This window comes from Heterodontus francisci, chromosome 1 (assembly GCF_036365525.1).
Source record: "Heterodontus francisci isolate sHetFra1 chromosome 1, sHetFra1.hap1, whole genome shotgun sequence".
Taxonomy (NCBI): Eukaryota; Metazoa; Chordata; class Chondrichthyes; order Heterodontiformes; family Heterodontidae; genus Heterodontus; species Heterodontus francisci.
In genome coordinates, this window is record NC_090371.1 from 128,046,787 (window position 1) to 129,200,219 (window position 1,153,433).

At 43.7% G+C, this 1,153,433-nt stretch overlaps 4 protein-coding genes across 10 annotated transcripts in view; 2 read left to right on the top strand and 2 right to left on the bottom strand.

Moving 5' to 3' along the window:
• The first annotated feature begins 21,266 nt into the window (after positions 1–21,266).
• Positions 21,267–282,274, top strand: corin (corin, serine peptidase). 6 transcript variants are annotated; one of them, XM_068035959.1, is made up of 22 exons: positions 21,267–21,367; positions 24,090–24,237; positions 63,867–64,352; positions 107,915–108,122; positions 130,552–130,730; positions 189,429–189,542; positions 198,935–199,042; positions 201,308–201,418; positions 204,832–204,954; positions 205,847–205,954; positions 206,289–206,520; positions 208,419–208,564; positions 210,375–210,482; positions 233,425–233,538; positions 234,738–234,848; positions 241,797–241,926; positions 246,877–246,999; positions 248,309–248,358; positions 250,021–250,195; positions 270,436–270,707; positions 271,982–272,115; positions 277,306–282,274. In XM_068035959.1, the coding sequence occupies exons 1-22, from the start codon at positions 21,299–21,301 to the stop codon at positions 277,480–277,482; spliced, it is 3,426 nt and encodes a 1,141-aa protein (XP_067892060.1). In that variant the 5' UTR covers positions 21,267–21,298; the 3' UTR covers positions 277,483–282,274. The 6 variants fall into 6 exon arrangements, with proteins under 6 accessions (XP_067892060.1, XP_067892070.1, XP_067892107.1 ...); XM_068035969.1 differs by having other exon boundaries at positions 24,093–24,237; XM_068035978.1 differs by lacking the exon at positions 21,267–21,367 and adding an exon at positions 23,395–23,649.
• Positions 282,275–295,524: 13,250 nt separating this feature from the next.
• On the bottom strand, positions 295,525–603,232 carry LOC137372279 (phospholipid-transporting ATPase VD-like). Of its 2 annotated transcripts, none has more exons than XM_068036018.1 (23): positions 603,050–603,232; positions 475,781–476,115; positions 459,398–459,592; positions 403,959–404,163; positions 403,079–403,164; positions 401,735–401,841; positions 400,743–400,874; positions 397,457–397,584; positions 396,062–396,314; positions 389,203–389,444; positions 384,403–384,591; positions 371,625–372,258; positions 360,351–360,445; positions 356,109–356,235; positions 353,675–353,859; positions 335,719–336,022; positions 334,073–334,149; positions 332,621–332,746; positions 331,361–331,561; positions 321,522–321,602; positions 317,772–317,876; positions 312,802–312,989; positions 295,525–298,497 (listed from the first exon to the last, which is right to left on the bottom strand). In XM_068036018.1, exons 2-23 carry the CDS (start codon positions 476,062–476,064, stop codon positions 297,945–297,947), a joined length of 4,497 nt encoding a protein of 1,498 aa, XP_067892119.1. In that variant the 5' UTR covers positions 476,065–476,115; positions 603,050–603,232; the 3' UTR covers positions 295,525–297,944. The 2 variants fall into 2 exon arrangements, with proteins under 2 accessions (XP_067892119.1, XP_067892130.1); XM_068036029.1 differs by lacking the exon at positions 603,050–603,232 and adding an exon at positions 586,580–586,635.
• A 61,471-nt stretch (positions 603,233–664,703) lies between these two features.
• On the top strand, positions 664,704–688,812 carry commd8 (COMM domain containing 8). The gene is made up of 5 exons (XM_068036044.1): positions 664,704–664,952; positions 671,858–672,013; positions 674,476–674,628; positions 680,750–680,905; positions 688,503–688,812. Exons 1-5 carry the CDS (start codon positions 664,908–664,910, stop codon positions 688,521–688,523), a joined length of 531 nt encoding a protein of 176 aa, XP_067892145.1. The 5' UTR covers positions 664,704–664,907; the 3' UTR covers positions 688,524–688,812.
• Positions 688,813–817,393: 128,581 nt separating this feature from the next.
• The window catches only part of gabrb1 (gamma-aminobutyric acid type A receptor subunit beta1), a 458,334-nt gene continuing 122,294 nt past the window's right edge, over positions 817,394–1,153,433 (bottom strand). The window contains exons 4-9 of the mRNA XM_068058329.1: positions 989,348–989,568; positions 943,796–943,878; positions 874,508–874,645; positions 863,521–863,673; positions 860,818–861,065; positions 817,394–817,741 (exon numbers count right to left, since the gene is read on the bottom strand). Coding sequence (XP_067914430.1) covers positions 817,394–817,741; positions 860,818–861,065; positions 863,521–863,673; positions 874,508–874,645; positions 943,796–943,878; positions 989,348–989,568 — 1,191 coding nt within the window. The remainder of the gene's footprint in view (positions 817,742–860,817; positions 861,066–863,520; positions 863,674–874,507; positions 874,646–943,795; positions 943,879–989,347; positions 989,569–1,153,433) is intronic.

The following is a 1,153,433-nucleotide window of genomic DNA, read 5'->3' on the forward strand; positions in this document are numbered from 1 at the left end:
ATGCCTCCTCTTTGTCCTGACCAGACCCTCAATATCCTTCGTCAACCAAGGTTCCCTAAACTTGCCAGCCTTGCCCTTCCATCTAACAGGAACATGCTGGCCCCGAACTCTTCCTATCTCACTTTTAAAAGCCTCCCACTTGCCAGATGTCCCTTTACCTGTAAACAGCCTCTGCCATTCAACTTTTGAGAGTTCCTGTCTGATGCTACTGAAATTAGCCTTCCCCCAATTTAGGACTTCAACCTGAGGACCAGTCCTAACCTTTTCCATAACTATCTTGAAGCTAATAGAGTTATGGTCACTGGTCCCAAAGTGCTCCCCACTGACACATCAACCACCTGCCCAGCCTCATTTCCCAATAGGAGGTCGAGTTTAGCCCCTTCTCTAGTAGGGCCATCCACATACTGCTTCAGAAAACTATCCTGGACACACTTAAATTCTTCCCCATCTGATCCCTAAGCACTAAGGCAGTCCCAGTCAATATTAGGGAAGTTAAAATCACCTACTATTACAACCCTATAATTGCTGCACTTATCTGTGATTTCCCTACAAATATGCTCCTCCAATTCCCTCTGACTATTGGGGGCCTGTAGTATAATCCGATCAAAGTGATCACCCCTTTCTTATTTCTAAGTTCTACCCATATGGCCTTGCTGGACGTTCCCCCGCCACCCCCCCCCCCCCCCCCCCCCCCCCCCACCCCGGGATATCCTCTCTAAGTACTGCCGTGATGTCCTCCCTAATCAATAGTGCAACTCCCCCTCCTCTCTCACCTCCACCTCTGACACGCCAGAAGCATTGGTACCCCAGAACATTGAGCTGCCATTCCTGCCCATCCCTCAACCACGTTTCCGTAATTGCTATGATATCACAGTCCCATGTACCGATCCATGCTCTGAGTTTATCTGCCTTACCTGTAAGGCTTCTTGCATTAAAGTAAATGCAGTTTAGCCTAGCAGACCTTCCACGCTCCCTGTCCTGCCCCTGCCCAGCCTGCCTACTGGACTTGCTTGCTTTAACCTCTACATTTACCTCAACTATCTCAGCGGAGAGACTACTACTTTGGGTCCCATCCCCCTGCTAGACAAGTTTAAACACTCCCGAGTATTACAAGCAAACCTCCCTGCAAGGATATTGGTCCCCTTCCAGTTCAGATGCAACCCGTCCTCCTTGTACAGGTCACCTCTGCACCAGAAGAGATCCCAAAGATTCAAGTAGCTGAAGCCCTCCTGCCTACACCAGCTCTTCAGCCATGCATTCATTTGCCTTATTCTCCTATTCCTACCCTCACTAGCATGTGGCACAGGGAGTAATCCTGAGATTACAACCCAAGAGGTCCTGCTTTTTAACCTTCTGCCTAACTCCCTATATTCACTTTGCAGGACCTCATCTGTCTTCCTGCCTATGTCATTAGTACCAATACGGACCACGACCTCTGGCTGCTCACCCTCCCCTTTCAGAATGTCCTGCAGCCTCTCTGAGACATCCTTGACCCTAGCACCAGGGAGGCAACATACCATCCTGGAGTCTCGTTTGTGGCCACAGAAACGCCTATCTGCACCCATTACAATAGAATCCCCGATCACTATAGCTCTTCCACCCCTTTTCCTCCCCTGCTATGCAGCAGAGCCCTCCGTGGTGCCATGGACCTGGTTGTTGCTGCTTTCCCCTGGGAGGTCATTTCCACCCACCCCCCCAACAGTATCCAAAGAGGTATATCTGTTTGAGAGCGGGATGGCCACAGGGGACTCCTGTACTCCCTGCCTGCGCCTACTACTCTGCCTGGTGGTCACCCATCCCTTTTCTGCCTGTGCAGCCATTACCTGCAGTGTGACCACCTCACTAAATGTGCTATCCATGATGTCCTCAGCATCACGGATGCTCCACAGTAAATCCACCCACTGCTCCAGCTCCGTAATGCGGGTAGCCAGTCACTGCAGATGGATACACTTCCTGCACACATTGTCGTCAGGGACACTGGAAGCGTCCCTGATTTCCCACATAGCGCAGGAAGAGCAAATCACGGGGCTGAGCTCTCCTGCCATGACTTACCTTTAAATTAATTTAGTTACTTCCTTTAAAAAATACTAACTACACTAAGGGTCTTGTTGTACTCCAAATACTACCCAGTACAATCTAAAGTCCTTAATAAATTACTCTAATTTAAGTTGTACTACTCACCTTATCACTTGAGGTATTTTAAAAAAAAATTCCACTTTGTTAAGCAATTTAAATGCACTAACAGCTGTTATTTACCCAACCAATGCAGAATTGGTTGCAGAATTCTCATGATGTCACTAAGTTTTTTTTCTCTCTTTCTCGCGTCTCAGTGCGCGCTGAGAGACGGAGTCTGCCGCCGCTCTGGATTCGCTTCCACGCAGGTCCGCCAACCGCCGCTCCGCTCCCAGGTAAGTGAAAGTTAGTAGTGGGCGGCTCTATCCTGAACACTGAGTCATGCCAAGACTTTTGACTTCAGGGGATGGGTGGTTCCTTTTTTCTCTGACTGTGGGGAGGATTCTTTGTTAATCTCCCCTTTGTTCTCTGGGACACTCCTACCTGCAGGTAGTTGTGCAGACATGACTGCATTCTCCTGTGACACTTTGACTAGGTGAGACATCACTCTCACACATTTTGTGCCCCCGAGACGTCTCTCTTTGTCTCTGCAGGTTCCTGGTACATGCTGTTAGCAACTCTGGTGGGGTGCTTCTAGAGTCTGCATTTACATAGGAGGATGTGGGGTCTAACTTTTCATGTTTTTCCGGGTTGGTTGACTGAACAATAGGGGTTTTCACCCGGGATTTCTCCCAGACTTCCTTTAACCTGCCCTCTTGGTCATTTTTTTCCCTTCTCTTTCTAAAATGTTTCCAGCCGTGTACCTGCCTGTCCCCTTTTGTTCTTGGCGGGGGTCCCTTACAGTTCTCCAGCCCTCTGCTGGAGGGTTGTCCTAACACTGGTATAGGACTTAGGGGTGCAGGTTTCACTGTCGGTTGGGGGTTTCTCCTCAACCTGGCACATGTGGCAACTCCTGCAGCACTCCACCACATCTTTGTGGAGTTTTGGCCAGTCGAGCTGCTGTCTTATGCGGGCTTTGGCCTTTCGTATACTGGCATGTATGGCCACTATAGTCTCGTGGGCCCTTCTTAATATTTCTCCCCAGTGTCTCTGTGGCACCACTAACTGGTGAACTACTGTCCACTCCTTGCCCTCAGGACTGTGAGGAGAAATCCATTTCCTCATCAGTACTTCATTCTTTAAATAGTAGCATTCCCTCTGCTTCACTTTCAGACTGGGCAGCCTGTGCTAACTCTCCATACTGCATCGACTCGCTGAGCCTTAGCTAGAGAAAATCCATTTAATTCATTCCCTGGGTCTCCTACCTTTCCAAAGAAAGTCTCAGACAGGTAGACCTCATGGTCATTTGCCTGTAGTGCCAATTCAGTCTCCTCTGGGGGAGCTGGTTTGATCATGGCCTGATACACAACACATTCAGGGACCATATCCTGCCAATGCCCTGTTTCTCTGACCTCCTGCGGTCTTTCCTTCACTACTGGAGGGGCTACCACCTTCACCCCGGCCAGATCATTACCTAGGAGCAGGTCAGTCCCGTCCACAGGCAAACCAGGGACAATATCTGCAGTCACCATCCTGAAACTAGGTCACACTCCAGGTGCACTCGGTGTACAGGTACAGGCACACACTGCCCTCCAATACCATTCACCACCATTTTGGTGTTCACTGCACTTTCTGGGGGAAAGGTCAGGCCTTTTCCCAGTAAAAAGGATCTGGTGGCCCCTGTGTCCCTGAGAATTATTATGGATTTGCTTGCCCCACTTGAGGGGAATGGGGTTACTTTTCCTTCAGACACAAAACACTGCTAACCTTCAGAAATCCTATTAACATTTCCTGCGCTGGCCATAGTAAGCTTCCTGGGTTGTACTCTTACTGCAGTTAAAGCCTCTGCTTGCTCTGTGATTTCCATCAGGGTCCCATCTGCACTTAGCGGGTATGCCCTGATTAACCCTCTTTAGTTTCCAGCAGTCAGCTTTTAAATGCCCAGCCTTATTACAATGGAAGCACACAGGTCTCCGCATCTCACTCTTGCCCACAGCACCTTCCTTTTTGGCTGGAGGAGGGCCCCCTGTGTCTCCTTCCCTTTCTCTTCCAGGACTTGGGCTTCTATCACCTTCCCACCCTTTGTCCTTTTCAGATTTGTGGGGTGATGAGGAAAGGTTCTCCCCTGGGAAACCGACTTATAAAGTAAAACAAACTCATTGGCCAGAATGGCCGCTTGCCGGGTTCCCTGAACCCGCTGCTCCTCTATATGGGCCATTGTTGAGAATGGGAGAGAGTTTTTAAATTCCTCTAACAGAATTACTTCTCTGAGAGTCTCATAGCTGAGCTGTATTTTTAAAGCCCTCAGACAGTGATCAAAAGCCAGCTGCTTGCTTCTTTCAAACTCGAGATAAGTTTGATTGACTTGCTTTTTGAGGGTTCTAAACTTCTGGCAGTAGGCTTCAGGTACTAATTCATATGCCCGAGGAGAGCATTTTTGGTCAGTTCATAATTTGATGAACTCTCATCTGGCAACAAGGAATAAACTTCATGGGCTTTTCCGGTTCGTTTGCTTTGCAGAAAAAGAGACCAGGTCTCAGCTGGCCATTTTAGCTGCCTTGCCAGTTTCTCGAAAGACATGAAAAACACTCCCACATCTTCCTCATTGAATTTTGGAATTAGTTGAATGAGTTTTAGCAATCTTGTACCCAGTCCAGAATTCTGCTCCTTCATATTGGCCATGCTTTCACTAGGGTTACTCTGTCGCCCCCTAGTTAACTGAAGCCGCTTCAACTCTCTCTCTTCGCATTCTTTCCGGAATATTGTTTCTCTCTCTCTCCTCTCTCATTCCTTCTCCTGTCTTTCTTTCTCATCACGTTCCTTTTAGAATGCTCTCTCTTTCTCCCTCTCCTGCCTCTCTCTTTTTCTCTTCCCCTAATTAAAGTTTCCTCTGTTCCAATTATATCTTTGCTATCACTACCCTGTCGGATTCTGTTTCTAACACTGCTTCTGCTTCTTCAGATTCAAGGGAAAAATGGTGGGCCACTAGCCTTAGGAGCTCAGACTTCCTAGCCTTGCCAGGTACAGTGATTCCACACTGCTCAGCCATTTTCCTCAACTCCTCCATAGACAGTGCTTTTAACTTATCCCAAGTTACTTCACCCTGGCTTGGAGAACTACTAGCTTCAGTTGCAGACATGTTAGTTTTCAATCACACACAACCACAAGAAAACGTGTATTGAAATTTGCTGTTCTGATTGGGAGCAATTTGGCTTCACACTTCCAATTTCACTCGTTCATCTGTGAGTAAAATTCCGGCACTAGCGCCCAAATTTCTATTACGACTGGGGGAAAAGTGTCTTTGGGGTCTTTTACTATCTTCACCTGGTCTTATCATAACAGGGCTTAATTTTAAACACAGTGTTTTGAGTTCCCCCTTTGTGAATCCTTCAGAAAAGAGCAGAAGAAAAATAAAATGGAGAGGTTTGAGGCAGTCTCTAAAAGGGGATTGCAGACTGCTCTTTTCGTTGGGGCCCAGTATTCTCCTTAAACCTTGTTCACTGTAGGAGACTTTTTTCTCTTGGGGTTCATATGTCTTCAATGGTTTCCAAAGCTGGGGAGAGCGAGATGAGAGCAGACAGGAGTGAGGTGTTCTCAGTCCAGGAGCTAACAACCTTCTGAGTTTCCATTCCCTGTTGGAAGTTCAAATTCAAAAAACTCCAACAGTCAGCCAAACATGTGGCCAAACCAGTCCGACCACGTCTGTTTGTGTATTCAGCCATCTTAGCAGTTTACCTGGAATGCTAGTCTTTTCACCTTCGAGGTCTAGTAATCAAAAGCCCATTGTCGATTAAATTGGAGCAGGGAATAGCCCCTGTGTCCTTTGAAGTACTCTGTGTGGACATGCTAATATGTCTCTCCAGCCAAAGTCTCCAATAGTTTTTTAAAGCAAGTTCTTCAACAATATTTTAAAATCAATGTTCAAGTGGCGGAATTAATTTTCCTTATTCTTGGCAGGTGGCGAGGGGGCTTGCCTGACCGGAAGGTAAATTATTTGATTGACACCGCAGATCGCTGGAACAAGTGTCGACTGTTATATCAATATGTTCAAACTATATTCTCACCGGGAGGAGGATAAGTAAACACAGGTATGTCCAGTAGTAGGGACAGAGAAGGATGAAAGGGATAGTGAGGATGAGGCAGAAGGAGGCCTAGGCAATGCTCAAATTGTACCTCCTACTATGCGGTTAGCTGATACTGAATTGGTAGGAAGATTGGACACCATGCTTTCGTATTTAGATGCAGAACAACGAGAAGACCTAACAAGACTACTCACAGCATTTAAAAGAGTCTGCAGGGATAAGCTAAAATGTACAACCTTAGCCACACATGATATGGATGTAGGGGAATCCGTTCCTATAAAACAACATCCTTATTGCTTAAATCCAGCCAAACAGGCCCAGGTAAAAGCAGAAATCCGATACTTTCTGGAAAACAACTTAATTGAACGTAGTCAAAGCAGCTGGAGCTCACCAATAGTATTAATGCCTAAACCTGATGGGTCAGCCAGACTTTGCATAGACTACAGAAACGTTAATGCAGTAACAAAGGCAGACTCCTACCCAATTCCTCGCTTGGAAGACTGTATTGACAGAGTGGGCAGTGCCATGTTTCTTACAAAAATAGATTTGTTAAAGGGATATTGACAAGTTCCTTTAACACCCTGAGCTAAAGAAATATCACCTTGTGTCATACTGACGGGTTTTTCTAGTGTCAAGTGATACCATACAGGTGAGTGAGTACTTGAGAAACTTCTCAGAGACTAGTGAACCCAGTAGTGGCCAGTGTTCCTAACTCTGCAGTTTACCTTGCTGAGTTGCTGGTCTCTAGTGACACTTGGAAGGAATACTTGAAACAGCTGGAACCTCTGTTTAAAAAATTACAAACATGTGATTTACCGGTAAATCTGGCAAAAGGTGAATTTGCAAAAGCAAGAGAGACTAACCTTGGGAATATAGTGGGGCCAAGACAAGTGTTGCCAAGAACAGCACAAGTACAAGTCCTGGTTGAGTTCCCTACCCCTAAGACTAAGCGAGAAATCATGTGGGTTTTGGGGTATGTGGTTTCTACAGAAAGTTTGTACCAAATTTCAGTACTGTAGCTGCTCCACTAACAGACTTGCTGCAGAAAAAGAAAACCAAGGGTGGAGGTGTTACGAGAATTTCCATTCTTACATTAAAACCTGGGATTCTATATTTTTAAAAACGGAAAAGGATTTCGGTGGACATTGAAACATCGGGAAATAGCTGAAATTTATGGATGCTTTTTTAGCTCCCCTTAGTGAATCCTTGTTCACTGCTTTCCAATTGTAAGGCAAAGAAACCAGCTAAACATGTTTTCTTAGGTTTAAAGTGACGAACTCCTGCAGTGATGTCCTGGAGCTCAGATGATTGACCTCCAACAACCACAGCCATCTTCCTTTGCGCTAGGTATGACGCTAACCAGCAAGAGTTTTCCCCCTGATTCCCATTGACTCCAGTTTTGCTAGGGCTCCTTGATGCCATACTGTTCCTGATGGCTGGGGAGTCCAGAACCAGGGGTCACAGTCTCAGAATACGGGGTATGCCATTTAGAACCGAGATGAGGAGAAATTTCTTCACTCAGAGGGTGGTGAACCTGTGGAATTCTCTACCAAATCATTAAATATATTCAAGAAGGAGATAGATATATTAATGCCAAAGGGATCAAGGGATATGGGAAAAAAGCGGGAACAGGGTACTGAATTAGACAATCAGCCATGATCTTTTTTGAATGGCAGAGCAGGCCCAAAGGGCCAAATGGCCTACTCCTACTATTTTCTATGTTTCTATCTATGTAATTGGCTGTTTCGGTAAGTGGGAAAATTTATTGATATGCTGTGACCTGTGGAGCAGTGGGACTGAATTAACAGTGCACTCTTCCCGCCTTGGTCGTAATACTGGTCATTAAAAGGAACATGCTTATTCGCTGTATTATTAGTCTCAGACTTGGCTCAGTGATAGCATTCTTACCTTTGAGTCAGAGGTTTTGAGTTTTAAGTCCCAGTTCATGGATTTAAGTATGTAACATAAGCAGATACTTAAGTGTAGTATCAAGGGAGTGCTGCATTGTTGGCGGTACTATTTTTCAGTTGAAATGCTAAACCAAGGGTCTATCATTGTGTAAATGTAAAGATCCCATGGCACTATTTGAAAAAGACTAGGGAGGTCCTCTTAGTGTCCTGCGCAACAAATTTCCCCTCAACCAGCACCACAAAACAAATTAGTTGGTCATTTATCTCAAAGTTGTTTGTGGGACATTGCTGCATGCAAATTAACTGCTGTGTTTGTCTGCAAAACAGCATTAACTACACTTAAAGACCACTTTATTGGCTGTGAAATGCTTCATTCTGAGGACATGAAAGATGCTATGAGTGCAAATTTGCTTTCTCTTAGCATTTTTTTCAAAATATGTGTGATAGATTTGTCAATGACAAATTTCAGTTATGTTTTCCAAATTCATAATTGGTCTAAATCCTTTTACAAATTTCATACTACGTCCTCTGCCTCTATTGTTCTTAGTGTCTTCAACAAATATTATCATTTAATGTTGGTTTTGGTATCCAGGTTATTTATGTGAATTAGAATGAATAGGGATCCAGGCAGTGAGACTTGGAGGGACATCATTTAACATTTCCACCCAGTCTGGCGGTATCCTTCCCAGCAGCTGTTTTCTTTTTAGTAAGATACATGTTATATTTTCAGTTTAGTGACATCCACATGGGAGATGCTACTATCCAATCAAATGAAAATTAATTTAAGCGACTTTTATTTATTCTGACTTTTTAAAATTGTTCTTGCGATGTGAGCGTCGCTGGCATGGCCAGCACTTATTGCTCATCCCTAATTGCCTGAGAAGTGGTGGTGAGCTGTCTTCTTGAACCACTGCTGTCCATGTGGCATAAGTACGCCCACAATACTATTAGGGAGGGAGTTCCAGGATTTAGACCCAGTGACGGTGAATGAATGGCGATGTAGTTCCAAGTCAGAATGATGTGTGACTTGGAGGGGAACTTGCAGGTGATGATGATCCCATATGTCAGCTGCCCCCCTTGTTCTGCTATGTGGGTTTGGAAGGTGTGTCAAAGGAGCCTTGTCAAGTGCTGCAATGCGGCTTGTATATGGTACACACTGCTGCCACTGTGCTCAGTGATGGACGGAATTGTCACACCAACGTGCTTTGTTAAATGACAATTTTCTTTAATCCACTGACTGGAGACACAAATTTATATTTTTTAAAGAAATTTAAAAAGGAATGGATAAAAGATCAATTTGCGAGGAGCTTAAGATGGCCACATAATTGACAACACTGTATCCTACATTGCAAGGCTTGTGAGGTGGAGGCAAAATGTCTGCTTATCCCAGCAAGAACCAAGACCCAGGAAGTTTAAGGCAGCAAGGAGAAGCATCTGGATTCTGACGGGTGCAGACCCAAGTAGATACCCTCCTCTCTTTCTCTCCTTTTCAGCTTGCAAGTTTCAAACCCTGCCTGCTGACTGACCACCTCTGCATATTCTGGCTACAATCAGAAACTCCTTTGGAGGAAATCATCCACATCACTGTCTCCAAGAGACCCACCGAATTGGCCATCTATCTCTTCAAACTAAAAGCCTCAGGACCACTGAATGCAGCTAGAAGCCAGCCGAATCACCAAACATCACAGACTGTATACTCCTTTCTCCATGGACATTAACTCAACCAATCTACCCTTCCCCACTCTGTAACCTGTTTGTTTGTGTGTGTGTGTGCACGTGTGAAGGAATGTTGGCACGTAGTTTATTGTTTTACTTTGTTTGGTTTATGTACAATATAGTGAACCTGTTTCATTATTAAACTCGAGAAAAACTGTCCAATTTGTTCTTGTTAAGATTATAGCAAGTAATCAAACACCTACTGAATTGGCCAGTACATCCACTTGAAAAAGGAATTAAATCTGTTGAAGTCAAACAAGGAGAGGGAAAAGAGGGAAGCCATTCGATGACTCCTCACCTGACCGTAACAGAAATTTTGGGGCTCGTCCGAGATCAAACACAAAGACAAACTGGAATTGGAAGTGGGAAAGCAAATTGATCTCTAGCAATAATTTATAAACTTCAATACAGGTTTTCTTGTGGTTTTCAGTGCTAGAGTACTAAAAATGTCCACGTTCGAGGCCTGTACCTTCCTATAACAGAGTGAAGTAACTTGGAACAGTTTAAAAGCCCTATCTGTTGAAGAGTTAATGAGTATAGCTAGGCACTTAGAGATAAATATCCGTCCAAAAGCTAGGAAACCCAAAATCCTAAAACCTGCAGCCAACCATTTTAAAATAGACGCTGAAGCCCTAGAGACAGGCTTAGAATCGGAAATAGACAGAGTAACACTAGCTAAGATACAGCTAGAACAGAAAAGACTAGAATTAGAATTCCAGAAGAAAAAGGAGGAGAGAGAATTCCAGGAAATGGAGAAAGAAAGAGCTTTCCAAAAGGAGGAGAGAGAATTTGAAGAAAGGTAGAAAGAAAGAACTTTCCAGAAGGAGGAGGAGGAGAGCGAATTCCAGTAAAGTGAGAAAGAAAGAAAATTCCAGGAACGGAAGGAAGAGAGTGAATTCAAGTTAAGGCAGCTTGAACTGAATAGGGGAAGACCCAATGTACCCAATGAAGGCACCGTTAGTGAGGGAACTACCTCTAGCTCAGGACCAAGTGCTGAGCTTTTAAAATTTCTACCAATTGATGCCAAAGTTCAATGAGGGGGATGTGGAAGCATTTTTCATCTCATTTGAAATGCTTACAGACAGTTGAAATGGCCAGCAGAGCGCTGGACCTTGCTATTGCAAAGCAAATTAACAGGAAAAGCCCATGAGGTTTATTCCCTATTGTCTGACAAGAGTTCATCATACAATTAGAACATTACAGCGCAGTACAGGCCCTTCGGCCCTCGATGTTGTGCCGACCTGTGAAACCATCTGACCTACACTATTCCATTTTCATCCATATGTCTATCCAATGACCACTTAAATGCCCTTAAAGTTGGCGAGTCTACTACTGTTGCAGGCAGGGCGTTCCACGCCCCTACTACTCTCTGAGTAAAGAAACTACCTCTCACATCTGTCCTATATCTATCACCCCTCAACTTAAAGCTATGTCCCCTCGTGTTTGCCATCACCATCCGAGGAAAAAGACTCTCACTATCCACCCTATCTAACCCTCTGATTATCTTATATGTCTCTATTAAGTCACCTCTCCTCCTCCTTCTCTCCAACGAAAACAACCTCAGGTCCCTCAGCCTTTCCTCGTAAGACCTTCCCTCCATACCAGGCAACATCCTAGTAAATCTCCTCTGCACCCTTTCCAAAGCTTCCACATCCTTCCTATAATGCGGTGACCAGAACTGCACGCAATACTCCAGGTGCGGTCTCACCAGAGTTTTGTACAGCTGCAGCATAACCTCGTGGCTCCGAAACTCGATCCCCCTACTAATAAAAGCTAACACACCATATGCCTTCTTAACAGCCCTATTAACCTGGGTAGCAACTTTCAGGGAATTATGTACCTGGACACCAAGATCTCTCTGCTCATCTACACTACCAAGAATCTTCCCATTAGCCCAGTACTCTGCATTCCTGTTACTCCTTCCAAAGTGAATCACCTCACACTTTTCCGCATTAAACTCCATTTGCCATCTCTCAGCCCAGCTGTGCAGCCTATCTATGTCCCTCTGTAACCTACAACATCCTTTGGCACTATCCACAACTCCACCGACCTTCGTGTCATCCGCAAATTTACTAACCCACCCTTCTACACCCTCTTCCAGGTCATTTATAAAAATGACAAACAGCAGTGGCCCCAAAACAGATCCTTGCGGTACACCACTAGTAACTAAACTCCAGGATGAACATTTGCCATCAACCACTACCCTCTGTCTTCTTTCAGTTAGCCTATTTCTGATCCAAAGCTCTAAATCACCTTCAACCCCATACTTCCGTATTTTCTGCAATAGCCTACCGTGGGGAACCTTATCAAACGCCTTACTGAAATCCATATACACCACATCCACTGCTTTACCCTCATCCACCTGTTTGGTCACCTTCTCGAAAAACTCAATAAGGTTTGTGAGGCACGACCTACCCTTCACAAAACCGTGCTGACTATCGCTAATGAACTTATTCTTTTCAAGATGATTATAAATCCTGTCTCTTATAACCTTTTCCAACATTTTACCCACAACCGAAGTAAGGCTCACAGGTCTATAATTACCAGGGCTGTTTCTACTCCCCTTCTTGAACAAGGGGACAACATTTGCTATCCTCCAGTCTTCCGGCACTATTCCTGTCGACAATGACGACATAAAGATCAAGGACAAAGGCTCTGCAATCTCCTCCCTGGCTTCCCAGAGAATCCTAGGATAAATCCCACCTGGCCCAGGGGACTTATCTATTTTCACACTTTCCAAAATTGCTAACACCTCCTCCTTGTGAACCTCAATCCCATCTCGCCTAGTAGTCTGAATCTCAGTATTCTCCTCGACAACATTTTCTTTCTCTACTGTAAATACTGACGAAAAATATTCATTTAACGCTTCCCCTATCTCCTCTGATTCCACACACAACTTCCCACTACTATCCTTGATTGGCCCTAATCTAACTCTAGTCATTCTTTTATTCCTGATATACCTATCGAAAGCCTTAGGGTTTTCCTTGATCCTATCCGCCAATGACTTCTCGTGTCCTCTCCTTGCTCTTCTTAGCTCTCCCTTTAAATCCTTCCTGGCTAGCTTGTAACTCTCAAGCGCCCTAACTGAGCCTTCATGTCTCATCCTAACATAAGCCTTCTTCTTCCTTTTGACAAGCGCTTCAACTTCTTTAGTAAACCACGGCTCCCTCGCTCGACAACTTCCTCCCTGCCTGACAGGTACATACTTATCAAGGACACGCAGTAGCTGCTCCTTGAATAAGCTCCACATTTCGATTGTGCCCATCCCCTGCAGTTTCCTTCCCCATCCTACGCATCCTAAATCTTGCCTAATCGCATCATAATTTCCTTTCCCCCAGCTATAATTCTTGCCCTGCGGTATATACCTGTCCCTGCCCATCGCTAAGGTAAACCTAACCGAATTGTGATCACTATCACCAAAGTGCTCACCTACATCTAAATCTAACACCTGGCCGGGTTCATTACCCAGTACCAAATCCAATGTGGCATCGCCCCTGGTTGGCCTGTCTACATACTGTGTCAGAAAACCCTCCTGCACACACTGGACAAAAACTGACCCATCTAAAGTACTCGAACTATAGTATTTCCAGTCAATATTTGGAAAGTTAAAGTCCCCCATAACAACTACCCTGTTACTCTCGCCCCTGTCGAGAATCATCTTCGCTATCCTTTCCTCTACATCTCTGGAACTATTCGGAGGTCTATAGAAAACTCCCAACAGGGTGACCTCTCCTCTCCTGTTTCTAACCTCGGCCCATACTACCTCAGTAGACGAGTCCTCAAGCGTCCTTTCTGCCGCTGTAATACTCTCCTTGATTAACAATGAGATGACCAAATATGCTATCCTGAGAGCATATGAGCTCTTAGCGGAGGCCTACTGCAAACATTCCGAACTCTCCGAAAGCAGCCGGAACAAATTTTCATTGAGTTCGAAAGGGTTAGGCAATTCGCTTTCGACCAATGGATACAGGCCCTTAAGATAGAGTCCACCTATGAAAACCTAAGAGAGATGATACTGCTCGAGGAGTTCAAACACTCACTTCTCCTTTCCGTAAAAAACCATGTGAGGGGAACAAAAGGTTCCAAGAGCCAGGCAGGCAGCAATCCTGGCTGATGATTATACACTTGTTCATAAACCCTTTCCCCAAGGGAAGCCCTTCCCTAGTCACCTCAAAAACCGGAAAAGGATAGAAAGTGGGAGGGTGATAGGAGGATGAACAGCCATGAGCGAGAAGGGAGAGTTGAAAACACGGGTTCCTCCTCAGGCCAAAAAGGAAGGTGCTGAGAACAGGAGTGACGTCCAAATGCCTGTATGCTTCCATTGTAACAAGGCAGGTCACCTTTGAGTTGACTGCTGGAAGTTACGGGGAAAACCCATAGGTTTAGTCAGGATACACCAGACCAGTGCAGGAAAAGGGGCTCTGATGGAAAGCACAGCAGATCAGGTTGTGGCTTTAACTGCGGCAGTAAAACCCAGTAAACCTACCGCTGTGAATGCGGGAAAGCTTCACAAAATCCCTGAGAGTTACCAGGAATTTGTGTCCAGAGGAAAAGTGACCCCAAACCCCTCAGTGAGGTGAATAAACCCATAGTCATACTTAGGGATACAGGGGCCACCCAATCCCTTCTGCTGGGAAAAGGCATGACCTTTTCACCAGAGAGTGCATTGAATGCTAAAATGTTAGTAAACGGTGTCAGGGGAAGTTGTATGCTCATATAGGTGCACTTGGAGTGCGACCTTATTTCAGAACCGGTAACTGTGGGGATTGTCACTAGTTCACCTGTGGATGGGGTCGACCTGCTCCTTTGTAATGACCTGGCAGGGGCAAAGGTGGCAGCTTCCCCAGTGGTTTTCAAGAGACTAAATGAGGTCAAGGAGACAGAGCAGTTACAAGAAAAGGTCCCTGGCATTCCCTGACTGTGTGGTGACCCGGTCCGTGGCCAAATGAGCTTCAACAGAGGAAGCTGACGTGGCACTGCCGATGGATGACCCTGCTGACTGGTTATCTGAAACCTACTTCGGGAATTTAGGGGAATTCAGATCTTCCTTGGTTGAGATTCAGTAACCCAATTCAGGGTTTAAAAAGTTAGCACCGACAGCCCAAACTGAAGTGGAAACAGAGGGAGTTCCAGACTGCTACTATTTAAAGAATGAGGTGCTGATGAAGAAGTGGAGACCTCCTCTCAGACCTGCAGACAAGAGTGGACAGTGGTTCACCAGGTAGTGGTGCCGCCGAGGTACCACAGGTAAATATTGAGAATAGCCCACGAGATTTCAATGGTTGAACATGTTGGTATCAGAAAAACCCAAGACTGCATAAGACAGTATTTTCACTGGCCACAACTCCACAAGGATATGGTGGACTTCTGTAAGACTTGCCACACGTGCCAGGTTGTGGGGAAGTCGCAACCTGCAGTAAAACCTGCGCCCCGAATTCCCATGCCGGCTTTTGGGGAACCATTCAGCAGAGTGCTGGGGGATTGTGTGGGGCCCATGCCGAAAACAAAAGGGGGGCTATCAGTATCTTCTCACCATTACGGATGTGGCTACCCGATTTCCAGAGGCTATCCCTCTAAGAACTATCTCTGCCAAGGTAGTGGTGGAGGGGCTAACCCAATTCTTCACCTGATATGGCTGCCTACTGAGATCCAGTCAGATCAGGGCATGAATTTTAGGTCCAGTATTTTTCTAAAGGCCATGTATAATCTGGGTATAACCCAGCTAAAGTCCTCAGCCTACCGCCCACAATCACAAGGGACTTTGGAGTGATACCACCAGACTTTAAAGCCAATGCTCAGGACATACTGCTATGAGTACCCCCATAACTGGGATAAAGGGCTGGGATTTCTTCTGTTTGTCACCAGGGATTCACCCAATGAGTCCTTTGGCTTTAATCCCTTTGAATTAGTTTATGGACACTAGGTGAGAGGTCCTCTAAAACTAATCAAGGAGAAGCTTTTGCGACACAGGGACGAATCTTCCCTGTTAGACTACATCTCCATGCTCCGAGACTGGCTCACGAGAGCCTGTGCAGGTGGCTCAGGAACATTTAAAAACCTCCCAGACAGCTATGAAAAAGCAGGCAGATAAACATGCCACAGCCAGAATATTTCAGCAAAGAGACCATGTGTTAGTGCTACTACCAATACAGGATGAACCATTGAAAGCCCAGTTCAGTGGCCCATACAGAGTAGTAAAGAGAATTGTCAAGGTGAATTATATAATTGACACCCCAGATCGAAGGAAAAAGCAAAGGCTTTGCCACATCAATATGTTAAAATGATATCACAGCCAGTAATGGGACAAACACAGGTCTGTCAGGCAGTCAGGAAAGAGGAAGGTGAAAGGGACAGTGAGGATGAGTTAGAGGGAGGCCTGGAGGATTCCCAGAATGAACCCCTTGCTGTCTGGTTAGCTAACACTGAAATGTTAGGGAGATTAGACACCGTACTCTCCTATTTAAATGAAGAACAGAGAGGAGACCTAACAAGGCTGCTCACAGCGTTTAAAGGGACCTGCAGGGATAAGCCAGGGTGCAAAACCCTAACCCTACACGATGTGGATGTAGGAGAGACCCGTTCCATAAAACGAAATCTCTATCGCCATGTTACTGGAAACTGACCCAGGTTCGGGAGGAATTTCAGTATCTGCTGGAGCACAAGCTAGTTGGGCCCGGTCAGAGCAGTTGGAGTTCCACAGTTGTGCTGGAGCCCAAACCCGAAGGTTAAACAAGGCTCTGCATTGATTACAGAAAGATTAATGCAGTGACCAGAGCTGATTCCTACCCAATTCCCCACCTGGTAGAATGTATCGATAGAGTAGGAAACACCACCTACAGAACCAAAATAGATTTGTGAAAAGGGTACTGGCAATTTCCCTTAACCACCTGAGCTAAAGAGATCTCTGATTTTGTCACCCCAGGTGGCTTATTCCAGCGCTGGGTGATGCCGTTTGAATTAAGAAATGCCCCAGCCACCTTCCAAAGGCTGATGAACCAGGTCGTGTCTGGCCTGCCCAACTGTGTGGTGTATCTGGATGATCTGTTAGTGTACAGCGACACCTGGGGGGACCACCGAGACCAGTTAGAAGCCCTCTTCCGAAGGTTATAGTCGGCTGACCTTGTGGTATATCTTGCAAAGAGCAAGTTCGCTAAATCTCAAGTAACCTACTTAGGGCATATTGTAGGTCAAGGAGAGTGCTGCCCAGAGAAGCAAAGGTACAAGCACAGATAGATTTTCCTGTCCCCATAACCGCAAGTTCGTCCCAAACTTCAGCACTATAGCCACTCCACTGACAGACTTGTTATAGAAAAAAGTGAAGATAGTGTGGTTAGGGAGGTGCCATACATCTTTTGAGAGGCTGAAAGCCATCTTAACCAATGAACCAGTGCTGGCATCTTCAAATGTTAACAAACAATTTAAAGTGGTAGTTGATGCTAGTGACCTTGGGGTAGGTGTCAGCCTGCTCCAAGATGATGAGTTAGGCATTGAGAGACCAGTCGGATATTTCTCCAAGAAATTAAACAAGCATCGAAGGAGATACTCTACTGTGGAGAAGGAAGTCCTTGGACTGTTGTTGGCTCTCAAACACTTTGAAGTATATGTCCAAAATGGGTATAGAGAGACCGTAGCTTATACCGACCACAATACTTTGACCTTTGTGGAGAAATTCAAAATCCAGAATGCAAGGCTTTTTCAATGGAGTCTGCTTCTGCAACATTACCCCCTAAAGATTATCCACATTGCAAGGAAAAACAATGTGATAGCTGACATTTTATCTAGAGTCTAACGTGGCACAGAATCATCTCGGAAAAGAAAACTTACCCAGAGGCTAGCTATGACAGTGTGAGACGTATGAGTGAGTTTTTGAGGATAAGTGTGTCTGTACAGTTTCTTTTTAATTTGCGACCTCATAATGAAATGCTCCTGTTGTCACATTTCATCTTGTGTGGTGGGGAGGTGTCATGCCAACATGCTTTGTTGAATGATAATTTTCTTTAATCCACTGTCTGGAGATCTGAATTTATATTTTTAAAATAAATTTAAAAAGGAACAGATAAAAGATGACTTTGCTGGCAGCTTAAGATGGCCACCTAATTTGCAACAATGTATCCTACATTGCAAGGCCTGTGAGGTGGAGATGAAATGTCTGCTCATCCCAGCAAGAACCAAGACCCAGGAAGTTTAAGGGAATTCCCTGTTCTTTCTAGCAAGAAAGCTATCTGTTACATTGTATATGGGTCAGCAGCATTCTGTTTTTGCCAATATCACTTAGCCCCATTACACAGTACACTTGTATTCATGAGGAACTTATAGTGCTGACTTCTGGAGATTCCCTGGATTTTTTTGCCTGTTTTTCCCTCAATACAAGTTCTGGAACAACGGGATTCCAAATGGATCGTAGCGGATTTACGACATTTATATAGGAATCTGCTCAGTGGCAGGAAACAAAGGGTAATTGTTGAAGGATGTTTTTGCGACTGGAGGGTTGTTTCTACTGGCATTCTGCAGGGCTCAGTACAAGATCCCCTACTTTGTGGTATATATTAATGATTTGGACCTAAATGTGGGGGGCATGATCAAGAAGTTTGCAGACGACACAAAGATTGGCCGTGTGGTGGATAGCGAGGAGGATAGCTGTAGGCTGCAAGAAGATATTGATGGTCTGGTCAGATGGGCAGAAAAGTGGCAAATGGAATTCAACCCGGAGAAGTGGGGAGGTCAAACAAGGCAAAGGAATATACGATTAATGGGAAAATACTGAGGGACCTTGGAATAAATGTTCACAGATCCCTAAAGGTAGCAGGACAGGTCGATAAGGTGGTTAAGAAGGCATATGGAATCCTTCCCTTTATTAGCCGAGTAATAGAATATAAGAGCAGGGACATTATGCTGGAACTATATAAATCATTGGTTAGGTCACAGTTTGAGTGCTGTGTGCAGTTCTGGTCATTTCAGAAAGGATGTAATTGCACTAGAGAGGGTACAGAGGAGATTTATGAGGATGTTGCCGGGACTGGAAAACTGCAGCTGTGAGGAAAAATTGGATAGGCTGGGGTTGTTCTCCTTGGAACAGAGAAGGCTGAGGGGAGATCTGATTGAAATGTACAGAATTTTGAGGGGCCTGGATAGAGTGGATGTGAAGGGCCTATTTACCTTAGCAGGGAGGTCAGTGACCAGGGAGGCATAGATTTAAAATGATTAGTAGAATGATTAGAAGGGAGTTGAGGAAAAGTTTTTTTTCACCCAGAGAGTGATGGAGGTTTGGAACTCGCTGCCTGAAAGGGTAGTACAGACAGAAACCCTCAACTCATTTAAAAGCTGTCTGGATATGCACCTCAATTACAGCATGGCTACTCAACCCGAACCCAACAGGACCTGACGACATGTGTCGGGTTCGGGTCAGGTCTCTCTTCCGGGTCCAAAATTCGGGCCCAGGTTGGGTCGAGCTGGACGTGCACAGAGATCAGTACAAACAGAAATCAGAGGTGAGTGGAGGGGGGGCGGGGGTGGTGGAAGGAGGGGAAACAAACAGCTACAAGTTCCGACATAAAGCACCCAAGTGAAATTAACCCAATCTCTTACACTCTGAAATCTATCAAGTCCGGGAGAAACTGACAAGCCTGCGGAAGATACCAGTAACTGCACTAAGTACAGAAACATCAACTGAGCTCTTGCTTTAATCTATACTTAGCTCAAGGATTTAAAATTATCTGGAAATAGGGAGATTAAACTTCCCAAATAAAAACAAGAAATGCTGGAAATACTCAGCAGATCTGGCAGCATCTGTGGAGAGAGAAGCAGAGTTAACATTTCAGGTCCGTGACCCTTCTTCAGAACTGGCAGATATTAGAAATGTGAAAGGTTTTAAGCAAGTAAAGTGGGGGTGGGGCAAGAGATAACAAAGGAGAAGGTGTAGATAGGACAAGGTCACAGAACAGCTGACCAGAAGGTCGTGGAGCAAAGGCAAACAATATGTTAATGGTGTGTTGAAAGACAAAGCATTAGTATAGGCAGGGTGATAATGGATTGAAAATTGAACAGCCACAAGTACAAACATGAAAAAAAAAACAGTGGGTAAGCAAACTGAACAAACTAAGTTGAAATAAAATAAAATAAACACAAAAAAGGGCTACGGGTACATCAACAACTGACACCTGTACTCGATCACTGGTCTAAAGCCTGGCTACCCAACCAAAACCAAACACATGTTTAGTTTTTATTTAACAATACAGCACTGAAACAGGCCCTTCGACCCACCGCGTCTGTGCCGACCATCAACCACCCATTTATGCTAATCCCATATTCCTACCATATCCCCACCTTCCCCTAGCAACTACCTACACTAGGGGCAATTTATAATGGCCAATTTACCTATCAACCTGCAAGTCTTTGGCTGTGGGAGGAAACCGGAGCACCCGGCGAAAACCCACGCGGTCACAGGGAGAACTTGCAAATTCCACACAGGCAGTACCCAGAATTGAACCCGAGTCGCTGGAGCTGTGAGGCTGCAGTGCTAGCCACTGTGCTACTGTGCCGCCCAGTCTTAAAGCAACACTGCACTGGAAAAGGGTCGGGGTCGGGTCGGGCATTTAAAAAAATTAAAGGACTTGGGGTCGGGCCGGGCCTGGGTTGGGTTTTAATTTTATACCCCAGCCAGGCTTTAACCTCAAGTGCCATAATCTATAGAGCTATGGACCAAATGCTGGAAGGTGGGATTCGATTGGGTGGATCGTTTGTCGGCCGGCATAGACATGATGGACCAAGTGGCCTCTTTCTATGCAGTAAACGTTCCATGATTCTTTCTCATCTGAGAAACAACCTTTTTGACAGTGCAGTTCTGCCGCATTACTGCATTGCAGTGTCAGCCTCGATTATTTCCTCAAGTCTTTGGAATGGGACTTGAACCCACAAGATTCTGACTGAGGGAAGAGTGCTAGTACTGATTGCAAGCTGACACAAATAATCTAAATTACTGCAACCTTTCAGAATTAGTCTCAGTCAACACTTTTTTATTCTTCACTGCCAAGGAAAACGTGTGTGTACAAAGCGCATGAAGTCGTGTATTATATCGTTCTCAAACCAAGCAACCAGTCTCAGATACATTTGCAATTTATCATTGAACATCGGATTCCAGATATATTTCTCGTGTTACTTTGTCTTTTGTTATTTGTCAGAGTAAACCATTGAAAAATTAAGCTAAATTTAATTGTGAATGGCATTTCAACTTCGATTCACAGACGTGTTAACTCTGAAGTGCACCTGGATTGCATTGACTATTGTTCCGGCTTTTCCAGTGCAGTGTTGCTTTAAGGCGCTGTTAGTGCAAGGTTGCGGGAGGGGTTTATTTTTTACGTCCCGAAATGCCGAGTATTGTGAGCTCAGCGTGAGCCTATTGAAATCGAGTACAAGTGAGACTTCTCAAGCAGTCTAATGAGGAGAGGGAAACGGTGATCGCAGGATACAGCCAATCTTACAATGCTGTCAGCGCAACAATGCGCTGCTCTCAAGCCTGGGGAGCAGTACCGGCAAGTCAGCACTACTAGGGTAAGGGGCAAACCGAGGGGCACAGCAAATACCACGAACAGTTTCAGGCTGCTTTGCCCTAGAAGGTTTTTGTGTATCTGTTTTATTTCCCCAAAATACTAGTTGTTCCATCGCAATTCAACAGCCACTGGAAATTAGTAGGCTTGTTGAGTTGGCAGAGAACGAAGCGGCTTAACTTTCTTCAATTGCGTTTTAATGGTTTGTTAAAATAAGGTGAATTGTGCCAGCAGCCTTCGCTTTTCTTACTCGGGAGGCGCAACATTTATTAAATTCTGAGATTGTAAAGGAACTGCAATCGAAAATCAAATACAAATTGTGCATAGTGTCAGATAAATGATTTGCTGAAACTAAACTGTTAGATTCAGATCCAAATTTAGACTCTAAAATGTAACTTTTAGGTGTAAATACATCTGATCCAGAAAATCGTTAGGTGGAGAAAGTAAAAGTTAGATCGTTACGGAAGATAACGCAATTCGGTGTAAATGAGTGTGTTCCTCTAGTTTGGAATTGTTCAGTCCTGTTGCAGGTGGTGCTGCAGGTTTGCATTACTCTTCTTTCAGACCAACATCAACTGCTTTTGTGCGCTATGCTCGTTGGAAGGAATGTAAGTAAACCGAAATGTTATTTAAAATATGGCGAATAACTCGGCTTTATTTATTTCCTATGTTTGTGTGCCTGAATTTGCATCAGACAATGGAATGAAATAATGAACAGCAATAACTTGCATTTATAGTAACAAAGCAGAAAGACCCTCACTTACATTATTTTGTGTTATGTAAGGCTGGATGCAGTGTCTGAAGCCGGCAACTCCTAGTATAAGTTTGAGATTTAAGACCAGACCTGATGTGATGGTTTTGTTTCTCGGAAATCCCATTTTGCCCAGGTTGTCTTTATTGTTGTGTAAACTTTGCCCGATTTAAAATGTAAATGTAGTCCTGTCTCTATATTAAGTGTTACATAAGTTAACAATTTCTCTGATGCTTCTCTCTGTCCACTGTGTCGCATTCAACAGCAACATTCCGATCCTGTGCACTTTTTGTCGGAAGGAAATTGTTTTAATCAGAATTGTTTCTTCAATCAAAGTTTGAAATAAACTCTCTCAAGACTCTTTTTAATCAAACTCGCTGGGTTTTTTTCCTGTCCCGGCGTGTAATCTGTAAATTAAACACTATTGGTCTAGTGGTGCTAAATTTTCCATCCTGCCGGAGTTGTGTGTTGTGGGCTGGCAGACTGCTGCGCCAGCTCCCGCTGAAAGCTGCTCCCCGGCGATGAGGTGTCCCACTTGGACAGGAGAAACCAAGGCATGACTGTAAAAGATCTGCCCCATGATCCATCCCCCGTTACTCAAATAGACTCCGGCTAAAAATAACGCAACTTGCGCTTTGTCAAATTCCTGGCAATTTAAAGTCTGAAGGCAAAACGTACTGATTTAAAATAGGTAGCCAGAAACGGGACTTTTCTTATGCCTCCCTGGGAGGTGAGCATCGCTGGTAAGGCCAGCATTTGCCCTTGAGCACCCGCACCGCTGTTTGGGAGGGATTTCCAGGATTTTGACCCAGCAACAGCTTCAATATAGTTTCAAGTCAGGATGGTGTGTGGCTTGGAGGGAAACTTGCAGGTGGTGGAGAGTTAATGACAGGTTTCCGCAAAGCATGAGTGACCGATTCCATATTGTTCCTGATGAAAAGATAATGTGACAATGGTGAATATTTTTCTGATTGTACCTTAAGTGTGCACCGTAAAGATATAAATATTTAACAGCATTGCATTTGTAATCTCTGTGGGTAAATGTTAAAAAATGTAAATGCAATCGGGATCACACAATTTGGTGTGCAAATTTTGGATAGAAAGTGAACTAAACGAGCGCGTGGCTTTCTTTTTAATGGCGAAACCAGGTTTAATTTCTAAAACTGTGTCCCATCCTGCTTACAATAGGACTTGGATAGTTTTCTTCAAGAGTTGGTTAGTTTGCCTGTGGCATTAGGACCCTGCGGGAGCTCCAACTTGATGGTACGCTGGCGGCTGGCTGTGAGTGAGAGTCCTACATGGGAATTGAGGAGAAGCAGATTATTTTCACTGGGATTGAAACACAAACCATGCCCCTGTATTGCTTAATCAGATCGTCCGTTCGCGTAGGTCATTAGCAGTTCAATGTCTACTTTGCTTGAGGAGCGTTCTTAGCTTCAATGTGATCGCTTTATCTGTCGAGAGAATCGCGTCGAGAGAACTTCCTGGAGTGGATGGGCTGCGGTACCGGCAACCACGAAGAGGGACAGCGGAAGGTAGAGGAACATTAGGGCATAGTGCGATACCATTGGAATAGTGCAATAAAGGATTAGAAACTGGCCATTACATCTAGTAATCATTGACGCCGTGAAAATTTCCACATTCTGACTTTCAACCATTAATCTCAATTAGATTTTATGTTACACAGTACACAGGATATCGGCGCGTTTTCCCAGGTCCGCATACTTAATTTTAATTAATCAGTCAGTTGTTAGTTCAAATTATTAAAACCTAATCTGTTTCAATGTTGTTTACTTAACACTAATATTGACTGGAAAATCGTTCGATAATTTTGGATCACTGAAAATTTGTCCAAATAACTCGAAATATCTGAAGTACCTTACAGTTTTCCTGAGCTTGGTGCTTATGAACTACATCCCATTGTAGCTTTCCGGGTTGCTGAATTTACTGATGCATTTCTTCTTTCTAACTGAAGCAGGTGTTGGGGACAGATGAAGGCAACATGGGGGATTCTTGTCCTCAGAAGCTGGGATCAGTCAAGCACCTCCGCCTCCTGTTGTTAATACTTATTCCATGTGTCTGCGCTTTCATCTGTGTACTGGTAATCCTCTTGGCATTTGTAGGTAAGGTGTTTTCAACATTTGTCAATGACTGTGCATGTATAATATACGTGTGTATGCGAGAACGCAGGGTATTTAGCTGTCCTTAATGCACTTTCTAGTATTGCAGTACGTACCCAACGCGTTGTAGTTATGAAAAGCATTAACTAAAGTCGTCTGAGTAAACAGAATAAGTTATTTGTTTTAGTTTTGATGTTTAAAAATGTATTTGAATGTCCAGCAGTCCATAAATCCTAGTTAATGGTGGCTCCAGTGCTAGGGTTTTGTGTGGATCAGACAATACAGGGGAATTCCTATCCCAGGATTATATTATAGTTAGTGTGTTCGATCCAGGAAGGAAACGCAGACTTACTCGAAGTTTTGAGCCTTGTGGGTTTGTGTGAAATCGGTTTTAGTTCCTCGAGCCCCATAATGAGGCTTCCATGAACCAAAACTTGTACATGGGTGGAATGATAGGTCAGAGTGAACAAAATGAACTCGTGTGTTGGTTCTGAGCTGGTATGTGCTGAAGGAATAAATTCACCCTACCCACCTGCTATGTTGTATGAAAGGTATTTCTCCTTTGATTCTCAATGTTTTCATTGCTGAAAATGCCTGCTAGTGTATCTCAGAGCAGACTGTAAGGAGAACAGGTGATGATGAGTAACTTGCAGCATCATGAATGCAAGTACACAGTATCTAATGTTGGAGGTCAGAAATGTTCCTGTTCCGAGATGTAAATGTGTAGTTCACAGGAATATTTTCTAGAATAGGAAAATGGAGTATCTTGATGGGTAATACCATTTCTAAGCAACAAAAAGATACAGGAGTTGTGCCAATGACACAAGTTGATTACGTTTTGTGAAGCCACCAGCTCCCTATACTGAATTCTACTTCTGAAAATTAAATCATTCTGTTTGCATTGTTAAAATTCCTGGCCAAAATCTTTAAAAGAGACTTTACCTGTCTTTTACCTGTCTTCAGATGGAGCCACTGTAATTGTAATTAAAGTATAGTACAGAAACAAAGAAAATAAACAGATGATAGAATAGTTGTCAAATTATTTGTGATTTCAGCATTATCCTATATCTAAGTCTTCTTACCTTAACATGTTAAACATCTCCCACTTCTGAATAAAAGTTACAAGACGTTTGGTTGGACTATTCCAGAGTTAATATCTCACAACTGTGTACATGCATCATGTCCTGTTGATTTCAGTGTAACATTTTTTTGAACCTGGGTGAATGCAGGTTATAAATTCCTCAAATGGTGGACTTATGGGACTCTTAAAATGGCGACGGTGTGTGTCTCATGTCGTTGAAAATAAAATGCAATCATTTCAGTTGAATCAAGTGGCTAAAAGAATGACATAAAATGGTAGTAATTAACAATAAACTTAAGTTGTTTATAATCGTCTTGAACATAAAGGAACTTTATGCATTTTGTGATGGATGTACTAATTCAAAGCTATTATACTAAATTATTTAAATACAGTGAACATTTATCAAAATGGGATCTGTAAAGTGGCAGTAAAACATTGCAGCCTTGGCTTAAGAAAAAGCTTCTGATCACACGTCTTGTTCAGAAATTTGGTGATTGATGCTTTGAATAATCTTAAGTATGCAACTTGTGTAACAGATAATCTGAAGAGTAGAGTTTAGTTGCTTTCTTTGATCTGATCTGCTGGCTGTTTTCAGTGGACTGTCGATGCTTTCATTTATTGAAACCACGTGAATGTAATCAGATATGCGTCTGAGCTTGGACAGTGCTATGTACTGTCATGATGATTGCTTTGTTTGCTTTCTAATGTTTTGGATGGATTCTTTCTATAGACATGGGTATACCTCACTGAAATCATATCAAATTTACATTATCTCACAACTTACTGCCAGAAGTTCTTTCTGCTTGTCTCTGCATTGATGCAATTCTTTAAAGATTCACTGGTCTCAGAATTGTGTGATGTGATCTGTGGTCAAGAAGACAACCAGACTTGGTAACACTCTAGGAATAACTTTATGAATCTGCATTGCCAGTATGGATCTTCATCTGCTGGAAATACAAAATGGAACCCTTATCTTAATGATTGCAACATCATGCAACAGTGCAAGCCCAAATTTCTGACTGGTGCAACCAGAGGGCAAGGGTGGCCACCAACAGCTGAGACTCAGGAAATTAAGACCATGAATTAAATAATCTTTAGAGTCATTTAACAGTAAGAGACTGTTGCTGTGATGTATTTTTGTTGTATTTCCATTTATAATAAAGCCAGAACCAATCACTTATAGTCTTGTCTGTTTTGCGGAAGCAAACTTCATAGTGAAAACTTAAAAAATGTTTAAATCAAAAAATGTCATTTTCATAGTACACCATTCTGATGCCAGAATCACAGCAACAACTTATATTTATATAGCACCTTTTTAATGTAAAAATAATCCCAAGGCACTTCACCAGGAGCATTATAAAACAAAATATGACACCGAGCCACATAAGGAGATATTAAGTCAGATGACCAAAAAATTGGTCAAAGGTAAGTTTTAAGGGGTGTCTCAAAGGAGGAAAGTGAGGTGGGGAAGCAGAGAGGGAATTCCAGCGCTTAGGGCCTAGGTAACTGCAGGCGTGGCCAGAAATGGTAGAGCGATTAAAATTGGAGATGCACAAGAGGCCAGAATTCGAGGAGTACAGATATCTTGGGCGGGTTGTGGGGCTGGAGGAGATTACAGAGATAGGGAGGGGTGAGGCCACAGAGATTTGAAAACAAGGATGAGAATTTTAAAATCAAGACTTTGCTTGACCAGGAGCCAGTGTCGGTCAACAAGCACAGGTGTGATAGATGAAACAGAGAAACATAGAAAAATAGGAGCAGGAGTAGCTCATTCGGCCCTTCAAGCCTGCACTGCCATTCAATACGATCATGGCTGATCATCCAAACTCAGTACCCTGTTCCCGCTTTCTCCCTGTATCCCTTGATCCCTTTCGCCCTAAGAACTTGGTGTGAGTTAATGGGACTTGGTGTGTGTTAAGACATGGGTAGCAGAGTTTTGGATGACCTCAAGTTTACAGAGGGTAGAATGTGGGAAACCAGCCAGACATTCATTGGAACAGTCAAGTCTAGAGGCAATGAAGGCAGGAATGAGGGTTTCAGCAGCATTTGAGCTGAGATGGGGGGAAAGTCGGACGATGTTACGGAGGTGGAAATAGGCGACCTTAGTGATGGCAGGAATATGATATCGGAAGCTCATCTTGGCACAATGCTATACCAAGGTTGCAAACAGACTGGTTTAATCTCAGACTGTTACCAGGGAGAGGGATGGAGTCAGTAGCTAGGGAATGGAGTTTGTAGAAGGGACAAAACACATTGGCTTCAGTCTTCCCAATATTTAATTGGAGGAAATCACGAATTAAGATATTGTTATGACCAGGTGAGAAAGAGGTCTAGGGTTCCCGTTTGACCTTCACCAGCATTTACTGTAACGGTTTTATTTTTAAACACATTGTTTTTAGCTCCCCCTTGGTGAATCCTTGTTCACCGCTTTTCAATTATAAGGCAAAGAAACCAGCACAAACAGGTTTTCTTAGGTTTAAAGAAGAAAAGTTGAAATTTATTAAATTTAAACTCTAATTCGGTTAACGCCTTCGGTTAATACATGACACGCCCACGCTAGCATGCATAAGCGATTCACACATGCAAATAGAGAAAGAAAAGAGCAGAAGAAAAATGAAGTGGAAAAGTTTGAGGCAATATCTGAAGAGTTTTTGTTATGGTTCTTTGAACTCACTGTAAGAGTCCTTGATTGTAGGTAGATCTTGCTTTTCGTTGGGGCCTCGTATTCTTCTTAAACCTTGTTCGCTGTAGGAGACGTTTCTCTCTTGGGGTTCATGTGTCTTCAGTGGATTCAGAGGCTTGTGAGAAAGAGTTTGGAGCAGACAGGAGAGATCTTCTCAGTCCAGGAGCAAACAGACACTCTCTGTTCAAACTGTTTGTACAATTCAGAAAAACCCAGGTTGCCAAGCAGGTTAGTCATGTGACTAACTGGTCTGACCACGTCTTGGATTATATCACCTTAGCAGTCTCTGGAATGCTCCTCTTACACACATTACGAGGTGATCAAGGTCCATTGTGGGTTGAATGTGTCAGGGAATGGTCCTTTTGTCCTTCCAATCATCGTCTGTTAGTATGCAAATGTCTTTTCCAGCCACAGCTGATCTGTTTAACAAGTCCTTTCTTCACTCCAGTAACAGTTTAAAATCGATGTTCATGACAAAATTAATGTGCCTCATTCTTGGCAGGTGGGGGCCTAGCATGACAATATCTTCAACAGAAGAGTCTGCTTTACCAGTCCTGTAGATTTTGCATGGTATCTGTTTTTAGTTTGATTCTATTTGTTTGCTTAATTTTTGTTTGGCATAAAATGTTTGGAATCTTCCATAAGAATGATTTCCATTTCGATAAATGCTTATTGTTTAGGTAGAATCATGTACTGGACTTTCTCACATCATGATTCGTATTTACATGATCACCAGGTATCTATAGATGAGGAAGGTTATGTGGCATGTCTTAATTCAGGTATCCAGAAAGATTTTAAAGCCACCCTCCCACCTCTGCCATTTCAGTAACCAATTGTTTTTTAAACATTTCGGAATGTTCCATCTTGAAGTCTGTTTCACTCTCTGTGAAGAATTTCCTGATATCACTCTTAAATTTACCTTTTAGTAGTTTGAAACTCTGTACATTTGTCATATTATTGCAATTTAATTTGTAACAATATTCCAGATTTACATTTTCTATTCCCTTATCTACTTTTATGTCAGTATAAAATCACCTCTTGGATGCCTCCCTTCCAACATGAAAAGCCCAGGTTTCTTCAGTCTATCCTCATAACTCAGACCTTTGACACCAATCATTCTCATGGTTCTTCTCTGTATTTGCTCCAGTGCTTTGTGTCAGCTTTGACTCAATGATAACATTCTCATCACCAACAACAACAACTTGCATTTACATAATGCCTTTACTGTAATAAAGCATCCCAGGGTGCTTTTACAGGAGCTTGGCCAAAAAGGTAGGTTTTAAGGAGTCTCTTAAAGGAGGAGGAGAGATGGAGAGGATTAGGGAAGGAATTCCAGAACTTAAGGCCTTGACAGCTGAAGGCATAGCTGCCAATGATGAAGTGATTAAAATTGGGGGAGTGCAGAGATCAATGGGGGCTTGTAGGGTATGAAGGAGATTACAGAGATAGGTTAAAAAAAAGTCAATAGGTTGTCATTTCAAGTCCTGTTCCAGAGACTCAAACACATAATCTAGGCTGACATAATACCTCAGTGCTGCACTGTCAGAGGTGCCATCTTTCAGACAATATATTAAACTGAACCCCATCTGCCCCCTCAGGTGATTGTAAACAATCTGATGGCACTATTCTAAGATGATGAGGGGAATTCTCCCCAGTGTCCTGGTCAGTATTTATCCTTCAATCAACATAATTAAAACATAGTATCTGGCCATTTATCTTATTAGTGTTTTGGGAATCTTGCTGTACACAAGTTGGCTGCCACATTTTTCTACATTACAACAGTGACTACACTTCAAAAGTAAATGCTTTGGGACATCCTGAAAGGGACTTTATAAATCCATTTTTTTCTTTTCTCTTTGTAACCAGAATTGTATACTGTATTGAAGAGGTTGTTTTAATAGCACAATACAGTTTAGTCACGATTCCTTCTGTTTAATATTTTGCTGTTTTGGCTATGTAGTTCAGAATTCTATTAGCTTTATTCAATTGTAGTTAGATCAATATCAATTTCATATTTGAAAAACAGATGTAAAAATAAAGGCATGTGTAAGTCTAGGTTCAAATACTCTAAATCCAAACCTTAAATTGAGGATTTGTGCTGTCATAGTTACTTGCCTCCCCCTCTCCAAACTCTGCCAGATGCCTCCTCCAGGTCTGTATGCAACTCTTTCCATGTCTGATTCCTTCTCGACTGTTCCCAAGCAACAGCATTTTAGATTTCCTACTAAATAAGACAGAATACTTTTAATTGTCATTTACAATGGTGTTTGAAGTAACTGAAAGTGCAAAACAGGGGGCAACCAGTTGAACATCCTTGTTCCAGTTCCACTGATTGGGTGTATTATCTTAATGTTCTGTATGTCTATAAAGTCATTGTATGTATGGTAAAAGCTTTACAGTGTATAATTCCCTTTATTGCATGTGTCTTTTATCCAACCAACATTACACAAAGGTCGTGGTTAGGACCAAAAGTGGTGGAAAACAAAAATATTTCCTCAAAGTACCTTTCTTGTACACTCTCTTGAATACATTCATCAAGGTTCACTGACTATATTGACTCCATGCCTGGCAACACCTCAATTTAAAAATTCTCATCCTTGTTTTCGAATCCCTCTGTGCCTTTGCCTCATCCTATCTCTGTAACCTCCTCCAGGATCTCTGCACTCCTCCAATTTACTGGTCTTTGCGCACCCCCAATTTTCTTCCCTCCACCATTGGTGGCGATACATTGAGCAGAGAAGGCCCTAAGCTCTGGAATTTTACACTTAAACCTCTTTGCCTCTCTCTCCTCCTCAAATCCTACCTCTTTCACCAAGCTTTTGGTCACTTGTCCTAATATCTCCTTATGTGGTCGTATAAAATAATATATAAAATGGAGTACTGAGTACATTTCTTCAGACTTCACCGTTCCCAAGGTCTCAATCGCTGATAAGGCCATAATCTGACCACTTCCTAATATTCCTCAGCAACCACCAACTTCTTCCAACCTCATCTCCTTCTGCATGATTCCCGAGAAAAATCTCTTCTTCAAGTCACTTACAACTGAACATTCAAATTCTCAACTAACTAGCATTTGGCTTCCCTTCCTGGCCCACACCCTAGCTAACAGCCACTCTTATCAGCTTCTGTCTTTTTCCATTTCAAAATAAACACATCATTATTCACCTCCTCGAAAAACCACCTTGACTCCTCATTCCTTGAAAACTGCCACTTTCTATTTAATCTTGCCGACCTGTCACAAGTCCTTGATTGTTGTTGCCCTTTACATCCATTCACATCCTTCCCACAACTCCCTGCTTGAATCTCCCCAATTAGATTTTCACTCCACCACGTTACCAAAGTGACCCTAACCAAAGTCACAAAAAGTATTCTCTGTGACTGTGACATGGGTGCATTATTTTTCCATATCCTCCTTGACCTCTCTGCAGCCTTTGATATGGTCAACCACCCCATCTTCTTCCAATGTCCTCCACTGTGCAGCTTCTTGGTGTTGTCCTCGCTTCTTTCCATTCTTACGTATTCAATCCTATCCAAAGCATCGCTAGCAGTGGCTTCTCCTCCTTCCCCACCCCCCACCCCACCACTACTCAGTTCTCCAGAGTCCCTCAAGGACCTATCCTTACCCCCCCCTTCTTTTCCTCATCTACATTTTGACCCTTGGTGACATCATTTGCAGATATGGGGTCAGCTTTCACATGTATGCTGATTATTCCCAGCTCTACCTCTCTACCACCTCTCTGATCCTTCCACAGCCTCTGTTTTGTTAGACCTTTTTTCCAACATCAATTCTTGGATGAGGTGTAATTTTCTCCACATAAGACTTGGACAGAGCTATTGTCGTTGGCCCTCACCGCAAACACCGATGAGCTGAGACAGGGATGAAGTCAAGCGATGTTACAGATGTGGAAATAAGCGGTCTTAGCGATGGCACGAATATTAAGTTGGAAGCTCTTCTCAAGGTCAAATGTGACACTAAGGTTGCAAACAGATCGGCTTGATCTCAGACTGTTGCCAGGGAGAGGGATGGAGCCGGTCGCTAGGGAATAGAATTTGGAACAGGGACTAAAAACAATGACTTCAGTCTTCCCCATATTTAATTGGAGGCAATTTCTGCTCATCCAGTATTGGAAGTCAGATAAGCAGTCTGATAATTTAGCAACAATGGAGGAGTTGAGAGAAGTGGTAGTGAGGTAGAGCTGAGTGTTGTCAGTGTACATGTGAAAACTAATGCCATGCTTTCAGATGATGTTGCTAGGGGCAACATGTAGCTGAGAAATAGGAGGAACCAGGATAAATCCTTGAGGGACACCAGAGGTAACAGTGTGGGAGCAGCAAGAGAAGCCATTGCAAGTGATACTCTTGCTACAATTAGATAGATAACAATGGAACCAGGTGAGAGCAGTTCCACCCAGTTGGATGACAGTGGAGAGGCTTTGGAGGAGGATGGTGTGGTCAACTATGTCAAAGGCTGCAGACAGTTCGAGAAGGACGAGGAGGGAAAGATTACCTTTGTCACAGTCACATCGGATGTCATTTGTGACTTTGAGAGCTGTTTTGGTACTGCGGCGGGGTGAAAACCTGCTTGGAGAGATTCAAACATGGAGTTCCAGGAAAGATGGGAACAGGTTTGGGAGGCGATGACATGTTCAAGGACTTTGGAGAGGAAAGGGAGATTGGAGATGAATCGGTAGTTTACAAGGGTGGAGGCGTCAATGGTCGGGTTTTTGAGTAGAGGAGTGATGCCGGCAAATTGAAGGAGAGAGGGACAGCAACTGAAGAGCGAGAACCATTCACAACATCGGCTAACGTGGGGACCAGGAGGGAAATAAAAGCAAAATACTGCAGATGCTGGAAATCTGAAATAAAAACAGAAAGTGCTGGAAATATTCAGGTCAGGCAGCATCTGTGGAGAGAGAAGCAGAGTTAACCTTTCAGGTCTGTGTCCTTTAATCAGAACTAGTAAAGGTTAGAAAAGAATTAGGTTTTAAGCAAATGAAGTGGGTGGGGGGGGGTGGGGTTAGTGGGGAAGATAACAAAGGGAAGTCGTGTGACAGGGCAGAGGGCAGGAGAGATTAAATAACAAAGCTGTCCTGGGACAAAGGCAAAGAGCGTGTTAATGCTTGTGGTGAAAGACAAAGCATTAGGCCAGAGAGATTGTTCATCGCAGAATAATGAGTAGCTCTGTCTACATGAAGAACAGGCACATAGTTAGAAAATAAAATAAAATAAGTCATGCTCTGAAGTTATTGAACTCGATGTTCAGTCCGCAAGATCGTAGAGTGCCTAATTGAACGATCAGGTGTTGCTTTTCAAGCTTGCATTGATATTCACTGGAACACTGGAGCAGGCCAAAGACACAAATGTTGGCATGAGATCACGGGGGGTGTTGAAATGGCAAGCGACCGGAAGCTCGGGGTCATGCTATTAGACTGAGTGGAGGTGTTCTGCAAAGTGGTCACCCAATCTGCGTTTGGTCTCCCCAATATAGAAGCGAACACATTGTGAGCAATGAATACACTATACTAAATGGAAGGATGTACAAGTAAATCGCTGCTTCACCTGGAAGGAGTGTTTGGGGCCTTGGATGGTGAGGAGAGAAGAGTTGAAAGGACAGGTTTTACACCTCCTGCGATTGCATGGGAAGGTGCCTTGGGAAGGGGACGAGGTGTCAGAGGTGATGGAGGAGTGGACCAGGGTGTCACGGAATGAACGATCCCTTCGGAATGCTGACAGGGGAGGGGAAAGGAAGATGTGTTTGGTGGTGGCATCACGCTGGAGGTGGCAGAAATGGCAGAGGATCATGCATTGGATGTGGAGGCTGGTGGGGTGGAAAGTGAGGACAAGGGGAACCCTGTAGCGGTTCTGGGAGGGAGGGGAAGGGGTGAGGGCAGAAGTGCGGGAAATGGGCTGAACACAATTGAGGGCCCTGTCAACCACTGGGGGGGAATCCTCGGTTGAGGAAAAAGGAAGACATGTCAGAAGCGCTGTTGTGGAAGGTTGCATCATCAGAGCAGATGCGTCGGAGATGGAAAAACTGAGAGAATGGGATGGAGTCCTTACAGGAGACAGGGTGTGAGGAGGGTCAAGGTAGGCATGGGAGTCGGTGGGCTTATAATGAACACTAGTAGACAGCCTATCCCCAGAGATGGAGATAGAGAAGTCAAGGAAGGGAAGGGATGTGTTGGAAATAGACCATATAAAGGTGAGAGAAGGGTGGAAATTAGAAGCAAAGTTGATAAAGTTTTCCAGTTCGGGGCGAGAGCAGGAAGCGACACCACTAGAGTCATCATTGTACCGGAAAAAGAGGTGAGGGTGGGGGCCTGAGTAGGACTGGAACAAGGAATGTTCAACATATCCACAAAAAGACAGGCATAACTAGGATTCATGCGGGTATCCATCGCAACACCTTTTACTTGAAGGAAGTGAGTGAAGTTGAAGGAGAAGTTGTTCAATGTGAGAACAAGTTCAGCCAGGTGGAGGAGGGTGGTGGTGGATGGGGACTGGTTGGGTCTCTGCTCAAGGAAGAAGCAGAGAGCCCTCAAACCGTCCTGGTGGGGGATGGAGGTGTAGAGAGATTGGACGTCCAGGAGGGAAAGTTGGATGATCAGCAGAGAACAGCAGACAACCCTTTATACTGTCTGTCAGGAGTTATTCTAATAATTGGCTCACCACTGAAGTTAGGCTGACTGGCCTGTAATTACTCGGGTTATCCCTTCCTCCCTTTTTAAACAATGGTACAATGTTAGCAGTCCTCTGGCATCACGCCTGTAGCTAGAGATGGTTGGGGGGGTGGGGGGGGGGTGTTGTTGGAGGTGGGGGTCTAGATTTTGGAGTGTCACCCTATTTCTTTGAGGGAAGATATTTGTTGTGAACCGTCTGTATCTCCACTGCTCTGACACTGATTTACGTTCAAGTAGCTGCTTCCAGTCCACTTTTGCCAATCACAACTCAACTTAGTAAAATTGGCCTTTCCCCAATTTGAAATGTTTACTCTTGGTCTATCTTTATCCTTTTCCAAAACTACTCTCAATCTAACTGAATTATGATTACTATCAATAAAATCCTCTTCCACTGATACCCACTCCACCTGCCCAGCTTTGTTCCTTAAAACTAAGTCTAAAACTGCCCCTTGTTGGGCTTGCCACGTACCAGCTAAAAATGTTCTCGAGTGCATTTTAAGAATTCTGAACTCTCCATATCTTTTACACTTAATTTATGCCCGTCAATAGTACTGTCCTGTTTCTGCGCTTCTCAGCAATTTGCCGACATAGTTGCTCTGCTATCTCCCTCTGACAGTTTGTGGGTCTATAGTTATTCCCAGCAGTGTGGTTGCCCCTTTTTTCATTCCTCAGTTCAATCTATATGGCTGGATTTGATGCTCCTTCTAGCATATCATCCCTCCTTACAGCTGTGATTGTTACTTTAACCAACATTGCGATCTCCCCTCCTTTTTTATCCCCTCGCTATCCCTTCTGAAAACCCTGTGACCAGAAACATTGAGCTGCCATTCTGCCCTTCTTTAAGCCACATTTCAGTAAAAGCTATGATATCATACTTCCAAATGTCTATCTGTGCCCTCGACTCGCCTGCCTTTTTCACTATACTCCTTGCATTGAAGTATATATAATCACTGAACAACTAGCAGGAATTGTATGCTTGTTTGGAGTCAATTTTCCCATATTAATAGGATTGTCTGTAGAAAGTTTCATAATCTTAGGTATGAACTCAGTATACGCTTGCAGACAGGAAAGAGTTACTTGCTCTTCAGTAGCTCTTTACATCACACTATTCTTGGCAATGAGACAACAAACAACATTTGATTCTAGCCCACATATGTGACTGAACCAGCTTGACTTTTAAATGGAAAACTGGATATAGGCGCAAATGAGAGTAACACTTTGCATTCACGGCTATTTACCAGGACAAATGACCTTTTTAGGTATGAAATTTTCCCATAAATGCTCCAATTCGAAGATTGTGAAATGAAGCATCTTAAGTTATTCCTAGAACTTTCTGTTGGACAGACTTTGTATCGTTAATAAATTTTGTACAACCTTTATGCCCGCTTTTTTCCTCCCTTTCTGGAGCAACATAGAAGAAACACAGGTGATGTGCAGGGTAATTAAAAAACCAAATGAATTCCCATTTATCTGCATAATACTTAGATTTTAAGTCACCCTGCTGGGAGGGAACAGGATGGTAGCAGGCCGAAAACCACTGTACTGTACGTACTGCTCGATTCCCAGTCACCACCCTTTTCCTGGGTGCCTCTGTCTGGGCAACCCAGCTGTCTGTTGGTTTAGGTGGAAGCCTCATTCCAATGTGCAAGTTGAGGTCCAATAACATCATAGAACCAGAATGCAATTTTTAGAATGTGCACCATGCACATGCACCTCCCATTGGTGCCAAGCATTGAGTAGCCTAACTTAAAGGAACTCTTGCAGGCCACTCGGCAAAAGCTGAGTTTTTTCTTTTTCTTTGATTTTGCATTCATGCTCCTCTTGGCTCCATAGAATCTTCCAGCCCACTGCTGGCCCATCTGTGTATCTAAGTATCTTTGATGCTTGCCCCCAGCATAAAATTTCTGACTTGGTTCCACGTTGGAGCTGCCAGAATTCCTGCCCCTCGACTGGGAATCTGTCTGTGATTGCTAGAACAGTGCTTGCTGGTCTAATGTAAATGAGGACTGGCCCTCAAAATGACTGGCCTACCACCAATTATATTGATTGGGTGGTGTAATTACATCATCCACTGTCCTCTGGGTTTAGGCTGACTATCTACTCTGGCTATTTATGATAGGATACAGCATTGCAACTAACTATGTAATGTAAAGAAAGCTCTTTTTTCCCTTAACATTATATCTTAGTGGAACATATGAATTTGAAATGTGCTGTTTGGTATCACAAACCTGCCCCCTATATGAAAAGTATTATTGATGAAAAACATTAAAAGAGGGGTTAGATGGCACAGTGGGTTAATATACTGCCATTTCACCTCGAGGACTTGACAGGATGAAAGTCTTATCTGTTAGATGCCGGGGTCTTGGGTGAAATGAGTTTGGGCAGTATTTGTCATAAACGTGCCACTACGTTGACAATATTACTTAGAGAGACCTGGTGGGGGAATTGAAAATAATACAGTAGGACTCTTCTGAAGATTTAGAAGACTTAAAGCAAAGCAGGAGGAGCGTTCTCCTGTACGTGGCAATCTATATCTAACCTAGGAGTACAAAAGCAAAATACTGCAAATGTTGGAGATTTGAAATTTTAAAAATGCTGGAAATACTCGGCAGGTCTGGCAGCATCTGTGAAGAGAGTAACAGAGTTAACGTTTCAGGTCAGACACAAATAGAGATAAATGGTTTAGATCTAATCGCCATTACAGAGACGTGGTCACAAGGTGACCAAGGGAAATAAACATTCCAGGGTGCACAACATTTTGAAAAGACAGACAGATTGGTAAAGGAGGAGGAGTAGCCCTGAGAGTAAAGGATGACGTAAGGATAGTATTGAGAAAGGAGCTTGGGTCAGAAGATCAGGAAAAACAAAAACTCAGCAAGAAATTTCAATATGTGGTTTACTCGGGAAATTAAGGATATATTAGATTAAAAGAAGAGGCTTATAATGTTTCAAGAATAGTACCAAAAAGTTGATTTTTTTATTTAAAAAAGGAAAAAAAAATACAATGAGAATAGACTAGCTGGGAATATAAAAACAGATTTTAAGAGCTTTTACAAGTATATAAAAGGAGAGTAGCTAAAGTAAATGTTGGTCCCTTAGAGGCAGATAAAAGAAATTATCATGGGAAATGAAGAAATGGCACAGACATTGAAAAAATATTTTGTGCCTGTCTTCACAGTAGATGACACAAATTGCTTACCAGAAATAGAGGGTAACCAAGGGGCTAATAAGAGTGAGGAAATTAAGGTAATTAATATCAGCATAGAGAAAGTATTGGATAAACTTAAGAGACTAAAAGCCGACGAATCCCTGGGATCTGATGGCCTACGCCCTCGGATTCCAAAAGAGGTAGCTGCAGAGATAGTGTATGCATTGGTTACATTAGAACATTAGAACATTACAGCGCAGTAATTCGGCCCTCGATGTTGCGCCGACCTGTGAAACCATCTGACCTACACTATTCCATTTTCATCCATATGTCTATCCAATGACCACTTAAATGCCCTTAAAGTTGGCGAGTCTACTACTGTTGCAGGCAGGGCGTTCCACACCCCTACTACTCTCTGAGTAAAGAAACTACCTCTAACATCTGTCCTATATCTATCACCCCTCAACTTAAAGCTATGTCCCCTCGTGTTTGCCATCACCATCCGAGGAAAAAGACTCTCACTATCCACCCTATCTAACCCTCTGATTATCTTATATGTCTCTATTAAGTCACCTCTCCTCCTCCTTCTCTCCAACGAAAACAACCTCAAGTCCCTCAGCCTTTCCTCGTAAGACCTTCCCTCCATACCAGGCAACATCCTACGATTTACGGTTACGATTTTCCAAAATTCCCTAGATTCTAGAATGAATTGGAAGTTAGAAAATGTAACACCAGTATTCAAGAAAGGAGGGAGAGAGAAAACAGGAAACCACAGGCCAGTTAGCCTGACATCAGTTGTCGGGAAAATACTAGAATCTATTAAAGTTGTCTTAACAAGGCACTTCGAAAATCATAGTATGATCAAGCAATGTCAACATGGTTTTATGAAAGGGAAATTGTGTTTGACAAATTCATTAAAGTTTTTTCAGGATGTAATTAGTAGAGTAGTCAAAGAGGAGGTAGTAGGTGAGATATACTTGGATTTGCAAAAGGCATTTGATAAGGTGCCACACAAAAGTTTAATACGCAAGTTAAGGCTCATGGAGCTGGGGGTAATATATTAGCATGGATGGAGGGTTAGTTAACGGACAAGAAGCAGAGAGTAGGGATTTATGGAGCATTTTCAAGTTGGCAGGCTGTAACTAGTGGAGTGCTGCAAGGATCCGTGATGGCGCCTCAGCTGTTTAACATCTATATTAAAGACTTGGACAAAAAGACCCAGAGTAATGTGTCTAAGTTTGCTGATGATACAAAGTTAAGTAGGAATGTATGGTGTGAGGAGGACCCAAAGAGGCTGCAAAGTGTTACAGACAAGTTAAATTAGTGGGCAACAGTTCTTCTCAGGCAGTCCCTCGGGATCAAGGACTTGCTTCCACTCAGGTTCGATGGGTTCTAGGATGGCTGATAAGTCCAAAGTGTGATTTTTTTTTTTATTCGTTCGGGGGATGTGGGCGTCGTTGGCTTTGCCAGCATTTATTGCCCTTGAGAAGGTAGTGGTGAGCTGCCTTCTTGAACCACTGCAGGCCTTGTGGTGCAGGTACACCAACAGTGCTGTTAGGAAGGGAGTTCCAGGATTTTGACCCAGCGACAGTGAAGGAACGGCGATCTAGCTCCAAGTCAGGATTATGTGTGGCTTGGAGGGGATCTTGCTGCTGGTGGTGTTCACTTGCATCTGCTGCCCTTGTTCTTCTAGGTGGTAGAGGTCATGGGTTTGGAATGTGCTATCTCAGGAGCCTTGGTGAGTTGCTGCAGGGCATCTTGTAAATGGTACACACTGCTGCCACTGTGCATCAGTGGTGGAGCGAATGGATGTTGAAGGTGGTTGATGGGGTGCCAATCAAGCAGGCTTCTTTATCCTGGAGGGTGTCGAGCTTCTTGAGTGTTGTTGGAGCTGCACCCATCCAGGCAAGTGGAGAGTATTCCATCACACCCCTGACTTGTGCCTTGTAGATGGTGGACAGGGTTTGGGGAGTCAGGAGGTCAGTTACTCGCCACAGGATTCCCAACCTCTGACCTGCTCTTGTAGCCACAGCATTTATGTGGGTGGTCCAGTTCAGTTTCTGGTCAATGGTGACCCCCAGGATGTTGGTGGGGCTTCAGCAATGGTAATGCCATTGAACCTCAAAGGGAGATGGTTGGATTCTCTCTTGTTTGAAATGGTCATTGCCTGGCACTTGTGTGGTGCGAATGTTACTTGCCAGTTATCAGCCCAAGTCTGGATGTTGTCCAGGTCTTTCTGCATATGGACATGGGCTGCTTCACTATCCGAGGAGTTGCGAATGGTGCTGAACATTGTGCAATCATCAGCAAACATCCCCACCTCTGACCTTATGATTGAAGAAAGTCATTGATGAAGCAGCTGAAGATGGTTGGGCCTAGGACACTACCTTGAGGAACTCCTGCAGTGATGTCCTGGGACTGAGATGATTGACCTCCAAGCATTTTCCTTTGTGCTAGGTATGATTCCAACTAGCAGAGAGTTTTCCCCACTTCCCATTGACTCCAGTTTTGCTCGGGCTCCTTGATGCTATACTCGGTCAAATGCTGCCTTGATGTCAAGGGCAGTCACTGCCACCTCACCTCTGGAGTTCAGCTCTTTTGTCTATGTTTGGACCAAGGCTGTAATGAGGTCTGGAGCTGAGTGGCCCTGGCGGATTTCAAAATGAGCGTCTGTGCGCAGGTTAATGCTGAGCAAGTGCCACTTGATAGCACTGTCGACGACTCCTTCCATCAATTTGATGATCGAGAATAGACTGATAGGGCGGTAATTGGTCAGGTTGGATTTGTCCTGCTTTTTGTGTACAGGACAAACCTGGGCAATTTTCCACATTGCCGGGTAGATGCCAGTGTTGTAGCTATAACTGGAACAGCTTGGTTAGGGGCGCAGCTAGTTCTGGAGTACAAATCTTCAGTACTATTGCCGGATGGTTGTCAGGGCCCATTGCTTTGCGGTATCCAATGCCTTCAGCCGTTTCTTGATATCACGTGGAGTGAATCGGATTGGCTGAAGACTGGCATCTGTGAAGAGGTGGCCGAGATGGATCATCCACTCGTCACTTCTGGCTGAAGATGGATGCAAATGTTTCAGCCATATCTCTTGGACTGATGTGCTGGGCTCCCCCATCATTGAGGATGGGGATATTTGTGGAGCTGCCGCCTCCTGTCAGTTGTTTAATTGTCCACCACCATTCACAACTGGATGTGGCTGGACTGCAGAGCTTAGATCTGATCCATTGGTTGTGTGATCGTTTGGCTCTGTCTATTGCATGCTGCTTCCACTGTTTGGCTTGCAAGTAGTCCTGTGCTGTAGCTTTCTCACGCTGACACCTCATTTTTAGGTATACCTGGTGCTGCTCCTGGCATGCCCTATGCACTTTTCATTGAACCAGGGTTGGTCCCCCATCTTGACGGTAATGGTAGAGTGCGGGATATGCCAGCCATGAGGTTACAGATTGTGGTTAAATACAATTCTGCTGCTGATGGCCCACAGCGCCTCATGAGTTGCTAGATCTGTTTAAAATCTATCCCATTTAGCACGGTGGTAGTGCCACACAACATGATGGTAGGTACCCTCAATGAGAAGACGGGACTTGGTCTCCACAAGGACTGTGCAGTGGTCACTCCTGCGACAGGAAGATTGGTGAGGGCGAGGTCAAGTAGGTTTTTCCCTCTTGTTGGTTCCTTCACCACCTGCCGCTAGTCCTTCGCCACCTGCCACAGGCCCAGTCTAGCAGTTATGTCCTTTAGGACTCAGCCAGCTCGGTCAGTAATGGTGCTACCTGGCCACTCTCGGCGATGGACATTGAATTCCACCACCCAGACCACATTTTGTGCCCTTGCTACCTCAGTGCTTCTTCCAATTGGTGTTCAACATGGAGAAGCACTGATTCATCAACTGAGGGGGTTGGGTGGGGGTGGGGGGTAGGTGGTAATCAGTAGGAGGTTTCCTTGCCCATGTTTGCCTTGATGCCATGAGACTTCATGGGGTCTGGAGTCAATGTTGAGTACTCCCAGGACCACTCCCTCCCAACCACATACCACTATGCTGTCACCTCTGCTGGGTCTGTCCTGCCCGTGGGACAGGATATAGCCAGGAATGGTGATGGTGGCTTCTGGGACATGATTCCGTGAGTATGGCTATGTAGTCTGCTGCTTGACTAGTCTGTGGGACAGCTCTCCCAACTTTGGCACAAGCCCCAAGATGTTGATAAAGATAACTTTGCAGGGTCGACAGGCTGGGTTTGCTGTTGTATTTCCGGTGCCCAGGCTGATGCCAGTTGTCCTCCGGTTTCATTCCTTTCCTCAGACTTTGTTGCAGTTTAATACAACTGAGTGGCTTGCTAGGCCATTTCAGAGGGCATTTAAGAGTCAACCACATTGCTTTGTATGTGGAGTCACTTGTAGGGCAGACCAGATAAGGACAGCAGATTTTCTTCCCTAAAGATCATTAGTGAACCAGATTGGTTTTTACAACTATCGACAATGGTTTCATGAGCACCACTGGACTTGCTTTTTAATTCCAGATTTATTAATTGAATTCAAATTCCACCATCTGCTGTCATGGGATTCAAACCCATATCCCCAGAGCATTAGCCTGGGGCTCTGTGTTACTAGTTTCGTGACATTACCACTATGCCACTGCCTCCCCGATCTGCAGGCTCTACCACATGAGGGGCAGGTAGTGCTTGAAGGGTCAGGTGGATGAGTAGTTTGGATGTTTTTGTGCTCCCTCTGATGCCTCAACTTCGTCTCTGCAGGTTCCTGACGAAGTCTTTTGAGGTGTATGATGCCTTCCCAAATGAGCTTTCTCCATATAGGATGGTCACGAGCCAGGGACTCCCAAGAGTGAACAGGGATGTCTGATCTTTTCAGGGATGCTTTGAGGACATCTCTAAAGCATTTCCACTGTCCTTCTGGGAGTTTCCTGATGTGACCTTGTTCTGAATAGAACAGTTGCTTCGGGGGTCTGGTGTCAGGCATGTGAACAATATGTCCCGCCCAGTGGAGTTGGTTTTGGATGATTAGCGCCCTGATGCTGGGCAGGTTGGCTTGGGAGAGGTCACTGCTATTGGACTGTCTTTCTTGCCAAAGTATTTAGAGGATCTTGTGGAGGCACCGCCGCTGGTACTTCTCCAGTGCTTTGAGGTGCCTGCTGTAGTTTGCCCAAGGTTCCAAAGCATATAGGAGCGCAGGGATTACTGCAGCCTGGTAAACCATGATCTTTGTCTCGTGTTTGAGATTTTGATCCTCAAATACTCTCTTCCTCAGTTGGCCAAAGGCAGAGCTGGCATATCAGAGGTGATGATGAACCGCATTGTCTATGTTTGCCTTCACCGAGAGGAGGCTCTCAAGATATGGAAGATAGCCCACATTTTCCAGGATCTCACCATCGATCTTGATTGATGGTGGGGAGGTGCTGTGTTGTGGGAGCTGCTTGGAAGAGGACCTTCGTTTTCCAAGTGGTTAGTGAAAGATCCATTTTCTCATATCCTTTGGAGAAGGAGTAAACAATGATCTGGGTCTCAGTTTCCCAGTGAGCATACTGAAGCTCAGTGACAGAGGTTGGAATGATTTTGGTTTTGGATCTGTTCTGTAGATTACCTCCACACCTGCAGGTAGTTTGCTGGTGGTGAGGTGTAGCATTTCAGCGAGGAAAATGGAGAAGAGGTTTGGTGCGATGACAAAGCCTCACTTGACTTCAGTCTTGACTGAGATGTGGTGGTTCCATTGGTGAGGATCACGGCTTGCATGTCATCGTGGAGTAGACAGAGGATGGTGACCAACTTCTGAGGGCAGCCAAACTTGAGCAGGCGGTTCCATAATCCTTCACGGTTTACAGTCAAAGGCTTTTGTGAGGTCGAGAAAGGCCACGTACAGCAGTTGGCATTGTTCACTCCATTTTTCTTGGATTTGCTGCGCAGTGAAGATCATGTCTGTGGTGCCTCTTGATGGGCGAAAACTGCATTGTGACTCCAGAAGGAGCTCTTCAGCCACAGGGAGGAGACGATTGAGGAGGATCCTTGCAATGATCTTCCCTGTTGCAGACAGCAGGGAGATTGCTCTGCAGCTGCTGCTCTCAGTCTTGTCTCCCTTCTTGAATACAATCATGTTCAAAGTGTCCCTGAAGTCCTCTGGCAAGCACTCCTCATCCCAGATGAGGGATATGAGGTTGTGCAGTCAGGCCAGGAGTTACATTGGCTATTTTCCAATCTAACGGAACCTTCCCTGAATCTAGGGAATTTTGGAAAATTAAAACATACGCATCAACTATCTCACTAGCCACTTCTTTTAAGAAACTAGGATGAAGTCCATCAGGACCCTGAGTGTTGTCAGCCCACAGCTCCAACAATTTGCTCAGTAGCACTTCCCTGGTGATTGTCATTTTCTTGAGTTCCTCCCTTCCTTCCATTTCTTGATTTACAGCTATTTCTGGGATGTTACTTGGATCCTGTGTGGTGAAGACCGATGCAAAATACCTGTTCAGTTCATCTGCCATCTCCTTATTTTCCGATATTAATTCCCCAGTCTTACTTTCTATAGGACCAACGTTGACTTTGCGAACTTTTCTTTTTTAAATATCTATAGAAACTCTTACTACCTGTTTTTCATATTTCTAGCTAGCTTTCTCTCGTATTCTAATTTTTCCCTCCTTATTAATCTTTTAGTCATTGTTTGCTGTTTTTTATATTCTGTCCAGTCTTCTGACCTGCCAGCTACTTTGCGCAATTATATGCTTTTTTTAAAAGTTTGATACCATTGTCAGGCACCCCAGCTGCCAAGACTGAGGCACACATTATTTCACCACATTAACATTAAAACTTAAAATTGCAAACCCCTGACAGGAAAGACATTTGCATGGTACAAAGGACAAAGGACCATGCCCTGACCCATTCAACCAGCAATGGACTTTTGATTACCAGACGTTGAAGGTGGAGGGAACTAGCATTCCAGGTTGACTGCTAAAATAGCAGAATCCACAAACACAGAAGAAGTGGTCAGACCAGTTTTAGTCACATGACTAGCTGGCTGTTGGAATTTGAACTTCCAATAGAGTGTTTGAAATCAGAAAGCTCTGGGCTTCTGGTTTGAGAAGACCTCTCTCCTGTCTGCTCTCATCTCGTTTCTCACCAGCTTTGGAATCCATTGAAAACACGTGAACCTCAAAGAGAGAAAAGTCTCCTACATAAACAAGGTTTAAGAAGAACACTGGGCTCTGATGAATAGCAAGACTACCTACAATTAAGTGAGCTCGAAGCACAGTAAACAAGAAACTCTTCTGATATAGCCTCAAACCCCTTTCTACTGTATTTTCCTCTCTTTTCTGTCCCTATTTGCATGTGTATATCGCGTGTGCCTGCTAGCATGGGTGCGTGTATATCCATAGGCATTAACCGCATTAAAGTTTAAGTTTAAGTTTTAATAAAATGTCATCTTTCTTCTTTAAAGCTCAGAAAACCTGGTTTGTTGGTTTCTTTACCTTATAATTGGAAAGCTGTGAACAAGGATTCACAAAGGAGGAGCTCAAAACACAGTGTGTTTAAAATTAAAACCCTGTTACAATAACCCTGCCTCCAATTTTCACCTTCACATGGTCTATCTCCGACTCTACCCTTTCATTCCTTGACTTCTCTGTCTCTATTTCTGGGAATAGGCTATTAGCTAAATATAAGCCCATTGACTCCCACAGATACCTTGACTCCACTTGCTCACACCCCACTTCCTGTAAGGACCAGGGATAGGCACCAAAGTGTTGCGCCACGAATATTAGACATAATTATTGACTCAGCTACAGACATGGGGGCAATTAATCTGTATATAAAGTGTATAGCCAACCGAATGCCATCAAAACACACTCCAATTTCAAACACATTTCTCTGTATTTAGTGAGATACCTGGCATTGTTTTTGCTTGCGCAAATAGTTAATATCTGTCTGCACACTTGATGTAGTGATGCGGAGTATTCGGATAGATGTCCATCTGTCAGGAGTGATCTTGACCTGCCCTCTCTCTCCCTCTCTGTGTCCATCCCTCTCCCATCTTTGTGTCCATCTGTTCCCTCTCTTTCTCTCCCCTCTGTCCCCCCTCTTTCCCCTCCCTCTCCTCTCTCCGTGTCTAACTCTCTCTCTCCTCTCTGTGTCCATCCCTCAACCCTTTCTCTCCCATCTCTCTCCCCTCTCTCCCCCCACTCTGCGTCCCTTATTGTCTCCCCTCTCTCCACTCTGTGTTCCTTTCTCTCCCCCCCCCTCCCCTCCCCTCTTTCTGTGTCTGTCTCTTCCCCCTCCCCCCTCTCTCTCGCTCCCTTTTCTCCCTGGGCCAGTGCTTGTTTAAAGGGCTGCCTGACTCTTTCTCTCTATGTGCTCCCTCAGAGCTGTGCTGCGCCTCTGGCTGAGTGCTGGCCGCTTCCTGCTCTCTCCCCCTCTCCCCGTAGCAGCGATTTGCATTCACTCTCACTCCCTGAACCACCCGAAAATAGCAAGGGCAACCAATCCTAGCACGCCTGTGCTGCGAACCGCCAGTCAGAGCTCACTCCACCTGAGCAGCCCGCTGTGAGCCACAGACACTGAGCAATCACAGAAAAGCGTCCGCTGTCTGTCATATGCAGATCCTGCCCTCCCCCTGCGCCTTCTGTACACTTTAATAGGAAAGCCATCAATCAAAGCTGATCCACGGGCAGCCTGCAGTCAGGTACAGGGGATTGGCAGGCCAGATGGAAGCCTGTGACAGGCCAGATTCTGGTCACTAGGTCATTTTAAATCACAAGTTTAAAGGCTTGGCGCAAGACATTTAAAATTACCAGAGACCTCAAAATTTTTATCACAGTCACTGGTGTCCATGTCTGGACATGTTGCTGACCCCTGGTAAGGACTCTATTTCATTCTCCCAGTTTTTCACCTCCATTGCATCTGTTTGGACCATGCTTCCATATTCGTGCTTTGGATATATCTTCAATTTTCCTCAATGGACAATTCCCCTCCACTGTGGTTGACAGGGCCCTCGACCATGTCCGTTAGATTTCACGCACTTCTGCTCTCACCCCTTCTCTTCTCTCCCAGAACCATTTTAGGGTTCACCTGTCCTTACCTCCACTGCACCAGCCTCCCTATTCAACAGATCATCCTCCAGCATTTCTATCACCTCCAGCATGATGCCACCACTGCCAAACATGTTTTCCCCTCCCCTTTCAGCATTCTGAAGGGACTGTTCCCTCTGAAACACCCTGGTCCACTCCTCAGTCACCCCGAACATCCCTTCCCTTTACTGCAGCGCCTTTCTATGCAAGCGCAGGAGATGCAACACCTGCCCTTTTACTCTTCCCCTCGCACCGTCCAAAGCTCCAAACACTCCTTCCAAGTGAAACAGTGGTTTGCTTCTTGTACTTTCAATTTAGTGTACTGTATTCACTGCTCATGATGTGGTCTCCTCTACACTGGGGAGACCAAATGCAGACTTGATGACTGCTTTGCGCAGGGTTGTCCAACTTTTTTGCATGGGGTGAGGGGGCATATTACAATTTCTGTCTTACATAGGGGACTGAAGAGGCAATTTTGGAAAGGTAAAGGCATTAAAAATTGATCTTACTATGAATCAAAACAACAACAAATTTGCATTTTTGTGAAGATGATTTAAATGAGAAGATTAATTTATTGACTTACTTTCTCATCACTATGTTGGACACTGATTTAGTGAGATACCTGGCATTGTTTTGCTTGCACAAGTAATCAATATTTGCCCGGATATTTGTAACAATGCGGAGTAGTCCGGATAGATATCCATTGGTCAGGAGTGATCTTGATTATTCTCTCTCTGTCACCCTCTCTCTCTCATCCCTCCCTCCCTCTCTCTCTCTCTCTCGCACTCTCTCACTCTCTCTCTCTCTCTCTCCCCCCCCTCGCCCTCTCTCTCCCCCCCTCGCACTCTCTCTCTCTGTCCTGCCCTCTCTCTGTCCCGTCCTCTCTCTCTCTGTCCCGCCCTCTCTCTCTCTGTCCCGCCCTCCCTCGCTCCGTCCCGCCCTCCCCCCCCTCACTCTTTCCCCCTCACTCCTCCCCCTCTCTCTTCCCCCCTCTCTCTTTCCCCCCTCTCTCTTTCCCTCCCTCTCTCTTTCCCTCCCTCTCTCTTTCCCTCTCTCTCTTCCCCCCTCTCTCTTTCCTCCCTCTCTCTTCCCCCCTCTTCCTCCCTCTCTCTTCCCCCCCTTCCCCCTCTCTCTCTTCCGCCTCTCTCTTTTCCCCCACTCTCTTTCCCCCACTCTCTTTCCCCCTCTCTCTTTCCTACCTCTCTTTCCCCCTCTCTCTTTCCCCCTCTCTCTTTCCCCCTCTCTCTTTCCCCCCTCTCTCTTCCCCCCTCTCTCTTCCCCCCTCTCTCTTTTCCCCTCTCTCTCTTTCCCCTCTCTCTCTTTCCCCCCTCTTCTCCCCTCTTCCTCCCTCTCTCTTTCCTCCCTCTCTCTTTCCTCCCTCTCTCTTCCCTCCCTCTCTCTTCCTTCACTCTCTCTTCCCCCTCTCTCTCTTGTCCCACCCTCTCCCCTGGCCCCTGCTACCCGCCCCCGCTCCCGGCCATCTCTTTCTCTCCCCCTCCCCCCATCTCTGCCCCTCCCCCCCATCTCACCCCCACATCTCCCAATCCCCCTCTCACCCAACCCCCCCTCTCTCCCAACGCCACCCGCCCCCCCCCCCCCACCCCCCCCAGCGATTTCCGAACTTCAGACAGTTTCAGGGTTTGAAAGAAAAGTCGAAACCCACTGGAAGCTTTGAATCTGTCCGCTGTCTCCGCTCCCAGCACCTGTCAGCTGTGAAACTGACTGCAATTTTTTTTAAAAGCCTGTCTGAAAGAAGAAAACAATGGAAAGACTCTCATCCACAGGCCGGATGGAAACCTTTGGCAGGCCAGATCCTGGCCCGCGGGCCGTACGTTGGACAACCTTGGCTTTATGGAACACATCCATTCAGTCTGCAAGCGTGACTTTAAACTTTTAACTGCCTGTCATTTTAATTCTCCATCTTGCTCGCAGTTTGACCTTTGTGTCCTTGACCTGCTGCAGTGTTCCAATGAAGCTCAAGGAACAGCACCTCCTCTTTCAACTGGGCCCTTTACATCCTTCGGGACTCAACATTTTGAGTTCGGCAATTTTAGATTGTTAATCATCATCCCTAATTTGTTTTGTTTTCTTTGCTTTTTTTTTCTCATTTCTCTCTTATTTCCCTGACTTTGCTTTCAGACAGCAGCTATTCAGGATCCTGTCATTTACACCTCCTCTAGACCCATCTTTTGTTTCTTTGCTTATCCCCATACCATCCCCTTTTGTCTTGCACATCATCCCTAGTGTCGTTTAATCTCTACTGCCTTCCACCCTATCACAGACCTTCCCTTCTTTTCTTTCCCCTCCCCTCTTTCCTGTCTCTGCACGTTCTGAAAATCTGTCACATCCCTAACATTTCCCAGTTCTCTTGAAAGGCTGTCGACTTGAAGTGTTAACTTTGTTTCTCTCTCCAGAGATGCTGCCTGACCTGCTGAGTATTTTCAACATTTTCTGTTTTTATTTCAGATTCCAGCATGTACAGTATATTTTGCTTTTGTTTTGCCTGTCTTATGCTGTCAACTTATGCTCAGTAAGAAAAGTGGTTTGATACTGCCCAAACATATTTCATGTAGGAGCCTTATAGCCAGCAAAGAGAAGAAACTTGCAACTGAAAAGATTAATTTTAACAATTATCTGTGATTGTCGATTTTCCAGTCAAACATTTACCGATATGATGAAAAAAGCTGCAAAGCAGAAGGTTTGACTAAATATCAAACGATTCATTTACTCATGCTCATTTCTCTTGAAAAATAGAACAGTACAAAATTTAAAGAGCCATTGGAACATGCCAAACGTTATTATTTTATAATGTTGGGTTAGTTTGTCTAAACTGGCAGTAAAGAACTTTAGTACGTCATTCAACTCTTTGAGCCTGTTCCACCATTCAATCAGATCATGGCTAATGTTTCCCTCAATTCCATTTACCTGTGACTGATCCAAATCCCTTGAAATGCTTTCCTAACAAAAACAAAGCAATGAAATTGTGCATTGCATTTAGTGAGTACCTTCAGTCAGAATTTGATTTTGTGTAACCAGGTTCACACTGACATGTCAAGTTATCTCAGAGAAATCCCTGCTGTGCTCTAAGTGTATGTGAAAAATACAATTTCCGTTCAAACTTGTGGAGAGAATGTTAGGGTCAAATGAAGTGTAGGGTTGTAAAATGGAATTGCTATTCTATCTCTGGGAGGTGTAGTGAAGGTTCTAAATAAGTCCCTTTTTTAATTCACAGGTACATGTTGAATCAATTTATAATTATTCACTGTAGGCATGTGACGACCTTAAGATGTAAAATCTTGTTCTAACATTTTGTGACAGACATAAAAACTACCACACTGATTCTAATTACGTCTTTCCTTAGCTGCAGCTCTTTATTAAATAATAACTGTTGGAAATTGAGACAAAATTCAACACAGTGAAAGTGGCGATGTTGCATCCACTCCCATCCCCAGAAAGGGAATGTTGTAATATTAATGGCATACAAAGAAAGAATGACAAAATATGTGACTGTATACTTGGAGAATAGGAGAAATACAAAACACAGAGGAGTCAGACAGAAGATACAGAGAAAAAGGTGCAAAGATAACGATTACAAGAGAAAATGCGTGAATGGTATGCAGTCAAAAAGAGAAATTAGAGTGGAAGGTTAACAAAACAAATAATTATCAAGTCCGAGAGAAGAGACGGAACAGAGACACCCAGTGCAGTGTTTAACTAAACAGGCAATATCACAAAGAACCTAAGCCATTTACTGTGTCTGACCAGCAGAAAATTCTGCAGCTTAATTAGTTGACTTTGTATTTTTCAGCTGATCATATTATCTGGCAGTATTCATGGGTCCTGACGTTAGCCCATTTATTGTAGGCAGCCTAATGCCTCTGCTAAATGAAGGAGGGATGTAGACCAACATATTAAACTTTCACATGTTAGTACATGATTCAGCAACCTCAATAACAGGAAGAGCCATTTAAAAAAAATTTAGTCAAGAATGCAATATCTTAAGAGCCGCAATGCTGTTACTCAAATGCCAATAACAATGAAAAACAGGACAGACACATTTCAACCATTTAAAGGTTCTTACAAAAAGTTGTTAATTGAAACTTTTTCATGTTAGTACAACGTTAATAAAAGTTTTAAAAAAAGAGGCCATTTAATTACCATCAAAATGGGTTCAATTGATCAAGGTCAGGAGCGACACGAGACCTTAATTAGTCGCAAGTTGCAGACATCTGTGCTAGTTTCTCAGGAATAATTCCAGAGTGAGAGCTTTGCTTTATTAACATTGGTTTACATAGAAACATAGAAAATTTGCAGCACAGAATAAGGCCATTTGGCCCATCATGTCTGTGCCAGCCAAAAAAGAGCCATTCAGCTGAATCTCACTTTCCTGCTCTTGGTCTGTAGCCCTGTAGGTTACAGCACTTCAAGTGTATTTAAATGTGATGAGAGTTTCTGCTCTACCACTCTTTCAGGCAGTGAGTTCCAGACCCCCATCACCCACTGGATGAAAATATTTCTCCTTAACTCCCCTCTACCAATTACTTTAAATCTATGCGCCCCTGATTATTGACCTCTCTGCTAAGCGAAATAAATCCTTCCTAGCCACTCTACCTAGGCCCCTCATAATTTTATATGCCTCAATTAAATCTCTGCTCAGCCTCCTCTGTTCCAAAGAAAACAACCTCAGCGTATATAATTCTCCATTCCTCGCAACATCCTCATAAACCTCCTCTGTGCCCACACTTGTGCAATCACATCCTTCCTATAATATGGTGACCAGAACTATATGCAGTACTCTAGCTGTGGCCGAACTAGTGTTTTGTACAGTTCTAGCACCAGTTCTGTGTTGTCACAAAATGAAAACTTAAAATAGATCAGAATAAAGGTAATGCATAAGGTCAAAATATGAAGAATGTTTTTTCGAGTGGATCCAGGATCTCTTCCCAGATCAGTATGTTTCTAGTCCAACAAGAAAGAAGAAAGATGGACTTACATTTATTTCGTATCTTTGATGACCTCAGGACACCCCAAAGTGCTTTACAACCAATGAAGTACTTTTGAAATGTAGAAAAGCAAAATATTGCAGATGCTGGAAATCTGAAATAAAAACAGAAAATGCTGGAAATAGTCAGCAGGTCTGCCTGTGGAGAGAGAAACAGAGTTAACATTTCAGGTCAATAAACTTCCATCAGAACAGTTCTGAAGAAAGGTCATCGAGCTGTAACGTTAACTCTGTTTCTCTCTCCACAAATGCTGCCAGACCTGCTGACTATTTCCAGTATTTTCTTTTTTTAAATTTTGAAGTGTCATCATTGTTTTAATGTAGGAAATACAGCAGCCAATTTGCACATAGCAAGTGTTCTATTCCAGAAAGTCACTAGTGAAGGCAGCACCTCACTGTACAGTTTGATAGCTCCACTTCCGACAGTTTCAGAGTGAAGAATGGAGTGAAACAGGGTTGTGTCTGAGCCCCCACTCTGTTTGGCATTTTCTTCTGCATACTCCAGACCTTCCCCTTCCCTGTAGATATGGAAAGAGTCTACTAGGTCAGATGGTAAGTTCTACAATCTATCAAGGCTGAAAGTGAAGACAAAATCACATCACATCCTGATCAGAGAACTTCTCTACGCTGATGTTGCGCTAGTTGCTCACATGGAAACTCAGCTACAAAGGCTCATAGATTGTCTCTCCTGTGCCCGTAACTTGTTCTCCTTGACTATAAGTGTCAAGAAAACCAAGGTCATGGGACAAGATGTTGTATCTCCACCCCTGATCACACTAAATAACACCCCACTGGAAATTCTGCAACCTTGGGGTCCACGGTGACAAACTGAACCTTGATGTAGAGCTCAATACACGCATAGGGAAAGCACCTACCATCTTTGGCCAACTTGCAAAACATGCATGGGATAACACCAACCTGACCCTTAGGATCAAGCTGATAGTTTATAAGGCCTGTGTTCTCAGCACCTTGCTGTATAGCTGTGAAGTATGGGTGACTTACAGCTACCAGAAAAAGAAGCTCAATAATTTCCATCTTTGCTGGTTGTGGCGCAATATGGGTATATCCTGGCAGGACAAAATCATTAATGTGGCAGCCCTCTCAAAGGCAGAGCTCCCAAGTGTGTTGGCACTAATCAAACAGAGGCAGTTTCAGTGGATCAGACATGCTTGCAGGATGGAAAATGGTCATATACCCAAGGACCTTCAGTATGGTGAGGTGGCCGGGGCCAGACGGCCAGTGGGGTGCGCAAAGCTCCGCTTCAAGGGTGCGTGCAAGTGTGATATAGAGGCCCGAACTGTTGACTATTGCACCTGGGAGTCATTAGCTGGCGGAAGAGGGAAATGGCAATATATCCTGTGGGCTGGTGTGCACTGCCACGATGACCAGTGGTTACAGCAGCATGGCAACAGGCACCAACATCAAAAACAACAACTCACAGCGTCACTTGGCAGCTTCACATGTGGATCTTGTGGCAGAACCCACCTCTCAAGGATTGGCCTTCACAGCCAACAAGAAAGGTGCACCAAGAGAAGACACCCCACCTAAATGGATTGTCTGCTTCGTGGCCATCATCTTGTCAACCAAACAACCAATAGCGAAGGGTAGTACTGAAACCAATCTTTACTCAGTCTTACATTTATTTACAGAGTGAAACATTACAAACATACGCCTCCTTACTCAACCACCCCACAGTTTCAGTAAGTATCTCTTGAGAGGTGCTGAAATGAAACCCCAATTAATGCCCTCCACCTGCTTATAATTAAACACAATTGATATACAATTAACAGCAAGGTGCCACAAACGGCAATTTTATGATGCCTAGATAATCTATTTTTAGTAAAGAAATATTGCTTGATTTTGTTCTTGGAAATTAAGTGGCAAATAACCGATGTGAGAGTATTTACAAATGATGATGGATTTTAGTGTCCTGGAGCAGGATATGGAACAAATGATTCAAGATAATTATAGAAAAGGAATTGGTTCTGAAAAGATTAACAGAATTCAGGTTGGAGAAGTTACCAGGCCCTGATGATATTCACATTGGCCATTGAAAGGAGTCATAGAAGAAATGAAATGGCACTGACCACAATTTTTCAAAACGTCTAAAATTTGAAAATTGTGCCTTGGTGACTCTCCTGTCCAGATATAACAAAGAACAAAGAACAGTACAGCACAGGAACAGGCCATTCGGCCCTCCAAGCCTGCGCCGATCTTGATGCCTGCCTAAACTAAAACCTTCTGCACTTCCGGGGACCATATCCCTCTATTCCCATCCTATTCATGTATTTGTCAAGATGTCTCTTAAACGTCGCTATCGTACCTGCTTCCACCACCTCCCCCGGCAGCAAGTTCCAGGCACTCACCACCCTCTGTGTAAAGAACTTGCCTCGCACATCCCCTCTAAACTTTGCCCTTCTCACCTTAAACCTATGTCCCCTAGTAACTGACTCTTCCACCCTGGGAAAAAGCTTCTGACTATCCACTCTGTCCATGCCGCTCATAACTTTGTAAACCTCTATCATGTCGCCCCTCCACCTCCGTCGTTCCAGTGAAAACAATCCGAGTTTATCCAACCTCTCCTCATAGCTAATGCCCTCCAGACCAGGCAACATCCTGGTAAACCTCTTCTGTACCCTCTCCAAAGCCTCCGCGTCCTTCTGGTAGTGTGGCGACCAGAATTGCACGCAATATTCTAAGTGTGGCTTAACTAAAGTTCTGTACAACTGCAGCATGACTTGCCAATTTTTATACTCTATGCCCCAACCGATGAAGGCAAGCATGCCGTATGCCTTCTTGACTACCTTATCCACCTGCGTTGCCACTTTCAGTGACCTGTGGACCTGTACGCCCAGATCTCTCTGCCTGTCAATACTCCTAAGGGTTCTGCCATTTACTGCATACTTCCCACCTGCATTAGACCTTCCAAAATGCATTACCTCACATTTGTCCGGATTAAACTCCATCTGCCATTTCTCTGCCCAAGTCTCCAACCGATCTATATCCTGCTGTATCCTCTGACAATCCTCATCACTGTCCGCAACTCCACCAACCTTTGTGTCATTCGCAAACTTACTAATCAGACCAGCTACATTTTCCTCCAAATCATTTATATATACTACAAAGAGCAAAGGTCCCAGCACTGATCCCTGCGGAACACCACTAGTCACATCCCTCCATTCAGAAAAGCGCCCTTCCACTGCTACCCTCTGTCTTCTATGACTGAGCCAGTTCTGTATCCATCTTGCCAGCTCACCTCTGATCCCGTGTGACTTCACCTTTTGTACCAGTCTGCCATGAGGCAGCTTGTCAAAGGCTTTACTGAAGTCCATATAGATAACATCCACTGCCCTTCCTTCATCAATCATCTTTGTCACTTTCTCAAAAAACTCAATCAAATTAGTGAGGCACGACCTCCCCTTCACAAAACCATGCTGCCTGTCGCTAATAAGTTCATTTGTTTGGGAGTAAATCCTGTCCCGAAGTATCCTCTCTAATAATTTCCTTACCACTGACGTAAGGCTCACCGGCCTATAATTTCCTGGATTATCCTTGCTACCCTTTTTAAACAAAGGAACAACATTGGCTATTCTCCAGTCCTCTGGGACCTCACCTGTAGCCAATGAGGATGCAAAGATTTCTGTCAAGGCCCCAGCAATTTCTTCCCTTGCCTCCCTCAGTATTCTGGGGTAGATCCCATCAGGCCCTGGGGACTTATCTACCTTAATGCTTTGCAAGACACCCAACACCTCCTCCTTTTTGATAATGAGATGACTGAGACTATCGACACTCCCTTCCCTAGGCTCATCATTCACCAAGTCCTTCTCTTTGGTGAATACTGATGCAAAGTACTCATTTAGTACATCGCCCATTTCCTCCGGCTCCACATATAGATTCCCTTCTCTGTCCTTGAGTGGGCCAACCCTTTCCCTAGTTACCCTCTTGCTCTTTATATACATATAAAAAGCCTTGGGATTATCCTTAATCCTGTTTGCCAATGACTTTTCATGACCCCTTTTAGCTCTCCTGACTCCTTGCTTAAGTTCCTTCCTACTGTCTTTATATTCCTCAAGGGATTCGTCTGTTCCTAGCCTTCCAGCCCTTACGAATGAAAAACAAGCCAGGCAACTAGGGACAAGTTAGTCTTATGTCAGTTAGGAACATAGTTACAGGAGTAGCCTATTCAGCCCCTTGAGCCAGTTTTGCCGTTCTGTTAGATCATGGCTAATGGGTACCATAACTCCAATTGCCCATCTTTGCTTCGCATCCCTTGCTATCCTTATCGAACAAAAAGCTATCGATTTTAGTCTTGTAAATTTCAATTGACCTGGAATCTACATCCTTTTGGAAAAGTGTGTTCCAGATTTCCACTACCTTTTATGTGAAAAAGCTCTTCTTGCTGTCAGTCCTAAATGGCTTAGCTCTAATTATAAGAATGTGCTCCCTTATTCTGTATTCCTGTACTGCAGAAAATAATTCCTCTGGAACTACTCTTTTGAATCAACTTCCATTTAAAAGACCTCAATTGGATCAATTCGCAACCTTCTGAACTCGAGGGAATGCAAACCAAGTTTATACAACTTGTCCTCATAATTTAACCCCATCAGCCTTGTCTCATTCTGCTGAATCTAGATTTAATCATACCAAGGCCAACATATCTTTCATTAGGTACAGTGCTCAAAACTAAACACAGTATGCTAGATAAGATTTGACCAGGGCTCTGTACAACTGATGCATAACTTCTTCACTTTCGGATTTCAACACCCTTGAGATAAAGGCAAACATTCCATTAGGCATTTTGATTACATTTTGTACCTGTGTACTAGCTTTTAATGATTTGCGTACAAGGACACCCAAATCCCATTGCTTCTCCTTTCTTCTTTCATTTGGGCCTCCTTATCTCGAGAGACAATGGATACGCGCCTGGAGGTGGTCAGTGGTTTGTGAAGCAGCGCCTGGAGTGGCTATAAAGGCCAATTCTGGAGTGACAGGCTCTTCCACAGGTGCTGCAGAGAAATTTGTTTGTTGGGGCTGTTGCACAGTTGGCTCTCCCCTTGCGCCTCTGTCTTTTTTCCTGCCAACTACTAAGTCTCTTCGACTCGCCACAATTTAGCCCTGTCTTTATGGCTGCCCGCCAGCTCTGGCGAATGCTGGCAACTGACTCCCACGACTTGTGATCAATGTCACACGATTTCATGTCGCGTTTGCAGACGTCTTTATAACGGAGACATGGACGGCCGGTGGGTCTGATACCAGTGGCGAGCTCGCTGTACAATGTGTCTTTGGGGATCCTGCCATCTTCTATGCGGCTCACATGGCCAAGCCATCTCAAGCGCCGCTGACTCAGTAGTGTGTATAAGCTGGGGGTGTTGGCCGCTTCAAGGACTTCTGTGTTGGAGATATAGTCCTGCCACCTGATGCCAAGTATTCAGAGCTCTGCAATCTCTCACCATTTAGATAATATGCTTTTTTATTTTGCCTACCAAAATGGACAATTTCACATTTCCCACATTAGCTTTCGCACTTGCTGCAGTGACTGTATTCCCACAGGTGAAGGGAGTCATAGACTGCACACATGGCAATCAAGGCACCCTTAGATCACCCAGGAGCATTTGTCAATCGAAAGGAATTCCACTCAATAAGTGTGTGGCTGGTATGTGACCACAGGAAGGTTTTCATGCATGTCGGAGCAAGATATCCTGGAGGCTGCCATGATGCTTTCATTCTGCACCAGTCGCATCTCTCCAGGTCTTCACCCCTCCAAGCAGAGTGAGCGGGTGGCTCCTTGGCGATAAGAACTACCCTCTGAGAAGGTGGTTGATGACACTTCTGAGGAGCCCTACCACTGATGCAGAGGAAAAATGCAACTGGAGCCATATGAGCACAAAAGCTCCAATAGAGTAACCCATTGGGTTGCTGAAGATGCGAGTCAGGTGCCAAGACAGATCTGGAAGGACCCTACAGTATGTATTAGCAAATGTGTTAAGAATGGTGATGATGTGTTGTGCCTTTGTTATGTCCGAAGTGGGAGGAGTGCACTGTCTTTTCGAGTTCCACTTCTCCACAGGCCATAACATATATTTCAATGTTTACCCAGTTACCAATACGGTCAATCACAGACTACTCTTTATCCCAGAATAAAATACACCAACCAGGTTTCTTTAATAAACAACAAAATTATCAGTCTATTATAAAATAAGATTTAACCAGTAACAAAACAAAGCAGTAACACACAGATTGAAATATGCAAGTTCCCTTTTTACCGTAGCGCTCCACTCTCTCACTCACTCATACACACACACACACTTAACCGAAAATAGAGATTTTCCTTTTAGAGCTCTGTTACAAAAAAAAGACAAAAAAAGAATGCTTTGGCTAAATTCTTGCTAATTCTTGATGGAACAAAAGAGAAGATCTGGAAAGATGTCATTTGTCCCTTTTTTGGTTTGGCATCCCAAATATGCGTAGACGGCTGTCACTGGGATCTTTCTCTGGAGCAATTTTTTCAGGTGGCGTTGAGGATTTATCTGGCAGATATTTCCAGGAGAAATGCGGCAACCAGGGTTTCAGACAGGCCTTTCAGGAGGAATGCATCATCAATTTCTCTATTTCTTACACTCGCTTCTCAGAGCTTCTCAAAGAGATGGTAAAACTGGCAGGTTTTTCAAAGAGATGGAACTGGCTGAGCTGAGGTGGCTGTTTTTTAAAACTTCAACTGACTGTTCAAAGTGAAACCAAACAATATCTCGAGAGTCGAGCCTCCTGACCCCTATAAATCTTGACCTGTTACCTCTCTGTAAACATCTCCCCCAAGTCAAAAAACCATGCTGGGTATTTTTCTGAAGACAGGTGACTTCCAGTACATGCTGTTTGTAAACCAAGTCCAAAAGACCTTCCGATGACCTATTTAAAAAAAAACACCAAGTCCAGCATCTATGGAATCCTTTGTTCAGGTTTAAAACACAAGTCTTCAAAATTTAACAAAAAATGGAAGTACTTTCATAACACTTTGTATAACATTACAATGCAGAGCGGATTGCAGGAGGAAGAAGGTGCTGATTGTTTTGAATCCTAGGAAGGGAAGAAGGAGGAGGAGGAAGAGGAGGACGTGGTCAGGGTGCCTGCAGCCGCTGACATAGCTGCCAGAGACGTCTTCCACAGGCTCATTAGGACACAGTTCAGATAATCTGAGTGTGTAAAGCTATGTGACACCATATTAAACACACTGCTCCATCTCCCCACCTTGAATCATTTCCACAGTCAGTAGTCCAACCATTTCATTCACACCTTTTGCTCATCTTCCACTGTGGTCATACCATTCTCCTGAAGGTTAATGTCCATTTGGAATTTGGAAGGCAACAATGGAGATGATAGGACAATGGAGACTTGAAATAAAGTGCGAGATTCATTGAAATATTGATATACATGATGCTCAAGTGAAACTTAGTTGACCTTGTGCAACTTAGAAGTCTTCCTCTTCCACTTTCTCTTCCTTTTTGTCAGTCTCTTGGGATCGAGGATGACTTGCTTCCACTCCGGTTCGATGGGTTTTGAGATGGCTGATAAGTCCAATGCGTGATCTGCAGGCTCTGCCACAAGAGGGGCAGGTAGTGCTTGAAGGGTCAGGTATATGAATAGTTTAGAGGCTTGTGCGCTCCCTAAGATGCCTCAAATTCACCTCTGAATGTTCCCGACAAAGTCCCTCGAGGTGTACCATGCCTTTCCAACTAAGCTTTCTCTATCTAGGATGGTCACGAGCCAGGGACTCCCATGAGTTGATGAGAATGTTTTGAGGACATTTCTAAAGTGTTTCCACTGTGCTCCTGGGAGTTTCCTGCCGCGACCAAGTTCTGAGTAGAACAGCTGCTTCAGGAGTCTGCTCTCAGGCATGCGAAAAACGTGTCCGTCCAGCTGAATTGGGTTTGGGTGATTAGCACCCCAATGCTGGGCAGGTTGGCTTGGGAGAGGCTGCTGCTCTTGGACCGCCTTTCCTGCCATCGGATTTGGAGGATTTTGCAGAGGCATCTCTGGTGGTACTTCTCCAGTGCTTTGAGGTGCCTGCTGTAGGTTTTCCAAGTTTCCGAAGCATATAGGACTGCAAGGATCACTGCTGCCCAGTAAACCATGGTCTTAATCTCGGGTTTGAGATCCTGATCCTTAAATGCTTTCTTACTCAGTCTGCTAAAGGCTGAGCTGGCAATGATGAACCTCATTTTCCATGTCTACCTTCACTGACAGGAGGCTCCCAATATACAGAGAATGGTCCACATTTTCCAGGATCTCGCTATTGATCTTGATTGACAGGGTGCCTCTTACAACCTTCTCCCACTTTCTATTACTCCTAAGTCATGCTATCCCTCTGGCCTTCGAAGAGCTAAACACAGGCTGCTTATTTCCCTGCTCTAACAGTTGAGATAACAAAGAACAAAGAACAAAGATAATTACAGCACAGGAACAGGCCCTTCGGCCCTCCAAGCCTGCGCCGATCCAGATCCTCTCTCTAAACATGTCGCCTATTTTCTAAGGTTCTGTATCTCTTTTCTTCCTGCCCATTCATGTATCTGTCTAGATACATCTTAAAAGACTCCATCGTGCCCGCATCTACCACCTCCGCTGGCAATGCGTTCCAGGTGCCCACCACCCTCTGCGTAAAGAACTTTCCACGCATATCCCCCCTAAACTTTTCCCCTTTCACTTTGAACTCGTGTCCTCTAGTAATTGAAACCCCCACTCTGGGAAAAAGCCTCTTGCTATCCACCCTGTCTATACCTCTCATGATTTTGTACACCTCAATCAGGTCCCCCCTCAACCTCCGTCTTTCTAATGAAAATAATCCTAATCTGCTCAACCTCTCTTCATAGCTAGCGCCCTCCATACCAGGCAACATCCTGGTGAACCTCCTCTGCACCCTCTCCAAAGCATCCACATCCTTTTGATAATGTGGCGACCAGAACTGTACGCAGTATTCCAAATGTGGCCGAACCAAAGTCCTATACAACTGTAACATGACCTGCCAACTCTTGTACTCAATGCCCCGTCCGATGAAGGAAAGCATGCCGTATGCCTTCTTGACCACTCTATTTACCTGCGTTGCCACCTTCAGGGAACAGTGGACCTGAACACCCAAATCTCTCTGGACATCAATTTTCCCCAGGACTTTTCCATTTACTGTATAGTTCACTCTTGAATTGGATCTTCCAAAATGCATCACCTCGCATTTGCCCTGATTGAACTCCATCTGCCATTTCTCTGCCCAACTCTCCAATCTATCTATATTCTGCTGTATTCTCTGACAGTCCCCTTCACTATCTGCTACTCCACCAATCTTAGTGTCGTCTGCAAACTTGCTAATCAGTCCACCTATACTTTCCTCCAAATCATTAATGTATATCACAAACAACAGTGGTCCCAGCACGGATCCCTGTGGAACACCACTGGTCACACGTCTCCATTTTGAGAAACTCCCTTCTACTGCTACTCTCTGTCTCCTGTTGCCCAGCCAGTTCTTTATCCATCTAGCTAGTACACCTTGGACCCCAAGCGCCTTCACTTTCTCCATCAGCCTGCCATGGGGAACCTTATCAAACGCCTTACTGAAGTCCATGTATATGACATCGACAGCCCTTCCCTCATCAATCAACTTTGTCACTTCCTCAAAGAATTCTATTAAGTTGGTAAGACATGACCTTCCCTGCACAAAACCATGTTGCCTATCACTGATGAGCCCATTTTCTTCCAAATGGGAATAGATCCTATCCCTCAGTATCTTCTCCAGCAGCTTCCCTACCACTGACGTCAGGCTCACCGGTCTATAATTACCTGGATTATCCCTGCTACCCTTCTTAAACAAGGGGACAACATTAGCAATTCTCCAGTCCTCCGGGACCTCACCCGTGTTTAAGGATGCTGCAAAGATATCTGTTAAGGCCCCAGCTATTTCCTCTCTCGCTTCCCTCAGTAACCTGGGATAGATCCCATCCGGACCTGGGGACTTGTCCACCTTAATGCCCTTTAGAATACCCAACACTTCCTCCCTCCTTATGCCGACTTGACCTAGAGTAATCAAACATCTGTTCCTAACCTCAACATCCGTCATGTCCCTCTCCTCGGTGAATACCGATGCAAAGTACTCGTTTAGAATCTCACCCATTTTCTCTGAGTCCAAGCATAACATTCCTCCTTTGTCCTTTAGTGGGCCAATCCTTTCTCTAGTTACCCTCTTTCTCCTTATATATGAATAAAAGGCTTTGGGATTTTCCTTAACCCTGTTTGCTAAAGATATTTCATGACCCCTTTTAGCCCTCTTAATTCCTCGTTTCAGATTGGTCCTACATTCCCGATATTCTTTCAAAGCTTCGTCTTTCTTCAGCTGCCTAGACCTTATGTATGCTTCCTTTCTCCTCTTAGCTAGTCTCACAATTTCACCTGTCATCCATGGTTCCCTAATCTTGCCATTTCTATCCCTCATTTTCACAGGAACATGTCTCTCCTGCGCGCTAATCAACCTCTCTTTAAAAGCCTCCCACATATCACATGTGGATTTACCTTCAAACAGCTGCTCCCAATCTACATTTCCCAGCTCCTGCCGAATTTTGGTATAAAGATGCCCATGCCAGATGTCTTCTTGGTTTTGGAGCCCATGAGGCCCTACAAAAGATTGTGCCACCTACACCTCTGCAGGGGCAGACTCAGTCATTGGGGCAGGACGCAGCATGTGGTGCTCTGACTGGGATTGGGGGGGTTGCAAGTGTTGAGAAATGGAATGCCTTGAGAAGAGTCCCTGCTTCCATGTGCCTTTTCTCCAAGTTCCCTCTCATGGCTCACCTGCACTTCTCTGCCAGCCAAAAGCTGGACAACACTGCTGCACTTCAATTGGGCACTAAACCGCCAAGGCGAAGTTTTATGCCATCCTGTTTAAAGTGACAACTGTGTGCACAGGTCATTTGTGAGCGCAGGCATCCCTGCCTGCCACTCTGATGCCCCTTTCAGATGGCCACTCCTTCCATGGAGGTGGACATTAGTCCAAATGCCTGAGACACAGTGGCGCAGTGGTTAGCACCGCAGCCTCACAGCTCCAGCGACCTGGGTTCAATTCTGGGTACTGCCTGTGTGGAGTTTGCAAGTTCTCCCTGTGTCTGCGTGGGTTTCCTCCGGGTGCTCCGGTTTCCTCCCACAAGCCAAAGACCTGCAGGTTGATAGGTAAATTGGCCATTAGCAATTGCCCCTAGTATAGGTAGGTGGTAGGGAAATATAGGGACAGGTGGAGATGTGGTAGGAATATGGGATTAGTGTAGGATTAGTATAAATGGGTGGTTGATGGTCGGCACAGACTCGGTGGGCCGAAGGGCCTGTTTCAGTGCTGTATCTCTAAACTAAACTAAACTAAACATTCATGGTAGAGACGAAGTTTTTCAAAAGGTCACTGACCTGAAATGTTAACTCTGCTTCTCTCTCCACAGATGCTGCCTGACCTGATGAGTATTTCCAGCACTTACAGTTTTTATTTCAGATTTCCAACATCTGCAATATTTTGCTTTTGTAAAATAATAGATCCCTGCTTTTGCTTAGTAAATTAGTTGCATTTACATAAGGCTGAACAGATTAATGTCTGTGTTAAAAATAGCAAAGGGGAATGTCCTTCCCAACTCATTAAGCATTTGTCTGCTTTGTGAGTAGAAGTGATTTGTTGCCTCTTGTGCCTCATGACAAAACATAACAAAACATTTCACAGACTGGGGTAATTTTCATCTTTGCCACCTGGGTGATTACCTGGTAAAGCAGGTTGGTTGCTCATTGTAGAGCCTGCATGACTTTTGTTCTGAAATCAATACAACAAAAATCAGGCAGATTCCATAAAGGGTGGGCAATCTGCTCTACTCAGTTACTGTCCAAGTGCAAAGTTCAAAAATTACTCAATGAATTTTCTCAGAATGGTGTACTAACCTTTTCTTTTTATGTTTTTCATCAGGCGTTATAGGTGATGGTTTTTTTGATCAAAGGAGGAATGATGTACTTGCAACCAGTGGGACTGGACATCTCTCTGATACTCCTTATACAGACATCATTGGAAACACTTCAGGAATGCCACAACAAATAGATTTGGTGACACTTTCTCCTTTTGCAATAACAAATGTCTCAACTGCTGGTGGCCTAAATGGTGAAGACAGGTTGACTGATTTGAACAAAGAACAGTTGAACAGCACGGGTGTGCAGGAGGACAGTTTGCTGCCTTCTACACACAGCACATCACCCAGTTTTGATAGCAGTGTGGGCTCATTCCTGCATGTGGAGGACACAAGCTCATTTGCCCAGAAGACAGATGGAACATTTTATTCTCCCGAGCTACCTACAAATGTCTCACCTTTCAAGACTTCTTTTCCCAGCCTCAGCTCCAGTAGCATTGCTACAGATAATGATACAACACGTGAAGCTGTACATTTTGACACCAGCTTTGGTAAGAGTTTATTTAGTTTGTAGTCGATAGCCTGGACTTTGCTGTCAGCGATGAAAGAGTGACGCAAGCCGTTCATTGCACTTGCCCACAGACGTCAGTGGGCTTTTGCACTGAAAGTTGCGGTAATTAAAAATCGAAAACAGCACAGCTGCCTCTACAGGGCATTTGGGTCCTGTGTAGACAGGGCAAGGAGCTGTGTATGTCCTTAATCAGGTTGAAGAATCCGCACTGAGAAACGCTGGGCTCAAAATTCGTCTCAGGCGGCGATGCAAAGTGGATGATAATGGATCAGCTGCCTGTTCTACAAAGTTCCTGATATTCAGTTCTATTGCACCCAGTGGAATTGAATATCTGGCACTGCGTGGAACCTGTGGCCAATCTAATACTGCCACTTCGTATTACCGCCAGAGTCAAATTTCTAGCCTGCAGAGTCTAAACCAGAAAATGTAAGTTAGAATATTTAATTCAATGTAAAATATATAGAGAAAGTGAAATAAAGAGAGGGAAAGAACGATGGGATTGAGGGAGAGATAAAAAATAAAGAAAAAGTATAAAATACTTCTTATTTACATTTGTAATTTTTTTGATATCTCCAGCGATAATTAAAATCTAAAGAAATGAGACATCACACTTGTAAAAGTTAATTTTCAGTGTCAGAGAGGTTTCTTGGTAGTAAGTAGGACTTCTGCTGTTAAAAATTCACTTACAATTGAATGGACAAACCAAAAATTTTCCTGGTGCGTGTAGTGGGTATCTATCATGTAAGTGCTGCAACTTCAGCCATTCTATTTATTTAAATGCAAGGGGACACTGTTACAGTGATGTTCCTGAAAGAGCAGGGCAACTCAGACAGAAACTTACTAATTTCCAGATTTAATTGTGAATGTGCGGTCGCTTGAAGTTACAGTCTGATTTATTCTTTAATAACGGAACATGGTTAGCCTCTCTGTTATTTTTATCATAAAACCTGGGCCATTGCATCCAGGGCTTGATTTTATATTTATTATTTGTTCATGAGTTGTGAGTAGCATCTCAGGCAAGGGCAGCATTTATTGCCCATCCTTAGTTGCCCTTGAGAAGGTTGTGGTGAACTGCTTTCTTGAACTGCTGCAGTCCAAATGGTGCAGGTGCACCCATAGTGCTGTTAGGGAGGGAGTTCCAGGTTTTTGACCCAGCGACCGTGAAGGAACAGTGCATCTACACACTGCTGCCACTGTGCACTGGTGGTGGAGGGAATAAATGTTTAAGGTGGTGGATGGGGTGCCAATCAAGTGGGCTACTTTTCCTGGATGGTGTCGAGCTTCTTGAGTGTTGTTGGAGCTGCACCCATCCAGGCAAGTGGAGAGTATTCCATCACACTCTTGACTTGTTCCTTGTAGATGGTGGACAGGCATAGGGAAGTCAGGAGGTGAGTTACTCGCTGCAGAATTCCCAGCCTCTGATGCTCTTGTAGCCAAGGTATTTGTATGGCTTATCCTGTTAAGTTTCGGGTCAATGGTAACCCTCAGGATGTTGTTGGTGGGGCTTCAGTGACGACAGTGCCATTGAATGTCAAGGGGAGATGGTTGGATTCTCTCTTATTTGAGATGGTTATTGCCTGGCACTTGTGTGGCACGAATGTTACTTGCCACTTATCAGCCCATGCCTGGATATTGTCCAGGTCTTGTTGTATATGGACATGGATTGCTTCAGTATTGAGTAGTTGCAAATGGTACTGAAGAGTGTGCAATCATCAGTGAACATCACCACTTCTGACCTTATCATGGAGGGAAGGTCATTGATGAAGCAGCTGAAAATGGCTGGGTCTAGGACACTGCTCTGTGAAACTCGTGCAGCAATATCCTGGGGCTGAGATGAGCGGCCTCCAAAAACCACAACCATCTTACTTTGTACTAGGTATGACTCCAATTAGTAGAGCGTTTTCATCCTAATTTCCATTGACTCCAGTTTTGCTAGGGCTCCTTGATGTCACACTCGGTCAAATGCTGCCTTGATGTCAAGGGTAGTCACTCTCACCTCACCTCTGGAATTCAGCTCTTTTCTCCATGTTTGGACCAAGGCTGTATTGCGGTCTGGAGCTGAGTAGCCCTGCCGGCACCCAAACTGAGCATCAGTTGATAGGTTTTTGCTGAGTTAGTGCCACTTGATAGCACTGTCTTTGAGACCTTCCAAAACTTTGCTAATGATTGAAAGATGGGGCGGTAATTGGCCGGATTGGATTTGTCCTGCTTTTTGTGGACCGAACACACCTGGGCAATTTCCCACATTGTCGGGGTAGATGCCAGTGTTGTAGCTGTGCTGGAACAGCTTGGCTAGGGACATGGCGAGTTCTGGAGCACAAGTTTTCAGTACTACTGCCGGGATGTTGTCAGGGCCCATAGCCTTTGCAGTATCCAGTGCCTTCAGCCGTTTGTTGATATCGTGGAGTGAATCAAGTTGGTTGAAGACTGGCATCTTTGATGCTGAGCACTTAGGAGGAGGGCAAGCTGATTCAACCGCTCAGAACCTTTGGCTGAGGATGGTTGCAAATGCTTTAGCCTTATCTTTTGCATTAACGTGCTCGATTCCCCATCATTGAGGATGAGGTGTTTTTGGAACCTACTCCTCTGGTTAGTTGTTCAATTGTCCACCACGATTCGTGACTGGATTTGGCAGGACTGCAGAGCTTAGCTCTGATCTGTTGTTTGTGCGATGGCTTTGCTCTGCCTATTGCATGCTGCTTCTGCTGCTTAGACATGCATGTAGTCCTGTGCTTTTGCACTTCATTTTTAGGTATGCCCGGTGCTGCTCCTGCATTCCTCATTGAACCCCTTCCTTTGATGATAATGATCGAGTGAGGGATTTGCCAAGCCATGAGATCACAGATTGTGCTCGAATACAATTCTGCCACTGCTGATGGCCCACAGCACCTCATGGATACCCTATTTTGAACTGCTGGATCTGTTCTGAATCTATTACATTTAGCACGGTGGTAGTGGCACACAACACTCAGTGTTAAGATGGTCCTTTTTCTCCACAAGGACTGTGCGGTTGTCACTCGTACCATTACAGTCATGGACAGATGCATCTGAGACAGGTAGGTTGGTGAGGGTGAGGTCAAGTAGGTTTTTCCCACTTGTTGGTTTGTTCACCACCTGCCATAGACCCAATCCAGCAGATATGTCCTTCTGGACTCGCCCAGCTCAGTCAGTAGTGGTACTGCCAAGCCACTCTTGGTGAAGGGCATTGAAGTTCCTCCACCTCGTGTACATTCTGTGCCTCAGTGCTTCAGAGTACTAATTCATCAGCTGAAGGAGGGTGGTAGGTGGTAATCAGCAGGAGGTCTCCTTGCCATGAGACTTCATGGGGTCCAGAGTCAATGTTGAAGACTTCCAGGCCAACTCCATCCCGACTTTATTCCACTGTGCTGCCACCTCTGCTGGGTCTGTCCTTCGGGTGGAACAGTACATATCCAAGAATGGTGATGGAGGTGTCTGGGAAATAGGCTATAAGGTATGATTTGGGGATAATGACTATGGCAGGCTTTTGCTTGACTAGTCTGTTGGACAGTTCTCCCAATTTTGGCACAAGTCCTCAGATGTTAGTGAGGAGGACTTTGCAGGGTTGACTTGGCAGGGTGTGCCTTTGTCACTTCCGCTGCCCAGGTCGATGCCACTTGGTCTGTCTGGTTTTATTCTTTCAACTTTTCTGTAGCAATTTGATACAACTGAGTGGCTTGCTAGACCATTTCAGAGGGCAGGTAAGAGTCAACCACGTTGCTGTGGGTCTGGAGTCACATGTAGACCAGACTGGGTAAGGATGGAAGATTTCCTTCCTTAAAGGGCATTAGTGAACAAGATGGGTTTTTACATTAATCCAGTAGTATCAGATATATTAATTAATTGAATTTAAATTTCAACAGCTGCTGTGGTGGGATTTGAGCTCATTGCTCTGGAGTATTAGTTCAGGCCTCAGGATTACTAGTCCAGTAACATTGCCACGACACTACTGTTCCCAGTAACCTTTGGTACAATATATATTAATGAAAGTATTGAAATATATTCTCCCAGTTGATGTCAGTATTCATTATATATTAGCATGCACAAAGAAAGGTTGGCAGAGAACTAAGACTATGGCTGTTCCATAACCTGGCACCTCTTAACAAATCCATTTGTAATTTACAATATAAAACATAAAATATGGAACTAGAAATTTCATTCCCTTGACATACCTTACACTAGCTGCTGTAGCTCAAACTTTACCGAACTCATCTAATCTCCGGAAGAAAGGTCTACGCTTTCTCCCATAAATAGAAATCAAGTTTCTTTCTTTTCTTTCTTTTGGGCCTCCTTATCTCGAGAGACAATGGATACGCGCCTGGAGGTGGTCAGTGGTTTGTGAAGCAGCGCCTGGAGTGGCTATAAAGGCCAATTCTGGAGTAACAGGCTCTTCCACAGGTGCTGCAGAGAAATTTGTTTGTTGGGGCTGTTGCACAGTTGGCTCTCCCCTTGCGCCTCTGTCTTTTTTCCTGCCAACTACTAAGTCTCTTCGACTCGCCACAATTTAGCCCTGTCTTTATGGCTGCCCGCCAGCTCTGGCGAATGCTGGCAACTGACTCCCACGACTTGTGATCAATGTCACACGATTTCATGTCGCGTTTGCAGACGTCTTTATAACGGAGACATGGACGGCCGGTGGGTCTGATACCAGTGGCGAGCTCGCTGTACAATGTGTCTTTGGGGATCCTGCCATCTTCCATGCGGCTCACATGGCCAAGCCATCTCAAGCGCCGCTGACTCAGTAGTGTGTATAAGCTGGGGATGTTGGCCGCTTCAAGGACTTCTGTGTTGGAGATATAGTCCTGCCACCTGATGCCAAGTATTCTCCGAAGGCAGCGAAGATGGAATGAATTGAGACGTCGCTCTTGGCTGGCATACGTTGTCCAGGCCTCGCTGCCGTAGAGCAAGGTACTGAGGACACAGGCCTGATACACTCGGACTTTTGTGTTCCGTGTCAGTGCGCCATTTTCCCACACTCTCTTGGCCAGTCTGAACATAGCAGTGGAAGCCTTACCCATGCGCTTGTTGATTTCTGCATCTAGAGACAGGTTACTGGTGATAGTTGAGCCTAGGTAGGTGAACTCTTGAACCACTTCCAGAGCGTGGTCGCCAATATTGATGGATGGAGCATTTCTGACATCCTGCCCCATGATGTTCGTTTTCTTGAGGCTGATGGTTAGGCCAAATTCATTGCAGGCAGACGCAAACCTGTCGATGAGACTCTGCAGGCATTCTTCAGTGTGAGATGTTAAAGCAGCATCGTCAGCAAAGAGGAGTTCTCTGATGAGGACTTTCCGTACTTTGGACTTCGCTCTTAGACGGGCAAGGTTGAACAACCTGCCCCCTGATCTTGTGTGGAGGAAAATTCCTTCTTCAGAGGATTTGAACGCATGTGAAAGCAGCAGGGAGAAGAAAATCCCAAAAAGTGTGGGTGCGAGAACACAGCCCTGTTTCACACCACTCAGGATAGGAAAGGGCTCTGATGAGGAGCCACCATGTTGAATTGTGCCTTTCATATTGTCATGGAATGAGGTGATGATACTTAGTAGCTTTGGTGGACATCCGATCTTTTCTAGTAGTCTGAAGAGACCACGTCTGCTGACGAGGTCAAAGGCTTTGGTGAGATCAATGAAAGCAATGTAGAGGGGAATCTGCTGTTCACGGCATTTCTCCTGTATCTGACGAAGGGAGAACAGCATGTCAATAGTCGATCTCTCTGCACGAAAGCCACACTGTGCCTCAGGGTAGACGCGCTCGGCCAGCTTCTGGAGCCTGTTCAGAGCGACTCGAGCAAAGACTTTCCCCACTATGCTGAGCAGGGAGATTCCACGGTAGTTGTTGCAGTCACCGCGGTCACCTTTGTTTTTATAGAGGGTGATGATGTTGGCATCGCGCATGTCCTGGGGTACTGCTCCCTCGTCCCAGCACAGGCATAGCAGTTCATGTAGTGCTGAGAGTATAGCAGGCTTGGCACTCTTGATTATTTCAGGGGTAATGCTGTCCTTCCCAGGGGCTTTTCCGCTGGCTAGGGAATCAATGGCATCACTGAGTTCCGATTTGGTTGGCTGTATGTCCAGCTCATCCATGACTGGTAGAGGCTGGGCTGCATTGAGGGCAGTCTCAGTGACAGCATTCTCCCTGGAGTACAGTTCTAGGTAGTGCTCAACCCAGCGGTCCATCTGTTTGCGTTGGTCAGTGATTATGTCCCCCGATTTAGATTTGAGGGGGGTGATCTTCTTGATGGTTGGCCCAAGAGCTCTCTTCATGCCATCATACATTCCTCTGATGTTTCCGGTGTCTGAGGCCAGCTGAATATGACTGCATAGGTGTTGCCAGTAGTCGTTTGCGCAACGCCTAGCTGTTCTTTGTGCAGTACTTCTGGCTGCTTTAAGTGCTGCGGATGTTAAATCGCTGGGGGCTTTCTTGTAGTTCAAAAGTGCAATGCGCTTAGCGGCTATGACAGGTTCCAGCTCTTCATTATGAGATTGAAACCAGTCTGCATTTCTCTTCGCACTTTTGCCGTAGGTGGTCAAAGCTGACTCATAGATGGCGTCTCTGATGTGGGCCCACTTGGTCTCAGCATCCCCTGTGGGAGTGTTTTGAAGGGCTGTTACAAGTGAATTTAGAAATTTTTGTAACAGCTGTGGGTGAGAAATTCTGCTCGTGTTGATGCGCGGGTGGCCCTTCTGCTTGGAATGATGCAACTTCTTTGGTCTGAGTCTAACCTTGCTGCACACCAGGGAGTGGTCGGTGTCGCAGTCCGCACTGTGGAAGCTGCGTGTGATTTGAACACTGTTTAAGGCGGCTCGCCTTGTGACAATGAGGTCTAGCTGGTGCCAACGACGTGATCTTGGGTGCCTCCATGAAACCTGGTGACAGGGTTTAGTGTGAAAGAACGAGTTGGTGATGCAGAGGTTATGATAGGTACACAACTCAAGCAGTCTCTGCCCGTTCTCATTCATCCTTCCAACGCCATAGCGCCCAAGGCAGGAGGGCCATGAGTCATGGTCGGCCCCAACCCTGGCATTAAAGTCCCCCAGCAGGAATAGGTGTTCGGTGTTGGGGATGCTGCTAATGATGTTATGGAGTTGTTCATAGAACTGGTCTTTAGCTTCAGGTGCGGAACAGAGTGTTGGAGCATAGATGCTGAGTAGGTGTACTGGACCAGAGGTGGTGAGCAGTCGGATGGACAGTATGCGTTCCGAGCCATTTGAGGGAGGCTCTATCATGCTGAGCAAGGAGTTTCTGATGGCGAAGCCCACTCCATGCTGTCTTGGTTCTTCAGGATCCCTGCCCTGCCAGAAGAAGGTGTAGTCTTGCTCTGCTAGAGAGCCACTCGCGGGGAGGCGAGTCTCCTGAAGTGCTGCAATGTCCACATTGAGTCTACTGAGCTCGTTGTTAATGATGGCGGTCTTCCGAGAATCGTTGATTTGTGTAAGGTCTTCCGACAGGCCAGGACACATAGTTCTGACGTTCCAGCTTGCAAAGCGAAGGGCTGGTACCTTCTTTCCTTCAAGTGAAGAAATCAAGTGAAACTGGAAAATCTATCCAATTCTACGTCCTACTGTATTCATCCTTGTGAAATCAGCTTCGATAACTTGGTATTCCACACAACCATGGCAACTCTGTCATCTTTGTGTTGTATGAAGTATTTGATTGTGACTACATATTTTTATATCATTATAACCTTCAGCTATATTCCTAGTCAAATATTTACACAACTCTTTTTTTGAAGGATTTCATAAACACATCATTTACCGCTTTTCCTGGGAATCTGTTTTGCATGCCCACATTTGTGAAAAAACAAATTTTCTGTTTTTCGACATCTTTGAAGTTTACTAATTTTTACTCATGTCTTCTAGTTTTGTGCTCACATTCCAAGTTAAACACCTCACATCTGAGCTACCTTCTCAGCATTTTAAATGCCTGCATCATATATTCTTCTAGCCATCTTATTCCCAAACCAGAGATCGCAATTTTCATGGGGATTCTTTGTGTACTGTTAATTTGTAAAGACAATAGGATAGATTTTAGTCTATGGGTCCCAGTTGGGCACCAGACATGCACCCTGCAATTAGTGCGGATGTCCTGAGTCCCAGCGGAGGACCTGGAAATGTGTGCCATTCCCGCTAGTCACACGTGAGGGTGGCCCACCGTGATCAACCAGCGGGCGTCCAATTTGCATAATGGATGTGCAGAGGCAGGATGCAAGACGCCGAATACGGGTTTGGATATCTCTGGAGCAGGTGCTAGCGCCATATATAAAGCCCTGCCCCCAGAGATGGATCCTGCAGGATGGCAGAGGCACGACACAGGGTGGGGCCCTATGGTTTAGCGATGCCTCCCTTGCAATTCTCCACCTGCAAGGGAAAGGTGGGAGGTCCTCTTCCCCAGTGATGACAATAAGAGGTCCTCCCGCCTGACCAGGCAAGCCTGGATGGAGATCGCAGAGGAGGTCAGCAGCCCTGGTGTCACCCCCCCACACCGACCCCCCCCACCATCCCGGATGTGGGTACAGTGCTGCAAGAGGGTCAGCAACACCCTTCATTCTGCCAAGGTGAATGCTCCACAACTGGTTTTTTTTAAGGATTGAAGCATAGGAGCAGGAGTAGGCCATTCAGCCCATCAAGTTTGCTCCACTGTTCAATATGATCATGGCTGATCATCCACTTCAATGCCTTTTTCCCATACTATCCTTTTATCCCCTTATGTCATTTGTATTTAGAAATCTATCAATCTCTGCTTTAAACATACTCAATGACTGAGCTTCCACAGCCCTCTGGGGTAGAGAATTCCAAAGATTCACAACCCTCTGAGTCAAGAAATTTCCCCTCATCTCTGTCCTCAGGAGCTTCCCCCTTATTTTGAAATTGTGTCCCCTGGTTCTCGACTACCCAACCAGGGGAAACATCTTAATTGCATCTATCCTGTCTATCCCTTTAAGTATTTTTTAGGTTTCAATGAGATCACCTCTCATTCTTTGAAACTCTAGAGAATACAGGCCCACATTTCCCCAATCTCCCTTCATAGGACAGTCCTGCCATCCTGGGAACAAGTCTGGTGAACCTTCCTTGCACTCTACAGCAATAATATCCTTCCTAAGGGAAGGGGACCAAAGCTGCACCCAGTTCTCCAGGTGCGGTCTCACCAAGGCTCTACACATTTGAAGCAAGACTTCACTACTCCTGTACTCAAATCCTCTAGTGATAAAGGCTAACATACCATTAGCCTCCTTAATTGCTTGCTGCACCTTCATGTTAGCTTTCAGTGACTTATTGACAAGGACACCCAGGTCCCTTTGTACATCCACACTTTCTAATCTCTTACCATTTAAGAAATACTCTGCACATCTATTCCTCCTACCAAAGTGCATAACCTCACAATTTTTCACATTATATTCCATCTCCCATGTTCTTGCCCACTCACGAAGTCTTTCCAAATCCCCTTGAAGCCACTTTGCATCTTCCTCCCAACACACATTCCCACCTAATTTTGTGTCATTCGCAAACTTGGAAATACTACATTTGGTCCCCACATCCAAATCATTGATATATATTGTGAACAGCTGGGGCCCAAGCACTGATCCTTGCGGTACCCCACTAGTCACAGCCTGCCAACATGAGAATGACCCGTTTATTCCTACTCTCTGTTTTCTGCCTGTTAACCAATCCTTAATCCATGCCGGTATATTACCTCCTATCCCATGTGCTTTAATTTTGCTAACCAACCTCCTGTGAGGGACTTTATCAAAGGCCTTTTGAAAATCCAAGTATACCACATCCACCAACACCCCCTTATCAATTCTATTAATAACATCCTCAAAAAACTCCAGCAGGTTCATCAAACATGATTTCCCATTCATAAATCCATGTTGACTATGCCCTATCGGATCATTATTATCCAAGTGTCCATTTATTACATCCTTTAGAATAGCTTCAAGCATTTTTCCAATGACTGCTGTAAGGCTAACAGGTCTGTAGTTCACTGTTTTCTCTCTCCCTCCCTTAAATAGTGGGGGTAACATTTGTAACCTTCCAATCTGCAGGAACTGCTCCAGAATCTATAGAATTTTGGGTGATGATCATCAATGCATCCACTATCTCCATAGCTACCTCTTTCAATACTCTGGGATGTAGAATATCAGGTCCTGGGGACTTAGCAACCTTCAGCCCCATTAATTTTGCCAATACAACCTTACTATTACTAATTTCCTTCAATTCCTCATTCCCCCTAATCCCTTGGATCTCTAATTCTGGAAGATTTCTTGTATCTTCCTCAGTGAAGACAGACACAAAGTAATCATTTAGCTTCTCTGCCATTTCTCTATTCCTCATTTTAAATTCTCCTGACTCTGCCTATAATGGACCCACATTTGTCTTAGCCAAACGTTTCCTTTTTACGTACCGATAGAAGCTTTTACGGTCCATTTTTATATTTTTTGCTAGCTTACATTCATATTCTATTCTCCCTTTCTTTATCAATTTCTTTCCACTTCTTTGCTGTATTCTAAGATCCTCCGAATCCTCAGGTCGACTGCTATCTCTGGCAACTTTATAGGCCTTTTTAAAAAACTACTACAGTCCTTAACTTCATTTATTATCCACGGTTGACTGCCTTTACTTTTGGGGGTTTTGTGCCTTGAAGGTACAGTTGCTGTAAACTATGTAATATTTCTTTAAAGACGATCCATTGCCTATGTACTGTCATACCTTTTAATGTATTTTCCCAATCCATCTCAGCCAATTTGCCCCTCATACATTAATAATTTCCTTTGTTCAAATTTAGTACCTGGCTTCAGATTGAACGACCTCAGTTACAAACATAATGTAAAATTCTATCTTATTATGATCACTCATCCCTAAAGAGTCTTTTACAACAAGATTATTAATTAGCCCTTTCTCATTACATAATATTAGATCTAAAATAGCCTGTTCTGTAGTTAGTTCTTCAACATCCTGCTCTAGAAATCCATCCCTAACACACTCCAGAAACTCGTCCGCCATAGCATTAGTGCTCATTATGTTTACCCAGTCTATATGCAGATTGAATTCACCCATGATTACTGTGTTACCTATGCTACATGCTTCTCTAATATCCTGATTAATACCATGCCCCACACTACCACTACTGTTTGGTGGCCTATAAACAACTCACACCCATGTTGCTGCACAGGACGAAGTGAGACACGAGGAGGGAAACATGGCAGATGCACTGGCAGAGGGGTTTAGGCATCACCTGTTCCTTTTAAATGCATGGCTGCATCTCGGCCACAGGACACCTTCTTTCACAGCTCACCCCCATTAACTCCCCTGAGAGCGGATGGGAGCATGAGCTATATGTGGTACCCCAGTAGGGGCCTGGGGCTGCCACTAGCAGAACTGTCATGTTGAACTCTCTGTGAAGTATGACTATCTCCCTCTTTCCACTTGCTACAAGAGGGCCCATAACAGCAGGGAGACATCACGGACTGGCGGAGTAATCCCAGATCTTTGGCCTCTCTCCACAGCTGAGGCAGAGGCACTAGTATTAGCAGGGGCCCAGGGCGGCCGTTGGATAACTGTTGGAGAGACTGGAGTCTCCGCACAAGGGATTGAGGATTGTATTCCATCGATGTATAGTTCACTTCTGGAGACCCACATCACGCCTGGTTGGCATTTTGAGATCTGCACAACCTAAACCACGCATGTTTGTGTTCTCTCATGCAGGTCGGCGTCCGCAGGGGACCCAAGCAGAAGGGAGACAGCCATCAACCTCTGAGGAGGAATCCCAGTCAGAGGAAGCACCGCCCCATGACTCTGCTGCACCCTCCACCAGCACAGATACTTTCACCTCGATGGGTTTCTGACTCGGCTATAGAATCAGGGTCACAAGCTGGCGAGAGCACCGCACACACGCCCAAGCAGCTGGCTGAGGCTGAGACAGCCGAGGCCTCTGACAGTCAGAGGACAGTGGGTGGCCAGGACCATGCTAAGCCCCAGGCCGATGATGGGCCTCTGGCATCGACAGCACGGGACATGCTGGAGTTGCAGAGAGAGGTAAGGCAATATCTGGCCGACATGCCGGAGGCAGTTCGCAGCCATGAGCTGACAGTGGAGGAGTCCATTCATGTCATGTCTCAGGCATGTGAGCGCTTGACTTCCTCCATCGAGAGGTTGGCAACCCTCATGGAGAACTAGATCCCACAAATGCGCACAGAGCTGCCCACTATGGCCTTGGCCATGAGAATGCAGCAGTGGCTAGGCGAGAGAAGGAGACGAGGCACCTGGAATCTTCTCCAGGTCCTAGACCTCCTCTGGTCAGTAGGGAGATTCAAATGAGCCTTGAAAGGGAGGAGGAGAGGCTGCCCTCCACAGATGGGGGCTCCCCTCAGGGCACTCCCAAGTGTGGACAACGGATCTTCAGCCCCTTCCTCAGTGAGCCCAGCTCCAGTAGCCGCGACAGCTGAGGAGAGTCCTGCACCCATGCAGGAAACCCTCAAGCAGTTGGGGCCCTCCTACCTCAGGCAGCCAGAGAACAGGCCAAGGGACAGCATGATCAGCAGCCTGCCTCCAGCCCAGCTCCTCGCGCTGGGGTCACACCTCATAGAAGCACTTGTAAACGTATAAAGGAGACCACCTAGAGACACTTGGTGTTTCACAGGTATTTGTAGTTTGACATTTGTTTAATCATATAACGTTCTTTTGTTCTTGCAACTAACATTCATTGTGGAAAAGTGATTATTCTATCACACATTAATTGTGAGCTGCTGACTTCCCCCTTCCCCCTTAGTGGATGCCAATGTAGGCACAGCCCTCATTTGAATAGGGTCTCTCATGGGCCAAAGCACGTGGTTCTGCTGGGTGCAAGGCACGGAAGACAAATAGAAAGGAGGGGGCAGGCTGCATGCATGAGGTGAGTCTTTATTGATTTTACTCTGAGAGGCCATCATGGTGGCTGGAAGTGGGAATGTAGGAGATTGTTTCTTGCCTCCTTGGCCTCCAGTGCCTTCAAAGTTCAGTGCTACTTGCTCATCTCCCTCCTCTGCGTCCTCCTCATCGGTGGAGGCGTGCCATTCAATCATGTCCTCATCATGCAAGGCCTCCCCCCTCTGCAGTGCTAGCTTGTGCAGAACAGAGCAGAGCACCACAATACACAAAACCGTGGTTGGGGCATACTGCAGGGCTCCACCAGATCGATCTAGGCAATAGAATCTCATCTTCAGCGGCCCAATGGCCTTCTCGGTTGTCGCTCAGGTGGAGCCATGGCAATTATTGTACCTCTCCTCACTGCAGTACGAGGGTTCCTCACAGGCGTTGGTAGCCATGTCTTCAATGAGTAGCCTTTGTCATGAATCCATCCCTGAAGGCAGGTGGGGGGCCTGAAAAGCTGTGGCATCTCAGATGTTGAAGTATGTAGGTGTCGTGGCTACTTGAACAGGCCATCGGTCACGTCCTTGATGCAGCGCTGGGCTGCTGCTTGGGAGATCCCACACATGTTCCCAATGGATCCTTGGAATGATCCAGACACGTCAAAGTTTAGTGCAACTGTGATCTTCAAGGCCACTAGCATACGGTGACCACCAAATCCCAGAGGTCACAACTCATCTGGCAGCGTGGCGCATAAGTCAGTGACAACCTCCCTGGACAGCCATATTCTTCACTGACAATGCCACTCGGACATTTGGAGGTAGCTGAGTAAAATCTTGGTACACTCTCTGGTGCAGGTGAGCCCTTCTTTGCATGGCTGGCTACTGTCGCTCTTGTCATGGAGCGTCACGGGCAAGCACAGCTGCCTGCTGGTCCTCCCGCTGTCGGAGGTGCCGCATCACGCCGAGGGGTCCTAAAAGACAGGGTGTATGAGACCCATGCCAGGTGATCAGTGAGCCTCCAGAGCATTGTCAATGCAGAGATGACCCTGCCTTGGCAGCTGTACCATTGCTACTTCTCCCGCCAGACTCCCTGATGGCCCTCAGTTCCCACCCTTGCTGATAGCCGACCCTCTCATCCAGCAGTATGGGCACCCAATGCTCTTACACAACAGTTTGGACACCTGATACAGCCACCCAAACCCAAGACGCTCCCCTTGCAGACCACCCAACACCCTGCTCAGCCAGCACTCCCTCCCGAGACCCTGCTCAACCAGCCCTCCGACCCGAGACCCTGCTCAGTCGGCACTGCCACCCGTGACCCTGCTTGGTTGGCACTCCCATCCGCGTCCCCAACCCCCCTTGCAGAGTGCACAGCATTGCAGGCCGACAATGGCTCCACTCCCCGCTCTTCCCCTTTAAAGTGCTAGTCATCGCTGCCTACCCATCGCAGGACTAAGGCCTCACCTCGGTGCCGCCAGCATTCAATGGCCGGGAATCAAAGGAAAGTGAGGGCCGCCCGTCGTCCACTTAATTCCAAGCCTCCCCTCATTGAATTGCGATGAATTAGATGCTCATGTATTAAAACTAAGCGTTCAGCAATTTAAATTGCATTCCGTTGCGTCAGCTGCCTTGGTGATTTCCCACCACTGACTAAATCCAGAACTGGCATCGGATTTCCAAGCGAGCACATCCGATGAGATTCTCCGGCCCCCCAAGCCACCATTCCCACTCCAAACAGCTGCACTATATTCAGTCCAAGGTATGCTGAGCCTTTCCATGGTTGAACCTTTGCACTGCAAAGCAGGGAATTTCTGACTACTGCTGTGGGCCCTAAGACCTAGAGATCATCTTTTGTAGGGGGAGGAAAGCTTCATAAACTTGCTGTGCTGGCCTCTAATTCCATTTCCAGCTGCCCCTGTGACCCACAGACTGTAAGGGATCCATTGCGTGGCCTTCCACCGATTTCTTCATCGGGTCTTCACTAAGGCATCTAAACATGATAGATGAAAAAAGTGAGGCAGGATTGTGGTAACAGCTCCTTCAATCTCATTCAAGTGCTTATATATCAGCTATGTCAGTCAAGAAATCCTGGCACAGTACATGGGGGCAGAGAGTGTAAATAATAAGTTTCCACCTTTTTTTCCCTTTTCAGTATACCTGGAGAATGCTGATTACCCAAACATAGAGAAAAGGAAATCCACCCTAATTTTTAATGCTAAGATCAGCAGACATTTAAAAACATTTAGAAGATATCTAGAGTCCCTGAGAAACTGAGAAAGACGGGAAACTTTTTCATACTTTTAGGGGCTCTGTAAATGACGTAGCTGTATCTAAGGATGGGAATCTAGCCAGTTTTTGTCTTGATATTCAAAAAGGCAATGAAGAATGAAGCTGAATTATTGACGAATCAGCCTAATGTAGGTAGGAAAGAGGAAGTTGAGGAGCATTTTCAGGGTTGCCAACTATGTTCCTCTGAAGAATACAGTGGCCATAAGGAATAATCAACATATTGTTGCAACTGACCGCTCCTGTTAAAGCCGGGACCAAAGCACTGTTAATTCAATCCCATTGCTCCACAGATCGGCTAACATATCATTTAAAACTTTCCAAATTAAAGAAAGACCCAGCCAAATTGTACCATCTATTAACTCCTGAATGAGGCTAACCAAACCAGGTGTCTTTAAATCAACAAATTAACTCTTTAATTAGAAGAACTAAATTCTTGAACACTATGAAGATATAAACAACATTTAAAATACAAAAAATTAGAGTCCTTGCAAATTTACAGTCCAGTGTTGCTTGAAGTCCTCGCAGAATGTTGCTTGAAGTCCAGCGAATTTCAATAATTAATGACTTGCAAACACTTTCAATAGTATCAATCTGACTTTAGAATTTTTGAGGGATAAAAGATTGTCCCAGTCTAACTTTCCTTTCTTCAATTTAAATTACCAGAGATCTCTGTTTTGGCTTGATGTTTAGAATTTTGAGAGATAATTAAATGGACTAAATTCCTATTCCTTCAGTTTAAATGGTTCGGAGCTCTTTTTCCAGGTACTGTCATCACAGCTGTTCATGTCTGTTAGAACAAACTGTCTTCAACTAATAAGCCAGTTCAGAATTGAGTTGAAACAAATGTATCACATGAGACTCAATCCCAGTGGCTGTTTCTATGGTAACGAGAATGCACCCTTTGAATTGCAGTCTCCAAATGGCTGTTTCTAAGGCAACGAAACTGAACCTTCCTATAACTCCTAAGGCTTGCCGGTTCTTAAAGCAATACTGATCTCTTGCAAGCCTTAAAGGCAAACAGTGTATGAGCAAAAAAAAAACTACAGGACCATGACAATATGTCTGGATTTGGAAAAATGAAGTTATACCTCAATGGTTATTTGAGGAAGTAACTAAATTCATTAACACCATTGGATATAATTTACTTGGATTTTCAGAAAGCATTTGATAATGTATCAATTCAATTTGTAATGTTAAAATGTCCCAAACAATGCTTGGGCTAATAAACAGCACATGAATATAATATGGCAAACTGTAAATTTATGTCATTGGAACTTTTTTCTTTATTCATTCATGGGATGTGGGCGTCACTGGCTATGCCAGCATTTATTGCCCATCCCTTAATTGCCCTTGAGCAGGTGGTGGTGAGCTGCCTTCTTGAACCGCTGCAGTCCATTTGGGGTAGGTAGACCCACAGTGCTGTTAGGAAGGGAGTTCCAGGATTTTGACCCAGCAACAGTGAAGGAACGGCAGCGATATAGTTCCAAGTCAGGATGGTGTGTGACTTGGAGGGGAACTTGCAGGTGGTGGTGTTCCCATGTATTTGCTGCCCTTGTCCTTCTAGTTGGTAGAGGTAGCGGGTTTGGAAGGTGCTGTCTAAGAAGCCTTGGTGCATTGCTGCAGTGCATCTTGTAGATGGTACACACTGCTGCTACTGTGCGTCGGTGGTGGAGGGAGTGAATGTTCGTAGATGGGGTGCCAATCAAGCGGGCTGCTTTGTCCTGTATGGTGTCGAGCTTCATGAGTGTTGTTGGAGCTGCACCCATCCAGGCAAGTGGAGAGTATTCCATCACACTCCTGACTTGTGCCTTGTAGATGGTGGACAGGCTTCGGGGAGTCAGGAGGTGAGTTACTCGCCTCAGGATTCCTAGCCTCTGACCTGCTCTTGTAGCCATGGTATTTATATGGCTACTCCAGTTTAGTTTCTGGTCAATGGTAGCCCCTAGGATGTTGATAGTGGGGGATTCAGCGATGGTAATGCCGTTGAATGTCAAGGGGAGATGGTTAGATTCTCTCTTGTTGGAGATGGTCATTGCCTGGCACTTGTGTGGCACGAATGTTACTTGCCACTTATCAACCCAAGTCTGGATATTGTCCAGGTCTTGCTGCATTTCTACTTGCTGCAAACCATTAACTGAAAGTTTCCAATCAATGTCGAACTGTTCAGTATGGCCAATTTAGTATTGCGAGCCATCTTGAGGGCATTTGATTAATAAATAAAAATAAATTATTTTGACAATCTGGAAATCACATTTGGTCTACCGCGTGCATCTTTGGGGATACTACCTCCAAAATTATTTTGATGCCTTGAAAACATTTGGGAGGTTTGACTAAGAAGATTCTGGGATTTTGGGCATTAAATTATGATTGGAGAATCAGAAACAGATGGGGCTGCATTTATCTGGAAAAATGGCATGTTAACGATGCATTCCATAATAATTTGCAAATCAGCCAGCAAGTTAAGGGAATTAAGAGACACATCATGATTGCTCAGAAATCTCCAGACCTTCATAGAATCATAGAAGGTTTAAGGCACAGAAAGAGGCCACTTGGCCCATTGTGTCTGTGCCAGCTGAAAAATGATCCATCCATTCTAATTCCACCTTCCAGTATTTGGTCCATAGCCCTGCAGATTACAGTACCTGAGGTGCATATCCAGACTCCTTTTGAATGAGTTGAGGATTTCTGCGTCAACTACCCTTTCAGGCAGTGAGTTCCAGACCACCACCACCCTCTGGGTGAAAAAGATTTTCCTAATTTCCCCTCTAATTTTTCTACCAATCACTTTAAATCTATGCCCCCTCATCACTGACCTCTCTGCTAAGGTGAATAGGCCCTTCACCTCCACTCTATCCAGGCCCCTCAAAATTTTGTACATTTCAATCAGATCTCCCCTCAGCCTTCTCTGTTCCAAGGAGATCAACCCCATCCTATCCAATCTTTCCTCATAGCTGCATTTTTCCAGTCCTGGCAACATCCTCATAAATCTCCTCTGTACCCTCTCCAGTGCAATTACATCCTTCCTGTAATGAGGTGACCAGAACTCACAGTACTCAAGTTGTGGCCTAACCAAACTTGTTGGTCAACTTACGCCACTCCACTGTTTTGTTTGCGCAAATGGCATCTCACCCTTAGGTCTGAATCTAAACTCTCAAAACGGCTGGGTTGGTGTCGGGTCAGAGGTTAAAATTCAATCCGCCCACTTCCAGTTTTAATGGAGACAGGATGAGGGGCAGGTGACCAATCTGCTCACAAGAGGGACATAGATAGGCTGCAGAGCTGGGCTGAGAGATGGCAAATGGAGTTTAATGCGGAGAAGTGTGAGGTGATTCACTTTGGAAGGAGTAACAGCAATGCAGAGTACTGGGCTAATGGGAAGATTCTTGGTAGTGTAGATGAGCAGAGAGATCTTGGTGTCCAGGTACATAAATCCCTGAAAGTTGCTACCCAGGTTAATAGGGCTGTTAAGAAGGCATATGGTGTGTTAGCTTTTATTAGTAGGGGGATCGAGTTTCGGAGCCACGAAGTCATGATGCAGCTGTACAAAACTCTGGTGAGGCCGCACCTTGAGTATTGCGTGCAGTTCTGGAAGGATGTGGAAGCTTTGGAAAGGGTACAGAGGAGATTTACTAGGATGTTGCCTGGTATGGAGGGAAGGTCTTACGAGGAAAGGCTGAGGGACTTGGGGTTGTTTTCGTTAGAGAGAAGGAGGAGGAGAGGTGACTTAATAGAGACATACAAGATAATCAGAGGGTTAGATAGGGTGGATAGTGAGAGTCTTTTTCCTCGGATGATGATGGCAAACACGAGGGGACATAGCTTTAAGTTGAGGGGTGAAAGATATAGGACAGATGTCAGAGGTAGTTTCTTTACGCAGAGAGTAGTTGGGGCATGGAACGCCCTGCCTGCAACAGTAGTAGACTCGCCAACTTTAAGGGCATTTAAGTGGTCATTGGATAGACATATGGATGAAAATGGAATAGTGTAGGTCAGATGGTTTCACAGGTCGGCGCAACATCGAGGGCCGAAGGGCCTGAACTGCGCTGTAATGTTCTAATTCTAAAAAAAAAGAAATGGATTGGTCATTTAAATATTATAATGAGCCTGCCTGCTTTCATTTTAACAGTCATTCTATTTTTAAACTCACGTCAGCCGCATTTCCCAGGTCTCGGGGAAACCCAACCGCTGAAAGTAGGCAAGAAGGGCTGAATCAATGAAGTAAGTGCCTTTACAGCACTTCTTGTGGGCCAGGGAATCTTCCTCGAGGCCCGAAAAGCTACCCAGTAAACTACCGCAATCCCCACCCCCCCCCCCCCCAACCCCAGCTACCATTGGATTCCCCTCCTGCAACCGGGACACCCTTGTGACCCCACCATGAAACCTACCTGATCTCAGTTTTGGCCTTGTGTTGCAGGCTTCCTGCCCAAAAGGCCTTCAGCCTGTCACTGAGCCTGCCTGTAAGCAGGAACCCATCAGAAAAAAATTTAAAATGAGTATAAACAAAAAATGCTGGAAATACTCAGCAGGTCTCTCAGCATCTGTGGGAGAGAAACAGAGTTAATGGCCAGTATTGAATGTTGAGGTGTTGCCCCCGCCTGTGGGCTAAAAGGTCAGGGGAGAGCTTGCCTCCGCTCCTGGAAGCCCGCTGCTATTCTGCATGGTCCAGGTCCTCAATTGGCCTCGATTGGGGCTGCCGCCCCTCTGAGGCAGCAAGTCCCACCTCCAAGTGCTGCTGACCAGAGGACCGGCAGCTCTTCAGTCCCAGCAGTGGGAGCAGTGGCCACTGCTGGGACTGCACCCAGCAAGGAGGAACGATGGATGTTGCCCTTCAAAGAGGTAAGTGGGGGTTTGCTTCGGGGACAATTGGCTAGTCCCCGACGAGGGAGTGGGTGGGTCAGAGAGCAAGGCGGGGGGGGGGGGGGTAGTTTTAGCGGGGGGGGGGGGGGCCCTGCTACTGGAGGGACCCTCCATGGGGCACAGGTTGCCCGATCAGGAGGGCCCCCCTCCAGCCCACATGGAGGTTGCCAGGTATTAGCTCAGCTGCAGAAGTGCCCACCCATTGCTGGTAAAATAGCAGCAGCGGGAAGAGACCCTTAAGTGGCAATTAATTGGCCACTTAAGGGCCACAATTGGCCTGGGGCAGGCAGGCTCTTTGCCACCTCCCCCACTGCTAGTAAAATAGCAATGGGGGTGGGAAGCGACGGGCATGCCCCCTCCCCCGCCTCCCACATGATTTTATGTTTTCCTCCACCACCTCCTAGCCTGCTCCTGGGGTCAAGGAGAAGTGGGGGGGGGGGGGGTGGTGGGGGAGATATGGGGGTGGTGGGGGCGTTAAACTCCAGCCAGTGTTTAAGTTCTGACCTTTCATCAGTTCTGGATTTGCATATTAATTGCCCATTAAGCTTGTTGCAGAAAATTAGGGCTGCAGCTTAACAGCATAAGTAACTTTTTAACAACATGATAATTGTCAATGCAATGCCAATCAACCCCTCTCGCCCAGAAAGGGTACACTTTAAACTGTTCAATCTCAGATATTTTAAAAATGAAAAAGAAAATCTGACTTTCCTTTCCTTCTTTGTTATTTCTCTTCATCCCCCTTTTCCATCATTCCTCTATTTCTTTCTTAAATTGGTTAAGGAGGTTCACTGTTGATCCCACTGTTCACTAAGGCCCCAGATGCCCCGTTTCCCTCGCTGCACTGTTATCCATTCATACTTCCAGCAAGTTATGGCACAAAGATTTTCAAGCTGAAGGGTGCAGGAAAAAGTTTAACTAATAGCATGTGCTGCAACATGTCCCATTCCAGCAAGATTATTTCATAAGAGATGGGGGGTATGATCCAAGTCTTTAAAATGCTGAAAGGAATGGAATGCAATGGTTGCTTGAGCTCTTGAGGCATTGGAATTGTCAGCTGTGGAGAGTAACTGGCCATCTTTTAATCTGGATAATATAAAGTTAAGCTGAAATATCTGTGGGGGTTAGGAAGAATTTGTAGATGAGCTTTTCCTTCGATGATAAAATATGTGGTAGAGATCATGACAGGGTAGCCTGAAAAGGGGTGTGGAAGGAGCAGGCTTGGTGCTCAAATGACCTTTTCCAGTTCAAAACTTTATATGAGACCTTCTAACTTATACCAGCTAGCACAAATGATAATGAATATACTGCCTGTTAAGCACTTTACCAAAGACCAGTAAAGTACTGCTTTATGCTTACTTGTATTGATTTAAAATACGTTTAAGTTTATGAAACCATTGGGATTATAACATATGGCTATAACTTCAAAAGGATACTCATTCTACTGTGACTATTTGGGGGTAAAATAGTGCATCAAAGATCGTGGACTTATAGAAGCTTATCTGACAAAACATAAGTTAATTGAATTTTTTGAGGAAGTAACATGGAGGATTGATGAGGGTAGTGGAGTGGATGTGATCTACATGGATTTTAGTAAGGCATTTGACAAGTTCCCACATGGCAGGCTGGTCAGAAAAATAAAAGCCTATGGGATTCAGGGGAATGCGGCAAGTTGAATCCAAAATTGGCTCAGTGACAGGAAACAAAAGGTAGTAGTCGACAGATGTTTTTGTGAATGAAAAGCGGTTTCCAGTGGCGTTCCACAGGGCTCAGTGTTGGGTCCCTTGCTGTTTGTGGTATATATTAATGGTTTGGACTTAAATGTGGGAGACATGATTGGGAAATTTGCTGATGACACAAAAATTGGCCGTGTAGTTGATGGCGAAGCGGATAGCTGTAGACTTCAGAATGATATCAATGGTTTGGTTGAATGGGCGGAAAAATGGCAGATGGAATTCAATCCGGGGAAGTGTGAGGTGATGCATTTGAGGAGGGCAAATAAAGCAAGGGAATATGCAATAAATGGGAGGATATTGAGAGGGGTAGAAGAAGTGAGAGACCTTGGAGTGCATGTTCACAGGTCCCTGAAGGCAGCAGGACAGGTGGATAGAGTGGTGAAGAAGGCACATGGAATGCTTTCCTTTATTGGCCGAGATATAGAATACAAAAGCAGGGATGTAATGCTGGAACTGTATAAAACGCTGGTTAGGCCACAGCTGGAGTACTGTGTACATTCTGGTCACCGCATTACAGGAAGGACATAATTGCTTTGGAGAGAGTACAGAGGAGATTTATAAGACTGTTGCCAGGGCTCGAAAGTTGCAGCTATGAGGGAAGATTGGATAGGCTAGGGTTGTTTTCCTTAGAACAGAGGAGGCTGAGGGGTGACTTAATTGAGGTATACAAAATTATGAGGGGCCTAGATAGAGTAGACAGGAGGACCTGTCTCCCCTAGTGAAGAGGTCAGTTGCCAGGGGGCACAGAGTTAAGGTGATTGGTAGGATTAGAGGGGACATGAGGAAAAGCTTTTTCACCCAGAGGGTGGTGGGTGTTTGGAATTCACTGCCTGGATCCGTGGTGGAGGCAGAAACCCTCAACTCATTTAATAGGTACCTGGACATGCACCTGATGTGCTGTAACCTGCAAGGCTACGGACCAGGTGCTGGAATGTGAGATTAGATTGGGTGGCTAGTTTTTTCAGCTGGCGCAGGCATGATGGGCTGAATGGCCTTCTTCTGTGCTGTAACTTTTCTATGGTTCTAAAACCTCACAATTAGATTTGGGTATCTTCAATGATAACTAAGTACTGCATAAATGAAATCACTTTTTGAGTTTAACTGCACAAAATTGCACTACTGTGTGATATTTAGTTGTAAATAGACTCTCTAGACCAGCTAGTTCAATGGGTTTTTTTTTAACCAGAATTCATATTTGTGTACTTAATCCAATAAGATTGGCAAATGAACTATAGTCATAATAATGGAAAAGACTTGAGCATTTCACAATTGTAGTCATAAAACTGGTTTAATGCTTTTTAATGCCAGCATTCTTATAAATGCTGGAATTGGGCCCTTGCTGAATTGGAACAATCTGAATAGCTGATGCAATTTAAGGCCCCTAAACTGAATGTTTACTGATGATTCGAATCGGCCAAGGTCCACTTAAATTGACTTTACTTTGATCATATAAATTAAAAGCAGCTTCACTGAACTTCACAATCTTAACCTGAGATCATGACTCACAATATTTCTGGCAAAAGAAGTGTAAAATAAAATATTCCAAACTTAACTTGCAGCTAGTTTTAGTACATCTCAAACGTTGAGTGTAACTGCATGCAATTTAAAGCCAATGATTTTTTTTCCTTATTTTGATAGTCAGAAATTCTTTCATCTTTTGGAATTTTTTGCCACATTCAATTAACAAGGGAACTTTTATATTTGCGAATGATCATGAAGGGCAATGTGTCAGTCAATAATTCGAATTTTTAGTCTTTGTTAAAGGAGCATCTACTACATTTTTTTTAGGAGGGGTGAATTACTCTGCCTCCCATGTAGCAGCATGTGAAAGACATTTAAAATTACATATAGCAACCACAGAAATTCTCCCCCTGAATTATGAATTATGAACAACATCCTGGGGGCTATCATTGACCAGAAACTGAACTGGAGCAGCCACATAAATACTGTGGTTACGAGAGCTTGTCAGATGCTAGGTATTCTGTGGCGAGTAACCCACCTCCTGACTCCAAAAAGCCTGTCCACCACCTACAAGGCAGAAGTCAGGAGTGTGATGGAATACTCTCCACTTGCCTGGATCAGTGCGGCTCCAACAACACACACAAAGCTTGACACCATCCAGGACAAGGCAGCCCGCTTGATCGGCCCTCATCCACCACCTTCAACATTCACTCCCTCCACCACCAACGCACAGTGGCAACAGTCAGTACCATATATAAGGTGCACTGCAGCAACTCACCATGCTTCCTTCGATAGCACCTTCCAAACCTGTGACCTCTACCACCTAGAAGAACAGGGACATCAGATGCATGGGAAACCATCACCTGCAAGTTTCCTTCCAAGCCACACACCATCCTGACTTGGAACTATATTGCCGTTCCTTCACTGTGGCTGGATCAAAATCCTGGAACGCCCTCCCCAACAATACTGGGGGTGCACACGCACCAGATGGTCTGCAGTGGTTCAAGAAGGCAGCTCACCACCACCTTCTTGAGGGCAATTAGGGATGGGTGACAAATGCCAACAATGCTCACATCCTATGAAAGAAATTTAAAAAAATTTTTCCTTCATCTTGTTAATCCAAATCAGGTGGGAGAGCAGCAGAAATGGTGGGACAATGGGGTGGTTAGACCTCTTGCTGAACCCCTGCTCAAAGCTGGATTTTCCTTCCCCTCCCAACCTGTGTTGGCTCCCCCTTGTTGGCCACATGCACATGCCAGTGGGAAGGCAGAGCCAATGTTCTGACCCATTTTCCTCTCTCCTGCCTTTCTTATCCCTGCCTGGTTAAGGGAGCAGTGGTAATGACTTCAATGCCTCCTGATGGAGGAAGAGGGTCTACTTGAGGTTTCCTCTCATTCCTCTTTAGCCCCAAACCGTCACCATCTTAAACTTATATCTAGGATGAGCCCTACAAATCATTTTTCTCTATGCATCTTTGTGTTCTTCTGTCTGCTTAAATATCTGCCCACTTTTTCTGGTACTACAATAGTTCTGTTATGGCACTGCTGAAATTTTACCGGCTAGGGCTAGTGCATTCCTATTAGTGGGGAATCTGCCAGGAACTTGCCGGATCTGATAAATAACCCATATCCCAGGAAAATTGGCCAGGTTGCCGTAGGGTTTGGCTGGAAGATGGAAGTCCTGCCCCACTGTTACTCTGCCAACAAGAGGTTAAATCCAGCCAGCCAACTTACGTATCAAATCTTGGGAAACTGGGGAGAAATTATTTTCAACTTTTATTAAGTATCTAGTTTAATTAACTTCGTAGTCTATTTATAGCGTGGTTCTAATTTTAGATTAACTTACCTTTGCTGTGATTTTTCGCATCCCTTCTGTCCCCAAGTCGCAATTTGACCACATTAAGAGAGGCCTGTTGACCGCGGCAAGCCAACTGGGTGGTAGGGAGATGAGCATTTTTTAGGCCACCTTTTCCTGGCCCCTCTCCAATTCAGCAGAAAGCAGTGCTGTCCTTCAAAACGCCTGCTTGGTCGCTCAGGGTGCTACCGGGTGATGATGTTGTCTCCAGGTCATCATTAAAACAAGCAATATCCTGAGCCGCCTGCATGCAGGATTGGAACAGCGGCTGCCAGTGCCATCTTGCAGCTGTCATTTTTGCCCCTTTCCTGTCGCTACAGGACCGATCTGATGAACTATAGTTGGGGTGGATTTCCTTCCTGCCTGCGCATTGGTGCTTTAAGTTGGAGTACTGCGCTGACTGACCCCACCCTTTAAACCTGGAGCTCATCTGTCGTGGCCCAGTGAACTGGGACGGCGGCAGCGAGGTCTCAAAACTATAGGTTTGGATTCAGAATTTCCCTCTCCTAGGTGAGTTGCCGACCAAGGCTTGAAGGGACCCTCCTTCCCTTGCTATTGTATCCATAGCTGGTATACCAACAACTGTAGTCCACGCAATATGGTGTGGCACGCCTTTGGCCGAGAGCACGGTCACTTGAACTGCTTGGAATCCTTCCGCGCTGGCCGTTATCTTTATCAAGAAAGACATCCACCTAGGTGGTGTCATGTTCATCAGTTCTCCCCTCACTGCGTTTCACCTGTCAATTGAAATGGTGTACTGGGGTGTGGCATGTGGAGCCACAGTGAGAGCTGGTGTAGTTGAAGACCAGTGATCCCAGTCCATCCTACAAATAGGATGCAGCTGACTGAAAATACAAGGGTACTACCTCTAACTGAATACCCCATACACCCCTAATGAACTCTTAACCTTGTTTCAAAAGGTGGGAAAAGAAGAAAAATTCTGAAACTTGCCTGCTGGACCATGGGAAAAATGCTCGACTCTGGCGACAACAGCCGCCCCCAACGACACTCAGCCCTGGTGGCCCATGAGCTGGCCAGACTAGACATTGATATAAAAACAAGAAATGCTGGAACCACTCAGCAGGTCTGGCAGCATCTGTGAAAAGAGAAGCAGAGTTAACGTTTCGGGTCAGTGACCCTTCTTCGGAACTGACAAATATTAGAAAAGTCACAGGTTATAAGCAAGTGAGGTGGGGGTGGGGCAAGAGATAACAAAGGAGGTCTAGATTGGACCAGGCCACATAGCTGACCAAAAGGTCACGCTGCAAAGGCAAACAATATGTTAATGGTGTGTTAGACATTGATATAGCAGCTCTGAGTGAGGTCCTCGTCTCGGAGCAAGGCAACCCGACAGAATACAACACTGGCTACACCCTCTGTAGGTCAGGTAGACCTTAAGGTGAACGACGCCTCTTTGGTGTCGGCTTCATGCTGAAGAAGACTATCACCACTAAGCTTTCAAGCCTGCCTATCGGCCATTCTGAACGCATCATGTCCCTGCGCCTCTCCCTCCAAGACCAGCAGCATGCAACTCTGTTTATGCTCCAACCCTGAAGGCTAACCCAACTGACAAAGATAAGTTCTACACCGATCTCAGTGAAATCAATCCCAAGTGCAAAATTGTCATCCTTGGCGATTTCAACGCCAGAGTGGGCTCTGACAGCCTGTCATGGAAGGGAGGGCTCAAACTATGGAATTGGTAACTGTAATAAAAACAGATGTTTACTCTTGGAACTCTGCAGAAAAACAGCTGTCCATAACCAACACCTTCTTTCAACAAACAAATTGCATCAAGACCACATGGATGCATCCCCGCTCTAAACACAGGCACCTGATAGATTGCATCTTGGTATGCCAGTGTGACCTAAAAGACGTCCTGCATACTAGAGTCATGCCCAGTGCTGACTGACAGACCACTGGCTCGCTCACTCAAAGCTGAACTTCCATTTCAAACTTTGGAACTGTTTTGTAATGTATTTTTTTTTACAGATTTTTATGAATAAAGTATATTTTTGGAAAAAAGAGGCTCTACTTGCTGAAGGATGCACTAAAGCTTGGGGCATCTGCTGCAAAGACTCAGTGGGGAAAGGCCAGTGTATAAGGTCCTCCCGTCATAGTATACTGAGGGTCTGGAACTTGCGTAAAACCCCTTGGGTTGTATGCACCAAAATGTTTTTTGCTATATAATGCCAATGCACATTGCATATGAAACAGAATGGTAAGAATTGTGAGGCACCTCATGTTTCTGTATCGAAGAAATCTGATCTCTGTTGTAGTTCCTGAAGTGTGAAATTTGAACTGTTTTGAATTATGTTATGTATTTTCACAAATTTTTTCTGAATAAAGTATATTTCTGGGAAAAAGAAATTTCAAGCCAAAGCCCAAGAACAGGACTAGAGACAATCCATCAAAGTAATTTTGAGTCAGCAACCTGCAAACCTCATCTTGCAGAGATAGATATCAAGCAGCCTTACAGACTAGACTGGAACATCCTGATCTCACGGCTGATTCCACTCCAGAAGAACTCTGGGAACACATCAAAGCTGCAGCAGTGGATACCTCCAACGAGGTCATCGAACCCAGTACCAAGAAGAATAGGGATTGGTTTGATGAAGATGACAAGGAAATTCAAGATCTGCTAAAAAATTAAAAGATCAGCTCATCAGGCTCACCTGGCTCAGCTGGCCAGTCAAGAGAAAAAGACAGCCTATCGTCAAGCGTGCAGAACCCTTCAATGTACACTGAGGGACATCCAAAATGATTGGTGGAAATTGGTGGACTTGTGGAAAAAACTCAACTGTACACTGATACTGGCGACATAAGATGTTTCTGTGAAGCACTAAAATCTGTCTATGGACCAGCACATCAAACCCAAAACCCCTTGAGGAACGCCAATGGCAAGACCCTACACACCGACGAGTCTGTCCTGGATCGCTGGATATATATTGGGCAAATCAAATTAGTCACAATACGGTAGAGGAGGAATTCTTGGAGTGTATACGGGATGGTTTTCTGGACCAATACGTTGAGGAACCAACTAGAGAACAGGCCATCCTAGACTGGGTTAAAAACAAGAAATGCTGGAATCACTCAGCAGGTCTGGCAGCATCTGTGGAAAGAGAAGCAGATTTAACGTTTCGGGTCAGTGACCCTTCATCCTAGACTGGGTATTGTGTAATGAGAGAGGAATAATTGACAATCCAGTGGAGAGTGACATAGTTGATTTTGAGACAAGGGTCCTGAATCTTAGTAAAGGAAATTATGAAGGTATGAAGTGCGAGTTGGCCATGACGGACTGGGAAACGTTACTTAAAGGGATGACGATGGGTAGGCAATGGCAAACATTTAAAGAGCGCATGGATGAACTGCAACAATTGTTTATCTCCGAAGAAGGGTCACTGACCCGAAACGTTAACTCTGCTTCTCTTTCCACAGATGCTGCCAGACCTGCTGAGTGATTCCAGCATTTCTTGTTTTTGTTTCAGATTTCCAGCATCCGCAGTATTTTGCTTTTATTTTAATCGTTTATCTCTGTCTGGCGCAAAAGTAAAACGGGAAAGGTAGCCAAATGGTGGCTTACAAGGGAAATTAGAGATAGCATTAGATCCAAGGAAAAGGCATATAAATTTGCCAAGAAAAGCAACAGACCTGAGGATTGGGAGCAGTTTAGAATTCAACAAAGGAGGACCAAGGGATTGATTTAGAAGGGGAAAATAGAGTACGAGAGCAAACTTGCGGGGAACATAAAAACTGACTAAAAGTTTCTATAGGTATGTGAAGAGAAAAAGATTGGTAACAAATGTAGGTCCATTACAGTCAGATACAGGGGAATTTATTATGGGGAATAAAGTAATGGCTGACCAACTAAATGCATACTTTGGTTCTGTCTTCACAAAGGAGGACACAAATATCATCCCAGAAATGTTGGGGAACACAGGGCTTAGTGAGAGAGAGGAACTGAAAGAAATCAGTATTAGTAGAGAAATGGTGTTGGGGAAATTGATGGGATTGAAGGCCGATAAATCCCCAGGGCCTGATGGTATGCATCCCAGAGTACTTAAGAAGTGGCCATAGAAATAGTGGATGCATTGGCGGTCATCTTCCAAGATTCTACAGACTCTGGAACAGTTCTTACAGATTGGAGGGTAGCTAATGTAACCTCACTATTTAAAAAAGGGGGTAGAGAGAAAGCAGGGAATTATAGACCAGTCAGCCTGACGTCGGTAGTGGGGAAAATTCTGGAGTCCATTTTGGGCGGCACAGTGGCGCAGTGGTTAGCACCGCAGCCTCACAGCTCCAGGGACCCGAGTTCGATTCTGGGTACTGCCTGTGCGGAGTTTGCAAGTTCTCCCTGTGACTGAGTGGGTTTTCGCCGGGTGCTCCGGTTTCCTCCCACAGCCAAAGACTTGCAGGTGATAGGTAAATTGGCCGTTGTAAATTGCCCCTAGTATAGGTAGGTGGTAGGGAATATGGGAATACTGTAGGGTTAGTATAAATGGGTGGTTCTTGGTCGGCACAGACTCGGTGGGCCGAAGGGCTTGTTTCAGTGCTGTATCTCTAAATAAAATAAAATAAAATTATCAAAGATTTTACAGCAGAGCACTTGGAGAACAATGGTAGAATCGGACAGAGTCAGCATGGATTTACTAAAGGGAAATCATGCTTGACAAATCTACTAGAATTCTTCGAGGATATAACTAGTAGAGTTGACGAGGGGGAGCCAGTGGATGTGGTTTATTTGGACTTTCAGAAGGCTTTCGACATAGTCCCACATAAGAGATTAGCATGTAAAATTAAAGCGCATGGTATTGGGGGTAGTGTATTGCGATGGATAGAAAATTGGTTGGCAGACAGGAAACGAAGAGTAGGGATAAATGTTTTTTTTTCCGAATGGCAGGCAGTGACTAGTGGGGTACTGCAGGGATCGGTGCTAGGACCTCAGCTATTCACAATATACATTAATGATTTAGATGAGGGAACTAAATGTAATATCTCCAAATTTGTAGATGACACAAAATTGGGTGGGAGGGTAGGTTGTGAGGAGGATGCAGAGAGGCTTCAGGGTGATTTGGACAAGTTGAGTGAGTGGGCTAATGCATGGCAGATGCAGTATAATGTGGATAAATGTGAGGTTATCCACTTTGGTAGCAAAAAGAGGAAGGCAGATTATTATCTGAATGGCTATAAACTGAGAGAGGGGAATATGCAGCGAGACCTGGGTGTTCTCGTATACCAGTCGCTGAAGGTAAGCATGCAGGTGCAACAGGCGGTAAAAAAGGCAAAAGGTATGTTGGCCTTCATAGCGAGAGGATTCGAGTACAGAAGCAGGGATGTCTTGCTGCAATTATACAGGGCCTTGGTGAGGCCACATCTGGATATTGTGTGCAGTTTTGGTCTCCTTATCTGACGAAGGATGTTCTTGCTATAAAGGGAGTGCAGCGAAGGTTTACCAGACTGATCCTTGGGATGGCGGGACTGACATATGAGGAGAGATTGAGTCGGTTAGGATTATATTCACTGGAGTTCAGAAGAGTGAGGGGGGATCTCATAGAAACCTATAAAATTCTAACAGGACTTGACAGGGTAGATGCAGGCAGGATGTTCCCGATGGTGTGGGAGTCCAGAACCAGGGGTCATAGTCTAAGAATATGGGGTAAATCTTTCAGGACTCAGATGAGGAGAAATTTCTTCACCCAGAGAGTGGTGAGCCTGTGGTATTCGCTACCACAGAAAGCAGTTGAGGCCAAAACATTAAATGTTTTCAAGAAGGAGTTAGATATAGCTCTTGGGTCTAAAGGGATCAAAGGGTATGGGGCGAAAGCCGGAACAGGCTACTGAGTTGGATGATCAGCCATGATCATAATGAATGGCGGAGCAGGATCGAAGGGCCAAATAGCCCACTCCTCCTCCTAGTTTCTATGTTTGTACGTAAAACCTCCCAGAGAGCCAGTGTGGTTTCAGCGCAAACAGAGACACCACAGACATGGTATTTGCACTCAGACAATTACAAGAAAAGTGTCGTGAGTAAAACAAAGGCCTGTACATCACTTTCGTAGACCTCACCAAGGAATTTGGCACTATGAGCAGAAATGGACTTTAGAAAATCCTTGGAAAAGCTTGGACACCCACCCAGGTTCCTGGCCATGGTGACGCAGTTCATGAAAATCAATACAGACAAGTTAAGTAAAACAGCGACCTCTCGGGTCCCTTTCGAATCTCCAATGACATGAAGCAGGGATGTGTGCTGGCCCCGACCCTATTCACCATCTTCTTCAGCATGATGCTGCAGCAGGCAACGGAAGACCTTGAGGGAGTTTACGTACGCTTCCGGACTGATGGAGGCCTTTTCAACCTCAGACATCTTTAGGCTCACACAAAGACACAAGGAAAACTCATCCATGAACTTCTTTTCACTGATGACTGTGCTCTCCTGACCCACAGTCAGTCAGACCTGCAATGTATAACATGTTTTTCCAAGGCGGCACAACTCTTCAGATGAAAAATCAGTTTAAAGAAAACTGAAGTCCTGCATCAGCTTGCACCCCAAGAAGAATATAGACCATCAAGCATTGCTTTCGAGGGAACTAAGTTGAATGGCATCAAACAGTTTACCTATTTGGGGAGCGTCATCTTGTTTGATGCCACCACATAGATAAGGAAGTGGACAATAGGCTTTCAAAAGCAAACAGTACATTCGGCAGACTCTACAAATGAATGTGGAGCAACCAAAGTCTCAGCACAGACTAAACTCAAAGTGTACAAAGCCGTAGTCTTCACCACCCTTCTGTATAGCACCGAGTCAGGGGTCCTATACCACCGTCATGTACGCCTTCTAGAGTGCTTCCATCAGTGCTGCCTCCACAGCATCCTTAGGATCCACTGGCAGGACCGCATCACAAACATTGAAGTCCTGGAAACAGCCAACATCACCAGCATCAAGACCATCCTCCTGCAAAGCCAATTGCATCGGGTAGGTCACGTTGCCCAGATGGGTGACAGTCACCTGCCCAAGATCGTGTTGTATGGAGAGCTGACCACTGGTAAAAGGAACAGAAGGGCCCCATGCAAACGTTTCAAGGAATCCCTGAAGAAGTCCCTCTCTGTGTGCCACATCGACCATCACCAGTGGGAAGCGCAGCCCGTAGATCGTGATGCCTGGAGTTGCTACATTGAGACTGAGCAAAGAACCGACATGAAAGAGAAAAGGAGGGGAAAGATATATCCAATTGCCCCCAGCAGTGACTACATCTTCACTTGCACCTGCTATGGGAGAATCTGCAGGCCACGGACAGGCATGACTAGCCACCAGCGGGCCTGTAAACCAATAAGTACAACCTTCCCAAAATCTGCGTCTGTGAAGAAATGCCAAGTAGTTCTGTCCCCAATATGAAAATGTGGGACTCTGATGGAAATCTGCCTAATAGCTCAATACATTTAAATCTAGTTGCCTCTTACATTCAGTTTACAAATTCACCCATTATATTTCTACTTAATCTAAAATCTTTCCACACTCCAATTTTACTTTGTGGAGTGTCTTTGGCACTTCTGCACCAATCTTCTGCTTTGTTGCCAAAATAATCTTTTCTTCATCCATGCGCTTTGGCCCTACAATAGCCAACAGAATCATTGAATCTTACAGCACAGAAGGGGGCCATTTGGCTTGTCGTGCCTGTGCCGACTCTGAAAGATCTATCCAATTTAATCCCACATCCCAGTTTTCTCCCCTTCACCCTGTAAATTAGTCCACTTCAAGTACATGTGCAGATCCTGTAGAATCTGATTCCAATGTGATTTCAGGTAGTGCATTCCAGACCTTAACAGACTTAATAGTGTGATCCAGGACAAACATGTCTCCAGTAAGCGTTTGTGTCTCAAAGAGCTTCGGCTCAGAGTAATTGAACTGGAGTCCGAGCTGCAGACACTGCGCCACATCAGAGAGGGGGAAAGTTACCTGGACGTTTTGTACCAGGAGGCAGTCACACCCCTTAGAATAGGGTCTTCTGATTTGGTCAGTGGTCAGGGACGGGAGAGTGTGATTGCAGCTGAGGCAGGTAAGGGGACCCAGAGGGGAGGAGTGCAGGAGCCTCAGCCTTTGCGATTGTCCAACAGGTTTGAAATTCTTTCAGTTTGTTTGGATGAGAGTGGGGGCTGCAGTGTGTATGAGCAACCTGACCATGGCACCATGGTACAGGAAGCCATTCAAGTGGAGGGGAAAAAAGGAATGTGGTAGTAGGGGACAGTATAGTTAGGGGGATTGACACTGTTCTCTGCAGCAAAGAGCGAGAGTCCAGACGGCATGTTGCCTGCCCGGTGCCAGGGTTCGGGGCATCTGCTCTGGGCTGGAGAGGAACTTACAGTGAGGGGGGGTGGGATTCAGTTGTTGTGGCCCATGTAGGTGCCAATGACATAGACAGGACAAGGAAAGAGGTTCTGCAGAGTCAGTATGAGGAACTAGGCACCACATTAAGAAGCAGAACCTCAAAGGTAATAATCTGGATTATTACCTGAGTCACGTGCAAATTGGCATAGGGCAAATAAGATTAGAGAAATTAATGCGTGGCTCAAAGAGTGGTGTGGTAGAAGTGGGTTCCGGTTCGTGGGGCACTGGCACCAGAACTGGAGAAAGTGGTGGCTGTACTGTTGGGACAGTCTACACCTGAACCATGCTAGGCCGGTGTTCTAGCGAGCTGCATAACTAGGGAAGCAGAGAGGGTTTTAAACTGAATAGTGGGGGCAGGGGATCAAATTTGGGAAGATATGGTAAATCAAGCAGTAGAGACAAGGCAAGAGAGAAAGGTATTAATATGGGAAATGATAAACAGACAGTGACAGGAAGGGACAGAGTGTACAAATCTAAGAGTAAATTAACTGATAAGGCTAGAGGTTACAAAAATAATAAAAAGATACAACTAAAAGCTCTGTATCTGAATGCACGTAGCATTCGAAACAAAACAGATGAACTGAGAACGCAAATAGAAATAAATGTGATCTGATAGCCATTACAGAGAAATGGCTGCAGGACGACATAGATTGGGACCTGAATATTGAAGGGTACTTGGCATTCAGGAAGGACAGGAAGCTAGGAAAAGGTTGAGGGGTAACTCTGTTAATTAATGATGGTATTAGTACAATAGAGAGGGATGACCTAAGTTCAGTAGACCAGGATGTAGAAGCAGTTTGGATAGAGATGAGAAATGATAAAGGCAACAAGTCACTTGTGGGAGTGGTGTACCAGCCATTTAAGATTAACTGTACTGTAGGTCGGGTAATAAAGGAAGAAATAATGGCAGCTTGTCAGAAAGGTGCAATGATAATTATGGGGGATTTTAACCTACATATAGACTGGAAAAATCAGATGGGCAGAGGTAGCCTAGATGAGGGACGTTTCTCATCGCTGCTCCGCGTAAAATTGCAGCAGGGGGGCAGGAGTGGGTCGGGACTGGACCCCCCCCCCCCCCCACCTCTCACTCAATTTTACCCCACCCAATACCCCCCTCCCCCGCAACCCCCCCCCCCCGGCCACCAGCCTGCTCATTTGGGGGCTGTAAAATTCTGGCCGAAGAGTCATTACAGCACTACAAGGAGGCCATTCGGCCCATCGAAGAAGTTTAAAAAGTTGCCAAAAAAGGTAATAAGCCTGAGGATTGGGAGCATTTTAGAATTCAGCATTTAGAATTCAACAAAGGAGGACCAAGGAACCGAAGAAGAGAAAATATAATATGAAAGTAAACTAGCGAGAAACATAAAAACGGACTGTAAAAGCTCCCAGAGGTATGTAAAAAGGAAAAGATTAGCAAAGACAAATGTGGGCCAACTGCAAGCAGGGACTGGAGCATTTATAATGGGGCATAAGGAAATGGCTGAGAAACTAAACAATACTTTGGCCGGGATTTTACAAAGCTCCCGACGTTGGGCTCCATGAGGTTAGGGGACCAGAAGATAGTTCCAGCAGCAGCCCGCCATGGAGCCCGATGCCGGGAGGGCTGGGGCCTATCTTCCTGGTGACGGCGAGGGTCCGTAGTGGCCCCCACTGCTGGGTGACGGGACCTGAATTAAAATATTCAAATTAGCAAAATGCATACATTTAAATAAAATTGACACCAATCTTACCGTCGGGCAGCGATCTTCTGAGTGGCAGCTGGCACTCTCATGCCTTCACTTTCCTGTCTGGGGAAAGCAGGCGCCACAGTGGTGGGGAAGGGAGGAACTTAACATTTTTAGTGTGGGGTAGGAGGGATGGGGTCAAACTTACATCATTAGTGTAGGGGATGGTGGGAAGGGTGACCTGTGCACTTCGTTCACTTTGGAGGGTGGGGGGGGGGGGGGGAAAGGTCAAGTATGGAAGGTAAGTGCTTTGGTGGGGTTAAGAGGGCAAATAATGAATTTTATTGTTATTGAGGGGTGGGGGGGGGGGGATAACTTTAAAAATTTTAATTCGCCGGTCGGGCTTTAAAAATGGTGGTGGGGGGTGGTAGTGGGGGTGTGGGGAGACCAAACTGGCATATTTTTGTGGGCCGCCACGAGGCAGATCATGGCGGTGTGCGGGCTGCCATTTTTTGCCTGTTGCTGCTCCCGGTGGCGGGTGCATAAATTCCAGCCCTTTGTGTCTGTATTCCGGAAGAAGGTACAAAAACTACCCAGGAATACTGGAGAACTAAGGGAATAGCAAGAATTAGTATTAGTAAAAAAAGTAGTACTGGAGAAATTAATGGGACAGAAAGTTGATGAATCCCCTGGACCTGATGATCTACATCCCAGAGTGTTGAAAGAGGTGTCTGTAGAGATAGTGGATGCTTTGGTGATCATCTTGCAAAATTCTACAGATTCTAGAACGGTTCCTGCAGATTGGATGGTAGCAAATGTAATTCCACTATTTAAGAAAGGGGGGAGAGAAGAAACCGGGAACTACAGACCTGTTAACCTGACATCAGTAGTAGGGAAAATGCTAGAATCTATTATAAAGGATGTGATAACTGGACAGTTGGTAAATAATGGTAGGATTGGGCAGGGTCAACATGGATTTATGGAAAGGAAATCACGTTTGACAAACCTGTTGGAGTTTTTTGAGGATGTAGCCAGCAAAATAGATAAGGAGGAACCAGTGGATGTGATGTATTTGGATTTTCAGAAAGCTTTCGATAAGGTCCCACATAGGAGGATAGTAAGCAAAATTAGAGGACATGGGATTGGGAAGTAATATACTGGCATGGATTGAGAATTGGTTAATGGACAGAAAAAAGAGTAGGAATAAATGGGTCATTCTCAGGTTGACAGGCTATGACTAGTGGGGTACCACAAGGATAAGTGCTTGGGCCCCAGCTATTCAAAATCTATATCAATGATTTGGATGTGGGGACCAAATGTAATATTTCCAAGTTTGCTGATGACACAAAGTTAGGTGGGAATGTGAGTTGTAAGGAGGATGCAAAGAGGCTTCAAGGGGATTTAGACAGGTTACGTGCGTGGGTGAGAAGAGAGCAGATGGAATATAATGTGGAAAAATGTGAAGTTATCCACTTTGGTAGGAAAAACAGAAATACAGAGTATTTCTTAACTGGTGAGAAATTGAGAAGTGTTGCTGTCCAAAGGACCTGGGTGTCCTTGTTCACGAGTCACTGAAAGCTAACATGTAGGTGCAGCAAGCAGTTCGGAAGGTAAATGGTATGTTGGCCTTTATTGCAAGTGGATTTGAGTACAGGAGTAAAGAAGTCTTGCTATAATAGTATAGAGTCTTGGTGAGACCATACCTGGAGTATTGTGTACAGTTTTGGTCTCCTTACCTAAGGAAAGATATACTTGCCATAGAGGGAGGGCAACGAAGGTTTGCCAGACTAATCCCTGGGATGATGGGATTATCCTATGAGGAGAAATTGAGGAGAGTGGGCCTATATTCTCTAGAGTTTAGAAGAATAAGAAGTGATCTCAGTGAAGCAGACAAAATTCTTACAGGGGCCAACAGGGTAGATGCAGGAAGGCTGTTTTCCCGGCTGGGGTGTGTCGAGAACCAGGGGAAACACAGTCTCAGGGTCAGAGGTAGGACTGAGATGAGGAGGAATTTCTTAATTCAGAGGATGGTGAATCTGGAATTCTCTACCTGAGAGGGCGGTGGAGGCTCAGTTATTGAGTATATTCAAGAGCAAGATCGATTGATTTCTAGATACTGAAGATATCAAAGGATATGGGGATAGTACGGGAAAATGGCATTGAGTTAGAAGATCAACCGTGATCTGGTTGAATGGTGGAGCAGAGCTGAATGGCCCACTGCTGCTCCTATTTCCTATGTTCCTATGAATCCATGCTGGATCTCTTGTAGAATGATCCAGTCGGTCCTATTGGCCTGTTTTATTCCCATAGCCCTGCAAATTTATTTCCCTCAAGTGCTCATCCAATTTCCTTTTGAAATCCTGGATCGAGTCCTCTTCCACCACCCTCATGGGCAGAGAGCTCCAGGTCATTCCCACTCACTGTGTAAAAAAGTTCTTTCTCACATTACTCCCCTGCATCTCTTGCCCAAAACCTTAAATTTGTGTCCCCTAGTCCTTGTCGATCAGCTAATGGGAACAGCTTTTCACTGTCTACCTTATCTAAACGTTTCATAATCTTGTACACATCTATCAAACCTCCCCTCAATTTCCTTTGCTCCAAAAGCAACCACCCCAGCTTCTCTAGCCTAATCTTGTAACTAAAAACCCCATCCCTGGAACCATTCTGGTAAATCTCCTCTGCACCCTCTCAAGGACCCTCACATCCTTCTGAAAGTGTGTTTACCAGAACTGGGCACAATACTGTGGCCTAATCAGAGCTTTATATAGATTCAGCAAAACTTCCCTGCTTTTGTTCTTATGAAGCGCAAGACCCCATATGCTTTGCTAATAACACTCAATATGGGCTGGATTTTAAGACCGGTGACGAGCTCAAAAAATGGCGGCCTACCTGTGCGGGCCACACACCTAAGTGCTGCCGCAATCATAAGCGCGGTGTCTCATTTAAATAACCAGGGCAGCCCGCATTCCCCACCCCCTCCGATCACGTGGAGGGGGCGGGCTGTCTGTTCCCGGCAATGGCGTCAGCTGCCTATGTGCAGGCACTGACGCCATTTTTACAGGGCTGTCAGCCCTGCCGGCTTATTTAAATATTTAAAGACGTATTCAATATAATTAAATAAATACATTTCTTTCGCTCCTCTCCCATCCCCAATAGCAATTACACTAACTATTTGCCCTTCCTCCTCCCCAAATACTTACCCTTTAACATCTGACCTCCCCCGCCTCCCCCACCAAACTGCACAAAGTTTAAAGAAAACCCTTCCCAGCATCCCCAACACCAATGACGCTTATTTGACCCCGTTCCCCCCCCCCCCACCACACTGATAAACTTACCACCTCCCCCCCTCCCCCCCTCCCCACCAGTTTACCCAAACGGGGATCCGAAAGCATGGGAGTGCCAGCCGCCGCACTGAAGATCGCGGTAGGCCCTCTAAATCTGAGATAAGTATATGTAACTGCATTAATTTTATTAATTTGAATTTGGTGATTGTGGTCCCATCGCCAAGTGGCGTGGGGAGAACATAAGAAATAGGAGCGGGAGTAGGCCATTCAGCCCCTCAAGCCTGCCCCACCATTCAATAAGATCATGGCTGATCTGTCCCAGGCCTCAACTCCTCTTTCGGGCCTGCTCCGCCTAACCCTCGACTCCCCAAGATTTCAAAATTCTATCTGCCTCCTCCGTAAATACATTTAGTGACCTAGCCTCCACAACTCTCTGAGGCAGAGAATTCCAGAGATTCACCACCCTCTGAGAAGAGATTCCTTCGCATCTCAGTTTTAAATGTGTGCCCCCTTATTCTGTAATTATGTCCCCTAGTTCGAGATTCCCCCACTAGTGGAAACATCTTCTCAACATCTACCCTGTCAAGCCCCCTTAAAATCTGTTATTTTTCTATAAGATCACCTCTCGTTCTTCTCAACTCCAATGAATAAAGGCCTAACCTGTTTAGCCATTCTTGATAAGACAACCCCTTCATCCCAGGAATCAGCCTAGTGAACCTTTTCTGAACTGCCTCCAATGCTAGTATATCCTTCTTTAAATAAGGGGACCAAAACTGTACGCAGTACTCCAGGTGTGACCTCACCAACACACTGTACAGTTGTAACAGAACTTCCCTATTTCTAAACCCTAACCCCCTAGCAATAAAGGCCAAAATTCCATTTGCCTTCCTAATTACTTGCTGCACCTGCATGCTAACCTTTTGTGTTTCATGTACAAGAACACCCAGATCCCTCTGTACTGCAGTATTTTGTAGTCTTTCTCCAGCTAAATAATAATCTGCCTTTTTATTCTTCCTACCAAAGTGGATGACCTCACACTTTCCCACATTGAACACCATCTGCCAAGTTTTTGTCCACTCACTTAGCCTATCTATATCCCTTTGCAAATTCTTTGTGTCCTCATCACAACATGCCTTCCCACCTATTTTTGTATCATCAGCAAATTTGGATACACTACACTCTGTCCCATCCTCCATGTCATTAATATAGATCGTAAATAGTTGAGGCCCTAGGACTGATCCTTGTGGCACCCCACTAGTTACGGCTTTCCAAACTGAAAAAGACCCATTGATCCCGACTCTCTGCCTTCTGTGTGTTAGCTAATCCTCAATACATGCCAACTCCCTGTGTCTGCATGGGTTTCCTCCGGGTGCTCCAGTTTCCTCCCACATGCCAAAGACTTGCAGGTTGATAGGTAAATTGGCCATTAGTAATTGCCCCTAGTATAGGTAGGTGGTAGGGAAATATAGGGACAGGTGGGGATGTGGTAGGAATATGGAATTAGTGTAGGATTAGTATAAATGGGTGGTTGATGGTCGGCACAGACTCGGTGGGCCGAAGGGCCTGTTTCAGTGCTGTATCTCTAAACATTACCTCCAATACCCTGAGCTCTTATTTTGTGCATTAACCTTTTATGTGGCACCTTATCAAATGTCTTCTGAAAATCCAAATACACTACATCTACTGGTTCCCCTTTATCCACTCTGCTTGTTATATCCTCAAAGAACTCTAACAAATTTGTCGAAAATGATTTCCCTTTCATAAAACCATGTTGACTCTGATTGCATTATGTCTTTCTAAATGTCCTGCTATTTCTTTCTTTGATAATGGACTCTAACATTTTCCCAATGACTGATGTTAAGCTAACTGGTCTGTAGTTTCCTGCTTTTTGTCTCCCTCCTTTCTTGAATAGGGGTGTCACATTAACAGTTTTCCAATCCGCTGGTACCCTACCAGAATCCAGTGAGTTTTGGTATGTTATGACCAATCTCCACTATCTCTGCAGCCACTTCTTTTAAAACCCTTGGATGCAGGCCATCAGGTCCTGGTGACTTGTCTGCCTTTAGTCCCTTCAGTTTGTCCAGCACCTTTTCCCTCATGATGGAGATTGTTAGAAGTTCTTCCCTCTCATTTACACCTTGCTCATCTATTATTGTTGGGATGTTTATCGTGTCCTCCACCGTGAAGACCGATGCAAAATATTGGTTTAAATTATCTGCCATTTCCCTGTTCCCTGTTATTAATTCCCCAGTCTCATCCTCTAAGGGTCCCACACTTACTTTAGCTACTCTCTTCCCTTTAATATACCTGTGGAAGCTCTTACTGTTTGTTTTTATATTTCTTGCCAATTTACTCTCATCAATTTTCTCCCTCTTTATTAGCTTTTTAGTCATCTGCTGCCTGTTTCTAAAAAATTCCCAATTTTCTGGCCGACCACTCATTTTCGCCACATTGTACGCCTTTGTTTTTGATTTGATACTCTCCTTAACTTCCTTTGTTATCCACGGGTTGTTCATCGTTCTCTTCGAGTCCTTCCTTCTGACTGGAATAAATGTTTGCAGAGTGCAACGAAATACCTGCTTAAATGTCTGCGACTGTTCATTTACTGACTTCCCCTGTAGTCTATCTTCCCAGCCCTCTTTCTTCATACCTCTGTAATTGCCCTTGTTTAAGTTGAAGACACTGATTTGAGACCCGAGTTGCTCACCCTCAAACTGAATTTGAAATTCTACCACGTTATGATCGCTTCCCCTAAAGGATCCTTAACTATGAGATCGCTTATTAATCCTACCTCATTACACATTACCAAATCTAAAATAGCCTGTTCCCTGATAGGTTCTGTGACATATTGCTCTAAGTAACAATCCCTGAGGCACCCTACAAATTAGTTTTCCATGCTACCCTTGCCAATTTGACTTGTCCAGTCTATATGCAGATTAAAATCACCCATGATAATTGCAGTGCCCTTCTTACACGCCTCCATTATTTCCTGATTAATATCTTGTCCTACAGAGAGGCTACTCTTCGGGGGCCTATAGACCATTCCCACCCGTGATTTCTTTCCCTTACTATTCCTTATTTCCACCCAAACTGATTCTACATCACTATCTATTACACCTATATCATTACTCACAACTGCACTGCTGCCTTCCTTTAATAACAAAGCTACCCCACCTTTTTCCTTTCTGCCTATTCTTCCTGCCGATGTCAAGGTCTGTGGCAGGCCTCATCCAGAGTCATCTTCAGGCCCCACCCCACCATGGATCTCGACATCGAGGGCTGCTTAAAATCCAGCCCTATGTCTTGCCACCTTCAAAGATCTATGCACATGAACCCCCAGATCCCTCTGCCCCTGCACACTCATAGGAACATATGGATTAGGAGCAGAAGTATTTAGGACGACCCCTAATTTTAAAACAGTGCCCCCTAGTTCAGGACTCACCCACAAGAAGAAACATCCATTCCATATCCACCTTGTCAAGACTGTTCAGGACCTTATATACTTTAATCAAGTGTCCCCTCACTCTTCTAACCTCCAGTAAAAATAAGGCCAGTCTTTCCAACCTTTCCTCATAAGACAACTGCATCACCTCACATTTCTCTGTATTAAATTCCATCTGCCACTTTTCTGCCCATTCTGCTAGTCTATCTATGTCCTGTTGCAGTCGATTGGTATCATCCTCACTCTTTGCCACACTTCCAAGTTTGGTATCATTGGCAAATTTTTACATTTTACTCTGTATTCCAAGATCCAAGTAATTTACATATATCAAAAAAAAGCAGTGGTCCTAGCACTGACCTCTGGGGAGCACCACTGTCTACCATCCTCTAGTCTGAAAAACAACCATTTACTACAACTCAATGTTTTCTGTCCTTAAGCCAATTTTTAAATCCAAGTTGGCACTGACTCTCCTATTCCATGAGACCCAATTTTGTTAACCATTCTTTTATGTGGTACCTTGTCAAAAGATTTCTTTAAATCCATTTGGAAAACATCTATTGCATTCCCTTCATCAACCTTCACTGTTACTTCATCAAAAAATTCAATTAGATTAGGCAAGCACGATCTGCCTTTTACAAATCCATGCTGGCTGTCCTGAATTAATGCAAACCTCTACAAGTACTTGTTGATTTTTTTCGGCCTGATTATTGTTTCTCAAATTTACCCACCACTGATGTTAAACTAACCAGCCTACAGTTACTAGGAATGTCCTTGCATCCTTTCTTGAATAAGGGTGTCATATTTGCCATTCTCCAGTCCTCTGGTACCTCCCCCATACCTAGGGAAGATTGGATGATTATGGCAAGCCCTTTCGCTATCTCCAACCCCACTTCCTTTACTAGCCTGGGATACAAGCCACCCGGACCAGGCGACTGATCCGCTCTAAGCCTAGCCAGCCTGTACATCCTGTCTATCAATTTTCACCTCATCCATTACCTCTACCATCTTCGCTTCTATCGATATTTTTTCAGCATCCTCTTCCTTAGTAAACACTGAGACAAAGTACTCATTAAGTATTCTAGCCTCGCCCTGCACTTCCATGCATATATCACCCTTTTTGTCCCTAATAGGACACACCCCACCTCAGAACAATATTCAGAACAATTATTGGTGGAGTTCAGTTTGTTATGGTCAATCTAATCAATTGGGACCTTTTTTTTAGATATTTCTCTGTACATATCTTTGACATGTATACTTAGAGGATTTGTCCAAAGAAGTGCAGATTTTTGATAATTATCTTTGATATTGAAATTAGAATTTATAATCTATTTATAATTGTTAATTAGGTGTATTGTTAATCATTTGGTGAAATTAATTTAACTTGGAAAGTTTCTGAATCTTTACGACAAGGAGTGGTTAATGATTTTTATTGTCAAATTCACAAGAAACATATTAGAAGTGGCTGAGCACTTAGGACATACTTAAAATGTAAGTTTTGTATTTTGAGAATGTTAACTGTGCTCAAATAACTGGTTTTCTGTGCATGGCCTGTCATCTTTATTTAATTTGTTTGAAAATATAATTTTGCACATTTATGTTTTTTCCATCCAACTTCCAAAATTGAGTCTTCATTCTCAAATGTGATATCTGCACATGGTTTTTAAAAAGATGAAAATTTTAATTTTTGTTTATATTGTCTATCTATTCCTACAGGTGCCTGTAACAATGTAAGTTACAGCCTATGTGAAATGTTGCCTTATAATCAGACTACTGTACCATCCTATCTCTCAAACTTCAGCATCACGGATATGGAAATGCTCATCCGTTTCTTCAGTCAGCTTAATCTCTTGCGCTGCTATCAACATATCATGCTGTTCGGCTGCAGCATTGCTCTTCCAGAGTGTATTAACAGCACTAAGAGGTATGTGAGCAGGAAAACCACCAGCTTTGGATTTGTGCATAGTGAGTGGTGTCCTGCCTGTGTTTATTGCAACTGTTAGCTTGATAATTACACGATGTAATATTATTGTACAAATGCTTAATGCATTAGTATCAAAATTCTTTCCCTGCTCTTTTAATGGAGGTCAATGCCTTCATTAAAATAGTAAAGAGAGGAATTTGATATGAATGCATTAATTATTTGCATGAAAATACTGCATAATGTATGCAATAAGAAAAGGTCGATGCTTATTGAACCATTACCTGATCTGCACTTGGGTCACTGCTCACACTGCTGTGTGAGACTGCTGGTAGCGTGTCACCATTGGCAATTTTCCAATTTCTCCTTCACCTTCACCCTTTGCCCACTATGGGACAGGCACAGCTCAACTCAGCTTCCTCATCAACAAGACTAACTATGGTGTGTAAATTGAATTTAAGTGCAGTAGTGTTGTGTTGGTTTTCCAAAGTACTACTCAATCATTTAATATATCTGGCAAGGTTTTATCCCTTCATGCGAGCAAATCCTCTTAATTTGGATATGAGTTTTCTGTTTGGAGTTTTAACCACGTTATCAGTTATTTAGAAAATCTCCTGTAAACGTCATTTTAGTGACTGCACTTTGAACCTAACTCTCCTGTTCATTCTCTCTAAGCCCCAGAGAAGCTGTAAACAGCCGAGTGACGACCAGTTGTGTATTTTTAATTTTAAATTTATTAAAAATACAGTTACATTCCTCCTTAACTTTCATTGGATCTTTGTTCATGATATTATTTACCAGTGAATCAATCCCTTTTCTTTCATTTAGCTAATCTGCCTATATTTTTTTATAGATCCTTTGTCCTGTCTTGTAAAATACCTTGTTAATGTTTCACTCCTCCCGTATGCCGCTTCAAATTGTCGTTTATTGTAATGATTTGTTTAGCTGTAGGTCCGGAATTTCCTCAGAGCTATTCCCACTCCGCCACTCTAACTTTGGTGTAAGTAAAGCAGAAACTCCACATTTCCGTACATAATTTACGTAAACAGGGCTTCCATCGCACTGTCGGTAAAGTTACGGCAGAGCAGTAAAATCCTTGAACCACAACATTTCATAGTGCATACCCATCAGCCTTTTTCTGTAGTCTGCCCTATCAAAGTGCTCATCCAAGTCCTCTGCAGCAGAACTCATGCGTGACCTCACCCTCCGGCAAGCTGGCACCTGTGCTATCCTTAGCCACTGTCCTGGCTGCAGGCCACTCATGCCGGGTGTCCCACCACGTGCAGATCCCACCTCTATGCTATCTTCTTAAATTACACGCAGTGTCAATGTCTGACCTGATGATGTGAATGTGGAGTAATCAGTTCATCCATGAACTTATTGAATGTTGGAGCAGGCTTGAGGGGTCGAGTGGCCTACTGCTGCTCCTAACTTGTAAATCGAGTGAAGGTGTTTCTTCATTGTCAGTGTCATCTTGCTCTTCCACCTCTTGCTGTTTTGCTGTTCCACCACTGCCGGACAAGGTGGCAGTTCTTGGGTATCTGAAAGGAGAAAGGCACAAGAGTAGTATTGTGGTATGGGGTGGGGGAGAAAGCAAGAGGTGTATGCTCACACCATCTGCAGCTTGTAAATCAGAACAGATAATGGGATGAGAGGGAAGTGAGATGTGAGAAGGAGGATTAGCTATGAGGATACCATCACCACCTATGGTTTCAGCTCCACCACTGGACACAGCCTCAGAAATGGCTGCTCCAGTGATAGTGAGCACCATCCCTTCTGTGGGGGATAAGACATGCAGGTGCGTCTGTTCCTTGCTGGTTAGCTCCTGCTGCCTTCAGTTGTGCGCCACTTTGCAGGCAAGAGAGAGGGAAATGTGTGGTGTAATGTGTTTGGGTGATGTTGCCATCATGTTTGAATAGCTGACTTTGACACAGATTGTTGGTCGGTGAGAAATTCTTTCTCAGAGGGTTGTGCGACTTTGGAACTCCTAGCCTCAGAAGGTGGTGGAGGCAGGGTGGCTGAATATTTTTAAGACGGAGATAGATAGATTCTTGTTAGGCAAGGGAATCAAAGGTTATCGGGGGTAGATGAGAATGTGGAATTCGAAACGCAAATAGATCAACCACGATCTTATTGAATGGCGGAGCAGGCTCGAGGGGTTGAATGGGCTACTTCTCCTAATTCGTATGTGAGTGAAGGTTGTGTGCTGCATTGAGCAATGTGTGAGGCTAATGGTGCAGTTGGTAGGATATCACATTTGAGGATGAATTCATTGGCCTTGACCATTTTGTTGCAACACTGCATCCAGGTCATTGAGGCTTGACTTCTGACATTGACCACCACAGCAATCTGCAGACCTAGCTAAAGTGAACTGGCAAATCAGGTTAAGGGATAGCTCAATAAAGATGCAGTGGCAGACATTTAAGGTGATATTTCAGAATACACAGAATAGATGCATTTCAACGAGAAAGAAAAATTCCAAGGGTGGAATCCACCATCCATGGTTAACTAAAACAGTTAAAGATAGAATCAAACTTAAAGAAAAAGCTATAATTGTGCAAAGATGGGAGGCAGATCAGAAGATTGGACAGAATATAAAAAATAGCAAAGAATGACTAAAAGATTAATAAGGAAGGTAAAATTAGAGTACGAGAGAAAGCTAGCTAAAAATATAAAGACAGGTAGTAAGAGTTTCTATAGATATTTAAAAAAGAAAAGAGTTAACAATATTTATATATTCACAATATATATCAATGATTTAGATGAGGGAACTAAATGTAATATCTCCAAATTTGCAGATGACACAAAACTGGGTGGGAGGGTGAGTTTTGAGGAAGATGCAGAGAGGCTTCAACGTGATTTGGACAAGTTGAGTGAGTGGACAAATGCATGGCAGATGCAGTATAATGTGGATGAATGTGAAGTTATGCACTTTGGTAGCAAAAACAGGAAGGCAGATTATTATCTGAATAGCTATAAACTGAGAGAGGGGAATATGCAGCAAGCCCTGGGTGTTCTCGTACACCAGTCGCTGAAGGTAAGCATGCAGGTGCAACAGGAGGTAAAAAATGCAAATGGTATGTTGGCCTTCATAGCGAAAGGATTCGAGTATGGATGTCTTACTGCAATTATACAGGGCCTTGGTGAGGCCATACCTGGAATATTGTGTGCAGTTTTGGTCTCCTTATCTGAGGAAGGATGTTCTTGCTATAGAGGGAGTGCAGCGAAGGTTTACCAGACTGATTCCTGGGATGGCGGGACTGACGTATAAGGAAAGATTGAGTCAGTCAGGATTATATTCACTGGAGTTCAGAAGAGTGAGGGGGGATCTCATAGAAGCCTACAAAATTCTAACAGGACTTGACAGGGTAGATGCAGGAAGGATGTTCCCAATGGTGGGGGAGTCCAGAACCAGGGGTCATAGTCTAAGAATATGGGGTAAACCATTCAGGACTGAGATGAGGAGAAATTTCTTCACCCAGAGAGTGGTGAGCCTGTGGTATTTGCTACCACAGAAAGCAGTTGAGGCCAAAACATTGAATGTTTTCAAGAAGGAGTTAGATATAGCTCTTGGGTTTAAAAGGATCAAAGGGTATGGGGCGAAAGCGGGAGCAGGCTACTGAGTTGAATGATCAGCCATGATCATAATGAATGGCGGAGCAGGCTTGAAGGGCCGAATGGCCTACTTCTGCTCCTATTTTCTATGTTTCTATGTTAACAAAGTGAGCGTTGGTGCTATAGTAAGTAAGTCTGGGGAATTAATAGTGTATAATGAGGAGATGGCAGATGAATTGAACAGATATTTTGCATCGGTCTTCACTATTGAAGATACAAGTAACATCCCAGTATTAGCTGTAAGTCAGGAAATGGAAGGGAGGGAGGAACGCGAGAAAATTAGAATCAGCAGGGATGTGGTACTGAACAAATTGTTGGAGTTGCGGGCTGACAAGTCCCCGGGTCCTGATGGACTTCATCCTACGGTGTTAAAAGAAGAAACTACAGGCCAGTTAGCTTAACATCTGTCTTAGGGAAAATGTTAGAAGCTGTTATTAAAGACGATATAGCAGGGCATTTCTAAAAATTCAAGGTAATCAGGCAGAGTCAACATGGGTTTGTGAAAGGGAAATCATGCTTAACCAATTTATTGTATTTCTTTGAGGGAGTTACATGTGCTGTGGATAATGGGGAACCGGTGAATGTTTAGATTAGAGATACAGCACTGAAACAGGCCCTTCGGCCCACCGAGTCTGTGCCGAACATCAACCACCCATTTATACTAATCCTACACTAATCCCATATTCCTACCAAACATCCCCACCTGTCCCTATATTTCCCTACCACCTACCTATACTAGTGACAATTTATAATGGCCAATTTACCTATCAACCTGCAAGTCTTTTGGCTTGTGGGAGGAAACCGGAGCACCCGGAGAAAACCCACGCAGACACAGGGAGAACTTGCAAACTCCACACAGGCAGTACCCGGAATCGAACCCGGGTCCCTGGAGCTGTGAGGCTGCGGTGCTAACCACTGCGCCACTGTGCCGCCCCTTAGATTTCCAGAATGCATTTGATAAAGTGCCACATCAAAGGTGATTGCGGAAAATAAAAGCTCATGGTGTAGGGGGTACTACATATTGGCATGGATAAAAGAAAGACTAGCTAAAAGAAAACAGAGTAGGCATAAATGGGTCATTTTCTGGTTGGCAAGATGTAACGAGTGGTGTGCCACAGGGATCAGTGCTGGGACCTCAACTTTTTACAATTTATGTAAATGACGTAGTTGAAGAGACTGAAGGTATGGTTGCTAAATTTGCTGATGACACAAAGATAGGTAGGAAAGTAACTTGTGAAGAGGATATATAGGGGCTACAAAGGGATATAGATAGGTTAAGTGAGTGGGCAAAGACCTGGCAAATGGAGTATAATGTGGGGAAGTATGAAATTGTCCACTTTGGCAGGAAGAATAAAAAAGAAGCATATTATCTAAATGGTGAGAGATTGGAGAGCTCTGAGATGCAGGGGGATCTGGGTGTCCTAGTGCATGAATCACAAAAGGTTAGTATGCAGGTACAGTATGTAATTAGAAAAGCTAATAGAATGTTGTCGTTTGTTGTGAGGGGAATTGAATACAAAAGTAGGGAGGTTATGCTTCAGCTAGACAGGGCAGTGGTGAGACCACATCTGGCGTATTGTGTACAGTATTGGTCTCCTTATTTAAGGAAGGATGTAAATGCATTGGAAGCAGTACAGAGAAGGTTTACTAGATTAATACCTGGAATTGGCGGGCTGTCAACCTGAAAGATTGAACAGGCTAAGCTTGTATCCGCTGGAATTTGGAAGAGTAAGAGGCGACTTGATTGAAACATATAAGATCCTGAGGGGTCTTGATGGGGTGGATGTGGAAAGGATGTTTCCCCTTGTGGGAGAATCTAGAAGTAGGGGTCACTGTTTAAAAATAAGAGGTTGCCCATTCAAGACAGGAGATGAGAAATTTTTTCTCTCTGAGGGTCGTGAGTCTTTGCAATTCTGTTCCTCAAAAGGCAGTGCAAGCAAAGTCTTTGAATATTTTTAAGGCAGACGCAGATCGATTCTTGATAAGCGGGGGGGGGGGGGGTGAAAGGTTATTGGGGGTAGGTGGAAATGTGGAGTAATCAGTTCAGCCATGAACTTATTGAATGGCGGAGCAGGCTGGAAGGGCTGAGTGACATACTCCTGCTCCTAATTCGTATGTCTGTATGATCCCACTGCTTTCTGAACATTTGTCTGAAGGGCCATCTAGCCCCCTATGGACACAGCACTTCTCCTTTCCACCTCCTCCACCAAGGCCTTTAATGCATCATCTGAGAACTTTAGGCCCTGCTGCCTCCCATTTTGTGCCATTATTCAGTCTTTTTCCAAGTCAGAGTGACTTGTACAAGAACTTCAACACCTGCTCCAGTCACAATGCACCTTCCCGTTTAAGAGGTGCAGGCTAGCTTTAAGTGGTGCTACTCCCTCACAATCTTGGGGCCCCCTGCTGAGGTGTGCAGCCACTCAACAGTGGATTTAGCACTGGCTGCACGCAGCAATCGTGGTAATGTGCAGACAGCACAGCATTGGCATGCTAATTGTGTCACATCAAATGGGGGCACGATAATCGGGCAACGCGGTCTCACACATGTTTTTGAGGGCTGTCTAATTTAGTCCTCAATGAACCTTATGCACTCCACTGTGAACGGCTGCCAACCATGTAGCTGTTAACCAGATGCCTGCCCATGCACTAATGGCCTGCTACCCGACCCGATCCCGAACCCGACGACGTGGGTCGGGTCAGGCCCCTCTTCCAGGTCCGGCTTTCGTGCTTGGCTCGGGTCAGGTCGAGTCCGGGTCGGGCTGGACACAAATGGTAAGTGCTCTGCCAGTAAGTATTGAAATTAAAATAACGTACCTGAGCTGGGAGTCCGGGACGAAACTGAGTCTGCGCAGTGAGTGAGTGACGTTACAATGACATCATCACGCGTGCACAGCAGCTTCCTGCAGTTTCGGTGTCAGGAAGGTAAGTAAAGGGATGGTCGGGTCGTGTCGGAGTCGGGCTCGGGTCGGGTCGGACTCGGGGGGAAAATCGGTGGGACTTGGGCCAGTCGGGCTTGGGTCTGCTGTGGTTTAGTTGGGTTCGGGTCAGGTCTTTTTCCTGGCCTGAGCAGGCCTTTACCATGCACTGCCACTTGTTGTCTGTCAACCAACCATTTACCAATCTATTTTAATACATTTCCATGAATCAAATAGGGCTTGGACATTATGTAAAAGTCTATTATGTGGGACAGTGTCAAATACCTTCCTGAAATTCTAGTAGATCATATTTATTAAGTCTGTCATTTCCGCAAAGAAATCTAATAAATTAGTTAAGCACAATCACCCACTCCTAAAGCCATGCTGATTAGCTTGGATTAGCTCATGCTTCTCAAGATTCCTCCTTATCCCTTGTAATACTTGTAAACACTGGAAGTAAAGGTTGCAGGTCTATAATTGGATAGTTCATCCCATGCTCATTTTTTTGAAGATAGTTCATCCATTGACCAATTTTTGAATTTGCCTTTTTGCAATAGTCCAGATTTTGCCTGAGTGCAATGAACTCTGAAAATATCCGCAGGTTGCCTTGCGAATTCTCAAGGAAATTCCCCCCTGGTATGGTGAATAATTAAGACTCTGGTATACAATTATGACCCAGTTAGGACAGAAATTATTGTTAGTTTTGTTAAAGTACTCACAGTAAATTCCTCTCCTAGCTATTTTAACAGATATATTAATATTAAATTGATTAACATCTCTTTAAAATAGTGGAGAAAGGAATTTGGCCCAAGTGAATTAAACATTTTATAATTTCGCTGACAGTAATTTCTATTCTATTGATTCAAACATTATGACTTGAACTTAGGTTTTATAGCAAACATTTGTGGGTATATTTTTCTCTTCTCATGAATAATAATTTGCCCTTACATTGTAAAAATTAATGAACCCAAATCAAGATCGTGTATGTGCAGTATGCATTTTTGCTTGATGGGGGTGTGGAGGGGAGGGGGTGGAGCCCACCAACTTGTACTGCACTCAAACAGCACAGCTGTATGTGATTGATCAACCCAACTAAGAATGGATCATCGAATACCTCAGAAGAAGTAAGCAGAAAATGCGATGACTTAGAAGAAAGGTTTGGTAAGAATACCATCGTTTTGTAAGCAGGACTTTGCAGTGTCTTTTTAACAAAATCCATGAAAGAAATGAAATTATAAGATTGTGAAATGAATGAATATAATGACAAAGTACACTAAGCTGTTCTTTTATCTGCCATTGAAGGAATTGCTACGACCCAGTAAGAAAGGTGTCTGGGCGTCCCTCTCAGCCTTCACCTGGTTTTACCGTAACAAGGTTTAATTTTAAACACACTGTGTATTTAGCTTCCCCTTGGTGAATCCTTGTTCACTGCTTTCCAATTATAAGGCAAAGAAACCAGCACAAACAGGATTTCGTAGGTCTAAAGAGGAAAAGTTGAAATTTATTAAACTTGAACTTAAACTCTAATTCGGTTGACGCCTACGGATACACGACGTGCCCACGCTAGCATGTATACGTGATGCACACATGCAAATAGAGACAGGAAAGAGCCGAAGAAAAATAAAGTGGAAACATTTGAGGCAATATCTGAAGAGTTGTTAAGGTTCTTCAAGCTCACTATAGAGTCCTTGATTATAGGTAGATCTTGCTTTTCGTTGGGGCCTAGTATTCTTCTTAAACCTTGTTCGCAGTATGGGAGGCATTTCTCTCTTGGGGTTCATGTGTCTTCAGTGGATTCAGAGGCTAGTGAGAAAGAGATGGGAGCAGATAGGAGAGCTCTTCTCAGTCCAAGAGCAAACACTCTTTCTGAGTTCAAATTCTGTGGCCAGTTCAAAAGAAAACCCTGGAACAGCCAGTTAGTCCTATGACCAGCTGGTCTATCCAGTCCTGGCCCTTGTGGATTGTATTCTCCTTTGCAGACCCTGGAATGCGTTTCCTCACCTTCGATGTCTGTTAGTATGTAAATATTTTTCCCAGCCACGGCTGATCTGTTTAACAAGTCATTTCCTCACTCTGGCAACAGCTAAAAATCAATGTTCATGACAAAACCAATGTGCTTCATTCTTGGCAGGTGGGGGCCTGCACGGCAGAATATATGGTAACAAAGGGCAGATATAAGTAACACTTTTAACTTTGATTTGTTAACAAAATCAGTGAAAGGAAGGTGATGCACATAGTCAAATTAATCAATGCAGTGCTAGGATGTCTATTAAGAAAATAGGTCAAGAAATGGAACAGGCTGGGGTCATTACAAGAGAAGACTTTGACAGCATATGACTGGCCATGACAATTTATAGGGAGGGAAATAAAAGGTACTGGTCTTGAAGAGGTTGGAGTGGTGTATGGGCTACCTACTATGTATTGTGTTAATTCACATGATGTATGATTTGTAAAATGCAACAGGATTTAAGCCAGCTTTTCTCTTTTTCCGTTGTGTCTCCATTTATAATGGGAGCAAGAGATGTTCTATGACCCCAGGCATTCTTAACCTATGCTTGGTTGTTATTTTGCAATGATTACAGTATATTGTTAGTAATTTTAGAATTTCTTTTTGCATTATTATTATGTTTATTAATAGCTTTTAAAAATAAATTAGAGGTCCAATTATTTGTAACTCCTTAAGTAACAATTAAGTTTGTTATTAAAGCATCTTAAATACAATATTTTATGGTTTAGTTGGCACCAAATAAAAGGAGGGGAGGATTTCTCCAGACTCCAGGCCACTTCTGCAAATTTTTAAATGCCACCTGCCAATAACCAAGGACAGCAGCCTCCACTTACTGTAGGGCTTGCTTGCTGTAAAGGGCCTAGGCATCTCTCCCCAGTAGAGAGACAGTTGGTGATGTTTAGCTTGAGGGTCACCACTCCTCTAGCATGGGGCAAGGCAAGGAGGTAGGCCTCCATGAACTACCGCAGCCAGTACAGGGATTGAACCTGCGCTGTTGATATCTTTCTGTATCATGCACTAGCCGTCTAGCCAACTGAGCTAACCGACCTTCCTTGATGTAGGGCAGAGCTTTGCCATCTGCAGCAGTGGCACCTGCAGCAAATTTATAATCACTGCTAGTACTTGGCATGGCTGCCTTTGCCCTGAACTTTTAAACCCAGTTGACAATATTAAGCCTGGTGCTGATTCTTGCCGGGCATGATTCTCTGCCATTTTCTGGAGAGGGTGCCATGGAGTAACCTTCCTTACATTCCTTCATGCAAAAGCTGTAAAAGTGGAGTTTGGGTCAGCTGAGCTCTACCTCTGGTCGATTGACTGTATTTCATGCCTCTGTATTTTAGTCCTTCGGTTTTTGGCCGTCATTATTTTCTCACACTCCTCCCACCCTTCCCCCACCATACATCTTTGCAAAGGCTGAAAATGTCTATGAATTATTTTTGAGATTTCTGAAAAGGCTCCATCATTGTAATAAGTAGCCCCTTATCTTTGATGTAGCTGATTGTTTAAGTTTGAGCAGCAGCTTTTTAAGTGCTACTTGCTTTCAATATTCAGCATCTGACAGGCCAGCTGTTTACACTGCCAGTACAGAATTTGGGCCCTGTGGTGCGGTCTAGGTGGCTTTTGGCCAAGATCATTCAATCAGTCCTAATATCTCTTCCTATTTACATATGTTACTGGATTGTGAATCGGTACATAAAGCCTTATGAAATGCTAGATCCAAAGCTAGCTGCAAAATAATCAAAGCAGTGCAATGGGGTTCTGCTGAAAATGCCAGCATTCTGTGATCTTGTATAAATTTAGAATCTGTCCTACATTTTCCTCATGACAACAAAACCCTGCCTGTGCCTTCCAATGATCCATGGTTCTCCAAAAGCATCATCACACGAGTTAGCAAGTTGGAAATTTTCAGGCTCACTAGGATCTCCCATCTTGTGAAATGGAATCACACTGTGGTCTAGAATATGTATGCTGCATGCCTCAAACAGCTTATTCATCAGCCTCAGAAGGTAGAGGATGAACAGGGGAGGTTGGGGGGGTGGTGTGCGGGTGGCGGTTGGTGTGGGTTCTAAGGTTCCTAACCACTACACTTCAAGACCATTGCAATTTGCCCCCCTCACCTAAAGCAGCTTTTAGGAACTTACATGAATGCTTTCCACAACAGCTGCCTTATCGTGAGCTCGATGGTGCAGTGCAGATTTCTCTAACTCCAATTGAAGTAGTACAAGAAGGCCTTTGACCTGTGCCGCACACTCCAATACTTTTCCACAGCTCCAGGCAGGTGGTCTTTACTGCATTCTATTGACTCTAATTCAGTGCAGAGCTGATCACTTACATGGGCTAAGACCCTACGTTGAAGAGTTTCTTCTTTGAAATGGCTCCTGTTGCAGGTATTGTGGGGTGTTTAAGTTAAGAGTGCAGTAGCAGAATACTTTGTCTGGTCAGCTGGGCTGAACAGAAGGTAGTTAGTAGACATGGGATACACTGATTCAGTGGTCAGCTGGAGCTCTAGAGAGGGTGCAGAGGAGATTTATGAGGATGTTGCCTGGACTGGAGAATTTTAGTTATGAGGATTGGCAAGGGTTGTTTTCTTTGGAACAGAGGAGGCTGAGGGGAGACCTTACTCAAGTGCATAAAATTACAAGGGGTCTAGATAGAGTGGATAGGAAAGCCTTATTCCCCTCGGTTGAGGGGTCCATAACCAGGGGGCATAGATTTAGGGTAAGAGGTCGGAGATTTCTTGGGGATTTTGGGGGAATTTTTTCACCCAGAAGGTCTGGAACTCATTGAAAGGGTGGTAGATTAGTGTGCCATGCATAGGTCAGAAGTCCTGGGTAAGCTCATCCATGATCAGTGGAGTGCTGGTGGTTGTGAAACTGGGGAGTATATGAAAACAGCAAATATCGTCATTTGAAGGTTCCTACATTCTTTCATCAAAGTCATGTACTTAAAACAATATTTAGTTAACAGTGACAGAGAACATAATTATATCTTAACTGTCAGATTTTCCAATAAAAAAGCATTAAGTATGAGAATACGTGGCATGAATCGCAAATGTAAATATATTTACTTTGATAAATGGTCTAATAATGTTGGACCTTGAATAATTATGTGGAATGAGATTATCTTCTGCACCAAAGTCAGCAAGTTTAAACTTTAATCGGAAAGCAACAGTTCAGTTTAGCTCACTTTGAAGAAAACTTTTAATTATTGACTGTAGAAATCATTTTAAACACCAGAGAAAGGAAATATCTGATGGTAGATAAATGTGTTAGTAAGACTATAATGGCCAGCATATTTTGTTGTGTGCCTGAATATCCTAGTGTTGTTTTTGGGAACCTGATATCTTTCATTGATGTCTTCTACATAGATTGTAGATCTTTTCTATCAGATACATCTGATACCTCCTACTTTGTGAGCCTTTAGAAACTCCATTGAAAAAAATACACTTTGTTGCAAAACATAATTTTCTCCATTGGACGCAGATTTGCAGAAGATGTTATCATCCATTTTATTATTGATATAATTCATGCTTTCATGAACAATAGGTTGGACGAGCATCTAAAATTTATCTATAGTTTGGGGGGACTGGGTGAGACTGCTCTCACCTGTTTCCATTCTTATCTATCTAATCGTAGCTAGCGTATCACTTGCAATGGCTTCTCTTCCTGCTCCCACACTGTTACCTCTGGTAACCCCCAAGGATCTATCCTTAGTAGTTCCCTCCTATTTCTCATCTACATGCTGCCCCTCGGTGACATCTTCCAAAAGCACAGCATTAGTTTTCACATGTGCACTGATGATACCCAGGTCTACCTCATCACTAACCTCTCTTGACTCCTCCTCTGTTGCTAAATTATCAAACTGCTTATTCGACGTCCAGTACTGGATAAGCGTAAATTTCCACGAAATAAATATTGGGAGGACTGTTTTCGGTCCATGCTCCAAACTCTGTTCCCGAGCTACCAATTCCACCCCTCTCGCTGGCAACAGTCTGAGATTAAAACAGTCTGTTCAAAAACCTGGTGTCACATTTGGCCCTGAGATGAGCTTTCTACCATATATTTGCGCCATCACTAGGACCGCTTATTTCCATCTCCGTAAAATCGCCGGACTTCACCATGTCTCTGCTTATCTGCTGCTGAAACCTTCATTCATGTCTTTATTATCTCTAGATTTACTATTCCAATGCACTCCTGGCTGGTCTCCCACATTCTACCCTTCATAAACTTGAGGTCATTCAAAACTCTGCCCATTTCTTAACTTGCACCAAGTCCCGTTCGCCTGTCACCCCTTTGCTCGCTGACCTTCATTGGCTCCTGGTCAAGCAACACCTTGATTTTAAAATTCTCATCCTTGCTTTCAAATCCCTCCATGGCCTCTCTCATCCCTATCTCTGTAATCTCTTCCAGCCCCACAACCCTACAAGATATCTGTGCTCCTCTAATCTGGCTTCTTGAGCATCCCTGATTTTAATCGCGCCACCATTGGAGGCGGCACCTTCAGTTGCCTAGGCCTTAAGCTCTGGAATACCCTCCCGACACCTCTCTACCTTTTTTTCCTCCTTTAAGACACTCCTTAAAACCTACCACTTTGACCAAACGTTTGGTCATCTGACCTAATATTTCCTTATGCGGTTCAGTGTTATATTTTATTTTGTAATGCTCCTGTGAAGTGCTTTGGGTAATTTTATTACGGTAAAGGTGCTATGTAAATATGTGTTGGTTGGTCAATACTGTCAGAATTTATAAATGTGATTGAAGTCGTATTAGATAATATACATTATGGCTTACCGTGTGTTTACTTTTGTGTAAACATTCTTCCATAACATCGTCCGCTCACTGTACACCACCCCCCACCCCCCAAACCCCAATTGTTAGATTCTTGCTGGATCATGATTGCTGGTGGGTGGAACACTCCTGTGCCTCTGGGTTCCACAGGAACATTTGTCTTAAAATAAATTTACTTTTTGATGGCAGCTGCTGCTTAGGTCCAGTGACTACTGAAGAATCCTATCCAGAGCAGGACTACAGACTGCTCTGCTCATCACTCACCTGTTTAGTTCAGTGGATCTGAAACAGGTTTTTCTTTTCCATATGTAAGGGACCTACTGCCTGTTTCAAGTGGACACCTCGGCAGCCTCCTGTGCCAATATGGCAGTGCCCATACCTGTGGCATTGGTCGGATGCAGGATGTTGGTCACCAAAGTTAGGTCCAATTTCTACCCTATGATGTTCTTTGAATAAACAGGAATGTGAAAATGAATCATTAAGATTATATCATTGGAGAATGACCTCATCATTGTATTGCTTAATATAAATTTGCACTGGCCTTGCACCAGTGTACATGATGTAAAAAAAAAGTTTGAAACTGGCCAGGGCTTTCCAAAAAAATGACAACTCCATTCCTTCCGAAGCTAAACAACCAGTGATACAAGATAGGACTTGAGGGCACACAGCAAAAATAAAAGAAAAAGAAACATGGGGTCACTTTTCATCTTCACCACCTGAAAATCAGTTGGATCTACAACAGGCGGGCAATAGGCTGAGCCAGGTTATTGTCCATGCACTAGAGACAAAAATTTACCCCAAAGTTACATTTTTCCCTTGAAAAGTAATTAATGGATATTTGAACGTAGTCACTACAGTTATAAGAACTGTCTGTTAACCTGCACAACCTGATGCATTATTTTGAGAAAAGAATGAAATAAATCATTCCATAGAATGAGTATAATTTTCAGAGCTGGCACAGGAAGACATTTCTCACTTTGTTTTTGTTTTCAACTATAAAACAAAACCAAATGTATCTAGAAATAGAAAATTAAACTGGTGACTTTTCCGGTTCTCTCGTTTCATTTTCTCGAACGTAAATCTTATTTTTATTTTGCAGTAAAAGATATATATTTTCAAGTTTTTTTTATACTTGTCCTCCTCTCTTTTCTGCCAGCTTTCTCCCATATTTTTCTCTTTTGAATTTAGTGTCCCTCTGACACTTGGTCACTTTTACCTTCTAACCCCAGGGCAGTGAAACAATTCTAACAATTCCCCTCCAAGCCACACACCATCCTGACTTGGGACTAGATCAATGTTCTTTCACTGTTGGTGGGTCAAAATCCTGGAAATCCCTTCCTAACAGCATTGCGGGTGTACCTACACACCAAGAACTGCAGCGGTTCAAGAAGGCAGCTCACTACCACCTTCTCAAGGGCAATTAGGGATGGGCAATAAATGCTGGTCTAGCCAGCAACGCCCCCATCCCATGAATGAAAAAAAACACCTGTACTGTACCTACACTTAGATCAGCTAACCCAGCAACACAGGGAATCAAATCTGGGACATTACTGGTCTACATAACTCAGTTATTCAGTGGTTTAACTAGCTGAACTCTCGGGTGGGTGCATTTTTCTGTTTTAAAAAAAACTAGCATTTACGTAATTTGTGTACATTTGTGCATTATGTGTAACTTCAAAATTCAAGATAATGATGGACAAATATGTGAGAGAAACTAGCTAGTTGATTCCAGTTTTTCAATGCTCCTGTTGCTCAGTCATTCCTAGTCAGGTCAACCTCTCTTAACATACAGTGGAGCTCTAATGAATTGAGTGTTCAAGGTGATGACGCTGGCCTAACTCCAACAGAAACTACTTTTAATGTCATCACTGGATGAAACATGACTAGCAGTCAGATTGGAAGAATAAAGGGTGATGCTGCGTGATGTGGATCATTTCTAATCAGTCTGTAGAAAGAAATACAATGTGGTTTGCATGCTAAATTCTGCAAGCAAGTGTAATTTCCTACACTCATGTTATCCACTCCAAAGCCCCATATGTTTCTCAACATTAGAAAGCATTTACTGAAAAGACACAGGAGTTTACGAAACTACTGTTTGCAATATTAACTAATGGTCTTAATTAACAATTTATTATTCACTATTTAAGGTGTGAACCCATTTATTCTAAATCTAGGAGATAAACCATGGCAGTAGGGGCTGAATCATTTAAATGATACCATTCTTCTTAGCTGGGTTTGGTGATGAATTTGTATCACTGCTCTGAGCTAGTCTTCGAGGTGATGTATGCAGACTACTTCAAACTTGAAGCAGTGTAGTTCACTTTAGTTACTTCTGTCTCCCTTCCCACTTAATGAGTTAAATTGGTATATTCATTGCAGACAACAGACAGCTAGCAGATTGATGTGAGCAGCGCTGCTGCTTCTGCATATTATTAGCCCATCAAAATTATAAATGACACCTAGAAAATTACTATCTGACGGTTTTATGCTGAGTTATGGGTGTATTTGTGCTGCTGATATATACCCATTAGTAATTTGGTAAGGACTGCTCAATTTATTTCACTCATGATCATTACAGCCAGCGGGGAGTTCTGGAATTAAACACTCCTTACAAAGGTGGCTGAGTGATCCCTGTGGGACAAGTCCCTTTTTTAAAACTATTTTCATGTTATTTTCTGGAAAGGTAAATTTGCTGTGGGGCAGTAGACTTTTGTACATGCTTTTTATTTTCTTCAGAGAAAATTCTTGATCTAATCCTTGTCAAGTCCAATTTTAAAAAATAAAATGAGTAGCCATTGTAACTAGATGCAATCACGATTAAAGATTTTAAAGAAACATTTAACCTAAATTAGGTCCATTTTGTAATGGCTGTACATGGAATGAACAATGTAAATAGGTGAAATTATCCTGACAAATGGACCTTTGGGCTGCCTTGACATGCTGCCAAAAACCATGAAATATTGAAATGGCAGGTGAAATGGAAAATCCTGTCAAAGGTGCTTACATGGAAACATTTCTGGAAAAACAACCCAGATGCTAAGTCGGGTATTACTCATAGCAAAAGGATGCTTAGCACTAATGTAAATGCATATTTAGGAAATTACTTTTTAAGCATACCCAACTATAGTTACACAATTATCTATCATATTTGTACAGTAGCAAGAAATTAAGAAATCACCTTTTTAAGGCAGGCAAGACCACTATTTGGGTTATTAATTTTCCTCACCACACATGCAAGGGGCTAGAAATGTTTTTTCTAGCCCACCTGAGCAAGGAATAACTTCTACCTACTTCACTGAACTGCTCCTAATCCTGTCCCAAATCCTGGGGTCTGGGTCATCAGCATAACATGAGTGGATGCCTGTGTGAGTTTTGACACTACTGGGCATTCACATCAGCAGCAGGAGGGGGGCAATTTTCCTGCAGCATCTTGCCAAGTATAAGAGGGCTGGATGTACCAATCATATATCTTTAATAGATAGCTTTAATACCAAACTATTTCCGAGTAAAATATTACATTTGCAGTTTTCTTTTACAGGACTAGTTTTTTATGTTATACTGGGCTCCACTACCATTGGGATTAAACCTTAATATAGTAGGGCATACATTATGCTGGGCGCAAGTGAGACAGGATTGCCTAATTTTGGGACTGCCCTATCAAGCAAATGTAAACGATACCATGGCACTATTTTCAAGAGCAAGGGAGTTCTCCCTGATGTCCCGGCCTATATTTATCCATCAATAAACACCTTAAAATAGATTCTCTGGTCATTATTACATTGCTGTTTGTGAGACCTTGCTATGCACAAATTGGCTGCCACATTTCCTGTATTATAACACTTCAAAAGTACTTAATTAGCGGTAAAGTACTTTGGGACATCCTGAGGACTTGAAAGGTGTTATATAAATGCAAGTCTTTCTTTATAATGGGAATAGTTATATCAGGTGCAGTCAGATTAAAATCAATATCAACCTGTAACTTCTTTGTGACTGGCTGGAATTTTCATTTTAAAAGCAGCATTCTTTAAAAAAATATATGGCAAACCTTTCGCAGAACAGCATGTGTGATAGGGTTGTATTTTGTTTCATGTGTTTATAAATAACTATTAGTAAAGCTAAGCATTTTGCAACCTTTGCTCTCAAGTGATAATGTTGATCAGACATGAATGTACAATAAATCATGAAGTATAATGCACAAAAGAATTCCAAAAGTGGTGGAGGTGTTATATTATACAGGTGTTTCTACTCAAAGATTTTTGGTAGATGTACTTGTTTGTATGATGTAATTCCATCTCAGACTAAGTGCCATATCATGTTCCAGTGTGACATTTCTATTGCTTGAAAAATTCTCTGGCCTTTGAGTGTGAAGATGCTGAGCCATGCCAAGCAGTCCCAAATTTGAAACTGCTATGGACTCAAAGCCACAGTGAAATAAGTTGAAATATGTTTTTCCTTTATGTGTTTCGGCAAGAAAACCTTTATCCTTTTGGTCTAAATTGAAGTAAAACCCATTCCTGAAGTGTTGAAAAAAATTTCCATCTAAAGTTTTGTGCCAGATGATCCTTTTTCCCTGTTTATTAAAAATTTAGCCATTTTTATTAGCTGCCCTTATAGGTGTTGGGTTTCAAAATGTGTCTGTGTTACGCACAGACTTAAAATAGACCAAAGCCCAGGATTGATTTTTGTGGCCACTATCATACAGCAGGGTTATTTTTTTCCAGCAGCTGTTGTTGATTTTGTGTGAGTGTATAAATCTTGCATCCGATCACAGGTGCCAAGCCATTATAGTGTATAACCAGTACTGCTAACTGGAGCACATCTCTTTGACAAAAACTTCTGAGTTTGGATCTCTTTTATTTTAATCTTTTGGATAAAGCTGCATACACAGTAGTGTCTTTTGCCTCACAAGAATTATATCAACATAGTTGAAGTGGAATTACAGGAATTAGGACCATTGTACATTTCCCAAATTATTTCACAATTTTTTGATCCGTGGCTAATTGTTGTGCCCCATATTTGTGACTTTAGTATGTGCGTTTTTAATTATTTTTTGAAGAGTTGTCTAGTTTATATGGTATAGGATTACAGTATTTCAAAAGCCATAATGTTGAGGTATAGACTATAAATGAAGGATACTTGGATGTTTTTACTTTGCATTCCAGCCATGTACCCCTATTGATTTAGTCATTCAATGACCTGAACATGAGGAATGCAGAAAATAGGTTAATTAATGCCAAGTTAAGTGGCACCTTGGTCAAACAATGTGCAACAAGAACAAGCTTCTCTAAGATTGTACTAGTCAGTTTGTTTAAGAATGCATACTAATCCCAAGCATATTCTTTCTGACGTCATGAGTTCGATATAGTATCCATAATGGGTCACAAAGGAATTCTAAAGACAATCTTTATCAACAAGTCACAGTTCTGTTTAGAAAATAACATTCCAAAACCTAAATGTTTATAGAGAGAATGAAACCTGTTTAGTAATATCCCATATATAACTAAAAGTGCATAAGTTTTGATAAATATCCTTTAGGTGCAAGCCAGTGACAGGGATTGTGATGTAAATCAAAAATAATTTCCTTATATAATTGTCTATTCCCTTCCCCATATACACCATCTCTGCAAGAGTATTTCTTGTATTCCTTTTGGTATGAGGAAAAAAATAAACTTGTTGACTCCATCAGTTGCAATTTAAAGGGGATACTTTGAGGAAGGAAGATAAAAATGTCACGTGCTAGCAGCATGATTATTTTGCAACTCAACCTTTGTTGGTGTGAAGTTTATCATTCTGTTCGTGTTAATAAAAGGTTTCTATGCTATTTCATGGTAATAGCAATGTCTTTTTTGAACAGGTTTATCAGTAACTATAGAACATTACATAACTAATATTTCTTCTGTCATCCAACTTTGATAAACAGTCATTGGTTGAATATGATGGAAACATTATTGTTTATTTCAACATTATCATCATCCTCATCCATATCATAAAGCCATTTTCTCCCTTTGCCTTCTTCTCCCACCTAAAAAAGACTATTCTGGGATGTCTCATTCTTCTCTTAATTTGATTTGCTATTTTACTGAGAAGAATGGCTTCATTAAACATTATGAACAAACCTTGACATTACCTTGCTAGAATTGTTAGGTTTACATTATCCACAAAAAAGAAATGTGTACACTGATTTGTTTTCACCGGAACCACACTTGAAATGCTTTGCCTGGTCCTGTGGGAGATTTGAGTTGCTTGGATAATTATAGGAAAAGCTTTGCTCAGAGGAAGGACAGAATGTATCCCAGCAACTGCTCCAGGTAGCACTGCATCGTGTTAAATCCTTCTCCAATATTGGCACTAAGGATGGCATTGGGCTTTGCTGTGACCCTTGTCAACTGTCTCAGGTGACGATGATGCTCATCCAGTATCCTTTTTTTGTGCACGGCCAGAGTCTGCAGGATTTGGAGCCAGCAACTAAATTCTGCAGAGCCTCCTTTCCCCACTGTCAGATCCCACATTCACCTTTGATTGTCTCTTACCCAGTGCAAAACCTTGTTTAAAAGTACCTATGTCTCTCTGGGTGGATTTGTTTGGGCTGGTGACCAAGAGATAAAGGACTGGATTTTGTAGTCCCGCCACCGAGAGTGACAGCAGGCATGGAAAATGGCGGCTGTCCCCCATGGGACCTGCGCTGCCGCAATTCTGCAGCGGGTGGCTACTTTACATATTCACGGCGTCCGCCCCCCCAATTACGTGGTGGGAATGGCATTGATGATGCCATTCACGGTGTCACCAATGCGGAAGCAGGTGGTGGTGCCATATTTAAAAGGCTGCCAGCCCTGCAGACAGTTCAACAAAATGCAGAGTTGACCCCGTTCCCTGTACACAGTGCAGATTTGCCCCCTTCGCCCCTTCCCTATGCACAGTGCAGATTTGCCCCCTTCGCCCCTTCCCTATACATAGTGCAGATTTGCCCCCTTCACCCCTTCCCTATACACAGTGCAGTTTCCCCCCTTCCCCTTTCCCTATACACAGTACAGAGTTGCCCCCTTTCCCCATTCCCCTTTTCCTATACTCAGTGCAGAATTGCCCCTTCCCCTTCTTCCCTATACACAAAGTGCAGATGTGCCCCCTTCCCCCCTTTTCTATACACAGTGCAGAGTTGCCCCCTTCACCCCTTCCTTATACACAGTGCAGATTTGCCCCCTTCACCCCTTCCCTATACACAGTGCAGAGTTGCCCCCTTCCCCTTCTTCCCTATACACAAAGTGCAGATGTGCCCCCTTCCCCCCTTTTCTATACACAGTGCAGAGTTGCCCCCTTCACCCCTTCCTTATACATAGTGCAGATTTGCCCCTTTCCCCCTTTCCATACACAGTGCAGATTTGCCCCCTTCACCCCTTCCCTATATACAGTGCAGAGTTGTCCCCTTCACCCCTTCCCTATACACAGTGCAGAGTTGCCCCCTTCCCCTTTCCCTTATACACAGTGCAGAGTTGCCCCCTTCCCCTTCTTCCCTATACACAGTGCAGATGTGCCCCCTTCCCCCCTTTTCTATACACAGTGCAGAGTTGCCCCCTTCACCCCTTCCTTATACACAGTGCAGATTTGCCCCCTTTCCCCCTTCCCTATACACAGTGCAGAGTTGCCCCCTTCACCCCTTCCCTATACATAAAGTGTAGAGTGCACCCCTTCCCCACCTTGATTGCGCTAGCTTTCCCTGGATGGGAAAGTGAAGGCACGTGAGTGCCGCTCGTTGCGCTGAGGATCGGGAACTGAAGCTAAACTCGTTGTTGTTTATATTTTAATTCATGCAAATGTGTTATTTAAATATGCTAAATTGGGTCCTGTCGCAGAGCGGCGGAGGGGCCGCCACACAGCTTCCCTGCTGCTGGGAAGATTGGCACCGCCAATCCCTGCGTTGGGTTCCATGGCGGCCTCTGCTCCTCCGATTTTCTGCCCCCCCCCCCCCCACCATGCCACGGAACCTGACGTCTGGCTAGGAACAAAATCTAACCCAAAGAGTGAATTTCAGCGTGGGTGAAGATATAGCTTGTTGGACAAAGAAGGCCTTCTTCTTCCTCCTCCTCTATTGCATTTTGCTTTAAGTCATTGAGAGGAAAGGAAAATGAAGAGATGTGAAATGGTATGGAACTACACTGACAATTCCTTTGTAGTTTTTGATGGTGCCCTGTCATTGTCTCTTGCTATTGTGTCTGTGCTCCCAATATTGTAGATGGCCCAAACAAACATGCAGATGCCATGGGCCCTCTTAAACCTCTGTTCCCAAAGAGTCAGTTGCATGGCTTCCCTGACTCTTTTGATTCTTGCTGCCCACCTTCTCGCCTAGGTCGCTTGCTTTCTTCAGTGCTGCATTGTCCCTTTAGACAGCAGCAGATTTTAAACTGTACCACTACTCCAGGTATTATTCACCTCTCCTCCAGCCATCTATTCAGGGCATCCTTATGACCTAACACTCCACCTCTGCATGCTTTCTTGCTGCATCCTGTTATGTTTACGCCGGATTGCTGGATATATTGTGTATATCTGATTTATCTCAAAGCAAAACAGATATCACACTTGCATTAAATCACCAACTGGTTTATTTACAGCACTTTAATCTATCTCAGCTCTTGCAAGATCTCAGCACATGTCTTCTTCGGAACAGTCTCTGTTTAGCTGTAAAACATTCTAGCTATGTCTCTTTTGGTTTCAGTTTCAAACTAGTAAGCTCTACTCATAGGCTCAAGCAATCAAGCACACTAAAAACAGATAAGTGGACAGAATAATACAATTAAACCCAAATTAATCAAACACTACACATCCTTCACACCACACACCCCCAACCCCCACCGCACTGATGGCATTGCAGGGTGATTTACATAATCTACATTTCCTTCTACCAGCTACCATTACATGTGAAACTGTACCTTGAGGAGTCAAGGTAAATTTTTTTGACTGGTGTACATACGTTTTGAAGTATTTTGGTGTTTTCAAGTTTTAAAATCTACTATGAAAAGGCTGGAAATATTATGCTTTCTAAATTTTAATTAAAAGGAAAGTCCTCGTAATTCATATTTCTATTCATGTCAACACATGTTATCTTATTTATTTAGAGCAGTAATTCTACCATGCATGTCATTCTGTGAGGCTGCGAAGGAAGGCTGTGAACCATTATTGCAACAGGTGGAGGCTGGATGGCCAGAGTTCCTTAAATGCTCCAGGTTTGTCAATGATACAGGAATGGAAAACACCAGCAGGATATGCTTTTCACCACGGCAAGAGGAAGGAAAATGTAAGTTGAATATTAACTACCTATCACCACTCTAGGTTTCCATGTAGCCTCTTAATTTGTGTCACTCCCCTACATCATAAGATCAGCTTCTCAGTAGCCACTGATTCTTGTGACTATATTGTGCTGTTTGATTGCTAAGTTTGAAATGATAGCCTTTGAAATCACAAATATTAAAACACATTGTACCCAATTCTTCTTTGAGCATCCTATTCAAATAGATTTTCAAAATCTGGTTAGACATATCCCATCTAACTTTAACTCTCACCGGTAAGCACATTTTTCAGATTTCCCCTACTGCTTCCTTTGATGTCCTCTGATATTTTACTCAGAGTTCATTTTTATCTAAAAGGGGTGGCAAACCACCTGATTTAAAAATATATAAATGTAGTGGCCAAGTTCTGAATTATTGTAATTATTTTCTGCTTCCCAATTTCTCCCTTCCTTTTGTGAAGGAGTTGACTCATGCAATCATATGGTGCCATAGACAGCAGCCACCCTTTATTACCTCATCAAAGTAGTCATCATGTGTGAGCATAGAATTTGAGTGTTGGCACACTGTTCATCTATGAAGGCATCATATCTGAGCCCAATTCTCTCATCAGCCATTGTGCACAAACACACACACACACATAGGCACACATACATTCACACACACTCTCTCTCCCAAACCGAAGGGCATTAACTGTAGCCGCCTATAAAAATGCCTTGGCTGATATCCGCTACCTCAGCCTTTCCATTCATCTGTATGTCTCAATTACAGACTGCTTTACGAACTGTCACTAAGAGAACTTGCCCTCATTATTAACCTTTTCATTTCCTTCAAGAAAGGTGACAATTACACTGAATGGGAAATCTAGACTGGGCCGAAAAAGGATTAAATAATTACCCCGAATTGCCATGGCTATTCTCCTGATCTCCTGGCATAACTTTGGCCCTAGCAAAATGGTATCAACAAGCTGAAAATGGCCATTTATGCTTTCTCTCTTGGGTTCTGCTGATCTTACACTGAAGTTTAGCAGGAGCTCAGGAGAACAACCCCATGAAATTCAGAGCCAACACAGAAGAAATTCATTCATGTAGCACTGCTTCTAGCTTCCATTGATATCATTGAAGAGCTCAGCACGGGCTGCGCAGGTAGTGGACCGTGGCACTGCTTGCCCCAGTGAATTGACGTAGGTCTGCATAGCAACAGCGTTCCGCAAACAAATTTCTCTCCTAATATGTTTTGTTTCAAGGAAAAATGTTTAATATTGCCGAGTCTAATGGTGGGAAAAAATATTGTAAAAACTATGAGATACCGAGCACTTAAAAAAAAATCCAGTGCCCAAAACAGTTTTTCAGAAATATGTGGCAGACCACCTTCAAGGTTTCACATTCCTTCATCCCACATTACATTCTCAGCTCATCCATGCTTGGCTTGTTAATTTGACTTTATGCAGACAGCTTAGTCAGCCTATGCACAGGATAAATGTACTATGTTTCTGTTTAGTTTAGAAAATGTTTCTGTTGGATCATAAGTTAGCTTCTGCGCATCTAGATATAACTCTATTTTAAATATAATTTCAGGCCGTAGTGCACAGAAGACGTGACCATGTCTTAGCCTCAGTTCTAGTTTTCCTATAATTAAATAGTAGTATGTGAAGCATACATTAGGATTGGGAATAAAAACATAATGGGGAACATAGAGAATTTTTTTTCATGCATTCGGTTATCGAAGGAATTGAGGGAATAAAATAAACATAGGAAGAGAAAACAAGTCAAGACTTCAGGGAAGTGGAATGAGATGTGTTCCCCACATAGCAGGAAGTTAATGAATGCAATCCCACTGAGTTTCTTTAAAGTATATTTTTAATTTTATTAAATGTGAACAGTGCCGTTGGAGAATGGAATCTGTTTTCAAAGGTTTCTGGTAGAGTAGTGAAGTGTCCACTGATTGCAATCAGGTTCTTGTAAACAATGTCAGGCATATCATTCTAGTACAAGCATAGACATGATGCACCAAATGGCCTATTTTTGTGTGTAATATCTATAGCTGAGATAGAGAAAGAAAAATGTAAAAGTGGGGGCAATGTAATTGTTCCATGAGGATTCTTTTACCTACAGATTTTTGAAACAAATAATTCCTCACAGTAAGTATGATTGACATATTATAGTAAGAGCTGTGTAAGGAATCTGAATTGTGACGCACAGCTGCTACTTATGTTCTAGTAGAATAGTGACCAAAGCAGTTTAAAAATGCAACTCACTTCAACAGAGCTTTGCTGATGTATTGACTCATGAATAATGGAGGTCATTTTAGAGAATGTTGTTGGAAGAAGCTTCTGTATAACTTAATCCCACTAAGAAGGTTTTAATTAGAACTCCATATTAACAAGCTCTGTGTTCCCCACATAGCAGGAAGTTAATGAATGCAATCCCACTGAGTTTCTTTAAAGTATATTTTTATTTTTATTAAATGTGAACAGTGCCCTTGGAGAATAGAATCTGTTTTCAAAGGTTTATGGTAGAGTAGTGAAGTGTCCACTGATTGCAATCAGGTTCTTGTAAACAATGTCAGGCATATCATTCTAGTACAAGTCCAAAAACATATCCTCGTCAAAAAAAGGCATTCAAAAGGCATTAGCAATGTCGTGTTTAATACTTGGGTAATGCTACAGAGAATTTCAGGTAACCATTCTAATGGATATAAAAATGGCCATAAGATATACAGTAGCTCACAAAAGCTGCTACTGACGTGCTATGTTGTAGTGTGAGAAGGGCATGCATCCAAACCTTGCAATGATTTGCACAGGCTGGGCCAATTGTAGGATAGACACATTCCCATAACCTCATTTGAACCTGTATTAAGTAATTTTCTAAGTTAAGATAAAGAGGGAGGAAAAAAAGCACAAATACCAGAATCTGAAATCAAGATCAGAAATGCCTAGAAATACCTGGCAGCATCTGAAACAAGGAAAGTTAAGCTATGGTTTCAGATTGAGATGTTCTGATGGTCTGCCACGTATTTCCATAATTTTCTCTTCATATTTTGATGCTTACAGTTAGTTTTACTTTGAAAGAGGAGGAAACACTTATTTGTCCAGTGAGAAAATGAGTGAAAACATGGATCCTGAAATTCCACAGGGGTTCTACTAGTCTCCCATCATAACTCCAATGGGAGTCTGGTAGAACATTCAGGATTTGGCATAAACAGATGTTTTCTGATGTTTTCCTGAGGGTTCTACTGCTTTCCCTGCCAGAGTTACATTGGGAGACAGGTAGAATCCCCATGGAAAATCCCAAGTGGGGCCAAGACTCTGGGCATTCCCACTGTAACTTTGATGGAGACCTGCCCCAAACAAGGATAACATCATAGGAGGGGGACATAGCTAAGGGCAGGACTGCCAGGTGAAGAGTTCTTGTGTCCTAGGAACATAGGAAGATAGGAACAGTAATAGGCCATTCAGCCCCTCGAGCCTGACCCGCCATTCAATGAGATCATGGCTGATCCGCGGCCTAACTCCATATACCTGCCTTTGGCCCATATCTCTTAATATCTTTTCTTAACAAAAATCAATATATCTCAGATTTAAAATTAACAACTGTTCTAGCTTCTAGTTTGTGGGAGAGAGTTCCAAACCTCTACCACCCTTTGTGTGAAGAAGTGCTTCCTAACATCTCTCCTGAACTGTCTGGTCCTAATTTTGAGACTATGCCCCCTAGTTTTAGAATCTCCAACCAGTGGAAATAGTTTATCTTTATTTAGCCTATCTTTTCCTGTTAATATCTTAAAGACTTCAATCAGATCACCCCTTAACCTTCTAAATTCGAGCAAAAACAGGCCTAATTTGTATAATTTCTCCTCATAACTTAACCCCTGTAGTGCAGGTATCAATTTTGTAAATCTACGTTGCACTCCCTCCAAGGCCAGTATGTCCTTCCTAAGGTGTGGTGCCCAGAACTGCTCACAGTACTCCAAGTGGGATCTAACCAGGGTTTTGTACAGCTGCAGCATAACCTCTGTGTCTTTATATTCCAGTCCTCTAGATATAAAGGCTAGCATTCTATTAGCCTTTTTGATTATTTTCTGCACTTGCTCGTGGCATTTTAAAGATTTGTGCACCTGAACCCCAAGTCTCTTTGGACATCCACTGTACTTAACCTCTTCCCATTTAGAAAGTACCCTTTTTTGGTCCAAAATGGATAACCACACTCTTGCCCACATTGAAATCCATCTGCCACAGTTTAGCCCACTCACCTGGTCTATCAATATCTCTTTGCAATTTTATGCTATCATCTAGACTGTCTACAATGCCGCATAACTTTATATCATCAGAAAATTTGGATATATGACTTATTGTTCTCAGTCTGGTGAGGCATTGATGGCTTGGTATAAAGAGAGACTTTCATTTATATAGCACCTTTTGTATTCTTAAGGTTGCCCCATAATGCTTTACAGCCAATGAAGTACTTTTTAAATGTAGTAACTATTGTAAGGTATGCCAAATGAAAGTTCAGATTCAGGCCCGCCAAATGGTGAATCTGGGGCTTATCTGGGAGGTGCAGGTCGAGAGCGGGGCCTGATCCCCGAAGAGATAAGAAATTTAAAACCAATTTTTGTCTCCCTTATAAAGGGTGAAGATGGGGAAAATTCCAGCATTTTCTAAACCTTTGTAGCCACTGCCAATGTCATGTTATGTTGGGTTACAGTATGTGACATAACCCGTCGCTGGCTTCCTTTTGGGAGACACAGCCTCTGCAAGTACTGTTCTTTCTATGGTGCCTTGCATTGCTGGCTATGTGTTTTATATGGGTGTAATTATTATTGAGTTCTATTGATGTGGTAATGATAGAAAATAGGACCATGTCATTACAATTTCATTTAAATCTCCCAGCTTATTTCAAGGTGGCCGCTTCTGCCAGTTGCTGGATGTGACACTGGAAAACTGTGTGCATATTAAAGTAAGGATCCTGCATTACAGATCCTTGACCTATTTCCTCTCAACAACAAAAACAGCAACTTGCATTTATATAGCACCTTTCCGGTAATAAAACATCCCAAGGCTCTTCACAGAAGCATCATAAAACAAAATTTGACACCCAACCACATAAAGAGAAATTAGGGCAGATGATAAAAGCTTGGTCAAAGAGGTAGGTTTGAAGGAACGTCTTAAAAGAATAAAGAGGGGTAGCGAGGCAGAGGTTTCGGGAGGGAATTCCAGAGCTAGCGGCCCAGGCAGCTGAAGGCATGGCAACCAATGTGGAGCAATTAAAATCAGAGATGCTCAAGAGACCAGTACCCCCAATACCCCCTGAAAATTAGACAGTATTCATTGGAGAATCCAGGCTAATGTCCTAGTATGTGCTCTGTTGAACATGAAACTCTAGACTTTATATTGCATGTTCTCAGTGAGAGCTCTTTGTGTTTGTTTTTTTTGCAATATGCACTTTATATTATACTCATACACCCATTTTCTAAAACTGCCTGCTAGGGTTGTGCCATTTACCAAAAGTAGTACATGCTGATTACATCGTTTCTGGGACTTCCTTCCTCTTGAGCTGTTTCAGTGGCAGATCCATTGTTTGTTAATGCAACACTATTTCTAAAGCGGACAACGCAAGGAGCCCAATTGTTGAGTTTACTTTATGCAATGTTTACACTTAGGGAGATGAATTTCCACGTTGTCCTTCAGCTAATCAGCTGTAACTTCGGCAGACAATCTGTAGAAGACCTGTAGACATGATGTAAATGCTGTTTTTATTGGCAATGGTGAATGAACGAGGTACCCCTGCAGAAATTCAGTCCCTAGTAATTTTAACACATGGAAGGAGGAGGCTTCCTGGACAGCTCTACCCTTCATTCTTCATTCTAGCGATCTCAGCATATGTGTACAAGAGACAAAGCTGAAGTGTTTGTAAGACCATTGCACTCAGCAGCCCTCTCAAGGTCACCACCAGCATAGATGCCATGTCTAACCTATTTGGTTCACTCAATGTGACAGGAAGAGGGGCTGAGAGCACTGGACACTGCAAAAGCCATGAGTTATGAGAGCATCCCAGATGTAGTGTTGAAGATTTGTGCACTGGAACTAGCTACTCTCTAATCAATTTACTCTAATGTAGCTATGAAACTGGTAGCTATCTAACAAAGTAGAAAATTGTTGCAAGTATGTCCTAGAACCATAGAAAAATTACAGCATAGAAAGAGGCCATTCAGCCCATCATGGCCGGCCAAAAGAAAACGAGCTGCCCAATCTAATTCCACCTTCCAGCACCTGATCCATAGCCTTGCAGGTTACAGCACTTCAGGTGCATGTCCAGGTACCTTTTAAAAGAATTGAGGGTTTCTGTCTCCACCACCATTTCAGGCAGTGAATTCCAGACACCCACCACCCTCTGGGTGAAAAGGTTTTTCTTCATGTCCCCTCTAATCCTTCTACCAATCACCTGAAATCTGTGCCCCCTGGTAATTGACCTCTCCGCTAGGGGAAGCAAGTCCTTCCTGTCTACTCTATCTAGGCCCCTCATGATTTTGTCTACCCCAATTAAGTCACCCCTCAGTCTCCTCTGTTCTAAAGAAAACAACCATAGCCTATCCAATCTTTCCTCATAGCTGCAACTTACAAGCCCTGGCACCATTCTTGTAAATCTCCTCTGTATTCTCTCCAAAGCAATTATGTCGTTTCTGTAATATGGTGACCAGAACTGTACGCAATACTCCAGCTGTGGCCTAACCAGCGTTTTATACAGTTCCAGCATTACATCCCTGCTTTTGTATTCTATACATCGGCCAATAAAGGAAAGCATTCCATATGTCTTCTTCACCACTCTGTCTACCTGTCCTGCCACCTTCAGAGACCTGTGAACATGCACTCCAAGGTCTCTCACTTCTTCTACCGCTCTCAATATCCTCCCATTTATTGTATATTCCCTTGCTTTATTTGCCCTCCCCAAATGCATTACCTTACACTTCTCCGGGTTGAACTCCATCTGCCACTTTTCCGCCCACTCAACCAAACCATTGATATCTTTCTGGAGTCTATGGTTATCCTCTTCACTATCAACTACACGGCCAATTTTTGGGTCATCAGCAAATTTCCAATCATGCCTCCCACATTTAAGTCCAAATCATTAATATGTACCACAAATAGCAAGGGGCCCAACACTGAGCCCTGTGGAACACCACGGGAAACAGCTTTCCATTCACAAAAACATCCGTCGACTACTACCTTTTGTTTCCTGTCCCTAAGCCAATTCTGGATCCAACTTGTCACATTCCCCTGTATCCGATGGGCTTTCATTTTACTGACTAGCCTGTTATGCGGGACCTTGTCAACTGCCTTACTAAAATCCATGTAGACCATATCCACTGCACTACCCTCATCAATCCTCCTTGTTCCTTCCTCAAAAAATTCAATTACGTTCGTAAGACATGACCTTCCCCTAACAAATCCATGTTGACTATCCCTCATTAATCCTTGCCTTTCTAAGTGGCAGTTTATCCTGTCCCTCAGAATTGATTCTAATAATTTACCCACCAGCAAGGTCAGACTGACCAGCCTATAATTATTTGGCCTATCCCTCGCACCTTTTTAAACAATGGTACAATGTTCGCAGACCTCCAATCATCTGGTACCTATCCTGCATCTAGTGAGGTTTTGAAGATGATGCTCAGCGCATCCACTATTTCCTCCCTGGCTTCCTTTAACAACCTGGAATGCAGTCCATCTGGCCCTGGTGATTTATCCACTTTCAAGGATGTCAGACTCTCTAGTACTTACTCTCTCATTATGCTTATCATATCTAATATTTCACACTCCACTTAGCGACAATATCTACAATGTTTAATAACAATGTCTGAATCTAAATAAAGGAAACTAGGAAGGTCTGAGGCACGAGTTGGCTATGGTAGATTGCGGAACTTTACTAAAAGGGTTGACGGTGGATAATATTTAAAGAACGTGCGCATTAATTGCAACAATTATTCATTCCTGTCTGGCGCAAAAATAAAACCAGAAAGTGGCTTACAAAAGAAATTAGGGATAGTATTAGATCCAAGGAGGAGGCAGATAAAATTGCCAGAAAAAGCAGCAAGTCTGAGGATTGGGAGTGTTTAGAATTCAGCATTTTGGAAGGTCGAATTTGAATGCAGAATACAGGCTTAAAGACAGGATTCTTGGTAGTGTGGAGGAACAGAGGGATCTTGGGGTCCATGTCCATAGATCGCTCAAAGTTGCCACCCAAGTTGATAGGGTTGTTAAGAAGGCGTATGGTGTGTTGGCTTTCATTAACAGGGGGATTGAGTTTAAGAGCCGCGAGGTTATGCTGCAGCTCTATAAGGCCCTGGTTCGACCACACTTGGAATATTGTGTTCAGTTCTGGTCGCCTCATTATAGGAAGGATGGTGGAAGCTTTAGAGAGGGTGCCGAGGAGATTTACCAGGAGGCTGCCTGGACTGGAGGGCATGTCTTACGAAGAAAGATTGAGGGAGCTAGGGCTTTTCTCATTGGAGCGAAGAAGAATGAGAGGTGACTTGATAGAGGGGTACAAGATGATGAGAGGCATAGATAGAGTGGATAGCCAGAGACTTTTTCCCAGGGCGGAAAGGGCTATCACCAGGGGGCATAATTTTAAGGTGATTGGAAGAAGGTTTCGGGGAGATGTCAGAGGTAGGTTCTTTACACAGAGAGTGGTGGGTGCGTGGAATGCGCTGCCAGCGGTGGTGTTAGAAGCAGATACATTAGGGACATTTAAGCGACTCTTGGATAGGTACATGGATGATAGTAGAATGAAGGGTAGGTAGTTAGTTTGATCTTAGAGTAGGTTAAAGGTTCGGCACAACATCGTGGGCTGAAGGGCCTGTACTGTGCTATACTGTTCTATGTTCTATGTTCTAAAGGAGGACAAAGAGGTTGATTAAGTGGGGCAAAATAAAGTATTTGAGTAAACTTGCAGGGAACATAAAAACTGACTGTAAAAGCTTCTATAACTATGTGAAGAGAAAAAGATTAGTGAAGACAAATGTAGGTCCCTTACAGTCAGAAATGGGGGAAATTATAATGGGGAACAAAGAAATGGCAGAACAATTAAACACATACTTTGGTTTTGTCTTCACAAAGGAGGACACCGATAACCTCGCAGAAATGTTAGGGAACCAAAGGTCTCATGAGAGGGAGGAACTGAAGGAAATCGGTATTGGTAAAAAAAATGTACTAGGGAAATTAATGGGGTTAAAGGCTGACAAATGCCCAGGCCTGATAATCTACATCCCAGAGTACTAAAGGAAGTGGCCCTGGAAATAGTGGATGCATTGGTAGTCATCTTCCAAAACTCTATACCTACAGATTGGAGGGTGGCAAATGTAACCCCACTATTTAAAAAAGGAGGGAGAGAAAAAACAGCGAACTACAGACCAGTTAGCCTTACATCAGTAGTGGGGAAAATGCTAGAGTCTTATTATAAAGGATGTGACAGCAGAACACCTAGAAAGCATAAATGAGATTGGGCAAAGTAAGCATGGGTTTACGAAAGGGAAGTTATGCTTAACAAATCTACTGGAGTTTTTTGAGGATGTAACTAGTAGAATAGATAAGAGAGAACCAGTGGATGTGGTGTATTTGTATTTTCAGAAGGTTTTTGATAAGGTCCCACATAAGAGGCTAGTATGCAAAATTAAAGCATGTGGGATTGGGGATAATATACTGGCATGGATTGAGAATTGGTTGACAGACAGGAAACAGAGAGTAGGAATAAACGGGTCTTTTTCTGGGTGGCAGGCAGTGACTCGTGGGGTACTGCAGGGATCAGTGCTTGGGCTCCAGCTTTTCACAATATGTATTAATGACTTGGGTGAGGGAACTAAATGTAACATTTCCAGGTTTGCAGACAACACAAAACTAGGGGGTATATGAGCTGTGAGGAGAATGCAAAGAGGCTCCAATGTAATTTGGACAAGTTGGGTGAGTGGGCAAATGCATGGCAGATGCAGTATAATGTGTGAGGTTATCCACTTTGGTTGTAAAAACAGAAAGGAAGATTATTATCTGAATGGTGATAGATTGGGAAAGGGGGAGGGGCAACGAGACCTGGGTGTCCTTGTACACCAGTCACTGAAAGCAAGCATTCAGGTGCAGCAAGCAATTAGGAAGGCGAATGGTATGTTGGCCTTCATTGCAAAAGGATTTGATTATAGGAGCAAGGATATCTTACTGCAGTTATACAGGGCCTTGGTGAGACCACATCTGGAGTATTGTGTGCAGTTTTGGTCTCCTTATCTGAGGAAGGATGTTCTTGCCTTGGAGGGAGTGCAAAGAAGATTTACTAGGCTGATTCCTGGGATGGCAGGATTGATGTATGAGGAGAGATTGGGTCGACTAGGCCTATATTCACTAGAGTTTAGAAGAATGAGAGGGGATCTCAAGAAACCTATCAAATTCTAACAGGGCTAGGCAGGCTAGATGCAGGGAGGATGTTCCCGATGGCTGGTGAGTCCAGAATCAGGGATCACAGTCTCAGGATACAGGGTATGCCATTTAGAACTGAGATGAAGAGAAATTTCTTCACTCAGAGCGTGGTAAACCTGTGGAATTCTCTACTGTGGAGGCCAAGTCATTAAATATATTCAAGAAGAAGATAGATATATTTCTTAATGCCAAAGGGATCAAGGAATATGGGGAGAAAGCGGGAACAGGGTACTGAATTAGATGATCAGTCATGATCTTTTTTGAATGGCGGAGCAAGCCCAAAGGGCCAAATAGCCTACTCCTCCTATTTTCTATGCTTCTATAATCCCTCTCCTTTGTGAAGACAGAGACAAAAAACTCATTAAGAACCCTGCCCACATCTTCTGTATCCACGCACAAGTTCCCTTGTACTTCTCTGATAGGCCCTAGCCTTTCCTTAGTGATCCTCTTGCTCTTAATGATAAAACATCTTTGGGTTTTCTTTGATTTTACCTGCCAATAATTTTTCATGTCCTCTCTTTGCTTTTCCAATTTCCTTTTTTACTTAACCCCTGCACTTTCTATACTCCTCTAGGCTTTCTAAAGTATTAAGATTTTTGTGGTCCTATCAACAAAAAGCAGAAGAACCCTATTGTTACTGCCACACTTGACTATTGCAATGCTCTTCGGCTAACCTCTCATATTCCACTCTCCATAAACTTGAGCTCATGCAAACATCTGCTGCCTGTAACCGAACTCACACCAGGCCCCACTCACCCATCACTCATGTGCTTGCTGACCCACGTTGGCTCGCGGTCAACCAACACCTCAACATGACAATTCTCATCCTTGTGTTCAAATCTGTCCATGGCCTCTTCCCTCCCTATCCCTGTAACTCCTTGTGGCTCAGCAGCCATCAGAAACTCTGTATCCCTCACTCCCTTCACCCCACCATTGGTGGCTGTACCTTCGGCTATCTAGGCTTTAAGCTCTGGCAATCCTGGCCCCCACAAACCTCTCTGTCTCTCCACTTCTCTATCCTCCTATAGGATCCTCTTTCACTAAGCTTTTAATCATACTTCTGAATGTCCTTCTTTGGCTCAGTGCCAAATTTTGCCTAATTACACTTGTGAAGCACCTTGGGCTCTTTACCTGCATTCAAGGCACTATAGGTTATTGAGGAAACTGCTGTGGAATTTCAATTCCTTTGTTCTATGCTGCATTCTTTTTATACTGAGCTATGGTCAAAGGAAATCATACCTCCTACTGTGTGCTGGACCTTCCAAAAGAATTAAATAAACTTTCTGTGACCTTTGTTTGTTCCACTAAAAATGGGCACTGAAATGGCCTAAAATTTCCTCAAAATTAATTATGATTTAATTTTTTTTCACATCTGGCAGTGTCCAGTAGAGGAAGTTACATTTAAGTTTCCTGGGTCTGCTCATTTATATTCCCATTGGTGCAGTCACTGGCATAAAACCTGTGTAAATACCATCCGGAAACTTCTGTGTGGCCTTTAACAATGCAGTTCAGCTTGCCTTGTTCTTCAGCAGATTTAGAGGGCAAACAAGTCAGATAGCAACAGTGCTTGGCTTCTTCACTTTCAAGTAAGTTAACTGAATATCTCAGCAATCTTCCTCTTATACTTGCATAAAATGATGAATACACAGACACCACTTGGACTCAAAGGGCAGTAGAGCATCCTGAACTTCACTGATTCTGACTTCCAAGCCCCCTTTGAGGAAATTAAAGGCAGGTGGCACAGACTGCTGGGTGTGGATGCCACCAAGCCACCCAAAAATGTAATTCCTACTGCTCAGTGGTAAGGGACACTGGCACTGATTGCCAACTCCCTCATTTCCCAGGACTGCGGAATCGTGTTGCAAATAGTTTAAAGATCTCAACGGCGCAGGCAAGGCAACACACTGGGCACGCTCTCATTTTCTTCCATGCTCACCCTGAGAACCAGCACACTCTTCACCCTCTTAAAGTAACACTCCCACACTGTACTCTGGTTAAAGGCAGCTCTAAACACCTACCCAGTTTCCCTCACAGCAACTACTTATAAGCACAACCTTAAAACCCTTTCCTCCATTTTTAACAGCCTCATAGCACATCTCTTACTTCACCTCTCCAATATCACTTGGCACATGCTCCTTTCCTGCTGGCCTTATCCTCATTCACTCATTTTGAAGGACAAATTGTCACACAATGTCTGCCATTGTGACCTGTCCATCTTTAGACTCCTCACCCCCTTCAAAGACCATGGAACTAGCTGGAACTCACTTGGCTCTTGTCATTGGAGATGGCAAGGTCAGTGGCATCTTGTTGGAACCATGTTAGCTGAACACTGGCTGTGTTATCCTGACATCCCAGTGAAAAAGCACACAGACAGAACCTTCCATTCCATTTATCCATCTGCTTAATCCTGAGGGGGGTAATACTAACTCACTCTTACCTCCTTTCCTGCATACCCACCACAGCAACATTGGGCATTGAAGGAGGAGATGATGAAGATTAGAATCGTCATCTGCAGTAGATCCCCACCTAAAAAGTGGCCAAGGCCCAGTTAATGCCTCCATCGCCATGGAAGCACAGATTGCTATTGTGAAGGCTATAGGGAACAGAATGGAATGCAGCATGGAATACAGTACCCAGACCATGATGCCATCTGGCTGATCAAGGGGGCCATTGATCCAGGGTCCAGTGTGCTGGCGATCAGCTGAAGATCATCTGCCTGATACTGATATTTTCCAGCACCACAGTGTGCAATGGGTCTCCACCCTTCCTCCTCAAAGCTTTACAGCAGTGGCATGTAGGAGGCAAGGCCAGGCTCCCAGGAGCAAGCTGAAGACATGCAGTCAGCAGGAATTCCCTGGCAGCTGGCGTGACACGAGGCCTAGCTCAGTCCCAGAAGACTTTCACTGAGCATGAGCAGCTAAACTTCCATGATCCTGGCTCTCAGACAGAACATAGAAGCACGAGAATGGGTAAAGAACAGGCTCATATAGGCACGTGGGAGAAGTTATTAAGAAAGAGTAGGCTGATTGTGTGCAATTCACTTAATAAAATAGAATGTGCACTGACATGGTGTTTTGTTACTCGTGAAGGTTAGAATCATATCGGAAAGGGGACACTAATGTGTTGCTGACATCTTTACTTGGGTGGTGATAATTGGCATTTAGGGGCAATGAGGACAAATGTGTTACGTTGTAGAATGGGTAGTGGATTAAGGGACTAGCCCTTTATTTGAAAGCTGGGGAGAGGAGGTAAGGTTATGGTGTCAAAGATCGACTGAGAAACACAGAAGAGAATGTTTCTGTGATGACGTGCTGCGATGTCACTTGCAGTAAATACCCAATCTTGAGAACATGGGGTGAGGGATCCAAAGATCTACTAGTGGTCTGACCCCATGAGGAGCAAGTCCCAGCTGTCCGGAAGCATGATGACAATAGAATGCTGTGTAAATATGTATTATAAATGGCCAATGTCCTCTGTGTCAGGAACCTCTCCTTTTCCCTTGTATCAAGTGATCCTGGCAGTTGTTTTACGTCATAAATCCCAAAATACGTCAGCAGTGTAACCCAGGAAACTCACCTACTACACCACTGCCTCTTGCTCTAACATCTGCAAATGCGATGAGTGAAGACTCAGCGGGCGGATGACGGGAAAGCTCAAAAGGCAAGGAAACTCAGTTGAACCATTCTAAAGGTGTGGAAGCAACAGATTCTACTTGCACCTGAATGTCGTCACTGAAAAGAATTCCTACACTGTTTGTACATGCGCTAAAATGGAAGGAAATTCATCTCCAATCTCTTAAATGAAATGTTAATAATTGTTTATTGTCAGAATGATTGAGTTGTAAGTGGCAAAAGCTTTTGTCACTGCAGTTGCTGTGGAATTTCATGGTGAAGGTCAGAACAGCAGTGTTCAAATGTCACATTCCCACTTTGTTGTCTTGGGACTCAAGAATCTGCCGTTCAGCTCCAGATAATCAGCAGCTCTCTCTGCTCATGCTGTTTGACCTTGCGGCTGCCTATTGAAATTATTATTATTGGCTGCTCAGTATTCTGTATGCTGCATTGAATCGACCCTGATAACCTAGTACTCTTGATACTTTACTAATGTTGAGGATATGATGAATTAAAACAATTTCCTCTCCATATGTTAGAATAGCAACATCAATTTTTGAACATGCAGCTTATTTTATAAGAAGACCGAAGCCCCATCCAAACTTTGGAGACTGCCCATATAACATTCTTACGGCTTAATAATAGCAATAAAGCATTTCCAGAGAAAAACAAATAATAAAAAGTTACAGTGACGACGCACCTTAACAGTAAAGGGCAGTAGCTTGTAATGGAAGATATATAGCCAGGAGCCGTAACGAGTTTGACATTGCCAGGGAGGTAATATTTTTGACAATAAGGACATAGTGTGCCACAAAAAAGAGCAAGCTTACATGAAACACATAGATTTGAGCACTGTACTGAGACATCAGTCTTTACTAGGATCTCCTCGTTGCTGTTGGCTATTACTTTAGTTTACACCTTTAGGTTGGTTCTTACTAAATACAAATGCATCATATTGTATCTGAAAACTGTCTCTGGTGATATAAAAATCTGCAGTTTGTCCTTCTGCAGCCATGCATTTGCACATGGAGGCAAAGTCCTCTAACCTACCTCAATCAGCTACAGCGTACAATAAGAACATAAAGAAAGACCACAGGACATTCCAAAAATATCTTACAGCCAATTAAATACTTTTTTTGAACTATAGTCACTATTGTAATGTAGGAAACACGGCAGCTGATTTGCACACAGCAAACTCCCACAAACAGCATTGTGATAACCAAATAATCTGTTTTAGTTATGTTGATTGAGGGATAAATATTGGCCAGGACACCTGGGAGAAATTCCATGTTCTTTGAATAGTGTCATGGAATCTTTTATGTCCTCCTGAGAGGGCAGACAGAGCTTTGGTTTAATGTTTCAACCAAAAAATGGCACCTCTGACAGTGCAGGATACTCTCGAAATGGCATTGGAGTGTAAGTTAGTTTTCATGCTCATGTTTCTGGAGTCGGACTTGAACCCACGACTTTCTGACTGAGAGGCAAGAAGAAAAGGCTGTGTGCGTCCTTCAAGCCCACATCTTCCATAGCCTGTATACAATGTACTCTATCCCAGATGAAAAGTTCCACACAAAAACTGTCTATTTCCAAAAGGGAGTTAAGCAAAACTCCAGATTATTTATCAGGGGAGCTGAGAATTAATTTACTCATCAAGGTGTTATAATCTGGAATGCATTGCCTTTGAAAAACCAGTGGAAGCAGATTCAATAGTAACTATCAAGAGGGAATTGGATATATACTTTACATTGAAAAATCTGCAGGGCTATGGGGAAAGAGCAGGGGTGAGAGACTAATTGGTAGCTCTTTAAGAGAGCTGGCACAGGTTCAATGGGTCAAAAGGCCTCCTGTGCTATATGATTCTATGATTCATCCATCCCCACATCTGCACAATTCATCCCTGCCCTTCCTCCCAGCAGTAAATGAACCATCAACCTTTGTAGAATAATTGATCTTCTCAGTCCTTACCCTATAATCTTTAATCCTTTTCTAACCAGGTATTTCTCTGTTAGTTGATGCAGTATGAATCGCTTTTCCCGGATATCTATTTTACATGTCCACTTTTCAATAGGGGAAAATTGTTTTCATTTGACATTTGCTCCTTTTAAACTGGCATCCCCTAGTTCTGTGCTCAAGGTCCAAGTATGTGTTCTCCATATAGCTCAACAGTTCAATCTCCTGAAAGAAACACAGTTTATACAGTGCAATCTCATTCATTATTTGTTTTAGTCCCAGTGTAAAGATTTATTTTGGGTAGCGGGTTGAAATTATGCCTGGAAGTAAACCCCTGGAACTAATCTGCCATTCCCCCTCGGTGTATGGTATACTGCACTCTAATATTCATATAGCTGATCTTCATATATAATGCCAGTTTACCAAACCATAAACTTATTCAAGAATAAATTATGTTGAGCATTATAAATACAGTTAATCTATTAATATAATTTCATTGGCAGCTAACAATTCAGGAATCTGATTAGTTGTGTGCGAACTGTCTACATGGTAATATGATAACTACGCATTATTTTATTTGAAACGAAGGTAAACTCAGCATGCAACATTCCCCCATCTGTCCAATGTAGAATGAAAATGAGTTATATATCTCCTAATGAATGAAGTTATCTTTGTGAAAGTATTTCATCCTCTTGATTTTTAGTAGATCACCAGTGAATTGTGATCTGGGCTCACAATAAGGCCTTCAGGGATCTAATGCTGATGTTATTAACATTCACCCCTCCCCCGACCCCCCTCCCCTGTCCAATCAGCCAGGGTCTGATGATGATGTTTAATTACACTTACTGTACATTTTCATTACGGCTCTAGCCACTGATAAAAGCTGCTTGTAATGGAATGGCAAGAAATTGGCCCGGTAAGATTCTAACTTACACTGCTCCCCATCCACCCAAATCTGGCTCAGAATTAAAATCGCACCTCTTATTTCAGTCCAGTGCTCCCCACGAATGCTTTCTGTACCTTTTAAGAATCGGTGATGCATAAAACTTAACTGGGTTGAGCTGAATAACCCAATCTAATTCATCACCTTTTATAACTTTTCAAACCAACAAAATTTGGTCTAATCAAATTAATGAAAATAAAAAGCTAATCATAGTGCATTTTAATAATTCTGTGTTGATCTTGAATTTTTGGGCTGAACTTTAACCCCCCCCCCCCCCCCCCCACCCCCAACCCAAACCTGCCCACTCTTTAGGTTAAAGTCTGAAAAATCTGATTCTCGACCCAAACCCACCTTCAACCTGCCCATTTCTGGCTTTAACTGAGGTTACTATGAGGCCTCTGATCTCTCCCCTCCCATGAGGCCTCCTATTTCCCCCATTCCCACACAAGGCCTCTGATCTGCACCCTCCCCCACAATGACCAGGCCTCCAAAACCCCCCAAAATGAGGCCTCCGACCTCCCTGTCCCACCACCAGGCCCCCAATTCTTCCTCTCCTCATCCCCCAACCCTGGGATCTCCCAGCAGCCCGCCCTATCAATCAATCAGGCTGGCCTCTGAGCGGGGAACTGAAGAGTGATGTCCCTGAAATGCTGTGGAGTTAAAACTCCACCACATGTGGGAGAATCCCGAATTGTGGGTTGCCCACAACCTTCTGACTGTGGGTCAGGTAAGTAAATCCACCCCTACCACCCTCCCCTTTGCACTGAAACACAAGATAAAATTCAATTTTTTTACCAGCATCGATAAGTCTTTGGCTAAATTTAAATCTAACATTGGTGAATCACAGGCAATCCTTCTCAGACCTTTTTTAAAAATTCCTTCTTGGAATGTGAGTGTCGCTGACAAGGCCAGTATTTATTGCCCATCCCCAATTGCCCTTGAGAAGGTGGTGATGAGCCACCTTCTTGAACCGTTGTGGTGTAGGTACACCCACCGTGCTGTTCAAAAGGGAGTTCATGAATTTTGACCCAGTGACAGTGAAGGAACGGCAATATAGTTCCAAGTCAGGATGGTGAGTGACTTGGAAGGGAATTTGCATGTGGTGGTGTTCCCGTGTATCTGCTGCCCTTGTCCTTCTAGATGGTAGCGGTCGCCACTTTGGAATGTGCTGTTGAAGGAGCCTTGGTGAATTGCTGCAGTGCATCTTGTAGATGATGCACACTGCTCTACTGTGCATCAGTGGTGGAGGGAGTGAATGTTTAAGGTGATGAATGGGGTGCTGATTTTGCAAACAAAAACATTTTCAAAGAGCTATTTTAACATTATATAGAAACTCCAGTAGATGGTGTAGAGATTGTTTCATCATAAATAATGTGAGCTCCAGGTAGAACTGAGGATAAGGGATCTGTCTGCTTCATAGTTGATAACCACATGGGGTTCTAGCTTCACATTCACTAGAACATTTTGTATCTGACTTACAAATTAGTTTTGTATTTTGCTTTAAGGGTGTAAGAGAAGAAACCAAATCTATTTTGAGAAATATTATGCTCATTATTCCAAAGAAGCAGAACTAGCATTGATATAGAACCATTCATGTCCTCAGGACATCCCACAGCTCTGTACAGCCAGTGAATTACTTTCAGAGTAGTCAGTGTTGTTTTCTAGTCAGCAGCCACTTTGCACACAGCAAAGTTCAACAAACAGCAGTGAAATGAATAACCAGCATCTATTTTCATGATGCTGTTTGGGGGATGAGTATTGGTCAGGATGTGAGAGGGTGTCATTGGGCAGGCAAGGGTAGGGCTCAGAACATGCTCGGAAGCCTAAGTTTGAGGCCCAGGGTATTTTAACTCCCTGGCCACATCTTCATGCAGCTGTCAGTTTCCTGATTGGAACAAGTGGAAAATGGCAACTTGTCAGTGGAGGAGAGTGGAGGTTCAGACAGCTGGAGGCCATCGGCCGGCACCAAAGAAAAGCTTGCTGGCAAGCGGATAAGTCTTGGGGAAAGAGTTTTGGGTGGATCTCGTGGAAGGGAAGGGGCACTTCGGGGAAGCTAAAACTGTGATTTTCCTTATGGGGCTGGAAAGAGCACTGCTGCTCCTTCTGGCCCCACAAAGGAAAGATTTTCACTTAGCTTGGATATAGCCTCTTTACCCTTCCCATCAGGGCTGAGCTGCCTTCACCTAGCAGGAAAGCTATGGTGCTTTCCCAGCTCAAGCTTGGGTTACAATTCAATCAGGGTCCAACTGATGTAATAGGGCCCTGATTAACATTATTCATGAGACTTACTAAAGGCTGGCTCGGGTCTGCAAATGAAACCCGACCCGGCCCAAGTCTTTTCATTTTTTCCTGCGACCGACCCGACCCGACCCGACCATCAGTTAACCTAACTTCTGTTTCTCACTTTGTTATTTATCTGCACAAGCTTAAAAAAAACTGTAAGTAAACAACCTTTCTAGTCCAAAAAGTACATTAACATTGGAGCCACTTACCGGAGGTGGTGATAGGCTATGTCTGATCTGGCCTGACCCAATCCAAGACCGAATACCAGACCTGAAAGAGCGACCCGACCCGAACCCAACACATGTCGGGTCCCATCTCTAAGACTCGCACCTGCTTCTGACAGGTACCTCAGCCATCAAACTGCATGAGCAGTTAAAATGGTGGCCAGCAGCAGGTACAGAATTTTATAGGTCCCTGGTCCCATTGCCAATGAGTTGAAGGGATTCAAATCAACTTCTGGGGTCTTTAGTATCTATCTAAACAGGCAAACAAGCGTCTCAGTTTTAATGTTTCATCCAAAGGAAGGCACCTTTACCAATGCATTCTCGCAGGACTGTACTGAATTGGTCAGCTTAGAATTATGTATTCAAGTCATGCAATGGAGTTTGAACTCTTAACATTCTGATTCAATTGCAAGAGTGCTACTACTGAACCCAGCTGAAATTCAAAGCCCTTTCCTCCATCCTGTTAGAGTATGTAAGCTCATGATGGGTAAGGATCTATCTGACTCCTGGTTATCTTTGGCAGGGAAGAAACAATGAAAGAGAAAACTTTTGAAATAGCTCACTCCTAGCTATTGAATTGACTTTAGTGAATAACATGCTTGTAGTGCTGGAATAGGGGACAAAACTCATTTCTCTTCTGTTAAAATTGTTTCTGTCACCTATGCCTTAAGCTTTTATGCTGGAACAGTCACCATTGCATTTATAATAGTAACCTTCATTTGTCTGTCATGCCTCTGACAAGAAATGTCTCTTCTGCTTTGATTAAACACCATGGCCAAAGGTTGAGCTACTTTGAATCAGCACTGAGTAGTTTATTGTCTGTTACAACCCTGACAACTGGAAATGCTCAATGCAATTTCTCATACTGTCCTAGCTCTCTGCCAAGGGAAAATATATTGTGACCAAGAACTTCCCTGGTGCATGAATTGATAGTCCTACTGCCTGATAACATCTCCCCTTGACCTGATGTAATCTCATCAAGGACTCTTTCTGTAAAATATAAAAGAGGTTGATTTTAGCTTGTTTTGCTGGACTTAATGCGGCAGTAACAGGCTCAAAATGAGATCAGTAGCTTTACTACCCTGGTAACCCTGACTATATGGCTGGCGCCATTTTGATGGGGAAGTACCACTGGGCACCAAAAGAGCAGCCTTGTTTCATGTGATAAGCCTCCCTTAATATGCAAATCAGGTTCCTAGCACCTGAATTGCCTTTTAGGATGGAACTGGTCAGCAGGTGTGCCATGCAGGCTCGGATCAGTTCCATGAATGATGGAGCTGAAGAGCTGCAATGTTAAGTTTGGAATTACTTTTGCCGAGCATGGCAGAGCAGGAGGACTTCTCACAGCACCATAAAAATAATCTGAAATCTCCTTTTCCACGAGTGTGACTCTCTCCTGACCCTCCCCCACTCCTACCGAGTGGTCATCCAGGACGGCTCAATTTAGAGCAGCTTAGACCATCAAGCTGCAACAGGACACTCAATTGACATCCCGCAACTTCTTGTCCCAATGTAAATGAGGCTGAAGCATCAAAATTGCCCCTGTCTTTTTTTTTAATTCAGGGGATGTGGGCATCACTGGCCAGGCCAGCATTTATTGCCCATCCTTAATTGCCCCTGAGAAGGTGGTGGTGAGTTGCTTTCTTGAACTGCTGCAGTCCTTGGGGTGTAAGTACATCCACAGTGCTGTTAGGAAGGGGGTCCCAGGATTTTGACCAAGTGACAGTGAAGGAACGGCGATATAGTTCCAAGTGGCTTAGAAGGAACTTGCAGGTGGTGGTGTTCCCATGCATCTGTCGCTCTTGTCCTTCTAGGTGGTAGAGGTCGTGGGTTTGGAAGGTGCTGTCGAAGGAGCCTTGGTGAGTTCGCTTTCAATCAAGCGCAATCCACTGGGATTTTAGCGTCTGAACTTCTTCCCAGCCTCATTTGCATAGAGTGGTGCACATGCTGCACACACTGCAAAAGAGCAGGCTTAGGGGAGAGAAAATCTGAATCTTCTGAAGCCATAAAGGCAGCGGCAGCAGCACTAAAAAGACTGGACAGTCCAATTAGAAATTGAGAACTGCATTTCTGTAAATTTTGGGGTTTCTGAAACAGGAATTGTAATAATGTCAGCAATTCCTGCAGATTTCAAATAGTTAAAATCCATTATTGCCAGCCTGAAGCAAAAATTTGCATCTCTCATTCATTTTAATGTGCCTTTCCTTTGTCAAAATGTTTGTGCTGCTCTATGAGGCTCAGATGGCTACAGCATCTGAAGCTAGAAACTGGGCATCCCTGCAGCAGGTAGAAAGAGTGCATAAAAGGGAAGCATTGTAGCGGAAAGCAGTAGGCCCACAGACACTTGTTTTATGAAAGCAATGTTTGAATAGTATAATTTTGATATCAGTGCAGTTTGAAAGTGGAGGAACAGGGAAAACAGTTGTGGGGCTGAAGAATAGGAAGAAGGTGATCGTTTAACTGTGAGGCTTCTCTTTTCACTCAAAATGGAATGAAGTATTTGTATTTGCATTACAACAGTGACCACACTTCAACAGTTCATTGGCTGTAAAGCCCAAAGTCGTAAAAGGGCTAAAGAAATGCATGTCCTTGTTTTCTTTTTAATGATTGGCAGGAGGAGGAAATTCTTGCATCAGGAAGGTAAGGAAATAGTAGTTAGTGGTTTAGGAGGACAGGCAAATTTCATCAGCATCTGCCTAGGGAGCTTGTGCATGTCGCTCCTCGTCTGCCTCCAAGTAAGCCTCATTACTGAAAGGAGGGTGTCACATGAACTCTATTACTATGTTTAAAGGACTAGCAGCATCCAACCTGAAAGGGTGATAGAGGCAGGAACCCTCACAACATTTAAGAAGTATTTAGATGAGCACTTGAAACGCCATAGCATACAAGGCTATGGGCCAAGTGTTGGAAAATGGGATTAGAATAGATAGGTGCTTGATGGCCGGCATGGACACAATGGGCCGAAGAGCCTGTTTCTGTGCTGTATAACTGTATATAACTCTATAACAACAAATATTTAGGCAGCGAAGTAATTTTTAATGAAAAGTGCCAAGATATTAGTTGACTTTTTAAGATTGATGGTACCTTAATAGCAGGTCAGAAAGTAGTAATGCCAAGTTTTCATGAAGCAATCTGTCCCATAATTGTGACCCAGCATTATCAGAGGACATTTAGCTACAGTCCAAATTTGACATTGGTGTTTGCATGTAATTTGAATTACTGAATTATCTTCAGGTGCAGTCAGGCACGACACCAGAAAAGCCATGAAGGAAGAAAGCTCAGGGGCAGAGCTATTCTCATGCAGAACAGGGAAAAAGGATTTGTGCCAAGTTTTTGTTTGCATTATTGCCATAATTTTGGTGCTATTTGGGAATAAGAAAAGGCCATTACAAAAACAAGCCTGTCCCTTTTTTGATTGATTCCACCCCCATTTACTGGCTTTTCTGGCATATCCCTCAGTAATTTTGCACCTCAGAAGCATGTTCTTTTATTTCATTGGCCCTCCCTGTTTTCACAATCAAACCATTTTAATGCTTCCCCTTTTCCAAGAGGTACAAGCCCAATTTTATTTTATCTTTCCTTATAACTTAGAATCTCAATGGACAGAATCAACTGTGCTGCCTGTCCCTCTGTATCCTCTTGTGTGGACCAGGACGATATCCCTAATAACACTGCAGACAGGGACTGACTATCTCTCTATTTAGCAATGCGTGCGTCCATTTGTACTCTCTTCCTCTGCCTATGAAACACTGTACGTATTTAGATTTTTTTTTTGCTACAGCTAAACACTGGGCTAATGGTTTCATAGATTTATCCTCAATAACACTGAGATCACTGTTGAGCTCTGCAAACTGCATGATCTTTCCATTTAGTACACACTCTTTTTGGTCCCTTTGTTCCATATTAATTATTTTGCACTGCTTCTCATTGAACTGCATGTGTACCACTTTTTGCCTCAGTTCCCTAAAAGATTCAGGGGGTGAAACAGGCCTAGGGTGGTGACGCAAAACAGAGAGAATCGCTTTTGCCTTTGGTTAATTAATACGACTGAATACCTAAAGGGGTGTAAAACTGGCAACCAAAGCGATACCATCTGTTTTGTGACCCTGCCCTCACCCAATTTCAACCCCTTAAATCATCCTAAATCTGCGTGTGTTGTTCCTTATCATTTATTGTGCTTTCTATTTTGCTGTCATCTGCAAACTTGCTTATATTCTTGTCAAAATCAATAGGGGTAATGTTGACTTTGTGAGTTAGCATAAAACAGGGGGTTGGTGAATCACCAGCCCATTTTATATCTCTCACCATTTTTATTTCTATTGAAGTCCATGGCAGTACGAATTGGGAGAGATGTAAAATGGGCTGGTGATTCACTAGCAATCATTTTATGCTATTGCACAAAGTCAACACTACCCCGATTATTTAGAAATTAATTTGGATCCCAACACCAACATGCTTGCAATTTCTTCCTGACTTGAAAGGTCCCCATTGATGGCTCTCCTCTGTTTGCTTCTTTAAGTGCCACACTCTCCCTTTACAATATGATCCTTTACCTTTGACCTTGTAAATAGTTTCTGAATATCTGACATCAGCTGTATTACACTTGTTCGCATGACATTGGAAAAACACCAGTTGGTGCATATATTTTCGTTCAGATTGGTTATGATATAATTATCGCCACGTTAGTAGTTAAAATGCTTCAGTAAGTGAAAGACCAGTGCCCTAATTCGTAATCAAGGTGCGGTTACCATTTTTTTTCACATTTTAAGTAAACTTTAATGGAATTAAATAGTAGATTTAAAAAAACACCCAGCTGGAAACTGTACAAATCTCTTAGCCTGAAATATATATTTCAAAATTGAAAACTTTGGCTTGCAAGATGACAGATGGCTGAGCAAGTAATTAACCTAACGTAGCAATAACATGTACATTCTCCATGACAACAGCTAACGCGCAAATCTGAAATCCTGGTTACCATAACCCAATAAAATGGGTCCGTGCATCATTTTTCCAAATGGAAAATTTCAAAGTATAAAAAAAATTCTATTAGCTCAGTGAGCTCGAATGAATTGAGATCTTTTGCAATCTCATTTTGTTTACAGCCAGTGTCTGGCTACCTTGCGATTCAAAGCATTTGTTTTTCAAAGCATTTTTAGCTTTGAAAAGACTCAAGAAAGCATGGAAGTTTGAGAACTCAATTGAGAAAAAGCTGCATTTACATAAATGTTGCTAATGAGGAAGCAGGTTATGTTGAGGTCAAACCTTTATGGTGATTACAGGACACAGTGTCATGTTGCATACAGGAAAGAAAAATAAATCAAAGTACTGGGCCGATATTCAGATTTCTGGTTATCTGCATAATGCTTTCCACAAAAAAAAAGCTCCGTGACAAATCTAACAAAAAGCAAATTCAAGCTCCCATTTTTTTTCTCTGAATCCAGTTATCTCTTTCCTCCCATAAGCTGTTCATCTGCAGGGTACTGTTCTTTGTGTGGTTTGCCCAAATAACCATCCACCATCTGTGAGATAAACAGTGGGGAGACTTTACAGATTTTCACTCAGTGTGAAGCCTCACCCGCCAGAAAGCATTATAGTGAATTTGGGCACAAGGGCAATGGGTCCTACAGGATTTTCCATCCATTAGCGCTTTTGTAAAATTTAAGTGGACATCTAACACATTATTCAAAGTGGGATGGTGTCATGTTTCGGCAATATTGGTCATTTGGCCACAGAAGATGTTTGGTATAATTTGTGTTAAAATCATATCTTAATTTAGCTTGTAAATTCTCTACAAGGAGTCAAAGGAGAAGAGGAGGATGTGTATTAAAGCTACAACGACCAGTTTGTGAAATGTACTTCTCACAGATGGCTTCCACTTGAGACAATAATGGTTACTAAAGCCATCCAGACAGGAGACTGCTTCTTTCCTGTGAGCCATCCAGAGTTTGTCGCCCCTATTTAATTCCACATGCCAGTGGAATCAGTTGCAATGAAGTGGGAAACTTTCCCACTCCTTTCCCGGGCCATAAAGATCAGAGAGAGAGTCAGGTATCAGGCCTTTGACTTATTCTCCAGCTAAGAAGCAAGAGAACAGGGGAACACATGCACTAAAACTTTCAATGTCAGTGGGGACATATAATGGGTGCTAATGGACAAGCCATCCATTATATGCCCACCCAATTTTCCTTTCTGTTGAAGGCAAAGAATGAAAAGGCGAATGGGTGTCAGTTTTACGCCTCAACCAAAGTTCTACACGTGGCCTTTTGAAAACATTTGCTGAGACAGATAGGACCACAATGATCTTAAGATAAAGATGGTTAGATTCAGAGAAGGGGCTGACCAGAAAAAGTGAATATTCAGCCCATTAATAGGGATATCTTGGCATGTTACTTTCTTTGCTATGAGGTGGTTTACAGAATTAAGTTGAAGTAAAGAAAGAAATGAAGTAACATTTATTATAAATGTTACTCTGTATGTTTACTGAAGAATTGTAAAATCATCCAGTGTGTTGATTTGCATTTGGTCTCATTTCACTAAAGTGTCCTCCTATTGGAAGACTGAGGAAGAGCATGTGAAGGCATCTCTGAGAGCATGGTATTGAGATCATATAGCATGTGGTTGCATTGTTACAACTGTTTAGCCACGTTATTGTAAAGGTAAACTGCTGGTTGTAAGGGCCATGGAGTCAGCTCGCAGGAGAGACAGGTAAAGCTGAAGCCAAGAGAATACCTTGAGCAGACCTGCTGAGTCCTATCATATTCTCAGTCAGTATCAACATAAATGTAATCGAACAGAGCTGGCCAGAACTGAAGGAACCTCAAATTAGTATGCCATCTCAACCATCTGTTTAATTTTACCCTAACCAAAATATATCAACACAAATAAAATCATGCTTAAAAACACATTACCCATTATTTTATTACCCTATTTTCTCAAAAAAAGCATGCAAAACCATCCATGTTTATAAAAATCCATAATCTATTAATTAATAGGAACAGATGATTTTGAGAGTCAATCCGGCATTGCTACTAATGATCAATGTCCCTTTTTTTTTGCATTATGTGTGTCAGTTTTGCAGGATGTTTCCGCAGTCCTTGTTATTTCTGACCCTGGTGTGGAAAGTCCCTGGTGACTATTTCTAGGTAACAGAATGGGCAGGGAACCAGGTAAACTATTCACAATCCCATTGCACTTAACTTCAATATCGGGGAGATCAATGCAACGTGCATAGATTTGTAGGGAACTATCTTGTAGTTATTACACAGCTTTTAAAAAATTAAGTAAAATTATTAAGATCTTATAACAACAAGAAGCATTTGCATCCATGTTTTGGCAGAAGTACCGAGAGGATGATCCATCTTGGCCTCTCCTGAGGTCCCCAGCATCACAGATGCCAGTCTTCAGCCAATTCGATTCACTCCATGTGATATCAATATCCTGGGGGTTACCATTGACCAGAAACTGAACTGGAGTAGCCATATAAATACTGTGGCTGCAAGAGCAGGTCAGAGGCTAGGAATCCTGTGGCAAGTAACTCACCTGATTTCTCAAAGCCTGTCCACCGTCTACAAGGCACAAGTCAGGAGTGTGATGGAATACTCTCCACTTGCCTGGATGGGTGTAGCTCCAACAACACTCAAGAAGCTCGACACCATCCAGGACAAGTGGCCCATTTGATTGGCACCCCATCCACAAATATTCACTCCCTCCACCACTGACGCACAGTGGCAGCAGTGTGTGCCATCTACAAGATACACTGCAGCAACGTACCAAGGCTCCTTAGACAGCACCTTCCAAACCCGTGACCTCTACCACCTAGAAGGAGAAGGGCAGCAGATGCATGGGAACACCATCACCTGCAAGTTCCCCTCCAAGCCACCACCATCCTGACTTGGAACTATATCACTGTTCCTTCACTGTCGCTGGGTCAAAGTCCTGGAACTCCCTTCCTAACAGCACTGTGGGTGTACCTACCCCTCAGACTGCAGTGGTTCAAGAAGGCAGCTCACCGCCACCTTCTTGAGGGCAATTAGGGATGGGCAATAAATGCTGGTCTGGCCAGTGATGCCCACATCCCATGAATGAATTTTTAAAAATCAAGAAACGGCTGAATGCACTGGATACGGCAAAGGCTATGGGCCCTGACAATATTCCGGCAATAGTACTGAAGCCATGTGCTCCAGAACTAGCTGTGCCCCTAGCCAAGCTGTTCCAGTACAGCTACAACACTGGCATCTACCTGACAATGTGGAAAATAGTCCAGGTATGTCCTGTTCACAAAAAGCGGGACAAATCCAATCTGGCTAATTACCATCCTATCAGTCAGTGAAGTGATGGAAGATATCGTCAACAGTGCTATCTGGCGACACTTGTTCAGCAATAACCTGCTCACTGACATAAAAGCAAAATACTGCAGATGCTGGAAATCTGAAATAAAAACTGAAAATGCTGGAAATACTCAGCAGGTCATACAGTATCTATGAACAGAGAATCAGAGTTAACGTTTCAGGTCTGTGATCACAGACACCAGTAGCTGAGTGATTAAAATCAGGAATGCTCAGGAGGCCAAAATTTGAGGAGTGCAGCTATTTCGAAGGCTTGTAGAGCTGGAGGAGGCTGCACAGATAGGGAGGGTTGAGGCCATGGAGGAATTTAAAACAAGGATGTGGATTTTAAAAGTGAGGTGTTGTCAGACAGAACCACTGAAGGTCAACAAGCATATAGGTGATAGGTGAATGAAATTTGGAGCAGAGTTTTGGTTGAGCAGGAGTTTATGTAGGGTGGAAGATGGGAGGATGGCCAGGAAAGAATTGGAATAGTCAAGTTTCGAGGTAACAAAGGCATTGATGAGTATTTCATCAGCAGATGAGCTGGTGGAAGGTTGGAGTTGAGCGATGTTACGGAGGTAGAAGTAGGCAGATTTGGTGACGGTGCGGATATGTGATCAGAAATTCAACTTGGGGCCAAATACAATATCCAAGTTGCCAACGGTCTTGCTCAGCTTATGACAGTGGATAGAAACAGTGGACAGGGAACAGAGTTTCTGCTGGGGACCAAAGACGCTGGCTTCAGCCTCCCCAGTATATAGTTGAAGGAAACTTCTGTGCATTTAATAGTGGATGTTGGGCAAGCAGTATGACCAATCAGAGACACTGCAGTGGTCCAAGGAGATGGTGGTAAGATAGAGCTGACTGTTGTTTGCTGACGAAGGGGAAGGAGATTCAAAACTTTGATTTCTAAATCTGTTATGGTGAAACGATTTACATTAATTTATAAATTTTTTCATTACTGTAAAAATATTTTCAATAGTTTAACTTGAGGTCAGCAATTTGGACAATACTTTTCTTTGCTTATTGTTGAAGGACATTCTTTTTGACAGTAAATGTTGCAGATAATTTTAGCAGCTATGGAGTGTGTAAAGCTGTTCGCAGGAATCACGAGAGAGCAATCAGGAGCTGGAACCCAGGCTGTATTTTTTCCATTCCTAGTTAGAGATACCGTGGGCATTTAGTCATAGAGTCATAACACCACAAAAGGAGACCATTCGGCTCATCGAGTCCATGCCAGCTCTCTGCAGAACAATTCAATCTGTCCCATTCTCTGTCTCTATCTCTGTAACCATGTAAGTTTATTTCCCTAAAGTGCCCATCCAATTTCCTTTTGCAATCATTCAACGTCTCTGCTTCCATCACCCTCGTAGGCCTGAGTTCTAGGTCATTACCAATCGCTGCATAAAAAAAGTTCTTTCTCACATTCCCCCTGCATCGCTTGCCCAAAATCTTCAATCTGTGTCCCCTAGTCCTTGTACCATCAGCTAATGGGAATAATTTTTCATTGTCCACCTTATCTAAACCTGTCATAATCTTGTACACCTCAATGAAACCGCCCCTCAATCTCCTTTGCTACAAGGAGAACAACCCCAGCTCTCCAGCCTAATGTTTTAGCTAACATCCCTGGAACCATTCTGGTAAATCTCCATCCCCTCTCAAGGACCCTCACATTCTTCCTCAAGTATGGTGACCAGAACTGGACATAAGACTCTAATTGTGGCTGAACCAGAGCTTTATAAAGGTACAGCATAGCCTCCTTGCTTTTGTACTCTATGCCCCTATTTATGAAGCCCAAGATCCCATATGTCCTGTTGCAGTTGATTGGTATCATCCTCACTGTCTGCCACACCTCCAAATTTGGTATCAGGGGCACATTTTGAAATTTTACTCTGCATTCAAATAGCCAAGTCCTTTATGTATATCAAAAAAGCAGTGGTCCAGCACTGTCTACCATCCTCCAGTCTGAAAAACAACCATTTACCATGACTCGCTGTTTTCTGTTTTAAGCCAATTTTTTTATCCAAGCTGACACTGACCTTCCTATTCCATGAGCCTCAGTTTTGGTAACCAGCCTTTTGTGTGGTACTTTGTCAAAAGCTTTCTTAAAATCTATAGACACATCCATTGCTTTCCCTTCATCAAAAAAAAATCAATTAGTCAAGCACGATCTGTCTTTTACAAATCCATGCTGGCTCTCCTTGATTCATTCAAACCTCCAAGTGCCTGTTGATTTTTTTTCCTTGATTATTGTTTCTAAAACCTTACCCACCACAGATATTAAAATGACCAGTCTGTAGTTACTAGGAATGTCCTTACTCCTTTTCTTGAACAAGGGTGTCACATTTGCCACTCTCGAATCCTCTGGTACCTGCCCCATATCTAGGGAAGATTGGAAGATAATGGCAAGGCCTTCTGCTACTCCCATTCCCACTTTTAGCAACCTGGGATGCAAGCCATCTGGACCAGGTGACTTATCCAGTCTAAGCATAGCCAGTCTTTCCAGTACATCCTGCCTATCAGTTTTCACCTCATACATTACCTCTACCATCTCCACTTCTACTGATGTATCATCTTCCTAGGTAAACACCAATACAAAGTATTCATTAAGTATTCTAGCCTTGTCCTGTGCCTCTAAGCATATGTCACCCTCTTTGTCCCTAATTGGTCCCACCCTGCCTCTTATTACCTGCTTATTACTTACATGTGAATAGAAGATTTTTGAGTTCCCTTTTATGTTAACTGCCATTCTATTCTCATATTCCCTCTTTGCTGGTCGTATTTTCCTCTTCACTTCCCATCTCAACTTATTGTATTTGGGCTGGTTCTCACTTGAAGAATTCACCTGATATGCATCATACACAATCCCTTTTTGTTTCATCATATTATCTGTCTCCCTCGTCATCCAAGGAGGGCTTTCGTTCCCTTACCTTTCGCCCTTGTTGGAATGTACCTAGCCTATATCTGATACATCTTCTCCTTAAAGATCACCCATTGCTCTGTTGCAGTTTTTTCCTGTCAATCTTTGGTTCCATTTTACCCTGGTTAGATCCCCTCTCATCACATTGAAGTTAGCCTTCTTCCAAATTAGAAGCTCTACTTTAGATTGTTCCTTGTTTTTCTCCATTGCTAATCAAATCTCAATGATACGATGATCACTCTTACCCAAGTGTTCCCCAGAGACACTTGGTCCACTTGGCCCACCTCATTCCCGAGCACCAGATCCAGCAATGCCTCCTTCCTAGTTGGACCGAGAACGTACTGGTTAAGGAGGTTCTCCTGAACACATTTCAGAAATTCCACCCCCATCCTTTCCCTTTACTCTTAACATCATTCCAATCGATATTTAGGTAATTCAAATCCCCCACTATCACCACTCTGTAGTTCTTGCATATTTCTGTCATTTCCCTGCAGATTGCTCCTCTACCTCTCTCTCACTATTTGGACACCTATGGAATAGCGTGATCATCCCCTTTTTGCTTCTCAGCTCTAACCAAATGGATTCTGTCTTTGCCCCCTTAAGGACATCCTCTTTTTCCAATATTACAATGTCTTCCCTAATCAGTACAGCCACTCCACCTCCCTTTTCTCCTTCCCTATCTTTTCTGAACACTTTGTATCTGTGAATATTAAACACCCAGTCCTCACCATTTTAAAGCCACTACATCATATTCCCATAGGACTATTTGTGCTTGTAGTTCACCAATCTTATTCATCACATTTTGTGTATTTACATACATGGATTGTAAACCTGTCTTTGTATTCCTCAAAGTCCTTCTTTGTCTGCTGCTACCTAATGTGGTACTACTTCCTTCTCTAGTACTATCCAACACTCTCCTTCATGCACCTTATTCCTCTTTTATATTTCTATATGTTGGTGCCTATCCCCCTGCCAATTTATGTTTAAACACCCCACCCCCCCCCCCCCCCCCCCACAACTACAACAGTGAACCTCCCCATGAGGACATTGGTTCCAGGCCTGTTAAGGTATAACCTGTCCCTTTTGAACAGATGCCTCTTGCCCCAGAACTGGTCCCAGTGCCCCAAGAATCTGAAGCCCCCCCCCCACTCCTGCACCATGCCTCAAGCCACACATTGATCCTCCCTGTCTTCCTATTTTTACTCTCACTAGCATGTGGCACTGGGATTGCAATCTTCGAGGTGCTACTTTTTAACTTCCTCCCTAGCTCCTGAAAATCTGACCATAGGACCTCAATACCTGCTTTCTCTATGCCATTGGTACCAATGTGTACCACATTTTCTGATCACGCCCCCCTGCAGAATATCCTGTATTCTTTCTGTGATGTCCTCTACCCTGGTACTATGGAGGCAACAGACCATGCGGAACTCACAGTGACGGTGACGGAAATGCCTGTCTGCCCCTCTAACTATGGAATCTCCTATAACAACTGCATTGCTACTCTTTGCTATTCCCTCCTATGCATTCCTTTGCCTATTGGTGCCATGGTTTGGACTGCATTCCTTCAAGGTATCGTCGCTCCCAGCAGTCTCCAAAGCTGAGTACCGGTTTGAGAGTGGCACACACCCTGAAGACTCCTGCACTTCCTGCCTCTTCCTACTGTTCCGGAGATGGCCACCCATCTACTATCCTGAACTCTCACTGCCTGTGGGGTGACCACCTCCTGAACTGTATGATCCAGGAAACTCTCTTGCTCCCTGATGCTCCACAGGGACTGCAGCTGCCTCTCAAGCTCAGAAATGCTGAGCTCAAGCAACCAGAGACACTTCCTATACATGTGGTCCCCCAAGACACATGAAGTGTCCTGAAGTTCCCACGTGGTGCAGGAATTGCAAGCAACAGGTCTCAGCTGCACTTCCATGATCTAAGAAAATGATCTCCCTTCGCCGTTTTATAATCTAGTTAGTACGTTGTATAAACTATTCATTTTAATTAAAATGCCTCTGGATCACATGGGATCCAGGGTAAGCTAGCCAATTGGATACAAAATTGGCTTGGTGATCGGAGGCAGAGGGTGGTAGTGGAGCATTGTTTTTCAGATTGGAGGCCGGTGAAAGTGGTGTGCAGCAGGGATCGGTGCTGGGCCCTCTGTTGTTTGTCATATATATTAATGAGAATGTAAGGGGCATGATTAGTAAGTTTGCAGATGATACCAAAATTGGTGGTATAGTGGACAGTGAAGAAGGTTGTCTAAGGTTACAACAGATCAACTGGGAAAGTGGGCAAGGGATTGGCAAATGGAATTTAACGCAGACAAGTGTGAGGTGGTGCATTTTGGGAAGTTAAACCAGGGCAGGACATATATAGTGAATGGCAGGGCCCTGGGGAGTGTTGTTGAGCAGAGAGACCTTGGGGTGCAAGTACATAGTTCCCTGAAAATGGCAACACAGGTAGACAGGGTGGTGAAGAAGGCAAATGGCATGCTTGCCTTCATCGGCTGAGGCATTGAGTACAAGAGTTGGGACGTCATGTTACTGTTGTACATAATGTTGGTTAGGCCGCATTTGGAGTACTATGTGCAGTTCTGGTCGCAGCACTACAGGAAAGTTGTGATTAAGCTAGAGAGGGTGCAGAAAAGATTCACAAGGATGTTGCCTGGTTTGGATGGCTTGAGTTATAAAGAGAGATTGGATAGGCTGGGTCTGTTTTCCCTGGAGCGAAGGAGGCTGAGAGGGGACATGATAGAGGTATATAAAATTATGAGGCATAGATAGAGCAGATAGCCAGAGTCTGTTTCCCATGGCAGTGGTAACTAAAACTAGAGGGCATAGATTTAAGGTGAGAGGGAGGAGGTTTAAAGGGGATCAAAGAGGTAAATTTTTCACACAAAGAATAGTGGGTATCTGGAATGAGCTGCCTGAGGAGGTGGTGGAGGCAGGAACAGTAGCAACATTTAAGAGGCATCTGGACAGGCACTTGAATGAGCAAGGCATAGAGGGATATGGAATTAATGCAGGCAGGTGGGATTAGTATAGATAGGCATTATGGTCGGCATGGATGCGGTGGGCCGATGGACCCGTTTCTGTGCTGTACGACTCTATGACTATCTGCTCTGTGCTAATACTCTTATTAATTGAGTTACTGTTATACCTACGCTGATTGGAATTCTATTAATTATTCTAAGCTGTAAATTTAATACAACACTTAATTGTTTCCTGGTGCTAGTTTAAACAACTACCCTAGATCAAAGAGAAAGAAAAACTCTTAAACACTCACCAACCAATCACCTATTTCCTATTATCTGCTTTTTCTGAAAAACGCCATGCAAGGTTTACTCTTTCCCCGCTCTGATTCATCAGCCGCCACTTCTGCCAGGTCTCGCTGTCTCCCACTCCCTCACTTGGACAGCTCCTTGTTTTGTAAAAGAACAGAACAGCACCTCTTCCCTCACTGCGCTGAATTCCCTCATTGACAAATTCTCCGAGTTATATACCCTGTCGCAGCAGTACTCCGTTGTGCCGGACTTCCTGCTACTCACTCACTAACCTTGCTGTTGTTCCATCTCCACCCCACCTGCCTGAAATCAGCCAACTCCGGGTAGACCAGGGATTGAAGCTGGGACCTTCTTGGGCTGCGTGGCTCACAATCATACCATTTATATCTGCTCACAGACCTCCTTTGGTATTAACTCATAATGCTTGTTTTCTTGGATGTTATTTGAGGAGAGGATGCCAAGGTAGTATTTCGTATTTTCTTTGATTGTGTATTAAGTGTACAGTATTGGTGTACACTTTTTTAAAATGATTTTCTGACAAAGAAGCTGACTCACACAACTAAATTGATTTTGCAGTCGACCAATGATTTTTGTCGGCAAGCTAGTGATAATTGGCTACATTTGATTGGAATGCACATCCCTTTTCATCTACAATGGGGTGTTTGCAGTTCTGGTTGGCAAGATGTAACTAGTGGGGTGCCACAGGGTTCGGTCCTCGGGCCCCAACTATTTACAATCTATATTAATGACTTGGATGCAGGGATAGAAGGTACAATAGCCAAATTTGCAGATGATTCTAAAATAGGAGTGATAGTGAGTTGCAATAAAGAAATAAGAAATTTACAAATGGATTTGGATAGGTTAGGTGAATGGGCCAAAATATGGCAGATGGAGTTTGACATGGATAAATGTGAGGTTATCCATTTTGGTCAGAAGAATAGAAAGGCAAATTATTATCTAAATGGAGAGAAACTTCAGAATGCTTCAGTGCAGAGGGATCAGGGTGTCCTCGTGCATAAATTGCAGAAAACTAGTTTGCAGGTGCAGCAGGTAATAAGGAAGACAAATTGAATTTTGGCATTTATTGCTAAAGGAATAGAGTATAAAAGTAGGGAAATGTTGCTGCAACTGTACAAGGCATTAGTGAGACCGCATCTGGAGTATTGCGTACAGTTTTGGTCCCCTTACTTGAGGAGGGATGTAGTTGCATTGGAGGCAGTTCAGAGGAGGTTCACTAAATTGATTCCAGAGATGGGGGTTTTTTTTATGAAGAGAGATTGAGCAGTTTAGGCCTTTACTCACTAGAATTTAGAAGAATGAGAGGAGATCTAATTGAGGTACATAAGATGATTAAGGGGATTGACAAAGACATATAGAGGATGTTTCCTCTGGTGGGGCAATCTAGAACGAGAGGTCATGGTTTTAGGATAAGGGGGTAGCAGATTTAAAACAGAGATGAGGAGAAATTACTTCTCTCAAGGGGTTGTGAGTCTGTGGAATTCACTACCCCAGAGTGCGGTGGATACCGGGACATTGAGTAAATTTACGGAGGAGATAGACAGATTTTTAATTAGTAATGTGTTGAAGCGTTATGGAGAACGGGCAGGAAAGTGGAGTTGAGGCTGAGATGAGATCAGCCATGATCGTATTGAATGGTGGAGCAGGCTTGAGGGGCTGAATTGCCTACTCCTGCTCCTAGTTCTTATATATTAAAGGGATTCATGAGTGTTTGACTAGAAGCAAAAAAATAGGAAATTACCTTAGCTAATGAGATGAGGTAATGGACTGGAGATAGAATACTTTTTGATTCAACAGAAACAGAGGAAATGCTCAGCAAAGTTGCCGAGCAGCTAGAACCATTCTTTCTAAACTCATTCTTGGAAATTATAATCATATTTAGAGTCATAGAGTTTTACAGCACAGAAACAGGCCCCTCGGCCCAACGCGCCTGTGCCGACCATCAAGCACCCATACCAGCTAATCCCATTTTCCAGCACCTGGCCCGTAGCCTTGTATGTTATGGCGTTTCAAGTGCTCATCTAATTACTTCTTAAATGTTGTGAGGGTTCCTGCCTCTACCACCCCTCCAGGCAGTGTGTTCCAGATACCAACCACCCTCTGGGTGAAAACAGTTTTCCTCAACTCCCCTCTAAACCTCCTGCCCCTTACCTTACATCTATGCCCCCTGGTTATTGACCCCTCCGCGGAGGAAAAAGGTTCCTTCCTATCAATCCTATCAATGCCCCTCATAATTTTGTATACCTCAATCAGGACCCCCCTCAGCCTGCTCCGCTCCAAGGAAAACAACCCCAGCCTATCCAGTCTCTCTTTATAACTGAAATGCTCCAGCCCAGGCAACATCCTGGTGAATCTCCTCTGCACCCTCTCCAGTGCAATCACATCCTTCCTATAGTGTGGTGACCAGAACTGTACACAGAACTCCAGCTGTGACCTAACCAGCGTTTTATACAGCTCCAGCATAACATCCCTGCTCTTATATTCTATGCCTCGGTTAATAAAAGCAAGTATCCCGTATGCCTTCCAAACCACCTTATCAACCTGTGCTGCTGCCTTCAGTGATCTGTGGATAAACACCCCAAGGTCCCTCTGATCCTCTGTACTCCCTAGGTTCCTACCATCAATTGTATATTCCCTTGCCTTGTTAGTCCTACCAAAGTGCATCACCTCACACTTCTCAGGATTAAACTCCATCTGCCGCTGCTCCGCCCATTTTACCAGCCCATCTATATCGTCCTGTAATCTAGAGCTTTCCTCCTCACTATTTACGACACCACCAATTGTCATGTCTTCTGCGAACTTACTGATCATACCTACTATATTCATGTCTAAATCATTAGTGTACACTACAAACAGTAAGGGTCCCTGTGGTACCCCACTGGGCACAGTCCTCGATTCGCAAAAACAACCCTCGACGATCACCCTCTGCCTCCTTCCACCAAGCCAATTTTGGATCCAATTTGCCAAATTACCCTGGATCCAATTTGCCAAATTACCCTGGATCCCATGGGCTCTTACCTTCTTAACCAATCTCACATGCAGGACCTTATCAAAAGCCTTACTGAAGTCCATCAACTGTTTTACCCTCATCTACACATCTAGTCACCTCCTCGAAAAATGCAATCAAATTTGATACACCCGATCTCCCCCTGATAAAGCCATGCTGACTATCCATGATTAATCCCTGCTTCTCCAAGTGGAGATTAATCCTGTCTCTCAGAATTTTTTCCAATAATTTCCCTATCACTGACCTATAATTACCTGGTTTATCCCTGATACCCTTCTTGAATAATGGTACCACATTTGCTTTCCTCCAGTCCTCTGGTACCTCTCCTGTGGCCAGAGAGGATTTGAAAATTTGTGTCAGAGTCCCTGCTATCTCCTCCCTTGCCTCACATAGCAGCCTGGGATACATCTCATTTGGGCCTGGGGATTTATCCACTTTTAAACCCATTAATATAGCTAATACTTTCTCCTTTTCAATGCTAATTTGATCAAGTATATCACAATCCCCTCCCTGATCTCTACACCTACATCGTCCTTCTCCATAGTGAACACAGATGCAAAGTAATCATTCAAAACCTCACCTATATCCTCTGGCTCCACACACAGATTGCCTCTTTGATCACTAATGGGCCCCACTTTCTCCCTGGTTATCCTCTTTCCCTTATAAAACGCCTTGGGATTTTCCTTTATCTTGTCTGCCAGTGATTTTTCATGTCCCCGCTTCACTCTCCTAGTTATTTTTTTTAAGTACTCCCCTACACTTTCTATACTGCTCTGGGGCCTCTGCTGTTTTCATGGCTCTGAATCTGCCGTAAGCCACCTTTTTTCTCTTTATCCTTTTTTCTCTGTACTCGTCAGTCACACAAACTTTGGAATTATTCAATGGGGCTATTTTATACCTTAAATTGGGTAGCAGTAATTGAACCAGCATGGGAATTGAGTGTGGTTTCACAATGCTTTCAGTATTACTTTCTAGATTAAAACATTTTTAGTCTAATGAGGAAGAAACTGATGCTGGCTCTTGTTCTAGGAAATAAACTGGGGCAAGTAGGGCCATATCTCAGAAACAGTGAATGTAATTAGGTTTGATATGAAAATTGAAAGGCAGAGTAAACAATCAAAGATAAAGGTGCTTGTCTGGAAAAAAGCCAATTCCAGTGAGATAAAGTGTAGATAAACTGGAAATAAAAAGTGGCGGATTAGACAGTGGACAAACATTCAATGAGGAATAGTTTAAGATACAAGCTAGTATATTTTAGGGAGATGTAAAGAACATACAGTGAAAGTTTGAAGGTTTTTGGATGTGTAGAGACATTCAACTTAAAATGAGTCTCGGAAACAAGATTTATCATTAATAATACAAAGGAAATTCAAGCACAGTATAGAAAATGGAGGGGAAGTAAAAATGAATAGAAAAGCAATTGGGAGGGGGAAGGAAAGATTATGGATTTTATAAACACATGGGCCAGAATTTCCAACAGGAAATTGGACCATTGAGGCCTCACTGTCAAGATCAGAATTTCCCTATTCAGTACCGCCAGGATAACTACTGGTCATTTCTTCCCTGTCTGCCACATTCAAATAATGGTGAGGGCAGCATGGTCCTAGATCACCTGGTAGATTTTCCTTCTTTCCGTTCATGCCACTTTTGAGGGCTGTCATGGGAACAATGGTCTAAGCCCACCCGTTGAGTTGTGGATAGTGATGAGGATTGTCAGCGGATACAGCAGGATATAGATCGGTTGGAGACTTGGGCGGAGAAATGGCAGATGGAGTTTAATCCAGACAAATGTGAGGTAATGCATTTTGGAAGATCTAATACAGGTGGGAAGTGTACAGTAAATGGCAGAACCCTTAGGAGTATTGACAGGCAGAGAGATCTGGGCATACAGGTCCACAGGTCACTGAAAGTGGCAACGCAGGTGGATAAGTTAGTCAAGAAGGCATACGGCATGCTTGCCTTCATCGGTCGGGGCATAGAGTATAAAAATTGGCAAGTCATGCTGCAGTTGTACAGAACCTTAGTTAGGCCACACTTAGAATATTGCGTGCAATTCTGGTCGCCCACTACCAGAAGGACGTGGAGGCTTTGGAAAGGGTACAGAAGAGGTTTACCAGGATGTTGCCTGGTCTGGAGGGCATTAGCTATGAGGAGAGGTTGGATAAACTCAGATTGTTTTCACTGGAATGACGGAGGTGGAGGGGCGACATGATAGGGGTTTACAAAGTTATGAGTGGCATGGACAGAGTGGATAGTCAGAAGCTTTTTCCCAGGGTGGAAGAGTCAGTTACTAGGGGACATAGGTTTAACGTGCAAGGGGCAAAGTTTAGAGGGGATGTGCGAGGCAAGTTCTTTACACAGAGGTTGGTGAGTGCCTGGAACTTGCTGCCGGGGGAGGTGGTGGAAGCAGGTACGATAGTGACGTTTAAGAGGCATCTTGACAAATACATGAATAGGATGGGAATAGAGGGATACGGTCCCTGGAAGTGCAGAAGGTTTAGTTTAGACAAGCATCAAAATCGGCGCAGGCTTGGAGGGCCGGATGGCCTGTTCCTGTGCTGTACTGTTCTTTGTTCTTTTTCTTTGCAGTTCCGTTGGGATTCTGCTCCTTTGCATGAGCAGGCTCCTGCTTGATAGCGAGATCTACTGGGAGCCTGTTATGCATACCTAATGAGCCCTACCTGGGAAATTGGCTTGGGCTGGATAAAGAAGGCAGGCAGAAGACTCACCAAAACTTTGCCCTGAAGAAAAGAATTACCCCCAAGGTTTTAAATGAAATGTTGCATCATGGCTGGAAGTCGGACAAGCAACAGAAAACAGAATGGGAGAAATTCAGGTTAAAACCCACATTAGTTTTGGGTTGTGAACTGCCTTGCCTGAACTACGTTGGAATTGCAGCGGATGCCATATTAGCTCGAGTAATGTTTAGTTGTCGAGGGCAACAGGCCCTTAGGTATGCAAATTGGAGTCCTACACTAGTTGTAAAATCCTGAATGCGAAATGTAGGTACAAATGGGCAGAGGGGGCATCGTGCATGTTCCACTGAATTATACCAGGCAATGAATAGCCTAACCAGCAACGCTTCAAGGGGAAGACTGCTAAAAAAAAAACAGCCCAGGAAATTTTCAGTTCTTATTTTTGTGGGCCCAGGAGAAGCAAGAGTGCTTCCCCCACTTCCCCCACTACTGTCCCCCATCCAACCTACTGCTTGGCTCAGCATAGAAGCTGGTGATTTCTAATCCTCCCTGCCTGGCACGCTGCAACAGGGATCTGTGTAGTGCCCGCAGCTGGATGGCAGCACTTAAATGAAGGTCAAAGACAAAATTGGCTCAGGAATCAGGCTAATGTGGAACCTTCAACCCAAACTTTATGCCTGGTGTTGGTACAAGTCAAATTTCTTGAACAGAGTTTTAAATTTGTTCTCGGGATGTAGGCAATGCTGACATTTATTGCTCATCACTAGTCACTCTGAGAGGATGGTGTTGGGCCATCACCTTGAACAGCTGGAACCCTTATACTGATGGTGCTCCCATGTTAGTCTTTGTTATATATTGGGAGGAACTTGTAAAGAAAGTTGGCCAGTTCAGATGTTTAATGATGACAGCTCATAAAATAGGAATACATTACACTGCTTACCCCTTTCAGAGAATCTCAGAATCACAGAATTGTTACAGCGCAAAAGGCGACCATTTGGCCCATCATGTCTGCATCAGGTCTCTGAATGAGCAATTCACTGAATGCCATTTCCCCGCCTTCTCCCCGTAATCCTGTACATTCTTTGTTTTCAGATAATAGTTTAATTCCCTTTTGAATGCCTCGATTGAATCTGCTTCCAGCACACTCTCAGGCAGTGCATTCCAGATCCGAACCACTCGCTGTGTGAAGAAACTTTTCCTCATGTCACTTTTGCTTCTTTTGCCAATCACTTTAAATCTGTGCCCTCTCATTCTCAATCCTTTCATGAGTGGGAACAGTTTTCCCTATCCACTCTGTCCAGATGCTTCATGATTTTGAATACCTCTATTAAATCTCCTCTCAGCCTTCTTTTGTCCAAGGAAAAAGGTCCCAACTACTCCAATCTATCTTCAAAACAGAAGTTTCTCATCCCTGGAACCATTCTCATGTATCTTTTCTGTGCTCTATCCAATGCCTTCACATCGTTCCGAGAGTGCAGTGCCCAGAACTGGATGCAATACTCCAGCTGAGGCCAAACTAGTGTCTCATACAAGTTCAACATAACCTTCCTCTTGTACTCTATGCCCCTGTTAATAAAGCCTAGGATACTGTATGCTTTATTAACCACGCTCTCAATCTGTCCTGCCACCTTCAATGACTTTGGCACATATACACTCAGGTCCTGCACCCACTTTAGAATAGTACCCTTTATTTTATATTGTCGTTCCATGTTCTTCCTACCAAAATGAATCACTTCACATTTCTCTGCATTGAACTTCATCTGCCACCTGTCTGCCCATTCCACCTACTTGTCTATGTCCTTTTGAAGTTCTACACTATGCTCCTCACAGTTCACAATTGTTCCCAGTTTTGTATCATCCACAAATTTTGAAATTGTGCCCTGTGCACCAGCTCTAGGTCATTAATATGTATTGGGAAAAGCAAGGGTCCCAACACTGATCCCTGGGGAACGTCACTACAAATCTTCCTCCAGCCCGAAAAACATCCATTAACCACAACTCTCTGTTTCCTGTCACTCAGCCAATTTCATATCCATGTTGCTACTGTCCCTTTTGTTCCATGACTTATAACTTTGCTCACAAGTGTGTTGTGCAGCACTGTATCAAATGCCTTTTGGAAACCCATGTAAACTACATCAACCGCATTGCCTTCATCAACCCTGTCTGTTACCTCTTCAAAAAAACTCCAGCAAATTAGTTAAACATGATTTTCCCTTAACAAATCCCTACTGACTTTCCTTAATTAACCCGCATTTGTTCATGTGACTATTCATTTCATCCCGAATTATTGTTCCTAGATGTTTCCCCGCCACTGAAGTTAAACTGACTGGCCTGTAGTTGCTGGGCTCATCTTTATATGCTTTTTTGAACAAGAGTGTAACATGTGGGCATGTCTTACGAAGAAAGATTGAGGGAGCTAGGGCTTTTCTCATTGGAGCGAAGAAGGATGAGAGGTGACTTGATAGAGGGGTGCAAGATGATGAGAGGCATAGATAGAGTGGATAGCCAGAGACTTTTTCCCAGGGTGGAAAGGGTTATCACCAGGGGGCATAATTTTAAGGTGATTGGAGGAAGGTTTCGGGGAGATGTCAGAGGTAGGTTCTTTACACAGAGAGTGGTGGGTGCGTGGAATGCGCTGCCAGCGGTGGTAGTAGAAGCAGATACATTAGGGACATTTAAGCGACTCTTGGATAGGTACATGGATGATAGTAGAATGAAGGGTAGGTAGTTAGTTTGATCTTAGAGTAGGTTAAAGGTTCGGCACAACATCGTGGGCCGAAGGGCCTGTACTGTGCTGTACTGTTCTATGTTCTATGTCCAATTCTCCAGTCCTCCGGCACCACCCCTGAGTCTAAGGAAGACTGGAAAATTATGGCCAGTGCCTCCACAATTTCCACTCCCACTTCTCTCAGTCTCCTTGGATGCATCTCATCTGGTCCTGGTGTTTTATCAACTTTAAGTATAGACAGCCTATCTGATACCTCCTCCTTATCAATTTTAAATCCTTCTAGTGTATTTATTACTTCATCTTTCACTGTGGCCTGGGTAGCATCTTCTTGCTTGGTAAAAACAGATGCAAAGTATTCATTTAATACCTCAGCTATTCCCCCTGCCTCCATGCATAAATTCACCTTTTGGTTCCTAATCAGCCTCACTCCACCTTTTACCACCCTTTTACTATTTATATGCCTGTAGATGTGATTCCCTTTTATGTTAGTTGCCAGTCTCTTTTCATACTCTCTCTTTGATTCTCTTATTTATTTTTTCACTTCCCCTCTGAACCTTCTGTATTCAGCCTTGTTCTCCATTGTATTATCTACCTGACATCTGTCATGGCGCATTTTTTCTTCTTCATCTTCATCTCTATCTCTTTTGTCATCCAGGGAGCTCTGGATTTGTTTGCTCTACCTTTCCCCTTCAAGGGAATATTCCTTGACTGTGCCCAAACTATCTCTCCTTTGAAGGTAGCCCATTGTTCAGCTGCTGTTTTCCTGCCAACCTTTGATACCAATTTATTCAGCCCAGATCCATTCTACCCCATTAAAGTTGGCTTTCCCCCAGTTAATTATTCTTACTCTAGATTGTTCCTTGTCCTTTTCCATAACCAACCTAGACCTTATGATACAATGATCACTGCCCTTTAAATGTTCCCCTACTGATATTTGATCCACTTGGCTCACCTCATTTCCAAGAACCAGGTTCAGCAATGCCCCCCTCTCATTGGACTGGCAATATACTGCTGTAGAAAAATTTCCTGAAGACACTGGAGGAACTCTTGCCCCTCTCTGCCATTTACACTACTCCTATCCCAGTCTATATTTGGATAATTTAAATCCCCCATTATACATAACTACTGTATAATTCTTGCATCTCTCTGTAATTTCCTTGCAAATTTGTTCCTCTTCATCTTTTCCACTAGTGGTGGCCTATAGACTACACAGATCAATGCCATTGCACCTTTTTTGTTCCTTAGCTTTAGTCAAATAGATTCCGTTCTTGACCCCTCTGGGATATATTCTCTGTACTGCTCTCCTTAACCAATACCACCACTCTTCTCCCTTTTCTTCCTTTTCTATCTTTCCTGAACACCTTGTATCCAGAAATATTTAACACCCAATCCTGCCCTTCTTTGAGCCAGGTCTCTGTTATAGCCACAACATCATATTTCCACATGTCAGTCTGTGCCTGTACATCACCAATCCTATTAACCACACTCTGTGCATTCACATACATGCACATTGACACTGATTCAGTCTTTATTACTTTCTCCCTTACTCTGACCCCACCTAATAACTTATTATCTTCTGTTATGGTCAGGTGAGGAGGGGTCAAAAGGCTTCCCTCTTTTCCCTCTCCTTGTTTGACCACAACAGGTTTAATTCTTTTTTAAAGTGGATACAATTCAGTGAGTGTTTGATTATTTACGTGCTATGATCATAAAAAGAACCAATTGGACAGGTTTTCTTGAGTTTAACAAATAAAGAGGTTAGATTTATTGTACTTAAATCAATCTAAGTAAAATAATAAACTACGCTCCAACTTTCACACGTACACACACTCGAGATTTACACACACACAAATAGGTTACAGAGTGGGGAAGGGTAGATTGGTCAAGTTAGAGGCCATACATTCTGTGGAGTTTGGTGATTTGGCTGGCTTCTAGCTGAATTCAGTGGTCCTGAGGTTTCCAGTTTGAAGAGATAGATGACTGATTTGGTGGGTCTCTTGAAGACAGTGATGCAGATGATCTCCTTCAAGGGTCTCTGGTTGCAGCTGGAGTATGCAGAGGTGGTGAGTCAGCAGGCAGGATTCAAAACTTGCAAGTCTCCAAAACTTGGAGAGAGAGAGAGAGAGAGAAGGGAAGGACCCCCACTTGGGTCTGAACTTGTCAGAGTCCAATTGCTTGTTTGCCTGCTGCAGAGAAACACCAGCTTAAAACACACACATGTGGGGGACTTGTCACATGACAGTCACCCAGTGATCCAAGCATGGTAGCTAGCAGTGTATTTCTTCTTGCAACTAAACAGCCCATATCTAAGGATTCCTTTCTGACAACCAGGGTCCCATTGTTCAAGTATTGGTATTGATGCCTTGCTAATAGGAACAGGCAGTTCTCTTAAACTTCCCAGGTTTTGGTTCCTGCTGGGATGGGCAGACAATTCGTCTACACCTCGAAGGTCCTGGAATGTAGGATACAGTGTTGCAAATTAAGTGGCCATCTTAAGCTGCTAACAAAGTCACCTTTTATCTGTTCCTTTTTAATTTCTTAATAAAATAAATAAATTCAGGTCTCCAGCTGGTGGATTAAAAAAAAATTATCATTCAACATAGCATGTTGGCGTGACACTTTCTCTCGTGCTATCTATCCCTCCCAGTATTCTGTGCACTTTGGTATTCCTCTCTGATATTTCCTACTGCTTCATCACCCCTTCCAAGTTAGTTGAAAACCTCCCCAATAGCACTACCAAATCGCCCCGCAAGGTAATTTGTCCCAGCTCTGTTCAGGTGCAACCCGTCCGGCCTGTACAGGTCCCACCTTCTCCAGAACTGGTCCCAGTGTCCCAGGAATCTAAAGCCCTACCCCCTGCACCATCTTTCCAGCCACACATTCATCTGCGCTATCCTTCAATTTCTATACTCACTTGCACGTGTAATTGGGAGTAATCTGGAGGTTACCTCTTTTGAGGTTTTGATTGCTAATTCCTTACCTAGCTCACTAAATTCTTTCTGCAGGACCACATCCCTCTTCCTGCCTATGTTGTTGGTAGCTATATGGACCACGACTGCTTGCTGTTCACCCTCCTCCCTCGGTGCTCTGCAGCCATTCAGTGACATCCTTGACCCTAGCACCAGGGAAGCAACACACCATCCTGGATTCACGTCTGTGGCCACAGAAATGCCTGTCTGTTCCCCTGACTATCACTATCACTCTTCTAGTATTCTTTGTGCCCACCTGTGCAGCTGAGCTAGCCATGGTGCCATGGCCTTTGCTCTGGCTGCACTCCATAGATGAACCATCACTTTCCTCAATATTCAGAATGAGTTGGAGAGTGGGCGCACTCAGGAGTCTCCTGCGCTACCTGCCATTTTCTTCTTGACTGTTTGGCAGTCACCCATTTCCACTCTGCCTGCATACTCTTAAGCTGCAGGGTGACCACATCTATAAACGTGTTATCCTTGATGCTCTCAACCTCACGGATGCTTGGCAGTGATGCCAGGTGTTGCTCAAGTTCTGAAACCCGGAGCTCAAGCTGCTGCACATATGGTTATCCAGGAGTTCCCACATAGCATGGGATATGCACTCCAGAGGTCAGAGAAGCCCTGCCATTTCTCTATTAGATAATAAATCTTGGTACTACAAATAAACCCGGCTACTAATAAGCCCTGCTACTAATAAGCCCTGCTACTACTAATAGTAATAAACCTTACCAATAGTAATAATAACGTTACTACTGCTAAGAGTAAACTTAATCAATACTAATAACCTTACCACTATTAATACACCCTACCAATACTAAAAACATTATCAATGGTACCAATTTTAAAACAGATTTTTTAAAAATAAACTATTTTCAGGTACACTAACTATATAACTTCAAAAACAAATAAATCTTTGAGAATATGCACACTTGGCAAAAATAACAACTGACCCTTTTACTTTAAACGATATCTATTAATCCAGTCGAACAACTGGTTTATGATGTCTTCATGATCTTCTCAGGTTCTAAAACTGGTATTTCAGACACCAAGGTTTGAACTGGTTCACACTCTGGCAAAAGCTCGCTATCATGTAGATCATGCTCAAGTTTTGGGTCATCCCTCGCTGGGATCATGTGATCTACCTGGACTTGGAGTGACCATGATCACGACTGCAAAGGAGTTTGAAGTGGCTTATTTCTACAGTTTTGGCAGATAGTACATTTACTAACCAATGATTCTAGATTACTGTCTAGATCAATAAACAGAACTTCTGGCTATGGATTTCATGCTAACTATACCCATGTTTTCAGTATAAAGTTCTGCCAGAATCTTGTCTCTTAAAGAACCAACCTGTGACCCCACTTAATGCATGCTTGTTCACATGACAACTCATTATGTCAATTCTGGAACGGTTTCAGATCATCATCTGTACACTGGTCAAACTCTGTCCATCCATTCAAAGTGTGTTCATAGACCCTTTTTAAAACTAGGTCTTTCTGAGTTTCAGCTGCAGTTTCAGTTGCAGTGATTGGAAAGTCCTTATCCAGAGGTCCTATTGTGAAGATTGCACCTTCACAGTGTACTTTTGATTCTTCATGCGACAAAGGTGAAAGTGTGTCAGCCACAGCATTCTCCTTTGAATGATGATATTCAGTGTTGTAGTTTTAGCGTGAGAGAAGGACAGCCCACCACTGCATCCTCGATGCTGCCATTGTCGATATTGCAGACTTTGCACCCAGAATAACTACTCGGTGCTTATGATCTGTTACTAGCGTAAAGTTTCTACCCAACAAAAACTGGTGAAACTTTTTGATTCCGAAGATAATTCCAAGCGCTTCCTTTTCCATCTCTGCATAGTTTCATTCACTCCTGGTCAGTTTACATGATGCAAATGCCATGGGCTTCTCTTGACCATCATCTATGACATGACTGATCGCTGCTCCAACTCCATTGCTTGAAGCATCACATGCTAGCTTCACGTTACTATTTGTGTCAGAATGAATGTGTAGTACATCAGTGGTCAAGATTCTCTTATATGCATCATAAGCATTTTGTGCTTTAAATCATTCCCATTACACATTTTTCTTCAACAACTCATGTAGTGGAGCTCACACCAGTGTAAGCTCAGGCAGAAATCGCGAGTGTATTGGGCCATGCCCGAAAAAAAAAATCTCAGCTCAGACACATCTTTTGGTTTTTGGGCATTAACTAGCGCCTCTATCTTTTCTTTCACTGGCTGTAGTCCTTTTTCACTGATTTTCAGGCCAAGCTATACTACCTCAGATTGCGTGAAAGCACATTTGCTCTTTTTCAACTTCACATTGTACGAACATACATATGAACATATGAAATAGGAGCAGAAGTAGGCCATTTGGCCCCTCGAGCTTGCTCCGCCATTTGATAAGATTATGGTTGATCTGATTGTGGCCTCAACTCTACTTTCCTGTCTACTCCCTATACCCTTTGACTCCCTTGTTAATCAAGAGTCTATCTAACTCAGCCTTAAAAATATTCAATGACTCTGCCTCCGCTACTCTCTGGGGAAGAGAATTCTACAGACTAACAATCCTCTGAGAGAAAAAAATTCTCCTCATCTCTGCCTTAAATGGGAGAACCCTTATTTTTAAACTGTGTCCCTCAGTTTTCCTCTGTCTCATGAGGGGAAACATCCTCTCAGCATCCACCCTGTCAGGTCCAGGTTTAGATAGAGGATCTGGATCGGCGCAGGCTTGGAGGGCCGAAGGGCCTGTTCCTGTGCTGTAATTTTCTTTGTTCTTTGTTGTTCTTTGTCCCCTCAAGACCTTATGTGTTTCAATAAGATCACCTCTCATTCTTTTAAACTCCATTAGATATAGGCCCAACCTGTCCACCTTTCCTCAAAAGATAACCCCTTCATCCAAGGAATCAGTTCTCTGAACTGCTTATGCAATTATATCCTTTCTTAAGTAAGGAATCCAAAACTGTACACAGTACTCCAAATGTGGTCTCACCAATACTTCGTACTGCGAGCAAATCTTCCTTACTTTTATATTCCATTCCTCTTGCAATGAATGACAACATTTAATTTGCCTTCCTAATCACTTGCTGTACCTGCATACTCACTTTTGGTGAATCATGTACCAGGACACCCAGATTGTAAGAGCTTTTATAAGTATATAAAAAGGAGAGAAGCTTAGAAGCAGAGACAGAAGAAATTATCATGGGGAATAAGGAAATGGCAGAGACACTGAACTAATATTTTGTGTCATAAAAACAAGAAATGCTGGAACCACTCAGCAGGTCTGGCAGCATCTGTGGAAAGAGAAGCAGAGTTAACGTTTCGGGTCAGTGACCCTTCTTCGGAACTGACAAATATTAAAAATGTCACAGATTATAAGCAAGTGAGGTGGGGGTGGGGCAAGAGATAACAAAGGAGAAGGTGTAGATTGGACAAGGCCACATAGCTGACGAAAAGGTCATGGAGCAAAGGCAAACCATGTGTTAATGGTGTGTTGAAAGACAAAGCATTAGTACAGATAGGGTGTTAACGGACTGAATATTGAACAGCAGCAAGTGTAAACATGAAAAAAAAACAGTGGGTGAACAAACTAAGATGAAATAAAATAAATGCAAAAAAAGGTTGTAAAAAATGTAAAAAATGTAAAAAAGAAAAAAAGAAAAAAGAAAAAAACAACTAAAAATGAAAGTAAAATGGGGGGCTGTCATGCTCTGAAATTGTTGAACTCAATGTTCAGTCCGGCAGGCAGTAGTGTGCAAATATTTTGTGTCTGTCTTCACAGTAGAAGTCATAAGTTTTATACCAGAAATAGATGGTAACCGAGGAAATTAAGAAATTAATATCAGCAGAGAAAAAGTATTGAAGAAACCTAAGGGACTAAAATCTGACAAATCCCAGGACTTGATGGCCTACATCCTAGGGTTCTAAAAGAGATAGCTGCAGAGATAGTGGATGCGCTAGCTATGATTTTCCAAAATTCCTTAGATTGGGGAATGGTCCCATCAGATTAGATGTTGGCAAATGTTATATTGCTTTTCAGGAAAGGAGGGAGAGACAAAACAGTGAACTACAGGCCAATTAACCTAACATGAGTTGTTGGGAAAATGCTGGAAACTATTATGAAGGAAGTCTGAACAATGCACTTAGAAAAGCATAGTATGATTAGAACAAGTCAACATGGTTTTACTAAAGGGAAATCCTATTTGACAAATTTATTAGTTTTTTGAGGATGTAACTAGATAAAGGGGAACCAGTAAATGTGGTATACCTGGATTTTCAAAAGCCATTCAATAAGGTGCCACACACAAAAGGTTAATAGGCAACTTAAGGGCTCATGGAGTTGGGGGGTAATATATTAGCATGGATAGAGGATTGGTCAACAGACAGGAAGCAAAGAGTGGGGATAAGCAAATGATTTTCAAGTTGTCAGGCAGTAAATAGTGGAATGCCGCAAGGATCAGTGCTGGGCCTCAGCTATTTAAAATATCAATGAATTAGGTAAAGAGACAGAGAGTAATGTATCTAAGTTTTCTGGTGTACAAAGGTAGGTGGAAAGGTAAGCTGTGGGGAAGGCACAGAGGCTGCAAAGAGATATAGACAGGTTAAGTGAGTGGGCAACAAGGTGGCAGATGGAGTATAATGTAGGGAAGTGTGAAGTTATTCACTTTGGTCGTAACACTAGAAAAGCAGAATTTTTTTAAAAGGTGTGAAACTTTTAAGTGTTGCTGTTCAAAGAGACTTGGGTGTGCTTGTACAAGGAATGCAAAAAGTTTGCATGCAGGTACAGCATGCAATTAGGAAGGCAAATAGCATGTTGGCCTTTATTGTGAGGGGATTGGAGTACAGGAATAAAGATGTCTTGCGACAATTGTACAGCGTTTTGATGAGACCACATCTAGAGTACTGTGTGCAGTTTTGGTCACATTTAAGAAAGAATTTACTTGCATTGGAGGTGATACAGTGAAGGTTCACTAAATTGATCCCTGGGATGAGGGGTTGTCCTACGATGGGAGGCTGAGTAAATTGGGCCTGTATTCTCCGGAGTTTAGAAGAATGAGAGACAATCTCATTAAAACGTAAAAGATTCTGAAGGGGCTGGATAAGGTAGACACTGAGAGATTGTTTCTGCTGGTCTGGGAAGCTAAAACACGGAGGCACAGTCTCAGGATAAGGGGCCGATCATTTAGGACTGAGATGAGGAGAAATTACTTAAAAGGGTTGTGAATCTTTGGAATTCTCTACCTCAGAGGGTTGTGGATGCTCCACCGTTGAATACATTTAAGGCTGGGAAAGACAGATTTCTGGTGTCTCAGGGAATCAAGGGATTTGTTGAGCGGGCGGGTAAGTGGAGTCAAAGCCTAAGTTCAGCCAAGATTATACTGAATGGCGGAGCAGACTCAATGGGCTTTATGGTCTACTCCTGCTCCTATTTCTTGTGTTCCTGTGTATACCACTAAGGCATTCGACACCATCAGCAGAGCAGGGCTCTACAAGAAATTGGCTGTACACCAAAGCCCCTCAGTCTCATCCACTGCCTCCGTGACAACAAGCACTGCACTGTACAGTTTGATGGTTCCACTTCCGACATTTTCAGAGTGAAGAATGGAGTGAAACAGGGTTGTGTCCTAGCCCCCACTCTGTTTGGCATCATCATCTGCATGCTCCTGACCTTCGCCTTCCCTGCAGATATTGGAAGAATCTACTTGCACACTAAGTCAGATGGCACGTTCTACAACCTATCAAGGCTGAAAGTGGAAGACAAAAACACATTACGTCCTGATCAGAGAACTCCTCTACGCTGATGATGCTGTGCTAGTCGCTCACATGGAAACTCAGCTACAAAGACTCATGGATTGTCTCTCCCATGCCTGTAGCTTGTTCTCCTTGATTATAAGAATCAAGAAAACTGTTGTCATGGGACAAGGTGTTGCATCTCCGCCCCGATCACACTGAATAACACCCCGTTGGAAGTGATTAGCAAATTCTGCTACTGAGGATCCACAGTGACAGACAATCTGTCCCTTGATGAAGAGCTTGATACACACATAGGGAAAGCAGCTACCACTTTTGGTTGACTCGTGAAATGCGCATGGGATAACACCATGCTGACCCTTAGGACCAAGCTGATGGTGTATAAGGCCTGTGTTCTCAGCACCTTGCTGAATGGCTGTGAAGCATGGGTGACTTACAGCTACCAGGAAAAGAAGATCAATGTTTTCCACCTTCGCTGTCTGCAGCACATTATGGGAATATCCTGGCAGGACAAAATCACAAATGCGGCAGTTCCTTCAAAGGCAGAGCACCCATGCGTGTTGAAACTAATCTAACAGAGGCAGCTTCAGTGGATCGGACACATCCGCAGGATGGAAGATGGTTGCAAACCCAAGGACCTACTGTAGGGTGACGTAGCTGGGGTCAGATGACCAGTGAGGCGCCCAAAGCCCCACTTCAAGGGGGTGGCACAGTGGCGCAGCGGTTAGCACCGCAGCCTCACAGCTCTAGCGACCCAGTTTCGGTTCTGGGTACTGCCTGTGCATAGTTTGCAAGTTCTCCCTGTGACTGCGTGGGTTTCCGCTGGGTGCTCTGGTTTCCTCCCACAGCCAAAGACTTGCAGGTTGATAGGTTAATTGGCCATTGTAAATTGCCTCTAGTGTAGGTAAGTGGTAGAAGAATGGTGGGGATGTGGTAGGGAATATGGGATTAATGTCTTCTTCTTCTTTGGCCTCGTTGTCTCGAGAGACAATGGGTAAGCGCCTGGAGGTGGTCAGTGGTTTGTGCAGCAGCGCCTGGAGTGGCTATAAAGGCCAATTCTAGAGTGACAGACTCTTCCACAGGTGCTGCAGATAAAATTGGTTGTCGGGGCTGTTACACAGATGGCTCTCTCCTTGCGCTTCTGTCTTTTTTCCTGCCAATTGCTAAGTCTCTGCGACTCGCCACGCTTTAGCCCCGCCTTTATGGTTGCCCGCCAGCTCTGGCGATTGCTGGCAACTGACTCCCACGACTTGTGATCAATGTCACAGGGCTTCATGTCGTATTTGCAGACGTCTTTAAAGCGGAGACATGGACGGCTGGTGGGTCTGATACCAGTGACGAGCTCGCTGTACAATGTGTCTTTGGGGATTCTGCCATGTTTCATGCAGCTCACATGGCCAAGCCATCTCAGGCGCCGCTGGCTTAGTAGGGTGTATATGCTGGGGATGTTGGCCGCCTCGAGGACTTCTGTGTTGGAGATACGGTCCTGCCACCTGATGCCAAGGATTTTCCGGAGGCAGCGAAGATGGAATGAATTGAAACGTCGCTTTTGGCTGACGTACGTTGTCCAGGCCTCGCTGCCGTAGAGCAAGGTACTGAGGACACAGGCTTGATACACTTGGACTTTTGTGTTCTGTGTCAGTGCGCCATTTTCCCACACTCACTTGGCCAGTCTGGACATAGCAAAGGAAGCCTTTCCCATGCGCTTGTTGAATTCTTTATCGAGAGACAGGTTACTGGTGATAGTTTAGCCTAGGTAGGTGAACTCTTGAACCACTTCCAGAGTGTGGTCGCCAATATTGATAGATGGGGCATTTCTGGCGTCCTGTCCCATGATGTTCGTTTTCTTGAGGCTGATGGTTAGGCCAAATTCATTGCAGGCAGTCGCAAACCTGTAGATGAGTCTCTGCAGATCCTCTTCAGTGTGAGATGTTAATGCAGCATCGTCAGCAAAGAGGAGTTCCCTGATGAGGACTTTCCGTACTTTGGTCTTCGCTCTTAGACGGGCAAGGTTGAACAACCTGCCACCTGATCTTGTGTGGAGGAAAATGTCTCTGCCAGTCATGGATGAGCTGGACGTACAGCCAACAAAATCAGAACTCAGTGATGCCACTGATTCTCCAGCCAGCGGACAAGCCCCTGGGAAGGACGGCATTACCCCTGAAATCATCAAGAGTGCCAAGCCTGCTATACTTTCAGCTCTGCACGAACTGCTTTGCCTGTGCTGGGACGAGGGGGCAGTACCACAGGACATGCGCGATGCCAATATCATCACCCTCTATAAGAACAAGGGTGACCACGGTGACTGCAACAACTACCGTAGAATCTCCCTGCTCAGCATAGTGGGGAAAGTCTTCGCTCGAGTCGCTTTAAACAGGCTCCAGAAGCTGGCTGAGCGTGTCTACCCCGAGGCACAGTGTGGCTTTTGAGCAGAGAGATCCACCATTGACATGCTGTTCTCCCTTTGCCAGCTACAGGAGAAATGCCGTGAACAACAGATGCCCCTCTACGTTGCTTTCATTGATCTCACCAAAGCCTTTGACCTCGTCAGCAGAAGTGGTCTCTTCAGACTACTAGAAAAGATTGGATGCCCACCAAAGCTACTAAGTATCATCACCTCATTCCATGACAATATGAAAGGCACAATTCAGCATAGCGGCACCTCATCAGACCCCTTTCCAATCCTGAGTGGCGTGAAACAGGGCTGTGTTCTCACACCTACACTGTTTGGGATCTTCTTCTCCCTGCTGCTCTCACATGCATTCAAGTTCTCAGAAGAAGGAATTTTCCTCCACACAAGATCAGGGATTAATGTAGGATTAGTATAAATGGGTGGTTGTGGTCGGCACAGACTCGGTGGGCTGAAGGGCCTGTTTCAGTGCTGTATGACTCTATGTAAGGATGCTTGCAAGTGTGACATGAAGGCCCTAAATGTCAACCAGCTGGTGAAAGAGGGAAATGGCGACACATCCTGTGGACTCGCGTGTGCTACCACAATGACCAGTTGCTACAACAGGTGACGATGTCAAATACGACAACTTTCAGCTTCACGTGCAGCACATGTGGCAGAACCTGCCTCTCAAGGATTGGCCTTCACAATTATCAGCCAAGGTGCACCAAAAGAAGACACCCCACCTAAATGAATTGTTTGCTGCATGTCCATCAATCTTTCTTTGGCCATCATCGACCAATATTGTGGCTGACAGACATGGTGATAAAAGAGAAAGCTATGTTGGCTTTTACTGAGACTAACAAACTAGAAATGTTGGAAGTACAGTTAGCTGTCTAGCTTAAGTCAAGTCAGATGATCTGCTGATGTGGGGAAACCTGGTGTGTTCCTTATTTTGTTTAACTATGCAAGGATAGGGTGTACCAATTGAGTTAAATGAGTTTAATCACAGTTGCTGTTCTGCATGTTCCCCACATTGTGAAACAGTCTATCAATTTAAATCAAGCCTTTTCTCACCAAATGATTGCTCTGTTCAGGTTCAGAGAGATTGCAGACAAACTAATGGGACTAAAAGCAGACAAGTCGCCAGGACCTGATGGCCTACATCCAAGGGTTTTAAAGGAAGTGGCTGCAGAGATAGTGGAGGCATTAGTAGAAATATTCCAGAACTCACTGGATTCCGGGAGGGTCCCAGCGGATTGGAAAACCGCTAATGTGACGCCCCTGTTCAAGAAGGGAGGGAGACAAAAAGCAGGAAACTATAGGCCAGTCAGCCTAACATCAGTCTTTGGGAAAATGCTAGAGTCCATTATTAAGGAAGAAATAGCAGGACATTTAGAAAAGCATAACGCAATCAAACAGAGTCAACATAGCTTTGTGAAAGGGAAATCATGTTTGACAAATTTGCTACAGTTCTTTGAGGATATAACAAGCAGAGTTGATAAAGGGGAACTGGTAGATGTAGTGTATTTAGATTTCCAGAAGGCATTCGATAAGGTGCCACATAAAAGGTTATTGCACAAGATAGGAGCTCACAGTATTGGGGGTAATGTATTAGCATGGATTGAGAATTGGTTAACTCAAAGAAGAGAGAGAGTCGGGATTAATGGGTCTTTTTCATGTTGGAAAGCTGTAACTGGTGGAGTGCCACAAGGATCAGTCCTAGGACCTCAATTATTTACTATCTAAAAGACTTGGAGGAGGGGGGCAGAGAGTAATATATCCAGATTTGCTGACGATGTTGTGATGAGGTCGTAAGGAATCTGCAAGGGGTTATAGATAGGTTGAGTGAGTGGGCAAAAACTTGGCAGATGGAGTTTAATGAAGGAAAGTGGTGAGGTCATGCACTTTGGTAGGAAGAATCAAAAGGCAGACTATTATTTAAATGGAGAGAGACTCCAAAAAAGTGCAGCACAGAGGGATCTGTGTGTTCTTGTGCATGAAACACAAAAGGTTAGCATGCAGGTGCAGCAAGTAATTAAGAAGGCAAATGGCCTTTATTGCTAGGGGGTTGGAGTTTAAAAATAGGGAAATCTTGTTACAACTGTACAGGCTGTTGGTGAGGTCACACTTGGAGTACTGTGTACAGTTTTGGTCCCCGTATTGTAGAAAGGATATGCTGGCATTGGAGGCAGTTCAAAAGATATTCACTAGGCTGATTCCTGGGATGAAGGTGTTGACTTATCACGAACGGCTGAACAGGTCAGGTCTTTATTCATTAGTTTAGAAGAATGAGGGGTGATTTTATTGAAACATATAAGATTCTGAGGGGGCTTGACAGGGTAGACGTTGCCACTAGTGAGGGAATCTTGAACTAGGGGACATGGTTACAGAATAAGGGGACACTCACTTAAAATTGAGATGCGAAGGAATTTCTTCTCTCAGAGGGTAGTGAATATCTGGAATCCTGTACCCCAGAGAGTTGTGGAGGCTAGATCACTGAAAGTATTTAAAGAGGAGGTAGATTGATTTTTGAAATATCGGGGAGTTGAGGGTTATGAGGAGCTGGCACGAAAGAGGAGTTGAGGTCTAGGGCAGATCAGCCATGATCTGATTGAATGGCAGGGCAGGCTTAAGGGGCCGAATGGTCTACTCCTGCTCCTATTTCTTATGTTCTTATGTACACCTGCAAAAGACATGAATACTTGGGCCAAGTCACAAGGGGGTGCTATTGTTCCATGCCTAGGTTATATTATCATACAAATAGATACAGGGCACTGGGAAGTAATCTGCTCAAACCAATTATAGGAGTGACTGATCATATTAAATACATGAAGATATCTGTGGCAGATCCATTTTATAACCTTTGTTAGCAGCTATCCTGGATAATGGTGATAGAAGTTATTTAAAATGTTTAAAAGTCAAAGCGAACAAAGTAGAAAGAGTAATATCTAAAATTTTCAACCAGGTGAAAGATAGCAGAAATTGAAATTACACAACTTGCCTTGGACGAGAAAGCAAGAGAAAATTTCAGTTAAAAGGTTGAGTTTTGGTTAAGAAGGAGAGAACCTCAGGCAGAGAAATCACAAAAGCAATGTGTATAGCAGGAAGAGAGGGAATGATGTGAATATATTTCCAATAAGAAAGATAAACAATGCTAATTGTAGTATAAGAATGTAAAGGGTTAATACCGAAGATAGTGAGAGAGACCCCTCCCACTGTACAAGCGATGATGTAACAGCCACATAAGATAGGCTTGAGAAGAAGAAGGTATAGCAGCACGAAGGATGCTAGCTTAGGTAGCTTGCGGAGAGTGTATATAGTAACTGTAAATAATAAAGAGTTGTTAGTTAACCTTTATGGGAGTCTAAGACATTCTCTAGAATTCCCTACAATGCTACTAATACAAATACAACTAAACCCAACATCAATATCAGGGCAAGACCAAAGAGAAAAAGAATTGCTGTACTCTTGAACTGGCAGAGAAACATGCATCAGCAGTGAGATACATTAGGTTAGTGAGATTGAGGAAATCGGAGCCCACCATTTTACTAAATCAAACATCATTGAATTGTTAGCTGTTGATGGCTATAGCTGTTATCAAATATTGAACTTCAGAAAGCAGAGATGATAGTATATTTTAAAATAGCTGCAGATAAGGACTGAGTTCATTCTTGTGCACTCTTTATATTTTTTGTATCTGTGAATAGATAAAAATGGAGGGCATTTTAAGTCCACTGTCCTGAATTTTGAAGAAATGCTATCCTACCAACTAACAGCAGTTGTTATCTATTTTGTTTGATGTAGGGAAATTCCATTGTATATTTACACAGATGTTTAACCTAAATTAAGGAGCAAAAGCCCAGGAATCATTTAAGTAAAAGTTAGATGCTGTGATGGGGCCACTGTTGTGTCTTGCAAGGATGGGCCAGAGGGCCTCCCTCATTTACACCTATATTGTGACCATGGATCAAAATACTTACCGATTGGATTTTGAGATTGGAAAATGCAGAAATTGTTTGTGAGATTAAAACCACAGAACCCTCCCATTTTCCTTCACTTTCACAGGTTGGTCAAAGCATGCTATAAGATGAAGTGCAAGGGCAAACCTGCATTGTGTACCCCATACCTGTGTGTTAATGCTGTGCCACATTTTTGTGAAATTAATTTTGGAAATTTTCTAAAACAAAGAAGTAGAAACTGTATTTGGGTCTCCTTATTTCACTCATTGTTGTTCTATTCAGTTATTGCTGACCTCTCATTATTACCATTTTATACTACTGCCAATGTCAGCCTCATTAACCCTTAATTGGTACAGTACAATCAATTTCAATACAAGGAATAGGGGACAAAATTGTTGCCAGAGAGAAGTTTTGGGATTCCCTAGTTACAAGGTTCAATGATTCAGTTCCAGGATGAACGTGAAGGTGAAACATTCATTAAAGCATTTGAACATTAGCTATTGTTTTATTGGGTGGGATTCTTGACTTAGAAATACTACTGTTTGAATCATGACTTCTTCAAAGCCAGTTGGTTAAGTGCAGATGGCAGATGGTTGATTTGCATGTGAATCTAAATCTGAACAATGGGTACTATATGGACGTAAAATCGTGAGCTGTGTGCTTGCGATTCCCAGGATTATCTCCCTGTGACCACCGCTACCTACTGGGAGCACTGGATCCTGAATTTCCCCTGTGAACTTTGAAAACCGATGTATTTTGAGGTAAATTACAAACTGCTATTTTGAGAATCAGATTGATAAACTCGAAAAAAAAATTGAGCAGGTTAGTTTTTCCAACACAAATACAGCAAGCAAACTCCTAGTATACCTCTAACAAATTAGAATTTTACATAAACAATGTTTTCTCTGGGGGAATAAAATCTGCTTTGTTTGCATTTAGGCATAACAGGTAACAGAGTTTAAAAAGAAAATTATATTAAATTCAATAAGCACACTTGATGCCTGTAGGAAGGAAGTTGAACTGTATTCTGTCAATATGTTTCAGTTTCCTTCAAGATGCAGATGTTTAGGCCAAGGTTATCATGGCTCAAAAGGCATTAATAAATATATTTTCTGTGCAGTAGTTGTGAAATTCATCTGATACAATAACTCACATAAAGGATCCTGCAGCTTTTAAAGTATCTTTTTTTTCTTTTCCTCACAGCATCTTGCAAAGAACCGGACAACTTCTTATGTGGCAGTGGGTTCTGTATCAAAAGGAAACTGCTGTGCAATGGTTACAATGACTGTGATGACTGGAGCGATGAGGCAGACTGCAGTATGTCATTGATTTCTCTTTCTATAGTGACTGCAGATACTGATTTCACTCTAATAGGGTCATCAAGAAGTCGTGTTTTTCCGGGTTAGGCAAGATCTGTGCGTGTAAAACCTATTACATCTCCAATGGTGGCTTTTATTATAATAAGCTAAAATATATCATACTGTTGTGCACCTGATTTTGAGCACTTCTTTTTGCTTTGGGATAACACATATATGGTGTCAATATCAGATCATTTGCTAGTTTAGCAGTGCCAATTTTTTGTTGATCATCATTGTCAGGGCAATGACCTTAAACAGATGCCTTTCATGAAAAGCAAGTGTTACATTACCAGATCAGAATGGCAATAGCTGCTTTTATATTGACAATTTTTTAATTAGAACACCAGAACACCAACATCCATGAGCCAGTTCCCAGTGCTAACGCTTCTAAATCCAGCTTCACGTTCTGATGACAAATTTATTAATGAGAATCTGCTACATTCGCCCCCAGATTAAGGAAGTTGGATTTAATGATGTAAATGCTAGGAACTGGTTCATGGGTGCCCAACCCGTGAGCCCCATTATTTACTGGAATGTCTGGGGCAGGGGTGGAATTTTGGTCAGTCCAGGTTTCCCCAAACGCTGTGGAGTTAAAATGGCACAGGATACATGTTTTTTTAAACAGGCTCCCCACTCAGAAACCAGTCTGATTGACGGACTTGGCTTCCTGTTTGGGGAGAGGATGGGAAACACTGTGGAAGAGGCTGCAGCCTGGGCACAGAGTACGTTTCCTGCTGTTTGGGTAGAAATTGTGAGGGTGTTAGGATGAGTACAGCGTAGCTTGGAGGGCCACAGGCTAATGGCGGGGATCAGAAGAAAGATGGGAGCAGAGATGACGAGTTGGCGGGGTGGGTAGGGGATGAGAGGGAAGTAATTGGTGGTGGCAGGTGTCTGATGTGGAGGGATGGGAGGGAATTCGATTACATGGAGTGGGAAACAGGTAATCTTGGGGGAGCTGGTGGCAGGGGAAGTACTCCTGCTCTTCCTGGCCCACAGGCAGTGCTTGCAAAACATTTACATCTTCCATGAAGCAGTCCTCGCCTCTGTTTCGCCAGTTTTTCTTAGGCTTGGAAACCAGGAAGCCAATGCTATAAGAACATAAAAAATAGGTTGAGGAGTAGGCCATTCGGCACCTTGAGCCTGATCCGCCATTCAACTAGATCATGGCTGATCTAACTCGGCGCCATTTACCCGCACTATCCCCATATCCCTTGATATCTTCAATATCTAGAAATCTATCAATCTCTATCTTGAATATACTCAATGACTGAGCCTCCACAGCTCTCTGGGGTACAGAATTCCAAAGGTTCACCACCCTGTGAGTGAAGGAATTCCTCCTCAGCTCAGTCCTAAATGGCCTGCCTCTTATTCTGAGATTGTGTCCCCTGGTTCTAGACACCCCCCAGCCAGGGGAAACATCCTTCCTGCATCTACCCTGTCGAGCCCTGTAAGAATTTTGTATCTTCAATGAGATCACCTCTCATTCTTCTAAACTCTAAAGAATGCAGGCTCAGTCTCCTCAATCTCTCCTCATAGGACAATCCCGCCATCCCAGGAATTAGTCTGGTGGAGGCCTGAGTGATATACCTTTTCTCTGGAGTGTTTCCATCCTTCATTGTTATGACTTGTTCATCATTACTCATGTCGATTGTGGTTTCTTGTGAAACCAATTTCTGAGTACTGTGTGAAGGATTCGAAGTCAGTGATGCTGTTGTCAGTAGTTCCATTACCTCCGCTTCTGGTCTTGTGTTCCAGGCTGGGTCCTGGAAGACAGTGTACGACTGGACCTTGTATTGTCTGGTGAATGGCAAGTATATCCTTCCTTAGGGAAGGAGACCAAAACTGTACACAATACTCCAGGTGTGGTCTCACCAAGGCTCTATACAATTGCAGGAAGACTTCTTTACTCCTGTACTCAAATCCTCTTGCAATAAAGGCCAGCATATCATTTGCCTTCCTAATTGCTTGCTGCACATGCATATTAGCTTTCAGTGACTCATGAACAAGGGCACCCAGGTGCCTTTGGACATCAACACTTGCCAATCTCTCACCATTTGAGAAATACTCCGCATTTCTGTTTTTCCTACCAAAGTGGATAACTTCACATTTTTTCACATTATATTCCATCTGCTATGTTCTTGTTCCCTCACTTAACCTGTCTGAATCTCCTTGAAACCTCTTTTCATCCTGCTCACAACTCACATTCCCACCTAGTTTTGTGCAATCAACAAACTTGGAAATGTTACATTTGGTCCCCATATCCAAATCATTGATCTCGATTGTGAATAGCACTGAACCTTCTGGTACCCCTCTAGTCACAGCCTGCCGACCTGAGAATGATCCTGTTTTCTGTCCGTTAACCAATTCTCAATCCATGCCAGTATATTACCCCCAAATCTAATTTTGTTCTAATTTTGCTTACTAACCTCTTGTGTGGGACCTTATTGAAATCTGGAAGAGACATTAATTCTGAGGCATGCAGCCTTAATAAAATATTTAAATGAGTAACTCACCCTGCCCCACCTCCATTAAAGTCAGAAGTGGCAGGTTCAAGGCGGGTTGGGTTTAGGCTTGAGATTGTTCAGATTTTAACAGCCCAACCCACCTAAACCCACCCCCATTTTTGTTGGTTAAAATTTCCCCCATGGAGTCTGAAATAAAACAGCATCAAAAGAGGAGGGGTGGGACTGTTTAGGGACCCAAAAGGGGATTTACACATTGAGACAGAGGGCATGACTGAGGAAATTAATACTTTGCATTTGTCTTTACCAAGGAAAAAGATGCTGCTGAATGAGGAGGCAATTGAGATATTGGATGGGCTAAAAATTAATAAAGAGGAGGTATTAGAAAAGGTGGAAATTGTGGAATTACTGGCCCTAATCTTCCGATCCTCCTCAGATATGAGGGTGATGCCAGAGGACTGTAGAATTGCAAATGTTACACCCTTGTTCAAAAGAAAGGTGCAAGGGTCAGTCAGTTTAACCTCGGTGATGGGAAAGCTTTTTCGGACTGAAGGAAGATATACAGTAGGGTTCTCCATGGGTCAGTTCTAGGACCACTGCATTTTTGATGTATATTAATGATATATTAATCATCTATATTAATGAACTAGACCTGGGAAAACAGGGCATAATTTGAACATTTGCAGATGACACAGAACCTGGAAATATTGTGAACTGTGCGGAGGATAGTGGTAGGCTTCAAGAGGACACAGCAGGCTGGTGGAATGGACAGACATGTGGCAGATGAAATTTAATGCAGTTAAGTGTGAAATGATATGGTAGGAAGAATGAGGGGAGGCAATATAAACAAAAGAGTACAATTCTAAAGGGGGTGCAGGAAGACAGATATGGGGTATATGTGCACAAATTGTTGAAGGTGGCAGGTCAGTTTGAGAAAGTGATTAGTAAGGCATACAGGATCTTGGGCTTTATAAATTGGGGCATAGAGTACAAAAGCACAGAAGTTATGATAAACCTTTATAAAACTCTGGATCGGCCTCAAATGCAATATTGTGTCCAATTCTGGGCACTGCACTTTAGGGAGAATGTGAAGGCTGTAGAGAGGGTGCAGAAAAGATTTATGAGCATTGTTCCAGGGATGAAATTGGCAAAGTTGGGACTGTTCGCCTTAAAGAGAAGCTTGAGAGGAGATTTGATTGAGGTGTTTAAGATCATGAGGGGTCTAGACAGAGTAAGTAGAGAGAAATTGTTCCCATTGGTGAAAAGGTCAAGAACCAGAGGACATAGATATAAGCTGATTGGCAAAAGAACCAAAGGCAACATGAGGAAAACCTTAATGCAGTGAGTGGTTAGGATCTGAAATGCACTGGCTGAGAGGGTGGTGCAGGTTGATTCAATCGTGACTTTCAAAAGGGAATTTGATGAGTACCTGAAGAGAAAATTTTGCAGGGCTATGGGGATAGCCAACACAGACTCAATGGGCCAAATGACCTCCTTCTGTGCTGTAACCACTCTATGATTTTATGATATGAAAACACCTAATATTCATGGGTAAGGAGCAATCTGGAATTCATGATCATTCTCCTGTCCTGTCTGAAGGCAGTTATTTGGAGACATGTGAACCCTTGTGTGGCCTGTCTACATATAAAGATAAACATTTTTCTTGTCTTTAATGAGTGCAAGTGAAAAGTTGTAAATTATTTTAGCTAGGTTTAAGTTAAATCTAATGTACTGGATTCGACATTTGACAATTCAAAAGGGAACCAATCCAGGATAAAGACAATCTCCAGCATAAAATAGTGGTGTAGCTGTGGTGGCACCTGAGGGAGATGGATAATTACTGTGGATGGAACCTTATTCCAACCACTGTCTGATCCCTGCAGCTTAATCCACTGACATAATGAGCCTGATGGGCCAAATGGATTTTTATCATTCCTCAGATGATGATGTCAGCTGCTTCATTAATGGAGGAGCAAGGGTAATGTATGTCATTGATATGTATGATATATATATTTATTGATATGTATGTCATCGATGAAAACAATGCTGAAATATGTGACCTCCTGGAACAAAAACGAGCAGCCTTCATTGCCTGGCAGAACAATCCCAGATCGCAAGTCAAGAAGGCAGCATTCCAACAGCTCAAGGCTGACACCCAAAGACAAATCCGGAAGATAAAGAACAAGTGGTGGGAAGAGAAAGACCGAGAGATCCAACAATATGCCGGCCATCGTGGCATGCAAAACCTTTTTGAAGCCACCAGGACCGTCGTAGACCAAGATCAAATGGACAAAATGCCCTTCACTCACAGGATGGTGTCTCTCTTCTTAAGGATGATAATGCCATCCATCAACGCTGGAAAGAACATTTCCAACAACTCCTCAACTGTGAATCCACAGTGGCAGCTGATGCTCTTCAGGCTATCCCCCAGTATCCTGTGGTAGAATCCATGGATGAACCACCATCGATGGGGGAGCTGCAACAACCAATCAAATGGATGAAAAACAACATAGCCTGTGGCTGCGATGGTATTCCAGCTGAGGTCTTCAAAGCTGCTGGCCTTTTGCTCACTTCAAGACTCCACGCACTCAACCTATGGATTTGGGAGGAAGAAGAACTCCCCCCACACACAATCCCACCCCTCCCCCCACGACTTCAGGAATGCAACAAATGTAACTATCTTCAAGAAGGGAGATAAATCACACTGTGGAAACTATCGAGGTATTTCCCTCTTGTCCGTAGCAGGGAAAATCCTGACATGCATTCTCCTGAACCACCTACTTCCTGTGGCTGAGAAAATCCTCCCAGAGACAGATTGTGGCTTTAGACCTTCCAGAGGAACCTCCGACATGGTCTTCGTTGCCTGACAAATCCAGGAAAAATGTCGAGAATACCACCAGAACTCTTTATTGCATTCATCAAACTGACCAAAGCATGTGACTCAGTAAATTGCGAGGCTCTGTGGATTGTGCTTCAAAGATTTGAATGTCCAAGAAACTTCATCACAATCCTGCTCCATGATGATATGACTGCAACTGTCCAGAGTGGGAGATCTGAAACAGAGGTCTTCAAAATCCGGACTGGGGTCAAGCAAGGCTGTGTGATGGCCCCCATACTATTTACAATCTACCTGACAGTGGCTGTTCACCTCATGAGAGATCGGCTGCCCTCTGTTGTGAGTATTAGATACCGCCTAGATGGAAAACTCTTTAACCTCAGTCGCCTCCACGCCAAAACTAAACTGACAACCATAGACATACATGATCTGCAGTTTGCGGATGACTGCGGTGTCATTGCCCACTCTGCAGCAGATTTGCAAGCCGCTCTCGATCTCTCCAATTCTGCATACAAGAGACTCGGCCTGTCCTTGAATGTTGCCAAAACAAAACTCATCTATCAACCCACACCTGGTCAGCCAAATATTCCACCTCCCATTTATGTTGAGGGAGAGACTTTGGAATATATTGAGCACTTCCTATACCTCTCAAAAGGCCTCCATTGACACGGAGATCCAACACCAGATCAGCTGCGCCAGCTCAGCCTTCTACAAACTACAGCAGCAGGTGTTTGACCACAAGGACCTCCGCAAGTCACCACACTCTTGTACTGCAGTGAGACCTGGACTGTGTATCAGTGATGCATTAGAGCACAAGAGAAATTCCATCAGCAATGCCTCTGCCGCATCCTCCAGATTCAATGAGAGGACCATCAAATGAACACTAGTGTCCTTCTTGAAGCCAGTTCCACCACATTCAGGCAAAATTCTTGCAAGACCAATTTCAATGGACTGGACACTGTGTCCGGATGGCGGAACTGTCTCCCCTGCCCGGTCCTGTTTCCGCAACTCTCAAATGGCCAGCGTTCCAGGGAAGAACAAAGAAAACACTTCAAAGACACTCTGAAGCTCTCTTTGAAGTACAGCAGCATTGACATTGAAGACTGGGAGGACCTTGCTACCAATCGTTCAAAATTGCGACAACTGTCCATCAAGCTTCATCATGCTTTGAGTCCAAACACCTTAATGATGAGGCAGCGCGGTGGCAGAGAAGGAAAGGAAAGGAAGCAAATCCTGTACTCCAGAATCCACTACCTCGTGGGACGTCCTGCCCCCATGTGCCCAAAGATCCACGGGTCGAGAATCGGCCTGTTCCTGAAGATCCAGGGCAGAAACTAGCGACCTTGAGTACACGTCTCCTTGAATCGAGGAACAGCCGACGACGAATGAGCTGCATACATCACTGCAACAATCTGTTTCTGATGATACCATGCACTAGAAATTAAACGAGAAAGCTCTATGTCTGAGATTCATGAAATATTTCATGATAGCAGTCATACTGGATGAACCATAAAATAGCCACAAAGCTGTCAATTATGCTTTGTTATGATCAAAGAAAAATCTGATTTTGGGTTGTGTTAATTTATCTGACTTAGAAGTGGTATATTAGGTAGCTGCAGATTTTGCGAAACATCTTAGACAAAAACAACCTGGATTAACATTGTGCCTTTGATATAGAAAACATCCCAAAGTGCTTTACAGGGAGAGAAAACTATCTTAGATAAAAGGAGTAGCTGCCAAGCCATCGTGACAGATTTAGAGGGGTCACCAAAAAACTTTGTTTAAAAGAAGAGTTTAGAGAACTTTGTTAAAGGTGGAGAGAGAAATGAAGCAGTTTAGGAAAGGAATTCCAGATGCAGAGCTGAGGCTCTGTAACCAAGGGAATGTTGTGTGCAGAAGGCCAGAGTCAGAAGACTGAAGCGTGCAGGAGGAAATAACTTGATAAGATATAAGTCAAGAGGAGAGTTTGCAGAGGTAGGATGGGCTAAGGCTTTGCAGAGATTTGAAAATGAGGATGAGGATTTTAAATGTAATGCTTTGCGGTCAGGGCAAACAGGACGTGATGTGTGACAGGATATGTGCAGCTAAGTTATGGGGAAGTTTGAGTTCAGAGATGATGGATACGCAACAATAGGACATTGGAAAAGTCGAGTCTGGAGGTAACGAGCATGAATGAGGTCTTCATTGGGAGAGTTTAGAGGTGGAGTTGGACAATGTGGTGCAGGTAGAATTAAGTGATATTGTTAATGCTAAGGAGGTGAAGCTTGAAATCCAGTTTACAGTCAAACAGAATACTAAGATTTCACATGGTTTGGTTCAGTCTGAGAGAGAGGGTGGAGTAGGAAATGGAGATGGTTTTGTCTTATTCAAAATCTAGATCAAAGGATTGAATATTGATTAAATGGATAAAATCAATATTAAATATATTTGTTTAAAGAAAATGTTTACCAAATTCAGAAATACAGAAGTTATGATCAAGACAGTGAGGATAGGAAAACACACTTCAACTGGGAAAGCTATACTGTGTTTGTACCATGAACTGCTAATGTCAATACCCCAACACTTTTTAAAATAAAAAGCAAAATACTGCAGATGCTTGAAATCAGAAAATGCTGGAAACATTCAACAGGTTATGCGGAATCTGTGAAGAGAGAAATATCAACCCTATGACCTTCTGAGTGTTTCCATCATTTTCTGTTTTTATTTTACACTTTTTACAATCCTCATTTAACTATGATAACCCAAAGTTGCGCGCACTTAGTTTCTCATAAATATATATATTTTATTAGCTCTCTGACCTTGATTATCACATAAAACCCAGAGTAGGTGACTTAGTAGTGTTCAGTTTATTGGTTTTGTTTTAGTTCTAAACTATTCAAGATGTAGTAAGGTAACCGTTTAATGCTTAGAGATAAAGTTGGTGGCATTGAAATTTTGAATAAACATTCAGTGTTTTGAATGCCATTTGTGCCACTCACGTAGTACCTGAAAACTTGCCAATAACTAAGAGCCTCAGGCCCCAGACATTGAATAGAGTGGTTTAGGTCACGGGGCATGCTGGGTTAAATGATCACCATTAACACCCCCCACTATACAAACTGAGGCTTTGGGCATTCTCCAGGACCTCACTAAAGTGGTCATTATTCATACAGTCAATCATCAGTGTTTCAAGCTGACATTCAGGGCTTGAATTTAACTTCCAGCCAGCCAGGAACATGGCAAGACAAGTGGCTCCTCCATCCGAAGTTGCAATATGGTTTGACTGCTTTCGATGGCTGGGCCTCATTGAAATGCTGTTTGCCAACCTGCTGATCAAAATTGCCAGGAAGTTGGGGAGAAGCAGTTGCTCAGCCATTAAAATTGGGCAATAGGAGGCCACCAATGTAGACCCAGGGGAATAAGTCCCAGAACAAAGAAAGTGCTCTGGCAGGGGAATCTGGTCAGGGGAGAGGAAGCCCACTGTAGGGCCCAAGGTATACTCCTGGTCATCCTGACCCACAAGGAAACTAAAAACATACAATGTACTATGTTCCCTTTAGATTTTAATTGTTGCGTGTGGCCAGATTTTCAGTGTGTGGTCCACATGTAGTATCTAACATGGAATAAGGCCTGCATGGTACCTTCCAGGCCACACACACGCGCAGCTTAGCAGGAACATTGACTATGCATATTAGTGGGATTTCTTTTAGCATCTTGGGGCATTTGGCTGTTGTTAAAGGCATTCTATCAATGCAAGTTGTTGATGTAGACATATTGAGCCTGGTTTCTATGTACAGTGATGTGCAATTTCCACAGTTTTGCCTTGCCTTTCTACAAAATCATAATGTATTGGCCTTAAAAATGCTTCAAACAGGCAGGCAGGAGCTGGACCAATAGGGGGTGGATGGCGGTCTTCCACCTCAAAATGTGCACATGCCTGAGGCCTGCCATATTGGACATTTGTGGCCATTTTATGACTGGAAAACAGATTCAGCATCATCGAGTTTCTAAGCTGTTGTTTTCATTCATGTTTCCCATTTTATCCCTGGTTATATTTTTATTTTCCTGTTGTAGCCTGTGGTGAAGGACAATTTCAGTGTGGCACTGGCAAATGCATTCACTATAATAACTCATGTGATGGTTACGATGACTGTGGGGACCTGAGTGATGAACTGAGCTGTGGTAAGTAGAGCCTGGAATCTAAAGTTATATTTTGAAACAGAAATCTGCCATCAATAAATTTGACTCAACAGTCAGATTGCAGCAGGTTGTTAACAATGGTCATAGTAATTTGTAGTGAAATTACATAGAATTTCATGGTATTACATATCAGAAACGGGCATACATCCTGACCTTGTTTTAAGAACCATCTATTAGACCTGGTTTTCCTGAGTGCAGCTGTCACCTCGGAGCTGACTAGTTTTACATTGGGGATCTCAAGCAGGTGTTAGGCCCTTTGCATAGCAAATAAGGGGCCTAACACCTGTTTCAGGCATGAGCACTGCACACAGATTTTTTGGCTTTTATCAATATGGAGAGCACAATGAGTTTGTGCTTCCTGTCCACCATATCGGAATCCTGGGAGGCAACTTCGTGCTGGAAAATAGGTGTTGCATAGACAAATTTCTAGGCCTTCCTGTTTAAGCTGCTGTAGCCATTCCAATATACCTTATAATCAAATTCTAATGTAAGAGCTTGATAAAAATGTATATCAAAATACTGTCAGAAATGTGTTTATATGGACTGTAATCAGTGCATGAATTCAGCTACAGTCTGAAAATTATCAAATGCTCAGATATGCTAAAGTTGACACAGAAATATCTGAGAGCTAACAGACCTTTGCAAATTTCAAATAAGAGTCACTACTCTTTTCTAAAAATGAGGAACATCAGCATTTACAAATCAACAAAACCATTTAGCTAGATATTCTGAATCACTTGCTGTTCTGCTGTGGAGCAGTTCAACTTGTAATTAAATTTATTTTCACTACAGGGGATCCAAAGCAAACTCTGAACAAGTGTTTTGTTAAAAGTTTACCTAAAAGATTTCAGATATCTTTTTCCTCACGACTGAGTTCTCCCATTTGATGTTGTGCTACCAAACCAGTCAATATATATCAATATAGACCGAATCAGTAACAAAGGGTATCTGTGAACCATTTTGAAAAATGAAAAGGAGAATTTAGAAGCAGTTTCTCACACGGGGGTTATTAAAATATGGAATACTTTACCAAAAATGACTATTGGCGTAGAGACTATAACATCATTTAAAAGGTATTGGATAATATGTGACTCCAGATCCATAGCAATGTGGTTGACTCTTAACTGCCCTCGGAAATGGCCTAGCAAGCCACTCAGTTGTCGCGGACAATTGGGAATGGGCAACAAATACTGGCCTTGCCAGCGACACCCACATCCCATGAAAGAATAAAAAATATTTGAAAATATGCAAACTTAAGAAATAGAACCAGGATTGACCATATGGCCCCTCGGGCTTGCTCCACCATTCAATAAGATCATGGATGATCTCAACTCCACTTTGCTGGCTGTTCCCCCAAACCTTGACTACCCTATAGTTCAGGAATCTGTCTCTCTCAGCCTTGAATATATTCAATGACTCAGCCTCCACAGCTCTCTGGGGTAGAGTATTCTAAAGATTCATGACCCTCTGAAAGAAGAAATTCCTCCTCATCTCCATCTTAAATGGGCGAACCCTTATTCTGAAACTAGTTCTAGAAAAGGAAGAATATAAAAGGATATGGGAAAAGAGCAGGGAAATGGGAATGGGGCCGATAACTCCAGGTGAAACATTAGTACAGATACAATGGGTCAAATGACATTTCTATTCCTCCAAATGCATTTGCTGATCTAGGTCTTATTTAAGTTCATTAAATGTGGGACATGTGTTCCCTTGATGGCACAGTGGGTAAAAGTGGAAGTCTGACTTGCTTCCCTTTCTCTAGCTTAATAGTACTGGAGGCAAATATAGAATCTCTACTGCTGCCTAAGTAGAGATCAAATGGCTCAGCATAGAGCAAGGATAACCTTGGACCTTCTGAATTATACAGTTTATTGCCACCCTGATCTGATTACTATCCACCATTCCTGCTGGAAAGTGCAAGTTACATGGATGTCAGCACAAGGCTCTCCATGGTAAAATAGCTTGATGGCACTTACCATGGATTACATGTGAAGAATAGCCCCAGGTGACGTATAAGAATGTTGCTGGCATCAACGGAGCAGTAATATAGCAAGACTGAGTACTTCAGGTGAGGAAATGGAGGTAGTGCATATCATTTGGCAAATTGGCTATATAATTTAAACTCTGTTAAGATTTGATCCTAAACAAAATAGCTTTCATTAAGTAATCTGGCTTTTGCCCTAAGTTCGTTTGCAGTGACCTGTGTTACAATTTCTTGCCTTTCTTGAACTACTTGCTGCTTTACAGAGTGCAATCCAGAGCTCCATTTCAGATGTGGAGATGGCCGGTGTGTCCTTAAGTCCTGGGTTTGTGACGGGGACCAGGACTGCATGGATAAATCTGATGAGGTTAACTGCTGTAAGTCATCAATTCACCATAAACATTATAGCTTATCAGTAAGACGAGAATTTGGGAATAGATTGGGAAACATATCCGGAACCCTCATGGTACATAAGGAAGGATTGGTGTACTTGAACTGTTTCACAAGAAAATCTTAAATAAGGAACAAAATTTTATAACATTGTGTAGGCAATGCTTTAACCTCCTTTCTATGAGTGTAGTCATGCAGGACATTATTAATGTAAATTAAATATGCAATCATGTTCTATAAACACGTGTACAAAAATTATAAGATAGATACAACATGGTCTAGATCTAATGTACAATACATCTTATAATACGTGCGTGCACCGACTGATTAATTAGATACTGTATTATAAACAAAATGCTGAGCTGATTTATCTTCTGATTCCTGCTGGAAAGTGCAAGTATGTGGATGTCAATTCTAAATAAAATGCTGTGAACAGAAGTCAGATGCGTATTACTTAATTCAAACAAAAGTGATTGTTTATTACATTAAACCAAAACAATAAACCATCAATAAGATTAAAGAAGAATTACCAAGGTAGACTTTTTTCAGGGTATCAATAATCTATATTTTGTCTTAGTTTTCTCACCATCTCTCCCGAAGGCATTGATTCTGCATGGTAGCTGTTCTTCATGGGCAGACCTAATTAGTGAGCGGCAGTGGACTAAGGAGGGCACCAAAACTAAGCCAAGCCTGTTCTTGATAAATTTCTGGTGGATCATAGCACAACCAGAAGTATGGTGGGGAAGAACTTCAGCTTGCCAACAGTGTTCAACAGTTAGCCCTGTCTCTATATTTTAGGTTAGCGCCTGCATCATTTTTGTTGCAACATTGCTGTCAGTAAGGGTGAAGAATTTTATTCCATCAGCTTGCTGCAGCATCCCAGAACTGGCTGAGCTGGTTGAAGTTGAAATAATTTAATTTTGCTGCTTATCCAATGCCAGTCAGTTGCCACTTGCAAATTGACTTTTGAAGTCTGACTTCCACCAGATTTAGTTCTGATATGTAAAGTATGAATGAATATGTGAGTATGTGTCAGGGGCAACTCGGGTGAACTGGTGAGATCTAGGACCCCTGACCTTATCCTGCCACTACCACCTTTTCCAGTTATGTCACCCTGAGCAGGGTATGTGCAAGAATTGTCTTCCCCAACTTCCTGTGTAATTGTTGGTGGTTGTAAATTTGGGAGGAGACATAGCAGATCTGGGTCCCACTTCACATTCGTTAGCGCCTCACCTCCTCCTTCCTGTAAAAATCGCATTAAAAAAAGAATCAAAGGAGTTTCAGGGCTGCACTTTCCAGCAGGAGTTGCTGAATAGCGATCAACCAGCCTAACTGAACAGAACAGCAATTAAATCTGGACTTTCATTTCTAAATGACATAGAAATACATTGGCCATTGCTTTTACCCACAAGGCACTCAGAACTCTTATGTTCTGCATCTGCTGCAGAAGAGGATTTTTGATGAATCTTACAATGTTTCTATTCTACACAAGTAGAATTATTTGAGATGTGTTTAATTTGCCTACTTTATGGAAGTGTCAATATAACTGTTATAAATGTAAGCTTTTGTACCCAATGCTTAATTAAGAGTAATAATGCATTCTTTCATGATTTCACCACTTTTTCCTGTGTTAAGAACATAAAGGTATAAAATGTGAAACAGCCAATGAGACCTTATTTTCCAATAGACAATCCACAGGCAAAACTTCCAAAAAGAGAAAACTCAGTAAAATTTCTTCCTAACCAGTAAAAGTAAATGAAAAAATGCTCCAGAACACCAATCCAACATAACAGAAGTAAATGTTCAGAAAGGTAAAAGACAATCAAAGTAAATTTTATATAGTAACAATCTCCTTCATCCACTACACTAAAGTCAAAGACATTTCTATATACCCTAAAATGCCTACGGACTTCAAGAAATTTCTGCAAAATTATGGGATATTCAAAATGTGTTCCACCTTTTTGTGAAATCAAGCTCCTGGCACTGTCACAGTATGTTCTCACATTAGACAAGGCTCCCCATTGGGAGTCCCATTTCATAAAATCACTTTTTATGTAATTATGTCCTGGACTAGGGCTTGAACTGTCAACTTTCTGACTCAGGTGAGAATGCTTCCAAATCCCTAAAGTTCTTTGTTGCTCCACACACTGCAACATTTTTCCACCGAGTGTAACCTCCCATTCCTTGTTTTTCCTCCCAAAATGTATTACCTCACACTTTTCCACGTTAAATTGTATCTGCCACCTCTCTGCCCATTCTGCTAACCTGTCTGTCATCCTGAAGTCTTTTACAGTCTTCCTCATTCTTTACTGAACTGTCCACTTTTGTGTTGTCAGTAAATTTCAATGTTGTACTCCCTATGCACAAGTCACCTATATGTACTAGGAACAAATGTAGACCTAGCACTGACCCCCTGGGGTACATCACTTCTTCAATCCAAACAACATCCAGTAATCCTAACACTGTTTCCTGCCAGTCACCCAATTTTCTATCCAGCTGCTGCATTTCATCTTGCACCACATGCCTGAATTCTCTAATAAACCTCTTGTTGGACATCTTAATGAAAGTCTTCTGAAAATTCATTTGTAATACATCTACTGTATTCCCTTTATCTCTCCAATTAGTCACTTCTTCAAAAAACTCTATTAAATTTGTCAAGCACAACTTGCCTTTAACAAATCTAAGCTGGCTGCCCTTGATTAACCCATACATTTCTAAATGCTCACTAGTTTTATCTCCTGATTCTAAATTCTAAGAGTTTGTCCACAACTTAAGAATAAATGCTCTACGTTTACCCAGTTTATCACTGAGCAAAGATGTTACATTAACTACACCCTAGTCCTGTGGCATAATTTACATGTTTAAGAAGGATTGAAAAATTGTGGCCAGAGCCTCTGCTATCTCTGTCTGACTTATTTCGACATCCTAGGGCACATGTTGTCAGGGCTTGGTGGTTTAGACTCCTTGCATTGCACAAATTATTTTCAGTAGCATTTCCTATTCCTTGTAGTTCTTTATCTAGGGGCTCATTACTTCTTTAAGGAAATAGGTCAGAATTCCCTTTGAAATGATCCTACCAGGCAAGCTGCATATTTCAACTACGCCCACATCAAGAGCCATGATAGTTCCCTACAGTCATATCAGTTATATATCTTCAATACATCTTTTCTTCAGTAAAGCTATCAACAGTGTCTCTTATGTCCTTGGATTTTCTTCAGCACTGTATATATTTCGTGCTTCACAGTGAACACTTGTTCAATATTGCGAGACGTCATTCATATTCATGCAGGAGTTCCCTTCTCTATTTCACATTGGAACAAAGAGTCTTTAAATGTAGTTAAAATAGTTCCATTTTAACATTATTATATTAAAATGTTAAAATATTAAAGTTGTTTTCCAGCATGCAAAAGCCAGGGTCTGATGGAATGCAGTAATGGCCGATGTATTCCAAGCATTTTCCACTGTGATGGTGAAAATGACTGTGAGGACTGGAGTGATGAACTAAACTGTTCCAAAACTCATGGTTTGTAATTCTTCTTAATTCAGTACAAACAATTAATAAGGCTAGAATTCTCAAAACTTGAAAGTATGAATTCAATCATGCAGTAAACCAGAATTTAATCCTGATAAGTTAAATGATTCTGCAATGAAATGTAATTGATTCCAAAGCTGAGGAGAAGAGAATTTAGTGATTGTGGAAAGAGTCATTTTTGTTAACTTCAGGGGTTTAATTTGTCTTAGTGGTACATTGGTACATTTGTATCCTTACAAAGGAGATTAAACCCCCTAGATTTAACTAAAACAATTAATGTTGTTACCTTTACAATTTTTCCTAAATAAGCAAAAACATTTAAAATATTGCTCCTACTAATGTGCAAGAAATACTTTTTTCCAGTTGCTTTCTATGGAAGCCTGATTATGATATGATTTAGTATATTGCACTATTGGGAATATTAATCTGTTAATTTATCCTATCATTTGGACAGTGTAAATATCTTGTTTCCAAAGTTAGAACTTGCTATGAATTTTTGTGTTTATTAAGATTGTGGAAACCAGAGCAAGAGATGGAAAGTTTTAGTTTTTTTTGCACCAAATGTCTGCATCAAATATTCCCAGGCAAGGCTCCTGACTCACTTTTTATCAACATTTTCTGGCTGACAGCATTTCAGGCTATCTCGCAGGACAATCTAAAGCTGCCCAACCCTGAAAATCCACTTGAAGTGACGAGGGAAAAATAGGGATCCTTTCCTGAGCTAGTAAAAGTTGACTTGAGATTAGTTGACCAAAGAGCAACATGGACTATGGATGGGCTGGACCAGCTAGGCCTCCTGATATAAAGGATGCACAAGGATATACTTTGGGAAGGAGGGGAATTAGAAACAGCAATCACACGTGTTTTCTGTTCGCTCCAGCAGATCAGAGCCCTTGTAAGGAAGGGGATTTATCCTGTGCTGAAAATTCTTGTACCAACACGTGCAATGGAAGCTCAAGTTGTGCAGCTCCAAACAGTAGAATAAACTGCAGTAAGTTAGACAAGTGCTGTTGGATCACATTATTCTGAAAGATGTGTAGATCACTGTGGTACACGACACAACCAAAGTTTGCCTGCATTTGACCACAAGTACAAGTAAAAGTTTGCAAAAAGTGTACATTGCGCCAATGCATCACACAATGTAATAAAGCACTACAGAACTTAGTTCATTTTAGAGATGGCATGATTTTATTTTATTTTTATCTTACAAACAAAATCCAGTTAGTTTGTCTAACATTTAGCCTATATCCATTTTGCTAAAATCAACAATTTAAAAAGTGAGTATCTTGAAAGAACATCTATTTAAATGTTCTTCTCTCTTGCAGGTAAATGTGAGTCCATAACTCTTGAGCTCTGTATGAATCAGCCGTACAACTCCACTATCTACCCTAACTACCTGGGTCACCGAAACCAGAAGGAGGCATCTATCAGCTGGGAATTTTCACTTTTTCCAACCCTTGTTCAAACCAATTGTTACAAGTACCTCATGTTCTTTGCATGCACCATCCTTGTACCAAAGTGTGACTATGAGACTAATCAACGGGTCCCACCTTGCAGGTAATGCAGAGTGTCTTCTCTATTTGAAAAGTACTTATCGGAAAGTATGACTGATGGAAAGCACTATTTCAGTCAAGACTTTTAGCAAAAAAGTCTGTAATAATCCAAGAAGAACAGGTTGCAGTATAAGTGGGCTGAATTTTTCTATCAACACTGAAGTCCTGACTGCAGGGCCGAAAGCAGGAACTGACCCTGTGCCAGTGGGCAACATTTTAAGGGCAACAACCAATTAAGAGGCTGGTGCCAGGACTGCCATCCAATTAAGGTTGGCAATCCACCTCCCAGAGCCAATCAGAGGGCCAGCAGCTCGGCAGCACCACCACTAATGGTGGCCAGTGCTGAGGCTGCAGGACAAGGAAGAGGGTCCAAAGGCACCCTCGAAGGCCAGATATGTTCCAGCAGCAGACATTGCCACTGGGGGTCCTTCTTCAGGCCATGGAGTGGCCAATAAAGAGACCATCCCCCCACCCTGAAACGCCCTGGGAGTCCGCTAGGGTTTACCAAACGGTTTCCACATGTTGTGGCAGCCCCTCCTGACACCGGTAAAATGCTGGCAGGGGCAGGAGTTGGCCCCTGCCATATTATGAGTCCTCCCGCCTCCCAGCCCATCTCCAAAGGCCTGGTAAAATTCAGCCCAAATGTGTCAGATTTTGTACCTTTTCTGCTTTTGTAGGTTTCGCCAGATGGTTTTCTCACAATCATAATCTGAGACTGCCACATTAATGAACTGTGCAAAATTCTGGAGTGAATAAACAACTTGTAACAGATATGGATACATCCACTACTTATTGTATCAGCAAAATCCAATTTGCTTGATGGCAGAAGATTCCATAATAATACATTTCTATATACCTTTAATTTTCTACTTGGGAATTAAGAGTGTTAAAGGACTGAAGTAAGGAAGGGCTGTCATGACTCACAAAGTGGCAGAACAGAGTTGATTAACCAAATGATTTTCTATCAAAACTGTATCTAGATCAAGCTTTAAGTGAGCCACTGGGCTGAATTTTATGGGCCCCCCAAGACAGATTCGGAGGCGGGGGGACCATAGAATTGCAACAAGAGGCAGGGGGCGGAGGGCCTCCCCATCACAACGCAATTTTGTCGGGGGCGGGATAGGCTGACAATGGCCTTCCCGCCTAGAGGCCAGTTGAGGCCCATTAACAGCCACTTCAGGGTCTCTTCCCCCCACCCCCCCCCCCCCCGCCACTGGCATACTGCCAGCAGTGGCAGGGGGGGCATCTGCTATGTGGGGAGGTCACCCAGTAAACAAGACGACCGCCCTGTGGGCTCGGGAGTGGCCCTCCTTTGTGGGCAACCTGTGGCCCACAGAGGGCTCCCATCAGCAAACCTCCCTGGACCCCCCTTCCCCTCTACACAAAGTCAACCCTCCAAACCCCCCTGCCCCGCCCATCACCGGGGCCTTCCGGACTGGCCCCAGCGACACCGCCTCACTTATCTGAGGTCCGACGCTGGACCTGGATCTTAAGGCTGCAGTACCAGAAGTGAACACTTTTTCTGGTGGTACTGCCGAGACTATTGAGCTGCTGGCCCTGTGATTGGCCGGCAGCTCTTGGAGGTTGGATCCCTGTCTTTAAAAGGACGGTGATCCCAAGGCCGGGTGCCATAGAATTGCGCTGAGGGGGCTCCAGGTGGCCGAGGCGAGACTCTCCCCTGCCTTTTCGACCCGGCACCAGAGCCCTGTGTGGGCACAAAAATATATCCAACTAATACAAAGGAGAAAAAGACCCATGGCCTCATCTGGTATTAAATAAGTTTCTCCTCCATTATTTTTCATGGGAAAATCACTTTTATTTTATATGCAATCAGTTACCTATCCTCCCATTTTATAACATCCGAATTGAAGTTTAATATTTTTGTTTTATTATTGTAATAAGATCCCTGTGTGAAGAGTCCAAAGAACACTGTGAGACAGTACTGAGCATGGTTGGACTGCAGTGGCCAGAGGACACAGACTGCCGACAGTTCCCCAGGGAAACCTCTGACAACAAGACATGTCTGATGCCTGATGAGAATGTGGAGGGTTAGTGTTGCCCTTGTGGACTTTAAGAAGAATAATAAGTTGCAGCTATCCTACCATTCCATTTTTAGTCTCAATCTCAAACTATATATATTTTCTCTTCTGAAGAAGTTGGTTCTTACTGGGTGTAGTTCCTGGGTTGCCAGCTGACCTCAGTACCTCCCCAATTGGCTATTCTTTATCTGTAAGTTTAAACTTTGATGGGTAAATTTTCATCTTCACCGCACAGACAGTAATCTGACAGAGCGCATCATTGTCCTTCTCCCTGTCCCTCCTCACCCTGTTAGAGAACCCATTCGATTTTCATTCCTTTGATTTCAAATGGAATGAAAATCAGACAAGCTGCTCTGCCAGATTACCACACAAGTAGTGAAGGTGATATTGAGTGTCATCATCATCTACTCTTTCCAGTGGAGGTCATAGTGTGGGATCAAAAGTTTGAACCCTGGCTGATTTTCCTCTCTCTAACCCAGGCATACCTACACCAGCTGGGATTAATCAATTCAATACCAAATATTGATGAAGCTTGGGACTCTGCAGCAACAAAAATAAATTGCATTTCTAAAATACACAAAGAAGCTTCTGTTCATCTTGGACCCTTGTTTTTAACTCGGTTGTTGCATCTTTTGAACAAAAGAACAACTTGCATTTGTAAATCATACTAAAACATCCCAAGGCATTCACAGAAGTGTAACCAGACAAAAATTAATAGAGAGCCAAAGGAGGAGATATTAGGAGGAGTAACTAAAAACTTGGTTTAAAAAAGTAGGATTTAAGGAAGGTCTGAAAGGAGGAGAGAGCGGTGAAGAAGATTAGGAAGGAGTAATTCCAGAGCTTTTGGCCTAGATGGCTAATGGCACAGGTGGCAGTAGTGGGGTGAATGAAGTAGGGAATGCTCAAGAGGTCATGGTTAGAGGAACACAGAGCTCTGGGAGAATTGTAAGACTGGAGGAAGTCACAGAGGTAGAAAGGGGGCAAGGTAATGAAGGGATTTTAACAGGAGGATGAGAATTTTAAATTGTGGGGATTTGGGAGCCCATGTAGATCAGCGAGTGCAATGATGTTGGGTTAGCAGGACTTGGTGCAGGTTAGGATGCAGAAAGAAGAGTTTGGATGAGCTGAAGTTTTCAGAGGGTGGAGGATCTAAAACCAACCAGGAAAGTATAGCAGTAACTACATCTGGAAGTGACAATGGTATGAATGAGGGTTTCAGCAACAACTGGGCTGAGGCAGGGGTAGATGATGTTATGAAGGTAGAAGTAGCTAAACTTTCAGTATCCATTTAAACGTTCTAAAGACAAATTCCTGAATTTGGATTGGTTGTCAGAATGACTTCAAATAACATCTAGAAATCTATCTGGTTATTTTCTGCAACAAGTGGTCATATTTACATGTGAAGGAGTTCTGGCCCGATCTGAAAGCAATCCCAGTGCATTTTATATTGAGGTGGCTTTGATTCAGTGTAGGCAGCAGGAGGTCTTCAGTGAATATATGTAATGAATTGATTTAGGTATTCTGCTGTAAATGAAATCATTAAGTGAGATTCATATCTTGCAGCCTCAAACAAACCTGGGAGAGATGTAGGTCTTGCTCCATATTGTGATTTGCTGTAAATAATTCCTCACTGTTTATACTTCCCCATTTAACTCTAAATTCGTACTAAGTGTAAATTCCCAATAATTTAATAATAGAAGTGGTAAAATAATGGGTAGAAATAATTGGCCTGCCTGCATTGAAAGTCTGTCGGGTACAATCATACTCACCTGATGCAATGAAAGTGCATTTACAAAATGATTTAATATTCTGTTGACAGAGTGCTCCCCAAGTCATTTCAAGTGCAACTCGGGGCGATGTGTCTTGGCATCAAAAAGGTGTGATCGACGACCAGACTGTGACGATTTTAGTGATGAGGAAGAATGTGGTAGGTGTTACTTAAATCCCAACTGTGTAGGGCCTTTGTCACATTTGCCAGCAGACTACGATAACAATTTTGCAAGGGCTGTACATAAAATATGTTTTTTGTGGAAAAAAGAGTTCTGGGAGGAACTGGTTGCAGATGCTAGGCGTTCATCTCCAGGACCCAGGATGACATCCAATCCAGACTGATAAGATTAATATTTCCTCCGTATGCTGTCTGTAAGGGTTTCTTATGTGAATTGAATTTGGGCGGACATTCTAGTTCCTAATGGGCATGGACCTGCTGCACAAAAGTGTCCCTTATTTGGTTGTAATTGGCAATCTCACACAAGAGGCTACAGGATGGCTAGTGTAGGAAATGGAAAAATGTCACACTGCTGTTGTCGGGTCTCCTCCTCTGAGGGTGGAATTGAGGTGTATTGCTGGGGCAGAGTGAAATGAGCTTTATTTTGCATCTGCCTGTACTATACCTGACCTGGGAGTGCTTGATACTGACACTGGGGTGAATGAAGTGGGAAGATTTCTATTCCACAGCACTAACATCACTCACCTTGTTATTTAAAAAAAATCTATTCTCCATCTGACCTTTAAGAAGACTTTGAAAAGTTTATTGTAAATGGGGATGTTTCTGCAGAAGCAACTTATAAAAGGTTAATCTGTATTGCATTGGTGTCATTTAACTGATAACTTGACAGGTTGCTGTTGATAATGTAAGCACTAGAACAATCAACAAACAAGTAGCTCCTAGTAACAATCAGTACACAAGGTTGTCTGCTTTCTACTGCAGGCAGTATATTAGGAGTCTGACGCATGAAGCAGTCAGTTTTAGAAACTAGTTGAATCAACTTGACTCCACAGTTTTTTACATTGTCATTCTCCACAATCCATCATTTTCCAGCAAACGTATGATTGATATTTTTAACTTGGAGGGCTGAATGGCCTGTTCCTGTGCTGTACTGTTCTTTGATATTTTTAACAAAATAAACAAACACTGACAGACAGGAAAAGATCTTCTGGTCAACCCAGCTTGTCCCACACAATTGCGATACCTTGTGTATCACAATATATACAATCCCCATTGCACCCAAAACCATGTGATCTCCTGGGAGAGGTGAAAAACCAGGCCAATTTGGGGAAAATAATCAGACAAGTTCCTTTTCAACCTCCTAGCAATCAAAACTAGTCTAGAAGATCACATTGGCCCTGCTAATTCTATGCAGTTCTACTTACCTTTTGTATGAGGTGATTTCTGCCCCAGTTAAAAATAGGCACAGCTCTTGCTTGAAGGAATTCAGTGAATTGACGCCCACTGCATGAGCTGGCAGCCTGTTTCAGAGGTCCAATATTCTCTGTGTGAAGAGCCACCTCCTGACATCTAACTTAGAATTGGCCCTATACAACTTGAAATTTTAACCCCTCGGCCTCCCTAACCTGTTTAATTGGAACAAACTATCAACTCATACACAGTATATAACCTTTATAATACTATAAATCTTAGTCAGGTCGCCCCGAAGTCGATATTTCTGTAATGTGTAATGTCCCAACTCTTTTACTCTTTTCCAATAACTAGATGTTTTAAACTGTGTTAGTATATTGAACCTCCTTTGCACCTTTTCCATAGCCTCAATATCACCCACCATGTGAGGAGATCAAAACAGCGCACAGTATTCTAACTGAGGTCTGACAAGGGCGAAAGAATATGTTTTAAGAACATAAGAAATAGGAGCAGAGAAGGCCATTCAGCCCTTCAAGCTTGTTCCACCATTCAGTAAGAACATGGGTGATCATCTACCTCAACTCCACCTTCTTGCACTATCCCCACAACCTGTAATTCCCTTTGTACCCAAAAATCTGTCGATCTCAGTCTTGAATATAATCAATGACTGAGCAACCACAGCTCTCTGGGGTAGAGAATTCCAAAGATTTACTACTCTTTGAATGAAGAAATTTCTACTCATCTCAGTCCTAAATGGGCAAACCCTTATTCTGAGACTGTGATCCCAAGTTCTAGACCCATGAATCAGCATCCAACCTGTCAAGTCCCTTAAAACTTTTATATGTTTCAATGAGATCACCCTTCATTCTTCTAAATTCTAGGGAATATAGGCCTTGTGTACACACTCTCCCCTCAAAAACAATCCCCTCATCCCCAGAATCACTCTAATGAACCTTTGTTGCACTCCCTCTGAGGCAAGTATATCCTTCCTTAGGTAAGGAACTATACACAGTACTCCAGTGTGTTCTTACCAATGCCCTATACAACCATAGTAAGACATTTTTGATGTTATACTCCAATACGAGCATACAAACTAGGAGCAGGAGTAGGCCACTTGGCCCCTCGAGACTGCTCCGCCATTCAATAAGATCATGGCTGATCTGATTGTAACCTCGACTCCACATTCCTGTCTACCCCCAGATAACCTTTCACCCCCTTGCTTATCAAGAATCTATGTACCTCTGCCTTTTGAGGAAGAAAGTTCCAGAGACTCATGATCCTCTGAGAGAATAAATTTCTCCTCATCTCTGTCTTAAATGGGCAACCCCTTATTTTTAAACCGTGATCTCCTAGTTCTAGATTCTCCCACATGAGGAAACATCCTGTCCACATCCACTCTCACAAGTCTCCTCGGAATCTTATATTTTTCAATTCCTCTGTAATAAAGGCTAACGTAGCATTTGCTTTTCTAATTGCTCGCTGTGGCTGCATGTTAACTTTCTGTGATTCATGTACAAGGATGCCCAGGTCTCTCTGAACATCAGCATTTCCCAGTCTATCACCATTTAAAAAATATTTAGCTTTTTTATTTTTCCTTCCAAAGTGGATGGACCGGATCCTGTTCTCAATCCGACAGCGGGTTTCGTGGTGGTTGGGGGGGGGGGGGGTTGCCGGAGAACCAGAGCGGTATGGCCGCCATGGAACCCAACATCGGGATTCCCGGTTCTGATCTTCCCGGGAGCAGCGGAGCTCTGTGGCGGCACTTCTGCTGCTCTGCAATGGGACCCTACTTTAAATATAGTAAGTACCTTTCTGCATTGATTTGAATGCAATCTGCCATGTTCCTACCAGCCATTCCCAATCTTGAGCTCGACGTGCGGCACTCATGTGCCTTCACTTACATGCCTTCACTTTCCCATTCTTGAAAAGCTGGCACTACTGGGGTGAGAGTCCTCAGTGCCTGCAAAGATTAGGTAAGTAATGCCTTGCTATCCTTCGCTTTTGTTATGAACTAGGACACTTCCACTAAAGTTGAATCTCCAGAAGTGAGGGGGGGTTGGAACTCTGCATCTGTTTATTGATAAGGGAGGGGGAAGGGGTCAATTCTGCATTTGTGTACGGATAAAGGGTGGAACAGGGCCCACTCTGCATTCGTGCACCGTGGGTCAGGGAAGGGGGCAACTCTGCAACTGGTTACACTGTTTGCGGGGGAGGGCACAAATGGGAAACCGTATAGGTTGCTGTTGTTGGTGGTCCAGTGCAGGCAACTCAAATGATATAACGATGGTCGGGTTGGCTTGCACTTATTTAAAGTTTGTGCGGGCCTCATCATGCCATACCATAGAGCTCATGCTGAAACAGGAATTAACATAAATCTCTGCCCAGATAGGTGCAATTGACCTTTTGAAGGAACCTGAAGTTATGAGGAGCATAGAAATAGGTATGATCCACCCTGTCTTCCTGGATCCCCTTTCTGTGATGAGGCATCTCTGCCAGAGGTGGGCGCAAGAGGGCAGGTGCTCCCAGATTTGAATGCAATTCGCCGTGATTCTACCAGAGCAGTGGAGGTGCCACCACAAGAGCTTCGTTGCCCCTGGAAAGATTGGAACTGGGAATCCCGACTTCGGGTTCCATGATGGCCATACCCCTCCGATTCTCTGACCCCCCCACCACGAAACCCACCTTCGGGATGAGAACAAGATCCAGTCTATCCACTTTGGAAGGAAAATGCTTCCAGGAGGAAGCTCCCAGATGCAAGCAGCAGCAGTCACCAAGGCACAGAGTAGCCCAGATACACCAGTGAGTCTATAGCCCTCAAAGTTACCATGACCCTGTACTTCTATGCCTCTGGATCATTCCAGGTACCTACTGGCAACATGTGTGGGGTCTCTCAATTCGCAGTGCACTTCTGCATTAAGGAGGTTACTGATGCTTTGTTCAGGAGGGCTGGCGACTATGTCTGTTTCAGGACTAACCCTGAGAGTCAGGCCGAGAGGGCCATTGGATTTGGGGTTATTGCGGGATTCCCACAGGTGCAAGGAGCACACATGTGACCATCAGGGTTTCCCACGGACCAATCAGCTGCCTATATAAACAGAAAGGGCTTTCATTCCATCAATGTCCAACTATTGTGTTACCACAGAAAGTGCTTCCTGCAAGTGTGTGCCCACTTCCCAGGCAGCTGCCATGACTCGTTCATACTGCGCCAACCCTAGGTGCTGCTGCTTTTCACTCCCCCTGCTCAGCTTCAGGGACCTATTCTTGGGGATAACATGGCTTCTGACACCAGTGAGGAACACCAGCAACGATGCTGAAGAGCACTACAATGCCTGCCATGGTTCCACCTGAGTGCCCATTGAGCAGTCCATCGGTATGCTAAAGATGCACTTCCGCTGCCTTGATAGATCTGATGGAGCCCTACAGTATGCTCCAGACAGGTTGGGTGCATCATTGTAGTCTGCTGCATTCTGCACAACATTGTAGTGTAGAGGGGGGAAGCCTTGCAAGATGAAGAGGTACGGGAGCAGGACACATCCTCCGATGATGAGGACACAGAGGGAAACCGACAAAAAGCACACATGGGAGCACAGAGAGCAGTGATGGAGGACCGACCTGGCGAGCAGCGAGCAAGGGTGGCAAGGCAAAGACTGATAATTGAGTGCTTGCAGAATCCCTGAAATTCAATAAATATTTCTCAGAACACAACCCACCATCATGCATGTCGTCTGAAGTCTTTGGTCTCTGTAATATCCGTCACTCCAGCGTGACCGGCAGCAGCTAAATGAGCCATTGCTCATGTGACTTCTTCCATGCAGTGTCAAGTCATGCATATTGGCATGGCAATGATGTTATTGCTTAGATTGGCAACACTGTAAGGCTTATGATGTAATGGAAAGACACATGATCAATCCATGGTGGTATGAGTTATTCAGACAGTAAAGGCTGATGATTGGCAGGACAACGCATTTAATTAGAGTACACATGACATATTCATCTCACCCATGAATACCCATATGTATCAAGGTGTCTTTTTAATATGTTTATGGGTGCTCCTTCGCGGTGTTTCCTCTGCACTGGCAGCTGGACTGGAGGCAGGCTGCTGATCAGGACACCCCTTGGCCTGGGATAACTTCGGTGGTCATCCTCTGGGCGCCTGAGGCTTAGAAGGCCCTGGCTGCCCGGGGGCCTCCTGCACCAGTGCAGGGCTGTCCTCCGGTGTCGTGGCTGCTGAAGCTAGACTCCCTGGTGGAGGGGCTGAGGAGCCGATGTCAACACTCAGATCGCCCTGAGGGGAGACCCCTAATGCCGAGCGCAGCCTCTCTTCCTCCTTCTCAAGGCTCGTTGAAACCTCTGCTCTCTGGAGAAGGACCAGGAGCGGGAACACTCTCCATGCTCCTGGTCGTTCTCTCACCCTGTCACTGCTGAATTGAAGTCATGCCCGAAAAATGAGAGATGATCTCATTGAAACTTGCAAAATTCTTTCAGGGCTTGACGGGGTGGATGTAGTAAGGATATTTCCCCCGGCTGGTGAGTCAAGAAACAGGGGGCATAATCTCAGAATAAGGGGCAGGCCATTTAAGACTGAGGAGGAATTTCTTCACTCAGAGGGTGATGAATCTTTGGAATTCTCTACCCCAGAGGGCTGTGGAAGCTCAATCATTAAGCATGTTCAAGACAGAAAGCGATAGATATCTGGAGACAAATGACATCAAGGGATATGAAGATAGCGCGAGAAAGTGGCATTGAGGTAGATGATTAGCCATGATCTAATTGAATGGCAGAGCAGGCTCAATGGGCTGAATGGCCTACTCCTGCTCCTATGTTCCTATGTTCCGAGGTGAAGGTTTGCAGGTCATTTTGTAAGTTTCAATGAGATCATCTCTCATTTTTCAGGCATTACTTCAATTCAGCAGTGACAGGGCGAAAGAAGGACCAGGAGCATGGAGAGTGTTCCCACTCCTGGTCCTGCTCCTCCCTCTCAAGACTCGTTGGAACCTCCCTGCTCTCTGGAGGAGAGACTGCGCTCGGCATCAGGGGTCTCCCCTCAGGACACTCTGAGTGTCCTCAGCCCCTCTGCCAGGGAGTCTAGCTCCAGCAGCTGCAACGCATCTGGAGAATGTGGCTGTCCATGGGGGTCACCAACCTCTCACTGAATGAAGTTATGTGCTCACACGCCTGGGACATGGCAGCAGTCATGGCATGGATGGACTCTTCTACCATCCACTCAAAGCTGCACATGGCCTCTAGCATCTCCGCCAGATGTTGCCTAACCTTTCCCTGCAACTCGAGCACGTCCTGTGCTGCCTACACCAGTGACTCATCATCAGCCTGGGACTCAGCATGAGCCTGGACACAGACAGTCCTCCAACTGTCAGAGGCCTCGGCTATCTCAGCCTCAGCCATCTGCTTGGGTGCGTGTGTGGTGCTCTCACCAGTTCGTGACAACGAATCTAATGCCGATCGGATACCACCGAGGTGAGAGTATCTGCGCTAGTGGAAGGTGCAGGAGTGTGATGGGACAGTGCATCCTCTGAGTGTATCGCTTCCTCAGAGGTGCTTGTCATTCCCTTAGTCTCTGCCGGCATTGAAAATACCCCAGGATACAATGTGAAGAACAGACATTTAGGTGTTATGGTACATATGTCGCAATGACAGCATAGTGTCTGCATATGAGATGTAATTTTGTATCATTCTGTGTTTGACAATAATCACTCTCTTCAACTGGGACTCTGAGCTCTACGTCCGATATGGTACATGCTCCTTGGCTCAAGGCTAACTCTAGCGCCTCCTCTTTGGCTTGCAACAGAGGCCTCAAGTCAGGCATCCCGCCACCAGTCCTGGACGACTCCCTACTGTTATGGGCCCTCTTCTGAAAGAGCAAGGATACAGATATTGAACATTGCTGTACTAATGTGGGCCCTTCATCAACATCTGGGGGATGTTTTGTCTGGCATACGGACTCACCCTGTCATGGGACTGACGTGCTTTGAGGTACTAACGAGGGAGACTTGATTCACATATGTAGCCAGTCATGTGCCATGAATTCTCCTTGACTTCACTGTCTGAAATGGCAGTGGCACCCATGTGCCATACTATGTAGAGACAATCAGAGCACACCGAGCAATTTTGAAACATGCCATTTACCTTTGCTGAATGCAGGAAGTCATTGACCCTCTTCCGACAATGGACCCAATCTTGTAGGGTGACCCCATGGCTGCTAACCTTCTCTGCAATCTCCATCCAGGCTCGCTTAGTCAGGCGGGAGGACCCCTTCTTGCCATCTCTGGGGAAAAGGACCTACCGCCTTTCCCTTTCAGCCTGGAGGAGAATCAGCAGGGAGGCATCACTGAACTGTGGGGCCACCCTTGATGGTCCATCTACCATTGTTGTAATAATGCCCAGAGAGGCTGCTTGCAGATAAAGTAACAATTTGAAGAGCACAGACTTTTAGCCTCAGGAATCTGATGCTGAAAGAACGCAGAGAGTAAATGTAGGGCTGGCAGCCTTTTAAAGATGGCGCCAGCATCTGCTCCTGCATCAGGTGACGTCATTCATGGCATCGCCATTGCTGCCCCCACCACATGATTGGGGGGTGCGGTCGCTGCCATTATGTTAGGTGGCTGCCCACCGCATAATCACAACGGTGTGGCCGCGTGGGTCATGTGTGAGACGCCTGCCATGTTCCGCACCTGTCGCTGCTCCTGCAGCGAGACTACAAAATCCAGCCCAATAATTTTATACTTTGCCACATTAGATTCCATCTGTTAATTTATGCCCACTCACTTAGCCTGACTATGTCCCTTTGTAGCCTCTGTGCATTCTCCTCACCATTTACTTTCCCACTTACTTTGCAACGGCAGCAAACCTGGATACATTACACTCAGTTCGATCATCTAAGGCATTGATATTGCTGGGCCCCAGCAGTAAACATTGCGGTACCCTGCTAGTTATAGCCTGCTAACCTGAAAATGGCCCTTTGACTCTGTCCAATAACCAAGCCTCAGTCCATGCTAATATACTACTCCAATCTCACGAGTCCTAAATGTGTGTAATAACCTCTTGTGTGGCACCTTACTGAATACTTCTTGAAAATCCAAATACACTACATCTACTGGTTCCCCCTTATCTATGCTGCTAGTTACAACTTCAAAGAACACTAACAGATTTGTCAAATATGATTTCCCTTTCATAAATCTGTGTTGAATCTGCCCAATCATATTATGATTTTCCAAGTGCCCTGTTACCGTGTCCTGAATAATTAGACTCTAGCATTTTCCTGACAACTGATGTTAGGCTAACTGGACTATAGTTTCCTGTTTTCTGTCACCCTCCTTTCTTGAATAGTGGAATTTGATTTTCTGCCTTCAAATCTGTGGGTACTATTCTAGAATTTAGTGGTTTCTGGAAGATCAAAACCAATGCATCCACTATCTGTTGTTACGACCGAGACGGGAGGAGTGCACTGTTTATTCTAGTTCCACTTCTCCATGGGTGCAACATATATTTAAATTTTTTCCCACTTACCGATACGGTCAATCATAGACTCTATTTTTATCCCAAAATAAAACACACCAACCGGGTTTCTTTAATAAACAACAAAATTATCAGTTTAGTATAAAACAAGTCTTAACCAGTAATGAAGTAAAGCATAAACACACAGATTAAAATATTAAAGTTCCCTTTTTACCTTAGCCCTTCACACTCGCACACACACATACTCAGGGTAACCGGAAAAATGAAGAGATTTTTGTTTTTAGAGCTCTATTACAGACAAGAAACACTTATGCTGAATACTTGCTCATTCTTGAAGAAACAGCAGATGAGATATGTTGTGTTCCAAAACTGGCATACAGTCTGGCCTCCGAGTACATGTAGACGGGTCACTGGGATCTTTTAGAACATCTCTTTTCAGGCAGCATTGAGAATTAATTTAGCAGGCTTTTCTTCAAAGACAAGAGATGAGATGAGTTGACACAGTGGACTTCTCAGGGTCTTTTAGAGAGGTGCTGGAAAGCTGAGCTGGGTTGTGGTCTTCTCTCCTTCCTTGGGAATTCTCTTCTCTCCTTGGAAGTTCTATTCTCTCCTTGGAGGTTCTCTCCCTTTTTATACAGTTCAACCCTAACTCAAAACAATTCAAAAGCAAAACCTGTCATTTCTTTGTAAACACTTTCTCCAGGTGTCCAAAGTTCTCTCTTGTTATTGAGCTGGAAGTCAGGTGGTTTCCCAGAAAGGCTTGTTGTTGCTGGAAGTCAGGTGGTTTCCTGGAAAGGCTTGTTTTCCTCACAAGACCTCTCAGTGTCCCTTTTAAAAAATATTTCCGGGGCTGGTCTTTACGGGACCCCCTTTGAAAACCCCAAAGTTTAACACTTCTTCACTCTTTCAAAAATGAATCCTCAAAAAATATATTTAACAAAACACAGAGGCACTTTTGTAACACTACAACTTCTTTTAAAACCCTAGGATGCAGGTCATCAGGTCCAGGGGATTTGTTGACTTTTAGTCCCATTAATTTCTCCAGTACTATTTCTTTACTAATGCTAATTTCATTAAATTCCTCATTCTCATTAGAGCCTTGGTTCCCCACTATTTCTGGAATTTTTTTTGTATCTTCAACAAGGACAGATAAAAAGGGCTAGATTTTCAGGAACGGAGGCAGGCAGGAGCTAAAAATAGCCCAGCCAGCCGGTGTGCCAGTTCCCTGGCTCCATCCTGCCTCTGGGCCATTTTTGCAGAAGCTGGATCGGGGGCAGGCAGGGCTATATGCTCACATGCATCTTGTAGCCAATCAGGCTTATTAAGAACCACTCAAGGCCAATTAAAGGAGGCCAAATGGAATTTTCCAGTCAGCCTCCAGCTTCCTATAGGCTGTGGGGGCCAGTTTAGATGGCTGGAAATGACCTCCTGGTTGCAGACTGAGGATCAGTGCTCCAGGCAGGCCTAGTATCCCTCCCTGTCTGCCTGGGTGCAGGAGAAGCCACAGGCTGCCGGGTAAAGGGGTTCCCCGCCTTTCAGTGGAGACCTGGCTACAAAAGCCATTTTTTAATTTAAGATTTTGAGAAGTTGGAGAGAGAGTGCCTCCATCTTGAAGCACCTTTTCTCTTACTTACCTTCATTTGCAGCCTGCTACTTCTTCCGAGCTGGAAGAACTCTGATTGGCCGTCCAGCTTCGAGAGCCCACCCGCTATCCTGAATTGGACAGTGAACCAGTCTCCGGGCCAATTAACAGGGCACCCCGTGAAAATCACAATGAGTGACAGTTTGGCACCCGGAAACAGTCATGACCTCTGTTTTCCACACCCGGAGGGAAAATTCAGCCAAAGTATTAATTTAATGTCTCTGACATTTCCTGGTTCCCCATTATAATTTCTCCAGTCTCTGCCTCAAAGAAGTTTATGTTTACTTTTGCTAATCTGTTCCTTTTTACATACCTATAGAAGCTTCTGCAATCTGTTATTAGGTCTCTTGCTAATTTACTCTCACATTCTCTCTTCTCTTTCTTTATCAATTTCTTGATCATCCTTTGTGGAATTCTAAAATATGCCCATTCTTCAGGCTTGCTACACTTGTCGGCAAAATTATGAGCCTCTTTCTTTAATCTAATACTATTTTTAACTTCTCTTAGCCACGGTTGGTCCATTTTTTCTGAAGGGAATGTTTATTTGTTGCAAATTAGATGTTCTTTCAATATTTGCCATTGCTTATCTACTGTCATGTCTTTTAATCTAGTTTCCCAATCTACCTTAGCTAACTCACCCTTTATACCTACATAGATTACTTTGTTCAGATTTAAATAAATCACTCTCAAACTCAATACAAAATGCTATCATGTTATGATCGCTCTTCTCTACAGACTTCTTTACTACAAGGTTATTAATTAACCCTGTCTTATTGCATAGTACTGAATTTAAAGTAGCATCCTCCCTAGTTGGTCCTTGACATACTAATCTAGAAAACTATCTTGTATATATTCCTTGAACTTGTTCTCCACACTATTGACTGAATTTAAGGCAGGCCTGGAAATGGGTGCTGTTCCTGTCTGCGATGTGGATGGCCCCCCCACCGCGATCACTTGGCAGGCAGCCATTTTACATATTGGAGACACTGGCCACCCACCCCCCACCCTCCGATCATGTTGCGGGGGCGGGAGGCAGGTCGACAAGTACAGTGTCAGATGACTCTGGAGCAGGAACTGGCACCATATTTAAAAGCCTGATAGCCCTGCATTCATTCCTGCCCCAGAGTCATTGTCAGCTTTTGTGCACCTTAAAACGTTGCTTGACACAGCCCCTCCCCCACTGCCCCCATCCACAACCCCCCGAGGAGGACAGCACAGGATGGCTGAGGCAAGACAAAGGGTGGCCCCATGATTCAGTGATGCCTCCTTGCAGATTCTTCTCCAGGCTGCAAGGGAAAGGCGGGTGGTTCTCTTCCCCAGCGATGGCAAGAAAACGTCCTCCCGCCTGACCAAGCATACCTGGGTGGAGATCGCAGAGGAGGTCAGCAGCCGTGGGATCATCCACCAAAACTGGATGCAGTGCCGAAACAGGATCAACAACCTTCTGCGTTCAGCCAAGGTGAGAGTTCCATACCACTCTTTTTGGGCATTGCATGTGACTATGTGGGAGGGTGTGTGACATGGGGAGGGTAGCACTACCATGGCGATTGTAGAGGGGCCAGAGTATTACCTGATCCTGAGAGATGCATGGCTGCATCTTGGCCACATGCCACCTTCCATCATAGCTCACTCACATTGACTACCCTGACAGCGTGTATCAGCATGAGATATATCAAATCCCCCGGCAGCGGACGAGGGGCTGACAGTAGCAGAACTGTCATTTGATCTCTCTACCAATTTTCACTTACAAGAGGGCCCACAACAGGAGGGAGACGGCCCAGATTGCATTCTGGATCTGTGTCCTCTCACCACCGCAGAGGAAGGGACCTTGAAACTGGCGGGGACCCAGAGGGCCGCGCAATCTCGGACGGAGAGACTTGAGTCTCGGCACAAAAGAGTGAGGATTGGCTTCCATCGACATACACATCACTTTTCGAGACCCACATCATGTATGGTTGGTATGACGAGATCCGAACTACCTAAGTCACAGATGTTTGTGTTCTCTCATGCAGGTCGGCGTGCGCAGGAGATTGAAGCTATGGGGGAACAGCTGTAAACCTCTGAGGAGGACCGCTCACAGCTTGCACTGTCCCATGACTCCTGCACCTTCCACCAGCACAGACACTTTCACCTTGGTGGGTAACCGCTCAGCTCTAGAATCAGCATGACAAGCTGGTGAGAGCACCGCACATGCGCCCGAGCAGCTGGCTAAGGCTGAGTCAGCTGAGGCCTCCAACAGTCCGAGGACTGTGGGTGGCCAGACCCAGGCTGATGATGAGCTTCTGGTGTCGACATCACAGGGGATACTGGAGTTGCAGAGAGGTAAGGCAACATCTGGCGGAATTGCCAGAGTCCATGAGCGGGCGATGGAGGAGTCCATCCATGCCTTGAGTGCTGCCATGTCTCAGGCATGTGAGTGCATGACTTCCTCCATTGAGCGGTTGGTGACCCTCATAGAGAGCCCGATCCCACAGTTGCATGCAGACCTGCACACCATCGCCTTGGCCATGAGCTCGACGCAGCAATGACAAGGCGAGAGAAGGAACAGGAGCCTGGAGATTTCTCCCGCTCCTCGTCCTTCTCTGGTCAGTAGGGAGATTCAAGCAAGCCTTGAAAGGGAGGAGGAGAGGCTGACCTCCACAACTGAGGGTTCCCGTCAGAGCACTCTGTGGACACTGGCTCCTCAGCTCTTCTACCAGTGAACCCAGTTCCAGCAGCCATGATGCCTGAGGAGAGTCCAGCACTGGTGCTGGACGCCCTCAGACAGCCAGGACATTGGCAGCCAGAGGATGGCCACCGAAGTCATCACAGGCAAAGGGGCAGCCTGATCAGCAGCCTGCCTCCAGCTCAGTTGCTGTCTCAGGGATCACATCACGTAAAAGCTCGCACAAGTGTATTAAGAAGACCACCTAGCCACACTTGAGGACCCACAGATGTAGAAAATATGTAATGTAGTGAATCATTAAAAGCTGTTTTGTGCAACTCATTAGCCATTATTGTTTGAAAGCAGGTTCCATTATGCCTTAATTGTGAGCTGCTGACTTCCCCTTTCTCCTTACTGCAATGCCAATTTGACCATAGCCCTCATTAACTTGTGTTCTTCCACGGGCACTAAGCACATTGCAGCTGGTCGTAAGTCAGAACACAAATGGAAAGGAGGCGACAGAATTCATGCAATAAGGTGAGTCTTTATTGGTTTCTCTGTGAGTGGGCATTAGGGTGGCTGGAAATGAGTGATTATAAGGTTGTCTCTTGCCTCCTTGGCCGTCTCTCATTCTGCCTGGCCTCTGATGCAAGGTTTTCAACATACATTGCTGCTTGCCCCTCTCCCTTCTCTGTGTCCTTCTCGTCGGTGGATGTGTATCGCTCAGGCATCTCATCATTATATAAGGCCTCCCCCCTCTGCAGTGCTAGATTGTGCAGAGCACAGTAGACCACAGTGATGAGCAAACCCCTCACTGGGACATACTGCAGGGCTTCATCGGATTGATCAAGTCACTGGAATCTCATCTTCAGCAGCCCAATGGCCTGTTCGATGGTCGCTCAATGGAGCCGTGGCTCATATTGTTCCTTTCCTCTGCTGAAGTAGCCATGTCTTCAATGGGTCGCCCTTGACCCCATGAATCCATCCCTGATGGTGAGTGGGGGGCCTGAGAAACTGGCATCTGAGACTGTCGAAGTATGTAGGTGTCATGGCTGCTTCCAGGGAAGCAGGCACATACCTGCAGGAAACGCTTTCGATGGTCGCAGACCAGTTACACGTTGATTGAATGAAAGCCCTTCCCATTGATGAAGGCGGCTGGCTGGTCTGAGGGAGCCTTGTGTACCATCTATCACACCCGGCACCTGGGGAATCCAACGATGGCCCTTAACCTGATGGCCCACTCGGCCTGGTAGCGTACATAGTCTCTGGCCTTCTTAACTAGGGCATTGGTTACCTCCTTGATGCAGCAGTGAGATGCTGCCTGGGACACTCTACACATGTACCTGTGGATCCTTGGAATGATCCAGACGTGTAAACGTTTAGTGCCACTGTGATCTTCAGGACGACTGGCATAGAGTGACCGCCGAATCCCATGGGTCACAACTAATCCTGCAGCAGGATGCATAAGTTGGTTATGGCATGCCTGGAAAGCTGTAGTCTTCACTGACAATGACATTCAGACATTTGGAGGAAACTGATCTGTGTCCGGTGCACACACTGGCGAATGTGGGCCCTTCTTGGCATGGCCGGCTACTGTTTCTCTTGTCGTGGAGCTTCACAAACAGGCACAGCTGCCTCCTGGCCCTCCATCCATCGGAGGTGCCGAATCATGCCAAAGGGGTCCAAAAATACAGGGTGTATGAGACCCATGCCAAGTAACCTGTGGGCCTGCAGATCACTGTCGATGCAGAGACGACCTGACTTAGCAACTGAGCTTTTAATAATTCTCTCAGCGGAGTCCCTGATGGACCTCCGAGCCCAACCTTGATGATGGTCAACCCTCTCTTCCGGAATTATGAGCAACCAAACATACTACACAGCAGTTTGCTAACCCAATGCAGCCCACCCCCAATCTTACACAAGTCCTTGCGGAGGCACGAGACCCTGATCCCCCTTGCAGAGACGCCGACCCTCCCCCGCCCCCGCCCATTGCAGAGCACACGGCAACACAGCCCAACAATGGCCTCCTAACCCCCGTCCTATGCAGCAATGTTCAGGGCTGGCTCACTGTCGCGGCATTGAAGCCTCTTGCCTCGTTGCCGACAGGTTTTAAGGGTTGTGGTCCCGAAGGCACGTGAATGCCGCCTGCCGTCCACTGAATCTGGGGCCATTCGAGAATAATTAGATTTAAATGCATTTAGAAAAGCTGCTCATCAATTTCAAATAGCTTCCCATCGCATCAGGATGGCAATGCCGCCATGGCGCTTTCCTGCCACTGACAAAATCGGGAACCGATGTCATGACGCCAGATTTCCGGGCAGACAGTTACGATGCGATTCTCTATCCTCCACACCACCTTAAACCTTAAATCGCCTTAAACAGCCACATTAAATTCTGCCCTATTACTGAAAATTTAGTTTTCCCAGTCGATATGAAGATTAAAATCCTCCATAATTATTGTATTACCCTTGTTACCTGCACCTCTAATTTCCTGATTTATACTCTGGCGGACACTACAAAGACTGTTAGAAGGCTTATAAACTACTCCCACCAATGTTTTCTGCCCCTTGTGTTTCTTACCTCCAAGCTGTTCCCAGAAGGGCACTGGTGGAGCTATCAGGGACTACCCAGGAATACATTTCTGTTCTGATTTTCTCTCTCATGTTGCGAGATATAACAGCCTCTGCTTGGCACCTCCTTGTGCATCATAGTTAGGTTAGGAACTGAGTGGACTTGGGCTTGAATCTGCATCTGCCTCTTTATTAGTGGTCAGGACCACAGCACTGCCATCTGCTATTATGTGTTATCGCGTGAAGTGTGAAAATAGATATTTTTTAGCTTGGTTATTAAATATTATTATTTGGGATTTCCTTGATTTGTGTGTCAGACAGTTAAAGATAAAAGGAATAATATTTGCATGTAACAGTAAGGGCTGGATTTTCCTCAGGAGCAGAGTCTCTGGCAGAGAAGGGCCAGGGCAAGACCTCTGTCTACCACCTGACCCTGCAGTGACCCCAATCCAGTTTCCTCGTTCAGGGCTGATCAAGCATGCAGGGCAGGCTCCTAGTGGGACCCACACCACCAGAATGGAGCCCACCACTGTGAGAGAGGAAGATGTTGGCGGTGTTCCTGTATCTGAAGAAGCATTATTTTAGGGAGGTAGTAGAGCTCAGAAGATCTTCCAGCATGTTTCAATGTTTGGCCTCAGAGAGAGTGAGAACTAACAGAGAGAGGCGCCCGCTATGAAGTCTTCTCTTTCCAAAAGGGATGGTATAGTGGAAGAAAAATGAGATTGAAATATTTATGATCAGTACCATAAGTTTCCAGAAATGGGTTTAACTGGCTTGAAGATATTAATGAATTTACATTGGGATTGCCAGCAGGAGCTGGAAATTCATGTGCCACAAACCACCAGTGCAGGCGTTCCTCTGAGGTCAAAATGAAGGCAACGTTAAACTACCAGCAGCTTCAACTATCACTCTGGGTCGTGCAGTTACATCGAAAATAATACTACTCTTGTACAAACGATACTTAAGTAGAATTTCCACCTGGATTCTTGTGATCTCCGTCCATTACATCAATGGAAGATTGGTGGGAAACCCCATGCAAATTCCAACCGCTGAAAAGGCAGGAATAGTTTTATTAACACTGAGTGAAAAAGCAATATTAAAAACACAATTTTAACCAAATCGTCTCATTCAACCTTCTTCTCTAAAACATTGGGGTAAAAATTCTTTGACTGTGCTAGCCAGTCTGCAACTTGCTCTGCAACGGTGGTAAGAAAGGAGGGGGCAACTTTCAGGAAGTGCTAAAATTCAGGCCACTGCTTGTACTGGAAGTTATAAATTCTTGGAATTAATGACTATAGCTATGTTAAAGGGTAAATCCTCCTTCTCATAGTTTATTAGCCAATCTCTCTGACAAGGTTAGGCGGAGACTGGCATAGTGATAATATCACTGGACTAGTCATCTAGAGGCCCAGGCTAATGCCCTGGGGACATGGGTTCAAATCCCACCATGGCAGCTGGTGGAATTTAAATTAAATTAATTATTAACAAAATCTGGAATTGAAAGCTAGTCTCAGTAATAGTGCCATGAAACTATCATTGATTGTCACAAAAAAAAAACCCATCTGGTTCACTAATGCCCTTTTGGGAAGGAAATATGCCATCCTTACCTGGTCTGGCCTACTTGTGAGTCACAGCAATGTGGTTGACTGTTAACTGCCACTCAGTTGTCAAGAGCAGTTAGGGATGGGCAACAAATGCTGGCCTTGCCAGTGATGCTCACATCCCCCTGAAAGAATTTTTAAAAAAGCAAGCAGTGCTTATTTCATCCTAGGTTAGGATAAAAAATTTGAATTTGGCTGCATTGACATATATGGTAGAATTGGTGATTATGATGAAAATGGTGTCATGTCTGATTTATCAGAATACTTTTGAAGGAGAAGAGAATTCATTGTCATGCAATCTTTGTGCCAGCTGGTTCCATAAATCCTTTATATTAAATTGATTATTTGAATGTTGTTGTGGAGATTTTCTTGCATTTGCACCTAGACAGAGTTGGATTGTTTTAGCGCAGCTCACAGCAGACAATATGGCATGTTGCATGGCTGTCCCCATAAACCTTGGCTCCCTTGTCTATCAAAAATCTATCTAACTCAGCCTTGAATAAATTCATTGACCCTGCCTCCACTGCTTTCTGGAGAAGAACATTCCACAGACTAACGATCCTCTGAGACAAAAAACTTCTCCTCATCTCCGTCTTAAAATGGAGACCTCTTATTCTTAGACTGTATCCCCTTGTTCTAGTCTCCCCTGCAAGAGGAAACATCCTCCCTGTATCCACTCTATCAGGTCCCCTCAGGATCTTAAATGTTTCAATAAGATCACCTCTCATTCTTCTAAACTCCAATGGGTATAGTTCCAATCTGTTCAACTTTTCTTAAGATAAGCCCTTCATCCCCGGAATGAGTCAAGTGAACATTCTCTGAATTGCTTCGAATCCAATTATATCCATTTTCAGATATGGAGACCAAAACTGTACACAGTACTTCAGATGTGGTCTCACCAAGGCCTTTTACAGCTGCAGAAAAACTTCCCTACCTTTATACTTGATTCCCTTGCAATAAATGCCAACATTCCATTTGCCTTCCTAATCACTTGCTGTACCTGCATATTGAACTTTCGGTCACATGTACTGACTGCACTGGCCATCATTCTTCAAATTCTCTTAATTTCACTGATGTCCCACTTTTAGTGTGTCTATTTGTAATTAAGTTTAGTTAGATTTTATGGAGCTAGAAATTTCACCTTTTATCGGATTTTAGTTTAGTTTAGTTTAGAGATACAGCACTGAAACAGGCTCTTCGGCCCACTGAGTCTGTGCCGACCATCAACCACCCATTTATACTAATCCTACACTAATATCATATTCCTACCACATCCCCACCTGTCTCTCTATTTCCCTACCATCTACCTATACTATTGGCAATTTATAATGGCCAATTTACCTACCAACCTGCAAGTCTTTTGGATTGTGGGAGGAAACCGGAGCACCCAGAGAAAACCCACGCAGACACAGGGAGAACTTGCAAACTCCACTTGTTTTATAAATATGCAAAAAGCAAGCTTCTAAAATCATTAGTGCAATCTAGTATTCTCATGGCAGTTGGCCTTTTTATAGGAATCTAACATGGTTACAACAGATTGTACCACTCAGTAGTCCATTTTGACTTCCCTACAACAGATTAAAGTATCAATTCAAAATGATGTTTCCTTCCAAAGATTCAGGTAGTGCTTGTAGTTATTGCTACCTATAAAACAATGCTTAACCTTGTAGAAAATATATTCCAACAGAAGCAACTTCAAATAAAGTTTTAAAACTTTAAAGTTAATCTTGGACCCTTTCTTAAGCTTGGTAGTTGCATCTTTTGAGCAAAACAACAACAACTTGCATTTGTATAGCATCCTTAACATACTAAAACATACCAAGCCACCTCAAGGCAATGTAATCAGACAAAAATTAACGCTGAACCAAAGAACAAGACATTAGGAGGGGCAATCAAAAGCTTGGTCAAAGAGGTGAGTTTTAAAGAGGGTATTAAAGGAAGAGCAGGTGGAAAGACAGGGTTAGGGAGGGAAAGTGTAACTTAATGGTATTAGGCCAGCATATAGTGTGTATGCTTATCTCTAATACCATAGTTGCTTTGTTTCATGAATATAGTACAGTTTGAAAGGTAAGTTACTTTGAAAGCAAGGCTATAGAGCAGGTGCTGGAAGGTGGGATTAGATTGGGTGGCTAGTTTTTTCAGCCAGTGCAAACATGATGGGCTGAATGGCCTCCTCTATGCCGTAACTGTTTTATGGTTCTATGGAAGGGACTGAATGTATGGTTGCTAAATTTGCTGATGACACAAAGATGGGACCGAGATTAAGTTGTGAAGAGGACATAAGGGGTCTGCAAAGGGATACAGATAGGTTAAGTGAGTGGACAAAAATTTGGCAGTTGGAGTATATGAGGGAAAATATGAAGTTATCCACTTTGGCAGGACAAATAGTAAAGCAGCATATTTAAATGGAGAGAAAAAAAAGAAAGAAGCATTTTATGCTAAATTCTAATGCAGTAAGTGCAGTTATGAAAGGGAAATTTCTTCAGGATCAGGTATGACGTGAGATAGAATGTTTAACTTAGTTTTATAATTCATCACAAGGAAGTATATTTTACTCTATAAAGAAAGATGCTTTTATTAATCATAAGTCTAAATGTTTTCCACGTAGTGAATTAATTTTTCTGGAATCAGTATATTCATTCACTGATTTCAGTACTGCATTGAGCAGCGATGCTTCCACAATGGTCACTGTGGTTGACCGTGATGCAAACAGAAATTGCTCTGAAATTTTTAACTGATAAAATTGCCATGTGTTAAATTTTAGAAATACCAGTTTTTATAAGTGCCCTTCCCAGGGGCTTTTCCGCTGGCTAGAGAATCAATGGCATCACTGAGTTCCGATTTTGTTGGCTGTACGTCCAGCTCATCCATGACTGGTAGAGGCTGGGCTGCATTGAGGGCAGTCTCAGTGACAGCATTCTCCCTGGAGTACAGTTCTAGGTAGTGCTCAACCCAGTGGTCCATTTGTTTGCATTGGTCAGTGATTATGTCCCCTGATTTAGATTTGAGGGGGGCGATCTTCTTGATGGTTGGCCCAAAAGCTCTCTTAATGCCATCATACATTCCTCTGATGTTTCCGGTGTCTGAGGCCAGCTGAATATGACTGCATAGGTGTTGCCAGTAGTCATTTGCGCAGCGCCTGGCTGTTCTTTGTGCAGTGCTTCTGGCTGCTTTAAGTGCTACGGATGTTAACTCGCTGGGGGCTTTCTTGTAGTTCAACAGTGCAATGCACTTAGCGGCTATGACAGGTTCCAGCTCTTCATTATGAGTTTGAAACCAGTGACTGCGGTGACTGCAACAACTACCGTGGAATCTCCCTGCTCAGCATAGTAAGGAAAGTCTTTGCTTGAGTCGCTCTAAATAGGCTCCAGAAGCTGGCCGAGCACGTCTACCCGGAGGCACAGTGTGGCTTTCGTGCAGAGAGATCGACCGTTGACATGCTGTTCTCCCTTCGTCAGATACAGGAGAAATGCCGCGAACAACAGATGCCCCTCTAAATTGCTTTCATTGATCTCACCAAAGCCTTTGACCTCGTCAGCAGACGTGGTCTCTTCAGACTACTAGAAAAGATTGGATGTCCACCAAAGCTACTAAGTATCATTACCTCATTCCATGAAAATATGAAAGGCGTAATTCAACATGGCGGCACCTCATCAGACCCCTTTCCTATCCTGAGTGGCGTGAAACAGGGCTGTGTTCTCGCACCCACACTTTTTGGGATTTTCTTCTCCCTGCTGCTTTCACATGCGTTCAAGTCTTCTGAAGAAGGATTTTCCTCCACACAAGATCAGGTGGAAGGTTGTTCAACCTTGCCCGTCTAAGAGCGAAGTCCAAAGTACAGAAAGTCCTCATCAGGGAACTCCTCTTTGCTGACGATGCTGCTTTCACATCTCACACTGAAGAGTGCCTGCAGAGTCTCATCGACAGGTTCGCGGCTGCCTGCAATGAATTTGGCCTAACCATCAGCCTCAAGAAAACGAACATCATGGGACAGGACATCAGAAATGCTCCATCCATCAATATTGGCGTCCACGCTCTGGAAGTGGTTCAAGAGTTCACCTACCTAGGTTCAACTATCACCAGTAACCTGTCTCTCTATGCAGAAATCAACAAGCGCATGGGAAAGGCTTCCACTGCTATGTCCAGACTGGCCAAGAGAGTGTGGGAAAATGGCGCACTGACACGGAACACAAAGGTCCGAGTGTATCAAGCCTGTGTCCTCAGTACCTTGCTCTATGGCAGCGAGGCCTGGACAACGTATGTCAGCCAAGAGCGACGTCTCAATTCATTCCATCTTCGCTGCCTCCGGAGAATACTTGGCATCAGGTGGCAGGACCGTATCTCCAACACAGAAGTCCTCGAGGCGGCCAACATCCCCAGCTTATACACACTACTGAGTCAGCGGCGCTTGAGATGGCTTGGCCATGTGAGCCGCATGGAAGATGGCAGGATCCCCGAAGACACATTGTACAGCGAGCTCGCCATTGGTATCAGACCCACCGGCCGTCCATGTCTCCGCTTTAAAGACGTCTGCAAACGCGACATGAAGTCCTGTGACATTGATCGCAAGTCGTGGGAGTCAGTTGCCAGCGTTCACCAGAGCTGGCGGGCAGCCATAAAGGCGGGGCTAAAGTGTGGCGAGTCGAAGAGACTTAGCAGTTGGCAGGAAAAAAGACAAAAGCACAAGGGGAGAGCCAACTGTGTAACAGCCCCGATAAACAAATTTTTCTGCAGCACCTGTGGAAGAGCCTGTCACTCTAAAATTGGCCTTTATAGCCACTCCAGGCGCTGCTCCACACACCACTGACCACCTCCAGGTGCTTACCCATTGTCTCTCGAGATAACGAGGCCAAAGAAGAAGTGCCCAAGTTGAGTGATAAATGTGATCACCATAGATAGTTTTAGTGAAGGACCCTACAATTTTCTATTTTTGGAACATATACCATCTTCCAAGCAGGCAGTTTATATGACTGGAAGGGTTGCATAGGATGGAAAACAGCAGCAAAATACTGTGGATGCTAGAAATCCAAAAAAAACCCAGAAAAAGCTGGGAATATTCAGCAGGTCAGGCAGCATCTGTGGATAGAGAAACAGAATGAAAGGTCTGATGAAAGGTCATCGACCTGAAAAGTTAACTTTGTTTCTCCACAGATGCTGCCTGACCTGCTGAATGCTTCCAGCATTGTCTGTTTTTATTCCTTAGGATGCAATTGGGTTTCAGTAAGCAACACTATGGACTGTATTAGGATTTGGGTTAGTTAGGTTGTTTTCACACCTTGACTTCAGGTAGGGCTGAATAATGTTTTGTTCTGTTACGGCATTTGAATATTCATGTACCTGGGGTAAAATAGGACAGGTATCCCTGCTGCCATTCTCTAACTGGGGGAAAACAGTGAGTAGATATTGGACAACGATAGGAGGATATTCTGAGTCCAATACTAGGCCAACACATGAGCTATCTTATCCAGTCAGCCTGGCCTTGAGCTTTAGCAGATGCCTCGTTTGAAGAGATTCTGTGATCTAATAGGAGTGTTGCCATCAGATTACACCACTGAGTTCTTAGCCTGGGGCATTAAGTCTGACGTCTGAGTACCTTGGCTATGGAAAACAAATCTTAAGACATATTTCAAAAAGATAACAAATGGATTATTCAGTAAACATTATATAAATATTCTTTGTAAACAATAATAAGACAAACTAATTTATTTGTTGCTTTTGTTCATTATATATTAATTTTCGTGGGAAATTAATTTACTTATCCTTCTTTAGACCTCCTTGACTTCGTCTCCTTTGTTCTCAGGTTGTAGTGAGAGAGGCCTCTGGGAATGCCCAACTGACAAGACGTGTATCAAGCATACAATGATCTGTGATGGTTTCCAGGACTGTGCTGACAAAACAGATGAGAAGAATTGCTGTAATTCATCACTCGCTTTATGTATTTTTCTGTTACCAAATTGAATTGTTTTGCTTCAGAGCATGTCCTTGTTAAAGTGTCTAGTGATGCTTTGCTTTTGAAACCTTCTTTCTGTTCCAAACCTACACGGCTAGATCTACTGACTGGTAAATATTAATATAACTCTGTAGCTACTCAGTGCACTGAGCATACTTAGCATCATACATAATGGGAAAGTACTTCCTTCACAACAACAACATGACCTTTAAGACATGGTGTTCCATCTCACCCGAGGGATTTGGGAGTATGTGAACAACACAAAATCAGAAGTTTCCATTATATGAGTGTAGAGGCTATCCTTCTGGTTACTATGAATTACTGGGTTGTTTCAAGTGTGTAGTGAGCCCATTAATCATTCGTGACAAACAGAAGTGTGACTGAGCTCTTTTTCAGGAGTGATTGGGCTTCTATAATTCACCACTCAATGTGCAGCATCTGCTTATCGCATTTATATTATTGAGGATTTTTTTTAAAGTATATGTTTTAAAGATATATTTGTTAGTATTGAAGTTTTAACTGAATTGGCATGCCCAATGGTGATTTCTTTTTGGTGTCATATTTCCATAGTGATCAAATAATCCATCCAAGAACAAGAATATGATTTAGAACATATTTTTCAGAACTTCAGGTTATCTTCTGAATGGAGAAAGCAGCACAGCACTTGCGGACTGCAAGAGATAAACAAATTTCTCTATTTACTTTCAATGAATCAATTACCCTTAAATAACAGGCTGGAGTGCAAGACTGACTGTTGATCTCTCACCCAGCTCAGTCACTGAGAACACACCAGTACCTTATGGGAAATGGTCAGAATACTTTAAAGCAGAGTGTACCATCATATGTTTAAATGTATGCTTATGCTCTCTTCAAATTTTGTTTTGGATTAAAAACTGAAACTAGTAGAATTCAAAAGAGAACCAAGTTGATGCAACAAAAAGCATGATATGTTTAACTTTAAAATCTGTTCTTACACTTGGAATAATTTGTTTTCTTTCTGAGTCAATTATACTATGAAGCAATAGTCGAAGATGAATTTTCTTGTGAGTCAAGCTTAGTTTGTTTTAAATTTTTAATTGGTCTGTTCTGCTAAGAAGCAGGACTGAATATTGTGCATATTACTATAAGGATATTTCTGATTCCTTGTCTTTTCCTATTCCCAGCATCCTGTAAATATAATGAGGTGGTCTGCACTAACCATGCCTGTGTGTCCCGTCATGTTTGGTGTGATGGGAGGAGAGATTGTCCTGATGGCTCAGATGAATGGAGCTGTGGTGAGTGTTACACAGTAACCTCTGGCTGATTGGGACGGTAACCGTAACTCACGGGCTAGGCTCCGATTACTAATAATTGCTGGATTTTGGACAGGTGACTCTGTTATCAGTGCTTTATTTCAATCCTTTGATTATTAATGCCTCTATTTATTAACCTGGTGCATCATTACTGCTGAAACTGTGTAACTCGGAAGTTCTAAGAACTAAAAGTTTTCTCAACCCCATGCCAGCAAGTAGGACAGTAGATCAATGCCACTCTTGCAACCAGCTAGCTGATAGAAAATATTCGTTGCTGTAAAAAAGCACTAGCGGTCTGCTCAGTGCTACTAAACTTCTCTTCAAAAGCCATCTTACAGCATATTGAATCCAAGAATCTGTGTCAAGTTGATAGGATTTAATTGTTCTTAAAATGTACTATTCTATTACATTGCAAAGAATTAGTTCAACACTGTATACCATCTATTATTTAATGCAAAAGTAAAATTTCATGTGGTTAGGGATTATTTGCACTTACATAGTAAGCTAGATTCTTGTTCACTATATTTCCAGCCCATTAAAGTGGAAATGTAAGCATAGAATTGAAAATTTCAGTGCGATGTATTTGAATGTTTAAGGAGGCTGATCCTGTCAGCTAGAGTTACATATGATGAAGTATACCTGACAGGATAAGCCTCCTTAAAAATAAATTAGAGGAGTCTTTCCTGATAACTTGGTTGTTATGTCCAATGCCTTATGTGAAACTAGGCCACATAGAGTAGAAAGGTCTCAAGTTCAGTCGCCAGTCTGTGCATTATTAGCTGGCGTCAGCCAGTGTGATAATGTTGGTAGCTATAATTGGCCATGACAGTCCTACACTACAAAAAAAAATCATCCATGGCTTCCACTGTCCAGGGACTCCCGCTGAAGAGTGTGCTGGTCGGCTTTGACTTGGCTGTAAAATCATGATGGGCAAATCCCCTGAAAATACTGACTTTCAGGAGAAAAGGAAGATAACTTATGCTGTTGTAATTTAGTAAAATTTAAAGGGAACTTCATTGGCATTTAACAAATGTACAGTTAAGTACAGTAGATTAGAGAAACTGAGAATGTTTTCCGACCAGGGAAGGTTAAGGGGAGATTTAATGGTGGTGGTCAAGATTATGAAGGATTTTGATAGACTAAGTAAGGAGAAACTGTTTCCACTGGCATATGGGTCGGTAAGCAGAGGACACATATTTAAAATAATTAGCAAAAGAATCAGAAGGGAGATCAGACTAATTTTTACCCAGTAAGGAACATAGGAGCAGGAGTAGGCCATTCAGCCCATTGAGCCTGCTCTGCCATTCAATATGATCATGGCTGATCATCCACTTCAATGCCTTTTCCCCACACTATCCCTATATCCCCTTATGTCATTGGTATTTAGAAATCTGTCAATCACTACTTTAAACATACTCAATGACTGAGCTTCCACAGCCCTCTGGGGTAAAGAATTCCAAAGATTCACAACCCTCTGAGTTTTTTTTTAGTCATTCATGGAATGTGGGCATCACTGGCGAGGCCAGCATTTATTGCCCATCCCTAATTGCAAGCTTGAGAAGGTGGTGGTGAGCTGCCTTCTGGAACCGCTGCAGTCCTTGTGAGGTAGGTACACCCACAGTGCTGTTAAGAAGGGAGTTCCAGGATTTTGACCCAGCGACAGTGAAGGAACGGCGATATAGTTCCAAGTCAGGATGGTGTGTGACTTGGACAGGAACTTGCAGGTGGTGATGTTCCCATGCATCTGTTGCTCTTGTCCTTCGAGGTGGTAGAGGTCGCGGGTTTGGATGGTGCTGTCTAAGGTGCCTCAGAGCGTTGCTGCAGTGCATCTTGTAGATGGTACACACTGCTGCCACTGTGCGTCGGTGGTGGAGGGAGTGTATGTTAGTGGATGGTGTGCCAATCAAGCGGTCTGCTTTGTCCTGGATGGTGCCAAGCTTCTTGAGTGTTGTTGGAGCTGCACCCATCCAGGCAAGTGGAGAGTATTCCATCACACTCCTGACTTGTGCCTTGGACAGGTGGTGGACAGGCTCTGGGGAGTCAGGAGGTGAGTTACTCGCCGCAGGATTCCTAGCCTCTGACCTGCTCTTGTAGCCATGGTATTTATATGGCTACTCCAGTTCAGTTTCTGGTCAATGGTAGCCCCTAGGATGTTGATAGTGGGGGAATTCAGCGGTAGTAATGCCATTGAATGTCAAGGGGAGATGGTTAGATTCTCTCTTGTTGGAGATGGTCATTGTCTGGCACTTGTGTGGCGCAAATGATACTTGCCACTTATCAGCCCAAGCCTGGATATTGTCCAGGTCTTGCTGCATTTTTACCCTGACAGCTTAGTATGCGAGGAGTCGTGAATGGTGCTGAACATTGTGCAATCACAAGCGAACATCCCCACTTCTGACCTTATGATTGAAGGAAGGTCATTGATGAAGCAGCTGAAGATGGTTGGGCCCAGGACACTACCCTGAGGAACTCCTGCAGTGATGTCCTGGAGCTGAGATGATTAACCTCCAACAACCACAGTCATCTTTCTTTGCACTAGGTATGACTCCAACCAGCAGAGTGTTTTCCCCCGATTCCCATTGACTCCAGTTTTGCTAGGGCTCCTTGATGCCATACTCGGTCAAATGCTGCCTTGATGTCAAGAGCAGTCACTCTTACCTCACCTCTAGAGTTCAGCTCTTTTATCCATGTTGTCCATGTAAAGAAATTACTCCTCATCTCTGTCCTAAGTGGCTTCCCCCTTATTTTGAAATTGTGTCCCCTGGTTCTAGACTCCCCAACCAGGGGAAACATCTTAGCTGCATCTACCCTGACTATCCCTTTAAGTATTTTGTAGGTTTCAATGAGATCACCTCTCATTCTTCGAAACTCTAGAGAATACAGGCCCAGTTTCCCCAATCTCTCTTCATAGGACAGTCCCTCCATCCCGGGAACAAGTCTGGTGAACATTCGTTGCACTCCCTCTACAGCAATAATATCCTTCCTAAGGTAAGGGGACCAAAGCTGCACACACTACTCCAGATGCGGTCTAACCAAGGTTTTATACAATTGAAGCAAGACTTCGCGACTCCTGTACTCAAATCCTCTTGCGATAAAGGCTGACATACAATTAGCCTTCCTAATTGCTTGCTGCACCTGCATGTTAGCTTTCAGTGACTTATTTGTCGAGGACACCCAGGTCCCTTTGTACATCTACACTTTCTAATCACTTACCATTTAAGAAATACTCTGCACCTCTATTCCTCCTACCAAAATGGATAACCTCACATTTTTCCACATTATATTTCATCTCCCATGTTCTTGCCCACTCACTAAGTCTGTCCAAACCCCACTGAAACCGCTTTGCATCTTCCTCGCAACACACATTCCCACCTAGTTTTGTGTCATCTGCAAACTTAGAAATATTACATTTGGTCCCCACATCCAAATCATTGATATATATCGTGAACAGCTGGGACCCAAGTACTGATCCCTGCAGTACCCCACTAGTCACAGCCTGCAACGCAAGAATAACCAGTTGATTTCTACTCTCTGTTTTCTGCCTGTTAACTAATCCTTAATCCATGCCATTATATTACTTCCTATCCCATGTACTTTAATTTTGCTAACCTGTGGGGGATTTTATCAAAAGCCTTCTGAAAATCTGCATATACTACGTCCACTGACTCCCCTTTATCAATTCTGTTCATAACATCCTCGAAAAACTCCCAACAGGTTGGTCAAACATGATTTCCCATTCATAAATCCATGTTGACTATGCTCAATCAGATCGTTATTACCCAAGTGTCCTTTAGAATAGATTCTAACGTTTTCCCTACTACTGATATGAGGTTAACAGGCCCATAATTCCTTGTTTTCTCTCTCCCTCACTTCTTAAATAGTGGGATGATATTTGATACCTTCCAATCTGCAGGAACCATTCCAGAATCTATAGAATTTTGGAAGGTGATCACCAATGCATCCACTATCTCCATAGCTACTTCTTTCAACACTCTGTGATGTAGAATATCAGGTCCCAGGGACTTATCAACCTTCAGCCCCATTAATTTCTCCAATACAACCTTCTTACTGATACTAATTTCCTTCAATTCCTCATTCTCCCAAGTCCCTTGGATTTCTAATTCTGGGAGATTTCTTGCATCTTCCTCAGTGAAGACATACACAAAGTAATCATTTAGCTTCTCTCCCATTTCTCAATTCCCCATTTTAAATTTTCCTGACTCTGCAGAGAATGGACACACATTTGTCTTAGCCAAATATTTCCTTTTTATGTACCTATAGAAACTTTTACAGTCTGTTTTTATGCTTTTTGCTAGTTTATATTCATATTCTATTCTCCCTTTCTTTATCAGTTTCTAAGTCCTCCTTTGCTGTATTCTAAAATCCTCCCAATCCTCAGGTTTACTACTATTTCTGGCAACCTTATAGTACTTTTCTTTTAATTTTATACAATCGTTAACTTCCTTTGTTAGCCACGGTTAACTGCCTTCACTTTTGGGGTTTATTCCTTGAAGGAATGTATAGTTGCTGTAAACTATGTAATATTTCTTTGAAGACTATCCATTGTCAAGCACTGTCATACCTTTTAATGTATTTTCCCAATCCACCTCAGCCAATTTGCCCCTCATACCTTCATAATTTGTTCAAATGTAGCACCCTGGCTTCAGACATAATGTAAAATTCTATCATGTTATGGTCACTCATCCCTAAAGGTTCTTTTACAACAAGATTATTAATGAACCCTTTCTAATTACATAATACTAGATCTAAACTAGCCTGTTCTCGAGTCGGTTCCTCAACATACTGCTCCAGAAAACCATCCCTAACACACTCCAGAAACTCGTCCTCCACAGCATTAGTGCTCATTAGGTTTACCCAGTCTATATGTAGATTGAAAGCACCCACGATTACTGTACTACCCATGCTACATGCCTCTCTAATCTCCTGATTAATACCATGCTCCACACTACCACTACTTTTTGGTGGCCTATAAACAATGTTTGCTACCCCTTGCTATTTCTTAGCTCTACCCAAACAGATTCCACATTTTGTTCTTCCAATCTGAGGTCCTTCCTTACTAATGTACTGATCCCATCCCTCATTATCAGCGCAACACCACCTCCTTTTCCCTTTCTTCTGTCCTTCCTCAATGTTGAATATCCTTGAATATTCACTTGCTTGTCCTGGTCACCCTGTAGCCACGTTTCAATAATGGTAATTAGATCATACCCATTTACCTCTATTTGTGCCTTTAAATCACCTACCTAGTTGCAAATGCTACGTGCATTCAGGTAATGTGCCCTTAACCTTGTCTTTTTGACATTATTCTGCATTCTAAACCTAGATGATGCTTGCCTTTGTTTCGCCTGCCTTCTAATGTCGCTTGCCACTTTTCTACCTCCTGTTACCAGCTTTAATTCCTTCCAATTTGAGCTACCCCTCAGGTTCCCATCCCCCTGACAAGCTAGTTTAAACCCTCCCCAACAGCATTTGCAAATCTCCCTACGAGGATGTTAGTTTCAGTCCTGTTAAGGTGTAGCCTGTCTATCTTGTACAGGTCCTACCTGCCCCAGAACCGGACCCAGTGCATCAGAAATCTGATACCCTTCCTCCTACACCAATTCTCCAGGCACATGTTTAATCGATCAATCCTCCTATTCCTATGCTCACTAGCACGTGGCACTGGGAGTAATCCTGAGATTACTGCTGTGGAGGTCCTGTTCTTTAATTTCCTTCCTAACTCCCTAAAATCTGCTTTCAGGATCTCATCCCTCTTCCTACCTATGTCATTGGTACCAATGTGGACCATGACCTCTGGCTGTTCACCCTCTCCCAGAAGGATGTCCTGCAGCCACTCTGTGACATCCTTGACCCTGGGGAGGCAACATACCATCCTGGAGTCACGTTTACTGCCGCAGAAATGCTTGTCTGATTCCCTGACTATCAAATCCCCTATCACTATTGCTCTTCCACTCTTCTTCCTCCCCTCCTGTACAGTGGAGCCATCAGTAGCGCCCCAGACTTTGTTCTGGCTGCATTCCCCTGAGAAACCATCACCCTCACCAGTATCCAAAATAGAAAACCGATTAGCAAGCAAGATAGACTCAGGGACTCCTGCACTGTCTGCCTGGTTCTCCTAGACTGCCTGGTGATCACCCATTCCCTCTCTTCCTGCATGCTCCTAACCTGCGGTGTTACCACTTCCCTAAGCGTGCTATCCACATTGTCCTCTGCCTCGTGGATGCACAACAGCGACTCCAACTGCCGCTCGAGTTCTAAAACCCAGAGCTCAAGCTTCTGCGGCCAGTGACACTTCCTGCAGATGTGTTCATCTAGGACACGTGGTGCGTCCATAACTTCCCACATACTGCAGGATGTACATTCCACTTGGCCGAGCTGACCTGCCATACCGTAACTTTAAAAACTATTTATTACAATTAGAAGTAGAATAACTTACCAGTTACTCACCAATCAGCTTCTTCCCCTGTACCGAAGAGAGAGGCAGCTACTGGAGGCTTGGATAAGGTAGAAAAAGATAGAAAGGAGACCCTCCCTCACTGAATTCCCTCACGCACCAATTCCTACTTTACACTCTGTGTATTCAAAGTTGCTCTCAGTGCAGACAAATTTATTTTCTCTTTTAATTTATAGTTCCCCCTCCTTACCAAACTCCCTCACTTACCAAACTCCCTTCTTCACACACTGTGCCTGAAAGGGTGATGGAACCAGATTCAATCATTACTTTCAAAAAGGAAGTGGATAAATACTTGACAGGAATAAACGTTCAGGGCTGTGGGGAAGAGTGGGGGAGTAGGACTATTTGGATAGCTCTTTCAAAGAGCCTGTTTATGCATTAGTGGCTGAATGGCCTCCTTCTGTACTGCATAATTCTATGATAACAAAAAGATTGTGTCTGTGGTTTGTTTACAGTGTCACTTTCAGACAGTGCAGCTTCCTTGTCTGAGCTAGTTGTGCACAGGTCGACCTCGGACTATCACGTATGTGCCGATGATTGGCAGGAAGAACTCAGCCAGCTGGCCTGCAAGCAGATTGGTTTAGGGTAAGGTCAGTAGCTTGTAGTACTGTAGATTCTTGACTAAGGGGCACTTTCAACACTCAACTACATTTGCAATACATCTGCAGTATGTTGGCCTGCATAGCCAAGATTGCTGATTCACATAATAAGTGCTCCTTTAAGAAGGTTTTTTTTTATTGAATTTACTAAACATTGACCTGCTTTGTGGTAGCAGAATGGCCACTTTGGCAAAGTACTGAAAAGCTGGGTTTGTGGGACCATACTACAACTGTGCTTATTTTCCTTCAATGGATCCTACCTGGGAATAGCAAATAGTAACAACTGTATCAAAAGTAGAAATGAGAAACACTTTTTAAAAAGTTTGTTCTCGAGGTGTGGTGTCACTGGCATTTGTTGCCCATCTCTAATTGCCCTTGGGAAGGTGGTGGTGAACTGCCTTGAGTGCTGCTTGAAGAAGCATTGGAGAGGAACACCTTAGGATGAAAGTTCCTATTGAGCCCTGGCAGACATGTGCTCGGACTTGAATTTGACTTTCAATGATCATGTGTTGTAGCATGACCTGCCAAGCATGTTATCTAGTTGTAAACAGATTACCTTGCAGTTTATGATGGATTTGCAAACAATGAAAATATTCTGAAGTAGTAATGGGCAGGCTCCCAAGTTTTATAGGCATCCTGTAAATGTTTTAATGCTGATAGATAGGGCAATGCAGGCTCGAAGAATGTTTCTAGAATCTGAGCTGAATGTGCAAACATAGCATATTGTTTCCATTTAGTTGTGTGTGCATCCGAGTCCCCAAATCCCTCTCCCTGGTCCCCATCTTCTCTTTGTTTTCTCCTGTTCTGAGGGAGCTGAAGTTTGCTGGGGTATGGTTGCACAACTCAGCTTTCAGTATCTTGTCCAAATGACCATTCTTGTTGTGTGAATATCTGCCATCCAACACTGAAACCGATCATGTCATTCCTTATTTCTGCAACAAAGTAATTTTAACCATTGCTAAGAGTACCCTTTGATGTTGCAAATGACCTTTTCATTTTGACCTTTATATTTTTCACCAAAGTTGAAAGATCAGGTTGAGTTATGTATTTGATGACTTGTAGTTAGTATTGTTGACGGGATTCTAGATTGAGTCAGTACATGCTTAATATACAGGTATTCTTAACACTATGCCTACTATTAAAACTGTTTAAACCTGACCTTATTTTTTAAAAAATTGTTCATTCTCGCGGTGTTGGCATTGCAGTCAAGGCAGCATTTATTGTCCATCCCTAGCTGCCCTGAGAAAGTGGTGGTGAGCTGCCTTCTTGAACCACTGCTGTCCGTATGGAGTAGGTACAATGTTGTTGGATGGGGAGTTCTAGGATTTTGACCGAGCCACAATAAAGTTAGGACAGTGTGTGACTTGGTGGGGAACTTGGTGGTGTTCCCATGCACCTGCTGTCCTCCTGCATTTCAGTGATGGAGTTCTTGGGTTTGAGAGGTGTTGCAGGAAAAGCCTTGTTGTGATGCTGCACACTGCAGCTATGGTATACTGATAGTGGAGGGAGTGAAAATTTAAGGTGGTGGATAGGGTACCAATCAAACAAACTGCTTTATCCTGGATGGTGTTGAGTTCCTTGAGTGCTGTTGGAGTGTCATTCATTCTGGCAAATGGAGAGTAGTCCATCACACTCCTGACTTGTGCCATGTAGATGGCAGAAAGGCTTTGGGAGTTAGGAGGTGAATAATTGGTGTCATTTGGGCAGAGAAGGTCTGTTCATCAGTCTGCCATTCACACCTCTTCTAGACATATCTTTTGTTTCTTTACTTGTCCCATTACCACTCCCTTTGGCCTTGCACCACCAACTTTTTATCATTCGATCTCTCTTGTCTTCGACCCAATCACAACCTTCCCTTTGTTCTTTTTCTCCCCCCTCCCCCCACCCCCAGTCACTTGCCGAAACATTAATTCTCTTTCTCTCTCCAGATGCTGCCAGACTTGGTGAGCATTTCCAGCATATTCTGTTTTTATTTCAGTGAAGGGTAGGGCCAAGTTCTCCCAAATGTCCTCAGTTCAATATGAGGCACAGCAGTAGTCAAATGTGGATTTTTAAAAAGTTCATTTTGAGTAGTTTAATCAGTTTCTTTCCTAATCAACACCTGCCCAGGTACCAGAAAAGACATACTACACTCACTGTCAGAACTGGGGCAGGCAGGGTATGGCTTAACCTACAGCAAGGTGATCTATTAGACAAAGCTAAAACCCTTAGTAGGGATTTTATAATCTGTCAGGAGTCTCTTCAATCACGAGAGGATTTCTGTCCCCCACTGACTGCCTGAGCCAGTAAGACAGTTCCATTGCCATTGACTGAACTATTTCACTTGCAGCCTGTTTAAACCAGTACTCCCCTTCCTGCTTGGGCTGCCATTGTTGCACTGCCTGCAAACATTGTTTCAAAACAATCTGATCAGTAATAGGCTTACCGTATTGTTACTGTAATATTAGTGTAATACTACTAAAAAATGTATCCCTCCAAAGAAGAGCTTCTGCAGTAGAAGAGAGACGAACTATCTATCCTAGCCTTACACTTGTGCAAAGACTTTTTGTAATCGCTCTTCAAAAGTATTTTGATGTTCAATCTGCATTTTGCACTTCCTTTCAGATGCTGTTATCATTTAGTTCCATGGATAACCTTATCCTTCTCCTGTATGTGAAAAACCATGAAGGAAGCCCTACATAGTTTTGTTAAGTTTTTAAAAATTCATTCATGGGATGTGGGCGTCGCTGGCCAAGCCAGCATTTATTACCCATCCCTAATTGCCCTTGAGAAGGTGGTGGTGAGCTGCCTTCTTGAACCGCTGCAGTCCATGTGGGGTAGGTATACCCACAATGCTGTTAGGAAGCGAGTTCCAGGACTTTGACCCAGCGACAGTGAAGGAACGGCGATATAGTTCCAAGTCAGGATGGTGTGTGCCTTGGAGGGGAACTTGCAGGTGGTGGTGTTCCCATGCATTTGCTGCCCTTGTCCTTCTAGTTGATAGAGGTCGCGGGTTTGGAAGGTGCTGTCTAAAGAGCCTTGGTGCATTGTTGCAGTGCATCTTGTAAATGGTACACACTGCTGCCACTGTGCATTAGTGGTGGAGGGAGTGAATGTTTGTAGATGGGGTGCCAATCAAGCGGGCTGCTTTGTCCTGGATGGTATTGAGCTTCTTGAGTGTTGTTGGAGCTGCACCCATCCAGGCAAGTGGAGAGTATTCCATCACACTCCTGACTTGTGCCTTGTAGATGGTGGACAGGCTTTGGGGAGTCAGGAGGTGAGTTACTCGCCGCAGGATTCCTAGCCTCTGACCTGCTCTTGTAGCCACGGTATTTATATGGCTACTCCAGTTCAGTTTCTGGTCAATGGTAGCCCCTAGGATGTTGATAGTGGGGGATTCAACGATGGTAATGCCATTGAATGTCATGGGGAGATGGTTAGATTCTCTCTTGTTGGAGATGGTCATTGCCTGGCACTTGTGTGGCGCGAATGTTACTTGCCACTTATCAGCCCAAGCCGGATATTGTACGGGTCTTGCTGCATTTCTACCCTGACAGCTTCTGTACCTGAGGAGTCACGAATGGTGCTGAACATTGTGCAATTGAACATTGTACTGCATAGCGCAGTAGTTTGCAGGCCAACCTTCCACTGATAAATCCTCACCCCTTCCCCAGCCCACAGGATGCATCCTGACATTTACACATCACTTTGCAGTTAATGTTTAATTTTCACTATAGATTGGTCCAGCTCACAGACAGTGCTCATAGTCTTTACTACCTAAACCTGGGAGAGGGAGGTATCCTCATTTAAGTTTACCATTGTCCATTAATGTAAGCCTATGGTGGGGTTGGCAGTTTATGCTATTGATGCCACACATGATGCACATGAAAGTGTGAGATTGGTCATGCAAAGCTAATATCATGCCTGATGGTCATTGCTTGCTCCTTGGCACTGGTGAAACCTATCTGGCAAACCTCAGAAATCTCACTGTTACCAGTTTTGAAAAGTTGGCATCTCAATCAATACTAAATTGAAATAGTATCTTCTCACACTTCCAAAACCTGACTAGGCATCTCAAAAAGGAAATATGAAGGCAATGCTTTTCTTAGATCTGCCAAAAATTAAAAGTTTGTTTAATCCACAATTACAAGAAGATAAAAATGTTTCTTAAAACAGCTCTTTAAATAATCAAAATGTCCTTGGTAATTCTTGGAAGTTGTTTTTATTGATACAGCACAAACAGCTACTATTAGTGTAAGCACAAGAATGAAAATAAGTAAACAAAAACTAGGGAGATTCTGATGGTTGTGGGATTAGACTATACTTCCTTCTCTTGAAGCTGCTGGGAGTCGTTCTTTCAATTGGAATGTTTTCTTGTAAAAACTTCATTGTAAACAAAAAAAAATGAGTTCTTTTAAAAAAGGGTGATAAAAAGATATGCAAAAAGAGTCATTTGAAGTGCGTGTTATGTGCCTCAAGACTTTCCTGTTAATGGAAATTTAGTGATTCAACAAGGTCTCTCATTAGCCGAGTACTGTTAACAAGAACAGTCTCTTCCACCTTTTATGACAGATTATAATGTGATAATTGTTTAACTGCTTGGGAAAAATGACATTCTAGAGAAAAAAGAGGGGAAGCAGGTCAGGGCTTTGCATCTTTATTATGCCTCCTCTTTGCCATCCAATAATTTATTTGTTTTTTTTTTCAACGTGAGTTGTTGCTGCTAGGGAATGTCTCATCTGTAGAAAACAGGCAAATGCAAAATCTCATTCAGAGCTTGTTAATTAACAACGGTATGTTTTTTCTTATGTAAAAGGTTTTTTTATTCTTTAGTATATACCGTATAGGTTTAGAAAAACTAGACCAGGTTCAAAGACCAATAAATAAAATAGGAATTTTGTCACTGTCTTTTTATTCTCTCACCTGTTTTATGAATTCTCATATGTTTTGTTGATAGAGGCCCTCCAGTGACTCAAATATTGTCAGAATATAACCAAACGCAACGCAGAAAATGGTTACGCCTGAGTTCTGATTGGCAGAATAAGAATGTTTCCACTCTACAGGCCTTATTACTAAAGGGGTAAGAGGCAGGAAATATATGATGGGATTTGAGTGGAAAACCCAAAAATGCGAATATAAAGCCCTTCAATGATGCTGATGCAAGAAAACTAAATCAAGTGCAAAAGCATGCTGGGTTAATAGAAAATTCAAAATGAATGCATGCAATTGTATCCTGGATTTCTTGCAATGCTATTGTCTATGAACTGTTAATGCTACCTGAATTCAGAAACTGTTGCCTCATTTATTTTTCACCTCAGTATCTGTAAATTCGTCTCGGCTTCTAGCAATCAAAGCTAATTGAAAATGTCCTATCTTGTAAAGCTCCCTTTTTATATATAAATGTAGGCTGAGGACCTTAAATTCCTGCTAAATACTCTTCAGATGAATAATTATTAATTTTCAAGAAAATTATGTAAAGTCCTACAGTGTGCTTTAACACTTGGACCATCTAGAATGCTACAAGACACTTGAGTGTTTTATGAGCATGACATGTGATCCTTTGAGTAAAAACTGACAAGTATTGGTTTTCTTGCCAACTTTTGCAATGCATTCAGCGTTAGGAAGTTCCAGGAATAAACTTAATGGACATTCTTTGGTAGGGACAATCTTACTTGTTTATTTTTATCTTCTGTGAATGCTCCTTCCATGGCTATAACCCTCTGTAGCCAATAAGGTAGTTGGTCTTATACGGCAGGAGGATTTAATAGGCTTCCACATCCCATGTGATGATGGGGGCTCAATCACACCCAACAGACGCGAGTATTCCACTGGATTGCAATGCAGAATTCAGAGCTGGAGACTGTCTCGAACAGCACCTTTCATGACCTCAATGTGTCCCAAAGTGTGTTACAGTGAAGTACTTTTGAAATGTAGTCACTGTTGTAATGTAGGGAATACGACAGTCAAATTGCTCACAGCGAGCTTGCACAAACAACAATGTGATAGTGACTAGATAATCTGTTTTTAGGTGTTGATTTACAGATAAATATCGACCAGGGCACGAGGGATAACTCCCCTGCTCTTCTTCATAATAGTGTCATGGGATTTTTTACGACCACCTGAGAAAGCAGAGAGGGCCTTGGTTGAATGTGTCATCCGGAAGACGGCACATCCGGCAGTGCAGCACTCTCTTAGTGCAGCACTGGAGTGTCAACTTGGATTTTGTGCTCAGTCTCTGGAGTGGGACTTGAACCCACAACCTTCTGACTCAGAAGACACTGCAGTGAGGCAGAAATTGAGAGAGTATTTCCTTATAGACAAGAATGTTACGAGCTGCTGCAGTACAAATTATACCAATAAATGCTTCTTTATTCCCCATACTAATATAGGCAGGTGTGTCAAAGTAAAAGCAGGATATCCCTCCACTGCGCCAAAGAAAGTAAGTAAACGGTTCTTCATTTTTTACCAGCTGTCCAACATTTGTATAAAATTCTTTATGTGAAATTGGGATCAATTTATTATGTATCGGCATGTATTGTAACCATATCAAGCATTAAAAATGTTGTACAAAAACAAAATATTACACAACCTGGAAATCTGAAACAAAAACAGAAAATGCTGGAAATTCTCAGCAGGTTAATGATACAAAAGCAAAATACTGCAGATGCTGGAAATCTGAAGCACAAACAGATGCTGCCTGACCTCCTCTCGGGTCCTACTTCACATTTGACAATTCTCTTTTTACTGATTATATTTGTAAAATGCTTAATATTTTTTGGCATTCCCTCTTCATTTTCCGTCCTTGATTTACTTATCCCTATCTTAAGATTGTTCCTTATTTTCTTGTATTCTCCCTTATTTTTATGATTCCTATAGGCCTCTTATGATGCTCTTTTCAATTTTAATTTCTGTATATATTTATTTTGCAACCCTTCAATTTAATTTTTAATATCACCTTATTGATCTAAAGTCTCGATTGCTATTTTGCCCACCTCACCTCAGTAGGCTCACTCCTCGTTTTTTGAAAATATTCTTTATTCCAATATAATGCTCTTGTTTTTGTACAAACTTTTTTCAGTTTATGTTTGAGCCTTCCATCTTGTCATATGTTTACTACTCCTGAGATGCTCATCTATATCTAAATCATCTACCAGATTGAGAAAATCCCTTGAAGGGTTTCATCCAACTTTGGGATGTGCTACTATAGATTTTTTTTAATGAAGTAGTTAAAATCGTGCAAGTTAAGAACATATAAATGCTCAGATTTGAAAGCGCACATTCTAGCTACAAAGTGAATGGGGTAGATTCTCATTTATGCATAGTGGTAAGTACAAAGAAGTAGAATTTTGAAATAGAACCTGCCCAATTTTCATTCCATTGTAATCGGGCGGATTCTATAAAGGGCAGGTGATCCACTCTACCAGATTACTGTCCAGGTGATGAGAATGAAACTCTACTGCTTAGTACTTAATAAAGAGATGAATTCTAAGGGACCTGCAACATGTCAGACTGGCCTAGATGTGGATTGAAAGGATTCCCAGTTTGTGGGCAGGTAGTGTTGGTTGGATTCTGCTGATTATTCAGGTGATGTTGATTTTTCCAGCTGCAGTGTTATGGATTCTCCTCACTGGTCTGAAGTCATGACCTCTGTGTAAATGAATTTTAGTGTACCCAGAATAATAATGTTATTTAAACTGCTGCTGGTGCAAGTGAGATTTGAAAGGTTTATGCAAGAGTATGTTTAAGTACTTGCCCTATTTAAAAAAAAACACATATAGGAAAGGGAGTATTTAGTACTGAATGTACTCACCCTATTCCTACTCCTTTAATACTCCTTAAACAGAGAAAACTTTGAAACCTGCCTAGGCTGGTAACAGAGGTGAAAGGAATGGTATGAACTATTCTGCCGCATGACAAGGGGGTTGCTGAATGCTTATACTTTGTGGAGGGGTGGAACAGGTTATGGGAAAGAGTGGGATAGAAAGAAAATGGCTGAACTGAAGCAGTCGAAGAATGTAAAACAAGTAAGAACCTTTGCTCAAGGTGAGTTGTAGATTATGAAAACAATGAATCCAACTATAAACACATTTTAATTTTCTAGATTGTGGTCTGCGCCCAGCAACCCGACTGAATAAAAGAATTCTAGGAGGTAGAACAAGTCGTCCAGGCCGCTGGCCCTGGCAATGCTCATTGCAGAGTGAGCCTGGTGGACATATTTGTGGCTGTGTGCTGATTGGACGAAAATGGGTTTTGACAGTGGCACATTGCTTTGAAGGGTAAGTCACATGATATTAAACCTGAAGAGTGAAAATTCAGTCAATTAGTGAGATAAGTATTCATGTAGAGAGTGAACTCCTGTATGAAATGTAATGTATCTGATAGACTGTAAATTGTTACCAATTTTTTATTACTCCTTTCCTTCCTAAAATTATACTGTTACTGTCTGTAGTTCTTTGACAAAAATTATAGGCACATTAATGAAGCAGCTTTAAAACAATCAGAAATAGGACTCCTACTTACTGTTTTATGAAGTGATAGGATGTGGATCCGTTCCTATGATTTTCCCAAGTGGTGATTTTCTGAGTTTAACTGTGCTACCCCAAAGCAGTCAGGGGAAAGCAGGTCGTTCTCCAAGGGAAGAATAAGAAAACCTGAGGGACCAACATTCTGCGCTACTCTTGTTGAACCTCTTAGCCATTGGCTACAGAAGAATGTTGGCAATGATGTCTCCAGCATGTTTTCTCAGCTACAAAAGCAGAATAGTATAGGGAAACTATTGTTTGAGGATTAGGGGAGAAGTAGGAACTAAGCAGTCAGCAACTCACTGTTCATAGAGGATAAATACTAAACTAGGCTTGCAGCTAAAATCTGAATTAGCATTCTACTAAATTCCTTACAAATATTAGACAAGATGAACAATAGAGCAACTTCAAATATTTGCTTACTAAACATATCTTCCATCCATGCACCTAGTTATGCCCAAATGTTTTCTATTAATACACTACACCATATAGTAAAGCATGATTGGAATCACAAGTTCCTACATCATATGTATCCGATTTCAGTCCGGCAATCTGTAAATGAGCGTTTCCACACAGAAGTAAATGAACAAAGTCCTCAGTTCTTATATAAAAACAAAAAGTTCTGGAAATGCTCAGCAGGTCTGGCAGCATCTGTGGAGAGAGAAGCAGAGTTAATGTTTCAGGTCTGTGACTGGCAAAGGTTTGTTCTGATGAAAGGTCACAGACCTGAAACGTTAACCTTGCTTCTCTCTCCACAGATGATGCCAGACCTGCTGAGTTTTTCCAGCACTTTTTGTTTTTGTTTCAGATTTCCAGCGTCTGCTGTATTTTGCTTTCATTATCTCAGTTCTCATAGGTTGGCGTTTTCTGCTATATGCTTGTCAGCCTGCGATTTCACTGTCCATTGAAGTAAATAGGGAAACATCATGGGTTGCGAGCAAACAAGCTGGGACCTCCAGGCCTGGAGTGCTACTTGACCTTTGTTCGATACATGATATTCATACAGATGCACAGAGCTTGAGTGCCTCTAGCAAGAAGGCTTGAGGAAGGAAAAAGAAAAAGATCATGAATTTTCTCAGAGATTTGGCTGGATTTCCGCCATAATTCTGACATTATGTTGCATCCCAGCCATTTCTGGAATTTTCCGGGCAGCCTTGTAAAGGATCAAAGCTCAGCCCACCTCTCAGAAAGCAAAGGTGTCAGAAGACAGCTCCAGGAGCAGACATTCTCTGCACCAGGAGTTCTGCTGCCTGGCTCAGTTGGGATCTGGTGTTGGACTGGAGGATGGTTTGCTGAATACAAAAAGAAAGCAGCATGGATTCTCAAAGACTGGCCAGTATTTTTCAAAAAAGAAAATTAGGATTTTTTTCTATAAACAGAGGCCTGAAGGGACTCCATGGGGCCTGCAGTGAGTGCCTGGGCAGTTACCCACATTAAAGGAAGCCAGGCACTGGATTTGTTAGTTGCATGGATTGTATGCATGCCACAGTGGTCCATGCACCTGGTGACCCGATATACTCTTCTGGGGTCAGTATGTAAGGGCACTATGGGAGAATTTCCAGGGTAAGGCAGAAAGAGAGACGAGGTCCCGAAGGCAGAGTTTAGGGAGGAGAGAGATTGAAAAGTAGGACCTCAAAGGTAGTAATCTCCCCATGCTACTGAGTACAGAAATAGGAACATAGAGCTGATGAATACTTGACAGGACTGAGTGTTGCTGGAGCACAGAGAGTGACGAAGGGAGTTTGGTAAGTGAGTGAATTTTAAGGGTTAATCTCTGAAGTCTAGTTTTTGTTTTGTTTACATTTAGCAATTAATTGAAATTACTGTTTAAGTTAAGAGAAAAGTTAGGTTTCTTACAGTTTTAAACAAGGATATACAAGCTCTCTGAGAGTAGCTGTAGCTAGTTAATTAGGTAGCTAGCTTAAACTGGTTTCTGAGCTCTAGCAGAGCTGACACAGCATTGTTTACAGGGAGCACAAATTCAGGGGACTCTTAGTGCTGCTTGTCTGCACTAAATGTTGCTAGAGGCACAGTGTGTGAAGAACGGAGTTTCATAAGTGAGGGAGTTCAGGAAGGAGGGGAACTATAAATTAAGAGAGAAAATAAATTTGTCGGCACTGAGAGCTACTTTGAGTGCACAGAGTGTAAAGTGTGAGTTGGTGCGTGAGGGAATTAAGTGAGGGAGGGGCTCCTTCTTTCTTTTTCTACCTTTTTTCAGCCTCCAGTAGCTGCCCCTCTCTTCGGTGCAGGGGAAGAAGCTGATTGGTAACTGGTAAGTTATTCTAATTGTAATAAATAGTTTTTAAAGTTACGTTATGGCAGGTCAACTCGGCCAAGTGGAACGTACATCCTGCGGTATATGGGAGGTCATGGACACACCACATGCCCTAGACGAACATATCTGCAGGAAAAGTCAGCGGCTGCAGAAGCTTGAGCTCCGGGTTTCGGAACTTGAGCGGCGGCTGGAGTCACTGTTGTGTATCCACGAGGCAGAGGACTATGTGGTTAGCACATTTAGGGAGGTGGTCACACTGGCAGTTAGGAGCATGCAGACAGAGAGGGAATGGGTGACTGCCAGGCAGTTTAGGAGAACCAGGCAGGCGGTACAGGAGTCCCTGAGTCTATCTTGCTTGCTAATCGGTTTTCCATTTTGGATACTGGTGAGGGGAATGGTTCCTCAGGGGAATGCAGCCAGAGCAAAGTCCGTGGTACCAATGGTGGCTCAGCTGCACAGGAGAGGAGAAAAAAAAGAGTGGAAGAGCAATAGTGATAGGGGATTCAATAGGCTGGGGATCAGACAGGCGTTTCTGCGGCAGTAAAGGTGCTAAGAAACAGCAAGGGGCAGCAAACATTGGTAGAAGTTGTTTATAGGCCACCAAACAGTAGTTGCTGTGTGGTGCGTGGCATTAATCAGGAGAGTATGTAGAAGCATGTAGCCTGGGCAATATAGTAATTATGGTAGACTTCAATCTGTATGTAGACTGTAAACCTAATGAGCACTAATGCTGTGGAGAACGAGTTTCTGGAGTGTGTTAGGGATGGTTTTCTAGAGCAGTATATTGAGGAACCAACTTGAGAACAGCCTATTTTAGATATAGTATCATGTTATGAGAAAGGGCTAATTAATAATCTTGTTGTAAAAGAACCTTTAGGGATGAGTGACCATAATATGATAGAAATTAACATTATGTTTGTAAGTGAGGTAGTTCAATCTGAAGCCAGGGTGTTAAATTTGAACAAAGGAAATTATGAAGGTATGAGGGGCAAATTGGCTGAGGTGGATTGGGAAAATTCATTAAAAGGTATGACAATGCATAGACAATGGATAGTCATAGATAGTCATAGAGTCGTACAGCATAGAAACAGGCCCTGCGGCCCACCGCATCCATGCCAACCATAATGTCTATCTATACTAATCCCACCTGCCTGCATTAATTCCATATCCCTTGATGCCTTGCCCGTTCAAGTACCTGTCCAGATGCCTCTTAAATGTTGCTACTGTTCCTGCCTCCACCACCTCCTCAGAATTATTACATAGTTTACAGCCACTATACATTCCTTCAAGGAATAAACCCCAAAAGTGAAGGCAGTCAACCGTGGCTAACAAATGAAGTCAAGGATTGTATAAGATTAAAAGAAAAGGGCTATCAAGTTGCCAGAAATCGTAGTAAACCTGAGGATTGGGAGGATTTTAGAATACAGTAAAGGAGGACCAAGAAACTGATAAAGAAAGGGAGAATAGAATATGAATGTAAACCAGCAAAAAACATAAAAATGAAGTGTAAAGCCTCTATGGGTATGTAAAAAGGAAATGTTTGGCTAAGACAAATGTGTGTCCGTTCTCTGTAGAGTCACTATTTAAGAAGGGAGGGAGAGAGAAAGCAGGGAATTATAGACCTGTTAGCCTTACATCAGTAGTGTGGAAAATGTTAGAATCTATTCGAAAGGATGTGATAAATGGACACTTGAATAATAATGATCTGATTGGACACAGTCAACCTGGATTTATGAATGGGAAATCATGTTTGACAAACCTTTTGGAGTTTTTTGAGGATGTTACTAACAGAACCGATAAGGGGGAGTTGGTGGACATGGTATACTTGGATTTTCAGAAAGCTTTTGATAAAGTCCCTTACAGGAGGTTGGTTAGCAAAATTAAAGCACATGGGATAGGAGGTAATATACCAGCATGGATTAAAGATTGGTTAACAGGCAGAAAACAGAAAGTAGGAATAAATGGGTCATTCTCGTGTTGGCAGGCTGTGACTAGTGGGGTACCGCTAGGATCAGTACTTGAGCCCCAGCTGTTCACAATATACATAAATGATTTGGATGTGGGGACCAAATGTAATATTTCTAAGTTTGCGGATGACACAAAACTAGGTGGGAATGTGTGTCGTGAGGAAGATGCAAAGCGGTTTCAAGAGGATTTGGACAGACTTAGTGGGCAAGAGTGGGCAAGAACAGGGCAGATGGAATATAATGTGGAAAAATGTGAGGTTATCCTTTTTGTTAGGAGGAACAGAGGTTCAGAGTATTTCTTAAATGGTAAGAGCTTAGAAGGTGTAGATGAACAAATGGACCTGGGTTGTCCTCTTCAGTAAGTCACTGAAAGCTAGCATGCACGCGCAGCAAGCAATTAAGAAGGCTAATGTTATGTTAGCCTTTATCGCAAGAGAATTTGAGTACAGGAGTAGTGAAGTCTTGCTTCAATTGTATAGAACCTTAGTTAGACCGCACCTGAAGTACTGTGTGCAGTTTTGGTCGCCTTGCCTTAGGAAGGATATTATTGCCATAGAGGGAGTGCAATGAAGATTCACCAGACTTGTTCCCAGGATGGTGGGACTATCCTATGAAGAGAGATTGGGGAAATTGGGCCTGTAGTCTCTAGAGTTTCGACGAATGAGAGGTGATCTCATTGAAACCTACAAAATAGTTAAAGGGATAGACAGGGTAGATGCAGCTAAGATGTTTCCCCTTGTTGGGGAGTCTAGAACCAGGGGACACAATTTTAAAATAAGGCAGAAGCCGTTAAGGACAGAGATGAGGAGAAATTTCTTTACTTAGAGGGTTGTGAATCTTTGAAATTCTCTACCCACAGATGGCTGTGGAAACTCAGTGAGTGTGTTTAAAGCCGAGATTGACAAATTTCTAAATACAAATGACATGAAAGAATATAGGGATAGTGTGAGAAAAAGGCATTGAATTGGATGATCAGCGATGATCATATTGAATGGAGCAAGCTCGATGGGCTGAATGGCCTACTCCTACGTTCCTATGGAGAGGTGGTGCAGGAGGGAAGGCTTTAGAGTCCTGAGGCATTGGGACCATTTCTGGGAGAGGTGGGACTTGTGCATCTCAACAAGATCAGGACCAAAAACCTCAAAAGGGGGGCTTTGCTGGTGCTGTTGGGAAGGGTTTACACCAGCTTGGCAGGGGGTTGGAAACTGTAGAGTAGATTCAGAAGGGACAGAAGAAAAGTTGGAAATGGAAGGCAGAAAATTAGTTAGCATTTTTGGAAGGCAGAGGAAACAAAGGCTAAAAAATAGACCACAAGAGAGTTTGGTGGTGCGAAATGGTATATACTTCTGTACAAGAAGTCTAGGGAATAAGGCAGATGATCTGAGAATGGATTGACGTGGGTGTATGATATTATAGCTATTATTAAGACATAGCTGAAAGAAGGGCAGGGATGGCACCTCAACATTTCTGGTTGCAGGGTTTTCAGATGAGATGGCGAGGGGGATAAAAAAGCAGGGGAGTTCACAATTTTGATTAAAGAAACAATTATAGCTGTGAGGAGGGATGATATGGTAGAAGGATCATCAAATGAGGCCATATGGGTTGAACTCATACTACTGGAGTGTACTATAGACCCCACAGTCAGAGGAAGATAGAAGAGAAAATATGTAGGAATATCTCTGAGAAATGCAAAAATAATAGGGCAGTAATAGTGGGGGATTTCAACTACCCTTATAGTAATTGGGATCAAATTAGTTTGAAAGGCACAGAGGGAACAGAATTCTTAAAATGCAATCAGCAGAACTTTTTTTGCCAGTACATAGCAAACCCAACAAGAGAAGGGACAGTTCTGGACTTAGTTTTAGGAAATGAAGCTGGCCAGGTAGAAGGGGTGTTAGTTGGGTAGCTGTTTGGTGGAAGTGATCATAATTCAGTTAGATTTAGGGTAGTTATGGAAAAGGACAAAGACAGACTGGGATTAAAAGTTCTCAACTGGAGAAAAGCTAATTTTAGTAAGCTGAGAGTTGACTTAGCTAAAGTGGACTGGAAACAGCTACTTAAAGGTAAATCAGTACCAGATCAGTAGGAGGTATTCAAGGAAGAGATAGTGAGAGTTCAGAGCAGGTATGTACTCTTAAAGAAAAAGGATGGGACTAACAAATCCAGAGCCCCCTGGATGTCAAGGGGCTTAAAGGAGAGGATAAAGAAAAAAAGGGAAGCTTATGACAGACACCAAGTGCGCAAAACTACAGAAAGCCTAGAGGAGTATATGAAGTGTGGGGGTGAAATTAAAAAGGAAATTAGAAAAGCAAAGAGTAGGCATGAAAAAATATCGGCAAATAAAATCAAGGAAAACCCAAATGTGATGACCTCGGGACTTGAGCGAGGTCTAGCCGAGTTTAGTATAAGGTATGAGGCAAAGACAGATGGACAAAGACTGCAGCAGCTAAACATAAAGGCTTCTCCATTTATTCTGTCTTAGTTTTACTTTCTCTTTGCTAGCATGTGTGTGCTACTGCAGCCTCTAGAGTACAAAATGCACAATGCAATTGCAATTTCAAAACACTACATCCCTCCCCTTCTTAGTAAATGAGAGACATAGCATGTTTCAATGGTTTGTTTCTAAAAATGTAAACAATAAACTTAAATAGTCCATCTCGTAACATAAAAGCAAAATACTGCAGATGCTGGAAATCTGAAATAACAGAAAGTGCTGGAAATACTCAGCAGGTCTGGCAGCATCTGTGGAGAGAAAAACAGAGTTAATGTTTAAGGTCTGTGACCTGTCACATAACATAGTCACTTAAGTATGGTGGGTGTTTTCTCTCACGAGTAGGATATCATCTGACATCAGATTTAGTCTCATCTTACTTATGTTCTTCATCAGAAGTGTCGATGTTTAAATTGGAGTCAATGCTTGCAAATGGTGTTTTCAGTGCTTTGAAGAATGACGCATTTCTTGTTATGATTTGTGAATTGCACTTAAGTACTTTATCTGCTGGCTTAAGCAGTGTAGCTCCAAGTTTCATGTTTCACCCTGCATGTACATTCATTCGATCTTTCTGTTCTCGATCGCGTTCGCATATATGTTCATCTTTAGCTCTGCAGGGTAGCTCAGGTAGACGTGTGCGCATAGGGCATGTACTCGTAGCCAAGCTGTTCCAGTACAACTACAACACTGGCATCTACCTGGCAATGTGGAAAATTGCCCAGGTATGTCCTGTACACAAAAAGCAGGACAAATCCAACCTGGCCAATGACCACCCTATCATCAGTCTTCTATTGATCATCAGCAAAGTGATGGATAGTGTCATCGACAGTGCTATCAAGTGGCACTTGCTCAGCAATAACCTGCACACAGATGCTCAGTTTGGATTCCGCCAGGGCCACTCAGCTCCTGACCTCACTACAGCCTTGGTCCAAACATGGACAAAGAGCTGAACTCCAGAGGTGAGGTAAGAGTGATTGCCCTTGACATCCGGGCAGCATTTGACCGGGTCTGGTAGCAAGGAGCCCTAGCAAAACTGAAGTCAATGGGAATCGGGGAAAAGTCTCCGCTGGTTGGAGTCATACCTAGCACATAGGAAGATGGTGGTGGTTGTTAGAGGTCAATTATATCAGTCCCAGGACATCGCTGCCGGAGTTCCTCAGGGTAGTGTCCTCAACTGCTTCATCAATGACCATCCCACCGTCATAAGGTCAGAAGTGGGGATGTTTGCTGATGATTACACAATGTTCAGCACCATTCCTGACCCCTCAGATACTGAAGCAATCTGTGTCTGGATGCAGCAAGACCTGGACAACATCCAGGCTTGGGCTGATAAGTATCAAGTATCAATTTAGAGCAGAGGGGATGAATTTAGAGCAGAGGGGATGGAAGCTAGGGCAGTTGCATGCTCCTCTTGCAGGATGTGGGAGGTAAGGGTCACCACTTATGTCCCTGCTGACTTCACCTGCGAGAAGTGCACCCAACTCCAGCTCCTCACAGACCGCGTTAGGGAACTGGAACTCGAGCTGGATGAACTTCGGATCATTCAGGAGGCTGAGGGGGTGATAGAGAGCAGTTATAAGGAAGTAGTGACACCTAAGTTACAGGATAAAGGTAGCTGGGTGACCGTCAGGGGAGGGAAATCCCCTGTGGCCGTTCCCCTCAATAAGAAGTATACCGTTTTGGATACTGTTGGGGGGGGGGGGACCTACCAGGGGAAAGCCACAGCGGCCAGGTCTCTGGCACTGAGCCTGTCTCTGTGGCTCAGAAGGGAAGGGGGAAGAATAGGTGAGCGATAGTGATAGGAGATTCAATGGTTATAGGATCAGACAGGAGATTCTGTGGTCGCGAACGAGACTCCCGGATGGTATGTTGCCTCCTGGGTGCCAGGGTCAGGGATGTCTCGGATCGAGTCTACAGGATTCTTAAGGGGGAGGGGGAGCAGCCAGAAGTCGTGGTACACATCGGTATCAATGACATAGCTAGGAAAAGGGATGAGGACCTGAAAAGCGAATATAGGAAGTTAGGTTGGAAGCTAAAAGGCAGGACGAGCAGAGTAGTAATCTCAGGATTGATACCGGTGCCACGTGCTAGTGAGGCTAGACCCAAGGTTATTACGGGAAGCGAGGGAAGAGATTGCTGCGCCTTTGGCGATGATCTTTGTGTCCTCACTGTCCACTGGAGTAGTACCAGATGATTGGAGGGTGGCAAATGTTATTCCCTTGTTCAAGGGAATAGGGATAACCCTGGGAATTACAGACCAGTCAGTCTTACGTCGGTGGTGGGCAAATTATTGGAGAGGATTCTGAGAGACAGGATTTATGATTATTTGGAAAAGCATAGTTTGATTAGAGATAGCATGGCTTTGTCAGGGGCAGGTCATGCCTCACAAGCCTTATTGAATTCTTTGAGGATGTGACAAAACACATTGATGAAGGAAGAGCAGTGGATGTGGTGTATATGGATTTTAGCAAGGCGTTTGATAAGGTTCCCCATGGTAGGCTCATTCAGAAAGTAAGGAGGCATGGGATACAGGGAAATTTGGCTGTCTGGATACAGAATTGGCTGGCCCATAGAAGACAGAGGGTGGTAGTAGATGGAAAGTATTCAGCCTGGAGCTCGGTGACCAGTGGTGTTCCGCAGGGATCTGTTCTGATTTTGTGATTTTTATAAATGACTTGGATGAGGAACTGGAAGGCTGGGTTAGTAAGTTTGCCGATGACACAAAGGTTGCTGGAGTTGTGGATAGTGTGGAGGGCTGTTGTAGGTTGCAACGGGACATTGACAGGATGCAGAGCTGGGCTGAGAAGTGGCAGATGGAGTTCAACCTCGAAAAGCGTGAAGTGATTCATTTTGGAAGGTCGAATTTGAATGCAGAATAAAGGCTTAAAGACAGGATTCTTGGCAGTGTGGAGGAACAGAGGGATCTTGGGGTCCACGTCCATAGATCCCTCAAAGTTGCCACCCAAGTTGATAGGGTTGTTAAGAAGGCGTATGGTGTGTTGGCTTTCATTAACAGGGGGATTGGATTTAAGAGCCGTGAGGTTATGCTGCAGCTCTATAAAGCCCTGGTTAGACCACACTTGGAATATTATGTTCAGTTCTGGTCGCCTCATTATAGGAAGGATGTGGAAGCTTTAGAGAGGGTGCAGAGGAGATTTACCAGGATGCTGCCTGGACTGGAGGGCATGTCTTATGAAGAAAGGTTGAGGGAGCTAGGGCTTTTCTCATTTTAACGAAGAAGGATTCTTTACACAGAGAGTGGTGGGTGCGTGGAATGCACTGTCAGCGGTGGTAGTAGAAGCAGATACATTAGGGACATTTAAGCGACTCTTGGATAGGTACATGGATGATAGTAGAATGAAGGATATGTAGGTAGTTTGATCTTAGAGTAGGTTAAAGGGTCGGCACAACATCGTGGGCCGAAGGGTCTGTACTGTGCTGTACTGTTCTATGTTCTAAGTAACATTCGTGCCACATAAGCGCCAGGCAATGACCAACTCAAACAAGAGAGAGAATCTAATCATCTCCCCTTGATGTTCAATGGCATTACTATGACTGAATCCACCACTAACAACATCCTGGGGTTACCATTGACCAGAAACTGAACTGAGTAGCCACATAAATACTGTGGCTTCAAGAGCAGGTCAGAGGCTGGGAATTCTGCAGCAAGTAACTTACCTCCTGACTCCCCAATGCCTGTCCACCATCTATAAGGCGCAAGTCAGGAGTGTGATGGAATACTCTCCACTTGCCTCGATGGACACAGCTCCAACAACACCTAAGAAGCTCGACGCCATCCAGGACAAGGCAGCCCGCTTGATTGGCACCCCATCCACCACCTTCAACATTCACTCCGTTCACCACCAGCACACAGTGGCAGCAATGTGTACCATCTACAAGATGCACTGCAGCAATTCACCAAGGCTCCTTCGACAGCACCTTCCAAACCCGTGACCTCTAACAACTAGAAGGACAAGGGCAGCAGATGCATGGGAACACCATCACCTGCAAGTTCCCCTCCAAGCCACACACCATCCTGACTTGGAACTATATCACCGTTCCTTCACTGTCACTGGGTCAAAATCCTGGCACTCCCTCCTTAACAGCACTGTGGGTGTAACGACGTCCCAAGCGGTTCAAGAAGGCAGTTCGTCACCACTTTCTCAAGGGCAATTGGGAATGTGCAATAAATGCTGGCCTAGCCAGTGATGTGCACATCCCACAAACAAATAAAAAAAAAGATTAGTGTAGCTGAAGGTTTTCCAGTAGTTGCGAGGTGTTGTTCTGTAATTACGAAGAAAGTGATATAACTCTTGCTTCCATGACTTGTTCTCAGCTGTAGCTGCACGTATCACTTTTTCAAGGTTCACATAAATCTCTCGACTTCACCTTTAGCTTTTGGCCAAAAGGGTGTGATTTTCAGATGAGTGAACCCTAGGTAGTTCACAAATTTGCTTAACTCATCACTGTTGAATGGGGGTCCATTGCCACTGCTTGTCGTTTGAGGGATTCCAAACAAAGCAAAGATCGGTCAAGCTTTGGGATGACTGCTTTCGTTGAAGTTGACATAACTAATTCCATGATTGGGAATCTGCAGTAGTCGTCAGTGACCACAAGCAAGTGTTCCCCTGTGGAAAATCTGTGAAATCAACGCTGACCTCAGTCCATGGTCCTGGAGGTAGTTTGGACATCTTGAGAGCATCATGAAGGTTTGACATTGTGGTAGCTTGACATGGCAAACACTGATTGACTTTGTGCTCTCCATGGGGTCAATTCCTGTGAATCATGCTTTTTCCCTAAGGAGTTGTTTGGTTTTGACAATTCCCTGGTGTCCTTCATGTGCTATATCAACAACACTTTCCCTCAATGAGTGTGGAGTGATAATACAGTTGTTGTGTAATACGAGATCACATGTGGTTGTAACGGTGAGCTCATTTTGCACATTGTGAAGACCTTGTAGTGTGTGAGCGATTTTGTTTGTAGATGCTTTCTCGATCACGTCTTTCCAGTTTTGTGATTCAATAGCCTCCATACCTAGTTGCAAAGCCTCATCTTGTTTTGTTGCTGCTTTGATGTCGGCTAGTTTTAGCGACGTTGATACCGCATTTATGCTTACATAATTAAGATGTTGTTCAGCAACCTTTTCCTCATGACTAGTAGGACTGTCAGCAGTGGATGTCGTGAAAGACAATCCGCTGGGTTGAGCTTGCCTGGCTGATGCTCAATCTGGAACTCATACTCTTGTACTTTGAGCATCCAACGTTCTATTCGAGTGGGTGGTTTGTTATGTGGATTGTTGAACAAGTTCACTAGTGGTCTATGATTGGTTATTACTTTAAATTCGCTTCCATATAGGTAGAGATGAAAGTGTAAAATACCCCACGTGACTGAGAGCGCTTCTCTCTCTTTGCGAATAACGTTGCTCTGCAGGCGTTAACAATCTGCTTGCCATCGTAATGATTGATGGGTTACCCGTCTTGTCTTCCTGCGTGAGAACTGCACCTAAGACAAATGAGCTTGCATCCACAACCAGCTGGGTGGTTTTCTCAGGTGGGAAATAGGCATTTGTGCAGCTTTCTGACAAATGTCGTTTGATTTTGTGAACGCCTGTTGGTGTGATTTAGTCCATTCCCACTTGGTAGTCTGTTTTGTCAGATTGCATAGTGGGGCAGATAGCATAACGAGGTCAGGAATGAAGCGACTAAGGTACATGATAAGTTCTAGCAGACTCCGGGCTTCTTGCAGGTTTGTCAGATCTGCAGTGTTTGCAATGGCTTCAACTTTCCATGGATCTGGTGATACTCCTTCACAACTGAACACATGACCAAAGAATTCAATTCTGCTTTCATTGAGCAAGCTCTTGTCTTTGCTCAAGGTGAGGTTACATTCTCTGAGACGTTGTAGGCATGCTCGTAGGCGTGTCTCAAGTTCACTTTCAGTGCAGCCATAGATGAGGCTGTCATCACTGATGTTCAGCCTGCCTTCAATTCCTGAAGTGTAAATTGAATCAATTTCTGGAATACGTCAGCTGCTGAACTGACTGCAAAGTTGAGCCTATTCTTGTATCGGAAAAGACCGATGTGAGTAGAGAATACAGTAAGATATCTCGATTCTTCTGCAAGCTCCATTTGTTGGTATCCTGCATTGAGGTCAAGTTTAGAGAAGTGTTTCGCACCATTCACTTTCTCTATGATATCATGATTGTCGGTGTCAAGTGTCTTTCTCGTTGTATGGCTTGGTTTGGTGATCGCATATCAATGCAGATTCTAATCTGGTTCTCGCTCTTGGGTTTCTTGACGACTTGTATGGGTGAGATCCAAGGGGTGGCTCACCCTCAACTTTCTCAATAATGTGAAGGTCAAGTAGGTGTCTATCTGTTCCCTGACATGGTATTCGTCACCGTTGATGCACAACTAGGGGCATGTTAGGATCTATTTTTTTATTTTTTTTTATTTTAGAGATACAGCACTGAAACAGGCCCTTTGGTCCACCGAGTCTGTGCTGACTATCCATACTAATCCTACATTAATCCCATGTTCCTACCACATCCCCACCTTCCCTAGGGGCAATTTATAATGGCCAATTTACCTATCAACCTGCAAGTCTTTGGCTGTGGGAGGAAACCGGAGCACCCGGCGAAAACCCACGCGGTCACAGGGAGAACTTGCAAACTCCACACAGGCAGTACCTGGAATCGAACCTGGGTTGCTGGAGCTGTGAAGCTGCAGTGCTAACCACTGCAGCACTGTGCCGCCACATGCAGCTTGCATGTAACACCTTTCAGTTTTCTAATCCCAGTGAAGCGATCAGCATATAGTTGGAGAATGTTTTTGTTATGCGAAGGAATCACGTATGTGACTGCAATCAAGTGCAGATCCGTTGCTGTGTAGAAACTGATGGGCGTGTCACATTCTCCAGATATGACATGGAATAGAGCATTCGTTCTAGCGTCTTTGAATGAGACTGTCGTTTCAAATGTTACAAAAATTTTCAGCAGATTGTCACTGTTGTAAGGGAAAAATTTCATATTGCCTGGTTTGCAGAGAATGGGGAAATCCTGAAGTTTTATCTCCCATGACAATGACAGATGCTCCTGTATCTCCTGAGAGCATCTACATCCAAGCAGCTAATGGTCACTGCCACATGTGGCTGTTTGCTGTGTCTGAGAGAGGGCTCAAAAGTATGTTCAGGGTCAACAGCCTCTACTTTGGCTACTTCGTCTTGTACGCATACGTGGCACCCTTCTGTTGGTATTAGTCTCAGGAACATAGCAGCAGGAGTAGGCCATTCAGCCCGTTGAGCCTGCTCCGCCATTCATTTAATCATGGCTGATCATCTACCTCAATGCCACTTTCCCATGCTATCCCCATATCCTTTGATGTCGTTGGCATCCAGATAGCTATTGAATTTTGTCTTGAACATGCTTAATTATTGAGCTCACACAGCCCTCTCGGGTAGAGAATTCCAAAGATTTACCAGCCTCTGAGTAAAGAAATTCCTCCTTATCTCAGTCTTAAATGGCTACCCCTTAGTCTGAGACTATGTCCCCTGGTTTTAGAGTCACCAGCCAGTGGAAACATCCTATCTACATCTACCCTGTCATTTCCTGTAAGAATTTTGTGAGTTTCAATGCGATCACCTCTCGTTCTTCGAAACTCTAGAGAATACAGGCCCAGTTTCCTCAATCTCTCCTCATAGGACAGTCCCACCATCCCAGGGATTAGTCTGGTGAACCTCCTTTGCACTCCCTCTGTGGCAAGTATATCCTTCCTTAGATGAGGGGAACAAAACTGTACACAATTCTCCAGGTGTGGTCTCACCAAGGCTGTGTACAATTGCAGCAAAACGTCTTTCCTCATGTACTCAAAATCCCTTGTGATGAAGGCTGACATACAATTTCCTTCCTAATTGAATGCTGCACACGCATGCTAGCTTTTAGTAACTCATGAACAAGGAATCCCAGGTCCCTTTGGACATCAACACTTCCCAACCTCTCACCATTTAAGAAATAATCTGTCTTTCTGTTTTTTCTAACAAAGTGGATGACTTCACACTTATTCACATTATATTCCATCTACCATATTCTTGAATCTACCATTCACTTAGCCTATCCAGGTCCCCTTGAAGCCTCTTTGCATCCTCCTCACAACTTACATTCCCACCTAGTTTTGTATCATCAGCAAACTTGGAAATATTACATTTGGTCCCCACATCCAAATCATTTATATAGATTGTGAACAGCTGTGACCCCAGCACTGATCCTTGCGGTACCCCACTAGTAACAGCCTGCCATCCTGAGAATGACCCATTTATTCCTACTCTCTATTTTCTGTCCGTTAACCAATTGTCAATCCATACCAGTATATTGCCCATAATTCCATGTACTGTAATTTTGTTTACTAACCTCCTGTGTGGGGCCTTATCAAGAGCCTTCTGAAGATCCAAATACACCACATCCACCTAAGTAGTTGATTTTATTAATGAGCGACAAACACAAGCAAAGTGGTTGGATTTTCCGCAAGCTTTACACCATTTACCAGTTGCAGGACACTCTGTCTGGTGTGGGTAAGCACCGCCACAGTGGAAACATTCTTTGGATAAGTCGCAGCTCTGTTTGAGACAGCTGTTGTTGCTTTGCAGGTGGTTTTCTGGCATGTGAGCAATGAGCAGTGTTCACAGGAGTTGAACTTGGAGTGTGGTAGTTACCATTAGTCTCAACCTCAGTAGCTCTGGACTCTGAGAGTGATAGTGATCTTGCAAACTCCAGCAGGGTACTTTTTGGCGTAGTTGACTGGAGAGACAGCCCTCGATTATTTGTGTTTTGATTTCCCGTTCAACATGTTCAATATCACCCAAGTCTCATCTGGTTTCTAGTTGCCTCAGATGCGTACAATATTGGTCAATTGTCTCGTTTGCTTCTTGCTTAGTGCATCAGAAGACAGTGTTTTCGTATATGGTGTTTTTCTTCGGCATAAAGTAGTTTGTCAGCGTATTTTTTTCTGAGTCAGAGTCATTTTGCTCAGGCGTAAGTGTGTCAAAGATATCTTCTAATTCTTCACCTCCATTGTCTAGAAGTAAGGTCATTTTCCTTGTGTAGTCTTTGATTGCGAAACCTGCCATCATGCCTTCGAAACTTTGCAGCCACTTTTGCCAACATGGGGATACAGATGATGGGTTCTGAATGCACACCAAAAGCTAGTAGGTTGGACCTACTGATCAGCAATGCAGTGATAAAGAATCTAGGATTGCACTTCTTTCAAAGAAAACCTCTCTGCAGTGTTCCGAAATTATATATTTTTTGATAGGATGGTTATTTTGAAGAGATCAGTGTGTGAGTATACACCTTACAAGCTTTCTGTATGTCACCCTAACAGTCTGCAAGTTAAAATGCTGTCTGTGAAAGTAGACAAAAACCTTCCAAAATTTTCATACCTGAAAGCAATGTTTCCAGTTTTCTTTTTCCATTTTCTGTTTAACACATTGCCATTTTGATATCCTTGACACTTGAGTGAGATCTAGCCGAGTTTAGTATAAGCTATGAGGCAAAGACAGAGCGACAAAGACTGCAGCAGCTGAACATAAAGGCTTCTCCATTTATTCTGTCTTAGTTTCACTTTCTCTTTGTTAGCATGTGTGTTCTACAGCAGTCTCGAGAGCACACAATGCACAGTGCAATTACAATTTCGAAATACTACAACACTACACCAAAAATGTTTTATAAATGCATAAAGAGCAAGAGGATACTAAAGAAAGAGTAGTGCCTATAATAGACCATAAGAGTAACCTGTGTGTGGATGTTGGTGTGGTTCTGAATGAATACTTTGTGTTTGTTTTCACAAAAGAGGGGGACATTATAGACATTGAAATCAGGGAGGAGGAGTGTGAAATATTAGATGAAATTAACATAGTGAGGGAGTAGGTATTAAGGGGTTTAACTTCTCTCCAAATGGATAAATCTCCAGGGAAGCAAGAGAAGAAATAGCAGAGGCTCTGAACATCATTTTCCAGTCCTCTCTGGCTGTAGGTATGGTGCCAGAGGACGGGAGGACAGCTAACAATGAACCATTGTATAGAAAGGGAGAGGTTGAGTAATTACAGGCCAGTTAGCCTAACCTTGGTGGTGGGAAAATTATTGGAAAACATTCTGAGGGACAGGATAAATCTTCATTTAGAAAGATACGGGTTAAGACAGTCAGCACAGATTTGTTAAGGGAAGGTCATGTCTGACTAACGTGATTGAATTTTTGAGGAGGGTTGATGAGGGTAGTGCAATTGATGATGTCTGTGTGGATTTTAGCAAGGCTTTTGATAAGGTCCCACAAGACAGCCTGGTCACGAAAGTAAAAGCCCATGGGATCCAAGGCAAAATGGCAAGTTGGATCCAAAATTGGCTCAGAGACAGGAAGCAAAGTGTAATGGCTGATGGGTGTTTTTGTGACTGCTGCTGTTTCCAGTGGGGCTCCACAGGGCTCAGTACTAGGTCCCTTTCTTTTTGTGGTGTATATATCAATGATTTGGACTTCAATGTAGGGGGTATGATTAAGAAGTTTACAAACGATACAAAAATTGGATGTGTGGTTGATAATGAAAAAGAAAGCTGTAGAGTGCTGGAAGATATCAATGGACTAGTCAGGTTGGCAGAGCAGTGGCAAATTAAGTTCAATCCGGAGAGATGTGAAGTAATGCATTTGGTGAAGGCAAACAAGGTAAGGGAATGCACAATAAATAGTAGGATACTGAGAAGTGTAGAGGAACAGATGGACCTTGGAGTACATGTCCACAGATCCCCGAAGGTGGATGGACAGGTGGATAAGTTGGACAAGAACGCATACTGGATACTTGCTTTTATTAGCTGAAGTATAGAATATATGAGCTGGGAGGATATGCTGGAAGTGTATGAAACTCTAGTTAGGTCACAGCTGGAGTACTGTGTGCAGTTCTGATCACTGCATTATAGGAAAGATGTGATTACACTCAAGAGGGTACAGAGGAATTTATGAGGATGTTGTCTAGACTGGAGAATTTTAGTTATGAAGAAAGATTAGATAGGCTAGGGTTGTTTTCTTTGGAGCAGAGGAGGCTGAGGGGAGAAGTTAATTCAAGTGTATAAAATTATGAAGGGTCTGGATAGAGTGGATAAGAAGGCCCTATTCCCCTTGGTTCAGGAGTCCGTAACCAAATGGCATAGATTTAGGGGAAGAGGTAGAAGGTTTAGAAGGAATTCAAGGAGAACTGTTTCCACCCAGAGGGTGGTGGGGATCTGGAACTCACTGCCTGAAAGGGCGGTAGAGGCATACCATTTAAAAAGCAACTTGGACATGCGCTTGAATTGCCATAACCTACAAGACTATAACCCAAGAGCTGGAAAGTGGGATTGGGTTGGATGGCTACTTGTCAGCCGGCCCAGACACGATGGGTCAAATGGCCTCCTTCTGTGCTGTAAACTTCTATGATTTCTATGATTCTATGGTAACCGCTATGATCAGAACCAATTTTTCCTCCTCCTCATCTTTGTGTCTTTGTTGTCTTTGGCCCATATGTGTTTGTCATAATGTGTTGATTCCACATGTTCCTGTGCCCAGTCTGCGTTTCCTCTCTCTCTCTCTTGCACACACTATAGTCGTTTGTTTTTGAGAGAAAGAAGGAGTGGGAGCAGATCTTGGAGATCATAGTGATATTTTATTTCTACTAGTGGCTGTTTGTTTCTGCCCTCAGCTATGTATGTCATTCTGTTTTCTGGTATGTGTGATGGTGGAAAAGGGAGGCTTGGGGGCAGCTGTGAGTAGGGGAGGCCCAGATGGAGAGTCGTCTGATGTCAGAGAGAAGGCCAAATCTGGGAGGAGGATCAAAGTTGCCACAGTGGGAGGCACAGATGTATTTGCAGAGTCACAATAGAAGAGGTTGAAAGAAGAGGGCGGCACAGTGTTGCAGTGGTTAGCACCGCGGCCTCACAGCTCCAGCAACCCAGGTTCGGTTCTGGGTACTGCCTGTGCGGAATTTGCAAGTTCTCCCTGTGACCGCGTGGCTTTCTGCCAGGTGCTCCGGTTTCCTCCCACAGCCAAAGACTTGCAGGTTGATAGGTAAATTGGCCATTATAAATTGCCCCTAGTGTAGGTAGTGGTAGGAGAATTGAGGGAAGGTGGGGATGTGGTAGGGAATATGGGATTAATGTAGGATTAGTATAAATGGGTGCTTGATGGTCGGCACGGAGTTGGTGGGCCGAAGGGCCTGTTTCAGTGCTGTATCTCTCTATGACTCTATAAAGAGGAGAGAAGCTGAAGGCAGCAAAATAGTGAGAGGTTTTTGCCTCGCCAATGAAGAACAATATTGGGGTCACAGAAGGAAAAGTCAGGATGGCAAGCTATAAGAGTAAGAGGTAGGGTTGGGAGATAGAGGAGGGTGGACACAGGGAAGTTAGGAAGAGTGCAAGGGCAGCAGCACACCCCAGGGCAAGGCATCAAGTTAGCATTGTGCAGAAAGCAGAAGGTTAGGAAAGGAATGTAACTGGGACATCAGGAGGTAGGGTGTGTCTGCTGGGCACTCAGGAAATGGCCGCAGCTGCAGGCCCAACAGAGAGCTGAGACGAAAAAAAAAGTAGCATGAGCCAGAGTAGGTGGGCAATGGCACTGAGAAGTTAGAGCCTCACCAGCTAGTGGCTGAAGGCCTGAATCTGGAGTGTGACAGGTAAATGTTTTCATTGAATATTCCAATATAAATGTTTACATTGGCAGTTTCAATTAAAACTGTTGGTTGGGGAGTCTAGAACCAGAGAGCACAATTTCAAATTAAGGGGAAAGTCACTTCGGACAGGGATGAGGAGAAATTTCTTTACTCAGAGGGTTGTGAATCTTTGGAATTCTCTAACTCAGAGGGCTGTGGAAGCTCAATCATTGAGTATGTTTAAAGCAGAGATTGACAGATTTCTAAATACCAATGACTTAAAGGGATATAGGGATAGTGTGGGGAAAAGGCATTGAAGTGGATGATCAGCCATGATCGTATTGAATGGCAGAGCAGGCTCGATGGGCTGAATGGCCTACTCCTCCTATGTTCCTATAAAAGTATTACGAAAAGAATCTCGACAACAGGAAGTTAGACAGAAGCATGCACATACATAAGCCTTCCAATAATAATAGATGTGGCCTTGCACTAGAAAGAGAAATTCATCAGCTGTAGCAAAAACAAATTACCTGGAGAGTTAGTCAGCACAGAGATGAGTTGTGCAACTTTTTTCTTTTGACTTGTTTTTCTCTCCCTGTAGCCGTGAAAATGCAGCTGTCTGGAGTGTTGTGTTTGGTATCAACAATCTGGACCATCCATCTGAATCTACACAGACTCGCGAGGTGAACCGGATTATCTTGCACCCACGCTATAACAGAGCGTTTGTTGATTATGACATCAGTGTGGTGGAGTTGCGTGAAGAAATAATTGAGACTAGCTATGTTCGACCTGTTTGCCTTCCCAGAAAAGACCAAGTGGCAAAACCAGATACCTACTGCTTCATCACAGGGTGGGGGCACACAGGCAACAGAGGTAAGAAAGGTCAATGAAAATTAATCCTTTGAGACTGTTAATTCGCATCAGTTGGTAACACTCGGGCTAGTGAGTCAGCAGGATGTTGGATGAGCCCATGCCCACGAATGAAGCAAATAATTCAGGCTAATAGTGCAGTACTGAGAAGCTACATCATTGGCGGTGTCAGCCTTAAGATAAAGCATCAGACCAAGGTCTGCCTTACCATTCCGGTGGCTGAGGTTTGAGATATCCCAAGCCCGGCCCCTCAATTAACCAACACTACTGAGGACAGATTAACTGAACATTGCTGTTTGAGAGATCTTGGTGCACACGAAATGGCTACAAAACTACAGTCACTGCATTTCAAAGCAATTTGATATATGTGAGATACTTTGGCGTGTTTCTGAGAGACATGATAACACACTGGGATAGAGTGTTCGCTTTGGCGACAATCTGGAAACTAGACACAACTGCACTTGAACTTATGCTGTTTTACCATAGTAAAATTAAGCCTCAAGTTTCTGCCCAAACTCATTTGCAGAGTCACAAATATCAAATCTTCCATGAGCCAGCACAATTGGACGGCATAATAGAGTGTAATTGTTTATGTTTTTTCCATTATAAAATATTTATTGATGTAATTAAGAGTGGTATCCTGGTGCAGTTTTATTAAAACAGCTGAAATGGGTTTATCACAAAAATAAGCATTTTTAATCAGTGTCTAGTCCATCACCTGTGAGTAACTCTATTTAAATAATTGAAGATTAAAAGACTTGCATTTATATAGCACCTTTCATGACCACTTGATGTTTCAAAGCGCTTTACAAATAAAGAAGTACTTTTGAAGTGTAATCACTATTGTAATGTAGGAAATTCAGCAGCCAATTTGCACACAGCAAGCTCCCACAAACAGCAATGTGATAATGACAAGATAATCTATTTTTGTGATGTTGATTGAGGGATAAATATTGGCCAGGATTTTGGGGATAATTCCCATATTCTTCATAATAGTGCTGTGGGACTTTTTGCGTCCACCTGAGAGGGGAGACGGGGCCTCAGTTTAACATCTCATCCGAAAGATGGTATTTCCGACAGTACAGCACTCCCTCAGTACTGTACAGTACATTATACATTAAAACTGGGCATTGGACAAATTAAACATTCATACATTAATGCTTACGGCCAGAGTTCACACACAGTAAAATGCACACCATGAATGACTCACAATCCATTGTAAATTTGAGGTATGGTAACAAGGTATCAACATTAATCTCTCTTAACTTTTATTCCAGTTCCATTCAAACTCCAGGAAGGAGAGGTCCGCATCCTCTCACTTGATCGTTGCCAGTCATACTTTGATACTAAAACAATCACTTCTCGAATGTTATGTGCAGGCTACGAACCTGGAACAGTGGACTCTTGCATGGTAAGGGGGTTAATGAAGATAAACCCTTTGTTCATTTGCTCATCAAGATTTAGGTTAGAATTAACAGAAAATAATTCTAACTTGCACACAGTAATTATAATTACATGCAGGTCAGCACATTGTAAACAGCGATTTTTGTGAGATCCTGCCAATGACATGTGGCCTCATTGGCAGGCAGGGGCAACTGAGTCACTATATTTCAGGTCTTTGGGTGAGGAGCTGTCCGCAACACATAGGGCTGAATTTTATTTGCAGCGGTGCCCTTTCAACTCAGCGCGGTGCCCGCATTTGGCGGCCGCAGCAGAGCCCCTGCGTTATTGCGCGCAGAGGCTCATTAGAATCATGGTGCAGAGCCACCCTCCCCATATTACGTGGGGAGAGGCAGGGTATTTGGCGCACTGAGAGTTTTTTGGCAGTTGTGCAGCAGGTGCTGGGGCCCTATTTTAAGAGCCTCAGCACCTGCTTCCTGACAGCTGTCAAAGAATACTTACCTGACTACTGAAGAGTGGGGCTGCTGTCAATCTGGCAACAAAGTAGAAAGTGCTGCAAAAATCGAGCAGGTCAGGCAGCATCTGTGGAGAGAGAAGCAGAGTTAACTTGTCCAAGTTCACAGACCTGAAAGTTAACTCTGCTTCTCTCTCCATAAATGCTGCCTGACCTGCTGAGTGACACCAGCACTTTCCACTTTACTGCCACATACTTACCCTGCTGCATTCCAGTGTCCTGTGAAGTTGCGATCCTCTTCTCCCACTCAAGTGTAGCATTCCTTCTTGTAGCTGTGCTGCACCTGGGTGAATAATCTTAATTTTTCGCATTCCAGGACGTGAGACTTAAATAGACCATAAAAGGTATTACAGAGGTTTACAGAGAACACACTGACGCAAATAGGAATGCATGGGTGTCACAGCAATGTAAATACGTCTTTCACTAAATGTTCCTCACCAACATGTGTGTCCTTTTCTCTGTGGGAATGATGTGTGCCAGCAGGTAGCACCAATGTCACATCCCTTTGCACCATTGGCCCTTCAGGAGAGCCAACTTATGCAATAACATCATTACCATGTCATCATTACTCATGAGTGTCTTTGCGGATGCAGTGTCATGGACATTGGCTCAGTCAGCTGCTGCCTCTAACGGTTTACACAGGATGCTGCAGATGTGGACTGGTGCACAGCAGGTAAGCGAGGGTGATGTGTGGCTTGCAGAGCTCATGGAGCAGAGAACCTTTGCCTGATAAGCCATTTCCGTACATCCCTAGCTCGCTGCTAGCCCTGCTTGCAAAGCCTGGGTGCCATCTGCCCTCCCATGATGTCTCTCCTCATCATGCCAGGCCTGGCCCCTATTGGGTGCGTAGTTGTGCAGAGCAGCAAAGAAAGGAGCTGGCCTTTTCGGCCTGTAGTACAGGGCATCACCCTATCCATACAGACATTGGAGGCACTTTTTCAGCATGCCGATTTCCTGCTCAATGGTGGCTCATGTAGCTCAGTGACTGGCATTGTATCTCTCCTCTGCGGCAGTGGTGGAATCTCGCACTGGTGTCAGGAGCCATGTCTGCAAAGGATAGCCCATATCTCCAAGAAGCCACCCCTCCATCTGAGCCAGTTCAGTGAACAGGAGTGGCAGCCGGGACTGGCACAAGACCCAGGTGTCATGGCAGCTGCCTGAGAAGCGGTCACATATTCGCAGCAAGCATCTGCAGTGTTCACATACCAGCTTCACCTAGATTGCGAGGGCTCCTTTAATGTGACATCTGCAGGTGGTAGCCTGGTGGGAGGCCTGATGGCCACATGAGTGCAGTCTATGAACATTACAACCTATGGTTCTGCGGCAATGGTGCCAGAACCAATGGCCCTCTGGGGCTGGCTGAGAGAATCCGTCCTGAAGTGGAAATACTGGCCCTCTGGTGCAGAGCATTGGTGACTTCCCTAATACAACGGTGCACTGCTGACTGTGTGACCCCACAAAGGTCTCTGGTGGGCCCCTAAAAGGCTGCAGAGGTGTCAGGCTTGAGAACCGCTGCCATTATGAGGAACAAAGGCATGGGATGTCCACCGGAACCCATGGGCTGCAGGTCATCCTCGAGCAGGGCACAGAGACGTGTCATCACCCTGTCTATATGCGCAATCTCCTCTGACACTGGTGCTCTGTCAACTGATGGCATGTCATTTGGGGCCTGCAGACGCACGGCAAACGTAATGGCGAGCTCCCCTTGGGGGCTGCTGCTCACGACCGGGGGTCTCTACGTGGATCGCACCTGCCTGTTGGTATTGCCTCTGGTGCATACGGATCCTCAAGTGCGGAGGAGCACACAATGTAGGATCAGCCATACCTATTTCCACGTGATAAATAAAGTTGAACCCTGCATGTATTCGAAGGTTCTGAACAGGGCATGGATTGTTGATGGGTACATGAGCAGCGTTACTGGATCAACTATGTGATGTGTCATGGCATTGTCCATCTTGGTCAACACTCAGAGTGGCACAGCATGGCCACATTAAGACCCTACCAGCTGAATCGATTGCCCCCAGCATCCATATGACCTTAATGCTCCTGCCCTTTCTGGCACCCTCCCCACACACAGGGTGTCTAATGTGCCATTGCCCCCTCACAAACACAGAGTGTACACTGTTCACGGAGGGATGGTACACAGTACCTTCCTTCATGCCAGCGTAGCTTTCCCTCCAGTAATCCCAGTCCCTCCTTCCTTTAAGAATGCAGAGTTAGACCCCTGCATATCCACACCCCCTCGCTCCTCCCTTCCAGAATGCAGAGTTAGATCCTGGAATATGCCCCCTCCCTCCTCCCTTCCATAATTGCAAAGTGAGACCCCTGCATATCCCCCCTCCCACCTCCCTTCCATAATGCAGAATGAGACCCCTGGATAATGGAACTTACTTTTCGCTGGAGACAACTTCTGCTTCTGAGGACCCGCCGGCTTTTCAATTCGTAAACGGGACGGCAAGTGACGGCCGCCTGTTCAGTGAAAAATCCGGAAGTGTCACTGGAGAGGCGGCGGGCTGCATAATCAGCAAAAGTAAGTAGCCTTTACCATATGCTAATTGTGGTGCCGCCGCCGTGTGGCAGGGTGTCTGCACCGAGGCCCCACCGCCACCAGTAATAATCGACGGGCCCTTCTCAACGTTTCAGGTCGTGGCAGACCTCTCCCCGCAGCACTTTACCAGCCCTCGCACCGTGACCTGCTGTGTTGTGGGCCCAATAAAATTCAGCCCATATTGTGCAAATAAAAATTAGTGTGTGAGGATTCCTGTGACTTGACCTTCACAAGTAGTCTATTTAAAAATGAGCTAAGAGTTTCTATCGCTGGGGAAAAAAATCGGGGAGCGAAGTGGGGGATAGTTTAAAGGTATCTTGCTTTGGACATTAATTTTGCTGGGTAGTTTCCCACTGTTGCATTTTTTTCCTGTCAAAACTTAACTTTGTTACTGCTACTGCTATTTGAATGGCATCAAAGAGGTGAGGATGTGTATTCTGAGCATGTTGCAAAATGGAAATCAGGAAGTAAAGTGTGTGAGGAGCCAACAAATGCAACAACTTCTTAGCATTTTGTCTGCACCCATCATTGTTTCAGTGCCTGCATTTCTAGATGTCTCCATGTGTGGGCTTCAGGGCTGCTCATAAAATGCTACGGCCTTCAGGACAGGCAAAGGTTTGCACTCAGTGAATGTCCAAGTGATATATTATTTTGCACATCAGTGTGTATTATCCTGGAAGCAGCTGTGATGCCTGCATTATACAGCAGTCCATAGCCTGTTACAGCGCAGAAGGAGGCCAAATCAGCCTTTCATGCTTCTGTCTCCTTTTGCTAGAATAATCCAAAACTAATCCATGCCCTGCCGTCTCCCCATGGCTTTGTATCATCTTGTGCTTCAAAATGTATATCTGCTCTCAGCTTCAGATATAATAAGACACAAGAAATAAGAGCAGGAGTACGTCATTTAGCCCTTCAAGTCTGCTCCGCCCTTCAATAAGATCATGGCTGATCTGACTGTGACCTTAACTCCACTTTCCTGCCTGCTCCCCATAACCCTTGACTTCCTTGTCAATCAAAAATCTGTCTAACTCGGCCTTGAATATATTCAATGACTCAGCCTGCCCTGCTCTCTGGGGAAGAGAATTCCATAGATTAACAACCCTCAAAGAGAAGACATTCTTCCTCATCTCTGCCTTAGTTTCTATATTCCCCCCCCAAAGCACTAGGTCCTTTCTCCCAATGAGAATGTTGGTTCCAGGCTTGCTCAGGTGGAGCCAATCCAGCCTGTACAAGCCACTCCTGCTACAGAATTGGCCCCAATGTCCCAGGAATTTGAACTATTCCCTCTTTCACCATCTCTCAAGCCATGCATTTAACTCCCTCATCTTAATGTTCCTATGTTGACTAGTGCATGACATCACAGAAAACCTGAGGCAACTAAATCCTCCTGTTTAATTGATGTAATTGCTAAAACTGACGTTGCAGAACTGCAAATTTATTTCTTCCTACATCATTAGTTCCAACATAAATCTTGACTTCTCTTTTTTCAAAACCTTTTGCATCCACTCCATTAAAACTTTGACCCTTCTACCTGGAAGGCAACATAACATTTGGAAATCTTGATTGATGTTACATGGTTAAGAATTTCAGTGAAATACTTTATTACTTCTGCATTTTTGCATTTCACCAAACTCTGTGTGTAAGCTTTTCATGTACTAAAAGACTTTTGAAATTAGGAGAAGGACCTCCATTGTGAAACTCTTGTGGAGTGCCCCCCTGAGCTGTTGGCACAGGTGAGCCTGCTCTATGGGCCAACTCTACTCCATTTTTGCCATTCTTACAGAAATAGAACTTCAGTCCCTAGTCTATTGTCTTTACAGATGCTTGCTGATGATTGCAGCATTTTGTTTTTATTACCTAGCCACTAGGCAAAAAGTTAATTTAATCTGACAAATTAAAGAACTTTGTATTAACTGATTAGAGATTAACTGGTATGCATCTAATAAGAATGTTTTCATTTTGATTTCATTTTATTATCTTTTGGAACTTGGACATCTTGTAGCATTGCCTAACTGTAGATCATGAAACTTATTAGACTGATTGAGGTTTGAACTGGATAAAGTGAAAGTGCTTTTGTTGGTTTGCTGAAAGTATTAATTTCCATTGCCTGAACATCATTATGTGTCTCTGTTGGTCAGGGTGACAGTGGAGGACCTCTGGTTTGTGAACAGCCTGGCAAGAGATGGACATTATTTGGTCTAACCTCTTGGGGATCGGTGTGCTTTACAAAACTACTTGGGCCTGGTGTTTACAGCAATGTAACCCATTTTGTTGAATGGATTGAGAGGCAGATCTACATCCACACTTTTCTATAAATTAATGATTCAAAGACGAGCAGAACAGCATCCAAGATGAAACCTCAAATAACAAGAGGCAGAAATGTGACAGCTGGCAAGGACTGCAAAACCAACTACATGATAATTCCCTTCCCTGCCCTGCACTGCACCACCCCTCTCCCCATTCACTGAAAACATTCAGTAATTATGTAATTCATAAGGAATAACTACATCAAACTGCTTTCAAGATCGATGGTTTCTCCAATACCTGGGTTCTTATGGGAATCAATGACGTTAATGGAGTGACATTTAAAAAAATGTTTATCCCATTATGTAATACACCAGTCAACTGCTGCTCCCTCTTGAGATTTGCAGTCCATCCATTCCAAAGCTGTATAGCACTGTAGGAGCGGACTAGATTCTTCTGGAACGTGAGGTCAGCATTTGTTTTTCAGATAGTCTGTGGAGAGGAATTTTGCTACCTCTAACTTGACCTGTTTGAGAAAGCTGCTTCTGCATTCTTCGTGAGACTGCCTCACACTGAGAATGCTTATGAGAGCAGAAATTCTTTCATATTTTTCAGAACTGTTTGTAGGATGGGTTTATTTTGCTTTAGTGCGTAACTGTGAGCCAAATGTATTGGAGTTCTGGATTAATTTCTACATGACGGTCAGTCTAATTAATCTTGGTCACTGTGTAGAACGCTTTCAGTATGTTGACATCTAAATACAGTTAGTATCTTGTATAATGATTCTTTAACTGGATTACTCGTGAAAAAAATTGATTTCCAGCAGTGAACTCCTCCTTCCCTAAAAGATTTACTTGACAAGTTATTGTGGTATGGGAAAGAAAACAAAGAGTTTAGTTGTGAATGATTGTAGACTAATATAATGCATTTAAAATAAATTACACAAGGATTTGAATTTGTAGCATTAATCACAGTGATGATACATTGCAGTGAATTGAACTAATACTGTACATGTAGCAGTTTCATTCAGTTTTGAAGTAGGAAGCAACCATGCAAAGAATGGATGAATAAAGTGCACTTCTCTTGAATCCATAACCTAATTTAATTACCACTTAATATAGCAAGAGAGGAACTGTCCTGTGTTTTCCAATGAAGTTTGAATTATAATCACAATTTGATTTTAAGTGGTCCATACTGTATACACTCTTCTAGATTTAAATATGGACTTCTTTAAGATGGTGGCCTTTTGAACTCCCCATGTCCATTAGGTTTTCTGAGGGTCCCATCTTCATTTTCATTGTAAAGGATTTCCACGGTATAGTGCTGACTTTCCTTCAATTAGGGCTGGTCACATTTAGAAATAAGTTCACAGTCTGATGATTCATTCTTGTTGCCAAAAAAAAATCTTAGGGGCTCATCCCCTGCTCTTGCTTTAATGTTGTCCATGGACCTCTCTTTCTGTAGTGTCAACATTCATCAAATTTGAAGTGAGTTCTACTGCATTTGTGGTTTACTTTTTCTATGCTACTGTAAGTGGTAATGATATTACTCATGTTACCACTTGTCAAACAAACATTTTAACAACAAAAATTACTCTCTTATGCCAAAGTTTTGTTTCAGCTCACTCTTTGTATTCACATTTGATTTTTGTGTGGCAGCTTACTATTCAAGTCTATGGGAATAAATATTACACTTTGATGGCACTTTTCAACAATGTAATGCTATGTACTTGTTCCTGTATCATTTCTGAACAAAGGCATTTGAGAAATGTCTGCAATGTTCAATGTAACATTCCATGTAAAGATGGTTGTAATTTTATAAAATATTTTTATATTGCTTTTTCTATGTATGTACATTTAAAACTTTATGCTGTTGTGTGGCCAGACTTTAAGCAGATTGAGTGTTTACACTTTTTGGTTTTGCAAATGATAATCAAAAAGCAAACAGCTGGTGGTTAGTGTTGTAAATTGAAGACTTGGGCTTACAGCACAAGCTTGTTCTACTGTTAGCACCAGATGAAATAAAACACACATTTTAGCCTCATTCAAATATCAAAACATTATCTAGCAACCTTGGCTTACGCTCATGGCTTTAATGGGTCAGGATCTGAATATTCAGCCTGCCTTTTCCTGATCCCTCAATAGGGTGTGCATTATAAATTACTACTCAGCTTTGAGTTTCTGTGATTTAACTAGTCATTCATTGCGCTGTTTTGTTCACTATGTCACTGCCTCCTTAAGCAGCCAGGGTTAGAAACCTGAAGAAAGTAATTTCATGTAATTTTGTCGGCAATTAATGCCACATTTCAAGTTACTGTCTTTCCTCACTCATCCTGTAGTCCTTAATGAGAAAAAATTAAATGTTCTAGGAAAGTGTCAGAGTCCTAAAATAGAAACTTTAGTTTCATGACTAGAAGATAACGTTTTAACAAGTAACCATGACTATGGTTTTGAAAATTAACTAGATGGTAGTGCAGCCAATTTTCTTCATGAACCTAATTATAAACTGGTAGCATGGAATGTGATCAAACTAATTAAAATTGATGATTAGAAAAGTGATTGTAGCAGTTTGAGGTTTTTTTTCCAAAAGGGGTTTGTGGCTTCAAAGTTTAAACGCTCAGTTATTACAACATTATAATTGAATCTTTGGATTCCAATTTCCTAAAGACTTTTGCTAGATTGGTTGAAGTGCTTATTTATGAGTGCAAAGTATTCTTCTGTTGCCCTGAATCCTCTTTCCCCCTTGCTCCAATATTGGCTTATACTTCATTCCCATCAATTTTACAAATTTAAATTCAGCAACCCTTTTCCTGTGACTTTAAACAAAAACAAAGTAATTGAATTTTCTTGTGACTAATCACATTTGCAGTTGATTGGCTGGTGACACGGGAACTGCTGTTTCATAGGTATACATTATCTTACAAGTAACACCTCATTTTTCTATTTAACTTCACTCTTCTTCTTTGGCCTCCTTGTCTCGGGAGACAATGGGTAAGCGCCTGGAGGTGATCAGTGGTTTGTGGAGCAGCGCCTGGAGTGGCTATAAAGGCCAATACTAGAGTGACAGACTCTTCCACAGGTGCTGCAGAAAAAATTGGTTGTTGGGGTTGTTACACAGTTGGCTCTCCCCTTGCGCTTCCGTCTTTTTTCCTGCCAACTGCTAAGTCTCTTCACTATGCTCCATAGAATCATAGAATGGTTACAGCACAGAAGGAGACCATTCAGACCCTCGTGTCTGTGCCGGCTCTCTGTAAGAGCTATTAGCTACTCCCACTCCCCTGCCTTTTCCCTGTAGCCCTATAAATTTTCTCTCTTCAGATAATTATCTATTACCCTTTTGAAAGCCACAATTGAATCTGCTGCCAACACACTCTCAGGAAGTGCATTCCAGATCCTAACCACTTGCTACATAAAAAGTTTTTCCTCATGTCGCCATTTCTTCTTTTGCCAATCAGCTTAACTTGGTGTTCTCTGGTTCTTGACTAATCTTCCAATGGGAACAGTTTCTCCCTATCTACTCTGATTTTGATTTTGAGCACCTCTGTCAAATATCCTCTTTGGAGAAGAGAAGATTGAGAGAACCACCCCAGCTTTGCCAATCTGTCCTAGTCACTGAAGACTTTCATCCCTGGAACCATTCTCAAAACTTTTCTACCACCTATCTAATACCTCATATCCTTCCTGAAGTGTGGTGCCTAGAATTGGACACAATACTCCAGTTAAGGCTGAACCAGTATTTTATAAAGGATCACCATAATTTCCTTGCTTTTGTACTCTATGCCATTATTTATAAAGCCCAAGATTCTATATGCCTTATCCTATATGCTTTCTCAACCTGCCCTGCCACCTTCAAAGATTTGTGCACATACACCCTAGGTCCCTCTGATCCTCCACCCCCTTTAGAATTGTATCCTTTATTTTATATTGTCTTTCCTCGTTCTTCCTACCAAAATGTATCACTTCACATCTCTCTGCGTTAAATTTCATCAGCCACATGTCTGCCCCTTCCACCAGCCTACGTCATCTTGAATTTCCTAATCTCGCCTCACTGCTGAATCTACTCTTAACAGCCTCCAAGAGAGCCCACCCTAAGGTTTTTTATTCCTTCCTGCAGGGAATTATTAGTTTCGATCGTTCCCTTCTAGTTTGACAAGGAAGGGACTGTTGCCTTGGTGGAATACAAACCAGTAATTCCATACAGTAGATTCCCAATACAGCCAAGCTTGGATGTTTTGTAGATAGTTGGCAACTTACCAAACACAACATATGGTCACTTTGACACCAAACTCCCACCTCATGGTTTTGTGGGAAAAAAAACTGTACCCTGCAAAGATGGAAAAATCAGCATAGTTGAACTTCTGCTGCATGTCTCCTAATAGGCACTTAAAACACCAAGCTATCTGCCCCTTTTCCCCTAGTTAAGAAATGATCCAGAAATACTATTTCTCATTCATAAATCACTTTTTCTTAAAGGATCTACTATTCTGAAAAAAGTTGTATTACATTGTGTTAAATTCATGCCAACTCTTTCTCAGTCTTGGTTAGTTGCTTTTATACCACTGACGTTTACCAGACTGGTTGTAAAGTTTGAGTAAAGATCTCAAATGTAAGATAGGTCCCTTGACAAGAAGCAGCTGTGAGCACCTGAAATGCTGGAAGTACATAGCAGGTCCACTGCATTTGTAACAAGACTTGGTTAATGCTTAGGATGTAGAGCCTTTGTCAGCACTAGATTATTTTCTCGTAAACATTGAATGACATGCTGTGTAGATCCAGTATTCTATTATTTTTATTTCAGATTTCTGGCATTTGCAGTTTTTTTCCTATCATTTGAGCTGTGGCCACATTGTAGTTTAATGTGTAAAAGCTAATAAAAAATACCTTAACAATGATTCATGTTTGCTTACTTTAATATTCTAAAGTAATGGTACCAGATAGATTTGAGGAAAAAACCTTCCATAATAAAGACTGCTGCAACAAATTCTTCATCCCTTTTCAGGCGGCATGTATAGAAAAATGGTATGGATTTGCTAAAAATAAAGCAATCCAAATATCTTGCTAATACCACAGCAAAACTAACCAAACTACATCCTCAAATGTTACAAAGAAAGACTTGGATTCATATAATGCCCTTCACAACCTCAGGATGTCCCAAAGCATTTTACAGCTAATTAAGTACTTATGAAATCATAGAGTCAGTGGGCCGGATTTTCAACGCCTGCTAAGTGCGGGAACGGAAGCGAAGGAGGTTGGCACCAAATTCTTTCCTTGTAAATATTGATGGACATATGTACATGTGTAGATCCAGTATTCTATTATTTTATTTCAGACTCTGGAATACAACACCATTTTTAAAGGGACGTCAGCAGTGAGGGAATGGCCTGTTGAGCTCATTAACAGTATCCTGTTATGAACACGTTGGTGCTATGCCAAACGATGATTTTTTAAAAAATCTATCAGTTGGAAACTTGAATTAAAGTTTAAAAAGAAAGCAGGAGACAAAAAAAAGATAAAAGGATCACTGCTATCAGCTAAAATGGCCACCGCCATTTACATCTAAATACGTTACATACCAATGTATTGAGGTGGAGATGTAGGTCTGGTAAAATCTCCAACCAGAACAATGGCTTAAGCATTTTGAATGAGCTGCCTACCCTGCCTTCATTAACAGGACATTCAAGGCAAGCTTGGAACATTAACACTGTTGGAGACAAGCCACTCGAAGGGTAATCCTGGAATAATGGGACCCTGAGAGAGTTAGAATTCTTAGACCTGACCTAATTAAGATGCAACAGAGAGAATATGCTGGGCCATCATACGACAGACCCTCCATCTGTGTGAAAACTTGAGGTTCTTTCTCTCTACAACAGACAAGCACCTGAGTTTGACCAATGAAGGACCCAAGTGGGGTCTCCCTCTCTCTCTCTCCAGACGATCTTGCAAGTTCAAACCCTGCCTGCTGCTGCAAAATGTCCAAGTCTATCATTGCTGCAGCCAGAGACCCCAGGAAGAAAACAATCTGCATCACTGTTTCCAAGTAAACCCTGAACAAGTTGGCCACTTCTACCAGCCAGAAACTGCAGGAATCATGAGTTCAGCTGAAAGACAACTGAATTCCCAGACTCCACAGACTGCATATTCTTTGTTATTGTTCCAGACTCTAATCCAATCTATTCTTCTTGACTCTGTAACATATTTGTGTGTGTGTGAAAGTTGGAGCGTAGTTTATTATTCTGATATCTTCACATTGAGGATACCCACCATTGCGTTGTGTGGTACTACTACCGTGCGAAATGGGATAGATTTTGAACACATTTAACAATTCAAAACTGGGCATCCATGAGGCACTGTGGGCCATCAGCAGTAGCAGAATTGTATTCAACCACAATCTGTAAGCTTATGGCTCGGTATATCCCCCTTTTTACCATTACCGGCAAGTCGGGGAATCATGCTGGTTCAATGAAGAGTGCAGGAGGGCAAGCCAGGGGCAGCACCAGGCATACCTAAAAATGAGGTGTCAACCTGGTGAAGCTACATCACAAGACTACTTGCATGCCAAACAGTGGAATCAGCATGCGATAGACGGTGCTAAGCAATCCCACAACCAATGGATCAGATCTAAGCTCTGCAGTCCTGCCACATCCAGTTGTGAACTGTGGTGGACAACTAAAGGACTGACAGGAGGAGGAGGCTCCACAAATATTCCCATCCTCAACAATGGTGGAGCCTAGCACATCAGTGCAAAAGACAAGGCTGAAGCATTTTCATCCGTCTTCAGCCAGAAGTGCCGAATGGGTGATCCACCTCGCCCTCCTCCTGAAGTCCCCAGCATCACTAGGGACCAAAGTGGCAATCTGTGTGTGGAGCTGGAGGACATAGGTGAGGTTTTAAATGATTACTTTTCATCTGTGTTCACTGTGGAGAAGGACGACATAGGTGTAGAGATCAGGGAGGGGGATTGTGATATACTTGAACATATTAGCATTGAAAGGGAGGAAGTATTAGCTGTTTTAGCGGGCTTAAAAGTCGATAAATCCCCAAGCCCAGATGAGATGTATCCCAGATTGTTATTTGAGGCAAGGGAGGAGATTGCAGGGTATCTGACACAAATTTTCAAATCTTTTCTCGCCACAGGAGAGGTACCAGAGGATTGGAGGACAGCGAATGTGGTACCATTATTCACGAAGGGTAGCAAGGATAAACTGGGTAATTACAGGCCGGTGAGTCTAACATCAGTGGTAGGGAAACTATAGGAAAAAATTCTGAGGGACAGGATTAATCTCCACTTGGAGAGACAGGGATTAATCAGGAATAGTCAGCATGGCTTTGTCAGGGGGAGATCGTGTCTAAAAAACCTGATTGAATTTTTCGAGGAGGTGACTAGATGTGTAGATGAGAGTAAAGCAGTTGATGTCGTCTACATGGACTTCAGTAAGGCTTTTGATAAGATCCCGCATGGGTGATTGGTTAAGAAGGTAAGAGCTCATGGGATCCAGGGCAATTTGGATCCAAAATCGGCTTAGTGGCATGAGGCAGAGGGTGATGGTCGAGGGTTGTTCTTTGTGATGGAGCTGTGTAAAACGCTAGCTAGGCCACAGCTGGTGTACTGTGTACAGTTCTGGGCACCACACTACAGGAAGGATGTGATTGCACTGGAGAGGGTGCAGAGGCGATTCACCAGGATGTTGCCTGGGCTGGAGCATTTCAGCTATGAAGAGAGACTGAAAAGGCTAGGGTTGTTTTCCTTAGAGCAGAGAAGGCTGAGGGGGGATATGATTGAGGTGTACAAGATTATGAGGGGTATTGATAGGATAGATAGGAAGAAAGTTTTTGCCTTAGTGGAGGTGTCAATAACCAGGGGACATAGATTTAAGGTAAGGGGCAGGAGGTTTAGAGGGGATTTGAGGAAAAAGTTTTTCACTCAGAGGGTGGTTGGAATCTGGAACGCACTGTCTGAAAAAGTGGTAGAGGCAGGAACACTAACATTTAAGAAGTATTTAGATGAGCACCAGAAATACCATAGCATACAAGGCTACGGACCAAGTGCTGGAAAATGGGATTAGAATAGTTAGGTGCTTGATGGCTGTCACAGACACGATAGGCCGAAGGTCCTGTTTCTGTGCTGTATAACTCGATGATTCTATGACTCTATCACAGATGCCAGTCTTCAGCCAATCCAATTCACTCCATTTGATATCAAGAAACGGTTGAAGGCATTGGATACTGCAAAAGCTATGGGCCCTGACAACATTCCGGCAACATAAGAACTAGGAGCAGAAATAGGCAATTCAGCCCCTTGAGCCTGCTCCGCCATTCAATACGATCATGGCTGATCTCATCTCAGCCTCAACTCCACTTTTCTGCCCGTTCTCCATAACCCTTCAACCCATTATTAATTAAAAATCTGTCTATCTCCTCCTTAAATTTACTCAATGTCCCGGCATCCACCGCACTCTGGGGTAGTGAATTCCACAGATTCACGACCCTTTGAGAGAAGTAATTTCTCCTCATCTCTGTTTCAAATTTGCTACCCCTTATCCTAAAAGTATAACCTCTTGTTCTAGATTACCCCACGAGCGGAAACATCCTCTCTACATCTACTTTGTCAATCCCCTTAATCATCTTATATACCTCAATTAGAAGAATGAGAGGAGATCTAAACTCGAGAGAGTAAGGACTCTATTCCTTTAGCAACAAATGCCAAAATTCCATTTACCTTCCTTATTACCTGCTGCACCTGCAAACTAGCTTTCTGTGATTCATGTACGAGGACACCCAGAAGCACACTGAAGTTTCTCTCCATTCAGATAATAATTTGCTTTTCTATTCTTCCGACCAAAATGGATAATCTCTCACTTATCCACGTTAAACTCCATCTGCCAAATTTTGGCCCATTCATCTAACCTATCCATATCCATTTGTAAATTTCTTATTTCTTTATTGCAATTTACTATCCCACCTATTTTAGTGTCATCTGCAAATTTGGCTATAGTACCTTCTACCCCTGCATCCAAGTCATTAATATAGATTGCAAATAGTTGGGGCTCGAGGACCGAACCAGCTATATCTTGCCAACCAGAAAAGACCCCATTTATCCTGACTCTTTGTTTTCTGTTGGTTAGCTAATCCTCTATCCAAGCTAATAAATTGCCCCTAACCCCATGTGATTGACCTTGTGTATTAATCTTTTGTGCGGCACCTTATCGAATGATATACTACATCTATAGGATCCCCATTATCCACTTTACTTGTTACATCTTTGAAGAGCTTTTGCAAATTAGTCAGATACCATTTACTCTTCATAAAACCATGCTGACTCTGATGGATTGCGTTTTGATTTTCTAAATGTCCTGTTGTTACTTCCTTAATAATGGATTCTAACAATTTCCCAATGACAGATGTTAAACTATAGTTTCCTACTTTCTGCCTCCCTCCTTTTTTGAATGTTATATTAGCATTTTTCCAATCCACTGGATCTTTTCCCGCATCCAAGGAATTTTGGAATATGATAGCCAATGGATCCACTATCTCCACTGCCACTTCCTTTAAGACCCTAGGATGTAGGCCATCAGGCCCTGGGGACTTGTCTGCCTTTAATCCCAATAGTTTGCTCAGTACTTTTTCCCTAGTGATGATGATTGATCTCAGTTCCACCCTTTCTATAACTTCTGCATTATTTTTTACTATTGAGATGGTACTAGTGTCCTCCACCGTGAAAACGGAGGCATAATACTGATTTAATGTCTCTGCCATTTCTGTGTTCCCCACCATTAACTCCCTAGTCTCATCCTCCAAGAGACCAACATTCACTTTAGCTACTCTCTTCCCTTTTATATACTTATAGAAGCTTTTGCTATCTGTTTTTATATTTTGTGCTATTTTTCTTTCATAATTTGCTCTTTTTATTACTTTTTTAGTAACCCTTTGTTGATCGTTAAAAGTTTCCTAATCTTCCAGCCTGCCAGAGATGAGGAGAAATTTCTTTACTCAGAGGGTTGTGAATCGTTGGAATTCTTTACCCCAGAGGGCTGTGGAAGTTCTGTCATTGAGTATGTCTAAAGCAGAGATTGACAGATTTCTAAATACAAATGACATAAGGGGATGTGAGGATATTGTGTGAAAAAGACATTGAAGTGGATGATCAACCATGATCGTATTAAATGGTGGAGCAGACTTCATGAGCTGAATGGCCTACTCCTGCTCCTATGTTCCTAAGTATTCAGCCCAAGAGTTGTTTTTTGTCTGTAACAGAGCTGTGAACCAAAACTCCTTTTATTTTTCCCGTTAATTGGTGTATGTATGTGCATGTGTATGTGATGTGAGAGGTTAAGGTAAAAAGGGGACTTTAAAATTTCGATTTGTGTGTTTATGCTTTATTTCATTACAAGTTAAGACTTGTTTTATAATAAACTGACAATTTTGTTGTTCATTAAAGAAACTTGGTTGGTGTGTTCTATTCTGCGGAAAAATAGAGTATATGATTGACTGTATTGGTAAGTGAGAAAATTTAAACAGTGGAGCAGTGGGACTAGAATAAACAGTGCACTCCTCCCACCTCGGTCGTAACGTATAATTGGGGGCTCTCTTGCCAGAATAAACGCGCTGACAAAGTACAATTGGAAGTAGGGTAATAATAATTGGAAAAGAAAATTAAAAGAACAAGGTTTTTTGTGTAATAGAATAGAGGGCGGCACAGTGGCGCAGTGGTTAGCACCGCGGCGCAGTGGTTAGCACCGCAGCCTCACAGCTCCAGCGACCCGGGTTCAATTCTGGGTACTGCCTGTGTGGAGTTTGCAAGTTCTCCCTGTGTCTGCGTGGGTTTCCTCCCACAAGCCAAAAGACTTGCAGGTTGGTAGGTAAATTGGCCATTATAAATTGCCCCTAGTATAGGTAGGTGGTAGGGAAATATAGGAACAGGTGGGGATGTGGTAGGAATATGGGATTAGTGTAGGATTAGTAAAAATGGGTGGTTGATGGTTGGCACAGACTCAGTGGGCCGAAGGGCCTGTTTCAGTGCTGTATCTCTAAACTAAAACAAAACTAAGAATAAAGTTTACTCGACTGAAATGTCTAACTGTTACTGCACCTTTTTTGGGAAGGAGGTGTATCCGTGAGTGATTTGAGGAACTTAACCAAGGTTAAACTAAAGGATTTGGCAGAATTATTGGTGTTAAAGTTAAAACCAGGAGCTACGAAAGCAGACATAATTGAAGTAATAGCACAACATCTACAATTGGAAGAAGAAAATAAACCAGAGGGTAGTGCAGTTGAATTAGCTAAAATTCAGGGACAAATGAAAAAACTTGAGCTTGAACAAGAATTAACAATGAAAAGACTTGAACTTGAGGAAGAGGAAAGGGAAAAAGAAAGAGAAGAAAGGGAATACGAATTTAAAAAGATGGAATAAAGACAAAAGAGTGGTCTTGACTGAAGTGAAAGTTCTGGTGAGGAAAGATCTGGTTCCAACCCAGGACCCAATGGAGAGCTGTTTAAGTTTGTGCGAGCCCTCCTTAAGTTTGAGGAAAGGGACAGAGAGGCATTTTTTCATTCCTTCTGAAAATATAGCCAAACAGATGAAGTGGCCAATGGAAAGCTGGACACTGCTCATTCAAAGCAGGTTGATGGGCAGACCTCATGAAGTTTATGCCATGCTTTCTGAGGAGGCTTCTGCAGATTATGAGATGGCAAAAAAGGCTATCTTGCTGCCTATGAGTTAGTCCGTGAAGCTTACCAACAGAAATTTCGGAACCTTTGGAGATGGCCTGGGCAGACTTATATTGAGAGGGTAATTTGAGAGGGTAAAGCAAATTAATTTTGATCGTTAGATATGGGCACTAAAGATAGAAGTCATGTATGAGAACCTTGGGGAACTAATTCACTCCCTCCATTAATAAGAACCCATGTACAGAACCAGAAGGTTTCAACAGCTAAACAGGCAATGGAAATTGCTGATGATTATGAGCTTGTGTAGAAGCCTAAACCCTTTGTCCATCACCCCCACAAACCCGAAAAGGATAGGTGAAAGGAAGGCATATAGATGGGGACATGAAGGGACAGCTGGAAACACCCCAGGAACTCGTCCTCAGGCCAGAAAAGGTGGTGCTGAGGGTAGAATTGAAGTCCGCAAATCTAAGTGTTACCATCGTCACAAGGTGGTACATCTTCGTGCAAAATGCTGGAAGTTACGGGGTAAACCCATGGGACTTATTGGGGTACAGAAAGCCAATGCAGTGAAAGGGGCCTTGACCGGGAATATAGCAGATCAGGCTGTAGTTCTGAATGCAGCTGTAAGGCCAAATACAAAATTGCTGTGAGTGCGAGGAACGTGAACAAGATACCTGAGAGTTATAGGGAATTCTTGTAAAAAGGAAAAGTAACTCCTTATCCCTCAAAAGCGAGGCAGGTAAACCTATAGTTATATTTAGGGATACAGGAGCCACCCAAACTCTTTTGCTGGGGAAAGGCATAACATTTCCAGTAGAAAGTGCACTAAATGCCAAGGTTTTAGTGGATGGTATTGGCGGGGATTATATACCCATACCTTTCTATTGGATGCACCTAGAGTGTGACCAAAGGTCTTGGAGATGCCCATAGTTTGCCAGTAGACGGAATTGACTTACTACTGGGGAATGATTTGGCCGGAGCGAAAGTAGTAGCTTCTCCACCAGTCACAGAAAAACCAAGTGAAGTTAGAGACAGAACAGTCGCAGGAAAAGGTTCTAGAAATGTTTCCTTCATGTGTAGTAACCCGAGCACTGGCTAAACAAGTTCCATTGTCGGAGGTACAATTGGCACCACAGATAGCCGAATATCTGAAACTTCCTTTGGGGATTTAGATAACCCAAAGTAAATGTTTAATAAGTCTTCTCTGATTGTGGCTCAGCAAGCTGATCCAGAGTTAAATAAAGTAGCACAATCAGCTCTAACAGAAGCTGAGGCAAAAGGAGTTCCAGAAGACTATTATATAAAAAAAATGGCATTCTGATGAGGAATTGGAGACCTCCTTACAGACCTGCGGATGAAGAATGGACAGTAGTTCTTCATATAGTGGTACTGCCAAAGTATCGCCGGGAACTATTAAGGAAAGTGCATGAAATTTCTATAGCGGGACATGTGGGGATCCAGAAGACCAAATCACATATAAGTCGACATTTTTACTGGCCAGGCCTTTCCAAGGCTCTGGTGCAGTTTTGTAAAACATGCCATACATGTCAGATTGTGGGAAAACTGCAACCTGCCATAAAACCGGCACCTGTAATTCCCATACCAGTTATTGGGGAACCATTTAGTAGGGTGTTGGTAGACTGTGTAGAACCTTTACCAAAAACAAAAGTAGGACACCAATTTATACTCACTATCATGGATATGGCTACTCAGTTCCCAGAGGCCATTCCCTTGAGGACAATTACTGCTAAGGTAGTGGTAGAGAAGTTAACCCAGTTCTTCACTAAATATGGGTTACCAATTGAGATTCAGTCGGGTCAAGCTAAGTCTAAATTTTTCAGATTATGGGTAATTTGGGTATGACACAGTTAAAGTCTTCAGTATACCACCCACAGACACAGGGAGCTTTAGAACAGTACCATCAGACCCTCAAAACAATGATCAGGGCATACGGTCATGAATATCCCCATGATTGGGATAAGGGGCTAGAATTTCATTTGTTTGTCACTAGGGATTCACCTAATGAATTTACAGGTTGTAGTACTTTTGAATTATTTTATGGACATGAGATAAGAGGACCTCAAACTAATTAAAGAAAGGTTTTTAGAACAGAGGGATGAATCTTCTATGCTCGATCATGTATCCTTTTTCCGGAAACGGTTCACAAGAGCCTGAAAAGTGGCTCAGGAACACCTTACAGCATCCCAAAAAACTAAAATAAAAGCAAAATACTGCAGATGCTGGAAATCCCAAAAAACTATGCAGAAATGGGCAGACAAGCATTCTAAGATCCAAATATTTCAACCAGAGGCTGAAGTGTTAGTATTACTGCCTTTACAGGGTGAACCACTGAAAGCACGTTCAGTGGTCCATATAAAGTGGTCAAGAGAATTGGTGAAGTAAATTATTTGATTGACACCGCAGATCGCCGGAAAAAGATGATTGGGATTGGAGATTGGGCACTATGCTTTCATATTTAGATGTAGACCAATGAGAAGACCTAACAATGCTACTCGCAGCATTTAAGAGTCTGTAGGGATAAGCTAGGATGTACAACCTCAGCCACACATGATGTGGATATAGGGGAATTCTTTTCTATAAAACAGCATCCTTACCACATAAGTCCAGAGAAACAGGCCCAGGTAAAAGCAGAAATCCAATACAAGTTGGAAAACCACCTAATTGAAACCAAGCTGGGGCTTGCCAGTGGTATTAGTGTCTAAACCTGATGGTTCAACTAGACTTTGCATCGACTACAGAAAGGTTAATGCAGTAACAAAGGCAGACTTCTACCCAATTCCTCGCTTGGAAGGCTATTGACAGAGTGGACAATGCCATGTTTCTTACAGAAATAGATTTGTTAAAGGGATACTGGCAAATTCTTTTAACACCTCGAGCTCAAGAAATATTGGCTTTTGTCACACCAGACGGTCTTTTCCAATGCCAAGTGACACCATTCAGGCTAGGGAATGCCCGAGCCACTTTTCAGAGACTAGTTAACCAAGTTCTAGCCAGTGTTCCTAACTGTGTGGTTTACCTTGATGACGCGCTAGTCTACAGTGACACTTGGAAGGACCACTTGGAACAGCTGAGGGGCTGTGTTTGGAAGGTTGTAGTCGGCTGATTTGGTGATGAACTTTGTGGAAAAATTGAAAAACCCAAATGCTAGAATATTCCGATAGAGTTTTACTATTTTATCACTTAAAGATTATGCACATTGCAGGCAAAAATAATGTTATTGCAGATGCTTTATCAAGAATCTAACTTTGTTCGAGTTATCTGAACGAAGAGGGTACAGAGCAGAATTGTTCAACAAGAAGAGTGAATGAGGATGTGTGAAAATGTGCTTTAAAATTTTTTTTATCTTCTATTCTTCCTCACTTTGTAATAAAATACATTTAAAAATGGTGCTCCATTCCCCCAACTGTGGAAGTGCTATGGAAGTGATTGTTATTTTTTGTTAAAATATTTTTTGAGGAATTCATAGTCAAACTGAATAAATGTTGGACCAATTTTTATTCAAGAGGGCACTGAAAGAACTAATTTGGCAACAATGTTTACTAGTTGTCGCATGACTCAAGTTAAAAAGAGAACAGAAACTCTGGTAACAGGGGAAGCTGTGGCAGAGAAGTCTGTCTCGTGCTCCTTGATAGGTCAAGCCTGGGAGCAGCAGCGTGCACCTGAGAGAGCAGAAAACTCAAGATTTTGGTTGTAGTCTCAGTGTGTTTAACTTTCTGGAATGAGGTAAAGTTAGCCTGCTGCTGAAGAAGTCTTAAGGAAGGAGAGAGGACCAAAACCCAACTCGCTTTCCAGTACTTCCCTAAAAGACCCTTAGAAGTCCACGGTGTCAATTCATCTCTTCTCCTGTCTTTGAGGAAAAGCCTTCTCGACTGGTTCTCAATGTTGCCTGAAAATAACTGTTCTAGAAGATCTCAGTGACCCATCTATGTGTACTTGGAAGTTAGACTGTATGCCAGTTTTGGAACACAATATATCTCATCTGCTGTTTTCTTCAGGAATGAGCAAGTATTCAGCCCAAGTGTTTTTTTTTACGGGGTAACAGAGCTCTAAACCAAAATCCCTTTGATTTTTCCCGTTAACTGGTGTATGTATATACGCATGTGTGTGAAGGATTAAGGTAAAAAGGGGACTTTAAAATTTCAATCTGTGTGTTTATGCTTTACTTCATTACTAGTTAAGACTTGTTTTATCATTAATGAACAACAAAATTATCAGTTTAAGAAACCTGCTTAGTGTGTTTTATTCTGGGGAAAAATACAGCATATGATTGTATCGGTAAGTGGGAAAATTTAAATATATGTTGTGACCTGTTGAGAAGTGAGACTAGAATAAACAATGCACTCCTCCCACCTCAGTCATAACACTGTCAACTTGAAAATGCTCCGTTTATCCCTACTCTCTGCCTCCTTTCTGTTAACAAATCCTCTCTCCATGGTAATATATTACCCCCAACTCCACGAGCATAGTAACCTTTCGTGTGGCTCCTTAACGAATGTCTTCTGGAAATCCAGGTATACTACATTTACTGGTTCCCCTTTATCTACTCTCCTTTTTATATCCTCAAAAAAAGCTAATCAATTTGTCAAGCACGATTTCCATTTCATCAAAGCATGTTGACTTCGTCTTATCACACAATGATTTTCTAAGTGCATTGTTAAAACAATTCCAAGCCCATGCTATCTGGATGAAAACAATTCTAATATACAAAAACCTGAGAATCCAATCAGAAAGTGCATAAAAAAAAAGTGGCTCACCAGATTACACATGTTGTAATGTGTAAAGAACTGTAAACACAAAGGAGCATTCAGTTTTTTTTTTTTAATTATTCATTCTTGGGATGTGTGTGTCATTGGCAAGGCCAGCATTTATTGTCCATCCCTAATTGCTCCGAGTGCCTTGCTAGAGCATTTCAGAGGGCATTTGTGGGCCTGGTGTAATGTGTAGGCCAGACCGGGTAAGGACAGCAGGTTTCCTCCCTTGAAGGATATTAGTGAATCATATGGGTTTTTACGACAATTCAGTAGTTTCATGGTTACCATCACTGGTACTAGCTTTTTATTCCAAATTTTTAATAATTGAGTTCAAATTCCACCAGCTGCCGTGGTGGGATTTGAACTCATGTCCTTGGAACATTTGTCCAGGCCTCTGGATTATTAGTCCAGTAACATTACCAGTATGCTACCATCACTAAAATATCTGGCAATATATTGAACTGGACAAGCTATGTACAAAGCTAACACTTCAGTACAATTAGGTGAGCCAATGGTGTCACTAGCACTTCTGAAGTTAACTGTGTATTTCTTTTAAAGGGCACTGTTTACAAGAAAAAGTGGCAAACTTGTATTTGATTATTTGGGAAGGAAGAAATCAGAAGAACTACTTCATACTTTTAATTTCGACACCACACACAAATGACAAAAACAGGTCTATTTTTCCCATCAGTGTAACTGACAGTAACCTGTTGTAAGCAGGGTAATATCAGCATTAAAATAATGATGGGGAAATTATATCCTATTGATACCTTCCAAAATGGGTTTATCATTGCATCATTCAGAAATCTCTGTTTTTAAAAGAACTGCTTTAATGTAGATAACCATCCTGTAAGGTCAATTACACATTTATGTCAGTAATTGACTTGTGAAAATAATATTCGTTTTAACAGTGACATGAATATTGAAATGCCATCTGGTCAATATTGGGATTGACAAAGCTTGGGAAAACGTTGACATATATTATAAAAGCACCATCATTTGATCTTATAGAGCACCCTGTTCAAAGTGATAACCAAATTATCACTAATGAATGTTTCTTGAATTTCAATGGTAAAAGCTCACTGCACGATCATAACATACTCCTTTTATACATGCACCACAAAAAGCCTAAGTGGGAATTAATATGGGAAACATTTAATCAAATCAGTGCATCAAAACCTGTGAATTATTACATTGCAGCACAGAATTATATAAAATTTCCACTCTGGGTAAATCACAGTATAAGCATCATTCCACCACAGAACAGCCTTCAATCTGCATTGAAAGATGTACGCTACTAAGCTGCCGCAATATTTAGCGCAGCGGCTCATTTATAAGCAGGGGATGGAATGTCCGCCGCCAGTGACGTAGAGGGGGCGGGCACTCTGTCCCCAGCAACGGTGTCCGGTGCCACAGTGCAGGTGCTATTTTTAAAGGGCTTTGTGCCCTTCAGGTCCATTTAAATTTTTAAAGGTACAGGTCTTAAAAAAATAAATTTAAAACTTTATTAGCAGTTTCAATCCCCTCTCCCACCCCCACAATGACTACTCAATTTATTAATTGCCCTCTCCCCCCCCCCCCAAAAAAAGTCAACTCTCGATCCCGACCTTTCCCTCTGAACTTTCTTCACTTTAACCTTCAACCCCTTCCCACCAACCCTCCCGCCCTGAAAACCTCACTCCTCCTCCCTCCCCACCTGTGTTCCACCTCAGATCTCCAAACGGAGATCCGAAAGCGCGGGAGTTCCAGAAACTGGCTGGAATATCGTAGCGGGATGGCCGCCGTGTCAAGGTAGGTCTTTATTTATGTAATTTAAATAAATTAAAATATTTTAATTGGGTTCCTGTTGCCGAGAGGCGGGGTGGCCACCACACGGCCTCAACGCTGCCAGTAATATGGGTGGGGCCTTCCTGGCATCAAGGCCCGTGGTGGGCCTCTCCCGGACGTATTTTCTGGGCTCCCCCACCATGACCCTCAATGTAGGGGGGGGGCTGGTAAAATCCAGCTCAAGATGTTCAGATGCAGCTTGAAAACAATTAACACCTATACCAGTACTATTAGGATCAAGAACAGAGTGTGACTTTGTGCTAATTGCTTCTACTCAATCAGATTTGTACATATGTTGTAATTAGATCTCATGCAGAGAACATTTTGGTTTTGTAGAACAGGAAGAACACATTATGAAGGAGAGGCGTGAAGCCACAAGAGGGGGTCCTTCCTGCAGCTGGTTTTGGGGATCCTACAAAAAAAGATGTTAGGACAAGTGGTACACCAGATATTTTATATGGTTTGCCAATCAAAATTATTTGTTTCATAGTACTACAGAGTACTGGAGTCAGGGATGATCACTTTGTTAATCATTTATGTGAATAGTCAGGGTCTTTGGCTTCCATGAGGATAAATATAAACAATGCAGAATTTAGTAGGAACAAAAATCAAGTATCCGCAAAGCTGTGTGCATCAACTTTAAACAATTTTGGCATTATACATTGTGTGTCAATTATTGAAACAAGGAACAGCTTGTAAGCATCCAAAATATCATATAACAACACTCTATCAGGTAGTCTAACTGATACTACAGTATAGCAGACAGTCCCTAATCCAGCATACTTGGGAGCAGTCGATAAACCTAGCTTTGAGAAAGCATATTCTATTAATGAACAATGTGATATCGAATAATTGTGACAGATCAGCGTTGCCAGAAATTTCTAATCATGGTGGCAGGTGGACTTGTAGCTCTGGTTTTACCATTGAATTGTGGAATTAAAGTTGACCCAGAATTTCACGAAATGGCGTAACCAGCAAAATTTACCCCGATCTTTCCATCAGCAAGTTCCGTCTAAATTTCCTGAGACTCTCATTAACATATCCTAGGAAGTAAAAATCAGCATAAAACAAGTGCACATTAGCGTAAGCAATGAGAGCCTGAGGAAAGTACCAAAGTTACACTAGGTTCCTTCTTTAAATCCCTCTATGTATGAAAATTAAAGTTTGAAGCCATCAAACCATCATTTATGCGATCATGGAAGTTTTTACATTTTTAATACAAATCATTTTGATGCTATAAAGATACATTCAAAGATACAGAAAATACATTGTAGGTCTCAGCGAGGAGAAATTAAAAAGCTCAACGAATAATTGGAAAGGATTCCATGATTCTATGAAAACACAAGAAATGTTATTATGGGTCCTTTTGCACCTAAAATTAGGTGTAAATTTAAAATCTGTTCAGAACTGATGTAAACTTTTACATGGCAACAGAACTGCTATAAAGGAACAGCAGAAGTTATGCAGAAACGGAATAAAAGATCAAGGACATTTGGGTGTAGCGCTAAAAATTGGAATGAGTTGCTTATGTCCGGAATTCTTTGATCTTTTGTGCTGAAATTTGTACTATGCAGAACACGGCACACGTTTTCAGGAAATTCAAGGCTGTAGTGACTCGCTGCATTCTAAGTTGATATTTCAGGTTAGGTTCAGCTTTTCACACCTGAAAATCACAAACTTTTGGCACATGCCCGTCTTAAACAGGACCATCATTTGTATTGCATTGGATTCATTAAATAGTCCTAGTTCAGCTTTGAAAAGCAATGCTATTACAAGTAATAATAAATCAGAACGTGATACATGAACATTATCTGGGTTTAAAGAAAATGAACAGGTAAAAGCAGTAACATGATAATTTGATGCAGGAAGCCATTTAAGGCTTGCCACCCGACTGCAGCAAGCAGGGGTTCAGTGCTGCATTCCCTCTTTGTCTTATTCGCCAGCAAAAGGCATCAAGGAAATGCTACTTGTTCTGTGGGAAAGTCCTACACACCGCGTGGCAACTGCCCACAGAGACACGATTGACATCAGAAGCTCACTCCATGGGGAATCAAGGGCACCAAGCTATATCACAGTTTTCCATGGTGCACACTATTGCTGTGGTACAGAGAGCAGCTCTTCAGCAAGGCGATAGTTCAGATTGTGGTCTCAACAAAAAGTTGGACAGCAATACTGGGAAAAAGAAATTACTTCTCCATCCCTAGGTTGTAAAAAATTGTTTTTACCCCTATCTAGCAAGTAGCACATAGCGTCCCTTCTGATGGAACAGTGCTAGCACACTGCTGGAGGGAATTCTGGCAACCCATCAATCTCATCCCAGATGGAAGAGGAAGTATTTGTATTCTTAGATTGTGAAGCAGCTCTTTGGTTATCCTCTCCTGAATACATGAAGGCGTGCAACCTGTCAGAGGCAGTATTCGTTGTATATGACTTTTGCACCGAGTCAGAGTTCTCAATCATTCCTGGTTTAAATAAAACAGTGTTTCTCTGGACAAAGATGCTGCCATTTTCTGATGGTATTTCATTCAGTGGAATCACGGTATTGGCAGCCTCTTCCTTTTCTGGTGTGGCTATTAAAGGTACTGCGCCCATGTTCTTGGATAAAAAGGTGGCCTGCTCTGAAGAGCTTTTTCTCGAAATGATCACATTATCTACAGAGCTGGTGGTGTTGAGGACGTCCACAATAGGTACCTCACAGACTGGCTGGGTGTTGTGCCACTCCTGGATTGTCCGCTTACGTTCCTCAGCGCTCAGCTTGTCCAGCTGACGAGCTTTGAGCAGTAGGGATGGAAATACTGTTCCCCGGAAAACGCGATAGATGTACCTGAAAAGGAAAGCCGATATTTGAGTGTTATTTAGTAGTGCGGTTTATTAAATTGAGGAATGCAACAGACTCAAGGTGTGGTGGTCATTTGGGTCAGGTAAGAAGTTAAAATGTTAAAAATCTGAAACAGGAATCCAACCCGTGTCAAGCCCCAACCCCATGCCTGATTTTAACGGAGACAGGATGAGAGGCAGGCGACTAATCTTCTCTCAGGAGACGGGTCAATCATTGAAACCTTTTAAGGAAGTTGCTGTGATGTTCCTGGGACAAAACAGTAATATCCAGCAAGAGTAAGACACAGAACTGCTGCATGTGCTGTTAAAACCATGGATTCCTTTATTCTCTTATGGACACCTTCTGCTGGTATATGTTTGCATGGTAGCCAAAATGCACAATGTACTTCTCAAAACACCACAGTTGCATGTTCCTATGTTTGACCCATGTTAGCTGGGTTTGCCAGACCATGGTAACAGGAAGTGAGAAGAGCTAGATCCATCAGGTAATTGCCCTTGCAGCACTGCTTTGTGGTCTAGGAGGAACAGGAATGTTTCCTCCAAGCCCAACAAGTTAACCTGTAAACACACCCCTCTCTCTGCAACTCCCCGCCTCTATGATCTTCCCCCAAACCTCCCCCTAATCACCGACCTTTGATGTCCCTCATGATTACCGATGCCCCGATCTCTGATCCCATTCTGTTAAAGCGCCACAGCATTCTTTTTCATCCTGCCACAGTAAATAATGAGGCAAAGTTTCTGTTTCTTTGGTTCATTTCAAGATTACATATTACAGATGCAACAGTCAGGCTATTCTTGCTGTAGTTCTTGTGAGGCTACTAGTCCCACTACTTTACTCCCACACTTTCTGGATCACACAATTCTTGCTGCTGTGTGTGCAGCCCAACTACCAATAGAAAGCACATAACACTCCTTCAAATTATCCTTCCCTACCATAAGGAAAGGATCAGGCTTTCAACTGCCACCTTACCACAGCACTGCACTAAACTCAGAGGCTTAACAGCACAGAAATTGATCAATTATGAGAGCGGTTAATTAAGCATACAGTATCCTGTGCTTTATTAATAGGGGCATAGAGTACAAGAGCAAGGAAGTTACGTTGAACTTGTATAAGACACTAGTTCGGCCTCAACTAGAGTATTGCACCCAATTCTGGGCGCCGCACTTGAGGAAAGACGTGAGGACATTGGAGTACGGAAAAGATTGACAAGAATGGTTCCGGGGATGAGGAACTTCAGTTATGAAGATAGATTGGAGAAGTTAGGACTGTTTTCCTTGGAGATGAGAAGGCTGAGAGGTGATTTGATAGAGGTATTCAAAATCATGAGGGGTCTGGACAGAGTAGTTAGGGAATAACTGTTCCCACTCGTGAAAGGATTGAGAACGAGAGGGCACAGATTTAACATATTTGGCAACAGAAGCAAAAGTGACAGGAGGAAAAACTTTTTCACGCAACGAGTGGTTGAGGTCTGGAATGCGCTGCCTGAGAACGTGGTGGAGGCAGGTTCAAATGAAGCATTCAAAAGGGAATTAGACATTCAAAACGGAATATGAAAAGGAAGAATGTGCAGGGTTATGGGGAGAAGGCAGAAGAGCGGGACTGAGGGAACTGCTCTTTCAGAGAGCTAGTGCAGACACGATGGGCTGAATGCCCTCCTTCTGCGCTGTAACAATTCTGAGATTCTGTGAATTATCTGCTGACAATGGAATTCTGCAATCCATGCATTTTCAATTCAGCGGGGTTTTCATTATATTTTTTTTCCAGATATAATTAACAAGAAAAAGTGATCATGCATTTATAACCCAAATGTAGTTATTTTACATTGTGTTCACAAGGTATTTAATGCATTCGTATCTAAACAAGTGCATTAATTGTGCTGACAAGGTGCTCGGTATTTGGTTGATATTGTGTACAGTTTAGTTATTTTCTGTGACTTCACCAGTAGAACAAAAGGAAAGTTGCAGGGATGTTGGTCCACATTGGCCGGAATTCACTATTTTCCTTTTTGTCTTGGAGAAGGCCAAAGTTCAGCAACTTTATAGCAAAAAAAAAGCTGTATTTACTTTGATTTCATTTTGTCCAGTTGAGTTTTCATGCTCAAATGATATAGCACTTCCTACCATTACAAAGGAAACAGACATTTGCTTTAACCATAACAAGCAGGACAAATCCCACCCGGCCAATTACCGACCTATCAGTATAATCTCAATCATCAGCAAAGTGATGGAAGGGGTCGTGAATAGTGCTATTAAGCGGCACTTCCTCAGCAATAACCTGCTGACTGATGCTCAGTTTGGGTTCTGCCAGAGCCACTTAGCCCCTGACCTCATTACAGTGTTACGACCGAGGCCAGCGCAACGCACTGTCAATTCTGTCTCATCACTCTACAGGTCATAGCATATTATTAAAGCTTTCCCACCCAACCGGAAAACAGCCAAATTAAACACTCTAGTAACCCCCAGAATAAAACAGACCAAACCAGGTTCCTTAGACAACAGCAAATTAACAATTTATTAAAAACTAAATCTTTAACACTATTAAGATAAACCTATGTCTAAAGACCTTTTAACTTCTTATTTTAACCGAACTCCCCCATTCACACACATACACTCAAAAATGAGTTAACCGGTTTCTTTTAAAAAATAATGTTTTAAAAATTAGCTCGCTCTTAAGAATAAATAAACAACAGGGTTATGAGTCTTTGTGGGTTATATTCCTGATGGGTGAGGTATCCTAGTGTAAAAACAATTAGATGCCACTCGAAGTCTCCACGTGGATTTGATGAAACAGTCTCTTAGTAGATAGGCAGTTGGCTGCAGCAGGCATCAAACAGTTCTTTAAGCAAGGAGTATAGCAATGGATCCTCTTGGATTTTAAAATCGACAGTGTCTCAGTCGAAACTTTACTGCGAATTCCAGAAAATAGTCAGGAGTCAATCTTGAAGCAAAGACTCTTAGATTGGAGGTAAAGAAATGGAATTTTGCTATCTGCAGCGGTACACATGGTCTCTTCAAACGTTTTTTTCCTGCTTAGGCAATTAACTTGGCCTGTAACTCCTTGCAGAATTTCTGCTGAGAAATAGCTCTTTTCTTCAGTAGCAGGCTTCGCTGGTATCTCTCAAAACTAGTGTCAGCCGTTTTTATTTTACACACAGTTAAATTGTTACAGTACACCATGTGACCTCTCTCTCATGCTGTGGCCTAGGGGCAGGTGCAGCTGGCACACTGTGCCTCCTAGTTTTTAAAGCCACACTGTTTTTAAAGAGTCTTAAAGGCACACTGTTAATCAGAGGAGTAGAAAAAAAAATAGTTCCGTGACAACAGGCGTTGTCCAAAACATGGACAAAAGAGGTGAGGTGAGGGTGACTGCCCCCAACATCAAGGCAGCATTTGACCAAGTATAGCATCAAACAGTGCTAGCAAAACTGCAGTCAGTGGGAATCGGGGGGAAAACTCTTCTGGTTGGAGTCATACCCAGCATTAAGGAAGATGGCTATGGGTTGTTGGAGGTCAATCATCTTGGTCCCAGGCCATCACTGTAGGAGTTCCTCAGGGTAGTGTCCTAGGCCCAACCATCTTCAGCTGCTTCATCAATGAACTTCCCTCCATCATAAATCCGAAGTGGGGAAATCGACTGATGATTGTGCACCATTTGTGACTCCTCAGATACTGAAGCAGTCCGTGCTCGGATGCAGCAAGACCTGGACAATATCCAGGCTTGGGCTGATAAGTGGCAAGTAACATTCGCGTCTCACATGTGCCAGGCATGACCATCTCAAAAGACAGAATCTAACCGTCTCCCCTTGACGATCATTGGCATTACCATCGCTGAATCCCCCACTATCAACATCCTGGGGTTACCATTGACCAGAAACTGAACTGGACCAGCTATGTAAATACTGTGGCTACAAGAGCAGGTCAGAGGCTGGGAATTCTGCGGCGATAACTCACCTCCCCAATGTCTGTCCAACATCTACAAAACACAAGTCACTTGCCTGGATGGGTGCAGCTCCAGCGACACTCAAAAAGCTCGGACAAAGCAGCCCGCTTGATTGGCACCCAATCGACCACCTTCAACACTTAATCCCTTCACCACCGATGCACAGTGGCAGCAGTGAGTGCCATCTACAAGATGCACTAAAGCAACTCACCAAGGCTCCTTTGACAAAACCTTCCAAACCCGTGACCTCTACCACCTAGAAGGATACGGGCAACAGATGCACGAGAACTCCACTACCGGCAAGTTCCCCTCCAAGCCACACACCATCCTGACTTGGAACTATATCGCCGTTCCTTCACTGCCGCTGGATGAAAATCCTGGCACTCCCTACCGAACAGCACTGTTGTACCTACACCCAAAGATTGCAGCAGTTCAAGTAAGCGGCTCACCACCACCTTCTTAAGACCACATCCCACGATTGAATTAAAAAAAAATTATCTGTAGCCATTGCAAATTATGCAAAGTCTGGAAACCATTATGAATTTTACATTTGCACAATTTCTTAGCTTCTAATGATGCACACTTGTAGATTAAAAAACAACTCAGTAGCAAATTATACAATTTTCAGGCTTGCGCAAATAAGTGGCAAGTAAAACAAATCGTCCAACAGATGCCAGGCAATGACCATCTCCAACAAACAAGAATCTAACCACCTCCCGTTGACACTCAATGTCATTATCACCACTGAAGGGGGGTGGGGGTACAATTGATCAAAACTTAACTGCAGCAGCCACTGTAGCTACAAGAGCAGCTCAGAGGCTGGGCATTCCATGATGAGTAACTCACCTCCTGACTCCCCAAAGCCTTTCTACCATCTACAAGGCACAGGTCATAGGAACATAGGAAATAGGAGCAGGAGTAGGTCATTCTGCTCCTTGAGCCTGCTCCACCATTCAACTAGATCATGGCTGATCTTCTACATCAATGCCATTTTCCCACACTATCCCCACATCCCTTGATGTCTTTAATATCTAGAAACGGAGTGTCTCCTGACAACACAGAGCACTCGCAGAGCGATCGCCGACGTAATCAGTGCACCTGAATATTTGCCAGCTTGCCAGTATGAATCTGTGCATGTGCGCGGTGACATCATCACGTAATGATGTCACAAGTAATGACTTCTGTGGCTCCTCAATGACCACGATTGCAGTCTCCACCACCCAACGGTCCCTCCCGTGATCGCCACTTCTCTTCCACGCTCCCGCCTGCACCTGTCTGCTTGCCGCTCTGTCCTGCTGCTCCCTATCGCACCCAACTACTCGCCACTCCATCCCGCCTTCCTCTCTCGTCCCGATTGCTTGTGGCTCGCTTTCCACCTCACCACTCGCACCTGGCTTGCCACCGTTTCTCTGAGTGGCAAGGCGGGAGTGAATGGCAGGATGGAGTAGTGAGCAGGCGGGCATGGGAGGGAGCAGGGTACTGTTGGGGGGGTGGTGATTGAGATGGCGATTGTGACCATTGAGGGGTGAGGGGATTTGGGTTCAAATTTTTGTGTCAAATCAAACAGTGCCATCTTTATTACTGGCAGCTGCCTGAACATCACAGACAGTGACATTTCAGTCGATGAGGCTGCAATTACGCATGTGCCAGTACTGCTCCAACTAATGGTTCTATTATCAGCAAATGCAACCATCCAGAAATCTATCGATATTTGTCTTGAATATACTCACTGAGCCTCCACAGCTCTCTGGAGTAGAGAATTCCAAAGATTCACTACTCTCTGAGTGAAGAAATTCCTCACCTCATAGGAACAGGAGTAGGCCATTCAGCCCCTTCAGCCTGTCCTGCCATTCAATGAGATCATGGCTGATCCACAGCCTAACTCCATATACCCGCCTTTTGCCCATATCCCTTAATATCTTTGCTTAACAAAAATCTATCTATCTCAGATTTAAAATTAACAACAGTTCTAGCTTCAACTGCTGTTTGTGGGAGAGAGTTCCAAACCTCTTCCTAAGTGCTTCCTAACATCTCTCCTGAACGGTCTGGTCCTAAGTTTTAGACTATGCCCCCTAGTTTTAGAATCTCCAACCAGTGGAAATAGTTTATCTTTATCTAGCCTGTCTTTTCCTGTTAATATCTTGAAGACTTCAATCAGCTCACCCCTTAACCTTCTAAATTCTAGCGAAAACAGGCCTAATTTGTGTAATCTCTCCTTGTAACTTAACCCCTGTTGTCCGGGTATCATTCTTGTAAATCTACGTTGCACTCCCTCCAAGGCCAATATATCCTTCCTAAGGTGTGGTGCCCAGAACAGCTCACAGTACTCCAAGTGGGGTCTAACCAGGGTTTTGTATAGCTGCAGCATAACCTCTGTGCCTTTATACTCCAATCCTCTAGATATAAAGGCTCACATTTTTGATTATTTTCTGCACTTGCTCGTGGCATTTTAAAGATCTATGCACCTGAACCCCCAAGTCTCTTTGGACATCCACTGTACTTAACCTCTTCCCATTTAGAAAGTACCCTGCTCTATCCTTTTTTGGTCCAAAATGGATAACCTCACACTTGCCCGCACTGAAATCCATCTGCCACAGTTTTGCCCACTCACCTAGTCTGTCAATATCTCTTTGCAATTTTCTGCTATCATCTAGACTGTCTACAATGCCGCCTAACTTTGTATCATCAGCAAATTTGGATCAACACCGATCACTGCGGGACACCACTAGTCACATCCTGCCAATCGGAGTACTTACCCACTCTCTGTCACCTACCACTCAACCAACTTCCTAACCATGTCAATAATTTGCCCTCAACCCCATGGGCTTCTACCTTAGTTAACAGTCTGTTATGTGGGACTTTATCAAACACCTTCTGGAAGTCCATATAAATAACATCCATAGACATTCCCCTGTCCACTACCTTAGTCACCTCTTCAAAAAATTCAATGAGATTTGTCAGGCATGACCTTCCCGTCATGAATCCATGTTGGCTGTCCCTGATTAACTGAAATTTTTCTAGGTGTTCAGTCACCCTATCCTTGATTATAGACTCCAGCAACTTGCCCACCACAGATGTCAGGCTAACTGGTCTGTAATTTCCTTGGTTCCCCCTTTCACCCGTCTTAAAAAGTGGAGTGACATGTGTAACTTTCCAATCCAGAGGGACCGCTCCTGAATGTAGGGAACTCTGAAAGACTATAGTTAGGGCATCTACAATGTGCTCCCCTACTTCCTTTAACACCCTCTGACAGAAACCGTCAGGTCCTGGGGATTTCTCACTCTTTAGTTCCATTAATTTTCTTGTTACTGATGTTTTACTTACGTTAATTGTACTAAGTCCCTGTACCCTATTGGCTATTAATTTTTTCGGGACTTCCAGCAAGTTATCCTTTTCAACTGTAAATACTGAGGCAAAGTAATTGTTCAACATGTCTGCCATTTCCCCATTATCAATGACAATATCTCCATTTTCAGCTTTTAGTGGGCCTACATTGCTCTTGACCACCCGCTTTCCCTTTATGTAACTATAACATTTCTTCTTATTGATTTTGATGTCCCTTGCAAGTTTCCTTTCATAATCTCTTTTAGTAGCACTTATAAGCTGCTTTGTGACCCTTTGCTGGTCTTTGTATCGATCCCATTCGGCCGGATCTGTGCTGCGTTTTGCATTTTTGTAAGCCCTTTCTTTTTGTTTTATACTATCCCGAATCTCTTTAGTTGTCCATGGCTGTTTTTGCTGTGAAGTGGAGCTTTTTCCTCTCAGGGGTATATACTCGCCCTGTATTTCGTTAAATGTTTCTTTAAATATTCTTCACTGTTCTTCAGTCGTTTGACCCATTAATAGATCTTCCCAGTTTACCGTGGACAGTCTCTGTCTCATCCCGGTAAAGTCAGCCTTACCCAAGTCTAAAATTCTAGTAGCTGATTCGTGCTTTTCACTTTCAAACACTACCTTGAATTCAATCATGTTGTGATCACTATTTGATAAATGTTCACGCACAGTTAGGCTACTAATTAAATTTGGCTCATTACTCATAACTAAATCTAATATTGCCTGTCCCCTTGTTACATCTAGGACATATTGCTGTAGGAAACTATCCCGGACACATTCCAGGAATTCACTACCTTTCTGACAGGTGCTAGTCTGCCTCTCCCAATCTATGTGTAGGTTAAAATCCCCCATTAATACTACTCTGCCTTTGTTACACATGTGCCTAATTTGTGCATTTATACAATCTAACACCTCAGAACTGCTAGCAGGGGGTCGATACACAACACCCATTACAGTTTTAGATCCTTTTCTGTTCCTCAATTCCACCCATAAGGTCTCCACTGGATGCTTTCCCCTCATTATATCCTCCCTCACCAATGAGGTGATATTATTTCTAATCAGTAAGGCTACTCCACCCCCTCTGCCATTTTCCCTGTCCCTTCTGTAAACTTTATAACCAGGTATATTTAGTTCCCAGTCCCGACCATCCTGCAGCCACGTCTCCGCAATGGCCACCACATCATAATCTTCCATTTGAATTTGCGCCAGCTCATCTAGTTTATTCCTTACACTCTGTGCATTTGTATATAGAACTCTTATTCGGGCTATACCCCCTAACCTGTCCCTCAGCACTGATGCTTTATTCGCCTGTTTATTATTTCTCTCTTCTGGTTTAACCAGTATACTTCTTGCAGTTTGGTAACACTCAGCCTCACCACTAACCTGCACTCCTACCTCTCCTTTAACTTCCTGTTTTTCCACGCAACTGAACCCTGCCCCCCACTATTTAGTTTAAAGCCCTATCTACAGCCCTAGTTATGCGATTCACCAAGACTCTGGTTCCAGCATGATCCAATTGGAGCCCGTCCCATCGGAACAGCTCCCTCCTTCCCCAGTACTGGTGCCAATGTCCCACGAATTCGAACCCATTTCTCTCACACCAATCTTTGAGCCATGCATTTATCTCTTCAATCTTATTGACCCTTTGCCAATTTGCTCATGGCTCAGGCAGTAATCAGGAGATTATTACCTTTTTGGTTCTGCTTTTTAATTTAGCCCCTAGCTGCTCATATTCCCTCAGCAGAACCTCTAACCTCGTTCTACCTATATCGTTGGTACCTACGTGGACCATGACAACTGGTTTTTTCCCCTCCCACTCCAAGTTCCTCTGCAGCCCAGATGAGATATCCTGAACCCTGGCACCAGATAGGCAACAGAGCCTTCAGGACTCTCAAGCCTGGCCACAGAGAACAGTGTCTATGCCTCTAACTATACTATCCCTGATTACGACTACATTTCTCTTTTCTCCCCCCACTTGAACGGCTCCCTGTACCATGGTGCTGGGGTCAGTATGCTCATCCTCCCTACAGTCCCTGCTGTTGTCCACACAGGGAGCAAGAATCTCGAACCTGTTGGACAAGGACAATGGCTGAGGCTCCTGCAACACTACCTCATGGATCCCTCAACCTGCCTCACCCATAGTCACACCCTCTTGCCCCTGACCACTGACCGAATTCAAGGTAGTTAATCTAAGGGGTGTGACTGCCTCCTGAAACACAGCGTCCAGCTAACCCTCCCCCTCCCTGATATGTCGCAGTGTCCGAAGCTCAGACTCCAGCTCATCAACTCTGAGCCGGAGTTCCTCGAGCAGCCAACACTTGCTACAGATGTGGTCACCAGGAACGACAATGGGGTCCACCAGCTCCCACATCATGCAGGTACAACACATCACCTAGCCCTGCATCTCTATTTTATATAATTAGGTTTTAATTTGTTATTTAAATTTCTGACTGGTCTTTTTTTTAAAAACTGCTTTAGTCTTTAGTTTATATGCTTATAAATCAATCAAGTCTTACTCTATGTCAATTCAATTAAATTAAATTAAAAACTTACCTGAATACTGACCCCAGCTGCTTTCTGTTTCTCTGCTCTCACTGTTCAATGTGACGTCACTCTGATGTCACTTTTCGATTTTTTTCCCTGCTCCTTGGGCTCCGCTCCTCTGTGTCTCTCTCCCACACAGGTTTTGGCGCACTTTTTCAGTCTCAGCCCTAAATGGCCTATCTCTTATTCTGAGACTGTGTCCCATGGTTCTTGACCACCACCCCCCCCACCCCCCCACCAGCCAGGAGAAACATCCTTCCTGTATCTACCCCTGTAAGAATTGTGTATGCTTCAATCATAACACCTCTCATCCTTCTAAACTCTAGAGAATATAGGCCCAGTCTTCCCTCATAGGACAATCCCACCATCCCAGAGATTAGTCTGGTGTACCTTCGTTGCACTCCCTCTGTGCATGTTAGCTTTCAGTGACTTATGAATAAGGACACCCAGGCCCCTTTGGACATCAACGCTTCCCAACCTCACACTATTTAAGAAGAAGTCTGCATTTCTGTTTTTCCTACTAAAGTGGATAACTTCACATTTTTCCACATTTTATTCCATCTACCATGTTCTTGCCCACTCAGCCTGTCTAAATCCCCTTGAAGCCTCTTGGCATCCTCCTCACAACTCACACTCTCACTCAGTTTTGTGTCATCAATGAACTTGGAAACATTACATTTGGTCCCCACATCCAAATCATTGATCTAGATTGTGAATAGCTAGGGCCGAAGCACTGATGCTTGCGGTACCCCACTAGTTTACAGCCTGGCAACCTGAGAATGACCAGTTTATTCCTACTCGCTGATTTCTGTCCGTTAATCAATTCTCAATCCATGCCAGTATATCCCAATCCCATGTGCTCTAACTTTTCTTACTAGCCTCTTGTGTGAGACCTGATCAAAAGCCTTCTGAAAATCCAAATACACCACATCCACTGGTTCCTTTCATCTATTCTGCTCGTCACATCTTCAAAAAACTCCAACAGGTTTGTCAAATATGATTTCCTTTTCATAAATCCATGTTGACTCTGCCCAATCCTACCATTATTCTCTAAGTGTCCCGTTATCACATCCTTTATAATAGATTCTCGCATTTTCCCTACTACTGATGTCCGACTAGTTCCCCTTTTTCTATCTCGCTCCTTTCTTAAATAGCGGAGTTACATTTGCTACCTTCCAATCTGCAGGAACTGTTCCAGAATCTATCGAATTTTGGAAGATGTTCACCAACACATTCACTATCTCTACAGCCATCTCTTTCAACACTCTGGGATTCAGCTCATCAGCTCCAGGGGATTTATCAAATTTCAGTCCCATTAATTTCTCCAGTACTTTTTTACTAATACTAATTTCTTTCAGTTCCTCGTTGTTGCTAGTTCTCTATTATTCAGGAGTGTGATGGAATATTCTCCACTTACCTGGATGAGTGCAGCTCCAACACTCAAGAAGTTCAATAACATCTAGAACAAAGCAGCCCACTTAATAGGCATCCCATCCACCACCTTAAACATTCACTCCCTCCACCACCACATAGCAGCAACTCAGCATGGTTTCTTTGACAGCACCTTCCAAACCTGCAACCTCTGCCACCTAGAAGGACAAGGGCAGCAGGTGCATGGGAACACCACCACCTGCAAGTTCCCTCCAAGTCACACATGATCCTGACTTGGAACTATATTGCTGTTCCTTCATTGTTGCTGGGTCATAATTCTGGAACTTCCTACCTAACAGCACTGTAGGTGTGCCTACATCACACGGATTGCCGCAGTTCAAGAAGGAGGCTCCGTTACCACCACCTTCTCAAAGGCAATTAGGGATAGGTAATAAATGCTGGTTTTGCCAGCAACACCCATATCCCATGAATGAATAAAAAACAAAATCTGTGGCATCACCCATGGTCATCTGATAAATATGTCTTTTTCGATACAAGATGGCGATGAAGCTGGAAGAGAAACTACTCCACAGCACCGCTAACTGACTAGTTCCTGCAGCTTTATTATTCTTGGCAATTATTTACATACAGGATTTTCATTTTAAAATGTTAAATGTTGATATCAAAGAGTGGATGATAATCTGTGGCAAACTTTATACATACATGCTATTTTAGTAACGTGAAGGTGAGCAATTTTAATTCAAAGTTCCGACAAACTTGGCTACAGCTGAACAGAGTTACAGAGCTACTATCTTCACCAAGATCATTGTTTCCTGCATTTCAACAGTGACTACACTTCAAAAGAAAACTTCATTGGCTGTAAAGCACTGAGACATTCGGCGGTTGCGAAAAGTCTTTCTTTTTTCAAGATCAACAATGGAAAGAATATTGGCATTGATTACAAAATACAAGTGATTCCAGTACATCCAATGAAACAGTAAGGCCAATCTCTCTACACCTCCATCCCCTAACAGGATGATCTGAGGGCTCTCCGCTTCTTCCTTGAATGGAAGTCCAACCAGTTTCCATCCTCCACCTGGCTGAACTTGTTCTCACATTGAACAACGTCTCCTTTAACTCATCGCACTTGCTCCAAATAAAAGGTGTTGGCATGGGTGCCTGCATGGGTCCTAGCTATGCTTGCCCTTTTGTGGGATATGTGGAATATTCCTTGTTCCAATCCTACTCGGGCCCCCTCACTCAACTCTTTGTTCTGGTACATTGATGACTATTTGGTGCCGTTTTCTGCTCTTGCCCTGAACTGGAAAACTACATCAACTTTTCTTCCAATTTCCACCCTTTTCTCATCTTCACATGGTCCATCTCTGACTCGTCCCTTCCCTTCCTTGACTTCTCTACCTTCATTTTTTGAGTTAGGCTATCAACAAATATCCATTATAAGCCTACCTCAACTACACCTCCTCACCCCCTGCTTCCTGTAAAGGCTCCATTCCATTCTCCCAGTTTCTCCATCTTTGTTATATCTATTCTGGTAATGCAATCTTCCACACACGCACTGATATGGATCCCTTTTCCTCAACCAAGGGTTTCCCTCCCATCGTGGTTCACAGGCCCCTTGACCACGTCCGACCCATTTCCCATACCTTCCAGAACTACAATAGGGTTCCCCTTGTCCTCACTTTCCACCCTACCAGCCTCGCTATTCAAAAGATCAGCTTCCACTATTTCTGCCATGTCTTGCATGATGCCACCACTAAATACATCTTCCCCTCCGCTCCCAGCATTCTGAAGGGATTGTTCCCTCCGCAAAAACCTGGTTCATTCCTCAATCACCCCAACGTCCTGCCTCCTTCCCACGGTCCTTTCCATGCAAGTGCAGGAGATGCAACACCTGCCCTTTTATTTCCACTCTCCTCACTGTTCAAGGTCCCAATCACTCTTCCAGGTGAAACAACGATCAACATGTACTTCTTTTTATTTAGTATACTGTATTCACTGTTCACAATGCAGTCTGCTCTAAATTGAGGAGACTAAACACAGATTGGGTGGCTGCTTTACAGTTCATAACCATGACCCCAAGCTTCCTGTGGCCTGCCATTTTAATTCTCACACTGACATCTCTGTCCTCGGCCTTCTCCTGTGCTCCAATGAAGCTCAACACAAGCTCGAAGAATAGCACCTCAACTTTCAATTAGGCATTTTACAGTGTTCTGGACTCAACATCAAGTTCAACAATTTCAGATCATAAATCTCTGTCCCCATTTTGTTTCCTTTTCTTTGCATGTTTCGGTCTCAATCTTGTTTTCCTCTTGTTTTTGCTTTCAGAAGGCAGCTGTTCTTTATTCTGCCATTCACATCTCCGCTGGACACATCTTTTGTTTCTTTACTTGTCCCTTTGGTTCTGCCCCACCAACTCTTTTGTCATTTAATATCTCCCATCTTCTGTCCTATCACAGTCCTGCCCTCTTGTTCTTTTCTATCCTCCACCATTTGACCTACTTAAAACCCATTACATGTCTAACTTTTCCCAGTTCTGATGAAAGGTCACAGACCTGAAATGTTAACTCTGTTTCTCTCTCCACAGATGCTGCCAGATCTGCTGAGTATTTCCAGTGTCTTCTGTTTTTATTTCAGATTTCCAGCATTCACAGTATTTTGCTTTTGTAGGTTTATTTAAAGCAAATCATACCTGATTAGGAAACTTACAATTCTTGGGAAAAAACCCTGCATTTATATCGCACCTTTCATGACCTAAGGACGTGGCAAAGTGCTTTACAGCCTATAGCGTATACTTGAAGTGTAGTCACTGTTGTAATGTAGGGAAGGTGGCAGACAACTTGTACACAGCAAGCTCTCCTAACAGCAATGCGATAATGGCCACATAATCTGTTTTTGCAATGTTGATTGAGGGATAAATATTAGCCAGAATACCGGTGATAACTCCCCTGCACTTCTCTGAAATAGTGGGACCTTTTACACCCACCTGAAGGGGCAGACAGGGCCTCTGAATTTGAACAGGGTTTACATAAATTACACATTAAAATAGGATATCAGACCATTTGAAACAGAAATGCATATTACCTGGGAAGCAGAGCGATTACTATAGCGAGGATACAGACCAGGTAGAAGAGTGGGTCTGACATTTGTCGCTCAATGATCCAATACGGATTTGACGGAGGGTTGCAGTTTATACACGTTCCTCCAAAAGCCAGCGCAAACACAAAATAAAATAAAGCACTGCCTGCCATTACAACCCAATGAATCCAAGTCTGAAACACAAATAAATCATTAGTAAATTAACTGGTGCTGGCAATCACTCTAAACACATCAAAACCCCAAACTTGGCAAAGAATTGTTTTTAAACAAATTAAGTATTTTGTTGGCATTAAAGAACCTAACTCCTATTATTTTCAACAACATATCTGACAAAAGGTTGGAGCTTGTCATTTTAATCAGGCACATGGCTAGTGATGTTTCTTAACCATTTGCTGTAACTCTCTTTCTACCATAAATTAAAGAAACCATGTGATCATGTCCACCTTTATGCCACATCCAGGACAAAGCAGCCTGCTTGACTGGCACCCCATGTACAAACATTCACTCCCTCCATCACTGACGCACAGTGGCAGCAGCGTGTACCATCTATAAGGTGCACTGCAGCAATGCACCAAGCCTCCTTCGACAGCACTTTCCAAACCCACAGCCTCTTCCACTAAGGAGGACAAGGGCATTGGAACCCCACTTCCTGCAGGTTCCCCTCTAAGCCACACACCATCCTGACTTGGAACTATATCGCTGTTCCTTCACTGTCACTGGGTGAAAATCCTGGTACTCCCTTCCAATAGCACTGTGGGTAAACCTACTCCACATGGACTGCAGCGGTTCAAGGCGGCGGCTCACCACCACCTTCTCAAGGGCAATTAGGGATGGGCAATAAATGTTGGCCTAGCCAGCGATGCCCACATCCCATGAATGAATAAAAAAAAAAGGTGAGATGATGCATATGGTAGTGCATCAAGTTTAATGTGTGAGCATCCTGCCCCAGAGAGCAGGATAACATTCTAACAACCTCCAGAATTGTTCACACAGAAGAAATAAACTGCACTTCTCCAAAGGAAGGGGAAACAATTTGGTGGGTCATTGTCCAATTCTTTCCTGCACACCTCATAGTAACTGGTTAGAGTGAAAGTGGCAGGTCTTTTATAGCAGAACGTCTGCTATCCTTCTAATAATGGAATGATGTACAGCTTGGGGAAGCCAAATAAAGAAAGGACAGAAAAGACAAAATGTGAACACACTTTATTTGTTGTTTTTAAAAACAAAAAGGCCATGGGCATATTGTGCTCCATGCAATGGTACCTTTATGCCAACCCTTAAGCTACTGTGTAGTAACCTCTAACTTGTAGTATACTTCAAAATTTATTAAAGATTTGAAGTTGTTGAGAGAGAAGTACTGGACTGAACAGCATAAGTGAGTTAATTATCCAGCATAAACATGGCATGCTTTCTCTCGCATTCGATGTACTTGGTTACTTCTTCCACCTCAGCATAAATCATAACCAGGTCATATTCAACTTGATTCAAATTTCTGGAAAACTGCAAGCTCTGCTTTGCCAAGAAATACATTCCTCCCTCAGCAAAAGCTAATTCATCACTTCTACAATTGAGAGGCCCCCTCCATTTTCAGTTATTCAGATCTATGGTCAGCTTTCAAAATTTTGATTTACTGTCAGTTAACATGAAAACATTCCATATTCTTTTCAATTAACTCAATATCTAGTCTATATATAATTTATATATTACAGACTGAAAATGTGACCAAGACGACAATGATATAGATTGTTTCACATCGCTGCTTTCATTCTTTACGCAATTAATATCACTAAAACAACCCATGATCTTTTGAACAAAAAATACACAAGAATGCAGAATGACAAGCTAAATTAAAGGTCGACTTGGAACACAACTTTGTATCAGTCAGAATGTCAGAACAACCGTTTTGTTTTAAATAAATGCAACTTACATTTTTATAGCACTCCTAAACTAACAAAGTGCCTCAGGAGTTTTATAGGGGAAGTGGTGGACACAGTGCAGTAGTTAGGAGAAAAATTTACTGAAAGGCATTTGATACAGTGCCGCACAACAGACTTGTGAGCAAAATTATAGCTCATGGAATAAAAGGGATGGTAGCAACATGGATATGAAATTGGCTGAGACACAGGAAACAGAGAATAGTGGTTAATGGATGTTCTTCAGGCTGGGGAAGGTTTGCAGTGGAGTTCCCCAGCAGTCGGCATTAGGACCCTTGCTCTTCCCGATATATATGTTAAGGACCTAGACCTTGGTGTACCGAGCACAATTTCAAAATTTGCAGATGATACGAAGCTTGGAACAATTGTGAACTGTGAGAAGGATAGTGTAGAACCTCAAAAGGACATAGACAAGTTGGTGGAATGGGCGGACAAGTGGCAGATGAGGTTCAATGCAGAGAAATGTGAAGTGATTCATTTTGGTAGGAAGAACATGGACAGACAATGTAACATAAAGGGTACAATTCTAAAGGGGGTGCAAGAGCAGAGGGATCTGGGAGTATATGTGCATAAATCATTGAAGGTGGCAGGACAGGTTGAGAGAGCGGTTAATAAAACACACAGTATCCTAGGCTTTATTAATAGGGGCATAGCGTACAAGAGCAAGGAGGTTACGTTGAACTTGTATAAGACACTAGTTCAGCCTCAGCTGGAGTATTGCATCCAGTTCAGGGTGCCACACTTTAGGAAAGACGCGAGGGCAATGGAGAGAGTACAAAAAAGATTCACAGGAATGGTTCCAGAGATTAAGAACTTTAGTTATGAGGATAGATTGGAGAAGTTGGGACTGTTTTCCTCGGAGAAGAGAAGGCTGAGAGGAGATTTTATAGAGGTATTCAAAATCAGGAGGGGTCTGGACAGAGTGGATAGGGAAAAACTGTTCCTACTCATGAAAGGATCAATAATGAGAGGGCACAGATTTCAAGTGATTGGCAAAAGCAAAAGTGACATGAGGATAACCTTCTTCATACAACGATTAAGGATCTGGACTGCCTTAGAGGGTGATGCAGGCAGGTTCAATCGAGGCATTCAAAAGGGAATTAGACTGTTATCTGAAAAGGAAGAATGTGCAGTGTTACAGGGAGAAGGCAGGTGTATTGCTCGTTTAGAGACCTGGTGCAGACACAATGGGCTGAATGGCCTCCTTCATATCGTTTAAAGAGGCAAGTACTGAGGGACCTTTTAAAGGAGAAGACAGAGGTAATAAGGCAGAGGAGCTTGGAGTTAAGATTGAGTGCAGGGGTACTATACCTGAAGTATCTACCAGCAATGATAAAGTGGGGGGGGAGATGTACAGTAGCTCTGATTTGGAAGAACAGAGTATGCATAGTGGAACATAGGAATGGAGAGGTTTGTAGAAGTAGGGGGGGAGGGAGGCCATGGAAGGATTTAAGATAAGATAAAGGGCCAGATTTTGTTCACATCCCGATGGCAGGTTTTGTGGTGGGAGGGCCGGAGAATCGGGGCAGAGTCGCCCGCCACACAACCCCACGCCGGGAATCCTGGCTGCAATTCTCCTGGGGGTGGGATAAGCTGACGACGGCTTTCCCGCCCAGAGGCCAAATAAAGGCCTCTTCCCGCTGGTGCTGGGATCTTACCAGCGGTGGTGGAGGGCCAGGGAGGGGGGCGCCACCGCATGGGTCGGATGCTCTATAAAACGCGGCACCAAGGGGTTGGGGGTTGGTGGGGGTGTCCCTCCTTCGTGGGCAATTTGCGAACCCCCTCCGGGAACAAATGCACCCCCCGGCACCCCCCTGCCCCCTGGACCGAATGACCACCCCACCAAGCCCCTTGTCGGAGCCTTCCGGACTGACCCCGGGGACCCCACCCCATTTACCTCTTGTCCGGGATTCCACCGCTGGGCCTGGGTCCGAGGCCTCTGCAGTATTGGCGGTGGCCACCGCTTCCAGTGGCGCTGCCGATAATGTTGAGCTGCCGACCCTCTGATTGGTCAGCAGCTCTTGGAGGCGGGTTCCCTTTCCCGATTAAGTGTTTAAAGGGATGGGGATCCCGCTTCCTTAAACTTTGACCCCAAAAGACTGGACGATTCCTCCGGGAGACAGAAAAAATGCAGAGGCAGGCCTTCCCCCAACCTTTCGGACTGGCGCTGAGTCCCGCTTCCTGTATAAAATTCGACCCAAAGACTCTGAAATCAAAACACTGGAGAATAGGATGCTAGGACTGGGGTGATGGCTATCGGAGATCTTGTGCAGACAGCACAAGGAACACAAAGTTCAAAATGAGTTGGAATTTGTGTAGGGTGGAGCTGGGAGACCAGTAAGGAGAGTACTAGAGAAATCAAGTCTTGAGGTGATGAAGGCATTGATGAGAACATGATTGTGAATAGGTTAATTCTTTTGAGAACTGCCATAAAATCTCTGCAACGTATAATAAAATATAATCAGATCATTTAGAATCAGTCTGAGGATATCGTGACTACTATGTTATTTGAGTTTGTAATTTTTTTTTAAAGAGATACAGCACTGAAACAGGCCCTTCGGCCCACTGAGTCTGTGCCGACCAACAACCACCCATTTATACTAACCCTACAGTAATCCCATATTCCCTACCACCTACCTACACTAGGGGCAATTTACTAGGGGCAATTTACCTATCACCTGCAAGTCTTTGGCTGTGGGAGGAAACCGGAGCACCCAGTGAAAACCCACGCGGTCACAGGGAGAACTTGCAAACTCCACACAGGCAGTACCCAGAATTGAACCCAGGTCCCTGGAGCTGTGAGGCTGCGGTGCTAACCACTGCGCTACTGTGCCGCCCTATTATTCAGGTGGTTTTTATGTGACATATACCTTGTGTACTCTTAGGAGCAGGGATCAGAAAATTAGAATGAAAAAGTATGTACATTTCTATGGCTTTGTTGAAATACAATGAATTTAGCATTGTGCTGTAAGTAAAACATGTAGAATTACATCCAATTGAGGAACATTTTGTTACACTTACCCAAGTGTTGCCTTCTATCATCAAGTGTAAAAGAATTATGCACAGTATTGCAGTATTGATAGGTGTTCCAAATGAGTAGATATCCATATCTGAGCCAAAGTAAGTCTGAAAAGAAAAGGATTCTTTTTAAAAATACAACTTATCAAAGCCATGCTGAAGATTCCATTAGGTTAGAGTTTCTACATTTTATGAATGCCTGTGAACATATTAGAAAAATCAGAATAAGCGACATTTTAACCACAGTAGGAAATCCTAACCACCCTACAACTAAAACAAATACATCATTTTAGAGTATATAACTGATCTTAGCATGTACATCAACTTAAGTTTATCAAAGCTCAGTAAATGTATTCCTTATGAATACCCTTTGTTCCTTACAGCATAGGTAACAAATCAAACTGTGCCTCTGCTAGTCGTTACAGCACAAGCACTAACAGGCACTCTTGTAAAAATGAGCTGCCCACTACTTAAGAAGAAGAATATGCATGACTGATCTCTAACCCACCAAGTAATGTTAGATATTATCATTCACAGTGTAGAAGGATGAATTATATAACTAACTCACTAGAGGTTTAATTTTCCATAAATCACTAACCCCTATGGTGCATATTATCTGTACAAAAATAGTTTTGAGTTTTATATATTTTCAACGAGTTTAGTTAAATTAAGAGACATAAAATTGAAAAAAGTCAACAGGTTGAGTTATCACCAGCCCAGCAAGATTCTGTGATGCAGCTCAATGTCAATCAAAGAGAGGCTCGAGTTCAATCTGCAAACACTGTGTGCATGTTGTGGAGTACTTTTTGGAGCTGATATTTGCAGCAAGGTTTTAGGTAATAAAGATGATCCTGTGATAAAGATTACAGAGAGAGAGAGAGAGAGAGAGGCAGCTGGTAAGAAAAGAGCAAAATTACAGCAGTCAGGAATCAGAATCCAGTAGAGAGAACGATCATAAGAAAATGAGGCACAGCACTGACAATGCAAGAAAAATAAAAGTGAAGAGAATTTATCACTGAAAGCATTGAACTAATGATTAGACCATTGAGCCTTCCAATTAGCAGCACATGAATGTATCAAAGCGGTGCCAGAGGGAAAAGAAGCCTTTGATTTTTCGGCTACAGGTATAGTATAAAGCAATTTACAGGCACAGCGGGGTAATTTTAACTTAACCCGCCCGGTGAGAACTGGATGGATTCATGTCTACTACCCACTTTATGCCCCCCCTCCATTTTATGCTCTGTGAAATTCAACAGAGGGTAAAATTGATCAGATTGGTGTCCTGGTACACGGAACACAAAAAGTTAATATGCTGGTACAGCAAGTGACTAAGAAGGCAAATACAATATTGTCGTTTATTGCAAGGGGAATGGAATATAAAAGTAAAGATGATTTGCAACAGTTGTACAGGGCATTGGTGAGACCACATCGAGAGTATTTTCTACAGTTTTGGTCTCCTTACGCAAGAAAGGATATAATTGCATTGGAAGCAGTTCAGAGAAGGTTCACTCGACTGATTCCTGGAATGAGAGGGTTATCTTATGAAGAAAGATTGGACAGGTTGGGTCTGTATTCATTGGAGGTTAGAAGGATGAGAGGTGATCTTATTAAACATTTAAGATCCTGAGGGGACTTGAGAGGGTGGATGTTGAAAGGATGTTTCCCCTTGTGGGAGAGACTAAAACTAGGGGGCACAGTTAAAAAATAACTGTGCCATTTTAAGATAGAGATAAGGAGAAACATTTTCTCTGAGGGTCTTGAGTATGTGGAACTCTCTTCCCCAGAGAGCGGTGGAGGCAAGGTCATTGAATGTTTTAAGGCAGAGATAGACAGATTCTTGACAAACAAGGGAGTCAAAGGGTATCGGGGGGTAGGCAGGAAAGTGGAATTGAGTCCACAAACAGATCAGCCATGATCTTATAGAATGGTGGAGCAGGCTCGAGGGGCAGTATTGCCTAATCTTGCTCCTAGTTCATATGCTCGTATGTCGAATAAAACTGGTGGCTGATTCAAACCTGCCCCACCCCTGCCAGACAGGTCAGGTTAAAATTACCATAAATGTCTTCATAAAAACACTTTCACAAATTTAGCCAAAAATGTGCATGCTTTTTGTGGATTAAGTGGAATTGCCTGAAAGCTGTGGCCTTTCAAATATCAAAGATATTTATTCTATTATTAAATTTAGTGTGTTTTGTGATACGTCATTGAAAAGTCCTATACAGACCTTTTGCCTGAGAAGCCTTTAGGGAACTCTCAAATAGGGCTTTCCGATGTTATGTGACAGTCTGTCTTTGACTGCTGAGTTCTGCACTCCAGCCACTGGGTGGTGCTGCAGAGACAAATTCCTCCACTTTGTTTTCCAGTTCTGACGCCAACTGGATTTTAGTGAAAAACTCTTCAAGTAAGTTAACATTTCAGGTGATTTTTCAAATCTTATATTCTGGTTTTATTTTCTCTGTTAAAATTTACTTAGCAACTTTCGCTCAGGTTCCTGACTTTCTTGGCCCTCCCTGCTCTTCTCAGGAATACAGAGAATACAGGCAGTCCTCTCCACTATTCTTTCACTATCCCCATTTCCCCTGCACTACCTCCCCACCTGTGTTAACTTCCCTCCTCTGTTCCCTGATCTATAGCTCATTCTTGAGCCCTTCATCTCATAATAAATGCATGAAAGATACAACATTTTGTAAAACCTTAAATTTTACCTTAAAATTATCCAAATGCTGTAACAATCTCCCAATCCTCCATTGGCCCCCAAGCACCCCAATGAAACTCATCAACAGTCTCAACATTTGGTGCATCCTTCCTCACTATCAAATTGTACCACATGCATCCATACCACTGCTTTCTGCCATCCAGCCCAGCTGTGAGCCATGTATGAAGTCCCATGTACCATGCTGAACTTTACCAACAGGCTCTGGGTTACTCCTTGCCAGAACACGGGTCCCATCACAGTTCAGGTGAAGACCGTCCCAACGGTACAGCTCCCACTTTCCCCAGTACTGGTGCCAGTGCCCCACGAATTGAAACCCATTTCTCCCGCACCAATCTTCCAGCCATGCATTTCACTCTAATCTTATTTACCCTACTCCAATTTGCTCACGGCTCAGGCAATAATCCAGAGATCATTACCTTTGTGGTTCTACTTTTTAATTTTTCCCCTAGCTGCTCATACTCTCTTTGCAGAACCTCCTTCCTAGTCCTATCTATGTTGTTGGTAGCCAAGTGGACCACGACAACTGGAACCCACCACCACCCCCCACCCCCACTGCAAGTTCCTCTCCAGCCCTGAGCAGCGGGCAGGCAACACAGCCTTCAGGACTCTCGCGCTTGGCTGCAGAAAACTGTGTCTATCCCCCTGACTATACTATCTCCAACTACCACTACATTCCTATTTACTCCACCCACTTAGGGAGTAGGAAATAAAAGTGTTCATTTAAGAATAAATTTACTAGAATTGTTTGTTCATACAAATTTCAGAGAAAGCTGACTACACATTCACTAAACCGTATCAGGGAGTCTGGAATAACATCTCAGTAACTTTGCTGTTCCAGAGAAGAAACCACAACCTAGATTTTCTATTTTGAATTTGGTGCAAAACAGGTATTAGCAAACTGGCTGCCATTTATACAAGCTGCTCAATTTTCCTTTCCAAAATGAAAACCTACCCCATCTCTTGAAGCTTATCATTTTGGATGACAAACGTAACAGAGAAAACAAAATACAATAGCTACAACATGAGGAGACACTTACAAAATATGGAACAAAGAAGCAGACGAGACTTTGATAAAAGGCATCCAGTATGCTGATCCAAAACGTAGATGGTAAGTAGGCCTACAAAAAAAGTACAAAGTAAAAGTCAGTATAAAATCTAGAACTATTTGTTTCTCCTACTTTCTCACAAAATTGTTGCTCTTTAAGTTTGTTGAGAATAACTTTTGAACATAATACATAAAAAAAGTAATTCATATATTGATAATCAGTTATAGTTAGAATCATGAGTCCACATACAATCAAAAGTGGATGGAAGAGTATCATTGAGCTTAATGAAAAAATGGGCAATTTTCAATTTGTATTCAGGCTCAGTCTTGAAGCTAAAACTCATTCATTGATGACAGGACAGTTCTTTGTGGCGGGAGGCTCAACCATCATCAACAGAACTAGTGATGGAAAACTGAGTTATGAAAACATGACTCAAAGAATTTTGAAGCAGAATCAATTTTAATTGAGTTCATTTTCTAGACTAGTAACCCAGAGTCCCAGGCTTATGCTCTGAAGACATGGGTTAGAATCCCACCACGGCAGACTGTGGTATTCGAATTCAATTAACAAATCTGGAATTAAAACGTAGTCTAGTGCTGACCATGAAACCATCGTAGATTGTTGTAAAAACACACCTGGGTCACTAATGTCCTTTAGGGAAGGAAATCTGCTGTACTTACCTGATCTGGCACAGCAATGTGGTTGACTCTTAAATGCCCTCTGAAATGGCCTAGCAAGTCATTCAGTTGTATCTAACCACTACAAAGTCTAAGAAAAGGAATGAAATTGGACAGACCACCCTGGATCAACCTAGGCCCGGAAACTACAATGGCAAACTCAGCCCTGTTGACACCGCAAAGCCCTCCTTACTAACATCTGGGGCTTTGTGCCAAAACTGGGACAGCTGTTCCACAGACTAGTCAAGCAACAGCCTGACATTGTCATATTCATGGAACAGACAATGTCCCAGACACCACCATCACCATTCCTGGGTAGGTCCCGTCCCACCGGCAGGACAGACCCATCAGAGGTGGTGGCACAGTGGTATACAGTTGGGAAGGAGTTGCCCTGGGAGTCCTCAACATAGACTCAGGACCCCAAGAAGTGTCATAGCATCAGGTCAAACATAGGCAAGGAAACCCTAACCTACACCCCCCCACCCCCCACTGCTGTGAAAAGGTGCTTCTCCATGTTGAACAGCAATTGGAAGAAGTACTGAGGGTAGCAAGGACACGACATGTACTCTGGGTGGGGGACTTCAATGTCCATCACCAAAAGTGGCTCGGTAGTGCCACTACTGACGGAGCAGGTCAAGTCCTAAAGGACATAGCTGCTAGACTGGAGCTGCGGCAGGTGATGAGGGAACCAAAAAGAGCGAAAAACCTACTCGACCTTGTCCTCACCAATCTGCCAGTCGCAGATGCATCTGGCCTTGACAGTATTGGTAGGAGTGACCTTGTGGAGACAAGGTCTCGTCTTCACATTGAGAGTACCCACCATCCTGTTGTGTGGCACTACCACTGTGCTAAATGGGATAGATTTCAAACAGATCCAGCAACTCAAACTGGGCATCCATGAGGTGCTGTGGGCCATCAGCAGCAGCAGAATTGTATTCAACTACAATCTGTAACCTCATGGCCCGGCATGTTCCCCTTCCTACCATTACCATCAAGCCGGGGGATTAATTTTGGTTCAATGAAGAGTGTAGGAGGGCATGCCAGGAGCAGCACCAGACATACCTCAAAATGAAGTGTCAGTCTGGTGAAGCTACAGCACAGGACTACTTGCATGCCAAAAAGCAGATACAGCATGCAGTTGATAGGGCTAAGCGATCCCACAACCAACGGATCCTGCCACATCCAGTTGTGAATGGTGGTGGACAATTAAACAACTGACAGGAGGTGGAGGCTTCACAAATATCCCCATCCTCAATGATGGGGGAGCCCAGCGCATCAGTGCAAAAGACAAAGCTGAAGCATTTGCATCCACCTTCAGCCAGAAGTGCCGAGCGGATGATCCATCTTGGCCTCCTCCTGATGTCCCCAACATCACATGTGATATCAACAAACGGCTGAAGGCACTGGATACTGCAAAGGCTATGGGCCCTGACAACATTCCGGCAACAGTACTGAAGACTTGTGCTCCAGAACTGGCCGTGCCCCTAGCCAAGCTGTTCCAGTATAGCTACAACACTGGCATCTACCCAGCAATGTGGAAAATTGCCCAGGTATGTCCTGTACACTAAAAGTAGGACAAATCCAACCCAGCCAATTACTGCCCTATCAGTCTACGTCCGATCATCAGAAAGTGATGGAAGGGAATATCGACAGTGCTATCAGGCTGCACTTGCTCAACAATAACCTGCTCGCTGATGCTCAGTTTGGGTTTTGCCAGCTCCTGACCTCATTACAATCTTGGTCCAAACATAGATAAAAGAACTGAACTCCAGAGGTGAGGTGACAGTAACTGCTCTTGACATCAAGGCAGCATTTGACCAAGTATGGCATCAAGGAGCCCTAGTAAAACTGGAGTCAATGGGAATCAGGGGGAAAACTCTCCACTGGTTGGAGTCATACTTAGAAGCAAGCAAGATGTTTTTGGTTGTTGGACATCAATCATCTCAGTCCCAGGGCATCACTGCAGGAGTTCTTCAGGGCAGTGTCCTCGGCCCAATCATCTTCAGCTGCTTCATCAATGACCTTCCCTCTTTAAGGTCAGCTTGCCGATGATTGCACAATGTTCAGCACCATTTGCGACTTCTCAGATACTGAAGCAGTCTGTGTCCAGATACAGCAAGACCCGGACATGATCCAGGCTTGGGCTGATAAGTGGCAAGTAACAGTCGCGCCACACAAGTGCCAGGCAATGACCATCTCAAACAATAGAAATTCTAACCATTGCCCTTGACATTCAATGGCATTACCATTGCTGAATCCCCTACGATCAACATTCTGGGAATCACCACTGACCAGAAACTGGACCAGCCACATAAATGCTGTGGCTCCAAGAACAGGTCAGAGGCTGGGAGTTCTGTCGCAAGTAACTCACCTCCTGTCTTCCCAATGCCTGTCCACCATCTACAAGACACAAGTCAGGAGTGTGATGGAATATTCTCCGCTTGCCTGGATGGGTGCAGCTCCAACAACACTCAAGAAGCTCGACACTAACCAGGACAAAGCAGCCCGTTTGATTGGCACCCCATCCACCAGCTTCAACATTCACTCCCTTCACCACCTCACTGTGGCAGCAGTGTGTACCATATACAAGATGCAATGCAGCAACTTACTATGGCTTCTTTGACAGCACTTTCCAAACCCGCGACCTCCACCACCTAGAAGGACAAATGCAGCAGATGCATGGGAACACCACCACCTGCAAGTTCCCCTCCAAGTCACACATCATCCTGACTTGGAACTATATCGCCATTTCTTCACTTTGGCTGAGTCAAAATCCTGGAACTCCCTTCCTAACAGCACTGCTGGTGTACCTACACCCCAAGGACTGCAGCGGTTCAAGAAGGCAGCTCACCACCACCTTCTCAAAGGCAATTAGGGATGGGAAATAAATGCTGGCCTAGCCAGCGATGCCCTCATCTCACGAATGAATAAAAAAAAAAATTGGAAATGTCCAAATGCTGGGCCAAGTCGGGTTGTGATGTGCCTGTATCTAGAATCACAGAATGTTACAACATAGAAAGCCATTTTGGCCCGGTTCCTTGAAAAAGATTGTGCTTGAAAGAGACACTTTGTCACATTTCCTTAAAATGTTTCTTTTCAAATATTTATTCACTTCCCTTCTAAAAGCTATTATGGAGTAGGCTCCCACCATTGTTTCTAACCCTAACAATCCTAGCTGCTGCAGTTGTGAAAGACTCAGCCAAGGGTAGGTGCTGCTACTTTTGTGTCCGATTTACAAAGTGGTTATGGCATCCCCCCAGTGGACCTCCCAGGCACTTTAGAAATTTACATTCAGCTTATTTAAATGTTCTGAGAGAGTGAGTGCCCTTGCATGCATTTTCAAACATTTACAATTTACCAGCCAGGGGTGAGCCTGCATATTAATATAAAAGTACTCAAGCCTGTGCTCATCAGTTGTCTATTTACCAAGTAGTTACTATCTTCTGGAGGTGGAAGGTAGAGAGAGAGGATAGACAGCTGGGAAAGAACAGGAAACAGGATCACTTTGGAATTGATGTGCCTATGGTGACACACCTAACAACGAAAATTCAGAACCTTGTCAGCATTCTGTGGCAGGCTCAGTAATGCGATACCTAAAGCAGACAGGGTACTACTGATGATCCACTCTGACCTACTAATACAACATGTCACTGGACCTGCTATTCTATTCATTTAGCTCCAGAGAACTGTAACCAATGGGTAGGATAGCCCTGCCTGTACAAGCAGTAAGAAGCTGGTAAGTTGTGCAATTACAACTCCAGCAGTACCCCTTGTAGACATTTGGGGATTCCTAAGCCTTGCAGCCATCTAAGCTCTCTGGACATTGGTATGTGGGCTATGTACCTATGAAGAGAGAGTGCACCCTATATCAGGCAAACAAAAACTCTGCCTATGCAGGTTTCTCAATAGCTTGGCTTGGAAACTCAAACATGGCGATGGGTTTCCATAGGTATGAGATACCCAAATAACCAAAACAAAGTGCCAGTGCATATGCACAAAGCTCTCTGCTGGCTCCAAGAGTCCGTATCACAGCCAGGTTGCATAAGCAAATTGTTGCTGCTGGGAAGCTGATATAGAAACAGCAGGTCTCAGATCAGTAACTACGATATAATTACACAGTTAAACATCTCTCACTTTGATTGATTCAAGTTCAAATGAAAGACAGGCAAGGCTATTCAGACTATCTAGTTCATTTTCCAATAGAAATTCACAATTTTCCCATCCTCCAGCGTGATGCCACTACCAGTCGCATCTTCCCCTCCCTTCCCCTGTCAGCATTCCGAAGGGATCGCTCCCTCCGCGACACCCTGGTCCACTCCTCCATTACCCCCACCACCTCGTCCCCGTCCCAGGGCACCTTCCCTTGCAATCGCAGGAGGTGTAATACCTGCCCATTTACCTCCTCTCTCCTCACTATCCCAGGCCCCAAACACTCCTTTCAGGTGAAGCAGCGATTTACTTGTACTTCTTTCAATGTAGTATACTGTATTCGCTGCTCACAGTGTGGTCTCCTCTACATTGGGGAGACCAAGCGCAGACTGGGTGACCGCTTTGCGGAACATCTCCGCTCAGTCCGCAAGCAGGACCCTGAGCTTCCGGTTGCTTGCCATTTCAACACTCCCCCCTGCTCTCATGCTCACATCTCTGTCCTGGGATTGCTGCAGTGTTCCAGTGAACATCAACGCAAGCTCGAGGAACAGCATCTCATCTACCGATTAGGCACACTACAGCCTGCCGGACTGAACATTGAGTTCAATAATTTCAGAGCATGACAGCCCCCCACTTTACTTTCATTTTTCGTCATTTTTAGTTATCTTTTCTTCCCTTTTTTTTGCATTCCTTTTTACATTTTTTGCATTTATTTCATTTCATCTTAGTTTGTTCAGTTTGCTTACCCACTTTTTTTCAGGTTGTTTTTCTTCAGGTTTGCACTTGCTGATGTTCTATATTCAGTATATTCACACCTAATCTGTACTAATGCTTTGTCTTTCAAAACACCATTAACATATTGTTTGCCTTTGCTCTGTGACCTTTTGGTCAGCTATGTGGCCTGGTCCAATCTGCACCTTCTCCTTTGTTATCTCTTGCCCAACCCCCACCTCACTTGTTTATAATCTGTGACTTTTCTAATATTTGTCAGTTCCGAAGAAGGGTCACTGACCCGAAACGTTAACTCTGCTTCTCTTTCCACAGATGCTGCTAGACCTGCTGAGTGAATCCAGCATTTCTTGTTTTTGTTCCTTGGGTTTTACCTCCACTACTTTACCGTAAAGACCATTCCAGGTGTTGGTTACTCTTCGCAAGAAGACATGCTTCCTGATGCAAGTCCTGAACTTGCCTTTTTCAGTTCCTACAGCTATTCTCTTGCTTACCTTGAAAGTATTTCCAGGATTAACTTTCTCTTTATTGCATTTAGTATCTTTATGTCTAGAAAGGACAGTGTCGTTTGTCTCTTTTGAAAGCTGAAAAGTCCATGCTTCTCCAATCTTTCCTCACAATTCCATTCCCTTACAATAGAGCTCAGTCTGATAGCCCTTGACTGCACTGCTCCAGATGTTTCCTGGAGCTTTGGTGTATTTAAGGTTCAGTCTGACCAGAACACTGTACAGTTTCAGCATCACACCCTAAAGCTTGAACTATTGAGGCAGTATTACTCATCATTCTATTTGCTTTGTTAATTGCTGCTCTGCAATGACTCTGCTAGGTCAGAGTTGAGACAGCTTCTTTCTGGCTAGTTTGAAACATTTGACTCTTCTGCCTGTCACTGTGTAATCATGTTTCGCAGCCCAGTGTGGGACCATGGGCAGCGCAAAAAATTCAGCCTGTTAACGCCGTTTCTCTCTCCATAATTGCTGCCTGACTGGCTGAGTATTTCCAGCTTTTCAACATCTGCAGTATTTTGCCCAGTAACTGAAGACCGCATCTCTTCTGTCATTCAGGTCAAAGCTCATAGAAAACACGATGAATGGGAGGCTTCTGTAATATCTCAATCACGACAACTTGCTTACCCAGTTCGTTGCAACCAGGAATGTAGGTTTGTGCACATTTATTTGAAATGTTGTCACCTCATCAGTTGCACTTCACAACTGATAGATTATTGGGGTGGAATTGGAAGAGGTTCTGGAGCTTGCTCCCTGGAAAATACTGTTACGACCGGGTGAGGAAGGGATCTCAGGCTCCCCTTTCGCCCCTTCTCTAGTTTGACCGCAACAGGGTTTATTCTTTCAACACAGTGATTTAGCTTACCACCTCAGTGAGCACTTGCTCCTAGTCCTCGAATATAATTGCGAATGAACCAATCAGACAGGTTTTCTTGAGTTTAAACAAGAAAGATGTTTATTAACTTTATCACTCTAACCCGGTTAAAATGACTAAAATACATGACGCATCCACGCTCACATTCACATGAGAGGCATACACACACAAATAGATGACAGAGGGAAAAGCACAGAGTTGGGAGGTTGGAGTAGAGTCCTTAATAAAAATGGAATTTAAATACTGAAGTTTAGTCCCAGAGTCCTTAGTCGAAGTTGTAGTCCTGAAGTCCTTGCTGGGACACACAGTTTGGGCTTGCTTCGCAGGTTCTGGAAGGCAGAAGAGGGGCTTTATCTGTGTCCCCTGGTTGCTGGCTGTGCTAGGCTGTAAGTTTTCAGCTGAGGCTTTGCTGGAACTTTATGGAGAGAGGGAGAGATTGCAGCTATCTTGCTGGCTTAAAGTACAGTCTCCTTCTGAGACACAATTCACAAACTCCCAGAGTTACAGAAGCAATCATGTGATATGACCACATAAAAACAAAAAGTGCTGGAAAATACTCAAAGGTCTGGCAGCATCTGTGGAGAGGGAAGCAAAGTTAACATTCAGGTCAGTGACCTTTCATCAGAACTGTGATATGACCACCTCTTTGTTTGAAATAGCATCTTCTTTAATGACCTTTGAAATTCAAGGCAGTTTAGACATACTTGATAGCGGGGGGTGGGCATCATTTGGCTACTTCAAAGTCAATGGGTGCCGATGGCTTTTAACAATCAATATTGACACAACCATTCTAGGTAATTTAATCAGACAGCATCCCCATTGTTCTGGCTAGACTGGGTAATCACCTGTGTCTCCAGTGGCCTTTGGCTGCTTATATGCGAATTACGCGTGGCCATATTATCTGCTCTGTTCTGGTTTTTAAAAATCACAGTAAAAAGTCTCAGGCAAATATTTACATTTGGCATGTGGGGTTTCCCTCACACCTCTGTCCCACGCCAAATGAAATGAGACCATGGGAGCATTATATTATAGGAGTTAAAAAGAGAAAACACAGAAAACACATGCATTTGTCATCACTGTCATCCACTCAGTGATCTTAAAAATTGTTGCAGTTTGTTTTTTTCTTTCTGCAGCAGTAGTGCTGATTTTTAAACTGCCCTTTTCCCTCGAGGTTGGTCTGAGATGGTTAGATGTTATCCAATGGGTTTAAAGTTTCTTTAGTGTTAGTTTGTAATAAGCTGCGAATAGGCATCTTAATACACATCTAGTTGTTGGGGAGGTTACATCTGCAAATTTCCATAATTGTCTAGGGTAAGTTCTCCTTTGTGCACAAGCTTTAACCCCTTAGCTGCTGTTTCTGCAATATGTGGTTCTAACCCTTCAGGTTCCAGTACTTTACTAATTTCTCTCCCTGTGGTGGTATCGGGTGATAACTTGGTTTCAAGTCCCTGTGAAGTGTCTGAGATTTTCCCTGGGCCTTTGTTCTTGTTCTCTCGGAAGTGAGATTGTTGGATTTAATTAGCTCTGGGCTTGAACTCTGATCATGGGAGTCTGAAGTGGGTAGATCCACTCTGACCTCACTTTCAGTGTACTGGTGAGTCCAACAAGTACTGTTCACTTTAGGACATTTTTGTTTCCATTTTCTTTGACTGTGGGAAGGGTCTCTTTGCCAATCTCCCCATGTCCTCGTGGACATTCGTGCCCACAGGTATCTGTCCAGATTCCACTGCACTACCCTGCGGCACTTCAGCTAGGTAAGGCATCACCCTCACAGGAACTTTCCTTGTTTCTGCAGGTTTCAGTAAATGCTATTAGCAGCTCTGGTAGGGTACTTTTTTGTCTGTATTTATGTAGGAGGGTGTGGGGTCTAATTTTTTCAACATTTCAGGGTTGTCATGAGATGCAGAAGGATCTGGGTTTCCTAGTGCATTCATTGCAAAAGATTGCAGGGACAGCATGTAATTAGGAAAGCTAATAGAATGTTATTGTTTATCGTGAGGGGATTTGAATACAAAAGTAGGGAGGTTATGCTTCAGCTATACAGGGCATTGGTGAGACCACATTTAGAGTACTGTGTACATTACTGGTCTCCTTATTTAAGAAAGGAGGTAAATGCGTTGGAGGCAGTACTGAGAAGGTTTACTAGACTAATACCTGGAATGGGCGAGCTGCCTTACGAGGAAAGATTGGACAGGCTAGGCTTGTATCTGCTGGAATTTAAAAGAGTAAGAGGCGACTTGATTGAAACATATAAGATCCTGAGGGGTCTTGACAGGGTGGATGTGGAAAGGATGTTTCCCCTTGTGGCAGAATCACAAACTAGGGGTCACTGTTTAAAAATAAGGGCTCTCCCATTTAAGGCAGAGATGAGGAGGAATTTTTTCTCTCAGAGGGTCGTGAGTCTTTGGAATTCTCTTCCTCAAAAGGCGTTGGAAGCAGAGTCTTTGAATATTTTTAAGGCAGAGGTACATAGATTCTTGATAAGCAAGAGCGTGGAAGGTTATCGGGGTTAGATGGAAATGTGGAGTAATCAGTTCAGACATGAACTTATTGAATGGCGGAGCAGGCTCGAGGGGCCGAGTGACCTACTCCTGCTCCTAATTCATATGTTCTTATGACACCATTCATTAAGTATGTTCCCCACTGATCTAATATCCTATGATTATGTGACCAGAACTGCACATACCATTTCAAATGGAGTCTGATCAGCACTTTATACAGCAGGATTCTTCAGAATTCCCTCTATTTCTATGTAGCTACGAATCAACTATAAATGGTTAAGAGTTTTCAGTACAGCTGAGCCACACATGAAAAATTCCAATATATTGAGTACACAATCAAAATTCAAGACAAAGAACCAATGCGCTCATATAGTACAAGTCTATTAAACATCAATACCTCAGAATGTTGGCCACCACTGTAAAGTTCTGGTAGTTCAAGGAGAGTCTCTGCAGAAACATCTTTATCCAGGATGCCATAGATAATTGGTGGAACAGATGTGAAGAGGAGGTTGAAGAAGATAAGCATCCAATAATCAATCATCGATGCTCCAGAGAATCCACAAAACAATTGGTACCAGAACAAGAGATTCACATAAGCCTAGAGGAGGAGTACATCAATATCAAAATAAATGGCAGCAGATACAGCATATTTCACTTTATTTTCAAAGGATCACAACTTCTTTCATCCAACTGTATTTCCCCATGAAACTGCAGCTTTTGAAATGAGCACAAAATCATGGATTGTTGCCGTCAACTGTACGATTTTTCTCAGCAAGTACAAACCGCAGGTTTATTAATACCACCTGTAAATCTGGAGCAGACTGAAGAATTCTATCCGAAACACAACTACAATTAATATTTTTTTGAGAAGGTCAAATAACGACACATAAAATAAAGAAAATCGATCATTTCTCAAGAAAGCACAAAGAAAACCGCAATATGTTACTGAAGGAGTTGCTGAGGGTGTTCATTTTTAGGCATGAAGTCAAACTGTGGACACCTCTATGTTACTTGTGGGAAGAAAAGCAAAATGCATTGATGCAAAGTAGGAAATTTGGCATTGCAAAGAATAGGCGAGAACTGGTTTGTAACAAAACTTCAACGGATAACAAACTAGCAATGTTGGGACAAGTGTTGCACGATCATTCCTCATGTGGCATTTTCCCAATCTCACTTATCATGGGGAATAACCATGAAAGGGCATCAAACCATGCTCACATCCATGGAGAAGCAATGGTAGAGGTCGAAAATGAGATTATCTCCTTGTCCTCAGTCAGGGACACTGCAAAATCAAGGGCTGGTGGAAAGGAAGTCAAAATGAAAAAAGGAGTGTATGAATGACCAAAAATTGGTAAATTAAAAGTATTATAAAAACCCCTTCAATGTATGAAATGTGATCCGAGGTAGTCCACAAAGAAAAAACATTCTCTGCTGAATCATAAACAGATCGTAAGGCCAATCTTATTTTGACTATTTAGTGCTGGGTGACAGACATCAGTAACTTTTCTAGTGCCTGTTCTGTACTTTACTAGCTTTCCCAGTTATAGAGTAAATCTTGTACAACATCAAATTGAAGATTGGAGCCCAAGTCTGTTTTCTATTTCGACAAAAACATTAAACCAATCAGTATTTTGGCAACTCAGCTGATAACACTTACCACATTCTTATAGAAGAAATAAAGTATCATTTTGGCAAGTCGGGTGTAGCACCAGTGACCATGGACAAGCAGCAATTTTTTCAAATGCTTAAATCGAGAAATTGCAAAGTCACTGGACATTACTGCCTGTAAGACAATAAAACAAAAAATATTTGTGTTCAGTCAATAAACACAGGAAAAACTCTTATGCATATATAGCACATTGTATATATAGCACAAGCTACTTATAATATGTTTGCTTGACAATGACCGATGCTAGGCTTACAGCGAGAAGGCCAAAATTTGAAACTTTGCCTTGACCAACATTCACATTAAGATATGCTGGGAGATCAATTCATTGGCCTCTTTGTCTCGAGAGACAATGGGTAAGCGCCTGGAGGTGGTCAGTGGTTTGCGAAGCAGCGCCTGGAGTGGCTATAAAGGCCAATTCTAGAGTGACAGACTCTTCCACAGGTGCTGCAGATAAAATTGGTTGTCGGGGCTGTTACACAGTTGGCTCTCTCCTTGCGCTTCTGTCTTTTTTCCTGCCAACAGCGAAGCCTCTACGACTCGCCAAGAGCGACGTCTCAATTCATTCCATCTTCACTGCCTCCGGAGAATCCTTGGCATCAGGTGGCAGGACCGTATCTCCAACACACAAGTCCTCGAGGCGGCCAACATCCTCAGCATATACACCCTACTAAGCCAACGGCACCTGAGATGGCTTGGCCATGTGAGCCGCATGGAAGATGGCAGGATCCCCAAGGACACATTGTACAGCGAGCTCGTCACTGGTATCAGACCCACCGGCAGTCCATGTCTCCGCTTTAAAGACGTCTGCAAACACGACATGAAGTCCTGTGACATTGATCACAAGTCGTGGGAGTCAGTTGCCAGCGATCGCCAGAGCTGGCGGGCAACCATAAAGGCGGGGCTAAAGTGCTGGGAGATGCTGCACTCTTTTTATGGGCAGAAATTCCTTCCTGCAGCATTAAGGCAGCCTTTGGGTGGTTCAATCATTAACTGGCAAGAACCGCATAATACTGCCCTTTGCAAACTGAAAGGGGAAAATTAGGATTAAAATTATAATCAAATAATGCAAACAAAGCTCAAAAGTATTACTGCTTTGAATTTACGACAATTTTTGTGTGGCAAAATATAAACAAATATTTGAGAAAAGGCTGTCCTATTATGTTATTTAAATAATTCTTAAAGTTTATCGACAAGATGGTATGAATTGTAATAGATAAACCTGGCAGGGAAACGTAGTGTTTAAATAATAGTTGGTAAAAAATTATCAAAGCTTCTAACTGGAACACACCCTGTAGACTTTGCAATGTACCATATTTGCACTATTTAGAGTATATACTCATATCGTTACTGCATCATTAAAACAAGCTGCTAAGTATCCTTGGTGTACACCATGCATATTTACATTCATCTGCATATAGGCCTGTATTGTTGTAGCTTTACCTGCATCCCTTCCTGACCAGAAATTCCTATTCCAACATCAGCAACCTGAATCATACTGACATCATTGGCACCATCACCTGTATCAAAAATCAAAACAGGTTTAAATTAAAACAAGGATGAAAAGAAAATCCATAGTTTAAGGAGGGCTATTTCAACAAACAGATATATTTGTTTGGAGAAAGAAAAAAAGAGGTAATGTCACAATCTGAAACAACGATGTGTTTTCACGCAATTTAACTTATTATTTTACAGAAGGTTCCTTTTTGACCAACAAAAATGTAATCAAAGCTATCAATTTCCTCCCGTTTCATTTGATATATAATGAAAACATGCATGCACAAAGAAAAATAAAGATATATTCACTGGGTAACAGTTTTACTTTAAATGATTAACTAATAATGGGAGACTAGAAAAAAAAAGAAAATCCATGCCCAAATAGATTAATTGCAATGACATCAACGCTAAGGAATAGATTTAAGCCAAGCCAATCAAATTTGAAGCATCTCATTTAGCTTCTCCTTAATGTCTGTTTAAGAGAACAAACAATAAGCAGGAATCCATCAAGGAGCCTTTTAAGTACAAATATATTTTGAAGGAAAAACCCTAAGTATGTAGGAGTGTTCCAGGGGTAGTCAACATTTGGAGGCTTCCGTCAAAACATATTCTTGATTTTATTAAAATACAAACATGAATATTTCAGTCAAAATCTAACATAAATTTTTATGAAAATGGTACTTGAACCAAACTTGCGTTGCAATAATAAAAATCATAGGTAGAATATCATGGAGTAACTTCAGCTGACTGGGCTAGAAAAACACAAAATTAATTTTTCTAATATGCACATTGAAAATGTAAAGGGGTTGATTTCCTGCCGAACAGACTTCAGCTGGCTGGCCGGCCAACAGAATGGCCCAGGAAACTTTGAGGGCCAAGTGTCATTAGCATCAGGATTATGGGCTACATCCAGAGAGAGACTGAACGCTCCAGGATAGATCATTGCCAACCATTATTGGGGCACTGCTGTCCCGTTTCTGACAGCTGGGACGCTTGAATATGAACCCGACAGATATTTCAAATAGAAGAAATGGCAGAATGCTGTACCATTAGTCACACATGATGTACCTATGTGTAGATGTGAAATACACCATCATAAGTAGTAGTTGAGGCAACTTGCATAGATGTAGTTAAGGGGATGCTAGATACACACACGAGGGAGAAAGGAATAGAAGGATATGTGTATGGGGTTAGATGAATAAGGATGGAAGGAGGCTCATGTGAAGGATAACCACTAGCATGGACCAGTTGGGCTGAATTGCCTGCTTCTATGCTGTAAATACAATGTAATTGCACATAACTATACCGATGGTTGTAGTATCGACAATTAATATACTATTTAGAATTGATTTTAAATATTGCTATAAACAGCGAGGCAGCAAGAAGAAAAAAGCATGACCTTTTCCCTACTCCCTATGGGGAAATGCATGGTCCCATGATTTATCAGAGATATTACAGTGTGGAAATTTTGCATTTGATGCTGCTACAGTACATCCAGCACATTAATGTCTTTTAAATATATTTTAAGAAGTTACTAAAAAAAAAAGTTATTAACAAAAACTACTCAGGGGATCTACAAGACACTTAGTTACCGATTGCTAGAGTCATGACTTTCAGCTTATCCCGCACTAGATGGACAATCTTGCTCTTCTGCAATGGTGTCGATCTGCAGCATATAACAGCACGGCATCGTTTAGTAAGCTCCAGAAATGTATCTTGCAGACTTTCATGCAGCACAAATTCTAAAGTTTTTCCATCAATAACCAGACCAATATGAGGCTTAACCCCACCAGATGGAGAGGATGGAAGAAAGCTGACACCATGAGTGCTTTTTTCAGCAGTGGTCTGTTCTGTGATTTCTGCCATAATTTTATTAATCAGGTCTTCACAAGCCTCCTGTAATGAGAAGAACAGATGAACATCAGAGTCCTGTAGATTCTGGAACAAGAGATTTCAAGAGGACATTAGACAAGAATGTCATGTCCCCCTCTCTCTCTCTCTCCATTCCAGCTTGAAAGTTTCAAATCCTGCTTGTTGAGTGACTACCTTTGTATACAGCAGCTACAATCAGAAACCCCATTGGAGGAAAACATCCACATTGCTGTCTCCAAGAGATCTACCGAACCAGTAACCAACCTCTTCAAATTAAAAGCCTCAGGGCCACGAATTTCAGCTAGAAGCCAGCCGAATCACCAAGCGCCACAGACTGTACACCTCTTTTTCCAATGGACTCTAACTCAACCAATCTACCTTTCCTCATTCTGTAACCTATTGTGTGTGTGTAAACCTCCAGTGTGTGTGTGTGTGTGTGTGTGTGTGTGAAAGTTGGCATAGTTTATTATTTTTATTAGTTTGGTTTAAGTACAATGAAGTTGACCTTTTTTTTGTTCAACTCAAGAAAACCTGTCCAATTAGTTCTTATTGTGATCATAGCAAGTAAGTAATCAAACACTTACCGAATTGGCCAGTACATCTACTTTAAGAAATAATTTAAACTGTTGTGGTCAAACAAGAAGGGAAAAGAGGGAAGCCCTTCGACCCCTCCTCACTTGACCATAACAGAACCCTAACAAATAAAGTCAATGGTATCATTCACAGAAGGCGCCATAATGAAATGGAAAAATTATGAATTTTAAAAAATCAACTATTAAAAAACCCACAAGAACATTTGCACCACAGTCAAAATGGAGTACCGGTGACATGACCCCTCCTGTACTGGAAAACAACAAACCTGTCTACAAGAATGGAACTCATTAATATCTGAAACAGCTCTGGGGTGAACCCCATTGAAATTGATAACAGTACTATTGCATATTAATGACTCTTATCAACATGAATGAACTAACAAATGATTCTGGAGACAGATGGATTCACAGCACAAACCAAAATTGAATAGGTGTGAAATAGCACCGTGTTAACAGGGAGGGCCCCCATTCAGAGTTCAATCGATAGCCATGGTTTCCACATCCCGGCACATTGTGGGAGCGAGCCGTGTGTCTCCTAACAGAAACTCTAATATGAGTTTTTACCTTAAAAAGGTAACCCATAGAGAGAGAGGGGAGACCAAGCCAACACCTTCAGAAAGCCGTCCGGTCAGAGGCTGTGCAAGAGATCCAGCCAAGCGAGGAAGAAGACCTGCTGCTAATTCTACACTTCAACTTATTGCAGCGGAGAACTTAAAGTGACTACAATCTCCAGTCTGAAGTTTTAACCACCAGAAAATCTACAACACCTCAAAATGTTCGAGACTACAAACACCCAGACCTGCACCTTTAAAAGAGACTGTCCTGAGAAAATTCAACAGGTTTACCGTAAACCACGAACACCTACCTCACTTTGAACTTTAAACTACTTACACTTTTTCTCTCTATTTATTCATGTGTATGCGTGCGTGAGTGAATGTGTGAGGCAGCGACCATTTTGTGAATTGTGTAAAATAAACAGTTATTTTATTTTAACCTGTGAGAAAACCTGTCATTTGTCTGTTAATTTGACCCGAAAGACACTAACGGGCTAACTCATCATTTTTAACAAAACACGATAGTGATCAGTTGAGAGGTGAACAGTGGGAACCACCCACGCCCCTTTCTACCTATTCATAACAGAATCACAGAATAATACAGTGCAGAAGAGGCCCTTCGGCCCATCGAGTCTGCAGCAATGCATTAAAGACACCTGACCTGTCTACCTAATCCCATTTGCCAGCACTTGGCCCATAGCCCTGAATGTTATGACATGCCAAGTGCTTATCCAGGTACTTTTTAAAGGGTGTGAGGCAGCCCGCCTCTACCACCCTCCCAGGCAGGGCATTCCAGACCATCATCACCACCCTCTGGGTAAAAAAGTTCTTCCTCAAATCCCCCTTAAACCTCCTGCCCCTCACCTTAAACTTGTGTCCCCTCGTAACTGATCCTTCAACTAAGGGGAACAGCTGCTCCCTATCCACCCTGTCCATGCCCCTCATAATCTTGTACATCTCGATCAGGTCACCCCTCAGTCTTCTCTGCTCCAGCGAAAACAACCCAAGCCTATCCAACCTCTCTTCATAGCTTAAATGTTCCATCCCAGGCACCATCCTGGTGAATCGCCTCTGCACCCCCTCCAGTGCAATCACATCTTTCCTATAATGTGGCGACCAGAATTGCACACAGTACTCCAGCTGTGGCCTTACCAAAGTTCTATACAACTCCAACATGACCTCCCTGCTTTTGTAATCTATGCCTCGATTGATAAAGGCAAGTGTCCCATATGCCCTTTTCACCACCCTATTAACCTGCCCTTCTGCCTTCAGAGATCTATGGACAAACACGCCAAGGTCCCTTTGTTCCTCAGAACTTCCCAGTGTCAGGCCATTCATTGAATACTTCCGTGTCATATTACTCCTTCCAAAGTGTATCACCTCACACTTTTCAGGGTTAAATTCCATCTGCCCATTTGACCATCCCGTCTATATCTTCCTGTAACCCAAGACACTCAACCTCACAGTTAACCACTCGGCCAATTGTTGTGTCATCCACGAACTTACTGATCCTAACCCCCACATAGTCATCTATGTCGTTTATATAAATGACAAACAATAGGGGACCCAGCACAGATCCCAGTGGTACGCCACTGGCTTCCAGTCATTAAAACAGCCGTCTGTCATCACTCTCTGTCTCCTGCAGCTAAGCCAATTTTGAATCCACCTTATCAAGTTACCCTGTATCCCATGTGCATTTGCTTTCTTGATAAGTCTCCCATGTGGGACCTTGTCAAAGGCTTTGCTGAAATCCATGTAAACTACATGAACTGCACTACCCTCATCTACACACCTGGTCACATGCTCAAAAAATTCAATCAAATTTGTTAGGCATGACCTCCCTCTGACAAAGCCATGCTGACTATTCCTAATCAAATTTTGCCTCTCCAAGTGGAGATAGATTCTCTCCTTCAGAATTTTCTCCAATAGTTTTCCTACCACTGACGTGAGACTCACTGGTCTATAGTTCCCCGGCTTATCTCTACAACCTTTCTTAAATAGTGGGACCACATTAGCTGTTCTCCAGTCCTCTGGAACCTCCCCGGTGGCCAGAGAGGAATTAAAAATTAGGGTCAGAGCCCCTACAATCTCCACCCTCGCCTCCCACAGCATCCTGGGATACAAATTGTCCAGACCTGGAGATTTGTCCACTTTTAAGCCTGCCAAAGCCTCCAATACCTTGTCACTCCCTATGACAATTTGCTCAAGAACCTCACAGTCTCTCTCTCTAAGTTCCATATCTTCATCCTCATTCTCTTGGGTGAAGACAGATGTGAAGCATTCATTCAACCTACCAATGTCCTCTGGCTCTGACCACAGATTTCCCCCTTGGTCCCTAATGGGTCCTGGTCTTTCCCTGGTTATCCTCCTCCCATTGATATACTTATAGAATATCTTGGGATTTTCCCTACTTTTACCAGCCAGAGCTTTCTCATATCCCCTCTTTGCTCTCCTAATTGCTTTCTTAAGCTCCATCCTACACTTTCTGAACTCCACTAATGCTTCAGTTGATTTGCTCTCCTTGTATTTGCTAAAAGCCTCTCTTTTTCTTCTCATCGTACCCTGAATATTTCTGGTCATCCATGGTTCTCTGGGCTTGTTGCTCCGACCTGTTAACCTAGAGGGAACATGTTGGGCCTGTACCCTCCCCAATTCCTTTTTGAATGCCCCCCACTGCTCTTCTGTAGATTTCCCGACAAGTAACTCTTTCCAGTCTACCTTGGCCAGATCCTGCCTTATTTTACTAAAATTCGCTCTATCCCAATACAAAACCATTTTTTGCAACTTGTCTATTTCTTTCTCCATAACAAGCTTAAATTGTACCATGTTGTGGTCGCTATCACCAAAATGTTCCCCCACCAACACATCAACCACCTGTCCAGCTTCATTCCCCAGAATTAGGTCCAGCACTGCACCCTCCCTAGTTGGATCCTCTACATATTGAGCTAAAAAGTTCTCCTGTATACATTTTAAGAACTCCACTCCATCTAAGCCCTTAACATGATGACTATCCCAATTAATGTTGGAAAAGTTGAAATCACCTAATATAATTACCCTATTATTATTTTTACATACTTCTGCAAATTGCACACATATTTGCTCCTCAATTTCCCACTGACTATCTGGGGGTCTATAGTAAACACCTAGCAATGTGGCTGTCCCTTTTTTATTCCTGAAGTCTATCCATAAAGCTTCATTTGATGCCCCCTCCAAGATATCATCTCTCTTTAATGCAGTAACTGACTCCTTAACTAATATTGCAATGCCCCCTCCTCTTTTACCCCCTCCTCTGTCTCGCCTGAAGATTCTATATCCTGGGATATTGAGCTGCCAATCCTGCCCCTCCCTCAACCATGTCTCTGTGATGGCTACTATATCACAATTCCATGTGTCAATCCTTGCCCTTAACTCATCCGTTTTACCTGTAATACTTCTGGCATTAAAGTAGAGGCCATCCATCCTGGTCTTACTCCCTTGAAACTTACTTCAGCTGTATTCCCTCTGACTTGTTTGCTTTTCTGTGTTTAGCTGTGTCCTTATTCTGCTAGGAGTCTGCGTCCCCTCCCCCTGCCAAATTAGTTTAAACTTCTCCCAACAGTACTAGCAAACCCACCAGCAAGGATGTTAGTCCCCCTCTGGTTCAGATGTAGACCGTCCCTCTTGTACAGGTCCCACCTTCCCCAGAAATGGTCCCAGTGGTCCAGGAATCTAAAACCCTCCCTCCTGCACCAACTCTTAAGCCACGCATTCATCTGTGCTATTCTCCTATTTCTATACTTGCTGGCACGTGGCACTGGGAGTAATCCAGAGATTACAACCCGAAAGGTCCTGCTTTTTAGTCTGCTGCCTAACTCCCTGAATTCTTGATGCAAGACCTCATCCCTCTTTCTACCTATGTCATTGGTACTTACATGTACCAACATGTAACAATGGAAATCAGGGGGAAAACTCTCCACTGCTTGGAGTCATACCTAGCACAAAGGAAGATGTCTGCAATTGTTGGAACCCAATCATCTCAGCCCGAGGACATCACTGCAGGAGTTTCTCAGGGCAGTGTCCTAGGCCCAACCACCTTCAGCTGATTTATCAAAGACCTGCCCTCCATCATAAGGTCAAAAGTAGGGATTTCTGCTGATGATTTCAGTGTTCAGTAGCATTCGTGACTCCTCAGATACTGAAGCAGTCTGTGCCTGCATGCAGCAAGACCTGGACATCAGTCAGGCTTGGCTGATAAGTGGCAACTAAAATTCATGGCACACAAATGCCAGACAATGACCATTCCCAAGAAAGAATCTAACTATCTCCCCTTGACATTCAACGGTATTACCATCGCTGAATCCCCCACCAACAACATCCTGGGGTTACCACTGACCAGAAACTGAACTGGACCAGCCATATAAGTACTGTGGCTACAAGTGCAGGTCAGAGGCTAGGAATTCTGCGGCGAGTAACTCACCTCCTGACTTCCCAAAGCCTGTCCATAATTTACAAGTGTGATGGAATACTCTCCACTTGCCTGGCTCCAACAACACTCAAGAAACTCACCATCATCCAGGACAAAGCAGTCTGCTTGATTGACAATCTCATCCACCACTGGCGCACAGTGACAGCAGTGTGTACCATCTACAAGACACACTGCAGCAATTCACTAAGGCTCCTTTAGCAGCAGCTTCCATACCTGTGACCTCTACCACCTAGAATAAGGGCAGCAGATGAACAAGAACACCACCATCTGAAAGGTTCTCCTCCAAGCCACACATTATCCTGACTTAAAACCATTTTGCCGTTCGATCACTGTCACTGGTCACAAAACTGTAACTCTCTCCTAACACAACTGTGGGTGCACCTACACCATATGGACTGCAGTGGTTCAAAGCTCACCACCACCTTCTCAAGGGCAATCAGGGATGGGCAACGAATGCTGACCTTGCCAGTGATGCTCACATCCCAAGAATGAATAAAAAGATACACTTCTATAAAACAATCTATCACGTTATGATACTTGACAGTAAATGTATTAATGCGATTATCTCCATTCTATTTATTAACTTTTTGGAAATCAGAACTAGACATGACCAAGTGATGTATGTCTTTCAATCACATTTAGGCTTTTGGGAAAATTCATAAGTTGCACATCCCCTTTAAATATTTTACTAATTGTAGCACACACAATAAAAGCAATGTTTATAGGTAAGAATCAACATATATTGTATTTTAAAGCTTGAGGTATTCTAATTATTATACATCATATAAATTTGATATACTGGTAAATAATCTGTTCTGTTTTTTGATACTTTACAATGATTGTTACTCAGGATTTCTTCACAACCCTATAAAATACATTAACATACAGAAACAGGAGAAAATACAAAGTGGACAATATAAGTACAAAGACATAAAAAGCTGCAGTAGCTGGAAAACAAACAAAAAACAGAAAATGCTGGTAGCAATCAGCATTTCAAGCAGTATCTATGGAGAATAAAGATAAGCCAATGTTTCAGGTGTGAGCTCTTCATCAGAACTGGAAGATATTACAGATGAACAACATTTATAAAGGAAAAGAATAAAAGGAGGGGAGAGGGAAAAGTACAAAAAAAGGCACACAACATAAGAAACAGAATAATCTATAAGATGCTTGAGTGGAAAACAGGAGATAGTTAAATGGAAGAAATTATATTTTGTAAGCACAGATATGATTTGTGGAATCAAATCAGCCACGAGGGAGTGCAGCTAGAAGGCAGCATCACAGTACATCTCAGCCCTGACCACCAGAGGTTGCCCTACACTGCACTTGGAAATTATCCTGCTATTTCCTTACAGCTCAGCCACCCCCAGTAATATGCCAGTCTGAGACACTGATCTGATCAGGAAGAACAGTGTCTTGCACAGCCCACCTTTTCCATGAGCAAGAATAGACTATGAAGCAGCAGAGACAAACATTTAAGCTATGTTATTATATATTGAACAAGTTATTTCCAAAAGATAATGTGCAATTTTTGTTCTCATCAAGAACCAGGATCAGGAATTAAAAAGAAAAATGCCAAATTCAAGTACAATGTTAAAATTTTCCACATATCAATCATGAAGGCTGCCAGAAACGTAAGGTTCTTTTACATCTTCTGAATGGAGTAAAATTCCAATCTCGGTTTCCTGGAAGCAAATTCAGAACTTGCTCCAAATCAGAAAGGTTATTATTAGCATATATTGTGTTAAATTAGGAAAGTCTCAAAGCAAGTAATCTCGTCAATGAGTGTGCTTTGGGTACACTTTATCAATCTTTTGCTTCAAAACAGAATGACATTTGTGATTTATCTGAACCTTGGTAATTAAGCTGCTTTGGGAAAACAGATCACCACACGCCCAGTGTCGGTGGCCAAATATATTGGACTGTATTATTGCCTACATTCAATCAACTTTCCTTCATTTTATTCAGTCACTCTAACCAAAGGCAAGTACAAATCAAAACAGAGTTGATCACGGTGCATCTGGTGTAATACATCTTAATTTCCATTTGTAGTTCTATTTGGTTGGTTTTACCTAACTTAGGGATCCTTTCACTTTGTTGACGAGAACACAGAACAGAAACAAAATTTAAAAATTGTTTCATTTCAAATAAAACTGGAACATAGTCCCCATCAACACAAGTACAAAACTGCACCTTTAATCCAAATTCATCGGAATTCTTCCAACAAGTTTTTAAAATGACTGAATTGGGGAGCATTGCAAATATGACCGCTGTAATAGCCCAGCAGTTCAAAGAGTTGATTATCTGCTTCCAAAACAGAAGATTGCAAACTCAAATCCCCAGGCTACTGTCGCTCAAACCAGCTGTCTTCGGTAACCTGAAACCTCGGCTATACTGCTTAAAAGGGAGACAGCAAAGATCAAGGCTGAGAAGGAAAACAATCATTCCATTCAATAAAATAAAAGCAAAATACTGTGGATGCTGGAAATCTGAAATAAAAGCAGAAAATGTTGGAAATACTCAGCAGCTTTGGCAGCATCTGTGGAGACAGAAGCAGAGTTAACATTTCAGTTCTGTGACCTTTCATCAGAACTGGCAAAGGTTAGAAATGTAATAGGTTTTAAGCAAGTGAAGTAGGGGTGGGGGGGGGGGGGAAGAGAACAAAAAGGAAGGTGCATGATAGTGCAGGAGAGATTAAATGATGAAGATGTCATGGGACAAAGGCAAAGAGAGTGCTAATGGTGTGGTGAAAGACAGAGCAATATTTGAGAGAGTCTTACTGACAGAATAATAGACAGCTCTGTCCAAAAGCACAAACATGAATAACTAAGTTTAAGGCAGGAACATAAATAAAATAAAATAAAATAATAATGAAAAAGGCCAGGCATGCTCTGAAATTATTGAACTCAACGTTGAGTCCGGAAGGCTGTAGAGTGCTTAATTGGAAAATGAGGTGCTGTTCCTCGAGCTTGCGTTGATGTTCACTAGGACACTGCAGCAGGCCAAGGACAGAAATGTGTGTTTGAGAGAAGGGCGCTGAATTGAAATGGCAAGCAACCGGAAGCTTGGGATCATGCTTTCGGACTGAGTGGAGGTGTTCCACAAAGCGGTCACCCAATCTGCGTTTGGTCTCCCCAAGGTAGAGGAGACCGCATTGTGAGCAGCGAATACAGTATACTAAATTGAAAGAAGTACAAGTAAATCACTGTTTGACCTGGAAGGAATGTTTGGGGCCTTGGATGGTGAGGAGAGAGGAGGTAAAAGGGTAAAATACAGCTCTTGCGATTGCATGGGAAGGTGCCGTGGGAAGGGATGAGGTGTAGGGAGTAATGGAGGAGTGGACCAGGGTGTCATGGAGGCAATGATCCCTTCGGAATACTGACAGGGGAGGGGAAGATGTGTTTGGTGGTGGCATCACGTTGGAGGTGGCGGATATGACGGAGGATGTGTAGGCTGGTGGAGTGGAAAATGAGGACAAGTGGAGGGCCCTGTCAATCACAGGGGGCGGGGGGAGGAATCCTCAGTTGAGAAAAAAGGAAGACATATCAGAAGAGCTGTTGTGGAAGGTTGCAGATGCGTGTCAACCCATTTCATGCACGTCTGCCCTCACCCCTTCCCATCCCTCCCAGAACCGTGACAGGGTTCCCCTTGTCCTCATTTTCCACCCCACCAGCCTACACATTCAAAGGATCATCCTCCACCATTTCTGCCACCTCCAGCATGATGCCACCACCAAATGCATCTTCCCCTCTCCCGTCAGCATTCTGAAGGGATCATTCCTTCCGTGATCCACTCCTCCATCACCCCTGACACCTCGTCCCCTTCCCATGCAATTGCAGGAGCTGTAGTACCTGCCCTTTTACCTCCTCTCTCCTTACAATCCAAGGCCCCAAACACTCCTTCCAGGTCAAGCAGCGATTTACTTGTACTTCTTTCAATTTAGTATACTGTATTTGCTGTTCACAATGCGGTCTCCACTACACTGGGAAGACCAAAGGCAGATTGGGTGACTGCTTTGCGAAACGCCTCCAATCAGTCTGCAAGCATGACCCCAAGCTTCCAGTTGCTTGCCATTTCAATTCAGCACCCCGCTCTTAAACCCACATTTCTGTCCCTGGTCTGCTGCAGTGTTCCAGTGAACATCAACGCAAACTTGAGGAACAGAATCTAATTTTCTGATTAGGCACTCTACAGCCTTTTGGACTCAACATTGAGTTCAATAATTTCAGAGCATGACTGGCCTTTTTCATTTTTTTTGACCATGTGCCTACCTTAAACTTGTTTTTGCATGTTTGTGCTTTTGGACAGAGATGTCCATAATTCTGTCATTAACACTTTCTCTGGACTAATGCTCTGTCTTTCACCACACCATCAGCACTCCCTTGGCCTCTGTCGCATGGCATCTTCATCATTTAATCTCTCCTGCCCTTTGCCCTATCACACATCTTCCCTTTTGTTCTCTTTCCCCCCACCCCCACTTCACTTGCTTAAAACCTATTGGGCTGAATTTTACCAGTCCCTTGACACCACGGGTCAGTGGGGGGGGGGTCAATGAAATTCTGCAGGGAGAGGCCCGCCTTGACCCCCAACGTTGAGAAGGGCCCGCCGCATATTACCGGCAGCGAGGGGACCTCGGTGCAGCCTCCCTGCCGCCTGGTAGCGGGCTCTGCTTCTCCATATTTAAATTAACATTAATGAGATTTACATAAACTTGCTTGCAGGCAGTGGCTGTCCCATGCCGATTTTACAGCTGCCAATAGTGCTTCGCGTGCCTTTGGAATGCCACACGGCGTTCCGAGGCGTGAACCTGGTAGGGAGGGGGGAGGAATAAAATTTTCAGGGCAGGAGAGGTGGGGGAGCGGGGAAATCAATTCTTATTGGATGTGGGAAGGGGTTGAAGTTAGAAGTTAAAAGGTTGGGGGGAAGTTTGGGTAGGGAAAAAGGCAAGTGTTGGTCATATCGGGCAATGAAATGACCACTGAGGGGGTTGGGGAAGGGACTCCACATCTTTATTATTTTTTATTAAAAAATTCCCAATAACGTACCTTTAAAAATTAATTGTAAGGGCTTAAAGCCCTTTAGAAATGGCGCCGGCGCCTGCACAATGGCGCCGGATGGCGGTGCCAGGGACCCGGCGTCCGCCCCCTCTACGTCATCGGGGGCAGACACTCTGCCCCCTCTTTTTAAATAAGCCCATGCGCGTAATATCGTGGGGGCTCAGGGAGGGCGCATCTGCGCGGGGTGCGCTGCGACCTGCGGCGCTCTCCTAAAATTCAGCCCACTACATTTCTAACCTTGGCCAGTTCTGATGAAAGGTCACAGACCTGAAATGTTAACTCGGTTTCTCTCTCCACAGATGCTGCCAGACATGCTGTGTATTTCCAGCACCTTCTGTTTTTATTCCATTCTGTAGGTGCTTCTTATCAATGATAGCAGGTATGGCCCATCCAACTCACTAACCACTCCCTGTCCTCACAAAAATAGATAGTAGAGGACGATGTATGATAACAGCTTTAAAAAAGGTAAATGCACAGAAAAAAAAAAATAGCATGAAAAGGATTCTAAATTGGAAAGCTTACAGTCAAAACCTAAATGAGTCAACATATTGCAAACAGATTACACAGCTGTTCTTTGATTTCCTAAAGATATTTTGCTTTGGTCCCTGGAGACTTAGAGTAAAAGAACAACGTGACCCTAACCTTTGTTTGAACGCACTGGGAAATCACTTGCCATTTATTCCCATTTCCTTCTCCTCCCACCCACAACCAACAGAGCAAGACTGTTCCTATCAAAAGACTGTACATAGCTCACGTGTGTCAGGAATTATGTTGATACAATCATTTACTACTTCAACAAAAGTAATGTTCGCCACCTAATTCAGGAACAGGGCTTTTGTTACAAACTGTAAAAATATATTACACAAAAAATTGCAACACAGGGCATATTTTTTAGTTTAGTTTAGTTTAGAGATACAGCACTGAAACAGGCCCTTCGGCCCACCGAGTCTGTGCCGACCATCAACCACCCATTTTACACTAATCTACACTAATCCCATATTCCTACCACATCCCCACCTGTCCCTATATTTCCCTACCACCTACCTATACTAGTGGCAATTTATAATGGCCAATTTACCTACCAACCTGCGAGTCTTTTGGCTTGTGGGAGGAAACCGGAGCACCCGGAGAAAACCCACGCAGACACAGGGAGAACTTGCAAACTCCACACAGGCAGTACCTGGAATTGAACCCGGGTTGCTGGAGCTGTGAGGCTGCAGTGCTAACCACTGCGCCGCCCTTTCACACAAAGGGTTCTGAGAGTGTGCAAGGCATAAAACTCAAAGTTTCGTGGGAACCTCATCCTCATGGGAAAAACAATTATACTGCTTGTAGTACCGGTCCTGTCTGTAGGTGACACTGTGATCAAAGCTTTCAATGTCAATGGTGTGTTAGACCTTGCCTGTCAACAGTTTCACCCAGCCTGAGATCCACCCAGTAAGAATAATTGTATTGGTAATCTTTAAAATTCTAATTTCTGCTATAAAAGTTAAAGCTAAGTTCCAATATTTGAGAATTCTTCACCTCCCGCTATTGGCAACCTATGGGCACCCTAATATCCTTTTATACCAGAATAGAAACGGACAACTTTTTTTTGTCCTTTCAAGGGATGTGCGTGTCGCTGGCAAGGCCCACATATGTTGCCCATCCCTAATTGCCCTTGTGAAGGTGATGGTGAGCCACCTTTTTGAACCACTGCAGTCCATCTGGTGCGGGTACACCCACAGTGCAGTAAGGGAGTTCCAGGATTTTGATCCAGCGACAGTGAAGGAACGGTGATATATTTCAAAGTCAGGATGGTGTGTGACTTGGAGGGGAACTTGAAGATGGTGATGTTCCCATGCGTCTACTGCTCTTGTCCTTCTAGGTGGTACAGGTCACAGGTTTGGAAGGTGCTGCTGAAGGAGCCTTGGTGAGTTGCTGCAATGCATCTTGTAGATGGTGCATACTGCTGTCACTGTGCATCGGTGATGAAGGGAGTAAATGTTGAAGTTGTTGGATATGGTGTCGATCAAGCGGACTGCTTTATTCTGGATGGTATCGAGCTTCTTGAATATTGTTGGAGCTGCACCCATGCAGGCAAGTGGAGAGTATTCCATCACACTCCTGATTTGTGGATGGTGGATAGGATTTGGGGTGTCAGGAGATGAGTTAAACACCATAGAATTCCCAGTCTCTGAACCGCCCTTGTAGCCACAGTATGTATATGGCTGGTCCAGTTCAGTTTCTAGCCAATGGTAACACCCAGGATGTTGATAGTGGGGGATTCAGTGATGGTAATGCCATTGAATTTCAAGGGGAGATGGTTAGATTCTCTCTTGTTTGAGATGGTCATTGCCTGGCACTGACGAAGCAAGTAACATTCATGCCACACATCTGCCTAGGCCTGAATGTTGTCCAGGCCTTGCTGCGTATGGACACAGTATCTGAGGAGTTGCGAATGGAGCTGAACATTGTGCAATCATCAGCGAACATCCTACTTCTGACCTTATGATGGGGTGGGGGGGGGGGGGAAGGTCATTGATGAAGCAACACCTTCTCATCTTTGTCACTCACCAGATATCTCATCTCAACCAAGTCGCTCCCTGGAAACATTTCCAAAAATACCAATTCTCCTCAGAGGCTATACCTATACCTGTTGCTGTCTTGGCACCATCACACACCAAAATGCTCACCCTCCCTATTGTAAACATTTATGGACTCTTGTTAGAAGGAAGCCTATCCAGACCCTCATCACCCTGGCTGGGCAAAATTAGGGATGCTGGCAGGAGAGAAAATTTGTTTCAGTGGCTACACCTTCCCTTCCTCCAAAATATCTATTGTTAGATGGATCAATCTCTGCTCAGGTGAAAGCTTAGGCCACCCTTCTCTGAGAGATAATTTCTGTACCTTTGTTCCCTTCCCTATGGTCTCCTGCTCCTTCCTCCCTATCCTCCTCTTTCCTCTACTCTTCTCCCGATCACCTAGCCACAGTGGCGGCAGTGGCTCCTACTACTATGACAACAACTTGTATTTATATAGTGCCCTTAACATAATGAAACTTCACAGGAGCATTATAAAACAAAATTTGACACCAACCACATATAGCGCTATTAAGGCAGATAACCAAAAGCTTGGGGTCAAAGAGGTAGGTTTTCAGGAGTGGCTTAAAAGAGGAAAATGAGGTAGAGGCGGAGAGGTTTAGGAAGGGAATTCCAGAGTTTAGAGCCTTGGCAGCTGAAGTCATAGCAGCTAGTGGTGGAGCAATTAAAATTAGTGATGCTTAAGAGGCCAGAATTAAAGCAGGACAGGTATCTCGGAGGGTTGCGGGGCTGGAAGAGATTACAGAGGCAACTCCAAGGGTTAGATTATGAGGAGAGATTATATAAACTGGATTTCTATTTCTGTAATCTAGAAGGTTAAGGGGCAATTTGAGGTTTTTGATCGGCTATTTAAGAGAGAATCTATTTTCATTGGTGGGGGAGTCTAAGACAGGGAACATAATCAGAGCTAGGCCATTCAGGACATAAGTTAGGAAACACTACTTCATGTAAAGGGTGGTAGAAGTGTGGAACACTCTCTAAGCCACAAAAAGCAGTAGATGCTATCTCAATTCATAATTTTACAGTTGAGATTGATAGATATTTGCTAGCCAAACTTCAATACTGCATTCGGTCTTGGCTCTGTGTGAGACGCCACTGGAGATCAACATCTTAAAAAGCATACACTACCTGTCTGTGCATCTTGATTTCTTGTTATTACATTTATGCCCATATTCTGCGTCAGCTTTTTCTCCCTATTATAAATTCCTATGTACACATTTATAATAGGTTTTGTTGAAAGAAACCTGTCAGTAACTGCACAACTGGGCCACCACTAGTCATTCAAAATGCTTATGGAATTTTTTTCTTCAACTGCCTTTCTTTTATCATTAGCTGAATTTCTAATGTCTAAAGGATTGAGGAAAGGAGAAAGAGAAAATTCGGGAGCAGAGATGGAAAGAATAATGAAAGTTTTTCTTCTTTTCACATTACTTCAATTTTCAAAAAATAAGTTGGATATCGAAGCCAACTAATTATCTGTGCATTGTTGCGGGTTAGAAAATATCAGTGTGAGACAGAGGACTCGACATTAATCACTTCCCCCCACCAATCCTATCTATGACAAGTGGGAAAGGGTCAAGGGAGGTTAAAAATCAAAAAATGGGGAAACCAACCCTCAACCTGCCGTGTGTACACTCATTGCTGTTTTTAGAAGTGGGCTTTGTGGCATGTGAGTGCCCTGCCTTGGAGAGGTGGGTCACTTCATTAATATATTTAAATTACAGTTCCACACAGCAATTGGTAACCCGATTTAAATTTTACATTTGCTGCATGTTTCCAAGGGGTTAGGAGAGCTGGAAGTGAAAGGGAGGGAGGAGTTTCTGGCTCTATAAGATAAATGTCTTTCTCAGCACGCTTTATGAGCCAGGAAGAGCAGGAATGCTCCCCATAAACCCTCAGTGAAGCCATCGGCCTCCCCTTTGCCAACTGCTGACTTCTCTCTCCCCCACACCACCACCCCCAACCCCATAGCATACTTGCTGACCTGCCCACCCTTCAGCTCCAACGTCACTCTCTCCTAGCTGTGGTCGCAGCCCATCCCAACCCCCACCCCCATTGCCATTGGACGTCTCTGAGGGTCCCCATCTGCAACCTCCTGCTGTTAATTATCCAGCCCAGCAGCTGGCCAGGCTTTCAATTTGGCTGGTAGCTGGGCGGGAATGGAAGAAATGATAATGAGGTACAGCCGTTACATTTGGCAGGACCTTTGCATAACGGCCTTGCCATTTTTCTGTGCTGTTTCGGGCTCCCAACACTTTCCTTATTAACAATGGGTCTAGAGATCAGCAAAGAATAGTGGGTAAATGATGAAAAGGAATGAAAGATTGAGATATATTAAAGATGACTATGCAGACGAGGAAGGAGAAATTACCTGCGATGCAATGTCTACAGTGCAGGAAAGGGAACTAGAAGGGAGCAGTGCCATGGAGGTGAAAGAGAGATGATCGAGGCAAATGGAGTGATCAACAGTGCCAAAGGCACCAGAGATGTCAAGGATGCAGTTATATAGGATGTCACTGGTGACATTGATCAGTGTGGCTTCAGTGCGAATGGGATACAAGCCTGATTGGAAGGCTTCAAATGGAGAGTATTTGTAAGGCCTGCATTCCAGGATTTTAAGAACAACATTGGAAAGGTTGCCGTAAGTTGGCAAGGATGGAGAAGTTGAGAACGTTTTCTGAGGAGGGGATTGACGACAGAGGTTGTTTAAAGATGTAGAGGCGAAGTGAGAGGATATGAGATAGGTTGATATAAGTGATAATAGGAGTGAAAAATGGGGGGTTTTATGGTCAGAAGTTGGGATGGGTGGCGGGAATTGAAGGTGCAGGTGGTGGGCTTAATGGAAAATATTTGTTTGTGGGATGGGACAGAAGAGATGGAGGATATACTGTGGAACAGGGTGGAGGACAAGTGCTTGGGGAAGGGGAATGAACAAAAGTAAAGGGCGGAGTGGGTTAGGGTCAGAGGGAGTAAGGGCAACACAGCATATGCCTTTGTTTTAGGACACTAAAACATGCATAACCTCTTCATATTTGTTGTCTGAATTGAGCATAGTAATTGATGGGGATGGTAGTCAGAGATTATCATTTTTTGCAAACAGAAGTTTGGAGCTGTTCTTACTTTGCAGAATGATCTTAGATTAGTTAGAGGACTTATGCATGGAAAGAGAGCAACAGAGGAACTTGAGGTCATCAAGCCAAAAAGTAAAAGAATTCTGAAATAAATAGTGGAAAAAGTGATGTCCTCTTCACTGAACTCCAGTTATGCTCAGTCCCAGGACATCACTGCAGGAGTTCCTCAGGGCAGTGTCCTAGGCCCAACCATATTCAGCTGTTTCATCAATGACCTTCCTTCAATCATTAGGTCATAAGTGGGGATGTTCACTGATGATTGCACAATGTTCAGCACCATTCGCGACTCCTCAGATACTGAAGCAGTCCGTGTAGAAATGCAGCAAGACCTGGACAATATCCAGGCTTGGGCTGATAAGTGGCAAGTAATATTCATGCCACACAAGTGCCAGGCAATGACCATCTCCAACAAGAGAGAATCTAACCATCTCCCCTTGACATTCAGTGGCATTACCATCACTGAATCCCCCACTATCAACATCCGAGGGGCTACCATTGACCAGAAACTGAACTGGAGTAGCCATAAAAATACTGTGGCTACAAGAGCAGGTCAGAGGCTAGGAATCCTGCGGCGAGTAACTCATCTCCTGACTCCCCAAAGCCTGTCCACCATCTACAGAGCACATGTCAGGAGTGTGATGGTATACTCTCCACTTGCCTGGATGGGTGCAGCTCCAACAACACTCAAGAAATTCGACACCATCCAGGACAAAGCAGCCTGCTTGATTGGCACCCCTTCCACAACCTTCAATCCCTCCACCACTGACGCACAGTGGCAGCACTGTGTACCATCTACAAGATACACTGCAGCAACTCATCAAGGCTGATTCGACAGCACCTTCCAAACTCATGACCTCTATCAACTAGAAGGTCAGGGGCAGCAGATGCATGGAAACACCACTAACTACAAGTTTCCCTCCAAGCTACACACCATCCTGACTTGGAACTATATTGCTGTTTCTTCACTGTCGCTGGATCAAAATCCTGGAAATCCCTTCCTAACAGCACTGCGGGTGTACCTACACCATATGGACTGCAGTGGTTCAAGAAGGCAGCTCACCACCAACCTCTCAAGGGCAATTAGGGATGGGCAATAAATGCAGGCCTAGCCAGCGAAGCCCACATCCCCTAAAAGAATAAAAAAAACCCTGGATACTTGCTTAAATAATAAGAATATCTTCAATAAGAACTTTTATTTTGTTCACAGTTTTAAGTCTTTAAACACGAGTGTTCAATAATAACTGCTGTACCATTTCAAACACTACTGTTGCAGTGCACGTAAGTTTCCATTTACCTTGTTCTGTGTGTTGAGAGTGAAAATGCTGTCGTTTTGTTCCAGGAGTTTACAGGCGTAGGCAATGTTAACAGCAGTTTCCTGTTTGTCTCCTGTTAGGACCCAAATCTTTATCTTTGCCTTCCGAAGTGCCATAATGGTGTCTGGGACACCCTCCTGCAAGCGATCTACAATGCCTGTAGCACCTAAACATGGAATTGCATGAAATGGTTTGTTATTTCCACACACAAAATCACGTGGAAAGATTCAAGAATTAGCTTCACGATTGTGTTTTAAGAATTATGTTTCCTGATGCATCTAAAATTATGAAACTGAGTTTAAGTTTACATATTTATTGAAACATTATGAAAATGGTTCCAAAATTTAATCCTTGATCAGTTTTTAGTTATTGTCTCCAAAGCTGCTGGGCTCAGGGTGCAGTCGTGTGGAAAAAACTGCTCCTGCTCCCTTTCTAATGATCCCTGTTTCAAGTGGATTTGTGGAAACCAGCTGAAGATAGGGTCAGGTTTGCTCCTTGGACTATTGGTTGACTGTGATATATTAAAAGTCTTACGTTTGCATGCATTTCCAGTCTATAAAACGTTAAATCCTGATGTCAGCACTCCACATTTATGAAGGGAATTGCACAAGTAAATGAATCATGTATAATTATGCTCTTCCACCAGTGGCGTTGCTGTAGCACCTCAGCTTTAAGTCTCCCAGTTCCCTAGCCCAGGGATTCTCAATCGGAGGGGGTTCTTGAATTCACCAAAAATAACTGTGGGTTTTTTTCTGAACCTGAACCTGATAGTGTGGCTCCGGTTTAACCTGAACAGCAGCACACGGAAACATACGAAACGAAAAAAAAGTGCATGAAAATAAAATGGAATGAGCCTTGGCAGCGGAAGCCTGGGGCAGCAGTGACAGGAGCAGCCAAAAGCAGCAGGCTCTGAGCCCCCATAGCCCCTTCCCCTATAATGTACGTATGGAAATATGCCTGGTTATTGCAACCTATGGGCATGTGGTAACAAAACTCCAAGCAAAAATACGGTCAGCTCTCGACATTGCAAAACCAGAGAAGCATGGTGCTGTCTGGCCACGGATTACTTGCCAAGGTGACCATCCTCAGGAGAAGGGGAGAGACAGGCCTCAGAGCCAGTACATGCAGACTGGGAAATTGCTGTGGGTCTTTGGTGTGAAAGTGCAAACGGAGTCCTCGCAGATGGCAGTCATTGTATACTCACTCACAAGTTTTAGATTAAGTAAAACAAAAATAATCATATATATGTTTAATTGTATAGCTATTTTTATACAGAGGATATACTTGTGTTGTGCTATGAGGGTCCACTGAAATGTGGGGATGGGTGGGGTGGAGGGAGGCTTCAGAAGCAAAAAGATTGAGAATTGCTCTTTGAACCTTTACTGCTTCAACCAATTCTGCTTCCCAAATGAAGATAATATTTTTTATTTACCTGTGAATTATCATATAAAATCAAAGCATTATGCAAGTATAGAATTTATGACTTTAAAATGAAATACAGCTGTGCTCACTGATCCAATTATTTCCCCACCTTCTAACTCTGTTTCACCTGAGACTACACATTGAGACTTCCTTGGCAAGATTTTCTGCTACATTGTTAGCCCACAATTTTCACTAAAGAGAATGTGAGAAAGATTGCAGGCTGGCAAACACATTGGCAGAAAATGTTGGTCCCACTGTAAAATCTTCATAAAAATGATTTTACCAGCAGTTTTTCAAGGGAATTCAAAAAAAATGAAGCATTTTACAACAGGTGTATAAATAAGCACAGCGTCATCATTAAAAAATGAAAACCACAGTCCTCCATAATCTAAACAAAACCTCATATATTTGGATAGGGATATAAACAGTAACCTACAAAACACGCTCAAGACTGTATTCAGCAGCTCTCATAGGGTGGAATCTTACCGCCTTCGAAGATTTTCTGAGTTCAGGACCAAAATGGGTCCCAACCCTGTTCGTGCTGCCTGGCCACCCAGCAGGGAGGAGGGGTGGATAAGGATAGGAGGGCTGTGGGTCCCGTGGCCAGCCACTCTCATACTGCTTCCAGGTGCCTGCCTGGCTTTCCCTTAGTCAGGGGTGGGGGAAGAGATTCTGGTGGCATTCCCAATTTGCTCACAAGTGTGCACTTAAATATTCAAATTAGCTACCTGCCACTGCTAGGCAAGATCGCCTGGAGGCAGAAACATGTCGGGCCGCTGGCCCGACGCCTTCATTTCAAAATTTCCTGCCTTCAAACCTGCCTCCGGAGGACTGGGAAGATTACGCCCATAGAGTTAAGCACCACCTGATCCAGGAAAAGCATTTTAGAAATTCTGAACACATCCTCACTACAATACTAATATAAATAATATATCAAGTTAAGCTGCTATAAGAATGTAGGACATTCCACAGTTTGTATTTGCGATTATTTACCGAGCAAGGTTAGGCTAGTTTCGAGATTAAGAGCTGATTCAAATAGGAGTTCCTCTTGGTTATCAATACTTGTCTCTGCTAAGAGATGGAATTTTAGCCATTCTGAGTACTCAGCATCATTCATCACCTGCAGAAAAGAAAATGTGAGGTTTAGCATGAACTGCCTCAAGCCCAACTATCTCTGAATATGAACACTGACAAACACTGTAAAATATTTACAAGGTTAATCTATCATTTGTTACAAGATTGCTTCTATAATTTTTTGCAAAATATGTTTCAAGGACTTATAGTTGAATTATGGACATCGATTCATCTGGAATCTTGACAAGGCTAAACTTTGTGGGTTTTTAAAAAAAAGTCACCAGAAGGTTCCTGGATTTGGCTTGTAAACAAGTCTTACTGGAAGGCACCAACCCCAGCAGGGGTTGTTTTTGACTTGGGGAGATGTTTATGAAGAAGTGACAGGTCAAGATTTATAGATGTCAGCAGGCTTGTCTTCTGGAATGTTTTAAGATTCAGTTTGAACTGTTACAACAGACAGTCGGTTTTTACCTGCCAGAAGATGACTCAGCTTAGCTCTCTCTCTCTTGAAAACAAATCATGCATACAGTGTGTCAGTTTCCTATTTCCAACTGTGTTTGAAGAAACTTTGCATATTGAATGTGTAGGAACTTAAACCTTGTTGCTGCATTTCAGTTGTAAGACGTATTTGAAGCCTCCGTAGCTGCAGTTCTTGGAAAGCCTACCCAAACTGATCTTCAACATCACCTGGAAAGATGTTCTAGCAAGATCCCAGTGCCAGCTGTTGATATGCATTTGGCACGCCAAAACAAACCAAAGGTCATCTTTCCATTTCTTTTGTTTATCTTCAAGTATGATCAAGGATTCAGCCTAAGTGTTTTTTTCAGCACTTTAACAAAAATCCATTTTATGTTTCCGGTTAACCAGTGTGTATGTATGTGTGTGTGTGTGTGTGAGGGGCTAAGATAAATAAGGGACTTCAATATTTCAATTTGTGTATGTTTTACTTCATTATTGGTTAAGACTTGGTTTATAATAAACTGATAATTTTGTTGTTTATTAAAGAAATCTGGTTGGTGCGTTTTATTCTGGGAAAAATAAGAGTATGTGGTTGACCGTATTGGGAAGTGGGAAAATTTAAATAAATGTTGTGAGCTGTGGAGAAGTGATACTAGAATAAACAGTACACTCCTCCCACCTTGGTCATAACACATCACAAAAGTATTTGATAACTGTTGGAGCATTCCGTTTGTGCATTTATATTGATGCAGCAATATAATATGCATTTAGTTTATTCCAAAGTGATGAATATCTGGTTTTCTTTCACTTTTCTCAATTTGCAATATGAACATCTTTATAAATCCAGATGAGCTTGCAACAGTCCAATGAAGAGAGCTATATATTTCTGAAAAGCTGTGAAGTCTCTACACGCAAGTCACCATGGCCCTCCAAACCCAACAGCAGCAATAGCTCCAAACTAAGACATCAATAAGGAATCAGGAAGGCACACAATCAAGCAGATGGCATTTAGTTCTTCCTCTGTGCTAAATCTGCTTAGTTGATGTCTCAGTCCTAGTGTGCCACTTAGTATCAATTGTCTTCACTAGAGAACAGAGTGATGCCAATGACACAGGAAAGGAGGTAACAGCAATATTGGATTGGATAAAAATAGATCAAGAGGAGATACTTAATGACAGTCCTCAAAGTAGGACAGTCAGTGGTCTGGATGGGATGCATCCTAGGCTACTGAATCAAGAGTGGAAATTACAGAGATGCTGGCCCCAATCTTCCAACTCTCCTTCGATCCTTAGTACTTGAGCACTTGAGGATTGCAAATATTATACCCCTGATCAAAAAAGGAGCGAGGGATAAACCCAGCGATTACAGGCCAGTCAGCCTAATGTGGCTCATAATTGCTAAGTTGTGGAGGAGGTTAGCACAGCATCACAAACATGGAAACCCTCTTGTACTGCAGAGATCCTCCAAGCAATCTAAGCAGTGAAACCTCTACTTTAGGAGACCGATGGCTTGCTCCATGGTGTTACAGGTGGCTCCATGGCTTTCATTGAAGGCCCTCTGACCTCTTGTGGTGGGATGGCAGAAGGCGATCATAAGCCTTATGGCCGTGTAGCCGTTCCATGGTGCATTTTAGAGGCTCGAACATGGTGGGAATTGCTGACCGTCACAGGATAAAAGCTTTGTGGGTGATGCCAGGATAGCATGCATTCACTGAAATGAATTTTTTTGTGTGGTCGCACATCAACTGCACCTCGACAGAGTGGTAGCTCTTGCGGTTGTGGGATTGGTCCCTGTTGATGTTGGGGGCTCCACAGAACCAGGTGCATGCAGCTGATGGCATACTGCACCATCAGGGAGCCCACTATCATGGCAAACCCACATGCCCTTTCATCCTGGTCTTCCCTCCTCTGGAAGAAGAGGATGAATTCTCCTCGCCTCCTGTAGAGCGTATCTGTCACCTCCCTGATATGTTGGTGGATGGCACACTGCAACATATTGCTGATGTTGCCTGCTCCCGCCTGGCAGGATCCCACTACACAGAAAGAAAAGGCGATGGTGATTTTCACAGCCACTGGGAGGGCCGTCCTCACCCTGGTATGAGGCTTTAGGTCATTGTGAACGAGGCAGCATGTCTCCGTCACTACTTCCTTAGCGAAGCAAAGCCTCTGAAGGCATTGCTTGTTCCTCATTGCAAGGTAGGAGTGGTGCCCCTGACAGTCTCTTTCAGGGCCTTCTAACGAGAGGCCTCCTTCTCCTCCTTCCTTGCAGAAGTTCCGCTCTCTAGTCTCCTCTGCTGCACATCCTGTTGATGCTGCTGAGCAAGTGGCACTGCAACTACTGCCCCCATACCTATGCAAGACAATATTATTTTCTGCCTTTCTGTGGTCAGCAAAATGTCCAAATTCCTCCAGTAACTCACCACACTGCTACCACCAACTTTGCCCGAGTGCAATTAAATCAAAAGCACCTCAGCTGAAACTTATTGACTAGCCCTTTAAATAGCTCCCTGAACAGGGCCCATCTTGCTTCATAACACTTTGTTGTTTCAGGAGTGAATAAAGAAGACACTGCCTGCACATTTGTTGACCAGTTTTGGTAACCTGGCATTGCATTGACCCGTTGATGCAGTGATGTCATGATTGTGTTCAGTGATTTTGGACGCATGCAGGGGATGCAGCTGCGTGCGTCAATCCAGCTGCACGGGAAGTGGCATTGCTCACATTACAACTCTACCAGTAGGCTTTTGTAATGCTGCTAGAAGTTGCGCTACACTAATGAACGTTGTGCCCATAATGTTTAATACACTTGTTTTAAACCTTTTTATGGTAAATAGGACTAACAAACAAACTGGTGGTGAAATTGGTCTATGCCAGTAGTAGGAAATGGACGTAGCAAATCAGCAGACTGTTTTACTCTCCTACACAAGAATAAAGGGTTAGCACAGCATTCATGGTGTATAGGAAAGAGACAATGAAAATAGCATTCCATGCTTTTGCAGTGAAGCTGGGCATCAATGCAGGTTGAGAATTCAGAACATAAGCTTTTGTTTTGTTGAATCTGAAGTTACGTGACAAGATTTATATAACACTAAGCAACATACATAAAATTGATTGCATGCAAATATGATGAATGCTAGGGGCCAAGATGCATTAGAACACAGATTCCTATACAAGCTCCCTTAAGGCCCGTATTTCAGCTGCCTAATTGTGCTCAGGAAGACTGTAAGAAAAGTGGTGACTGAAAACATTTAAGTACCTTTGAGCAGCTGCCTCAGAGTGAAATGGAGGAGGCCTCAAAGCAGTTATTTTCTTCCTCTACTGGAGTGTAGTTACTAAAATTAACTCCAATCATTAAAATGAACGTATAATTTAGAATTCTATATTGTATTCTAGCTCATTTTATTCTGCAGTAATCAAGTCATATACAAGCAGGAGCTCACTCTCCCCTGTTGGCCATCACCATTGCCAAATAAACCAAAAACGCTAAATTAAAACACAGAAAGAGGTAACAAATCACACAATATTTCTGTAAATATACTGTAAAACAGATGCATTCAAATCAGTAACAAATTCAAATAATCTTGATAAACCCTGAGCATTGCTTTTGCATCTCCATTCCCTGATGTGTTACTGCCTTGTAACAAAACAAAATTATGTGGTGTTGTATCTACAACATTTGTCATGCTTGTTCTTTCTTTCATACCTTCTTAGCAATGCATAGAGTACGGAGACCCACTTTGGCATAATAGTCTAAATAATTCTGAGTTCTTTCCTGAATGACCTTCTGTTCCCTGTGGCCTGCAAGATAAACATGAGTCAACTGAGAACCAGCTCAAAGGCCTGCAAACTATCCTGTATGACAGAAACCATATTCCATTCCATTTCACGTACAATTAAACATGACCCATGTAACCACTGAAAATGGTCTGTGGGTAAAAGAAAGACAGTGAAATAACAAAACCATTCTGCAATCTGTGCATCAATATCGTTCACAATTACAATTTTACATCAAACATTTATTACTTTAGTATTAAATGAAAGTCTGCGAGATACAATATACAGCCCCACTCCTGGTTTGACCATAATGCACTCATGGCCTTGTTAATGGTAAATTGCCAGCAGATTTGTGTGATACATATCATATCCCACATCTGATCAGGTATCCTCCATAAACATTATTACAATTCAGGCTTTCTCCTGACATTTTACATGCTCACATCATATTGCCAGTTTCCATAAGCAGACAGAGGATCCCATTCAATGAAACTTGCAATCTTATGTGTACCATGAAGGCGATAGTATATCACAGGAACAACTGTTACCCTTTAAAATGCTGGGCACTGTAGGCTATGTACTAAGCCCACCATTCTTTCCCGCCTACTGAGGTGGTAAGTACCATCCTATTGAACTGTTACATTCAAGCTCCTTTGACCCTGAACTTCTAACCACCAACTTTCCTTCCTGGCTTCCATGACAGCTGACACTATGAATGCTCCCAACTCCTTTATTACTTGTGCCATGGATAATAAAGGGTGTGATATCCCACAAACTCACTTGTTTTACTCATAACTGACATTTCTTATGAATCAAACACACCACTTGACATATGATAAACTTTCAAGGTTTTTCATTGATGTGGCCAAGACCAAGAACCTTAGCTACAGATAGTTTGCAAAGTAAAATGATGTTCACTTCATGTCAGTAATTACGTACTAAAATATTGGGAGCAGCTGGCAGCACATAAAGCTTATAATTAACGTGTAATTGAAACCAGAAGCCAAAAAATCTATTTGTTTGGTGAAGATGGAGATACAGCAGCTCTTTGGATCAGTAAGTGGAACCTGGTTCTGCTCTGTTGCTTAGATCCTGCAGTTTTACAATGGGGGGTGCGGGGCGGGGGGCAGAGGAGGGATGTGGGGTTGAGATCTTCCAGTCACATCTCCACATCTCCAACGTCAAGAGTTCGTGCATGGGGAGGTTGTGTCCTATTTCTACCCTGTGGACTGGCTAAATGTTTCATTGAGGCTTTTGGAAAGGTGCCCACAAGCACTGAAGACAAGGGCAATCGGTCTCAGAGGGGATCAGTTTCCTTTGCTTAGCCTGAAAATGGCTGCCTCTGCAGAAGACTTAAATCACTTCTGTTTCTTCAGCCTGTGAAGGGCCAAGCCTCTAGATTGGAACCTATGGTCGAATGGCTATCACTCATTTCAAGAATGGATGAGGGCAGGTTCCACTGATATGTTCTTGCAGGCTCCAGCAGTGGACAACTTTGCCCCGATTATGTGAATGGCCCAACTCTGTAATTATGGGGCAGGGTCAATGTCTTTGGGGATCAGCGGTGGACTCAAGGCCTCTCTGTCGTACTTCCAAGAATGGAGTGGGTTATAAGTTTAAAGAATGTATCAGAAAATGAGACTTGCATAACCAAATTGTATAATGGCATACCAATTCTGCACAAGAGATTAAGATTTTTGTATTAAATGTCAATCATTAGAATTTTTAGGAATAGGAACACTGGACTCAAATAAACTAGTCCCTCTTTCATATATCAATTCCATTTGCCTGCCTTTTCACCATATCTCTCAATTCTTCTTTTTCCAAATCCAAGTACCTTTTTAACCCACTTATTGGCCTGCTGCAATGGTTTTCCCTTGCTTGTTCTACAACTCTATTACTCATTGGTTGGAAAAGTTCCACTAGATTCCTTTCTTATTGTTAACTTTGTCATTTTTAACCTGGGCTGCCTAGGATTTCAACCTTTCATTACAGTCAACAATTTGCCTGCATCAATCTTGCCTATTTCCTTCATAACAAACTTTAAAATTTCAATGAGTTCACTTCAAATGGGTTTTGGGAAGAGAGTTCCAGATTCTCACTACCATTTCTGTGAAAAAGTGCTTCCTGATTTGACCTATAAATGGCCTATCATTAATTTTAACATTATACCCCCTCAATTTCCCCACCAGCAGAAATAGTTTCTCTTGCTCGAAAAAATAGAAAGATGTGCATTTAAACAGCACCTTTCATGATCACAGGATGTCCCCAATTCCTTTACAGCCAATGAAGGAATTTTTGAAGTATAGGAAACGTGGCAGCCAATTTGTGCACAGCAAACTCCCACAGACAGTAATGTGATTTTGACCGGATAATCTGTTTTTGTGATGTTGATTGAAGGATAAATATTGGCCAAGACACTGGGGACAACTCCCCTGCTCTTCTTCAAAAAAGTGCCATGGAACCTTTTATGCCCACCTAAGAGAATAGATGGGGCCTCTGCTTAATGTCTCATACAAAAGACAGCACATTCAACTGTGCAGCACTTCCTCAGTAGTGCATTGGAGTGTCAGACTTGATTTTTGTGCTCAAGTCCTGGAGTTGGACTTAAGCCCACAACCTTCTGGCTCAGAGACAAGAGTGTTACCAACTGAGCTAAAGCTGACACTACCCTACACTGATCTACCCTACTGAATCCCTTTATCATTTAAAGACTTTGAATAGGTCACCGCTCAACCTTCTAAATTCTCCTGAATGCAAATCAAGTTTATGGAATCTGTTCTCATAAGTTAATTCTTTAAGCCGTGGTCTAATTCTGGTGAATCTGAGCTGTAGCCACACCGAGGCTAATATATCATTCCTGAGGTTCGGTGCCCAAAACTGAACGTTATACACAAGATGGGGTCTGACCGAGCTCTGTACAACTGAAACATAATTTCCTCACTTTTGTATTCCAACCTCCTTGCAAGAAAGGCCAATATTCCATTAGCCTTTTTGTGCCTGCGCACAAGCTTTAATGGCCTTTGCACATAGACACCTAAAATCTCTTTGTTCCTCCAAAGCTCTTAGTATCTATTATGAAATTATTAAATTTGTCTTTCTTGGATCCTAAGTGGATGACCTCACACTTCCACACATAGAACACCAACTGGCATGGTTTCACCCAGTTACTTAGTGTGTCTATGTCCTTTTGTAACTTCCTCCTCCCACCTACACAAATTACCTCCCAACTTAGTTACATGAGAACTTGGATATACAACTCTATATTCCTTCATCTACGGAATAATAGATACAGTGAAAAGCTGAAGTCCCAATACAGATTCCTGGGGAACGTCACTCAACAAATGCTGCTAATTATGAAATGACCCCTTTGGGCTAAAAATTGGGCTGTCCTAGTTTTTTGGGTGCAGGAGTTGTAATTCGTGACCTGCCAGTGCCCGTGCAGTTCGAGCATCCACCTCAAGTGCATGATTGTAGTGTTGGCCCAATGCTGCATCTCTGTCCTTCAAGCTGCCTGTGGCCTCCATGCAGAAAAGAGGGTCCTGGCAGCATTGTTTGCTGATCATGTGGCACAGCCAGCATGCTCATCTTACAGGCTGTGCCTTAAAGGGAAGCTGCACAAAAATACTGCTGCAATGTAAATTATTGCAAAATGAACAACAGGACAGACAGAGGATTCCAGAGTGACGGATGCTGTGCTACAGGCATAGGTGGTGCAGCTGGGCAGGAGGAGAAACACCATGGTCTACAGGGGGCTAGGAGATCCTCAAGGACCACCCTCAGAAGGGAGTGGGAGCAGGTGGCCAGGAAGGTTAACTCCCAGAGTCTGGACCCAATGACTTGGTAGCTGTGCCACAAGAAGTATAAATGACCTCATATGGGTGGTCAACGTCAGTGAATGCATCTTCACATGGCATATCCTACCCACCACAACCTCTCACGCTGCTCAGATCACTACACCCCCATCACTCACTCAACAGCACTCCCTGGTACTCAGGACCCATGCTTCACATTTAGATACTCCATCTCACCCTCACATCTACCAATACTGCCATCCTCACGCCTCACACCATCTTTCACTGCCTACGCTTACTTACAGCTATTCAGCTATGGCAAACACATAACCACTGGCATTCTGCAAGATGGCAAACAATAGAAGGGAGCAGAGCAGAACTGGCTGGGGGAAAGTACACCTACATCTCCTGAGGTCGATGGAGGAGATGGTTGTCTGCATCATGGTGCTGGCTGCAATGGGGCCCATGACATCTGATGTCACTCAGAACATTGAGGATGCAAATATGTTCCTGCCTTATGGCCCTCCTCAAACTCCCAGCACCCCCTCATCCTGCCATCTGGCATGATGAGCAAGCTGCAGGTGGTGTGACTATAGGCCTTTTGCTTTCGGCCCCACCAGACCAATCTTCCCCTTCTGAGTTCCTGTTTCCAGACACCCAAGGACTATCACCTACCCAGCCACAGGAGCTCCAGTAGGAAGAAAGAGAGCACCAACACAGCACAAATGAAGAGGCTCTGTCACTTGATCTAACACTTGCAGCCACCAGCTCACGTACTGCACCGTATCGTGGGATAGAGTTGGGATCAACATGTGGTGAATCATTCAGGCACGAGTGGCCTGCAGCTAGGCCAGCATAAAGGATGGTTTGTGTGCCAGTTCACCAGAGGGCAAGGTGGCAGGTGAGTACTGCTGCAGAGGACTCAGTTGAGGGCTTCAATAGGGTGGCATACAGGATAACACTGAATGGGCATGCATACCAAGATGTTGGGTGCATTGGCTGTCCTTCCAGATAACCTCCTGTCAAGGAACAGGGAGGAGTCTGGCTCCAACTTGGCAGAGGGTATGGCGTGGAGTCTCTGCTCCATCTCCCAGTCATGCTTTAGACTCGGAAGCATTGCCACTGCTGCCCCCTTACCTGTTGTAGCCTGTGTGTGCACAGGCCACCTACACCTCTGGCCGGTACCCCCACGTACCCTGCCATGAAGATGCAGCAATGCTCTCTGGAAAATCAAAGAACTCACCAGAACAACACCAAAAACACACCAGAGTACTTCCAACACTTTGCATCAGAAAAAGCACCAATAAATTAGCTGCATCTAGGGTGCCTGGCCCTTTAAATAATGCTAGTGCAGGGCCCATCTTGCAGCTTGGCACTTGTTCTTTTCTTGAGTGAACAATGAGAAGGCTGCCTTCACATGCATTGTCTAATTTTGGGATCCTGGCATCACTTCAGCTGACTGAGCAGTGTGATGACAGGATAGCGTGAATCAATCTTCTGTCGTGTGAAAGGGACCTGCGTGCGCCCTCATCCTTAAAGGAAGCTGCCCTGGAAGTGGCTGGCGGCACGGGCCACACGAGCAGGGCAAGGCCTTTGTAGCACCAAAATAAGTGGGGCTATGTGAAGCAAATTCACACCCAAATCCATTATCTCTACTTTCCGTCTCCTACCTTGCAACCAATTATCAACCCATGTTATAAGGTCACCACCAATTCTGCATGGTCTTATCTTTGCTGATGATCTACAGTGCAGAACCTGATTAAATGCCTTTTGGAAGTCCATATAGACACTTTCCTGTCCACCAGGCTACTGACGTCCTCAAAATATTCAACTAGGTTAGTTGTACTTTACACAAATCCATGCTCAGTCTCTTTGATCAGCTCAGTCACTCTGTCTCTGATGACAGATTCCTGTAATTTTCCCTCAACTACAAGCTACAACACTGACATCTATCAGACAAAGTGGAAAATTTCCCAGGGATGTCCTGCCCAAAAAAGCAAGACAAATCCAATCTGGACAATTACTGCCCCAGGCAACTCTCAATCATCAGCAAAATGATGGAAGGTGTCGTCAAACTGCTACTCAGCAATAACCTGCTTATGCTCACCGATGCTCAGTTTGGGATTTGCCAAGGCCACATGGCTCCTGACCTCATTACAGCCTTGGTCCAAATATGGACAAAAGAGCAGAATTCAAGAGGTGAGGCGAGAGTGACTGTCGTGGACCACATCAAGGCAGCACTTGACTGAGTGCGACATCAAGGAGCCCTAATAAAATTGACGTCAATGGAAATCAGGGGAAAAACTCTTCGCTAATTGGAGTTTCAACTTTTTAAAAAATTCGTTCCTGGGATGTGGGCATCGCTCGCTCGGCCAGCATTTATTGCCCATCCCTAATTGCCCTTGAGAAGGTGGTGGTGAGCTGCCTTCTTGAACTGCTGCACACCATGTGGGGTAGATATACTCACAGTGCTGTTAGGAAGGGAGTTCCAGGATTTTCGCACAGCGACAGTGAAGGAACGGCGATATAGTTCCAAGTTAGGATGATGTGTGGTTTGGAGGGGAACTTGCAGGTGGTGGTGTTTCCATACATCTGCTGCCCTTATCCTTCTATGTGGTAGAGGTCACGGGTCTGTAAGGTGCTGTCTAAGGAGTCTTGGTGCGTTGCTGCAGTGCATCTTGTAGATGGTACACACTGCTGCCACTGTGCATCGGTGACGAAGAGAGTGAATGTTTGTGGATGGGGTGCCACTCAAGCGGGCTGCTTTGGCCTGGATCGTGTCGAGCTTCTTGAGTGTTGTTGGAGCTGCACCCATCCAGGCAAGTGGAGTATGCCATCACACGCCTGACTTGCGCCTTGTAGATTGTGGACAGGCTTTGGAGAGTCAGGAGGTGAGTTACTCGCTGCAGGATTCCAAGCCTCTGACCTTCTCTTGTAGCCACGGTATTTATATGGCTACTCCAGTTCAGTTTCTGGTCAATGGTAGCCCCTAGGATGTTGATAGTGGGGGATACAGGGATTGTAATGCGTCAAGGGGAGATGGTTAGATTCTCTCTTGTTGGAGATGGTCATTGCCTGGCACTTGTGTGGCACAAATGTTACTTGCCACATATCAGCTCAAGCCTGGATACTGTCCAGGTCTTACTGCATTTCTACACGGACTGCTTCAGAATCTGAGGAGTCGCGAATGGTACTGAACTAGGACAAAGGAAGATGGTTGTGGTTATTGGAGGCCAATCATCTCAGCCCCAGGTCATCACTGCAGGAGTTTCTTAGGGCAGTGTCCTAGGCCCAACCATCTTCAGCTGTTTTATCAATGACCATCCCTCCATCATAAGGCCAGACGTGGGGATGTTTGCTAATGATTGCTAATGTTCAGTACCATTTGTAACTCCTCAGATAGTGAAGTAGTCCATGCCTGCATGCAAGCAAGGCCTGGGCAAAATTCAGGCTTGGGTCCCACATCAACATCCTGGAGGCTATCACTGACCAGAAACTTAACTGGAAAATCCACATTAACATTGTGGCTATAAGATCAGGTCAGAGGGTGGAAATTCTGTGGCGAGTAACTCACCTCCTGACTCTCCAAAAGCCTGTCAACCATCGACAAGACACAAGTCAGGAGTGTGATGGAATACTCCTGGATGAATGTAGCTCCAACACAGTCCTGGACAAACCAGCCCACTTGATTGGCACCTCAACCACCACCTTAAGCATTCACTCGTTCCACCACTGACACACAGCGGCTATAACGTGTACCATCTACAAGATGCACAGCACCAACTTGCCAATCTCCTTTGGCAGCACCTTCCAAACCCGTGACCTCTACCATCTCGAACAACAAGGGCCTCCAATGCTAGTATATCCTTCCTTAAATATGGGGACCAAAACTGTACGCACAACTCCAGGTGCGGCCTTACCAACACCCTGTACAGTTGTAACAAGACTTCCCTATTTTTAAACTCTAACCCCCTAACAATAAAGGCCAAAATTCCATTTGCCTTCCTAATTACTTGCTGCACCTGCATGCTAACTTTGTGTTTCATGTACAAGAACACCCAGATTCCTCTGTACTACAGTACTTGTAGTCTTTCTCCATCTAAATAATAATCTGCCTTTTTATTCTTCCTGCCAAAGTGAATTGCCTCACACTTTCCCTCATTGAACTCCATTTGCCAAGTTTTTGCCCACTCACTTAACCTATCTCTATCCCTTTGCAGATTCTTTGTGTCCTTATCACAACATGCTTTCCCACCTATTAAGAAGCTGATAAAGAAAGGGTGAATAGAATATAAATGTAAGCTAGCAAAAAACATAAAAATAGACTGCAAAAGCTTCCAAAGGTACATAAAAAGGAAACTTTTGGTTAAGACAAATGTGGGTCCATTACAGGCAGAGTCAGAAGAATTTACAATGGGGAATAGAGAAATGGCAGAGAAGCTAAATGATTACTTTGTGTCTGAAATCTCCCAGAATTAGAGATCCAAGGGATTAGGGAAAATGTGGAATTGAAGGAAATTAGTTTTAGTAAGAAGGTTGTATTGGAGAAATTAATGGGGCTGAAGGTTGATAAGTCCCCAGGATCTGATATTCTACATCCCAGAGTGTTGAAAGAGGTAGCTATGGAGATCGTGGATGCACTGGTGATTAGCTTCCAAAATTCTATAGATTCTGGAATAGTTCTTGCAGATTGGAGGGTAGCAAATGTCACCCCACTATTTAAGAAGGGAGGGAGAGAAAATGGGAAATTACAGACCTGTTAGCCTTACATCAGTCGCTGGGAAAATACTAGAATCTATTCTAAAGGATGTGATGAATGGACACTTGGACACACGATCCTATTGGGCATACCAACATGTATTTATGAATGGGAAATCAAGTTTGATGAACCTGTTGGAGTTTTTTGAGGATATTACTAACAGAATTGATAAAGGGGTGGATGTGGTATACTCGGATTTTCAGAAGGCTTTTGATAAAGTCCCCCACTGGAGGTTGGTTAGCAAAATTAAAGCGCATGGGATAGGAGGTAATATACTGGCATGGATTAAGGATTGGATAACAGGCATAAAGCAGAGAGTAGGAATAAACGGGTCATTGTCACGTTGGCAGGCTGTGACTAGTGAGGTACTGCAGGGATCATTGCTGGGGCCCCAGCTGTTCACAATATATATCAATGATTTGGCTATGCGGACCAAATGCAATATTTCCAAGTTCGCGGATGACACAAAACTAGGGAATGTGTGTTTTGAGGAAGATGCAAAGCAGCTTCAAGGGGATTTGGACAGACTTAGTGAGTGGGCAAGAACGTGGCAGATGGAATATAATATGGAAAAGTGTGAGGTTATCCATTTTGGTAGGAGGAACAGAGGTGTAGAGTATTTCTTCAATGGCAAGAGATTAGAAAGTGCAGATGTACAAAGGGACCTGGGTGTCCTCGTCAATAAGTCACTGAAAGCCAACATGCAGGTGCAGCAAGCAATTAAGAAGGCACAAGATGATTTGAGTACAGGAGTAGTGAAATCTTGCTTCAATTGTATACAATCTTGGTTAGACCGCACCTGGAGTACTGTGTGCAGTTTTGGTCCCCTTACCTTAGGCAGGATATTATTGCCATCGAGGGAGTGCAACGAAGGTTCACCAGACTTGTTCCCGGGATGGCAGGACTGTCCTACTAAGAGAGATTGGGGAAACTGGGCCTGTTTTCTCTAGAGTTTCGAAGAATGAGACGTGATCTCATTGAAACCTACAAAATACTTAAAGGGATAGACAGGGTAGATGCAGGTAAAATGTTTCCCCTGGTGGGGAGTCTAGAACCAGGGGACACAATTTCAAAATAAGGGGAAAGCCACTTAAGACAGAGATTAGGAGAAATTTCTTTACTCAGAGGGTTGTGAATCTTTGGAATTCTCTACCCTAGAGGGCTGTGGAAGCTCAGTCATTGAGTATATTTAAAGCAGAGATTGACAGATTTCTAAATACAAATGACAAAGGGATACGTGGATAGTGTGGGAAAAAGGCATTGAAGTCATGACCAGCCATGATCGTATGGAATAGCAAGGTAGGATCGATGGGCTGAATGGCCTACTCCTGTTCCTATGTTCCTACCATCCTGACTTGGAAATATATCACCATTCCATCACTTTTCCTGGAACCCCCTCCCTAACAGCACTCTAATTTTTTGACACTACAAGGACTGCAGTGGTCAAGAAGGCTGCTCACCACCATCTTTACAAAGGAAATTAGGGATGAGCAATAAATGCTGGCCTTGTCAGCAATGTCCACATCCCATGAATGAATAAAACAAAACTTGTGTTAAACTGACAGGTCTGCAGTTTGCTGGTTTCTCCCTCCCTCCTTTTTTAAATAATGGAGTGATATTGTAATTTTCCAATCCAAAGGCACATTTCCTGAATACAGAGTGCTTTGGAAAATTCTAAGTAACATGTATGCAATTTCCTCACCTATTTCTTTTAATACTCTGGGGTGGAAACCATGAGGTTCTGGAGATCTGCCTATCTTAAAAGCCTTATTATTTTTTCCATTACCATTTTTTATTAAATCCACTAACTTCCTCACCATGACTTATTTTTAGATTCCCTTCCACAGCTGGTATTCTGTTCTCTTCCTCCACTGTGAAAACGGATGCCAAGTACTCATTTAACAATACTACTGTTTTCCATTGTCCATTAGTCTCACCTGCATCTGTCCTTAATGGGCCATTGTCGTTCTCTCAATATATCAATTGCAAGTTTTTTTTTTATATTCCCTTTTTGCTCCTCTTATTTCTTCAGTTTTATCCCTTTGTTGGTTTTATAGCTCTCCCTGTCTGCTGGATTTCCACTTATCCTTACATTTGTGTAAATCATTACTTTTAGCTTGACACTGTCTCTCACCTCATTTCTTGACCACAGTTACTTAATTACACAAGTGGAGCATTTGCCTCCTAGCAGTACATAGTTCTGCAAACATATGGGTTTTGTATTGTACCAAGTATTTCTTTGACGACTCCTTCCTATTTGTCTGTAGACTTATCCATCAACAGCTCAGCCCAGTTTACTATGGTTAATTAACTTCTCATTCCCTTGAAATTCACCTTACTTGTATATAAAAGTTCTGTTTGAGACTGGTTTGCATTAACAGGAGCTGTGTATGTAGTGAGCACCCATCTGTAACATCTGGGAAATGTGATCCAGAGTCAGGACTCAGACTGGTTAGTTGCTGCATTCTTCTTGATTAGATTATGATGCGCAAAAGACGGGAAGAGAGGAATTGTTTTTATGTATTTTTAAAAGTTTTTTTTCTCCTGTTTTATAACAGATATTGTTTAAGTTTCAAAGCATTCATAAAGACATCCAGAATTCCCAGAGTTAACAGACAGCCAAATGCAAATACTGCAACCCTCCACGTACCTTTAGTAGAAGTGTCCAAAAGATCCATCATGACTGAATCGGCCCCTTTTGTATAAACAACTACTTTATTAGTCAGCGGATGTCGGACTACCACAGACATCCTCTTTCTAATTGAGTCAAATGGTAAGATATGCAAGAGTTGAAAATGTAATCGCCCTACTTTGTTAAGCTCCACAGTGACTTGATTAGAAGTCTTAGATAATAAAGTGCACTTATAGGCTCGAGCTGCATGTACCAGCGCAGCTTCATCTGGGCTCTCAGCTTCATAACGCAATTTAGAAGTACTGCATTCTTCTGCAGATATACCCGGACCTCTGGGTGAACTGCCTGCAGTTTCATCAAGCTCTTCTGACACACTCTGAACGCTTTCCTCAGCTGGAGTTTGACCACCAGTGGCTTTGATTTTCTTGGCTGATCCAGCAGCTGCTTCATTTTGTACCTTAAGCGCACTGGGTGAAGCTGGCTTCACTCTATTTAAGAGTCTGTTAGCAAAGGTACTTGGAATTTCTGTAGATGAATCTTTTCCACTTGATAAAGAGGACGGGCTCACATGAGATACTGAAAATCTATGAAACATCATCTTTATCTCCTCCAGGGATTTCCTTGGATTATTGCTGACTGAAGGTATTCTTACCTTTATTGACATAAAAGTACATTAAAATTATTTAGATAAGCTTCACATTTTCACATGAATACAAAATAACTGTTACTTCACTCCAACAGGAAAAGATTACTGATCTTTAAAATTAACTTTTTATACATTGAAAAAAGACATAAAAGTACTTCTTTCATCTTCCAAATGCAACATAATTTACTACCAATTAAGACTAATAACTGATATGCAAATGCCTAAAGATTTCCCTCAGTTTTTCCAAGGTTTCATTTACTAATCTGTTTACAATGCTACTCTGTTCAAAAGTGCTCAATCTCCAAGACCAGCAAAGAGAAATCCTTAATAAAAACAAGAAATGCTGGAATCACTCAGCAGGTCTGGCAGCATCTGTGGAAAGAGAAGCAGAGTTAATGTTTCGGGTCAGTGACCTTTCTTCGGAACTGCTGAGTGATTCCAGCATTTCTTGTTTTTATTTCAGATTTCCAGCATCCGCAGTATTTTGCTTTTATTAAACAGAAATCCTTGTTCAATGGAGCAGCCTTGCTGAATGGAATTTGTCTCTCTGGGACTTTGTCCCAACATGTCCAATTCATGTGCAATGAATAAACTCACAGGTGGACAAAGCACAATTTTTCCTCATACAGACTTATTCTGTGAGAGTTGGAGGGGGGAATTCAATACTAACATTATCACAACTCTACCTGACAGCACAGATCACATTAGCAGGACAGTGTAGCCACCCTGCAGCAATTGGATTAATCACTTGAATGGTAAAATCAGATGCCATCATTGGTTGGTACTACTACAAGCAGCCAAAACAATTGCGTTGGACTGGAAGTCCCACTCAATGACAACATTTTAAAGATGCAAATGCCACCCTTGTCTATTCAAGCCCAATGAGCAGTGCTAAATCGCTCTCTCTGTTTTAAGATACTGCTGATTTCAATCTCTTGGCCTCTCTCCTCTAAACTCACTGCCCAGCTGCACCCGCCTAAATCCTTCGCTCTATATAAACTCTTCTACCAATATTCATGGCTACCCTCTCAACCTTGCCATCTTAAGTGGCTTCTTTACTCACATGGTCTTGATTCCTGAAAAGGCCATGTGGGACCACTTCCCTCTATCGCTCTCCACCCACATACCCATACCCCATCTCAAACCCATTTCCTTCTATGCCCATACCTGGAAAAAAAACTCTTTCCAAGTCGCCTACAAAGACATTTTCAAGCTCCTAACTGCCTAGTCTTTGGACATGCATTTGCTACGATGCTTCTGCAGCTGTTGATTAATTCAACGACTTTCTTGTCTCCAGCTTTGCTACCTATAGCCCCAGCAAAATCTCCAGTCTTGCCTATCCTGGTTCTTTTTTTCTGCTATGGCTCCATTGTCATTTCCTCAAGTCCAACAGGGAGGGGGAGATGAGTGGTCAGAGATAAAGGACAACTGAGAGCGGACCTGCCCGAGAGCAAGAGCGACAGCCAGAGTTAAAGGGAGACCTGAGTGTGGACCTGTAGGTGAGTGTGAGGAACAAACAGAAATAAAGATAGGCCCAAGAGACTACTTGTGGAAGGGTCAGGAGTGGCCAGAGATAAAGGAAGGCCGGAGAATGGACCTGCGGGAGAGCCAGTGTCAGGGAGCGAGATGATATAAACCTAAAGTGACATCAGCACAAGTGAAGCAGCTGATTACTGGATAGCTGGTGAACGTCTTTATTTAAAAAGTCTTACATTTATTTCTGTTAAGTTAATCATCTAATAAATAGAGGCATGGCAGGCACTTCAGTCCCATGGAATGTACATCCTGTTTCATGTGTGAACTGCAGGACACTTCTTCTGTCCTGCGCAACCACATGTGCAGGAGGTGTCATCAGCTGGAGGAGCTCTAGCTCCAGGTTTTGGAGTTTGAATGGCAGTTGGCATCTCTGCAGTGCACCCGCGAGACAGAGTTTAGTGGATAGGATGTATCTGGAGGTGGTCACCCCGCAGCTTAAGAGTGTGAAAGCAGAGAGCGAATGGGTGACCTCAAGACAGAGAAGGAAGACCTGACAGGTAGTGCAGGAATCTCTTGAGAGCATCTAGCTCTCTAACTGATATTCAGTTCTGAATACTGGTGAGGGAAATGGTTCCTCTGGAGAGTACAGGCAGAGCCAAGTCCATGACACCATGTATAGTTCAGCTGTAAGTCGGTGGGGGGGGGGGGGGGGGGGGGGGGAGGGGGTGGTGGTGGTGGAAGGAGGAAGATTGGGAAAGCAATAGTGTTAGGGGATTCAATAGTTAGGGTAACAGGCATTTCTGCAACCAGACATGATTCCACCATTGTATGTTGCTTCCCTGGTACCAAGGTCAAGGATGTCATTGAGTAGCTGCATAACATTCTGAGGGGAGAGGGTGAACAACCAGAGGTCATGGTGTATATCAGAACCAATTACATAGGTAGAAAGGGAGATGAGGTCCTGCAGGCAGATTTTAGACAGCTAGGAAAGAAATTAATAAGACCTCAAAAGGTAGTAACCAGTGGATTACTCCTGGTGCCATGTGGTATTGAGTACAGAAATTGGAGGATTGCGTGAATGAATGCGTGGCTGGACAGATGGTGCAGGGAGGAGGGCTTTAGATTTCTGGGATATCGGGATCCATTCTGGGGAGGTAGGACCACAACAGGGTCGGGACCAATACTGTGTTAGGGAGGTTTGCTGATGCTATGGGAGAGCATTTAAACTAGCTCGACTCTATGACATATCTGCCAGACTGGGCCTGCAACAGCTGGTGACAGAACCAACATGTGAGAAAAATCCACTTATCCTTTTCCTCACCAACCTACTTATCATAGAGGTACCTATGAAAATATTGGCATGAGGGACCCCTACAGAGCTCTCGGGGAGACAAAGCCCCGTCTTCACACTAAGGACACCCTCTATCGTGTTGTGTGGCACTACCACTGTGCTAAATGAGACAGTTTTAGAACAGATCTAGCGGCTCAAAACTGGACATCCATGAGACGCTATGGGCCATCAATGGCAGAATTTTATTCCACTTTACTCTGTAATCTCGTGGCCCTGCATATCCCTCAGTCTACATGTACCATCAAGCCAGGGGACCAACCCTGGTTCAATGAGGAGTGTAGAAGAGCATTCCAGGAGCAGCATGAGGTTGAGGGAAGGACAGGATTGGCAGCTAAATGTTCCAGGATTTAGAAGCTTCAGGCGGGATAGAGGGGGATGTAAAAGGGGTGGGGGTGTTGCATTACTTGTTAAGGAGAATATCACAGCTGTACTACGGGAGGACACCTCGGAGGCGTCGTGCAGCGAGGCAATATGGGTGAAGCTCAGAATAGGAAGGGTGCAGTCACGATGTTGGGGGTTTTCTACAGGCTTCCCAACAGCCAGCGGGAGGTAGAGGAGCAGATATGTAGACAGATTTTGGAAAGATGTAAAGGTAACAGGGTTTTAGTGGTGGGTGATTTTAACTTCCCCTATATTGACAAGGACTCACTTAGTGCTAGGGGCTTGGATGGGGCAGAATTTGTAAGGAGCATCCAGGAGGGCTTCTTGAAACAATATGAAGATAGTCCAACTAGGATGGGGCTGTACTGGACCTGGTATTGGGGAATGCGCCCGGCCAGGTGGTCGAAGTTTCAGTAGGGGAGCATTTCAGGAACAGTGACCATAATTCCATAAGTTTTAAGGTACTTGTGGATAAGGATAAGAGTAGTCCTCGGGTGAAGGTGTTAAATTGGGGGAAGGCTAATTATAACAATATTAGGCAGGAACTGAAGAATTTAGATTGAGGGCAGCTGTTTGAGGGTAAATCAACATCTGACATGTGGGAGTCTTTCAAATGTCAGTTGATTAGAATCCAGGACCAGCATGTTCCTGTGAGGAAGAAGGATAAGTTTGGCAAGTTTCGGGAACCTTGGCCCAGTCAAAAAGAAAAAGGAAGCATTCGTAAGGGCTGGAAGGCTAGGAACAGATGAATCTCTTGAGGAATATAAAGACAGTAGGAAGGAACTTAAGCAAGGAGTCAGGAGGGCTAAAAGGGGCTATGAAAAGTCATTGGCAAACAGAATGAAGGAAAATCCCAAGGCTTTTTATATGTATATAAAGAGCAAGAGGGTAACCAGGGAAAGGGTTGGCCCACTCAAGGACAGAGAAGGGAATCTACGTGTGGAGCCAGAGGAAATGGGCGAGGTACTAAATGAGTACTTTGCATCAGTATTCACCAAAGAGAAGGACTTGGTGGATGATGAGCCTTGGGAAGGGAGTGTAGATAGTCTCAGTCATCTCATTATCAAAAAGGAGGTGGTGTTGGGTGTCTTGCAAAGCATTAAGGTAGATAGGTCCCCAGGGCCTGATGGGATCTACCCCAGAATACTGAGGGAGGCAAGGGAAGAAATTGCTGGGGCCTTGACAGAAATCTTTGCATCCTCATTGGCTACAGGTGAGGTCCCAAGAGGACTGGAGAATAGCCAATGTTGTTCCTTTGTTTAAGAAGGGTAGCAAGGATAATCCAGGAAATTATAGGCCGGTGAGCCTTACGTCAGCGGTAGGGAAATTATTAGAGAGGATTCTTCAGGACAGGATTTACTCCCATTTGGAAACAAACAAACCTATTAGCGAGAGGCAGCATTGTTTTGTGAAGGGGAGGTCATGTCTCACTAATTTGATTGAGTTTTTTGAGGAAGTGATAAAGATGATTGATGAAGGAAAGGCAGTGGATGTTATCTATATGGACTTCAGTAAAGCCTTTGACAAGGTCCCTCATGGCAGACTGGTACAAAAGGTGAAGTCACACGGGATCAGAGGTGAGCTGGCAAGATGGATACAGAACTGGTTCGGTCATAGAAGCCAGAGGGTAGCAGTGGAAGGGTGCTTTTCTGAATGGAGGGATGTGACTAGTGGTGTTCCGCAGGGATCAGTGCTGGGACCTTTGCTGTTTGTAATATATATATATATAAATGATTTGGAGGAAAATGTAGCTGGTCTGATAAGTAAGTTTGCGGACGACACAAAGGTTGGTGGAGTTGCGGATAGTGTTGAGGATTGTCAGAGGATACAGCAGGATATAGATCGGTTGGAGACTTGGGTGGAGAAATCCGCCCAAGTTTAATCCAGACAAATGTGAGGTAATGCAATTTGGAAGGTCTAATGCAGGTGGGCAGTATACAGTAAATGGCAGAACCCTTAGGAGTATTGACAGGCAGAGAGATCTGGGCGTACAGGTCCACAGGTCACTTAAAGTGGCAATGCAGGTGGATACGGTAGTCAAGAAGGCATACGGCATGCTTGCCTTCATCGGTCGGGGCATAGAGTATACAAATTGGCAAGTCATGCTGCAGCTGTACAGAACTTTAGTTCGGCCACACTTAGAATATTGCATGCAATTCTGGTCACCACACTACCAGAAGGACGTGGAGGCTTTCGAGAGGGTACAGAAGCGGTTTACCAGGATGTTGCCTGGTCTGGAGGGCATTAGCTATGAGGAGAGGTTGGATAAACTCAGATTGTTTTCACTGGAATGACGGAGGTGGAGGGGCGACATGATAGAGGTTTACAAAGTTATGAGCGGCATGGACAGAGTGGATAGTCAGAAGCTTTTTCCCAGGGTGGAAGAGTCAGTTACTAGGGGACATAAGTTTAAGGTGAGAGGGGCAAAGTTTAGAGGGGATGTGCGAGGCAAGTTCTTTACACAGAGGGTGGTGAGTGCCTGGAACTTGCTGCCGGGGGAGGTGGTGGAAGCAGGTACAATAGCGATGTTTAAGAGGCATGTTGACAAATACATGAATAGGATGGGAATAGAGGGATACGGTCCCCGGAAGTGCAGAAGGTTTTAGTTTAGGCAGGCATCAAGATCGGTGCAGGCTTGGAGGGCTGAATGGCCTGTTCCTGTGCTGTACTGTTCTTTGTTCTCTGTGGTTTACCTAAAAATGAGGTGCCAATCTGGTGAAGCTACAATACAGAACTACATGCATGCTAAGCGCAAGCAGCATACTATAGAGCATAGCAATCCACAACCATCGGATCAAATCAAAGTTCTGTAGTCCTGTTACATCTAGTTGTGAATAGTGGCGTACAATTAAATAACTAACAGGAAGGAGGAGACTCCACAAACATCCTCATTCTCAATAATGGCAGAACCAGCACGTCAGTGCAAAAGACAAGTGTTTGCAACCAACTTCAGTCAGAAGTGCCGAGTGGATGATCCATCTTGGCCCCTTCCTGAGGCCCCAGCATCACAGATGCCAGACTTCAGCCAATTAGATTCACTCTACAGGATATCAAGAAACTGCTAATCGCAGTGGATAAAGCAAAGGCTATGGGGCCCTGACAACATCCTGTCTATTGTGCTGCAGACTTGTGTTCCAGAACTAGCCATGTCTCTAGCCAAGTTGTTTCAGAAAAGCTACAACACTGACATCTACATGACAAATTAGAAAATTGCCCAGGTGCGTCCTGACCACAAAAAGCAGGACAATCCAACCTGCCAATTACTGCCTGTCAAGAAAACATGCTATGCTAAATGAGGATTTTTTAATTCATCAGTTGGAAACCGACATTAAACTTTAAAAAGAAATGCTGGGATCAACTTTTAAAGAGTTGGCAGCCAAGATGGCCACCATGATCTGCATCTGAAATACCTCACATTCGAGGACATGGAATTGGAGACACAAGTCTAACAAGAATCCCATCCAGGACAATGCTTTGGCTAACTGAGCAGAATATGCATATCACCCTCGTTAGCGGGACATTCAATGCCATCTTGAGGCATTCATGAGTGGAGCCATCCCTCCAGGGGATGAACACTGACAATACCACCTGAGAGAGGTTTGGGTTTTAGACTTTGGACCTCATTAAAAACAAAGGGGATTGAGAGGACTATGCAACAGTCGGAGTAAAATTGGGAGTTTTATTACACACAGCAAACAAGCTCCTGAGACTTTGAAGCAGACAGGCTTCAAGTGCTAGCCAGGCAGAACCCCAGTGGGGCTGCGTGTGTCTCTCTCTCTTTCTCCAGATAACATCGCAAGTTTGAAAACCATCTGCGACGGTGGACCATCCAAGCTTACAGATTGCTACAGACAGAGACTCCATGGGAAGAAAGCCACCTACAATTCTGTCTCCAAGAAAACCCTGAGCCAGGTGGGCCAGCCACAAAGTGCACTTCTACCAACCAAAGACTTCAAGATCACAACTTCAGCCGGAAGACACGGAATTACCTGACACCACAGACTGTACATTAAATTTTACTTGTTCTGGACTCTAATCCAAACCAAACTATTTCTTATCACTCTGTACTCTATTTGTGTGTATGATTCTTGTGCGTGTGTGAGTGAAAGTGTAGTGTAATTTTATTATTTTATCTAGATCAGGTTTAGTTGTTTTTTTTTTAAGTACAATAGACTCACCTCTTTCTTGTTTAAACTCAAGAAAACCTGTACGATTGGTTCTTTTATGATCACAACAAAGGTAAACGGTGAAACATTCACTGAAGTGGTAAGCACATCCAATGTTTTAAGAATAGACATGTTGCAGTTAAACAAGGAGGAGGAAAAGAGGGGAGCCTTGTGACCCCATCTCACCTGATCGTAACACTGTCCCATCAGTCGACTCTCAATAATCAGCAAAGTGATAGTCGAGAATGCTATCAAGCAGCATCTACTCACCAAAAACCTGCTCACCAATTCTCAGTTTGGGTTCTGCCAGGACCACTTGGGTCCCAACATCATTACGGCCTCAGTTCAAACTTGGACAAAAGATTGCAATTTCAGAGAAGAGGTGAGAGTGACTGCCCTCGGCATCAAGGCAGCATTTGACAGAGTGCGGAAAATCAGGGGGAAAACTCTCGACTGTCTGTAAAACACTAGTTAAGCCACAGTTCTGTGTACTGCATACAGTTCTGGTCACCACATCACAGAATGGATGTCATTGCACTAGACAGGATAGAGAGGAGATTTACAATGATGTTGCCAGAAATGGAACATTTTAGCTATGAGGAAAGATTGAAAAGAATCATAGAATGGTTACAGCATAGAAGGAGGCCATTTCGAACAGCTCACTTAGTCCCACTCCCCCGCCTTTTCCCCGTAGCCTTGCAAAGTTTTTATCTTCAGACAATTATCCAGTTCTCTTTTTAGGGCCTCGATGGAATCTGCCTCCATCACACTCTCAGCCAGTGCAGTCCAGATCCTAACCACTCACTGCGTAAAAGAGTTTTTCCTCATGTCGATGTTGCTTCTTTTGCCAATCACTTTAAATTGTTGTCCTCTGGTTCTGGATCCTTCCACCAATGGAAACAGTTTCACCCTATCTACTCTGTCCTGACCCATGATTTTGAACACCTCCATCAAATCTCCTCTTGTCCAAGGAAAACAGCCCCAGCTTTTCCAACCTATCCACATACTGAAGTTTCTCATCCTTGGAACCATTCTTGTGAATCTTTCTGCACCCTCTCTAATGCCTACACATCCTTCCTAAATGGTGGTGGCCAGAACTGGGCACAATATTCCAGTTGAGGCTGAACGAGTGTTTTGTACAGGATTACCATAACTTCCTTGTTCTTGTGCGCTATGCTCCTATTTACAAAGCCCAAGATCCCATACGCTTTACTAACCGCTTTCTCAACCTGCCCTGCTACCTTAGAACCATAGAAAACTTACGGCACAGGAGGCCATTCAGCTAGTCGTATCTGCACCAGCCGAAAAAACTAGCCGCCCAATCTAATCCCACTTTCCAGCACCTGGTCCATAGCCTTGCCGGCCACAGCACTTCAGGTGCATGTCCAGGTACCTTTTAAAAGAATTGAGGGTTTCTGCCTCCACCACCATTCCTGGAAGTGAATTCCAGACACCCACCACCCTCTGGGTGAAAAAGCTTTTCCTTATGTCCCCGCTAATCCTTTTACCAATCACCTTAAATCTGTGCCCCCTGGTAATTGACCTCTCCGCTAGGGGAAACAGGTCCTTCCTGTCTACTCTATCTAGGCCCCTCATAATTGTGTACACCTCTAGTAAGTCACCCCTCAGCCTCCTCTGTTCTAAGGAAAACAACCCTAGCCTATCCAATCTTTCCTCATAGCCGCAACCTTCTTGTAAATCTCCTCTGTACTCTCTCCAGTGCAATTATGTCCTTTCTGTAATGTGGTGACCAAAACTGTATGCAATACTCCAACTGTGGCCTAACAAATGTTTTATACAGTTGCAGCATCACATCCCTGCTTTTTGGATTAGATTAGAGATACAGCACTGAAACAGGCCCTTCGGCCCACCGAGTCTGTGCCGAACATCAACCACCCATTTATACTATTCCTACACTAATCCCATATTCCTACCAAACATCCCCACCTGTCCCTATATTTCCCTACCACCTACCTATACTAGTGACAATTTATAATGGCCAATTTACCTATCAACCTGCAAGTCTTTTTGGCTTGTGGGAGGAAACCGCAGCACCCGGAGAAAACCCACGCAGACACAGGGAGAACTTGCAAACTCCACACAGGCAGTACCCGGAATCGAACCCGGGTCCCTGGAGCTGTGAGGCTGCCGTGCTAACCACTGTGCCACTGTGCCACTGTGAATTCTATACCTCGGTCAATAAAGGAAAGCCTTCCATATGTCTTCTTCGCCACTCTACCAGTCTTGCCACCTTCAGTGACATGCACTCATTTCTTCTACCCCTCTCAATATCCTCCCGTTTATTGTGTATTCCCTTGCTTTATTTTCCCTCCCCAAATGCACTACCTCATACTTATCTGGATTGAATTCCATTTGCCACTTTTCTGCCCACTCAACCAAACCATTGATATCTTTCTGGAGTCTACGGCTATCCTCTTCACTATCAACCACACGGCCAATTTTTGTGTCATCGGCAAATTTCCCAATCATGCCTCCCACATTTAAGTCCAAATCATTAATATATACCACAAACAGCCAGGGACCCAACACTGAGCCCTGTGGAACGCCACTGGAAACAGCTTTCCATTCACAAAAACATCGACTACTACCCTTCGTTTCCTGGCCCTGAGCCAATTCTGGATCCAACCATGCATCCTCGGGGCTTTCATTTTATTGACCAGTCTGCCATGTGGGACCTTGTCAAATGCCTTACTAAAATCCATGTAGACCACATCCTCTGCACTACCCTCATCAATCCTTCGTGTTACTTCCTCAAAAAATTTAATTATGTTAGTAAGACATGACCTTCCCCTAACAAATCCATGTTGCCTTTCTAAGTGGCAGTTTTTCCTGTCCCTCAGAATAGATTCTAACAATTTACACACCACCGAGGTCAGACTGACCGGCCTATAATTATTTGGCCTATCCCTCGCACACTTTTTAAACAATGGTACAACGTTCGCAGACCCCCAATCGTCTGGTACCTCTCCTGAATCTAGTGAGGATTTGAAGATGATCCTCAGCGCATCTGCTATTTCCTCCCTGGCTTCCTTTAACGACCTGGGATGCAATCCATCCGGCCCTGGCGATTTATCCACTTTCAAGGATGTCAGACCCTCTAGTACTTCCTTTCTCATTATGCTTACCATATCTAATATTTCACACTCCTCCTCTTTAACTACAATGTCTACATCAACCCTCTCCTTTGTGAAGATAGAGACAAAAAACTCATTAAGAACCCTGCCCACATCTTCTGCATCCACACAAGTTCCCTTGTACATAACTGATAGGCCCTACCCTTTCCTTAGTTATCCTCTTGCTCTTAATGTACTGATAAAACATCTTTGGGTTTTCCTTGATCTTACCTGCCAATAATTTTTCATGTCCTCTCTTTGTTTTTCTAATTTCTTTTTTTACTTCACCCCTGCACTTTCTATACTCCTCTAGGCTTTCTAAAGTATTAAGATTTTTGTGATCATCATAAGCTTTCATTTTCTGCTTTAACTTACCCTGTAACCTTCTAGATAACCAAGGGGCTCTAGATTTGGCAGTACCACCCTTTATCTTTGTGGGGACATGCCTACACTGTGCCTGTAGAATCTCGCTTTTGAATTCTTCCCACTGGTTTGCCACTGATTTTCCTTCAAGTAGCTGTATCCCCGTCCACTTTTGCCAGATCACCTCTCAGCTTCTTAAAATTCGGCTTCCCCTAATTTAGAACTCTTACTCCTGTTTTATCTTTGTTCTTTTCCATGATTATGCTAAACCTTACTGTATTATGGTCACTATCTCCAAAATGGTCACCACTGTTACTTCCTCCACTTGCCCAGCTTCATTACTGAAGACTAAATCTAGAAATTGCACCCCCTCTCATTGGGCTTGTTATGTGCTGGCTAAAAAAGTTCTCGAATGCAGTTCAAGAATTTTGTCCCCTCTGTGCCTTTCACACTGTATCCCAGTTGATATTGGAGTAGTTGAAATCCCCAACTATTATTGCCCTATAGTTTTTGCACTCATAAATTTGCCAACATATTTGTTCTTCCATCTCCCTCTCACTATTTGGGGGTCTATCGTACACTCCTAGTAGTGTGACTGCCCCTTTTTTATTTCTGAGCTCCACCCACATTGCCTCAATGATTTGTGCACATATACCCCAAGCCCCTCTGCTCCTGCATCCGCACCCTTTAATTTATATTGCCTCTCCTCGTTCTTACTAATCACTTCACACTTTACTGCATTAAATTTCATCTGCTACTTGTCCACTCATTCAACCAGCCTGTCTATGTCCTCTTGATCATATTGAATGGCGAAGCAGACTCGATTGGCCATATGGTCTACTCCTGCTCCTATCTCTTGTGTATGAAGGAAACAAGTGCTGGAGAGGATGACATTTTTCTACTTTTGGACCTAGTGTGAACATGAAGCCTCATTCATGCCCACTTAGGACTCACCTCTGAAGACTCCCCACCCCCACCCAATCTGCAGTGCACCAATAAAAAAATGCCACTTCCTCCACCAACAATGCTTCGGACTTTGCGGGAGATCTCAAATTAGGGAAAAATAATGTCAAATTAGAGGCAGTTTTGTACTGTGAGTTTTGTACTTACTCACTTGTAAGAGGATTGAAACTATTGCAAATAATTTTACATAGATTCCTTACAAGTTATCAAACAGGAGAGTTTCACCATTAGTCAGCACTCAATTTAAATCCAGATTCCAGAGTTCTAAGAAAACCTTATTTAAACAAATCAAACATTGGATAAATGTTGGCCTTACCCACTGCCTTGGCTGGTTGAAAGATGACACCACAACAGTGTTACAGATGGCTAAGGCAAGGAAGAAGTCAACAATGTATGTGAATTCCAAGGACAACCCGTTATCTGCCTCATCCAACAAACCTAGTGGCTGCGATGTGATTCGTTCTAATTTCCTTAGAAGCTGAGAATCTGGTGCAACATCCCTCTCCTGCAAATCAGAACATTTTATTAGGCTGATAGGATCTGTAAAACCTGCAGTGCAGAGAGAGAGGGCGAGGGGGCAAAAGTTATGGGGGTTTGGTGGGGGGGGAGGGGAAAGAGAGATGTGTTAACTTGTTTTAAATTGTAATTCAAATGGCTTTGCTTTCCACAAGCATTTAGGGCTTTTCCTATTTCTGAAGGAAAGGCTTTTTTTAAAAAAAGGTACATGAACATTCAACCGATAAAGATTGTGTTGCTAGTTTATTACTCCCAACAACTTTTTTAATATTCCAAGTTTCTGCATTTTCACCTTTTCAATATCATTGAATACTTGTAATTTATGTAGCCCACTGTTAAACACCTCCATTGATTTGGTATCTTTAGCCTTCTAGGACAGTGCCTTCCTTGCACACTCTCAGAACCCTTTGTGTGAAAGGGCGGCACAGTGGCGCAGTGGTTAGCACCGCAGCCTCACAGCTCCTGCGACCCGGGTTCAATTCTGGGTACTGCCTGTGTGGAGTTTGCAAGTTCTCCCTGTGTCTGCGTGGGTTTTCGCCGGGTGCTCCGGCTTCCTCCCACAGCCAAAGACTTGCAGGTTGTTAGGTAAATTGGCCATTATAAATTGCCCCTAGTGTAGGTAGGTGGTAGGGGAATATAGGGACAGGTGGGGATGTGGTAGGGATATGGGATTAGTGTAGGATTAGTATAAATGGGTGGTTGATGGTCGGCACAGACTTGGTGGACCGAAGGGCCTGTTTCAGTGCTGTATCAATTTAAAAAAATTAACATCTTCTACACTGACTAGGGATAAAGCAATCTTAGATCTAGTATCGTGTAATGAAGCAGGGTTAATTAGTAATGTCATAATAAAAGAACCACTGGGAAATAATGATCTTAATACCATTGAATTCTGCGTTAAGTTTGAAAGTGACATATTCCAATCAGAAACATGAATCTTAAACTTAAACAAACTCAATTATGTAGAGTTGAGGGGAGAACTGGCTTAGGTAAATTGGGCAAATAGACTGAAAGGTATGATGGTGAATGGGAAACCTTTAAAGAAACAATTCAAAATGTTCAACTAAAATACATTCTATTAAAAACAAAAACTCAGCAAGAAAGATCCATCCGTGGCTCACTTAGGAAGTTAAGGGTAGTAGATTAAAAGCTTACAATGTTGCAAAAAAGAATAACGAGTCTGAAGATTGGGAATGTTTTAGAAACCAGCAAAGGGCCACCAAACAGTTGATTAAAAAAAAGGAAAAAATAGGAGAGTAAACTAGCCAGTAAAACAAAAACAGATTATAAGAGCTTTTATAGGTATATAAAAGCAAAGAGAGAAGCTAAAGTAAATGTTGGTCCCTTTGAAGCAGAGGCAGGAGAAATTATCATGGGGATTGAGGAAATGGCAGAGGCATTGAACAAATATTTTGTGTCTGTAGAAGACACAAATTTCATACCAGAAATAGACCGTAACTTAGGGGCTAATAAGAGTGAGGAAATTAAGAAAATTAATATCAGCAGAGAAAAAGTATTGGAGAAACTTAAGGGACTAAAATGTGACAAATTCCCAGGACCCTAGGGTTCTAAAAGAGATAGCTGCAGAGATAGTGGATGCGTTAGCTATGACTTTCCAAAATTCCTTAGAATTGGGAACGGTCCCATCAGAATGAAAGTTGACCTTTGTTACACCACTTTTCAAGAAAGGAAGGAGAGAAAAAACAATGAATTACAAGCTAGTTAGCCTAAACTGCTGGAATCTATTATTAAGGAAGTTTTAACAATGAACTGTAAGATTAGAACAAGTCAACATGGTTTTACTAAAGGAAAACCCTGTTTGACAAATTTATTAGGGTTTTTTGAGGATATAACTAGTAGGGTAGGTAAAGCGGAACCAGTCGATGTCGTATACCTGGATTTCCAAAAGGCATCATTGAGCTGCCACACAAAAGATCAATAGGCAAGATCAGGGCTCATGGAGTTGGGGGTAATATATTAGCATGCATAGAGGATTGGTTAATGGATAGGGAGCAAAGGGTGAGCATAAATAGAGCATTTTCAAGTTGGCAGGCAGCAAATAGTGGAGTGCCACAAAGATCAGTGCTGAGGCCTCAGCTATTTACTATCTATAGCAATGATTTAGATGAAGAGATAGAGAGTAATGCATCTGAGTTTGATGATACAAAGCTAGGTGGAAATGCAAGCTGTGGGGAGACACAGAGAGGCGGCAAAGAGATATAGATAGGGTAAGTGAGTGGGCAACAAGATGGCAGATGGAATATAATGTAGGAAAGTGTGATGTTTTTCACTTCGGTCGTAAGAATGGAAAAGCAGAATTCTTTTTAAAAGGTATGAAACTTGTAAGTGTTGATGTTCAAAGAGACTTGGGTGTGCTTGTACAAGGAATGCAAAAAGTTAGCAAGCAGGAACAACAAGCAATTAGGAAGGCAAATGGCATTTTAGCTTTTATTTCAAGGGGTTTGGAGTATAGGAATAAAGCTATAAAGTCTTGCTATAACTGCACAGGGTTTTGGTGAGACCACATCTGGAATACTATGTGCAGTTTTGGTCTCCACATTTAAGAAAGGATGTACTCACATTGGAGGCAGTACAGCGAAGGTTCACTAAATTGGTCCTTAGGATGAGGGGTTTGTCCTATGCTGAGAGACTGAGAAAATTTGCCCTATATTCTCTGGAATTTAGAAGAATAGGAGGCGATATCATTGAAATATACAAGATTCTGAAGGGGCTGAATAGGGTAGACACTGAGAGATTGTTTCCATTTGTTGGGGAAACTAAATGACAGGGGGCACAGACTCAGGATAAGGGGCCGATCATTTAGGACTGAGATCAGGAGAAATTGTTTCACGCAAACGGTTGTGAATCTTTGGAATTCTCTACCCCAGAGAGTTGTGGATGCTCCATCATTGAATACATTTAAAGCTGGGACAGACAGAGTTTTGGTCTCTCGGGGAATCAAGGGATATGGCGAGTGGGCGGAAAGTGCAGTCAAAGCCTCAGATCAGCCATGATCGTACTGAATGGTGCAGCAGGCTCAATGGGCCATATGGTCTACTCCTGCTCCCATTTCTTGTGTTCTTGGGCCCAGATTTTTCACTGGTAATGATGGTGAAACTATCAGCATTTGCTATTGAAATTGACACAACTTCTGGAATTTGCACATATGCAAAATAACGCAGATGTCCAGAAGTTGCTGTTGGTGATTCTACGCTTCTCCAGAGGGTGCAGTGTTGAGGCTCCCCCCACCCACCACCGCCTAAGACTGCAATCAATGGGAAATCTATGACTTGTCGAGAACTTCCGCTATTAAGCTGTTAATTTTGCTGTGAAAACCCTTGAAAAAGTTATACTTGTTGAATGAGGTGTAACTGGGTTTTTAACAGATTAACTTGATAATTATTGCGAAACACCCTCACAGTCCCTGAATAGCTAATTTTATGTTTGTGGAATGTCAAACTTTCTCTATTATGATAAAAAATTAAAATATATGGAATTTTTAAAAATTTGTTTACATTGATATTTTAGCTTCCATCTAAATCCAATCAATTTATTTCACTACATGAAAATTTAAATTAAAAGTGAAGGATATTAAGTGCTTATAACTTCCTAGTTTGTTGTGTGTGAATACTTCAATATGTTTGGCAGTTTACCTGCTTGCTGACCTCACTGCTGCTGTATGTCAAGACATCCCTTTGACATATCACCAGATTTAAACTGCTGTTGAGAAAATGGGAAAACCATGCCACATAGATCGCTAGATCTTTGTGGACAGCGGCAAATGCTTTGTCAGTGACCGTAAAATCCAACCCATTAATTTTAAATTGAGCAAGTCCTAATTTTATGTTCCCCTGTTCTGGTTTCCCTACTAGAGGAAACACTTCCCTCCATTATTTTACTATTCTTTAATATTTTATGGATCTCAGTAAAATCACTCCTTTGCCTCTTCATTGCTGAGATATAACACAAGTTATTTCATGCATCTACAAACATCCCTTAGATTTTCTATATTCCGTTCACAGGAAGTGCCTTATCTCTCGTTATGACAGACCTGGGAACTCAGGAAGTGAGCAAGTTGGAATCCATGCTGCATTATGCAGAAGCTTAATGCACTTTTCAAATTTAATATGTACCTGAAATAAAATGGTCAGACTATTTGCAACTAAGAAAAAATGCTGCTGGGCTTTAGGATTCTGTTTTTATCTTTGGTTAAATGTTTCACAATTCTAGTACTTTTTCAATAAAAAAAAGTAAGTGGACAGATTTCAAAAACTTTCAATAAAGTTCTCTCTCTCGCTCGAACTTCCTCAGCTGAATACATTTTCTAAAGTTCGTAGGATACAAACAAAAGCTGCAACCGTTGTGTAATCAGAACATATGTTCCCCCTCTCAAACTTATATAGAAACTCCTTTTTAAAAAAAAACATGATATAATTTACCTCAATAAAGTTAGAGCGAGAGAGAGAAATGGCAAGTGAGGGGGGTTCACTGTCCATCTATTGTGCTAGTGCTATGTATTCAAAGTTAGAACACTGTACAATGGAGATATTAATCAGAAGACTATATAATTAAAAGAAACAGCACATATGCGCATACTCACAATTGAGCTGCTGAATGCCACCTGACAAGAGTGTGCAACGTTTTCATGTTCATCTTCATATGCATAGGCATCTCCCTCCCTCAGTGTTGAGCAATTAGCAGTTAGACAATTCAACGAGCTGTGGCTCCCCAGCACAGGAAAGGATCTGCAGCTGTTTGAACGGTGCCACTTACAAACGGATTCCAGAGAAGTGTTAGATAAATCTTCAGAGTGAAAATCCTGATACAACTCCAGTCTTTTTGCTGAGGGGCAGGAAAAAGATAAAACCAAGATGAATGTGAAGAGTTGCACTGGAATGATTCAAGCATTCTAGCTTTCTCTTCACACAAATGATACAGATCTCATTTCCTCAATGAATTTCACCACCCAATGCTGAACATTCTGGCCCTTTAGACATACCTTGCTTAAAGATTTTAAAGGGGCACCATGCACAAAACTGTTTAAGCCCATCTTCGCTCCATATATGCAGAAAATGACAGTGTTTTCCAGCACATTTTGCTAACTAGACGTGTGACTAGGGAAACATTATTTTAGTCACAAGCACTATTTTTTGCAGAAAATGCTTTGCATACAGTCACACAATACAGAGAAATATACAGGCACATGTGTATATTTAGTTACAAATATCTACCACTATTCAGTAACCAAGGAAATAAAGCATTCACATTGATCAAAGAACACTCTCACACTCTGCTTTCCATCTGGCCATTTTACCAACAAATGTATAAAAAGGTTGAAGTGCACATGCCAATAGGATTATGGAGATCAAATGCTCAACAACATCTATTACTAATTTTTTCATTACTAATCAGAAATGCAATTATCAGGATTCCCAATTAGCAACACAGAATCACAGAAAGTTTAAGGCACAGAAAGAGGCCACTTGGCCCATCATGTCTGTACCAGCTGAAAAACAATATACCTATTCTAATCCCACTTTCCAGCATTTGGTCCGTAGTCCTGCAGATTATGATCCTTGAGTTGCATATCCATACTCCTTTTGAATGAGTTGCTGGTTTCTGCCTCAACAACCCTTTCAGGCAGTGAGTTCCAGAGCCCCACCACCCTCTGGGTGAAAATGTTTTTCCTCATCTCCCCTCTAATTTTTCTACCAATCACTTTAAATCTATGCCACCTAGTCACTGACCTCTGTCTAAGGTGAATAGGCCCTTCACCTCCACTCTATCCAGACCCCTCAAACTTTTGCACATTTCAATCAAATCTCCCCTCAGCCTTCTCTGTTTCAAGGAGAACAACCCCAGCCTATCCAATCTTTCCTCATAGCTGCATTTTTCCAGTCCCTGCAACATCCTCGTAAATCTCCTCTGTACCCTCGCTAGTGCAATTACATCCTTTCTGTAATGAGGTGACCAGAACTGCACACAGTACTCAAGTTGTGGCCTAACCAATGAGTTATACAGTTCCAGCATAACCTCCATGCTCTTATATTCGATACCTCGGCTAATAAAGGAAAGGATTCCATATGCCTTCTTAACCACCTTATCAACCTGTCCTGCTACCTTCAGGGATCTGTGAACATTCACTCCAAGGTCCCTCACTTCCTCTACACTTCTCAGTATTTTCCCATTAATCGTGTATTCCTTTGCCTTGTTTTACCTCCCCTGATGCATCACCTCACACCTCTCTGGGGCTGAATTCCATTTGCCACTTTTCTGCCCATCTGACCAGACCATCAATATCTTCTTGTAGCCTACAGCTATCCTCTTCGCTATCTAGCACACAGCCAATCTTTGTGTCGTCTGCAAACTTCTTCATCATGCCCCGTACATTTATATCCAAATCGTTAATATATACCACAAAAAGCAGGGGACCCAATACTGAGCCCTGCGGAATGCCACTAGAAACAGCCCTCCAGTCGCAAAAACACCCGTCAACAATTACTCTTCGCTTCCTGCCACAGAGCAAATTTTGTATCCAGCTTGCTGCATTTCCCTGGATCCCATGGGATTTATTTTTTTTAACCAGTCTGCCATGTGGGGCCTTGTCAAAAGCCTAGCTAAAATGTGGACCACATCAACTGCACTACCCTCATCTATCTTGTTATTTTTTTCAGAAAATTTGATCAAGTTGGTCAAACAAGATCTTCCCTTAACAAATCCATGCTGACTATCCTTGATTAACCTGTGCCTTTCTAAGTGACAGTTTATCCTCTCTCTCAGAATAGATTCCAATAGTTTTCCCACTACAATGGTTAGATTGACTGGCCTGTAATTATTCAGTCTATCCCTCGCTGCCTTCTTAAACAGAGATACAAAGTTAGCAGTTCTCCAAATCTCCGGCACCACGCCTGTATCCAGTGAGGACTGGAAAATGATGGTCATGTGGCTACTGGCTAATATATTGGGCAACAGCACCATGCCTGTATCCAGTGAGGACTGGGAAATGATGGTCATGTGGCTACTGGCTAATATATTGGGCAACAGCACCATGCCTGTATCCAGTGAGGACTGGGAAATGATGGTCATGTGGCTACTGGCTAATATATTGGGCAACAATAGTGCACAATATGTACATTGGGATTCTCACGAAGCCTGGCTAGTTAGATTACAAACAGATTGGGAATCATTTATCTTTTTAACAGTCATCAGATACTGCATTCACAATGGAATTCAACAAATGCTGCATCAAAAAGACAAAGATAGCTCCTGATCTATGTAAAATGACCAAACGCAATACGATAATTACCAGACAGTTTCCCCTTCTGTAAAGGTCAATAAAACATATCTGCCCCACTTTCACTTGAATAGATTAGCCTTCCAGACCCTTTTCCAATGATATTTTAAAAGAGCTGTTATTGGTCAACTGTGCAAAATGTGCAGGAGATTAAACAGCTGTGATGAACAAGGCGGGAAGAGTGCATTGTTTATTCTAGTTCCACTTGTCCACGGGTCACAACACATATTTAAATTTGTTTCCCCTTACCAATATGGTCCCAGAATAAAACACACCAACCAGGTTTCTTTAATAAACAACAAAATTATTGGTTTATTATAAAACAAGTCTTAACCAGTAATGAAGTAAAGCATAAACATACAGATTGAAATATTAAAGTTCCCTTTTTACCTTCGCTCCTCACATTCACACACACACATACATCTGTTAACTGGAAAAATAAAGGGATTTTTTTTGTTTTTAGAGCTCTACAAAAAAACTACTTGGGTTGAATACTTGCTCATTCTTGAAGAAACAGTAGATGAGATTTGTTGTGCTCCAAAACTGGCATACAGTCTGGCCTCAGAGTACACGGGGTTATTGGGATTTTTAGAACAGTTCTTTTCAGGTGGAGTTGAGAATTAACTTAACAGGCTTTTCTTCAAAGACAGGAGATGAGATGAGTTGACACAGTGGACTTCTCAGGGTCTTTTAGAAAGGTGCTGGAAAGCTGAGCTGGGTTGTGGTCTTTTCTTCTTCCTTAAAAGTTATCTTCTCTCCTTGGAAGTTATCTCCGTTTTTATACAGTTCAATCCTAACTCAAAACAATTCAAAAACCGACAACAGGAGGTCAACCTTTTGACCTCCATCAATCTTGACCTGTTACTTCTTTGTAAACAACTTCTCCAGGTGTCCAAAGTTCTCTGTTGTTTATTAAGCTGGAAGTCAGTTGGTTTCCCAGAAAGGCTTGTTGTTGCTAAAAGACAGGTGGTTTCCCGGAAAGGCTTGTTTTCCTCACAAGATCTCTCTGTCCCCCTTTTAAAAAACATTTCCAGGGACTGTTTTTCAAAGTCAAGTGGCCTTTACATGACCCCCTTTGAAAACCCCAAAGCTTAACATTTCTTCAATTTTTCAAAAATGAATCCTCGAAAAATATATTTAACAAAATACAGAGGCACTTTCGTAACACAGCTTACATGATATATCCTCCTCTTCATTACCTTGCCCCTTATTTTTAAAAGCTTAATTAATAATTCATTTTGTAACAAGTAGCTTCTTCTTTTAGCAGTTTTTCTTTTTTAATTTAACATGACACAGGCTGCCCATGTTTAAACAGCAGTCTTAAAAGGTCCATGTAGAAGAGTAGTATTCACTGACAAACAAAATAGTGCAACAGAAATTTAACACAAGATTTTGGTTTTTAAAGTGCATCTGCATCAAAAATTTCTATTTTCACATAAACAAATACACAAATTAGTTGTGCAAATCCCAATGAATTAAGTAGAATTGTATGATATATCAAAGTAAAGGGAGTTTAATTGCCATTAATGTTTTTTTTTTCTTATATAGACCAAACTGATTTGAACCCCCAAAAATAAAACACATTGCAAACGAACAACAGGTTGAGCAGTATCCAAAAGCGAAAGATAGGTATCTCATACCTTTTGTTTTCCCCTCTTTATTCTCTTGGGTATGTCCTGACTTACTCCAGAAGATGGCCTCTTTAGCCTGACCATGCCAAGTCTGATGAAGGATCACACCTAGGACATTAATCTATGCTAACTGACCTGCTGTGCACTTTAACCATTTTATGTTCTTAGCAGTTTTATTTTTCCTGTGACTTGGATACTGTGATGGATTTACCTTAATCTGAGTGGATGAGCTTTTCGAGCATGTCACAGGCTACTGAATCACAACAGTACTACAGAAAGAAGATATGTTTTAAAAACAGTTTTGTACACTAAGCTGGAGTTACATCAGAGCCGGTAACAAAACACAATGACTGCAAAACTAATGGCAAGTTACTTCTATATAGGGGATTTTAAACTTAGAACAGGTTAAAAATACTCTTTTGGGTAGCTCACAATGCCACCAAGTTTTAGAACATGAAGCTATGCCTGTAATTCACATATTCTGCTTTCCTAAACAGGCCTCGAGACTTATGAGGGTAATACCAAGCAGGTGGCAGACACTTTGCATGGGGAGGGAGCAAGGAAAGGAAAGTAAGAAGTTGGAGACTCACAATGAAGCTGGCAAAGGCACTGTTTCAGCCAGAAAATAGTGCACTGCAGGTAAAAATGAACAATCTTGCACTTATATAGCACGTTAGATGTCCTCAGGATGCTTTACAACCAATGAAATAGTTTGAAAATATAGGCACACAACAGCCAATTTGTGCAGGAAGACAATAAATACATAATAGGAAAAAGCTGAACAGCAGCTTTTAAAAATAAATGCATGTGATACATGAAAAATATTACCAAGCCATCAAATCACAATTATATATGGTGTTATAAGGCAATAAGGACAACAGTGTAAATCAGAATACAAATTATGTTATGATCAGCTCACAAAACTCTTTCCCAATGAATTCAACTAGTTTGGATCAGCTGAGTGGGGTTTGAGTAGGAAGAAGAATTGGTTTGGTTTTTCAGATCTGCAATTTTGTTGCAAGTTTTTAGTGCAACAGACAGTTTTGAAATCACAAGCTGACAACTTTGAAATTGCTTGTGAATGCCTGAGGAATGTTTACACCTTTATATATGAGCATTATAACAAAGACTATGCTTTATAAGTATGGCATTGGCTGTAAAGAGCTTTTGGATGTCCTGAGGTCGTGAAAGGTGCTATATAAATGCAAGCCTTTCTTTCTTTCCGCTGCGGTCCAAATCTACAGTGACCAGCTGCTCTCTAGCATTCTGCAATATGGCCATGTGTGAATCTTGATTGGGAGGGCATTCAAACCATGAGGAGTCTGATCATGTTCCCAAGTGCAGGTCCAGCAAAAGTCCCTGGATAGTATTCAGTACAAAGAGTAAAGTGGAAATCAGCAGAAAGAGGGGTCGACCTCCATCCAACAGGCATAGTTGGACAATGGACGTCACAGTGCAGTTGCAGACGAGCTACAGTGGGTCTGTGACGATGGCACAAGATCGACGTGCGTGACATACCATGACAGCAGATCTCCTGGTAGGAGTAGCTACAGCATTCAGGAAAGCCCAAATGATTCGCTCCTTCCTAACCCAGGGATTTTGAAACCAATCATAGCACTCTTACAGCTCCCAAAGGACGGTATCTTACTGCCTTAGTTTTTAAAACAGGAGACGGGATCACTTCCGAGTTCCAACCCCGATAGTTTATGACGTCTATCCACCTATGCAATCTTCCTCCGGAAGAACTGTCCAATTAAGTATGGTGGGTCGGCTGCGCAAGCAGGAGGGTCAATGGGAGTGCCTGGCAGCCCCACTGGGAAAGGTGGGCTTTGCCATTATAGGTGGGGGACCAGGAGTAGCCTCAAGATGGAGGCGCCCTTTGGAGACTTCAAAAAACAGGTTAAAATAAAGTGTGGCCACAGCTGCCTTTGGAACCTCTTTAAAGGATGACCTCTGGGTGCAGCTGTGACTCTCTGGCATTCGTGGCTCCAGATGGGGGTGGGGAGGAGGGGGGAGGTTAAAGGAGGCCTCGCTGGATTCTTGGCCTGCTGCCATGAGGCTGTCCTCCAGCCACCTGCTGGCCTTCAGACTCAGATGTGGGGGTGGGGGGGGGGGGGGGGGGGGGCGGGCATTTGCCATCGGAAAAATCCTGGCGGTATGACCAATTTGCGCCCAAGTGGCCATTAATTGGCTACCTTCCACTGCCAGGTGAATAGCCAGTTCCAGTCACTCTGGCTCAGGCCAGATCGCTCGGTATATGATCCGACGTGCACCTTCCTAAAATTCCACCCCTCACCTCCCACCTGCGGCTGATAAGATACCACCCATGATGAGTTAAGCCAATACAGACTTGAGATTGAACCAAGAACCTTCTTAGTCAGTATATTCACGACTTACTGGATAAGTTCAGACAGTGAGGTAGTCCATGTGAATATTTAAGTGCCTTTAAAATCTAGCAAATGGTCACAGTATCAGTAGACGAAACTGAAATCTGCAAATAAAAGCCAGAGGCCATAAACAAGATTTGAACATACCATTTTCTTCATGGAAATACTCAACCCCAGCAATATTGCACCTGCAGAAAACCATTTTGTTCTCAGTTAGTGTTCCAGTCTTATCCGAGAAGATGTATTCAATCTGTCCTAGGTCTTCAGTGATGTTCAAAGCCCGGCACTGTATGCTAGAATCTGTATTCTCATCGTATAAGTCAGTGTCACTCTGGAGGAAGAGTATTTGGCCCAGCTTGACAATTTCAATAGACACATACAAGGAAATTGGGATCAACACCTGCGAAATAAAGAGCCAGGACAGCGTAAACAAAAGTAGCATTTTCACTGAACTAGATTGCTTAGAATTAGTTTTAGTTTGAACAGACGCATTTTTGATGTTATCACTATACTTGCACAGAATGCAAAATATGGTAGACCATTAAATTGTTTGTGAAATTGCAATACTGAATATAAACATTTTATGGAAAATTAAGCACCTTATTTTTTTTTTAATCTGTGTTTTGCACCAAATTCCAATTAAATGCTGGTCAGCCATTTCCCAGAGTTCAGCCAATGCAATTGTAGTAAATTCATCATGGGATTTTCCTACTCTGTCTGTGGGGAGATCCCTTCCATTTCACAAAACTTGTACCAGATGCTGGCGTGCTCTGTGACTCAGTTGATTTTTAAGTAGCAGACGAGACATTGATCACAGACTTACTTTTTATTTGGAAAGTTTTGCCAACATTAGAATAACATTATAGTGCAACTATTTGTTAGAAGAGCTCTTGTGGCATCTATGTCAGTGACTCATTTGGTTACGGCAGTGAGTAGCTGTGCCATACAGAACCATGAAGGTCCCAAGTTTAATACCTGGTCTGTACTGAGTTAGTTGATTACAGTCAAGGCAGCATCAAAGGCACTACAATTAGAGGAAAATTGGCAGGGTTCAGCACTGCTTTGATCCTTACTCTGGATTTGCCCATATCACACGCAAATATAAAAGCAAAATACTACAGATGCTGGAAAACTGAAATAAAAACAGAAAGTGCTGGAAGTACTCAGCAGATCTGGCAGCATCTGTGGAGAGAGAAACAGTTAACATTTCAGATCGATGACCTGAACTGATGAAAGGTCAACGACCTGAAACGTTAACTCTGTTTCTCTCTTCACAGATGCTGCCAGACCTGCTGAGTATTTCCAGCACTTTGTTTTTATTGCACCCAAATATACTCTGGCATAAAAGCAGAAAGTCTTCAGTTTCTCACCACTGAAAATACTCACTTGATAAACACAAATATTTACCATAAAAGCATCAATTTTTAAAAATGCTTTGCTTGGGTTTTCTTCTTTTGTGTTTACGAAATGGCCAAACTTCCAGTAGGGTCAGATTTTAGACCTGGAACAATATAAATTAAGTTACTTGTGCAGCCTTCTTACCTGTAGTAAAATGATCATGGTCCAGAACATGTAGAACGCTGCCATAGCTGGAGGAGTATGTTCTCCATCTGGCTGTGGGACATTAAAAACAGGGATCTGCGAATATCCACTTAGCCAAATCCCATGACCTTATCATAAAAAAGAGGCATTAATGTTAGAGATCTAAGAAATTAAACTGCATTATTTTTAAATGCTACAAAAGATAAAAAGCTACTTGAAATCAATTATAGAGGGACTGCTTCATTCACAATACTTCTTTTGAGAGTCACATATAAGGAAACGGGAGCCACATAGGATTTTGGTGACTCCATAAGATGGCTCCATAAGATAAAGTATTGCAATGTTCTTGCTGAGCAAGACTTATCAATAAGATGTAGGCACTGTTTCTTTTGATACAGGCTGGCATATCAGGGAGTAGGACAGAAAACTCTATTGAGATCCAAGATAAAGTCAATGATACAAAGGATTCCACAAATAGGAAATGCAGTCCAGTTTGAGGACCAGTTTTCAGTGGTAGCAATTCTAATGGCTAACAGTGATCAGAAGACTCTCCAAGTGATTGGTCCAGAGGCTTTTGCTGTTCACAATATTTATGACAACATTAACAAAGATACTAAATGTAGAATATCTATGTAGATAACATCTAGATGCCTAGGAAAGCGGGACATTTGAAGGATACTATCAAAGATTGACAACACCTTGTCAAATGAACAAATGTTGCTAAATACAATATGACAAATATTCAAGCTAAAAATGACAAAAGGGTATATTATTAAATAAGATTTAGCAAGAAAGAAAGACTTGAGTTAAGTGGCTAGAATGCGGTTTGTGAGTGTTTGCTGTGTGCATATCGACTGCTGCGTTTCCTACATTACAGCAGTGACTACACGTCAAAAAGTACTTCATAGACTGTAAAGCAATTTGAGACGTTCGGTGGTCATGAAAAGCGCTATATAAATGCAAGTCTTTCTTTTTCTTTTGAAGTGGAAGTGAAGTCTGTTCTGACAGGAGGTGAACATGAGAGAGGAAATGGAGAAACAAAGCAATAAAGGCAAATTGTTAATATTATTAGGAGAATTAGATTGGTGGATGTGAAAAAGTTTTTTGTGCTAAAATAAAGACAAAAAAGATGTAGTTTGAATCTGCAAACTATCCGGCACTTAAAGCTATTAACTCATAACAGAAATCTAGCACAAAAAATACTATAATGCATTCTTGGTGTCTTGCTTAATCCTAAACTAAACTTCAAAACCACAGCAAATCCATTACCAAGACCTCCTACTTGTATTTTTGCAACATTATCCACCCACACTCCTAACTCACTCCCACCACTGCCAAAACTCACATTCATGCCTTCTGCCGTATCTAAGCTTGATTTCTGAAATGCTTTCCTCGCTGGTTTTCCAAGTGCTACCTTACATGACGTCCAACTCATCTAGAACTCTACCTAGCCTGCAATATGTCCTTTTCTTAGCCCCATCATCTCTCAATTTCACTGGCACTCCATTCCCCAGCATATCAACTTTAAAATCCATCTACAGCATTGGTCTTACCACCCTCTTCTCAAATAAAATGGAGGTCTCATACCTATGATAGAACATTTTGTCCAAGGGACAGGAAGCAGATCTGTTAGTATATCTGCGTGTATGGATACCCAGTCCCAGCCCTGACAGAAGAGGAAGCTGAGCTAAGCACCAGTAAAAAAAAACATTAGCACCACATAGCAATGAATTTTAAAAAACACATTTTAATTGGAGTGTTTGAGCATTAATCAAGTTGGCTACTGGCATTACTTGACATATAGCTTGTTGGAGTCATATCTAGCACAATGGAAGATGGTTGTCGTTGTTGGAGGTTTAATCATCTCAGTCCCAGGACATCACTGCAGGAGTTCCTCAGGATAATGTCCTAGGCCCAACCACGTTTAGCTGCTTCATCAATGACCTTCTCTCCACCATAAGGTCAGAAGTGGGAATGCTCGCTGATGATTGCACAGTGTTTAGCACTATTTGCAACGCTTCAGATTCTGAAGCAGTCCATGAACATATGCAGCAAGACCTGGACAACATCCAGGTTTGGGCTGATAAGTGGCAAGTAAAATTCACGCCGCAGAAGTGCCAGGCAATGACTATCTCCAACAAGAGAGAATCTAACCATCTTCCCTTGACATTCAATGGCATTACTATCGCTGACTCCCCCACTATCCACACCCTGTGCAGGGGGGGGGGTTTACCACTGACCAGAAACTGAACTGGACCAGCCACATAAATGCTGTGGCTACAAGAGCAGGTCAGAAGCTAGGAATTTGGCAGTGAGTAACTCACCTCCTGACTCCCTAATGCCTGTCCACCATCTACAAGACACAAGTTAGGAATGTGATGGTATACTCTCCACTTGCCTGGATGGGTGCAGCTCCAACACTCAAGAAGCTCGACACCATCCAGGACAAAGCAGCCAGCTTGATTGGCACTCCATCCACACGTTCAACATTCACTCCCTCCACCACCGACGCACAATGGCTGCAGTGTGTACCATATACAAGATGCACTGCAGGAACTCACCAAGGCTCCTTAGACAGCACCTTCCGAAGCTGTGACTTGTACCACCTAGAAGGACAAGGGCAGCAGATGCATGGGAACACCACCACCAGCAAGTTCCCCTCCAAGCCACACACCATCCTGACTTGGAACTATATCGCCGTTCCTTCACTGTCGCTGGTCAAAGTCCTTGAACTCCCTTCCTAACAGCACTGTTGGTGTACCTACATCCCAAGGACTGCAGCGGTTCAAGGCGGCAGCTCTCCACCACCTTCTCAAGGGCAATTAGGGATGGGCAATAAATGCTGGTCTAGCCAGCAATGCCCACATCCCCTGAGTCAATAAAGAAAAATACAGTGAGTTGAGCATGTCCTTCTTTTGAGATGTTATGCAACATTGCCTAACCTACAGGTATTCTTGTATTTCATAGGAACAGGTATTCTAATTGATCACATGAGGTAAAATAGTGAAAAGATGAAAGCAGTGGGTGTAATAACTTCTATTTTCTGACTCATTTCAAAATGGTAGCTTTATTCTTCTAGGATATAAGACAGCATCCTGCCTTGCACCATTCAAATTACACCACAGACTAATTAAATGTTTAAGGCATTTTAGTATTTCATACTTCAACAAGGATACATGCTTCTGTATTGATGAGGGAATGTTGCACAACCTCACACACAGAAAGTTACTTAATTCTTTGTGGACAGTCACGCCAGGCTTCCTTCATTCATATTTTGGCTACTTACCAAATGCTCCGATCAAGCACATCATCAACAGTAAAACCACACACCAAAGAACATCTGTATTAAGCTTCCTTTCTAGTTTGCTGCGCTTGTAACGAGGACCACTGTTATTCATCATTGCTTTAGTTTCATGCCCTGGTTTAGAAAAAAAGATCTAAGATACACTGAAAATCCAATATTACTGCTAAATTAAACTGGAAAGTAAATATTTTCTTTAAATACTGTAAATAAGCAACACAAAACAGGAATAGGAATGAGAAACTGTACTCCTTTAGTCAACTAGACTATCCTTAATTCCCAAAGCAGCTCTAGCAGCCACATGCTTACATTGTTACCAGTCCATCACGCCTTTCACACCATGTTTATAATCTCTAACATCATTTTGATGTCACTTTTAGTTTTGAACTTCCAACTGAATAACAGTGCTGTAGATATAGAGAGGCATTGCTTGGGGTTACTGAGAGTAATGGAACTGAAATGATATCAGTAATCATTAACACAAGAACTATGTGCATTGACTGATACTAATTTTAGCTCCTTCAAATTGGTCAGAACTATTAAATCCTCCCAGTTTGTGCACCCGAGACGATGTCATCAAAGAACACTGTTCAAAATAAGAGAGACAAAAATATGACAAAGTGTTCAAATTAAGTATTAATTTCAATTTCAAAAGCGAACCGGGAGGATGAAGCTACAAAAAATGCTTATACTACAAATTTTCACAAAGCAAAAATAACACCATCACATTCCGAAACCAGATTGATTAGAAGGGTGTATGTAAAAGCAATCCCAATACATCAGTTACTGGCTCACATTGTTTTCATATGGCAGTCACCTTAAGATTTTTTTTAGCCATTAGGAATGCCAATTAAAGAATGTTGTTTCTTTTATTTTTATGGAATCTATAAAATACTTGTGTTTAAGAAAATTTATCGCAAAGCTGTAGAATTACCATATTATTTTATACCAAGTGACAGTTCAGTTCTAACACTAACCTGCATAAACAACAATTCCAACGACAGCCTCAGTGTTTCGAATGGTACAACCTCGAAGCAAAAGGTTTTCCTTACTGAGACCAACCCGCTCTTTATTCCAATGTACCCTGTAGACAGATCAGCAATTTTCAGAAAAGATGATCGCCAATAAAAGAAAAATAATAGTTTTTTTTTTATTCTTCTAAATATTAATTAAGATACAGCTTTGAGAGAAACAGCTTGAGAAAGAATATTTACATACTTGAGCTATTCAAAGAAGATTGCTATGTGGTATGATGAGACTGGTGAAATTACCTATTTGCTTCCTCTCCACAATAACACTTCCTAACTTTTAGAAACAACTAGGCATGCCACATAAATCAACATTTAACTCTTAACTTAAAATCAACTTTGAGGTTGAGTTTGAGGTTGAGGTTTGAGTTCCGAAGAAGGGTCACTGACCCGAAACGTTAACTCTGCTTCTCTTTCCACAGATGCTGCCAGACCTGCTGAGTGGTTCCAGCATTTCTTGTTTTTATTTGAGGTTGCAAGTCTTGATCACCCTCAATGAATGATTGGCTCATTAACATTTTCAATGTGTGAAACTCTTTTTAAACAATTTATTAAGCATATAACATCTTTGTAGTTGTGTTGGGAGAAGAATCAGAACAGTTATGAAGTCAGAAACAAAGACTTGCATTTTTATAGAGCTGTTGAATGGCAAAACATCCTGACGGACGTCACCGTTGAGGGAGAGCTGAGAGGGAGCAGGGCAAGTTAGGGGAAGTAGCTGTAGGGTGGTGTGAATGGGTTTTAAGTTAGCTTTTGAAAGGTGGGGGATATAGCAAGGCAGAGAATTTCGTAGTGCAAGGGCTCCATCACCAGTGGTAAAGCCAAGAGGGAAGAGCAGAGAGTGTGAGGAGAGTAGAGTACAGCAAAGCAATGGAGGGATTGTTGACAAACATAAGAATTTTAAAATCAAAGCACTAAGAAATGAGAAGCCAATGAAGGTGTGGAAGAAGGACGTTGTCGGTGAACAGAATTAGCATGGGGCAGCATACAGATGCAGATGGCAAAGTTGTCGTATGAGTTAGCGGTTTTACAGGATATAGCTCAGGAGGCCAGTGAAGTAGCATTAGAAGAGTTGAGGCACAAAGTGAACAAAGGTACGAATGAGGATCTCAGTGCATTGAAAGTGAGATATGGAGGGAGATTGGTACTACTTTATAGGTGGAAGTAGGTGGTCATGGTTGCAGAGTTTGAAGTTCAGTCAAGCAAGACAAGCTTTTAGATATAGACCTCCCAACACTTAAAGCCTGCATCTTCAACTTTTATTTGATTAGTTGTGAAACACTGAGCACTTACATATAGCCTTTGAACTTGTTTAGATCATTGTTTGGACTTTCACATTCTATTCTGCTGGTGAACTTCTCAGGATCAGCTTCAGAGTCCTGTACAAAAAACAAATACGTAAGGGATAAGGCAATTTATTTTATTTACATCATTCCCAAATGTTATCTGTAGAACATCAGAAAACCTCTGAGCTCTCCATGACTTTGTACTTAGTCATCAAGAAATAGTCACTAATAAGTATACAAGTATAGCAATGACAACATAACAGATTGTTTCTCAATTAATTCAACAGAGTCAGTTGAGGGACTAATCATTCTCCTTCAAGGTATACTTTTTCCCATGAGCATTGGGAATGCAGAAAAAGAATTAAAAAGTCAAAAAGTATAATGATATAAAAGCAAAATACTGTGGCTGCTAGAAATCTGAAACAAAAACAAAAAATTCTGTAAACACTCAAAGGTCTGGCAGCATCATGAAGAGAGCAATAGACTTAACATTTCAGGCTGTGACCTTTCATCAGAACTGATAATGATGTGATAATGATTGGCTATTGTCACGACCCCTTGGGAAAGCTGTGCTCAAGGGAGCTCCCTGCGCATGCAGCTCCCTTCCAGGAATGCAAGACTGTGGAATTATAAATAGAAGCAATTAATGAAGAGATATTTTGAAAACCTTACAAGTTAAATTCGTGCTATATTATCAGACCCTTACTGGCCTCATCTTAAGCCCATATTCTGAAACTCAAATGCATATTCCCAATATTTAAATATCTTACAGATAAGCAAAATTATTTGGTAATTCTGCCTACAGAATTAGCAGCATATACAGGAGTTATCAAGTACTTGTAGTTTTTTTGAATTGCTGGCCTTTAGCCCCTAAAGAAGTATCTCACCAGCTCTGTAAATCCCTTAACAACCTGCCTCTGCTTCAGGTTGGTCTCTCCATCCAGATTGGAAGTTTCAATGTGGCAGATCCCATCAACATCAGTGGAATACAGTAGCACCATATCTGCAGGGATGATCTCATTGCAAGATAATCGGATGAAATCGCCCACGTGAACTTCCTTCCACCATTTTGCAAGGTACCTTTTCTCGCGTCTGGAATGAAAATACAACAGCATTTCAGCAACAAAGAAGGGCTGCAGGCATTTGAATTAAAATTACAATTTCCATTAGTGATATTCCATTTTATTCTGCCAGCATGAAACATATTTCGACAGTGCCAGAAGGGTATACATCATACCAGTGAAAATGAAGGGGCGAATTAACACCGGTTGGCAACTAATGATCATAGAATGGTGACAGCACTGAAGGAAGCCATTAGACCCGTCGTGTCCATGCCAGTTCTCTGCAAGTGCAACTCACCCAGTCGAAATCCCCTGCCCTTTCCCCATAGCCCTGCAAATTTTGTCTCTTCAGACGCTGATCCAATTCCCTTTTGAAAGCCACCACACTCTCAGGTAGTGCTAACCACTCGCAGTGTAAAAAAGCTTTTCATGCCATCCTTGGTTCTTTTGCCATCCACCTTATATCGATGTCCTTTGGTTCTTGACCTTTTTGCCTACAGGAACAGCTTCTCTTTATCTATTCTATTCTGTGTATTGGGAGCAGGGACTGGTTGCTTTGTTCCAACACTGTCAGCTAGGATGCAAAAATATATCTTTCCGGCTAGGGGCCTGACAATTTCTTGTAATAGGCCCTCTTTTCTTCCCATCAATAATTTGAAGTTTAACGTCCATGTGGTGAAATTAATGTGCCTCATTCTTGGCAGGTGGGGGCCTGCATGACAAAAGAATGTCTCAGACAGACAGACCTGGTCATCTGCCTGCAGTGTCAATTCAGTCTCCTCTGGCGGAGCTGGTTTAATCATGGCCTGATCCACTACACATTCAGGGAAACTGCAGGGGTCCGTCTCCTGCCACTGCCCTATCTCTCTGACCTCTTGCAGTCTTTCTTTCACTACTGGGGGGCTACCACCTTCACATCATTACCTAGGAACAGGTCAACCCCATCCACAGGCAAACTAGGGATAATCCCTACGGTCACCGGTCCCGAAACTAGGTCACACTCCAGGTGCACCCAATGTACATGTACAGGCATACACTGCCCTCCAATACCATTCACCACCATTCTGGTGTTCACTGCACTGTCTGGGGGAAAGGTCAGGCCTTTTCCAAGTAAAAGGGATCTAGTGGCCCCTGTATCCCTGAGAATTACTATGGGCTTGCTTGGCCCACTTGAGGGGTAGGGGGTTACTTTCCCTTCAGACACAAAACCCTGATAACCTTCAGGAATCCTATTAAATTTTCCTGCACTTGCAGCATTAAGCTTTGTGGGTTTCACTCTTACTGCAGTTAAAGCCACAGCATGTTCTACTGTGCTTTCCATCAGGTTTCCTTCTTCACTGAGCGGGTTTGCCCTGATTAACCCTACCAGTTTTCCCTTTAGTTTCGAACAGTCAGCTTTTAAATACCCTGCTTTATTGCAATGGAAGCACACAGGTCTCCGGGTCTCACTCTTGCTCACTGCACCTTCCTTTTTGGCTCGAGGAGGGCCCCTGGTGTCTCCTGCTTTCCTTTCTCTTCCAGGACTACTTGGGCTGCTATCACCTTCCCACATTCTGTCTTTTGAGGATTTGTGGGGGTGACTAGGAAAGGTTCTCCCCGGGAAACTGACTTATAATTTAAAGCATTTTTTGTCAGTTCATAATTTGATGAACTCTCATCTGGCAACAGGGAATAAACCTCATGGGCTTTTCCAGTTAGTTTGCTTTGTACTAAAAGAGGCCATGTCTCAGCTGGCCATTTTAACTGCTTTGCCAGTTTCTCAAAGGACCCAAAAAAAATTTCTACATCTTCCTCATTGAATTTTGGAATTAGTTGAGCTAGTTTTAACAATTCTGTACCCAGCCCTGAATTACGCTCCTCCATATTGGCCATGCCTTCTCTGGGATCACTCTGTCACCCCCTAGTTAACTCAAGCCATTTCAGCTCTCTTGCTTCACATTCCTTCCAGAATATTCGTTCTCTGTCTCTCTCTCGTTCCTTCTCCTGTCTTTCTTTTTCTTCACGTTCCTTCTGGAAAACTCTTTCTTTCTCCCTCTCCTGCCTGCCTCTCTCTTTTTCCTGTTTCTCCCTTTCTCTTTCCCCGTCTTCTAATTCAAGTTTCCTTTGTTCCAATTGTATATTTGCTAGCAGTTGTTCCAATTGTATATTTGCTAGCAGTACCCTGTCTGGGTCTACTTCTAACATTGCTTCTGCTTCTTCAGATTCAAGGAAAATATGTTTGGCCACTAGCCTTAGGAGTTCAGACTTCCTAGTCTTGCCACGTACAGTGATCCCACACTGCTCAGCCATTTTCCTCAACTCCTCCATAGACAGTGCTTTTAACTTATCCCAAGTTACTTCACCCTGGCTTGGAGAGCTACTTGCTTCAATTGCAGACATGTTAGTATTCAAGCACACACAAGTACAAGAAAATCTGTATCGAAATCTTGCTCTTTTTTTGATTGGGAACAATTTGGCTTCCCATTTCCAATTTGTTTCGTTTGTCTGTGGGTTAATTCTGGACGCTAGTACCCAAATTTCTGTTACGACCAGGCAAGAAAGGTGTCGAGGGGCCCCTCTCAGCCTTCACCTGGTCTTACTATGACTGGGTTTAATTTTAAACACACCGTGTTTTTAGCTCGCCCTTGGTGAATCTTTGTTCACCGCTTTCCAATTATAAGGCAAAGAAACCAGCACAAACAGGCTTTCTTAGGTTGAACGAAGAAAAGTTGAAATTTATTAAACTTAAACTCTAATTCGGTTGATGCCGATGGATACACGACGCGCCCACTCTAGCATGAATACGCGATGCACACATGCAAATAGAGACTGAAAAAAGCAGAAGAAATAAAGTGGAAATGTTTGAGGCAAAATCTGAAGAGTTGTTGCTACTGTTCTTCGAGCTCACTGTAGTGTCCTTGAGTGTAGGTAGATCTTCCTTTTCGTTGGGGCCCAGTATTCTTATTAAACCTTATTCGCTGTCAGAGACTTTTCTCTCTTGGGATTCATGTGCCTTCAGTGGATTCAGAGGCTTTTGAGAAAGAGATAGGAGCAGACAGGAGAGATATTCTCAGTCCAGGAGCAAAAATACACTCTCTGTTCAAACTGTTTGTACAATTCAGAAAAACCCAGGTTGCCATGAAGGTTAGTCATGTGACTAACTGGTCTGACCACGTCTTGGATTGTATCACCTCAGCAGTCTTTGGAAAGCTCCTCTTACACATAATACCTGGTGATCAAGGTCCATTGTGGGTTGAACGCATCAGGAAATGGTCCTTTGTCCTTCCAATCGCCACCTGTTAATATGCAAATGTCTTTTCCAGCTATGGCTGATCTGTTTAACAAGTCCTTTCTTCACTCCAGTAACAGTTTAAAATTGATGTTCATGACAAAATTGGCAGGTGGGGGTCTAGCATGACACTCCTCTTAATCTTCTCCTCTCTAAGGCAAACACCACCAGCTTCTCCAATCTATCCACATAACAGAAATCCCTCAGCCCTGAAACAATTCTCGTAAAACTTTTCTGCACCCTCTCCAAGGCCTACACACCCTTCCTAAAGCGTGTTGCCCAGAATTTGACGTCGAAGCAGTATTTTGTAAAAAGTTCGTCATAACTAATGCCGCACAAAATTAAACTGAATCTTAAATCCTATCTGGAAGCAATTATTGCGATAAAAGGCAATTCACACCATAAATGACAGATGTCATTATTTTCTCTGTGATTCTAGTCAACTGGAAGAGATTAACGCAAATTGTTTGCTGGCCAAGATTAGCAGGACTGTGATGCAGCTGCTTTGCAAGTAAACATTCTACTCAAAAAAAAACCCATCTATAGTTGCCAACCCGCTGACTTTTTTAGTGATCGTCAGAGATTCTGGCCTTCATCAGACATCTTTGTCCCAAACATCTGCATATTTTTTCCACACATCATTCCCACAATCTATCGCACACCAACTCTTCTGTGCACATTCATCAATCCCTTGTGTCTCGTGCTGGAGAGGTTCTTTTAGTGGAACCAACCAAAGTAAACAAATTTAAAGGTGGTTAGGCACAGCATCACACGAGTTGCAGTCACATTTCAAACTTGAAGGAAAGATGCTATTTTTTCTTGGGATATACATACAGAAAGACATGCGAGAAATCCAGCTCCATGTACACAATGGACTCATTAAATAGACAGTTTGCTGTCAAATCCAGAATAGTAACCTTTACCAGTTTGAACCATATTGGAATGCTCCTGACAAACTTTGAAAAAACAAAGCTATCCCTGGGGTCCTTGCACACTATATTTTGTTATCTTTTCTCTCTTGTGGCTGCTGACTATAGCTAGGTCCTGCAATAACAGCGGGTTCTTTGAAAGTATAGCAGACATGTTGTTGTAGACTGCTTCATTTACCTTATCCAAACTCTACAAGCAATGCACATGTGGGTGAGAATTTTATCCAAATTTTATCCAGTTTCTGCTGGTTTGTCTGTGTAGCTCAATTATAGCCCACTTTTAGTATGAACAATCAGCTGTTCAGCTCCCTTTTGCACTGTTTATCACACGATGTGTAAAATCTGATATTTTCTAGCCTGTATGTATTCTCCACTCCTGTGCCAAATTTTTGCATTGTAAAGAGCTGATCCAAGGCCAGGCTGTCCCCTCTAATCTGCCCTCAGATGTTGTGTGAAGTTGCACTGATCGCTCAATGTCCTGGGATGGAAGTGATCCAAGTCACACTGCTGCTATCAGGAGTTGTAGACTCCCTGATCGCTGTCAAATGTTCACTGAGGATGCACACTCTAGCCCTCAAGACTTCTTCAAAGGTTTCCTGGGGCGGTTGGAGGGGGGGGGGGGGGAAGAGGGGAGCTCACCAGCTGAGAAACAATAAAACGAAGATGAAGTTGAGGACAGTCTTTGCAGGGATAGTGAAGACCAGTTTGCAGTACAGTACTGTGCAAGACAAGTTCTGAGATAGCTATGCTAAATGGTACAATTCTAAGTGGGAGCAAGAGACTTGAGGTGTTTGCACAAATCTTTGAAGGTGGCAGGACAGATTAACAAAGCAATCAATAAAGCATATGGGATCTTGGGTTTCATAAATAGAGGCACTGAGTACAAAAAACAGTAAGTTATGCCAAAAATGTACAAAACACTAAGCCTTGGAATCAGTGCGCTCTGAGTGTGAAAAAGAAATGATGGCACAGCAAAGTCGTAAAGTGATTGGTTGGTGAGTATCTAATGGAAGTGTCTGTTTGTAAAGAGCTTGACACATTCAATACTTTTAGGAAAGGTGGGTTAATAATTGGATTATAGAAAAAGGTAAAAAAAAATATTTTTCTTGAACTCTTAAGTACCTACACAGAAGGAGTTGATTGGTGAGTAATTTTACTTTCTACTTTCTAGTCTCCAGTTTAAAGTAAATAATCTGAAAGCAAGCTTAAGGCATGGCAGGACAGCTCGGCTGTGTGGAATGCCCATCCTGTGACATGTGAGGAGTCGTGGACACTTCACGTGGCCTAGATGATCACGTTTGTCTAACTGCAAAAACTTCAGCTCCGCGTTTTGGAAATCGAGCGAAAGTTGAAGTCACTGTGGTGCATCTGCAAAACTGAAAACTACGTGGATAGCACATTTAACAAAGTGGTCACACCGCAGATTAAGAGTGTACAGGCAGGGAGGGAATGGGTGACCATTAGGCAGTCTGGAAAGACCAGGGAGGTACTGCAGGAGTCCTCTGAGTCTATCTCACTCACTGACCAATTTTCCGTTTTGAATACTGGTGAGGGCAATGGTCCGTCAGAGGAATGTAGCAAGACCCAAGCTTGTGGCACCACAAGTGGCTCAGCTGCACAGGTGGGGTGGAAAGAAGAGTGGAAGGGCAATAGTGGTAGGCGATTCGATAGTTAGGGGAACAGACAGGTGTTTCTGTGGCCACAGACATGACTCCACCTTGGTGCAAGGGTCAAGGATGTCACGGAACGGCTGCAGGATATTCTTTCAGGGGAAGGCGAATAGCCAGAAGTCGTGGTCCACTATGGCACAAATGACATCGGTAGAAAGAGGGATGAGGTCCTGAAAGCAGAATTTAGGGAGGCAGGAAGGAGATTGAAAAGCAGGCCAGCTAAGGCAGTAATCTCAGGATTAATCCCAGTACCACATGCTTGTGAGTATAAAAATAGGAAGATTGAATGAATGAACACGTGGCTGGGAAAAGTGGTGTAGGTGGGAGGACTTTAGATTCCTGGGGCACTGGGATCGGTTATGGAGCAGGTGGGACCTGTACAAGATGGACGGATTACATCTCAACAAGACTGGGGCTAATATGCTTGTGGGGAGATTTGCGAATGCTGTTGGGGAGGGTTTAAACTAGCTTGTCAGGGGGTTGGGAAGTTGTGAGGGAATTCAGATTGGTGAAAAACAAAGCTGGTTATGGGAAGTAGAAAAGCTGTGAATGTAAGTGGAGAGCAGCAGAAACAAATGCTAGAACTACAGAATAATGTTAAAAAGGCAGAATTAAAGGCACTCTCTCTGAATGCATGCAGCATTCACAACAAGGTAGTGAGTTGATGGTGCAAGTAGAAGTAAACGGGTATGATTTAATTGCCATTATGGAGACATGGCTGCAGGGTGCCCAAGATTAAGAACTGAGTATTAAAGGATATTCGACATTTAGGAAGGACAGGCAAAAAGTAAAAGGGGGTGCGGTAGTGCTGACAATAAGGGATGGGATCAGTGCATGAGTGAGAGAGGATCTTCGATTGGAAGAACAGGATGTAGAATCTGTTTGGGTGGAACTAAGAAACAATTATTGATAGTAGTGGTTCACAGGCCACCAAAAGGTAGTGGTAATGTAGGAAATGGTATAAATCAGGACATTAGAAGTGCATGTAGCAAGAGCAATGCAGTAATCATGGGTGATGGTTCAATCTACGTATAGACTGGGTAAATCTAATGAGCACCAATGCTGTGGAAGATTTATTCCTGAAATGTGTCTGAGATGGTTTTCTGGAGCAATATGTTGAGGAAGCAACTAGGGAACAGACTATTTTAGATCTAGTATTATACAATGAGAAAGGGCTAATTAATAATCTGGTGGTAAAAGAACCTTTATGGAAAAGTGTCCATAGTATGATAGAATTTTCCATTAAGTTTGAAAAAGATGCAGTTCAATCCGAAACTAGGATGTTAAATCTAAATAAGGGCAATTGTGAAGGTATGAGGAGCAAGGTGGCAGTGGTGGACTGGAAAAATACATTATAAAGTTTGACAGTCGATAGGCAATGGCTAGTATTTAAAGAATTAATGCATCGTTTTCAAAAAACATACATTCCTTTAAGGGAAAATAACCCAATAGGGAAAGCGAGTCAGCCGTAGCTAACAATGGAAGTTAAAGATGGTATAGGATCAAAGGGGGAGGCTTATAAAGTTGCCAAAAGAAGTCGTAAGAGAGGGAGAATTTTAGAATCCAGCAAAGCAAGAAATTGATAAATAAAGAGAGAATAGAATATAAATGTAAACTAGCAAGAAATATAAATACGGTGTTACAACTAGGTGAGAAAGGTGTCAGGGGTCTGTTACTATCTTCACCTGGTCTTATTGTAACAGGATTTAATTTTTAACACACTGTGTTTTGAGCTCCCCTTTGTGAATCATTGTTCACAGCTTTCCAATTATAAGGCAAAGAAATGAGCACAAACAGGTTTTCTTTGGTTTAAAGAAGAAATATGAATTTATTAAACCTTAAATTTAAACTCATACTGTTAACACCAACGGATATACGACGTGCCCACGCTAGCATGCACATGCGATACACACATGCAAATAGGGACAGAAAAGAGCAGAAAGAAAAGATAAGTAGAACAGTTTGAGGCAATATCTTGTTACTGTGCTTCGAGCTCACTGTAATCCCTGATTGAAGATATGGTCTTGCGTTTCATTGGGCCCTAGTGTTCCTTTTAAACCTTGTTCATGTAGGAGACCTTTTCTCTCTTCGAGTTTACATGCCTTCAATGGTTTCAGTTCCCTGAGAGATGAGCAGGCAGGAGAGAAGAGGTCTTCTCAAACCAGGAGCTTTCTGTGTTCGAATCTCAACAGCCAGCTAGTCATGTGACTAAAACCGGTCTGACCACTTCTTCCGTGTATTGGGGAAGCAACGACTGGGTCCCTTTTGTTTCAACACTGCTAGCACTGTGCAAATGTCCGTCCGGTCAGGGTCTTGCAATTTTATGTTTTAATGTACATGTGGCAAAATCATGTGTGCCTCAGTCTTGGTAGGTGGGGGGGTTTGCCCGACAACGGATTATAAAAGCTTCTATAGCTATGTAAAAAGGAAAAAAATGGCACAGACAAATGTGGGTCCATTATAGGCAGAGAATTTACAATGGAAAATTGAGAAATGGCAGAACAACTAAATAATACTTTGTGTCTATATTCACGGAGGAAGATACAAGAAGTTTCCCTAAAATACTTGAGATCTGAGAGTCCAGTGAGAATGAGGAACTGAAAGAAATTATGATTAATAAAAAAGTAGCCTTGGAGAAATTAATGGGACTATAAGTTGACAAATCCCTGGGAACTGATGATCTTCAACCCTAGAGTTGAAAGAGATGGCTACAGAGATAGTGGATGCATTGGTGATCATTTTTCAAAAATCTATAAATTCTGTAATGGTGCCTGAAGATTGGAAAGTTGAAAATGTAACCCCACTGTTTAAGAAAGGGGGAAGAGAGAAAACGGGGAACTACAGACCTGTTAGCCTGATATTGGTAGTAGGGAAAATAGTAGAATCAATTATGAAGGATGTGGTTACTGAACACTTAGAAAATAATGGTCTGATTGGGCATAGTCAACATGGATTTATGAAGGGGAAACCATGTTTGACAAGTCCCACATAGGTGGTTACTAAGCAAAATTAAAGCACATGGGATTGGGGGCAATATACTAGCATGGATTGAGGATTGGGTAACAGGCAGAACACAGAGAGTAGGAATAAATGGGTCATTGTCAGTTTGGCAGGCCGTGACCAGTGGGGTACCGCAAGGATTAGTGCTTGGGCCCCAGCTGTTCACAATCTAAATCAATGATTTGCATGTGGAGACCAATTGTAATATTTCCAAGTTTGCAGATGACACAAAACTTGGTGGGAATGAGAGTTGTGGAGGATGCAAAGACGCTTCAAGGGGGTTTAGACAGGCTGAGTGAGTTGGCAAGAATATGGAAGATGGAATATAATGGGTAAGTGTGAGGTTATCCACTTTGGTAAGAGGAACGGAGGGACAGAGTATTTCTTAAATGGTGAGAGATTGGCAAGTGTTGATGTCCAAAGGGACCTGGGTGTCCTTGTTCACAAGTCACTGAAAGCTAACATGCAGATACAGCAAGCAATTCGGAAGACAAACGGTATGTGAGCCTTTATCGCAAGAGGATTTGAGTACAGGAGGAAAGAAGTCTTGTTTAAATTGTATAGAGCATTGGTGAGGCTGCACCTAGAATATTGTGTGCAGTTCTGGTCCCCTTGCCTGAGGAAGGATATACTTGCCATAGAGGGAGTGCAGTGGAGGTTTGCCAGACTGATTACTGGGATGGTGGGATTGTCCTATGAGGAGAGATTGAGGAGACTGGGCCTGTATTCTCTGGAGTTTAGATGAATGAGAGGCGATCTCAGAAACTTACTAAATTCTTAAAGGGATTGACAGGATAGATGCAGAAAGGATGTTTCCCTGACTGTGGGGTCGAGAAACAGGGGACACAATCTCAGAATAAAGGGCAAGCCATTTAGTACTGAGTACTTCTTCACTCAGAGGCTGGTGAATCTTTAGAATTCTCTGCCCAAGAGGGTGGTGGAAGCTGTCACTGAGTAAGTTCAAGACAGAGATCGCTAAGATTTCTAGTTACTAATGGCATCAGGGGATATGGGGATAGTGCGAGAATATGGCGTTGAGATGGACGATCAGCCATGATCTAGAATGGTGGAGCAGGCTCGAAGGGCTGAATAGCCTATTCTTGCTCCTATGTTCCTCCTTGGAGCAGAGAGGCCAAGAGGAGATTTGATGGAGGCGTTTAAAATCATGAAGGGTTTAGATAGAGTAAATAGAGAAACTGTTTCCAATGGCTGAAGAGTCGATTACCAGAGGGCACAGATTTATGATTAGCAAAAAAAAAAACAAAGGCAACATGAGGAAAAACTTATTTACGCAACAAGTGCATAGTATTTGGAATGCATTGCCTTAAAGGCTGGCGGATTTAGTTTAAATAGTAGCCTTCAAAAGGGAATTGAATAAATATTTGAAGGAAAAACATTGCAGGAATATGGGGTGAGAGCAGGGGAGTGGGCCTAACTGAATTGGTCTTTGAAAGAGCTGCCGCAGACTCGATGCGCCAAATGCTGTACTATTCTACGAACAGAAATTACTTGTTATTCAGATCTCAAAACCTTATCTGCTTTGCACTTGTTCACTTAATTATGAGCATTAGAAAACTTAATTCAGGTACTGTGCATCAGTTCTTTTTTACTTCTGTTCATGCCTTTTGTTCCTGGCAAACCAGGAAGAATTTCTCCCCAGCGGTCTCTTCTTAGTGGAGTTCTCCTGGTGTAGGGTGCTAGCTGCTATGTGAAGGTGCAGCTCATGCCTCTCCCACGTGGGAGAAAGTTTGCTTACAGGACAGTGGAGCAGCAAGGAGCAATTCTGCTGTAGTTCTTGTGGGCAGGAACTAAGCTTTGGCCTGCTGGACAGGAGAAACAGGAAAGGTCCCAAAACAACTCGTTCATTTAATTATTATAAATTCAGCCATACATTGCTGAACCTACGTTCAACATAAATAATGGCCATAAATTAAAATGCACATAAATCCCAACTTTAAACCAGTGGAATCACAATGAGTGTAGGATTTGGTATCATTCTCTGTGCAGGTTCCAATACTACTGCAAGGATGATTTGGCACTTGAGCACTGTCTGCGTGGAAATACCCTCCAATAAGGTTGGGATAGAGAAAGGGATTGACAACATTTTGTACCTTACTATCAAGTGAACATTAAAAAAAGCCACATTATAAAAAATAAAATAGCAATGCAAGTGCAGAGCATATATGCTTTGTCAGTTTATGTCATTAATTCTTTCCAAAATGGAAACTTTAAAGATCAGCAAGGTTTACTGATTTGTTCAATACAAACTAATCTGCAGTGCACACCTTTTAAATGACTGATATCTAAATTTAGTAAAAGCTCAGCATTCAAACCCTGCTTGAGGAACTATCCCTGTGTAAACATCCCACACTTACAACATCAACAGAAGTCATAGAAAATGACAGACACAATTTTAAAGAATCTTGAAAAGCTTATCAAATAAGGACTTTGTCCACAGTTGGCAACCTACACAGAAACACTCTGTTGACTTAATGGTGAGATCTACCTAGTTTGCTTACTCAAGTCATGGGGGCGTGGGGGAGCAGGGTGGGTGGGGAACGTGTGGTGCTGAAAATATGTGGTCCTTCTGGAGCACTCCTGCTGTAACTCTGGCGGGATGCACCTCAGGGCTAGAAATTAAGTCTGGAGCTGGTTATGCTGTGTTCAGGCCTTCACCAGAAATTTCACAGATGGCTTGGTGAGGGAGGTGAAGCCTTCACCTGTCCCAGACAAGGGCACCATGGAAGATAGAGTAAAGACTCCCGACTTTGGGAGCTCCACTTTCAAAACTCTCAGAGGGCTACCATTGACCAGAAACTGAACTGGAGTAGCCATATAAATACTGTGGCTACAAGAGCAGGTCAGAGGCTAGGAATCCTGAGGCAAGTAACTCACCTCCTGATTCCCCAAAGCCTGTCCACCATCTACAAGGCACAAGTCAGGAGTGTGATGGAATACTCTCCACTTGCCTTCCTAACAGCACTGTGGGTATACCTACCCCAAATGGACTGCAGCGGTTCAAGAAGGCAGCTCACCACCACCTTCTCAAGGGCAATTAGGGATGGGCAATAAATGCTGGCCTGGCCAGTGACGCCTACATCCCATGAATGAATTTAAAAAAAAGTGAATGGAGGAGATTCACCAGGTGCAAAATGGCAGAGGTGGGGCTCATGTGGTTGTCCAAGCCAAAATTCAGATCTGGACCACTGAAAAATGAATGCAATCTTTGCCAGACTTGCTGGTCTGTTGCAGGCTCCTTACTAGCATTGTCCTAGTAACGTGGATGCCTGCCATTCTCACTCAAAATGGGGAGCTCTCCCTGACCCCATGAACTTAGGCAGAGTCTGTGGCAGAGATTCCTGGAGAGTGTGCCACAGCAATCATGCCTGGATATACTTTTCGCACAGATTTTCAAGGTCATGGTTTAAAGCAAAATGAAGAGCACACTGATGCTGTGAATGCCATCCCCTATTCAGTTCATTATAGCTCCATCTGGTTGATCTGCTTGCGTTGTCACAGTGGGGGGCTGACTTTTATTGGACTGTTTTGTAAATATTCTTGCTGTTTAATGCGTCCACTTTAGTCTTACATTCAGGAGAATCAAAACTCTCATTAACAAATCAGATTCCACTCAAGGGTTTCATATTTCAAAGAATAACAAATTGAAATGCAGCATCTGATCCCAAAACACAAATAAAAATCCAAAAATACTATATAATAAAAATAAGTTTTACTAATTATGTTTTCATGAAGCAGTGGCCATAGTCATAAGCCTTTACTCAGGGCTGTTTTTCAGTTCTATATATTTTTTGAGTTGTTTGCTCTTTCGGGTTATATCAGCTTTTTTGAAGTTATTCACCAGCTTTTCCAAGTTTTGTAAATTGGCATGTATACAGCATCTCTCAACAGGTTCTATATTTGAAAAGCTATTTCTGATATTCTACTGTGCATTTAAGTTCCAGCTGCTCGACAATAAAAGCATCTCGGTTGGAGATTTCACGTGGACTTCTTTGAAAGAATGCCATGTGAGTCATGGATTTAAACAAATGAAAATACCAGAGCATCAGCCCTGGAGCAGGGTATAAACTATGTGAAATGTTACATCATTTGGACAACATTGCCAAGCTCTGTGTATGGTAATAAAGCTTAGTTCTTTACTTGTAATAAAGCTTTGTAAATTTATACTTGCACCAAACAAGATACCAGCTGTAACTTAGAAATTATCTTTGGTGTTTAGTTTAGTTTAGAGATACAGCACTGAAACAGGCCCTTCGGCCCACCGAGTCTGTGCCGACCATCAACCACCCATTTATATTCCTACCACATCCCCACCTGTCCTTATATTTCCCTACCACCTACCTATACTAGGGACAATTTATAATGGCCAATTTACCTATCAACCTGCAAGTCTTTTGGCTTGTGGGAGGAAACCGGAGCACCCGGAGAAAACCCACGCAGACACAGGGAGAACTTGCAACCTCCACACAGGCAGTACCCAGAATTGAACCCGGGTCGCTGGAGCTGTGAGGCTGCGATGCTAACCACTGCGCCGCCCCAAAATAGCATTCTTTTAACTGAAGACATCCAAATTCAGGTACTGCTGAACTGTTGGTAGTGTTTTACTTCTCCGTTACAGGGTTTCATTACTGGGATAATTTCATACCCCATTAAAGATAACCAGGATTACATAAAAGCAACACAAAAAGGTTTTAAATAAATTAAGTTAAAAATTATTATTCATGTTGTTCAACATGGAGCTGAACCCTTCTACCAGTACCACGGCCCCACTTTGTATAGTAGCAAGATATAGAGATAGGAGGTCTAACATTCAATCTCTGGTCTGCGCTGTATTAGCTGGTCTCAGCCAAAGCTGCAACTGGTCTTACTGTTCTTGAGGAACAAAAAAAGTCAGTGTTTATATAGTAACTGATCACCTCTTGCACATGAGGAGTTGTGAAGCAGGGTAACAGGCTGGAAGATAATTTACCGAGGACTTAATTCAGTTATAAGTTCTATAATTTTTAGTATTCCAAGTATGAAATTCCTATGCCAACATTTATAAAGGAAAGTGACTACATAAACTTATCCCACTATACACTATACTACACCATCTCTCTCATCGCCATCTTTCTCACCTTCTAAACCCCTTGAAACACTCGGACTTTTGTTTCAAGTCTGTGTCCTCAGTACCTTGCTCTACCGCAGCGAGGCCTGGACAACTTATGTCAGCCAAGAGCGACGTCTCAACTCATTCCATCGTCGCTGCCTCCGGAAAATCCTTGGCATCAGGTAGCAGGACAGTATCTCCAACGCAGAAGTCCTCGAGGCGGCCAACATCCCCAGCATATACATCCTACTGAGCCAGCAGCGCTTGAGATGGCTTGGCCATGTGAGCCGTATGGAAGATGGCAGGATCCCCAAGGATGCGTTGTACAGTGAGCTCGTCACTGGTATCAGACCCACCGGCCGTCCATGTCTCCACTTTAAAGACGTCTACAAACGCGACATGAAGTCCTGTGACATTGATCACAAGTCATGGGAGTCAGTTGCCAGTGATTGCCAGAGCTGGCGGACAGCCATAAAGCCGGGCTAAAGAGTGGTGAGTCGAAGTGACTTAGCAGTTGGCAGGAAAAAAAACAGAAGTGCAAGGAGAGAGCCAACTGTGTAACAGCCCCGACAACCAATTTTATCTGCAGTGCCTGTGGAAGAGTCTGTCACTCTAGAATTGGCCTTTATAGCCACTCCAGGCACTGCTTCACAAACGACTGACCACCTCTAGGCGCTTATCCATTGTCTCTTGAGACAAGGAGGCCAAAGAAAAAGAAGAAACCCCTTACTCTCGTGAAAAATGCTCTTCCTCTCTTTACCTACCCTCCCAGACCCCTCTCTACCTGTGCCTCAGCCTACCTCTCTTCTCTTCCTCCCATTCTATCCTTCCTTCCAATGCGTTCCCTTTTGTTTGCTTTCAAAATTCAACTTTTAAAAATATCAAATTAAAATCAGGAAACAAACTATGCCTGCTTATCCTTTTCTTTTTTAAAGTTAGTAATTTGAACCTAGGAATTGCATTTGTAAGCGATGAGCATAAAACATTTTTAATAGACAACAAAATCAGGTGGAGATAATTAGCTGGCTTCAAAATTTTACTTTTTTGAAAATGGAGTATTAGCATGCCTGCCAGGCATTTCCAAGCCTTCAAGGCTGAAGCTTATCTCTTACAAAATTGTGCACTGCCTTTTCACAGTTTCAAAACAGACTTTTAAAATAAAACACTACACCACAATTTTTAATTTAAAACATAATTTAGCTTTTATATCCCATTTCTGGGTTATTATGACCAGGTGAGAAAGAGGTCTAGGGTTCCCTTTCAGCCTTCACTGGTCTTACTGTAATAGAGTTTTATTTTTAAACACTGTTTTTGGCTCCCCCTTGGTGAATCCTTGTTCACCGCTTTCCAGATATAAGGCAAAGAAACCAACACACACACACACACACACAGGTTTTCTTAGGTTTAAAGAAGAAAGATTGAAATTTATTAAAACTTAAACTTAAAACTCTAATTCGGTTAATGCCTACAGATGCACAATGCGCCCACATTAGCATACATACGCAATACACACATGCATTTAGGGACAGAAAAGAGAAGAAATATAAAGTGGAAAAGTTTGAGGCAATATCTGGAGAGTTTTTGGTTACGGGTCTTCGAGCTCACTGTAGAGTCCTTGATTGTAGATAGATCTTGCTTTTTGTTGGGGCCCAGTATTCTTCTTAAACCTTGTTCATTGAAGAAGACTTTTCTCTCTTGGGGTTCATGTGTCTTCAATGGATTCTGAAGCTGCTGAGAAAGAGATGGGAGCAGAGAGAAGAGAGATGTTCTCAGTGCAGGAGCAAAACTGCCTTCTCCAGTTCAAACACTGTCCCTACAATTTAAAACTCCCAAGTTGACCAGCAGGGTAGTCACGTGACTGGTATAACCACTTCTGACTTTGTGTATTGGGTGGGTCAGGAATGGTCCTTGTTCCAAGCAGTGTCTGTTAATATGCAAAAGTGTCCTTCCAGCCAGGAGCTTGGCAATCCCTTGCATCAGGCTTTCTCTTCTTCCCAGCAACAATTTGAAATTTAATGTCCATGTGGCAAAATTAATATGCCTCATTCTTGGCAGGTGGGGGCCTGCATGAAAGCTCCACACTTTTGGAAAAAAGGCATATTTCATTAAAAGAGTTGAGAGAATATATATAAGATCTAGAAAACCGTGCATTTTTCTCATTCATAAATCCTAAAGCTTATTAAAATTGTCTTTCTGGGTGCCAGTGCTGCTTCGATTTCCCCTTTTTGGCATCTCAGTAACCATGTGGTTCTTTGGGGAAGTTTTTCTTCAGTTTGCCCATTGCCATGACTGCCTAGGGTCTTTGTTTCTGTTGAGGCCTGCCAAGATGTTAGATTTAATTAGCCCTGGCGTTTTTTCCAAGACAGTCAGTCATGTGCGGTTCTGTCCTGAACTCTCAGTGCTTTGCTGAGTCATGCGGAGTCCTCCTAACACCGGTACAGGACTCAGGGGTGCAGGTTTCACTGTACGTTGGGGTTTCCCCTCAACTTGGCAAATGTGGCAACTCCTGCAGTTCTCCATCACATCTTTGTGGAGTTTTGGCCAGTCGAACTGCTGTCTTATGCGGGCTTTGGTCTTACGTATAATGGCATGTACAGCCACTGAAGTCTTGTGGGCCCTTATTAATATCTCTCTCTGGTACCTCTGCGGCACCACTAACTGGTGAACTACTGCCCACTCCTTGCTCTCAGGTCTGTGAGGAGAACTCCATTTCCTCATCAGTAGCTCATTTTTTAAATAGTAGCAATCAGGCACTCCCTCTGCTTCACTTTCAGACTGGGCAGCCTGTGTTAACTCTCACAATACTGGATCGGCTCGCTGAGCCTCAGCTAGGGAAAATCCATTTAATTTATTCCCTAGGTCTCCTAACTTTCCAAAGAAAGTCTCGGACAGGCAGACCTCATGTTTATCTGCCAATACAGTCTCCTCTGGGAGAGCTGGTCTGATCATGGCCTGATCCACTACACATTCAGGGACTCTGCAGGGGACCATCTCCTGCCACTGCCTTGTCTCTCTGACTTCCTGTGGTCTTTCTTTCACTCCTGGAGGTGGGGCTATCACCTTCACCCCTGCCAGATAATTACCTAGAAGGTCATCCCCGACCACAGGTAAACTAGGGGCAATCCCTACGGTCACTTGCCCCGGAATTAGGCCCTGGATTGAGAACAACTCTCTCCTGTCTGCTCCCATCTCTTTCTCACCAGCTTCAGAATCCATTGAAGACACATGAACCCCAAAAGAGAAAAGTCACCTACAGTGAACAAGGTTTAAGAAGAATACTGGGCCCCAACGAAAAGCAAGATCTACATACAAGCAAGGACTATACGGTGAGCCCGAATACCCGTAACCAAAAACTCTCCAGCTATTGCCCTCAATTTTTCCACTTTAAATTTCTCCTGCTCTTTTCTGTCCCTATCTGCATGTGTGTATTGCGTATGCATGCTAGCGTGGGCGCATCATGTATCTGCAGGCATTAACCGAATTAGAGTATCAAGTTTTAATAAATTCCAATCTTTCTTCTTTAAACCTAAGAAAACCTGTGTGTGTGCTGGTTTCTTTGCCTTTTAATTGGAAAGCTTCTTCTTCCCAGCAACAATCTGAAATTTAATGTCCATGTGGCAAAATTAATATGCCTCATTCTTGGTAGATGGGGGCCTGCATGACAGGGTACACAATCTTAAATTGAAACGAACACACTCAGCAATCACATTCACACTTCCTTAATTCCATGCAACTTAGAAATATTGATTCCTGTAACGGGTTATGAATTCAAAGTACCAAACATCTGCATTAAATTCACAGTCCCTAGCCCAAAAACACACCGGTTCAACTAGTTCACACCCAAAACATGACTCAAGGTTCCCACCGAAATATACATGTGCAAGAATAGAACAAGTAACAGACTCATACTTTCAACATGAAAGCCAGACAACAAAGAGTTAACATCAAGTTATACAGCACAGAAACAGGCCCTACAGCCCATCATCTCTGTGCTGGCCATCAAGCACCTATCTATACTAATTCCATTTTCCAGCACTGGCCCGTAGCTTTGTATGCTATGGCATTTCAAGTGCTCATCCAAATACTTCTTTTTTTTATTCATTCATGGGATGTGGGTGTCACTGGCTATGCCAGCATTTATTGCCCATCCCTAATTGCCCTTGAGAAGGTGATGGTGAGCTGCCTTCTTGAACTGCTGCAGTCCATGTGAGGTAGGTACACCCACAGTGCTGTTAGGAAGGGAGTTCCAGGATTTTGACCCAGCGACAGTGAAGGAACGGCGATATAGTTCCAAGGCAGGATGGTGTGTGACTAGGACGGGAACTTGCAGGTGGTGATGTTCCCATGCATCTGCTGCTCTTGTCCTTCGAGGTGGTACAGGTCGCGGGTTTGGAAGGTGCTGTCAAGGACTTAAATGTTCTGAGGGTTCCTGCCTCTACCACCTCTTCAGGCAGTGCATTCCAGATTCCAACCACCCTCTGGATGAAAACATTTTTCCTCAAATCCCCTCTAAACCTCCTGCCCCTTACCTTAAATCTATGCCCCCTGGTTATTGACCCCTTCGCCAAGGGAAAAAGTTTTTTCCTATCTAACCTATCAATGCCCCTCATAATTTAGTATACCCCAATCATGTCCCTCCCCCTCAGCCTTCTCTGCTCTAAGGAAAACAACCCTAGCCTTTTCAAAATCTCTTCATAGCTGAAATGCTCCAGCCCAGGCAACATCCTGGTGAATTAAAAGCAAAATACTGTGGATGCTGGAAATCTGAAACAAAAACAAGAAATGCTGGAACCACTCAGCAGGTCTGGCAGCATCTGTAGAAAGAGAAGCAGAGTTAACGTTTCGGGTCAGTGACCCTTCTTCAGAACCGAAGAAGGGTCACTGACCCGAAACGTTAACTCAACATCCTGGTGAATCTCCTCTGCACCCTCTCCAGTGCAATCACATCCTTCCTATAGTGTGCTGCCCAGAATTGTATACAGTACTCCAGCTGTGGCCTAACTAGCATTTTATACAGCTTCATCATAACCTCCCTGCTCTTATATTCTATGCCTCGGCTGATAAAAGCAAGTATCCCATATGTCTTCCTAACCACCTTATCTACCTGTGCTGCTGCCTTCACTGATCTACGGACAAGTACACCAAGGTCCTTCTGACCTTCTGTACTTCCCAGGGGCCTACCATCCATTATATATTTCCTTGCCTTGTTCATCCTCCCAAAATGCATCACCTCACACTTCTCAGGATTAAATTTCATTTGCCACTGTTTTGCCCATCTTACCAGCCCATCTATGTCGTCCTGTAACCTAAAGCTTTCCTCCTCACTATTTATGACATCACCAATTTTCGTGTCATCTGCAAACTTATTTATCATACCTCCTATCTTCATGTCTAAATCATTAATGTACACTACAAACGGCAAGGGTCCCAGCACTGATCTCTGCGGTACACCACTGGTCACAGGCTTCCACTTGCAAAAACAACCCTCGACCATCACCCTCTGCCTCCTGCCACTAGGCCTACTTTGGATCCACTTTGCCAAATTGCCCTGGATCCCATGGACTCTTACCTTCTTAACCAATCTCCCATGCGTGACCTTATCAAAAGCCTTACTGAAATCCATGTAGACTACATCAACTGCTTTACCCTTATCTATACATCTAGTCACCACCTCGAAAAATTCAATCAAGTTAGTTAGACACGATCTCCCCCTGATAAAGCCATGCTGACTATCCCTGAGTAATCCCTGCCTCTCCAAGTGGAGATCAATCCTGTTCATCAGAATTTTTTCCAATAGTTCCCCTACCACTGATGTTAGACTCACCAGCCTGTAATTACCTGGTTTATCCTTGCTACCCTTCTTGAATAATGGTACCACATTCACTGTCCTCCAGTCCTCTGGTACCTCCTGTGGCCAGACAGGATTTGAAAATTTGTGTCAGAGCCCCTGCTATCTCCTCCCTTGCCTCACATAACAGCCTGGGATACATCTCATCTGGGCCTGAGGATTTATCCACTTTTAAGCCCGCTAAACAGCTAATACTTCCTCCCTTTCAACGCTAATAGGTTCAAGTATATCACAATCCCCCTACCTGATCTCCCCCACTGACACTTCTACCACTTGACCGGCTTCATCCCTGGGATTAAGTCCAGTACTGCCCCTTCTCTTGTAGGACTTTCTACGTACTGGCTCAAAAAGCTGTATGTATTTTAAGAATTCCGCCCCCTTTAAGCCTTTTACACTAAGACTATCCTAGTTGATATTGGGGAAGTTGAAATCCCCTACTATTATTACCCTATTATTTTTACACTTCTGAGATTTACCTACATATCTGCTCCTCTATCTCTCCCTGAATGTTTGGAGACCTGTAGTACACTCCCTTCCACTTCCTCATCCAAGTCATTTATAAAAATCACAAAGAGCAGAGGTCCCAGAACAGATCCTTGTGGTACACCACTGGTCACCGAGCTCCATGCTGAATACTTTCCATCTACTACCACCCTCTGACTTCTATGGACCAGCCAATTTTGTATCCAGACAGCCAACTTTCCCTGAATCCCATGCCTCCTTACTTTCTGAATGAGCCGACCATGGGGAACCTTATCAAATGCCTTGCTAAAATCCATATACACCACATCCACTGCTCTTCCTTCATCAATGTGTTTTGTCACATCTTCAAAGAATTCAATAAGGCTTGTGAGGCATGACCTGCTCCTCACAAAGCCATGCTGACTGTCTCTAATCAAACCATGCTTTTCCAAATAATTATAAATCCTGTCTCTCAGAATCCTCTCCAATAATTTGCCCACTACCGACGAAAGACTATAATTCCCAGGGTTATCCCTATTCCCTTTCTTGAACAAGGGAACAACATTTTCCACCCTCCAATCATCCGGCACTACTCCAGTGGACAGTGAAGATGCAAAGATCATCGCCAAGGCGCAGCAATCTCTTCCCTCGCTTCCCGTAATATCCTGGGGTATATCCCGTCTGGCCCCGGGGACTTATCTGTCCTCTTATCAATCAAAATTTCCAGCACATCCTCCCTCTTAACCTCAACCTGTTCGAGCATATCAGCCTGTTCCACGCTGTCCTCACAAATGACCAGGTCCCTCTCACTAGTGAATACTGAAGCAAAGTATTCATTTAGGACCTCCCCTACCTCCTCCAACTCCAGGCACAAGTTCCCTCCACTATCCCTGATCGGCCCTACCCTCACTCTGGCCATCCTCTTGTTCCTCACACAAGTGTAGAACGCCTTGGGATTTTTCTTAATCCTACCCGCCAAGACTTTTTCATGTCCCCTTCTAGCTCTCCTAAGTCCATTCTTCAGTTCCTTCCTGGCTACCTTGTAACCCTCTAGAGCCCTGTCTGATCCTTGCTTCCTCAACCTTAAGTAAGCTTCCTTCTTCCTCTTGACTAGCTGTTCCACATCTCGTCATCCAAGGTTCCTTCACCCTACCATCCCTTCCTTGCCTCATCGGGACAAACTATCCAGCAGTCGCAGCAAGTGCTCCCTAAACAACCTCCACATTTCTGTCGTGCATTTCCCTGAGAACATCTGTTCCCAATTTATGCTCCCCAGTTCCTGCCTAATAGCATTGTAATTCCCCCTCCCCCAATTAAATATTTTCCCATCCCGTCTGCTCCTGTCCCTCTCCATGACTATAGTAAAGGTCAGGGAGTTGTGATCACTATCACCGAAATGCTCTCCCACCGAGAGATCTGCCACCTGGCTTGGTTCGTTGACAAGCACCAAGTCCAACATAGTCTCCCCTCTAATCGGCCTATCTACATATTGAGTCAAGAAACCTTCCTGGACACACCTGACAAAAACTGCTCCATCCAAACTATTTGCACTAAGGAGGTTCCAATCAATATTAGGGAAGTTGAAGTCACCCATGACAACAACCCTGTTACTTCTGCACCTTTCCAAAATCTGCCTCCCAATCTGTTCCTCCATGTCTCTGTTGCTATTGGGGGGTCTATAGAAAACTCCCAACTAAGTGACTGCTCCTTTCCTGTTTCTGACTTCCACCCATAATGACTCAGTAGACAAACCCTCCTCGATGACCTCCCTTTCTGCAGCTGTGATACTATCCCTGATTAGCAATGCCACTCCCCCACCTCTTTTACCTCCCTCCCTATTCCTTTTGAAACATCTAAACCCCGGAACATCCAACATCCATTCCTGCCCCTGTGATATCCACGTCTCCATAATAAGTTCTCCCTGTGACCGCGTGGGTTTTCGCCGGGTGCTCCGGTTTCCTCCCACAGCCAAAGACTTGCAAGTTGATAGGTAAATTGGCCCTTGTAAATTGCCCCTAGTGTAGGGAATATGGGATTACTGTAGGGTTAGTACAAATGGGTGGTTGTTGGTCGGCACAGACTCGGTGGGCCGAAGGGCCTGTTTCAGTGCTGTATCTCTAAATAAATAAAAATAAATATAAAATAATGGCCACAACATCGTAGCTCCAAGTACTGATCCATGCTCCAAGTTCATCACCCTTATTCCTGACACTTCTTGCGTTAAAATAGACACACTTCAACACATCATACTGGCTGCAACTTTGCCCTGTCAACTGTCTAACCTTCCTCACAGAGTCTCTGCACTCGGTATCTGCCTGTTCAACAGCTACCCCATCCACCGGTTCCCTCCGGTTCCCATCCCCCTGCCAAACTAGTTTAAACCCTCCCGAAGAGCTCTAGCAAACCTCCCGCCCAGAATATTGGTGCCCCTCCAGTTCAGATGCAACCCGTCCTTCTTGTACAGGTCCCACCTTCCCCAGAAGGTATCCCAATGATCTACATATCTGAATCCCTCCCTCCTGCACCAGTTCTGTAGCCACGTGTCTATATTTGACTGAGCATCACCTCTTACTGTACCTCCACTCTGTATCCCATTCCCCTGCCAAATTAGTTTAGTTTAAACCCCCCCACCACCCCTGCCCCCCCAAGGTAGCACTTGTATCATATAGTTATTCCCTTTTATCTGTTCTTTCCACCATTCTTTATACTTATCTGGGGTCCTCGAGAGATCCTAACCTTCCTAATGATTTTATATAAAGTTCTTCTGGTTTTTGACTGCCAAAGATTTGGTGAATGACTCTTCGGGTCACCACTCTGGATCCTTATTTGCCATGGCTGATGTTTTATAGTCTGACTGTTGTTACTATTTGTGTGGGTCTGGACCTCTTGTTACCCTACGATTGTTCCTATGTGGGAAACGGACCTCTCATTTCTGCTCCGATCATTCTTACTTCGCCTGGTTAACCCCGAGAACGATATTACCTCCTCGTTTACCCAAGGAACTGCGATCCTGGCGCTGCGCTATCCTTAGCCACTCCACCTGTGGGCCCGTCCTTTGGTTAGGATCCTCAAATTGGCCCGCCAGCTTCCCATCCCGAACATCGACCTCCCTATCTAACGGGTGATAAAGTAATTGTACTCACCCACTCTTTGAGGCCAACATTCGACCTGGCACCGCGACTTAGCCTAGAGGATCCTGTCGACAATGCCAAATTGTTGTGGAGAAAATAACTGGTCTTGAGCCCACACGATTATAGTAGACAAAGGTTTATTCAAACACTGGTGTAAGGGAGAAGTGCCTGGTGAAACATCCAGAGGCTTCTCAATGAAACAGAGTCTGTCATACAAATTTATAGAATACAGTAACCATTGCTCATTTGTCCACACTACCATCACCCCCGATACATTCCAAAGCTGCCGCTTGATCAATAAACTGAAGTGTATTGTCTCACTTATCATCCCCCCTGTTGTCTCCTCCCCACTTCTGAGGCTTGGTGTTTTCACAGTTTATAATATCCTGTGCCTCCTGTCATTGCAGTCGCAACTCAAGGACGACATGTTTACACAGATGTGAAGGCAGTTAGACATCGGAGTTGTGCAGCTTCCTATAACCATTACATATCTCAATGGTAAAAAGTTACATTGTCTGCATGGGAGCCTCCTCCCATATATGCTTTCTGCATAAAACTGAGTTTTGGTTCATAGTAAGCGTATGCTAGCTCATGCAAGCTGACTTTTGTGTTATTCATGAATAAAAAGTAGTTGTATTGAACCTAAATCAAGACCTTATTCACACGGATTCCTGCAAAATTTTGAAATATGTATATTCTCCCTTCTCCGCTGAAGGTTCTCTCTGTGGCACAGACCAAAAGCCATTAGTCGGCATCTAGTGCCTTGCCCATATGTATTTTTTTTTTAAAACACACAATAGATAATCTATCATATGTTGAATTCCTTCCGAGGGCATGCCTTTCATTGAAAACTCACTGGCTGGATTTTGCTGTAAAAATAACAGAGGTTATCAGCTTCCACCATTAAAAACTGGACAACAGCTTCCAGCGACGACGGAAATGTGGACGTTGCTGCCTGAAATGTGACATCCTCCAAAAGTTGCTTGAAAATGGCATCTCATCACCTGACTCACCATTCAAATATATTGAACGGCTTGGAGTTCCCATTCTTTCCTCATAGATACAGATGGAACACGCCAAATAAAAGTTGGGGCTTGTTCATTCTAGTCTTAAGCAGCCTTTTAACGGGTGCGGCAGGTGCCAAACAGCCACTCTGCCACTGAAAATTAACTTTTACCGGTATGGACTCTCATTCATTCAGCTATTAAGTATGGTTGGAGATTTTTAAAAAAACTTTTAAAATTGTTTTCCCTTCTGTGTCTCATCTCTCTCGATCCCATCTTTATTTTGCTTTTTGCACCTGATTTGACATTGAATTCAGTATTCTGACACTTCCTAGTTCAAGCTCTGCACTGCTCATTAACGATTCTTCAAACAGATTGATTAAGGAGAAACACACTTGCTTCCCTGGTACACACAAGTCCTCGTGCTATTTATTTATTTTTTAAATTAATTTATTTTTTATTTAGAGATACAGCACTGAAACAGGCCCTTCGGCCCACCGAGTCTGTGCCGACCAACAACCACCCATTTATACTAACCCTACAGTAATCCCATATTCCCTATCACCTACCTACACTAGGGGCAATTTATAATGGCCAATTTACCTATCACCTGCAAGTCTTTGGCAGTGGGAGGAAACCGGAGCACCCGGCGAAAACCCACACAGACACAGGGAGAACTTGCAAACTCCGCACAGGCAGTACCCAGAATTGAACCCGGGTCCCTGGAGCTGTGAGGCTGTGGTGCCAACCACTGCGCCGCCCTTAACGTAGAGAGCGCTGCATTTTTTGGATAAAAGAAAAATACTGCGGATGCTGGAAACCTGAAATAAAAACAGAAAGTGCTGGAAATACTCAGCAGGTCTGGCAGCATCTGTAGAAAGAGAAGCAGAGTTAACATTTCAGGTCAGTGACCTTTCATCAGAACTGGCAAAGGTTAGAAATGTAATAGGTTATGTTATCTTGAGCTTGTATAAAACACAAGTTCGGCCTCAGTTGCAGTATTGCACCCAGTTCTGGGTGCCACACTTTAGGAAAGACGTGAGGGCATTGGAGACAGTACAGAAAAGATTCACGAGAATGGTTCCAGGGATGAGGAATTTCAGTTATCAAGATAGATTGAAGAAGTTAGGACCGTTTTCCTTGGAGAAGAGAAGACAGAGGTGATTTGATAGAGGTATTCAAAATCATGAGGAGTCTGGACAGAGTAGATAGAGAGGAACTGTTCCCACTCATGAAAAGGATCGAGAGCGAGAGGGCACAGATTTCAAGTATTTGGTAAGAGAAGCAAAAGTGACATGAGGAAAAACTTATTCATGCAGTGAGTGGGTAAGGTCTGGAATGCGTTGCCTGAGAGTGTGGTGGAGGCAGGTTCAATTGAAGCATTCAAAAGGGAATTAGACAGTTATATGAAAAGGAAGAATGTGAAGGGTTATGGGGAGAAGGCAGGGGAATGGAACTGAGGGAATTGTTCTTTTGGAGAGCCAGTGCAGACACAATGGGCTGAATGGCCTCCTTCTACACTGTAATGATTCTGTCATTCTGTGTTTTAAGCAAATAAAGCGGGGATGGGGGAAAAGAGAACAAAAGGGAAAGTGTGTGATAGGACAGAGGGCTGGAGGGATTAACTGACAAGGAGGTCATGGGGCAAAGGCAAATTTTTGGATGTTTGGCTAAAACCAACTTGCCATTCAAACCACAATAGAAAGGGTGTGGGCAAGTGGAAGTCTAACTAATGGCATTCGCCACTCAAAGCAAACTCCAGCCTGTTGTAACTACCTGCAATATCTGTTGCTCCTGTAGGTGGTGCGGAGATGGGTCTTTTCAAAGGGGTCTACTATTTTACAGTGACAGCACATCACCGTCTGATTTTTGCCAACTGGCCCTTGGATTCCCACATTGCTATCAAGTTGCTTTTTTTTAAAACCAGACACATTTTATCCACTGATAACACTTCTTAATGTCCAGAAGGATTAAACAAAATTAAACATTAATAAATTACAAATTTCAAATAACATTATGAAATTTGTCCATTGAGTTCACTATTGTACTTTCTGATGCCTTCACTAAAGTTTCTACTTGATAGCTTCGTCTCTCTCAAACGTGTGAGCTTGGACTTGCTATTTTTGCCCAGAGCTGTGATTCCATGAGCTGAATTCAAATACTGCACTGAATTTGTGTGGTGTACCAACTTCCTAAGTTACATTAGTACCTTACAGTCAGCTGCACTGATATTTTTCCTCAGCTCAGTAGCTTTTCTTCAAATAATTAAAAAAAAGTGATCAATTTTTAATAGCTTAAAATATATATTGCGTGTTTTAAAAAGGCTGTGTGTAAGAGGAGAAATGCCTGTACTAAATACATAACGCTATTCTATGCACTTTAGTAAATTAAGCAGACCAAAAGTGAAAGAGAAAGGAGCTGGAGGTCTTTGTTCATGCTAATAGTCCATTTTCAAAGAAGTAAAATTTTGAAGCCAACTAATTATCTCCACCTGATTTTGTTGTCTATTAAAAATGTTTTATGCTAATTGCTTACAAATGCAATTCCTAGGTTCAAATTTCTAACTTAAAAAAGCTGCAGCTTTGGAATGTGTCTGGGGCTGGGGGGGGGGGGGGGGGTGGTGGTAGTATGGACAAATGAGTAATGGTTATTGTATTCTATAAATTTGTACTACAAACCCTTTCACTGAGAAGCCTCTGGATGTTTCACCCCCTTGCACCGATGTTTGTTTACTTTAATCCCGTGGGCTCGAGACCATTTATTTTTTCAACACTCCTCCCTTTTCAAGAACGTTTCTTGAAGATACCCTAGACCCTCAGCCATAAGCTGGTAAATAAATTGGTAATTGTTACGACCAGGTGAGAAAGGTGTCTAGGGGTCCCTTTCAGCCTTCATCTGGTCTTACTGTAACATGATTTAATTTTTAAACACACTGTTTTTAGCTCCCCCTTTGGTGAATCTTCGTTCACTGCTTTCCAATTATAAGGAAAAGAAATTAGCACAAACAGCCTTTCTTAAATTTCACTTTTCTTCTTTAAAACTATTAAAACTTCAACTTAATCTCTAATTTCGTTAACGCCTACATGATACGCACATGCAATAAGAGACAGAAAAAGAGAAGAAAAATAAAGTGGAGAGGTTTGAGGCAATATCTGAAGAGTTTCCTGGAACTGTGCTTCGAGCTCACTGTAGAGTCCTTTTGTAGGTAGTTCTTGCTTGTAGGTAATTCTTGTGTTTCTTTCGGGCCCAGTATTCTTCTTAAACCATGTTCACTGTAGGTGACTTTTCTCTCTTGGGGTTCATGTGCTGTCAATGGATTCCAAAGCTGGTGAGAAAGAGTTGAGAGCAGACAGGAGAGATATGTTCTAAATCCAGGAGCTTTCTGATAGCTCAAAACTCCGTGGCAAATTCAAATTCAAAAAACTCAGGTGGCCCAGTTTAGTAATGTGACCAGCGGGTGTGACCATGTCTGTTTGTGTATTCGGCCATCTTAGCAGTCAACCTGGAATGCTAGCTCCTCCACCTTCAACGTCTGGTAATCAAAAGTCCATTGTATACTGAATGTGTCAGGGAATGGTCTTTTGTCCCTATTAAGCACCGTCTGTAAATATGCAGGTATCTTTCCAGTCATGGATCTGGGTTTTTTTTTGAAAAGCAAGTTCTTTCTTTACTCCAGTAACATTTTAAAATCAATGTTCATATGGCGAAATTAGTATGTCTCATTCTTGGCAAGTGGGGGCCTGCATGACATTAATCAACTACATTTTTTCCTTCGAGAGACAGGTCTTCCAGATAATGGACCTGGTTATTCTCACAATAGCTGACTCAACAACACAACTAGCATTTCTACAGCCTCTTTAACGTTGAAAATCCTAAGGTGCTTCACAGGAGTGTTAACAAACAAAATTTGACATCGAGTCACACAAGGAGATAGAACAGATAGGTTTCATGCCACGTTATAAAAGGAGGTAGAGAGGCTTAAGGAAGGATTTCCAAAGCTTAGGGTCCAGACAGTTGAATGAACTGCCACAGATAGTGGGGTGATTAAAATTAGTGATGCACAAGAGGCCGGAAGAGGAGGAGCACTGAGATTTTGGTGGATATCAAATTCTTCAAAAGAACAAACTTTACATTTATATACCATCCATCACATCTTTGGGACATCCAAAAATGCTTTGCAACACTGAATTGGTTTTTAGTGTACAGGGAAATACGACAGCCAATATGCACACTGTTAAGTCTCACAAACAAGATCAGCTCCTGGCTAGCCTTTCATCTTCACTCCCCTTAAACGTGAAGCCATCCCAAACTATGTTGTCCATATCCTAACTCACACCAAGTCCCCTTCACTCTCGTGCTTGATGACCTACATTGACTCCCGGTTGAACAAATGGCTGGATTTTAAATTCGCATTCTTGTTTGCAAATCCCTCCATGGCTTTGCCCTTCCCAACACTGTCACCTCCTACAGCCCTCCAAGATATCTGCGCTGCTCCAATTATGGTCACTCACATGTTCCTGATTTTAATCACTCCACCATGGGCAGCTGTGCCTTCAGCTGCCTAGGCCCGAAGCTATAGAATTCCCTCCCTAAACCTCTCTGTTTCTCTACATCTTTTTCCTCTTTTAAGATTCTCCATCAAACCTCTCTCTTTGATCAAGTTTTCGCACCCAACCGGAAAACAGTCAAATTAATCACTCTAGCAACACCCAGAATAAAACAGACCAAACCAGGTATCTTTAGACAACAAGAAACTATTAACTAAAAAACTAAATCGTAAACACTATTAAGATAAACCTATGTCTAAAGAACTTATAACTTCTGATTTTAATCTAACTCCCCCATTCACACGCACACATTCAAAAATCACAGTTAACCGGTTTCTTTTTTTAAAAATGTTTTTAAAAATTAGCTGTTTCTTAAGAATAAATAAATAAGTAAGTCTTTGTGGGTTACATTTCTAATGGGTGAGGTACTCTAATATAAAATAATCAAATGCTACTTGAAGTCTCCAAGCGGATTTGATGAAATACTCTGTTCTTGACTGGCATTCAAAACACTTTGGGCTGCGGCAGGCATCAAACAGTTCTTTTAACTGTTGAAAGTTGAAAGTTGAAACTTTACTTCGAATTCCAGCAAACAATCACAAGAGAGATTCAATCTTGAAGCAAATACTTCCTAGCTTGGAAGTAAAGAAAAGGAGTTTGGCTACCTTCAGTGGTACAAATGGTCTCTTCAAAAAAAAAAAGGCTTTTTCCTCTTTCGGCAATTAACTCGGCCTGTAGCTCCGTATAGAATTTCTGCTGAGAGAAAATAGACAGCTCTTTCCTTCAGCATGCTTTCTGGTGAGTCTCTCAAAACAAACTGGTTCAGACTGTTTTTTTGCCAGTTTTACACACAGTCAAAGCGAAACATTATACCATATGACCTCTCTCTCCTGCTGTGCCCTGATGAGTCTTAAAGGCACACTGTTTTCAAACACAATCTTAAAGGCACTCACTGTTTTTAAATCCGAGGAGAAAATAAATACAAGTCCATGACATTGTGCCGTTTCTGTTCACTCTGGATTGCTGTGTATTTCAAAAACTAATAAAATCTTTCAAATGAGACATTAATCCAAGGCACAGTCTGCCCTCTCAGGTGGATGTAAAAGATCTCATGGCATTACTTCAAAGAGGAGCAGCGGAGTTAACCCTGGAGTCCTGGCCAATATTTCTCCCTCAATCAACATCACAAAAACAGATTATCTGGTCATTAGCAAATTTCTGTTTGCGGGAGCTTGTTGTGCACAAATTAGCTGTTGTGTTTCCTACGTTACAACAGTGACTACATTTCAGAAAAGTACTTCATTGTCTGTAAAGCACTTTGGGATGTCCTGTGGTCAAGAAAGGCGCTATGTAAATGCAAATCTTTCTTTCTCTACATACAAAATAACATAAGCTTTCCTAAAAGTAAATGCAAGTATACACATGCCTAACTTTTGCAGTACAAGTCTCAATGAAAAGAAACACAGTAAAATCGTGTCACTTGATCCATTGATGTGGAGTTGTGTCACCGCAATCCAAAATTTTTAAATCTCAGATTATCCACTTGAAATACCTACGCCTCATTTCACAAAGCAGCACCTAATTAGTCAAGTGTGTTGAAACAATAGGTTGCTAGCACGTTCGCTGTTACCTAGGAAAGAGTTTGCTTCATGGCCAACTGTATTTTCTTTGCACAAACGGCACTGAAACAATATGATAGGAATGGATTACTTAGTTACTGGACAGGTTATGATTTCAATACCTGGAAGGATAGCAATTACTGCAATTGCTGTAGTATCAGGTAATGAAATCATAGGCCTCCTCAGCTGCTCCCCAACAGGCTGCCGCTTTCTGCTCTGCTCGTCTAATGATGGCTATGAAACCATTGTCCATTGTTGTAAAAACCCATCTGGTTCACTAATGTCCTTGAGGGAATGAAATCTGCTGTCCTTACCTGGTCTGGCCTACATGTAACTCCAGACCCACAGCAATGTGGTTGACTCTTAAATGCCCTCTGAAATGGCCTAGCAAGCCACTCAGTTATATCTAACCACTACAGAGTCAATAAAGAATGAAACTGGACGGACCACCCGGCATCGACTCAGGCACCGGAAACGACAATGGCAAACCCAGCCACGTCGACCCTGCAATGTCCTCCTTACTAACATCTGGGGGCCTGTGCCAAAGTTAGGAGAGCTGTCTCACAGACCAGTCAAGCAACTCACAGAATCATACCTTACAATTCCCTGACACCGCCATCACCATCCCCGGGTACTCCCTGTCCCACCGGCAGGACAGACCCAGCAGAGGTGGTGGTACAGTGGTATACAGTCGGGAGGGAGTTGCCCTGGGAGTCCTCAACATCGACTCCAGGCCCCATGAAGTCTCATGGCATCTAGTCAAACATGGGCAGGGAAACCTCCTGATTACCACCTACTGCCCTCCCTCAGCTGATGAATCAGTACTCCTCCATGCTGAACGCTACTTGGAGGAAGCACTGAGGGTGGCAAAGGCATGGAATGTACGCTGGGTGGCTCGGTAGCACCACTACTGACCAAGCTGGCCAAGTCCTAAAGTACATAGCTAATAGACTGGGTCTGCGGCAGGTGGTGGGGGAACCACCAAGAGGGAAAAACATACTTGACCTTGTCCTCACAAATCTGCCTGCCGCAGATGCATCTGTCCATGACAGTATTGGTAGGAGTGACCACCGCACAGTCCTTGCGGAGACGAAGTCCAGCCTTCACATTGAGGATACCCTCCATCGTGTTGTGTGGTACTACCACCATGCTAAATGGGACAGATTTCGAACAGATCTGGCAATGCAAAACTGGGCATCCATGAGGCACTGCGGGCCATCAGCAACAGCAGAATTGTACTCAACCACAATCTGTAACCTCATGGCATGGCACATCCCATACTCTACCATTACCATCAAGCCTGGAGACCAACCCTGGTTCAATGAAGAGTGCACGAGGGCATGCCAGGAGCAGCACCAGGCATACCTCAATATGAGGCGTCAACCTGGTGAAGCTACAACACAGGACTACTTGCATGCCAATCTGCGTAAGCACCATGCGATAGAGCTAAGCAAACCCAGGAGCAATCAATCAGATCTAAGCTCTGCAGTCCTGCCACATCCAGCCATGAGCGGTGGTGGACAATTAAACAACTAACTGGAGGAGGTGGCTCCACAAATATCCCCATCCTCAATGATGGGGGAGTCCAGCACATCAATGCAAAAGATAAGGCTGAAGCATTTGCAACAATCTTCAGCCAGAAGTGCCGAGTTGATGATCCATCTCGGCCTCCTCCTGAAGTCCCCAGCATCACAGATGCCAGACTTCAGCCAATTTGATTCACTCCAAGTGAGATCAAGAAACGACTGAAGGCACTGGATACTGCAAAGGCTATGGGCCCTGACGATATTCCGGCAATAGTACTGAAGACCTGTGCTCCACAACTTGCCGCACCCCGAGGCAAGCTGTTCCAGTACAGCTACAAGACTAGCATCTACCATGCAATGTGGAAAATTGCCCAGGTATGTCCTGTACAGAAAAAGCAGGACAAGTCCAACCCGGGCAATTACTGCCCCATCAGTCTACTCTCAATCATCAGTAAAGTGATGGAAGGTGTCATCGACAGTGCTATCAAGCGGCAACTGCTTCGCAATAACATGCTCAGGGACGCTCAGTTTGGGTTCCGCCAGGGCCACTCAGCTCCTGACATAATTACAGCCTTGGTTCAAACATGGACAAAAGAGCTGAACTCAAGAGGTGAGGTGAGGCAAGAGTGACTGCCCTTGACATCAAGGCAGCATTTAACAGAATATGGCATCAAGGAGACCGAGCAAAACTGAAGTCAATGGGAATCGGGGGAAAACTCTCCGCTGGTTGGAATCATACCTAGCACAAAGCAAGATAATTGTGGTTGTTGGGCCAATCATCTCAGTTCCAGGACATCACCACAGGAGTTCCTCAGGGTAGGATCCAAGGCCCAACCATCTTCAGCTGCTTCATCAATGATCTGCCTTCAATCATAAGATCAGAAGTGGGGATGTTCGCTGATGATTGCACAATGTTCAGCACCATTCGTGACTCCTCAGATACTGAAGCAGTCCGTGTAGAAATGCAGCAAGACCTGGATAATATCCAGGCATGGGCTGATAAGTGGCGAGTAATATTTGTGCCACACAAGTGCCAGGCAATGACCATCTCCAATGAGAGAGAATCTAACCATCTCCTCTTAACATTCAATGGCATTACCATCGCTGAATCCTGCACTATCAACATTCTGGAGGTTACCATTGACCAGAAACTGAATTGAATTAGCCATATAGATACCGTGGCTACAAGAGCAGGTCACAGGCTAGGAATCCTGTGGCGAGTAACTCACCTCCTGACCCCCCAAAGCCTGTCCACCATCTACAAGGCACAAGTCAGGAGTGTGATAGAATACTCTCCAGTTGCCTGGATTGCTGCAGCTCCAACACTTGAGAAGCTCGACACCATCCAGGACAAAGCAGCCCGCTTGACCGGCACCCCATCGACAAACATTCACTCCCTCCTCCACCGACACACAGCGGCAGCAGTGTGCACCATCGACAAGATGCACTGCAGCAACGCACCAAGGCACCTTACTCAGCACCTTCTAAACTCACAATTTCTACCACCTAGAAGGACAAGGGCAGCAAATGCATGGGAACACCACCACCCGCAAATTCCTCTCCAAGCCACACACCATCCTGTCTTCAAACTATATCGCCGTCCCTTCACGGTCAGTGGGTCGAAATCCTGGAACTCCCTTCCCAACAGCACTGTGGGTGTACCCACCCCACATGGACTGCAGCGGTTCAAGAAGGCAGCTCACCACCACTTTCTCAAGGGCAATTAGGGATGGGCAATAAATGCTGGCCTAGCCAGCGATGCCCACATCCCATGAATGACTGAAAAAAAACATAATTCTGGATCTGTGCCCGAGTCCCAGTCTCCAGAAACAGACTGTTCGAAGGGAAGTCATACATCTGATTCCAAGTCTTCATGAGAGGTGAAAGCAAATGGATTTGAGATATACAGAATAAAGAGAGTGCGTGAATACAGAGAGAAAGAGGAACACATTACAGAGAGAAAGGAAGATAAAGTGTAAAACTAATAGAGTGAGAATAAGATACAGTGAGAAGAGGAAAGGGCGTAAGATAGAGAATTAGAGACAATGTGTACAGCATAGTGAGAATGGGAAGGATACAGAACAGAGATGAGACAGATGTAAGGACAGACAAAAGAAGTGATTAAGGCAGAAGAGCGATATGGACTTACTGAGTTTTGGGATCAGATGGATTGTGATTGTCATTTTCAGACCTGGTTTACAGAAAGGAAATGTTAGAAAAAGTGTCAGAAATAGAAAGAAGAGGTAATGTGGGAAAGAGAAACAAAAGAATTTGAATGAAAGACAAGCATAAGACGGACGCAATTTAATTTTTGTTCCTAAGCAACACCATAGGAAAAATCAACTAATATTTATCACTGGTGGAGAGAGTAACAAAGTTAATGTTTCATATCGATGATCTTTCAAGAGATCATTGACCTGAAACGTCAACTCTGTTTTTCTTTCCCCGTGGCTGCTGCCTGACCACCTGAGTATTTCCAGCATTTTCTGCTCTTATTTCGAATTTCCGACATCCGCAGCACTTTGCTTTTTATTTCTAATCTGCTCTTTATTCTCATGTTATGTCTCATTGATTAATGTCTATGTATCTCCGTGTTGTTATCTGGCTGTACTTTTTATATTTTTTCCCCACAGTTTTTGCGATATTACTGCATCAGAGATGTGCCTACAGCTCCCTTTGTCCAGATTTCTAATTCCTTCCCTCTACAAAGTGTCTCTACAGCCAAATCTCTCTGAAACAGCAGTAGCTTAAGAATTCCTTTGAGGCAGTTTAAAGATTTTATTGGGAGACAAACACCTAGGTGACAGGGTGTATTGCACAAAGTATTGCACTAAAGATGTTCTTCCAGGTACATAGAAAATATTCTACTTCAAAACGTCTCCCCTAGTTGTGAAACAGCCATAGTTTACTTGAAGGAGAAATTAAAAACTCAGGTTAAAATGTAGCTGTTTATGAAAAATTCAACTCATCTGCACAGATTTTATTTGTTCATTTTATATTTAGTTTAGAGATACAGCACTGAAACAGGCCCTTCAGCCCACCGAGTTTGTGCCGACCATCAACCACCCATTTATACTAATCCTACACTAATTCCATATTCCTACCTCATCCCCACCTGTCCCTATATTTCCCTACCACCTACCTACACTAGGGGCAATTGCTAATGGCCAATTTACCTATCAACCTGCAAGCCTTTGGCATGTGGGAGGAAACCGGAGCACCCGGAGGAAACCTACGGAGAACTTGCAAATTCCACACAGGTAGTACCCAGAATTGAACCCGGGTCACTGGAGCTGTGAGGCTGCGGTGCTAACCACTGCGCCACTTTGATTCAACAACTTCTAAAGTCACTTTATTTTCTACTACCTTCTATAAGGGAGCCAATGAGTAAAGTTCGAATACCTCTAATCAGCTTTCTACCCATTAGCCACCAAAAAGAATTGCCCCATTTGTGTCTTAAAGTTAAAAGAATTATTGGGAGAGTGTGGACTCTTTATTTGAAGAAGTCTTTACCTGTTGTAGACAAGACATATGTTCTGATTAACTTTTTGATCCGAAATGTAACGTCTATGATCCTCCCAGATATCTTTGATGGCATTTGGGAGGAGAACAATCACAATGGGGATGAGGCTGATCGCTGGCTGGAAGGCACTGACGATGGGCACAAAGTTAAGCACAGCAATGAAGATAAAATATACGTTGGCCAGCCGGTGCAGCTGCTCAAAGAGATTCTTGGGCACAAAGGACCACACCGTGTACTTGGTTGTCTTGATCCCATTTCCCAAATAATTTTGGTTTGTGGCTTTTGTGCTATCTCCATACAACAAATCCAAAGCCACGATCCTCTTGGTGCCCTCCTTCATTTTTCATGTCCTTATTTACATTTATACATCCTGATAGCATTACATCAGTTTCAAAGTTATTTCCTTCTGTCTAAACGGCAGCACAGTAAATCCTGCTGCACCAATCTCTGCATGATCCACTCCACTGGTTTAGAAAGTCTGTTGTTCAGTGACTGGCAATCCCTGACACAGTTATGAACACTGTCCTTCACTTGCTAATCATAAACTTACATTTGGCTTAGCTTGTTTCTTGCACCACCCACCTGTAAACCACCTGGACACACACGTGCCAATTCTTTGGGAACTGTAGTCTAATTTCATTTGTGACGCTTAATACCTTAATTTCCTTGTTACCAGCAAACATTGCTGCAATAGACACAGAGGGCATATACTAGAGTGGTACTTTAGTTCACCAGTCAGCAAGATCCATCAACTTGCCAGAGACTAATACCATAAGGTCACACTCATTTGTAGAATAAGGTGGATATTTTCTGTTTGTACAAGATAATGGGCCAAATCTTGCTGGAAAAGTAATGGTGTAATCACAACATATTAATGTGCAAATTGGCCAGCAAATTCTGGGGATTAAGAGATATGCATTAGTCACAAATCTCCGGAACTTGTTAGTCAATTTACGCAGTTCGCCATTTGCTTTGCATTCATGGCATAACCCTTAGCCTCCCCGTTATTTTTAAAAACTTGCTGGATTTCCGTACTAATTGCCCATTAACTTTATCACAGAAAGTTAAGTGTGATAATTAAAAATATAATTATCCTTTTATCAACATGCTTGTTAATGCAAATACCAATCAATGTTTCTGGCACAGAAAGGGAACAATTGAAACTGAAGTCTCATTCCTGTAGGTAACAAATTATTCGCATAAATTAAAAAACAATTCTTACTTTTCCATTCTGTCTTTTTTGCTTCTCTTTATTTCTCTTTCTATACTTGACTTAGCATTGAATTCACCCCCTCTAACTCACCCTGGTTCTGTCATTCCTGTTACTTCCTCAATTCAGAAATCTCATTACTGAAGGAGCCATACTGTTGATTTTGTCACCCACTAAGGTCCCAGATGCCCCATTATCAGCTCGCACTTCCAGCAATTTACAGGGCAAAAATTTTTCAAGCTAGAGGGGTGCAGGTAGAAGTCTAACAGCGCACTCTGCAAGATGTCTTGCTCCAGCAAGGTTTGGCCCATTGTGATCACTTGATTCACATTACCCTGTGAAGCTGTCAAGCCAAGACTCCAGTTCAGTTATGAATAGGGCAAAGTAAGCCAATTTAGTTTCCCTTCCCACAAAGGTATTGATCCCATTCTAGAGTGGGGTATATTATGAATAGCACCTGTTCTGAAATCCAATTTGTTATTTCTGGCAAGAATAGGATACGATTAAAACAAACTGGAAAATATGGTGTTATGACTGGGGGGGGGGGGGGGGGGGAAGAAAGAAAATGCAACCCAGGCAATGTTGAAAGAGGGGGTAAGTTAGACACTAGAGGGGTTTAAAATTGATAAAGAGGAAGTATTAGATAGATTGTCTGTACCTAAAGCGGATAAAACACCAGGACCAGATGAGGTGCATCCAAGGATACTGAGGGAAGTGAAGGTGGAAATTGTAATTTTCAGTCTTCCTTAGACTCGGGGGTGGTGCCAGAGGACTGGAAAATTGCAAATGTTACACCCTTGTTCAAAAAAGGGTGTAAAGATAAGCCCAGCAACTACAGGCCAGTCAGTTTAACTTTGGTGGTGGGGAAACCTCTAGAAAAAAATAATTTGGGACAAAATCAATTGTCATATGGACAAATACGAGTTAATTCAGGAAAGCCAGCATGGATTTCTTAAGGAAAAATAATGTTTAACTAACTTGCTGGAGATTTTTGAGGAGGTAACAGAGAGGGTTGATGAAGGCAATGCTGTTGATGTGGTGTACATGGACTTTCAAAAGGCGTTTGATACAGTGCCACACAACAGACTTGTGAGCAAACTTGTAGCCCATGGAATAAAAGGAACGGTAGCAACACGGATACGAAATTGGCTGAGTGACAGGAAACAAAAAGTAGTGATTAATGGATGTTTTTCGAGTTGGAGGAAGGTTTGTAGTGGAGTTCTCCAGGGATCAGTGTTGGGACCCTTGCATTTCCCGATATATCTAAATGACCTAGACCTTGGTGTACAGGGCACAATTTCAAAGTTTGTAGATGATACGAAACTTGGAAGCGTTGTGAATTGTGAGGAGGATAGTGTAGAACTTCAAAAGCACATAGACAAGTAGGTGGAATGGGCAGACAGGTGGCAGATGAAGTTCAATGCAGAGAATTGTGAAGTGATTCATTTTGGTAGGAAGAACATGGAGAGACAATATAGAATGAAGGGTACAATTCTAAAGGGAGCAGTAGTAGAGGGACCTGGGTGTAGATGTGCAGAAGTCACTGAAGGTGGCAGTTAATAAAGCATACAGTGTCCTGGGCTTTATTAATAGGGACATACAGTACAAGAGCAAGAAGGTTACGTTGAACTTGTATAAGGCACTAGTTCGGCCTCAGCTGGAGTACTGTGCCCAGTTCTGGGCGCCACACTTTAGGAAAGACGTGAGGGCATTAGAGAGAGTACAGAAAAGATTCACAGGAATGGTTCCAGGGATGAGGAACTTCAGTTATGAAGATACGTTGGAGAAGTTAGGACTGTTTTCCTTGGAGAAGAGAAGGCTGAGAGGTGATTTGATAGTGGTATTCAAAATCATGAGAGGTCTGGACAGAGTAGATAGAGAGAAACTGTTCCCACTCGTAAAAGGATTGAGAATGAGAGGGCACAGATTTGAAGTATTTGGTAGGAGAAGCAAAAGTGACATGAAGAAAAACATTTTCACGCAGCGAGCAGTTAAGGTCTGGAATGCTCTGCCTGAGAGTGTGGTGGAGGCAGGTTCAATTGAAGCATTCAAAAGGGAATTAGACAGTTATATGAAAAGGAAGAACGTGCAGGGTTATGGGGAAAAGCAGGGAAATGGAACTGAGGAAATTTCTCTTTCGGAGAGTCAATGCAGACACGATGGGCCGAATGGCCTCCTTCTGCATTGTAACGATTCTGAATGCACTGTCGTTTCTCGTTCCACTTCTCCATAAGTCACAGCAAGTATTTAAATGTTTACCCAGTTACTGATACAGTCAATTATATACTCTACTCTTTATCCCCGAATAAAATACACCAACCAGGTTTCTTCAACAACAAAACTATCATTTTTTATAAAACAAGACTTACCCTGCAATGAAGCAAAGCATCAACACACAGATTGAAATATGAAAATTCCCTTTTTAAATAGCGCCCCCCCCCCCTCCCCACACCAGTTAACTGAAAAACAAAGATTTTCTCTGAAGAGCTTTTTTTATAAAGAAAAAACAAAAAAAAGGAATACTTTGGCTAAATACTTGTTAATTCTTGAAGAAAAAAAGATTTGGAAGGTTGTCAGTTGCCCCTTTTGGTCTGACATTCGGGTATATAGATATGGATCACTGGAATCTTTTCTGGAGCAGTTTATTCTGGAGACGTCAAGAAGTAGTCTGGTAGGCTTTGCAGGAGAAATGTGGCATCAGGGATTTCAGCTTTCTGGATTTGTAGGTTTTTCAAAGAGGTACAGAAGGAGGAGCTGACACACTGGATTTCTCTGGGTCTCATAGAGAGAAGTACAGGAAAAATAAGCTGGGTGCTTCTCTCTTGGCAGGTTGATCTCCAACTGCTTTTCAACCCAGTCCACACCCCAACCAGATAGTCAAAACAATATCTCAGAAGTGAAACCAACTCCGTCCTCATAAATCTTGACATGCCGCTTCTTTGTAAACATCTCCCCCAAGTCACCAAAGTTTCTGTTGTTTATTGAGCTTAAGGCAGTAAAGGTTTGTTTTCAAACAAGACCTCTCAGTGACCCTTGTAAAAAAAAAAAAATCCACAGTCTTTTCAGTTTTCCCAAATAAACTAATGTCCATGATTCTAAAGTAGGAATCCTCAAAAAAAATTAAAAATTAGAGGCACTTTCACAACAATGGGAACACTAAAATAAAAGCAAAATAGTGCAGATGCTGGAAATCGGAAATAAAAACAGAACGTGCTGGAAATACTCAGCCAGTCTGGCAGCATCTGTAGAGAGAGAAGCAGAGTTAACATTTCAGGTCTGTGAACTTTCATCAAAACATGAAAGGAAGCGACTGTGTGGGATCTGTAGAGGCATAGAAGATGTTTTAGCGGGCTTAAAACTGGATAAATCTCCAGGCCCAGATGAGATGTATCCCAGGCTGTTATGTGAGGCAAGGGAGGAGATAGCAGGGGCTCTGACACAAATTTTCAAATCTTCTCTGGCCACAGGAGAGGTACCAGAGGATTGGAGGTCAGCGAATGTGGTACCATTATTCAAAAAGGGTAGCAAGGAGAAACCAGGTAATTACAGGCCAGTGAGTTTAACATCAGTGGTAGGGAAAATATTGGAAAAAATTCTGAGGGACAGGATTAATCTCCACTTGGAGAGGCAGGGATTAATCAGGGATAGTCAGCACAGCTTGGTCAGGGGGAGATCGTGTCTAATTAACTCGATTGAATTTTTCGAGGTGACTAGATGTGTAGATGAGGGTAAAGCAGTTGATGTAGTCTACATGGACTTGAGTAAGGCTTTTGATAAGGTCCCGCATGGGAGATTGGTTAAGAAGGTAAGAGCCCATGGGATCCAGGGCAATTTGGCAAATTGGATGAAAATTGGCTTAGCGGCAGGAGGCAGAGGGTGATGGTCAAGAGTTGTTTCTGCAAGTGGAAGCCTGTGACCAGTGGTGTACCGCAGGGATTGGTGCTAAGGCCCTTGCTGTTTGTAGTGTACATTAATGATTTAGACATGAAGATAGGAGGCATGATCAATAAATTCGCAGATTACACAAAAATTGATGGTGTCGTAAATAGTAAGGAAGAAAGCCTTAGATTACAGGACGATATAGATGGGCTGGTAGGATGGGCAGAGCAGTGGCAAATGGAATTTAATCCTGAGAAGTGTGAGGTGATGCATTTTGGGAGGACTAACAAGGCAAGGGAATATACAATGGATGGTAGGACCCTAGGAAGTACAGAAGGTCAGAGGGACCTTGGTATACTTGTCCATAGATCAGTGAAGGTAGCAGCACAGGGAGATAATTTGGTTAGGAAGGCATCTGGGATACTTGCCTTTATTAGCTGAGGCATAAAATAAAAGAGCAGGGAGGTTTTGATGGAGCTGTATAAAACGCTAGTTAAGCCACAGCTGGAGTACTGTAGACAGTTCTGGGCACCACACCATAGGAAGGATGTGATTGCACTGGAGAGGCTGTGGAGGAGATTCACCAGGATGTTGCCTGGGCTGCAGCGTTTCAGCTATGAAGAGAGACTGAAAAGGCTAGGGTTGTTTTCCTTGGAGCAGACAAGGCTGCGGGGGGACATGATTGAGGTATACAAAATTATGAGGGGCATTGATAGAGTAAATAGGAAGAAACATTTTCCCTTAGCGGATGGCTCAATAACCAGGAGGCATAGATTTAAGGTAAGGGGCAGGAGGTTTAGAGGGGATTTGAGGAAACATTTTTTCACCCAGAGGGTGGTTGGAATCTGGAACGCACTGCCTGAAGAGGTAGTAGAGGCAGGAACCATCACAACATTTAAGAAGTATTTACATGAGCACTTGAAACGCCATAGCATACAAGGCTATGGGCCAAGTGCTGGAAAATGGAATTAGAATAGGTAGGTGCTTGATGGCCGGCACAGGCACGATGGGCCGAAGGGCCTGTTTCTGTGCTGTATGACTCTATGATTCTAGAAGATGGGAAATGGTATACAGAAGGTAAATCAGAAACACTACTTCAGTTCAAAGTGATATAGCAATACAAGGAGCCACTAGTTTGACTCTGGCTTCAGGACAAAGTTCAAATTGAACAAATAATTCCTCTTCACACAAAAGGTGATCAACATCTGTTCACAATCTATATGAATTATTTGGATGTGAGGACCAAATGTAATGTTTCCAAACTAGGGTTCACCACCACCTTCCCAAGGGCAATTAGAGATGGGCAATAAATGCTGTCCTAGCCAGCAACACCAACATCCTATGAACGAATAAAAAAAAATTAGCTGATGACACAAAACTAGATGTGAATGTAAGTTGTGAGGAGGATGCAAAGAGGTTTCAAATGGACTTGGACAGGCTAAGTGAATGGGCAAGAACATGGCAGATGGAATATGTGAATAAGTGAGAAGTTATCCACTTTGGTAGAATAAACAGAAAGACAGAGTATTTCTTAAATGGTGAGAGGTTGGGAAGTGTTGATGTCCAAAGGGACAAGAGTTTCCTTGTTAATCAGTCACTAAAAGCTAGCAAGCATGTGCAGCAAGCAATTAGGAAGGCAAATGATATGTTGGCCTTCAGCACAAGGGGTTTTGAGTACAGGAGTAAAGAAGTCTTGTTGCAATTGTATAAAGCCTTGGTGAGACCGTGGCATTGTGTACACTTTTGGTGTCCTCATCTAAGGAAGGATATACTCGCCATAGAGGGAGTGCAATGAAGGTTCACCAAACTAATCCCTAGGATGGTGGGATTGTCTTATGAGGAGACTGAGGAAACTGGGCCTGTATTCTCTAGAGTTTCGAAGAATGAGGTGATCTCAGTGAAACTTACAAAATTCTTATAGGGCATGACACAGTAGATGTGATTAGGAGGTTTCCCCTGGCTGATGAGTCTAGAACCAGGCCGGAATTTTATGGCCCTCCAAAACGAGCGGGCTGGTGGCGTAAAATTGAGTGGGAGGCGGGGGGAGGGGGCGTTCCCGACTCCCTCCCACCCCCGCTGTAATTTTACGCAGGGCGCTGCGGTGAGAAACGGCCTGACCTCCCCAGGCCAATCAAGGCCCTTAAGTGGCCAATTAATTGGCACTTAAGCACTTCCTCCCACCGTCACAGGTATTTTACCCTCGACGGCCGGATGGCAAAGGCCTGAAGAACGCCACCTGGTAAAACCAGGTGGCCTTCTTGCGGGCTCAAGCGGGGGACCCTCCTGATCGGACACCCTCTACCCCGTGGAGGGCTACCACCGAAGCCCCAACCGCCCCCAACACACAACACTCACCCACCCCCCCCCCCGGCCACTTGTCTCGCTGGGGCCTGGTCTAGTCGATTGTCCCAGGTGAGGCCCCGAAAACGTATCATAGTTCCAGGGCCATCCTTCCCCTTGCTGTCGTGACTGGGTGTGGTCCCAGCAGTGGCCACCGTTCCCCATGGCGCTGCTGAGACTAAGAGCTGCTGGCCCGCTGATTGGCCAGCAGCTCCATTAGGCGGGACGTCCTGGCTCAAAGAGGTGGAATACCCACCCAAGATCAATTAAGGGCCTGGGGAGTGAAAAATCCCAGCCTGGCTCATCAGGCCCAGCGGAGGCAAGCTTGCCACCGACCTTTCGGCTGTTGGGCATGGACCTCCCACCTAACGTAAAATTCGGGCAATAGTCTCAGAATAAGAGGTAGATCATTTAAGACTGGGATGAGGAGGATTTTTTTCACTCAGAAGTTGGTGAATGTTTGGCATTCTCCACCCCAGAGGGCTGTGGAAGCTCAGTCATTGAATACGTTCAAGACAGAAATCAATAGATAGCTGGATACTAATGACATCAAGGGGTTATGGGGAAAGCACAGGAAAGTGGTATTGAAGTAGATGATCAGCCATGATCTAATCGAATGGCGGAGCAGGCCCGAGGGGCTGAATGGCTTACTCCTGCTCCAATGTTCCTCTGTTCCTAACACATGCAATGGATTTTAGGATAGCATAGTGAAGGCCAAAAATTGTGGAAGCATTCAAGATGCTATGATAGAGCAGCCTAAATTTTTTCATAATGATTGGAGTAACATAGGCTGAATACCCCTTCTCATTCGTAACTAACTTACGACTGGTCCTTACCAGATTGTGTCAATGAGGCCAATTTGTTTTGAATCAGCCACATATATCCTTCTTATTTTATGCCTTTTAACCTCTGACCTGATCCCAACCCACCCATTTTTGGGAGTTAAGATTCAGCCCTAAGTGATAGAAGGTATAAGGTGGTGGTGGAAGAGTCAAACTTTCTTCACTTCTCTAGCTATTTAGTTTTTTTTTTCATATACATATGATTGACATTTTGAACAACTGATTGGGACCTTTACAAGATTATTATAGCAAAACCACACTTTGTTTACTGGCACTTGTTTTCAATAAGTCCCAACAGGATCATTCCACACCACAGACGATTACTCCAGGCAGGATTAATGTTTATGGAACATAATTCTTATACTCTTCCTACCCTTCTCAAGAGTGCACCATTCTAAAATAATCAAAATCAGCAGCAATTGTACTAGTGCAAGTTTAGCATCAGTTCATTCTTTACCAATATGAGGAAAATTATCAAATTTCTTTAAAGGATCTCAACATTTTTAATGTAAAGAACAGGAAACTCAGATGAAAATGTGGATTACAGCACAAAGTGAACCAGGAACACCCTAAGATGACCCATTCTGAGATGTGTCTTGGTGAACGTTAGAGGGGAGATGGTGGCGTAGTGCTAATGTCACTGGACTAGCAATCTAGAGGCCCAGGCTAATGCCCCAGGGACACAGCAGCTGGTGGAATTTAAAGTCAATTAATAAATGTTATTAATTTTAAAAATCTGCAATTGAAAGCGGGTCTCAGTTTCATGGCATCAGTACTATCATCTAATTCACTAATGTTCTTTAGGGAAGGAAATCTGCTGCCCTGACCTGGCCTGGCCTACATATGACTCCAGATCCACAGCACTGCCCTCTGACTTGCTAGGCCACTTCACTCAGTTGTACCAAACCACTACAGAAAAGTCAAAAAGGAATAAAACCGGATGGACCTCCCGGCATCGAATGGCATGAGAAACGACAATGGCACACCCAGTCTTGTCGACCCTGAAAAGTCCTCCTCATTAACATAAGGGGGCTTGTGCTAAAATTGGGACAGCTGTCCCACAGACTAGCCATGCAACAGCCTGACACAGTCATACTCACAGAATCATACCTGACAGCCAATGTCCCAGACACCACCTTCACCGTCCTCCTGTCCTAACGGCAGCAGAAGCGGTGGCACAGTAGTATACAAACAAGAGGGAGTTGCCCTGGGGGTCCTTAAAATGGAGTCCGGAGTCCATAAAGTCTCATGGTATGAGGTCAAACATGGGCAAGGAAAGTTCCTGCTGATTACCATCTACTGCCTCCCCTCAACTGATGAATCAGCACTCCTCCATGTTGAACACCACTTGGAGGAACTGCTGAGGGTGGCAAGAGTGCAGAATGTACTCTGGGTACAATCATAGAAAGTTTAAGGCACAGAAAGAAGCCACTTGGACCATCATGTCTGTGTCGGCCAAAAAACGATCCACCTATTCTAATCCCACCTTCCAGTATTTAGTCCATAGTCCTGCAAATTACGGCATTTGAGGTACATATCTGTTTGAATGCGTTGAGGGTTTCTGCCTCAAACACCCTGCAGGCAGTGAGTTCCAGACCCCCACTACCCTCTAATTTTGCTACCAATCACTTGAAATCTATGCCCCCTTGTCACTGACCTAAGGTAAATAGGCCCTTCACCTCCACTCTATCCAAGGCCCTCAAATTTTGGACATTTCAATCAGATCTCCCCTCAGCCTTCTCTGTTTCAAGGAGAACAACCCCAGCCTATCCAAGCTTTCCTCATAGCTGCATTTTTCCAGTCCCTGCAATATCCTCGTAAATCTCCCCTGTACCCTCTCTAGTGCAATTACATCCTTTCTGTAATGAGGTCACCAGAACTACACACAGTACTCAAGTTGTGGCCTAACCAATGAGTTATACAGTTCCAGCATAACCTCCCTGCTTTTATATTCTATATCTCGGCTAATAAAAGAAAGGATTCCATATGCCTTCTTAACTACCTTATCGACCTGCCCTGCTACCTTCAGGGATCTGTGGACATTCACTCCAAGGTCCCTCACTTCCACTACACTTCTCAGTATTTTCCCATTAATCTGTCTTCCTTTGCCTTGTTTGACCTCCCCAAATGCATCACCTCACACTTCTCCACGTTGAATTCCATTTGCCACTTTTCTGCACATCTGATCAGACCATCAATATTTTCCAGCAATCCTCCTTGCTGTCTACCACATGTCCAATTGTCTACAAACTTCTTGATCATGCCCTCTACATTTACATCCAAATCGCTAATATATACCACAAAACGCAAGGGTAGGGAACTTCAATGTCCATCACCAAGAGTGACTCGGTAGCACCACTACTGACCAAGCTCCAGAACTAGCCACACCCCTAGCCAAGCTGTTCCAGTACAGCTATAACACTGGCATTTTCCCGACAATGTGGAAAATTGCCCAGGTATGTCCTTTCCACAAAAAGGAGAAATCCAATCCGGCCAATTACTACCCCATCAGCCTACCCTCGATCATCAGCAAAGTGATGGAAGGTGTCATTGACACTTACACAGCAATAGCATACTCACTGCTGCTCAGTTTGGGTTCCACCAGGGCCACTCGGCTCCTGAGCTCATTACAGCCTTGGTGCAAACATGGACTCAAGAGGGGCGGTGAGAGTGACTATCCTTGACATCAAGGCAACATTTGAGCGAGTGTGGCATCAAGGAGCCCAGCCAAATTTAAGATTATTGGATTACTAAGAAGTTACTAACCAGAACACTAATTTTTAAAATCCAGCTATTATGAACTAACAAATAACATCATAAACTAACATTTAGCTTTACTAGAACCCTTTTTTGTAGCATGGGAAAACTTAGGAAATAGGGCACAGGTTTGACAAGACGTCAAGGTAGAGGGGTATTGGGAGATTATGTCAAGTTTTAAAATGCTTACTTGCAGTAAAAGGGCGAGACCTTGACAGCAGACAGTGAATACAGCTTCTGTGAGACCAAAAGTAGATTTGTCTCGAAATGAGATAAGGGATCACGAAGTGTAAAAGCATTGAGATAAAGCAGTCAACACAAAGGGGTATTACTTAGGTAAATCAAGAAGGTTAGCAACAGCCATAGAACGATCCTTGATTGGTTAAGAAAGGCATCCTTCAACACAAGACTGATCATTGATTGGGGAAAAGGGAGGATCAAGTGGAAAGAAGCCAGGATAACAGCCCATAGGTAAGGAGCGCAGAACGGAAAGAGGTCAAGGGCTGAGAAACAGAGCGGCCAGAGCCCGGAGGGAGCCCGAGTGACAGAGAGCGAGGCAAGAAAAGTTCTAAAGTTATGTCAGCACATGGGAAGTTGCTGATTGGTGAGCACCGGTGACTGCTTTGCTTTTAAAAGATCTTTAGTTTATTTCTGTTAAGTTTAGCTGCTCTAATAAAGAGGCATGGCAGGGGACCTCAGTCCCATCAAATGTACACCCTGTGCCACGTTATGAACTCCAGGACATTTCTTGTCTCTTGGACAACCATATGTGTAGGAAGTACTGTCAGTTGAAGGAGCTCGAGCTCTGGATTTCAGAGCTTGAGCAACAGCTGGCATCACTGCGATGCATCTGTGATGCTGAGAGTTACGTGGATAGCATACTTCTGGAGGTTGTCACCCCACAGCTTAAGAATGTGAAGGGAGGGAATAGGTGACGGCCAGGCAGTCGAAGATGAAAAGGCAAGTAATACAGGATTCCCGAGTGCATCTCGTTTTCCAACCGCTATTCAGTTCTGAATACTGCTGAGGATGCTGGTTCCTCTGGGGAGCTGCAGCCAGAGCCAAGTCCACGGCGCGAAGGGTGGCTCAGCTGTATGGCGGGGCGTGGGGTGAAGGAAGATCAGGAAAGCAATAGAGATAGGTGATTCAATAATTAGGTTAATAGGTATTTCTGAAGCTGCTATTATGAAGATGCTTTAATAATTTTTAAAAAGCATTTTTTTTTGAGAATTCATTTAAATTGTGGAGATGGATTTCATTGGAAGGCTGAAGATTTCATAAATGCTGGACTTTGCTTTGTTGTTGACAGTTACATAAGAACATACAAATTAGGAACAGAAGGCGGATATTTGGCCCCTCGAGCCTGCTCCGCCATTCAATAAGATCATGCCTGATCTGTTTGTGTTTTGAATTCTATACTCCCACCTACCCCTAAAAACCCTTGATTCCCTTGCCTAACAAGAATTTATCTATCTCCACCTTAAAAATATTCAATGACCCCACCTCCACCACCTTCTGACACAGAGAGTTCCAAAGTCGCACAAGCCTCGAAGAGAAAAAAATTCTCCTCATCTCTGTCCTAAAAGGGCGACCCTTCATTTTAAAACAGTGCCCCCGAATTCTGGACTCACCTATAAGTGGAAACATCCTTTCCACATCCATCTTTCAAGATCATTCAGGATCTTATAAACTTCGATCAAGTCTCCCCTCACTCTTCTAAACTCCAGTGAAAACAAGCCCAGTCTGTTTGACCTTTTGTCATAAAACAACCCGCTCATTCCAGGTATCAATCTAGTAAACCTCCTCTGAACAACCTCCAACACATTTACATCCTTCCTTAAATAAGGAGACCAAAACTACACATAGTATTCAAGATGTGGTCTCACCAATGCCCTGTATAACTGAATCATAACATCCTTACTTTCATTTTCAATTCCTCTCGTAATAAAGGATAGCATTCCTTTGGCCTTCTTTATTACCTGCTGTACCTGCATACTACCTTTTTATGACTCCTGCACTAGAACATCTAGATCGCTCTGCATCTTGGAATTCTGCAGTCATTCTCCGTTTAAATAATACTCTGCTTTTTTATTCTTCCTGCCAAAGTGAACAACTTCACATTTACCACATTATACTCCATTTGCCAGATTATTGCTCACTCACTCAACTTATCTCTATCAGTCTGTAACCTAATGTCCTCTTCACAATATACCTTACTACCTATCTTTGTGTCATTGGCAAATTTAGCTACCATGCCATCACTCCCGTCATCTAAGTCATTGACATAAATTGTAAAAAGTTGAGGCCCCAGCACAGACTCCTGCGGGACTCCACTCGTCACATCCTGCCAATCAGAAAAGGATCCATTTAGGTATATTTCTGTTTTCTGCCAGCCAGCCAATCTTCTATCCATGCTAATATGTTACCCACTACACCATGGGCTCCTACTTTACGCAATAACTTTTTATGTGGCACCTTGTCAAATGCCTTCTGGAAATCCAAGTACAGTACATTAATGGGCTCCCCTTCATCCACAGCACGTCACTCCTTCAAAGACCTCCAACAAATTGGTTAAACATGATTTCCCTTTCACAAAACCATGCTGACTATTCCCGATTACCTTGAGTTTTGAGTTCACTGAAAGAACATTGCGATGTTGTTTGAAAACAACCTTTGCTGGAAATCATGTGCTTTGGGCTCAGTAAACAACAGAAACCTTAGTGACCTGGGGAAGATGCTTACAGAGAAGCCATATGTTGACGTTTATGGAGGTCAGGAGGTTGACATTCTGTTTTTGGGTTTGAATACTGTTTTCAAGTCAGTTGGGGTGTGAACTGTTTTGAAGACAGTTGGAGATCAACTTGCCAAAGAAAAACCACCAAACTCACCTCTTTCTCTAACTCTTTGAAGAAACCCTGCAAAGATCCAGTGTGAGAGCGCTAAAATCCCTGGTGTTGCATCTCTCCTGAGAAACTGGAAAAACCTGTCAGATTAATTCTCAACGCCACCTGAAAAGAACTGCTTTAGAACAGATCGCAGTGACCCGTCTCCGTATACCCAGACGCCAGACCAAATGGGACAGCTGACTTCCTTCCATGTCTTCTCTTTTTTCTTCAAGAATTAGCAAGTATTTGGCCAAAGTACTTTTTTTTTGTCTTTTTTTTTGGTAACAGACCTCTGCAGAGAGAATTTCTATATTTTTTCAGGTGTGAGTAGGGGTGGGGAATTTAAAAAGGGAACTTACATATTTCAATCTGTGTGTTAATGCTTTGCTTCATCACTGGATAAATCTTGTTTGATAATAAACTGATAATTTTGTTTTTCTTAAATAAACCAAGTCGGTGTATTTTATTCTGGGATAAAGAGGGAGTATACGATTGACTGAATCAGTAACTGGGTAAACATTTTTAAAATATGTGTTGTGACCCGCAGAGAAATGGGACTAGAAAAGACAGTGCGTTCCTTCCACCTTGGTTGTAACACTGCAGACATGATTCCATGATGGTGTGTTGCCTCCCTGGCGCCAGGGTCCAAGATGTGACCAAGCAACTGCAGAACACTCTGAGGGGGGAGGGTGATGCCCAAGTTGGTGACCAAAATGCCTGGCTGGAGGGATGGTGCAGGAGGGAAAGCGTTAGATTCCTGCGACACTGGGACCGGGTCTAGGGGAACTGGGACCTGTACAGGCCAGACCTTGAAGAGAGGGTACCAATGTCCTCGCAGGGGTGGTTCGCTAGTGCTGTTGGAGAGGGTCTGAACCAATTTGGCAGAGGGATGAGCACCAGGATGTAACAACAGAAAGGAGAAACAAGATGCACAAAGGATTGGGAGGTAGCACTAGAATAAACAGTAAGGTGGTGTCAGACTATACAATATGGTCTAAAGTAGGTTTACAGTGTATGTATGTAAACGCACACAATGTGGTAAACAAGGTAGGAAGGGTGCATGCACAAATAGCCATATGGGAATACAATATTGTAGTGATAACGAAAACCTGGCTCAAAAAAAGGGCAGGACTGGATACTAAATATTCCTGGATACAGGGTGTTGGGGGAAAATAGGGAAGGAAAAATAGGAGGAGGGGAGGTGATATTGATTAAGGAGAATGCATTGTAGAGAAAGGATGTCCTGGAGGGGTCAAGGACAGAATCTATCTGGTGTGAGTAGAGAAAAAATAGAGGTGATAATATCCTACTTTGTATATTCTATAGGTCATCAACTAGTGGGAATGTTATAGAGAGCAAATTTGCAGGGAAATTAGAGGTGCAAGAATTATAGAGTAGTGATAATGGGAGACTTCAATTATCCTGATATAGACTGGGACAATAATAGTGTAAAGGGCAGAAAGGGGGAAGAGTTTTTGAAATAAGTTCAATAGAATTTTCTTGATCAGTATGTTTCAGGCCCAATGTGGAAAGAGGCATTGCTGGATTTGGTTCTGGGGAATGAGGAGGGTCAAGTCGATCAAGTGTCAATAGGGGAACGTATAGGGAACAGTGATCATAATATCCTAGGGTTTAGATTAGCTATGAAAAAGGTCAAGGAGCAATCTAGAGTAAAACACTGAATTGCAGAAGAGTAAATTTCAGTGGGTTCAGAATGGATCGGCCCCAGATAAACTGGAATCAAAGATTGGCAGACAAAGTTGTAAAGGAACAATGGGCTGCATTTTAAGAGGAGATGGTTCAGCTACAGTCGAGGTTCTTTCACACAAAGGGGAAAGGCAGGGCAAACAAAGCCGTAACTCCCTGGATGACGAAAGATATAGAAAGATGCAGCAGTAAAAGAACGAGTATAACAGGTGGATAATGCAGGCCAGAAGGCATTTGATAAGGTGTCACACAAAAGGTTAATACACAAGGTAAGATCACATGGGGTTAGGGGCAATTTATTAGCTTGAATAGAGGATTGGCTAACCAACAAAAAACAGAGAGTCAGGATAAATGGGTCTTTTTCTGGTTGGCAACATGTAACTAGTAGGGTGCCATAGGATTCGGTCCTTGGGCCCCAACTATTTACAATATATATTAATGACTTGGATGCAGGGATAGAAGGTACTGTAGCCAAATTTGCAGATGACACTAAAATAGGTGGGATAGTAAGTTGCAATAAAGAAATAAGAAATTTACAAATGGATATGGATACGTTAGGTGAATGGGCCAAAATTTGGCAGATGGAGTTTAACGTGGATAAGTGTGTTATCCACTACGGTCGGAAGAATAGAAAGGCAAATTATTATCTGAATGGAGAGAAACTTCAGAATGCTTCGGTGCAGAGGGATCTGGGTGTCCTCGTGCATGAATCGCAGAAAGCTAGTATGCAGGTAGAGCAGATGATAAGGAAGGCAAATGGAATTTTGGCATTTATTGCTAAAGGAATAGAATATAAAAGTAGGGAAGTGTTGCTGCAACTGTACAAGGCATTAGTGAGATCGCACCTGGAGTACTGTGTAAAGTTGTGGTCCCCTTATTTGAGGAGGGATGTAGTTGCACTGGAGGCAGTTCAGAGGAGGTTCGCTAGATTGATTCCAGGGATGAGGGGTTTGTCTTATGAACAGAGATTGAGCAGTTTCGGCCTTTACTCTCTGTAGTTTAGAAGAATGAGAGGAGATCTAATTGAGGTATATAAGACGATTAAGGGGATTGATAAATTAGACGTAGAGAGGATGTTTCCTCTTGTGGGGAAATCTAGAACGAGAGGTCATAGTTTTCGGATAAGGGGTAGCGGATTTAAAACACAGGGTCGTGAGTCTGTGGAATTCACTACCCCAGAGTGTGGTGGATGCTGGGACATTGAGTAAATTTGAGGAGATAGACAGATTTTTAATTAGTAAAGGGTTGAAGGGTTATGGAGAACGGCAGGAAAGTGGATTTGAGGCGGAGATGAGATCAGCCATGATCGTATTAAATGGCGGAGCAGGCTCGAAGGGCTGAATTGCCTACTCCTGCTTCTAGTTCTTATGACCTTATGACCTAACCATGAATATAGAAAGTTCACAGGATAAGTGAAAAAGGAAATAAGAGGAAAAATGGTAAAACTGGGAGCAAGGAGGAGGAGTGGGGCCGATTAGGGACCAAAAAGGGGATTTACACAGGGAGGCAGAGGGCATCGCTGAGGTTCTAAATGAGTACTTTGCATCTGTCTTTATTATGGAAGATGATGCTGTCAAAGTCATAGTGAAAGAGGTGGTGGTTGAGATACTGGACAGCCTAAAATTGATAAAGAGGCAATACTAGAAAGGCTGGTTGTACTTAAAATTGATAAGTCATTAGGATGAGATGGGATGCATCCAAGGATGCCGAGGGAAATAAGGGTGGAAGTTGTGGAGGTACTGGACATAATCTTCCAGTTTTCCTTAGATATGGGAAAGCTTTTAGAAACGTTAATCTGGGACAAAGTTAATAGGTCACTTGGATAGAGTTGGATTTATTAGGGAAAGACCACATGGATTTGTTGAAGGCAAATCATATTTAACTAACTTGATTGAGTTTTCTGATGAGGTAACAGAGAGGGTTGATGAGCTTAATACAGTTGATATGGTGTATATGGATTTCCAAAAGGTATTTGATGAAGTGCCACATAATAGGCTTGCCAGAAAAGATGAAGCCCATGGAATAAAAGGGACAGTGGCTGCATGGATACGAAATTGGCTAAAGGACAGGAAACAGACAGTAGTGTTTTTCAGAACAGTGCAAGTTATATAGTGGGGGTCCCCAGGGGTCGGTACTAGAACAGCTGCTTTTTTTGATATGTATTAATGATTAAACTTGGATGTGCAGGGTGCAATTTCAAAATTTGCAGATGACACAAAACTTGAAAGTATTGTGAACTGTGAGGAGGATAGTGATAGACTTCAAGAGGGCACCAACAGGCTGGTGGGATGGGCAGAGACATGGCAGATGAAATTTAATGCAGAGAAGTATGAAGTGATGCATTTTGGGAGGATGAATGAAGAGAGGCAATATAATCTAAAGGGTACAATTCTACAAGGGTGCAGGAAGAGAGAGACCTGGGGGGTACATATGCACAAATTGTTGAAGGTGGCAGGGCAGGTTGAGAAAGTGGTTAAACTGGCATATGGGATCCTGGGCTGTGTAAACAGAAATATAGAGTACAAAAACAAGGAAGTTATAATGAACCTTTATAAAACTGGTTCAGCCACAACTGGAGTATTATGTCCAATTTTGGGCATCACACTTTAGTAAGGATGTGAAGGCTTTAGCTAGGGTACAGAAAAAAATTACGAGAATTATTCCAAGGTTGAGGGATTTCAGCTACATGTATAATTTGAGAAACAGGGCTGTTCTCCTTAGAGAAGAGAAGGTAGAGAGGGGATTTTGCTTAAGTTGTTCAAAATAATGAGGGGTCTTGACAGAATAGATAGCGAGAAATTGTTCCCATTGACAAAGGTTCGAGAACCACAGGATATAGATTTAAAGTGATTGGCAAAAGAACCAAAGATGACATGAGAAAAACATTTTTACGCAATGAGTGGTTATAATCTGGAATGCACTACCTGTAAGAGTGTTGGAGGCAGCTTCAATCGCGGCCTTCAAAAGGGAATTGGATAAGCACCTGAAGGGAAAAAATTTGCAGGGCTATGGGGAAAGGAGTTAATTGACAGAGAGCTGGGCAAATCTCAGTTGAGAGATTTTTCAGTGATGAGCCAGTTACGCTATGACACTGCCCACATTTAGAAAGTTTTGTCTATGCATGCACACTTTAGCTGACAGGATCCCTGCAAGCATGAGCAGGTTTCTCACATTGGAGCAACCATATTATATATATGGCTATTCTCTGCCATTATGCAGCTAGGGCCTCCATTGGTCTGCTTTTGCACTTGAAACCACCATCAAATGCAATAAAGCTGGTAGGCCTACAAAACATCAGAATCAATGAGAAGAAACCTTCATCTTTGTTCTAAGAAGTACTTTTCCAGCACATTAGGAAAAATGGTTTTTAATAATCAAACATCTAAGTTAATTCTCAAAAATGATCCAACAATGCTGAAATTACACTATTTCTCCTGAGGTCACCACTCGTTCCAGCACTGATCTGGAGAAACCACAAGAACTTCAGAGTAGAAAAAGCCTCTCATTATAACAGAAGGTTCATAAAGTTGGAGGAAAGAGTAAACTGATTACTTCCTGAGTGCAGGATTTGCAGAGGGTTGGGGACGACACATAGAATCCTTTAAAAATTTGGTTATTAGGAATGAATTCTTTTCTCAACCAGATACTAGATATTAGGGAAGCTGACTCCTGCTGACAAACTAATTTTTGCTGGATTTTGTTTTTGTTTCAGAGGTTTCAACTGCATAAATGACTATCTTTTCAAAAACTAACTGAAGAGGATTGGATACTTAACTAATTTTGAAATTTAGATAAATATTTCATGTAATGTAGTAGCTTCATAAACATTTGTGCTGATGGGGCTGTACTGTAATGCTTTCTACATGCATTTCCATTGTCAAAGCATACGATAAATAATGTGTATGGCCTTAAAAACCTTAAACATTACTTGGACTAATAATAACACTCCCCAAATTGTTGAGGATGATAACACTTCTGTTAAATTGAAAAAAGGGAAATGCATAGACTTACTTGTCATATACTTTAGTTGGTCGGTTGTTTATTTGTTTGTCAAATTTGTAGCGCCGGCAATCTTCAATTCCATCTTTAATTGCAATAATAGCAAGAACCACTACCAATGGCAGCATGGTTATCTCCTTCTGAAAGGCGTCGACTAATGGAACCCAGTTTAGAACAACTATAAACAGGAAGTAAAGGTTTGCAGCCCTGAAAGAACACAGAGGAAAGAAAATTGAAATTATAAAATGAATAGGGACAAGAGAATTACTCCATAAAAATCCTGAATTAGAATCAAACTACTGAAGAAGTTACACAGTCTACATTTAAATTCAAAGATGCTCATTCATACTTTCTGAACGTTTTAGCCTGAAATTTCCACTTCGCTGTAGTATTTACATTTACAATTCAATGATGGCAATTTAATTTTTTTGCACAAAAACAAGTTTGAGTTATCAGGAATAGACTGAACTATGTTGATTGAATTTTACATTCAGTTTAAGAGAGAAGAGTGGGTCCAAGACTAGTATCTTAAACTTAAATAAAGGCAATTATGAGGGCATGAAAGCAGAGCTAGCTAAAGTGAACTGGCAAATCAGGTTAAGAGAGAGCTCAATAGGGATGCAGTGGCAGACATTTAAGGGGCTATTTCAGAAAACACAGAATAGATACATTTCAATGAGAAAGAAAAATTCCAAGGGTGGGACCCACCATCCGTGGTTAACTAAAACAGTTAAAGAGAGCATCAAACTTAAAGAAAAAGCCTATAATTGTGCAAAGATGGGAGGCAGGTCAGAAGATTGGACAAAATATAAAAAACAACAAAGAAGGACTAAATGATTGATAAGAAATGTAAAATTAGAGTACGAGAGAAAGCTAGCTAGAAATATAAAGACAGATAGCAGGAGTTTCTATAGATATTTAAAAAAGAAAAGTTAACAAAGTGAGTGTTGGTCCTATAAAAAGTGAGTCTGGGGAATTAATAGATAATAAGGGGATGGCAGATGAATTGCACAGATATTTTGTGTCGATCTTCACTATTGAGGATACAAGTAACATCCCAGTATCAGCTGTAAGTCAGGAAATGGAAGGGAGGGCGGGGGGAACTCAAGAAAATTACAATCACCAGGGAAATGGTACTGAACAAATTGTCGGATCTGCGGGCTGACAAGTCCCCGGGTCCTGTTGGACTTCATCCTAGGGTGTTAAAAGAAGTGGCCAATGAGATAGTTGATGCATTAGTTTTAATTTTCCAAAATTCCTAGATTCGGGGATGGTTCCACTGGATTGGAAAATAGCTAATGTAAATCCTTTATTCAAAAAGGGAGGCAGACAGAAAGCAGGAAACTACAGGCCAGTTAGCTTAACATCTGTCTTAGGGAAAATATTAGAAGCTATTATTAAAGATGTTAGATTTAGAAAAATTCAAGGTAATCAGGCAGAGTCAACATGGTTTTGTGAAAGGGAAATCATGTTTCGGCAATTTATTCGAGTTCTTTGAGGGAGTTACATGTGCTTTGGATAAAGAGGAACCAGTATTGTACTGAGATTTCCAGAGGGCATTTGATAAGGTGCCACATCATAGGTTAGTGCAGAAAATAAAAGCTCATGGTGTAGGGGGTATCATATTGGCATGGATAGAAGATTGGCTAGCTAACAGGAAACAGAGTAGGCAAAAATGGGTTGTTTTATGGTTGGCAGGATGTAACGAGTGGTGTGCCACAGGGATCTGTGCTGGGGCCTCAACTTTTTACAACTTATATAAATGACTTAGATGAAGGGACTGAAGGTATGGTTGCTAAATTTGCTGATGACACAAAGATAGGTAGGAAAGTAAGTTGTGAAGAGGGCATAAGGAGGCTACAAAGGGATATAGATAGGTTAAGTGAGTGGGCAAAGACCTGGCAAATGGAGTATACTGTGAGAAAATGTGAAATTGTCCACTTTGGCAGGAAGAATGAAAAAGCATATTATCTAAATGGTGAGAGATTGCAGAGCTCTGAGATGCAGAGGGATCTGGGTGCCCTAGTGCATGAATCGCAAAAGGTTATTATGCAGGTACAGCACGTAATTAGGAAAGCTAATAGAATGTTACTGTTTATCGCGAGGGGAATTGAATACAAAAGTAGGGAGGTTATGCTTCAGCTATATAGGCCATTGGTGAGATCACATCTGGAGTATTGTGTACAGTACTGGTCTCCTTATTTAAGGAAGGATGTAAATGAATTGCAGCAGTACAGAGAAGGTTTACTCGACTAATACCTGGAATGGGTGGGCTGTCTTACGACAGGCTTGTATCCACTGGAATATAGAAGAGTAAGAGGGGACTTGATTGAAACATACAAGATCCTGAGGGGTCTTGACAGGGTAGATGTGGAAAGGATGTTCCCCCTTGTGGGAGAATCTCAAATTAGGAGTCACTGTTTAAAAATAAGAGGTCGCCCATTTAAGACAGAGATGAGGAGAATTTTTCTCAGAGGGTCATGAGTCTTTGGAATTCTCTTCCTCAAAAGGCAGTGGAAGCAGAGTCTTTGAATATTTTTAAGGCAGAGATAGATAGATTCTTAATAAGCAAGAGGGTGGAAGGTTATCCGGGGCAGGTGGAAAGTGGAGCAATGAGTTCAACCATGAACTTATTGAATGGCAGAGCAGGCTTGAGGGGTCGATTGGCCTACTCCGGCTTCTAATTCGTATGTTCGATAGTAAGGCTAGGATGAGCAACGGCAGCAAAGCACAAGCTGTTTGAGTGGTGCTCATCATCCCCCTTGTCTTGGAAAAGTCCTACTTTCTCAGAGCACTCCTTTCCTAATTCACTTGCTTCTTTCACAATTAAATTATATAAATCAAACAAAATAATTGCTCCCTTCTCAAGAGCTCATAGAAGCGTTGCTCTTCCTTTCCTCCCTTGTGGGCATCCCTGAACTGTTTACATTAGTTACGCAATTGTTCAGCACAATCCAAGACAGAAGAATGGGAGGCCACAGCATTATCATCAATAATTCTTTTCATGAACAGTACAGACAATGAAATCTTCATTAGGGCATTATGGTCCAGCACAGCTAATACCAATAAAGGGACAGTACATATATCCCCAAGTGAACAGTACTGAACGGCTGAGGGGACACCAGAACAATGTTACGGCCAGATGAGGAAGGGGGTCTCAGGCTCCCCTCTTGTTCTTCCTCTTTCGACTGCAACAGGGTTTATTCCCTTTTTAAACCGTGGTTGTGCTTACCACCTCATTTTACCTTTAATGTGATTGCGAAAGAACCAATCGGACAGGTTTTCTTGAGTTTTAACAACAAAGAGGTGAATTTATTAAACCTAACAATCTAAAACCGATCTAGTTAAAGCAATAAATTTATATTACACATTCACACGAGAATCTCACATACACAAGTAGATTACAGGAGGGAAAGAAGAGTTGGTGGTTGGATTAGAGTCCGGAAAAAATGGAACTTAAATACACAGTCTGTGAAGTGGATGATTCGGTGGTCTTACAGCTGAAGCTGTATTCTTGAAGTCCTTGGCTGGTCAAAGTGCACTTTGTGGCCAGCCCACTTGGCTCAAGGCTTTCTTGGAGGCAAATTTGTAGTTGGTTCTCTTCCCCGGTCTCTGTCTGTAGCAATCTGTAGGCTTGGAGGGATTCATAGTCGCAGACGGTTTTCAAACTTGTGCTATCCGGGGGAGTGGGGGGGGGGGGGGGGGGGGGTGGAAGAGGAGAGAGGGAGAGAGAGTGAAAAAAACAGGAATCACATCATTCTCTGCTGCTGCACACTCAGTTTCTGACTTGTCTCTTTGTCCAAGGGAAAAGAAGACAGCCTCCACTGAGATGGACAGATGGTCACATGACTGCTTCAGGTGTTCTGGAGCCTTCTAATGAAATTCAAGGTTAGACATTAGCTCCACAGGCCCCAGGATGCCAATTTACACTTGCAGGGGGTTTGCTCTTTCAAAGTCAAGGATTGCCTTGAATGCCATGCCCATGAAGCAATTTTAGGTAATTCAGTCACTTACAGCAAGCCATTGTCCTGGGTCCATGCCGCTCAAACCTGCGTCTCCGGCTGGATCTTTTCGAATATGAAAAGGTGTTTCAGATGCAAATTGCGGTGGCCATCTTGGCTGCCAGTTTTATTTAAAAAGATAACTGCAAGGGTTTTCCATTAAAAATTTAATGTAAGTTTTCAACTGATTAATTAAAAATTCCTCATTTGGTATATTGTGTTTTCTTGACACCTCCACATCACGCAGAATGAATTGTGACGTTAGGAACATTTCATTAAAGTGGTGGAAAAGAAAAAGAAAACACACATTCATTCTCAATCATTCCTCAAATTCACTCATTAATCTTAGAATTTCTGCAACTGACTTAGCCTGCAACAGCTATGCTGATTTATTTTTTTGGAGTTTGTCTGGGATGGTTGTGTGTTGGGTTAGACCCTGGACAACACATCAGCGATTACACTGTCTTTCCCTGCAATGTGAGTAATTTTTAAATGCTAAGGTTGTAAGAGCAGGTTCCATCAAAACAGGCTGGCATTTTCATTTTTGAATTTCTCCACAAAGGTTAGAGGATTTTCTTTTTATATTTTAGAGATACAGCACTGAAACAGGCCCTTCGGCCCACCGAGTCTGTGCCGACCATCAACCACCCATTTATACTAATCCTACATTAATCCCATATTCCTACCACATCCCCACAAGTCCCCTACCACCTACCTATACTAGTGGCAATTTATAATGGCCAATTTACCCATCAACCTGCAAGTCTTTGGATGTGGGAGGAAACCGGAGCACCCGGCGAAAACCCACACAGTCACAGGGAGAACAGTACAGGCAGTACCCAGAATTGAACCCAGGTTGCTGGAGCTGTGAGGCTGCGGTGCTAACTACTGCGCCACTGTGCTGCCCTGTATAAACCACTTCCTCCCTATATCCATTTTGCACATAGTTGTCAAAGTGCTGGAGAGCTAGCAACATTGCCAGCATCTCTTTTTCCACAGTAGAATATCTAGTTTGGTGTTGGTTTATCTTTTTGGACAAGTACCCTACTGGTTTCTCAATACTTGCCTCATCGTCTTGGCGCAGGACTACTCCTAGGTCACTAGCATCAACTGCCACTTTAAAGGGTTTATTAAAGTTGGGAGCTGCTAGAACTGGTTAGTTTGTTAATATAGCTTTTAACCTTTCAAAAGTGGTTTGGCACTTCTCTGACCACGCTACCTTGGCTCTTTTCTGCAGTAAGTCTGTCAGTAGGGCAGCTATGGTGCTGGTTTGGAACAAACTTGCGGTAAAACCCACACATTCCCAGAAAAAAGCATGATTTTTCTTTTTGTCGTGGGAATGGAAAAATCCATTAGTGCTTGTACTTCTGCTGTCCTGCGCAGCAATCGCCCCTGACCTACAACATGCCCGAAGTAGGTCACTTGAGCTTTAGCAAACTCGCATTTTGTCAGGTTGACGACTGGGTTAGCTGACTATAACTGTTGGAAGAGGGCATCTAATTGGGGTAGTGGTCCCCCCAGGTTTCACAGTATACCAGCAAATCATCTAGGTATACTACACAGTGTGGTAGGCTAGCCACTACCTGATTCATTAGCCTTTGGAAGGTGGTTGGAGCATTCCTTAAACCAAATGGCATCACTCAGCACTGGAATAGGCTGTCTGGGGTGACAAAAGCTGATAACTCGTTGGCTCGGGGTGTTAAGGGAACATGGCAATATCTATTTAGCAAGTCTATTTTTGTTATATAGGTGGCATTCCCTACTCTATCAATACAGTTTTCCAGGCGGGGAACCTTCCTGTAATCAATGCAGAGCCTAGTAGAGTCATCGGGCTTGGGTTCTCGCACTAGTGGGGAACACTAGCTGCTCTGGCTGGGCTCAATTAGGTTGTTTTCCAGCATGTACTGTATTTCCTCCTGAACCTGGGCCAGTTTCTTGGGACCCATGCGATAGGGGTTCCATTTTATGCAAGGGGTCTCTCCTACCTCCATATCATGTAGGGTTAAGGTTGTGCATCCTGGTGTTTCCTTGCAGACTTCTTTAACTGCAGTGAGCAGCCTAGCTAGAGCTTCTCTATGTTCCGCCTTTAAATAGGAGAGCATGGCATCTAGGTTATTTCAACACTTCGGTGTTGGCTAACTGGGCAGGAGACGGTTCAATTTGAGAATCTCCCAGGCCTTCCTCTAGTTCTTCCTCATTGTCCCATTCATCCCCTTCCTTCCGGACGGTCTGATAGAGCTGTCCTTGTCTGTCCCTTTCCCAGCTGTGGTATTGTTTTACTTGTTAATGTGGCACAATCTTTGTTTTTTCCTTTGGTCTGGAGTGTCAATCAAATAATTTACTTGGCTAATCCTTTTTGCCACTTAGTAAGGGCCACTGAACCGGGCTTTTAGGGGTTCACCCTGAATTGGGAGTAATACTAATACATGGTCTCCAGGCCGAAATGTTCTGGCCTTGGCATGTTTGTCCGCTTGCCTTTTAATACCTCCTTTGCCTGGGAGGTCTTTAGGTGTTCCTGAGCCACTGCGCAGATTCTCGTGAACCGCTCCCGGAACTTGGAAATATAGTCTTAGGATTTCTTTGAATGCCTTGCTAATGAAGCAATTTTAGGTCATTTTTTACGAGGGTTTCCATTTTTTGTTAAAACTTGAGAATCTATATTTTAAAAACTGAAAAGGATTTCATGGTTGCTGAAATTTTGAAGAAGCTGAACTTTGAGTGTTCTTCTTAAAAGGAAGGTCAACAGAAAGTTGATCAGTAAACAAATCTTACTGGAAAGCATCTGTTTGCAAATAACCCTGCAGGGAGTTTGTGCTTGTGACTCTGAAAAGGATGTTTACAAGGGAATGACAAACCAGGATTTATGGCCATCATATGACTTGCCTCTGGAAAGCTTTTAGTTTCATTTTGAACAGTTAAAAAAAGCCAGTGGGTATTTGGCCAAGAACAGAAAGAAATTTGCTCCCTGACCTGCTAGGAGAACAGAAGAAGACAACTGATGTCTCTCTCTCTCTTTGAAGAATCCCTGCATCAAGTTGTACTGTTGCCTCCTGTATTTGAAGAAATCCTGTATGTTTGCAGAAAGCTTGCATCTTTGAAGGAACTTTGCATCGAATGTGTGAGAATTAAAACCTTTGTTGATGCACATCTGATATAAGACCTATGTGACGCCTTGTGCTGAATCTCTTTGAAAGCCTACCCAAACTGATCATGAACATCGCTCGGAAAGAACTGTTCAAGGCAGATTCCTTTTGACAGCCATCTATTCGCCTTTGGGACACCTCGCCAAACAAAGAACTTTCACACCTTCTCTTCAGTCTAAGTTTTTAAAAATCCTTCTATTTCTTTGTAACAGCTGTAAACAAAAATCCAATTTTCCCGGTTAACCGGATGTTAGTGTGTGCCTGTGCGTGAGGGCTAGGATAAAAATAAGGGGCTTTAATATTTCAATTCGTGCATAGGTTTACTTCATTATTGGTTAAGACTTGGTTTACAATAAACGGTTAATTCTGTTGTTTATTAAAGAAACCTGGTTGGTGTGCCTTATTCTGGGGAAAAGTAGAGTACCTGATAGAATTTTCCCTCTTATTGAAACAGTCAAATATATGTTGTGACCTATGGAGAAGTGAGACTGAATTAACAGCAGCAGCCTGACATTGTCATACTCACAGAATTATCCCTTACAGACAATGTCCCAGACACCACCATCACCACCTGGGTATGTCCTGTCCCACCGGCAGGACAGACCCAGCAGACAGGGCAGCATAGTGGTATACAGTCGGAAGGGAGTTGCCCTGGGAATCATCAACATCAACTCCGGACCCCATGAAGTCTCATGGCATCAGGTCAAACATGGGCAAGGAAACCTCCTGCTGATTACCACCTACTGCCCTCCCTTAGCTGATGAATCGGTACTCCTCCATGTTGAACACCACTTGGAGGAAGCAATGAGGGTGGCAAAGGCACAGAATGCACTCTGGGTGGGGGACTTCAACGTCCATCACAACAGTGGCTCGGTAGCACCATCACTGACTGAGCTGGCCAATCCAAAAGTACATAGCTGCTAGACTGGGTCTGCAGCAGATAGTGAGGAAAACAAGAGGGAAAAACATACTTGACCTCGTCCTCAGCAACCTGCCTGTCACAGATGCATCTGTCCATCACAGTATGTAGGAGTGACCACCACACAGTCCTTGTGGAGAGTAAGTCCTGTCATCACATTGAGAATACCCTCCATTGTGTTGTGTGGCATTACCACCGTGCTAAATGGGATAGATTTTGAACAAATCTAGCAACTCAAAACTGGACATCTATGAGGCACTCTGGGCCATAAGCAGCAGCGTATTCAACTACAATCTGTAATCTCAAGGCCCAGCATATCCCCCACTCTACGATTACCATCAAGCAAGGGGATCAACCCTGGTTCAATGAAGAGTGCAGGAGAGCATGCCAGGAGCAGCACCAGACATACCTCAAAATTAGGCGTCAACCTGGTGAAGCTACAACCCAGAACTACTTGCATGCCAAACAGCGTAAGCAGCACGCGATAGACAGAGCTATGCGATTCCACAACCAACGGATCTGATCTAAGCTCTGCAGTCCTGCCACATCTAGTCGTGAATGATGGACAATTAAACAACTAACTGGAGGAGCTAGCTACACAAATGTCCCCATCCTCAATGATGGAGGAGCCAAGCGCATCAGTGCAAAGGATAAGCTGAAGTATTTGCAACAACCTTCAGCCAGAGGTGCCGACTGGATGATCCATCTCAGCCTCCTCCTGAAGTCCCCAGCATCACAGATGCCAGTCTTCAGTCAATTTGACTCACTCCACATGATATCAAGAAACGACTGAAGGCACTGGATACTGCAAAGGCTATGGGCTCAGACAACAATCTGGCAATGGTAGTAAAGACCTGTGCTCCAGAACTTACTGCTCCCTGAGTGAAGCTGTTCCAGTACAGTTACAACATTAGCATTTAACCGGCAATGTGGAGAATTGCCCAGGTATGTCCTGTACACAAAAATCCGGACAAGTCCAACCTGGCCAATTACCGCCCCATCAGTTTCCAGTGGATCATCAGTAAAGTGATGGAAGGTGCTGCTGAAATGCTATCAAACGGCACTTGCTTAGCAATAACCTGCTCAGTGACGCCAGTTTGGGTTCTGCCAGGGCCACTCAGCTCCTGATCTCATTACAGCCTTGGCTCAAACATGGACAAAAAAGCTGAACTCAAGAGGTATGGTGATAGTGACTGCCCTTGACATCAAGACAGCATTTGACCGAGTATGGCAACAAGGAGCCCTAGCAGAACTGGAGTCAATGGGAATCAGGGGGAAAACACTTCGCTGGTTAGAGTCATACCTAGCACAAAGGTATGTAGTTATTGGAGGTCCATCATCTCAGCTCCAGGACATCATTGCAGGAGTTCCTCAGGGTAGTATCCTAGGCCCAACCATCTTCAGCTGCTTCATCAATGACCTTCCCTACAATTACAAGGTTATAAGCGGGGATGTTCATTGATGATTGCACAATGTTCAGCATTCTCGCGAATCCTCAGATACTGAAGCAGTCCGTGTCGAAATGCAGCAAGACCCAATATCCAGGCTTGAGCTGATAAGTGGCAAGTAACATTCGCGCCACACAAGGTGGCGGGCAATGACATCAATGACATCTCCCCATGAGGCATTACCATCGCTGAATCCCCCACTAACAACATCCCGGGGGTTGACCAGAAACGGAACTAGAGTAACCATATAAATACCATGGCTACAACAACAGGCCAGAAGCTAGGAATCCTGTGGCAAGTAACTCACCTCCTGACTTCCCAAAGCCTGTCCACCATCTACAAGGCACAAGTCAGGAGTGTGATGGAATACTCTCCACTTGCCTGGATGGATGCAGCTCCAACAACACTCAAGAAGCTCAACACCATCCAGGACAAAGCAGCCCACTTGATTGTCACCCTAGCCACAAACATTCACTCCCTCCACCACTGACGCACAGTGGCAGCAGTGTGTACCATATACAAGATGCACTGCAGGAACTCACCAAGGCTCCTTAGAGAGCATGTTTCAAATCCGCAACCTCTACCACCTAGAAGAACAAGGGCAGCAGATGCATGGGAACACCATCACCTGCAAGTTCCCCTCCAAGCCACACACCATCCTGACTTGGAACTATATCACTGTTCCTTCACTGTCACTGGGTCAAAATCCTAGAACTCCCTTCCTAACACTGCGAGTGTACCTACCCCACATAGACTGCAGTGGTTCAAGAAGGCGGCTCATCACCACCAAGGGCAATTAGGGATGGGCAATAAATGCTGTCCTAGCCAGCGATGCCCACATCCCATGAATGAATTAAAAAAAAACAGTGCAGTCCTCCAGCCTCGGTTGCAACAATTTCAATCACTCATAGCAAGCCATTGTCCTGGGTCCATGCTGCTCAAACCTCTGTCTCTGGCTGGATCTTTTGGAACAAGAAAAAGTGTTTCAGATACAAATTATGCTGGCCATCTTGGCTGCCAGTTTTTAAAAATATTTAACTGCAGGGGTTTTCCCAATAAAAGTTTAATGCAAGTTTTCAACCAATGAATTAAAAATTCCTCATTTGACATATTTTTTTCTGCCAACACAAAAGAACTAAACTATCAAAGTATCCCTAATCGGCTAACATTTATAAAGACTGTCCTAGGTCTTCTCCCTATTCAAAGGAGAGGAGATAGGAAAGAAATGCTTAAAAATTCTGAAAGGTGTGGACAAATCTGATCCAAACAAACATTTCTGTTGTGTAAAGATTTTGAGCAAATTTAGGATAGCAAAAGAAAACAGCAAAGGCAATATGAACTTTTTTTTAACTAAAACTGTGGTGAATACTTAAATACTTTTCTCTTTTCTTTTCTCAAATACTTAAAACTGATTACTGGTTCAGGTGGTAAAACAAGAAATCTTAACGGGTTTCAAGGAGGAAATGGCCAGGTTCTTGTCAACAAAGGTGATTCAGGGTTATTAGAAATGCACCAAGGGAACATTGTGGGCAGGATGGACCAAAAGTCTTCACCTGCCTGAAATAGTCACTTCCTCAGTAAGTAAGATTGTTCTGAGTGAATAAGTGAATAAAAGTCATCAAACTCAGGTTTGTAACATTTTAGTGGATTGGAAATAAATGAGTTGAAACATTTTCACTGAGCAGCAACGGTAATATAAATTCTGCTCGTTAGAATAATCCACAAAATTAATGTAAATTCCATTCAGAAATCTGGTGTTTTTAAAATGAATTACATTTAAAGCAAACACATGTAGAATGTACAACTATCTTTTATGTTTATAATCAAGATCACACATTTAAAAAACGGAGTATCTCCTGACAACGCAGAGTATGCACAGAGCGATCGCTTAAGTCATCAGTGTGTCCGAACATTTGCTAGTATGAATGCGCGCACGCACGCAGACATCACCATGCAATAGCGTCAGACGTAATGACGTCTGAGCATTGCCTCACCCCTCAATGGCCACGATCGCTGCCGCCATTCCTCCTAATAGAATCCCATTCCCTCCCGCCATCCCCGTCTCAATCACCACTTTCAGTTTCCCACTCCCAGCGACTCACGGCCCCACCCGCCCCCCTCGCTGCTTCCCCCGTCGGCCACTTGCAAACCACTTCATTGCCTGGGCTGCTCACCGCTCCCACCCCACCGCCGCTCACTCCACCCTTGGCCGTTCGCTCCATGCTGGTTTTCCGCACCCCCACCCCGCTCTCCCCCCCCCCACCCCGCGACTCTGGGCGGCACGGTGGGAAACGAGCAGCCGAGGGGAGGAATCGGCGAGGCCAGAAGCGAGTGGCCGGTGGGGGTGAGGTATGGGGCAAATGGAAAGGTGGGGAGCAAGAGGGGTACAGTTGGGAGTGGGATGGAGGCGGTGATGGGTTTAATTCATTTTATGTGTCAAATTGAGCAGCGCCATATTTATTATTGGCAGCTGCCTGAGACATCGCAGATAGTGACGTTTCAGTCAATGAGGCTATATTTGCGCATGTGCCAATACTGCACCAGCTAGTGCTTGTGGTGTCAGCAAATGCAGCTTTAAAAAAAAAAATTCTAAAATTCAATTGGATCGGATTGATTTACTATTATATCCAAATTTCTGGACTTATCCAGTGGTTCAGTGAATAAATGTACCATGCAGATGGCACTAAGCAGGTTTCAACCCCTGGCCTCTGAGGTGGCCAATCACCACCAAGGCACCAACACGGATGCTACAATTTGCTTTGATGTCTGCTAGCACTTCCTCGCCCTGATCACCAGTCTCTGTTGGAAAGTGCATGTTCGTGGACGTCATCCACCATGAGTAAGCAGCTGGTAAATCCACCATAGGCATGCAGGTGGCACCTTACTGTGTCTGGGTTTACATTTGAAGAATGGCCACTGATTCAAGATCCCAGAAAGCTCCCATTGGTGTCGACCAGCACAGAAGGAAAAGACCACAGGCTCGAATTTTTATAATTCCTTTCATGACCTCAGGATATCCCAAACTGCTTTGCAGCCAATGAAGTACTGAAGTGCAGTCACTGTTGTAATGTAGGAAAACACAGCAGTCAATTTGTGCAGTGCAAGCTTCCACAAACAACCAGTTAAATGATCAGATACTCTGTTTTTGTGATGTTGATTGGATAAGTATTAGCCAGAGCTGGGGGAACTTCCCTGCTCTTCTTCGAATAGAGTCACAGGATCTTTCACATCCACTCGAGAGAGCAGACGGGACCACGATTTAACTGGGATATGGAGGAAAGTTGGGCAAATTGTGTTAAGGTGCTAATCAGACATAATTTCATAGCATGGTGTAACATGACTAGGGGCTGAATAGCCTATTCCTGTTCCTATGACCATTGATTGCTTCAGTAAAAATGTTCACACTTAAGTCGCACATCAGTGCTCATACCTGTAACAGTGTCAAAAGCATCTTTATTTGTCCATTACCACCCCCTTTTGCCTTGCACCATTATCCCTATTTTCATTTGATCTCTCCTGCCTTCCACCCTATCACAGAAAAAAATACTTGCATTTATAAAGTGCTTTTCACGGCCATTGGACGTTTTCGTGGCAGCTAATTTGCACACAACAAATTCCCACAAATAGCAATGTGACAATGACTAAATAATCTGTTTTTGTGATGTTGATTGAGAGATAAATATGGCCAGGACATCAGGGATAAATCCCTTTCTCTTCTTCAAAATCACATCATGGGATTTTTACATCCACCTTAGAGCACAGATGAGGCCTTGGTTTAATGTCTCATTTGAAAGACGGCAGCCCTGACAGTGTAGCACTCCATCAGTGCGGCACTGGAGCGTCGACCTAGATTGTTGCGCTCAAGTCCTGATGCGGGACTTGAACCCGCAACCTTCTGACTCAGAGGCAAGGGTGCTATGAGCTGAGCCACGGTTGACACAAACCTTCCCAATTGTTCTTCCCCGCTCCCCTTGCCCCCACCACCCCTCCCCACTTTTCCCTGTCTCTGTACTGGCTGAAAAGCTTATATCTCTAACAAGACATGGATGGGCATGGATGCTTCAGTGTCTGAGAAGTTGCAAATGGTACAGAACACTGTGTAATCTTCAGCAAATATCCCCACTTCTGACCTATGTTGGAGGAAAGGCCATTGATGAAGTAGCTAAAGATGATTGGGCCTAGGAAACTACCCTGAGGAACTCCTGCAGTGATGTCTTGGAGCTGAGGTGATTGACCTCAAAAACCTCAACCATCTTCCATTGTTAGGTATGACTCTAACCAGTGCAGAGTTTTCCCCCTGATTCTCATTAACTTCAATTTTGCTAGGGCTTCTTGATGTCATACACGGTCAAATGCTGCCTTGATATCAAGGTCGATCACTCTCACCTCACTCTGGAATTCAGCTCTTTTGTCCATGTTTGGACGAAATTTGTAATGAGGTCTGGAACCGAGTGGCCCTGGTAGAGCCCAAACAGAGTATCAGTGAGTAGGTTGCTGCCTAGTAAGTGCTGCTTAATAGCACTGTTGACGACACCTTTCATCACTTTGCTGATGATTGGAGAGTAGACTGATGGGGCGGTAATTGGCTGGATTGGATTTGTCCTGCGTTTTGTGGAATGGAATATCTGGGCAAATTTCCACATTGTTGGGTAGAAGCCGGTGTTGTAGCTCTACTGGAACAGCTTGGCTAAGGGTGCAGCTAGTTCTGGAGCACAAGTAGCTCATGCTGCTGTGAACTAACAAAATCAGTGAAAATAAACTCTTCTTCCAATGTACCAGACATGTCCGTGATGCAAATAGAGATTAGAATTTAGAGAACAAGTGCAGTGCCTGGGACAAGCCATTCACTATTAAAATATTAATCAATATATACAAAAAAAAAATCAGTGTGTTCAATGCTATGCATTGGTGTCAAAATAATCAGCTACTCGACAAGAGGTCCCTGGTGGCAAACTTAGGCAGTAAGATTTAACAAGAAAGTTATCTCAATACCAGACAGGTTCCAGGGACACAGTATGAATGGGACTGGACACAAATCACAGTGTTCCAACTACAGAAGCGGGAGGAGCAAGGGGAATGGAGGAATGTAGTTGTCTGGTGAGATTAGGATCATTTGTTTCCCCCTACATTCCTGAACTAATGTTATTTACAAGTGATTCTGCAGTACAGCAAATATTTTCCATTTCATGATTACATCATGACCCAGTAGCTATTGTCCAGAACATTGAATAAAGACATCAGGAACGGATAAATGGCTAAGGGGCATATTTTTCTTTTTCAAATGTACTTCTACTTTTTAATTTAAAGAGAAAACGTCACCAAAGCGAAATTGTTTTAAATTGTCAAATTTGTTGCTGGCATGGATACTCTTTAGATTGCACTGGTGGTATCAAGCATGGAGTGTGGCCCTGAATGGTATTAGTGGAAACATCAAGATCCATAACTTTAAATTGGCCAGATCCAGAGCCATGGGACCCAAAGCAACAGAGCTGGTGGTCACATAATACCAAATGTTCATGATTTTTGAATGAAACAACAACTATTTGGGCCACATCTGTTCATTGTGTAAATCAATGATTTAGATACTGCCCTAGAGGGAAGTGTCCAGATTTTCAAATTACACCCAATTAGGAAATATAGTTAATTCTTTAGAAGATCAATGGAAGCTGCATAGGGATACTGATGCGGGAATGATCTAAAAACTGGCAGTTGTAAGTCATTGTAAGGTGAGGTGACACATTTAGTCTGGAAAAAATAACTTTAGTAATTATACTTTGAATGGAAGTAGGCTCGATGCTGTGGAAGAACACTGGGACTTGTGGGTACAGGTTTACAGAACATTAAAAGGCAGCACTTGGTAAGGCTACAAGAAAAAGCTAATGAATTCTAGGTTTTAGCACAACAGCTGCAAAATATACACCTCCACCCTATGCACCATGATCACCTCTATGGCCAAAGATAGGATAGAAAAGGCACTATATAAGTGCAAGTTGTTGAAAGCTGAGGAAGACAACAAAGATTATGCATTAAGGGAAGAGGACTGATGAGAGATATAGACACAGATCCTCAACATCACCTGCTTCAAAATTCACAATGGCCAATTCAAGATGATCTATCGCATATAACGCAAGCCCCATGAACTCCATGGACTTCTGCAGCAACTGTGCCTATAAAAGATACCAAGTACACATATTCTGGTCATTCCCCACATCCAGTATTCCTGGTTCACAGTCCAGGAGACCAATAGGATATTGACTGGTCTTACAATCCTAAAGGATCTAGTTCTGTGGTTACTGGGCCGGGCTAGTGAAGAGCAAGAGTCCCCTGGGATGAGCAAGCTAGCACAACTGTCACTATTAGCTCCAAGAAGGTGCATTCCCCATCTCTATGGCAAAGTACAGCCTTTCCCTCAACAAGCATGTGCCTGAAACAATGTGGAACATGTGCAAATCAGAGTGAATGATATTCAACCTCCACAAGGAACTGGAGATACCATATAACCTAGAGTCTGTTCTTAGCACAAACTTGCACCCCCTACACATACAAGTACCATGAAAAGCAATGATCCTAACCAACATGACCTTCCTGCCAAGCTTTGGCATAACTAATCCCTAGATAGCAAGAACAAACAATCTGCTTCAATCTCTTAATTCACATTGCTTCCAGTGCAAGCAGAATCATGTTGAGAAACCTCTATGAAATGGCTTCTTTTTTAATGTTTCTGAAGTGGCAATATTTACTTTTAGGACATATAAGCCACCAAAATTTTACATTTTCAAAGAAAAAGAGGGCAAGAGATTAACAATGAAGTAGAGCAATTTCACATTTATGTTGTCACAAACAGGTTAGATTGCACAAGTAACCTTCTAGTTAACAGACAGTACCTGTGAAACTGTTCAAACAAATTCCTTGGAATGAAGCTCAGCAGGGTATACTTGGTTGTTTGAATCCTATTGGTCATATAATTTTTGACAACCTTTTCATATTCTTCAGTGAATTCACCAAGGCAGGGAATTACTAATCGATGTTTGTTTCCAGTTTTCTGTGGTTGGGAAGTTTTAAACCATCCAGGGACTAATGATAAAGTGTATCTATTACTGTTTCCATCTGTAGATAGCAACCTCTGCCATCTGTAACGTGCCCATTGGAGGGGGTGTTCCATCTTCATAAATCCTGACTAGCAGGTATATTTGGGTGTTCCGGATCAACCAGGGTTCAGCTAGAAAAAGAACAAAGAATACAATAAAATTAACACTTGCTAGCTTTAGAGATAAAGATTCAATTTTAAGAGTTTTTTTAATTATACAAGATCAATAGAAATTAACTTTCTTTCATGCGAAATAAAGGAATTTTTCAATTGCTCTTTTAATTTTTAAAAGCAGACTTAATGATTGAAGCTGATACTAAAAGTAAATGATCATCATTGGCACTGAATGTTACCACATATGACCCACACTTAGGCCAATTGTACATTAGGCAATGCATGACTTGCTGTGCAAGAATGCTTTTTTTAAATATGAAAGGAGTAAATTCTACAGTCATAGACACACCATTAAGGTCACTCCTTACAGAAAGCGGAAATTTTTGATGGGAAAAGAAGAATTGAAGCAGTTTGGCATTGAATAGAGTTTTATATATGATTACAACAGATTGAGCAGGCTAATAAACAACGGATGCGAATGTGCAACCAAACCAGACTCGTGTTTGCTATATGAAAACTGTATCCAAAGCCAGTGAGTCTTCCATTTATACATTGGCTTTGCTCCAATAAGGTAGTTATTTTGAATACTGAAATACTGCACCTCCACCCACACTGAAGCACTCCCCCTGTACTACATTGAAGTGTCAGCCTCAATTCATTGTCCTGGATTTGGACTTGACTCTTTTGACTCAGAAGCAAGAGTGCTGCCACTGCACTAACAGACATTCAACATTCAGTAAATTCAGACGTTGTTCCTTTTTTAAAAAAATGTTTCATTGCGTTGTTGGAGTTGTCAAACTAATTAGTAAGACCATGGCACCCTCTAGTGAGACCGAGTGGATTTACAGTTTGTTTGAATACCCTGGCGCTGAAAATAAAAAACACAAGAGTTCGCCTCAAAAGATGAACAGCACAGCAACAGGCCAGTTGGTCCAAAGGGTCCATGCCAGTGTTTATGCTTCACATGAGCCTCCTTCCAACGTTTCTTATCTCACCCTATCGACATATACTTCAATTTCTTTCTCTCTCCTCTAATTATATAGCTCCCTTTAAATGCATTTATGCTATCCGGCTCAACCACTCCAAGTGGTAACGAGTTCCACATTCGCACCACTCTCTGGATAAATAAGTTTCTCTTTATTCGTGATCAGATCTATTAGTGACTATCTTATATTTATGGCCTCTAGTTTTGGACACCCCCACATGGAAACTTGTTCTCCATGTTTACCCTATTTACTTAATTAGTAATTTTCTTACTAGAGCCCTCAATTTGTCAACCAACGCAGAATGTCCCAAATGTGACCCTTGCTCTGTGTTGTTATCTATTCTCCCTGATGTATCTGTGGCCTGGGTCCAGCGCCTCTGATGAGTCCAGTACCCGCTGCAGCCACTGCCTCCGCAGTGGCACTGCTCAGTTAAAGAGCTGTTGGCCTCTGATTGGCCGACAGCTTTCAGCAGGTGGCGCTTCCATCGCCGCGGTTCTTAATCCTGGGGAAGGCTCACCACTGTCCACTTAAATGTCTAATTGGCACGCAATCTGACGGGCCTTCCCCATTGGCACTTTAGTTGGTGGTCGTGACCCCCATCATCAAGATAAAATCCCGGCCATGGTCTCTGCTGTTGATTGCTATCTGGTGACCCCGCCTGAAAATCCACGTGTATGAAAATCAGGTGAGCACCCTGCAGTCAAAAAGCCTGCTGACACTGTCTTGGCTCACACAATGAATAATGGTAACTTAGAAGGAGAACTATAGGGGGAGTCGGAACACCTGGAAATATAATCCAGCAAGGAGCTGACACCTTGGAGAAAGAAAAAAAATTCGAAAAAACCGATTGATAAATGAATACTCAATATTTAATGAAGGCAACAAATTGTGTTACGTCAAACACCAACACTAAAACCTATTCATATACTGTAAAAGAAATATATGAACATTTAGAATACCAACTGCTTTGATCAAAATACCTCTCCTGCCAATGTGCATTCAGAGATGATCTCAAATGCTACAGAATCAGCACCAACATAGCTAACACAGCCACGATAGTGCAGTCTACTTCTAAACCTTAGAACACCATTCAACGCATTCTGACCTTCCATGCTTAGAATTGGCTGTCAGGCTATGACTCCAAATTGTGCTGGGCTTCTTTATATTTGCAGTGAATCAAAGAGGGACAAACCCAAGTATATTAGAGTTACACACCAATGAAAGATCAGGAAGAGAAAAATAACTTGCTCTCGAGACATCCCCTAGAGCATTCATAACATCCCAGTTATAGAGGCATGGGAGGAAAGCAGCTACCTACCCGAGTCCTGAGCTGAAAAACAATGTACATCAATAAAGGACAGGGATGGAGAACAAAACCTTTAGAGAAAAATATTCATTTATTTTGTTCAGCAGGTCAGCTTCATAGCAATGATTCTTTTTTTTAAGTTTCTCTAGTCCCTTGTGTCGCAAGAAAACCATAAACCCCTTTGTTAGGATAGATTGGTAAGTGCAGTGACAACTCTGTCATTTTTCACGCCTTAAATTTTAAAACACTTCATAACTGAAGCAATGCTAGCCCAATTCACAGAGTCAGTGCGTAACTATGGAGAGCTATAGGTAGATAAAATTAGCATCAGTTTAATTGCCTCATAAATCACAACCTTACAAATATTTATGCAAAGCAACTTGTCCAATTCACAATAATGGCAAAGAGCTCATTGACAGTGAAATGAGCAGAAATGCAGTGATTACTGTTTAGAATTAGGGACAATTTCTATAAGTGGTTAAATCTTACCCAGAAAGAGTAAAACAAATTTAGATACATAATTTAAAGATCACAACTGATCTCTTTTGTGTTGAAGATCCTGGGAAAAAATAAACACAATATTGTCTCCCTCATTCTCCAACTGTGATTCTTGTACTTTCTCTGTTGCTCTCTGTTTATTTATTTATTTAGAGATACAGCACTGAAACAGGCCCTTCGGCCCACCGAGTCTGCACCAACCAACAACCACCCATTATACTAATCCTACATTAATCCCATATTCCCTACCACATCCCCTACCATCTACTTACACTAGGGGCAATTTACAATGGCCAATTTAACTATCAATCTGCAAGTCTTTGGCTGTGCGAGGAAACCGGAGCACCCGGCGGAAACCCACACGGTCACAGGGAGAACTTGCAAACTCCACACAGGCAGTACCCAGAACCGAAACCAGGTCACTGGAGCTCTGAGGCTGTGGTGCTAACCACTGCGCCACTGTGCCTCCACTGTTGTTCAGTTTCTTTCTCTCTCTCTCTACAGTTCATACTCATTTTTCCCAAAGCCTTTGGCTCTTTTTCTCACTCTTGTTCACACTGTGTCTCATTCTCTACTGCAAGTTTCCCACGTATTTTCCTTTGTGTAATCAATTTCTATCCCTAACACTTTTAAGTATACAGTAAGGATAGCCAAAAAGCAAGTGTTGGAGATGGGTACTAGAATCAGACAAGAGGTCATCCAGGTGTTGCTGGTACACAGGTGAGTGTGAGAAGGGACCAGGGGTTGATGTGTGGGAGGCAGCAGTCTGCTAAACGTAGTAGGCAGCAGGTGGTGGGGCAGGAACAGGTATAGGAGTAAATGTGGATGGTGAATGAGATCTGGTGACTATGGCTTAATAAGACTGTGAAGCAACGGGCCCTGGGACCATTCAATAGGTGACAGTGTGGTGTGGAGGCTGTGAGTACTCAAGAAGGGCTTTAAAAAGGAATCTGGAAGCAGAGAAATATGGGCAGTCTAAGTGGCTGGGTGTGGGATTGTTTGGTAAAGTGTCAGGAAGTCAGCACATTTGATCAGTGCAGATTTTTTTTGAAGTGGCTTTGCTTAGAGCACAGATAGGACCCTGTGCTTGAAGAGAGAGCAGCTGCTATTGCTTTAAATGGGAAACAATTACAGCACTAATGTGGAGAAGTGACAGACAAAAAAAAAATAAAGGCTGGGATTTAACGCAATGGCTGTGACCCTTCCCACCAGCTGGAAAGTCGGGGGCGAGCCCGCCTCTGCCGGTCCTGGAAGTCACGCTGGATTTTACAGTCACCAGACAATTAGTTGCCGGAGGTCATAGCTTCTGTCCCCGAGGCAGGTGTCTTGCCTCCAAGAATTGTCAGCCAATCAGACTGGGAGTGGTAGCCATTGCTGGGATTGCAATGGGCCTGGGACCAGGAGCAGCACTGGAGGCCTGGAATAAATGTAAGTGGGGTGGGCCTGCCAAAGCCAGTCAGACAGGCCCCAGTGAAGGGAGGGGGTGGCGATCAAAAGGTCAGGGGAAGGGTCCTTCAAGTGGGGGTGGCCCTCGCCACTGGGGGATCCTCCATCGAACATAGGGTGCCTGAACAGGAGGGACCCCAGCACCCCAAGCCTGCAGTCAGGTCATCAGGGTATACCTGGCACGTCACGTGGCATGGCCCAACCCACCTGCTGCTGATAAAATACCAGCGACAGTGGTATTTACCAGCAGCAGCGGGAAGAGGCCCCTTAAGTGGCCGTTAATTAGTCACTTAAGGGTTTCAAATAACCCAAGGGTAGCCGGGTTGCCTACCACCTCCCCTCCACTGGTAAAATCAAACTCAATTTTACGCATCCCCCCTCGCCTCCCAGCCCGGTCCTAGGGGGAGCGTAAAATTCCTGGCCCAGTATCCCAAAGCCCATTTGAAAAATAAAAGTTCCTGCAGTGGAGACAACACCAAGAATCTTCACTCTTGAAATAATTTATGAACGCTGCAGAATTCCACTAGATCCAAGTTTATGTTTCATTTAAATGTCTGAAGGTACCATCGATTTCCACAAGCTTCAGCCAGACCCTGAGGGAGCATATCTAATACCAATGCACAGCTGGATATTTCATTTTAGAAGCTAGCATATTGCGATTGCACTGAATCCCCTAAGGCTATAGAATAAAAAAAATCCTAACTGTACAGAATAATCCAGGGGAGACCAAGTCAATTGATTGCACTGGCTGATTGCCCACTGACTTCTGAGGTTGCAATCATAGTTTTTATTTTACCAACATACATGATTTAAAACTGAATCACAGCATTAAGAAAACAACGAAAACACAAATAAAATGCATAGTAAAAGACCTTACACTACATGAACTGTACAGTATGTGAAAGACAGAAGCCATCTATGATAATTTATTCAATAGATTTGAAGGAAACTGTTCCTTTTAAACTATTCAAGACTATGAATACATGAAGGACTGTAGATTTAATGGCCTTCCCATTTTTACAGAATGAGCAAGCTTCGTAAATCTTTAAACGAGAAACTATCCTGCTTATCCAAATTCTCAACTGTCCAATGGAATTAATGCTCCTGAGTCAATTCAACATACAAACAAATAAGGAATGAGGCAGCAATTTGAAAATATATAATTAAAGCAAGAGGTTTTGCACATCCCAGAACAAGCAATGCACAGGGATCCAAAGAATGTTCAGAGATTGATCTGTTCTTTCCACTGAAGCAAAGATTTTAAATTCATGACAACATTAGACCAGCAGCTCTAAATTCTGCAATAAATCTTGCAAATACTTCACATCCGCAACTGGACATTTTTTCCTACACACAGTGGGAAAGTTTGCATTTTTTCACATTAACAAGAACCAATTTAGGAAGAGTGAGATTCCATACAAAATTACTTATTGATTGAATTGCAATTATAATCCAAGGGTCACTGATGCTGCTTGCTGTGGTGGTAAAATGTGTCTCCACTTCCATGAAGCTCTGTAGTTTGATATTTTGATTTTAAAGAGCGTTCAAAAATAATAACCCAGCTCGGATCGTTGACTCCATTTAGCAACCCATTGTATACTGAGTTTGACAAACTCTAGGATCAAACTCCCTTCTGAGCTATAGACAGGGACACTCAGATGAAAGGAACCCTTTTCAAAAAAAAAAGTGCGTGGGATAAGATGTGTTTTCTATAAAGAAAGACTTGCATTTACATAGCACTTTTCAGGACCACAGGACTGTAGAAAGCGCTCTATAGCGAATGAAGTGCTTTTGAACTGTTATAATGTAAGAAACGTGGCAGCCAATTTACACACAGCAAGGTCCCACAAACGACGATGTGATAAGGGCCAGATAATCTGCTTTTTTTTTTATAAAGTGATGTTGATTGTGGGATAAACATTGGCCAGAACACCAGGAATAATTCCTCTGCTTTTCTGTAAAATAGTGCCACGGGATCTTTTATGTCCACCCGAAAGGACAGGTGGGGCCTTAGTTTAACGTTTCATCCAAAAGATGGCACCTCTGACAGCAGCACTCTCTCAGTACTGGAGTGTCAACTTTGATTTTTGTGCTCAAGTCACTTAATCAGTGAAGGTGAACTGTTTGACCAGGGGAACTCAGTCAAGTCCCATCACATTTTCAATCAAGATCCACACATACATACAGGATCAGAGGCAGAAATCCTAACTAGTTACAGATCAGAAATGGAACCTAATTTGTACATCTCAATCCTACACCACACATTTTATTTATTCACTAAGAACTGCAACAGGACCTTAAAGCAAGTTAGAAAAATTGTCCAACTGAGGATTACCCAGGACCAGGGTAATCCTCAGTAGGAGAATGTTGCTAATTTCCTTTAAGGTCCTGTTGCAGTTCTTAGTGAATAAATGTATTCTAATAGTTGAGCATTTTGTTATACTATACTATCCTATCTGTTGGGGAGGTGTAAATAAAGTTGGACAATGGCTGCTTGCAGTAAGACCTCAGGGGGAATTATACGCTGTCCCCTGTGGTGGGTAGAACATAACATTGGGTGGGGTGGCAGCAGGGAGGGGACCCCGCCACCTTCCCGCCTCCGACCAAATTAGGTCCGGGGTGGGAAGGCCTGTGAACGGCCTTCTTGCCCCGCCGCCAACTGAGGCCTTTAACTGGGCAATTAATGCCCAATTAAGGGCCTTATCCTGCAATTAGCCATGCGGCAGGTGGCCCTGTTACCTCACTGGAAGCACGGCATGAAGGACCTTGCAGGCTGCTTCCCATCTCTGGGTTGGGTGTGCAGGTGCTGGGGTGTCCTTTTTTAAAAGGCATTTCATGTCTAAACGAGAGACCCAGCCTCGGGAAAGTGGGGGGGGGGGGGGGCTCACTGAGAGCCACTCCTGCCTTTGCTAACGACCCCCCCCCTCCCCCGTGACCCCCATGCCGAGAGACCTCTCGCGCCCTAACCTGCCTGTGGCCTGGGCCCAGCAATGCTCCTGGGTCTCAGGTAGATGCTCCACCAGGAGCAGCCAATATGTCTGCGGAAGGCGGGACCTCCGTTACCAGGGTCCTTGATCCTGTGAAGGCCCACAACTGTCCACTTAAGTGCCTAATTGGCACTAGGTTCACTGGGCCTTTCACAGGTGACTAGGGGTTCTCGGCATCACTTTTTCCGGATGTCAAGACTACTGTCACCAGCATAAAATCCTGGCCCACATGTTAGACTAACTCAGTGAATACACAACAGAAAGATGACGACGAGATGGGATTGAATTTGTTTTATTACATTTCATTCGAGAGATTACGGTCTGAAGAACATTGTGACACTTTTTGGAACTCCCAAAGTCGATTTTGAGGAAGTTTGTGTAATTTGAAAGATTGCATCACGTGTGTCTGCACATTGCACTCAAGTACAACTCAGTGAGACAGCATGGTACATAATTGAAAAGATATGGCATTGAAGACATATTTTGGGACAACGGGGGAATTCAACCCTAACAAAGAGGACGGGTGTAATTATGAACGAAGGTTACACATTTGGCTGCAAGCTAATAAAATAGGGGATGAGGATAAAGTGAATGTTTTCCTCACCCTGATAGGACCAGATGCTTTTGAGGTGGTGTTTAACCAATGCTGCCCACGAGATCCCAGTACTTTAGACTATTTTGAAATTGATGAGATTCTGGACATATTCTGGCTTGACTAAGAATGAAATTGCACTGCAAGTTGTATTCCATGGAAAGATGCAGTTGCCAAGTGAGTCTATTACAGGTTATATCCTTGAATTAAAGAAACTGTCTCATCACTGTGAATATGGCACGAACTTAGAAGTCAACCTCAGAGACACATTCGTTGAAGGTCTAAAGAACAGTAAAATCCAGGCCAAGCTTTTGAGTAAAGGCAATAAGCTGATGTGGAAGGAGGCCTGTGTTGAGGCCACAGCCATGGAAATAGCAGGAAGAGATAGTGGCAGATTTCAAGGAAGTTCTTTTCCTGAGCTGGCAGGGAAGGTCCACTAGATCTCACTGGGAACCAGGCCATGGCAGCCAAATTCACAGACTTGGAGTCAGAAATCTAGATGCTATCATTTGCCTTGGTAGCCACCAACCATTTAAATGCCCCCATTTCCAGTCAAAGTGCTATGCTTGTGAGGAAGTCGGTCATATCATGGCAACATGCAGGGGCAGAGGAAACAGTAATGCTCCACGTTGCGGTAAAGCTCCAGGTCCAGGTTGTGGTAGACCTAAAGCTAGTTCAGAAGTCTGGAAGTCCTTGAATGCGCACGTGAGATATGGAAACAGAAGTTGATGTTATTGAGTAGGAAGATCAAGAGTTGTATTCAGTCAGAGAGCTAGAAAAACAGCACATGGAAGATAAGAGAAAAAGGGCTGAATATATAATTCCAGCACCCACAGTAAAAATGAAAGTCGGAGATTCACAACTTACCTTCATCATTGATACAGCTGCAGCTCTGTCTATTATCTTGGAAGGCGAATATAACAAGTCCCTAAGCTTCCCTGATGAAAAACTGGTGTGAAACTGACTAGTTGTTCCAATAACAATAAAGTTAATGTTAGGATGCAGCTTTGTATTCCACCCTGTGACTTGCCATTGGTAATAGTACGAGGGAACAAAGTCTCCCTGATGGGAAAAAATTGGCTCAAGAAAATACAGTTAAACTGGTCCGAGTTATTTACAGTAGGGATCAGTAAGAATACATCTGACATTGAGGAAGTGAGGACTGAGTCATTTTTAGCAAATGAGTTACCTGTGAATTACTTTACATATACAAAGGACATGCCAGTGTCTGAACAAAGAACAAACAAAGAACAAAGAACAGTACAGCACAGGAACAGGCCATTCGTCCCTCCAAGCCTGCGCCGATCTTGATGCCTGTCCAAACTAAAACCTTCTGCACTTCCGGGGACCTTATCCCTCTATTCCCATCCTATTCATGTATTTGTCAAGATGTCTCTTAAATGTCGCTATCGTACCTGCTTCCCTGGCAGCAAGTTCCAGGCACTCACCACCCTCTGTGTAAAAAAGTTGCCTCGCACATCCCCTCTAAACTTTGCCCCTCGCACCTTAAACCTATGTCCCCTCGTAACTGACTCTTACACCCTGGGAAAAAGCTTCTGACTATCCACTCTGTCCATGCCACTCATAACTTTGTAAACCTCTATCATGTCGCCCCTCCACCTTCGTCATTCCAGTGAAAACAATCCAAGTTGATTATCCAACCTCTCCTCATAGCTAATACCCTCCAGACCAGGCAACATCCTGGTAAACCTCTTCTGTACCCTCTCCAAAGCCTCCACATCCTTCTGATAGTGTGGCGACCAGAATTGTACACAATATTCCAAGTTGGCCTAACTAAGGTTCTGTGCAGTTGCAGCATGACTTACCAATTTTGATACTGTATGCCCCGACCGATGAAGGCAAGTATGCCATATGCCTTCTTGACTACCTTATCCACCTGCGTCTGCCAGAGAAATTTATGAAGAAACTCAAGAATGTGGTGCTCAATAAAGTACTCAATTATGTCATGAATGGCTGGCCTAATGAGTGCGATAATGAGAAATTGCAGGAGTATTTCACATGTGAAATGGCCATGTGAGCCGCATGGAAGATGGCAGGATCCCCAAAGACACATTGTACAGAGAGCTTGCCACTGGTATCGGACCTACCGGCCGTCCATGTCTCTGCTTTCAAGACGTCTGCAAACGCGACATGAAATCCTGTGACATTGATCACAAGTCGTGGGAGTCAGTTGCCAGCATTCGCCAGAGCTGGCAGGCAGCCATAAAGACGGGGTTAAAGTGTGGCGAGTTGAAGAGACTTAGTAGTTGGCAGGAAAAAAAAGAGGCGCAAGGGGAGAGCCAACTGTGTAACAGCCCCAACGAACAAATTTCTCTGCAGCACCTGTGGAAGAGCCTGTCACTCTAGAATTGGCCTTTATAGCCACTCCAGGCGCTGCTTCACAAACCACTGACCACCTCCAGGCGCTTATCCATTGTCTCTCGAGATAAGGAGGCCAAAGAAAATTTCACATGCAGAGATGAACTGAGCGTAGATCAAGGCTGTCTCCCATAGGGTTTAAGAGTCATTATTCTGCCAAGGTTTAGAGAGAGATTATTAGAGGAACTTCATCAAGAGCACAGTGATAGGCTATATGAAAGCTGTAGCAAGAAGCTATTTTTGGTATCCAAAGGTAGACAGAGATATTGAAGAGTAGGTGAAAAGTTGTGAAGTGTGTCTCAAAATGAGAAATGATCCAACCAAGGTTTCCTCCATTCCATGGTCAAACAAAATAAAACCTTGGGAACGAGTACATGTTGATTTCTTTGAAGTGGAAGGGAAAGAGTATTTTGTCTTGTTTGATAGCTATAGCAAGTGGATAAATGTTGAATCTATGCCCAATACCACAAGTGCCCAAACTATTGAGGTTTTGAGGAGTTGGTTTGCAAGTGTTGGTGTCAGATAATGGTCCACAGTTTATGTCAGAAGAATTTTAAATATTTTTGAGCAAGAATGGAGTCAAGCACACACTAATACCACCATTTCATCCAGCATCGTATGGTATTGCAGAAAGAAGTCTACAAATTGTGACCAGGTCTTTGCAGAAGTATTTACTAGTTGACAAGCTAGGCAGTAATTTCCATGTTTCTCTTCGACACAGGCCTGACAATTTTTTGTTTTATTACAGGATGACCCCACAGCCTACAACAGATTGCTCACCTTACAAGTTAGTGTTTAAACATGCTCCGAGGACAAGGTTTAGTTTGTTGCTTAAACCTAATGTCAACAGCAAACTAAGAGAAAAGCAAAACAGAGTGACGATGAGTCATAATACCCTAGGCACGAAACTTAGAGTTCAGTGCTGGTCAAAAGCTCACGGTAAAAAATCCACCAAGTCAACAAGGAGAAGTACGTATTTGGAGCTGTTGTAAAAAGTCTAGGTGTCTTCACATATATCGTGAGGACTGGAAAGTCTGTAAAGTCCCAAAGTTAGTGATGGTTTTAATAAGTACTTTTCTTCTGGAAGCAAAATATGTATTGTTTTACAAGAAATTACACAGCTTGAGTAGAAGCATCCCTTTGTAAGTTTTATATCAATTGCACAAATCAGCCATCAAACTGCAAGATATAATGAGAAAGAGTGATACTAAGTCACACACCAAGTCACATGAAAGAACTAATAAAAATAAGCCCATATTATTGCAACACAACCTCCTGCACTGAAGAAAAACAGTTAAGGATTTCAGAATTAGCAAAAGCTACATGCAGAGCTGCAAGTGGCCAGAAGAGTACGCTAATATCTTGCTGATCACAGCCCATCATTTTTTTTAAACTGAAATGTTCTTGCATCACCCTCAGACATCAAAATTATCTTAATAATCAGCTATGCTTGACAAAGCTACATTTCCAACTTGCAATCTAGTTGAAAATACAGCACACAATGAACAGTGCAAGTGCCCAGAATATCAAATCTTTTCACAATATGATGGAAGACTAAAGAAAACACTTATGTAAAAGAATCATATCAGTCACAATAATTGTGGATTTAATTCTCTTCCAAATTAATCACATTCAATTTTAAAAACATTTTTTGGAATTCAAAATATATAGTCTTGTACTAAAGCAAGAATATTCTATGATGAAAGATCCGCCTTAACCAGAGTCAAAAAATGGGCAGTAGTAAAATGTGAAACATCTCAGCACACCAATGGGTTCATTCCAATTCACAGCTGCAGCTTTTCTTCTTCTAGCCATCTGCTTCATTAATTAGCAGCAACAAAGGAAATTCTATCTCCCTCAAGAGAACTGTCAACCTATGCACTTCTAAATGTGCTATCGTGTACTACAGCTTTGTAGTCAGTTGACTAAAGATGGCAATTACTGGCTGGATAATTTCCAAATTATCACCCTTTTTGGATTGGGGGGGGGGGGGGGGTGGGTGGAGGGGAAGGGGCAGGAAGTGCGGAAAAGGTAGGGAGAGTAAAAGAGGCACCAGGTATTTTATGCCATTTCACCTCTGAGGCCTTGGTTTGAATCCTCCAAGAACTGATTGAATGAAATTTTCTAAGTCTATTCAATTTGAGTAACCTTAACCTAAGTAACTCTTGGTGGTTGTTGGTCCAGTCAACTTGACCAACAAGAAGGGTCAAGAACATGTGATTAGAGCAGGGTTATCCAACATACAGCCCGCAGGCCAGGAACTGGCCCGCCAAAGGTTTCCATCCGGCCTGCAGGTATAAACTGTACCCAGGGCCGTTCCTTATCCTTGCCAGGGGCCTGTGACTGGAGATGAGAAATTTCCCATTGTCAGACCAGCTTTTAAAAAAGATTGCAAGTCAATTTCACAGCTGACAGGTATTGACATCGGGAACAGCAGCTTCTGAACTTAAGGCAGATTCTGGGGTTTCCGGTCAGCTCCAACTTGTTTTTTTAAATGCCGCCGGAAAACACCGAATCAATTCAAAGTTCAGAAGCTGCCGTTCCCAATGTCAGGACCTGTCAGCTGTGAAATTGACTTGCAACTTTAAAAAAACTGAACAACCATCTGCTAAGTGTTCCTGCTCTCTGCAACTGTCAGCAAGAGAGAGAGAGAGAGAAAAAGGGGGCAGAGATAGAGAGATAGAGAGAGATAGAGATAGAGATAGAGATAGAGATAGAGATAGAGATAGAGATAGAGATAGAGATAGAGATAGAGATAGAGATAGAGATAGAGATAGAGATAGAGATAGAGATAGAGATAGAGATAGAGATAGAGAGATAGAGAGATAGAGAGATAGAGAGAGATAGAGATAGAGATAGAGATAGAGATAGAGATAGAGATAGAGATAGAGAAAGAGAAAGAGATAGAGTCAAGATCATTCCTGACAGAATGATACCTATCCAGAATATTCTGCATTGCTGCAACAACTTTGCAGACAAACATTGACTACTTGTGCCAGCACAAAAATGCCAGGTACCTCACTAAATCAGTGTCCAAAATAGTGATGAGAAAGTAAGTCAATAAATTAGTCTTTTCATTTAAAGCTTCAACACAAAAATGTGTTTGTTGTTGTTTAGATTAATAGTAAGATAAATTTTTAATGCCTTTATCTTTCTGTTCCCCTTTCTCTTTCCAGAATTGTCTCACCGGCACCCCATGTAAGACAAAAATTGTAATGTGCACCCCCCCCTACCCACGCGATAAGGTTGGACAAGCCTGGGTTAGAAGAAGAAACAATAGAGGTGCCATGTCACTACTGGATGTATCCTATAGGCCACCAACCAGTGGGAAAGATATAGAGGAGCAAACTTGCAGGGAAATTACAGAGGTGCAAGAGCTATAGAGTAGTGATATTGGGGGGACTTTAATTATCCTAATATAGACTGGGATAGTAATAGTGTAAATGGCAAAGAGGGAGAATAGTTTCTGAAGTGAGCTCAGTAGAATTTTCTTGACCAGTACATTTCTGGCCCAACAAGGAAGGAGGCTTTGCTGGATCTGGTTCTGGGAAATGAGGTAGGTCAAGTGGAGCAAGTGTCACGAGGGGTGCATTTAGGAAACAGTGATCATAGTATCATAGCGTTTACATTAGCAATGGAGAAAGACAAGGTGCAATCTACAATAAAAATACTGAATTGGAGGAGGGGCAATTTCAGTGGGTTGAAAATGGACCTGTCTTGCATAAATTAGAATGAAAGATTGGCAGACAAAATTGTAACGGAACGATGGGCTGGCTTTATAGCGGAGATGGTTTGTGTACAGTTGATTTACATTCCCACCGGGGGATAGGTAGGACAAACAAAGCCAGAGCTCCCTGAATGACGAAAGGGGTAGAGAGTAAGATGAAGCAGGAAAAGGGTGCCTATGACAGATGTCAGGTTGATAATATATGAGAACCAGACTGCACAGTGGTGCAGTGGTTAACACCGCAGCCTCACAGCTCCAGGGACCTGGGTTCAATTCTGGGTACTGCCTGTGCGGAGTTTGCAAGTTCTCCCTGTGACCGCGTGGGTTTTCGCCAGGTGCTCCGGTTTCCTCCCACCGCCAAAGGCTTGCAGTTGATAGGTAAATTGGTCATTGTAAATTGCCCCTCGTGTAGGTAGGTGGTAGGGAATATGGGATTACTGTAGGGTTAGTATAAAACGAGGAGGTTTGGGACTCTTCTTCTCGAGAGACAATGGGTAAGCGCCTAGAGGTGGTCAGTCGTTTGTGGAGCAGTGCCTGGAGTGGCTATTAAGGCCAATTCTACAGTAACAGACTCTTCCACAAGCGCTGCAGATCAAATTGGTTGCCGGGGCTGTTACACAGTTGGCTCTCTCCTTGCACTTCTGTCTTTTTTCCTGCTAAGTCTCTTCGACTCGCCACTCTCTAGCCCCACCTTCATGACTGTCTGCCAGCTCTGGCGATAACTGGCAACTGACTCCCACAACTTGTGGTCAATGTCATAGGACTTCATGTCGCGTTTGCAGACGTCTTTAAAGCGGAGACATGGACGGCCGGTGGGTCTGATACCAGTGACGAGCTCACTGTACAATGCGTCCTTGGGACTGATCAGGGATAAAAGGGGGATCTACGCATGAGGAAGAGGGCAAGGCTAAGGTACGTCACGAGCACTTTGCATCTGTCTTTACCAAGGACGTTGACACTGCTGAAGTCACAGTGAATGAGGAGGCAGTTGAGATACTGATGGGCTAAAAATTGATAAAGGGGAAGTATTAGAAAGTTTGGCTGTAATTAAAGTTAATAAGTCATCAAGACCGGATGAGATGCATCTGAGGATATTGGGAACAAAGAACAAAGAAAATTACAGCACAGGAACAGGCCCTTCGGCCCTCCAAGCCTGCGCCGATCCAGATCCTCTATCTAAACATGTTGCCTATTTTCTAAGGGTCTGTATCTCTTTGCTTCCTGCCCATTCATGTATCTGTATAGATACATCTTAAAAGACGCTATCGTGCCCGCGTCTACCACCTCTGCTGGCAACGCGTTCCAGGCACCCACCACCCTCTGCGTAAAGAACTTTCCACGCATATCCCCCCTAAACTTTTCCCCTCTCAGTAAGGGTGCAAATTGCACAGGTACTGCCCATAATCTTCCAATCTTCCTTAGATATGGGGGTGGTGCCAGAGGACTGGAGGATTGCAAATGTTACACCCTTGCTCAAAAAAGGGTGCACAGGATAAACCCAGCAACTACTGGCCAGTCAAATTAACCTTGGTGATGGGAAAGCTTATACAAACAATAATCATAGAATTATAACGGCAGAGGAAGCCTTTTGGCCCATCGATTCCATGCCAACTCTCTGCAGAGCAATCCAATCAGTCCCATTCCTTAGCTGTATCTCCATAGCCCTGTAAGTTTACTTCCCTCAAGTGCCCATCCAATGTCCTTTTGAAATCATTCATCACTTCTGCTTCCAACACCCTCGTCGTCAAGGCAGTGAGTTCCAGGTCATTACCACTCGCTGCATAAAGAGTTCCTTCCTCACATCCTCCCTGCACTTCTTTCCCAAAACCTTAAATCTGTGTCCCCTAGTCCTTTTACCCTCAGCTAACAGGAATAGCTTTTCTTTGTCTACTCTATCGAAACCTGTCAGAATCTTGCACAGTTCTATCAAATCTTCCTTCAATTTCCTTTGCTACAAGGAGAACAACCCCAGCTTCTCCAACCTAATCTTGTAGCTAAAATCCCTCATCCCTGGCACTATTCTAGCAAACCTCCTCTGCACCCTCTCAAAGACCCTCACATCATTCCTAAAGTGTGATGACCAGAACTCGACACAATACTCTAGTTGTGGCTGAATCAAAACTTGATAAAGGTTCAGCATAACCTCTCTACATTTGTACATAGTACCTCTATTATGAAGCCCAAGATACCATCTGCTTTGCTGACCACTCTCTCAATATGTCCTGCCACTTTTAAAGATCCATGCACATTAAACCCCAAGTCTCTCTGTCCGTGTACACTCTTTAGAACTGCACCATTTAGTCTATATTGCCTCTCCCTATCGCCAAAATGCATCACCTCACATTTCTCTATTAGATTCCACCTGCCACTTATCTGCCCATTCTGCCAGCCTACGTTTGTCCTGTTGCAATCGAGTGATGTCATCCTCACTGTCTGCCACACCTCCAAGTTTGGTAACATGGCAAATTTTGAAATTTTACTCTGTATTCCAAATCTTTTATGTATATTAAAAAAAGTAGTGGGCCTGGCACTGAACCTTGGGGAACAGCTCTATCTACCACCTTCCAGTCTGAAAAACAACCATTTACCATGTCTCGATGTTGACTGTCCTTAAGCCAATCTTTTTATCCATGCTGACACTGATCCTCCTATTCCATGAGCTTTAATTTTGGTAACTGGCCATTTATATGGAACTTTGTCAAACGCTTTCTGAAAATCCATATAGACAACATCCATTGCTTTCCCTTCATCAAACTTCTCTGTTACATCATCAAAAATAAAAATTAGATAGGTCAGCATAATCTGCTCTTTACAAATCTGTGGTGGCTCGCCTTGGTTAACTCAAACCTCTCCAAGTGCCTGTTGATTTTTTCCCGATTATTGTTTCTAAAGCCGTAGCCACCACACATATTGAATTGACCGGCCTGTAAGTCCTTACACCCTTTCTCGAATAAGGGTGCCACATTTGCCACTCTCCAATCGTCTGACACCTCTCCTGTCTCTTGGGAAGATTGGAAGATTATGGCAAGCTGTTCCGCTATCTCCACTCCCACTTCCTTTAATAACCTGGGATGCAAACTGACAGGACCAGATAACTTATTCAATCTAAGCGTAGCCAGCCTTTCCAGTACATCCTGCCCATCAATTTTCACCTCATCCATTACCTCTACCATCTCTCCTTCTACTGATATTTTGACAGCATCCTCTCCCTTAGCAAACACCAATACAAAGTACTCATTCAGTATTCTCTTGCCCTTTGCCTCTAAGCATATATCGCCCTCTTTGTCCCGAGTAGGCCCCACGCCACCTTTTACTACCTATTTACTATTTACATACCGGTAGACACATACTGGCAACACCTATGCAGTCATATTCAGCTGGTCTCAGACACCGGAAACATCAGAGGAATGTATGATGGCATGAAGAGAGCTCTTGGGACAACCATCAAGAAGATCGCCCCCCTCAAATCTAAATCAGGGGACATAATCACTGACCAACACAAACAAATGGACCGCTGGGTTGAGCACTACCTAGAACTGTACTCCAGGGAGAATGCTGTCACTGAGACTGCCCTCAATGCAGCCCAGCCTCTACCAGTCATGGATGAGCTGGACATACAGCCAACCAAATCAGAACTCAGTGATGCCATTGATTCTCTAGCCAGCGGAAAAGCCCCTGGGAAGGACAGCATTACCCCTGAAATAATCAAGAGTGCCAAGCCTGCTATACTCTCAGCACTACATGAACTGCTATGCCCGTGCTGGGACGAGGGAGCAGTACCCCAGGACATGCGCGATGCCAATATCATCACCCTCTATAAAAACAAAGGTGACCGTAGTGACTGCAACAACTACCGTGGAATCTCCCTGCTCAGCATAGTGGGGAAAGTCTTTGCTCGAGTCGCTCTGAACAGGCTCCAGAAGCTGGCCGAGCGCGTCTACCCTGAGGCACAGTGTGGCTTTCGTGCAGAGAGATCGACCGTTGACATGCTGTTCTCCCTTCGTCAGATATAGGAGAAATGCCGTGAACAACAGATGCCCCTCGACATTGCTTTCATTGATCTCACCAAAGCCTTTGACCTCGTCAGCAGACGTGGTCTCTTCAGACTGCTAGAAAAGATTGGATGCCCACCAAAGCTACTAAGTATCAACTCATTCCATGACAATATGAAAGGCACAATTCAACATGGTGGTTCCTCATCAGAGCCCTTTCCTATCCTGAGTGGCGTGAAACAGGGCTGTGTTCTCGCACCCACACTTTTTGGGATTTTCTTCTCCCTGCTGCTTTCACATGCGTTCAAGTCCTCTGAAGAAGGAATTTTCCTCCACACAAGATCAGGTGGCAGGTTGTTCAACCTTGCCCGTCTAAGAGCGAAGTCCAAAGTACGGAAAGTCCTCATCAGGGAACTCCTCTTTGCTGACGATGCTGCTTTAACATCTCACACTGAAGAGTGTCTGCAGAGACTCATCGACAGGCTTGCGGCTGCCTGCAATGAATTTGGCCTAACCATCAGCCTCAAGAAAACGAACATCATGGGACAGGACGTCAGAAATGCCCCATCTACCAATATCGGCAACCACACTCGAAGTGGTTCAAGAGTTCACCTACCTAGGCTCAACTATCACCAGTAACCTGTCTCTCGATGCAGAAATCAACAAGCGCATGGGAAAGGCTTCGTCTGCAATGTCCAGACTGGCCAAGAGAGTGTGGGAAAATGGCGCACTGACACAGAACACACAAGTCCAAGTGTATCAAGCCTGTGTCCTCAGTACCTTGCTCTATGGCAGCGAGGCCTAGACAACGTAAGTCAGCCAAGAGCGATGTCTCAATTCATTCCATCTTCACTGCTTCCGGAGAATCCTTGGCATCAGGTGGCAGGACCGTACTACCAAAACAGAAGTCCTCGAGGCGGCCAACATCCCCAGCATATCCACCCTACTAAACCAGCGGCGCTTGAGATGTCTTGGCCATGTGAGCCGCATGGAAGATGGCAGGATCCCCAAGGACACATTGTACTGCGAGCTCGTCACTGGTACCAGACCCACCGGCCGTCCATGACTCCGCTTTAAAGACGTCTGCAAACGCGACATGAAGTCCTGTGACATTGATCACAAGTCGTGGGAGTCAGTTGTCAGCGATCGCCAGAGCTGGCGGGCAACCATAAAGGTGGGGCTAAAGCGTGGAGAGTCGGAGAGACTTAGCAGTTGGCAGGAAAAAAGACAGAAGCGCAAGGAGAGAATCAACTGTTTAAGAGCCCCGACAACCAATTTTATCTGCAGCACCTGTGGAAGAGTCTGTCACTCTAGTATTGACCTTTATAGTCACTCCAGGCGCTGCTGCACAAACCACTGACCACCTCCAGGCGCTTACTCATTGTCTCTCGAGACAACGAGGCCAAAGAACGAGATCTGTTTTAAACCTACAAGAAAACCTAAGATTAACTATTTATTGAGGAGTATTCATTCCTGAAATGGTCGCACGCATTAACACTCACACACACGAATAGATAGAAAGAGAGGAAAAGGGCAAGTGGTTTGAAGTAAAGTAGGTGTTCGGGGTCCTTTCGGTAGACAGTTTATCTTTTAAAGTTGCAGGCCTGGGTGTTTGTAGTTTTCTGGTGATTAAGACTTCAGACTGGAGGCAGTGGTCACTTTCAGTTCTCTGCTGCACCAACTTGAAGCACAGAATTCGCAGCAGGGCTCCATCCTTAGTTTTTGCTGGGCTTCCTTTCACAGCCCTTGGTGGGACTGCTTTTTGGTGATCTTCTTGTGATCTCTCTCTCTCTCCCCAGATAGTAAGGTAAAAATTTCTCACATTAGCCTCTGTTAGGAGACACATGGCCCCCTCCCTGTGGTGACCACACAGTGGCCCAGGATGTGGCTATTTCACACCTCCTTTGTTTCAGAATAACCCATTTGATTCAGGAATGTCTCTTAATAGTTTCAGGATGGGTGTAATTGACACGTCCTATCCTGGAATGTATATTTTTGCCCTCAACAGACAGTGCGACAATTTGTATATACAGGCCAAGGCAGCCTGACCTTGAGTGGACATTTTGCAGCACACTGTCCACTTTTTAAAGGAAAAGTCAATTTTTTTAATAACGCTTCAGTTTGGTTCTGTATTTTCATCGCTGTACTTCTCGTGAGCGCGACACACCAGACAGCACTGTTGCATCAGGGGTCTGAATTATGAGGAAAGAATCAATTTCAGTTTTATAATAGTGGTACAAAAGACTGTTAAGGGTAGAGAAAAAGTTATATTATTTTAAATTAAACTGCAGGAGTAGAACTAAGGGACATAACTTTAAGCTAGTAAACTGACGTTTTAGGGCAAATATTAGGAAATTCTTCTACACACAGGGAATGATCAACTGTACAAATTTCCAGATAGAGTAGTGGAGGAAAACCCTGGAATTAGTTAAGAAATAATTGTATACCAGAATGGGGAGACATTAGGATCTCACTGGATAGATGAATTAAGATGGCCTAATCTGTATTTATTTTGTGATCCTCTGATGAATTAATTATGCAGACCTAACAGAATGTGTTTATCTCTTTGAACGGGGATTACTTGATTTAGCTGCCTCTGTTTGATAAATATTATGTTTCCACATTGCTTCAATCTACCCGAAGTCATACGACTAAACCAAAAGATCTAGCACAGTGCATTCAAACAAAGAACAAGGAGGGTCCAGCCTAAATTAAACTTTATGTAAAGTCCCTGAATAAGGGAAGTAGGTCCCTTTTGAAACTTTTGAACCAAACTATTGATTTAAAGGACTCTGTCTACTGTCATCAGTAAAATAAATTAGGAGAAACAAATAAGTGAACCTTCTTAAAGCTTGTTAGAAATCATGACTGCTGCAGTACATCTTGCAACCCTACACATGAAGATCACCACCCTACACAAAGATGTGTTATATTTCAGTTGGAGAAGAAAATGGAGGGAAATCAAAGATGGAAGGGTAACTTTCATAAATTCATGCTCCTGGCTTTGTGTGCTGGGAGCATGGGAAATTGAAGTGTAGTGGTCAATGAATCCTGCAGGACTTTTCATCCGTAACTCAGGAATACGAGTTCATAAAATTAACTGTGATCATCTTGATAAATTTCAACCCTTTTATCCTTCTTGCCCTTTGCTGAGGAAGCGTACTCCTGCAGTTATAGCATTTCACAGGTACCAGATATTCTCCCGTATCTTGCCTAAGTGGCCTTCTGCATGTGTGTGAGTGTTGTGAGGCTATTTGACAACAGGGAGTAACACAGTCGATCCAGATTCTATCCTTGTCCTTTGTCAACATAACCATACTCTCTATTACATTTTTGAATAGCAAGCAGGAGTGGGAAATCTGGATGATCTTCCCTCTGTAGGCAAAATTGTTAAAATTGTAGAGGTCCCCACCATTGCCACCCACGCTGAGATTAATAATCCAGCCCAGATCAGAAATCAAACCTTGGACACCCTGTTCTCTATGGCTCAGAAAGATGCTGGCTTATTCCTTTTCTCAATCTGCTCAATATTGGCCCAGATTTTGCAAAAATCATAACGGTAAGACTATCAGTGCTCATTGCTACAACAGAACAAATCGGACAGCAACTTTATGGCACACGCACATGTGCCGTTGAGCATGGAAATATATAAACTGCTGTCAGAGATAACCCTGCTCCTCCACAGGAGCTCTTGCCAATAGACTCTACGTTGAAATCAATGCAAAGGCATGAATTTTGAGGTACTCTCGCATTAGTTCCCTACTAAACATGCCAGAAGAAGTTAGAGCTGGTACATTCAGGAGTAAGTGAGTTTTTAAACAGTGTGATAATAATAATTACTGCCAAACAATCTCTCAGGCCCTGAAAATTTAATTCTGGAAGTGTGACGTCTCATTCCTTCTGAACGTAATTAATGCTGGAGATCTTAAAACTTGTTTTTATCTAACTTTTTTTCTCTGTTTCTTTTTTGGAGGGAGGTAAATTAATGTTTTGAAGGATACTCTTCAGCAAAATCCAGATCTTTTTAATTGGTAGATTGAAATTGTATGCACAGATGCCTCGTGATTTAAAAATCCTAGTGCAATGTTCAAGATAGCGATCAATAGATTTTTGGATATTGAAGACATCAAGGGATATGGGGATAGTGTAGGAAAATGGCTTTGAGGTAGATGATCAGCCATAATCTGATTGAATGGTGGAGCAGGCTCGAGGAACCAGATGGCCTACTCCTGCTCCTATTTTCTATGTTCCTAATGTCAAAAAGGTGACATTTTAAAACCCATATTATTTACTGATTGACAATTGTAATTAATCATAATTGGGTGTCAATCAAAGGCCCTTGGTTCAGTGGGCATCATTAGCATTTATCAAACCTACAGTGATAAATTCAGCATCGACACTTGTTCAATGAATGAATGCACCATTTATGGAACAGACTTTATTTTATGAAGACCTGACTAACATTTCAGAACATTTTTACACTAACATCCATTTATCTTAAATCTATTATATCATGTCCATAATTCAGACATCGTGACAAATGACAGAAATTTAAAAAAAGTTTGCTATCTGCAAGCAACAAGGTGAGGTGATGGCGTAGTGGTATTGTTACTAGACTAGTAACCCAAAGACCCAGGGTATTGCTCTGGGGACATGGGTTCGAATCCCACCACAGCAGAAGGTGGAATTTGAATTCAATTAATAAGCTAGTCTAATGATGGCCATGAAACCATTGTCTATTGTTGTAAAAACCCATCTGCTTCACTAATGTCCTTTAGGGAAGGAAATCTGCTGTCCATATCTGGTCTGGCCTACATGTGACTCCAGACCCACAGTAATATGGTTGACTCTTAAATGTCCTAGCAAGCCACTCAGTTGCATCTAATCACTACAAAGTAGATGGACCACCCGGCATTGACCTAGGCACCGGAAACAACAATGTCAAACCCAGCCCTGTCAACCCTGCAAAGTCCTCCTTACTCACATTTGGGGGCTTGTGCCAAAGTTGGGAGAGCTGTCCCACAGACCAGTCAAGCAACAGCCTGACTTAATCATACTCACGGTATCATACCTTACAGACAATGTCCCAGAAACCACCATCACCATCCCCAGTTACGTCCTGTCCCACCGGCAGGACAGACCCAGCAGAGGGCAGCACAGTGGTATACAGTTAGGAGGGAGTTGCCCTGGGGGTCCTCAATATCGACTCCAGACCCCATGAAGTCTCATGGCATCAGGTCAAACATGGGCAAGGAAACCTGTTGATTACCACCTACCGCCCTCCCTCAGCTGATGAATCAGTACTCCGCCAAATTGAACACCATTTGGAGGAAGCACTGAAGGTGGCAAGGACACATAGGTATATCAGGAATAAAAGAATGACTAGAGATAGGTTAGGGCCAATCAAGGATAGTAGTGGGAAGTTGTGTGTGGAATCAGAGGAGGTAGGGGAAGTGTTAAATGAATATTTTTCGTCAGTATTTATAGTGGAGAAAGAAAATGTTGTCGAGGAGAATACTGAGATACAGACTACTAGGCTAGATGGGATTGAGGTTCACAAGGAGGAGGTGTTAGCAATTTTGGAAAGTGTGAAAATAGATAAGTCCCCTGGGCCAGATGGGATTTATCCTAGGATTCTCTGGGAAGCCAGGGAGGAGATTGCAGAGCCTTTGTCCTTGATCTTTATGTCGTCATTGTCGACAGGAATAGTGCCGGAAGACTGGAGGATAGCAAATGTTGTCCCCTTGTTCAAGAAGGGGAGTAGAGACAGCCCTGGTAATTATAGACCTGTGAGCCTTACTTCGGTTGTGGGTAAAATGTTGGAAAAGGTTATAAGAGATAGGATTTATAATCATCTTGAAAAGAATAAGTTCATTAGAGATAGTCAGCACGGTTTTGTGAAGGGTAGGTCGTGCCTCACAAACCTTATTGAGTTTTTTGAGAAGGTGACCAAACAGGTGGATGAGGGTAAAGCCGTGGATGTGGTCTATATGGATGTCAGTAAGGCGTTTGATAAAGTTCCCCACGGTAGGCTATTGCAGAAAATACAGAAGTATGGGATTGAAGGTGAATTAGTGCTTTGGATCAGAAATTGGCTAGCTGAAAGAAGACAGAGGGTGGTGGTTGATGGTAAATGCTCATCCTGGAGTATAGTTTCCAGTGGTGTACCGCAAGGATCTGTTTTGGGGCCACTGCTGTTTGTCATTTTTATAAATGACCTGGATGAGGGTGTAGAAGGGTGGGTTAGTAACTTTACAGATGACACGAAGGTCGGTGGAGTTGTGGATAGTGCCGAAGGATGTTGTAGGTCACAGAGGGACATAGATAGGCTGCAGAGCTGGGCTGAGAGATGGCAAATGGAGTTTAATGCGGAGAAGTGTGAGGTGATTCACTTTGGAAGGAGTAACAGGATTGCAGAATACTGGGCTAATGGGAAGATTCTTGGTAGTGTAGATGAGCAGAGAGATCTTGGTGTCCAGGTACATAAATCCCTGAAAGTTGCCACCCAGGTTAATAGAGCTGTTAAGAAGGCATATGGTGTGTTAGCTTTTATTAGTAGGGGGATCGAGTTTAGGAGCCACGAGGTCATGCTGCAGCTGTACAGAACTCTGGTGCGGCCGCACCTGGAGTATTGCGTGCAGTTCTGGTCACCGCATTATAGGAAGGATGTGGAAGCTTTGGAAAAGGTGCAGAGGAGATTTACTAGGATGTTGCCTGGTACGGAGGGAAGGTCTTACGAGGAAAGGCTGAGGGACTTGAGATTGTTTTCGTTGGAGAGAAGGAGAAGAGGTGACTTAATAGAGACATATAAGATAATCAGAGGGTTGGACAGGGTGGATAGTGAGAACCTTTTTCCTCGGATGGTGATGGCAAACACGAGGGGACATAGCTTTAAGTTGAGGGGTGATAGATATAGGACAGATGTCAGAGGTAGTTTCTTTACACAGAGAGTAGTAGGGGCGTGGAATGCCCTGCCTGCAACAGTAGTAGACTCGCCAACTTTAAGGGCATTTAAGTGGTCATTGGATAGACATATGGATGAAAATGGAATAGTGTAGGTCAGATGGTTTCACAGGTCGGCGCAACATCGAGGGCCGAAGGGCCTGTACTGCGCTGTAATGTTCTATGTTCTATGTAGAACGTACTCTGGGTGGGGGACTGCAATGTCTATCACCAAGAATGGCTTGGTAGCACCACTACTTACTGAGCTGGCCAAGTCCTAAAGGTCATTGTTGCTCGACTGGGTATGCGACAGGTGGTGACGGAACCACAAGAGGGAAAAACATACTTGGCCTCGTCCTCACCAATCTACCTGCCGCAGATGCATCTGTCCATGACAGTCCTTGTGGAGATGAAGTTCCGCCTTCACACTGAAGATACCCTCATGTCGTGTGGCATCATCACCAAGCTAAATGGGATAGATTTCGAACAGATCTCGCAATGCAAAACTGGGCATCCATGAGGCGCTGTAGGCCATCAGCAGCAGAATTGTACTCAACCACATTTGGAAACGCATGGCACGGCATATCCCCCAATCTACCATTACCATCAAGCCAGGGGACCAACCCTGGTTCAATGAAGAGTGCAGGAGGGCATGCCAGGAGCAGCACCAGGCATCCCTCAAATTGAGATGTCAACCTGGTGAAGCTACAATCCAGGACTACCTGCATGCCAAACTGCGTAAGAAGCATGGGATAGACAGAGCTAAGCAATCCCATAAGCAATGGATCAGATCTAAGCTCTGCAGTCCTGCCACGTCCAGCCATGGATGGTGGTGGGCAATTAAACAACTAACTGGAGGAGGTGGCTCCATGAATATCCCCATCCTCAATGATGGGGGAGCCCAGCACATCAGAGCAAAAGATAATGCTAAAGCATTTGCAACAATCTTTAGCCAGAAATTGATGATCCCAACTTCGCCACCTCCTGAAGTCCCCAGCATCACAGATGCCAGACTTCAGATAATTCAATTCACTCTGTGTGATATCAAGAAATGACTGAAGGCACTGGCTACTGCAAAAGCTATAGGCCCTGACAATATTCTGGCAATAGTACTGAAGACCTGTGCTTCAGAACTTGCCATGCCCCTAGTCAAGTTGTTCCAGTACAGCTACAACACTGGCATCTATCTGGCAATGTGGAAAATTGCCCAGGTATGTCCAGTACACAAAAAGCAGGAGAAGTCCAACCCGGTCAATTACCGCCCCATCAGTCTACTCTCAATCATCAGAAAAGTGATGGAAGGTGTCATCAGCAGTGCTATCAAGCGGCACTTGCTTAGCAATAACCTGCTCAGTGACGCTCAGTTTGGGTTCTGCCAGGGCTACTCAGCTCCTGACCTCATTGGTTTAAACATGGACAAAAGAGCTGAACTCAAGAGGTGAGGTTAGAGTGACTGCCCTTGATATCAAGGCAGCATTTGACTGAGTATGGCATCAAGGAGTCATAGCAAAACTGGAATCAATGGGAATTAGGGGGAAAACTCTCTGCTGGTTGGAGTCATACCTAGCACAAAGGATGATGATTATGGTTGTTGGAGGTCAATCATCTGAGCTCCAGGACATCACGGCTGGAGTTCCTCAAGGTAGTATCCTAGGCCCAACCATCTTCAGCTGCTTCATCAATGACTTTCCTTCAATCATAAGGTCAGAAGTGGGGATGTTCGCTGATGATTGCACAATATTCAGCACCATTCAGGAATCCTCGGATACTGAAGCAGTCTGTGTAGAAAGGCTTGGACTAATAAGTTGCAAGTAACATTCGCGCCACACAAGTGCCAGACAATGACCATCTCCAACAAGAGAGAATCTAACCATCTCCCCTTAACATTCCTCATGACTAGTACAATTCGTTCAGATCCGCAAGTATCTTCCTCTTCTGCCTCAGAGGTCACTGCGTCATGTGTTATTTTGAAGACTGTGCCCCTTCACTTAGGGCAGTTCATTGCATAATGATACTTTGAGTCACATCTGAAGCACCTATAATCTGTTCCTTGGGCATTCCTGGGATTCATTCGCCTATGATTGCTGTTCCAATTCTGTCCTCTACTGCAATATTCAGAGCTGCTAAAGGTGCTTTCATTCTCATTCCTCCTGTCTTTAACTCTTCCATTGTATTTGGGCCTGCTTCCAGTATCTGAATTATTTCTAAATCTTGTAAACATTGAGTCCTCCATTCTTTGTGTCACCACAGAGTGTCCTGCTCGTGTTAGCAGAGTTGCAGGAAATGACTAATTCCCGAGGAATTTTTTTTTTTTTTAAGGCCGTGGACATTTGGCCCAACAGGGAGTCTTTGTGCAAGAACTGAACCCCAGTTAGAACCAGGAGCCTGCCCAAATGCGACACCCTATCACAATCTAGCAATTTAAAAGCTAGCACTGAACCAGGGACCTCCAAATTGAATTTCCTCAATCTTCTATACAGTCTGTTAAAGTCCATGATGTATTCCTCCATTGAATAACCATCTGCTTTCCAAAATCTATCCAAGTCTGACCATGCCTCATACACATTCAATAGGTCAACTTTTTGTAAATTTCATCCAAAAATTCTAACAGAGGATCCAACACTTCATCAGTATTCAACTGACGAGCGTCCAACTGACTTGGTCGGAAGTGACAAAGCCAAGGCCATACCTTGCTCCCTTTTTGGTAGAGATGTAGCCACTTCATTCTTCCACTGGTCATATGGTTCAGACTCCGAGAACACTGGAGGGTAATCATATCCTGACCATTTGCTCGTGCTTTCTGCTATATTTTTCACAATAGCTCGAGATTTTAGTTTTCTATCCAAAAAAAATTCCTATTTTTCCAACCTTCAGCTATAGGCAACCATTCTCTGCTACCATGATAATTCCAGAAAGCTTGTTATGGAAAGATAATGCTGGAACTTATATTTACTCAGTTTCACATTTATTGTGCAGAATATAAGGATTACAAACTAATAGCTCCTCACTCAAAATCCCTCCCAGTCCCAGTGGGTGTCCGCTTATAAATGCTCAACTAAAACCTCAATTAACACCCTTCACCTGCATATAATCAAACCATTGACACACAATTAACAATGGCGAGAGAGCATCATTTATCAAATGACAAACTTTTGCTCGTACCTGATCCACAGGGTTGCTGTTCCTGACAGTCTTGAGTTACTGCTGCAGATTATTCATTGACAACCTTTTAAAATAGCACTTAACTTTCTATCATGAGTACAAAGTGGGTGTGTGTGTTTTTTTCCCAGGACTGAAACCACTTGCAATGAATCACCTTTTTTCATACAAATCCCACCAAAAAATCCAGGAGGGATCAAGCATCTTCAGTGGATAGTGGCATTGCCGTTATTGCTTGATGGTGCTCACTGTGCAACTACTTGACACTTTCTTGGTTGACATAGAACCATAAGCTCCAAATCAAATCGTGTAGCTATTGTTAATTAATGGGAGATTGTACTTTTTATTCATTCATGGGATCTGGGCATCGCTGGCTAGGCCAACATTTATTGCCCACCCCTAATTACCCTTGAGAAGATGGTCGTGAGATGCCTTCTTGAACCGCTGCAATCCATGTGGGGTAGGTACACTCACACTGTTGTTAGGAAGGAAGATCCAGGATTTTGACCCAGCAACAGTGAAGGAACGGCAATATAGTTCCAAGTCAGGATGGTGTGTGGCTTTAAAGGGCTGCTCGGGTTTGCAATTGAAACTGGAACCGAGCCCAACAGAACTACATCCAACCTGAATCTGACCCGGCCCGAGTCCTTCGATTTTTACCCACACCCGACCCGACCTGACGACCGGAATGAAGTTGATTATATCAAAGAGGTTGTGCTCTACCTTGGATGGAATCGGTCACTGCAGACCAGTGTGGAGTCCGAATGCACATTTACTGCCTTGACGTCCTGGCTGTTCAAATTTTGAAGCTTTTCCCTCCCTGACCAAAAGGCAGCACTGTGTCTGACCCGAGCCGAACCGAGCCTGAATGCTGGACCCGGAACAGAGACCCAGCCTGACCCAAATACGACACATGGCGTTAGGTCTGGTCGGGTTGGGGTCGGATCAGGTAGCTCATGCTCCATGTGGCTTGGAGGGCAACTTGCAGGTGGTGGTGTTCCCATGCATTTGCTGCCCTTGTCCTTCGAGGTGGTGGAGGTCGTGGGTTTGAAAGGTGCTGTCTAAGGAGCCTTGGTGCGTTGCTGCAGTGCTTCTTGTAGATGGTACACACCGCTGCCACTGTGTGTCGGTGGTAGATGTAGTGAATGGCATCCCATCCACAAACAATCAAGTGGGCTGTATTGTTCTGGATGGTGTTGAGCTTCTTGAGTGTTGTTGGAGTTGCACCTATCCAGGCAAGTGGAGAGTATTCCATCACACTCCTGACTTGTGCCTTGTAGATGGTGGACAGGCTTTGGGGAGTCAGGAGGTGAGTTACTCACCGCAGGATTCCTAGCCTCTGACCTGCTCTTGTAGCCACGGTATTTATATGGCTACTCCAGTTCAGTTTCTGCTCAATGGTAAACCCCAGAATGTTGATAGTGGGGGATTCAGAAATGGTAATACCATTGAATGCCAACAGGAAATGGTTAGGTTACCTCTCAGTGAAGAAATTTCTCATCTCGGTTCTAAATGGCATACCGCGTTTCCTGAGACTGTGACCCCTGGTTCTGGACTCCCCAGCCATCAGGAACATCCTCCCTGCATCTAGCCTGTCTAGTCCTGTTAGAATTTTATAGGTTTCTAGGAAATCCCCTCTCATTCTTCTAAACTCGAGTGAATATAGGCCTGGTCGACCCAATCTCTCCTCATACGCCAATCTTGCCATCCCAGGAATCAGCCTAATAAATCTTCTTTGCACTCCCTCCATGGCAAGAACATCCTTCCTCAGATAAGGAGACCAAAACTGCACACAATACTCCAGATGTGGTCTCACCAAGGCCCTGTAGAACCACAGTAAGACATCCTTGCTCCTGTACTCAAATCCTCTTGCAATGAAGGCCAACATACCTTCCTAACTGCTTGCTGCACCCGAATGCTTGCTTTCAGCAACTGGTGTACAAGGACACCCAAGTCTCGTTGCACCTTCCCCTTTCTCAATCTATCACCGTTCAGATAATAATCTGCCTTTCTGTTTTTACAACCAAATGGATAACCTCAACATTTATCCATGTTATACTGCATCTGCCATGCATTTGCCCACTCACCCAACTTGTCCAAATCACATAGCAGCCTCTTTGCATCCTCCTCACAGCTCACATTCTCCCCCAGCTTTGTGTCATCTGCAAACTTGGAAATGCTGCATTTAGTTCCCTTACCCAAGTCATTAATATATATTGTGAATAACTGGGGCCCAAGCATTGATCCCTGCGGCACCCCACTAGTCACTGCCTGCCACCCGGAAGACGACCCATTTATTCCTACTCTCTGTTTCCGGTCTGTCAACCAATTCTCAATCCATGCCAGTATATTACCCCCAATCCCATGTGCTTTAATTTTGCACACTAACCTTTTATGTGGGACCTTACCAAAAGCCTGCTAAAAATCCAAATACACCACTGGTTCTCCCTTATCTATTCTACTAGTTACATCCTCAAAGAACTCCAGTAGATTTGTTAAGCATGATTTCCCTTTTGTAAACCCATGCTGACTTTGTCCAATCCCGTTTATGCTTTCCAGGTGTTCTGCTATCACATCCTTTATAATAGACTCTAGCATTTTCCCCTCTACTGATGTAAGGCTAACTGGTCTGTAATTCCCTGTGTTTTCTCTCCCTCCTTTTATAAATAGTGGTGTTACATTTGCCACCCTCCAATCTGTAGGATTGTTTGACCATGTCCGTTTGTGTATTGGCCATCTTAGCAGTCAACCTGGAATGCGAGCTCCGCCACCTTCAACGTCTGGTGATAAAGTCCATTGTGTGTTGAATGTCAAGGCTTTGCCCATCCAAACACCATCTGCCAATATGCAAACTTCCCTTCCAGCCACTCTGCTGCTCTGTTCAATAAGTCCTCACTCCATTAACAGTTTAAAATCAATGTCCATGATAAAATTAATGTGCCTCATTCTTGGCAGGTAGGGGCCTAGTCCCTAGTAGAGTGTGTGTGTGTGTGTGTGTGTGTGTGTGTGTGTGTGTGTGTGTGTGTGTGTGCGCGTACACGCACGCTAAAGTGAATGCATGAGTAGATGCGGTTGTGACAATTTCAGGCTAAGGCATATTGCTCAACAAATAATCAATCTTCTATTTTAAACCTACAAGAAAACCTGTCTGTCTATTCATTTGACAAATAAAACTCAAAGGGCTTAAACCCCAATAACAAAAAACACTTGCTGTGGTCAGGTGGGAGTCAAACAGTGGGAACCACCCACACCCCTCACCGCGTAGCCATGACACCAGCTAAAAGGTAGTAAATTAGGGTCTACTTTTCATTTCTGTAAAGATCTGATTTACAGTTTTCCTCTATCACTGTTGAGTTCAGTTAACTCTCAACGTACAATATTTTCCATACAGTAACGTGTAAAATGTTTAGTTACTTGGGACAACAGTATAACAACTATGGGCTGGATCAGAGAAAGATAGCCTGGCTATCCAGCTCTACCTCACCACCACCTCACTCAACTCCTCCAGTGAGTCTGACTTCTCACACTACATATCCAAAAGGCCATCCTGTGTGAGCAGAATTTTCCTCCAACTAAATATTGGAAAGACCAAAGTCATCATCTTCAGTCCATGCCACAAGCACCATTCCCTATCCACCAACTCCATCCCTCTTCCTAGTCACCATCTGCAGTTGAACTAGACCATTTGCAACTTCAGTTTCAGATTTGACTCAGAAATGAGGTTCCGACCACATATCCTCTACATCACCAAAACTGCCGACTTCCACCTCCTTATCATTGCCTGTCTCCATCCTGCCTCAGATCATCTACTGCTGAAAATGTCTCCCCATGCCTTTGTTATATCTAGACTCGACTACTCCAATGTTCTCCTGGCCGGCTTTCCATCTTCCAACCCCCACAACAACCACCTCCTCACCACCAAGAGCACATCCAAAAATCCGCTGCCAGTATCCTAACTCCTACCATGTCTCATTCACCCATCCTTCACAATTGATGGATTTCTGTGAAAATAAAATAAAAAAAATTTTGGATGCTCAACAGAGCAACCAGACCCAGCTTGCCCAAAAGCTACCTCAAAAGTCACTCTCCCTCTCTAATCCCCCATCCAGCTCTGCACTCCACTCTGAAACCAGATCACAAACAATATACCCCTCCAACTCTCCACTCAATTCACAGTGGTGCACACTGCCTCCAATCCTGCCAGTTCCTACTGGAACTCTTCTCCCTCACTCATTTAATTTAACCTGGCACTCCTTCCTCTTCCCCAATTCAAAAGGCACTCTTCACCCAACTGCCTCCAACCCTCCCTTACCCTCATGTTAAGCTGGTGCTCTTAACAACACAGGAAAAGGCCATTCAACCCCTCAAGCCTATCACACCAGTTAGATCATGACTGATCTTCACTTCAATACCATTTATATGCTTTGGATCTATATCCCTCAACAACCTTACCGAATAAAAATCTGTTGATCTCAGTCTCCAATTTTTCAATCGATCCGAATCCATGCCTTTTGAGGGAGAGAATTCCACATTTCCACAATCTTTTGTGAAAAAGTGCTGCCTGACATCCTGAATGGCTTGGCTCCAATTTTACAATTGTGTCCGTTGTTCTGGATTCCCCCACCAGACTCTACTGTATAGAGTCCATTTATCATTTTAAACACCTCAGTTAGATTACTCTTCAGCCTTCAATGCTCAAGCCAAGTTTGTTCAACCAATACTCAATTTAACCCCTTAAGCCCTGGTATCATTCAAGTGCATCTATATTGCACCTCTAAGCACCAATATATCCTTCCCGAGGTGTGGTACCCAAAACTAACCACAGTATTCCAGAAGGGAATAACCAAGGCCCTGTACAACTGAAGCATTGCATCCTCCCTTTTATACTCTAATTCCCTTGAGATAAAGGCCAATATTCCATTCACCTTTTTGATGACTTTTGTACCAGTGTACAATCTTTTAGTGATTTGTGTACATGGACACTCTGTTGTCTGGGCTCCTCCACAGTTTATAGTCACTCGCCATGAAAAAATATCCTTTTTAACATTGAATGTCATTTGCCATAGTTTTACCCACTCACTTAGTTTGTCTATGTCCCTTTGTAACCTCCTGCTACCATTCCACATAACTTACTGCGCCTCCTAATAGTCATCAGCAAACTTAAATATACAACTCTCTATTCCTTCATGCAAGTCATTGATAGTGAAAAGCTAGGGTCCCAGTACACACTCCTAGGGAGCACCAGTTGCCACATCCTGCCACTGTATTACCCCTACATTTTGTCTCCCATCTCCTAACCCATGTCATATCTTTGCTTCGACTCAATATAGCACCCCTCCCCTCAATTTTTCTGATGCTCTCAGTTTGCCTTTTGTACAAACTAACCCTCTTAACTCACCTCAATTTAAGGTGGTACACATCTCCACTTCCAACTTCACCTCAGTTAATCCGGACCCTCTCCTTCCTTTCCACTTCTGCTAGTTAATGCTGAACCATTCTTCCCTTTTCCCCTTCAACGTTGCTCCTGATTTCTCGCCTCTCACCACTCCCCCACCCCCCAAAAAATAGTACCCACTAAGCCTCCTTCCAACAACTCCATCATCATAAATATTAGTGTTCAACCTATCTAGTTTGCTCCACGTGTTATTGAGAAGCAACTGAGTGAACTGGACACTGAAAAGGCTATAGGCTCTAACAATGTCCTTACTATGGACCCTGACAATATTCCGAATGTTGTACTGAAAACCTGTGCACCAAATCCAACTACTCTTCCAGTCAAACTGTTTCAGTACAGCACACACTAATATCTACATGAGAATATGCAACATTTCCCAACTATGTCCTATCCACAAGCTGCAGAATAAATTTAACCCAATTAATTATCAACCTTCTCCAAACTATCTCAAGAGTGAGAAGTGGTCTCGTTGAGACGTATTCATTTCTGAAAGGGCTTGACAGGGTGAATGCTGAGACGTTGTTTCCTCTTGCTAGAGATTCTAGAACTGGGGGCAACTTCTCAGGATAATGGGTCGGCTATTTCGGACTGAGATGAGGAGAAATTTCTTCACTTAGACAGTTGCGTATCTTTGGAATTATCTACCCCTACTATTTTTTATGTTCTTATATCAGTAATGTGATAGGAGGAGTCATCAAGCAACACCAATAACCTGTTCACAAATAACCTTCCCATTGATGGTCAGTTTGGGTTGCACAAGAACCAGGTGACTCCAGATCTCTTCGTAAGCAACCAGACATAGACACATTGAAAGCCAGTGGAGAGGCAAGCAGAGCTACATTTGACAACAATCAAAGGAATGTGGCATCAAGGAGTCCTAGCAAAACTGAAGTCAATGAGATCAAAAGAAAAATCCTTCACTAATCAGCAGATTAGTTATCACAGTTCCATGACATCACTGTGGGAGTTGCTCAGCAAAGTGTCCTTGACTTAACCAGCTTTAGCTGCTTCATAAATGATCTTCCTCAGTCAGAAGGTCAGCAGTGGGGCTATTTGTTGATGATTCCATAGTACTCAGCTACTTTCATATCTACTCTAATAATGAAGCAGCCAATGCCAAACATCAGCAAGACCCGGATAACATCTGCTCTTGGGCTGAAAAGTGGTAGATGACATTTGTATCACAGAAGTGCCAGGTAAAGTGCCAGAAGACCATCTTCAAGAAGAGAAAGCATAGCCACCTCCCTTGACTTTCAATGGCAACACCATTACTGAGGCCCCACCAAAGGTCACCTTTTAACAGAAGCTGCACTGGGTCAGCCAAATTAATGACATGATTACAAGAGCAGGACAAGGACTGGTTATAATGAGATGTGTGGCTCACCTCCTGATCCCTCAAAACCACTCCAACAACAGGGGTCAAGTTTGAAATGGGATGAAATACCATTAGCCTAGATGGGTAAACCACTGGTGTGGTTGGTTTCCCTACTACTGGACTCAATATATGCTCCCTTCACTTCACAGAGCATTGTGTCGGCAGGTAGTACAATCTACAGTTTGGACTGAGGTAACGCACCAAGGTCACCTCAATAGTACCTCCATTCCCATGACGACTACCATCGAGAACAGCAGCAGCAATGCTGTGAAAACACATTAACCTTCAACTTTCCTTCAAAGTCACACAGTATTCTGACTTGGACATACAATATAATATCCTAAAATTCCCAATCCAACGCTATTGTGGGAGGACTACCACAAAAACCGCAGCAGTTCAAGGAGAAGGCACAACACCACTTTCTTAGTGCAATTAGGTATGAAAAATTAATGCAGCCTTGTCAGTGTTGCCCTATCCCAAGAACAAACATATAAAAATAGGCTCACAAATTAACAAATTTCTTCAATTCAATTTTGAATTTTCCATGGTGGGTTAAAACACTAGAAAATACAGATTGCAAAAACAGAGATGCTATTTAGGTGGTATCAGATTGGTTCCTCAGCTGTAACAGCAGACAATTAAACCAATGGCAGATTCATAGACCCACACTTTCATAATTCTATGATGCTGCCCATCTCTGAACCTCCATGTGTTTGCTCTTAGCAGCTGATAAGAGAGCGAATGGCACATCTGCTGCTGGCTGCACTTCAAACTATAAAAGTATCTTGAGAAATAACTCCTGAAAATTAGATTTCCAAGAAGGAATTACCAGAGATCCAAAGGCATGTATTTGAAATCACACTGCCATGAGAGGCTGGATCAGAGGATTTCAGACATTGGGATCATGGGGTTTAAATTTAGTATTCATATCAATATAGGGTAACTGACAATGGGATAACAAAATTCTGCCAGCAAGGCTTGATGGTTCAGCTTTGGAAACTACAGCCTTCTGCTGTACGATCAGATAGATTATTCTGTAAACAGGGAACATTTGGATTCCGTCCTCGACCAGATTTAATCTTGGTAACCATTCAAATCTACCTAAAATCTGGAATTACATAAATGTCACTGTAATCAAACAACTTAGTTGACTTATTTTGCCAGAATATCTAATGAGGGGCAGACTCCCAAATTCCAAAACAAGTATCCTGTTTTTGGGAGAGTATTATTCAGGAAGGTTCATGCCTGGTCAGCCAATCTGAACATAGATTAGAAAATTCCACCAATGAAAACCGGCCTTTCAATAGATTCATTTGGTGTGATGCGGGGGGGGGGGGGGGGGGGGGGCGGGGAGAGGCGGGTTAATGTATCACCAAGATGGCAACAAATTCATTGATAGCCAAGTGTAACAGCTTTAAAGCATATGTGCCAACTATCATCCACCGTACTGAAGCAGCAACTTCTGAACTTTATGAAATGGGAATCAATTAGAGCCAGAAGGGCAACTTGAGGAGCCATGACATGAATGAAGCAGATGGGAGTCAAAAAAAAAAGTGTCTGCTCCAGATGCGAATGGCTAAAAACTATGTGCCTAGCTGAAATCAAATCTGAATAGATGAACCCTCTCTCACTGTTGGCCTCCAATCTTCACCCCTAAACTGCAAATAATTAGTTTATCTATATCACTATAAAGCTGAGTCATCATCTGAACTTTCTTCTCTTATTCCTGCAAGGTTCCAAATATGTCATCCTACATTGATCCTTTTCCTGACGTTACTATATTGAAGTCAAGATTCAATGTCGGCGCGACATTGGTCATCTCAATTTTTCTGCCCCCTCACTCACTCTAACCTGTCCCCCTCTGAACTGAGACACTCTGTTCTCTCAGGTCTAACCCCAACATTGTCATCAAACCTGCAGACAAGGGGGGTGCTGTTTTTGTATGGCGTACTGACCTCTACCTTGCAGAGGTTCAGGACCAACTCTCAGACATTTCTTCCTACCTCCCTCTGGACCATGACCCCACCACCGAACATCAAGCTACTGTCCACAGGACTGTCACTAACCTCATCTCCTTGGGAGATCTTCCCTCTACAGCTTCCAACCTCATAGTCCCACAACCCCGGACAGTCCGCTTCTACCTCCTTCCCAAAATCCACAAACAGGACTGTCCCAGCAGACCCTTGTGTCAGACTGCTCCTACCCCACTGAACTTATTTCTTCTTATCTTGACTCTATCTTTTCTCCTCTGGTCCAGTCTCTTCCCACCTACATCCATGACTCTTCAGACACCCTACGTCATTTTGACAATTTCCAGTTTCCTGGCCCCAACCACCTCCTCTTCACTATGGACGTCCAATCTCTCTACACCTCCATCCCCCGCCAGGACGGTTTGAGGGCTCTCCGCTTCTTCCTTGAACAGAGGCCCAACCAGTCCCCATCCACCCACCACCCTCCTCCGCCTGGCTGAATTTGTTCTCACATTGAACAACTTCTCCTTCAACTCCACTCACTTCCTTCAAGTAAAAGGTGTTGCAATGGGTACCCGCATGAATCCTAGTTATGCCTGTCTTTTTGTGGGATATGTCAAACATTCCTTGTTCCAGTCCTACTCAGGCCCCCTCCCCCAACTCTTTTTCTGATACATTGATGACTGTATCGGTGCTGTTTCCTGCTCCCGCCCCGAACTAGAAAACTACATCAACTTTGCTTCTAATTTCCACCCTTCTCTCACCTTTACAACTCCAACACTTCCCTTCCTCGACTTCTCTATCTCCATCTCTGCTGATAGGCTGTCTACTAATATCCATTATAAGCCCACTGACTCCCACAGCTACCTCGACTACACACCTTCACACCCTGCCTCCTGTAAGGACTCCATTCCATTCTCTCAATTTCTCCATCTCCGACGCATCTGCTCTGATGATGCTACCTTCCATGACAGCACTTCTGATATGTCTTCCTTTTTCCTCAATCGAGGATTCCCCCCCACAGTGGTTGACAGGGCCCTCAACCGTGCCTGGCCCATTTCCTGCACCTCTACCTTCACCCCTTCCCCTCCCTCCCAGAACCGTGACAGGGTTCCCCTTGTCCTCACTTTCCACCCCATCAGCCTCCATATCCAAAGGATCATCCTCTGCCATTTCCGCCACCTCCAGCGTGATGCCACTACCAAACGCATCTTCCCCTCCCCTCCCGTCAGCATCCCGAAGGGATTGTTCCCTCCGTGACACCCTGGTCCACTCCTCCATTACCCCCACCACCTCGTCCCCTTCCCATGGCACCTTCCCCTGCAATCGCAGGAGGCGTAATACCTGCCCATTTACCTCCTCTCTCCTCACTATCCCAGTCCCCAAACACTCTTTCAGGTGAAGCAACGATTTACTAGTACTTCTTTCAACTTAGTATACTGTATTCACTGCTCACAATGTAGTCTCCTGTACATTGGGGAGACCAAATGCAGACTGGGTGACCACTTTGCGGAACACCTCCGCTCAGTCTGCAAGCATGACCCCGAGCTTCCGGTTGCTTGCCATTTCAACACTCCCCCTGCTCTCATGCTCACATCTCTGTCCTGGGATTGCTGCAGTGTTCCAGTGAACATCAATGCAAGCTCGAGGAACAGCATCTCATTTACCGATTAGGCACACTACAGCCTGCCGGACTGAACATTGAGTTCAATAATTTCAGAGCATGACGGGCTCCATTTTACTTTTATTTTCAGTTATTTTTTTCTTTTTCCTTTTTAAAAAATTCTTTTTGTGTTTGTTTTATTTTATTTCATCTTAGTTTGCTTACCCACTTTTTTTTCATGTTTGTACTTGCGGCTGTTCAATTTTCAGTCTGTTAACACCCTATCTGTACTAATGCTTTGTCTTTCAACACACCATTAACATACTGTTTGCCTTTGCTCCACGACCTGGTCAGCTATTCTGTGACCTTGTCCTATTTACACCTTCTCCTTTGTTATCTCTTGCCCCACCCCTGCTTTACTTGCTTATAACCTTTTACATTTCTAATATTTGCTAGTTCTGAAGAAGGGTCACTGACCTGAAGCGATAACTCTGCTTCTCTCTCCACAGATGCTGCCAGACCTGCTGAGTATTTCCAGCATTTCTTGTTTTTATTCAAGATTCATTGCACGGGTCTTCTACTTAAATACACCAATAATAATTTGCATTTATGCAACATGTTGAATTTAACAAAATATCCCAAAACTGCTTTATATTATTCACTCACAAGAGGTGGGTGTCACTGGCAAGGCCAGCAATTGTTGTCCATCCCGAATTGCCCCTTGAGGTGTTGGTGGTGAGCTACCTTCTTGAACTGCTGCAGTCCATGTGGTGAAGGTACTCCCACAGTGCTATTAGGGAGGCAGTTCCAGGATTTTGACCCAGTGACAATAAAGGAATAGCAATATATTTCCAAGTCAGGATGGCTTGGAGGGGAACATGCAGGTTGTGGTGCCCCCATGCACCTGCTGTCCTTGACCTTCCTGGCAGAAGAGCTTGAGGGCTTGGGAGGTGCAGCTGAAGAAGCTTTGGTGAGTTGTTGCAGTGCATCTTGTGGATGGTACACACTACATACAAACTAGGAGTAGGAGTAGGCCACTTGACCCTTCGAGCCTGCTCCGCCATTCAATGAGTTCATGGCTGAACTGATTAACCTTCCACCCCCTTGCTTATCAAGGATCTATCTACCTTTGCCTTAAAAATATTCAAAGACTCTGCTTCCACTGTCTTTTGAAGAAGAGAATTCCAAAGACTCACGACCCTCAGAGAAAATTTTTTTCCTCATCTCTGTCATAAATGGGCGACCCCTTATTTTTGAACAGTGACCCCTAATTCTAGATTTTCTCACAAGGGGAAACATCCTTTCCACATCCACCCTGCCAAGACCCCTCAGGATCTTATATGTTTCAATCAAGTCGTCTCTTATCCTTCTAAATTCCAGCGGATACAAGCCTAGCCTGTCCAATCTAAAGTGGCAGATGGGGTGCCAATCAAGCCGACTGCTTTGTCCTGGATGGTGTTGAGCTTCTTGAATGTTGGAGCTGCACCCATCCAGGCGAGCATAGCGCATTCCATCACAGTTCTGACTTATGCCTTGTAGAGGGTGGAAAGACTCTGGGGAGTCAAGAGGTGAGTTACTCGCTGCAGAATACCCAGCCTCTGACCTGCTCTTGCAGCCACAGTACTTACACTATATATACTATATACGCAGCACATAGATGAAAAGGAACCAAAGTGAGCAGCTTGGAAAGATGTCCAACATCGTGATCAAAAAGATGAGTTTTAAGAAATCCTCTAAGAATGGAGAGAGAAGGTTTGGACACACTTAAGAAAGAAGTTCTAGAGAATGTGGCAGGAGACATGGCTAGAGCCAACAGGACTGAAGGGAAGACATGAGGAGGTTGCAAAGATAGAGTTGGGGTAAGTCTCTAGAGGGATTTAAGGATGAGGATGAAGATTTTAAATTCAACTCATTGGGGAACAGGGAGCCAGGACAGATCAGGAAAAGTGGAGGTGATTGAAATTTAGGACAGGGCATCGCCACGTATATTTCAAACACATTGAAGTTCATGGAAGGAGGAGAATGTTGAAGATATCAAGTCCAGAGGTGACAGAAGCATAAACAACAGCTTCAGCACCTTTGGGGGTGAAGCAGAGGATGACGTAATTGGTCTTTGTGACAAATAGGATGTGAGGTGTGAAACTGAACTGTAGATCAAACAAAATGCCCAAGGTTTCACACGGATTGATTCAGCCTGAGTGAGTGGCTGAAAAAAAATGGGATCAGTGGAAAGGGAGCAGAGTTAGTGATTGGGCTTCTATCTTCCTGATGGTCTGCTGGAGGGTCCACAACTCATGGTCTGCTGGAGGGTCCACAACTCATTCTTTCCCAGAATCTCAAAGCTGTGAAACTCCTGACTCTCCTCAGCTTTTGCTTTCTCTCACCAACATCAGATTTTCAAAATCCAAAGTGGAGACGGTCATTTCTTATTCATTTTCACTTGGATGGGTCTGGTCCTTCACCTGGTTTCTCAATTTTGAAAGTTTGTAAGCATGGCTGTTGTCATCCTGTTACCCAATTAGAATGAAGATTACTGCTAGAAATATCTATTCACTTCCTGTAAATGCTATGCACTGATGTTTCAGTTAAGGAGCAAGAAAGTATAACAAACATTTGTTGTCGCTTTCTAGACTTAAATTGAAATCTATATGGAGTGCAGCCTGGTAAGCATGTTTTTTTTTGCTGTGCAATTGTTTTACCCTCACTTGACTTTTTCAGTTTTATACCGCACCAACATGCGATTTCTGACATTGCTAGAATCTGGCTGCGTACAGTTCATTTCATCTGAATGGAATTAGCAGACCAGAAACAGACAGTTTCCTAAGACACTATTATAACAGACTGTATAGCTACTACCCCACTGATTACTACTGCAGTCACTTCGCATTAATATTTAACAAGTGGGAAGAGACAAAAAAAAACTCAATAATCCTCACAATCTCTCTTTTGTGAAATAATTGATTCCAGTTCAATTCACTGGAACTAACATTTCAGTAGGGTAAAAACCCACACCCCATCATACATCATTACTGAGCCAGATCTGTACTTTCCCAATGGTTATTTATGTCTCTAAGACGAATATTCTATTTTAACAGAAATACCATGCTTTTCCAGAACTCCAACAGTTACCTCTGAATAAATTACTCGCCTGCATGCTGCTGTTGACATCATAGGTCTTGCATAATATCAAAGCCACCAGCAGGTTATTCAAACAATACATCAGAGAAGGCCCTCTGACAGATAGCTCACCCTGTGCCATTTACACCTGCAAATGAAGATTCCTGCTGATATTCACTGGTGCAAGTGTCGATTTGATTCACTTCAAATGCCTCTCTCATTTCATGGCTGCCAATATGTATAGTGTGATAAGCACACTTATCGCCTAACATCCCCTCTGAACACTGCTGAAAGTTGCAATGCCTCAACAAATTAACTATGAACTTTCAAAGCTAACTGAAATAATTGACTTAACAGAAACCACATTTATAATGCAAGTGTTTTCCCTAAAGAGAATTTAATACTGACATAATGAACTGAAACCACTGATTCTGCAAAACTGGGTCCAAATTTAAAAGCCCTAAATATGCACACATAAAAACTCAATTTCACAAAAAAGTTGAGAAGTAAAAAGTTCATTATTTATCATTTCAATGTCAAGATTACCAATTTGGAGTTGTTCTCACGTGCCTTTCTGGAACCAGGAATACACACACAGAAAGATCAATGCAGTTCTGCAAGGCAGAATGTGTCATCCCAATGGCTGTGGGGAAACCAGAAGACAAAGCTGGCTAACAATAAATAGATTCAGTTTTTAAAAGCAGCAACTCACAAACATCCTGGTGGCTTCCAGCAATGTTTTTATCCCTAAATCAAGACCACCACCAGTACCTCCTTCAAGAAATATATATTTTTTTCATCAATGTTCTCTCCTCACCAGAGCGTGCTGACTACTCCTGTATTTTGGTTACAATGCCATTGCCTGCCCTCCAGTATCTCACCCATTTTCAGATGTCAGCCAGAGAAACAAGATAGTGTGAATTCAAGCCGAAAACAGTGAAAACTCAATCTCATCCAGCATATATTTCCAGTATGTACCATTGGTAGCAGTGAGGACTGGTACTCTGGCTGGATTTTCCCCCTCCCTGCATTCAAGGCGAGGGGAGAGGGACTGGGTTGGGATTGGTCAGCTCAGTTCAAGACAAGAGAGGGGTGAGGGCTGATTAGGGCCAAGAGAGGAGGCCTGGGTGGCCAGTATGTCAGAAGTAGCATTGATCATGGAGCTGGGTGGTTAAATGTTGACTGGAAAAGAGCAGGAATTCTTACATTCAGGTAAATTACTCACTTTCTTTGGTGCAGGCATTCCCTAGAGCTAGTTTTCGTGAGTTCTGGCTACCATTCATCCCGGAGACAACATCACAAAAGCAAATATTCCTGGGATTTATCACATTGCTATTTGAGAGGCCTTTCTGTGCACAAATTGGCTTTTGCATTTGGATCTACATTATAACTAAAACCATACTTCAAAAGTATTTCATTGACTGCCAAGTACTTTGGGTTGGCCAGAGGGCATGAAAACTGCTGTATAATGCCACATTTTTTTTTATTAATTTGTGGGATGTGAGCATCACTGGCAAGGCCAGCACTTGTTGCCCACGCCTAACTGCCCTTGAGAAGGTGCTATCGAAGGAGGCGTGGCGAGTTGCTGCATCTTGGAGATGGTTCACATTGGAGCCACGATGCACCAATGGTGGGGGGAGTGAATGCTTAAGATGGTGGATGGGGTGCCGATTAAGTGGGCTGCTTTCTCCTGGATGGTGTTGAGCCTCTTGAATGTTGTTGGAGCTGCACTCATCCAGGCAAGTGAAAAGTATTCCATCACACTGCAGACTTGTGTTTTGTCGATGGTGGAAAGGCTTTAGGGAGTCAGGAGGTGAGTTACTCACCACAGAATTCCCAGCCTCTGACCTGTTCTTGAGGCCAGAGTATTTAGATGGCTAGCCCAGTTACGTTTCTTGTCAGTGTAACCCCCAGGATGTTGCTGGTGGTGATTCATCAATGGTAATGCCGTTCAACATCAAGTGGAGATGGTTAGATACTTGCTTGAAGATGGTAATTGCCTGGCACTTGTGTGGCACGAATGCGACTTGCCACTTATCAGCCCATGCTTGAATTTTGTCCAAGTCTTGCTGCATGCGGGCACGGACTGCTTCAGTATCTGAGGAGTTGCGAATGGTGAACATTGCGCAATCATCAGCGAACATCCCCATTTCTGACCTTATGACGGAGGGATGGTAATTGGTAGAGCAGTTGATCACAGAATCACAGAATAAAACAGCGCAGAAGAGGCCCTTCGGCCCATCGAGTCTGCACCGTTGCATTAAAGACACCTGACCTGTCTACCTAATCCCATTTGTCAGCACTTGGCCCATAGCCTTGAATGTTATGACGTGCCAAGTGCTCATCCAGGTACTTTTTAAAGGATGTGAGGCAACCTGCCTCTACCACCCTCCCAGGCAGTGCATTCCAGACTGTCACCACCCTCTGGGTAAAAAAGTTCTTCCTCAAATCCCCCTTAAACCTCCTGCCCCTCACCTTAAACTTGTGTCCCCTCGTAACTGATCCTTCAACTAAGGGGAACAGCTGCTCCCTATCCACCCTGTCCATGCCCCTCATGATCTTGTACACCTGGATCAGGTCACCCCTCAGTCTTCTCTGCTCCAGCGAAAACAACCCAAGCCTACCCAACCTCTCTCCATAGCTTAAATGTTCCATCCCAGGCACCATCCTGGTGAATCGCCTCTGCACCCACTCCAGTGCAATCACATCTTTCCTATAATGTGGCGACCAGAATTGTACACAGTACTCCAGCTGTGGCCTTACCAAAGTTCTATACAACTCCAACATGACCTCCCTGCTTTTGTAATCTGTGCCTCGATTGATAAAGGCAAGTGTCCCTTGGCCTTGAAAAAGTGGCCTTTTTCACCACCCTATTAACCTGCCCTTCTGCCTTCAGAGATCTATGGGCAAACACGCCAAGGTCCCTTGGTTCCTCGGAACTTCCCAGTGTCAGGCCATTCATTGAATACTTCCGTGTCATATTACTCCTTCCAAAGTGTATCACCTCACACTTTTCAGGGTTAAATTCCATCTGCCACTTTTCTGCCCATTTGACCATCCCGTCTATATCTTCCTGCAACTCAAGACACTCAACCTCACTGTTAACCACTCGGCCAACCTTTGTGTCATCCGCGAACTTACTGATCCTACCCTCCACATAGTCATCTATGTCGTTTATATAAATGACAAACAATAGGGGACCCAGCACAGATCCCTGTGGTACGCCACTGGCTTCCAGTTACTAAAATAGCCGTCTGTCATCACTGTCTGTCTCCTACAGCTAGGCCAATTTTGAATCCACCTCATCAAGTTACCCTATATCCCATGTGCATTTGCTTTCTTGATAAGTCTCTCATGTGGGACTCTGTCAAAGGCTTTGCTGAAATTCATGTAAACTACATCAACTGCACTACCCTCATCTACACACCTGGTCACATGCTCAAAAAATTCAATCAAATTTGTTAGGCATGACCTCCCTCCAACAAAGCCATGCTGACTATTCCTAATCAAATTTTGCCTCTCCAAGTGGAGATAGATTCTCTCCTTCAGAATTTTCTCCAATAGTTCCCCTACCACTGACGTGAGACTCACTGGTCTATAGTTCCCTGGCTTATCTCTACAACCTTTCTTAAATAGTGGGACCACATTAGCTGTTCTCCAGTCCTCTGGCACCTCCCCGGTGGCCAGAGAGGAATTAAAAATTTGGGTCAGAGCCCCTGCAATCTCCACCCTCGCCTTCCACAGCATCCTGGGACACAAATCGTCCAGACCTGGAGATTTGTCCACTTTTAAGCCTTCCAAAACTTCCAATATCTTGTCCCTCCCTATGACAATTTGCTCAAGAACCTCACAGTCTCTCTCTCTCTCTGAGTTCCACATCTACTTCCTCATTCTCTTGGGTGAAGACAGATGTGAAGTATTCGTTCAACACCTTACCAATGTCCTCTGGCTCCACCCACAGATTTCCCCCTTGGTCCCTAATGGCCCTACTCTTTCCCTGGTTATCCTCTTCCCATTGATATACTTATAGAATATCTTGGGATTTTCCCTACTTTTACCAGCCAGAGCTTTCTCATGTCCCCTCTTTGCTCTCCTAATTGCTTTCTTAAGCTCCATCCTACACTTTCTGTACTCCACTAATGCTTCCATTGATTTGCTCTCCTTGTATTTGCTAAAAGCCTCTCTTTTCCTACTCATCATACCCTGAATGTTTCTGGTCATCCATGGTTCTCTGGGCTTGTTGCCCCTACCTATTACCCTAGAGGGAACATGTTGGGCCTGTACCCTCCCCATTTCCTTTTTGAATGCCCCCCACTGCTCTTCTGTATATTTCCCGACAAGTAACTCTTTCCAGTCTACCTTGGCCAGATCCTGCCTTATTTTACTAAAATTCGCTCTACCCCAATCCAAAATCTCTTTTTGCAACTTGTCTATTTCTTTCTCCATAACAAGCTTAAATTGTACCATGTTGTGGTCGCTATCACCAAAATGTTCCCCCAACAACACATCAACCACCTGTCCAGCTTCATTCCCCAGAATTAGGTCCAGCACTGCACCGTCCCTTGTTGGATCCTCTACATATTGAGCTAAAAAGTTCTCCAGTATACATTTTAAGAACTCCACTCCATCTAAGCCCTTGACACGATGACTATCCCAATTAGTGTTGGGAAAGTTGAAATCACCTAATATAATTACTCTATTACTATTTTTACACACCTCTGTGAATTGCACATATATTTGCTCCTCAATTTCCCACTGACTATCTGGGGGTCTATAATAAACACCTAGCAATGTGGCTGTCCCTTTTTTATTCCTAAACTCTACCCATAAAGCTTCATTTGATGCCCCCTCCAAGATATCATCTCTCCTTACTGCAGTAACTGACTCCTTAACTAATATTGCAATGCCCCCTCCTCTTTTACCCCCTCCTCTGTCTCGCCTGAAGATTCTATATCCCGGGATATTGAGCTGCCAATCCTGCCCCTCCCTCAACCATGTCTCCGTGATGGCTACTATATCACAATTCCACGTGTCAATCCTTGCCCTTAACTCATCTGTTTTACCTGTAATACTCCTGGCATTAAAGTAGAGGCCATCCATCCTGGTCTTACTCCCTTGAAACTTACTTCAGCTGTATTCCCTCTGACTTGTTTGCTTTCCTGTGTTTAGCTGTGTCCCTATTCTGCTAGGAGTCTGCATCCCCTCCCCCTGCCAAATTAGTTTAAACTCCTCCCAACAGCACTCGCAAACCCGCCAGCAAGGATGTTAGTCCCCCTCTGGTTCAGATGTAGACCGTCCCGCTTGTACAGGTCCCACCTTCCCCAGAAACGGTCCCAATGGTCCAGGAATGTAAAACCCTCCCTCCTGCACCAACTCTTAAGCCACACATTCATCGGTGCTATTCTCCTATTTCTATACTCGCTAGCACGTGGCACTGGGAGTAATCCAGAGATTACAACCCGAGAGGTCCTGCTTTTTAGACTGCTGCCCAACTCCCAACATGTACCATGACCTCCCCCTTCAGGATGCCCTTCAGCCATTCAGTGACCGTTGGCCTTAGGACACTATCCTGAGAAACTCCTGCAGCAATGTCCTTGGGCTGAGATGATAGGCCTCCAACAACACAACCATCTTCCTTTGTGCTCGCTAAGACTCCAACCAACGGACAGTTTTTCCTGATTCCCATTGACATCAGTTTTGCTAGGGCTCCTTGATGCAACACTTGGTCAAATGCTGCCTTGATGTCAATGGCAGTCACTCTCACCTCACCTCTGGAATTCAGCTCTTTTGTCCTTTATTCAAAGAACAAAATGAGCATAGGGCATTTGCGTTCTCTCTGGAAACTCAAAGAAAATAAATAAGGAAATACTTCAGTTTTTCCAGGATCTCTCATAATTCAAGAGCTCTATCTGAGAGCTGGAGCACTGCAAATGTTATCCTCATAATCAAAAAGAATAAGGGGCTGAATTTTTGTGTTAGAAATGGGAAACAGAAGTCAGGACTGTTTCCAGGTCCTGAACCCGCCTGCTGGAGGAAACAGATTAAAGTCACAATTTTCACAGGGACAAGCCCTTAGCTAGATTGCAGCAGGGTTCAGTGCCAATTAGAGGCTGTGGTAGCAAGAACAGAGGTGGGCCAGATGAAGTTTGGGCCTGATTTAAACTTCCCATGGCAGCCATTACTATGGCTGCCTTAGGAATATGGAGGAAACAAGCAGAAGATTGCCTTTGAGCCATGGATTGGACTGCAGTGTTGCAGGAGAGATGGAGGCTTGGCACCCGGGGCAGGGCAGCCGCTTGGTTCTGAGGCAATACTTGAGGCCATGAGGGAGAGGAGCGAGGTCTCCTTCCCGGAGGGTGGCAGGAGGAGGCCACCCACCCAGGATAAACAGGCCTGGGTTGAGATAGCAGCCACCATCAGCAGTAGAAGTGTCATCAGAAGATTTCGGATTCAGTGCTGCAAAAGGTTCAATGACCTCATACGCTATGGAGAGGTGAGTACAACCCTCAGGGCTTGCACCCTCCAACAGACACACTAGGACACATGCAGCTCCTGAATATGGAAGGGGTATGTGCCCAGGCACTCACCCCTCAGAATGGCTCATGGCCACAGTGCTGCTGAGGACCTGCCACCACCGAAACATGCAGCCTTTAACGGATACAGGCAGATGCGATTGGCCACAGAGGACTCTCTTGTCCTTATAGGAGAAGCAGTCACATAATGCCCGGGAAAGGGAGCAAACCAGCGGTGAGATACCGTACTTCCAGAAGACGAGCATGGAGACAGCCAGGATATCAGATGAAAAAAATCAGACTTGGCAAGATGGAAACTCATGGTGGAGATGGTAATTTTAGAGAGCGTAGCACTCAGCAGTGGACACCACCCCTTCCGATTGCATGATGAGCACTGAGTTGTACTGGGTAGTCTCAGCCCTGCAGTAGCTTCTGCTCTCCTAGGATTGTTCTCATGATGTCTTTTTGCATCTCCCACAGGTGCAGGTGCCCCACCCAATGACACCCTCACCTTCCACGACCCCAGAAGAACAGCAGGAAACCAAGAAGCACCAACACATTTGACAACTGCACCGTCCACCAGCGGAGATACTTTCACCTCAGTGGGTCTTGGCGCACGTTTAGATAGGGTGACACTGAGGGAGGAACATGGCACTAGTGTACAGGAGGAGGTGCCAGAGGCAGAGTGTAGCAGTCCTGCTCAGCTGGGCACAAATGTGGGGCCTCAGGAGTCACAAGAAAGGTGCTACCTAGAACAGCAGCAGCAAATATGCTTCTACATGTCAGAGCTCCCTGATGCAGAGGATGCAGCAGTCCATAAAGCTCATGTGTGCCACAATGGCTCAGGGCTATGAGCGCATGATCTCCTCTGTACAGAGAGTGCCCAATCTCGTGGAGAGCCCCATGTGGCATCACACTCAGTGGATGCAGAAGTAGTGTACCGACATGCACGGGATGCATGCCATACTGTGTAGCCTGGACAGTCCATAGCACTCGTGGTGCAGAGATGTTTGGAGTGGATACCAGCTGCGTCCTCGCTGGTGCACCCTTCAGCTATCCGGTGCACCTGCCAAGGGATGAAGATGACATTGAGGAGGTTGAGGGTGCCACTTCTCACTGGGTGCCTACATCATCCTCAGCCTCCTTGGCTCCTCTGACTGTGGGAGCCTCTGTGCAGCAGCGATGCAGGTGCAACAGCCTTTGGGGATGCCGCCACAGGCACCTCCACAATGAGGATGACTTGCATCTCAGCCACACCTGCTCTGAGACTACAAGGGGAGCACCACACAGGAGTGACCGAGTGTGGAGGCCACTGCGTCGTGCAGAGCACTGAGTGGTTAACTGGGGTATTTTCATACTGCATCTTTACACTGTTTCCCTTTCTTATTACTGTATAAATAATGGCACTTATATAAAAAAAAAAGGGGGTATGAGGTGGTGAAGGAGATCAAGGGTTCCTAGATGGTGAGGGCTAAGGCTCTGGGTAGGTGCGCATCCTTCAGTGGCAGTAAAAGTTAATATGTTCCAGGCTGCATCTTCATCTATCTTTGCACAGGTACCTCATAGTGACTTGCATCCCAGGCCCTTGATCCTGGATCAGAGGGACTCAGTCGAAACATTCAGTTGAATCAAATAATCCCTGACAATTACGACATGCTGATGAAACCTTTGCGCCACCTCCTTGTCCAGCGGGGCATCTCGGTGTTCCGCTTCCACCCCCTCTATCTCCTCCTCCTCCTCTCCTTCCTATGTGCTATCTTGTTCCAAGGTCTCATCATCAAGGTCCACACCTCTCTGAAGGGCTATGTTATTCAAGGTCTGCAAAGGAAACCTGACCTGAGCCCGAATGCTGGACCCGAAAGTGCGACCCGACCCAAACCCGACATATGTCGTCGGGTCTCGTCGGGGTCAGGTCGGGTAGCAGGCCTTTACATGTTATGGAGACCACCACTAACGATCAAGAATAAATAAAGACAAGAAATGCTGGAAATACTCAGCAGGTCTGGCAGCATCCGTGGAGAGAGAAGCAGAGTTAACATTTCAGGTCAGTGACCCTTCTTCAGAACTGGCAAATATTAGAAATGTGAAAGGTTTTAAGCAAGTAAAGCGGGGGTGGGGCAAGAGTTAACAAAGAAGGCGTAGATAGGACAAGGTCACAGAGAATAACCGACCAGAAGGTCATGGAGCAAAGGCAAACAACATGTTAATGGTGTGTTGAAAGACAAAGCATTAGTACAGATAGGGTGTTAACGGACTAAAAACTGAACAGCCGCAAGTACAAACATGAAAAAAAAGTGGGTAAGCAAACTGAACAAACTAAGATAAAATAAAATAAAACAAACAAAAAAAAGAAGAAAAAATAACTAAAAATAAAAGTAAAATGGAGCCAGTCATGCTCTGAAATCATTGAACTCAATGTTCAGTCTGGCAGGCTGTAGTGTGCCTAATCGGTAAATGAGATGCTGTTCCTCGAGCTTGCGTTGATGTTCACTGGAACACTGCAGCAATCACAGGACAGAGATGTGAGCATGAGAGCAGGGGGAGTGTTGAAATGGCAAGCAACCGGAGGCTCGCAGTCCTGCTTGCGGACTGAGCGGAGGTGTTCTGCAAAGCGGTCACCCAGTCTGCATTTGGTCTCCCCAATGTAGAAGAGACCACATTGTGAGCAGCGAATATAGTATACTACATTGAAAGAAGTACAAGTAAATTGCTGCTTCACCTGAAAGGAGTGTTTGGGGCCTGGGATAGTGAGAAGAGAGGAGGTAAATGGGCAGGTATTACACCTCCTGCGATTGCAGGGGAAGGTGCCGTGGGAAGGGAACGAGGCGGTGGGGATAATGGAGGAGTGGACCAGGGTGTCGTAGAGAGAATGATCCCTTTGGAATGCTGACAGGGGAAGGGAGGGGAAGATGCGTTTGGTAGTGGTCAAGACCCTTGTCGGATGGTATTGGCGGCCGCCACCTGACCAGTTCAGATACCGGAATCACACCTTCAGAAGCCCGATGGCCCGCTCAATGGTTGCCCTAATGAGCAGATGGCTTCAGTTATATCGCCTCTGTGCCTCTGTCTAGAGCTCTCGCAGAAGGGCGAGTAGCCATCTCTTCAAAGGAAATTCCTTGTGCCTTAGGATCCATCCACATAGTTTGGGCATTAGCAGAAAGATCTTTGGCAGCCTGGACTGCCAGAAGATGAAGGAGTATTGGCAGCTGCCAGGAAAGTGAGTGCTTACATTGAGGAAGCTCTTATTGTGGTTACAGATCAGCTGACCAACGAGGGAATGGAAGTCCTTCCTGTTGATGAGTATTTCTGGCTGGTCATCGGGTGCCTTGATGGCCTCATGAGTGCAATCGATGATGCCCCACCCCTGGGGGCATCCAGCAATGACAGTGAAACCCAGTGTTCTTTGTCTCTGCAGGGCTTCACCTGTCGAGAAATTAAGGCATTGTCCAGCCCTGGTAAAGAGAGCATCAGTGACTCATGAGATACAGTGGTGTGCTGCTGTTTGCAAAATGCCACCAAGGACTGCAGCAGTTACTTGGAAGGAACCAGAGTTGAAGTAGTCCAAGGCCACTGTGATTTTGATGGCAACTGGCAAGGCATGGTGACCAGTATGGTGAGATCAAAGGTGAGGTGAGGGCACAGATGTCTGTGACCATCTGCGTGGAGAGTTGTAGTCTTTTGCAACACTGGGACTCGGTCATCTCTAGGTAGCTCCTACTTTAGCGGTAGATCCTCGGCGGAGAAAATGGCCCCCATGTCCTTCTTACCCCTCGTCCCTGTCCTCTAGCCCCTTGATGTCCAGGGCTCTGCACTTCCTGCAAAGGGTGTCACTCTTCATTGCCGTTGGACCCAAAATCTGAGATTCATGCCCCCATTGACAGCTGCTGCCTTGTGCTCAGTTGGTTGTCCAGTTGTCCTTAGCTGCCTTGCCCGCTGCTCTTCTGCCCGTGATGCCAGCAGGATGATGACCCTCTGCACTACCCGAGCGCTGACTGCCCGCTTTCCCCTCCACCTGCACAGCAGTAAGGGCACCTGTCTCACAATGGCCGAGTCCCCTTCGGCATGACTGAAACTTTTATGGCTCTGTGGTAATTCCCTGGGGCAGTCATGACTGGTTCTCCACTCTGTTCCCGTCTCCCTTCACTTGGTCTGTCCCAGACAGCACATGTAGCCTGTGCGACCCTATGAAACTCTCAACTTATCCGCCAGCCCCCATTAACGAGCACTTAATGAGCTCTTCAACTATTTTAATTGCCTTTAATTGGGGGATCAGGTGGGATTGCTGTCCTGCCCTTCCCCAGCCGTGTGAACATGGCCGGCGCCGTGCATGCCATTGCAAAACTGGCATGCCAGCCAGCACTGGTATTTTTGGGCCAGTAAACCTCCATTTCCTGCCCTAGTGAGGCTCGAAAATTCAGCCCAAGGCGTGTATCAGAGAATTATAAGCTGTGATGCTGGGGACCTCAGGAGGACGCCATGATGGATCATCCACATGGCATTTCTGGCTGATGATGGATGCATATGCCTTGTCTTTTGCACTGATGTGCTGGGCTCCCCCCATTGTTGAGGATGGGGATATTTGTGGAGCCTCCTCCTCCCGTCAGTTGTTTAATTGTTCACCACCATTCACGACTGGATGTGGTAGGACTGCAGAGCTTGGATCTGATCTGTTGGTTGTGGGATCGCTTAGCCCAGTCCATCACATGCTGCTTCTGCTGTCTGGCATGCAAGTCGTCCTGTGTTGTAGCTTCATCAGGCTGACACCTCATTTTTAGGTCTGCCTGATGCTGCTCCCAGTTTCTGACCTGCTCTTGTAGCCACAGTATTTATGTGGCTGGTCCAGTTCAGTTTCTGGTTAATAGTAATCCCCAGGATGATAGTGGGAAATTCAGCAATTGTAATACCAGTGAACATCAAGAGGAGATGGTTGGATTCTCTCTTGTTGGTTATGGTCATTGCCTGGCACTTGTGTGGTGCGAATGTTATCCAGGTCTTGCTGCATATGGACACAGACTGCTTCAGTATTTGAGGAGTTGCAAATGGTATTGAACATTGTGCAATCAGCAGCTAACAGCCCCACTTCTGACCTTATGAGAGGAGGCGAGTTAGCAGAATGCTTCAAGGACAGGGGAGTTTAATTACAAGGTTAGGTTGGAAAAGTTGGGGTTGTTCTCCTTGGTGTAAAGGAGATTGAGGGGAGGTGTACAAGATTATGACTGGCTTAGATAAGTTAGACAAGGAAAAACAGTTACCATTAACTGATGATACAAGGACTAGGGGACATAGATTGAAGGCTTTGGGCAAGAGATGCAAGGAGAATGTCAGGAAGCACTTTTTTCTTTATGCAGCAAGTGGTAATAACCTGGAACTTGTGAGGGTGGTGGAAGCAGAAACAATCATTGATTTAAAAAGGAATTTGGATGGGCACTTGAAGAAACCACTTGCAGGGTAAAGGGGATCGAGCAGGGGAGTGGGACTGACTGGAGAGCAGGGATGGACTTGATGGGCCGAATGGCCTCTTTTTGTACCGTAAATAGCTTTCTCTGTTGACGATAAAACCAGGTCAACCAGGGAAATCGAGGTTTAACTGTTAAGCTTCAGCATGCTAACCGAAACACTGTATCATAGAATAGTTACAGCACAGGAGGCGGCCATTTGGCCCGCTGTGCATGTGCCAGCTCTCTACAAGAGCAACTCATCTAGTCCCGCTCCCCTGCCTTTTTCTTGTAGCCCTGCAAATTGTTTTCCCTTCAGATAATTATCCAGTTCTCTTTTGAAGGCCTTGATTGAATCTGCCTCCACCACACTCTCAGGCAAGAGAGATATAAGGAAATCACTTTTTTAAAATCATGAACACAAGCCAAAAAATGTTAGGGATGAGATTAAAACAAAACAGCATTTATTGACCTATTGTCAGCATTTTCATTGTTTGCACATACATATTTCACTGATGATAATAAAAAAGTACGAGAGGTATGAATATGTACTGCATATCAATTGTTCACTAAGTGCTATCCAATCGCGGAATCACATCTGCAATTAGACATTGTGTTCGGAGCTCTGCAAGTACGGGCAGGTTGAGTAAGGTCAGTAACTCTGCCTATTACATATAGCCAAAAGGATGTGTTGTTTGATACAATCTGCCAGTTGTTCGGATGCGCAGCCTATGTACTTGGCATCGCACCAGCTCTGGAATTCATATGCCACATTACTCATTTACATGGTAGGCAGAACGTCTTTTTGGCATGACGGCAGCATCCTATTAGTGGAAAATACCACATGTGTTGCTACTGTACAGTAGCAGTGATTCCACAATTGTTCAGTGAATGCTGTCCAATCCAGAGTGTGCTAAGAATTACACTAACAACCAATTTAAGAATATCAGTCAGGCTCGCAATGCTTGCTAGAAGCTACATATATTCATATTCCTCTGCATGCAAAAGGAACATGTCCAAGCGTTGTGCCTTTTTTGAATTAAACAAAAGCGTGGGGGACAATAGTTCCCTTGTGCACTCGCCATGGCAACACCACGACCAATTGAATTGACTTGCCAACCAAACAGCACCCTTTTATCATGCAGTATAAATTGTTACTCCCTTTGAAATTTGGCATTCTTGTATCTGTTCTGATGAGTGCAAGACAAAAAGCTTCGACAGCATGTCTCTTTTTCAGCAATACTCAAATTCTGGGTTATACAAATAGAACAGTACCGTACATGTCCTTAGAAATTATGCTAAGACTTGACCATACACTCATCAGATCACATTTGAAATACTACATTCAATTTTTGGCACCAAATGCAAAAAACATATACATGCAAGCTATGTGTGGTAATTGCATATTGTTAACTGAACACTAGATGACTCCCTGATGGGACAAGCAATTAAACTCCAAAGTCTCCCTTTTATTATTCTTTGACAGAATATTCCAGAAGGATTGGAAGTTAGCAAATGCAAGTCCACTATTCAAGAAAGGAGGGAGAGAGAAAACAGGGATCAAAAAGCCAGTCAGACTGACAATCGTCAGGAAAATGCTGGAATCCATTATTAAGGAAGTCTTAACAATGCACATAGAAAATTATAGCATGATCAGACAGTCAACATGGTTTTATCGAAAGAAAAATTGTGTTTGACAAATTTATTAAAGTTTTTTGAGGATGCAATTAGTAGGATAGACAATGGGGAACCAATTTTAGATTTCCAAAAAGCATTCAATAAGGTGCCACACAAAAGGCAAGGTAAGACCTCACCGAGTAGAGGGTAATATATTAGTATGGATGGAGGATTGGTTAACAGAGAGTAGGGATAAACAGGGCATTTTCAAGTTTGCAGGCTGTAACTAATGGAGTGCTGTAAGGATCAGTATTGGGGCCTCAGCTATTTACAATCTACATTAATGACTTAGGACAAAGAAACCAAGAATAATGTATCCAAGTTTGCTGACAATACAAAACTTTGTGGGAATGTAATCTATGAGGAGGACAGAAGAGATATAGACAGGTCAAGTGAGTGGGCAACAACGGAACATAATGTGGGGAGTGCGAATTTATTCATTTTCATAATTAGAATGGAAAATTTTTTTTTTTTAATTTTTAAAAGGCGAAAAACTTCTAAATGTTGATGCTCAGAGAGACTTTGAGATACTTGTACAAGGAACATCAGAACTCTGATGAACCGTCGCAGACCTGAAACGTTAACTCTGTTTCTCTCTCCACAGATGCTGCCAGACCTGCTGAGTATTACCGGCACTTTATGTTCTAATTTCAGAATTCCAGCATCCACAATATGTTGTTCTTATTACAGCAAGTTAGCATGCAGGTGCAACAAGCAATTAGGAAGGCAAATGGCATGGTGGCCTTTATTACAAGGGGGCTCTTCTTCTTTGGCCTCCTTGTCTCGAGAGACAATGGGTAAGCGCCTGGAGGTGGTCAGTGGTTTGTGAAACAGCGCCAGGAGTGGCTATAAAGGCCAATTCTAGAGTGACAGACTCTTCCACAGGTGCTGCAGATAAAATTGGTTGTCGGGGCCGTTACACAGTTGGCTCTCTCCTTGCGCTTCTGTCTTTTTTCCTGCCAACTGCTAAGTCTCTTTGACTCGCCACACTTTAGCCCCGCCTTTATGGCTGCCCGCCAGCTCTGGCGATCACTGGCAACTGACTCCCACGACTTGCGATCAATGGCACAGGACTTCACATCACGTTTGCAGACGTCTTTAAAGCGGAGTCATGGACGGCTGGTGGGTCTGATACCAGTGACAAGCTCGCTGTACAATGTGTCCTTGGGGATCCTGCCATCTTCCATGCGGCTCACATGGCCAAGCCATCTCAAGCGCCGCTGGCTCAGTAGGGTGTATAGTTTAGTTTAGTTTAATTTAGAGATACAGCACTGAAACAGGCCCTTCGGCCCACCGAGTCTGTGCCAACCATCAACCACCCATTTTTATACTAATCCTATACTAATCCCATATTCCTACCACATCCCCACCTGTCCCTATATTTCCCTACCACCTACCTATACTAGGGGCAATTTATAATGGCCAATTTACCTACCAACCTGCAAGTCTTTTGGCTTGTGGGAGGAAACCGGAGCACCCGGAGAAAACCCACGCAGACACAGGGAGAACTTGCAAACGCCACACAGGCAGTACCCAGAATTGAACCCGGGTCGCTGGAGCTGTGAGGCTGCGGTGCTAACCACTGCGCCGCCCCTATATGCTGGGGATGTTGGCCGCCTTGAGGACTTCTGCATTGGAGATATGGTCCTGCCACCTGATGCCAAGGATTCTCCGGAGGCAGCGAAGATGGAACGAATTGAGACGTTACTCTTGACTGACAGACGTTGTCCAGGCCTCACTGCCTTAGAGCAAGGTACTGAGGACACAGGCTTGATACACTCGGACTTCTGTGTTCCGTGTTGGTGTGCCATTTTCCCACACTCTCTTGGCCAGTCTGGACATAGCAGTGGAAGCCTTTCCCACGCGCTTGTTGATTTCTGCATGGAGACACAGGTTACAGGTGATAGTTGAGCCTAGGTAGGTGAACTCTTGAATCACTTCCAGAGCGTGGTTGCAGATATTGATGGATGGAGCATTTCTGACATCCCGTCCCATGATGTTCGTTTTCTTGAGGCTGATGGTTAGGCCAAATTCGTTGGAGGCAGCCGCAATCCTGTCAATGAGTTGAGAGAGTCGATGAAACAACTACCGTGGAATTTTCCTGCTCAGCATAGTGGGGAAAGTCTTTGCTCGAGTCGCTTTAAACAGGCTCCAGAAGCTGGCTGGGCATGTCTACCCTGAGGCATAGTGTGGCTTTCGAGCAGAGAGATCCACCATTGGCATGCTGTTCTCCCTTCGCCAGCTACAGGAGAAATGCCGTGAACAACAGATGCCCCTCTACATTGCTTTCATTGATCTCACCAAAGCATTTGACCTCGTCAGCAGACATGGTCTCTTCAGACTACGAGAAAAGATCGGATGTCCAAAGCTACTAAGTATCATCACATCATTCCATGACAATATTAAAGGCACAATTCAGCATAGCAGCGCCTCATCTGACTCGTTTCCTATCCGAGTGGCGTGAAACAGGGCTGTGTTCTCACACCTACACTGTTTGGGATCTTCTTCTCCCTGCTGCTCTCACATGCATTCAAATCTTTAGAAGAAGGAATTTTCCTCCACACAAGATCAGGTGGCAGGTTGTTCAACCTTGCCCGTCTAAGAGCGAAGACCAAAGTACGGAAAGTCCTCATCAGGGAACTCCTCTTTGCTGACGATGCTGCATTAACATCTCACACAGAAGAGTGTCTGCAGAGACTCATTGACAGGATTGCGGCTGCCTGCAACGAATCTGGCCTAACCATCAGCCTCAAGAATACAAGGGGACTGGAGTACAAGAATAAAGAAGTCTTGCTACAATTGTATAGAGCTTTGGTGACACCACACCTGGAATACTGTGCACAGTTTTGGTCTCCATATCTAAGAATATGCTTGCCTTGGAGGTGGTACAGCTAAGGTTCACTTGATTGGTTCCTGGATGAGAGGGTTGTCTTATGATGAGAGGCTGCATAAATTGGACCTATAGTCTCTGGAGTTCAGAAGAATTGAGATGTGATCTAATTGTAACATACAAGATTCTGAAGAGGTTGTTTCCCCTGGCTGGGAAATCTAGAACACAGAGGCACAGCCTCAAGATAAGGTGTCAATTATTTAGGACTGAGATGAGGAGAAATTTCTTCACTCAGAGGGTTGTGAATCTTTGGAATTCTCTACCCCAGAGGGTTGTGGATGCTCCAACATTGAGTATATTCAAGGCTGAGATAGATAAATTTTTGATTCCTTAGGGAATCAAGGGATATGGGAAGCTGGCAGGAAAGTGGAATTGAGGCAGAAGATCAGCCATGATCATACTGAATGGCTGTGCAGGTGAGGGGCCATATGGTCTATTCCTGCTTTGATTTCTTATGTTCTAACAAAAGCAGCTAGTTATTACCACACCAGTAAGAATGGTTATTCGGGCAAAAGAATGCAGTGAACAATGTACAGAGAGCAGCAACTAGAATGCTCCCAAGTGTAAAGTTACAGATCTATGAGGAAAGATGAGAGAGGTTTATTCTCTATTGGACAGAAGGCAGTCAAAACAGGATTCCAGTACTATATATAAATCACATAACAGACTATAAATGTAAGTCACTGTTTCGCAGTTGTCTTATGTGAAGACATTGTGATAAACAGCACCTGGAAAGCACACAACTATAGGGTTGCCACATCTAGCTGGGCGTATTCCTGGAGGGTTATGCACGACATCCCACCTCCAACTGCCCCATCTAGTCAAACTGCCTTTTTTCCTTTTCTCCCCATCTCCAATGTTTTAATAACAAAAGCGGTGTAAGAAAATGAAAAAAACGGTTTTTAATGCCAGTGTGATTTTTGTCCTGTGCTGCTCACAGCAATGTACTTTAATTCCCAGAGACTCCTGGGCAATCTTAGAGGGTTGATAATCCTACTCACTCATTCTTAATCTGAGGGATTCTCAGGGACTTTACAATGTCATTCAGCTCTCAGCCTCCCACTCCCTGTCTGTGTACAGCAGTGCCAGAGCATCTAAATGTCAAATGTACCATTTTCTGCGAAGTGCAGATTTATCTGTTTCATTTTACTGGAAGCTAGTGGTAGACTGATTCATACATGATTCACCTTGTATTCAAAGTAATCAAGTGTAAAGTAGGCCCCAAATATTGCTTCAAAGACAGAAGATAGGACTGGAAGGCATCACTGTTAATTCGTGAAAACCAAATTTAAAATAATTATTGGGAAGAACTTCTTTATTCAAGGATTGATCAAAATTTACCAGAAAGATAACAGAGACATAAAAGCAAGCAGCATTCGAAATGCTCTAGGGCACTGGAGGGATACACCTGGATCGGCCGGTGGGCCTTTTCTCATCCAATAGTGGTTAAATACACTGCATTTTTTAAATTCATTCTCAAAATGTGGGCATCGCTGGCAAGGTTAGAATTTATTGCCCATGCCCAGATGCCGACAAGGAGCTGAAGGTGCTCTTGAACTTTTGCCATTCGCGTGACAAAGGTTCTCCCATTAGGCTATCTGAGTAGGTTACAAGGCCACATCAGAGAGCAGTTTAGGGTCAACCACATAGGTATGGATGGCAAATTTCCTTCCTAAAGGAAATCAGTGAACCAGTTGAGATTTTGTTTTACAACACTATGACAGCCTCATAGCCACTTTTTACTGATACCAGCTTTTCATTTCCAGATTCGTTTTAAATTGAAGTCAAATTCTCAAGCTTCTACAGTGGGACATAATTTTACATTAGAGTCCTAGAGTCATTTACAGCATAGGTGGCACTATTCGGACCATCAAGTCCATGCTGGCTCTTCACGGAGCTATGCAGTCAGTCCCATTCCCCAGCTCAATCCCCATAGCCCTGCAAGTCTATTTCTCTCAGGTGGCCATCTAACTTCCTCTTGAAGTCATTAATTGTCTCTGCTTCCACCATCCTTGTGTGCAGCGAGTTCCAACTCATTACCACCCGCTGCATAAAAAAGTGCTTCCTCATATTCCCCCTGCATCTTTTGCTCAAAACTTTCAATCTGTGTCCTAGTCCTTGTACCTTTTTTTTTAAAAACGGGAACAGTTTTTCCTTGTCTAACTTATCTAGGCCTGTAATAATCTTGTACACTTCTATTAAAATCTCTCCTCAATCTCCTTTGTTCTAAGGAGAACAATCCCAACTTTTCCAACCTAACCTTGGAACTAAAATCCCCCATCCCAGGAACCTTTCTAGTAAATCTCCTCTGTACCTTCTCAAGGGCCCTCATATTCTTCCTAAAGTGTGGTGACCAGAACTGGATGAATACTCCAGTTGGGCCCTAACCAGAGCTTTACAAAGGTTCAGCATAACATCCCTGCTTTTGTACCCAACGCCTCTATTTATAAAGCCCAAGATCCCATATGCTTTACTAACCACTCTCTCAATATGTCCTACCACCTTCAAAGATCAATGCACATGCACCCCTAGGTCCCTCTGTTCCTGCATCCTCTTTAAAAGGGTGCTATTAAGCATATATTGCCTTTCCCTATTCCTTCTGCCAGAAGCATCACCTCTCATTTGTCAGTATTAAATACCATCTGCCAGCTCTCTTTCCATTCTGCTAGCTATCTATATCCTGTTGCAGACAGTTTGTATCAACCACACTGTTTGCCTCACTTCCAAGTTTGGTGTCATCAGCCAATTTTGAGAATCTACTCTGCATTCCAAGATCCAAGTCATTTATATAAATCAAAAAAAAAAGCAATGGTCCCAGCACTGACCTTGGGTAAAACCACTATCGACCATCCTCCAGGCTGAAAAGCAACCATTAACTACTACTCTCTGTTTTCTGTCCTTAAGCCAATTTTTTTATCCAATTGGACACTAACCCTCCTATTCCACGAGCCTCAATTTTGTTAACCAGTCTTTTATGTGGTACCTTATCAAACGCTTTCTTAAAAGCCATATAAACATCCACTGCATTCCCTTCATCAACCTTCTCTTTTACTTCATCAAAGAATTCAATTAGATTAATCAAGTATGATCTGCCTTCTACAAACCCATGCTGGCTATCCTTAATTAACTGAAAACTTTCTAAGTGTCCATTGATATTTTCCTTGATTATTGTTGCCAAAACCTTACCCTCTACTAATGTTAAACTAACTGGTCTGTAGTTGCTAGAATTGTCCTTAAACCCTTTCTTGAATAAGGGTGTCATATTTGCCACTCTCGACTGCTCTGGCTACTTTCCTGTATCCTGGGAAGATTGGAAGATTATGGCAAGCCCTTCTGCCATCTCCATCCCCACTTCCTTTAGCAACCTGGGATGCAAGCCATCTGGACCAGGTGACTTATCAACCCTAAACATAGCCAACCTTTTTAGTACACCTCCCTCCCAATTTTTATCCTATCCATTACCTCTACTCTCTTTGCTTCTACCGATATTTTGTCAGCCTCCATTACCTTAGTGAACACTGATACAGTGCACTCATTAAGTATATTTGCCTTACCCTGTGCCTCGAAGCACATATTACCCGCTCTGTCCCTAAAAGGCCCCACTCCTCCTCTCACTACTCGTTTACTATTTATATGTCGGTAGAAGATCTTTGGGTTCCTTTTATGTTGACTGACATTCTATTCTCATATTCTCTCTTTGTCTTACTTTCCTCCTCACCTCCCCCTCAACTTATTGTATATGGCCTGGTTCTCACTTGATGAGTTCACTGACATGCATCATACATCCTTTTTTTTTTGTTTCATCAGCTCTATCTCCCTCATCAACCAAGGAGCGCTGTTCTTGGTTTCCCTACCTTTCAGCCTTGTTGGAATGTTCCTAGCCTGTACTTGAAGCATCTCTTCCTTAAAGATAACCCATTGTTCTGATACAGCTCTTCCTGCCAGTCTTTGGTTCCATTCTAAAATAAAAGCTAAATACTGCAGATGATGGAAATCTGAAATAAAACAAGAAATGCTGGAAATACTCAGCAGGTCTGGCAGCATCTGTGGAGACAGAAGCAGAGTTAATGCTTCAGGTCAGTGACCCTTCATCAGAACTGGCAGAGGCTAGAAATGTAATAGGTTTTAAGCAAATAAAGCAGGGGTGGGGCAAGCGATAACAAAGGGCAAGGTGTTGATAGAACAGAGGGTCACAGAGAAGAACTGACCAGAAGATCATGGAGCAAAGGCAAACGGTATGTTAATGGTGTACTGAAAGGCAAAGCGTTAGTGCAGAGAGAGCGTTAATTGACAGAAAAATGAACAGCCCTGGCCCAAAGCACAAACATGAAAAAATACAGTGGGTAGGCACATGGTAAAAAAAATTAATGATGAAACAAACTAAAACAAAACAAATTTTAAAATGAATAATAAAAAAGAAACAGAAAAAGTAACTAAAAATAATAAAAAGGGGGTGGGGGGGGTGGGCCATCATGCTCTGATATTATTGAACTCAATGTTCAGTCCGACAGGCTGTAGCGTGCCTAAATCAGTAAATGAGATGCTGTCCCTCGAGCTTGCGTTGATGTTCACTGAAACACTGCAGCAAGCCCAGGACAGATATGTGGGCATGAGAGCAGGCGTGTGTGGAAATGGCAAGCAACCAGAAGCTCGCAGTCATGCTTTCGGACTGAGTGGAGGTGTTCCACAAAATGGTCACCCAATCTGCATTTGGTCTCCCCAATGTTGAGGAGACCACATTGTGAGAAGCAAATACAGTATACTAAATTGAAAGAAGTACAAGTAAATCGCTGCTTCACTTGAAAGGAGTGTTTGGGGCCTTGGATAGTGAGGAAAGAGGAGGTAAAAGGGCAGGTGTTACACCTCCTGCGATTGCAGGGGAAGGTGACGAGTTGGTGGGGGGGTAATGGAGGAGTGGACCAGGGTGTCGCGGAGGGAACAGTCCCTTCGGAATGCTGACAGGGGAGGGGAGGGGAAGATGCGTTTGGTAGTGGCATCACACTGGATGTGACGGAAATGGCAGAGGATGATCCTCTGGATGTGGAGCTGGTGGGGTGGAAAATGAGGACGGGGGAACCCTGTCGTGGTTCTGGGAGGAAGGGTAAGGGGTGAGGGTAGAGGTGCGGGAAATGGGCTGGACACAGTTGAGGGTCCTGTCAACCACAGTGGGTGGGGGGAATCCTCGGTTGAGGAAAAAGGAAGACATATCAGGAGCGTTGTCATGGAAGGTTACATCATCAGAGCAAATGCATCAGAGAATAGAATGGAGTCCTTACAAGAGCGAGGGTGTGAAGAAATGTAGTCGAGGTAGCTGTGGGAGTCAGTGGGCTTATAATGACTATTACTAGACCGCCTACCCCGAGACCTGGAGACAGAGAAGTCGAGGAAGGGAAAGGAAGTGTCGGAGATGAACTATGTAAAGGTGAGAGAAGGGTGGAAATTAGAAGCAAAGTTGATAAAGTTTTCCAGTTCAGGGTGGCAGCAAGAAATGGCACCGATTCAGTCATCAATGTACCAGAAAAAGACTTGGGGGAGGGGGCCTGAGTAAGAATGGAACAAGGGATGTTCGAAATATCCCACAAAAAGACAGGCATAACTAGGACCCATGCGGGTACCCATAGCAACAACTTTTACTTGAAGGAAGTGAGTGGAGTTGAAGAAGTTGTTCAAAGTAAGAACAATTTCAGCCACGCGGACGAGGGTGGTGGTGGATGGGGTGGTTGGGCCTCTGTTCAAGGAAGAAGCGGAGACCCCTCAAACCGTCCTGGTGGGGGATGGAGGTGTAGATAGATTGGACATCCATAGTAAAGAGGCGGTGGTTGGGCCAGGAAACTGGAAATTGTCAAAATGACATAGGGTGTGGGAGCAGTCACAGATGTAGGTGGGAAGAGACTGAACCAAGGGAGAAAAGATAGAGTCAAGATAGGAAGAAATAATTTCAGTGGGACAGGAACAGGCTGAAACAATGTGTCTGCTGGGACAGTCCTGTTTGTGGATATTAGGAAGGAGTTAAACGACGTGGCTGCAGAGATAGTGGAGGCATTAGTCGTAATATACCAAAACTCACTGGTACCAGCGGATTGATAAACCACTAATGTGACTCAGGGGGTTCATAGGGATTCAAGAAAGGAGGGAGACAGAAAGCAGGAAACTATAGACCAGTTAGCTTAACATCTGTCATTGGGAAAATGCTACAGTCCATTATTAAGGAAGAAATAGCAGGACATTTAGAAAAACATAATGCAATCAGAGTCAACATGGTTTTACAAAAGGGAAATCATGTTTGACATATTTGTTAGAGTTCTTTGAGGATATAACAAGCAGAGTGGATAAAGGGGAACCAGTAGATGTAGTGTATTTGGATTTTCAGAAGGCTTTTGTTAAGGTGCCACATAAAAGGTTATTGTACAAAATAAGAGTTCAGGGTATTGGGGGGTAATGTGTTGCCATGGATTGAGGATTGGCTAACACACAGAAGGCAGAGAGTCGGGATTAATGGGTCTTTTTCAGGTTGGAAAGCCGTAACTAGTGCGGTGCCGCAAGGATTGGTCCTAGCGCCCTCAACTATTTACTATCTATATTAATGACTTGGAGGAAGGAACAGAGTGTAATGTATCCAAATTTGCTGACAATACAACAATATGTGGGAAGGCATGTTGTGATGAGGACACAAAGAATCTACAAAGCGATATAGATAGGTTAGGTGAGTGGGCAAAAACTTGGCAGATGGTGTTCAATGTGGGAAAGTGTGAGGTAATCCACTTTGGTAGGAAGAATAAAAGGGCAGATTATTATTTAGATGGAGGAAGACTACAAAATACTGCAGTACAGAGGGATCTGGGTGTTCTTGTGCACGAAACACAAAAAGTTAACATGCAGATGCAGCAAGTAATTAGGAATTTGGGCCTTTATTGCTAGGGGGCTAGAGTTTAACAATAGGGAAGTCTTGTTTCAACTAGGTCACTAAATGTATTTAAGGAGGAGGTAGATAGATTTTTGAAATCTCGGGGAGTTGAGGATTATGCGGAGCAGGCCCAAAAGACGAGTTGAGGCCTGGGACAGATCAGCCATGATCTTACTGAATGGCAGGGCTGAATGGCTTACTCCTGCTCCTATTTCTTATGTTCTTATAATCACTACACTACTGTACCCTCATGGTATGATACTAACCCATGCAGGTCAAGAGGATCCTGACTTCTATATCAAATTGTGTAAACTGAGTCAGGACCACAATGTAGGCTAGCTAACTAAAGGAAAGATTTGCCACGGTTCCTGTACTTGATCAGGATCCTACTGGCAAGCATGTCTGCATGAAGTGAAAATTGCGCTCAGTTCTGATGCTGCCTATGGTTGAATAGGCCGATAACACCCACTCTCCAGGCTCATTCTTGAAGAACACCCATCTATACGAGGTACTAGAGGGCTGTCAACGTCTGGGGGAACAGCACAGTCTTTGTTTGCCTTTCAACAGAACCAGGGAGAAAAATAAAGACGTAACAAAAGTAGCTCAAGATGAAAACAGACACTTACCTTTTTCTTGGCCTTCTTATGCCATGCCAGACAGCAGCACTTAACATAGCCCTAAGAAGCATGCAGGATGCCTAAGGTAGATTTTCCTGCATAGGGGAGCACCTGGTTTCTGCTCAGTACTTCTCCATGGTGACACAGCTAAGAATGAAATTCAGTGCACCAGCCCCAGCAATTTATGAAATTTGATTGAAATTTACTGAAACATTTTAACAATATAGCAGTATTAGATTAGTACCCATCTATGTTAGTCTCGCATCCAAAATCGCTCAGTTTCTAATGTACTGGAAACAGTTCACTAATTAAGGGTAGAGTTTTTTCTCCTCTGGAGTTCAGGTCATAAAGAATTTCATAAAGACAAATAAAGTATTGAAGATGTCAGCTGAAAGGGAGTACACTGGTTTCATACCTGTAATTTCTTAGTGGGAATTATTAATCCCATTCATGCTGTGCGTCAAACAGAAAATTAGTAACTTCCCCAAAGGGGGGAAAGATTGCCAGAAGTTACTCAAAGCTACTTGTTATGGAAGATTATTAGGAGAGCCCTACAAGCAGATGAGCTGCACTCTTTGCTCAAGAGTGGTGCTGCCATAGGAAAACAAGGAGAGAAAGCAACGTTATATCAAACAAAATGGAGGTGGAAGTTGTTCATCAGAGCCTTCATAATAAATAAAAACAGAAAATGCTGGAAATACTCAGCAGATCTGGCAGCATCTGTGGAGAGAGAAACAGAATTAATGTTTCAGGTTAATGACCTTTCATCAAAATCATTCAAAATAAAGCTGTTTTTGTAAAGGAGGTATACGCTTCCTTAGTTCAACATTTGACCGTATTTCTCCATTCCTTTTACTGCCAATGTCAGATCACTGGAAGTTGAGAAAAAAAATGTAGCTGTAGACTCAAATGTAATGTTAAAGCTCATATAGCACATATTGAATAAATTCAGACCAACTCTAGGAACAAGGGCCTCCGCACCACATAATTACTTCTGTTTGTTGCTATATACATATAGTAAAATAAAAGATACAATGGAAGCTCATGTCTCCCAGCAGATAACGGAAAGTAAACTCCAATCAAATAAAGAAATACACGGTGGATATCCATTAATTAACTGTAATAAATTGCATTGTTTTAACCAGACCAGTCACCAGAATTGGCTGTCTATACAAAGCCACTCTAATTGTGAGTGCAATAAATGAGAAGGAGCTTTATACAAGATACAATCCTATAGGAAAATAGGAACATAGGAAAACAGGAACAGGAGTAGGCCATTTGGCCTCTTGAGCCTGTTCTGCCATTCAAATAGATCATGGCTGATCTACCTCAACACCATTTTCCCACACTGTCCCCATATCTCTTAATATCTTTAATATGTAGAAATCTATTGATCTCTGTCTTTAAGTATATTCATGACTGAGCCTCCACAGCTCTCAGGGGTAGAGAATTCCAAAGATTCACTATCCTCCGAGTGAAGAAATTCCTCCTCATCTCAGTCCTAAATGGCCTACCTCTTATTCTGAGACTGTGACCCCTGGTTCTAGACTCCCCAGCCAGGTGAAAGAGACTTCCTGCATCTACCCTGATGAGCCCTGCAATAATTTTGTATGCTTAAATGAGATCACCTCTCATTCTTCTAAACTCTAGAGAACATAGGCCCAGTCTCCTCAATCTTTCCTCACAGGACAATCGCGCCATCCCAGGGATCAGTCTTGTGAACCTTTGTTATACTCCCCCCATGGAAAGTATATCCTTACTTAGGTAAGGAGACCAAAACTGCCCACAATACTCCAGATGCAGTCTCACCAAGGCTCTATACAACTGCAGCAAGACTTCTTTACTCCTGTACTCAAATCCTCTTGCAATAAAGGCCAACATACCATTTGCCCTCCTAATTTTTGCTTGCACGTTAGCTTTCAGTGACATGAACAAGGACACCCAGGTCTCTTTGGACATCAACACTTCCCAATCTCTCAGCTTTTAAGAAATACTCTGCATTTCTGTTTTTCCTACCAAAGTGGATAACTTCACATTTTTCCACATTATATTCCATCTGCCACAGAACCATAGAAAAATTACAGCACAGAAGGAGGCCATTCAGCCCGTCATGTCTGCGCCAACCGAAAAATCTAGCCACCCAATCTAATCCCACTTTCCAGCAGCTGGTCCGTAGCCTTGCAGGTTACAGCACTTCAGGTACATGTTGAGGTACCTTTTAAATGAGTTGAGGGTTTCTGTCTCCACCACCATTCCTGGCAATGAATTCCAGACACCCACCACCCTCTGGATGAAAAAGTTTTTCCTCATGTCCCCTCTAATCCTTCCACCAATAACCTTAAATCTGTGCCCCCTGGTAACTGACCTCTCCGTCAAGGGAAACAGCTCCTTTCGGTCTACTCTATCTAGGCCCCTCAATTTTGTACACCTCAATTAAGTCACTCCTCAGCCTCCTCTGTTCTAAGGAAAACAACCCTAGCCGTTCCAATCTTTCCTCATAGCTGCTACTTTTAAGCCCTAGCAACATTCTTATAAATCTCCTCAGTACTCTCTCCAGAGCAATTATGTCCTTCCTGTAATATGGTGACCAGAACTGTACGCAATACCCCAGCTGTGGCCTAACCAGCATTCCTTCCCACTCACTTAGCCTCTCAAAATCTCCTTGAAGCCTCTTTGCCTCCTCCTCACAACTCACAGTCCCACCTAGTTTTGTTTCATCAGCAATCTTGAAAATATCACATTTGATCCCCACATCCAAATCATTTATCTAGATCTGGGACCCAAGCACTGATCCTTACAGTATCCCACTAATTACAGCCAACCTGAGAATGTCCTGTTTATTCCTATGCTATTTTCTGTTAACCAATTGTCAATCCATAACAGTACATTACCCTCAATCCCACGCGCTCTAATTTTGCTTACTAACCTCCTGCATGGGACTTTATCGAAAGCCTTCTGATAACCCAAATACACCACATCCACTGGTTCTCCCTCATCTATTCTGCTAGTTACATCCTCAAAAAACTCCAACAGGTTTGTCAAACATGATTTCCCTTTCATAAATCCATGTTGACTCTGCCCAATCCTACCATTATTTTCCGAAATGTCCACTTATCAAATCCTTTAGAATTCTAGCGTTTTCCCTACTAACGTCAGGCTAACAGGTCTGTAGTTCCCTGTTTTCCATCTCCCTCCTTTCTTAAATAGTGGGGTTACATTTGTTACCTTCCAACCTGCAGTAACCGTTCCAGAATCAGTAGAATTTTGTAAAATGACCACCAACGCATTCACTATCGCGACAGCCACCTCTTTCAACACTCTGGCATGTAGATTATCAGGTTCAGGGGATTTATCAACTTTCAGTCCTATTAATTTCTCCAGTACTACTTTTTGACTAATACTATTTCTTTCAGTTCCTCATTCTTGCTAGTCCCTTGGTTCTCTAGTATTCCTGGGAGGTTTTTTGCATCTTCCTCAGTGAAGACAAACACAAAGTATTTGTTTTAGTTTCTCTGCCATTTCCTTATCCTCCATTATAAATTCTCCTATCTCTGCCTGTAGTGGGTCCACATTTGTCTTTGCTAATCTTTTCCTTGATACCTATAGAAGCTTTTACAGTTTGTTTTTATGTTTCTCGCTAGTTTACTTTCATATTCTATTTTCTCTTTATCAATTTCTTGGTCCTCCCTTGAAGACTAAAATGCTCCCAATCCTCAGGCTTACTGCTTTTTTGGCAACTTTTTAAGTCTTTTCTTTTGATCTAATACAATTTTTAAGTTCTCTTGTTAGCCATGGTTCAATCACCTTTCCTGCTGGGTTTTTGTGCCTCAGAGGAATGCAAATTTGTTGTAAACCATGTATTAATTCTTTAAATGATAGCCATTGCCTGTCTACCATCATACCTTTTAATGTAGTTTCCCCAATCTACCACAGTCAATTTGCCCCTCATATCTTCGTAGTTTCCTTTGTTTAGGTTTAAGGCCCTAGTTTCGGATTGAACTATAGAACTTTCAAACTTGATATAAAATTTTCTCATATTATGGTCACTCTTCCCTAAAGCCTCCTTTACGATGAGATTATTAATTAGCCACATTAATGATGTGGAATAAAGCCAAAGCACTATTTCAATTTAAATAATAACTGAAGTACGCAGAATTAAAAGGGATAAACTAGTAAAAGGCCAGTTCCAGACTGAAGTCAGAATCATTTTTAGACAAAAAAAGTTAATACCTGAAACTATATTCTTTGCAAGATGGTGGAGACAAATACTCTGGAATCATTCAACATGCTATGACAGGGGCCATAAGTTTCTTTGGATGAAGGAGCTAGATGGACCTAACGGCCTCCTCTTTTTGTGATTGTCTGGGAATGTTAACAAAATTTCCTTTTGTAATTTTTAAACAAACCTATTATTTGATGTGTTGAGATGAAGACTAATAATTCATTAAACTTTGATTGAAGTTGGTTAACACTTAATTTGCTTCTGTCAGTCCATCAAAACTGAAGATGTGCATGAAAAATGTTGCAATTTTATCTTTAAGTTTCAAAATTTGTAATTCACATTAATGCGTGTTCACAGCTATTAGATTCTTGCTGTAGTGTATTTACTTTTCTTCATTAATTTGAACATACATGCAAATCAACTATCATATCTGTTCCACATCTTTGCAGACCACAGAAGAAAACAGTAGCAGCATTAAATCACAATACTGTACTTAGGGTGGCCATTCATCGAGTTTTAAACTGGACAGTCCGGTTTTCAGCTGGTCTGTCCACTGTTTGATACTGGACACCTTTATGTCCGGAATAATAACAGAAAGTGCTGGAAATACTCAGCAGGACTGGTAGCATCTCTGGAGAGAGCGTGTCCACAGACCTGAAAGGTTAACTCTGGCTGGAATTTTACTTTGGGCAGAAGGCCCTGCCCACCAGCCAAAGAGTCGGGGTCAGCCCGCCTCTGCCAGGCCTGGGGAGCCAAGCTGGCATTTTTCTGCTCCCAGGCCCCTAATTGGCCTTGGGCAGAACTTCCACTTCCCTGAAGCAGGAAGTCCCGCCTAAGGGAGCTGCCAGCCCATCAACGGGCCGGCAGTTCTCAGTCCCAGCAGCGCCACCGGGAGCGGTGGTCACTGCTGGGACTGCACCCAATCAACAGCAGCAAGATGAACAGCAGCCCCGAAAGGTGGTAAGTTTCTGGGGCCTCACCATGGACAATCAGCCAGGCCCTGGCGGGGTGGGAGGAAGTGTTGTGCAGTGGGAGTGGTTGGGCCATGAGAGGGCTCCACCATGGGGCACAGTGTGCCCAATCAGGAAGGTCCCCTGCCTAGCTCGCAAGAAGGCTGCCAGTTTTTACCTGGCAACGTTTTGGGGGACTTTGTCGCCCGGCCATTGCAAGGCTGTTAAATGGCAGTTAATTGGCCATTTAAGGGCCTTAATTGGCCTGGGGAAGGTGGGCTATTTCTCACTGCTGCCACCCCGCATATAATTGCAGCGACGGCAGGAAGGCATCGGGAACGACACCCTCTGTTTCCCACTCAATTGTCCAGCCCTCCCCGCCACCAGCCCACTGCTGTGGGGAGCCCTAAAACTCCAGCCTGTTTCTCTCTCCACAGATGCTCCCAGACCCGCTGAGTATTTTCAGCACTTTGTTTTTCTTTCAAATTTCCAGCATTTGCAGTATTTTGCTTTTACATTTCTGTCTGGTATTTTTATTTTGTAATTTATTTACTTATCTTTATATTGTGCATTGACAGCTCAGAAACAGGCCATTTGGCCCAACAGGTCTGTGCTGATGTTTAGCAGTGGCATCTGTGGCTCAGTTGCCAGCACTCTCACCTCTGAGTCAGAAGCTTGTGGGTTAAAGTTCCACTCCAGGACTTGAGCACAAAAATCAAGGCTGACACGCCAGTGCACTACTAACCGAGTGCTGCACTGATGGAGGTGCCGTCTTTCAAATGAAACGTTAAACTGAGGCCCTGTCTGCTCTCTCAGGTGGCAGTAAAGATCCCACGGCACTATTTCAAAGAGCGGGGGTCCTTGCCAATATTTATCCCTCAAATCAACATCACAAAAACAGATTATCTGGTTATCACATTTTGTTGTTTGTGGGAGTTTGCTCTGCACAAATTGGCTGCTGCATTTCCTACATTACAACAGTGACTGCATTTCATTGGCTGTAAAGTGCTTTGAGACATCCGGTGGTCGTGAAAGGCGCTATATAAATGCAAGTCTTCTTCTACAAAAGCTGATTCCAGGCCAGATAATCAATTTCTTCCATTGTACACTGTAAATGTTTAGGTTTCTCAAAACTATGAAGATTATAAATTGAAGGATAGCAGCATCCAACATTGTAATCATTTCAAAAAGTAAATATTACAGATTGACAAGTACATTTTCTAAGCCCACAGGGTTCAAACTCTAGAAGCATGTGTACATAAGTGCCAGGTGGGGAAGACAAAAAGAAGCTGTTTTTTTACCTCCTCCACCTTTCACCTTGTAGTTGTCTCTCTTTTGTTGACACAATTTGTAGATCCCTCAGACTGGAATGCAAAAAGCCTGATTTTCATTTTCAAACACTGAGCCATTGTGGGCTAATTGGAATGTAGTCTCCAGATAAAGTGGCATCAATCCAAGGAGATTTGTTAGTGGACTGGCTCCCACACAGTTCCCAACTCAAAGGAACATTTCCAGAGTTTACACAAGCATGTGTGAAAGCTAAGTACGTAACTCTGAGACACTTTATATTTGCTCATTGATTGCTTTTTCAACTAGCAAATGGATGTGCATGAAAATAGACAAAAATTAGACATTTTTACTCTGATAGATGGTCAGACAACAAATCATACAATGGTTACAGCACAGAAGGAGGCCTTTCAGCCCATTATGTCTGTATCAGCTCTTTGCAAGAGTAACTCACCTAAAACACTCCCCTGCCTTTTCCCATAGCCCTGCAATTTTTTTTCTCTTCAGATAATAATCCAATTCCCTTTTGAAGGCCTCCTTTGAATCTGCCTCCACCACACTCTCAGCCAGTGTATTCCAGATCCTAACTACTCACTGTGTAATTTTGTTTTCTCGTGTTGCTGTTGCTCCTTTTGCCAATCACCTTAAATCTGCGTCCTCTGGTTCAGGATCCTTCCACCAATGGGAACACTTTCTCCCCATCTACTCTGTCCAGACCCCTAAATGGTTTTGAACACATTTATCAAATCTCCTCTCAACATTCTCTTCTCCAAGGAAAGCAGTCTCAGCTTTTCCAACCTACCCACAACCCTGGAACCATTCTTCTGAATCTTTTCTGCACCCTATCCAATGCGCCTTCACATCCATCTTAAAGTGTGGTGTCCAGAACTGGACACTGGCTGAACCAGTGTTTGACATAGGTTTACCATAACTTTTTTGTTCTTGTACTCTATGCCTCTATTTATCAAGTCAAGGCTTTATTAACCAGTTTCTCAACCTGCCCTGCAACCTTCAATGATTTGTGCATATATGCCCCCCAGGTTTTTCTGCTCCTACAACCCCTTTAGAATTGTACCCTTTAATTTATACTGCCTCTGCCTAATCTTCCTACCAAAATGAATCACTTCACACTTCTCTGCATTAAATTTATTCTGCCACTTGTCCACCCATTGCACCAGCCTGTCTACATCCTCTTGATGTTTATCACTATCCTCCTCACACTTCCAAGTCTTGTGTCACCTGCAAATTTTGAAATTATGCCCTGTACACCCAAGTCTAATACACTAATATATATCAAGAAAAGCAGGGGTCCTAACATCGACCCCTGTAGAACCCCACTATATCCCTTTCACCAGTCTGAAAAACAACTGTTCACCAGGACACTCTGTTTTCTGTCACTCAGCCAATTTCGTATCCATGCTGCTGCTGTCCCTTTTATTCCATGGGCTCTAACTTGGCTGACAAGCCTGTTATGTGGCACTTCATCAAGTGCCTTTTGGAAGTCCACGTAAGCCCAAGCAAGTTGTTAAACATGAATTGCCCTTAACAAATCTGCGCTGGCTTTTCTTGAGTAATTCACATTTGTCCAAGTCATTTTTAATTTTGTCACAAATTATTGTTTCTAAAAACTTTCCATGAGGTTAAATTGACTTCCTGTAGTTGCTGGCCTTGTCCTTCCACCCTTTTTTGAACAAGGGTGTAACATTTGTAATTCTTCAGTCCTCTGGCACCAATCAAAGGAGGATTGGAAGATTATGGCCAATACCTTCGAAGTTTCACCCTTACTTACCTCAGTATTCTTGGATGCATCTCATCTTGGTGACCTAGCAAATTTAAATATAGCCAGCTATCTAATACACTTCTCTATCAAATTTTAGCCCAACTAGTATCTCAACTACTTCCTCCTTCACCATGACTTGGGCAGCATTTTCCTCCTTAGTAAAGACAGATGCATTTAATACCTCAGCCATGCCCCCACCTTCATGCATAAATCCCCTTTTAGGTCCCTAATCAACCCACTCCTCTTGTTATCACATTTTTATGATTTAGTAAATCTATTACTATGTAGTGCATGCAGCATTGACCGTACTGAATATAAATGATCTGATCTCAGGTGTTTAAACTGCAGCGACACTCAAGATTTATGCGTTTCAGCAATCTATACTCAAATCCTCTGCTGCTGCCTCATTAAATGCAGTCGCTGGTTTTGCTGAGCAATCAACAGTCCTATTTTTTTTCAATGGGATTTTTTTTCAACTTTCCTACCTACTGCTGTATTTTTTTTTTTGTTTTCAATAGCTGACCAATTATCTCCCAAAAAGGTTCATTGGTACAAGTACAAAGGAAAATGGTTAAAGGGGACGTTTAAGAAAAAGGCACTGTTAAGCTGATTAGCTAAAATTCTTCATGGTAGATGGGCCTTCAATATCATATCATCTCAACATGCTCAGTTCAGTGCTTGCAGTGAGATAGACAACCTGCAAAACAGGAACCACCCAAGTCATTAAGCTGAAATTCATATTAATACACATGTTCGGCTCCATTGTATCTTAGGTAAGGAAAGGTGACAGCCTGCACATTTATAGCGCCTTTAAGGTGGCAAAAGGTCCTAAGGCACTTCACAGAAGAGTAATCAGATAAAAACTGGCTACCAAGATAAAGAAGGAGATGGTGTGTGTGTGTGTGAGGGGGGGTGTTAACCCATTGATATGGGTTTTAAGGGGAGGGTTCCTAAAGGAGAGGTGTAGGGTGGGAATTCCATAGTGTACAGTCTAGGCAGCTGAAGTTACGGCCTTCAATGGTGGACCGAGAAAGATGGATACCCAAAAAACCGAGTAATGGAGAGTTTGGAGTGGATGGGGGAGGGGTGGGAGATGGGGTGGACGGGTTGCAGGACTGAAGGGTCTTAAAGATACGGTGGGGTAAGACGGTGAAGACATTTAAACACGAGGATCAGAACTTTCAATTGGCGCATCAGGCACTAATGGAGGCCACCAGGGACAAGAAGGGCTTGTGAGCCAGACTTGGTACAGGTTACCAGCAGTATGGTTTTAGATCAGCATCTTAATCATTTGTCCAGCTGTTTTTTTAACCCAACATGTATGAACACACTTTGCTTTAAAAATCTACAATTAAAAGGTAATTCTCATTACAAACCTGTGGGAAAAAAGTTAAACATTCCAAAATATGACATTGCCCTCTAATCCTTCTGATTGTTACTTTGTTGCCAAATAATGTAACTGTGACCAGAGTAAAATATCCCTCATTACCCTTCTTGATCAGTCTGCAGCCTTTGACATCGTTGAACATACACACGATCATACAAATTAGGAGCAGGAGCAGGCCCCTTGGCTCCTCGAGCCCGCTCTGCCATTCAACAAGATCATGGTTGATCTGATTGTAACCTCAACTCCACATTCCCACCTACCCCCAATAACCTTTCAACCCCTTGCTTATCAAGAATCTATCTACCTCTGCCTTAAAGATATTCAAAGACTCTGCTTCCACCGCCTTTTGAGGAAGAGAATTCCAAAGACTCATGACCCTCAGAGAAAAAATTTCTCATCTCATGGGCGACCCTTATTTTTACAGTGACCCCTAGTTCTAGATTCTCCCACAAGAGGAAACATCCTTTCCACATCCACCCTTCAAGCCCCCTCAGAATCTTATATGTTTCAATCAAGCATAACTTCCCTTCTTTTGTATTCATTTCCCCTCGCAATAAATGATAACATTCTGTTAGCTGTCCTAATTATTTGCTGTACCTGCACACTAATCTTTTGCGATTCATGCACGAGATCCCTCTGCATCTCAGAGCTCTGCAATCTCTCACTATTTAGATAATGTGCTTCTTTTTTATTCTTCCTGCCAAAATGGACAATTTCACATTTTCCCACATTATACTCCATTTGTCAGATCTTTGCCCACTCACTTAACCTATCTATATCCCTTTGTAGCCTCCTTATGTCTTCTTCGCAACTTGCTTTCCGACCTTTGTGTAATCAGCAAATTTAGCAACCATACCCTCGGTGGTCCCTTCATCCAAGGCGTTTACATAAATTGTAAAAAGTTGAGGCCCCAGCACTGATCTCTGTGGCACACCACTCCTACATCTTGCCAACCAGAAAATGACCCATTTGTGCCTACTCTATTTCCTGTTATACTGACACATACTGTCCATCCGACTGCTCACCGCCTCTGGTCCAGTACACCTACTCAGCATCTAAGCTCCAACACTCTGCTCCCCACCTGAAGTTAAAGACCAGTTTGACGAGGAACCCCATAATATCAGTAGCAGCATTCCTAATACCGAACATTTGTTCCTGCTGGGGGACCATAACGCCAGGGTTGGGGCCAACCATGACTCATGGCCCTCCTGCCTTGGCCGCTATGGCATTGGAAGGATGAATGAGAATGGACAGAGACTGCTGGAGTTGCATACCTATCACAACCTCTGCATCACCAACTCGTTCTTTCATACTAAACCCTATCACCAGGTTTCATGGAGACACCAGAGATCACGTCGTTGGTACCAGCTGGACCTCATCGCCACAAGACGAGCCTCTAGAAACAGTGTCCAAATCACACACAGCTTCCACAGTGCGGACTGCGTTACTGACCACTCCCTGGTGTGCAGTAAAGTTAGACTCAAACCAAAGAAGCTACATCACTCCAAGCAGAAGGGCTGCCTGCGCATCAACAGAATTTCTTATCCACAGCGGTTACATAAGTTTGTAAATTCACTTTAAAAAGCCCTTCAGAACACTCCTGCAGGAGATGCAGAGACGAAGTGGGCCCACATCAGAGACGCCAGCTATGACTCAGCCATGACCACCTTTAGCAAACGTGAGAAGCAGAATGCAGACTGGTTTCAATCTCACCTTGAAGAGCTGGAACCCGTCACAGCCGCTAAGCGCACTGCACTGTTGAACTACAAGGAAACCCCCAGCAAGTTAACATCCGTAGCACTTAAAGTAGCCAGAAGCGTTGCACAAACAGCCAGGCGCTGTGCAAATGACTACTGGCAACACCTATGCAGTCGTATTCAGCTGGCCTCCGACACTGGAAACATCAGAGGAATATATGATGGCATTAAAGAGAGCTTTTGGGCCAACCATCAAGAAGATCACCCACCTCAAGTCTGAATCAGGGGAAACAATCACTGACCAACGCAAGCAAATGGACCGCTGTGTGGAGCACTACCTAGAACTGTACTCCAGGGAAAATGTTGTCACTGATACCGCCTTCAATGTAGCCCAGTATCTGCCAGTCATGGATGAGCTGGACGAACAGCTCAACAAAATCAGAACTCAGTGATGCCATTGAGTCTCTAGCCAGTGGAAAAGCCACTAGAAAGGACGGCATTACCCTTGAAATAATCAAGAGTGCCAAGCCGGCTATACTCTCAGCACTCCATGAACTGCTTTGCCTGTGCTGGGATGAGGGAGCAGTACCAAAGGACATGCGCGATGCCAATATCATCACCCTCTATAAGAACAAGGGTGACCACGGTGACTGCGCCAACTACCTTGGAATCTCCCTGCTCAGCACAGTGGGGAAAGTCTTTGCTCGAGTTGTTTTAAACAGACTCCAGAAGCTGGCTGAGCGTGTCTACCCTGAGATCGGATATCCACCAAAGCGACTAAGTATCACCTCAATCCATGACAATATGAAAAGGCACAATTCAGCATAGCGGTGCCTCATCAGACCCCTTTCCTATCCTGAGTGACGTGGAACAGGGCTGTGTTCTCGCACCCACACTGTTTGGGATCATCTTCTCACTGCTGCGCTCACATGCGTAGAAGTCTTCAGAAGAAGGAATTTTCCTCCACACAAGATCCAATGGCAGGTTGTTCAACCTTGCCCGTCTAAGAGCGAAGACCAAAGTACGGAAAGTCCTCATCAGGGAACTCCTCTTTGCTGACAATGCTGCTTTAACATCCCACATGGAAGAGTGACTGCAAAGACTCATTGACAGGATTGCGGCTGCCTACAACGAATTTGGCCTAACCATCAGCCTCATGAAAACAAACATCATGGGACAGGGTGTCAGAAATGCTCTATCCATCAATATCGGCGACCACGTTCTGGAAGTGGTTCAAGAGTTCTCCTACCTAGACTCAATTATTATCAGTAACCTGTCTCTTGATGCAGAAAGCAACATTCTTTTGGGCCTCCTTATCTCGAGAGACAATGATGCAGAAAGCAACAAGCGCATGGGAAAGGCACCCGCTGCTATGTCCAGACTGGCCAAAAGGGTGTGGGAAAATGGCGCACTGACACAGAACACAAATGTCCGAGTGTTTCAAGCCTGTGTCCTCAGTACCTTGCTCTACGGCAGTGAGGCCTGGACAACGTATGTCAGCCAAGAGCGACGTCTCAACTCATTCCATCTTTGCTGCCTCCGGAGAATCCTTGGCATCAGGTGGCAGGACCGCATCTTCAATGCAAAAGTCCTCGAGGCGGCCAACATCCCCAGCATATACACCCTGCTGAGCCAGCGGCGCTTGAGATGCCTTGGCCATGTGAGCCGCATGGAAGATGGCAGGATCCCCAAGGACGCATTGTACAGCGAGTTCATCACTGGTATCAGACCCACCGGCTGTCAATTTCTCCGCTTTAAAGACGTCTGTAAACGCGATGTGAAGTCCTGTGACATTGACCACAAGTCATGGGAGTCAGTTGCCAGTGACTGCCAGAGCTGACAGACAGCCATAAGGTGGGGCTAAAGAGTGGCGAGTCGAAGTGACTTAGGAGTTGGCAGGAAGAAAGACAGAGGTGCAAGGAGAGAGCCAACTGTGCAACAGTCCCGAAAACCAATTTTATCTGCAGTGCCTGTGGAAGAGTCTGTCACTCTGGAATTGACCTTTATAGCCACTCCAGGTACTGCTCCACAAACCACTGACCACCTCTAGGCACTTACCCATTGTCTCTCCAGACAAGGGGACCAAAAGAAAGATTACCTGTTAGCTATCCAATCTTCTATCCATTTCAAAATGTTACCCCCTACACCATGAGCTTTTATTTCCTGCAATAACCTTTGATGTGGCACCTTCTCAAATGCCTTCTGGAAATCCATGTACAGTATATCCACCTGCCCAATATTTATCCAGCACAACCCCTTTATCCACAGCACGTTACTTCCTCAAAGAACTCCAATAAATTGGTTAAATATCATTTCCCTTTCACAAAACCATGTTGACTCTGCCAGTTTACCTTGAATTTTTCTAAGTGCCCTGCTATAACAATATAGCGAACATTTTCCCCTATGACAGATGTTAAGCTAACTGGTCTGTAGTTTCCTGCTTTCTGTCTCCCTCCCTTTTTTGAATTAAAGATTTACATTGGCTATTTCCAATCTAACGGAGCCTTCCCTGAATCTAGGGAATTTTGGAAAATTAAAACCAACGCACCAACTATCTCACTAGCTACTTTTTAGACCCTCGGATGAAGTCCATCAGGACCCAGGGACTTGTCAGCCCACATATCCAACAATTTGATCAGTACTACTTCCTGGTGATTGTAATTTTCTTGAGCTCCTCCTTTCCTTCCATTTCCTAACTTACAGCTATTTCTGGGATGTTACTTGTATGCTCTATGGTAAAGACCGATGCAAAATACCTATTCATCTGCCATCTACTTATTTTCCCTTATTAATTCCCCAGACTCACTTTCTACAGGACCAAAGCTCACTTTGTTAACTCTTTTCTTTTTTAAATATCTATAGAAACACTTACTACCGGTTTTCATATTTCTAGCCAGCTTTCTCTCGCACTCTAATTTTTCCCTCCCTATTAATCTTTTAGTCATTCTTTGTTGCTTTTTATATTCTGTCCAATCTTCTGGCCTGCCACCCATCTTTGCGCAATTCTATGCTTTTTCTTTAAGTTTGATACGATCTTTAAAACTTTTTTTTAGTTAACCACGGATGGTGGGTCCTGCCCTTGGAATTTTTCTCTTTTCTTTCTTTATCTTGACCACACCATCTTTCTCCAACGTACCTCCTCTGTCATCCAGCTGAACACCCTCAGCTCGTTCCATTCCTACCTATCTAATCATAGCCAGAAAATCCCCTGCAATGGCTTCTCTTCTTGCTCTCATACTATTACCTCTGGGGTCAGCCATATGTCAACCATGGCTCAGCTGGTAGACTCTTGCCTGCGTCAGAAGGTTCCGGGTCTCAGTCCCACTCCAGGACTTGAGCATAAAATAAATTCTGACACTTTAGAGCAGTCCTGAGAGAGTGCTGCACTGTTGGAGGTGCCATCTTTTGAGACAGTAAACTGAGGACCTGTCTACTCTCTCAGGTGGACGTAAAAGATCCTACAGCACTATTTTGAAGATGAGCGGGAAAGTTATCCCCCTGGTGTTCTGCCCAATATTTATCCCTCAACCAACATCACAGAAACAGATTATCTGGTCATTATCGCATTGCTGTTTGTGGGAGCTTGCTGTGCGCAAATTAGCTGTCGCATTTCCTACATTAAACAGTGACTGCAATTCAAAAATACTTCATTGGCTATAAAGCACTTTGAGACATCCAGTGGCGTGAAAGGTGCTGTATAAATGCAAGTCTTTCTTTTCCCGCAAGGATCTGTCCTTTGTCCCCTCCCATTTCTCATCTACATGCTGTTCCTCTGCGACATTACCTGAAAACTTATCAGGTTCCACATGCACGATGGTGACACCCAGCTTTACCTTACCACCGCCTTTCTGGACCCCACATTCTTTTAAATTATCAGACTGCTTGTCCAACATCCAGTATGGATAAACTGAAACTTCCTCCAGTTATATATTGGGATTACTGAAGCCATTGTCTCTGGTCTCCATCACCAATTCCGTGCCACAGCCACCAACTCCATCCCACTCCGAGGCAGAATCAGACTGCTTGCAATCTTGACATCCCATTGCTCGTAAACTGTGCCTCCAACCCTACAATGCTCTCCATCCCCAAGAACGCCTACTTCCACTTCTGTAACATCACCTGACTCCATTCCTGCTTCAACACATCTGCCGCTGAATCTCTCATCCAGGCTTTTGGTACTTATAGACCTGACTACTCAAATGCTGTCCTGGCTGGGCTCCTACCTTCCACCTTATGTAAACTTGAGCTCATCCAGAACTCTGCTGCCAGTGTCCTAACTCATAAGTTCCATTGACCAATCACCCCTGTGTTCATCCTTGCTTTCGAATCCCTCCACGTTCTCCCCTCCTCCCTATCTCTGTAACCTCCAGTCCAACACTCTCCAAGATCCCTGCATTTTTCCAATTCTGGCCTCTTGCACATCCCCAATTACCATCATTCCCACCATGCTTTCGGCTGCCTTGGCCCTATGCTCTAGTATGCCCTCCCTAAGCCTCTCTGCCCCTCTCTCCTTCTCTAAGATCTTCTTTAAGACTCTCCTCTTTGGCCAAGCTTTTGATCACCTGTCCTAATATCGTATGTGGCTCAGTGTCAAATTTTGTTTGATAATGCTCCCATGAAGTGCCTTGAAATGTTTTACTATGTTAAAGGAGCTACATAAATGCAAGTTGTTATTATGTAAGCAGAACATTACATGAGTATCATTCATCTTATACAAGGAATATGGTAAACACTGTGTGATTGCATCATAATTGTTCCTCGTCATTGCTTCACGCATAAGTTATTTTTGCGCGCCTAACTACCTTAGGGCTATTATTATACAGTGGTTCCACTTTTATCACCTATAATTTGCTGAAGCAGTAAATAATGACCTTGACTTTACAGAATGATTTTTTTCATGGAAAAAAAAAGTATTTGGCAAACCTTTTTTCTAATCTGATAATGGAGGAAAGCCAGAAGAGCCATGTGTTTTCTCATGATCATTGCATCTTGTAGAAACAATTGTGTTGTGTGTAAACAAAAGTCTGTCAGACGCACTTTCATGAATGCCATGTCTTTTTTAATAATACTATGCAGGAATGGCTCCACATTTCAAATGTATGTGTGCTAAGAGTAAATTAAAGTGCTTCAGGTATCCAAGATGTAATTTATTACTAGTAATCAACTGCACTATTAGAGAATTGACAAATCACTCAATTAAAAAGTCACTGGCCCATATTTTATTCAGACAAGGAACTGAAAGTGAGGGCAATCTGACCTATTCTGACCATAGAAGGAAGCCATTTCGCCCATCATGCCTGTGCCAGCCCTTTGGTAGAATTATCCAAATTGTCCCACTCACTTGCTCTTCTCACATAGCCCTGCGAGTTTTTTCTCTTTTCAACTATTTATCCAATTCCACTTTGAAAATTATTGAGTCTGCTTCCAGTACCCTTTCAGGTAGTGCATTCCAAATCATAACTCACTGCATTAAAGAAAGTGTGTCGTCTCTGGTTCTTCTGCCAATCATCTTAAAACTGTGCTTTCTGGTTACTGACCTTTCAGAGGAACATAGGAGCAAGAGTAGGCTATTCAGCCCATCAAGCCTGCTCCGCCATGCAATACGATCATGGCTGATCATTCACTTCAATGCCTTTTTCCCACCATATCCCCATATCCCTTTATGTCATTGGTATTTAGAAATCTTTCAATCTCAACTTTAAACATACTCAATGACTGAGCTTCCACATTCCTCTGGGGTAGAGAATTCCAAAGATTCACAACCCTCTGAATAAAGAAATTTCTTCTCATCTCAAAGTGGCTTCCCCCTTATTTTGAAATTATGTCCTCTGGTTCTAGACTCCCCAAACAGGAAAACATCTTACCCACATCTACCCTGTCTATCCCTTTAAGTATTTTGCAGGTTTCAATGAGATCACCTCTCATTCTTCGAAACTCTAGAGAATACAGGCCCAGTTTCCCCAACCTCTCTCCATCTTGGGAACAAGTCTGGTGAACCTTTGTTGCATTCCCTCTATGGCAATAATATCCTTCCTAAGGTAAGGGGACCAAAATTGCAGTACTCCAGATGCAGTCTAACCAAGGTTCTACACAATTGAAGCTAGACTTCACTACTCCTGTACTCAAATCCTCTGCCACTAGAAACAGTTTCGCTTTTTACTCTATCAAGATCATTCATGAATTTGGACATAGCTATCAAATCTCCCCATTATCTTCACTGCTCTAAGGAGAATACCCCAGTTTTTATGGTCTCTCCACATAACTGAAGTCTTTCATCACTGGTATCATTCTAGCAAATCTCCTCTGCGCCCTTTCCAAAGTTTTGGTATCCTTCCTAAAAATAAAATGCGGTGCCCAGAATTTATCAAAATACTCCAGTAGCCTAACCAGCATTTTCTGAAGGTTTCCCATAACATCCTTACTTTTGTACTCTATGCTTCTATTTAGAAAGCCAAGGATCCCATATACCTTTTTAACAACTTTCGCAACTTGACACTTTCACTGCATTTTCACCCCCAAGTCCTGCTGCTGTGTTTTTTCATGTTTCGTTAAATTAACTTGATTCCCACATATGGCACTAATCTGTTTCTATCTCTAGTTATGTTTACAAATTAAATATAATGAAAGGAGGAAAACAAAATCAAGAACTTGACAAAATATAGGCACTTCCCCAAACTCTCAAAGACAAAGATTTTACAAGCCAAGAGGAAGTTCAAAAATAGTAATAAAACAAGCATCGGGAGAAAGGAGAAGGAAAAAAGACCCAATCTCGTTCTAACTTAGATTGCCTATTTAATACAATTTGTGCCATGGGCCCACACCCACTAGGAATGATTTGAGACAACTCAAACTTAGTTTGAAAGAATTTAAGAACTAGCAACAATACTAGCAAGACTTGGAAGAAAATAAAACAGATACGCCCAATGTAGTCAGACATTTTTTTAAAGCAATACTTTTGTTATCCTTTCCTCTCACAATAATCCACCATTATGAGAAAGCAGGCAACCTGTCCTTAAACCTCTTAGGCAGCAACATGGATCAAACTGTACTGCAACTTAAATGCCACTTTATTTTTGCCTCCTAATTGCCGAAACAGCTCAACTAAGATCTGGAACTCAGAGCAATTGCAGGCTTGATTTTAAATCCAGGGTCAGAAACCCAACGTCCGGATAATTTCCAGGTCCCGATCCCACAACGCAATCTTCAAATGTAGATTCCATAATAGGGCTGGTGCCGAGCTCTGCCAAGAAGCAGGAGAACCTGCTATGCACGATTGTCAAAGGCAGATGGCAGCAATGGTGGGCCTGCCGCTGTGTTGCAGAAGAGGACATCAAGAGGCCAGAGGCCTCACTACGCAGAGAAGTGGCCAAGCAGCCAACTAAAAAGGTTCTGATGAAAGGTCACAGAACTGAAACGTTAACTCTGCTTTTCTGTCCACAGATGCTGCCTGACCTATTGAGTATTTCCAGCATTTTCTGTTTTTGCTGTAAAAGGCGCTGTGCCCGATCGTAGACCAAAAACACTCGTGGCAAAAATATTCTCTCATTAAAAAATTACTTTACTGCTCCCTGCATTGAACCACACAGCTGTACATTGTTAGGGTTTGGTGATGTGCGAATTGAAAATCTCCTTCTGTCCCGTTAATAAGCTCAAGGAGCTTAAAAGGCCATTAATCGGAGGTGAGCGGCTTCCCGGTTCCCACACCCCCACCCCGCTCCTGTTCTCACCCCACAGCCGTTTGAAACTCCCGGCCCTACTATGCTACCATTACATTTCCACAAGTGAGCTGCCTATTGCGTTTTCAAGCTGTTCATGTTTACATTTTTAAACGTATTGAATATTCTGCCCTTTAAAGTTACATTCCTCTCCAAAACAAATCCTACACTCTGTTGTCCATGTCTGATAAACAGGTAATCAGATTCACCTTAAAGAATATTCTGCATGCTACAATTAGCTCAAAGACACTGTAGCAATATGAGCCAATTCTCTCCATTAAAGTTTACCCTTATCACTTCAATTGTCCACGTGATTCTAACCAAAATCATCAGCTTATTATCGGAGTGTACAGGGAGAAGAAGTGAGGTTTCAATGTTTATGACTTCAAACATTCAAAATATATCACTGGGAAAATTCTGATGAAATCAATTAGAAGCTTTGCTTCCTGTATCACTGCTCTTCTGAAAATTTATCAGTGAAGTTTAGCCCAAGGATTTTTAAATGAAGATTGTGTAACAGACATGAATTCCCCAAATAACATGAGTATCTCAAGTAAACCCATTAAGGGACTGACTGCCACAAGAAATGGTGTCACACTTCCTCAGTTATCAGCAACTTCTAATTATCCTGTTAAGGCAGATTAGTAATGCAGTTACAGATCTACATGCTCTCTCCATGATAAAATGTTTGCATCTGCAACAAGATGCATGTGTCTATATTAACAGCATGTTGCAGATTAAGGAAAAATTAAAGATATGCAAGGACGCACAAGCATTTAGTATTATAAATAAAAACAAGAAATGCTGGAAATACTCAGCAGGTCTGGCAGCATCTGTGGAGAGAGAAGCAGAGTTAAACGTTTCAGGTCAGTGACCCTTCTTCAGAACGAGTATTAGAAAGCCGTTTTTGTAAACAAGCCTCTTGTGTATTAGCACACCCAAGCTTAAAGGGAGTGAGAACATAAAATACAATGGAGATGAACCTATCAATTTATACTTCCCACTGCTGATATGAGAATTATGGTTAACTGATCATGGAACTGTACCGACACAAATAGACCTTGCATTGTCACTGGGTCATCTTGATGAATCACATTATCAATCTTTCCTTGTTTTCTTCCACATTCAATCAGGACATAGATCCAGGAATAATTAGGTAATATGTAATATAACCATCTGCAGATCAGATGAAAATGATTAAATGTCTCAACTGAAAGGGATAGTTGGAATATATGTAGGACTCGGGGATTAAGTGCTCAAGCTGCTGAATGACGAATGCTTTAGAGTTGGATTCCTCCAGTAACTCGGTGGCTAAAGTGTGCTACTCTGACAGATCAGAAACAATGGCCCAGAATTTGCCGGTGCAGGACAGCTCATGGCACGCCCTTATTAGACTTTCTCCCTGATCCTTCAGCTCAAAATTGTTTGGCATCACAAATTGCACCAAGTACGAGCTGATAAAAGAGGGCTGTGGTGCATCTGTCACCTTGGTGCACAATGAGGCAAACAGTCTGTCTCCTTAACCAATGAGATTTCAATGTAAAGAAACAGAGGAATGACCAAGAAGGAAATAAGGTGAATTAGAGTCGAATCAGTTACAAAAAGAGAGGGAAAGAAAGATTGGATTGAGAGAGAAAGGAAAAATAAGAAAACATTTATATAATTTAAAATTCCATATTTTGAAAATCTTCAAGAACAATTTACTTCCTACAGAAATGGGACTCCATGCAAATGTTGTCCTTCTGGGCAAGACAGGTTGAGTGGTATTGCAAGAACATATTTCTTTTCTTTTTCTTTTGGGCCTCCTTATCTCGAGAGACAATGGATACGTGCCTGGAGGTGGTCAGTGGTTTATGAAGCAGCGCCTGGAGTGGCTATAAAGGCCAATTCTGGAGTGACAGGCTCTTCCACAGGTGCTGCAGAGAAATTTGTTTGTCGGGGCTGTTGCACAGTTGGCTCTCCCCTTGCGCCTCTGTCTTTTTTCCTGCCAACTACTAAGTCTCTTCGACTCGCCACAATTTAGCCCTGTCTTTATGGCTGCCCGCCAGCTCTGGCGAATGCTGGCAACTGACTCCCACGACTTGTGATCAATGTCACACGATTTCATGTCGCGTTTGCAGACGTCTTTATAGCGGAGACATGGACGGCCGGTGGGTCTGATATCAGTGGCGAGCTCGCTGTACAATGTGTCTTTGGGGATCCTGCCATCTTCCATGCGGCTCACATGGCCAAGCCATCTCAAGCGCCGCTGACTCAGTAGTGTGTATAAGCTGGGGGTGTTGGCCGCTTCAAGGACTTCTGTGTTGGAGATATAGTCCTGCCACCTGATGCCAAGTATTCTCCGAAGGCAGCGAAGATGGAATGAATTGAGACATCGCTCTTGGCTGGCATACGTTGTCCAGGCCTCGCTGCCGTAGAGCAAGGTACTGAGGACACAGGCCTGATGGACTTTTGTGTTCCGTGTCAGTGCGCCATTTTCCCACACTCTCTTGGCCAGTCTGGACATAGCAGTGGAAGCCTTACCCATGCGCTTGTTGATTTCTGCATCGAGAGACAGGTTACTGGTGATAGTTGAGCCTAGGTAGGTGAACTCTTGAACCACTTCCAGAGCGTGGTCACCAATATTGATGGATGGAGCATTTCTGACGTCCTGCCCCATGATGTTCGTTTTCTCGAGGCTGATGGTTAGGCCAAATTCATTGCAGGCAGCCGCAAACCTGTCGATGAGACTCTGCAGGCACTCTTCAGTGTGAGATGTTAAAGCAGCATCGTCAGCAAAGAGGAGTTCTCTGATGAGGACTTTCCGTACTTTGGACTTCGCTCTTAGACGGGCAAGGTTGTACAACCTGCCCCCTGATCTTGTGTGGAGGAAAATTCCTTCTTCAGAGGATTTGAACGCATGTGAAAGCAGCAGGGAGAAGAAAATCCCAAAAAGTGTGGGTGCGAGAACACAGCCCTGTTTCACACCACTCAGGATAGGAAAGGGCTCTGATGAGGAGCCACCATGTTGAATTGTGCCTTTCATATTGTCATGGAATGAGGTGATGATACTTAGTAGCTTTGGTGGACATCCGATCTTTTCTAGTAGTCTGAAGAGACCACGTCTGCTGAAGAGGTCAAAGGCTTTGGTGAGATCAATGAAAGCAATGTAGAGGGGCATCTGTTGTTCACGGCATTTCTCCTGTATCTGACGAAGGGAGAACAGCATGTCAATGGTCGATCTCTCTGCACGAAAGCCACACTGTGCCTCAGGGTAGACGCGCTCGGCCAGCTTCTGGAGCCTGTTCAGAGCGACTCGAGCAAAGACTTTCCCCACTATGCTGAGCAGGGAGATTCCACGGTAGTTGTTGCAGTCACTGCGGTCACCTTTGTTTTCATAGAGGGTGATGTTGGCATCGCGCATGTCCTGGGGTACTGCTCCCTCGTCCCAGCACAGGCATAGCAGTTCATGTAGTGCTGAGAGTATAGCAGGCTTGGCACTCTTGATTATTTCAGGGGTAATGCTGTCCTTCCCAGGGGCTTTTCCGTTGGCTAGGGATTCAATGGCATCACTGAGTTCCGATTTGGTTGGCTGTATGTCCAGCTCATCCATGACTGGTAGAGGCTGGGCTGCATTGAGGGCAGTCTCAGTGACAGCATTCTCCCTGGAGTACAGTTCTAGGTAGTGCTCAACCCAGCAGTCCATCTGTTTGCGTTGGTCAGTGATTATGTCCCCCGATTTAGATTTGAGGGGGGGCGATCTTCTTGATGGTTGGCCCAAGAGCTCTCTTCATGCCGTCATACATTCCTCTGATGTTTCCGGTGTCTGAGGCCAGCTGAATATGACTGCATAGGTGTTGCCAGTAGTCGTTTGCGCAACGCCTAGCTGTTCTTTGTGCAGTACTTCTGGCTGCTTTAAGTGCTGCGGATGTTAAATCGCTGGGGGCTTTCTTGTAGTTCAACAGTGCAATGCGCTTAGCGGCTATGACAGGTTCCAGCTCTTCATTATGAGATTGAAACCAGTCTGCATTTCTCTTCGCACTTTTGCCGTAGGTGGTCACAGCTGACTCATAGATGGCGTCTCTGATGTGGGCCCACTTGGTCTCAGCATCCCCTGTGGGAGTGTTTTGAAGGGCTGTTACAAGTGAATTTAGAAATTTTTGTAACAGCTGTGGGTGAGAAATTCTGCTCGTGTTGATGCGCGGGTGGCCCTTCTGCTTGGAATGATGCAACTTCTTTGGTCTGAGTCTAACCTTGCTGCACACCAGGGAGTGGTCGGTGTCGCAGTCCGCACTGTGGAAGCTGCGTGTGATTTGAACACTGTTTAAGGCGGCTCGCCTTGTGACAATGAGGTCTAGCTGGTGCCAACGACGTGATCTTGGGTGCCTCCATGAAACCTGGTGACAGGGTTTAGTGTGAAAGAACGAGTTGGTGATGCAGAGGTTATGATAGGTACACAACTCAAGCAGTCTCTGCCCGTTCTCATTCATCCTGCCAACGCCATAGCGCCCAAGGCAGGAGGACCATGAGTCATGGTCGGCCCCAACCCTGGCATTAAAGTCCCCTAGCAGGAATAGGTGTTCGGTGTTGGGGATGCTGCTAATGATGTTATGGAGTTGTTCATAGAACTGGTCTTTAGCTTCAGGTGCGGAGCAGAGTGTTGGTGCATAGATGCTGAGTAGGTGTACTGGACCAGAGGTGGTGAGCAGTCGGATGGACAGTATGCGTTCCGAGCCATTTGAGGGAGGCTCTATCATGCTGAGCAAGGAGTTTCTGATGGCGAAGCCCACTCCATGCTGTCTTGGTTCTTCAGGATCCCTGCCCTGCCAGAAGGTGGTGTAGTCTTGCTCTGCTAGAGAGCCACTCGCGGGGAGGCGAGTCTCCTGAAGTGCTGCAATGTCCACATTGAATCTACTGAGCTCGTTGTTAATGATGGCGGTCTTCCGAGAATCGTTGATTTGTCTAAGGTCTTCTGACAGGCCAGGACACATAGTTCTGACGTTCCAGCTTGCAAAGCGAAGGGCTGGTACCTTCTTTCCTTTTTTCATGTTGTTTGGTGCGGTGTATCAGTCCACCTTTCGGGCAATGACCCTGAGCTCCAAGCACCCATTGAAGCAGGCAGACTGTGGCGGGACAGAACCTTATTGACCGGGGGCTGCCCGGTTTGAGGCGGGCGGTAGCTGTCCAGTGAGGTGCAATGACCTCTCCCACCGACAAAGGCAACCCGTGGCGCCCAGTTTCTACGCCAATTTATCTGGACTTATAACCCGTAACTGCTGCCTTCCGTGTTGTTTTAGTCGCTGTGAGGCAACTATGGAGTGACCTCTCCATGGCGCATGCCTGGGCAAATTTATGGAGGTTGAGAGATATACCTTGCCATTAAAAGGGTTGGTAGGGGTTAAGTGCCAGTTCTAACTTTCTGGGACAATTTTAATTCATACTTACAGTATAAATGCAGCAATTTCTTGAAACTCAGATGTTGACAGCGAGCTACCATTTTCGCCCGGCTAAGGCAAACCAGCACAAATCGACCAGCAATTCGCAACTCATGAGGTATCTGTTTCTTGCCACAAATTCCTTGACTACTTACATACTAATAACGTCATATGCATTAAATTTGGCGTTACTGACTGCCTTGGCATCAAGGCAGCATTTGACAAAGTGTGGTATCTAGCAGCCCTAGCAAAATTGAAGTCAACGTTGCAGGCCTATCATCTCAGCCCCAGGACACCTCCAGAGGAATTCCTTAGGGTGGTGTCCCAGGCCCAACCATCTTCAGCTGCTTCATCAATGACTATCCCTCCAACATTGCACAGTGTTCAGAAGCTGTGCCCGCATGCAGCAAGACATGGACAACATATAGGCTTCGGCTGAAAAGTGGCAAGTAATATTCATGCTACACAATTGCCAGGCAAAGGCCATCTCCAACAAGAGAGAATCTAACCATCTTCCCTTGATGTTCAATGGCATTACCATTACTGAATCCCCGATCAAAATCCTGGGAGTTACCTTGGACCAGAAACTGAACTGGACAGCCACATAAATAATGTGGCTACAAGTGCAGGTCAGGGGCTGGGAATCCTGCAGGAAGTAACTCAGCTCCTGACTCCCCCCACCCCCGAGCCTCTCCACCATCTGCAAGGCACAAGTCAGAAGTGTGATGGAACACTCAAGGAACTCAAAACTGTCCAGGACAAAACAGCCTGCTTGATCCACCACCTTAAACATTCAAGCCCTCCACCACTGGTGCAAAGTGGCAGCAGTGTGTACCATCGACAAGATGCATTGCAGCAAACGCACCAAGGCTCCTTCGACTGCACCTTTCAAACCAGTGACCTCTACCATCGAGAATAATGACAGCAGACACATGGAATCACCTCCCGCAAGTTCCCCTCCAAGTCACACACCATCCTGACTTGTAACTATACAGCCATTCCTTCACTTAAACTCCCTCCTTAACAGCACTGTGGGTGTACCTGCATCACATGGACTGCAGCAGCGCACCACCACCTTCTCAACAGCAATTATAAGGATGAGCAGTAAATGCTGGCCTTACCAGCAACACTCAGATCCCATGAACAAATATATAAAAAAAAAAATCCCAGCAAATTCAGAGTCATTGACTGCACTGAGAAACACAAACTTACCTATTTGGTTGGCAGCAGTGAGAATTTCCACTTCCTGCTGCCACATGGTCTAATGACGAAATGATCTGTAAAGCCGAGCAGTGAGGTGCATTCCCAGCGAAACTATGCCCCAACACCCCTCAGCTTGAAGGCAGGTGAGTGTTTTATAATACTTTTAAACAGTATACGCACTTTTTAAATACTTTAAAACATGTCTCTAAACTCTTAAATACTTTTCAAACTTTGACTACCCAGAACCTTTCAGCTTGACTCAACTTACTTTCTCCTCTGGTTTCTACAGTTTTACTATCTCAGTTTTATCACCTTGTTTTTACCTATGAGACTTTATATAAAAGATCATAATTTTTATATTTTTTCTCATCCGTAAAATTTTTACATCATTGAATTATAATCCCTTTTACCTCCCACATCTTTTATCGGATCTTCAGCCTGAGTATTCCTTGCAGTTTTCCCAGGGAGTTTAAACTTAGTCTCTCCTTCTCCCGATCCTCTTGCCCTTTCCCCATGGCTGACCTGATCTAGTCGCAGGGTCTGAGAGATAAGCGGGCAGATGGGGCTCGGAGCCCCAGCAGTGGGTCAGTCTAACACTCCTTGGGCTTCCACAGGACCAACACCAGGAGGATCAGCCCCAGGACGTCAGCATCTACAACAGAGGCAAGGCCACCAGACACAAGCGGAAAAACTGGCTGTTGCTGCTATTAGACCAGGAGCTGAGACTGACAGAGAGACCAGGCAAAGGACATGACTTCAACCCTTGCACACAGACTCAGCCCAGCGGGCAGTTGTGGCTTCCTTCCGACCTTCAACAGCGACAAACATCTCAGCATTTGCCACTATTGGGAGCGCAAAATCTAGCCCAGTACTCCCAGTCATTTCCTCATCACCGTCTCACTTAGGAATGTCCTCTTCACCGACAGATTATTTCTTGGATTATTGGATATCTAGGCACTTTAGATAGTTACGTAGCACATAAATTCATGCACTTAAGCCTAACCATCAGCACTGCAAAATTTTGATACACAGCATTTCGCTGACAGTGTTAAATGAAGACAATCATATGTTACTCTAAATTATTCTGATTTATCACATCAAAGAACAGGAGTGTAAAAGGCAGAACATACAGACCAAAGTAAAAGTCAGAAGCTCAACTACATATACTTGTCAAAGAGTAATCAAGTAGTAAGATACAGAGGAAATTTATGAGCAGGTTTCCAGGAATATATTTTTTTAGCTATCAGGAAAGATTGGAAAGTTTAGAGATACAGCACTGAAACAGGCCCTTCGGCCCACTGAATCTGTGCCAACCATCAACCATCCATTTATATTAATCCTACACTAATCCCATATTCCTACCACATCCCCACCTGTCTCTATATTTCCCCACCACCTACCTATACTAGGGGCAATTTATAATGGCCAATTAACCTATCAACCAGCAAGTCTTTGGCACGTGGGAGGAAACCAGAGCACCCGGAGGAAACCCACACAGACACAGGGAGAACTTGCAAACTCCACACAGGCAGTACCCAGAATTGAACCTGGGTCACTGGAGCTGTGAGGCTGCGGTGCTAACCACTGCACCACCCCTAAAGGCTGGGATTGTTTTCTTTGGAACAGACGAGGCTGAGGAGAGATTTAATTGAGGTGTACTAAATTATGAGGGGCCTAGACAAAATGGAGAGGAAGGACCTATTTCACTTAGCTGCGAGGTCAATAACCAGGAGGCATGGATTTAAAGTAATTAGAAGGATTAGAGGAAAGTTGAGGAGAAACTTTTCACCCAGAGGGTGTTGAGGTTCTGGAACACACCACCTGAAAGGCATTTAAAAACAAAATTTGGATATGCTCTTGGAATGCTATAACCCATTGGGCTACAAACCAAGAATCAGATAGTGGGATTAGGTGGGATAGTTTATTTTTACAGCAGGCACAGACACAATGAGCTGAATGGCCTCTTCCGTATCATAAATTTTCTATGTTTCTATGCTCCCTTTGGCACAAAATCAAACCTATCCACCATAAAAAGCACAGTAAGCTTGGACTGTGATAGCACTTACTTCAACAGTTTCATGAGCTTGACCATTCTGACATATTTATGATAACTTCAACAATGACCTGCAGGTTGATAGGTAAATTGGCCATTAGCAATTGCCTCTAGTGTAGGTAGGTGGGAGGGAAAATATAGGGACAGGTGGGGATGTGGTAGGAATATGGGATTAATGTAGCATTAGTATAAATGGGTTCGCCTTGTGACAGTGTTCAAATCACACGCAGCTTCCACAGTGCGGACTGCGACACCGACCACTCCCTGGTGTGCAGCAAGGTTAGACTCAGACCAAAGAAGTTACATCATTCCAAGCAGAAGGGCCACCCGCGCATTAACACGAGCAGAATTTCTCACCCACAGCTGTTACAAAAATTTCTAAATTCACTTGTAACAGCCCTTCAAAACACTCCCACAGGGGATGCTGAGACCAAGTGGGCCCACATCAGAGACGCCATCTATGAGTCAGCTTTGACCACCTACGGCAAAAGTGCGAAGAGAAATGCAGACTGGTTTCAATCTCATAATGAAGAGCTGGAACCTGTCATAGCCGCTAAGCGCATTGCACTTTTGAACTACAAGAAAGCCCCCAGCGATTTAACATCCGCAGCACTTAAAGCAGCCAGAAGTACTGCACAAAGAACAGCTAGGCGTTGCGCAAACGACTACTGGCAACACCTATGCAGTCATATTCAGCTGGCCTCAGACACCGGAAACATCAGAGGAATGTATGACGGCATGAAGAGAGCTCTTGGGCCAACCATCAAGAAGATCGCCCCCCTCAAATCTAAATCGGGGGACATAATCACTGACCAACGCAAACAGATGGACCGCTGGGTTGAGCACTACCTAGAACTGTACTCCAGGGAGAATGCTGTCACTGAGACTGCCCTCAATGCAGCCCAGCCTCTACCAGTCATGGATGAGCTGGACATACAGCCAACCAAATCGGAACTCAGTGATGCCATTGATTCTCTAGCCAGCGGAAAAGCCCCTGGGAAGGACAGCATTACCCCTGAAATAATCAAGAGTGCCAAGCCTGCTATACTCTCAGCACTACATGAACTGCTATGCCTGTGCTGGGACGAGGGAGCAGTACCCCAGGACATGCGTGATGCCAATATCATCACCCTCTATAAAAACAAAGGTGACCGAGGTGACTGCAACAACTACCGTGGAATCTCCCTGCTCAGCATAGTGGGGAAAGTCTTTGCTCGAGTCGCTCTGAACAGGCTCCAGAAGCTGGCCGAGCGCGTCTACCCTGAGGCACAGTGTGGCTTTCGTGCAGAGAGATCGACCATTGACATGCTGTTCTCCCTTCGTCAGATACAGGAGAAATGCCGTGAACAACAGATGCCCCTCTACATTGCTTTCATTGATCTCACCAAAGCCTTTGACCTCGTCAGCAGACGTGGTCTCTTCAGACTACTAGAAAAGATCGGATATCCACCAAAGCTACTAAGTATCATCACCTCATTCCATGACAATATGAAAGGCACAATTCAACATGGTGGCTCTTCATCAGAGCCCTTTCCTATCCTGAGTGGTGTGAAACAGGGCTGTGTTCTCGCACCCACACTTTTTGGGATTTTCTTCTCCCTGCTGCTTTCACATGCGTTCAAATCCTCTGAAGAAGGAATTTTCCTCCACACAAGATCAGGGGGCAGGTTGTTCAACCTTGCCCGTCTAAGAGCGAAGTCCAAAGTACGGAAAGTCCTCATCAGAGAACTCCTCTTTGCTGACGATGCTGCTTTAACATCTCACACTGAAGAGTGCCTGCAGAGTCTCATCGACAGGTTTGCGGCTGCCTGCAATGAATTTGGCCTAACCATCAGCCTCAAGAAAACGATCATCATGGGGCAGGACGTCAGAAATGCTCCATCAATATTGGCGACCACGCTCTGGAAGTGGTTCAAGAGTTCACCTACCTAGGCTCAACTATCACCAGTAACCTGTCTCTAGATGCAGAAATCAACAAGCGCATGGGTAAGGCTGCCACTGCTATGTCCAGACTGGCCAAGAGAGTGTGGGAAAATGGCGCACTGACACGGAACACAAAAGTCCGAGTGTATCAGGCCTGTGTCCTCAGTACCTTGCTCTACGGCAGCGAGGCCTGGACAACGTATGCCAGCCAAGAGCGACGTCTCAATTCATTCCATCTTCGCTGCCTTCGGAGAATACTTGGCGTCAGGTGGCAGGACTATATCTCCAACACAGAAGTCCTTGAAGCGGCCAACACCCCCAGCTTATACACCCTACTGAGCCAGCGGCGCTTGAGATGGCTTGGCCATGTGAGCCGCATGGAAGATGGCAGGATCCCCAAAGACACATTGTACAGCGAGCTCGCCACTGGTATCAGACCCACCGGCCGTCCATGTCTCCGCTATAAAGACGTCTGCAAACGCGACATGAAATCGTGTGACATTGATCACAAGTCGTGGGAGTCAGTTGCCAGCATTCGCCAGAGCTGGCGGGCAGCCATAAAGACAGGGCTAAATTGTGGCGAGTCGAAGAGACTTAGTAGTTGGCAGGAAAAAAGACAGAGGCGCAAGGGGAGAGCCAACTGTGCAACAGCCCCGACAAACAAATTTCTCTGCAGCACCTGTGGAAGAGCCTGTCACTCCAGAATTGGCCTTTATAGCCACTCCAGGCGCTGCTTCACAAACCACTGACCACCTCCAGGCGCGTATCCATTGTCTCTCGAGATAAGGAGGCCCAAAAGAAAGAAAGAAAGTAGTATAAACGGGTGGTTGATGGTCGGCACAGACTCGGTGGGCCGAAGGGCCTGTTTCAGTGCTGTATCTCTAAACTAAACAAAACTCTCAATGAAAACCGAACTTAATTGCTGCATTTCCTTTTTCTTTACGCAAACACACCAATCACACAGACAAGATCGGCGAATCTGAAAGCTGGGTTCTTTTATTAAGGATACTAACTTTAATACAGCAACACTGGGAAGGGAAGGTAACAACACATCCTGTCTCTATAGATGCATTCAACAACTGCCATGGGTCTGTACATCACATCCGGTCTGATGATGGACAGCATTTTAGATATGCCCCTTAAAGTAATACCACAACATTCCCTTCTCTCCAAGTTAAAAATGCATCATAAAATAATTGGAACCATTTACAATACAGAGAGTGAAAAAGATAATAAATGTTTAAAATATACAGCAATAAATTTACATGGCTCCAAAGCATATTGGAGGTCAAATGATACACCCCAACCTGGTCACTAAGTTTAGTTTTTGGTTGTTGTACAGTCTCAAAGTTTGGACTGTCAGTGGGAACGTTGGGCTTGGGTCATGTCTTCGAACGTGTCCTGTTGGCAACGGGATTGCTCGGCGCTTCTTGGTTTGGAACTTCTCGAAATTGACAGCAGTTCCTACGCATTGGACATTCGGACCTGGTATGACCATGGTTCAAGACAAGTACTGACAACTTGCACTAGATTTCATGTTCCATTAGTTAGGTGTCAAACACAAACTTTTTGTCCAATAGTGAGACTGGGCAAATCTTTGCCTGCATGATGGTTATGAGTGTTTTTCACTTTTTCTTGCCAGGCAAGAAATTCTTCCCTCACCTCTAGAAATGTTGACAGCTGGTGACCAGGTAGGTTCGAATGCACTGGCCTACCAAACAACAACTTGCTGGAGATGAGATTGTTGCACTAAGCAATGTCACTCAGAGATGTAACATAGCAATATGTAGATTACATTTGGTTTGTCAGCATTTCGTGATCAACAATTTCAGTGCGAAACATACACTCAGCCATACCATTATAGCAAGGATAATATGGTGACGACGTGGTACGGTGGACTCCCCATCTGTCGCACATGGTTTTAAATGGTTGACCTGTGTACTGGGGTCCATTGTCGGAGACAAGTTCCTGTGGTGCCCCAAAAAGATAGAACATAAAGTGTCCACAATGGTTGTCCTTGATGTGTCACACAACCGACTAATGATAGGCAATTTGGAGAAATAATCTGTCATGACTATGAAATCCTCTCCAGGGACAGTGTAGAGATCAGTTGCAATTCGGATCCTGCAATGGATGTGCAGGAACTTTATTGGGTAACAGAGGTTCTCTGTGAAGTGTGGGCATGTGAGCTTGGCATGCCTCACAGTTCTTCATGGCTGTTTCAAGGTCATGGTGCAACCCTGACCAGTAAGCTGTTTCTCCAGCCAACTGTCTTGTGTGGTCTATACCCATGTGTGCTTGATGCAACTGTTGCAAGATATCCTATCTGAGAGATTTCAGAACAAGTACTTGCTTGCTTTAAAGGTGACACCCTGAGATATTCCAAGTTCATCTCTGAATGGCCAAAATTGTTGAATAGCCTCTGGACGTCCTGGAAAGACTCTGGCCAGCCATCAATCAGGCTCTTCCAGAGCTGTTGCAAAGTAGGGTTGTCAGACATTTTCTTGCCAAGTTGTTGACATTTGTACATGCCAAAATTCATAAGGCCAACATGTTGTACATCTTTGATTTTCCGAGTAAATCAGGTCATAGAATTATACAGCACAGAACCAGTTCCTTCGGCCCATCGTGTCTGTGCCGGCCTTCAAGCATTCCAATCTCATTTTCCAGCACTTGGTCCGTAGCCTTATATGCTATGGCGTTTCAAGTGCTCATCTAAATACTTCTTAAATGTTGTGAGGGTTCCTGCCTCTACCAACCCTTCAGGCAGTGTGTTCCAGATTCTAACCACTGTCTGGATTTTAAAAAAACTTTTCCTCAAATCCCCTCTAAAACCTTCTGCCCCTTACCTTAAATCTATGCCCCCTGGTCATTGACCCCTCCGCTAAGCGAAAAAGTTTCTTCCTGTCGATCCCATCAATGCCTCTCATAATTTTGTATACCTCAATCAGGTCCCCCCTCAGCCTTCTCTGCTCTAAGGAAAACAACCCTAGCCTATCCAGTCTCTGTTCATAACTGAAATGCTCCAGCCCAGGCAACATCCTTGAGACTCTCCTCTGCACCCTCTCCAATGCAATCACATCCTTCCCATAGTGTGATGACCAGAACTGTACACCGTACTCCAGCTATGGCCTAACTAGCATTTTACACAGCTCCATCATAACCTCCCTGAAGTGGTCAGTGGTTTGTGGAGCAGTGCCTGGAGTGGCTATAAAGGCCAATTCTAGAGTGACAGACTCTTCCACAAGTGCTGAAGATAAAAAGGGTTGTTGGGGCTGTTACACAGTTGGCTCTCTCCTTGCACTTCTGTCTTTCTTCCTGCCAACTGCTAAGTCTCTTCGACTCGCTACTCTTTAGCCCCGCCTTATGGCTGTCCGCCAGCTCTGGTGATCACAGGCAACTGACTCCCACGACTTGTGGTCAATGTCACAGGACTTCATGTCGCGTTTGCAGATGTCTTTAAAGCGGAGTCATGGATGGCTGGTGGGTTTGATACCAGTGACAAGCTCGCTGTACGATGCGTCCTTGGGGATCCTGCCATCTTCCATGCGGCTCACGTGGCCAAGCCATTTCAAGTGCCGCTGGCTCAGCAGGGTGTATATGCTGGGGATGTTGGCCACTTCAAGGACTTCTGCGTTGGAGATACGGTCCTGCCACCTGATGCCAAGGATTCTCCGGAGGCAGCAAAGATGGAATGTGTTGAGACGTCACTCTTGGCTGACATACGTTGTCCAGGCCTCACTGCCGTAGAGCAAGGTACTGAGCACACAGGCTTGAAACACTCGGACTTTGTGTTCTGTGTCAGTGCGCCATTTTCCCATACCCTCTTGGCCAGTCTGGACATAGCAGCAGACGCCTTTCCCATGCCCTTGTTGATTTCTGCATAGAGAGACAGGTTACAGGTGACAGTTGAGCCTAGGTAGGTGAACTCTTAAACCAATTCCAGAGCGTGGTCGCCGATATTGACGGTTGGAGCATTTCTGACGTCCTGTCCCATGTTCGTTTTCTTATGACTGAACGTTAGGCCAAATTCATTGCAGGCAGCCGCAATCCTGTCGATGAGTTTCTGCAGACACTCTTCCGTGTGGGATGTTAATGCAGCATCGTCAGCAAAGAGGAGTTCCCTGATGAGGACTTTCCGTACTTTGGTCTACGCTCTAAGACGGGCAAGGCTGAACAACCTGCCATCTGATCTTGTGTGGAGGAAAATTCCTTCTTCTGAAGACTTGAACGCATGAGAGCAGCAGTGAGAAGAAGATCCCAAACAGTGTAGGTGCAAGAACACAGCCCTGTTTCACGCCACTCAGGATAGGAAAGGGGTCTGATGAGGCACCGCTATGCTGAATTGTGCCTTTCATATTGTCGTGGAATGAGGTGATGATGCTTCGTAGCTTTGGTGGACATTCGATCTTTGCCAGTAATCTGAAGAGATCACGTCTGCAGACGAGATCATAGGCTTTGGTGAGATCTATGAAAGCAACATAGAGGGGCATCTGTTGTTCACGGCATTTCTCCTGTAGCTGGCGAAGGAAGAACAGCATGTCAATGGTGGATCTCTCTCCTCAAAAGCCACACTGTGCCTCAGGGTAGACACGCTCAGCCAGCTTCTAGAGTCTGTTTAAAACTACTCGAGCGAAGACCTTCCCCACTGCTGAGCAGGGAGATTCCACGGTAGTTGTTGCAGACACCGTGGTCACCCTTGTTCTTAAGGAGGGTGATGATATTGGCATCGCGCATGCCCTGTGGTACTGCTCCCTCACCCCAGCACAGGCACAGCAGTTCATGGAGTGCTGAGAGTATAGAAGACTTGGCACTCTTGATTATTTCAGGGGTAATACCGTCCTTTCCAGGGGCTTTTCCACTGGCTCGAGAGTCAATGGCATCACGGAGTTCCGATTTTGTTGGCTGTACGTCCAGCTCATCCATGACTGGCAGAGACTGGGCTACATTGAGGGCGGTATCAGTGACACCATTTTCCCTGGAGTACAGTTCTAGGTAGTGTTCCACCCAGCGGTCCATTTGCTTGCGTTTGTCAGTAATCGTGTCCCCTGATTTAGACTTGAGGGGGGCGCTCTTCTTGTTGGTTGGCCCAAAAGCTCTCTTAATGCCATCATACATTCCTCTGATGGAGACCAGCTGAATACGACTCCATAGGTGTTGCCAGTAGTCATTTGCACAGCGCCTGGCTGTTTGTGCAGCGCTTCTGGCTGCTTTAAGTGCTACGGATGTTAACTCGCTGGGGGCTTTCTTGTAGTTCAACAGTGCAGTGCGGCTATGACAGGTTCCAGCTCTTCAAGGTGAGATTGAAACTAGTCTGCATTCTGCTTCTCACGTTTGCCAAAGGTGGTCATTGCTGAGTCATCGATGGCGTCTCTGATGTGGGCCCAGTTTGTCTCTGCAACCCCCGCAGGAGTGTTTTGAAGGGCTCTTTCAAGTCAATTTCAATCATATTCTATGCCTCAGCTAATAAAGGCAAGTATCCCGTATGTCTTCCTAACCACCTTATCTACCTGTGCTGCTGCCTTCCGTGATCTATGGACAAGCACACCAAGGTCCCTCTGTACTTCCCAGGGTCCTACCATCGTAGATTCCCTTGCCTTGTTAGTCCTCCCAAAATGCATCAACTCACACTTCTCAGGATTAAATTCCATTTGCCATTGCTCAGCGCATCATACTAGCCCCTCTATATCGTCCTGTAATTGAAGGCTTTCCTCCTCTATTTACGACACCACCAATTTTCATGTTATTTGCTAACTTACTGATCATACCTCCTATATTCACGTCTAAATCATTAATGTACACTACAAACAGCAAGGGTCCCAGCACTGATCCCTGCGATACACCACTGGTCACAGGCTTCCACTTGCAAAAATAACCCTTGACCATCACCCTCTGCCTCCTGCCACTAAGCCAATTTTGGATCCAATTTGCCAAATTGCCCTGGATCCCATGGGCTTTTACCTTCTTAAGATCTCGCATGGAAGATTGGTTATCAAAAGGTCAACCTGAAGATTTAATGAAATGTCACCAGTTTTGGAATGGGTTGGGTAACTGACTCAACATATCAGACATGCTCATGGTACTACCTGGCTTGTAGCGAATGTCACAGTCGGAACCTTGAACTTTAACAAGCAAATGTTGTAGTTGAGGTGGCGGAATTGTCAGCGGTTTCCACTAGATCATCTCAAGTGGTTTGTGATCCGTTTGGATGATGAATCTTTTCCCAAAGAGATATGCATGGAAATACTGAATCCTGAAGACTCGGGCTAAAGTTTCCTGTTCAATGTTGGAGTAATTTGTTTGGGCATTCGAAAGACTCTTGGACGTGAATGCAATTGGCTTTCCTTTCTGAAGGATGCACACTCCAAGGCCCTTTTGAGGCGCATAGACTTCTAACATGGTCTCCTCCGATGGCTCGTGGAATCAAAGTGTCAACAGTCTCTCGGTCAGTGATTTCTTGAGATCAAATATGGGATAATCTTTTTGCCACACAAATGGAACTTCCTTCTTCAGATCGTGAAGAGACGACGATCTTTGAGTGAAATTCGGAATATATGATCAGAAGTTGAAGAGGTCTAGGCAACGTTGTAGATCTACTTGTCTTTCAGGTTTGGCATTGTAGTGATGTCCTCCAGCTTGGCAGGGACAGGATGGATACCTGCATCTGAGTAGATAGACCTGAAGAGATTAATCTGCTTCATGGTGATGTTGCACTGCTGGTTGTTAAAAACAAGTCCCTCTCAGCATGCTACTTACATGAGGAGACATAGGTTACGGTCGTGCTCCTGCTTAGTTCCACCAACAGCAATGTCATCTGCTATACCAAGGGTCATCAACACATCAATCACGAGCGACTGGGAGCTCGCTGTTGGGCTTTGAGGAGCCCGCATCAAGCTTTGAAAAATTGCACTTAAAATGAAAACTAGAGCAGACAGTGGTATAAAAGTAATATGTTGACAGTGTAAAAGAAGTCCATGGGTGCTCACCTTTTCTTTGAGCCCTCTCAGTAAGACAGTTCCCATTAGAGAACGACGCTTTCTGCCAGCCCCTATCTAGCAGCAGCTGTTGCAGCTCCTTTGCCAATCAGAGATCCACTACAGCTGTCAGGCACGCTGGGAGTTGTAATCCCACCTCTCCGCGTCCACTGGCTGCTTACAGCGAGATCCAGGAGCCCTTGTAGCAAGCGCAAGCTAGCCCAGCCACTCTCACGCACTTCATTAGCATTGTGCATGGGTTGACGTCACAGTTCTTCCCAGAGTTGCGTCCTCTGATTGGCTCATCAGCCAATGGGTCCTTTCCACCGCCCCCTTCGAGTGCTTAAAAAGTTTCTGCGATGAACCGAACCTTTATTCGCGACAATCTGTGTAGAACAGATTGCATTTGAATCTCAAAGTTGCTTTCATTTAGCACTTTTTTCAATTATTTGAAAATATTTACTGGTTTCAAAAAAATGGCAAACATCAGCTTCTCTTCTAGTTGCATCTGAGCAACTCCATCGGGGCTGCCCCCTCCAGTTACATGCCAAATTTCACAGGCCTAGTGGACTGTATGCAGTGTCAAGTATTCCACTGAAATAAAGATCAGTTTTCCTTCATATTAATTATAATGTAATAGCTACATATTTAGTTTCCATTTATCTATCCATATTTTTTTAATATATGTTTAAGTGGCTCGTGATATTTTTCATTTATCAGAAGCAACTCTCACTAAAGAAAAGGTTGGCAATCCATGTCTATACAGATGTATCCTGGGACCTTGTACGTGATGCGGTCCATATGTTGTTGGAAGAGGTCCTGGCCAATGGACAGCCCAAATGGTAGCCTTTCGAAACAGTATCTTCTGAATGGAGTGCACAAAGTCGTTAGCTTTTGAGATGAACTGACCAGTACCCATTTTTGACATCCAGTTCGGAAAAGAATTTTGCATTCACAAACTTAGGGTTTAATTCCTCTATGGTTGGGATCTTATGTTGGCATCACTTCACTACCACATTTAGATACCTTGGGTCAAGACAGATTTGAATGGATCCATCTTTCTTTACCACACGTATTGGAACTACATCAACCGGTGTGGTGCTGTATGTTTCGTACGATGCTGTCTTACTCCATAATATACAGTTCAATCTTTGCTTTGAACATGGATGCTGCACTTGTGTGAAAGATCAAACGAAGGGATGGCGTCAGCACAAAACTGCATTGCCTCTAAGACTGCCAATCTTGTCAAACCTGTCTGGGTAGAGGGAGGTTAAGTCAGCCATCGATCTGATTGGCTTGTCTATCTGGTCAGTAAGCTTAGCATTTGTGTCAATGCTGTGGATGGTCACCAATGTGGGATCTTTACATGCTGGTAGGCCTGCAATCAATGGACCATGGTATCCACGATGTAAAAAAAGTGTGGGGTGACCAGGGTGATTTGTTATATCTGTACTCGGGCATTATGGATTCCAAAGACGGAATCGCTGAATCGTTGTAAGCCATGAGCTTGGTGGTGGGCGGTTCAGCCATGGTGTGCCATTGCTGTGAACACATTCTTCAGAATATGGAGAGGTTAAAAATTGGCACTCGTACCTGTGTCGTTCTTGGTTCAGATTGTGCGCTTGCCAGCTTTTGTGGGCAAATAATTTGGATGGTAGCATCATGGTCGTGTAGTTTTTTTTTCTCCGGGGAATATGCGGTTTGCCTTTAAGAACCAGCAAGCCTCAGGAGTTTATAGGAAGGTACATTTTCATTACCTTGGACACAGCCATTTGGAGACTGTGATTCGAAGGGTACATTCTCATTACCATAGATAGCACCACTGGGAGTGAGCATTAAGCGATACTTTTGTAACAATTCAATTTTGAACTGGCTTTTTAGTTTAAGACAGTTTGTTCTAACAGAGGACACAGACACAAACAGCTGTGGTGTTAGCACCAGACAAAAGAGCCCTCAGCCATTTAAACTGAAGGAACAGAACTTTAGTCTAATTATCTCTCAAAATTCTAAAAAAAAGTCAAGCCAAAAACGAAGATCTCTGGTAATTTAAACTGAAGAAAGGGAAGTTAGGCTGACAATCTTTTATCCCTCAAAAACTCTAAAGTCAAAATGATTCTATTGAATGTGTTTGTAAGTCATTCATTATTGAAATTCACTAGAGAAGGAAAGCATCACATACTGCTGGAATTAGACTACGGACTGTTCTACTGTGGAAGAACCTTTCCCCCCCGCCCCCCACCACCACCATCGGACAGCTGTGAGGACTTCAAGCAGCATTGGTTTGTAAATTTACAAGGACTCTAATTTTTTCTCTGTTGTTTATGTCTTCATAGTGTTTAAGATTTTAGTTTTTTTAATTAAACAGTTAACCTGTTGATTGAAAGACACCTGGTTTGATTAGCCTCATTCGGAGGCTAATAGTACAATTTGGCTGGGTCTTTCTTTAATTTGGAAAGTTTAAAATGATATGTTCGGCAATCTGTGGAGCGACGATATTGAATTAACAGTGCGTTTCTCCCACCACAATCAGAATCGCATATTTTGATTGGGGGCTTTGATTGGAGTGGTCGGTCGTAACAGTGGCAAATGCTTCCGAAGGTACCACATTGTCAATTCACTCCATGAGGTCGAAAGTATGAAATGCCTGCTCGCTTTATGTGTCAGAGCCTTGGTCATGCTCACCTTTCGGGCTTGCAGGTCATCTGATGTATTTTTTGCCTTTGAAATGTGGACTGTTCTCTGTCTGTTGGGATGCTGTACATGTTGTGCATCCAACTGTGGCTTGTCTTGCTGTGACTTCGATTTCTTGCACTGGCGCTTCCCTCTGTTGCCACATGCTTTGCAAATATCATGGAAGGCCAGACAATTTCTTGGAGACTGTACGAGGCCACACCATCTACATTATTTGCCAGGTTTGGCTGTGCTGGCAACAGCACCAATAGTAGACAAAGTGCACAGAGCTTGTAGACTCTGCCTTTCCATAAGGATGGCCTCAAATTTACAACTGCTTTTAAGCAAGGCGTCTAAACTGTAGCCTTTGGGTTGATCAAGGAGTTCTTTTTTGGAATACTTCAATGGGGGTGGAAGCTATCACAAACTCCATAATCCTGTCAGCTAGCTTAGCCTCAGAAAAAAAAAATGGAATGCTGGCTTGTTCCACATTCAGTGTCTGGTGATCCAAATCATTAGGGTTAATTGGATCAGGGAGTAGTTCCATTGTCTGTTCCTAGGCAACTGTCTCTTAGACTGCAAATTTTTCCAGCCATAGCTGATCTCTTCAGTCCAGCAACAATTTAAAGTCACGGTTTCATATGATGAAATTAATATGCCTCTTTCGTAGCGGGGAGGGGTCTTCATGATAGCCTTGTATACTCATCAACCACACCTGCATCATTTAGCAGCATTTTTAACCTTTGACAATTAAGGTAGCAAATTGTCTATGTAACTTTAAGACAACTTGCTTATTTCTCTGATTCTTATGACTTGATGCCTTCAATACTTGTCCAACACTCTGAAGAGAAACACCAGGTTTTGTTATAACAATGTCATGACTGGATAAATTGCAGATACACTGACATTCCAGAAATAATTGCCTCATCATGTTCCATGTGAAGTTTCATTTGTGCCTTTTTCATTGGTTTACTCAACAGCATAGGTATCTCACTAGAGACTACATCAGTACTTATAAAATGGCTTAGTCCAGCTATTTTATATGGAATTACATCTCTCTTTGGTGACCTTATTATGCCGTCATCAAACCTAAAGCAAGTAGTACTTTTATATTCCTTAACCTTGCATCTATTCTGACTACTCAGTGAATAAAGGTAACATTTTAACCAATCTATTCTACATACTGTCCAAGATCAAACACTATTCAGCACTGTATAACTAAACGAGTCTACATTCATCACAGGACTAAAACTCGTTGTGACCAATATAATTTGTTCAGATTAGCATTATTTTCATCGTCCTCTCAGAATTCTCTGCATCTTGTGTCTTTTCAAGGACCCAGCCTTCTTGCTTTGGGTAGTTCATCGCATAATGATACTTCAAATCACTCCTGAAGTACCTATTAACTACTCCTTTTGCATTCGTGAGATTCATTTGCCTATTATTGCTGATTCAATTCTGTCTTATATTCTAATAGCCATATCTACTAAAGGTGCTTTCATCCTCATTCTGCCCGTCACCTGTGTACAGTACCATCTCGAAATCTGGCATTGAGTCTTCTATTCTGTGTCACTGCAGAATCTCCCATTTGTTCCATGAAGACTGAAGAAAATGACTTTTCCCCACAAATGTTTTCAAGGCAGCAGACATGTGATTCAACAGGGTCTCCCTGTCCAAGAACTGAACACCATTTGGAACCAATAGCCTGCCCATATAAGGCACTTTAGCACAATGCAGCAATTTAAATGCTAGTACTGATCCAGGGATCCCTAAATTGAATTTCATAGATCTTTCATACAATGTGTTCAAATCCATGATTTATTCCTCCATGGATTGACCAACATTTTCCAAAATTTATCAAATTCTGACCATGCCTCTTAAGCATTTAACAGATCATCTTTCTTCCAGATTTCATTCAAGAACTCGAATAGAAGTTCCAAATCTACATCAGTATCTAACAGTCAGGCATCCAGCTCACAAAATACTTCTGATTTTACTTCTGGTAGGAAGTGACAATGCCAAGGCCATACTGTGTTTCCTCTTTGGTAGGTGTTACGACCAGCTGAGAATGGGCTCTAGGGTTCCCTCTCAGCCTTCACCTGGTCTTACCGTAACAGGGTTTTATTTTTAAACACACCTATTTTTTTTTTTAGCTCCCCCTCAGTGAATCCTTGTTCACTAGCTTCCAATTATAATCAAAGAAACTAGCCAAACAGGTTTCCTTCGGTGTAAAGAAAAAAAGTTGAACTTTATTAAACTTAAACTCTAATTCGGTTAACACCTACGGAAACGCAACGCGCCCACGCTAGCATGCATACGTGAGACACACATGCAGATAGAGACAGAAAAGCGAAGAAATAAAGTGGACAGGTTTGAGGCAATATCTGAAGATGGTTTTAGTTACTGATCTTTCAACTCACTGTAAAATCCTTGATTGTAGGTAGGTCTTGCTTTTCGTTGGGGACCAGTATTCTTCTTGAACCTTGTTCAATGTAGGAGACTTTTCTCTCGAAGTTCATGTGCCCTCAGTGGGTCCAGAGGCTTGTGAGAAAGAGATGGGAGCAGACAGGAGAGGTCTTCTCACTTCAGGAGAAAATTTTTTTTTCCAGTTCAAACTCTTTGTACAATTCAGAAAAACCCAGGTTGCCAAGCAAGTTAGTCATGTGACTAGCTGATCTGACCACGTCAGTTTGTGGATTCTTGTCTTAGCTGACCCTGGAATGTTTCTTTTTACACACAATACCTGGTGCTCAAAGTCCATTGTGGGCTAAATTGGAGCAGGAAATAGCCCCTTTGTCCCTCCAAGCATCGTCTGTTAGTATGCAAATGTTTTTTCCAGCCACAGCTGATCGGTTTAATGAGTCATTTTCTCGCTCCAGTAACAGTTTAAAATCAATGTTCAGATGACAAAATTAATATGCCTGATTCTTGGCAGGTGGGGGCCTGCATGACAGTAGGGATGTAACCTGTGTCCACATATCTACATCATTCTTCCACTAGTCATATGGTTCAGACTCAGAACATTGGACAGTAATCATACCCCGACAATTTACACTTGCTTTCTGCCATTTTTCACAATGGTTATTGGGATTGTAGTTTTATGCTTGATTTTCTCTTATATTCCAAACTTCATCTTTAGGCAACCATTTTCTGCTCCACGTTCTATTCCAGAAAGCCAGTTGGTGAAGGATAGAACTAGAGCAAATCTTTACATACCTTTATATTTATTTACAGTTACAAATTACAAGCATACACTTCCTAATCCAACCACCAGTTTTAGCCTGCGTCTATTTATAGGGGCTAAAGTGAATGCCCAATTAATGTCCACCACTTGCATACAATTAAACACAATTAATATACAATTAACAACCATTGACCAGAAACTTAACTGGACAAGCCACATAAATACTGTGGCGACAAGAGCAGGTCAGAGGCTCGATGTTGTGCGGAGAGTAACTAACCTGCTGACTCCCCAAAGTCTTTCCACCATCTACAAGGCAGAAGTCTGGAATCTGATGAGATACTAGCCTGCATGAGCATAGCTCCAACCACACTCAAGAAGTACGACTCCATCCAGGAGAAGGCAACCTGCTTAATTGGCATCCCATCCACCAATAGTGCACTGTGGTTGCTGTGTGTACCATCTACAAGATGTACGAAAGCAAGGCTTCAACAGCATCTTGCAAATGCACAACCTCTACTGCCTAGAAGAACAAGAGCAGCAGGCACATGGGAATGTCACCACTTGCAAGTTCCCTTCCAAGTTACACACTATCCTAACTTGGAAATATATCATCATTCCTTCATCGTCACTGGGTCATAATCCTAGAACTCCCTATTTAACAGTAATGTGGGTGAACCGACATTGACTGCAGCAGTTCAAGGAGGTGGCTCACCACAAGCTTCTGAAGGGTAGTTAGGGCTGGGCAATAAATGCTAGCCTTGCCAGTGATGCCTACATCCCCTGAATGAATTAAAAACTCAGGCCTCAAAATTCATACTGCTGATAGGTTGCCACTTCCTCCTGAGGCGCTGATTACATTCACCTATTTAGGAAAAGTTATAGAGACTTTATTCTCTCAAAGGAAGCCTATTAGTTGATCAGGATGTGATTGAATTTACCAGAGGAATAATGTGACAAATCTGCATTCTGGCATTCCACCTTGGAATCCATTTATAGTTCATTTCAATTTGCTGTGCCAAATTCAAGCCAAGAGGGAAACCAGCAACCACAGAAGTATAGAACCGCAAAAAAAACATCAGTGGGAGGCAGAAGGTCCGTCCTTCCTGATTGCCTGCCCCTCTTCTGCGGTTATGTTTGCACCCGAGTGTCCCTGGAGAAGGAGCATGAGGTGTCCGCCAGCACGCTTAAAGTCTTCCATGACTGGTGGGCACCGCAGGGACTGGAGTGCATTGTCGATGCCAAGAATGGTATTGTAATTTGAGTTTTTTGTTTATTTATTTGATTTTAATAAAGCTATTTTTAAAAATATGTATATAAAAGGGGGCCTGAGGAATAAAGACCCCCTCGACATACAATATATAAAAGGGGCCTGGGGTATAATGGCCACCTTATATAAAAAAAAAAGAAAAGTGGGAGGGAGAAATGGGTGAAAACATCCTGACCTTAAATCTTTTTAAATGGCACTGGGCCAGCAACATGAAAATTTGCCTTGCTAATGCAACACAGGCTAGCTAGAGCTCCATGTTTCCTGCAGTATTGTACTTTACAAGGGGAGGTTCCCAATAAAGGCCTGCTTGGGTCTGCAAATGAAACCCAACCCGAGCCCGAGCTGACCCCGGCCCAAGTCCTTCCATTTTTCCCCGCGCCCAACCAGGCCATCAGTTAACCTACCTTCTGTTTTTCACTTTGCTCTTTCCCTGCACAAGTTTAAAATAACCATAACAAAACCACCTTCAAAGTCCAAAAAGTAAATTAACATTAGAGTCACTTACCTGAGGTGGTGATAGAGTGTGTCCGATCTGGCCCGACCGAGCCCGAATGCTGGATCCGGAAGTGCGACCTGACCCGAACCAGATACATGTCGTCGGGTCCCGTCGGGTAGCAGGCCTCTAACTCCCAGTCTTTGGAGACACGCGCCTTGCACTAGTGTCTCTAGAGGAGTCACTGCGGCACAGTGGCGCAGTGGTTAGCACCGCAGCCTCACAGCTCCAGGGACCCGGGTTCAATTCTGGGCACTGCCTGTGTGGAGTTTGCAAGTTCTCCCTGTGTCTGCGTGGGTTTTCTCCGGGTGCTCCGGTTTCCTCCCACAAGCCAAAAGACTTGCAAGTTGGTAGGTAAATTGGCCATTATAAATTGCCCATAGTATAGGTAGGTGGTAGGGAAATAGAGGGATAGGTGGGGATGTGGTAGGAATATGGGATTCGTGTAGGATTAGTATAAATGGGTGGTTGATGGTCGGCACAGACTCAGTGGGCCGAAGGGCCTGTTTCAGTGCTGTATCTCTAAACTAAACTAAATGGGTTATAGAACTTAAGACAATTGAATCAAAACTACTATATTATTTCAAAGACTTGGCCTGAAGCAAGGCAATTAACTGTTTAGAAGCAAAATTAAAAACAATGCCTTACAACCGCAGCTCCAGCTCTACACGACTGTTTGATTTCGTGCACTTACCACAAGTAATTGACAAAAAATCTTTCACAGATTTATACCCTCAAAATGGCACACAAGCTTTGATAAAGGGAAACAGCAACAGATCACAAATTCCTTTTAGTTCCACTCAGATTCAAATCTCAGGTTTATTATAGGTGGTGTCCTTTTTACATCATGTGATCTGTTCCCTAGAAGGAAGAGGACAAGATGGACATTATACCAAGAAAATCAGCCTAACGATGGCTATGGGCAATCTGTACTGAAGCTCTTTAGACTTAGGTAGGTGGACTGTACACAAGTGGGGAGAATGTACGCTCCATTTCAAGCAACTTAAGCTCTACTTGTGTGAACATCTCATTAGAATTAGAATGATAATTCAATAAAGGAAAAGGTACTACATGACAAGGTGCTGAGTCCCCAACCTGAGTGGGTCAGCGAAATTCGTTTTGGGTTGCTCTAGTAATGAGCTGGCACAGACACGATGGCCAAACAACCGTCGATGTTGTAAGTGCCTTTGGGTCTATACTTCTAGTAAAGAATTAGATTTGATTGTTGATATTTTGCTGAGTCCAGCAATACATTCTCAGACAAATACGGTGAGGAAAACAGCTGCAGTTATAGCCTCTAACCACTATCCAACAGTTGGAACTGCAGAGGTGAGGATGAGATGTGGCTTGCAGTGGTAGGTCCACACTGCCCTTCGTCGTCTTCTTCTTCTTCTGTCCAGCAGGAATGAGGATGACTTGCTTCCATTCCAGGATTGTGGGTCCTTAGGTGACTGAATAGTCCAATTCTGGATCCGCACACTCTGCCACAGGTGTGGCAGATGGTGTTTGGTTAGGTGAGTGAATGGGATACTCGAATTTCTAAACACTCTTTCTGTTGTAGGCACTTGGTTGCTGCCTGGGCATGTCGACGTTGTTCGAACTGGCTGGCACCTTCACAGATGCGTCTTCTCCATTTTGGGCAGTCTCGGGCAAGAGATTCCCATGAATCAGTGGAGATGTCACATTTTTTCAGGGAGGCTTAAAGGACATCCTTGTAGAGTTTCCTCTGCCCTCCTGGTAGTCTCTTGTCATGACGGAGCTTGGAGTAGAAAGCTTGTTTTGGAAGTCTTGTGTCAGGCATGCAGATGATGTGGCCCACCCAATGTAACTGACTAGCCATGACCAGTGTCTTGATACTGTGGAAGTTGGCCTGAGAGAGGACACCGATATTGCAGCGCCTGTCCTGCCACTGAATTTGCAGGATTTACGGAGGCATCGCTGGTGATATCTCTCCAGGGCTTTGAGATGTCTGCTGTAGAGTATCCATGTTTCCGACGCATACAGGAGTGCACAGTGTTACCCTGTAGACCACAAGCTTAGTGCCAGGTTTGAGGTCTTTGTCATCAAACACTCTTTTCCTCAGACGTCCAAAGTCTGCACTGGCACACTGGAGGAGATGCTGAGTTTCACTGTCAATGTCTGCCTTTGCTGAGAGGAGGCTCCCAAGGTGATCCACATAGTCCAATGGTTCGCTGTGGATCTTGATAGTTGGAGGGTAGTGTTGCGCTGTGGGAGTATGCCTAGTTCATGACGTGAGAAGGTAGCAATCGGCCTTCATCTTGATTGCTGCAGTCCTTGTTTTGAAAGCGCTCCCACAATTGTGCAGGACAAGAAATTACAGCAGCCCAACCCAGTGATGACAGAAGAATATATCATATGTCCAAGTCAGGGTAGTACGTGACTTAGCGAATGTATTGGACAACACTGCTCTAACAGCCACATGCGGATAATTGGGAATCCGGATGTGGTTAACTGCATTTCTGATTAGTAAACAAAATATGAATATTAGACATCTTCGTTGGACATTTGATCTCATATTTGCATAGAAAATACATACATACTTTAAAATGGTAAGACGAAAAGCAGAGAAGTGAATGTTTTTGATCATCGTTAGTGTTTTACTTTCTTAATCACGAAATTGTGGTAGCTGTTAAGTAAATATACACATATGAAATAGATTTACCTGTACTATGCGAGTCTATTAAGGCATTTTCTACTAAAAGTAGTTGCTGTGGCTAAAATGCTGTTGCCATAGCCCTAGCTATGATTAGTCAGCAATTTCTATTGGACAATACTGTCATGGAGGAGAACTGGGAGCAGATGGAGGTCCCATGACACTGCTGCTCTTGTCACATTGATGCCAGTGTCAATGCCATATTCACTTGGCTAGAGGAACGACTAGTTTTGGTGCACAGGTCCTTAGCACTACTTGTTATTGTCAGGGCCCATTACCTTTGTTGTGTCCAATACTTCTGCAACAGGTAGCAAGAACTGCAAAAAAAAAAAAGCCAACAAAACATCTCCAGATGAGTTTCGTTGCTGTTGATCTGAGATTCTTGGCTTTACAGCACAAAACAGCAACCCATTTCTGTGATTTTCTTTAAAAGACTTACATTTATATCGCGCCTTTCATGACCTCGGGACTTACCAAAGCGCTTTAAAGCTAATGAAGCACTTTTGAAGTGTAGTCTCCATTGTAATGTAGAATATGCAGCAGCCAATTTACACACAGCAAACTCCTACAAACAGGAATGTAATAATGGCCAGACAATCTTTTTTTTTTATAAAGTGATGTTAATGGGGGAATAAATATTGTCTAGGGCACTGGGGATTACCCTCCTCCTCTGCTTCGAAATAGTGCTATGGAATCTTTTATGTCCACCTAAGAGAGCAGATGTGGCCTTGGTTTAATATCTCAGCCAAAAGGCAGCATAGCCTCAGTACTTTTTGTTCTCAAGCCTCTGGAATGGAACCTGAACCCATAACCTGCTGACGCAAGAGACAAGACTGCTACCAACTGAGCCATGGCTGACAAAATCATAAGATAATTTTTGCCAAGATTACAAGATAATTATGATGAGGGGGTTGTTCATGCAGAGTCTAAAGTCCTCCAAATCTGGAATCCAACTGCTTGTTATTTGATTCTAGGGGCTTTTCTTTCCACAACACTCAAGTCTATTCCATACATGATCACTCTAAATTTACCTTTTACTAGTTTGTACTGCTGTCTTTTTGTCCTATTCTCAGAATTTAATATAATATTCCAGATTTACCCTTTCCATTCCCATAAATATGTTATGTACCTCTAAATGGTGTTTTCGTGCCATGCTGAATAGCTCAAGTTTCTCGATGCTTTCCTCTTAACTCAGACCAACACTCGGGATCAGTCTCATTGCTTCAATGACTTGAATCTCTCTTTGGTGCCTTGGGCTGACAAAGATGAACATAGTACTCAAAGTGCAGTCTGAACAGAGCACTGCACAGTTTGGTAATTATTCTCTCACACTTGTGTTCGACTATTTTAGTTATATAGTTTAATGTTCTATTAACTTTGTTGATTGATGCTCTGCATTGGTTATAAATGTTGAGTGTCAAGTCAAAGAAGATGCCGAGGTCTCTTTCAGCTTTGTCCTTAGTTTTTCTCCTCTCCTGCACACCTGAAGGCATGGACTACTCCTGGGGAACAATGTCACACATGCTGGGCATACATTGTTCAAACAGCCACATTTCATGTATAGGCCTAGTGGTGGCAGGCTTTTTTAAAATTCTGTCACGATATGTGGGTGTCGCTGGCTAAGCCAGCATTTATTCCCCATCCCCAACTGCCCTTGAGAAGGTGGTGAAGAACCACATTCATGAACCGCTGCAGTCCATGTGGTGTTAGGAAGGGAGTTCCAGGATTTTGACCCAGCGACAGTGAAGGAACGGCGATATAGTTCCAAATCAGGACAGTGGGTGGCTTGGAGGGAAAATTGCAGGTGGTCGTGTTCCCATGTGTCTGCTGCCCTTATCCTTCTAGGTGGTAGAGGTCGTGGAAGGTACTCTCGAAGGAGCCTTGTTGAATTGTTGCTGTGCATCTTGCAGATGGTACACGCTACTGCCACTGTGCGGTGGTGGAGGGAGTGAATGTTGAATGTGCTGAATGGGGTGCCAAATCAAGCGGGCTGCTTTGTCCTGGATGGTGTCGAGCTTCTTGAGTGTTGTTGGAGCTGCACCCATCCAGGCAAGTGAAGAGTATTCCATCACACTCCTGACTTGTGCCTTGTAAATGGTGGACAGGCTTTGAGGAGTCAGGTGGTGGGTTACTCACCACAGATTTCCCAGCCTTTGTAGCTACAGTACTTATATGGCTAATCCAGTTCAGTTTCTGGCCAATGGTAACCCCCAGGATGCTGATGGTGGGGATTCAGCGATGTTAATGCTATTGAATGTCATGGGGAGATGGTTGGATTCTTTCTTGTTGGAGATGCCTGGCACTTGTGTGGCACAAATATAACTTGCCACATATCAGCCCAAGCCTGAATGTTATCCAGGTTTTGCTGCATATGGACAAGGACGGCTTCAGTATCTGAGGAGTCACAAATGGGGCTGAACATTGTTCGCTGATGACTGCACATCGCCACATTATGATGGAGGGAAGGTCACTGATAAAGCAGCTGAAGATGGTTGGGCCGAGGGCACTTCCCTGAGGAATCCTGCAGTGATGGCCTGGACTGAGATGATTGATCTCCAACAACCACACCATCTTCCTTGTGTTAGGCATGACTCCAGCCAGCAGAGAGTTTTCCCCATGATTCCCCAGTTTTGCTAGGGCTCCACACTCGGTCAAATGCTGCCTTGATGTCCAGGGCAGTCACTCTCACCTCACCTCTTGAATTCAGCTCTTCTGTCCATGTTTGGACCAAAGCTGTAATGAGGTCAGAAGCTGAGTGGCCCTGGTGGAACCCAAACTGAACATCAGTGAGCAGGTTATTACTTGAATAAGTGCTGCTTGAAAGCACTGTGGAAGACACTTTCCATCACTTTGCTGATAATCGAGAGCAGACTGTTGGGGCAGTAATTGGCCGGGTTGGATTTGTCCTGCTTTCTGTGAGCAGGACATATCTGGGCAATTTTCCACATTGTCGCGTAGATGCTACCGTTGTAGCTGTACTGGAACAGCTTGGCTAGGGGCACAGCCAGTTTTGGAGCAAACGTCTTCAGTACTATTGCCGGAATGTGGTCAGGGCCCAAATAGCCTTTGCAGCATCCAGTGCCTTAAGCTGTATCTTGATATCAATAAAAGCAAAATACTGCGGATGCTGGAAATCTGAAATAAAAACAAGAAATGCTGGAAATACTCAGCAGGTCTGGCAGCATCTGTGGAGAGAGAAGCAGAGTTAATGTTTCTGGTCAGTGACCCTTCTTCGGAACTGGCAAATATTAGAAATGTCAAAGGTTATAAGCAAGTAAAGCGGGGGTGGGGCAAGAGATAACAAAGGAGAAGGTGTAGATTTTACAAGGCCACAGAATAGCTGACCAAAAGGTCATGGAGCAAAGGCAAACAATATGTTAATGGTGTGTTGAAAGACAAAGGGAGGGGAAGATGCGTTTGGTAGTGGTCAAGACCCTTGTAGGGTTTTACTTGTACTTCTTTCAATGTAGTATACTGTACTCGCTGCTCACAATATGGTCTCCTCTACATTGGGGAGACTGGGTGACCGCTTTGCGGAACACCTCCGCTCAGTCCGCAAGCAGGACCCCGAGCTTCCGGTTGCTTGCCATTTCAACACTACCCCTGCTCTAATGCTCTCATCTCTATCCTGGGCTTGCTGCAGTGTTCCAGTGAACATCAACGCAAGCTCGAGGAACAGCATCTCATTTACCGATTAGGCACACTACAGCCTGCCGGACAGAACATTGAGTTCAATAATTTCAGAGCATGATGGGGCCCCCATTTTACTTTTATTTTTAGTTATTTTTTCTTTTTTTACATTTTTTTTGTATGTTTATTTCATTTCATCTTAGTTTGTTCAGTTTGCTTACCCACTTTTTTTTCATGTTTGTACTTGCTGCTGTTCAATCTTCAGTCCGTTAACACCCTATCTGTACTAATGCTTTGTCTTTCAACACACCATTAACATATTGTTTGCCTTTGCTCCATGACCTTCTGGTCAGCTATTCTGTGGCCTTGTCCAATCTACACCTTCTCCTTTGTTATCTCTTGCTCCACCCCCGTTTCACTTGCTTATAACCTTCGCCATTTCTAATATTTGCCAGTTCCGAAGAAGGGTCACTGACCAGAAACGTTAACTCTGCTTCTCTCTCCAGAGATGCTGCCAGACCTGCTGAGTATTTCCAGCATTTCTTGTTTTCATTTCTTGATATCAATAATTGGAAGGGTGGGTCATTACAGCACAATCCAATTCTGTCCTCACTCTAATGCACACGTATTCACTTTCCAGCATGAATCACTTGGTAGTGATCTACAGCAAGAATCGTGGCTGAAAATTCTTTCCAAATTCTTGCACCCATTTGGCTTCAGAAAGAAACAAAAACATTCCAAAGCTTTCACAGCCAATTAAGTACTTTCAAAGTGCAGTTACTATTATAAAATAGGAAATGCAGCAGCCAAAATGGACATTCTAAGCTCCCATAAACAGCAATAAAGTAAATGACCAGATCATCTGTTTTCAGTGTTGATTGAAGGATAAACATAGGCCAGGACACTGGGAAAACTCTTCTTGCTCTTCTTTGAATAGTGCCACAGGATCTTGTACAACTAGCTGAGAGGACAGACAGAGCCTCAATTAGCATCTTACCTGAAAGGCGGCATCTCCAACAGTGCAGCACTCCCTCAGTACTACACAGAGGTGTCAGCAGATTATTTGCTCAAGACTCTGTATTGGGGCTTGAACACTAAAGAGGTGAGAGCACTAATACTGAGCTAAGGCTGACACCTTGATTTTCTGTTGCCTAACACATCACTGCTCTCATTTTCAAATCCTGCCATGGCCTCACTTTGTTTCCCTGTTCTTCAGCTCTATTTCCCAGCCCACACTCTCCACATCTCCAACTCCAGTCTACTGCACACTTCCATTTTCCATCTGCTCCATCAGTGGCAGAACGGTTAGGCCTCCTCTTCCTATATCCCTCTGCCTCATTACCTCTCTTTACACATCTCCTCAAAACCTGTGTCACTGACTGCACCTTTGCTCATCTCCTATAACCTTCGCTGGTTCCTACTCAGTGTCCTCTAATCTGCTATAAAGTGCTGCGAGAAGAGTTAATATTTTTAACATAAAAGGCGCTATGCAAGTTTTGGCTGTACTGTCACTCCACTTGTGGTCACTTTGGACCCTGAGGCCCTCTAGTCTATATAGATTGTAGAACAACTTTATTGAGCCACTGGGGATCTTTTTTCAGGTATAATTGGCAGCTCTTGACACAATGAAAGGCACATCAAATACAATCCCTCCAGCCAAAAAATTCCTCAGACTGGATTTCACATCCAAGTCACTTTGACTCACAAGGACAAACGAAGGTAAATGTTAGTGGGATTGTGCAAATAGGTTATTGGGATTCTTAGCTGTAAGGAATAGAATCATAGGGTAGATAATATACAATAGATTATTGTTCTGAGGTCAAAATCTAATTAGCTCAAAATGTATTGACCAGAGTAAAAAAATGTAGCACATGGAATATTTTGCATCACCCAAGGCTGTCAACATCCTCACACATGAATTTTGTTGAGATACTTGCACTAAATGCAGGTGAGAAAACGATTCCAGTCACACAACCAGATTTATGCTACCTGTCACCAGGTGCACAATAATAATCTAATTAGTCGCTTGGCAGTACAGAACTTAAATATTGCTGGAATAAAGAGACACATGCTGTTACAGCTTTTCATCTTGCACTCATCAGAACAGATGCAAGAATGCCAAATTTTAAAGGGAGCAACAATTTATACTGCATGAGAAAAGGGTGCGGATTGATTTCTTCGTGACAATGCCTCGACCACGCACCAGAGAACTATTGTTCCCCACGCTATTGCTTAATACAAAAAAGACACAATGCCTGCACATGTTCCTTTTGCCTGCAGAGGACAGGTCACTGCGTATGAATATATGTAGCTTCTAGCATAAGCGAGCCACACTGCAAGCCTGACTGATAATCTTAAATTGGTTGTTAGTGTAATTCTTAGCACACTTGGGAGAACCTAATTTCAAAATACAGACTTTATTTTATTACTAGTCATCTCAATGATCATTTTTGGGCATGCTCAGTACCCTGGAGGAAGTGCATACCCATAGCAGATTTGTTTTAAAAAATAAACCCACAAAATGTTATTTTAAACGTCTAGCATATACTCTGTCTAATCAGAGTGTACCCCAGGAAAGCAGTATTGAAAAAAATCCAGAAGTCTGAGTTAATATTGATAAACTACTCAAGTTTCACTCATTTTGTTATATCTATATATAATCTCAAACCACAGTAGCTTACTGTATTGAGAAAAACTAGACTTTTATCCTACATATCCAAAGAGAAGTTTCTCCAAACTCAGGAAAAAAACTGTCTCTACCTAGACGACCAGATGGGATGAAAGCCAAACATTCAAACAGAAACAACTTCGCCTCCCTGATTCCAGAGATAAACTTTTCTAAAGAAAACTCAGCTGAACTAGTTTGTAAAGATCAATTTGCAAGGTTGGTTCAAAGTAACATTTTTGGTCCATTTTGCTCTGGCGAGATCTGCACTGGAAGATGGCAATACCTACATTCCCCTCCTGATTCTTACACTTATCTTAGGACAATCATTTAACAGTCACAATGTGAATATTTACTCTACAAATATTTTTTTCCCAGGTGTTTTGTAAATCCTATAAACTTTGAGTAAACTCAGCCAATCTGTAATATTACAGTACAGGGAATGTTATGGGCATCCATAAGTCATTGGAGGAACCCCCACACCAATACTGGAAAAATCAGATGTTGAATTACGCTCAAACAGCCGCCCCCAATCTAAATTCTTCAGTTCCTGCCTAATATTGTTATAATTAGCCTTCCCCCAATTTAGCACCTTCACCCGAGGACTACTCTTATCCTTATCCACAAGTACCTTAAAACCTATGGAATTATGGCCACTGTTCCCGAAATGCTCCCTGACTGAAACTTCAACCACCTGGCCAGGCTCATTCCCCAATACCAGGTCCAGTACGGCCCCATCCCTAGTTGGACTATCTATGTATTGTTTCAAGAAGCCCTCCTGGATGCTCCTTACAAATTCTACCCCATCCAAGCCCCTATCACTAAGTGAGTCCCAGTCAATATAGGGGAAGTTAAAATCACCCACCACTACAACCCTGTTAACTTTACATCTTTCCAAAATCTGTCTACATATCTGCTCCTCTACCTCCCGCTGGCTGTTGGGAGGCCTGTAGTAAACCCCCAACATCGTGACTGCACCCTTCCTATTCTTGAGCTCCATCCATATTGCCTCGCTGCATGACCCCTCCAAGGTGTCCTCCCGCAGTACAGCTGTGATATTCTCCTTAACCAGTAATGCAACTCCCCCACCCCTTTTACATCCCCCGCTATCCTGCCTGAAGCTTCTCAATCCTGGAACATTTAGCTGCCAATCCAGTCCTTCCCTCAACCAAGTCTCTGAAATAGCAACAGCCTAACATCAGACCGAAGCTCTGCCATCCTGCCACAACCAGTCACGAATGGTGGTAGACAATTTAAAAAATAACCAGAGGAGGCGGCTCCAAAAATACCCCCAGCCTCAATGATGGGGGAGCCCAAAACATCAGTGTGAAAAATACAGCTGAAGCATTTGCAAGATAATCCATCTCTGCCTCATCCTGAAGTCCCCAGCATCACAGATGCCAGTCTTCAGCCAATTCAATTCACTCTGCGTGATATCAAGAAACGACTGAAGGCACTGGATACAGCAAAGGCCATGAGCCCTGGTAACATTCCGGCAATAGTACGGAAGACCTCTGCTCCAGAACTGGCCGCACCCCTAGCCAAGCTGTTCCAGTACAGCTACCACCCGGCAATGAGGAAAATTGCCTGGTATGTCCTGTACACAAAAAGCAGGACAAATCCAACCCGGCCAATTAGCACCCCCATCTGTCTACTCCCAATCATTAGTAAAATGATGGATGGTGTCGTCAACATTGCCATCAAGCCGCACTTGCTTAGCAATAACCTGCTCAGCGACGCTCAGTTTGGGTTCCGCCAGGGCCTCTCCACTCCTGACCTCATTACAGCCTTGGTTCAAACATAGACAAAAGAGCTGAACTCAAGGAGGTGAGGCGAGAGTGACTGCCCTTGACATCAAGGCAGCATTTGATCGAGTATGGCATTAAGGAGCCCAAGCAAAACTGGAGTCAATAGGAATTGGGGGAAAACTCTCCAGTGGTTGAAGTCATACTTAACGCAAAGGAAGGTGGTTATGGTTATTGTAGGTCAATCATCTCAGCTCCAGGACATCAGTGCAGGAGTTCCTCAGGGTAGTGTCCTTGGCCCAACCATCTTCAGCTGCTTCATGAATGACCTTCTTTCGCTGATGATTGCCCAATGTTTAGAACTATTCGTGACTCCTCAGATACTGGAAAGAGAGAGAGACAGAGAGAGACAGAGAGAGACAGAGAGAGACAGAGAGAGACAGAGAGAGACAGAGAGAGACAGAGAGAGACAGAGAGAGACAGAGAGAGACAGAATCTAACCATCTCCCCTTGACATTCAATGGAATTATGATCACTGAATCCCCACCATCAACATCCTGGGGTTTACCATTGACCAGAAACTGAACTGGAGTAACTATATAAATACCGTGGCTACAAGAGCAGGTCAGAGGCTTGGAATCCTGCGGAGAGTAACTCACCTCCTGACTCCCCAAAGCCTGTCCACCATCTACAAGGCACAAGTCAGGAGTGTGATGGAATACTTTCCACTGGACGGTTGCAGCTCTAACAACATTCAAGAAGCGTGACACCATCCAGGACAAAGCACTCCGCTTGATTGACACCCCATCTACAAATATTCACTCCCTCCACCACTGACGCACAGAGGCAGTAGTGTGTACCATCTACAAGATGCATTGCAACGCACCAAGGCCCCTTAGACAGCATATTTCAAACCCGCAACCTCTACCTCCTAGAAGAACAAGGGCAACAGATGCATGGTAACACCACCACCTGCGAGTTCCCCTCCAAGTCACACACCATCCTGACTTGGAACTATATCGCCGTTCCTTCACTGTCACTAGGACAAAAGCCTGGAACTCCCTTCCTAACAGCATTGTGGGTGTACCTACACCACATGCACTGCAGCAGTTCAAGAAGGCAGCTCCCCAGCACCTTCTCAAGGACAATTAGGGATGGGCAATAAATACTGGCCTAGCCAGTGTCACCCAAAAAAACTCCCATGAACGAATAAAAAAAAAAAAGGTCTTTCAGAATGACAGAGGAAATTCAGGTGTGCCAATTAGGTCACATCAGGTAGCAATCTGCCACCAAGGCTCCAACCCACAGTTACTGCCCTGTCACCTCGGCCCCTAACCCACAGTTAGTGCCCCACCGCCTAGGCTCCTTGCTGAATGAAGTACAAACACAATCGACATTTGCAAAGTAATTTTTTGTGGAGATGTGCAACAGTACCGTGGTATTTCAAAACCACACACAGAATGTAGAATATTTAACACCTGCATAATGATTTTATTTAAAAACATACAGTGAGCAGCATCACTATGCACCTTGAGAGGCTGAACAGACTGTTTTGATTTATAATCACAGGATTTACTAATGTGAAATGTCCCCTAGAAAGGTTGAAGGGAGGAGGAAGAAATATCTTGTTAGAGCTTTAGTTTCCTATTGTCTGCATATCTGCACAAATGATCAAACACTTCTGTCTCTTGGAAGCATGCAGCCAAATTAGGTAAAATCTCACCACACAGAAACAGATTAAACTGAGTGCCTGAAAGAAATGATACATTCATGGAGCTCAATCTGCTGCTCTCAGAGAAAGCAGAAGTACTCAAAACAATTATACTATCCAAAACATTGCAGGCACTGGAGTTCAGCTGTAAAACTCACCCATCTGTACTCATGAAGGCTAGCTATCCTCAGGCAACAAGGCATTGGGGAGGGATATAAGCTATTGCAAAATGCATATGGTCTCTCCTTGAAAATCTTTCTAATTTGACCCTTCTCTCTGGACAGTGGCATTTCTTAATGGGATCTGGGCCCAAGGTGCTAGCAGCCTCTGGCGACTCACCCATGTAACCATTCTTCAAATGTGGGCCTAGACAGCCAATGTCGATAGCCTATCTGACCTTGGGACCATTGAACCGGGTGTACACCTGACCCTCACCTTGTAGTCACCTCCATGCATTATCCAGTAGGGGCTATCGATAGATACGAGGAACAAGATCAATGCCTTTATTTTCCCCTCTCTAGCCTTAGGACACACGTCGTAATTGTACGAAACCTAGTCCCACCCTGATTGAGGTCAGCTATCTCAGCACAGACACAGGATCAAACAAAAACAACTTGTAAGTATATAAAGTTTTTAATGCAGAAAACATCACAGGAACTTTTTTGGCTCTAAAACACTTTGAGACATCCAGTGGTCATCTTTATAGAGGGGCACATCAAAAAGAACAGAGCCATGGTGGCAGAGTTAGGTGAGGTGACCGAGAGATGGGTCAAAAAGCTGAGTTTTAAGAAGACTTTTAAAGATGAAGAGAAGCAAAGAGATTTAGAGGGAGCACTCCAGAGTGGGGCTGAAACAGCTGAAGGCTTTGCCGCTAATGGTGGAGCCAAGGAAGGAAAGGGTTCAGAGAAGTTCAGAGTTTGAGGACCGAAGTGCATGACAGAAGAAATAAGAAGAATGCAAAGATAGTGTGAGACAAGGCCATGAAAAGATCGAAAGATAAAGATTTAAAATTAGTGCATTGGGTAACAGGGACCCAATGTAGATGGAGGAGGATGGGGAGATGAATGAGTGGAACTCTGGGAAACAGGATACAGGCAGATGAGTTCTGAACAAGTCAGAGTTTGAGAGAGTAGGAGGATGGCAAAGGAATACTGGATAATTCGAGTCTACAGTTGACAGAAGCATGGTTAACAGTTTTGGCTACAGTGGGAGTGAGACAGGGCAGACACAAACCTTGGTCTGTTCGGTTCAGTGACAGTTATTTATCCACTGAAATATCAGGAGGCTCAAAGAGCAATTTCTTTTTCTCTCAGATCCATCGTACAGAAGAAAAACAGCAACTGAAAGCCACTGTCATTCTACAGATGAAAAACACAAACATTGAAAACCACAGCATGTCTTCCACTTTTTCAAGGGAATTTGCAAATAGTTAACATGTAAGAAGGCAGCACAGTGGCGCAGTGGTTAGCACCGCAGCCTCACAGCTCCAGCGACCCGGGTTCAGTTCTGGATACTGCCTGTGCGGAGTTTGCAAGTTCCTGTGACTGCGTGGGTTTTCGCCGGGTGCTCCGGTTTCCTCCCACAGCCAAAGACTTGCAGGTTGATAGGTAAATTGCCCCTAGTATAGGTAGGTGGTAGGGGAATTGAGGTAGGAATATGGGATTAATGTAGGTTTAGTATAAATGGGTGGTTGATGATCGGCACAGACTCGGTGGGCCGAAGGGCCTGTTTCAGTGCTGTATCTCTAAATAAATAAATAAAGGCAGCAAGATTTTCCCCCTTGATCCCTTTGGACACCAACAAGTGCCATCATCAAGCACTCCCTGGCCAGGGAATGGGATAGTTGGATACAGAGCGAAGCTCCCTTTACTTTGCCTCAACCCCCTTGGGATGGAGTGTTGGCTATGGAGGAGAAAAGTGATGAAAATAAAACTATTAATATCTTGTAGCACTTAATTAAATAAGAAATTGCCGGCAGCGCACTAGAGACAGAATCTGCATCACTACAACTTTATTTGCATTGTCTATACTATCCAAATCTACATGCAGCACTCTCAGCTTTTCTGGCTTAGAATTATTTCAAAGCATATCAGTGGTGACCATTCTCCCATGATAAATACAACATGCGCATCCCACCCCATTATGAGCAATGGGTAAGTCATTCAAATGTGCAGTCTGCCTTCTCAGGTGGGTATAAAAGATTCCATGGCACTATTCAAAGAATAGCAGAGGTGTTCTCCCTGGTGTTCAGGCCAAAATGTATTTGTGGGATCTTGCTGTGTACCAATTGGCTATCTTGCTTTTATTACAGTGATAACTCTTCAAAAGCATCTAATTAGCTGTGAAGCACTTTGAGGCATCCCGAGGTCATGAAAGGCACCAAATAAATGCAAGTGTTTCTTTCTCTGAGTACTTGGTGCAATGCTGCACTGAGTTACACAAATCACTGGTGAGTGTTAAGTTAATTGATTCAGGCAGGACGATGGCAATGGGGCAGTACAATCTAGCCTCTGTGTTTCTGCATCCTACTACTAATTAGCTTTGGTATGTGTTGATATTTCTGGATCAGATTTGGCCGTAATGTCACCCCTCCCATACCTGAAAAGCCTGTTGACATTCATGTCTAGGATTATGCCCCAAATCAGGTGTTTTCCCCAAAGCACAAAGCTACTTTCAATTTCCCTTCCAAGTACCATCTTGTCTCCAATACTCAAGACAGCATATACAATCATGATATTCCTCCCATTTCACACTAAAACATGGCCATGATTTTTGAACATAATCACAACACAAAATGTTCATATCGCGTTGGCAGTCTCCTCTTATGCCATGGTCTTTCTTTTGTCTCAGAAATTCTGGTCACCACGTCAGAATTAGAAAATGTCATTGGCCCCTCTGGAACTGATGTTTTCCCTCTGGATAGCAAACTGTCTGCCTGCTAACAGCATCACTGGCTTGGAATTCTGAATTGCTGAATATCAGCTTCGCCTCAGCTCCTACATCTGGTTCATCTGCTGTTTTGTCTTTGTCATCATGATACTTTTTAACACATGAAGAATTTTTGTTATACAGTACTCCTTTTGGCAACTGCACAGTCACGCTGTTCCCCTTCTTGGCAATAACCGTGTACAGCTTGGGATAATATGGTATATCAATCCTAATCTCCTCTCTCAGCAATACTTCATCACCTGGCATCACATCAGATGGTCTAGTTCTTTTTCTGTGGTCTGCATAAAACATTGCAGCACCCTTTTTCTCAGCATCAAGATTGCGAACCTCCTGATCAACTCTAATGTTCCTCAGCTCTGATCTCTTGGTGCATATATTGCATCCAAATAATAACTCAGCTGCACTTTTTCCCATCGTAGTGTGTGTAGTTGCTCTACATATGGCCACATATGACAACACCATCTCCTTCCAGTTTTGACCCTCAGCCTGAGTAACCCTCATCCATTTCTCGAAGGATTGGTTTTATCTTTCCACTTCCCTATTTGCCTTTGGCCATTTATGTGGTACTCTGTAATGGTGTATGCCTGTGACTTGGATGTAATCTGCAAAGGTCTGGGAAATGAATTGTGGCCCATTGTCTGAATACAAAGTGACTGGTAGACCATGCCTTGCAAACATTTCAGTCAATGCAAACACCGTTTTCTGTGCCATTGTAGACTTCATTACCACGTACTCATAATATCAGTAATAGTCAATCACCACTAGTATGAACTCTCATGATGGAAATGAGCCTAAGAAGTCAACTGCTGCATCCTCCCATGGTCCACCCAGTAATAATGTACTGCATACTGGTTCTGGTGGATTGGGTCTACCGACAAGTTGACATCCATGACATGTTTTGACAAACTGCTCCACATCTTTCGCCATCCCTGGCGACCATACTTTGGTTCGCAAGTTTTGCTTAGTACCAACCATTCTCAAGTAGCCCTCATGAGCTAGCATCACCAGTTGCAGTCAATGGAATTAAATATCAGGCGCTGGTAAAACAGGCAGCCATCTGATACCGCCCGTTTTGTGTCACCGCTCATGACGAATTTCTAGCCATACACTTTTAAATAACTAATGGAAACTTCCAACTCTCCGATACAGTTTCTGGGTTCAGAACTTAATATTTTTGGAAAGCTTTTGGCATACATTCTTGAAAACCCCCAGAAAAATCACATCCGCAGTGTAGTGAAATACAACTCCTCCCCCACCCCCCAAAATCCCCACAGAACTACAGTTCCTATTTCCGCTCACTGAAATATTTGCAGTAAATACGTATTCAAGAGTTCCGGAGAGATATTTTACTGAAACCATTAACATTATCAATCACAATCAACCATGCCCTTTGTTGGTGTAAGGTTCAGGGTTTAAAAAAAAATCAAACCAATGTTTAGTGAATACCGTCTCCTTATGAAAAAGTGATTGACAAGAACTGTTATTTATGGGGAGGTAAGAGAGAAGAGCAATAGACCTAAATGTCATTTTAATTATTGTTATACCAGGTCTACGTAACTTGACGACCATTCCAACATAATTTAATTCATTTTCTGTGTATTTTAACCAAACGGAAAGGATTTTCTCATAAAGATTTTGCCATTTACCTTTAAATAACGTATAAACTAGGCTCGCATTTTAAACCTGCCCAGCCGCGATCAAATCAAATGATTGCTGATTTCTTACAAGTGAGAAAGGACTGTCCTTTCATACTTCTATTAATTCTGCTTCGGAATTAGTAACCAACTTACCAGCTGCTTGTGTCCATAACGGCAGAAATGTGCACCACAGGAAGTCCTTTCAGCAGGAATCGCTTTTTATAATAATGAGGAACTAAACATTTCAGTTCCTGGCTCAGCCAGTTTGATAATTCAGCGAGCAGGAAAAGCCCAAACTTCTTCCCTCAGATACTTTCAATGCAGAAGCACACATGCCAGAATCAAATCCAACTTCCAATCAGGCTAACTCAATCAAGTCAGACAGCAGCTGATGTGTGTGGGGGCGGGTAGAGACCAGACAAGCTTAATCGCACACAGAAAACTTGATATCAGGCGCTGAACCGCAGAAATTCTGCAAGACATGCACAAAATACCGAAGGGTGTAACGGTAGTTTTTTTATTCAGCGGCATACTGATTACAAACAGCAAATAGCAGCACATTTGCAGCTCAAAAAACAATAGCTTGAAAAATATCAAAAATAAATGTTATTTCTATTCTTATTTTTGAAATAAAAATATAATGGATCCATCACTTAGGATAACAGTACATATTTTAATATATGTCTACCGTGGCTCTAAGGCCGCTGTCTCATCTACTCTCTTCCCTTTTCAGGGAAAATGACCTTATTGTATCTGTTAAAGTCGTACGCACTGTTAAGCGATGGTTGCAATTTGACTGAAACACAACCATTCTGCACATCCCACACACATTTCAAGTGTATGTCAAAATAGGATGACAGGACTGCTTTTGTATTTGTTTTGAATCATTTATATATGTACTTTGGCTGATTGTTGGTGGTAGAATCTAACACTATATACATATTTAACTGTCAACAACCCCATTTGAAGCAACACCATCTACCTGAACAATGTTTAGCAAACTTTTTTTATTTGTTTGCATAATGTAACAACATAAATCATCTTCAAATACATCATCCCATAATGACAAAGAACATATGAAAGAGGCAGCAGGATAAAGTCACATGGTCCATCAGATTGTTCTTGCACAGATACAATGCATGGCTAGTCTCCCTTCACTCAAAATAGTTTTGCAGAACAATGTTTCATAAAAACACTCTCCTTGTCGAAATATTACATAAGAACTAGGAGCAGGAGTAGGCAATTCAGCCCCTCAAGCCTGCTCCGCCATTTAATACGATCATGGTTGATCTCATCTCAGCCTCAACTCCACTTTCCTGCCTGTTCTCCATAACCCTTCAACCCATTTCTAATTAAAAATCTGTCTATCGCCTCCTTAAATTTACCCAATGTCCCAGCATCCACTGCACTCTGGGGTAGTGAATTCCACAGATTCACAACCCTTTGAGAGAAGTAATTTCTCCTCATCTGTTTTAAATCTGCTACCCCTTACCCTAAAACTATGACCTCTCGTTCTAGATTGCCCCACAAGAGGAAACATCCTCTCTATGTCTACTTTGTCAATCCCCTTAATCATCTGATATAACTCAATTAGATCTCCTCTCATTCTTCTAAACTCCAGAGAGTAAAAGCCTAAACTGCTCAATCTCTCTTCATAAAACAAGCCTCCCATCTCTGGAATCAATCTAGTGAACCTCCTCCGAACTGCCTCCAAGGCAACTACATCCTTTCTCAAGTAAGGGGACCAAAACTGTACGCAATACTCCAGGTGCGGTCTCATTAATGCCTTGTACAGTTGCAGCAACACTTCCCTACTTTTATATTCTATTCTTTTAGCAATAAATGCCAAAATTCCATTTGCCTTCCTTATCATCTGCTGTACCTGAAAACTAGTTTTCTGCGATTCATGCACGAGGACACCCAGATTTAGATAATAATTTGCCTTTCTATTTTTCTGACCAAAATGGATAACCTCACATTTATCCACATTAAAATCCATCTGCCAAATTTTGGCCCATTTATCTAATCTATCCATATCCAATTGTAGATTTCTTATTTCTTTATTGCAACTTACTGTCCCACATATTTTAGTGTCATCTGCAAATTTGGCTCTTGTACCTTCTATCCCTGCATCCAAGTTATTTATATAGATTGTAAATAGTTGGGGCCTGAGGATCGAACCCTGTGGCACCCCACTGATTATATCTTGCCAACCAGAAAAAGACCCATTTATCCCGACTCTCTGTTTTCTGTTGGTTAGCCAATCCTCTATCCAAGCTAATAAATTGCCCCTAACCCCATATGAACCTACCTTGTGTATTAACCTTTTGTGCAACACCTTATCAAATGCCTTCTGGAAGTCCAGATAAGCTACATCTACAGGATCCCCACTATCCACTTTGCTTGTTACAGCTTCGAAGAACTCTAGCAAATTAGTCAAACACGATTTACCCCTCATAAAACCATGCTGACTCTGATGGATTGCGTTTTGACTTTCTAAATGTCCTGTTATTACTTCCTTAATAATGGATTCTAACAATTTCCCAATGACAGATGTTAAACTAACTGGTCTATAGTTTCCTACTTTCTGCCTCCCTCCCTTTTTGAATAATATTCTCAGAAGCATAACCTCGTAATTAAAATGCTCAATAGCTTTGATTCCTTGCCCAACTTATCCCCTTCTCACCTGAATATGGAACAGTACAATTGCCAGTATGCAGTAGCCTCTAATACCTCACCCAATAGGCCTTCCTTCATATAGACTCAGGGAGCAAGGTATTTCTATATACAACAAATTCCCAGGGAAGATAACAGATGGGGGCGGGTGGGGGAGGCAGTTAATTATCACCTTTAAAAAGGAACTGTTGAGAGGTGAATGTGAGGATAATAGAGACACATAGCAACATTGCTTGTTTTTGTTTTGGGAAGGATATGGAAGAAAATTAGTGTACCAGCAGGGAATCAATAACCAGAGTGGGATAGAAGTCTATGTAAGATGATTCAGACATGGGCTCAACAAGAACCAGACTTAGAGGGCTGAATGGCCTTTTATTTGTTTGGATTTTCTAACACTCTGGTATTCAGGACGACATGCATGCCAAACAGTGGAAGCAGCATGTGATAAACAGAGCTATGCGATCCCTTCACCAATGGATCAGATCTAAGCTCTGCAGTTCTGCCACATCCAGTCATGAATGGTGGTGGACAATAAAACAACTAACACTTCTTCCCCCAGATACTTTCAATGCAGAGCCACACATGCCAGAATCAAACCCAACTTAACAGGAGGAGAAGGCACCAAAAATATCCCCATCCCCAGTGATGGAGGAGCTGAGGGCATCAGTGCAAAAGACAAGGCTGAATCACTGGCAAACATCTACAGCCAGAAATGCCTAGTGGACGTCGCGGCCTCCTCCTGAGGTCTCCAGCATCACAGATGCCAGTCTTCAGCCAAATCAATTCCCTCCATGTGATGTCAAGAAACGGCCAAACGGACTGGACCCTGCAAATGCTATGGGTCCTGACAACATAGTACTGAAGACTTGTGCTCCAGAACTGGCCGCACCCCTAGCCAAGATGTTCCAGTGCAGATACAGCACTGGCATCTACCTGACAATGTGGAAACTTGCTCAGATATGTCCTGTACACAAAAAGCAGGACAAGTCTAACCGTCCAATTACCACCCCATCAGTCGATTCTCGATCCTCAGCAAAGTGATGGAAGGTGTCGTCAACAGTGATATAAAGCGGCACTTGCTTAGCAATAACCTGCTCACTAATATTCAGTTTGAGTTCCGCCAGGGCCACACAGCTCCTGACCTAACTACAGACTTGATCCAAACATGGACAAAAGAGCTGAACTGAAGAGGTGAGGTGAGAGTGACTGCCCTTAACATCAAGGCAGCATTTGACTGAGTATGGCATCAAGGAGTCCTAGCAAAACTGGAGTCAATGGGAATCGGGGGAAAACGCTCCACTGGTTGGATCATACTCGCACAAAGAAAGATGATTGTGGTTGTTGGAGGTCAATCATCTCAGTTCCAGGACATCACTGCAGGATTCCTCAGGGTGGTGTTACGACCAGGTGAGAAAGGTGTCTAGGGGTCCCTCTCAGCCTTCACCTGATCTTTCTGTAACAGGGTTTTATTTTAAAACACACTGTGTTTTGAGCTCCCCCTTAGTGAATCCTTGTTTACCACTTTCCAATTATAAGGCAAAGAAACAAGCACCAGTAGGTTTCTTAGGTTTAAAGAAGAAAAGTGAAATTTATTAAACTTAAACTCTAATTCGCTTAAGGACTACGGATACATGACGCACCCACGCTAGCATGCACATACGATAAAGACATGCAGATAGGGACAGAAAAGAACAGAAGAAAAAAAATAAGCGAAACGGTTCGAGGCAATAACTGAAGTTGTTATGGTTCTTCAAGCTCACTGAAGAGTCCATGCTTGTAAGTAATTCTTGCTTTTAGTTGGGGCCCAGTATTCTTCTTAGACCTTGTTCACTGTAGGAGACTTTTCTCTCTCTTGGGGTTCACATGTCTTCAGTGGGCTTTGGAGTTTCATGAGGAAGAGATGAGAGCAGACAGGAGAGAGGTGTTCTCAATCCAGGAGCCAGGAGCTTTCTGTCTTCAAACACTGTTTCTCCAATTTAAAGCTCTCAGTTCAAAACTCTGTAACAGCCAGTCAGTCAGGTGACTAAAAAGGTCTGACCACGTCCATTCTGTGTATTGGGAGCAGGGACTGGTTCCTTTGTTGCAACACTGTCTGCTGGTATGCAAAAATGTCTTTCCGGCTAGGGGCCTGGCAATTCCTTGTAAAAGACCCTCTTTTCTTCCCAGCAACAATTTGAAGTTTAATGTCCATGTGGTGAAATTAATGTGCCTCATTCTTGTCAGGTGGGGGGGGCCTGCATGACAGTAGTGTCCTAGGCCCAACCATCTTCAGCTGCTTCATCAATGACCTTCTTTCAAACATAATGTCAGAAGTGGGGATGTTTGCTGATGATTGCACATTGTTCAGCACCATTCACGACTCCTCAAATACTGAAGCAGTCCGTGTAGAATGCAGCAAGACCTGGACGATATTCAGACTTGGGCTGATAAGTGGCAAGTAACAGTTGCACCACACAAGTGCCAGGCAATGACCATCTCCAACAAAAGAGAATCTAACCATCTCCCCTTGACATTCAATGGCATTACGATCGCTGAAACCCCCATCATCAACATCCTGGGTGTTACCATTGACCAGAAACTGAACTGGAGTAGCCATATGAATACCGTTGCTACAAGAGCAGGTCAGAGGCTAGGAATCCTGTGGCGAGTAACTCACCTCCTGACTCCCCAAAGCCTGTCCACCATCTACAAAGCACAAGTCAGGAGTGTGATAGAATACTCTCCACTTGCCTGGATGTGTGCAGCTCCAACAACACTCAAGAAGCTCAACACCATCCAGAGCAAAGCAGCCCACTTCATTGGCACCCCATCCACAAGCATTCACTCCCTCCACCATCAATGCACAGTGGCAGCAGTGTGTACCATCTACAAGATGCACTGGAACGCACAGTCCTTGTGGAGATGCGCCTTAGACAGCGTCTTCCGAACCCACAACCTCTATCACCTAGAAGGACAAGGGCAGCAGATGCATAGGAACACCACCACCTGCAAGTTCCCCTCCAAGCCACACACCATCCTGACTTGGAACTATATTGCCGTTCCTTCACTGTTGCTGGGTCAAAATCCTGGAACTTCCTTCCGAACAGCACTGTTGGTGTCTCTAACCCCATGGACTGCAGCAGTTCAAGAAGGTAGCTCACCACCACCTTCTCAAGGGCAATTAGGGATGGGCAATAAATGCTGGCCTAGCCAGCAACGCCCACATCCCATGAACGAATAAAAAAAAACTGACGTGCAACTCGCACACGTGGAATAATACCCGAACAGAAATTGATGCCTTCAGGAGAAGGGAGAAAAACTATGTTGTAAATGTTTTAACATTTGCATTTGATAAACTCATTGAAAGAAATAGAATAAAATATTCTTGGTAATATTCCACTTTGAACCTCTATAAGTGAAATTGCCTTGTATTTCTCCTGGATCAGTAACTAACTGCAGTATAGATACCCGATAAAGCTCCTTAAAGAATGTTACCTATGTTTTCAGTTTTCTACCCACCCCTCCTGATGGTACAGACACCAACTTAGAAATGGCTGCATCAGAAACATGTCAAACATGGGCAAGGAAACCTCCTGCTGATTACCACCTACCGCCCCCGCCCCCATCCCCCTTTTTGCTGATGAATCAGTGCTTCTCCATGTTGAACACCAATTGGAAGAAGCACTGAGGATACCAAGGGCACAGAATGTACTCTGGGTGGAGGACTTCAATGCCCATCACCAAAGTGGCTCGGTAGCACCACTATTAACCGAGCTAGCTGAGTCCTAAAGGACATAGCTGCTAGACTGGGTCTGCGGCAGGTGGTGAGGGAACCAACAAGAGAGAAAAACCGACTTGACCTCATCCTCACCAATCTGTTGCAGATGCATCTGTTCATGACAGTATTCATAGGAATGACCACCGCACAGTCCTTGTGGAGATGAAGTCCTGTCTTCACACTGAGGGTACTCACCATCGTGTTGTGTAGCACTATCACCATGCTAAATGGGGTAGATTTTGAACAGATTTAGCAACTCAAAACGGGGCATCCGTGAGGCGCTGTGGGCCATCGGCAGCAGCAGAATTGTATTGAACCACAATCTGTAACCTCATGATCCAGCATATCCCGCACGCTACCATTACCATCAAGCCAGGGGACCAACATTTTGTTCAATGAAGGGTGTAGGTTGGCATGCCATGAGCTGCATCAAGCATACCTAAAAATGAGGTGTCAGCCTGGTGAAGTTAAAACACAGGACTACTTACCTACCAAACAGCAGAAGCAGCATGCAATAGACAGGGCTAAACGAGCCCACAAGCAATTGATCAGATCTTAGCTCTGCAGTCCTGCCACATCCAGTCGTGAATGGTGGTGGACAATAAAAAAACTGACAGGAGGAGAAGGCTCCACAAATATCCCCATCCTCAACAATGGGGGAGCCCAGCACATCAGTGCAAAAGACAAGGCTGCAGCATTTGCATCCATCATCAGCGAGAAGTGCCATGTGCATAATCCACCTCGGCCTCCTCCTGAGGCCCCCAGCATCACAGATGCTAGTCTTCAGCCAATCCGATTCACTCCACGTGATATCAAGAAAAGCTGAAGGCACTGGATACTGCAAATGCTATGGGCCCTGACAACATTCTGGCAATAGTACTGAAGACTTGTGCTTCAAAACTAGCCACACCTCTAGCCAAGCTGTTCCAGTACAGCAACAACACTGGCATCTACCCAACAATGTGGAAAATTGCCCAAGTATGTCCTGTGCACAAAAAGCAGGACAAGTCCAACACGGCCAATTACCAACCTATCAGTCTACTCCCAAACATCAGCAAAGTGATGGAAGGGATCATTTACAGTGCTATCAAACGGCATTTGCTCAGCAATAACCTTCTCACTGATGTTCAGTTTGGGTTCCGCCAGGGCCACTCAGCTCCTGACCTCATTCCAGCCTTAGTCCAAACTTGGACCAAGCAGCTGAACTCCAGAGGTGAGGTGAGAGTGACTGCCCTTAACATCAAGGCAGCATTTGACCGAATATGGCATCAAGGAGCCCTAGCAAAACTGGAGTCAATGGAAATCAGGGGCAAAACTCTCTGTTGGTTGCTGTCATAACTAGCACAAAGGAAGACGGTTGTGGTTTTTGGAGGTCAATCATCTCAGTCCCAGGACATCACTGCAGGAGTTCCTCAGGGTAGTGTCCTAAGGCAACCACCTTCAGCTGCTTCATCAATGACCTTCTCTCCAGCTTAAGGTCAGAAGTGGGGATGTTTGCTGATGATTGCACAATGTTCAGCACCATTCACGGCTCCTCAAATACAGAAGCAGCCCATGTCCATATGCAGCAAGACCTGGACAACATCCAGGTTTGGGCTGATAAGTGGCAAGTAACAGTTGCACCACACAAGTGCCAGGCAATGACCATCTCAAACAAGAGAGAATCGAACCATCTCCCCTTGACGTTCAATAGCATTACCCATCGCTGAATCCTCCCCCCATCAACATCCTGGGGTTTACCATTGCCCAGAAACTTAACTGGACCTGCCATATAAATACTGCAGCTACAAGAGCAGATCAGAGGCTAGGAATCCTGCGGCGAGTAACTCACCTCCTGATTCCCCAAATCCTATCCCCCATCTATGAGGCACAAATCAAGAGTGTGATGGAATATTCTCCACTTGCCTGAATGGGTGCAGCTCCAACAACACTCAAGAAGCTCGACACTATCTAGGACAAAGCAGCCGGCTTGATTGGTACCCCATCCACAAACATTCACTCCCTCCACCACCGACACACAGTGGCAGCAGTATGCACCATCTACAAGATGCACTGCAGCAACTCACCAAAGCTCCTTCGAAAGCACCTTCCAAACCCGTAACCTCTAAAACCTAGAAGAACAAGGATAGCAGATACATGGGAATCATCCTGACTTGGAACTATATCGGCGTTCCTTCACTGTCGTTAGGTCAAAATCCTGGAACTCCCTTCCCAACAGCACTGTTGGTGTACCTATACCCCAGGGACTGCAGCGGTTCAAGAAGGCAGCTCACCATTACCTTCTCAAAGGAAATTAGGGATGGACAATAAATACTGGCCTAGCCAGCGATGCCCACATCCCCTGAATAAATAAAAAACAATCAGTGGCAACAGTTGTCTGGTACCTCATTCAAACATTCATTCCTCACCTGTGCAAAAACATGGAGTGAATGGCCACTTAACTGTGGAGGGCATCATGGCCAAGCCTTATTGTCCCAGGGCGATTCCATAGAAAATAGTGCCAATCTGGCTGAGAGAATGTCATGACTCTAGAGCAGTTCCCAAACTGTTTCCTGTTGCATGGGTATACTCACTTTTGCTGAAGTTACTGGAACACCCTAGAAGGGTGAGAGACCAAACACAAGGATTTCGCCCTGAAATATAAAATTCATATTTTTACCAAATGTTAAGACAAATATTGTGAATATATTATTTTTCAGATCCAGAGGGAATATTTTTTTTTCAGATCACAGCATCACAGAATTGCTACAGCGCAGAAGGAAGCTATTTCACCCATTGTGTCCACACTGGTTCTCTGAAAGAGCAATTCACTTTGTGCCATTCCCCTACCTTCTCCCCATAACCCTGCACATTCCTCCTTCTCATATAACAGTCTAATTACCTTTTGAATGCTTCAATTGAACCTGCCTTCACCACACTCTCAGTGCATTCAGATCTTAACCACTTACTGTGTGAAAATTTTTTCCTCATGACACTTTTGCTTCTCTTACCAATTACTTTAAATCTGTGGCCTCTCATTCTCGATCCTTTCACAAGTGTCCAAACCCCTCATGATTTTGAATACCTCTATCAAATCCCCTCTCAGCCTTCTCTTCGCCAAGGAAAACGGTCCTAACTTCTCCAATCTATCTTCATAATTGAAGTTCCTGATCCCTGGAACTATTCTTGTGAAACTTTTGTCATGCTGGGCTACCACCTGCCAAGAATGAGGCATATTAATTTCACCATATGGGCGTTAAATTTCAAATTGTTGCTGGGAAGAAGAGAAGGCCTGTTACAAGGGCTGCCAGACATGGATGGAGACATTGAAGATAAGGGAGCTCAAATTTCAGGATGGCTGCTGGGATAGCCAAATCCACAAACAGATGTGGTCAGACCAGCTGGTCACGTGACTAGCCTGCTTGGCAACCTGGTTTTTCTGAATTGTACAGACAGTTTGAATGGAGTGTCTGTTTGCTCCTGGACTGAAAAGACCTCTCCTGGCTGGCTTGCCACAGCCTCTCTTGTTTGCTCCTATCTCTTTCTCACCGAACTCCAAATCCACTGAAGACACATGAACCCCAAAAGAGAAAAGTCTCCTGCAGCAAACAAAGTTTAAGAAGAATACTGGGCTCCAACGAAAAGCAAGATCTAAAATACAATCAAGGACGCGACAGTGAGCTTGAAGATCCATAACAAAAAAGCTCTTCAGAGATTGCATCAAACTTTTCCATTTTATTTCTTCTGCTCTGTTTTGTCTCTATCTGCATGTGTGTATCACAAATGCATGCTAGTGTGGGCACATTGTGTATCAGTAGCATTAACCAAATTAGAGTTTAAGTTTAATAAATTTCAACCTTCTTTTCTTTAAACCTAAGAAAACCTGTTTGTGCTGGTTTCTTTGCCTTATAATTGGAAAGCGGTGATCAAGAATTCACCAAGGGGGAACTAAAAACACGATGTGTTTAAAATTAAACCCTGTTACAGTAAGACCAGGTGAAAGCTGAGAGGGACCCCTAGACCCCTTTCTGACCTGGTCATAACACTTTTCTGTACTCTTTCCAATGCCCTCATATCTTTCCTCAAGTGTGGTGCCCAGAACTGGACACAATACTCCAGCTGAGGCCGAACTAGTGTCTTTAATAAGTTCAACATAACTTCCTTGCTCTTGTACTCGATGCCCCTATTAATAAAGCCAGGATACTGTATGCTTTATTAACCGCTCTCTCAACCTGTCCTGCCATCTTCAATTACTTATGCACATATACACCCAGGTCCCTCTGCTCCTGCACCCCCTTTAGAATTGTACCCTTTGGTCTTCATTCCTCTTTAATGGAGAAAAATGGGAAACAAAGTACTGGAATTATTTTCTGGCAGTTTCTTGGTGCTGAATGTTTAGGCCCCAACAGAGGCGAGCATGGAATTGCACGTCACCAGCCAGCATGCCAATTCCCCAGTGCAATCCCACTCCCAGGCCATGTTCCCGGAGGCAGTATTGCGGGGGTTGGGGGGCGGCAGCAGAGCTACCTGCCCACAAGCAGCGGGTAGCCAATTAACAGCCCATAAAGGTCTATTAAGGCTTAATGATGGAGGCGGACTGGGATTTTCCAGTTGGCCTCCGGGTCCCCACAGGTGGCTGAAAATAGTGGAGCTGCCTGGAGAGGGCCTCCCAATGGCAGAAAGGGGGGCCAGCACTCTAGGCAGGCCTAGAGGCCCTCCCTGCCTGCCTGGGTTTAGCTGTAGCTGCAGGCTACCCTTCACAATGGTGTCCCAGCTGACGACCATAGGGAAAATCCCGCCCTTGATACCAAAAACGTTATCTGCACAGAGACTGAAATTCAACTTACCATTTATGCTACTGTTATGAATGCTGGGCTTTGTAATATGGTTATGTTTGAAAAACTGTGATCTTTAATGCAGTGTAAAATGGACATTTGGAGGAAACATGTGACCTCATAAAAACTCTGCCCAGCATCTTGGTTACCATGAGAACCAGGAACCCAGATCAAAGACCCTTTTGAAAGCAGGGTGCAAGATGGTAACACCTAAAAGATAATGGGTTTCACTCTCGCAGACTCACAGATTGTAAACAGGGAGCTAGTGGCTCTAAAATGCAGATTTGAGATGCATTTTTTAACACCTGGAAACAAAGAAAGGCCCAGTAGTTTTACGAGTGTCAGACTTATAGTCTCTGAGAAGTATCAAAGGCAAACCACTGTTGACTTTTGATCTGGATACATTCCAGCTGTGCAACAGCCCCGACAAACAAATTTCTCTGCAGCACCTGTGGAAAAGCCTGTCACTCTACAATTGGCCTTTATAGCCACTCCAGGCGCTGCTTCACAAACCACTGACCACCTCCAGGCGCGTATCCATTGTCTCTCGAGATAAGGAGGCCCAAAAGAAAAGAGATGAAAGAACATTCCAGAGGCTTTCCTAGATCTGGGGGCTGAAAGGAAGAAATGAAGACCAGCAGTCAGCTGTGCAACCTAAAAAGAGAGAGACCAGTGGGCTGTTTCTGGGTAACAGCTGCTCCACTTGAATACTAGTGGAAACATCCTTATCTTCCTCAAGCTTCAAGTGAAGAACCAACTCTTGGCCTATCTCCGATACAGCTAAAGGCTTCTAAGAGTTGAACCTGGTTCAAAGGCTCGAGGTTTGCGGAGGAAAAAAGATCAACGGGGTCACCAGAGATTGCCTTATTAACGGAAGTCCAGTTGAATGTGCTCAGATGAAGTGAGCGATGAGAATGTTGCCTTTGAGAAGGACATTGGGAGATCTAACCCATTACAGCTGGGAGGAGTTTGTAATTTTTAACTGCAAGGATACCTTTGTCGCTGAGAACACTGTGCAACATATAAATGCGGCGTAGGGTTTTCGAGTGCGTTAAGTTAATGCAAAATACCTTTCTCAGTAATTTAGTGTATTAGCTACCCACTAAGTACTGTTTAGTTAATGTTGATTTTTTAGTTTACTTATAGTAAAAGTCTTAAAACATGAAAACTTGTCATGTAATTCTTTAATCGGTCACTGTGAAGTTCATATCTCTTGTTTTAAAGTTACCGATCTCTACTGAGGTTGTAACAAATTGGGGGCTGGTCCAGGATTCAAATCATTCGTGATTCGGCTATAAAATGGATTCATTGGAATTTCCAAACAAGATTTCACATTTACTTTGGCTGAGTTCTGTGGGAAGTCAATATGAGTACCATCAATGTACAAGAATTTGTTAAGTGAAAAGATTTGACTCTCAGTATATTGCAGCAGTTGAAAAAGATCAATTTGTTTGCTATTTCTGCACACGTGAGGGTTAGTATGAGCTCAGCGGCTAAGAAAGCGGAGATTGGACAAGAGTTGGTTCTTCACTTGAAGCTTGAGGAAGATAAGGATGTTTCCACTAGTGTTCAATTTGAACTAGCCAAAATTGAGTTAGAGAAGCTGAGATTGGAAAGAAAAAGAAAAGGAAGAGAATAGGAACGAGAAGAAAGAGAGGAAAGAGAAAAAGAAAGACAGGAAAAAGCAAAAGAGAGGCAAAAGGGAAAGAGAAAGAGATAGGCAATTACAATTTGAAATGAGAAAACCTGAATTTAAAAGAGAAAGGGAAAGGAAAGAAAAAGAGAACAAGGAATGCGAAAATTGGCATTAGACAGTGAAGTGAGAATGGAAAAGCTCAAAGCTGGTGGGTGTGCATCATGGGTGAAAATTGAGAATGACCAAGATGAAATTCTTCATCATTTTGATTGGGCAAAGAATATACGCTTGGTATCTAAGTTTAGTGAAGAGGGAGTAGAAACCTACTTTGTATCATTTGAGAAAAATGCTATGAATCTGGAGTTGCCGAAATCATAGTTAATGTTTCAGGTCGTGACCTTTCATCAGAACGCTCAAAACATTCTGATGAAAGATCACAATCTGAAACCTTAACTCTGTTTTACTCTCCACAGATGCTGCCTTACCTGCTGAGTATTTACAGAATTTTCTGTTTTTGTTGAAGATTTCGAGCATCCGCAGTATTTTGCTTTTGTATTGCAGCCTAGATCAACTTGGCCAGTGCTCCTACAGAGTGTTTTTGTAGGAAAAGCTTTGGAGGTGTCCTCATCTCTTTCAGATGAACACTCACTGGACTATGACAGAGTAAAGACTGCTGTTCTCAATGCATATGAATTGGTACCAGAGGCTTATGGACAAAAATTCAGGAATTTAAAAAAGATATGTGGAATTTGCTTGAGAGAAGGAAATGGTTTGATAGGTGGTATAGGTCGATGAAGACTTTGACAGCCTTAGGGAAATCGTCCTAATGGAAGAATTTAAAAATAATGTCCCTTTGAGAATAAGGTCCCACCTGGAAGAACAAAAAGTTGGTAAAATAAGGGATGCTGCAGCAATGGCAGATGATTACGAATTGATCCATAAAAGCAATAGTTACAGACCCCAGTTTGGAAACTTTCAGAGAAGTTGGAAACATAGGAAACTTGATAATGAAATGAGATCTGGTTCTAGTGAGAAAGATGGTAAAAGTAAAGAGACAGACAAACCTCAGGTTAGTAAAAGAGAAAATCAGGAGGAAAAGTTTGGTTCGAGGGGACCGACATGCTATTTCTGTCAGAAGAAAGGATGTGTGAAAGGTGAGTGTTGGAAGTGGAAAAATGGGCCCCTTGCATGTGTTCAGCCAAAGGGTGTTTCCACAGGAGATACTGACCTACGGGGTGACGTTCATGTGAAGCAGGTAGTTTCTCCCACTTTCAATGATAGAGTGAATCAGGTTGCAAAAGGCTAAATATGTTTTCTATTTAAGGGTGAGGTATTCCCACAGTTGTCTGGTGAGGCATGCAACCCAATTGTTATCCTTCGGGATACAGAGATGGCACAGTCACTAATGTTGGCAGGTGACATGAACTTTTTCCCCGGTAGTTCACTGAATGTGAACGTGTTAATCCAAGAGATAGATAGAACTCATTTTCCGTTCCTTTATATAGGGTTAATTTAAAATGTGACCTGGTCACTGTTCCTGTTATTGTCGGCGTTGTTCCTAGCTTTCCCATTGAGGGGTTAGATTTTCTGCTAGAAAATGACTTAGCTGAGGATAAAGTTTTGGCATCTCTGGTAGTTTCAGAAAAGCCAGCTGAGGTTGCTAAAACTGATGTTTTGCAGGAAGAATTTCTCAGTTTCTTTGGTAACAAGATCCCAGGTTCATAGGATGAAACAAGATGAGAAGAATTCAGTTGTTGTAAAGGACAATTCAGCTGTTTGGTTGGCTGAAACCTTTTTCAAGGACTTGAATGGGGATGTTGGTGAAAAAGGCTGCAAGCCGAGCAATGGTGAATTGTAGAGTAGATCATCTTTGATTGAGGCACAACAGGCAGACCCTGACTTCAGAAGCTTGTCTCAAATGGCGTGTTCAGAGGGAGAAGCTGAAAAGGTCCCTGAGTGCTATTATATCAAGAATGACATAGTTGTTGAATGATAATTTTCTTTCATCCACTGACTGGAGATCTGAATTTGTATTTTTTTTAAAAAGACATTTTTAAAGGACCAGCTAAAAGGATGATTTTGCTGGCAGTTTAAGATGATTACCTAATTTGCAACACTGTATCTTACACTGCAATGCTTGTGAGGAGGGAGACAAAATATCTGCTAATTCCCCGGCAAGAACCAAGACCCAGGAAGTTTAAAAGAAACTCCTGGGTTTCTTTTTTGCAAGAGAAAAATACTGCTAGCTGCTATGTTTTGAATCAGTGAGTGACTGTCATGTGACAAGCCCTCCCCATCTGTGGTTTTAAGCTGGTGTTTTCTATGCAACAGAGAAGAAGCAACAGGACTCTGACATGAGCAGTCCCTAAGTGGGGGGTCCCTCTCTCTCTCTCTCTCTCTCCAGTCCAGCTTGAAAGCTTTCAAATCCCGCTTCTTGACTGACCGCCTTTGCATACTCTAGCTACAATCCAAAACCCGGTTGGAGGAAATCATTTGCATCGTTATCTCCAGGAAAGGCACTAAAACACTCATCTACCTCTTCAAACTAAAAGCCTCAGGACCACTGAATTCAGCTAGAAGCCAGCTGAATCACCAAATTCTACAGACTGTATACCTTTTTTCTGAACTCGAACTCAACCAATCTACCTTTCCCCACTCTGTAACCTATTTGTGTGTGCAAACCTCTAGTGTGTGTGTGTGTGAGAGAGTGAAATTTGGCTTGTTGGTTATTATTTTTGTAGTTCAGTTTAGGTACAATAAAGTTAGCCCTCTAACTCAAGAAAACTTGTCCGCTTGATTTTTGTTATGATTATAGCAAGTACGTAATCAAACACCTACTGAATTGGCCAGTACATCCACCTTAAGAAAGAATTACGCATCAACGCAAGCTCGAGGAACAGCATCTCATCTACTGATTAGGCACACTACAGCCTGCCGGACTGAACATTGAGTTCAATAATTTCAGAGCATGACAGCCCCCCACTTTACTTTCATTTTTAGTTATTTTTTCTTCCTTTTTTTTTACATTCCTTTTTACATTTTTTACAATCTTTTTTTGCATTTATTTCATTTCATCTTAGTTTGTTCAGTTTGCTTACCCACTGTTTTTTTTCAGGTTGTTTTTCTTCAGGTTTGCACTTGCTGCTGTTCAATATTCAGTGTATTCACACCTAATCTGTACTAATGCTTTGTCTTTCAACACACCATTAACATATTGTTTGCCTTTGCTCCGTGACCTTTTGGTCAGCTATGTGGCCTGGTCCAATCTCGACCTCCTTTGTTATCTCTTGCCCCACCCCCACCTCACTTGTTTATAATCTGTGACTTTTCTAATATTTGTCAGTTCTGAAGAAGGGTCACTGACCCGAAACGTGAACTCTGCTTCTCTTTCCACAGATGCTGCCAGACCTGCTGAGTGATTCCAGCATTTCTTGTTTTTGTTTCAGATTTCCAGCATTTCTTGTTTTTGTTTCAGATTTCCAGCATCCGCAGTATTTTGCTTTTATTTTAGTGTTTAATTCACTGCCACTTCTCTTCCAGGAATGCCTACCTTGAAGAAGTTCTGCTCTTCTCTCCGACGGGATTTTCGTTTGTCTCCTTTACCTTGTTCGCCTTCATTGCTTTCTATTTCCCTCCTGGTGTTTGATAAGGTATCTACCAAAACTCGTTTTCACAGCCACATCTCCTTCCTCAGTGACTGTCTCCGGCTCCGACTTATTCCACGTGGATTCCAACTGCAGTTTCACCCATCATGCTTTGAAACCACCCAGGATCACAGGTATCTCCGAGAAATACAACGTTCCTCGGACTGCTACTCTCGCCGCATCCTGAGATCCACACTCAGTGCTATGCGCCGCCACATGCACACACTGGACCTCTCTCTCCAGCAGCACCGTCTCACCTTATCTCAAAGCTGTTCTACTCCGCAGTTTCATCTCATCTTACGTCTCATCCGACGCATTAACGAAAAACTTTTTTTCTTCCTTTCAGGTGTTAAGGAATGCAAGCTCCAGCAGCTGATGGGGACTAATGCCCCTCCAGATCCTCCTTCCGCTTCACTTCCCTCTGACCCCACCCCTTCTGATCTGACCCCTTGCCGTGTATTCACTATACCCTCTGACCTCCCCCTCTCTGATGCTGAGCGTTCTGTACTCAGCAAAGGTCTCAGTTTTATCCCCTTACGCCCCCATCTCAATGAATTTCGCGCACGGCATGATGTTGAGCTCTTCTTCCGTCGCCTCCGCCTCCGGGCTCACTTCTTCGACCAGGAGTCCTCCCCCCGACCAGCAGACCCATTCACCCACCTCCAGCATTCTCCCTCTACCTGGACCCCTCCCCCTGGCCTCTTACCCGCTCTTGATCACTTCATTGAAAACTGTCGGCGAGACATTAGTCGTCTCAATTTCTCTTCCCCCCTCACTCACTCTAACCTGTCCCCCTCTGAACTTGAGGCAATCCGTTCTCTCAGGTCTAACCCCGACATGGTCATCAAACCTGCAGACAAGGGTGGTGCTGTTGTTGTATGGCGTACCGACCTCTACCTTGCAGAAGCTCAACGCCAACTCACAGACACCTCTTCCTACCTCCCTCTGGACCATGACCCCACCACCGAACATCAAGCCACCGTCCAAAGGACTGTCACTGACCTCATCTCCTCTGGAGATCTTCCCTCTACGGCTTCCAACCTCATAGTCCCACAACCCCGGACAGCCCGCTTCTACCTCCTTCCCAAAATCCACAAACGGGACTGTCCCGGCAGACCCATTGTGTCAGCCTGCTCCTGCCCCACTGAACTTATTTCTTCCTATCTAGACTCTATCTTTTCTCCGCTGGTCCAGTCTCTTCCCACCTACATCCGTGACTCTTCTGACGCCCTACGTCATTTTGACAATTTCCAGTTTCCTGGTCCCAACCGCCTCCTCTTCACTATGGACGTCCAATCGCTCTACACCTCCATCCCCCACCAGGATGGTTTGAGGGCTCTCCGCTTCTTCCTGGAACAGAGGCCCAACCAGTCCCCATCCATCAACACCCTCCTCCGCCTGGCTGAATTTGTTCTCACATTGAACAACTTCTCCTTCAACTCCATGCACTTCCTTCAAGTAAAAGGTGTCGCTATGGGTACCCGCATGGGTCCTAGTTATGCCTGTCTTTTTGTGGGATATGTCGAGCATTCTTTGTTCCAGTCCTACTCAGGCCCCCTCCCCCAACTCTTTTTCCGGTGCATTGATGACTGTATCGGTGCCGTTTCCTGCTCCCGCCCCGAACTAGAAAACTTTATCAACTTTGCTTCCAATTTCCACCCTTCTCTCACCTTTACATGGTCCATCTCTGACACTTCCCTTCCCTTCCTCGACTTCTCTGTCTCCATCTCTGGGGATAGGTTGTCTACCAATATCCATTATAAGCCCACTGACTCCCACAGCTACCTCGACTACACTTCTTCACACCCTACTTCCTGTAAGGACTCCATTCCATTCTCCCAGTTTCTCCGTCTCCGACGCATCTGCACTGATGATGCCACCTTCCATGACGGTGCTTCTGATATGACCCCCTTTTTCCTCAACCGAGGATTTCCCCCCACTGTGGTTGACAGGGCCCTCAACCGTGTCCGACCCATTCCCCGCACCTCTACCCTCACCCCTTCCCCTCCCTCCCAGAACCGTGACAGGGTTCCCCTTGTCCTCACTTTTCATCCCACCAGCCTCCATATCCAAAGGATCATCCTCCGCCATTTTCGCCACCTCCAGCGTGATGCCACTACCAGTCGCATCTTCCCCTCCCTTCCCCTGTCAGCATTCCGAAGGGATCGTTCCCTCCGCGACACCCTGGTCCACTCCTCCATTACCCCCACCACCTCGTCTCCGTCCCAGGGCACCTTCCCCTGCAATCGCAGTAGGTGTAATACCTGCCCATTTGCCTCCTCTCTCCTCACTATCCCAGGCCCCAAACACTCCTTTCAGGTGAAGCAGCGATTTACTTGTACTTCTTTCAATGTAGTATACTGTATTCGCTGCTCACAGTGTGGTCTCCTCTACATTGGGGAGACCAAGCGCAGACTGGGTGACTGCTTTGCGGAACATCTCCACTCAGTCCGCAAGCAGGACCCTGAGCTTCCGGTTGCTTGCCATTTCAACACTCCCCCCTGCTCTCATGCTCACATCTCTGTCCTGGGATTGCTGCAGTGTTCCAGTGAACATCAACGCAAGCTCGAGGAACAGCATCTCATCTACCGATTAGGCACACTACAGCCTGCCGGACTGAACATTGAGTTCAATAATTTCAGAGCATGACAGCCCCCCCATTTTACTTTCATTTTTAGTTATTTTTTCTTCCTTTTTTTTCCATTCCTTTTTACATTTTTTACAATCTTTTTTTGCATTTATTTCATTTCATCTTAGTTTGTTCAGTTTGCTTACCCACTGTTTTTTTCAGGTTGTTTTTCTTCAGGTTTGCACTTGCTGCCGTTCAATATTCAGTGTATTCACACCTAATCTGTACTAATGCTTTGTCTTTCAACACACCATTAACATATTGTTTGCCTTTGCTCCGTGACCTTTTGGTCAGCTATGTGGCCTGGTCCAATCTGCACCTTCTCCTTTGTTATCTCTTGCCCCACCCCCACCTCACTTGTTTATAATCTGTGACTTTTCTAATATTTGTCAGTTCCGAAGAAGGGTCACTGACCCAAAACGTTAACTCTGCTTCTCTTTCCACAGATGCTGCCAGACCTGCTGAGTGATTCCAGCATTTCTTGTTTTTGTTTCAGATTTCCAGCATTTCTTGTTTTTGTTTAAGAAAGAATTCAACCTGTTGTGCTCTAACAAGGAGAGGGAAAAGAGGGAAGCCGAAATTTGGGGGCTCTTGGATCAAACCCAAAGACAAACGGGAAATTGGAAGCAGGAAACTAAATTGACCCCTTGCAATAATTTACAAACTTCAGTACAGGTTTTCTTGTGGCTTTCAGTGCTAGAGTACTAAAATGTCCACATTTGAGGCCTGTACCTTCCTAGAATAGTGAAGTTCCTTAGACCAGGTTAAAAGCCCGTTGAAGAGTTAAGGAATGTAGCTGGGTATTTGAGGATTACTATCCGTCCAAAAGCTAGGAAGCCTGAAATCCTAAAACTTGCGGCCAACCATTTTAAAATTGACACTGAAGAACCGGAGACAGGCATAGAATCTGAAACAGACAAAGTAACATCAGCTAAGGTACAACTAGAACAGAGGAGACTAGAATTAGAATTCCAGAAGGAGAAAGAGCAGACAGAGTTTCAGGAATGGGAGAAAGGAAGAGCTTTCCAGAGAGAGAAAGAAGGAAAGGGAAAAAAAAGGGAGGAAAGAGAAAAGAAAGGGAGGAAAGGAGAAAAGCAAGAGCTTTCCAAAGGGAGTTCAGGCAGCTAAAACTGAAAAGGGGAAGACCCAATGTACCCAGTGAAGGAACCACTAGTGAGGCAGTTATTCCTATCTCAGGACTGTGTGCTGAGCTCTTAAAGTTCTCCCAGTTGTTACCAAAGTTCAATGAGGGAGATGTGGAAGCATTTTTCATCTCTTTTGAAAAGTTTGCAAAACAGTTGAAGTGGCCAGTAGACAGAGGGCCACTGCTATTGCAAAATAAATTAACAGAAAAGCCCATGAGGTTTATTCACTGTTGCCTAATGAGAGGTCATCAAATTATGAGATGACTAAAAATGCTATCCTGAGTGCATATGAGACAGTACCGGAGGCGGACTGCCAAATGTTCCAAACTTGTCAAAAGCTGCTGGAAAAAACTTACATCGAGTTTGAAAGGGTTAAGCAACTCACTTTTGATGGATGGATACTGGAAATTAAGATAGAGTCCACCTATGAAAACCTCCGAGAGGTGATCCTGCTTAAGGAGTTCAAAAATTCATTTTCCCTTTTCTTAAGAAATCACGTGGATGAACTAAAGATTCCAAGAGCTAGGCAGGCAGCAATCCTGGCTGATGATTGTACACTTATTGACCAGCCCTTTCCCAAAGGGAAAACATTCCCTCGTCACCTGTAAAAACCTGGAAAGGATAGAAGTGGGAGGGTGATAAAGGATGAACAGCCATGAGCAAGAAGGGAGAGCTGGAAACACAGGGGGGCCTCCTCAGGCCAAAAAGGAAAGTTCTGAGAACAGGAATGACACCCAAATGCCTGTATGCTTCCATTGTAACAAGGCAGGTCACCTTTGAGCTGACTGCTAAAAGTTACGGGGAAAACCCAGAGGTTGAGTCAGGGTACACCAGACCAATGCAGGAAAAGGGGCCCTGATGGAAAGAACAGCAGACCAGGCTGTGGCTTTAACTGTAGCAGTAAAATCCAATAAACCTACAGCTGAGAGTGCAGGCACATGTAACAAAATCCCTGAGAGTTACTAGGATTTTGTGTCCAGAGGAAAAGTGACCCCATACCCCTCAAGTGAGGCAGGTAAGCTCATAGTCATACTTAGGGATACAGGGGCCACCCAATCCCTTCTGCTGGGAAAAGGCATGACCTTTCGTCCAGAGAGTGCATTGAATGCTAGAGTGCTAGTAAACGGTATCGGAGGAAAGTATTTGCCCATACCTTTATACCGGGTGCACCTGGAGTACAACCCTTGTTTCAGGACCGGTAACCATCAGGATTGTCCTTAGTTTACCTGCAGACAATGTCGACCTGCTCCTGGGTAATGATCTGGTGGGGCGAAGGTGGTAACTTCCCCGGTGGTTTTTGAGAGACCGAAAGAGGTCAAGGAGACAGAGCAGTTACAGGAAAAGGTCCCTGGCCTTTTTCCTAACTGTGTGGTGACCCGTCCACTTGTCAACCAATCAGCACTCTATTCTATAAATTTGTTGCTTTCCCTTACATTGGTATTAGAACATAGAACATAGAACATACAGCACAGAACAGGCCCTTCGGCCCACAATGTTGTGCCGATCCTTTGTCCTCTGTCAAGGACAATTTAATCTATACCCCATCATTCTCCTTTATCCATATACCTATCCAAAAGCCTTTTGAAAGTCCCTAAAGTTTCTGACTCAACAACTTCCCCGGGCAAGGCATTCCATGCCTCGACCACTCTCTGGGTAAAGAACCTTCCCCTGACATCCCCCTTATATCTCCCACCCTTCACCTTAAATTTATGACCCCTTGTAACGCTTTGCTCCACCCGGGGAAAAAGTTTCTGACTGTCTACCCTATCTATTCCCCTGATCATCTTATAAACCTCTATCATGTCACCCCTCATCCTTCTCCTTTCTAATGAGAAGAGGCCTAGAATGTTCAGCCTTTCCTCGTAAGACTTATTCTCCATTCCAGGCAACATCCTGGTAAATCTCCTCTGCACCCTCTCCAAGGCTTCCACATCCTTCCTAAAATGAGGCGACCAGAACTGCACACAGTACTCCAAATGAGGCCTTACCAAGGTCCTGTACAGCTGCATCATCACCTCACGGCTCTTAAATTCAATCCCTCTGCTAATGAACGCTAACACCCCATATGCCTTCTTCACAGCCCTATCCACTTGAGTTGCAACTTTCAATGATCTATGCACATAGACCCCAAGGTCTCTCTGCTCCTCCACATGCCCAAGAACCCTACCGTTAACCCAGTATTTTGCATTCATGTTTGTCCTTCCAAAATGGACGACCTCACACTTTTCAGGGTTAAACTCCATCTGCCACTTTTCAGCCCAGCACTGCAACCTATCCAAGTCCCTTTGCAGACGACAATAGCCCTCCTCGGTATCCACAACTCCACCAACCTTTGTATCATCTGCAAATTTACTGACCCACCCTTCGACTTCCTCATCCAAGTCGTTAATAAAAATCACAAACAGGAGAGGACCCAGAACTGATCCCTGCGGCACGCCACTGGTAACTGGGCTCCAGGCTGAGTATTTACCATCTAAGACCACTCTCTGCCTTCTATCAGTTAGCCAATTCTTAATCCAACTGGCCACATTCCCCACTATCCCATGCCTCCTGACTTTCTCCATAAGTCTACCATGGGGGACCTTATCAAATGCCTTACTAAAATCCATGTACACCACATCCACTGGTTTACCCTCATCCACTTGCTTGGTCACCTGCTCAAAGAATTCAATCAGGCTTGTGAGGCAAGACCTACCCCTCACAAAACCGTGCTGACTGTCCCGAATCAAGCAGTGTCTTTCCAGATGCTCAGAAATCCTATCCCTCAGCACCTTTTCCATCAACTTGCCTACCACCGAAGTAAGACTAACTGGCCTGTAATTCCCAGGGTTGTTCCTATTCCCTTTCTTGAACAGGGGCACAACATTTGCCACCCTCCAATCACCTGGTACCACCCCCGTCAGCAGAGAAGATGAAAAGATCATTGCCAGCGGCTCTGCAATTACATCCCTTGCTTCCCATAACATCCTTGGATATACCCCGTCAGGCCCGGGAGACTTGTCTATCTTCAAGTTATTCAAAAACCCCAACACATCTTCCCTCCTAACGAGCACTTCCTCGAGCTTACCAGTCTGTTTCACACCGTCCTCTTCAGTAATACACCCCTTCTCATTCGTAAATACCGAAGAGAAGTACTCATTCAAAACCTCACTTATCTCTTCCGGCTCAACACACAGTCTCCCGCTATTGTCCTTGACCGGACCTACGGTCCCCCTAGTCATCCTCATATTTCTGACATACGCGTAAAAGGCCTTGGGGTTTTCTTTTATCCTACCCGCCAAGCATTTTTCATGCCCTCTCTTAGCTCTCCTAATCCCTTTCTTCAGATCCTTCCTGGCCATCTTGTATCCCTCCAGAGCTATGCCTGTGCCCTTTTTCCTCAACTTTATATACGCATCCTTCTTCTTCCTAACAAGACTCTCAACCTCTCTTGTCAACCACGGTTCCCTCACATGACCATCCCTTCCCTGTCTGACAGGGACATGCTTATCAATGGCCCCTACTATCTGCTCCTTGAAAAAGTTCCACATTTCGACCGTGCCCTTCCCTGCCAGCATATGCTCCCAACTTATGCTCCTCAGTTCCTGCCTGACAGCATCATATCTACCCTTCCCCCAATTGTAAACCTTGCCCTGTTGCACATACCTATCCCTCTCCATTACCACAGTGAATGCTACAGAATTGTGATCACGATTCTTGCGATTTATCCCGATGAGTGCAAGATAAAGTTTCTCTCTTTTCAGCAATACTCAAGTTCTGTACTACCAAATGACTACTTTCACAATAGTAGCTGAATCATTTCTATTGGCTGTTTCTGAGTTTCTAGAAGTGTTTGATGGTTTGTGCTGATATTGAAAGTTGCTGAAGTCTACAGGGAGTGGCATGACAGACGCTGAAGACCTTTGTTGTTACTTCAAGGGTTCTAGATAAAACATATGCTCCCAGACCTCTTGTAGTAGCTTCTGTCGTATAATGTTGCTGGGTAGATTATGTATATATACCTTTAGCATCATCACACGGATGTGATGCCATGAGTCTGCACCTCGTGCTGCTCAGTGTTCATGTAGATACCTGAGTATGAAGACCCCTGTAAATAAACTCCTGTTAATTTGACCCTGAGTTTGCTTTCCTCATTCAATACTAATAGCACATTGACAAGCTAGTACATGGTGGCAGCGGTAAAAAAGACTTTCCACATAAGAAAACAGAAGAGATCAAAGACTTCGAAGAAACATAGAAAAATCAATTCCATTACCAGAAAACTTCAAGCGAGTGGCGGGGCCCAACCAGGCTGAAGCGTGGCCGAGATTGATTCGAAGATTCGACAGGTACCATTCCGTGTCAGGTTTAACAGCGCAATCAGACAAATAACAGGTCAGTGTTTTGCTTTACACCATGCAAGACTGCAGACAATGTTCTGACTACCCTGGGGATTGACGAAAAAGAAACCCCATACGGCGACGTGATTAAAGCATTAGAAGATTACTTACAGATCAGGGTAAATGTTATCGTGGAGAGAGCTAAGTTCAACAGGCGTACTCAAAAAGTCAGTGAAAGTATCGATTCATTTATTAATGATCTGTATAAAGTAGCAGAGGATTGTGACTATGGGAGTCTGCGAGAGGAACTGATTCAAGACAGAATGGTAGTTGGGGTTATAGATGAAGCGCTGTCAGACCAGCTTCTGTCAAAAGAAGATTTGCCTTTGAAAAAAGCCATGTTCTTCTTTCCTTAACATCTTCATCGGAGTCAAGGGTCAGGGCATAAGCGCTGATGATGGCTGAGCTGTAGGTGAAGTGTCATGAGTCTTTCATTTACGCAGTTGGGGAGTTCCCATTCTGGATGGCAAAACCAACTCCATGGACATGAGGTTCGCTTTCAGCCTTTCCTTTCCAGTAGAAGGTGTATTCCCCCTGCTTGTTCCTTCAGCTGCCTCTCCCAAGGAAGGCGAGTCTCACTGAGGCTGGCGATGCCAATTTGGAGTCTTGATAGCTCACGTGATACGATTGCAGTTCTTCTTTCTGGATGGTGAGTCTAGAGATTATCCATGAGTGTTCTAACATTCCAAGTTGTAAAATTTAAAGTTTTCTGTCTTTGACCACAAAGATGGTGACCCCGCAGGATGTGGCTCCCCAGCCAGGAGAAAGTGGGACAGCCTATTTTAAGGGCACCTTTTCTAGCCCCCTCCCTATTTGAGATGAGCAGAGGGTATCCTGAAGAGGACTGCTCAGTCACAGATGCTGCTGCCCAGAGACACCTCTGTCCCAACACAGGTGTCCAATGACCTTCATGCATCTGTTGCCTGTGTGCAGATTCTTGACCAGGGACTCCCAGGTTCAAAGCCCTGTTCCCATCTCCAATTCTCCATCGCCACAGGATTTGGCAAATGGACCCTGATAGAAGCCTGCGTGTGACTTTGTTTAACGGGGGAACCTAGGGGTGTTGTCATTGTCCACACAATCTTGACGGATTGGTGGTCAGATTTCAGCGATGTACTGAACCACTATGACCGGGACCACCTTGCCACTGCAGCCTTCTTCCGCCTTCGCAGCCGGTGAGACGAACAGCCTTCCTTTGCATGTTCTGCTGTTGCGGACCTTTTGGACCGCACTTCGTCTGGCATCTCCGCCTGACCTTGACGCCATGTGTGGCCCTATCAGGAGCAAGGAACTCCCGAAGTCATCGCTCAAGGGATCGTCAGAGTGCACAAGCCTCTCCACCACATCACAGTGGCGAGCCACGGAGGGAGCAATTCTACCTCCCCTCAGCAAGGAACAGTGTGTCAGATGTCCCTGCTTCACTGAGGAACTCCTCACTGAAATCTAACCCTTGTTGCAGCCACACCATCAGCCTCCGAGCAGGGGAAGGACGACATCACCAGTGGCTGTGAAGGGGACCGTTCTCATTAACATTTATACCTCTGGCTCCTTCCATGCTAGGACAAGTGATATTAGCAACATCTCCCAATCACTGTCCACTGTTGCATAAGGGAGGTCACTGAGGCACTATATTCCAAGAGAGCTGAATACATTTCAGTCTCTCTGGCCAGAGAGAAGCAGGCGGAGCAAGCACGCAGCTTCACGAGGCTAGTAGGTTTCCCCATGATGCAGGGTATCATTGACAGCACACGTCACTTCGCCTTATGCGAACTCTGAGTTGTACCACAAATGGAAGAGATACCATTCCCTCAACTTTCAGCTGGTGTGTGACCATATTCAGCATATCATGCAGGTCAATACCTAGTATCCAGGCAGCAGTCATGATGCCTTCATTTTGTGGCAGTCCATTGTACTATCTGCATTTGCGGCACGAAAACTAACCAGAGGATGGCCACTGGGTGATAAAGACTATCTGATGACCACATGGCTCATGATTCTGGTGTGCAACCCTGATGCATGTGGGCTCCATGTGTCTAACAAAAGCCATTCTGCCACCTGAAATGTGATAGAGCAGACCACTGGGCTGTTGAAACAACATTTCTGCTGAATAGTGCATTCATCCTTGAAACCATTCTCTTAAATCTTTTCTGCACCATCCCTAAAGCCTTTGCATCCTTCCTAAATCACAGTGCCCAGAATTGGACACAATACTTCAATTGAGACCGAATCTTTATTTTATAAAGGTTCATCACAGCTTCCTTGCTTTTGTACCCAATGCCTTTTTAACCAGTTTCTCAACCTGCCCTGCCACCTTCAACGATTTGTGTACAGGTAACCCCAGGTCTCTCTGTTCATGCACTAACTTTAGAATTATACCCTTTCATTTATATTGGCTCTCCTCATTCTTTCTACCAAAATGTATCACTTCACTCTTCTCTGCATTGAATTCCATCTGCCACTTGTCTGCCATTTCCACCAGCCTCTTTACATCCTCTTAAAGTCTATCACTATTCTCCTCACAGTTCACAATACTTCCAAGTTTTGTGTCATCAGCAAATCTTGAAATTGTGCCCCGTACACCCAAATCTAAGACAGTAATATGTATCAAGAAAAGCAGTGGTCCTAGTACCGGCCCTTGGGGAACCCCACTGTATATCTTCCTCCAGTCCGAAAAACAACCATTCACCACGACTCTATATTTCCTGTCACTCAGTCAACTTCATGTCCATGCTGCCACTGTCCCTTTAATTCCATCGGCTTTAACTTTGCTGGCAAGACTATTATGTGGCACTTTATCAAACACCTTTTGGAAATTGTAAAGACCAAATCAATAGCATTACCCTCATCAACTCTCGCTGCTACCTCATCATAAAACTCAATCAAGTTGGTTAAAAATGATTTGCCTTTAACAAATAAAAGCAAAATACTGCAGATGCTGGAAATCTGAAATAAAGACAGAAAATGCTGGAAATATTCAGCAAGTCAGGCAGCATCTGTGGAGAGAGAAACAGAGTTAACGTTTCAGGTTTGTGACCTTTCATCAGACTGCCAAATGTTAGAAAAGAATTAGGTTTTAAGCAAATGAAGTGGGGATAGGGGTTTGGTGGGGGAAAGAACAAAAGGGAAGGTGTGTGATAGGGCAGAGGGCAGGAGAGATTAAGTAACAAAGTTGTCATGGGACAAAGGCAAAGAGTGTGTTAATGCTTGTGGTGAAAGACAAAGCATTAGTCCAGAGAGAGTGCTAATGGCAGAATAATGAGCAGCAACTATGTAGCTGTTTTTCATGTCGACAGAGCGAGCTTTTAAAACAAAAGTCGGAACCTACCGGACAACTCCGAATCTGTCCAAAGTTCAGAAACCGCAGTTCCCGTTACCAGTACCTGTCAGTTGTGAAACTGACTTGTGATTTGTTTAAAAAAATACTGGCCAACCATAAAGCTGCTCTGCTGAGCATTCCCTTTCTCTGCAACTGTCGGGAGGCAGAGAGGGAGAGAGGGGGAGAGAGACAGAGTGGGGGAGCAAAGAGAGAGAGGGGGGACAGAAGGAGAGGGGAGGTCAGCGGGAGAGAAGGGGGAAAGAGGGGGGGACAGAGAGAGGGAGCAGGGGACAGAGAGAGAGGGGGGATAGAGAGAGGGGGGGCAGAGAGAGAAAGGGAGACAGATGGGGCAGAGCGAGATAGGGTACAGAGAGAGAGGGGGGTACAGAGTGAGAGAGAGAGGGGGGGACTGTGAGTGAGAGAGGGGGGATAGAGGGAGAGGGGGACGGAGGGGGGAGAGAAAGAGGGGGGGACAGAGAGACAGGGTGGACAGACGAGGGGGGGCAGAGATAGAGAGAGAGGGACAGAGAGAGAAAGGGGGGAACAGAGAGAGGGATGGGGTGGATGGAGATGGGGAGCACAGAGAGATAGAGGGAGGGACAGAGAGAGAGAGGCAAACAGAGAGAGAAGGGGGGGCACAGAGAGATAGAGGGAGGGTCAGTGAGAGAGAGGGGAACAGAGAGAGAAGGGGGGACACAGAGAGAGAGAGAGAGGGGGGACAGAGAGAGAGAGAGAGAGAGATGGACAGAGAGAGAAAGGGAGGGGAACAGACAGAGAGAGGGATGGGGGGGGGGCAGAGAAGGAGGGGGCCACAAAGAGGGAGGATGACATAGAGAGTGGGGTGAAACAACACAGAGAGGGGGAACACAAAGAGGGGGAACACAGGGACAGAGAGAGCGAGAGAGGGAGAGAGAGTGATCGAGATCACTCCTGACAGATGGACATTTATCCAGAATACTCTGTATTGCTACAAGAATGTGCGGGCAAGCATTGACTACTTGTGCAAGCAAAAAAATGCCAGGTATCTCACTAAATCAGTGTCCAACATAGTGATGAGAAAGTAAGTCAATAAATTAATCTTCTCATTTAAAGCTTCTTCACAAAAATGCACATTCGTTGTTGCTTTGATTAATAGTAAGATATATTTTGAATGTCTTGATCTTTCCTAAATTGTCTCACCAGCCCCCTCTGTAAGATAAACATTGTAATGTGCCCCCCCCCCCACGCAAAAAGGTTGGACAGCCCTGCTCTAGTCTATATGTGACTACAGTCCCAAACTATGTGGTTGACTCTTAGGGTAGAATCTTACCTACATTGTTTATAATCGCCATTCGGGACCATTACCGGGTCCTGACCCACACGGGTCAGAGGTGTGCAAACAGGGGGATTCTTATGGGTGGCAGCCAATTAAGAGGCCATATCCGCAAGGTCCAATAGAAGGGCCCACAGCACTGGATGGTCAGGAGTCCCACTGGGACAGCTGGGCGCTGCTAAGGCAGGTAAGGAATCATGAGGGTGCCTCAATATTTAGGTGCTCTCGGTTGCTTGCTTAAATGTTAAAAATAAGGAAGGCCCACACCTCATAGGGCCATCAGTGTGGAGGGGAAACTCTTCCACAGGAAGTGTTACGGCCTTGGCTGCAGTCTTTGTATTTCTGCAGCTCATTCATTAGGTCAGTGTAAGGAGGCACCATTGGCCTTCTGGCCTGCTATCGGGAGGCCGTCTCCAAGGAGCTGCCAGCTCCGGACTCAGTGGGGGCAGCCGCTCCAAAGCCGGTAAGATACTCTCTGAAACTTTCCCCCAAGTGGGCCGTAATTCACCTAATTGGCTATCCGCCGCTACCAGGCAGGTAGCCACTGCCACTGTAAGCCTGCCTTTGGCAAAATGCACGGAGGTGGGAACTCATCGGGTCGGCTCCCCGACACATAACTTTCCAAATTTCCCCTCCCCTCTGCTTCCGAAGCTGCCACTAGGGGGATGATAAGATTCCACTCTTAATGCCCTCTTATCATTTAGAGATGGGCAGTAAATGCTGCCTTCTTATTGTCACCCATATCCCATGAACAAAAAGATAGACGATTAACACCGCACAGTTTAACGAACTAAGATATGTATTTCCTTGTTATCCTTGATTAAATAAAATAACAAAAACACAAGTTGTTCTTTCTCTCTCTCTAAGCATGTAGCTTTAATCAGAAGACTATTTACTGTAAACTCACTCTGGCAATAACTTGGTACAATTTTTTAAAATACAGTCGTGCTTTTGGCTGCAAATTTCAAAACTGACCCCTGACAATCCTGTAAGGAAAAATCTCTGCCCAGTGAGCTGTCCATCCCCAGGGGAATCCAGCCGATCAAAGCCTTTTTCTCTTCCCATTGGTCTCAGAAATAGCTGTCGATCAAAGTCAATATGCTAGTTTGGAGCGGACCCTTTGACCTGTGATCAAGAAGCTTCTCATAATATTGAACAAAGAACAAAGAACAGTACAGCACAGGAACAGGCCATTCGGCCCTCCAAGCCTGCGCCGATCTTGATGCCTGCCTAAACTAAAACCTTCTGCACTTCCGGGGTCCGTATCCCTCTATTCCCATCCTATTCATGTATTTGTCAAGATGCCTCTTAAACATCTCTATGGTTTTGCTTCCACCACCTCCCCCGGCAATAAGTTCCAGGCACTCACCACCCTCTGTGAATAGAACTTGCCTCGCACATCCCCTCTAAACTTTGCCCCTCTCACCTTAAACCTATGTCCCCTAGTAACTGACTCTTCCACCCTGGGAAAAAGCTTCTGACTATCCACTCTGTCCATGCCGCTTGGGGAGCCCAAACGCAGACTAGGTGACCGCTTTGCGGAACACCTCCGCTCAGTCCGCAAGCATGACCCCGAGCTTCCGGTTGCTTGCCATTTCAACACTCCCCCTGCTCTCATGTTCACATCTCTGTCCTGGGCTTGCTGCAGTGTTCCAGTGAACATCAACGCAAGCTCGAGGAACAGCATCTCATTTCCTGATTAGGCACACTACAGCCTGCAGGACTGAACATTGAGTTCAATAATTTCAGAGCATGATGGGCCCCCCATTTTACTTTTATTTTTAGTTATTTTTTTCTTTTTCCTTTTTTAATTTTTTTTTGTGTTTATTTTATTTTATTTCATCTTAGTTTGTTCAGTTTGCTTACCCACTGTTTTTTTTTTCATGTTTGTACTTGCGGCTGTTCAATTTTCAGTCCGTTAACACCCTACCTGTACAAATGCTTTGCCTTTCAACACATCATTAACATATTGTTTGCCTTTGCTCCACAGCCTTCTGGTCAGCTATTCTGTGACCTTGTCCTATCTACACCTTCTCCTTTGTTGTCTCTTGCCCCACCCCCGTTTTACTTGCTTATACCCTTTGCCATTTCTAATATTTGCCAGTTCTGAAGAAGGTTCACTGACTTGAAACGTTAACTCTGCTTCTCTCTCCACAGATGCTGCCAGACCTGCTGAGTATTTCCAGCATTTCTTGTTTTTATTTGAGGCTTCTCATAATAGTCTGACTGGTCATATGCTCTTTTAAACAAATCAAATAGAGCAGCACTTTAAATAGCAAGATACTGAGGGGTCTTGACAGGATGGATATAGAAAGGATCTTTCCCCTTGTGGGAGAATCTAGAACTAGGGGTCACTGTTTAAAAATAAGGGGTCGCCCATTTCAGACAGAGATGAGGAGAAATTATTTCTCTCAGATGGTCGTGAGTCTTTGGAATTCTCTTCCTCAAAATTCGTGGAAGCAGAGTCTTTGAATATTTTTAAGGCAGAGGTTGATAGATTCTAGATAAGCAAGGGGATGGAAGGTTATCAGGGGTAGGTGAAAATGTGGAGTGATCAGTTCAGCCATGAAATTATTGAATGGTGGAGCAAGCTCGAAGGGCCGAGTGGCCTACCCCTGCTCCTAATTCATATGTTCGTATGTACCTCAATGGTACAATGAGGGTTGTCTTTGACAATAGTGCAGGTTGTTTGGGATACAGATTAATGCTCCACTAGGAATGATTAACTAATTAACACTGCAGACCAATTACTCAGCGAAAACAAGCTAACACCTTGAAGAGAATCTAGCGAACCATTTGTTCTGAACTGATAGTTTTTGCTGCCAGGAATACATCTTTGACCTTGGGAGCTAAACCTTTAAATGCAGATTCTAAAAATACAAGTTCAAAATGTCAGTACATGGAAAATCCCATCTGGACACATTACAAAAGCAAAATACTGCAGATGCTGGAAATCTGAAATAAAAACAGAAAACACTGGAAATACTCAGAAGGGCTGGCAGCATCTGCAGAGAGAGAAACTGAGTTAACGTTTCACGCCAATGACCTTTCATCATAACTAACACATTACTCTTCCCAATGGTCCTGTGCATAAGAGAACAATGGGTCACTTTTCAGGACACTGCTAAGTATGTCACCATGGCTACCGGTCCTTTCAGGTCCCAGATTTCCATAAGATGCATAGAAACCTACCTGATAGCTCTGTCACTCCTATACCAGATGCCTGTGACATCTTGCTCTGACCACAGTCCCTTGCATAGCATTGCAAAATCTGTCAGTTGGCTTGGATCTCAATGAATGGCACTGTTGGTCCTTTGACCAAACCACCACTCACTGCCAGCTGTGTCCCATGACTGCAACAGGTGCTGCTCACAGGCTTTGCCACTGATTGTCCCCAACTATTTACCCATCACTCAGTGAAGCAACTGTGCCTTATGAGTGATTCACTCTTGTCCCAGCCAGGATGTGTATCACATGACTACCTTGCATCCTTCCCTTGGGCAGATAAGACCAAAAAGGCTACTTTATCCTACCTTTCCCTAAACTTTAGGATGGGGTTAACTAGCTGCTCCTCTTTCAGTCCCACTTAGCATGCACTGCTCAGGTTCCCCATGTCAGTTAAATTGCTGAAATAATTTGGCACATGACTTGCTACAAATCTTGCAATTCCTTTGTGCTCACAACTTACCCAACCTGGTATCCTGATTCTGTTCAGGTAGGTTAAGCCCAGGACTTTGTGCGAGTGTCAGTCCACTGCTGGATTAACAAAACCTGCAATTCCTTGTATAGCCCTGACTTGCTCTTGGCTAATCAGTTTCCCTATAATCAATTTGTAAGCACATAATTCTCAATCAAATTCTCAAATGGCAAGGTAAGTGACTTCCTTGCTTCTCTCACCCTGCATAAGCATAACGTTCCAACCAAACCATGGCCAGAGGTACCCGTGTAGTTCCCCAAAATCTCCCAATGAAAGCAACTGTGCCTTTCTCACACCGCAAATTCTGCACCAGTCATGGTAGTGAAGAAACACCTTCGGTCCTATAGCCCTTTTGCCTTTGTCCTATTTACTGTGAGCAAGTGAAGGAAATGAGACATCCAAAAGACCAGGAGTTGTGGCTTTGTATCAATTTGGTTACACTTAGGAAATTCCGAGTTCCATGTCCTTATCCTTTGTGCACTGTTCGGATGCACCGACATAGACTCACAGTACCTGGGCTGAGTAGTTGGCTCAATTTGTAGGTCATCTGTATGACAATCAGGGACACCTAACTTCTCGTGTGAGCAACGGTTTATTTGGAGGTACCAAGGACACAATATGATTGCCATGTTTGTCTAGTGGCTTGAGAGTTTTAAAATCCTGGTCAAGTAACCAAATTCTTAAATTGTCTGGAACCAAAGCGTCCAAATCTCTTGTAGTTCAATGACCAATTTTCTTTATGTACTAAGCAAATTTTATTTTTCTTATATTTTTGTCTATAAGTTAAATTATAAGCATTAAGAATATCTTGTCATAGTTCATACCGTCTATTGGATCCATACAAGGAAACACTGCAAGTGCTTTACTGCTAAGTGATATTATGAGATGACAGCTGGGATTTTATGAGTCCGTGGCATTCCCGACATGAGACCGAAAGTTGGCGTAACTTCCTCTTCTGCCATTTTTCCCATATGCCACGCAATTCTGTATGTAAATGAACAGTGTGGCACTGGGCATGGCAGACACATGCGATCATGTGGCGGGGACGGCCTTTCATTGGTGGAACCCAGCATCACTGGCTCAAGCACCATGAGCACCACGGCTATAAAGCATTCCGTGTTTCAAGCCTCAAGGAGCAGCAGCCTTCATGTTATGTGTCTTCAGAGTTACCAAAATTAAATCTCCTACTTATTTGCAATTGCTCTTTCCTTCCTTAATTTTTCAAATCCAGCACCAATACCCCATCATTTTTTTTTCACTGCATCCAGAGCCAAGAAAGTGACAGCCAGCAGGCAGTATCCAACCCCACAGCTCAGTGATGCCTCCCTGCACGTTATCCTCCAGGCCATCAGGGAACAGCGGGAGGTCCTCTTCCCTGCTGATGGAGTCAGACAATTCTCCCGTAGGACCAAGGCAGCCCGTATGGAGGTAGCAGAGGAGGTCTTGAACAGTGAGGTGACGTGGCGAACCTGGGTGCAGTGTCGCAAGCGTATCAATGACTTGCTCAGATCGGCAAGGGTAGGTGGTCTTGGCGAAGCTGGTCCATTGTTTTTCTCATTGGCTCCATGTCTAAGAGGGCAGACAAGGCATGCAGTGGAATGCATAAGTAGCCTTGGTGCCGTACACTTACAGATTGTGTGCAAAGTTGACGATTAGCATTGTTGATGTGCTTGAACGTGTTGTGCGAAAGCCAGTCCTGAATGAGTAATGTTGATGCATATATCCAATGGTTGTGATTCATTTTTTGACATATCATTCAATCTGCACTGTCTCTTGCAGGATAAATGCACCCATAAGCAGCGTGAGTGGACAAAGACAGGTGGAGGTGTCCTAGCCATTGGGATGCCGACACTGGCTGAGGAGGAGGCAGCAGAAATAACGAGAGAGGAGGATGGCAGGGCAATCACAAATGGTGAGGAAGGATCAACAAGGCATAAGGAAGAAGTATCATCTTCAGTCTTGCAGCCATATGTGCACACCAAAGGTAAGTGTGTGAACTCATGTTCAGCTAATACTTAATGTGCCTCTGTCTCCACTGCAGGTGCCCATACTCGAGTCTCAGTATACCACGAGGCCCAAGACTCCTCCTCTGGGGAGGAAGATGAAGCCTGTGTCCCAGAGGGTGCACAATCACCTGCCTCTTCTTCCACCTCCATCAGCGCAGATACATCCATACGGCCCACGGAGGGTTTAAGATTAGAATCTGGATCACAGTCTGGTATGCACGACACAAACACGTCCTGGCAGCTGAGGGAGCAAGTGCCAGCCGGGTACCCTGACAATTGGAGGACTGCTGGGCACCAGGCCCCTACTCAGCCCCATGCTCATGATGACCCTCTGTTTGTTGCTACGAGAGGTCTGCTGAATGAGCAGCAAAGCCATGTGGAAAATATGTTGGCGATGCCTGAGGTTATGCGTGACTTTGCGCGTGCCATGGAGGAGTCCATGCAAGCCAGGACATCAGCCATGTCTCAGGCATATGAGTGTATTGCTTCCTCAGTCAAGAGTCTGGCGAGCTCTGTGGCGAGTCTGGTTGAGCACTTGAGTCATATCTGCTCTGGACTGCACTCCATCGCTGTAGCCATGTGCTCCATGCAGTAGAATCTGAGTGAGAAGGGCAAGAGGAACCTAGACCTGCATATAGATGTTCTGTCACGAAGACAGGCAGGTGCCATCCTGCACCCAGATGGAGGACGAGTACATGCCAGCTGCCCTGGGGCCTTCGTCTCAGGAGAGCCTCAGGGTAAGCGGTGTCTCGTCCTCCCCCAACATTGACACCCTTAGTTCCAGCAGGCAAGCACACAGGGGTATATTCACGCACCAGCAGTGCAGACCCCCACTAGGATGGAGCCATCAAGGCCCCGTTCCTCCAGAGGACGCCTGCCATGGTCATCTACAGCAGTGGGGCAGTGCACTGAGCAGACTGCCGTCACCTCAGCCGATAATGTCGGGGAAGCACCTGGATCCTACAAATTTCTGTGACCATTTCACATGACATCCTTAGGCATCTCTGGCATTGCCTCTCTGACATTTGAAGATAATTTGTCCTTGCCCTGAGGACGCAATGACGTGCCAGTACCCGTCTTCAATAATGTCATTCCTGGATGTTATCATTTGGAGCATCCTCACCTTCTTGTTCTGCCTGTTGCTGGCATTCAGGCATCATGCGTTGAGGGAAAAGAGCCCTCCTTAGTCGCTCCCTCTGCTCTCCTTCCCATGGTAGTTGGCAAATTGAGTGTGTGAGACCCATGTCACTGCAGCTTTTCAAATAATGAAACAAGCAGAGCATTCCAATTCAGCCCTCTGTTGCCAGTCAGCTGAACCATCAAGGCAATGAGAAATTCACTTTTATGTGCCTTAATGTTGCAGCCAGGTGGAAATCCCATCCACTATCATTTGTCTCCTACCACTCTCATTGCAATCATTAAGTGGCCACATGGTTTGCATTATGTTGGAGAAAATGGTGCATGTACAATTTAGGGCAAGTCTCCCCACATTCCAACCTCCTCCTGCAACCTTCCAGCCTGCACCCATCACCCTTGACCCACCCAATGTAACCTTAACCCTTCCGTCTGTTACCAGTGAAACTCCCCCCATTACCTTGGACGATGCCACAATCAATTTATTCATACCATCCCTCCCCACTATTCCTACTCCCGTTACCATCGAGAGGCTGATCCTCCTTGATCCTCCTCAAATCGACCAAATATTGTTGCCGAGTCCCGTTCCTCTCCCTATGATGTTGTAGAATACCCAACCATAAGTCTTGACCTCCCCGCCTACAGAATCCATTTGCCCCCATTGATTGTGGCCATTCTCTCTGCCAGTCAGTACCCTGAATTCACCCCACAGATCCCCGACATTGACAGCACTCATCCCTCCCTTTAGGCCCTTCCTGACAATCTACTGATTGTAAAACTCAAATCAACCCACCCAGCCCCCCCTCTCCCCCACCCCCAAAGCCGCCCACAACCAGCTTCAGCAGCAATAATAACTACTACACACCCTGGACGCTCTGCTCTTCCCTCCCCTGCTCCCTGCTCCTCTATGCACCCGATTACCACACCATGTTCTCCTCGAGAACCCTCCCCTGCTCCTCCAAGCAGCCGATTACCAAATCCTGTCCTCCCTGAGAACCCTCCCCTGCTCCTCCATGTACAAGCCCCCATGTCTTCGCTGCCATCCTCGGAGAAGAATAACCCTTGCTGGTGCTGAGCCTGGAGCCAAACAGCCATTCCAATGCTGGCGTTCGTTTATCAATGAGTTCAAGAGAAAAAAACACTCAGACTCAACTGCACAAAACCATCTGTTGCATGCCACGTTGAAACATACAAACATACGAATTAGGAGCAGGAGTAGGCCACTCGGTCCCTCAAGCTGCTCATGGCTGATCTGATTAGAACCTTGACATTCCCGCCGACCCCCCTAAAACCTATCACCCCTTTGCTTATCAAGAATCTATCTACCTCCCCCTTAAAAATATTTAAAGACTCTACTTCCACTGCCTTTTGAGGAAGAGTTCCAAAGACTCACGACCCCCTGAGAGAAAGAATTTCTCCTCATCTCTGGCTTAAATGGGCGACCCCTTATTTTTAAATAGTGACCCCTAGTTTTAGATTCTCCCACAAGGGGAAACATGCTTTCCAAATCCACCCTGTCAAGACCCCTCAGATCTTATATGTTTCAATCAAGTCGCCTCTTATCTTTCTAAACTCCTGCGGGTACAAGTCTAGACTCTCCAACCTTTCCTCATAAGACAACCTGCCCATTCCAGGTATTAGTCTGGTAAACCTTCTCTGAACTGCTTCCAACACATTTACATCCTTCCTTAAATAAGGAGACCAATACTGTACACAGTACTCCAGATGTGGTCTCACCAATGCCCCGTATAACTGAAGCATAACCACCCTACTTTTGTATTCAATTCCCCTTGCAATAAACAATAACATTCTGTTAGCCTTCCTAATTACTTGCTGAGCCTGCATACTAACCTTTTGCGATTCACGCACTAAGACACCCAGATCCCTCTGCATCTCAGAACTCTACAATCTCTCACCATTTAGATAATATGCTTCTCTTTTATTTTGCCTGTCAAAATGGACAATTCCACAATTTCCAACATTATACTCCATTTGCCAAATCTTTGCCCACTTACTTAACCTATCTATATCCCTTTGTAGCCTCCTTATGTCCTCTTCACAACTTACTTTTCTACCTATCTTTGTGTCATCAGCAAATTTAGCAACCATTCCTTCGGTCCCTTCATCCAAGTCATTTTATATAAATTGTAAAAAGTTGATCCCTGCTGCACACCACTCGTTACATCTTGCCAACCAGAAAATGACCCATTTATGCCTACTCTCTGTTTCCTGTTAGCAACCTAATCTTCTGTCTATGCCAATAGGTTACCCCCGCAATAACCTTTGATGTGGTACCTTATCAAATGCCTTTTGGAACTCTAAGTACAGTACATCCCCTTTATCCACAGCACATGTTACTTCTTCAAAGATCTCCAATAAATTGGTTAAACATGATTTCTCTTTCACAAAACCATGTTGACTCTGCCTGATTGCCTTGAATTTTTCTAAGTGCCATGCTATAACGGCTTTAATAATGGCTTCTAACATTTTCCCTAAGACAGGTGTTAAGCTAACTGACCTGTAGTTTCCTGCTTTCTGACTCCATCCCTTTTTGAATAAAGGAGTTACATTCGCTATTTTCCAATCTAATGAACCTTCCCCGAATTTAGAGAGTTTTGGAAAATTAAAACAAACGCATCAGCTATCTCACTAGCCACTACTTTTAGGACCCTAGCATGAAGTCCATCAGGACCCGGAGACTTATCAGCCCGCAGATCCAATAATTTGCTTAGTACCACTTGGTGTAATTTTCTTGAGTTCCTCCCTCCCTTCCATTTCCTGATTTACAAGTATTTCTGGGATGTTACTTGTATCCTCTATAGTGAAGACCGATGCAAAATACCTGTAGAATTCATCTGCCATCTCCTTATTTTCCCTTACTAATTCCCCAGATTCACTTTCTATCGGACCAATGCTCACATTGTTAACTATTTTCTTTTTTAAATACATAGAGAAACTCTTACTATCTATTTTTATATTTCTAGCTAGCTTTCTCTCATACTCTAATTTTTCCCTCCTTATCAATCTTTTAGTCATTCTTTGCTGTTTTTTACAGTCTGTCCAATCTTCTGACCTGCCACCCATCTTTGCCCAATTATATACTTTATCTTTAGGTTTGATACTATCTTTAACTTTTTTTAGTTAACCATAGATAGGGTCCTCCCCTTGGAATTGATCTTGCTCGATATGTATCTATTTTGTGTATTTTGAAATATTCCCTTAAATGTCTGCCACTGCATCTCTATTGACCTATCCCTTAACCTACTTTGCTAGTTCACTTTAGCTAGCTCTGCTTTTATGACCCCATAATTGCCATTATTTAAGTTTAAAATACGAGTCTTGGACCCCTTCTTTTCTCCCTCAAACTGAATGTAAAATTCAATCATATTATGATCGCTGCTACCAATGGGTACCTTCACTATGAGGTCGTCAATTAATCCTATATCATTGCACAATACCAGGACTAGTATAGCCTACTCTCTGGTTGGCTCAGAACATGCTGTTCTAAGAAACTATCCCAAAAGCATTCTATGAACTCCTCATCTAGGCTACCATTGCATACCTGATTTTTCCCATCTATTTGTAGATTAAAATCCTCCATGATTATTGCCGTACCTTTCTGACAGGCTCCCATTATTTCTTCCTTTATATTCTACTTGTGGTTACTGTTAGGGCGCCTGTACACCACTTCCATGACTTCTTGCCTTTATCATTTCTCATCTCAACCCAAGCCACTTCTACATTTTTGTTTCCTGAACTTAGGTCATCCCTCTCTAATGTGCTAATACCATCATTAATTAACAGAGCCACCTCTCCACCTTTTCTTAGCTTCCTGTCCTTCCTAAATGTCATGTACCCTTCAATATTCAGGTCCCAATCTATGTCATCCTGCAACATGTCTCTCGAATGGCTTTCAAATCATAGTAATTTATTTCTATTTGTGCTATCAGTTCATCTGTTTTGTTTCGAATGCTACGTGCATTCAGATACAGAGCCTTTAGTTTTGGCCTTTTATTATTTTTGTAACGTCCAGCCTTGACGGAAGATTTACTCTTAGATTTATACTCTCTATACCCTCCTGTCACGGATGTTTATTATTGCCCATATTAACACCGTTCTCTCTACTCTTTGATTTACCACATCTTCCCAAATATGATCCCTTTCCCCCACTATTTAGTTTAAAACCCTCTCTACTTCCCTAGTTATGCGGCTCGCTAGAACACCAGCCCCAGCACGGTTCAGGTGTAGACCATCCCAACGGTATTGCCCCCACTTTCCCCAGTACTGGTGCCAGTGCCCCACGAATTGGAACTCACTTCCACCACACCTGACTTTGTGCCACGCATTCATTTCTCTAATCTTATTTGCTCTATGCCAATTTGCATGTGGCTCAGGTAATAATGCCGAGATTATTACCTTTGAAGTTTTGCTTCTTAATTTGTTGCCTAGCCCCTCATACTGACTATGCAGAACCTCTTTCCATGTCTTGCCTATGTTGTTGGTACCTACATGGACCAATTCGACTGGATCTGCCCCTCCCACTGTTACTTCCTCTTCAGCCCTGAGCAGATGTCAAAACGTGAACCGGGTGGCACAGGAATAGCATCGCCATTCATTAATCTGGCATGTAGGACTTTATTGTAGCTAAGTGTAGGGTAATGAGTATTCATGGCATGTAAATGAATGCAAAGCTTCAATCCACCACCATGTGGGGGGAATCCCGGAATGCTGCAAATACACTGTCAACTTAATTTCGGTAAAAAAATCCTGCTGTCAGGAATCTGGAAAAACACCTCCACCTAATTCAATCACTCCGCACATCACACATTCTGCTCTTGCCGGGCGCATAAAATTCCACCCAACATGTTTAAAATTCTGAAGGGATTGGACAAAGTATATAGAAAAAATTGTTTTCAGTGATTTGAGGGGTTTAGATTGAGAGGACAACAATAGAAGAGAGTGAGAAGAGTTAGAGTTTGAAGCACAGACCATGTCAACTCTTAAAGATAGGTTGAATGGGGGGAGAGGGTTAAAGGAAAATGGAATAAAAGATTATGGGAATTAGGCAGGCACCTGAGTTTAGGAGTACTGATTGTGTGGAGGATAAACACTGATTTCCAGAACAACTGCTACAACCTGTATTTTTGTAGAACTTTTAACATAGTAAAATGTCCCAAGGCGCTTTTCAGGAGCGTTATCAAACAAAATTTGACACCGAGCCACATAAGGAAATAAAAGAGGTAAGTTTTAAGCAGTGTCTTAAAGAAGGAACGAGAGGAAGAGAGACAGAGAAAATTAGGGAGGGAATTTCAGAGTTTAGGGCCTTGGCAGCTGAAGGCATGGCTGCCAATGGTACAGTGATTAAATTCCAGGATGTTCAAGAGGCCACAAGAACACAAAAGGTCAATAGGCAAGATAAGGGCTCATGGAGTTGGGGATGATATGTTAGCATAGATAGATGATTGATTAAAAGACAGGAAGCAACGAGTGGGCAAAAACGGGACATTTTCAAGTTGGCAGGCAGTGGAGTGCCGCAAGGATCAGTGCTGGGGCCTCAACTATTTACAATCTATATTAATGACTTAGATGAAGAGACAGCGAGAAATGTATCCATGTTTGCTGATGATACAAAGGTAGGTGGAAAGTTAAGTGTTGGGAGGACACAGGGAGGCTGCAAAGAGATATAGACAGATTAAGTGAGTGGGCAACAAGATGGCAGTTGGAGTATAATGTAGGGAAGTTAGTCACCTTGGCTGTAACGACCAGGTGAGCAATGTCTAGGGGTCTGTTAGTGTCTTCATCTGGTCCTATTGTAACAGTGTTTAATTTTAAACACACTGTGTTTTGAGCTCCCCTTTTTGTGAATCCTTGTTCACAGTTTCCAACTATGAGGCAAAAAAATGAGCACAAACAGGCTTTCTTTGGTTTAAAGCAGAAAGATGAAATATATTAAATCTTAAGCTTAAACTCTAATAGAGTTAATGCCTACGGATATATGACGCGCACATGCTAACATGCACACGTGATACATACATGCAAATAGGGACAGAAAACTGCAGAAGAAAACATAACGAGAACTGTTTGAGGCAATATCTTGTTACTGTTTCTCGAGCTCGCTGTCGTCCTTGCTTAAAGATCTGGTCTTGTGTTTCGTTGGAGCCCAGTATTCTTCGTAAACCTTGTTCATGTAGGAGTTTACGTGTCTTCAATGGTTTCAGTTCCCTGAGAGATGAGCAGGCAGGACAGGAGAGGTCTTCCCAAACCAGGAGCCAGGAGCTTTCTGATCTCAAGTACTTTTGTTGGAAGTTCAAATTTCAACAGCCAGTTAGTCATGTGGCTAAAATTGGTCTGATCACTTCTGTGTACTGGGAAAGGAACTGCTGGGTCCCCATTGTTTCAACATTGCAAATGTTCTTCCAGTCAAAGCTTGCAATTTTAAGTTTTAATGTTCATGTTGTGATATAATGTGTTCCTCAGTCTTGGCAGGTGGGGAGTCTGCCTGACACCTCCACACCCAGGAGAATGAAATGTGATTTGAAGAAAATGGTGCATTTCATTACAGAGTTTGAGAGAAAGATAAGATACAGAAAGAAAGCATGCATTTCTCGCATTCATTTCCATTCATTCACCAATCTTGAAGCTCATTAAAAGTGGTCTGTTCTGGAGGCCAGCGCTGCTTTAGTTTCCCCTTTTTTTTCCTCAGGAGAGTTAGTAGGGGGGCAGGTCTATCCTGAACTCTGAGTCATGCAAAGACTTTTGGCTTCAGGGGATGGGTGCTTCCCTTTTCCTCTGACTGTGAGGGACGAGTCTTTGTTAATCTCCCCTTTGTTATCTGGAACACTCCTACCTGCAGGTACTTGTGCATTCTCCTGTGACACTTCGACTAGGTGAGGCATCACCCGCACAGTTTCTCTGCCCCCTAGAGGTCTCTCTTTGACTCTGCAGGTTCATGTAAATGCTGTTAGCAACTCTGGTGGGGTGCTTCTAGAGTCTGCATTCACATAGGAGGATGTGGGGTCTAACTTTTCACATTTTTCAGGGTTGGTTGACTAGACAGTAGGAGTTTTCATCTGGGATTCTCCCCAGAGGTCCTTTAACCTGCCCTCTGGGTCACCTTTTTCCCTTCTCTTTCTAAACTTTTTGCCAGCCGTGTGCTTGCCTGTTCCCTTTTGTTCTCGGCGGGGGTCCCTTACAGTTCACCAGCCCTCTGCTGGACAGTCCTCCTAACACCGGTACAGGACTTAGGGGTACAGGTTTCACTGTAGGTTGGGGTTTCCTCTCCACCTGGCACATGTGGCAACTCCTGCAGTACTCCACCAAGTTTTTGTGGACTTTTGGCCAGTCAAACTGCTGCCTTATGTGGGTTTTGGTCTTTCGTATACTGGCATGTACAGCCACAGTAGTCTCGTGGACCCTTCTTAATATTTCTCCCCGGTACCTCTGAGGCACCACTAACTGGTGAACTAGTGCCCACTCCTTGCTCTCAGGTCTGTCCATTTCCTCAGTACCTCATTCTTTGAATAGGAGCAGTCAGGGACTCCCTCTCCTTCACTTTCAGACTGGGCAGCCTGTGCTAACTCTCACAATACTGGGTTGGCTCGCTGAGTCTCAGTTAGGGAAAATCCATTTAATTTATTCCCTGGGTCGCCTAACGTTCCAAAGAAAGTCTCTGAAAGGCAGATCTCATGGTCATTTGCCTGCAATGCCAATGCAGTCTTCTCTGGGGAGCTGGTTTGATCCACTACACATTCAGAGACACTGCAGGGGACCATCTCCTGCCACCGCCCTGTCTGACCTCCTGCGGTCTTTCGTTCACTACTGGGGCGGTGGGGTGCTACCACCTTCACCCCTGCCAGATTATTACCTCGGAGCAGGTCAACCCCGTCCACAGGCAAACTAGGGACAATTCCTACAGTCATCTGTCCCAAAACTAGGTCGCACATTATGTGCACCCGGTGTACAGGTACAGGCATACACTGTCCTCCAATACCATTCACCACCATTTTGGTGTTCACTGCACTCTCTGGGGGAAAGGTCAGGCCTTTTCCCAGTAAAAGGGATCTGGTGGCCTCTGTGTCCTAGAGAATCACAATGGGCTTGCTTGCCCCACTCGAGGGATATGGGGTTACTTTCCCTTAAAATGCAAAACCCTGATAACCTTCAGGAATCCTATTAACTTTTCCTGCAATGGCCGTAGTACGCTTCCTGGGTTGTGCCCTTACTGCAGTGAAAGCTACGGCCCATTCTGTGTTTTCCATCAGGCCCTCGTCTTCACTGAGTGGGTGTGCTCTGATTAACCCTACCGGTTTCCCCTTTAATTTCCAGCAGTCAGCTTTTAAATGCCCTGCCTTGTTATACGGGATGCACACAGGTCTCCGGGTCTCACTCTTGCTCACGGTACCTTTTTTGGCTGGAGGAGGGCCCTCTGTGTCTCCTGCTTTCCTTTCTCTCCCAGGACTGTCTGGGTGGAGATCACCTTTCCACCCTTTGTCCTTTGCGGATTTGTGGGGGTGATTAGGCAAGGTTCTCCCCTGGGAAACTGACTTACAAATTAAAGCAAACTCATCGGCCAGAATGGCTGCTTGATGGGCTCTCTGAACCCGCTGCTCCTCTACTTGGGTCACAGCACCTTTTTTGGCTGGAAGAGTGTCCCCTGTGTCTCCTGCTTTCCTTTCTCTTCCAGGACTGCCTGGGCAGATATCACCTTCCCACCCTTTGTCCTTTTCAGATTTGTGGGGGTGATTATGAAAGGTTCTCCCCTGGGAAACAGACCTAAAGCAAACTCATCAGCCAGAACAGCTGCTTGCCGGGCTCCCTGAACCTGCTGCTCCTCGACATGAGTTTTTATTGAAAATGGGAGTTTTTAAATTCCTCTAACAGGATTCCTTTTCTGAGAGTCTCATAGCTGAGCTGTATTTTTAAAGCCCTCAGACAGTGGTCAAAAGCCAGCTGCTTGCTTCTTTCAAACTCCAGATAGGTTTGATTGGCTTGCTTTTTGAGGGTTCTAAACTTCTGGCAGTAGGCTTCGGGCACTAATTCATATGCCCCGAGGATAGTATTTTTGGTCAGTTCATAATTTGATGAACTCTCATCTAGCAGCAAGGAATAGACCTCATGGGCTTTTCCAGTTAGTTTGCTTTACAGTAAAAGAGACCAGGTCTCAGCTGGCCATTTTAGCTGCCTTGCCAGTTTCTCGAAGGACACGAAAAATGCTTCTACATCTTCCTCATTGAATTTTGGAATTAGTTTGGATGAGTTTTAGCAATCTTGTACCCAGTCCTGAATTCTGATCCTCCATATTGGCCATGCTTTCACTAGGGTTACTCTGTTGCCCCCTAGCTAACGTAAGCCGCTTCAGCTCTCGCTCTTCGGATTCTTTCTGGAATATTCTTTCTCTCTCTCTCTCCTCTCTGTTTCCTTCTCCTGTCTTTGTTTTTCTTCATGTTCCATTTGGAAGACCTTCTCTTTCTCTTCCCGCTCCTTCTGGAAGTCTCTTTCTTTCTCCTTCTCCTGCCTCCCTCTCTCTTTTTCCTTTCCTCTAATTCAAGTTTCCTCTGTTCCAATTGTATCTTTGCGTTCACTACCCTGTCGGACTCTGCTTCTAAGCCTCTAATCAGATTCAAGGGAAAAATGGTGGGCCACCAGCCTTAGGAGTTCAGACTTCCCAGCCTTGCCATATAGTGATCCCACACTGCTCAACCATTTTTCTCAACTCCTCCATAGACAGTGCTTTTAACTTATGCCAAGTTACTTCACCCTGGCTTGGAGAGCTACTCACTTCAGTTGCAGACATGTTAGTACACAATCACACGCAACCACAAGAAAACCTGTACTGATTTGCTCTTTTTGATTGGGAACAATTTGGCTTTCCACTTCCAATTTCACTCGTTTGTCTGTGGGTAACAATCTGGATGCTAGCACCCAATTTCTGTTACGACCAGGTGAGCAATGTCTAGGGGTCTGTTAATATCTTCACCTGGCAATGTCTAGGGGTCTGTTAATATCTTCACCTGGTGTTATTGTAACAGGGTTTAATTTTAAACACACTGTGTGTTTAAAAAAGCTCCCTTTTTTGTGAATCCTTGTTCACAGTTTCCAATTATGAGGCAAAAAAATGAGCACAAACAGGCTTTCTTTGGTTTAAAGCAGAAAGATGAAATTTATTAAACCTTAAACTTAAACTCTAATACGGTTAACGCCTACGGATATACGATGCGCCCACGTTAGCATGCACATGTGATACACACGTGCAAATAGGGACAGAAAACTGCAGAAGAAAACATAACGAGAACTGTTTGAGGCAATATCTTGTTACTGTTTCTCGAGCTCGCTGTCGTCCTTGATTGAAGATCTGGTCTTGCGTTTCGTTGGGGCCCAGTATTCTTCGTAAACCTTGTTCATGTAGGAGATCTTTTCTCTCTCTGTACATGGCTTCAGTGGTTTCAGTTCCCTGAGAGATGAGCAGGCAGGACAGGAGAGGTCTTCTCAGACCAGGAGCCAGGAGCTTTCTGATCTCAAGTACTTTTGTGTGAAGTTCAAATCTCAACAGCCAATTAGTCATGTGGCTAAAACTGGTCTGACCACTTCTGTGTACTGGGGAAGCAACTGCTGGGGTCCCCATTGTTTCAACATTGTCTGGTACTATGCAAAATTCCTTCCAGTCAGGGCTTGCAAATTTAAGTTTTAATGTTCATGTGGTAAAATAATGCGTGCCTCAGTCTTGGCAGGTGGGGGGTTTGCCTGACAGTCGTAAGAATAGAAAAGCAGAATATTTTTTAAAAGGTGTGAAACTTGTAAGTGTCAATGCTCAAAGAGACTTGGGTATGTTTGTACAAGGATCAGGGAAAGATAACATGAAGGTACAGCAAGCAATTAGGAAGGCAAATGGCATGTTGGCCTTTATTGCAAGGGGATTGGAGTGCAGGAACACAGATGTATTGCTAGTATTGTACAGGGTTTTGGTGAGACCACATCTGGAGTACTGAGTGCAGTTTTGGTCTTCACATTTAAGAAAGGATATACTTGCATTGGAGGTAGTACAGCGAAGGTTCACTAAATTGTTCCCTGGGATGAGGGGATTATCCTATGATCAGAGGCTAAGTAAATTGGACCTATATTCTCTGGAGTTTAAAAGAACGAGAGGTGATCTCATTGAAACATATAAGATTCCAATGGGGCTGGATAGGGTAGACACTGAGAGATTATTTCTGCTGGTCTGGGAATCTAAAACACGGGGGCACAGTCTCAGGATAAGGGGCCGATCATTTAGGACTGAGATGAGGAGAAATTACTTCACTGAAAGGGTTGTGAATCTTTGGAAGTCTCTACCCCAGAGCGTTGTGGATGCTCCATTGTTGAATACAGTTGAGGCTGGGATAGACAGATTTGTGATCTCTCAGGGAATCAAGGGATATGATGAGCGGGCAGGAAAGTGCAGTTGAAACCTAAGATCAGCCATGATCATTTTGAATGTGGAGCAGGCTTGATGGGCCATATGGTCTACTCCTGCTCCTAATTCTTGTGTTCTTGGAAAAAGACAGCTTTGGTGATGGTGTGGATACGTTGTCGGAAGTTCATGTTGGGGTCAAATATGACACTGAAGTTGTGAACAGTCTGGTTCAGCCTCAGACAGGTACCAGGGAGAGGGACAAAACAGAGTTTGTGTCAGGGGCCGAAGGCAGTGACTTTGTTCTTCCCAATATTTAGTTGAAGGACATTTCTACTCATCCAGTATTGGATGTTAGACAAGCAGTCTGACAATTTAGAGTTAATGGAAGGGCCAAGAGAGGTGGTGGTGAGATAGACCTGGGTGTCGTCACTATACATTTGGAAACTGATGTCTTTACAGCTGATGTCGCCGAGGGGAATCATGTAGATGAGAAATAGGAGGAGGCCAAGGATAAATCCATGGGAGACACCAGAGATAATGATGTCGGAGCAGGAAGAGAAGCCATTGCAGGTAATCTCTGGCTAGGATTGAATAAGTAAGAATGGAACAAGGTCAGTGCAGTCCTACCCAGCTGGACAACATGGCCAACTGTGTCAAAGGCTGCACACAGGTTGTGAAGGACAAGGAAGGATAGTTTCCCTTTGTCACTATCACATAGAATGTAATTTGTGACTTTGATAATTGCTGCTTCAGTACTGTAGCAAGGGCAGAAAGCTGATTGGAAGGATTCAAACATGCAGTTCTGGGAAAGGTGGGCTTGGGTTTGGGAGGTGACAACATGTTCAATGACTTTGGAGAGGAAAGGGAGGTTGCAGATGGGGTGGTAGTTTTCAAGGATGGAGAGGACAAGATTTGTTTTTCATGAGAGGGTAATGATGGCATATTTGAAGGCGAAGGGAACGGAACAGAAGAAAGGTAACGGGATCAGAGATGAGCTGGCAAGATGGATACAGAACTGGCTTGGTCATAGAAGACAGAGGGTAACAGTGGATGGGTGTTTTTCTGAATGGAGGGATGTGACTAGTCGTGTTCCGCAGGGATCAGTGCTGGGACCTTTGCTGTTTGTAGTATATATAAACGATTTGGAGGAAAATGTAGCTGGTCTGATTGGTAAGTTTGCGGACGACACAAAGGTTGGTGGAGTTGCGGATAATGATGAGGATTGTCAGAGGATACAGCAGGATATAGATCGGTTGGAGACTTGGGCGGAGAAATGGCAGATGGAGTTTAATCCGGACAAATGTGAGGTAATGCATTTTGGAAGGTCTAATGCAGGTGGGAGGTATACAGTAAATGGCAGAACCCTTCGGAGTATTGACAGGCAGAGAGATCTGGGCGTACAGGTCCACAGGTCACTGAAAGTGGCAACGCAGGTGGATAAGGTAGTCAAGAAGGCATACGGCATGCTTGCCTTCATCGGTCGGGGCATTGAGTATAAAAATTGGCAAGTCATGTTGCAGCTGTACAGAACCTTAGTTAGGCCACACTTAGAATATTGTGTGCAATTCTGGTCGCCACACTACCAGAAGGACGTGGAGGCTTTGGAGAGGGTACAGAGGAGGTTTACCAGGATGTTGCCTGGTCTGGAGGGCATTAGCTATGAGGAGAGGTTGGAAAAACTCGGATTGTTTTCACTGGAACGATGGAGGTGAAGGGGCGACATGATAGAGGTTTACAAAGTTATGAGCGGCATGGACAAAGTGGATAGTCAGAAGCTTTTTCTCAGGGTGGAAGAGTCAGTTACTAGGAGACATAGGTTTAAGGTGCGAGGGGCAAAGTTTAGAGGGGATGTGCGAGGCAAGTTTTTTACACAGAGGGTGGTGAGTGCCTGGAACTTGCTGCCAGGGGAGGTGGTGGAAGCAGATACGGTAGCGACGTTTAAGAGACATCTTGACAAATATATGAATAGGATGGGAATAGAGGGATATGGGCCCCGGAAGTGCAGAAGGTGTTAGTTTCGGCAGGCATCAAGATCGGCGCAGGCTTGGAGGGCCGAATGGCCTGTTCCTGTGCTGTACTGTTCTTTGTTCTAACAATATCAGCCAGAAAGAGAAGTTGAGTGGTCAGCAGTTCAGTGGTAATTCAGGGTTGAGGGAAGAGGTGGTGGGTCTCATGTACAAGATGAGCTTAGAGACGGCATGTGGGGAGTTAGGAGAGAGATCTAGAGAAAAATGTGAGTTCAGGCCCTGGGCAGGGACGAACCTTAGAGGAGGTTTTTCCTGGTGGGCTAGGGGAAGGGAGGGAAGCAACAGAGGCAGCTGGTCGTATGGTCTAATCTTAGTGACAAAGTCTACGAGCTGCTCGTACTTGTTGTTGGAGGTTAGGGTGGAGGAGACAGGGGAGAAGTGTTTAATAAGACAGTTTTCATTAGAGAAAAGAAGCCGGGTATTATCTTTGCATTCCAACATAATCGTGAAATAGTGAGCAATTTTAGCAGACAAGCGCAGCATCTGATAATGGCCAATTCAGATCTGGTGGTGAATGGCTAAAGTAGTTATCCATCATATCTGTTCAAGTCTGCGTCCCTTTGACTGTAGTGAGTGGAGATGAAGGGACTACTCGGAGAAATGTCCAGAGAAAGTAATGATTTAAATAGTTGGCAGTGAGGGTGTAGTTGAGCAGATCATTGGAGGCAGTTGAAAAGAGATTCACTAGGCTGATTTCTGGGATTAAGGGATTGACTTATCAAGAACGGCAAAACAGGTTAGGCCTTTATTCATTAGAGTTTAGAAGAATGAGGGGTGATCTTATTGAAACGTATAAGTTTCTGAGGGGGCTTGACAGGGTAGATGTTGAGAATATGTTTCCACTGGTGGGGGAATCTCGAAATAGGGGACATAGTTACAGAATAAGGGGACACTCATTTAAAACTGAGATGTGAAGGAATTTCTTCTCTCAGAGGGTAGTGATTGTCTGGAATTCTCTACCCAGAGAGTTGTGGAGGCTAGATCACTGAAAGTATTTAAAGAGGAGGTGGATAGATTTTTGATATATCGAGGACTAGAGGTCTGGGGCAGATCTGCCATGATCTTATTAAATGGCAGGACAGGCTTGAGGGGCCGAAGGGCCTACTCCTGCTCTTATTTCTTATGTTCTTATGATAGCTGCAGAAATATCATGGTGAATGGAGAGGCAAAGGCTAGACAGTTGGATTTTCAAAGTGCAGTTGTAAGTGAATTGGGAGAGAGTTTTTCCAGAGGCAGACCAGAATGAAGTAAAATTGGGATGTGGGTGGGAAGCAATACAAGGAAGTGATCAGAGATGGCCTTATCTGTGATAGATATGATAAAAGTAGTGAGGCCACATGATATAGAAAGGTCAAGGGAATGGCCCTGATTATGGGCTGGTGAGTATATAGGAAGGAAAGATAAAGGGGGGATTGGAAGGCAATGAACTCAGAGGAGAAAGAGCAGGATGAATTGAGCTAGAGATAGAAGTCACCGAGGATGAGAAGTCACAGTGCAGAGGCTGAGGGTAGACACAGTGAAGATAATTTGGTGCAAAAGTTTTTATGGCACTTCAGTGAACAGTAGAGATTGACGATTTTAAATGAGAGGTTGGAGGGCTGGAACCAGGTGAGCTACTCAAAGGAAAACAAAGTGCCAGAGGAGGAGGGGGACAGAACAAGGAATGATTTGGTGATAAGAGCCACACTGTCATGCAGCAACAGTTTGCATGGGCCACTGGTGGAAGGTAAAGCCAGATGGGATGGATGCTTCATTAAGGGGATAGGTGTCATCACCCCTCAGTCAGGCTTCTTTCTAGGTCATGATAAAAAAAATGTCAACAAGGATAAAAGATAGATTAAGCTACCTCATTTAGCTGCAGAGGAAAAAGCAAACGAGTAAGAATTTCAACTCGAGTCATAGAGTTATACAGCACAGAAACAGGCCCTTCAGCCCATTGTATCAGTGCCGGCCATCAAGCACCTATCTATTCTAATCCTATTTTCCAGCACTTGGCCCATAGCCTTGTATGCTATGACGTTTCAAGTGCTCATCTAAATACTTCTTAAATGTTGTGAGGGTTCCTGCCTCTACCACCTCTTCAGGTAGTGTGTTCCAGATTCCAACCACCCTCTGGGTGAAAAGGTTTTTCTCAAATCCCCTCTAAACCTCCTGCCCATTAACTTAAATCTATGCCCCCTGGTTATTAACTCCTCTGCTAATGGAAAAAGGTTTTTCCTATCTCTCCTATCAATGCCCTCATAATCTTGGATACCTCAATCAGGTCCCCCCTCAGCTTTCTCTGCTCTAAGGAAAACAACCCCAGCCTATCCAGTTTCTCTTCATAGCTGAAATGCTCCAGCCCAGGCAACATCCTGGTGAATCTCCTCTGCACCCTCTCCATTGCAATCACATCCTTCTTATAGTGTGGTGCCCAGAACTGTACACAGTACCCCAGCTGTGGCCTAACTAGCGTTTTATACAGCTCCACCATAACCTCCCTGCTCTTATATTCTATGCCTCGGCTAACAAAGGCAAGTATCCCATATGTCTTCCTAACCACATTATCTACCTGTGCTGCTGCCTTCAATGATCTATGGACAAGCACACCAAGGTCCCTCTGAACTTCCTAGGGTCCTATCATCCATTGTATATTCCCTTGCCTTGTTAGTCCTCCCAAAATGCGTCACCTCACACGTCTCAGCATTAAATTCCATTTGCCACTGCTCTGCCCATTTTACCAGCGCATCTATATCGTCCTGTAATCTAAGGCTTTCCTCCTCACTATTTACCACACCACCAATTTTCATGTCATCTGTGAACTCACTGATCATACCTCCGATATTCATGTCTAAATCATTAATGTACACTACAAACAGCAAGGAGCCCAGCAGCGATCACTGCAGAACACCACTGGTCACAGGCTTCCACTCGCAAAACTAACACCCGACCATCACCCTCTGCCTCCTGCCACTAAGCCAATTTTGGATCCAATTTGGCAAATTGCCCTGGATCCCTTCGGCTCTTACCTTCTCAACCAATCTCCCATGCGGGACCTTATCAAAAGCCTTACTGAAGTCCATGTAGACTACATCAACTACTTTACCCTCATCGACACATCTAGTCACCTCCTCGAAAAATTCAATCAAGTTTGTTGGACACGATCTCCCCCGACAAAGCCATGCTGACTATCCCTGATTAATCCCTGCCTCTCCAAGTGGAGGTCAATCCTGTCCCTCAGAATTTGCTCCAATAGTTTCCCTACCACTGATGTTAGACTCATTGGCCTGTAATTACCTGGTCTATCCCTGCTACCCTGCTTGAATAATGGTACCACATTCGCTGTCCTCCAGTCCTCTGGTATCTCTCCTGCGGCCAGAGAGGATTTGAAAATTTGTGTCAGAGCCCCTGCTATCTCCTCCCTTGCTTCACATAACAGCCTGGGATACATCACATCTGGGCCTGGGGATTTATCCACTTTTAAGCCCACTAAAACAGCTAATACCTCCTCCCTTTCAATGCTAATTTGTTCAAGTATATCACAATCCCGCCCCCCTCCCCAATCTCTACACCTACATCGTCCTTCTCCATAATGAACACAGATGAAAAGTAATCATTTAAAACCTCACCTATGTCCTCCAGCTCCACACACAGATTGCCACTTTGGTCCCTAATGGGCCCTACTCTTTCCCTGGTTATCCTCTTGCCCTTAATATACTTATAAAACGCCTTAGGATTTTCCTTTATCTTGCCCGCCAGTGTTTTTTCATGTCCCCTCTTCGCTCTCCTAATTACTTTTTTAAGTACCCCCCACTACACTTTCTATACTCCTCTAGGGCCTCCGCTGTTTACAATGCTCTGAATCTGCCATAAGCCTCCTTTTTTTCCTTATCCAATCCTCGATATCCCTTGACATCCAGGGTTCCCTGGACTTTTTGGTCTACCCTTCACCTTTATGGGAACATGTTGGCCCTGAACTCTCACTATTTCCTTTTTGAATGACACTCACTGGTCTCATGTACACTTTCCTAGAAGTCCACTTTGGCCAGATCCTGTTTTATCATATTGAAATCGGCTTTCCCCCAATTCGGTATCTTTATTTCCGGTCCATCTTTGTCCTTTTCCATAACTACCTTAAATCTTACAGAGTTATGGTCACTATCCCCGAAATGCTCTCCCACTGACACTTCTACCACTTGTCTGGCTTCATTCCCTAGGATTAAGTCCAATAGTGCCCCTTTTCTTGTAGGACTTTCTACGTGCTGGCTCAAAAAGCTCTCCTGTATGCACTTTAAGAATGCCGCCCCTTTTAAGCCTTTTACACTCAGACTATCCCAGTTGATATTGGGGAAGTTGAAATCCCCTACTATTATTACCCTATTATTTTTACACCTCGCTGAGATTTGCCTACATATCTGCTCCTCTATCTCGCCCTGAATGTTTGGCGGCCTGTAGTACACTCCCAGACAAGTGATTGAACAGCCCTGGCCCCTGTTCATTTTTCTGTCAATTAACACCCTTTCTGTACTAACGCTTTGTCTTTCAGCACACCATTAACATACCGTTTGCCTATGCTCCTGGTCAGTTATTCTCTGTGACCTTGTCCTATCAACACCTTCTCTTTTGTTATCTCTTGCCCCACCCCGCTTTACTTGCTTAAAACCTATAAAATTTCTAATATTTGCCAGTTCTGATGAAGGGTCACTGACCTGAAACGTCAACTCTGCTTCTCTCTCCGCAGATGTTGCCAGACCTGCTGAGTATTTCCAGCATTTCTTGTTTTTATTTCAGATTTCCAGCATCTGCAGGATTTTGCTTTTATCACATTGAACAACGTGATGGCCAAAGTGTTCCATAACCTCAACTGGAGGACTTGCTGTCTTTCTGCATTTCTCTGTGAGTTCAAGAGCAGGCTCACTTTCTTCCTCCTTCTGCTTAGCCTTAAATCCATGTTATTGGCCAGGATTTTACAGTTTGTGCAGACATCCCGATGTTGGGTGGAAATGCGTGGGACCAGGACGCACAGGCAGGGGGTAGGACTTCCACCTTCATTTTACCATTAGCAGCCAATTATGGGGCTGCTGGCAAGGGAGCCATCCAAATAATGGTGGCGGCCGGGTCCTAGTGCTGGAAGACAGCACGCAGCTGGGACTTTTAAAGACACCTGTGCAGCAGTCAGCCAGCTTGAACCCACAGGTAGGAAGGAGGGAGTGGACAGCTGAGAAGGCAGTATAGAGATGGCGGCAGAAGGAGGAAGGGTTGCACCATGCTTCAGCGACACCTCCCTTGAAGCACTTGTGGAAGCAGTCCAGGAAAGGAGGCAGGTCCGCTTTCCAGTAAACAGTAAGAGGAGGCCGGCAAGTGTCACCAAGAAGGCATGGCTGGACGTGTCAGATGTCGTGAGCAGCCAAGGTGTTGTTGCCAGAACCTAGATCCAGTTCAGGAAAATATTTAATGACCTGCTGCAGTCTGGAAAGGTGAGAGGTGTTTACATTTGGCAAATAAAAGCCCAGTAGTAACTGAATGGTGACTATGATATGTGAGGCCAGTTTGTAGACTCATGCATGGGGCAACACCAGGCACCATTATTAACATTGAGGCGTCCAGTTGTCTTGCCCCGAGATCCATACTCAGGCATGGGCGAATGCTGCACTGAGGTGGCTGAATGGCCACCTCATCATGCCATCCCATTGGCTTCGTGCTGCACGCTGACAGTTCCCCAGACTGACCAGCACATGGGTACCATGTGACAGTATTGACATTGCCTATGTTCATGCTTGCAAGAGAAGTGCGCTCCGAATGTCAGGGAGCGCCGATGAACTGGAGGTGGAGTTGCTGTTGACACTGATGAAGGAGGAGGCCGTGCACATGGGATGGGTCACTGCAGAGCAGCCTGTCGCTGAGGGCGATGCAGGTGCATAAGACATGGAATGTATGTAAAGATCTGGTTGAGTCCAACATTCCCTGCACCATACCTGGCATGTGGGACCTGTGTGGGCCTTTACTGCCACCGGAAATTCCTGACCAAGGGGAGGCAAGAGGCCTTAGTTGAAGGACGACATGTTTTACTGAAATATTTTCTTTCCACCAGGTCCAGCAACAGATGAGGGACAGACTATGGATGCAGCTACACTTGAAAGTTCACAGGATGCAATACCATGCGAAGACATTGCATCATTTCATTCCTGCGCAACCTCCACCAGCACAGAAACACTCACGTGAAGACAAATGTAGGTCCCTTACAGCCAGAAACAGGGGAAATTATTATGGGGAATAAAGAAATTGCTGACCAACTAAATGCATACTTTGGCTCTGTCTTCACAAAGGAGGACACAAATATCATACCAGAAATGTTGGGGAACACAGGGCTTAGTGAGAGAGAGGAACTTAAAGAAATCAGTATTAGTAGAGAAATGGTGTTGGGGCAATTGATGGGATTGAAGGCCAATAAATCCCCAGGGCCTGATGGTATGCATCCCAGAGTATTTAAGGAAGTGGCCCTAGAAATAGTGGATGCATTGGTGGTCATCTTCCAAGATTCTATAGACTCTGGAACAGTTCCTACAGATTGGAGGGTAGCTAATGTAACCCCACTATTTAAAAAGGGAGGTAGAGAGAAAGCAGGGAATTATAGACCTGTCAGCTTGACGTCGGTAGTGGGGAAAATTCGAGAGTCCATTATCAAAGATTTTATAGCAAAGTACTTAGAGAACAGTGGTAGAATCGGATAGAGTCAGCATGGATTTACGAAAGGGAAATCATGCTTGACAAATTTACTAGAATTCTTCGAGGATGTAACTAGTAGAGTTGATGAGGGGGAGCCAGTGGATGTGGTTTATTTGACTTTCAGAGGCTTTCGACAAAGTCCCACATAACAGATTAGCATGTAAAATTAGAGCGCATGGGATTGGGGATAGTGTATTGCAATAGATAGAAAATTGGTTGGCGGACAGGAAACAAAGAGTAGGGATAAATGGGTCTTTTTCCGAATGGCAGGCAGTGACTAGTGGGGTACCGCAGGGATTGGTGCCAGGACCCCAGCTATTCACAATATATATTAATGATTTAGATGAGGGAACTAAATGTAATAACTCCAAATTTTCAGATGACACAAAACTGGGTGGGAGGGTGAGTTGTGAGGAGGATGCAGAGAGGCTTCAGGGTGATTTGGACAAGTTGAGTGAGTGGGCTAATGCATGGCAGATGCAGTATAATGTGGATAAATGTGAGGTTATCCACTTTGGTAGCAAAAAGAGGAAGGCAGATTATTATCTGAATGGCTATAAACTGAAAGAGCGGAATATGCAGCGAGACCTGGGTGTTCTCATACACCAGTCACTGAAGGTAAGCATGCAGGTGCAACAGGCGGTAAAAAAGGCAAAAGGTATGTTGGCTGTCATAGCGAGAGGATTTGAGTACAGAAGCAGGGATGTCTTGCTGCAATTATAAAGGGCCTGGGTGAGGCCACACCTGGAATATTGTGTGCAGTTTTGGTCTCCTTATCTGAGGAAGGATGTTCTTGCTATAGAGGGAGTGCAGCGAAGGTTTACCAGACTGATTCCTGGGATGGCAGGACTAATATATGAGGAGAGGTTGAGTCGGTGAGGATTATATTCGCTGGAGTTCAGAAGAGTGAGGGGGGATAATTCTAACAGGATTTGACAGGGTAGATGCAGGAAAGATGTTCCCGATGGTGGGGGAGTCCAGAACCAGGGGTCATAGTCTAAGGATATGGGGTAAACCTTTCAGGACTGAGGAGAAATTTCTTCACCCAGAGAGTGGTGAGCCTGTGGAATTTGCTACCACAGAAAGCAGTTGAGGCCAAAACATTGTATGTTTTCAAAAAGGAGTTAAATATAGCTCTTAGGTCTAAAGGGATCAAAGGGTATGGGGCGAAAGCGGAAACAGGCTACTGAGTTAGATGATCAGCCATGAATGGCAGAGCAGGCTTGAAGGGCCGGATGGCCTACTCCTGCTCCTATTTTCTATGGTTCCGTTGCATGTGTAGAACGGGTGGCACAATCTGGTGAGCACTTCACAGACGTGTAGGTGGAGATAATGGAGGCAGTGGCCACTTCCCCTCAGAGGAGTGTGGAGCGGCCCACCAATGCTCAGCTCGATGGAGATGGCAAGCCTCGGGGGTAAACAGCAAAGCAGCAGAGGTTCCAGCTGATGCATCAAATGTGTTAAGATCTGTCAGAATTTCCAGAGCCAGTGAAGTCCCATGCACAAACGATGACATGAATGGCTCCATTTCACTGGCATGTGAATGTATGGAGTCCTCCATTGAGAGAGTGGCAACTCTCATGGAGAGACACATGGAGTGTAGCACCAAGTGGATGCAGGGATTGCGAACAGACATCCATAGTATAGCCCCATTCATGAGGCCAATGGAGAGATGCATGGGCAAGATGGTCCAGCCATGCATCTCCTCGTTGCCAGGAGCACAATCTCTCCAGGCGACCACAGGAGTAAATGTGAGGCCTCAGAGGGCAGGGGAGGAGCAGGCCTCAGGCAATGGGGGCTCCTCTCAGGATGTTTCCACAGCTGACGACACATCCTCAGCCTCTTCAAGTGGTGACACACTCGCTGGATACTGCTCTGATGACTGAGGGGGCCCCTGCAGATGCAGGTGGCCTCAAATGTGCCAGGACCCAGTCGAATTCATGCACCCTGAGGACGCAAGCCACGGCCATCTAATGCACTGGAGCAAAAAAGGCAGCAGCCTGCCTGCACATCAACCCGAGGCGCAGGGGGAGCACCCCATAAAAATTACCGTAAGTGTGCACCTAAAGGACTGGACTAGCACTTGGGATTCACTGGGTGATATTGTTTTGCTACTTGGAAATGTGTGTAACGTATAATGAAAGTTAAAGTTGGTGAAATGCAACCTCGAATGACTTGTATTTTTATTTCAATGCAACAGTTGGCATTGGCCAGATATTAAATGACTGTATAGTCTGTAAAAGGGAAGGGACGCATAGCATCTGTTTTGATGAAGGCCTTTGCACATACTGGTCACGGGCACACAGAGATGCAGAGGGTCTCCGATGACAGGTGAGCAAAGACGTCTGGGGGAGGTGGTGACATAGTGGTAATGTCACTGGACAAGTAATCTAGCAGTCCAGGCTAATGCTCTGGGAGCATGGGTTTGAATCCCAACATGGCCTCTCGATAGAAATTCTTGGCTCAGTTGCCCCTCCACTTACCCTCAAGTGAAACGTCTGCAGATCAGAGAGCTACATCTGTAAGTGACCTGTGGCTTGACCCCTTCCTCCCCCCGATGCCATCTTCATCGACTGGCCACCTGTTGAGGCGCCTCATGCCCATCCTCCTCCTCTGAGGATTCAGCTCACTCAATGTCTTCCTTGTCTGCAGCGCTACTCTCCTCTGGAGCGCCAGGTTTGCAATGTGCAGCAGACTATAATGATGCGGGATACCTTGAGGGTGCGTATTGCAGGGCTCCCCCAGATCTATCGTGGCATCAAAACCTCATCTTCAGCAGGCCAATGTCCAGCTCAATGGTGGCCCTTGTATTCATATGGCAGCAGTTGTATGTGTCCTCTGCCTGTGTAATGGGATTGCGCACAGGGGTCAGAAGCCATGACTTCAGAGGATATTCGTTGTACTCCAGGATCCTGCCACGAAGGTGCTCGGGTGGCCTGAGGAACTGAGGCAATTGGGACTGTCTAAGAATGTAGGAGTCATGGAAGTTTCCTGGAAGCCTCGCACACATCTGCATGAACTGCTTACGGTGGTCACACACAACCTGAACATTGAGTGAGTGGAAGCCCTATCTGTTCACAAAGGCACTTGGCTGCTCTGGGGGAGTATTAATGGCCACATGAATATAGTCAATGACCCCCTGCACCTGGGGGAAATCCAGCCATGGCCCCGAAGCCGACTGCCCTCTCGACCTGACTGGCCTGATCGGTTGTGAACTTGATATATTGGCCATCCCGACGGAAAAAAGCATCTGTTACCTCCATAATGCAGCGATGGGCCACTGACTGAGAGGTACCACAGAGATCTCCAGACAATCCCTGGAACAATCCACTGGTGAACAAAATTGAGTGCCAACGTCACTTTTAAGATGACAGGCATTGGGTGGCCGCCATTTCAATGTGTTCTCAACTCCTGTTCCATTATTCTGCATAGCTCCGCACCCACCTCCCTGGAGAGGCACAGTCTGCATAGGCATTGGTGCTCAGACACCTCGATAAAGCTGAGCCTCTGCCAGTACACCGACTGAGCTGGGTAGCACCTTCTGCGACCAGGCTGTCCTCATTGTCATTTGCGCCCTCCTCATCCACCTCCAATGGCTTCCTCAGGCTGCTGGAGGTCCCCTGGCCACTGCACAGCCACACCATGTGGCTGCATGCACATCTCTTGGTCCACACTCCTCCTCACTGGTGGAGTTAGAGTCTGGTAACACTAACCTCATTACAGATGAAGCTTCCACTGCCTTGAGCCTCCTAGGAACCTTTTCCCTGGCTTTTTTTAACATTTGTTTTGTGGGATGTGGGCATCGCTGGCTAGGCATTTATTGCCCATCCCTAATTGCACTTGAACTGAGCTAGGCTATTTCAAAGGGCATTTTTGAAGATTCAACCACATTGCTGTGGGTCTAGAGTCACATGTAAGCCAGACCTGGTAAGGACAACAGATTTCTTTCCCTAAAGGACATTGAACCAGGTGGGTTTTTACAACAATGGCTTCATGGCCATCATTAGACTAGCTTTTTAAATCCCAGATTAATTAAATTCAAATTTCACTATCTGCCATGGTTGGATTCAAACCCATATCTCCAGAGCAGTAGCCTGGGTTTGCTGGGTTACCAGTCCAACGACATTACCACTCCACCACTGCCTCCCATAGTGGCTCCACACGCTACTTAGGACCTGAGTGACACCTTTTCAGCAGCAGCAAATCACTTTGCCCCCACCCTCTGCAGAGCCTCCAAATGTGATAGCTGGCTTGGCTTAGTTGAGGACACATAGTGTCGACTGGTTCACAGACCCTCCATTATCCTCACAACTCTACTGGTGCTGATAACTCGCCTCGTTGCAGTCAGCGAGCGTCCGAGCCTCCTCAATTCCCATTCGCTGCTGGTAAGATTGAAATCACCCTGGCATAATCTTGCTCTATTTGGCTCATTAAGGGTCAAAACTGTCTGCCTGCCTCCAATCAGCCAGCCAGTTACACGCCACACCGGCTACTTCTGTAAAAAATCGGCCGATGGCAGGATGATATTGGATAGCCTGCCTGACGTAGACATGCTATTTTACAGCTCCCCCCGCACCTTCATTCATGCCTGCACGCGGCTGGTAAAATTGTGGCCGTTCTGTTTCTTCATCCTGCCTGCTTTTTCCTCCATAGCCTAATGAGCTAATTCAACCTGTATCTTTTGTTCTTGTTGGCAATTTTTTAATATCACTATCTGTTCCTGTTAAGGTACTTTTATTTTTAAAAGGAGAAAGACTAGAAGAGAATATTTTATGCATAAAGCATGCCCAAACTCTTGAACAGAAAGAAACTACTCCAAAAAAGATCCTCATTGTTGCTTATTTCCAACTAGGCAGAAATCAGCTCTTTTGGTTCTTTGCTTTTCCTTTCCAAGGAATTCTGATTTTGAAAATTAAAGGCTGTCTATCCTGGAGCAGTTTGATTTAAATGGGATGTGCCACTTTAGGCCAACTGGGGACCAACCTGAACTACCCAATCCAGAAATACTACCACCTGTGAAGATTGTAACAGTAATTTGCTCCCGCCATAGTATACCGAGGGGCTGGAACCCGTGTAAAACCCCTTGGGCTGTATGCACCAAAAATGTTTTTGCTATATAATGCAAATTATGTACATTGCATTAAAAATGGAATGGCAAGAATTGTGAGGCACCTCATGTTCTGTATCGAAGGAACCTGATTTCTATTGTACTTTCCGAAATGTCAAATTTGAACTGTTTTGTCAGGTAATATTTACACATTTTAATGAATAAAGTATATTTTTGGACAAAAAAGCTTGCTGACAAAAATTAGAATTGCCTGGTGTGGGTCTGGGATAGCCTCTCAGTTCAAGAGAAAAGAGAATAATTTGGAGAAAACTACTTCGGTACTGTTTAATTTGTTTCATATCTTTAATCCAAATTTATCTCTTTGTCTCCTGAAAGCACAGACTTATGCTGGGATACAATTCGGTGACACTGCAGCCCAATGATACCTTGTGCAGATGGTTGTTCTTCCTGTTTTGAGTGTTGAGCTATGGGAAGAAAAGAGCAGCATCTAATCCTTGTCTGATCTTGACATCCATGCGGATGTATCTTCCACCTGTAGTCAGGTTGTTGTGGACAGGAGGAGGAGCCTGCCCGGTATTCCCTCTCTCTGGGTTATTGGTGCTGAGGCTAAGGTGACAGCCCAACGGCTGAGCGCGCGGCCAGCACGTGAGCGGAGCGCGTGACTGCCCGGCGGGGAGATGTTGCCCTTACTGGCGAAATTGGAGGCCGAGGACTGCCCCAGGGTAAGTGCAGGGAGCCGGGCGGGGGGGGTTTCGGGGCCCTCTTTTCTTCTCTGTCTGCCAGAGCTAGCTAATCTTCATCTCTGTGAAAATGAATCCGAGCGCGGCTGGTAAGGCCCCAGCTGAAGCCTCGGCATTTCCTACCAGCGCTCCCGTAGGTGAGCTGGCGGGTCTGTATCTTACGGGTTGACTGGCTGCCCGGAGTGCGGGTGTTTGCAGGTAACCCTTGGAGCCGGGCGTGCGCTCTCATTGGTCCGAACTCTGTACCTTTCTGGCTTCTTTCTCTTCAATATTTGTTTCATATTTTAAAAGTTTTGTGAAGTTTCTCCCGTTTGCGTTAGTTAGGCAGTTACAGGGCTCTGATAAGGGCAGTAAGTCAACAAATGGCCTCGCTCGTTTCATTGATGAAAACGATGAGTTTTAAAGTTTAGGGGTCCAGTGAACATAAATTACTTTTATAAAAGCAAAATACTGCGGATGCTGGAAATCTGAAATAAAAAGAACAAGAAATGCTGGAAATACTCAGCAGGTCTGGCAGCATCTGTGAAAAGAGAAGCAGAGTTAACATTTCGGGTCAGTGACCCTTCTTCGGAACTGACAAATATTAGAAAAGTCACAGGTGATAAGCAAGTGAGGTGGGGGTGGGGCAAGAGATAACAAAGGAGGTCGAGATTGGACCAGGCCACATAGCTGACCAAAAGGTCACGGAGCAAAGGCAAACAATATGTTAATGGTGTGTTGAAAGACAAAGCATTAGTACAGATTAGGTGTTAATACACTGAATATTGAACACCAAGTGCAAACCTGAAAACACAGTGGGTAAGCAAACTGAACAAACTAAGATGAAATGAAATAAATGCAACAAAAAGATTGTAAAAAATGTAAAAACAAGGAAGAAAAAATAACTAAAAATGAAAGTAAAATGGGGGGCTGTCATGCTCTGAAATTATTGAACTCAATGTTCAGTCCGGCAGGCTGTAGTGTGCCTAATCGGTAGATGAGATGCTGTTCCTCGAGCTTGTGTTGATGTTCACTGGAACACTGCAGCAATCCCAGGACAGAGATGTGAGCATGAGAGTAGGGGGGAGTGTTAAAATGGCAAGCAACCGGAAGCTCAGGGTCCTGCTTGCGGACTGAGCGGAGATGTTCCGCAAAGCGGTCACCCAGTCTGCGCTTGGTCTCCCCAATGTAGAGGAGACCACACTGTGAGCAGCGAATACAGTATACTACATTGAAAGAAGTACAAGTAAATCGCTGCTTCACCTGAAAGGAGTGTTTGGGGTCTGGGATAGTGAGGAGCGAGGAGGTAAATGGGCAGGTATTACACCTCCTGCGATTGCAGGGGAAGGTGCCATGGGATGGGGACGAGGTGGTGGGGGTAATGGAGGAGTGAACCAGGGTGTCGCGGAGGGAACGATCCCTTCGGAATGCTGACAGGGGAAGGGAGGGGAAGATGCGACTGGTAGTGGCATCACGCTGGAGGTGGCGGAAATGGCGGAGGATGATCCTTTGGATATGGAGGCTGATGGGGTGAAAAGTGAGGACAAGGGGAACCCTGTCACGGTTCTGGGAGGGAGGGGAAGGGGTGAGGGTAGAGGTGCGGGGAATGGGCCGGACACGGTTGAGGGCCCTGTCAACCACAGTGGGGGGGAAATCCTCGTTTGAGGAAAAAGGTCATATCAGAAGCACCGTCATGGAAGATAGCATCATCAGAGCAGATGCGTCGGAGACGGAGAAACTGGGAGAATGGAATGGAGTCCTTACAGGAGGTAGGGTGTAAAGAAGTGTAGTCGAGGTAGCTGTGGGAGTCGGTGGGCTTATAATGGATATTAGTAGACGACCTATCCCCAGAGATGGAGACAGAGAAGTTGAGGAAGGGAAGGGAAGTGTCAAAGATGGACCATGTAAAGGTGAGAGAAGGGTGGAAATTGGAAGCAAAGTTGATAAAGTTTTCCAGTTCGGGGCGGGAGCAGGAAACGGCACCGATACAGTCATCAATGTACCGGAAAAAGTTGGGGGAGGGGGCCTGAGTAGGACTGGAACAAAGAATGCTCGACATATCCCACAAAAAGACAGGCATAACTAGGACCCATGCGGGTACCCATAGCGACACCTTTTTACTTGAAGGAAGTGCGTGGAGTTGAAGGAGAAGTTGTTCAATGTGAGAACAAGTTAAGCCAGGCGGAGGTGGGTGGTGGTGGATGGGGACTGGTTGGGCCTCTGTTCCAGGAAGAAGCGGAGAGCCCTCAAACCATCCTGGTGGGGGATGGAGGTGTAGAGCGATTGGACGTCCATAGTGAAGAGGAGGCGGTTGGGACCAGGAAACTGGAAATTGCAAGCAGGACCCTGAGCTTCCGGTTGCATGCCATTTTAACACTCCCCCCTGCTCTCATGCTCACATCTCTGTCCTGGGATTGCTGCAGTGTTCCAGTGAACATCAACGCAAGCTCGAGGAACAGCATCTCATCTACCGATTAGGCACACTACAGCCTGCCGGACTGAACATTGAGTTCAATAATTTCAGAGCATGACAGCCCCCCATTTTACTTTCATTTTTAGTTATTTTTTCTTCCTTGTTTTTACATTTTTTACAATCTTTTTGTTGCATTTATTTCATTTCATCTTAGTTTGTTCAGTTTGCTTACCCACTGTGTTTTCAGGTTTGCACTTGCTGTTCAATATTCAGTGTATTCACACCTAATCTGTACTAATGCTTTGTCTTTCAACACACCATTAACATATTGTTTGCCTTTGCTCCGTGACCTTTTGGTCAGCTATGTGGCCTGGTCCAATCTCGACCTCCTTTGTTATCTCTTGCCCCACCCCCACCTCACTTGCTTATAACCTGTGACTTTTCTAATATTTGTCAGTTCCGAAGAAGGGTCACTGACCCGAAACGTTAACTCTGCTTCTCTTTTCACAGATGCTGCCAGACCTGCTGAGTGGTTCCAGCACAAATTACTTTTAACTGTAATAAAAACATAATGCTGGAAATAGCAGGTCAGGCAGCATTTGTGGAGAGAGAAATAGAGTTAACGTTTCAGGTCTGTGACCTTTCATCAGAACTGGGAAAAGTTAGCAATGTAATAGGTTTTCGGCATAGGAAGGGTGGAAAAAGAAGAGAAGGGAAGGTCTGTGATAGGGTGGAATGCAGGAGGGATTAAATGACAAAAGAGTTGGTGGTGCTGGGCCAATGGGTATGATAATGAGAGTAGTCAAGGAACAAAAGTTACGTCCAGAGGATGCACAAATGGCAGAATCATGAACAGTTGCAGTCAGAAAGCAAAAACAAGAGAAAAGTGAGAGTAAAACCAAAACCTGCAAAGAAAAAGGAAAACAAAATGGGGGCAGAGATTATAGATTGAAATTGTTGGACTCAATGTTGAGTTCAGAAGGCTGTTGAGTACCTTATTACAAGATGAGGTGCTGTTCGTCGAGTATACATTGAGCTTCATTGGAACACTGCGGCGCAGTGGTTAGCACTGCAGCCTCACAGCTCCAGCGACCTGGGTTCGGTTCTGGGTACTGCCTGGGTGGAGTTTGCAAGCTCTACCTGTGACTGTGTGGGTTTCCGCCGGGTGCTCCGGTTTCCTCCCACAGCCAAAGACTTGCAGGTTGATAGGTAAATTGGCCATTGTAAATTGCCCCTAATGTAGGTAGGTGGTAGGAGAATTGAGGGAAGGTGGGGATATGGTAGGGAATATGGGATTAATGTACGATTACTATAAATGTGTGGTTGTTGGTCAGCACAGACTTGGTGGGCCGAAGGGGCTGTTTCAGTGCGAATTAAAATGACCGGCAACTGGAAGCTCGGAGTAATGCTTGCGGACTGAACGGAGGTTTTGCAAAGTGGTCACCCAACTTGCGTTTGGTCTCTTCAATGTAGAGCAGACTGCATTAGTCATAGAGTCATAGAGAGATACAGCACTGAAACAGGCCCTTCGGCCCACTGAGTCTGTGCCGACCAACAACCACCCATTTATACTAATCCTACATTAATCCCATATTCCCTACCACATCCCCACCATTCTCCTACCACCTACCTACACTAGGGGCAATTTACAATGGCCAATTTATCTATCAACCTGCAAGTCTTTGGCTGTGGGAGGAAACTGGAGCACCCAGCAGAAACCCATGCGGTCACAGGGAGAACTTGCAAACTCTGCACAGGCAGTACCCAGAACCGAACCTAGGTCGCTGGAGCTGTGAGGCTGTGGTGCTCGCCACTGTGCCGCCCACATTGTGAGCAGTCAATACAGTATACTGACTTGAAAGACGTACATGTAAATCGGTTTCACCTGGAAGGAGTGTTTGGGGCCTTGGACGGTGAGGAGGGAGGAGGTAAAAGGGCAGGTGTTGCATCTCCTGCGCTTGTATGGAAAGGTGTCATGGGTATGCATGTGATTTACCATTTCTTCAACTCATGGACCAGTCAATAGAAATAGGAGCAGGAGTAGACCATATGGCCCATTGATAAATGACAAAAGCAATGGCACAGATAAATGTCAAGTTTTATATGGGTGGGTGGTGATGGGATATAACTGACAGGAAGTGTAACCTAAATGGTAAGATTCTTAAATGAGTAGAGAAACAGAATTAAGTGTGTAGATTAATAGATGATCAGAGATGCATGTAGGAAAAGGCCATGAATGTAGGGGTGGGCTCTTCTGCCCTCAAGACTATATTACCATTTGGTTACATCATGACTTGATCTGTACTTCAATTCCATTTACCTGCCTTTCTTCCCTTGATATTCTGACCCAATAATAGTCAATCAATCTCAGTCTTGAAAATTACCGTTGACCTAACATCTACAACCTTGTGGATGAGTGATTTCCAGATTTTCACTCACTATATCTTTTGTTTGAAGTGCTTTCTGATTTCACTCCTTGAAATTAGCGCTATGTCATTTAGGTTTTGTTCTCTTGTTATGGATTACACCCATTGGAGGGAATAGTTTAAGCGGCTTGATTAGATCACCTGCCAATTTTGTAAACTCAAGGGAATGTGAGCGAAGGGATTTCTGGATTTTGTACATAGGATCATTGAATATAAAAGCAAGAAAGTCATGATGAATGTACAGATTTGAATTAGGTTAGACTACAGTTAAGAGTATTGTGTGCAGTTCTGGGCAACCCATTATAAAATGGATAGTACAGCCATGGAAAGATACAGTAAAGATTGGCTAAAATTAATCTGAAAATGAGAGGTGTTATGAGGAACATAGGAGCAAGAGTAGGCCATTCAGCCCGTTGAGTCTGCCCTGCCATTCAATATGATCATGGCTGATCTTCCACTTCAATGCCTTTTCCCCAACTATCCTCATATCCCCTTATGTCATTTGTATTTAGAAATCTGTTAATCTCTTTTCAACGCACTCAATGACTGAGCTTCCACAGCCCTCTGGGGTAGAGAATTCCAAGATTCACAACCCTTTGAGTAAAGAAATTTTTCCTCATCTCTGTCCCAAGTGGCTTGTCCCTGATTTTGAAATTGTATCCCCTGGTTCTAGACTCCCCAACCAGGGGAAAACATCTTAACTGCATCTACCCTGTCTATCCCTTTAAGTATTTTGTAGGTTTCAATGAGATCACCTCTCATTCTTCGAAACTCTAGAGAATGCAGGCCCAATTTCCCCAATCTCTCCAAGGGACAGTCCAGCCATCCCGGGAACAAATCTGGTGAACCTTCGTTGCACTCCCTCTATGGCAATAATATCCTTCCTAAGGTAAGAGGACCAAAATTGCACACGGTAATCCAAGTGCAGCCTAACCAAGGTTCTATACAATTGAAGCAAGACTTCACTACTCCTGTATCGATGCTCTTGTGGTAAGGGCTAACATACCATTCGCCTTTTTAATTGCTTGCTGCACCTGCATGTTAGCTTTCAGTGACTTATTGACCAGGACACCCAGGTCCATTTGTATATCTACACTTTCTAATCCCTCACCATTTAAGAAATACTCTGTTCCTCCCACCAAAGTGGAAAATCTCGTATTTTTCTGCATTTTATTCCATCTGCCACATTTTTTCTCCCTTGAAGCTACTTTGCATCTTCCTCACAACACATTCCCCCTGTAGTTTTGTGTCATCCGCGAACTTGGAAATACTACATTTGGTTCCCACATCCAAATCATTGATATATATTGTGAACAGCTGGGGCCTAAGCACTGATCCCTGTGGTACCCCATTAGGCACAACGTGCCAATGCAAGAATGGCCTGTTTATTCCTACTCTCTGCTTTCTGCCTGTTAACCAGTCCGAATCCTTGCCAGTATTACCTTGTATCCTATGTGCTTTAATTTTGTTAACCAACCTCCTGTGGGGGACTTTCTCAAAAACCTTCTGAAAATCCAAGTATAACATGTCCACCAACTCCCCTTTATCAATTCTGTTGGTAACTTCCTCAAAAAACTCCAACAGGTTCGTCAAACATGATTTCCCATTCATAAATCCGTGTTGACCAGCCCAATCACATCATTATTATCCAAGTGTCCATTTATCACATCCTTTAGAATGGATTCTAGCATTTTCCCAATGACTGATGTAAGGCTAACAGGTCTGTAATTCCCTGTTTTCTCTCTCCCTCCCTCCTTAAATAGTGGAAGAAATGTTTGAAAAATTAGCATTTTTCTTTTGAGCGATTAATAGAGATTTTTAACATTATGAAAGATTTTGCAGGATAAAGTGTGAAAGATTTTCAGCTGACTGGCAAAGAGAAACCAAGAAACATAGACTGAGGGTATCTGTAGAAGAACAAAGGGGGTCAGATATTTTTTCAAGCATGGTCTTGATGCTTCACTACAAATGTCTATTGAAATAAGTACAATAATGCAGTTTCAAATGGAATTGGATATTGTGTGTGTATTGTGGGTTTTTTGTTATTAAAGCTTTCTATTTTTCTGCAGTTCATTCACAGAGTAATTGATGGTATTTGTGGACGTGCACTTCCTCGATTTCGGGATTATGGAAGTGTTTGGAATCTTGTGGAATGGATGGAGATCTTAGAAGAAGCCTCAGCATTTGTAAAACATGCCAGTGGCAAGCCTTTGCCAGATGAAGAGGTTGGTCTTTTTGAATATTGCTGAAAAGAGACACTTTGTCGAAGCTTTTCGTCTTGCACTCATCAGGACAATCAGCAACAATACCAATGTAAGGGAAAGCAACAAATTTGTACTGTATGAGAAGAGAGTGCTGATTGGTTGGCAAGTGGACTCTGGTAGAGGAGTTGCCATGGAGAATGCACCAGTTTATGGTGACTGACAGTTAACTGCCAAGCTTTGTTTGAAATTTAAAACAGGCAGCTTGACTGGTCAAGGCATTGCCCTGAGGAATGAACCAGGGCTCACAGTGTGGCACATTTGCGCATATTGGAAGCTACATATATTAATTCACAGGGTCCTATTCTTTGCAGACAGAAAGAATATGTACACACATTGTGCCTGTTTCAGCTAAACAAAATAAGTGACAGCCATTCGCTGGTTCATTCCTCAGTGCAATGCCTTGACCAATCAGAGTCAAACTGCCTCCGATTGTAAGGCAAAGAAATCAACCAGAGAGGTTTTCTTAGATTTTAACAAGAAAGGTGTAAGTTTATTAACCTTAAAACTCTAATTCGGTTAAAACAACTGCGAATACACGCGCGACCACATTAGCATGCATATGCGATAAACACACGCAAATAGAGACAGCAAAGGAGAAAGAATAAAGGGGAAAAGTTTGAAGCAATAGCTGGAGTTCATTTACTGTCCTTTGAGTTCGATGTAGAGTCTTTGATTGCAGTTAAATCTTGCCGTTTCGTTGGGGCCCAGTGCACGCTTTCAAACTTGTTTCATAGAAACATAGAAAATAGGAGCAGGAGTAGGCCATTCGGCCCTTTGAGCCTGCTCCGCCATTCATTATGATCATGGCTGATCATCCAACTCAGTAGCCTGTTCCCGCTTTCGCCTCATACCCTTTGATCCCTTTAGACCCAAGTGCTATATCTAACTCCTTCTTGAAAACATACAACGTTTTGGCCTCAACTGCTTTCTGTGGTAGCGAATTCCACAGGTTCACCACTCTGGGTGAAGAAGTTTCGATGTAGGAATCTTCTCTCTTGAGGTTTAAGTGGCTTCAGTGGATCTGGAAATTTGTGTGAGAGGGGGAGAGCCTGGAAGAGAGACCTTTTTTCTCTTTTGTCTTCAAAGCAGTCTCTGACTTCTGACTGTGCTGTGAGCACAATTCAAACCCCCAAGTTGGCCAGCGGGTTAGTCATGTGACTAATTTTTTTTCCAACAAACTCACCGTTTTTTGTGGATTCTCCATCTTAGCAGACACCTTCAGTGGGAGGGTGGGGGGTGGATGGAATGTTGGCTTGTTACACATTCAATGTCTGATCAGAATCCATTTGGGTTAATTGGATCAAAGAGCAGTTCTATTGTCTCTCCAGGCAACTGTCTCTTAGAATGCAAATGTTCCCAGCCACTGCTGTTATCTCTTTAAACAAGTCATCTTTTCAGCCCAGCAGCACTTTAAAATTAATGTTCATATGACAAAATTAATATGCCTCATTCTCGGCAGCTGGGGTGGCAGTTGTGTTGTCCTGTGTCAAACTGTTTCAATGTCCAAGGAAAGCTGTTAGGATCCTTATGAAATTGATTGAGCAAATGAAAGATTCATTTTTAATGACCTCCTGCGTGGTGGAAGGATGGAATATACAAAGCTGTAGACCATGAAGGTTATAGCACAGGAGGAAGCTATTTGGCCCATCGACGTTGTGCCAACTCATTACTGGAGCAATCTTAAACTAATCCCACTGCGCTGCTCTGTTTCCTCACGCTTGCATTTTTTTCTGTTTCAAGTATTGGTCAATAGCATAATTAGAATTTCTTTGACATAAAAACTGCTTTGAATTTACAGTAAATTAGTTTCAATACTCACATTTAAGACACATTTGAAAGTCATTGCTGTCCACGTCTATGCTTTAAAGACATCTGCAAACGTGACATGAAGTCCTGTGACATTGATCACAAGTCGTGGGAGTCAGTTGCCAGCGATCTCCAGAGCTGGCGTGGAGCCATAAAGGCGGGGCTAAAGTGTGGCAAGTCGAAGAGACTTAGCGGTTGGCAGGAAAAAAGACAGAAGCGCAAGGGGAGAGCCAACTTCGTAACAGCCCTGACAACCAATTTTATCTGCAGCACCTGTGGAAGAGTCTGTCACTCTAGAAATGACCTTTATAGCCACTCCAGGCGTTGCTCCACAAACCACTGACCACCTCCAGGCGCTTACCCATTGTCTCCCGAGACAAGGAGGCCAAAGAAGACGACCAAGAAAGTTTTTTATAGTCATTACTTCCCTTAAAACTGGTTTTACATTTGATACATCGTTTAATATTACCTGTGTGTTTACAGGTGAAATTAAAGCAGTCATAATTCTTGAAACCATTCTGTGTACATACTGTAAGTGTCTTAAGTCTGAAAAAAATACAGTGGATCAAAGCCTCTCGTATTCAGAATAGTACTAATTAGATTCTTGTTTTTGTCAGATTCTGCAGCTGTTGGATGGATTGAGTGCACCCCATCAAGAAGCAATACTTAACTGTTTAAAAGGAAGAAAGGAGGAGCTCAAGTGGGCCTTAACTGAGAGAACAAATTCTGTGTCGTCTGCTCAACTGCAGGATTTTGATTGGCAGCTAAAGGTATAGGATAAAATGGATCCTACCCAGAGATACAATGCACTGTCAACATTTTAAGCTGATTTCTCTGCCATCACCATAATCTATCCATGGAGTTGCATTTGATTGCAAGTTAAACCTTGAACCCATTATTTAAAGTGCTGCCCTACCTGCAAACACCATTCTAGGGGGCTCTGCGTTATCCCTTCTCGTTCTCAATAACCCTTAACAGGGTCGATCATATATCTTCCAACGCTGCTTCTCTGAAATGAAAGACTCGCATTTATGTAAAACCGTTAAGGACTTCCCAAGTTGTTTTACAACCAATGCAGTACTTTTTGAAGTGTAGTCAGTATTATAATGTTCTTTAATGTGGCAAACAATTTGTGTGCAGCAAGCTTCCACAAACAACAATTAAAACAGATTATCTGGTCATTTATTTAGGTGTTGGGTAAGGAATAAATGTTAACCAGGGGACCACAAGAACTCCCCTATTCTTGGAATAGTGCCATGGGATCTTTTGCTTCCACCTGAGAGGACAGATAGGGCCTCATCTCACCTGAAAGACGACACCTTCAAAAGTGCAGCGCTCCCATAGTTCTTTTTTTATTTGTTCACGAAATGTGGGCGTCGCTGGCTAGGCCAGCATTTATTGCCCATCCCTGATTGCCCTTGAGAAATTGGTGAGCTGCCTTCTTGAATTGCTGCAGTCCATGTGGGATAGGTACTCCCACAGTGCCGTTAGGGAGGGAGTTCCAGAATTTTGACCTAGCGACAGTGAAGGAACGGCAATATAGTTCCAAGTCAGGATGATGTGTGGCTTGGAAAGGAACATGCTGATGGTGGTGTTCCCATGCATCTGCTGCCCTTGTCCTCCTACGTGATGGAGGTCGCTGGTTTGGAAGGTGCTGTCTAAGGAGCCTTGCTGCATTGCTGCTGTGCATCTTGTCGATGGTACTGCTCCCACTGTATGTCGGTGGTGGAGGGAGTGAATGTTAGCCATCCAGGCAAGTGGAGAATATTCCATCACATTCCTGACTTGTGCCTTGCAGATGGTGGACAGGCTTTGGGGAGTCGGGAGGTGAGTTACTTGCCGCAGGATTCCTCGCCTCTGACTTGCTCTTGTAGCCACGGTATTTATATGGCTATTCCAGTTCAGTTTCTGGTCAATGGTAAACCCCAGGATGTTGATAGCGGCGGATTCAGCGTTGGTAATGCCATTGAAGGTGAGATGGTTAGATTCTCTCTTGTTTGAGATAGTCATTGCCCGCCACTTGTGTGGTGTGACTGTTAGTTGCCACTTGTCAGCCCAAGCCTGGATGTTGTCTAGGTCTTGCTGCATTTCTACATGGACTTCTTCACCATCTGAGGAGTCACGAATGGTGCTGAACATTGTGCAATCATTAGCGAACACCCCCACTTCTGACCTTATGATAGAAGAAAGGTCATTGATGAAGCAGTTGAAGATGGTTGGGCCGAGGGCACTACCTTGAAGAGCTCCTGCAGTGATGTCCTGGAGTTGAGATGATTGACCTCCAACAACCATCACCATCTTCCTTTATGCTAGGTACGATTCCAACCAGTGGAGAGTTTCTCCTCGATTCCCATTGACTCCAGTTTTGCTCGGACTCCTTGATGCCATACTCGGTCAAATTCTACCTTGATGTCAAGGGCAGTCACTCTCACCTCAGCTCTTGAGTTCAGCTCTTTTGTCCATGTTTGGACCAAGGCTGTAATAAGGTCAGGAGCTGAGTGGCCCTGGCGGAATCCAAACTGAGCGTCAGTGAGCAGGTTATTGCTATGCAAATGCTGCTTAATAGCACTGTCGATGACACCTTCCATCGCTTTACTGATGATTGACAGTAGACTGATGGGGCGGTAATTGGGTTAGATTTAACCTGCTTTTTGTGTACAGGGCAATTTTCCACATTGCGGGGTAGATGCCAGTGTTGTAGCTCTGCTGGAACAGCCTGACTAGCGGCATGGCAAGTTCTGGAGCACAGGTCTTAATTACTATTGTTGGAATGTTATCAGGGCCCATAGCCTTTGCAGTATCCAGTGCGTTCAGTCGTTGCTTGATATCACGCGTAGTGAATCGAATTGGCCGAAGACTGGCATCTGTGATGCTGGGACTTCAGGAGAAAGCCGAGATGGATCATCCACCTGGCACTTCTGGCTGAAGATTGTTGCAAATGCTTCAGCCTTATCTTTTTCACCGATGTGCTGGGCTTCCCCATCATTGAGGATGGGGATATTTGTAGAGCCACCTCCTCCAGTTAGTTGTTTAATTGTCCACCACCATTTACGACTGAATGTGGCAGGACTGCAGAGCTTAGATCCGATCTGTTGGTTATGCGATCGCTTAGCTCTGTCCATCGCATGCTACTTACGCTGTTTGGCATGCAAGTAGTCCTGGGTTGTAGCTTCACCAAGTTGACACCTCATTTTGAGGTTTGCCTGGTGCTGCTCCTGGCATGCCCTCCTGCACTCTTCATTGAACAAGTGTTGGTCCCCCAGCTTGATGGTAATGGTAGAGTGGGAGATATGCTGGGCCATGAGGTTACAGATTGTGGTTGCATACAATTCTGTTGCTGCTGATGGCCTGCAACACCTAATGGATGCCCAGTTTTGCATTGTTAGATCTGTTTGAAATCTATCCCATTTAGCATGGTGGTAGTGCCACATATTACCATGGACGGTATCCTGAATGTGAAGACGAGACTTTGTCTGTACAAGGACTGTGTGGTCGTCACTCCTGCCAATGCTGTCGTGGACAGATGCATCTGCGGCAGGCTGCTTGGTGAGGATGTGGTCAAGTATATTTTCCCCTCCTGTTGGTTCCCTCACCAACTGCTGCAGACCAAGTCTAGCAACTATGTCCTTTAGGACTCAGCCAGCTCAGTCAGTAGTGGTGCTGCCGAGCCACTGTTGCTGATGGACATTGAAGTCCCAGAGTACATTCTTGCCACCCTCAGAACTTCCTCCAAGTGCTGTTCAATATGGAGGAGCACTGATTCCTGAGCTGAGGGAGGACGGTTGGTGGTAATCAGGAGGTTTCCTTGCCCACGTTTGACCTGATGCCATGAGACTTCTTGGGTCTGGAGTCGAAGTTGAGGACTCCCAGGGCAACTCCCTCCCTTCTGTATGCCACTGTTCCAGCACCTCCTGCTGGTGCGACAGGACATACCCAGGATGGTGATGGCAGTGTCTGGGACATTGTAAGGTATGATTTGGTGAGTATGACTGTCAGGCTATTGCTTGACTAGTCTGTTGGACAGCTTTCCCAACTTTGGCATAAGCCCCAGATGTTCGTGAGGGGAATTTTGCAGGGTCGACGGGGCTGGGTTTGCTGTTGTCATTTCTGGTGCCTCGGTCGATGCCAGGTGGTCCGTCCGGTTTCATTCCTTATTGACTTTGTAGCGGTTAGATACAACTGAGTGGCTGGCTTTAGGCCATGTCAGAGGGCATTTTAGAGTGAACCTCATCTGGAGTCACATGTAGGCCAAACCTGGTAAGGACAGCAGATTTCCTTCCCTAAAGGACATTAGTGAAGCGGATGGGTTTTTACAACAATCGAGAATGGTTTCATGGCCATCATTAGACCAGCTTTTAATTCCAGATTTATTAATTGAATTCTAATTCCACCTGCATTGGTGGGATTTGAATCCATGTCCCCAGAGCAATATCTTGGGACTCTGGGTTATTAGTCCAGTGACAATACCATAATGCCACCGCCTCTCCATTGCACCGAGATGTCAGCCTAGATTATTTGCACAAGTTTCTGCAATGGGACTTGAATCCAGAACATCCTGACATGGAGGCGAGAGTGCCCCATGACTCAGCAAGTCTGCTCTCGCTTGTTTTCAATCTTACTTATTTGGTCATAGCGCATTGCTTCTCTTCCCAACCATGTGCTTCCACAGAGTCTCCAAGGATCTATCCTCAGCCCTCTTCCTCTGCATGCTGCCCATTGTGACATCATCTGCTTACATGAGATTACTTCCACATGCACATTGGCAGCACCCAGCCCTATCTGTGCACCACCTCCACACACTCTATGCTGCCAGATTGGTTGTCCGACATACAGTCTTGGATGAGTCTTAACTTCATCCAGCAAAATAATGGGAAGTCTAAAGGCACTGTCTTTGGTTTCAACCACAGTCTCCTCTCCCTTATCATTAACTCCATCACCCCCTCTCCAGCATTATCTTGGGCTGAACCAGGCTATTCATAATCTTGGGATGCTGTTCGATGAAGAGCTGAGTTTCCAACCTCATACTCTCCCTCACAAAATCCACCTATGTATAGCTCCTTGAAGTCCTCCATTTCACCTCAGCTCATCTGCTGCTGACACCCTCATTTATGCTCCTTCATTTTCAGACTCAATTAACCAATGTCATCTTTGGTGTTCCAAACTGCACTGTCTGTAAACTCCCACTTTGCAATGGCCTTGCCTCTGTAACCTCCCCCTGCATCACCCCCTCATCTCTCATGCACTTTTCTTCTGACTCTGGCCTCTTGTGCATTTTCTTTTTGCCCATCATTGGTAGCTACGCCTTCAGGTACCTAAGATGCACTCTGGAATTCTGCCCCTAAACTTCTTTACTTCTCCACCTCCGTTTCCTTTTTTAAAAATCAGTTCCTTTGATCACTCCTCCTGATCTCTTCTTGACTTGGTGTTAATTTACCTCATGCTTCAGTGAAGCACCCCTTTACTGTGAGCAATCTTTGGCCCAATCTCTCTCTAACTCAAATTTCTAATTTCCAAAACAACTTTCAAATAAAATTTTGAAATAATTACTTCAATATCTTCAAAATTATGCAGCGTTTTCGTTGAGCAGATAGGGAGAAACTGTTTCCACTGCCTGGTAGGTCAGTAACCACAGGACACAGATTTAAGATAATTGACAAAAGAACCATGTGGAGATGAGAGTTTTTCTTTTACGCAGTGTGTTAAGATCTGAAATTATGGCGAAAGCAGATTCTATAGTAAGTATTGGTGGAAAGTTGGAGAAACACTTGAAAAGGATAATTTTGCAGCTCTGTGGGAACTGTCAGTTTGGATTGCAAATGAATTGAGGGGCAAGTTACTTGAAGCTCTGGAACTTTTATGGTATAACTGTACAGTTTGAGTAAATCTAAATGAACCTGACATTGCAACTATGGCAGAATGTATTACAGCAAGAATGTTGCTGGGTGCATCATCAGAATTTAAAAGAAAAGCTGTGACTTTAATTGACTTGAGGTAATGGGAGCTGAAAATATTGCTGTCGTGCTGAAAAAATGGAAAGGCAGCCAGTTGTATTTCATAGATTCCATTTCTCCAGTGAACCAATAAAGTAAATTTTTTGTTGCAGATAAAGTGCATTTTAAGCATTTATTTTGAAGGTACAGTAATGCACCTTGATTCAGAGCTGCAATGAGCTGTGCAGTAGGAAGTTGCACAATTGACTAATCTTCCCCAGAAAACTCAGGAAAAGTGTGGTAAATGAAAATTGTGTCTAGCAAATGGGAGGAAAGCAAACAGCATCAGCAGCAGGAAATATCTGAGCACTGAAAAGTGAGGATTGTAATCAGCCGACCATATTGTTGGATATTTTAGCAACAACAGGGTTTGAATATTTATCTCAATTTACATGCGGCTTAAGTGCACTAATAAAAATAAAAAAGCAGCTTTGGTATATTTTCGTATCCAATTTTTATATCTTAAACTAATGTGTACTTTAACACAAACGTGATAAAGCTTCTTGTTTTATTGAGCAGCAAATCAAGTATAAGACACTTCCGATTTTATAAGCTAGGATAATCTAAGTGCAGTTTTGTAAATGCATATTCTATATTGTGCTTCTTTTGTTTCATTTTCACAAGCAAATGTATTCTGTTTAATTTTTAGACAGCTGAAACTCTAGTCAATTATACTGGTAGGTAGCTTGAGTACTGATGCATGCCTACTATATGAAGTGTTCTGACATTTGTACAGGAAGCTAAATATGTTGTGTGCAGAATATGGGAAGTCAACTAGTTTACTTTCATGTGTGCATTGGCAGTATTCAAACTGTATTCTAGATTCAATCCTTTGAATAAAACAAAAGGGGAAGTTCAAACATCAATTTACAAAGTTCATTTAGCATTTTTTTAATTACAGTTACCTTTGTCGAGTGATAAGATTGCCTTTCTTCAAACACCACTGCTGAATCTTGATCTCGATGTTAGGGAAAATGGAGTATTGAAGCCTGTTTCCATTGAGATGGGCAAAGAAGAGCTGCAAACCCTCATTCACTCTCTCGAGGCAGCAAATAAGGTATTTTTATGTACTCGAGTGTGCCTCTGTATGCTGCCTAATAATTATTGATTTTGTTTTCCTCAAATTGCTGATTTTCTGAAGGTGGTGACTCATGTTGAAGTCAAGGTGCACAGGCGCCAACATGCCTAGTACCTCTCCCCCAGTGGCAATTGTTACGTGAATCTAGTAGTAAATGTCGATAAGCTATATTTCCAAAGAAGGAGATGCAACACAACTGGGCACAATTCTATTCTTTCTTGCAGTCTTTACAGTGATGACCATTGGATAGCACTATGGAGAATGACTCCAAATCTTTTTATTAAAGCAATTCTGATGAAGGGTCACAGTCCTGAAATGTTAATTCTGCTTCTCTCTCCACAGATGCTGCTAGACCTGCTAAGTATTTCCAGCAGTTTGTTTTAATTCCAAACCTTTTAAACTCCCTTATAGCCCTAAGGGATTACCTAGTATCTAAGGGGTTAACTAGTAATTGTTTTCAAGACTAGATAGTTTTTCTGTTGGTGTACATTATTAAATTAATTATTTTTCTGTCACCTCTGAATTTTTAATTTTAGTAAAATTAGTAAATATTACAAGTCCCCACTACTTATAGTAGGTGCGTTCGGGCAAACACGATTTGCCTATTATACACAATGGTATAAACTGAGGATATATTTTTATTGTGGAATCCAGGAATCCTGATTTGTCCTTTACTGGTGCTCTTGGTTCTTAACTGCTGCTGCGGTTTGAATTATATTGTGTTTTGTGAGCAGAAGCAGGAATTTCCATCAGAACATGCACACGCTTTTATAACACAAATGATATTGTCACTCATTAGTATCTGCCACTCTACCAAAAGATCCTCCTTATTGCTGAACTCCAGATATGACCAAGCACCCCCGAGTTCCATAGCGCCTACCTCACCTTAGCCATGAAACTGGAGGATCAGAGAGCAGGACTTTCCATTCATTCAAACAAAGTAGATACTTAACTAGGGCATTAAATTTTGGCTGTTGGTATTATTCTGCAAACAAACATACAAGTTAGGAGCAGAAGTAGGCCACTCAGCCCCTCAAGCCGTTCAGTAAGTTCCTGGCTGAACCAATTACTCCACATTTCCACTACCCCCGATAACCTTCCACCCCCATGCTTATCAAGAATCTATCTACCTCTGCCTTTAAAATATTCAAAGACTGCTTCCACTGCCTTTTGATGAAGAGAATTCCAAAGACGTATGACCCTCAGAGAAAAAATTTCTCCTCATCTGTCTTAAATGGGAGACCCCTTATTTTTAAACAGTGACCCCTAGCTCTAGATTCTCCCACAAGGGGAAACATCCTTTCCACATCCACCCTGTCAAGACCGCTCAGCATCTTGTATGTTTCAATCGTTGCCTCTTGCTCTTCTAAATTTCAGCGGATACAAGCCTAGCCTGTCCAATCTTTCCTCGTAAGACAGGCCACCCATTCCAGTTACGAAGTGTTGACCTGGATTATGCAGTCAACAGCAAAGCAAGGGCACTCGCCACTGACTTCGAAGAAAGCTGCCCACAAAGATATAGCGATCTCTGTGACAGGAGCCTCTACTGCTTTGCTGTTGACGACGAAGCTTGCCATCTGCATCGAGCTGCGCATTGGTGGGCCTCCCCTCACTCCTCCGAGGGAAAGTGGCCGCAGCTGACACTGCCTCTGCTACTTCCTCCTGTGTTTCTGTGAAGTGCTTACTAGGTTGTGCCACCCGCTGTACATGTGCAACAGAGCCCACCGACGTGAGTGTTTCTGTGCTGGCGGAGGTTGTGCGGGAATGAAGTGACAGTGTCTTCGTGGTATTGAATCCTGTGAACTTTCAGGTGCAGCTACATCCCTGGTCTGCCTCCACCTGCAGTTCTGAAGAAGGGTCACTGACTTGAAACGTTAACTCTGCTTGTCTTTCCACAGATGCTGCCAGACCTGCTGAGTGGTTCCAGCAATTCTAGCAAATATTATCATCCTTGCTTTCTATTTTCTCTTGAATGTTTGTTATCATTCTGTCCATTGCCATTGCAACAATTCTCATGGTTTGAATCATATCTTTCAAATGAAGTTCTGTGGAAAAATATGCAAAGTTTATTTTGAAAATGTAAAATCAAAAAATCTTTCCATCTCAATCCAATCTTTCGTTCCCTCTTTATTTCTCTTTCTGTACCTGATTTGTCTCTAATTCACCCAATTTCCTTCTCCATTCATTCCTGTTTCCTTCTCTCCTTAAATCTCAATGATTAAGGGGATTGCCTACTGGTCCCACTGCTCACAAGGTTACACTGGTGCCTTTGCCACAAGTTATTAACTTTCACTTTCAGCAACTTGCTGAGCTAAATATGTTTTGAGCTGAACAGTGAGGAAAGAAGTCTTTAAACAACAGCGTATGCCGCATGATAAGGGGGAAGACGGTGACGTAGTGGTAATGTTACTGATCTCATAATCCAGAGGCCCAGGCTAATGCCCTGGAAACATGGGTTCAAATTGCACCACAACAGCTGGTGGAATTTAAATTCAATTAATTAATAAAATCTCAGTAATGAAACTATCATCGATTGATGTAAAAACCCATCTGATTTACTAATGTCCTTTAGGGAAGGAAATCTGCTGTCCTTTCTTGGGGTGTGGCCTACATGTGACTTCAGACCCACATTAAAGTGGTTGACTCTTAAATGCCCACTGAGATGGCCTAGCAAGCCACTTAGCTCAAGGACAAATTAAATGGGTAACAAATGCCAGCGATGCCCACATCCCATGAAAGAATTTCTTTTAAAAATGCTCCGCTCCAGCAAAATCTGGGCCATTGTGTCACTGCTACAATTGACTTATTCCATTATTAAAGTTTTTGGCAGTTAAAACCTAATACAATGTTTTCATGTGTTGTTCTGCTGCCTTCTGGAGACTAAGTTGAATCAGTAGTTGGAAATATTCTGCAGAAAATAGTTCTCTGGCCATGCCATGTGACTTACCTCTTTCAGGGCAAGAAAAGGCATTCTAAGGACTTGGCAACTTGGGGCTTCCATCAGGTGTGAAATGTTTGATTTAACTAGATGAGGAAGTATTTTGGGACTTAGTACATTCATTGCATTTATTGCAGTCAGTTTAATTAAGATGAGATATTAACTGGTGGCCTTTTTTTCTATAAGTTGGTTCAGCAGAGAGTTCTCCTGGTGTCTTTCCAAAGATTCTTCCCTCAGTCATTACCACTGACCTAATTGATTGGTGACTTAAGATGTTGCTGGATCAAACTGGCATAAATCAAAGCATTTCCCCGTCCCAGTTTTTCTGTGATATTTCAATAGATGATTCAACGTATTTTTTTTTATTAATAACTAGGATTTGAATATCGCCCCACTTCTTTAGTTATCTATTTGGATTTTATCCTACTACCAGTTGTGAATGAGGAACAGTCACTTTTTTTCCAATCCACTGTGCTATGTCTGCCTAAACTTACCCATTCTATGTTAGAACTTCATGCATCAAGTTTGTTTATTTATTTATTTGGAGATACAGCACTGAAACAGGCCCTTCGGCCCACCGAGTCCGTGCCGACCAACAACCACCCACCTATACCAATCCTACATTAACCCCATATTCTCTACCACATCCCCACCATTCTCCTACCACCTACCTACACTAGGGGCAATTTACAATAGCCAATTTAACTATCAACCTGCAAGTCTTTGGAGGTGGGAGGAAACCAGAGCACCCAGCGGAAACCCGCGCAGACACAGGGAGAGCTAGCAAACTCCGCACAGGCAGTACCCAGAATTGAACCCGGGTCGCTGGAGCTGTGAGGCTGCGGTGCTAGCCACTGTGCCGCCACATCTTGCATTGCGGTCAAGAATTTAGGCTAGGATGCAGGAGGAATTTTTTTGGCAGTGTTGAGGCTGTGGAATGCATTGCTGTGCATTGGTGACTGAAACAGAGATTATGCCAACATTTAAGAATCAGTTTGCTGGGTGTTTGAAGAACAGGGGTTGATGGGAACAGGGCAGGTGCATGGGATTAGGATGATTGCTGACATGAAGGATAAACACAAACAGGTGTTGGGCGAACTGACAGGTTTGAGCAAAATAGCCTTGTGTGTTGTTACAATGTAATTCTATGTAGATCTGGTATGTAGAGCTAATAGTCTTAACTGTATAATCTCTCTAGTTTTTCCTGGATTCAGCATGGAACTTGGTGTTCCTCTGTGCCTGTTTGACACCAGCTTCACATTAGGAGTGTGGTTATTACTTTCTAAAATAGTGTTACACACTGCACAAAGTACTGCGCTATTACTGCTATGCCTGGCTGCAGGAGGTGGAGCTGCATTGGGAAGCTAACAAAGTCGCAGTTGGTACTGGCCCACCAGCTATCAATATAGAGAGATGTGCTAATTTAACGTTTATCATTTCTCAAACCTGTAACAATATCGATCCATTATAAATAGAAACTGGTTGCAATAGTAAAAACTTAATCAGCACCCCATCCCCACCTTAAACATTCACTCCCTCCACCACTGGTGCACAGTAGCAGTAGTGTGTACAATCTCCAAGATGCACTGCAGCAATCACCTAGCCTCCTTCAACAGCACTCTCCAAACCTGCAGTCTCTCCCACCTAGAAGGTCAAGAGCAGCAGACACATGTGAATACCACCACCTTCAAGTTCTCCTCCCAACCACATGCCATCCTGACTTGTAACTATATCACTGTTCCTTTACTGTTGCTGGGTCGAAAACCTGGAGCTCCCTAACAGCACTGTGTATGCACCTACGCACATGGACTGCAGCGGTTCACCACCACCTTCTCAAGGGCAATTGGGGATAGGCAACAAATGGTCACCTTACCAGCAATGCTCACATCCCATGAATGAATTTTAAAAAAAATTATCTGTCCCCAATTTTCTCCACATTTCACTCACCCTACACCATTGGATACTTTCTTGCACTGGGTAATAAGGAATTGAAACATTAATTGCTCGGTTTCCCCTTTTTGCAGATAGTGAACATTGAAGCCAGTTGCAGCAACTTTACTGCTGCTATGGTTGAGATCAGCAAACTCAGTACATATCTGATCTTGAGTCAAAGTTTTTTCTGAACCATGAGTGCTGACTGAGAGAACTTGATTTGGTAACTAAATTAATATTGATAGAAAATTTGTCATTATCCTATATTAACAGCTTCAGGAAATAACAAAAGAAGTAGTTGTGATGTTGAGATACTCTCTTAAAATGATTCTGTTCACATTCTCTTTTAGAATGTAGAAAGGCAAAAACCAGGAGATCTTTCATGATGGCTTACCAGCATTTTAGTTATAAATTTGGGATTGTTACAAATATTTCTTAGCATATTGCCTTGCCTGGAATATGTCACACTGTGCCAGTTGTTGTCACCATTTAGACTTTGCTATGTTCAAGTGGATGTGCTGTTGATTAAGACCACAGTCGCGTATGTGAGAGACTGAGCTCTTTTGATTTTATACATATTGATTGTAAGTCTGGAATGCTATCCAAAAACTGGTTGTGGCATTAAAGATGCACTGATGACAAAACTCATTCAGAAACTGTTTGAGGCTCTGCAAAATGCTTGTGTGATCAGTGACCTGAAAAATCTATTTTGAATCACATTGCCCATTGCTACTGCATTAATAATTTGTCAGTCTGCTATCTGTTACTAATTGCATCTGTCACGTGTGGTTTTTTTCAATGAGAATAGTGGGCCTGTTACATAAATACTGCACATATGACTCTGAGATATGCATTTCTGTCAGTCCAGCTTGTGTTTGCTGCACAGCCATAATTTTCTCGGTGCATGTGTAGAGTCTGTAGTTAAGATAGCAAGGATTCTGAAATTGATACAAAATTGTTTTAAATCAATAACTAAATATGTTAACAAAAGAAATAGGTGCAGGAGTAGACCATGTAGCCCATCAAGCCTGTTTCGCCATTCAGTATGATTGTGGCTGATCTTGGGTTTCAATTCTCTTTTTCCGCCCACTTCCCATATCCCTTGATTCTCTGAGAGACCAAAAATTTGTTTATCCCAGTGTTACAGCCACCTGGTGCCGTATGGGTGGTTTCTGCTTTTCAGCTCCCCATCTGACCGCAGCAAGAGTTTTGTCATTAGGTTTAACCTCTTGATGGTTTATTTTTCAAATAAACAGACAGCGACAGATTTTCTGCAGGTTCAAAAAAAATCAATTCTTTATTGATCAGTATGCCTTATCCCGAAATTGTTGCAACTGCCTCCACTCACGCATTCACTCGTGTGTACGTGCATGCACGCGCACACACACACGAGACAGAGAGAGGGGAAAAAGGGAAAGTGATTTTTATTTAGGGTAGGAAATCAAGTTCTCTGGGTGCAGGCCTGAGATGATTGTAGATTTCTCTCTTGATTGAAAGTTCAGTTGAAGATGATGGATCACTTTTAGTGCACTGCTGTATAATGTAGAAGTAAGAATCTACAGCAGGGCACGTGCCTTCTGGCTTGCTGGAAAACAAGCTGCTGGATGTTGCTCCTCTCTCTCTCCGGCTCTTTCTCTTTAGGCTGTTTTTGTAAGGCAAAGCTGTGTCACTTCTCACTTCTTGGTAGGAGACATTCTGATCGCTTCCCAATGGTGATTGCATAATGGCCCAGGACGTGACTACTTCACACCACCTTTATTTTAGAAGAAGTCATTCAATTTTAGTATGTTTTAGGATGGGGTGCAATTGACAACTCATCTTCGAAGATTTGTCCTTTGTCTTTGTCAGACAGTTTGAATCTACAAAGGCCAGTGTGACCATTTTATAGGACATGGTCCATTTAAAAAAAAATAAAGATTAATTTTTAAAAGACGGTCAGTTTTTCATAAGTCTTCAGAGTTAGTCCATAATTTGTATCATCGCACTTCATCGTGTGACATCAGCCTTAAATATGTTCAGTGGTGCAATCACTACCCTCGGGGTAGCGATATCCAAAAATTCACAACCATTTGAGTGAAGAAATTTATCCTCATGTCAGTCCTAAATGATTGTCCCCTTATCCTGAGACTGTGCCCCCATGTTTTAGATTCCACAGCCAGTGAAAACAAACAACCTCAGTGTCTACCCTGTCAAGCCGTTCAGAATCTTGTAAGTTTCTGTAAGATCACCTCTCATTCTTCTAAACTCCAGGGAATGTAGGCCCAATTTACTCAGCCTTTCATCATAATTCTTCATTAGTTAATTCTGTGTCTCTGTGCCTCACATGCTTCCTATTGCCATCTCTAGATTTGTTTGTTTTTTCTTTTTCTTTGTCAGCATCTCATTCCCTTGATCTCCAATTTATTTTTAGAATGCCCAAATTCTTTTCAGTGCCCCTTTTTATGAAAATTGGAAGGTCTTGCTTTCTTTACTACGTTTTCCGCAGCGAAACTGCGTAAGATTTATTCTAAAAGTAAAGTATATGCTGGAACAGAAGCAACTCGTCCCCCCCTCTCTCTGCTGTTTCTTGACTTTTTTCAAAAGGCTACTTGTAATATAATTCCTGAACATGTATGCAATATGTTGGTGTATTACTTAAAATAGAAACTGTTTTGGCATATATTCAATTATTTCTCAGTCTTAAATTTACCAAATTCTCTCTTTCAGGTTGTTCTACAAATAAAATGATCGGAGATAATCAGTGGTATCTATTTCTCTAATATTTCCAATAGAGACTGAGAGCTATTTGGAGCCTTGTGCTGATCCTGAAGTAAAAGAAAGTAATTACATCATCAGGATTCCATGAATAAATAAAGTTACGTCAAGCCTGGAGAACTATCAGAAACTTGAAAATCTGTTTTATTCTTTAAAGTGTTTGGTTAGCTTTTGATGCTCAGCAGAGATAAGTATGTTTGACATGCACAGTATTTGATTCAATAACTGGCCACAACAATTGAAATATACAGTACTAAAGTTTTTGCTTTGTTACCTAACTGATGATCTGCAGCTTGCTTATGCATTCATTACTTGATTCAAGAGGCCCGAATAGAAAGCTCTATCTGAGGAATTAACGTTATTTCTGCGGTTGAGGTCTCAGATTTCCCTCATGATTGTTCATGCAAATTTTTCAACTCAATTTTCTGGAATGGAAGAACAAACTGCAATTACTGGTTCATTTGCAGTATTTTATGGTATTACCTCGTAACTATTTCAGTTGGCACAGTCCTCTCAACTACTTGTGAATTGATTACCTTTTGAGAAGGGAAAGGAGAAATGTATAACAGGAAAAAATCTTGCAAAACTGTGTATATTGTATGCACACTCCTTCCATTTGTAAGATATTTATATCTGCATATTTTAAGCCAATTGTTTCATTTCTATTGCTAGATGGCTTGCACTCCTTCCTTTTGAATTTTCTGTTGTAATTGTGAACTATTGTAGTTGTAGTCCTGGGAGCAACTGCCACGGTGGTGTTACAGTAGGGGATGCAACATACCCCCTGTCTAAGAAGTCATGGATTGTTGGTGGCCCGAGACAGTGTTGGGGAAAATGAAACGTTTTAGGAAGTAAGTGACCGCAGATACAAGTTTAAAAATATATTAATTCAAACTTCCCACACTCCATTAGTACCCATTAGCTACACAGAGGATGAAAATTCTGAACCATCTGATTTTGTTATGCTCTCCTGCTATTAATTGACTTGAAGAGTCACCTTTCTGGTGCTCTCCCTGCTGCAGTAGCTGCTGCTTACCGTGACACACTATATTCAATTCACCAAAGGACCCCAAAGCTCCATTTTACTGAACTGCTGTGCTATAGGAACTTCAGTGTCCTTTTTTTTTTAAACCACGTTAAAAACCACTGAATTCAAAAAACTGTGTAAATGTTTACTCATACAATCCTTGATTGAAAAGTGAACGGGGACCATAAAGAAGGTGTAACTGAGGAGGTGGATGATAAACCTTGTGGGCAAAGGAGAGCATTTGGGGAATCCTGTTCCAATTATGTTCATGTTGGAAACTATCTACAATACAAAACCAAGGCTCGTGAAGGAAATTCTAGCATTTAAGTCAAAATTTGTTTCAATCAATGAACCTTGATCTCGTGAGACAAAACCACATGTTGATGTCTAGTTATATTAATGAACTAGGAATAATGAGTATAGTAAGTTTAAAATAAAGCTGCGCAATATATTTACAAGTGCTTTATATGGGTTTGACATCCTATTTTCTCCTCTGTCTTTGGGCGATGGGAATCTTTATTCTCTAATCTTTGTTAGTCTTGCTCTAAATAGGTTGCCAAGAGGTGTCTAAGACTGATTCAGGTTAGTATTTGATTTTTTTTCCTCCCTCATAGCAGTGCAACTATGATTAGGAGCCTATTGAAGTGGGCTTTGAATTGTGTTGCACAGCTTTGTGGCAGTACTATACTGAACAGTATAGCTCTATCAGATTCTTCGTTTGCCCACAATTATTTCCTTCTGACTCGAAAAACTGCACAGATAAATCTGTGTCTCTGACAAGTCTTGCTAGAATCCAACAGAAAATCTTCACTTTGTAAAGTCTGCAAGCCAGAGCTGAGTTATTGCATAAGGGACTTTCACTGCCTTGTCCTTGTAGAACTCTTAATAGTCTGTGCAGGGAAACTAAAAATGGATGTTATCAATTTGCTGCAGTCTAATTCATCCTTCAGAGACATCCTCCACACAACAGAGACAATCTTGTCTTTCCCCTTGATCCCTTGTAAGGGAATCTGCAGAATTCAGTCACTTTTTTTTTCTTTTGTGAATTTGTTTAAAATGCATTGATGTCCCTCGAGGGATAGGCCATGCAGACATTGTTCCAATGGTATAATGTTACATGTACCTTAAACTGATGTCACTAGTACATTGAAAGAAAAGGGAATATGGCCTTCCTGTTATCTGAAAAATGGAGACTACCCTGTTCCTGATTTATAAAAATTGTTCCACTTGTGCACTGTATAGCAGAACACAAATTCCTGTTGCCAATATTTGTCATTCTGTTCAATAAATGTTGTAAATTAAACTGGGATATTGAGATCATTTAAAATCATTTGAACTTTTATCTCACTTTATATTTCTCATTCTTGGGGGTGCTGAGGGAAATATATCAAAAATAAAACTTCCTTTCCACATTGCTAAAGATACAACTATGTAAAAAAAAAATTCTAAAAGGCCATCTACTACATCTAGCTTGACCCAGCCAGACACGGGTCATCTCCATCAACTCTTTCTGCCATTCTTTCCCCTCCCATTTCTCGTGTTCTCTTAGGAGAAGCAAAAACTGAGTTTCTGACCTCTTTAATGATTAGATTAGAGATACAGCACTGAAACAGGCCCTTCGGCCCACCGAGTCTGTGCCGACCATCAACCACCCATTTATACTAATCCTACACTAATCCCATATTCCTACCAAACATCCCCACCTGTCCCTATATTTCCCTACCACCTACCTATACTAGTGACAATTTATAATGGCCAATTTACCTATCAACCTGCAATCTTTTGGCTTGTGGGAGGAAACCGGAGCACCCGGAGAAAACCCACGCAGACACAGGGAGAACTTACAAACTCCACACAGGCAATACCCAGAATCGATCCCGGGTCCCTGGAGCTGTGAGGCTGCAGTGCTAACCACTGCGCCACTGTGCCGCCCTTATCTTGAGATGTTCACTTTTTTATGTCTACTTTAGTGGCGCAGTGGCTAGCACCGCAGTCTCACCTCCAGCGACCCGGGTTCGATTCTGGTTACTGCCTGTGCAGAGTTTGCAAGTTCTCCCTGTGACCACGTGGGTTTCCACCGGGTGCTCTGGTTTCCTCCCACAGCCAAAGACTTGCAGGTTGATAGGTAAATTGGCCATTGTAAATTGCCCCTAGTGTAGGTAGGTGGTAGGAGAATTGTGGGGATGTGGTAGGGAATATGGGATTAATGTAGGATTAGTATAAATGGGTGGTTGATGGTTGGCACAGACTCGGTGAGCCGAAGGGCCTGTTTCAGTGCTGTATCTCTAAATAAAATTAAATACATAAATAAAATCTGGTGTTGTTCCCCTCTTGAACACATTGACTCCCACATTTAGGTACCATGCACCATCTAGTATCTCACCTAAGTGGTCATTATGGCCACTGTGCCAAACTTGACTGCAGAGGTCATGATAGCCATGTCTGGTCCTGTTTAGTAGGGATTGCAAAATAATGATCAGGCGCAGGAGTTCTGCCAGGTTTCCCTTTCAAACAGCATCCCTACCACTACAAAAGCAAAATACTGCGGATTCTGAAAATCTGAGCTAAAAATAGAAAATGTTGCTAATACTCCGGGTCTGGCAGCATCAGTGGAGAGCGGAACAGGCTTTGTCAGAACTGCTGCTACCTCAGCTGAATTCAGCTCATTGAATCTTAGAAATGTGCAGCACGAAAGGAGACCATTTGGCCCATTGCGTTTGTGCTGGCGTACAGGGAACCATCCAGCCTAATTCCACTTTCAGGCTCTTGATCCATAGCCTTATAGGTTATGGCACTTCAAGTGCATATCCAAGTACTTTTTAAATGTTATGAGGGTTTCTGTCTCTATCACCCAGGCAGTGAGTTCAGATCCCCACTCCTGTCTGGGTGAAGAAAATTTCCCCTCGAATTCTCTCTAAATCTCCTACCTCTTATTCTAAGTCTATGGCCCCTGGTTACAGACCCCTCAATAAAAGGGAATATGGCCTTCCTATCGACTCTATCTAGACCCCTCATAATTTTATATGCTTCAATTAGGTCTCCCCTAAGCCTCCTCTGTTCCAGAGAAATCATCAATCCTAGCCTATCCAATCTTGCCTCGGAACTAAAATTCTCCAGTCCTGCTAGCTCAGTACGGACTGGGAATCGAACCTGGGACAAAAGTAAGTATTTCTGCTTTATTCATTTTGGTTTTATTAACCTTTGAATTTTGATGTAATTTATATTCATTTCCATTGGTAATATGCTAAAATGGGCAAAAATATCTCACCAGAGACCTATTTGTGATGGTTATTCTGGAGTATATTTAAATCAGATTTTTAATAAGATTTGTAGTAATTTATCAAAGCATAGAAATTGCTAATAAAGAAAAAACTGGACAAGAGCTAACTTATTGAATAATTCTACTCGTTGTAATAAATTCTGTGATCAGTTAGTTACTGCAGTAATTCACTTATTAAAAATGGTGGAAACTGGGTGAGTGACAGATAAAATGGTCAAGGTTACCTATGCCCTGCACTGACTTCATCAATATAACCTGTTCTACTGAGTGAGCAGAAAAGACATTTGGTCTATGGCAACTCATTAAAATGGATGCTATTTTGCTAAGTTTTAAAGGAAGGCCAGAGACAGTGGCCTAGAAATTGCTTGATGCTGCAACTATTTTATAGGCATAAAAATGACACCAGAGCAACCAGTATGGCGAATATCCTGTATGTGCACATTCCCTGCTGGAAGTGGATCACTTTCCCTATTGGTAAATGCAGAAAATTAGGTGCCCATGTGCAAATAAGGGAACTAATGCCTGTTTGAGACCCCCTTCCTAAAATTGGGCTAGCTGAAATATGTTCCACACATAGTCAAATTATTGATCCTTAGAGACTACTGGTGGCCACCACCAAAAAGGTAACTTTGTTGAAAGATATTTATCTTAATGCAGAGGCTACTGCAATGTCAAAACATCTTGCTGGCTCCCACTTTGCCCCTTCTGATGGTTTCCTTTCCCTCCTAATTGTTCTGATCCCTCAAATACCCTCTGACCCTCTCCCAGGACCTACCAGAAGGAGCACACAGCTTTCTGGGTTCAAATCCTCTGTTGGAAGTTCAAATTCACAACCTCCAACAATCAGTCAGTCATGTAACCAAAGCTGGTCTTGCCACTTCTGTGTATTGGGAAGCAATGATTGGGTCCCCATTTTTCCAACACTGTCGGTTACTATGCAAATGTCTTTCCAGTAAGGGGCTTGCAATTTTAAGTTATAATGTTCATGTGGCAAAATAATGTGTGCCTCAGTCTTTGCAGGTGGGGGGTTTGCCTGATACCTCCACACCCAGGGGAATGAAATGCGATTTCAAGCAAAACAGCGCATTTCATTACAGAGTTTGAGAGAAATATAAGATACAGAAAGAAAAACTATGCATTTCTCTCATTTCCACTCACTCACCAATCTCAAAGCTTATTAATAATGTCTGTTCCGGGTGCCAGGGTTGCTTTACAAAGACTTTTGACTTCCCTTTTCCTCTGACTGTGGGGGAGGAGTCTTTGTTACGCTCCCCTTTGTTTCTGGGACACTCCTACCTGTAGGTATTTGTGCAGACTTGGCTGCAATCCACTGTGGCACTTTGACTAGGTGAGGCATCACCCTCACGGTTTCTGTGCCCCCGCCTAGAGGTCTCTCTTTGTCTCTGCAGGTTCCTGTAAATGCTGTTAGCAACTCTGGTGGGGTGCTTCAAGAGTCTGCAATTACAAAGGAGGATGTGGGGTCTAACTTTTCACATTTTTTAGGGTTGCTTGACTGGATGGTAGGGGTTTTCATCCGGGATTCTTCCCGGACTTACTTTAACCTGCTCTCTGTGTCACCTTTTCCCTTTTTCTAAACTTTTGCCAGCTGTATGCCTGCCTTATGCAGGCTTTGGTCTTTCGTATACTGGCGTGGACAACCACTGTAGTCTCGTGGACCCTTCTTAATATTTCTCCCCAGTACCTCTGGCACCACTAACTGGTGAACTGCTGTCCACTCCTTGCTCTCAGGTCTGTGAGGAGGACTCCATTTCCTCATCAGTACCTCATTCTTTAAATAGTGGAAATCAGGCTCCCTCTGCTTCACTTTCAGACTGGGCAGCCTGAGCTAACTCTTGCAATACTGGGTTGGCTCACTGAGCCTCCACTAGGGAAAATCCATTTAATTTATTCCCTGGGTCTCCTAACTTTCCAAAGAAAGTCTCGGACAGGCAGACAGACAGACCTGGTCATCTGCCTGCAGTGCCAATGCAGTCTCCTCTGGGGGAGCTGGTTTGATCATGACTTGATCCATTACACATTCAGGGAAACTGCAGGGGACCATCTCCTGCGGTCTTTCTTTCACTACTGGGGGGGCATTCACCTTCGCCCCGCCAGATCATTACCTAGGAGCAGGTCAACCCCGTCCTCAGGCAAACTAAGGACAATCCCTATGGTCACTGGTCCTGAAACTAGGTTGCACTCCAGGTGCACCCAGTGTACAGGTACCCTGTCCTCCAATACCATTCACCACCATTTTATTGTTCGCTGCACTCTCTGGGGGAAATGTCAGGCCTTTTCCCAGTAAAAGGGATCTAGCACCCCCTGTGTCCCTGAGAATCAATATGGGCTTGCTGGCCCCACTCAAGGGGTATGGGGTTACTTTCCCTTCAAACACAAAACCCTGACAGCCTTCAGGAATCCTATTAGTTTTTCCTGCACTTGCAGTAGTAAGCTTCTTGGGTTGCACTCTACTGCAGTTAAAGCCATAGCTTGTTCTGCTGTGCTTTCCATCAGGATCCCATCTTCACTGAGTGAGTGTGCCCTTATTAACCCCATCAGTTTTCCCTTTAGTCTCCTGCAATCAGCTTTTAAATGCCCTGCTTTATTACAATGGAAACACACAGGTCTCCGGGTCTCACTTTTGCTCACAGCACCTTTTTTGGCTGGAGGAGGGCCCCCTGTGTCTCCTGCTTTCCTTTCTCTCGCAGGACTGCCTGGGTGGAGATCACCTTTCCACCCTTTGTCCTTTCCGGATTTGTGGGGGTGATTAGGCAAGGTTCTCCCGTGGTAAACCGACTTACAAATTAAAGCAAACTCATCGGCCAGAATGGCTGCTTGCCGAGCTCTCTGAACCCGCTGCTCCTCTACTTGGGTCTTTTTTGAGAGTGGGAGAGAGTTTTTAAATTCCTCTTAACAGAACTACTTCCCTGAGATTCTCATAGCTGAGCTGTACTTTAAGAGCCCTCTGCCACTTGTCAAAAGCCAGCAGCTTACTTCTTTCAAACTCCGGATAAGTTTGATTAGCTTGCTTCTTGAGGGTTCTAAACTTTTGGTGATAGGTTTCGGGTACTAATTCATATGTCCCGAGGATAGCATTTTTGGTCAGTTCATAATTTGATGAACTCTCATCTGGCAACAGAATAAACTTCTTGGGCTTTTCCAGTTGGCTTGCTTTGCAGTAAAAGAGACCAAGTCTCAGCTGGCCATTTTAGCTGTCTTGCCAGTTTCTCAAAAGACACAAAAAATTCTTCGACATCCTTCTCATTGAATCTTGGAATTAGTGGAGCTAGTTTTAACAATTTTGTACCCAGCCCTGCCATATTGGCCATGTTTTCACTGGGTTACTCTGTCGCCCTCTAGTTAACGCAAGCCGCTTCAGCTCTCTCTCTCTTCGGATTCTTTCCAAAATATTAATTTTCTCTCTCTCCTGTCTTTCATTCTCTTCACGTTCTATTTGGAAGGCTCTCTCTTTCTCTTCCCATTCCTTCTCGAAGGATCTCTCTTTCTCCCCTCTCCTGCCCCCCTCTCTCTTTCTCTCTTTCCTCTAATTCAAGTTTCCTCTTCTAATTGTAGCTTTGCTAACAATACCCTATCGGATTCTGTTTCTGACACTGCTTCTGCTTCAGATTCAAGGGAAAAATGGTTGGCCACTAGCCTTAGGAGATCAGCCTTGCCACATACTGTGATCCCACACTGCTCAGCCATTTTTCTCAACTTCTCCATAGACAGTGCTTTTAACTTATCCCAAGTTACTTCACCCTGGTTTGGAGAGCTACTCGCTTCAGTTGCAGACATGTTAGTATTCAATCACATACAACCACAAGAAAACCTCTATTAAAACCTTGCTCTTTTTGATTGGGAACAATTTGACTTCCCACGTCCAATTTCACTCATTTGTCTGTGGGTAAAATTCAGGAGTCTAGCACCCAAAGTTCTATTACGACCAGGTGAGAAAGGTGTCGAGGGGTCTTTTGATGTCTTCCCCTGGTCTTATTGTAACAGGGTTTAATTTTTCAACACACTGTGTTTTGAGCTCCCCCTTTGTGAATCCTTGTTCACAGCTTTCCAATTATAAGGCAAAGAAATGATCATAAATAGGCTTTCTTCGGTTTAAAGAAGAAAAACAAAATTTATTAAACCTTAATTAAACTCAAATATGATTAACGCCTATGGATATATGTCGCGCCCACGCTAGCATGCACTTGCAATGCACACATGCAAATAGGGACAGAAAAGAGGAGAGGATAATGTAGTAGAGAGGGGTTTGAGGCAATATCAGAAGAGTTTCTTGTTTACTGTGCTTTGAGCTCGCTTGCTTGTAGGTAGTCTTGCTGTTAGTCGTGGCCTAGTGTTCTTACACCTTGTTCACGTAGGAGACTTTTCTCTCTTTGAGGTTCATGTGTTTTCACAAGATTCAGTTCTGTGGGACCGAGATGGAGGCAGGCAGGACTGGAGAGGAGGTTCTGTTCCAACCAAGAGCACACAGCTTTCTGAGTTCAAATCCTCTGTTGGAAGTTCAAATTCAAAACCTCCAACAATCAGTCAGTCATGTGACCAAAACTGGTCTGACCACTTCTGTGCATTGGGGAAGCAATGACTGGGTCCCCATTGTTCCACGCTTTTGGTTACTATGCAAATGTCTTTCCAGTCAGGGGCTTGCAATTTTAAGTTTTAAGGTTCATGTGGTGAAATAATGTGTGCCTCATTCTTGGCAGGTGGAGGGTTTGCCTGACAACACACACTCCCATTTACATTCAAAAAAAAAAAATCCCTATTTGCATAAGAGATTTGTTTATGGATCCATCATTATGAATAGGGAAACAGTAATTATCTGCTGTTGAGTAGAAATCCTGGAAGCTACGTGAAGTAATGCTTTTATGTAAATAAACCCGATAAAGTTATTCATTTACTTGTAATCAGTTTTTAAATTGACATAATCAGGCAGGTTGTTACGAACATGTGATCTTCCTTGAGTGTGTTTCTCTATGTGCTCTGCTCAGATGATTCTTTTCATCCAAGCACATTAATGGGAAAATCTTTTCTCATAAGTCAAAGTTGGCAAGACAGAAAGAGGTCAAGTGTGATAGCTATTGGTGAAACATAGCACAGATGGAATCATGTAGAACATAAGAAATCGGAGCAGGAATAGACCATTCGGCCCCTCAAGCCTGTTCAGCTATTCAATAGATCATGGTTAATCTACATCACTTCCCCTATCCTGCCCAATCTCCATGTCCCTGCCTGTCTGATTATCCCTTGATACTCTTCGTGTCCAAAATCCATTGATCTGAGTCTTGAATATACCGTTATAGACAGGTGGGAAATGGCGTGGCTGGTATCCACTGGTCACCCCCCAACTGACCACAGTTTTGTTTAAAATATTATTTCAGCCCGTGTTTGTTGGTCAAATAAACAGTGGCAGGTTTTCTTGTGATGTTAGGACAGAAGATTAAATATTTATTAATAATCTCCTGAAATGTTTACAACACCACCCATGCTTTCACTCTTTCATGCACACTCAGGAAAAGGTAGAAGGTAAAGGGTAAGAGGCATTAAGAGTTCAAGGTGTAAAAGTCTACTGTTATCAGGAAAAACCTGTGGGATCCTCTTGGAAGATAAGTTTTAAAGTTGCAGCAAAAACAAGAAATGCTGGAATCACTCAGCAGGTCTGGCAGCATCTGTGGAAAGAGAAGCAGAGTTAACGTTTCAGGTCAGTGACCCTTCTTTGGAGAAGTTGCAGGCTTGTTTGCTGGTTGTCTTGCCTTTGCTGGGTTGCTGAAGTCTCCTGGCCGTCAACACTTCAGTTTGAAGATAGTGGTAGTAGTTCTAGTTCAATTTTCACAGATAGAGGAGTTGGTAAAAAGACACAGTCTTATTTTTCTGCTGCAGTTGGTTGCCAACTCGTCACAGCAGGATTCAACTGTCTTAGCTGTAATTGATCTCTCTTGTCTCTCAGCCATGTGCTGGAATTAAAGATGGCTTTTGATGTTTTCGTTGTGGCTGGAGATCCCAGACTGATGATCTTGATGTTCTGATGACTTGATGACTCTCTTTGTTCTCCAAAAAGGCTCCCTCTCCTCCACAGCCCCAAAGGCAGACCACCCATGACTACAGTACAATTGTTTAGAAAGCAGTCAAAAACATTCTCAGTATTTAAAATTAAATTTTCGCAATCAGAAAACAGGCCAAAAAACACAAGTTATTCAGCAGCCTCAAATGGCAAACCAACAACTCATCTATAAGTAGTGGATGAGCCCTTTAAATAGCATTGCTGAAGGGTCCTTCTTCCTTGTTAACGCCATGGATTGCTGTGGTGAGTTTATCAAGTGGTGGGTCTTGTGCTGGGGCAGACCAGTTTCAGAAAAGAGTTATACAACAAATATAGGATCCTAATTTAAATATTTTATTCATTGATTTATTGATTCATAGTTCTGGCATGTACCTCGGATGCGTACATAGCAGCCCAATTCTTCCGCCGTATAATGAGCGCACGGCTCTGCCTGCCATATTAGATACTTCGGTGCTTTTGTATTTCTAGGTCATTAAATCCAGAATCCCAGGTACCTTTTTTTGGCATTTTCCGCATGCAATCTTATCTTGCAGTGAAATTGTATTCTTTATATTTTTGTTTATAATTTCACTATTAGTAGCAAGCAAAAGAAATCATACCTTTGTGCATCTTAACCCCAGCCTTAAAAGAAACAATACTACCATAATAAGAACAAAATACTGCGGATGCTGGAACTCTGACCCTGCTGAAGGGTCACAGACCTGAAACGTTAACTCTGTTTCTCTACACAGATGCTGCCAGACCTGCTGAGTATTTCTGGCACTTTCTGTTCTCAATATCTACTACCACTCTGGTGTGAATTCTTTCTACTTCCTATACTTGAGAAATTTATGTTAACTTGTGGCCTGCAGTCACTAAAACGTAGGCTGAGCTTTACAGATTTATTTCACTTAGACTCTATGGGCCTGAAATTCCTGGGCTGGGGAAAGGTGGGAATCTGGCGTTTGCACTGCTCAGGTGGTAGAAGGCTGGAATTCAGGGCTGAACCCAGATTACCCAAAGCTATCTACCCAGATGTACTCTGCAGAGCTAAACTATTGTTTGTAAAATTTAATCTGCAGCCCCACTAACAACACTGTTGGTGTACCTACACCACATGGACTGCAGCAATTCAAGAAAGACGGCTCATCACCACCACCTTCTCTATGGCAATTAAGAATGGGTAATAAATGCCAGCCTTGCCAGTGACACCTACATCTCATGAACAAATAAACAACAAAAGCCTCCAGTGTAGCAAGGTGTTGCTCCAATTTTCTGACACTTATCCAGATGGGGACGTCAGTTGCCATCTGAAATAAATATCAGGCTTAAGCCCCACTGCATCACATTTCCAGCCTTTTAAAAGGGTTTGTGGAAATTCAGGCCGTTTCAGTCAGATGTGTTGTAGATTCAAACCCCAGTCCTTGAACCAGTGCTGAGCCACTGCGACATGCATCCCATGAGGCTGCGACAGCAGTTCAACAGTTTGAGAAAGAAAGCTCAGGTGAGAGCAAAAAGCATTTTTCTGTTCGAGATTGCAGACTTCCACTTTTACCTTTTCAAGCATGTATTGAAGTACCTTAGAGCACTGCATTAACAACACAATCCAATTGGCATTATTCCACTACTTGAACAAAATATGAATGTAATTTCAGAGTTTGTTACAAGAGTGAGCTCAATGTACAATTGAGTGAATCATTCAGTCATAACCTGTTGTGCTCTTCACAGCTCCTAATTTAGCAATGTGCTGTCATAATTTGCAGCAGTTGAATTAAAAATAAGCTTTCTGGGGTTTTTTAATTCATGATAATGTTCAAAATATTTAAATATTAAAGCATCTGAAAATATATTATACCTTTTTCTGGCTTTCTAAAGCCAGATGTAAAAAAAAAAGCAAAAGTATTTGTAATCTGCACAGTCAGAATTTCTGTGGGACTGACAAAATCATCTACTAATACTTTGATGGAACTTCAGCTGAAATCCTTGAAAAATGGTGTAAAGGAATTTACATCATCGATCTAGTTTAATTAATGAATTGAGTTATTTTCTAAAATTATCAAATAACTTTGCACCAAGTGCATTTGTTATTTCTAACTGTTAAAAACACTTCAAAATATGAAAACTTAAAGAAAATAAAAATCTTGCATTTATACAGCACCTTTCACATGCTCTGGATGCCTCAAAAAGTGCTTCAAAGGCAGTTAAGTACTTTTGAAGTGCGATAGCTGTTAGAATGTAGGAAATGCAGCAGCCAATTCACGCACAAGATCCCAAAAACAGCAATGAAATAAACGACTTGTTTTATGGATATTGGCTAAGGGATAAATGTTGGCTAGGACACCAGGAGAATAGTACCATTGGATATTTTATGTCCATAGAATCATAGAACGTTTACAGCACAGAAAGAGGCCACTTTGTCTGCGCCAGCCAAAAAAAAAGAGCCAGCCAGCCTAATCCCATTTTCCAGCAATTGGTCCGTAACTCTGAAGGTTATGGCACTTCAGATGCATATGGAGGCATCTTTTAAATGAGTTGAGGTTTTCTGCCTCTACCACCTTTTCAGGCAGTGAGTTCCAGATCCCCAACACCATCTGGATGAACAAATTTTTCCTCATCTCCCCTCCAGTCCTTCCACCAATTGCTTTAAATCTATGCCCCTTAGTCAATTACCCCTCTAATAAGAGAAATAGGCCCTTCCCATCCACTCTATCCAGGCCCCTCACAATTTTGTATATCTCAATCGAATCTCCCCTCAGCCTCCTCTGTTCCAAGAAGAACAACCCCAGCCTGTCCAATCTGTTCTCACAGCTGAGGGGCATTGATAGATTAGATAGGAAGAAACATTTTCCCTTAGCGGAAGGGTCAATAACCACGGGGCATAGATTTAAGGTAAGGGGCAGAAGGTTTAGAGGGGATTTGAGGAAAACAAATTTCACCCAGAGGGTGGTTGGAATCTGGAACGCACTGCCTGAAGAGATGGTAGAGTCAGGAACCATCACAACATTTAAGAAGTATTTAGATGAGCACTTGAAACACCATAGCATGCAAGGCTACGGGCCACATGCTGGAAAATGGGATTAGAATAGGTCGGTGCTTGATGGCCGGCACAGACACGATGGGCCGAAGGGCCTATTTCAGTGCTGTATGACTCTATCACTATGAGCTGCAATTTTCCAGACCTGGCAACATCCTCGTAAATCTCCTCTGTACCCTCTCCAGTGCAATTACATTCTTTCTGTAATGAGGTGACCAGAACTACACACAGTGCTCAAGTTGTGGCCTAACCAATGTTTTATATAGTTCCAGCATAACTCCCTACTCTTATATTCTGTGCCTCAGCTAATAAAGGAAAGGATTCCATATGCCTTCTTAGCCACCTTATCGACCTGTCCTGCTGCCTTCAGGGATCTGCGGACATTCACTCCAAGTTCCCTCACTTCCTCTACACCTCTCAATATCCTCCCATTTATTTTGCATTCCTTTGCCTTGTTTGACCTCTCCAAATGCATCACCGCACAATTCTCTGGGTTAAATTACATTTGCCACTTTACTGCCCACCTGACCAGTCCATTGATATCTTCCTGCAGCCTACAGCTATCCTCCTCACTATCAACCACGTGGCAAATTTTTGTATCATCTGCAAACTTCTTGATCATTCCCTCTACATTTACATCCAAATCATTAATATATACCACAAAAAGCAAGAAACATAGTACTGAGCCTAGCAGGACCCAGGTGGAATGTTACGACCGAGGCAGGAGGAGTGCAATTTCTTTTTCTAGTTCCACCTCTCCACAGGTCACAACATATATTTAAATGTTCACCCAGTTACCAAATGACCAATCATATACTCTATTTTTTATTTCAGAATAAAATACACCAATTAGGTTTCTTTAATAAACAACAAAATTATCAGTTTATTATAAAACGAGACTTATCCGGTAAAAATGCAAAGCATTAACACACAGTTTGAAATATGAATATAAATATATATATTCCCTGCTGGACCCAAAACACACACACACACACACACACACAGGTTAAAGAAAAAATAAAGAAGTTTTCTCTGCAGAGATTCACTTTACAAAAAGCCAAAAAAAAATACTTTGACCAAATACTGGGGCGGCACAGTGGCGCAGTGGTTAGTACTGCAGCCTCACAGCTCCAGCGACCTGGGTTTGGTTCTGGGTACTACCTGTGCGGAGTTTGCAAGTTTTCCCTGTGACCGTGTGGGTTTCTGCTGGGTGCTCTGGTTTCCTCCCACAGCCAAAGACTTGCAGGTTGATAGGTAAATTGGCCATTGTAAATTGCCCCTAGTGTAGGTGGTAGGTTAATGGTGGGGATGTGGTAGGGAATATGGGATTAGTGTAGGATTAGTATAAGTGGGTGGTTGTTGGTCGGCACAGACTCGGTGGGCCGAAGGGCCTGTTTCAGTGCTGTATGACTATGACTTTTTAATTCTTGAAGCAAAAAGAGAAGATATGGAAGGATATCAGTTGTCCTTTTGGTCTCGCATCTGGGTACACGGAGACGGGTCACTGGGATCTTTTCAGAAGCAGTTCATTCTGGAGATGTCAAGAATTAGTCTGGTAGGCTTTCCAGGAGAAATGCAGCCTCATGGGTTTCAGTCATTACATTGGATACACATGGTTTCTCAATGACAGGACAAAAGAGGTAAGCTGGGTGCTTCTTTCTTGGCAGGCTGACCTCCAACTGCCTTCAAAACAGTCTACACGCCAACTGAACCAAAACAATGGGCTGAATTTTTCCAGTTCGCCACTGATAGCTTCAGAAATGGCATGGTGCACACACGGGATGTGCACAGAAGAGTCACCATGATACTTAGCATGGCGGTTCATTTACATGGCCGGGGCAGTCCAACCGCCCCCAATGACATAGAGGAGGTGGGCAGTCCGTCCCCGGCAACAGCGTCCAGCTCCACTGTACAGGCACCAGCGCCATTTTTAAAGGGCTTCCAAGTCCTTCATTTAAATTTAAATATTTAAAGTTACCTGACCTGAAAAATTAAAAGGAAAAGTTTATTAAGAGTTTCAATCCCCTCTCCCACCCCAGTGACTACACACTATTAATTGCCCTCTCCCCCCAAAAAAAGTAAACTTGCGATCCCGACTGTTCCCCCTGAACTTTCGTCACATTAACCTTTAACCCCTTCCCACAATCCCCTCCACCAATCGCAATGGTTTTCCCCACTCCCCCCACCTCCTGCCCTGAAAATGTACCTGCTCCCCGCCTCCCAACCCGTGTTTTGCCTCGGATCTCCGAACCAAGATCTGAAGGTGTGGGAGCTTCGGCAACTGGACAGAATGTCACAGTGGGACGGCTGTCATGACGAGATTAGCATTCATTAATTTGAATAGATTTTAATATTTTAATGAAGGTCCCTTCGCCGGGTGGCGGTGGGGGGGGGGGGGGGGTCACCATGAGGCCTTGCTGCCACCGGTAAAATGGGGTGGGGCATTCCAGGAGGATTGGGTAGGGCCCTCCTGGCGTCGGTCTCCGTGGCGGGCCTCTGCTGGAACAATCGTCCGCTCCCCCGCGAACCCCCGCGATGGAGCCCTGTCGTCGTGGGCTTGGTAAAATCCAGCCCTATAAGTGTGGAGTCCCATTTCTACAGCATGTGAATTATTTTAGGAGATTTTAAAAATATCAAATGGTAAATCCAGTCCTTCTTTCCCTCTCTTTATTTCTCTTTCTGTACACCTGATTTGGTATTGATTACACCATTCCCCTGCCATCCCCCCCACCCTCTCAATTCACCCTCTTTCTCAGTCTCTGCTCTGTTTACTTTCCACTCCTTAAATGTTATTGGTTAAGAAGATACCTTGTTGGTTGCCCTGTTCACTCAGGTCCCAGATGTCCTGTTTCCCTCGCTACCCTATTATCAGTTCACACTTTCAACAATTTAGTGGGCAAACATTTTTTGAGCTGAATTGTGCAGGGGCAAGTCTAACAAATGGCAGATGCTGTGATAGCAAAATCTGGACCAATGTGATATGCATCAATTAACATTTGAAATCAAACTTAGAAAATAGAAATGTCTCCATATTAAGATGTTGTTTCTTCCATACCAATGTTCTCACCTTAGCATCTATCCTGAAGGTATTGACAGGTGTTTAGTTTTGCTGCCTTCAGACAGGAACCTTGTAAGCATATTGGTAACACACAAAAGTAATTTGTCTTGTTATCGGTGCAATCTCATCTTGCATTATTCAAGAGTATTATATGATTTCTTGTTCATTATTATTTTAATATTAAATGGGACATAATTGCAAAGAAGATTACTGATGAAAGAAAATGCTGCATACCCACTGTATTCTCTATAACCCAATGCTGAAAATTCATCAACACTGAAAATTAGTTTACAAGAAAGTAATGAAAAGAAACAAATGTTCATTGGAATTTAATTTTAAAATCAAATTGGAATGTATCTGGTGATTTAACTACACCCAAGGAAAATATATATTTATCCTCACCAAAATTATTTACAAGCCTAAGTAAAAGAGAAAGGAGAATAAAACCTTATAGTACACTAAACTCATATCTCTCACAGATCATGTTACAACTTATAACATTCTGGACTCCACACAACTTGCCAATTTCCCTGCAGGAAGAGGTAAACACAAGAAAAAACAGGCTTTATCTCCCTGAGACCTAAAGATAGTCAAGTTTAAACTCTAGTGACCCATTCTCAAATTACAACCTACATTATTGTACTCTGACTAGTGCCATCCTGCAGGTGACATTTCCAGGTACTTCTACCATCTTTATGTTCCATATTTATGAGTACTTTTTATTCTTCTAGACTTTGGTCCACTCTTAAGCAGATATTTATGCAGTCCTTTGTTAAAGATACAAAAGCAAAATACTGTGAATGCTAGAAATTTGAAATAAAAACAGAACGTGCTGGAAATACTCAGTAGGTCTGGCAGCATCTATGGAGAGAGAAACAGAGTTAACAGGCTGAATTTTATAAGCCCGTTGCCGAATTCGGTGGCGGGTTGGGCTGTGCACCAAAGCGCCATCACGATTCCAAGCGCGGTGGCTCATTTAAATAGCCAGGGCAGGCCGACCCCCCCCCCACCCCCGATCATGTGGAGTGGGAGGGCTGTCCGTCCCCAGCAATGATGTCAGCTGCCTGTGCGCAGGCGCTGATGCCATTTTTAAAGGGCTGTTAGCCCGACTGGGAAATTTAAATATTTAGGCTGAATTTTTATAGCTCACCACCGTTCTTGGCAGTGAGCTTCAAAAAGTGCATGGCGCACGCGCTAGACACGCACCGTGGAGCCGCCGCAATATTTTACACGGTGGCTCATCAGCACAGAGGGGGCGGACTGCCCTCCCCTGATGATGTAGAGGGGGCGGGCGCACCATCCCTGGCAACGGTGCCTGACACCATCGCACAGGTGCCCACGCCATTTTTAAAGGGCTTCAAACCCTTCAGGGCAATTTAAATGTTTAAAGGGACAGATTTATCAAAAGATTGAAATAAAATTTTATGAACACTTCCAATCCCCTCTGCCACACTCCCAGTGACTACTCTGTTTATTATATGTCCTACCCCCCACAAAAAAATAAGTTTGCGATCACGACCATTTCCCCCGAACACTCTTTCCTTTAACCTTCAGCTCCTTCCCACCATACCCTCAACCAATCACATTTGTTTTTGCCCTCCCGCCTACCCTGAAAAAATCATTCCTCCCCCCTCCTTACCAGTGTCACGCCTTGGATCTCCGAATGGAGATCCGAAGGCACAGGAGTTCCAGCCACCGGCCGGACTATTGGCGTGGGACGGCCGTCAGGACAAGGTAAGTGTTTATGCATTGTTTTACATTTATTTAAATATATAAATGAAGGCTCAGCCACTGAGCAGCCGGGGGGTGGGGGGCGAAGGGGCTGCCCCAAGGCCTTGTTGCCGCCCCAAGGCCTCGTTGCTGCCACTAAAATGGGGCGGGGCCTTCCCAGCGTTGAGGCCCGTGGCGGGCCTCTCCCAGAAGTATTTTCCGGGCCCCCCACCACCACGAGCCCTGACGTCAGGGGGCTTATATAATTCAGCCCTTAAAGAAACATTTAATGAAATTAAATAAATACATCCCTTTTTCCCCTCTCCCACCCAAATCACAATTAAATTAATTATTTGCCCTTTCCCCCAAAACAATTACCTCTACCATCTATCCTTTCCCCCCCAAGATGCACAAATTTTAAACTTTCACCCTTCCCACCATCTCTGACACCCATGACGTTAATTTGACCCCATCCCCCTATCCCACACTGGGAAACTTACCTCCTCACCCGGACGGGGATCCAAAGGCACAGGAGTGCTGGCTGCTGGGCAGAAGATTACAGCGGGATATCAGGAGGTGAGGCAAGCTTATTGAAATTAATTATTTTAATTGATTTAAATATTCAAATTATGGTCCCGTCGCCCAGCGGCAGGGTGGCTGCCACGGTGCTTTGCACCACTGGGAGGATTGGGCCGGGCCCTGCCGGCGTCGAGTTCTGTGGTGGGCCTCATCCGGAGCCATCTTCAGGCCCCCTCGCCGCAGATCTCGACGTTGAGGACTCCTTAAAGTCCAGCCAATGCTTCAAGTCAATAACCTGTCATCAGAATAGTTCTGAAAGCACAAAATCTGATGGAAACATCTGCTGTCATTCCTAGAACCTTGTACTGTTCGCCTACATTTTGTGAGCTAAACAGTGCTACCCTCCACTCCCCCCACCAATCCTATGCTAGCTGTGCAAGCCTTTAAAAGTTCTACAGCAGTATTGGATATTCTGCTATTGATCCCTTTTTCCCCACTCTAACGGGGAGCTCCCAACCACTGTAGCAACCCATGGGATTCTGCAGTGTAAGGTCCATAACTCTCCAGGCACTGGTTAACTCATTATAATACTAAAATGCTGATCTCAATGTATAATGCACGATGTACTGAGAATGTATAGGATTCACAGGCTTTTGGACACCAGCAGCATATAAAGCTTCACCCTGAGTGGATCTACTTTGGGGAAAGGAAGGGAAGGGAAGGAGGCTGGGAGCAAGGGAAAAACATCCTCTTGAGGCACAATGATCATAGAGAAAGTAGGCTGGATGGCCATAATGCTAGGTTACTATATCCAGGAAATATTTCTTTTTACAGTCGGCCTGCCTTTCAATTGTTAACAGGTGCTAAGTGATGAGAGCAGCTCACATACTCCTGTCACATTATGGTAATTTCCCCCTAATATGAATATGTCCTGGGGCCTTGATGAAATTTGCAGGTTACCATTGAGTGACACAGTGCTCGGCCACATCATGCATGAGTAGTAAACCTTGGGTCTCCACACCAAATAAGGCCAGCTGGTGAATGGTGTGCTGAAGCATTATCGTTCCCTTATATGCTAATTAAGCTGACTCCAGAAGTTCTGGTCGGATCAGTCCCTCTTCAACCTGACGAGTATAAAATGTGATGTACCATTCAGTCTGTGCATGGACTGCAAAATCAATGCTTAATATTTCATGCAGCTGAGTTTATTTTGTAGAGACGGAACAAATAAATGGATGGCAGCATTGCTAATGAAAGATAGCTGAAAATTATTGGAAGAGAGATGGCTTTGGATGCTTATGTCTAAGTTGGTTTGAATGGAATTCTGTGCCATAAAGGGAAGAAAGTTAATAATTGGGAGCAGTGCTGCTATATACAAGAATGTTACAGATTCCATGAAAAATTAAAAATTGCCAGAAGGCATTAATAAAAATTATGTGCTGAATATATGACTATATATCAGCATCCATATATAAGGGAATGATGGTATCATAAAGTCATAGAGTTATATAGCACAGAAACCGGCCCTTCGGCCCATCGTGTCTGTGCTGGCCTTCAAGCACCTATCTATTCTAATCCCATTTTCCAACACTTGGCCCATAGCCTTGTCTGCTATGGCATTTCAAGTGCTCATCTAAATACTTCTTAAATGTTGTGAGGGTTCCTGTCTCTACCACCCCTTCAGGTACTGTGTTCTAGATTCCAACCACCCTCTGGGTGAAAATATTTTTCCTCAAATCCCTGCTAAACCTCCTGCCCCTTACCTTAAATCTATGCCCCCTGGTTATTGATCCCTCCGCTAAGGGAAAAAGATTTTTCCTATCTATCCTATCAATGCCCCTCATAATTTTGTATACTTCAATCAGGTCCCCCATCAGCCTTCTCTGCTTTAAGGAAAACAACCCTATCCTATCCAGTCTGTCTTCATAGCTGAAATGCTCCAGCCCAGGCAACATCCTGGTGACGCTCCTCTGCACCCTCTCCAGTGCAATCACATCCTTCCTATAGTGTGGTGACCAGAACTGTACACAGTACTCCAGCTGTGGCCTAACTAGCGTTTTATACAGCTCCATCTTAACCTCTCTGCTCTTATACTCTATGCCTCGGCTAATAAAAGCAAGTATCCCATATGCCTTCCTAACCACCTTATCTACCTGTGCTGCTGCCTTCAGTGATCTATGGACAAGTACACCAAGGTCCCTCTGACCCTTTGTACTGCCTAGCGTCCTACCATCCACTGTATATTCCCTTGCCTTGTTAGTCCTCCCAAAATGCATCACCTCACACTTCTCAGGATTAAATTCCATTTGCCGCTGCTCCGCCCATCTTACCAGCCCATCTATATTGTCCTGTAATGTAAGGCTTTCCTCCTCACTATTTATGACTCCACCAAATTTTCGTGTCATACCCCCTATATTCAAGTCGAAATCATTAATGTATACTACAAACAGCAAGGATCCCAGCACCGATCCCTGTGGTACACCACTGGTTACAAGGCTTCCGCTCGCAAAAACAACCCTCAACCATCACCCTCTGCCTCCTGCCACTAAGCCAATTTTGGATCCAATTTGCCAAATTGCCCTGGATCCCATGGGCTCTTACCTTCTTAACCAATCTCCCATGCGGGACCTTATCAAATGCCTTGCTGAAGTCCACGTACACTACATCAACTGCCTTACCCTCATCTACACATCTAGTTACCCCCTTGAAAAATTCAATCAAGTTTGTTAGACATGATCTCCCCCGACAAAGCCATGCTGACTATCCCTGATTAATCCCTGCCTCTCCAAGTGGAGATTAATCCTGTTCCTCCGAATTTGTTCCAATAGTTTCCCTACCACTGATGTTAGACTCATTGGCCTGTAATTACCTGGTTTATCCCTACTATCCTTCTTGAATAATGGTATCACATTCGCTGTCCTCCAGTCCTCTGGTACCTCTTCTGTGGCCAGAGAGGATTTGAAAATTTGTGTCAGAGCCCCTGAAATCTCCTCCCTTGCCTCACATAACAGCCTGGGATATATCTCATTTGGGCCTGGGAATTTATCCACTATTATGCCCGCTAAAACTGCTAATACTTCCTCCCTTTCAATGCTAATTTGTTCAAGTATATCACAATCCCCCTTCCTGATCTCTACACCTACATCAGCCTTCTCCATAATGAACACAGATGAAAAATAATCATTTAAAATCCCACATATGCCCACCGGCTCCACACACAGATTGCCACTTTGGTCTCTAATGGGTCCTACTCTTTCCCTGGTTATCCTCTTGCCCTTAATATGGTTATAAAATGCCTTGGGATTTTCCTTTATCTTGCCCGCCAGCATTTTTTCATGTCCTCTCTTCGCTCTCCTAATTACGTACCCCGCTACACTTCCTATACTCCTCTAGGGCCTCCGCTGTTTTCAGCACTTTGAATCTGCCATAAGCCTCCTTTTTTCCCCTTATTCAATGCTCTGTATCCCTTGACATCCAGGGATCACTGGACTTGTTGGTCCTACCCTTCACCATTACAGGAAGATGTTGGCCCTGAACTCTCACTATTTCCGTTTTGAATTACTCCCACGAATCTGATGTAGACTTTCCTAGAAGTAGCTGCTCCCAGTCCACTTTACCAGATCCTGTTTTATCATGTTGAAATCGGCCTTCCCCCAATTCAGTACTTTTATTTCTGGTCCCCCTTTGTCCTTTTCCATAACTACCTTAAATTTTACAGAGTTATGGTCACTATCCCCAAAATGCTCCCCCACTGACACTTCTACCACTTGTCCGGCTTCATTCCCCAGGATTAGGTCCAGTACCGCCCCTTTTCTTGTAGGACTTTCTACGTGCTGGCTCAAAAAGCTCTCCTGGATGCATTTTAAGAATTCTGCCCCTTTTAAGCCTTTTATACTAAGACTATCCCAGTTGATATTAGGTAAGTTGAAATCCCTTACTATTATTACCCTATTATTTTTACACCTCTCTGAGATTTGCCTACATATCTGCTCCTCTATCTCTCCCTGACTGTTTGGAGGCCTTTACTATACTCCCAGCCAAGTGATTGCCCCCTTTTTGTTTTTAAGTTCTACCCATATGGCCTCATTTGAAGAACCTTTTAAGATATCATCTGTCCTTACTGCAGTAATTGACTCCTTGATCAACAGTGAAATGCCACCTCCTCTTTTACACCCTCCCTTGTCATGCCTGAAGATTCAGTCCCCGGAATATTGAGCTGCCAGTCCTGCCCTTCCCTCAACCATGTCTCTGTGATAGCAATAATATCATATTACCATGTGCTAATTAATGCCCTCAATTCATCTGCCTTACTAGTCAGACTCCTTGCGTTCAAATAGATGCAATCCAGCCTCGCATTATTCGCTTGTGCCTTAACAGGTCTATATTTGCTTTGCCTTCCAGACTGACTCAGTTTCTCTTCTATATTTGACTGTGCATCACCCACTACTGTACCTCCACTCTGTATCCCATCCACCTGCCAAATTAGTTTAACCCTCCCCCACAATCCCACCCCCCCAACAGCATTAGCAATCCTCTCTGCAAGGATGTTGGTCCTGTTCCGGTTCAGATGCAACCCGTCCAACTTGTACAGGTGCCCCCTTCGCCAGAAACAGAACCAGTGATCCAGGAAACTAAAGCCCTCCCTCCTGCACCATCTCTTCAGCCATACAATCATCTGCTCTATCCTATTCCTATACTCACTAGCACGTGGCACCGGGAGTAATCCAGAGATTACAACCTTTGAGGTCCTGCTTTTTAATCTGCTACCTAGCTCCCTAAATTTTTGTTGCAGAATCTCATCCCTCTTTCTACCTATTTCGCTGGTACCAAGGTGAACCATGACCTCTGACTGTTCACCCTCTCCCTTCAGAATGTCCTGCAGCCGCTCCGTGACATCCTTGACCCCAGCACCAGGAAGGGAACATGCCATCCTGGAGTCACATTTGTGGCCACAGAAATACATATCTGTACCCCTTACGATAGAATCCCCTATCCCTATAGCTCTCCCACTCTTTTTCCTCCCCTCCTGTGCAGCTGAGCCACCAGTGGTGCCACAGACTTGGCTCTTCCTGCACTCCCGTGAGAAGCTATCTCCCCCAACAGTATCCAAAGTGGAACATCTGTTAGAGAGGGAGATGGACCCAGGGGACTCCTGCACTACCTGCCTAGTTCTTGTACTCTGCCTGGCGGTCGCCCATTCCCTTTCTGCCTGAGCAGTCTTTACCTGCGGTGCGACTACCTCCCTATACGAGCTATCCACGATGATCTCATCCTCACGGATGTTCCACAGTGTCTCCAGCCGCCATTCCAGATCCGAAACGCGGATTTCGAGTAGCTACAGGTGGAGACACTTCCTGCACACGTGTTCGCCTTGGACACTGGAAGTGTCCCTGACTTCCCACATTTCACAGGAGGAGCACTCCACACTGCCGAGCTGCCCTGCCATGACTTACCCTTAATTTACTCCCTTAAATTACCCAAAAATTAGATTATTTACACGAGGGACCTTGATTCCCTAAAAAAAAACACCACCTACTATATTTAAAAAAAACTGTAGACCTTTCTCTTTACTTTGGTTACTTACCCAGCTATTTTGAGTTATTCCCTAACAGCAGTTACTCACCAACCAATCAGCTTGCAGCTTTCCTGTGATGTCACGGTTGACTTTTTTCTTCTTTTTTCAAAACTCCGGTGCACCTGAACTCCTCTCCACTTTGCTCTAGGCCGCAATCCTCAGGCTCTATTTATCAGCAACTCTCTCGGCATTCTCCCCTCAGGTCCACTCCCGGAAGGTAAGTGCTAATGTTACTGGAGCAATAATTCAGAGGCCCAGGCTAATGTTCAGGGGACCTTCAACTCCACGCACTTCCTTCAAGTAAAAGGTGTCGCTATGGGTACCCGCATGGGTCCTAGTTATGCCTGTCTTTTTGTGGGATATGTCGAGCATTCTTTGTTCCAGTCCTACTCAGGCCCCCTCCCCCAACTCTTTTTCCGGTACATTGATGACTGTATCGGTGCCGTTTCCTGCTCCCGCCCCGAACTCGAAAACTTTATCAACTTTGCTTCCAATTTCCACCCTTCTCTCACCTTTACATGGTCCATCTCTGACACTTCCCTTCCCTTCCTCGACTTCTCTGTCTCCATCTCTGGGGATAGGTTGTCTACCAATATCCATTATAAGCCCACTGACTCTCACAGCTACCTCGACTACACTTCTTCACACCCTACCTCCTGTAAGGACTCCATTCCATTCTCCCAGTTTCTCCGTCTCCGACGCATCTGCTCTGATGATGCTACCTTCCATGACGGTGCTTCTGATATGACCTCCTTTTTCCTCAACCGAGGATTTCCCCCCACTGTGGTTGACAGGGCCCTCAACCGTGTCCGACCCATTCCCCGCACCTCTACCCTCACCCCTTCCCCTCCCTCCCAGAACCGTGACAGGGTTCCCCTTGTCCTCACTTTTCATCCCACCAGCCTCCATATCCAAAGGATCATCCTCCGCCATTTTCGCCACCTCCAGCGTGATGCCACTACCAGTCGCATCTTCCCCTCCCTTCCCCTGTCAGCATTCCGAAGGGATCGTTCCCTCTGCGACACCCTGGTCCACTCCTCCATTACCCCCACCACCTCGTCCCCGTCCCAGGGCACCTTCCCTTGCAATCGCAGGAGGTGTAACACCTGCCCATTTACCTCCTCTCTCCTCACTATCCCAGGCCCCAAACACTCCTTTCAGGTGAAGCAGCGATTTACTTGTACTTCTTTCAATGTAGTATACTGTATTCGCTGCTCACAGTGTGGTCTCCTCTACATTGGGGAGACCAAGCGCAGACTGGGTGACCGCTTTGCGGAACATCTCCGCTCAGTCCGCAAGCAGGACCCTGAGCTTCCGGTTGCTTGCCATTTCAACACTCCCCCCTGCTCTCATGCTCACATCTCTGTCCTGGGATTGCTGCAGTGTTCCAGTGAACATCAACGCAAGCTCGAGGAACAGCATCTCATCTACCGATTAGGCACACTACAGCCTGCCGGACTGAACATTGAGTTCAATAATTTCAGAGCATGACAGCCCCCCACTTTACTTTCATTTTTAGTCATTTTTAGTTAATTTTTCTTCCTTTTTTTTGCATTCCTTTTTACATTTTTTGCATTTATTTCATTTCATGTTAGTTTGTTCAGTTTGCTTACCCACTGTTTTTTTCAGGTTGTTTTTCTTCAGGTTTGCACTTGCTGATGTTCTATATTCAGTATATTCACACCTAATCTGTACTAATGCTTTGTCTTTCAAAACACCATTAACATATTGTTTGCCTTTGCTCCGTGACCTTTTGGTCAGCTATGTGGCCTGGTCCAATCTGCACCTTCTCCTTTGTTATCTCATGCCCAACCCCCACCTCACTTGTTTATAATCTGTGACTTTTCTAATATTTGTCAGTTCCGAAGAAGGGTCACTGACCCGAAACGTTAACTCTGCTTCTCTTTCCACAGATGCTGCCAGACCTGCTGAGTGAATCCAGCATTTCTTGTTTTTGTTAATGTTCAGGGGACCTGAGTTCAAAACCCACCTTGGCAGCTGGTGGAATTTAAACTCATTTAATTAATAAATCTGAAATTAAAAGCTAGCTCTTAGTAATGATGGCCATGAAACTATTGGATTGTTGTAAAATCTGGTTCACTAATGCCCTTTAGGGAAGGAAATCTGACGTCCTTACCTGGCCTGCATGTGACTTCAGACCCACAGTAAAGTGATTGACTCTTAACCGCCCGCTGAAATAGCCTAGCAAGCCACACAGTTGTACCAAACTGCTACAGAAAATTCAAAAAGCAATAAAACTGGCTAGATCACCCGGCATTGGCCTAGGCACGGAAACGACAATGGCACACCCTGCCCAGGCGACCCTGCAGTGCCCTCCTCACTAACATTTGGGGACTTGTGCCAAATTAGGAGAGCTGTCCAACAGACTAGTAAAGCAACAGCCTGATATAATCATACTCACCGAATGATACTTTACAGCTAATATCCCGACTCCTCCATCACCATCCCTGTGTATGTCCTGTTTCACCAGCAGGATGGACCCACCAGAGGTGGTGGGACAGTGGTATACAGTCAGGAGGAAGTGGCCCTGGGAGTCCTCAACATTGACTCTGGACCCCATGAAGTACAAGCAAGGAAACCTCCAGATGAATACCACCTACCACCCTCCCTTAGCTGATGAATCAGTACTCCTCCATTTGGAAGAAGCACTTCGGGTAGCAAGGGTACCGAATTTTCTCTGGGTGGGGGATTTTAATGCCCATCACCAAGACGGAGTCCTGAACGACGTGTTTGCTAGACTGAGCCTGTGACAGGTGGTGAGGGAACCAACAAAAGGGAAAAACCTACTTGACCTCACCCTCACCCTCAGCATTCTACCTGTCACAGATGCATCTGTCCATGATAATATTGGCAGGAGTGACCAGCACACAGCCCTGCAGACAAAGTCCCGTCTTCACACTGAGAATATCATCTATTGTGTTTTGCAGCACTGCCATTGTGCTAAATGAGACAGATTTAGAACAGATCTAGCAGCTCAAAACCAGGCATCCATGAGGTACTACAGGCCATCAGCAGCAGTAGAATTGTATTCAACCACAATATGTAACTTCATGGCCCGGCACATCCCCCACTCTACCGTTATCATTAAGCAGGGGAACCAACCCTGGATCAATGAGGAGTGCAGGAGAGCATGCCAGGAGCGGCAGCATGATAAATCCAATCCGGCCAATAATTGCCCTCTCAATCATCAAAGTGATGGAAGGTGTCATTGACCATGCTATCAAGCAGCAATAACCTACTCTTATTACTTATAACTTAAACTTCTTTGTTTTCAACAATACTCAAGTTCTGTACAACCAAACGAGCTTTTAAGAGGTTACAGTTCTGATTTTGAAAGAGGTGCACGGGTAGAATGGATCGGATTGGGGGGAGGCAAGTACAGAGTTTGGAGCCAGTTATGGTTCCTCAGGGCATCACCCCAGCCCCAGAAAAGTTTCAGCGGGGAGAAGGGGAACTCAGCTCTCAGTTAGGAGGTGCCCTTAGCACAGTGCAGGTGGGAGGGAGAGTGGGCAGTCAGCACCTGGGCTTTCAAGTGAGTTGGCACCCCTGGCATTGAGGGGGCAAAGAAGCAGGGAGAAAGGCTGCCATGGACAGTTGGGCAGCCACCTGCCCAGAAGGAAGGTTCCAGCTGGCACTGCGGACATGACTGTCAGACTTTGGGCACAGTGGCAATGAGGGGCAATGCCCTCTGCAGGAAAGATGTGTTTCAATAAGATCACCTCTCATTCATCTAAACTCTAATGGATATAGGCCCAGGCTGTCCAACCTTTCTTCATCCCAGGAATCAGTTGGGTGAACCTTCTTAGAAAGGTTCTAAAGCAATTATATCCTTTCTTAAGTGAGGAGACCAAAAATGTACACAGTACTCCAGATGTGGTCTCACCAATGTGCTGTACAACTGGAGCAAAACTTCCCTACTTTTATATTCCATTCCCCTTGCAATAAACATCAACTTTCCATTTGCCTTCCTAATCACTTGTTGTACCTGCATACTAACTTTTTGTGAATCATATACCAGGACACCCAGATCCCTCTGTACCGTAGAGTTCTGCAACCTCTCTCCATTTAAATAATATATTATTTTCTATTCTTCCTGCCAAAATCGACAAGTTCACATTTTCCCACATTAAACTCCATCTGCCAAATTTTTGGCCACTCACATAGCCAATCTATATTCCTTTGTAGACTCTTCATGTCCTCTTCACAACTTACTCTCCTACCTATCTTTGTGTCATCAGCAAATTTAGCAACCATACATTCGGTCCCTTCATCCAAGTCATTAATATAGATTGTAAATAGTTGAGGCCCCAGCACTGATCCCTGTGGCACTCCACTAGTTACAGCTTGCCAACCCAAAAATGCCCCATTTATCCCCACACTTTCCTTCCTGTTAGCTGACCATGCTTATATGTTACCCCCTACACCCTGAGCTCTTATTTTGTGTAGTAACCTTTGATGTGGCACCTAATCAAATGCCTTTTAGAAATCCAAGTACACCACATCTACAGGTTCCCCTTTATCCACATTGCTTGCTGCTTCCTCAAAGAATTCTAATAAATCAGTCAAACACTATTTCCCTTTCACAAAACCATTTTGACGCTGCCTGATCGCATTAAGAGTTTCTAAGTACCCTGATATAACCTCTTTAATAATTGGTTCTAGCATTTTCCCTGTAACAGATGTTAGGCTCACTGGTCTGTAGTTTCCTGCTTTCTGTCTTCCTCTTTTCTTGAATAGAGGAGTTACATTCACTATTTTCCAATCTGATGGGACCTTTCCAGAATCTAGGGAATTTTGGAAAATTACAACCAATGCGTCTACTATCGCAGCAGCTACTTCTTTTAAGAGCATAGGATGCAAGCCATCAGGTCCTGGGGACTTGTTAGTCTTTAGTTCTAATCGCTTTCTCAGTGCCCTTTCCCTGGTGTGGTAATTATTTTAAGTTCCTCCCTCTCTTTCACCTCTTGATTTACAAATATTTCTGGGATGTTCTTTGTGTCTTCTACAGTGAAGACAGACACAAAATATCAGTTCAACACTTCTGCCATTTCCTTGTTTTCCATTATTAATTCTCCAGACTCACTCTCTGGAGGACCAATGATCACTTTAGTTTAGTTTAGAGATACAGCACTGAAACAGGCCCTTCGGCCCACCGAGTCTGTTCTGACCATCAACCACCCATTTATACTAATCCTACACTAATTCCATATTCCTACCACATCCCCACCTGTCCCTATATTTTTTCCCTCAGTAATTTGCTGAATTAGTAACCCTACAACCATCATAATAATCATTCACTGTAAAAAACACAGCAGTGCAACAGTTGGGACCTAAAAAGCTTTGCAGGATTTCTGCCACTATTAGTGCCTAATTGCTTAAAAAATAAGCAAATTACTTTACACATCTTAACAGTATATTGGAAAACACCTACCTATACTAGGGGCAATTTTATAATGGCCAATTTACCTATCAACCTGCAAGTCTTTGGCATGTGGGAGGAAACCGGAGCACCCGGAGGAAACCCACGCAGACACAGGGAGAACTTGCAAACTCCACACAGACAGTACCCAGAATTGAACCCGGGTCGCTGGAGCTTTGAGGCTGCGGTGCTAACCTGCCATGACTCCTTCATCCTCCGCCAGTCCAGGCTGCCTCAATCTTTACTCCAAGCCCCAAAGTGATGGATCCGAGGGGACAAGGGACCTTCCTCGAAGTGATGGCTACTGACCCCTCTATGGGAGCCCCGGACAGAAGCACAGAGGTGATATAACCAATACCACTTGCTCAGCAGGACAATTATTGAGCAGGTTATCAGGCTTCTGAATATGCCATTCTGGTGCCTGGACTGGTCAGGTGGTGCCCTCTAATAACCTCCTGCAAGGTTTTCAGCCATTGTGATGGTCTGCTGTGTTCTCCGTAACATGGCCCTCCAGAGAGGTGTGGACATTGAGGTCAGTGAGGCCCTGCAAGGAGACAGCTCATTAGGGGGAGGAGCAGGAGGTAAGAGAGGAGGAGGAATTGAAGGCGGAGGGAAGTGATGCTGAACAGAGGTGCTGTTGCTGCTTGATGAGGTGGCCTCCTCCTGTCATCCTCCGGGAAGTGGACAACCTTCCTCTCCCTCATGGTCTCCATCATTAGATTCAGGTCAGGATCAATGATGAGAGTGTTTGTCCTGCCCTGGGTGCCAGGCCCCTGGCTCCCCTGTGACATCTTGCTTCCCTCTGCTGAAGTGAAAGACTGTCACAAACCACAGACCTCTCCCTCAGAACAGCCAGCAGCTGTTTTGATGGCTGCCATGAGTGTCTGAGTCCCACAATTCATCTGACCCACCTCCTTTCCCAGCCCCACTGGCTCTAAGTGGACAGGAAACCCATCTCCATATCAATTAAGGGCTCACCCTGTGAAAATCTGAACTTTAATTACCTTCCCATCAGAGGCAGGATTCTGACCCAAAACAGATCCAACTCCTGTTTGCCACCTCGACGGTGAAAATTCAGCTCTTGAACTGTAACTTGCAAAACTTCAAGGAAATAGCAATTAGTTAAGTATTAGAAGAACATACTGCTTCAAACATTTATTGGAAACCAATTTACAGCCACATTCATTTCAGTAACTTAACCTGATCATCTAATTTTTTCCCTTCTTTTATGGGATGTGAGTGTCGCAGGCAAGGCCAGCATCTGTTGCCCATCTCTAATTGCCCTTGAGAAGGTGGTGGTGAGCAGGCTTCTTGAACCGCTGCAGTCCATCTGGTGCAGGTACTCCCACAGTGCTGTTAGGAAGGGAGTTCCAGGATTTTGATCCAGTGACAGTGAAGGAACGACAATATAGTTCTAAGTCACGATGGTGTGTGGCTTGGAGGGAAACTTGCAGATGGTGCTGTTCCCGTGTACCTGCTGCTCTTGTCTTTCTAGGTGGTAGAGGTTGTTTGTTTGGAAGGTGCTGTCGAAGGAGCCTTGGTGAGTTGCTGCAGTGAATCTTGTATATGGTGCACACTGCTGCCACTGTGCATCAGTGGTGGAGGGAGTGAATGTTTAAGTTGGTGGATGGAGTGCCAATCCATTATCCTGGATGGTGTTGATCTTCTTAAGTATTTTTGAGTTGCACTCATCCAGGCAAGTGGAGAGTAGTCAATCACACTCCTGACTTGTGCCTTGTAGATGGTGGACAGACAAAGGTTCACCAAACTAATTCCTGGGATGGAGGGATTGTCCTGTGAGGAAAGATTAAATAGACAAGGCTTTTATTCTCTGGAGTTTAGAAGAATGAGAGATGATCTCATTCAAACATACAAAATTCTTACAGGGCTTGACAGGATTGATACAGGACGGATGTTTCCCCTGGTTGGAGCGACAAGAACCAGGGGACACAGTCTCAGAATAAGGGGAAGGTCATTTAGGACTGAGAGGAGGAGGAATCTCTTCACTCAGAAGGTGGTGAATCTTTGGAATTCTCTTCCCCCGAGGGCTGTAGAGGCTCAGCCATTGAATATGTTCAAGATTGAGACTGATAGATTTCTACATATTAAAAACATCGAGGGATAAGGGGATAGTCCAGGAAAATTTTGTTGAAGAAGATGACCAGCCATGATCTCATTGAATGGCGGAGGGGGCTCGAAGAGCTGAATGCCTTCTCCTCCTCCTATCTCTTGTATTCTTATGACTGGCTTTGGGGAGTCAAGAGGTGAGTTACTCACCTCAATTCCCAGTCTCTGACCAGCTCTTGTAACTACAGTATTTATATGGCTGGTGCAGTTCAGTTTCTTGTCAATGGTAACCCCCAGGATGTTGATAGTGGGGCTTTCAGCGATGGTAATGCCATTGAATGTCAAGGGGAGATGGTTAGATTCTTTCTTGTTGGAGATTGTCATTGCCTGGCACTTTTATGGCACGAATGTAATTTGCCACTTATCAGCCCAAGCGTGAATGTTGTCCAGGTCAGGAGTCACGAATGGTGCTGAACATTATGCAATCATTAGCAAACATCCCACTTCTGACATTATGGTGGAGGGAAGGTCATTGATGAAGCAATGAACATGGTTCATTAGGATTAGAACTAGGATACTATCCTGAGGAACTCCTGCAGTGATGTCTTGGGACTGAGAAGATTGGCCTCCAACAACCACAACCGTCTTCCTTTGTGCTATGCATGACTTCAACCAGTGAAGAATTTGCCCCCAATTCCCATTGACTTTAATTTTGCTAGGGCTCCTTGATGTCACACTCGGTCAAATGCTTCCTTGATGTCAAGGGCAGTCTCACCTCCCCTCTCGAGTTCAGCTCTTTTGTCCATGTTTGGACCAAGGCTGTAATGAGGTCAGGAGCTGAGTGGCCCTGGCAGAACCCAAACTGAGCATCAATGAGCAAGTTATTGCTGAGCAAGTGCTGCTTGAAAGCACATTCGACAACGTCTTCCATCACTTTGCTGATGACTGGGAGTAGACTGATGGGGCAGTAATTGGCCGGGTTGGATTTGTCTTGCTTTTTGTGTACAGGACATACCTGGGCAATTTTCTACATCGCCAGGCAGATGCCAGTGTTGTAGCTGTACTGGAACAGCTCAGCTAACGTGGCGGCTAGTTCTGGAGCACAAGTCTTCAGTACTATTTCCGGGATGTTGTCAGGACCCATAGTCTTTGCAGTATCCAGTGCCTTCTGCCTTTTCTTGATATCACATGAAATGAATCGAATTGGCTGAAGACATTGAGGATGGGGATATATGTAGATCCTCCTCCTCCTGTTAGTTGTTTAATTGTCCACCACCATTGGCTGAAGACTGGCATTTGTAATGCTGGGGCCTCAGGAGGAGGCCGAGATGGATCATCCACTTGAAGATGGATGCAAGTGCTTCAGCCTTGTCTTTTGCACTGATGTGCTGGGCTCCCCCATCATTGAGGATGGGGATATTTGTGGAGCCTCCTCCTCCTGTCAGTTGTTTAATTGTCCACCACCATTCATGACTGAATGTGGCAGGACTGCAGAGCTTAGATCTGATCAATTGGTTGTGGGCTCACTTAGCCCTATCTATTGCATGCTGCTTACGCTGTTTGGCATGCAAGCAGTCCTATGTTGTAGCTTCACCAGGCTGACACCTCATTTTTAGGTATGCCTGGTGCTGCTCCTGACATTCCCTCCTGCACTCTTCATTGAAACAGGATTGATCCCCCAGCTTGATAGTAATGGTAGACTGTGGGATATGCTGGGTTCACTAGGCTGATTCCTGGGATGTAGGGGTTGTCTTATCAAGAATGGCTAAACAGGTTAGGCCTTTATTCATTGGAGTTCAGAAGAATGAGAGGTGATCTTATTGAAACATATAAGATTCTAAGGGGGCTTGACAGGGTAGATGTTGAGAATATGTTTCCATTGGTGGGGGAATCTCGAACTAAGGGACATAGTTACAGAATAAGGGGTCACACATTTAAAACTGAGATGCGAAGGAATTTCTTCTCTCAGAGGGTGGTGAACCTCTGGAATTCTCTACATCAGAGAGTTGTGGAGGCTAGGTCACTAAATGTATTTAAGGAGGAGGTAGATAGATTTTTGAAATCTTGGGGAGTTGAGGGTTACGTGGAGCAGGTCCGAAAGAGGAGTTGAGGCCTGGGACAGATCAGCCATGATCTTACTGAATGGCAGGGCAGGCTTGAGGGGCTGAATGGCCGACACCTGCTCCTATTTCTTATGTTCTTATGTTACAGATTGCGGTTGAATACAATTCTGATGCTGTTGATGGCCTACAGTGTCAGATACAAAACTATTTTTGACAGGAGCACTGATCCAGTTTAACCAGATGAATGGTTAAATCTAACATATCCAGCCATTTGTAGGGGCAATTTGAGATGTTGCCAGAGCCTTTTGCTCCTGCATTACGTCCTGGCTGCAGGATCTTTCCTCAGTCCCTTCTACCTGGTTTACCCAATTTTCCACCCAACAGGGTGGAAAGGAGAGTGTCCATTCAAATGTCAGGGAGAAGTTGGTCATGCAAAATTCAGTAAGCTGAACTGTGCCTGATGCTGACACAACCGTATCATGCAGAGGCCAGTGCAGAACAAATTTTATTCGAATTGGAAGAACTGGGGCTTTAATGTCTTAGAGAGATTTCAAAAGCTGTGCTCAGAATTGCTCATGTATGCTTTGCTTTCCTCATTGCAGCCTGAAACTAATTCTGTAATTTAAATGGAGCAGCTTCAGTGCGCCAGCAGTTTCAGTACATTACAAATACATTCAAGGTGCTCCAACATAAGCAGGATTACGTAGAATTACATAGTGTATACAGAACAGAAACAGAATATTCAGCCCAAATCATCTGTGCTGGTGTTTACACTCCACAAGAGTCTCTTCCCATTCCATCTACCACATCGTGGCCTTTCTGCATATCTTTCTTTTCCCCCTTTTCTCACGTACTCATCTAGTTTCCTTTTGAAAGCACTTAAGCTGTTTGCCTCATTCACTTCCTGTGATAGCGACTTCTGCAATCTTACCTCTTTCTGAGTAAAGAACTTTCTCCTTATTTTTCTATTGGATTTATTAGTAACTATCTTGTATTTCCTGTGGTACTGCTCCCTCATCCCAGCACAGGCAAAGCAGTTCGTACAGTGCTGAAAGTATAGCAGGCTTGGCACTCTTGATTATTTCAGGGGTAATGCAGTCCTTCCCAGGGGCTTTTCCGCTGGCTACAGAATCAATGGCATCACTGAGTTCCCATTTTGTATGCGCGATGCCAATATCATCACCCTCTATAAGAACAAGGGTGACCGCGGTGACTGCAACAACTACCGTGGAATCTCCCTGCTCAACATAGCGGGGAAAGTCTTCGCTCGAGTCGCTTTAAACAGGCTGCAGAAGCTGGCTGAGCGGGTCTACCCTGAGGCACAGTGTGGCTTTTGAGCAGAGAGATCCACCATTGACATGCTGTTCTCCCTTCGCCAGCTACAGGAGAAATGCTGTGAACAACAGATGCCCCTCTACGCTGCTTTCATTGATCTCACCAAAGCCTTTGACCTTGTCAGCAGACGTGGTCTCTTCAGACTACTAGAAAAGATTGGATGTCCACCAAAACTACTAAGTATCATCACCTCATTCCATGACAATATGAAATGCACAATTCAGCATAGCGGCGCCTCATCAGACCCCTTTCCTATCCTGAGTGGCGTGAAACAGGGCTGTGCTCTCGCACCTACACTGTTTGGGATCTTCTTCTCCCTGCTGCTCTCACATGCGTCAAGTCTTCAGAAGAAGGAATTTTCCTCCACACAAGATCAGGTGGCAGGTTGTTCAACCTTGCCCGTCTAAGAGTGAAGACCAAAGTACGGAAAGTCCTCATCAGGGAACTCCTCTTTGCTGACGATGCTGCATTAACATCTCACACAGAAGCGTGCCTGCAGAGTCTCATCGACAGGATTGTGGCTGCCTGCAACGAATTTGGCCTAACCATCAGCCTCAAGAAAACGAACATCATGGGACAGGACATCAGAAATGCTCCATCCATCAACATCAGCGACTACACTGTGGAAGTGGTTCAAGAGTTCACCTACCTAGGCTCAACTATTACCAGTAACCTGTCTCTCAATGCAGAAAGCAGCAAGCGCATTGGAAAGGCTTCCACTGCTATGTCCAGACTGGCCAAGAGAGTGTGGGAAAATGGCACACTGACACGGAACACAAAAGTCCGAGTGTATCAAGCCTGTGTCCTCAGTACCTTGCTCTACGGCAGCGAGGCCTGGACAACGTATGTCAGCCAAGAGCGACGTCTCAATTCATTCCATCTTCGCTGTCTCCGGAGAATCCTTGGCATTAGGTGGCAGGACCGTATCTCCAACACAGAAGTCCTTGAAGTGGCCAACATCCCCAGCATATACATCCAACTGAGCCAGCGGCGCTTGAGATGGCTTGGCCATGTGAGCCGCATGGAAGATGGCAGGATCCCCAAGGACACATTGTACAGCGAGCTCGTCACTGGTATCAGACCCACCGGCCGTCCATGTCTCCGCTTTAAAGACGTCTGCAAACGCGACATGAAGTCCTGTGACATTGATCACAAGTTGTGGGAGTCAGTTGCCAGCGATCTCCAGAGCTGGCGGGCAGTCATAATGGCGGGGCTAAAGTATGGCGAGTTGAAGAGACTTAGCAGTTGGCAGGAAAAAAGACAGAAGCGCAAGCAGAGAGCCAACTGTGTAACAGCCCCGACAACCAATTTTATCTGCAGCACCTGTGGAAGAGTCTGTCACTCTAGAATTGGCCTTTCTCGCCACTCCAGGCGCTGCTTCACAAACCACTGACCACCTCCAGGCGCTTACCCATTGTCTCTCGAGACAAGGAGGCCAAAGAGATCTTGTATTTATGGCTTCTAGTTTCGGATTCTCTCACAAGTGGAAACGATGGGCTGAGTTTTAATACTAAAATTTGGGTGGGTTGTGGTTGGGTCAGATGTTAAAATTTTAAAAATTGAAACACGCCCCAACCCACCTCCAACTCGCCCACTTCCAGGTTTAACAGAGGTAGGACAAGGGGCGGGCAGCCAACCTGGTTGCAGGAGCCAGACTAGCAATTTAAATATTTTAATGAGGCTGACAGCCTCTGATTTAACTTGCTTTGCAGATTTTACTGTAGCCGACTATGTTTGCCAAGACTTGGGAAACCCAGCAGCTGAAGGGATATGAGGATAGCTTTGGGGAGAAGGTAAGTACCTTTACAGCACTGCTTGTGTACCAGAAGGAGCAGGAATAATGTCCCAGCCCTCAAAGCTGCCCACCCGCTTCATCAGATCTCCCCACATAAAGACACCTGGGATCAGATCCCCCATTGGCTCCCCAGGGATGTGGATTGTATCTACCTACTTCAATGGCCTGCTCTGAGATGCTCCCTGCCCGACTGGAAGTGAAGCCTGTCAATTTATATTTGCACTTTATCCAGTGCTTCTATTTCATTTTGATAGTACGGTGACCAGCGCCATGCACAGCATTCTGTGTGACCTGATCAGGGTTTTATAGAAGTTTAATATAACTTCATTTCCTTCTAATTCTATACTCCTAGAAATAACCCCAGTGCTTTACCATTTTTAATTAGGCTGACTTCTGGGCGGGGAAGCTGTCAATGAGAAAAGATGCATGCTGTGATGTTTTAACTCCACAACCTGTGGGAAACCCAGACCTCCGGGATTCCCATCTGAAACGCCGCCAGCCCTATCTATATAACCTGCCCTTGTTAATATCCAGGCCATTTCTCCACACTTACCCTGTCCAACCCATTGATAATTTTAAAGATGTTTATCAGATTGCCAATAAGTCTCCTGCTTTCTGAAGGAAAAAGCCCCAACGGTTCAATATTTCCCAATAGTTGTAATCTCTCAGTTCTTGTATTATCTTTGTAAACTATTTTACACATTCTCCAGCTACAGTATGGAGATCAGAACTGTGCACAGCATTCTGTGTGATTTGACCAGGGTCCTATACATGTTTAACGTAACTTCATTTCATTCTAATTTCATATTCTTAGAAATAAATCACGGTACATTTTTAATTGTTTTGCTGACCTGATTTTAATGATTTGCTGTCCTGTATCCCTAGATCCCTTTGCTCTTCCACCTCATTCATTTTCTTATTTACTAAGGTGAAGGTGATGTTTCTCTTTTTCCTATTGAAGTGCATCACCTCATATTCATATATGTTCAAGGTAATTTGCCATTTAATTCCCAGTCTACAAATTTTCTAATACCTTCTTGTATTATGCTGTATTCTTCCTCAGTGTCAGCTATGTGTTCTAGTTTGTTATTATCTGCAAATTTTGATATGGGTGGTATCATCTACAAATTGTGATAATGTAGTTCCTATGTTGCTAATCTATCCAGTGTAAAAGATTACATTGCAGGATACACTTTAGGGAACACTCGATTCAAAGCACTGTTGCAGATCTGTAAAATGTGATGTTCAGTTGTACTGCAGTTTGCACATAGAACTGAATTTAGTGCCAAAGAGCTCTCTGCTTGGAGCTCTATCACTCAGCAACTAACTTTAATGCTGTGAGAACATCAACAAAAGTGTCTACCTCCTGCTAACATTAAAAGATTGAAATATACTGGTGCTGAATTTCCATGTTGGGTGTCCCAATCTCCCAGTGGAACCCTTTCAGAAATGCCATAAAAAGGCTGTTGTTAACCCCTTTACACTGTTGCTCTGAGTGTTCTTACAATCTTCGTCGGAAGTTCCAATGGGTGATTGGGACAATCCCTGTGAACATAGCCACATTTACAAAGTGCCCAGGAGATACAGTGGCTGCCTGAGCATTTTTAAATCTCCATGGTTCTGTGTACATGGGATCTAACTTTCCAGCTAAATGGGCATTTCTGCATTGATGTGTGTTCAAAACCAATTCACTTTAATGGAAAAGTAGCTGTTAAATTGCACTATGGGTGTCAAAGAAGCCATTCTACAACTTTGAACCAAAACTATATTCTATTATTGATTTTTTAAAAAACAGTATTTTTTTCTTTACTATTTTATAGAATAAAATCACAGCACAGAAGCAGGCCATTCACCCCATCGTGCCTGTGCAGGGTTTTTGAAATGGTCCTGCTCCCCTGCTGTTTCCCCATGGCCCTGCAAATTTTCTGCTGCTCAAGCCAGCAGGATCTTGATCTTGCACTGTTAGATGACCGCCAACAGTTGAAGACATGATTTCAGTACAGAGTCAGCTGATACTCCTCTCCTCTTTCCTTCAGCCATATGGCGGATACAGCACTGAGCCCATTTAAGAACTGATGAAATTCAACTAAGCAGGCCATTTGATGTAGCCGGGAGGCTGTTCTAATGCTTGTACAACTTGGCTGGTCCCATCGGTTAGTGAGGTTTAAATTCCAAATTGTTGCATTTCGTTCTCATGTGTTGAATAAGTGCAAAAATGAATTTTAACAGTTTGACAAGCTGCACCCAATTTCTGCATGTGCCTCCGCCACTGCTAAATTGGCCTGAGATTTTTTAGGTGACCTATAAGAAACACAACATTGATTTAAATAATAAAATTAAGGTCCTGTGGCTGAATTAAAAACCTGAATTTGCATGTGAAAATGTCTGATTTGTTGGAACTTCCTACATTGCAACAATGACTACACTTCAAAAGTACTTCATTGGATGTAAAGCACTTTGAGACGTTTGGCGGTTTGGCACTATATAAATCCAAGTCTTTCTTTCTTTCTTAATCTCAACCAGTCCCCATTAAAACCATTACTTCCTCTCGCCCTTGCCAGACCCCCTGGTATGCCGCTCATCACTGCTCCATTATGTACAAGGGACGCAAACTTGAACGGATATGGTGGGCAACTGGTTTAGCCATTCACCGCCAAATCTGGCTGAAACACACAAAGCACTATTGGGTCCTGCTCTCGTCCACAATAACTGCTTACTGTTTCAGGATCATCCTGGAGTGGAAAGGTAATGCCTGGCTTCTTTTCTCTATGGCAAATGATCTTAAGCCTCTCTCCCCTATCTCCTCCACCCTAACCTTCAACAAGTATGAGGAGCTCATGGACTTGTTTGTCACCAAAATTGAGGTCATCCAATCGGCTGCCTCTACCATTTCCCTCCCTTCCATTGGCCCACCGGACCAAACTTCCTCTAAATGTTACCCCTGCCCTAGCCCTGAACTCACTTCTTTCTCTAGTTTCTCTCCTATCGCCCCTCACATCCTCTCAGAGCTCATCTTGTTAATGAGAACCATCTCCTGCTCTCTCGATCCTATTTACACTACACTACTGACCACCCAACTTCCCCTCCTGGCGCCCATGTTACCTGATATTGTAAACAAAGTTCTCTCTTCAGGCGTTGCCCCTCTCACCTTCAAAACTGCCATCATCACCCCTCTCAAAAAAAACAATCCTGACCCTTCCATCCTTGCAAACTACCAACCCATCTCCAACTCCTTTCCCGCTCCAATGTCCTTGAATGTGTTGTCACTTCCAAATCCGTGCCCATCTTTCCAGGAACTCCATGTTTGAATTCCTCCAATTAGGTTTCCACCCCTGCCACAGTACCGAAACAGCTATGAAAGTTACAAATGACATCCTATGTGACTGTGACAAAGGTAAACTATCTCTCCTTGTCCTCTTGACCTGTCTGCAGCCTCTGACACAATTGATCACACCATCCTCATCCAACAGCTCTCCACTGTCATCCAGCTGTGTGGGACTGCACTTGCCTGGTTCCATTCTTGTCCATCTAATTGTAGCCAGAGAATCACCATCAAGGGCTTCTCTTCCTGCTCCCACACCATTATCTCTGGATCTGTCCTTGGTGCCCTCCTATTTCTCATCTACATACAGCTTCCCCAGTGACATCATCTGAAAGCACGTCAGTTTCCACATGTATACTGACGACACCCTTCTTGATGTCACCACCATTTCTCTTGACCCCTCCGCTATCCCTAAATTGTCAGACTGTTTATCCGAAATCCAGTACTGGATAAGCAGCAATTTCCTCCAATTAAATATTGGAAACACTGAAGCCATTATTTTCGGTCCCCGCAACAAACTCCGTTTTCTAGCTACTGACTCCATCCCTCTCCCTGGTAACTGTGTGAGACTGAACCAATATCCAGCAGGTGATATCAGTAACATCTCTCAAACTGTGAACATTGCAATCAAGCAGTGATCGAATTGGCTTGGTGACAGAAATTCATCACTTTCTGAATGCAGGCTGCCAAGCAGGAGAAGAGCATGATGGGCTTTGCAAGAGTTGCTGGATTTCCTCAGATGGAGGGGTTGAGGGGGGTTGGTTGGAGGTCATTGACTGCACACAAGTGGCTCTGTGTGCTCTCATAAAAGACTAAACTTTCGATTACAACAGGAAGGAATTCTGCTTCTTAAGGTATCAAATTATGCAGGTCTGAGCTTGGTATCCTGGCAGTAGTTTTGATGGCTTCATCCTGTCCCAGTCCTCAATACCTGCTCTCTTCCACCCTGATCATCTAGTGTCAGGCTAGTTGCTTGGGAGCAATAACTGACCCCTGAGCAGCTCATGATTCCTGTCAAGAACACAGTCACGGATACAAAGTGTGCACAGAAGTAGAGCCCCGTCATAGCGGAGATCATTGGGATGCTGAGGGCTGGAGGCATGCTTCAAGATAGTCTGCAATGAGTGTGAACATTTTTCATTGTGTGCTACATGCTGGACAAAAGGAGCAACTATTGGAACCACAATACTAAGAAGATATTGAGGAACAGGAAGAAATGGACCAGGAAACAGAGCTTGCAGAGGAACAGCAAGGCCCAGCAGTGCTGCCAGAACTCTTCAGCACTAATTCATTAATGAGATAGTCTCATGAATATTCCCTCCTCTTCCCAAAGCACTAATCTCTCCATCCACCTAACCTACTTTTCACAACTCAGTGCCCTCATATATTCTAAATTCATGGGTGTTGTCCTTACATAACTAAGATTATCAAGGCCAACAGAAATCTAAGAAAAAGTTGCTTAATATACTAAGCTAGCACACCACTCTTCATTTGATAATTGCTTATACTGATGTTATGAATGTTGGAATTTGTAACATGATTATGTTTTAAAAACTGCTTTTTAAATGTTTAAGATAGTGTCAGAGATGTCAGGTAACCTCACATCCACTCTGCTTAAAGACAAGACAGAAATCTTGGTGACCAGGACAACAGACAACACAGATCAAAGACTTTTTTTTGAAAAACAGAGATTGCAAGGGTATAGCACCTGAAGGACAATGGGTTTCACCACCCCCCGCCCCCTAGACTTTAGGATGGTAAACAACAGGCAGTGATTATGAGGATGCAAATGTGCATGGCAGCTGCTAACACTAGAAACAATGAAAAGCACAGGTGGCACTGCTGGAGCCAGACTTCTGGACTTTGCATATTGGAAAAGGACAATGAGCTACCGACTTTTGATTACAGATAGATTTGACAAATTTTCTCATGGCAGACTGGCTGTAAGAAAGGAAGACAACCAATGGTGGCAGCCTCAAAGGGAGAGAGAGAGAGAGGGAACACCAGCTTTCAGAAGATATACAGCGAAAGGCTGCAAAGACTTGAAGCTGTTTTGAAAGTTGAAGCTTGCGGAGAAGTAGAAGACCGATTGGATCACCAGGAATTGCCTTTTTCATGGGCTTCCAGGTTGAAGATGCTCGTAGAAGTGAGCAAAGAGGACAGTGACTTTGAGAATGGTCTGGGAGATCCAACCCGTTGCAACTGGGAGAAGTTTGGGACTTTTAACAGCAAAGATACGCAATCAAGGACTGTGCAACGTATAAGTGTGGTGTGGGGGTATTCAAGTGTTTTAATAAATAAAGAAAATACCTTTCTTTGTGATTTAGCTGCTTGCAAAGTACTATTTAACGAGGATTTCTTTTAGTTTAGTTGTTATAATAAAAGTCTTAAATGTGACTATTGTGTAATTCTTTAAATTGTTCTGGTGGTTCATGTCTCGTATTTTACATTAACGGTCTTACTGAGGTCTTAACTCTGAACACAGAATTAAAATTCATCCTTGTGCAAAGTCCTAGTCCCTGTCTTGTGTGATTGTTTACCTATTCTATGCTGCTAAGAGATACATCCCTATTGGTTACAGCAAGAGAAGTAGAAGGCTGCTGAATGTCCATCGAGGAAACTTCAGATGGCTGTGTTGGCTGATCTCAAGTAGTTCTGGCCATTGATGAGCCAGCTGATGTGACTGTGGCAGTCAGGCCCAGCTGGCTGTCTGGCACTATCAAGGACACTGGTTTGGAGGGTAGTGGGGCAGCAGGTGTGCTGGCATTCCACCTCTCCAATGGGGAGCCAATGCTATGCTCAGGAGGCTTTAGGCCCCATTGTGCACACTAATAGGACACACAGTAGTTTGCTGACCATAGCAAGAACACAAGAAATAGGAGCAGAAGTAGACCATATGGCTCTTCCAGCCTGTTCCGCCATTCAATACGATCATGGCTGATCTTAGGCTTCAATTTCACTTTCCTGCCAGCTCCCCATATCCCTTAATTCTCCGCGAGACCAAAAATCTATCTATCCCAGCCTTAAATGTATTCACTAATCGAGCATCCACAACCCTCTGAAGTAGAGAATTCCAAAGATTCACAACCTTTTGAGTATAGTAATTTCTTCTCATCTCAGTCCTGAATGATTGGCCCCTTATCCTGTGACTGTAGCCCCGCGTTCTAGATTCCCTGACCAGTGGGAACAATCTCTCAGCTTCTACCCTATCAAGCCCTTTCAGAATCTTGTATGTCTCAATTAGATTGCCTCTCATTCTTCTAAACTCCAGAGAATATATGCCCAATGCTGATCATATCCATGTAATGACAGTGCTGCACATCAATTACAACTTCCAACAGTCATTACATTTTGAATCATTTTTGTTGTAATTTATCCATCAGTAATCATAAGAACTTAAGAACATAAGAAATAGGAGCAGGAATTAACAATACGACCCCTTGTGCCTGCGCCGCCATTCTATAAGATCATGGCGGATCTGATCTTGGCCTCAACTCCAAATTCCAGCCTGTACCCCATAACCCTTGACTGTCCTTTATAGTTCAAGAATCTGTTCATTTCAGCCTTGAATATATTCAATGACTTGGCTTCTACAGCACTCCCAGAAGAGAATTCCAAAGAGTCACAACCCTCTGAGAGAAGAAATTCCTCCTCATCTCCACCTTAAATGGGTGTTCCTTTATTCTGAAACTACGCACCTAGTTCTAGCTTCCATCACGAAGGAAAACATCCTCTCAGCACTTACCCTGTCAAGTCTACACAGAATCTTAAATAAAAATGAAAAATGTTGGAAATACTCAGCAGGTCTGGCAGCATCTGTGGAGAGAGAAACTGAGTTAACATTTCAGGTCTGTGACCTTTCATCAGAACTGGCAAAGGTTAGAAATGTAATAGGTTTTAAGCAAGTGAAGCAGGGATGGTGGGGAAGAGAACAAAAGGAAAGGTGTGTGATTGGGCAGAGGGCAGAAGAGATTAAATGACAAAGATGTCTAGTTTTTTCTTCAATTCAGCAATTAACTGAACCTTACTCCTTAAGTTAAGAGAAGTTAAGTTTTATTGCAGCATTTAAACAGGGGTATACAAGTTCTCTGGGAGCAGCTGAAGCTAGTTACTTAGGTAGCAGGGTTAAACTGGTCTTCAGAAGCTTGAGTCAGTTGTTTTTCAGAAAGTATAAAAGCAGGGCTTCCTCAGTGCAGCTTTGAGCGCACAGAGTGAGTGAGATGAGTGTTTAGCCTCCAGTAGCTGGCACTTACTTTGGTACAGGGGAAGAAGCTGTGGTGAGTAACCGGTAAGTTATTCTACTTATTATAATTGTAATAAATAGTTTTTTGAAGTTACAGTATGGCAAGTCAGCTTGGCCAAGGGGAATGTGGGAAGTTATGGACGCACCATGTGTCCTAGATAAACACATCTGCAGGCAGTATCACTGGCTGCAGAAGCTTGAGCTCTGGGCTTTGAAACTCAAGCGGCGGCTGGCGTCAGTGTATCTGCAAGGCAGAGGACTACATGGCTAGGGAGGTGGTCACACTACAGGTTAGGAGCACGCAGGTAGAGAGGGAATGGGCAGTCTAAGAGAACCAGGCAGGTAGAGCAGGAGTCCCCCGAGGTTATTTTGGATACTGGTGAGGGCGATGGTTCTTCGGGGGAGTGCAGCCAGAGCAAAGTCTGTGGCACCACGGGTGGCTCAGCTGCACTGGAGGGGAGGAAGAAGAGTGGAAGAGCAATAATGATAAGGGGTTCAATAGTCAGGGGATCAGACATGCGTTTTTGCAGCAGTAAACGTGACTCCAGGATGGTGTAGCCTCCCTGGTGCCAGGGTCAAGGATGTCACAGAGCGGCTGCAGGACATCCTTTTGGGGGAGGGTGAACAGCCAGAGGTTGTGGTCCACATTGGTGCCAATGACATAGGTAGGAAGAGGGATGAGGTCCTGAAAGTAGATTTTAGGGAGTTAGGAAGGAAATTAAAAAGCAAGACTTCAAGAGCAGTAATTTCTGGATTACTCCCAGTGCCACATGTTAGTGAGCATAGGAATAGGTGTATTGATCAATTGAACATGTGGCTGGAGAATTGGTGTAGGAGGGAGGGTATCAGATTTCTAAGGCATTGGATGGGACCTGTACAAGGTGGATGGGCTACACCTTAACAGGACTGGGACTAATATCCTCGCAGGCCGATTTGCTAGTGCTGCTGGGGACGGTTTAAACTAGCTTGTCAGGGGGATGGGAACCTGAGTGGTAGTTCAAATTGGAAGGAAGTAAAGCTGGTAATAGGAAGTAGAAAAGTCGCAAGTGACATTAGAAGGCAGGTGAAACAAAGGCGAGCATCACCTAGGTTTAGAACATAGAATAATAGAGTCATAGAGCGATACAGCATTGAAACAGGTCCTTCGGCCCATCGGGTCCACGCCGACCAGAATAATGTCAAGAAGACAAGGTTAAGGGCACTCCATCTGAATGCATGCAGCATTCACAACAAGGTAGATGATTTATAGGCCCAAATAGAGGTAAATGGGTATGATCTAATTACCATTATGGAAATGTGGATATGGGTGACCAAGACTGGGAACTGGATATTCGACATTGAGGAAGGACAGTCAAAAAGGAAAATGAGGTGGTGTTGCGCTGCTAATAAGGGATGGGATCAGTACATTATTAAGGGAGGATCTCAGATTGGAAGAACGAAATGTGGAATCTGTTTGGGTGGAGCTAAGAAACAGCAAGGGGCAGCAAAGATTGTTAGGAGTTGTTTATAGGCCACCAAATAGTGGTAGTGTGGGGCATGGCATTAAGCAGGAGATTAGAGAAGCATGTAGCATGGGCAATATAGTAATCATGGGTGACTTCAATCTGCATATAGACTGGGTAAACCTAATGAGCACTAATGCTGTGGAGGACTAGTTTCTAGAGCAGTATGTTGAGGAACTGACTCGAGAACAAGCTATTTTAGATCTAGTATTATGTAATAAGAAGGGGCTAATTAATATCTTGTTGCAAAAGAACCTTTTGGGATGAGTTACCATAATACGCCCTTCGGCCCACCGAGTCTGTGCCGACCATTAACCACCCATTATACTAATCCTACACTAATCCCATATTCCTACCACATCCTCACCTGTCCCTATATTTCCCTACCACCTACCTATACTAGGGGCAATTTATAATGGCCAATTTACCTACCAACCTGCAAGTCTTTTGGCTGTAGGAGGAAACCGGAGCACCCGGAGGAAACCCACGCAGACACAGGGAGAACTTGTAAACTCCACACAGGCAGTACCCAGAATCGAACCCGGGTCCCTGGAGCTATGAGGCTGCGGTGCTAACCACTGCGCCACTGTGCCGCACAGGAGGCACTGTGCCGCAAAGGAGGAACAGAAAACTGATAAAGAAAGGGAGAACAGAATTATGAAGGTAAACTAGTAAAAATCATAAAAATGGACTGTAAAAGCTTCTATAGGTACGTAAAAAGGATATATTAAGCTAACACAAATGTGGGTCCATTACAGGCAGTGTCAGGTGAATTTATAATGAGGAATACAGAAATGGCAGAGAAGCTAAATGATTACTTTGTGTCTGTCTTCACTGAGGAAGATACAAGAAATCTCCCAGAAATAGATCCAATAGACTAGGGAGAATTAGAAATTGAAGGAAATTAGTATTCGTTAGAAGGTTGTATTGGAGAAATTAATGGGAATGAAAGTGGATAAGTCATGGGACCAGATATTCTACATCCCAGAGTGTTGAAAGAGGTAGCTATGGAGATGATGGATGCACTGGTGATCATCTTTCCAAATTCTATAGATTCTGGAACAGTTCCTGCAGATTAGAAGGTAGCAAATGTCACCGCACTATTTAAGTAGGGAGGGAGGGAGAGAGAAAACGGGAACTACAGACCTGTTAGCCTTACATCAGTAGTAGGGAAAATGCTAGAATCTATTCTGAAGGATGTGATAAATGGACACTTGGATAATCATGATCTGATTGGGCATAGTCAACATGGATTTATGAATGGGAAATCATGTGCTACGAACCTGTTGGAGTTTTTTGAGGATGCTACTAATAAAATTATAAAGGGGAGTCGGTGGACGTAGTATGTTTGGATGTTCAGAAGGCTTTTGATAAAGACCCCCACAGGAGGTTGGTTAGCAAAATTAAAGCACATGGGATAGGAGGTAATATACTGCCATGGATTAAAGATTGGTTAACAGGCAGAAAACATAATAGGAATAAACGGGTCATTCTCATGTTGGCAGGCTGTGACCAGTGGGGTATCACAAGGATCAGTATTTGGGCCCCAGCTGTTCACAATATATATCAATGATTTGAATGTGGTGTGAAGAAACATAGGTATAATAGGATGCTCCTCCAGATCCTCCTTCCGCTTCCCTTCTGATCTGACCCATTGCCGTGTATTCACCATACCCTCTGACCTCCCCCTCTCTGATGCTGAACGTTCTGTACTCAGCAAAGGTCTCAGTTTTATCCCCTTACGCCCCCACCTCAATGCATTTCGCGCTCGGCATGACGTTGAGCTCTTCTTCCGTCGCTTCCGCCTCCGGGCTCACTTCTTTGACCAGGAGTCCTCCTCCCGACCAGCAGACCCATTCACCCGCCTCCAGCATTCTCCCTCTACCTGGACCCCTCCCCCTGGCCACTTACCCGCTCTTGATCTCTTCATTGAAAACTGTCGGCGAGACATTGGTCAATTCAATTTCTCTGCCCCCCTCACTCACTCTAACCTGTTCCCCTCTGAACTTGAGGCACTCCGTTCTCTCAGGTCTAACCCCGACATGGTTATCAAACCTGCAGACAAGGGTGGTGCTGTTGTTGTATGGCGTACCGACCTCTACCTTGCAGAAGCTCAATGCCAACTCAAAGACACTTCTTCCTACCTCCCTCTGGACCATGACCCCACCACCGAACATTAAGCCACCGTCCAAAGGACTGTCACTGACCTCATCTCCTCTGGAGATCTTCCCCCTACAGCTTCCAACCTCATAGTCCCGCAACCTCGGACAGCCCGCTTCTACCTCCTTCCCAAAATCCACAAATGGGACTGTCCCGGCAGACCCATTGTGTCAGCCTGCTCCTGCCCCACTGAACTTATTTCTTCCTCGCCAACTTTAAGGGCATTTAAGTGGTCATTGGATAGACATATGGATGAAAATGGAATAGTGTAGGTCAGATGGTTTCACAGGTCGGCGCAACATCGAGGGCCGAAGGGCCTGTACTGCGCTGTAATATTCTAATTCTAATTCCTATCTTGACTCTATCTTTTCTCCGCTGGTCCAGTCTCTTCCCACCTACATCCGTAACTCTTCTGACGCCCTATGTCATTTTGACAATTTCCAGTTTCCTGGTCCCAACCGCCTCCTCTTCACTATGGACATCCAATCGCTCTACACCTCCATCCCCCACCAGGATGGTTTGAGGGCTCTCCGCTTCTTCCTGGAACAGGAGCCCAACCAGTCCCCATCCACCACCACCCTCCTCCGCCTGGCTGAACCTGTTCTCACATTGAACAACTTCTCCTTCAACTCCACGCACTTCCTTCAAGTAAAAGGTGTCACTATGGGTACCCGCATGGGTCCTAATTATGCCTGTCTTTTTGTGGGATATGTCGAGCATTCTTTGTTCCAGTCCTACTCAGGCCCCCTCCCCCAACTCTTTTTCCGGTACATTGATGACGGTATTGGTGCCGTTTCCTGCTCCCACCACGAACTGGAAAACTTTATCAACTTTGCTTCTAATTTCCACCCTTCTCTCACCTTTACATGGTCCATCTCTGACACTTCCCTTCCCTTCCTCGACTTCTCTGTCTCCATCTCTGGGGATAGGTTGTCTACTAATATCCATTATAAGCCCACCGATTCCCACAGCTACCTCGACTACACTTCTTCACACCCTATCTCCTGTAAGGACTCCATTCCATTCTCCCAGTTTCTCCGTCTTCGACGCATCTGCTCTGATGATGCTACCTTCCATGATGGTGCTTCTGGTATGACCTCCTTTTTCCTCAACCGAGGATTTCCCCCCACTGTGGTTGACAGGGCCCTCAACCATGTCCGGCCCATTTCCCGTACATCTGCCCTCAACCCTTCCCCTCCCTCCCAGAACTGTGACAGGGTTCCCCTTGTCCTCACTTTCCACCCCATCAGCCTCCATATCCAAAGGATCATCCTCCGCCATTTCTGCCACCTCCAGCGTGATGCCACTACCAAACGCATCTTCCCCTCCCTTCCCCTGTCAGCATTCCGAAGGGATCATTCCCTCCGTGACACCCTGGTCCACTCCTCCATTAACCCCACCACCCCGTCCCATGGCACCTTCCCCTGCAATCGCAGGAGGTGTAATACCTGCCCATTTACCTCCTCTCTCCTCTCTATCCCAGGCCCCAAACACACCTTTCAGGTGAAGCAGCGATTTATTTGTACTTCGTTCAATGTAGTATACTGTATTCACTGCTCACAATGTGGTCTCCTCTACATTGGGGAGACCAAGCGCAGACTGGGTGACCGTTTTGTGGAACACCTCCGCTCGGTCTGCAAGCAGGATCCTGAGCTTCCGGTTGCTTGCCATTTCAACACTCCCCCCTGCTCTCATGCTCACATCTCTGTCCTGGGATTGCTGCAATGTTCCAGTGAACATCAACGCAAGCTCGAGGAACAGCATCTCATCTACCGATTAGGCACACTACAGCCTGCCGGACTGAACATTGAGTTCAATAATTTCAGAGCATGACAGTCCCCCATTTTACTTTCATTTTTAGTTGTTTTTTACTTTTTTTTCTTTTTTTCTTTTTTACATTTTTTACAACCTTTTTTTTTTGCATTTATTTCATTTCATCTTAGTTTGTTCAGTTTGCTTACCCACTGTTTTTTTTCATGTTTGCACTTGCTGCTGTTCAATATTCAGTCTGTTAACACCTATTCTGTACTAATGCTTTGTCTTTCAACACATCATTAACGTATTGTTTGCCTTTGCTCCATGACCTTTTGGTCAGCTATGTGACCTTGTCCAATCTGTACCTTCTCCTTTGTTATCTCTTGCCCCACCCCCACCTCACTTGCTTATAACCTGTGACATTTTTAATATTTGTCAGTTCCGAAGAAGGGTCACTGACCCGAAACGTTAACTCTGCTTCTCTTTCCACAGATGCTGCCAGACCTGCTGAGTGGTTCCAGCATTTCTTGTTTTTATTTCAGATTTCCAGCATCCGCAGTATTTTGCTTTTATATATAGGTATAATAGGCTTAATTAGTAGAATTTAGATGTAATTAATACATTATACCTTTTAGAATTAAAGATTGAATAAATGGCCAGTATTCAAGACTCTCTGAAATTCCCTTTTAAGAGCAAAGTTAAAAATCTATAAACATCCCTGTTACAATAGAATGTGAACCAGAAACACCTTTTAAGTTTTAAAAAAATCCATTCCCAGGTCTCTGCTACAATGGCATTAGAAAATGAAACCCACTGGGATATTTTATGTGAGATCAGTCCTGATAACTATAAACTTAATTAGTTGATAGTGTTAGCGATAGAAACAGACTGACTCAAGAGGATGGTACAAGGTACCATAAAAAGACAATTACAGATGGTAAATTACAAAATGAAATGGTACTTACAAAAACAGATGTCAAATAAACCCAATTACAAACATTTTGACCAGATAAAAGCTCACAACTTCAAGAAAACTGAATTTCCAGCAAATGCATTAAGTGGGAATGGTAGCTAATGATATTATCATATATGGATCTCAAAAGTAGGAAAAACACACACAGAAAGGTAACACCTACATTCTAAAAGTTGAGATGATAGATTAGAAACAATATAAACATTTGAGTTTTGAATCAAAAAAACAGAAGTATTGAATTCCTCATCAATGCTTCTCAACCTATGGTACTTGGGGAATTTAAGGTAAAGGTTTACTTTAAACTTTGATGGATATTCTAAGATATTTTGCTGTAACATTGTCAAGATTAAACTTTTGGATTCTCTTTTAGAAATAAGATTATGTTTAACATCTCTTTGTAATCTTTGATATTGTAGTATACTTAGCCACTTCGTGTATTGCATGTTCAACTCTTTAATAAATATATAAAAGTTAATAAATCATCTCATGTAGCATTCTGTATACAAATACAAGAAGTTCCTCTCTGTGTCTCCTTAAGTGGGGAGATACTTATTGCAGAGAGTTTCCCAGATGCTTGTAATAACTGGGATATTTACGACGTAGCTATAATTATTTAAAAATGGGTTTTCTGAAAGATTGTAATATTTTCTGTTAGTTTTCTTTCTTTGAGGGAAAACTAGTTCAGTTCTTCAGACCCAAACAAGTGTCTGTAGGAATCTGTCTGGTCTGAACTTAATTGAAGGAGACTTAATTAAAGGATGCATGCTTTGACTTGGTTTAGTCCCTATAAGGGGTTAAAGTCATAAATCACTTCATTGGGGACCAAATGTAATATTTCCAAGTTCGCGGATGACACAAAACTAGGTGGAAATGTTTGTTGTGAGGAAGATGCAAAGAGACTTCAAGGGGATTTGGATAGGCTAAGTGAATGGGCAAGAACATGGCAGTTGGAATATAAATGTGAGGTTGTCCAAGATCCACTTTGGTGGGAGGAATAGATGTGCAGAGTATATCTTAAATGGTAAGAGATTAGAAAGTGTAGATGTACAAAGAGAGCTGAGTGTCCTCGTCAATAAGTCACTGAATACTAACGTGCAGGAAGCAATTAAAAAGGCTAATGACATGTTAGCCTTTATCGCAGGAGGATTTGAGTACAGGAGTAGCAAAGTCTTGCTTCAATTGTATAGAACCTTGGTTAGACCGCACCTGGAGTACTGTGTGCAGTTTTGGCCCCTTACCTTAGGAAGGATATTATTGCCATAGAGGGAGTGCAATGAAGATTCACCAGGCTTGTTCCCGGGATGACGGGTCTGTCCTACGAAGAGAGATTGGGGAAACTGGGCCTGTATTCTCGAGTTTTGAAGAATGAGAGGTGATCTCATTGAAACCTACAAAATACTTAAAGGGATAGACAGTGTAGATGCAGGTAAGATGTTTCCCCTGGTTAGGGAGTCCAGAACCAGAGGAAACAATTTCAAAATCAGGGGGAAACCATTTAGGACCGAGATTAGGGGAAATTTCTTTACTCAGAAGGTTGTGAATTTTTGGAATTCTCTACCCCAAAGGGCTGTGGAAGCTCAGTCATTGAATATGTTTAAAGCAGATATTGACAGCTTTCTAAATACCAATGACATAAAGGGATATGGGGATAGTGTGGGGAAAAAGCATTGAAGTGGATGATCAGCCATGATCATATTGAATAACGGAGCAGGCTTGATGGGCTGAATGGCCTACTCCTGCTCCTCTGTTCCTATGTTCCTACCTGCATGCTAACATTTGTGATTCCTTTGAGGACACCTCCCTCCCTCTGTACTGCAGCATTCTGCAGTCTCTTTCCATTTAAATAGTATTTTGCTTTTCTATTCTGCTTACCAAAGTGGACAACCTCACATTTCCCCATATTATACTCCATCTGCCAAATTTTTGCCCACTCACTTAACCTATCTATATCTCTTTGTGTCCTCCTCGCAATTTGCTTTCCCATCTATCTTGGTATCATCAGAGAATTTGGCACTGATCCCTATGGCACCTCACTAGTTACAATTTGCTAACCTGAAAATGATCCATTTATCCTGACTCTATTTCCTGTTAGTTAGCCAATCCTCTATGCATGCTAATATTACCCCCAACACCATGAGCTCTAATCTTGTGCAGTAATCTTTTATGTGGCACCTTTATTGAATGCATTCTGGAAATCTAAATACACCACATCTACTGGTTCTCCTTTATCCTTTATGCTCATTACAGCCTCAAAGAACTTTAATAATTTTTTCAAACATGATGATTTTCTAAATGTCCTGCTGCTACTTCCTTAAGAATGGATTCCAGTGTTTTCCTAATAACAGACGTTGGGCTAACTGGCCTATAGTTTCCTGCTTTCTGTCTCTTTCCTTTCTCGAATCAGGGCATTACATTTGTGGCTTTCCAATCTGCTGGGACCTTTCCAGAATCTAGAATTTTGGAAATTTACAACTAATGCATCCACCATCTCTGCAGCCACTTCTTTTAAGACCCAAGGATGCAAGCCATCAGGTCCAGGGTACTCGTCAGCCTTTAGTCCCAGTAGTTTGCCGAGTACTTTTTATCTAGTGATAATTGTTTTAAGTTCCTCCCTCCCTTTTGTCCTTTGATTTTTTTTTACTATTCTTGGAAAGCTTTTAGTGTCTTCTAACGTGGAGTGTGTTTGTGTGCAGCAGTGTGTGTAACGTGTCACTGTTTGTGATGTGTGTGTAATGTGTGACACTGTGACTTATGTGACAGTGTGTATGATGTATGGGTGTGTATGTGTGCGACAATCTATTTGATTGTGTGGGTCCGACAGTGAGTCTGTGTGTGACTTGAGTGTGTGATGTGTGGCAGTGGGCTCAAAAACGATCTCTTGAGTGGCCACTTATTAGCATGCCCGGGACGGCGCGCACCCCCAATCACATGGAGGGGGCAGGCTGTATGACGCTGTGAATGGCGTCTGCTGTTAAGTCAGCAGCTGCTGTCGCCATATTTAAATGGCAGCCAGCCCTGCATCCAACCCCTTTCTCATTTAAACCTTTGCTGCTGGAGCAGACCAACCAGCAATGAAGTCTGGAAAGCCCCATCTCCCAAGGAACTGCCCCTGCAAGGCACCAGAGATGGCAGAGGTGCAAGGAAGGGTGGCGCCACAGAGCAGTGATGCCTCCCTGCTCACTCTCCTCCAGGCCAACAGGCAAAGCGGGAGGTCCTTTCTTCCCAGCGATGGTAAGAGGCCCTCCTGCCTGACCAAGCAAGCCTAGACGGAGATTGCAGAGCAGGTAAGCTGCCGTGGGGTCATCTGCTGAGACTGGGTCCAATGCTGCAAGATGATTGCGTTCAGCAAAAGTATGTGGCACTTTGTACAGCCCCATTTGACCTGGGTGTCCCCACACAGAGTGGCACATGGGTGCCACTGCCATGTCAAAGACAGGGAGGTCGGGAGGGGAGGATTGATGCCACAATGAATTCACCCTTGTTTGCACCTCAGAGCATGGCATTTACATGACAGGCTGAGACCATATAAAGACTGAGCTTCTCCACCTTTTGTCTTAGTACCTCTGTTGTGACATGCGTCATGTTGTTTGGCAATGTTCAATATCTGCATCCTTGATCCTCCAAGCGAAGAGGGCCCACAATGCGAGGGAAGCATCCAGGACCGATGGAGGAGTGCCAGACATTAGACAGCTAACACAGGCTGAGGAGGAGGCCTTGGAGCTAGTTGGCAGCCAGGGAGGATGTGCTGTTTCGGAATTGGAGCTTGGGGTCCAGGGTGAACATACAGCTCTTTGACAAACACAATGATTACTCATAACATTTCATTTTTGGACACAATGGTGTCAAATTTGTGACATGTGCACCATTAAACCTAAAACTGTGCTTTTCATATTGTATCTTGCAGGGCAACTTTCCAGATTGGCCTTGGAGGGCCTGGAGACTTCAGCACCTCTGAGGAAGAGACAACCTCAGAACGTAGTGTCCAATGACACTCGAGCACCTTCCACCAGCGCAGATACACTCATTTCGGTGGGAATCCGATTGGCTTTGTAGTCTGGGTCACAACCTAGTGAGAACACCACACACCCAAACAGCTGGCTGAGGCTGAGAAAAGCAACACCTCTGACAGTCGGAAAACTGTGGGTCGCTGGGCCCATGCTGAGCCTGAGGTTGATGACCCTCTGTTGATAGCACAGGGGATGCTGGAGCTGCAGGGAGAGTTAAGGCAACATCTGGTGGAGATGCCACAGGCCATGCACAGCTTTGACCAGATGATGGGGGTCCATCTAGGCCATTACAGCTGCCATGTCCAGGCATATGAGTGCATGGCTTCCTCCACAGAGGTTGGCGACCATCATGAAGAACCATATTCCAAAGATACGTGCAGGCCTACAAATCCTAGCCTCGGCCATGAGCTGGACACAGCAATGGCTAGGCAGAGAGGGACCAGGGACCTGGAGAGTGTCTCTGCTAGTTGTCCTTCTTGGAAGAGCAGTGAGGTTCCTATGAGCCTTGAGAGGGAGAAGGCGAGCCAGTGCTCCACATCTGTGGACACCGGTTCCTCAGCCCCTCTGCTGGTGGATCCAGCTCCAGCATCCATGGCACTGGTGCAGGAGGCCCTCAGGCAGCCAGGGCCCTCCAGGCCTCGGGTGTCAGCCATAGCCAAAGGGCTTCCTGATCAGCAGCCTGGCTCCAGTCAAGCTGTTAGCGCAGAAGTAGCACAGTGAAGGAACACCCACAGACATTTCAAAAAGACACTATGACACATGGGTTTTCACAGGTGACACACATATTATTCCTTCTCACTAAATGTGCTTTTCTAACATGTGACTTCTTTTCACTGTGAATGATGCATGCCGGCATGTGCTGATTATGCGCCCTCCCATTACATCATTGACTTGACTGAACTGCCAATGCGTGGAATAACATCATCGCCATGCCTGTATGCATGATGTGGTACTGCATGGATGCAGTCACATGGGCAATGGCTCCGTCACCTGCTGCCAGTAATGGTGGAGGCACCAATGTCACAAGTGCAGAAGACTGCCTACCAGATGAAGGATGGTGGTGTGAGGTGGAGCATATGGTACACTTCAGGGATTATCGAAGTGTTCAGCAATAAGGTGTTGTCATGCATCCCTTGCTCACCATGTATGCGCTCCATCCATGCGCCTCATCCTTCCCTGCGCATATTCTGCTGCAAACCCTGTGAGTCCTCATTGTCTGAGGATGTCTGCTGCTCCTGTCCCTCATCATCCTGCAAGACCTCGCCTGCACAGCACCCCCCCCCCCACCCCCCCAACTCCCCCCTGTGTATTGAAAAGTTGTAAAGAGCACAGCATACAGCAACGATGTGCGCAACCCCTTCTGGTTCATACTGTAGGCCCCATCTGATCTATGCAGGCAGCGGAGGCGCATCTTCAGCTTGCGGATGGCCTGCTCAATTGTAGCTCATGTCGAGCTGTGGCAGGCGTTGTACCTCACCTCTGCATCGCTGGTGTGGTTTCTCACCAGTGTCAGGAGCCATGTCTGCAAGAGGTAGCCCTTGTCCCCAAGAATCCACCCCTGGATCTGAGCATGATCACAGTTATATTTCTGCAGTTACCTGAATTAGACTACCAGTGACATGACCTTAAACCGGCTACCATTTGTGGCTGTCAGCCCACATAAAGGAGTCATGGAATGCCATTGTTCTCTTCCCCTTCACCCCCCCCCCCCCCCCCACCCTTCAAATCTTGACCGGCACAGGGTGGCACGCTTTATGGAACAAGGATACGTGTTCCTCCCTTTATGCATGCAAAGTTGAGACCCCCTTCACATCCCACCTTCACAGGCTCCGAGGTTGACACCTTGCTTTTCTTGGACGTGAAAGTGAAGGCATGTGAGTGCCGCATGTCCAGCTGAAGATCATGAACTGATGGCTGAATTGTGGTGGCATGCATAGTAATGTACAGTAAGCAACTACTTACATATTCAAATCCCCAACATGGAGCACGACGTCTGGGGCTTGGTAAAATCCAGCCAGTGTGTGTGCGTGATAGTGTGTGATGTGTGCATGTATCTCTGATTTTGTGCATGCATGTATGAGAGCCTTCAGCAGCACAAGGACACCCCTACCAGTGATACAGGTGACATAGGTAATGTCACAATTGACCGTCCATTGCTGCATCAAAGAACAGTGATACATGAATGACACACTACACTATTACAAGTGTCCCAACTGAGTACCTACCACTGATTTGGTCTCACCCCATTGGAATTCATCCATTCTGCCCATAGGGTATGCAGGGAGATGGTGGCATAGTGGTAATGTCACTGGGCTAGTAATCTAGTGGCTTAGGCGATGCCCTGAGGACATGGGTTCATGTCCTACCATGGCACCTGGTAAAATTTAAATTCAATAAATTAATAAAAATTTGGAATTGAAAGCTAGTTTTAATAATGGTATTCATGAATCTACCATTGATCGTTGTAAAAACCCATCTGATTCACTAATGTCCTTTTAGGGAAGGAAATTTGCTGTCCTTACCTGGTCTGTCCTTACCTGGTCTGGCCTACATGTGACTTCAGAACCACTCTTGGTTGACTCTTAACTGCCCTCTGAAATGGCCTAGCAAGTCACACAGTTCAAGGGCAAATAAGGGATGGGCAACAAATGCTGGCCTTGCCAGTGATGCCCAAATTCCATGAAGGAGTAAAAAGAAAAGTGTAGCTTCAATGAGGCATTGGAAGCACATGAGTGAAGCATCTCCTAAACAAACTACCCATTGAGTAATATAGACCAGCTAGATATCACTGCAGCTCACAGTATGTGATGTAAATTATAGTCACTGTGGAACAATTACACACATTGCTTCAAACATAATTTTCAATAATCATGGGGATTATAGTGAGTGACATGTTTTCACTGCTGGACCCTCTCTTTACTGAATTTCCCACAAAATTTGTATCCTGTGACATTTTACCACTTTCTAACTATAACTGTTATGAAGTTCTGTTCATTTTAGTGCAGAGCCAGTGAAAGTAATTTTAACTCCCAAAAAGATGTGGGTTTGGGTCAGGTGAGTTGTAAAAATTTTTAATTCTAAAAATCTCAAACCCAAACCCAATGCGCTTCCAATCTGGGTTTAACAGAGGTGGGATAGGGGGCAAGCAGCCAAACAGCTCTGGGAGGTGGGTTGTCCATTTAAATATTATAATGAGGCTGGGAGTCTCATATTTAACCTGTTTTACAAATTTAACCCTGGTTGGCTAGGGTTCCCAGGCCTCACGAAACCCGATAGCTCAAGGGAGGCAAGGACAGCTTCGGGGAAAGGGTAAGTGCTTTTTCAGCACTGCTTGTGGGCAAGAAGGAGCAGGAGTGCTTTCCTCTGGCCCACTAAACTAACCTGCTTCCTTATCATTGGACTAGCACAACCCCTCCACCCCGTCAACAGATTTCCCCCAGCACTATCGGGACCCCTGTGATCCAAAGACCCCCTGGGAAGGGGATCAGGCAATCCCTCCTGAATTGGATCATCTCCCTCCACACTCCCACTAGTAGCTATGGTTTCCCTACCGTCTCACATGGCCTGCTCCAGAGTGATCTCTATTCGGCAGGGAGCCAAGCTTGTCAATTCGGCTGGCTTCTGGGTGGGAACCCTGTCAAAAAAAGATTCACACTTTGGAGTTAAAAATCCACAGCATGTGGGGAATCCTAGACTTCCTGACTGAAGCCCCTCCCCTGTAAATAGCAGGCCAATGAGTAGAATTTGAGAAGGTGGATTATGTGAAAAGAAAGACTTATATTTATATAGCACTTTTCACAACCACCAGAGCGCTTTATAGCCAAGTACCCTTGAAGTGTAGTCACTGTTGCAAAATAAAAAATGTAGCAGCCAATTTACGCACAGCAAGCTCCCACAAGCAGAAATGTGATAATGACAAGATTTTTGCATTGTTGATTAAGGACTAAATATCAGCAGGATTCTGGGGCTAACACAGCTGCTCTTATTCAAAATAGTACTAATGGGATCTTTTCTGTCCACCTGGGGCCTTGGTTTAGCATCTCATCCATATGATGGTATCTCTGACAGTGCAGTACTGCACTGCACTATCAACTTGGATTTTTAGATGAAAGTCCTAGAGCAGGTCTTGAACTCAAAACCTTGTGATTGAGAGGTAAGTGTGCTATTAACTGAGCCACAGGTAACATATGTATTGAAAAAGCTAGCATCCTCAATGGTTCAGCCTTGCCACTGGCCTGTTGCACTACTTCCACTCATCCTGCTCATAGCTCTTTCACAATGACTTCCACCACCTGCTCCAGCCAGAATGCACCTCGACTTTAAGAGGTGCAGTCTAGTTTTAAGGAGTGCAGGCTAGCTTTAAGTGGTATGCGCCTCACATGAGCTCGGGACCCCTGCTGAGGCATGCAGCCACTCAACAGCATGTTCAGTGCTGGGCTACATGCCATTATCATTTAAATTAGTAGGCAGCACAAAGTTTGTGTGTCACCTGCATTGCTTTGAATGGGTATGGATTAATCGCGCATCGCGATCCCCATGCCCGTTTTCAGGGGCTATCCAAATTTTAGCCGCAGGACTTCCCAATACATGCTGGAGAACAAGTGAGCTTTCTCACCACCATGGAGTACTCACAATATTTCTGCTTGTTCTCTTAAGCTGTCTTCCAGGGATGCAAAGCAACAGATTATGTATGCATTCAGGAATTGTAGAACACAATGTTAATAAAGACTAGCCACATTGTTCTTATTCTCATCAGTATATTACTGATGTGGAATTGATCAAATAAGTACCTCAATATAAATTAAGCATGTCTGATTATTATTGGAGTGTGAGGAGGAGTATAATTGTCCTACAGCCATCTAGGCTGTGTACTCTGGAATTCTTTTTCCAAAACAAGATTGTAAAAAGTATATAAAAAGTTAACCCTGAGTATGACATGAAGTTAAACTGTGGGAAGAATTGTTTTACGATCTTGTGATCTCTTCCCCACCGACCCCCACCTTCAAAATACTCCTTGCAACAACAACATGCATTTATATGGTGCCTTTAGCATAGTAAAACATTCCGTGGTACTTCACGGGAGTGATTATCAATCAAAATTTGACACCGACCTACATAAGGACATATTAGGACAGGTAACCAAAAGCTTGGTCAAAGTGGTAGGTTTCAAGGAGCATCTTAAAGGAGGAGAGAGAGAGCCAGAGACACGCAGAGGTTTAGGGAGGAATTTGAGAGTGTAGGTCCTTGGCAGTTGAAGGCACAGCTGACCATGGTGGAGTGATTAAAACTCAGGAGGTGCAAGAGGCCAGGTATATAGGGCTGGAGCAGGATAGGGAGGGGAAAGTCCATGGAAGGATTTGAAATCAAGGATGAGAGTTTTAAAATTGAGGCTTTGCCAGGCCGGGAGCCAATGTAGGTCAGCAAGCACAGGGTGACGGGTGAATGCGATTTGGTGTGAGAATGCAGGTGGCAGAGTTTTCAATGGGAGTACAAGTTGTGAGGCCATCCAGGAGAGCATTGGAATAGTTGTGTCTAGTGGTTACTAAGGCATGTTAAGGCTTAACTCTTGGTACACCCCAATTCTCATTACTTCTGTTCAGGCTGAACCATCTGCTTTGTGTAGTGTCTTGGGATGTTTTTCTAGGTTAAAGTTCATGGCTGTGAAATTGGGCTCCATAGCACCACTGGTGCCGGTGCTACAGAAGTCCTGAAGTGACATAATAGCGGTAAACACCTCTGGCACAAAATGTACAGCTCACCCTGACTGACCGGGAGATAGTGTGGGCGTGCTGTGTGTGCTCTGGAAGCACGCAGTTTGGGCGGATCATGACATCAACAGCCTCTAATACTGGTATGAGGCACCATCTGCCACTTTGCACCTCGCTGGTCCGGTTAACACCCTCTCATAAACACTCCCAACTGAATATGCGTTCAGCTGCAAGAGGGTCCCGCACTAGCACTATTTAAAAAGCTAACCATTCAACTCCCAGGTGAGGCGCTTTTCACTAAATTTTGTTGGTGTAGACTTGGTGGAAGTATGATGTTGATTGTTAATGAAGGTGTTAAGCCAATGTGTTTTATTGAATGATAATTTTCTTTAATCCAGTGACTGGAGATCTGAATTTATATTTCTTTTAAAAAGACATTTCTAAAAGACAAGCTGCCAGCAAAGTTATCCTTTCAGCTTCAGATGATCACCCAATTCCCACACTGTCTCCTAAGCTGCAATGCTTGTGAGGAGAGAGACGAAATCTCTGCTAAGTCCCCAGCAAGAACCAAGACCCTGGAAGTTTAAAGGAACTACCTATTGTCACAGGAAGTCGAAGAAATGCTGTTAACTGCTATGTTTGATTCATTGAGTGACTATCATGTGACAAGCCCCTCTCCATCTGTGGTTTTAAGCTGGTATTTTCGCTACAGCAAGGGAGAAGCAACTGGATTCTGACATGAGTAGACCCTAAGTGGGGGTCCCCCTCTTCCTCCATTCTAGCTTGAAAGCTTTCAAATGCTGTTTTTTGACTGACCACCTCTGCATACTCCGGCTACAATCCGAAACCCTGTTGGAGGAAATCATATGCATCGCTATCTCTAATAGACTCACCGAACCAGTCATCTACCTCTTCAAACTAAAAGCTTCAGGACCACTGAGTTCAGCTAGAAGCCAGCCGAATCACCAAACTTCACAGACTGTATACCTTTTTTATGGACTCTAACTCAACCAATCTACCTTTCCCCACTCTGTAACCTGTTTGTGTGTTTGTAAACCTCTAGTGTGTGTGCGAAGAGACTTAGCAGTTGGCAGGAAAAAAGACAGAAGCACAAGGGGAGAGCCAACTGTGTAACAGTCCCGACAACCAATTTTATCTGCAGCACCTGTGGAAGAGTCTGTCACTCTAGAATTGGCCTTTATAGCCACTCCAGGTGCTGCTTCACAAACCACTGACCACCTCCAGGCACTTTTCCATTGTCTCTCGAGACAAGGGGGCCAAAGAAGAAGAAGAAGAAGAAGTGTGTGTGTGTGTGTGAGTGAAGGTTGGCACATTGTTTATTATTTTATTAGTTTGGTTTAGCTACAATAAAGTTAGCTTCTTTCTTTGTTAACTCAAGAAAACCTGTTTGGTTCTTGTTATGATCATAGCAAGTAAGTAATTAAACACCTACTGAATTGGCCAGTACATCAACTTTAAAAAAAAATTAAACCTGTTGTGGTCAAACAAGGAGAGGGAAAAGAGGGAAGCACTTCAACCTCTTCTCACTTGACCGTAACAGCATGATTTGGAGATGGCGCACAGGCAGCAGAGAGTGGAAGCAGTGTGTAGAGGGAAGGGGAGGAGGAGGAAGAAAAAGAAGGGAGGAGGCATCTGGGAACACTTCGCTCCAGAGGAGCTGTCTGTGAGTAGATATTGAGACTTCAGTTCCTCTAAGATGTCATCTCAACGTCACAGTTTCTCCAAAATCCGTCACCTTTTAATCCATCTGCTATTTACCATCACAGCATTTCTTGGTTATGGTCTTGAAATAAAAGCCACCACCAAAAAACAACTTTATCCAACAACATTTACAATAATACATACAAAACTGTATTCATCCTTGTGCATTCCCTTAGTGCCTGTCTTGCGGGTTCCTTTGCCTGTTCAAGCACTCCTATGCAGTGCTACCCCAGTGGCTGCAGCATAGTTGGTGGAAGTCTGCTGCCTTTCAGTGGGGGAGACTGCAGGTGACCTTGCAGGACGACCTCAAGCATCTCTTATCATGGGTGGCAACAGTGGGCTGGCTGGCTGAGAGGCAACAGCACGGTCACTGGCAGAGTGGCAGTGGTGGGAGCATGATTGCTGTGATCCTGAGAGAGGACAGCAGGTTTGTGTATCACAGAGCCACTTACACTCCCCTGGGGCAACGCCTCAGTCATCTAAGTAATCTGTTGGTGCACAGATTGCAATACTGCTGTGACAGCCTGCAAGACCCTTTGAGCATTGGTATCAACAGCCATTATGGCAGCCGTCTGAGCCTGCATGGCACCAGTTCTGGCTCCCATGACCACAGTCTGAGCTTCTGCTACAGCACTGAGACGTTGTGTGGGTTCTGCCTGTGCTACAGTGCAAGCTGAGACATCGGCTACCAGAGGCTGCATCATATTTGGGTCTGCAAGTGTTCTCATGGAGTTGGCCTCCATTTTCATGCTGGAAAAGATGGGCTCGAAGCTCTGCACGATGGCCTCTGCCAAGTTGGAGCTGGACTCCTCCATGTTCCTTGACAGTGATAACAGGCTGTCTGGCAGGCCTGCCAATTCACCAATCTTGGTGTGCGTGACCATCAGCATTTTCCTGTACGTCATGCCATCAAAATCCTCATATGGGACCTCTGCGGCAGAACTTGTCTGCGACATCGTCCTCCAGGGAGCTGACACATGAGCTATATTTTCCGCTGGCCTGGCTGCAGCCTCCTTGTGACTGGTGACTCACGAGTTGCAGGTCCCAACTCTATACTACCCTGTAAGGTACACACAATACTAGTACCTGAGCTGATGACGGTGAATGTCAGATCAACTGATGATGTTTCTTTATAAGAAATCAGGTGCAGCTGCTGCCCTTCCTCATGAGGAAGGAACTCCTTTCCTGTACTAATGTCCCCAGTGTGCATCAGAAAACTTCTCTCTTGTTTGTTGCTTCATTTTCTGTGCTTTTGCTTCTCTCCAAATCTTCCAGACAGCCTGCAGCAACTTCTGTACAATGAGTGCAGCTCTCCTTAAAGAGGGACAGGCTGTCATTGATAACCAAACATGCTATGGGGCCTCCTGCAGCCAATCAGCAGCACGCTCTGTGGGGCTGCAAGCCAAAATCATTTAGATGAGGAGACAGCACAAAGTTTGTGGGCTGTCTGCCTCAATGGGACCAGGGTGATCACGCACTGTGACCCCCTGCACCTGAAGGTGGGCCTTGACAAATCTTTCCTCACATAAGTTAAATACAGATGAAGTAATCTATTTGGTCTATGCTAGCTCAACCATTCATACAGTACCCCACAAGTCATCTAATTTTATCTTCAATGAATCTAAGATTTTTGCTTCCACTACTCCATCTGAAAGACTATTCCAATTATTGACTTGTTGCATCAAGAAGTTCGGGTTGACATCTGTCCTAAATTTTTCTTTTGTTAATTTTCACCTATGACTCCTTTGTTCTAATATTCTTGTTTATTTTGAAGTAGTGCTTTTGATTTACAATGTAAAGCTTAGATACTAGTACGACATCCACCTCTCAGTCACCTCTTCTCATTGCTAAAGGAGTCACAATTACTCGAATCTTACATTGACATGAGTTTTCTATTAAATGTATGCCTCATCTACCGAATTTAACATAATCACAATTCATCAAACTGTCTCCTGTTAATCAGATTAATTATTCTTAGTATAAAACTGATGGGTCTGTAGTTCCCCATATTCGATGCATCCCCTTTTTGAACACGTGTAGATCAATTTCCAGTCTAGAGTGACCTCCCCAGCATTTAGCACCTTTCTTATAGTGATTGTCAGTACTTCATACATTTTATTCCTAGTCCCTTGTGGTAGCCTGTAATAGATTATTCTATTCCTCGGAACTTGTTCCTCTTGAGAGCTCTTTACCTTGTTTCGAATCTCTGCCTTGTTGATGCCAAAGTTACTCATCTGTTTGGATTATCTCTATTATCTCTGGTGAATACTTTAGGATAATATTAACTACCTCAGCTTGTCATCACTTGCATTTCCATTGGCACCCTTTAAGCTTCCCATGTAACTGTCCTCTTGCTGTTACAGTACTGGAAGGATATTCTGCTGTTGTGCTTGACACCTGAAAGTTCTTGTAACACCCAAAACAAAAGGATAGCTGGCAGATGAATGTTGAAAATCGCGCCGCCAAATCATAGCAAAATGAATTTTAGTCTGTTTTTCACCAGCGAAGGGCACGGTCCATCTCGAAGACAGATAGCAACATTGGAAGTAATAGGGAGTATTTCCTCCAGTCACTAAGTGGAACAAAAAATAATTTAAAATTCTGATAAGTGATTAAATATGTAAATTCTGATAGGTGCATTACTTTCAGTAATAACCTCACATGACAGAGGATTGGGGATACTCAGAACACACATTCATAACAGTGTAAAAATGTTATAACAATGTCAAGACCTCAAAGTGTCATTCGTCACTGTCTGATTGCAATTTTTAATCCATTTACAATTTTTATGAGTATTTACTCCAATAATTCAAGACCTGGTTAACAAAATGTCTTACAAGCAAAACAAAGACACATCTGATATATGACAAACATTCACATTTATTTCTATAAAATGGCCATCATTAATAATGTACAGTCTGTAAAGAATTTATAGGGGCCTTACAAAGTCAGAAAAAATGTTGATTTTATTGTAGTCAAATGTTACTTTTTAAATCTTCGATCACATTAATGTGTATCTGTGTCAAAAACAGCATTTGAGGATGCTATCTCATTTGAATTTTATCTGATTTCTCTCTATTTGATTTAGTATGCACTGAAAATTCGTCACACACAAGCAGCTGCCTGTATCTGTACTTGGCAACTCCAATTCTGGGTCAGTGCCAGCACTGTACATATTACAATACCACACAATCTCGGGCTGAATTTTATAAGCTTGCTTTAGAGAAGGCACGGCGCATGCGTGACTTGTGTGCCGCTGAGCTCCCGTGATATCACCCATGGGGGTTCATTTAAATGGAGGGTGTGGGGGAACGGCCGTCCCCGATGACGTAGAGGGGGCGGCCGCTCTGTCCCCGGCAACAGCGTCTGGCGCCACTGTGCAGGCACCGGTGCCCTTTTTAAAGGGCTTCAAGCCCAACAGGAGCATTTACATTTTAAAAGAAACATTCATTTGCCATTGAGATTCCAGTGTTCAATAAAATATGAAAGCCCCTCTACCATGCCCCCAATGACCACACACTTTATTTTTAGGCCTTTCCCGCCAAAAAAACTTTATTCCCAACCCAATCTTTTCCCCCCTGAACTTGGTCACCTTTGCGCTTCAACCCCTTTCCAACATCCCCCTCAACTAATGAAATAGGTTTTCTCCGTGCCCCCCCCAATCGACCTGAAAATTAAACTCCTCCCCCCTCCCCACCAGTGTCTCGCCTTGAATCCCCAAATGGAGATAGGATGGTGTGGGACTTCTGACCTTAGGCCGGAATATCAGTGTGGAACAGCTGCCCGGTTCAGATAAACGCATTTACATGTGTTTGCATTAATTTTATTAGGGAAAATGAAAGCTCTGCCGCAATGCGGCGGTGGGGGGCTGCACTGAGGCCACCCCGCCACCTGTAAAATGCGGCGGGGCCTTCTCGGCATTGTATGTCATGGTGGGCCTCTCCCGCAAGTATTTTATGGGCCCCCCCACCACGACCCCCAACTTCAAGGGGCTGGTAAAATTCAGCCCTACATCTAGACCTCAAAGTGTCATCTGTCACTGTCTGAATGCAATTTTTATTTCATTTACACTTTGTACTTTTAAAGAGGCATTGGGGCCAATTTCTTTACAATTTATTCTTGGGATGTAGCTGTCACTAGCCAGGCTGATCCTTCTCGCCCTTGTGAAAGTGGTGATGGGCCTTTTTCTGTGTTGTGATGAAGGTGCTCCAACAAAGTTGTTGGATGGGGAGTTCCAGGATTTTCACCCAGGGACAATGAAGGAATTTTAATTGATAGTGCACAATTGAGTGATTGCCCCACCCCGCCGATAGTACTATTGAAAACCCCAAACCCATTTTCGTGGTTGGACCTCATTTGAATGTGATTGGCAATCTGCCAGCGTAAGAGCCAAATTGGAAGTAGAATAGTCAAACCTTCAGGATTGCCAGAATGGGGGGGGGGTCTCCCTGAACAGGACATGAATCTTCAGGACACTGCCACTAGCAGCCCAGGAGAACATGGCCCACAAATTTCTCATCACAGCAGTGACGCCCCCAACCCTGCTTCATGACATCACGGTTTCTGCTGCAGGGATATTTCTGGCTCAGTGACATCACAGCCTTCACTGCTAGTCCCTACATACTGGTGATCTACAATGGGACTGGCTGGTGGAGAAACAGTCGGGAGTCTTGAGAGGAGAGAGGCAGAGCATGGAGGGATGTGGTGCTGGGTTGGAAGAGGGTAAAGAAAAGCTAGGGGTCAGTGCATTGGGGTGCTGAATGGGGTGGAAGAGTGGGCAACCAGAGACTGTGGGAATGGTGGTTGGGAGATTGGGATTCAGAGTGGGAGAAAGTATTATGGACTGGGGCAGGATTTTACCACTGGTGGCGGGAAACAGAGGTCGGGACTGTTTCCGGTCCCAAACCCGTCCCCGGGTGGACGGGGGTGCGGGCTAGGGGGGTGGCCGGAAACAGTCACTCATTGAGTTTATCACGGGGATGCCCCCTTAAATGGCCTGGAAGCAGGCTCACTGTCCAAGGCATGCGGACGGACTCTTGAAGCTGTAGGACCAATCAGAGGCCTTCCAGCTTGAAAGAAGCAGCAGGATGCAAAGGAAGTTAAGTAAGGCATTTCAAATGGAGGGGGCCGCTCTCCAACTTTTTAAATTCTAAACTAAAAATGGATCTTGCAGTCAGGCCACCACTATGTCTGGGGAGCCCCTGTACAGGGTGGCCTGTGGCTGCTGCTGCACCCAGGCAGGCAGGGAGTGCCTCTTGGCCTGCCTTGAGTGCTGGCTTCCCAGCCTGCCATTGGGAGGCTGCCTCCAATCACCTAAACTGGACCCCACCGCTGGGGGGAATCTGGAGGCCAACTGGAAAATCCCAGTCGACCTCCTTTAATTGGCCTTCAGAGGCTCTTAATGAGCCATGTAGGCTACTCGCCGTGTACAAGTGGGTAAACCTGCTGCCCAACCCCCTCCCCGCTCCCCATCCTGCCTCCGCAAAAATGGCCCGGAGTCGGGATGGAGCCGGGGAACGAGCATGCCAGTCGGCTGGTGGTGCTATTTTTTGCTCCTGCCTGCCTCTGATCCCAGCCCTGGCGGGGCTTAAAGTCCAACCCTGGGAGACAGTGTGGAGCAAGTCAGGTGACTTGGTGGTTTGAAGGTGTGAGGGAAGAAGACTGGGGAATGGTATGGGCCTGGGGCACAGCATTTCCTACAGCGCCAGAAGCAGAATAATAACGTGATGAGTGGGAGCTGCTTCGAGAAGGGAGCAGCCACTGGCTGGTGAATGGGGAATGAGGGTATGGAAAATTAATGGGAAGGGAGAAGGAAGATTTTCACACCGAGGGTTATTACACCATAGGGTGATTCTCCACAAATGGCTCTTGAAGCAGGGACTAGAGGACATTATATAGGAAATTATATATGAATTTAAAAAGGAGGCATGTACAAGGATGTGGGAGTGATGGTGTTACAGAAGAGATGCCAACACTGACAATGTCACAAGGGGCCAAATGGCTTTTTCTTGTGTTGCAATTTTGAAGTCTTACAAAATCAAAATAAACTATTTTATTGCAGTCAAATTATACTTTTTATCATCTCAGAACAAGTTAACATATACATGTGTTGAAAACATCGCCTTTGAGGATGCGACCTCATATGAATTTTAGCTGATTATTCTTTATCTGATTTAGTTTGCACTGAAAATTCTTTAGTCACAAGCAGCTGTCTGTGCATGTTCTTGGCAACTCCAATTCGATAGGCTGGGTCAGTGGCAGGACAATACCTGTTTCAATGCTACACACAATCTGCATCCAGACTGCCATCAATATTCCTTATCGCTCATTTCATGTTCTGTAGGACAGTAATTGAGTACAATGCATAAAATAAAATTATAGAAAATGAAAAATAAAACTAGTTAAATTTTGTTTATTTCAAATTGCAATAGTTTCAAAATGTCAGTGCTTTTTACAACTTCCCATTAGTCATTATCCAATGAAAGTAAATTTTGTTTCAGTGATTATTATCTAAGGAAAGTAACTCCCATAATTATGGCGATGCATGACGGTAGTGCATGAAAAAAATGGAGATTTATTTGCAAGTAAGCCTGATAATATATTTCTGATGGATACATGGTGCTGATATGAGATTGTCCTTTATAGTGATGTATTTGTATCTTCCTGTGGTAATTTGTAGCCTGATAATTTTCTCTTGTACTTCCTGTCTCCATGTAGTCCACCTTCAGTTGGATGAGATTTATGTAGGATACAGTCCTCCACTGCCATTCCACATTGAAAAACATGAAGCGTGTTTAATGTAAGGTGAGAAATTTCAGAATGTGCCACAGACTGAGAAATTATCCATGGCTCCGGGCCATGGGTGAAATTCAAAATGTAATGACTTGAACTGCAAGAGCTTAACATGCTGATGTCAAATTCCTATCTCTGCAGTCTTAATGGAGGCATTGACCCATTTATTTTAATTTGATACTAGCATGTTAACGTTTCATATTGTAACACCACCATCAGTAATTTGGCTTTGTAATGAGCAGAATTATTTTTAGAGCATGCTGGAAAAAAATGAGCATTCTGTCATCTTCTCAACAATAAACAATCAAATCTGCACTCACCCATGTGCAAAGCCTTAGTGCCTCTCTTGTGTGCTTGTTTTCCTATTTTAGCAGTCCTACAAAGTGTTTCCCCAGTGGCTACAGCTTCAGATGGGGAAATCTGCTGAGCTTCCATTGAGGACACTTTCAGATTGGTGGCTGGGTGATCTTGAACAGCACTGGACCTGGATAACTCAACTGCAGACTGCAACATCTCAGCATACACCAGGCCAGTATAGAACAGCAGGCTGCGTGACACTAAGAAGGGTACTGGTGACCGGAAGGGGAGAAGCCATGCAGTCATCCTGAGAGATATCAACAGATGCCCTTCCAATGGAGCCAATGCTGTTCTCCTGGGACAGCAGCTTAGAGCTCCAAGCACACTGCTGGACAACAGAATGCAGGAGTGACATGACGCTCTGCATGCTGCTGTCCACAGTGGTCCTCATATCCGAGATGGCAGCCATTTGTGCTTTCATAACAGAAGTGTGAGCTGCCGTCATTGCTTTCTTAGCTTCCAAGGCAGTCATCTGTGTTGCCATGGAACCTGTCAGAGCTGAGAAGAGGGTAACAAAGTGGTGTTGATGGATGTGATCATTTGGTCCATTTTGGACAGAATGGTCTCCAGGCTGCATGCAAAGCCTGGAGCAAAATTGAATCCATACTCGTCTGTGCTCTGTGATGTTGTACGCAAGCTACCCTGTGCACCTAGCATTTCCTGGTGGATCCCCTTCAGCCTTCTTTGGTAGCCTGGCCCCTTGAAGTCTGCATCTGCATCCTTGCAACAGAATTAGTGTGCAACCTCACCTTCCATCAAACTGGCAGCTGTCCTCTTTCTTTTCACAATCCTTTTAGTTGTTCCATCTCTGTAAATTTGACTTGTACACAATTTTCCTTTTCTGCCAGTGGTGTCATTCTTAGGCCCAGCTGAATTGCACCTGGAGTCACAAATAAAGGCATATAATAAATAAGGTTATGGCAGAAAATTGGGAGAAACCTGTGAAAATTCAGGTCCAGACTGACAGCATCTAAAATGAGAATAGTGCAGAATTAGTTGTAATAGATTGCTGGAATAATAGAGAAGTGTAATTATAAAAATAAGTAAAGTAGGATCAAATATAAGTTTGATACAGTTTCTAATCTTGTGCTATGCTATTAAAGACAAGATTTGTTATAGGTCATTTGCTTTTCCAGCCATGTGTGAAGATTCACTTGAACTACAAAAGTAACTTCAATCCATCACATTCTCTTAGTTCCTTGTAGAATCCAACAATCCAGAAAGATGTCAGCCCAAAATTCCATTGGGAGGGGAGGTTAATCACCCATGAGGAGAAGTGGGATGAATTTGGGCAGAACCTGGATTCAGTGGGTTTTTGCCCTGTGTAAAATCCAGCTCAAATTCCAGTCAAGGGCAGGGTGGACGGCTCCCACCCACTGGGCAGGATTTCCACTGCAGGGTCGGGAGCCCGATGTCACAGTCATTTCTGGGTCCTGACTCCACATCATGAACTGGATTTTGTTCTGGAGGTGGGGTTCCCAGTGCTGGGCCAAAAAGGCGGGGAGAACCCCGCCTCTGCCTTTTCATGCCCCCCGTAGGGATCCTCTGGTCTTTTTGATTCAAAGCTTTAGGAGGCTGGATCCCCATCCCTTTAAAGACTTTAAAGGGATGGGGATCCTACCTTGAAGAGCTGCCGGCTATCCAGAGGGTCGGCAGCTCAGGAATAGCGGCAGCACCTCTGGGAGTGGTGGCCACTGCCGGTACAGCAGAGGCCGTGGACCCAGGCCCAGAGGTGGAACCCCGGAGCAGAGGTAGGTGGGGTTACCAGGGCCAGTCTGGAATGCCCCAGCGAGGAGGGGGAGGCAGGTGGTCATTTAGTCCAGGGGGAGGGGAGTCCCGGGGGTAAAGTTGATCCTGAGTTGATCCCGGTGGCGGTCCTCCTTGGGCCACAAATTGTCCACAGAGGAGGGACCCACCCCAAGCCCACAAGGAGGGAGCCTCCTTTTACAAGGCGTCCTCTGTGCATGGTGGAGGCGCCCCCCCCCCCCCCACCCCACCGCTGCCAGTAATATCCCAGCGGCAGCGGGAAGAGGCCCTTAATTGGCCATTAATAGCCACTTAAGGGCCTCATTGGCCTTTTTTTTATTCGTTCGTGGTATGTGGCCAGCATTTATTGACCATCCCTAAGTGTCCTTCAGAAGGTGGTGGTGAGCTGCCTCCTTCAACCGCTGCAGTCCTTGGGTGTAGGTACACAAACAGTTAGGAAAGGAGTTCCAGGATTTTGACCCGGCCACAATGAAGGAATGGGCAATATGGTCAGGATGGTGTGTGGTTTGGAGGGGAACTTGCAGGTGATGTTGTTCCCATGCATCTGCTGCCCTTGTCCTTCTAGGTGGTAGAGGTCGCGGGTTTGGAAGGTGCTGTTGAAGGAGTCTTGGTGCGTTGCTGCAGTGCATCTTGTAGATGGTACACACTGCTGCCACTGTGCGTTGATGGTGGTGGAAGTGAATGTTGAAGGTGGTGGATGGGGTGCCAATCAAGTGGGCTGCTTTGTCCTGGATGGTGTCGAGCTTCTTGAGTGTTGTTGGAACTGCACCCATCCAGGCCAGTGGACAGTATTCCATCACACTCCTGAATTGAACCTTGTAGTTGTTTGACAGGCATTGAGGAGTCAGGAGGTGAGTCACTCACTGCAGAATTCCCAGCCTTTGACCTGCTGTTGTAGTCACAGCATTTATGTGGCTGATGCAGTCCAGTTTCTGGTCAATAGTAACACCCAGGATGTTGATAGTGGGGGATTCAGTGATGGCAATCCCATTGAACATCAAGGGGAGATGATTAGACTCTCTCTTGTTTGAGATGGTCATTGCCTGGCACTTGTGTGGCACGAATGTTACTTGTCACTTATCAGCCCAAACCTGGATGTTGTCCAGGTTTTGATGCATCTGGACACGGACTGCTACAGCATCTGAAGAGTAGCAAATGGTGTTGGCATTTTTTGGATGCCTCACTGGAGGTGCTGACTGAGTGCAGAAACATCCTGTTCCCTGGGCGTGCCATCCCTGGCATGGGGGGGCCTCCTTCTCACTTCCCTCTGCTTTGCTCTTTTTTCCATTCTTTGGGCAAACAGCAACCCCAGCAATGGCTGCCGCCCTCCCTTTAAATCAGGCCCGCCGCTGCCTCAGTCTTGCCATCTTCCCACGTCCAGTGGCACTAATTGGACGGCGAACACGACTCTAGGCCAGTGGCAACAGAAAGCCTGCAAGGCTCACCAAGAGGGCATGGTTGGAGTTGGCTCACGAGGTCAGCAACAGATGAGTGGTGTCAGAAATGCTTCAGTGACCTTCTCAGATCTGGAAAGGTGACTCCAAAGATAGACCCAGATGGCATGCCTCCTTGCCAGCAGTCACCAGAGTGAAAAAGAGAGGGGCATCCTGAGGGCTCATAGAGTTCTTCTGACCTTGGGAGAGATGTGTGCTCAGCAGCGTTGAAGACCCAGAAGCATAGGTCCTAGTGCTGTTGGACAGGAGGCTGGAGTGCAGACTGCAGCAACGTATGTGAATGACAAGCTGCAAGTGGTGAAGGAGAGAGGCATTGTCCTAACTACAGCTTTCTTCACCTTGCAGGCCAAGCGGGAGTTGAAAGCCAGGGAGAACGAGAAGGCTAGATGCTGACGCACTTTGAGGAGCTGGCCCTTGTTGCTCAGGATGGAGAAATAGGGGTCTGCTGTAGACAGGGTGAAAATATCTCAACATTTGGGGGATGCATGGCAATGCTCCCTGTGCAACGAGCTCTCAAAGTGTGAGCTGTCGTGTCATTATTTTTAGCAACGTGAGCATCTGTTGACTGTCCCGATCTCTAACCACCTTCTTCTCTTATGTCTCCCCAAGGGCCAGCTGCAGAGGGACAGGAGCCCACACAGCGCCCACAAGATCCTGAGGACTCAGAGGGCGAAAACACCTCGGGGCCTGCACTGTCACATCTTTTTTGCGCACACTCCACCAGCACAGATACTCAGACCTTGGTGGGTCTGCGAACGTTAGTAGAGAAGGTTGCACAGGGTAAAGTGCACATCACTTCAGAGCAGGATGATATGGAGGAGGCTCAGTCGGCTGTGGCCTGTCCCCTTCGGCAGGGCAGAAATACAGAGCCTAGGGAATCATGAAACAGGCGGCTCTACCTGGAGGATCAGTGTGAGATGTGTGCCCATATGTCGGTGTTACCTGAGACACTGCAGAGTCATGGGATGAGAATGGAGGAATCCGTTCATCTCATATGCTCCACAATGTCTCAGTGCTTTGAGCACATGAGCTCCTCTGTTTAGTAAGTGGGAGAGCCATATGCAGCATCACTCATATTGGATGCAGGAGCAGCACACTGACATGCACGGAATGCAGCATTGACCGGTCAGTGGCACAAATAGTGCAATGAAGCATGGAGTGGATGCCAGCTATGCCCCAACTGATGCTCCCCTCTAGTGATCAAGGACGCTATCAAAGGGTTGAGTCAGCGACAGATGGCAATGACAGGACCAGCCCTCACGGGCTCAGTCATAATCATCCGCCCCCCCCATGGCCCCTCTGATGGATGAGGCATTTGTAGAGTCACGCCCTGTGACAGAGGTTGCCCTTGCAGTGATGCCAGTGCAGCAGCCTTTGCAGGTTCCCCCCCATGCCCCTGCCTCAGCACCTCCATGATGAGGCCGAGCCCTACAGGCATCTCAGGACCAGACAGGCACTAGCGAGCAGCCTGCCTCCACCTCATCCTCAGCCACAGGGGGAGCACTTTGTAGGAGTGGCCATTAGTGCAGGCCACCAAGTTGGTAATGTCACTTTGTGGGACACCTGGATGTGTCTGTTGTAAATAATGTCACACTGTATTTTGATAAAGCACTGGCATGTTGTTGCACTAAGGCAGATTTATGTGTCTTCGTTTCATTGTGGCGGCAGCTTCCATGAACCCTTGGATGACCCTCAATGAGGGCACATAAGTCAGCAACCATCTGCCTGGACAGGCACAGCCTTCTGTGGCACTGACCCTCTGACATGTCCAGGTAGCTTCTCTGTTGGCGGTAGACTTTCTGCCCCTCATTCCTGACCCCTGCTCCCTTGTTGCCAAGGGGTCTGCCAGAAGAGGTAAAATCCACTTTACGGGGGGAAAAGAGCCCTACAGCTGTCAAGAAAGTTCTCACTTTAGGCCTGATTGAGGCTTTCAGCAGGCAATTCCTGGGGGTAGGTGGTAGGAGGTGAAATGGAGAGAGAGAGAGAGAGAGAGAGAGGAGGCTGTTTCAAGTCCCTGCCCCTCCAACAAGGAACTTCAGGGCCTTCCCACTAATAGAACAGGGACTATCACCAGGCTTCATGTGGCAGTCCTTGAGATCAGCAGGAACAGGGGTGGACAGGTGGAAAATGGCACCAAAACACCCCCTCCCAGCATCTGCCAGCTTCAGAAAGGGCATCTCATCAGGGATGGAAGAAGCCAAATACAAATCGCGACAGTCACAAGCCTCACTGTCCAATTTGGTCCTGTTTTCTGTTGCTGTTAGTCTAATTTCAAGCAGGATAGTGAAGGACAATTCAGTTCATCAATTTTAATACTATGCATAATACACTGACTCATATATAGAATACACAAATATATTATAATATCTCCTGTTATGTATTATGAGCTTAGAAATAATCAATAGTATAATCAGAAAGTGTTGGGGTGTGTGGGGGGAATGCATTTACAGTGTGGCCTTTGGCTGCACCCCAACCCAGGCAGGCAGGGAGGGACTGTAGGCTTGCTTGGAGCACTGGCAGACCAACATGCCACTGGGTGTGTGCCTCCAGGCAGATAAACTGCTTCCCATCGCATTGGGAAACTGGAGGCCAACTGGGATTTCGATATTATGTGGGGAGAGGTGGGACATTTGGCGCAGTGAGGAACCCTTTGACAGCTGTACAGCAGGTGCTGGGGCCCTGTTTTAAGCACCCCAGCACCTGCGTCCTGACAACTGTCAAAGAATACTTACCTAACTGCTGAAGAGTGGGGCTGTTGTCAATCTGGCAGCAAAGCAGAAAGTCCTTAGCAAGTCAGATGGCATCAGTGGTGAGAGAAGCAGAGTTAACTTGTACAAGTTCACAGACCTGAAAGTTAACTCTATGTCTCTCTCCACAGATGCCGCCTGACCTGCTGAGTGACACAAGCACTTTCCGCTTTGCTGGCCACATACTTACCCTGCTGTGTCCCAGTGTCCTGTGAAGTTGCGATCCTCTTCTCTCACTCAAGTGTAACATTCCTTCTTGTAGGCGTGCTGCACTTGGGTGAATAGAGTCATAGAGTTATACAGCACAGAAACAGACCCTTCAGCCCATCATGTCTGTGCCGGCCATCAAGCACCTAACTATTCTAATCCCATTTTCTAGCACTTGGCCCGTAGCCTTGAATGCTATGGCGTTTCAAGTGCTCATCTAAATACTTCTTAAATGTTGTGAGGGTTCCTGCCTCTACCACCTCTTCAGGCATCTTAATCTTAAATTTGCACATTCCATGACGTGAGACTTAAATAGACCATAAAAGGTATTACAAAGGTTTACAGAGGACACACTGACATAAATGGGAGTGCATGGGTGTCAGAGCAATTTAAATACGTCTTTCACCAAATGTTCCTCACCAACATGTGTGTCCTTTTCTCTGTGGGAATGATGTGTGCCAGCATGTAGCACCAATGTCACATCCCTTTGCACCATTGGCCCTTCAGAAGAGCCAACGTATGCAATATCATCATTGCCATGCCACCATTACACATGAGCGTCTCCACGGATGCAGTGTCATGGACATTGGCTCAGTCAGCTGCTGCCTCTAATGGTTTACACAGGATGCTGCAGATGTGGACTGGTGCACAGCAGGTGAGCAAGGGTGATGTGTGGCTTGTAGAGCTCATGTCGGTTCCTATGGAGCAGACAGCCACTTCCGTACATCCCTACCTCACTGCTTGCCCTGCGTGAAGAGCCTGGGTGCCAACTGCCCTCCCATGCATCTTTCATGTTGTAGGTCCTCAGTGTCCTCATAGTCCGAGGAGGAATCCTGTTGACATCTCTCCTCATCATGCCAGGCCTATTGGGTGCGTAGTTGTGCAGAGCAGCAAAGAAAGGAGCTGGCCTTTTCAGCCCGTAGCACAGCTCATCACTCGATCCATACAGGCATTGGAGGTGCTCTTTCAGCATGCCGATCTCATGTTCAATGGTGGCTCATGTAGCTCAGTGGCTGGCGTTGTATCTCTCCTCTGCAGCAGTGGTGGAGTCTCTCACTGGTGTTGGGAGTCATGTCTGCAAAGGATAGCCCTTATCTCCAAGAAGCCACCCCTCCATCTGAGCCAGCTCAGTGAACAGCAGTGGCAGCCAGGACTGGCACAAGACCCAGGTGGCATGGCAACTGCCTGAGAAGCAGTCATACATTCACTGCAAGCATCTGCAGTGTTCACATACCAGCTTCACCTAGATTGAGAGGGCTGCTTTAATGGGGACGTCTGCAGATGGTAGCCTTGCGGGTGGCCTGATGGCCACATGAGTGCAGTCTATGAATATTACAACCTATGGTTCTCCGGCAATGGTGCCAGAACCAATGGCCATCTGGGCCTGGCTGAAAGAATCCGTCCTAAAGTGGAAATACTGGCCCTCCGGTGCAGGACATTGGTGACTTCCCTAATACAGCGGTGCACTGCTGACTGTGTGACCCCACAAAGGTCTCTGGTGGGCCCCTAAAAGGCTGCAGAGGCGTCAGGCTTGAGATCCGCTGCCATTATGAGGAACAAAGGCATGGGATGTCCACCGGAACCCATGGGCTGCAGGTCATCCTTGAGCAGGGAACAGTGACGTGTCACCACCCTCTCTATATGCGCAATCTCCTCTGACACTGGTGCTCTGACATCCGATGGCATGTCATGTGGTGCCTGTAGATGCATGGCAACTGTAATGGTGGGCTCCCCTTAGGAGCTGCTGCTCATGACCGGGGGCCTCTACATGGATCACACCTGCCTGTTGATATTGCCTCTAGCGTGTACAGATCCTCACATGCAGAGGATCACACAATGTAGGATGAGCCATACCTATTTTCCTGTGATAAATAAAGTTGAACCCTGCACGTATTCGATGGTTCCTAACAAGGCATGGATTGGTGTTGATGGGTACATCAGCTGTTTTCCTGCATCAACTATGTGGTGTGCCATGGCATTGCCCATCTTAGCCAACACTCAGAGTGGCACAACATGACCACATCAAGATCCTGCCAGCTGAATCTATTGTCCCCATCATCCATAAAACCTTAATGCTCCTGCCCTTTCTGGCACCCTCCCCACACACAGGGTGTCTAGTGTGCCATTTCCCCCTCACAAACACAGAGCATACACTGTTAAGCGAGGGATGGTACATGGTACCTCCCTTCATGCCAGCACAGCTTTCCCTCCAGTAATCCCAGACCCTCTCCTTTTCAGAATGCAGAGTGCGACCCCTGTGTATCCCCCCTCCCTCCTCCCTTTAAGAATGCAGAGTTAGACCCCTGTGTATCTCCCCTCCCTCCTCCCTTCTGTAATGCAGAGTGAGGACCCGCTGGCTTTTCAGATTGTGAACGGGATGTCATGTGACGGCTGCCCCTTCAACGAAAAATCCGGCAGTGTCGGTGGAGAGGCGGCAGGCTGCAGAATCAGCAAAGGCAAGTAATCATTACCATATGTTGAATGCGGTGCCGCTGCCGTGCGGTGGGGGGTGGGGGGGCTGCACTGAGATCCCACTGCCGCAGGTAAAATGCGGCGGGCCCATCTTGACGTCACGAATCGAGGCGGGCATCTCTCCGCAGCATTTTACCGGCCACCGCGCCACGACCCACGGCGTCGAGGGGCCGGTAAAATTCAGCCCACGATGTTGCCGCTTAACTTTGAAAAACTGGCTTTGCGGAGACAGTTGACGCAGACACAGACTGTCTTGGCACGTGAAGGAAAGAGGAGAGCTCTCTCAGTCTATTTAAATCCTATTTGTAGTTCTCTCTCAGAATTCTAAAAAGTCAAGCCAGATTAATTTTTTTTTTTAAAAAAAGCTATTTGTCGAGCTACTGTATTCATCACTGGGAAGAAAAAGAGTTTGATGCTTCAACTACTGAACTGTAATTGCTGAACTCCAATTGTCAGATTCATCAGGCCTTGGACGACTTCAAGCAACCTTGAAATAAAAACAAAATACTGCGGATGCTGGAAATCTGAAATAAAAACAAGAAATGCTGGAATCACTCAGCAGGTCTGGCAGCATCTGTGGAAAGAGAAGCAGAGTTAACGTTTCGGGTCAGTGACCCTTCTTCAGAAGGGTTCCGAAGAAGGGTCACTGACCCGAAACGTTAACTCTGCTTCTCTTTCCACAGATGCTGCCAGACCTGCTGAGTGATTCCAGCATTTCTTGTTTTTATTCAAGCAACCTTGGACTGTTCCACATTCGAAAATTCCACTTTGTCAGCACTGTAAATCTGAAAAGACTTTATTGTTATTTTTTTCCCGGGCAGCTAATTAAACACCAAACTTCCGATAGTTTGGGTATATGTATGCAAATGCAAATTAGATTCTTTAAATAAGTTATAAGGTCTTTAGATCTTGGTTTATCTTAGTAGTGTTTAAGATTTTAGTTTTTTTCTAATCAACAGTTAATTTGTTGATATCTAAAGATACCTGGTTTGGATCACCTCATTCAGGGGTTATTGGATTGGTTCAAATCAGCTGTGGCTTTCTTTGATTTGGGAAAACTTAAAGATATATGTTATGCGACCTGTGGGGCAGTGGGACTGAATTGACAGTGCGTTGCTCCCACCACAATCAGAATCATATATTTTGACTGGTGGCTTTGTCTTGACCGGTCATGCTGTAACACTAACCTTTTGCAATTCATGCATTAGGACACCCAGATCCCTCTGCATCTCAGAGCTCTGCAATCTCTCACCATTTAGATAATATGCTTCTTTTTTATTCTTCCTGCCAAAATGGACAATTTCCCATTTTCCCACATTGTACTCCATTTGCCAGATCTGTGCCCACTGACTTAATCTATCTATACCCCTTTGTAACCTCCTTATGTCCTCTTCACAAGTTACTTTCCTATCTATCTTTGTGTCATCAGCAAATTTAGCAACCATACCTTCGGTCCCTTCATCCAAGTCATTTATATAAATTGTAAAAAGTTGAGGCCTGAGCAGTAATCCCTGTGGCACACCACTTGTTACATCTTGCCAACCAGAAAATGATCCATTTATGCCTACTCTTTGTTTCCTGTTAGCTAGCCAATCTTCTATCCATGCCAATATGTTACCCCCTACACCCTGAGCTTTTATTTTACGCAATAACCTTTGATGTGGCACCTTATCAAATGCCTTCTGGAAATCTAAGTATAGCATATCCACTGGTTCCTCCTTTATTCACAGCACATGTTACTTCTTCAAAGAACTCTGATAAATTGGCTAAACATGATTTCCCTTTCACAAAACCACGTTGACTGGTCCTGATTTCCTTGAATTTTTCTAAGTGCCCTGTTATACCATCTTTAATAATAGCTTCTAATATTTTCCCTAAGACAGATATTAAGCTAACTGGCCTGTAGTTTCCTGCTTTCTGTCTCCCTTTTTGAATAAAGGAGTTACATTTGCTATTTTCCAATCCAATGGAACCATCCCCGAATCTAGGGAATTTTGAAAAATCAAAACCAACGCATCAACTATCTCACTAGCCACTTCTTTTAAGACCCTTGGATGAAGTCCATCAGGACCCAGGGGCTTGGCAGCCCGCAGCTCCAACAATTTGCTCAGTACCACTTCCCTGGTGATTGTAATTCTCTTGAATTCTTCCCTCCCTTACAGCTATTTCTGGGATGTTTCTTGTGGTGAAGACGGATGCAAAATACCTGTTCAATTCATCTGCCATCTCCTTATTTTCCATTACTAATTCCCCAGACTCACTTTCTATAGGACCAACGCTCACTTTGTTAACTTTTTTCTTTTTAAAATATTTGTATGAACTCTTACTATCTGTCTTTATATTTCTCGCCAGCTTTCTGTCATACTCTAATTTTTCCCTTTTTAATCTTTTAGTTGTTTTTTGCTGCTTTTTATATTTTGTCCAATCCTCTGACCTGCCACCCATCTTTGTGCAATTGTATACTTTGTCTTTAAGTTTGAACTATCTTTAACTTTTTTAGTTAACCACTGATGCTGCCTCGGGGTGCCTTCACTGTGAGGTCATTAATTAATCATATCTCGTTGCACAATACCAGAACTGGTATAGCCTGTTCTCTGGTTGGCTCTAGAACATGCTGTTCTAAGAAACTATCCTGAAAACATTCTATGAACTCTTCATCTAGGCTACCTTTGGGGCTATCAGTGGGGCACAGATCCAAGCCTCTGTGAAATAATGACAGATAGGGGCAAACTGAATGATCTCCTGCCTAGTACAGTAGCACCTGTCAGGCATCTTGCCTTTCCCCTTCAGAGCATCATGTAAGTGGCATGTAGCAGTTGACACAAGACTGACCAGGCTCATGATTCAGAGCTTCCAGTTAGCATTTAATTCTCCCCCTTGCTCCCACTCTAACCTTTGTGTCCTTGACCTACTGCAGAGTTCCAATGAAACTCAATGCAAGCATGAGGAACAGCACCTCATCTTTAGACTGGGCACTTTACAGCCTTCCGGACAAAACATTAAGTTCAATAATTTTAGATTGTAACTCTGCCCCCATTTTATTTTGTTTATCTTTGCTGGTTTGTTTTTTTTTCTCTTGTTTCTCTCTTATTTCCTTTGATTTGCTTTCAGATGGCAGCTATTCAGGATCCTGCTATTTGCACCTCCGCGAGATACATCTTTTGTTTCTTTACTTCTCCTATTAGCACTCGCTTTTGGCCTTGCAGCATGAACTTTTTTGTCATTTAATCCCTTCTGCCCTCCTTTCCCCTTTGTTTTTCTTTCGACCCTCTTCCTTTTAACTTGCTCAAAACCTGATGAAAGGTCACAGACCTGAAACACTGGGTGGAATTTGATGGGCTGTGCAAGAGCAGATTTGATGGCGTGCAGGGTGATACAATTAGGTGGGAGGTTATTTTTCGCATCAATGGCGGGATATTTTAGAGAAATTAAGTTGCGGCGTTTCGGGGTTCCCCCAGCACAGTGGTGGATTGCAGCTTTGCATTCATTTAAATAGCATGCATACTCATTACCCAAAGCATAGTTACCATTTAGTCCTACCTTCCAGATTAAGCCAATGGAGAGCACTATTCCCGTGCCGCACAGTTCATGATTGTGTTGCCGTGGCGTGCAGCAGTCGGATTTGGGCTGTTGATTCTCAGGTCTGTGCTGTTCTCTCTTCAACTCATCCACAAAACTAACGCCAGCATTGGAATGGATGTTTGCCTCCAGGCCAGCATTGGAATAGATGTTTCCTTCCAGGCTTGGCACCAGCTAGGGTGAATCTTCTCAGGGATTGGCGGCAAAGGCATGGGGGGCGGGGGGGGTGGAGGGGGGGGAATGGTGGGAGGGTTGCTACATGGAGGATCAGGGCAGGGTACTCAGGGAGGGAAGGGTGGGGTTGATTGGGTGCATGGAGGAGCAGGGCAGGGTGAAGTGGAGCATCCAGGGTGTTAAGCTATTGCTGTTGGTGCTGAAGATGCATGTTATTGGTGGTGGGGGTGGTGGGTAGATTAGATCAGTACTGTGTGAAGATATTTTTGCAAGGACCTAAAGGGCAGGATGAATACTATCAACGTCAGGGAGCTGTGGGGCAAATTGAAGGTACTGGCTAGCAGAGGCAACAGTCACAGTCAATTGGGGCCAATTAATTCTGTAGTGGGGAAGGTCAAGACTAATGGGTGAGTATTTGACAACTTCATATGGAGGGGAACGGGACTCGGCACCATGTTCAGGTCAATGTGAGGAGGTTCAAGTGTAAGAGTTGGCATGTTGATAATAACGGGAGTAAGAACAGGGGGGAGGGATGGCATGAATAAATTGATGATTACACTGTGCACAGTAATGTGGGTAAACTCAATGGTGATGGACAGAAGAGTAACAATAACATTGGGTTGATTAAGGATGATGGGATTTGCCCTGAATTCCACATGCACCATTTTCTCCAACAATAGTGGAAACCATATGGACACTGAAGGAGAGCAAGGAAAGTGGGAGGAGACAAATGATAGGAAGTGTGTTTTCTCCCTGGCAGCAGTTTGAAGGCCGATATAAGGGAGCTGTTCGTTGCCTTGATGTTTCAGCTGATTGGCAACAAAGGGCTCAATTGCTATGCTCTGCTTATTTATAGTTCAGAAAGGCCACAGCGACATGGGTCTCATACACCCAATTTGTCTAGTACCAGGGGAAGAAGAACAAAGGAAGAGACTAAGGACGGCTTTTTTCCCTCAACTCATGCTGCCTGAGCACCGGCAACAGGCAGAACAGGAAGGTGAAGATGCTCCAAATTATAACATGCAAGAATGGCCTTATCGAAGACAGGCACTGGCACTTCATTGCATCCTCAGGACGTGGAAAACTTACCTACAAATGTCAGAGAGGCAATGCAAGAGACGCCTAAGAATGTCACATGAAATGGTCACAGAAATTTGTAGGATCCTGCGGCATGACCTGCAGCCACTTGGCTTCGGTGGGAATCCTATGCCAATTGTCCTCAAGGTGACTGCTGCACTCATTTTTTTTGCTAGCTATTCCTTCCAGGGATCCACAGATGACATATGTGGCATTTCACGGTCTGCGACCCACAGGACCAATGCCCTTTTTTGACATGCCAATGATGTCATCTACTTACCTGTAGAAGAAAACATGCAGGCAGCAAAGTTTGCGGCCTTCGGCACCATTGCTGGGTTCCCTAGCGTGCAAGGGGTGATTAACTGTACTCATGTGGCCATTGGAGCTCTATGGGACCTGCCTGCTGTCTTTGTGAGTTGCAAAGGCTTCCACTCTTTAAACATATAACTGGTTTCCAATCACAGGAGAGGAATCATGCATGTTTGTGCATGTTTCCAAGGGAATTGTCATGACTCCCACATTTTGAAGAACGCCCAGGTGCAAGTGGTTTTTGAGGAACTAGCTGAAGTAGACGGCTGGATCCTGGGTTACCCTCTTTGTACATGGTTGATGACACTAGTGCATCATCACCAAAGTGCTGCTGAAGGGAGCTACAATGTCACCCACGCATCCACCAGAGCCATCATCAAACACCCCACTGGCATGCTGAAAGTGCGCTTCCGCTGCCTTGATCTGGAAGGGCTCTTCAGTACACGCCACAGAGGGTCTCATGAATAATCGCTGTCTGCTGTGCCTTGAACAACCTTGCAAGTAGATGTGGCAACATTCTGTAGGCAGAGGAACTGGAGGAACACCAGTGCTCCTCAGATGAGCATGACTATGAAGAGAGTGAGGAGGAGGACAATAATACCAATGATGCCATCATCGATATGAGGGCTATGGAGAGACATGCAAGGAACATCAGGGAGAACCTCATTTATGCACATTTCAGCCAACAATAAGCCAGATCATCAAGGAACATGGGGAGGAAAAATTAGCAACTGCCCATTGAAATTTCCGTTTGCATGAGGCCTTATTCATTGCTGCAAATTTAATAAAGCATTGTTGCATTTTTAAAAAATTCATTCATGGGATGTGGGCTTCGCTGGCTGGCCAGCATTTATTGCCCATCCTTTATTGCCCTTGAGAAGCTGGTGGCTAGCTGCTTTCTTGAACCGCTGCAGTCCATGAGGGGTAGGTAGGTACACCCAGAGTGCTGTTAGGAAGGGAGTTCCAGGATTTTGACCCAGGACAGAGAAGGAACGGTGATATAGTTCCAAGTCAGGATGGTGTGTGACTTGGAGGGGAACTTGCAGGTGGTGGTGTTCCCATACATTTGCTGCCCTTCTCCTTCTAGTTGGTAGAGGTCGTGGGTTTGGAAGGTGCTGTTTAAGGAGCCTTGGTGCATTGCTGCAGTGCATCTTGTACATGGTACACACTGCTGCCACTGTGCGTTGGTGGTGGAGGAAGTGAATGTTTGTAGATGGGGAGCCAATCAAGCGGGCTGCTTTGGTGTCAAGCTTCTTGAGTGTTGCTGGAGCTGCACCCATCCAAGCAAGTGGACAGCATTCCAATACACTCCTGACTTGTGCCTTGTAGATTCCCCAGGCTTTGGGGAATCAGGAGGTGAATTTCTCACTGCAGGATTCCTCGCCTCTGACCTGCTCTTATAGCCATGGTATTTATATGGCTACTCCAGTTCAGCTTCCGGTCAATGGTCACCCCTAGAATGTTTTTAGTGGGGGATTCACGGATGGTATTGAATGTCAAGGGGAGATGGTTAGATTCTCTCTTGTTAGAGATGGTCATTGCCTGACACTTGTGTGGCACGAATGTTACTTGCCACTTATCAGCATGGATATTGTCCAGGTCGTGCTGCATTTCCACACAGACTGCTTCAGTATCTGAGGAGCCGTGAATGGTGCTGAACATTGTGCAATCATCAGCGAATATCCCCACTTCTGACCTTATGATGGAGGGAAGGTCATTGATGAAGCAGCTGAAGATGGTTGGGCCGAGGACACTACCCTAAGGAATTCCTGCAGTGATGTCCTGGAACTGAGATGATTGACCTGCAACAACCACGACCATCTTCCTTTGCACTAGGTATGACTCCAACCAGCAGAGAGCTTTCCCCCTGATTCCCATTGATCACTTTTGCTAGGGCTCCTTGATACCATACTCGGTCAAATGCTGCCTTGATGTCAAGGGCAGTCACTCCTACCTGAACTCTTGAATTCAGCTCTTTTGTCCATGTTTGAACCAATGCTGTAATGAGATCTGGAGCTGAGTGGTCCTGGCGGAACCCAAACTGAGTGTCACTGAGCAGGTTATTGCTAAGCAAGTCCCGCTTGATAGCACTGTCAATGACACCTTCCATCAATTTACTGATGATTGAGAGTAGACTGATGGGGCTATAATTGGCCGGGTTGGTCTTGTCCTGCTTTTTGTGTACAGGACATACCTGGGCAATTTTCCACATTGCCGTGTAGATGCCAGTGTTGTAGCTATACTGGAACAGCTTAGCTAGTGGCGCGACAAGTTGTGGAGCACAGGTCTTCAGTACAATTGTTGTCAGGGCCCATAGCCTTTGCAGTATCCAGTGCCTTCAGTCATTTCTTGACATCACACGAGGTGAATCGAATTGGCTGAAGTCTGGCATCTGTGATGCTGGGGACTTCAGGAGGAGGCCGAGATAGTTCATCAACTTGGCACTTTTGGCTGAAGATTGTTGCAAATGCTTCAGCCTTATCTTTCACACTGATGTGCTGGGCTCCCCCATCATTGAGGATGGGGATATTTGTGGAGCAACCTCCTCCAGTTAGTTGTTTAATTGTCCACCACCATTCATGGCTGGATGTGACAGGACTGCAGAGCTTAGATCTTAGGCTTTCATGTGGTTGGCATTCCAAATCATCTATGGGCTACGATGAATGCGACTACACACCACTGCAAGCAGTGTTAAGTTATGACTGTGGAAAATAAAAGTAAGTAAGGCAAGACTGTAGTAGATAAAGTTAATAATCATCAATAGGATAACAGCCATCATTGAAGATTGAAGGCTCAAATTCCAATGAGATACGGACATTGGACATTTTCTGAGATGCTTTGCAAACATCATTGCGTTCCTGCCAAAGGCCTCCAAAAAACATTCTTTCCATCTGTAAACAAGCAAAACATTAACGAGAGTGGATCAAATTTTAAATGAAATAAATATATATTGAAAAATATTTTCTGTTACCACAATATGTACATCACCCATATGTACATTCGTGATCAAAACTGTTTCAATTTCCTTTTTCTCCCACTACGTCTAGTTGCTACCCCGACATTAGCAGCTGAGGTGGCGACAGTCTGCTCAGTGCGCTGCCCCATTACTGTGGATGACCGTGGCAGGTATTCTCTGGAAGAAAGGGGCTACGTCCTACTGGGGGTCTGCAGCAATGGTGCTTGAATATCCCCCACGTGTTCACCTGCTGGAGGTAATGGAGTCAATGTCAGGGGGGAGGACACGGCACCGCTTACCCTCGGGGTGTTCTGTAAAGAAGGCCCTGCGGAAGCTGGCACGTGCTCGCCCTCCATCTGTGAGGGGAAGGAGCACCTGGAGGGAGATCCATGTTCCTCATCCCCCTCTCGTTTAGACCCTGCTGCATGGAGCCCACGGCAACAGTGATGGAGTTCAGGTCAGATCGCATATGGCTCGAGTGCTCAACCAGTCTCACCACAGAGCTCGCCAAACTCTCAACTGAGGAAGCCATACCCACAAATGCCTGGGACATGGCTTGCATGGACTACTCCATGGCATGTGCAAAGCCACGCATGACATCAGGCATCTCCAACATATTTTTCACATGGCTTTGTTGCACATCAAGCCACATCCTGTAGACACAACCAAAGGATCATCATGAGCGTGGGGCTGAGCAGGGGCCTGGTCCCCAGCAGTCCTCCAATTGTCAGGGGACCCAGCTGACACATGCTCCCTCAGCTGCTGGAATGTGTCTGTGTCATGACCACCTGATTGTGACCCAGATTCTAAATTTAAACCCCCTACGGACTGTGTGGATGTATCTGCGCTGGCAGAGATGGAAGAAGCGGCAGGTGACTGTGCACCCTCTGGGGCATTAGTTTCAACTTCCTCCCGAGAGGAGGCGTCTTGGGCCATGTGGTGTTCCATGATTCAAGTGCTGGCACCTGCAGTGGAGACACAAACAGAGGCACTTTAAGCATGTGCTTCACATGAATTTACACAATCTTCTTTCGCAGAGATGACACTTCATCCTTATGCCTTGTGGCTCCTGCCTCGCCATCTCCGTTCACCCTGCCTCCCTCTTCTCTCACAACCTCAGAGGCCTCCTCCTCAACCGTAGTCAGCACCCTGATGTCAGGGATCCCTCCTCCCGATCTAGCACGCTCATGCTGGTTATGACTGCGTTTATCCTGCAGGAGACAGTACAGATTGAATGGCAAGACAAAAGATGCATTGCAACTATTGCATACATGCATCAACATCACTCATTCTGCATTGGCTTTCGCATGACACATCCAAGCACATCAACAATGCCAATCTTCATCATTTAGTGAATGGCACCAAGGCTGCTGACACATTCCACTGCATTCCTTGTCTACCCTCTGCCTTACTTGGAAGCATTGTGAACTGTGAGGAGGATAGTGCAGAACTTCAAAAGGACATAGAAAAGTTGGTGGAATGGACGGATAGGTGGCAGATGAAGTTCAATGCAGAGAAATGTGAAGTGATTCATTTTGTTAGTAAGCACATGGAGAGATAATATAAAATAAAAGGTACAATTCTAAAGGGGTGCAGGAACAGAGGGACCTGGGTATATATGTGCATAAGTCATTGAAGGTGGCAGAGCAGGTTGAGAGAGCAGTTAATAAAGCATACACTATCCTGGGCGTTATTAATAGGGGCATATTGCTCATGAGCAAGGACGTTATCTTGAACTTATATAAGACACTAGTTCAGCCTTAGCTGGAGTATTGCATCCAGTTCTGGGCATCGCACTTTAGGAAAGATGTGAGGGCATTGGAAAGAATGCAGAAAAGATTGATGAGAATGGTTCCAGGGATGAGGAACTTCAGTTATCAAGTTAGATTGGAGAAGTTAGGACTGTTTTCCTTGGAGAAGAGAACACTGAGAGGTGATTTGATAGAGGTATTCAAAATGATGAGGGGTCTGGGCAGAGTAGATAGAAACTGTTCCCACTTGTGAAAGGATAGAGAATGAGAGGGCACAGATTTAAAGTAATGGGTAAGAGAAGCAAAAGCGACGTGAGGAAAAACTTTTTCACGCAGCAAGTGGTTAAGGTCTGGAATGCACTGCCTGAGAGTGTGGTGGAGGCAGGTTCAACTGAAGCATTCAAAAGGAAATTAGACAGTCACATGAAAAGGAAGAATGTGTAGGATTACAGGGAGAAGGCGGGGGAATGGCACTAAGTCAATTGCTCTTTTGGAGAGCTGGTGCAGCCACAGTGGGCCGAATGGCCTCCTTCTGCACCGTAACAATTATGTGAATCTGCAATTCTGTACGGACATGGAGCCATGGAAGAAAACAATGGAGCTGCTTTTACAAGACAACTTTCCCTTGCCAATCTGAGTAAATCATTAATGCGTTTTGTGGCAGTGCACCCATGTTTTGCATGTTACACCATGGTTTGTGATCTCCTCTGCTACTTCCAGCCAGGCCGTCTTCGTGAGGCAGGAGGGTCCTTGCACTCCATCTGCAGGGAAGAGGAACTCCTGCCTTTCCCTGATAGCCTGGAGGAGAATCTGCAGGGAGGCATCATTGAACCCTGGGGCTTGTCTCTGCCTACTGGCTGACATCTGACTCACTTTGGCTGCAGGTTCAATAAATGATGTGAAGTTGGTTGTGACTTGCAAAAAATAAGGCAGGCAAAAACATTTTGAATTAAGTAAAAGCTTCAATTTAGGTTAATCTGAAGATACTTACATGAAAGGAAGACTCATGATTGTTGTGGCTGCAAGCACAACATGTTTTATATCTGTGGCGATCATGGTGCTTGGGGCAGTGACAGCGAGTTCCACCAACGAAAGGCTGCCCCCACCGCATGATCCCCCATGCCTGTCGCCACATGGTTCATTTACATATGTAATCACGTGTGAAACAGGAAATGCAGCGGAAGCAGAAGTTACGCCAACTCCCGGTCCCACTGTTGGAACGCCACGGGACTCATAAAATCCCAGCCATTAACTCTGTTTCTCTCTTCACAGATGTTGTGTGAGTATTTCCAGTATTTTCTGTTTTTATTCAACATTCAGAGTTGTAGCCAGCATTGTCTCTCTCCCAAGAACGAGTTTCCATGAGATGAAGGGCTCGTCAGGCCTATGAGTTTTTTGTAGCACAGGAGCAGCCAACCACCAATAGAAGAAAGGAAAACATGCCTGGACACCCAGCGAAGCACAGTGTAAAGAGTTCCTGAGCTTCCTCAAAATCAAGTAAAGGCAACCTAACTGCAACTGGCAACAGGCTGAAAGGATAGGAACAATTCAATGAATGTGATCAAGAGTATGTATGTATGTATGTCTGTCCGGTCTACCTGGTCTGTCTTGTCTATCTATGTGATGATTTACTGAATCCGACAGTTAAATATTATTAAAAAAATTACAATTTAGTAAAAGATGTAAGTAATGCAATGTTGGGTATGATCTCAAACAACAGAAACCTCATTGAAATAGTAAAATGGAAGTAGTTGAAGTGGAGGGGGGCAGATAAGAGAAAAGTAAGCTATGAATGGGCATTAGGTCGAGATTAAAGAAGTGTGATTGGAGGGGCCAAGAGACTGGAGATGGATTGTGCCAGGAGATTAGAGTTTAGGGGCAGGGGGAGGGAAAGTGGGAATGGTCTTGAAGCTAATTTGTAGTAAATTAGCTATTAATAAAACTGCAAAAAAGACATGAAGATCAGTGGAGAAGGTCAAGACGAAGGCATGGAAAATTATTGGAAAACAACAAACTAACAATTATATTGTGCCTTTCAAATTCTCTGGAAATTCCAAAGTGCTACCAAGCCAATTAATTACTTTTGAAGTTGTTATGTAGATAGATGTGGAAGTTTATTTGTCCATAGGTCCTACAAACAACAATAAGATAAATGATCAGCTAACTTGTATTGGTTGAAGTATAAATGTTGACCAGGACACCAGTAAAATTCTTTTGCTCTCTGAATAGTGCAATGGGGTTTCCTGTCCACCTGAACAAGCAGGGGGCTCAGTTTGATTTGTCATCCAAAACATGACACCTCCAACAACGCAGCATTCCCTCAATACTGTACTGAAGTGTCAGCCTACATTACTTTATGCCAAGTTCTTGAAGGGTGGGCTTAAAGAGAGGCAAATTGGGAGTGGGAGAATTCTGAAGGTCCCAGCTGGAAAATTGTTTTAGGCAGGATGCAGGGCTGGTGGGTAGTGGGTTGAAGTAATTAAATGCACAAATCAATTTAAAGGTAAAACGAACTGTTTCAATATTTAAACCTACTTTTAATATCTAGATAGAGAGAAACTTTTTGTCCTAAAGTTGTGAACATTCTGAAGCTGCTTAGTGGTATGTAAGGAGGGAGAATGGAAGCTGCCTCTAGTTGTAGCAGTGTAAGGTGATACATTTTGATAGAAAGAACAAGGGGAGGCAATATAAAATAAAGGGCACAAGTCTAAAGTGGGTGCAGGAACAGAGAGACCTGGGGATATATGTACACAAATTATTGAAAGTAGCAGGGCAGTTTGAGAAAGTGATTAAAAAGGCATATGGAATCCTGGGCTTTATAAATAGAGGGATACAGTACAAAAGCAAGGAAGTTATAACCAACCTTTATAAAACACTGATTCAGTCTCAACTGGAATAATGTGTCCAATTCTGGGCACCGCACTTTAGGAAAGATGTGAAGGCTTTCGAGAAGGTGTAGAATTGTTTTAAGGTTGAGAAACTTCAGTTATGTGGATAGATTGGAGAAGCTGGTGTTGTTCTCCTTAGAGAAGAGAAACTTGAGAGGAGATTTGATAGAGGTGTTCAAATCATGAGAGGTCTGGACAGGTAGATATAGAGAAATTGTTGCCTTTGGTGTTAGGGTAGAGAATCAGAGGATACAGATTTAAATAAATTAGCAAAGGAACCAAAGATGACATGAGGAAAAACCTTTTTACACAGCGAGTGGTTAGGATCTGGAATGCACTACCTAAGAGTGTCATGGAGGCAGATTCAATCGTAGCTTTCAAAATAGAATAGCAACTAAAGGGGAAAAAATTGCAGGACTCCAGAGAAAGGGCTAGGGAATGGGACTAGCTAAATTGCTCTTGCAGAGAGTTGGCACTGACTCGATGGGCCGAAGGGTCACTTGCTGTGATTCTATGATTCTACAGAGAGTATGTCAGCTTATGGTCACTTTTGAGTTTTTTGTATTAAAGAACAGTGTGCACTTTGTCCTGTTCCGTTATTTAAGGACATTTAAGCCATTCAGGAAAGGGTGCATTTATTTTGTGGTGACATATTCCACCCACTGCATGATTATATTGGGCCAAGGAAGTCTATTGTGATATGATGTTCTACGATTAAAGGATTTGTCAATAATTTGAAGATGGGGAACAAGAAATTATGGGAGTGGTATCAAAGGAAGACTGATAAACAGATGTGAACACTTCATTAGTGAGTTGAATTCTGATGTACTGTCACTGAGTGGCAGTGTCTCTCTAAGTGATGGTTCTCTCACTGCTGCATTGCATGTTATTCTGCCTGTAAATCAGCTAGGACCACTAGTCCAAGATGTCTATGTTCAGGCTTATTTGAGTGGCTCAGTAGGCTACAATTATGTGGGATAGTTGAGCTGCAGCATATTGCAAGGTCCCTTCTGATTGTCCTAGACAGTGAAAGCACCTCTTTAAGGCTCCTATCATCCTCTGACTGAACACTTTGATGGAGGCACATGGCTCATTGTAGAAGTCCTCAGTTGCTGTTCTTCTAACTCTGTAGAGGGTTCATCCTTAACAGAAAATGTTACGCCTTATCACTCACAAGCCATCTCTTTGCTTTATTGTCTTCCTTGCTGAGGATTAATGAATAGCAAATTCCAAATGAAGGGTCTTTGCATCTGGTCACACATAAACTGGATATTCAGCAAATGCTGTTTAGGAAAGTTGAGGATGTTAACAATAGAAGCTCACAATAGTACATGGGTGCCATCTATTGGACTCTGAACTTTTGGGATCCCAGCAACGTAACAAAACAGGATGGACCTAACATGTTGCTGCTTGCTGTTATGTGAACTGGATAAATTCCTCAGATATCCTAAACACGTTGCCAGCCACCTGACAAATGCATGCCAGACGGCACTTTGGGTGATATTACACAGATCCGCTGTGCTGCTTGAAATGAACTGATGGCATAAATTTTGTTCAATGTCATCATTTGTACAGGCAGAGCGGCCTGGACAGATAAGGCTGGATTTTAAAGCCCCTCTACCGTTGGGAATGTTGGCGGGGGGGCAAAGAAGATCAGTGCGGCGGAGGCCCGCCACCAACCCTGATGGCGACAGGCCCCGTTCCGAATTCGGCGGAGCGGTGAGGCCTCATGGCGACCGCCCCACCGCTTGGTGACAAGAGCCCTATTTAAATATGTAAACTAATTTACATACCTGATTAAACGAGAGTCACCTTGCCTTCATAATCGCCGCACCGATCTTCGTTTGGGCAGCCGACAATGCTGTGCCTTTGAATCCCTATTCGGGGAAAGGTGGCGTGACAACTGTAGGGAGAGGGGAGGAGGATTTATTTCTCTGTGCAAGGGGTGGCAGCGAGGTTAAAACACTGCGGATTGGTCAGGGGGGATGATGGGAAGGGGTAAAGGGCAAAGGTGCCGAACTTTGGGGGGGGGTGGAAAGATCAAATTTTACATATCCATATTCCGGGAGGGAAAAGGGCAGGAATGTTGTGATTTGCCATGGGGTGGGGTGGGGGGGTGGTTGGGTGAGAGAGTGCATGGTACATTTATTTTATATAGTTTTAGAAAACTTAAACTTACCTGTCCTTTTAAATGTTAAATGTGCATTGAGGGCTGCAAGCCCTTTGAAAATGGCCACCAGCGCTTGCGCATTGGCGCCGAAAGGCATTGCCTTTGGTGGCTCATCCACCCTGTGCACGTCATTGCAGGGGGTGGGCGCCGCGGTCATGCTAATAAGCCGCTGCGTTTGAAATCGCAGCAGCTCCGTGATGTGGCGACCGTGCGGGCAGGCTGGATTTTTTAACGTCCCCCACCTATTTCGGCAGCAGACTCTTAAAATGCAGCCCATAATCTTTGCCTCAGACCATCATGTTGTAGCTGGCACAGCTCTTCTATTGCACCTTTGCATGAAGTGTCCTATTCTCATGCAGATAATCTTCATACTTTTTTTTAATTTCCAAAATATACTTTATTCATAAAAATCTGTAAAAAATACATTTCCAAACAGTTTCAAACAGCACCAAGTCAAAAAATACAAACAGTGCAAAAGGAGATCGGTTTCTTTCAATACAATCATGAGTTGCCTCACAACCCTTCCTTTTCATTTGTCATGCCATATACATTTTTACATTTTACAGCAAATGAAATTTTCCCGATACAGTTCGAGGAGTTTCCCATGGATCCAGCCCCTCCGTTCAGCTTGGTGGGGGGACCTTACACTGTGGTCTTTCCCCATTGAGCCTTTGCTGCGGCTGCCCCAAGCTTTAGTGCGCCCCTCAGCACGTAGTCCTGGACCTTGAAATGTGCCAGTCTGCAACATTCGGTCGTGGACAACTCTTTGCGCTGGAAGACCAACAAGTTTCGGGCAGACCAAAGGGCGTCTTTCACCAAATTGATAGTCCTCCAGCAGCAGATGATGTTTATCTCGGTGTGCGTCCCTGGGAACAGCCCGTAGAGCACAGACTCCTGTGTTACAGAGCTGCTTAGAATGAACCTCGACAAAAACCACAGCATCTCTTTCCACACCTGCCTTGCAAAGACACTTTCCAGAAGGAGGTGGGCAACCGTCTCTTCCCCACCACGGCCACCGTGAGGGCATTGTGCGGAGGGGGTGAGACTTCGGGCATGCAGGAAGGATCTGACGGGGAGGGCTCTTCTCACCACCAGCCAAGCTACATCTTGGTGCTTGTTTGAAAGTTCTGGTGATGAGGCATTCCGCCAAATGACTTTGGTGGTCTGCTCGGGGAACCATCCGACAGGACCCACTGTCTCCTTTTCCCGTAGGTCCTTGAGGACATTCAGTGCAGATCACTGCCTGATGGATCGGTGGTCAAAGGTGTTTTCCCACAGAAATTGCTCCACAAAGGATAGGTGGTACGGCACAGTCCAACTGGATGGAGCGTTCCGCGGCAATGTGACCAGGCCCATCCTTCGCAACACCGATCTTCATACAATCTGCTGGGCCTGTAAGTTTATTTCAAGGCTCCAGGCTTGGAACCCGCCCCCTGGCCCCTTCTGGATGTTGGAATGCCTCATCTGAGTCAGCGTAGCTGCTTCCAACCACACTCAAGCTGAAGAACCAGAAATTCCAGTACAGGGAGTCATTGATCTTAGCCTCACTCTTTGCCTGCCAATGGTCTTATTTTGGGTGGACAGATACTTTTCCCTCAACAAAGCCACTGGGAAGTCCCTTTTACATAGAATTTACAGCGCAAAAACAGGCCATTCAGCCCAACTGGTTTATGCCAGTGTTTCTGCTCCACACAAGCCCCACCACCCTACTTCATCTAACCCTATCAGCATATCCTTCTGTTCCTTTCTCCCTCATATCTAGCTTCCCCTTAAATGCTCTTTAAAGCTGGAAGCCAGCTTTTCTAGGTCTCAGCTGAGTTTCTGGCCATTCCGTGGGGCTCCTGCTAGAGTCACAGCAGGACTCTGCTGGAATGGCCAAAAAAATGCCGCCCATTCTATCTAAAGGTTATAGGTCCAACTTTTCAGTACTCATCTTTTGACTGAAATTGCAATCTTTAAAAGATAGAGGACAGGATGGGATGGAAGATTTCCCTTCGGGGTTGGGTTGGGACTTATGCTTGCTCTACTATCATTCTCACTCAGTTTCCTGCAGAATGGGCTCCCTCTGCAGGGTGGAGTTACTGCCAGGAGCCTGCCATGCATGCATAGTTACAGTTAGTCCCTTGTGCTTCCTCACAGGCTAGCTCCAGGAACTGCTGTAGAGTCCTGGGAGCAGGCGACTTGCCCACCTGCTTGGTGCAGATGAAGGAAATTTGTGCTGGAAAAGGGGAATTGTACCCAAAATAGTACACTGGAAAAATGTGGAGGTTTTATTGGTGTGGTGGGTTGGAAGATTAATGTCTTGTATGTGAAGGAAAAATAAAGTGTCATTTGGTTAGTGCCAGAAATGTGCCTTCTGAACCTTTAACTTTTTGACATTATCAAAAGCAAAGGTTCAATATAAAGATGGCTATTTAGGAAACAAAATCAGCCCATGAGTGCAAGCAATACAGCAATATCAGACTATGGAGTTGGCCAGTTCTCTCTTCCCGATGTTTTTTATGTGTTTATGATTAAGAATAAGAGTGTTGGTTGAAACCTGGGCCGGAGTTTTACGCCCCTCCAGGGATTGGGCTGGGAGGCGTGGGGGCAGGGCGGGCGGGTGGTGCGGTGCGGTGGGTGGGGTTTGCCGGGGTGGTGTGGTTGCTTAGAATCGGGTGGGATGGTGCGGGGGGGGCGAGTCGCCATGCCTGTCATTTACTTGCCTCTGCTGGTATTTTACCAGTGGCGGGGGAGGTTGCAGGAAGCCTGCCCACCCTTGGGTCGATTGAGGCCTTTAATTGGCTAATTAATGGCCATTTAAGCGTCTCTTCCACCTGGGGAGGTCGTTGAGTAAAACCTGGTGGCCTCCCTGTGGCCTTGGTGGGGGGTGTGCTCCCTCCTCATTGGGCACTCTGTGCCACATAGATGATCCCCCCAGCAGCAAATGCCATTCCCGCTGGAAGCCCCTCCGCACCCTCGCAAGTGACACCCCCCCCCCTCTCCCCACACTGCCCTCGCCAGCGTCTGTCTGATTGGCCCCAGCGATTCTCGACTCCACTTACCTGCACTCCAGGCCTTCTCGATGGCAGCTGCTCTGGGACTGTCGCAGTCTCAGCAGTGGCGACTGCTCCCAGTGGCATTACTGATTGGCCAGCAGCTCTTGGAGGCAGGGCATCCTGCCTTAAAGGGGTGAGAGCCATGCCTATATGCAGTTAATTTCCTGAGGACTATAAAATACAGTTGTGGCTTGCAGGGCCAGTGGAGATGGGCTCCTCCCCGACTTTCTAGCCGGTGGGCAGGGCCACTGCTTCCTCGTTAAATCCCAGTCTTGGTGGGTTTTTTTGTTACTGTTTTATGTCCTGGTGCCAGAATATAATTTGAGACCATTTTAGCATCTTGTTGAAAGTGATTTATCTTTCATTCATCATTCAGAGGATAATAATACAAAGCAAATCTCAATGCTCTCAGATGGAATTTATGATTTTAAATCATACTGTAATAAGGACAAACTGAAAAATTACAATTTTCTCAATTTATTTGTAACATATTCTTTTTCTTAGTGACACACTAATATTCACTAGCCATATTTACAAGCCGAAATGTTAGAAACATGTGACATACAAGATTTCATACAAATAGCACAGTACCACTTTATTGTTACACAATCATCTTCAATCCTACCAAACATAGGCTGAGAAATAATTAATAAATTAATGAATAAATATAAACATACATCTTTGCAGCCTTGTTGAGAAGTCTTCGCACTGTACAGACTTAACAAGATTTTTTAAATTAAAAAACAAGACCGCTTAAAAGGTCTGTACTGTGCTGAAAATAGATACAGTATTTGTACAGCTTTAGCTGATCTCCGATGAAATATTCCATTCAAAATGTTAAATTTTATCTGTGATTTTTCTGGGAATAATATTATTTAAAAAATGACTACCATTCTGAAGCAAATCTGTATTTAGCAACACCAATAAACTTTAAGTTCTTTATAGATAATTTATAATGCTCTTTAGTCTCAAAAATTGTATTTGGAACATTACTCTTAACTACATATTTGCAGATAGTGCTGCTCTGCAGTAGATTTAGACTAATACTTGTAAAAGAGTAAACAGATCCTCTGAATGTTTAAACAGAGAAAAGGTGAAAGAAGAGAAGCACTGAACTCCTGTCCAAGACCATTTATTGAGAAATGAAAAAGAACACAAACAAAATCAAATCTGATTTTGCATTTAAAGCAATTACTGAAAGTCACATTTTCATAACAAATTGGCATTAGTGATCAGCAATTGCAGCAATTTCATATAGATGGTAGAAAACCTGCAGTTATTTGCATTCACATGCAGCATTGGAACAAATGGCATATTACTTACACATAAAAATTTGAAACCACACTCTTCCATATATTGTGTCAACTTCGTTCTTACTCCTTATTCAAGATGAAACTTTTCTTCCCAAACACAAAAGTTTCTCAAAACATGTGCACAAGTTGCCTTAAAATGTAAAAACTACTCTACTTTATATATTTTCCCCTTTAAGCTGGATAGTATTTACAAGATAAGCTATAGATCATCAGATGCATATACAAATTAATAATTGGATCATTACCAGTATAAAATCATATTTTCAAAGATATTCAACTATTTGGGAAAATAATTTCTTGCATAAATATTGAAATTGAAATAAACTATAATTCTGACTGTCATAGCATGTTAGCATAACTAGTTGTATGGTAAAAATTTAGCAGATTTGTTATTGTTTTCTAGTTCCGTGGTACAATGGTTTTGAGGGAGTCATACAATAGGGTCAGTGATGTTTAGAGAAACCACATAACGCACAAGAATTCTTTTTTGTAGTACACCAAATTTAATTAATCCATAAAAACATGAATAGGGGTTAAAACTTCATTGTGTGATAATTGTAGTGTATTAGTTAATGTGTTTGCATGAAAATCCTTTCTTCACTATTTTAACAAAAGCATCCGTCTGTTTAAAATAAATGGTCAAGACTTCTTTAAAATACGAAACACAGGAATGTCACAGAAACAAATTAACCAGCATCTTATGCACTGTGAAATCTAACAATTATTTTAGTACCTTTTGAATCTATTAGTTTCACTATCTTAAAAAGTAATTGACCCGTGGGAACTATTTTCCACGTGGCAAGCCCACACTCATTATTCTGGAATATGGATTGTTTTCATTTGCGACTTAGCCTGTATGGAATTGTAAGGGCTTAAAGTCTAAGATGCACTTATAAAGAGACTGCTGTTGGTGGATTATATAAGAACATAAGAACAAGGAGCAGGAGTAGGCAATTCAGCCCCTCGAACCTGCTCCGCCATTCAATGCGATCATGACTGATCTCATCTTGGCTTCAACTCCACTTTCCTGCCTGTTCTCCATAATAGGGCGGCACAGTGGCGCAGTGGTTAGCACTGTAGCCTCACAGCTCCAGCGACCCGGGTTCAATTCTGGGTACTGCCTGTGTGGAGTTTGCAAGTTCTCCCTGTGTCTGTGTGGGTTTCCTCCGGGTGCTCCGGTTTCCTCCCACATGCCAAAGACTTGCTGGTTGATAGGTTAATTGGCCATTATAAATTGCCCCTAGTATAGGTAGGTGGTAGGGAAATATAGGGACAGATGGGGATGTGGTAGGAATATAGAATTAGTGTAGGATTAGTATAAATGGGTGATTGATGGTCGGCATAGACTCGGTGGGCCGAAGGGCCTGTTTCAGTGCTGTATCTCTAAACTAAACCCTTCAACCCATCTCTAATTAATAATCTGTCTATCTCCTCCTTAAATTTACCCAATGTCCCGGCATCCACCGTACTCTGGCGTAGTGAATTCCACAGATTCACGACCTTTTGAGAGAAGTAATTTCTTCCCATCGCTGTTTTAAATTTGCTACCACTTATCCTAAAACTATGACCTCTCGTTCTAGATTGCCCCACAAGAGGAAACATCCTCTCTATGTCTACTTTGTCAATCCCCTTAATCATCTTATACCTCAATTAGATCTCCTCTTATTCTTCTAAACTTCAGAGAGTAAAGGCCTAAACTGCTCAATCTCTCTTCATAAGACAAGCCTCCCATCTCTGGAATCAATCTAATGAACGTCCTCTGAACTGCCTCCATTGCAACTACATCCTTTCTCAAGTAAGGGGACCAAAACTGTACGTAATACTCCAGGTGCGGTCTCACCAATGCCTTGTACAGTTGTAGCAACACTTCCCAGTTATCAATGGACAAGATTATCTCGTAGGAGAAGTCTGAACAAGGGGAAATAATCTTAAGATTCAAGATGCACCACTAAAAAGCCAATCAAGAAAGTAGTTCACGTAATAAAAGCAAAATACCGCAGATGCTGGAAATCTGAAATAAAAACAAGAAATGCTGGAAATACTCAGCAGGTCTGGCAGCATCTGTGGAGAGAGAAACAGAGTTAATGATTCAGGTCAGTGACCCTTCATCAGAACCTTCAGTGACCCTTCATCACAGTGAAGTTTTAACCCCCCTTCATCTGGTGAAGGGTCACTGACCTGAAACATTAACTCTGCTTCTCTCTCCACAGATGCTGCCAGACCTGCTGAGTATTTCCAGTATTTCTTGTTTTTATTTAAGTATTTCACGTAGTTGTGTGAAGGTAGATTGCACTGCCTAAGAAGGCCATAGATACAAAGGTTTTAAAAGTGAGATCAGTACTTACTTGGGAAGAGTATAGCATCGTATAAAAGATTTACTAAATAGTCACAAAGGTGTTTGGTCCTTAATTTGTAGAAACTATCGATGGTGCTTCCACTTGGGCTACCTTCCATCTCTACAGGTCTTTGCCAGTCCGTTCTGCCATAGTCACAACTTGCCTAACAAAGGAGTTTAATGTTTGCTCATTGGCTGTCAGAAGTGAAAAATTCTCCTAATCCAAAAAACAAGATTTTGTGAGGTTCCTGTCTTCATATCACTCATGCATCTCAGATCAGGTGGTTGACTTATTTGGAGATTTACTAGGTTTGAAATTGTTGGAACTTGAACCAATTGGTATTCCCCTCAAAACTTTGGAGATATAGCAAGGATCATACCATTGCTAACGTACGTTTCATTGAAATGTTTGCACAGATGAGCAAGTGCCTATTTAGCAACTTGCTACTGTTGAGGGTGGCAATCTTCCTGTGGTAATAATATATTCACTGAGGCATCAGATTGCAAGAATGTGATATTTTGGACTTAATTGAATATAAAACACTTTTCCCAGGCACCAAATTATTTTGCTTTTTAAATTAATGTCACATCTGGAGGTGAATGAACACATTTGTTGCAGTTTGAATAAAGCTTTATATGCTTGCTTTGAAGCTGAACAGCTACATGCTAATTTTCTATATGAAAATATCAAAAGAAACTATTTAAATACAAAATGTAATGTTTAATAGTTGAGACAAGTAGGTTTTGTAATCCCTTGTACCTCTCCTAACACTACAGGTAGAGATATTTAAAAAGTCAAGCAGACAGATAATTATAAATAAAAGCACTTTGGCTCTCTGCTGAAAATACAGTCCCTTTTTTTTAAAGCCTAACGGATTTGTTGGCTATGATTCTGTTATCTCCTCCACCCTGATTTTGTTTGTCCTTATTTGGTAACATAGAAAATTTACGACACAGAAAGAAACCATTTGTCTCATTGTGCCTGCGTCAGATGAAAAAGAGTTATCCAGCCTAATCTCACTTTCCAGCTCTTGGTCCATAGCCATGTAGATTACAACACTTCAAGTGCATATCCAAACACTTTTTAAATGAGATGACGGTTTCTGCATCTACTACTCTTTCAGGTAGTGACTTTCAGACCCCCACCCCCTGTAGGTGAAAAACCTTTTGCTCAACTCCCCTCTAATCCTTTTGCCAATTACTTTAAATCTATGCCCATTGGTAATTGATATCCTATGTCAGCCATTATCTAGTTGAATGGCAGAAATGGCTCGATGGGCTAAATGGCCTATTCCTGCTCCTATTTCCTATGTTTCTATGTGACCATGACAAATGTAAACTATCCCTCCTTGTCCCTCTCGACCTGTCTGCAGTCTTTGACACAGTTGACCATGCCATCCTCCTCCAATGCCTCTCCACTGTCGTCCAGCTGGGAGGGACTGCTCTCATCTGCTTCCTTTCTTATCTAACTAATCACAGCCAGAGTATCACTTGTGATGGCTTCTCTTCTCCTCCCCCACCATTACCACTGGTATCCCCTCTTATTTCTCATCTACCTGCTGCTCTTGGCAACATTACCAGATAGCACAGTGTTAGTTTTCACATGTACGTTGATGACATCCAACTCTGCCTCAACCACATTTTTGAACTCCTCCACCATTGCTATATTATCAGACTGCTTATCTGACATCCAGTATTGAATGAGCAAAAATTTCCTCCACTTAAATATTGGGAAGACTGAAGCCATTGTTTACAGTCCCTGCTCGAAACTCCTTTCCCAAGCTACCAACTCCATCCCTCTCCCTGGCAACAGTCTGAGACTAAACCAATCTGTTTGCAACCTTGGTGTCATATTTGACCCTGAGATGACCTTCTGACCACTTATTCGTGGCATCACTAAGACCACCTATTTCCATCTCCATAACATCGCCTGACTTCGCCCTGTCTCAGCTTATCTGCTGCTGAAACCCTCATTTATGCCTTTGTTACCTTTAGATTTGACTATTTCAATGCACTACTGGCTGGTCTCCCACATTCTACTCTCCATAAACTTGTGGTCATCCAGAGCTCTGTTGCCTGTATCTTAACTCGCACCAATTCCCATTCCCTTATCACCCCTGTGCTCACTGACCTACATTGGCTCCCAGTCACACAACATCTTTATTTTAAAATTTGCATCCTTGTTTTCAAATCCCTCCATGGCCTCGTCCCTCCCTATCTCTGTAATCTCCTCCAGCCCCACAAACCTCTGAGATATCTGCGCTCATCTATTTCTGGCCTTTTGTCCATCCATGATCTTAATTGCTCCACCATTGGTGGCTGCACTTTCATTTGCCTAGGACCTTAGCTCTAGAATTTCCTCCCTACGCTTTTCCACCTCTCTACCTCTTTTTCCTCCTTTAAGATGCTCCTTAAAACCTACCTTTTTGACCAAGCCTTTGGCCATCTGACCTAATATCTCCTTATATGACTCAGTATAATATTTTGTTTTATAATGCTCCTGTGAAGTGCCTTGGGACATTTTATTATGCTAAAGACGTTATCTATATAGGTTGATATTTTTGTTGTTATTGGCCTCTCTGCTAAGGGAAATAGATCCTTCCTATCCACTCTATCTAGTCACTTCTTGTACACCTCCATTAAATCTCCCCTCAGCCATCTCTGTTCCAAAGAAAACCACCCCAGCCTATCCGATCTTTCTTCATTGCTGAAATTCTCCATTCCTGGCAAAATCCTCATAAGTATCCTCTGTACCCTTTAATGCGATCACATCCTTCCAGTAATGCAGTGATCAGATGTATATTCAGTACTCTAGCCTAACTAATGGTTTATACAGTTCGTAGAATCATGGAATCATAGAATGGTTACAGCATAGAAGGAGGCAATTCGGCCCATTGTGTCCGTGCTGACTCTCTGCAAGAACAACTCAGCTAGTCCCATTTCCCTGCCCTTTTCCCGTGGTCCTGCAAATATTTTCTCTTCTGGTGCTTATCCAATTGGCTTTTGAAAGACAGGATTGTATCTGCCTCCACCACCCTCTCAGGCAGTGCATTCCAGATCTTAACCACTCGCTACATTAAGAGGTTTTTCCTCATGTCACCGTTGGTTCTTTTACCAATCACCTTAAATCTTTGTCCTCTGGTTCTTGACCCTTCTGCTAATGGGAACAGTTTCTCTCTATCTACTCTGTCTAGACCCCTCATGATTTTGAACACTTCTGTCAAATTTCTTCTCAACCTTCTCCTCTAAGGAGAACAAAACCAGCTTCTCCAGTTTATTCACATAACTGAAGTCCCTCATCCTTGCAACCATGCTCTTAAATCTTTTCTGTATGCTCTCTAAAGTTTTGACATTCTTCCTAAAGCACAGTGCCCAGAATTTGACACAATACTCTATTTGAGGCCAAACCAGAGTTTTATAAATGGTTATCATAACTTCCTCGCTTTTGTACTCTATGCCTCTATTTATGAAGTCCAGGATCCCATATGCCTTTTTAAATGCTTTCTCAATTTGTCCTGCCACCTCTACTATTTACAGAGAAAGGGGCGCACGGAATGAAGACTTGGCCTGACTGTGTGAAGGTGGAAATTTGGTTCATGTGTTTAGTTCTGGTAAGTTTTTCTTAAATTCAATTTAGATTAAGAGGCAGGCTTTGACATAGAACTTTCAAACTTCAAGTTAGTTAAATTGTCTTGTTAAACAGACAGCTGCCTGGCAGCAGCAGGTACCTGTCAATCAGCTGAAAGTAGTTGGTTCAATAGGTGTTAATTACTGTGACAGCGAGCTAGTGAGTCATCAGAGACTGTATAAAAGCAGTCAGGTTTTCAAACTGCATGAAGTAAGGGATGCAGTCAGAGTGTGAAGGTGGGAATTTGGTGCAGAGGGATCAAGAGGAATTGATGTGTGATGTTCTTGCACAGAAGGTAAGGTCTTTGAACTTTTTTTCCTTTTTTTTAAAAAAAACTAAAGAATATTAATTGGAATAATCTTGAGACTCTGGTAATTTAATAAGGTAGTTGGTGGTGTTTATTAGCTATAAATTAATGAATCAAATAATTAAAGCACAATAAAGATGATAGAACAGGTGAAGTGTTGTGGCTATTGTATGTGGGAGCTGGTAGATGCCACTGTGATCCATGATAATGACATCTGCAGTAAATGTCTTGCTTGAGGAGCTTTTCATCAGAGTGGCTGAGCTACAGGCACTAATGCATCAGGGAGGGGGAAAGTTTACCTGGACACTTGTTCCAGAAGGCAGTCACACCTCACCAGGTTTGTGTCTTCTGATTTGGTCAGGAACAGGAGGGTGTGACTGAGTGAGGTAGGTTAGTGGATCCAGAAGGAAGTAGAAGAGCCTCAGCCCTTCCAATTATCTCTCAGGTTTGAGGTGCTTTCAGGTTGTAAGGATGGAAGTGAGGGTTGCATGGTGGATGAGCAAACTGACCAGTTGTGTTATCAAGTGGCACTTGCTTAACAGTAACCAGCTTGGTTTTCATTCTAACAGGGCCACTTGGCTCCTGGCTTCATTACAGCCTTGGTTCAAACATGGACAAAAGAGCTGAACTCCAGAGGTGAGTGGCTGCCCTTAACATCAAGATAGTATGGTGTCAAAGACTCCTAACAAAACTGAAGTCTGAGAATTGGGGAAAACTTTGGTGTCCTTCCTAGCATAAAGGAAGATGATTGTGGATGTTGCTCAATTGGCTTGATTCCAGGACATCACTGCAGGAGTTCCTCTGAGTAGTGTCCTAGGGCCAACCATCTTCAGCTGCTTCATCAATGACCTTCCTTCCTTTCATGGGGATGTTTGCTGATTGGACCATTTGCAAATCCTCAGATACTGAAGCAACCTGTACAGAAATGCAGCAAGAATTGGACAATATCCAGGCTTGGGCTGATAAGTGGCAAGTAACATTTGTGCCAGGCAATGAGCATCTCCAACAACAGAATCCAACCATTTCTCCTTGATGATCAATGGCATTACTATTGCTGAATTCCCCACTGTAAACATCTGGGGGTTACCATTGACCTGAGCTGGAGTAGCCATATAAATACCATTGGCTACAAGCAGGTCAGGCTTGGAGTTCTATGGCAAGTACCTCCACCTGACTCCCAAAGCCTGTCCACCATCTATAAGGTACAAGTCAGGAGTGTGATGGAATACTCTCTGCTTGCCTGGATGAGTGCAGCTCCTACAGAACTCTAGAAGCTCAACACTATCTAGGACAAAGCAGCCTGCTTGATTGGCACTCTGTCCACCACCTTCAACATTCACTCCCTCTACCAGTGGCAGCAGTGTATACTATCTACAAGATGCACTACAGTAACTCACCAAGGCTCCTTCAACAGCACCTTCTAAACTTGTGACCTCTACCACCTAGGAGAACAAGGGCAGCAAATGCATAGGAGTGCTATCACCAAGTTCCCCACCAAGTGCCACACCATCCTGACTTGGAACTATATTGCCTGTTCCTCCACTGTCGCTGGGTCAAAATCCTGGAACTCTTCTGAACAGCACTGGGTGTACCTCCTGCACATGGACTGCAGCAGTTCAAGAAGGTGGCTCACCATACCTTCTTGGCAATTGGGGATGGGCAATAAATGCTGATCTAGCCAGTGATGCCCACACCCCATGAATGAATTAAAAAAAAAAGCATATCTAAGTGCATTTTTCTGCATTAACAAGGAAAATTTCTTCTATTTTGCAAGACCTAATGGGGTTTCCATAATTTGTCTCTATTGGAGAGTTGCTTGAAGCTTACCCTTCATTCAGTTATGTCCTGCCTGGACCATGCAACTGTCTGCCAGTTTAAGGCAATGTCTCTAACCATGGCTCTTGAACTGACACTAGCACCTGTGTCCAATTTGAAATTTGTTGAATGTCCATTTACATGTCTGCCATGCAAAATCCTTGATTTGGGTCATTAATTTCTCCTTGGAAATTTCCTGGTGCCTCTTCTGCTGGAAGTTGCTGTACTTTATTTACTATATGTGGATCTTTTGCTTTGTAATTTGGGCAAAGAGGTATTCCTCTGGCACATTATTTCATAATAGCCTGTCTTTACAGTTGAAACATTCCACTTAACTAGCAGGGCACTGTTCCTGTCTGTGGGTATTCTGGCTCACAGTGCTGGCATGATTTCCTGGTGTCATGCACCTTCCCATCTGTCAGTTGTCGGCTCTAGATTGCCTGTCTTTGGCTTCAAGAACTGATCAGTCATTGGATTTCTAATCACTGGCTGCTTTTCAGCCTGCAGAATGGCTTTATTTTGTCTTTGGACTTTTCCCTGTTGCCTTTGAGTGTAAGGTCATCCTTTGACTAAGATCTTATTTTAAAAACTCATCAGCTGTTCCAACAACCATTCAGTCCCTTATCAATTCCACGTTCAATTCTCCATATGCACATCCTTCAGCCAATCTCTTTTGGTCATTTTTTAATAAATGAATCTATAGATTCACCTATCTTCTGGATCACTTGTTAAAATTCTGAGCAAAATTTATTACTGCTTAAATTGAAATATTTGAAGGCTTGTAGCACATTCTTTTATCTGAAGCCTCATTTATTCCTTGCCTCAATCACATCATCCACAATTGTACCCATGGAGTATAAAAGGATTTTTACTTGTTCTGCTTCTGATTTCCTAGGGAAGCTTTCCTAAATTGTAGGAATTTCTTTTGCCATAAGGACCAATTTTGTACCTGCTTGGGTCCATCCTGATCACAGAAGCTTTCAGGCATTCTAAATTTCAAATCCATTGTGTTTTCCTAGGCTTCGTTAGGATTTTAAGGGTGTTTGTTTTTTTAAAAAATCCATTCTTTAATGGAGGTGCTCGTGCTGTTTCTGGAGGTTTCCTGCACTTTCCAGGAACTCCTGAACTTGAGCAATGGCTGCTGACTCCACCTGACTACTGAGCCACCTTTTCATGAAATCAACCCCTCCCTGCTTTTCCAACCTAGTGCACTGTTATCCAACAATGTCCTTTTTTAAAATGCTCGCTCTCTCGATGCTAAGGTCGACTAAACCCTTTGTAAATAGAGATGAGTAAATAATTTAAACCCTCTGCTAGCATCCTTTATGCTGCTGCTCTCCTAAAACCTATCACCATGTGACTGTTGCATCATATTCACTACAGTGGGAGGGGTTGCTCTCACTGTCTCAAGCATTAACACTTTTAGGTCCTTGTACTACACACTGACATCTTATTTGCAGCCAGGCTTGTTTGGTTAGGCAGGCAGGTGTCCTTTTCCCTTCCCCTGCGGGGGGGGGGGGGGGGGGGGGGGGGAGGGAGAGAGAAAGGAAAAGACTTCCTGCCTTTCCATGGCCTCCTGGAGGAGAACCTAGAGGGAAGGATCAACTAAAGTGTGGGGCCACCCAGAGTCTTCCCTCTACTGTTGTGTTGCCTCTCTCTCGAAGAAATCCTTGGCATTGCAAATCATACATTTGAATGCAGAGCTGGCAGCCCTTTAAATATGGTGTCAGCACCAGCCACAGCCTTCACCCTCACCAAGTGGACAGCTCCTGTGCCTCATTACTCTTAATTGGCCAGCTGCCACTTGATTGCATGTGGCTAGCTGCTGATGGCCCAAATGGAAGCTGCTTCCAATCAAGATCCTGCCCTGTGTCCTCTGCCATCTTCCTAGACTATTTTGCCAGAAAGTGACTTCAGAGAAGTAGTTTATCAATTTTGCTACTTTCAGTATTTTGATTTATGAATTGGTCTTTCACTAAAGAGAACCTCTGTTGGAATATTCAGTCATAACTTCTCATCATTCCTAAAATGTTAGATCAGAGCATTTCTATTTTTCAAAAACAAGTTGATCAAGAGAATTGCAAATGTGAATATTTTCCTTTCCATGTCTATTTTGAAACTTATGTTCAAGCAATGCTCAATGGTACTTACTGAAATAATTTGGATTCCTGTTTCCAAGCAGGCTTGTGCAAAACTTTGATTTTCCTCAAAATATTAAGAACTGATTGTATCACTTCTGAGTTGAGCACTATATTTTGGTGAGTTTGCCAAAACCCTTAAATGCTAATTCTATTTAGCACAAAATGGGTAAATATACCTTGTGAAACTGATCACTTTGTGCAATCATGCTAAATTAAAACAAAACTTTATCAAAATGACAGAATTGATAGCTATTTGAGAGTTTCTCAAACTTTTTTTTGGTTCCTCTAATTCCATTTGCTGTATTTTCCACTTGTAAGCTTTTTTTTCCCTTTTTAGAACATAGATGTGTGAGTAGAAACTTGTCTGGCAGTGATGCAAAATGGGTGTTATTGGATTGGCTGCCTATTATAGGGAGTGTCTGATATTTAATTTCATTGACTGCAGTGGAATTGAATATTCAACACTGCATATTAATATGCAGATCTGATACCATCCATTGTTTGCTACTGCCTGAGACTAATTTCTACCTGATGTCAATAGTCATTTTAAGAACATCACTTATCTCAGAACAATTTGACTATGCATTTATAAGAATAACATTAAAAATTAATAAAATCTAGAAATTATCAAATTATATAACTATATGGGAAAGCTAACAAATTTCATTCTTTGCCAAAGGTATCTCCTGTTAACAATTCAAACTTTAAAGTAGCTTTGTAACAAAAATGGACAAATAACCCACCACCTATTCAATTTTAAAATTAGAAACTTTAGTTTTCCCCCTTCCCTTTAATTCTGAAATAGAACATAGAACATAGAACATACAGCACAGAACAGGCCCTTCGGCCCACAATGTTGTGCCGATCCTTTGTCCTCTGTCAAGGACAATTTAATCTATACCCCATCATTCTCCTTTATCCATATACCTATCCAAAAGCCAAATGTTCTCATTTTTGAACTTTATTTTTCATTTTAGGGTTCTTTTCCATGTTGAGAATGTAAAAGTAAGCCATTTCAAGGAAGATTCATGTGTAATACTATGAATGCTCAATCTGCTAGAAATGTTTTATGGCTTACTTTCCTTTTTTTAGATTTTCTCCCCCTCAATGCCTCTTCACCACATTCTGTTTCCACAGGCACTGTTTGCTCTCCTATTTTACCCAATTAGCCATTCAGGTCTCTGCCTAGATAGCATTGATTGAACTGTGAAAGTTGCCAGTGTCTCCATGAAAATATTTAGGATGAAGCTCAATTCTGTCCTCCACATGCATGTTCTTTTGGCAGGAGTCACCAGAAATGGTTCAAGGGAACATGTCTGACTTTTCCCCTCCTACTCCCAGGAGTGTGGAGATATGTTAGTACTCCTATCTGCATCCTGGCTGACATCCTCAAACTTGTCATAGTCCAAAAATTGAACTAGCAAATTCTGTGATTACATAGTTTAAATACCTACTGGCAAATCTCTCTGAACCAGTGGGCTGCATTTTGCATAATGGAGGTGACTGCCCCCAAATCAGGAACAGAAATGGAGATGGCATTCAGTGTCACCTGATGCAGGACCAGGTGCTGGCCCTTTAAAAGCCTGCCAGCCCTGCATTTTGCTATCTGTATCCATTCTCTAAAAGCTTACTGAAGCAACACTGACCTGTTCCAAAAAGTTAAACTCAGCCAGCTGCTCCACTGGGCATCCTTCTGATTGTCAGAAGTTGAGCAAGGTTGGCCCCATGGCTCAGTGATGCCTCCCTGTTTATTCACAGCACTGGCAAGAGGTCCTCCTGCCTCACCAAGCAAGCCTGAACAGAGATTGCACAGGAGGTTAGTAGCTGTGGGGTCACCTGTCAAAACTGGGTCCAGTGCAAAAAGAGGGTCAATGACTTCCTGCATTCAGCAAGTTCCCAAATGCTTAGTGTGATCTAGTCACTACACAGCATGCCACATGGGTGCCACTGCCATTTCAAAGACGGGGAGGTCATGGCAGATTGCTGGCAGATGACGACTGGTTGCATAAGTGAATCAAGTCTCCATTGTTAACACCTCACAGCAAGTCTGACTCGTAACTAGTTGATTCAGTATGCCAGACAAAGCATCCCCCAGGTGTTGCAGCACACATTAGAACTGTGATGAAATTTGGCATTGCTCAATATCTGCATCCTCCTTTCAGAAGAGGGCCCATAACAGGAAGAGAACAGCCAAGACTAGTGGCAGATGCCCAACCTGCATTCTTTAACTCAGGCTGAACAGGATGCATTGCAACCATCTCTAGGCAAAGTGGGCACACTGCCTCAACTATGGAACTCCAGGTCCCAGCACAAGAGTGATTATTGCTGATCAAATAAAATGCAATAGTCAGGTGAATTAGCTCTAGCATGCTGCCCTTGATGGGATATGCATAGCTTAACCCACATGTTTGCATTGTATCTTTCAGGTCACTGTCAGCTGGAAACCATAGATACTGAGGGACCAATGACTACAACATCTGAGCAGGAAGAGGATGCACCTTCGTATGACTCTCCTTCACCTTCCACTAGCAAAGCTACTTTCACCTTAGCAGGAATGCACTCCACTTTACAATCTGAGAGCACAACATAAATGTCTGAGCATCTGGTGCACTTCAGCTCCAGGAAGCCAGGAGCACTGATGTTTTTGAGGGAACAGCAGAGGACAACCCAATCCTTGCTGCCTACAAGACCCACCCCACCAGAACAAACCCTGCATGAAAAACCAGGAGGGGCTTCTGAGCCCAATGAATGTGAAACAGCTTGTGCACACTGGGTATGCAGGAACATCCTGAAGGACTGGGACTAGCAAGGACAAATGGTATGGGAAGCAACAACTAACTTTATATATTAGAAAAAAAAATGGGTATAAAAATTGCTTCAATTAATGTGCATAGCATTAAATCCACTATGCAATGTGTTTCAACCTTGGATTACTTCACCAAGGTCAAAGCTGACCTACTGTTTTCTGCAGGTGTGGAATACCACACCTCAACACCTAGAGGCAGTGGTTGCGATGGTGGTCCCATGGGCCATCGATCTGGTCAGGGGGTAATGATTGCTGTTCCTCCAGCCTGGGTATCCTGCTGCGGGGAGGTTACTTCACCATCTCTGAAGTTAAGGAGGTGGTGGGCGGTTGCTTCCTTGAAGCAGATGTAATGTACAACACCACTCCGGTTGATCAATATGTATGCCCCAGTTCAATGCAGCGAGTGGCTGACTGTCTTCCAGCAGCTGCCACTGCTGCTGGCAACATCCAGGCTGATCATCCTAGGCGGTGACTTCAACTGCATCATTGTTGCAGCTGGATGATCCAGCAGAGACCGCAAACTGGATGCTACATCCAGATTCCTAATGGAGACTGTGGCCAGGCCCAAGCTGAGCCCCAGGCTTGTGGCAAGCCTCTGGTTTTAGCAGCACAGGGCATGCTGGAGTTGCAGGGAGAAGTAAGGCAACATTTGGCAGGTGCCAGATGCTATTTACAGCCTTAAGAGGATGATGGGGGAGTCCATCCTTGCTTTGAATCCTGCCATGTCCCAGGCGTATGAATGCATGGCTTCATCTGTTAAAAGGTTCCTTAGCAGCATGTTCCTTCCAAACCCATGGTGCCTCCTACCTAGAAGGACAAGGGCAGCAGATAAATGGGAACACCAACACCTGCAAGTTCCCCTCCAGGCAACATATCCTGACTTGGAACTATATCTCCATTCTTTCACTGTCCTTGGGTCAAAATCCTGGAACTCTCCTCCGAAGAGCACTGTACCTACATCCCAAGGACTGCAGCAGTTCAAGGCAGTTCCCCACTGCCATTTCAAGGGCAATTGAGGATGGGCAATAAATACTGGCCTTGCCAACAATGCCCACATCCCATTTTTTTTTTTAAAAAAAGGTTGCCAACCCTCTTGAAGAGCTACATATCACAGATGTGCAAGGACCTGCAGACCCTTGCCTTGGCCATGAGGTTAACTCAGCAGTGGAAGGGCAAAAGAAGAACTGTTCCAGCTCCTATTCCTTCTCCAGGGAGGCTCCTTGGAACCTCAACAGGAAGGAAAGGATGTGCTCCACATCTGGTCTGAAGTGGCCATTTTGCATAATGGAAACAGCTGGCCCCAAATCATGATGAGGATGGAAATGGAGACTGTTCACAGCATCACCTGATGTAGGACCAGGTTAGTGCCACAGTTCTGGTCTTCCCTCAGGGCAATTTGAGCATGCACACTGGTTCTTCTCTGAAGGATTCCTGCAGGAGTGCACTTGGGTGTCACAGCTGCTGGAGCTTGGCTAATTGGTTCAGTGAGATTAGCCAGTAGATATCTAAACTATGCAAGCATAGAATGTGCCAGTTCAATTCTTGGCCCAGGCAAGTTTGTTATCTGCCAGGATGCTGATGGGAGTATTCCAGTTAGCTAAGCTCCAGCAGCTGTGACACCCAAGGGCCCTCCTGTGCTGGTGCAGGAATCCTTCAGGCAGGCAGGGCCCTCCAGGCCTTGGGCACCCAGAGGATGCCTGCTGAAGTCATCCATAGCCAAGGAGCATCATCAGTCTGCCTCAGTTGCAGGGGATGTGCCATGCAGGAGCTCATGCAAGTTGTTTTTTTTAAAAAAACACTTTGACATCTGGGTATTCACAGGTGAAATAGATATCTCGTTTAATGTAATTAAAAGTTCATTGGTGCAAATCTGCAGCTTTCATTGGATAATAGCAGCACTCACCATGGTTGAATGCAATCTCCTGAAACACCTTACTACATTAGCAAAGTAACCACTGACATCATTAACACCAACCTGATTACTTCATTTCTTGAATGATGTCACATAAGCACTGGTTGTATTGGATGGTGCCATTCATGCTGCAGGGTGAAGTAGTATGGAGGCAGAAAAGTTGACACTACATGATGAGTTTTGATCAGAAGTATATTTATTGCAAGCTATGGATTTCAAAACACCCCATTATAAGTCTCTGCCTTGCATCCCTTGTGTGCTACTCAAGATATCTGCCATCTATCACTCTCTGCTAGGCTCTTTCATGGCTGCTTGGCATTGTGTGTCCTGTTTGGCAGAGGACATTTCATATTCCCACATGTATTTCTCTGGCAATGCCTTCTCCACCCCCTCCTTCCCTTTTTCTCTTTCTTTCTCCCCCCCCCCCCCCAAATTCTGTTATGTAGAATGCAGCAGACCACAACAATGCACCCAACCTTCTGTGGGGAATACTAAAGGGCTCCACCAGGCCTATCCAGGCAGGGGAACTGCACCTTCAGCATACAAATGGCCACTCTGGTGGAGCTATAATGGGCATTGTAATATTCTTCAGCATTGCTGGGGTTCCTTACAGGTATCAGACGCCATGTCCTCAATGGGTAGCCCTTATTGCTGAGAATCCACCCTTGAAGCCGAGTGGGGGGAAATGAAAAGATATGGCACCTGGGACTGGTAGTATGAATGAGTTGTAGCAGCTTGCTGGGAAGTAGGAATACACTTGTAGGAAATTCTTTCATTGGTTGCATACTAGTTGTACATCAGTGGAATTTAAAACCCTTCCTATCGATGAAGGCAGCTGGTTGGTCTAAGGGAGCCTTGATGGCCACATGTGTCCCCAGTTTATCCCTGGAATGATCCAGAGGTATAAGTTTAGAGCTACAGCAATCTTCAAGACCACAAGCATAGGGTGACTACCAAATCCCACTGGTTGCAAATGGTCAGTGAGCAGTGCAGAGGTCTGTGATGACCTCTCTGGACAACTGCAGTCTACTCTGGCAGTTCCACTCTGCAGGTATGTCAGGCATGTTTTATGTACTTGCTACTCTATCTGCTTGTCCTTGCATTCTCTGCTGCTGTTCATGATTGGGAAGCTCCTCTTGGATTTACCTCAACATGGGAATCCAAGAAAACATGCTCATCTCTACACTCCTTGGACCTTCAGTTTCCTGCAAAAGGTTACATTACCTATCTGGGCAAAGAGAAGCCTGCATTACCTGGATTGATGTTGGACCCATATTTCCAAAAGTGCAAGCCAACAACCTTTCAGCATCCTGCACCAGCCTTCCAAAAGTAAACCACCTTTATGGGGAAGCTGGAGTCCTCATTCTCTTTGAGATGGGACACCCTACATTTGCATAATGTTCCAAACTAATAGGCCAGTGAAAAAATTAATTAAACTCAGCCAACCAATACAAATCAATTCCAGCAACAGCCTAAGGCAGCCCTGGAACCCTTCCAACTGAAACCTCTGACTTTCTGACTGGGAACTGTGAATGGTATCCATTTCTTTGATTAAAATCTTGGTATCAATCTGCAAGAAGTGACAAGTTGCGTTTTTTTTTGCTTTGGTAACTTACCCATAGCATGTTTGCTTTAATGGAATACTGTAAATGTAACAGCTGACTATTGTGAAAGGAAATTGAAGAGATTTAAAGATGTTTCAAAGGATCCATTTAATCAAACCACAGCAGATCTCAACCCCTTATGTATGAAGCTTCACAGTAGAAAAAATGTGAATTAGCATCAAGTGCAGATTTGCATCTTACTTGAGTGTTCAACTTAATAGGTACACAATTACAAGCAAATAGTAAGAAAAACAATTAACCCTTAAAGTACTAAACAGCATATGCCCTGTGTGCCCTAAGAAAATAGACAACTTGATGGATTGATGCAACATTCCAGCAGGTGTGCTGTATTCTCTCAATTGCCACTTTACAATAAATGACCCAACCACCCCCCAAAAATCTGATGGCAGTGGAGAGCCTTCTATGGGTCTTGCTAGCTGTTATTGGGCCTGTTAAAACTCTCTAGTTGGGTTTCCTCCCTTTTATCAAGAGGAAACCAGGATCTACAGCCTTGAGCTGGAGTGGTAGCAAAGAGAAAAGCAAATGGGGGTGAGCAATGCATGGAGGCCATGGGTCACTGAGCACTGTTCCTCCAGGACCACTTTGATCACATGAAATGCATTAAAAGACCCAAAACATGGCAGTTTGCATAAATAAGCTCTCAGAAGTGGAAAATGAAACCACAACATCCTTGCAAGTTAAGATGCCATACAGTACTTGGATAAAATGGTTTACTCATGCTTTTTCCAATTGAAATGGTGCTGAGATATTTGTAATGAATGTATCAATACTTCTATATGAAATTTTTCTATCTGCTATTTTATAAAGCATTAACCTGCTTAAAATAAATGTATTGACATATTTGTTGGAGTCAACAAAGGAATTTCATATGAACATTTAAAGCATTAGTTACTAAAATTGCACATTGCAGTTTCAACCATTTATGTATTTAACTGACTATCACTATTACAGACAGTGCAAGAATCTTAATTGTGGAAGATTCGTGTCATATGAAAATTATGCTCTTCAGCATATATTCTGCAAAAATTTGATACGTGCCTGTTAGGACAGTTTAAGATGAGCAACATTTTCCCCCAGCAACAGTAGGTGAACTCAAGTGTTAAACCAATAAGCACCTGGGTGATAGGTACTGTTACCTAAGCCAATTAAAACCACATTTACCAAGTTATTCCATTGTCCTATTTGCAATATATTACAGCAAGCTTCAATTTATTTGAAAGAAATAGCAAAGGGAAATAAATTTAATCCTCAAATGGAAGGAGAGTCCAATAGTGCAATCAGTGATTTAATGATGTGACTATAAACTTATTTAAGTTCACATAATACCTGCTTATAGCAACTGGTACAGCATATAATTACCATGCTAACCAGCATAGCAATATGGCCATGGAAGTTCTGTTCCTGGCTGTTAACTATCCACTGGTGGTGAACATGTCAATGATGGCATATTCAAAACAGTAATCACACTTCAAGACCCAATTCATTGGCTACAAAGCATTTTAGCACAGCCTGAGACATGAAAGGAGCTATATTTCTTTTAATAGCATAGAAAGTTTAAGGGAGCTGCTTGAAGAATTTGAGGCAGTGGGTGATTAAGTAATAGTTTTTGAAATTAGCTAGCTGGATTAACCAGTTTTTTTTTTTTTTCTGACCTCCACATTTCAATGTTCCTGTTTCAGAAAATAAGTAGGAAAAATGCTGTTGAGTTCACCATTTATACATCTAAATATTACAGCTGTTTTTGTCTAAGGTTAGGTGATGCCCATTATATAATTTTATTTTACTTGTACGGTTTTGGGTGATTAAATTGCTAAATTTTTAACCTGCATTTAACTTGACTCTTTCAAGCGATCCTTAATCTGATTGCTTACTAATTCAATTTATCAGTCTTTGAAAAGGTTCAGGGAAAGGATGGTGGAGGCAGAAACCCTCACTGCATTTAAAAAAAAAAACACTTGGATATGCAATTGAGGTACTGTAACCTATAAGGCAATGGACCAAGAGATAGAAGGTGAGATTAGATTGGATGGACTGAATTTTATGGGCCCCCTGAGACTGATTTGGAGGCAGGGTGGGTGGTACCCATAGAATTGCAATGGGAGGTGTGGGGGGGTAGAGAGCCTGTCTCCGTCCCATTGCAACGCGATTTTGTCAGGTGGGATAGACTGATGAAGGCCTTCCTGCCCTGAGGCCCTTAAGTGGCCTTTTAGTGGCCACTTAAGGGCCTCTTCCTGCCGCACTGGGATTTAACCAGCGGTGAGTGGGGGGAGTCCTCCGCCATGTGGGAAGGTCACCCAGTAAAATGAGGCAACCTCCCTGTGGGCATTACAGGTGGTGCCCTCTGTGGGCAATCTGTGGTCCAGGGAGGGTCCCTGCTGGGGAAAACCTGTAACTCCCTTAAACCCCCATCCCCATGTGCTTAATTCCCACCCTCCCACCACCCCCTCCCCACAACCTCGCCTGGGTCTTCTGAACTGGCCCTGGCGACCCCACCTGACTTGCCTTGGATCTGGTCTCTAGTGCTGGGCCTGGGTCCAAGGCCTCTGCAGTACCACAGTGGCCACTGTTCCTGGTGGCGCTGCCGATACTACTGAGCTGCCTGCCCTGAGATTGGCTAGTAGCTCTTGGAGGCGGGATCCCTATCTTTGAAAGGGCAGGGAACCTGTAGCTGGGCTGTTAATTGGCCCGGCACTGTACATTCGCTCTCTGGGGCTGCAGCTGGACGAGGCAGGATTTTCCCCACCATTTTGGCCCAGTGCCGGGAGCTGCACTGTGGGCACAAAATCCAGCCCCCTAACTCCTTTTCGGCCAGTATGGCACAATTGGCCAAATAGTCTCTGCAAGTGGCCTCCTTATGTGCCATTTTTTCTATATTTTTGTTTCTGAACAGAATTGAATGGTTATGATGCCCAGAAAACATGGAAATCCTAGAGAGCAAGGATTATATTTTTATTCCAGCATTAATGATTATAATGCATCGATTAGGCTGCCTTTCAGTGAAAATTGCAAGAGTACAAAGTCCATAAAATGTACCTGCTCTGTACCATCAGTGTAACTTTGAAGCAGCATTAGCATCCCTATGACTTTCAATGGAAAAGACGGATTAAAAAGCCTCAGTATCAGAATTGCTACAAGGGACCGTCTAAGAATCCTGGTATAAATATCCAGTTTTTAAAACCTTTGCTAAAAGATAGTTTCCTGGTCCTGCACCTGGGAAATTAGATTGACTGAGCTCCGTAAAGTTAGTGTAATCAGGTGGGGAGCAGTGTCTGCCTCCTGTCTGCTAATTTAACGGGTTGGTACATCTGGGCCTGGATTTTGTGTGGCCCCCTGAGACAGGTAGGGTGATGGGAGGCACACAGTTTCGCGGCAGGGGGGCCCATTACCTCCCCGTTGCCAAACAATCTTCCCAGGGCAGGATGGACCAACGACAGACTTCCTGGCACAAGGCCAATTGAGGCAATTAAGTGGCCTATTAAGGGCTTCATCCTGCCTCCACTGGGATCTTGCGAGTGGTGGGGGTGCCTCTGTCATGCGGGGAGGATGCCTTACAGTACAAGGTGCAGTATATATTAACAAACATCATTACCCCACAGTTATCTTAACTCAAGGTTCAGAAATTAGTTATAAAGAGGGCATGCTCTGCTCTCTCGGTTTAGGATGTCATCTCAGCTCTTTGTTAAGAGAGTATCATGTTGAAACTATGCCCAGGTATTCACTGAGCTAAATGTAATTTAAGTGTTAGCATAAATCTTCTCGATCCCTATGCAAATGAGGGAACTGTTCAAGATCAAATCTACATGGGGGCAAATTTTAACCTAAAAAAGGTCGGGTTTGGGTTAGACGTTTCCTGACCCAAATCTGCCGCTAACCCACCCATTTCTGGCTTTAACTGAGGCTGGAAAATAGGTGGGCGACCAACCTGCTTCAAGGAGGCGAGTTGGCACTTTAACTATGATATCATTGTCATTCAGCCTTCCCTCCTCGCAGGCATGCCATCCAAACCTGAGTCATCCAATTAGCACCATTGGCATCTGATATCCCACCAGGCCTACGATACCCGGTCCTCCTACCCCAGCCTGTGATTCTCCCTCCAACTTCCAATACCACTAGCGTGAAGGTTCTAACCTCCCCCCACCCTGAGATCAGCAGCATGCCCAATCGACACCCCTACCTTCCCCTCCGATCATCCCTCCCAACTGAGCCTTTTGTTGCCCTGATAAACCACCTGTCCTCCCGCCCTGATCGACCACCCTTAACCCTGATTGACATCCTTCCCCAGCATGTAGTTATCTGCTTCTGCAGCCTTTCCCCACAATTTTCTCCATTCACTTAATCTATCAATATCTGTTTTTAATTTTATGCTTACAATGCTGCCTATCTTTGTTGTTGACAGATGATGGGATAGAAAGCCACTATCCAAATTTAAGTCATTAATAAATAAAGTGAATTGTCGAGGCCCCAACTCAGATCATTGTGGGACACCACTAGTCACATCCTGCCAATTAGCAAACTTACTCATTGGGCTGGATTTAATGATGAAGCCGCCGATCCCACTGTCACACTGGAAGCGGATGTGGCTCACATCTGAGCCAGGAGTCACCGGCTGCATGCAATCCAGTGGCGGCCGGCGAACAAAGGGCAATGAGGTGCAGGGGCCAAAGAATTATGTGGTTGATGGCGGGTGCGGAAGTAGTGACACTGGCGTCAGCTGACGTTGCCATTTTTTAAGGGCTGTCAACCCTGCATTCAATGTATTAATAGTATTTCCAGAGTGCTGAAAGGCTGCAGAGCAGTGATGGACAGTGTAGCCGGGTGGCCCCACGTTTTAGTGATGTCTCCCTGCAGGTTCTTTTACAGGTTGCCAGGGAAAGGCAGGATATACTATTCTCTAGAGGTGGGAGGAGAAGAGCTGAGAGCCTGACTATGCAAGCCTGGCTGCAGATAGCGAAGGAAGTCAGAGGCCGTGGAGTCACACCTAGGACTTGGATTCATCGTCCCAAGCAGCTCATTGGCCTCACCTGAGCAGCAAAGGTTAGCACCTCTTAAAGTCTTCAGAGGAGGAGGGGACATTGGGTGGACAGGGAGTGCCCACCCAGACATGTGGAAAGGGTCAGGGGTTGCAGACAAGCTGCCTGAGGCATAGCTAAATGGTCCTGAAAGGAAGCTGTTTTCCAGGGACCTCGTGAGGGTCTCTAATGACAAAGGGCCAGATGCAGGAGGCATCTGTGTGCTCCCATCCATCACCGATGGACAAACACCAGCATAAGATATAGGATTGTTCTCACTGGGAGACCAACAGCATTCATTCATTCTTGTGTCTGCAGGAGAAGAATGCACACAATTGCAGAGAGTGGGTCAAGACGGGTGGTGGATTGCCAATTCTCCATGTCCTGAGCCCGATGGAAGAGGAGGCCATGGAACTGGCTGGGCCGCAGGAAATATTCGAGTAAAATAGTTTTTAAAAAACAAAATAAATAAATAAAAACAGTGAGTAAGGTTGTCAGGGGGAACAAGGCTGCATTTGCAGTGATGGAGCCATGCTGCTCATCAGGCATCTGGGATCTCCAACATGGGGGCGTGTGCTTTGTCCGGAGGGTAGACCCTTGATCCTTCAAAGTCTCTGTTCTCTCATGCAGATCACATAGAACCTATTTGAAGAATCTCAGACTGTGGGAGAGACTGTCACCTCTGAGGGGGAGGAAGGAGCCTCTGAGGGTCCATCGCCATCTCATACCCCCGCAACCTCCATTAACACAGATGTGTGGCTATGTGCTCGCAGTTAGATTCAGGTACACAACCTGGTGAGCACAGTGCACGCTCGCCCGAGCAGCTAATGGAGGCTGTGACAGCCCAGGTCTCTGACAGTTGGAGGACTGTGGGAGGCCAGGCTTATGCCGAGTCCCAGGCTCATACTGTGCCTCTGGTTTTGGCAGCTTCATGTGAACTGCTGCAGCTGCAGAGAGAGGTCAGGCATCATCTGGCAGAGATGGCAGAGGCTATGCGTGCCTAAGCTCAGAGATGGAGGGGTCAACCCAGGCCTTGAATGCAACACTGTTTCTGACTGGTGCAAAAGTGACGTTCTCCATTGAGAGATTGGCAGCTCTCCTGGAGGGCCACATCCAGCAGAGCACTCGGTGGACTGGATTTAATAGGCTCCCCGGAGACAGGCTAGGAGGAGGGGTGGTCCCATAGAATTGGGACGGAAGACAGGGTTGAGGGCTTGTCACCTTCTTGTTGCACTGTAATTGAGTCAGGGGCGGGAAAGGCTGACGATGGCTTTCCTGCCCAGGGGCCGATTGAGCCCTTTAAAAGGCCTATCATTAGCTACTGGGTGCAACTCCAACAACACTCAAGAAGCTCGACATCATCCAGGACAAAGCAGCCCGCTTGATTGGCACCCCATCCACAAACATTCACTCCCTCCACTACCGATGCACAGGGGCAGCAGTGTGTACAAGATGCACTGCACCAAGGCTCCTTAGACAGCACCTTCCAAACCTGTTGCTGGGTCAAAATCCTGGAACTCCGTTCCTAACAGCACTGTGGGTGTACCTACCTCACATGGACTGCAGCGGTTCAAGAAAGCAGCTCACAACCACCTTCTTGAAGGCAATTAGGGATGGGCAATAAATGCTGGCCTGGCCAGCGATGCCCACATCCCATGAATGAATTAGAAAAAAAACACTGGCCTCTTTCTGCCACCGCTGGAATTAATCTCACCACGTGAAGAGGTCACCCAGTAAAACGAGGGTTTGTGGGCAATCTGTGGGCCACAGAGGGGCCTGGTGGCAAACAACCTATCTCCTGTAACAACCCCCACCCCCCCCCCCCCCCCCCCCCAAACCCCACCACCATTGCACTCACTGCCCACCCTCCCCTCAGTCTTCATCACAGGGTTCTGTCAGACTGGCTCTGGCAACCCCTTCTCGATAACCTGAGGTTTGCGTCTCCAGCGTTGGGCCTGGTTTCAAGGCTCTTGTTGTACTGGCAGTGGCCACCGCTCCTGGTGCTGCTGCCAATACAGCTGACCAGTTGATCCTTTGATTGGCTGGCAGCTCTTGGAGGCAGGATCTCTGTCTTTAAAGGGACAAGGATTTGAGCACCGTGCATTTAATTGCTCGAGCGTTGTTAAATAGAGCCAGGGAGGCTCCTGAATGGCCGAGACGGGATTCCAACCGCTTTCTTGGCCCAGTGTCGGGAGCCCCGCCAGCTCCACTAAATCCAGCCCTGCGTCTGCAGGACATTTGTGCAGACCTGCATCCCCTCATCTTGACTTCAGCTCAAGGCAGCAGTGGTAAGACAAAATGAGGACAGGGGACCTGGAGTTGCCACCTGGTCCTCCACCCTCTCAGGTCAATAAGGAGGCTCAAGTTTGCCTTACAAAGGAGGAGGAGCCCACTGCTGCTGGGGGCTCCTGTCAGGGTGCTCCTAGTGTGGACAGCAGTTCCACTGTCACTCTGCTAGTAACGCCAGGGCCGCCATCATTCCTGATAACAGTGTGTGCTACTGCTTTTGTGCAGGAGGACGCCAACATGCTATGGTCCACCAGGCCTAAGGCAACCACAGGACAACCACCAAGGTCATCCCTAGCCAAGGGACAGCAAAGTCAGCAGCCTGCCTCCACTTCAGCTGACTGCATGGGGTGGGGTGGCACCTTGTCGAAGTGTATTCAAAAGAATGAAGAGCACCTAGAAGCACGGGGTGGATATTCATGGATGAATGTGTATGGTAGATGGAAAGGGTAGCTTTTCCTGTCATGGTCAGTTTCCAACAAACAAGATCTCCTTCCTATTCCATATGGCCTTTGGAGCTTTATTTCAATCCCTCGTGGTGAGGGATCATGCTGCAAGGGGTCCAGTCTGGAGCCTTGCCAGCTTAGCTGATCGAGCGTTTGTTCCCTGAACGAAAGAAGGCAACAACAGGGCTGCATAAAGTTGAGTCTTCATTGGTCAACGTATAACTGACAGTATGGATCAAAGGAAATGTGAAGTATAAGGGCATCGTGAACCTCCCTTGCTCATATTAAGGTGTCTCTCCTATTGTCCCTGCTTGGCCAGCATCCTCCTCCGCATCCTCATCATCTGAAGTGGCAGCATTCTCCTTGCATTCCTCATTGTTCAATGCCTCCCCCCATAGAACCAGGTTGTACAGTGCACAGTAGACCACCACGATACGTGAAACCCTCGCCGAGGCATACTGAAGGGCTCCACTGGACCGATCTAGGCACCTGAATCTCATCTTCAGCAGAGCCATGCTCGTGAGCATTTTCCCTTGGCAAGTGTTGTAGCTCTCATTTGCATCTATACGAGGGCACCTCACAGATGTTAGTGGCCATGTCCTCAATGGGTAGGCCTTGTCTCCAAGGATCCATCCCTGAAGGTATGTGGGTGGCTGGAAAAGTTCTGACACTTGGGACTGCCTCAAAATGTAGGCATCATGACAACTTGCTGGGATCTGTTTATGGTGGTCACAGGCCAGTTGTACATTGAGCGAGTGGAAGCCCTTCCTGTTGATAAAGGCCACTGGCTGGTGTTCAGGAGCCTTGATGGTCACATGTGTGCAGTCAATGATACCCTGCACCTGGGGAAATCCAGCGATGGTCCCGAACCTGATTGTCCTTTCAGCTTGAGAGTTGGGATCCATGATGAAGTGCACATAGTTGCCAGCCCTCCTGCACCGAAGGGCCGCTGACTGAGATCTTACACGTGCCCAGTGGATCTCTGGGATGATCCAGAGGTGTAGAAGTTCAGTGTCATGGTGCCCTTCAGTGCTACTGCCATTGGATTTTAACCATGTCGCCTGGGGCACAGCTCATCCTGCACCATAGCACATAGGACAGTGACAGCCTCCATGGAGAGGCGGAGTCTTCTTTGGCACTGCAAGTAGTCGAGCCTTGACTGGTAAACCCTCTCCGGAGGGTAGCTTCTTCTGCATAGGGGAGACTGCTGGCTTTCTGCTCTCTTCTGCACCCTTCTCCACTGTCTGAAGGCCGATGCTGACCCTGTTGTGGTCTCGCATGTCGTTGCAGTGCCGCTGCAGGTGACTGGACCTCCCTCCCCCTCTGCTGCACCTCCTTTTCAGCAGGTTCCCCTAAGCCTGGACAAGTAAGATCCATGATAGGTGGCATCTCCCTAAGTATAAGGCCTTCACAGTCAGCAGCTACCCCCTCTTTCCCCCCACTTGTCACTTCTGATGAGGTGGCACTTGCCCGTTGCCCCCCTGGAATGACACCCTTGCAGTTCTGGGGTCTTTATCCCCACTCCTCAGGCAATGCCTGAAGTCCGATGCCCTCCCTTCTCCATGCCACCTGACAGTCGCTGCTGCCTGTCCTGATGGCCTCCCTTTCCAGCCAGCACAGAACTCTCGCCTCCATGTTGCCTCCTTCAACCAGGCGAGGCTCTGAAGCCCCATTAATCCCATGCGTCATTAATAAAATTTAAAACTAAGAATAAAATCATTGCCAGTAGGCCTCTTAAGCACCTTAATTGCCTGCCCGCCGCATCGACGTCTGATCTCCACCCTCCATATTTACTGCCATGGACAAAATCAGAATGGGTTATCACGAACTGACGTCTCCTGTCCCAATTTTATGCCCCCACGCCTCCGTTCCCAAAGTCCGCACAAAATTCAGCCCATTATCCCTACTTTCTGTCTCCTGCCACTCAGTCAATTTCCTAATCAGGTCAATAATTTGTCAATAATTTCTATGGGCTACAGTTCTGACTAACAGTCTCTTTTGAAGGACTTTATCAAATACCTTATGGAAGTCCATATAAATAATATCCAGCGACATTTCCCTGCCATTACTTCAGTCACCTCTTCAAAAAATTCAATAAGTTTCGTCAGACATGACCTATCCTTTACAAAATCCATGCTGGATCTCTCTGATCAGCTGGAAATTTTCAAGGTGTTCAGTCATTCGCTCATTAGCTATAGACTCTAGTAATTTCCTGACAACAGATGCTAAGCTAACCTGATTTCCCTCTTTCACTTTTCTTAAATAGCGAAGTGACATGCACAATTTTTCAATCTAAACGGATGGTTCCGAATTGAGAGAACTTTGGAATATTATATTTAGGGCATCTGCAATGTGCTTGCCTAATTCCTTTGAAATCCTGGGATTGAAACCATCTAGTCATGGGGATTTGTCACTCTTTAGTGCCGTTGTTTTCAATGTTATTTTGCTTATGTTAATTTTGGTGAGTCAATCTTAGTTTTCTTGGAGTGTTTGGCATGTTGACTTCTTCCTCTACTGTGAATACTGATGCAAAGTAATTATTCAACATGTTTGCAATTTCCTCGTTTTCATGACAATATCACCGTTATCTGTTTTCAAGGGGACACATTGCTCCTGACTACTCTCTTTTTCCTAATATAATTGTAAACGTTTTTTGTGTTGATGTTGATATCCCTTTCAACTTTCTTTTCATACTCCTTTTTGTAGCTCTTAACATCTGTTTTGTCACCCTTTGCTGTTCTTTGTTTCTTTCCCATTCACCTTTTTGCATTTTTGTATGTTATTTCTTTTAGTTTTAATGTTGCTTCTTACCTTTTAGTCATCCATGGCTGTGTTCTCTGGCGAGTAGAGCTCTTGGCCCTTAGGGATATAAACTGGTTCTGTATCACATTCTTTTTTGAACATCTCCCACTGATCTTCTGTCTTTTTCCCCATGAAAAGATTTGCTCAGTTTACTATGGACAGTCTCAGCCTCATCGCATTGAAGGCAACCTTACCTAAACCTAGAATCTTAAACCGGTTTTGCTTGTCTCCCTTTCAAACATTAGTGTTGAGCACTATTAGTTAAATATAAATAAATTTAAATAGTTAAAGAACTGAAACTAGAACTTATTCCTGATTTCATATTGCAAGATGCAATGAAGTTCCAATTGGCATGGTGTTTACCATAATATATTGCTTAAATCCAGGTCTTAGAGTTTTCTGTTAAATATATTTAATATAATCTGAAGATTAAATGAATTGCAGCTATTAAGATTTGACTGAATATTTTTTAAACAAAGGTTTTGATTCCATAGAAACCCTCTCTAACTCACCAGGTGAGGGTTTAACATATTTTTGCAAACAAACTGTACACATTTTTGGAATTAATCAAATTTACCACCTTTGGATAACAATGTACACATATAATGTAAATTTCAGACACAGAAGCCAAAAAACTACCTTTGTGGCCAAAATGTACCACCAGACGTATAAAGCATAGGTCCAAAAGGGAATTCAATGTTTAAAATATATCACAAAATTTATACCCATGTTGGCTGCAGTATAAAAATTTGTTGTTTGAAAGTGTTTCACTAGCAGTTTACATGTGAGTATTTCTAAGGGTCAGAAACCTAGTGTCACGGTCAATTTATGTCTTATAGTGTATCAGACATTAAGTTGATCTGTACCAATGTACTAAATGATATTAAACCCGTACTAAGAGAATTGAACTTCAGTGATTTTCACTGCAATGTGTATAACAGCACTAAATGCACTCCACAAAGTATGGCTAGCACTGTAAGTCAGCTGTGACACATCTGTATCTGCCACCATTTCTGACCAATATTGCCTCACTCTGAGTGCAGGTCATGTTGTTACTTCTCAGTGTCAAACATAAGGGATGTACTTTCCACTGGAATGTCTAAGAGTACATGGCACATTAGTTTTCAATGCGTGTTTTGCAGTCATTGAGTGATTATAAAAATTTATAAGTAGTAAATTGTAGAATTCTATGCATTAGTGTTCCTAATGTGTGTGACTTAACAATTAAGGCACTATATTCAGCCATATACAGGATAAATACACTTATAAAATCTGTTTGTTTTTACTGCAAAACCTGTGAGTAATCATTACAAATATGGTTGAATATAAAGCTTTGGTAAATGGAACAAGGCATGGATTAGAATTCTGCTGTTTCGCTTCTACAAACTAGAATTGAAGTGTAATGAGGGAGATGGAAGAGGCCAATTTCCTCCATTTGCTATTTGTAATAAATTATATAGGTGTGAATAAAGAATGCAATTATGATTTCATTACAAATAGTCAACTGAAGAAATCCCTGTGAATCTCACTCTTACAGGTGTTAAGGTCTCTGGGTGAGCTTAATTTAGGAGCAATCACAGTATAAAATTGATGATTAGTTCAACAGTCTCACTTGAAAAGGCTATAAACGAAAATAGTTTGAGATACAAAGATGTCAAACCTTTGCAGTAGAAAGGGATGTTTGCAGTTTAGATACATTTTAAGGTAAGGAAATCTCTACATTGTAACAAATGCATGCAAAAACTATTTAAGTTAACTATGAAGTGTGTAAATACATAAAATGGCTCATCCAATTGCACTGCTAACTCTCATGTCAACAAGTAGGTATGTATTGAAGAATACTATTATAAGATAATCTGTGTGGGGAAATGCTATAAAAATGTATTTATATGAAGACATAGAAAGCAATTCGATCTATTAAAGCAAAAAAGGCTAAAAATAAAACGAAAACCGAGCATCTCATCTCTAAGAAAGAGAAATGTGTCAAGAGAATAGGAGTTGATTTAGTTGGTTCCAAACTCAGACCAAAGAAAATCTAAAGATGGAAAGATAGCAGACTTGGGGAAAATAAGAAGGAAGATAATTGAATCAAAAATGGGCCTGGGTGAACTGGTGGCATGAACATCTTCTTTATCTGTTGCTTGTGACAGTTCTATATGAAATGAGCTTGAGCAATCTCAATCCATTTATTTATGGATACAGGACAACTCTGCAGCACAGAATTTCTCACAGTATGGCCCTATATTTGTGTTGCCGTGACGACACACTGTGAAGACAGGTTCTGTGGGTAATAGAGAAATGTGTGCTGGTCTAATAAGCAGTGCTGAGACTAGGTTTATCGCACAATAGTGGGGAAGAGTGGAGGGAATTTACTCTATATGCTATAATCTATTTGGGAGTCCTCAGCCCAGATATTAATGGGGAGGTGGGGGGAGTGTGGTAGCACGATTTTCAAGGCAAGGCTTCATTTAAATAATTTTCTGCAGACTTCCATCCGACAGCTGGTAATTGGCAGGCAGGAGCACAAACAAATGGCAGGAGGCCAGGGATCCTTGGGGACGGTTCCCCTAGTTAGTAAAGGCTGAATGCTCCAGGCCCTGATTGGGGCTGGGGGAGAAATGAACATGGACATCAAGGTCGGATTTAGGAGGGAGGGTGGGGAGTGGTGGAGGACATTTGGTCTGCGATTGGGGCTGCGGTGGAGTAGGGCGAGGACAGCAGAACTGCAATGAGGAGAGGTTGAGCCAGGATATCGGGGCTATGATCGGAGCTGGGGTTGGTGACGAGGACATGGGCTGCAATTGGGAAGGTGGAGCAAGGACATTGGAGCAGCAATCAGGGTTTGGTGGGGGGGAGGGGGAATGACGGTGAGGTTATTGAAAAGACAGGAATGGGGTTGAGTGGTGGTTAGGTTTCTCAATGCCGATAGTTTGGTTTAACCTCCCCATGGTCTGCCCCCCCCACCCATCCCTCATCCCAAACACTGACCCTCTGCCGCTGGCTACTCAATTTGGCCGAGAAATTACTGTTGCTGATATTAACAGATGCATACATGACGCTTTCATAATTGCCCATTTGTTTGTAGTGATGTCAATTCATTTAAAATAAAGTGGTCAACACAGAAAAATAATGGACAGAGGAAAGTCATACAAAGGCATTAAACATTCACCTACCATTACCACCAATAGTAATTTCCAGGTTTTTATATCTATGATTCAGCATTGTTTATGCCTGCATGTGTAAATGGGGGAGGGGCAAAGGCTAATGAGGATCTGCTCATCTGCTTTATGAAGGAGTAGAATTATTTGTTTCCTAATTAGAAACGCTAAGGGGGTCGTGGCAAGGGGGCCCGGAAAATACTTTGGGAGACGCCCGCTACGGGCCTTGACGCTGCCCAATTTTACGGGCAGCGGCAAGGCCTTGGGGCGGCCGCCCCCGCCATTCGGCGGCAAAGTCTTCATTTAAATAAAATTAAATCAATGCATAAACACTTACCTTGTCCTGACAGCCATTCCATGTCGATAGTCCAGCCAGTAGCTGGAACTCCAGTGCCTTTGGATCTCCATTTGGAGATCTGAGGCATGACACTGGTAGGGAAGGGGGAGGAGTGAATTTTTCAGGACGGGGGTGGTGGGGAAACGGCAAAAAACAAATGCGATTGGTTGAGGGGATGTTGTGAAGGGATTGAAGGTTAAAGGGAAGAAAGTTCGGGGTGCAAAGGTCGTGATCGAAAACTTCCTTTTTTAGTGGGGTATAGTACAAATAGTAAATGGATTATTCATTGGGGGGTGGGAGAGGGGATTTTAATCTTTTGACAAACGTGTCCCTTTAAACATTTAAATGGCTCTGAAGGGCATAAAGCCCTTTAAAGATGGTGCCAGCGCCTGTGCGATGACACTGGACGCTGTTGCCAGGGATGGTGCCCCTGTCCCCTCTACGTCATTGGGGATGGACGGTCTGTCCCCTCCATGCTAATGAGCCCCCGCGCAAAATATTGCAGAGGCACCATGGCACAAGTCTCGTGCGTGTGCCGTGCACTTTCTGAAGCTCGCTGCCGGCTATAAAAATTCAGCCCTAAATGTTTAAAACAGAAGATACTGGATGGCTGTCACTAGGAATTAAGCATTGAACTACAGTGATGTATTTTAAAGCTAAACCATTCATAGTGATCAGACACAAGTTCATTGAGAAACACAGATATGTATTTAATCCCCATATCAATATTAGGGCTGAATATCTTACCTTGAGGTTGTTGCTATATTGCTATTACAGTTCTTTAAGGGTTAATAAAAGAAAACAAGAAGGAATTCTACCTGTACTGTACATAATGTTTGAGCTAGTGCACATAGTAGAGCCAGTAAACCAAGTTAAAAAACCCAAATGTGACAGGAAAGATCACCCGTGACCATCTGTCTATGGCGTTCACATCAGCCAAATCTGGGATTTTAATTTTCAGTTGTGATGTTCGTCGCCGTAAACGTCCCTTCTTCTGAACCATGTGCCTTTCGAATGTGCTTCTACCATAGCCATCCCTGCTTGTAGCTGGCCTTCTGTACTGGATGCTGGCACTGTCATAAGAAAACATGGTTGCTCTTGGATCATTGACACGTGTCAACACCTTGGAAGGGGCGACTTCATTCCTAATTTCAAGAGTTGTTAGGAGAATATTTCCATGGGCATCCACCTGTGTTGAAAAAAAAAATATTCTGAGAAACAGAGAAGCATGTTGATTTATGCAATGCAGTATAGAGCTGATGTTACTGCTTGTGCAGAAGCAGGGGCACTTCACAAACTGAAGAGTAATCAAGTGTCATTCCTGTGTGAAACCTATGGCAATCTTGATGGAACAATTGACTTCTTACATGCACCTTGTAAGGGCCTGTAAATTCCATTTGGTCAGCTGTTCAGTGGAGCGCTTGTTGTGCCCACCAGTCTGCCTGGGCACTGACCCTGTCCAAAATGTTGGGCATGGGTTCATAAACACCTGTTACATTAATGGCATTTCCCAGGTGTTCACCTCATGGGACTCTGGAAGTTTGGAATGGCACCCTACTTCTGTATGGAGGAGAGAGCTGGGGAGGGTTGGTCAGGCCAAAACCGCAACGAGAAAGCTTTCATCCTGAGGTACTGCTTGCTGCTGTTACTTTCTTAGAACAGTATTGTCCAATACACAACCACTACCCACATGTGGCTAGTTATGAATCCAGCTGTGGCAATTCATTTTTTGATCAGTAAACAAAAATGCCTAATGTGTGTAATGCTGCATGTGATCTCAATAATCATCTGCATGGTGTAGCCTGGGGTGCTTTAACTTTTTATGTGTTTGTTGGTAAAATGGTAAGATGAAAAGTGGTTTGCGAGTGTTTTTTGATCATTGTGAATGTTTTATTTCTTTGATTACTGAATGGTGGTAGATAATTGTTCAGTAAATATATACGTGTGAAGTACATTGATCTATATTGTATGAGTGTATTAAGGTACTAAAAGTAATGCATGTGACTAAAGTGATGTCATCATGGACACAGCTGTGGCTAGTCAGTGATTTCTGTTGGCCAACACTGCCCTAAAGGCAACCAAACTCTTTGACACTGACAGCCATTGCGAAATTACAATGCTGTACAGCAACTACACTTGCATTATGACATTGCACTATGTAGGTTTTTGGGGGAATTGGTAGTATTTCTAGCTGGTCAGGTTATTCCACTAGTACTGCCTTTTATTGTGATATCATGATGGGAACAGTGGTGGGGGGGTGGGGGGGTCGCAGGCAGACACGCACGTGTCCGTTTCCCATTCAAAATCTGCATTTGAGCCTGAAAGGATATGATAGCTGAATGGTGATGGTACTGGACAATCAGCCCTGCAGCTATGAGTTTAAATCCCACCATTGCACGTAGTGAAACTAAATATCATGAATCTGGTAATTTCTGATTTAGTAATCTTCTTTAGAAGATATGGATATGCTAGAATCTATTATAAAGGATGTGATAACGGGATACTTAGAAAATAATTGTAGGATTGGGCAGAGTTAACATGGATTTATGAAAGGGAAATCATGTTTGACAAACCTGTTACAGTTTTATGAGGATATAACTAGCAGAATGGATAAGGGGAACCAGTGGATGTGATGTATTTGGATTTTCAGCAGGCTTTCGATAAGGTCCCACAAAGGAGGTTAGTAAGCAAAATTGGAGCACATGGGGATAGTATACTGACATGAATTGAGAATTGGTTAAAGGACAGAAAACAGAGAATAGGAATAAATGGGTCATTCTCAGGTTGGCAGTGACTAATGGGGTACTGCAAGGATCAGTGCTTGGGCCCCAGCTATTCACAATCTATATTGATGATTTGGATGTGGGGACCAAATATAATATTTCCAAGTTTGCTGATGACACAAAACTAGGTGGGAATGTGAGTTGTGAGGAGGATGCAAGAGCGCTTCAAGGGGATTTGGACAGGCTAAGTGAGTGTTCAAGAACATGGCAGATGAAATATAATGTAGAAAAATGTGATGTTATCTATTTTTGTAGGTGAAACAGAAATGCAGAGTATTTCTTAAATAGAGAGAGGTTGGGAAGTGTTGATGTCCAAAGGGACCTGGGTGTCCTTGTTCATAAGTCACTGAAAGCTAACATTGCAGGTGCAGCAAGCAATTAGGAAGGCAAATGGTATGTTGGCCTTTACTGCAAGAGGATTTGAGTACAGGTGTAAGGATGTCTTGCTGCAATTGTATAGAGCCTTGGTGAGACTGCAGCTAGAATATTGTGTACAGTTTTGTTCTCCTTACCTAAGGAAGGATATACTTGCCATAGAGGGAGTGCAACGAAGGCTCACCAGACTGATCCCTGGAATGGTGGGATTGACCTGTGAGGAGAGATTGAGGAGACTGGGTCTGTATTCTCTAGAGTTTAGAAGAATGAGAGGTGATCTCATTGAAGCATACAAGATTCTTATAGAGCTCGACAAGGTAGATGCAGGAAGGATGTTCCCCCTGGTTGGGGGTAGGGGGTTGGTGGGTGCAGTTTAGAACTGGGGACAAAGTCTCAGAATAAGAGGTAGGCTATTTAAGACTGAAATGAGTAGGAGTTTCTTCACTCAGAGGGTGGGAAATCTTTGGAATTTTCTACCCCAGAGGGCTGTGGTGGCTCAGCAATTGAGTATATTAAAGACAGAGATCGATAGATTTCTAACTATTAAAGATATCAAGGGATATGGGAGAGTGCAGGAAAATGGCATTGAGGTAGGAGATCAGCCATGATCTGGTTGAATGGCAGAGCAAGCTCGAGCGGCTAAATGGCTTATTCCTGCTCCTATTTCCTGTGTTCCTATGTTCTTATGAGCCAGAAGCTTATCTTTGTATTGAATAGGATGCTGAGGATATTAACAGTCTGATTAATCTGACAGAGGCCAGGGAGTTGATGGCAAGGGGATAGGGTTTGTGGTTGGGACTGAAACACTGGCTTTGATTCCGAAATTGCAGCTCGTCCAAGATTGGCCATAGGACAAACAATCTGCTAGAAGTAGTGGGGAGGCCAAGTGAGCTGGTGGAGAGGTTGAGCTGAGTGTTATCAGTACACAATGCAGAAAGGTGTTAGAAGAGGATGGTGTTGTTAACCATATCATAAGCTGTAAAGAATCTGAGGAGGATGAGCTGAGATAATGCACCATCCTTCAGAAGAGACATTAAACCGAAGCCCAATCTGCCCCCTCAAGTGGATGTAAAAAATTCCATGGCTCTATTTTAAAGAAGAGCAGGGGAGTTATTCCCAGTGCGCTGGCCAATATTTATCCCTCAATCAGTATCACAAAACAGATTATCTGGTCATTATCACATTGCTGTTTGAGGGAGTTTGCATTGCACAAATTGGCTGCTGCATTTCCTACAGGCTGGATTTTGTGATGCTGGCGACTCTCCCAATGCCAGGCTGAAAAGGCGGGGATAACTGCCTCAGACTTTTTGAGCTGCCCCGGCGCGATCCTACGTTGTTCAGGAACCCAAGTGCCCAGCGCTGGGATCTCCTTCCCTTTAAAGATGGGAATACCGCCTCCAAGAGCTGCTGGCCAATCACAGTGCTGACAACCCAGCAGTATCAGCACTGGTCACTGCCTGTACTTTTTTTTTGTTCATTCATGGGATATGGCCGTCGCTGGCTAGGCCAGCATTTATTGCCCATCCCTAATTGTCCTTGAGAAGGTGGTGATGAGCTGCCTTCTTGGACAGATGCCTTGGACATAGGCCCAATGCTGGAACCCCGGATTTCAGGTAAATGAGGCGGGGTCATCAGGGCCAGTCCGGAAGGCCCCTGCGAAATGGTGTGGGAGGGTCTTGTGAGGGGTGGGGGGAGGGGCGGGGTCCAGGGAGGTGCAGTTTTTGCCAGCGATGGTCCTCCATGGGGCATAGGTTGCATGAAGGAGGGCCCCCCAAGCCTGCAGGGAAGGCGCCTGGTATTTAGAGGCGACCTCCCTGCGTGGCGGAGGCACCACTTGCTGTTAGTTAAATCCCAGCGACAGGGAGAAGAGGCCCTTAAGTGGCTGTTAATAGGCCACTTAGGGCACTCAATTGGCCTCTGAGCGGGAAAGCCATTGACCCGCCCTGACAACATCGCTTGGACATGGGGAGGTGAGGGGCCCTCTGCCTCTCATCGCGATTCAATGTGCTCCCCCCCACCTCTGACCCCGTCTCGGGGGACCCATAAAATGCAGCCCGACATTACAACAGAGACTGCACTTCAAAAAATACTTCATTGGCTGTAAAGTTCTTTGGGACATCCTGGGATTGTGTAAGGCAGCATATAAATAAAAGTCTTTCTTCCTTTAAAACCCATTCACTCATTAACTTTGTCCTTGCTGACCTACACTTGTCTCCAGATGCCTCAAATTTAAAATTCTCTTCTTTGAAATCCTTTATGGCCCAACCCTATCTCCCATCCTCCAGAGCTAATTCATTCCTCATCCCCACCCCCCAGAGGTATGGGTGTTAACCCCCTCACCTGCCTCTCAGCCTTCTCTTCTTCAAGGAGAACAGTCCCAACTTCTCCAATCTATTTTCATAACTGAAGTTCCTCATCCCTGGAACAGGCATGCTCCTCCAGGTCCCATAAGGAAACCTTAGGCAATCCCTACCTCATGCTTCAGCTTTCCCCTACCCAGGATTCCTCTCCCAGTACACTTAACTTCTTCTGGGGAGAAGACAGACTTGAGATAGAAGATCCATAAAGCCTGGAGAAATGGCAGAAACTAAAATATAAGGGCTCAGATTTTGCTGCGAGTGACAAAGGAATGGCTTTCGTCATTCACCTCGCATACAGTACCCTCAGAATGGGCTTGTCAATGGAGACTTCTGCTCTTCTGCTGTCTGTTTGAAGTTTGTGGCCTCTAAGGGGATTTGTGGTGTCTGTGAGCAGGGCAGGAAGCAGGGAGGCTGCTCAACCAATCAAACTGAAGAATCCTCACTGATGGCAAAGCAGGAAGTAAAGACAGGAAATATAAATTACATTTAAATCATTGTCCAGGAAGCAAAATAAAGATTGGGACATAAGCATGGGATGAAGGGAAAAATATAAAAATGCAAAACCAAAATCTATATAAAAATTATTTCAATTTTTATTTTTTAAAAACATGCAACATTAATTTTCTTAGGGAATGAGACTCCATAATTATAAATTTAATTTTTCAGTACAGAGAGCTTGTTCAGCAGTAATTATGACTTACTACGGCGCTAAAGACTCAGTTACTCCCAAGTGAACAAGGCTCAAGTTTTTCAACAGTCTTTGGTGAGCTATTAATGGGTTATTAGCTTAAATTCTATGCAGATTCTAACAGTGAAGTCTGCAACAGTGTGTCCTGTGGATGAGCAGGGTATCACTGACAGCAACTTCCATACTTCTGTGTTTAACTGCACATGTGCAGAAGCTAGAAGTTGTCAGTTTTATCCAGTAATAATGGTGTGACAGCCTCACCATTATTAGTACAGCAAAATCTGAACCAATATTCCCCAACCTATAGGCTCCCAATTGCTAGAAATCAGATCTTGTATGTTCCTTTGTTAATATCTTGGGTTAGATTTTCTAGTTAAATCAGAGACTCAGGGAGAAATGGGGCACTGTGGGCTTCATACCCACCAATTAGTTTGAAGTCAGCCATATTCAGACTACTACAGTACATAACAAGATGTAACATTCATACTGGGTGTTCAATGCACTGTGGGTAGAAGATCTGATACTTTACACTGCCTGTGCTGGAAGAGAGCATCAGAAAATCCCCTCCTACTCAGCCAAAAAATAATCTTGCATAAACTCCATGAAATTGTTACAAAATCAAAATACTGCTGGAAATCTGAAATAAAAACAGAAAATGCTGGAAATACTCAGCAGGTCAGACAGCATCAGAACAGTTCTGATGAAAGGTCACACAGAGCTGAAATGTTAACTCAGTTTTTCTCTCCACAAATGTGTAGTATAAGGACATGTAAGGGTTAATGTTGGAGACAGTGAGAGCAACCCCTTTCTTCATAGAGATGATAATGTAATAGTCACATGGTAATGGGCTTTGGAAGAAGAGAGTAGTAGCATGAAGGATGCTAGGTAAGGAGGTTTAACAAGAGTGTAAATAGTAATGTATATAATAAAGAGATAATCTATCCTCCTAGACTTTATCTACAATTCCCTAGCTCTGCTACAACTACTACTACAACAACAACATGCAACATGGAGACACTAATTAAAATGACCAGAGAATATTGAAAATCATGTGAAGTAATGCCAGGAAAACAGCAGATCTTGTCAGGGGACTGCTACAAGCTCCAGAGCTGCTCTGCAGCTGAAGAAGAAGTTGCTGAGTCAGTTGTGCAGGCTTTCAGACTGCACCACAGAAGTGTGGCAGTCTGCAATGAAACATCCAGGTCCAGCGATCGGATATCGAGTCTCAGCAGCAGACGACAGTCCAGGATCGGGTGAAGAATTTCAAAGGGCATTCTTGGCTAATGGTGCACTGGATTGAAAAAGGCAGGGAGAGTGGTCAATCAGGAGAAAAGGCGATTCGGGAGTCGGGCAGAGATGGCAGCCATTACTCAACCAGTACGTGGAGAGAAAGCAGGGGAATAGTCGGAAAGCGCGGGAAAACCCCAGAAAGAGTGCGAACACCTCCATTAAAGCCAATACAATTTAAAAACAAAGGAGAACACCCTAAAAAGCCTAACAAAGCATAAGAAACAGAATGGATTCGAAATTTGGAATGCCTGAAAGTTTCCACAATCAGGAAGGTCCCAATAAGGTACAAAATTGGTCCTTATGGAGAAAAAGATTCCTACGATTTAGAATTGCTTCCCAACTCCATACTAAATCAGAAACAGAACAAGTAAATACCCTTTTATATTCTATGGGCTATATTGTGAATGACATGATTGTGAGGCAAGGGATAAATGAGGCTTCTGATAAATTGATGTGCTGCAAGCCTTCGACAAATATTTCAATTTACGCAGTAGCAAAATTTAACAAGCAAGTTCAGAAAAGAGGTGAATCCACAGATTATTTTAATAAATGATCTGTACAGATTGGCAGAGGGATGTGAATATGCAGAATTAAAGGTGGAACTGATAAGGGACTGAATAGTTGTGGGAATAGCTGATGAATCTCTGTCAGATCTCTTGCAGTCCAAAGTTGACCTTCCACTCAATAAGGCAATTCAGATTGCATGACAAGCAGAAGTACAAAGACAAAACAGCTGTTCTGTGCCGGGACCATACCAGCGCAATGGAGCCAGGAAGACCCACAAATGGGAGCAGTGTCCTATTAATAAAGCGAGTTCTTCATCTGTAAAAAGACTGGGCATTATGGAAAAATGTGCCAGAGCAAGACCTCCTTGTTTAAAGTCATGAAGCAGAAGACTTTCACACAGAGAGCAGTGAATGAAGTGCATCAATTTCCAGCAGTAAGGGAATCAGGAGATTTCCTAGGAGAAGTTAATGACCCAAATCAAAGACTTTGGATGGTGGATATCTACATAAGCGGACACCTAATAAATTTTAAACTGAACACAGGTGCTAGTGTCACAGTTCCGTCAGACCAAGAGCCATGGTTGATGAGACATTGCCTACAACTGGTGGGGACACAGTCACGTGGTCCAGGTGGGACCCCACTGAAAGTGAAGGGTAAGCTTTGAACAACTCTCCAATATAGAGGGAGACAAATTATGGAAACCTTATACGTCTTGCAAAACCAAGAATTTTCCTTGTTAAGTAGAAAAGCATGCTTAGACATGCATCTGATCCAGAAGATTGATTAAGACAAACAGCCACAGGTCGCTTCCAAGCAGACTATCCAAAACTTTTCACAGGCCTCGGAAGACTCAAGACAGAATATAGAATCACACTTAAGGACAATGCCAGGCCAGTGTGTATCTTTACACCCAGAAGGATATCTCCCCCATTGATGAATCAAGTTCAAGACCAGTTGAAAGAGATAACCAGAAGGGGAGTCATTTCTCCAATTACACAATAAACAGAGTAGTCTTCAGCCATGGTTCCTGTCCTGAAACACAATGAAACTCATGTATTTGTGTGGATTTAACGCAGCTTAACAAAGCAGTGGTGCGCGAGATTCACCCAATGTCTACAGTAAATGACAGCTTAGCGAAATTGTCTCAGAGGACCATCTTTACCAGACCCAACGGCAATAGTCGATTTTGGCACGTACCCTTAGATGAGACCTCTAGATTACTAACCACATTTATAACTCCATTCGGGAGGTTTTGTTTCAATTGGTTACTGTTTGGGATAACATCCGCACCAGAGATCTTCCAAAGATCTATGTCTACCATCCTAAAAGGGTTCAAATGAGTTATTTGTCACATGGATGACATCCTGGTACATGAACAGTCAGTAGAGGAACATCACCAAAGAGTTCGAGCAGTTCTACAATGGCGTCAAGAAGCAGGGCTAACACTGAACGAGATGTGTGAATTTTCCATGACTTCAATTTGTTTCTTGGGACACATAGTAAGAAGTAAAGGTATAATGGCAGATTCACTGAATACATGAGCCATTACAGCATTCCCTACTCCAACTTCTGTTTAGCAACTCCAAAGATTCCTAGGAATGGAATAGTTTTTACCATATTTAGTGCGAGTAACTGAACCACTAAACCAACTTCTCAGAAAAGTGTGGCGTTGGAGTTCACATCAAGAACAAGCATTCCAGAAGATTAAAGATACGCTCATATCACTGGACATTTGGCACACTATAACCCTACACTACCAAAGACGATAACGGCAGATGCCTCCTCAATTGGGTTAGGGGCAATCCTTTTCCAGGAGCAACCTGATGGTTCTCGTAGGCCAATATACTGTGCATCTAGAGATTTGTCCGACTCAGAGGCAAGGTATGCGGTAATTGAAAAAGCACTTGCTGTCACATGAGCATGTGAGAAATTTTCTGATTATATTGTTGGCTTGAGAGTTGTCGTCGAGACAGACCATAAACATTTGGTATCTTTGTTGGATGAAAAGATCACAAAAATGCCTCCAAGAATCCAAAGATTTCCTTTTAAGATTGATGTAATATGAGACCATATATGTCCAAGGAAAGATGCAAACATCTGCTGATGCCTTATCAAAAGTGGCGGTAGATGGTAGACCATCTGACATAACAAGATGTGCATGAAATAGAGACACATTCATTGTATACTGCGCAAAATTTGCCACCAAACATACAGAAATTGCAAGAAATCTATCAAGCCCAAAAAAGCGAAGAAGAATGTATTCACATAAGGCAGTATTGCACACAAGGGTTGCCACAAGAAAGTCCTTGTGGGAAAATGATGAAAACTTTCTATGAATATAGAAAATACTTCACAATTATTGATGATTTGCTAGTTTATAATGATAGACTAGTTATTCCTAGTTCACTGTGATCAGACATCTTAGAATGCCCAAATCAAGGCCATATGGGAATAATGAAGTGCAGAGCAAGGGCACAATCATCAGTGTGGTGGCCAGGAATATCTAAAGACATCGAAAATCTGATCCAGAACTGTCAGATCTGTGCAATACAAAGACTAGAACAACGGGAACCTCTGTTAACTACCTTGGCAACGTCTTGGGATGGATTTATTCATGTTCAACAGAAAGTCCTACATAATCATCATTGATTACTTCTCAAGGTGGATGGAAGAGGTGGTTATATTCAACTATAACCAAAGCAGTTATGAGTCCTACAAGACATCTTTGCGACACATGGTATCCCTTACGAAGTATTGTCAGACAATGGACCATAGCTTGCGAATGAATGTTTCAGTTTGTGACAAGAATTTATCAATCTACACCAGTGATGTGTGGACTATCATCTGTAGAGTTACTGATGGGCAGGAAGATAAAAACACAACTTCCTGTTTTGCCTAAAAAAAAATGCTTCCAGGATTGAATGTCTAGGACTACTAGAGAGAAAAGACTGGGAAAACTCCTATAGAAGGCAACAAACTCGAAATTACACAAAAGATTTTGTGTCAGAGACTTACTGAAATGGAATGAAGGCCAAAGAGTATGGATACATGACCTAGAAAGAGAAGATACAGCAATCCACAGAAATGAAAACTACCAGAGTGGTACACACAACAGAAGGGAACATATGTCGAAATAGGAGAAACATTATCCCTGTTCCCCAGAAGCAACAGTCAATCATTCATTGGGAAGATTCAGATGAAGTTGAACAAACCCAAAGCAAACAGAATACTACAATCCTTAGTAGAAATCAACCAAGTCAGTGGTCCAGATTCACAAAGAAGGTTACTGATCATCCCACTCAGAATGGAACAAGATCGGGGAGAGTTGTGAAACCTATGAACAGAATAAATTTGTGAAGCCAGAGACTTGGGAGCGAGAAAGGGTAGTAGGTTAAGTCAAGAATGTAGATATGTTTAAAAAAATGTTGGATAAAGACCTTGGGGCAGATGTAGTATGAGGACATGTAAAGGTTAATGTTGGAGACAGTGAGAGCAACCCCCTCCCACTGTAGAGATGATAATGTAATAGTCACATGGTAATGGTCTTTGGAAGAAGAGTGTAGCAGCATGAAGGATGCTAGCTAAGGAGGCTTGAGGAAATTGTAAATAGTAACGTATATATAATTAAGAGTTATTAGTTGACCTAATCTAGACTCCTAGACTTTATCTACAATACCCTAGCTATGCTACAACTACTAATACAAGAACAACAAGCAACAAGATACAGCCTGATCTGAGTATTTATAGCATTTTCTGTTTTTGTTCCATAAAATTGTTTCTGTTTTTCAAAAATGACATCAATTCATTTCATTTTTATTCTGGTCAATTAAAAGTTTTTCCAGATTAAGAGCCTCCTTGTCAAAAAGATCCGAATCTATTCAAACAATTCCATATTGATTTAATTGTTTTGCCTCAATGATCTATGGCAGATTACTATTATTGGTCTTCTATTTGTGCTGTCATGCATTTCTATTCTATCCCTCTGCGGATACGGCTGGCATTTTATGGACTGTCAGATCCTCCCTGACTAGTATACCATTCTCCTGCATTTAATTTGTTTTTATCTCTTTTGAAATTCTGAGACTGCTACAAAGCTTATGTCTGTTCTCAGCTTTTAGCCACATACAATAAATGTTTAGGCTCTCCTCTCAGTACTGATCTTTACTCAATGGGAGAAAGGATCAGACATTCGTGTGCATAGATCAGCAAACTCAATTTGCTGTATCCAATTCTGTGATCCGTGCTGCATGCTAGGAGCAGAATCTAAAGAAGATTTACCCGATTATACTATAGGCCCCCCAATAGTCAGAGGAGCATATATGTAGGGAAATCACAGATAGTTGTAGGAATTATAGGGTTGTAATAGGTGATTTTAACTTCCCTAATATTGACTGGGACTGCCTTAGTGCTGATGGATCAGGGGGAAGAATTTGTTAAGTGTGTCCAGAATAGTTTTCTGAAGCAGTATATGGATGGCCCGACAAGAGAAGGGGCTACACTCGACCTCTTCTTAGGAAATGAGGATGGGCAAGTGGTTGATGTGTCAGTGGGGGAGTACTTTGTGACCAGTGACCATAACTCTATTAGCTTGGACGTCTGGCAAGTGGGAGGCTTTTAAAAGTGATTTAGGAAGAGTTCAGGGCCGGCATGTTCATGTCAGATGGAAGGGCAAGACTGGCAAGTTTAGGGAACCTTGGTTGACGAGGGACATTGAGGGTCTGGTCAGGACAAAGAAAGAGGCATATGTCAGGTATAGGCAGCTGGGATCGAGTGAGTCCCTCGGAGTATAGGGGATGTAGGACTACACTTAAGAAGGAAATTAGGAGGGCGAAAAGGGGCCATGAGATTTCCCTGGCAGATAAGATAAAGGAGAATCCTAAAAGATTCTATAAGTATATTAAGAGTAAAAGGGTAGCTAGGGAGAGAGTAGGTCCCTTTAAAGATCATTGTGGCAATCTATTTGTGGAGCCACAGGAAATGGGCGAGATCTTAAATGAATATTTCTTGTACGTATTTACCGTGGAGAAGGTCATGGAAGCTAGTGAGTTCAAAGGAGGGAACACCGATATCCTGGAGCATATCAACATTACAAAGGAGGATGTGTTGCAGGTTTTGAAGCGCATTACTGTGGATAAATCCCCGGGGCCTGACCAGGTGTATCCTAGGATGCTATGGGAAGCAAAGGAGGAGATTGCTGGGGCCCTGGCAAAGATTTTTGTATCATCATTAGCCACGGGTGAGGTACCAGAAGACTGGAGGATAGCTAATGTTGTGCCTTTATTTAAGAAGGGCAGCAGGGATAAGCCAGGGAACTACAGGCCGGTGAGCCTTACATCAATGGTGGGAAAGTTATTGGAAGGGATTCTGAGAGACAGGATTTATATGCATCTGGAAAGGTATGGTCTGATTAGGGATAGTCAGCATGGCTTTGTGCTTGGGAAATCATGTCTCATGAATTTGATTGAGTTTTTCAAGGAGGTGACCAAGAGGGTTGACGAGGCAGGGCAATGGACATTGTCTACATGGACTTTAGCAAGGCCTTTGACAAGGTCCCACATGGTAGGCTGGTCCAGAAGGTTTGAACACATGGGATCCAGGGTGATTTAGCAAATTGGATACAAAATTGGCTTGGTGATAGGAGGCAGAGGGTGGTAGTGGAGGGTTGTTTTTCAGATTGGAGGCCAGTGATCAGTGGTGTGCTGCAGGGATCGGTGCTGGGCCCTCTGTTGTTTGTCATATATATATATATATATATATATATAATGACTTGGATGTGAACGTAAAGGGCATGATTAGTAAGTTTGTAGATGACACCAAAATTGGTGGTATAGTGCACAGTGAAGAAGGTTGTCTCAGGTTACAACAGGATATAGATAAACTGGGAAAGTGAGCAAGGGATTGACAAATGGAATTTAACGCAGACAAGTGTGAAGTGGTGCATTTTGGGAAGTTAAACCAGGGCAGGACATATACAGTGAATGGCAGGGCTCTGGGGAGTGTTCTTGAGCAGAGAGACCTTGGGGTGCAAGTACATAGTTCCCTGAAAGTGGCAACACAGGTAGACAGGGTGGTGAAGAAGGCGTATGGCATGCTTGACTTCATCGCCTGAGGCATTGAGTACAAGAGTTGGGATGTCATGTTGCAGTTGTACATATGTTGGTTAGGCCACACTTGGAGTACTGTGTGCAGTTCTGGTCACCGCATTACAGGAAAGATGTGATTAAGCTAGCGAGGGTGCAGAAAAGATTCACAAGGATGTTGCCTGGTTTGGAGGGCTTGAGTTATAAAGAGAGATTGGATAGGTTGGGTCTGTTTTCCCTGGAGCGAAGGAGGCTGAGAGGGGACATGATAGAGGTATATAAAATTATGAGGCATAGATCGGGTAGATAGCCAGAGTCTGTTTCCCATGGTAGGGGTGACTAAAACTAGAGGGCATAGATTTAAGGTGAGAGGGAGGAGGTTTACAGGGGATCAAAGGGGTAAATTTTTCATACAAAGAATAGTGGATACCTGGAATGAGCTGCCTGAGGAGGTGGTGGAGGCAGGAACAGTAGCAACATTTAAGAGGCATCAGGACAGGTACTTGAATGAACAAGGCATAGAGGGATATGCAATTAACGCAGGCAGGTGGGATTAGTATAGATAGGCATTATGGTCGGCATGGACGTGATGGGCCGAAGGGCCTGTTTCGATACTGTACGACTCTATGACTCATATCTCCATTAAACTGATTGGGTCTAGCTTTTCAATCCATTCACAAATTGGCTTTTCAATGTTGCAATGTCCTCTATAACCAGACTTTCTTTGATTTAATATCATTTTACTCTTGCTATGGTTTTTATTTTATCCTGAGATACATCCAGGGCAGTTACCTAACTGTTTTATCCTCTGACCTTTTTATAAGCATCTTTAGTTTCCAAGTTCCATGCTTCTTCCTGGCTTCTTACTGTTTTACTCCCTGTATTATAATATATTTGTGCTCTGTGTCTCCCACTGTCTTGTGAAGAAACTCATTTCAATCACAGCAGCAGTTTGTCTGCGTCATGTTCACTGCAGAAATAGCAGTTGGCTTTTAGTCTCACATTCAGTAAATCAACACAAGATTCCTCCTTTTGCATTCTAGTTTCCCATTAATGGGCAAGTTCATTCAATGCTCAGTTTTTGGTTACTTGTGTTATTGGTCAATGCAACCTCTCCTAATGCTTTTCAATCAGTAGCCTAGGCTTGGTAATCCACTCAGTGCAGCCATTTTCAAACATGAACCATGGGGCAATCTGCTACTTTGCAAATATGCTAAAAAAATCTGTTTCACCAGCTATTACCATCTTCACATCCCTAAGAATACGACAGTACTAGAAATTATGTAGAATTATTTCCATCCTTTGTGATAGTGTTAGAATTTAATGCTTGGCCACTGTGGAGTAAAATAACTAGGCAAGTGAGATAGATATTCTTTCATCTAACCACTGATATCTTTGCCTCTGGCTGGAAAGCACAGAAAGGTCTGTCCTGTTGATACAGTGAACTTGCATGTTTACCAATTTCTGTAAAAAAAAACAAAGCCAGGGAAAGGCATTTGTGCCTTTTTTGATTGCTTGCAATTAGTAGAAAATAATGTGCATCTTCAATGTATTAAAATGATCATCTGAAGATTGTGCTGATGTACATTGTTGTGGCAGATTAAGGGAAATATGTACTCTGTTTCTAATTGGGTTCACCTGATCTACAAGTGCCTGTTGCTGAAATTTTGGATGCTCGAAAATGGGAAACTGTTCCATTCGCCAGTGCTAACATCCAACACCTTAAGGGTCACAAAAGTCACCAAAGGTTGGTGAATTGGTGCTCCAGATTGTCATTCTTTCCTGACCCTCAACCATAAACTCAATGTTGGCACATTCATGCACTGATGTCTGCACAAATTCACAAGGTAATGTTATTAGTGTGGCACATTCATGAATAGTACATCTTTGTATTCTGGCACGTCAGTTATTAAGGTAATGTTATTAGCAACAATTTTTTGCCCTATGGGTGAGATTACAACTCACATTAGCACCAATGTAATGACGATAATAGCTTACATTTATATAGCAATTTTAAAATAGCAAAACATCTTAAGGCACTTCACAGGATCGTTAACAGATATAATTTGACACCAACCCACAAAAGGAGATATTAGGACATGTGACCAAAAGATTGGTCAAAGAGGTAGGTTTTAAGGAGCGTCTTAAAGGAGGAAAGAAGCAGAGAGGTGGTGAGGTTTATGGAGAGAATTCCAGCACTTCGGGTCTTGGTTGACAAGGCTGAAGTGTTTGTTTGCAACTGTTACAGACAGGTGGTAAGTGGTGTGGGTGGCTTCCACTTTTCACCTCCCAGCTGACTGTAAATAGTGTTCTGTTAAAAATGGTGTGTTAGTCCCTGAGTGTTTTAGGGTCAAATAAACAGACAATAGGTTTTTGCATAGGTTAACAAAAAACTATTTATTTTGAAACAATTCCCAAATGGTCGCAAACTCACCAACAAACACATTCACACACACATGCGCCCATAAGAAAAGATAGATAGAGTGAAAAGGATAGGATGCAGTTAAAGTCCAAATTACTGTGCAAGAGCCTGTTACTTAAAATACCTTCAGAGTTTTTTTCAGGAGGAAATGTTATAACTGTGTTGCAGGCCTGAATGTTCCTTATCTTCGAGTTGCTGAAGTGTTGCATCTTCTGCGATTCAAAATTAGCCCAAAGTTGTTGGTGTGAGTCCTGGTTTACGTTCACTCTCCAAGTCACCTTACGATTTCTCTGCTACAGTGGTTCTTCAAGATTTTATTCAGCAGGGGTCTTCTGCTTAGTTGGACTGTCTCACACAGCCTCTGGCTTTCTATGGTCTTCCCATTCTCTCCAGAGAGCTACCTTTTAAGGTAAAAATCCATCACATCACTGTCAGATGGCAAAAGGGCCTCGCCCCTGGTGTGACCATACAATGGTCCAGGATATGGAAATCATTGCTGTCTGTTGGTTTCTGAATGGGGACCATTCTGTTACAATTGTGCTACTTCACACCCACTCATTTTGGTTTCGGCTGTGGAGTCAGTCTGTCGACAGAACCTTTGTTAGTCCCATTACTGTCGGTAGGAGTCATAAACATGAAATTAGATTCTTTCCTTTACAATGTGTTTACCTCAAAGTTAATTCAGAGGTGATTAATGAATTTCATCTTTGCAGATAGGCTTGTTTATTGACAGTACAGGAGGGGTCACCTGACCTGTACTCCATTTTGTCTGCGGTATAAATGTGACCATTTTTTTGTGGTTCAGTTCAACAACTGACTTTTACTTCATAATTCCTCCAGTTCATTGTTTATTTCATCACTGCTCCTTCCAAGCATAACAGCAACCATCTTCCATCAGAAAGGCTGAGTGGATGATCTATCATGGCATTCTGCTGAGGTCCCTAGCATCACAGAAGCCAGTCTTCAGCCAATTCTGTTACAGCCACGTGGTACAATGTGGGTGTTTCCCACTGTTCAACTTGACCACAACAAGTGTTTTATTATTAGGGTTTAACCCTTTGTGTTTTATTTTTCAAATAAACAGACAGCGACAGGTTTTCTTGTAGATTTTAAAAAACAGTATATCACTTGTTTATTGATCAATACACCTTATCCCAAAATTATTGCAATCGGATCCACTCACGCATTCGCACACACGCACGCACACACACCAGATAGAGAGATAAAAATGGAAGGTGACTTTTAGTGGGGGCTGGCGGAGGAAGTCACAATAAACCTGTTGAATTCTCTTGGAAATCAAGTTCTTAGGTGCAGGCCTGAGATGATTGTAGATTTCTCTCTTGATTGAAGTTTCAGCTGAAGACAGTGTATCATTTCTAGTTCACTGCTATATAATGTAGATATAGGATTCTGCAACAAGACATGTGCCTTCTGGTTTCCTGGAACACAAGCTGCTCGAATGTTGCTTCTTTCCCTTTCTCCCTCTGGCTTTTGGCTTCTTTTGAAAGGTAAAATTGTGTTCCTTCTCACTTTCAGGTAGGAGATGTTCTCATCATGGTGATCACATAATGGTCCAGGACATGGCTACTTCGCACTTTCTTTGTTTCAGAAGAAGACATTCAATTCTGGTATGTTTTAGGATGAGGTGCAATTGACACCTCTTAGTTTTAAAGATTTGTCCTTTGTCTTCGTCAGACAGTTTGAATATACAAATCCCGAGCTTTTTTCTTCAGTGGCCATTTTGGATGCATTCTTCACTTTGTTTAAATAAAGAATCATTTTTTTAAAAGGCAAAAGCAGTTTTTTTTTTATAACTCTTCAGAGTTAGTTCATAATTTGTATCATTGCACTTCTGGGGCTGAATTTTAACAGCTCCTCGACGTTGGGGGTCGTGGCGGGGGGGGGGGGGGAACCAGAAAATACTCGTGGGAGCAGTCCTCCACGACCCCCGATGCCAAGAAGGCCCCGCCGCATTTTTACCGGCAGTGGACAGGCCACAGTGCAGCCGCCCCACTGCTTGGCGATGGGGCCTTCATTTAAATAGTAAAATCAATGCTAATAAATTTACTTATTCTTATCTTGTCCCGGCGGCCATCTCATGCTGATATTACGGCCATTGGCCGCAACTCGCAAGTCTTCGGAACTCCATACAGATTTCCAAGGCAAGACACTGGTGGGGAGGGGGGAGGACTGAAATTATCAGGGTGGGGGCGGGAGTGGGAAAAACACTTTGTAATGGGTGTGGGGAGGTGCGAAGGGGTTGAAGGGCAAATGTTAAGCAGTTGGGTGGCAAAATTCAGGTTGGGAATAAACTTCATTTTGTTGATATTTCCCCAAAAATGAACATTGGAGGGGGTGGGTGGGAAAGGGCCTCCAGCATTTATTTAATTTTTGACATACAATGCACCACTCTATCACATTAAAAATTAAAATTTTTCCAAAGGGCCTGTCTCCAACAAGAGAGTATCTAACCATCTCCCCTTGATATTCAATGGCATTACCATCACTGAATTCCCACTATCAACATCCTAGGGGCTACCATTGACCAGCAACTGAACTGGAGTAGCCATATAAATACCATAGCTACAAGAGCAGGTCAGAGGCTCGGACTCCTACGGCGACTAACTCATCTTCTGACTCCCCAAAGCCTGTCCACCATCTACAAGGCACGAGTCAGGAGAGTGATGGAATACTCTCCACTTGCTTGGATGGGTGCAGCTCCAACAACACTCAAGAAGCGTGACACCATCCAGGACAAAGCAGCCTGCTTGATTGACACCCCATCTATACACATGCATTCCCTCCACCACCGACGCACAGTGGCAGCAGTATTTTCTACAAGATGCACTGCAGCAATGCACCAAGGCTGCTTAGGCAGCACCTTTCAAACCGGCGACCTCTACCAACTAGAAGGACAAGGGCAGCAGATGCATGGGAACACCACCACCTGCAAGTTCCTGTCCAAGTCACACACCATCCTAACCTGAAACTATATCGCTGTTCCTTCACTGTCACTGGGTCAAAATCCTGGAACTCCCTTCCTAACAGCACTGTGGGTGTACCTACTGTACATGGACTACAGCAGTTCAAGAAGGCAGCTCACCACCAGCTTCTCAAGGGCAATTAGGATGGGCAATAAATGCTGGCCTAGCCAGCAACACTCACACCCCATGAAAGAATAAAAAAAATGATGCCGGCGCCTGTGTGGTGGCGCCGGACGCCATTGCTGGGTACAGAGCGGCCACCCCCTCTACGTCACTGGGGGTGGCTGCTCCGCCCCCTCCATTTAAATGAGCCCCCCTGTGAAATATTGCAGAGGCTTAACGGCGGCGCTACTTTGTTGGAAGTCCGCCGAGTTCAAAGTGCACCGTCGCAATGTGCGGTGCACTAATAAAATTCAGCCGCCGGTGTGCGTGACACCTCCCCAAAAAAGAGAAAAAAATGAAATTCCTTGGATTTCATTTTTTATGTTTGTTTTTTGGGTTTAGAAAGAAGGAAAAAAGAAACAAGATGAATGTTTAGGGTTACACTACTGTACACATTCTTTTCATTCACTCCTCCATCTTACAAGTGCTGCAGTTGACATTGTTTGTAGCAGGCATTTCAGGTTCATGTTCAAGTTTTTTCATCATCTTTCCTTTGGATGAGCTACTATGAAAAATTGCATTTTTTTTGATTACATGTTGTCAAATGGGGTTGTAGTGCCTCTCCCTCCAGTTTGTACTATTTTAGGAATGTTAATCTCCAGCACCATGTGATTGTTGGTGAAGATTGTAGTATGCAAATTTCTGTTGCTGCTTGTGGCAAGGTTTCCTGTTGGTACAAGCTTTAACCCCTTAACTACTGTTTCCACAATACATGGTATTAACCATTCAGGTTCTGGCACATTGATAGATCTTATTTCTAGGGCAATAATGGGTGATAATTGTTTATTTAGCCCTGTGAGGCATCTAAGATTTCTTCCTGCCCCTTGTTCTGACTCTAAATTGTTGGGTTTGATTAGTTTTGGATTTTGAACTTGATCATTTGACTCTTCAGTGGGTAGATCCACACTGACCTCACTTTCAATTTTCTTGTGATTTTCATAAGCGTGGTTCACTTCAAGGTGTGTTACTTTCCCCTTTCCTTTTACTTCAAACATAGGTGTTTCCCTAATCTGCCCCATGTCCTGTAGGACACTACTGCTTGAAGGTGGTTTTCTAGTGTCCACTGCACTCCCCTGTGGCACAACAACCAGGTGAGGCATCTCCATCATTATTGACTTTCCTGTTTGGGAACTTTCCTCATCCCTATTTAAATCTTTAAAAAAGGTTTCAGCTAACTATATCTTTGATGCTTTTCCTTCAACTTTTGTGGCTTTTATCTTAGCTTCTTTAAAACTTTTTGACTCTAACTGGGCCCTTTCAAATTCTTCTGGCTCTATTGTCCCCTATGGGAGTTTCGGGACTTCCCCAGCCCTCTTCAGCTCTACAGAGTTTGTTTGCTCGTCTCAGTTTCTCCAGTCTCCATGGACTGTTCTGGATCCTCCAGGCACAGTACTGTGCTTCCTGCCAAGTCATTGCCCAGCAATAGGTCTACTCCCTGCATGGGTAGGCTCAGAATGTGACCGACTTACTGTGGAGGTAAATTTTAGAACCATAGAACCACAGAAAAATTGCAGCACAGAAGAAGATTATTCAGCCCAACATGTCCGTGCCGGCCAAAAAAAAAAACTAGCTACTCAATCTCATCTCACCTTCCAGCACCTGGTCCATAGCTTGCTAGTTACAGCACTTCAGGTGCATGTCCAGGTACCTTTTAAAAGAATTGAGGAGTTCTGCCTCCACCACCATTCCTGGCAGTGAATTCCAGACACCCACCACCCTCTGGGTGGAAAAGTTTTTCATCATGTCCCCTCTAATCTTTCTACCAATCACCTCAAATCTGTGCCCCCTGGTAATTGACCTCTCCACCAGAGGAAACAGGTCCTTCCTGTCTAGTCTATCTAGGCACTTCATAATTTTGTACACGTCTATTCAGTCACCCCTCGGCCTCCTCTGTTCTAAGGAAAACAACCCTAGTTACAGTTCCAGCATTACATCTCTTATTTTGAATTCTATACCTTGGCCAAAAAAGGAAAGCATTCCATATGTCTTCTTCACCACTTTATCTACCTGCCCTGTCATCTTTAGGGACTTCTGTACATGCACTCCAAGATCTCGCACTTCTTCTATCCCTCTTAATATCCTCCCATTTATTGTGTATTCCCTCGCTTTATTTGCCCTCCCCAAATGCATTACCTCACACTATTCTGGATTGAATTCCATTTCCAATTTTCCACCCACTTAACCAAACCATTGATATCTTAACTAAGGGAACCTTCAAACATTTGCCTGTAAGCCCTTTTACTAATACCATGGTATTTGTTCTGCTTTCTGGTGGCATTTCTGTCAGTTTGGCTGCCAGTAGGGTTTGAAAGCAACTGCTATCCCTGAGCATGGTTATCTCCTTGTCTGGTGCCTGGGATGCAAAAGGAGTCATTTTTCCTTTGTGCAAAAAGTTCTGGTATGTGCTCTGCTCTTGAGTTATATATAGAACACAGGCTTACCACTTTCAAAGTCACAGACACTGGCTTGACTGCAGCGCCTTCTGTTGTTTTTTGGCATACCAACAATTTGCCTGGATATCCCCATATTTGCCACACTGGAAACATGTCAGGTGGACCCCTACTGGTTTATCATCTGGGTTCTTTCTTTTAAAAGTTGGAAACTGGTTGGGTTTTCCTTCCCTACGTTCCTTTTCTCTCAAGTCCATTTTTGCTTCCTCTGCATACCTGCTATCTCTTCCTAGCTTGTAAGAGTTACTAAACCCAAATTTATTCTGATTTAGGGATTTGTGTATTAATTCATAATCTTCGGCATTTTAGCTGCTTCCCTTACTCTTGAGACTCTTTGTTCTTCAATGTGGGTTCTTATACTACTTGGGGTGCCATTTTTAAACTCATTCAGTGCATCAGCTCTCTCCAATTTTTATATGAGTGTTCGAGCTTTAGAGATCTTATCCAGCGATCTAAAGCCATATGTTTAATTCTTTTGAATTCAATGTAAGTCTTTTCTGAGTGTGTCTGAATCTCTGTCTATTTTGCAGTTTTAGTATGTTCATAATCAGAGGAACTTTCTTCTGATTACAGAAAGAAAACTTGACAAGCCCGACCCACGAACTCGCCTTGTGAGAGGAGAGTCCCAAATTCTTTTGGCCATTTTAGCTTGGTAGCTATTTTCTCAAATGAGATAAAATATGATTCAACCTCCTCCTCATTAAATTTTGTCACTATCCTTGAGAGTCTCAGCACATCAAAGTTTTGCTCTGAATTGGGGATAAGGTTTGAGTGGCGGGTAGCATGCTCACCTTGAGCCTTAAGCCTTTCTAGCTCAGACTTTCTGGCTGCATCCTCTCTTTCCTTCTGAAACTGCATCTCTTCCTTTTTCATCTATAACTGGATTCTAGCTAGAATTATTTTTTCAGACTCTGATTCTAGGCTTTCTTCTAGTTCAGGGGTAAGGTTAAAATGGTTGGCTAGACATTTCACCAGTTCAGGCTTCTTTGCTTTTTGTTTGAAAGTGATTCCTATCTCTGTAGCTAAGCTTTTTAAATCTTCAACACATAATTTGTTTAACTTATCATAGGATATCTCTCCCTGCTCTACAAATTCCTTGGCACTAAATGTGGCCATCCCTTTCATTTCTAGCACCATAGAGAAAAAGCCGAAGATACAAGAAAGCCTGTTTATTTATTTTTCCATAATTTTAGAGGTCAATTTTCCTTCCGTTTTCCAAATCTCTTGTTTGCCTGGCAGTTCAGATCCTGGATGAGCCCCCAATTTATTACAGCCACATGGTGCAATGTGGGTGGTTCCGACTGTTCAACTCCCCACCTAACCACAGCAAGTATGTTTTGTCATTAGGGTTAATCCTTGGTGTTGTGTTTTTCAAATAAACAGACAGCGACAGGTTTTCTTGTAGGTTTTAAAAAACAGAAAATCAGTTGTCTATTCATCAATATGCCTTGTCCTGAAATTGTCGCAAATGTCTCCACTCACACATTCGCTCACACACACATAAAGAAGAAAGACAGAGCGGGAGCAAAGGAAGGTGACTTTTAGTGGGTGAGGGGGAGCAGAGAAGTCATGATAAATCTGTTGAATTCTCTTGGAAATCAAGTTCTCGATGGGTGCAAGCCTGAGATTATTGTAGATTTCTCTCTTGATTGAAGGTTCAGTTGAAGACGGTGGGTTACTTCTAGTTCACTGCTTTATAATGTAGATGTAGGATTCGGCAGCAGGCCATGTGCCTTTTGGCTTGCTGGAAGACAAGCTGCTAGAATGTTGTTTCTCTCTCTTTCTTTCTCTCGGGCTTTTGGCTGGCTTTTTAAAAGGTAAAATTGTGTTACTATCATCTCTTCACCATGGTGATTGCACAATGGTCCAGGACATGGCTACTACACACCACCTTTGTTTCAGAAGAAGACATTCAATTCTGGAATGTTTTAGGATGGGGTGCAATTGACACCTTTTAGCTTTCAAGATTTGTCCTTTCTCTTTGTTGGACAGTTTAAATACACAAAGGCCAAGCTTTCTTCTTCAGTGGCCATTTTGGATGCATTGTTCACTTTTTAAAATAAAGGTTCATTTTTTTAAAAGACAATATCAGTTTTTTGTAACTCTTCAGACTTGGTCCATAATTTGTCTCATCACACTTCCGGTGTGTGTGACAATTCGCTTCATGTGATATCAAGAAATGGCTGAAGGCACTGGATACAGCAAAGGCGATGGGCCCTGACAACATCCCAGCACAAGACCTGTGCTCCAGAACAATCTGCGCCCCTAGCCATGTTGTTCCAATACAGCTACAACACTGGCACCTATGTGACAATGTGGAAAAGTGCCCAGCTATGTCTTGGCTGCAAAAAGTTTCTATAGATATTTAAAAAAGAAGAGTTAACAAAGTGAACATTGGTCCTGTAGAAAGTGAGTGTGGGGAATTAGTAATGGAAAATAAGGAGATGACTGATGTATTGAACAGGTATTTTGCATCAGCCTTCACTATAGAGGGATATAAGTAACATTGCAGAATTAGCTGTAAATCAGGAAATTGAAGGGAGGGAGGAACTCAAGAAAATTACAGTCACCAGGGAAGTAGTATTGAGCAAGTTGTTGGAGCTGTGAGCTGACAAGTCACCGGGTCCTGATGGACTTCATCCTTGGGTCTTAAAAGAAGTGACTAGTGAGATAGTTGATGCGTTGGTTTTAATTTTCCAAAATTTGATAGATTCGGAGAAGGTTCCATTAGATTGGAAAATAGCAAATGTAACTCCTTTATTCAAAAAGGGAGGGAGGCAGAAAGCAGGAAACTACAGGCCAGTTAGATTAACATCTGTCATGGGGAAGATGTTAGAAGCTATTATTAAAGATGGTATAGCAGGGCACTTAGAAAAGTTCAAGGTAATCAGGCAGATTCAACATGGTTTTGTGAAAGGGTAATCATGTTTAACCAATTTATTGGAGTTCTGTGAGGAAGTAACATGTGCTGTGGATAAAGGGGAACCGGTGGATGTATTGTACTTAGGTTTCCAGAAGGCATTTGAAAAGGTGCCACATCAAAGGTTATTTCAGAAAATAAAAGCTCATGGTGTAGGGGGTAACATATTGGCATAGATAGAAGATTGGCTAGCTAACAGGAAACAGAGAGTAGGCATAAATGGGCCATTTTCTGTTTGGCAAGATGTAACGAGTGGTGTGCCACAGGGATTACTGCTCGGTCCTCAACTTTTTACAATTTATATAAATGACTTGGATGAAGGGACCGAAGGTATGGTTGCTAAATGTGCTGATGACACAAAGATAAGTAGGAAATAAAGTTGTGAAGAGGACATAAGGGGATATTGATAGGTTAAGTGAGTGGGAAAAGATCTGGCAAATGGAGTACAATGTGGGAAAATCTGAAATTGTCCATTTTGTCAGGAAGAATAAAAAAGATGCATATGATCTAAATGGTGAGAGATTGCAGAGCTCCGAGATGTAGAGGGATCGGGGTTTCCTAATGCATGAATCGTATAAGGTTAGTCTGCAGGTACAACAAGTAATTAGGAAAGCTACTAGAATGTCATCATTTATTGTGAGGGGAATTGATAGCAAAAGTAGGGATGTTATGTTTCAGTTTTACAGGGCAATGGTGGGCCCACATCTGGAGTGCTGGGCTGCATCTAACAATGGTCCTCTGCCTGTGCGAACCACATGTCATGGAGCCGCTATTTTATTCAGCACGGCAGCTCATTTAAATGGCTGGGCAGACCGCCCGCCCCGAAGATGTGGAGGGGATGGGCAGTCCGTCCCCGGCAATGGCAACAGCAGCTTTTGTGCAGGCGCTGATGTCACTTTTTAAGGGCTTCAAGCTCTAAATTACAATTTAAATATTTAAAGGAGCAATGATTGTAAAACGTTAATTACAATGTTCCTAACCCTCTCCCACACCCCCAATAGCCATAGAATTAAGTACCTGCCCTCTCCCCACCCTCCCACAAAACACATAACTGGTGCACCTGACCTTCCCCCCCCACTCCCCCAACAAAGTTCAGAAACTTTTAACTTTGCCCCTTCCCACCATCCCCTAGACCAATGAAATTACTCTGATGCTGCTCCGCCCTCCCGCACTGAAAAACTTACCTGCTCCCCGCTCCCCACCAGTATTCCTCCTCAGATCCCTGGACAGGGACCTGAAGGCATGGGAGTGCCGGCAATCGGCATGAATATTTCTCCGGATTGGATGGTGGGAGCAGGTAGGTCATTTATTCATTCAATTAAATTACTTAACATATGTAAATTTGACTTCCATAGCTGAGCGGCGGGCGGGCCGCCACAAGGCCTTGCCACCACCAGCAACATCGGGCCGGGCCTTGCCGGTGTCGAGGCCTGTGGCGGGCCTCTGCTGGAGGCAATTTCCGCCCACCCCTGCCACAACCCCTGACGTCGGGGGGGGCGGGGGGGTCTGTAAAATTCAGCCCACTGTGTGCAGTATTGGTCTCCTTATTTAAGGAAGGGTGTAAATGCATTGGAAACAGTTCAGAGAAGGTTTACTAAACTAATACCTGGAATGGGCAGGTTGTCTCATGAGGAAAGGTTGGACAAGCTAGGCTTGTATCCACTGGAATTTAGAACAGTAAGAGGCAACTTGATTGAAACATATAAGATCTTGAGGGGTTTTGATAGGATGGATGTGGAAAGGATGTTTCCTCTTGTGGGAGAATCTAGAACAAGGGGTCACAATTTAAAAATAAGCGGTCATTCATTTAAGAAAGAAATGAGGAGAAATATTTTCTCACAGAGGGTTGAGAGTCTTTGGACCTCTCTTCCTCTAAAGGCAGTGGAAGCAGAGTCTTTGAATATTTTTAATGCAGAGGTAGATAAATTCTTGATAAGCAAGGGGGTGAAAGGTTTTTATTTTTTATTTTTATTTTTTATTTTTATTTAGAGATACAGCACTGAAACAGGCCCTTCGGCCCACCGAGTCTGTGCCGACCAAGAACCACCCATTTATACTAACCCTACAGTAATCCCATATCCCCTACCACCTACCTACACTAGGGGCAATTTACAACGGCCAATTTACCTATCACCTGCAGGTCTTTGGCTGTGGGAGGAAACCGGAGCACCCAGCGAAAACCCACGCGGTCACAGGGAGAACTTGCAAACTCCGCACAGGCAGTACCCAGAATCGAACCCGGGTCCCTGGAGCTGTGTGGCTGCGGTGCTAACCACTGCGCCACTGTGCCGCCCACTAGGTTATCGGGGGTAGATGGGAATGTGGAATAATCAGTTCAGCCAGGAACTTATTGAATGGCGGAGCAGGCTCGAGGGGATGAGTGGCCTACTCCTGCTCCTAATTCATATGGTTGTATAAATCCAACCCGATCAATTACTCCCCTATCCATCTATTCTCAATCATCAGCAAAAATACAGAAGGTGTCATTGACGGTGCTATCAAGCGGCACTTACCCAGCAATAACCTGCTCACTGATGCTCAGTTTGGGGTTTGCCAGGACCACTCAGCTCCATATCTGACTAGAGTTTTAGTCCATTCCGGGACATAAGAGCTGAATTCCAGAGGTGAGGTGAGAATAACTGCTTTTGACTTTAACGTAGCATTTGCCTGAGTGGGGCATCAATGAGCCCTCGTAAAATTGAAGTCAATGGGATTCGGGGGAAAACCCTACACTGGTTGGAGTCAGAGCTAGCACAAAGGATGATGCTTGTAGTTGTTGGAGGCCAATCATTTCAGCATCAGGACGTTACTGCAGGAGTTCCTCAGGGTAGTGTCCTAGGCCCAGCTATCTTCAGCTACTTCATCAAGGATCTTCCTTCCTTCCTAAGGTGTTATGGACAGGTGAGAGATGATAGGGATGGTTTCCCCCTTTTTCCCCTCTCAACTGACCGAAGACAGTGTTACCTTAAATAAAAGGTGTTTTTTCACCCGAGTGGTTTAACGGTCAAGAACAGACAAATGACAGGTTTTCTAGTACGTTTAAAAATATAAATGTCTATTATTCAATACCCGAAATATACGCAACAATTCCCACTCTCAGACTCATACAGATACACATACACTCAAGAAAAGATCAAGATTATAAAGATAACATGCGTTCGGTCTGATGATTTTAAGGACTCCTCTGCTAAACTTGCTTCTCCAGGGTGAAGACTTGAAACGGTTCAGGCCTGTAATCTTTTCCCTTGTTCACTGAAGAAAGACTTCGGAGGTTTAGGAAGATGGATGCACTGCTGTAGACTGCTTTTGTTATATTCCAGCCAAAGGTCACTAGCGAAGTCCTGGTTTGATTTCTCAGGTAGGAAGTTCAAGGTCCAAAACTCCAGTCACTGCCTACATGTAGTTCAAAGCTGGTAATCTTAGGCAGGGTCTTGTCTTTCCGATGGCATAGATGAATCTCTTTAGTCTGCCTGGAATATACCTTTATTAAAGCTCCCTATCAGAAACCTATTTTCTGTCATGTGACCATATTTTTCTCTTTCCATGGCCCTCATAACTGGTTTCTGATGGTGAGGTCATTGTTAGACAATGGAGCCCAGGTGTCATTTATCCTCATCTCACCTGGTAAAGTACAGCTTTTCACACCCATTCTTTGGAATTTGAGTTTGGAGTCAAAATGTCTGCAATAGTATTGTTAACCCAGTTAGTTGGAGAGAAGCAGCCATTTCTGCAGAAAAGGTCATTTGCATTTTAATGATTTCTCAGGGATGTGTCCAGCAAGGTTGTTTGTATTTTAATGACTTCTCCAAGACTTGTCCAGAGAGAAACATTAGCTTAGAGTTCTTGTAGTTCTAAGTTAATTCACAGGAATAGAAGGATCATCTGACCTCTTACTCCATTTTGTTTACAAGATAAGTGTCCATTTCGGGTTTAATTCATAAGTTCATTTTAAAGTTCATAAGTTTGACTTGCATGGGTGTGACAGAGGTCAGAAGAAGGAATGTTCACTGATGATTGCACAGTGTTCAGTTCCATTCACAACTCCTCAGATACTGAAGCAGTGTGTGCCGGTATGTAGCAAAGGTTTGGCTGGTAAGTGGCAAATAACATTCGTGCTACAGAAGCGCCAGGCAATGAACCTCTCCAACAAGGGAGAGTCTAACTAGCTCCCCTTAGGCAGAATCATACTGCCTTAGTTTTTAAACGAGGGATGGGACTATTTCTGGGTACCTACACCGAAGGTTTATATGGTTTGTCCGCCTGCACAATCTTCCTGGAGGGGGCCAATTAGCAGCCCTGCTCCGGGAGCACTGTCCATTTAAGGATGATGGGAGGGCAGAGCGGGCAGCACAGGCAGGAGGGCCAAAGGGAATGCACGAGGCTGTGGGCAGCTGGCAGTCCCACCAGGAGTGGTGGGTGGTGTAGGTAGGAGACTGTGAGGACTATGAGGAGTCTTTGAAGACTTCAAACATTGGCATAAATAAGTGGGCACAGTTGCCAGGTCATCGTTGTGGAGGGAGAACCCTTCCACATGATGATCTGCAGTCACAGCTTTGGCCCTCTGGCACCTGAGGCTCGGGGATGGGCTGGGAAATTTAAAGGAGGTCTCACTGGTCCTCCAGCTTGCCACCGGGAGGCCACCTCCAAGCGCCTGCCAGGCTTCAGCCTCAGTGGTGGACCTGTCTGCCATCAGGAATATCGTGTCAGCGTTACCAATTTTCCCCTAAGTGGCCACTCAATTGCTGCTAATTAGCTACCCGCCACTGCCGGGCAGGTAGCCAATGCCATTCGACCCCGCCTCCAGCAGGATCGCCCTGAGGTAAGATTTTCTGAAATTTCCCGCTCTCCCGCCTCCAAAGCCGCCTCCACCTGGCTGATAAGACATTCAATGGTATTCTCATCGCTGAATTCCCAACTATCCAAGTCCAAGGGTCACCACTGACCGAAACTTAACTGGACAAGCCACATAAATACTGTGATTATAAGAACAGGTCAGAGGCTATATTCTGCAGTGAGTGACTCACATCCTGATTCCCCAAAGCCTGTTCTACATCTACAAGGCATAAGTCAGGAGTGTGATAGAATACTCCCTGCTTGCCTGGATGAGTGCAGCTCCAACAACACTCAAGAAACTCGACACCAACCAGGACAAAGCAGCCCGCTCAAGTACCACTCCATCCACCACCTTAAACATTTACGTTCTCCACCACTGCCGCACAGTGGAACCAGTGTGTATCATCTACAAGATGCACTGTCGCAAGTCATCAAGCCTCCTTCAACAACACCTTCCAAACATGTGACCTCTACCACCTAGAAGGACAAGGGCCGCAGGCACATAGGAACAAATTCTCCTCCAAGCCACACCATCCTGACTTGGAACGACATCACTATTCCTTTATTGTCGCTGGGTCAAAATCCTCGAAGTCCCTCTGTACCAGCACTGTGAGAGCATCTTCACTACACTCCACAGACTATAGCAATTCAAGAAGGTGGCTCACCACCATCTTCACAAGGGCAATTAGGGATGGGCAATAAATGCTGGCCTTGCCAGCGATGTCCACATTCCATGACGAATAAAAAAAAATCATTTTACTGAACTTGCTCTAATCTCTCTACATGAGGACATTCTGTTGGTTAGAAATTCTTGAATAGTAAGCCTTAAACAGCCCAATAATATGGTAATTTGTGCTCTTATCTGTTTATGAAATACGTTGAATGGAATTTATATAAAGTGCTTTGCAGAACCAGTAAAAGAAATGCATTGTCTTCATACTAAATCCGTCAGCTCTGATAACAGTTGGCAGCAGTTCAGTTGTACATGCATGTTAAAGAAGATTACATCTCTTGCTAACAATATTGAGTTGTTGAGGTACAAGACAATTTGGCCCATGGGAACTGTGTGACTCCATCTTACCAGTGTCATTCGAGTAAAGCAACATTACTTGAGGGCAGAAGGTACAAGACATTAATTAAAACAGCACCAAGCCAAAGCAATGACTTGTTTTAGCAGCACCAGCCCCAGTCACTTCTTGTCTCAGATCCAATTAATATATATCAAAATGGGCCTCTAATTATTTAATGCACAGGGTGAGCTTGGATTATCCGATAATGCATCATTCTAAACTGTGGTAAAGCTAAGATATCACCATGCAGTAAAAACTTTTTCAGCAGTTAAGGTGATAGCCAGCATGATCAGACTATCATCAGTAGAATAACTAAATAGCTGATTTTTTGAAAAATGCTTGCATTTTACAGTATTTCTGATTTTTGCTCCCTGCAGCAAGTGCTAATAGGACAGTGGAATTTTTTGGCCTACAGTATAATAGGTGAGTAAGGGTGAGAGGATTGGGCAGAGATCTATATCTGAAACTGCAGATACTTTCCTGAATTACATAATGTTTAATATTACTAAAGGCCTGAGGTGCTTGCACACATCTATGTTATCTTTATGTAAATGCATGGAAAATGGGCTTTAATGAGTGATTACACATTTCCCTAATTTTTCTCATAGGAAACAGTGTGGTTACAGCCAAGCATGCTCTCAGTTTGAGGAACATAGTTATAACTTCACCTGCAGGATTTTTCCCAGGTAGATCTTTATTATAGTGCCATTTTCTTTGGCTGTTTGCTATTTAGTTTTTTTTTACTTTTTTGCTGTATTTTCTTTACAAAAGTTTTGATTATCAGAATCTGAATTGGAATATGCAAATTCTATGGGTTTTTCTCTATTTTTGGAAGAAAAAGAAGAGGATGAAAGGAGGGATGCCTGATATGAGTCCAAATGGGGACTGAACTCACCCTTGAACCTCGACCCAACTGCTTGGGAAGGTCTGAGGAAAATTGGCTCCACTCCCTTTGCTTTCTCAGGGAGGCAGTGAAGGAATTGCCCAGGCTACTGGAATATGCCCTGCAGACAACCTGCACCACAGCTTCACTGCAAGCTTCCACAGGGGTGGCCTGCAATATCAATTAATGCATAGTGTGGTGATGTCAGGGTAAGCACTTTCATCACTTTTCCCTATGGAACAACATCTCTAATAAGAGGGCACTTTTTGCAACATAACAGGATCTCCCAAAAGCGAGGCATTATTGATGGCACCTATGTGGCCATTAGGTCCTGGCACATAAAGCCATGGTCTTCAAGAACAGTTGATTCCATTCCATCAGTGGGCAGATGGTCAGTGATCGACAATAGTGACTTGTGCAAATGAATACCCGTGCCCCAAACAGCAAACATGTTTTCTTCATTTTAAGATAATGTATTGTGTCGGAGCTTTCGAAAGAGAAGACAGACTTGAAGGATGGTTCCTAGGAGATTAAGTCTTCATTCCTGGCTCATGACACCTTTGTGACAGCTGCAAGCACTCACAGAACAAAGATTCAATGAAGCACATGCAGGCACTAGGATAATTATTGACCATATACTATAGACATCTTGAAGCAACACTTTAGATGCTTGCAATGGTCATGGGAGATATTACAACACTGCCCACTAAGCTTCTTGTGATTATTGTCATTGGTTGCATGCTGCACAGCTATGCCACCCAGAGAGGCTTAACCATAGAGCAGATGGAGAAGGAAGAGGCCCACCTGTGGCCAAGGGCAAAGCAGGATCCTGACACTGCTAAGAAGATATCCCTATTGAAACACTGATGCAGCAAAGGAGAGCCATATACCAGACTCACGCAGACCTGTACTAAAGTGCCTGATTCACCAAATGCACAGACAGTACAAATGCACATATTGCTGGGCAGCTTTACCTGAGCAAATATACTTTCTCATCTGCGCTTGTCTGCTCTGAGTGTTGGACACAGTAACTCATCCTTTCTGTCACCACCAGCCCTGAAGTCTGTATTGATCTCCTTTAAGGAGGTTCCTTTCCACCAGTGCCAAACAGGACACTTCATAGCCACCTCTTGAAGGAGAATTTTTTTGCGTATGCTGTGACATTCTTCAGCAACTGGAAAACATTTGTCTCTTGTCTTCTTGCAGAAAGAAACCAGGGATCTTTAGTTAGCAGTTGTAGCCTTGTAAGAGCTGAAGCTGTGCTTGGCTTCGTTGATGTTGACCAAGCTCCCAAGCTTGATGCTCAATCCAAGCCTGGAGCCCAAGTTAAATATGTAATTAGGCTGATTGCAGAACATCTGGCAGGGTTTATTAGTTGTAATGCATACAAACACAGAGCTCACAAAGCCCTGGTCCTGCAGCCCCAGCTGATGACCTGTTGAGATTCTTGAGGCTGTGTTTTTTTCAGTGGTAATGACACACCTACAATAATGATTTTTTAAGACTTCTCAAGCAGTGAACATGCCACTAAACTGCCTAAAGGTTGGAAAGTTTCTTGAGCCTTTCTTCATCTAGCTGTGTTGGGAAAAATGCAGGTGAACACTTGCAGATGCCCAGTTAATAGTTTTAAGTGACAACTGACTGACTGGTTTCTTTTATCTGTAGAGAGCAACCTGTTATTTCAGAGCAAAAATAGATTTCAGCCTTCAATGGCTTTGTGATTGAGAGCTCTTCCTATCCAGTAGCTATGGTGATAGAGAATGTGAGTGCTCTGGAGAATTATATTTTATTCTGAACAGGATTCGAGCAGCCTTTACTGAAGTAATATATTCTTAATTGGTTGAAAGAGATTCGTCTAGCATGCAATGACTGCAGAGCAGACAATACCTACTATTGTGTGACTAAGGACTAGTGCACTGAAATTGCAAAATATATGAAGAATAAATAGCAGAAGACTGACAAAATCAAAAAATAATGCATAAATAGTCCCTGCCCTTGCATATAACATTTTCCATATTTAAACAATCCTCATTTTATTTCTGCTAAAAAGAATATAAGTTTTAAATCTTTTCCTTTGGAGGGGGCGTGAGGAGCCTTTCTATTGCTGCAGATGTAAAATCATGTTCAACTGTATCTATTAGGCTTTGGATTGGGTAGAGTGAGGTAGTGTGGTTTACAGATAAATCGATCTCGGTTTTTAAAGAGCTGGCCTACTTGAGGGTCTTTTATTTTAGCGTTTGATGTGGCTTCGAGAAATATTTATCTCATTACAGCATAATCCGAGTGTTAGCTCCAAAGCTACCGAAATTCCAATTGCTTGCCCTTTATGCATGAAACAAAGTAACCAACAAAAAGATCCCTAACTGCTTCCCACCCAGAAACTATCAGCCTTGAATTTCGATTTAATAAAGTTCCTATTTGTTCCATTTAATAAAATACCTGTTTGTTCCATTCATAGGTCACAAAGTATAACTGGCAGATTCATTCAGTAAAAAACTTCCATTGTCTGTGATGCATTTGGACTTTTCAAACAACTGCCTTGGGTGGGACAATTAAGAACAACTGTCCAGGTGAATCGACATGGAACATGCATTCAGTATAAGTCTGCTTGTGATGTCACTTCACACGATTATTCATCAATAGCAAACACGACCGCACACAGAACATCTACATGACAGAAAACATCACCTCATGCGTCAGAGTACCAAAACAGCTTCAGGAAAGGCTAATATTCTATAAATAGCAATTGGTTAAAATGGAGATCAGGAGTATGTAATCCTCAATCATTTTACTGCCCCAGGATTTGATAGACCAACAAAAAGTGCATTATTTCTTGCAGTTTTACTGTAATTTTATGTATGCCTCACACCAGTAAATATTAAAGTATCCATTATTTATATCCATTAAAATGAAATGTGAATGAATATATCCAGTAATTCTCCAGGTATATTATATCCTTCTGGACTATTGTATGGGTAAGTAAGCATTTCACACAAAAACAGTGCTTATCTTAATTGCAGCAGTTCAAGGTTTACTCAGTTGAGACGACATTTTTTAAAATTCAAAGACAGACGAGAAATTTGAGTAAAAGCAAAATAGTGCAGATGCTGGAAATCTGAAAAAAAACCCACAGAAAATGCTGGAAATACTCAGCAGGTCTGGCAGCATCTCTGGAGAGAGAAACAGTCGGTGACCTTTCATCAGAACTTTTATTAGAAATTTGAATATATGGGAAATAATTGTAGTGTTTTGAGTTTTCCATGGATTTGGCTGCAGCTGCTTGTTTACTATAGTGAGTATGCCAATTTTTGGTGTTTCCTAATCTGAAGCTTTGATCTGATCCTCATTGCTATAAATCAGTGTGAAAACTCCAGCAAATTGCAAGGGTGCATGCACTTATATCAGAATCAGAAACAGCACTCACAGTCAGCTGTACCTCACCATCTGAACATGGGTACTTACCTGTCAATCAAGAATTATAGCTATACCTCACCATTTGAATGACAGAGATTTCAAAAGAAGATTAAAATTTGATTAGATGCAGATTACACTGCCAGCGATTTTTGAATTTATTTTATACATTGAATTAAAAATAAGAAATCAATTTTAAAGAAATCAATATGCTTGCAGTCCAGCAATAGGTAGAAATCTACCAGCTTCAATGGAGAAATGTGTGGTAAAATTCAAAGGGTCTTTTCATCATCTATATGGGTGCAGTGCATTTATAGTTTTAAGGAACAACTTGTGAATTGTTTTCCTGTTTACTGTACATTTTTCATGGAATTGTACAGAATAGTGCAGCACAAAAGGAGGCCATTTGGGCCATTGAGTAATTAAATTGCTGCAACATTTTGTTAATCAATCTATTAAGGGTGTTGCAAACATTTAGTTAATTCAAAATGTAATCTGCGTTATGCACAACATACATGCCACCATTTTAAAGCCTGGAAAAATGAAACACCCATTTTGTGGATTTGGTTGGAAGCAAGAAAACCCAAATGCTGTGTATTTGGTGTTTGAACATTTCTTTTACTGTGCTCAATTAGGTGCAGCTTTCCTGTAAAATACAAGGAACTCTGTAGATATTAGATTAGTTTATGGGCCCACTGTACCTTATGTAAGTGTACTATTAGTAAGGTAATCAATGAGACGCTTAGACAGATCATGGAGAAGCCCACCACACAATGCTTTGTTCCCTCTTTGCAAAGAGAGGACGAATGGAGTGGGACACAGCAGTGAGCAAGGTGATATATTTAAAACAAGGGTTAAAATCTGTACATGATGAGCACATTAATGGTTTTGTTTGAAATGTCTTTGTTTGCTATTTTAATGAAGACAGATTAACAACTAGCAGACAAAGGAGTTTCGTATAAATGCAGTGGAATACTTTTTACTGTTTTTTTCCTCATAAAGCTTCTCACTGTCATATATTCGTAGGGTGGTATAAGTTGGGTAGTAGACGCCTTCATGGTTACCATTGTCAATGCCATCCCGGTCGAAACCAGTAGAAGCAGTTTTGGTTCACACATATCTTGTTAAGCAAGCAGCTTAATCCAGATATTATTGGGTTGTTAATACTGCAGAATTAATGTGAGAAGCATATTACCAGTTCGCTCCGTTTGTAAATATCAGAAAAGGGCAAGCCCCCAGGAATACTTACAAAATCATTTGAGAAATCTCAGAAGCAACATCTTAACAATTAAAGTTTTTTCACCTTCTGGGGAGATGTGAAACATTCAGGATCATCTGTAAAATGATGAGCGGAATTTTACCAGCCCCTGGGTGATGGGTCCCCCGACTCCATTCCCATCACCAGGGGCTGGTAAAAGTTCCTAGAGTGTATTCAGGAAAATTTTCTACAACAGTATGTTGCTAGTCCAACAGGAAAGGAGGCACTGCTAGACCTGGGAATGTGGTGGGCCAAGTGGATCAAGTATCAGTAGGAGAGCATTTAGGGGATAATGATCATTGTATCATATGGTTTAGGCTGACTATGGAAAAGGACAAAGAGCAATCCAGAATAAGAATAAGTAACTGGGAGAAGGCCAACTTCAATGGGGTAAGAATGGAGCTAGGGTGAATAAATTGCAGTCAAAAGCTGGCAGGAAAACCGACAAATTAACAATGGGCTACCTTCAAAGAAGAGATAGTTTGGGCACAGCCAAAGTATAGTCCCTTGAAGGGGAAAAGTAGGGCAAACAAATCCAGAGCTCCCTAGATGACAAAAGAGGTGGAGATTAAGTTAGAGAAGAAAAAGTGTGCTTATGACAGATGCTATTAATAACCAGGCTGAATATAGAAGGTCCAGAGGGGAAGTGAAAAAGCAAATAAGAGAAGCAAAGAGAGAGCATGAAAAGAGACTGGCAGCTAGCATTAAAGGAAATCCTAAAGTTTTCTATAGGCATATTAATAGTTAAAGGGTGGTAAAAGGAGGAGTGGGGCCGATTAGGGACCAGAAAGGTGATTTACAGGTGGAGGCAGAGGGCATAGCTGAGGTATTAAATAAATACTTTGCATCTGTCTTTACCAAGGAAGAAGATGCAACCCAGGCAATGTTGAAAGAGGAGGTACGTCAGACACTAGAGGGGTTTAAAATTGATAAAGAGAAAGTATTAGATAGGCTGCCTGTACTTAAAGTGGATAAAGCACCAGGACCAGATGAGAAGCATCCAAGGATACTGAGGGAAGTGAGGGTGGAAATCGCAGAGGCACTAGCCATAATTTTTCAGTCTTCCTTAGACTCGGGGGTGGTGCCAGAGGACTGGAGAATTGCAAACGTTACACCTGTTGTGCCTAAGCTGCACTTACTCATAAAGAATTCACAAAATCAATCATTGTCCTGTTTAGTCTACTCAATTATTCAACCGTTCATCTATCCACTGAACTCTTAGCTTAGTTTTAAAATTGATTCGAGCTCAGCGAGACTATTCAAAATAACTTTAAATAGCACTACAACCGAGCCCACCCAGGGACGCCAATTATGTTGTGCCTAATCTGCACCTACTCTTAAAGAATTCACAAAAGCGAACTGGTGAAAGGTACATCAATGTTTTACTCACACATTAAATCATCAAGTACAAGCACTCAATACTTGCACAGTATACTACCTGTCAAGACACAAGGTGATCAGTGTCGGACTTGCGGCTGCCCTTCTGTTCTGAGTCCTTGACTCGGGTATCTTCTTGAGTGTTCTTCCCCGGGGTTCTCTTGCCGATCCCCAGTTTCAGTCAAGGGTTAAATCTTGTTTCCAAGACCCTCCCCTCTTACTTACTCATAGGGGTCTGCTATAATGACATAATAATCCTTATTTGGTTCAGTGAGAGCCTGGTTAGCACTTTTATTTCTCCCATTCTCCCACTGTCTACTGTGAGTCTAATCATATCTCATGTCCATAGCAACTCCTTTATCTTGTTTGTGCAAGGACACTGTCTGGTAGCATCTTTCGTCCTATTTTTCTGTACTGTCTGCAATTCCTTGGCCATCTGTGTGCTGTGGCCCCTTTCTACCCAGCCCCCCTATGTTTCAACACACTGTGTATTATTGTGTGATTGGCCCTTTGTTTCAACTAAGTTCTTATGTGTTTTTACTGGGTCTACACACCCTTGTTCAAAGGGTGTAAAGATAAGCCCAGCAACTACAGGCCAGTCAGTTTAACTTCAGTGGTGGGGAAACTTCTAGAAAAAATAATTTGGGACAAAATCAATAGTCACATGGACAAATGCGAGTTAATTAAAGAAAGCCAGCATGGATTTCTTAAGGAAAAACATGTTTAACTAACTTGCTGGAGTTTTTTGAGGAGGTAACAGAGAGGGTTGATAAGGGCAATGCTGTTGATGTGGTGTACGTGGACTTTCAAAAGGCATTTGATACTGAGCCACACAACAGACTTGTGAGCAAACCTGTAGCTCATGGAATTAAAGGGATGGTAGCAACATGGATATGGAATTGGCTGAGTGACAGGAAACAAAGTAGTGGTTAATGGATTTTTTAAGGCTGGAGGAAGGTTTGTAGTGGAGTTCCCCAGGGATCAGTTTTGGGACTCTTGCTTTTCCTAATATATATTAAGGACGTAGACCTTGGTACACAGGGCACAATTTCAAAATTTGCAGATGATACGAAACTTGGAAGCATTGTGAACTGTGAGGAGGATAGTGTAGAACTTCAAAAGGACATAGACAAGTTGGGGGAATGGGCAGACAGGTGGCAGATGATGTTCAATGCAGAGAGAGAAATGTGAAGTGATTCATTTTGGTTGGAATAAGATGGAGAGACAATATAAAATAAAGGGTACAATTCTAAAGGGGGTGCAGGAGCAGAGGGACCTGGGTGTAGATGTGCATAAGTCATTGAAGGTGGCAGGACAGGTTGAGAGAGCAGTTAATAAAGCATACAGTATCCTGAGCTTTATCAACAGGGGCATAGAGTAGAAGAGCAAGGAAGTTATGTTGAACTTGTATAAGACACTAGTTCGGCCTCAGCTGGGGTTTTGCGTCCAGTTCTGGGAACCGTACTTTAGGAAAGATATGAGGGCATTGGAGAGACTACAGGAAAGATTCACGAGAATGGTTCCAGGGATGAGAAACTTCAGTAATGAAGATAGATTGGAGAAGTTGGGACTGTTTTCCTTGGAGAAGAGAAGGCTGAGGTGATTTGATAGAGGTATTCAAAATCAGGAGGGGTCTGGACAGAGTAGATAGAGAGAAACTATTCTCACTCATGAAAGGATTGAGAATGAAACGGCACAGATTTAAAGTATTTGGTAAGAGAAGCAAAAGTGACACGAGGAACAACTTTTTCACGCAGTGAGTGTTTAAAGTCTGGAATGTGCTGCCTGAGAATGTGTTGGAGGCAGGTTCAACTGAAGCATTCAAAATCGAATTAGACAGTCACATGAAAAGGAAGAATGTGCAGTGTTATGGGGAGAAAGCAGGGGAATGGAACTGAGGGAATTGCTCTTTCAGAGAGCTAGTGTGGATGCGATGGGCTGAATGGCCTCCTTCTGCACTATAATAATTGTGATTCAGTAAAATGCAGGGGAGCCACATCTGGATGGCTCCGCGGTATAGTCCCGCCACTGGGGAAGTTTCCTGGCGGCGGGAACAGCAGCAGCTCGGCTGATGGAATGGTGGTGGCAGCCGATTTGAATAATTAATGGCTCAATGAAGAGCGATTTTCCCTGTCTGCTGACATTTTGCCTGTGGATGAACGGCCCACCTGCCAATTGGGGAAGCTTCTAGCTGCATGGTGGCGGCCTCTTAGCTGCTTCCTGGGGGACCATTGGAGCTGGGAAATGGCAGTCCCAGCGCTGCCGCCTCCGTTCTCTGGGCCTTGCCTGCTTGGTCCATGTAAACATTTATTTAATATTGAAAATGGAGGGCTCCTCATGTTCTCTTTGCTGCCTTAGCAGCAGCAACTCTCTCAGTGCCATTGCCATGGATCCAGAGTTGCCAGCCCTCTGATTGGGTCAGCAATGTGGAAAGCCCGCCCATTGTCCTGAATTGGCCACCTGCCAACTCTTAATTGCCTCCTCCTGGCAATATTGGAGAAGTCCCAATTCTTGCCCAAGCGTGCGGCCACCCAAAAACCACCCAGACAATGGGACCTCCTCAGCTTTGGCAAAATCCTGCTTGATATAAAGCTACTTTGAAATGTAAACATCTACTTTGAAATATCACGGTTAATATGTCTTATCACTACTTTGTTTTTCATCTTTGTTGTGCAGTTTGTTTTAAGGCATCTTCATAGTTCTCCTAAGATTTCTCAGGCACACCCTCAGTGGGGGCGGGTGGTGGATGGAATGCTGACTTGTCACACATTCAATGTCTGGTGATCAAAATCCATTTGGGTTAATTTGATCAGGGAGCAGTTCCATTGTCTCTCCAGGCAACTGGCTCTTAGAATGAAAATTTTCCCAGCCACTGCTGTCATCTCTTTAAACAAGTCATTTGGCAGTCCAGCAACAGTTTAAAATTAATGTTCATATGATGAAATTAATGTGCCTCATTCTTGGTAGGTAGGGTCTTCATGACAGAAAGCAGTTTAACTTGTCCAGACACAAAACCCTATTGGTGCACTCCTGCAGGAACTCTGATGGAGTGCAACAAGAGGGGTGGAAATTAGGCTGGTAGGTGGATATGGTGGACTTTGGATTTTGGTCACATTTGCAGATTCTGTAGGGCTTGGAAGATGCAGAATCTTCACCGGCCCCTGATAAAGCCAGTGGTATAGGATTTTCCATCTGCCCAGCTTCTCAGTCAGCAGTTCAAGCTTGAAGGCTGATGTGGCTGCGGAGACCAGGTCCACTGAAGGATGCATTTGGGATGTGGGTCCCACCTGATAGGGGCTACAATTTGGATTGTGCCCTGGCACAATGAGGAAATGGTAGGATCAATTTTCAAATTCACTGCATTGAGGCATTATGGAATGAAAACGGGTTCTATAATGGGTTGGTGATCTGCTCCACTACATTACTACCCATAGGCAGTAAAGATGAAAACTTACCCAGTACTTTACTTTTTTTTGTGTTTTAAATGAAACTCCCTTATCAAGGGAACCTTTATGGCACATCTGCATTCTTAGTAGGATGGGGTGGGGGATGGCCAACAATAGCACTCTTCACTCCTGCCTGCCGGACATGGCAGTAGGGCTGGATTTTCCGACATGTTGGGGTTTGAGTTGATCCCTAGTGGTGAGGGAGTCAGCCATCAGCATACAAAATAAGGAACCTTTCCCTGATCCAAGAAAGTCTACATGGGCCAGCAATGGAACTTCCTAGAATGTACAATCCTGATGTAACTGCTAGAATTGCAGGTCTGTGAATTTTCAGTGACAGTTATTCTAACAAGGTACTAAAACATTCTAAAAGTACAATTAAATAGCATACCTTTAAACATCCCAATGTTTATAAGTTAACTCATTCATCTAAAGGTAACATGAATCATATGACTGGGACAGTTTCAGAAGTTTTGAGAGGCCAGTCTACAGGGTAGAAATAGGAAGTTTCTGCTTGATTTAGCATTGAGTAATGAAAACAAAAATAGAAGCATAATTTCTAGTTTATTCAGAGAATACTGTGAATGTGAACATGATCTATGGATTTTTGTTTTCTCACTAACATTCAACCTTCCAAATTCAGTGTCAGTTTAGTTACATCTATATGCTAAAGAATAGAAATTGTAGTCATTACTGAAAGGGTTAGCTTGGGATTTGGAAAGCAGAGATGATTTAGGCACAACTTGGAACATACTATTTAATCCTATATAAACAGGATAAAATCATTTTCCTTTCAACATTATTGTTTGCACTGGAACAGAAATAACTACAATTTGACAGCTGCAGCAGAGTTTATACTTGTGAGATCCATTTCATGTCTTTTTCTTTGCATTTAATTGACATAAATCTATGACTTATTTTACTGAATTTCTTTTTCTTCCTTCTAATGCTTTCTATAATCTTCTTTTCTATTTTGTTTTTAGTGTGCCCTACATCTTCTTTCTCTTCCCTTTTTGTGAGTAGATCTATATAATATGTTTGTCATTATTTCAACATCTCTATCTGGTTTTCAGTCACTCATTACTTGTCTTCTGTTTTTAGTCAGTACCTTGAAGGGGGGATTTTATGTTAGCGATGGGCGTCTCAGCCACTGGCTGAAGAGCTGGCAAGATCCCCCCCGTCACCTCCCTCTAAAGAATGTCCACCGCATTACATTCCAATTAGGCACTTAAGTGGACAGTAGCGGGCCTTCCTCAAGATTAAGGCCCTGGCGACGGAGGTCCCACCTGCTAAGAGCTGCTGGCCAATCAGAGGCCGGCAGCTCTTTTACTAAGCAGTGCCACCGCAGAGGTGGTAGCTGCTGGCAGTAATGTACCCACCCAAGGCCTAGGATCATTGAGGGACCCAAGCCACAGGTGAGTCATGGTGGGAGGGGTTTCCCATGGTTTGGGTCGTGGGGGAGGGGGTTGTAGGGTGGGTTGGCAGCAAGGGCGAAACATAATTTGCCCCTTCCCGATGCCAGGTCCCTCGATCAGGTGCTAAATGTCTTTGAACGAGGGAACCCCCCAGGAGCTGGCAAGCAACCCACACTGGTTTTCCTGATGTGCTCCATGCACGGCCACAGGCCCACCCACCGCTGGGTTAATACTGGCGGTGGTGGGATAAGGCTCTTAATTGGGTATTAATTGCCCACTTAAGAGCCTTAATTGGCAGTGAGGTGGGAAGGTCATCCATGGGCCTTCCCGCCACAGACTTAATTGGGGTGGAGACAGGAAGGTGGTGGGGTTCCCATCCACCACCATCCCACCTAATTAAATGCTCTCCCCACCTCCAAACTTGCCATGCAGGAGAGCATAAAACCCCACCCCCAGCCTCTATTTGTCTGACCATGTAAACCTCAGCTCAGCTCACCTGAGGACATTAGTCATTCTGCTGCAACCTCACACTAGCTACTGTTCCAGCACATTACGACTAAAGTAGTTACCTACAGATATTTAATATTGCTATTAAAAATGATTGAAAACTTCTAAAATCAACACTAGAATTTTATTTTGCACTACCTAACCTTTTGTAAGGGCTCAATCCAGGTGTTTAAGCTATTTAAGTTTTTTCAAGGCACAGCAATACAGATGGATGGACAACTGTAGGTTAATAGGGAGCCCCTGTAGGCCTGAAGGCTCGATACAAATAAAAAAGAAACAGCTGATTTACGGTTCAGCAAAGGTGGCGATAAATTGGATGTTTACTGTGGTTTGAAGCTGCTTCTCAGTCAGAAAATATTCTGCATTCTGATCAGAATCAATATATAACATTTCACCCCAATCCTCAGATAATCTGTTAGTACCACTTATGTTGGAGATTTGTAGAAGAGATTTCTACAACAGCTATTATTGTGCTACCCATTAGCAGTGCCGCAGCATTAGAAAACAAAATTAAGATCACTGAAATTCAGAAAGTAAGCAGTTTTAGGTGATAAATGGTAAGCTATCGTAGCTGTTCAGAATGTGAATTTCCAACTCCAGATATCAGAGTTGCCTTGGGCAGTGAAGTTGGAGATTTACACCGAGTTAGTATAAATGCTTGATGAAAATCTCCAATGTGTTGATCACCTGGTATGCTGAATTTTGGTAACTGTAAATGTAAGCTCCAGGAGAGAATAATCAACTCACACCATGTGCACCAAATAGGATGAGATGTGTACAGACCCACATATAATCCCAATGTATGAAAGCACATTTCTCAACGTTCCTACGCAGGAAAAACATTTGCTATGGGATAAGTTCCATTTCACCATTTCCTTTCATCACATTTGACTCCAATGTGATTTCCCACCATTTATGAGCTGAGGAAACTTATGAACTAATGATTCGTCAAACATTAGAAAAAGCAGAGATAAGAAAGATTGGATAAAATGTAGAGTTTTTTAAAATCTCGCAGCCTTGAATGGCAACCCTTTTTTTTTTTACCTGAGTTTTGTTGGTTCCCAATCTGCTTTTCATGTGGGGCTGAGTGTCTTTTTCAGTTGCTTTCTTCTGAAGCTGCGGCCCTCTTCCAAAGAATGTATAGTTGACAAAGGCATACTCCAATAAAGCCAGGAATACAAACACAAAACAACCCATCAAATAAATGTCAATGGCCTTAACATAGGGGATCTTGGGCAGGGTTTCCCTGAGGTGAGTGCTGATAGTTGTCATGGTAAGCACAGTTGTGATTCCTGTGAAACGTTGGAGAAATAAAAATCAATATACAACATTTAAAAAAATCTCTACACATATCTAAAAACATATTAAAAATCTTACATCTGCACACAACAGCAAAACCTGCACTTGCTTTAACATAAAATCTTAACTTGCTTCATAGAAGTATAATCTGAGCCACTGAAGACGACATTAGGAGTGGCGATCAAAAGCTTGGTCAAAGAGGTGGGCTTTAAAGAGGGTTTTAAAGGAACAATGGGATGTGGATAGACAGAGGGTCTCAGTGGCTCAAGGCACAACTGCCAATGATGGGGTGAGGGAACAAAGGATGTACTAGGCTATTGTCAGAGGAATGGAGAGTTCGGACTAGGAAATAGCAGGACTGAAAGAGGTTATAGGGAGGGTGAGACCACAAAGGTTTGGAATTTGAAATTGGAGGCTTTGGGAGAACGGGAACCAATGTAGGTCAGGAAAGACAAGGGTAATGGATAGGCAGGACTTGGTGCTGAATTGAATAGAGGGCAGCAGAGTTTTGGATGAGCTCAAGTTTACAGAGGGTGGAGAACTGTAGGCCGGCTAGCAGAGCATTGGAATAATTTAACCTAGAGATGACTATGACATGAATGAAGGTTTCAGCAGCAGCTGGACTAAAGTAAGGGTCGACACAGGGGATGTTACAGAAATGGAAGTAGGCAATCTTTGTGATGAAGAAAATATGGGGTTGGAAGCTCCAGTTGGAGTCCTATAGGACACCAAGGTTGAAAACAGTCCAGCTCAACCTGAGACAAAGGTCGAGGTGGTTGGGTGATGGGAATGGGGAGGGGGTGGTGATGGGTATGGTGGGATCAGTAGAAACGATAAGAAGCATGTGGTGGGGGCTGAAGATGATAGTCTTAATATTCTCAACATGTAAGTGGAGGGAAATATGACTTATCCAAGACTGGATGACAGATAATAAAACTGACAACATAGAGGCAGCAGCAAGTTGAGAGAGATGATAGAGAGTTAGAGCTGGGTGTCAACAGTGTTCATCTGGAAGCAACCCTATGTCTGTGGATCATGTGTGACTTGTTGATAAGAGCCACACCATCAGTGCGGCAGTTTTGGTGGGTTATGTGGTGGAAAGTATAGCCAGGCTGGGAGGATTTGGTAAGGGGCAAGGTGTCACCACCCAGGAGCCAAATTTCATACTTTCTGTCTGCAAAACATCATTTGTCACACTTTTATTTCAACTGTGATAGAGCAGAGGTCAGGAGGGCACACACCTTCCCTTTTGTTCTTATTCCCCCTCCCCCTTTTCACTTGCTCAAAGCCTATTACATTTCTAGCCTTTGCCAGTTCTGATGAAAGGTCATAGATCTGAAACATTAACTTGGATTGAAATTTTACGGTGGGTTGGGGGGGGACCCATCCACCGACCGAAAAGTCAGTGGTGAGCCCGCCTCCACTGGCCCTAGGGATCCAGACCGGGATTTTTCACTCCCCAGGCCCTTAATTGGTCTTTTCACCTCATTGAGGCAGGATGTCACGCCTAATGGAGCTGCCAGCCAATCAGATGGCCGGCTGCTCTTAGTCCCAGCAGCACAATTGGGAGCGGTGGCCACTGCTGGGACTACTCCAAGCTGCAGGAGGATGATGACGGATGGCCCTGGAGAAAAGGTAAGTTCTTCGGGCTTCACCAGGGACAATTAGTCAGGCCCCAGCGAGGCAAAGGGGGTCAGTTAGGGGGGGGGTGGGTGGGGTGTGTTGTGTGTTGGGGACGGTTAGGGCTTTGGGGTGCCCGATCAGGAGGGCTCCCCCCAGCCTGCCCGAAGGCCGCCTAGTTTAATCAGGTGGGTTTTCTGAGGCCTCAGTCACCTGCCAACCAAGGGTAAAATACCTGTGGTGGAAGCCCTTAAGTAGCCAATTATCTGCCACTTAAGGGCCTTGATTGGCCTGGGGCAGATGGGCCGTTCCTCGCCGCCACCCCGCATAAATTGACAGTGGCGGCAGGAGTGGGTCAAGAAGGGACCCCCAGCTTCCCGCTCCATTTTATGCTCCCCCCACCCTCGCCACCAGCCTGCTTTTTTGGGGGGTGTAAAATTCTGGTTTCTCTCCCCACAGATGCTGCCAGACCTGCTGAGTATTTCCAGCACTTTCTGTTTTTATTTCACATTTTCAGCATCCGCAGTATTTTGCTTTTATTTTAGTATAGTGCTCATGTTACCACACTAGTAACCCAGAGGAGATCTCTCCCACTCTCCCACCACTGCCTGCTTAATGTACACCAACTCCATGTTCTCATGTTGTTGCTTTAAGAGAATCCTGAGGTTGTAGGGCCAGCTTCTGGTATTCTGCCTGGCTCTCTACTTTGCCTCCATGCTGCAGACCTTGGACCTCATTCTCAGATATCCATTACGATATCCCATGTATATAATTTAACATTTTACATCTCATGCACAGATCTGGATTACTGACTTATTATTTAAATACCTAGTGCAACTCTTGCAGCAGAAGCATCATAATTGATCCAGAAGGACACCCATGACAAAATTGTGATTAAAGTTGAGGGCATGTAAGTTTGCAAGATGAAATAGCCGATATTTCTTTTCAGTCGAAAACTCAGTGATAGTCTTGGATAAGAACCTTAAAAAAAAGATAAATGAATAAAGATAAATGCCAATAGTCTTATCTCTAATAACTGACATTTGTACAGATCTTCCTGATGTGCAGCAAGAAACTGAAGGTCCTTAGGAACATAGGAACAGGAGGAGGCCAAATCAGGCCCTCGAGCCTTTTCTACCATTCAAGTAGATCATGGCTGAACTCTATCTTAATTCCATTTGCCTGCCTTGGTTCTGTAACCCTAAATACCCTTGCCTAACAAAATTCTATCAATTTCAGTTTTAAAATCTGAAATTGACCAAGCCTCAGCAGCTTTTTGGGGAGAAAATTGCAGATTTCCACCATTATTGTGTGAAGAAGTACTTCCTGACATCACTCCTGAATGACTGAACTCTGTGTTTAAGGTTATATCCCCTTGTTCTGCACCCACTGCCCCCAATCAGAGGAAATAGTTCTTCTCCATCTACCCCATCAACTCCTTTGATCATCTTCAACACTTTAATTAAATCACCTTTCATCTCCTATACGCAAGGAAATACAAGCCTTGACTATGCAAACTGTTCTCTCAGTTTAACCTGCCAATAACATCTCAAATATTAACCCTGTAAAACATTCAGGAGATGAAAATGAGTAATGCAGAATAGCTATACTGTCTGTATGGTGAATGAGGCAAAATAATATGCTTCAGCTGATTAACTATAAAGTTACAACAAGGGCTTCATGGCCTAATGAGGCTCATTGAATACATCTGCCTCTTTTCTTCCTAATCCTCTCCATTTGTAGGATTAAATCAAATATATTTAAAAAAATTAAAGCAGGATCATAAATCAAAAGTAAAAGCAAAATACTGCGGATGCTGGAAATCTGAAATAAAAACAAGAAATGCTGGAAACACTCAGCAGGTCTGGCAGCATCTGTGGAGACAGAAGCAGAGTTAACGTTTCAGGTCAGTGACCCTTCTTCAGAACTAGCAGATATTAGAAATGTGAAAGGCTTTAAGCAAGTAAAGCAGAGGTGGGGCAAGAGATAACAAAGGAGAAGGTAGATAGGACAAGGTCACAGAGAATAACTGACCAGAAGGTCATGGAGCAAAGGCAAACAATATGTTAATGGTGTGTTGAAAGACAAAGCATTAGTACAGATAGGGTGTAAATGGACTGAAAACTGAACAACCACAAGCACAAACATGAAAAAAAGTGGGTAAGCAAACTGAACAAACTAAGATAAAATAAAATAAACACAAAAAAATATATAAATATAAAAAGAAAAAAGAACTAAAAATAAAAGTAAAATGGGGGGCCCGTCATGCTCTGAAATTATTGAACTCAATGTTCAGTCCGGCAGGCTGTAGTGTGCCTAATCGGTAAATGAGATGCTGTTCCTCGAGCTTGCGTTGATGTTCACTGGAACACTGCAGAAATCCCAGGACAGAGATGTGAGCATGAGAGCAGGGGTGTGTGTTGAAATGGCAAGCAACCGGAAGCTCGGGGTCATGCTTTCGGACTGAGCGGAGGTGTTCCGCAAAGCGGTCACCCAGTCTGCGTTTGGTCTCCCCAATGTAGAGGAGACCACATTGTGAGCAGCGAATAAAGTATACTACATTGAAAGAAGTACAAGTAAATCGCTGCTTCACCTGAAAGGTGTGTTTGGGCCTGGGATAGTGAGGAGGGAGGAGGTAAACGGGCAGGTATTACACCTCCTGCGATTGCAGGGGAAGGTGCCGTGGGAAGGGACGAGGTGATGGGGTCATGGAGATGTGGATCAGGGTGTCGCGGAGGGAGCTATCCCTTCGGAATGCTGACAGGGGAAGGGAGGGGAAGATGCGTTTGGTGGTGGCGGAAATGGCGGAAGATGATCTTTTAGATATGGAGGCTTTTGGGGTGGAAAGTGAGGACAAGGGGAACCCTGTCGCGGTTCTGGGAGGGAGGGGAAGGGGTGAGGTGTGGGAAATGGGTTGGACACAGTTGAGGGCCCTGTCAACCACTGGGGGAGAATCCTTGGTTGAGGAAAAAGGAAGACATATCAGAAGCACTGTCATGGAAGGTAGCATTATCAGAGCAGATGCGCCAGAGACGGAGAAACTGGAAGAATGGAATGGAGTCCTTACAGGAGGTAGGGTGTGAAGAAGTGTAGTCGAGGTAGCTGTGGGAGTCGGTAAGCTTATAATGGATATTAGTAGACAGCCTATCCCCAGAGATGGAGACAGAGAAGTCGAGGAAGGGAAGTGTCGGAGATAGACCATGTAAAGGTGAGAGAAGGGTGGAAATTAGAAGCAACTTTCGTGTCCAAGATGTTATTTTTTAGCTAAAGCTGACTGGACCTGGCTATTGTCAATGTATCTAAGCATCTTTTATTCATGCAGAATATCTTTTAACTCATTAAGGCCTATGTTACTTGAAAGTTCTTGGGTAGAAATTAACATGGACTTGTTTTCAGACCTTGACAGAGTGCTGCACTTAAATTGGGCCTCAACCTTCTGTTACAGCTGAGGCGGGAGAAGCGCACTGTTAATTCAGTCTCACTTCTCCACAAGTCACATTGTAGATGTTCCCACTTACCGAAACAGCCAGTTAGATACTCTATTTGTCCCCCAGAATAAAGCACATCAACCAGTCTTCTTTAATAAACACCAAAATTATCCGTTTATTATAAAACCAAGTCTTAACCAATAATGAAGTAAATATATGTATACGCGAATTTAAATATTCAAGCCCTGTATTATTATCCTAGCCCTCATGCACACGCGCATACATCTAAAAACCGGTTGACTGGGTAAACAGGATTTTTGTTTAAAGCTGTTACAAGGAAATAGAAGGAATGAAAAAAATAACTTAGTCTGAAAAGATATGGAAGGAAGTCCTTTGGTTTGGCAAGGTGTCCCAAAGTCAAATAGTTAGTGGCCACTGCTGAGTGAATCCAGCATTTCTTGTTTTTGTTTCAGATTTCCAGCATCCGCAGAATTTTGCTTTTATTTTAGTGTTTAATTCACTGCCACTTCTCTTCCAGGAATGTCTACCTTGAAGAAGTTCTGCTCTTCTCTCCGACGGGATTTTCGTTTGTCTCTTTTACCTTGTTCACCTTCATTGCTTTCTATTTCCCTCCTGGTGTTTGATAAGGTATCTACCAAAACTCGTTTTCACAGCCACATCTCCTTCCTCAGTGACTGTCTCCGGCTCCGACTGATTCCACGTGGATTCCAACTGCAGTTTGACCCATCATGCTTTGAAACCACCCAGGATCACAGGTATTTCCGAGAAATACAACGTTCCTCGGACTGCTACTCTCGCCGCATCCTGAGATCCACACTCAGTGCTATGCGCCGCCATATGCACACACTGGACCTCTCTCTCCAGCAGCACCGTCTTACCTTATCTCAAATCTGTTCTACTCCGCAGTTTCATCTCATCTTACGTCTCATCCGACGCATTAACAAAAAACTTTTTTTCTTCCTTTCAGGTGTTAAGGAACGCAAGCTCCAGCAGCTGATGGGGACGAATGCCCCTCCAGATCCTCCTTCCGCTTCACTTCCCTCTGACCCCACCCCTTCTGATCTGACCCCTTGCCGTGTATTCACTATACCCTCTGACCTCCCCCTCTCTGATGCTGAGCGTTCTGTACTCAGCAAAGGTCTCAGTTTTATCCCCTTACGCCCCCACCTCAATGAATTTCGCGCTCGGCATGACGTTGAGCTCTTCTTCCGTCGCCTCCGCCTCCGGGCTCACTTCTTCGACCAGGAGTCCTCCCCCCGACCAGCAGACCCATTCACCCGCCTCCAGCATTCTCCCTCTACCTGGACCCCTCCCCCTGGCCTCTTACCCGCTCTTGATCTCTTCATTGAAAACTGTCGGCGAGACATTGGTCGTCTCAATTTCTCTGCCCCCCTCACTCACTCTAACCTGTCCCCCTCTGAACTTGAGGCACTCCGTTCTCTCAGGTCTAACCCCGACATGGTCATCAAACCTGCAGACAAGGGTGGTGCTGTTGTTGTATGGCGTACCGACCTCTACCTTGCAGAAGCTCAATGCCAACTCACAGACACCTCTTCCTACCTCCCTCTGGACCATGACCCCACCACCGAACATCAAGCCACCGTCCAAAGGACTGACACTGACCTCATCTCCTCTGGAGATCTTCCCTCTACAGCTTCCAACCTCATAGTCCCGCAACCCCGGACAGCACGCTTCTACCTCCTTCCCAAAATCCACAAACGGGACTGTCCCGGCAGACCCATTGTGTCAGCCTGCTCCTGCCCCACTGAACTTATTTCTTCCTATCTAGACTCTATCTTTTCTCCGCTGGTCCAGTCTCTTCCCACCTACATCCGTGACTCTTCTGACGCCCTACGTCATTTTGACAATTTCCAGTTTCCTGGTCCCAACCGCCTCCTCTTCACTATGGACGTCCAATCGCTCTACACCTCCATCCCCCACCAGGATGGTTTGAGGGCTCTCCGCTTCTTCCTGGAACAGAGGCCCAACCAGTCCCCATCCACCAACACCCTCCTCCGCCTGGCTGAACTTGTTCTCACATCGAACAACCTCTCCTTCAACTCCATGCATTTCCTTCAAGTAAAAGGTGTCGCTATGGGTACCCGCATGGGTCCTAGTTATGCCTGTCTTTTTGTGGGATATGTCGAGCATTCTTTGTTCCAGTCCTACTCAGGCCCCCTCCCCCAACTCTTTTTCCGGTACATTGATGACTGTATCGGTGCCGTTTCCTGCTCCCGCCCCGAACTAGAAAACTTTATCAACTTTGCTTCCAATTTCCACCCTTCTCTCACCTTTACATGGTCCATCTCTGACACTTCCCTTCCCTTCCTCGACTTCTCTGTCTCCATCTCTGGGGATAGGTTGTCTGCCAATATCCATTATAAGCCCACTGACTCCCACAGCTACCTCGACTACACTTCTTCACACCCTACCTCCTGTAAGGACTCCATTCCATTCTCCCAGTTTCTCCGTCTCCGACGCATCTGCTCTGATGATGCTACCTTCCATGACGGTGCTTCTGATATGACCTTTTTCCTCAACCGAGGATTTCCCCCCACTGTGGTTGACAGGGCCCTCAACCGTGTCCGACCCATTCCCCGCACCTCTACCCTCACCCCTTCCCCTCCCTCCCAGAACCGTGACAGGGTTCCCCTTGTCCTCACTTTTCATCCCACCAGCCTCCATATCCAAAGGATCATCCTCCGCCATTTTCGCCACCTCCAGCGTGATACCACTACCAGTCGCATCTTCCCCTCCCTTCCCCTGTCAGCATTCCGAAGGGATCGTTCCCTCCGCGACACCCTGGTCCACTCCTCCATTACCCCCACCACCTCGTCCCCGTCCCAGGGCACCTTCCCTTGCAATCGCAGGAGGTGTAATACCTGCCCATTTACCTCCTCTCTCCTCACTATCCCAGGACCCAAACACTCCTTTCAGGTGAAGCAGCGATTTACTTGTACTTCTTTCAATGTAGTATACTGTATTCGCTGCTCACAGTGTGGTCTCCTCTACATTGGGGAGACCAAGCGCAGACTGGGTGACCGCTTTGCGGAACAATCTCCGCTCAGTCCGCAAGCAGGACCCTGAGCTTCCGGTTGCTTGCCATTTCAACACTCCCCCCTGCTCTCATGCTCACATCTCTGTCCTGGGATTGCTGCAGTGTTCCAGTGAACATCAACGCAAGCTCGAGGAACAGCATCTCATCTACCGATTAGGCACACTACAGCCTGCCGGACTGAACATTGAGTTCAATAATTTCAGAGCATGACAGCCCCCCACTTTACTTTCATTTTTAGTCATTTTTAGTTATTTTTTCTTTTTTTTACATTCCTTTTTACATTTTTTACAATTTTTTTTTTTGCATTTATTTCATTTCATCTTAGTTTGTTCAGTTTGCTTACCCACTGTTTTTTTCAGGTTGTTTTTCTTCAGGTTTGCACTTGCTGCTGTTCAATATTCAGTATATTCACACCTAATCTGTACTAATGCTTTGTCTTTCAACACACCATTAACATATTGTTTGCCTTTGCTCCGTGACCTTTTGGTCAGCTATGTGGCCTGGTCCAATCTGCACCTTCTCCTTTGTTATCTCTTGCCCAACCCCCACCTCACTTGTTTATAATCTGTGACTTTTCTAATATTTGTCAGTTCTGAAGAAGGGTCACTGACCCGAAACGTTAACTCTGCTTCTCTTTCCACAGATGCTGCCAGACCTGCTGAGTGAATCCAGCATTTCTTGTTTTTGTTTCAGATTTCCAGCATCCGCAGTATTCTGCTTTTATTTTAAGTTAGTGGCCACTAGTCGTCTTTCCAGGCGAGGTTGATGAACAGTCTATTTTGGGTCGGTGTTCAAAGAAACTCAACTGCAGAAGGCTTCACATAGGAACAAAGGAACACATGAGCAGGAGTCGGCCATTCAGCCCATCGAGCCTGCCCCATCATTCAATGCGATCATGGTTGATCATCCACTTCAATGCCTTTTTCTCACACTATCCTCATGTCCCCGATATCATTTGTATTTAGAAATCTGTCAATCTCTGCTTTAAACATACTCAATGACTGAGTTTCCACAGCCCTCTGGGGTAGAGAATTCTGAAGATTCATAACTCTCTGAGTAAAGAAATTCCTTCTCATCTCTGTCCTAAGTGGCTTCCCCCTTATTTTGCCCCTGGTTCTAGACTCCCCAACCAGGGGAAACATCTGAGCTGCATCTACCCTGTCTATCCCTTTAAGTATTTTGTAGGTTTTGATGAGATCACCTCTCATTCTTTGAAACTCTAGAGAATACAGGCTCAGTTTCCCCAATCTCTCTTCATAGGACAGTCCCGCCATCTCGGGAACAAGTCTGGTGAACTCCCTCTATGGCAATAATTTCCTTCCTAAGGTAAGGAAACTGCACACACTACTCCGTGTACGGTCTAACCAAGGTTTTATACAATTGAAGCAATACTTCACTACTCATGGACTCAAATCCTCTTGCGATAAAGGCTAACATGCCAAGGGCCTTTTTAATTGCTTGCTGCACCTGCATATTAGTTTTCAGTGACTTATTGATGAGGATACCCAGGTCCCTTTGTACATTTACACTTTCTACTCTCTTACCATTTAAGAAATACTCTGCACATCTATTCCTCCTACCAAAGTGGATAGCCTTACATTTTTCCACATTATATTCCATCTGCCACATTCTTGCCCACTCACTAAGTCTGTCCAAATTTCCTTGAAGCCGCTTTGCATCTTCCTCACAACACACATTCCCACCTAGTTTTGTGTCATCTGCAAACTTGGAAATACTACATTTGGTCCCCACATCCAAATCATTGATATATATTGTGAACAGCTGGGGCCCAAGCGCTTATCCCTGCGGTACCCCACTAGTCACAGCCTGCCAACGCGAGAATGACCTGTTTATTCCTACTCTCTGCTTTCTGCCTGTTAATTAATCCTTAATCCATGCCAGTATATTACCTCCTATCCCATGTGCTTTAATTTTGCTAACCGACCTCCTATGGGGGACTTTATCAAAAGCCTTCTGAAAATCCAGGTATACCACGTCCACCAACTCCCCTTTATCAATTCTGTTAATAACACCCTCAAAAAAACTCCAACAGGTTCGCCAACCCTGATTTCCCATCCATAAATCCATGCTTACGATGCCCAATCAGATCATTATTATCCAAGTGTCCATTTATCACATCCTTCAGAATAGATTCTAGCATTTTCCCAATGACTGATGTAAGGCTAACAGGTCTGTAGTTCCCTGTTTTCTGTCTCACTCCCTTCTTAAAAAATGGGGTGACATTTGCGACCTTCCAATCTGCAGGAATCGCTCCAGAATCTATAGAATTTTGGAAGATGATCACCAATGCACTGTTATGCTGAATTGTGCCTTTCATATTGTCATGGAATGAGGTGATGATGCTTAGTAACTTTGATGGACATCTAATCTTTGCTAGTAGTCTGAAGAGACCAAGTCTGCTGTCGAGGTCAAAGGCTTTGGTGAGATCTATGAAGGCGGCGTAGAGGGGCATCCGTTGTTCATGGCATTTCTCCTGTAGCTGGTGAAGGGAGAACAGCATGTCAATAGTGGATCTCTCTGCTCGAAAGCCACACTGTGCCTCAGGGTAGACACGCTCATCCAGCTTCTGCAGTCTGTTTAAAATGACTCGAGCGAAGGCTTTCCCTATTGTGCTAAGCAGGGAGATTCCACGGTAATTGTTGCAGTCACCGTGGTCACCCTTGTTCTTATGGAGGGTGATGATATTGGCATCGCGCATGTCCTGTGCTTTTGCTCCCTCATCCCAGCACAGGCAAAACAGTTCATGGAGTGCTGAGAGTATAGCAGGCTTGGCACACTTGGTTATTTCAGGGGTAATGCCGTCCTTTCCAGGGGCTTTTCCGCTGGCTAGAGAATCAATGGTGTTACTGAGCTCCGATTTTGTTGGCTGTTCGTCCAGCTTATCCATGTCTGGTACCAAAACTACTAAGCATCATCACCTTGTTCCATGACAATATGAAAGGCACAATTCAGCATAACGGTGCATCATCAGATTCCGTTCCCATCTTGAGTGGCGTGAAGCAGGGCTGTGTTCTTGCACCCACACTGTTTGAGATCTTCTTCTCACTGCTGCTCTCTCATGCGTTTAAATCTTCAGAAGAAGGAATATTCCTCCACACAAGATCAGATGGCAGGTTGTTCAACCTTGCCCATCTTAGAGCGAAGACCAAAGTACGGAAAGTCCTCATCAGGGAACTCCTCTTTGCTGAATTAACATCCCACACGGAAGAGTGTCTGCAGAGACTCATCGACAGGCTTGCAGCTGCCTTCAACAATTTAGCCTAATATCAGTTTCAAGAAAACGAACATCATGGGACAGGACGTCAGAAATGCTCCATCCATCAACATCGGTGACCACACTCTGGATGTGGTTCAAGAGTTCACCTACCTGGGCTCAACTATTACCAGCAACCTGTATCTCGATGCAGAAATCAACAAGCACATGGGAAAGGTGTCCGCTGCTATGTACAGACTGGCCAAGACGGTGTGGGAAAATGACGCACTGACACGGAACACAAAAGTCCAAGTGTTTCAAGCCTGTATCCTCAGTACCTTGCTCTACGGCAACACGGCCTTAACAACGTATGTCAGCCAAGAGCGACGTCTCAACACATTCCATCTTCGCTGTCTCTGGAGAATCCTTGGCATCAGGTGACAGGACTGATGTTTGCAAACGCGACATGAAGTCCTGTGACATTGACTACAAGTCGTGGGATCTAGTTGCCAGCGATCGCCAGGCTGGTGGACAGCTATAAACGCGGGGCTGAAGACAGGCAAGTCAAAGAGACTCAGCAGTTGGCAGGAAAAGAGACAGCAGTGTAAGGAGAGAGCCAACTGTGAAATAGTCCTGTCAACCAACTTTACCTGCAGCGCCTGTGGAAAAGTCTGTCACTCTAGAATTGGCCTTTATAGCACTCCAGGCGCTGTTCCACAAACCACTGACTGCCTCTAGGCGCTTACTCATTGTCTCTCAAGACAAGGAGGCCAAAAGGAAGGAAGGATCACCAATGCATCCACTATCTCCATAGCTACCTCTTTCAACACCCTGGGATGTAGAATATCAGCTTCTGGGGACTGATCAGCCTTCATCCCCATTAATTTCTCTAATACAACCTTCTTACTAATACTAATTTCCTTCAATTCCTCATTTCCCCATATCCCTTGGATCTCTATTTCTGGGAGATTTCCTGTATCTTCTATCAGGTGTGCAGCAGCAGGTTCAGTTCTCACACACATTTGATGCAAAGTTCATTTGAAGATGCAAGGTTTCTGAAAATATTCAGGGTTTCTTCAAAAATGCATGAGGCAACAGTACCATTTTATAGAAGCTTTTGCTTTTCAAGAGCAGAGATTCTTCAAAGCGAGGTAGTACTTGTTGGTTTTCTTCTGTTCTCCTGGCAGGTCCATATTGTCTTCCAATTGCCTGCTTTTGGTCCAAAAACCAGTATCTTTTTAACAGTTCATAAACTTTTCCAAGCAAGTCTCATACTCGTCATAAATTCTGTATTGTCACAACAAAGAATTGCTCTTAAGTCAATCCCCTGTGGTGTTTACTTGAAATCACCTGCTTTCCAGTAAAAGCTTGTTTACTCGTTCAACTTTTGTTGATCTCCCTTTCAAAAAAACACCCAAAGGTCAGCCTCTTCAGTTTAAAAATATAGATTCCAAGTTTTAACAAAAAAAAATGGGAATTTTGTAATGCTTCATTTAGCGCTGCTGTTTTGCTTCCATAGGAAACACGCCCCACAAGAAAAATGAATTTTGAGCCTCTGGCAATGGCCCTCAAGTAATTTCTGAGTATGGGGGTGGCTTGGAAAATGAAGCAAGGGGGGTCGATTGTCAGGACTGTTGTGTTTGGTGGAGTGGGAAGCATTCCTCTCGCTCCTAACTCCACAAAACTTTATTTTTAAAAAGCATTCAACATTTACTTTTAGTTGCTGTTTGTTGAAGAATCCCAAGCGGGGCAAGCCTGAAACTTTCTCATCATGGACTGATTTCTCAAAGGGTTCATTAATAGGAATTAGGCCTCAAATTTACCTAATCAAGGAGACCAACGCTTGATTTAGGCCCCAGTAGGAACACCTAAAACATTACCCCCACAATTTGGGAGTGAGACCAACAACTGCGGATTGGGCGCAGGCTATCCGACTGGTAAATTCTTGTGCTTTGTACTCATTCTAAGCCTGAGAAATGGGCATAGTGCAAAGCACTTTCTATCCTTCTGTGTCTTTAACTATCATTAAAGAACACATGGCGCTCAACAACATAAATGATTGATATAGCCTCTATTTCCCGTCGAATGGCTTACCTGTGGCAAAAACTGCTCTCTTTGAAACCAGCTTGTACTCGACAATGGAAAACTGTGGCAGTTCAATTTTCTCTACTCCTGTGACTGCATAGTTACCACCTGTCCACTGAAATTCAATGTCATCTGTTGTGTACCCATCTATAAAATAAAGGAAAGAATAACTCTCGGTAAGGAATTAAAACTCCTTTAGCACAGCGGAAAGATTGTCCAAGTGCTTTGTCGGTGCTTCGATAAATGAAGACCTCACTTTTCAAACATATCAGAGTAACAGCGAAATGAAAGCTACCAACAGTATTGCAGTCTTGCTTCATATTTCAAGAGGTTAACCCTTCCTAATTAATGTGGCCATTTACAGGATTGCTGTGTGCTCATCAGCAGTCCTCCTACTTAAACTGTGGTTAGTGATGGTACAAGCACTCTTATCAAAATCTTGTCTGTGCAGACTTTAAGGTAACCAGCAGAAGGCACTCACCAGTTGCACTTGAGTGAAGCAAAATGAAATTCTTTCCATCATGACCTAAACTAATTTATAGCATAGTGACACTTCTGGGAATACACTAGTTTAAATACCATATCGTGACAATTTATGGAAGAATCTTACTGTACTGGATTTAATAAAGATTTACAAGCCTTGATGACTCACCCTCCTGCAGCCAACACTCTGTATTTGCTGTAATGCTTGTTGCAGTGGAAATGCCATTGGTTTAGACTGCTTGAACTTTGTAATTACCCTATTACAGACCTTCCCTTTTGTTCTTTCCTCCTCTCTCCTTTCCTTGCCTCTGTACTTGCTTAAAACCATTACATCTATCACATTTTCTGGGTCTGATGAAAGATCATCAACCTGAAACACTTAACTCTCTTTTTCTTTCCACAGATGTGCCTGACCTGCTGAGTATTTCCAATATTTTCTGTTTTTATTTCAGATTTCCAGTGTCTTCGGTATTTCGCTTTTTGTATCAATGCTGCTTCCTCATTGGTAAACTTCGTTCTGAGCATTGCGGCAGTTTTGTGTATTCTATGGATCAGTATATAATTGAATTTCTTGTGCTTTCTATCCCACCACTGGTTTTGCTACACCTTGTGTTGAACAGTCAGTACAAGTCCTTATGATGTGATTTCTTGAACACTGAAATTGAAGCTGCGATTAGCCAGTGTGTCTGCATAGAGAACTGTGGGCATCTCCATATCAATGTTATTAAACCAATCCTTGTTTCTTTCCATGAGCAAACCCACATTATCAGCTGCAATCTGGCCACACAGTAGGGTAGAGTTTTCATTGTTTCATGCTTGGGGAATAGGCATTTCACAGTTTAGAACAGAGGGAAAAAGGATGGAGACACATTACATCAGATCTTCACCCCATTGTACTATCCTGAGATTTCCTGAGGGTCCCACAAAATGCTTAATTTTCACAAGGATCCAGCAGAGGGGCACCTATCCACATTTGGCACTATGGCCTGCTGTTAGATCCCTGCCAACCGGGTGTCACAAGGGCAGGCTGAAGTTTTGGGAGCATATATTAATTTTTATTTTGTACTCCTTCCCCACAGGATGATTTCCAGTATCCAGGACTAGAAGCCTCAATCTCAGAAACTGAGTGCACAGGTGCAGGCATGAGATGCCTACAGCTGCGCTCCCACTTCCTCCAAAATTTGTAGGCACACGGCGCAGCAAGGAGTTAGCTCCATCTGGGCCTGCAGATGGCCTGGGGAGAAAAAAATTGTGGGCAGCTGCTTCCTTACAAGCACAGGACACTGAACGATCATTGCAGCTGTCTGGCATCCAACTGACATCCAGTCTTGCATAGGTTTATCCACTCAGCCTCAGCACCAACTTAGTTTCTTTCTGATGTCTTGCTAATAGTTTTGTGCTGAGGTAATTTTGTTCAGTTTGGATCTCTGAGGCAATTGATGCCAAGTTGCTTGGCTAGTCTAGACATGCTTTCTGTCAGCGAGACTGAATGGTAAGCAAACATTTGGTCCTTATTATGTGATGAACAGTCTACAATTTCTTGCTGTTATTTTCATTTTCATTATCTGTAGTTATACTTATCTCCAATTCCATTTTTGTCTCTTTGGTCACCCATTTAACATACTTCCACAGATTTCAATAATGTTGACTGCAGGGCTCTGACTTTTTCTTGCAATCTTTTTTGAAGCTCCTTTTTCTTTCTTATTACATTTCTGAGTATCTTTTTGAACCACATAGGGTGGTGCTTTTTCAGTCTACAATTACGAATCCTAGTATTTGATCTATGTTTTTTTTCAGAAAGCCCTTGAGGCTTTCTTTGAGGGATTGGCATAGAGAATGTACATTTATATAGCACCTTTCACATGTCTTGAAGCACTTCACAGCCAATGAAATACTTTTGAAGTGTGGTCATTATCGTAACGTAGCCAAACACAGCAGCTAATTTGTACACAGCAAGGTCTCACAAACAGCACAGACATAAATGACCAGATAATCTGTTTTAGCAATGTTGGTTGAGGGATAAATGTGGGGCAGGACACTGGGAGAACATGTTTCCTCATATAGTGCCATGGTATGTTTTACTTCCACTTAAAAGGACAGACGGGGCCTCGAGTTAACATCTCATCCAAGGGATGGTGCCTCCAATAGTACAGTGCTCCCTCCATACTGCAAATTATGTGCACAAGTCCCTGGATTGGGGTTTAAACACACAAACTTGTGACTCCAGCAAGAGTGCTAGTGGTGAACCAAGACTGTCAAATAATAGTTTCCCTAAGTCAGCTGTTTTAACTGTTCCCTTTACCTTTAAAATTGGCAACTTAAAATTTGTATACCTGAGTGTTGGTCTTCAGCAGTGCTGAATCCTAAATGATGTGGAACTCTGTGAACCCAGACGTGCCATTACTTTCATTTTCTGTTTGGTCGCAGGGTCACTATGGGCTTTCTCCTGATATCCCTGTCATAACATCTGTGGGAAATCAGTGGCACCTCCAAAGAAATAGTGGGTGGAATATTCCGGACTTAGTCCCTGCCAAAACAGCTGGACCATTTGTGGGGTAGAGAACCTGTTTGACTAATTTAACTGAGACAAATTACTACCATCCCACATCCAGGTTGCCTGACCAATTAGGGAGGTTGGGTGTGATGATGTGCCTAAACATGCAATGAGGGATCTCTGTTTAAAGGGATTCACAATGGAAGCACTGAGTAAAGCTTTGAACATACCAGTAGGAAGGAGTAAACTGCTGCAGGATAGAAGCAAGACGTGGGAATGCTGCCGCCCACCTGCCCCCCAACCCTCGTCCCTGGAGGTCATGATGGACGCAGTCAGGGCTAGAAAAGAAATTCTATTCACTGAGGATGGGAGGAGGAGGCGAGCCAGCCTGACTGCAAGTAGCAGAGATGGTGAGCAGCAGGAGTGTGGTGTCCAGGGCCTGGATCCAGTGCCGCGAAAGGTTTAATGACCTTGTGAGGTCCAGCAAGGTGAGTGTCCTACAATTCTCACCTGGGAGCCAACACTCTCTCACTTCCAGCATTCTCCTACACAACACTCCTCCAGCCAATACACCATGCTGTCACACCCATTCCTTTCTCTCCATTTCCTTCTCAAATCTTCACCTCAACAGACAACATTCACACTCACCTTCATCCTATTCCCCTCTTGCACCCATTCCTCACTTTTACCCTCCTCAAAGAGGAGATGGTGGCATAGTGGTAATGTCACTGGACTAGTAATCCAGAAGCCTAGGCTAATTTCCTGGGGACACAGGTTCAAATCCCACCACAGCAGCTGGTGGAATTTAAATTTAATTAATTCATAAATTCAACGAATTAATAAAATCTGGAATTGAAAGCTAGTCTCAGTAATGGTGCCATGAAGGTATCATGTCATAAAAACCCATCTGGTTCACTAATGTCCTTTAGGGAAGGAAATCTGTCGTCTTTACCCAGTAGGGCCTACATGTGACTCCAGACCCACAGCAATGTGGTTGACTCTTTACTGCCCTAGCATGACACTCTGTTGTCAAGGGCAATTAGGGATGGGCAACAAATTCTCACCTTACCAGTGACGCCCACATCCCATGAAAGAATTAAATGTTCTGTGTCCATCCTCAGCAATCAGTTTACTTCTCACACTCCTAATTCTTTGCCTTTTCTCACTGCAGGAGCAGAGAGCCGACAACTCCAAGGAGAGGCAGAGAACTGGGAGTGGAGCTGCAGCCATAGCCACCCTGATTGTGGAGGAAGAAACACTTGCGATTGGCAGGGTGGCACAAGGAATTGGCGTTGGTGATGCAGAGTTGGAGGTGGCCCAGAGACCTGGTGTCAACATTAGTTGAAACACTGCCAGTAGGAACTTAACTGTCACATATGTTGATTAGATGTTACTAAGGCATGAAATGTCATGATCTGTACTATGCTAACTTTGAACTCTATTTCACCCACGTTCAGCACTAACTCATGTCTTCCATCTCCCACAAGTGCATTGATGTTGCCAAGGGAGGAGATGAGGAAGGTGCCTGAGGTGTCCACAGAGGAGTTAAACACTCTGAGGAAACACTGTCATTTGACTCTTGCTCACTCTCCACCAGTGCAGGTACACAAACCAGATTCTCAGATAGTGAGGGTGGCACATGGTGAGGAGTACATCACACGTGAACAGAAACAGGCGCTGGAGATAGGGACAGCAGTGGAGAATGCCCCAAACCCTGCTCAGCTGGACATATACATTGAGCCACGGGGGTCATCAACAAAAAGGGAACTTGTGGAGCAGCAACGGGAAATGTGTGTGCATCTGTGGGCATTTCCAGAGGCACTGCACACCCTTGCATGGAGAATGGAGGAGTCCATCTCAAGAATGAGTGTCATGATGTCTCAGGTATTTGCACTGATGACCAGCTCCATTGAAAGAGCAGCTAACCTCATGGAGAATCAGATGCAGCAGGCCACTGAGTGCATATTGATTCAGTCCAATGGTCTGCACACTCTGGCTGCCAGTTTACAGAGGATGGAACAAAGCATCTTCTTGGTGGCTGAATGCCACACTGGCATGCAGCCAAATACTCTCCCACTCTTGGCTAGCAAGGAAGTGTAGGTGGACCCTGAAAGAGAAGATGGAAAAAAAGCAGATAGTTGGGGCTGTTCTCAGGGTACCCCCACTTCTCAGTCCTTGCCCTCCTCTTTCCTCCTTCATGTGGTCAGGAAGAGGGCTGTTTGTCGGTGATTCCTCAATGTTCAGCTATATTCACAACTCCTCTAATAATGGTCTAGGCTGGCTTGGCTGCTTCAAGTCTTGGATAACATCCATACTTGAACTCACAAATGGCAGATAACTTTTGCAGCACATAAGCAGTAGATGATAACCATGTTGAACGAGAGAAAACACAGTCATCTCCCCTTGACATGTAATGACACCGCTATCATCTGGAGGCTACCATTACAGAGAAGCTGAATTGGTCCAATCACATGTTTCTATAAAGCAGGACATAGGCTATGATATGTGGCTCATCTCCTGACCCCTCATAGCCTGTCCACCATTCACAAGGCTCAAGTCAGGAGAGTGATGGAATATTCACCGTTCGTCTGGATGGGTGTAGCCACAACAACACTCAAGAAGGTCCAATTCATTCAGGACAGAGAGGTTTGTTTGATTAGCAACCCTACCAATGGGTCAATATCCAGACCCTCCATCATCATTGTACCACGGCTGCAGTGTGTACCATCTACAGGGTGCACTGCAGCAATACACCAAGATTGTTTTGACAGCACCTCCCTTCCCTGCCACCAAGAAGAAGAAGAGAGCAATGTTGTGGGAACACCATCACTTTCGCATTCCCGCCCAAGTCACACACTATTCTGACTTGGTCATTTATTGCCATCTCCTTACATAAGAACATGGGAAATAGAAGAAGGAGTAGCCATCTTGCCCCCAAGCCTGCTCTGCCATTCTGCCAGATCATGGCTGAGCTTCTACCTCAATGCCATTTTCCTGGACTATCTCCATATCCCTTGATACCTTTAATATCTCAAAATCTATTGACTGTTGTCTTGAACATATCAATGACTGAGCCTCCACAGCCCTCTGGAGAAGAGAATTCCAAAGATTCGCCACCCTCTGAGTGAAGAAATTCCTCTTCATCTCAGTCCTAAATGGCCTGTCCCTTATTCTGAGACTGTGTCCCCTGGTTCTAGACTCCCCAGCCAGGGCAAACATCCTTCTTGCATCAACCCTGTCGAGACCTGGAAGACTTTTGTATGCTTCAATGAGATCACTTCTCATTTTTCTAAACTCGAGAGAATACAGGCCCAGTTTCTTCAATCTCTCCTCATAGGACAATCCCGCCATCCCAGGGATCAGTCTGGTGAACCTGCGTTGCACTTCCTCTATGATAAGTATATCCTTCCTTAGGTAAGGAGACCAAAACTGTACACAATACTCAGGGTGCAGTCTCGCCAAGGCTCTATACAATTGCAGCAAAACCTCTTTACTCCTGTACTCAAATCCTCTTGCAATAAAAGCCAACATACCGTTTACCTTCCTAATTGCTTGCTGCACCTGCATGTTAGCTTTCAGTGACTGATGAACAAGGACACCCAGCTCCCTTTGGACATCAACACTTCCCAATCTCTCACCATTTAAGAAATACACTAAATTTCTGTTTTTCCTACCAAAGTGGATAACTTCACATTTTTCCGCATTATATTCCATCTTCCATGTCCTTGCCCACTTAATTAGCCTGTCCAAATCCCCCTGAAGCCTCTTTGCATCCTCCTCACAACTCACATTCCCACCTAGTTTTTTGTCATCAACAAATTTGGCAATATTACATTTGGTCCCCGTATCCAAATAATTGATATAGATTGTGAATAGCTGGGGACAGTAGTACCTTGCAGTACCCCACTAGTCACAGTCTGCCAACTTGAGAATGACCCGTTTATTCCTACTCCCTGTTTTCTGTCCGTTAACCGATTTTCAATCCATCGTCATTGGCTAACATCTGGAATTCCCCATCTAACAGCATTGTGGGAGCACAATGAGCAGAAAGACTGCAGAGGTTCAAGGAAATTGTCCATTATCAGGTGTTCCGGGCAACTGTGAATAGGCAATTGATGTAGCCTTGTCCACTTTGTCCACATCTCAAGAACAAATAGCAGAAAATTAGCCTGTTGTTATCCATGTTACTATTGCACCACAGACAGCAAATATTATATCTTTAAACCCATAGTGAATTGTGAATAAGGTAGCAGAAAATTGCAATAGGACGTAACTAGAATAAGCAAGTATGCCTTTCATTGTCAGAAGTGGATAGGGGAATAAAAATGATAGGATCAGGAGATAGGCTAATGATGGTAAAAATTCTGGTGCTGTTATTACACTGGTGGAAGTGTGACAGGGTGGAATTTCTATCTTTCACTTTTACCCTGCTCTGATCCAGTCTCATATTGGGGGTTGGCAACAGAGGCACCTATTCAAATCAGAGTGGTTGCCAATCTGAGAGGGAGAGCGCAATGCCTTGATTTGGACAAAGCCAAAGGTAACTATAACATTTTTAAAACTTCCCTAGTAAGCTAGAGGGCCACATGAGTAATTGATTTCACTGGGATTGATAAAAAAAATTCTTCTGTGTTGGAGGCTTCACTATGGCCAGATAACAATCTATATTTAAATAAAACCAAGAAATGCTGGAACCACTCAGCAGGTCTGGCAGCATCTGTGGAAAGAGAAGCAAAGTTAACGTTTCAGGTCAGTGACCCTTCTTCGGAACTGACAAATATTAAAAATGTCAGCGGTTATAAGCAAGTGAGGTGGGGGTGGGGCAAGAGATAACAAAGGAGAAGGTGTAGATTGGACAAGGCCACATAACTGACCAAAAGGTCATGGAGTAAAGGCAAACAATGTGTTAATAGTGTGTTGAATGACAAAGCGTTAGTACAGAAAAGGTATTAACGGACTGAATATTGAACAGCAGCAAGTGCAAACATGAAAAAAAACAGTGGGTAAGCAAACTGAACAAACTAAGATGAAATGAAATAAATGCAAAAAAAGGTTGTAAAAAAGAAAAAAAGAAAAATCAAAAAACAACTAAAAATGAAAGTAAAATGGGGGGCTGTCATGCTCTGAAATTATTGAACTCAATGTTCAGTCCAGCAGGCTGTAGTGTGCCTAATCGGTAGATGAGATGCTGTTCCTCGAGCTTGCGTTGATGTTCACTGGAACACTGCAGCAATCCCAGGACAGAGATGTGAGCGTGAGAGCAGGGGGGAGTGTTGAAATGGCAAGCAACCGGAAGCTCAGGGTCCTGCTTGCGGACTGAGCGGAGGTGTTCCGCAAATCTATACTTGCTCTCTGGAAATGGAGGTCTCACTGAGCTTACTTATCATGGTGGCATGGGCAGAATTTCTAGTGTAGTCTGGGAACATCCCAAACTGCAGATTCAACATAATGGAAATAAGCAGAAGAATAGGCCCACCTCCCTGGAGCAAGTTTGGTGCTCAGTGGAAATTTGAGTTTTCATCAACCTAACTGTCCCTGCTGGACTTAACTCACGAATTAAGTTATTTTCCTCACATCTTTTCTTCCTCCTATGATGCAAGCAGTATGCATGATGGGGGATCTCCTAGATCAGCTAAGTAATCCGGAAGAATACATGTGCATGAAATATCAACGTGTTGTGCTGCTCACAGACTATCTGGTTACAATCTAAGGTATCTGGAGAACACTTACATATAGAGAGGAATAGTGAAGCAAAGAGAAAGACATTGGTAACCACTGCAGGGGAAACAGGAGAGAGGAGAAACCAATAAAGGGTCTGGATTTGTATATAATTCTTGACGCCTATGATGGGGACAAGTATAGAAACACAGGGCAAGTAACGCTCTAGCAAGGTAGAGTAAGAGATTACCCACTGACAACAGAGGCGCACCATCTATGAGGAGAGGTATATAATAGTAGTGAGATGTTGTGCTTTTAGGGAAATGGAGAGCCTGCAATGCAGTGTGGTGTGTTGCCTCCCAGGTGCCAAGATAAGGAACACTAACACAATTGCTGGAAAATAATTACTGGTAGGGCAGTAACCAGCCAGAAATAATAGTTCTCGTGCGAGAGACAAATTAGGGAGGAGAAAATTAGATCAATTGTAGCTAGGAAAATGGTGTGGAAAGATAGACTGGAATTTTGCAAGGGGTGCATGAAAGCAACAGAGTATCAGAGCCTCACCAGCTAAAAGGAGGTGGAAACTCAGCATAAGCTTAGTCTTGGCTGCAGTCAGCAGCCATTGCAAGAAGTAACGTGGCTTGGTGAGGTGTGTGATACTGAATGAACAGCGGCAGTAACAATCTGGAGGCAAGCTAAACTTGGCTAGTACAGCGGAGGCATTCTGGTTGAGTGTCCTATCTGACTTGGCATTTGCATATAGAGAGTAAGGGGAGTGGGAAGCCTGGAGAAGTGAGTACAGTAATTTGCTATGGGCCTCATTCATTCAGGCTTTGAGACCTCCATTGAGAAAGAGCATCAGGGAGGGAGAGAGCTGGAGCCACCGGGAGCAGGGCTGCAGCACCCAAAGGGGCACCAGGATCATAAGGCTAGAGGGGGGCATGGACAAAGAGGGCGAAGAGGCGCATGCGACCAGCTTCTTGTGCACAGAAAACTCTACCCACCAGAAAGGGTCTACTGAGGGTCTGCTTCCTGCAAATGTTGGAGTAGCAGTGTTGTCGAAGACAGTGCCTCCCAAGGGAGGCAGTTACCGAATTGTGCCATGATGGAGGAGGTTCTGAGCCCAATGGGAAATGGTGGACACCCATTGCTTGTGGTGCTAAAGGTCACCGAGATGCTGAAAAGACTCAAGATCATTCCCAGGATCTTCTGGAAATATTTGTTGGATCTCCCTGTCTGCAGCTCATCGCTGCATCAAGGTGATCACCAATGTCATGTTCAAGAGTGCCAAGCAATATGTGCGGTTTTGCATTGATCCAGTCATATGATTCTGGGCTATTGCTGCATTTCCCCAGATGCAGGCTGTCATCAACTGCACACATGTGGCCATCAAAGCTACCACAGAGCAGGCAGCAGCCATCATTGACAGGAAGGACTTCCACTCACTCAACATACAACTGGTCTACGACCACTGTAAATGGATCCTTCAGGCGTGTGCAAGGTCCCCGAAAAGCTGTCATGACACCTACATACTAAGGCAGGCTCAGGTGCCCGACCTTTTCGTGTGCCTTCAAGGATGGATACTGGATGTCAAGGGCTACCCACTGAAGACGTGGATACTTACACCTGTGTGGAACCCAAGCACAGATGTAAAGGAATGATACAACAGCTGCCTCAGCACAGCACGAGCGATCATCGAGCAGGACATTGGATTTCTGAAGATGTGGTTCAGATGCCTTGATAGATGTAGCGGAGCCCTTCAATATGCCCCATCAAGGATTTTGTGTATCATTGTGCTGTGCTGTGCATTGCACTGTGATGGAATATAGGTATAATAGGCTTAATTAGGTAGAATTTAGAAATAGTTAAAATATCCCTTTTAGAATTAAAGATTGAATAAATGGTCAGTTTTCAGGACTTGCTGAAATTCCCCTTTGAGAAGGTAGAGTTAAAATATTTCAAGCTCCCTGCTATGAACCAGAAACAGTTGAGAAATCCATTTGTGTCTCTGTTGTGAGGGGCTTGGAAGACAAACACAAAAATTAAAATATCCTGTCAGTAAGAGGTAGCAATAAACTTAATTGGTTTGTGCAGACAGGTCGGCTCCAGAGGTTGCTTTGGGGTGCCATGGAAAGGGCAATTATAGATAATGGAAGAATAAATGAAATGGACTCACAGGAACAAGAGAGGTTAAGTAAACACAATTATAAACATTTTGACCAGATAAATGCTCACAACTTCAACAGCAAAGGAAGTTCAGTAAAACATTAAGTGGAAATGGTAATTAAAGATATGGATTTTAAAAGCAGGATAAACACACACAGGAAGGTCACATCTAAATGTTAAAAGTCAGATGACACTTCAGAAACAGGTTAAACATGAGAGGTTTTGAAGCAACGATTAGAAGTGTTGAATTCCTCAATCAATGCTTCTCGACTAAGGGGAATTTAAGGTAAAAAGTTTACTTTAAATTTTGATGGATATTCTGGATATTTTAAGATATTTTTGCTGTAACATTAGCAATGTTTAACTTTTGGATTCTATGTTAGAAATAAGATTATGTGTTACATCTTTTAGTAATGTTTGATATTGTGATATATGTATCCACTTAAGAAGTGTATTGCATGTTAAATACTTTAATACATCCATGAAAGTTAATAAATCGTCTCATGTAGCATTCTGTATACAACTACAAAGAACCCCCTCTCGGTGTCTCTTTAGGTGGAGAGCTATGTATAGAAGAGGGTTCCCTGACCCTTATAATATCTGAGATATTTATGACTTAACAATAATTATTAAAAATAGGCTATCTGAAAGTTGGTAATATTTTCTGTTGGTTTTCTTTCTTTGAGGGAAAGCTAGTACAATTCTTTGGACCCAAATAAGTATCTATGAGAACTTGTCTTGTTTGAACTTGATTAAAGGAGATTCATAGCGATGTACTCCTGATTTGGTTTAGCCCCTATAAGGGGTAAAAGTCATAAATCACTTGAGCACAACCTGGCGCTACAGAGGGGAGAACCATCGAACAATGAGGACACCCTGGAGCACGATGCCTCTTCCGAGGATGAGGATATGGAGGAGGATGGTGACCAAGCGCAAGATGATGAAGACGCCCCCCCCCCCCCACTGCCCGAGAGATTGCAGGTGAAGTGCAATGAGGTACATGTAATGGGAGGCTTGTGACCTATGAATACAGACACTCTCATGAGCCTTCCTTACACACCCATTCAATTAAATAAATTTCCCACCTATCTCCTTAAATGCCTTTACCAACACCCTGGTCCTGTTATCACATGAGGCAATGGCATGGGAAATGCATTATCCTCAGTCAGTGTGGTCCTTCTCATCTCACCCTTTGCAAGAGCCACTGAACTGTTAATGGCCCAGTAGTGTTTAAGTAAAGGATTCTTTCTGTGGTGCATCATTTCAGAATTCATTAAAGACAAATAAACAGCAAGGTGACATCTAATTACATATAATTCTGCAAAACCCAAATGCAGCTAGGTGAACTTTCTCACGTGCTTGTGGGTGCTCCCCCTGTGCTGCCAGCTGACGTGGAAGCAGGCTGCTGACCTTTCTGCTCTGTAGCTTTGGATGGCGGTGGTGATCATCCTCTGGTTTCCCGAGGCCTTGAGGGCCCAGGCATGAGGAGCCTCCTGCACAGGTACAGAAGCATCTCTTTTATTGTTGATGACTCCAGAGGCATGTTTTATCAGCCTGAAGCTGAGCATCTCTGGGCCCTCCCACAGTCCTCCGAGTGCGAGTGGCCTCAACTGTCATTGCCTCTGTCAGCTGCTTGGGCACATCTGAGCTCTGCTCACCAGATTGTGATCCCATTGCTACTCATGCGTGACTACCCACCAATGTGAGGGTATCTGTGCTGGTGGTGGGTGTGGAGAAATGATGTGATGGTGCATCCTCTGAGGTCTCCTCTTCCACCTCTTCCTCAGAGGTGGAAAACTGTCCCACAGGCTGTGTAGCTGGATGCTCTTGTCCATGGCTTGTGAGAGAGAGAACAGTGCACTTTCCAACATGTCCGTCTGACTACTCATCAACTGGAGCTCTATGTAACCAGTGGTGTACTCATGAGCATTTTGCCTTGTGCTCACTAGAGGGTCTATTGTGATTGCCTGCTCTGCCTCCATGCCTCCCAGCTCCAATGCCTCTTCTATTGGCGTGAGGATCGTCATGTATGGCACGCTACCTCCAGTTCTTGATTTTTTTCTCACATTGTGAGGTTTCTTCTCCTGCAAGCAGATAAATTTCCATTATCACTTGACCACCATAGACACGCACTCAGCCTATGTTGGTGACAGTCTAACTGTCCATCATGGTGCTACAGGGATGCCTTCTGCATGTGGCCATTCAGTACTGGCTGTGCAGGAGTTAACTCTGCCTGATCCCTGTCTTCCACAGAGAGGCTAACATGTATCTGACAGCCAATGCTGATGCCCGGGCATTGCTGCTAACTGGTGGGCACCCACTTCTTCAATTTCATATTCATCCTTAGTCACATTTAAGGCTGTTAGCTTAATATTGTGCACTGCACTCACTTTGCCAGCATGCATCAGGTCATTGATTTAACACTGCAGCCATGTATGTCGGACCATCCCATGGCTGCTCAACTCCTCTGCTATTTCCATCCATGCCTGCTTGGTCTGACGAGCCAGACTCCTTCTCTCGTCCCGAGAGAACATGACTTCCTTTCAGGCCTGTGCAGCCTGGAGGAGCACCTCCAGGGAAGCATCAGTGAACCTGGGCACCACTCATGATCTGTTTTCTGTCATGTTACAATTCCTGCAGTTCCCAGGGCTCCCATGCTGCTCCCTCTAGGGCTGCTGCATTTAAAAGTACTGCTGGCTGCCTTTTAAAGATGGCACTAGCCTTCGTCCTGCCTGGGCCTCCTAACTGGCCGGCTCCCTCGCCTGTCAGCCTTAATTGGAGGGGCCCGACAATATTGTGCTTCCACTTGCGCGTCCCACCCCACCATTTCCCACCCAGGCGGCCATGCCACCCACTTTAGGCCCCAATGTTAGGACTTTTTTGCTGCTGGTAAAATCCCGGCCATAGATTTTACAAATTTGACAAACTCTGAAGCAAACTAAAGAGACCAAAAGAAGAAATTAATGACACCAGTAGCAGATAATCAAGCAAAAGGAATGTTTGAGGCATAGGTATAAATGTTTTCATATAAATGCCAGCAACATTAGGAATACTAGCCCTGAAATTCTGTATGGGTCCTCTTGGTTTTCTGCTGTAAATTTGGAAGGAAAACAGCAGAACCGTAAAGGAGACAGTGCAAACAGCTGCTTTGAATCATTTTTGCCATTTTCATGTGTGTTTCACCAGTCTCCCATGGGAGTTATGGTGGGAAACCAGTAGAAATGGCCAATGGAATTTTAGGGAATGTACTGGAGTTGAAGGCCTACGTAACCAGTGAGATTACTATTATTTACAACATCCCAGAAGTGTGGCTGACGATGGACATGGTCAAGGGTGGGATTCAAAATGGCCAGTTTTGCGTGGGCCCCATCAGTTAATTGAAGTCTATTTCTTGGGGAGCCAGGATCCCTGCCAGTTATGCCTCCAAAAATGATGTCACAACAGAGTGAGGAGCAGAACCAGGGCTTGTGTGGTCCGAATTCTTGGGCTCTGCTGCTGGTGAAGCTTTCGAACTGGGCTTCCAACCAACAGGTCTTGGCTCTTCCACCTGTACTGGTGCTCCTCATTCTTGATTTGAGCTTCACCAAGAGCCCTCTCCTGTAATTTACTAACTGATCTTCCTGGAGTAAATGTATTTGTGATGGTGCTTGTAGCAGTGGGTGATATACCGTATTATAAAGTGCTGAAATGAGGCTGCATTTTGAGTTCTGCCATCTCCTCTTCTTGGCAACCTACAGAAGCAGAAGACATATTTGAGAATAGTAACAGAACGACAACCTTTGAAACAGAATTTTCTTGGCAAGATGTTTCAGTGCGTTATGCTGCAATGCTGCAGTACATATCTGTATGTGAGGGAGTGAGTAATAAAGAATGAAAAAGAAAAGAAGGTACTTGCCATATATATGGGAGAGGCCTCAGGCCTCTCCCTCACCGATTCTATTGTCTTCTTTTTCAGAATCCGCTTGTGAGGAATCAGAAGTCATAGCTGATGCCTCCTCTAATCTGCATGTGCTGTTGCCTGTTATACTCAGTCTATTCCTGCAAACAGATAGAGAAACAAACATATTGGAAAGAAGAATTTGAATATATCTGAAAGAAGAATCTTGTCTAAGACACTAGTTTGGCCTCAGCTGGAGTATTGCGTCCAGTTATGGGAACCGCACTTCAGGAAAGACGTGAGGGCATTGGAGAGAGTACAGAAAAGATTCACGAGAATGGTTCCAGGGATGCAAAATTTCAGTTATGAAGATAAATTGGAGAAGTTAGGATTGTTTTCCTTGAAGAGAAGGCTGAGAGGTGATTTGATAGAGGTATTCAAAATCATGAGGGGTCTGGACAGAATAGATAGAGAGAAACTGTTCCCACTCGTGAAAGGATCGAGAACGAGAGGGCACAGATTTAAAGTATTTGGTAAGAGAAGCAAAAGTGACATGAGGAAAAACATTTTCACTCAGTGAGTGGTTAAGGTCTGGAATGCTCTGCCTGAGAGTGTGGTGGAGGCAGGTACAATTGAAGCATTCAAAATGGAATTAGACAGTTATATGAAAAGGAAGAATGTGCAGGATTATGGGGAGAAGGTGGGGGAATGGAACTGAGGGAATTGCTCTTTTGGAGAACCAGTGCAGACATGATGGGCCGAATGGCCTCCTTCTGCACTGTAACGATTCTGTGATTCTGTGAGAGATAGCAGTCATCCTGATGCTCAGACCAGCAGCCATGTTATGTGAGTCTGGTAATATGCAGCATGTAGGTATCTTTTGTTGGCAGTGTGCTTGCTTATTTTGTGCCCCATGTATTGGGGCAGAGAGCAAACACATTGTCATAATGGCAATACACAGTGTCCTGGCAAAACATGGACATGCTTGTGTATGTGGAAACTATATGAACAGCTGCCAGGGTGCTATGTATTCTTCTTCTGTGCTGCCCAAACCTAAGCTGTAGTGCTATTAAGATACATTATAAGGCAGCATTTTGAAATTGTGCGTTGTGTGTGCAGAAACTTATCTTGCCCGTCTGAGACTAGAAAATATTTTGCTCACCTGCTCCATATTTGTCATACATGTGTGATACGATTGACTACTTCCGTATCTCCATCCGGGCTAGTCCAGTGCTGCTCTTCATTGAAGAGTGACCTGTAACTGCAGAATGGACCGTCCTTCTTTGAAGGAGCTGCTCCAGTTACAATTAAAGCTGTTTCATTAAATAGAGCTGTTCTGTCATATGTATTTTCTGCAACCATTTCTCTCCCACTTAAACCAACCCTTAGCTGCTCTGTGTTCTCAGTGCACCAGGAAGCACTGATTTATGCAAATTAAGAGCTGTGCACAGCATTGATAAAGTAGCAGTCATAAACCTCTTTGCCAGTAGTGGGTCCCAGCTGCAGCTCGGCCCTCCGTCACACCCCCAAAGCCATTCGATGGCGGGCAGGCAGTTAACTACCCACCGTCGGGGATGGTGTCCTTTTAAGGGATGAGCTCCCGCCTCCAGTGCTGCCAGCCAAACTGAAGGCCGATAGCTCTGCAGTTCCGGCAGCGCCAGTGGGAGCATTGACCACTGCCGGTAATGCAGGAGGTGATCTCTGCTGGAGGGGGTGCAGGTGGGTCCACGAGGGGCAGCAATCACTGCTGGGAGGGTGCCTTTCACGGGCTCTAGATTGCCCCCAGTGAAGGGATTTCCCCCTCGACCTTGCTTGGTGGTGACCAGGCTTTACCTAACATTGTCTCCCTGTGGCAGTGGGCCCCTCCGTCTTCAATAAAACTGAGGTGGAGGCAGGAAGAGGAGTTTTAGTGGCCATGAATTTGTCACTTAAGGACCTCAATTGGTCTGATGCAGAAAGGCAATCCTTGGCCTTCCCTGCCCTGGACAAAATGGCAGTGGGCCTGGGCATTGTTGGGGTTGACAACCCCTGCCATTTTGTTTTCCCTCCCACCTCCAAGCCTACCTCCAAGGGCAGAATAAAATTCCTACAAAATGAGTGACAAGTTAATCAGGTTGCTTGTAGATATTGGTTGAGGGAGAAATGTTGGTCGGCACTCCTGGAAAACACTTTGTTCAATGTCTCATCCCCTAATCCCCATAACTCCTAAAGATGAACCCTCCCTCAGTACCCCAATGAAGTATCAACCTATATTATCAACTCAAAACTTGGAATAGAGATTGAATGCAAAATTTTAAGACGTAGAAGAGATAATATTCTCAACTGAGTTTAGTGTTGCCTGCAAATTTGGATAAGCTTCTCTCTATTTCAAAATCTAAGTGAATTCATATATAGTATGAAAAGCTTGAGCCCATCACTAATCTTCTTGGGACAGAACTTGTCACATACAAACATACATGTTAGGAGCAGGTATAGGCCACTCGGCCCCTCGTGCCTGCTCAGCCATTCAGCAAGATCATGGCTGATCTGATTGTAACCTCAACTCCACATTCCTGCCTACCCCCAGATAATCTTTCACCCCCTTGCTGATCAAAAATCTATCTAGCTCTGCCTTAAAAATATTTAAAGACTCTGCTTCCACAGCCTTTTGAGGAAGAGAGTTCCAAAGACTCATGACCCTCTGGAGAAAAACATTCTCCTCATCTCTGCTTTATTTTTATACAATGACTCCAGTTCTAAGTTCTCCCACAAGAGAAAACATCCTTGCCACATCCATCCTGTCAAGACCCCTCAGGATTTTATATGTTTCAATCAAGTCACTTTTTACTGTTCTGAACTCCAGCAGATACAAGCTTAGCCGGTAAAACCTTACCTCATAAGACAACCCACCCATTCCAGATATTAGTCTAGTAAACGTTCTCTGAATTGCTTCCAACGCATTTACATCTTTCCTTAAATAAGGAGACCAATACTGTACACAGTACTTCAGATGTGGTCTCACCAATGCCCTGTACAACTGAAGCATAACCTCCCTACTTTTGCATTCAATTCCCCTCGCAATAAACAATAACATTCTATTTGCTTTGCTAATTACGTGCTGTATCTGCATACAAACCTTTTGCGATTCATGTACTAGGACACCCAGATCCCTTTACATCTTGGAGCTCTGCAATCTCTCACCATTTAGATAATATGCTTCCTTTTTATTCTTCCTGCCAAAATGGACAATTTCACATTTTCTCACATTATACTCCATTTGCCAGATCTTTGCCCGTTCACTGAACCTATCTATATCACTTTGTAGCTTCTTTATGTCCTCTTCACAACTTACTTTCCTCCTATCTTTGTGACATCAGAAAATTTAGCAACCATACCCTTCATCCAAGTCATTTATATAAATTGTAAAACGTTGAGGCCCCAGCACAGATCCCTGTGGCACACTACTCATTAAATCTTGCCAACTAGAAAATGACCCATTTATGCCTACTCTCTGTTTCCTGTTAGCTAGCCAATCTTCTATCCATGCCAATATGTTTCCCCCTACACCATGAGCTTTTATTTTCCGCAATAACCTTTGATGTGGTATGTTATCAAACATAGAAATCTAAGTACAGTACATCCACTGGTTCCCCTTTATCCACAGCACATTTTACTTCTTCAGAGAACTCCAATAAATTGGTTAAACATGATTTCCCTTTCACAAAACCATGTTGACTCTGCCTGATTTCCTTAAACTTTTCTAAGTGTCCTGCCACAATATCTTTAATAATAACTTCCAACATTTTCCCTATGACAGACGTTAAGCTAACTGACCTGTAGTTTCCTGCTTTCAGTCTCCCTCCTTTTTTGAATAAAGGAGTTACATTCACCATTTTCCAGTCTAATAGAACCTTCCCTGAATCTAGGGAATTTTGGAAAATTAAAACCAACGCATCAACTATCTCACTAGCCACTTTTTTTAAGACCCCAGGATGAAGTCCATCAGGAACAAGGGACTTGTCAGACTGCAGCTCCAACAATTTGCTCAGTATCACTTCCCTGGTGATTGTAATTTTCTTGAGTTCCTCCGTCCCTTCCATTTCCCGATTTACAGCTATTTCTGGGATGTTACTTATATCCTCTACAGTGAAGACCAATGCAAAATACCTGTTCAGTTCATCTGCCATCTCCTTACTTTCCATTATGAATGCCCCAGACTCACTTTCTATATGACCAACGTTCACTTTGTTAACTCTTTTCTTTTTTAAATATCTAAGAAACTCTTACTATCTGTTTTTATATTTCTAACCAGTTTCCCCTCCTTATTAATCTTTTAGTCATTCATTGCTGTTTTTTTATATTCTGTCCAATCTTCTGACCTGCCATCCATCATTGCAATCATATGCTTTTTCTTTAAGTTTGATACTGTAACATTTTTAGTTAACCACGGATGGTGGGTCTTGTTGCAATGTATCTATTCTGTGTATTCTGAAATATCCCCTTAAATGTCTGCCACTGCATCTCTATTGACCTATTCCTTAACCTAATTTGCCAGTTCACATTAGCTAACGCTGCTTTCATGCCTTCATAATTGCCCTTATTTAAGTTTAAAATACTAGTTTTAGACCCACTCTTCTCTCCCTCAAACTGAATGTAAACTTCAATCATATTATGATCGCTGCTGCCAAGAGGCACCTTCACTATGAGGTCATCAATTAATCCTATCTCATTTGCACAATACCAGGTCTAGTATAGCCTGCTCTCTGGTTAGCTCCAGAATGTGCTGTTCAGAAACTATCCCAAAAACATTCTATGAACTCCTCATCTAGGCTACCTTTGCCCATCTGATTTTTCCAGTCTACATGCAGATTAAAATCCCCCATGATTACTGCCAACCAATCTCAAAATGTCCCTTCTAAACCAAACCTCTACCTTCAAATTAATTACTTATTTTCACCAAGAAATAACAAAATCAAGGAAATAATACTGCAGTTACACAGATCTTATTTGGATCATTGTTTCTGTTTTGGGCACCCCACTGAAATAGGGATATACAGGCCTTTGAGAAAATTCAGTGATACTTCACCTTTCAAAAAGTACCCAGATGAAAGAATAAGGGAGTGGGTACACTTAGATTACATCCTCCAGAAATAAGAAGGTAAAGGGTTATCTGATTTATGTGTGAGGAAACTGTAGTTGCCTCAAATTCCAGCTGGTAATCACTTGTGCAGGGAGAAGTCTCGGAGGGCGGAGTTCCGGACCGGTAAGTATAAAAAACTTACCTCGGGGATTCGCGGCCTTCATCCAGGGAGAAGACTCGGAGGGCGGAGTTCCAGACCGGTAAGTATAAAAAACTTACCTCGGGGATTCACGGCCTACATCCAGGGCGAAGACTCGGAGGGCGGAGTTCCGGACCGGTAAGTATAAAAAACTTACCTCGGGGATTCGCAGCCTTCATCCAGGGAGAAGACTCGGAGGGCGGAGTTCCAGACCGGTAAGTATAAAAAACTTACCTCGGGGATTCGCGGCCTTCATCCAGGGAGAAGACTCGGAGGGCGGAGTTCCAGACCGGTAAGTATAAAAAACTTACCTCGGGGATTCACGGCCTACATCCAGGGCGAAGACTCGGAGGGCGGAGTTCCGGACCGGTAAGTATAAAAAACTTACCTCGGGGATTCGCAGCCTTCATCCAGGGAGAAGACTCGGAGGGCGGAGTTCCAGACCGGTAAGTATAAAAAACTTACCTCGGGGTTTCGCGGCCTTCATCAAGGGAGAAGACTCGGAGGGCGGAGTTCCGGACCGGTAAGTATAAAAAGCTTACCTCGGGGATTCGCGGCCTTCATCCAGGGAGAAGACTCGGTGGGCGGAGTTCCGGACCGGGAAGTATAAAAAACTTACCTCGGGGATTCGCGGCCTTCATCCAGGGAGAAGACTCGGAGGGCGGAGTTCCGGACCGGTAAGTATAAAAAACTTACCTCGGGGATTCGCGGCCTTCATCCAGTGAGAAGACTTGGTGGGCGGAGTTCCGGACCGGTAAGTATAAAAAACTTACCTCGGGGATTCGCGGCCTTCATCCAGGGAGAAGACTTGGAGGGCGGAGTTCCAGATTGGTAAGTATAAAAAACTTACCTCGGGGATTCGCGGCCTACATCCAGGGTGAAGACTCGGAGGGTGGAGTTCCGGACCGGTAAGTATAAAAAACTTACCTCGGGGATTCGCGGCCTACATCCAGGGAGAAGCCTCGGAGGGCGGAGTTCCGGACCGGTAAGTATAAAAAACTTACCTCGGGGATTCGCGGCCTACATCCAGGGAGAAGACTCGGAGGGTGGAGTTCCGGACCGGTAAGTATAAAAAACTTACCTCGGGGATTCGCGGCCTACATCCAGGGAGAAGACTCGGAGGGTGGAGTTCCGGACTGGTAAGTATAAAAAACTTACCTCTGGTAAAAAAAAACTGAAAAAAAACCTGAAAAAATGACATCACAGGAAAGCTGTGACCTGATTCGCTGGTAGGGAATTTGTACTGAATTTGAAAATAAAACATTGATAAAAATTGATTAAAACCCTAATTAACTAATTAATAAGTAGAGTAACTAAACCAGAGGGAGGAGATTACTGTATTTAGTTAGCATTTAATATTTATAGTAGAAATCCAGCACTAGGTACAATATAGTTAATTGTAACATAATTTAGTCAGGATTTAATAAGTATTGATTTATTTTAGATTAATTTATTGATTAGTGCTAGAAACGTCAGTTAGAGGGGTAAAGTGCTTCACCTGTGAGATGTGGGAGGTCCATGACGCTTCCAGCATTCCGGACAACTACATCTGCAGTAAGTGTACCCAGTTGCAGCTCCTCACAGACTGCATGGATCGGTTGGAGCAGCAACTGGATGCACCTAGGAGCATGCAGGTGGCAGAAAGCGTCATAGACAGGAGCTTTAGAGAAATGGTTACACCCAAGGTGCAGGCAGATAGATGGGTGACCGCTAGAAGGGGCAGACAATCAGTGCAGGAATCCCCTGTGGCAATTCCCCCTCTCTAACAAGTATACCGTTTTGGATACTGTTGGGGGGGATGGCCTATCAGGGGAAAACAACAGCAGCAGCCAGAGCAGTGGCACCACGGCTGGCACTGTTGTTCAGTAGGGAGGGACAAAGCGCAGAAGAGCAATAGTTATAGAGGACTCTATAGTCAGGGGCACAGATAGGCGCTTCTGTGGATGTGAAAGAGAATCCAGGATGGTATGTTGCCTCCCTGGTGCCAGGGTCAAGGATGTCTCTGAAAGGACAGGGGGCATTCTGAAGGGGGAGGGTGAACAGCCAGAGGTTGTGGTACACATCGGTACCAACGACATAGGCAGGAAGAGTGATGAGGTCCTGCAGGGGGAGTTTAGGGAGTTAGGTAAAAAGTTAAAAGACAGGACCTCTAGGGTTGAAATCTCGGGATTACTCCCTGTGCCACGTGCCAGTGAGGCTAGAAATAGGAAGATAGTGCAGCTAAACACGTGGCTGAACAGCTGGTGTAGGAGTCAGGGTTTCAGATATCTGGATCATTGGGATCTCTTCAGGGACAGATGGGACCTGTACAAGAAGGACGGGTTGCATCTCAACTGGAGGGCACAAATATCCTGGCTCCGAGGTTTGCGAGCGGCACTCGGGAGGGTTTAAACCTGTGTGGCAGGGGGGTGGGAATCAAAGCAGTAGAACAGCAGGTGAAATAAATGAGGGGGAACTAGTAAATAAGGCCAGTAAGACTAAGAGGAAGAGCAGGCAGGGAGATGTTGCTGAGCACAGCGGGACTGGTGGTCTGAAGTGCATTTGTTTCAATGCGAGAAGTATAACAGGTAAGTCAGATGAACTTAGAGCTTGGATTAGTACTTGGAACTATGATGTTGTTGCTATTACAGAGACTTGGTTGAGGGAAGGACAGGATTGGCAGCTAAATGTTCCGGGATTTAGAAGCTTCAGGCGGGATAGAGGGGGATGTAAAAGGGGTGGGGGAGTTGCATTACTGGTTAAGGAGAATATCACAGCTGTACTGCGGGAGGACACCTCGGAGGGGTCATGCAGCGAGGCAATATGGGTGGAGCTCAGGAATAGGAAGGGTGCAGTCACGATGTTGGGGGTTTACTACAGGCCTCCCAACAGCCAGAGGGAGGTAGAGGAGCAGATATGTAGACAGATTTTGGAAAGATGTAAAGGTAACAGGGTTGTCGTGGTAGGTGATTTTAACTTCCCCTATATTGACTGGGACTCACTTAGTGCTAGGGGCTTGGATGGGGCAGAATTTGTAAGGAGCATCCAGGAGGGCTTCTTGAAACAATATATAGATAGTCCAACTAGGGATGGGGCCGTACTGGACCTGGTTTTGGGGAATGAGCCCGACCAGGTGGTCGAAGTTTCAATAGTAGGTCCTGACCTCATTACAGCCTTGGTTCAAACATGGACAAAAGAGCTGAACTCAAGAGGTGAGGTGAGAGTGACTGTCCATGACATCAAGGCAGCATTTGAATGAGTATGGCATCAAGGAGCCCTAGCAAAACTGAGGTCAATGGGAATCGGGGGAAAACCCTCCACTGGCTGGAGTCATACCTAGCGCAAAGGAAGATGGTTGTGGTTGTTGGAGGTCAATCATCTCAGCTCCAGGACATCACTGCAGGAGTTCCTCAGGGTAGTGTCCTGGGCCCAACCATCTTCAGCTGATTCATCAATGACCTTCCTTCAATCATAAGGTCAGAAGTGGGGATGTTCGCTGATGATTGCACAATGTTCAGCACCATTCGTGACTCCTCAGATACTGAAGCAGTCCGTGTAGAAATGCAGCAAGACCTGGAGAATATCCTGGCTTGGGCTGATAAGTGGCAAGTAACATTCGCGCCACACAAGTGCCAGGCAATGACCATCTCCAACAAGAGAGAATCTAACCATCTCCACTTGACATTCAATAGCATTACCATCGCTGAATCTCCCACTATCAACATCCTAGGGGCTACCATTGACCAGAAACTGAACTGGAGTAGCCATATAAATACCGTGGCTACAAGAGCAGGTCAGAGGCTAGGAATCCGGAGGCGAGTAACTCACCTCCTGACTCCCGAAAGCCTGTCCACAAGGCTCAAGTCAGGAGTGTGATGGAATACTCTCCACTATCCAAGTGAGCTGCTTGGATGGGTACAGCTCCAATAACACTCAAGAAGCTCAACACCATCCAGGACAAAGCAGCCCGCTTGATTGGCACCCCATCTACAAACATTCACTCCCACCACCACCGACGCACAGTGGCAGCAGTGTGTACCATCTACAAATGCACTGCAGCAATGCACCAGGGCTCCTTCGACAGCACCTTCCAAACCCGCGACCTCTACCAACTAGAAGGACAAGGGCAGCAAATACATGGGAACACCACCACCTGCAAGTTCCCCTCCTAGTCACACACCATCCTGACTTGGAACTATATCGCCGTTCCTTCACTGTCGCTGGGTCAAAATCCTGGAACTCCCTTCCGAACAGCACTGTGGGTATACCTACCCCAAATGGACTGCAGCGGTTCAAGAAGGCAGCTCACCACCACCTTTTCAAGGGCAATTAGGGATGGGCAATAAATGCTGGCCTGGCCAGCGTCGCCCACATCCCATGAATGAATAAAAAAAAAGAAGAGCATTTCGGGAACAGTGACCATAATTTCGTAAGTTATAAGGTACTTGTGGATAAGGATAAGAGTAGTCCTCGGGTGAAGGTGCTAAATTGGGGGAAGGCTAATTGTAGCAATATTAGGCAGGAACTGGAGAATTTAGATTGGGGGTGGCTGTTTGAGGGTAATTCAACATCTGACATGTGGGAGTCTTTCAAATGTCAGTTGGTTAGAATCCAGGACCGGCATGTTCCTGTGAGGATGAAGGATAAGTTTGGCAAGTTTCGGGAACCTTGGCTAACGAGGGATATTGTGAGCCTAGTCAAAAAGCAAAAGGAAACATTTGTAAGGGCTAGAAGGCTGGGAACAGACGAAGCCCTTGAGGAATATAAAGAAAGCATGAAGGAACTTAAGCAAGGAGTCAGGAGGGCTAAGAGGGATCATGAAAAGTCATTGGCAAACAGGATTAAGGAGAATCCCAAGGCTTTTTATACGTATATAAAGGGCAGGAGGGTAACCAGGGAAAGGGTTGGCCCACTCAAAGACAGAGGAGGGAATCTATGTGTGGAGCCAGAGGAAATGGCTGAGGTACTAAATGAGTACTTTGCATCAGTATTCACCAAAGAGAAGGACTTGGTGGATGATGAGTCTAGGGAAGGGAATGTAGATAGTCTGGGTCATGTCATTATTAAAAAGGAGGAGGTGTTGGGCGTCTTGCAAAGCATTAAGGTAGATAAGTCCCCAGGGCCTGATGGGATCTACCCCAGAATACTGAGGGAGGCAAGGGAAGAAATTGCTGGGGCCTTGACAGAAATCTTTGTATCCTCATTGGCTACAGGTGAGGTCCCAGAGGACTGGAGAATAGCCAATGTTGTTCCTTTGTTTAAGAAGGGTAGCAAGGATAATCCAGGAAATTATAGGCCGGTGAGCCTTACGTCAGCGGTAGGGAAATTATTAGAGAGGATTCTTCGGGACAGGATTTACTCCCATTTGGAAACAAATGAACTTATTCGCGAGAGGCAGCATGGTTTTATGAAGGGGAGGTCGTGTCTCACTAACTTGATCGAGTTTTTTGAGGAAGTGACGAAGATGATTGATGAAAGAAGGGCAGTGGATGTTGTCTTTATGGACTTCAGTAAAGCCTTTGACAAGGTCCCTCATGGCAGTTGGTACAAAAGGTGAAGTCACATGGGATCAGAGGAGAGATAGCAAGATGGATACAGAACTGGCTCGGTCATAGAAGACAGAGGGTATCAGTGGAAGGGTGCTTTTCTGAATGGAGGGCTGTGACTATTGGTGTTCCGCAGGGATCAGTGCTGGGACCTTTCCTGTTTGTATTATATATAAATGATTTGGAGGAAAATGTAACTGGTCTGATTAGTAAGTTTGCGGACGACACAAAGGTTGGTGGAGTTGCGGATAGTGATGAGGACTGTCAGAGGATACAGCAGGATATAGATCGGTTGGAGTCTTGGGTGGAGAGATGGCAGATGGAGTTTAATCCGGACAAATGTGAGGTAATGCATTTTGGAAGATCTAATACAGGTGGGAAGTATACAGTAAATGGCAGAACCCTGAGGAGTATTGACAGGCAGAGAGATCTGGGCGTACAGGTCCACATGTCACTGAAAGTGGCAACACAGGTAGATAAGGTAGTCAAGAAGGCATACGGCATGCTTGCCTTCATCGGTCGGGGCAGAGAGTATAAAAATTGGCAAGTCATGCTGCAGCTGTACAGAACCTTAGTTAGGCCACGCTTAGAATATTGCGTGCAATTCTGGTCGCCACACTACCAGAAGGACGTGGAGAGGGTACAGAAGAGGTTTACCAGGATGTTGCCTGGTCTGGAGGGCATTAGCTATGAGGAGAGGTTGGATAAACTCAGGTTGTTTTCACTGGAACGACGGAGGTGGAGGGGCGACATGATAGAGGTTTACAAAGTTATGAATGGCATGGACAGAGTGGATAGTCAGAAGCTTTTTCCCAGGATGGAAGAGTCAGTTACTAGGGGACATAGGTTTAAGGTGCGAGGGGCAAAGTTTAGAGGGGATATGCGAGGCAAGTTCTTTACACAGAGGGTGGTGAGTGCCTGGAACTTGCTGCCGGGGGAGGTGGTGGAAGCAGGTACGATAGCGACGTTTAAGGGGCATCTTGACAAATATATGAATAGGATGGGAATAGAGGGATACGGTCCCCAGAAGTGCAGAAGGTTTTAGTTTAGACAGTCATCAAGATCAGCGCAGGCTTGGAGGGCCGAATGACCTGTTCCTGTGCTGTACTGTTCTTTGTTCTTTATACCTGCAGAAAAGCTGTTTTCTCTCTTTCTCTCTCTCTCTCCAAGGGACTGAGAAGCAGCTCTTAGCAGCCAAGGACATCACTGGTATAAACAAAGGTAGGGGCCAAGAGTATGACGTTCCCGAGGGAGCCATATAGAAGCCACTAGACACTATAGACATTTCTAAGCTGATAGGAAGGAGTCTTCTGATGTCTTGTGTACCCTCGTATCTATACAAGTGCCTCGTAAAGTCTGACAAATGGCCCCCAGCATGAAATAAACTGAAAGATGACCCTGAGCTAAAATGATGGACAAGGGGGAGGTGACCATCCCTGACACCTCAGGTACCTGTTCTGTAGTCATTGGTTAGAAGGGTTTGAACAAGTGGTTGACATCGGGTGAACTACCAGTCCCCCAAAATAAGGTATAACAATGAATGCTTGGAGGGGCAGAGGGCAGCCTTCGCCTGGTAGAAGACAGAGAGCCTCCTAACACCTTGGCGAACTCAAGGAGAGAGAGAGAAGATGGCTGTTTGTGAGAAGACAGGAGGCTGACACTTCCAGCTGCAGAGATCGACTACAAAAGACTGTCATTCCCAGCTGCAGAGATCGGCCATGGTTGCTCGCTCATTCTCCGGGATCGGGAAATTGTTCTCATCTGTCATGGGTTGTATAATTTCCCGGTCTATTTAGCTTATGCATCGTATCTAAACTGTTGCTTTTTAGTAAACTTAATAAACGACTTTAAAATCACATTCTGAACTCGACCCACCTCTTTGGGTATCTGCGACTCCCAAACCTAAATCTTACACACCCAGCTGACTAAAAGGAATTCTCTTCAAGCTATGATCCCATATCTCATTCTGAACATTAATTCTTTTTCTCAATAATGGAAAAAAAATGTGATGTGAATATGTTAAATACTTGTATATCAAATTGCAAACAACAATTTCTAAACTATTAAGGTTGGTTGAATGCAATTTTTAGTTGATTGGGTTCACTTTTGGTTTATTAGTCAGCAGAGGGAGTCAGGAGAATAGGAAATGAAGGAAGAGGAGTGTGGTGATACAGTTGCGGTCTGGAGGGTGAAATAATGTAACGTGTGAGCTGCTCTGTGAATTTGGAGAACACAAATAGTGATAAGGCCAAAATCTTTTACCAAATATTGTTATTATTTCAGGAAATATCTATAGCATTCTGTTGAAACTTTGGCTAATGCATGTCCTATGAGAGGAATTAAGAAGATATTTTGACCTAGAAATTTATCTCAGGCAGTTTTTTTGGATGCCAATGGGAGCGGGAATGATTCCAACATCTGTGCCTGCTCTGCTCAGCGACGACCAATTTTGGCTAAAGGGATTAAAATACACGTTAGGCCCTTCATTTACATATGTAAGTGGTCTAACAGCAGTTTTAGATAGCATCCATGGTCAATCAAAAAAAGTCCTTGAACTGAGCCTCATTGCACCAATTTTTTGTCTGTATATCAGATGCAAGGTCTAGTTTCTACTTAATTTGATTCTAATTATAACGTAGCTCAGTTTCATTAGCTTAGTTACAGTGATAGCACACATACTTATATCTTGATTGTAGTTTTAATTAACTAGTATCTGATGTGTTGTTGCATTGATCCGAGTGAGTCAGGGGCTTTATAAGAAAAGAGATAGTATGCCCTGCAGCATAATCAGAGCACTAATTTATCAGGATTGGGGACTGTTTTGGATCTGAGATCACTGATAAGGGAAACTAAATAAAACTGCGACAATATTCTGGAACGATGGCTCCAGATGCTGAGAGGACTCATTGGGGGATTCTTGGAGCTATGTGGCTCTTTCTAGTATCTGATATCACTGAAAGAGTGCTCATTGGGATCTGGGGGCATTAGGAGTACTGGGAGGGCCATCTAGTTCTGGTGTGCACTATGGCCAGGATATTATCAAGGCCCATAGTCTTTGCTGTGTCATTTTCTCAGTCACATATTAATGTTAGATGGAGTGAATTGAATGGCTGCCTGCTGGCATCTACAGTGGTAGGAACCTTGGGAGAAGGCCAAGTAGGTTTGCCCATGTGGCACTTTTGGCTGAAGCCACTTGCTGATACTTCAGCGTTGTCTCTTGTATGGATATCATCCTTGTTGGAATTCACAGTGGTGTTGCTGCACTGCTGAATTTTATTTTAGTTGTGTTTTACATTTGTACAAGTCCTGCAGTGCTGACATAAACTGTTATTTTGATGGGTTTCTATTTTCACACAGCAAATGATACAAAGGCCGTTAGCCACTAGTTTCTGAGATTGTGTACTGCTGAGTGAAATCCTATTGAGCTTTGCAAGGCTATCAGCATGCCCCGAAAATTATATGTCACAATGTCAATGGTGAGCACTTAAGCCAATAAGTATTCAGATTGATTTAAAAAAAAAACTTTTGGAAGATTGATGTGGAACAAAAGTTCAGTGGCTTTTAAAACAATCTACCAAAAATTGCAAATCTAGCCTGACTCACTTTTGCTATACTTTTTCATATTTTGTTGAGCCAGATCAGTATAAGGATGATCCTTTTCCACCTGCTCCACCTGAGTGCATGAAGAGGTGAACTCTCCCTGAGCTAACTTGACCCTGCCTATATTTCTGGATTGAGGTTATCGACACAAGCCCGATGAGTTTCCAGCACAGAAACAGGGAAAGACAATCAAATTGTAACATGGATCTCCAACCCTTTTTCCTCTGCTTTGCACCCTGGAAGTAAGCATACTGAGGCAAAAAAAAATCCCTATTTTGGTCTTTTTGGAAGATTTACTCTGGTGTCACTATTGGTCCATTCTATTGTCAAATTCATTCTTGTTCTCTTGAATATTTGCAATTTTCTCTGCTGATTTCTTTATAAAATCTCTCATTGCAAATTAAAAACCTGTTTCATTTAATATTTATTTCATATTATTTTCTGTTTAACTTTCTGTCTCTGCTTTTTTCTTGTTTGCCAAGTTAAGACAGCTCTATCTGTGCTGTGTCCAGCTGTCTGCACGTACCCTGTCCATTTTCCCCTATGCTTGGTATAGCGTTCTCTGTGCTTATCTCTACTCATTCTTTTGTGTCTTGTTCCAGTTTTCTTCCTGCTTTGGTCCATACCTTTCATACAGTGGTGTTGATTGACCTTTGGCCAAGACACTAGGGAGAACTCTTCTGGTCTTCTGAAAATAATGCCATGGGATTTTTGCATCCACATGAGGGCAGATGGGGCCTCGGTTTAATATCTCATCTAAAAGACAACACTGCCAACATGCAACACTACTGTACTGCCCAGAAGTGCCAGCCTACATTGTGTGCACAAGTCTCTGGAGTGGGGCTTAAACCTTCTGACTCAGGTAAGAGTGCTAGCACTGAGCCATGGCTGAACTTCCAGAGATTGTAAGAGGTAGTTTCTGTAAATATACATATTTTCTAAAAGTTCAATCAATTTATTGTCCTTATCAACTAAAGTTGATTGGCCCTCAAATAATTCAACAGATTTGTGATGTTTCTGAGTTTTTGCTGATTATTCTCGATGGATTATTCTTGATAACTCCACACTGTTCTGATGAATGTCAAAGACATTTCATTATAAATTCTCAAAACATTTTCCCCACAACTGACAAACTAACTGATCTGGATATTCTTGGTTCATAGAATCATAGAAATTTACAGCACAGAAGGAAGTCATTTGGCCCATCATGTCCGGGCCATCCGATAAGGAACCATTCAGCCTAATTCTACTTTCTGGCTCTTGTTCTGTAACGTTGTAGGTTACGGCACTGCAAGTGCATATCCAAGTACTTTTTCAAATGTTATGAGAGTTTCTGCCTCCAGCACCCTTTCAGGCAGTGAGTTGAAGATCCTCACCACCCTCTGCGTGAAAAAAATTCCCCTCAAATCCCTCATAAACTTCCTACCGCTTGCCCTAAATCTATGTCTCCTGGTTGTGGACCACTCAACCAAGAGGAATAGGGCCTTCCTAGCCACTCTATCTAAACCCCACAGTCAGCCACCTCTGTTACAAAAAAACAACCCTAGCCTATCCAATCTTTCCTCATAACTAAAATTATCCAGTCCAAGCAACGTCGTTGTAAATTTCCTCTGAACCCTCTCTAGTGTAATCACATCTTTCCTATAGTGCAGTGATCAGCACTGTACACAGTACTCCAGCTGTGTTTTACACAGTTCCAGCATAACCTCCCAGATCTTATACTCTATGACTCAGCTAATAAAAGCAACTATCCAGTATGCCTTCTTCAGAACCTTATCTACCTGTCCAGCCATCTTCAGGGATCTGTGGACATGCACTCTAAGTTCTCTCTGCTTTGCACTTCTCAGTATCATTTATTGTTAGACTTCCCTAAATGCAGTACCTCATACTTCCCTGGATCGAACTCCATTTGCCACTATTCCACCCACATGACTAGTCCATTGATATCTTCCTGCAGTCTGTAGCTTTCTTCTTCATTATCAACCACACATCCAGTTTTTGTATTATCTGCAAACTTCTTAAACATACCCCCTATATTCAAGTCTAAATCATTGATATATACCTCAAAAAGAAAGGGATCTAGTATCGGAATCAGCCTTCCAGTCACAAAAACACTCCATTAACCTTTGTTTCCTGCCTCTGAGCCAAATTTCGATCCAACTTGCCACTTTGCTTTGGATCCCATGGGTTTTTACTTTTGTGACCAGTCTGTCATATGGGACCTTATCAAAAGGCCTGCTAAAATCCATTTGACTATATCAAATGCACTACCCTCATTGACCCTCCTTGTTACCTCTTCAAAAAAATTCATTTATGTTAGTCAGAGACAACCTTCCCTTAACAAATCTGTGCTGACTGTCTTTGATTAAACTGTGTCTTTCTAAAAGAAGATTTCTCCTGTCCCTCAGAATTTGTTCCAATAATTTTCTTACCACGAAGTTAGGTTGACTGGCCTGTAATTACTCAGTTTCTCCCTTTTTAAACAATGGTACATTAGCTGTCCTGCAGTCCTCTGTCACCACATCTGTAGCTAGAGAGGATTGGAAAATGATGGTCAGACCCTCTGATATTTCATCTCTTGCTTCCCCTAACAGCCGAGGATACAATTCATCCCGCCCTGGGGCTTTATCCACTTTCAAAGATATTACACTCTTCATACTTCCTCTTTCATTATGTTAATTTCATCTAATATTTCACACTCCTCCCTGATTGCAATGTCTGTATCATCCATCTCTTTTGTGAAAACAGATGCAAAGTCTTCATTAAGAACCATACTCACATCCTCCGCCTCCACCGACAGGTTGCGCTTATGCTCCCTAATAGGCACTACTCTTTTTTAATATCTTCTTGCTATTTATGTATTTATAAAAAAAAAATTGGGTTTTCCTTGATTTTACTTGCCAATATCTTTTCGTGCCCTCTCTTTGCTTTCCTAATTTCCTTTTTAGTTTCACCCCCACACTTCATATACTCCTCTAAGCTTTCTGCAGTATTGAGCACTTAGTATCTGTCATAAGTTTCCCCTTTTTCTTTATCCTCTCCTTTAAGCCATTTTACATCCAGGGGGCTCTGGATTTGTTAGTCCCACCCTTCTTCATTAAGGGAACATACCTGCTCTGAATCCCTACTATCTCTTCCTTGAATGCCTCCTACTGATCTGGCACTGATTTGCCTCAAGTAGCTGTTTCAGTTCACTTTAGCTAAATCACATCTCAGCTTAGCTTTTCCCCAGTTGAGAACATTTATTGCTGGTCTATCTTTTTCCTTTTCTATAACTATCCTAAATCTAACTGAATTATGATCACTTCAGCAAAGTGCTCCGCAACTGATGCCCCTTCCACCTGCCCAGCTTCATTCCCTAAAACTTGTCCAGAATCGTTCCCCTCTCTTGTTGGTCTTGCTACGTACTGACTAAAAACGTTCTCTTGAATGCATTTTAAGAATTTTGCTCCCTCTGTGCCTTTCACACAAATTCAAACCCAGTTAATATCCCACGTCTCTAACTCTTTTCAAACACCAGAAATAACATTCACCCTGCTCCAGTCCTCAGGTACATCTTCTGTAATGAACAGCCATGGGCAGTTGCAATCACTGAGCATATCAATTCTCAGTAGTTGTCACTGCTCACTTATGATATCCCTGAACCAGAAACTTTGAATGCACTGCTCTTCTAAAATATCAAAGAAGTTTGAGGTGTAGTCTTATATATTTATTCCTGAGGGGAAAGCATCTTGAGTCTTTGTTGTCATATTACCCTGTCCTTCTTCTCTGACACAACAAATTCAAACAGAATAATATTGGAATCATCCATTTTCAGTTTCAAACATCGAGGAATAGCATTAGTTCATAGGCCAAATATGATTTACAGCACAGGTGTTGTTAAGTGTTTACAACAGCTAAAATTGGCATACTTCGAAAACTGGATAAGACACATTCCCTAATAATTGGCTTAGTAAAAGCTTTTAGAAAACTAATGGATCAGTGCTTACTCCTTAGTTACACCCAAATAGTAAGATACAGGGGTAGAAATTTATCTCAGATGGTGATGCAAAATGAGCGGAGTAAGATCAGCTGCCCATTATACACAGCACCTAATTTTCAGTTCCATTGATGGCAGCGGAGCTGAATGTCAACAATTGTGGCCAATGTGATACCACCCATTTTGTGCCACCACCTAAGACAAATTTCTACCCCAACAATTTTGCATTAACACCCAAAGTTGAGCTTTTGTATTAAGTTCAGTAACTGTGCACTTCCAGTGGAAAATCACTCTTTTAAACAGTGTGGGGTGGTGCTACAGTGATGTCTTGTACCATCCTAAAACATGTCTCTTCACCGGCAGTGTGGGATCAGTAAACCTATCCATTATTGTTGAGGCTAGCATCTTACAATTGATAATAAATCAGTGTTTACATTGTTCATACTAAAAAATAGGGATCATTAATCCCTCCATGGAGGATCTCCCTCCCACTCATTCCCTATCCTGGGAATTCCTCTTATTTGCAGCCTATTGTGTGTCTTGTCATGGCTGGCAGAGAATAACAGGTAACAGGATAACACAAATAAATCATATGTTGGGTGATTTTGTGATGCAGCACTCTCAGTGAGAATAGATGTTGGGAAATGTTGAGCACACAGTGCATGATTTTATGTCCATTAAAAACAAATCGACAGAGAACCATGATGAAAGGTCACAGACCCGAAATGTTAACTTTGTTTCTTGCTCCACAGATGATGCCAGACATTCTGAGTATTTCTAGCAATTTCTGTTTTTATTTCATATTTCCAGTATCCACAGCTTTTATAGTAGAGTGTCATGAAGCTGATTCCATTATTAATTTTTTTGAGGACTCCTGTTTAAAAGACTGAGGAAAATACCTGAAAATATGCTGGACTTGTTCTTTTTTTTAAAAGGGTCACTGGAAGGACACTTGGGACTTCGTTTAAAAAAGACACTTACTGAAAGTCACATGTCTTAAGCTAAGTAAACAGCTGGAGCCTTATGGACTATGGAACTGTTTGGGTTTAGAGAAGTCAAATATCTGGATTTATGACTGTCAGGAGTTTTGATTTCATTTTTGGATTATTTGGAGTTCAGTTGGGGGTGCAACCTGTAGAGAGAGAGAAGCAACCAACCGCTTTGAGAAACTCTGTGAATCCAGTCTGAGAGCTGGAGAAACTGATGCAGCATTTCTCCAGAGAAGCTTCTGGAAGACTTCCTCTTGACATGTCCTGAACCAACTGCTTCTGAAAAGATCCCAGTGACAACCGCATCTTTCTAGTGACACCTGTCTACATGTGCCAGGATACCAGACTGAAAATCATCTGGAACATTCCATATCTTATCCATTTTCTTCAAGAATTGACAATAACTTGGCCAAAGTATTTTTTAAAAGTTGATCTCTGCAGAGCTAGTTTTTTCATTTTTTGTTATTTTTTTCTTTAACCTGTGTGTGTGTGTCTGTGCGTGTGCATTAGGATATTTTAGAAGGGTAGATATTTATACATTCAGATTTCAAACTGTGTGTTAATAAGCTTTATTAAATAAGTCTTATCTTATAATAGATCAACAATTTTGTTGTTTATTAAAGAAACTGGTTGGCAGATTTTAATTTTGAAACTAGTATAAAGTATATAATTGGCCATTATCGGTAACTGGGTAAAACATTTAAATATATGTTGTGACCAGCGGAATAGTGGAACTAGAGAAAGACAGTGCATTCCTCCAACCTCGGTTGTAACAAGAGAACCATGAGTTGTGCCCCTGAGGATTCCTGAAAGGCCACTGCATCAAATGTCAGTATCACACATGCAGGCATTAATACTTTTTGCAAGAAAAACTTTGGCATTGGTTGGAACAGAAGTTGTGTAGTATAAAGCACATTCAGGAGCACCTACAATTTTTATTTTAATCTTTAAATATCTTTCTTCTTAAAAGTTCCAATGGTGCCGTTTATTGTATCATGTGGTTTAAACTCCAGTGATCTCAAGTTTTATTTCATAATATAAATAGCATACCCAATATATATTTATTGCATTGGCCGGCTCAAAGTCATACATAAATGAAAAGAGTGTTTTTTTTAATCATACCTTTGACAATCATTGCTTTCAGCTGAAGGTTCAATTAAAAACAAACATTAGGTGGAAAGTTCATTTCCTCTTAATGCAGTCAACTGTCCTATAAAATACGCTACGAAATACTTAGTGGTATATTTTGGTTGGGGGGTATTTCAGTGTTATTTGTTATCTCTAACTAATCTGTGAATATAGTTTGTTCACTAACAAGCTAAAATTATTGCTTTTGCAATAATTTCATATTTAGAAATTGCTGTAATGTCCAAGTACCGTATTTGTACAATCATTTCTTTAAAATAATGAAATAAGCTGTTTGCTTTCTCGGTGGGTGAATTGCTGGCTCTCATCAGTCTTGTTGCCATGGAGAATGCAACATTCTCAACATCACCAGTGAACCTGCAGCAAGCACAAGCTGGAGGAAGTGATACAATTTATTTTTGTGCTTCTATTCAATATGCAATTGTTCTTTGAATATAGACACACAGTTTAACAAACAAAAAAGGCAATAATTGTGATAGTTTTTTAAAAATCCTTTTCATTTTTCTTGCAATTCTTTCCCTGCCAAGGCTATTCTCACTGATTTGGAGGGGATGGATCCACTTTGCAAAACCAGTTCATATCAATTCATGAGTTGCCTGCCAGTAGTTGTGCTTGAGCCTGGGAGAGAGGGTGGAGGTGTGATGGTGGGTTGAGGTAGATACATGTCACAACCATTTTTCTCTTTTCCCCCTAGGTAACCCAGGCAAAATGAACAAATTTGCCTCTGCGATCAAGGTCAAGAATTGGTTTGGAACTCATGTCTCTCAGTTTATGGTTCAACTGTCTCGTGCTTTGCTGTTGGCCTAAAATGTGACAGCATTGATCTTCTCATAACTAAAGAAAGAAAAGAACAATCAAGTCCCAAATCTATTTGCAAAATGCTTTAAGCTTGTCAAATGCTGGAAGAAATTCTCTTTACTAAAAGTGCGTTGACCTGTGTGCCCTGGGTATAAACAGAAATAACAGTATGCAGAAAATAACTTTTTAATGAAGAAAAATTAGGTTATGGACTGAGCTTGTGTCGGACAATATTGATGCCACAATGGGTGAATGGGGTATGGGTGATTTACATGTTTATAAAAACATATTGTTTTGGCTATTTTTCAGGACTGAACCTTTAGGGATCGCTTTCATCAGTTGGTTAGGTTTCATCAAAATTTATATGTTTACTGGTGACAATGGCATCACCAAAGGAATATTTATTGCTTTCCACAAGATATTTTATAGACGTTTGGTAAATAGAAAATTGATTTTTGTTTAAATATCCAATATATATCTATAAAATCATATCAAGTGAATATTGCCCCCAGATACCTATGAAGCTATGATATAAATAAAGTAATTTATACAGAATTGAGTGGGAAATAATAGATAGGACTAAGGTTTATAAAAGAGTAAATGTTTTCTGCTTCCACTTAGGGTATCGATCTTTGCTTGATGGAAGTGCAGATCCAAAAATTGGGTATGGAATTCAGCGTGCCTGATTATCAGTGCTCCTGATTTTCCGGTACTGGGAACTGGTGGGAATCATGCCTGATTCTTTGATCTGTGCTCCTGTTGAACAAGACTCGGTACGAGGAGTGTTGTATTCCAAATTGCAAGACTGCTCCCAATATGGAGACAGGTCTGTGGATTTTACCAACCCCTCGACACCATGGGTCATGGCAGCGAGGCCCATGAAATGCTAGCAAGAGCAGCCCGCCATGACCCATGACGCCGAGAAGGCCCCGAGAATGATATTAGCTGCAGCAGCGAGGCCTCGATGTGGCCCCCATGCCGCTTGGCGGTGGGCTCTTCATTAAAATATTCAATGAGGGTAATAAGCATATAAATGAACTTACCTGCCACCGCCGGCTGTTCCACGCCGATTTTACGGCTGCTGGCCACAACTCTGTGCGGAGTTCCGAGGCAAGACACTGGTGGGGAGGGGGGAGGAGTGAAATTATCAGGGTGGGTGGGGGGGGGGGGGGGGTGCGCGTGGAGAAGCCGGGAAAACCTTTCTTATTGGCTATGGGGATGGTGGGTGAAGTTGAAGGGCAAATGTGAAGAGGTTGGGGGGGAAGTTCGGGTTACTAATAAAGTTTAATTTCTACATTTTTGGCAATACAAAACACATAGTGGGGGAGTGGGGTGGTGGTTGGGAAGGGACCTCAAGCTTTTATTTATTTTCAAAATGCAAATGAAAGGTTATATCGCTTTAAGACTTGAATTTTCTCCGAAGGGCTTGAAGCCCTTTAAAAATGACACCGGTGTCTGCGTGGTTGCACCGGACGCCGTTGCCGGGGACGGAGCGGCTGCCTCCTCTACATCATCGGGGCCGGTCGCTCCACCCCCTCACGTTAAATGAGCCCTCGTGCGTAATATCGTGGGGGCTCTGCGGCAGCGTTTCGGTGCCGGAAGGCTGCCGACTTCACAGTGCGCCGCCGCAGAGCGTGGCGCGCTGATAAAATTCAGCCCAGAGACTAGTGATACATCAAACATTCTCTGTTCTTAGCTTTCTACTACTTATTTTACTATGTTGCCACAATTACAAATGTGGTAAAACCTAATCATTGCTGCCTAATTATACCATATGAAGAACTGATAATAGAAATAAATTGTGGTGAACACAATGAGTTAGTTAACAGTCCTTTCACTCTTGGGACCTCAGACTGATGGGATGAAGATCATCTCCCTCTCATGATTGTAAGAACGTATTGTGAAATGATTTTGAACAGTCCTGACCTTGTGACTTTACAACACAGAATTTTTGACGGAAATTAGGAAACATATTTATCTCTTTGTTACAGTGACAGAACTAGGTTTGTCTGACTGTGTATATTGCGTTGGGTGGGGGGTTGCGGTCGGTGGGGAAATTAAACTCAAGGTTTGGCTGACTTGGCAGAAAGGGGATCAAACTGCGAACTGGGAACCTAGCTAGTCTGCAGGCCGAACCGAGAATTGCACAAATTTGCAAGTCAAATCTGGAGGCCAAGGATGGGTGACAGGTTATTGGGAGCTAAATCAAAGGCTTGCTGGCTACTTTCAATAATACCTTGTATTCATATAGCACCATTAATGTAATAAAATGTCCCAAGCTACTTCACAGGGGAATTATAAAATAAAATATGACACCAAAGCACAGAAGGAGATATTAGAGCAGATGACCAAAAGCTTGGTCAAAGAGGTAGGTTTTAAAAAGGTTCTTAAAGGAGGAAAGAAGGTTAGAGAGGTGTCGAAGTTTAGGGAGGGAATTCTAGAACTGAGGGCCCAGCTAAAGGCAAAGCAACCAATGATGGAGCAATTAAAATTGGAATGCTCAAGATGCTGGAATTAGAGGAGCGCAGATTTCTCAGAGGGTCGTGGGACAGAGATAAGGATGAGCGAGGCCATGGAGGGATTTGAAAATAAGGATGAGAATTTTAAAATTGAGGAGTTGCTTAACCTGGAACAAATGTAGGTCAGTGAGGTTGCAGGGGGTGGTGGGGGTTATAAGCCCCCCGATTTAGCGATGCTTCTTTCCTGAAGGCCGTGTCAAAAAGATATGATTTCTTTTTCTTCAGTGAGCGGCAGGAGACAGCCAGCTAGTTAAACCAAACAATCTTGGTTGGAGGTGTCTGAAGAAGTGAGTGGATGCAGTGTTGTGAGAAGGATGCGGATTCAGTGTCGCAAATACTTGAACAACCTTCTGCAGACTGGCAAGGTGAGTGCAGCATTGCACCCAGATGATAGGCCTCCAAGTCTGCAGTCACAAGCACACTTACAAGTTGAGCAGCCTGAGGGTGCACAGTCCTCCTGAACAGTCAATACATCTGTGCCCAAGGGCATCACTGAGTTGTGGGCAAAGCTGACCTCTCTATCCGAAGTGCAGGATGCAACACTGTACCCAGTGTCATCACATATGTTGGTGCAGTTAGATGTAGTAAGGGAGTGCACATTGGTCCCAACTGTTACCCTCTTGACCTTGCCGGAAAAGAGAAAGCACAACGTCAGAGAAAAGGCAAAGTCAGGTGGTGGAGTGCCAAATCTGGTCATATTGGTGCCAAAATAGGAGGCCGCCCTTGACCTAGCCAGGGTGGCAACAAATAATGAAATTGGCAATGGCGAGAGGGGAGCCCTTCAACCCTTGTCCCCTAGCAGCCATCCACATAGTCTCTCTGGTGGCATGAACAACCACGGTACCTGCCGAAGGATGAAGAGTAATGGCAGCTGCTAGGATACCATGCACAGACCTGGAGGAAACACTTTTGGTGGTTGCATGCCAGTTGAATGTTGAGAGAGTGGAATGCGTTCCTGTTCATGAATGTCCCTGGCTGCTCTACCAGAACCTTGATGGCCACATAAGTGCAATCGACAGACCTCTGCAACTGAGCGACTCCAGCAATGGAGGCAAATACTTCTGCCCTCTGTCCCTGTGTGGTCCCATCAGTGGTGAACCCAATGCAATCCGATGCCCCCTCAAACAGGGCATCTGTTACCTCCGGTATGCTGTGATTGGCAGCCGACTGCGCGATGCCAGTGAGGTCAGCTGTCACCCCTTGGAAGGATCCAGACGCAAAGAAGTTCAGCATCACTGTCACTTTAATGGCCACTGGCAGGGCAAGCTGATGCACCCGGCGAAGATTGAGGTGTCCCTCCACTAGGGTACACAACTCTGATACTATCTACCTTGCTAGGCGTATGCTTCAGTGACACTGACACTCTGTTAGATCCAGGAAGCTGATTCATAGTCGGTACACCCTATGTGGAGGATATTGCCTTCGTTCCCTACCGGCCCCTCGTCCAGCACCCCTGCATGCCTCAGCAGCACTGGCCTGCACTGCCGGGTGAGTGGCTGCTCCTCATTGCTGCTCTTCTCCAAATCCGAGGAGCTCAGCCCCACCTCCATGTTTGTCCTCCCTTGCCTCCAGAAGTGAGGTCACAGCTGCCTTGACCCCCTGCTGAGTCCCTGTAGGGTCACTCGCACCTCCCTCCTCTCCAAGTGCTCCAGTGCCTATAGAGTTACCTCTGTACAACCTTTGCACATTTATTGGTCACTGTGTGCCTCTGTTTCAGCAGTTCTCTGAGCCATTGCCGTTGAATTCACTGATGCTAAATGGACCCGGTTCTGTGAGTGACTGCCCGCGGGGCTGCCACGTCTTATTCGGGGACATGGTCACAACCCTTGTGATCCCCATGACTGAGAACAAAAATTGCTTTCAGCCCTTTAAGTGGCTGTTAATTGCCTCATTTGCTTGCTCAAGTACTGAGCTGGTGCTCTCGGAGGGGGTTCCCAATGCCAGTTCAAAAATCAATGGGAAACGGGACCGTGTCAGAGAGCCGGTACACTGCACCTATTTTGCACCTCAGTTTGTCTCGAGTCTCGAGTCCCGACTCCTGCGTGGATCAAAAATCCAGCCTATGACTCTATGGGCCGGATTCTACGAGCCCGCCACCGAACCCGGCAATGGTGTCAGCTGCCTGTGCGCAGGCACTGATGCCATTTTTAAAGGACAGCCCGCCCGGCCGGCTTATTTAAATATTTAAAGAAATAGACCCCAAAATTAAATAAGTACATTTCTTTTGCCCCTTTCCCATCTCCCAATAACAATTGCGACAACTATTTGCCCTCACAGCTACCTCGACTACACTTCTTCACACCCTACCTCCTGTAAGGACTCCATTCCATTCTCCCAGTTTCTCCGTCTCCGACTCATCTGCTCTGATGATGCTACCTTCCATGACGGTGCTTCTGATATGACCTTTTTCCTCAACCGAGGATTCCCCCCCACTGTGGTTGACAGGGCCCTCAACCGTGTCCGGCCCATTCCCCGCACCTCTACCCTCACCCCGTCCCCTCCCTCCCAGAACCGTGACAGGGTTCCCCTTGTCCTCATTTTTCACCCCATCAGCCTCCATATCCAAAGGATCATCCTCCGCCATTTCCGGCACCTCCAGTGTGATGCCACTACCAGTCGCATCTTCCCCTCCCTTCCCCTGTCAGCATTCCGAAGGGATCGTTCCCTCCGCGACACCCTGGTCCACTCCTCCATTACCCCCACCACCTCGTCCCCGTCCCATGGCACCTTCCCCTGCAATCGCAGGAGGTGTAATACCTGCCCATCTACCTCCTCTCTCCTCACTATCCCAGGCCCCAAACACTCCTTTCAGGTGAAGCAGCGATTTACTTGTACTTCTTTCAATGTAGTATACTGTATTCGCTGCTCACAGTGTGGTCTCCTCTACATTGGGGAGACCAAGCGCAGACCGGGTGACCGCTTTGCGGAACATCTCTGCTCAGTCTGCAAGCAGGACCCTGAGCTTCCGGTTGCTTGCCATTTCAACACTCCCCCCTGCTCTCATGCTCACATCTCTGTCCTGGGATTGTTACAGTGTTCCAGTGAACATCAACGCAAGCTCGAGGAACAGCATCTCATCTACCGATTAGGCACACTACAGCCTGCCGGACTGAACATTGAGTTCAATAATTTCAGAGCATGACAGCCCCCCATTTTACTTTCATTTTTAGTTATTTTTTCTTCCTTTTTTTTACATTCTTTTTTACATTTTTTACCATCTTTTTTTTGCATTTATTCCATTTCATCTTAGTTTGTTCAGTTTGCTTACCCACTGTTTTTTTACAGGTTTGCACTTGCTGCTGTTCAATATTCAGTGTATTAACACCTAATCTGTACTAATGCTTTGTCTTTCAACACAGCATTAACATATTGTTTGCCTTTGCTCCGTGACCTTTTGGTCAGCTATGTGACCTTGTCCAATCTGCACCTTCTCCTTTGTTATCTCTTGCCCCACCCCCACCTCACTTGCTTATAACCTGTGACTTTTCTAATATTTGTCAGTTCCGAAGAAGGGTCACTGACCCGAAACGTTAACTCTGCTTCTCTTTCCACAGATGCTGCCAGACCTGCTGAGTGATTCCAGCATTTCTTGTTTTTATAACTATTTGCCCTTTCCCGCCAAAACACTTTTACATCTGACCTTCCCCCCCAAAACTGCACAAAGTTTAAGGTTTATCGCTTCCCACCATCCCCTCCACCCATTATGTGTATTTGACCCTATTCCCGCCCCCCCCGCCCGGCCCACACTGATAAACTTACCTCCTCCCCCCTCACACTAGTGTCATGCCTCGTTTCCCTGCACAGGGATCTGAAGGCGCGGATGTGCCGGCCCTCAAGATCTCAGGTAAGTACATTAAATTATTACTTTTAATTAATTTGAATAAGTTAATCGTCGCCCAGCAGTGTGGGGGGGGGGGGGGGGGGTGCGCCGTGGAGCCTCGCCGCCGCCGGGAGGATTGGGCCGGGCCCTTTCGGCATCGAGGTCCATGGCAGGCATCACCCGGAACCAAAATCAGGACTCCCACCACCAAATCACACCCCCCACCCCACCCCACCACCACCATAGATCTTGAGGTTGAGGGCTTCTTAAAATCCATCCCTATGATTCTATGACTTCTGCTGTATGTGTATATTGTCAATTAGACTGGTACTCAGGAGGTAGGCAGAGCACTACTGTGTGCAGGAAATATTATCCTGCTGATGTGAGTGAGGCACAGTTATAATACCAGCCTGGGACAGTCTATAACAATGCCTATTGTGCGAGCGGGAAATTCATACCATTGCCATAGGTATTACTGTTCTAAGGTTGGGTTAAAGGTACACTGTTCATGCAGAATGGAGGGAGCTTTACTCTGCATCTTGCCATGTTATACCTCAGCTGGGCGCTTGATGCTGATACCGAATAATGGGGCTGCTTTTAGAGAGGAGAGGAATACAAGAATTATAGAGTAGTTATAATGGGGGACTTTAATTATCTGAATATAGATTGGGATAGTAGTAGTGTAAAGGGCAGAGAGAGGAAAGAGTTCCTAGCGTGTGTTTGGGAAAATTTTTTTCAGCGCTATGTTTTCAGTCCAACGAGGAAGGAGGCACTGCTGGACCTGGTTGTTGGGAATGAGGTGGGCCAAGTGGATCAAGTGTCAGTTGGAGAACATTTAGGGGACAGTGATCATTGTATCATAAGGTTTAGGTTGGCTATGGAAAAAGACAAAGAACAATCCAGAAAAAGAATAATTAACTGGGGGAAAGCAAACTCCAATGGAGTAAGAATGGATCTGAACCAGATAAATTGGAATCAAAGGTTGGCAGGAAAAACAGTACCTGAACAATGGTATGTTCCCTCGAAGGGAAAGGGTGGCGCAAACAATCCCGGGCTCCCTGAATGATGAGAGAGATAGAGATTAAGATAAAGAAGAAAAAATGTGCTTATGACAGATGTTCGGTGGATAATGCAGCAGAGAACGAGGTTGGATATAGAAGGTTCAGAGGGGAAGTGAAAAAGCAAATAAGAAAAGTAAAGAGAGAGTATGAAAAGAGACTGGCAGCTAACATAAAAAGGAATCCCAATGTCTTATATAAGCATATAAATAGTAAAAGGGTGGTAAAAGGAAAAGTGGGGCCAATTAGGGACAAAAAGAGAATTTATGCAGGGAGGGAGGAGGCATAGCAGAGTTATTAAATGAATACTTTGCATCTGTCTTTACCAAGGAAGAAGATGCTACCAAGGTCACAGTGAAAGAGGAGGTAATTAATACACTAGACGGAATTAAAATTGATAAGGAGAAGGTATTGGATAGGTTGTCGATACATAAAGTTGATAAGGTGCCAGGACAGGATGAGATGCAACCAAGGATACTGAAGGAAGTAAGACTAGAAATTGTGGAGGCACTGGCCATAATTTCCCAGTCTTCCTTAGACTCAGGGGTGGTGCCAGAGAAATGGAGAATTGCAAATGTTACACCCTTTTTCAAAAAAGGGTGCAACGATAAGCCCAGCAACTACAGGCCAGTCAGTTTAACTTCAGTGGTGGGAAAACTTATAGAAACAATAATACGGGACAAAATCAATAGTCACTTGGACAAATGTGGGTTAATTAAGGAAAGCCAGCATGGATTTGTTAACGGAAAATCGTGTTTTAATAATTTGCTGGAGTTTTTCGAAAAGGTAACAGAGAGGGTTGATGAAGGCAATGCTGTTGTTGTGGTGTACATGGACTTCCAAAAGGCATTTGCTACAGTGCCACACAACACACTTGTGAGCAAAGTTACCACTTATAGAATAAAAGGGATAGTAGTAACATGGATACAAAACTGGCTGAGTGACAGCAAACAGAAAGTGGTGGTTTGTGGATGTTTATTGGGCAGGAGGAAGGTTTATAGTGGAGTTCTCCACTGGTCAGTGTTGGAACCTAGGTGTATATGGGCATAAGTCATTGAAGGTGGCAGGAGAGGTTGAGAGAGCGGTTAATAAAGCATACAGTATCCTGGGCTTTATTAATAGGGGCATAGAGTACAAGAGCAAGGCGGTTATGTTGAACTTATATAAGACACTAAAATAAAAGCAAAATATTGCAGATGCTAGAAATCTGAAATAAAAACAGAAAGTGGTGTAAATACACAGCAGGTCAGGCAGCATCTATGGAGAGAGAAGCAGAGTTAATGTTTCAGGCCTGGGACCTGTCATCAGAAAGGAGAAGGTGACTTTTATCAGAAAGTATAAGACACTAGTTCAGCCTCAGCTAGAGTATTGCATCCAGTTCTGGGTGCCGTACTTTAGGAAAGATGTGAAGGCATTGGACAGAGTGCAGAAAAGATTCATGAGAATGGTTCCAGGGATGAGGAACTTCATGCACTATGATAGGTTGGAGAAGTTGCGACTGTTTTTATTGGAGAAGAGAAGGCTGAGAGGAGATTTGATAGAGGTATTCAAAATCATGAGGGGTCTGGACAGAGTAGATAGGGAAAAACTGTCTCCACTCATGAAAGGACCAAGGTTACAGATTTATGGTAATTGGCAAAAGAAACAATGGCGACATGAGTAAAAGATTTTTCATGCAGCGAGTGGTTAGGATCTGAATGTACTGCCAGAGAGTGTTGTGCAGGCAGGTTCAATTGAGGTATTCAAAAGGGCATTAGATAGTTATCTAAAAAGGAAGAACGTGCAGGGCTAGGGGAGTAGGCAGGGAAATGGCATTAGGTGAATTGCTCATTCAGAGAGCCAGTGCAGATATGATGGGCCGAATCGTCTCCTTCTGTGCTGTAATAATTCTGTGATTCTGTGAGATAGCTCGGATACAGTCAAGGTACATTCTCATGAAGGGAAAGCTACAGCAACCAGATGCAGAGCTCCTTGGATGACAAAAGAGACAGAGAGTAGAATGAAGCAGAAAAAGGGTGCATATGACAAATGTCAGGTGGATAATACAATTGAGAATCAGGCTGGATATAGAAGGTTCAGAGGGGAAGTGAAAAAACAAATAAGAGAAGAAAAGAGAGAGTATGAGAAGAGACTCACGGCTAACATAAAATTGTATCCAAAAGTTTTCTATTGGCACATAAATAGTAAAAGGGTATAAAAGGAAGAGTGAGGCCGATTAGGGACCTCAAAGGGGAGGTAGAGGGTATGGCTGAGGTACTAAATGAGTACTTTGCATCTGTCTTTACCAAGGAAAAAAATGCTGCTTAAGTCATAGTTAAAGAGGAGGTAGTTGAGACACTAGATGGGCTAAAGATTGATAAAGAGGAGGTATTAGATAGGATGGCTGTACTTAAAGTTGATAAATCATCAGGACCAGATGAGATGCATCTGACGTTGCTGAGGGAAGTAAGGGTGGAAGTTGGGGAGGCACTGGCCATAATCTTCTGATCCTCCTTAGATACATGTGTGGTGCCAGAGAATTGGAACATAGGAACATAGGAAATAGAAACAGGAGTAGGCCATTCAACCCATTGAGCCTGCTCTGCCATTCAAACAGATCATAGCTGATCATCTATCTCTACACCATTTTTCCTCACTATCCCCATATCCCTTGATATCATTAGTATCCAGAAATCTATCAATTTCTGTCATGAACCTGCTCAATGATTGAACTTCCACAGCCCTCTGGGCTAGAGAATTTCACAGATTCACCACCCCATGAGTAAAGAAATTCCACTCATTTCAGTCTTAAATGGCCTGCCCGTTATTCTGAGACTGTGTTCCCTGGTTCTAGACTCACCAGCCAGGAAAACATCCTATCCACATCTACCCTGCACACCCTGTAAGAATTTTGTTAGTTTCAATGAGATCACCTCTCATTCTTTGAAACTCTAGAGAACACATGCCCAGTTTTTGCAATCTCTCCTCATAAGACAATCCCGCCATCCCAAGAATTAGTCTGGTGACCAAAACTATACACAATACTCCAGGTGCCGTCTTACCAAGGGTTTATACAATTGCAGCAAGACATCTTTACTCCTGTACTCAAAACCCCTTGCAATGAAGGCCAACATACCATTTGCCTTCCTAATTGCTTGCTGCACCTGAATACTAGCTTTTAGTGAGTCATGAACAAGGATACCCAGGTCCCTTTGGACATCAACACTTCCCAACCTCTCACCATTTAACAAATACTCTGTCTTTCTGCTTTGTCTACTACAGTGGGTCACTTCACACTTATTCACATTATATTACATCTGCCATGTTCTTGCCCATTCACTTAGCCTGTTCAAATCCCTTTGAAGCCTCTTTGCATCCTCCTCACAACTTACATTCCCTCCTAGTTTTGTGTCAAAAAGAGAATTGCAAATGTTACACCCTTGTTCAAAAAAGGGTGTAAGGACAAGCCCAGCATCTACAGGCCAATCAGTTTAATCTCACTGGTGGGAAAGCTTTTAGAAATGATAATTTGTGACAAGATTAATAGTCACTTGGATAAATGTGGATTAGTTAAGGAAAACCAGCACAGATTTGTTAGGGGAAAATCATGTTTAACTCACTCGATTGAGTTTTTTGATGAGGTAACAGAGAGGGTTGATAAGGGTAATGTAATTGATGTGGTGTCCATGGGCTTCCAAAAGGCAATTGATAAAGTGCCACATTACAGGGTTGTCAGCAAAGTTAAAGCTCATGAAATAAAAGGGACATGGATACAAAACTGGCTGAGTGACAGGAAACAGATAGTAGTGGGAACGGTTGTTTTTCGGGCTTTAGTGGGATTCCCCAGGGAACAGTGTTGGGACCCCTGTTTTTCTTGATATATATTAATGACCTAGACTTAGGTGTACAGGGCACAATTTCAAAATTTATGGATGACACAAAACTTGGAAGTATGTGAATTGTGAGGAGGATAGTGATAAACTTCAAGAGGACATTAACAGGCTGGTGGAATGGGTGGACAAGTGGCAGATGAAAGTTACTGCAAAAAAATGTTGTGATTCATTTTGATAGGAAGAACGAGGAAAGATAGTATAAATTAAAGGATACAATTCTGAAGGGGATGCAAGGGCAGGGGGATCTGGGCTATACATGCACAAGTCATTGAAGGGGGCAGGGCAGGTTGAGAAAGTGGTTAATAAAGCATACTGGATCCTGGGCTTTATAAATAGGGGCATAGAGTACGAAACAAGGAAGTTATGATGTAAAACGCTAGTTTGGCCTCAGCTGGAGTATTGTGTCCAGTTCTGGGGACTGCACATTCAGAAGGATATTAAGGCATTAGAGAGGGTGCAGAAAAGATTCATGTGAATATTTCCAGGGATGAAGAACTTCAGTTACATGGATAGGTTAGAGAAACTGGGACTGTAGTCTTGGAGAAGAGAAGATGGAGGAGATTTGATCATGATGTTCAAAATCATGAGGGGTCTGGACAGAGTAGATGGCGAGAAAGTGTTTCCATTGGCCGAAGGATCCAGAATCAGAGGACACTGATTTAAGGTGATTGGCAAAAGAAGCAACAGCGACATGAGGAAAAACTTTTTTATGCAGTGAGTGGTTAGGATCTGGAATGCACTGGCTGAGAGTGTGGTGGAGGCAGATTCAATCGGGCCTTCAAAAGCGAACTGGATAATTATCTGAAGCAAAAGATGTTGCAGGGCTACAGAGAAAAGGCAGGGGTGTGGGACTAGGTGAGTTGCTCTTGCAGAGAGCTGTCACAGACACGACGGGCTGATTGGCCTTCTTTTGTACTGTAACCATTCTATGATTCTATGGATTAGAAAAGTAGAAAAATGTTCCAGTCTGCAGTTATTTTATCAATTACCTCTCAGCATAAAAATGAGCCTTCATTCAAAAGAAAACCTTCCCAGTTACAAGTGTGGTCCCACACTCTGCTTAATTCTACTTTCAACAGAGGTAATTCCAGACTCTTTCGTGGCATCTGAATAACTGACTGGCATTACAATATTACCACTATGCATATTAATTGCCCTGAATGTCCATGGGGTTCTCCCAATTTGCTACTGTACCTTCAATGGGAGATTCATAGAATCCCTGGAGATGCTATGATAATGGCTGAAAATAGCTGATTCTCCATCTTCCTGCAAAAAACAAGGGCCCATTGTTTGTGTAGCACAATTCTCATTTTACAGAGAAGCAACCCCTCTCTCACAATGTAAATACCCATAAAGAAATAGGGGTTAAATAGCCACTGTTACCTCATATATATTGCACAAGCAACTCAGTAGTCACAAAAAATTACAAAAATAATAAATAAAAAAACAATCAAAGTGTCATCATTGTGGAAATCTATTATCTGTAACAGCACCTCACTCTTAGCATTGAGGAAAGATCAAGCAAAATCTGATCATTTTGCCTAAGCTTCCATCAATGGCAATAGTCTGGTGCTGCCACAGATCTTAAAATGTTATAATTCAGGAGGAAGCTGACACCTGTTGGTTCACAATCTTCCAATAGATGGATTTCATTCCACTTCAACTTTAGTAATTATATGAATAAACCATAGCATTTACAATCTGTAAGGATGTAAAAATCTATCTGTGTAAATTTAATGTACATTCTTCATCACTCCTTCTTTGTATTGATAAATTATATACTACAATATCATAGGTTCACCATTTTGTTCCAATGCTTTTTGTTCAAATCAACACCATACTGATCATATCATAATATAACATTTCTTCCCTAATTCACAACTCATTATTCATAAATATGTACCGTGATGGAATGCAAACTGTGAAGGCAATGCACATTTAAGATATGAATTCTACAAAAAAAAAGTAACATTTTACTCAAGCACTTAACAGGTCAAATACTGTAGTTTAAAAATAATTACAATTTGTTATGGTGTTGGTACCAGCTTTTACCCTTCAAGATTAGGATAATGATGCTGCACAGATAACTAGCCTATATTTATGAACATATGCACCGCAAACAATATTTTCAGCTCCCTTTCAGAATAAAATACACCATTATTTTTCCGCCAATTTAGAAAATTCTAATAGGCCTCATTCTACAGATCATTCTAAATGAATTGCTTCATAACTAAAGACAAGCCATATAAAAATTTTGGTGTATAATTTTCTTGCACCTTTCTCTTCCTAAATGAAAACTACAAAAAATGAAGACAGACCATTAGACCATAATGTTCTATTATTATATTTTATTTATTTAGAGATACAGCACTGAAACAGGCCCTTTGGCCCACCGAGTCTGTGCCGACCATCAACCACCCACAATCCTACACTAATTCCATATTCCTACCACATCCCAACCTTTCCCTACCACCTACCTATACTAGGGGCAATTTATAATGGCCAATTTACCTATCAACCTGCAAGTCTTTGGCATGTGGGAGGAAACCGGAGCACCCAGAGGAAACCCACGCAGACACAGGGAGAACTTGCAAACTCCACACAGGCAGTACCCAAAATTGAACCCGGGTCGCTGGAGCTGTGAGGCTGCGGTGCTAACCACTGCACCACTGTGCCATCCATATCTCTATGTTTGCATCAATGTTTTGTTGCAGTGGTGCATTTATCATTTATACCTGCACACGCATAGAAAGAGCACTGGCTGGCTTATTCCACATTCATGAAATTGGGCCAACAATGTTGGAAAAAGGTTGTATAGCTTTGAGGAAAGTAGAAAAATCTCTATAAATCACCCAGTTTTAGAACTTACTAGTTTCCTACAGATGTCAGATCAGAATTTGTTTGAGGTAGGTTTTCATCTTACTACCCAGGTAAATGAGCATTGTGAACAGGCTGCCCAATTGGTGGAAATGCAAGTTGGGTGGTTCTATAATAGGCGGCCAATTTGCAATGAAAGCTTTATGCCTGGGCAGCCGCTGGAATAGTTACCTCAGGGTATACTTATTCAGGGCAAAGTACCTGCATAGGTTCAAAAACAAATTACTGCAGATTTTGGAAATCTGAAATAAAAACAGAAAATGCTGGAAATACTCAGCAGGTCTGGCAGCATCAGTGTTAACATTTTAGGCCTGTGACCTTTCATCAGAACCTGAATTGGTTGTCTAACAGCTTTAGAAAATGGTGAGGGGCAAAGGGGTTAATTTCCAAGGAATTAAAAAGATACAGAAAAGGAATAGCTAATTTTTACATTTAATATGTAAAAACTTATGGATAGTAAGTGGACAGTTGTTTCAAGCCAGTGAACCAGGATCTCAATCAAGGATAACAGCATTTCTGGCACCTGCCAGAATAGAATGACCCATTTTTAGATCAGTTTTGATCTAATCAGACAACATAATATTTTCAAGTTATTTTCCTTCCCCTTCTTTAGGCTACTTTACATCATGTACTATTTCTCATCATAGAGAGGGGAGTTCTCCTGGTAACAGAGCTCTGCTACTGTTCTTTGTTATCAATCATTCAAATGCATGTGATGATGTCACAGGGTTACTGGTCCTCCAATTGTCTCTTGCACTCTTTCAATGAATACTTGACAAAGTGTCAGCTTGGCTCAGTTGGTAGCATTCTTGCTTCTGAGTTAGGTAGTTGTAGGTTTAGATCCCACTTCAGGATTTTGCCACATTATCTAGTTGGCAGTGCCTTGCAGCACTAAAGGAATGCTGCATTGTAGGGGTTGCAGTCCAAAGGATGATCTGTAACCAAGGTTCTCAATGCTTTTCAGGTGGATGTTAAAGATCTGCAGCTCTATTTGAAGAAGATCACAGAGCTTTTCTGGTGTTTCTTCCCCCATTAAAGCCATCAAATCATATTGCTGTTTGTGGGGCTTAGACATTACATACATAACAACAGTGTCTGCACAATGCAATTCTTTCCGGTGAAGTGATTTGGGGGATATAAAATACACACTTTTTAATGCAGATTAGCATCTTCCTTTGATAGTCAAGCTGAGATGTGGGTATTTTTGGGGCTGATAATGGGGTGAGTCTTCTGTATTATTGAGCACAGGTGTGCTGAAGTGGCCCATGAGGCCTAATGTAGGCAACCAGCCTACAGGCAATGAGAGCTTGTACCTAAGATTTATTCGCTCTCTGTAAATATTAAATGATAAATATTAGGAAACCACTCTATAATTACATGGTATTTCATAGTATTATGTATTATTTACAACACAGAAATAGGCCATTCGGCTCAACAGGTCTGTGCTGCTGTTTATGCTCCACATAGCCTTTTCCCACCTTACTTCATCTCATCTTATCAACATATCCTTCTATTATGTTCTCCCTCATGTACTTATATCTAATTTCCCCTATCTAATGCAAATGAAGCACTTGAGTAATGAGGCACAGTAAAGAAAATTGGTTGGGCTCCAAATTGCTTCCATCAGGCAGGCAGACAACTGTTGCACCCTGCCTGCCTCCAACCCGATGGAAGTGGTCACACAATAACTCTTTAACAGAAAAGTGCATGTATGTGTCACTCTTCTCATGAATTGACATTTGTCATTACTCAACCTTCAGCAGTGAAGAATAGAGACATCATTGAAAGCGACATTCCAGAAGTAACATTCTGATCTGATCATTTTCATTTAAGACTTCAGTGCCAGATAGGACATTAAGTTGAGTAGGTAGGTTAGGTATGAATGTTTTTTCTTGTGGGCTTTTATGTCTTCGCACCATTCTGTCTTTGTAGTCACATCCTTTCACTTAAACAAAGAGTGACATCCTTAACGAGGAAGTTCATGACAATGCTTAAAATGGCAACAGAATCAGTAAAAATTGATGACAGCACCCAAAGTGATGCTGTACATTGGAGTTGTGGTGTGATAGGATATAGGATGTGGTAAGTTACAGGATGACATGGTAGCTCTCACGATAGAGCTGAATCTATTGCAGAAGCCAAGTTTTTCTCCATTGGGAAAAAGAGAAAATTAGAGAGTGCTAGATGAGTGTTTGGTCCATCACACATTTTCTAGATGCAAACTTCTGTGTTACACTTTCACTTAATTTATGGAAAATTTCATATCATGAAACATGAACAAAATTGAATAATAGCCTGAATACCAATCAGCAACAGTCAAGCAGGAATCAAAATCATTGTTCAAAAAGTCAAAAAAGTCAGCAACAGTTATCAATAAACAAAGGGACAAGATGAACTAATCAAAGTATTCCAAATCATATTTTTGAAAATTCCGGCTGCTACCATCTTTCTTTATCTCATTACGCTGAGCAATTATGACTGGAAATAGGTTAGTAATGTAATAAAGACACAAAAATTACAATTTTACAGAAAAATTATTAAACAGATCTAATGGGCTGGATTTTACTTCGGGCGGTCAGGAGCTGGCCACCAACGTAAAAGCAACTCTTCGTCCCAGCAGCGCCACTGGGAGCATTTTTAGCACAATGCAAATTACTGAAATGTTATTTTTTGATGTTTTACACAAAACACAAGGTAAAGGTTTAATTCATCAACATTTTCTGAGGTGATTTTCTTGAAAGAAAACAATTAAAGTTGATTTATTTGAATAGTTGTTTATAGCATTTTCATGTTTGACAAATGAAACTGAAAATTTCAAAGAATATTTATACTTTAGATATAAAAACAGCAAAATACTGCCAATGCTGTAATCTGAAATAAAATCATATAATGTTCATCAGTAGAAAGCTTAAGCATTGAGCAGAATTTTAGATCTCCGAAGGCAGTGGGACCGGAGGCAGGTGGACCTGCAATTTGCCGACACCAGCCGACGTGCCAGTTTGGCGGCATGTTCCGCCTCTGGGTCATTTTGGAACATGCCGGTTCCGAAATGGTTTCGCCTGCAAGCGGCAGGTAGCCAATTAGCCCTAATAAAGGACCTAAGATGGTCCCTCTGCTGTCATTGACTGTAATCTTTCAGTCGGCTTGTGGCACCCCCCCCCCCCCCCCCCGGTGGCTGGAACATGGCTGGGGGATGGAGCTGGCCTCCCAGCATCAGACCGATGTGGGCCAGCACTCCATATGGCTTATTATACACCCATCCCTCCGCGACTAATAAATAGCCTCAGCTGTGGCAACAGGCCGCCCAGTGGAGGGGATCCTCTTCCACAATGCTGCTCTTGCAGTGTGGCCAGTTTTTATTGTATCCATTTTAGAAACTTTGAGAGGGCGCCTCTACCTTGAGGCACCCTTTCTCTCTTATCTGTATTGGCAGACCCCACCTGTGACAGTGGGACTGCTGATTTTTCAGTGCTGGGGGGCTTCCTATTGGCTGTCCAGCCTCGGAAGCCCACCTGCAGTCTTTAACTGGTCGGTGAGTGCACTCCCAGGCCACTAATTGGACATTTCTTCAAATATCGAGTTGCATGTGTCACACCAATGCTGTTTGAGGTCAGGATCTGGAAATAATCCTGATGTCAGGGTCCCAACCACAGAACAAAAAAAAGCACATTAAATCTGTTTCTCTCTTTACAAATCCTGCCTGTCCTGCTCAATATTTACACCATTTTCTGTATTTATATTTTATCATGTATTTTAAACGGTTATAACAGAGGCCTTTCTTTTGTCTGCTTCTACTGAGAACTCCAAAGCAATGATTGTTAATATACACAGTTGGCAATTTCTGGAAGAAGTGCACCATCTTGAAATCTTGATGAAAATTTTGAATAAATATCCAGAATTTAAAACCAAGTTGTTTTGCTTAGATATACTGGCATAGAGTTTCTGTTTTAGCTATAATTGGCGATCTGGGCACAAAGTGAGCTCAAAATTACAATCGTTTTCTGAATTGATTTTATGCTTCGAGTTTCCACTCAAACTCATTTACATAATCACAAACGTTAAATCGTCCATGAACTATTGCAATCAGGGAGCGTTTTAGAACCTAATTTTTCTCTTGCATCGAAAAATATTCCTTGATGTATTTAGAGTGGTAACCTGTTGCAGTTTTGTTAATAAAGCTGAAAATGGGTTTATCACAAAAAATAAGCTTTTTTGATAAATGTCTAATCTACCACTTGTTAGTAACCCAATTTTAAATAGCAGAAAATGACTTTATAAAAACTGCGTAGGAACTATTTACTCGTTTCATTGGTGTACACTAGTCAGCTTCTCAGCAAAAGATTGTGGAAACTCAATTTGCACTGAATGTAACTTGTTCTTGAAATTCTGCAATCTTTTGTTCTGGTTTGACCAATCTGTGGTAAATTACACTGGAAATAACAATGCAACCTAATAGACACTCTACCCTCCGAGGAATTCTTGCAGAAATATTTGTTAAAGGAAAAAATTGAAAATAAAGAAAGGATGTCTTTCCTCATTTGATGTTACTTCAATCATTTAACAAAAAAATCACATCTTGAGTTTTGAAGCCTGCTTATTACTGCTGAGATGCAAGAGCTTCTTTCTCCCTCTCCTGTTGCCTCCTATTCTCTCCTCCCGTCTCTTGCCCTCAGAGGTTTTGCTTTCAAAATTCAACTTAAATAAAACGCTCACTGAGAATGAAGAAAAACACCTGCTTGTTTGCCTTTCTCTACATATGTTTCACTCCCTTTGTTAGAAATTAGAATGTCTCACAAGTGTACAAATTTTCAACTGTTAGGTGGTGGAAATTACAAGCAGGTTTCAAAACTCAAGATGTGATTGAAAAAAAATTGATTTGAAGTATCATCAAATGAGGAAAGACATGCACTCTCTTTCACTCTGACCCCAGTTTCTCTTATGCAATTTTTAAAAAGTTTACCAGAGGACAAAATAAATGGTATTGTGCCTGTAGCTGGCACTATGAGAGTAACATAAGGTAATCCATTCACTTAACTTGGCTCCCTAATGTTACGTGACCATCAATCAACTACTATTAATCTGCTTAATGGAGCTCTCACTGCAATTCCTGCTATTTGCCACTGGGTGACACTGTACTAATGCATTTGCTGTAACAAGGTGGACACCCTGAAAAAGTACAGGAATTTTAAAAACTTTTTTTCTAGCCAACCTACTTATCTATCACATTCCTACATTACTGAAGTTACTTTTGGTGGATGCTCTTCAATGAATGTGTCTTCTGACTGTCCCTTCTTCTCTAGGTTCCCATTCCTGCAGCCATTACCTGTCCCTTTCCCACTCACCCTTTCCCTCCTCTCCTCCCCTAACTCCTGTCACTGGTCTCTGTGTACCCCTTCCTGTCAGCTTCCTGTCTGTCCCCCATCCTCAGTTCACCCTCCCTGTCCTCCTCTCCCACTCTTTTCACTCCCTCATCTGTACCCTCCTCCTTCTTTCTTTCCCAGCTCCTATTCCCATCTTTCCATTTTTTCCTCCTTCTCTCCTCCATCCATCCCTCATCTCATTTTTCTCCTTTTCCCTCTCCTCTCCCCTACCTCTCTCATGTCATCCAATACCTGCCCTTCCCTTCCACTCTTCTTCCCTTTCCCATTCCCCCTTCTCCCTCTCTGGTTTCCCTTCCTCGTTACTCATGTCTTCCCATACCCACCCTCCCTTCCTCTCTCACGAACCCTGCCCTTCTCTCACTCCTCTATTTCCTCTTCACCTCCTTTTCCTCCTCCCTCTTCCCCCTTTCTCCCCTTCCTTTTCTTCCCCTCATCTCTTCCCTCCTCCATCTTCCCCCTCTTAACCCCTCCCTCCTCAATGATTTCTCTTAGCCTCCTATACTTACTCTTCTCACCCCTCTCCCATGCCAACACCAGCCTTCCACCTGTCTTCATTGCCACCCTGTCCAATTATCCCTGTTTTCTAGCCCTGATTAAACTGAATACAGCAACAGCAACAACAGATTAAATTTATATAGCAACTTTAACGTAGTAAAAACAGCTCAAGACAGTTCACCGGAGCATTATCAGACAAAATTTGACACCCAACCACCCACATAAAGAGATATTTGGTCAAAGAGGTAGGTTTAAGGAGTGACTTAAAGAGTAAAGAGAGAGGTAGAGAGGCAGAAAGACTTAAGGAGGGAAGTCCAAAGATAAGGTGAACCAGCTGAAGGTATGGCTGCCAATGATGGAGTGATGAAGATCTTATATTGCAAAACTTTATTCACATTTGCATAAATATGTATATAATGCTGATTTTTGACAGATGCAATATTGTCTAAACAATTTTTTTTAGATTAATTTTGCTGAAAATTATAGTTGCCTGATGCTCTTGAAGCACTTTAGGCGAAAGAGCATAAAATAAATAATTTAGGTGTCTCTATTTTATGGAAATCGATTTGTGGCACTGGTGGCTGTCTCATGGGCTGAGAGTCATGGGTGCCAGCTGGAAGTCACTTGAGCTACTATTGAGAATAAGGGAATATGTTTTTGCTGCACTTGAAATAGATTGAACTGTAATGACCACAAAATAGCAAGCCACATTCTGGCAATCCATGGAAAATTTAACAATGCCAGCTCCCCCAGGTGCAAATGAATGCACTGTGGCAGAGTAACACTGACACTGGTTATGTTAAGTCAGTGGGTCTAGAACACAGTTTACCTAGCTGTAAGGCAGCAGGTAGCAGCTATGAAGGAATAATAGGGAAAGGCTTGTTAGTCGCTTGGTCGTACATCACTTGAGTACTGCTGAAAAAAAGAGGCATGCTGTTGAAGCTTTTCATCTTGCACTTATCAGGACAGATGCAAGAATGCCAGAATTTCAAAGGGAGCAACAATTTATACTGCATGAGAAAAGGGTGCGTATTGGTTTGCAAGTCAACTCTGATTGGTCAAGGAGTCGTCATGGAGAATGCATCAGGGAACTATTGTCCCCCATGCTTTTGTTTATTTCAAAAAAGGCACAACACCTGGACATGTTCCTTTTGCCTGTAAAGGACAAGTCTCTGCATATGAATATACGTAGCTTCTTGCAAGCGTAACTGAGCCATATTACGAGCTTGATTGATAACATTAAATTGGTTGTTAGTGTAATTCTTCGCACACTTGGGATTGTTCAGCAAGTGCTGTCCAATCATGGAATCGCATCTAACAATAGATATTGTGTTCAGTGTTTTGCAAGTGCAGGCTGATTGAGTATGGTCAGTACTCTGCTTATTGTGAACAGCCGAAGGAACGTACTGTTTGATACAATCCGCCAGTCATTGGGACATACGGCCCACATACCTAGCATCGCACTGCCACGGGAATTCATATACCACATTGCTCATTTGTGTGATAGGCTTGATGGCAGTATCCTGTTTGTGGAAAATACCACTTGTGTTGCTACTGTATAGTAGCAGTGTACAATGGTTAGCTTCACCTGTTGCTAAAATTTTTAAGATACCTTACCTTTTCAGGGTAATTTGAGGTAGACTGGGCACTGAAAGTGGGGCCTTAGGCCCATTCATGAGTATGTGTGATACAATGAGCAAGGATCTGATCAGGGTAGTCATTATTCCACAGGATAGCTTTGATGTACCCTATTCGAGCATCAAGCTTGCTTGGTGAACAAATAGATTGGGCCCTATTTATGAGATTTTTGATAAGGCCAATCTTATTATGTATGGAGCTGCAGGAATCCCGACGTGTATATTGACCAGTGAAGGTAGGCTTATGGTAGACAGTATTAGAGAACCCATTAGTGGATTTCTCAACTAGCACATCGAGGAAAGGGAGCTCATTAGACTGCTCCATTTCAAAGGTGAATTTGAGCGTGGAATGGAGCGCATTAAAGTGTATAAGGAAATTCTTACATGCAGCTGTAGATTCAAATATAGCAAACATATCATCTACGCATTGGAAATATGCAAGGGGTAGGAGGTTAGGGGTCATTCCATAGAAAACGCATTTCTCGTGGAAACAGACACAAATGTTAGTGAGAGGCTGGACTTAGAGGGGATCCCATGGCAACACCATCTATCTATGGTGTCATTAAAGCTGAACTCAACTCTGCGAGTTGCTAAATTCATCAGTTGAATGAATACAGAGTCAAAAAATGGTGGTCTGTCTAGATTGCCATGATATAGTGATGTGGTGTAAATGTCTATGGCTTCCTTGAGCGGCACATTAGTGAATAGGATCGCAATGTCAAACGAGCACATGGGCACAGAATTGCCATTGATATGCAGGTCGCGTATAGTTCAAATGGTTGAATATAGGCCAAATGGTTGAGTGAGTTTTTCACATACACAGTAAAGGATTCCTTCACCTTCGCAAAGAGTATACATCTGGTTCGCAATATGGCTCACTTACGCTTGCTAGAAGCTGCATATATTCATACGTGGGGACCTGTCCTCTTCGGGCCCAAGGAACATGTCCAGGTGTTGTGCCGTTTTCGAAGTAAACAAAAATGTAGGGGACAATAGTCCCCTGGTGTATTCGCCATGGCAATGGCTCGACCAATCAGAGTCGACTTGCCAACCAATCAGCACTCTTTTCTCATGCAGTATAAATTGTTGCTACCTTTGAAATTTGGCATTCTTGCGTCTGTCCTGTTGATTGCAAGATGAAAAGCTTTGACAGCATGTCTCTTTTTTCAGCTTCTTACAGTGTGTGTTATAATGAAAAATATCATGTCAGCCAATCACTTAGTATGTAACTGCATTGTCCAGTGTGGTAATGAGAAACACAGATCAGATATCAGAACATAGGAACAGGAGTAAACCATTCAGCCCCTTAAGCCGATTTCAACGTTCATTTAGATCATGGCTGATCTGTATCTTAACTCCATCTACCCGACTTGGTTCCGCAACTCTTAATACCCTTGCTTAGCAAAAATCTATCAACGTCAGTTTTGAAATTTTCAATTGTCCCAGCCTCAACGGCTTTTTGGAGAGTTCCAGATTTTCACTACTGGTGCTTCCTGATATCACCCCTAAATGGTCTGGCTCTAATTTTAACATTATGACCATTGTCCTGGACTCTCCCACCAGGGGAAATAATATTCCCTATCTACCCTATCAACTCCTTTAATCATCTTAAACACCTCAGTTAGATCCCTTCTGTACTCGGGAATAGAAAGCAAATCCCAAGGTTGGCTGCAGGTCTGTGCTGTGTTAGCTGACTTTAGCTGAGGCAGTGTGCATATTGGCCTCAGCATCTATGGGCTAAGGAGGGGCAAAAGAGGCAGGGTTTGAGTTTCTGATCACACACTACAAACCTCTGCAGTGTGGGTGTGTGTGTGTCTGTAACATGTTCCAACGTACTTGAGAAATATCATTACCCACGGAACCTTATCTCAACAAAAGTTTAGCACATTCATAAAGCAGGAAAACAAGAAGCAAATTGGACAAGATCCTCCCCCGTGAATGTATTTTTTTAATGCACTACTGAAAATGAAATAAGATTAGTTGCAACAGTGATATTAGTGTTAAAGCAGTGCCACCCTTTAGGGTAGAAATTACTATCAGTAATTCTTATTGTACAAACATTTAATGCATGTGTAGCAAATTCTTCTCTCTGCTAGTTTAACAGAGACATTAACCTGTTTATTTAAAAGGGGTTAACGTCATTAAAATAGCAGAAGGTGATGTGTTGGTATAAGTACATTAAATGGTCAATGATACTGACAGGAATCAAATTAGTGACCCTGGCTGAAGTCAAACTGTGCATTGGAAATAGGTTATTGCTGAGTGAGTGCCACTTGATAGCACTGTCAATGACACCTTCCATTATTTTGCTGATGATTGAGAGTAGACTGATGGGGTGTTAATTGGCTGGATTGCGTTTCTCCTGCTTTTTGTGGACAGAACAAACCTGGGCAATTTTCCACATTTCCGGGTAGATGCCAGTGTTGTAGCTGTACTGGAACAGCTTGGCTAGGGCGTGACTAGTTCTGGAGCACAAGTCTTCAGTACTACTTCTGGGATGTTATCAGGGCCTATAGTCTTTGCTGTATCCCGTGCCTTCAGTTGTTTCTTGACATCATGTGGAGTGAATTGAATTGGCTGAAGACTGGAATCTGTGATGCTGGGGACCTCAGGAGGTGGCCGAAATGGATCATCCACTCGACTGAAGATGGTTGCAAATGCTTTTGCACTGATGTGCTGGGTTCCCCATCATTGAGGATGGTGATATTTGTTGAGCCTCCTCATCCAGTTAGTTGTTGAATTGTCCACCACCATTCATGACTGGATTTGGCAGGACTGCAGAGCTTAGATCTGATCCGTTGGTTATGGGATTGTTGAGCTTTGTCTATTGCATGTTGTTGATCATGCTTGTAGTCCTGTGTTCTAACTTCATTGGGTTGACACCTCATTTTGAGGTATGCCTGGTGCTGCTCCTGGCATGCTGTCCTGCACTCTTCATTGAACCAAGGTTGATTCCCCCAGCTTGCTGGTAATGGTAGTGTGGGGGAAATGCCAGGCCATGAGATTACAGATTGTGCGTGAATACAACTCTGCTGCTGCTGATGGCCCACAGTGCCTCATAGATGCCCATTTTTGAGCAGCTAGACCTGATCTGAATCTATCTTATTTACAACAGTGGTAGTGCCACATAATACGAGGGATGGTATCTTCAATGTGAAGAAGGGACTTCGTCTCCACAGACACTGTGCAGTGGTCACTCCTACCAATGCTGTCATGGACAGATGCATCTGCGACAGGTAGATTGGGTGAGCATGAGGTTATGTAGGTTTTTCCCTCTTGTTGGTTCTCTCACCATCTGCTGCAAGCCCAGTTTAGCAGCTATGTCCTTTAGGACTCGCCAGCTCAGTCAGTAGTGGTGCTACTGAGCCACTCCTGGTGATGGACATTGAGGTCCCTCACCCAAAGTGCACTCTGTGCCCTTGTGGTAATCAGCAAGAGATTTCTTTGCCTTTGTATGACCTGATGCCATGAGACTTCATGGGGTCCGGAGTCAATGCTGAGGATTCCCAGGGAATTTCGTCCCGACTGTATACCAATATACCGTCACCTCTGGTGATGGAGAAGTCTGGGACATTGTCTATAAGGTATGATTAGGTGAGTATAACTATGTCAGGCTGTTGTTTGACTAGTCAGTCAGACAGCTCTCCCAATTTTGGCACAAGTCCCATATGTTAGTAAGGAGGACTTTGCAGGATCAACTAGACAGGCTCTGCCATCATTTCCCATGCCGAGGTTGATGCCAGGTGGTCTGTCTGGTTTTATTCCTTTTTGACTTTTCTGTAGTGGTTTGGTTCAACTAAATGGCTTGCTAGGCCATTTCAGAGGGCAGTTAAGAGGGAACCTCATTGCTGTGGACCTGAATTCACATGTAGGCCAGACTGGGTTAGGAATGCGGATTTTCCTTCTCCTAAAGGGCATTTGTGAAGCAGCTGGGTTTTTACAACAATCCAGTAGTTTCATGGTCACCATTACCGAGACCAACTCTTTTTAATTCCAGATTTATTAATCAATTGAATTTAAATTCTACCAGTTACCGTGGTGGGATTTGAACTTGTGTCCTCAGAGCTTTAGTTGGGGCTTCTGGATTACTAGCTTGGTAACATTACCATGACACCACAGTCCCCTACAGAGGCGGAGGGACAGAGAATCATTTCTGCCCCTTTATATTTCAAAACATATTGCTTTTATTTCAGTTTAATTCATACCATTTGAATTGCTCTTGAAAGAATTGCAATTGTTTGCAACAAAAGACTAACAGAAACCCTGGCCTTGGGGATCTGTGCAATTGTATATTAGGCATTGTAGGATTAGATAAAGCTTTGCTCTGCCATGTACTAAAAATGATTGTACACCGGTGTTTATACTGCAATGTTAGCATCACTGCAAAGTGAATCCTCTTGACAGCAAAGCTAAAGCTGCAATATCAGTTGCTGTGCCCTCAAATTGACTCTTGAGAGGAACAGTGTCAGGCTACTGAAGGAGGAGTCCCAATTCCTTCGAGTTTGACATCAAATGGAGCTTAAGTACAGTATGATGTGAAACCAGATTTACAAGGTACAAAAGCAAAATATTACGGATGAAAGAAATGTGGAATGAAAACAGAAAATGTTGGAAACAGTCAGCAGGTCTGGCAGCTTCTGTGGCGAGAGAAACAGAGTTAAAGTGTCAGGTTGATGACCTTTCATCAGAACTAGGAAAGTTAAAGATGTAATGGATTTTAAACAAGTAAAGAGATAGAGAAAGGGGGAAGGGGGGAGAAAGAACAAAGAAAAGGTCTAAGGCAGGCAGGCGAGATTAAATGACAATGGAGATGATGATCAAAAGTGGGTGGTACTGGGACAATAAAAAAAAGGATGGGTCTAGAGGATGGATCACATCTGTTCTGACAATGCCACCTTACATACCCAGAGTGATGTCATCACAAAACGCATTCCCACACCCCCCCCCCCTTTCAGCATTCCGAAAGGACAGTTCCCTCCACAATACACGAGTGCACTCCTCAATCATCCCCTCCCCTTCCCAGGGCAGCTACTTGTGCAAGCAGAGGAGATGTAACACCTGCCCTTTTACCTCCTTCCTTCTCATCTTCAGCTGCTTCTTCAATGACCTTCCCTTCATCATGCAGTCAGAAGTGTGGATTTTCGCTGATGACTGCACAATGTTCAGCACCATTCATGACTCCTCAGATACTGAAGCGGTCCGTGTCCATATTCACCAAGACCTGAACAACATTCAGGCTTGAGCTGATAAGTGGCAAGTTACATTTGTGCCACACAAGTGCCAGGCAATGATCATCTCCAACAAAAGAGAATCCAACCATCTCCCTTTGACATTCAATGGCATTACCATCATTGAATCTCCCACTATCAACATCCTGGGGGTTACTATTGACTAGAAACGGAACTAAACCAGCCACATAAATACTGTGGCTATAAGAGCAGGTCAGAGACTGGGAATTCTGTGGCAAGTAACTCACCTCCTGACTCCCCATTGCCTGTCCACCATCTATAAGGCACAAGTCAGGAGTGTGATGGAATACTATCCAATTGCCTGGATGAGTGCAGCTTCAACAACACTCAAGAAGCTCGATACCATCCAGGACAATGCAGCCCACTTGATTGCGACCCTATCCACAAACATTCACTCCCTCCACCACCAATGCACAGTGGCGGCAGTGTGTACCATCTACAAGATGTACTGCAGCAACTCACCAAGGCTCCTTCGACAGCACCTTCCAAACCCGTGAACTTTACCACTAAGTAGGACAAGAGCAGCAGATGCATGGGAACACCACCACCTGCAAATTCCCCTCCAAGCCACACACCATCCTGACTTGGAACTATATCACTGTTCCTTCACTGTCACTGAGTCAAAATCCTAGAACTCCTTTCCAAACAGCACTGTAGGTGGACCTCCATCACATGGTGTGCAGTGGTTCAAGAAGGTGGCTTCTCAAAGGCAATTAGCGATGGGCAATAAATGCTGGCCTAGCCAGCAATGCCTACATCCTATGAAAAAATAAATCTTCTCACCTTCCAGGGCCCAAACACTGCTTCGAAGAGAAACAGTGATTAACTTTGTACTTCTCTCAATTTAGCAGTTGCTGCTCACAATGTAGACTCCTTTACACTGGGAAGATCAAATGCAGATTGGGTGATTGCTTTGTGGAACACCTCCATTCAGTCCATAAGCGTGACCCTGAGCTTCAGGTCGTTTGCCATTTTAATTCTTCATCCCACTCCCACTATGACCTCTCTGTCTATGATCTCCTGTACCATTCTAATGAAGTTCAACGGAAGGTTGAGGAACAGCACCTCCCCTTATGATTAGGCACTTTACAAACTTCTAGACTCAACATTGAGTTCAACAATTTCAGATCATACCCACTGCTCCCATTTTTCAGATAGTAGCTGTTGATAATGATTCTTCTATTTCTATTTACACCTCCTCTGGATCCATCTGTTTCTTTACTTGTCCCATTAGCATCTCCTTTTGCTTTACACTATCATCCCTTTTGTCATTTAATCTCTCCTGCCTTCCAACCTAAACCAGGCCCTCCCTTTTGTTCTTTCCTCCATCCTCCTTCTCCTGTCTTTGTATTGAATTAAAACCTGTTATATTTCTAACCTTTTGCATTTCTGATGAAAGGTCATTGACCTGAAATGTTAACTCCGGGAGAATTTTCACAGGCAAGGGAAGGCGGGTTTTGGTTTGGGATTCGGACATCATCCCATCCTCTTCCGGGTTTCACTCAGGCGAATTTGAAGATGTGTGAAGAACCCCTGTGCAGTTGTTGGGAAGGTAATAGATTATGCAAACAGGCAATTAAGTGTTTCTTTAACACTGAATTCTTGCTTTAACAGCCAATGCACCTATTTCCCAAGCTGATAGCAACTTGCCAGGGTCAATCATGTGACTGCACAGCAGCGAGTGCTTCTCTAGTGAAACTGACAGGGTGGGAAGCCTTTGATCAGTGAAACTGAAGAGCTCCAGCCATGGCCAGGTGGAGGCTACTGCTCACAGCTCTCCTTCTCACAGAATGCTTTCTGTGCTGGACAGGTGAATGCCAAGTTCTTGGAAGCTTCTTCACCTGTCTAGCAATTCACTCACCTTCAGCTGCAGTTCTCTGTTGCCAGCCTTCACCACAGCTTATGCAGCTCCACCTTGAACTTCTGGTGAAGAACAAGAGGAGCAGCAACACCAACAGCATCAACAGCAGCAGGAGCAACATCAGCACTAGCAGCACCAGCTACATTCTCCTCAGTCACGTCACTCCACAGAGCAGAGGGGATGAACAGAGAGATCTAGCTCGAAGGAGTCGAGACTCCAAGTATACAGTCTACAGGCAGAGAGTCACATCTCTTGACATGTGTGAGCACCAGTGCCTCTGGAGATTCAGGGTTTCACAGCAGGTAATTGCTGACATCTGCAGCTAGAACAAGACCTCCTTCCTACACACTGTGGCCCACCCCCACCCACTCCTGGTCTCTGCCTCTCCCCAAAGTTGTGTAATCTCTTCTCCTGCAAGGAGAAAAAGCAGAGAGTTATGAGTGTTGGAAATGGCTTGTGTGGATAGGAGGGAAGGATGTGTAGGGTGACTGAGGCATGGTTGCAAGAGGCAATAGGCTGAGGATGATTATTGGCTGTTCAGGTGGGGATGTGAGGTGCAGGAATGAGTGGAGCTGCAAGGTATGTTGTTCTGAGGACAGCTGTGCAGGAGAATGCTAGGAAAGCCAGAGTGTGGGGCTTGTCTCCTGAAAGTATTATGGTATCCACCTGTCATGTCCTCCTGAGGTCTTGGATCCTCTTGGTGCACTGTCCCCAGATCGGAGGGACCACACTCCTGTTGCTGACTTCCTTGGCCACTTCAATCCACAGCTGCTTGCTTAGAGAAGTTGTTCTCTTCCTCCCGTCCTTGGGGAGCTCACTTCACGGCAGTCCCTCAGATCCCTCGGCAGGACCTTCAGGTAAGAGTGAGAGATCCGGGGAACAGCCTTCCCAGGTCTCCTCTCCATTCTTGTGTTTGCTGCAGCCTTGAAAATCATGTGCAGGTGAGCCATTGTAACCCATGCCGGGATCCTTTTAATTAGAAATCCTTCCTTTGGCATATCCAGTGTGTCATCACACTTGCCCTCTCTGATTGGTTGGGGAACCCGGAGGCAGGATGCTAATGCTGTGGCTGGGTTATAAAGCCATGGCAAAGCCTGTTCCTTCACCATTCAGGTTTCAGACCCGCTAATGGTCCTGTCATTTCTGCAGGGACTAAGTGGTCAAAATTCTGTCCTTTGTTTCATCTCCACAGGTGCTGCCTGACTTGCTGAGTACTTCTACCATTTACTGTTTTTATTTTCAGATTTACAAAGTACTCAGGGGGGATCCCTTAGACCTCTTTGAACAACATGCAGATGCACTTGTAGCTGATTTATACGCATTGAGAGTGTACACACCCTTTCCCATGCTCTCAATATGTTTATACTTTAGCTGCCAGGAACAGATCTCTGTATGTAGACACACTGGAGCTGAGCTGGACCCCACAATCTCAATTGGAGCCAAGCAGTGCAATGCCTGAATGTATACTGCAGAAATCCAATTGACATTGATAGCTACAGTACTATAGGGGTGTATCCATGATCCGGTGCTCCTGGTGAGAAGGAGTCCTCATAGGGAATTCATCTTGGAAAATTGCAGCTTTGCAGAATTACATGGAATTGTATAGAAATTACATTATTGAGACAGGCCGTTTTGACTCAACCAGTTTGAGTTGTCATTTATCCTCTACACGAGCAGTAGTCCTAATTCTGTGTGCAGGCCCTATTCCCATATCTATTAATTGTTCTTTCTCTTCAATTACTGATCTAACCTATTATTAATTGTTGACCGTGGGTGGGGTGGGGGCGAGATTTACATCTTTGGCAATGGTAATCAATGGACAGGAGAATAGGGCAGGGTGTATAATGGATGGCCAATCCACCACCATCAGCTTTCAAATGCTGCCGAAAGTGAAGATTACTCCCATGCTCTCTATTTCAATCACTAACTCCTGTTGTGTATTTCACAGTCTCACAACACTTTGTGTAAAAACAATTTTTGCCTGCTCTCTTCCCTAAGTTTCTTACATCTATATCTATGTCCTCTCATTCGCAACCCTTTGCTGATTACCGAAGATTACTGAGCACTTAAACAAGTAAGTGCTGATCAAAGAGAGCCAGCAAGGACTTGTGAAGAGAAAGTCATGTCTGACCAATCTAACATTTCACCATATGTATTAATAACTTTGATGAAGGAACAGAGAGTTGTATATCCAAGTTTGCAGGTGACACTAAGTTAGGAGCTACAGTAAGTTGTGTAGATAGGGAGCAGGAAGGTATAAAGGGACATGGACAGACGAACTGAATTGGCAAACCTGTGGCAGATGGAGCTCAATGAGGGTAAGTGTGAGGTCATCTGGTTTTAGATTTAAGAAAGGCAAATTGGAATATTTTCTTAATGTTGAGAGATTAGGAGCTGTGAAGGAGCAAAAACCTGAGCTGTCCATGTGCAAAGATCACTAAAAGTCAGTGTACATCTCCAAGAAGTAATCAAAATGTTTAATGGGATAGAATCATAGAAACTTACAGCACAGAAAGAGGCCATTTGACCTGTCGTGCTTAGTCCCATATCCCCACTTCTTGTTCATAACCCTGTAAGTTTCTCATCCTTGATAATCTGCCCAACTCCCTTTTAAAATTATTTATAGAATCAGCTTTCACCACCTTTTCAGGTAGAGCGTTCCAGATCCCAACAACTCTATGGGAGAAAGCAATTCTCCTCATCTCCTCTAAATCTATTACCAATGATTTTATGACCTTTATTTATTGGCCTACTTGCCAGAGGGAACAGTTTTTCAGTATCTACTGTGTCAAATCTTATCATTTTGTAAACCTCTATTAGGTCACCTCTTAAGTTTCTCTGTTCTAAGGAGAACAGTCCTAACCTTTCCAACCTTTCTTCATAACTGAAGTCCCCCATTCCTGGTAACATACTGGTAGACCTCCTCTGTACCCTTTCTAAGGCCTTTGCATTGTTTCTGAGGTATGATGCCAGAATTATCCAAAATACTCCAGGTGAGGCTTGACCAGTGATTTATAAAGTTGTAGCATAACCTGTTTGCTTTTATATTCTATTACTCCATTTATAAACACAAATCATCCATATGTTTTTTAAACCACCTTATCAGCTTGTCCTGCCACCTTTAAGAATGTTGGCCTTTGTCTCAAAGGAGTTGAAATTCAAAAGTGATGAAGTGATGATTCAATTACAGTTCAGCCATTTAGGAGTTAAATCTGGAAGCATTTTGCCACACAAAGGGTAGAGGAAATCTGGAACTCTTTCCCCAAAAGGCTGTGGTCAGAGGCTGGGAATTCTGCAGCGAGTAACTCATCTCCTGACTGCCCAAAGACTGTCTACCATCTATAAGGCACAAGTCAAGAGTGTGATGGAATACTCTCCACTTGCCTGGATGGGTGCAGCTCCAACAACACTCAAGAAGCTCGACACCATCCAGGACAAAGCAGTTCACTTGATTGGCACCCCATCCACAAAAATTCACTCCCTCTACCACCGACACACTGGCAGCAGTGTGTATCATCTACAAGATGCATTGCAACAACGCACCAAGGCTCCTTAGACAGCACCTGCCAAACCCACAACCTCTACCAGCTAGAAGGACAAGCGCAGCAGATGCATGGGAACTCCACCACCAGCAAGTTCCCCTCCGAGTCACACACTTTCCTGACCCGGAACTATAACGCTGTTCCTTCACTGTCGCTGGGTCAAAATCCTGGAACTCCCTTCCTAACAGCACTGTGGGTGCCTCCCAAGTACTTCAGCAGTTCAAGAAAACGGCTCACCACCATCTTCTCCAGGGCAATTAGGGATGAGTAATAAATGCTGGCCTAGCCAGCGATATCCATATCCCAGGAATGAATGAAAAAAAACTACTGGAACAATTGAAATTTTTAAGACTGAGATTGATAGATTTTTGTTAGTTTAAGGGGTTTGGAGCAAATGCAGGTAAATGGTGTTCAGACCAATTGAATGGCTGACCATGCTCGAGGGACTGAATGGCCTACTCCTGTTTCTATGTATGGAAATGTGCCTTATTTTAAAACCATTTTCCTGAACTGAAAGATTTATCTTTCATTGAAGATCAGTATTGTGACAGTTCATAAAATAGACAGACACCACAATATTTTGAAGTGTTATGTCCAATGCCAAATGTTAAACTTCTGAAAAGAAAGGTAAAAAATTATGTTAATGAAGTAAAATAATTTGATTCCTGTTTTTTATACTCTTTATGTCTTCCCAGACAGTGAAACCTGCTGCACTGTGTTCAGCTGTGTGTGAGCTGGATTTGAACTCTAGCCAATTCTGTATCCCTTATGTTGGCACGCATCTCACATCTGCTCAGCACTGAAGTTGACAAGGAGAAAATCTGAGCAAATGTCATCTAAGCTATAGATTTATGATCAAATCTCCTGATATTGTGGCATCAGACCATGGCAAAAGTTATTATTATTATCATTCTATTTTCTATAAATTCATTGTTACATTCATCACAATACAGCAACTTGATGTCAATCATTGCCATTTTACAATATAACAATGAATACAATAGGGAACTTACAGCTCTCTATTTCAAGTGTGCAGTTCTGTTCATCTAAGGGGTACCTCCTCAGGTCCATCATACATGCTGCTGTGGTTGTGATTCTGTAATAGAAGAATGGAATATTTTTCTAACAATATCTGAAAATCCTTCTAATAACATTGTTCGCAATTTGACGCTTTGCATTTTTTGCTGTTTCATTTGACCATATCATGAAGGATTCATGCGAAATAACCCAAATGAATTCCAGTTCAGAAGGTGTTCTGCATGAGTAAAATAACAGAAAAGGAAAATCCTGCTGTATACAAAATAGCTGCACGATCACCTCACTTTCTGTTCTGATAAAGCTACATGAGTTATTGGTATTTCAGCTAAGGTCAAGAGATTTCATTTTACTTGGAGAATAATCTAATGAAATACAGTTTCTATACTTGCAGTCGGTGGTAGCTTTGTTAAGTATATATTTCATATTTATTATTCACAAACTTTGAGAAACACTGGCCTCAATTTTATAATCACACACTCTCTGACTGATGGAAAGAGCAGGGTTTAAAATATAAGGATCAAGCAACGTGCCCTCATTACCGGCCATTTACATTTTACTGCACCAAATCAAACTATTGACGAGGCTCCTGAAAAAGGCTGGTGAGGGCCTAGTTAACATTCAAAGATGACATCATTGGCATCATGAAGTAAAATTATCTGGTGAGGGGGAGGCTCATGCTGTTGGATGCCTGGCAGCAAAGGCAGGAGGTGCTGACTGCTGAAGGTAATTTTTAAAGACCTGCTCCTTTTAGAACTCCTTGTGTACCAAGGCAAGCAGGGGTGCTTTCCCCAGGCCCTGCAAGTAGTCCTTGGGCCTCCCCAGTCCCAGTCACCCCAACCTCCGATTGTCTATCAAGATGCCAGAGCTGACCTTCCTCCTCCTGATCACTGCCTTAATGTCTGACTGAGCCAGCCTAAAAGTAAAGAGGCAAAAGGAACAGCATTAAGAGTCTTCCTTCTCCTTCCTCCTGATTGCTGCCTGATTCTTCTGTTAACCCTCCCCTCTCACAATCGTGCATAGAAGCTTCCTCCCCTGCCCTGCCCCCGACTGACTCCTGGGAACCATTGCTGCAGGAGGCTGCCTGTGGCCTCGCCAAATTTTTACTCCCACTCACCAATTAGACAGTCAATTTGGCCAGGTATTGTGCAGGAGTCTGCACATATTTATTTAAGAGAGACCCTGCCATTAAGATCAGCAGCGCCGTCATATCTCTGACCTCGTCAGGTTCTTCGCTCACTACCAGGCTCCCTAATACCCTCCCTGACTCCCTGTTAATATCGGAGCCATTGTTCCTATTCCATTAAGGTTGTTCTGAATGTTTTGGCATTGACTCTCTTTATGGGCTAGATATAATTTTTTTTATATATATATAAGGTTCAATTTCATGAGGAAATAGTGTTTCCCATTAGATTGCTTGTTTTCGAACTGATGATACCAAGAAAGTATCAAGTGAAACTTAGGAACATAGAATCATAAAATGGTTACAGCACTTAAGGAGGCCATTTGGCCCATTGTGTCTGTGCTGTCTCTCTGTGAGAGTAACTAAGCTAGTAATGCTCCCCCCACGCTTTCCCTGTAGTCCTGTAAATTTTTTCTCCTCAGGTCCTTATCCAATTGCTATTTGAAAGCCACAATTGAATCTGCCTCCACCACGCTCTCAGGCAGTGCATTCCAGATCCTAACCATTCGCTGCTTAAAAAGTTTTTCCTCATGTTGCCTTTGGTTTATTAGCCATTCACCTTAAATCAGTATCCTCTGGTTCGTGACCCTTCCACCAATGGGAACAGTTTCTCCCTATCTACTCTGTCAAGACCCCTCATGATTTTGAATACCTCTATCAAATCCCCTCTCAATTTTCTCTTCTCTAAGGAGAACAGCCCCAGCTTTTCCAATCTATCCAAGTAACTGATGTCCTCATCCCTGGTACCATTCTTTAAATCTTTTCTGCACCCGCCCCCCCCAATGCCTTTGCATCCTTCCGAAAGTGTGGTGCCCAGAATTGGACACAATACTCCAGTTGAGGCCAACCAGAGTTTTGTAAAGGTTCACCATAACTTCCTTGCTTTTGTACTCTATGCCTCAATTTATAAGGCCCAGGATCCTGTATACCTTATTAACTGCTTTCTCAACCTGCCCTGTAACCTTCAATAATTTGTGCACATACACCTCCAGGTCCCTCTACTCCTGCACCCCTTTTAGAATTGTAACCTTTAATTTATATTGCCTCTGATTCTTCCTACCAAAATATATCACTTCACACTTCTCTGCATTAAATTTCAACTGCCACCTGTCCGCCCATTCCACCAGCCTGTCTATATCCTCTTGAAATCTATCACTATCCTCCTCACAGTTCAGAATAGTTTGAAGTTTGTATCTGCATTTGCATCTGCAAATTTTGAAATTGTGCTCTGCACATCCAAGTCTAGATCATTAATATAGATCAAGAAAAGCAGTGGTCCCAGTACCGATCCCTGGGACTCCCACTGTATACTTTTCTCCAGTCTGAAAAACAACTTTTCACCAGTACTCTGTTTTCTGTCACTCAGTTGACTTCATATCTATGTTGCCACTATCCCTTTTATTCCACGGGCTTTGACTTTGACGAGTAAACCACCCTGCAAGGACATTACTTCCGGGCCTATTGAGGTGCAATCCATCCATCCTGTAACAGTCTCACCTCCCGCAGAACTGGTCCCAATGTCTCAAGAATCTAAAGCCCTCCTTCCTACACCATCCCACCAGCCACACATTCATCTGCTCTATCCTCCTATTTTTATATTCACTAGTGCATGGCACCAGGCGTAATCCAGAGATTACTACCTTTGAGGTCTTGCCTTCCTTACTGGGAATGTTCGCTGATGATTGCACAATGTTCAGCACCATTCGCGACTCCTCAGATACTGAAACAGTCCATGTAGAAATGCAGCAAGACCTGGACAACATCCAGGCTTGGGCTGATAAGTGGCAAGTAACATTTGTGCCACACAAGTGCCAGTCAATGACCATCTCCAACAAGAGAGAATCTAACCATCTCCCCTTGACATTCAATAGCATTACCATCGTTGAATCTCCCACTATCAACACCCTAGGGGCTACCATTGACCAGAAACTGAACTGGAGTAGCCATATAAATACCGTGGCTACAAGAGCAGGTCAGAGGCTAGGAATCCTGCGGCGAGTAACTCACCTCCTGACTCCCCAAAGCCTGTCCACCATCTACAAGGCACAAGTCAGGAGTGTGATGGAATACTCTCCACTTGCTTGGATGGGTGCAGCTCCAACAACACTCAAGAAGCTCGACACCATCCAGGACAAAGCAGCCCGCTTGATTGGCACCCCATCTACAAACATTCACTCCCTCCACGACCGACGCACAGTGGCAGCAGTGGGTACCATCTACAAGATGCACTGCAGCAATGTACCAAGGGTCCTTAGACAGCAAACCCACGACCTCTACCACCTAGAGGGCAACAGATGCATGGGAACACCACCACCTGCAAGTTCCCCTCCAAGCCATCCTGACTTGGAACTATATCACCATTCCTTCACTGTCGCTGGATCAAAATCCTGGAACTCCCTTCCTAATAGCACTGTGGGTGTACCTACCCCACATGGACCTCAGCGGTTCCAGAAGGCAGCTCACTACCACCTTCTCAAGAGCAATTAGGGATGGGCAATAAATGCTGGCCTAGCTAGCGATGCCCACATCCCATGAATGAATTAAAAAAATTACTCCCTAAAATCTGCCTGCAGGATCTCATTCTTCTTTCTATCTATGTTGTTGGTACTGATATGGACCACTGGATGCCATTTTGCCTTCCCTCCTCAGAGTCGTCCGGAACCGCTGAGTGACAACCGTGACCCTGGCAAGAGGGAGGGAACATACCATCCTGGATTCACTTCTGCGTCCACAGAAATGCCTGTGTGTTCCCCTAACTATAGAATTCCCTATCACTATTGATCTTCCTCCTGCCCCCGTGTACAGCTGAGCCAGCCGTGGTACAGTGGATTTGGCTCTGGCTGCACTGCCTTGAGGAACCATCACCCTCACTAGTATTCAGAACTGAATACCGGTTGCAGAGTGAGATGCACTCAGGGGAGTCCTGCACTGCCTGCCTGGTCCTCATTGACTGTCTGACCGTCACCCATTCCCTCTCTGCCTGCACTCTCTTAAGCTGTGGGGTGACCACATCCAGAAACGTGCTCTCCATAAAACTCTCAGACTTGCAAATGAACCACAGTGGCTCCAGCTGCTGCTCAAGCTCTGAACTGCTACATGTGTGGTTGTCCAGGACACAAGAGCCAAAATGGAAAGGGACTGAAAGGTGGCAAGGTGTCAATAAAAGCTTATAACATTAAGCTGGTACCTTTGTGAAGGCACATGTATTCATTAAAAGCATAGACTCTAGCATGGAAAAAGCAAGACATAGGTGATCGCTTAAAAATAAAATCTTGATGCAGAAGATTTTTTTTATATAAGTTCGCAGAATATTGCAAATAAAAGCGTAATGTGGAGAGTTTGTCTCAGGAATTTAAACCTAGGGGTTACTATGGCTTGGAAAAGGCTAGAAACCATAAACTGGGATTCCCAGCTTCATTGTGAAACTTTGTCACTGGCATTTTGTAAAGGTTCTTTGGATTGATGTGGGATATTAAAATTCAACTGCAGGAGCTTTTGTCCTTGTGCTATTAATGTGGAGATCTGCTTTAAGTGCTAACAAATCTTATGTTATTCTGGTAATGATCTTGTAGAGTTCTGATACCTCAGCCACATCATGTAGCTTTTTAGTTGATGCATGGAATAGGTCAACTTTATCTAGTGCAGTGATCTTACTGACTTTAATACAAACATACGAACATACGAATTAGGAGCAGGAGTAGGCCACTCGGCCCTTTGAGCCTGCTCCGCCATTCAATAAGTTCATGGCTGAACTGATTATTCCACATTTCCACCTACCCCCGATATGTGCACAGATGTTACTGACTGTGACATGCAGGATTGGACTTTCTCAAGAATTCTCACTCTTCTATTAATTTGTCCAGCTACCTGTTTTCCCCAGTGTATCTCGGATGTGATTACAGTGGTACAGAGGCAGGTATCTGTAATTAATGAATGTTTGGTATCTTATCAAGAAGGAAGCTGCAGGGCGACAATGCAGTCAAGCCTTACTGACAGAGCTATTAACTTAGTCTTCTCAGCACTGAAAATAATGGACTCTCTGCCAGCCTGCTGCCCAAATCTGTTGATATCTCCATGGACTGATCCAGTTCGTAGTCACGTTTAACAGAGAGGTAACCTCACTGTGGCGAACATTGGTGTCTGTCAAAAGAACAAGAAGTTTTGAGGACAGGAAACAAAAATAATTGCAGATTCTGGAAATCCTGAAATAAAAACTGAAAATGCTGTTGACACACATCAGGATTCTCCTTTCACAGTAAAACTAGGATGAAATATCTTATCGGATGGCCTGGCAATGTTTGGGATTGTTATTTTTAGCCGCATTAGTGAGCAGACAGCAGATTGTTACAATGCACTGCAAAAACTTCTCATCGAAAGTGTTTTCCAGGCAATTTGACAAATTAAGTAGTAGAGATGCTAATCTATAGTTACAGTGTCTGACTTTGATCCCTGCTTGAAAACAAGCATGATGTTTGCTGTCCAGCACTTAAATAAAACAGCACTGGCTTCAGAGACAATTTAAACAGATAAGCAATTGCAGTTCCTCCGTCTTTAAACAGGCCTCTTAGAACCTAACCTTCCATACCATCAAAGGTAGTAGTTTTTGTAGGATCATGTTATTGAAGGAGTTGTCCACCTTTCTTGGGTGATCCTAATTTAGGCACACATAGCTGGGATGTTTAGTATCGGATATTGGATCTGATCTGATTTTTCATCATATTACGGTGTTGAAAAGGAAATAGTCCTAACTTCGGTTAAATTTCTGCTTTTTTAAAGATTCCAAGTATTTCCATTTTTCTTTTTATCACTGATAAAAGCTAGAAATAAGAGGCAGTTACCAACTGTGAAGGAACTGCTCAGTCACAGTAGTGGAGATAATTTTGACTTCGGCACAGGTGGAGAATTGGTGGTTGCGGATTTGTTGCCCATTGTACTCTCTGAATGATTTTCCTTTCTAGTGAAAATCACCTCCATCTGTTTTTTTTGAGCCGTTAATCTCTCTGAGGAAAAGGAACTCTTTGTTTTCCATGTGTAACAAAAACACAAGTCGTTCCTGCAGAAACAACAATCTAGTTTTGAGTGTTGGGTAACTACCAACATCCAAATCAAGGCCCTGTTGGAAGAAGTCATTGGGTAACTTTTCAAGCCATGCTTGGGAGCATTCATTGGAGAATTGTATGTGTTGGGTGTCAGTGTGTCTGGTTTACAGTGCTCCCTATTTTTGTGAGAATTGCAAATGCTGTGAATTGGGCCTACTGACCATTGTACCAGATTCTGTGATCTGTGCTCTCGTTGAGCAAGGCTGCCCCATGGAACTTTAGCTTCTCAAAATTCATCTCGTTTGTATTCACTACCTGTTCCATTAAACAGTGTATCTAGCTTCCAAATGGTAATAATAGTCAGTACTGCAAAGATTTATACTTTGCAATGGGATTTATGTATTACAAAGTAGACCGCTCTTTGCATGGAAATGGACTTTCTAGCTAGCAAGCTAAAATTGTTTGCCATTCATCAAGCCCTTCACAGTCTAACTTTGTTTTACATTTTTAGAGAGCGAGATAATTTGGTACGTTCTGAATTAAATTTCCTTATGAAAGATTATCATAGAATTCTCTATTAAAATGACTACTAATGCTGTCTCCTGTTGTTAACTCTGGTGTTGGATGCAACATAAGTATAAGTGCCTACAACCTTATGAAGTGTGGGTTTACTGACTGTTGCACACAATGGATCACAGGATTATATGAATGAAGCTGTCCTCTTACATCACAAAGCTACATGAAACTCTCCCAGGTGATGTGTTGCAGCCTGGTAGGTTTTAAAAGGAGCCAGTCACCATTATTACTGCTCTGGCTATATGTTGTCAAGTAACAGATCTTGCATCATCTGCAAGCAGTACTAGATTTCAGTTAAAGGTCATTTTTGAAGATTAATGAACTGGAGGTTCCATCCCTTACTGTTGTCATGGAGACAATTCTGTCAGCTGGATGTGTTAACATGGTTTTTCACTTGCTTTTCCACTAGGCAAATAGCACTTGGCGGATGGAAATATGTGGCATTGACTCATTCTATAGCGAACATGATTTTTCATGAATGGATAACAATGTTAATTCTTTTAAAGGATAGAACAGACAAAAGAAATGGTTTTCCAGGGTATCAGTTCATTGGGATCACATTTTTGCAGATTTTGTTTAGTTTACTGCAGACAATTCGGAAGCAACTGGTCAGGTGCTAGCTCCCTCAATAGTGCAGGTATCTCTTGAACAAGTTAATTCAACTTATGAGTGACTTAGTTACAAATGAGCTTTGAGAATTTTCAACTTGAGTTGAGGAGCTGAATAGCATTTTTAAGCACTGTGTTTTGTAGCACTACTGCATTATAGTGAGATACTCAGATTTATTATGTCTTCATGTGAAATGCAGGAACCCTTCTCTACAACATTCCCTAAGGGAGCCATGAACTGCTATAGAAAAGGTAGGTAATGCAATAGAGGGAGTGCTTTGTTTAATTTCTTTATTCTTCCATAAGCCATAAACAATGTGTTATATCCAGGGTTGGGTGGGTGGATTATGCAAAATTTTATCAGAAAAATAAATTGTGAATATTGCTGAATGTTTGCACAGATTCACTGTATGCTTGGATTGCACCAGCTTTTTTATACTTGTCCTTTAGGGAAGGAAACCTGCTATCCTTACACAGTCTGGCCTATATATGACTCCAGACCCACAGCAATGAGGTTGACTCTTAACTGCTGTTTGAAATGGCCTAGCAAGCCACTTAGTTGTATCAAGCCACAACAAGAAATTACAATAAGAATAAAATTGGATGGACCACTTGGCATTGGCCGAGGCACCGAACATGACAATAGCACACCAAGTCAGTCGACCCTGAAAAGTCCTCTTTACAGACAAAAGGGGATTTGTGCCAAAATTGGGAGAGCTGTCCCACAGACTAGCCTGATATAGTCATACTCTGAATCATACCTTACAGCTGATGTCCCAGAATCCACCATTACCACATTATCACCCTATGGTATGTCCTGTCCCACTGGCAGGACAGACATACTCTAGGTGGCAGCACATGGTATATATCTGGGACAGAGTCGCCCTGGGAATCCTCATGATTGTCCCCAGACCCCATGAAGTCTCATAGTATCAGGTCAAGCACGGGCAAGGAAATCTCCTGCTAATTACCGCCTACCGCCCCTCCTCAGCTTATGAATCAGTATTGCTCCATATGGAACACCATCTGGAGGAAGCACTGAGGGTAGTAAGGGCACAGAATGTACTCTAGATGGGGGACTTCAATGTTCATCACCAAGAATGTCTTAGTAGCACCATGACTGACCAAGCTGGCCAAATTCTGAAGGGCATATCTACCAGACTGGGTCAGTGGTAAGTGAGAAACCTACTTGACCTTGCCCTCACCAATCTACCTGTCGCAGATGCATTTCTGCATGACAGTGTTGGTATGAGTGACCACCACACAGTCCTTGTGGAGACAAAGTTCTGTCTTCAGGCTGAGGATACCCTCCATCGTGTTGTGTGGCACTACCACCATGCTAAATGGGATAGATTCCAAACAGATCTAGCAGCTCAAAGCTGGGTATCCATGAGGTGCTGTGGACCATCAGCAGCAGCAGAATTTTCTTCCACCACAATCTGTAACCTCAGGAAATAAAAACAGTAAGTAATGGAAATACTCAGCAGGCCTGCCAACATCTGTGGAAAGAGAAACATTTCAGGTCTGTCATGTTTCATCAGAACCTCATGGCCTGGCTTATCCTTTAGTCTACCATTACCATCAAACCAGAGGACCAACCCTGGTTCAATGAGGAGTGCAGGAGAGCATGCCAGGAGCAGCACCAGGAATACCTAAAAAGGGGTGTCAACCTGGTGGAGCTACAACACAGGACTATATGCGTGCTAAACAGTAGAACCAGTATGCTATGGACAGAGCTAAGCGATCTCACAACCAATGGATCAGATCAAAGCTCTGCAGTCCTACCACATTATGAATGATGGTGGACAACTAAACAACTAATGGGAGGAGGAGGCTCCAGGAACATCCCCATCCTCTATGATGGGGGAGCCCAACACGTCAGTGCAAAAGATAAGGCTGAAACATTCTCAACCGTCTTCAGCCAGAAGTACCGAGTGGATGATTAATCTCAGCCTCCACCTGAGGACCCAGCATCACAGAAGCCACATGGTATTAAGAAATGGCTGAGTGCACTGGATACAACAAAGACTATGGGCCCTGACAACATCCTGGATGTAGTCCTGAAAACTTGTGCTCCAGAACTAGCTAAGCCACTAGCCAAGCTGTTCCGGTATGGCCAGTGGAAAATTTCCCAGGTATGTCCTGTCCACAAAAAGCAGGACAAATCCAATCTGTCCTATTACTGCCCAATCAATCTACCCTTAATTATCAGCAAAGTGATGGAAGGTATTGTCGACAGTGCTATCAAACAACACTTATTCAGCAATAATCTGCAAAACGATGCTCAGTTTGGGATCCACCAGGACCACTGAGCTCCAGACCTCATTATAGCCATGCTGCAAACATAGACAAAAGAGTTGAATTCCAGTGGTGAGGTGAAAGTGACATCAAGGCAGCATCTGACTGAGTGTAGCTGCAAGAAGCCTTAGTAAAATTAAAGTTAATGGGAATCAAACTCTTCAGAATCATGCCTATCACAAAGAAAGATGGTTGTGATTATTGGAGGCCAATTACCTCAGCCCCAAGACACTGCTGCAGGAGTTCCTCTTGGTATGCGTCCTAGGTCCAACCATCTTTATCGGTTTCATCAATGACCTTCTATTCATCATAAGATGAAAATTGTGGATTTTTGCTGATGATTACACAGTGTCCAGTTCCATTCACAAACCCTCAGATATTGAAGCAGTCTGTGCCCACATACAACAAGACCTGGACAACATTCAGTCTTAGCCTGATAAGTGGCAAGCAACATTCACGGCACACAAGTGCCAGGCAATGGCCATCTCCAACAAGAGACAGTCTACCCTTGACATTCAATGGCATTATCATTGACAAATACCTTGTGATCCATTTTCTTGGGGTCATCATTGACCAGATACTTAACTGGTCCAATCACATAAATACTGTGGCTACAAGAGCAGGTCAGAGGTTGGGAATTCTGTGTTGAGTAATTCATCTGCTGACTCCCCAAAACCATTCCTCTACCTTAAAGGCACCAGCCAAGAGTGTGATGGGATACTCTCCACTTGTCTGGATGAGTGTCAACACTCAAGAAGCTCAACACCATCCAGTACAAAGCAGCCTGCTTGATTGGCACCCCATCCACCATCTTAAACATTCACTCCTTCCACCACCAGTGCAACGTGGCTTCAGTGTGTACCATCTACAAGATGCACTGTTGCAACTCACCAAGGCCCCTTCGACAGCACCTTCCAAACCCACAGCCTTTACCATTTAGAAGAACAAGGGCAGCAGATGCATGGAAACACCACCATCTGTAAGTTCCCTCGAAACCACACATCATCCTGACTTGGAACTATATCGCCATTCCTTCATTGTCGCTGGATCAAAATCCTGGAATTCCTTACCTAATGGCACTATGGGTGTACCTATACCACAAATTCTGCAGTAGATCAAGTAGGTGGCTCACCACCACTTTCTCACGTGCAATTAGGGATGGGCAATAAATGTTGGGCTTGCCAGCAATGCCCACATCCTGCGAATGAATAATTTTTTTTCACTTGTACAGATGACCCATTATAGTATATGTTGTCCAGCAATGCAGAGGAAATCTATGCAAGCTGTTGCTGATTGACAAACTAAGGAAGAGGGTTAGTAGATGTTAGATTTAGATGCTTCAAAATCTGAATGATTTCAATCATATGTCTAAAAAAATTGTACATGATTCAGGGTAGACAGTCTGGAACACCAGGAAGTCAAATACATACTCCTTAGACAAGCAAAAACAAGGCACTTTAAAGAACTGGATATATTGAATTCTATGGAGTAAACATATATTGTTATGCATATCCCCACAAAGTGGAGACAGTTAATTAGCAATGCCCACTGAAGATGCAATATGACATTTTTTAAACAGCACTATTCGGGATTGGGGGAGGGTTCTGGGGAGGGGTGGTGGTGGGGAGGGGTGGTGGTAGTGGTGGAAAGAACCAAAGGGAAGGTCTGTGGTAAAGTGGAAGGCATGAAAGATTAAGTGACAATGGGGATGATGGTGCAAGGCAGATTGAGTTGCTAATGGAACAAGTAAAGAAACACAAGATGGGTATAGAGGAGGTGTAAATGGGAATAGCAGAATCATCATCAGTGGCTGCTGTCTGAAAAAATGGGTGCAGAGATTATGATGCGAAATTGTTGAACTCAATTTTGAGTTTGGAAGGCTGTAAAGTGTTTAATCGAAGGATGAGCTGCTATTCCTTGAGCTTATGCTGAGCTTCATTGGAACAGTGTAGGTGACAAGGGACAGAGAGGCCAGAGTGGGAGAATTAAAATGACAAGCTTGGTATTACATTTATGGACTGAACAGAGGTGCTCTGCAAAATGGTCACCTGTGTTAGGTTTCCCCAGTGTAGAGCAAACCACATTGTGATCTGTGAATGCAGCTACCTAAATTGAAAAAAGTACATGTAAGTTGTTGTTTCACTTGGAAGAAGTGTTTGGGGCCCTGGATGGTGGGAAGGGAAGACATAAAAGGGTAGGTATTGCATCTCCTAAGCTTGTATGGGATGTGCTGTGGAAAGGGGAGGGGCTGTTGGGGCTAGTTGAGGAGTGGACCAGGAACTTGCAGATGGAACGGTCCCTTTGGAATGCTGAAAGCAGAGGGGAAGATATGTTTGGTGCTGGCATCACGCTGGAGGTGGTGGAAATGGTGGAAGATGATATGTTGAATGTGGAGGCTGGTGGGGTAGAAGGTGAGGACAAGGAAAACCATATCTTGGTTCTGGATGAAAGCATAAGTGTGTATAATGGAATGGACAGTCGCTCTTCATTTTGGTTTCCTCCCTTTATTTCCTCTCCTCTCTGAAATGAACTGACTTATTCCGGGATATGGTTGCACGGGCACAAACAATCCTGTGATTCTTTGCTTAAATAGCCATTATTGATGTCTGAGTCCACACAATGAGTGTCAGTCACTAGGGTATTGACAATGCGGTTTATCACATCGCACAATGTCGACACATGCACACTTTTGAGTAGAGGTCCCGGGAGAGCCTTGGTTGATTTTTCTCTTCCTTATCTCAGGGGCACTGTTGCCAATTGTAACAGTCTAATTGCTGCCGGCTGAGATGATATCCAGCACAGACTAGCTATTGAACCTTGGATCTTCTTTCCTGTATGTCTCAATATAATGTGGTAAGTGCAGTATATAGCAGTGTACCATAACATTTCCATCGTGTAGCTCATTAGGTGGCCCACCAGTTGCTTGAAATAATGCTTTTCCACCTGGTTTCTTATCCTAAATAAACTTGTTCCTAACAGAAGCCAGAGGGTGATGATCAGTTAAGGCCACAAATTAGAAAGGACCTTCCAGTTTGCAATCTAGTGCTGTAGCATAACAGCTGCCAGGATGCATATGGGAGGATATTCATTCTCATTGCAAGTTCTCTCTGATAATGTAATCATTTTCCCCACTACCCTCTGTACATCAGTGAGCAAATATAGAATAATAGACTGTCACTGTGAATTATGAAGATCCATGTTGTCACAAATTGGTTTGCTGCCAGTTTGTGCATGTGTACTGGAGTAAGTGTAACAAATCTAAAATCCACTGACACTGCATGTAACTAAGTGTTAACATTTGCAAAACTGGAAGCTTTTCAAATTGAATGCCCAATTATTTCAAAGTGCCAGACACACACACAGTCATAGGACCATGTTCAGAATAGTTTAGTACTAAAGGACACAATTAAAAGGTATAGATTTGTATGAAACATAATTGAGTTGCTTCTGAATTTTAAAAGATGGGAAATCAATGAATTACGATCACTATGTTATGCATGACTTCAGACAGTTGGGAAATAGGAGATCAGGGAATACAAATGGGAATGGGGAATATAAATTTTCTTTGTCAGTTACCCATGACCAATACACATGTATCGGTTGAATAATCAATGTAGTACTGCAATTATTTTTGTTATTAACTTGCATCTTCAGTCAAGCCTTTGATAAATTCACTGTCTTTGAACATTTTTGTCTCAATTTTCCAACTAGGCATTTGATGTTATTATAAAGCAGTTCTAATTTAATGTTGTTCCAGATTAAAAGTCCTTGGCCACAAAATTCAGCTCCATAGCATCAGTTTAGAAGAAAAATGGTGTCATGTCACTTTCATCCACTTCCGACACGACCCACGCCGAACACAATCTTGGTGAGGGTGTTAGCATGGGCATTATGCATGGGCTCTGCAAGCATGCAGGGTTGGCAGATAGTGACACCAGTCAGTGTCTAATGCCCAACTTACCAGGCTGGATTTTGTGACAACGGCGGGATGGGGATCCTGCCTCCAAGAGCTGTTGGCCAATCACAGGGCCAGCAGCTCATCAGTATTCGCAGTGCCACCAGGAGTGCTGGCCAATGTCAGTACTGCAAGAGAGCTTGGACCCAGGCCCAGTGCTGGAGACCTGGATCCATGGTAAATGAAGTGGGGTCGCCGATGCCAGACCGGCAGGCACCAGTGAGGTGGGAGGCTGGTGGGTGGACGTTTAGTGCAGTGGGGAGGATGGTTCAGGGAGATGCAGGTTTTCTAGCGAGGGTCCTCTGTGGGCTACAGATTGCCCATAGAGGAGGGTCTCACCAACCCCCCCAAGCCCATAGGGAGGTTGCCTCATTTTACTGGGCAACCTCCCCGCGTGCGGAAGCCTCCCCCCACCCCCGCTGCTGGTTAAATCCTAGTGGCGACAGGAAGTTGGCCATCAATAGGCCATTTAAGGATGTCAGTTGGCCTCTGGGCGGGAAAGCTTTCGGCCTATGCCTCCCCTGACAAAATTGCATTTCGACGGGCCCTCCACCCACCACCACCCCCAAACAATTCTATAGGGCCCTCTGGCTCCGAACCCGTTTCGGGGAGCCCATACAACTTAGCCCACCATTTATGAGCTCATCGCTCTAGTTCGTGCTCCCTCTTACACCCGGTTCATTCAGTTGCATGAGGACCCACCCACCACTGCTATTTACAGGGATGACCAACAACTTTCTGGTTAGTTGCTAATTACTTCCTACTGTATCTTGCTGAGTTTGCAGAATTACTGGGTCCTTGCAGGAGTTGATAACTATTAGTGAAGTTTGCAGGGAATGGTGCTGTATGTGGGAAAGGTGTTAGCTGCTACTGCAAGAGCTGTGAACACATCACTTGCTCCCAAACATGGGGGCTATTATAGCAGTCCCACTTGGGGTGCCACATCACAAAGGTGAAATGTATCGAAACTGCAAAGGTTACCACTCACATTGTGCAGTTGGTGTTCGACCATGCTCAACACGTCATGCTGGTGAATGCCTGCTATTATGGTAGCGGTCATGATGTGTTCGTACTCTGCCAGTCCGCTGTTCCAGTGATCTTTCAGCCACCACGACGAACCAGAGGGTTGCTGTTGGGCGACGAGGGCTATCTACTCTATATCTGGCTGAAGACTCCCTTCCACAACTCAACCACATGTGGCCAGCACTCATAAAATGAGAGCCATGCTGCCATGAGGAACATCACCGAGCAGACCATTGGGGCATTGAAGCAACAGTTCTGCTCCTCTGGAGGAACCCTCCAGTATGTGTTGGAGCGAGTGTTCTGACTTGTGGTGGTTTGTTGCATCTTGCACAACCTGACAATCATGAGAACACTGTCCTTGCCACTATGGATTTGGCGAGTAGCTCAGCATGAGGGGGAAGAGGAGGGGGAGGAAGAGATGGAGGGTGAGGAAGGAGGAGGTAGATGGCACTTCCAGGGCTGAATTTTATCAGCCACCTAGGGACAGGCAGGGTGGTGGAGGGCCCATAGAATAGTGAAGGAAGTTAGAGATGCAGTGCCCATTACCTCCCTGACACCATTCAATTTTGTCAGGACTGGGGAAGGCTGAGGACGGTCTTCCCAACCAGAGGCCAACTGAGGTCCTGAAGTGGCCAATTAATGGCAACTTAAAGACCTCTTCCCACAACCACTGATATTTTACCAGCAGCTGGTAGGAGCCCTGCCATGTGGGGAGGCTGACCAGTAAAACCAGGTGGCGTTCCTGTGGACTGGTTGTTATAAAACCATAAAGCATAAAATCCAGCCCCCACATTCTGGATAGGCTGTCTAGGAGACCATCACTGAACTATGATTCTCCTCAAGAAAACTCCAGATCCTCTTTGTTCAACAGTTTTACATTTTATCAGCCCTCTGAGCTGTCTAGGCAGTTGGCTACCTGCTCCCACACTCTTCTCAGTACTTGTCTGGAGGGCCACCTGGTCCCCTGTTGGAACAGGACCTTTCTCCTACTGTCCACCTCCTAAAAAAAGGCCTCCAGCATGACATCTGATAACCTTAGGGCACACTCTCTGTCATGTTGCGCAATTTCTGGAGATTCATCCTCTCTTTAAGCAGGTCCAGCCCCTGCTGCAGCCAGAATGCACTCTCCTCTAACAGGTGCAGGTTGGCTTTAAGTAGTATTGGCTAGCTTTAAGTGGTGTTATCCTTGCACAAAAATTTAGGTCCCTGGCTGAGGTGTGCAGCCATTCAACAGCAAGCGCGTTTAGTGCTGGGCTGCACACTACTAGCCTTGTAATTAGCAGGCAGCACGAAGTTTGTGTGTTGCCTGCACCACTTTGAACAGATGCCCATGACGATCCCGTGTCCAATTTTAGAGGCTATCCAAGTTAGCAGCACCTCCCTCCACTGTCTTATATGGTGCACATTAATTGAACTGGAATCCCATCACATTAAGAAACTTACAACTTCAGCATTGGGATTATCTCCCAATAAGATCAGAGTTCAGGCAGAATGAAAAGGCAGTCTGGACTGCATTTTAATGAAAATTCTACTTTCTCTCTCCACCCCCCAGCCTAGATGACAGTAGTGTGCCATACATTAGTGACGTGTCAATGCTGAAATCTTTATCATGTCTACTGTCAGGCATAAGGTCACTTGGGCCACTGAAATTCTCAACCAGACAGAAGATATTTTGAATTTAGCAGCATGATTGCAGGTCAGTGTAATATGAATTAAAGCAAATTAGTGTAAATTGGAATCTTGATTTTGAGAAATGCCCTTACTGATATGCAGCTAAATAAGGGAACCACAGAAATAGCACTCTGGTGGGTTGGGTGGGGGGTGGGGGGCGATTGGTGAGTATAGAAACCAGAGATAAATATCAAATCCTTTGAAGACTACTGTTACGACCTGGTGAGAAAAAGGTCTCGGGTTCCCTTTCAGCCTTCACCTGGTCTTACTGTAACAGGGTTTTATTTTTAAACACACTGTGTTTTTAGCTCCCCCTTGGTGAATCCCTGTTCACTGCTTTCCAATTATAAGGTAAAGAAACCAGCACAACAGGTTTTCTTAGGTTTAAAGAAGAAAGGTGAAATTTTATTAAACTGAAGCTTAAAACTCTAATTCGGTTGACACCTGCGGAGACACGGCGCACCCAGGGTAGCATGCATACGCGATACACACATGCAAATAGAGACAGAAAAGAGCAGAAAAAATATTAAGTGGATAAGTTTGAGGCAATATTTGGAAAGTTTTTGGTTACGGGTCTTTGAGCTCACTGTAGAGTCCTTGATTGTAGGTAAATCTTGCTTTTCGTTGAGGCCCAGTATTCTTCTTAAACCTTGTTCACTGTAGGAGACGTTTCTCTCTTGGGGTTCATGTGACTTCAATGGATTCAGAAGCTGGTGAGAAAGAGATGGGAGCAGACAGGAGAGAGATGTTCTCAGTCCAGGAGCAAAACTGCCTTCTGCCAGTTCAAACACTGTCTCTACAACTTAAAACTCCCCAAGTTGGCCAGCAGGGTAGTCACGTGACCGACTGGTTTGACCAGGTCTGTTCTGTGTATTGTATGGGAGCAGGGGATAGCTCCTTTGTTCTAACACCGTGTGCTAATATGCAAAAATGTCTTTCTGGCCAAGGGCCTGGCAATTCCTTGTAACCGGCCTTCTCTTCTTCTCAGCAACAATTTGAAATTTAATCTTCATGTGGTGAAATTAATGTGCCTCATTCTTGGCAGGTGGGGGCCTGCATGACAACTACTGTAACATTTGGCAGTAAAGTGAGGATACAGTTGAAAAGTTTTGCTTATGCAGGGAAATATGTAAGTAAAAATACTGTACATTTGCAAAGATTTCTGCTTACAGTCTCCAGAAATTTATGAGAACATTTAGCTGCATGCAAGATACTTATAAATGGAAAAGGACATGCAACAGTACATGTGTTGAAAAAATATAGTAAAGCAGCGTTCCTTAGGATAAAACCATAAGGAACTGAGCCATACAAACCAGGATGGTTTTCAAATTTGATCGCTGACTGTGCTGGGACTAGCTGATCCCAGGTCAGGTCATAGTGGGGTGTACCATCGAGCTCAGCATTCCTGTATTAGGGAAAGAAATAAAGGGTTCTCATTCCTAATCACCAGCTTGTGACTCCAGGGGATATAGTCAGGTTAGAATTGGGCTTGTCTATGATTCTTTCCCCTCACCACAGTAATGGAGTAGGCCACTATCTAGACTCACACTTGAAGAACGACCACCTAAGTGTTGCACAAGAAGAATCTTGAATTCAAATGCTGGTATGAGTCTTTGCCGGGGAATTTCGACTGGTGACTGCTTGGTTCTTGCTTGAAAAATAAGTGGCCAAGCAGAGGGTTTTTGGATACTCACAGGCCAGCCTTTAAATTTTAAACTTGCTGGGAAGAAGAGAAGGCCAGTTACAAGGGCTGCCAGACACTTAGCTGAAAAACATTTGCATACTAAGAGACAGTGCTTGTGGACCATTCCCTGACACATTCAACTCACAATGGATTTTGATCACCAGACATTGAAGGTATAAGGAAGAGCATTCCAGAGACTGCTAAGATGATACAATCCACAAAAGCCAGGACTGGTTAAACCAGCTGGTCACATGACTAATTGACTGGTCCAGAGTTTTTTGAACTAGCCACAGAGATTTTGAAATCAGAAAAGACTGTTTGCAACTGGAGTGAGAAGACCTCTCCCATCTCTTTCCCACAAGTCTCTGGACCCACTAAGGACACATGAACTTCAAGAGAGAAAAGTCTCCTACATCGAACAAGGTTTAAGAAGAACACTGGGCCCCAATGAAAAGCAAGACCTACCTACAATCAAGGACTTTACTGCGAGCGCGAAGAACAGTAACTAAAACCATCTTCAGATATTGCCTCAAACTTTTCCACTTTATTTCTTCTGCTCTTTTCTGTCTCTATCTGCATGTGCGTATCGCATATGCATGCTATTGTGTACGCGTCGCGTATCCGTAGGCGTTAACCGAATTAGAGTTTAAGTTTAATAAAGTTCAACTTTTTTTCTTTAAATCTAAGAAAATCTGTTTGGCTAGTTTGTTTGCCTTATAATTGGAAGCTAGAGAACAAGGATTTACTAAGGCGGCACTAAAAAAAACAGTGTGTTTAAAATTAAACCCTGTTATGGTAAAACCAGATGAAGGCTGAGAGGGAGCCCTAGACCCCTTTCTCACCTGGTCAGAACAGTGGCAAATAGTCACTCAATGTGATTTTCCCCAGAGTGGCCAATTAATGGTAAGAGGGCGGGTTCGCCATCCAATTCAAGATGGTGGGCGGGCTTTTGAAGCTGGGTGGCCTATTGGAGGCTGTCCAGCTTGAAAGCAGCAGTAGGATGCAATGGCAGTTAAATGAGGGTGCGGGCGCTTCAAAATGGAGGCACCCTCTCTCCAAATTTTTCCAAGTTTAAATTATAAAGGCCTTTGCAGCTAGCTCACCACTGTCGGGGGTGGGGCGGCACGGTGGTTGGGGGGGGAAATCCCCTCTGCAGGATGGACTGCTGCTGCTAATGAACCCAGGCAGGCAGGGAGGGCCTGGAACACTGCGTAACACCACCCCCAATGCCCCCCATCCTGATCTGCCTTGAGGCAGCTAAACGTGTCCCTACCATCTCCAGGAATCTGGAGGCTGACTGGAAAATCCCAGTTGGGCTCCTTCAATTGGCCTTAAGTGGCTCTTAATTAGTTTAATCGGCTATCCACCACGTGCAGACAGGAAGCCCTGCCACACCACCCCACTCCGCCCCCAATCCTACCTCCAGGAAAATGGCCCGGGGTGGGCTGGAGCCAGGGAACCCAGCACGCCGGCTGGCGGTGCTATTTTTAGTGTCCACCTGCCTCTGTTCCTGGCCCTGACGGGGGCTCAAAATCCAACTCATGGTTTTGGATTGCTCCACTTTGTGTGCAGGTGAGCAGATATCATTCATAGGGGAGGGGGTACAAAATGGGATGTAACATCCTGAAAATGTGATTAAAACTGCAGTTTTGGATTATTCAGTGCTCTATGGGCATCCATGAGATACACAGGGACCTTATGTAAAATGACTATGACAGTACTTTTTTTACATTGTCTGCATCACAACATGTGACAAGTCTTGATGCTGCTTCAGATGTTTGTCAGGTTAAAGGTTTTTATCAGTAGCTGTATCAAGGTACAGTATAATAATTTGGAGAATATACTGAATGATTTACTTGCTCCCATTACTTTTTCTGTTCTAGCAATTCCTCAAAGATGTGCTTCAGGGACGTTGCTTAATGAGCACGTCTCAGACTTCTAATGGGACATGTAGCAGAAGAACTTACACAGTACTATATAGTGTTTACTGCACAGAAGCAGGCTATTTGGCCCAACAGGTCCATGCTGGTGTTTATGCTCCACATGAGCCTCTTCCTATCTTCCTCATCTAACCCCATTAACATATCTTTCTATTCCTGTGTCTATCTAGCTTCCTCTTAAATGCATCAATGCTATTTGCCTCAACTGCTCCTTGTGATAGCGAGTTTCAGATTCTAACCACTCTTTAGTTAAAGAAGTGTCTCCTCAATTCCCTATTAGATTTATTAGTGACTATCTTATACCTATAGCCCATGGTTCTGGTCTCCCCTGCAATTGGAAACATGCTCCCAGTAACTGAGTCACAACGACTCAAAGGCTGGAATTTTACGTTGGTCTGGAGGCCCCACCCACTGGCCAAAAAGTTGGGGGCGAGCCTGCCTCCGCTAGGCCTGTAAGCCATGCTATGATTTTGTGTGCTTCAGGCCCTTAATTGCGTCTCTGAGGCAGGAAGTTCCGCCTCCAAGAGCTGCTGGCCAATCAGGCCAGCAGCTCAGTTCCAGCAGTGCCACTGGGAGCGCTGACCACTGCTGGGACTGCACCCAGTCAGAAGAGCAAGAGGGACGCTAGCCCCGGAATGAAGGTAAGTGTGTGGGCCCTCGCTGGGGACAACTGGGTGGGCCCCAGCGAGGCAAAAGGTATTAGTTGGAGAGAGGGGGGGGGGGAATGTAGTGCAGTGGGATGGCATGTGCCTTGGGGGGACCCTCTGTAGGGCACAGGGTGCCCGAACAGGAAGGCCCTGCACCAGCCTGCAAGGAGGCCTGGGGGTCTTGAGCTGCCCGCCCGCTGCTGGTAATATACCAGTGGCGCCAGGAGGAAGCCATTAAGTGGCAGTTAATTGGCCACTTAAGGGTCTTAATTGGCCTGGGGCAGGCGAGCCACCTCTCTCCGCTGTCGTTGTTCGTAAATTTGAAGCAGGGTGGGAAGGCGATGGGAACGGCACACCCCACTCAATTTTACCCCCACCTCCAGCCCGCTCCCGCGTGGGGTGTAAAATTCCAGCCGAAGCTTTATCCTGGTCTGTGCTGAGTTGGTTGATCTCAGCCATGGTGGTGGTAGGGATGAGACCAGTATTGCTGGGCTAAGGATGGAAAATCCAGCCGGATTCCTGATCACTATCCAGTATCTCTGCTGAAGACTTCATTGTGTGGTGAAGACAGGATCGGGCTCAGCTGTGGTGCCCTCATGATCAATTAGACCACAGACACTGAAGGCTCACATTGCAGAATGGGCAACATGCTGGATCCCAGAGACCGATAAGGTAAACATTGGGGGAATGTCAAAAAGTGAAAAAGAACCTGGCTAAACTTTATTCTTCTGAGGATGGATCCTGGCTGTAATATAAAAACAGAAAATGACGGAAATACACAGCAAGTCAGTTAGTATCTGTAACAAGAAAAGGCAAGATTTTTTTATTTGTATGTTGCTCTTTCTGTATGTCAGTAATGGATGAGTGTTAGAACTTTTGTTGGGGATGGTCCCCAACAACTGGGTAACATCGCAGTGTGGTGGGGGAGCTGAACCTGCAATCGGGAGGGAGGGGGAGCTGGGAAATATTACAGGCTGGTTGGAGCAGAAGTCAGACTGGTAATGTGGAATAAAGACAAGAAATGCTGGAAATACTCAGCAGGTCTGGCAGCATCTGTGGAGAGAGAAGCAGAGTTAACGTTTCAGGTCAGAGACCTTCCATCAGAACTCAATTAATAATTAGGAGGGAGGGGGGACTGAAGAGTATCGTGGGCTGGTGAACTGTGGGAGTCAGAATGGAAATCGGGAGAGGGGAGGACTGGGAATTGTCGCGGGCTGGTAGCTTGGGGAGTCAGACCGGAAATGAGGAGGGACGAGCAAGTGGGGGTTTGGTGACAGGGAAACATTGTGGGTTTGGAGGAGAATCGGTCGATCGCAGCCACAGATTTGCTTGAGGAGTCTGTGGAAGCATCCTTTAACTGCAGGGTTTTCCAAGCCCTGGGAAACCCAGCCAGACAGCAGTAAATTTAAATGGCTGCCAAAATATTTGGAACAGAGCCTCAGTTACAAATTCTAATCATGAACCCACCCCCCCCCCCTCTCCAGAGCGGGTTACTCAGATGTCCCTGAAACTGCTGCAGTTAAAACAGATGCAGGTGCATTTGCAGCAGGTTGTTGTCAGGTTTTACAAATTTGCAGATTTAATTCACTCTGCCATCCCTCTCCTGCCTGTCGTGAGATTATTAGAATTTTCCCCACAGAGTACTAAAACAAGAAAGTTATGTTAAACCTTTATAAATCACTGGTTAGGTCCCAGCTAGAGTATTGTGTATAATTCTGGGCACCACACTTTCGGAAGAATGTCATGGCCTTGGAGATGATGCAGAGGATATTGACTAGAATGCTAGCAAGGATGAGGGGCTTCAGTTACATGGAGAGACTGGAGAAGCTGGGATTGTTTTCCTTACAGTGGAGAAGGTTCAGGCGAAATTTATTAGACGTGTTCAAAATTAAGTGTTTGGATAGAGTAAATAAGGAGATACTGTTTCCAGTGTCAGGAGGGTCAGTAACCAGAAGACACAGATTTAAGGTAATTGGCAAAATAAACAAAAGGGAGATAAGGAGGAATTTTTTTTACACAGCGAGTTGTTGTGATCTGGAATGCACTTCCTGAAAGGGTGGTAGAAGCAGATTCAATAATTCAAAAGAGGACTGGAAAACTTGAAAAAGAAAAAAAATTGCAAAGCTTTGGGGAAGAATGCTGGGGAGTGGGCCTAATTGAATAACTCGTTCAAGAAGTCAGCACATGCTTGATGGGCTGAATGGTCTTCTTTTGCGCTGCATCATTCTAAGATTTTGTGACCATCATCTCCAAGTTCCTCTCAAACTCACGCACCATCCTAATATGGTCATATTTCACCATTCCTTCTCATTAGCAGGCCAATATCCTGGAATTCCTTGCCCAATAACAGTGTGGGAGCACTATCACACACGGATTGCAGCAGTTCAAGGGGAAGACACACCACCACCATCTGAGGGCTCATATCCAGAGAACAAATAAAAAAATGCCATGCTATCAGAATCGGAAATCCCCTTAATATATCAACCTCACTCCTTATCCTTTACAAAAATCCACATTTGTGTTCCAAAGAATAGCAAATAGCTTTTAGTGAGTTCAAACTAAACCAACTGCAGCAGTAATTCAATCTTGGTTCTCTTGACATTTATAAACTGTTCAGGCTTTGCTCACCTGGTTTTTGTAGTCATTATTGAACTGAACTACTGCCCTGAACTGCAAGCCATCAATTATGCTATATGTCGCATGTAAGTGCTATGTACTTAATCATCAATCAACTTGAAATATATTACAACAGCAAAAGTATGTATGAGAGGTCTAATTACTAGTTGATAGTCCATCATTATTGTTAGTTCTTTATGAAGGATCTGTTTTTTTTGCAGCAGTGCCTCTCTTTGACAGCGTATGCTATGTGCCTCCCAGAACCTGTCAACAACATCTTGCATTTATATAGCACATTTAGAGCTGAATTTTGTTTGGAGGCTGCAGCTCCTGGCAGCGGCACCGGGAAACAGCTGACGGTTCCACTTGAGGGTCATGCGTCTGTCCAAACCTGATCATGCGGTGGTCGGACAATGAACTAACTGGAGGCGCTGGTCCCATCCGATCAACGAGCGGGGGCGGGCAGTGAGATGTAAATGGCAACATCACCTGACTCAAAACCAGTTGCTGCCGCCATATTGAAAGGGCCGCCAACCCTGTATGCATTGCTGCCTTGTATAGAACTATTGCCTCAGCAGCATTGCAGAAGACCCGTCCACCAGGACAGAAAACCCCTGCCCGCCCCCTCCACCAGGACATAAAACCCCTGCCCCCCTCCGCCAGGACAGAAAACCCCTGGCCCCCCCTCCACCAGGACAGAAAACCCCTGCCCCCCCCTCCACCAGGACAGAAAACCCCTGCCCCCCTCCACCAGGACAGAAAACCCCAGCCCCATCCACCTGGAGAGAAAACCCCTGCCCCCCTCCACCAGGACAGAAAACCCCAGCCCCATCCACCTGGAGAGAAAACCCCTGCCCCCCTCCACTAGGACAGAAAACCCCTGCCCCCCTCCACTAGGACAGAAAACCCCTGCCCCCCTCCACTAGGACAGAAAACCCCTGCCCCCTTCCACCAGGACAGAAAACCCCAGCCCCATCCACCTGGAGAGAAAACCCCTGCCCCCCTCCACTAGGACAGAAAACCCCTGCCCCCCTCCACTAGGACAGAAAACCCCTGCCCCCTTCCACCAGGACAAGTCCCTTACAGTCAGAAACAGTGGAATTTATTATGGGGAATAAAGAAATGGCTGACCAGCTAAATGCATACTTTGGTTCTGTCTTCACAAAGGAGGACACAAATATCACACCAGAAATGTTGGGGAACACAGGGCTTAGTGAGAGAGAGGAACTTAAAGAAATCAGTATTAGTAGAGAAATGGTGTTGGGGAAATTGATGGGATTTAAGGCCGATAAATCCTCAGGGCTTAATAGTATGCATCCCAGAGTACTTAAGGAAGTGGCCCTAGAAATAATGGATGCATTGGTGGTCATCTTCCAAGACTCTATAGACTCTGGAACAGTTCCTACAGATTGGAGGGTAGCTAATGTAACCCCACTATTTAAAAAGGGAGGTAGAGAGAAAGCAGGGAATTATAGACCAGTTAGCCTGATGTTGGTAGTAGGGAAAATCCTAGACTCCATTATCAAAGATTTTATAGCCGAGCACTTAGAGAACAGTGATAGAATCGGGCAGAGTCAGCATGGATTTACGAAAGGGAAATCATGCTTGACAAATCTACTAGAATTCTTCGAGGATGTAACTAGTAGAGTTGATGAGGTGGAGCCAGTGGAATAGGTTTATTTGGACTTTCAGAAGGCTTTCGACAAAGTTCCACATAGGAGATTAGCGTGTCAAATTAGAGCGCATGGGATTGAGGGTAATGTATTGCGATGGATAGAAAATTGGTTGGCGGACAGGAAACAAACAGTAGGGATAAATGGGTCTTTTTCTGAATGGCAGGCAGTGACTAGTGGGGTATCGCAGGGATCGGTGCTAGGACCCCAGCTATTCATAATATACATTAATGATTTAGATGAGGGAACTAAATGTAATATCTCCAAATTTGCAGATGACACAAAACTGGGTGGGAGGGTGAGTTGTGAGGAGGATGCAGAGAGGCTTCAGGGTAATTTGGACAAGTTGAGTGAGTGGGCTAATGCATGGCAGATGCAGTATAATGTGGATAAATGTGAGGTTATCCATTTTGGTAGCAAAAATAGGAAGGCAGATTATTATCTGAATGGCTATAAACTGAGAGAGGGGAATATGCAGCGAGACCTGGGTGTTCTCGTACACCAATCACTAAAGGTAAACATGCAGGTGCAACAGGCGGTAAAAAAGGCAAATGGTATGTTGGCCTTCATAGCGAGAGGATTCGAGTACAGGAGCAGGGATGTCTTGCTGCAATTATACAGGGCCTTGGTGAGGCCACACCTGGACTATTGTGTGCAGTTTTGGTCTCCTTATCTGAGGAAGGATGTTCTTGCTATAGAGGTTTACCAGACTGATTCCTGGGATGGCGGGACTGACGTATGAGGAGAGATTGAGTCGGTTCGGATTATATTCGCTGGAGTTCAGAAGAGTGAGGGGGAAACTCATAGAAACCTATTAAATTCTAACAGGACTTGACAGGGTAGATGCAGGAAGGATGTTCCCGATGGTGGGGGGAGTCCAGAACCAGGGGTCATAGTCTAAGGATACGGGGTAAACCTTTCAGGACTGAGATGAGGAGAAATTTCTTCACCTAGAGAGTGGTCAGCCTGTGGAATTCGCTGCCACAGAAAGCAGTTGAGGCCAAAACATTGTATGTTTCAAGAAGGAGTTAGATATAGCTCTTGGGTCTAAAGGGATCAAAGGGTATGGGGCGAAAGCCGGAACAGGCAACTGATTTGGATGATCATCCATGATCATAATGAATAGCGGAACAGGCTCTAAGGGCTGAATGGCCTACTCCTGCTGCTATTTACTATGTTTCTCAGACAGAAAACCCCTGCCCCTTCCAGCAGGACAGAAAACTCCTGCTCCCCTCCACCAGGTCAGAAAACCCCTGCCCCCCTCCACCAGGACAGAAACCCCAATATCGGACAAAGGGCTGCCACCAACCTAAATGTTGTGCTAGTTTTTATGGAGAGACTAACAGTGTTCATTCTTACGCTTGTAGAAGAAATGGGCACACAACAATAAAGAAAGGGCCAGGACTGGTGGAGGCCTCCCAGACTTTTGTACTCTGACCTCTGCAACTGGCTGGCTGACCGATTGTTGATGGAGAAACAGGAGTATCAATGCAAGAGAGTGGGTGAATGAGTGCAGGGGCACAAAGGTGCATCTGGATGACCAAACAGGCATCACGCTTATGTGGCCACCACTCAACATATGGAGCATGATTGAGATGAGGAGATGTGAAGCCCCTAAACCCTAAATGTTTGTGTTCTTTCATGCAGCTCTCAGTAATCCCGAAGGACACACAGCTACAGAGAGCGGTCTCAGTCTCAGGTCATCACTGTAGAAGTTCCTCAGGGTAGTGTCCCAGGCCCAACCATCTTCAGCTGCTTCATCAATGATCTTTCCTCCATCATGAGGTCAGAAGTGGGGATGTTCGCTGATGATTGCACAATGTTCAGCACTATTCGCAACTGCTCAGATACTGAAGCAGCCCATGTCCAGATGCAACAAGGCCTGGACACCATCCAGGCTTGGGCTGATAAGTGGCAAGTAACATTTGCGCTACACAAGTGCCAGGCAATGACCATCTCCAACAAGAGAGAATCTAACCATCTCCCCTTGATGTTCAATGGCATTGCCATCGCTGAATCTCCCACTATCAACATCCTTGTGGTTACCATTGACCAGAAACTGAACTGGACCAGCCACATAAATACTGTGGCTACATGAGCAGGTCAGAGGTTGGGATGTCTGTGGCTAGTAACTCACCTCCTGTCTCCCTAATGCCTGTCCAACAGCTACAAGGCACAAGTCAGGAGTGTGATGGAATACTCTCCACTTGCCTGGATGGGTGCAGCTCCAACAACACTCAAGATGTTTGACACCATCTAGGAGAAAACAGCCCGCTTGATTGGCACCCCTTCCACTACCTTCAACATTCACTCCCTCCTGAATGGGTTTCCCGAGAAGCTGTATTAATATGTTGGAAATCTGAAGATAAGCGCAGTGAAATTCAAGTGTCCACCTTGTACCCCAATGTATACTTGACTCAATGAGCTTGCACCATGCATTTAAATTTTCTTTGAAGACTGCTTTCTGGTACACCTTGATGGATATGTGTGATAGAAATTTCAACATTAAGTTGCAATTAGAAGGTACACTCTATTGTGCTGCAATTTTATTGTGAAGTTATGAAATAATTGTGAAGTTTTTTGAGTGTTTTGCATGTTGATGGTTTACCAAGGTTTAAATTAATAAGTGGTGGTGAGGAGAGGCATTAATTAAATAATTAATTAAAAAAATAATTAATTAGTTAATTAAAACACAATAAGGATGGCAGGGCAGGTGATGTGTTGTAGCTTCAGTCTGTGGGAGCTTGTGGACACCAATGTGATCCATGGCAACCACGTCTGCACTAAGTGTCTACGGCTCGAGGAGCTTCGGCTCAGAGTTGATGAGCTGGAGGCTGAACTACCAACACTGCAATGCATCAGGGAGAAAGAAAGCTACCTGGACACTTTGTTCCAGAAGGGAGTCACACCCTATAGACAGGGTCTTCTGATTTGATCAGTGGTCAGGGACAGGAGGATATGACTGTGAGTAAGGCAGGTAAGGGGATTGAGAAGACAGAAGTGGAGGAGCCTCAGCCCTTGCAATTGTCCAACAGGTTTGAGGTTAATTCAGCTTGTATGGATGAAAGCGAGGGTTGCAGGGTGTATGAGTGAACTGACCATGGCACCGTGGTACAGGAAGCCATTTAAGCAGGTGGAGTAAATAGGAATATAGTGGTGGTAGGAGATAGTATAGTCAGGGGGATAGACACCGTTCTCTGCAGCCAAGAGCGACAGTCCAGAAGGCTGTGTTGCCTGCCCAGTGCCAGGGTTTGGGACATCTGCCCAGAGCTGGTTGGAATTGTAGGGGGAGGGGAAGGATCCAGTTACCAATGACATAGATAGGAATAGGAAAGAGGTTATGCACAGGGAGTATGAGCAGGTAGGGAATAAATTAAAAAGTAGAACCTCAAAGGTAATAATCTCTGGGTTATTACCTGAGCCACAAACAAATTGGTGTAGGATAAATAAGATTAAAGTTAAAGGCGTGGCTCAAAGATTGGTGTGGGAGAAATAGATTTCAATTCATGGGGCACTGGCATCAGTACTGGGGAAAATGGGAGCTGTACCGTTGGGATGGTCTTCACCTTAACTGTGCTGGAATCAGTATTCTAGCGAGTTGTATAACTAGGACCATAGAGAGGGCTTTAAACTAAATAGTGGGGGTGAGGGATCAAGTGAGGGAAGTTGTGATAATTTAAAGAGAGACAAGAAAGCAATAAGGGTAATGATAATCAGAGCGTGGCAGGAAGGGACAGAGTGTACAAACTTAAGAGTCTGTCAGCAGATAAGGCTAGAGGTCATGAAATAATGTTGAGGGTGGGGGTTGGGGGGGGGGGGGTGGAGATGGGAGGGGCCGGGTGAAGGGAGATTTAGAAATCCAAAGAGAAAGATCGAGGCATTGGAACAGTATAGCATTGTGAGTAAAGGCAAGCAGAATGGGACAGGAAGGGACATAGAGTTTAACAAAAAATTATACATCAGCGAATAAGGTCATTGCAGGGAATAGAATGAAAAATGAAATTAAAGATGCTTTATCTGAATGCACGAAGCATCTGTAATAAGATAGATGAACTAGTGGCACAAATAGAGGTAAATGATTTAGATGTAATTGTCATTACAGAGACATGGTTACAAGGTGATCAAGGCTGGGAAATAAATATTTCAGGGTACACAATATTTTGGAAAGACAGACAGAATGGCAAAGGAGGAGGGGTAGCTTTGATTATAAAGGATGACATAAGGACATTTATTTAGAGATACAGCACTGAAACAGGCCCTTCGGCCCACCAAGTCTGTGCCGACCAACAACCACCCATTTATACTCACCCTACAGTAATCCCATATTCCCTACCACCTACACTAGGGGCAATTTACAATGGCCAATTTACCTATCACCTGCAAGTCTTTGGCTGTGGGAGGAAACCGGAGCACCTGGCGAAAACCCACGCGGTCACAGGGAGAACTTGCAAACAAGCAGTACCCGAATCGAACCCGGGTCCCTGGAGCTGTGAGGCTGTGGCGCTAACCATTGCGCCACTGTGCCGCCCAATGTATTAGTAAGAAAAGATCTGGCCTCAGAAGGTCATGAAGTAGAATCAGTATGGGTGGTAATCAGGAATAGCAAGAACCAGAAGACACTGGTGGGAGTAATTTATAGGTCCCCGAACAGTACTTATACTATTGGACAGAGCATTAAACAAGAAATTATTGGAGCTTGTAACAAAGGCAATATAATAATTGTGGGGGACTTTCATCTTCATATAGACTGGGACAATGAAATTGGCAAGAGTGGTCTCGAAGATGAGTTTGTAGAGTGTTTTTGGGACACTTTCTTGGAGCAATATGTTGTGGAACTGACTAGGGATAAAGCTATCTTAGCTCTATCCAAACTGGGAGTTCACCATGGATATTATAGTTTATTCTAGGAGAGTTACTGGGGCCGCCATATGCAGGACATTTTGTGCAAGGCCCACTGTGCATGTGCTCTGGCTTCAAAAAAGCTTGAAATTGTCGAATGTGCCTTACTCCTAAATCCAAGTGTACACACCAAGTAGCTCATTGATGTTGAACAAGCTTATTTTCTAATACCTACCAGAGTTTGTATTAAAAAAGAAAGATTTGCATTTATATAAAGCATTATCTCTTAGAGACATCTCAAAATACTTTGCAGAATGCATCACTTAAAGATGTAGTAATTGTTTTTATGGAGCAGGCATTTTGTGCACCATAAGGTGCCACAAACAGTAATGATATGAATAATCAATTATTTGATCAGAATTTTCTCAGACTTTGGGCGACTGTAACTTCATTGCAAGTAGGGCAGTAATCCTATTTATTCATGTAAAAGGGGTTTCCATCACATTTCTGGCAAAACTATGGCATTGCAGTGTCAGAATTCCAAGACAATTCTGGACATTGTTTACTTAATGGGATTAGTTGAGGGAGGAATGTTGGTCAGGACTCTGCAGACACTTTGGGCTAAATTTTATCAGTGCGCAGCCGCAGAGCCCCTGTGATATTATGCGTGGGGCTCATTTAAATGAGGGGGGTGGAGCGGCTGCCCCTGATGTCGTAGAGGGGGCGGCCGCCGCGTCCCCAGCAACGGCGTCCGCTGCCATTTTCAAAGGGCCTCAAGCCCTTCAGGAGAAATTTAAATTTTTAAAGGTGCCATTTCTATAAAAATTTAACTAAAGATTTTTCCACACCTGCAATCCCCTCTCCCACCCCCGAATGCATAAATAGTTTTTTGGCCTATCCCCCCCCAAAAAATTAGTTATCAGTAACGACCTTTCCCCCCAGAACTTTATTCCTTTTGACCCTAAACACCTTCCCACCATCCCCACAGCCAATGAAAAAGATTTTTCTCGCTCCCACCCCACCTTAATAATTTGACTCCTCCCCCCTCCCGACTAGCATCTCGCCTCAGAACTCTGTACTGAGTTCCGAAGGCGTGCGATTTGCGGCTGCCAGCCGCCAGGAGCAGGTAAATTAATTAGCATTTTTATTACCCTTATTCAAATATTTTAATGAAGACCCTGCCGCTTGGCGGTGGTGGGGGGACTGCACCGAGGCCTCGCTGCTAATATCCAGCGGGGCCTTCTCAGTGTCGTGGGCTGTGGCAGGCCGATTCCACAAGCATTTTACGGGCCTCCCCGCCACGATCCATGATGCTGAGGGGCTGGATTTTACCATGGGATCTTTAATATCACATATGAAAGACAACACCTCCAACGATATAGCACTACCTTAATACTGCAGGAATGTTTCAACCGAGATGATATACACAAAGTCCTGGTATGGGACTCAAGCCCGCAATCTTCTGGCTCAGTAGCAAGACAGCTATTGACTTAGTCAAGCTGTCTTTGAAATTGGTAAAACTTCATGTGTACTTCAAACACAAAATTCCAAATGGAGGTAAAAGGCCAATTTGCTCAAAAATTATGCTTCAGTGGAAACCATAAACTAAAATTGAAATTGTTGCCTGCCCCTCCAGGTTCCATCCAAATTCATATAATGGCACTCAAGTGCCATTTTGCTGTTCAAGGATAAACTAAACTCAGTTCTTTTCTAAACTAAATGCAATTCTTTGTGCATAAAATAAGCCAGAAACATAGAATGAAAAGTACATGACACGAGCAGTGAATTGCAGGGGTTAGTCCCTTTATGAGAATAGACCTTTAGGGCTTATAACTTAATATCAGTTTCAATTTATGACCTAACTTATGGGTTGACATTTCTTAAGTACCCATGTAATTCACTGCTACCTGGTAATATTTCATACATATTCTACTGGAAGTCATAATATTTTTACCAGTTCATAACATTGAAGAGTTTCAGCTCTGCTCCACCCTCAGGTCAGGAGACTATTCTGTGACTTTAACCACTGGTAATATTGTGAACGGGGGTAGGATAGAGATAGACTTCAAGACGACAAAGACAGGCTGGAGGAATGGGCATACACATGGCAGATGAAATTTAATGCCGAGAAGTGTGAAGTGATACATTTTGGGATGAAGGACAAGGAAAGGCAAATTAAAATAAAGGATACTATTGTTAAGGGGGTTCAGGAAGAGAGCAACCCGGGGGTACATGTGCACAAATATTTGAAAGTGGCAGGACAGGTTAAGAAAGCAGCTAAGAAGGCACACGAGATCCCAGGCATCATTAAGAGAGGTAAAGAGTACAAAAGGAAGGAGGCTATGATGAACCTTTATAAAACTCTGATTCGGCCTCAACTGGAATATTGTGTCCAATTCTGGGCAGCACGCTTTAGGAAGGATGTGAAGAAAAGATTTATGAGATGGTTTCAGGGATGAAGGACTTCAGTTACGTGGATAGATTGGTGCAGCTGGGCCATTCTCCTGACAGAAGAGAAGGTTGAGAGGAGATTTGATAGAAGTATTCAAAATCATGAGGGGTCTGGAAAGAATAGATAGAAACTGTTCCCATTGGTGGAACGGTCAAGAACCAGAGAATACTGATTTAAGGCGAATGGCAAAAGAACCAAAGGTGATATGAGGAAAATCTTTTTTATGCAGCAAGTAGTTAGGGTCTGAAATGCACTGCCTGAGTGTGTGGTGGAGGCAGATTCAATCATGGCTTTCAAAAGAGTATTGGATAATTATCTGAAGAGAAAACATTTGCAAGGCTATGGGGAAATAGGACTAGCTGAGTTGCTCTTGCAGAGAGCCAGCATGGACACAATGGGCCAAATGGCCTCCTTCTATGCTGTAACCACTCCATGATTTTATGATTATTATCTCTGTATGAGCTTCATTACACAATAGTTCTGTCATGCATTTAAAGGACAATTGTATTTCAAATGGTATGATTTTTGCAATATCGCAATATTGCTTTGCATCCTTCATAAACTTGAATGTTCCTAATTAACAGTTGCTATTGGACTACAGAGGAACATCACAACCATGTTTTCCACAATTTCTCCTCCCTTGAATATGTTAAGATTCTAACTCTCACCATTTTAAATTACAATCAATAATGGACACATATAATATTCAGTTACTGCTAATTAGGATGCTCACATATAATGTATGTTAATATAATGTAACTCATGCAATTACAAAATCCTTCAATTTTCTTGTCACTGAAGCTTTTACAAGAGTGATTATGTGCCCAATCCCAAGGCTGGTCTGTTCTGGTCAACCGCAGAACTAGCGTATTTGAAATTGTATAGCAAAGTAATGAAAGTGCAGCAGAAGATGATGATCGTGGACATGCTGGGGCAGGGGCTACATTATAATAAAGAACAAAAGAACAAAGAACAAAGAACAGTACAGCACAGGAACAGGCCATTCGGCCCTCCAAGCCTGCGCCGATCTTGATGCTTGCCTAAACTAAAACCTTCTGCACTTCCGGGGTCCATATCCCTCTATTCCCATCCTATTCATGTATTTGTCAAGATGCCTCTTAAACGTCTCTATGGTACCTGCTTTCACCACCTCCCCCGGCAACAAGTTCCAGGCACTCACCACCCTCTGTGTAAAGAACTTGCCTCGCACATCCCCTCTAAACTTTGCCCCTCTCACCTTAAACCAATGTCCCCTAGTAACTGAATCTTCCACCCTGGGAAAAAGCTTCTGACTATCCACTCTGTCCATGCCGCTTATAACTTTGTAAACCTCTATCATGTCGCCCCTCCACCTCCGTCGTTCCAGTGAAAACAATCCGAGTTTATCCAACCTCTCCTCATAGCTAATGCCCTCCAGACCAGGCAACATCCTGGTAAACCTCTTCTGTACCCTCTCCAAAGCCTCCACGTCCTTCTGGTAGTGTGACGACCAGAATTGCACGCAATATTCTAAGTGTGGCCTAACTAAAGTTCTGTACAGCTGCAACATGACTTGCCTATTTTTATACTCTATGCCCCAACCGATGAAGGCAAGAATGCCATATGCCTTCTTGACTACCTTATCCACCTGCGTTGCCACTTTCAGTGACCTGTGGACCTGTACGCCCAGATCTCTCTGCCTGTCAATACTCCTAAGGGTTCTGCCATTTACTGTATACTTTCCACCTGCATTAGACCTTCCAAAATACATTACCTCACATTTGTCCAGATTAAACTCCATCTGCCATTTCTCCGCCCAAGTCTCCAACCGATCTATATCCTGCTGTATCCTCTGACAATCCTCATCACTGTCCGCAACTCCACCAACCTTTGTGTCGTCCGCAAACTTACTAATCAGACCAGCTACATTTTCCTCCAAATCATTTATATATACTACAAACAGCAAAGGTCCCAGCACTGATCCCTGCGGAACACCACTAGTCACGTCCCTCCATTCAGAAAAGCACCCTTCCACTGCTACCCTCTGTCTTCTATGACAGAACCAGTTCTGTATCCATCTTGCCAGCTCCACTCTGATCCCATGTGACTTCACCTTTTGTATCAGTCTGCCATGAGGGACCTTGTCAAAGGCTTTACTGAAGTCCATATAGATAACATCCACTGCCCTTCCTTCATCAATCATCTTCGTCACTTCCTCAAAAAACTCAATTAAGTTAGTGAGACACGACCTCCCTTTTACAAAACCATGCTGCCTCTCGCTAATAATAGCTAGCTGAAAGAAGACAGAGGGTGGTGGTTGATGGTAAATGTTCATCCTGGAGTATAGTTTCTAGTGGTGTACCGCAAGGATCTGTTATGGGGCCACTGCTGTTTGTCATTTTTATAAATGACCTGGATGAGGGTGTAGAAGGGTGGGTTAGTAAATTTGCGGATGACACGAAGGTCGGTGGAGTTGTGGATAGTGCCGAAGGATGTTGTAGGTTACAGAGGGACATAGATAGGCTGCAGAGCTGGGCTGAGAGATGGCAAATGGAGTTTAATGCGGAAAAGTGTGACGTGATTCACTTCGGAAGGAGTAACAGGATTGCAGAATACTGGGCTAATGGGAAGATTCTTGGTAGTGTAGATGAGCAGAGAGATCTTGGTGTCCAGGTACATAAATCCCTGAAAGTTGCCACCCAGGTTAATAGAGCTGTTAAGAAGGCATATGGTGTGTTAGCTTTTATTAGTAGGGGTATCGAGTTTAGGAGCCACGAGGTCATGCTGCAGCTGTACAGAACTCTGGTGCGGCCGCACCTGGAGTATTGCGTGCAGTTCTGGTCACCGCATTCTAGGAAGGATGTGGAAGCTTTGGAAAAGGTGCAGAGGAGATTTACTAGGATGTTGCCTGGTATGGAGGGAAGGTCTTACGAGGAAAGGCTGAGGGACTTGAGGTTGTTTTCGTTAGAGAGAAGGAGTAGAAGAGGTGACTTAATAGAGACATATAAGATAATCAGGGGGTTGGACAGGGTGGATAGTGAGAGCCTTTTTCCTCGGATGGTGATGGCAAACACAAGGGGACATAGCTTTAAGTTGAGGGGTGATAGATATAGGACAGATGTCAGAGGTAGTTTCTTTACACAGAGAGTAGTAGGGGCGTGGAACGCCCTGCCTGCAACAGTAGTAGACTCGCCAACTTTAAGGGCATTTAAGTGGTCATTGGATAGACATATGGATGAAAATGGAATAGTGTAGGTCAGATGGTTTCACAGGTCAGCGCAACATCGAGGGCTGAAGGGCCTGTACTGCGCTGTAATGTTCTATGTTCTATGTTCTAAGTCCATTTGTTTCCAAACGGGAGTAAATCCTGTCCCGAAGAATCCTCTCTAATAATTTCCCTACCACTGACGTAAGGCTCACTGGCCTATAATTTCCTGGATTATCCTTGCTACCCTTCTTAAACAAAGGAACAACATTGGCTATTCTCCAGTCCTCTGGGACCTCACCTGTAGCCAATGAGGATGCAAAGATTTCTGTCAAGGCCCCAGCAATTTCTTCCCTTGCCTCCCTCAGGATTCTGGGGTAGATCCCATCAGGCCCTGGGGACTTATCTACCTTAATGCTTTGCAAGACACCCAACACCTCCTCCTTTTTGATAATGAGATGACTGAGACTATCTACATTCCCTTCCATAGGCTCATCATCCAACAAGTCCTTCTCCTTGTTGAATACTGATGCAAAGTATTCATTTAGTACCTCGCCCATTTCCTCTGGCTCCACACATAGATTCCCTTCTCTGTCCTTGAGTGGGCCAACCCTTTCCCTAGTTACCCTCTTGCTCTTTATATACGTATAAAAAGCCTTGGGATTTTCCTTAATCCTGTTTGCCAATGACTTCCCATAACCCCTTTTAGCCCTCCTGACTCCTTGCTTAAGTTCCTTCCCACTGTCTTTATATTCCTCAAGGGATTGGTCTGTTCCTAGCCTTCCAGCCCTTACGAATGCTTCCTTTTGCTTTTTGACAAGGCTCACAATATCCCGCGTTATCCAAGGTTCCCGAAACTTGCCAAACGTATCCTTCTTCCTCACAGGAACATGCTGGTCCTGTATTCTAATCAACTGACGTTTGAAAGACTCCCACATGTCAGATGTTGATTTACCCTCAAACAGCCGTCCCCAATCTAAATTCTTTAGTTCCTGCCTAATATTGTTATAATGTATCCAGACTTCTGAAGCACTAATCAAGATGTGAATAGTACACTCAAAAAGTGATCCTGGTGATTGCATGAACCTTGTTGTATCTGCAGTCTCTGGGCTGAATTTTATTAGTGCACTGCAAATTGTGGTAGCGCACTTCGAAATCGGCGGCCTTCAGGCGCAGATGCGATATTTCGCGCGGAGGCTCATTTAAATGGAGGGGGTGGAGTGGCTGCCCCTGATGATGTAGAGGGGGCCGCCATTCCATCCCCAGAAATGGTGTTCGGGGCCACCACGCAGGCACTGGCGCCATTTTTAAATGGCTTCAAGCCCTTCAATGCCATTTAAATGTTTAAAGAGACAGGGTTGTTACAAAATTGAAATAAAATTTTATTAACACTTCCAATCCCCTGTCCCACCCTCCAATGAATAATCCGTTGATTTTTTTTTCCTATCCTCCCAAAAAAGTGAGTTTTCACTCATGACCTTCCCCCTCGAACTTTATTCCCTTTGACCCTAAACCCCTCCCCAGCATACCTGCAACCAATCGCATTACATTTTGCATCTCTCCCCCACCCCTGGCCCTGAAAAATTCACTCCTCCCCCCTCCCCACCAGTGTCATGCCTCCGATCTCCAAACGAAGATCCGCAGGTATGGGACTTCCAGCAACCAGCTGGAATATCGGCATGGGATGGCCGTCGCTACCAGGTAAGTGTTTATTCATTAATTGTGATGGCGTTAATATATTTAGAATAAGACTCTGCCACCAAGTGGTGGGGGGGCCATCCTGAGGCCTCGCCGCCGCCGGTAAAATGCGGCAGAGCCTTCCCGGCGCCGAGGCCCATGGCGGGCCTCTCCCGGAAGGATTTTCAAGGCCCCCCCACCACGACCCCCAACGTCAGAGGGCTGGCGATGAAGGATGCCATTGACTACGGTTGAAGTGGGTGGTATTGGTCCTTTAGGGGCCATCAGCCTCTCTTCACCTTCAAACAACTAAAAAATTACTGCCTGAAGCTAAAAGCATCATGGCAAATGGTTAGGAAATGATTGCTGATACAGTGCTAGTGGTCACTTACTAGCTCCACACTATGGTAGTCAAACTAATTTCCATTCATGTAGGCCATTACATTATAGTGGTGTTATCCAATACACCCACCACTCATAAAGTTGCTGCGGTGGGTATGAGTATGGGTGTCACTTGTTAAACCGCTATTTGCCTTCCTTCCCAGATTGAGCAAGAAAGAATCAACCACATTGCTGTTAAACAGGAGTCACATACTGGTCAGACTGCAGCTATGTTTATCAGAATATAGTCCAGTTGTCAGGTTTCTAGTGACCTGGAAGCTGACAGTTTAAAACCTCAAACCTATTTTCAAAGATTGAGCATTTGCTTTATTAATATTGCATATGTTTTGATTAGATTAGATTTGATTAGAGATACAGCACTGAAACAGGCCCTTCGGCCCACCGAGTCTGTGCCGAACATCAACCACCCATTTATACTAATCCTACACTAATCCCATATTCCTACCAAACATCCCCACCTATCCCTATATTTCCCTATCACCTACCTATACTAGTGACAATTTATAATGGCCAATTTACCTATCAACCTGCAAGTCTTTTGGCTTGTGGGAGGAAACCGGAGCACCCGGAGAAAACCCACGCAGACACAGGGAGAACTTGCAAACTCCACACAGGCAGTACCTGGAATCGAACCCGGGTCCCTGGAGCTGTGAGGCTGCGGTGCTAACCACTGCGCCACTGTGCCGTATCATATGGCGAATATGGTGACCTGATCGCCACAAGTTTGGCGAGCATCGAAATCCTATTGGACAACACTGCATTATAGCAGTGGATAGTCGAAAGCAATGTAAACAGGATGAGATGGACAATATTAGGTTTCTCTCTCCCTCAACAATGAAGAATTTGGGTATATTTTGTAAGGCCTTGCATTGAAGTTAGTACATATCAGATAAGCTTCGGAAGTACACGCACACTTACCCAATACACACTGATTGTATGCAAGGCTTTACTGGTGCCAAGGGCCTCGTAAAATTTACCCTATTATCTTCCTTCTTCTGGCAGCCTGGCTGACAATTGATTAAACTAAATCCAGCTGATGCAGACATCGATCCTTTTTTAAATTGTTTCTATATACTAGCACCTAATTAAACTTCTGAAACACAGCAATGATTTCTCATTATGAAAGGGTGCTAGACAAAAGTTGGCCATAAAGGAAAAGGCAATGATAAAATGACTTCTGACCAGTCGATTTGAAGAGGTTTCATTGGTGAAATAATGATTGACAGAGACAGAGACAGTCGTTAGTTTGTGTTTGACTGGAATACCTACGTCATTGAGAAGTCATCAGTGGTACTCATCACGATGACAGGTAGCTGTCAAAGGATGCTCGAAAGACACCCTAGCAACTGGGCATAGCACAGTTTGGCATTGAACAGGATAACATTATTCAAGTATTCCTCAGCAATCAACAAATGAGTCACTTAGACAATCTTTTAGATTTATCACCATCTGAGGGCAATACAGTTAATTAGTTGTTTAACAGGAGCTCCTGCTTGACTTTCTAAGGTAGCACGGCTGCTGGAATAATTATCTTATAGTGTTTTTATCTCCAGGTAGCAGATATTCAAGAACTAGAATGTTAAAGTCAGAACAGGAATTGAAATATCTGTAAGTATAATTTAGTACTAAAATATCAATTGGCAAAGCACCTTCACTATTTTTATATAAATAAAGCAAAATTAAGGAAATATCCCCTCGGGATTTTTGTGCAGAAAAACAAAAGAATTGATTTTTCTGGTGGTTTCGTGCCATCAACTGCATAGAGATAAAGAGAAGCCAACACTAAGAGCACACTTAGGAAATTAAACATAAGCTGTCAGTTAGGATGCAGCATGAAAGGAGGTAGGTGAACAGCCAGCAGTCAAAGGGAGAAATAAATGGCTTCATAAAATATTACTGCAATCTGGTCACCTTGTCACATTGTCAGTTGACTCATTCTACACAAGTAGATTCTTACAGTAGGATAGTAGATATTCCAGGCTTTAATATAGGAAACTATAATGGTCTATCTGTCTGAAGACCACAGCGACTTTGAAGCTGCAGCTTATCATTCTGACAAGGAGAGTTATTGCTGTTGGTTTTTGGCATGGTGCACATTCACAGGTTTGGATTTAGGAACATAGGAACAGAGGAGCAGGAGTAGGCCATTCAGCCCATCGAGCCTGCCCCGTCATTCAATATGATCATGGCTGATCATCCACTTCAATGCCTTTTTTCCACACTATCCCCATATCTCCTTATATCATTTGTATTTAGAACTCTGTAAATCTTTGCTTTAAATATACTCAATGACTAAGCTTCCACAGCCCACTAGGGTAGAGAATTCCGAAGATTCACAACCTTCTGAGTAAAGAAATTTCTCTTGAACTCTGTCCTAAATGGCTTCCCTCTTATTTTGAAATTGTGTCCCCCGGTTCTAGACTCCCCAGCCCGGGGAAACATCTTAGCTGCATCTACCCTGTCTATCCCTTTAAGCATTTTGTAGGTTTCAATGAGATCACCTCTCATTCTTTGAAACTCTCGAGAATACAGGCCCAGTTTCCCAATCTCTCTTCAGAGGACAGTCCCTCCATCCCGAGTACAAGTCTGGTGAATCTTCATTGCACTCCCTCTATGGCAATAATATCCTTCCTAAGGTAAAGGGACCAAAACTGCACACAGTAGTCCAAGTGCAGTCTAACCCACGTTCTATACAATTGAAGCAAGACTTCACTACTCCTGTACTCAAAACCTCTTGTGATAAAGGCTAATATACCATTAGCCTTCCTAATTGCTTGCTGCACCTGCATGTTAGCTTTCAGTGACATATTGACATGGACACCCAGGTCCCTTTGTACATTTGCACTTTCTAATCTCTTACCATTTAAGAAATACTCTGCACATCTATTCCTCCTACCAAAGTGGATAACCTCACATTTTTCCACATTATATTCCATCTGCCACGTTCTTGCCCACTCACAAAGTCTGTCCAAATCCCCTTGAAGCTGCTTTACATCTTCCTCACAACACATTCCCACCTCGTTTTGTGCCATCCGTGAACTTGGAAATATTACATTTCGTCCCCACATCCAAATCATTGATATATATTGTGAACAGCTGGGGCCCAAGCACTGATCCCTGCGGTACCCCACTAGTCACAGCCTGCTAACCTGTGCATGATCCGTTTATTCCTACTCTCTGCTTTCTGCATGTTAACCAATCCTTAATCCATGCCAGAAATTTAGTATGTATTTATGGACACGAAATGAGCAAGTTTTCCTGCTTAAGACTTTTTAATGAATTCGTTAATAAATGCTTGTTGCTATTTTTGTAATGGCAGAATCTTATTGCCAATAATTTACTGATGGATATGTCATTTTTTGTCACATTATTTAACATCACAGTCCATCAAGTAATACGTTGTGATTGTGAAAAAAAGTGATTGTCGCATTTGTTATCAGACTACTAATCCTGTACTATCTCAAACAGAGTTATGGTTGGACAGCCACTACAATCATATCATAAAATTTGATATAGGATGGTAAGTAGCACGTAGTTCGAGACAGAGTGCTTAACTCGGGAATTCGGTACAGTGAGGAAGGAGGTGCTGTTCTGGTCTTTTACAGAGCAAGCAGTGATCCAAGAGAGGGAGCTGGAGACAGTGACACCTGAGCGCTGAAGCCTAGAGGCATTAATTAGGTGAGTAGGTAGGTGATTGGTGAGTTTTAAGATCTTATTTTCTTTCTAAACTGGGGCAGTGATTCAACTGGTTCTGGGGAGATATAAGTATTGTAATAAATTTGTAGCTTAACTAGTTAAACTACTTAATATAACTTCAAATTATCAGTTGTACTTCTAAACTTGAAACCTAATTAGTTAAATAAAACACAATAAAGGTGATGTGCTGCAGCTGTAGCATGTGGGAGCTGGGGAACACCAGTGTGATCCACAGCAACCACATCTGCAGTAAGTATCTGCAGCATGAGGAGCTTCGGATCAGAGTTGATGAGCTGGAGTCTGAGATTCAGACACTGCGATGCATCAGGGAGGAAGAAAGTTACCTGGACACTTTGTTCCAGGAGGCAGTCACACCGTTTAGGCTAGGTACTTCAGACTTGGTCTGTTCTCAGAGTGAGGAGTTGTGTGACTATGAGTTGGGTGGGTTTGGGGATCCAGAAGGTAGCATTGGATGAACCTCAGCCTGTGCACTTGTCCAACAGGGTTGAGGTTCTTGTAGCTTGTGTGGATGAGAGCAGGTACTACAGAGAGGATGAGCAAACTGACCACAGCACTATGGAATAGGGAGCCATTCAAGTGGGGGACTAAAAAGGAATGTAATAGTTGGAGACAGTACAGTTAGGGGGATAGATGCTGTTCTCTGCAGTTGAGAACATGAGTCCCGAAGGCTGTGTTGCCTGTGTCAGGGTTAAGGACATCTCCTTGGGGCTGGAGAGGAACTTGGAGTGGGAGGGGAAGGATCCAGTTATTGTGGTCCATGTGGATACCCACGCTTTAGATAGGACTAAGAAAGAGGTACTGCTGAGGGAGTATGAGAAGCTAGGGACTAAATTAGAAAGCAGAGCCACAAAGGTAATAATCTCTGGATTACTACTTGAGCCTCGAGCAAATTGGCATAGAGTAAATAAGATCAGAGACTTGAATGCATGGCTCAAAGATTGACATGGGAGAAATGGGTTTCAATTCCTGGGGCACTGACACCAGTACTGGGGAAAGAGGGAGCTGCACCATTGGGAAGCATTCACCTGAACTGTACTGGAACCAGTGTCCTGGTGAATCGCATAACTAGGGCTATAGAGAGGGCTTTAAACTAAATATTGGGTGGGGTCAAGGGTTCAGGTGAGGAGAAATTTTGAAAGTTAATGAGAAAGGACAAGACAATAGTGCAGGGTAGTGATATGGATAACCAGAGTTTCAGGAAGGGACAGAGTGTAGAAACATATGGGTGCACCAGCAAATAAGTTCAGAGTAGGGGAAAATGGTAAAAAGACAGAATTAAGGGCTCTTTATCCAAATACTTGCAGCATTCCTAACAAGGTGGATGAATTGATAGCACAAATAGAAATAAATGGCTATGATATGATAGCCACTGCAGAGATGTGGTTGCAAGGTGACCAAGGCTGGAAACTAAATATTCAAGGGTTTTTGAAAGGAAAAGGGATGGGGTAGCTCTGTTACTGAAGGATGAGATCATGAGAAATTATCTTGGCTCAGAAGATCAAGATGTAGAATCAGTTTGGGTGGAGATAAGAAATAGCAAAGGAAAGCAGTCACTGGTGGGAATAGTATTTAGCCTGCCTAACAGTAGCTACATTGCAGAACAGAGTATAAATCAAGAAATAATGGGGGCTTGTAGGAAAGGTATTGCAATACTTGTAGGTGATTTTAATCTTCATATAGGTTGAACTAATCAAATTGGAAAAGGTAGTCTGGAGGATGAGTGTATTCGGGACAGTTTCTCAGAACAATGCATTCTGGAACCAACGCGGGAGCAGGCTGTTTTAGACCTGGTGATGTGAAATGAGACAAGTTTAATAAATGACCTAATAGTAAACGATTCTCTAGGCAATTACAAGGGTATGAAGGCAGAATTGGCTAAATTGGACTAGGAAAATAAATTGAAGGGTAAGACAGTAGAGAGACATTGGCAAACATTTAAGGAGATATAACTCTCAAACAAGATATATTTCATCGAAAAAACAAGAATCTATGAGAAGGATGCAACATCCGTGGCTAACTAAGGAAGTTAAGGATGGTATCAAATGGAAAGAAAGGCGCACAATGCTGCAAAGACTAGTGATAGGCCAGAAGATTGGGAAAATTTTAGAAACCAGCAGAGGATGACTAAAAAAAATAAAGAGGGATAAATTAGAGTATGAGAGCAAACTAGCAAGAAATATAAAAACAGACAGTAAAAGCTTCTACAAATATATAAAAAGGAAGAGAGTAGCTAAAGTAAGTGTTGGTCCCTTAGAGGATGAGATTGGCTAATTGACAATGGGAAGCAAGGAAATGGCAGGGATTTTGAACAAGCATTTTGTATCTGACTTCACATTAGGAGACACAAAAAGCATCCCAGTAATAGTAGAAAATGAAGAGGCAAAAGGGATAGAGGAACTTAAAACAATCATTACCACCATAGAAAAAATACGAGGAAAATTAATGGGACGAAAGGTTGACAAGTCCCCTGGACCTGATGGCCTGGATCCTAGGGTCTTAAAAGAAGTGGTTGCAAAGATAGTGGATGCACTGGATATAATTTTCCAAAATTCCCTAGATACTGGAAAGGTCCTAGTGCATTGGAAAACCACAAATGTAACATCTCTATTCCAGAAAGGTTGGTGGGGGTGGGGGTGGGGGTGGGGTGGGGTGGGTGGCAGTGACAGAAATCAGAAAACTGTAGCACAGTTAGCTTAACATCTGTCATTGGGAAAATGCTAGAATCCATTATTAAGGAAGTAGTAGCAGGACATTTAAAAAACCGGTCAGGTGGTGCCCTCCAATTCCCTGCTGCAATGGTCTTGGTCATGTAGTTAAAACCTGTGAAATTGAAAATGTATTGGGAAGCCGGCTCCAACCTGCCAACTTCTAGGTTGTACTGAAGCGTGTTGGGCTTCTTGTGTGTAACCCCCTCGAGAGAGGCAGGTTGCCACTTAACATATGCTAATTACCCAATTAGAGTGATATTAACATGAATTTTCAACTTTTACTTTGGGTTTTCCAGGCTTCCAGGAACTTGCCAGTGAAAGCAAGAACTTATCTGCAATTGAGGGGGCTGAAGCTATGTCAGGGAAAAATGCCAACAAGTACTGAGCACTCACAGATACTTTCTAACCTGCTTGTGGGATATGGTTTCTACACAGTATTTGTTCTGAGAGTATTTGGTGGTTTCTTCAACTCATTTTGGAGTTTTGAAGATCCGACCTGCATTTTGGAGCACTGATATATCAGATCAGTGTGGGTGCTGCTTTTGCTGCTTTAGATTGGATTTCAGATGAGGACCAAGACAACCAGCAACAGCTGCTACTCACAGACCTACTGCTGCACAGGAGAGTGGGGAGCAGTAGAGAGGTGCAGCTAGCAGGAGCCCATACCCGGCACACAAAGTCCACCGACAGAGGATAAGCTTCCTCAACATGTCTGAATACCAGTGTCTGAGGAGGCTCAGGGTGTCACATGAGGTGGTGGCAGACAATTACCGCCCAGCGGAGCTGGTAGCCATGCTTTACCAGTAGCTGTCAAAGTTACCACTGCCCTCAACTTCTTTGCCGCTGGATCCTATGAGGGTTGTGCCGGAAACATTTTCAGGATCTCACAGTCGGCCACACACAAATGCATAAGACAGGTGACTCTTTCTTGCCAGGGCTGGCAATTATGTCGACTTTGCCTGCGCTGACACCAGTCAGAATAAGCGGGCATTTGGATTGCGGTCGATCGTAACTATTGCGCTTGGTCGTAACTATATGTATATAATATATATATATATATATATATATATATATGTGTGTGAGTATATGGTTATCACAGATAAACCAACCAAATGACCACATTAAAGCAATTCAGTTTTTAAAAATTAATTTTTCCAAACAAAATAAAATGAGAAACATCTGTGTTTACTAGAGTTGTAGTGTCACTGTTTATTCAATAAATGGTGCCATCAAAGTGTAGATCTGCAACCACTGCACACCCCCCCACTCCCCGCCCCACCCCGCCCATAATCCTCATACTCATTCTCAGCTGTACCACTCATGGAGACCAGATGCTTTCCCACACAAAAGGGGAAGACTAGAGAGTGGGATAACTAGAGCTGCTGATTTAATTCTAATTGCTGGTTAAATAGAATTGACACAAGCCTGGGAACAGGCAATTACTCTCTCTTTTGGGTAGTGAGAGATAAGGGGTGACCTGGAAAAAAAGAGAAGTTGCAGTAAACTTGTAAGAGGGAGGAAAATAATCTCAAGTATGGTTATTCAAATATTATCTTGTATTAGCAACTGCATGAATACTCATACTCCATTTTCACTCCCAGACTGTGAAATAGTCATTCAGGTATAGTTAATACAAACCTCAAGCTATAGAGGACTGTGCCATCGGGGTGTAGACGAATCATTCGATTCTTCACTGTAACTCCATGTACAAATGACTTCTTGTCATTAATGAAGTAGGTGTCAGGAACCCAAAGTTGGTCAGCCACCCTGTTGTCTAGAGTGAGGTTCAGAGGTATTCCAGAGTAAGATAGCCTTTTGTCTCTCCAGGACTGCTGGAAGTACATTGTCAGAGTATAATCCTGTGCAAAAGAAGAAAAGAACATTTTCATATTCATTTCCTGGAAATCAAGAGCTTCTTTCTCTCATTTCTTTCACAATCACATGACCGAGCTACCATATGCCATTTATAGTGCACTAGGAGTATGATAGCTTCCTATAAAGGTCAGCTTAATATTACTCCCCTACAATAGTGAACAGTCTTGGGTCACAGCAGCAGCACTCACTGCTTCTGTATAATTATATTGTAACATGCTGACCATAGACCTCTTGCGTTATTCAAATGCATTTTACATTTTAGATTAAAACAGAACACGTTACAGACTATTCCCTTCATTCATAATGCATGGAGGAGAAATTGCACCCTGGGATTCATAAGAAGTTATTACAGAAACATGATGGGATAAATTTTATTTTTGCAGGACCTTGAGGAGCAGTTTTCTCTGTTTTGTGGTCATTTTATACCGTAGGTAATGACTGATGAGGCTGCTGCATCTAGACTTAATGTTCCTAGGCTAATGAGGGGGAAGTCATGCAATGGGTCTTGCTTGATTGTTGTGAAGTCTGTGTATGCATGTAAGCATGTTGTATGAGGTCAGTATTAGGTACCTTGAGTTTAATAGCTCACTATCATAGAGTCACAGAGTCACAGAATTATTACAGCACAGAAGGAGGCCATTCAGCCCATCATGTCTGTGCTGGCTCTCCGAAGGAGCAAGTTAACTAGTGCCACTCCCCCGCCTTCTCCCTGTAGCCCTGCACATTCTTCCTTTTCAGATAACATCCAATTTCCTCTTGAATGCCTCAGTTGATCCTGCCTCCACCACACTCCCAGGTAGTGCATTCCAGATCCTAACCATTCGCTGCGCGAAAAAGTTTTCCTCATATCGCCATTGCTTCTTTTGCCAACTACCTTCAACCTGTGCCGTCTTGTTCTTGATCCTCCCACCAATGGGAGCAGTTTTTTCTCTTTTACTCTGTCCAGACTCCTCACGATTTTGAATACCTCTATCAAATCTCCTCTCAACCTTCTCTTCTCCACGGGTAACAGTTCACTACTGCTCCAATCTAGCCACTTAACTGAAGTTCCTCATTCCTGGAACCATTCCCGTGAATCTTTTCTTCACTCTCTCTAATGCCTTTGTATCTTTCCTAAACTGTGGCGCCCAGGACTGGATGCAATACACCAGTTGAGATTGAACCTCATAACTTCCTTGCTCTTGTACTCTATGTCCCTATTAATGAAGCCTAGGATGCTGTATACTCTATTAACTGCTCTCTCAACCTATCCTGCCACCTTCAATGATTTATGCACATCTACACCCAGGTCCTCTGCTCCTGCACTCCCTTTAGAATTGTACCCTTTATTTTATATTGTCTCTCCATGTTCTTCCTACCACAATGAATCACTTCACTCTTCTCTGCATTAAATTTCACCTGCTACTTGTCTGCCCATTCCACCAACGGCACAGTGGCGCAGTGGTTAGCACCGCAGCCTCACAGCTCCAGGGACCCGGGTTCGATTCCGGGTACTGCCTGTGTGGAGTTTGCAAGTTCTCCCTGTGTCTGCGTGGGTTTTCTCCGGGTGCTCCGGTTTCCTCCCACAAGCCAAAAGACTTGCAGGTTGATAGGTAAATTGGCCATTATAAATTGTCACTAGTGTAGGTAGTTGGTAGGGAAGTGTAGGTACAGGTGGGGATGTTTGGTAGGAATATGGGATTAGTGTAGGATTAGTATAAATGGGTGGTTGATGTTCGGCACAGACTCGGTGGGCCGAAGGGCCTGTTTCAGTGCTGTATATCTAATCTAAACCTGTCTATGTCCTTTTGAAGTTCTACACTATCCTCCTCACTGTTCACAATGCTTCCAAGTTTTGTATCATTCACAAACTTTGAAATTTTGTCCTGTGCACCAAGGTCTAGATATATATCAGGAAGAGCAAGGGTCCTAACACCAACCCCTGGGGAACTCCACTACAAACCTTTCTCCAGTCTGAAAAAAATCCATTAATACGACTCTCTGTTTCCTGTCACTCAACCATATTCGTGTTACTACTGGCCATTTTATTCCATGATCTATAACTTTGCTCACAAGTCTGTTGTGAGGCACTGTATCAAATGCCTTTTGGAAGTCCATGTACACCACATCAACAGCATCTATCGAGGCTTATACAGGAAAAATGATTACTTAAGAGGGGTACCAAAGGGCTATGAATGCCAAAAGAATAGCATCATATCAAGATTCACTGCCTTCAGGAAATGAGAGAAAAAAGGAGGGAGAAAGCGATGAAGAACCAAGGCCTTAGCACTTCATTGTATTTATTTTTAAAGTCAAATACCATGTCATGTAATTTGTTAAGAATCAGGGACAGGTTTAAAGACATTGAAATATCATTAAAAGTCATGTGCATGACACATTTCCTATCCACAAATCTGTGTCATGATTTTTGGTCATGTTTTTATGCCAGTATTTATAATGTTAAAATGATATGTTAAAATTTATAATGCAATTTTGGTCTGTTAAATTCTCATTCTTATGCAGTATAGTTGCAGGCTCTGGCAACTCTGGAGTTTCTATGGTTCTTCTGCCAAAGTTTTGGTGAGCAAGCAGAACCCCACCGGAAATTCACCCCCATACTGACAGCAGTCATGTGCATATTGTAGAACCCTCCTCCCCCACTTCTTTGCCACTTCTATGCCCAGTTTATCTTTGGATAATTAAAGTCACCCATGATTATGAATCTGTTCTTTCGTCAACATATGTCTTTATCTCCTTTCCATTTTTCAGCCATCTATAATAAATTCCCAGTAGCTCCCTTCTTATTCCTTAATTTTACCCAGATACATTCAGCTATACAGGATTCCCTATGTTGTCTTTGATTACTTAAGGGGCGGCACAGTGGCGCAGTGGTTAGCACCGCAGCCTCACAGCTCCAGGGACCCGGGTTCGATTCCGGGTACTGCCTGTGTGGAGTTTGCAAGTTCTCCCTGTGTCTGCGTGGGTTTTCTCCGGGTGCTCCGGTTTCCTCCCACAAGCCAAAAGACTTGCAGGTTGATAGGTAAATTGGCCATTATAAATTGTCACTAGTATAGGTAGGTGATAGGGAAATATAGGGACAGGTGGGGATGTTTGGTAGGAATGTAGGATTAGTATAAATGGGTGGTTGATGTTCGGCACAGACTCGGTGGGCCGAAGGGCCTGTTTCAGTGCTGTATCTCTAATCTAATCTAATCATTAATACTCCCATCCTTCCTATTTTGTCCTACTCAATCCTCCCATAACATTTTGTAACCATGAATGCTTAGCTCCCAGTCCTCCCAGCCTAAACCACATCTCTGTTAATTCTGTATAACATACCATGAGCCCCCTAACAATTTGTGCCTCTTTCGCTAACCAATACTGAATTCTTGTGCATTATAACTCAACCATGTCTCTAACCATTTGGCAATCTTACAAGTTGTAATTCCCCCCTCCTCTGATTCTGTACTTTATTATTTTCCATATTGGACAAGCATGCTGGGCTGAAAGCTCTCCTTCTGTGCGGTATCATTCTATAATTTTCTTTTATCGTTCATATACTTTTTTCCCTTTTTATTCTCTTCTGCTCCCTAGTTTTATTTCTGCCTCTTCCCCTTCCATATTAGTTTTAACCTGTCCTCCACATCATTTGTTAGTTTCCCAATGAGGACATTTGTCCCAGTTCTGTTCATGTGAACTCATCTGTCCTGCACAGGTCATTAATGTTCCAGAGTTGATCCTGGTATCCCACAAATATTTCCCACTACACTATTTTATGATTATTTTATTTATTTATTATTATTTATTTTATGATTCCTACATTGACTATGTGGCACGAAGAGTTACCCTAAGGCCATGTTTGTGAAACTTCCTTTGTAGGATTACAATTCTATTTCTTTCTGTGTCAATGGTTCCAATGGGAATCATGATGTTTGATAACTCCACTTTGCTCTCCCAAATCTTTTGTAGCCGTTCCATGATGCCCCTTACATTGGTATCTGGCAGGCTACAAAAACACTTGTGTCGTCCCCTGAGTATGGAATTCTCATTTAGCACTGCAGTTCCATGTTTCACTTAACCTTTTGCAATCAGGGTTCCATGGCTGACCTCATCCAGATTATTGCCATTGTAACTGCTTATCAATATTTTCAACAATAATGACTTCTCTAGTAATGTAAAGCAATCCATGCATATAATTTCCTTCTAAGTCTCAGTAGAAATGATATCACTGTGGTTGACAGCATTCAGAAACACCCGTACTGGCTCTGTTATTAAGTTGGTCTCACCCTCAGCATGACATTAATGACAGGCATGGGAAGTGATTACAAAGCATTGGCATATCATTTAACAGTCCTTTTGAAAGAGATAAATTGGGGCAGGAAAATACAATAGGCACATCTTACAAAAATATGTTTTTGGAGATGAATATCAAAGAAACTTCTTTGCATTATTTGTTAAATTTTGAAAGCAAAGATGACTATTTCCTCAATTGTTATTCAATATCACAGAATCACAGAATCGTTACAGTGCAGAAGGAGGCCATTTGGCCCATCGTGTCTGCATTGACTTTCCGAAAGAGCAATTCCTTCAGTTCCATTCCCCTACCTTCTCCCCATAACCCTGCACATTCTTCCTTTACATATAACTGTCTAATTCCCTTTTGAATGTTTCAATTGAACCTGCCTCCAACACGTTCTCAGGCAGCGCATTACAGACCTTAACCACTCACTGCATGAAAATGTTTTTCCTCATGTCACTTTTGCTTCTCTTAACAAATACTTTAACTCTGTACCCTCTCATTCTTGAGCCTTTCATGAGTGGGAACAGTTTCTCTCTATCTACTCTGTCCAGACCCCTCATGATTTTGAATACCTCTATCAAATCACCTCTCAGCCTTCTCTTCTCCAAGGAAAACAGTCCTAACTTCAATCTATCTTCATAACTGAAATTCCTCATCCCTGGAACCATTCTCAAGAATCTTTTCTGTGCTATCTCCAATGCCTTCATGATCTTCCTAAAGTGCAGCGCCCAGAACTGGACGCAATACTCCAGCTGAGGCCAACCTAGTGGAAATTGCAGATGCATTGGCCATGATTTTTCAGTCTTCCTTAGACTCAGGAGTGGTGCCAGAGGACTGGAGAACTGCAAACGTTAGGCCCTTGTTCAAAAATGGGTGTAAAGATAAGCCCAGCAACTATAGGCCAGTCAGTTTAACTTCGGTGGTGGGAAAACTTCTAAAAAAAATAATTTGGGACAAAATCAATAGTCACATGGATGTATGCAAGCTAATTACTTCCTTGCTCTTGTACTTTATGCCCAATTAATAAAGCTCAGGATACTGTATGCTTTATTAACCGCGCTCTCAACCTGTCCTGCCATCTTCAATGACTTATGCACAAATACACCCAGGTCCCTCTGCTACTGCACCCCCTTTAGAATTATACCCTTTATTTTATATTGTCTCTCCATGTTCTTCCGACTTCACATTTCTCCGAATTGAACTTCATCTGCTACCTGTCTGCCCATTCCACCAACTTGTCTATGTCCTTTTGAAGTTCTACACTATCCTCCTCACAGTTCATAATGCTTCCAAGTTTAGTATCATCTGCAAACTTTGAAATTGTGCCCTGTACACCAAGGTCTAGCTCATTAATATACATCAGGAAAAGCAAGGGTCCCAACACTGATCCCCGGGGAACTCCACTACAAACCTTCCTCCAGCCCGAAAAACCTCCATTACCCACCACTCTTTGTTTTCTGTCACTCAGCCAATTTCGTATCCATGTTGTTCCTTTTGTTCCATGAGTTACAAGTTTGCTCACAAGTCTGTTGTGTGGCACTGTATTGAATGCCTTTTGAAAGTCCATGTACACCACATCCACAGCATTGCCCTCATTAACCCTCTCTGCTACCTCCTCAAAAAACTCCAGCAAGCTAGTTAAACATGATTTTCCCTTAAGAAATTCATGCTGGCTTTCCTTAATTAGCTTGCATTCATCCATGTGACTATTGATTTTGTGCCAAATTATTTTTTTTTAGAGGTTTTCCCACCACCGAAGTTAAACTGACTGACCTATAGTTGCTGGGCTTATCTTTACACCCATTTTTGAACAAGGGTCTAACGTTTACAGTTCTCCAGTCCTCTGGCACCACTCCTGAGTCTAAGGAAGACTGAAAAATCATGGCCAATGCGTCTGCAATTTCCACCCTCACTTCCCTCAGTATCTTTGGATGCTTCTCATCTGGTCCTGGTGCTTTATCCACTTTAAGTACAGGCAGTCTAACTTATACATCCTCTTTATCAATTTTAAACCCCTCTAATGTCTGACTTACTTCCTTTTTCAACATTGCCTGGGTTGCATCTTCTTCCTTGGTAAAGACAGATGCAAAGTACTCATTTAATACCTCAGCTATGACATCTGCCTCCATGTGTAAATCCTCTTTCTGGTCCTTAATCGGCTCAACTCCTCCTTTTACCACCCTTTTACTATTTATATGCCCCCAAAAAACTTTGGGATTTCCTTTAATGCTAGCTGCCAGTCTCTTTTCATGCTCTCTTTTTGCTTCTCCACTTCCCCGCTGGACCTTCTGTATTCAGCTTGGTTCTCAATAGTATTTTCTACCCGGCATCTGTCATAAGCACACTTTTTCTTCTTTATCTTAATCTCTACCTCTTTTGTCATTCAGGGTGCTCTGGATTTGTTTGCCCTACTTTTCCCCTTCGAGGGAACATAGCTTGACTGTGACCAAACTATCTCTTCTTTGAAGGTAGCCCATTGTTCATCTACCGGTTTTCCTGCCAGCTTTTGACTCCAATTTATTTGCCCCAGCTCCATTCTTACCCCATTGAAGTTGGCCTTCTCCCGGTTAATTATTCGTACTCTGGATTGCCCATTGTCCTTTTCCATAGTCAGCCTAAACCTTATGATACAATGATCACTATCCCCTAAATGCTCTTCCACTGATACTTGATCCACTTGGTCCACCTCATTCCCAAGAACCAGGTCAAGCAGTGCCTCTTTTCTCATTGGCTGAGCAACATACTGTTCTAGAAAATTTTCCTGAACACACTCTAGGAACTTTTGCCCCTCATTGCCCTTTACACTACTCTTATCCCAGTCTATGTTTAGATAATTAAAGTCCTCTATTATAACTACCCTATAATTTTTGCACCTCTCTGTCACTTCCTTGCAAATTTGTTCCTCCATGCCCTACCCACTGGCTGGTGGCCTATAGACAACATCGAGCAATCAAGAGACTGAAAAGGCTTGGGTTGTTTTCCTCAAAGCAGAGAAGGCTGAGGGGGGACATGATTGAGGTATACAAAATTATGAGGGGCATTGATAGGTTAGATAGGAAGAAACTTTTTCCCTTAGTGGAGGGGTCAATAACCAGGGGGCATAGATTTAAGGTAAGGTGCAGGAGGTTTAGAGGGGATTTGAGGAAAAATATTTTCACCCAGAGGGTGGTTGGAATCTGGAACGCACTGCCTGAAGAGGTGGTAGAGGCAGGAACCCTCACAACATTTAAGAAGTATTTAATTGAGCACTTGAAATGCCATAGCATCGAAGGCTATGGGCCAAGGGCTGGAAAATGGGATTAGAATAGTTAGGTGCTTGATGGCCGGCACAGACACGATGGACCGAAGGGCCTGTTTCTGTGCTGTATAAGTCCTTCGCTCTAACCAAATTGATTCTCTCCTCGACCCCTCGGGACATTCTTTTTCTCCAGCATTGCAATGCTCTCCTTAATCAATACCATCATCCCTCCCCCTTTTTTCCCTTTCCTATCTTTCCTGAAAACCTCGTATCCAGGAATATTTAACAACCAGTCCTGCCCTTTTTTGAGCCAGGTTTCTGTTACAGCCAGAACATCATATTCCCACATGGCAATCTGTATCTCACCAGTCTTATTAACCACACTCCGTGCCTTCACATACATGCACATTAACCCTGATTCAGACTTTATTATATTCTCCCTTACTCTGACCCCACATAATAACTTACTATTTACTCTCATGCTATCTATCTCCCTCAGTATTCTGTGCACCTTGGTATTCCTCTCTGATACTTGGTCCTGGATCCCACAGCCCCGACAAGTTACCAGTTTTGCTTCGCTCCAATCTGAACTCCCTCTCAAGTTCCCATCCCCCTGCCAATTCAGTTTAAACCCTCCTCAACAGCACTAGCAAATCTCCCTGTGAGTCCTGCTAAGGTGCAACCCGTTCTCATCTTGTAGATGTCCCACCTGCCCCAGAACCAGTCTGTTATGATCTGGAATGCACTGCCTGAAAGGGTGGTGGCAGAAGATTAAATAATAACTTACAAAAAGGAAGTGGATAAAAACTTGAAGGGGTAACATTTGCAGGGCTATGAGGAAAGAGCAGGGGATTGGGACTAATTTCTTTCAAAGACAGATACAATGGACTAAATGGCCTCCTTTTGTGTTACATCATTCTATGATTCTAAGTTTATCGGAAATGTATTGGTGTCTTCTGTCGTACAAAATAGATTCTGCAGGCTGAAATTTCCAGTCCTCAAAGGACAGGCAGCATGGTGGGTGGGGCCCATAAAATAGTGAGGGAATGCGTGGGGTGGAGTGCCCTTCGCCTTCTTGACGCCATTCAATCTTGTCAGGGATGGGGAAGCCTTCCCGCCCAGAGGCCATTTGAGGCCCTTAAGAGGCCAATTAATGGCCATTTAAGGGCCTCTTCCCACCGTCACTGATATTTTACCAATTGCTGGTGGGAGTCCCACTATGTGGGAATGCCACGCAGTAAAACGAGACAGACTCCCTGTGGGCTGAGGGTGGGGGTGGGGGGGGGGTGGTGTGTGGGGGAGCCTCTCCTGTTTGGGCAATCTGTTGCTCATGGAAAGTCCCCAGTGGCGAAAGCAACAAAAGCCGCCCTTGTGCCAGGAGCCCAACCCCTGCCCTCGACACTCAACCCCGCCTCCAAACCCTCACCAGGGCCTGCCTGACTGGTGCCGGGAAGACTGCCCCACTTATCTGCACTCAGGGCTCCAGCGCTACTCCTAGTCTCAGGCCTACTGCAGTAACAGCAGTGGCCACCTTAAAGGGATGGGGACCCCAGTGCCGGGCAGTTAACTGCCTGAGTGCCATAAAATGCAGCCAAGGGTTCCCCAAACGGCCAAGGCAGTGTTCCCCTCGCCTTTCTGGCCAAGCGTCGGCATCCCCGCTGCCTGTATGAAATTCAGCCCTACTTGTGAGAATGGATAGGCGATATGTTGCTTTCCAGCAGTGGTAATTATAATACGACTGGGTGCTACTTGTGGCCCACCTCTCTTTCATTTGTCATCCTCAGCAGACTTGCTGCTTTATGCCCACTGGCTTTCATTTATGGTTTCCCCAGCTGTGGGATGTTAGCAGACCTGGGGGTTTGTGTTGGGTTCCTTCTCCTTCCTTTGGTGCCCAGTAATGAAAAATAAGGGAATGCTATTTGAAGTGTCTATGGCTTCACAAAACTATTGGTCTTGCCATTAACAACTATCCATAGAGGGATGATTAAAATCAGGAACCCCCCCCCCTCCAGGTGGTGCAAGCCCATATTTCTGATTCAACACACTGGAACATTCCTCAGGGTGGCCCTCAAATAAGGCAAGGTAGCCCTTGGCAAAGTATTGGAAAAATAACATAACTTTACAGGTTAAATAAATGGTAATAATTTTTAAATGTACATGCCGATGGTGGGCAAGGTTCCCCATTGCCAGTGTGTACTCTGAAAATTAGCCCCAATTAATATGATTTGGTAGATTTGAGGAATTAGTGTTCCTGTAACAGAGCTTTCTAAGAATTTGGGTACAGAGGTCAATGCACCCATGCAATTTTCTATCTATTAATGGATGGTAAATTACATGGACTGTAACTGATATCAATGCCCAAATTCCCAAATATATGTCCTGCAGCAGGAAGCTCTGCACCAGAAGTGCTAGTTTGTGAAATCCATGCCATTCAAAAATTCAAACTAAAATGCCTATCATAACATCTAACACTAAGGAAAAAAACCTTCATAATGTTACAATTGTTACGACCAGGTGAGAAAGGGGTCTAGGGGTTCCCTCTCAGCTTTTGCCTGGTTTAACTGTAACAGGGTTTAAGTTTAAAAACATCACGTTTTTAGCTCCCTCCTCAGTGAATCCTTGTTCACTGCTCTCCAATTGTAAGGCAAAGAAATCAACCAGACAGGTTTTCTTAGATTTAAACAAGAAAGGTGGAAGTTTATTAACCTTAAACTCTAATTTGGTTAACGACTACGAATACGCGACGCGACGCGACCACGCTAGCATGCAGGTGCGATAAACACACATGCAGATAGAGACAGAAAAGTGGAAGGAATAAAGGGAAACATTTATTTACAGTCCTTTGAGTTTGACGCAGAGTCTTTGATTGCGTTTTGTTAGGGTCCAGTGCACACTTTAAAACTTGTTTCAATGTAGGAGTCTTTTCTCCCTTAAGGTTTAAGTGACTTCAGTGGATCCAGAGATTCGTGTGTGAGAGAGAGAGAGAGAGCTAGCCAAGAGAGAGGCTCTCTTCTTTCAAGTTCAGTTGCAATCTGACACAAAACTGTCCTGTGAGCAGTTCAAAACCAAAAACCTGGGCTAGCAGGTTAGTTATGTGACTAGCTGTTTTAACAAACTCCTGCATTTGTGGGTTCTCCATCTTAGCAGACCCCCTGGAATGCTGACTTTCTTACACATTCAATGTCTGGTGATCAAAATCCATTTGGGTTAATTGGATCAGGGAGCTGTTCTATTGTGTCCAGGTACGGTCTCTTAGTATGCAAATATTTTCCAGCCACTGCTGATCTCTTTAAACAAGTCATTTCTTCATTCCAGCAACAGTTTAAAATTAATGCTCATATGATGAAATTAATATGCCTCATTCATGGCAGGTGGTGTCTTCATGACACAATAAAGGCATCACACTGTACACACCTTGATATATGTTAATTCATGTAAAGCTATTAGTGGTAGATTGAAAGATGATTGATAGGATAAATAATAAAAAGCAACAAAAACTTTTGATTTAAATCTTGCTAAGTGATAAGTGAAGCTTCTGCTCTGGCAATTGATGTGAATTGCTACAGTTTCTCAAACTGTATTTAGATTGGAGGAAGTTCTCAAACATGAAATGCACATAGTTCATGAATACTTTTGTCTCTATGATTCAGGTCATTTGTGCAGCTGCCTTTGCAGCTCTTTCTTCTCTCCTGCTTTAACCTCCCACACTGAACATGTAACCCTCTTTTAATACTTCCCTTCTGTTGTCCAACTCTATGGAACCACCAAAGCATTGTTCCAATCGTACATGGATAAATGGTACCAGCCTATCTTTAGCAATTGTTTCTCTTTGTTCACCAACACTGTCATTTTTGGGGTAGCCCAAGTATTTATCCTCTTCCTCCTTATCTACCTACAGCTCCTGGCCAACATCATCTGGAAGCATGGAATCAGCTTTTACATTTATGCTAAAAGTACCCAGTTGTACCTTCCATTACTTCTCTCAACCCATCAACTACCTACGTGCTGTTAGATGGCTTCATGTGTATGCTTCCATTCCCCCACTACAAATACCATTTCTACTCTCCATCCTGTTCACTTGCTCAGATTGAACCAATCTTCTCTCAATCTTTGGGTCCTGTTAGACCCTGAGCTGAACTTTGAAGCTCACGGCTGCTCCATCACAAAGATTGATTACTTTCAACTCTGCAGTATTGTCTAACTCAGCCTCTCCACTACCCTCTAATATTTCTTTGTAGTGTGCAACTGATTTCTTTAAGTGCGCAGGCCTTTTAAATTTTATATGCAGCTGCCCACGCGTGGTACCTTTAAAAGGGCCGACTTATGTGTGGCCTGCGCAGGAGGTTACAAGTTACTGTGTGGCCGTGCAGCTTGAAGAGAACAGTGCCCTCCACCACCTTATAGGAATATAAGAGCAGGAATGAGCCATTTAGCCCATTGAGCCTGCACCGGCATTCAGTGAAATCATGGCTGATCTGTATCCTAAGATTACCACCCTGGAGGTCCTACCTTTTAATTTAGCTCCTAACTCCTGAAACTCCCTCAACAGAATCTTTCCATTATAAACTGTGTTTGTGACCTCCCGAGTCAACAGCCCTGATCCTGACTGGGGCATGTTTTGTGAGTTGGATGGGGGGAGATGTTTGATAATCTCACATGCTGTGCAGTTTTAATGCCATCGTACGAGCATACGAACATAGGAATTAGGTGCAGGAGTAGGCCACTCAGCCCCTCGAGTCTGCTCCACCATTCAATAAGTTCATGGCTGAACTGATTACTCCACATTTCCACCTACGCCCAATAACCTTCCATCCCCTTGTTTATCAAGAATCTATCTACCTCTGCCTTAAATATATTCAAAGACTCTGCTTCCACTGCCTTTTGAGGAAGAGAATTCCAATGACTCACGACCCTCTGAGAGAAATGTTTTCTCCTCATCTCTGTCTTAAATGGGTGACCCCTGATTTTTAAACAGTGACCCCCAGTTCTAGATTCTCCCACAAGGGGAATCATCTTTTCCACATCCACCCTGTCAAGACCCCTCAGGATCTTTTATATTTCAATCAAATCACCTCTTACTCTTCTAAATTCCAGCGGATACAAGCCTAGTCTGTCCAATCTTTCCTCGTAAGACAGCCCGCCCATCCCAGGTATTAGTCTAGTAAACCTTCTCTGTACTGCCTCCAATGCATCTACATCCTTCCTTAAATAAGGTGACCAATACTGTACACAGTACTCCTGCTACTTCTACTCCACAGTAATCGTGTGTCTTTCTTCCCAGCAAGTTCCCCACCCGGAAGCCAGCGTGATTAACAGGCTTGGCTCCCTACCAGGTGGGGAATGCTCTAGAGGAAGCTGCAACCCAGGAGTAGGTAGGGTTAATAGGTGCATTGAAAGGGGGAGGGTGGGGGATCTGGATCTTGGGGATGTGTGTCTGATCCTGAGGGTAGGGGGGAGGGCTTATTTGATCCCAGTCGTATGGGTTCTAGTTACTGGGAGGGGTTGTGGCCTGATCACTGGGGGTGCTTGCAGATCCTGGGGTGGAGGAGAGGTCTGATCATGTGAGGGTTTGGTGATCATATGCGTAGGGAAGCAGGTAAGCTAGGTGGGCTGAGACGAAGCACTCCTGCTTTTCCTGGTCCACAAGCAGTGCTCTAAAGGCATGTACCTCTTCCATGAAGCAGACTTTGCCTCCCTTTAGCTGCCAGGTTTCTCAAGGCCCGGAAAATCCAACCAGCCAGGGTTAAACCTGGAAATTAGTTAAATCTGAGGCACGCAGCCTCATTAGCATATTTAAATGAGCAACCCACCTCCTGGGAGTGCGTTGGTTGCCCGTTCTTGTTCCTCCTTTATTAAAAACAGAAATGGGATCAGGTTGGAGGTGGAATGGGTTCGAGTTTGAGAATATTTTAAATTTTCACATCTTACCTGACCCAAATCCTCCCATTTTTAGAGATTAAACACCAACCCCTCACTCCCAACATCTCTAAAATTCTCTTTGATGACCTCCCATAAGCCACCCTGAATAAACTCCAATTATATGCTGCCGATATCCTATTCTGTAGTAATTCTGTTCACCTATCACTGTTATTATTGTTAACCTATACTGGTCCCTCATTCAGCAATGCATTCAATTTAATATTCTTGTCATTGTTTACTAATCCCTCTGTGGTCTTTGACACAATCAATCTCTATCATCTTCCAGAGTCCTATATCTCCACCTGAATGCTCTGCTCTTCTGACCCTGCCCTTCTGCATATCCCCCAAACCCTAATTCTTCCTTGGTGTCAGCTGTGGCTCAGTTGGTAGCAGTCTTAACTTGAAGTTATAAGATTCTGGGTTCACCTCTCACCCCAGGGCTTGAGTACAAAAATCTAGGCTGACACTCCAGTGCAGTACTGAGGGACTGCTACACTGTTGGAAGTGTCATCTTTTGGATGAGACGTTAAACCGAAGCTCCATCTGCTTGCTCAGGTGGATGAAAAAGATCACTTGGCAATTATTTTGAAGAAGAGCGGGGGTGTTATCCCCAGTGTCCTGGCCAATATTTATCCCTCAATCAACATCACACAAAGAGATTATCTGGTCATTATCACATTGATGCTTGTGGGAATTTGTTGTGCACGTACACTTAAAAAAATACTTCGTTGGCTGTAAAGTGTTTTGAGATGTCCAGTAGTCGTGAAAGGCACTCTATAAATGTAAGTCTTTTTTTTCTCCCCTTTTCTCCAAAAACATTGACAATGCTTTCAGTTACCTCAGTCCCTATAAGATAGAGATGCATGGTGTTGTAGAAGGTAGTTACGAGAGACATGTTCCTGATTTCAAGGATGCTCATCGAGTAAGTATTCTATAGACTCAGCCATGGAAAGGGAGCAATAGTAAAGCTTAAGCCTTATTTGGCAATGGATACGAATACCAAACAAGCTCTCTTTCTCATATACACATACACACATCTTGGTGTGCAGTAAATCTAGTGTGGGGCTGTTAGGTTTATTAGTATCTCTTTGTATGAGCCATTCACTGTCGTCACCGTGTGACGCACTGGCATGGATTTGATGGACCGAATGGCCTCCTTCTGTACCATAGTCTATGACTATGACTGAAGCATTTTGAGATATTTCAAAACATGATAAGGAGCTGTATGAACAGACATACTTCTAACATAGTACTTATAATTATGCATTTTGACAAAAAGCAAATTTTGATTGGGTTTGCATTTTTGATTTTGGAAAAGTAATGGAGATGTTTTTGATTTGTTGATCTTAGGAGTGAGTACTTTAACAAATTTTTAAGCACAATAAAGGTAGATTCTGGTTCATACAGGTATCTATTTTCTGCTATCTTCCAGCAGGTGTCTCTGGTAGAAATTTGAGTTCACTATGTATTTTTGCTTTTTACTATTGACCTGTGATTTCAGCTGGCTTCCATTTTAAGCACTGAAAATTAACATGTTTTAAATCAAGGTGAAAGGTCAAGGACCAAAGTGTCGGACAGCATCATGGCTTCAAACAGTTGGATGGAAGTTGAGATAAGTCAAGAAATAATGGGTAGGTGGCACTGAACTTGGATGAGAAAACTAAGGGAAGTAAGGAGTTCCACAGTTTGGAAGCCTGATAATAATGTACATAATGTGGTATTTTTGAGGGAGTAAAAAATAAGTAAATATGTTCCTTGTTATAAAGACAATTAACTACTCAACAGCTTATGTTTTCTCTCTCTCAGCACTTTATATTTGAGTATATGTTCTTACCTGAATGAAAGCAACAATTAGGAATTGCTTAATTGGAGTTTTTAAATAGTGTAATTGACTGTTATCTAATGAATCTGTAGTTTACCCACCTCCAGTATCAGAATTTTGAAGCCTTATGTAAGCAAACTTAGTGCTCTCGAATGATAAAATATATTTGCTGCTTTCACAACTGGTTAGTGCTGCTGGTTCGATTTTCGCAATCATTTTGGTGAGCTGAGATTAATTTAATTCTCAGTGTATTGTGCTATGCTATTACAAGTATGAACAATCAAAAAGTGTGACAACTTGTTATACTGAGAAATGTTGGAACATTACAGTATTTAGAGAAAAGGGAGAAAAATCTGAATCACCGTTACCTTGGCATCTTTTCTCAATTGAGGAGAACCTTGTAAATCTAATTATATCAGCTTTTAGTAATCCTTGCAGGTGAAATACTGCCCAAAGCACCATACTATTTTCACACAAACCATGGCACAGTCAATGTGATCTCTAGAGCCTGATAGATGCAGAAGTGGTTGGAACAATACTTACAACATCAACACGTTGCATTTATATTGCACCATTAACATAGTAATGTGTCCCAGAGCACTCCATGGGAGCACTATCAGACAAAATTTAGTCTGATGGACATATTTATTATTGATGACGATAAAGGTGACACAGCCAACACATTATCAATTGATTTGCTGAGCTGGTCTTGTGTTAACCATCTGTTTAAAAAATACTAAAGTTGCTCATCAGACTGCATGTGGTTAGCCGACAAGAGATCCTGAACTCCATGTTTGAATCCCTCGAATCAGGTTTCCATCCCTGCTACAGTATCAAATCAGCTCTTATCAAAGGCACAGATGACATTCTTCATAATGTGGCAAATTATCCCTCCTCATTTTTCTTGACCTCTTCACAGCCGTTGATTTGCTTGACTACACTGTTACATGTTTGGTTTTGTATGCTGCCACCGTATAGAGTCTAGCCAGAGAGGTTCTTAGACTGTAGTATTTAAACATAAATTTTTATTGCATAATAACTATATACACTCCACATTAGCCTGCGTGACTCCTTCAAAAGCCACGCTGCAACTGTTCTTGAGTCTCCCCCACATCATCATGGAGTTGGTAATCTTTACATTCTCTCAAGATTAACCTATTGATATCCTTATACTATACACACCATCTGCCTCCAACAGCACTCCTCCTTTGACCAGCTGGGTGGGACTCAATAGGCACCAACATGTTACAACATGGATATCTGACAGAAGTATTGATTTAGCCATGGACAAGGGGCAATTAATCTGTATATAAATTGCATAGCCAGCCGAATGCCATTAAAACACAGTCCAATTTAAAACAATTTCTCTCTGTTTAGTGAGTTACCTGGCATTGTTTCTGCTTGCACGAGAAGTCAAGGTCTGCGTGCACACTTGATGCGGCGGCGCGATACACCCCTAGCCAAGCTGTTGTACCCCTAGTCAAGCTGTTTCAGTACAGCTACAACACTAGCATCTACCCAGCAATGTGGAAAATTGCCCAGGTATGTCCTGTACACAAAATGCAGGACAAGTCCAACTTGGCCAATTACCGCCCGATCAGTCTACTCTCAATCACCAGTAAAGTGATGGAAGGTGTCAGCGACAGTCCTATCAAGCAGCACTTGCTTAGCAATAACCTGCTCAGTGACGCTCAGTTTGGATTCCGCCAGGGTCACTCAGCTCCTGATCTCATTACAGCCTTGGTCCAAACATGGGCAAAAGAGCTGAACTCCACAGGTGAGGTGAGAGTGACTGCCCTTGACATCAAGGCAGCATTTGACCAAGTATGGCATCAAGTAGCCCTAGCAAAACTGAAGTCAATGGGAATCAGAGTGAAAACCCTCCGCTGGTTGGAGTCATACCTAGCACAAAGGAAGATGGTTGTGGTTGTTGGAGATCAATCATCTCAGCTCCAGGACATTACTGCAGGAGTTCCTCAGGGTAGTGTCCTAGGCCCCATCATCTTCAGCTGCTTCATCAAGGACCTTCCTTCAATCATAAGGTCAGAAGTGGGGATGTTCGCTGATGATTGCACAATGTTTAGCACCATTCATGATTCCTCAGATACTGAAGCAGTCCGTGTAGAAAAGCAGCAAGACCTGGACAATCGCCAGGCAAGTAACATTCACTCCACACAAGTGCCAGGCAATGACCATCTCCAGCAAGAGAGAATCTAACCATCTCCCCTTGACATTCAATGGCATTACCATCACTGAATCCCCCACTATCAACATCCTGGGGGTTACCATTGACCAGAACCTGAACTGGACTATCCATATAAATATCGTGGCTACAAGAGCAGGTCAGAGGCTAGGAATCCTGTGGCGAGTAACTCACCTCCTGACTTCCCAAAGCCTGTCAACCATCTACAAGGCACAAGTCAGGAGTGTGATGGAATACTCTCCACTTGCCTGGATGGGTGCAGCTCCAACAACACTCAAGAAGCTCAACACCATCCAGGACAAAGCAGCCCGCTTGATTGGCACCCCATCTACAAACATTCACTCCCTCCACCACCGACACACAGTGGCAGCAGTGTGTACCATCTACAAGACGCACTTCAGCAACGTACCAAGGCTCCTTCAACAGCACCTTCCAAACCCGCGATCTCTACCAACTAGAAGGACAAGGGCAGCAAATGCTTGGGAACACCACCACCTGCAAGTTCCTCTCCAAGTCACACAGCATCCTGACTTGGAGCTATATCACCGTTCCTTCACTGTCACTGAGTCAAAATCCTGGAACTCCTTTCCTAACAGCACTGTGGGTGTACCAACCCCACATGGACTGCAGCTGTTCAAGAAGGCAGCTCACTACCACCTTCTCAAGGGCAATTAGGGATGGGCAATAAATGCTGGTCTAGCCAGCGATGCCCACATCCCATGAATGAAAAAAAGATGTCCATCTGTCAGGTGTGATCTTGATTTCTTTCTCTCCCCCTCTCTCCCTCCCTCTGCTCCCTGGGCTTGTGCTTGTTTAAAGGGCTGCCTGACTCTCAGCTTGCTCCCTCAGAGATGCACTGCGCCTCTGGTTGTGTGCTGGCTCCCGTCCTGCTCTCCCCTCGGCCTCTCTCTTCCTCTCCCCTGGAGCATCTATTCCCACTCTCTCCCTGAACTGCACGAAAACAGTAGGGGCGGCCGATATCAGCGCACCTGTGCTGCGAACCACCAGTCAGCTCTCACCCTGCCTGGGCAGCCCGCTGTGAGCCACAGACACTGAGCAATCATAGAAAGGTTTCTCCCGTCTGTCAAACACAGATCCTCACACCCCTTCTGCCTGCCATACACTTTAATAGGAGAGCCGTCAATGAAAGCTGAGCCATAGGCAGGCTGCTGTTAGTCACAGAGGATTGGCAGGCCAGATGGATACCTTTGAGGGGCCGGATTCTAGCCCATGGGCCATATGTTGGATAATCCTGTTTTAAAATAACTTAGCTGTTCGGTTATTTTGAAGCACAAGTTTAAAGGCTTGGAGCAAGACATTTAAAATTAACACGGACCGCAAAATCTTAATCACGGAACCTGGTGTCCATGAATGGACACGTTGCTGATCCCTGGTGGGACTGCACTCACTTGGTTCCATTCTTATCTATTCAATCGTTGCAGTGAATCATCTGTAATGGTTTATCTTCCTGCTCCAACACTGTTATCACTGGTGTCACTCAAGGATCTATCATTAGCCCCCTCCTACTTCTCATCTACATGCTACCCCTCAGGGACATCATCCAAAATCACATGTCAGGTTCCACAAGAATGCTGATGACACCCAGCCCTGCCTCACCACCACCTCTCTTGACCCCTCCACTGTCTCTAAATTGTCAAACTGCTTGTCTTCCATCCAATATTGGTTGAGCCGAAATTTCTTCCAAGTAAATATTGGGAAGACAGAAGCCATTGTCTTTGGACCCCACCAGAAACTCTGCCCCCTAGCCACCGACTCCATTCTTCTTCTTGGCAGCTGCCTGAGGCTGAACCAAACTGTTTGCAACCTTTGTGTCGTACTTGATCTTAAAATGAGTTTCCAACCACATATCAATGCCATCACTAAAATTGCCTAGTTCCACCACTGTAACATCACCCAACTCCACCCCTGCCTCAGCTCATCTGCTGATGAAACCCTCATCCACGCTTTAGTTACCTCCAGACTTGACTATTCCAACACGCTCCTGACTGATCTCCCATCTTCCACCCTCCATAAACTTTAGCTCATTCAAAACTCTGCTAGCCGTGTCCTAACTTGCACCAAGTTCTGTTCACCCATCACCCCTTTAAGATGCTCCTTAAAGCCTACCTCTTTAACCAAACTTTTGGTCACCCGTCCTAATATTTCCTTATGTGGCTCAGTGTCAAATTTTCCTTGATAATACTCCTGTGAAGCACCTTGGGACATGTTACTACATTAAAGGCCCTATATAAATGTAAGTTGTTGTGATTGGGGAACAAAAAGGCAAAATCCATGGGTAGTTTAATAAACTTAGACAATGCATTCAGATGGAAAACAGAAACCACATCAAAAGACTAATGCAGCATACAACTTCCTATAACAACATGTTTGGAACTGACATGGTGTGAAATTAAAGATACAGATGTGAATTTATTATGCTGTTGTGTTCACTACTCATTCATGTGGTTGCAACTCATGGACTATTTTCTATCAGCGCATGAAACAGTTGGAAAGATTCCATCAAAGGCAAATACAATCTCTCATCAAAATAAAGTGGCAAGATAGAGTAATGAACATTGATGTGCTGTAATTGTTAACATTGCAGCAACATCATAGTTATACAGGCACAGTTGGATTGTTCACATGTCAAATAAATGGTTTCCCAAAGCTGTATTTAACAGCCAGCAGATGACAGGATGTAGAACAGTAGGGAGTCAGAGGAAATGTTTTAAGTATAAGCTGACACTCATCCAGAAATCTGGGAAAACAATGCCAACAAACATACAATCTACAAATCTGCCCCTTGGCATGACATTCCCTTAACGGTTGTGGCAATCACAGACAACAGATCCTGGGTGCTACAGCCTTGTTCAACTTTCTTACATTATCATTTAAACAACAGGCGGTCCTAGCCAAACAAACAATATCTGATTGGTTCTTGATTGGATTTAGCTTTCATAACTAAGGTGGATCACTTTTCCTTTGGAACTAACAGCTATTTCCAGACACTTTGGGCCTGGAATTCTATGGAATCTTGTAAGAGGCAGAAGAGTGGTGAGGGCAGATTTCTGCCTGTAGCTTTGCTTAACCATTGTCCTTATCCGAAAAATCATGGTTCTTGTGTCTTATACATAGTCAGGAAAGTGTCCTGTGTTTATACAGCCACAGCAGAGGTGCCCACATTGATGAAGAGACTGCAGTTGAAGCAATACTCTCTCTCACCAACAGGGGGACCCTAGACCCAGGAAGAAAATTGATTTACTAGGATTGATAATCTTCATATATTCTTAAGGGCCAGCATGTGACTTACAAATGGCCTCAACAGACATAGATCGGTTGGGCTTGTCAGATTGTGAGATGGATGGAGTTCCAAGCCTAGACAGGTAGTTCACTCAGACCTGTCCCCAAAGAGTTCTGGTAATGTAATAGGAGTTGGGTCTAAAAAGCGTCCACACTCTTGGAACACGTTTTGCGATGGTAAATGTGAGGATGAAAACTAACTGGATCTGGTCTCTGCTGCATATTGTGGCACAAGCCCCTGCCCCCCTCACCACCACACCCACTCCTGGACCAGGATTGTGTCACTTTTGGTAAAAGGATGCAGCAGGTGAACTGTTTGGGTGGCTAGGGTTAAAATCATCCCATGAGACAATGAAAAGAGAGGTTTTGAGACAATTTGTTATACAGAGGAAGGTTGGAGCTTGGAATGATTTTGCAACAGGTAATGGTTGAGACAGAGACATCTTTTAAGGAAAAATTGGACAAATATTTAAAGTTTAGAAACATACCAAACCCATGAGCGAGAGCAGAATAATCAACTTGGTTTTAGATTGTTCTATCAAAGAGTTGACCCATTCATGATGAGGCAAACGACCTCCTTCTATGTTATGAACATTTAGAGTTCAATGCTTTTATACACTAAAATGGTGATGGTATTATACTAACGACCAGTAATGTTGGGACCTTCTTAAGGGTCAGCATGTGACTTACACCTGCTCTCGACAGGCATAGATCGGTTGGGCCTGCCAGATTGTGAGATGGATGGAATACCAAGGCTAGCCGGGTAGTGTGCTCAGACCTGCCCCCAACGATTTCTGGTAATGTAGCAGGAGTTAGGTCTAAAATGCATTGGGACTAATAATCCAAAGGCTGGAGTATTGATCTGGAGACATGAGTACAAATTCCACCATCTGGAATAAAAAGTAATGGTGACCATGAAACTGCTAGATTGTTGTAAAAACTGATCTCATTCAGTAATATCCTTTAGGGAAGGAAACCTGCTATTCTTTATGTGACTAATTGTCCTCTGAAATGAGCTAGCAAGCCACTCAGTTGTATTCAAGAAGGCGGCTCAACCCCGCCTTCTCAAGGGCAAGTAGGGATAAGCAATAAATGCTGACCTTTCCAGCGACATCCACATCCTTTTGTTTTTATTCGTTCATGGGATATGAGCGTCCCTAGCAAGGCCGGCATTTGTTGCTCCAACCTTAACTGCCCTTGAGAAGGTGGCGGTGAGCCACCTTGTTGAACTGCTGCAGTCCATGTGGTGTAGGTCCACCCATCCGTGCTGTAGGAAAATAGTTCCAGGTTTTTGACCCAGCAAGAATGAAGGAACAGCGATATATTTCCAAGTCAGGATGGTGGATGGCTTGGAGGGAAACTTGCAGGTGGTGATGCTTTCATGCATCTGCTGCCATTGTCCTTCTAGGTCAGGGGTCTGCAACCTTCTTTGCCTGAACAGCCTTTTTTAAAATAATTGCCTAAAATAAAAAAACTATTAGGAGCCACAAGAAGAAAATTTGGAATTTCTAAACAAAATATTTGGCAAATTGTCAAGTGTCTCTCTTAGAATGCCTAATTTGCACATATAACAAATAAATTACATTTGTTGAATTTATGTATCAATAGAAAAAAATAAAATTAAAATAGGCCTAATTGAATTATTGTGTTTTTAAAACTTTTTTTTACCATAATTTTGTCAGTAAAGTCATTTTTAAAACAAATTTTAACTTAAGATGTGTAGAATTAAGACAAATGTTTCAGCTATTGATTCTCGTAATTAAAAAAAAGCTTCTAATAGCACATTCAGCATAATTTATCATCTTAGCTAGGTTAGAAATAATAATGGTTGCAACCATAAAACTGTTCCTTGAATCAAAGGCATTATCTATAACCATAGTGTCGCTATGACACTCAAATAGGTTTATTTGGAGAACAGTGATGTTTTTCTTTTAAAAATATTCATTTGAAACCATTAAGTGTAGCACAACAGCCTTTTATCACCACAATAAAAATGTGGCTCTTACCTTTTTTCATTTAATTATTTTTAGGCTTTTCTCATGTTAATGAGATCCAACTGAAAATGTTGGGAGCCGCAAATGAAATGTTAAAGAGCCACATGTGCCTCCACGGCAGCAGTCTGTAGACCCCTGTTCTTGGTGGAAGAGGGCACAGGTTTGGAAGGTGCTGTCGAAGGAGGTGTGGTGAGTTCCTGCAGTGCATCTTGGTAGCTGGTACCGACTGTTGCCAATGTGCGTTGGTCGTGGAGGGAGTGAATGTTTGTAGATGGGGTGCCAATCAAGTGGACTGCTTTGTCCTGGATGGTGTTGAGTTTCTTGAGTGTTGTTGGAGCTGCACCCATCCAGTCAAGTGGAGAGTATTCCATCACACTCCTGACTTATGCCTTGTAGATGGTCGACAGCTTTGGGGAGTTAAGAAGCTGGTTACTCGCCTCAGAATTCCCAGCCTCTGACTGCTGTTGTAGCCACAGTATTTATGTTGCTCATCCTGCTAAGTTTCTGGTAATCCGCAGGATGTTGATGAATGCTGGTCCTGTAAATGAATAAAAAAGTCTCTCTGACCAGAAAATGGTGGACAGAAAGCATTGAACAAGAAATAAGCCTAAAGCATACTTGTTCAATCTCCTGGCCACCCCCTTTCACTTAGTCCTTTCCTGTGTTACCAGTGAATTATCAGATAATCTAAGATGAAAACCAATCAAAAGTCTTCAAAATGTAGAAAAATGTATTTATTTTCTCGACTTACACATTCAAAATGCAAATATGCTCTTGTCACTCCTGACCACAGTAGGCTCTCTGACTCAAAATATATGTGCTTAACTCAGGTGCTAAAGCAGCAAATTGGATTTTGTAGACAAATTAACAATTTTGTCATTCCCAAAAGTGTGAAAATTCAGCTTGAATTTCAATAATGGCTCAGCAAAGAGCGTTACTGGCTGATTTACTTGTGTGAAAAAATGTAGCAAGTGCAACAAGAAAGGCCAAGTTCGATGTGTAATGCATTTTCAATGCTGATGGATATACTCAAGTAACAAACAGAATATGCACTCTGTGGGCTTTGAGAGAAAATACATGTGGGCAATAGTCCGGAACCAAATTCACAGAGAAATAATACCATTATGGGCTATCAATAAGCTTAGCCAGATTCAAGGTATTAGGAGAAAGAAATCTTTAAAAAAAAACAGAACAATTGATACTATTGAGTGGATGACTGAATTGAAGCTAACCTATTTAGTTATGACATCCCCACTACTTCCCCATCGCTCCCCTCCCCACCCTTGTCATTTTCCTCTCTTCCTTCTGGTTCAGAATTGAGTTGGTAATGGAACCTATTAGGAGATCATGACACACGTGCCCATAGTAATTCCATGCTTCTGAAGCAGTTCACAAGCTATTTTGATTACTTTGTCGAAAGGTTTTGAGAAGCTGGTTGTGAATTCACAAATCTTTATGAATGCAGAGAGGAAGAATTTATAAAGCTTACATCAACGGTTGGGACCTGCATGTCTTAGTAATGACAGTAATAGAGAAATGGAAGGATATACTTGGAGGGGTGGTGGGGGGAGTAGGTGAGGAAAGGTGCAGAGAAGATACTGGTCAGAAATTATGAAAAGAGTATCTGAGCTTAGGAGGATCCAGGAGGAGGTCCCAGAGGAAGGCAAACAACCATTTTCTAAAAAGCAGGAAAGTATGGTATTAATACAACTGTGACATAAGAGCATGCAAATGAAGAAAAGCTGTAGTTGTAAAAGAATTATGTGGGGTGACTTTCTTCAGTTCTGCGCCACTTCCAGCAAAGTTGCATTAGCGGAGTGGGAGCAGCTGTGAGGGAATTCTCGGCCCTGCCAAAGAAATCCCACTGTATTGTGGGGTACTGAATTTTTGGGGAATAAAGTATCACAAATGAAACTAACAGATTTATGCAAATTATATTATGTGTCATGATGGGAGAACTTGCGGATATTGGTACAGCAGGAAGACCAGTTAGAAACACCGTATTAATCAAATCTTCAGTGATTTTAACAAAATGTCACATGAATGTGTCCCTACACTTATTGTGTGCAAGTGCAACATTATATTTGTGATGCCAGTGCTCATCCTAAATGGATAAGTAGGCTAATGATCACGGAAATTTCAAAGCTCTCTTGCCGATACACAAGTTTACAATGCTGTATCCCTGGACAGGATTTTCCCTCCGACGCTGGGTCAGGCCACCTTCCTGCACTGCTGGGGAACCTCTCTGTTCTGTAGCTCCCTCGTCCTCCTTCTCTTCTATATCCTACTCCTCCTCTTCCTCCCATGAGCTGTGTCATTCCAGGGCCTCACCTTCTTCAAGGTCCACACATCTCTGTACGGCCATGTTATGGAGTGTGGAGCAGACCACTACAAAGCGTGAGACCCTTACAGGAGTGTACTCCAGGGCACCACTCGACTGGTCTAGGCACTGGAACCACAACCTCAGAAGCCCAATGGCCTGCTTGATGATGGTCAAAGTGAGCAGATGGCTTCAGTTGTAGCTTCTCTGTGGCTCCATCATGGGGTGATGTAAAGTGGTGAGTAGCTATCTCTTCAAAGGATATCCCTTGTCCCCTAGAATCAATCGCCATAGTTTGTGGGGTGGAATGAAGAGTTGCAGCACCCTGAACTATCGGAGGATGAAAGAGTCATGACAGCTGCCAGGAAACTGAGTGCACACATGGCGGAAGCTCTTGCTGTGGTCACAAAACAGCTGAACATTGAGGGAGTGGAAGCCCTTCCTGTTGATGAATCTCACTGGCTGGTCACTCAGTGCCTTGATGGCCACATGGTGCAATTAATGATGCCCTACACCGGTGGGAATCCAGCGATGGAGATGAAACCCACTGCCTTCTGTGCCAGCGGGGCCCCCCCCATCTGTCTGAAATTGGATGTAATGTCCAGCTTTCACAAATAGGGCATCATTAACCTGTGAGATGCAGTGGTTTGCAGCCACTTGCAAGACACCACCCATGTCCACAGTTGATCCTTGAAAGGAGCCAGAGGTGAAGAATTTCAAGGCCTCAGTGACTTTGATGGCTACAGGCAGGGCATGGCGAGCAGTGCTGTGAGGTGTGATATCTTCCATAACGAGGGCACAAATCTCTATGATCATCTGCCTGGAGAGGCACAGTCTCCTCGGTACTCACTCTCTGACATGTTCAGGTAGCCTCAGCAGTTGATCCTATGCTGAGGATATGGCTTCATTGACTTCCTGCCCCTCATCTCTCTCCTGTGCCCTCCTCTTGTTTGGGGCTGTGCCTCTGCTGCTGAGGATGTTGATCCTCATTGTCACTGGACCCAATATCTGAGAATCGTGCTCCCATTACCAGCTGCTGCCTTCCTTGCACTCAGCTGGACTCCCGATAATGTCTGGAAGCCTCCTCTTATGCCTCTGCAATGCCAGGACGGTCACGATTTCCTGCACTGCCTGAGCACATGTAGATCACTCTTGTTGCAATTTGTGCACAGCCGATGGCACCTGTGTGCCAATGCTGAGTCCCCCTCTCCACTGTGGGCCCACCTAAGTTAATGGTGCACTCATTACTGGCGACATGAAACCAGCTATTTTTAGTGCCCACCTGTCTCCCCTCGGGAACTAAAAATCCTGCCCCCTATTTCTGATCTGTACTTGGGCCTGACAATTTCCACCACTGTATTCATGAACTTGGAGCTGATTGGTGACAATACTCATGCACAGATGTTTAATGTGCATACATGGGATTTGTCTGTCCACTATTTTAATGCAGGTGATAACCAATTTATTTTAATGTTTCTGCTAAGACAATCGATAGTGAAATGTCATACAAGTGCAGTAAAATTAACTGTGAATATCAGAAATTGTAAAAGAAATAACTTTGTGGCGATTTTGGATGATACTTTTGGTGCTGAAATGTTGGCTAAGATGGGGTCTTAACCTTCAATGCCAGTTTAGCCCATGTTTCACAAAAAAACGCCATCTTGGTAAAGGAGTTCAAGCCAGCACTAGGAATGGCTGCCCGGAGGATGATTAACAGGCTGATTGACAATTAAATTATCTGCTAGTGCTCATTAAGAGTCTGCATGCCATTTTGGTGGATATCACTTCATTTAATAACCTCTACTAACAGTGACCAGTTAAACAGGAGCAAATACGTAATTGCTGAGAATTTTGAGTTCTACTTAAAGGTATATCACTTTTTATTGTCCACTTGCTGCTGGAGGTTTGAACCGGACTTTTGAAACACATTGGGAGACTTTCTAGGACACTTGGTCAAGATTTCACCAACACTCTATCAACATTTTGTCCTGTGTTATTTATTTTCTCTCCTCAGAAATATTGTGATGCGCCTTTAAGACTGTAAAGAGATCAATGCACCTTTAAGAACTGTCCGGAGGCAGTGAGCCAGAGTGCATTCTGGTTGCCAAGCAACAGCCAAAGAAAGAGAGAGGACTGAGATTCAATGTTGCAGTTTGTTTAGTTTAGTTTAGAGATACAGCACTGAAACAGGCCCTTCGGCCCACCGAGTCTGTGCCGACCATCAACCACCCATTTATACTAATCCTACACTAATTCCATATTCCTACCACATCCCCACCTGTCCCTATATTTCCCTACCACCTACCTATACTAGGGGCAATTTATAATGGCCAATTTACCTATCAACCTGCAAGTCTTTGGCATGTGGGAGGAAACCCACACAGACACAGGGAGAACTTGCAAACTCCACACAGGCAGTACCGGGAATTGAACCCAGGTCGCTGGAGCTGTGAGGCTGCGGTGCTAACCACTGCGCCGCCCCCAGTTTTGAAAACTGGCTGGCAAAAACTGGTTTGGGCGGAGAGACTGTTCCAGCAATTGAAGGAAGAGAGAATTTGAACTGAAGGAAGAAAAGCTGTGTTATTTCTCTCTAAATTCTACAAAGTCGTCAAAAAATAAAAATAAAAAAGCTTTTCTCTTTCACAACAAATTATTGATATCTGCTGTGTTCATCGCTGGAAAAAAAAAGTTTAATACTACAACAGCCGAACTGCTCAAACCTTATCTTTGAGGGACCCTTCTTGTCCTCAGACTTTGGAAGACTGCAAGTGAACTTTGATTGTGTTGTATTGGAAGACCATTCGTCAAGAACATAATCTGCAAAGACTTTATTTTTTTTCTATTTTATCGGTCCAATAATTTAAAACCGAGTATATGTATGTGAATGCAGGAGTTAGATTTTTAAATAAGTTATAAGGTCTTTAGATATTGGTTTATCTTAATAGTGTTTAAAATGTTAGTTTTTTAAAATAAATAGTTAATTTGTTGACAGCTAAAGATACCTGGTTTGGTTCGCTTCATTCAGGGGTTACTAGATTGGCTGCTTTTCCCTTCGATTTTGAAAGCTTAAAGGAATATGATGCGACCTGTGGGGTGACGGGATTGAATTGACAGTGCGTTGCTCCCATCGCGATCAGAATCATATATATTGATTGGGGACTTTGTCCTGAGCAGTCGCAACAGTAATTGCTGAGAATTTCGAGTTCTACTTAAATGTATCGCACTTTTTATTGTCCACTTGCTGCTGGAGGTTTGAAGAGGACTTTTGAAACACATCGGGAGACTTTCTAAAATACTTTGTCAAGATTTCACCAACACTCTATCAACATTTATTCTAGAAATTCTCTGAGGACTTTGTCTGAACAGAGTACATGCTGTGCTTATTGGTCAGTTTCTAGGAGTCACTAGGAGAAAGGCAGTGCTTGGAACCTTGCTTGGGGTCTCCCTTGGTTAGTAGGAGAAATGAGAGGAGAAGATGGGGCTGGGTCGAGCAGCACAGTTGCTGCAGGAGAGAGAGAGCGGAAGTGCAGGAGAGTGAGTGGACTCCTTCCCCTCTACAGGTACAGGACATTCCTCCTCCTCTGTATCTCCTCCACCTGGACCTTCAGTGCTGCATCCAAGAACCTGTGCATCCTCTTACTCGGTTCCTCAGCCATCTTGAAACTTGCTGCTGTGCGTCACCCAGCCTACTCCACGCCTTCAGTGGAAGTGGATGTGTGGAGCCCACATATACTGTTCCACAAAAATTGCATCTTATCAGCTCTTGAGTGCTGAGCCAGCAGGTGTCTGTTCTACCACCTCCAGGCAACTTCAAATGATGGTAATCACCAATTAGGACCAAAATTCTATACTAAAACCAGATTTTCAAACAGGTGTGTCTTATTTGCACTGCACCCCTTTGGCCCCTGCTTTCACCCTATCACCAAAATAACACCTGTTGCATTTATATAGGGTCTTTCACAACCTCAGGATCAAAGTGTTTTAGAGCCAATGAAGTACTTTTGAAATATAATCACTATTGTAATGTAGGGAAATGTAGCAGCCAATTAGCTCACAGCAAGGTCTCACAAACAGCAATGAGGTAATGACTTGAAAATTTGTTTCAGTAATGATTGAGCCATAAATATTAGCCTGGAAACCAGGAAAGGTCCCCTGTGCTACACTTTTATGTATAATGTATTCCCTTCAGAGAGCAAGAGGAATCTACTGGGTTACTCGAAGAGCATTATACATCTGAGTACCAACAAAACATTCCGGCAAATCAGGAGGTGGAAGGAAGAGAGGAACTTGGTGAAACTACAATCACCTGGGAAGCGGTACTGAGCAAACTGATAGAGCTGCAGCTGACAAGTCTCCGGGTCCTGATGTACTTCATCCTAGGTTCTTAAAAGATGTGGCTAATGAGCTAATAGATGCATTGCTGTTAATTTTTCAAAATTCATAAGATTCTGGAAAGGTTCCATCAGACTGGAAAGTAGAAAATATAATCCCCCTATTCAAGAAGGGGGGGGGGGGGGGGGGAAGGCAGAAAACAGGTAACTATAGGCGAGCTAGCTTGAGGTCTGTCGTGGGGAAGGTGTTAGAATCGATCATTAAGGAGCTTGTCGCTAGGAACTTAGAAAAACTCAAAGTAATCGGGAATAGTCAGCATGGTTTTGTGAAAAGGAAATAATGTTTAACCAATTTGTTGGAGTTCTTTGAAGGAGTGACATGTGCTGTGGATAAAGAGGAGTCTGTTGACATACTGTACTTGGATTTCCAGAAGGCATTTGAAAAGGTGCCACATAAAAGGTTATTGTGCAAATAGGAGCCCATGGTATAGGGGGTAATGTATTAGCATGGATAGAAGATTGGCTGGCTGCCAGAATACAGAGAGTATGCATAAATGGGTCCATTTCTGATTGGCAGGATCTAACAAGTGGTGTCCCGCAGGGGTCTGTGCTGGGGCCTCAACTTTTTACAATTTATATCAATGACTTAGATGATGGGAGCGATGGCATGGTCGCTAAATTTGCAGATGACACAAAGATATGTGGGAAAGTATGTTGTGAAGATGACATAAGGAGGTTGCAGAGCAATATAGATAGGTTGTTTGAATGGGCAAAAATCTGGCAGATGGAATATAATATGGGAAAATGTGAAGTTGTTCACTTTGGCAGGAAGAATAAAAAAGCAGAGTATTACTTAAATGCAGAATGACTGAAGAATTCCAAAGTGCAGAGGGATTTAGGTGTTCTAGTGCAGGAGTCACAAAAAGTTAGTATGCAGGTACAGCAGGTAATGGAATGCTATCCTTTATTATGAGAGGAATTGAAAATAAAAGTAAGGATGTTATGCTTCAGCTATACAGGGCATTGGTGAAACCACATTTCAAATACTGTGTGCAATTTTGGTCTGCTTATTTCAGGAAGGATAGGTGGCTCAGAGGTGGTTTACTAGATTGATACCTAGAATGATCGGGTTGTCTTATGAGGAAAGGTTGGACAGACTGGGCTTGTTTTCACTGGAGTTTAGAAGAGTGAGGGGAGACTTAATTGAAGTTTATAAGATTTTGAAGTGCAGTCAATGTAATGTAGGGAAACACGACAGCCAAATTACACACAGCAAGGTTCCAAAACATCAATGAGATCAATGACCAGATAATCTGTATTAATGATGTTGGTTGAAGGATATATACTGTTTAGGATACTGGGAGAATTGTCCTACATTTCTTTGAATAGTGCAGTGGGAGCATTTTTAAAAAATCATTCATGGGATGTCGGTGTCACTGGCTAGACCAGCATTTATTGCCCATCCCTAATTGCCCTTGAGAAGGTGGTGGTGAGCTGCCTTCTTAAACCGCTGCAGTCCATGTGGGGTAGGTATACCCACAGTGCTGTTAGAAAGGGAGTTCCAGGATTTTGACCCAGCGACAGTGAAGGAATAGTGATTTAGTTCCAAGTCAGGATGGTGTGTAGCTTGGAGAGGAACTTACGGGTGGTGGTGTTCCAATGCATCTGCTGCCCTTGTCCTTCCAGGTGGTAGAGGTTGTGGGTTTGGAAGGCACTGTCTAAGGACCCCTGGTGCATTTCTGCAGTGCATCTTGTAGATGGTAAACACTGCTGCCACTGTGCGTCGGTGGTGGAGGGAGTGAATGTTTGTCGATGGGGTGTCAATCAAGTGGGTTGCTTTGTCCTGGATGGTGTCAAGCTTCTTGAATGTTGTTGGAGCTGCACCCATCCAGGTAAGTGGAGAGTATTCCATCACACTCCTGACTTGTGCCTTGTAAATGGTTGACAGGCTTTGGGGAGTCAGGAGGTGAGTTACTCACCACAGGATTCCTAGCCTTGACCTGCTCTTGTAGCTATGACTACTCCAGTTTAGTTTCTGGACAATGGTAACACCCAGGATGTCGATGGTAGGGGTCTCAGCGATGGTAACGCTGTTGAATGTCAAGGGGAGATGGTTAGATACTCACTTGTTGGAGATCATCATTGCCCGATACTTGTGTGGCGCGAATGTCACTTGCCACTTAATGGCCCAAGCCTGAATGTTGTCCAGGTATTGGTACATATGGACACAGACTGTTTCTGTACCTGAGGAGTTGCTAATGGTACTGAACACTGTACAATCATTGTGAGCATCCCCACTTGTAACCTTATGATGGATGGAAGGTCATTGATAAAGCAACTGAAGATTGTTGGGCCTCAGACATTTTACATAGATAGAAACATCAGGACCTTTTATTTTGTCCCAATAATGAGTCAGACAACAAAGCAGCTCCACACACGCACTGAGAACATTTTATGATTTCTCTGAATCACATCATCACCATCTCTGCAATCTACAGCAAGATTGATAGCACACAGCATCACCTCAAAGCACTTTTCTGGTTGATCCTATTCTCTTGTTGCCCGTCTTTCTCAGTTTAGCAGAAGTACACACCTGAGTCATAAATTTCACTGATAAAAAACAATGCAATGCCCTTCTGCATTATTTAGGCAGGCATCAAGATGTTGAGTAATTTTCACCCAGGCTTGTTTCAGCTATGAAAATTCTGCTGCAATTTCTCTTTGCTAGCTGTCTGGGAAAGGTTATGCCACAGTCAGTATTTTAGGTAGTTTTTAAAAGCATATAGTGACGAGCGTACAGTATAATTACGTACCTAGGATTAAAAAGCATCGTCTAAACAAACTTGAACCTAAATCTACTAGACAGACAATTATAAGTGTAACAAGGAGCAAAAATGAACTCCATCAAAAGAGTGATTATGTGAAATGGAGATCAGGATAGGGTGATAGAGGTAAAAAAAACTTTTGACTAATTTAAGAAATATCTGGATATTATGTTGGGAGGGGCAATGCCACCATGACAGCTGGTGGAATCTAAATTCATGAGAACATAAGTACATAAGAAATAGCAACAGGAGTAGGCCATGCGACCCCTTGAGCCTGCTCTACCATTTGATAAGATCATGACTGATCTGATTGTGGCCTCAACTTTACTTTCCTGCCTGTTCCCCATAACCCTTGACTCCCTTGTAGATCAAAAATCTAACTTAGCCTTGAATATATTCAATGATCTAGCCTCCACTGCTCTCTGAGTTAGAGAATTCCAAAGATTAATGACCCTCTGAGAGAAGAAATACGTCCTCATCTCTGCCTTAAAAGGGCAACCCTTACTCTGAAACTTTGCCCCCAGTTCTAGATTCCCCCATGAGGGAAAACATCCTCTCAACATCTACCCTGTCAAGCCCCCTCAGAATCTTGTATGTTTCAATAAGATCACCTCTCATTCTTCTAAACTCCGATGAGTATCGGCCCAACCTGCTCCACCTTTCCTCATAAGACAGCCCCTTCATCCCAGGAATCAACCTCATGAACCTTCTCTGAACTGCCTTTATCCATAAATGAGACAAAAACTACACACAGTACTCTAGATGTGGTCCCACCAATGTCTTGTACAGTTGTAGCAAGACTTCCCTACTTATATAAAATCAAAATACTGCGGATGCTGGAAATCTGAAATAAAAACAAGAAATGCTGGAAATACTCAGCAGGTCTGGCAGCATCTGTGGAGAGAGAAGCAGAGTTAACGTTTCAGGTCAGTGACCCTTCTTCAGAACTGCTGAGTATTCCCTACTTTTATACCATATCTCCCTTGCAATAAATGCCAACATTCCATTTGCCTTCCTGATTAATTGCTGTACCTGCATGCTAACTTGTTGTGATTCATGTACAAGGACACCCCGATCCCTCTAATGCAGCATTCTGCAGACTCTCTCCATTTAACTAATATTCTGCTTTCAGCCTTTTGTTTGTGTGTGTTGGTATCTAGCATGGCAAGGACAGCTGGTAAACCACTCCATCAATTTGGACTCGAACCTTTTATTTAAGTTGATTGTATGGAACTGATAAATTACGCTGCAATAAACATTTACGATCCTCCCTCAAAACATCAAATATTGGTACACAGTTTAAATATTTAAAGTTACGGTCTAATTTATTGAGACATTATTTAGATCTTTAATTGATTTAGTTTAGATTAGTCCTTGTGTTGCACTTGTCAGTGGAAAAATAAATTGTGTGGATAAATCTTTGTGGAGGTAGAAATAACACTGGAAGTATGACTGCTCTGGGGCTGCTACTTGTCTCCTTCTGGAGTAACATCTGACCCTTAACAGATAAGAACAATAAAAACAGAAAAAATTGTAATTCACATTTGAGTGTTCAGCTCCTGAAAGAGTAAACATAATGGCTAACTTTTCTAGTGGGACTGTTTATGAGAAATGATATTGGGAGTAAAGCACTTTCACTGCAGCTTAGGAATGACTACCACAAAAATGCCAGTGGCTATGCAGCTGATTAATCAGCTACTTAAAGTACTTTTTTTCAGTTTAGTTTAGAGATACAGCACTGAAACAGGCCCTTCAGCCCACCGAGTCTGTGCCGACCATCAACCACCCATTTATACCAATCCTACACAAATCCCATATTCCTACCACATCCCCACCTATCCCTATATTTCCCTACCACCGACCGACACTAGGGGCAATTTATAATGGCCAATTTACCTACCAACCTGCAAGTCTTTTGGCTTGTGGGAGGAAGCTGGAGCACCCGGAGAAAACCCACGCAGACACAGGGAGAACTTGCAAACTCCACACAGGCAGTACCCAGAATTGAACCCGGGTCGCTGGAGCTGTGAGGCTGCAGTGCTAACCACTGCACCACTGTACCGCCCTGATGCTGTGCTGGTATGTTGGGCAGCTGTTCAACACTGTTCATCTACACTATCAGAAGTTGGAGAAGGTGACACTACAGTAAGACTGATAAGGCTGTGGTTCAGATTCAAGGACAAAATTCAAAATAGTTGGACCTCATGCCAGAGTAGAAATTGCTAGGTTTTTTTGAGCTGCTGATGGGAACCATTATAAAGCCCTGGTTAGGCTTCAATTTTTGCGCCCAGTTCTGGTCACCACACTTTTGGAAGGATGTGAAGGTCTTTGAGAGGATGTGGAGAAGATTTACCAGAATGGTTCCAGGTATAGGCGATTTTAGATACAAGGTTAGATTGGAAAAGCTGGGGTTGTTCTCCTTACACCAAAGGAGATTGAGGGGAGATTTAATAGAGGTGTGCAAGATTATGACGGGCTTAGTTAAGTTGTACAAGAAAAAACTGTTCCCATTAACTAATGGTAAAAGGACTAGGGGACACAGGTTGAAGGTTTTGGGCAAGAGATACAGGGAAAATATGAGGAAGAAATTTTTTATAGCGCGGGTGGTAATGACCTGGAACTTGCTACCCATAAAGGTTGGTGGAAGCAGAGACAATCAAGCACTTCAAAAGGAAATTGGAAGGTCACTTGAAGGAAATAAACTTGGAGGGTTAGGGGATTGAGTGGGGGAGTGGGACTGACTGGATAGCTCTGTGGAGAGCTGGCATGGACTTGATGGGCCGAATGGCCTCCTTCTGTGCCATAAATGACTCTATTTTCCCCACCAAAGTGAACAAGCTCACATTTTCCCACATTATACTCCATCTCCCAAATTTGTGCCTACCCATTTAACCTATCTATATCCCTCTTCAGACTCTGTGTCCTCCTCACAACTTGCTTTTCCACCTATCTTTGTATTGTCAGCAAAATCAGATATAATACACTCGGTCCCTTCATCCAAGTCATTAATACAGATTGTAAATGGTTGAGGTCCCAGCACTGATCCCTGTGGCACTTTACTAGCTATAGTTTGCCAACCTGCAAATGACGCATTTATCCTGACTCTCTGTTTCCTGTTAGTTAGCCAATCCTCCATCCATGCTAATATATTAACTCCAACACCATGAGCTCTTATCTTGTGCAGTAACATTTTAGGTGGCATGTCATGCTAGGCCCCCACCTGCCAAGAATGAGGTACATTAATTTTGTCATGAACATTGATTTTAAACTGTAACTGGAGTGAAGAAAGGACTTGTTAAATAGATCAGGCTGGAAAAGACATTTGCATATTAACAGACAGTGTTTGGAAGGACAAAGCAACCATTCCCTGACACATTCAATCCACATTGGGCTTTTGATCACCAGATATTGATGGTGGGGGAGCTCGTATTCCAAGTTGACTGCTAAGATGGCTGAATACATAAACGAATATGGTCAAACCAGCTAGTCACATGACTAACCTGCTGGGCAACCTGAGTTTTTTGAATTTGTACTAACAGTTTGGGCAGAAAAGAAGAATGCTCCTGGACTGAGAAGATCTCTCCTGGCTGGCACTCCACAGCCTCTCCTGTCTGCCTGCTCCCATCTCTTTCTGACAAGCCTCTGAATCCACTGAAGACACATGAACCCCAACAGAGAAAAGTCTCCTACAGCGAACAAGGTTTAAGAAGAATACTGGGCCCAATGAAAAGCAAGATCTACCTACAATCAACGACTCTACAGTGAGCTCAAAGAACTGTAACAACAACTCTTCAGATATTGCCTCAAACCTTTCCACTTTATTTCTTCTGTTCTCTTTCTGTCTCTAACTGCATGCATGTATCGCATGTGCATGCTAGTGTGGGCGTGTCGTGTATCCATAGGTGTTAACCGAATTAGAGTTTAAGTTTAAATAAATTTTAACTTTACTTCTTTAAACCTAAGAAAGCCTGTTTGTGCTGGTTTCTTTGCCTTATAATTGGAAAACGGTGAACAAAGATTCACCAAGGGGAATCTTGTAGCATTTAAAATTAAACCCTGTTACGTTAAGACCAGGTGCAGGCTGAGAGGGACCCCTAGATACCTTTTGCACCTGGTCGTAACAGACACCTTATCGAATGCCTTTTGGAAATCCAAATACACTACATCTACCAGTTCCCCTTTATCCACCCTGCTCGTTACATCCTCAAAGAACTCTAATAAATTTGTCAAATACGATTTCCTTTCATAAAACCATGTTGACTCTGATTGTATTCTGATATTCTAAATGTCTTGCTACTACTTCCTTAATGATTCCAGCATTTTCCTAATGATGCATGTCAGGCTAACTGGCCTATAGTTTCCTGCTTTCTGTGGCCCTCCTTTCTTGAAAAGGGGTGTTACATTTGCAGTTTTCCAAACTATTGGGACCCAAAATCTAAGGAATTTTGGAAGATTGCAACCAATGCATCCATTATCTCTGCAGCCACTTCTTTTAAGACCATAGGATGCATACCATCAGGCCCAGGGGACTTGTCAGCCTTTAGTCCCACTAGTTTTCCTTGCTCTTTTTCTCTAGTGAAAGTGATTGTTTTAAGTTCCTCGCTCCCTTTTGCCTCCTGATTTTCTACTATTCTTGGAATGCTTTTAGTGTCTTCTACCATGAAAACCTATACAATATATTTGTTCAAAGTCTATGCTCTTTCCTGGTTTCCCATTATTAATTCCCAGTCCCATCCTTTATGGGACCAATGTTTACTTTAGCTACTCTTCTTTTTTTATATACTGTAGAAGCTCTTACTATCTGTTTTTATATTTGTTGATAGTTTACTATCATAATCTAATTTCTCCCTTTTATTGGCCATCCTCTGCTGGTTTCTAAAATTTTCCCAATCCTCTGTCCTAGCACAAATCTTCACAGCATTGTACACCTTTTCTTTCAATTTGATACCATCCTTAACTTCCTTAGTTAGCCACAGATGGTTCATCCATCTTGGAGAGTCATTCTTTCTCAATGGAATATATTGGGTGTTATGTCATATCTCCTTAAATGTCTGCCACTGCTTATCTACTGTGCTCCCTTTTAACCTATTTTCCCAGTCCACATTAGTCAATTCTGTCTTGATACCTTTGTAATTGCCTTTATTGAAGTTTAAGACACTAGTTTCAGACCCAAGTTTCCACCTTCAAACTGAATGTGAAATTCTATCATGTAATGAATACTCTTCTCTAGAGTAAAAGCAAAATACTGCGGATGCTGGAAATCTGAAATAAAAACAAGAAATGCTGGAACCACTCAGCAGGTCTGGCAGCATCTGTGGAAAGAGAAGCACAGTTAACGTTTCGGGTCAGTGACCCTTCATCGGAACTCTTCTCTAGAGGATATTTTACTATTTGATCATTAATTAAGTAGTCTCATTGCACATTACAAGATCTAAAATAGCCTGCTGTCTAGTTGGTTCCACAGCGTATTATTCTAAGGAACTGTCCCAAATAAACTCTATGAACTCAAGGCTACCTTTGCCAATTTGATATGTCCAATCGATATGAAGATTAAAATTGCCCAAGATTATTGAGGTATCTTTCTTACAAGCCCCCCTTATTTCTTGATTTATGCTCTGCCCTACAGTATGGGTACTGTTAGGGGGCCCATGAATCCCTATGAGCCCCTTCAGTGAATTCTTTCCCTTGCTATTTCTTATCTCCACCCAAACTGATTCTCCATCTTGAGCTTCCTGGCCAATATCATTTCTCAATACTGTATTGATCCCATCCTTTATTAATACAGCTACCCCACCTCCTTTTTCTTTCTTCCTATCCTTTCAAAATGTCAAATGCCCTTGAATATTCAGTTCCCAGCCTTGGTCACCTTGCAACCATGTCTCTGTAATGGCCATCAGATCATACCCATTTACTTCTATTTGTGCCATCAATTCATCAATATTATGAAGAACGGTGTGTGCGTTCATTTTTTTTATTTGTTCGGGGGATGAGGACATCGCTGGCTATGACAGCATTTACTGCCCATCCCTAATTGCCCTTGAGAAGGTGGTGGTGAGCTGCTGCTTATCTGCTTCTTGAACTGCTGAAGTCCTTGGGGTGTAGGTACACCAACAGTGCTATTATGAAGGGAGTTCCAGGATTTTGACCCAGTGACAGAAGGAACGGTGATATAGCTCCAAGCCAGGATGGTGTGTGGCTTGGAGGGGAACTTGCAGGTGGTGATATTCACATGCATCTGCTGCCCTTGTCCTTCTAGATGGTGGAGGTCGCAGGTTTGGAAGGTGCTGTCGACGGAGGCTTGGTGAGTTCCTGCAGTGTATCTTGTAGATGGTACACACTGCTGCCACTGTGCGTCAGTGGTGAAGGGAATGAATGTTGAAGGTTGTGGATGGGGTGCCAATCAAGCGGGCTGTTTTGTTCGAGGTGATGTTGAGTTTCTTAAGTGTTGTTGGAGCTGCACCCATCCAGGCAAGTGGGGAGTATTCCATCACACTCCTGACTTGTGCCTTGTAGATGGTGGACAGGCTTTGTAGAGTCAGGAGTCGAGTTACGCACTGCTGAATTCCCAGCTTCTGAACTGCTCTTGTAGCCACAGTATTTATGTGGCTGGTCCAGTTCAGTTTCTGGTCAATGGTGACCCCCAGGATGTTGATAGTGGGTTTTCAGTGATGGTAATGTCATTGAACATCAAGGGGAGATGGTTAGATTCTCTCTTGTTTGAGATGGTCATTGCCTGGCACTTGTATGGCGCGAATGTTACTTGCCACTTATCAGCCCAAGCCTGGATATTGTCCAGGTCTTGCTGCATATGGACACGGGCTGCTTCAGTATCTAAGAAGTCGCGAATGGTGCTGAACATTGTACAATCATCAGCGAACATCCCCACTTCTGACCTCATGATAGAGGGAAGGTCATCGACGAAGCAGCTGAAGATGGTTGGGCCTAGGACACTACCTTGAAGAACTCCTGCATTAATGTCCTGGTGCTGAGATGATTGACCTCCAACAATCACAGCCATCTTCCTTTGTGCTAGGTATGGCATCAACCAGGGGAGAGCTTTCTCCCTGGCTCCCATTGACTCCAGATTTGCTGGGGCTCCCTGATGCCATACTCAGTCAAATTCTGCCTTGATGTCACGGGCAGTCACTCTTGCCTCCCCTCTGGACTTCAGCTCTTTTGTTTATGTGGACCAAGGCTGTAATGCGGTCAGGAGCTGAGTGGCCCTGCTGGAACCCAAACTGAGTGTCAGTGAGCAGGTTATTGCTGAGCAAGTGCTGCTTGATAGCATTGTCGATGACACCTTCCATCACTTTGCTGATGATCAGGAGTAGACTGATAGGCCGGTAATTGGCCGGGTTGGATTTGTGCTACTTTTTGTGCAAAGGACAGACCTGGGCAATTTTCTACATTGCCGGGCAGATGCCAGTGTTGTAGCGTACTGGAACAGCTTGGCGAAGGTTGCGGCAAGTTCTGGAGCACAGATCTTCAGTACTATTGCCGGAATGTTGCTAGGGCCCATAGCCTTTGCCGTGTTCAATGCCTTCAGCCATTTCTTGATATCACGTGGAGTGAATCGGATTGGCTGAAGACTGGCATCTGTGATGCTGGGGACCTCAGGAGGGGGCTGAGATGGATCACCCACTCGGCACTTCTGGCTGAAGATGGATGCAAATGCTTCAGCCTTGTCTTTTGCACTGATGTGCTGGGCTCTCTCATTGTTGAGGATGGGGATGTTTGTGGAACCTCCTCCCCCTGCCCACCACTATTCAAAGATTGGATGTGGCAGGTCTGTAGACCTTATATCTGATCTGATGGTTGTGGGATCGCCTAACCCTGTCTATTGCATGCTGTTTCTGATGTTTGACATGCAAGTAGTAGCTTCACCAGGCTGATACCTCATTTTTAGGTATACCTGGTTCTGCTCCTGGCATGCCCTCCTACACTCTTCATTGAATCAGGGTTGGTCCTCCGGCTTGATGGTAATGGTAGAGTGGCAGATATGCCGGGCCATAAGGTTACATATTGTGGTTGAGTACAATTCTGCTTTTGCTGATGGCCCACAGCACCTCATGAATGCCCAGTTTTGAGTTGATAGATCTGTTCAAAATCTATCCCAGTTAGCATGGTGGTAGTGCCACACATCACGATGGTGACCCTCAGTGTGAAGACGGGACTTCATCTCCACAAGGACTGTGTGGTGGTCACTTCTACCAATACTGCCATGGACGGATGCATGTGCGACTGGTAGATTGGTGAGGATGAGGTCAAGTAGGTTTTTCCCTCTTGTTGGTTCCCTCCCCACCTGCTGCAGATCCAGTCTAGCCACTATGTCTTTTAGGACTCTGCCAACACGGTCAAACGTGGTGCTACCGAGCCACTCTTGGTGATGGACATTGAAGTCTGCCACCCAGAGTACATTTTGAACCCTTGCTACCCCTCAGTTCTTCTTCCAATTGGTGTTCTACATGGAGAAACACTGATTTATCAGCCGAGGGGTGGCAGTAGGTGGTAATCAGCAGGAGGTTTCCTTGCCCATGTTTGACCTGATGCCATGAGACTTCATGGGGTCTGGAGTCAATGTTTGAGTACTCCCAGGGCAACTGGCAGAAAACAGAGTATGCATAAATGGGTCCTTTTCTGATTGACAGGATGTGATGAGTGGAGTCCTGCAGCGGCCTGTGCTGGGGCCTCAACTTTTTACAATTTATATCAATGACTTAGATGAGGGGAGCAATGGCATGGTAGCTAAATTTGCAGATGATACAAAGATAGGTAGGAAAGTATGTTGTGAAGAGGACATAAGGAGGTTGCAGACCGATATAGATAGGTTGAGTGCATGGGTAAAAATTTGGCAGATGGAGTATAATGTTGGAAAATGTGAAGTTGTTCACTTTGGCAGGAAGAATAAAAAAGCAGAGTATTACTTAAATGGAGAACGACTGCAGAATTCTGAAGTGCAGAGTGATCTAGATGTTTTAGTGCAGGAGTCACAAAAAGTTAGTATGCAGGGACGGCAGGTAATAAAGAAGGCTAATGGAATGCTATCCTTTATTACAAGAAGAATTGAAAATAAAAGTTAGGATGTTATGCTTCAGTTATACAGGGCATTGGTGAGACCACATCTTGAATACAGTGTGTAATTTTGGTCTCCTTATATAAGGGAGGATATAAATACATTGGAGGCAGTTCAGAGGAGGTTTGCTAGATTGATACCCGGAATGAGCTGGTTGTCTTGTGAGGAAAGGTTGGACAGACTGGGCTTGTTTTCAGTGGAGTTAGAAGAGTGAGGGGAGACTTGATTGAAGTTTATAAGATCCTGAACAGTCTTGACAAGGTGGATGTGGAGAGAATGTTTCCTCTTGTGGGTGAGTCCAGAACTAGGGGGCACTGTTTTAAAATTAGGGGTCGCCCCTTTAGGACAGAGATGAAGAGAATTTTTTTTCTTACAGGGTTGTGCGACTTTGGAACACACTGCCTCAGAAGGTGGTGGAGGTGGGATCATTGAATATTTTTAAGGCGGAGGTAGATAGATTCTTGTTAGGCAAGGGAATCAAGGGTTATCGGGGTTAGATGGGAGTGTGGAATTCGAGACACAAACAGATCAGCCATGGTCTTATTGAATGGCGGGGCAGGCTCGAGGGGCAGAGTGGCCTGCTTCTGCTCCTAATTCATATTATCTCCCTCCCCACTGTATAGCACCGTGCCACCACCTCTGGTGGGTCTGTCCTGCCGGTGGGACAGGACATACCCAGGGATGGTGATGGTGGCGTCTGGGACATTGTCTGCAAGATATGATTCTGTGAGTATGACTCTGTCAGACTGTTGTTTGACTAGTCTGTGGGACAGCAATCCCAACTTTGGCACAAGCCCCCAGATGTTAGTAAGGAGGACCTTGCAAGGTCAACAGAGCTAGGTTTTCCCTTATTGTTTCCGGTGCCTTGGTCGATGCCGGATAGTGCGTACTTTCATTTTTTTTCTTAGGCTTTGTAGCTGTCTGATACAACTGAGTGGCTTGCTAGGCCATTTCAGACAGCACTTCAGAGTGAACCTCATTGCTGTGGGTCTGGAGTCACAAGTAGGCCAGAGCAGGTAAGGATGGCAGATTTCATTCCCTAAATGACATTAGTGAACCAGATGGGTTTTTACAACAATCGACAATGGTTTCATGATCACCACTAGGCTATTTTTTTTTAAATTCCAGATTTATAAATTCAAATTCCATTAGCCGTGATTGGATTTAAACCCAGGTCCCCAGAGTATTAGCCTGGGGCTCTGGGTTACTAGTCTCATGACATTACCACTCCACCACCACCTCCCTTAAAAAAGATAGAGTCTTTAATTCTGTCTTTTTACCATTTTTCCCGATTCTGCCTATTTGTTGGTGCATTCTTAATGTTTGTACGCTCTGTTACACTCTCGTTTTCATTACTCATATCGCTACCTTGCACTATTGCCTTCTCCTTTCTTCTTAACTTTCTAAATTTCCCCTCATCTGAATCCTCCCCTCGACTATTTAGTTTAAAGCCCACTCTATAGCCGAGTTATTGGATTCGTCAGGACTCTGGTCCCAGCGCAGTTCAAGTGAAGCCTGTTTGAATGGAACAGCTCCCATCTTCCCCAGTACTGGTGCCACTGTTCCATGAACCCATTTCTCCCACACCAATCTTTGAGCCATGCATTCAAGTCTCTGATCTTATTTACCCAATGCTAATTTGTTTGTGGCTTAGGTAGTAATCCAGCAAATATTACCTTTGTGGTTCTGCTTTTTAATTTAGCCCCTAATTGCTCATTCTCCCTTCGCAGAATGTCTTTTTTTAGTCCTACCTACACTGTTGGTACCCACACAAACCACGACAACTGGATCTTTCCCCTCCCACTCCAAGTTCCTCTCCAGCCCCGTGGAGATATTCCATAACCTTGGCATCGGTCAGGCAACACACCTTTGGGACTCAGGCTCTCGGCTGCAGAGAACAGTATCTATTCCCCCTAAATATACTGTCCCCTACTACTACTACTACATTCCTTTTTACTACCCCCACTTGAATGGCCCCCTGTACCATAATGCTGTGGTCAGTTTGCTCATTCTCCCTGCAGCCCATGCTCTCATCCACAAAGCCAGCAAGAACCTTGTTCTTGTTGGACAAGTGCAAGTTAAGGTTCCTTCAGTGCTACCTTCTGGATCCCCATACCTGCCTCACTTGTAGTCACACCTTACTGTCCCTGACCACGGACCAAATCTGAAGTACTTAACCTAAGGGGTCTGACTGCCTCCTGCAACAAAGTGTCCAGGCAACTTTCCCCTTCCCTGATGCATCGCAGTGTCCGAAGCTCGGTCTCCAGCTCATCAACTCTGAGCTGAAGAACCTTGAGCTGCAGACACTTACTGCAGATGTGGTTGTGGTGGATCACACTGGTGTCCATCAGCTCCCACATGCTACAGCTGCTACACATGACCTTCCTTGCCATGTCTATTTTATTTTATTTAACTAATTAGGGTGTCAAGTTTTGAAATATAATTCAGTGAATATTTGTAGTTATATTAAATAGTGTAACTAGTTAAGCTATGTACCGACATGTCCCCAGTCCTGGTTTAAACTACTGCCACAACTGAGAGAAAGAAAAATATAAAACTCACCAACCAATCACCTATCTGCTCTCCTAATTAAGGCCTGTAGTCCTCAGCTCTTCTCGCCGTCTCTCACTCCCTCTCTCAGACTGCATCTTATTTTGTAAAAGACCAGAACAGCACCACTACCCTCACTGCACTGAATTCACTCACACTCACTCACCAAATTCCCAAGATAAGTACTCTGTAGAAGGTGGCCTCTGTGCATTCGCAAAAGTCTCCTGTATTTATAGTAGCACGAATTCCAAAAAACTGAGTCAACCCCTGCTGACCAGGTAACTATTTCTAACTAGCCACCTAATGAACTAACTGCAGCTGCCACTAACATAGCAGGCAGCTTGTTTACAACAAGATTGTGAAAGAAACTACAAGTTAAGGTTAACGTTAAGTTAAATGCTAAATGTAAAAAAGCTTGCCTCAGTAATAGTGACCATGAAACTACTGGTTTGTCATAAAAACCCATCAAGTTCACTAATATCCTTTAGGGAAGGAAATCTGCTGTTCTTACCTGGTCTGGCCTACATGTGACTCCTGACCCACAGCAATGTGGTTGACTCTTAACTACCCTCTGAAATAGCATAGCAATTGACTCAGTTATAGAGTCAGAGGGTTTTACAGCACAGAAAAAGGCCCTTCGGCTCAACGCTTCCTTGCCGACCATCACGCACCCGTCCTAACTAATCCCATTTCCCCGCACTTGGCCCGTAGCCTTGTATGTTATAGCATTTCAAGTGCTCATCTAAATATTTCTTGAATGTCGTGAGTGTTCCTGCCTCTACCACCCCTTCAGGCAGTGTGTTCCAGATTCCAACCATTCCTCCGGGTGAAAGAAATCCTCCTCAACTCCCCTCTAAACCTCTTGCCCCTTATCTTAAATCTATGCTCCTTAGTTATTGACCTCTCAGCTAAGGGAAAAAGTTTCTTCTTATCTATCCTATCAATGCCCCTCATAATTTTGTATACCTCAATCAGGTCCCCCCTCAGCCTTCTCCGCTCCAAGGAAAACAACACCAGCCTATCCAGTCTCTCTTCATAACTGAAATGCTCCAGCCCAGGCAACATCCTGGTGAATCTCCTCTGCATCCTCTCCAGTGAAATCACATTCTTCCTATAGTGTGGCGACCAGAACTGTACACAGTACTCCAACTGTGGCCTAACCAGCATTTTATACAGCTCCATCATAACCTCCCTGCTCTTATATTCTATGCCTCGGCTAATAAAGGCAAGTATCCCATATGCCTTCCTAACCACCTTACCTACCTTCAGTGATCTATTAACAAGCACCCCAAGGTCCCTCTGACCCTCTGTACTCCCTAGGGTCCTACCATCCATTTTATATTCCATTGCCTTGTTAGACCTCCCAAAGTGCATTACCTCACACTTCTCAGGATTAAACTCCATTTGCCAATGCTCCGCCCATCTTACCAGCCCATATATGTTCCTGTAATCTAAGGCTTTCCTCCTCACTATTTACGACACCACGACCAAACCACCACAGAAAATTTGAAAAAGAATAAAATTTGATGGACTTCCTGGCATTGACCTAGGCACTGGAAACAACAAAGACAAACGCTGCCCAGTCGACCCGGCATAGTCTTCCTGCCTAACATACTGACCACTTGTGCTCATAATCACCGAATCATATCTTACAGACAATGTCCCAGACTCCTCCATCACCATCCCTGGGTATGACCTGACCCCCTGTCACGACAGACCCACAGAGATGGTGGCACTGTGGTATACAGTGGGGAGGGAGTGGCCCTGGGATTCCTCAATATTGACTCTGGACTCCATGAAGGTTCATGGAATCAGTCAGGTCAAATATGGGTGAGGAAACTTCCTGCTGATTACCGCTTACCGCCCTCCCTCAGTTAATGAATCAGCACTCCTTCATGTTGAACATCACTTGGAAGAATCACCAAGGGTAGCAAGGGCACAGAATTATTCTGGATGGGGAATTTCAATGTCCATCACCAAGAGTGGCTCGATAGCAGCATTACCGACCAAGCTGGCTGAGCCCTGAAGGGCATCGTAGCTAGACTGGGCCTGTGGCAGGTTGTGTGAGAACCAACGCGGGAAAACCTACTTGACCTCATCCTCACCAATCTACCTGTCGCAGATGCATCTGTCCATGACAGTATTGGTAGGAGTGACCATCGCACAGTCCTTGTGGGGACAAAGTCCTCTCTTCACATTGAGGTTACCCTCCATCATGTTGTGTGGCACTACCGCTGTGCTAATGGGATAAATTCATAACAGATCTAGCAGCTCAAAACTGGGCATCCATGAGGTACTGTGGGCCATCAGCAGCAGCAGAATTATATTGAACCACAATCTGTAACCTCATGGCCAGTCATATCCCGCATCAAACCAGGGAAACAACTCTGGTTCAATGAGGAGTGTAGGAGAGCATGCCAGGAGCAGCACCAGGCATAATGAAAAATGAGGTATCAACCTGGTGAAGCTACAATACAGGACTACTTGCATGCCAAAGACCAGAAGCAGCATGTGATAGACAGAGCTAAGTGATCCCACAACTAACGGATCAGATCAAAGATCTGCAGACCTGCCACATCCAGTCGTGAATGGTGGTGGACAATTAAACAACTAATGAGAGGTAAAGGCTCGACAAACATCCCCATCCTGAACGATGGGGGAGCCCAGCATATCAGTTCAAAAGACAAGGCTGAAACATTCACAACCATCTTCAGCCATAAGTGCCAAGTGGATGATTCATCTCGGCCTCTTCTAAGGTCCTCACAATCACAGATGCCAGTCTTCAGCTAATTCAATTCATTATATGTGATATCAAGAAATGGCTGAATGCACTGGATCCAGCAAAGACTATGGGCCCTGCCAATATCCCAGCTGTAGTAGTGAGGACTTGTGCTCCAGAACTAATTGTGCCCCTAGCCAAGCTGTTCCGGTACAGCTACAACACTGGCATCTATCCAACAATGTGGGAAATTGCCCAGGTATGTCCTTTCCACATTCGTGATTTCTCTGATAATGAAGTTATTCATACGCACATGCTGCAAAACCTGAACAACATTCAGGCTAGGGCTGATAAGTGGCAAGTAACATTTGCAACACACATCTCCAACATGACAGAATCTAACCATCTCCCCTTGACATTCAATGGCATTACCATCGCTGAATCCCTGAAATGTGGAAAATTGCCCAGGTTTGTCCTGTACACAAAAAGCAGGGCAAGTCCAACCCGGCCAATTACTGCCCCATCAGCCTACTCTCAATCATCAGTAAAGTGATGGAAGGTGTCATCAACAGTGCCATCAAGCGGCACTGGCTTAGCAATAACCTGCTCAGTGACGCTCAGTTTGGGTTCCGCCAGGGCCACTCAGCTCCTGACCTCATTACAGCCTTGGTTCAAACATGGACAAGAGAGTTGAACTCCAGAGGTGAGGTACGAGTGACTGCCCTTGACATCAAGGCGGCATTTGACTGAGTATGGCATCAAGTGCCCGAGCAGAACTGAGCTGAATGGGAATCAGGAGGAAAACCCTCTGCTGGCTGGAATCATACCTAATGCAAAGGAAGATGGTTATGATTGTTGGAGGTCAATCATCTGAGCTCCAGGATATCAGTGCAGGAGTTCCTCAGGGTAGTGTCCTGGGCCCAACCATCTTCAGCTGCTTCATCAATGACCTTCCTTCAATCATAAAGCCAGAAGTGGGGATGTTTGCTGATGATTGCAAAATGTTCAGCACCATTCGTGATTCCTTAGATACTGAAGCAGTCCATGTAGAAATGCAGCAAGACTTGGACAATCTCCAGGCTTGGGCTGATAAGTGGCAAGTAACATTCATGCCGCACAAGTGCCAGGCAATGACCATCTCCAGCAAGAGAGAATCTAACCATCTCCCCTTGACATTCAATGGCATTATCATCGCTGAATCCCCCACTATCAACAACCTAGGGGCTACCATTGACCAGAAATTGAACCGGAGTAGCCATATAAATACCGTGGCTACAAGAGCAGGTCAGAGGCTAGGAATCCCGAGGCAAGTAACTCACCTCCTGACTCCCCAAAGCCTGTCCACCATCTACAAGGCACAAGTCAGGAGTGTGATGGAATACTCTCCACTTGCCTGGATGGGTGCAGCTCCAACAACACTCAGAAAGCTCAACACCATCCAGGACAAAGCAGCCCGCTTGATTGGCACCCCATCTACAAACATTCGCTCCCTCCACCACCAACGCACAGTGGCAGCAGTGTTTACCATCTACAAGATGCACTGCAGCAAAGCACCAAGGCTCCTTAGACAGCACCTTCAAAACCTGCGACCTCTACCAACTAGAAGGACAAGGGCAGCAAATGCATGGGAACACCACCACCTGCAAGTTCCTCTCCAAGTCACACACCATCCTGACTTGGAACTATATCGCTGTTCCTTCACTGTCACTGGGTCAAAATCCTGGAATTCCCTTCCTAACAGCACTGTGGGTGTACCTACCCCAAATGGACTGCAGCGGTTCAAGAAGGCAGCTCACCACCACCTTCTCAAGGGCAATTAGGGATGGGCAATAAATGCTGGCCTGACCAATGATGCCCACATCCCATGAATGAATTAAAAAAAAGGAATCTCCCACCTTCAACTTCCTGGGGGTTACCATTGACCAGAAACTTAACTGTAGCAGCCATATAAATGCTGTGGCTGCAAGAGCAGGTCAGAGGCTGGGAATTGTGTGGCGAATAACTCACCTCCTGACTCCGCAAAGCCTGTCCACCATCTACAAGGCACACGTCAGGAGTCTGATGGAATACCCTCCACTTGCCTGGATGGGTGCAGCTCCAACAACACTCAAGAAGCTCAACACTATCCAGGACAAAGCAGCACGCTTGATCGCACCCCATCCACCACGTTAAATATTCACTCCCTCCACCACTGGTACACAGTGAAATCAGTGTGTACCATCTACAACAGGGTGGTCCAACCGCATTATGATTTTTGCTCAGCCCAGGGGGGCCGATGAGCAAATTTGTAAAGATAAAGGCATAAAAAATTTATCTTAGCAATAAAAACAACAACAAATGAGCATTTTTGTGATGAACTGTTAAATGAGAAGACTAATTTATTGATTTACTTTTTTGTCACTATATTGAAAACTGATTTAGTGACATACCTGGCATTGTTTTTGCTTGCATAAGTAGTCAATCTCTGCCCGCACACTTGATGTAGTGATGCAGAATATTCTGGATAGATATCCATCTGTCAGGAGTGATCTTGATCTCTCTCTCTGTCTCTCTCCCTGTGTTCTGCCCTCTCTCTCTGATCCCCCCTCTGTTTTCCCCTCTCTCTCTGTGTTCCCCCTCTCTCTCTGTTTTCCCCCTCTATCTTTCTGTTCCCCCTTCTCTTTGTTCCCCCCTCTCTTTCTCCGTCTTTTGCTCTCTCTGACAGTTGCACTGTGCGAGGGGGCTCAGCACAGCAGTTTTATGGTTAGTCAGTTTGTTTAAAAACATCGCTCTGTGTTTCACAGCTGACAGCTGCTGAAGCAAGAATGCGCTTCCCAACATTGGACAGATTCAGAGTTTTCCAGCGGGCTTTTAAAAAAAGTGGGAAAACCCCAAATCTGTCAAAGTTGGGAAGTGCGTTCCTGCATTAACAGCTGAGCTGTGAAACTGACAGTGCGATGTTTTTAAAAAGGCTGCTCTGCAAGAAGAAGACAATGGGAAATTTCCCATCTCCAGTCACGGAGCCCTGGCGAAGATGAGCAACAGCCCGGGTATAGTTTACACCTGCGGGCCGGATGGAAACCTTTGGCGGGCTGGAACCTGGCCCACGGGCCATAGGTTGGATAACCCTGATCTACAAGGTGCACTGTAGTAACTCACCAAGTCTCCTTCGAAAGCACCTTCCAAACCCATGATCTCTACCACCTAGAAGGACAAGCACAGCAGATACATGGGAACACCACCACCTGCAAGTTCCCCTCCAAGCCACACACCATCCTGACTTGGAACTCTATTGCCATTCCTTCACTGTCGTTGGGTCAAAATCCTGGAACTCCCTTCCTAACAGCATGGTGGGTGTACCCCACAGGGACTGCAGCATTTCAAGTAGCCGGCTCACCACCACCTTCTCAATGGTAATTAGGGATGAGCAACAAATGCTGGCCTAGCCAGCGACCCTAACACCACACAAAAAAATTGTAAAAATCAGATAGTGTAACATACATCCATCCTTGAAATGTCATTACCATCGCTGAATCCCCCACTATCAACAGCTTAGAGGCTACCATTGACCAGAAACTGAACTGGACTAGCCATATAAATACCATGGCTACAAGAGCAGGTCAGAGGCTAGGAATCCTGCGACGAGTAATTCACCTCCTGACTCCCAAAAGCCTGTCCACCATCTACAAGGCACAAGTCAGGAGTGTGATGGAATACTCTCCACTTGCCTGGATGGGTGTAGCTCCAACAACACTCAAGAAGCTCGACACCATCCAGGACAAAGCAGCCCACTTGATTAGCACCCCATCCACAAACATTCACTCCCTCCACCACCGACGCACAGTGGCAGCAATGTGTACCATCTGCAAGATGCACTACAGCAACGCACCAAGGCTCCTTAGACAGCATCTTCCAAACCCGTGACCTCTGCCACCTCGAAGGACAAGAGCAGCAAATGTATGGGAACATCACCACCTGCAAGTTCCCATCCAAGTCACACACCACCCTGACTTGGAACTATATCGCCGTTCCTTCACTGTCACTGGATCAAAACCCTGGAACTCCCTTCCTAACAGCACTGTGGGTGTACCTACCTCACATAGATTGCAGCGGTTCAAGAAGGCAGCTCACCACCACCTTCTCAAGGGCAATTAGGGATGGGCAATAAACGCTGGCATAGCCAGTGACGCCCACATCCCATGAACGATTAAAAAAAAAATACAAATGCATACCAATAAACCATCATAAAAATGAACAGCTGCACACTGGACCTACACAAGGAAAATAAATAAATGCATTGAAAGCATTACACACTAAGAATATATCTGTTGTGTACTGGCAATTAACACTGCAATTACCTGATTTATATGTATGTGAGCTTCCAATGTGCCCTGTATATGAACCTATATTGCTATGACAATATAAGTACTTTAGTGACGTTTGTTATTAACAACCCTGTTTAATGAAAAGAAGAAAAAGGTTTTGAATTTGAGTTGAGTGGATAAGGCCCTGTAAGCCAGCTGTAAGACAATGTGATCTAGAAATTTCATTTTACAGACTTAAAACAAGCACTTAAGGTTCCCATATGGTGACTTATGTGTGCATACTCATTCTGCATTCTACCATAATTGGTTAGGGCTCCTCCCTCAGCAATCAATGCGCCACCTGAAATAGGTATTAGGTGCCTTGCATATGCAAATAGGGGGCCTAATTCTTGTTTCAGGTCTCTGAAAAATCAGATGACTGTACCGTAGGCTGTCACCCTCAAGGTAAGTTTTAACTTTATTACTGCCTTATTCTGGGCTTCTGCTGCTCCCAGCTCCACACTAAATCGGCAGGCCACTGCCAGCCATCTCTTGACCCTCTTTGGTTGCCTCCCACCCACTCCAGGGTTTGCTGAGGACCTTGGTCAGCACCTGATCCAACTGAATTCATTCTCACTTTATGCATCTGGGGCCACAGCTCACTGGTGATAAACAAACGAGGCCTGCAGATCAATGTGCCATGGTCGTGCCTCCTGCCTCATTAGGCACGTGCAGCATGCCCAGCACCTCATTTGCAGCCTGATTCTGGTGCAGTCCAATTTCTAGGCCTGTAACTAGAGGGAACATTACAGGGAATGATCTGAATTGCACTTATAAAACATTGATTTGAATGCTGTGTTTGCAATTTTAGTTAGAGTTGTGTGTACATTATAATCAACTAATTGAGTGTCACCAATCTATAAAGCCACTGGTCTAAAGGAAATTGAGAAGAAAGAATGAACTTGCATTTGCATAGTGCCTTTCATGCCCTCTAAATACCCCCAAGTGCTTTACAACTAATGAGGCTCTTTAAGTGTATTTACTACTGTAATGAAGAAATGTAGAAGTTCTAATGTAGAAGTTCCTGTCATAGCTATTCTTTCCAAAGTAAGGCATTTCAGTGAGAACAGTGGTACCTGATGTCACAAGGCATAGGAATTATTTAATCCAAACCAGTTCAGTTTGGATAAATGCCTGATTTTCTTTTTCCAAATAATTTGAATCAATCCAATGCAAAGCAGCCAGATTCTTTCTTTGGGCTCAGTATTAATCCCTGTGAGAGACACATTAAGCAGTTTAAGCAACACAACCTATGTTTTCAACAGCCCACAGCAAAGAAAGATTTGAATACATACAGTAATACTTAGGTTACATTTGTTAACCTCGGCTGCTCAGTCACTAAATCCAAACGAATCATAGTATCAGAGAATGATGCAGCCCAAAAGAAGGCCATTCAGCCCATCATGCCAATGCTGGCTCTTTGGTCAAGCTGTTCAATTTACCCCCACTCTGCTCTTTCCCCATAGACCTGTATTTTTCCCCGCAGAAATGAACACAATTTTCCAGCTGAAGCCTAATCAGGGTTTTATAAAGGTTTCACATAACATCCTTGCTTTTGTATTCTATTCCTCTATTAATAAAGTCAGATATTCCATAGGCTTTTTATAGCCTCTGAACTTGCCCTGCTGCCTTCAAAGATTTGTGTACATACACCCCAAGGTTTCTCTATTTCTACACCCACCCCCCCCTCTAAAACTGTGTTATTTAGTTTATATTGCCTCTCCTCATTCTTCCAAAGAAAATATATCACTTCAGAATTCTCTGCATTCAATTTCATCTGCCATGTGCCTGCTCATTTCACCAGTCCATCTACATCTTCTTGAAGTCTGTTACTATCCTACTCATTATATACTACATTTCAGAGTTTCATGTCACCTGCAAACTTTGAAATTATGCCCTGTACACCCAAAGTTAGGTCATTAATATATATCAAAGAGAGCAGTGGTCTTAATCCCAACCACTGGGGAACAATGGTGTATTTCCTCTTTTTAGACTAATACAAACTAAGCTGAAGGGCAGGCATAAACGTTTGAATTCAAATCTTTAAAGGAGACTTGTTGCTTACACATGTTAACTGGCTGTGCAAGAGAGCTGAATCATGTGATATTGCATTACTTCCTGTGATGTCATAATACCAGCATAAACATTTATTTAAATTATATTTAACATACTGACAAATACATTATCACAATATTCCCCCTTCCTTTAAATGATAACCCCAGAGAGTATAACATAAATATGTATATGAATAAGCAACCCTTATGAGATATAGGATATTTGACAACTATAACACTACTTACATAAAACGTTTGACTGTAACGAAAACAGTTGGAACACTCTTCTTCAGGGTGTTGTCTACGTTTGGAACTGTAATGGTTGTCGGCTGACTCGACCAGACCTTGTGACAATGACAAGTGGGTGTGTTCTCAAACTGTCCGTTCTCTCCTCCTGAAGATCGTGTTTGGGAGGATTGTCCTCAAACTTCCATGCCTCATTGTACATGTCCTTGAGAATACGAAAATGTAGAGTGTTGACACCTGCAGCTGTGTCAATCTTCACTCTCAGTCAATGTCATCCAGCCTTATTGGGACAGATGATCTGGAGTGTTGCAAAAGCTTCTGTTTTGTTATTGCAATGGACCTGTTCCGCTGAGATGATTCTGTGAAATAGCTGTTCACCTGCAGTGTCTTCACCTCAGTCCACCTCATCCATTTTGGTCAGACAGTCCCCCATTTCATGGATGGGTGTATGTTTTTGGCAATGCCTGGAAGTGTCTCGTCTCCCTTTTCCTATTGGTGGCATATTTCTGCGGCTTGAACACTGCCCGCTCTGGCTTCTCCCTGCATTCCTACTGACGGACCTTCTGCAAAGTTTGGCCCAGTACCCTCTAAGCGAGCATGCTTTGCACGTGTTTGCGTTTTTTCTCCTACCCAACATCACGACTATCTCCATCTTTACTATATTGGCAGAATCCTCTGCTCTAGTGAAGACAGATACAAAGCACTCATTTAGTGCCTCAGTCATGCCGTTTGCCTCCACAATAATATTTTCATTTTAATCCTTAACTGACCCCACCCTTCTTTTGACAAATTACCCTATTATTAGGTGGTAGTTTTGTTTGCATGTTGGAAATAATGAATACATATACCTGTTCTTTCTAAACATGTTTACCATTTCACTAGACCAAATGCGACAGAGGCAAAATTGCAACAGTCTTTTATTTTTCAAAATAATCATCTTGTTATCCGCATTAATCAGAAGAGAACTGGCTAGATCTTGTTGAAACAAATTTTCCTGACTGTATAGCAACATGCTCAGTTGGATCAATGTGTCCATCAATAAACACAGCAGCAGATGCGTTCACCTTCATTATAACAAAGTCCTCCAGAGAGCCATATTTTGCTTGTAAATATAAATTGTGCACTATAGCAAATTCCTGTATTGAAGCATGAAGTATAGCATGAAAAATGTTAGTAAATGTTGAAATGCTTTACAGTAAATGTTTTTCTCTGTTGTCAAAGTTCATTTGAATGTGCAAAGGTGTTCTGTATATTCAAGTACTAATTTTATTTTCCACAATTCATTGTGTAACACATTTGTTCCTATGTGGAATATAAAAACTCGAAACATAGGAATACACGGGTCTGGTAAAAACCATTGAGCTCCATCCTCTGGGCCTGCAGTCTAGAAAATGTCATATCTCATGATACTTATCATACTCATCTACCAATTTGTTCTCCAGATACTTATCCAGCTCTTTCCTGAATTTACTGATACAATCAGTCCCCACTGCCTCTCTTGGCAGTTTGTTCCATACATTCACCACACTTTGCAGAATGTAGTTAAATCTATACTGTCTTTTCACCTTCTCTTTCTAAGTTTGAGGCCAGGAACTCTTGTAGCGTCTGTGACTGTATCAAAAATATTGATGTCAACTTGTCTATACTCACTAGGGTCTGTCCTTTTGTGTGTGCAATGAGGCATTCGGCATGATTACTTTTGTGCTTTATCAGTGCTTTACCTGGGGACACAAACAGCTGTTTATACACTTTGGGGGTCATTTTTGGAGTTTGCAATAGCAACGGGCAGAAATACCCACTCCACACATAACATGACATCATCAGTGGGCTGCCAGGAAGGAAATATAAGAGGAACTATAATGCAGAATATTAATATAAAAGCAAAATACCGCAGATGCAGAATATTAATACTTTGGGACTTTGCCCTTTGTGACAGCTTGATGTCATGTTGGTTCCCTGAGAAAATGCCGAATTTCAAAAACACAATGGGCTAGGTTTTAAGAGCCCGCCGCCGAGATCAGCGGCAAGCTCAGAAAATGGCGGCCCACCCGTGCGGGACACATACCAAAGATGTGCCGTGATCTTAAGCGCAGTGGCTCATGTAAATAGCCCACCACCCACTCCCCCAATCTTGGGGAGAGGTTGGGCTGTCTGTCCCCAGCAATGGCGTCAGCTGCCTGTACGCAGGCCCTGGCGCCATTTTTAAAGTCCTATCCCCCAAAATTAAATGAATATATTTCTAATGCCCCTTTCCCACTCTCCCCAATAACAATTACAATAACTATTTGTCCTTGCCCCCAAAAACACTTACCTTTTACATCTGACCGCCCCCCCCAAAAAGAAACTGCACAAGGTTTAAGGTTCAACCCGACCCCCCCATCCCCTACACCCATTATGTGTATATGACCCCCTTCCCCCGCTGCACTGATAAAATTACCTTCTCCCCCTCCCCACCAGTGTGGCGCTTCGAATCCCCGGACGGGGATCTGAAGGCATGGGAGTGCCAGCCGCCGTGCCGAAGATTGCAGTGGGCCCTCAAGATTGCAGGTAAGTCTATTTAAATTTATTAAATTTATTAATTTGAATATTTAAATTATGGTCCCGTCACCCAGCTGCGGGGGTGCTGCTACAGAGCCATGTCGCTGCCGGGAGGATCGAGTTGGGCCCTCCCAATGTCGAGGTCCGTGATGGGCCTCATCCGTAGCCATCTTCAAGCAACACCACCCCCCCACCACTGAGCTTGACGCCTGGGGGAGAACAAAATCCAGCCCGATGTATTTAATATTGCAGCTGGCAGTGTTAGGCAGACCTTGATGAGACCCAGCTTGTGGTTGAATGAAATGAACTGGGTAAACTTTCATCTATAGCACTCCCAGCACAGAGCTCCATATGGCAGGAGCACATTTTGGAAATTGGCAAAGGCCTGAAAGGCTCTTCCAGTGAATGATGCTCTGTGCCATGCACAATAAAAGCAAAACTATGCCCTATTGTTTTAGTTTATTTTTATGCCCTGGAGAGATGTGCCTGTGTACTGAAAAGAAAAGTAATAAAATGCTGCAGAAACACTAGAGGATAGCTGTGTGAAAGCATCTGTTTTTGTATCGGACAGTGGAATTAGGGTCTCATTTGTTTTATATTCATTCATGGGATGTGAGCATCACTGGCAAGGCCGGCATTTGTTGCCCATCCCTAACTGCCCTCAAGAAGGTGGTGGTGAGTCGGCTTCTTGAACAGCTATAGTTCATGTGGTGTATGGTTCAAAGTGTTATTAGGAAGGGAGTTCCAGGTTTTTGACCCGGTGACAGTGAAGGAACAGCGATAAAGTTTCAAGTCAGGATGGTATGTGGCTTTGAGGGGAACTTGCAGATGGTGGTGTTTCCATGCATCTGCTGCCCCTGGCCTTCCAGGTAGAAGAGGTCATGGGTTTGGAAGGTGCTGTCAAAGTAGGCTTGGTGAATTGATGCAGTGCATCTTGTAGGTGGTCCACACTACTGCTACTGTGCGTCGGTGGTGGAGGGAGTGAAAGTTTAAGGTGGTGGATGCGGTGCCTATCAAGTGGGCTGATTTGTCCTGGATGGTGACCAGCTTCTTGAGTGTTGTTGGAGCTGCACCCATCCGGGTAAGTGCAGAGTATTCTATCACACTCCTGACTTGTGTCTTGTAGATGGTGGACAGGCTTTGATATTGATATTGATGGTGGGGGATTCAACGATGGTAATGCTATTGAATGTCTGAGGGAGATGGTCAGATTTTTTCTTGTTGGAGTTGGTCATTGCCTGGCACTTGTGTGGCACGAATGTTACTTGCCACTTATCAGCCCAAGCCTGGATGTTGTTCAAGTCTTGCTGCATGCAGACAAGGACTGATTTAGTATCTGAGAACATCCTCACTTCTGACCTTATGGTGGTGGGAAGGTCATTGATAAAGCAGTTGAAGATTGTTGGGCCGAGGACACTATCCAGCCATGTCCTGGGGCTTAGATGATTCGCCTCCAACAACCACAGCCATCGCCTATTGTGCGAAGTATGACTTTAACCAGTGTAAGCTTTCCTCCTGATTCCCATTAACTTCAATTTTGCTAAGGCTGCTAATACTACATTGGTCAAATGCTGTCTTGATATCAAGTGCAGTCACTCTCACCTCACCTCTGGAGTTCTGCTCTTTTGTCCCTGTTAGTGTTGTGATATTGTCTTAAATCTTTGAGTACTAGTTAACATACTGCTGAATATGTAAATAGTTTAGTATACATCATCATAGGAAGTGATGCAAGCCAAAATGTAAAACAATAATTGGAGCAGTGTTAGTCAACATGTGTATCTTAGATAAAAGCAAAATACTGCGGATGCTGGAAATCTGAAATAAGAGCAAGAAATGCTGGAACCACTCAGCAGGTCTGGCAGCATTTGTGGAAAGAGAAGCAGAGTTAGCGTTTCGGACCCTTCTGAAGAAGGGTCACTGACCCGAAGCGTTAACTCTGCTTCTCTTTCCACAGATGCTGCCAGACCTGCTGAGTGGTTCCAGCATTTCTTGTTTTTATTTGTGTACCTTAGAGCTTTTCTGTAATTCTGTTATTCTATAATAAAGAACCCTTCATTCAACTTACCATTCAACCTCAGAGTGTTTGGTACATTTGTGTTAAGAACTCCATAACACAATATGGTGGTAACAGAAGACAACAGGGTAGCAGCAATGCAGAGATGCTCAATGTGCTAGTAATGGTGTTCAACACGGGACATCAATCACAACAGCAACATTGTGGAAAATGGCTTATGCTGTGAAAAGTCATAAAAGCCTAGGACAACACTGCAGATATCTGGAGAAAGCAGCAGCTGCACAACATAGGGTTAAATTACTTCGGACAGTGATTAAACAAAAGGGGTAGTTTATTCAAACAGTGGTCAGCAGGAAAGGCTGTAATTGGGCAGAATTGGGCTGAAAAACAAGGAGAGTCAGTTCAAATCAGAGCTGCGATACTGCACCGCCGTTATATGTTGTGGTATTCCTGCCAAAACAGCTTCGTGGGCGGCGTCTCCCCGAGCAGAGGTTGAAAGCCCATGCTGCAGCCACAGAGGAAAGTGTGTGGCAGAGGTCCAATGCTGCACGCACAGCAGACCTGCACTGTGTTTTGCTGCAAGGAAGAGTACTGAAGCAAAAATATTTAAAGGGGAAAGCTCTGGCAGAAGTATTCTTGTAAACAAGATTTTTTGACACCTGGACCACAAAATACCCAGCCATGAGTTGGAAGGTTCTGGATGTTCTTCACTAATTCCAATGTTTTTGACGGCCTATGGAATTATGCTTTTTAGATCTTGCAATCACAGAACTCAACAAGCAAGCAATTAAGAAGGTCTTCATTGTATCAACACTTCTGGACAGTCAGAAGCAGACCAGAAAGACCCACCTAAACTCTGGACAATGCTCGAAGACCAACTGAAAGTCAAGGTCAACTTCAGGATCCATCGACTGGAAATGATGGCCTATATACAACAGCCCAAGGACACTATTGACCAATTTGTTGGTAGATGTCGGGAAAGACTGTGATTTCTCAGCTGCAGAACTCTCCGAGCGGATAATGGAACTAGTAATCGTATTGACTCCAATAGAGGCATTCCAAAAGGACCTGATTGATAAGAAAAAAGGATACAACATCGACAGTCTCTTCAAAGATGACAGAAAATACAAAGCCATAGCTGCAATCAGGTAATGCATACAAACGCTTGGTTCACCAATAACCATAAGTAAGGTAGCCAAGGCACCTTGACAGTGCAAGGCGTGTGGCAGTTCAGTCCCATGCATCATCCACGTTATTGTCCTGTGCTCAGAGATAGCTGCAAGGCAAGTGGTCTAAAGGGACACTGGGCAAGACTGTTTAGAATATCTGACAGTGAAAAAGTGGTGAAAAGCCACAGCAAGCCACAGCTCAATAAGGAACACACACTGCCTAGTGGCAAGAATAAAAAGTTCACCAAATACCAGTTTAAGCAGAGCCATGAAGTGGGCAAAGAACCGGACAGTAAAGAAGGCATTGAAAGTGAATAAGCTTTCCACATGGTGACAGTCACACAGTACATGGATGCAATCACACAACTGGATGCCTTCACTACAGTCAAAATCATATGTCCAAACAAAAGTGGCAAGCACAGGCTACGACTGAAAATAGATATTGGGGCAAGCACCACCATTTTACCACTGTGAATACTCAAAGACATGTACCTAGTGAAATTGGAGTCTATGTTACAGCCAACAAGAGCTAGACTCACTGCATATAATGATTCACCAGTCCGCTGCGTGGGAGCACTGACATTAAAGTGCAGAAGGCACAAGCCTTCTATGTTGCTGACACCAGTGGTCCAGCAGTAGCAGGACTACCAACATACAGTGAACTCTGGATCGCGACGATTCACGAGATCAGTAAATCACAAATGTTAGATAGTCAAAGCAAATGTGACCCCATTGAGTCCATTCAAGATTTGCAACAGGAGTACCTGAATAGATTTGATACTGTGGACAGTTTTATAGAAGATGCTGTTCTTAAAGGTCTGCAAAGGAAACCTGACCCAAGACCAAATGCTGGACCTGGAAGTCCGACCTGACCCCGATACATGTCATCGGGACCCGTTGGGGTCGGGTCGGGTAGCAGGTCTTTACATCAGTACGTGGGTAAAGGCCTGCTACCCGACTTGACCCCGACGGGACCTGACGATATGTGTCAGGTTCGGGTCAGGTTGGGTCGGACTTCCGGGTCCGGTATTCGGGCTCGGGTCAGGTTTCCTTTGCAGACCTTTAGCTGTTCTTCACTTGAAAGATGACGCAGTTCCCTCGATAGATCCACTACGGAAGTGCAGTGTCCACATAAAGGACAAGCTGAGCTTGGCACAATGGAATAACAAGAGATTATTCATCATGTTCAGCAACACACGGATTGGTGTAGCTCTATAACCACTGTAGTTAAGAAAGACGGTACCATTAGAGAACATCTGGATCCCAGAAGATTGAACTGAGCACTCAAAAGATGTCCTCCCAAGATTCCTACTTTAGAAGATCTCAATCCAAGGTTTGTGAGAGCCACGTTTTTCTCAAAGTTGAATGTGAAATATGGATACTTGTTAGTGCACCTTCCTGATGATTCACAGGAACTAACAACTTTCAGAACACCATTTGAGAGATATTGCTTCCTACGGTTACCATTTGGTCTGTCAGTGAGTCAAAACCTGTTCCAACAGCATATGGTTGCATTACTGAGAATGTTCCTGGCTGTGTTTTACAGATGACATAGCAGTCATGGGAAGTACAAGGAAGAGCGTGACAAGAATATTCACATCTTAATGGAGACAGCTAGAAAAGAAAGTCTCATGTTTAATAGCAAGAAATGTGCTATCAATGTGAACGATATTAACTTTTTCTTGTCAATCTAATCTGACACTGGAATACGACCTGATCCCAGTAAAGTTAGGGATGCATACTCAATGACAGGACAGATTTACTGGGGTATCTGGGTTTGTTTAAATTTTGAACACCATATATCTTGAATTTTTCGACAAAAGAATCATCACTGCATGACCTTCTCAAGAAAGGTAGGCCATTCTTGTGGCATAAAGATCATCAGCAAGCATTTGATTCATTAAAACAGTCACTTTCTGCTAAAGCATGTTTGCAATATTACGACCCAAAGAAAGAAACTACATTTGAAGTAGAAGCTTCACAAAAGAGTCGTGGAGCATGTCTGTTACAGGAAGGTAGACCAATTGCATTTGGTTCCAAAAGTTTATCACCCACTCAGGTGAACTATTTGAACATAGAGTGAGATTGGCATTAGTATTCGGTATCACCAGATTCCATACGTTCTTATTTGGCAAACACTTTTTATTGTTGAGACCGTTGACAATGATTTGGCTAAAACCACTCACCAGTGTGCTACCTCGACTTCAAAGCCTATTAGTTAAGGTACAGGGGTACAATTGTGAGGTTCGATATAAACCTGGAAACTTCAAGACTACATCTGACACATTGACCAAGCTACCCAACCCCAAGAAATGAGAAGATATACCATCAGATGTGCAAGTAGAAGAAATAGATGCAGAGCTAGAAGATGTGTACAACATTGACCTAATGCTATTTGGACAGAAGAAACATGAAGAGCTCCAAGAAGAGACTTACAAAGGTCTTGTCCTAAGGGCATTATGGCAGCTCATCATCAATGGATGACCAGATACAATGCAAGAGGTTCCCATAGACCTCAGAATCGTTTGGCCATATTGTGATGATTTAGGGATATCTAGTGGTGTCATTTTTAAAGGTAGACAGGTGTTGATACCCGAAAAGCTTCATCAAGCTATCCTTACACAATTACATCAAGGTCACATGGTCATTGAAAGGTCAAGGCGACTTGCAGTGAGACAGTTTATTGGCCAGGAATCAATAATGACATAGAATGAGCATTAAGGATGTGCCGTGCATGTAATGGGATTGTGAATGAACAAGAGTCACTGCAGCCAGGTGTACAATCAAGGTTTGTTTTCACAGAATCATTGGTAACAAGTTTTATAGGCTGCTTGCATATCAGCGCACCTGAACAAAACATGCTGTCCTTCCGGGATTGTCTTATGAGGAGAGATTGAGGAAACTAGGCCTGTATTCTCCAGAACTTTGAAGAATGAAAGGTGATCGCACTGAAATTTATAAAATTCTTACAGGGCATGACAGGGCGGATGTAGATAGAATGTTTCCCCTGGCTGGTGAGTCTAGATCCAGGGCACATGGTCTCAGAATAAGAGGTAGGCCATTTAAGACTGAGATAAGGAAGAATTTCTTCACTCCGAGGGTGGTGAATATTTGGAATTCTCTACCCCAGAGGGCTGTGGATGCTCAATCATTGAGCATGTTCAAGACAGAAATCGATAGATATCTGGATACTATTGGCATCAAGGGATATGGGGATTGCTTGGAAAAGTGGCATTGAGGTAGATGTTCAGCCATGATCTAATTGAATAACGGAGCAGGCTTGATGGACTGAATGGCCTACTCCTGCTCCTATGTTCCTAAGTCAAGAGCATCAACTGAGCCAACACAGAGAGCCACTCCATCCACATGATGTTCCATCACATCTATGCTCAAAAATAACTACTGACCTATTTACCGTCAAAGATGATGACTTTCTGCTCATTACCAGCTACTTCTCTAAATTTCCTATCATTCGCCAATTGAGGTATATGTTACGATCATCTAATTCATGATTTGTATTAATATTTTAGAGGTCATTTTTAGTTTTGGGGAATTAAATGTGTATCTGTAAGACTTTCAAAAGTTTGAAGACCACCCAAGATTTCTCCGTGAGTGCTTACAGAGAGACACAGTTAGAGAGCTGAGAACCATAAAACAGCAGGTGATCTTGTTTCATTGAGAATTGTAGCCAGAATATCTGGAAGGGATTGCTGTGTCATTGTTAGCAATATTAATTATTCATGTGGGTATCAGAATTCAAAGAGATGTTTGAAGTTGGAGGTAATTAGTTTAAATTGCTAAGTGGGATATCCCATATGTACCATTTGCTATGGAGATAGATGATGCAGGGAGATGCCTTTGGTCAGGCATTTTTTTTATCTGTGTGCTGGCTGACACACAGTCGGTTGGCTTTTGGAAAGCAGTTAGCTTTGGGAGCAGCTGGACTCAGGAGAAGAGACCATCAGGTATCAAGGGTGTTCCTGTTTTGAGTAAGGCCCAAGCTCAAGCTGGGAAGTCCAGTTTTGGGAGATGTTGGAATAGAACTGGAGGATTGCCTAGCTGAAGCTACTGGGAGAATCCCCAGGAGATCTCATACCTCAGAAGACAGCTGAGAAATTAAGGAAATTCAAAGTGAATTCCTCAGAGCTGTGGTACACTTTGGATTGGTTCGAGAAGAAGTGAACAAACCGTCAAGATCTTGTAAAGTATAGGGGAGCTCTTGGGTGGAAGTTAAAGTCAATGGGGTGGGGGGTGGGGGTGCTCTGTTGAGAATAGCATTTTAAAGTATACATCTTCATGTTTTGTTAAGATTTTAAGTTTAATGTATAAGTGATTTCAAATTGTACTGTTAAGTTAGTAGTGTTTTGCTTTGTTTAACTCATGTACAGTAAAGTTTTTTGTTTAAAACGTGAAATCTTATGGCGTAATTCTTTCAGTAACAACTGACAATTTTAATTTCTCTATTTAAAAGTTAACAGCCCCTAATGGGATTGTAACAGATACATCAAGTGCATTGGTGGCAAACATGATGAGTGCAGTTTTCAGTCTTTTTGGTTCCCTGGAGTGTCAATTGAAGGTCCACAGTACACTGGCTGGCCACCTCAAGATGTGTGAAAAGTGGGCTGTAAATCATGTTACTTCATCTCCACACTACCCAAGGTCAAACTGTTTGGCAGAAAGGATGGTGCGGATAGTAAAGTCACTAATCCTAAAATGTAAAGAAACTAACCAAGATAATAAAATAGCAATGTTGCAGCTACGAGCAACACCTCTAGTTACAGGATTACCATCCCCAGCAGAGATCATGTTCGGAAGGCAAGTCAGGACAACTCTGCAGAGTCATCACCTGATCAGATCAGCGTCAGTCCAAGTCAAATTATTGGCAAAACTAGAGAAAATAAAAATCACACATGACAAGCATGCAGGTGTGGTGCTGCCTCCTCTGCAGGTCAGACAAAAGGTCAGAGTGATCTACCCGTAAGAGAAGACATGATTCCCTGTGGAAGTGTCAAAGACCTGTAATGAACCACGGTAACCACCCCGAATGGAGCAACATTGAGGAGGAATAGATGTCAGCTGAGAGAGTTATCCAACAGCATCATACCTGCACTCCTATGGCATCACTACACGTTCACATTCAAGTTCTAAGAATGGACTTAAGGAAAATGACACATGCAACACTCAAGTACAAGATAACTGTCAGTCTGAGCCTACGAGTCAAAAGAAAAGAATTGACAATTCCAGATCTCAGCAAAGTTTCACAGTTACCAGAGCAGGTTGGGTCAGCAGACCATCTGAACATTTCAGAGACACTTGATTAATGTATGCAAGTGTCAATACATGTGTAAATATGGTTCACAATTTCATTATGTACATAGTTTATAATTTATGAAATTTCCATTTAAGGGGCATGTTGTGATATTGCTTTAACTGCTTGAGTACTAGTTGACATGCTGCTGAATATGTAAATAGTTTAGTCTACATCATCACAGGAAGTGATGCAAGTCAGCATGTGATACAGTAGTTGGAGCAGTGTTAGCTGGCAGTCAGCATGTGCATCTCAGAGCTCTCCTGTAATTTTGTTATTCTGTAATAAAGAACCCTACATTCAACTTACCATTCATTCTCAGAGTGTTTGGTACATTTGTGTTGAGAATTCAATAACACAATAGTTTGGATCAAGACTGCATTGAGGTCTGGAGCCAAATGCCCCTACCAGAAACCAAACTGAGCATCGGTGAGCAGGTTATTGCTGAGTAAGTGCCACATGACAGCACTGTCTATGACACCTTCCATCATTTTGTTGATGATTGAGAGTAGGCTGATGGGGCAGTAATTGGCTGGATTGGATTTGTCCTGCATTTTGTGGACAGGACATACCTGGGAAATTTTTCACATTGCCGGGTAAATGCCAGTGTTGTAGCTGTACTGGAACAGCTTGGCTAGGGGTACAGCCAGTTTTGGAGCACAAGTCTTCAGTACTATCGCTGGGATGTTGTCAGGACTGATAGCCTTTGCTGTATCCAGTGCCCTCAGCTGTTTCATGATATCATGTGGAGCGGATCAAATTGGCTGAAGACTGGCATCTGTGATGCTGGGGACCTCAGGAGGAGGCCGAGATGGATCATCCACTCAGCACTTGTGGCTGAAGATGGTTGCAAATGTTTCAGCCTTATCTTTTGCACTGATGTGCTGGGCTCCCCCATCATTGAGGATGGGGATATTTGTGGAGCCACCTCCTCTGATTGTTGTTTAATTGTCCACCACGGTTCACGACTGAATGTGGCAGGACTGCAGAACTTTGATCTGACCCATTGGTTGTGGGATCACTTTCCTCTGTCTATTGCATGCTGCTTCCACTCTTTAGCATGCATGTAGTCTTGTATGGCAGCTTCACCGGGTTGTCATTTTTAGGTATGCCTGGTGCTGCTCCCTGCACTCCTCATTGAACCAGAGTTGATCCCCAGCTTGAGAGGAATGGTAGAGTGAGGGATACTTCAGGCCATGAGATTACAGATTGTGGTTGAATGCAATTCTGCTGCTGCTGATGGCCCACAGTGCCTCATGGATGCCCAGTTTTCAGCTGCTAGATCTGATCTGAATCTATCTAATTTAGCCGCATAACATGATGCAGGGTATTCTCAGAGTGCAGACGGGACTATGTCTCCACAAGGATTGTGAGGTCTTTACTCCTACCAATGCTGTCATGAACAGATGCATCTGTGATAGGTAGATTGGTGAGGGTGAGGTCAAGTAGATTCTTCCCTCTTGTTGGTTCTCTCACCACCTGTCACTGGCCTAGTCTGCAGATATGTCCTTCAGGACTCAGCCAGCTTGGTCAGTGGTGATGCTATTGAGCCACTCTTGGTGATAGGCGTTGAAGTCCCCCGCACAGAGTACATTCTGTGTCATTTCTATCCTCAGTGCTTCTTCCAAGTAGTGTTCAACATGGAGGAGTACTGATTCATCAACTGAGGGAGGGTAGTAGGTAGTCATTGTCATGATCATAACTGAGTATTATGTGGACTTGCATATTAGATATAATACAGTGCATTCTGCACTAGTTAGGAGTGCATTTGACCCAAAGACTAATGGTCAGATGGCACACGTTGAAGGGCTGTAGCTGGAGAGTGAAGATAACTGCAAAAAGTCTGTGAAGCAATTTAAATCTCAGTCTTGCTAAGTGTCATTGCAGAGAAAGTGACAATCTTCAACTGGGAGCAGTTTGTGTTTGAACTGAATGGTACCTCCAGGATCTGTTTAAAATGTGGTGGTGGTATGACTTCGGAGGATCCGACAGTGGCAACAAGGTCTAAAATATTGGATTAGGTTGTTGAATTGTTGCAGTCAGATATGCCTTTTGGTGGATTGGAATCTGTTGGGATTAGAGGTGTAAATGCATTTGATCCCACTGGTGAAGCCAATGTATTGAGTGCGCAATGGCTCACATGGCTGGAAGAGTCTGAGACTTACACAGGTAGCAGGGGCCTGTTTCTCGATGGGCCTATGTTGACACAGCGAGCACAATGGACAGCTTTGTTGCTCTACAATGCTGGAGCATCAGTGATAGGGATATTCAAAACACTTAACGGAACAGGAGAACGGGATGATTATGACAAGGCCATGAATGCATTAAACAATTATTATGTGGTGAAGATGAATGCAACATTTCAGTGGCATGTTTTTCGACAGATGAAGCAAACAGATGGGGAAACTGTTGAGCAATTTGTCACTAGATTGTGCCAAGCATCTAAAGGATGTAATTATGGAAATGATTTTGATAATCAGCTCAGGGATCAAGTTGTACAAAGTTGCCGGTCGAACTACTTGAGGTGCAAGTGGCTTGAAAAAGTAGATATGTTAACCTTGGCAGAAACATTAAGGATGGCAGCTTCATTTGAAGCTGTGGAGGCTCAATTCCAGTTGATGAAATTAGATGTAGACGCTTCAGTGTGTCCTGGATCAAACTCAAGCCAAGTGAACAAGCTTACATCCTGTAGAGGGAAAAGGTAGGAGCAGCCCAAGTAAGACAGAGAAATAGTGCTTCAAATGTGTGAATATGGGACATTTTGGGAAGGATTCTTACTGCCCTGCTAAAGAGAAGACCTGCAGAAGTTGTGGGGGAAAGGATTATATCTCTGCTCATGAGTGGGAAGTGCAGAAGCAAAACTGGGAAGAAAGGAAAGTATGGAAAGAAAAACAGAGGACAGAGGAATGAACAAGACAGAAATGTATGCTGAGTAGAGGGTGATGGCAAGAATGATGGTGAATGTGACGAGGGATACATGTTTGTAGTCAATGATGGGAAACATGGAAAAGTTCCAGTGCTGATTGGTGGGGTGAAGGTGGATATCATCGTGGATTCTGGAAGTGATAGCATGTGATCCATAGGACATTGTGGGAAGAATTGAAGAAAAAGAAAATTGAGTGCACATCACTGAAATGTGTGAAGAAATTGTTCCCGTACACATCCAAGATACTGCTTCAAACTGTGGGATGTTTCAAGGCTGTATTGCAGGTAGGTGATGAAAAGGTAGAGCTTGTGGTCATCAAAGAGAAAGGGGAACCACTCATGAGCAGAGATATGGCTCAAACCTTAAGGATGTTGCATATTAGATTGAAGGTGAAGTTGGTGAAATCATATGCTGAACTGAAAGAGGAGTTCAAACCTGTTTTTCAAGGAATAGGAAAGCTTTGTGATCATCAGGTGAAGCTGACCATTGATGACAACATCAAGCCAGTCTCAGAAGAACAGCTTTTGGATTGTGGAGCAAGGCTGAAGCCAAGATCCAAGAGCTAATTGATCAAGACATTGTTGAACCAGTAAAAGGAATAACATCTTGGGTGAGTCTTGTAGTGGTAGTACCCAAGCCAAATGGAGAAATAAGAATGTGCATCGACATGAGGCAGTGGTTAGAGAATGCCATCCTGTACCAACTGTGGATGAAATACTCCATGAGATGTCGACAAGCAAGGTGTTTTCCGAGTTGGATTTGAATTGGGGGTACCACCAGCTGGAGTTTGTCACACACTGTGGACTGTACCAATACAAAACTCTGTTATTTGGCATAAACGCAGCACCTGAGATTTACCAGCACGAGATCCATAAAGTAATTCATGGCGTCCCAGGGGTGGCCAATATTTCAGATGTCATTGTTGTTCATGGTGCCTCACATGATGAGAGGTCAAGACTAGTGTTGGCAAGGTTGCAAGCAATGGGTCCAACAGCGAATGCAGACAATTCGGAGTATTTATGGGTCACAAGTTGATAAGTCAAGGCATTAATCCAGCCAGAGAGAAAGCTGAGGCAGTGGCAGAGGCAACAGAACCACAAAACGCCAGTGAGGTGAGGAGTTTTCTTGTTCTAGTAAACTATTGTGCAAAATTCATACTTTGCCACAGTGGCTGATCCATTGAGAAGATTAACAAGGAAGAATGAATAATTTGTGTTTGGCCAAGAGTAGAAGGATGCATTCAGAGCACTGAAGGAAATCTTGATGAGTCCTCACACTCTTGGATATTACAATCCACAAGCGCCAACGGAGGTCTTTACAGATGCCAGTCTGGTGGGACTGGGAGCAGTGTTCATGCAGACACATGCTAGAGGACCAAAAGTTAGCACTTACGCAAACCAGTCTTTGAGAGAGATGATTTTCTCAGGCAGAGAAAGAGGCCTGAGGATTGGTCTGGGCATGTGAAAAATTTCATACATACTTGTTTGGCATCGAATTTGAGTTGCTGACAGACCATAAACCACTGGAGGCAATATACTCTATGAGGTCAAAACCATGTGCTCGGAACGAGAGATGGGTACTTCAGCAATACAAATACTAGGTTAGTCACATTGCGGGGAAGACAAACATTGTGGATTTGCAATCAAGATTACTGAAGGTGGACAAGATGGAAGCGTCTATGCTAGAGAAGGAAGCAGAATTGTTTGTGTGATTTGTAGTGGTACCTGTGACACCCAGAGTAATGACAACTATGCAGTGTTATCACCAGGTGAGAAGGGGTCTAGGGGTTCCCTCTTAGCCTTTGCCTGGTTTAACCGTAACAGGGTTTAATTTTAGAAACACCATGTTTTTAACTCACCCTCAGTGAATCCTTGTTCACTGCTTCAATTGTAAGGCAAAGAAATCAGACATGTTTTCTTAGATTTAAACAAGAAAGGTGGAAGTTTATTAATCTTAAACTCTAATCCGATGAACGACTACGAATATGCGACGCAACCACACTAGCATGCATACGCGATAAACACACATGCAGATAGAGACAGGAAAGTAGAAAAGAATAAAAGGGGACAAGTTTGAGGCAATATCGGGATTATAATTACAGTCCTTTTGAGTTCAATGTGGAGTCTTTGGTTGCTGTTAAGTCCTGCTGTTATTGGAGCCCAGTTCATGCTTCAACTTGTTTCGATGTTGGAGTTTTTTCTCTATTAAGGTTTACGTGTCTTCCGTGGGTCTGGTGGCTTGGGAGAAAGCGAGAGGGAGACAGCTAGGAGAGAGGCTTGCTTGTTCCAGCTTCAGTTGCAAACTGCCCTCTGTTCCTTTCTGTGTGCTCAATTTAACTCCAAATCGGCCAACAGGTCAGTTACATGACTAACTGGCTTAACCACTCCTGCGTTTGTGGATTGTATCATCTTAGTAGTCCTTGGAATGCACTTTCTTACACCTTCAATGTCTGGTGATCAAAATCCATTTGAGCTAATTGGATCAGGGAGTAGTTCCTTCGTCTCTACAAGCAGCGTCTCTTAGTATGCAAATGTCCTCCAGTCAAAGGTCTGGTGATCTCTTTAACAAGTTATTTCTTCACTCTAGCAACAGTTTAAAATCAGTGTTCATATGACGGAAGTAATATGCCTCATTCTTGGCAGGTGGGGGTCTGCATGACAGAAGATAGACAGTCAGACTGAGATCTAGAACTAGAAGACATCAGGAAAAGGATCCAGACAGGAAAATGGGAGAAGTGTATACACACATCCTATGTTGCTGTGAGAGATGAACTGTGCACAATGGGGAAATTTGTGCTCAGAGGTAACAAACTTGTAGTGTCAAGGCAGCTAAGGAATAGAATGGTCCCATTTCTCATGAAGGTCAGTTAGGAGTGTTTAGCATGAAGCAGAACCTTAGAACCCAGGTGTGGTGGCTTGGAATGGAGAAGGATGCAGAAAGATTTGTCAAGTCCTATCATGGATGTCAAGTCGTTAGCCAACCCAACCCACCTGAATCAATACACAGCAGACTGCTACCAGCCGGATCATGGGAAGATGTAGCCGTAGATTTTTTAGGTCCATTTCTGTCAGCAGAGTCAATTCTGGTTGTGATGATTTACTATTACAGTCGCCACTATGAGTAAGTTGTGATGAAGTCTACAACAACAGAGAAAACAGTGACAGCACTGACTGACATATTTGCGAGGCATGGTTTGCCAGTTACTTTGTACTCAGACAATGGGCCGTAGTTTATCTCACAGATGTTTGCTGACTACACGCAGGTTACAGGGAGTCATCACCACCGAGTGACACCAACATGGCCACAAGCTAATGGAGAGGTGGAACATCAGAACCAATCTCTAGAGAAGCAGATGAGAATTTCCCAAGCTGAAGGCAAAGACTGGAAGGAAGCACTTCTGCCATATGTGGCTGTGTACAAAGCAATTCCATGAACTACGACAGAGAAGAGCCCAGCAGAGTTATTGCTTGGATGCAAAATCCGCACCAAGGTCCCAGAAATCAGAGACATCATTGATGATCCAGAAGTTCAAGGTCATGATGCTGTGAAGAAGGATGTTTTATGCAGAGAGGGGTGTCAGGGAGTCTGATGTGATGCCAGGTGATGAAGTGTTGGTTGGACGAGAGATGCCAAGCAGGATAGACACAAGATTTTTTCCAGAACCGTATAATGTTATTTCCAAGGCTGGAAATAGGGTGACTGTGAGTTCACCAGAACAAGTAGAATATGACTGAAATATGTTGTCTGTCAAGAAATATCAGCGTCACAGTAGTTTTGTGATGCAAAATCCAGAGTCTGAGTTAAATCTGGTTCCAGATCAAGATGCACAGATGGTAGAACAGCAAATAGCAGTTCGACATCGAGATGAGGCTCAGATGGCGGCTGTGACTGATGAAGTACCTGGACCAGGGACCAGAGACTCCAGAGTTTCTGACAGCAGGCTGACAGCTTGCAGTCCAGAGGCACAGATGTAGGCTCCTGAAAGGAAGCTGATACCCTCAGGTCCAGGGACAAGAACCAGCGTTCCTGAGATGGCAGGCAGAGCCAAGCATCAGAGGAAACCACCCAAGAGATATGAGGATTTTATCTAATGTGTATGTTATCATTTGTCTAATGCCAGAAAAAGTCATGGACATGGTTTCAGTCTGATAAGAGCAGGATATCATGATGATAACGGAGTGTTACGTGGACTTGCATATTAGCTGCAATATGATACATTCTCTACTAGTTAGGATGTCATTTGACCTGGGGTTTAAAGGTCAGATAGAACATGTTGAAGGGCTGTATCTGGAGAGTGAAAATGGTCAAATAAAGTCTGTGAAGCAATTTAAATCTCAAGCTTGCTAAGCGTCATTACTGGAGGATCTGACATTATCAGCAGGAGGTTTCCTTGCCCATGTTTGACCTGATGCCATGTGACTTCCTGGGGTCTTGAGTCCACGTTGAGGACTCCCAGGGCCACAGCCTCATGACTATATACCATTGTGCCAACACCTCTGGGTGGGTCTGTCCTGCTGGTGGGACAGAACGTACCCAGGAGTGGTGATGGAGGAGTCTGGGACATTGGCTGTAAGGTATGATTCTGAGAGTATGATTATGCCAGGCTTTTGCTTTACTAGTCTGTGGGACAGCTCTCCCAATTTTGGCACAAGTCCTCAGATGTTAATGAGGAGAACTTTACAGGGTCAACTGGGCTGGGTATGCCTTTGTCATTTCCGGTGCCTAGGCCGATGCCAGATGGTCCATCTGGTTTTATTCTTTTTCAACTTTTCTGTAGCAGTTCAGTACAATTGAGTAGTTTACTAGGCCATTTCAAAGCGCAGTAAAGAGTAAGCCACATTGATCAACCCATAACAGTGAATATCACACTGCCTGATAACTACTTTGCTCACTAACTATGAACCATAACGATGATTGTAGTATATTGTAATAGCTGAGCATTTTGTTATACTGCTCTCTCTGCTGGGGTGGTGTAATCTCTGCTGCCTTCTCTGTTGGGTGGGGGGTGTGAAAATAAATTTTGTTGAATAATGGCTGCTTGCTGTGAGCTCGCATGTGAGAACCACTCAGTGAAATACACAATAGAAAGATAACAAGAAGATTGTGATTGAATTCATTTTTACATTTCATTCGAGAAATTACAGTTTGAAGAACAATGTGACATACTTTTTAGAACTCCCAAAGTTGATTTTGAGGAAGTTTGGGTGATTTGAAAGATTGCTCTGTGTGGGTGCACATCGTGTTCAGGTAAAGCTCTGAGTCAGTACAGTGTGTAATTAGAAAAAAGGCACTCCAGACATATTTTGGGACAATGGGGGAATTCAACCCTAACAAAGAGGACTGGTGTAATTATAAATGAAGGTTACACATTTGGCTGCGACATTTCTAACCTTTGCCAGTTCTGATGAAAGGTCACAGACCTGAAATGTTAACTCTACTTCTCTCTCCACAGTTGCTGCCAGACCTGCTGAGTATTTCCAGCATTTTATGTATTTATTTCAGATTTCCAGCATCCACAGTATTTTGCTTTTATTTTACTGTTAACTGCTATGTTTGACTGACTGAGTGACTGTTATGTGACCAGCGCCTCCCCATCTGTGGTTTTAAGCTGGTTTTCTCTACAACAGAGGAGAAGCTTTTGGACTCTGACATGAGCAGACCTTAAGTGGGGGTCCCCCTCTCTCTCTCCATTCCAGCTTGAAAGCTTTCAAATCCTCCTTGTTGACAGGCCACCTCTGCATACTCCAGCAACAATCAGAAACCCCGTTGGAGGAAACTTTGTTAACTCAAGAAAACCTGCCCGATTGGTTCTTGTTTTGATCATAGCAAGTAACTAATCGAATATCTACTGAATTGGCCAGTACATCCACTTTAAGAAAGAATTAAACCTGTTGTGGTCAAACAAGGAGAGGGAAAAGAGGGAAGCCCTTCAACCTCTAAAATAAAAGCAACATACTGCAGATGCTGTAAATCTGAAATGAAAACAAGAAATCCTGGAAATACTTAGCAGGTCTGGCAGCATCTGTGGACAGAGAAGCAGAATTAACATTTCATGTCAGTGACCCTTCATCAGCCCTTCAACCTCTCCTCACTTGAATGTAACACGGTAAAAAACCACCGTGGTGATAATAAGTATGTGTTTGGAGATGTTGCAAAAAGACTAGGTGCTTTCATATATCCAGTGAAGATTGGAGAGAGACTCCATCAGTGTCATGTAGATCACTTGCTTGAAAGAAGAAATCTGACAAAAGGAGAGCATGAGAAACCTCTTGTAGTCCAAATTCCTACAGTCCCAAATGAAAGTCAGAAAGAAAGTGCAAGTCACAAAGAAACTGAAAGTTTGCCGGTATCTCAGAATCTACCAGTACAGCAAGGTGAGTCAGGGACTTAGATTAAGACTAATCAACCAATTTCACAGTCCCAACCATTAAGTAGAGTTGGTAGTCAAAGTCAAAGTTCAGGATTGACACAGTCTGAGATGTTGAGAGAGCAGAGTCAAACTAATGGAAATGGAAGAAGATACCTAGACAGAAAGAGAAAGGAGCCGGGTAGGTTAATTGAAAGTATGGAGAAAGGAAGAAAAAATAAGATGTTCTTTTCATGACTTTGTGTCAAATGGTGATAAGAAAAACACTGCTGTTAAGGAAAAACAATTTTTTATGTGTAAATTACTCTGGAAATATTGGTCATATATGTTTTAGTTGTTGATTACAATAACAACAAGCAAGCAGCCCATGTGCGGCCAAGGCAGCTGAAAGCTCTGCCAGCAATGGTGGAGCATAGAGGAGGCAGATATACGAAAGTTCAAAGTCATTGGGGCAAAGTGTGCACAGAAGGAGAGATATAATGCCACAGGAGGTTGTAGAAATAGAGATAGTGGGCAAGCTGTGGGGGGATTTGAAGATGAGGGTGAGGACTGTAAATTGACAGCGGCGACAGGGAGAGCGAGGTGACAGCTGGGTAAGTGAGTTTACAACTTATATAAACTTACCTTTTTGTTTTGGCAGTTTCTTTTTGCAGTGGCGACAGGGAGAGCGAGGTGGCAGCTGGGTAGGTAAGTCCTATATATTTGGGCCGCGGCTGAACCCGAGACACTACACCTGTAGTGTCTCCCACCCGCCCTCCTCCTCTAACCAAAAAAAAGGACTCGATGGTGTGCAGATAAGGTAAGGCTTTTTCTATTTATTTTTTTTTTCGTGTGATTGGTAAAAACTTTTTGTTCCTTTTTCATTTATCTAAGTTAAGACTAAGTTAAGCTTAAGATTAAAAATGGCAGGAGATCTCAGACCCGTGTTATGTTCCTCTTGCTCAATGCGGGAGCTCAGGGACACGGCTGATGTCCCTGACTCCTTCACGTACTGGACGTCTGTCCAGCTGCAGCTCTTGTTAGACCGCATGACGGCTCTGGAGCTGCAGATGGACTCACTCTGGAGCATCCGAAGGGCGGGTAAAAGAGTGGAAGGGCTATAATCATGGGGGATTCGATTGTAAGGGGAGTAGATAGGCGGTTCTGTGGTCGAAAACAAGACTCCCGAATGGTATGTTGCCTCCTAGGTGCACGGGTCAGGGATGTCTCAGATCGGCTGCAGAACATTCTGAAATGGGAGGGTGAACAGCCAGTTGTCATTGTGCACATAGGCACCATTGATATAGGTAAAAAACGGGATGAGGTCCTACAAGCAGAATTTAGGGAGTTAGGAGCCAAGTTAAAAAGTAGGACCTCAGAGGTAGTAATCTCAGGATTGCTACCAGTGCCACGTGATAGTCAGAGTAGAAATGAAAGAATAGTCAGGATGAATGCGTGGCTTGAGAGATGGTGCAGGAGGGAGGGGTTCAGATTTTTGGGACATTGGGACTGGTTCTGGGGGAGGTGGGACTATTACAAATTGGACGGTCTACACCTGGGCCGGACTGGAACCAATGTCCTTGGGGGTGCTTTTGCCAACGCTGTTGGGGAGGGTTTAAACTAATGTGGCAGGGGGATGGGAACCAAATGAGGAGGTCAGTGGACAGTAAGGAGGTAGTAACTAAAGCCTGTAAGGAACTAGATAATGAAGTCAGCGTGACTAAGGGAAAGAGTAGACAGGGAGCAGATGATGAACGCAAAGTGACTGGTGGTCTGAGGTGCATTTGTTTTAATGCAAGAAGTGTAGTAGGTAAGGCAGATGAACTTAGGGCTTGGATTAGTACCTGGGAGTATGATGTTATTGCTATTACTGAGACTTGGTTGAGGGAAGGGCATGATTGGCAACTAAATATCCCAGGATATCGATGCTTCAGGCGGGATAGAGAGGGAGGTAAAAGGGGTGGAGGAGTTGCATTACTGGTCAAAGAGGATATCACAGCTGTGCTGAAGGAGGGCACTATGGAGGACTCGAGCAGTGAGGCAATATGGGCAGAAGTCAGAAATAGGAAGGGTGCGGTAACAATGTTGGGCTGTACTACAGGCCTCCCAACAGCGAGCGTGAGATAGAGGTACAAATATGTAAACAGATTATGGAAAGATGTAGGAGCAAAAGGGTGGTGGTGATAGGAGATTTTAATTTTCCCAACATTGACTGGGATTCACTTAGTGTTAGAGGTCTAGATGGAGCAGAATTTGTAAGGAGCATCCAGGAGGGTTTTCTTGAGCAGTATGTAAATAGGCCAACTCGGGAAGGGGCCATACTGGACCTGGTGTTGGGGAATGAGCCCGGCCAGGTGGTTAAAGTTTCAGTAGGGGACTACTTTGGGAATAGTGATCACAATTCCATAAGTTTTAGAATACTCATGGACAAAGACGAGCGTGGTCCAAAAGGAAGAGTGCTAAATTGGGGGAAGGCCAACTATACCAAAATTCGGCAGGAGCTGGGGAATGTAGATTGGGAGCAGCTGTTTGAAGGTAAATCCTCATTTGATATGTGGGAGGCTTTTAAAGAGAGGTTGATTAGCATGCAGGAGAGACATGTTCCTGTGAAAATGAGGGATAGAAATGGCAAGATTAGGGAACCATGGATGACAGGTGAAATTGTGAGACTAGCTAAGAGGAAAAAGGAAGCATACACAAGGTCTAGGCGGCTGAAGAAAGACGAAGCTTTGAAAGAATATCGGGAATGTAGGACCAATCTGAAACGAGGAATTAAGAGGGCTAAAAGGGGTCATTAAATATCTTTCGCAAACAGGGTTAAGGAAAATCCCAAAGCCTTTTATTCATATATAAGGGGCAAGAGGGTAACTAGAGAAAGGATTGGCCCACTCAAGGACAAAGGAGGAAAGTTATGCGTGGAGTCAGAGAAAATGGGTGAGATTCTAAACGAGTACTTTGCATCGGTATTCACTGAGGAGAGGGACATGACGGATGTTGAGGTTAGGGACAGATGTTTGATTACTCTAGGTCAAGTCGGCATAAGGAGGGAGGAAGTGTTGGGTATTCTAAAAGGCATTAAGGTGGACAAGTCTCCAGGTCCGGATGGGATCTATCCCAGGTTACTGAGGGAAGCGAGAGAGGAAATAGCTGGGGCCTTAACAGATATCTTTGCAACATCCTTAAACACGGGTGAGGTCCCGGAGGACTGGAGAATTGCTAATGTTGTCCCCTTGTTTAAGAAGGGTAGCAGGGAAAATCCAGGTAATTATAGACCGGTGAGCCTGACGTCAGTGGTAGTGAAGCTGCTGGAGAAGATACTGAGGGATAGGATCTATTCCCATTTGGAAGAAAATGGGCTTATCAGTGATAGGCAACATGGGTTTGTGCAGGGAAGGTCATGTCTTACCAACTTAATAGAATTCTTTGAGGAAGTGACAAAGTTGATTGATGAGGGAAGGGCTGTAGATGTCATATACATGGACTTCAGTAAGGCGTTTGATAAGGTTCCCCATGGTAGGCTGTTGGAGAAAGTGAAGGCGCATGGGGTCCAAGGTGTACTAGCTAGATGGATAAAGAACTGGCTGGGCAACAGGAGACAGAGAGTAGCAGTGGAAGGGAGTTTCTCAAAATGGAGATGTGTGACCAGTGGTGTTCCACAGGGATCCGTGCTGGGACCACTGTTGTTTGTGATATACATAAATGATTTGGAGGAAAGTATAGGTGGTCTGATTAGCAAATTTGCAGATGACACTAAGATTGGTGGAGTAGCAGATAGTGAAGGGGACTGTCAGAGAATACAGCAGAATATAGATAGATTGGAGAGTTGGGCAGAGAAATGGCAGATGGAGTTCAATCAGGGCAAATGCGAGGTGATGCATTTTGGAAGATCCAATTCAAGAGTGAACTATACAATAAATGGAAAAGTCCTGGAGAAAATTGATGTACAGAGAGATTTGGGTGTTCAGGTCCATTGTTCCCTGAAGGTGGCAACGCAGGTCAATAGAGTGGTCAAGAAGGCATACGGCATGCTTTCCTTCATCGGATGGGGTATTGAGTACAAGGGTTGGCAGGTCATGTTACAGTTGTATAAAACTTTGGTTCGGCCACATTTGGAATACTGCGTGCAGTTCTGGTCGCCACATTACCAAAAGGATGTAGATGCTTTGGAGAGGGTGCAGAGGAGGTTCACCAGGATGTTGCCTGGTATGGAGGGCGCTAGCTATGAAGAGAGGTTGGGTAGATTAGGATTATTTTCATTAGAAAGACAGAGGTTGAGGGGGGACCTGATTGAGGTGTACAAAATCATGAGAGGTATAGACAGGGTGGATAGCAAGAAGCTTTTTCCCAGAGTGGGGGATTCAATTACTAGGGGTCACGAGTTCAAAGTGAGAGGGGAAAAGTTTAGGGGGGCTATGCGTGGAAAGTTCTTTACGCAGAGGGTGGTGGGTGCCTGGAACGCGTTGCCAGCGGAGGTGGTAGACGCGGGCACGATAGCGTCTTTTAAGATGTATCTAGACAGATACATGAATGGGCAGGAAGCAAAGAGATGCAGACCCTTAGAAAATAGGCGACAGGTTTAGATAGAGGATCTGGATCGGCGCAGGCTTGGAGGGCCGAAGGGCCTGTTCCTGTGCTGTAATTTTCTTTGTTCTTTGTTCTTTGTAATGGTACGCATGGGTAAGTAAGAGTGAGTTTCAGACCAGGTAACGGGAGGATGAATTGAAAAAGTTGGAGGTTGCACAGAATTGAGGACTTCATACCCAGTACTGCACTGGAGTGTCAGCTTTCATTAAGAGGCAAGAGTGCTACCAACTAAGCCACAGTTTGCCTATCACCCCTATCCTCAGTGAACTATGTTGGTTCCCAGGTTTTTCAACATCACAAGTTTATAAGTCTAATTTTTTGCCCTTCCTTAGTTGTGTAAACTCTCCAGTGCTACACCTCTCTCCACATCCAAACATTCTGTGCCTCTGGTCTTTTGTCCCCAACTTTGCCCCTGCATTGGCAACCATACCTTCATCGGCCCAAACTCCACACTCCAGAATTCTCTCCCTAAATCTCTCCACTTCCCTCAACTTTAAGATACTCCTTAAAACACATCTCTTTGAACAAGATTTTTGTTGCCCTTCCTAATATCTCCTTGTTTGTTCATTTTCTTCTTTACATCTCTGTAAAGAGCTTTAGGATATTATTCTACATTAAAGATGCTGTACATGTATCAGCTGTTATTGTTGTTGTATCTAGACTTCATGTTGGGCCTTTGCTTATCAATACATTTTAACCACATCCTGAAAATATTCAAGCCTTGTTATGAGGCAAAATAAATTTAAGTTAAGACTGTGAGAGTTGCAAGCATGGTTTTGAAATTTATCTTAACAGTCTAGTCAGAATTTCTATCTCTGACAGCAAACAAGATTTTGGGGAGAAAAAATGTGGCTAAGTTCTAATATTTTTACTTGCAGATATATAAAATTTAAAGTTATATATGAAAAATGTGTAACTGGAGTATCAGAATACAGTCCACAATGCAAATATATCAACACTCTTGATCTTGAACAACACACAAATTAAATCATTTTCATGGCAGATTAATAACGATCCTTCATTCACTGGGGGACTTACAGTTGGGGCAATTTTAATTCTGCCTGCCCAGTGGAAATCTGGAGGATGGTCAGTTAAAATCGGCCAGGAGCCTACCCACTCCTTTCTCATTGTCTTCAAATTTAACCTGTTCTTTTGAGCAGGTGGTAACTGATCAGAGATGTGCAAATGTGGCCCGGGTGTTAATATCAGCAGGGCCATATGCTGCAAGATCATAACAGTATGCCAATCACTTTGGCTCCCACCTGCCAATTCCTGCCCAGAGTTAAAATCAAGCCTACTGCCTGGAATGGTGTGGAAAATTTTAAAACTTGATTTAAAAAAAAAATCTAATAAACAACTTAAACAAAAAAGGGTGGACCTGTCTGAAAAAATAACACATAAATGGCAAGATATGGAAATAGTATTTTTGGAGTGTTGAGGTATTCATTTAGTGTAGTATCAATTGCCATTTGGAACAGGGTTCCATACTTTGACTGTCCTTTGTGTGTCAAAATGTTTCCTTATTTCACTCCTGTAGGGTCTGGCTGTAACTTTTAAACTATACCCCCAGTCCTAGACTCCCCAACCAACAGAACTAGTTTCTGTTCCCCTTACTATCTTGAAAACTTCTAGGGGCAGAACTTTGTCTGTGAAGTGCCATTTCAAGGCACAACCTACCCTTTACAAATCCACACTGCTCTCTCTGATCAGCTGAAAATTTTCAAGAAGTTCAGTCACTCTATCCTCTGTATTGAGCAGACTAGGCCTGTATTCCCTTGAATTTAGAAGAATGGGAAGTGATCTACTTGAATGACAGGATAGATGCTTTCCCTAGCTGGGGAATCTAAAACTAGGGGTCACAGTCTCAGAAGATGGGGTCAGCTATTTAGGACTGAGATGTGGAAACATTTCTTCACACAAAGGTTGTGAATCTTTGGAATTCTCTACCCTGGAGAGATGTGGATGCTCAGAACTGACCATAGACATTCCTCTTCAAAAGAGTTTTGATGAAAGGTCACTGACCTGAAAAGTTAACTCTGCTTCTCTCTCCACAGATGCTGCCAGACCTTCTGAGTATTTCCAACACTTGCTGTTTTTATTTTTGAAAGATTATAATTAATCTGCAATGTTCGCACTTCCTTTAAAACCTTGGAATGGAAACCATCTGGCTCTGGGAATTTGTTACTCTTTCATGCCATTATTTTCTTTATGACTGTTATTTTGTTTACTTTAATTTTGATGACTCCCTGTTCCTAATTTAATATTAGTTTCCTTGGAATATTTAGCATGCTAACCTCCTTCTCTACTGTAAATACCGATGCAAGGTAATTATTTGACATGCCTGCTATTTCCTTATTTCCATTGACAATATCACTGCTGTAAGTTTTAAGGAGTCTACATTGCTCCTGACCACCCTCTTTTCCCTAATATTATTGTATCTAGGAGAAGCTTGACACACTACTCATTCATTACAACACAAATCCTGACCTGAAGTTAGCATGTGATGTTTCAAACTATGGAGTTGGATAAATGATCAGTCATGTCATGGATGATGGTAAAGAGAAGCATTTGTGTCACATACCCTGATCAAAAGTGAACAGAACGGCGCAGATAGGAAAGGAAGTGCTTAGGATCATCTTCGGAATCAAATGTTTCACCAGTTTTTGTTGAGTAAAAACCCCTAGTAGATTTTCTGGGTCCAAAGTCTGCAATACTGACAATGGCAGTGTCAAGGATGCAGCGGTGGTTGTACTTCTGTCACAGTACGACCAGAGCATTGAATAGTATAGTTCAAAGTATGTTAGCTCTAGCACTCTCCTGTCATGTTTACTGCATGAAGACTCAAAAGTAGGCTGTGAAGGTGCAATCTTCACAATAGTAGGTGTGAATGAGGACAGGCAGAATTCAACATGACACAGTGGCCTAGAACAACTTCTGCACAGCAGCAATTTTCCAGGTGCTTAAAGAGCCTCCTATATGATGGATGGGAAGCACACATTCATTGCGAGCTGCAAATGTGCCAGCCACTATATTGGTATAGGCAAAGAAATCAGCATCCAGGGCTTATACCTGAAAGAGACATTATGCCTTTTAAATCTGAAAATAAGAAGCCTAAGGCTTGTTTCAAGCCCTCTCTGCAGCCTGAGGCAGCTGGAAAATCAGCTTTTTCTGCAATCTAGTAGGCAGTTCTTAAAAGGCAGAACCAAAAAGGTAAAATATACTCACCTGAATGTGGAGCCAGGACAAGAAGGAGCTCTCCCTTGATCGCCATCACAGCTAATGCAGAACAACCCCCCCCCCATAGCCCCCACCCCCACAGTTGCTGCCATTACCCACTCCCCCACCCCACCACCCACAATTTGGTCTCTGCCCTCTCCAATTGCTGCCAACTGCAATCCTCCCTCTTGGTTTAACGGTCCTCATTCACCACTTAACTGAGGGCCAGTGATAATGTTCCAATCTTCAGTTTTTCTTCACTGGTGAGCTGCCTGGGGATGCCTATGAACTTTCCGAGGCTTGGAGGCTTGATGATAATGAAGCCTGAGGCCCAATATAGGACCCACCCGTAGCCTATCCATACAGGCACAGGGATTGTTCCTCAAATTTCTAGGCCATTGAGCATTTTTGGAATAATCTACTTGTTATATATTGGGAGGACCTGTAAAGAAAGACTGACACCAAGATAGCCAGGTCACAGGTCTAATGACATCATTGCGCACTGAGCATGCTCATAACATAGAAATATATTGTACAGCTTCCCCCTTTTAAAAAATTTTTTTAATTAACTATTTACACATACACTAACTATACAATTTCAAAATTAAATCTTTGAGAAGATGCGCATGTGGTAAAATAAAAACAGACTCTTTTTTAAAACAATATTAATAAATCAAGTCTAACAACAGGTAAATTAATTCTTCCTAATCTTCTCATAGGTTTTGGTGTAGAATCAGGTTTTGGACGGTCTGGTTTCAGTTCAGGACTTACAGAACATCTTGTTTTTGTTTTCTGAAACTGGTATTTCAGGCACCGAAGTCTGAATTGGTTCACGCTCTGGAAAAAGCTTGCTATCAAGTAGGTCATGCTCAAGTTTTAAATCATCAAACGTTATTTGAAATCAATGAATCACCGATGACCATGGTTTAAAGGCGTTTTTGGCAGTTTATTCCTACAGTTTTGTCAAATGGTACATTTGCTGACCAATGATTCTAGATCACTGTATAGACCAGGGCAATAAACAAAACTTCTGGCTGTGGATTTCACACAGACTTTATTCATGTGTTCAGTATGAAGTTCTGCCAGAATCTCTTTTAAAGAACTAGGTACTACCACTCTGTTACCCCACTAATGCATCCCTGTTCACATGACAACTCATTACATCAATTGTGGTACGGTTTCAGTTCCTGGTCTTTACACCAGTCAAACTCTGTCCAAACATTCAAAGTCTGTTTGTAGACTCTTTTTAAAACTAGATCTTGCTGATTTCCAGCTGCAATTTCAAATTAACTGCCTTAATATCTCTCTTGAGATAGGTGATAAAAGAACTTGGAGGTAGAATTTTATTCTCAGCACGCAGCTTTGTGCATGTCAGGAATTTTGAATATGCACTTCTCCAAGACAAGCATCAGAATTTTGCATTTTCACTCCTTGTATGCAAAGCTCTACAGTGAAAGTACTGTAGATGAAAATTTACCCTTTGATGCATAGAAAATATCTCACAAAATAAAGTTAAGACTACATTGCACAAAAACCAAAGGTAACTCTCCCAATCACCTGCTCCATCTGTGAAAGAAAATCCATGGAAACCCTATGGAAACAGCATAAATGAGTCCGCTACTTCTCAGGTTTCCACAGATCTTCCACCGAAGTTAGGGTGGACAATTGGGAGAAGTCCTATGTAAATTCAACCCTTTTAAGTGAAAGATTACGATAGTATTTGGATGAAAGAGGTTTGTATGTGATCTTCTCAGAGACAATAAACTAGGTGTTTTTTTATTGGCTCCTGGAAAATAAATAGTGAGCTGAAACTTGCTGATGTGGGGAACCTAATGACGTTCATTAGACTTTTTCCTGCACCCTTCAGCTCAAAAACATTTTGTGTTGCAGCTTGCTGGAAGTGTGCATTGATCACAGTGTGGTGAGGGCAATGGAGCATCTGGGACCTCAGTGAATGGTGGGACCAAAAGTGTAGCTCCTTAACCAATGAGATTTAAGGATTAAACAAGAAACAAGGAAATAGGTGAATTATACTCCAATCAAGTACAGAAAGAGAAATAAAGAGAGGGAAAGATAGATTACATTGAGAGAGAAGAGACAAGTAGGAAAGTAAGAAAAACATTTTAAATGTAAAATGTATCTTTTTAAATTGCTAAGAACAAATTACTACAGCAAGAATAAGGTTGAACAGTTTAAATTGTTCCCCGTCTGAGCCAAAGGGTTTGATTGGCATTTCATTAACAATTACCATGTAGTTAAAGGGCATTACGCACTTAATTGCTCGCCCTAACTATCTGTGGTGAGTTTAAAGGAGAAATAATTTGCAAATCCACCAAGTTCTTAAAAATAACCAAGCAACTAAGACCAATCTCCTGTTTGTACAAAGCAAATTGTAGAGTGATGTAAATCAACTAACAAGAATTGCAACTCGAAGCATATCTCTTAATCCTGTGAATTTTCTGGTGTGTGTTGTTAGCACATTGTTATTTTGCCAGCAAGATTTGACCCAGTGGGCTGGATTTTAAGATCCTGCCATCGCTCAAAAAATGGCGGCCCGCATGTGCGGGCCACAGGCTTTGGAGCCGCTGCGATCTCCCGTGCGGCGGCTCATTTAAATGGCCAGGGCAGACCGCCCCTCCCCCATCACCCGAAGGGGTCGGGCTAACCGACGCAAGCAATTGTGTTAGTTGCTTGTGCACAAGCACTGGTGCCATTTTTAAAGGGCAGCCAGCCTGCTGGCATATTAAAATTTTTAAAGATACACCACCCAAAATTTATCAAATAAAATTCTAATGCCCCTTTTCCACCACCCAATAACAATTACATTAACTATTTGCCCTTCTCCCACAAAACACTTACCTTTTAAATCTGACCTTTCCCATCCCCTCCAGGCTGCACAAAGTTCAAAGTTCACCCCTTCCCATCATCCCCTAGACTCATTCCATTTATTTGACCCTGTTCTCCCACTCCGCACTGGAACTCTTAACTCCTCCCACCTCCCCATCAGTGTCACCCCAGCTTTCCCCAGATGGGGAACTGAAGGCATGGGAGTGCTGGATGCTGCACTGAGGATCGCGGCGGCGCTGGAACATTCAAGGTAAGTTCATTTAAATTTGTTCATCTCATTAATTTAAATATTGAAATTGAGGTCCTGTCATCCAGTGGCCGGGGGTGGGGGGTGGTGGGAGACAGGGGGGCTGCCATAGAGCCTTGCTGCCACCAGGAGGATCGGGCGGGGCCCTCCCGGCATCGAGTTCCATGGCAGGCCTCTGCCACAACCATCTTCCCGCCCCCCGCCACAGAGCCCAACGTCGTGGGCTTAGTAAAATCCAGCCCAGCATATTCCTCATCCATTGAATGGCAAATGAATGATTCATTCATTCATTCATTCAATCAATCAAACAATATCTGAACGTAATATGAGGTAGCACCTATCAGATATTACCATGCAACCTTTTACTGCATAGGTTTCCACAGTTAACACCATGAAATAAAAAAGATTAAAGTGATTTATCAACTATATTGACAACAGTGCTTTGTATCATTATGCTACTTAAACATACATATTTAAGTCACGATGCTGATTCATAACCTCCTTCCAAAGGTGAATAATTATCCAGTCCTTCTGAACTTGATTCTTATTTAAATGAAAAATGCTTGTTTTGGAATGCTTAATATGAGCATAAATAAAATAAAGGCAGATGCTGTAAGCATTTAAATACATTACAAAAAACAAGGACTTGCTCCCTCCCACTCACAAGGTTTTTCTTGCTGTACTTGTGTTTATTACTCTTACACCATCAAAGTAATTCTGGAATAAAAAATTGAACAGCTCATGCTTTTTTGATGTTTTATACAAAATAAATCAAGTTATCTTGACGGCTGTGCTGCTGTGAACTATAGCTTTCCATTTTTTTCTGCAACTTTGTTCTGAGGAGAATGTATTTCTAATTACTAATAATCTGCTTACAAATTTCTTTGCCAGATGTCATGGAAGATCCTTCCAAGGCACGACTCTCATGAGCCTGCGTTCCAGGTTCTTGAGCCTCCACAGCAGCTGATGCCCACCCACTCATTGAAGTTCCTTCTGAATAGTGAAGTTCTGAAGGGCACAGCAAGCAACCACAATGTGAGAGACTCACTCAGGAGTCCACTGTCATCACTCTCCAGATCTATCAAAGCAACAAAAGCTTGCCTTCAGAACTCCAATAACCTTCTTAATGACTGCTCACTCTATGAATGTGCTTCATTGTACCAATGTTCAACTGTTGAGTTTGGCAATTTGAGTTCATCAGCCATGGAAGCAAGCCTTGTGCCCTAGGTAGTCAAGCTACCACATTACTGCCATTTCTGAATAGAACTGCGAGGCTGGAATTTCTCATGATATAATTATCACAAGAGCTTGCTGCAAATTTAGCACAGTAGGCAGGAATTGTTGTAACTGCTGCCACAGACAGCACTGAGGGAATGGAATAGCTTTCTATTTGTGAAGTTCAATAGATCCACAGCGAAAGCTCATAGTGCTACATGGGTGTCATCTATTACCGCTTGAACTTTGGAGAAATTAGCAATATGGAAGAATAGAATGGCTCTGTCATGCTGTTGCTAATGAGTCATCCTAAAATGAATGAATTCCCCAACTCTACTGAAGATGGTATTGGTGTCCTGGTGCATGGAGATCCAACCAGCATCCTCGGTGATATGTCAACCTGGAAGGGCATAAAAGTGTGCGAGTGGGTACTGACTTTGACAAACATCGGTAGAGCTGTTTCGGCAATTGATCTTGGCTTCTACATAGTATTTGATGATGTTGTGTAGACACACTATGTCAGCTTAATAATGTCTACCATCTTCTTTTGGTATCTCTTCAAAGGTCCTGGATTACTACATATCATGTTGACTCTGGCTGCCACTCATGTTGCTCTGTTAATGAAGGATGCTATCAGTATAGTAGTGAGAAATGATCTTGGCTCAGAAGATCAAGATGTAGAATATGTTTGGGTGGAAATAAGAAATAGCAAGAGAAAGAAGTCACTGGTGGGAGTAGTTTATAGTTTCCCTAACAGTAGCCACACTGTAGGACAGAGTATAAATCAAGAAATAATGGGGGCTTGTATGAAAGGTACTGCAATAATTGTGGGTGATTTTAATCTTCATACAGATTGGACAAATCAAATTGGCAAAGGTAGCCTTGAGGACAAGTTCATAGAATGTATTCAGGACAGTTTCTTAGAACAATGCGTTGTGGAACCAACCCGGGAAAAGGTTTTTTTAGACTTGGTCATGTGTAATGAGGCAGGATTAATTAATGATCTCATAGTAAAGGATCCTCTCAGACAGAACAATCATAACATGATAAAATTTCAGATTCAGTTTGAAGGTAAGAAACTTGGGACTGAAACTAGTGTCTTTAACGTAAGTATAGGCAATTACAAAGGTATGAAGACATAGAGTTGGCTAAAGTGTACTGAGAAAACAGGTTAACAGGTGAGATGGTAAATAGCAGTGGCAGACATTTAAGGAGATATTTCATAACTCACAATAAAGATCTATTCCATTAAGAACGAAAGACTCTATGAGAAGGATAAACCATCTGTGGCCAACTAAGGAAGTTAAGGATGGTAACAAATTGAAAGAAAAGGCATACAATTCTGCAAAGATTAGTGATAGGCCAGGTGGTTAGGAAAATTTTAGAAACCAACAGAGGATGACCATAAAAAAGAGGGAGAAATTAGAATATGGGAGTAAACTAGCAGGAAATATAAAAACAGATAGTAAGAGCTTCTACTAGTATATAAAAAGGAAGAGAGTAGCTAAAGTAAATGTTGGCCCCTTAAAAGATGAGACTGGGGAATTAATAATGGAAAACAAGGAAATGGCACAGACTTTGAATAAATATTTTCTATCTGGCTTCACGATAGAAGACCCTAAAAGCATCCCAAGAGTAGTAGAAGATCAAGGGGCAAAAGGGAGGGAAATAACTTAAAACAATCACTACACTGGAGAAAAAGTACCATGAAAACTAATGGGACCAAAAACTGACAAGTTCCCTGGGCCTGATGGCCTGAATCCTAGGGTCTTAAAGGAAGTGGCTGTAGAACACAAGAAATAGGAGCAGAAGTAGGCCATATGGCCCATAGTGCCTGCTCCACCATTCAGTACGATCGTGGCTGATCTTGGGCCTCAATTCCACTTTCCTGTCCACTTCCCATGTCAAAAATCTATCTATCCCAGCCTTAAATGTATTCAATGATAGAGAATCCATCTGGGGTAGAGAATTCCAAAGATTCACAACACTTTGAGTGTAGTAATTTCTCCTCATCTGCAGAGATAGTCGATGCATTAGTTGCAATCTTCCAAAATTCCCTAGACTCTGGAAAGGTCCCAGTGATTGGAATATTTGCAATCTGTCATTAAGAAAGTAATAGTTGGACATTTAGAAAATCTTACTACAATCAAGCAGAATCAACATGGTTTTATGAAAGGGAATTTGTGGTTGATAAATTTATCAGAGTTCTTTGAGGATGTAACTAGCAGTGTGGATAAAGGGGAACCAGTAGATGTAGTGTATTTGGATTTCCAAAAGGCATTCCATAAGGTGCCACATAAAAGGTTGCTACACAAGATAAGAACTTATGGGGCTGAAATTTTTGCCACCCCAGCGGGTGGGATGGTGACGTGGGGGCGGCGTAAAATTGAGCAGGAGGCTCCGGGAGGCCTACCCGCCCCACTCCTGCCTCCGGTCAACTTTATGGCGTTGGGCAGGGGTGGGGGGGATGGCCCACCTGCCCGAAGCCAATCAAGGCCCTTAAGTGGGCTTTGCCCGCCTCCATGGCAGGCGGGCGTGCTGGAGACATGAAAGGCCGCCCAGCAATACCTACCAGCCTTTCCGCACGCCAGGCCCATGGCAGTCGGGCCCCCTCCCTCTAAACGACCACTCCAGCCTCACCAGGGAAGGACTGATCACCCCGGCCCGCTCCCGGTGGTACAGCAGGGACTAAGAGTTGCCGGCCCGCTGATTAGCCGGCAGCTGAATGAGGTGGAGTAGCAGATAGTGAAGGGGACTGTCAGAGAATACAGCAGAATATAGATAGATTGGAGAGTTGGGCAGAGAAATGGCAGATGGAGTTCAATCAGGGTAAATGTGAGGTGATGCATTTTGGAAGATCCAATTCAAGAGTGAACTATACAATAAATGGAAAAGTCCTGGGGGAAATTGATGTACAGAGAGATTTGGGTGTTCAGGTCCATTGTTCCCTGAAGGTGGCAACGCAGGTCAATAGAGTGGTCAAGAAGGCATACGGCATGCTTTCCTTCATCGGACGGGGTATTGAGTACAAGGGTTGGCAGGTCATGTTACAGTTGTATAAAACTTTGGTTCGGCCACATTTGGAATACTGCGTGCAGTTTTGGTCGCCACATTACCAAAAGGATGTAGATGCTTTGGAGAGGGTGCAGAGGAGGTTCACCAGGATGTTGCCTGGTATGGAGGGCGCTAGCTATGAAGAGAGGTTGGGTAGATTAGGATTATTTTCATTAGAAAGACGGAGGTTGAGGGGGGACCTGATTGAGGTGTACAAAATCATGAGAGGTATAGACAGGGTGCATAGCAAGAAGCTTTTTCCCAGAGTGGGGGATTCAATTACTAGGGGTCACGAGTTCAAAGTGAGAGGGGAAAAGTTTAGGGGGGATATGCGTGGAAAGTTCTTTACGCAGAGGGTGATGGGTGCCTGGAACGCGTTGCCAGCGGAGGTGGTAGACGCGGGCACGATAGCGTCTTTTAAGATGTATCTAGACAGATACATGAATGGACAGGAAGCAAAGAGATACAGACCCTTAGAAAATAGGCGACAGGTTTAGATAGAGGATCTGGATCGGCGCAGGCTTGGAGGGCCGAAGGGCCTGTTCCTGTGCTGTAATTTTCTTTGTTCTTTTCTTTGTTCTTTGACTTCCTCCCTCAAGCAGGTGGAAGTCCCACCTCGTGGCAATTAAAGCCTGGAGACCCGTAATATGTGAGACGGATCCCCGGGCTAGGCGGAATCGAGTTCAACACCTACTTTTACATTGGTGGTGAATTCCCGTCCGCCTAAGGTAAAATCCATCCCATGGTGTTGGGGGTAATATATTAGCATGGATAGAGGATTGGCTAACCATCACAAAACAGGAAAATCAGGATCAATGGATCATTTTCTAGTTGGCAAACTGTAACGAATGGGGTGCCACAGGGATTACTGCTGGGACCTCAACTATTTACGATGTATATTAATGGCTTGGATGAAGGGACTGACTGCATTGTAGCCCAATTTACAGACAATACAAAGATAGGTGGGAAAGTAAGTTATGAGGAGGAGACAAAGAGTCTGCAGAGGGTTATAGATAGGTTAAGTGAGTAGGCAAAGATTTGGCAGATGGAGTATAATGTGGGAAAATGTGAGGCTGTCCGCTTTGGCGGAAAGAATAGAAAAGCAAAATATTATTTAAATGGAGGGAGACTGCAAAATGCTGTGGTACAGAGGGATCTGAGGGAATGTTGGTCTTTATTGCAAGGGGGATGGAGTATTAAAGTAGGGAAGTTTTACTACAACTGTACAGGGCGTTGGTGAGACCACACTTAGAATACTGCACACAGTTTTGGTCTCCTTATTTAAGGAGGGATATACTAGCATTGGAGACAGTTCAGTGAAGCTTCATTAGGCTGATTCCTGGGATGAAGTATTTGTAGTATGATGAAAGGTTGAGCAGGTAGGGCCTATAGTTAGGAGACCAAGAGGTGATCTCATTGAAACATATAAAATTCTGAGGAAGCGTGACAGGTTAGATGCTGAGAGGATGGGCTAAATTTGTAACTAACATCGCAGCTCTCGGATGCAGCACCAGAAGCAGGTGACAATGCCACACGAGTGAAATGTGGCTAGCCGACCGCGATCATGCAGCTGCTAGCCAATTAAGGAAGGGGAGGCATGAGGCTCGTGCATTCAAGGACCAGAGACCGGGAGTGCTGGTGCAGGTGCTGGCACCATATTTAAAGGGCTGCCAGAACTACATGTACTCCTGCCTGCTGCCCCAGGACCCATTCTGCTGCCCTAGGACAGGACAGTCTGCAATTTGGGCACATACTGGTCATTGTCTATAGATTTTGAAACATCTGCAGAATAATCAGAGAATTACATGTTGCACAGGATATGCAGGGATCTGATGAGATTGATTCTAACTTGATTTGCTGCCCTCATGTTATTGTTGTTTGCTGGCAGGAATGTTCCCATCAACTGAGAAATCTGCTGCCATGTCTCAGCTCTGAATCTTGTAAATGTGACAAAAATTGGAAAGGCTTCCATTGTAACTGTTTTAAATCCAAACAGCAGATAGCAGGAAGGCCTGCAGAGTGAAAAAATCTGGGACTTAAGTGGCTAAAGAATGGGGAGTTGGGAGGTGAAGTATTAAAGCTCTTCTTGCACTACAACTGCAGCATTACATTTCACCAGTGGAAATCTTGAGCTAATGCTTGATTTAGCTCCGATGCACTCCATTTTATTTTAGCATCAGGTTGAGCCTAACATGAGATTTATATTTTTGTGCTTTTGCAGAAACAAAACTGACAAAAATAATTATAGTATAAAAGAGGCATAAAGTGAATCTGTACCTATGTGTTATGTTGGTTTATCCAGAAAACTAGTAAATCCTATATGAATAAACCAATGAGTCTTAGACATATGTTGAAGTGTTGGTTTGGGAAGTCGAGTTTGTCGGTTGAACTGAGCCATTACATCTATAATTGAGTCCTTTGTACCCTAATATTGTAATGAATACTTGCAGGTTTATTTTAGAGTCAATGCAAAAGGGACAATGCAGAAGTAAATATTTTAATTTTAATCATGATGTTTTAAATGTGTGATTTGTTAAAGGAATGATAAAATGTATTTTGTCTGCGTTTGATTTCAATTTGCATTTCTTATTATTAGTAACAGTACACAGAGTTAATAAAAGCAAATCTGAAATAAAATCAGCAAGTGCTGAAAATATTTAGCATGCCTGGCCGAATCTGTGGAGAGAGAAACAGAGTTAACGTTTCAGACTTAATGATCGCTTCTATGAACTGTTTTTGTAGTGATATGGCTATGTGAGAAAAGGGAAGTTATTTTAATGGTAAACTTCAATCAACCAAATATGAACTGGCGACAAGTGGTTCAAGTGAAATCAAAAGAAAATTGATCTCAATAATTCCTGGGGATTTACTAGAATTAATATAAGAATATTCAGAAACATGTCAAAGGGGTGATCAGAGGGATAAAGTGAGACCTTGCAAAAAGCATAATTACTGAGGCAAAACATAGCACTAAAAACTCTTTGTTACAACAAAAGCAAGATGCCTATCAAACAAGAAGTGAGAATATTAAAAGATGCAAACAGGCTTGGAACTGAGGATTGTCACACCCACACAATCTGAACTTATGAACTTTAAAATGACCTTATGAAGTAAACTCAAAATGGACATTTTTCTTGCAAAAATGGAGTAAGAGGTTCCTGCGAATACACATAAAACTGCAAGAACCCTGAGATAATTTTCATGTATGGACAAGTTGTGGTGAAGTCATTAAAATACAAATTACCTTTCTGGATGCATCCCTGAGAAATCTTTAAAATGCAACTGACCTTTTCAGTGGTGATGGCTGCTTCTGTCCAACTGATTGGGTTAACAATACTGTCGCAGACCTTTTGACTCCAAACTTAAATTCCAAAGAATGGGTGTGAAAAAAACTACTTTATCAAGGTGAGATGGGGATGATTGACACCTGGACGCCATTGACTAACAATGGCGTTATTGTCAGAAACCATTTATGAGGACAATGGAAAAAGAAACTATGGTCACATAACAGAAACAGAACAGGTTTCTGATAAGGGGCTTTAATAAAGGTAAATTTTGGACAGGCAAAGGAGATCCATCTATGCCATTGAAAGGACAGAACCCTGCCTAAGATTACCAGCTTTTAAGCTACATGTAGGCAGTGACTAGAGTTTGGCCAGGAACTCCCTACCCAAGATATCATACCAGGACTTCACCATTGACCGTTGGCTGGAATGTAATAGGAGCAGTCCGAACAGCGCATCCTTCTTTCTGAACCTCCCAAGTCTTTCTTCAGTGAACAAGGGAAATGATTATAGGCCTTCAGCATTTCAAGTCTTCATCCCGGGGAAAAGCAAGCTTAAAACTTGAGGGACAGGATTAATCTCCACTTGGAGAGGCAGGGATTAATCAAGGATGGTCAGCATGGCTTTGTCAGGGGGAGATCCTGTCTATCAAATTTGATTGAATTTTTCAAGGAGGTGACTAGGTGTGTAGATGAGGGTAAAGCAGTTGATGTAGTCTACATGGACTTCAGTAAGGCTTTTGATAAGGTCCCGCATGGGATCCAGGGCAATTTGGTAAATTGGATCCAAAATTGTTTTAGTGGCAGGAGGCAGAGGGTGATGGTCGAAGGTCGTTTTTGCGATTGGAAGCCTTTGACCAGTGGTGTACCGCAGGGATCTGTGCTAGGACTCTTGCTATTTGTAGTGTACATTAATGATTTAGACGTGAATATAGGAGGTATGATCAGTAAGTTCACAGATGACATGAAAATTGGTGGTGTCATAAATAGTGAAGAGGAAGGCCTTAGATTACAGGACGATATAGATGGGCAGAGTAGTGGCAAATGGAATTTAACCCTGAAAAGTGTGAGGTGATGCATTTTGGGAGGAGTAACAAAGCAAGGGAATATACAATGGATGGTAGGACCCTAGGAAGTACAGAGAGTCAGAGGGACCTTGGTGTACTTGTCTATAGATCACTGAAGGCACAGGTAGATAAAGTGTTTAGGAAGGCATATGGGATACTTGCCTCTTTTAGCCGAGACATGGATTATAAGAACAGGGAGGTTATGATGGAGCTGTATAAAATGCTAGCTAGGAAACAGCTGGAGTACTGTGTACAGTTCTGGTCACCACACTACAGGAAGGATGTGATTGCACTGGAAAGGGTGCACAGGAGATTCACCAGGATGTTGCCTGGGCTGGAGCATTTCAGCTGTGAAGAGAGATTGGTTATGCTAGAGCTGTTTTCCTTAGAGCAGAGAAGGCTGAGGGGGGACCTGATTGAGGTACACAAAATTATGAGGGGCATAGATAGGGTAGTTAGGAAGAAACCTTTTTCCCTTAGCGGAGGTGTCAATAACCAGGGGGCATAGATTTAAGGTAAGGGGCAAGAGGTTTAGAGGGGATTTGAGGAAAAAAAAATTCATCCAGAGGGTGGCTGGAATCTGGAGCACACTGCCTGAAGGGGTGGTAGAGGCAGGAACCCTCACAACATTTAAGAAGTATCTAGATGAGCACTTGAAATGCATTATATACAAGGCTAAGGGCCAAGTGCAGGAAAATGGGATTGGAATAGATAGGCTTGATGGCCAACTCGGACATGGTGGGTTGAAGGGCCTGTTTCTGTGCTGCATAGCTCTATGACTCTAAGAGAGAACACTTTTAAATCATCAGACCTAGCACATGATGGGCTGGAGTTTAAAACCCCTCCGCCGTCGGGAACGTTGGTCGGGGGACAATGGAGATTGGTTCGGCGGAGGCCCACCACTGATCCCGACGGTGACAGGCCCCGTGCCCATCTCGGCGGTGGCAGAGAGACCTTGTGACAGCCGCCCCGCCGCTTGGCAACATGAGCCTCATTTCAATATGCAAACGAATTTATATATCTGATTTAATGACGGTTCTGTCGCCTCCTTAATCACCACACCAATCATCATTTGGGTGGCCGGCTGTGCCTTTGAATCCCCATTTGGGGAAACTTGGCGCGACGCCTGTGGGGATGAGAGGAGGATCGGTTCTCTTTGTGGGAGGGGTGGCATTGCTGCAGATTGGTCGGGGGTGGTAATAAGAAGGGGTAAAGGGCAAAGATGCCGAAGTTTGGTGGGGAGGGGAGGGGGGAAGGTCAAATTCTTAATAAGCAAATTCCAGGGGTGGGGGAAGGGCAGGAATATTTTGAAATACCATTGTGGGGGTGGGAAAATGAATTTAACTGTAATTTCATTATGTTTTTTGGTAATTGAACTGATCTGGCCCTTTAATTTTTAAATCTCCAATTGAGGGCTGTAAGCCCTTTAAAAATAGTGCCGGCGGCTGCGCATTGGTGCCGGGCGCTATGGCCTGCAACGGCTTGCCCGCCCCCTCCACGTCATTGCAGGGGGCGGGCGCCATGGCCAAGCAATTGAGCTACTGCATTTGAAATCGCGGCGGCTCCGTGACATGGCGCCCGTGCGCGCAGGCCGCATTTTTTTACGTGTGCCGCCTACTTTGGCAGTGGACTCTTAAAAAATGCAGCCCATTATCTTTATAATCTCTATCTGTTCATGTGTGTGTGTGTGAATCTGTATGAGTGTGAGAGTGGGTGCTGTTGTGTATTTTTCGGGTGTTGTAAAATAAACATTCATCTTTCTTTTAAACTTACATGAAAACCCATCATTTGTCTGTTCTTGACAATTAAAGCACTTGGGTTAAAAAAACACCTTTTTAAAAAAAAAAATGCTGTCTTTGGTCAGTCAAGAGGTGAAAAAGGGGAACCAGCCCTTGAATCTCTCACCTGTCCGTAACAGGGTGAACAATGTATAATGTATATTTTGAAGGATTAATTTCTCAAAGTATTCACAAAAGAAAACATGAACAGCATACCCTGCTCAAAAAAGAAGGCCCAGGAAAAGTTCAAGCTGTTGATATAAATGAGACAATCTTACTTCAATTTAGTGTAACATAATGCAATTGATTAGCAGGAATAAACTGAAAAGGGCACAAGCAGTAATGTTGTAGGAACTCCATCACCTCCAAGTTCATCGAATTATAGAATCAGAATAGTTTTTGCACAGCATGAGGCCATTCAGCCCATCGTGTCCATGCTGGCTCTCTACAAGAGTAACTCACCTAGTCCCACTCCTCCGTCTTTTCCCCATAGTCCGACAGATATTTTTCTCTCCTGATAATTGTCCAATTTTCTTTTGAAAGCTACAATTGAATCTGCTTCCACCACACTCTCAGGCAGTGCATTCCAGATCCTAACCACTCGCTGCGTAAAAAGGTTTTCCTCATGCTGTCGTTGCTTCTTTTGCTAATCACCTTAAATTGGTGCCCTCCAAGTCACAGAGTGTCTTGACTTGGATGCATATCGCTATTCCTTCATTATAATTGGGTCAATATTCTGGAATTCTCTTCCTAGCACCATTGTAGGAACACCATCATCACTTTGGGCTACAACAGTTCAAGAAGATAGCCCACCACCACTTCTCAGAGCAACGAGAGATGACCAATAAATGCAGCCTTACCACCATCACCCAATCTTTGAGGAAATGACAATTCAAATGAACTATGGTAAACCATACAAGACATAACTAGACTTCCAAAAGACAGTTGATAAAGCACCACTTGAAAGGCTACTAGCTAAGGTCAGTTAAAATGTCTTTGGGATCCCAATAACATCATAAGATGATGATTTAGATGTAATGATGAAGCTCCTACCTGAGTAAGACAGGTTCCTTGGCACCTAATTTAGATCGCAATGAATGTCCATCAAGCAGGAATGGGGTGTTAATTCTTTGCCCAACTATATTAACATGCGTGGCCACTCTGCTCCTGCTGGGTAGAGTGGATTAAAGGTCCTCATAGTGTCAAAAGTTTGGGTTATGAGAAATGGCTGGAGGAATTTGGGTTTTTCCTCTGGAAATGAAGGTATTGGAAAGGTGATTTTATAGATGTCAATAAGATAGTTAAAGGAGTGGCAGAGGTAAATCCAGAATACAGCTTTAAATTAAATTGTGAGAGTAGAACAAGGGGTCATGTTATGTTTACGACGAGTTGCTGGATATTGTATGTATATCTGATTTATCTCTCAGCAATGCAGATATCACACTTTTATTAAATCACCAACTGGTTTATTTACAGCACTTTAAAATATAATAGTTCTTACATGATCTCAGTACAATGTCTCCTCAGAGCAGTGTGTTTTCTTTTGCTGTAGAACCTTCTAGCTACAGTTTTAATTCTTAAGCTCCACCCATAGCTTAAGCAATTAAACATAGTGAACAATGATAAATGGACAGAGTCATGCAATCAAACCCAGATCATTCAAACACTACAGGTCACAGGACCAAAGTAATAAAAGTAGTAAAAGTTATATTTCTGTCCAATATCCAGAAATTCTTCCTCACACAATAGTTGGAGTAAACTAATTAGAAGAAAAGTATAATAGAGACATGTTTTAAAGCATAATGGCAAAGGGTTGCAAGAAGTATGTCTAACACTTACAGCAAATGCATGTTATTTACAAAACTTTTCAGGGGTAAATATAGATCTACATGTTTTTCTGCAGAGAGATGGGAGAGGAATAGGCTCCATCATCTTTTGGGATTTTACAGCCATTTTTCCACAGAAAAGGGCTTGGAAAAGAGTTGTTTTCCAGCTCATGTTTTAAAACATAGAGCTGAATTTTTGCTGTGGGAGTGGGAAACGGAGGTCTGGACTGGGCTTGTATCCTGCTGCAGACACACTAGCTGAGAAGCCTTAACTCCTGAACATGGGAGAGGTGTGTGCCCAAGGCACTTATTGACTGTCCACAAAGGTTGAGAGTCATTGTGCTGCTGAGGACCTGCCAGCACTGAAACATGCAGCTTCTAATGGATAGAGGCAGATGCAATTGGCCAGTGGACAGCAGTGCTTTATCTCGCTTTTTTTTGTCCTTTCAGGAGAAATGGGCACACAATGTTCAGGAGAGGGCACAAAGAGGCGTAGAGGTGTCATAGTTCCAGAGGGTCACACCATTGGAAGACTGAGTGATGGAGACAGCCAGAATTGCAGACAAGGAGAAAGTTACCCCGAAGGGAAATGGGAATTCATGGTGAGTTGGTAATTAGAGAGGGCAAAGTGCTCATTCATGGGGGGGGGGGGGGGGGGGTACAGTGCATGACACCCCATCCAATAGCATGCTGAGCATTGAATTGCATTGCTCTGCACTGCAGCGGCCTCCGATCTGGTAGCCGTGCTCTCATGATCTCTTCTTGTGGCTCCCACAGGTGCAGAGTCCATCCAACAACCCCCTCTTTCTCTCTCCCTCCACAGCCCCAAAAGAACATCACGGCACTAAAGAAACACTTTCACACCTCACAAGTACACAGTCCACCAGCACAGATACTCTCACCTTGGTGGGTCCTTGCCATGTACAGATAGGATGGCACTCGGTGAGAAGTACAGCACAAGTGTGCAGGAGGAGGTGCCAGAGGCAAAGGCAGCTGTGCACAGTTCCCTTGGTCTGCCCCAGAAAGTGTGTGTAGCCCGTGCGCCCCCATGAAAATCTCAACTACCCTATTAAAGAGCTGTTAATGAACTTTTCAAGCACCTTAATAGGCCTTAATTCGGGATCGGGCAGGCATCCCCCCACCCTGGTGAATATGGCTGGCACCAGGATCAGGCATTGGGAAACCAGCTCACTGGCATTTTCGGGCCCTGTCCACCTCTGTTTCAGCCCTTGGCTGGGTCTGAAAATGCAGCCCATTGTGTATTCACACAAGATTAAAAAACGGCGCTGACACAATTGGCGATTAAAATGGTAACAAGTTCTGTTTTGACAAAGTTTTTCCATGGCCAATAATAATCAATTCTTTAGCTATCATGGCTGTTGATAAAATCCTTGCACCAACTGAATTGAGTATTTTCTGATTCTTTTTTGTTGTGGACAGAGGGAAATATAGAGGAAACACAAATAGAGGCAGAGAGGTAGCTTTAAAAAAAAATGCGACAAGGACAGACAGGTCCAACAAAGGCTCTGAGATGGTTAGAATGCAGGAGAGCAGTGAGAAATTATACTTTATTCAAGATAAACCACTGATTTGGGAAAGCATAACATGTTCATTATTCGAATGATTATGTGACAGAAACTTGCATTGATTGAATTAAGTAAATCTGGTCATGACTGTTGCTCTATCTGTTCACTTGTGAAATAAAGCAGCTTAAGGATTCACATCTGGTCTCATCTCACCAGGTGTCTTCTGGATCTGCCTTTAAAGTAATTGAATAACCAAATGAACAAAAAAGAAATCACAAAGCGATAATATTTCTATACCCTGGGTTGCACTTTTATAATACGGGCACACTCTTAAACATAAGACATCAAACTGCTTACAGGAGCGACTCACACTAGTAAAGATTGTTTAAGGGAAGGGTTTATATTTGTGACAACTCCTCTTGGATCGCCCTCCCCCTTTAAGCACCATAGATGGTTACAAAACATTTATGAACTGTATAATTACATTTATCATTTTTTCAACATCAAAAATAATTTCAGAATTCTACCTGCATTTGACAATTGGAAGTATTCTGTTTTACATTATAGATCAGACCAAATTCCAATTAAAATTTGACATTGCAAATGACAGTGAAAATATGGGAAGACTGATGAAAATTCTTCAAAGCCAATTCTTAATAGACCTGCCAATTCTTTCCTAGTTTCCTATGACCAGTAAAAGCAATCAATTTTTTTCTTGCAATCCATGATCACAATCCCTTTCTGCTTTTAAAAGTTTCATTTTATACATGCCTCACTTCCTTCATCTTATATTCACCACATGCCATCAATCTTTTATTTCTCTCTACTGTTGCATATCTCTGTCTCACAAGAAGAAATTCTGAAGATCTTTTGAAACTAATTCCTTAAAGGTTGAGGGTTTCATTGAATTTTTCAACCGCTAACACATTCAATGCAGAGATCAGTCCTCACCGAATCTGTCTTTTGTTGGATGCTTCTGTTCTCAAATAATTAAAGACTAATGTTGAATTACTAAAAGAATTGACAGCAACCAAACATTGGATGGTTCTCAAACATTAACAAAAAAAAGAAGCAGCGAAGTGTTTCCCTGTTATTTAGTACTACACATAAGGGGATAAAATTTCAGCTTTGAGAACAATCAGCGATTCCAACACAAATTGTGCCCAAAATTGCAACTGTTTAGAAAAGCGTTTTTTTCTCAGTTTTTGCTCGAACTCATTTGCATATTGCTGAACGCAAAATCTGCCAATTGCACAATTAACAAAATTTAAAAAAAAATCTTTTTGCTTTAAAAATACTCCTTGAAATATTTAAGAGTGGTAACTTGGTTAAATCTGATTAATAGAGCTGGAAATGGGTTTAATAGAAAAAATATATCACAGCGTCAAATAAATGATTCTTGAAAAATAAAGAAAATATTTCCTAGTTAGATTAGGGTACAGTAGTGAGTTTCTTAGTAAATGAAAAAAAAACATTCAAAACATTTCAATAGGCTGGATTTTATTTGCGCGCGGCTGCGGAACTCGGTGGCCTTCCGACATGAAAGGGCCGCAGCACAGCCTCCGTGATATTATGACCGGGGGCTGATTTAAATAGAGGGGGCGAAACGGCCGCCCCGATGACTCCATTTTTAAAGGGCTTTAAGCCCTTAACACAGATTTCAATTTATAATGGAACATTAGTGCCGATTTTTATTACATAAACAATTATGTTATGGAGGCCCTTCCCTAACCCCCCCCCCCCCAATGGTCTTCTTTTGGCCCTCATTGACAAAAAACACTTTATTCCCTACCCGAACTTACCCCCCCAATCTTCAATCATTTGTCCTTCAACCCCTTTCCACCATTCACACAACCAATAATAATTGATTTCCCCGCTCCTCCACCCCTAAAAATGTTATTACTCCCCCCCTCCCCACCAGGTTCTCGCCTCGGAACCCCATACGGAGTTCCGAAGGCACGTGAAGCACGAACGGCGGCTGTAAAATCGGCGTGGGACGGCCGCCACCTGCAGGTAAGTTTGTTTACATGTCATTAATGTCAATTTAAATATGCGGATGAAGGGCCAGCTGCCAGGTGGTGGGGGGGAGCACTGAGGTCCCCCCGCCGTCAGTAATAGGGGGCGGGCCTTTCTCGAGCCGGGACTTCAAGTCGGGACTTGAAGCGGGATCCTCTCCACAGAATTTTACCGAACCCCCTGCCGCAACTTGCAGCATCAAGAGGCAGGTAAAATTCAGCCCAGGGCCGCTAAAGGATAAGCAAGATAAACTTGTAGGTAATGACAGAGAAATACTGGGGTAATGAATGGAGTCCTCGCTTCAGTTTTTATTAAAGAAGATAATGAAATAGACACTTCACTAGAGGATAAGCTTTAAAAGAATGTTGTTATGATCAGGGTGGGAGGAGTGCACTGTCGTTTCTAGTTCCACTTCTCCACAGGTCACAACATATATTTACATGTTTATCCCCCCAGTTACAGATATGGTCAATCATAGACTCTACTCCTTTTCTCAGAATAAAATACACCAACCAGGTTTCTTAAATAAACAACAAAATTGCCAGTTTATTATAAAACAAGACATAACCAGTAACGAAGAAAAGCATTAACACACAGATTGATATATGAAAGTTCCCTATTACCTTAGCTTCACACACACACACACACACACACGTTAACCAAAAAATAAAAAGATTTTCTCTTTAGAGCTCTGTTACAAAAAAGAGACAAAAAAGAATACTTTGGCCAAATACTTGCTAATTCTTGAAAAGAAAGAGATGTGGAAAGATGTCAGTTGTCCCTTTTTGGTTTGGCGTCTCAAATATTGGTAGATGGCTCTCACTGGGATCTTTCTTGAGCAGTCCTTTTCAGGTGACATTGAAGATCAGTTTGGCAGGTTTTCCAGGAGGAATGCGACAACAGGGATTTCTGACAGGCTTTTCAGGAGAAATGCAGCATCAGTTTCTCTACTAGTTACATTTGATTCTCAGGAAGTTCTCAAAGAGATGGAAGAGGGTCAGCTGATGATGGTTGCTCTCTTGGCTGGTTTTCTCCAACTGCCTTCAAAACAGTTCACACCCCAACACACTGTCCAAAGCAAAACCAAAAACAATATCTCAAGAGTCAAGCCTCCTGACCCCTATAAATCTTGACCTGTCACTTCTCTGTAAACATCTCCCCCAAGTCAAAAAGACCCTGCTAGGTACTTATCTTAAGACAGGTGACTTCTAGTAAAGTTTATTTGCAAACAAGACCTCTCAAAGTTTTTTCATGACCCCAGTGAAAAATAATCCATGGAATCCATTTCAGTTTTCCCAAATAAAACAATGTCCATAATTCTAAAATACACGAGTCCTCAAAAAAAACTTAACAAAAAATATGGAAGCACCGTCATAACAAGAGTATTATAGTTGGAATAGTAAAGGATAAAATAATTGAAAAACAAGCAACACGAAAAGAGAATAAAATCCCAGGTCCTGATGATATACACCCATACATAGTCTAGGATACTAGGGAAGAGATAACTGAGGCACTAGTTTATATATAGAAATGTTCCATTGAAGAGGGAATAGTTGCAGACAGGCATGCAAATAATGTTGTTTCTATATACAAAAAGGGAGATAGAACAAAAAGCAGGAACTACAGAGCAGTCAGCTTAAGGTCAGTGATAGGAAAGATACTGGAATTTATAATGAAAGAAGTGATAGAAGAGCATCTAGGGACAGAAAATCTAATTTGAAAATAGTCAGTGTGGATTCCAAAAGGCTAAATCATGCTGAACTAACCTGATCGAATTCTTTGAGGAAGAGACAGAAAGAGCAGACAAAGGTAATGCAGTAGATGGCATATACTTGGATTTTTGAAAGGCCTTTGAGGTACCACATAATAGGCTCATGACAAGGTTAGGGCATGTAGAGACAAGGGAAAATAGCTGAATGGATAGCAAATTGGCTAAAAAATAAAAATCAGAGAGTAGGGATAGTTATTCAGATTGGAGGAAGGTAGAAAGTAGTATTCCACAAGGATCAGTGCTGGGATCACCGTTATTTATTCATAATTTACTTTAATGATTTGTACATAGGAAAAATAACTCATTATCAAAATTTATAGATGATACTAAACTGAGGGGCATTGCTAACCCTGAGGAAGAAGCAATATAATACAAGAATACATTAGAAAACTTGCAGACTGGGCAGTTAAGTGGCAAATGAACTTTAACGTAAATGGCTGACTTGTGAAATGCGCATGGGATAACACCAAGCTGACCCTTAGGACCAAGCCGATGGTTTATAAGGCTTGTGTTCTCAGCACCTTGCTGTTTGGCTGTAAAACATGGGTGACTTAACAGCTACCGGGGAAAGAAGCTCAATCATTTCCATCTTTGCTGTCTGCAGTGCATTACGGGTATATCCTGGCAGGACAAATCGCAAATGTAGCAGTCCTCTCAAAGGCAGAGCTCCCAAGTGTATTGGCACTAATCAAACAGAGAGAGCTTCAATGGATCGGACACATCCGCAAGATAGAAGACGTTCGTATACCCAAGGAGCTTCTGTATGGTGAAGTAGACAGGGCCAGATGACCAGTAGGACATCCAAAGCTCCACTTCAAGGATGCTTGCAAGTGTGACATGAAGGCCCTAAATGTCAACTGTCACACCTGGGTGTAACTAGCTGGTGAAAGACGGAAATGGCGACACATTCTGTAGACTGGTGTGCACTACCATGACGACCAGTAGCTACAGCAGCTTGGCAACAGGCGCCAATGCCAAAGACAACAACTCACAGCGTCACTTGTCAGCTTCATGTTTGGCACTTGTAGCAGAACCTGCCTCTCAAAGATTGGCCTTCGCAGTCATCAGCAAAGTTGCATCAAGAGAAGACACCCCACCTAAATGGATTGTTTGCTGCATGTCCATCATCTTTCATAGATGAAAGGATACCAACACAGAAAACACAGATACAATTTGTAGGAAAAATAAAAAACATCACTTATACGTTAGGGAATAAGAAACTGAATGGGCAGATGAGCAAAGACATCTCAGGATATTGGTAAACAAACAAGGAAAAATTAAAATCTTTAAAATCAGCTGGTGTAATATAAATTCAATTAATTAATAAATCTGGAATAAAAAGCTAGTATCAGTAACGGTGACCAGGAAACCACCAGATTGTTGTAAAAACCCATCTGGTTCCATAATGTCCTTTAGAGAAGAAAATCTGCCATCCTGACCCAGTCTGGCCGACATGTGATTCCAGACCCACAGCAATGTAATTGATTCTTCACTGCCTTCTGAAATGGCCTAGCACGCCACTCAGTTGTATTGCTACAGAACAGTCGAAAAAGAATAAAACCAGATGGACCACCTGGTATCGAGCTAGGCACCAGAAATGACAAAGCCACACCCTGCCCAGTCCACCCTGCAAAGTCCTCCTCTCTAATATCTGGGGACTTGTGCAAAAATTGGTAGAGGTGTCCCACAGACTAGTCAAGCAACAGCCTGCTATAGTCATACTCAGAATCATACCGTACAGGCAATGTCCTGGACTCTTCTGTCACCATCCCTGGGCATGTCCTGCCCCATCGTCAGCACAGCCCCACCAGAGGTGGCAGCATTGTGGTATACAGTAGGGAGGGAGCGGCCCTGGGAATATCCTTGATATTGATTCTAGACCACATGAAGTTTCATGTCATTAGGTCAAACATGGGCAGGGAAACCTCCTGTTGATGACCACCTTCCGCCCTCCCTCAGCTGATGACTCAGTACTCCTCCATGTTGAAAACCACTTGGAAGAAGCACTGAGGAAAGCAAGAACACAAAATGCATTCTGGGTGAGGGACTTCAATGTCCATCACCGAGAGTGGCTCAGCTGCACCACTACTGACAGAGCTGGCTGAATCTTGAAGGACATATCTGCCAGACTGGGCCTGTAACAGGTGATGAGAATACCAATAAGAGGGAAAAACCTACTTGACCTCATCCTCACCAATCTACCTGTCGCAGATGCATTTGTCTATGATAGTATTGGTAGAAGTGACCACCACAGAGTCCTTGTGGAGACATAGTCCTTCCTTCACACTGAGGATAACCTCCATTGTGTAGTGTAGCACTATCAGTGTACTTATTGGGATAGACTCAGAACAAATCCAGCAGCTCAAAACTGGTCATCCATGAGGCGTGGTGGGCCATCAGCTGCAGCTCAATTGTATTTAATGACAATATGTAATCTCATGGGCTGGCATATTCCTCATTCTACTATTACCATCAAGCCAGGGGATCAACCCTGGTTTGATAAGAGGTGCAGAAAACATGACAGGAGCAGCACCAGGCATACCTAAAAAATGAGGTGCCAACCTCATGAAGCTGCAACACAGGACAACATGCATGCTAAACAGTGGAAGCAGCATGTGGTAGACAGAGCAAAACAATCCTAGAACCACCTGCACTCTCACAATGTAAAGTTTTAGTATAAAAGGGAAGATGCTGGTTTGTTACTGCAGCTAAGCTGATGCATGTTCTAAATTTAACGCTTCATTTACTATAGGAAAAGATTACTAGATTGCACAGATGGAAATTACTCATGAATTGGTACAGTTCAAACTCTGTACTGTTGGTCGAGAGACTTGGTAGCACATTTTAGAAGTTTGGTTTTGTGCTTTTCATGATTTCCCAACCACACATTTTATATAAGAATCAGTATTCCTCCATGTTGAAAATCACTTGGAAGAAGAACTGAGGAAAGCAAGGAGACAAAATGCACTCTCTTTGTGCTCAATTTTCCAATATGTGCTATTGTTGGTACTCACCAGCAGTGACTCACAAAGTTTGAAATCATCCACATTAAATACAGTGACAGACTCCAGCACTTCAAACACACACATTTAAAATGGGCATCGGTCAAGAAGTGATAATCATTATCTATTCGCATTAATGTCAATTTCAAAGTTACTGGTTATAGTGCCTTAAGTGCTTTGTTTATTTCAGGAGAAACTTCTTGCAAAGTTGACATTTCCACATTTTTTCTGGACATATCCAGTTACTGTTGTAGATGTGAAAGCTTTTTGCTGATGTCATATCTTTCCTGACAAACATCACTTGTGTGTACATGGTGGAGGTGGGGTAAAAGAGACTGGTTTAATCTGGTTTTCCTTATACACATGAATACACAAGAATGGTCACAAGATGGCACTATTACACTCCTCCCTCCTTAATGAAAAAGTTACAATACAACTGGTCTAGATGTGAAATATGACAATAATTGTGTCTTATGACAATAATTTCAGTATATAACTGTTGCATTTGTTTCTCTTGTTTAACATGCATACTACTTCAACAATATATGTTAAATTTCCACACTATCTTAATACATGTTTTTCATTCATGTGGGCGTCCCTGGCCAAGCCAGTGTTTATTGCCCATCTCTAATTTTTTTTTTAATTTATTCATTCATGGGATGTGGGCGTCGCTGGCCAGGCCAGCATTTATTGCCCATCCCTAATTGCCCTTGAGAAGGTGGTGGTGAGCTGCCTTCTTGAACCGCTACAGTCCATGTGAGGTAGGTACACCCACAGTGCTGTTAGAGAGTTCCAGGATTTTGACCCAGTGACAGTGAAGGAATGGTAATATAGTTCCAAGCAAGGATATTGTGTGACTTGGAGGGGAACTCGCAGGTAGTGGTGTTCCCATACATTTGCTGCCCTTGTCCTTCTAGTTGGTAGAGGTCGCAGGTTTGGAAGGTGCTGTCTAAGGAGTCTTGGTGCATTGCTGCAGTACATCTTGTAGATGGTACACACTGCTGCCACTGCGTGTCAGTGGTGGAGGGAGTGAATGTTTGTGGATGGGGTGCCTATCAAGTGGGCTGCTTTGTCCTGGATGGTGTCGAGCTTCTTGAGTGTTGTTCCATCACACTCCTGACTTGTGCCTTGGACAGGTGGTGGACAGGCTTTGGGGAGTCAGGAGGTGAGTTACTCACCGTGGGATTCCTAGTCTCTGACCTGCTCTTGTAGCCACGGTATTTATATGGCTACTCCAGTTCAGTTTCTGGTCAATGGTAGCCCCTAGGATGTTGATGGTGGGGGATTCAGCAATGGTAATGCCATTGAATGTCAAGGGGCGATGGTTAGATTCTCTCTTGTTGGAGATGGCCATTGCCTGGCACTTGTGTGGCATGAATGTTACTTGCCACTTATCAACCCAAGCCTGGATATTGTCCAGGTCTTGCTGCATTTCAACATGGACTGCTTCAGTATCTGAGGAGTTGCGAATGGTGCTGAACATTGTGCAATCATTGGTGAACATCCCCACTTCTGACCATATGATTGAAGGAAGGTCATTGATGAAGCAGCTGAAGATTTGTTTTCCTTTATTCACAATTCAAACTTAACCACTGGTTTCCTAAGAGGAAACCTCCTTTCCTGACCCAAACTTTCAGAACTTGTGGAAAACCCATGACCCATCGTGGACTGAATCTGAGAAGTTTTGTCCAACAAAGACTGATTTTGACCTTGACGTACAATTGAAATTTCCACTTCATCAGACATATCTGTCTGACTCTGACTTGGGTCTGAACTCTGACTTTCTCTAGCACTAGTTTTTGGCATGACTTGTGTTGGAGTAACGATTGACACTCAACTCGTATCCAAACTATCTGATTCATCAGACTTATTTGAATATTTCCAACATCCTTGTTTTTCATGAACCTCTGAAAGTAAAACATGATCTATATGTACAAACTGAACCTCTCCACTACCAAACATCTTGACCAAATATGTTCAAGGACCATATATTTTCATGACTCTTCCTGGTAGCCACTTCAACAACTTGTGATGATGATTCTTTACTCTAACCTTCTGGTTCAACTTCAGAATTCTTTCTCTCATTCTACCCCTATCATAATTCTCTTTCTGTCTTGATTACTGACTGTGCTAAATGTGACTTCAACAATGAAAATCTCGTTCTGAGCTGTCTTCTAAGAAACAATTCAGCTGCCATTCTGCCGGTAGTAGTGTGAGGGGTGTTCTGGTAGGTAAACAGAATGTTCACCAGTCTGTGATCCAATGAAAACTGATGTTTCTTCAGTTTCGTATCTAGTGTTTGCTTGACAAAAGCATGCTTAACAATATGGACTACGTGCTCCACTGCTCCATTGGAAGCAACATGATACGATGGAACTCCAGTGTATTTTACACCATCAGTTCTCAACAATTGTGCAGACTCTTCTGAACAAAACATTGTCAGGTACAATTTCCTCTGGGAATCCATAAGCAGCAAACAAACTATGCAAAATATCTTGAGTTTTGCTAGTTGTTTGATTCATTGAAAGCCCCTCAATACACTTCGACTGGCTAGCTATCACACTAAATAGCTGTTACCCCTCTAATTCTGTGAAATCTATGTGCAGCCTGTGGCACACTCTAGCTGGCCACTTCCATGGCTGTGAAGGTACCGATGGCAGTTTCTTTTCTACTGCTTGACATGCACTATACTATTTCAGTGTGTTTTCAATGTCCTTATCTAACCTGGCCACCAAAGATAGCTCCTTGCTAGGCTCTTTGTCAAACACATTCCTAAGTGTTGATCATGGAGATCACATAGCAACTGCAATCTGTACTTTCCAGGGATTACAACTCTGGTTCCTCACATGACATGACCTTTATCAACAGGCAACTCATTCTTATGAATAAAAAATGGCCAGATTTCTAAATCCAGTCTCTGCGTTGACCACCCATTTGCGATACAGTCATACATCTTTGCCAATACAGAGTCCCTACGTATTTTTCTGCCAATGTCATCTGCTGTGACTGGCAACTCATCTACGCACGAAAAGAAAAATACATCTTCCTTGTTGGGCTGTAACTTTGATGGGGATGGCAATCTAGACATCACATCAGTGTAACAATGATCTTCCGATTGTCTGTATTTAATATTGTACTTATACGCAGAGGAAATCAAAGCCATCTCTGCATCCGGGCTGCAGCTCAAATGGGTATTGGAAACTTTGGATTCAGAATAGCTATCAGTGGCTTATGGTCAGTTACAATCGTGAAACTGCAACCATACAAGTACTTATGAAATCTTCTTACTTCAAATATCAAAGACAATGCTTCACGTTCTATCTGAGCATAATTTCACTCACTGGCACTGAGGGTGTGAGAGGCAAATACAATCGGTCTCTCCTCACCACTATCAAACACAAGAAAGATCACAGCACTTACTGCATATGGAGAGGCATCACATGCTAGCTTAATCTCTTTAGCACATCGTAATGTACAAACATCGTACCCGCTACAAGTTGACCTTTACACAATTTGATTGCCTTGTCACCCTCCTGCATCCAATTCCACGGAATACCTTTCCTCAAGAGTTGATTCAATGGATGCAATAATGTTGCCAAATTTGACATGAATTTGCCGTAGTAATTCATGAGGCCCAAAAAAGATCTGAGCTCAGAGATGTTCTGAGGTTGTGGTGCATTTCTAATTGCTTGAACCTTACTCTTGGTAGGATGTAACCCATCCTTTTCCACCTTGTGACCCAAGTTTTGAAACATTTTACATTTGAGTGCCCTCACCCGAATTCCATGCTTTTCCAAATCTTTTTCAGTCTGTCATCATGGGTTTGCTTCTTTGAAGCTGAAATAAGTCATCCAAATAGCACATTATTCCCTCCATTCCTCATAAAATTTGGTTCATCACCCCTTGGAAAAACCTGAGAGCTGAAAAAACACCAAATGGCAGCATATGAAACTGAAATAGACCCATGTGTATGTTGATAGTCAAGTATGACTTAGACTCATTCTCCAACTCAAGTTGCAGATAAGTGTTTGTCAGATCTAACTTTGAAAAATAAGACTTTCTGATACCATTGTGAATAGATCTCTTCCACGTTCGGCAAAGCATTGGGTGGATTACATTCCAGTACCTCATGTACAGTTACCTTATAATCACCATATACTCTTACTATACCATCTGATTTTGGTACTACCACTATGGGAAGTGCTCAATTACTCTGCTCTACCTTAGAGATAATGTTCTCAGTCTCAGGTCTGTTCAGTTCTTGCTCTACCTTCTTTCCTGGAGCGTAGGGTACTGGACGCGACCTGCAATGAACTGACCTTGCATTCCTCTGAACTCGTACATTAGCCTTGTACCCTTGAATTGGATTGCTAGTTTCACTGAACACCTCAGGGTACTTGTCGACCATGTCATCTTGCAAAGTGAATTTCGTTTCAACGCGAGAAAGCTCACTCCAATTTAACTTAAGTGCTGCTAACCAATTTCTTCCTACCAAGGCTGTTTTTTCACCTAGCACACAAGTATGTGATTGAAATGCACACACTTTCAATTATGGGAATTTTCTCTCCTCCATAACTGCATAACTCTGCTTGTGATTTTTCCAATTGATGTTGACTCAACTTTTCACAATACAGCGACTCAGAAATCATGCTAACCGATGCACCCGTGTCGACCTCCACGTTTACCAGAACTCCATCCAAAGCTACTTGGACCACGATGACCTGCAAATTTCAACTGGACATCCTTGTGCTGCTGATCGTATGGATCTCAAACAATCCCTCATCAACCTGCTGCTGTTCGACAACTGTATGCAGCAACTGACGTTTCCTCCTCTGTTGACCTTGCGTCATACCTTGGCAAAGTGACCCTTCTTCTTGCAACTCTGCCTTCAGAAATGGACAATTCTGAGCCCAAGGTTGGCTTATGCACTGGTAACAGGACTTTGTTGTACCACTGCTACTACCCTGATGACCTCCTCTCATTCTTTTACTAGTAACACCCACATGACTGCTACCGGCTGCCGTCGTTGTGGCCTTCTGCTTACACATCTGCAGCTTATTTATTTCAGCAGATGACTAATGCTTGTTAACTCTCACTTCTCTCAAGTCATATTCAGCCATCTTCATGGACAATGCTGTTTGACAAACTATGTTAAAAGTCAACTTTGGCATGTCATCAACTTACTGTGAATGCGCGCGCTTTTTAAGGCACAAACAAATCTGTCATGCAACGCTCTCTGTTGAAATTCTCCAAAATTACAAGGCCTTTTTCAAGGCCACAATAAACTCATTGGGCAGCTGATTCCTTGTTCCAAAACAATAGTTTTCTGCAATCTCCAAAGGCTTGGGGTTGTATTTCTGCTCCAGCTTAATCCAAATGTCCATCAGCGACATGTTCTTTGGCTTTGCTGGGGTGAGCAAATTCTTGATCATCTCATACACTTCCGGTCCTGCTTCAGTCAAAATTATCGCCCTCCCTTTCCGCACTGTCTGGTTGACAGTTGGATTATCAGGATCTTAGCTAACCAATTGAGGGACTTGTGAGTGTTCTTTGTTTGAGATAAAGGCTTACAATCCGCTCAAAAATTGGGTTGTACATATGGGTGGACTGTCCTTCCAAGATGGCTGCACCTACAGGAATTATCAGGTTTCCAAAATCTTCAATGTTGTGTGCCCCAGCATGGACATACTGACATCCCCAAATATACATTTGAATGAACATATACACACAAATAAATCACGAAGAATGGAAATAAGGCTGGATGTATATTCTACAAGGCAGGAATCTATCAAAGGATGCCAAAAGCAGGAGGCGCAAATCTTGTATGATCTCTATCTGTGATTTTGAGTGAAATTAAGGCTTTCAAATCATCCCCATTTATCTGTTTTTTTAAGTACTATCTTGTGGAATAAATTCACATAACTGTGGCCATTTTAAAGTGTAAACCAAGTGCAACAATAAGCAATTTAGTCGAGCAGAGGCTTGCACCCAATTTTCATGGATGCTCAGATTGCTGCTAAATTGGTCAGGGCCTTTCATTGGTAGCAATGGTACACCCGAACAGAGAGGCTGAGGACGATCCTAAAGTGGTCATCTGACCTTATCATCATAAAACTGTGGATGCCAATCACCATTTTCTTCAGTCAATCAAAGCTAAGAATGCTGGAGATTGAAATATCTGTGTTATGGACAATGCCAAATCTGTCTTCAACTTAATTTAGCATGATTGGAGGAATGCCACTATTGAATGAACTGTCTTATCCATGGTGCCAGCTCCCTAAACTGGTCCAATGCTAGAGTATGATGAAGCTAATTTACCTCTATATAAGCATAGGTGCACATATGGGGCTGGATTCTTGTTGCAGGGACGAGAAACAGAAGACGCAGGACTGTTTCCAGATCCCAAACCTGCCCCTAGTGGGGGGAAACAATAATCGGCCCTGGGTTTCACCGGGTGCTCCTTTAATTGTCATAGAGATGGGTTTGGCATCTAATTAGCGGCTGTAGTGACAGGAATAGAGGCAGTCTAAACAGTAAGGACTACCGTTTGTGAGCTTTTACTGTCGAGTGAAAGATCACAGAAGATCTGAATTCCACAATGTCTCAGGAGAGCAAAAGGCCTGAAACCTGGGGCAGGGCAGACCCTCAATTCCCAGATGTGGACCTGGAAGTCATCCTGGAGGCTGTGAGTAAGAGGAGGGAGGTCCTTTTCCTGGAGGGTGGCAGGAGGAGGCCAGCCATCCAGACAAAGCAGGCATGGATGAACATTGCTGACACAGTCAGCGGAAGATGTGTGGTCTGAAGAAGTTGGATCCAGTGTAAGAAGAGGTTCAATGACCTGATACACTCTGGCTTGGTGAGTGCTACCCTCAACACTCAGGACAGGCTCTGGGTATTCACTCTCCAGCAGACACAGCAGCTGAGGAGCATCGGGGCACATGCTGCTCCTGAACATGGAAGGGGTGTGTGCCAAGGGCACTTACTGACCCCTAAGAATGGCTCAGAGCCATAGTGCTGCTGAGGACCTGCCAGCACTGAAACATGCAACTTTTAAGGAATAGGAGCATCTGGAATTAGCCATAGAAGACAGCAGTACCTTACCACTCTCTCTGTTGCCCTTGCAGGAGGAATAGGCTCATAATGTCCGAGAGAGGGCCCAGGCTGGCAGAGAGTTCGTCTACCCTACCTTCAAATTAAAACAACCAGAGAAGGGAGCAATGGAAATAGCCAGGACTGCAGACCACCAGGAAGTCTACCATGGCGAGATGGGCACTTATGGTGGAGATGGTGATTAGAGAGGGCAATGCGCTCATTAAGTGGGAGCCTTGCACTCCATCCCATCCAACAGCACACTGAACATTGAGTTGCATTGGGAAGCCTCAGCACTGCGGAGCTTCTGCTCTCCAAGGCTAGCTCTCATGATCTCTTCTTGTGTCTCCCACAGGTGCAGACATTGAGCCAAGGAGACCTTCTCCCTCGCCATCACTGGGCCAAGAGCAGCAGCAGAGCTCCAAAGAAGCACTGTCACACCTTACTAGTGCACCGTCTACCAGTGCAGATACAGTTACCTCGATGGGTCTTCATGCACAGTTACAGAGGGTGGCACAGGGTGAGGAGCACAACACTTGTGTGGAGGATGAGATGCCAGAGGCAGAGGCAGCTGTGGGTGGCTTCCCTCAAAGGAGGGAGGACAGATACATCCCTGCTCAGCTGGGCACAGATGCAGAGCCTTTGGAGTCACTGGAAAGGAGGCTCTACTTAGACCAGCAGCAGCAGATGTCGGAGTTCCCTGAGGCAGTGCAGGGTCATGGGTAGAGAATGGTGGAGTCCATCCAGCTCATGTGCACCATCATAGCTCAGGGCTTTGAAGGCATGAGCTCCTCCATTGAGAGAGTGGCCAACCTCATGGAGAGTCACATGCAGCAGCACTTGGAGTGAATGCAGGAACTTCACACTGTGCACACAGGATGCATTCCACACTTTGTAGTCTGGACCAGTCAGTGGCACTGGTGGCGCAGAGATGTTTGGAGGGGATGCCAGTTGTATCCCAGCTGGTGCTTCCTTCCAATCATCTCGAGCTCCAGCCAAGGGCTGAGGATGTCACTGAGGAGGATGAGGGTGCCGTCCCTCGTGGGGCACCATTATCATCTTTGGGATCCTTGGCCTCTCTGACAGAAGGACCATCTGTGTAGCAGGGCCCAGTGACAGAGGCTGCCCCTACAATGATGCAGCTGTAGCAGCCTCTGGAGATGCCGCCAGTGGCGTCCCCATGACAAGGACGACCACCATGTGCATCTCAGCCACAAGCCAAGACAAGTGAGCAAGCTGCCTCCACCTTCTCCGAGGCCACAATGAGAGTACCATGTAGAAGTGGTCGAGCGCAGAGGCGACTGCATCGGGCAGAACACTGAGTCGGTCACCGGCTGTTTTCTTCCTGTAACTGCACTCTTTTCCTTTACAAGCACCATTTAAATAATGACACTTGAAGCCAGATGTGTGAGACTCTTTTATTAATGGCGGGACAAGAAGTAGGAAATGATGAAGGAGAGCAAGAGTTCCTCAACGGTGACAGTAAAACCTCTGGGCAGATGTGCATCCTTCATTAGCGGTAAGAGTTCAGATGTTCCAGGCTGCATCCTCAATGGAAGTGTTAGATGTGGGAATGATGGGGGAGCCCAGCATGTCAGTGCTAAGCCAAGGCTGTAGCATTTGCAATCATCATCAGCTAGAAGTGCCGAGTGGATGATCAATCTCAGCCTTGTCCTGAGATCCCCACAATCTCAGATGCCAGTCTTCAGCCAATTCGAGTCACTCCATGTGATATCAAAAAATGACTGAAGGCACGGGATACTGCAAAGGCTAGAGGCCTTGACTTGATCTCCAGAACTAGCCGTGCCCTTAGCTAAGCTGTTCCAGTACAACTACATCACAGATATCTTCCAACGATGTGAAAATTGCCCAGGTATGTCCTGTCCACAAAAAGCAGGACAAATCCAATCCGGCAAACTAGGACCCATCAGTCTACTCTCAATCATCAACAAAGTGATGGAAGGTGTCAATGATAGTGCTATCAAATGCCACTTCAGCTCCAGACATCATTACAACCTTGGTCCAAACATGGACAAAAGAGCTGAATTCCAGAGGTGAGGTGATTGCCCTGGATATCAAGGCAGCATTTAACCGAGTGTGACATCAAGGAGCCCGAGCAAAATTGAAGTCAATGGAAATTAGGCGGAAAACTCTCCACTGGTTGGAGTCATAGCTAACACAAAGGAAGATGGTTGTGTTTGTTGGAGGCCAAACATCTCAGCCCCAGGACATTGCTGCAGGAGTTCCTCAGGGTAGTGTCCTAGGCCCAACCATCTTCAGCTGCTTTATCAATGACCTTTTCTCCATCATAAGGTCAAAAGTGGGGATGTTTGCTGAGGATTGCACAATGTTCAGCACCATTCGCAACTCCTCAGATACTGAAGCAGTCCATGCCTGCATGCAGCAAGACCTGGATAACATTCAAGCTTGGGCTGATAAGTGGCAAGTAACATTCACACCCAAGTGTCAGGCAATGACCATCTCCAACAAGAGAGAATCTAACCATCTCCCCTTGACATTCAACGGCATTACCATCGCTGAATCCCCCACCATCGACATCATGGGGTTACTATTGACCAGAAACTGAACTGGACCAGCTAAATAAATACTGTAGCTACAAGAGCAGGTCAGAGGCTGGGAACTCTGCAGCGAGCAACTCACCTCCCAATTCCCCAAAGCCTGTAAACTATCTACAAGGCACATGTCAGGAGTGTGATGGAATACGCTCCACTTACCTGGACAGGTGCAGCTCCAACAACACTCAAGAAGATCCACACCATCCAAGACAAAGCAGCCCCTTTGATTAGCACCCCATCCACCACCTTCAAAATTCACTCCCTTCACCACCAACATACAGTGGCAGCAGTGTTTACCATCTATAAGATACACTGTGGCAACTCAGCAAGGCTCCTTCAACAGCACCTTCCAAACCCGCGACCTCTACCACCTAGAAGGAAAAGGGCAGCAGGTGCATGGGAACACCACCACCTGCAAGTTTCCTTCCAAGCCACACACCATCCTTACTTGGAACTATATCGCCATTCCTTCACTGTCACTGAGTCAAAATAAACTCCCTTCCTACCAGCACTGTGGGTGTACCTACATCACATTGACTGCAGCGGTTCAAGAAGGAGGTTCACCACCACCTTCTCAAGGGCAATTAGAGATGGGCAATAAATGCTGGCCTAGTCAGTGATGCCCACATTCTAAGAATGAATAAAAAGAACAGGCAGCTCAGAGTGAGTTCCATACCATGCTTTTCATCCTGGCTCAGAGGGGCACAGTTGAAATGTTCCTGAATCAGATGAACCCTGACATTCATGGCATTCTAACAAGACCTTTGAAGTCTGTGCTGGTCCTGGCTACCTTGTTGTGCAACCGGAGCACCTTGGTGTTCTGCATTTTCCCCCTCTATGTTCTCTTCATGTTGTTCTCCTCCTCTTCCTCAGATGTGCTATGTCCTTTCAGAGCCTCACCATCCTCAAGGTCTACACCTCTGGAGGGCCATAAAATAGATTGTGCAGCAGATCACCACAATGACCGAGATCCTTGCGGGAGTGCATTGCAGGGTGCTATCTGACCGGGTCAGGTAACGGAACCACATCTTCAGAAGCCTGATGGACTGCTCAGTAGTTGCCCTAGTGAGTAGATGGCTTGGCTTGTATCACCTCTGTGCTTCTGTTTGGGGCTCTCAGAGAGGTGTCAGTTAGCCATCTCTTCAATGGCTTGTACCCAGCCACCAACTTTTGGGGGGGAGGGTGGGGTGAAGATCTGCAGCAGCCTGAATTGGCAGAGGATGAAGGAGTCATGGCAGCTGCCTGGAAAGCGAGCACACAAATGGAGGAAGCTCTTGTTTTGCTCACAGAACAGTTGAACATTGAGAGAGTGGAAGCCCTTCCTGTTGATGAATCTCACTGACTGGTCACTGGGTGCCTTAATGGCCACATGGGTGCAATCCATGATGCCTTGTACATGGGGGAATTCAGCGATGTTGGCCAAGTCCACTGCCCTCTGTGCCTGTGAGATGCCTCTGTTGTGAAATGGATTTGAGCGGGAGGGATGTGAGCGGGTGGGGGGGTGTGCGGGAGGAGTGTGGAACGGGTCAGAGCGGGAAGGGGTGAGAGGGAGGGGCTGAGCGGGAGGGGGGGGTGAGCGGAAGGGGCGCTGAGCGGGAGGGCAGGTGAGCGGGAGGGGGGTGAGCGGGAGGCGGGTGAGCGGGAGGGGAGGTGAGAGGGAGGGGCTGAGCGGGAGGGGGGTGAGCGGGAGGGGGGTTGAGCGGAGGGGGGGGTGAGAGGGAGGGGCTGAGCGGGAGGGGGGTGAGCGGGAGGGGGGTTGAGCGGAGGGGGGTTGAGCGGAGGGGGGGTGAGAGGGAGGGGCTGAGCGGGAGGGGGGTGAGCGGAGGGGGGGTGAGAGGGAGGGGCTGTGCGGGATGGGGGCTGAGCGGGAGGGGGGGTGAGCGGGAGGGGGGGTGAGCGCGAGTTGGGTTGAGCGGGGGGGGGGTGAGAGGGAGGGGCTGAGCGGGAGGGGCTGAGCGGGAGGGGGTGAGCGGGAGGGGGGTTGAGCAGAGGGGGGGTGAGAGGCAGGGGGGTTGAGCAGACGGGGGGTGAGAGGGAGGGGAGGTGAGCGGGAGGGGAGGTGAGCAGGAGGGGCGGCGAGCGGGAGGGGGGTTGAGTGGAGGGGGGGTGAGAGGGAGGGGCTGAGCAGGAGGGGTGGTGTGGGATGGGGATGAGTGGGAGGTGTGTGAGCTGAAGGGATTTGCGCGGGAGTAGTGTGAGCGGGAGGGGGTTGTGGAGGGGATGAGTGTGAGGGGGTGGGATGTGAGTGGGTGTGGGTGAGTGGGAGGGGGTTAGCGGGAGGGATGTGAGCGGGTGGGGGGGTGAGCGGGAGGGATGTGAGTGAGTAGGGGTTGAGCGGGAGGGGGTTAGCGGGAGGGATGTGAGCAGGTGAGGGGGTGAGCGGGAGGGGTGGTTGGGAGGGGGGTGAGCGGGAGGGGTTTGAGCGGGAGGGGATTGAGCGGGAGGGAGAGTGAATGGGAGCGGGTGAGCGGGAGGGGTGGGTGAGTGGGAGTGTGGCGGCGGGGGGTGCGGGGGGGCGAGTCGAAATGGCGATCCAAAGGCCAAAAAATATTTTTAGGAGAATTTTTGTCAGGCTGCAGGAGCAGGAGTGCCCAGCCTATTGATATCCCACTCTCCCACAGCTTGCCAGCTGCGGTGGACTTGCCCATTTGGGTGCCCGTAGCTCATCGGCTACATTAAAATGAGGCTGAGACCTGGAAATGGTTTGGGTGTCCTGATGTTGACTTGGGGCAGGTGACACATCTGATCCACCACTTCAGTGCTTGTTTTGGGGCAGAGGTCAAAAATCTACCCTCCACCCAGCCCCTTCGACTGGGAAAATTAATTTGCTGGAGATTTTTTCCATTTGTTAAAATATTGAAACAGTTAATCTAAGGAACTGAAGTGAACAGGAAACAAAGAAAAGCAGAAAGTGAAAAACACAGGAAAATAAAAAACAATCATATAGCCACAAGAGCAATCTATATTTCTTTTGTGATTACAGTAATCGGGCTCGTGCTGCACCAACAGTTTCCTAAGATCAGTAACTCAGACTTATGTTTAACTCATATTCTACGTAATTTAGAAAATGAATACATGAATTTATTTTCCCCAAAGAAAACTTTTCCATATTAATCCTTCACCTATCATCAACCAATAAATAGCTCTCGTAATAACATTAACATCCGTTTTACTTTGATTTGATATTTTCACGATGGTTGCATTTATGAGCTATTTTAGTTTGTAAGTAGAGTACTGTTGTCACTGCAGACACAATACTTCATGGCCCTGAGATGAGCACTGTACTAAGAGCTCAACATAAGCACAACTAGTTCATGAGTAGTGCACAGTGTGCTTGGAACATAATGATATACAGTCTCCATCTCTTAAACTACCCACGTTTAAAATAATTTAATTTGGCCAAAAAGATTTAACCATTTCCCATTCCTATTATACTTCATTGGGAAGTTGCGACACACAGCACCTTAAGCACACTGGGAATTTTGGGCTGCAACAGGTATTTATAGAGTAGTTTGTACCTCATTATGCACCTCCCAAACGACTACTGGCAACACCTATGCAGTCATATTCAGCTGGCCTCAGACACCAGAAACATCAGAGGAATGTATGATGGCATTAAGAGAGCTCTTGGGCCAACCATCAAGAAGATCGCCCCCCTCAAATCTAAATCAGGGGACATAATCACTGACCAACGCAAACACATGGACCGCTGGGTTGAGCACTACCTAGAACTGTACTCCAGGGAGAATGTTGTCACTGACACTGCCCTCAATGCAGCTCAGCCTCTACCAGTCATGGATGAGCTGGACATACAGCCAACCAAATCAGAACTCAGTGATGCCATTGATTCTCTAGCCAGCGGAAAAGCCCCTGGGAAGGACAGCATTACCCCTGAAATAATCAAGAGTGCCAAGCCTGCTATACTCTCAGCACTACATGAACTGCTATGCTTGTGCTGGGATGAGGGAGCAGTACCTCAGGACATGCGCGATGCCAATATCATCACCCTCTATAAAAACAAAGGTGACCGAGGTGACTGCAACAACTACCGTGGAATCTCCCTGCTCAGCATAGTGGGGAAAGTTTTTGCTCGAGTCGCTCTAAACAGGCTCCAGAAGCTGGCCGAGCGCGTCTACCCTGAGGCACAGTGTGGCTTTCGTGCAGAGAGATCGACCGTTGACATGCTGTTCTCCCTTCGTCAGATACAGGAGAAATGCCGTGAACAACAGATGCCCCTTTACGTTGCTTTCATTGATTTCACCAAAGCCTTTGACCTCGTCAGCAGACGTGGTCTCTTCAAACTACTAGAAAAGATTGCATGCCTACCAAAGCTACTAAGTATCATCACCTCATTCCATGACAATATGAAAGGCACAATTCAGCATAGCGGCGCCTCATCAGACCCCTTTCCAATCCTGAGTGGCGTGAAACAGGGCTGTGTTCTCGCACCTACACTGTTTGGGATCTTCTTCTCCCTGCTGCTCTCACATGCGTTCAAGTCTTCAGAAGAAAACATTTTCCTCCACATAAGATCAGGTGGCAGGTTGTTCAACCTTGCCCGTCTAAAAGCGAAGACCAAAGTACGGAAAGTCCTCATCAGGGAACTCCTCTTTGCTGACGATGCTGCATTAACATCTCACACTGAAGAGTGTCTGCAGAGACTCATTGACAGGTTTGTGGCTGCCTGCAATGAATTTGGCCTAACCATCAGCCTCAAGAAAACGAACATCATGGGACAGGACGTCAGAAATGCCCCATTCATCAATATCGGCGACCACACTCTGGAAGTGGTTCAAGAGTGCACCTACCTAGGCTCAACTATCACCAGCAACCTGTCTCTCGATGCAGAATTAAACAAGCGCATGGGAAAGGCTTCCACTGCTATGTCCAGACTGGCCAAGAGAGTGTGGGAAAATGGCGCAATTACACGGAACACAAAAGTCCAAGTGTATCAAGCCTGTGTCCTCAGTACCTTGCTGTACGGCAGCGAGGCCTGGACAACGTACGTCAGCCAAGAGCGACATCTCAATTCATTCCATCTTTGCTGCCTCCAGAGAATACTTGGCATCAGGTGGCAGGACCGTATCTCCAACACAGAAGTCCTCGAGGCAGCCAACATCCCCAGCATATCCACCCTACTAAGCCAGCGGCGCCTGAGATGGCTTGGTCATGTGAGCCGCATGGAAGATGGCAGGATCCCCAAGGACACATTGTACTGCGAGCTCGTCACTGGTACCAGACCCACCGGCCGTCCATGTCTCCGCTTTAAAGACGTCTGCAAACGCGACATGAAGTCTTGTGACATTGATCACAAGTCATGGGAGTCGGTTGCCAGCGATCACCAGAGCTGGCGGGCAACCATAAAGGTGGGGCTAAAGCGTGGCGAGTTGAAGAGATTTAGCAGTTGGCAGGAAAAAAGGCAGAAACGCAAGGAGAGCGCCAACTGTGTAACAGCCCCGACAACCAATTTTATCTACAGCACCTGTGGAAGAGTCTGTCACTCTAGAATTGGCCTTTATAGCCACTCCAGGCACTGCTCCACAAACCACTGACCACCTCCAGGCGCTTACCCATTGTCTCTCGAGACAAGGAGGCCAAAGAAGAAGGTGCCAGGTTACCCAGAGTGTGGTGGGAATCTGGAACTTACTGCCAAAAAGGGTGGTAGAGGCAGAAACCCTCATTACATTAAAAAAAAAACACTTGGATATGCACCTGAAATGCTGTTACCTACAGGGCCACGGACCAAGAGATGAAAAGTAGGATTAGACTGAATCATTCTTTATTTGGCTGAAACAGACAAAACGGACTGAATGGTCTCCTTCAGTGCTGTAATTTTTTTATTTTTCTATACTTCCCACTCAGCATTGACTGCAATAACAACCATATTCAATAAGTAACAAGCACTTTGTTGGGGCACAATTACCATGTGTACCTTGTCCCCTTAATAAATGATACAGGATTACAGGAGCAAACATGACTGGAAAGTGGAATGCCACAATTCTCAGCATAAGAACCAACTGACCTGCTGAACAAAATTACTGAGATGCCCAAGATTAGCCAGGGACCTGGAAGAGCACCTTGTTCTTCCAAAATCTACTGGCTCGGACTCACTGAAATAGTAATGAGGCTAACATTTTCGATAGGTGTGTTGGTTACAGCACCTTCGTCTTCAAAGTTGAAGCCCTGTTTCCATAAAAAGGCTGAAAAAGAATTTCTGTTGGTGCTTGTTGCAATATGGAGGGCAATGAGAAATGTGATCTGGGGGTGATGGAAAAATGGTGAACTCCTGGCTGCTTTAAAGGAGTTCACCACGTGGCTTACTGTGTGAATAAGAGTGGCTGGATAACTGTTGATATGTTTTCTGAATGGGAATACCTGTGGATTTGCAAAATGAGGGGTCACATATTTGTTCTGATTCTAGACAACTTTTCTGGACATGCTAATATCTTTGGGCTGAGGAATATTTGACTTATATTCCTCCCAGCCAACACCAGATGTCTGATTCAGCCCTTATACTTTCTGAAGCAGATTATGTTAAATCAATGGGAAAGAAAGTCCTTGAAAAGATGGACAGTGGCGCTGAACTGACTGCATCCCAATGTGTAAAAAGAATCTCTCTCTTGGATGCTCTTCCTTTTTCAAAAGATGCCTTGAAAACATTCAATCTACAAACAATCCAGCATTGTTTCAAGAAAACAGGATTTTTTAATGGTGGTAACACAAACTGCTGGTGAAAACTGTGGAAGAAATGGAGACTTTACCACACCAGACAGGATGCCAGAGGAAGAATTTTCTCAGCTGTGTCACCTTGGTGTCCAAAATGCAATGCCTAAAACAGAACACTGATAACATTGAAGAGGTGGTGGGTGCAATGTGAGCTCAACAGGAAGAATAGGGAGACCAAGAATAGGAATAGGGTCTGGACAGTGAAGAGATTATGGTAATGCTGACCAATGTTTGCTCTGAGGTTCATTGCGGCACCCATTTATAGCACCAGACTGAGAGACATAGCTTGATGTCCAAAATGCAAGAGATAGACAGAGCAGACTCAGATTCTAGAGTTCTTTGGCAGAGACATGTAGAACTGCTGTGGCATACGTGTCTATTCAATTATATCAGTCTTAGTGAAAAACTAATTATTTTAACAAGTTTTTAAATTTTAACATTTTTAACATATCTATTTGACCTAAATACATATGTTAAACGTAAGTGCCTTAAAAAGTTTGACTGCGTTAAAGGTGCAATATAAATTCAAGTTGTTGTTTTTAGCAAGTGTAGCTTAAATGAAGCTAGTTACACGGCATGTGGTCTTGTTCAATAGTGATAGCGCTACCCCTTTAAATTGTCCAACCTGTATAGCGAGCAAACTGCATTTGCATCAACGCACCCACTATAAGCAGGGGGATCAGTGCTAATCTGTAAAGTATGTGGTTGTCAAGTTGTGGGAGTATTGAAGTAGGCCCAGATGCTGCCATTCCCAGAGATAACCTCCTCCATTTAAACCCCATTAATGCCACTGGGGAAATCAGCCACAGCTGCAATTTCTTTCTCAAACCAGTACCTTCACTGTAATTTGGATTTTGAACAGCGTGAGAAGTATTGGGATGACGTTATTGCAGACTCATAAGACTTTGATTCATACATATACAGAAATATTATTAAATGTTTGAAGGAATAGCATTTCTTCAATTAGACTTAATCTAAAGAGGAGTACTTCCTGATAATATTAAGCTCTTAATAAAGAAAGCTTTGAAAGTATTTTAAAAATGATGGGAAAGAAAATGCAACTCACTGCTTGTATTCATGACAGCAGTGTTACCAGGCAGATTGAAACCTACTGAATAATAAAAGGCAAAAAAAGAATGCAACTGGATTAGAGAGAGCCGGCTGTTGAACATTCCAGCCATGTACACTCTGTACCTTCAACTAGAGATAAATACGAGGAAAAAAAGCTGCAAATGTTGGAAGACTGAAATAAAAGCAACATAAATGCTGGAAACACACAGCAGTCAGTTTGCATTTATTCAAAGAAGACACCCATGAACATCATAACCTTCATTTCCTCTTAACAAGTGCAGTCTGAACTGTTGTGCATTTCCAGCATTTTCTACTGCTAATTTAACTTGCAGTTGATTGGTGGTGACCTTAACTTCAGTGAACCTGTAACCAAAACTTGGACAAAACATACGAACATACAAACATATGAATTAAGAGTCGGAGTAGGCCACTCGGCCCTCGATCCTGCTCCACTGTTCATAAGATCATGGATGATCTGATTTTAACCTCAACTCCACATTCCTGCCTACCTCCAATAATCTTTCACCCCCTTGCTGATCAAGCATCTATCTACCTCTGCCTTAAAAATATTCAAAGACTCTCCTTCAGCCGCCTTTTGAGGAAGAGAGTTCCAAAGACTCACGACCCTTTATGAGAAAAAGTTTCTCCTCATCTCCGTCTTCAATAGGTGACCCCTTATTTTTAGACAGTGACCCCTAGTTCTAGATTCTCCCACAAGAGGAAACATCCTTTCCACATCCACCCTGTCAAAACCCCTCAGAATCTTATATGATTCAATCAAGCTGCCTCTTACTCCTCCGAACTCCAGCAGATACAAGCTTAGCCTGTCCAGCCTTTCCTCATAAGACGACCTGCCCATTCCAGGTATTAGTTTAGTAAACTTTCTCCGAACTCTTCCAAAGCATTTACATCCTTCCTTAAATAAGGAGACCAATACTGTACACAGTACTCTGGATGTGGTCTCACCAACACCCTGTATAACTGAAGCATAACCTCCCTACTTTTGGATTCAATTCGCCTCGCGATAAACTATAACATTCTATTAGCTTTCCTAATTACTTGCTATACCTGCATACTAACCTTTTGCGATTCATGCACTGGGCCACCCAGATCCCTCTGCATCTCAGAGCTCTGCAATCTCTCACCATTTAGATAATATGCTTCTTTTTTATTCTTCCTGACAAAATGGACAATTTCACATTTTCCCACATTATACTCCATTTGTCAGATCTTTGCCCACTCACTTAACCTATCTATATCACTTAGTAGCCTCCTATGTCCTCTTCACAACTTACTTTCCTACCTATCTTTGTGTCATCAGCAAATTTAACAACCATACCATTGGTCCCTTCATCCAAGTCATTTATATAAATTATAAAAAGTTGAGGCCCCAGCACTGATCCCTGTGGCATACCACTCGTTACATCTTGCCAACCATAAAATAACCCATTTATGCCTACTCTCTGTTTCCTGTTAGCTAGCCAATCTTCTATCCATGCCAAAATGTTACCCACTACACCATGAGCTTTTACTTTCCGCAATAACCTTTGATATGGCACTTTATCAAATGCCTTCTGGAAATCTAAGTGCAGTACAACCACCTTTATCCACAGCACATGTTACTTCCTCAAAGAACTCCAAAAATTGGTTAAACATGATTTCCCTTTCACAAAACCATGCTGAATCTGCCTGATTACCTTGAATTTTTCTAAGTGCCCTGCTATAATATCTTTAATAATAGCTTCTAACATTTTCCTTATGCCAGATATTAAGCTAACTGGCCTGTAGTTTCCTGCTTTTTGAGTCCTTCCCTCTTTGAATAAAGGAGTTACATTTGCTATTTGCCAATCTAATGGAACCTTCCCCGAATGTAGGGAATTTTGGAAAATCAAACCAACGCATCAACTATCTCACTGGCCACGTCTTTTAAGACCCAAGGATGAAGTCCATCAGGACCCAGGGACTTGTCGGCCTGCAGCTCCAACAATTTGCTCAGTACCACTTCCCTGGTAACTGTAATTTTCTTGAGCTCCTCCTTTCCTTCCATTTCCTAACTTACAGCTATTTCTGGGATGTTACTTGTATGCTCTATGGTAAAGACCGAGGCAAAATACCTATTCATCTGCCATCTCCTTATTTTCCCTTATTAATTCCCCAGACTCACTTTCTACAGGACCAAAGCTTACTCTGTTAACTCTTTTCTTTTTCAAATATCTATAGAAACACTTACTATCTGTTTTCATATTTCTAGCCAGCTTTCTCTCCCACTCTAATTTTTCCCTCCTTATTAATCTTTTAGTCATTCTTTGTTGCTTTTTATATTCTGTCCAATCTTCTGATCTGCCACCCATCTTTGTGCAATTCTATGCTTTTTCTTTACGTTTGATACTATCTTTAACTTTTTTAGTTAACCACAGATGGTGGGTCCTCCCCTTGGAATTTTTCTTTTTTGCTGGAATGTATCTATTCTGTGCATTCTGAAATATCCCTTTAAATGTCTGCCACTGCATCTCTATTGACCTATCCCTTAGCCTACATTACCAGTCCACTTTTGCTAGCTATGCTTCCATGCCCTCATAATTTCCCTTATTTAAGTTTAAAATACTAGTCTTAGACCCACTCTTCTCTCCCTCAAACTGAATGTAAAATTCAATCATATTATGATTGCTGCTGCCTAGGAGTGCCTTCACTATGAGGTCTTGAATTAATCCTATCTCATTGCACAATACCAGGTCAATTTTGAAAAGCTGACGGTGCACAGAAAAATGCTGTACTATTTTTATTGGGTTTTCTTTTGTCTTACTGAGGCACCACCTTTTCAACCATAGCATTGCATATTTCTGAATGTTTTGAAATTGAATTAGTGCAAATTGTAAAAAAAAATAATAATATGTTACCTGTTCCTTCAGAAACATATTGAGGTTAATCTTATCTCCCAAGAATGGGTGGGTTTGGGTCAAGTGAGAAGTTAAAATTTTAAAAAATTTCAAATCCTCACCCAAACATATGTAAAAATACCATGGCTAGATATGTCTATTAAAATGAGGTCAATTCAGATGGCCTTAGGATTTATAGCCAATTTGCTTCATTCCCGCATGCATACTGATTGTTTATTGTCTAACTGAAGCATCTACTACATAACTTAGTTTTGTCCCATTAACAAGAACTACAATTAATTTAGGCATTTTTCTCAAGTATCATTTGTAGTTTTTTGTATCATATTATCATTCCAATTACAGTGCATTCCTAAATCTGTCGGACAGTAAATGCACTGAATCTGAAATATCTTAATGCGCTTTTTGACCCATACTTTGAACAAATTTAATCAGTGAACTTATGAACAGCATGTCTTAGCTTTGGTAGTTTATTTCCTCAGACTAATGAAATCCGTCATTTTTCATCAAGCTGTGGACTGAAACATCTGTTTCAATTACTGATGCTCAATTGCAGATGCATGCCTTATTTTCAAATCTGTTCATTGTTCTTGTTCCAGCAGCTAATTTTATTTCAGAAAAGGCACTGCAGTCACTATTACAATTCTTTTAGCTGGACAACAAACATCAGTGTCTGTAAAATTTAGAGCAAAATACTGCGGATGCTGGCAATCTGAAATAAAGACAGAAAATGCTGGAAATACTCAACAGATCTAGCAGCAACTGTGGAGAGAGATACAGAGATAATGTTTCAGGTCAATGACTCTGTATCTCTTTACATAGATGCTGCCAGACCTTATGAGTATTTCCAGCATTATCTGTCTTTTTTTCTATTAAATTTAGCTTTAGTTTTTATACATTGCATTTAAAAAATCCTGGGCAGATTTCCTCTGTGCAATTTGTAGCAAAATCATAAACCATTTCTAAATTTTGCTATAAATCATGACAAGAAGAAATCCTCTGGTTAATTTAGACTAAATGTTGGGAAGACTGAAGCCTTTGTCTTCATTTCCCGCCACAAACTCCATTTCCTAGTCACCAACTCCGTCCCTCTCTGTGGCAATTGTCTGAGGAGGAACCAGATTGTTTGCAACGTTAAGTGTCATATTAGACTCCAAGGTGGCTTCTGACCTCATATTCGTGCCATTGCTAAGACAGAATATTTCCACCTCCATAATCTCACCCAACTCTGCCCTGCCTCAACTCATCTCCTGTTGAAACTTTCATCCACACTTTTATCTCTAGACTTAACTATCCAACACACTCTTGGCTGGCCTCCCATCTTCTACCCTTCATAAACTTGAGCTCATCTAAAATCCTGTGCCCATATCCTGACTCATACCAAGTCCTGCTCACTTAACACCCCTGTGCTTGCTTGTGAAGGAATATAGGTATTATAGGCGTAAGTAGAATTTGGAAATAGTTAGTGTATTATGCCTTTGGAGTTAAAGATTGAATAAATGGTTAGTTTTCAGAGCTCACTGAAGTTCGCCTTTCAGATGGTAGAGTTAAACATTTCAAGGTCTCTATTAGAACAGAATCTCTGTTGCCAGGGGTGTCTGTTAGAATAGAATTGCTGTTACCAGGGACTTGGAAGACAAACACACACATTGAAATATCCTGTGTGACCTCAGTAAGAGGTAGTAATAAACTTGATTGGTTTGTTCAGACAGGTCGACTCCGGAGGTTGCTGTGGGTACCATGGAAAGGGCAATTAACAACAAATGGAATGTACTCACAGGAACAAGATAGGTCAAGTAAACACAATTATAAACATTTTGACCAGATAAAAGCTCACAACTTCAAGTTCCAGTAAAACATAAAATTAAAGATATGGATTTTAAAAGGAACACAGGAAGGTCACATCTAGTGTAAAAGTCATATGATACCTCAGAAATAGTATAAAAATACAAGGTGCTGAAGCAAACACTTAGGGGTGTTGAATCCTCAACAACACTTCTCATCCCAGGGATGAGATGCCTTTTTCAGGGATTTAAGGTACAAGTTTACTTTAAATTTTGATAGATAGTCTGGATATTCTAAGATAACTTTGCTGTAACATTAGCAAGGTTAAACGTTTGTATTCTATGTTAGGAATAAGTATATGTGTTACATCTCTCAGTAATATTTGATATTGTGATATACTTATCTACGCAAGAAGTTTATTGTATGTTAAATTCTTTAATAAATATATAAAAGTTAATAAATCATCTCATATAGTATTCTGTATACAACTACAAGAATCCCCACGCTGTGTCTCTTAAGTGGAGAGATACGTATTGAAGAGAGTTTCCCAGACCCTTATAATATCTGGAATATTTATGACTTAGCCATAAAAATATTAGAAATAGGCTATCCGATAGATGGTAAAATTCTCTGTGGTTTTCTTTCTTTGCAGGAAAACCAGTGCAATTCTTTGGACCCAAATAAGTGTCTGAGAATTTGTCTGGTTGGAACTTGATTAAAGGAGATTCATGGGGATGTGCTCTTGATTTGGTTTACTCCCTACAAGGGGTTAAAGTCATAAATCACTTCACGCTGACCTACATTGGCTCCCAGTTAAGCAATGCCTTCATTTTAAAATTCTCATTCTTATTTTCAGATCCCTCCATGGCCTGGCTTCTCCCTATCTCCATAATCTCCTCCAGCCTTATAACAGCCCAAGATATCTGTGCTCCTCCAATTCTGGCATTTTGAGCATCCCCAATTTTAATCACTCCCCCATTGGTGGCTGTGCCTTCAGCAGCTGAAGCCCTAAGCTCTGGAACTCCTTCCCTACACATCTCTTTACCTCTCTTTCGTCCTTTAAGATGCTCCTTAAAACCTACCCCTTTGACCTTTGGTCATCTGCCCTAATATCTCCTGATGTGGCTCGGTGACAAATTTTGTTTGATAACAGTCCTGGGAAAAGTATTGGGATGTTTTAGTATGTTAAAGGTGCTCTATAAATACAAGTTGTTGTTGTTAAATACTAATACATCTAATTTAATTGACGGAATCAAATTTGACTGTAGCGTTTACAAGGCAAATAACATTTTTGTACAAAAGTTCAGAGTATGCTGCCTGTCTGTAACATAATCGAGAAATTTTAGTGAAGTGTTGACCATGGCAAAATTCAAACTGTTTTGTAAAGTTGTGTTTACTCTCAAATTACAGAATATTAGTTGACTCCAGTAATTTCTACAATTAGTGACATATGCACTGTTCTCATTTTTTTCTGCAAGTGCTTCCCATCTGAATTTGATGCTCGAGTTCATTACTGCTTGTTACCATTGGCAGCTGACATCATTTGTGGTGTTATATATTGTCACATAATGACATAGGAAGCAGTTTAATTGTCATTTTATACAATGGAAAGGAATAGTTTACCGACAAAGAACATATCTTTCTGAAGCTATTTATGAATCTGAATATATTATAATATCAAGTCTTAAGAGGAAACAAAAATATTTAAATATTTAGTTTCCTTCAAGGTAATGAAATTCAGATGCAATTAGGATTGTCTAGAAATTAATCATTTTTGGAATCCAGAATTTTGAATTTAAAGTTCAAAAATCTTCGATCATCTATATTGATGTTTTGCAATTGCTTACAGTTCCTTTTTTCACACTTGCTTCCTGTTTTATTATTTTTCTCATGCCTCTGTCCTGGTTGCTCCTAAATGACCCAAACTTATTATTATACTTACCTTTCAGTCCTCCGAACACTAGATGCATCACTGCAACACCAGTCATATCAGGATACCTAGTTTAAGCAATCAGTCACTGTTAAATTTGAAACTTTATAGATTAAAGTGACTTTGTGTCAGCCATCATTCAGTGGTGGCACACTCGCCTCTGAGTCAGAAGGTTCCGGGTTCAAGTTCCACTTCAGGGCTTGAACACAGAATTTAGGCTGACAATTGGCATCACTGGGCATTTCAGGTATGTGACCATTTGGGAATGAAAAGAGAGAGACATATTAAAGAGAGAAAGAGAACTTGCTAAGTGAGAGGCAGAGGAGCCTGAGTTATGAGCCTGAGGTATTTTGTGTGATTGGGAGTCCAACAGCCCTGAGGAAGACTTGGGTTTCCCAGAACTCATGCCATTTTAATGCCAGATTACATTCTGAGCTTCTGTAACCTGCCTTTTCTCCTGTCCTTTGGAAAAGGTTACAGTCCCAGATTTTGCTGCTGAGCCTCCTGCGATGTATACAGATTTAGTGGCGGGCATGACTGCTGATGCGATATCATGGAGGCGATTTTACTTGAATTAGCTATCCAGGCATTGAGCTACGTGTAGGGGCACATACTGGGAGTTCAGATGTTGAGATCAGTGGGCACCTCAGGATTCTTCATCCATTCATTTCATAGGATGTAAAATCCTGTGGAACATGCTGAGCTGGATGCTGGGAGAGGAGATTTCTAAATTCTACACACATCACAATTGTTTTTGTCTCTGTTTACAAATGAAAGTCTCTTAACAAAGACTTTAGCAGATGAGACTTCTTGATTATATAGCTCTATAGATTTACTGCTCTAGGTGATTTATCTTTCTGCTGCTTCTAGGGAGAGGATATCAAAGCTCAGCAATATTTAAACTTGTAGTATAACCCCCATAAATTTATCTTCATAAATCGACTTGTGGTACAGGCTTCTGCCACTAATTGTTGTTGGCAATTTTTATGGAATATTTTGCCTGTATTAAATCATGTCTCCAACCTAGCAGTGCATAATGCTCAAGAATTTCCTCAGGAACTGACGCCGCTCCACCACTGTCACTTGGCTGGACGACGAGCAGTTCCGAGGAAATTCACTGCCATGTTGATGCAAAAGCTATAACAGCTGAATATTGTATCCTAATTCAATGGAAAGCTGATTACAATTGTAGCATTTCCATGAATTCAAATTAGGAAGATTTGAATTTTAAAAAAAGACAGGACAAGGAAGAGTGTTCTCAAAATACCAACATTCATGGGAGTTCAGGGCCTGACGAGTGGTTAAAATTAATGATGGAGGTTGGTTTTGAAACACCAACAACACTGAGTTTCTGGTTGAAGCAATGCAAGGCTGCAAGTACCAGCGTTGGACCATCCACACCCTCAATTATGCCACCAATCATATTGTTTGGCCCTGCCAAACCAACTTGTCAGCGACAGGAAAGAATGGCACTGTAGGTTGGGGGCTGGATTTTATTCTGGTGAGGGGATACCAGCAATAGACTGAGGTGGGGCTCTCCATTGGACCCCCATTGCAATTTAATGGCAGGGAGCTAATTAACTGCCCACCGTCGGGGATGCCGTCCCTTTAAGGGATAAGCTCCTGCTTCCAGAGCTGGCCGACAATCGGACGGCTGGCAGCTCTGTAGTACTGGTAGAATGACCAGGAGCAGTGGTCACTGCCAGTACTGCAGGAGAAGATTTCGGAGACCCCGGGAGAGGTGAGTGTGGTTGGCGTTGCCGAGGTCAGTGAGGCAGGCCCCGGCGACAGGGTGGAGGGGTGGGGTTGGTGAGGAGGGCATCTTGTTGGGCGGGGGGATAGCCATTGCCATTGGAGGTGCCCTCTGGGGGCATGGATTTCTCTCAAAGGAGGGGTTTCCACGCCGTGACAGGCCTGTCCATCCTCCATAATACAGGAGTGGAGGCGGGAAGAGGCCCTTATGCAGAGAAATGTGAGGTGATTCATTTTGGTCGGAAGAACATGGAGAGACAATACAGAATAAAGGGCACAATTCTAAAGAGACGCAGGAGCGGAGGACCTAGGTGTATATGTGCATAAGTCATTAAAGGTGGCAGGACATGTTGAGAGAGCAGTTAATAAAGCATACATTATCCTGGGCTTTATTAATAGGGCCATAGAGTACAAGAGCAAGGATGTTATGTTGAAATTGTATAAAACACAAGTTCGACCTCAGCTGAAGTATTGCGTCCAATTCTGGGCGCCGCATTTGAGGAAAGACATGAGGGCATTGTAGAGAGTACAGAAGAGATTCACGAGAATGGTTCCAGGGATGAGGAATTTCAGATATGAAAATAGATTGGAGAATTTAGGACGGTTTTCCTTGGAAAAGAGAAGGCGGAGAGGTGATTTGATAGAGGTATTCAAAATCATGAGGCAGGACCGTAGGTCCGGTCAAGGACAATAGCGGGAGACTGTGTGTTGAGCCGGAAGAGACAAGTGAGGTTTTGAATGAGTACTTCTCTTCGGTATTTACGAATGAGAAGGGGTGTATTACTGAAGAGGACGGTGTGAAACAGACTGGTAAGCTCGAGGAAGTGCTCGTTAGGAGGGAAGATGTGTTGGGGTTTTTGAATAACTTGAAGATAGACAAGTCTCCCGGGCCTGACGGGGTATATCCAAGGATGTTATGGGAAGCAAGGGATGAAATTGCAGAGCCGCTGGCAATGATCTTTTCATCTTCTCTGTTGACGGGGGTGGTACCAGGTGATTGGAGGGTGGCAAATGTTGTGCCCCTGTTCAAGAAAGGGAATAGGAACAACCCTGGGAATTACAGGCCAGTTAGTCTTACTTCGGTGGTAGGCAAGTTGATGGAAAAGGTGCTGAGGGATAGGATTTCTGAGCATCTGGAAAGACACTGCTTGATTCGGGACAGTCAGCACGGTTTTGTGAGGGGTAGGTCTTGCCTCACAAGCCTGATTGAATTCTTTGAGCAGGTGACCAAGCAAGTGGATGAGGGTAAACCAGTGGATGTGGTGTACATGGATTTTAGTAAGGCATTTGATAAGGTCCCCCATGGTAGACTTATGGAGAAAGTCAGGAGGCATGGGATAGTGGGGAATGTGGCCAGTTGGATTAAGAATTGGCTAACTGATAGAAGGCAGAGAGTGGTCTTAGATGGTAAATACTCAGCCTGGAGCCCAGTTACCAGTGGCGTGCCACAGGGATCAGTTCTGGGTCCTCTCCTGTTTGTGATTTTTATTAACGACTTGGATGAGGAAGTCGAAGGGTGGGTCAGTAAATTTGCAGATGATACAAAGGTTGGTGGAGTTGTGGATACCGAGGAGGGCTATTGTCGTCTGCAAAGGGACTTGGATAGGTTGCAGTGCTGGGCTGAAAAGTGGCAGATGGAGTTTAACCCTGAAAAGTGTGAGGTCGTCCATTTTGGAAGGACAAACACGAATGCAAAATACTGGGTTAACGGTAGGGTTCTTGGGCATGTGGAGGAGCAGAGAGACCTTGGGGTCTATGTGCATAGATCGTTGAAAGTTGCAACTCAAGTGGATAGGGCTGTGAAGAAGGCATATGGGGTGTTAGCGTTCATTAGCAGAGGGATTGAATTTAAGAGCCGTGAGGTGATGATGCAGCTGTACAGGACCTTGGTAAGGCCTCATTTGGAGTACTGTGTGCAGTTCTGGTCGCCTCATTTTAGGAAGGATGTGGAAGCCTTGGAGAGGGTGCAGAGGAGATTTACCAGGATGTTGCCTGGAATGGAGAATAAGTCTTACGAGGAAAGGCTGAACATTCTAGGCCTCTTCTCATTAGAACGGAGAAGGATGAGGGGTGACATGATAGAGGTTTATAAGATGATCAGGGGAATAGATAGGGTAGACAGTCAGAAACTTTTTCCCCGGGTGGAGCAAAGCGTTACAAGGGGTCATAAATTTAAGGTGAAGGGTGGGAGATATAAGGGGGATGTCAGGGGAAGGTTCTTTACCCAGAGAGTGGTCGGGGCATGGAATGCCTTGCCTGGGGAAGTTGTTGAGTCAGAAACTTTAGGGACTTTCAAACGGCTTTTAGATAGGTATATGGATAAAGGAGAATGATGGGGTATAGATTAAATTGTCCTTGACAGAGGACAAAGGATCGGCACAACATCGTGGGCCGAAGGGCCTGTTCTGTGCTGTATTTTCTATGTTCTATGTTCTATCTGGACAGAGTAGATAGAGAGAAACTGTTCCCACTCATGAAAGGATCGAGAACGAGAGGGCACAGATTTAAAGTATTTGGTAAGGGAAGCAAAAGTGACATGAAGAAAAACTTTTTCACGCAGCAAGTGGTTAAGGTCTGGAATGCGCTGCCTGAGAACGTGGTGGAGGCATGTTCAATTGAAACATTCAAAAGGCAATTAGACAGTTAAATGAAAAGGAAGAATGTGCAGGGTTATGGGGAGAAGGCAGGGGAATGGGACGGAGGGAATTGCTCTTTCAGAGAGTCAGTGTGGACATGATGGGCTGAATGGCCTCCTTCTGCACTGTAACAATTCTGTGATTCTGTGAAGTGGCCACTTAAGGACCTGAGTTGGCCTGGCTGGGAAGGCTGTCCTCGGCCTTCCTCGCCCCGGACAAAATGGTGGTGAATCAGGACAATGTCGGGAATGACACCCTTGCCATTATTTTTGCCCCCCCCCCCGCCCCCCCCATCTCTGTGCCCATCTCCAAGGGCAGCATAAAATTCTATCCCTAGCAAAACTGGAGTCAATGGGAATCGGGGGAAAACTCTCCACTGGTTGGAGTGATACCTAGCACAAAGGAAGATGGTTGTTGTTTATGGAGGTCAATCATCTCAGTCCCAGGACATCAGTGCAGGAGTCCCTCAGGATCATGTCCTAGCCCCAACCATCTTCAGCTGCTTCATCAATGACCTTCCCTACATCATAAGGTCGGAAGTGGGGATGTTAACTGATAATTGCACAATGTTCAGCACCATTTGTGACTCCTCAGATACTGAAGCAGTCTGTGTCCAGATGCAGCAAGACCTGGACAACATCCAGGCTTGGACTGATAAGTGGCAAGTAACATTCGTGCCACACAAGTGCCAGGGAATAACCATCATCAACAAGAGAGAATTTAACCATCTCCCTATGATTTTCAATAACATTACCATTGCTGAATCCTCCACCATCAACATCCTGGGTGTTACCATTGACCAGAAACCGAACTGGAGCAGCTATATAAATACTGTGGCTACAAGTGCAAGTCAGGGGCTGGGAATTCTGTGGGGAGTAACTCACCTCCTGACTCCCCAAAGCCTTTCCACCATCCACAAGGCACAAGTCAGGAGTGTGATGGAATACTCTCCACTTGCCTGGATGGGTGCAGCTCCAACAGCACTCAAGAAGCTCGACACCATCCAGGACAAAGCAGTTCACTTGATTGGCACCCCATCCACAAACATTCACTCCCTCCACCACCTTAAACATTCAATAAAAACAAGAAATGCTGGAAATACTCAGCAGGTCTGGCAGCATCTGTGTAGAAAGAAGCAGAGTTAATGTTTCAGGTCAGTGACCTTTCATCAGAACCTGACCTGCTGAGTATTTCCAGCATTTCTTGTTTTTATTTCAGATTTCGAGCATCTGTAGAATTTTGCTTTTACCTTAAAAATTCACTTCCTTCATCACAGGTGCACTTTGACAGTAGCTTGTACTATGTACAAGATGCACTGCATCAACTCACCAAGGCTCTTTTGACAGCACCTTCCAAATCCACGATCTCTACCACCTAGAAAGACAAGGGCAGTAGATGCATGGGAACATCACCACCTGCAAGTTCCCCTCCAAGCCACATACCATCCTGACTTGGAACTATATCACCGTTCCTTCACTGTCGCTGGGTCAAAATCTTGGAACTCCCTTCCTAACAGCACTGTGGGTGTACCTACACCACATGGACTGCAGCGGTTCGAGAAGGTGGTTCACCACCACCTTCACAAGGTCAATTAGAGATGGGCAATAAATGTTGGCCTAGTCAGCGACACCCAAATCCCATGAAAGAATTAAAAAATGCTTTAGATCTATGCCACCTGCTGTAAGGAAACTAGCAGTCAACAAGCACTGTTACGTCAGTATGACCAATTGTAATGAAGGTCACCTCTTACTAACCTCCTTTCAGTACAGCATAGGGAATATCTCCAGTATCAGCCAATGTGTTGCCGACATATGCATCAAACAGATGACCAATGCATTGATTAGCTAGGTCAGAACATCCATCTCTTTCCTACTGAATAGGAAGAACAGCACAACATCTCCCAAGGTAGAGAGGTGACTAATGGTAGCCACTAGCCATTCTGCAGGCCATCCTGGGCGACCATAAGTGATATGAGCATAATGTCCATGGTGCTACTGCACTCCTGGAAATGCAGCAGGACAGACATTCTGGCTGCTGATTCAACTAGCATGACCCAGTTCCACATCCTGAGGATGGGGTTATTTAAATAATACAGCCATCTGTCCACCCCGAAGCATAGCAGCAGGGAAGCCCACCCAGCATTGACACTAAATTCCTTCAACAAGAGCTGCACCTGTTACTGTCTGGGGTGGCGGCCTCCTTGTACAAGAGGTAGATATCTGGCAAGGTTAATCAGGGCCAGAGCAATCTCTTGGATTAGTTTTCGATCACCTAAGGTGGTTGGAGAGGAATTTTCCAGGTTTTTTTCTCCCCATTGGTCCAGGGTTTAACAGTCTTCAGGAGATTACATGGGCAGGTGCAAAAGGGATCACAAGTGGATGGAACAAGTTAGATGGACCAGTAAGAAATTTCCTGTCTGTTGTTTCTCATATGTTTGTATATTGGACTGGCACCCCGCTGCTCCAGGAAGGCTGTGAGATGGATGGATGGGGGAGGGCGGGGGGGGCGGTGGTGGTTGCTGTGGATGGCAATATAACTTACCAGTTGGAGTGAAGATCTTGATTCAGTGAGGTATGGAGATTGGCTTCTACACAAGTGTGTTAAGAGATCAGATCCACTGCTAGTTAGCCCTTCATTCCATCCTGATGGGACTCTGGGACTCATTTTGGTCTCATAATAGCATCTATGCCCACTCTCAGCAGACGCAAGGCTTGCTGGGTCTATCAGTGGTGCATATGGTGGGATTCCCAGACATGCCCGAAACTAATAGAATGCATGAGTGGTAGAAGTAACACCTAACAACAACAACAACTTGCATTTATATTAACACCTGTAATTTAGAAAAATGCCCCAGAGGTGTAATTATAGATAAATGGATACTAAGCTAAAGAAGCAGATAATAGGGTGGGTAACCAAATGCTTGGTCAAAGAATTGGGTTCCAAGGAGTGTCGTGAAGGAGGAGAGAGAAGTGGAGAGGCAGAGAAGATTAGGCAGAGAATTCCAGAGGGTGGGGCATAGACAGCTGAGGGCATAGACAGCTGAAGGCATGGCAGCCAATGACAGTGTGAAGGGAGAGGGATGCAGACAATGAAGAGTCAGAGACTCTAGGGCTGAAGGAGGTTACAGAGATAGAAAGAGGCATGAGCATTTAAACACAAAGATGGTAATTTTACATTGTAAGTGTTGGGGGACTGGGAGCCAATCTAAGTCAGTGAAGACGAGTGGCAGGTGAGTGGGGAACAGAGGTTTGAATGAACTGAAGATTATGAAGAGTGGAAGCTGAGAGTCTGGCCAGGAGAACATTGTAAAACCTCCCTCCATCGGATTGCAATTTGTTATTTTTTGTGTGAATAATGATCATTCCTTTAAGGAGACCCCACAACTCTTATGATCAGGAGTGTGACAGACTGCTCAATGTTGAGTTTTTGCTACCATGACCTAGGGGTGTAACAATGGTATATAAAGTGGATACCATAATCTTCCATATGTGACTTCACATGCACTTCTCCAATCTTCCGTAAAGTGAACTAGTAAACATACGAACTTGCAAACTTGGAGCAGGAATAGGCTATTCGGCCACACGAGCCTGCTCCGCCATTCTATAAGATCATGGCTGATCTGTTTGTGGACACAACTCCACTTTCCTGCTTACTGCTGATACCCTTTAACTCCCTTGTTAGTCAATAATCTGTCTACCTCTGCCTTAAAAACTTTCAATGACTCTGCCTTGATCACTCTCCAGGGAAGAGAGCTGCACAGACTAACAACCCACTGAGAGAAAAAATTTCTCCTCATCTCTGTCTTAAATGGGAGACCCGTTATTTCTAAACTGTGCCCCCTAGTTTTAGTCTCTCCCACCAGGGGAAACATCTTTACAGCATCCACCCTGTCAAGTGCCCTCAAAATTTTATATGTTTCAATAAGATCATCTCTCATCCTTCTAAACTCCAATGAATACCGACCCAATCTGTCCAACCTTTCCTCATAAGATCACCCTCTCATCCCAGGAATCAGCCGAGTGAATCTTCTCTGAACTGCTTCCAATGCAATTATATCCTTTCTTAAGTAAGGAGACCAAAACCGTACACAATAGTCGAGATGTGGTCTCATCAATGACTTGTACAACTGTAGCAAAACATCTCTACTTTTAAATTCCATTCCCCTTGCAACAAACAACAACATTGTATTTGCCTTCTTAATCACTTGTTGTACCTGCATACTAACTTTTTGTGTTTCGTGTACTAGGACATGCAGATCTCTCTGCATCTCATCTTCTGCATCTCTGTCCATTTAAACAATATATTGTATTTCTATTTTTCCAGAAAAAGTGGACAAGTTCACACTTTCCCACATTATACTCCATCTGCCAAATCTTTGCCCACTCACTTAATCGTTCTATATCCTTTTGCAGACTCCTTATATCCTCTTCACAACTTACTCTCCTACCTATCTTTGTGTCATCAGCAAATTTAGTAACCATACATTCTGTCCCTTCATCCAAGTTATTGATATAAATTGTAAATAGTTGAGGCCCCAGCACTATCCCTGTGGCACTCCACTGGTTACAGCTTACCAACCCAGGAATGACCCATTTATGCCTACTCTCCATTTCCTGTTAGCTAACCAATCCTGTATCCATGCTAATATGTTACTCCCTATACCATGGACTCTTATTTTGTTTACTAACCTTTGATGTGGCACCTTGTCAAATGCCTTCTGGAAATCTAAATACACCACATCCACAGATTCCTCTTTATCCATGTTGCTTGTTACTTCCTCAAAGAATTCAAATAAATTAGTTAAACATGATTTTGTTTCCACAAAACCATGTTGACTCTGCTTGATTGCATTGAGATTTTCTGCATGACCTGCTATAACCTCCTTAATGATAGATTCCAGCATTTTCCATACGACAGATATTAAGCTAACTGACCTGTAGTTTCCAGCTTTCTGTCTTCCTCCTTTCTTGAATAGTGGAGTTACATTTGCTATCTTCCAATCTGATGGGACCTTTCCAGAATCTAGGGAATTTTGGAAAATTAAAACCAATGCATTCACTATCTCAGCAGCCACTTCTTTCAGACCCTAGGATGAAGTCCACCAGGACCTGGGGACTTGTCAGCTTTTAGTTCTAATATTTTTCTCAGCACCCTTTCCCTAGTAATGATCATTGTTTGATGTTTCCTTTTAAGTTTCCCTTTCAACTCTTAATTCACAATTATTTCTGGGATGTTATTTGTGTCCTCTACAGCGAAGACAGAGGCAAAAAATACGTTCAATTCCTCCACCATTTCTTCATTTTCCACTGTTATTTCTCCAGACTCACTCTCTGGAGGACTAACACTCACTTTACTTACTCTTTTCCTTTTTAAATATCTGAAAACAACGCATTTATGCCTACTGTCTGTTTCCTGTTAGCTAACCAATCCTCTATCCATGCTAATATGTTATCCCCTATACCATTGTCTCTTATTTTGTTTAGTAACCTTGACTCTCTTACTATCCATTTTATATTTTGAGCTAGCTTTCTCTCGTACTGTCATTTCTCTTTCCTTATTAATCTTTGAATCATTCTTTGCTGTTTTTTATATTCTGTATAATCTTCTGACCTGCCACTACTCTTTGCTGAATTGTATGCTTTTTCTTTCAATTTGATACTATCGTTAACTTCCTTCATTAGCCACTGATGGTGCGTCCTTCCCCTAGAGTCTTTCTTTCTCACTGGAATGTATCTTTGCTGAGTGTTATGAAATATCTCCTTAAATGTCTGCCACGGCATCTCTAATGACCTATCCCTAACCTAATTTCCCACTTTACTTTAGGCAGCTTTGTCCTCAAACCCACATGATTACCCTTATTTAAGTTTAAAACACTAGTCTTAGATCAACTCTTCTCATCCTCAAACTGAATGAAAATTCAATCATATTGTGATTATTGCTACCTAGGGGCGCCTTTACTATGAGGTCATTAATTAATCCTGGCTCATTACACATTACCAGATCTAAAGTCGCCTACTCTCTGGTTGGCTCTAGAATGTGCTGCTCTAAGAAACTGTCCTGAAAACACTCCATGAACTCATCTTCCAGGCTACCTTTGCCAATCTGATTCGTCCAATCTATCTGTAGATTAAAGTCACCCACGATTATTACCATACCTTTCTCACAAGCCCCCATTATTTCTTCCTGTATACCCTGTTCTTACAGTGTAGTTACTGTTAGGGGGCCTCTAAGCTACTCGCACAAGTGACTTCCTACCTTTATTAGTGACTTGCTCCCATTACATTTCAGTGAGACAAGGACAGATATAAATCATTAAGCTGCTTTATTCTAAAGTTAATAGGTAAATGTAAAGACTAACAGTTATAACAAATCTCACCTTTAACTTATGTCAATTACCTCTCTTAATAAAGAAAATAAATTGAACCGAACTGTGCTGGTTAGTGGGCAAAATAACATCCTCTTTTAGTTAGCTCTATCACTAAATTTGATTAATGTTTGCTTGGGTCCTGGTTATCTTTCTTCTTAACATAGACAACCATAGGCTTTACCTCCCTTTCAGCAGGAACCCTGAGCTCCAGGCATTGAAAAGGAGCAGCAGCAGAGAGTAGCACTATCCTCATCGCAGTTCACAATACTTGCAAGTTTTGCGTCATCTGCAAATTTTGAAATTGTGTCCTGTGCACCGAAGTCTAGGTCATTAATATTTCAAGAAAAGCAGTTGTCCTAGTATTGACCTCTGGGAAACTCCAATGTATAACTTCCAAAAGATAACCATTCATAACTACCTTCTGTTTCCTGTCACTCAGCCAACTTCGTATCCATGGGACCACTGTCCCTTTTATTCCATGGGCTTCAACTTTGCTGACAAGCCTGTTATGTGGCACTTTATCAAATACCTTTTAGAAGTTCAAGTATACTACACCAACTATGTTACCCTCACAATCTTCTCTGTTACCTCATCAAAAAACACAATCAAGTTAGTGAAACATGATTTGCCCTTAACAAATTTGTGCTGGTTTTCCCTAATTAATCCAGACTTGTCTAAGTGACTGTTAATTTTGTCCCGGATTATCGTTTCAATAAACTTCCCACCACTGAGGTTAAACTGACTGGTCTGTAGTTGCTGAGCTTATCTTTACACCCTTTTTGAACAAGGGTGTAACATTTGCAATTCTCCAGTCCTCTGGCACTGTTGTGTGTTGTTGTTGTAGTGGTTGTAGTGTAGCTAGGGCATTAACGATAATGTCTAGGAGTCTAGATTAGGTCAACTAATAACTCTTTATTATATATACATTACTATTTATATTCTCCTCAAGCCTCCTTAGCTAGCATTCTTCCTGCTGCTACTCTCTCCTTCCAAAACCCATTACCATGTCACTATTACATCATCATCTCTACAGTGGGAGGGGTTGCTCTCACTGTCTCCAACATTAACCCTTACAAGCATTGGGTAGCTTGTTAACGTAATTATAAGGCTCATTAAGGCCAATTATCAGGGGCCGACTAGAATTTTCCAGTTGGCCTGCGGAACCCCTGTGGCATCTGTAGCCTGGCAAATGCCTGCAGGAGGCCACCTAGTGGCAGACCGGAAGTGGCCACGGCTCCAGCATCAATTTGAGCATTCCCCCGCCCCCCCCACAGCCGGCATACCTACATGGAGACAGCTGTGGCCACAGGCTGCCCGATGGAGGGGATCCTCATCCACAATGTTGGTCTGGCAGCTGTGGCCATTTCTTTTTTAAAAGTTTGTATTAAGTGTTCAGAGGGCACCTTCATCTTGAGGCACCCTCTCTCTCCCTTACCTGCATTGGCAGCCAGTAGCTCCTTCAGTGCTGCCCACTGTCCTTAATTGGATGGTGAATGTGTCTTCTGGCTATTAATTAACCATTCCTTTGAAAATCATGTCAGATTACTATTTCTGACACGATGCATGGTCAGGACCCCGATTTGATTCCGATGTCGCGATTCCAAAACAAAACTCTAGTCCATCTTAAGTACAGTCAGCCTTTCCAATATCTCTTTATCAATTTTTAGCCCATCCCAGTATTTCAGTGACCTCCTCCTTTACAATGACTTTGGCAGCATCTTTTTCCTTGGTAAAGACAGATGCAAAGTACTCATTTAGTACCTCAGCCATGCCCTCTGCCTCCATGCATAAATCCCCTTTTAGGTCCTTGATTGGCCCCAACCCTCCTCTTATGACCCATTTACTATTTATATGCCTATAGAAAATTTTTGGATTCCCTTTTATGTTAGTTGCCAGTCTCTTCTCATACTCTCCCTTTGCCTCTCTTATCTCCTTTTCCACTGCCCCATTGAACTTTATACAGTCAGCCTGGTTCTCACTTGTATTATAAATCTGACATCTGTCATAAGCCCACTTTTTCTTCTTCATTTTACTATCTCTTCCTGGCCTTTGTTGCCCTAGCTTTCCCCCTTGTGGGAATGTTATTCAACTGTACCTGAACCATCTCCTCTTTAAAGGCAGCCTATTGCTCCGTTACAACCTTGCCCGCCTAAGAGCAAAGACCAAAGTACGGAAAATCCTCATCAGGGAACTCCTCTTTGCTGACGATGCTGCTTTAACATCTCACACTGAAGAGTGTCTGCAGAGTCTCATCGACAGGTTTGCGGCTGCCTGCAATGAATTTGGCCTAACCAAATAGGTAGAATGAGAGTAAAGTAGCCAGGATCATAATAAGAGATTTCAACAGCTTTCACAAGTATATAAAAAGGATAAGAGGAGCTAAAGTATACATTAATTCCTATGAAACAGAGACAGGAGAAATTATCATGGGGAATGAGGAAATGTCAGAGATGTTGAACAAATATTTTGTCTGTCTCCACAGTAGAAGACACAAATTACATACCAGAAATAGAGGTTATCCAAGGGGCTAATAAGAGTGAGGAACGTAACATAATTAATATTGACAGAGAAATAGTATTGGAGAAATTTAAGAGATTAAAAGCCAACAAATTTGCAGGACATGATGCCTACATCCAAGGGATCTAAAAGAACTAGCTGCTGAGATAGGGAATGCATTGGTTATGATTTTCAAAAATTTCTTAGATTCTGGAATGGTCCCAGTGGATTGGAAGTTAGCAAATGTGACACCGCCATTCTAGAAAGGAGGGAAAGAGAAAACAGGGAATGACAGGCCAGTAAGCCTGATATCAGCCATAAGAAAAATGCTGGCATCTATTATTAAGTAAATCTTAACAATGCACTTATAGAATTATAGCATGATCAAAGTCAACATGGTTTTACGAAAGGAAAATTGTGTTTGACAAATCTATTAGAGATTTTTGAGGATGTAACTAGTAGGGTAGATAAAGGGGAACCAGTAGATATAGGGCTGTATTTTACAGCACCCCACGACATTGGGATTGTGATGGAGTGGCGGGGGGAGCGGGAGGATTGCTGGAAAATGCCTCCGCCTTGAAGGCCTGGCCTGGTTACTGAGGGGGTGGTTGGAGAGGGTCAGGATCAAGTTATTTAATTTTTTATAACAAATGTCCCTTTAAATTTTAAAGGGAAATGTAGGGCTCGAAACCCTTTAAAAATGGCATTGGCGCCTGAGAAGTGGTGCCTGACACAATGCCGGGGACGGATAGCCTTCCCCCTCCACGACAATTGGGGGAGGGGGCAGTCCGCCTCGGCCATTTAAATGAGCCGCCGCGCTGAATATTGCAGCGGCTCCATGACATGCAGTCCACATTGGCGGACCGCCATTTTTGACGTTCACTGCCAAGATCAGCGGCGAGCTTGTAAAGTTCAGCCCACAGTATATTTGGATTTCCAAAAGGCATTCGATAGGGTGCCACACAAAAGGTTAATGCATAAGATAATAGCTCATGAAGTTGGGGGTAATATATTATTCGCATGAATGGAGGATTAGTTAACAGATAGAAAGCAGAGAGTGAGGATAATCAGGGCATTTTCAAGTTGGCAGGCTGTAACTACTGGTGTGCCACAGAATTAGTGCTGGGGCATCAGCTATTTACAATCTATATTAATGACTTAGACAAAGAGACCGAGAGTAATGTATCAAAGTTTTCTGACAATACAAAGCTAGGTGGGAATATAAGCTATGAAAAGGACACAAAGAGTCTGCAAAGAGATCTAGACAACTTAAGTGAATGGGCAACAAGGTGACAGATGGAGCATAATGTAGGGAAGTGTGAGGTTATTCACTTTGGTAAGAACAGAAGAATAGAAAAGCAGAATATTTTTAAAAGGAGTGTAACTTCTAAATCTTGATGTTCAAAGGGACTTGGATGTACTCGTACAAGGAACACAGAAAGTTAACATGCAGGTATTGCAAGCAATCAGGAAGGCAAATGACATGTTGGCCTTTATTGCAAGGGGATTGAAGGACAAGAATGATAAAGTCTTGCTACAAATGTACAGGGATTTGATGAGAGCACACCTGGAGTACTATGTGCAGTTTTAGTCTCCATATTTTATACTTGCATTGGAAGCAGTACAGTGAAGGTTCACTAGATTGGGTTGTCCTATGATGAGAATTGGGCCTATACTCTCTGGAGTTTAGAAGAATGAGAGGTGATCTCATTGAAACCTACAAGATTCTGAAGGGGCTTGACAGGGTAGGCACAGAGAGGTTGTTTCCCTTGGCTGGGGAACCTAGAACAAAGAGACCCAGGCTCAGGATAAGAAGTTGGGACTGAATGAGGAGAAATGTCTTCACTCAGAGGGCTGTGAATCTTTGGAACCATCTACCCCAGGCGTTGTGGATGCGCCATCTGTGAGTATATTCGAAGTTGGGATAGATAGTTTAGACAGGCATCAAGATCAGCACAGGCTTGGAGGGCCAAATGGCCTGTTCCTGTGTTGTACTGTTCTTTGTTCTTTGTTTGATAGACATTTAATCTCAGGGAATCAAGGGATATGGGAAGTGGGCGGGAGAATGGAATTGAGGCTGAAGATCAGCTATTGTGTTTAATTGCTCATTGATTGATTGCTCTGTGCTGTGTTTGTAAGACTGCTCACGAGGCTGTCAGTCCACCCAGAGGGAGCCTGGTTCCAAAAGTGAAACTAAGACAGATCCAGGCAGCCATCTTAAATAAAGCCTGCACACACAGAAATTGTGAGTCTAGTTTCTTCATGCTTGGGGTACAAAACATAAAATCAGCCAAGAGTGTATCAAATGACAGATCAGCCTCACGGGGCCATATGGTCTACTCCTGCTCCTATTTCTAATTTTCTTATGTTACCTCAGCAGAATTTACCAACTGACCTAGAACTTAAGTTTCTCACTTCTTTTCTTTGAAGATGTGAGTGAGTCAAGTATTCCAGTTGTAATTTGCTGCTTTAATCTGTGCCCTGCTAGATTATGGGCATGAATAATAAGCAATGAAATATCAATGAGATTAAATGCAGGTTTGGCACATGCCAGCAGTAAATGTGAAACTGGCTGACAAGAAGCATTGTGGCTTATATACTTGGGCCAATGACCTGATTAATGATACTTTGTTGGGTAGTCTTACCTTGGCAGCTTCATTAAATTGTGCCATATTCTCCTACAACAGTTTTCAGATCCTTGGCAGCTATCTCCTGCCAGGCATGCAGTGCTGCTGTCCTCTTGGGAGAGTACAGTGAAGTGCCAAGCAGAAAATCCTTCTCATACCCATCTAATGCAACAACACACCTACTTTGCAATCTAGCTTCTTCATTTGTCCACATATTTAGTTTCCTTTTTCCACATTTATTTTGCTACACACTTTTTCTGGCTCCATTCAATCTTTGTAATGGCTCAAATATGCTTTAAAGTTATTTGTGGTGTTCGGCTGCATCCCTTCTAATGTTTAGCAGCAGAATTCAGAAGTTGTCTATCCCTATGGTGAGCTTCTTGTGCCAGTGCTAATTTAGGCCAACAGCTTGCAATGAACAATTTCCCAGGATCCACACAGAAAGTCCTAGCTATTTGGTCTTTTCAATGAACTGGGCTTGGAAAGTATCCCCTTTTAGGGCCATCTGAAAATATGGACATGAAATCACAGTGTGTGATAATAATAAGTATAAATGTTTACCAGAAATTCCTCTTTCTGCTATATTAACAGTCGTGTTAACCCATTTAAAATAAAAGTGTCAATCACAAGAAAAGCTCAGATGGATGTGCTTGTACTTATTATCCCCCAAAGCAATTTCAGTCTTACTGTTCCCAGGGGCTATTGCCAGGAAACAGTAAAATACCTTGTGTAGTGCTAGGCACAAATAGAACCTGAATTAATGTCTTCCTCAATTTTAGTAACACTGGTCACTACTGAGACCTGCAGTTCAAAGCAAGGGCCAGGAAATGGAAATTTGGCAATGCAAAGCATTGGCACAAGCACGGTGGATGCTCAAAGGGACTGAATAAAAAACTAAACCAGCACAAATAATATTTGTGATGCTGTACCAAGGGAAAAAAACACATAAGGCCATTGTCTTATCAATAAAAAACACTATTAGGAAGAGGTGATTCAATTTTCTGTGTGGATAAACATTTTCATATAAGCTGATCTTGCATTAAATATTTTGTTGTATAAGACAGAGTTCACTGAAGCTATCAAATTGAATGAGTTCAGAATTGAAAACAGCAATACATTGATTGAGCGCCATGATGTGTCGTAAGTCAGGCAGCTCCTAACTACATTGTGAAGGTACTAAAATAATAATGCAATAAAACCATGTCTGATGCTGCTTCATCGGTAAGAGACATATTACTTTTCATGACAGCTCTAAATAAACAAAATGTAGACATATATTACCACCAGTGTACCACACAATTCTTTTTCAAGAAAACAAAATCAATAGGGTTTACTATAAATTGGTTATTACCCATACTTCTGTTAAGTCTCAGTTGTAATTCACACTGTTGTGCTCTCAAGGGCAGCAGGTCTTAGATTATAAAACCTATTGTGCCAATGTGAACGCCACCTGGGCCCATGAAAAATGTGGTAGGAGAATTTAATTAATTGCCAGGAAGAGAAGACTGTTGAAAAAAGAAAAGAAAATCTTGTTAAATAAGAGGACATTTGTAAATTTGACTATATAATAAAATGTGTGTCCCCATTGTAAATCTGTTATGCAAATTTTTCTTCTGGACATTCCCATGTCAAAATGTCCAACTGGTTTGTTTCTCTGTGATGCTAATAGGTAGCACTCAAATAGCATTTCCCATCTTCATAGAAACAGGATGAGGCTATTCAGCCCTTGAGCCTGTTTTGGCATTCAGTTAGATCTTGGCTGATGTGTATTTCAACTCCATTTACCGGCCTTTTGATACATTTCTTTGATCCTCTCATGACATAAAATGTGTCAAGTACAGCCATGGAAATGTTAATTGACCCAGAATCCACAGTCTTTTAGGGAGAGAGTTATGTGAAAAAGTGTTCCTGATTTCACATCTGAATGGCCTCACTCTAATGTTTAGATTATGGGCTGGATTTTACCAAGCCCCCAACATCGGGCTCTGGAGGGGGGTGGGTGGGGCCTGAAGATGGATCCTGCAGAGGCCCACAGTGTGGGCTGCCGCTGAGAGGGTCCAGCCCGATCCTCCCAGTGGCAGCAAGGCTCCATGGCGGCCGCCCCCGCTGCAGGGCGATGGGAACACCATTTCAATATATAAATAAATGATATGAATAAATTTAAATCAACGTATCCGCAATCTTCCAGGGCTGCTGCAATCCTTAGTGTGGCGACCGACACTCCTGCACCTTCAATTCCCCATCTGGGGAAAGTTGGCATGACACTGGTGGTGGGGTGGTGGTGGGGGGGGTGGTGGAAAGAGTTAAGATTTTCAGTGCGGGGGGGCGGGGTCAAATAAATGAGTGCAGGGCCTGGTGGGAAGGGGTGAACTTCCAACTTTGTACAGTCTGGGTGGGGGGAGGTCAGAATTCAAATTTATTTTTTTGGGGGGGGGAAGGGCAAATACCTAATGTAATTTTTATTGCGAGGGTAGAGTTGGAAAGGGGCATTATAATTTAATTTTGTGAATTTTGGGGGGGTTCACTTTAAAAATTCAAATTTGCCGGCAGGGCTGGCTGCCCTTTAAAAATGGCACTTCGCCTGCGCACAGGCAGCTGACACCATTGCTGGTGACGGACAGCCCTGGCTATTTAAATGAGCTGGCGCACAGGAGATTGTGGCAGCTCTTCGGCGTGCGGCCTGCACATTTTGGGCTCACCGCCAGGCTCTTAAAATCCAGTCCAATGCCTCCCTTTTGTGGACCAGAGGAAATAGTTTCTGTCTATCTACCCTATCAACTCCTTTAATCATTTTAAACACCTTGATTATCATCCCTCAACCTTTACTGTCTGCTGTGTTTGACTGTCAATGGTTCCCTGTCAGATTACAACATTGTGTCACATCACCTTTTCCCCACAAATCACATCAAATGTTTTCTGAAAAATGTTCATTCACCAATTTTGCAAAATAACTGAGATTTCTAATGCTCAAAGTAAAGTTTAAAACTTTTTTTTTAAGAATGGCTAACTAATTAGAAAACAGTGAGTCTGGATAAATGGGTCATTTCCAGGCTGGCAAACTGTAACTAGTGGAGCACCACAGGGATCAGTGCTGGGAACTCAACTATTTACCAATCTATATTAATGACTTGGATGAAGGGACCAAATGTATTGTAGCCAAATTTGCTGATGATACATTGATAGGTGGGAAAGCAAGTTGTGAAGAGGACACAAAGGACTGACTTTTCTGTGCTCCATGGTGGCAGGCTTGAAGGAGAGCTAGCCAGGAAAATAGGGGGGAACTGCGTTGGGCCGGCTCCTTGACTCATTCACACCACCAAGGAACTTTCCCAGGGCAGCCTGATTAACAGATTGGCTGCCTGCTCCACGAAGGCAGGCAGTCAATTAACATAGGTTATGCCCCAATTAGGGGTGATTTTGCAGCCTTGTCGGCATTTTGCCAGCTGTGGAGTGGTTTCCCATCGCATGAGGAGGCTGCTAACTCAATGGAGGTGGCCTCCCTGTGGCAGGCTGGGGGACCTTTATCTTTACTTATTTCTGGGATAAGTAGCTGGCAAGACCAGCATTTATTCCCAATCCCTAACTGCCCTTGAGAAGATGGTGGTGAGCTGCCTTCTTGAACCACTCCACTCCGAGGTGCCTACCAGCTTTGCCCCTCTGAATTTTCCATTTAAATCTATGCCTCCAAGTTTGCCTCCATGTTTAGGAATCCTTGTGGTCCCCGACCTGCCTCAGCAGCATCCACCTCTCCTGGTGAGGCTGCCAAGGCTCCAAAGCTGCTGGCACTCTGATTGGATTGGCAGCATTGGGAGCATGTCTGCCATCCTAGGAAGATTGCAATCCTAACCTCGCTGCCAACACGTGCGGCATCAGGATACCCATTTGGTCCTGACGCGGGGTCCCAAAGCCTACGGGAAAATCCAGCCCAAAGAGTCTGCAAAGGGATATAGATACGTTAAGTGAGCGGGCAAAATTCTGGTCGATGGAGTATAATGTGGGAAAATGTAAGTTTGTCCATGTTCGTAGGAAGAATAGTAAATCAGTGTATTATTTAACTGGAGAGAGACTGCTGAATGCTACGGTGCAGAGGGTGTCCTCATACATGAAATACAAAAAGTTAGCATGTAGGTACAGCACGTAATTAGAAAGGCAAATGGAATGTTGGCCTTTATTGCAAGGGGGATGGAGTATAAAAGTAGGGAAGTCTTGCTACAACTGTATAGGGTGTTGGTGAGACCTAGGGTACTGCATACAGTTTTGATCTTATTTAAGGAGGGGTATACTTGCATTGGAAGCAATTCAGAGAAGGTTTATGAGGTTGGTTCCTGGAATGATTGGGTTGGAATGAGGAAGCTTTAAGCAGAGTGGGCCCATACTCATTGGAGTTTAGAAGAGTGAGACATTATATTGAAACATATAATATTCTGAGGGGGCTTGACTGGGTAGATGCTGAGAGGATGTTTCTCTTGTTGGGGAAATCTACAACTAGATAGCACAGTTATAGAATAAGGGGTCTCCCATTTAAGATGGAGATGAGGAGGAATTTCTTCCATCAAAGGGTCGTGAATCTTTGGAATTCTCTACCCCAGAGAGCAGTGGAGGCTGGGTCATTGAATATATTCAAGGCTGAGATAGACAGATTTTTGAACTATAGAGAAGTCAAGGATTATGGGGGAACAGGTAGCAAACTGAAGTTGAGACCAATATCAGATCAGCCATGATCTTATTGAATGGCAGAGCAGGTTTGGAGGGCCATATGGCTTATTTGTGCTCTTATTTCATATGTTCTTATAACATATTTCAGAATAGCATGTGACGTACATCAGAAGTGTGATGATACAACATTCACAGACTAACTCTGAAGAGTTATGAGAAAATTGATTTTGTCTTTAAAAAAATGAACCTCTACTTTTAAAAGTGAACAATGGCCACTGAAGAAAACTGGGATTAGCCTTTTGTGTATCCAAACAGTCTGACAAAGACAAAGGATAAATCTGCAAAGCCAAAAGGTGTTAATGAAACCCATCTTACACCTATCCTAAAAACATTCCAGAATTGAATGTCTTCTTCTGAAACAAAGGAGGTGTGAAGTAGCCACATCCTGGGCCATTGTGTGATCACCATGGGGAAGAACCCAGAATGTCTCCTAATAAGAGGTGATAAATGACACAGTTTTACTTTTAATAAATGACAGCCAGAGAGAGAGCGAGACTGACCCAGAAGATGAAGCTACTTGTAACAGTTGGCCTTCCAGCAAGCCAGAAAGCACACGCCCTGCTGAAAAAATCTGACATCTAAATTATACAGCAGAGAGAGCTAGAAGTGGCCCAGCATTTTCAACAGAACCTTCAATCAAAAGAGAAATCTACAATCATCTCAGATGTAAGATAGTCACAAACCTGCAACCATCTAGAACTTGAGTTTCAAGAGAATTCAACAGGTTTATTGTAACCCTTCTTCCCGCTAAAACCCACCTACCTCGTTCCCTTCTCTATCTGTTTCTTCTTTGTGGGCTGAATGTTACTGCCCCCTCGACGCCGTGGGTCGCGGCGCAGAAGCCAGTAAAATTCTGCGGGGAGAGTCCTGCCTCAACCTCAGTGCGGCCCCCCCCCCCGCCGCCTGGTGGTGGGCCTTTCATCTCCATATGTAGATTGACATTAAAGATATTCAAAATAACTTACCTGCCGATTTTACGGCCTCCATTCGGCATTTGCGCGCCTTTAGAGTTCCAAGGCGAGAACCTGGTAGGGTGGGGGCAGGAATAAAATTTCAGGGGGGGAGCAGTGGAGGAGCTGGGAAAACAATTTTTATTGGATGTGGGGATGGTGGGAAGAGGTTGAAGGGCAAAAGATTGAAGGTTGGTGGGGGAGGAAAGTTCAGGTATATGAAAAATCAATTGATGGTTGTTGCAGGCAATGAAATGACCATGGGGGGGGGCATGGTTGGGGAAGGGCTTCCATCACTAATTTTTATATTTAATAAAAATCAATAATGTTTTGCCTTTAAAAATTAAAATTATTTGTAAAGGCTTAAAGCCCTTTAACAATGGCGCCGGCACCTCCGCGGTGGTGCCGGATGCCGTTGCAGGGGACACGGAGGCCGCCCCTACACATCATTGGGGCGAGCCCTCCACCCCCACTGTTTAAATGAGCCCCCGCGCAAAATATCATGGGGGCTCTCGGCGGCCGCTGAATGTAGACACCCCGCTGAGTTCAAAGGATGCAGCTGCGATGCACAACGCCCAAATAAAATTCAGCCCAGTGTGTGCGAGAGTGTGTGGGCGTGAGCAAATGCGAGTGAATGGGGTTGCGTCAATTTTGGGATAAGGCATATTGATCAATAAACAATTGTCTTTCTGTTTTTTAAAACCTATAAGAAACCCTGTTGCTGCCTGGTTATTTGAAAAATAAAACACCAAGGGGCTAAACTCTAATACAAATACACTTGCTGCAGTCAGTTGGGGAGTTGAATAATGAGAACCACCCGCATCACACCACGTGGCTGTAACAGCATGATGAAATTTATCAGTTGAATTGTTTTTTGTGTCTTTTATTGCCTTCTTGATAGTTTTTAATTGAATGACTTAACCTCTCCCAGAAGTCTGTGCTTCAACCTGATGGTCAACAAGATTACACAGGGGAGGTCCATTCATTATTATGCTTCTGGCTGATGCTTGCACCAGTATGGGCACATCTAAAGCATCTGCCTTGGTGAAGAAATCAGTGAGGGCAAGAGAGCCTTTGGCATCTCATCTGTGCCTTTGGGGGAGTGCATGGTAGTGAGAGGAAAATGGATGGGGAGGGGAATTAATGATGACTGTGGTGCAAGGAGGGTAGACAAGGAGCAGGTAATTTGAAGGCGAAGAGGTAGGGATAGGAATGAGAATGGGAAAAGGAGAGAGAGAAGAGGGTCATGGAAAAGGAAAAGTAGGAGATGTGATGGGAATAAGGGGTTGAGCTGAGCACAAGTGATAAGGGAAGGGATGGGAAAGAAGCTACTGAGGGCCACATATTTCACCTGAATCCCCACTGGAAAATATAGCTTACAGCTAGCTATTGGCAGTTCCTTTCCCCACCACATCATGCTATGTCAAACATTAATTCCTACCCAAAGGGAAAAAAAAACAAATAAAAAGATAGAGCTACAGCAGAAGAGCATGGAGATGGAAGCAAACAGGAGAGCGCGGGAAAGAATAAAAGAAGAGAAAGAAAGAGAAGCTGAAGAGGTGGGTGAGAGAGAGAAATAGCAACACAACAACAACAGAGATTGGAAGAGAGAGACCATTACTGTATACAGTACCATGAGGGACTATTCATATTTTATATATACATACTTCCATTTTTCAATATAATACATAAACTAAACACATTCATATATATACACTGGGGAGTTCCCGAGCTACCCGTATAATATATCGAATTGAATAGAAATAAAAATTGGGAGAAATGAAAAGGGGGAGGTGGTGGCATAGTGGTAATGTCACTGGACTAGTAAGCCAGAGGCCCAGGCTAGTGCTTTGGGACATGGGTTCAAATCCCACCATGGCCAAAGGTCTAGTCTAATGTCAATTGTTGTAAAAACCCATCTGATTCACTAATGTCCTTTAGGGAAGGAAATCTGCTGTCCTTACCTGGTCTGGCCTACATGTGACTCCAGACCCACAGCAATGTGGTTGACTCTGAAATGGCCAAACAAGCCTCTTAGTTCAAGGGCAATTAGGGATGGGCAATAAACACTGGCCTTGCTTTTGCAAAGTCAAAATTATCTCTCCCAAATATTCACTCTCCCCCAGTGAAACAACCAATCCATCCAACGTTGAATATAAAGGGAAGCCTTACCGTCAATCATCACCTTCCTCCTATTCTCATATCCTCATTCTCTGCATTCCCTATTTCTACAGAGAAATGTCTCTGTATTTGCCTGTGTCTTGTCACCATACTGCTTGTATTTTCCTGACTCGTTGCCTTGCCTATTGTTTGGGATTCTGTGGCTGCCATCAAAGCTTTACAGAGCTGTTTGAAACACTCATAGGAGAATACATAATGAAAGCAATAAGAAAGGAGCTCTTGCAGCTTCAGGCAGGCAACAATGAATTTTAGTAAATTCAAATACTTAGAAACAGCTGATGTTATATCATTTCTGCCTCCATAAATATACAAAAAACCCAACTGCAATTTGTGATAGGGGTTCCTAATGTATTTGCCATTTTAATGCAGTGATTGTCTTTAAAGTCTCTGAAGCAACTCGATTTCTTCCTTTATCCAGGCATGCACCCAATATTGCGCTACAATGTATGGCTGTATCATACCCATTGTACTTAAATGAGGCTTGAGGAGAAGTTTGAGTGCAGAGGTTTCACTTCTGGTGGGGTCCACCCACACTGCATTCAGCAAGTTCCTGGACAGGAATGTCAGCTGTTCAGAAAAATTAGTAGATTTTTTTCTTTTCAGAAAGCATTTTAAGTCATTGGTGGAGAAAAGATAGTATGCCTTCACTTGGTGGCTTGACAGGTCAGTGTCATCATTTAACATTGGAATTCCCACTTACGCACTACCTAGAGGCATTAAAGAGTAAAGGTACTGGTAAATGTTGACATTTTAAACACTGGAATTTCTGTCAGAAATGTTTCTGTAAATTTTCACAATGTAAAATCATAACATAGGTCATAAGGATTGTCATGACTGTCTTTGTGTTATCTTAAGCAACACAACAAGGTACATGTATTCCAGTTGCTTGAAGATCTCAAAAAAGTTTTTAACAGCTAAACTAGTCCATACAATACAAAGAAAACTATATATAAAACCTTTTGTTCAGGGTGTTGCTGTACAGAGTGACTATGGCTTCGAGTCACAAGACTACATCCTAGTACTCAGCTCATTAGCATACTGAGCTCTTAAAGGGAAATCACCCTTGAAGCAACAAGGATTTCTGGATGGGAAGTGTGTGCCATATGGAATATATATTATTTTGAGTATGACATGCATTTTCTGTCCAAAACCTATGTTATATACCAAATATTTTATTCCATATCTTCGATGTAAGTAATGCCCCATTTCAGATCACAATGCATCAGATCACTTTAGTTAGAATGTCATTAAGCAGGGACACCAAACTGCTCCCATGCTAGGACACTCAAACTGAGACTCATACTTGGTCTTATTCTTTCTAGGAAGTTTTGACTCGCCATTAAACTCTTCAGCTAGTTTCCTCTCCCCCAAAATATCAATTAAATGACACGGTGAGGTAAATTTGTCATATAGCAACGTAACAAAGCTAAAATAGATCTCGTGGCCAGAATTTTATGTTCGGCGGGAGGCCCTGCCCACTGTCCGAAAAGTCAGGGGCGAGCCCAGCTCTGCCAGGCCTGGGGAGCCACGCCGGGATTTTCGCTCCCCAGGCCCTTAATTGGCCTTGGGCGGGACTTCCACCTTCTTGAGGCAGGATGTCCACCCCTAATGGAGCATCCGGCCAATCAGCGGGCCAGCAGCTCTTAGTCCCAGCAGCGCCACCAGGAGCAGTGGCCACTGCTGAGACTACACTGCAAGCAAGGTGAAGGATGACCCCGGAACAAAGGTAAATTTTTGGAGCCTCGCCGGGGACAATCAGCCGGGCCGGGCCACGGCAAGGCAAGGGGAATTGGTTGGGTAGGGGGGTGGGTGGGGGCAGAGCATTGTGCAGTGGGTGCAACTGGGGCTTCAGGGGTGGCCTTCCATGGGGCACAGGGTGCACAATCAGGAGGGCCCCCCACAGCCCACAAGAAGGCTGCCAGCTTTTACCTGGCACTGTTCTTGGGGCCTTTGCTGTCTGCCTGTCAAGAGTAAAATACGCCTGGCAGTCGGAGGCGGCCCTTAAGTGCCAGTTAATTGGCCACTTAAGGGTTTTGATTGGCCTGGGGCAGGCAGGCCGTTTCTTGCTGCCGCCGCCCCACGTAAAATTGCAGCAGGGTTGGGAGGGGCTCAGGAATGGTCCCCCCACCTCCCACTCAATTTTAGGCCCACCCCCCCACCCCGCCTTCAGCCCGTTCATTGGGGGAACTGTAAAATTCCAGTCCAAGACTCAGATGCTGTTCATAAGCCACATGTGCTTCATTTTCAAAGTAAAAGGCATAAATTGAACTACATGTATCTCAAGCATTATCTTCTAACTAACAAAACATAACATAACAACAAACAACAGCCCAATATTCCACCCTCTAATCTCTAGGAGACTCAGAACTAAAATCTCATAGGAATATAGCAAAGTATAGAACACCGAGTCTTTTCTTCCACAGCCCATGGTCTATTATAGACTTCAGTCTGTTCAGTCTATGTTCAACGGGACAGCAAACCACTTGAAAAATGTTCAACATCATAAAGCTCTCTGAAATACTTGTCATAAAATGTAAGCAACTGTTTCACGCTTATTTATTTGGTCTGATTGCACTGATAGGATTTTGTACACCAGAGACCATTAGACTTTCTATGGAGTTTTCTTGTTGCAATAGAAATTTTAGTTCAAAAATTTTATATGCAGTGTTTTTGCCACAGGAGCTATGTAACAATGTGAAAGGGCAGGCCTCCACATATACAGCCAATGATTTTTTGGTGTTGTTTCAAGAGTGCTTCTATTTTTTGTAAAATATGTTTTTAAGGACTTATAGTTGAATTATGGGCTTTGAATCATCTGGAAGCTTGAAGAAATGCTCAACTTTGCATTTATTTTTTCAAGTCATCAGAATGTTCCTGGACTTGGCTGAGAAACAAGCCCTTACTGGAAGGCACTTGTTTTCAGGGAGCTCTCGTTTTGACTTGGAGAAGATGTTTACAGAGAAGTGACAGGTCAAGATTTATAGGGGTCAGGAGGCTTGATTCTTGTGACATTGTTTTGGTTTCACTTTGGACAGTGAGTTTGAGTGTAAACAGCTTGGAAGATATTTGGTTTTTGCCTGCCAAGGAAACCCAGCTCATCGCTTTCTCTCCCTTTGAAACAAACCCTGCATAGCCAGTGTGTCAGTCTCCTCTTTCCTCCTGTATTTGAAGAAATCCTGTGTATCGAATGTGTGGGAACTGAAACCTGCTATATTTCTGCCTTTCTGCTGTAAGGCCTATCTGAAGCCTCGGTAGCTACATTTCTTGGAAAGCCTACCCAAACTGATCTTCAACATCGCCTGCAAAGAACTGTTCTAGGAAGATCCTAGTGATAGCCTTCTATACGCATTTGGGATTCCAAACCAAAACAAAGGTCATCTTTCCATATACTCTCTTTTTTCTTCAAGAATGAGCAAGTATTCAGCCGAAGTGTTTTTTTTTGTTGTCTTTTTTTTTGCAACAGAGCTCCAAAGCAAAATTCCCTTTTATTTTTTTCTGGTAAACCAATGTATGTGTGTGTGTGAGGGGTTGGGTAAAAAGGGAACTTTAATCTTTCAGTCTATGTGTTTATGCTTTACTTCTTTATTGGTTAAGACTTGTTTTATAATAAACTGATAATTTTGTTGTTTATTAAAGAAACCTGGTTCGTGTGTTTATTCTGGGATAAAAAGAGAGTCTATGATTGATCGTATCGGTAAGCGGGAACATTTAAATATATGTTGTGACCCGTACAGAAGTGGAACTAGAATAAACAGTGTGCTTCTCCTGCCTTGGTCGTAACAGTGTACTAACTGTGGAAGCTGTGTATTAGGGTAAGGTACTTAGCCAAGCTAAACTTTTCGCATAACCGATAGAGAGCAGGATAGGGGGAGCAAGAGCAGGAGTGAGGATTGGAAGTTGGAGTACTGTGTTGGCCTTATTAAAAAGAAATATTCTGAGGAACAGGTTTACTTCATTATAAGAACTTTATTGGCATCAGTATTCCTAAACAGCAACCAAACTATAAGAAATTGCAATTAAATCTCCCAGAATCTAAGCAGAAACTGTGAGCCAGTTAAGGTTAAGCGGCAATTTAGATCTTACAATAACGGACTGGTCATCTCCTAATTGTGACTAAACATAAAAAAAGAAGTTGCATTATCTTAAACTTTCCATTTCATTTTGTTGTGCAAATAATGGAAAACATTAAACTTCAAAGGCCCACAATTTCCCTAGCCTATTACTGCAGGCCTAATCCTTTAAGACAGATAAAGATTTTGCCTAAACTAATTTTAAGCAGGTTTTCAGCGACAAGAAAGAAACTGCATTTATATTGTTATTTCTCAAAGTTGCCCCAAAGAACTGAACTTCAGGCAGAAAAGCTGTTAAAAGCATGAATGGCAAACATTATTACGGTACACCATCTGTAGGTTTCAAACTGATTCGAAACTTCAAATTGAGATTGAGTTTTTGAGAACTCAGTGATAAATCAGCTTTGCAAATCCAACTCAGATGTGGTTTGCTCCGCTTTATCTTGGTGCAGCATTAGATGTACACATTGGAGATCAATGCAAATATAAATTTGGAACGATGTGAAACAGGCTGCCAACTCGCTATCACCTAGTTTACACAATTGCACAAAGTCAAGATCTATTCAATGTTACGCATTTAACATTGCAATTCTTTCCACTCCATGTTTTTTGGAAAAGAAATTGCACACAATGGCATAAGTTTTCATCCTTAGCACCCTGAACACTGAGCTTTATGTGCCAAAAGCACTTATTAGCAATTCGGTCACTTGTCCCCCAAGATTTTGCATCCAATGGCAGGTGCAAATTTTTGATATGGGGGTGGAATTTCCTATGTATTTGGAAAAAGAAAATTCTTGGCATAAAAGAGCAAAGAAACTTGGGTGCAATTCTGTTATGCATGGAATTTCCCAGGCTTTTACACCCATTTATCAATTCCTCTGCCCAAGTTCATCTTGACTCATGACAAGGGCTGTACATGTGAATTTTTTGTAATTATACAGGTTCAAAACAGGTGTAATATTAAGCCCATAATTTTAGGCGCAACAGGAAACAAGGTCACTTTTCTGGGGTTTTATTATGATTTTTGAGTAATTTATTTATACTGTATTTTCAGTTTCTTTGACACATTAAAAATTGAAACGCTACCACAATTGCAGGTTCTTAGCCAATCTGTGCCGATTGAAAAAAAGACTTGTGCTTATATAGCACCTTTCATGACCACTGGATGTCTCAAAGCGCTTTGCAGCCAATATACTTTCTTTTGAAGTGTAGTCACTGTCGTAATGCAGGAAATGCGGCAGCCAGTATGCGCACAGCAACCCCCACAAACAGCAATGTGTAATGACCAGATAATCTGTTTTTTGTGATGTTGATTGAGGGATAAATATTGACCAGGACACCAGGGATAATTCCCCTGCTCTTCCTCAAAATAGTGCCATGGGATCTTTTACATCCACCCGAGCAAGAAGATGGGCCCACGGTTTAATGGCTCATCCGGAAGATGGACCTCTGACAATGCAGCACTCACTCAGTACAACATTGAAGGGTCAGCCTTTATTTTTATGCTGAAGCCTTGAAGTGGGACTTGAACCCAGAACTTTGTAACTCAGAGGTGAGGATGCTACCAACTGAACTGCAGCTGACAGTTGTATGTGTATGAGAAATGGCTTGATACGCTCGTTTTCTTACTTAGGGAAGGAATATGTGGTGTGAATTTGCACTTTACTTGGGCCCAATTATTTCTGCTGATTTATGTCTATTTTTACATTCTGGCATATGCTAATGCGATTGGCTGGAAATTTGGATGTAAATAGACATTGGCAAAATGGATACACGAATGAGAATAATTTGAGGTGTAACTTCCCGATTCCAGAAAATTTCACCCATTGCACTATTGGGAGGTAATAACTCTTGTTATGTAAAACCATCCATTGCACAGACAGAATGTGTTACTTTCCTGGGAGTGCATTCTTTATGTTAATGCACAGTTGACATTCTTAACACGTGTAGTTTCCATAGCAACCAGAAACAGGTCTCACTTCTGGGGGTTGGTAGCATCATGGATTAATGCTCCAGAGACATGGGGCTGAATTTTATCAGCACGCCACACTCCACAGTGGCACGTTGTGAAGTCGGCGGCCTTCCGACATGGAAGCGGTGCCGTGATATAACACGCAGGGGCTCATTTAAATGGAGGGGGCGGAGCGGCCACCCCCTTTACGTCATTGGGGGTGGCCGCACGTCCCCGGCAATGGCACCACTGTGCAGGCACTGGCGCCATTTTTACAGGGCTTCCAGTCCTTCAGGAGAAATTAAAATTTTTAAATAAAAACAAAACCTGCTGGAAGATACTCAGCAGGTCAGGCTGCATCTGTGGATAGAGAAGCAAAGCTAACGTTCCAGGTCAGTGACCTTTCATCAGAATTGGCAAAGGTTAGAAATGTAATAGGCTTTAAGCAAATAAAGTGGGGGTGGGGCAAAAGAGAACAAAAGGGAAGGTGTTGATAGGACATAGGATCACAGAGAATAACTGACAAGGAGGTCATGGGGCAAAGGCAAAAGCAAAGAGTGTGCTAATGTTGTGGTGAAAGACAAAGCGTCAGTGCAGAGAGGGTGTTAAATGTCACTGTGGAGTCACAGCATCCGCGAGGTGGAGAACTACGTGGATGGCATGACTCAGGAGGTAGTCAAGCCAGTGCCTAGGTGAGCACAGTTGGGGGGGTGACTGAGTGGCTGCCGGATGGACAAAGAAGTCAGGCCAGGTAGTGCGGGAGTCCCCAGAGGACATCCCACTTTCTAACCAGTATTCAGTTCTGAGTAGCGATGGGGGAGAGGGTTCCTCTGGAGAATGCACCGACAGTCATGACCGGAATGTCATGGCTAGCTCAGCTGTGCTGGGTTGGAGAAATAGGTACAAGAGGGCAATAGTGGAAGGGGATTCTATTGTTAGAGGAACGGATAGGTGTTTCTGTGGTCACAGATGTGATTCCAGGATGGTATGTTGCCTCCCCGGTCAAGGGTCTTGGATATCACCGAGCGGCTACAAAGAATTCTGGAGGATGAGGGTGCACAGTCATGTTTCATGTTGGTATCAATGACCTGGTAGAAAGAGGGATGATGTCCTGCAAAAAGAATTTAGGGAGCTAGGTAGCAGATTAAAAAGTAGGACCTCAAAGGTTGGAATCTCTGGGTTTCTTCTGGTGTCATGGGCTAGTGAGTATAGGAACAGCAGGTTCGAGCAGATGAATGCATGGCTGAAGAGATGGTACTGGAGGAAGGGCTTTAGTTTCCTGGATCACTGGGCCTGTTTCTGGCAAAGGTGGGATCTGTACAAGATCGACGAGTTGCACCTGAACCAGAACGGGACTGGCATCCTTGCTGGGAAGTTTGCTAGTGCTGTTGGGGGGGCGGGGTTTAAACTAATTTGGCAGGGGGATGGGATACAGAGTGGAAGCAAAGTAGGGGGTGATGTGCAATCAAATATAAATGAGAAGCTAAGTCAGTCTGGAGGGCAGAGTAAACGTAGACCTGTTAAGGCTCAGGCAAATAATGCAAGGCTGTATTGTATCTAGTTTAATGCAAGGAGTCTTACTAGTAAGGCAGATGAATTGAGGGTGTTGATTAACACATGGGAATATGATATTATTGCTATCACTGAAACATGGTTGAGGGAAGGGCAGGACTGGCAGCTTAATATCCCAGGGTATAGAATCTTCAGACGTGATAGGGGAGGGGGTAAAAGAGGAGATGGCATTGTTGACTAAGGAGTCAATTACTGCAGTAAGGAGGGATAATATCTGAGAATGTTCCTCTAATGAGGCCATATGGGTGGAACTTAAAAACAAAAAGCGGGCTATCACTTGGCTGTGAGTGTACTACAGGCCTCCAAACAGTCAGTCAGTGATAGAGGAGCAGATATGTAGGCAAATCTCAGAGAGGTGCAAAAATAATAGGGTAATAATAGTAGGGGATTTCAACTTCCCCTACATTAGAGGGGATAGTATTAGTGCAAAAAGCTTAAAGGGGACGGAATTCTTCAAGTGCATTCAGGAGAGCTTTTTGAGTCAGTACGCAGAGAGTCCTACAAGAGGAGGAGCGGTACTGGACTTAATCCGAGGGAATGAAGCCGGACAAGTGATAGAAGTATCAATGGGGGAGCATTTTGGGGATAGTGACCGTAACTCTGTAAAATTTAAGGTAGTTATGGAAAACGACATAGAGGGACCGGAAATAAGAGTACTAAATTGGGGGAAAGCAGATTTCAATATGATAAAACAGGATTTGGCCAAAGTGCACTGGGAGCACCTTCTTATAGGAAAGTCTACATCAGACCAGTGGGAGTCATTTAGAAAGGAAATTGCGAGGGTTCAGGTCCAGCATGTTCCCGTAAAGGTGAAAAGTAGGACCAGTAAGTCCAGGGAACCCTGGATGTCAAGGGATATAGAGGATTGGATAAGGAAAATAAAAGAGGCGTTTAGCAGATTCAGAGTGCTGAAAACAGCGGAGGCCCGAGAGCAGTATAGGAAGTGTAGGGGAGTACTTAGGAGAGCGAAGAGGGGGGCATGAAAAATCACTGGCAGACAAGATAAAGGAAAATCCCAAGGCGTTTTATGTTAGGGGCAAGAGGATAACCAGGGAAAAAGTGGTGCCCATTAGGGATCTAAGAGGCAATCTGTATGTGGAGCCGGAGGACATAGGTGAGGTTTTGAACGATTACTGTGAGTCTAACGTCAGTGGTAGGGAATTATTGGAAAACATTTTGAGAGACAGGATTAATCTCCACTTAGAGAGGCAAGGATTGATCAGGGAGAGTCAGCATGGCTTTGTCAGGGGGAGATCGTGTCTAACAATTTTTATTGAATTTTTCGAGGAGGTGACTAGATTTGTAGATAGGGGTAAAGCTGTCGTCTACATGGACTTCAGTAAAGCTATTGATAAGGTCCCGCATGGGAGATTGGTTAAGAAAGTCAGAAACCATGGCATCCAGGGTAATTTAAAAAATTGGATTCAAAATTGGCTTTGTGGAAGGAGGCAGAAGGTTATGGTTGAGGGTTGTTTTTGCGAATGGAGGCCTGTGACCAGTGGGGTAGCGCAGGGATTTGTGCTGGGACCCTTACTACAAAGAACAAAGAACAGTACAGCACAGGAACAGGCCATTCAGCCCTCCAAGCCTGCGCTGATCTTGATGCCTGCCTAAATTAAAACCTTCTGCACCTCCGGGGACTGTATCCCTCTATTCCCACTCCTATTCATGTATTTGTCAAGATGCCTCTTAAATGTCATTATCGTACCTGCTTCCACCATCTCCCCCAGCAGCATGTTCCAGGCACTCACCACCCTCTGTGTAAAGAACCTGCCTCGCACATCCCCTCTAAACTTTGCCCCTCTCACCTTAAACCTATGTCCCCTAGTAACTGACTCTTCCACCCTGGGAAAAAGCTTCTGACTATCCACTCTGTCCATGCCACTCATAACTTTGTAAACCTCTATCATGTCACCCCTCCACCTCCGTCGTTCCAGTGAAAATAATCCGAGTTTATCCAACCTCTCCTCATAGCTAATGCCCTCCAGACCAGGCAACATCCTGGTAAACCTCTTCTGTACCCTCTCCAAAGCCTCCACGTCCTTCTGGTAGTGTGGCGACCAGAATTGCATGCAATATTCTAAGTGTGGCCTAACTAAAGTTCTGTACAGCTGCAGCATGACTTGCCAATTTTTATACTCTATGCCCCGACCGATGAAGGCAAGCATGCCGTATGCCTTCTTGACTACCTTATCCACCTGCTTTGCCACTTTCAGTGACCTGTGGACCTGTACGCCCAGATCTTTCTACCTTTCAATACTCCTAAGGGTTCTGCCATTTACTGTATACTTCCCACCTGCATTAGACCTTCCAAAATGCATTACCTCACATTTGTCCGGATTAAACTCCATCTGCCATTTCTCCGCCCAAGTCTCCAACCGATCTATATCCTGCTGTATCCTCTGACAATCCTCATCACTATCCGCAACTCCTCCAACCTTTGTTTCGTCCGCAAACTTACTAATCAGACCAGCTACATTTTCCTCCAAATCATTTATATATACTACAAACAGCAAAAGTCCCAGCACTGATCCCTGCGGAATACCACTAGTCACATCCCTCCATTCAGAAAAGCACCCTTCCACTGCAACCCTCTGTCTTCCATGACAGAGCCAGTTCTGTATCCATCTTACCAGCTCACCTCTGATCCCGTGTGACTTCACCTTTTGTACCAGTCTGTCATGAGGGACCTTGTCAAAGGCTTTACTGAAGTCCATATAGATAACATCCACTGCCCTTCCTTCATCAATCATCTTTGTTACTTTCTCAAAAAACTCAATCAAATTAGTGAGACACTACCTCCCCTTCACAAAACCATGCTGCCTCTCGCTAATAAGTTTGTTTGTTTCCAAATGGGAGTAAATCCTGTCCCGAAGAATCCTCTAATAATTTCCCTACCGCTGATGTAAGGCTCACCGGCCTATAATTTCCTGGATTATCCTTGCTACCCTTCTTAAACAAAGGAACAACATTGGCTATTCTCCAGTCCTCTGGGACCTCACCTGTAGCCAATGAGGATGCAATGACTTCTGTCAAGGAAATTACTGTTACTGTTAGTAGTGTGCTAGGACCCTTGCTATTTGTAGTGTACATTAATGATGTAGACGTGAATATAGGAGGTATGATCAGTAAGTTCGCAGACGACACAAAAATTGGTGGTGCCGTAAATAGTGAGGAGGAAGGCCTTATATTACAGGACCATTATTGGGCTGGTAAAATGGGCGGAGCTGTGGCAAATGGAGTTTAATCCTGAGGAGTGTGAGATGATGCACTTTTGGAGGACTAACAAGGCAAGTGAATATACAATGGATGGTAGGACCCTCGGAAATACAGAGGATCAGAGGGACCTTGAGGTGCTTGTCCATAGATCACTGCAGGCAGCAGCACAGGTAGATAAGGTGGTTAAGAAGGCATATGGGATACTTGCCTTTATTAGCCGACGTATAGAATATAAGAGCAGGGAGGTTATGATGGAGCTGTATAAAATGTTGGTTAGGCCTGAGCTGGAGTA

What these genes read in the sequence shown, in the direction of transcription:
- commd8 (XM_068036044.1), top strand. Translation starts at nt 664,908, where the DNA reads ATGTTGCCCTTACTGGCGAAATTGGAGGCCGAGGACTGCCCCAGG. An exon ending in AGGCCGAGGACTGCCCCAGG is followed by an intron (nt 664,953 to 671,857) that starts GTAAGTGCAGGG and finishes ATTTTTCTGCAG; the next exon opens with TTCATTCACAGAGTAATTGA. An exon ending in CTCTCGAGGCAGCAAATAAG is followed by an intron (nt 680,906 to 688,502) that starts GTATTTTTATGT and finishes TCTCTCTTTCAG; the next exon opens with GTTGTTCTACAAATAAAATG.
- corin (XM_068035959.1), top strand. Translation starts at nt 21,299, where the DNA reads ATGCTGTCAGCGCAACAATGCGCTGCTCTCAAGCCTGGGGAGCAGTAC. An exon ending in GGCAAGTCAGCACTACTAGG is followed by an intron (nt 21,368 to 24,089) that starts GTAAGGGGCAAA and finishes TTCTAACTGAAG; the next exon opens with CAGGTGTTGGGGACAGATGA. An exon ending in ACGGCAAGAGGAAGGAAAAT is followed by an intron (nt 130,731 to 189,428) that starts GTAAGTTGAATA and finishes TTTTCCTCACAG; the next exon opens with CATCTTGCAAAGAACCGGAC.
- LOC137372279 (XM_068036018.1), bottom strand. Translation starts at nt 476,064, where the DNA reads ATGAAGATGGAACACCCCCTCCAATGGGCACGTTACAGATGGCAGAGG. An exon ending in AACAAGTTCAAAGGCTATAT is followed by an intron (nt 401,842 to 403,078) that starts GTAAGTGCTCAG and finishes ATCTGTCTACAG; the next exon opens with GGTACATTGGAATAAAGAGC. An exon ending in TCAACCAGCCAAGGCAGTGG is followed by an intron (nt 372,259 to 384,402) that starts GTAAGGCCAACA and finishes ATGTCAATAAAG; the next exon opens with GTAAGAATACCTTCAGTCAG.